Source organism: Cotesia typhae, unplaced genomic scaffold (genome assembly GCF_013202065.1).
Source record: "Cotesia typhae breed Kobodo isofemale line unplaced genomic scaffold, CoteBio_Ctyphae contig_5, whole genome shotgun sequence".
Classification (NCBI taxonomy): domain Eukaryota; kingdom Metazoa; phylum Arthropoda; class Insecta; order Hymenoptera; family Braconidae; genus Cotesia; species Cotesia typhae.
Genome location: NW_027423757.1, coordinates 11,681,216 through 12,696,829, shown reverse-complemented (window position 1 = coordinate 12,696,829; position 1,015,614 = coordinate 11,681,216). Strand labels below are relative to the sequence as shown.

General features: G+C 31.4%; 82 protein-coding genes and 14 long non-coding RNA genes across 176 annotated transcripts; 44 read left to right on the top strand and 52 right to left on the bottom strand.

The window, feature by feature from the left end:
- Positions 1-2,126: 2,126 nt before the first annotated feature.
- On the bottom strand, positions 2,127-11,008 carry LOC141530993 (uncharacterized). 2 transcript variants are annotated; one of them, XM_074248438.1, is made up of 7 exons: positions 10,887-11,008; positions 4,808-5,112; positions 4,290-4,535; positions 3,961-4,155; positions 3,634-3,867; positions 3,126-3,167; positions 2,127-2,585 (listed from the first exon to the last, which is right to left on the bottom strand). In XM_074248438.1, exons 1-7 carry the CDS (start codon positions 10,926-10,928, stop codon positions 2,411-2,413), a joined length of 1,239 nt encoding a protein of 412 aa, XP_074104539.1. In that variant the 5' UTR covers positions 10,929-11,008; the 3' UTR covers positions 2,127-2,410. The 2 variants fall into 2 exon arrangements, with proteins under 2 accessions (XP_074104539.1, XP_074104542.1); XM_074248441.1 differs by lacking the exon at positions 3,126-3,167.
- Positions 11,009-25,802: 14,794 nt separating this feature from the next.
- Positions 25,803-77,112, bottom strand: LOC141530822 (chondroitin sulfate N-acetylgalactosaminyltransferase 1-like). Of its 6 annotated transcripts, none has more exons than XM_074248156.1 (9): positions 53,667-55,500; positions 53,349-53,594; positions 52,217-52,265; positions 46,029-46,177; positions 37,115-37,234; positions 34,149-35,004; positions 33,154-33,336; positions 32,859-33,006; positions 25,803-26,374 (listed from the first exon to the last, which is right to left on the bottom strand). In XM_074248156.1, the coding sequence occupies exons 1-9, from the start codon at positions 53,674-53,676 to the stop codon at positions 26,090-26,092; spliced, it is 2,046 nt and encodes a 681-aa protein (XP_074104257.1). In that variant the 5' UTR covers positions 53,677-55,500; the 3' UTR covers positions 25,803-26,089. The 6 variants fall into 6 exon arrangements, with proteins under 6 accessions (XP_074104257.1, XP_074104258.1, XP_074104259.1 ...); XM_074248157.1 differs by having other exon boundaries at positions 54,335-55,500; XM_074248158.1 differs by lacking the exon at positions 53,667-55,500 and adding an exon at positions 52,943-53,307 and having other exon boundaries at positions 25,804-26,374; positions 53,362-53,494.
- Positions 77,113-93,473: 16,361 nt separating this feature from the next.
- On the bottom strand, positions 93,474-122,434 carry LOC141531015 (uncharacterized). The gene is made up of 5 exons (XM_074248484.1): positions 122,416-122,434; positions 97,058-97,460; positions 95,241-95,331; positions 94,981-95,153; positions 93,474-93,639 (listed from the first exon to the last, which is right to left on the bottom strand). The coding sequence occupies exons 2-5, from the start codon at positions 97,235-97,237 to the stop codon at positions 93,523-93,525; spliced, it is 561 nt and encodes a 186-aa protein (XP_074104585.1). The 5' UTR covers positions 97,238-97,460; positions 122,416-122,434; the 3' UTR covers positions 93,474-93,522.
- On the top strand, positions 122,151-221,462 carry Cap (Cbl-associated protein). The gene is made up of 27 exons (XM_074247536.1): positions 122,151-122,695; positions 166,793-166,944; positions 169,860-169,936; positions 170,019-170,108; positions 176,019-176,117; positions 177,204-178,943; positions 178,988-183,040; positions 185,714-185,812; positions 194,033-194,241; positions 194,562-194,808; positions 194,984-195,058; positions 195,236-195,342; positions 195,507-195,579; positions 195,854-195,889; positions 196,642-196,786; positions 196,874-196,991; positions 198,042-198,074; positions 200,798-200,844; positions 200,936-201,105; positions 201,814-207,040; positions 213,434-214,773; positions 216,555-216,759; positions 217,161-217,419; positions 217,891-218,128; positions 218,211-218,365; positions 218,776-218,864; positions 219,001-221,462. The coding sequence occupies exons 1-27, from the start codon at positions 122,600-122,602 to the stop codon at positions 219,167-219,169; spliced, it is 15,348 nt and encodes a 5,115-aa protein (XP_074103637.1). The 5' UTR covers positions 122,151-122,599; the 3' UTR covers positions 219,170-221,462.
- Positions 221,463-223,315: 1,853 nt separating this feature from the next.
- On the bottom strand, positions 223,316-233,029 carry LOC141530442 (uncharacterized). Its single transcript, XM_074247535.1, is given in 23 exon segments — positions 223,316-223,441; positions 223,519-223,827; positions 223,886-223,938; positions 223,940-224,149; positions 224,357-224,616; positions 224,996-225,432; positions 225,719-225,888; positions 225,977-226,216; positions 226,290-226,443; positions 226,505-226,740; positions 227,048-227,140; positions 227,450-227,580; positions 227,719-228,197; positions 229,039-229,872; positions 229,946-230,085; positions 230,143-230,278; positions 230,414-230,518; positions 230,575-230,730; positions 230,804-231,039; positions 231,117-231,209; positions 231,287-231,465; positions 231,557-231,898; positions 232,194-233,029. Coding segments are annotated over 22 exon segments (5,532 nt in total). The 5' UTR covers positions 232,750-233,029; the 3' UTR covers positions 223,316-223,441; positions 223,519-223,535.
- On the top strand, positions 227,538-260,785 carry LOC141531011 (uncharacterized). 4 transcript variants are annotated; one of them, XM_074248478.1, is made up of 6 exons: positions 238,195-238,219; positions 239,069-239,167; positions 256,382-256,628; positions 256,717-257,040; positions 258,541-259,724; positions 260,199-260,785. In XM_074248478.1, the coding sequence occupies exons 3-5, from the start codon at positions 256,398-256,400 to the stop codon at positions 259,402-259,404; spliced, it is 1,419 nt and encodes a 472-aa protein (XP_074104579.1). In that variant the 5' UTR covers positions 238,195-238,219; positions 239,069-239,167; positions 256,382-256,397; the 3' UTR covers positions 259,405-259,724; positions 260,199-260,785. The 4 variants fall into 4 exon arrangements, with proteins under 4 accessions (XP_074104580.1, XP_074104581.1, XP_074104579.1 ...); XM_074248477.1 differs by lacking the exon at positions 238,195-238,219 and adding an exon at positions 238,317-238,950 and having other exon boundaries at positions 239,024-239,167; XM_074248479.1 differs by lacking the exons at positions 238,195-238,219; positions 239,069-239,167 and adding an exon at positions 227,538-227,671.
- LOC141531016 (uncharacterized) lies at positions 233,016-234,589 on the bottom strand. Its single transcript, XM_074248485.1, has 3 exons — positions 234,317-234,589; positions 234,070-234,245; positions 233,016-233,313 (listed from the first exon to the last, which is right to left on the bottom strand). Exons 1-3 carry the CDS (start codon positions 234,378-234,380, stop codon positions 233,044-233,046), a joined length of 510 nt encoding a protein of 169 aa, XP_074104586.1. The 5' UTR covers positions 234,381-234,589; the 3' UTR covers positions 233,016-233,043.
- On the bottom strand, positions 251,244-252,051 carry Def2 (defensin 2). Its single transcript, XM_074247621.1, has 2 exons — positions 251,892-252,051; positions 251,244-251,810 (listed from the first exon to the last, which is right to left on the bottom strand). The coding sequence occupies exons 1-2, from the start codon at positions 251,992-251,994 to the stop codon at positions 251,542-251,544; spliced, it is 372 nt and encodes a 123-aa protein (XP_074103722.1). The 5' UTR covers positions 251,995-252,051; the 3' UTR covers positions 251,244-251,541.
- A 393-nt stretch (positions 260,786-261,178) lies between the features above and the next one.
- LOC141530707 (peptidyl-prolyl cis-trans isomerase) lies at positions 261,179-263,455 on the bottom strand. The gene is made up of 3 exons (XM_074247981.1): positions 263,139-263,455; positions 262,333-262,686; positions 261,179-261,997 (listed from the first exon to the last, which is right to left on the bottom strand). Exons 1-3 carry the CDS (start codon positions 263,340-263,342, stop codon positions 261,926-261,928), a joined length of 630 nt encoding a protein of 209 aa, XP_074104082.1. The 5' UTR covers positions 263,343-263,455; the 3' UTR covers positions 261,179-261,925.
- A 586-nt stretch (positions 263,456-264,041) lies between these two features.
- Positions 264,042-272,669, top strand: LOC141531007 (cell division cycle and apoptosis regulator protein 1). 2 transcript variants are annotated; one of them, XM_074248465.1, is made up of 14 exons: positions 264,042-264,221; positions 264,675-264,802; positions 265,123-265,397; positions 265,481-265,720; positions 266,015-266,284; positions 266,418-266,643; positions 266,753-267,030; positions 268,122-268,392; positions 269,477-269,542; positions 269,615-269,854; positions 269,933-270,112; positions 270,183-270,518; positions 270,592-271,308; positions 271,833-272,669. In XM_074248465.1, the coding sequence occupies exons 1-14, from the start codon at positions 264,164-264,166 to the stop codon at positions 272,151-272,153; spliced, it is 3,606 nt and encodes a 1,201-aa protein (XP_074104566.1). In that variant the 5' UTR covers positions 264,042-264,163; the 3' UTR covers positions 272,154-272,669. The 2 variants fall into 2 exon arrangements, with proteins under 2 accessions (XP_074104566.1, XP_074104565.1); XM_074248464.1 differs by having other exon boundaries at positions 266,012-266,284.
- Positions 272,670-273,532: 863 nt separating this feature from the next.
- On the bottom strand, positions 273,533-297,995 carry LOC141531009 (uncharacterized). 9 transcript variants are annotated; one of them, XM_074248468.1, is made up of 15 exons: positions 297,750-297,995; positions 297,266-297,323; positions 296,079-296,189; positions 286,836-288,549; positions 286,438-286,603; positions 285,861-286,058; positions 282,098-282,169; positions 277,613-277,736; positions 277,415-277,537; positions 277,247-277,270; positions 277,111-277,143; positions 276,413-276,688; positions 276,269-276,342; positions 275,637-275,645; positions 273,533-275,405 (listed from the first exon to the last, which is right to left on the bottom strand). In XM_074248468.1, the coding sequence occupies exons 3-15, from the start codon at positions 296,160-296,162 to the stop codon at positions 274,976-274,978; spliced, it is 3,327 nt and encodes a 1,108-aa protein (XP_074104569.1). In that variant the 5' UTR covers positions 296,163-296,189; positions 297,266-297,323; positions 297,750-297,995; the 3' UTR covers positions 273,533-274,975. The 9 variants fall into 9 exon arrangements, with proteins under 9 accessions (XP_074104569.1, XP_074104568.1, XP_074104567.1 ...); XM_074248467.1 differs by lacking the exon at positions 297,266-297,323; XM_074248466.1 differs by lacking the exons at positions 296,079-296,189; positions 297,266-297,323; positions 297,750-297,995 and adding an exon at positions 289,577-289,842.
- A 726-nt stretch (positions 297,996-298,721) lies between these two features.
- On the top strand, positions 298,722-300,715 carry Viaf (viral IAP-associated factor). The gene is made up of 5 exons (XM_074248482.1): positions 298,722-298,912; positions 298,984-299,125; positions 299,308-299,536; positions 300,195-300,403; positions 300,477-300,715. The coding sequence occupies exons 1-5, from the start codon at positions 298,910-298,912 to the stop codon at positions 300,599-300,601; spliced, it is 708 nt and encodes a 235-aa protein (XP_074104583.1). The 5' UTR covers positions 298,722-298,909; the 3' UTR covers positions 300,602-300,715.
- A 147-nt stretch (positions 300,716-300,862) lies between these two features.
- Positions 300,863-381,078, top strand: Task6 (TWIK-related acid-sensitive K[+] channel 6). Its single transcript, XM_074248481.1, has 9 exons — positions 300,863-301,450; positions 306,287-306,364; positions 375,767-375,903; positions 376,862-377,004; positions 378,218-378,478; positions 378,852-379,007; positions 379,274-379,449; positions 380,226-380,555; positions 380,667-381,078. Exons 5-9 carry the CDS (start codon positions 378,352-378,354, stop codon positions 380,979-380,981), a joined length of 1,104 nt encoding a protein of 367 aa, XP_074104582.1. The 5' UTR covers positions 300,863-301,450; positions 306,287-306,364; positions 375,767-375,903; positions 376,862-377,004; positions 378,218-378,351; the 3' UTR covers positions 380,982-381,078.
- LOC141531018 (uncharacterized) lies at positions 302,554-304,166 on the bottom strand. Its single transcript, XM_074248487.1, has 2 exons — positions 303,288-304,166; positions 302,554-303,222 (listed from the first exon to the last, which is right to left on the bottom strand). The coding sequence occupies exons 1-2, from the start codon at positions 304,164-304,166 to the stop codon at positions 302,938-302,940; spliced, it is 1,164 nt and encodes a 387-aa protein (XP_074104588.1). The 3' UTR covers positions 302,554-302,937.
- On the bottom strand, positions 305,172-380,788 carry LOC141531019 (uncharacterized). Of its 2 annotated transcripts, XR_012479843.1 has the most exons (6): positions 380,653-380,788; positions 378,206-378,456; positions 373,588-373,686; positions 365,454-365,552; positions 305,637-306,100; positions 305,172-305,559 (listed from the first exon to the last, which is right to left on the bottom strand). It is a non-coding gene; the product is annotated as an uncharacterized LOC141531019 (long non-coding RNA). The 2 variants fall into 2 exon arrangements; XR_012479842.1 differs by having other exon boundaries at positions 305,172-306,100.
- On the bottom strand, positions 380,978-387,232 carry LOC141531020 (uncharacterized). 3 transcript variants are annotated; one of them, XR_012479846.1, is made up of 5 exons: positions 387,213-387,232; positions 384,325-384,517; positions 382,164-382,335; positions 381,168-381,387; positions 380,978-381,079 (listed from the first exon to the last, which is right to left on the bottom strand). It is a non-coding gene; the product is annotated as an uncharacterized LOC141531020 (long non-coding RNA). The 3 variants fall into 3 exon arrangements; XR_012479844.1 differs by lacking the exon at positions 387,213-387,232 and having other exon boundaries at positions 384,325-385,113; XR_012479845.1 differs by lacking the exons at positions 384,325-384,517; positions 387,213-387,232 and adding an exon at positions 383,201-384,306.
- Positions 387,233-387,339: 107 nt separating this feature from the next.
- LOC141531010 (uncharacterized) lies at positions 387,340-415,077 on the top strand. The gene is made up of 6 exons (XM_074248476.1): positions 387,340-387,584; positions 387,710-388,049; positions 388,848-389,021; positions 389,694-389,988; positions 390,089-390,266; positions 412,872-415,077. The coding sequence occupies exons 2-6, from the start codon at positions 387,918-387,920 to the stop codon at positions 415,003-415,005; spliced, it is 2,913 nt and encodes a 970-aa protein (XP_074104577.1). The 5' UTR covers positions 387,340-387,584; positions 387,710-387,917; the 3' UTR covers positions 415,006-415,077.
- Positions 392,856-399,356, top strand: LOC141531495 (uncharacterized). Its single transcript, XM_074249344.1, has 2 exons — positions 392,856-394,120; positions 396,379-399,356. The coding sequence occupies exons 1-2, from the start codon at positions 392,871-392,873 to the stop codon at positions 397,763-397,765; spliced, it is 2,637 nt and encodes an 878-aa protein (XP_074105445.1). The 5' UTR covers positions 392,856-392,870; the 3' UTR covers positions 397,766-399,356.
- Positions 395,322-396,367, top strand: LOC141531017 (uncharacterized). The gene has a single exon (XM_074248486.1). It carries the CDS (start codon positions 395,688-395,690, stop codon positions 396,063-396,065), a length of 378 nt encoding a protein of 125 aa, XP_074104587.1. The 5' UTR covers positions 395,322-395,687; the 3' UTR covers positions 396,066-396,367.
- A 1,695-nt stretch (positions 415,078-416,772) lies between the features above and the next one.
- On the top strand, positions 416,773-419,401 carry LOC141530434 (uncharacterized). Its single transcript, XM_074247518.1, has 2 exons — positions 416,773-417,490; positions 418,213-419,401. The coding sequence occupies exons 1-2, from the start codon at positions 417,213-417,215 to the stop codon at positions 419,165-419,167; spliced, it is 1,233 nt and encodes a 410-aa protein (XP_074103619.1). The 5' UTR covers positions 416,773-417,212; the 3' UTR covers positions 419,168-419,401.
- A 2,810-nt stretch (positions 419,402-422,211) lies between these two features.
- LOC141530901 (F-box only protein 39) lies at positions 422,212-425,173 on the bottom strand. Its single transcript, XM_074248282.1, has 6 exons — positions 424,972-425,173; positions 424,670-424,902; positions 424,071-424,235; positions 423,736-423,962; positions 422,672-422,830; positions 422,212-422,561 (listed from the first exon to the last, which is right to left on the bottom strand). The coding sequence occupies exons 1-6, from the start codon at positions 425,161-425,163 to the stop codon at positions 422,251-422,253; spliced, it is 1,287 nt and encodes a 428-aa protein (XP_074104383.1). The 5' UTR covers positions 425,164-425,173; the 3' UTR covers positions 422,212-422,250.
- Positions 425,174-425,868: 695 nt separating this feature from the next.
- On the bottom strand, positions 425,869-566,071 carry LOC141530944 (uncharacterized). Of its 5 annotated transcripts, none has more exons than XM_074248344.1 (11): positions 565,727-566,071; positions 559,804-559,968; positions 548,867-549,064; positions 499,599-499,657; positions 436,615-436,664; positions 436,181-436,516; positions 435,890-436,066; positions 434,547-434,810; positions 432,772-432,865; positions 429,827-431,886; positions 425,869-426,251 (listed from the first exon to the last, which is right to left on the bottom strand). In XM_074248344.1, exons 6-11 carry the CDS (start codon positions 436,382-436,384, stop codon positions 426,099-426,101), a joined length of 2,952 nt encoding a protein of 983 aa, XP_074104445.1. In that variant the 5' UTR covers positions 436,385-436,516; positions 436,615-436,664; positions 499,599-499,657; positions 548,867-549,064; positions 559,804-559,968; positions 565,727-566,071; the 3' UTR covers positions 425,869-426,098. The 5 variants fall into 5 exon arrangements, with proteins under 5 accessions (XP_074104445.1, XP_074104447.1, XP_074104446.1 ...); XM_074248346.1 differs by lacking the exon at positions 565,727-566,071 and adding an exon at positions 560,744-561,270; XM_074248345.1 differs by lacking the exon at positions 565,727-566,071 and having other exon boundaries at positions 559,804-559,981.
- LOC141530470 (CCA tRNA nucleotidyltransferase 1, mitochondrial) lies at positions 481,361-483,853 on the bottom strand. The gene is made up of 2 exons (XM_074247579.1): positions 483,709-483,853; positions 481,361-483,146 (listed from the first exon to the last, which is right to left on the bottom strand). Exons 1-2 carry the CDS (start codon positions 483,769-483,771, stop codon positions 481,752-481,754), a joined length of 1,458 nt encoding a protein of 485 aa, XP_074103680.1. The 5' UTR covers positions 483,772-483,853; the 3' UTR covers positions 481,361-481,751.
- Positions 484,776-486,995, top strand: LOC141530862 (uncharacterized). Its single transcript, XM_074248226.1, has 2 exons — positions 484,776-484,793; positions 484,863-486,995. Exon 2 carries the CDS (start codon positions 484,869-484,871, stop codon positions 486,537-486,539), a length of 1,671 nt encoding a protein of 556 aa, XP_074104327.1. The 5' UTR covers positions 484,776-484,793; positions 484,863-484,868; the 3' UTR covers positions 486,540-486,995.
- On the bottom strand, positions 516,116-516,658 carry LOC141530432 (uncharacterized). Its single transcript, XM_074247513.1, has 2 exons — positions 516,441-516,658; positions 516,116-516,392 (listed from the first exon to the last, which is right to left on the bottom strand). Exons 1-2 carry the CDS (start codon positions 516,656-516,658, stop codon positions 516,116-516,118), a joined length of 495 nt encoding a protein of 164 aa, XP_074103614.1.
- LOC141530428 (uncharacterized) lies at positions 536,890-538,670 on the bottom strand. Its single transcript, XM_074247510.1, has 4 exons — positions 538,530-538,670; positions 538,104-538,436; positions 537,343-537,939; positions 536,890-537,155 (listed from the first exon to the last, which is right to left on the bottom strand). Exons 1-4 carry the CDS (start codon positions 538,579-538,581, stop codon positions 536,890-536,892), a joined length of 1,248 nt encoding a protein of 415 aa, XP_074103611.1. The 5' UTR covers positions 538,582-538,670.
- On the bottom strand, positions 556,033-559,290 carry LOC141530948 (silk gland factor 1). Its single transcript, XM_074248351.1, has one exon. The coding sequence runs from the start codon at positions 558,593-558,595 to the stop codon at positions 557,135-557,137; it is 1,461 nt and encodes a 486-aa protein (XP_074104452.1). The 5' UTR covers positions 558,596-559,290; the 3' UTR covers positions 556,033-557,134.
- Positions 566,072-571,950: 5,879 nt separating the features above from the next.
- LOC141530947 (uncharacterized) lies at positions 571,951-580,007 on the bottom strand. Of its 2 annotated transcripts, none has more exons than XM_074248349.1 (7): positions 579,673-580,007; positions 578,333-579,068; positions 577,433-577,571; positions 577,213-577,331; positions 574,255-574,352; positions 572,713-573,620; positions 571,951-572,090 (listed from the first exon to the last, which is right to left on the bottom strand). In XM_074248349.1, the coding sequence occupies exons 2-6, from the start codon at positions 579,062-579,064 to the stop codon at positions 572,810-572,812; spliced, it is 1,899 nt and encodes a 632-aa protein (XP_074104450.1). In that variant the 5' UTR covers positions 579,065-579,068; positions 579,673-580,007; the 3' UTR covers positions 571,951-572,090; positions 572,713-572,809. The 2 variants fall into 2 exon arrangements, with proteins under 2 accessions (XP_074104450.1, XP_074104451.1); XM_074248350.1 differs by having other exon boundaries at positions 578,333-579,065.
- A 546-nt stretch (positions 580,008-580,553) lies between these two features.
- On the top strand, positions 580,554-582,071 carry Elm (calcineurin like EF-hand protein 1 elm). The gene is made up of 4 exons (XM_074248353.1): positions 580,554-580,856; positions 580,918-581,181; positions 581,471-581,564; positions 581,632-582,071. The coding sequence occupies exons 1-4, from the start codon at positions 580,790-580,792 to the stop codon at positions 581,774-581,776; spliced, it is 570 nt and encodes a 189-aa protein (XP_074104454.1). The 5' UTR covers positions 580,554-580,789; the 3' UTR covers positions 581,777-582,071.
- Positions 582,072-582,492: 421 nt separating this feature from the next.
- Sec23 (transport protein Sec23) lies at positions 582,493-586,735 on the bottom strand. 2 transcript variants are annotated; one of them, XM_074248347.1, is made up of 7 exons: positions 586,542-586,735; positions 586,115-586,397; positions 585,939-586,025; positions 583,777-585,399; positions 583,173-583,394; positions 583,005-583,025; positions 582,493-582,754 (listed from the first exon to the last, which is right to left on the bottom strand). In XM_074248347.1, exons 2-7 carry the CDS (start codon positions 586,391-586,393, stop codon positions 582,665-582,667), a joined length of 2,322 nt encoding a protein of 773 aa, XP_074104448.1. In that variant the 5' UTR covers positions 586,394-586,397; positions 586,542-586,735; the 3' UTR covers positions 582,493-582,664. The 2 variants fall into 2 exon arrangements, with proteins under 2 accessions (XP_074104448.1, XP_074104449.1); XM_074248348.1 differs by lacking the exon at positions 583,005-583,025 and having other exon boundaries at positions 586,542-586,734.
- A 469-nt stretch (positions 586,736-587,204) lies between these two features.
- Etfb (Electron transfer flavoprotein beta subunit) lies at positions 587,205-590,037 on the top strand. Of its 2 annotated transcripts, XM_074248337.1 has the most exons (6): positions 587,205-587,354; positions 587,794-587,874; positions 587,963-588,185; positions 588,281-588,355; positions 588,463-588,861; positions 589,358-590,037. In XM_074248337.1, the coding sequence occupies exons 3-6, from the start codon at positions 588,183-588,185 to the stop codon at positions 589,667-589,669; spliced, it is 789 nt and encodes a 262-aa protein (XP_074104438.1). In that variant the 5' UTR covers positions 587,205-587,354; positions 587,794-587,874; positions 587,963-588,182; the 3' UTR covers positions 589,670-590,037. The 2 variants fall into 2 exon arrangements, with proteins under 2 accessions (XP_074104438.1, XP_074104439.1); XM_074248338.1 differs by having other exon boundaries at positions 587,794-588,355.
- Positions 590,038-590,259: 222 nt separating this feature from the next.
- On the top strand, positions 590,260-593,577 carry LOC141530943 (uncharacterized). 2 transcript variants are annotated; one of them, XM_074248341.1, is made up of 4 exons: positions 590,260-592,193; positions 592,370-592,953; positions 593,141-593,423; positions 593,494-593,577. In XM_074248341.1, exons 1-2 carry the CDS (start codon positions 591,953-591,955, stop codon positions 592,840-592,842), a joined length of 714 nt encoding a protein of 237 aa, XP_074104442.1. In that variant the 5' UTR covers positions 590,260-591,952; the 3' UTR covers positions 592,843-592,953; positions 593,141-593,423; positions 593,494-593,577. The 2 variants fall into 2 exon arrangements, with proteins under 2 accessions (XP_074104442.1, XP_074104441.1); XM_074248340.1 differs by having other exon boundaries at positions 592,370-593,423.
- A 449-nt stretch (positions 593,578-594,026) lies between these two features.
- Epp (Ecdysteroid phosphate phosphatase) lies at positions 594,027-598,439 on the bottom strand. The gene is made up of 5 exons (XM_074247903.1): positions 598,323-598,439; positions 597,973-598,109; positions 597,485-597,722; positions 596,275-596,952; positions 594,027-595,941 (listed from the first exon to the last, which is right to left on the bottom strand). The coding sequence occupies exons 2-5, from the start codon at positions 598,077-598,079 to the stop codon at positions 595,156-595,158; spliced, it is 1,809 nt and encodes a 602-aa protein (XP_074104004.1). The 5' UTR covers positions 598,080-598,109; positions 598,323-598,439; the 3' UTR covers positions 594,027-595,155.
- Positions 598,033-600,162, top strand: LOC141530665 (peroxynitrite isomerase THAP4). Of its 2 annotated transcripts, none has more exons than XM_074247906.1 (3): positions 598,033-598,163; positions 599,192-599,574; positions 599,850-600,162. In XM_074247906.1, the coding sequence occupies exons 2-3, from the start codon at positions 599,194-599,196 to the stop codon at positions 599,964-599,966; spliced, it is 498 nt and encodes a 165-aa protein (XP_074104007.1). In that variant the 5' UTR covers positions 598,033-598,163; positions 599,192-599,193; the 3' UTR covers positions 599,967-600,162. The 2 variants fall into 2 exon arrangements, with proteins under 2 accessions (XP_074104007.1, XP_074104006.1); XM_074247905.1 differs by lacking the exon at positions 598,033-598,163 and adding an exon at positions 598,500-598,871.
- LOC141530662 (uncharacterized) lies at positions 599,919-604,524 on the top strand. The gene is made up of 6 exons (XM_074247901.1): positions 599,919-599,969; positions 600,055-600,144; positions 600,649-600,720; positions 600,853-600,915; positions 601,436-601,598; positions 602,304-604,524. Exons 3-6 carry the CDS (start codon positions 600,650-600,652, stop codon positions 604,248-604,250), a joined length of 2,244 nt encoding a protein of 747 aa, XP_074104002.1. The 5' UTR covers positions 599,919-599,969; positions 600,055-600,144; position 600,649; the 3' UTR covers positions 604,251-604,524.
- Positions 604,525-605,077: 553 nt separating this feature from the next.
- Positions 605,078-619,132, top strand: Ampdeam (AMP deaminase). 5 transcript variants are annotated; one of them, XM_074247896.1, is made up of 12 exons: positions 605,078-605,231; positions 606,268-606,389; positions 609,889-610,045; positions 612,569-612,719; positions 613,869-614,055; positions 614,282-614,631; positions 615,472-615,669; positions 615,754-616,049; positions 616,157-616,447; positions 616,709-617,003; positions 617,152-617,262; positions 618,027-619,132. In XM_074247896.1, the coding sequence occupies exons 2-12, from the start codon at positions 606,272-606,274 to the stop codon at positions 618,189-618,191; spliced, it is 2,319 nt and encodes a 772-aa protein (XP_074103997.1). In that variant the 5' UTR covers positions 605,078-605,231; positions 606,268-606,271; the 3' UTR covers positions 618,192-619,132. The 5 variants fall into 5 exon arrangements, with proteins under 5 accessions (XP_074103997.1, XP_074103999.1, XP_074103998.1 ...); XM_074247898.1 differs by lacking the exons at positions 605,078-605,231; positions 606,268-606,389 and adding an exon at positions 607,243-607,716; XM_074247897.1 differs by lacking the exons at positions 605,078-605,231; positions 606,268-606,389 and adding an exon at positions 609,629-609,754.
- On the bottom strand, positions 619,109-623,724 carry LOC141530663 (maltase A1). The gene is made up of 8 exons (XM_074247902.1): positions 622,816-623,724; positions 622,106-622,285; positions 621,781-621,938; positions 621,534-621,668; positions 620,938-621,357; positions 620,423-620,868; positions 620,062-620,345; positions 619,109-619,391 (listed from the first exon to the last, which is right to left on the bottom strand). The coding sequence occupies exons 1-8, from the start codon at positions 622,979-622,981 to the stop codon at positions 619,150-619,152; spliced, it is 2,031 nt and encodes a 676-aa protein (XP_074104003.1). The 5' UTR covers positions 622,982-623,724; the 3' UTR covers positions 619,109-619,149.
- Positions 623,725-631,989: 8,265 nt separating this feature from the next.
- Positions 631,990-681,251, bottom strand: Calx (sodium/calcium exchanger 3). Of its 6 annotated transcripts, none has more exons than XM_074248676.1 (10): positions 680,736-681,251; positions 680,635-680,669; positions 678,736-680,275; positions 672,252-672,527; positions 662,051-662,142; positions 649,548-649,739; positions 646,967-647,143; positions 637,332-637,490; positions 633,950-634,121; positions 631,990-632,683 (listed from the first exon to the last, which is right to left on the bottom strand). In XM_074248676.1, the coding sequence occupies exons 3-10, from the start codon at positions 680,079-680,081 to the stop codon at positions 632,479-632,481; spliced, it is 2,619 nt and encodes an 872-aa protein (XP_074104777.1). In that variant the 5' UTR covers positions 680,082-680,275; positions 680,635-680,669; positions 680,736-681,251; the 3' UTR covers positions 631,990-632,478. The 6 variants fall into 6 exon arrangements, with proteins under 6 accessions (XP_074104777.1, XP_074104780.1, XP_074104778.1 ...); XM_074248679.1 differs by having other exon boundaries at positions 678,736-680,230; XM_074248677.1 differs by having other exon boundaries at positions 680,749-681,251.
- Positions 681,252-681,763: 512 nt separating this feature from the next.
- LOC141530427 (uncharacterized) lies at positions 681,764-685,920 on the bottom strand. The gene is made up of 2 exons (XM_074247509.1): positions 684,387-685,920; positions 681,764-683,493 (listed from the first exon to the last, which is right to left on the bottom strand). The coding sequence occupies exons 1-2, from the start codon at positions 685,831-685,833 to the stop codon at positions 682,130-682,132; spliced, it is 2,811 nt and encodes a 936-aa protein (XP_074103610.1). The 5' UTR covers positions 685,834-685,920; the 3' UTR covers positions 681,764-682,129.
- Positions 685,921-686,790: 870 nt separating this feature from the next.
- Positions 686,791-688,248, bottom strand: LOC141531137 (uncharacterized). The gene is made up of 3 exons (XM_074248684.1): positions 687,663-688,248; positions 687,226-687,585; positions 686,791-687,149 (listed from the first exon to the last, which is right to left on the bottom strand). The coding sequence occupies exons 1-2, from the start codon at positions 688,095-688,097 to the stop codon at positions 687,451-687,453; spliced, it is 570 nt and encodes a 189-aa protein (XP_074104785.1). The 5' UTR covers positions 688,098-688,248; the 3' UTR covers positions 686,791-687,149; positions 687,226-687,450.
- Positions 688,249-690,867: 2,619 nt separating this feature from the next.
- Positions 690,868-692,106, bottom strand: LOC141531136 (extracellular matrix protein 2-like). Its single transcript, XM_074248682.1, has one exon. It carries the CDS (start codon positions 691,873-691,875, stop codon positions 690,967-690,969), a length of 909 nt encoding a protein of 302 aa, XP_074104783.1. The 5' UTR covers positions 691,876-692,106; the 3' UTR covers positions 690,868-690,966.
- Positions 692,107-693,860: 1,754 nt separating this feature from the next.
- Positions 693,861-695,987, bottom strand: LOC141530821 (uncharacterized). The gene has a single exon (XM_074248155.1). It carries the CDS (start codon positions 695,904-695,906, stop codon positions 694,449-694,451), a length of 1,458 nt encoding a protein of 485 aa, XP_074104256.1. The 5' UTR covers positions 695,907-695,987; the 3' UTR covers positions 693,861-694,448.
- A 1,232-nt stretch (positions 695,988-697,219) lies between these two features.
- On the bottom strand, positions 697,220-702,644 carry Pka-c3 (Protein kinase, cAMP-dependent, catalytic subunit 3). The gene is made up of 6 exons (XM_074248681.1): positions 702,503-702,644; positions 701,185-701,838; positions 699,716-699,878; positions 698,818-699,081; positions 697,735-698,065; positions 697,220-697,647 (listed from the first exon to the last, which is right to left on the bottom strand). Exons 2-6 carry the CDS (start codon positions 701,273-701,275, stop codon positions 697,501-697,503), a joined length of 996 nt encoding a protein of 331 aa, XP_074104782.1. The 5' UTR covers positions 701,276-701,838; positions 702,503-702,644; the 3' UTR covers positions 697,220-697,500.
- Positions 702,636-710,332, top strand: LOC141531139 (uncharacterized). Of its 8 annotated transcripts, none has more exons than XR_012479881.1 (6): positions 702,644-702,756; positions 704,418-704,656; positions 704,782-704,930; positions 705,746-705,821; positions 705,915-706,139; positions 708,526-709,014. It is a non-coding gene; the product is annotated as an uncharacterized LOC141531139 (long non-coding RNA). The 8 variants fall into 8 exon arrangements; XR_012479879.1 differs by having other exon boundaries at positions 704,418-704,737; positions 704,814-704,930; XR_012479878.1 differs by having other exon boundaries at positions 704,418-704,930; positions 705,746-705,816.
- Positions 710,333-710,564: 232 nt separating this feature from the next.
- Positions 710,565-717,622, top strand: LOC141531138 (uncharacterized). 9 transcript variants are annotated; one of them, XR_012479874.1, is made up of 7 exons: positions 710,565-711,766; positions 711,876-712,960; positions 713,053-713,748; positions 714,142-715,406; positions 715,473-716,222; positions 716,490-716,706; positions 716,803-717,622. It is a non-coding gene; the product is annotated as an uncharacterized LOC141531138 (long non-coding RNA). The 9 variants fall into 9 exon arrangements; XR_012479875.1 differs by having other exon boundaries at positions 710,567-711,766; positions 714,142-715,158; positions 715,231-715,406; positions 715,473-716,706; positions 716,803-717,621; XR_012479876.1 differs by having other exon boundaries at positions 710,567-711,766; positions 714,142-714,818; positions 715,050-715,406; positions 715,473-716,706; positions 716,803-717,620.
- Positions 717,623-717,772: 150 nt separating this feature from the next.
- On the bottom strand, positions 717,773-724,951 carry LOC141531554 (uncharacterized). 2 transcript variants are annotated; one of them, XR_012479945.1, is made up of 7 exons: positions 724,855-724,951; positions 724,144-724,235; positions 723,240-724,058; positions 722,128-723,160; positions 720,746-721,559; positions 719,801-720,108; positions 717,773-719,651 (listed from the first exon to the last, which is right to left on the bottom strand). It is a non-coding gene; the product is annotated as an uncharacterized LOC141531554 (long non-coding RNA). The 2 variants fall into 2 exon arrangements; XR_012479946.1 differs by lacking the exon at positions 717,773-719,651 and having other exon boundaries at positions 719,970-720,108; positions 722,475-723,160.
- Positions 720,141-720,873, top strand: LOC141531558 (uncharacterized). The gene is made up of 3 exons (XR_012479948.1): positions 720,141-720,292; positions 720,439-720,642; positions 720,739-720,873. It is a non-coding gene; the product is annotated as an uncharacterized LOC141531558 (long non-coding RNA).
- A 46-nt stretch (positions 724,952-724,997) lies between the features above and the next one.
- Positions 724,998-727,281, top strand: LOC141531549 (reticulocalbin-2). The gene is made up of 4 exons (XM_074249442.1): positions 724,998-725,205; positions 725,264-725,411; positions 725,667-726,122; positions 726,206-727,281. The coding sequence occupies exons 1-4, from the start codon at positions 724,998-725,000 to the stop codon at positions 726,375-726,377; spliced, it is 984 nt and encodes a 327-aa protein (XP_074105543.1). The 3' UTR covers positions 726,378-727,281.
- Positions 727,282-727,961: 680 nt separating this feature from the next.
- Positions 727,962-729,636, top strand: Rpii33 (RNA polymerase III subunit RpII33). Its single transcript, XM_074249444.1, has 4 exons — positions 727,962-728,168; positions 728,420-728,772; positions 728,849-729,055; positions 729,339-729,636. The coding sequence occupies exons 1-4, from the start codon at positions 728,083-728,085 to the stop codon at positions 729,521-729,523; spliced, it is 831 nt and encodes a 276-aa protein (XP_074105545.1). The 5' UTR covers positions 727,962-728,082; the 3' UTR covers positions 729,524-729,636.
- Positions 729,637-729,696: 60 nt separating this feature from the next.
- Smc3 (structural maintenance of chromosomes 3) lies at positions 729,697-734,135 on the top strand. The gene is made up of 4 exons (XM_074249429.1): positions 729,697-729,855; positions 730,053-730,128; positions 730,192-733,585; positions 733,814-734,135. Exons 1-4 carry the CDS (start codon positions 729,841-729,843, stop codon positions 733,938-733,940), a joined length of 3,612 nt encoding a protein of 1,203 aa, XP_074105530.1. The 5' UTR covers positions 729,697-729,840; the 3' UTR covers positions 733,941-734,135.
- Spase25 (Signal peptidase complex subunit Spase25) lies at positions 734,124-735,416 on the bottom strand. The gene is made up of 3 exons (XM_074249445.1): positions 735,260-735,416; positions 734,861-735,162; positions 734,124-734,467 (listed from the first exon to the last, which is right to left on the bottom strand). Exons 1-3 carry the CDS (start codon positions 735,299-735,301, stop codon positions 734,224-734,226), a joined length of 588 nt encoding a protein of 195 aa, XP_074105546.1. The 5' UTR covers positions 735,302-735,416; the 3' UTR covers positions 734,124-734,223.
- Positions 735,417-735,805: 389 nt separating this feature from the next.
- LOC141531552 (NADH dehydrogenase [ubiquinone] 1 alpha subcomplex assembly factor 4) lies at positions 735,806-737,179 on the top strand. Of its 2 annotated transcripts, none has more exons than XM_074249447.1 (5): positions 735,806-735,893; positions 735,982-736,220; positions 736,506-736,597; positions 736,687-736,896; positions 736,964-737,179. In XM_074249447.1, the coding sequence occupies exons 2-5, from the start codon at positions 736,064-736,066 to the stop codon at positions 736,997-736,999; spliced, it is 495 nt and encodes a 164-aa protein (XP_074105548.1). In that variant the 5' UTR covers positions 735,806-735,893; positions 735,982-736,063; the 3' UTR covers positions 737,000-737,179. The 2 variants fall into 2 exon arrangements, with proteins under 2 accessions (XP_074105548.1, XP_074105547.1); XM_074249446.1 differs by having other exon boundaries at positions 735,809-735,893; positions 736,687-736,900.
- A 1,201-nt stretch (positions 737,180-738,380) lies between these two features.
- Positions 738,381-741,513, top strand: Cct1 (chaperonin containing TCP1 subunit 1). Its single transcript, XM_074249437.1, has 6 exons — positions 738,381-738,736; positions 738,899-738,984; positions 739,391-740,337; positions 740,398-740,590; positions 740,944-741,107; positions 741,194-741,513. Exons 1-6 carry the CDS (start codon positions 738,664-738,666, stop codon positions 741,402-741,404), a joined length of 1,674 nt encoding a protein of 557 aa, XP_074105538.1. The 5' UTR covers positions 738,381-738,663; the 3' UTR covers positions 741,405-741,513.
- A 139-nt stretch (positions 741,514-741,652) lies between these two features.
- LOC141531548 (uncharacterized) lies at positions 741,653-744,227 on the top strand. 2 transcript variants are annotated; one of them, XM_074249440.1, is made up of 3 exons: positions 741,653-741,913; positions 742,254-742,328; positions 742,434-744,227. In XM_074249440.1, the coding sequence occupies exons 1-3, from the start codon at positions 741,825-741,827 to the stop codon at positions 743,422-743,424; spliced, it is 1,155 nt and encodes a 384-aa protein (XP_074105541.1). In that variant the 5' UTR covers positions 741,653-741,824; the 3' UTR covers positions 743,425-744,227. The 2 variants fall into 2 exon arrangements, with proteins under 2 accessions (XP_074105541.1, XP_074105542.1); XM_074249441.1 differs by lacking the exon at positions 742,254-742,328.
- A 426-nt stretch (positions 744,228-744,653) lies between these two features.
- Vtd (RAD21 cohesin complex component verthandi) lies at positions 744,654-749,829 on the bottom strand. 2 transcript variants are annotated; one of them, XM_074249430.1, is made up of 7 exons: positions 749,399-749,829; positions 749,144-749,314; positions 748,941-749,070; positions 747,857-748,524; positions 746,534-747,568; positions 746,214-746,369; positions 744,654-746,116 (listed from the first exon to the last, which is right to left on the bottom strand). In XM_074249430.1, exons 2-7 carry the CDS (start codon positions 749,285-749,287, stop codon positions 745,991-745,993), a joined length of 2,259 nt encoding a protein of 752 aa, XP_074105531.1. In that variant the 5' UTR covers positions 749,288-749,314; positions 749,399-749,829; the 3' UTR covers positions 744,654-745,990. The 2 variants fall into 2 exon arrangements, with proteins under 2 accessions (XP_074105531.1, XP_074105532.1); XM_074249431.1 differs by having other exon boundaries at positions 749,674-749,821.
- A 79-nt stretch (positions 749,830-749,908) lies between these two features.
- LOC141531542 (complex I assembly factor ACAD9, mitochondrial) lies at positions 749,909-752,565 on the top strand. Its single transcript, XM_074249434.1, has 3 exons — positions 749,909-750,017; positions 750,418-750,468; positions 750,549-752,565. Exon 3 carries the CDS (start codon positions 750,556-750,558, stop codon positions 752,446-752,448), a length of 1,893 nt encoding a protein of 630 aa, XP_074105535.1. The 5' UTR covers positions 749,909-750,017; positions 750,418-750,468; positions 750,549-750,555; the 3' UTR covers positions 752,449-752,565.
- On the bottom strand, positions 752,547-756,059 carry Trus (programmed cell death 2 like trus). Its single transcript, XM_074249438.1, has 3 exons — positions 755,877-756,059; positions 754,327-755,216; positions 752,547-753,720 (listed from the first exon to the last, which is right to left on the bottom strand). Exons 1-3 carry the CDS (start codon positions 755,985-755,987, stop codon positions 753,459-753,461), a joined length of 1,263 nt encoding a protein of 420 aa, XP_074105539.1. The 5' UTR covers positions 755,988-756,059; the 3' UTR covers positions 752,547-753,458.
- A 301-nt stretch (positions 756,060-756,360) lies between these two features.
- On the bottom strand, positions 756,361-758,693 carry Nd-39 (NADH:ubiquinone oxidoreductase subunit 39). Its single transcript, XM_074249439.1, has 7 exons — positions 758,535-758,693; positions 758,194-758,417; positions 757,605-757,898; positions 757,366-757,532; positions 757,173-757,301; positions 756,919-757,105; positions 756,361-756,652 (listed from the first exon to the last, which is right to left on the bottom strand). Exons 1-7 carry the CDS (start codon positions 758,578-758,580, stop codon positions 756,467-756,469), a joined length of 1,233 nt encoding a protein of 410 aa, XP_074105540.1. The 5' UTR covers positions 758,581-758,693; the 3' UTR covers positions 756,361-756,466.
- Positions 758,694-759,211: 518 nt separating this feature from the next.
- On the top strand, positions 759,212-763,637 carry Ada2b (Transcriptional adapter 2B). Of its 2 annotated transcripts, XM_074249435.1 has the most exons (10): positions 759,217-759,378; positions 759,509-759,602; positions 759,774-759,871; positions 759,951-760,010; positions 760,279-760,423; positions 760,511-761,033; positions 761,251-761,485; positions 761,788-761,843; positions 761,947-762,439; positions 762,667-763,637. In XM_074249435.1, the coding sequence occupies exons 2-10, from the start codon at positions 759,596-759,598 to the stop codon at positions 762,781-762,783; spliced, it is 1,734 nt and encodes a 577-aa protein (XP_074105536.1). In that variant the 5' UTR covers positions 759,217-759,378; positions 759,509-759,595; the 3' UTR covers positions 762,784-763,637. The 2 variants fall into 2 exon arrangements, with proteins under 2 accessions (XP_074105537.1, XP_074105536.1); XM_074249436.1 differs by lacking the exon at positions 762,667-763,637 and having other exon boundaries at positions 759,212-759,378; positions 761,748-761,843; positions 761,947-762,325.
- Position 763,638: 1 nt separating this feature from the next.
- On the top strand, positions 763,639-767,100 carry LOC141531541 (protein sneaky). Its single transcript, XM_074249433.1, has 6 exons — positions 763,639-763,851; positions 763,927-764,142; positions 764,209-764,576; positions 765,309-765,496; positions 765,566-766,098; positions 766,386-767,100. Exons 1-6 carry the CDS (start codon positions 763,639-763,641, stop codon positions 767,094-767,096), a joined length of 2,229 nt encoding a protein of 742 aa, XP_074105534.1. The 3' UTR covers positions 767,097-767,100.
- A 224-nt stretch (positions 767,101-767,324) lies between these two features.
- Positions 767,325-768,150, top strand: Csp4 (chemosensory protein 4). Of its 2 annotated transcripts, XM_074249449.1 has the most exons (3): positions 767,325-767,556; positions 767,688-767,942; positions 768,019-768,150. In XM_074249449.1, the coding sequence occupies exons 1-2, from the start codon at positions 767,325-767,327 to the stop codon at positions 767,933-767,935; spliced, it is 480 nt and encodes a 159-aa protein (XP_074105550.1). In that variant the 3' UTR covers positions 767,936-767,942; positions 768,019-768,150. The 2 variants fall into 2 exon arrangements, with proteins under 2 accessions (XP_074105550.1, XP_074105549.1); XM_074249448.1 differs by lacking the exon at positions 768,019-768,150 and having other exon boundaries at positions 767,688-767,996.
- Positions 767,805-771,497, bottom strand: LOC141531555 (uncharacterized). Its single transcript, XR_012479947.1, has 7 exons — positions 770,518-771,497; positions 769,807-770,408; positions 769,663-769,709; positions 769,176-769,460; positions 768,875-769,088; positions 768,150-768,283; positions 767,805-767,944 (listed from the first exon to the last, which is right to left on the bottom strand). It is a non-coding gene; the product is annotated as an uncharacterized LOC141531555 (long non-coding RNA).
- Positions 771,498-772,724: 1,227 nt separating this feature from the next.
- Positions 772,725-773,969, bottom strand: LOC141530809 (uncharacterized). The gene is made up of 3 exons (XR_012479800.1): positions 773,835-773,969; positions 773,467-773,759; positions 772,725-773,293 (listed from the first exon to the last, which is right to left on the bottom strand). It is a non-coding gene; the product is annotated as an uncharacterized LOC141530809 (long non-coding RNA).
- Positions 773,970-774,086: 117 nt separating this feature from the next.
- Ptc (protein patched) lies at positions 774,087-786,505 on the top strand. Its single transcript, XM_074248136.1, has 9 exons — positions 774,087-775,147; positions 778,373-778,565; positions 780,796-780,985; positions 781,052-781,121; positions 781,207-781,304; positions 781,413-782,061; positions 782,459-785,005; positions 785,086-785,221; positions 785,380-786,505. The coding sequence occupies exons 1-9, from the start codon at positions 774,851-774,853 to the stop codon at positions 785,604-785,606; spliced, it is 4,407 nt and encodes a 1,468-aa protein (XP_074104237.1). The 5' UTR covers positions 774,087-774,850; the 3' UTR covers positions 785,607-786,505.
- Positions 775,693-778,463, bottom strand: LOC141530810 (uncharacterized). Its single transcript, XR_012479801.1, has 6 exons — positions 778,338-778,463; positions 777,670-778,258; positions 776,994-777,379; positions 776,355-776,887; positions 776,037-776,272; positions 775,693-775,934 (listed from the first exon to the last, which is right to left on the bottom strand). It is a non-coding gene; the product is annotated as an uncharacterized LOC141530810 (long non-coding RNA).
- On the bottom strand, positions 778,610-779,894 carry LOC141530811 (uncharacterized). The gene is made up of 3 exons (XR_012479802.1): positions 779,807-779,894; positions 779,308-779,721; positions 778,610-778,754 (listed from the first exon to the last, which is right to left on the bottom strand). It is a non-coding gene; the product is annotated as an uncharacterized LOC141530811 (long non-coding RNA).
- A 702-nt stretch (positions 786,506-787,207) lies between the features above and the next one.
- Dph5 (diphthine methyl ester synthase) lies at positions 787,208-788,790 on the top strand. The gene is made up of 3 exons (XM_074247471.1): positions 787,208-787,409; positions 787,622-788,126; positions 788,194-788,790. The coding sequence occupies exons 1-3, from the start codon at positions 787,275-787,277 to the stop codon at positions 788,418-788,420; spliced, it is 867 nt and encodes a 288-aa protein (XP_074103572.1). The 5' UTR covers positions 787,208-787,274; the 3' UTR covers positions 788,421-788,790.
- A 115-nt stretch (positions 788,791-788,905) lies between these two features.
- On the top strand, positions 788,906-794,217 carry LOC141530395 (uncharacterized). 3 transcript variants are annotated; one of them, XR_012479753.1, is made up of 5 exons: positions 788,906-791,120; positions 791,193-791,648; positions 791,709-791,809; positions 792,106-794,003; positions 794,071-794,217. XR_012479753.1 is itself a non-coding variant. In XM_074247468.1 (3 exons), exons 1-3 carry the CDS (start codon positions 789,272-789,274, stop codon positions 793,252-793,254), a joined length of 3,627 nt encoding a protein of 1,208 aa, XP_074103569.1. In that variant the 5' UTR covers positions 788,906-789,271; the 3' UTR covers positions 793,255-794,021. The 3 variants fall into 3 exon arrangements, 1 of the variants encoding a protein (XP_074103569.1); XR_012479752.1 differs by having other exon boundaries at positions 788,906-791,648; XM_074247468.1 differs by lacking the exon at positions 794,071-794,217 and having other exon boundaries at positions 788,906-791,648; positions 792,106-794,021.
- Qbp-1 (Queen brain-selective protein-1) lies at positions 793,902-795,005 on the bottom strand. The gene is made up of 3 exons (XM_074247475.1): positions 794,541-795,005; positions 794,324-794,468; positions 793,902-794,250 (listed from the first exon to the last, which is right to left on the bottom strand). The coding sequence occupies exons 1-3, from the start codon at positions 794,597-794,599 to the stop codon at positions 794,041-794,043; spliced, it is 414 nt and encodes a 137-aa protein (XP_074103576.1). The 5' UTR covers positions 794,600-795,005; the 3' UTR covers positions 793,902-794,040.
- Positions 795,006-795,156: 151 nt separating this feature from the next.
- Mrpl40 (mitochondrial ribosomal protein L40) lies at positions 795,157-796,679 on the bottom strand. Of its 2 annotated transcripts, XM_074247474.1 has the most exons (5): positions 796,578-796,679; positions 796,456-796,495; positions 796,282-796,374; positions 795,945-796,115; positions 795,157-795,594 (listed from the first exon to the last, which is right to left on the bottom strand). In XM_074247474.1, exons 2-5 carry the CDS (start codon positions 796,488-796,490, stop codon positions 795,276-795,278), a joined length of 618 nt encoding a protein of 205 aa, XP_074103575.1. In that variant the 5' UTR covers positions 796,491-796,495; positions 796,578-796,679; the 3' UTR covers positions 795,157-795,275. The 2 variants fall into 2 exon arrangements, with proteins under 2 accessions (XP_074103575.1, XP_074103574.1); XM_074247473.1 differs by having other exon boundaries at positions 796,456-796,637.
- A 73-nt stretch (positions 796,680-796,752) lies between these two features.
- On the bottom strand, positions 796,753-798,753 carry LOC141530398 (pyrroline-5-carboxylate reductase 1, mitochondrial). The gene is made up of 5 exons (XM_074247472.1): positions 798,316-798,753; positions 798,171-798,238; positions 797,941-798,111; positions 797,443-797,661; positions 796,753-797,120 (listed from the first exon to the last, which is right to left on the bottom strand). Exons 1-5 carry the CDS (start codon positions 798,380-798,382, stop codon positions 796,827-796,829), a joined length of 819 nt encoding a protein of 272 aa, XP_074103573.1. The 5' UTR covers positions 798,383-798,753; the 3' UTR covers positions 796,753-796,826.
- A 300-nt stretch (positions 798,754-799,053) lies between these two features.
- Alg12 (Alg12 alpha-1,6-mannosyltransferase) lies at positions 799,054-803,038 on the bottom strand. The gene is made up of 8 exons (XM_074247469.1): positions 802,729-803,038; positions 802,510-802,642; positions 802,252-802,425; positions 801,895-802,048; positions 801,681-801,825; positions 801,168-801,394; positions 800,687-800,932; positions 799,054-800,614 (listed from the first exon to the last, which is right to left on the bottom strand). Exons 1-8 carry the CDS (start codon positions 802,873-802,875, stop codon positions 799,111-799,113), a joined length of 2,730 nt encoding a protein of 909 aa, XP_074103570.1. The 5' UTR covers positions 802,876-803,038; the 3' UTR covers positions 799,054-799,110.
- A 408-nt stretch (positions 803,039-803,446) lies between these two features.
- On the top strand, positions 803,447-817,477 carry Nudc (nuclear distribution C, dynein complex regulator). Its single transcript, XM_074247785.1, has 8 exons — positions 803,447-803,571; positions 803,648-803,877; positions 804,034-804,111; positions 804,580-804,816; positions 804,893-805,099; positions 816,143-816,337; positions 816,971-817,173; positions 817,265-817,477. Exons 2-8 carry the CDS (start codon positions 803,806-803,808, stop codon positions 817,314-817,316), a joined length of 1,044 nt encoding a protein of 347 aa, XP_074103886.1. The 5' UTR covers positions 803,447-803,571; positions 803,648-803,805; the 3' UTR covers positions 817,317-817,477.
- LOC141530596 (uncharacterized) lies at positions 805,115-807,995 on the bottom strand. 2 transcript variants are annotated; one of them, XM_074247794.1, is made up of 4 exons: positions 807,288-807,995; positions 806,552-806,814; positions 805,779-806,043; positions 805,115-805,600 (listed from the first exon to the last, which is right to left on the bottom strand). In XM_074247794.1, exons 2-4 carry the CDS (start codon positions 806,801-806,803, stop codon positions 805,575-805,577), a joined length of 543 nt encoding a protein of 180 aa, XP_074103895.1. In that variant the 5' UTR covers positions 806,804-806,814; positions 807,288-807,995; the 3' UTR covers positions 805,115-805,574. The 2 variants fall into 2 exon arrangements, with proteins under 2 accessions (XP_074103895.1, XP_074103894.1); XM_074247793.1 differs by having other exon boundaries at positions 807,758-807,995.
- LOC141531286 (uncharacterized) lies at positions 809,397-810,119 on the top strand. The gene is made up of 3 exons (XR_012479908.1): positions 809,397-809,541; positions 809,637-809,836; positions 809,897-810,119. It is a non-coding gene; the product is annotated as an uncharacterized LOC141531286 (long non-coding RNA).
- Positions 810,255-813,876, top strand: LOC141530599 (uncharacterized). Of its 3 annotated transcripts, none has more exons than XR_012479773.1 (5): positions 810,255-810,686; positions 810,972-811,849; positions 812,691-812,972; positions 813,037-813,218; positions 813,656-813,876. It is a non-coding gene; the product is annotated as an uncharacterized LOC141530599 (long non-coding RNA). The 3 variants fall into 3 exon arrangements; XR_012479772.1 differs by having other exon boundaries at positions 810,255-811,234; positions 811,330-811,849; XR_012479771.1 differs by having other exon boundaries at positions 810,255-811,849.
- LOC141530589 (trypsin-3) lies at positions 817,332-821,457 on the bottom strand. The gene is made up of 6 exons (XM_074247781.1): positions 820,793-821,457; positions 820,391-820,602; positions 820,176-820,309; positions 819,133-819,356; positions 818,685-819,053; positions 817,332-818,005 (listed from the first exon to the last, which is right to left on the bottom strand). Exons 1-6 carry the CDS (start codon positions 820,877-820,879, stop codon positions 817,721-817,723), a joined length of 1,311 nt encoding a protein of 436 aa, XP_074103882.1. The 5' UTR covers positions 820,880-821,457; the 3' UTR covers positions 817,332-817,720.
- Positions 821,458-821,668: 211 nt separating this feature from the next.
- Positions 821,669-824,882, top strand: LOC141530588 (tRNA (guanine(26)-N(2))-dimethyltransferase). The gene is made up of 9 exons (XM_074247780.1): positions 821,669-821,872; positions 821,943-822,075; positions 822,687-822,874; positions 822,960-823,182; positions 823,265-823,555; positions 823,649-823,822; positions 824,091-824,249; positions 824,372-824,565; positions 824,666-824,882. Exons 1-9 carry the CDS (start codon positions 821,757-821,759, stop codon positions 824,823-824,825), a joined length of 1,638 nt encoding a protein of 545 aa, XP_074103881.1. The 5' UTR covers positions 821,669-821,756; the 3' UTR covers positions 824,826-824,882.
- Positions 824,883-825,021: 139 nt separating this feature from the next.
- On the top strand, positions 825,022-826,995 carry Arr1 (arrestin 1). The gene has a single exon (XM_074247782.1). It carries the CDS (start codon positions 825,649-825,651, stop codon positions 826,783-826,785), a length of 1,137 nt encoding a protein of 378 aa, XP_074103883.1. The 5' UTR covers positions 825,022-825,648; the 3' UTR covers positions 826,786-826,995.
- A 1,747-nt stretch (positions 826,996-828,742) lies between these two features.
- On the top strand, positions 828,743-849,308 carry LOC141530585 (uncharacterized). 2 transcript variants are annotated; one of them, XM_074247774.1, is made up of 17 exons: positions 828,743-829,431; positions 835,486-835,537; positions 838,507-838,722; positions 838,940-839,065; positions 839,666-839,758; positions 840,223-840,294; positions 840,846-841,086; positions 841,471-841,542; positions 841,871-842,039; positions 842,132-842,417; positions 843,029-843,263; positions 843,437-843,570; positions 843,906-844,067; positions 844,756-845,079; positions 845,681-845,953; positions 848,567-848,703; positions 848,928-849,308. In XM_074247774.1, the coding sequence occupies exons 2-17, from the start codon at positions 835,502-835,504 to the stop codon at positions 849,115-849,117; spliced, it is 2,766 nt and encodes a 921-aa protein (XP_074103875.1). In that variant the 5' UTR covers positions 828,743-829,431; positions 835,486-835,501; the 3' UTR covers positions 849,118-849,308. The 2 variants fall into 2 exon arrangements, with proteins under 2 accessions (XP_074103875.1, XP_074103874.1); XM_074247773.1 differs by lacking the exons at positions 828,743-829,431; positions 835,486-835,537; positions 838,940-839,065; positions 839,666-839,758 and adding exons at positions 835,630-836,218; positions 836,877-837,647.
- Positions 849,309-849,404: 96 nt separating this feature from the next.
- LOC141530594 (copper homeostasis protein cutC homolog) lies at positions 849,405-850,809 on the top strand. Its single transcript, XM_074247790.1, has 2 exons — positions 849,405-849,954; positions 850,065-850,809. The coding sequence occupies exon 2, from the start codon at positions 850,066-850,068 to the stop codon at positions 850,771-850,773; it is 708 nt and encodes a 235-aa protein (XP_074103891.1). The 5' UTR covers positions 849,405-849,954; position 850,065; the 3' UTR covers positions 850,774-850,809.
- LOC141530598 (uncharacterized) lies at positions 850,599-852,832 on the bottom strand. The gene is made up of 5 exons (XR_012479770.1): positions 852,693-852,832; positions 852,205-852,323; positions 851,963-852,137; positions 850,819-851,130; positions 850,599-850,732 (listed from the first exon to the last, which is right to left on the bottom strand). It is a non-coding gene; the product is annotated as an uncharacterized LOC141530598 (long non-coding RNA).
- On the top strand, positions 851,011-854,188 carry LOC141530591 (putative inactive allantoicase). Its single transcript, XM_074247784.1, has 8 exons — positions 851,011-851,140; positions 851,254-851,320; positions 851,791-851,853; positions 851,930-852,146; positions 852,218-852,306; positions 852,594-852,965; positions 853,758-853,937; positions 854,027-854,188. Exons 2-8 carry the CDS (start codon positions 851,267-851,269, stop codon positions 854,171-854,173), a joined length of 1,122 nt encoding a protein of 373 aa, XP_074103885.1. The 5' UTR covers positions 851,011-851,140; positions 851,254-851,266; the 3' UTR covers positions 854,174-854,188.
- LOC141530597 (uncharacterized) lies at positions 852,837-864,455 on the bottom strand. Of its 3 annotated transcripts, none has more exons than XR_012479768.1 (11): positions 863,863-864,455; positions 863,519-863,715; positions 863,279-863,314; positions 861,776-861,992; positions 858,956-859,180; positions 856,517-856,836; positions 855,958-856,388; positions 854,212-854,840; positions 853,983-854,144; positions 853,747-853,922; positions 852,837-852,977 (listed from the first exon to the last, which is right to left on the bottom strand). It is a non-coding gene; the product is annotated as an uncharacterized LOC141530597 (long non-coding RNA). The 3 variants fall into 3 exon arrangements; XR_012479767.1 differs by having other exon boundaries at positions 855,958-856,385; XR_012479769.1 differs by having other exon boundaries at positions 855,958-856,385; positions 856,517-856,722.
- On the top strand, positions 855,024-872,675 carry Snu (ABC-type transporter snustorr). 2 transcript variants are annotated; one of them, XM_074247776.1, is made up of 14 exons: positions 855,024-855,241; positions 865,954-866,196; positions 866,344-866,658; positions 867,073-867,180; positions 867,618-867,711; positions 867,826-867,993; positions 868,067-868,201; positions 868,822-868,964; positions 869,032-869,239; positions 869,317-869,494; positions 870,491-870,677; positions 870,771-871,036; positions 871,176-871,262; positions 871,987-872,675. In XM_074247776.1, the coding sequence occupies exons 1-14, from the start codon at positions 855,168-855,170 to the stop codon at positions 872,199-872,201; spliced, it is 2,421 nt and encodes an 806-aa protein (XP_074103877.1). In that variant the 5' UTR covers positions 855,024-855,167; the 3' UTR covers positions 872,202-872,675. The 2 variants fall into 2 exon arrangements, with proteins under 2 accessions (XP_074103877.1, XP_074103878.1); XM_074247777.1 differs by lacking the exon at positions 855,024-855,241 and adding an exon at positions 861,110-861,520 and having other exon boundaries at positions 871,987-872,665.
- Positions 872,676-872,783: 108 nt separating this feature from the next.
- Positions 872,784-881,133, bottom strand: LOC141530593 (retinol-binding protein pinta). Of its 4 annotated transcripts, none has more exons than XM_074247786.1 (8): positions 881,015-881,133; positions 875,984-876,225; positions 875,821-875,906; positions 874,698-875,148; positions 874,407-874,566; positions 873,834-873,939; positions 873,386-873,755; positions 872,784-872,916 (listed from the first exon to the last, which is right to left on the bottom strand). In XM_074247786.1, exons 4-8 carry the CDS (start codon positions 874,852-874,854, stop codon positions 872,843-872,845), a joined length of 867 nt encoding a protein of 288 aa, XP_074103887.1. In that variant the 5' UTR covers positions 874,855-875,148; positions 875,821-875,906; positions 875,984-876,225; positions 881,015-881,133; the 3' UTR covers positions 872,784-872,842. The 4 variants fall into 4 exon arrangements, with proteins under 4 accessions (XP_074103887.1, XP_074103888.1, XP_074103889.1 ...); XM_074247787.1 differs by having other exon boundaries at positions 875,984-876,207; XM_074247788.1 differs by lacking the exons at positions 875,984-876,225; positions 881,015-881,133 and having other exon boundaries at positions 874,698-875,138; positions 875,821-875,893.
- On the top strand, positions 876,193-880,105 carry LOC141530587 (uncharacterized protein C2orf42). Of its 2 annotated transcripts, none has more exons than XM_074247779.1 (7): positions 876,193-876,329; positions 876,838-877,556; positions 877,919-877,960; positions 878,033-878,267; positions 878,361-878,536; positions 878,611-879,526; positions 879,629-880,105. In XM_074247779.1, the coding sequence occupies exons 2-7, from the start codon at positions 876,840-876,842 to the stop codon at positions 879,784-879,786; spliced, it is 2,244 nt and encodes a 747-aa protein (XP_074103880.1). In that variant the 5' UTR covers positions 876,193-876,329; positions 876,838-876,839; the 3' UTR covers positions 879,787-880,105. The 2 variants fall into 2 exon arrangements, with proteins under 2 accessions (XP_074103880.1, XP_074103879.1); XM_074247778.1 differs by having other exon boundaries at positions 876,194-876,329; positions 878,337-878,536.
- A 163-nt stretch (positions 881,134-881,296) lies between the features above and the next one.
- Positions 881,297-883,669, top strand: Bic (bicaudal). Its single transcript, XM_074247791.1, has 4 exons — positions 881,297-881,530; positions 882,300-882,671; positions 883,238-883,352; positions 883,450-883,669. Exons 1-3 carry the CDS (start codon positions 881,453-881,455, stop codon positions 883,346-883,348), a joined length of 561 nt encoding a protein of 186 aa, XP_074103892.1. The 5' UTR covers positions 881,297-881,452; the 3' UTR covers positions 883,349-883,352; positions 883,450-883,669.
- Positions 883,670-889,229: 5,560 nt separating this feature from the next.
- On the bottom strand, positions 889,230-902,956 carry 5-ht7 (5-hydroxytryptamine receptor 7). The gene is made up of 7 exons (XM_074248452.1): positions 902,368-902,956; positions 899,435-899,589; positions 898,863-899,303; positions 897,259-897,554; positions 896,641-896,881; positions 895,722-895,928; positions 889,230-890,313 (listed from the first exon to the last, which is right to left on the bottom strand). The coding sequence occupies exons 3-7, from the start codon at positions 898,980-898,982 to the stop codon at positions 889,657-889,659; spliced, it is 1,521 nt and encodes a 506-aa protein (XP_074104553.1). The 5' UTR covers positions 898,983-899,303; positions 899,435-899,589; positions 902,368-902,956; the 3' UTR covers positions 889,230-889,656.
- Positions 902,957-911,394: 8,438 nt separating this feature from the next.
- LOC141530426 (cilia- and flagella-associated protein 58) lies at positions 911,395-920,553 on the bottom strand. Its single transcript, XM_074247508.1, has 11 exons — positions 920,521-920,553; positions 919,029-919,115; positions 918,495-918,623; positions 918,091-918,323; positions 916,920-917,196; positions 916,256-916,488; positions 915,278-915,689; positions 914,888-915,158; positions 913,619-914,133; positions 912,469-912,693; positions 911,395-912,352 (listed from the first exon to the last, which is right to left on the bottom strand). Exons 1-11 carry the CDS (start codon positions 920,551-920,553, stop codon positions 912,083-912,085), a joined length of 2,685 nt encoding a protein of 894 aa, XP_074103609.1. The 3' UTR covers positions 911,395-912,082.
- Positions 920,554-921,162: 609 nt separating this feature from the next.
- Positions 921,163-932,233, bottom strand: LOC141530532 (lateral signaling target protein 2 homolog). 2 transcript variants are annotated; one of them, XM_074247699.1, is made up of 7 exons: positions 932,002-932,233; positions 931,720-931,929; positions 929,631-929,865; positions 928,568-928,990; positions 928,118-928,468; positions 924,548-927,413; positions 921,163-923,434 (listed from the first exon to the last, which is right to left on the bottom strand). In XM_074247699.1, the coding sequence occupies exons 4-7, from the start codon at positions 928,817-928,819 to the stop codon at positions 923,151-923,153; spliced, it is 3,753 nt and encodes a 1,250-aa protein (XP_074103800.1). In that variant the 5' UTR covers positions 928,820-928,990; positions 929,631-929,865; positions 931,720-931,929; positions 932,002-932,233; the 3' UTR covers positions 921,163-923,150. The 2 variants fall into 2 exon arrangements, with proteins under 2 accessions (XP_074103800.1, XP_074103798.1); XM_074247697.1 differs by lacking the exon at positions 929,631-929,865.
- Positions 932,234-935,902: 3,669 nt separating this feature from the next.
- Positions 935,903-936,895, top strand: Crz (corazonin). The gene is made up of 2 exons (XM_074248876.1): positions 935,903-936,163; positions 936,780-936,895. The coding sequence occupies exons 1-2, from the start codon at positions 935,903-935,905 to the stop codon at positions 936,885-936,887; spliced, it is 369 nt and encodes a 122-aa protein (XP_074104977.1). The 3' UTR covers positions 936,888-936,895.
- Positions 936,896-945,992: 9,097 nt separating this feature from the next.
- C15 (homeobox protein C15) lies at positions 945,993-962,220 on the bottom strand. Of its 2 annotated transcripts, none has more exons than XM_074248885.1 (3): positions 961,207-962,220; positions 952,781-953,009; positions 945,993-946,667 (listed from the first exon to the last, which is right to left on the bottom strand). In XM_074248885.1, exons 1-3 carry the CDS (start codon positions 961,934-961,936, stop codon positions 946,430-946,432), a joined length of 1,197 nt encoding a protein of 398 aa, XP_074104986.1. In that variant the 5' UTR covers positions 961,937-962,220; the 3' UTR covers positions 945,993-946,429. The 2 variants fall into 2 exon arrangements, with proteins under 2 accessions (XP_074104986.1, XP_074104987.1); XM_074248886.1 differs by having other exon boundaries at positions 945,993-946,664.
- An 18,780-nt stretch (positions 962,221-981,000) lies between these two features.
- On the bottom strand, positions 981,001-999,504 carry LOC141531234 (uncharacterized). 4 transcript variants are annotated; one of them, XM_074248882.1, is made up of 9 exons: positions 998,539-999,501; positions 998,301-998,452; positions 997,507-998,222; positions 996,638-996,822; positions 995,922-996,118; positions 986,196-995,847; positions 986,015-986,117; positions 985,404-985,598; positions 981,001-984,370 (listed from the first exon to the last, which is right to left on the bottom strand). In XM_074248882.1, the coding sequence occupies exons 3-9, from the start codon at positions 997,649-997,651 to the stop codon at positions 982,542-982,544; spliced, it is 12,306 nt and encodes a 4,101-aa protein (XP_074104983.1). In that variant the 5' UTR covers positions 997,652-998,222; positions 998,301-998,452; positions 998,539-999,501; the 3' UTR covers positions 981,001-982,541. The 4 variants fall into 4 exon arrangements, with proteins under 4 accessions (XP_074104983.1, XP_074104982.1, XP_074104984.1 ...); XM_074248881.1 differs by having other exon boundaries at positions 997,507-998,452; positions 998,539-999,253; positions 999,335-999,501; XM_074248883.1 differs by having other exon boundaries at positions 985,491-985,598; positions 997,507-998,452; positions 998,539-999,504.
- A 970-nt stretch (positions 999,505-1,000,474) lies between these two features.
- On the bottom strand, positions 1,000,475-1,004,360 carry Atac3 (Ada2a-containing complex component 3). Of its 2 annotated transcripts, XM_074247514.1 has the most exons (9): positions 1,004,223-1,004,360; positions 1,004,025-1,004,113; positions 1,003,489-1,003,576; positions 1,003,237-1,003,410; positions 1,002,670-1,002,867; positions 1,002,179-1,002,527; positions 1,001,829-1,002,104; positions 1,001,456-1,001,715; positions 1,000,475-1,001,379 (listed from the first exon to the last, which is right to left on the bottom strand). In XM_074247514.1, exons 3-9 carry the CDS (start codon positions 1,003,543-1,003,545, stop codon positions 1,001,101-1,001,103), a joined length of 1,593 nt encoding a protein of 530 aa, XP_074103615.1. In that variant the 5' UTR covers positions 1,003,546-1,003,576; positions 1,004,025-1,004,113; positions 1,004,223-1,004,360; the 3' UTR covers positions 1,000,475-1,001,100. The 2 variants fall into 2 exon arrangements, with proteins under 2 accessions (XP_074103615.1, XP_074103618.1); XM_074247517.1 differs by lacking the exon at positions 1,004,223-1,004,360 and having other exon boundaries at positions 1,004,025-1,004,147.
- A 1,000-nt stretch (positions 1,004,361-1,005,360) lies between these two features.
- Positions 1,005,361-1,011,071, bottom strand: LOC141530425 (dynein regulatory complex protein 9). Its single transcript, XM_074247507.1, has 7 exons — positions 1,010,917-1,011,071; positions 1,010,079-1,010,126; positions 1,009,707-1,009,947; positions 1,008,952-1,009,158; positions 1,008,497-1,008,628; positions 1,005,994-1,006,208; positions 1,005,361-1,005,768 (listed from the first exon to the last, which is right to left on the bottom strand). The coding sequence occupies exons 1-6, from the start codon at positions 1,011,069-1,011,071 to the stop codon at positions 1,006,008-1,006,010; spliced, it is 984 nt and encodes a 327-aa protein (XP_074103608.1). The 3' UTR covers positions 1,005,361-1,005,768; positions 1,005,994-1,006,007.
- Positions 1,011,072-1,015,614: the final 4,543 nt, after the last annotated feature.

Below are 1,015,614 nucleotides of genomic sequence, written 5' to 3'. Positions count from 1 at the left end.
TACATGCAATGACAATTTAGGACAACAAATATCTGTAAAACGTCTTTGCTTTGTCACATATTGGAGATTGTGGCAAGTTTAATCTTGTACTTGACATATTGTAGCATTGTACTCTGTTTGTATGCATGCCTGAAATTTATTTCAAACCCACATGACAACTCATGTCCATGAATCTAGGTTCATATGTGTTCAGCATATTATTTTTTCAATTTCACATAAATATTAAATTTATATTTTCTTACTAAATAAATATCAAACAGAAAAAAAAAAAAAAAAAAAACAGTTCCACTCACGATTCAACTGAATAAATTCAATCAAATTAAAAGAGTCACCTTTTAATTTTTTAATTAATAGAATTAAAATTTAAAAATTTATATAAATAATTATAATAATAAATATAGTTATACGTTCGATTAAATTTGGTAATTGCCAAAATGTTAATATTTGCTCAGCGGCAGCAGTCTGGTTGGTTTATTATCGAAGTCATTGGTGCGTGATTTATCGCGATTGATCGTTGCTTCGTTTAAGCTAACAGGTACCAACCATACCGATTATTCAGCAGCTTCGAAGACCTGATACGGGCTTTGATCCATTCCTATTCTCTTCTATTTAGATCGCGAGCCAATCGAAGATAGAAGACAGAAGATGGAAGAGGCTGCCGTCCAAGGACCTCCAATATTACGTGGATCATTGCGTGCAATAATACGCCTGGGTTTGGAATTTACTAGCCATTTTATACGCGGTCTTACATGAATATAAAATTTTATTTTATGATATAATTTTTATTCTAAAGACGGTTTAAAAAAATTTGAATTTAAAAAAAATAAATAAATTATTTATTTATTATATAAAATTATATAATAAATTTTTTATTTTCCTTAAACAAATTCTTCAATTTGACAGAAAAAAAATTTATTAAAATTTTGAAGAATTAAATTTAAGAGTAAAAAAATTCTTAAACTAATTGAAGAAAAAAAAAATTAATGAATTAATTGCTTGGCTTAAAAACCTTTTAGATGGAGCGGAAAAAATTAAATTGGTATGTAATAAATATAAAAAATAAATTTATCGACTATTTATAAAAAAAATAATTTACCCCAATCGAAAAAATGGACTTTGATTGTTTGGTAATTTAGTAATTGGCGCATAAAGCGCGCAATTATAATTTCTAGTGACTAAAATAATGCTTATGAGTAGCAAAACAATCGGAGAAGTGATAAACGGTGTTGGTAAATTCCCTGGCACTGAAAACGATAGACAATTCCTCGGAGATTAGATCCGTAACCGGTATGCGGTATACGACGTAAATGTTCATGAATTTACTTCACTTCATTCAAATCCCGGGTTCTGTAACGTCAGAATGATTTAAGCCTGTATCACATACAGGCTTACGTGCCATTGAAATGATAAACCTCCTCGCTGAAAGTATCGACATCGGCACTAACATTTATTGCCATTTATTAAATCCCCAATAATTCTATGTGACTCAGTAATGTCTGTAATATTTATTCTCAATTGATTCTACCTGAAATTCCGGATAGCTGTAAATTAAAAGCTGCCTTCAGTTTTCACGAACTTTCGGTGTACAGCGGAGTCAAAGAGCAAGAATCAGAGTGAGAGCAAGTAGAGGCGCTTTCCTTTTAAGGGTAGAACGGGAGAAAGCTTCACGTTAATTTTCACAATTCCGTTCAAGAGGCCGCTGCGCTCCAGCAGGATGAGGAAACGTTTTCCCGACAGAAAAGCGACTGGAAACAAAACTTTGAATTTAATATTAAAGTGGTAAGTAGCGAGTCCGTGTAAATTTGTCAAATGAGTTTTTCCTCTGCTGTCACCGTTAATAATTAAGAATAACTTACAAATCTTCTTTAATGCTATTGTGGAAATCTCAATTTTATAATTATGTTTACTTTTTTTTTTTTTTTTTTTTATTTTATTTCTAAATAAAAATATTAATAATAAAAAAAAAAAAAAAAAAACCCTGAATTTTATAATAACAATTAGCTTTTTAATATTTTGTATAAAAAGAAACAATTTAAAATTTATCTCTTAAACTTTTAATTAAAAAAAAAGTTTGTAAAATTATCATCAATAAAATCTATAGTTTTTTCACTCGATTGAAGCTTAAAGTTGTTCTAATAATTTAAATACCAAATTAACAATTAACTTGAGAACTTTCACCAACCTACGGTCTAATAAACTTTTGATAGTTAGTTATTAAACTATTTTTATTACACTGTAATACATAATAGAGACTTAAAATAATTAAATGAATAATTCTAATCACTAATGATTCGATGTGTAGATAGTATTTAATCGATAATTAAAAATAAATAAATTCTAGCGATGAGTAAAACTGCTGGAGATCGTAAGTGTAATATTAATAGATGATTGCTAAATTAAACATGACCTCTTAATCCTTGTAGACTTTATTATTATTTTGGACCTGGGGCGAGCTCGTTGGCTTGTCACGTTCGGTCGAGTCGGGCTTGGTCGAAGATTCAGCCCGATCATACAGATAGCTGGTCCCTCTCATCCCGCCCGGCGGCACTGTGCTGTCGTAAAAATAATCTCGCGGTCGATAAGACCTGGAACATTGAACAGAGGACAGGATATAATACAGGATATAATAGAGAGCCGAGCTCTAGTTAGATAGCTAAATCTTAAACCTTATAAACCTTAAACCATAAACCCTAAGCCCCTCTTCCGGTTCGTTAAAGTGTCGTTCACCTCCCACCCGGCTCTGCCTCGTCACTTTTCAAAATATCTAGCAAAAAAGTCAACCCGAGCTTCTTCCCAAGACAAGACCGAGCGGGAAAGATAAATAAATAAACTAAAACTAAACTAGCACAGAGTTTTAGTTCACAGTGAACTGATAAAATTAAGTACTAATATTTAATCCTCGAAATAAATATCAGCTATTAAAATTCATCGGAGCATATTTATCCGCCCGAGAAGATTTAGATAGTTTAATAAATAAGAGCTGTTACTCAATGTAATTGGATTCTCATTCAAAATTGTGATAACGTAATTCCAGAGAAACTACACGTTATTTCGAGATGCAACATAAATTTATTCATTCAGTTGGACGCTTAAAAATAATAGAAGAAATATAAATAATTACACACCCTGGTTCTCGCTCTCGAGGGTTCAAGTCTTTCCAATTGTCTCTGGAATATATAACAGTAGAATTTTTTATTGTAATTTTTATATTTCAAATTTAAAGAGTTATACACGCTTGGGATTTTCAACAAATCTAGTTCATTTTTAACTTTTCGCTGTGAAAATCAATTATTTTCATAAAATTGGGAAATTATTGCCTTTTTTTATAATATTTAAAAATTATATTTATAAATAACTATTTGAAATTATTTTTTAAATAAAGATTTAATAATTTAAAATTCTAAAAAAATTTTTCTATCAATATAACTCCTTGATAATAGCATATTAAATTAACTTAAGAGTTTTTTTTTTTTTTAAAGAAACTCCTAAAGATCTTATACAGAAGCTTAAAAAATATTATTTTTTTTTTTTAAATACATATTTATTAATTTTTTGATGCTGTAAAATTAATTATTAGAAAAATTTCTTTTTTAGGTTTACAACCTTTACAAAAAAAAATAAAATTTTAATTACCCAGTGTCACGGTCTCGTCCAGGGGCCCTCCAAGTGTCTCTGTGTCCCATATAATTCCAGGCACTGGCGTACCCTCTATCATATCCTGGTCCCCAAGTGCTCGATGAGTAGTGTCCTCGAGAGTCGAGACCACCTCGTGCAGGATATCTGTCGTACCAGTCATATCGATCATCGTAGTACGGACGTCTGCGGTAGTTTCTTTCGTACGGATCCCAGTTGTCATTTTCGTAGCCGCTGCAATCGATAGATAAATGTCATTGCGTTTAAATTGATCATAACCATAACGATTAATATTTAACAGTTTGCCGTTAATTCAAAACAACCTACCGATTGGGCTGATAACGATTGTAGCGATCGTATCGAGGAGGCTCGTCACTGGGACGTCTGTCATATGGCTCGTATTGATAGCCAGTATGGCGTTGATCCAAGTTGTCGTAGCCATTCCCGCGGTCCGCAAACCGATCGTAGTTGCGGTCGTATCTCATGTCGTAGGGTCGGTCTCGTCCCATGAGCATATCGTACCTATAACACACGATCGCTTTATTAAATGTCCCGTAGAATAGTTTCTAGAGTTATGTACAGTTATTATTGAACAAGCTTCTAATTAAAAACTATCAACAATAATAATGATAATAATTAATAATGAAGAGGCTCACCGGCCGTGGTAGGGCAGCGGTCGTGCCGGGTCAGGTCTGTAGGGCTCTCTGTCGTAATCGTACGGCATTTTCGGTCTGTCGTAATCGTATGCGGGCTTGCGATCGTAGTCCAGGGTCATTGCATGAGTCCGGGGTCTCTCGTACTCATATCCGCGCTCGCGATCGTAGTAGTCGTCATACCTGTCTCTGTATCTTCGGCCTTCTAAATCATCTTCGTAGTAATCGTGTCTCATTCGCGGTTTCCATCTGTAAATAAATTTTTTTTCTTACTAATAATAAAAATAATTGATTAAGGAAAAAGTATTATAGCTAATGATGATTTTAAATTAATATTGTGTCTAAAGGGCGCGAGATACAATAATTAATAAGGATCATTTTTGTAGGAAATTAAATTTTTTATAAAAAAGGATTCTTATGATTTTTCCATATCATTGATATTTAAATCGTAATTTAAATTTTAAATAAGAAACTCAATTAAATATTTGATATTGGATTGTAATAATAATAATAATAATTACCCTCTGTAAGCAGGTGGTGATTTATTGGAATCACACGTAATGCAACGTTGCTCATAGTAAGCAGCATCTCGGTGCTCCGGCTCAGCCCTGACTCCGATGGCACCAGAAGAAACTGAGGAACCATCAGAACCGTATCTCGCGGTGTAATAATGCTCAGAACGAGCTTGACGGAACAAATTACCGAGAGTTGTGGCCACTAAGGGATTTGGCGTCGAGGATGAGGATGAAGAGGCCGAGATTGAGGGCAAAGATGATTCCTCTGCCCGGATAGACTTTATCGAGGCACTTATCAACCCCAGAAACAGCTGCAAGCATGAGTAATAAAGTTATGGAATAAAAATTAGTCGGTGAAATGTGAAATATAAAAAATAATAAAGGAGCTTGTAGATTAATATGTATGTATGTATGTATTTTATGGATGTAGGCGGCAGGGTAATTTTAATTTTTTTTTCTTATGGCTCGAGTTGATGCCAAAGGGTTATTGAACGTGTCGGCATGAACACGCAATCAACCCGCACGAGCAGTAGAATGGCTCAATGGCGATACCTCCATATCCAGCGTATACCAGCAGCACAACCAGCACAACCAGCACAACCAGCTACCTAACCGGTGTATGAAGCTTTGCGTGAGATGCACAAAAGCGCAATTATGCTGCTAACGTAGGAAAGTTCAAAGCTTCCGGGTGATACTGAAGTGGTCGGTATTAAAAAGGTGCTCGGGACCACCATGGACACTCTACACTCTCTTGCACCCCTTCTATTCGCCGTAAGCTCACTCTAATGGAATTTTAATTCTACTCATTATTTTTTTACCTTAATAGTCACATCAACTTACACTTTTACTTTACACCTTTCATTTATTTATCGATCACTCGTTACTTTGTTGCGTTTTCCACCTGACATTTATTTTTATCCATTTTTATAATCTTTCATTTAAATACTGATTGAAAAATTTATTAATTGCTTATGAATTTTTTATTTAGAAATTTTAAGTAGAAAAAATTAGTTTTAAACTTTTAATAAATAATTTTTATTATATTAATAATTTTTGAATTATATCAAAATAATTTTCTGTAAAATAATTTATTAAAATTAATAAAGCTTAAAAAATTTCTCTTTTTTTCACAACTAAAATAATTTTAAAACTCGAAATAATTATTTAATATTATTCATAAACGAAAAAATTAGAGATTAAATAAACCAAAAGGATTTATGAGTTATGAGAAAATTCTCGTCATCCAGAACGTGCTAATAGACTAGTCACACTCATTAGCATTTTATAATTAAACACCCGTTACAAGCTTTAGTGGAGCGCATAAAAATTCGTGTCAGATGTCAGCTAAAACAAACCGAGAAAACAATAAATATAAAAGTAAATGAACCCTGGAAATTTTTTCTGACCTTTAAAATAGAATAACTCACACCCGATTTATCCACCTTATTACAACAAACGCCCCTAAAAAATGATAGCAAAACATTATTTAAAAAAAAAAAAAAAAAAAAAGTAAAATTCGGGGTGTCACGTGTAAAGTGAATTAAATTATGCATTCAGGATAGATATAGGAGGCGCAGTACAATTATGACGGTGAGGACGTTTTCTCATATTCAGGTTTCCAGCCCAAGTAGTTTTGCCTCTCAACTCTGCGCAATTTGAGGATCGGCATTATATTCCATTCGTTTCTTGGGTAATTCCGGGGACGGCAAATTAATAAAACGCTTGCGCTCCACAGCAAACCTACGAGACTCAATTAACCCGACAGAAGTTACGGAAATTTCCATTTAAATCTTAAACATTGACATTAATAGTGCATAGCTAGCTCTATTTTGTCCCAGTCCCTTGGCAATTTCATGACCAGCAAAACAAACGGGCCATTGTTGTTCAGTTTAAATATTTATTTATTTTAGGTAATGTAGTTTTATTTACATTAATGAACAATGTTTTCAGACGAGTGGTTTATCTGAAAGAGTTTAAGGCCGAACGCACACTGTCCGGTTGTGCGTCCAGCTTTTACTTTTTCTAGCAACTGCCCTCATACAAACCGAACACACATAAAATCGAAACGTGATTGTAGGCCTTTTATGATGCTAAATCCTGCGGTTGATTAATGGGAGGACGCTCAAAACCCACTGTCATTACTTAGCATTTCAACAGCGCGTCGATCTCCGGGCAGACGCCTTTATGTTTTTACCGAAATTACGCTACTCGTGTTTCTCCAAACACCTGGCAAAATAGTTATTTCCTAATAATTATTTTAAAAAAAAAAATTTTCACCGGGCGCTGCTGTTTTTATTTCGTTAAAACCGTGGAGACCTTTATTTATGGAAAATCGATGACCTACATGCCAGTTGTCGCTGATACTCAGATTTTAATATAACTCGATGTCAATCTCCGGTACCTTTGTTGGGATTAACTTTTCGTCTATTCATTTTCATATTTTTAATATCAAACTATCGGGAAAGATTCATTTTTATTCGGAGGTCCGGGTAAGTGTTTTTCTTAATTAAAACTTTATTGATTAAGGAGATGTTTTATTAGAAATTAAAAATATTATTTTTTGTAATTAAATATTAGATGAAATGTTATAAAAAGTGTATTTTTCTCCACACGATTTTCCGAAGGATTTATTAAAAATTTTTTCAAGATAAACAAATGTCTAAAAAAAATTCCAGCTTTTTTATTTTTACGGAGCTTTATTTTCAATTTATATTTTTTTTATTATTTCAAAGGTTTGCACTGCGCACATGTCAGAAAATAGAACGCAGTATTTTTTGTTTCACATAAATAAAAAAAAAAATTCACTGAGCTGCTATTTAGTAAAAAGAAAGAAATTATTATTTTACTTTTTAAAGTTGAAATAAAATAATGTTAAATTTAAAAAATGATAAAATAAAAACTGGCTAATTTAACGGCGTCTGCGGGGGTTGTCCCGGTTGAAACTTTATCGATTAAATTGACCGAGTGAATAACTGTTAATAAGCAAATTTAACTAAGAAAATAACTTGCTCGTCAGCAAGAACAATGAATAATTTTTTTTTTTTTTTTTTTACTGCAATAAAATAAAAATAAGATAAAAATAATTGCACCGAAAAGTTTGATTCTAATAAATCCCGTGGAGCGCGAATTATTAAATGTAAAATAAAAGATATCAAACGTTGAAATAACAAAAGTAGATCGAGGAAAAAACGTTAACAAGAGCATAAAAATTTTTACTGCTCGTGAAGCTCGAATAGCGAAAATAAATCACTGTAGCAAATCAGTCCGTAGAATAAGAGAGGAAGTACCGGAGAATTTTTTTTCTTTTGTTATTTATTTTATTATTATTATTTTTTTTTTTTTTTTTTTTATATTATACAACTTTATATATATTATATTTTTTCTATTATCATTATTATTATTATTATTATTATTCTGTAGTAGGGTTTCGGGCGTTCAAAGGATTCGGACGGCCATTAGTCGACAAAATCCGTGTATTCGCCGGCACAGGTGAAATAATAAGACCGGAAGTGACGTTATGAGAGTGAGTAGTCGGAAAAAGAGTAAAGTTACACGTGCGTACAATGAAATAGTTAATATATTGTCCTGAACGCGGTATTTTGCTATTGCTCTTACACCTTTATGGCACACAGCATACATCTAGCGTTCCTGCTGCGCTGTTCACCAACTGATAGTTGACCTGACCATTATTCTCACCACAATGTACTTCCTTTTATCAAAACACCACCACCGCATTACAACACCAACGTAGTAAACACTCTCACCTTTTTCCATTTTACACTTTCATTATTATTATTACTTTATTTATAATAAAAATTATTTCTAGTCTTTTTACGTACTTCATTTCCTAAATCCCGTACTCAAGCTTCCTCTTTTACCCACACGATGATTCATTTAATTTATTATATATATATATATATATATATATATATATATATATATATATATATATATATATATATATATATATATATATTATTATTCTCATTATTTTCTCTTGCATTAAACTCAACATTTATTCAAAGCTAATACAGTTTTCTCTGGTACTTTGCTCTTATTTTGTCCAACATTATACGTCGTTATGTGCTTGTTAGCGGAATAAAAAACTTTAAAAAGGTTTGTTAGTTTACCGAGCTTTTCATTTTTATTATTATTACTTATGACTTTTTTTTTTTTAATTTTTTTAGTAAACACTACACTTAAATTCACTAATGACAAAATAACATACATTATACATTGTAATGAAAATAATGGAGTAATTAAAACAAAAAGTTTCGAATGAAATTTTAATCCCGCTTTTTCATTGAATAATAAATGTTTTCGTTTCTTCCGTATACTGCACTTCAATAAAATATTATAAAGAGTATGCTTTAATTACTGTATTATCCTTTAACATATTTTATTATAAAAATGAAAAATGTTTAAATTATTTTTGTGCGAGTAACAGTAACCAGCCGCGCGTATATAAAGGATATAATATTTTTATATTTTTTTAGAATACCTTCTATTAAATTAACTTGATGTAAACAAGAATATTCCATGCATCGGTGGTTGAGTTCAACGAACAGTGTCGATCAACATTTTTACATCCTTGTGGCTTAGTGATATTACTATCACTAATTTTTGTTTGTTTTATTGAATTAGAGACAATGAAAAGTTTTTTCCGGTGTTAAAAAATTATTTGTATATTTTTTAATTATTATTAAAAAATAAAGTAAATTATTTTATTTTAACTACCAGTCAAAAATTAACAGATAAAAAAATAAAAATAAAAAAAGTGATTACTTCCCGGAAAAACTAAACAGTTTAGATTGAAAGAGTCTGATTGCATGATTGTTACAAACTGTAAATGTAAGAGCAATAAAAATAAAGCAAGAGTAAAAAAATAGTTAAAATCGAAATGAATAAAAATAGATAGCCGTAAAAGCTTGACGTGGGACTCGTTTTCGTTTAGTTTTCTCATCCTGATTCTGATCCGGGTCTCGCCTCTTCTACTTCTACTGGGGTATGTCTCTTTCCTCTACAGCGGTACTCAGTATAACTCTGTACTCTAGTTTACCCTCGTTCAATGATCGATTAGTTTGCTTTGGAACGCGATACGGGCACTGCTAAAGCGGTAATGGCACCCCTTTCGCGATCAGACCCGGAGAAACTCACCCCCCCCCGCCACCGCCCATTCAGCCAGTGAATCTTCCACCGCTCCCCTTTCTAGACTGTTTCTTGCCTTAAATATATCCGGGATAGGGTATTTTTTACATCTCTATAACTTTGAGCGCTAAACTGGCTCGATTAACTCCCCGGAAAGTTAATTCCTGTACAAACAATTCAACTCGACGCTGGTAAAAACCAAAACATAAATACAACCAAACCAAAAAGAGTAAATTAATGCAATAACTACCCAACAGCTGAATCGAGTAGTTATTGATTGTTAGCCGTTAGTCAATAGATATAGTTTATAAAGTTTATCACACAGCAAACACATGATCCGAGTTTTTCACAGTCTCTTCTATTTTCTGCTACTCGTTCGGCAACTGCTATTGACTTGCCCGCCTCGATTAATCTTACATCCAACGAATTACAGCCGTATAATGGAAAAGTTTTATACTACACAGTACACACTCGACGTCTCAACTTGTTTTCGATATAAATCCGGTTAAAAAAAATTCTCTCGGTTAAAATATTTTCCGGTTTTACTTTTCGCGATAAAAGACCACAAAAAATTCCCGAAATTGAAACTAATCCAAAGCCGGAGTGTATATATGTATCAGTTAATCCGCGGATCAACGGACGTAAGACAGTTTTGCTCCCTCCCTATGGTAGATAAGTCATTCCGTGGTTTTTCCTCTTTCCTCGACCAAACACATGTAATATAAAATATATAATATAAAATAACGTCTACATTCACACACATTTTCTTATATACTTTTTACCACTTGTACGTCTCTCCGTAAAATTTATCGCGGACCCAATTAGACCGAGCAGCATATACCAGACAAACTCCTCTGGGTATTATATATAAATACATACCTCACAAAAATTTTTTCCACCGATTGAAAATATTAAAAATATTAAATAAAAGACTTACCACAGAGTACAAAAAAATATAGTTAGTAGCACCACAAGCCATAATTACACGTGTTCGCGTCCGCGACCTCCTACTGTTTGGACGAGTTAAAACACGCGGCTGGTCGTTTTATAGCTTTTGTTGACCTTGCTCGTGTGATCCCCGCAACAATCCTTCTGTTCGGATCCGCGTCGCTTGGAACAACACTGAATAATAATAAAAATAATAATAATAGGAGAATGTTATGTGTGTAGAGAGATATCGGGATCGCACATCGCCCTTTTCACGCGCCAACCCACCCGTAAAAACTCGTTTCGGTGTCCCGATCACGACGGAAGAGACCTCGCGCGTCACTTCCATCCCCCAAGAGTCCATCAAGACGTCTGTGCTCTTTTTTCTGAGGATAAAATAATTGCCAGGAATTTTAAAGCTAATTTCGGTTGTAATAATTTAAATTGTTTAATTGAAGTCGCTTATTGCGTTGTAAAAAAAATTTTAATTGTTATTCTTATCCTAAAATTAATTTTTATTTAATTAATTAATTTATATAAAGTTTAAATTTGTAAATATTAATTTTATAATTTCTTTAAAAATAAAATTTTATACTTTTTGTAAGAATTAATTTTTAAAGTGTCAAAAAATATATTTGTAATTTAAAAAAAAAAAAAAAAAGACTATCTTTATTTTTATTAAAAAAAAAAAAAAAAAAAAAAAAAAAAAAAAAAAAATTCCCTCTGCAAATTTTTTGCATAGTGTCAAGTGCATCGAAGTTTTAAAACGAATACGTCTGCCGGTGGTTTTGTTCCTCTGCAATCTCGATGAAGAATGGAGGTTGGCATGAGCTAAGCAGGCTCCAAATTAGAATAGGATATTGGCAGGAAGTTGAGCAGAGCAGAGAGGCAACAACTAACTCCTGGGGATCGGTTTGGGAATTCAGAGTCGTTGGAGGGCGTCACGGTCCCCGCCTTCGCTGGATAATGCTCCAACTAACTCAGGCCTTAACTCATTTGATATTTCGAGTTAAATTAAGAGTGTAGCCGTGAGATTTTTCCATTTAAATAACATATTTTTGGTTATTATTCACGGGCTTTATTATTAGATATTCTATTGTAGATTCGTGACCCAAATTCATTGATATAAACTTATACATGATAGTAATAACAAAGCAAACAATAACTCGAATGTAATAGAAAAATAATAACATAAGTTTTTTATTTTTAATTTTTTATTTAAATATTAAATATTTGATTTTATGAAGCGATTATTGGTTTTATAAACTATTGATTATTATCAAGAAAGTAATTAGTGGGCAACCGTGACGTTGCGCCACTTTAAAGCCTTTCTCGGGTTTTTTTTTTTCTTTATTTTCTTTATTTGCAGTAGGAGCATTAGAGGTCAGAGGAAGTGAAGAAAACTAACTTCCTCCCGCTTGTACGGTCATCGATATCTAATAAATATCGACTTGAGATTATTATTCAAAAAATAAGAATTATTATAAATTTATTTTTCAAAAAAATAAAAATTTTTGGAGCTTCCAAAATAATAAAAATAAATGCAATAGTAAAATTTTTTTAAGTTCATAAATTTCAAAGTTTATTTAATTTCATTGATTTTTATTTTTTCTTTGAATTAAATATGTCTAAATTGATAAAAAAAAAAAAAAAAAAAAGAGAGAAAATCTTGCACCATAATTTTAAAGAATTTGATTTTAAATCAAGCGGAAAAATTCCTGGAATAAAAAATTGCTCTTAAATTAAATTCTCTTGAATAAAATAAATTTTTTATCAATGTAGTCTTTAAACAATTATTTTTCTAAACAACGATTTAAATTATTTACACCAGCAATATAATACAAGATATAAGATGTGATAGCTCAGGAGCAGAGTTTTAAATTTATAACGCTCTTGAGATCGAGAGACGATTGCCGTGAAATTTGTACGCTTGTACACCTCCCAGAGGAACTTACAAACTCGAGCCTTTCAGCGATATTTTTATCCTACAATGTGTCGAGAAATAAAAAGCTATTGAATTATTTAATTGGATTCAATTATTCACGTGATTTTGTGCAGCTTTGAATTGCGTAAATAAACAAAAAAAAAAAAAAAAAAAAATAATAAAATGACAAAGAGAGAAGGGATGTTTTTAAAATTAATTGGCGGGGACTAGTTCTGAATGGTTAACGAGCTCGGAGAAACAGAATAAGACGACAGGTGAGGACAATGTTCCATGCATGTCGCTAACGATATTCCTCCGCTGACAGAATAGCCAATCAGTGTTATTATATGTTATCCTGGTAGAGTCCTCGGTGTTTAAGTTGGCCGAGGGTGGAGTGCGACCGATCGAAAGGTCGTTCAATGGAATAAAACCCTCAAACTCGGGTGTAGTGTGTTGTACAGCGTTGAACTATACCTAACTCTCGACAATGATAACTGGTAGAGGGAGTTGAGAGAATGTGGTCACCGAACAATCTAGATCGGCAAAGTGATTGGCAAGCTACGAGCTTACTCTACTCCACACTACTTCCAAACGATTCTACCTATTCTGAATACACAATAAACTACTTGCTCCACGTGTACGAGGAATATAAGTCTTGTATAGTGGATAGTCTCTAGATATAGTGATACTGGGGCGGAAGTTCGTTGCTCGGTTAGATATAGAACCAAATTTAGATGCTCCTCGAATACGAGAATCCACAACAGCACAGTCTATCCTTTGTATAGGAGATCCGTGCTAGCTTGAGCGGTGAGCACTTGGCGACGTTAATCAACCTAAACTGGCTTAATATATTACTGTTGCGGTGATTAATTTTCCTTTACTGGCTATCCGTCAATTTATTCATCAAACATCCCCTAGTTATGCCACTAATCAACGGGGTATTTGTATATCATATGGGATATCATTTACAACTGTTTCTCGGACAGTTAAATAGTTTATTTTATTAAATATTAAAATTTTTAATAATTAATTTTTTAATTTTAATTTTTGATAAATAATAAAAGTACTTTTAGTTAATTTATTAAGACTTACAAGTTTATTTGTAATGCAATTACATTTCAATTATTTTTTTATTATCTTCGCACAATGTTTTGTCCTTTCTAAGGCTTTAATATTTATCAAGTACTGTGAGAAGAAAAAAAAAATTTAAACATTTTTTAATCTTAAAGAAGAGATTAGTAATTTTAATTGAAAGATTAAAATTAAAATTTTCTAATACACATTATTATTTTAAATTATAAAAATATTCTTACAGAATAATAATTGTACTGTGTATTTTATTTAAAATAATTTCCATAGTAGTACAGCAAAACTTTTGTCAAGCTGTTAGAATTTCAACGAGTTTTTAAACAAATTATTTAATGAGACAAGTTAAATCTACAATATATGATCGGTGTTTACTTAAAACGCACGTTAAAGTGACTCTCTGAGGGTTTTGTTGTAAGTAATAGCGTGCTTGACCTAAAAAATTTTTATATTTTTCGCTTTTAAATAAAAAATATTCTAAACTTGATAATCAATGATACAAATTGTTTAAAAATTTTTTTTAGCCGAAGCTTTTAGCTTTAAATAAAATAACGCGATTTAGTTTAGAGTATCTGTCGGAAAAATCGATAGATTGAAACTATCGGGATGATAAAATATTTTTATCAGCGTTATTGGATCACAAAAAGCCTTTCAGCAGGTTGGTTCGATTAAAATCAGACGAGAAAAGAGAGAAAAGATTATTTTATGATTGTGAATTAAAACAACCATTGTGGTTTAATCACTGCAGAAGTGATTGGTTTATATATATATATATATATATATATATATATATATATATATATATATATATATATATATATATATATATATATATATATATATATTTATAAGCAACGAGCTCGCTGATAGTACGGGTTACTCAGTAAACATATCGGCAATACGATACAGATTGTCGAGGCTGAAATATAATTGCGGGCACAAGCTTGCATTTATAAAACCATTTGGTTAATTTTATGAAATATTTGAATTTGAATTGGGACGTGTAAAAGCTTTTCCACTCGCCGAATACAACTGTGTATTTACCGGTGGATATTTTATGACCAACTTTTTCACTTTATATTCCACTTTCTGGCATTCTCTGTACTCTTTACTCTTTACTCTTCCATTATCACCCACCCCCACCCCTTCTCTTATTCAACTGCACTCAGCTACATCTCTTCGACAAATGAGATTATCGTTGCATCAGAACCACATCTACCATTTTAATTGACCCAACGTACAAATCAAAATTTAATTCAATTTGTGAAAGCTTCCAACATCCATCTGCCAGCTAGATTTCGTTTAAATAATTTAGTTTTGATTCTATATTGACAATTTGGATTCCAAGTTGCATGAGAGCTTTAATATTTATTAATGTGAAATCAGGGATTGTATTGACATTATATATTATATGTAATTATTAATTTAGAAGTTAGAAGTCTTAGAAAATTTTTTTAGATCTTAAAACATTTTTTTAGCGTTCAAAAAAAATTTTTTTTAATTTTAACACTCAAAAAAATTTTTTTACGCGTCAATAAAATATTAATCAATTAAATAGTCCATAAATTTTTGACTACCCAAAATAATTCTCAAGATAGTTTTACTAATAATTAGTTCCAACTATCCGCTGCATGATGTGGTTTCCAATTACTGTTTCCGTTTCCTCTCCTCGGTCAGAGATATTATGTGATACACTCTCAGCCGCAAAATTATAACTGCCTCAGTTCTATCAAACGACTATTCAATTACAACGATCCAGTTTGCCATCAAATACCGATTTAGATTTCGCTTATCTCTATCTAACTAAATTAAAGTAAACATCAAAGAAGTTTAACTCCAATAAAAATTAAATCACTTTATTTCCTTAAAAATTCAATGAAAATTTTCAAAAGAAACTGTTCAAAGTAAATATTCAGGAGAAATTATTTTTAATATAAATTTAGTTTACCAAAAGCCAAGTATTTGATAGTAAACCGTCTCATAAAAAAAAAAAAAAAAAAAAAAAAAGCAACAAAAATGCGTATTTTATTGACCCGAATAACATCGTGTGAGCAATTTCTGAAGACTCTAGAAGGAGTTTCATAAAGAAGACGAGCCAGCCTAGGGCTATGCGGTTTTTTATAGCTATATAGATGCCCGGGGTTAAGAGTACACGATCCGAAAATTGTGACCACAAAGGGAAAAAGTAAGCTGACTCGTGAAAGCTGAATTCTGTAAAACTTTAAAGAAAATCTTATTCCGGGATAAGTATAGACCAAGACGAGATTTTACAGAGTCTGGGTGACAGCTACTCGTTCTGGCACCTGACTCAAGTCTCCAGTCTCTCGTCTCTCGTCTCTCGTCTCCCGGCTTCAGAATTAAAAATTAAAAATACATATATAAATCTTGTTGAGCTTTTCAGCTGAGATAAAACTATGAAAGGCGTTTGAAAAAGTTAATTATCTAATTTTAATTAAAACTTTTGATAACCCTATTTATCTTTGATACCTGAAATTTAAGCGTCGCTTTAAAGTGACATAATTCGACTAATACAGGATGAGTTGTATTAAATTCACCAATTTATTTCCTTCAGATTCTTCTTAGAAAGAACCCGGCTAGAAAAAATTGAATCGCTCTTCTCTTTTTAGTCTTGCTTTTTTGGTAAATAAAAAACTCAAGTAGACAATAAAACTGTCATAACTGCTCGGGTTTAAAAGCTCAGGATGCTAGTGAGTGTAGTAGCTGCTGGTTTACGTCCTGGTATCTCAACAGAGTTTCAACAGGACGCTGAAAGCTAAACTAAAACTCCAAAAACTACACTTACAGTTCTATAAACTTTAAAACTTTGTATTTTTCCGTCAACAAACTGTCGCTGTCCGCTCAACTTCTCCGATGATTTATCTGAGAGCACAAGGAAGCTATCTCCACCCCCGAGAATTCACCCATCAAATGTCCTACTGCCTCAGGATTAATTAATTATGATTAATTTCGCGCTACGGGGCTTCTGAGTTCGCAATACAAGCGGTTGACAAAATAATCGACTCGGAAATATTTTTTTTATTTTATTTCAAATTTGACAATTTTTTTTTTCTTTTTTCTTTTATTACGGCACATACATAAAAATTAAGTTAGTTATTTTTTTAAATTCGGAATTTTAATGGAAATTCCCGCGCAGTTACTCGTGTGATATTTGTGCAATCTAATTGACATTGAGTGAATTAACGTTTATTCATATTTACAAATTCAATTATTTTATTTTGTTTATTTATAGATTTATTCATATAAATAACTTAATATATAATGATGTAATATAATATAATATAACATAACATATAACAAATGACATTTACATTTACAAATAACGACAGTTTAGTTTCAATAAATTTCAACGATAAAAATTTACAAAAAAATTTACATATTATAATTTGTAAAGTTGTAAAAAAATTTGACACTTTATTTTTTATTTAAATAAGTTTTTAAAGTATTTTAATTATAAGTAACACCTCCATTGGCTAATTTCCCCCTCATACCGATTTTTTTTTCGAGTTAAAAAAATTAATTATTTTATTTTTATGATTATAAAAAAAATTTTAAGCCAACAGAAAATTTTTTTTTCTCAAAAAATTAATAATAAATTAAACCAATAACAAATAACAACAAATAAAATTTAACTAGATAATCACATTTAAAAAACGTACAATTAATAAATATTAACAAATAAATATCCTTATGAATACTTAATAATAATCTTGCCCCCATGGAAATAAGATATAAAAAAAATATATTTCAATTTATATAACTCGTATTGAAAAAATATAAATATATTATATTAAAAATATAATTTACATATAAACAAAATATAATCTCAATACAGTACTTTTGGCCGTTTTTCGTATATATGAAATATATTTTCAATAGAATAAAAATAAAAAATAAGTTTATTAAATTTATAATTTTCATGTAAATCTTTATATATAATAACAATTTAATAAAAATATACTAATTATGTATGAAAAATATATGCAGTAAAATATAGTGCGTATATATCGAATATATATTTTGTTTATATAAAAATTTAAAGACAATCTACGTAAAATATATATTCAAAGTATTCATACAAAGAATACAACAATTTTTAGTGCTTGAAATTTTCAGTCACACAATAGTTGTACCAGTAGGTAAAACTTGTATAAAACGGACAGAGTGACTGCTGTCACTTTGTCAGGTAAAAGACCGCACCAGCCTTTTAAATTCAATATACAAAGGACGACTTTATTTGATGATTTCAACTCTAATAAACACTATTATCAAATCAAGACAAAAAAATTCAACAAAAACTTTGGAATATTCTCTACAACAAATTAATCAAAGCTGAACGAAAACGTGAGCGCGGTTAGAAGCTCCTTTAAAACCAAACTAGTGCCTATGATTGAATTATTTGCGATGTTTACAGGTTGGTTTTCTCCGAAGACCATATGAACTTCTGTGGAAACCAAAATTGTAACACAGTAAATATGTAGAATAAAATCCTGATGGCATGAAAATTTTATGATGTGTTGAAACTGTTACATGCTGTTAAAGTGAAAATGTTCAATACTGTATCTTTATTTATGTTTATTATTAATTCTTTTTTTATTTTATTTCATTTAACTTAACATTTAATTACAATCAAATAAATTGAAAGACTCTGAAGTTAATAGTAATAACACCAACAACAACTTGTCAATACATTAATGCGTGAACTTTCATAATTAATAAATATTTAAGAACTGATTCATTATCTTCAATAGTCATTCAATTCTTCATTGATATTAAATTTGCTTCTTAAGCTTGCCAGTTTGGTGTTGATAGCGCTGTTTAGCTTCGCACTATCATATGTGCTGGGAAAACATTTTTCACTGCAACTAAGAATAAATTTCATTATTTTTCGATTAGCAATAATTTATTACAATTAAAATCTGGCATTTTTCTGTGATAAAGCTCTGTGATAATATTTACATCGAACAGCTAGAATTTTTTTCATCAAGAGCGGAATGTACTTCTGCGTTCTTATTAATTTTGCTCCTTCCTCCTTTAACATTGCTTTCTAGCAAGGTCCTTATGTCAAACAACGCTGAGACCAATGATATACCCATTGCTGTAAATGAGTGTTTCTCCACCGCTGTATCCCATGCATCTACCGGAATCAAAACTCCACTACCTTGTCGGCCAATTTCTATCTAAGAATTAGAGTTAAAGAATAATATTTTATGCTTTTCAACATTTTATAATATAAATACTTGGTCCAATGATACTGGTCTTGCATAAATTTTTTCGTCAGTTGGTGCAATACCTCTGTTCATAGCTAGTTTGGGAGAAATAGTACTGGGGGTAACTTTCAACCGATTTCCAGTGACATTATTATGATTAGTATTATTATTTTTATTTTCAAGATTATCGAGTCTTTTTGTAGCCCTTCAATTATATTATCTCGACGAGTAATGGCTTAAAAAATCATTTCAATCTAGTAATTGATCTATTTATCTAAAAAATCATAACTTTTATCCGTACCTTCTAAAAGACCGTCCACGTTAACTGGTTTCAATTTCTTTGAAACAACTGGCTCGTTAGATACTACTCTGGGTATTTTGTTATCATTATCATTAACCTGTAAATTAGGGAGCATTACTTTTTAATTTAATTTATTTGTGATTATCATAAAAATGTTAATTTATTTGTTGAAAAAATTTTTAAAATAAATTTTCTTGACGCAACCAAATTTTACTGACTCCAAAAAATTTTAAAGTCCGAAATTTTTTTGGCTTAAGAAAATCTTTTTCTATCTGAACATTTATTGTTATTAAAATCACTCGTTTCAGAGCTAGAAACTTTCCGGACCATTCAAAAATAAAAATACCATCTTTTCTTCGTCTACTTTATGTTTCCTAGGATTCGCCGGATTTCGAAGAAGATTTGTAACGGAACCATCTAGAGAAAACTGTAATACATAAAAATAATAATAATAAATGTTTATTCAATATACTTAAAACATTTGAAATATTCAATTGTACTCTATTTTGAGTAGTTGGCGAATGGTTCCGGGACGAAGAGCTGGCAACTTCTGGTTCGTTTCTCACCGTATCTCTAAAATCACGACCTCTGTGCCTAATACTTCCGGCTTCATCAATTTCAAGACCAAATTCCTCTTCTCCATCTTTGGAATCATGGTGTGGACTGGCATTCTTATTTACGACTCTATCTGGTGATTTTTCTCCATTCAATTTTTCCAACTTTGACTCAAGATAAGACTTTCGACCTTAAGTTGATAATATAAAATGAATATATGCGACAATTTGGAGTTTTAATATGTTTTAACATTTTTTAATTTTACTTGACACTTCGATGACGACTCCATCATAAACTTTCCACCCCTTTTTTGGCTTATGCTTGAGTCACGCCACTCAATCACGTAAGAATTGTTTGCATCAATCTTACCGGCTCTAAATTTTGCTTCATCAAAATTTAATATCCATTCAACGGGAATGTCAGGTGTATATTTATTTTTATTTTTTGTTTTGTCGATCCATTTAATTAGTGCATAAGATTGACGTGACATTATCAGAAAAATACAAAATCAAGACTTTTATTATCTAATTAAAGAGATTTGTGCCTTTCGAGCAGCTTAAATAATAAAATGTAATTAGATTATAGCAATTAATAATTTTATAATTTTACAGTTTTGACGTTTTTCAACTTTCACATACATTAATAAAAATAATGTGAAGTTTGTGTACAATTAACAAACAACGTGAATACAGATGTTATCAAAATAAAATAAATAAATACGTTATTAAAATAAAATACGCTATCAAAATAACATTAGATTATTAATTAGAATTTGCTAAATCAATTTAACATAACGATGACAAATCAATTACGGTTATATTTATTGAAATCTGAATTTATAAACGTTTACGTCAGGTACATAATTAAATTTGTCCTATATTATTGAATAGAGCTTTTTAATCATTTTCACACATATTCAGCGACCTATAGTTCAAAATTTTCTGGTCAAATGTTTTTCGTAATTTTCATTACAAAATTAAATATTTATATCATATATTTCCATGTTAAATTGATAAAAAATTTTGAGTTGATAGTGTAATTATTAAAAATGCACATTAATAGTTGAAATTAAATCAGAAATTCTTTTGATTCCGAATTTAAGTTGAAAGTTGTGGAAAAACGAAATATCTAACTATTCTTATAATTAGCAAAGAAGATTTTTATTACTTTCTTTTATGTTACAGAATGTTTTGAATACAAAAATTAAAATTAAAAGTTTTGCACAAAATGGTTTTTTTTTTCGGTTGCAGTTTTCAGTAAATATTATTTCTTTTACTCGTTCCATTTAAGTAATATTGATAATATCGTTACAGATAAGTTTTATTACTTGGAGTTTTTTCGCCTTTTGATTGATAATTAAGCGACATGTATTCTGTGACTAGTATTGTTAAATACAAACTTTATAATATCTATGGTTCATCTAAAGCAATTTCATGTAGGACTAAACGACGTTGGAGGCGAAATAAAAAAACAAAGTAAGTATTTGTTAGATAGATGTGATGAAATGTTTCTACTATTTCAAACTACATTTCTGTATAATTATTAAATTTTTTCAGGACATTATTAAAGTCAGTAGCAATAGAATCTTTAAATTTTATGGTACGTACTTACCTGATATTTTTAAGATTTTTACTACAAAATTTCTACCTTTAGCTCGTCTGAATTAATTAAGGGGATTAATTAAACTAAGAAGTATTTAATTTTAAAATTATATAAAAGATAAAATAATAATTATTTTCTAAGAATATTTCTTCTAAACAATTAATCTTTAGTTTCAGAAAGTTAAAAATTTTTTTAAGTCCTTGATCTTGTAAAATAAAAATTTTAATGTTTACGGGTATAACATTTTACAACAAATTTCACGAATATATTCCGTTATTACTTTAGTATATTACACACCTAGGGAAGTAAAGTAAGAAATGTCTCAGATCACATGTAATTGTCAGCCGAGGCGAAGCCGAGGTTGACAAACATGTGATCTGAGGCTTTCTTACTTACTTCCCGTGGAGTGTATACTATTTTTTTGCTCGACGAAGGCAGGAAGCGGCACTTTCGTTTAGCGCAGCGGGCCGAAAGTTGATGCTTTCTGCCCGTCGAGCAAAAAAATAATTTTTTTAAACATTTTTTAAGTATTGAAGTAACTTACAAGCTTTTAGTTTAGTTATTAACCTTACTTCGATTTCATATATTTATTTGTACGTATTTATAAAAATTATTGAATATTTTTTAAATTATAGGCAAATGAACAAGAGACGGATATATATTATTTGGATCAGACAATGCCAAAGACGGAATATTGCGAAAAAAGTTTTGATTACCAATATCTACAGGAAAATGAATTACAGTTTTCAAATCTTGATGTAGAAGAAAGTGCGGACGAACAAAATGAGGACAACAATTTTGAAACTAAACATGACAGCATTGCTAATTTTATTGATGATAACCATGATTTTAACATTAATGACTGCATTTATAATAACAACAATAGTAATTATTATAATATCCATGATTATCATGAAGATTGTGATGATAATAGTATTACTGATATTATTAACAGTCATCGTGACAACACTCCCGTTGAATCCAATGATATTGATGAAGAATCATCTTCACAAGCAGAGGAATGTGTTTTCAGTCCTCAAATTCTGGTTAATACATTATTACTAATGGCCACAAAATTAAAACAGAACTTTAGCTACACTGATAATGAGACAGTTATGAAATTATTAAATTTATTTAATGACTCGACTTCAATTCACGTATCAAAATATATCTGGAAAAAAATTTTGTACAAATATTCAAAATTTTTAATAATATATCATTTTTGTATATATTGTCATCGTTTTGTTGGTCCTCAAGCCTCAATACCAAAAAAAAAAGAAGATTTATTATACTGCAAGGATTGTAGAAAATATTTTAATATAAAAGAAAATTCGGCAAAGGGTAACATTTTTATTTACTTATCTCTAAAACATCAACTGTCACAATTTTGTCAAAATCACTACAATCTACTTAAAAATCCTGCTGATCGACCCAAGTCATTTGAAATTAATGATATTTATGACGGTACATTATACAAGAATAAATCAAACGATATGCTGAGTATAAGCTTTAGTTTGGATGGTGCCCCAATTTTTAAAAGCTCCAACTGTTCGATCTATCCACTGTTATGTTCTTTAAATGAAATTCCACCACTCCAACGTCAGAAAAATATTATGCTTGTAAGTTTATGGTTTGGTAAAAGCAAGATAGAATATGTTGATAGCTATTTGAAACCATTTGTTGACGAATGTAAAGAACTGTACGAGACTGGACTCACTTATGTTCATGATGGAATAGCTGTGACTCAAAAGTGCCGGGTATTAAACTGTGTTTGTGACTCTGTCCAACGTCCAATTATGAGAGGAACAAAACAGTTTAATGGAGAATATGGCTGTGGGTTGTGTTTACATAAAGGTGAAAGCATAACGAAAGGTAAAGGACACACGAGAGTATACCCACTGTTGGAAAATAATAATTTCTATGGAGAAGGTCTTCGCAATCATGACGATACGTTAATCCATGCCAGCAAAAACCAGTACGGTGTAAAACGAAAAACTTTATTGGCCGATATTCCAGAATTTGACATAATTAATAATATTGATGTAGACTGGATGCATTGCGTACCATTGGGCGTGTGTAGACAGTTCGGTGATATGTGGTTTTCGTCAACAAATTCGAAAAAAATTTTATTGCCGAGCATTATTAAAGGAGGTAGATAAAATTCTAGCATCATTTAAACCTTCCTTAGAAATTTCTAGAACACCAAGAAAAATGTCGGACCGTGCTCATTGGAAGGCACATGAATGGGTGGTATGGTTACTGTTTTACAGCTTACCCATCATGAAAATTTTATTTCCTCCGAATCTTACAGAGCACTGGAGTTTATTAGTCGAAGGTGTAGCGTTGTTATGTAAAAGTTCAATCATGCCATCAGAAATATATCGAGCCGAAAATTTATTATATACATTCATGAAAGAAACTGAAATAATATACGGTAAAGAGTATATGTCCTTCAACGTTCATCTGTTGTCACATCTCGCACAAAGTGTTCGAAATTGGGGTCCGCTATACACCCACAGTGCGTTTATATATGAGAACTACAATCAGTTCCTGAAAAACTGTGTTAAAAGTTCTAACGGAGTTGCAGTGCAAGTAACTGATACTGTCAGAATGAAAACTGCTTTGGAAAATCTTGAATATAAGTGCGCTGATTATCTCACTGAAAATCAACAACAATTCTTGAATAACTTATTTAACAGAGACGAGCAATTTAAAGACAAATTTTTAGTAAATGATGACATTGAACTTATTGGAAAAATTGTTCGTCCCCCAAAATGTTTAAAATATATAAAATTGATTTGTAAAAACGAGTTGGAGAAAACAAAAAATAACGTAAAATTTTACGATCGTGCAAAGATAAAAAATGAAATGATTCACAGTCGAAATTATTCAAAAAAAAGAGTAAAGAAAAGAAACAGCCACACTGTAATGTTGAAAAATGGTAAAATTTTAGAAATTGAAGTATTCATGACTTTAACAGACCCACAAACGAATTTAATTACGACATTGGCAATAGGAAGATATTATAAAAATAAAAATAAGGAATTAATTAAAAATCGACAGCTTGCTCATCTGGTATTATTGGCAAAAAAACCTGAAAGTCTAACAAAAGTTCGGATAGAAGAAATAAAAGAAAAAATAACGTTGCTTGGCTATAAAAAATGGAATGAATTAGTAGCATGTATTCATCTCAATCATTATGAATTATTAACATAGATTAATATGTATATGAATGTATATGCTTTTCTAAAATAAAATTATGTTAATTTTCAATGAAATTTTAGGAACTATGAATCGATGTTTCTATCTCTGATTGCAGTAAGTTATATTCTGTTTATGAAGCTCAAAAAACCTCGGTATGTGCACTGATAAAAAATTAACTTGACTCAAGAGCCAAACTCTTGAACCAAGAATTCCATTTTGACGAAAATGATTTTCTTGAGTCAAGAGATTAAATTCTTGAGCTAAGAAATTATTCTTGGTTTAAGAAAATTTTCTTGAGTCAAGAATTTATTCTCTTGACTCAAGAAAATCATTTTCTTCAAAAATGGTATTCTTGGTTCAAGAGTTTTGCTCTTGAGTCAAGTCAATTTTTTTATCAGTGTCGAGATGTAATTATTAACGTATAGGATGGTTTGTAGTAATATTCAACAGTTTTGTCCCAAAATTAAATGCATACATATCATATGTAGAGTCATGGGGGACAAATGTACGCAGTGAGTAAGACTGCGTAATCTCATCTATTTGGAACTCAACTGAATGGGTTTGCGCACTCTTACCCACTGCACACACTTGCCCCACATGACCCTATGTGTCTTGCAATTTCATGCTTTGAGAATTAAACTTTCCTTTGTACTAAGCTCGATAGTTTCGTTGTTTTTATCTTTTCAAAATTTTAATTATTTATTAGAACACAATTTAAGTTTAAATGTGTGAGGTTAAAACGCCCTGTCAATATTCAGTATTTTTATTTACTCTAAATTTTAAAGAATTTTGATTAAAATTTTTCGTATGAATAATTCGAATATATATTTTACGTAGATTCTCTTTAAATTTTTATATAAACAAAATATATATTGGATATATGCGCACTATATTTTACTGCATATATTTCTTATACATATAATTAGTATATTTTTATTAAATTGTTATTATATATAACGATTTACATGAAAAATATAAATTTAATAAATTTTTTTTTTATTCTTATTCTATTGAAAATATATTTCATATATACGAAAAACGGCCAAAAGTACTGTATTGAGATTATATTTTGTTTATATGTAAATTATATTTAAATATATTTTTAATATAATATATTTATATTTTTTCAATACGAGTTATATAAATTGAAATATATTTTTTATATATTTTTTTTATATCTTATTTCCATGGGGGTGCACACAGATTAAAAATTTATCTCGGATAAATTTCAGTACATTTCAATACTTTCATTAATATAAATTTATACACGATATTTACAGAGGATTGAGACTTAATTGAGCCTAGTGATGATATCAAGTCTGGTTAGCCGGCTTGTCTTGGCTCGGTGACTTCTCCTTGGGATCGTCCTTGGGTCTGGAACCCGGGACTTTGTCCTTCTTGGGCTGAGATTGCGCGGGGCCTTTTTTCTTTTTTTTTTTGGCTTGAGTCCCCTTGAGGTTCATCGCTTGACTCGCGATGTCGTCACGGAACGCCAGGAACCCAAGTTGTGCGTGGGAGGCCTCGTTTAGTGCTCGGGATCTGATGCACGCGCGATACTGATCTGTTGATAATTTTTGGCCCGGGCCTCCTGAGCAAACCTGGAACAATTTTTTAACAAATTACCTTTAATTATCTCTTCAATTAAACTGTAAATTTATTTCAATTTATTAAATACTTATTTAATATAATAATAAATAATTTAATACATTTTTGACAGTTTAAAAATATTTTTTTCTAGTTAATAAAAATTTATTAAGGCCCTTGAGTCCAAAAAAGCATAAAAATTTAATTTTATAAAAAATATATTTGTTTAAATTAAATAAATAAATAAATAATTTATGTTTAAAAAAATAAATATAGGACAATAAATTCTATCAGAGTAAAATGCAAGTGTATGTTGATGTTGGGACTGAGAATAAGACAGCTCTTAGCCCAGTGGAATTAGGAGGTAGGGAGGCTGAGAAACTACAAGTTTAGTCCACTTGGAGCCTTAAGGGGCACACCTAGTGTAACGGCCTAAAAAAAACGTGATTTTTGGGAATTTTTATTAAAAAAAATACTTTATCAATTATTTTAAAATTTTAAGAATATATTTATACATGTTTTAAGAATACATAATGAAATTTTTGAAGAAAAAAATTAAATATTTTTTAAGTTATCGTCGATCTCTAACGGCGCGAAAAAAAAAAGGTCCTTCACTGCTGCAGTGATTCCGGCTTTCTCCGTGGATGAAATCTAAAAAAATATCTCGTTAAACTAGATAATATTGTCTGTACAATGACCTACGATATAAAAAAAAATCAAAAATTGACAATATGGCGGCGTTTTAAAAAAATAGTCGAATTTTACCTAAAATTTTGGTCGTTTGTGGCCTGCGAAAATTCGATTTTTGATCAGATCAAAAAATCGATAGGTCATTGTACGGAGAACTATATATAGAACATGTAAAAAAAATTCGATAGTGATCGGATCATTTGTTTTTAAGTAATCACTGCAGTAAATTCGGAAAATGCTGTTTCGAGAAAAACGCGTTTAAAGATAAAATGATCGTTTCCACTGTTATAAGTGGTTTAAAATCATATTTACAGCTAATCTGCTATTCCAGGGCCATATAATACACCTTCCTCTTCTTCGAAAAGGGCTTGTTCAGCTGAAGAAGCTTTTCTTTGAGATGATCGACCTTCTTTTGAAGAAGCCCTTTGGCGATAATCAGCGATTCGTATTCTCGTGTCGTCCTTAAGAGCCGCAAAATCTCTTGCTGCAGGTCCAACTATCACTCCCATTACATTGAATATCTTCAAAATTGACGAATAACCGTCATTAAATATTGCAGTTGCAAAATTATTTGACAATTCAATAGTTTTGAAGCCATTATGAAGATGCTTGGGTGAAAAGTGCCAAAGTAAACTGTTGTAGCTTTCATTGTTGTTTTGAGTATTGTTACCTTTACATCTATCAAGCAATTCATATCGAGATAAGTCTTCATAAATAGGTTTTATAGCTTCTTGTACTTCTGGATCCAGTGGGAGGTAATCGTGTTTAAATGTACTAGTGATTCCTTCAGCTTCCGCGCGGCGATAAGCGCACCAACTTTCAGCGCCTTCTGGACAATTTTTATGATTTGGGTTTTTGTCAGTTGAACAGAAATGATAAAATGTTGCCCAGATTGCTTTATACATTTCATCTACATTATCTTGATTTCTCATAATTGCTAAACCATAATATTTTTGGAGTTTATTTATAAAATTTACAGTTAACTTTTGTGATGTTTTACTTTTTCCTCCTAATTTCTTATTAATGTTCTTTACACTTCGGCAACGTGTTCCCATTCTTTTTTCACATGTAGATAGCATTCCAATTTAGCAACAGGAATATCATAAGGATTCAAATCTATAAGTCCTTTGTGGGTAACGCTATCACCATCACCAATATAGCGGGTATATTTTACACCATATTTACTAATGGAACGACCAAACATGTCTTTTACACTATCCACTTCCATTTTTGAGGCAGATCCTTTATGATTGGCATCACATTCTTCATCGTGTAATGATAGCCATTCCTCATAATCTTCAGGTTCGCTATCTTTTTTTCTTCCAAAAACACAACTCTGACAATATGTAGATTTTACGCATGAATCAAGAATTTTCTTGCTGTATTTTCCTGCCAGCGTAACTACTCCGAAACGGGAAGTATGGCCACGTTTTTTCCAGGTACCATCGCCGCTAACAGTCAAATTTGTCTCCGAATTTTCTTTCTTTAATGTAAGCTCTTTTTCTTCATTTATAGCTTGCTGCATACTGAGCTTACAAACAGTTTCGGCTGCAATCTGTAAATTCGTAAAACATCCCGCAAAAGTTTGGTCGTAAAATTTGCATGCTAAATCCATTAATCCACAGAAAAATTTATCCCATTTATTCCGATGCCCAATAGACGCATCACAGCAACAATACGTTTATTTATTTCAAATGCGTTATTAATCATTGGTCCAGAATTAATATACGAATTGCCACATTCACAAATAATAGCAATTTTGAACCCTAGACCTCTTGAACTTGCTTGATTGAAAGTAACTTTTTTTTGACAGGTTTTACACACCACTAAATTACTAATTGCACTAAAAACTGATAAAAATTGCAAAATACAATATCCATGAGATGGGTCAATCACAACATTATTGTCATTATTTTGTAATAACTTTTCTGCGGACGTACTGGTATTCGCAGTAGATTGCTCAAATGTAAATCTATTTCCGGTAAACTTGCGTTTTTTCGCAATTGATCGATGCTTAGGAACATTGTGAGTTCCTTTTTTATTTGAATATGAAGATTGATCACTCATTTTCAAGAAAATAGCACGTGTAAAATTATGATGCGCTCGATACAACGATCACAATGAGACTAAATGTGTCTGGCTCCGAAAATAATTTACGTGGCAGTAAACGAAAAATTTCTAGAAATTTCTAGAAATTATTATAATGATATATTTTTGTATACCTGAGAGCCAACAATAGAAACTGGAATCGTGTTATAGGGGCTGGAAGAGACAGTAGACTCTGAACAATACTTCAGGTACGTTTCGCAGCTAATGACACTCTAGCTGCCGAGCGGCTGCTCTTTAAAATGTTATTACTCAAAAACTATTTGAGATATCGATTTGAAATTTTAATATGTTATTTTTAAAGGTGTAATCTACCGAAATATGAAAAAAAAAAAAAATCGACTTTTTCGAAATTTCACACTAGGTGTGCCCCTTAATTGCCTGTACTGAGGCGAATCTGAAGAAGGACAGCTAATACAGTGGTGAGTGCTGTGATTTGGAGCGTCGTTTGCGACAAGTGGAACGAACCTTGACGGGCAGCCCTGTTTAGTGGCTCTATAGACTCCCATCTATTTACATTTCCATCATATGTATATATGTATATTCGCTTGTACATACGGAGGTATTCTCGGTTCTCGGCTCTTGGGTCTCTGGGTTCTCGGGATTGAGAACGCACGGTCACGTACCTCAACACCAACACCAACCCTTTATTCATTCTCTAATATTTGTCCAAGTCTGATTGCCCAACCCGCCGTTGTCCGACTACAGTTCCCATTATCCTGGTTAAATATTATCCACCGCTTTCTTATTATGAATTACAAAATAGCGAATTTATTTTACGGATTTTTGTTTTAAATATGTTTCTGCGAATTTTCTTTCTTTTGAATTTTTTATATTATTTAGATTTTTTTTTCTTAAATTAATAATTTTACAATTTATTATCGTTAATAAAACCTCTCTTTTAAATTTATATCCTTCTTTAGAATATTCAAAATTAATACGGATAGAATAAAGTATTTAAAAATGATAAACTCGAGGATTTAGATAAAAAAAATTTCGGACATATGAAAAAGTCTTTTGAATAAAATTTCCTCATTTAATAGTTCGCTTAAACCTTTCACATTCATACAGAATTAAAATACATAATTTACGAGCTTAATTTGAATACATTGTTTTTTTGTAATTTTTTTAAAGAATTGAATTAATCATTTTAAAGAATGAATAACGGTGGAATGAAAAAGCAAATTTTATTATAATTTAAAAACAAATTGAAAAATATCCATTCGCTTTACTGAAATAGAAATAAAAAATTAGGTATAAGGTAAAAAAATCTTCAATAAAAACGTCAGAGTAATATTTAAGAGAGACATATTTATAAAAAAAAAAATCTTTAGAGGAGATTGATAAAAGAGCAGTGGACTAAGAAATAAAACTCGGTTGACCGATTGTGCTTCATACCACCTTGGTAAGCATTCACATAAGCCATCGAAATAATTGCAGCTCTCTATTGACTCGGTGGAATTTCATATAAGGAAGCGGTATGCCGGAGCTGGAGAGAAACTGCCGCTTTTGGTACTCGAACGAGCGGACTGGCGGACGGAACTATTCGACCAGCTCGAAAATTGCTCGAGCAACCGGGAAGGGGTTTCAAACGGGAGCATGTCCGGGTCGAACTCAGACCCCTTTGTCGCATTATATACTCACCACCGCTTACATTTGCCTCGTACACATTTCCTACATATACACACGTGCATTACTAACAAAGCTAATCCAGTAGTATGAGCAGAGTGCTCTCTCCAATGCTCGTCTGATCCATTAACCAATACCTCGCCAATTCGAGCTCGAATTTGAGGTTCAACTTTGCTATTTTACTTATTTTTAATTCACTTTATCTTGATGAAACTTTTTTTCTGATACATAATACAGCTTTTGTAGTGTGATTGATCTTACCAAGTGATGTAAATTTTAATTTTTGTCAATAAATATTTATATTTATATTTTTTTTTTTTTTTTTTTTTTTTTTGATAAAAATTTTATTTATTTATAGCTCAAAAGTCACGGCAGTCATACAGTGACAATAAATTAAATGCAAAAAAATTTTCAATAATTTTTTTGTAAAAATTAGTTCCAAAAATGACCTTTAAATAATTTTATTTTCAGCCTACTCCAATTGTATATTGATATATAAACGATAAGTTTAATTATACGTAAATGACTTAGTAAGTTTTGAGGCAAAGTTTCTCGCCTGGTGCCTTAAGCCAACCACCCGAGTCCAACGACCCGTCGGCACACCAGACGCTTATACCACTTATACATTCTAGCCTCTACCTTTGCTCGGTAGAACATCGTACCCTCCTAATTCCGATCGATGCCCGGCTTATTAGCAACCAACTTTCGATAATCTCATTATCCAGGAGCGAGAGCACGCCGGGTTATCTCACGATTACTTAAATAAACGGGATAACCCCCGGACACCTACTACGATCACGAGGTAACTACCCAAATTGTTATCGTCAGATTTCGGTTATTATATTCTCAGGAGCTTTCAGTTACTCACCCGTCTTATTTATTGCCTAATTATTTACACGCTGAAAAGCTCATTTATATTTTATAGACTATTTTTATTTCATTTTTCGCAGCAATCCAAAAGTTACTAAATTGGTTAAATTAATCCAATTGTCGAGTTTTATCGAAGAACTAAGTTAGTCAATAGTTCTTCGGATAGAAAAATATATCGATGTTGAAATGGAAGCTTATTTAAAGAGCTTTCACATAAAATTTACAGAAATTTAATAAAATTTTCTGTTCAAAAGTTATTTATAAAAAAGTAGATAAGTTTATGAGTCAAAAAAAAATTTTATCAATAGAAAAAATTCAATATTTAAAATTTTAAAAGAAATAAATTTGTAGAATTATCTGCGAAAAAAAAAAAAAAAATAACAGACATTTATTTACAACATTGGGGTTAAAAAGAGTGAAAAATCAAGGGAATATTAAAGCAGTGATTTAAAATTTAAAAAAGTAAAGAATAGAGTATGGAATGTAGTCTAAAAAAGGGCAGTTAGAGGCAGGAAGAAGATATTTAAAACCAATAAAAACGGATGGTTCATTCAAACATACTATTGTGTATGTGAAACTGTAAGTTTAAACCCAGAAAAGAATTCAACGAGGAAACTGTTCCGTTGCAAAGCTCGGCTGACTTTACGAGAATTGCTCTACTTTTTCCTCGGTTACGACTCGCCTGGGCTTTTATGCTACTTGCTGCACGCCACGGGATCCCATATTCTTTGGGAAATGGCGTCGAGACTGCGGGAATGTACTCGCAACAATACTGCCCGCAAACGATATACACCACCATTACTCGTTATTATTCTATATCCTGCAATATTGTCAACCGTATCAACTTCTCTGATGCCGTACCGGCTTACGAACATTCTCCACCTGTCATTTTTCCTTTTTCTTTATCCGACAGACTTTCTAATAACTGTAACAATTAGCAGTTACCGGTAAATTTTAATAAAACGTCGAGTATATTAAAATCAAATTTAATTAAAGACCAAATTATCAGATTGATCAATAATAATCACTAAATTTTTTAGTAAAATTTTTTAATAAAATTTTTATCAAAATTTAGACTTAAAAAATTTTTTTTCGATAGTTAAAAAATTATTAACAGTCAATAAATAGTTTTTTAGACTTCCTGACATTTACAACCTCTGAAATTAAATTATTTTAATAATTACTATATTGATAAAAAAATACCTTGGGATGCCATATATGAAAAATTCCAGGATCTGTTGCTCTGACGACTTTAATGTTGCTCCTGACGTATTTACGGTAGAGAGTAACGTCTTCGCCGCCCCAGCCGACGATGTCTTCGTCGAAGCCCCTGACTCTGAGAAAATCCGATCTGAGGTAGTAGAAACAAAAAGCAAAAAGACTTTGTCAATAAAATAGAATAAAACTCAAGACAAGAGCTAAAATAAACACAAAAGCTCTTAAGTGTATATTATTTTTTGGAGAGTAAGTTGTTGGAATAAACAGTCCAGTACAGTACCTGTACTGGCAGGTCATGCCGTATCCGAAGTCTCGCCAGAAGCCAGTGTCCCTGGAAATCACGAGTTGATCTCTCTCGGGTGGGACCTCGCGGCCCTGGAGCGTGTAGACAACGTGAGGATTGTACAGACTGAAGACAATGGGATAATAGACTTTGCGCCCGGGGGCTGTATTCCACCGACACCTGCGACAGAATTCACCCAATTTCACTCACTACTTCTTGCTCTGATGTCTAGCTGTAGTTCTACCAGAAACTCGAACAGCAAACCCAAATATATACCTAATCCGGACTTTACTTTAGTTTCTTGCCAACAAGGATCTTTGTCCTTTGCCTTATTCCCATGTTAATCCGGTGTTTTGGTACGACCATCATTATTATTCAAATTTAAAACTAATAGACTAACTGGTGTAGGACTTTGACTGTTCCAAGCGAGCTTTGTATTGATTTTTTAATTTTCATTCTGTCTAGAGCCCCGTTATTATTGTTATTACTATTATGAACTTAAATTATGCCAAGAGTTGGCTGGCAATAACGACCTTCTTTGGAATTGGATCGTTAGACTAGTGGGAAAATAATGAGCCAATTACCAGCGAGTTATTATTAGCACACCAACATCTGCGGGTGTGTCTAAACTCTTTCAGACTTTGTTGGTATTAACTTTATTGTCTGTCTATCAATTAAATTTATATTTTAAGAAATTAGTCTTCGTTTAAATAATTTTTATATTTTAGGTCAACTTTTCAAAAATAAAATTTTAATTTAATAATAAAAAAATCATATTTAAATTTTTAATAATGACTTTTATAGTGACTCCAAGGTTGCTAGTTTAATATTATTATATTTTTTAAAGAGCTTATAGAATTTTATTGAATTAATTTTTGATAGTTTGATCAGAAAATTAGCTAGCTTAAAAAATGTTCCGACGGAAAAATTAAATTACCATAAAAATATATTAAAATTGAAGTTTATGTGCAAATGAATGAACAATTAGTTACCTGTCAAGAAACCTCGCGCTGAAAACGACATCGACGTCACACATGAAGAGCAAGACATCATTATCCCCGGTCCAAGCCCTCTCGGCGCCAACTCTGAGGCCTTTTCCCCTCGAGAAAGTTTCATTGAGGGCAAGGAGCCGTAAATTCTGATTGGTACCTCCGGTGCCGCGTGTCATGAGCACCCTCGACATAATGGACCTCGCCTCGGAGAGCCCTTCTGTCCCGAAGTAGACCACCGTCAAATGGACCCGTCGGTCGTTTTTCAGCCCGATCTTAACGAACTTGTCCATGAAGCTCTGGAAGGTCCCGGTCCTCCCTGACAGAGGGAGAATTATATGGATGAGCTCCTTGTCCCTGGCGGGCTGCCTCTGGAGGGACACAAAGTGGATCGGGGCGTAGGGTCTCATCATCACGATCTTGGTGTACCCCGAGTTCACGTTAGTCTGCGTCACCTGGGAGCTTTTGTTCACCGTCTTCGACCTAAAGTACATCTCGTACTGGGTCCCGGTAGTCGGCTCCACGCGGTACAGCCCCTCCAGAAAGTCTTCTTGGGTGTACTTTCCGGCGATTGAGGAGACATTCTTGTTGAGCGTGTCCACGGCTTTCGCCAGGGCTTCCAGCAGGTCTTTTCTCTTGAACCCGATCGGCTTCTCCACCACACGCTTTCCCAGTCCCAGGTCCACCGGGTACAGCCGCGAGTAGGTGAAGTGGCTGAAGGCTATCAGCTCGTACTCGTTGTTCAGCGGCAGACCCTGAGTTATTTCCGCGAACTCAACTTGCCGTCTCGCGGCCAGGCAGTCTCCGATTTCTGTTGAGTTTAGACCTGCTAGAGTTTCTCCGTGGCCAATTGGTCCACCTAGAAGTTTAATAATTATTTTATTTTTTAATATTAATATGTTACATTGAAAAAAAAAAAATTTTTAGTACAAAAATTCTTGATCTGAATAATTTTTTAAATTGAATTAATTTTATAAGCTGTAAAAATTTTATATTTATATAGTTTTGTATAAAACAACTTTATTCTACAAATAGCCGCAAGAAATTCCTTCAAGCCGAACTAAGTAATAAATAAATAAATAAATAAATAAATAAATAAATAAATGAAGCATAAAAGACTTGAGTACATTGTCAAGCTGACGTACGTTACGTGCTCGATCCACGAAAGTATTTTATGGGGCATTAAATCAGGGTTTTAAGCCCGAAGCGGTAAAACTTGAACTCAAAAGAGAATCGAGAACGAGTATTGTAAAAAAAATAGTGAGTTGAGTGGTCGGATAATAGCGACTACCATTACGGAAGTTCCCGAGAGTTAAGGAACTACGAATTGACTGACAAACTATAGCGGTAGCTACTAAAACAACTGTATTATCGGGGGAGATAAAAACTCCCCGCTCCAGAGCTTTTCACTCGAGAGTCGCATAAACTTAAATAAAACCGTGAAGGGGAATCTTCTATCAATCTCTTCTTTCCCCCTCTATTATGAGTTCTCGCTGCTAAAATTTTAAGGCTCGGGGTCGTAAAATCGTTACGACTTTACGACAAAACTAGTCGCGTTTTCTGGAAATTTACAGCCTTTACATCTTGAGAAGTACTTACAGCGCGATCTTTAAACTCGAAAACTTTATATTCACATTCTTTGTCACGATACACGTACTTCAATCCACGATTTAATTAAAGCTTCAGCAAGAGGCATTTATTATTTGCGTGAATATATAATACATAAAAGTCTTTTATTTTATTTAAACTTTAATTCAACATTGTCGTTACGTAAAACCTTTTTACATTTGTAGTTAAAACGGCAATTAAAATGGCAATGTTTAACTCAAAATTACGACCGCTTTAAACTCTTGACATTAAAATTTCTGTGGCAATAATAATTGATAAATTACCTCGGTAATTAAATAAAGCAATTCCTGTGTAAAATTTGATCTGATAATTATATATCTCTATATCTTTCTCTCTTTTTGATGAATCACATTACTAATGTAATTGAATAAAGCTTTTAATGTACGCGAAAGACATCCCAGATGATGAAAGGTTCATTGTTCCTCTACCTGGAGATATGTGCGCTTATTAATATATATATATATATATATATATATATATATATATATATATATATATATATATATATATATATATATATATATATTCACCCCACCTATCTCCGTAATTCCGCCGAGTTATGCGCCATAAGACTTTAATTCTCTGATTCGATTTAATCACATTATCTAATTAACTTCAGTAATTGAACTTTATGAAATAATTATAATGATAATACAATATAATAATAACAAAAAGAGTAATCTCTACATGTCAGCAGAGTGAAACTCGCTCTATTGAATAATTAATAAATAATAAAAATTATATTAAAAAACAGATGAAAATCATTGAGCAAATATTATCATTCAATTAGCTGGTGAATCAGATTGATTAAATTAGCTAATATACAGGGGACTCCTGCAATAAGGTGAGTTTTGAGCTGCTTAAGCATAAGCTCGATGGACGTGCTGACCAGGGTTTAATGCTGCTTTATCTTCGGGCGCTATTGAAATCTGTAGAGAAAAATCTATCTGTATGTGCGGAGTCTGTAGCTATGAATACAAACTGAAGGGTGTACCGAGTCTAGTCGACACTGAGCTTTATGGCTAAGCCAATTCAGATCAGCTTTAAGCGTGTATTCAGTTACTAAAGCTCTGAGGACTGCTTCAGTAATAGAACATGAGATTCTAGACGGTCGTATCTTCGACGACCTATCTCGTTAACTTTTGCTTCTGATAGTGTGTCAAAAGACGAAAAACAATTTTAGGAATGTTTATGTAAATGTTTATGGCCGTAAAAAAAATACAAATAAAATTTTTTCAACAAAAATAATAACAAAATTAGAAGCTGTATTGTGAATTTAATATACGAAAAATTTGATTTGAAGCGAATGTACAGCAGAGAGTATAAAAGATGAAACGAACCTGTTAGTTGAAGTATCTGTAACTTGAGACTGCGAATTTCGGCGGTGAGTCTTTCGATTTCGAGTCTCGTTTCTTCTTCACGTTGATTCGCTTCGAGCAAACTCGGCGGGGTTATTGAATCTGAAATGCAGATAAATACAAACTTCATATTCTGTAAAGATAACAATATATGTATTTACTTTTTCAATACGATGAAAATACTAGATATGTATCTAAGCATATTTTTTAATGCAACAACAACAACAACTACAACGGGAAATACATTGCCGGCGGGTTCAAAAATAGACTATTACATATTACATATCGAGAAAATGGAATATGTAAGTGAGCTTACGATGGAGGAGGATCCCATCGTGCTAAAGTAAATTCCAAAATATAACCCTTATACTGGAACTATTCAGTTGCCCTAGGCGTTTTTCCAGCAGCATAGTGTCTGCACAGGCAAGCGGAAGAAAATTTAGATGACGCGGGAAGTACTTTTTATTCAACAGCGTCTGTTTATGGATATTCTCGACAGTTATCACCACCAGTAGGTTTACTTTTTCTCCAGGGTGAGTTTAAACTTTAAGTTGAACGGTTCGAGAGCCTAATTTCACCTAGCAAGCTCCCCAGACATCCAGCAAAAAATATTTGTAAAGAAATAGGAGTCTAGCTTCATCAGCCCGACAACAACTGACTTATTTCTTCTTAAGTACCCGGAGTAACATCCCTCCGAACTCTGGAGTATGCTTGTCTGCAGCTTAAGCTCTGAAGAAAAAGTTAAAATAAGGACAGAAACTGTTGGAGCGAGGTAAAAAAACCGGGCCGGGTTTACGACCTGTAAAGGATCGAGCACAGAAAGTACAATAAATCGAGCCGGTTTTTTCTTCCCCGTACAGCGCTTCTCTTCACCGAGTGTAAGTGAAATAAATGTCTTTGTTCCAAGTTTAATGGGCCACCAGCTAGAGTTACTTACTACCGATATTCCTGTTCTTTTATTGTTAATTCTCTTATTTATACCCTATTAGAATTTTTTTTTCCTTCCTTATCCATAAATTCATTTCTTCTCGGCGCTGAATTCGCCCAACCGGTGATTTTATTATCAGTCCGGAGAATTTCAGATGTAATTTCTGTTCCAGTCCGTTTAATTATTAGCCAAACTCAAACTTTATATTTATATATTTCATTATTTTAAGCAACACATCCAAGAATACCAAGCAGAGATCTCCAGATATATTAATGAATTCAGTTTTGTTATTCACGTGAAAAACAGAAGCAAGCACCTGCTGTTAAAAAACTGAAGAAACAATGTTTTTTTTTCTTCTCTCTCGTAGCGATGTTTCTTGGACTTTATATATATATATATATATATATATATATATATATATATATATATATATATATATATATATATATATATATATATATATATATATATATATATATATATATATTTTTTTTTTTTCATTCTGGTGGTACTGCTGGTGCTGGAAGCAGCTTTGTATTCAGCGACCAGAAGTTGTTGGCCAGTAATTCAGATTTCTGGAAGCTAAGAGTGCCTTATAAATATATATATATATATATATATATATATATATATATATATATATATATATATATATATATACACAAGAATCCTCGAGATCTAGCTGGTGGAATCTTGCCAGACATGCGCTCCATAGCTGAATTATAATCCCCGCGTTTTATTAGTGTTTGTTTTTATTTCAAAGACCCGTAAATTTTGATTAATAATTTGTCGGTCCACTCGAACGGCTTATCATTTATAATTTATAATTTATCATTTGGAGGAAAAAAGGCTGCTAAATGTAAAAAGGCGAGGATTGATCTGATCGACAGAAGAATTTTATTAACCGGCACTTGTGTACTCGATAGTAATCGATCCCAAAGACCGCAGTGTAATTGGAAAACGGTTTGTAAGCGAGAGTAAATAAAGGGGTGTACCCGTAGGTGAAAATAGTAGCTTACTAACACTAATAAAATTCATCGCTCGCTTTTGGATCCGCGTTCGCATTCGCGTGTGTGCGATACTCGGGACGTATATAATGGAATTGCGTAAATATCTGGGTAAAGTAAAGCCGTACGGCGCAGAGTGGATCGGGTGAGTCACGTGGGTTGAGGGAATGTATGCACAACCCCGGTGGTTTTATCCCTCTCTTTTCTCCTCTCTTTAACTTTCTCTATTTATCTGGATGCCAGTTACTTGGCTCGTGTACCTACGGCGTGTATACCACCTCTCATAGCATACTGGGCTTCCCAACACAAGTATGAGTGAGTGATAGCTTACCGCACGTACAATCACACGTGAGATAACCAGCGAGAGCCGAGAGGGATCGAGAGTTGCATAGAGATGAGGATGCATCCATACTCTACATAGATAGAAGATAGATAGATACTCCGGCTACTTTCGTTTCTACTTTTATTTCTGGTCTTGCTTTTGCTTCTGTTGAGAGATTACCGATGAATAACTCGAGAAAATCTATTGATCGTGTTTATATACTTGATTTTCTTTTATTTTAATTTTTATCATCGTGGAAAAATATTCCATATCCATTTAAAATGTTTAATCTGTTTAGATTTAGCTCAATATGCTCTAAAATGTTCAAATATAATTTTTTTAAAAAGTTAGTATTGAAAATTCCCAACAGATGGCGAATAGTCGGTTAATTTTCTCTTAACTAGAGATTTAAGTTTTAACAGTTAAGTATTAAAACATAATTCCCTTTTTTACTCCTTAATAAAAATATATAATTAGGTTTTTTTATGAAAAAAAATTTAATACCTAAATAATTTTTTATAGTTTTTTTAGTGTCACTTTACTAATATCAATACTTTTTAATTTCTTAGTTTGTTTTTAAATCTATTTTTATACACTACTCCTCTTTTTAGCTGCATTCGAGGTCGATAAGTGAAAACAAAATAAAAAAGTGTGATCCAATAAAATTAACTGGTTGATTTATTTGTTTCCCATCCAAAATAATAGCTGGTAATCCATCGAGCGTTATAAGTCCGTTCATGGGTTGGCCGGTGGGCTATTTCGTGTTTCATTTTCTCGTTTCTCTGATCCGTGAGCCGGGAGAATAAAAACAGCGCAAGACCGGATGCGAATGCGAAAATAATTGGAAAGTTTATCGAGAAAATAGGAGAAAAACAAAATATCTGTATGATCAGACGAAATGAAAGAGCGGAAATGAAACTAATGGAATGGTTCCTTAGTTCAATCCGAGTTTGAAAGTTTTTTAGTATCTGTAACCGCTACACATACACAGGGGTTCTTTGGTGACTCGGCGGGTGTAAGGGATGGAAATAAAGGGGTCGAATAAAGGATGCTATCAATAGATACGACGCAGTGACTGGAAAGTGATAACGTCTTTTAACGAAACTCGGATAAAGGAAAATTGGATACCGTTTTCGGTTTATCTTGGGTCGAACTGGCTGGAGCCCGATGGCGATTTCGGACCCCGAAACTTACAACACTTACTCTTATTCAACTTATTTTTATCCAATCCTTTCTTCGCACACTGAGTTGTTATCTCTTACGATCTTTCTTTACGAGCCCTCCTTACTTTTCTTCTTTTTGCTTCCTCTCATTTGCGTAATCCAATATACACTCTAACTCTCCGAATCTCTGAATATAAGATAACGCCGTGAGCTAGGTCAGAGACTTTTCTCACCCTCAACTTTTTAGGTCATAAATTCTTTCAAGAAATATACAACTTCCTTTTATTCTTCAGTTATATTTCAATCCTTTTTTTTTTTTTTTTTTTTTTCAAATGCTGTAATTATGTCGTACTTTAATTGAATGATAACTTTATTATGAAAATAATAAAAGAAATTTTGATATTACCCAAAACAACTCAAAGTTACCAAGTAGAATTCAAAAATTAAAAAAATAAAAAAATTCATAATCATAAATCAAATTTTATATTTTAATATAATAAATAAAATAAAAAATATTTTAGAAAAAAATTTTGAAATTTTTAGTATAAAAATTTAAATAAAAAAAAAAATTATATTTAAATAAGGATCATTTTTGTCAGCAGACCGATGAAAATCTCAGGGGCACAAGAAAACTCACTTCACGGTTCAAATAATTTTCAAGGTAATTTTGGTGAGTTTACGTCGCAAGGAGCAAGTGCGAGGCTTTCTACCGTGAAAATCCGTGTAGTTGCTCGATGAGTGTAATCTCGAAGGACCCCATGCTCCATACTCCGTAGTAGTACAATGTAGTTTACTCAACCTGTACTTTTTGCTCTGTTTCTTGGATCACCCTCAGTACAATTGAAATCTTGAAGCGACTTATGAGGCTCCGAATAATACTAGCTCATAATTGCCCCGCAACGTAGCAACTCAAGACATTGCCCGGGAAAAACCATCAAATAGACGCCCGTTAACGAACTTAGTTTTTAATTAATCGAACAAACTCTGTGGATTTGAGGAAGATTCGATGATGTATTTAATAAAGACACACCTCTGTACAAGTGAGTAAAGACCTCAGAGGTAATTGCTACCGAAGAAGTATAGATTGAAACTCAGTGAACAATGTAAGTCACTGATTAAACTTTGATTGCGTCTTCTGTCTTATGTAAGGTTCAATTGAGATCGTAATAACTCTTACTTGTTGCGCTTAATTGGAAACTCTATCAATTAATAATTTAATCTTCTTCCATGTCAATCAGTCAAGGTACTAGCTACAAAAGTACTGGATAAAACTTTTTAATTACGCCGACAAAGGACCTTGTGAAAATTTTTTTTTAATTTAATTTTAGTATTTTAAAATGCAAAGCACACTTTATAAGTTATTTCAACACGTTTCATTTCAGTGACAGTAAAAGTTACACTGTCTTTCACATTTATATTTATAATATTCACCCGTTACGTATTTTCTTATTTTCCCGCTTTCGACATCACTCCGATAGTCTGATATAAATATAAATATAAATATACACCGAGATTTTATGATTCGTATTTTCCATTTGCCTTGTAAGAAATGAAATCAAGAAAAAAAAAAAAAAAAAGCATATTCGTGACTGGAATATTAAGACCTCTGATAGAAATATCATGTCAAATAATTTATTTCTCCTTTCAATTTTTGTTATTATTTATCATACATTTAAACTTTTATAACTTGAAAAATTTTTATATTTTTTTTTTTAGACAAATAAATTATCAAAAAAATAAATATATATTTTGGTATCTTGCGGGATGTAATTACATAGCGACATTTGAAAGATCGAAGAAAGTTACTGTAAAAAGTAAACATAGAAAAAAGGTAAGTACTGATGTGATGTGCGATATTGAGTACCAGAGAAAACTCGACAAGAAGACATAAGATGCGCAAAACTTTTTCTAATTTCAAAGTTGGACAAGTTTAACGAAACAGATGCTTGGTCCGCAGCCATCCACTAGACACACACACATACTAGACTAGATACACAGTATTGATAGTACTTGGGATTCTTTCTTATTCTTGGTATCACAATATAACGACAGGAGCCAAGTGCCCGGACCGAAAAAAAGTTAAAAGAACAGTAGAGTCAGTAGTGAGTAGTGAGTAGTCAGAACCCCGAACTATGCCGTAAAAAGTACCGAGAATTTACAAGTTAAAACTTTAGCGGTCTGATAAAATGCTAAATGACGAACGGAAAGCAAAAAGAGTTCTAGAGAGGCTATTGTAAATCAAACTGAAAAGTAAATTAAAAAAATATCAAACTTTTTATTTTTGTTAAAGTTTGTTTTCCGAATAAAGTGGTGGAATGTGGAATGACGCATGACGTATTGATTGAGGTGAGCGTAGGAACATGCTGGTGTGAGGACAAACGGATGTCAATGCGCTGATTGAATTCAAGTTTGAGTGCACTTTAAAACATGTATTTTCGGGTAGACAAGACCTTGATAGTTGCACTGGCTGCGCCACGAACGACAGCAGTTGCCAAAGCGAGGGCTCGTAATAGCTGCTCTCTGTGTTCATCAAGGACCAGCAAACATCACTGTTTCCTGTCACTCGATCAAACATTTCGACGTCGCTCCCTTCCGTTCGTTCCGGGCCAAACTCTCTGTGCGTTACCATCCACCCGACGTTAACTCTCGGTACACATTTGCATACTAGTTCTACTTTTATAAGCAAATAATATAAATTTACAATCAAGTGGTAGTCCGGGTTCCCGGGAGTTTGCGTTATACCATCATCGGGCTCATCAAATTTTGTCCGACTATTTGTTTATTTGTCTACTTATTTGCTTCTTTTATTCCCCGTGATACGGATCGGGGGCTTTGATATTTCCAAGCAAAAGATCCAGGTCCCAAATTTCTGTCAGAGTATTTGCTAAATAGTCAAGTAATTCGGTAACGGCAAAGTTGGTTAGCTCCGGACAGGAATGAATATTCAGGCGTCGAATGCCGAATGGTAACTTATATTATTCAGTAGTACAAATGTACGCTGGCTTTTCAAGATATATGTACGAGACACTGGAGGTATATTCTATATAGATGTGTATGTTCGTCTACATAGCTATAATACGGAGCAGAAAGCTTGGGTGTGCACGTTACGGACTTGAAACTAGGGTAAGCGAACACACCACAATGTAATTATGTCATCGGTTCTCTCTACCTCATTCAACTCCTGATGCCATGTATATTCGGTCCGTGTCGATACTCTTGCTCTTCGTCAACAACAATTATTAATTGCATTTGCTTCTTAATCAATTACTTCACCGATAAATATTTATTATTATTTTGTAGGTAAATTTTTTATAATTTTATATTTTTTTTTTTTTTTTTTTTTCAAATTATTAAATTAGTTTGTTATTCACTAGGTATTTCAATTGGAAATATTTCGGGGCAAATAAATATCTTTCTATGAGAGAAAATAAAAATCAAAAATTTATTGAAGTTATTTTCAATAATTAAAAATAATTACAACATTCGGAGTAAATTAATTTCCAATATTCACTTTGGGATTTGTTTTATTAAATTTTCTCTTTGACAATTAAATTATAATTGAATATTTTTTGATGGTTAATTTAATATTTAAAAATTAAAATTCAACGATATGCTTGAAATTATTTGTAATTAAATTTAGTTATTAAATATATTGACGGTGAAGGGTAGAAAACATTTGAAGAGTTAATTAAATTATTGGAATGACAAATAAAAATAAAACTCCGATAAAAAAGTAAATTATCAATTAGCCTGTAGGAACAAAAAAAGGTGATAATTGTAAGTAAATTTATCAAAGTTGATTATGACCGCAAACAGTTTATTATTCTCCTAAATTACTTGGTATAAGTCATTAGGGGGACATTGAGAAAATTTATTCGCGCGTTTAATTGCTTTCTCGGTTTTTCCATTCGCCCGGGCAGCCTGCTATTTAAATTAATTTATTTATTTTATTTAACTCACAGTTTCCTCGAGTTTATACAACTGGCAAAAAAGTGTTAATTAAAGTTGAGAGAATCTAAACACAAAACCATTTCCCCTACCTTTCCTTTCTGCCCTCCCACTATTATTTTTACTATTTTCTTTTCTGGTTTTTATTTTTACCGATAAACTTTTAATGATGACTCGGCTCAAAGTAAAACAATCCCGAGCCAACTACCAGAATAATAAAGCTACAAAAAATTTATAACCCCATTATCATAATAATGATAATGACTACAAAAAAAAAAGCAGTCTATTTATGTTGATGATTAAGACACGAAAGGTAAATCGAGAAATCCCGGCGACCTAATTTCCACCCTCGGAAACTCTCGACCTTTGCTCAAATAAAATAAAACCTTTTACCTTTTTTTCTTCATATTTTCATTTTTTATTTGGTTTCATTTAAGCCCCCTCAATCTCAATAATCTTCTTCATCTCTTTAGAGCCTCATTGTCATAAATAAATTTATCTTCTCGTGGATTACGATTACCCAGAGCAATTTCATTATTTACTATGTACTATTACTACTACACATTCGCTTAAATAAATCAATACCGGTATGCCTACACTTTTATTGTTTTTGAGTAAATTTACCCCAGGGTATTTTATTAAAATTAGCAAACACAAATTATTTTTTTAACGATCCATTAAAGCAAACTTTATAATAAATAACGCTATGTAGTATTGATTATTTATTATCATTATCTATATTATTAAGAGAATAAGCAAAAATTTGTGGTCAGTGTATTTATATGATTAATTGGGTTTTTATGGTTAAATTTAGTATCATTGGAAAAGTTTTGACCTGGAGTTGTACCTTTTTATAATTAAGAAATTACCTTGTATCTTGTGAACTATTGAGATTTTTAAAGATATAAGCTCACCCTAACATTACACTTATTGATACCTTTCATTTGAGTACCCACATCAATTTTTTATATATTTTATATATTTATATATCAAAAATATATGAAAAATTGATGTGGGTACTCAAATGAAAAATCTTGATGAGTATAACATCGTAATGAGCTGATATCTTTAAAAATGTCAATATTTGAAAAAGTACAGTGCAATTTAAAAAAATGAATTATTTAATAAAGCAGAATTTTATTTATTTATTTTAGATATTTACCGAATAAATTTGAGGGAAAATAAAAATGTTTATCTGTGGCGTTACACCAAACAATTATAACAAAAGTCGTATAATCTTGTTTAGTAGCTACTTAGTGTCAGTGTATTGTATCCGGGTGTGTCGTCGGGGACACAATTTACGAGTTAACTCGGTTAAAGTAAAAGGCTTTTGCACATCACTGCCGAGAACCCCAAAATATTTGTCCTTTGAATTTGTGCAAACAACCTAATGCAAACATAACTTATTAAGTCCTAATTTTGGTAAGAGGGTTGTTTATTTATTTTTTATTATTATTTTAAAAATAATTATTATCGAAAATGACGATGTAACATGCAAGAGAATGTAATAATATAATAATAGACTCACCAGCGGTGTCAATGAGGTCAGTGTCCAAGTTATTGAAGCCACATCGATTGAGAAAGAGCAGTGACAGTAGTGATAGCGAGCACACGAGGACGAGAAGCCTCGACAACAGTCTAACTCCCAGAACGCGTAACATCGTGTCTCTGCGTCGCCTGTAATCACACGCGTTCCACTGTAACACGATTCAATTTGCCTCGTTGGCAAACTATCTCATGCATTACTCCAATATACATCTACATATAGATTCACACACGGTACACCGACCAATACACCGAACTCAGCCGCGGTGGAACCTATTACTTCTCGTACTACTGTGTACACATGAAATTTACTTTGCCTCGTGTAATTTACCAGTAGATTATTGCTTCACCACCTATTTATTACTCCGTTCTAAATAAAGTAGATACTCAATTTTCGTTTAATATTATTATTGTTATTATTAATTATATTGTATCCGCAGGCTATAACATAATATTTGCGTGCAATTCGGGGATCTACCGCGGAATGTTTACTTTCAAATTTATATTTGTATATTTATGTTTGTTTTGTTATTTTCTTACAATTTGTTAGGAATTAAAAGTATCGAAACAATATTTATATTTGTACTTCCAATTAATTGAAAAAAAAAAAAAAATAAATAAATAAATAAATAAATTTTTTCGAATAAATAAATCAGCTACCAAAAAAAATTTTTTTTATTCAATAGAATTTTTTAATGATAATTATTACAATGACCTAAATTGTATTTTTTTTTTTAAATAATAATTTTTATTCATTCTTAAAAAAAATTGATTGATTAATTATTTTATTTAAAATTGCAAAAATTAATTTATAAGAAATTTTAATTATTAAAATACTTTACACGATTTTTAATGAAGAAAAAAAAATTTTTTTTTGAGATAATTAATTTAACGTAATTATTAATTAAAATAATATTCAATTAACGATTTACGAATGAATAAAAAATAATTCTCCGACGAAATGAAAGCTTAAAGATAAAATAATGAGAATAAATTGGAGATCTGACGGAGAATAAAATAAAGAGGTCCAAAAGTCTCGGTCTAAAGTTATGCCTCGGTGGTGCAGCAATGAAATATCGTTTCTTGTCTTTCTTTCTTTTGGCTTCCTCAGTCGAGAAAAGCCTTTTTGCTATTTTTTCCTCAGTACAGTTGCGTAGCGCTATTGCGCGAAAGGATACCACTGCTCTGTACAGAACTAGGTTCCCTGCACCCTAGGAGGAAGCAGAGTGCAGAAGAGTAAGTGGAAGGGAGGAGGATAGAAGCCGAGTTTGGCCCACTGCCAGAAGTTGCCTATCTGAATCAATCATTGCATTTCCCGGTTTAACTCGGGATCACGTTTTCTAGCATCCAGTTTCTCTTGATCCTCTCGTACGGAGATCCCTCTTGATGAGCTTAACTCAACTCCTATCCCTACGAATCGACTAACGAATCCCTACGCCGGATCCGATAGACGATAGACGATAGAGACTGGAGAACAGACAATAAAGGACAGAGACAGAAGCGACTACCGAGCCAGCAAGTAGATAAGAATATTTTTGGTCAGACACGTAAATTCCATCCGTTCTTACTCCGCCTTTTATTTATATTTACTACTCACTTTTAGTTGTTAATGTTACGAGAGTTTTACCGTACTTTAATTTCAATTGCCCGTTTTATTTTTATTTAAAACATTCCGAGTCGGGGTTAAAAAAAATTAAGCAACCGAATGGCTGAAAGTTTATCGTGAAAGAAGTTCGGATGATAATGAAAGCATTTTCTTATAGGAAAACTTCGGGCCGCAGCTGAATTAAATGCATAAACTGGTCCGTCATTTTCCAATATTTTTTTTTAGTAAAAAAATTATTTACAAAAAAAAAAAAATTTTGTAAATTGTTTAAAAATGTTTATTAGATATTTTTGTTCCAGAGAGAATTTAGAAGCCATTCCATATAATGCAACTCAGTAGTGTATATATATCTGTATAGATAAAGTACGTGTCACGTCTGAGCCGAAGAAAAATTCGTCCGCATCGTTACTTTATATCCGGCGCACGTATAAAACGCCGTGACACATTTTTAAAGCTACTGGTAGAGTACCCGACGCCTTTTCGTCTTCGTCCTTCGTATTTTCGTCCTTCGAGTACTCACAGACCCCCCTAAGTTTGTGCTCATGCGTACATGCTGTACCTACATCGAAAAGCTCTCCACGTATCGTACGTTATTACGATAAAACACCCACACCACTCTCCGATCCCATTTCCACGGTCCAGATCGGCTTCAAAAATGTCCAATATATATCATATATATATATATATATATATATATATATATATTAGGGTGGGTCAAAAAAATCGAATAATTTATTTTTGACTTTATACTCTGAAAAATAGGTTCATAGACACCTAAAAAGAATTCTCTCCAAGTATAAGCTCTTAATTATAACGGGAAGGTCCTCCGCTTTGCGGGTTTCTATTTTTTTCGAATAATCAGATAAAAAAATTTATATCTCGCTTCCAACTGCTTGGAAAAATATTCCGTGGCATAGATTTTGTGAGAAATTGAATGCTTTACAAAAAAGGTCTCTTATGACTTTTTCAAAAACTCAACCGATTAAAAGATATTCATAGTTGAAGTTTGGCTATTTTAAGGAAAATATTCGTTTTTATTATGAATTTTATAAGTCGATGAAAAAAATTATTTCGGATTGCGGAACTTATGATTTTGTAGGAAATTTACTGCTCTACAAAAATGGTCTCTTATGATTTTTGATTAAGTGAAGCCGTTACGAGATATTCATCGTCAAACATTAACGAATATCAATATTTCCAGTTTTTGATCAATAATTCGATAAATTTTAATTTAAACTATGAGTTTCAGGAAAATTTACATAAATTTGAGTTTCGATCGATAAAGAAATGTTATAAACAATTTTTTTAATATTGTTTTCAGTCTTGAGCTTGTTTGATTGCATTAAAACAAGAAATTAGAGCATTTTTTTCGACATATAGCCAATGATTAGTTTAATTTGAAGTGAATGACATATTTCTTTGTCAAATTTAATATGAAAAGTATTGAATCAAGTGAGAAACAACCAGTATTTAACTTTTTTATAGATAAATTTTTTATTGAATTATCAATTGCAATATAATTGTCTATATTTTTAACATAACAGTACGCTATTACTATAAATAATTTCTCTTATTACAATTTGGGAATGTTTTTGATGTTCTTTGACAACTTGCAATAAGTACTGGAATTGTTCTTCATTTTTGTCAAGCATTGATTATATTCACTGACTAATGCAACAGCTCGCTCTGCTGAATCATTGACAACTTTTAGTTGTTGAAAGTATTCTTTATTTTCGAGATAACTCTCATTAGTAGGCCATAATTCAACATCGACATCAAGAAAGTCATACGGTAGATCGAAGATTTTGAAAAGATTTAATGACTTTTTAGACACAAAGTCACTCAGAGTTCTCTGCGCCAATGAATTCAAATCTTTTTAGCAATTACAAATCTTTTAGCTTTAGAATCTGTACCTTCACGAGTATTAACAGCTTCAACAATACTTTTTTTACTTCTAATGGAACGCCATCGTCAAACAGTGATAAAATGGCAAGTTCATCGCTCAAATACCATAAGTGCAAATCATTTTTTCACACGTAGCTGAAGAAATCAAAGGATTGATATGTTTGTACTCCAATAAATTTTTCATAAACTGCAAGTCATGATAAGCAGCAGTTGTTGCAGAAGTTGATGAAAACCAAGCTTTTAAATACAATGTGACTATAAAAATACAGAAATGACGAAGACCATGCAATTCTTTCTGAGAGAGTTTGAATTCATCTCTGAATAGATACATTTTCAAACTATAAATGGCCTTAGCCATCCATCTAGCATGATGAACAGCACCAGGACGTTTGAAAGAAATCTTTTCTTGAGGCATTTCTCCAAGGAAAATCAATGATAATTCCAATAATTCTTTATCTAACTTATTATAATATTTCTTTATCGATCGAAACTCAAATTTATGTAAATTTTCCTGAAACTCATAGTTTAAATTAAAATTTATCGAATTATTGATCAAAAACTGGAAATATTGATATTCGTTAATGTTTGACGATGAATATCTCGTAACGGCTTCACTTAATCAAAAAATCATAAGAGACCATTTTTGTAGAGCAGTAAATTTCCTACAAAATCATGAGTTCCGCAATCCGAAATAATTTTTTTCATCGACTTATAAAATTCATAATAAAAACGAATATTTTCCTTAAAATAGCCAAACTTCAACTATGAATATCTTTTAATCGGTTGAGTTTTTGAAAAAGTCATAAGAGACCTTTTTGTAAAGCATTCAATTTCTCACAAAATCTATGCCACGGAATATTTTTCCAAGCAGTTGGAAGCGAGATATAAATTTTTTTATCTGATTATTCGAAAAAATAGAAACCCGCAAAGCGGAGGACCTTCCCGTTATAATTAAGAGCTTATACTTGGAGAGAATTCTTTTTAGGTGTCTACGAACCTATTTTTCAGAGTATAAAATCAAAAATAAATTATTCGATTTTTTGACCCACCTAATATATATATATATATATATATATATATATATATATATATATATATATATATATATATATATATATATATATATATATCGGATTACATTAGTACAAATTTAACCGGAGTTATGCTGTGAATTGACATTTAATTTACGGCGGTTTTAATCCGCGAATAGAAAGGGGAAGAGATGATAAAGGTTAGGATAATCACAGACGGTAATGTCGTTGGAAGGAAGCCCATTCTGTCGAGATTTGCCATTCGTCATGTCTGCCACTCTGACAAAGATCCCTTTACTTAACTTTGGTTACTTTTTTTTATCTTTTTTGCTTTTAAAAACGCGCAAACTCGGCAGTCTTCATTAAGGAGACGTTACACTGGTTAACTACAAACTCTGTGAAACCGAGCTCACGGATATCACGCTCATCTGGAGCAAGCTCGAGGATCAAAGTACCAACTGAGAGCACGTAATGTCGGTCTCGTAAATTTCTAAAACAGCTCTTTAATACATACAACACACGCACGCCCTTTAATGTTTGCTACCTACAACTTAAACTACTGTGTCAACCGATAAGATATACCCTTCACGAATAAATCCCTTCCTTACTGTTTTTCCCAACTATTGGCTTCAATATTATTCTAATTATAAATTTATCCTTTGTAATATTAGATAATTTTATAAATACTTTTTTTTTTGTTTATAATTAATTAATTAAATATTTTAGAATTTTTTAAAAATAATTTAACATTATTCTCTGACGTTAATTGATTTTTTTAATAAATTAATTAAAATTTTAATATTAGAAAGACTAAAAATATATTTTCTATAATAAAATTTATTCAGAGTTAATCAATATTTTTTAATAATTAAAAAATTTATATTTAGACCTAAAAATTTATATTAAATAAAAAATGAACATTTAATAAATTAGAAAAATAAAATCTATTGTAATAAATAAAAAGATAGTTTGTCACTGAGATATAAATTAATTACAATGATGGTTTGCCATTTTTGTTAAACTAAGGTAAATATTAATTACTAGGAAGGTAATATGGATGACGCAATAAATGTTGCAAGGGACTTTAATTAAATTGGAGGAAACTCTTCGGGAGGTCATTCAACAGAGGCTAGTTTATTAAATTATGTTGTCGTTGTGCTTACAAGGCATGAATAACTTTCTGGATAAAATCACCTAAGCGATGTAATATAAATATAGATGGTTAGATATCTGTGTACTAAATATTAAGTGTACTGAGTACATGTGTATGTGTTTGAGCTCCAGAGGTCACGTACAAAATTACGGTCAACAACTAACTTGGAGAAGAGTCAAGCGAGAGGAAAAAGTACACAGTATAAAGAGGCTCTTTTGTCATAGCTATCCCCGGGGTTTTAGCCGAGCAAGCTGTCGCGATTCTTTCTAAAAATTCACCAGCTCGAGCTAACTAAATAAATTATCATCATTATTATTATGACTACCATTAGTGTGTTTAATGTGAGCTTTTTTTATTTAAAACTGTATATTTGTCTTGATTTCGGGTCTTTGACTCCGCTCCGAGACCTTTGACTTTATCACGGTGGTATTTATACAACCCGTACGTTATTAGAAAATGAAAATGTCGGTACTCACTTCAAAGGCGAAGAAGAGATCTGGGCTCTGGTCATATGAATTAATTTATCTGAAACAAATAAAAATTTTTTTTCGTGTAAATGATTGCACAAAATTTGAGTTCTTTAAAAAAAAATTTTTTTTTTCCGTCAAAAAAAATTTTAATACATCCATTTATAATTTTTCTATGTTCTAATGAGACTTCAGATGCCTAATATGGTCATAAATGCCTTAGAATAATTTTTTTTATTAGTGTTGAAAGTTTCCAACAGGTGGCGCATGGTCGATAAATCTTCTCAATACTAGAGAGTTAATTTTGAGGCATTAAGTTTTAAAATAGAAAAAATGTATTTTTCTTCTCATACAGCTTGATGCAGCCGTATATAACAAGATAAAGCCATTTCAGAGAATAATTTCCGAGGTTTTAAATAAATAAAAAAGCTCCCTTTTGTTTGGCGCTGGTGAAGTAAAAGAGAGATTAAACTATCGGCATATTCATACCGTGGGAGTGAAGATAGAGGTATCGAGCTAATCCTGATGTACATAAAGCTAATCCAGATTTGGTAAGATTTATAATGTTTGAGAAACTTGTGTTATCTCGTCACCATAAACCGGACAAGTTTCTAGGGTTCAGTGACGTCATACACCTATTATATTATCCTACACATTGTGTACTATAGACTATTATATTAGCACATGACCCGTGTGTACGTGCCAGCCCAAGTGATGCAACTAATTAGCTCTTACCCGTGTAATAAATCAACAGACAAGAGGTTTACGTCAACGTAGAACGACCCGAGAGCCCTTGGGACTCGACAAAGGCGCCAGCTACCGAAATAATAATCCTTCTCTCTTTCTTTTCGCTCTCATCCTCATTCTCCTCCTCCTGCTCGGTAATTTTTAGCAGCCCCGCAGTCATTGAGGCAGGCTGGCAATTATTTCTCGAAGGCCGGCGGACCGGGGAAGCAATGTTAGGGCAATTGACTTAATCGCGTGGATCCTCTCAAAGCAAACGGCACACAAGTGTCCTTGTCTGGTGATCATCCTCACATTATACACGATGAAATGGAATGGGGCGATATCATATGAGGATGAGGATCATGCAGAGCGTACTGCGAATAAGCATCATGTCAAGTCAATTCTCAATACAGACCATCAGTTACTACCATCGGATCGTGCTTATCACCAACGCTACCCTCATGCCTCCTTCCATCCGTCCATCCATCCATCCCGCCTGATTGGTACCGCTCCGCTGGTGTTTCCTCGATGCCAGAGGTTAGGTACACGCAATCAGCCTCTGTTTGCTCAGGCTCCGGCTTGTTATCCCATTTGTATGCAAGCAGGTGGACGAGAGCTTCGGACATACGACGGGGAGACTTCGGACATCCCACTGAGCTACCTACAATGCCGTCTGTCTTATTAATTTGGATTTACCTCCTAATCAAACTAATATTATAATTTAATTCATCACTCTTCATCATCAGACTCTGGATCTTCCTCCTTTTCCGCCTCCTTTTCTATTCACGTCACTATAAATTACACATCAGCTTGTTTGATTCGAAAATATATTGAACTGATTTTTTAATTTGTTTTAGAGCTTTTGAAAATAAATTTTTTTGATAATATTGTTAAAAAAATTTTTATGGTTTGAAATATTGCAAGGAGTGAAACTGAACAATTACTAATAAAATAATCGATCGGTTATATATCTCAAGGGATTTTCCATCCATCAGTGTTGTGTTTTCTGCTCTCAGACACCTTTTCATTTACTTAGCGGTTTTCCAGGGCCATAAACCCGGTGTTTGATGGAGAGTATACTTTTATACTCACCTTTTATATATGTCTACGTGGGAAAATAAATCCCAGGATGATATTATTTCAGTGACGTCAGTGAAATTTTTATGACACCGACATAGGAGGTAATATCGGTCGGAAACTGGAAGTGGTAGATTGAAAAGAAGGCAGTGAAGCCGTAACACGTAATCAAGTTTGAATAAACTACATATTCCGCAGGAGCTCGGAGATGGATATAAAAAAAGCCAAAGAGAAAAGAATAAGAGGGATTCCCGATGTCGGGCTCAGAAGGAAGGACACAAACAGAGGACTCGGAGAGTTGAGACAGGAAAGAGGAAAAATCACCTAGGAAATTGGCTCCTAATATAAATCAAGATGGGCATCCTCTTCCTTTACCGAGTCCTTATCACATCCCATGTGTCCCGCCTCTGCTTCTTCCAACGCATTCTTCTCATGTACATTCATTGCCAGTTTACGTTCTTGGGATAAGTAGAGGCTCCGAGGGAAGGAAAGGAGCTCCTTAAACTTGCCTGACCTGCCATTAACTCCCACATCAACATCGAGACTATTTGAAAAGTTTGGCTTGACAAGTTTTAAAAATTTTGAATTACCGAAAAGTTAATGATTTATGTCTTGAAAAATATCAATTTTGACTAAAGGACCTTTTTTGTAAAAAATTAAATTTCTTACAAGTTTAATTCTAATTTTTGTTGTTGGTTTTTTGATTAATCATTTTTGATAGAATACGAATATAAAAATTAAAAAAAAAAAGTAATATCTAAAAATTTTCTATAGATCACTTTATCTCTATCCGCTTACAATTGATTAAATAATTCAAAAGCATCAATACCTCCAACTACTTCTATTGTTCTGTAATCCAGAAGCGAAATACCGTTCTGGATGTCGCTTATTGGCTTTTACATCTATAATTAATCAAAATTCCACTCTTATTAAATGAGTATCCATCCGAAAATATGCCCGTAAATAATTGATCCCTTGTATTTTGTCTGGTACCTAGCAAATGCGGACATATTTCTGTGACATGAAATTGTTTACCTTTGCAATCATAAATTTTATTTGAATTTTTCATTACCGGCAACAGTCGTGTAAATATATTCCAGCAATGTATGTAATTAAAAAAAAAAAAAAAAAAAAAAAAGCATACGTCCAATTTGCAATGTGGCTCGGTAATTAATTTTATTTGATTAAAAATATTGATTATGGAATTACAACATGTGATCCGCTTTGAGTTAAACCATCAAGATGTCCTGTATTTATTTTATTTATTATTTAACAGTTGTTTTTAAATATTTAAGTAGAATTTATCCCGAAAACTGGGATTTTATTTATAAAAATCGGTTATTTTTATCGTCACAAAGCATTTTTAATCAACGCTACCACGGAGCAGTTTCGAGGACATTGATGTGCAGACTGTCGACGCAACTGATATTACAGTCGTAAAAGTTTCATGAATCAAGCCCCGCGGGAGCTTGAACGAGGTCGTGTCACACCCCTCCCCCCCCCTTCCATTTCGTTCCGCGAAACGCTGTTGTGACATTTTACCGAGGTTTTTCACAAATTGGAAATTGAAAATTCAAAGGACTAAATTTTCATTTCTTTCTTCCCCTTCCCTTACCGTGAGCCAGCAGCCAGCAGCCAGCAGCCACGATTCAAGCTCCGCAATTTAATTTTCGTCATCATTTATGTCACTACTTTGAGCGTTCTTTATTGCTAGACAAAAGCTGTTATTTTGACTATTTTCAGCGAATAAATTTAACAGTTGCCCGAGCGAATCAATACTACAGATTGACAATAAATTTCAGATAAAATGGGATTAAATGAATGAAATAGACGGGAAGAATGAAGGAAATAAAAATCAGGCTACTACCAGTGTGTCAAAATCCGCGAGATTGTCGTCAAGTTGGATTTTGAGTGACTTAATAAATTGGATTGACATTTACGGGGATGGTAAAAGCTTCTCGCTTCTTTATTCACTTCTTCGTTACTTAAGAGTGTGTATAGCGCTACTTGCCATGCATCCATACATATATTTCGGTTAATATAACAGCACACTGTACAAAATAGAATATTGAATGTAGAGCGGTCTAAATGTAATATAGTGGGAAGAATACGCAGAAAACTTAGTAAATTGAAAGCTGAGACGATACGGCACGGAGTAAAAGGGAAAAAGCTTTTTCCACGTATTTACTCCACTTGCTATTTTATTAATATTCCAGTAAATGCAGCCTCACTAAAGTATAAATACAACAATAGAGAGAAAGAAGAAGCCAAGGGAAGCCAACAACCCCGCATTTAGATTTTTTTCACATGAAAAATTATAAACGAAGGAAAACATGAGTATCTTGTTTCTTGTGGCTGGTTTCTCTAGGATTCTCCAGCACACATCCATCCCTAAGGATCATAAATTTTGTTCCACAGACTGGAGATACTATTTGTGTCGTCATTGGATATTTTTAAAAGGACCTGACGTTTCTATTCAAATGAAATATGTATTTGCATTCTTGGAATATGGCTTCCTTGTGAAGGACCTCTCCTGAGGATAAAGAAAATCTTGACCTTTTTTTTTTTTTTTTTTTTTTCTTAATTTAATCACTGATAAAAAAAATTTTTAATAATAATATTAAATAAATTTCAATAAGCATATCGTCATTGAAGTTTCTTTAGATATCTGACGTGCATTAGCAACTTCAGTTTCACGAAGAGTGGATAAAATTAACTAAAGTATTATCTTAAAGATCGCGATCAATCAAAAAGACTTGTCAAACTCGGTTTCAGTTACGTCGAAAATATTTATCGAGGTAGTAGTAGTAGTAGCAGTTTCCGAGCACTTAGCTCCTTCGACGTGAGATATATCGAGTAACTCTCAGCAGAAACAGAACCGCAGCCAGCACATTCGTCACATTCTATATAAAAGGACACTCACCCGGACATATTTCATTGAATTTAATGTATATAGTTCACTTTTTGCGACAATTTCGTTCTAGCAAGTAACTCTTTTATTCACTCACTATCGCCGTCTGTTTACGTGTCTCAGTTTCTACAGCTAAAGTGGCTTTGTATCGTGACGTAAGCACCCACATTGGATCCGCCATCAGAATTTCTGGTTGAAAAAAAAAAAAAAAAAAAAAAATATATATATATATATATATATATATATATATATATATATATATATATATATATATATATATATGTCTTTTTATAAAAACACTTCGATAAAAAAAAAATAGTAAACAAGATATGAAATATCATTAGTGGCTGAAATTTATCTCGGGAAATATTTTTTTTTTTTTTTTTTTAACATTTATTTTGATAACGAAAAATGCTGGCGAATGAAAAATAATAGTTTAAAATTTGTTTTAAAAAATAATGAAATACATTTATATGTATTGTGTATTTATTATTAAAGAGAAGCTTTTTTTTTTATTCAAATTCTGGCGAATGGGGAATATTGCCGGTGCAGATAATATACATAGTGTCATTTTCTCACCAATTTAAATATATTTTCCAAACAGACATTTATACGAGGGTGAAAATGTGTGTGTTCTCATATGTGGCAACACGTACGAAAAATTGTGAAAGAAAAATGGCAAGTGGAAAAGGCGCTGAAAATAGAGGAGTTTCAAATACCAGAAGTAGAAGCAGAGTTTGAGGGTAAAGAAGAGACAAACATCTCGCGGGTACTCCTTGAGTGTTTGTATCTACACGTGACTCGGCGTGGGGGTGTACAGAGGGAGAAGGGGTTGGGACAAAATAGAGAAGATGAGACGAGAGCTAGGTGAACTGATATAGAAAGCTAACATCAGAAATGGGTTGTACCTTATGAACTTTTCCTTTTCTCTTTTCCCGAGTTTTCCTCGGCTCCGAGCGGAGCTTCTGTAATTTTTGGCCGGCTTCCAACTTTACCCTCTATGTCCTTCTTTTTCAGAAGCGACGGAGACAAAGCTCATATTCTCGCTGATGGAGTGAATGAATGAGTACACGAAAAATCTAAACGCGCTTTTTTTTTAATTCTTCAATTTTTTTTTTGGTGTTTAATAATTGTTTTAGAAATTGAGCTTCACCATTTTTGGCTCCAAATTACCCTTTTTTACACCTCACAGTAGTGTTGAAGATTAAAATTTAAGAATTAACATAAAAAATTGATATAAAAATCATAATTTAAAAATTTATAAAAATATTTTTTCAATAATATTATTACTCTTTAAATTAATGTCAAAATTAATTAAATAAAAAAAAAAAAAAAAAAAAAAAAAAAAACAATAACAATTATCTGACATTTGCAATAGAGTTATTATTGAGTCGATGTTTTGACCTGTTGGTCACCGAGACCAGTAATCCGTGACTCAGGATTAGCCCTCTGGAGATTTTGGATAGAATCTCATTAGGTCAACTCAACTGTTGTATAACAAAAGATAAGAGCCTAAGAGAACTCCCGGGATTACGTTAAATCTTGGTGTAATCCGAGGAGTCTGAGGACTGACATTTTCCGACGAAAAACACACTCGCCCTTTGTTATACTTCTCAGCCGTGTTTTTGTTATTCATACCGTTTTAACATCAAGCTAGCTTACTTACTTTTGGCATGTTAAGGTGACGAGTAGCGGGGGGCAGTTATTCATATAAAAAAAAAAAAAAAAAAGGAAAGCTCAAGCACGCTCATAATACAGGAATTTCGAATGGTTTTTGCTGTAGCTGAGAAATATAGTAGAGAAAAATGATAAACGGTAAATTTTTTGCCTCGATACCTGGACGTAATAAAGCATGACAGAAGCTAGAAACAGGAGCAGAAGCAGGAGTTTTAGTTTGAGTTTGGATGTAGTTGGGAGCGATGTAGCGAGCGAGCTTTGGGTTATGAATCCCGGTGAGAAATGAAGGTAACTTTGGATCGTTTTTCAAGATTTTCCAGGCTCACATTTCCTGGCATTCTGATGATCGAGACGAAGCTCAAGCTCAAGCGGCCGCGTGTCAGTTTACCACTCAGACACCTCCAGAAGCAAATGAAAGAGAGGAATCCTTTTTGTTATTATTATTGTTATTATTATTATTATTATTATTATTATTATTATTATTATTATTATTATTATTATTATTATTATTGATATTACTCTTTTAAAATATATAGATATAGATATTTGAAAAAGAAATAAACTAGTTGGCTGAGCTTTCGCTTTTCGAACGAGCACTGATCGCTTCCGGAGCTCGGGGCTCGGGTCACGCCGCGGGGCTCCAGATCGATTTCCCTTCCCTGAAAAATGACTCGGGATATTACCGAGTCGCGGCGAGGGAAGCGTGAAAACTTGCTCCAGAAAGCGAATAATAATAAAGCTAAAAAAGTGTAAGAAATGTTATATAATATCTCGATATATATTTCGGATAAAAAGTGTAAAGTCTTGAGCCAGAGCTTGAGGTTTTACTCGGTTCAATTCATCAAATGTTAAAGCTAAAGCTCTTTTGCTTGCTCACTATGATAACTCGGACTTTGCCTCTCAAAGCTCTGGTTTTCCACTTCCGCTGCCACTTTCCGTTCTACCCCTTCGATTATTACTATCCGTTTTCCTTTTTATTCCCCTGATCTGTACATCAAAGCGTTCAAACTCCTGAAAGTATCACATTTATTCAAATCCTTTTAATAATTTTTCTTTTAACCTATAACAGAATAATTTATATTAAAAATGAATGAATGATTTATTAAATTTATTTTATTAACCATTAAAATTCTTCAAAATTTTTTTTTTAGTTAAAACTAAAATTTTATACATTTCTATTAAAATAATCATATGATACCTTGTGTAGCTTAAGTAATAACTCCACACGAAGAGTTTGTAAATTCGCCGTGGCATTTTCTTTCTTCTGGTAAGATTTAACCGACACTTTGAGCTGACGTGCCATGTAAATGAGCTACGAGCTTACCTATGTAGAGTGTAGTATGAATATTTGTTACAAATGCGGTGAGCAGAGGTGGGAGTACCAGAACGACAATGACAGCTACAAAGATGAGACACACATGTTTTTATGTATTATTTATAAAGACACAGTGTACGGAATAGCGTGATTACTCCCTACTCGTTGTAAAGCTACATTTAAACAGACAACTTCCTGAATGCACATCCAATGTAACAAACCTTCTTCCCTCCTCCCTCTCATACTCCCCTCGGGTATGTTAACTGCATTAATTCTATTTCCAATTACAAGTCACTCGTCTTCTCTCTCATTGTCCCGTCTCTGTAGAAACGTTGTTAATTGACACAGTCTAATTAAAAATAGCTCCGACCTGTCCCGAAAAATAAACTCCAATTTGGTGAATATTTATGTAGAAAAAGCAACTGGAATTTAAAACCCTCTGGAAAAACGGTATCGATTTTAGTCCGTGTTTTATGGCATTAAAGTACGGCGTTCGGTTCTTTTGTGTTTTGCTTTTTATTTTACACCCCGTTGTCTCTTTTCCCGCTCGCGATCCCACTAGATTGATTTTCCCTTACGACCACCAATAGTTGCCAAGAAAATGATAAAATAATAAAACTAAAAATCATCTATCCTGCAACCTTCGAGAAATTTATTTTCTTTCATTATTTATTATTTATGACAATACCTTGGAATTCATCTGCTTTCAATTCCATTATATTTCATTTATTTATTTATTATTCTAGTTTTTTTTTTTTTTTCCCAAAGAAAATAGAAAGGAAATATTAATAATTCATGACATAGACTACATCTCTTTCTGTTAGTATAATTCACAGCTTTTTAGATAAATACATACACAAGAAATATCTTCCTGGAGAAATATTCAACTCACATTTATGTAGACCTTAATACTTATCTACATATCGCAGTCTTTTATTTAGTAATGTGTACAGCAAGTCTAAGTCTACTACTCGAGTTTTCTCTATAGAGCAGACTGTCGACTGAAGACAAGCTTGCTCCATATATAAATATAAATATAAAACTTAAAACAAAGAAACACGCCGTCAAAGTGAAAGCCAATAGCTTATGCACAAAAACACATGTGCTATTTAGAAATAGTAGCTTCTGGAGCATTAAAATTTTTTATTCAAAGCTCTTCTTCTTACTTTGTTTTTGTTGTTTATTTTTCCGGCTTAATTCTAGTTAGAATAAAAAACATGATGGAAATGTGTATATTTGCGAGATCGTTTTTTCCTGCGGAGGCATAATGGGGCAATGATAGTGTGACACGAGCATTATACAATCTTGATATCACGAGTGCTTTTACAGGGAACAGCGACTCAAGTGATTGCACGGGAAAAACCATTTTCATTTCCACGGCTCAACTAACTTTAAATCCTTTGACGTTATGCAACTACTGCTATCAATGGGTTACGTGTCAACGCAAATTCCATTTACTCTATTTTTTTTTCTTTATTTATTTCACCTCTTATTTACTATTTTTCCAAGTGCTTTCAACTTTGCCCTTTCTATAAACGAAAAACCATTCATTTCATTTACTTCTGCTTACATTTACTCAAATTTAAATTAATACTGTTTAAATTAACCTCTTCATTTTTTTTTTTTAGCTCTCAATCAAAAGTTAAATACCAAAAATTATAATTACACTTTTTGGGTAAAGAAAATTCTGGTAAAATTATTTAATAAAAAAAAGCTTTAATTGCACTTATAGTTTTTCAAGTTTTTTACAAATAAAAATTGTTTTTAATAAATTTAAAAATTTTTCGACTCAAATCAAAAATAAAGGATTTTAAGCTCAAAAACAGTGAAAAATCCCTGAGATGTCCTGCAGAGCCAACTGTTTTAAAAATTTTTTAATTAAAACTTCTCTTCTGTCCTATTTTACGCACCAGATTAATTAAAAAAAAACTCGGTAAAATGATTGTAATTATAATTTTTCTCCCTCGCTAGAGTGAGTTAATGCAGTAAATAAAGGAGGTGAATTAAATAAAGTTAGTTCTAATCTAATAAAACGGAGCTCTTATGTGGTTTATTTTAACTACAGTGTAACAACATTTAGACGAAAGCTTTCATCCAATTTTCCAGCAACTCCAAAGTTTTCGCCAAGACCTCACTAGCTCACCGCGGAGTGTAACAAGATTAAGATCCTCCCGGGGGCTTTGGCTTCGGATACTTAAAGAGTAATAATTCAATGGATTCGCCCCTCTTATTACTCTGGCATAATGAATAATGAATAATGATAAGTGATAATAATAAATTCATTAGCATATTAACAAGACAATAAGAATATCTGGTTACCTCTATCGCAGCTTGCGCGGATCTCGGAATTTCATTGTCGTCCTAGTCAATCGCATTTCTGAAATCAAACTGAATTATAATTATTATTATATTAATAGGTGCGATTGTGTAAATTTAGTGAAATTTAGTGAGATTTAGTGAGACAAAGAGACATGTCCCATTGAAATGTTGATATTATCGCGATTAAATAGGGATTATTAGCGCAGTAGGCGTTACCGAGACGTCTGGTGATTCGAGTGGCTGGTGGCTGGAAACAAGAGTGGTTGTACTCGTGGCTCTTTACTGCATATTGCCGCAGTTTCATATTTCAGCGGGAGTCTTTGGAGTTGCCTATGTATATATATATATATATATATATATATATATATATATATATATATATATATATATATATATATATATACCTATATATTTATATTCTATACCGGTAGAATCTGCTGGGAAATCATTTCAGTTGGTTAAACGAGCAAGACTCGGATGGTACGGTTGCCTCCAATGTCTAAACTATTTCTCTTACTCAGATTTAACTTAAAATTAAAGCCCCCGGCGACTGACTGAGGAGAGAAAAAAAAAGATAAGCTCAAATAATCTTAATAGACCGTTTTAAAAAAATTATTTTTCAGCCCTTCAATATTTTATTACAAGAATAAAAGAAAAATTCCGTCAGAGTATGTAATAACTTTTTTATTTTCAGCAATTTAAATTACCGGCAATTATTGTGTGAAGAGGAGGAAATTTTTCGGCTCGATTAAGTGCTTAGTAAATTGCAAATGACTCAAAGAACCAAATTAAACAATATTGAAAAAGTAAAGGGAAAAATAAGAAGCAATAAATTGAAATAAAATTATTTAGCGCTGTACTTTGTTGGTATTATAATAGTTTTTTTATTTTTTTTTGAGCTGCATGAGCGATAATGGAGAAAAAAGGAAAGGAAGTAACGAGGTTTGTGAGTCAATAGACTTTTTATTTCCACGTAAGCATAATCAGAATAAGGGAAGTCGAACGCCAAAGCCGGAAAGCTGCCACGATGAGGAGAGAGAGAGGAGGCGGAAGAAACTTGCGTGTAACGGAGAGAAAAAAATCCGAGTTAAATTGAAATTTAGTAATCTCATCACTGAAATAACCGTAAAGAAAATGATCAGGAGATTTGAACGGTAATGAAAATAAATTTCTGCATAATATTTAAATGAGGAAAAATCAGAGTTTATTATTTCGAGTGACGGAGTGAAATTGGATGATAGAGTGAAAATGAAACTCTATCCGTCGAAATAGTTGGAATAAATCGTTAAAAATGTCAACACTATTTCGGAATAGGAAGTAGACATTGAATCGATCAACGTCGTCTGGGGTTTACAAATATAACGAGTGTTCATTCTAGAACAGCCATTGGTATTATATCGTCTTCGCTCTTCGCTGATAGATTTAAAACGAATCCGCCGCATTATTCTTTCCTGCTGGGCAAAACCTTTACGAGCCATTTTCATCCCGTCATCCATACTATTTTCGCTATCCACTGCTGGAGCTCTCGTACGTCCCATCTTCGATCCTATCAAAATCTCTGTATCTGGGAGGGTGTAGTTTGATAGAGTTTCCTCTACAGTGACACACATCTACCTACACACACGTCTTCTAACATGACATTTCATTCTGGACGGTAGGAGTTGCCACTTTTTCTTTGCTCAGCAACACAATTCCGGAATATTTAATTTTTTAGTATTTTATTTTATAAAAAATAAATTATTAGAATTTATTTAAATTAATAAATTTTATTTAAAAAAAAAAAATACATAAAAGAATTAAATTCCTCTATGATTAAAATAAAAAAACACTATTTTTATTGCAACCCTACTCAGCAGATTGGAGAAGCAAAAACAAAAAGTACCTGTGAAGGATACTATCCTTTAAACTACGAACTGGGTATCAGTCCAGTCTCCAGTTAGACCCGTATTTCCATCCGTATTCGTATTGATTGGTTCAATAGCGCATTGAACTTTACGATCATCCGAAATCGTCGATCTCAAATCTGCAATACTGGTTCTGCTTTACAACTTTCACCTGATTTCCAGCGCAAATTTTTCCGCACCCACTGAACCACATTTTCTCGTTCGATCGAAATAGCTTTCTGACGAAAATTGGAAAAGTAATTCTCAAAGCAAAGCATGCAAATCCCGTCCTACTTTTATGACAACTCGAAATATTATAATTTACACCGTGAATCCTGTAAATCCTGAGACTTTAAAAGGGTACAGCGGGAGTTTCTATCAGTAATCTCTGATATTTTTCTTTTAAATTTCCAGGATGAAAACTAGAAATTGGATGTGAAGCGTAGAAATTATTTTTTTATATCAGCCCCGTACATAGATTGACAAGGTGAACTTTTAAAGTACTGTCAACAAATATCAAAATACAAATTTAATATACACTATTGTTTACCGAGTAGAAAAATAAATATTCGAAAACAAAATGTATATTATTTTCTCCAGTGTACCTTTTTATATTTGGCTCTCTCTGTCATGCCCCGTTCTAGATTTCATTTTATATTTTCCATTTTGTATATTCTGTTTTTTCTAGCTTGTATTTAATTTCATTCACTCGGAAGTTTTATTTATAAACACGATTGCTTTTATTTTCATCAGCGACGTATAGACAATTTCCGTTTGAGAAAGACGGGTGGTCTCCAGTCTCCAGTCTCCAGCTAGCAGTATTCATGACACCTCCCCAGCTCAGCATTTGTACATCGAACCATTACCGCAGAGACTTGTGAAATGCATATTCATTTTATTTCCAGCCAGTTTCTTCCTCTTACCTTTTAAACTCGCTCTTTTTTCTCTTTTCTTCTCTCACAGACACCTCTCACCATTCTCTAAAGACAAACACTACGCCAGGGCTTTCACGAGTGGCTATATTCGCACCGGTTCTTCTTTTATGTTTCCTGGTTTTTCCTTTTTTTAATTTGTCCTGGCACTCCCTGTTCTTGTTCCCGGTATTTTTTGTTCCCTTTTGAGCTCTGCGCCGAACAGCTTCCTTGTTTTTGTTCTTGAGTAACTTTCGGTGAGTGGCGCCCCGGAGTTTAAACTTTTCTCGACGGACCACCGTCGCGATCAGATACGTTAGACGACTTAACACTGGAGAATTACCAAATATTTAAGGCTATCATTAATTAACTCATAACTTTTTATAAACTCCTTTTTCCTGCTGCTTCATTACAGCTCTCCCATCATTAATATTTAATATTCCTAAATTAAGTCCCCATCTAAATCTCCCTGTTCAATAATTCATGACTACTCCAGTCAAGAATTTATCCGAGCTCTTGACTCATGGATTTTAATTTTCTACCGGCAAATTTATTTCTCAGGATACCAAACTTTAGAAAAAATTGCACGTCGTCAATTTCAATGGTCATTAAGTTTCAAGAGGTAAGCAGGAGCCACTCGATTATTCTTTCCTTTGACTTTGATCGTTATTAATTAAATTTAAAGTTAAGACAACATATTGCCTCTTATTAGCATTAAAAAATTTTTTTAATATTTTTTATTCCATAAAAAAAATATTTTTAATCGCAATTGTTGTATAAAAAATTGTTGTAGCTCATTATAAAAATTAATTTAAAAATTTTTAATTTTTTGTTGAAAAATTAACTCTCCAATCAATCAATACTTTAACTTTGAAGCTTGTGAGACCTGATACGCTTGGAAAAAGTTGATAAGCAAATAGTAAAGTTGTAGGAAAAATAATATATATTGTAGAATAAAAAAAGATAAAAATTTAGATTGTCTTTGATGCAACGTACGTATGAGTTTTGCACAATAAATGCTCAGGGCTATCACCGGGGTATATAACTCTAACAAAATATAAATTTATCCATGCAGTTATAACTTTGAAATGTTGTAGAGGATTATAAAACTACACGGGTGGATGTTCAGCTACTGAAACAACTATATAATGTACGAGTTGAAAAGCGCAAATATAGGAACATAGATATACATATGAAGTGATAGGTATATCTGTATATCCGTAGACGCATGGGTTGCTCGCTCATAATTGTGACTAACTTGGATAATACACTATGCGCTTGTATTCACTGTATACTTGGAGGCGGCAAACGCGCCTTGTTATACACCCGCAAACCTACCAAGTATTATTCTGTCAACGAGGCTCATAGACTCGTATCATAAGGAAATATATATCATATACCATACACCTCTTTCATACATCCGAGCTTTTGCATCATAAACCATGAAATTCTATCAAACCTATTGAGATTTAATACATCTTTAATTCTCTATAAATTTCGGTGAATTATTCTACTCTCACCTCGCAACAGAATATAATAAAAAATTATACATTTTCATTCATAAAAAATAATCCGCTTGTACTAACAATGCCAAATTATTCATTTCTATCCTAGCTGTTCAATTCAAGTTTTATAATATCTCTTTTATTGTGTTAATAAACCGATTGTTTATTTTCATACCCGTGAGAAATCCAAACATTGATTTATGTCGTTTAGTTTTTACTTTATTTTTTAGATTTTTACGAGATAATTAAAAAAATTTTAAGATTACATTATATCAAACGTTATTTTCAATTTACATTGCCTTAAATAAAAATATTTTTTATTTTTATTTTAATTTATAAATTATCAGTTTCGCTTTTAATTGAGGTCACCTACAAAAGTTTTTTTTTTTTTTTTTATTTTTATACTGAACTAAATTTTATTTATTTATATTTTTTATCATTGATTTTTTTTATGTTTGAATAAATATGTATTTTTATATTATTCTAAAGCTCGATAAATAAAATAAAAATGAAGCAATTCTAGCTGCTTTGTATAATTATCGTAATAATATTTAATATTCTCTATAAATATTAAATAACGTATAAATAATAAAACACTACGATTTTGTCTCCATGAGAATTATAAATAAATAAATTATTTAATTTTTAATCTTACATTAGAGAAATAATGAAACTTTGATGACCAAAAGTAGCTCATCGTAAATCCCTAATGAGATAATAATTATGATTACCTGATTAAAATTTCCACAATGAGTACAACATTATCGAATAGGAAGATATCAGCTGCAAATTTTAGTAGCCGTTGCTCTAATATTGATAAAGCTTTGACCAAAAGCCGACCTGGCTAATCTTCCCCTCAATATTACGGTACTTCCGATGGAAAATGTCCTGAATTTATAATAAATAAAAAATGGAATTTAAGTAACTATTATTATTAAATTATTGAGAACAAACTGACAAGTGACGCGATATACTAAGTAAAGTGAGTTGGTGTTAGGTCTGGGTTATTAGCTTGCCCCGGGGACTCTGTCATCTTAGACGAAGACTTTAGACATAGCCGGGGTACATTAACGCGATTGCCTGAAAGCCGGTGATGCCAAAATGTGGCAAAGACGTCAGAGTAGCATCTCCGGCGTCGAGCAGACCAAACAAGAGAGACCCTGATCTCTTTCTCTCTCTATCTTCGGGAGATTGTTGTTACTTCCGTGGCTTATCCTTGAGATCGATTGCCCGACGACACCTCTATTCACTTTAACGCTCTCGACCTCAATGGGGATTTACTTTTGTGTAAAATAACACCTACTAAATCATTTATCCACAATGTGGCAGGTTACTTCATTCACAACTTGACTTTTTTGGTGTAAAATGGAAATTTTTTTTAATTCTATCCTTAATTTATTTTAATGAAATTAATATTTAAAGAATTAATAAGCAAAAAGTTTTATTAAAAATTAAAAATATTATTTTAATTTATTTTTTTCTCTATAAAAATATTATGTAGCTATTTAAATAAAAAAAAAAAAAAAGAAAAAAAAATTAATTTTTACAATATTGTTCGGCAAAAATTGAAAAACCCTTTACTTATTAAAATTTTTGACCCATTTTTGTACAACTAATTTACGCGCAAAAAATAAATTATTAAAAAAAAAAAAAAAAAAAATGGTCAGTGATAGTGAAAGAACCGGTAACGATAGGGTAATTTTACCTCGATATTAATGGCAGTGGTCCAGCGGTTTTTCCGGAAGCTATTTCGGTCTCTCTTTTATACTCTGTCCATCTCGGCTCTCGAGTGTAGTCAATATACGGCGATGTGTGGGTGTGTATTAAAGTCCATCGACTCGATAGTTTACAAGCGTATTATCTATACACTAAAGTGCTCTTTCCATCTGGAAAGTTGGCCGCATTGCGGATTTAATTCCTAATAATTTATTAATGGAATCTCAAAAATTTTCTCCAGACTGTTATTATGCAGGAACTCTCAAGTGTACATGAATATATAATAGCTCCGGAAGAGCCGTGTTGGAAGAACTCAAGAATAAAAACTACCGTGTATAATTATTAGTATAAATATATAGACACAAAAACGAAGGAAACATGATGCCGCATTTGGTTTAATTTTTTGGACCTAAGTGGATAAATAGCCGGAGTTTGGAATAACAGGGACTCGAGCAACAATGATGCAATGATATTCCAGTCACGATTAGCAGTTAAACTCGCGCTACTCGGACACGAATGAAAAGTACAAGTTTAACGCATCGATCAAAACTCCGCTGGCGTATGTTCGGGAGGTTGTTCCCGATGGTGTGCATAGTTGTGCAGACTAGACCGGAGAGATGCACCGAGCTTATATATATATTCGTATAAATATGTACTTTTGCAAGCTGGGTGCCGGTAAAAGAGCGAGAGAGAACCAGAGAAATAGTGAGTGGAGAGGAAGCCCATTATTCCTGGAGCGAAATTCCACGGCGAGAAATATTTCACTTGGGCCGCCGACAAAGGTCGTTTCGCTGAAAATGGCCATAGTAATTTCGACGCGAGCGTGCCGTACCCTAATATTTCTAAACCTTTTTCCCTTTTTATTCCCTCTTTATTATTATTATTATTATTATTATTATTATTATTATTATTATTATTATTATTATTATTATTATTATTATTATTATTATTATTATTATTATTATTATTATTATTATTATTATTATTATTATTATTATTATTATTATTATTATTATTATTATTATTATTATTATTATTATTATTATTATTATTATTATTATTATTATTATTATTATTATTATTATTATTATTATTATTATTATTATTATTATTATTATTATTATTATTATTATTATTATTATTATTATTATTATTATTATTATTATTATTATTATTATTATTATTATTATTATTATTATTATTATTATTATTATTATTATTATTATTGTTACAATGTTCTTTTTTGCTCTCTAGCATCACCGCGAGTCTATCCCACGACTCTCTCTATAGGCTTTTTATCACGAACGTGAGAAAAAGTTAACTAAAAATATATATATTAAAAAAAAAAAAAAAAAACTAACTAAAACTCGCAAGTGTTTCTCTTTGGAGTATTTTTGTGTGCACCACATTGTTACGCATGTCAGAAAATGTTTGTCGAATTTCCAAATAAAATTCCAGTGTACAGGTGCTCGCATTCCTCAAACACAACTCTCAAAAGGATCTTTTTTTTTTTTTGCTTTTTTAAATTGACGGAAATATGAATTCACTGTCATCGAATACCAAGAGTTTTAAAAAGGAAGATCGTTTATCTGATTCGAATTTTTATGTGTATATATTTTTGCATTGCAGTGGTGTGCAAAAAGGGGCTGGAAAAGAAACCATACCTCGGATAATTGCAATAAAACCACACGCTATTTCTAAAACCATACAAACGGCATAACGTCGCGGTTATTGAAAAATATTTTCTATTAAAAACATTTTTTAAAAACGTTATTCAAAGCTGAAAGCTCTGCTATATACAGATATCTATACTGTGGAATCCAAGATTTAAAGCTTCCTTTTTTCTCCAAATATTTTTATTCACCGCACTATTTTTCGCTCAATGTGAGATTCTGTGAATTCCAGGTACTCGGTAATCCGAGCTAAATTATCGCTTTTATTTTCAGATCGAAATGAAATTTTTGTAATATAAAGACTTTTAGCACCTATACATACCGAGAAATAAATTATAAAATCGTTTTAAAAAACATTACGCTCTAATTTAGGAAATTATACCGATAATTTAAGAAATTTAACATCGAGTTAACGCAGAGCCGTAAACTTAAGGACCGTAATGTTATACCCGGGCTTAGAGACAAAACTGTAAGCTTACCTCGGGCTTAAGGGATTACAATCCCAAAAAACTCCCAACTACTTTTGATCAATTTTACTATTCAGCCGTTTACGCCGCGAAAAGTAACAAAACGACGTTCTAATTGCTCTCATTACAAAATATAAGTGTGAATTTTTGGAAAGAATAAAATTTGAGTGCATAAAGCAAGCACTTACTTCTACAGGGAGAATATCTAATCGGAAACCCGTGAATCACGTACTCGTGGTTACATTACGAAGCAGCCTTGTATCCTTTCGGTTCATTTAATCTTAGTTTCTGGATTACCCCCACCCGTGGTAGGATACAGTGACGCGGATGGCTGGTTTCAGGGGTTGTGGTTCGTCTCCGTTGTTACAATGTCAGCCCCTCGACTATGTCGCTCAAACAACATCAAAATGTACAAAGTTTATGCTCGTTAAATACGTAAACATCAATGTCTCTTACTATTTTTGTTTTTAGTTTTATTTTGCTTTTCTCGGCAGACTGTCACAGAAAATGTCAAGCGGATGCTTTTAAATTCACTGTAACATTTATTTTAATGAGCAATATCAAGCACTAAATTGTTGAATACATTACATTATTTTTCAAAAGAACTTTTTGTCGTACGGTTAGATCGTTTTTTTCTTTATCAAACTTAAAAATTAAAATATCTTGAAAAAAAAATTCGTTGTATGAAAATTTAACGCCACCAGCCCTTATTTAATACAAATGGATAATTCAACATTAAAGTATAAATATTTTGAAGAAATAACTCAAAATATAAATTAGCTGATGTTACATTTTTTTTTACAGTAAATTTTAAATCAGAAATAAGTGGATGGAAATTTTTATCAATAAAAGATATTTCGTTTACAATTATAATCAATATGAGATTTATTGGCAGATTAAAAAATGAACGTTTATTGTTATTTGATTACTGGTATAAAATGAATAAAACTCGGGATCGCACGTCTGTAGCTAAAATTCTAAGGAATTTCAAATGCAAAGCCAGTGCATTAGTGGTTTGTAATACCCGACGAACAACCGAATCAACAATAATAGCAGCGCAATAACAATAATAATGATGATAATGCTAACAACAAGAGATGCAATCGGTGAGCATTAATGGAAACGTGAGTCTCTTTTATGTCACGTCATTATCCTCAATGAAATCGGTATATATTCCTCCGGATCGTGATGATGCTGAATAATCAATCATACATCATTCTATTCACGCGGACCAGTCTGATTGTTTCCGTGACAAATCACTCGTTGTTATATCTACGATCCGGGTACACGGCGCGTTAATACCAGCTCACTTCGAGCTCCGCTAATGATCCACTATTTCATCACGTGTCTTGTCCGTGATATATATATATATATATATATATATATATATATATATATATATATCGTATCATCGGCATAGACATCGACAGCGGCACATAAATCCACTCAACTCGATATTATTTTCATTTTTTCTGTTTACCAACAATTCAAAAGCAATTCTGTCAAAAAATGGGCTGTTTGTCAACCAATTCTGTTACAATTAAACTTCAATGGTGAATTTTATTGAGGAAAATAGATCGAATTAAATTCGCCGGACGAATGGCTTCAGTATCTTGATTCAAGCGATCATTCACTTCACCGTTTTTCTCTTTTTAACTCATATCGGGTCAACTGATGCACAATATAAGTGGAATTCCGATGTGAATCGTGGTCACTGTACAATTCTGTTTTATACACAGAGCAGTCGACCTTATTTTGCAGCACTTAATTTCCGGTTGTCGCACTACGTTTCTCCTGGGTTTTATTCGTGTAGCCCTCCTCCCTCCCATCCTGACTACTGCTTTTATATCGGAAAACGAATAAAATCTCTGCTTTAATTTTTAAATTTGTCGCAACCAGAAAGCTAAAAATTTTGAGTCAAATTAAATGGAATGTTTGTTTGTAAACCTTTTAAGACCATGTAGTACAGTCTGATGTCGGTAATCCAGTGACAATAAATGCCAATTTTAAAGTAATTAAAATAAGTTTAAAATAATTAAGTTCAATAATTACTTGGTCAAAAAGCGTGTCAGTATTTTTTTAACAATTGAAATATTCCCTGTTCTACATATTCTCATTGTCCGGACTTAAAAGGGCAAAAGTGTTTGCAATACTATACTCCAACTGATGATAATGATGAGAGAAAAATCGTATTGCATAATAGAATAAATACTCTTATCTGTGTAATAAATCTTGAAGCTGGTAAGACTTTAGCAAATATAATGGAAGTTTACGGCAAAGTAATAGACTAGTCGAGCGACTTTAACAACTCACGCAGACAATTCAAATAGTGGATGCTCCTTGCCACTCAACATCAGCCATTTCTCGCTCGCTTATCGTTTTCCGTTTGCAAATATCAATAGCTAACGCTCACAATGCCTGTCATTGACAAAAGAACTTCTACAAACACACTGTACTAGATATATTATATATATATATATATATATATATATATATATATATATATATATATATATATGTTATTATAAAGTCTCAAATCTGAAGGCAAACAATCTAAGCAACAAATAGAACGTCAGCTTGGAAATAATTAAAAGTATTTTTAAAAAAACTCCCAGGTAAACTTTGCTACGGTGATTGTTATTGTTGATATTTAATCGTAATAAATGCGGGAGAATATTATCCTCGGAAAAAAACGAGGGTGGGTTTTTTGCATTACAGCTTCCATTAACGCGATCAGGGGGAATTTAATCTACAGACCGATACACGCTCGCTGGATAAATCGATGAATATTTTTATACTCGATAAAGTTAAAAGTCAATAAACTAATAATTTATATGCAGAAAAAAAGTTAATTTAATTTTTTTTATAATCTACAGGGTGCAAAAAATCAGATCTTATATATATATATATATATATATTTTATTCGTAAAGAAAAAAAGCCCGACGTTTTATCGTTGGGTAAAAAGTAAAACGTACTGATATAGATATTTTTTATGGGCACATGTGGTAGCAAAGACAAAAAGTGATTGCTCCGAGGCGTCTTTTTTAACTGGAAAGCTCTAGCTTGAGAAAATTCAAAGGTAAGAAGACACTGAGAAAAAAAAAAATAAAAAGATTTTATATTTAGAATAGTCGCTTTGAAAAGAGCTACACATATAATCAAAAAAATGAAAAAAAACTTTTAATTAAATTAAACATTTTTTTATTGAGGATAGAATTTAATAATTAATAAAAATTCAATCAATTATTTAAAAATTGTGGCAAGTTTTTATTTTTTATTTAAAATATGGATTTTTCATCGTAAAGTTGAACCACTCCCCACAACAGAGAGTCTAATGTCTTCAGATTATCAAGTAAAGGTGGGGCCGAGAGTTTAAATCTCGTCAAAAGTTCGCGAGGATCTTGACCCCATCCCTTTAGACTCTCTACATTGAACCTTTGCCTTTAACCTTTAGCCTTTTTATTTATTTTTGGTCTTTATCTGCGATTCCCCCAGCTTTGGTCTCGGAGCTTAACTCAACTGCTTGCATGTAATATTAAAATTGATGGGAAGGGCCTCGAGATCGTTAAGGGTGCTCCTCTACACATGCCGGTGAGCTTTCTGGTCATTCACTCCTCCCTATCCCTTCTGCAGCCTTTCCACAGGAAATACCGACGAACACGAAAGAGTAAAAGTACAAGTCCAAGTAGAAGTAAAAGCCACCACCAGAAAAGAGCTCACGGCACTTCCGCTTTCTGCTTACCACGTGAATTTTCCATTTCTCAAAACTTCAGGCTACGAGCTGCAAGCTTCGAGCTTCAAGCTTCAACCGACCCCGTGTAAATACATATACATTTTATACAGATAGAGATGAACATTAAGTAGTTGTGTGCAGCTAAAGTACCGGGTCTACTTCCACAGCAGCGTTTTCAGTTATATCTTCACGCTCGACGAGACAAAACGGATCTCGCCGGTAGTTTCTGTTGTACACAACGCCTCCAGATGTTGGTACTCTTGTATTGTTCGGTCCTTCACATGTGAAACCCAAAACAAAAAAAAAAAAAAAATAGTAAATATACTTGGAAAAAGCCAACAGAGTTAAAAAAAAAAAAAAGATTACTAAAAAAGCTTCACCAGTATATTCATTTTAGTTTTTAAAATTTCACTTTAAACTTTCAGAGCTTATTTTTTATTAATTTATTAACTTGCAACCAGTGAAGTTTGCTATTCTACTCGCGAATACGCTCTTTATCTTGATCAGATTTAGATTAATGATCTCGCTGGAAAATACTTTAAGGAATTATTATAAGGATTTATGGGATAAATTTTTTTTTCGCGTTATTAAAAATAATAAAAATTCCTGGAAAAGTTTTCGAGGGAAAAAATTAATATATCTTCGTGTAATATCAAATTTAATCATATATTTTATTGTATGAATTTTATATTATTACCTAAAGCCAAGATTTTTGACTTTTTGATTTCTGATTGGTCCTGAGAGAAAATTATAAGAAATATTTTTTTTTTTAATTATATTTTGAACAACCTTTATTTAAAAAAATTTTTTTTTCCATTAAAAAGATAAAATAAGTCTCAATAAGTAACAATGAGTAATGATGACGATAACTAAAGTTGTCTTGTAGTTAATCAGAGGAACAAAAGGATGAAAATGTAGCTTAATCGAGTACCTGTCGTAGTTGGTTAGCTAGCCGGAGACAGAAAAGCTTGTTAAAATAATAAAAAATCAGGTTTTAGATGAACAGTATCTGGCATTGGTGCACACAACTCACCCGTGATTTATGGCACTTTTTTACTCGCTCCTGATTAAAGAAGTTATCCAACTTTTCTTATACTTTTCCGGGCAATCGTCTGCCGCCTAAGGCGCTACCTCAACTAAGCTCAACTGATGCCGGGTGGAAGTAGTAGAACCAGTAGTTGTAAGATCCGATTTTCAATCTCAAAGCCCGAGACCAAGAGTCAATGAGCTTACCTCGGTAAAATACCCCGAGATTCCCTTTTATATCAGGCTCAAAACGCCATAAATACATAAACTCTATTATCATTATCTCATTTTAATTTACCTCCAGTGAGAAATATATTGTGCCAGCTCTTACTCTAATATCCCGAGATAAACAAAAAGCGGCAGCTAATTTACATCCACATAAATCTCGATAGCGAATCTCTATCTCCATAGTGAATACTAAAACCCTTTTAATAACTACTTTTTCTTTCAATCCATCAAAGCCAAAAATAAAAATAAAAAATAAAAATCGAGCTTTCTTAATAGAAAGTTTAAATTTTAAAACCTTTCAACTCAAATTGAGTCTCAATTCGCAATTTATCTTCATATTTCTATATAAATCGCTTAATGCTGGAATAGCTTATCATTTTTTAGTAATAATTTATTACATTAATGCTTATCCAGAAGATACTTCTTTTGCACAAATACAATGTTGAGTTTACAAAAAAAATTTCTATAAATATTTTTCATGTTTTTTCGATTAAATGTTAAGCTTTTTTGATAAATAAAAAATTGCAAACAAAGAATTTAAAAAAAAGGACAAAGCTTTCTATTATTTTTCATGAAATTTTTTTTTCGAATAAATATTAAGCTTTGACGAATAAAAAATCCGAAGCTTTTATAAAAAGAATTTTAAAATTTAAATTATTTCCGAGTCTCTTTGACTTTGAAAGAAAATCGATGCGTAGTTTCTACTCTTAATAAACATGTAACGCAAATATATACGTAAAAAGTATCAAATTACCTCGAAAAATAAATACAATAAATGTATAAAATAAAAAAAAGCTCGATGAACAAGAACAAACCTTGATAGGCTGGTTATTACAAAGATAATAATCTATCGCACGCACACATGGCTGAAATTTTCTTGGGTTTTTCTTGAACAGAGCGGATGGCTCGTTATCTTGACTCGTATCTCTTGCACTTGAGCTGGCTTAGTATCTTGGCGTGTTAATTTATCCAGTTACTGTAGTAGACGTGAGGAGTATCACATACAGGGAGCAGATAGGCGAACAGACTAGACCAAGACAGAATAAGGAGAGCAGAGCAGACACTTTGACTAGTAAGTACACATGGATACGCGAACATAAACCACCGTTGCGGTAGACGTAGACGAGTAACCTAATAGCGGGAGCGATAAATTAGTGGCACAGTCCTTGGCCGCGACACATGACACCGCATCTGCGCTCCTGCTTTGCATTCTCTCATCCTCTCATTGAGATTTCGACTGTCTAAGTCTTCCTCGCTATCCAACACTGCACGTGTTAGATATTAAACAAACTATTACACTCTGTATAAATATTTATTCGATATTAAATATTAAATAAAAAAGAGGTAGAGTGTGGGTGATTGTTCGATTATTATCGCTCCAATAAACAATTTCACTCTCGATCCAATGGGTTTGTTTTCACGTCAACGATTTCGGCTTATATTTTTTCCTCACATTTTTTTAATATTTTTCACTTGGAGATTTTCAATCAATTAATTAATATTTAAATTATTTTTCAATAAATTTAATGAGAATCACGTTTGACAGCACACACGCACGCTAATTTACTAATCGTAAATATAAATCCATTAAATTTATTGGGTGTCATTGAGGTTCTTATTGTTATTAATAGAAGTTACGAGCGAGCAAATTGAATTGACAATGAGGATAATGAGGATGATAATTGATAATACGAGCGAAACACATGGCTTAGAGAAGATAAAGAGCCGAGTTAGAGTCTGGAGATGGTGACGGTAGCGCGTCCCGTGATAACCTGTCGAGTGAACGCTCGTTCCAACGTTCTGTTCCCGTGCATTTGTCTATAAAGTCTATATAGATATAGAGAGACGCTCGACAGAGTACAACGTCGACGACGGCGCCCAACGTGCTCTGAGTGTGCGCATTATTTCTCTTGCTCTTGCCCAGCTGGTTCTTCGAGTTAATAACTACAGACAGTCATACAGACAGACAGACAGACAGAGCATTAACGATCGTCAATTATGTCGTTTCATTAATTATCAAGCCCGTTTAATTAAATTTTATTCTTCAATATGACCGAGCATCCAAGATAAAAAGTTAAAATGTTTGCTTTGGATTTATCATTTATTTTATTTTGACTTGGGAGATAAAATACTTGTGATAATATTGGAGCTGATAATATTAACCGAGAGGAGAGAATGCAAGTGAGCGGGTTCACGCATCACAAGCTTAATTGCTCGTTCTCACAGTGAGCGACGACGAGGAGCAGACCGGAATACTGGGGACTAGAATAGAGCCAGTAGTGTAAGAGCCAATGTCGGTGGAGGACGTGCGCAATTTAGTAATGACAGCGATTGCGTTTCTGTTATCTGTTATGTCGTATAGATACTCAAGTACCGGCCAGTGTTGGTAACTAGCTACAAGGGATACCGTGCAGGGTGCAGTTCACGTAATTGCTTGTACTATACTTTCTACCGAGAGTACTGCTTTCGCGAACCCCATCACGTACCTTTTTATTCCAAGAAACAATCGCGCATGGTAGAGTTTGTCTAAATTTGAATCAATAGAACAGAACTATAAATTTTAAAAAATGTTCAGGATTTATCGAGCGAAAAATAAGCCAAGAATTATTTAAACTTAAAAGCAATCACAGTTAAACCCTCCAAAATAGACAAAAAAATTATTTTTATTTTATTATTTATATTCTAAAAGTTAACTCTCTAGTTAGGAGAGAATTTAGCGATCATGCGCACCCCGTCGGGATTTTTTGGTACTATTTTTCTACAAAAAAAAAAAAAGTATTTTATGTTTACTTTGTAAATTGAATCCTTCAAAGGTAATTCAACATCAAAGCTTAAGTTTTGGCCATAAAGACTTGGCCATAAATTGGTACCACAAACTTTAACCGACCATTATTGGGTTGATAAATGACAAAAAAAAAAAATTTAATCCATAAATGAATTAGCTTTATTTACCAAAGATATATTGACCGCAGTTTTCCGAAAACTCTGCGATTGCTTTATTCTCCCTCACGTTAAATATACGCCAGATTATAATAATAATAACAACAAAAACAATTAATATAATTGTAAATGCTTTCAACATCGATAAATCGCGGGTAGATAAAATACCCGAGCATTTATCCCAACAATATTTCACTAAAGCGAAAAAAAATATAAAAAAATTGACTAACAGGTTGTAATGCGCTGTGACATTTAATCTTCAGCATTAATTTGAATAAGCTAATTGTCGAATGTTATTTAAAAGTAATCAAAGGACAGGGCGGATGGGTGTCGGGGTTAAATTGGAGCAGAAGGCAGGGGGAATGACAAGCTCTCGGAAGCTCGGCGAGGGAAAAACACACGCGCAATACAATCGTATGGTTAGGATGTCAGTATCGGCTGGTACACTCAATTTGTTATGCAACAGCTTGAAAGCAACAATTATTTTCCACTACATGTTATATAATTTCTCGTATACATCATCAGGTTATTCAATTTCCCCAGTGCTTTTAATGCCTAAAATTTCGCTTTGCTGTCACCCAATATATCAATTTCCAAAATTACATAATATTTAATTGAAAATAATACAAAGATGACTGATATAAAATTTACCATTTGAATCACTTAGTTAATTAACAATTATTATTATTATTATTATTATTGTTTAATTGCTAACAGATGGAATTGGATGAATCGATTTTTCAAACTACCAGAGCCTTTTGTGCTCAGCCGGGCTTTGTATATACAAGCTAAAGACGATTAGGACAATGGAATTGTGAGAATTTAAAGAGCTTGCCCAACAAAAGAACGATGAGGTCAAGGAAACGATTGTACCTCTGATGATAGAGTATAAGATGTATAAGATGAAGATGAAAGATGAAACTCACACAAACTCATCAAATATACCCTATGTTTATATCTATAAAACATTTTATAAGAAGCTTTGAATGATTCTTCGAGATTTCTAATTGTTTCAGTTATTACTGGGCATTTGTTAGACTTTTATTTCGCCAGATAACTTCTTTTGTTGTATTTTATATTTTTTACAAGTGATTTTAACTTTATTACGAGGAAAATAAAAATAGTATTCGTTAGAATGATAGAAAAATTAACTTCATAAAAAAAATTTATTTATTTTGTCCAAGAAAGTCTTTTTAAAAAGTCTAATTTAAAATTATCTGACGGTTTCTCTTTTAAAAAAAGCAATTAAAAAATTTTTTAGTATGTCTATTGACAATTTTTAATGATTTTAAATAAAAATATCTAATTTATAATTAATTTAATTTATCTTTAAATTTTATTGAATCGTTAAAAATAAAATGAACAAACTTTTAAATAAAAAATACAATGACATTTACTCAATAATTAACTGAAAATGTTCTCCATCGGCAGAATAATTAAACAGACTGTTATATAAACAAAATTCTATTACAAACTACCTAAGAATAAATTCTGTAAGTCGCGGAAGAGCTTAACGCAGATGTACAAGAAAAAAAAAAAAAAAAAAAAAAACTAAAGTATATTATATTATATTGTGTAACAGCTTTAGTGCTTACTCGAAAGCTAGCCACGGTGACAGGCTAAATGTTTAAAGTTTTCATAGAGCCGCAATCACACAGAGAAACAACCATCCAAGTTTGGAACAACCGCGTTCCCGGCTCAGTCGTTTCTTCCTCTCCTTTTGCCTACCCAGCTTCTTAGCTCGACTACTTGCAATTCCTTAGCAACCAACAGGGACACAGACTTACAAAAACTAGAGCTGAGTGTCTAATGTGAATTGTTACCCCGAACTTTTACTTAAATTAAACGTCAAAACACCACAATTAAATAACTTTCTCTTATTCCGAGCTTTCCCACTAATAACTCTTTTTCAATTAATTACTGCCCGCAAGTAATTAATCAAGCCCATTGATCAGCCATTCGCTCAAGGGGATTATTATCCGTAGATATCTACATGTAAATGTAGGAGGGAACTTTTTTAATTTTTTTATGTATTTCCGTGAAAGCTCCGGCAGTACACCTGTCACACAATCAACCTACGCAGCTGAGAGTCCGACTTGATTGAACATATAACTCTGGAATTTTCCCGCGAGCGACAGTTCTACCTCATACATATATATTTTATTCCATCGTATCCACGGGGGTTAATGAATCAAGCTCGCTAATCAACTCTCTCTCTCTCTCTCTCTCTCTCTCTCTCTCTCTCTCTCTCTCTCTCTCTCTCTCTGATTCCGAGCTGACGAGATTTCATACACATCCTCCCGTTTGATTACTCATTTTCTCGTCCTTTTACAGCGGACTGATTGATACCACCCTCCTTTTTTTCTTTTTTCCTTTCGTCCTGATCCTAATAATCCCTCGGTCGCGGAAAAGTCAACTGAAAGAGCCACTGGCAATTGATTCAATAATAAAATTCAAAGTTTTTCCTGATTCCAGTGCATCAGTTAATGAATCTCTGTTTTTACGAGCAGAACTTCAGAACGAATGGCTGATTAATGTTGATAGCTATCGGTTGTGTTAATTAAATGAATACTATCAATTCCGTGGCGGGTGAGCTTGAATTACCACCGCAAGGTAAGCTCGAACCGCAGCACAAGTTTCGCAAACAGAGATCCTCCTCCCCTTCCCCAGATCCTTTGATTTGGAGTTCAATTTCGTGTAATCATACATGAGATTCACTCTATCCTATTCCCGGGCTTCTGTTTGTCGAAACAGGATCAGCACTCGGAATTCGGAATGCCGAAAAGTCTGCTAAACTTTTAAGAGTTCAATTCTCGGATATTATAATATAAATATTTGCCGTTGTTCGGCACGTACACATAAACTAAAAATGGGGTCGTGCAATCTGAAATCTCGGGGATCAGGAATTTCAATCTCTTGGGAATAGAACCAGCAAGGTGTGCTCATTTTTACGATAAACGTAACCCATATTTGTAGTATTGGTTCGTCTTTTTTACGCCTTCGCCTTTTCAGTCGCGTCAAAATGAAAATATTTCAGTTGCTTTTTTAGACTTTATCCACTTGGCTTCAAAGTATCTCGAGCCTTTGTAGATGTTTATTTTTTGGGGCAGAACGTACCGAGAATATTAAATTTTGCTAGAGAAAATTGTTAAAAATTGTAATTTACTTGATGGATAATTAATTGCTAAATTCCGAGGGTTTCTACCTCCATCAATAATTAATTTTCATGCTTGACAGAGCTTTGCCGCTACGGCCCAAGACTCCACTTTCCAAATCACTTCACTAGAAAGCCAATAACGGTGTAAGAAACATTCCTCCGCGTAATCCATCACCTATTGTTCATTCATATTTAATAATTAAGGACATTGCTATTCGACAAGTTCAAGAATCTCACGATAAAATCGATAAATTATAGCACCAAGCTTTGACACGGCTCTAAAAATATTAAATTTTTTAATACAAGTGCAAACTGAAGCTGCTTATTATTTTTTTTTTCTTATGTACGAGTTGTTAAAGCTCATTAAATCAAATTCTGGCGTTAAAACTTGTTTTCCAATAAATTTACCGATCAAAATCATTAATGTAGACCTTTTCAACAATTTAAGCTCTTCTGAAACTTCACTGTATAGAATTTTTATTAAAAATTACGAGTTTCTATATTAACATCCTCATATTTTCCAATTATAAACAAATATCTCTTTTTAATCATTAAAACTTGTTTCAAATACAAGCTTTATATCAGAACTTAAAAATTTTGGTTTATCCTCTTTCGGTTAATTAAAAAGTTAAAAAAAATCTAAAAATAAAATATTTCACAGACTTTTTATTTTTTCAACGTAACCTAACATTATTACGGTACAAAAAAATTATTAATTCTACCAAAATAAAATGATTGTAGATTTTTTTTTCAATTTTTGATGCATAGAATTTTAATTTTTAGCGTTGTTTTCTGTTCAATTAAATTTATATAAATTAAAATTCACCAATTTGATATCTGTGATTTTTACTTTATGTTAAAAAATTCTTAACTAAAAATCTTTAAACTAATTGTCCAAAAAATTCTTCACAATTTAAGTCACTGGTTCAAAATGAGTAAATAAAATATTTTTCTAAAAAATTTGCCCTTACAAACACATAAAAGGGTCTCTATTTTTATGACAGTGCATATTTGTTGTCCAGTACAGAGTATAGAGAATACAAGAGCAATTGGCAACGTCGTTATTTTGGATTTAACGTCAGGATGGATGTACCGATCTGTCACCCCGATTCTCGTAAAGATTAAACCGAACATAACTACCTATCGCGATGCCTTCGTCGTATTTATAGACGAAACGATACCGATTTCACGGATTTTTATGGGCCATATGTATAAGTTTTTCGGACTATTATATCTATTATTTACGCAGAGATATTATTGCTCTAAAATAACGAACAACAAATAGTAAAATTAATGCCTTCTATTATATCATACGGTATTAATGGTTAATAAAGCACGTATGCATTAGCACCAGCTAGAATTAATTAATTAATTTATTAATCAATTAAAGTGCATACTTACCTACGGTAAATATGCCCTACGTTATTTTACTAATTATAATGAGGTAATTAAATATTATTATTAATCAGGCCGCGGTTTCGCGCATTAAATTAGCAAATTAACTCCACCACCATGAAAGGAAATTATTTTGCCATTAGAGGACATGTTTGTTGTTTATACTGTCTCTTCCGAACAAAACTTCCGGGGCTGATGATAATTCCGATGCTCCGGGGACTAAAAATCATCCTCTAAAATCAATTAACCCAATTAGTCGTTCAACCGTATTGGTTGTATCAATAAAACTTTTTAAATTTTCGTTAATTAATTATTTTTTTTTTTTTTTTTTTTTCTATTTATTATAGAAAATAAAATGTTGGGGAACAGTTTATAAACAAACGCAACATTTTAATTAGCCGGCGGAAGTTTGATTATATTTAATGGCCTTTAATCATCGGACCACATAATAAATGCAAGTTTTGTTTATATACTTTCTTTGTCACAAAATAGTTGAAATATTGTATTTGAAAGTTTAATTTAATTTAAAAAAAATTGTTAAATTTTTTAAAATATTTTTTTATAAAAAATATCATTTTTATTTTTTCAATAAATTTAATCTGTTTTTTTTTTTTTTTGTGACTGCAAGATTGCTAGTAATAAATAATTGCGCAAAATATTCACACAGGTCAGCTAGTCATCAATAATTATAATAATCTTTCTTGAATAAAACTTATAATAAAATTAATATAATTAATATTTCAACTCTCAGACTGTCCTGAATCAATTGACATTTGACATTTCTTAATATTTTATCAGACAAATCTGTGTCACGCTAGGGTTCTCTAAATGAGATGTTTTCTTAATAAATAAATCGATTAAATGTTTCTCATAATTTTTCTTAAGCATGTGAATTATTCATAAACCCCCAGGAATTAAATTTAAATAAAAAACAATAATGTCTGGGCGAACTGGAAACAAGTGAAGAAAACCTCGAACGGGCCAGACAATAAAACAGTCGGTAGATAAAATTTGTTTTGGGTAGGAGGGTCGTAAAACAACTTTGTACTCAGCCAAAATAGGGTGATCTAAATGCTAATGTTTCGGCGTTGAAGATGCATAAGCTCGGGGTATTTCGGTACAAAGCGGCTCAATTAAACCCAAACTCAATTTAAATCGCGATTCTTGAGAAGCTACGCAGCCTCTCTTCTCCTCCCCTAGCCCTCTTTCTCTTGAACTTCTTAATATATAGTATAGTAAGTACTCGGGAGCATCCTTTCTCGGTGCTTACTCTCTATGCGCCTTGATTGCGTTCATAGGCAAAGCGCCGGATTTACTTTGCCTTAGAAATTATATGCATCACTGAACTTTGATTTTTAAAAGTTTTATGACAGCTTGAGCCCTTCAAAACTCGGCTTAATTACTTTCTTATGTAAGTTACCGGTTGTTCTATATCAGGCCTAAGCCATAAGGGATGTTTATGATAAAATTTCCGAATTTAATTAACAAATGTTCATGTTCACCATTATTTAATTACATTTTTTCTATTTAAACAAAAAATCTATAATTATACTTAAAAAAATATCAAAATTACAATAAAAAAAATTTTTTAATACAGTATTAAGACATATCTGGCTTAATATGATCATAAATGCCCATATATAATTTTTTAACAAAATATAGTACTCAAAATTTCCAACAGGCGGCGCAGAGTCGCATAATTTTCTCACGATAAGAGATTTAAATTTTAGAAATTAAGTAATAAATTCAAAAAAATTCCTTGACTCTTTAAAGAAGCTTATTTAACATTTTTTTTTTACCTTTGTATGGCTATATTAAACCGTATGTAACCACCAAAAATTTTTTTCACAGGTAATTTAATAATTGAAACATTTTCAGTATTAGATATTACTAATGACAGTATTATTAAAAAAATAATAATAATTTTCCGTCGATATTTTATATAAAATGTCTGTAATTAATTATGAAATTTGAAATTTAATAGATACTTTTCTTTTCCCTACAATACATGTCTCATTATAGGGGAGTACATTGTCAACAGAGAATAAAATAATCAACAATATCATTCATGTCTAAAGATTAATATTGAAAAATATTAATAATTTTAATGAAAGTGAACTAGAATACAAAGGAACAAAAGTTTGAGCTTTCAAACTAAGCTCGAGCAATCAAGATAAAAGATGTGATAGTTATATTAATAATCCAAAATACAATATCAAGATATTAAATGCCCGGGGCAGTGATGGTTATACTTATAATGTACATCAGCGATATAATATAATATTGAATAACTTTTAAAGTATAAAGCGCAATCAAAAGCTCTTACCGAGACACAACAAAGACACGGTACGGTATTCTGAGCGTAGAATCAAGTACATCAACTCTCGAGCTCTATAATATATAATATATCACTCGGAGTATATTATTATGCTATATACATGTGAGATTTGAGGGCGAGGGCGAAGATAAGTTGGAAGTAGACACGGATAAAAGATAGTACACACAAGTAAGAGGGTTGCGGAAACCCCAATAGAATAAGAGTGGGAGTAACTCGAGCAGTTATAGTTACAGTTACAGGAGATACAGTTATAAGGATTACTGTCCCTATTTCTGGTGCAGGAATGGTCGGTGCATTTGTCGCCGATAAGATCGTCCCCGCTGGTTCGCGTCTTCCTTTATCCCGAGGACTGCCCCATTTCTGTCGCTTTGCTAGCTTTTGTAGCACGTCGTTGCTGAGTTTTACCGCTATATTCGTATTTCACTTGCGAAACTCGCTCATCCGGGCGCTTGTTGAGAACCGTCGACGTATATACCATATAACACCAAGAGGTAGAATCAAACTTGCTTGGTATCGGAGAACTTCCACGGAAAATATCAAGCTTCGCTCTCTTGTGTCGATTCTCCGTTAGCTTTTTTCCTTTTTTACTTCTGTCATCTTCGATTTATTTCTCAGTTATTCTTTTAAGAATTTTATGTTAGAGGGGTCTACAATCCAGGGAATGAGACTGGTGCGGTTGCTAATGTGGTTTTATTTGTTTGAAATTCGGGAAAGAATTGAGAAAATTCTAATGAAGTAGACAAAATTTGGGTTGTAAATAAATTAAGCTATCTAAAATATTTTTTAAACTTAAAAAAATTAATAATAACAATAAATAGTCATTTGAAGTTACTAAACTGAAAGAAAAAAAATTATTCTGAAGAACTTCAACGTTTTTATTCAAGCAGAAAAAATTTTTAATTTAAGCAAATTTTACTTGATTAAAGAATTTTTTGTTAGAAAAAAATTTAATTCAAAACCTATCAATTTAATTAAATTAAATTAAAAAAATTAATTTTATAATATAACAACAAAATTGTTATAAATATTTCCAAGTCAGGTTATCAGTATTGAGTTTTTGTTTGTCGGCGAGTGAGTTTATTTATAAATATGAATTTATAGATTTTTCACAGTGAGTATATTTATTTTGGACGATAAAAAATATATTGTGAAGCGAGAACCGTAGAATAAAGCGAAAATACAACGTATGGGTGATAAAGAAGAATTCTCTTCCTCTTAGGTACTTTATTTTCTAAGAGGCAATAACGTCTACTTTTGAGAGGTTTCGAGATAAGACTGACGGGGAGTAGAAGATATTGCGTTTGGTTTCTCACTAAAAGCTAAAACTCATTTTATTCTAGCTCTAGCTTTTGTCCTTCTTTTTTTTTGCTCTATCCGTTGACGACACGCGAATCGTGATCATCCTTTGAGACGCTTTTAAATTTTCTTTAAAATTCCAGGTGTTTGTTTAATTATTTGAGATGCGCTCGGCGAATAAAAACAAGCAGAAGTAGAAGAAATAGAAGAAGAAGAAGAAAAAGAAGAAGAAGAAGCTCCAGTTGTTGGTAATTAAATGTTATATAACTTAAGTAATACATAAACTCGCTGGGTGGAAAGGAAGGAGTAGAACAATTAAAATGAAAAACGGCGAGAAGTTATCCTAGGTAATGGGTAATGGGGCCGCGAGAATCCGCAGTAGGATGTGATATGATGAAACTCTAGACTAAACTTGAGTCGATTCCGAGGAGAGCTATCAGAATTATTTCTACCGAGCTGGTCATGAGGTACAAAGCACATCGCTAAACGAATCCTTTCCGAGCTCCTGGGAGCCAAGATCATCTTCGGAGCTTCCAACTTCTTGCTTCAAGCTTCTAACTACCAAATTGTTTGCACCAGTTCGTGCTCGAGAAGATAATATATTTATTTATAATTAATTCCGTGAAATTTTAGCACAAAAAAATTTTAGACGCTTAGAGATAGAAATTTTTATTTTGAATTAAATAAAAAGGAGATTTTTTTTAAGGAAGACAAAAGTTTTTTTTTTTTTTTTTTTTGAAAATTTTGATATATTTTTTTATCAGTGCAGTCAAGAATTTTTTTTTTTTTTTCAGTTTAGAAATTAAATAATTCAAATTCTTGTAAAAAAATCTTAGAATTGATAAAAAGTGAGCTTGTAAATAAAAAAGATAACAAATCGTCGACATTCGTATGCTCTACGTGAGATTTTTCCATCTTAGGACCAAAAAAAGATTATCTCAGGGATTGTAACCCCAACACATGTTGAAGAGTAACAAAAAATCAATTATCTGTGAATAATGCCTGGAAAGATGGAATAGCAGCTCTGGCAGGAATGCTTCTGTCTCGCAAGTTGAGATTTTTTCAATAAAAAGTATGAAATATCTAGTGGAAATACTCGGAATGACAAAGAAGCCTATCAGAAGATTCGATATACTAAAGTGTGTCAGTTTCCTGGGAATTGTTATTTTTATCCAATGGATTGCTGTATCATATGGTGTTCTCTGATAAAGTCGGAGTTATTTGTCCCTGACAAGAATAAAAACTTCAACTATATAATATATAAAGTATAAAATATATAAAATATATAAAATACATAGAGCTTAGCAGTGTGTAGCGTCAGACTAAGTCGATCTATTTGTGCCATCAGCACTCGGTTGTCGCTGTTGAATTTAACAAGCCGTCGTTTAGCGGGTACTCGTCATCCAGCTCCAGCTCCGACTGCAGCACACACCATTTAATCTTTCATTTCAGCACGAACAAGAAAACGATGTTATCGATAATCTTGAGCAGCTCACGCCACTCACCCAAATATCAGCTTCCATTGTGCCGTCTTAAGATCGTTAAATTTATTGCTCGCCACGAGCACCACCGTCGCCTCAAGCAACATCTCATGTTCCTCGTGAGTTACATTCTCCACACCGAATCCTCCGGATGGTACTCTTCCTCCTTCTTCTTCACAACTCCTGGTTGTCATGTTCAAGTGATTTGTGCGCTCATTAATTCGAGCTCTCGATAATTCAACATAATTTTACTTATCAATTATTTCATTTATTAATTTTAATAAATTAATTAAACTATTAAAAATTTTTTTAAGTAGTTATGTGGGTTCATATTGAGCTCAAATCACCATTAAGAAATAATTAATTTAATTTTTTATTTTTTCTATAAATATAATCGACATTTAATGTGTTAACTTTAAGAGTCAAAAAAATATTAATTGAAATCAAATCTTCTTTGACTTTAAAACTTTTAATAAATTTATTTCTAATGATCATTATATACCAATCGAACAGTTTTTACATCCTCTACAAAATTTTCAGGCCAAAAAATTGATTAGTTTATATTTTTTTTATAAATTTAGATTTTTAAAAGTAACATTTGCCATGGAACAAGTTAACGAAATCTTTTGATGAAATTATTTCTTATAAATTAGTGATTGGAAATTCTCAAGATCCACTTGAGCTTTAAATGTGTGGGTGATAATACATATATCGGTGGAAGACGACAGAATTGCATGGAACAGAATAGAATAGTGTTAGGGCGGTACGTACATAATACGAGCCACACGATCGTTTTAATGATTCATTGCGGCTGGTTCACCGGCGGTCCATAGAGCGCAACTCGCGAGTGGACACCTGCGTACAGTTTGACCGCAAGCCCGGCTATTCACGGGTGCGGTCGGCTCCTGCTATAAATTCAAACCAACTACTTGTACGGTAACTTTAAGCTTAATATTCCTTTGTATATATTTATCTGCATGTATATATATATATATATATATATATATATATATATATATATATATATATATATACATATGTGTATCTATTGGGAGGCTAGAGGGTCTACTCTTCTGCTAAAGCTCCGAGCTTTCGAAGTAACTTGCCCCGTGGGCTCTAGCCTGCAAGCTCGACAAATTTTGTACTGTACGAGCTGTCCAAAAATTAGTTAACCAGTTTTTTCTCAATTACCTTTCTTGCTTTGGAGCTCTGTTGTTATTAAATGTAGGCCGCAAGGGCAACAGGTTTATTTGCAAATTGATTAGAACACTAATTAAAAGATTTTTTATTATTTTATGAGCTTTATTTGATTTTTTTTTTTTTTTAAATAAATGATTTAATAAATAATTTATTTCCAGATAAATTAATTTATCAACAGTAAATAAATTCTTGTATCATAGTAAACACTCGTGAGATTATACGGAAAAATAATGTAATTACAAATAGTAATTAGCTGCCGATAGTAATTTAAAATTGAATTGATAGTCATTATAACTCAAACAACAACTTTAATCATCACTTTAATTATCCTGCCAAAGGATTAATAATTGATAATTATTGACACCCTGCCGTGAAATTTATTTAGTTATTAATTATTCATTGATTGAGTATAATGCAGTTGATAATAAATATAATATTGACTGTAAAAGTGTAAAAATAAAATTATTTAGCCGTGAAATGAACGAGGGTGAATCAAAACTTGACACAAGTTGTCAAGAAGTAGGGTTTGTGTGGCCGAGGGAGTTATAGCAATCAACGTCCGAGTTTACAAGCAAAGCAAAGTAGAAGCGGAGGTGGAAGCTGAGGAACCAGAAACAGGAAGGAGTCTCTACTTTGGAATAACTTGGGTAATTTCCGCGGGTGAGTTTTGGGTGGACATGCTCTTTCGGGGAATCCAGTGATTAGTTTCTGCAAGACTACTGAAAGACTGAGACCTCTACCGGAGTACGGATGACGTGTGACAGGCATCCAAAACCAAACCGCCGGGAATAGACGCAGATTTAATACAAATCGAGTACGAAATACTTGTTCCGCCTGCTCCTTGCCTGTCAATATAAATAAATAAAGGCACAGCTAATTCTATAAGCGGAATATTTTTAAATTTTACACTCTGACATCTTCCGAATCAATTTTATTTCTCCTGTCTGTCTGTATCGGTAATTGAAAAAAAAAAAAAAAAAAAATTTAGCAAACGTAAAAATTAATTTTAATTTCGTCTGAACAATTTTAGTTTTACTTTTTGCTTTACGGTCTCTATTTTTTCTGGCGTTTATCGCGTTAATAAAACAAGGTTTCATTCACACTGTATGGGCCAGTAGTTTTGTTTTATTTTTTATCTTTTTGTTATTTTATTTTTCGGGTGTAGCGCAAATTGCATTTCTGGCTGTTCTCGCACTCTACAGACCGCGTCATAAAAGAAAACCGCGAATTTATGAACCATCAATGCCCGATGGACAATTCGCACCCATCGCCATCTTTCTGCCATCTCTGTTATTAATTGACGGCATTCAACTCCGGTCGGTATTTCTGTTTTACTGCTCTCCTCTTTTTTTTCTTTTTTTTTTTTTTTCTGTACACGTCGTTGAAATATTTTAGTTTATTTTTTTTTCAGGTCAGAAATATAACAAAATATTTTTTATTCATTTAAAAAATAATTTTTAAAAATAAAAAAATAATAATTAATAATTAAATATTAATATTGTGCTTAAAAAACACACGATATACACGAAAATTGATAAGGATAATTTTTATAGAAATTAAATTAAATTGTCTAATTTAAAATTATTTTATAGTAATCAAATTTTTTAAATTAAAATTTTAATAAATTAATTTAAAATTTTCATTATTATTTTTCGAAGATTAATTGGTGTTTGTTTATAGAAAAAAAAGCGATGGGAAGACAAATGTATCGACTGATAATTTTAAAGACTGAAAAATGAGAGTCTTAGCGGAAAAATATAAAAGAAGAGAAATGAGAGCTGTCATAAATATAGAGGAATTATTGCCGAAGACACTCTAGATCCAGTAGCTATCCTAGTGAAGATATAAGATGTAATATGTAAGATAGAAGAAGTGTAGGCGTGACATATGGCCTCGTTACAGCATTTACTCTCTATAAATAGTGAACTCTTAATCCGCGAAAGTTGTAGCTCGCGGAATAAGAAAATTTAATAGTTTTCCTATTGGTACTTTAATTAAAGGGTTCAACCGAGTACGAAGTTAAGATAACCGAGAAAATTGGTATATATATATTTGTGGGATATGTCGGGAACATATATAGACAGAGGAAGGGATATAAGGATCGTACCACGTTGAGTTCGCTCGTTTAATACTCGAACGTCAGCACTCGTTTATTTTATAGCCAGTCAGCAGCTAAATTTCGGAGCTGCTGATCTGTCTCTCGTTAATATTCTCCCGTCCTTATTTTTATTATTTTTTTTACAAATATTCTAAATCAATTCTCGTAAGATGACCTCTGGTAAATTTTCCGAGAAAAAAAAAATTTATTCGATAAAAAAAAATTGATAAGAAGAAATTTCATTTATTTTAGAATTCTAGGGGATGAATTTTGAATTTTTGATAAGAAAGAATTTAGTTAAGCAGGTCGAGGTTTCAGTTCATATGGACGATAAGCATAGTCGCTCTCAGCTGGGAGTGTGGCGGCTCCTGTAATCCGGCTACTCGGAGGCTAGTTGTTGTGGAGGATCTGAGGTCGGGGATCACTGTGGGTGCGGGATCCACGTTGACTGGGCGTCCGCACTAAGCTCGCCATCAATATGGGCACTCTGGAGGAGTCCAGGGTGGCCAGGTTGGCTAAGGAGAGGCGAACCGGGCCAGAGGGGAAACCCAGCAGCCAAAAGTCTCCGTGGCGGGCAGTAGTGGGATCGCGCCCGGGAGTGGGACCGCATCCGCAGCCTGGTCGATATGATTCGACCAATAACTTTTTGCTTTTTTTTTTTATTTTCCCAAATTCTAAAGAATTTTCCGGATTTTTTGATATAAGCTTTGAAATTTTAGAAGGGGATTTAAATTTCTCTAATTTTTAGTTTTTATTGAATTTTTTGTGACTGCAGCGCTGCTAGCGGTCGTATGTTAAACTTTGTCTTTTATAATCTTAAATAACAAGTTACTGATAGAAAAAAAAATTTTTTTAATTAAATTCCAGAGAACTGTTATAATTATTATAATTAATATAATGTTTTAACTTGATTATAAAAATAAATAATTATTTTTAATTTATATTTACTTTGATTATATTGTAAAAAAAAATATTTTTTCAATTTTTTTTTAATATAAAATTATGTAAAAAAATATTTATTTGAAATTTTGCAAAAATATTGACACGATAGTGTTTATTTTATGTAATAAAAATTAATATAATCCAATTAAAACACATATTAATGACATCCTGAATAAAAAAATTTTTTATAAAATTTATATTATATTTTTCATAATAATAATTGATGTACTCAATAAATAATTAGTAGAGGGCAATTTAAATGATCTAATCTAGCAGGAAGGACGAAACTGTCGACATGGACCGCAGTAGAACATCGGTGGCGATAGTAGTGTCTACCCGCATAAATTAGTTTGAGCTATTTGCCGATTCTCTACTCTTCTGTAGGCTCAGTGCTGTCTACTCTGTGAGCTGTTCATAGCCTACTTGGTCGTTAATGTCGATTACTATGCTGGGCACCAGAATTTCATCCAGCAACCAGAATTTCTGTACAAGTAAACCATCAACAGCATCTACCACCAATTATCATTAGTAATTAATAATAATAATAATTCTGAGCACGTAGAGCTTTGTTCTATTATCCACCACTTTACATTTTGCCTTATCAATAACAATTAATAATTAATAATTATTAATTAATAATAAATACAAGCTTATTTTGGTACAGATTGATGGGCAATGCAAGTTTTTTAGTAGTTATTTTGAATTATATTTATTTATTAAATTATTTTCTTTCGGAAAAATAAATCAGCGGATTTTATTTTTAAAAATTCAAGTTGATCATGTTTTGGGAACGAACACGGTGTGGTGGTACACGTACATGCTGGATAATTGGCGAACATTCGCACTAAACCAAATGGTAACATCAATCAATGTCATGAGCAGCAGACACGCAAGTACTTCGGCTATGTACTCTCTTTGCCGCTGTTAATTCTACCAATAAGGTTTTCCCTGCATACGTGAGTGTAATAGTAATTAGAGTTGTAATTACGTATTCCCAAATATTTAACGTGTGTTTGATTAAAAAATTTTATTTACACTCATTTGTAATTCGTTTTGAATAATGAGTATAAATTCCATTATCGTTCATTATTTATTTCCTTAGAAATACACAATAGCTCCTTAAAAAAAAAAAAAAAAAAAAAAAAAAAAAAAAATATATATAAATTAATTCAGCTGTATTTAGAATGAAAAGAAAATTAATTTGATTCAAGAAAAAAACTTTTAAACCAAGAAATTTATTTTAAAGAAAATTTTATTTTATATTAAAAACTATTTATATTTTTAATTTTAATTATTTTAATCACACAGAATAAATTTGAAGTTCATTTTGGAGAGACTTGTAAATAGTTGATACATGTTTGAGTGATTTGTCGAGATGTTTTTGAACTTGCCACCGCAGTACTTGTCCGACAGTGCTCTGCAACAATCGAAAAAAAAAAAAAAAAAAAAAAAAAAAAAAAAAAAAAAACCAAAGAAAAAGATTTAAAACTTTTTTTTTTGTTTTGAAAATAGTTGTGAGTTTTCTGGGTGAAAAATGGTCAGAACTAAAACTCAAACTCGAACTACAGAGAAAGAAAAAGTTTAAAGTGGTGTGGTGACACGTGTCAAACAACAATGATTTCTTTCACGAGCAGTTATCGTGCCGGCAACAGCTGTTGGCTGAATAAAGTAATTTTATTTCGGTGACAAAAAATAGTTTTAGAGACGACTGGTCACCAGGTCATGGATTACTGCATTTTTCCAAACTCTGTTATTTATTTGCGAAAACATCGCTTGAAACTTTCCTTAAAAAAATATAATAAAAATTTGTAGTTTGTTACTTTGAGGACGAGAATAAAAAATTCCCGCGAAAAGCGGGCAGATGGATGGTGCTTTTATTTATGTAACAGCGTTACTTAACCGGCGGGACAGGACAGAGAAGAAAAGTATCACCGAGGGTCGTGATTCTTTGTGAGGGTCTGATCGACTTAGGGCACGTGCCGCTCCAAAGATCCAAAGAGAATAGAGAATAAGAGGACCGTTGGCGCTCGGATCATCCGTTGGTTATTTTTTTAAAGAATAACGGTCGGAAGATCCTCGAGTCTCTTTCTTCTTGTCTGCGTTCTGTATAATGTAATGTATAATATATAATAATGTTCCTTAATTTCGGTACGCTCGAGCAAATCTCCAGGTAAGGGTGCAAAGCCTCTACGTACACTTTAGTCTACATGAGCATTGTTACGCTCGAGTCTGCCTCAGCCAGGTTCTTTAGAATATTGCGTTAGATTGAGGACAAAAAGAATTTATCGGAATTTGGAAGATGAGTTATTGATTTCATGGAATGTTGTCAGTTATTAAATCTTAATTGACGTGGATGATAAATTTTTTAATTTTTACTATTAAGAAAAAATATCAATGAAATTAATGTATTTTTTTTTTTTTTTTAATTAAATAAAATATTTTTAACTAAAATTTTTCGGCTTTAATTAAAAAATTTATTTTATTCTTAAAAAAAAAAAAATGCAGAAAGCTTTTTAAGATATTATTGCACTTATTTTATTTTTTAAAAATAAATAAAATATATGGCAATAAAATTTTATTAAACTTTTCAATTATTATTAAATTAAAAGGTATTTTGTAGTTTTTTAAACTATTATTTATTTGAAGTCGATTGAAAAAAGGTTAGAGCCAGAAGTTGGTAAGAAAGAGAGTTAAAAAAGAAGTTAATAAAGAAGAGAAATACAAGACAAATAGAATAACATATAATAATAAAAGTTACATGAAAGAGTAGAGAAGTTTTACGTGAGTACACTGTAGTTGAAAGAATAGTTCGATCGTGATAAAATTTTGTTTTTATTTCAATCCGTTGTCTATAAAACTGATCTTCCGTTTCGAGAGCTAAATATTTTCCTGCTTTGTATTCTGTGATCATCAGATGAATTTTACCCTCGTCTGAAAATATATTTTTATCTTTATTTTTATTGTGATTACAAGCTACTGAAAAATACTATTTTATTTATTTTTTTTTTTGTTTGATACCGAGGATGAGCTTTGAAAAAGCCCGGTAGAATTTTCCAACTCCGACATTTTTGGCATTGGTGTCCGCGAGTCTCGTTAGCCAGGGCGCCAGCTGAAAAAACGAGAACTGTTTTAATTAGAGAAAATTTTCAGAGCGTGTAATATGTAATAATGAAGACAGGAGCCGAGAGACGGGCAAGTATTTGATACTGGGCATGCAATCGGTGTTAATATTTAAATATTTGATACTGGGCATGCAATCGGTGTTAATATTTAAATAATTGCGCCGGACAATTAGAGAACAGGGAGCTGATCAAGTCGGAATGACGAGACCCACCCCGACAATGACGGTGTGATCTGAACCGAGTACCTATAATTGAAATTGCGAAGCTTCACGCCGACTACAGGGCTCGCGGGTCGTAATGACCTACCCGTATTCGCCACCAGGAGTGAATCAAGCCCGCATTATCCCGTTCTACCTATATCTATACTACATCAACCGATTCACACGATTGTGCTCCCTCTTCCAAGCTCTCCAACTCCGTCTGCAGACTTTTCCTGCACAGCTTGTAACTATTTTTCTTTTAATTTATTTATCTATTTTTTTTTTTTTTTATTATTATTACTCCAATTATTTGTTTAATTTTTTTATGAAAAAAAAAAAAATAACTTTTAATTATTACAAAAATTGTTAATAATTTATTAAATTTATTGAAATTTTTTATGGAAAAATTTTTTATTAACTATTTGAATAATTTTCTTAATAAAATAAAGTATTTATAAATTTTTTTAAAGAAGAAAAATTACAAATTTGAATTGTTATAAAAATTTTTAAGATTTAAAAAAAATAATTAATCAATTTTTGTGGTACCTTTTTATTGAAAAAGAATTCTATTAATTTTTAGAATAAATAAATTTATTTTTTAAAAAATAAAATGTCAATAATAAAACTTCTGTCAAAAATATTAAAACTAATAGTGACTCTATTCAAAGTTGAAATTTAACTGTTATCGGAAGTTATTCAATTTATTTATTTTATTTTATTTTATTTCATTAAAAATTTTTTTTTCTAGAATATTTTTCTCTATATTTGGGGTTATCTAGTTGGGTTATATTGGAAATAGGAGTGTATCGATGTAGCGTGATAGAGTAAATTTGTCAGAACATTCGCACATATATAGCTATATTCACAACAGAGCACGGAAATCCCAAAAGCTCGTGTAACTAATTGCCGACATTGAATGTCGCAACCGCGATAAAATAACGCAATAATGTTATCATTGGCATCGTTCCTGCAATAAAGTTTAGATAGGCGTATACAGTACCACAAAATATATCCGCATATATGTGAATTTGTGTATTTAGTATTTTGTATTTTCCATTGTGCAAAGCCGGCTCGTTGGCTTCAAAACTACCCCCATTTATTTTATTTCAAAGTTTTATACACTGACGAGAATTTGCCCTCATTTAACGATCAGTGACAACGACACTAATCTCCAGGGGCCGGGGATTATACTAACGAACTACAAATAAATAAATAAGCTAAATAATATTTATCTATAAATAATTATTCTCCGAGCTTGAGCATATAATTTAATTGTATTTTAAACTTTTGTGCTGCGACCATGAACGTCAATCAACGCCCGATGGTAAACAGTTGATGGTTAATGTTTTCGGGGTGTAATTAATTCGCTGTAACAGTCTAACAATGATGTGATCAAAATTAAACAAAAATGATAAAGTTTTGGGTTTATCGGTGGCATTAAAATGTTTAGTAGTTGTTTGCCGGCAGCAAACTGTGAAGAGGAGATTAAATTTGTTAAATAAATGTGTTTAACCTTTTCCAGGACGGCTGTTTGAGTGACAAAGCCAAATAATGCTGAAGGATTCGCGTCAATCCTCAGACTGGAAGACGCCACTGAGAATTCCTCTGGGTTCACTTCAAACTGATAAACTTTGTAAATTATGCACGACAGTATTAATACTAATAGTGTGTATACTACTCGCGAATCCATCATGTACCGAGATTAATTATTACTTGCGTTAATTTATAAACACCCTTTTCGTGATTAATCATTTATTTATGATAATACTCTCATGATTACTTTGAATTACAAGTTATTGTTTGCGTGATGCATGTTTCTCACTGATATCGCGCTAGTCGCTAAGTGGTATCCGTATATGTGCTAAATTATATTATTATATCTTATCTTAATGTCATTTTATAAATCGCTTTGGCTTCTGTGTAATTTAAATTCTTCATTTTTTATAAGATTATTATTATTATTATTATTATTATTATTATTATTAAATTTTATTTAAATAAGTACTTTCATTCACAATTAAAATTTTAAATAATTTTCCCGACTAATTAAGACTCTTTATACTAAAAATTAAAAAAAAAAAAACTTCAATGATTGGTATTAAATTAAACGATCAGATCGTCGAAAGTATAATAATAATAAAAATAACCTTACTACACTATAAATTTTAATTAAAAAGCCCCAGGAGTTGAAAAGCGAAATGATCGATAAATTAAAACTATAAAAACTTAATTTATCCGTGGAACATGCCAGGGACGTGTATAACATAACAGTAAATTGAGAAGCTCTTGGAAAGAGTGTAAGCGTAAGCGTAGGAAATAGGTGTCCCATGTAACAAGTGCATCAACTCTCTTCACTCTCTCCGAGCCCCCGATGTCGGCCCCTCGGTCTATTCACCGGCTCGAACATAACAGTCCTTGACGTATCCAGAGCCAGAGAGCGGAACAGGTACCTGCTGAGCGGAGTCGAGCCCTCTCCCTCAGTCCTTTTCAAAACGGTCACTGTTAGCCGAGCACTCAAAATATTCAATGGACATTTAAATTTCCTTATCATCCTCGGAGGATCCCTCCCACACTATTATGCATATATATCTGGACCCCGACAAGCGTCTGGGTGTCTAGTCTAGTCAGAAGTTAAAGGAAGCTCGGAATTTTCTTGCTTTTTATCCAAAAGATTTAAAAATTCATCACCGATTTAATGCCCGATGGTATCAGATTCTTTTCATTTGATCTTTTACGATCGACTTTATATTTAAAAAACTAGAAAAAAAAAATCTCATACCCGGCAAGGCGTAGATTGTCATCAGGGTAAAAAAATTTTCTCACATTATTGAATAAAGACCCGGTTGATTGTATCCCCTTTAAACGACACGGTTCATGCTTTAATTTGTATATTACTTTTTTTTTTGTCACGCTAACATCCTTGATATGACCCGCGTGGATATGTTCCGCCTCGTTTAGTTGTTTTAATTCATTTGGAAACAATCAACCCCCTTCTCCTGCCCTTTCGCTGTTCTACTTAGTCATTCGACATTCGACGGTGTTATTTTAACTCTATTTCAATGTTTATCAATCTCAGCATAAATATGTATTTAAATCGCGGTTCTCATGATCTGATACTAACACGAACCCACCATGTCAAGCATTAAATTAAACAAACCCCTGTGAATAAATATTGCTATCGACATAAACTTTTTAAAAATTTTTCTACTATCCGATATCTGAATATTCAAATTATAATTTTGTATTCTCACAGTCAATATTTATTCAAATTAATCCTTTACAACAAATAAACTCAATTAACAACTTTATAAAAGTTAATTATTGCAACGACGGTCGGATTAAATTTTATAAAAGTTTTAATGAAAATATCTAAAAATAGAAGGTGTAATTTGTATCCTGGACATCAAATTTAACCGGTATAATTTTTGCCGGGGATTAAAGTTTGTTTCTTTCGGGCCATTTTAATTTTATTATTATCTTTATTGGGTGTATGATGAACTTCTTTGCTCGGATGGTATGGGGGTGGCCTGACAGTTCTTATCCTCGGATACGGGCATGAGTCCCGTAAATTCAGCTAAAGTCGCTGAAGGGGCTGAATGGTTAAATGGACAGTAGACTGTACAAACTCTTGCTGACAACATATGCCGGGTACACGTTATGTGGGCACATTAAACTTTAGTTTAGTGGTCGCGTGCCAGATACTCTGTGTTGACAAGTACCATTTGATTTAAAGCGACTATTGTAGGTAGGAATGATGGTAATAGTTTTGCTCTTCAGATCAAATGATCCTTGATTAACGTGAGAATTAATTTCAAGTCAGTTATTTATCATTTTTTAGATAGATAATTGAAAGGAAATATTTTTTTTTGGAGCTAAATTAAATTTTATTCGTCAGTGTACTTATAAATTACTGTTTATTGTTTGTAACAATAGAATTAGTTTGAGAAATTATCCTTATCGACATTCATAAATATGAGAGTAAACTGAAAGGTAAACTGGAGGAGGAAGTGCAGAGAGATGAAATTATTACAGTGACGTGCCTCTGGCAGTTTTCGACGTACCGTGTCCTCGCAAATTCACATCTCTGGTATCATAAATACATATATGTAGAGTTCTCATCACGATATCATGGCAACTGCTTTCCACACCGCAAATTTTCATTCACATACATATATATAATACTATATACACTATAAACTTGCTCGCGTATTTGTTCAACCCGAAAACCCGAACCTAAACTATTATATTATATTACGTAGCACCAGTGAAACAGAGTTTTATGATGCCCGCACTCTAAATCACAAAAAACACCCCCGTGAATTTCACCGAGTAAATAAACCGCGAATAATTATTTTGGAAACACGAAACTCGAAACATCACGCAGAGCTGCTCGGAAAATCTTGAGAGCGTGTACCAGCTCGGCTGGAAGCGAATTTATGTTCACATCTAATTAGCGACGCGAAAATCACATTAGCTGTCTGACGGTAAACAGCATTTATCATTTATCACTCCCCGACATCCGACATCCGACATCCGACATCCTTCATACTTATCCGACAAAAAATAGCTTAATATCGTCATATATGGCCATATATTTCCATATTTATTTTGATAAAAACATATTATACCATATATGGGCATTAAAAAAATTATATTTACACGTACGAAGCCATATACCGCCATATATTACCATATTAATTAAGATAAAGTCATATCAGGTCACATATGGCCATTAAAAAAATTATATACACATATGCGAGGTCATATATGGCCATATTAAGCCATATTTATTTAGATAAAAATTTATCAGATCATATATGGCCATTAAAAAAATTATATAAGCATATATTAAACTATATATAGCTATTTCTGAATATTATAACCCTAATATGGCCTGATATGGGTATATTCAGTTCTTCGATATGGACATTAATATTCTAATTTAAAAATGATTCAGACTGAGACATAAATGGCTCTTTAAAAATTTTTATTCACAGATTTATACTTTATTAAATTAAATAAAAATAAAGAAAAAGATAGAGATGAAAATAATTATTAATTAATAAAATAAATTCAATAGAAGAATTAGAGGATTTTTCCGCGAACGAGACAAAAGCCAGTCAATCCGACTTTGAGTATGAGTATGAGGATTTAAAATAGGTATAGATATGGTGATGGGAAAGCGACAAAAACCCTGGCACACATATCCGGATATCAAACTCATGGCTCGCTGAATAATTCATCGAATCCGGAACGCGTCCAATGCTTATTTACATAGCTAAGTTCATGCAACTATTTGAAATCGTCACGGGAGACTTGCGAGCTCACGGTCAATCCTCGCGTATTCCTGAGCCCTACACCCCCTTACCCGGTTATTTATTATAATTTACAATGTACGCAACCGGAAACTTTATTCAACTCTCAATAGTAAATGGTAACCTCTTGCACTCAATTCGGTTATTGTCTGCGAGCTTACTGTAATACTAATACTAATATTCAAATCTACTTACAATTCAACAAGAGTATTCTAATTTAAATACCTTTTTTTTTTAACTTTTCTTTTATGTCAACTTATCCTCGAAATTTATTACCATCCTTCTAAAGTCCAGTTATAAATATTCCAGTGGTTGCTTGTGAGAGGAAAAATTGGTAAATATGTCCTAGGAAAATATAATAACTAACATAATTTTATTTTTTTTTAAGATTAAAATTTTTTTCTCCTTATTGAAACAAAAATTCAAATTTGAAATTTTTGATAAATTTTAAACCAATAATATCTTAATTATTATTACTAAACTTTGATCATTAATTTCGATAAAATTAAATCACAGTAATTGTTAATATAATCTCAAAGTTTGTCAATATAATTCCTACCGCAAATATTAAACCAAACTAGTCTTCAATCCGAGTTATTATTGTTACCAAAAGTTTATAATTGGAGCTGTTCAGATCAATCAATTAAAAGGCAATTTGTTAATTCCCGACTATTAAATCAAATTAACAGTCATCAACCGGAAAGTCTCTCTATTCTAGATTGAATTTGAGGTAAAACAGGTCAGGTTCTTTGATAATAATTGATCGCGGAAAGGATAATTAGCGTTTGCATTTCCAATTATCATGTTAAAAAGCTCGGACGTAATCGGATTGGCTAAGTAGATCCCAAACTTGGACAAAGTTCAGACGTACGTCGGAGATCTCCATGACGTGAAAATTGTACCAGAGTTCCAGATAACCGGGTAAGAGTGTCTTCAGTTTCGAGTGTAAAGTTTCCCCGATCGCACCAAATATTTAGCAACTTCATGCATAATCATATGCTTCTTACATTCTGTACACTTAAACTTGGCACTCGTTTCACATCTTAATTCTTCAGATTTAACTTTTTAAAGTCTCCAAAACTGAGAATTATTATTACACTGGAAAAAATTAACTTGAATTAAGAAAAAAATTCTTAGTTTAAAAAGCATATATGACAGGGAATATTTAAATTGTGAATAAAATACTGACACGCTTTTTGACCAAGTAATTATTTAATAAAAAACTTGGTAGTATGTAAATAATAGTCTTTCATAAATTGATTCTTTTATTTTTAAATTTAACCATCAAAAAAAAAAAAAAAAAAAAAAAAATTCAAAATTATTTGCTTGATTGAAGTTAATTTTTTTTCTGTGTACGATTAAAAGTTCCTGACATCAATCATAATGACAATAATTTTTTTAAGAGCTATAAATAAATGGAAGAGGATATTCGTGGTAGTGTTCTCATTTAAAAGTCCCAACACGTGTGTGAATGTGTGGATACCGATGGACCCACTTAATAGCATTACCTAGCAGAGATTATATAATTTTATGTGTACTGTTCACTAGTAAGGGAATGTACAAGGCCGGGTGCCAAGTTGGAGGCGAAAAGCGTGAGAAAGCAAGCAGATGCAGAGGACCGAGCCGAAAAATACCGCAAGGCGTATGTGTATGAGCATGAGCATTTGGTAAGTTAATATTAAGGACAAGGAGTGAACTTTTATTTGTCGAAAGGAAGAAAGGGAGGGTCGAGTTTTAACTTAGGGGAGAAGTTAAACCCCAACCGAAGAAGCTCGAACTTTCGACAAAGAAATTTTCCTCTTTTTCTTTAAACTTTTTTCGCGGTTTTATTTAATTAAAAACAATGGGGGTTTTCGTTTTAATGGGGTTTATTAAAATTAATGCTCAGGATTAATGACTCGGACTCGGGTAATTATAATACGGTTATTAAGCAGCTGAGTTTGCGCCAAAGAAAGCCAGCATATTAACAACTGCCATTAAATAATTATCTCCCCTCGTAGATGCTATGAAGTATGGAGTTTATAATGTACCCGCATGAAAAATCCTCCGACTGATGAACCCTTCACGCAATAATAATTCACGGGAATTGCCGTTTTATCGAAAAATCAATTTCGATTAACTGCCACGTGACGCCGTCATCACGTTCCACCTCGTAAAAACTAATAATTCACTTTTTTTTTTATTTACAAAAATCAAGTTACTTTTTTACGGCTCAATTTTTTTTATTTTTCGCCTCGAGAATTTATCGTAATAACGCTTACGCAACGCGACATTAAATCTTTCTGGATAATTCGGTGGCCAGGTGTAAGATTTCCGAGAGAAAAAGAGTGTTATGTTCTGTAACTGGTAAATATGCTATTTCTATTCTACATACACATTCAAGAAATACATTTAAGCTTGTATGTAGTTATTCTTGCCAAGGATCTGTGGATGAGTAAGTGCTCAAAGTCCGTTGAGATTTTTTTAAAACACGACCAACTAGTATTACAGCCAGTATAGACAAGTATTATGGATTATGTATACTGGCTCAATTACCGTAACAACCCTGCCGCATTTTGAGGGTGGAAAAACTTTTCGCGTAACATTTTATTATCAACACAACCATAACTGTATTTAAGGAAAAACCGTTTCTATGCATTAAAAAACTTACATCGTTTTGGATTTTTCAAAAGTTTTATCATCATTATTTACAGCATTGACTGTTGAAACTTTTTTATTTTTCAGCAGGTTAATTTTTTTACGAGAATCGATTTTCTCGAGGCGGCTATAAATCACGAGTGTGGAGCAGTTCAGACATAGAACCCACTCGGAAAACCGTTACCTCAAATCCGATGTAGGCTCATCGAGTATTTTCTTGCTCGCCGCCTCTCTTTTGTGGCTATAAAAATTCCTATTAATTTTTTTTTTTTTTTTTAAAGCATTGCATTCCGCCTCCGATTTATGACCGATAAATTTTTTTTTATGAAGGAAAATTAAATTAAATTTAAGTTAAAGAAAATATAGTTTGGAAAATATTTTTAAAATACAATTCAATGAAATTTACCAGCAAAAATATTTTCAAAACTCAATCGGACAAAAATCAAAGTTCCTAAATTATTTTTCACATCAAAAATAATATTTATAATTTTTTCTTCCCTTATAAAAAAAAAAATGCTCCAAATTCTCACAGAAAGCGTAGATTATTTACCAGGTTAGATATTGAAGAAGTGGGCGAGATTGGGGTGCACCTGGTTGAGATTCCCATAGACTACCTGGGCAAACTCATATGAATCTACAACGAATCCTCCTTAGTCAGCGGTAACGTTCATCCAGCTCATCCAAAGCTCAATAATAACATCACACAATGAACGGCATTAACACAAATACAAAGCTCAAAAACAGGTAACGTATGATTGCACTGTCTGTGTCTTGTCCCCGACAATCATATCCGTGGACCCTCCTTGTAACGGGACTCGGCTATGCTAGCTGCACATGTACGTTATCCGTCTTGATATCCCCAAGAAGGGACGAGTATAAGGTTGTAGGGCGAGTTCCGATACACTCCTCTTTGTGCCAGATATTTTCCCAGGATCTCCCCTCGTGCTCGCTCCAAGTGCAACACAAGGGCCCGCTTGCGCCCAAACTAGTGGTAGGAGCTCGCTAGCATGTAGTGGAGGCAGGCCCAGGCCGTATATAAGGCCCGCATATCCTCGGTTAAACCACAGAAGCAAACAGTCATCCATCGAGCTAACATCAGCTCAAGCAGCACGTCCTCACCGGCAGGTCCGGTGAGGTCGTGTTTACATCCATCACGTGCTTTTTATTTACTATTGGATTCAACTCTCCATCAGTTGTCAGTTATCAGTTGTCTGTTATCGTTAAATAGTCCACTCAGTGATAGATTAAACCTCCAACCTGCGATGGACGTCATCCAGCATTCAACTTCTGGTGGATCAAATCAATATTCAATCATCAATCAATAATGAACATCATCCGATCCAATCCAACCTCTCTGAGTATTCTAAACCTGCAATGGACATCATTCAATTCAAAGATGACGCCTGGACCAGCAGTAGACAAACGGCAGAACAAAAAACGTGAGTATTTTTGGCTTTTCTAAATTAAAACGGTTTTGGTGCTTCGATAGATTACTTAAATTGACAAAAATCACTCAAGCATTTCGGTGTGCAATAGTTCGGTTTCGAGTCATTAAATCATGGTATTTTTGAAAAAAGTTAATGAAATACTAAACTTTTGATTAGCCGGGACATCAAATAAAAGAACGGTTTTTGTTCGGGATATATATATATATATATATATATATATATATATATATATATATATATATATATATATATATTTGGATATACAGCTTCTGTAAGAGCCATACAAAAAACAATGATAGAAAAAAACAGTAAAGTCCACTTGAATTTCCGCTGCACTGGTATTCTGTATACTGTATTACGTTTCGTATGTTATGTGTCTATGTCTGTATATGTACAAGAGAAAGAGTTAAAATTACCATTTTATTTCGACTTGAAAGCACGGTATCGGCAAGTTTCGAAGCGGTCGATACTATTTAAATCGAGTTTGAAATCGCACGGGACATTCCACGGTCATGTTTTTATTAATTAAAACGGCTATACTTTTTGTTAATCGACTTTTTATCTAACAATTCAACGCCAATACTCATTTTAAGACTAATCAACTCTCGATCCGATCTATTGCGTTTTTGTCAAAATTTATATTTTTGGAATTAATGATAATTTTTTTTTTTTTTTTTATTCGGACCACTCTATCCAGGCACTAAAACCCATTTTTGTAAAATTTTGTGTGCAGTGTTTGGAAAGTTATTGTTCTTTTGATACTGTATATAAATTTAAAATTGAAATTGATCTTACTGATTGTTTTTCATAATTTTTGGCAACTAAATTTGTTATAAAATTGTAGAAATTAATTACTTATATAGTATCACTAACAAATTCATTGTTTGTCGATTTTAAAATGAAAAATCTGTAAATTTTGTACATACAAAAAAATTAATTATTTTAGTTGTAAATAGTTGGTTGTTTTGCTCTCTGTTGATTCATTGGTCATGTTGATAATAATTAATTGCATTGGTAATAAACCCGTACTATTATTGTCAAAAAAAAAAAATAGACATAAAATTGTTTATTAAATCTAAACGATAATCAAAAATTGAATCATACAAAAATTCAATAGCATTGAGCAAAAAAATATAACAGTGTGATTGATTGTTTTAGTTACTGAAATTCAAAACAAAATAAAATAATAATAAATGGTTGCCGTTTGAATCATCAAAATTAACAATACTAACATGAATCGGAATGTTTGAAATAAAAATAAACTTTTAGTTTTTTTGATGTTCACTGTTTGTATTTACTGAAGCATTGAAAAATAAGGCACCAGTAGTCACACTTGTTATTTTATTTACAAATCGATAAATTTGTGTGTGCATGCGTACAATAGATGTGTGATTAGAAAAGATCCGTTTTAAATTATTTATTTAACCAACAAATGATTACAATAAAAAAGGGCATTATCCGACAAAGGTTTTAATTATCCAAATTCACTCAAAACAAATCAAATCTGATTGAAATTTTATTTTTGTTTAACCATTCGGATCTCGGATCTTTTCTAACAAAATGCTTTACCAACAGAATCTAGGCACGTTTTAAGTATTTAGTTTTTTGAATCTCTTAGATTTGAACCTTATCCAAAAACACTTTCTCTCTCAATTTGAATATTTCAATTTGGCTATTCAAAATTCAGTTTTGCATACACAAAATTAATGCTATTAACTAAAATTAATTTTCTGAACAACGAAAACTTTTGGACAGTCAATTAAATTTTGAACAAAGAAGAAGTTGGATGCTTTTACACAAGAGAATTTAATTAAAATAAAAATTGGCCCCTCATTATTCTGCTTCCGTTTGGTAATGATAATTTTTCAGTGTCTGACAAGTGCCTCGTTTGGTTCCTGTTGACTACCCAGAGACCGGAAACTGCTTCCCTCCTGTATAGATATACATATCCGTATCTAAATGCATATAAAGTTATATCAATACACGGTGTCAATAATATGCACCCCTCGTTGACATAAAAACCAGTCGACCAAGCAAACAAAGCAACAAGTCTCGAATCTGGTTCTAATCGCATCAGTTATACGGCCACATGACTAACATCTACTTTATTTAGTGTACTCAAAATCAATTCAGCCGACAGATACCACCATACACTTTGACTAATCTTTAGACCTTACCAGCTCAAATTCATGCTCTAAAATTAACAGCAGTCATCAATTCTCTTGTTTAACTGTACTCAAAAATTAATTTATTCTATCAAAATCATTGAACCAGGTTTTCTTTACAGGAATGACATTTTTTTTTTTTACTTATGCTTGGAAATAAAAAATAGTCATCCTAAATTATAAATCCCAAAAATACAGAACACAAAAAATTTATTTTGTTTTCTCAACTAACAGTTTCAAAAACTAAATTTTTTTGAACTCTAAATCCACTTTGAACAAAAAAACGTTTGTTTATTTTACCACAAATTGGAAATTCAAAATTGCAAATTCATAAAATAGCTTCAAAATTTTATTTTTTATAATCAAAAATCAGAATTTTGATCAAATGACACCTCGAAATTAATCAAAATATTACTTTATCAAAAATTTACATTTTTACGAAATGAACAATCCGGCTATTGATAAAAATATTGACGCACCTTTTAAAAAGCCGAAATTACATCTTTGACTAGTAGTAAAATCAAACTCCAAACATTCAAAAATAGTATTTGTAACCTTTCACTCAAAATACGAATAAAATATTGTTATTATTTGAACAGATAAATTACAGATCTGCATTCAAAATTACAAAATTACATCGCATTACAAATATTTAAATAGAAAATTGAACCATTTGACCAATCAAAAACGCAACTCTGACATATGAAATTATATATAAACATCGGGTAAAATAAAGAAAATAGAAAATTATACTGTTTGATTAATCAAAATTACAATTTTTACAAAATTTTTGTTTTTCTTTTTCGAAACTCGAACAATAGAAATTGACCGTACAAAATTTCTTTTGTTATTAATATTTCAAATTATAAAAACTCAATTTATTTCACCATTTGATTAATTAAAAATACAAAATTTTTGTTTCTTTCTTTTTCGATAATTCAATCAGCAAGCTTACAAATTCGGACAATAGAAATTATAAAAAAAATTGTAAATCACGAAAACTAAAATTTATTTTGATTCACAAGAAACTTAAGAAAAAAATTTTTTTTTTCATTACAAATTTGTTTACGTTACATAAAAAATTACTCTCGATAAATACCAAGTTTTATTTTCGATAAATTTTACAAAGTTCTCGATTGATTGCATAAAAGCAAATCCAAAAGAAAAATAATCAAAATAAACTCAAAAACATAACCAAAAGATAACAATAAAAAATTAGGATTCAGTTTTAATTTTTTACCGTCAAAATTGTCAAACCATAAATTTGAAAGTTTACAAATGAAAAATTTCAATCTGGACAGCTCCGAAATTCCGTTTTTTGCCAAATTATTCAGTTTATTTTATTTTTGGATATTCAAATTTTTTTTTGAGTTCTTTACAAAAACACAAGCTTTATTTTTTTATACCATTACCAAATTACAAATTTAAAAATAGCAAAATTGATTTTTATCTTGCCCAAAAAAAACTTTGAAAAAATAAGTTTGATTAATAAAATTATGAACTTTAAAAAGAAAATTATTACGCTTAACAAATTAAATCAACCAACCTAATAAAATTAGATATTTTGTCATGAATCAAATTTTACACTATTCAAATTAATATCATTCAAAATTTGATAACATCAAACCATAAATCTAATAGATAAAAAAATTACAAAAAACCACTCAAAATTCCAAAACCGAAATTTCAAATCTGGACAGCTCTAAAATTTATTTTCTGCCAAATAATCAAATTTTTTTTTTTCGATATTTAAATTAGAGTTCTTTACAAAATTGCTGGCTTTATTTTATAAAATATACATACCGCTACAAAATTACAAATTTTGATATGGTAAAATTCATTTTCATTCAGCTATAGAAAAATTATTATAGTCTGATTGAAGAAATTATAATTTTTATCAGGAAATTCTAATCAATAATAATAGCAGTTCCGTCAAAATTAAATACTTGGAAATAAATAAAATCATTCACTACGCAAAAAAAGCTCATTTAATATTTCATAGATTAAATCTACAAAATTCAATAACCACAAGATCAAATTCATTCAAAAATACTTCAAAATTTTCATTTTAAATTACAGTTTTGAACAATTTAAAATATATTGTTTATTTTTCTAAAATTAAATAATCACAATATTGGATCAATTCAAAAATAGTTCAAAATTATCGTCATAAATTACCGTTCTGAACAATCCCTAAAATATTATTTATTATTTCAAAATTAAATAATTATAATATCAGATCAATTCAAAATTTTCGTTATAAATTACAGTTCTGAAAAGATTCAAAATTATTATTCATTCTCCAAAACTAAATACACAGAATATCAGATGAATTTAAAAATAGTTCAAAATTCTTATTATAAATTACAGTTCTGAATAATTCTAAAAATATTATTTATTTATTTTTTTTCAAAACTAAATACTTATAACATTAGACCAATTCAAAAATAGTCAAAAAATTATCCTTATAAATTGCAGTTCCGGAAAGTTTTAAAATTATTATTTATTTTCTCAAAAATAATAGTTTCGAAAATGACAATTAAATACACTATTCTAAAATATCGACAAAATTTCACTAAATTTTTTATTTCTACATCATCCAAATTTTTTTTTTTAATCTGAATTCAAACTTGATCAATTCCAACATAAAACAGAATCTGAAAATCAGTCCATCGAAATAAAAATCTGTTAAATTCAAAGGAAATATCACACCTCCAAACAAAGCAATTTCCGTGGCTCTTGAAAACTACGAATCTAAAATTCAGAATATTCTCAAAAAAAAAATTATCGCAGTTTTCAACACCTGGCCTTCAAAATTAAAAATTTTTCAGACTCAAAAAAATAAAACAGATCATAAAAATTATTTACAGTTTCTGAAAATATATTCATCAAAATTCAAAATCTAAATAGAAAAAACGTTCAAATTCTCACTCATAATTCCAATATTAATTTTCAAAAAACAAAATTGTTTCAAAAATCATGTTGCATCTTTCTCAAAATTATAAAAATTCAATTATCAATATTAATAAAAAATCATACCAAATTCTCATCAGAAAAAAATATTTAAATTCATTTTCTATCAAAAAGACATTTTAAAAAATAGCAATATTCAAATCAATCATCAAAATTTTAATTCTCGCAGTATTAAATCTCAAAAATAATAAAAAAAAATATCCAAAGTCTTCCATAAGTAAATTAAAACTTCAAAATCCAAAAATAAGCAGCCTTTGAAAATAAAATCCGCGAAAATGAAATTAATAAATCCTTCCGGTTATTAAAATATAAATCCATCTATTCACATCAAAACTGAAGAATCGAAATCTCCTGTAATACCATCCAACACGACAGTTCGGTCTGAAAAAAAAAAAAAAAAAAAAAATCAATTAAACAATTCCACAAAAGAAGAAAAATAAATTTCACTAATAAATCCAACCTAGATAAAAAAAAAAAAAAAAATTCTAATGAAATTTCAATAGCCAAATGGAAAATAGAAAGATTAAAACAAGCCCGAGAAACCCTGAAAACAGTTGATTAGCAGAAACACAATAAAAAAAACCTGCTTGGACGTCCCATCACAAAAGAATAAAGACCGAAAGCGGATAAGCCAAATTAAAAGTACGTCTACTCGAAGATAAAGAGACCGGAAATTCTTATGAATAAAATTGGTAGTCAGACTAATAACGGTGTTACAAACTAAGCCCCCCGAGGGCGACTTAAGCCCCTCTTGATCTAGCTCCTAACTGGAATTCTCATTGAGGTCCCCGGGGACTGAAAATCACAACAAAAGAGCTCGAAATCCAAATCGGACCGCAGGAGTTTTTGGAAAATTTTTCTTTGATTTAATTACACGCCGTCCATCTAAATTCACGTTAACATATTCTCCTCTCCGGATTAAAAATAAACAATTGCTCGATACACGACGTTCAAGTAACCGAAGTTGACCCCATGGCTGACGTAATTCAAGCCCAAAGGAACTAAAGACCGATCGGCACTCAACCTTAACTCTCACCCTTTGCTTCTTGTTCACAATTACGCATCCGCTGTTATTACATACGAATGACCCACGAGTAATTTAAGCATCTGAGAAATCTACTATATTAAAAATAAGAATAAGAATAAACTATACGAATGCTATTTATTCAGGCATACAATAATAGTACGCTCGTATTTCTCGGCTAAAATTCACTCTCCTTTTTGAACTCCTTTTTGTTCATTGTAAAAAACGTTGCTTGACGCTGAGTTAAGTCTTTGGAGAACATTTATTTGTATGACTCATTCATCATTAATCACCACCCAGCCTTTTGTGTTACACCAACACCAAATAAACACCAAAAACGTAAAAGTAAAACTCGTAGGAATAGATTTATAATCAAAAGTAAATTATTGATTGTTTCTTGTTGTGTAAAAAAGTATATTTTGTGTTTTATGCTGGCATAGACTCTTGTTAACGCCTATTGTTCATTATTAGTGCTTTGTAGCTAACGCTCACACCTTTCCAGGTACCCTGCTTCTCAAATTCACCAACGGCCGGTCTATTCAACAACCACGCAACGCAATCAACCGCTCAAATTCCGACAGTTCCAAGGCTCCAGACTAAATTTACTACAACTCAATTGTCAGGAGGAAAATAAATTGTGGCACATGGTTCAAGATTTGGTCAGCCAACCAACGTCTTTCATTACCAATTACCGATACCGAAACAACAGCTTGTGATCAAGTTAAAGGCCACGATATTGGATTTTGGATCTTACCCAACAACTTTCATGGTAATCTTGTTCAATGGCGATAAATTATCTCAGAATTATCTGATTTGGGCATTCTTGCGAGACGTTACACTCTCGCACAGGGAAGACAGCTGTGATCACACCGGAAATATATAATAATAATTATAATAATTATACACGAGGAGATACAACAAGGCATTTTAATCAAGAGACTTTGCCTGAAATTCTAAATAAGTGAACACATTATTTTACTAAGTACACACTCTCTGACAAGTACAACAACAACTTTATTATTGCATCATCTTGCTGCCTTATTACCTCGTCCGGAATCAACCTCTTCGTTCAGTTCTGCTCGAAAGTAATCTGCTTAAATAAATACACAGATAAACTCTATACGAATTTAATTCAACAAATAAATTCAAGCATTTCCGGGTCTAAATTAATAACGAAATTACACAAGTGATCAAAGCCGTTTTTCATTTTTTGTTTGTTATTATTTTTTCTTTTTTTTAGTTTTTTGAGTTCCTTTTTTTAAGTTTTATTTTATTTTTTACCACAAAAAAAAAAAACAAATACAAAGAAAAAAACAAAAAAAAAAAAAAAAAAAGAAAAGAAAAGGCGAAAGAGCAAAACATCAGAATTTAAAATATAGAAATCCGAATGACTTGAAAATTTCCAGCCACTCAAGTTTAAAAAGATTCGGATATAAAAATATATGTAAAGTATCGTAACATTATGCCGGTTGTTAAATTTTTAATGTTTATTTAGATTTTAAGTTTTTATTTTTTTTTTGTTATTGTTATTTAGTTTTAGAGTTAAATTTTCGGCTTGCACGCACTAGTCGCGAGGTCCTGAGGGTGTGCATCTTGCCTTGCAAAAATGTGCAAACAAAAACACACATTTTTACAAGATATTTTGCCATCTCGTGGTTCGTGCGCCCACAAGTCGCGTTAAATTTTTTATAATTTGTTATGTTTTATTTTTTGACTCACTATTAATTTTTACAAGCCCGTATTTTTGTTTTTATTTTTGTTTTAATTACTCCGTTCATTCGTAAAATGGCGTGTTGATTCTTAGTCTTATTTTTTCGTTACTCCGCGATTAACGAGACGCCGAAAGATAAACAGAGTCCTTGAACAGAATTCCGCAAAGCACTTCAGACACAATTAAAAAAAAAAAAAAAAAAAAAAAAAAAAAAAAACAAATAAATAAATAAATAAATAAATAAATGCTGCGGGCAGCTGAAAAAGATCCTTCAAATATTTACAACAATTTAAAATAAATCTTTGAGAAAAAAATTAAAAAAAAATCAATGCTCTGTTTCTTTTGCGTCGCGTTTCATAATTTTTTTTTATTTTTAATTTTCTTATTATTTATATTAATTATTTGCGCGACGCCGCGACCCAAAGACAAACCCCGGTGAATTAGTTATGATACTTGAAGCTCCGAAGGAAAAACCCCTTCGAGGGTTCTCGAGCTTCAACGTAAAAAAATTAGCGATAAGTATTTAAATTAAATTGTGTTTAGCTTCGCTTAGGTAAAACTCGTGTAATTAGGCTTCGCTATTTTGTAATCGCGTGTGTTCGATAAATAATTGCGTGAAAAAAAATATATATTAGCAGCTATTGCGTCTAAATATATTTACCCGAGTGTTTTTTTTTTTCGTGTGTTTTTATTTTATCGTTTTATCTTTAGTTTTCCGCGTTTTATTTTTGAACAAATTTACGTTCAAAGTAATCCATTGTTTTCCAGCCTTGTATGCATAATCGCGTAGGCCAGTTTATTTTTTATATTCGCTTAAAAATTCGTGTGTCCTTAGTAATAAATAAATAAAATAACCTCGCTATAATAATATTCTCTAGATTTAATTCTTAATTCGATCGCGAAAAGTTTCCAATCGTTAATTTTAATTTTTTATCATTTTCCGTTCTATTAAGTTTCATGTTTAATTAATTAATTAAAAAAAAAAAAAAAAAAAAAAAAAAAAAAAAAAAAACCTCGTTCGTTTATTCATTTGTTTTATCAATAAAGTTGACATTGTTCTGTTTTAATTACAAAATATTTTTATTAATTTCGGAAGATCTGTTATTCCGATTTGAATTAACGCCGGTTGGTTAAATGCGTTACGTTTTTAAAAGTTTCTCGTTAATTTTTCATTTCCGTCATCGGTCAGTTATTGTTTATCGTTTTATTTTTTTTTTCCCCCGTGGCATTTATTATTATTATTATTTTTATTTGTATTTGGTTAAAGTTTTTATTTGAATGTGATTTATTAAACCGCGTGTTGACGTTATCATTTTTTTTTTTTACGTTACCTTTGTTAAAATCGTGTGTTCTGTTTCTGTTAAATATTGTTACTGTTAAAATTGTTACCTGTTAATTTGTTCTGTTATCGTTGACGTTGTCTGTTACTCTATTGTTACCCTTTGTCTGTTTTATTAAGTTTTAATTACATTTGTTATTTCAATAACGTTGAGCAAATTTAATCAACAAATTTGTCAAAATTACAACGCCTTATTCATTATTTAAATTACCTTGTTACCGCTGTAAACTTGTAATTGATCGATAAAATAATTTCTCCGACAGAAACAATTAAATTTCAAAGCGTGCAGCCCCCCCCCCCCCCAAAAAATGCAATAGAAACAGTTGGAAAAAAAAAAAAATAAGCATTATTTTTAAATTAAAAGTTTGTTAATATTACTTCTGTTGTTATTTTAAATATTATTATTATTACTTTTAATCAAAGATTTCAAAATATGAGCCTTATTGTTACTAATTTGTTATCTAAAACTGCGTTTACTGTTGAAATATCTGTTTGTTGTTACGCTGCTGTTACTTTGTTACCTCAGGCACTGAATAATGTTTTCGTTCATTCTATAATTTATCAAAAAAAAAAAAAATAAATAAATAAATAAAATCAACAAGCCAGCCTGTGTTAATTAAACTGAAATATCAAATTCGATATTTTAATTAAAATATTCCAACAGATAACATTGTAATGGACTCTCGAGTGAGTTAATTATCGACATTGTTAACGTTATAATCGATCATTATTTCGCTCGCTCGTCCAATCTTAAAATAATTGTAATTGACAGAATGTGTTTTATTTATTTTTAAGTAAATCAGCTCACCGTAGATGCCTTTTAGTTAAGTCTTGCCTCTTGGAGCTTTTCAGATCGAATTATTTAGTTTTAATTAGAGTTATGACGTAGGATTAACGATATATAAGATTTTGAATAGACAAGCTATTTTATTGAGTGAACATCGCGTGTATTTTTTGTAAAAAACAAAAAAAAAAATTAATAAATTAAAAAAAATCCAACTATTTGTTTTTTATTTTTATTATCCTTAATTTTAATTTAATATCCATAATTTAAGTTTTTTATTTAAAAATCTTGCCTTTTTCAGGTGTAATATCCATTTTAAATTATTAAAATGTGGCCTAGTTGTCAATTTATATTTTTTTAATAAAAATACAAAATAAATACATACAATAAATAATTAAAAAAAATAAAATTATCCTTCAATTCCTTCTCTACCAACGGTCTATCAAGCCACTTCCTTCTCAAGTATTTGCCAGTAAATTCTTTCCTACTTTACCAACAAACATCCACCTCTAAATAATTCCCTTCTTTTTCCGAGCTTACTAAAAGCTCTCCTGTATTGTCTCCAACAAAATCAGATGACAATAAGACCGATGGCGGATTACCCGAGACTTTGGACCAGAAATTAAAGGGAGCTTTGGATGATCGACATCCGAAAATACTCTATTGACCTTCTATAAATAAATGATCTAAACTACATCTTTAAGACTTTATTAATAAATACAATTAAAATTCCAAAGCACTTCTAGACCAAGGTCATGTCTTCAAAAAATGAAGCCAAGTGTCTGAAGTACTTGTAACGAAAAAATGTGGTATCACTCGATAGAAAATAACCAGAGTTATCATTAAAAGACGCAGTTGTCTTAACAAACAAAAAAACAAAAGTAAACATAAAATAGTTTAACAGACGAAAACAATCATATGGAGTCTCATTGCCTAGACCTTCACCGTCTATCGTCAATCGCCTATCGTCTATATTAGCTCGAGTTAACGAATGGAATATAAATAACAGCGATAAATCGATACCCACACTCTTGCGGAAAACAAACACACTTATATAATCCAAATAGGGAGATATATTATGTTTACAAGTTTACAAGGTACACACGCTCAATGTAGGTGTAGGTGAAGTAGGAAACCCGACTTAAAAGACTAACAGTTCTCGTGCCACTACTAAAGTTCACTGTGTCAGCGAAACCGGTAAGATATCTCGATATCTAGTTTCCCTTATAGCCTTAAATCCTTAAAGCCTTGTAGCTTTCTTATAAGACTACGATATGAATGCTTATACACGCTCACAAATTTATTGTAATCATTAGAATTACTATCGTTGATTTTTTATGATTACTATTTTAGATAACAATTTAATTATTCTTGGCTACAATTTTATTTACTAAAATTTTATCAGTATAACAAAAATTGATGATTACTATTATTTATTTTTTGACGTGATAATGTCTTATAAATCGATGAACACCGGCTACACGCACAAAAAAATGTCACGTTCCACCTGAGTCTGAGCGTAAAACTATCGTCGGTAAACCGGTTTTACAGACAACCAATTTTTTTTTTTATTCCTTTTATTAGAACGAACCAATATTTAAAAATTTCTGACACTATTTATCAATAATAATAATAATTCAATATCAGTTTTTTTCTACTGGACAGTGTTAAATAATTAAAACAATGGATTCAGAGCAATATTATACAACGTCACATGAAAATGATAATAAAAAACTAGCAGAAGATCACCACCGTTCAGGTAAATGCGCACAATGTAACACGCTTACTATAATCATGATTATTTTGATATTTGCTTGGATTTTCGACTTTCTCAACACAATGATGTGGATAGTAATGGTGTGTTGGGCTTTATGGGGATTAACAAAATTTATACGTAAAACATTCTTGTAATTTATGTTCTACCGAAAGAAATATGTAATTATAATTACTCTCGACAATTAATTATTCTTTCTTACATTCTATTGGTGTATTTAAGTAATAAAACTCTGAAAACAAAGCATACAAAGAATTTTACACAATTTAATGATTAATTATTTTTTTGCACACCGAACAAGCAATTTATTTAAGACAAGTTATGGATTTTTTCAATAAACTATTTAATCGGTAGAACTAGTCATAAAAAAAAAAAAATTCCGACGTCTCAGGATTAGAATTTTACGATCTGACGCTATCGGTTTACCCACAAAATTTATTTTATTATTTGTGTAATAATATAAGGCGCTTAAATTGTTGCATTTTGCTATTCTGTTTCATTCTATTTAATGCTAATACTCGGACTGAAACTCGTCCAGGTTATTTATCGGTTGCAATAAAAATATTTATAAAAAATAAAAACCGGGTGTTACATAATTGCCCGGCGAGACATAAAAGTGAAGGCTGGTTCTATCTCGGGCGATAAAAAAAAAACATTAACGGTATATTTGCTCTTCTCGGCCTTGATTAATTAAATTTAAACAGGAAATTTTATTATCTTTAAATATTTATCATGATAATCCGTGATTTTTCATTCAATAAATTATAAAAATTTTTCAGATGATAATTGTTGGGTAAAAATGAATAATTTTGTTTTATTTAAAAATATTAAATGCAAAATAGTGATAATAATGTAAATTATGAAGCATCAAAATCGGGAATGTAAATAAAAATAATCTGGTGTCATATATTACGTACGACACACGTTGTTTTAAAATTCGTTATCTGGTACACACATAATATGAAATTTAATCAATGCAAATGTCCATAATAAAACGGTTTCATTTTTCAAGATTCGTTGTTTCCATTATTATTATACATAACGTGAAATAAAACATGACATATCTCTTTTCAGTCGTGCAAATTTCATGTACGCGAACAATGATATGCTTACCTAATGTATATTTATATTATTCTACCAGAGAAAAACCAGCTTTGTAATATTATAATCATATTTTTACAAATAATAAATGTAATAAACAACGACGTAATATATTTTGACGGATAAAGTTAAAATAAGGTATTAATTAATAATAAATAATAGAGAGACAAGTCGTTAATTTAAAACAAAATTAACACCGAGTACAAAGTTATCAGCAAGTTATAAATTGATTATTAAACTTCCACGGCTAATCGCCTCGTCCTTGTTTGACTGCACACTCACGTGCTTATGAGTACTTGAAATGCAATTAGACCGCATGATATTCTCTCTTTCTCTCTTATTTCCACTATTCTACAGTTCTATAACATATTCCTCTACTTTCAAAGGCGCCCAAATATCTTATTCGTTTTTTGGGATTAGTTATACACCGAAAAAAAAATATTTCAATTAAGATATTATAATTAAGATGTTTTATAATTATTATTAATCTATTTTTTTTGCTAAAACTAGTTAAAATAATTTTTAAAAAGTTCAAAAATAAAATTTGATCATTTTAAATCGAGTAAAAAAAATTTTGAATATAAAAATTGCTTTTTCTTATCGAAAAAAAATTTTTTCTTTATTAATATATATTTTTTATAATAAAAACAGATATTAAAAATCTTTAAAAAAAAAATAAATAAGTTAAAATAGTTGTTGAAAAAATAAAAAAAAAAAAATGAAGCCAAGAAACTCAAGCTTAAACGATAATTTTTCTTTTTCCGATAGTCCATTACGCGTAAAAACTCTTCAGCATCAGCTATTTCCGTAATAACGGGCATAACTCGATAATAAAGATCCAAGTAATTTATAAATTTGCAAATAAAAACTAAAAGTGCACTGTAATTATTTGAAACCGCATTACCGCACGCATGAATAGCTGAAACAGTACAAATACAAATGCAACCACAAGTGGAGGCAAAATTGAGCATTAATTACTACCAGAGTTATTTCCAGACGCTTTATCATCATGATGATGATGATGATCATCATCATCATCATCATCATCATCATCATCATCATTGTTGTTATTATCGTTATACAGTGATTATTTTTATTTAGAAGCGATAATGATTTTATTCCCGGGCGATCGAACGAGATTAACGACAAGGCTACGATCGTAAGGACAGAATTATCCAGTCCGTAAATCACGACAGAAGTTCGCCTGCAAGCGTTTTAATTTCCGTTAATAATTTACCCACACCCTTTAACTCTGCGGTAGTGTCTTCCTTTGGCTGGCTGCCTCAAAAAGGATAAATTAAAAAAGTAACCCACTATCCGCTATCCACTATCCCACTAGATCTTTCTCCAACTATACTCTATACTCTATATTTTATTGGACAAAACGGACAAAACCAATCGGCTTACCGTTTAAGACGCCGGTTAGGTCACCCACAAACCCTCTTTATATATTTATTTAAGACTTTATTGTTATTTTTATTATCCGAGTATTTTTTACGTTTTAAGCTTATACCAACGTTTTAACTTTCTTTCATTTTTCTAAACAAAATTTATTTATTTTTTTAGACTTAATTAATTTTTGACATATCTTAAAATATTATGTCCCTCTTTGTTAAATATTACCTAAAAGTTTATGAATATATTCGGACAAAAATTGTATTTATCGATTTAGTATTATTTTCGTCCAACATTAAATCTCTCTCAGACCTTAATCAAATTACTGAAATAAAAATCTACATAAATTGTATAAAAAGCATATAACAAAAATTAAAAAAAAAAATTAACTAGATGATTAAATTTAAAATAATGTTAAACATGCCAACTATAAAAATTTATTATGAAAATAATTAACCTCAACAAAAGAATATTTACTCATAATGTTCAGTTAAACTTTTTTTTATCAAAAAATAACTAAAATATTTCTATAGAGATAATAAAATCACCTGCGCTCGGTGTTACAATAATTAAATACATCAATGGCCTTATTTTTGTATTACAAAATTTTGAGATAATCTCTAATTTCGTAATAAAAATTAATAACATTGACGTCTTTACTCGAATAGTATCTATTAAATATTTAATATTGAATTATAACAAAAGTAAATTTGAATAATAATTATAATACTTTCAAGGATTTTTGGAGAAATAAAACGAGTAAATTTGGGTCGGAGATAAAATCAGGCATCAATCATACGTGGTTATTATCAGATAGTCCTTTAACTAAACTAAACTAGAGTATAGAATACAAAGGCGAGGAATTTTTCGCCGAAAGCCCTGAAATTCATGACATCCCGAGTCGCGGGCATTGAGTTAATCGTTGTTTAGTTTAATCGAGGTGAATGTCGGGCATTCCACTCAGCTGGTAGCTCTGCTCTGGCATTCTACTACTCAGTTTCAGTAACTTGCTCACTACAGAGGAGAACGGAACAGAACGGCGACAACTAAGTAGCCTGTATGCCTGCTGTGTACATATCCCTCGCCCTCTGCTATGAGTTGAGTGGCTGTCCCTTTCTACACACACGCAAACATACACACAGACACACATAGTGATACCGCATTGCTCGAGTAATTACGTCGCTGGAGTACCAATCAGTGTAACACGAGCGTATCTTCTGTACAGCTTACAATGGAGCACAATCCGAGAGCTAAACTGATAACTTCAGTAATAAGACGTAATAGTAATCGCACGCAGCCCTCAGTCTTACTGCGACAGAGCTTTCATTTACTTTCCACTCGTCGCATAGCTTCAATAAAATTTTCTGCTTGGTCAACCGTTCCTTGACCGTCGCACACTTACGTGACTCCGACACAGACATAATATAACAGCCCGGCTGTAAGTCTCCTGGCCAGTAATGATGTAACGTATTTGTATTTATATTTCCCAGTTATTGTCTCGGATAATATTATTGGTTATATTTACTTGAGTCTTTTCACGATGAAACGATACGAGACACGTACTTGAATTTTTATTCAAATCTAGTCACTTCTCCGATCCATATATAGAAATATAATGTTATGTATTACGTCTTTTTGTTGGGACAGATATATGTATATATATATATATATATATATATATATATATATATATATATATATATATATATATATATATATATATATATATATAATAGGAGTGTTTGTCGTGGGTCGATGCTTCTGATTGAATTTATTGATTCACACTAGACACAATAACAACTCGTCTGCTGTTGCTGCAATTGATTGGGGGACGTTAATAATAAACAAAAACAATATTTATTAAATGAATATCCATTTACGTCGATATTGTTGTGGTTATTATTTTTTATGCGATAAAAAAAACATTGTAATTACTTAAATTAAGTGGTGATAATTAATAAAGGGTTCTGTTATAATAAAATTTATGTTATTTCAATAATAACAAGTTTTATTATCATTATTATTATTATTATTATTATTATTCCTGTGAAAAAATGTTTTAATATGCTCAGATTTGTCTTTAAATAACTTTTTGATCAAAGTTAGTTTTAAAAATGTTTAATAGATGGCGCATGATCGCTAAATTTTATCACTAAAAGAGAGTTAACTTTTATAAGTTAAGTTTTAAAATCAAAAAAATTTATTTAACTCTTCTGAAGAATTTTTTATGGCATTGTGCTTATTTTAATCAAATTCTAAACTAATTTTTGTAATTAAAAATTTTAATTAATTTATATATAGCTTGATTTGGATGTTTATAATAAATTTTCCACGGATTATAATTATGAAATTGATTGAATTCCATGAAAAGTGAATAATAAAACTGAGATAAAATAAAAAATAATAGTTACATTAAGATAATGAATAAACTAATGAAATGTATGAATTATTAACTAATTTAATTTGTTGTATCATTATAACGTGACACTCGACATTGTAGATAGAGAATAGCAGTGATGAGATGTAGCAGGCAAAATAAATTTTATAAATGACAGTGTGTCTAATGTCTGAGCGATGAGACAGACGTGATCGATCAGCTGATTACACACGTATAGAGTACATTTGCGGTAACACGACTGATAGGTGCTAAGTGGCTTCTAGACTAGAAAATATAATTTTATTGAATCAAGCGTCAGATAAGATATATAATATATAAGTGGGTTTGTGATTAAATATACTTTTATGGGCACGGAGAGAAACAACTTGGATAATTGTCGCGGTATTTATTACATTATTAAGAGACATCTGGAACAATAACAGGAATCGGTAGTCGTAAGATTGTTCGGACGTCGCGTTGACGTGGTGGATGCTCGCGTCGCCGGTGGTTGCCGTAGAACAACGTCGTCGTCGTCGCCGCCGGGGGGGGGGGGGGGCGGGGATCCGGAGTTTAGTATTGCGCGAGCCGCGGCCGAGAGCGGTCCTCGAGCTCTTCTCTACTATTTATTTATATGCTTCTCACTCATACTTTTGTCCGTTCTTAGTCTTTATATTACTCACGAGTACACGAGTACACATGTGTACTGTCCAAGTAATGTGATACAGCAAAGTGTATAATATATGTATATGGTATTGCTAAAACTTTTACTACGAATACTACTCACTCGGGTGCCGGTTAACGTATATAGTAAACGATAATAATATTTACCGTTGTCACGAGTGTTTAGACACGTATAACGAATAACGAGGAAGCTCCAAGACTAACGACTGACGAGTGACGGGTGACTGGAAAAAAAAAAAAAAAAACGTATGAAGACATAGTAATAAAAGCAACTCTCAAGCAAATAAAAAATAAGTGGGTGAATATTGCTAGTGAACATACGCCAAGAAGAATGACCGCGAGAGAAGTCACCCTCCTCGGTGGATCTCCCTGGGGTTTTCGTATGCACGGCGGCCATGACCTCCATCAACCTTTAAGGGTTTCTAGAGTAAGTTTTTACTTTATATTACTTTTTTTTGAACATTTATTTAATGGAGTTTAGTGTTTAGTTATCAGTATGATATTAATTTATGCAATTAGGTGATGAAATATTTATTTAAATAAATATCATATCAGAAATATTTTAATTTTATGTAATTTAAGTGTTGTTACGAATTATATTTAACATTTTAAAGCTTTTTTTTAGGTGAAAAAATGTTAAATATTATGAATAATTAATTTTTTTTTTTTTTTATTGTAGAATTTTTATCAAGATGTCAATGTGGAATTTATTAGCATTTTTATTGGTAAATTCTATTTAATACCACATTTATCGATTATGAAAAAAATATTTTAGCTTAAAAATTTTTTTAAACAAATAGTTTTAATTTATTTAAATTAATATGACATTTATAATTTTTTAATGACAGTAATTAAAAAATAAATGAACAATTGATACTAAAAATTGTGAATTGAAATTTTTGAAACTTGCAAATGATTCTCGCAAGTGGGGAATGTAACATATTGTATCAGTAATATGATAACAGAGATATTCGGATGGAAAGGTACTTATGGAATGAATAAATAAAATGCATGACAATAATCAATGAATAGGTGATTAATTATTATTGAAACACTTGGACGCATTGTCTCTCCGGATGCGACACTTTGCCGTGGATAGATATTACACGAAACGATCCATCACTTGAATGATCGATGAGTGTTGCTCTGAATGGAAAAGGTGAGAGAGCTGGACACACGTGATTGAGCTGATACGGAATATGGAACACAGAACATGGTAACAGGGAACAGGGAACATGGACAGTGAATATGGAGCCAGTTGGTCCATCCCGAGTTGAATATATCACACTCACACACTCATACACTCACAGGGAATTTTAGCGTATACTGATGCAAGTTTGAGTATGGCTCGTGCGATATGCTAACGCGGATCGTTACGATGACGTTTTCCAGCTGAGATTACGCACGCCTGTATCTCTGCTAGGCAGTGTGTTGCATCTAACGGTTATGCAAACGAGCCGCTTAAAGAAGATAGCCCGTACAAAGCGCCAGACCGAAAGCCCGGGCTAAAAAGATTACAAATTGCAAGTAATAAGTTAAATCGAGTTAATACTCGGCAACAGTGCTCGGAAAGTTTGCACCGGCACGTATTTCAATAAACTTACAACTGTTTATTTATTTTTTTCTTTAATTCATTCAAGGCCGGTGACGTAACTCTGACTTGCTAATTACATCGTTTCGTTTTAATGCTTAACTCGATGTTGTTATGTTATTTTTATTGCGCTTAGCTGGCGGATTTTTTACCCGTTGATGTCATTCATTAACAGCAGCCTCTTGTTTTGTCTCCGGAGGGTAATTGCCTGATAAATTGATCTTAATGGGGATAGCCACGCACCCACTGCTATATTCATGCTTGTCAATCTAAGGAAATCTCCGTCAGTAGTCAGGATGTCAAAAATAAAAATATTGACAGTTATTATCAAATTAAAAATTTCATTCATTGTTTAGGAGTTGTAAAAAAAATTACAATAGTGCGGAGTATGATTTTTGATAATTATAAATTAATATTGTAGCTAAAAGCCGCATCCGCATCGAGAATTGGTATATTTAATAAAGAATTAAATTTTCTATAAAAAAATACTCTTATTGTTTTTTTTTTTTTTTTTTTGTGTCTTCAATATTTAATTCGTAATTCAAATTTTAAATAAAAAACTCAATTTTATAATTTAAATAAAATTAAATTGTAATAAAAAAAAAAATAATAATAATAATAACAATAGATAAATGTCTTATGACTAAAGTATTGTTTTGCATAATAGCTACGGCAACACCGCGTCCAACAGCTGTTTGTTGATAGTGTTTTAGTTCAATTTTTTTATTATCTTACAGAGCAATAAATACCTAGTTAAAAAAAAAAAAAAATATTTATATATTTATTTTACCGCATGTTTATTTTACATATTAAGATTTTTAGTTGTGTAATGAGTGACATCATCCGGTTAGTAATGACTAATGACATTTAATTATATTATCTGTCGAAGAAAAGAGAATGATTAAATAATTGGTGTCGTTTTTATTTATAAACGACATTTTAGATTTTATTTTATTCTATAATTATTATTATTTAATTTTTTATTGAGAGTAAATTCATTTTGTTTTATCTTATCGGTAGATAAATTTTTAAAGAGACGAGCAAAGATCCTCTTTACGGTGATTAATCGTGTGGTATGTGTGCGCGACACACAAACTTGAGCACCGTTATTATTGTAAGCTTATTATTGAATAAAAATATCCGGTCGAAAAATATAAAATTAATGACAGTAAAATGAGCAGTTTTGTTTTATAATTCAGATCCATTATATATTTAAGTGGTTCTAAAGTTTCATCTAAAATCCTTGTTTTCAATTTTAAGACCACGAAATAAGACTAGTTTTAGCTTATAAATATTCAATGACGTTCAATTAGCCTAATTTTTCATATCTAGTCAAAATAATATTAATTACTTCTTTGGAATTCGAATTAATTAAACGAGATTAAATTTTTTACTGCTCACCTTTAATTTACTCTGGAAATTTAAGAATAGAAACAAAAATTTAATAGACGTCAGTAAAATGCATTTAATAATTGGTCAATGTGCCAAAAAAAAAAAAAAAAAAAAAAAAAAGCAGAATTTGTAAAAAATTTATACGAAAATAATTATCGGAAAAAGTATCACAGAAATGAAAAGTGTTGAAATATTTTATTCAGTAAAAACGCATTTTTAAAAAAATGATTGCCTCCGATGAAATTTTATCATCGGCAAAAGCTAGAAGGCTACACATACACACAACTAAACAGTTATATCACACATCTGCACGCTATCATCAGACCGGTGAGCTCGATTAGATGAGTTTCAGTGACGTTTTATTGGTACGGGGTTTTTATTTTCAATATTATTTCTTTTAATTTAATATCAATCATTTAATTTTTATCTTTATTTTTTTTTTGAATGTTTAATATTTTTAATAATTATAAAATTATTTGAGTTCTTTTTTATAAAAAATTAAGCATCTTTTAGACACAATATCAATTTTTAATTCTAAATTGTTTTGACAATTTAATCTTATAGTTTAAATTAAATTATTTGAGTTTTGAATTTAAAAATTAAATTGTGGGTTAAATATTAAGGATATAAAAAAATAGTAGGAATACTTTTTTGTAAAAAATTAAATTTCCTATCGAAAAGGACTCCATCGATTTCATCGTATCTTGCATCTTTAAGAAACAATCTTAATTATTTATAATTAATCAAGACCTAATCATAATTTTCCATATTGCGCACAATAATTTTTTTATGATTTTTCTCATCTTTTTCCGCGTACCTATCTCGTAATTTATTATCGCCATAAGCTCCAGGCAATTGTCGACGAGTTACCTGCTGGCTTCTGTACATCCTTTGCCCTACACACGTGACACCTCCCCCTCGGAACATTTCCACATATGATGTACCCGGTATATATTGTGTGGGAGGAAGAGTGGAGCTGACTTAGAGAGCTCTGAACTCATACTCGAACTGTATAGCGTACAATAACACACATAGCAGTGGCCGCAAGCTAAAGACCCGAGCATAAAGAGGGCTTTCACGCAACACACACGATTTATCACGTGAATACCTGGCTCTGTATCGTCCAAAGTCTCCGAGTCCGAGGAAGTAAAGGAAAAGATACTTTTCTCGTATATATTTATATATTTATATATATATATATATATATATATATATATATATATATATATATATATATATATTGTTGTGGTATCGACGTTAGTAATGACCAATGGACGTTCTCATTTCCCGCGACACCCTGACGGCACAAATACCACCGAGACCTGACACTTTTTATCCCCCTAAATGACACGTCGATTATGCTCTGCACTAAATCTTGTTCCAATACACTCTATTGTCGCCTTTGTGTCCATTCAAACAAATATAAATGCAAATGTTCAGATTAAATCGATATGTCTTTGCCCAAATGTTTTTTTTTTTTTTTTTGATCAGAAATAAAAATAAAAGTATTAAATTATTTTGTAAGTTAATGACTGGGATTTCTTTTATAGAATTAATTTTTCATGCATAGATATAGATATGAATGTAACGGGCATGAAATATTTATGGTTTTTTATATACATCCTCAAAAACTCGGCTTTATGGCCCCGGAGAACTTAGTCAATATATAAGAGTCATATATGAAAAATAAATATATGGATTGTTTTTGTACCGTCTGGAGCTTTAGATCTTTATGTCCTTTCATATTTATGATACATTTATGGTTAATGTTTTAGAATAATTTTTAAAATATATACACAATAATGAATAGAAGGAGAACCTTTAAGTAAGCCGCTTTGTTTCGTTTGAATAATTTTCTTGAATAAGAAGGAACAAAGAGACTTTGAAGCATTGATCATTTTTTTATGAGAAATTTGTTATAATTTGATGGAAAGTTTTTTATTTTCATAGAATAATTCTTGAGAAATAAATTTTTTTGATCAAATTAATTTTTTATCTGTAGATAATTTTTATAAAATAATTTTTTGATAGTTAATCTGATGATATATTATTTTTAAAATTTATTTTAAAAGACACAAATTTAATTAATCGTCTTGAAAAATGATTGAGCAAAATTTTTTTAATTTTAAGTTTGACAAAATTAATCAACGAAATAAACCACAGGTTTAAAAGCGCTTTAAAGTATCTTTTGCATTAAACTACATATTTGATATTATATAATTATAACCATTCCCCTGAATTTAATAAATCAATGTGTAATATTGAGACGAGGTGTAATTAATTAAAAGTTTGACAAAATTGTCAAATCAAAATAATCATAATAGTAGTATTTAAATCACTGAGTGTTGCCATGAGATATTTAAAGCAAGTGCTTGGCAGAAAATCGATAGCTTCAAATATTACCCACGGAGCGAATAAACTATTGGGATAACTTTGACAATATCTTAATTTGTAGATCCGGTTATTGCTAAATACAATGAACTCGGTGATTGGACATGTAATATTATTAGGGAGGGGGAGGCTTCCAAGGGTGGAAAGAAAGAGAGAGAGAGCAGAGCGCGTGCAGCTCAATGGAGTTTGTTGGAATAATTGAAAGCGACGAAGTTTGTTAACGATGGTTGCAAAATTCCAATTGCATGGACAACAGTCCTAGGAGGTGAGCGCGCACACACTCGTTGGTTGGTGTGGTATTAGAACCACATTTGTGTGTAGTTTACAGGATAGCTGAGTGAGAGGGGAAAGAGGGAGAACTAGTTTGAATCGAGACTATGGTAAATGAATTGTAGCAAGTTGAATTTGTTGTAAACTGAAAATGATTCTAGGTTTAGATTTATGCTGGAAATAATTCCGTTATGTCACACCGGAATATTATTACGAGGTAATAGGAATATCGGAGTATATAAATTTGTTAATACCAAATCTATCGGCAGACCTACATGCCGGGAAATCAATTTTCAATTATTTTCATTTATTGCTGCTGTAAAAAAATTTACATTTTTTCACTCTCGACAGTTTTGCCATTCACAAATTTACTTTTTCGTTCACTCGGGCTATTAATTATTCTATTCAGCCAAGTTACAATATTTATGGAAATTTTTTAAGACTATTATAGATTTTTTTTTTTTTTTTTTTTTTTTTTTTTACCAATGAATCATTAATTTAATTTTTTTTTTTTTAATTATTCTAGCTAACTTATTGTTACATTAATAATTTAATTGAATTTAAAATGATAATTTTTAGCAGTTTATTATTATTTATTACAATTTACTTTTTTCCGTGTATTTATTTTCATTTGATTAAAATCTAAATATTTACCAATCATTATCTCTATCCCCCTATACCTATTTCCATTTTGTTTACAATTTATATTAATAATTTAGTCGTAATATTAAATAATATTCATTAAAATTCTAGTTCATTGAATATGATACTCGGAATAACAAAAAAAAAAAAAAAAAAAAAACTCGGAGAGAAATCGATACCCTACCTCGAGCTATTATTTTACACAAGTCGAATTCACCGGTACGCTCGAGGTCCACGTGATACTCTATACAAACTGCAGTGGGTTTAGTTAATGCATTTAATGGCCAACAAAAAAATTCTTTTTTTCCGACAATCCACCGGCATATGCAGTTATTATTTCGTTTTAAAGAGCAAACAAACTCTAAAAATACAACAAACACTTCCTTGACTCGTTTTCAATATTTAATTGAAACACGAGCGTCCCAGGTATATCCTCTATCACTCAAAAATAATAAAGCAAACACAGCTTTTTAAAATTTGATGAAAATTCAAGCCGGGCAATTCAAATATAAATATTAATCTAAATCTAGTTCCAGATTGTTGTGCATTTCTCAGTTGAGTTATTTACCTGGACTGCTATCATATACTGTGCAATGTAATGATACAGTAACACCGGTAGTGCTGTAGTTCACCACCGGAATCCGGGAATACATATCCTGGTACCGGAGAAACCATAAACGGATGAGAACATCAATAAACATATGTACTTACGTTAATATATTTATTAAATTTCTATGCATGTATGTTTATATAAATAGATGAAACTTGTATTGACACTTGGAAATGCCCTCTGTTTAATTCAGGGTGTAGTTACACTGGCATTATTGCCCTACATATGCCAAATAATTAAAACTATTTCATTTATAAAGTGTATACTGCAAGCGCAAACATCTACAGAGTAATATAATAGACAAAGACAGTGAGACACTCTGCTACTGGCTACTACATTTGCTATTCTATAATATTACATCTATGTAGCGGATATTTCAAATCACTCCCAGTCACGTACATGTTTGGAGTTTAAATGATGAAGTCGCGGAATAGAGACACAGGCAATGGGTATGTTGAATCAATCCGAGCTATCAAAGGATTCCATTAAATTTATATTTCAAATAATCCTCTTAGGAAGATCAGAAATATTTTCGTCAAACTTAAATAGCTTGTGCTGTTTTTGAATATAGAAACTTAAAAATTTTTGGAGCAAATTATTTTTAGTAATTTAAATAATTTATTTTAAAGTCCTTATTAATATTTTTCAATATTAATTCAATTAAAAATTTAAAAAAAAATTTTTAATTCATTTAAAATGATTAAATTTAAGAAAAAAATTTTTTTTTGAAATTGGAATAATTTTTTTTTCAATTTGTAAAACTTTTATTTCTTTAAAAAATATTAACTAACGTGCTTTGGAATAAGACAGCTGTAAATATTGTAAGTAATAATTAAAAATGCAATCAGCTTAAATTATTAATACTGTTTTTTATTGAAGAATAAATATATTTGCTTAAAAAAATGTAATTGGTTAAAGAAATTACTTATAAGTGAAATGTTTACAAATAATTATTGTATGTAAATATTTCATCGGTACTTATCATAAATTTGTTTGATATAAATATTAAATTATTAAACCCGCGATGTTTTATTACTTTTGAGTTTTAAAGTGACATTAAGCGTAAAAACAAAGTTTAGTAGTTTTCATTTTTATTTTAACAACTTTCAAGTTTAAGAACTTTTAGATGAAATAGTAATTTTTATGATCTACTGCGTGTAATGTTGCTCAATAAAACAATTTTCTCGAAATAATTTTATTTCTACAGTACACGAATAAACAGGCATTAAATATTAATAAGCAATAAAAAAAAAAAAAAAAAAAAAAAAAAAAAAACTTTAAGTAATAAAACTTTAAAATAAGTGCAAATATTTTTATTGTTTCATTTGATAAAAATTATTTTCTGGAAATGAGCCAAAAGTAAACCTTTCATTGAATTCAAATAAATTTTACCAGTAAATACATTTTTTTTTAAATATAAAAACATCCAGAGTTAATTTTTTTTTTTCAAACAATAGTAGAAAAAAATAAAAGTTTATTGAAAAAAATTGTTTGAAGTGAAAATAAAAATTGTTATCGAAAAATAATCTGTAGTTTTTACAAAAAATAAAATGTTAAAAAACATTTCGGGGTAAATAAAATCACGACAAGTTGGAAAAACATTGATTTTAAATTAGAGGCGAAGCTCGTTAAAATAACTATTAAATGAGCAATAAATAATCGAGTTTAACAAAAGAAAGTTGAGGAAAAAAAGAAAAGGTCGATAACTGGCGTATCTCATATAATCTGTTGAGTTAAAACATATTTCCTCGTGTGGTTATAGCTTAAGTTGCATGCAACCGGAGCATTATAAATGACCACTAATACATTTTTCTCAAACAAAAAATTTTAATAATCGCGTGAGATTGTAATAAAGCCGCGTATTTATGTTACGCGATAGATGATTAGACTCCTCGAGATTTTTGTTCCGATGTCACGGGAATAAAATAATAATAATAATAATAATAATAATAATAACAATAATTAACTATTCACGGAACACTTTATTTACTTTCTCCGTCATCGTTGATGTCGTTTTCGATCTGTTTCATAATTTCTGACCATAATTACAATATTAAAAGCGTATTGTTGTCGCGTAATTCAGCTGACAATCTGCCAAGGAACGTCTGAGCTTTCGCGAATGAAGCTGTATTATTAAATGACCCAGCAATAATCCACTCCTCTGTAATATCATAATCAGGCTCTAAATCTTAACGATACATTTTTACGATCCCGGCGAGGCGTGATACGGTTCGTTACATAATCCATTGTTATACCTCATACTTTTGTACTTTATAGTACCGGTAGGTCTAGGTCGCTAATATTATCGCCCGATCAGTTTGTTAGTCAGCCAGATAAAGGTCACATTTGGATTAGAGTTAGCATTTGACTCGACGTCTTTTTCCCCCGAGAACTCAACACTGCTCAGCAAAACATTACCCTTGATACTATATTCAGATAGCATTTTTAATGTCGTGTTTTTAATTTATATATTTTAACGTTGTTTTACACTTTATTGTTTTGTATTTTAACCATTATTTACACGTTATTGCTTTCATTCACGATTTTTATTATCAATTTTTTTAAATTATGACGACTTTTATGATATTCACACGACTTACGCAGATTTTAAGCTTCAATTATTTTTATTAGTTATTTTTTTATTTATTCTTAATTTTTGATAGTACAAAATTTTTTCCACTACGTTGCTTTTAATAAAAAAATTTCAAAAGTTAAAAAAAAATTTTGTCATGTTTTTTAAATGAAAAATTTAATAATATTAAAAGTTAAAATTTTCTTAGGATATTTATTTGACAAATTTTGAAGATTATTTAATAATTTATATTATTATAATCACGAAAAATAAATATTTTTTAGGTGAAAATAAAATTTTAATTTATTAACATAAAAGACGTAATTATAATTAAAAATGAAAATAATTTAAAAGGAGTGTACTTAGAAGGCTTGATCTTCAGAAAGACTAAAAGCAAGCCTTATAAATATTGCAAGAAAATATGTATTAATTATAGCTGTGTCCCCGAGCTGCGTGATAGAGAACATTGAAAGAGAAAAAAATAGATGTAAGATTATTTAAGTAATTTAAATTTTTCATTTCTTTGTTATGTTTATGGAGATTACAAGGACATACATCAGTAGAAAGGGTGTCGGAAAAAAGTACGCTCGGTACGATGCACTCTAACCTCTGCTCATATCTTCCAGTTTTTTATTCACCGTTATTTATGGCGTTTTTAAAAATCTGTCCCCTGAATAACGAGTCACAAATTTAAACATTTAAACATGCTTTTCGTTTTATCTCTTTGGCTTTGTTTCGGTTTATTCCGTTGTTTTTTGTTTCAGTATTCCATTTTTTGGTGCTGATTTAAACCGTGAGTTGTTGAACTCGAAATCGCTGTTACACAATCCGCTTACCGCTTACCGCTTACCGCTTACCGGCGCTAATACTTATATTAGTTGATGACGATGCATCACGTAATGCGTATTATATGATGCATACGAAAATACACTCCATGCTAACGCTTACTTTGCGAGAATACACAACTAAAGTGACACTAAGAATATTTATTTCTAATGAAAATGCTGGCCAACTTTTGATGCTTATAAATAACAATCACCGGATTAGTGATGTGACGTTTATTTAAAAGTCCGCTTTTCTCGCTAAAATTGCTCGCCACTATGAATTCAAATGCTAGTTATCTATTTATGGCTATTTATTTATTTAAAAAACCTTTTTAATAAATAAATAAACTTCCAGGGCAATAGAAAAAATAATTCTCGGTTAAATATTGAAGAACAATTTTAACTTTGATAAATATATATATATATATATATATATATATATATATATATATATATATATATATATATATATAGAATTTAATATTAATAAATTAGCGTACAAACGAACCGCAAACTTGATAATTAAATAATTATTCCTCGGAAGAGAAATATTAATATTTATCAAACAAAAACTTTTAAGTGATGGTTAATTAAAATTATTTAAATAGAAAATAAAAAAGGATTGCATTTTTGCTGGGTAATACTTTAAAAATAATCGGATAATTTACAATCAGGATACTTATAAAAAAATTCATTTAATCCAAGAGAAAAAATTTTAAACCGAGAAAATGTTTAATTATTTTTTAAAATAAGTAAAAAATTTTAAATAATTTTTAAGAGAGTAAATTTATAAAAAATATTTTAATAATTAGTTAAATTTCCAACAAAAAATAAAATTATTAAAAATTATCTTCTTAGTTTCAAATTTTTTCTCTGTTATCAAATAAATTTTTTTTTTTTATCAGTAAATTCATTGTATTTGTACTCATGCAACAAAGTCCTTTATTTGAATATAATAGCATGTAAACGCATTGCGATTAATAGGGAGCTCGCGAGGGCGCGTGTAGAGTAAAGCCATTGACCAGGTTGCAAAAGCTCTGTACAATGTGTACTCGAGCAGTACCAGACTCGATGCAGGACGAATCGATCGAGTGTAATGTGTATAAACTGAAAGCTCGCGTGCGAATATCCATGTCATTGAGTCTTCAATAAAGTCTTCCACTGCGCTATTAGCTCCCTTTAACATCCAGACAATTGGACTTTGATTACCTTCAATTGTTTGCAGCTCGTTTTTTTGTTTTTACCGTCCTCCGTCTCTCTCTCTCTCTCTCTCTCTCTCTCTCTCTCTCTCTCTCTCTCTCTCTCTCTCTCCCTCTTGCCCTCTTTGACTAGTCGATTAATTAACTTTTATTATTTATTTAATTATCCTACGCTTCTACGGTCCGCTGGCTTTATCTCTCTGTAATACGTTACGTGCGCTTATTAAATGAGGCTCCATTGGGACTCGGACTTGAATTAGTGTACATCATATGTGTAATGCTGGCAAATACTTGTGTACTTGTATACATTCATGTAAATAGAAATTTAAAGGAAACGTGAGGCTAAATGAGAGGACACTGGGCTTCGTAATGTCATCCTAAGCTTTCATACATGTTTAAACTATTTTGGATTTCGTTTCGCTGAGACCTTCTTTGAATAATAATAATAAAAACATCAATAAAAATAATAGAGCGAAATAAATACTAAATAATTAGACCACAAATTTATGATAAAAATAAATATTGTGACTAAAAAATAAAAATTAATTTCGCAGATATTTAATAATTTTTTTTATGGCAAAAAAAATTAGGAAAAAAAATTGACATTTAGAAATTTAACCCAAAATTTGAATTTTAAATAAAAAACTTAATTGAATAATTTAAGTTATAAATTGAACTGTCAAAATAAATTGTAATTAAAAATTAATATTGCACCTAATAATAAAGAATATTGAATAAAAAAAAAATAGCAACAATAAAATCCAAAAAACTTAATCAGATGATTGAAAAAGAAAAAAAAAAAAAAGGAAAAGACTGGCCAAAAGTAGAATTACAATAAATAGTATATTACACACCGAGGGAAGTAAAGTAAGAAATGTCTCAGATCACATGTAATTGTTGGCCGAGGCGAAGCCGAGGTCAACAAACATGTGATCTGAGGCTTTCTTATTTACTTCCCGAGGAGTGTATACTATTTTTTTCCCTGACGAAGGTGTAAAGCGGAAACTTTGTTTAGCGCAGCGGGGCTAAAGTTGACGCTTTACACCCGGAGGGGAAAAAAAGTAATAATATTATCGGTGAATGTAGGTGAGTATCAATGAGGCATGCGGGTGTCGTCGTCACGTTCCCGTAAACTCGTTCTTCACGGTCCTTGATATTTCCTATTGCATTCTTGTCTCTCGACTTTCTCGTGTGTTTCTTTGCTCTCGGGAGAGTTGGTGGCTCCTGGTGGTGGTGGTAGTGGTGGTGGTAGTGGTGGTGGTGGTGGTGGTGGTGGTGGTGGTGCTTTAGACTTTTACAGTACACTACACACCGGATGATAAATGGTAAATTGCCTTTTCCAACTAACTATTATCGATCGGTAAACAGTAAACGCCGTTTATTTTGTCCGTTGCTACTGAGTACTCGTTTATACAACAACTAGCAAGACTAATACTAATACCGAGTTAAACAAACACATAAACTTAAACTTAAACTAAGAAATAGTGGATTGCTGTATACTACGGTGGGATTAGTGCGCTAGTTGTATTGATGGCTTTCGAGTTATTAACTTTACCAAAGTAAAAATATTTGACAAATGGCCGGCTAATTGGTTCTCGCTGGAATAAAATTACAATCTATTAGGATGGAAAACGGAGGAGAGACAGTGATAATATTTTATTGAGCAATTGGTTAGCTTTGATTAAACATGATTGGCGATTAACGGGCGAAGAGACTAAGTAAGATTAAGTGGGTAATGAAAAAATAACTAATTGATGTAGCTTGGGCGGGAGTAGCCGCCCGGTCCCTCGTCCTCCCAGTACTCCATCGAATCAATGGAGGAGACTCCGGAAGGCCGGTATGAGGGGTTCGTGTAGTAGTCCGATAAATCGTAAGACCTTAATGACCGTGCAAATCTCGTCCGCTTGACGGATTTTGACTTTTGCTTGGGTTTCCTCTTGGGTTTTCTTTTACGACGGGAGAAATCCTTGGATTTCCCGGGGACACCTTCTCGCTTTGTTTTATCGGTATTTCGGGATTTAAACCGATGACCCCGCTCTGAGACTCTGGACCTTCCGGCAGCTCTGGCATCTCCGGTGCTAACGCTGCTCTCACTTTTCCCGGTCGAGCTATCCTGACGATTGCCGCTTGATAAATTTATACGACGTTTTTCTCCGGGCAGGAAATACCGGCCGCGCTTCCGATCCATTATTCCGAATTCGACCCCCCGCTTCAGCGCTGCCACCACCTAGATTTATTTAAATAATAATAAAAGGTTTTGGTTTTAATAGATTATTGAAGTTACTGATTTTTATGATGATGAAAAATGTATTTAATTTAAAAACTTCAATTTTTAATGAAGAAAATCATTTTTAAGAACTAGATCAAAAGTTGATGAATATTTGATTTTAATATTTTTATTTAATTAAAAATTAATAATTTTAATAACTTAACTTTTTTTTGTTTTGATAATTCCTTTAATTTTATCAATTGATTTTTTAAAAAATGTTATCATTAAATTCGTTAATAATTAATTTTTTTCATCAGCATTTATTTAATTTATATATTTAATTACCTCGCGCTTAGAAGCTGGGTAATCAACGGTATCCGAAATATACTCGATGATGTTATTAACGGTACTGCCATTTTCCTCGCCCAAATTTTTCATTGCGTGCAGCACCAGATTAACATTTCGCGCCGGACGATATATTTTTTTTCCACTACGATTGACACTCATTTTTATTATTTTATTTTATCGTGTTCTATTTTTTTAATTACTAATATTAATTAACTGATAATTTATCAACTGGAAATTTATAATTAAATATTGAAGAGTAGAACATATATTTTTTCTGATAAAGTCACTGATAATTTACAGGAATTTTATGACGGCTGTCATTTTTCATCGGTCTGAACTGAGCGTAACAAAAGCGGTCCAATCACTCAGTCTCTTGTTCTCACAAGCCGTTCAAATAAATTATATTTTATATTTCATATAATTTTTATTATATAAATTCTCGATTATTTTTTTATTTTTGATCGAGCCCCCGGGCATTAACAACCTAAAAACGATTTTAATTGACAACTAAACTATTTTTTATTTTCACCCCAATAAATTCACATTTTAATGACATTTGAATCCTAGCTCGTAAAAAACTCTTTTTTATTTTTTTTTACTTCTTCTTTCCCTTGAGCGTTGCCTGGTCTTATCGCACTCTTGCAATTTTTTCTTACCTCTAATGGCCACAATTAAATCCCCCGTCAAAAAATCGTTGTTAAATTAATACTACGAATATTGCAATTTTTAAATCTCTCAAAGTTTTAATCGTTCTTAACGTTTAATAAAAAATAAAAGTCTATAAAGATTAAGAAGGACGCAATTAATAATTTTAGAAAATTTTTTTAACTTGAAAATTATTTAAAAATTTTTTTTTTCGGCTTTAATAAAAATAAAAATCTACTAAAGATATAAGCTCATCAAGATCATTCATTTGAGTACCCACTTGCACTTTGATATATTTTTCATATACAGATATATATATATATATATATATATATATATATATATATATATATATATATATATATATATATATATATATATATATATATATAAAATATATAAATATATGAAAAAAAACCGATTTTATGATATTGTTATCCTAGAGACCAAATTATTCTTATTCTCTTAATAATATAGATTAAAATTAAGAAAAAAGTCCGAAATTTTTTTTTTCTTGAAGAGTTAATAATAATAATAATGAATGAGAGAGTTTGAGAGGCGCAGGATGATAATAAGATCTTATATAATAATTAAAGTATTTAGTTATCAAAATAGCTAATTTCACATCTCACGTCCCAGGAGCGAAACTCAGAGTAACTGTTGGCGCACACGCGATATCAGTAAATTCCAGTCGAATACCCCGACCGGGTTAGCGGTGGCGTTGGCGGCCGAGTAGCCGAGTAGCCGAGTAGTCAAGCACAAGACTATTTCGCTCACGGGTAAAGCTCTCGAATATCCGGAGGATTACGTCCGGAGAACGTGATCATCAGACAATGGAGCATTGAGATAATGTTCGGTACTCTCTTCTCTCCATATATATACAATCGACTACCCACGTACTCGAAGAAAGACCAGGAATAGGACCAGATCAGGAATAGGTCAGAATTGAGTGTTGTCAAGCGTCATTATCCGAGTTCCGTTCCAGATCCAATCTTCTCGATCAGACCGCATTGTTTCTGTTTGATTCCACCGGAATAGAAATAACCCTCCATTATTAGAAACAGGGAGCCAGAGCAGATCTACTCTGTCGAGAAATAAGAAAACTCCGAGGAGAAAAAGAAGGTAAAAAGAGCAAGTGACAAACTTTCTATGGTTCCCGGCGATAAGGCAGTTTAATCCATCTTTCATTCGCTCATTCTGTCATCCACGTAAGAACCGAGTCGAGGCATCTGATGAGCTAAAAATTGTGTGCCCAAGCGACTGGATGCTCCCGTTCAATCCCACACCAGCACCATCATCATTTCTTCCTGTACCGGAGCCAAGTCAAACTTTCGTCCTCTTGGGTCGCATCAAATTATATATCTACGAGGATTTCACAGCAAAGTCTACACTATTTCTGCTGGCTTCTAGCTCCTTGCTCTTGTGTTTCTCCTCCTCTATATCTTTATCTACGTTCATGTCTACGTCTAAGTCTACGTACAGTTCAGCGGGATGGGGACTATAACCAACCAGTGTAGTAGCTCCTCTTATAACCTTCCTCATAATGTATAACCCGCAACGTTGACGGAGGGTTAACGCTGTTAATTATGCGACACTCAGCCCCTATATGAGCACTTTAAGCGATGCAACGATGGGCTGTGATACACGCTCAGACAAACTTCGCTTCTATGGTTTAGTTATGTTCTTGATACTGATGCTGATCCTCATCCTGAGTACACCTGTGCTACCGTTTCATTCCATATTGAAATTTAAATGCACGCGTCTCTCGTGTGAGACCGAAAATTCCGCGATGCATTCACCGGTGGGACGATTCGCGTGCCGACTATAGTATACTATTTCTCTGGAGTCGATGGGCCGTGAAAATTGTAGAGTGCGTATGTTGGTGAACAGACAATTACATTCTTAGGATAATGAAGATCGTGAGGTTTGATAATGGCGTTGCTAACATAGACGCAATCAATTAATTTTTTAATAATAATAATAATCAATGTTATTTAAAAAAAATAATAATAAAATTTAAAATGAAGTTTATTGGGATTTATTCGGTTTGTCGGAAGATAAAGGATTATTGAAAGCCAAAATGTAAAAGAGAAATGATGAAGTAGAGTGTATGGAGTTTTGAGGTTACAGGGAAAATAGAAAATAATTAATTTGTATGGAAAAAAGCGTAAACGTAAAGCCAATTAGAGTGCATGCGGCGAACCAGTCAATCGCGATAAAATCCCACAAATTGTCGTATTTTATTTTTGGTTGGTTTTATATTCGGATTTCGAAACCCAGAATTAGAATTCTGGGATGTATAACTGTATATGTATCGCCAGTAGATAGAGATAGGTAGAGGATAAGGGTAAGGAGAGTGAGGGGTGAGGGTGGATGGTATCTTGGTGTTGTTGATGCCTTTTTTTTATCTCCGCATACTCAATATTCCGCAGGACACGGGAGAGAACAATGAATGCGCGTGATCCCCAAACGAATCAATCCCTTGAGTCTGTGTCTGTGTCTATGTCTGTATCATTGTATCATATATAGTTAGAGTACAGAGTGTAGATCGCAGTGACGGTTAGCTACCGCATATGTGCCGGGGAGTCGGTTCCAGATAAATCCCCGAGGAATTCCAATAGCCAGCAGGTCCCCGGTAACCGATTAAAACTGCGGTTACTCACAAGTTACTTTTACGGTGTATAATTTGATACAGTATCGGTGTATAACTTCAATATATTGAAAATCGTTTTCAATAAAAAATAATATCGAATAAATAAATAAAGCTTACAAATATATATACTAAATATTTAGTGTTATTTTTATCGATTTTCATTCGACTCTATTTGTTGTCTGGATCAATTATTCACGTACTGAGCTTTCAGGAAAATAATCTAAATACATACTGGGGAAAAAAAGATAAGGATAAAGATAAAGATGTGCATAATTAAACGGCGAATCGTTTCGCTCGATGCAAATGTATTGAAATTTTATATTTTAGTATGGATGTATGTGAGATGAAGAATTAGACTTTCAAAACACAGTTTACGTGGCCAAAGTGCACTTATCTCGGTATCAACAAAAAAAAAGATCCACAAAGTTAAAGTAAAAGGCTCGGGAACAGATAGAGTGCCGGAAAAAATAAAATACAAGTGATAATAAACGGAAAAGGAAAAAGGGACAAAGAGCTTCAGGGCTACCGACATTTGCATTAAAAATGTTCTAAATTTCCGGTGTATTGTTTCATATTTTTGGCCTCTCTATACTGGCCGGCTCATCAGGAAATAAATTGTAGATTAAAAAAATTAAAAAAATTTGTAAAATCCAAAAGCGAACGTCTCAACTCTCATTCATCACAAAAAAAAAAATTAAAATAGCATAAAACTGAGATGATCGGACTTTTTTGAAATTTTAAAACCACCCAGATAGAAAATTTAAACGAAATATATTTTTTTAGGAAATTGAATGCTCTACAAAATAAGATCTGATTGGGAGTTATGGCCACTTAAAGATCCGGAAAGACAAATTCAAATTGTTTTTTTAGGAAAAATTTTTTTTCCCATAAAACACAACTGTTTCTAGTAAAAAATTTCCCGAGGAACAATTTAAAATGGTCAGAATTGCTTTTAAACCCATTATTTTAGGAGTTATGGCCACTTAAAGATCCGGAAAAAAAAATTGAAATTTTTGATTTTTCAAATTTTTTTAAAGTCTAAATATCTTTAAAAAAAAAATTATTTCCGTATAAAACTCATACCTATCTTGTAGAAAATTTCCCGCGGAACAATTTGGAGTGGTTACAATTGCATTTGAAGCCATTATTTTAGGAGTTATGGCCACTTGAAGATCCTGAAACACAAATTGAAATTTTTGATTTTTCGTATTTTTTTAAAGTCTAAATATCTTTAAAAAAAAAATTATTTCCGTATAAAACTCATACGTATCTTGTAGAAAATTTCCCGAGGAACAATTTGGAGTGGTTACAATTGCATTTGAAGTCATTATTTTAGGAGTTATGGCCACTTTTATGTTTCGGGACAAACAACTTTAATTTCTCCTAACAAAAAAATTTTTTTTCCCATAAAACACATACCTATGTTGTAGGAAATTTCCCGAGGAACAATTTGGAGTAATTACAATTGCATTTGAAGCCATTATTTTAGGAGTTATGGCCACTTGAAGATCCTGAAACAAAAATTGAAATATTCGAGTTTTCAAATTTTATTAAAGTCTAAATATCTATTGAAAAAAATTTTTTTCCGTATAAAACACATACCTATCTTGTAGAAAATGTCCCGAGGAACAATTTGGAGTGGTTACAATTGCATTTGAAGCCATTATTTTAGGAGTTATGGCCACTTGAAGATCCGGAAACTAAAATTTAAATTTTCGATTTTTCGTATTTTTTTAAAGTCTAAATATCTTTAAAAAAAAAATTTTTTTTCGTATAAAATATATACTTATCTTGTAGAAAATTTCCCGAGGAACAATTTGGAGTGATTACAATTGCATTTGAAGCCATTATTTTAGGAGTTATGGCCACTTAAAGATCCGGAAACAAAAATTTTAATTTTCGAGTTTGGATGTTTTTTTAAAGTCCAAGTATCTCCTAAGAAAATATTTATTTTCTCATAAAAAACAAATGTATCTTGTAGTAAATTTCCCGAGGAACAATTTAAAGTGGTTACAATTGCATTTCAAGCCATTATTTTAGGAGTTGTGGCCACTTAAATATCCGAAAAGACAAATTTTAATTTTCGACGATTTAGAATGGCCTAATTTGCCCCTAAAGTCATTATTTTAGGCGTTATGGCCACTTTTATGTTTCGGGGACCAAAAATTTTTCTCAGACAAGCCATTTCCATGTTATGAAGCCTCAAACATTGATCTGTATTTACAATTCAATTTTAAAACTTGAAAACTTGGAATTTTGTTTTGAATAACAAACTCAATAAATAGAAAGAAGAGTTATGGATATTTTCGAAGGAAATTGAATGCTCCAGAAAAAGGTCTCTTAAAATTTTTCAACAAGTTGACTTATTCAAAAGTTATTCAGAGTTAAAATGGAATGAAGGATACATTTTCCAATTTATCTCTTATAATCCTTTCCATCGACATTTAACACCGCAAATAATTTTTATCTATGCACGAAATTATATAGATATTTTTGTAATAGATGTATGTAAAGAAAACATTAATCTAAAATTTTGTAAAGAGTTATGCAGTCAAGTTACAAGCGATTGAGTCGACACGAGGTCGACAAGTATTGTACGGTGAAGAAGAATTAAGAATGAAAAATGAAGGAAGGACGTGGGAGCATGTGTCCAGGGTGAATGTAGTGCTTGAGCTTATTCTATGAGGTCCTATGTCGACTGTGAAAGGGTGGTTGATGTATGCAGAGAAGAGGCGTCACGACGGCTCTCGGAAGTTCTATTACTGGTATGGTAGAGCAGCAGATAGCAGATAGCAGATAGGAGATAGAAAATAGGAGAGGTGTATCTGGCGCTGGTCCAACTCGTACTATACGCGGCGCGACCATGAAAGAGCTGGTCAAACGCAGACGGAATTTAATAAAAGTTCTTTCTACAGCACTTCAAAGAGGACAAGTGTAACGAGCCAGACGAGCCACAAGATCACCGGAAAAATGTTTCACCCCTTTGAGAAAAACTAAATTTAATTAAACATTATAAATATAAATATATAAATATATATTGTGGATTATAGTTCTGACTTGAGAGTGCAAGGAGAACTTTTCACTAAAAGTGTTACGCTTACAGTTCCAAAGCGACTCAATCGAGCGTGAACACATATATAACCTGAAAAATTGGAATCAAGGGCTGGGGAATATCGAAAAGTACCGGTATGACGTTTTTTATCCCCCAGTAAATCCCTATATCACTTCGCGAAAACATACGAGTAAAATATTTTACCAAAGACTCAATCCAAGTGTTTTTTCATTTTTCATATACATTTTATTTACTCGCGGAAATAAAAGTTTCTCCAATTAAGTCTTTTTCAGCTGCGTTTTACCTTCTCTGCTATGCCAATGGGCTTTTATTTTTCAACTTGTCTGGAAAAGTTGAAAAAATATAGGCTGGCTGCATAATTACTACCAAAAGTATGTTATCATTTTAAACGGAGAGACCTGAACATTTTAAATTAAGAATTACAAAATTATTGGGTTGTACCTTAATGATTCAAAATTAACTCTGTAATATGGAGATAATTTAGCTACCATGCGCCACCTGTTGGAGGTTTTTAACACTGTTTTCATAAAAAAATTACATATGGGTTTGTCAGGAAATTATTAGTAGGAAAAATCATGCAACATATTGAAACAAAAAAGTTTTCCGTGCAATAAAAGCGTATAATAATAATTTGCTTGGCTTTTAGTCACTCGTAAAAGCCATAAACATTAGCCAACCCATTGGATTGTCGTGACGTATCAATACGACATCAAGTACCAAACAATCGAAACAGTTGCATAAAATATAATCCCGATATCTGTATAAAGGATACACAGAGCTACAGTTATAGTATTTGTATTGTATTATCGAAAGGGAGTGTTCGGAATATTCGCTACTTGCCTTTCTCTGCTTCAATATACCCAGCCCCGACAAGGTCATGAAACAATAGCCAGGTTGGTATATCAACATTACCTACACCTATACGACTCACCACACGCGATACATACATATGCAGGGGAAAGCAATAGAATTCGAGGCCAACAAATGTTTGTTTGAGATTTATGAGCAAGTCGTCAAAGGATTATTGACGTAATTGATGGACCGTAGGATATTAAGCGACGATCCGACACAGAGATGAATCTTTATTGCGATCGAGGACCCAGAACCGAGGATTCCCAGTTTAAGCCATCTCTGGGTCATGCTCGCTAGTTATGCTAGTGCTGGCTCTAGTCTAGTCTTATCCACATCATATCCAGTATTATACCTACTGGTGTTTCTATCCGTTCCGATCCAATCAAATCTAATCGTCTATTCTGCTAGACGGGCGAGTATATAGCAGTGTACACTAATAATGACTAGCAGTAATCATCATCGCAGTTTTCGTCTTCATCTTCATCCGTAATAATCTTCCGTCCAGAGGGTCAAAGGCATTACATCTGAGTGTAACGAGTTGGTGCGGGCTCATTCGGGTGACTGGTCATACACTCAATCTATGAATCATATAAATTGAATGCTCGATAGTTTCTATGATTATTATTAATTATAATACCCGTAGAAATTCAATTTTAATCTTGTATCAATTATTTAATTAAGTTTCTCAGTTGAAATTTGAATTTTGGGTTAAATATTGAAGATATAAAAAAATTGTAAGAATACTTTTTTATAGAAAATTAAATTTCCGATCAAATGGATCCTTATCAATTTTATTGTACACTGATAGAAGGATTTATTAACTATTAAATATTAATTTTTTATCATTAATTTCTATATTGCGCATGTTATTGTTATTATTTTTTTTTTAAAACATATGCACTCTTCATAAAATATGACTGTGACCATTACACACCAAGTAAACTTTAAGTATTATGGTGTTCACTTAGTCTCTTTACTCTTAACTAGCAAATATGTGTTAGTCGGTGTTAGTGTTGATGTTGGTGTCCCTTGTACAGCTCCCAAGATCACTTACGCCCGCATAAAGCTGATGCATCGCATAACAGCCGTAACTAATAAAAAGTTAAGCCCATAGATACTGACACTTAAACTAATACTAATATACTGATACTCAAGTAGTTATTATAGTTTACATTCATAAACCTCTATCTATATCTATATTTATACAGAAAAAAGAGGACTTGTATATTTTATATTTTATATTGTATATGTAGAGGAGGGATCGAGGATCAGGGAGAAAGAGAAAAGCATTTATGTTTAACCCACTAGAGGACATAGACAACTAAACCGGCGAGAAGAAACAGCGCGGGAACTATTTGCTCCAGAGCCCAGTTCTTAAAACCTTTGTTGTATTAGTCTGTCAAAAATTACCCTGGGAAACTTTGTACAAAGATCGTAAATTAACGGTGTGAATCTCGAAATATCTTGTTTAAATTTTTTATTAAATGACGGAGCATAAATTTGTAAAATAGCTTTTTTATATTTGATGTTTAATTAATGAAATGTGTGTGGATTTGACGGGTGAAAAAAAAAGTTTAAGACGGTTCGCGTTTTAAAAATAACAAATGAGATTAAACAGGGAGTAAAGATGGAGGTTTGATGGTTTGTTTAATAGAGGAAGAAGAGGAAGATTGAGGTGATAAATTAGCGAAATAGCTGGGTGAGTTATTGATGATATATCTAAACTATGAGAACGTCGTATCTTAATGGGAAAATCTGCTGGATTGGGCCATCGTTCTTATCCGAATTGATAGGGAGAGGATGAAAAAAAAATTAAAAAAAACTCTAATAAAAAAGGTTTAATAGTGTGTACTGTGTGTACGTGTGTATATTTTTGCAGTAACTGTTAACAGCACCGGGTTATCAGAGCAACACGAAAGTTCGTTTAAGTCTTTACTTCACTTCACATAGATATACCAAGCGCATATAATACGGAGTATCAGATGAGGATTGTATATTTCCTATCGACCTTCTCAAGTATTCCCGTTTCATTGCCGAGCAAGAGCTTTTTTATGGAGTTCGATCGCTCTACTGGTAGCTAATAACTAAAACTTTGTGTTTTTTTTCTGTTAATTGATTTTGTGGGAGTTCAATGGAAAGAAGAGGCTCGTTTTGGTGACCGGTTACGGCCCTGATGTTGAAATACAACAAGCCTCTTGGACTGCATAGAACTCAGCACCGTTTCTCAGGTTATATTAGTGGTAGAAATCGCTCCGACGCGTTCTCTCAATATCGAGCTCGGGTTTTGTTTATCTTTTTTTTATCAGATAAACAGTTTTGTTTTGTTTTTTTATCAAGTGCATTGAAATTTAATTAATTTTTTTTATTAAAATATTTAAAAATCAAAAATTTAGTGTTTTAGAAAAATTATTTAAATTAAAATAAAATAATAATGAGTAAAGCCCCACTTTTATAAATAAATATTAAAAAAAAATTTTTTTTAATTAAAAAAATTAGCATATTAATATTTTCTCTAAATTTTTATTTTTAATTTTATGTAAATTAATTTTTCAACTGCAAAAAAAAAAAAAAATAAAAATGTTTTTACCCAAAACAAAAAAAATTATAAACGATTAGAGTAAAAATTTCCCCGAAAAAATGTGAATAATTTATCGAGGAGAATGTAATATTTATTATTGTGTGACGCAACAGAAAGTATAACAAAAGCATGATAGATTTGGTGTTTGTTGTACGTAATACACTCCGTAAAGTATAAAGGCATAACAATTTACTGAAGAACACATAATACTGTGTAGAGAATATGGTAATTTAGTCAGCCAGGTGACGATTGTAGCCATCGAAGAATGTGAAAAGTGCTTGGTGTGTTAAGTGGGAAAGACACATAGTGTAAATGTGCGTCACGCACTGAGGAGTAAGAAGTAAGGAGTAAGGAGTAAGAGTTACATTATTATATACTACATAGAGGCAACACCCGACTAGCTCAGACTTTCCGACTCCTTGCCATTGCAGTCAGATAACTCCGGTTGTCAATGCCAGTCGTATCGGCTCCTACTCGCTGCTATTAAAATAAAAGTTACATTAATATTAACAAATATAACTAAACGAAAAGTTCATTTCGATTTAATATTTTCTCTTTATATCATTCGTGAAAGTATCTACATAATATATAACACATATAACACATATTCAACGGCTTCATAACGAGCTATTTAACACACAACACAGTTTGTGTTATATTACAAACACTCGAAATAAAATCAACTATTCAATACACTCTGTTCTCCCAACAATGCCCGCATAAATTTATTCCCTCTATCTTCCTTCGGATCGGCATTATTTTACGTAAATATTTTCCTGGAATCTTTGAATTTATATCTTGGAGCTTCCTACAATCCGAAACACAAAATACTGAAACACTGCATTAGTTAACAACAATAAAAAATAAAAAGTAAAAAAAATGGTAAGCATTAATTACTTTTCATTGTCGTCGTGCTTTTAGCGGCATACGTGAACGTAAAATAGAATCAAAGAACTAACGAGTGCATTAGCGCGTGTGAATTTTAACGTGAATTAAAAGGATAGAGAACAGAGAGATTAGGGACAGTAGACCGAAGTACCAGTAAGCAGTAAGTGGGATATATCGACGGATGTGGATGAAAGATTCAACAACTCGTAAAAGGATTTGGGAGACAAGATATATATATATATATATATATATATATATATATATATATATATATATATATATAGGCTGCCTGGCAAAACATGGTGCACATGAGTTACGCGCAGTGGGCCTGTCTGCCCAGTACCTACAGGAAGAAGGTACGTCGATAACAGTATAACAGTTAAGCCCTTACTCCTTCCACCTACATCAACATATCCTTTTGTTCTACATTGCACTTTGCTAGAAACTGTCCTTTTCAAATAGTCACGGTTCGCTACCGCCAGGTGGCTAATGCGACAAAACTTTCCGGCAATACATTTGTTTACTTGCTTTTTTGTATGTTTATTTTTATGATAGAGCAAGTTTTTGGAATAACTCGCAGTTGGTTGGCTAATTGAGGAAGAATTAATTTATGTGAATCATAAAACGTAATAATCATTTAAAAAATAAGGAAAATTTTTGTCTACGGTGTGTTTTTGGGATAAAATGGGGTTCTTTAGTTGAATTTAGTATAATTGGAAAGGTCTTGACCTAAATTTGACTTTTTTCCAGCAAAAGTTCATTTATTATGATAAATTTTTTGAGTAATTTAATTTTGTATCATCAAAAAATTCTTTTCTAATTCAAAATTTTATATATTTTTGGGACAGTCAATTTTTAATTTAAAATTTTTGAACAGTTTGTTGGTTTTAAAATTTTTTTCTGTTACTTTGTCTATTGAATTATTGAAAATTAATCCTAAAATTTTAGTATTGTTTCCAAAATTTATTTTAAAAGTGTTCAAACTATCTAAACAATATCAAAAAATCATTGAGCGAACATTTATTTATAATTTGTAATTTTTTGGTGGTCATATAGTGACTCCAGATTGCCAATAACAATAAAATTGGTCCTACTAACACAATGACAACGTAAATAAACCTCAATAAACCTTTTTATAAATCAATCGAGTATCTAGTCTTAGTAGTTGACGACAGACACCACACGGTCCAGTGATTTTCTCACCGTGAGAGAACTCGATAATCCTTAGGCGTGCAATACACACATACACACATCCTTACATTAGTTTTATCCCTATGTAACACACTCGTGATAGTGATAGTTTGCCGAGTGGAGTAAAGAGGCACGACTGAATGGTGATTATGGGCAATAGTACTGTACCCTTTTGCCCGGCAGGGGCTTTTATAGCCGCGCGGATTTCTCAACTAATATAACTACACCTAACTTGTTTTAGCGGCGTACAACATACTCAAGGGATCTATCATACATGTAATATATTACACATTAGACATTAGATATTATTACGGTCTACCAGCACGATAACATCCGCGGTGTATAGTCGCGTCTAACAAACAGAGTAACGTGATTCATTGTCAAAACCGCTCTCGACTCTTTACTCTTCATGTAATGTATTACGTCGCTAAATAAAAGCATTTAGTAGTAACAGTAGTAGTAAGAGCGTATTTACAATAGAAACTGTAGAATGGGAGCTTTGTGCGTGAAGTCGGAGTAAATCATTTGTGCTTTCATTGTCGCGTAGCACTCGAATTGATCGGGCGGTTCGCGAAAGAGATATTGGATATTTGTTATATATCTTGATTTATATTTAATATTATTTGCTTACGCTTGATTTTATTTTTAGCGAAGCGTATCCGCACCCACCGAGCTGATTACCTAGAGCGTATTTCCTTATAACGAGTTGTGATCACGCAGAGATTCTCGATAATCCTGGAGAGAAGCAAATTCTTGCATGATTGCTGGAAATATATATTATATGCCGATTTCTACTCTCTCGGGTTCTTATTTTTCCTAGCGACCTCCGGCTTGTTATATCCGGTCTCGGATTCACGTTTTATCAAACGTGAATTTTATTATTATATACACACTCACCCTTTCAAACTGATCCTTTCATTCAAATATTCCATATTCTATTTCTATTATTATTATTAATATCACCTCTATTATTGTCATTATTATTATTATTATTATTATTATTATTTTAAAAAACTATCAATAACCTGAATTTGAAATCGTAAGCCAAATATTATTTTTGGCATATCCTCTTATCAAAACCGAGTAATGAGACTCTATTTGAGAGTAATTTATTTTTCAATTAAACGTATGTTGATGAAAGGAATTTTTTTAAAGAGACCATGCAGTAATGAGCAAAAAGTAACCGAGAAATAGAATTAATATTTTGATTGAAATATATATCTCTGAATTGAAACTTTTCTCTATAATTATGCAATATTAATAATGAATTAAATTCCGAAAAGCATTGTTCTTTCGATTATCCTCTTATTGTAGATAAATTATTTAACATTTTTGAATAATTAATTTCATTTAAACTTTTTAATTGTTAAAAATTGTAATATGTTAAAATAAAAGCAATTTTACATAAAATTAATATTAAAATTTTAATTAATGAGCCATTAAAAACTTTAATAATCTGAAAAATTTAATATAAAATTTTTTTAATGAAGAAATTTAAATATTTGCATAGTTTTAAATCTGACTTTGAAATTATTAAGTTATATTAAATAATCGATGTTTTTATTAATTTTTTGTCGTAAAATTTATCACCAGATTAGAATTAATATAAAAAAATTAAAATTTTTAATAAAAAGACATGTCGAATAAATTAAATCAGCCAATTAAATTAAAAAGGCATGTAGCTAATGTTAATAATTATTATTATTAGTAAAACAGGATATTAAGGTATTTTAATATTAAATTCGGATATTACGATAACGCTGTTATATTAATTTGATTTTTGGTGTCGCGTATGTGCCGGTACATAGATAATAATAAATAGATAAATACATTATCGAGCAAGCAATACTTATATGGATGACGCAGTGTTTACACAAAACACCGTGGAATCGTAATTTATAATTGTATAACCATAAAAGTGTCTCGTGGGGATTCTGCGGGCAGAGTTGTTCTCTGGGAATAAGTTAATGCAGATATATCATCAGCTTAATTAATTTTACTCGTTGAAACAGTTGATCTATTTACAGCTGACCAGATGCAAACATGTCTCTATCTGTGTTTGTTCCTCGGAAATAACACCCACACTGAGGCAAAAAATAAATAACAGACTTATCAATCAGCAATCAAAACTTGTCAATTAGCATCTCTGCTATTATATTCCGCGCCGTACATCAATAAAGTGAAGTGAAATGAAAGAAAAAAAAAGTAAAAACATATTTCGCATGATTGACATTAATAATTTTTAGTTTTATTCGATTTAAAACAACGATCTCTGGTGGGTGTGTTCACATGACATGAAACGCTCAATCTGACGGTTTTGAATCGCGGGGTGAGTCTGTCAGGAGATGGAGGAGCCAACAGATGCAGAGGGTATCCATGCGTTTTGCACCGTGTGAGTAGTTTTAGTTCAGCATACTCGTACTCGGTCATAAACGGTTTCGGGGTCATGACAATCGCGGCCCGTGCCCCGGGGCATTGATTTACTACGTTAAATGTTTGTCGCGTATACGAGCGTCACACTCGGCCATTATCTCTAGTCATATGGATAAATAAAGTGGCCAAGTAGGCAGAGGGTAAAAGATACCAAATACCTCGCTGTAAAATACACTCATGAACAGTGAATCGAGAATATTAACGTTCAGTTCTGCCGGAGGAACAGGGACTGTCAATATAATCCACATCCACCAACTGGCTCTATAAAATTACGGTTTAATATCCATTATCTATTGCCTCGACGACCCACCCCTTCTTCTTTCTCCGAGCGTTCATTGCTCGGCTCTCAAATTTAATCATCATCCAAATTACATTCAATTTAACTCAACACAGAAATCGAATAAGCTGGGTCATTTGATGCTACTAAGAGCAGCAATTACCCAGTTTGGTCTTCATAAATGATGTAAAATGCTAATTTGTTCAAAAATTAATTTTATGGAAATATCAGAAAATTTAATGTTCATTTTAGCTTGATATGGTCATATTTAATTTTTTTTTATCGAAGTTAGTTTTTAAAAAATCCGATAGGTGGCGCATAGCCGCGGAATTTTCTCATTATCAGAGAGTTTATTTTCAAAAATTAAATACTAAAATAAAAATAAATTTTTTTGGCTATTTAAAAGAAAAAAAAAATATTTTTTACTTTTATACAAAGCCTGATCTAACTAAAAACACATATTAGGTCATGTCAGAATTTTTTTGCATAGAACTTTACATAATGTGATGATTCGCGATGACGATTAAATGTTGAAAATGAAGAATAACAACGTTCTAGTTCTGATGGACGGTTTTTTAAGCAATAAAATATCGAGCAGAAAGCATATCGGCAAAAGCAATTATCGCTAATTAATTCCACTCGCGAACAACCCACGAAGTGCGTACCCGGGAGATTACAATTATAACAACAACAAAAACAACATCAGCAATAGCAGTTTCAGTCAGTGGATGAATATGGTGAATATAGTGGATACCGGTCTCATAGCGTGAGGTCGTGTTCCCGGCTTAATGAACAGTCATATCTCTCTGAGGGATACTCCTGCCCGCGTTAGTATACTGCCAACTTTTAACAAATAAAGAAACTGTTTGAGTTAGGATCCTAGCTAGGATGATTATGATGATGATGTTCCGTCGCTTTGGAGCGGGAATTAAACTGGAGAGAGAGCTGATAAGTATTCTGAACCGTAAAAATACATATTTTTCAGTACAGGCCGAGGTGCACCGGTGTGCAATGAGAAAAATCCACTCAGGAAAATGCTATAATTTTATCCAGCGCTTTGCTACTGCTGGTGCTAGCTGCTAGTGATGTAGCTTCCCGGCCTCGGCAATTTGGCTTTTAAACTACTTTCCACGAATTACACGTTTGACTTAATACGCTATTGCGATATTTAACCAGTTTTAGTTATCACTTTGGATCCATATTTCGTCTTAATTTATTAATTTCATTCACGGAAATTTAGTTCAACAAAAGATCTTAATAAAAACGTATTTATATTAAAATTAAATGAATAATTTGTATTAAAAATATATAAATTTTCTACGGATAACTCGTGGCCAATTTTATTTGTGTATTTCGATACATTTTAACTATTATTGAAATACATTAAATACAAATATTAAAGCCATACATTATTGAAAATATATTTTAAATTTTACCAGTAATATATATTACTAAAAAAAAAAAAAAACTTATATTGAGAATGTTATGTAATATAAAATAAATTTTTATATAATTTCATAGATACTTTTTAATGGATATTCAATATCTATATTGAATGTATTCCAATTATAGGTAAAATCTATAAAATACAAATGAATAAAATCTAAAATAATAAAAAATATATTTTTATTTGGGTCATATATATTTTTGATCCATATTAAAAAGCATAATTTTTATTATTATTTTTTTCTTTAAATATTTTAACATACGTGACATAAATTATTTCGATAAAAGGAAATAAATTGTATAAAAGAATACAAGTTTGAGATTACGCGACATATGAATATGAATGTCCGTATGTATTTACTGTAATTGCAGTGGCAAATGATTATATTGTGTATTGTGTATTGTTGTGTATTGTGGAGTGTGTAGGGATAATGAGATGATTTTATCAGGGTTATTTCGGTAGATTAGATAGAGGGTAATACATACCAGAACACGCCCAGTGGTGCAGCAGGCCAGCTTACAGCGTCCAGTACGTGCTGCACCCAATTTCTCGCCTCGTACGTCAAGGAGTAATAATACCGTTGCACGATAATCCGTCGTAGTACTAACACCAGTACCACGTGCCTGGTGCCTCTGTTCGTTTCGTAGCTCTCTGCGTTTGTACGTTGAACAAAACGTAGAGCAAACAGCTGACGGGCTGCTCTTTGTTTCGACGTCGATTTCGCGGTTAAGGGAATAGGACAGACGTTATGATTTACAACTAACTACGTTGCGTAGCATTATTTTGTTGTTTAAAGTCTTTTTATGTACACTACCATTTATTTTAATCACGCGGGTCTCGTTTATCACTGTCAATCAATTTTTTTTTTCTACTCTGAGTTACTATCATGGTTACTACACGCTTTGATGAAATTTAATTTATTTAATCTCGAAAATTTGGCGATTGATTTTTTTTTTTAATATTATTGGAATTGTTTAATATAAATTCCTTAGTTTGACATGGCCTAATACCTTCAATTTTTATGTAAAGTCTTATCAAGACTTATTAAAAATAATATATAAAAATATCAACTTGATATGTCCATATTTAACTTTTTCACCAAAAGTAATATTAAAAAATTCCAACAGATGGCGCATGGTCGCTAAATTTTCTCCCTGGTAGAGAGTTAAATTTTAAAATATAACTTTTTTTTTTTTTTTTTTTTTTTTTTTTTTTTTTTCACTAATTAATAAATATATCGTTAATATAGCGATTGTATCTTCTTATAATCGTTTAAAAAGCTAATTTTTTATTTTAATTAACTATCAAACCATTTTTAGTTAAATTTTCTAAAAAAACATTCTAAAATTTAATTTTTCATCCTATTTCTTTAGAAACAAAAATCGATAGCAACAATTGGCGGCGGGATTTAAGATAAATGGAGACAATTGTGTTGAAGAGGACGGAAGTGGAGTATATATCCTGGTATTAAAGTAAAAATGCTGTATAATTACGGTCACGTGTGTACATCACGTTAGACCGGTTGTTCGACAAGGCCAATGGAAGTCGCGTGACTTAGGGATACGATCAAAATTCCATCACGGTGCGAACGTGCAGAGAATCGGTTTGGTTTGGTAGTTAGCACCAAAGGCGATGCAGTAGTCTTACCGCGTCACGTAATGGATTCTTGACCCATAACACGCCATTCCTATTTAGTTCTCACTATATGCATATACATATAACACCAGCAAAGTAGAGTTGAGTGTATACTATGGTATATTTTACTCTGCTGCTGTGCTATTATATGGCCCAGAGTAAAAGCTCCATCGCCATCTTAAGATCTTATCGAGCGACACCATTAGCAATCCAATTGTCAGTCAATGCTTCGAGTGAGTTGGTTCTCAAAGAAAAATTCCACTTCGACAAAAGCTCCCTTAGCAATAATAAAATCAACACTGAGTGAAATATTTTGTCTGATAAACTTGGACTTGGGCAGCATCTAGCGGAGCAATTTATATCATTCAGGCGCTAGATAATGTTTGATGTTTATACACACAGAGAGACACGTGACTGCACATCATGTACCTCGTGTATAGAGAATAGCGAGATAGAGAGATTGATAGATAGAGAGAGCAGAGTAATGATGGCCGGTAGACGATTCTAATATTGTCTCAAGTATATTATAGCCAGCGGCACTGCCAGTCGGCGAAGCTCCCAGTCCATCAAGACTCTCCACAGCAGTCTCTCACAACAACTCGGCCCACCGAAACACGTACTAGTAACGTTTCTCTCGAATATTCCAACGGATTTAACTTTTTTTTCTTTTTTTTTTTCACTCGGAGTAATGACGTCAATTTCCGCGGGCATTTTTTACTTTCGCTCGAATTTTTTCTTGTGAAATAGTGAAAAAAGTTTAAATATAAAAAACTATAAACCGGGCATGGAATGGTCTCGCGACTGTTGCCGCGTGTGAGTCTCTGGAGAGTCTGGTAACTGTTGAACAAAAAGCTCGGAAAGTTTGATGGAATTTTTACGGGTGGACTGCTGGCTCGGGTGGTGAGCCCGACCGCCGAGTACGACATCATTCATCGAAATACCGCTTTCAACGGAAGGGATTCACCCCCGAGAAATTCCGCCGGTGAGTACTAGCTAGACCGTCTGCTCGGCAATGACCGCCCGGAAAATCAACGAAAATAATACAACGGACAGAGGACATAGGACGCTGAATAGTATCTGCCGGGGTTGTGAGTCCGAGTTTAAAATTCGTCCGTCAAAATAGTTGTCCGAATAGTCGGCATAGTTCGCCGAGAATACACTGGGAATATGCGATATGGATTTCATATTCTCCGGCTCGATTCCACGTCTCGGGGGTGTGAAAGATGGGACGTAGGACAGAAGCGCTTTAGAATTTTAGAGTCGAGTGGGAGGGTGTAGTCGTCCTCGATGTCGAAATAACAGTAGTTATGTTATTTCACCCTCGGGAAGTAGAAGTGTGATTAGTTTATTGGGTCTCGGGTTTACCCGAGAACATTTTCATTCATGTGGATACTAACTAACATCTAAATATACTCACACACGCTCGCTTACACTCTGAGGATACTGTACAGGTCAGCGGATGTTTGAAGGATTTGTTTATTTTTTATGAAAATTTTTTAACTGTTAACAAATATTTTTTTAGTGTCAGTAAATATTTATTTGAAGCACTTGAATAAAAAGTGAGTGTCAAAATTTTTATTTATCTTGTTATTTTAATAGATTTAAAAATTTCAATTGACTTTTTCCTTAAAAAATATTTGTTATTAGTTAAAAAATAATTTCTTGTTTTATAGTAAATAAATTCATAAACAGTATGAGTAAAATTCCTGCGGAATTATATACTTTGTTTTACATCCATTCATATTCGAATTAGTGCTCTCGCTGGTTGAGCCTTCGTAATACTCGATTTTCTATGAGAAAATATGTCTAGCGGGAGGGAAAGTCCGTCAGATAACTAACGGTAGTACTAATAGTAAGAATTACTATTGCGGGAAGTAAAACTCTTGGTTCCAACATAAAAATTTATTATTAGATAAGACTCGAGTAAATCAAGAGCGTGTAAAGAGAGAAAAAGACTCGCGAATTAAAAGGTTTATTTATAAATCCGGTAGGTTGATCGTGCCCGTCAAACAGGCTTGAGCTTGAGATTTTCGCAAGTGCCGAATGCCGACACGGTTCCGATTGGCTTAGATAAATTTCCGCGAGAGGGCGACGTTTATTTTAGTAACTTAACCGCGTATTAACGCACCGTTAAATAGATCTCGAATTTAGCTTTTAGTCTATTATGCATACGTCAAATTTCGACTTGAGTTTATATAAGCTGCATAATATATAACGCCGCTAGTACAAGCTCATCTATTAGAAGACGGTGAAAATATCTCTCGGCAGCAGCGGCAGTATCTTACGGAAATCCCATCGCGGAGATATTGCACCCGGCAATCCTGTACCGGCACATATCTGAAATCTAACTCACACTCACGTACTTTCACAGCGCAGCGACATATTTTTTTTAGTTACGAAATAATGGAGTTTATTTCACTAACACTCGCCGGGATATAGAAAAAGAGACTGAGAATGAGGATAAAAATAAGGCGAAGAGTCTCTGGAGTAAAACAGAAACCAAGAAAAATTGATACTGTGTAGTATGTTGGAAGGGCTTTCCTTCTGGGGACATTTATTTGGATTCAAGAGCGCTGAAAATGTATGGCGGTGTACGGACTATACAATACCACACTCGACACTGTATACTTTACTATACACTGGCTTCTGTCCTGCACTGCTTACAGATACAGATAGGAGTTTGAAAAGTTGCCGGTTCCCGGATATCAGATCCTTACTTTCGACATCTCAACACACCGGTGTCCTCTAATAATTTATGGACGGAGCTTTTACACCGGAAACTTTTATAAATAAACAAACCCGAATATGAGTAACTGATGATAGGGATGAAAATTTTGTACTCACTCTATCGCTCCGGGCTTTGTGAATTCTGACTCCTATCTAATTTTCTTCTCACTCGGGATATCGATGTAAAGGAAGATAATCCGTGGAAAAATTTTTATATGTGTCCGTATCAACCTACATTAGAGTAAAAAGAAATTATTATAGCTTTCTAAAAATGTTTACATCTATTTACATATTTTAATCAACAAAAATTAATTAACGCACTTCATTAAATTGAAAAAAATGTTTTGAAGCTTCTTCAGAGAGTAAAAAAAAAATGATTTTTATTTTAATATTTAATAATTTAAAAAGTTAACTCTCTTTTAGTGAGAAAATTTAGCGACTATGCGCCACCTGTCGGAATTTTTCAGAACTTCCGATTAAAAAATTATATACAGCTTCGTTGGAAAATTTCTTACAGACATATATTATTTTTTGAATATTATTATGTTCATATAAAATAAAAAAAAATGTTTTTTTTTTTTTTTTTTTTTTTTTTTTTTAATTTGAGTGATATTGTAAAATAAAATGATATCAATATCAGAGCAGTATTTGAAATAAAGACAGAAAATGTTTGTTCTGTACCTGAGCCTGTATTTTTTATCCGGTAGGAATCTTATCCCGTGTCTCTGTTCCTCACTCCTTGATTCTTCGCTTGCACTTGATAAATTATTCGAACAGCTCTCAGACTAGACTGCCAGTGGAAATGGAATAATTTATACTTTTGCCAATGTCTGTGTAGAGACAAGAAAAGTGAAGTTTAGTTTGAGGCCTTTAGGTATTATATATTTTTCTTTCATTTCCACTTCCACCTTTTCGTCTTGTTGATCCGCGGGCTTTGCCTCCGTATCCTCAGCATTTTCTCGAGAATTCTCAGCTTGGGGAAAGTTATCTGAGAGCATGAGTTACTTTGGTGTTTCTGGTAAAGTTGCCCACCAGATTCTGAATAGACTGTCCCTCGAGGGCTGCATTCAATATCTCTGAAGCATGCAGAAAGATATTATGAGCACGCTGGGGGAAAATCACTGGAATGTTTTTATAAATAAATAAATAAATAAATAAATAGATAAATAAAAGATTATGAGATTTAAAACTGCGCTATTTATCACAGACGTTTAAACTTTGTGTTGTGTTGTCGCTTTCCTGTTTTATTATTATTTTTAAGTTATTTTGTTATTTGCCGGTGGTGTGTTGTTGGGATGATAAATAGATGGGCGTTAGTATCGGGTTTCTGACAACTGGTTTCGGTTTAGCGGGTGTATATAGAATTTAATACAATCGCGACGATATCGAAGCTCTTCAGTAGACACTAGAGAGTCCCCAACAGCTGACAGTGGATATTATAATAGTGTCGTTATTATTAATTCATTACCAGTGAGACTACTATTTCTAATCAATTATTCATACCATTTGTCTAATTTCATTAGTTAATACATTTATACAAATATCTATTTTGGAAATTATACAATTATCATTTCCATCGAATTTTTATTATCATTTCTAAAGATAGTTTTAGTGTCAAATATTCACTGCAAAATATTGGAGAAATCAAATGTTTAGTTAGTTAATTGAAATTCAATACAATAAATGTCAGAGCAATAATTCATAATATTGATTTGTGTGTCTATTAAACTGAATAGAAATGATCAATTAGCACAAATAATATTAATCAAATAATTGAAATAACCATTCTTAAAAATATCTAAACAACAGTTTGGGGCTGTTTCATTGACCTGCAAGTTTACTAATCAATATTAATTGGATAAATTGAATTATCTTGTATTGTTTGATACGAGAGCAAATAAACAATCCAAGTTTAGTCAATAATTGATTTATTTTAGTATATATGTTTGTGAATGACTCAACGGCTGTTTCATTTAGAAACAAAGTAATTCCAAAATTTGACTTGTTTTTTTCGGTATTGAATTTTTTTTTTTTTTTTATCTTTATAAAGTGCAATCTTTCTTTTTATGAAAATATTTTCAAAAAAACTAAATTATTGTCGATATTATTTTGTTGGTGCTATAACCCAGCACTTAATTAATGTAAAAGCTCGGAAAGTTTTTGGGAATGACGTCTGGAGCAGTTTATCGTGATGTAGAGTATTTTATAGCAATTCAAAGTGCGGCTGGAACCATTAACGGATTAGGATTTAGGGGTTGACCACTCTGCAAGTTGGTCTCTTTTTATTTTTCCCAAATAATACAGACCTATACCTAAAACATACATAGATAGATCTCGAGGATTGGATAAATTCCCAGGAGCAATCGTTTGGGAAATAACTGACCATTTGCCAAGCGGAATCGACATTTCGCGATTGGGCTATTTCTCGCACTTAAAAGATACTCAATTTCCCCTCTTCCCCTTCCCCTTCTCACAAGTAGAGACAGTAGCGTACGGAGTCGGGTAAAGAGAAACGAATGAATCCATCTGCAGTTACTTTGGACATGCTCATTTCAGGGTAGCCCGCGGGTAACTAAACCGCTACCTTGAAAAGAGCCATTAATAAGAGACTGCAGAGGAAGAGACTAAAACCACCCCCGGTTATTCTTATATTCTTATCTGGTGGATGGGTAAGCCGAAAAAGAGGAAAATAAAAAAAATAAAGAAAATAATAAGAGTTGAAACATTAAAAATAAAGAAATGCTTGGTGTTATAAAAAAGGAACAGTGTAATGAGATAGAATAAAACAAAATAGTGTGTTATTCTTCAGCGGGGACACGGCGACAATTAATTAGTTTGAGATATGAATTAGCTCTGTGGAGGATAACTCATACAAATTGTCTTACTGGTGGAGAATGGAAGAGACTCGAGATCGTACACAAGGTATGGGTAATTGCTTCTTCTCTCTTTTCGTTCGCGTCTAATTAAAGGGCCGAGCGTAAGTAGTAGTAGCAGCAGCACCAGCAGCAGCAGTAGTTGTTGTAGCAGTAATTGCAGTAGTAGAGCAGTAGCTGAAGTCTGCTAGTGGTAGTATAGTGTATAGTATAGTACTGTGTAGGTAGAAGGAACTGCGCCCGAATGCATAATGCATTTCGCGTGGCACGAGCTGGCATGCACCAACCCCCAGAGTTCCAAGCTCATCAGCAACCGCCACCAACACCCACTGCCTGTTCCGTTACTCATTCTCCTTGAGTACGACGACGCGAGCCGTCTCCACGACAATCGCGCCATCGCTTCCTCTCCAGCGATTCTTATTCTTTCTTCTTTCACTTCTTCTTCTTCTTCTTCTTCTTCTTCTTCGTCTTCTTTTCACCGAGAAAAATTTACGGGCGTTGTTCCCAGGTATTTGTGGTCTTTGCTGAATTAAAAATGAGCCTTTCGATCATCTTGATTCTATTCTGCTAAACAAAACCCTTTTATTCTCCTCTTTTCGCAGGCATTTATAATATCAAACAAAGACCCTCATTATTATTAATAAACCATACAACTAATTATTTATGGGATTTATCCTTTTTGTTGTTCTTATTATTTTATTATTCATTGTTATTTATTGCTATTATAATAACACGTAAATTTTTTTTATTTTACTTTTAATTAATTGCTTAAAATTTCTTAATTTAAATTAAAATCACTTGCTTTACTTGATGCTTTTTTTTTTTTTTTTTTTTTTTTTTTTTTTTTTAAATTATAATTGCTGTCGGAAAATAAGGTGCAGAAAGTTTGAATTATAATATGTTTTTTTTAAAAGAGTTTCCAAAAAATAATTATTAAATTTTTTTATTAAAATTTAAGAATATTTAATTTTTTAGACTGAAAATATTTTTTCAATAATAAATATAAAAATAGATTCATTTAAAAGTGTGACTTTTAATCACTGTAATTTGCAAAAATATTGAATTTATTTATTGAAAAAAAAATTTTACGCATAACTCGTTAATTAAAATAAAAACCACTCGCTTAACTGCCTTTTTTATTATTATTATTATTTTTAATTATAATTGCTGTAAAAACTTTGTATTAAAATATTTTTCTTTAGCAAGCTTTGTAAGAAGTTAAAAAAAAAAAAAATAATTAATCAATTTCATTTAATAAGTTTGTTTTACTGAAATTTAACCTTTAAGAAAATCTAACTTTAAAATTCAATAAATTTTTTCTCGTCTTTCTGAATAAAAAATAAAAAATACTAATTAACACTTAAAAAATCTATACAGAATTTTAAACAAAGCCGCAGGGGCTGTTTGTTGAGCTAATAGCCGGCAATAAACGCGATAAATATTTAGTAAGACATAAAAATTGAGAGAATGAGCGAAAAAACGAGTAAAGGACATAAGGATAGAAGAAAGAGGAGGAGAAGGAGGTATCGAAGCGTCGATATAAAGATTGAGCGTAAGTCAGTGCCGATTCCGGACAGAGTGGCTCCCAGGTGTGTATTACGCTTGAACGTAATCTTGGTGCTTCAAGATCATTCCGGTCACGTAATCGTCGAGAGTGTTGAATACGATGGCGCAAAAGAAGAGGGAGAAGCATCAGAGTGCCGACTCAGAGAAAGAGGAAGCAGAGGGAACGGCGGCGAGGATCGCTAGACGTGTTTTACGCTCGAGAAATTCAAAACTTGGGGATACCTGCGGAAAATGACGAATGTTCCTTCGGTAAGACTTTGTCCAAGTGCAGGTACGAGTAAAGTGCCCGTCCTTCCCTGTCGCTCTTACAGAGAGTCTCTATTTCGCTGCAACCGAACGGAAGGATGCAAAAGATGGGACGGTTCCGGTCTCGTGAGAAGACAAGTCATACAACTCCGAGATTCCCGTGAAAAATAGCTCTGCATGTTGCTGCTATTTTACACTAAGAGGAGTAGCGTTGTAAAAACATGGAGGAAATAGAGAGAGAGAGAGAGAGAGAGGGAGAGAGACGAATCTGGACCAGAAAAATTGGGCCCTGTCGACTGACACGCCGGATCTCTTTGAGAATGCCTAAGGTGCGATGCATAATGCATCCTGCATTATTCCAGCATCGGTACTTTAGACTCCTATCTACGGAACCAGAAGCTAAGTAGCAACTACTTATTTTGAGGAGAATTCTCAGAACAACCAGCTCCAGATCTTGGATGGAATCTAGGATGGCAAATCGCTCTGCAGGTGCCTTTTGCTACTTTTACTACCCTGTTATCTAGTCGTTATACTCGTACACGACAACTCTGACAGCCCAGCCCGAGTGTTTACGATCTCCTGTCATCCACTGAGCTACTTTGAATTTCTCAGCTACTGCATTATATATTATACACCCGCTAAATCGTACATTTTTCTTTTTGTATCTTCCGTGTACACTCTTGTGCCTTTATTTCGTCCTTGATCTTCTTTATTTTGATATTATTCTAGGCAGTCTCATCTACTTTGTGCTCGACTCATGTTTTATTATTTTGATAATGGTAGAAGGATGTTTATTTAATTCGTTTAATTTTTTGAATAATTAGAAGTTGAAAATGACTTCTACAACAGCTTTGTTGATAAAAATTTTTTATTTTTATCAAATTTAAAAGTTACAAAGTTCCAATACTATTTATTTTTTTAAATATATTCATCTGAATAAAAATAAAAATATAAAAAAGTTGAAACTCCTTGCAATATTTATCAGCACAGCCATTCTAGAGCCCTCCGTAGCTAATTTGGTACTTATTCCAAGTTTAAGTTCCGATAGCGAGTGTGAAGTATTTCTCAAAGATGTCTCGTTAGATAAAAGTAATATAAGTTAGCAAGTAGTAGTAATAATAATAATAATAAAAAAATAGTAAAAAAGGGAAAACTATGTGTTCATCATGATTGCCTAATTTATTTTCGCTGACTCCAGAGCAAGACCGTAAGAAAATAATTTTATAAAAACCCGAAGACTGGTAGTGCTACTACCACTTATACTACTTGAGGTCTTGCTTGAATTTATTCACTCTGCAAATATACCCGTATTAAATCATTCATTTTAAATCCCTTTTACACAGGACAAGCTTTAAGCGGCGGCGCACCGACCGGGCGAAAGAACGCGAGACCCGGAACTGGGAAAGGGGACCAAATAACCGAGATAAAAAAGGCATTTATGAACTTTAAAGAAATGTTATAAGAAAATGTTTAAAAAATCAAAATAAATAAATAAAAATAAAAAAGTAGGTGGCGTTGTGCTCCAGCTACTCACCGGGAATATTAAATAAAATATAAATATATATAAATAAATAAAATTTATTGGTAAAAGGAGGTAAATGGAAAATGCAAATTTTATTTCGCCTCACGTGAGTTTTCAAGCGGAAGCTAAATTATCGTCGCTGAACGATCACCAGCTGCCGTGAGCTCCTTCTCGGGGACTACCGCACTACCTAAGGATGGGGAGAGGGGGTAGCCGACCTTAGTCAGACTAGACCTAAGGCATTTTTTGCAGAAGGTTCGTTTGGTCGCACGACAGCCCGGCGAGGCTCTCTAAACTCCTGGGATGACATCAGAGCCATTACAATTCCGGAGAGCCCATACGTGCCACCTGTACATTGTACGCCACGTACGACTATTCGTTCGCCGTTCGTTCACTTCCGCGCGACGTGATTTTCATCCGAAAATCACCCCTAAAATCTTCTCCACTCTATTCCATTATATTTTATCTCTTTATTCTCAATATATTCAACTTCGATGACTGTATGCCCGTCGAAATAGCTACCTAGACCTACACCTGCACCTACACCTATCCCAATCCCGGTCCTCTTTTTTATTTTATTTTATTTGGGCTCCAGCCTCACACCCGCAATCCCACATCCCACATCCCACATCCGGGTGTCAATTGAATGTCCATTGTCGCGACCCGCCTTGAATAATATTAACACAGATAAAAAACCTTTATTATTTTTTTTATAATGACAGAAGAATTTATTAAATGTTAATCTAGAAAAAATTTATTATTAACTATATTTATTAGTAGTTAATAATTATTTATTAAAAAAAAAAAAAAAAAAAAAAAAACAAATCCGTATTACTGAACATTTTTCAAATAAAATCTATTATTATTATTTTTTTATAAAAAAAAATTATTGAGTTCTGATCTGTTGGAATTTTCATGCTTATTTTTTATTCAAGGTTCTAAATTATTTTTTATTAACATGACAGAGTTAAAAAATATTAATAAATCCTTTTATCAGTATTCCATCAGAATTTATTGGAATTTTTATATTTATTCAAGATTTTTCATACTTTTTTTTAATTAAGAGTTCAAATAGATATTTATTAAAATAAATTTTTTTATAAACTGTTGATAAATATTTATTAAGTCATTTGATGTTAAAAAAAAATTTATCAGCTTTTAATAAAGTTTCGTAACTAGAATTAAATTCTTCTATCAATGTACCTCTCTTTAAAAAAATAAAAATAAAGACAGCCGTGACCCAATTGCTTAAAATCTTACCTGTCACGTCTGACCCAAAAAAACATCGCCCGTAAATAAAGAGCCGTGTTGTGGCGATTTTTCGAGCCACTGGCGACGGCGACGGTTGTCTTTTCTCTGAGAGGAAAAACAGAAAATAGAAAACAGAGGAGATAAAAACCAAATGAGAGTCTGCTCCAATCCGAGAAAAACAACGTATTGGTGCATCCAGACAATCGGCAAGCGCTCACTTTTAGCGCGAGGGAATGAATAAAAGAGACTTGCGTGGTGGGTATAAAACAGGGATGACTCTCACCCACTACACCCTCTGCACGGCGCCAGCGTTCCATGCAACTCGAGATAGCACCCCGCAAAGCTCCATGCTAGTCTCGTGCAACTCGCGATCCGAGAGACGAGAGCTCCTGGTGTAGCGCGGAGTGGTAAGCACCCCTCAGCTTCACCGACACTCTTCGCTACCACTTTCCTATCGTTTATTCTTAACTTCCTCTCCTCTTCACTGGGTTTTATTTCATTTTTTGGGGTTACTTTTTAGTAGTATTCTTCTTCAGCTACGAGCTAAGAGACACGTTTTTATTTACATCTCAGTGATTCTTTGGATACGTCGCACTTAGTGATTATTTTTTAGTGAAAATAACAGATGTAATATTTTTTCAAATACTTAAAAATTTATATTAATATTTTTTTTTTTAATTTAAAAAATATAATTTTTTATAAAATTCTAAATTATGTTAAAAATGAAAAAAAAAAAAAACTTAAATAAATTAATTTTTCAATTTTTTTTCTGTAAAAATATATAAATGTTAAGCACATATACTTTTTCTATAACACAAAAAAAAATTGATAAATTTTTTATTTAAAAAAAAAAAAACTTCTTACCTAAAAAAAAAAAAAAAAAAGTTATAAAATTTTTAAATAATTAAAAAATGTCACCACTAATTTAAGGTAACAAGAAAGCCTTATTAAACCCCTGCTAATTGCTGTAATCTTAATGAATTATTTATATATCGGTAAAAACACGCGACGTAATCCCTTTGGCGGTTATAAATAATTTATCAGCGGTTAAATTAATAGTTGTGATTATTATTTATGTGGTTATTCAAATCCAACTGGCGATTATGCAATAAATTATCGATTGATGAATTAATAAAGTAATTAGCTGTTAAATAATTGAATTTCCCGAACAATTAATAGTTTATTAACAGCGGATCGATAAAAATTTTCCACCTGTACGATCGCATTGTCGCGGATTGTAATTTCGCATAGTTCTATCAGTCGTAGTTTACTGCAGAGCGAAATCGAATAGAATAGAACAGAATAGATCAGATCGAGTGCTTTGGTGTCGAGTCAATGGCTGTACGGAGCACATACCAAGTGAAATTGTTTTAATCAATCTCCATTAAGTTTACAACGCGCAGCTCAATGTAACACCCCCCGAACAAGATTTAGGGCTGAGTAAATCTCTCCTGGACACGGCGAGTCTCCGACTGGCTCGTCTTAAAGGCTGTATAATTAATTGAGTGGACCAATAGTCTGAGAACTAGACAAACTATTGCTTATAGACGCCCAACTCCTGGCTTTGATTCAGACAGTCGAACAATCGATCGTCAAGGCAACACAGTGCTTTGTAATAATTAAAACAATGTTCCAGACTGTAAAATAGAACTCCCATTATTATCATCATTATTATTTTTACTTTATTCCGGTCCTACTTCCCTTACTTGATCAATCTTTAATCATCTTACTCTCGCAGAGATTAAATTTAGTGCGATTGCTACGTTTTAGTTCATTTTCAGTTGGATCGAGTGACAGTGAACTATAAATACTTGAATTGTTAATAGAGAGGATACAAATTGTTATTTCAAGATGCTGAAATTTTGCTCCCCGAGTCAGCGAAGGCGTAACACCATGGTGAGAGCATTAACAGGAAAATTTATATGCATTACCTGATCCCTTTAGAATTTATCACATCATCGCGTCATGTTATAGTGTTAAGATTATATTTTAAGTTTAATTGAAAATTTGTATTATTACTGAGGTGCGAAGCAGTGATTTCGCACGGGAATATAGTTCTGATGAATTTACAGGAAAATTCAATAAATTTTTTAGGTCAGATTTGCTTTTTATTTATTAAAAAAAAAAACTGTCAATTTAATATGAAAAAAAATTCAAGTTTTACGATCAGAAAAGTGTCAAATTTTAGTAATTATAAATTTAATTAATGCGCATTAATTAATATGATAGTTAAAAATTATTAATTGTATTTTTGATTACGAAAAGCTTTTTTGAATTTTTTTTTTTTTTTTGCACAAAAGATTGTAATAGTTAAAAAAAATTAATTTAAATGTTTTTTTGTTATTTTCTTATAAATTAGACAATTTTTTTTTGTAAAAATAAAATAAAAAGTCTGTTTAATTAAACAATAACCATTTTACCAATCTTCAAAGATAATTTTTACCCTGATGATCTAATTTTCCTTCAAAGTACTTTAATTAAATTATCAACAACAAAATAAATAACGAAAAGCAATAGAAGAAGTTGATAAAAGTTAATAGAAATAGATCGAGGAGAAGTTTGTCTATTGTTTGTTGCTACAATTGGACTTTATTATATAAAGTTGTTTTGTGTGTTCAGGTAAATCCGGGTTCGAAAGCTGCTCAACAAGGAGTCAGAGAAGGAGACCTCATTAGCAGCATCAACGGTAGAAACACTTCCGAGCTCACAAACGGAGAAGCTCACACGTTGCTGAGAAATGCCGGTGATCAGCTCAAACTAGGACTCAATCAGTGAGTTTATATATTTTATATTTAATAGCATTATACGGACATATATTATGCTCGTTATCCTCGTTCGTTATACCGTGGGTTGGCAGCTGTCAATACGGATACACACCGTGTGTATTTATATTTAATAAATGTGTGTGGATGCTCATTGAAACATTAAACCTGAACGAGGGAAAAAGCACAAAGAGAAAAAATTAAAATAAAAATGAAGGAAAAAGCATCCGGTGCACACATTATGTATATAACATATGATATCTCTGAACCAGTCATAAAGATTATATCTGGTTGAATAACGACGGGTAAGCATCCGCGTGTGCGTTATATTCGCTGTTGGCTGCTCGGTGTACTGGCTACAACACTATGGCTACGGTTAATGAATGATACGTATGTCGATGGCATCAACTTGTGCGCTAAGTGATATTGGCAGGAACATTAGCGAGATTGCTTTCGATCGATAAACTCGTGCCGATGTTAGCTGATACACTTTTTTACTGTCGCTCGAGCTAATTATCTTCATCATTTAAATCATTGATTTTTAATTAGTGTTATTTTTAGAGCAACCACCTAAGGTTTACATTCTCGGCTTGATTTTCTTTTTGCTTCACAAATTTAAGAGATATTTTTAACTTTTTCCCTTGAAAAATTTAATAATTTAGAAAATTACCAAATCATTAGAGTTTTTATCCGAATTAAAAATCTTAAGCCCTAAAAATTCATTCTGACTATTTTGAGTATAAATTTTTTTTAAATTCGTTTCAAAAATACTAAAAAAAAATTTTGTTTTTTACGTTTTTGTTGAATAACTTTTTAATTTTTGAACCAATTGGCTCAAAACCATGTATACGTTTTTTATCGTCAAAAAAGTTCAATTTAAAAAAAAAAATAATTTTTTTTTATAGATGAAACAAGTTTGAGATTAATAAAAAAAATTAAATGAGATGATATATTATGATAAAACAAATTAGTTCTCCATAAAAAGCAACGACATTATTTATCTCTGAAAATGAAGGAATAAAAAAGATATAACAAAAAAAAAGTATGACTTTTGTTTGAAATAAAAGAATATTTCCGTTTTAGACGGGATTAATTCTATTAGACGTTTCACTCAGCGGAAATAATGTTTTAGACGTTTATAATAATCATAAAAAAAAAAAAAAAAATAAAAAAATAAATAAAAAAGACATTTATTAAAAGAGTTTTTCTGGATATGGAATGAATATATGGAATGAGATAAAAATGGTTGATTTAGTTTTGTGTGCTGATTGGGACAGGAATTACGGGGAATGGATGTCGGCAAGAGGACCGGAGGGAAAAGGGTCACCAGATGAGGGAGCGTCGACGTTTGTATATTTATACATATATTTTCTACCAACTCAGATCAATTGTTCGGTTTTAAATGCTCGCGAGTATGTAGATCGTGTGTGAGTATGTGTGTACGTAGTAGATGTCAGCAGTGCGGGCTAGGAAGGGGTTGAAAATAAAAAACCGTGTGCATCCAGACGGAACCGTGTATCGGATCTTCAGGAATCCATGACAAATGGCTACTCGTTAATGTACCGTGTACTCTACTCAAATATATATATATATATATATATATATATATATATATATATATATATATATATATATATATATATATCGAATTATTATTTTGTTTTAGTGCTACTTATGTGCTTTCGTTAAAGGGAAGTGCTTTTCATTAATTTACTTCATTTCGTCGGGTTTTATTTCCACGGTAATTTCATTTATTATTCAATTTGGCTTAGCATAATTTTATTTTCATCTACTCTTTTAATTACCGGAATTTTTAAAAGAATTTTTAAATAGCTGGTTGAATTGAATCGCTTGTAATCCATTTTAAAAATAATTGTTATTTTTTTTTCTTGGCCAAAAATTCTAATAGTAAAATTTTTTTTGTCCTTAATTATGTTAAAAAAAAATTTAACTGAGTTGAAATTTATTTTTAATATCGTTTGGATTAATAATAGTATCAATTTTAATAAACTTTTGTTGACCTGTTTATTTAAATTATATTGAAATAAACAATTCGAAATATTGAATTAAAATTTAACGGCATAATTGAATTTATTATAAAGTTATAAATAACATGAGTATATTTGCAATAAAGTTACGTCTGCTATTAAAACGCTTATAATTAAGTTATAAATAACATCCCATATTTGTAATCGAGTTACATAATTCAAATATTCAATAATTTAAAATAATAATGTTTAATTAACAAACAAATCTCCCGTGCAAGGCCGGATTTTTAAAATTAAAATTAAACGACTATTACTCGGTCGTTAAACCGATTTTAGAATTATAAAAAAAAATATTAATTTATTTTTAATTATCCTCGGTATTTATCAAAGCGTAATTGATGTAATAAAATAAATATTTAACGAGTAAAAAACGATAATTTACTTGGGAATAAGTCCTCGTGAATGAAATACAAGTCTTGGTTTTACATTCGCATCCTGAGTGGAGGTTAATACGACACTGAAGCGGTTGAGGTTACCTAGATGTCGCTTCTCCAGGGCTTTTAATTGGCTCGTTTTTTCCCTCAACTTTATTTTGGCAATTAAAATTTAACAATTTAGATTTAGACAAAATCCGAGAGTTGATTAAAAAAAAAAGCAATTTGTCGTGTTATTAATTCACGGGATAAAAGGCAATTCGAGACATAATAATTGATTGACGAATGTTCAGCCGAAGAGTCCGAAATTCACGGGCTGTCGGAATCTGAATAATTAAACTTTTGTGAGTATTGAAGTAACTTGGGTGTAACTACTCAGGCGTGAAGTTTATTTTCAAAGTAAAATTCGTTCGAAACTGACAGGAACTTCAAACGTCGGTTTAATGTTGGATGGAATGGTTATTGTTCATGATTGTAAAGATTAAATATTTATGTTGAACAGAGAACAAGTGGAATCGCCAAAACGACGAATATACAGAAGCAGTCTGCAGGAAAACACGTCCATCGAAACATTACAGAGTAAGTACACAAAATAAATAGTCCAACTAGAAATCCCGATCCTGAATTGAAAAGCAACATGCCTCTGGATTTGACCTTTCAGAAACAACCAAAACAACGACCACCACTACCAAAACACTGGGAACCCGGATCGTAACCGAGACAAAGCTAAACGGAACTGGAACTGGAACTGGTAAGTGGTTAACAAAGAAATTGCCCTTTAGCTTTTATTTATTTTTTTTTTTTTTTTTTTCTTCCGGTTCTGGCAATAGTTATAGTTATAGTTCTGGTTCTTTTGCTCTGCTCTTGTCCAGCACTTACAGAGTCCACTCGATTAATCAGTAGGTCCAGCCCGGTTTACCGAGCCATGAAGGTCGTTAGTCTCGCCCGAACTGCCATCACGTCGAAGATTATGAAATTACTTGGTGAAAATGTCCACAATCCTCTCGACAATCCCCGTGATGAGCATCCAAGATTTAGGATCCCTCTATCTCTCTATCTCAATACCCACTAGACAACATAACGGCTCGAGCCATATTGCTCGAGCCAGCGACCCTCGAGAACTTTCTTAAGAGGAGTTTACGCGAACCAATATAACCCCGGTTTTCCGGCTTACGTCTTGTGTCTTACTCAAAGCTCGATAGCCTCTCTTTCTTCCCAAAGACTTATCCGCTTACGCTGCTCGTGAGGTTACCGTTATGTACTACTTAAAACGAATTTCTGTCGCCGCAGCGTAATCAATTACTCCTCCACAGGCATTGTTCCATTCCCTCATTTCTCAGCCAACAAGTTTCCCGATCCTAAGTGAGCTAATAAATAGATCCTGTTCAGCTGCCTCGACGCTCAAATTATACCTGCTACCACCGGAGCTGATAAACAAACAAAAATAGAGTAGAGCAATCATAAGAGAGTTATTGTTATGCACCGATTACGATTCCCGGCGACATCAGACACGTAGATCGATAAAATTATACGGCTAACTTACTAAAGACATACTAAAGACATCGGTATGGTATCATACGGGATTCAGTGAACCGGTACCTCGTACACATTGCATACAACACTTAACACATGTACAATCAGAACATTAGAGAACGCACAGGTTTCCTGGCAGGTACACGCCCACCGGTGATTATTTGGTACGCAAGACGGCAAGACGTTGTTTATAAACATACCATATATACCAACGTGTAATAGCAGTCAAAGACTCTGACGAGCTGGCGCACCCTCGGCACTTAAGTTCGTCAATAGGGAGCAACGGTCTTTATCCTTTTTGGGCTCTCCTCTAGTTCTCAAGTGGTCGTCATCCAGTGCAAGCCAAGTGCTTTATTCTCTGCCTAACTTGGCTTTATAATAAAATAGTTAAGACAATATATATGATAGGAGTTTTAGTTATTTTTGATACTAGATCAATACAACTTCAACGAAAGACACCGAGGATGATTTATAGTTAATGAAATCCAAGGAAATGAAAGTTTATTTCCTTCAGCCACTCCAACTGTCATTTAGCAAAAAAGTGTTTAAAAATTAAATTTGTTTCGGAGATTAACTGTCGTGGTAATAATTAAACATTTTTTAAAACAAGACCAAAATAACTTTCTTCTGGGAGTTATTTTTTGAAAAGTTTTGTGTCAGTGTTGATAAGTAGTTTAATTTATATCCGCAAAGTTTGGCTTGACAATGAAATTCCTGAATTGCTCGCAGTGCCTGAACGGGATTGAGGAGACACGATCTACGGTGATGTCGAAGCCTCCCTGCGATCCACTTCTGATCACAAAGCGGCCGGGGCCAAACGGTGAGAATTCCCACCGGAGGATATCAATCCCGGTGGAATTCCATCCAGGCAGTTCCGCTCGCGTACCTCGGCTGCCAAAGATGCTGAGAGTTGCATTTAATGCTGCATCTCTCCGTGGAGGCACTCCGAAACCTCCCGCTGATAATACCAGGTTTGGTTACTATTGTTATGGCGAGAGCGGTTGCCAACAAGGGAAATCCCTCGGCAGTTCATTTGCCAGGAAACGCAACAAGCGGAAGCTTTTCGCAAAGAAATCGCTTAAAATTTCTCAGTCACCCGCGGGATCGTGCGCTCATGAATTTTTTACGGCAAGCGAGGACAAAGCGAGCTTGCACTCTCATTCACAATGCCAAAACAACGTGAATAAAGAGTTGGATGGGAGAATTTCGGCGTGCAAAAGAGACAATGTCTTTGAAAAGTGCGAGCATCTCGAGGCACTCAAGTTTCTTTTGAGTTCACCGCAGTGTTACACCCCCGATGACTCCTGGAATTTGTATACCTCTGGTTCGACCTCTTCCTCTTGCGGGTCTGACACTACAACATCCTCCTGTCCCTTGGAAACCGCGGGCAACACAAGTGCCAACACTAAACTCAATAGCTTGGACTTTCAGCGGCTGAACACGGTCCTGCCGGATGAATCCAGCTGGAAATTCCTCTCCAAGAAAAAGTTTGGAGTCACCGAGCGTGAGATAAGCCGGAGATGTTTTCTCAATGGCCTCGATCTTGTGGAGCCTCGTAAAATCGATAAGAAACCGATGATGAGTATTTTTGAACTGGAACTGGAGAGCAATTCGGGTGGAGAAGGGGTAAAGTCTTGCTTGAATCGTCGTTCAGAGTCTGGTTATTTGCGGAAACGCGAACCGAAGAGCGTGAGATTTTTAATAGACGAGGAGGTGAATAAAAATAATAGTAAAAATGAGGATATTGAAAACAGTTGCTCGAAAAATGTGTTGGAGGTTGACGGAAGTTTAAATGAAAATATTTCGAACAAAGTGGAGCATGAAAATTTCAAACTTTTTACGCCAGCGAGCATTACTGTAGAACCATTCAAAAGGCTTTCTTGGGCTTTTATTTCTACTTCTGCTTCTGGTTTCGGTGATGGTAATGGTGACGATGTTGACGTCGAAACTAAAGCAAACATTTCCGACTTGAGAATTATAAATCCGACGTTAGAACTTGAAATGACGAGTTCTCGAGAAAGTAAAGAGACGAAAATGAGGAACCTGGAAGTCGACATAAATGGAGTTACCAGTTTCCACTTGGGGATTAGTCGAGAAGCAGATAACGCTGGTGATCTTACCTCAATACCGAGGAATAATGCCCTCGGTCAGAGTTTGAATAGCAATCTTAACCGGATTCCCTCCGCAGATAGAGATAAACGTGAGTCTAACCGAGCTCGGGTATTCGCAGATGGAATTAACCCAACAGATAGACTGACAACAGCAGCAGCAACAGCATCCGGGGAATGGGAAAGGGGCTCGGGCGCGTCAGGTGTCAGATCACCAAATGGTATGTCCAAATATATATTATTTACAATGAATTAACATATCACCAATAAGACACGTGTAATTAGGGCGTTTTATAATCACCATGGGAGCCAATTAAAAATAAAATGACGGTCGGTAATGCTCGGTTAATCACAATCCCAGGACCAATGACGCGTACAATCGAATCTCTGTAATAAGTCATGCATAATTACGTACCGCTGGCCCGGCTGATGCTTCGAATAAATCGATTTCGGGGGATGGTAAATGGGTGAAACTAATCAATATCAATCTAACTATCTATCTATCTGTCTAACTTATATCTGTATAACTCAACATACATACAGCTGTTGGTTGGTTAGTATCATTGGTAACTAGTTGGCTGTATTATATACATGACATCCATATATATAACAGTGTTTGGAGCAAGTAGTGTCCGCCCAAACATGGGTGCGTCTCCGTCATGGTCCGAAGGAGCCGAGCCCATGTAATGCTCTTGTACTGAGTGTACATCAGCATATTCTCCCCCTGTCCCTTCGACCCGCGGAATTTAACAGTCCCCAGCCCTTAAACGATCGATCCGTTTATCTACACATGCTCCCACCGAATTACACAACGGAGATATCGCAAACAATACACCTTCCGGTTTATTTTTTCAAACTTTAAATCATTTGAATTTACTTATCCGATAATTGTGAATCGAGAGTCTCGTAATTCGCAATGCAAACCTGTCGATACCAGACTGGGATCATGCTAATAAAACGCTTTTACGGAGAGTCCAAAAACTCGGGGAGCTTTTCAATCATCAAATTGTCTTTTAAATAAATGTATATGTCTGTCTCTGTAACTATAACTGAAGAGAAGTGAAGGAAGAAACCGCAGACGAGAGCCGACTCTCGGGTTCAGTTGAGTTGAGGGTAAAAGTATTACAGTTGAATAACAAGCTATCGATTGCTGAGTGGCTGAGCTTGGTTATTCTTCAGAGTTTAAGGAATAGCTGTTCTGTATCGGAAAAGTGAAGAAGATGCAGCCGCTGAGGAAATTATCCAGCCCTTAGCTCTGTCTCGAGAGACCCCAAAACTAATTAAATAGTCTCTGCGCTACTATAGATACGGGCGAATACCCACCCACTCTTACCGCTGGCAGATAAAATGTGGGAGGAAATAGGAAGAACTTGAGGACCAGAAAGGGGTGGCAAGACACGGGAGTCTGCTCTACTCCGGTTCTAATGAAGACCATCTACTCGTAATTCAATCAAAAGTTTAAACTCTTCTCGGGATCCCTCGGCGATGAGGCCGCCCGCTCAATCCAGAAACTGTGTCAACATAATCCGTCAAACATTCTAGTCCAAAGTTGTTGTAGTTCCTAGAACAGATCTAGTTGTCTCTTGGATCGCTCTCTAATAGGTAACTTTACAGAATAAATTAGCTTTCGAGGTTTTTTTTTTTTTTTATACAAAAAAATAGCCGACCGGCGAACGCGATTATCGGTGTCGATTACCCGTTGGGTTGCAGGTCGGAGGTTCGCGTGTCAGCGCGTCCTGTAATGAAAGGACTCGATCCAGGATAATGTTGATGGGCGTATTTTTCGCAGGCCGGGGAAAAATTTCGCCACGCCGGAGGGTAAACTGCCTGAGCTACCCACACTCGGGGCTTCAAAGGGGAGGTAAAAGAGTGTGTGCTCACCGACGAGTATCAAGTGGGAACTCAATATTGTGTGCGGTGCTCCGGGCGGACGGAAGTTGGTCTCGGAAGTCCTGACACCGTACATAACTAAACATCGCGCACCAGAATATAACATTGCGGATACACAACAGAACATTGCTGGACATAATAAACCGTATGGGTATGAGTAGTGAGACACGGCATTGAGGAGCATAAAACACACACCAAAGTCGCTCCTCTATCCTCATTTCCACCATTATCGTCATCAGCAGCAGTAGCAGCAGTAGCAGCAGTAGCGCAGACACTGGAAGCTTGCTTTGTAAAGGCGCGTTAAATGTGCGCGTGTGTGCTCAACTGCGCCCTCATGTTAATTCCAAACACGCGGGATAGGAACAGGAGTGTTCGTCACTCTTGTTGGGCATGTAGGTGTTGTTATATGTTATATCGTGCACCCAAAAGGCTGACCAGTTACTTTTATTGTTGAAACTGAGTTGTCTATTCTGTCAATGTTGTTGTACTTGTAATCAAGCTGTTGTTTGAAACCTGGAAGGTTGGAGGGAGAAGGGAGGAGATATGGGGGCAGCTCGATCACACACACGCTGTCCAAATCACGGCACTCACGGCTCACAGTATTATCGCGATACTTGTAACTCGATGACCAGGAGCTCGGTTGGGTTTATCAATCGCTGGTTACTGTAAACATTATCTGGTACTTTGTTTGTCATATATTATTAATTATTATCGCTGTTTCTGCTAGGGTAATTTTGTTTGATAATGGGCAAAAACAGTTTTGATATTTAGATATTATTTAAAGCAGCACGTGACAATAAATCCGTGATCGAGTCAAAGAGAAATCCATCCGTGACTGAGAACGCTTTTGAATTATTTCGAGAGAATTATTTTAAAAGGTTCTTTTAAATCTTCCTTCTCTTCTCGTTCCATTATTTTCTTCGTTGAATGTTCGCGATGTTTCGACGCTTAACTCTCTCGTTCGCTACACGCCGCGTTGCCGAAGGATAAATGATTTATACACGACGACGATCCAGTGAAAGCCATTGTTTCTCTCCTCGTGTGTGCTCCAGACAAACTCTTTCCTCTTTATTTATATCCGTAGCAGTGGAGTAACCGCCTCGTGACAAATTTATTCTTTACTGTTACAGATGACACGAAAAACGATAAGGATTTCAGCAATCAAAACGGCTCGGTAAAAACCACCGACTACGCGAGGATAAATTGCGAAAAAAGCCAAGACGCCAAGAGTGAGTATTCCTTTTTTTTTTTTTCGTTTTTACTCTTTAAAGATATTTTATAGCGATAGAAAATAATATAGGAGATTAAATAAAGAAGGAAACCGCTGAGTGATTAGAGAGTAGGAGAAGCAGACGCTTGTTGCATACCCCACAATAAATAAAATATATTATTTTTCATTAACTGTCAAGCCTGGTGGTAATTAGCACTCGATCGAACTGCCCGAGAGAAATAAATTGCAAGAGCAAGAGGACGCTCCGATGGTTCTGGTACTGAGATTTATTATCAAGCAAGCTCGTTCATTTACTCGGTTGGTCTTTTCATTTATTTTTATTTGTGTTTTAACACGAGGGTTAATCTCGTGGCCTCAGATGGAGATGCGCCGATCACGAAACATACCACTACAACAGTTAAATTTATATTTATATCTATCAGCGAGTGGTGGGCGTTGATCAGAATAATTGAGTTTGTCTTATCAGTATTCATTTAGTTCTTGCTGTTGCTCTACTCGGTAATTATTGGGTGTATATTATTTTTATCCGTTCATAATACAGCTGGTAATAACGTTGATTTAAAAATCACGTCATAATTTAATTATCTACATGAGCTGTTCGTGTCGGGCTGTCATTTTCAGAGCTTATCTTAAATAGTTGGACAGATTTAAACTACATAATAAATTTACCACCAGTTTTCTTTAATTAAATTTCAAAGTTTACCATATTTATTAGGTTATACCTTTTATATTTCATTTAATATTCCGTAAAAGTATTTTAAAAACAATATTTTCATTAATTATGTATACAGCGAATCAGTAAATTATTTTTAACAACATCGAAATCATTGAACGTGTGTAAATAATTCTATCAAAAAACATGATACGATTAATAATCCAGTGAATGACAAAACCCGTGGAATAAATAATTATTTTGTATCAACATTAGTGACGGAAATAAATAATTAAAATAAAAATAAAAGAATGAATGTATTAATTAATTAAAAAAAAAAAAAAAAAAAAAAAAAGTATGAGCTTTTAACACTAGCTGTAACGAGGCAATCAGGCCGAGTAAAAAAATCCGTCAATATCGTCACCTCGACAGAGTGTTTACAATTTCACGGTAATCCCGGTGACAGCCAGCTGCCAGAAGGGAGGATGCCTCACGGTTCGCGGGCACGAAAAACACGACGGAACCGTAACAAGCGGACTAAACAACCTCCTCTGGGTGAAGCTACGAGGTCAGGGGGCATTTTACATCAAACTGACGCTAATAAGCACGAAAATGAAGAAAAAAAAGAAGACGAGGGATCAATACTCGCGGGTAACAACTCAATGGATTGCCCTGGCGAGGATTTCCTTATCGAAAGCAATTTCCAGATAGAACGCGAGGGGGATCAGATGAAGGTTAACGGGCATGCGGTCAAGGTGAGTGAGGTCGGATCGCCGTCAAGCACCGTAATCCGGTCGATAGAATCACCGAACAACCCGGGAGTAGGCCACCAACAGCTGAGGCGCGTACCAGTCAGCCTCAGGCACCGGCTCGAACGACGAACACTTGGTAGTCAAGTTAAAATTTACGAAATCACCACTGTTAGTGGTCCCCTCGCGGCTAGTGTCGGTCACATCGCTGGAGTCGGGGACGTTATCGTTGAGACTGATGTCGGTGGTCAGAAGGCTCCAGGAAAATTAGGTCCAGTGGTGACAATCAGTGAGCCCGCGGAGCCTTCAGCTCTGATGTTCCTTAGAACTACCTCTCAGAGCAAAGACGGACTGGAGATACAAGAAATAGAGGGCGAAGGGGAAGGAGATGAGGGGCTTTCGTTGAAGCAGCAGCATGGCAGAGTTGTTGTTGTCGAGCCCGACTCGGATTTCGAAACCAGAGGAGCTATGGCGTCTGTGATTGTTGAAGAGTCCTCTGACATTGTCGAGGAGCGTGATTCTGAAATTTGTGATGAAAATAGTTGCAAAGATGAGATTGAAGTTGAAGAAAGAGAAATAATTATTCCGGACTGTGATGGAAACGGAGAATCGATGGATCAGGTAGAGCGGGATAATCGTGAAAAGATTCTGGGTCAAGGAGGAATGAGACCGACGAGAAAAGATGAGGGTTACGGCGGATTTAGCTCAAAGGAAACAATCGAGTGTAAAGAGTCTGCTGACAGGATGAAATGTTCAATGGAAGCAAAGTGTCAAGAGTCGGACGGGTTAAACAATGATTTTAAGCTGGAGGGATCCACCAAAGGAATTGATCAACCAGGAACGGGTGTACCGACACAAGAGCTTCAGAATAAACTTGGTGTCTTTAGTAAAGGACCAGAATTATCGTATATTCCTTCCGACCACGGCAACCTGTTGGATAATTCGATAAGTCTGTTTGATAATCGCAAACTCTGTCAACCGGTTACTTCTTCTGGTCAGATTAATAGTGTAAATAGTAATAATAGTAATAATAGTAACAGCAGACAGGAAAAAATGAAAAAACGGTTGATTTTAGAGTCGTATTTTTCTGAAGCGCGTCACGCTGATCGTTTCTTAGATATTATTCAAGAAGAGGCTGATAAGCTGTCGGAAGATGAGGAGCAACACATTCGGGATTTTATCAATGAAGAAATAGGAAAATTCCGGCATGAAAGACGATACATTCGCGATGACAGTGAGAATAGAGGTAGCGATGAAGATCAAGATGGAAGAGAGGAAATGGAATCAGAGAGAGAGGAGGATAACAACTGGGATTTCAAAGATGATAAATTCGAGTCTGGTGGAATCCAAGATTTAAAAGTGTCACCTGATACACAAGCTAATATCGCGTTTAATGAGAAACCAGCTGAAGAAATGATAATAAGTTCTTGTGAAAAAAAAGAAGAAGGGGCTCGAAAAAATAAAAATTAATTTTAAACAATGAGAGATCTTATTCACTGAAGAACTCGCTCCGCCATTGCGTCGAGAATAATAAAGGAAATAAAGTTGAGGATCTAACAAGCACGTCGAGACAAGTGGTAATACCGTTGCTACCGCCTGTGCCACCTAAAAGGTCTTCTAGTTTCATTAGTAGAGACATTGAATCCGCGATGGTATTACTGAACCCTCCTCAGGTGGACTATCCGCTCCCCGTTTCCTCATTTGAGTCATCAGCCCAGACTGATAAATTTTACTCTGGAGCAGAAGACACCTGCGATAAGCCAGCCCGTCCTCCGCTGCCCCTGGCCCTCTTTCCAACCAGTAATTCATCGGATTCCGGTTGGCCTCTGCCAATTTCAGCGAGTATCGAGCGGAATCGGGGCGGCAAGGCAGACCGCGGAGAAAGGAGAGAAAGAGGACACGGAGGAATGTCATCGAAAGAGAACACATCGACGGTATTGCGTAATGAAGCTTGCGACGCCGTCGAAATTGGCAATGACGCTAACAAGATCGAGGCGTCGCGGTCGTGCCCTGAAATAGCTTATGATCACACCGGGTCTGAGTTAAGTGCCACGATGTCGGCGTTGCAGACTGAAATCTCAGGCTCTTCATCGGATCTTGCTGGTACTCGTTCAGATGGGATAAGTGCGTGCGAATCACAACGTGTTCTATCGGCGTCATCCCCAGTTGAATGTTATTGTGCAGTGAGGGCTTTTGTCGGCGATAGAGCTGAATATCGAGGAAGTGGAAGTGGAACAGGTGAAGAGGAAGAGGAAGAGGTCGAGAGTTCCCGACCCTTCGGTTACAAAGTGTCTTGTGAAAAGAATAAAAACGTTGTCGAGGTTGCGGAGCCGAAAAAGGAAAATAAAAGGAAAGTTGAGGAGGTGCTGCTGCTGCTGCTGCCGCCGCCGCCGCCGCTGGATGAAAAGAATCAACTTGAGACAGTGAAACTCGAAGGTGAAAAACGTGTCGTCGATTCCGGTTTCAAGGTCAAGAGCCAGATTGAAGATGAAGATCATAATGACCGCGACTGTGAACTCAAAAATTTAGCTGGGAGCCAGAGTGAGGGGCAAGGGGCCAACAAAACCGAGGAATCCCAAGTGAATACCGCGAGTGTTGGAGATAAAATAGCCGAGTGGGGAAGGGAGAAACGCCGAGAGAAAGAGACGAATGATGATCCATTGAGATATCAAGTGGACGGCGAGAATAACCAGAGTACGCTGTATGAATCAAGAGAGGCCGCTACTGGCATATGTTTCGCTGATACTCCGGCAACTGAATTTTTGTACGAGTCTTCCAGCAATGTCGAATGCGCTCCTCCAGACACCTGTCACGCGGAATTTATTTCTGGTTCAAGTGCGAGTGAAAACACATCGGAATGTGCCGCGAAAGATTTGTTCTACGTGCCGCGGGAAAATACGTATGATTTTTCGATTTTGAAAGGTAAACATCGCGATTGCCCGAGCTCCCTGACTGAGCTGAGTATCAGAAAAATTCTGTCTATGCCTTACGGCCTAAAAATAATAAATGAGATAACTCATCCGCAATTCAATATCTCTGTAGAGAAGGAGGAGGGACAAAGTTTTGAAAATCCTAAAAGTAGTGGACTAGAAGAAGTGGATTCAGCAGTTAAAGTTGTGGAAATGATAAAGAGACGTCCGAAAAGTTGGATGGGCGTTCCGACGAGTGAAAATCCGCAGCTGCTAGTTTGCCTCTCGCCGTCCCAGCAAAACCTCAATACTGACAAGAGTCGAAAGGGTTCGAATAAGAGTCTGGAAATACGCATCCCCGACGCAGACAAGCTTCTTGATCTCCACAAAAAGTTTATAAACCGGCGTAGCTATCACGATTCATCGGGAGATAATCGTCGTGGTGGTGAGTCGTTTGCGATACCAAAGTATTATCGAGTAGAAGTTAACTCGAGGAAAGAATCTACTGCAAAAGACCTCGGCTTACCAGAAAATAATAAGCTTAAAAGTGAGCTTGAGCAATCGAACCAATCTAATCGAGTTACTGGCTCGTCATCCAACCGACTTCTCAAGATCATAAAAGAAAATCCGATCGACAACCAACAGTGTTTACTTCTCAGAGCTGCCCAAGAGCCTGTCTCTGTCCCTGGGAATTCTCATAAAAATAATAATGTCAGACAAGATCGTTCCAAAAGTACACGGCTCTCAGAATGGTTGACTCTCGCAAGAAACGACCCCACAGACTTTGCCAAGTACCAAAAAATATATTGTCACTCTGATAGTCAGCGAGATCATTGTCAAGATAATTTACCCAGCGCATTTAGTCCAGTGAACCGCAAGGACACGACCAATAAAACTCGGCATTTAAATACTAATACTAATATTAATAATAATAGTGAGAGCATTAATGATGATAATAATAATAATAATTACTTAGACGGTAAAAACGTTGAAGGGAGTTGTAATCCGCGAGTTAACAATGCATTGATAATACGCTCACCGGATTCAAGTAATGAAATAATTAATACCGGGACATTGAACAAGAGTCCAATTACCTATAAGAGTGCGATAATCGACAAGTCGTGGAGCGTCAAGGATCATTGGAACCGGACACCAGTGCTGTATCGTGGTATCGATCCGGGACAGGTGAACCCCGCTCTGATTAATAACGACAAGCCAGAGACACCAGCTCGACCGAACAGAGTTCAGAACTTGGTTGTCGACCGGTCCTGCATCGACACAACCAGTATCTTTGATAAAACGCCTCCGCGGAGGTACTTGGAGCCACGCAGATATCACCATCCGGAAGTGGAGGCACTTAACCATCGTCAAGCTATCACCGGCACTAACGCGGGCATTATCGAGAAGAAAGTGCCAGAGGATGACAAAGAGAATAACCGCCAGGAGACTCTTCAGGTGAATCTAAAGCGATTTAGAGCGGCCAAAGACATTAAGGAGCTCACTGATGCCCGCAGACGGCACTCACTCCCCTCTGAGCTCTTTGACAGACAGTTGGAGTACATTAACCGTCTTGAGGATCACTCTGAAGAGGTAAAAATCGGTGAAAATGGGAACGGGAATGCGAAAACGGAAATAGCGGACGATCAGGATAAAAGTTATTACGGTGAGGATAATGGGCGCCAGTCCTGGAGGAGTCAGTCGAAAGTTTACGAGAAAGATCGCGGCGAGATCCTCACCAGCGAGGGTCATCTCGAACAGACAAAGAGTTGTCAGGTCACCGAAGATGGCTGCCGAGTCGAAAAGTCGATAAGGACCTTCGAAAATACTGAAGAAAGGAAAAGCTTCTCCTTATGGACTTTGAAAAATGAAAATAGGGAGAAGCAGGCGGAGGTTCCGGACGCTGTTAAGTGTATGAGGTCCTTTGACGGGGAAGAAAAAGGGAGGAACGATAAGACGGAGAAGGATAAGGATAAGAGAGCACCAGATACGTATCAAGGGAAAAGCGAGATATTTGACGGTAATAAAATGATAAAACCCACCGGCAAGTCCATTTCAATCTTCCCTACCACCGACGAGACCCTCCGCGAGAAAATGTACGACGAGTACAGAGATAAAGTGCTCGAGCGCGAGGAGAGAAAATATCTTAAGGTTATAAAAATTAGCTCTCACGTCGATTTTCCCGGCTCCCAGCCCGGAAAGCCCCCTGATAAGAGTAATGCCTCCGATAGCTTGAACAGCATTCAGAGAGAATTTATAGAGAAGGCCAGAAATAGAATGACTAAGTTTGAGATCAATTTGGACGACAGCGAGACAGAAATTTCTAAAGAGGACACCAGTCCTCCCAAAACCGCTGAAAGCACTTCTGGTTTGAGCTCGAGTTATACCATCACTAGCTGCAGAACCGAGGAGACCACCGGCCAAATAATAACGAGTGAGGTCAAGGAGAAAAATATATGTGAGTGTCGTCGCAATGAAAAACCCAAGTGTCTTATCGACGGAAAAGAAATCAAAGACGTTCGGAAACTTCCCAAGCACCTACAGGAGTTTCTGGTCCTTGCAGACACTGATACACCTCCCCCTCATCATCATAACCATGATCATCATCCTGACGGTGAGTCTTCCGAGAATTGTCCCGTTGGATTGATTTTTTGTGCTCGTCTTGTGTAAGGTTCCTACTGAAAGCTCGAGAGTCCTCGAGCTTATAGTGAACACTGTATTTTTTTTTTTTTTTGTTTTTTATCCGACTTAACTTATATATTATTTTGTACTGGAGTTATCCTAACAACTAACCCAAGAAGCTACTGAGTACTACACTGAGTTTATTATATTTTTATTTTTTGTGTATTATTGCTTTTATTGCCAAGTTTCATCGTTCCTCAGCTACCTTTGTGTCTCGTTTATTATTTAATACCGCGGGATTATTTATTTTTATTGAGATTAAATTTCGTCTGAATTGAACTCGAATCCACTTGCCGTCTGCAAGTGGAACGTTTTTATAACATTTTTATTTTCACATTATAATTTATACTAGATTCCATTTTTGGATTTGACAAAATCGACATGTGAAATCTGGTAACTACCTGAAATATCGCAGTCACATTAATTAATTATATATAACAGGTGAATTCATTTGTTAAATTCAATTTTATGAATGTCAATTAATCCGATTATAGAAGTGTTTATTTTTAATGGTTTATTTGAATAATTTGTTGATTCAATAAGATATAATTAATTATTTCTTGGTGGATTGGTTATTTTATAAAATATTCCGACTGCTTTGGAAATAATAAATTAATTATTAAAAAAGTTAAATTAAACTGTGAAATATAAAAAAAATTTCAATGATGAATTTTTTTTATTTTTAAGCTTGAAATGTCTTAGAAAGTATTTTGACTGACTGCGTTTTTTTGTGCAGTCAAAGCAGATCAGTGAGATGACATTTTTTTCTAACTCTATCGTGCAACAGAAATGAATTTATTTATAGACTTGTTTACTCTAAGTTATTTTGATTCATCTTATCGAGAGATTACTTTTTATTCGTATTTTTAAAAATTTAATATTAATAAAAATTTTTTTATTTATTCGGCCATGAAACTACTTCTCAAGGCTCAAAAATACGATATAAAAAAATTTTTTTATTTTATAAATGAAAATTTAGATCATCAATGTAATAGATAAAAATTCAATAGCGTTAAAAATAAAAGCTAAATTTAATTTTTTATCTGACTGATGTGAAATTGATAACAGAGCAATGAAGTAAATGAATATTAATTAAAATTTCTTAATAAAAAATTAACGTTTTAAAATTCGCGACAAAGTTTATTATTCAATATTGACTGGAAAGTTCATCATTTAAATTTGAACCATTTATAATAAAATTACTGGATAATTAAGGACTCTGCAGTAGAAATAGTTAATTAAATCGGGCGATAAATACAAGACACGTTTAAATGTACATTAATAAATATCGTGGATTATAAACGCTTCAAAATAACTGACACAGTAAACTCGGATTACGGTCTATTTATAAAGAGTAATAATAGATCATTGAGAACAGACGGATTAATAAAATCCAGCACTGCGCAACTAATTAACAGTTAATTAATAATTAATATCAATAAAAGCGGCATTAATTAGTCAATTCCCGAATTAAAATTCTATCTGCTAAATATCGATATATGCAATAGTCAATGTCAAAAATTATTTCTCTCATTTTTGAGCAAAATTAAAAAAAAAAAAAATATATTTTTAAAAATAAAAAAAGCTTGAGGAAAGTAAAAAATTGTAACATTTGTAACTGCGGTTCCATCCGATGGTGATAAATGTTGCCGAGAATTTATCAGTCCTCGCGTTAACGTATAGTACGAACATATCCGCTGCTCGATACTAAACCAGCGGGACTATATTTAAACGCGTGGTACTGATTTATATATACACATAACATATAACAGAGAGCATTAGAGTGCAGGATCGGATGAGTAGAGGAGAAATAGGCCACTGGCTCTGCTCTGATCTGTTAAACTCTGCTCTGGACCGACATAGACATCGCTCTAGTATGTACGACAGAACATCCCAGTTAACACGAGAATACGAAAGCTCGACAGAACCCAGAACCTAGAACCTAGAAGCTACAACCTACAATCTATAGCTTACAATCTACAACCACCTTGGAACTTTTCTCAAAACTATTCCCGTCTTTAGTCTTGACAACTTACACACAAGAGAACTTCCAGCCATACTAAGAGTTTTCACTGTGTGTTTACTGTCGCGCACGAGACACGTAGAGCAGTCTTTAGTTTAACCTATCGTCATGTTATCGGATGCTGAATGCATTAAAACTTTGCCTCACCACCTTTCTAAATAAATAAATAAATAAATAAATAAATAAATAAATAAATAAATAAATCAATAAATGAATGAATATAAATAAAGTTTGTTGTAGTTACACGAATTAGCTATTCATGATTCATGACTAGACTCACTGGATCACCGACCCTATAAATAGAACTATTTAGCTTCATATGCAAATTTTTTTACTCCATTGTTTGTAAAATAAAATAACCCGGTTTTATATTTACTGAGTGGATTTTAATGCCTACTTAACTCGCTTTTATCCGTCTGCGAATTGAATAGCCATTGCTGTGAGTTAAGTTGCATGTAAGTATTTGTATAGTTTAGTTGGTGATACAGTAATGCCGGTGTGGTGGTAGTGAGGTAGTAGTTTTGTTTTATTTAAAATGCTACTTTTAGTCTTTGGCACTTGGGCATGCTTTTTTGGTTGAAGGGTATGCCATTGCGGCTGGAAAGAAAACTAATGGCGGCGATTTGCTACACGAGATCTACACGGCTCTGACCGAGTCCAAAGGTTTTCTTCTGAGGCAAGGTGCGTTTCATTTATTTTTATTATTTTTGCTAGTATCAGTCCTGTCTCTCTGTATGGGAACAGATTTTGTGTAATGGGGAAAACATCGGTGTTATTAACGTACTAACTCTAATTGTGCTGTTTAAATTTAGTGCTTGAGTAAATATTTTAAATTGAAATTCTGAGCAATTTGAGATTTTTAATGGAGGAAATTAAATTTTCTTATCAATTTTTATAGTTTGCTTATTTCTTATACAAAAAATTTCAATTAAAAAAATTTTGTGATATTTATCCCTAAGGAAAAAATTTTTATTTTTTTACATAAACAGATATGTAAATAAAAGATTTTTTTTTTTTACCAAATAGTTATAAAATTTTATCAAAAAATGTAAAAATAAAAATTTTATTTGAATTTCAACCCTTAAATTTGATATTAAAAAATTTTTAATTTTACAATTTTCGATTCAAAAATATTTTCACGTGTATTGAATATAAATATTTTTCCTTGGGGATAACTAATAATAAAACACTAATTTTTGGCTAATAAACTTTGAACAGCCTTATTAATCCCTTACCAACAAAAAGTAATCTGTTGGATTAGCTTTACAGGATAAATCATAATGATAACTTGATAATAATTAACTAAACATAGAAACACCGTATGATAATAATAAACAGGCGACATTTGGATGTGATTAAATAGACAAATTTACTCGCTTGTTCAGAGTAACGAGTGCATTATTATTCACATTTAAATGTGTACACAGAGGATTGTTATTCTCCTCTGCAGTACATAGAACGACAGAGAATCAAGAGTCGAGAGTGTAGAGTGCAGAGTGGAGAATGGACTAGATTGTGAAATGATTATTGGCGACTATCAATCAGGACATTCTGTAACTCAGCAATAAATTTAAAACGTGATCATTTCGCGTTCCGGTTTTCTCGTTAACTTCTCGCTCCTGATCCTCTGCTTGTCACCGAATGGGATAATTTACCCATTACAACCAAATCAAAAATAACAATTACAGTAATTAGATTTTTAACTCACCCCTCTGCTTCTTCCTCTGGAATTTTTATTTAAAGCTCCTGGTTTGTTGGAACGTGAGGCTCCTACAAAGCGAAAGATTTGTGAAAATTCCCCACGATTTATCAATAAAAACAATCTGAGGATGGGACTGTTAGTACTTACCGTGCAGCACCGGGAATTCTGTTACGCTGCAGTGGTATTATACCCTCGGTCTGGTATATAGAGAAGGTCCGCGTTGTGAACGATGCAATTTCATCGGGGAGAACGTCACCGGAAAATACACTCGACTTCTGAAACGGAAATCCAATAAGAAACTCAATTCGGCGAATCTGCGGCGTCTTCAACGACGTCTCCGTCTTTCAATACACAATATACTCACTCTGTACTCTGTACTCTGTACTCTGTACTCAGCTCTGCTCTTATGCCGCTATACACACTCCAAGAAATATTTTACTATCCGTCCACTGTTCTTTATTCTTTATTCCTCATTTTATAACTTTTATTTTTATTATTCCGTATTCTTTCTCAGCTTATTTCATCCCTTCAGACGCTTCCGCCCTTCCATCTTCTATCCAGAAATTCGATTTAACGTCGTTCCATCGAACTTTCTCGTTCTGGAAGTAAATGTTGTTATCTCAATGTACCTAGACGGCACGCGAAGAATCGCAATTGAGGTCACAATAAGACACGTGTTTAGTGTCAACAAAAAAAAAAACAACTCTCTGCCCCTTTTTTCTTATTTCGTGTGCTGTGAATTTTTAATGCTGCTTTTTTCAACTACACCTTCTGCAAATAAGTAAATAAATATAATGATAACTATAATTCTAGAGCAAATATTAACGCTGATCTTTAAATTACTCGACTGTTGTTAATAAAATAATTTCAATTCGATTTTTATATAATTTTAAGTAATTGAGAAATTATTATTTATTTTTTATGTGTTCTGAAATGTCCTCATTCAAAAATTAGCCTTATTAAGTTAAATATTTGAACGAATAATTTTTTTTTCAAAGTTAGTATTAAAATTTTCCAACAGATGGCGCATGATCGCTAAATTATCTTCCTAATGGAGAGTTAATTTCTAAAATAGAAATGATTTTTTAATTTTTCTAGTATTTATTTTACATTGGTTTATAATTAAATCAATTACCAAGCCAAGTTTTTATTTAAAAAATAAATTAATTAATAGAAAACATTTAATTGATAATTTTTTACAATTTTTACAACTGAAAAATTTTTTATTTGTAAATAACTCCTAAAAGTTATTAAATATCATGTATAAAAAAATTTTGTAAATATTTAAGGATAATTTTTGTACACTCCGATATTGTCTGACATGAAAATCAGCTGTATAAAATTTCCTCGCGGTTTTCAACACAAACAAGAACCTGGTAAAATTTCTCGGGTGTAATGCAACCGAATGAGACCAAAACTAAGTCTAAGCTTATTATTTACGGGAGAAATTAAAGGAACCAAAAACACACCAACAGAGGGAAAGAGAAAAGGTTGAATCCGTTTGATCTTATTCGGGGACTTAAACTAAGCTCGGGTGTTTAACGTCACCACGGATAGGATGTTTTGCCGTGAACTATATATATATATATATATATGTAAGCTTCGCCGCGGTCGTCAGTGCTGGCGCGATTGCAAGAGAAGCGCTGGGCGTCGCAACGCCTCAGTCTTACTCCACCTCTCGTTAGTGGAGTCGGGGTTACCTCGATCTCGGTCTGACTTAATTTTCCGAGTCCGAGGCTGCCAGTTACCAGTAACAGTGTGTAGTTAAAAAAAGTAAGATTGTGAATCTACCACGTGACACTTTTACTTTTTTATTCTTCTTTATTTTATCTCAGAGTTTTATTTAAAGACACTGGTGAATTTAATTGTGTGTTTGAGTTAACTGTTCTTGTTGTTCTTCGGATGCTTTTTACATAAAATAAAAAGTGAGTGGTTGTTGGTTTTGTTCGGTAGTTATTCAGTAGTTACTCTTTCCTCGACAAATCTGAATTTAACGAAAATTAGTAGTCAGGTAGTTAGTTGTCAGTCTTTTGACTGGTATTTAGTCGGGGTGGAAAAATCAAAGAGCTTACAAAGTAACCGGAGATCCAACAGGTTGTCTCTGTAAAGGAACTCCGTTCAAGTGACCGCAAGTTAGCGACACAGATGATCGTACTCCAACAACCGCCAAAACTTTAGCCCACACTGTTTATTTACGGAATATTATTATGATTATTTTTATTATTAAGCCGCTCAGTGGGTTAATAAAGTCCGAATAAATGGAGTTGAGCCGGAAATTTTAGAGAATTGTGCAATCCACGGTGGGTCTTTCCTAATTTTGCCGTAACGTTGTTGCGTAAGCAGATATCGCGTTACGGTGAATATATATCGGGACGTACTAAAAGCTCATGTCATAAATAATTGTAAATGCGGTAGTGGGCCGGAAGTTGGCTTTTACTCGCTATTTAAATAGTTGTATTAATAGATTTAATTAAATAAATTAAAAAGCCAGAGGTCAGATAGTCTACATTTAGATTACGGAGTAGAGTCTAGAATCTACAGTCAGGATTCGGAATTGGGTTTTATTGAAAAACAATAACTTTCAACAGTCTCTGCACTCGAGGTAATTACTTGACGTTATTAAAATAGAAACGTTGTAATATATTATTGAGCGTTAGTTATACGGATATATATGCTGGTATATTACGAACTAGGTCCAAGAATAATATTTAAATTTACATCCCGGAGTTGGGAATGGCCTTGGGGAGGGAGGCCGAACTTATTCAATAACAAAACATGAAGGCTGGTTGTTGTTTTGGGTTTCTAATGGACAAAATTAATATCAATTTTTTTTTTTTTAGCTATTGATTTTATATTTTTATATTTAATATTGTTAAAAACAATATCAAGTATTTTTTTTTTTTTTTTTTTATAAAAGTAAAATTTAATTTTTTTAGGCCCTGGCCCATAACCTGTAGAAAATATAAAATTTTTGATAATTAACATTTGAAACAAATCAAAGATTCATTTCTGTGGACAAAAAACTCTCCGACATACGGCTTTTTACCATTAGAGACGCAATTCCATTAGCTCGCCTGTATAGTACAGTAGTACGGTTGAGCTTGCATATTTACAAATGAGGAGAACGTTAATGGTTCGTGCAAGTTTAAGTGCTGCTGAATTGACGATAACGCGATTTCCCGGGCTGTCTACATAACATCTGCATGGAAAAGAAAGTTAACTCGAGTCTATAATATTCCATTCACCCCGGCCTGACTTTTTAATAGGATATTAAAATAAAGAAAGGATCTGAGTAGGAACAGGAGAAAAGTAAGCGACTAAAGAGATCAAACAACAGAGAAGAGAATATAAGAGTAAAAAAGGCGGATTGTTGTCGAGGAATTTTGTTGTTAGCTATAATTGAACTTGCAGATCCGTTCCCTGTTTGTCCTTCCTGGAATCCACGGGGGATCCTTTCTGAAAAAGACATTTACCTCTGACAAGACGAGCCTGTGGTGGTGGTGGTGGTGGTGGTGATGGTAGTGCTTGGAGTCTTAGCAAGAAACTAAGCCCGTCTAATCTCCTCGGACCGAACACTGTCGACGTCGTTGTAAAAGCTCATCAACCACGTTTATATATTCATGACTGGTGGTGGTTCCTTCGGGCCTAGCTTTAGCTCTTTGGTCTACCCATCTGCATCCCACCCTCTCCTTTGCCCTCTGAGTCTATGACTTGCTCATGAAGCAACTTTGAAAAAAGGCACTTGATGGAAATTCCGAGTTCTAAATCTCTAGCCTAGAAGTTGACGTGAATTTATCGCTTACAAGAAAAGTTTTTTGAATTAATGGCTATTTTTTGCATTAGCAAACACCCGATTGGTAGGTGCGAAAATCCCAGCGTGTAGCGTACAAATTTAATAGAGATGTATATCTATAGTATATCTATAGAGGATAGGTGGAAGAAGAAAGTTAACGGTAAGGTTTATGTACACAGTAAACGGTTCGAAAGCAATCTAAAAGTTTATCAATAGGCAAACATCAGTTTGTCTATAAAAGTTTGTCATTGCGAGGGATAATATAATGTTGCCGTATTTTATGGAACAGATGGTGTGCTCATTTCACTTCTCTTTACTTCAGTTCAGTTGATATTGTGATATTGATCATGTTAATCGGTTATTTGTAGAGAATGGTAATCGTGGGACGGTAACTTCCACGTTCGTCATAGTCTCATAATCATAACTGTTGTTAAATTCAGCTCAGACTAATAAATACTAGCTCATATCAGTTATAGCGATCATTCCCGGCGTCCTCGTTGTCGCAGCAATTAATAAACTGATGACGGCGATGACGATGACAAACAAACCACATCTGTGTACTCTGTACTACACGACATTCAAGACCATTAACTCACTACGTCTTTAATTACAGAGAGAATGCTTAAGCCCAAGTTTAAGGCCTCCTCGGTTAAGCCAGGTAAATCCCTGATTACTCAAATTACCATACATATCGCAATTTATTAATTACTACACTTGTAAAAAAATTTATTTGATTTAAGATAATTTATTTTTAATCAAGCTTTATTTATTTTTGACCGTAAAAAATTGACATTTTTAATTTTATTTATTTAAATAAAAAAAAAAAATTTTTTTTTTACAAATAATACTAATGCTTGATTAAAAACAATTAAACTCTTCAAAATAATTTTTTTACCCAAAAATTTCTTATCTTAAATCAAGTTAATATTTTTACGAGTTAAAAAAAAAAAAACTTGTACAATTTTTTTCCAAGTACAAATTTTTTATCAAAGTTAATAAAAAAAATTGTCGATTGTTGGTACTTTGGTATTATAAAATTCCCGTGTGTTTAATCAAACAAAACTTGGAGCATTGTTATTTACTAAATTTTTTTTTTTTTGCTGCGCTTACTTGCACTAATGTTTAATAATAAAAGCTTACTTTGTTATTTACCAACGAGAGAGAGCAGAAACAGGACCAGCTGTAGAAGTGTATTTTGTATTTTGTATTTGTATTGTAATGTATTTTATTTAAAAAGATTAGTTGCCGGAACGGCGTAAGCATGAATTTGTAATTTTCCTCTTGAGCTTGGTGTATCTCAAGACACAATGAGCTTATTGTTTATTGAGTTAACTGACTGGATGAATAGTCCAAATGAAATTGGCATAATTGCAGGCGGATGAAAACAGAATTTATGCTCCAGAAATTAAATGTAATACACCAGCCAGCTAGCTACAAGTACTTTGTGCTGTGCTGTAGACATAGATACAGACTGCGAACGCTAATAAAGTTTTTGTATTAATCCACTGATCGTGTTACATCATATCACGCATCCCAATCGAGTCTTGGTCTTCCTCATCATCATCAAAATCATCTTCCTCATATTTACTTGTATATTTATTAATTTCATCAGATTTATTACGCCCGTAAGCAAACACAATGCCTCAGTGTACCCATCGGGGATGGCAGAACTTTGCTACCGGGAGTGTGATGTTAATTAAAAAACAATATTGCTATTTTTAATGAGACTGGATGGATATAAAATAAATATAATAGAAGAAATGGATGAGTGCAAATAACAAGCGTGATTTAATATAATTTTAATCAGTCGCAGTATTTAAACTCACTCGGCATAAAATATAATAATAACGGATGCGATAATTAATAATCGTGTGAACAAATTAATGGACGTTATTGAAATAAAGGCGGAATTGTCGAAATAATCCCGAGATCCGAGTTGTTACGAGGTTATTAAATTATAAAATAGCTTAAGTTAAATAATAATTTAATCAGCATCGGTGTATGTGTATGTAATAAAACGTAAAACCTCGCGGTAGTTAGTTTTAAATACGTTAGTTGGTTTTGCAGAAGCCGCCGACTAGACGGTCTACTGACAAATTTATTCACTCGGCTGCTGCCCACTTTTACTAACACTCAAATACGAATGCTGTAGTTTGCGTCTGTGTAAAGACCATTTTAAACGCAAACAGAGCAAGAGACTGCCAGAAAAAGATGGGCCTTTTATGTAATACTCCTACACTCTCTTGGATTAGCATCGTTTTTACTGTTGCTACTGCGACAACTCGAACCTCAATGTCGTCTTACCATTTTTATCTTGCTCCATTTCATCTCACTTCCTTGAAGATATGGATGGCATTTGTGACTTATAAGGCCTGGCTTTTTTTTAGGATTAAAGATAACAGAAATAATTAATTCCTAAAGAGGTATTAATCGTTTCTTTTTTATATTTAAAAGAAATTCTGTAATTTTTTCGGTAGATTTCTAAACATATTTAATTAAAATTGGATGAATTTAAATTACCACCTGTCCAACGATCCATTTTTAGTATAAAAAAATGTAAAACAAAGTTAAATGATGCCTTTTAGGTTATTTGAAAGACGTGTACTTTTTTCAGTAATTCTTATGCAGATTAGACATAAAGACAGAAAGATATACTAAGTGAAGTCTGCTCACACGTACCCTGAAGCTCGGCTTCACCAGCAAAGTTTTGCTTTATAGCAGCCAAAAGTTTACTAGCTCACTGTATAAGTCGGTCTACAGTCTAGAATCTACAGTGAGTCTTCTAAAGCATAAAACTTTTGGCATCACGAGCCTTTACTATTTGACGGTCACCCGTTGACCCAAATGTTTCCACGAAATTACCTTCAGCAAAAAAAGCTTTCCCGTGTTTTAAGCTCACTAAAAAATAATAAGCTGATCAATGATTCAGGAAAGTTAAAAGCGCTGTTAATTGCATTAAAAATTAATCCCTGGCAAAGAAATAAAAATATAAACCGGTGCAATTAGCCAACGGCTTATAGTTTATCGATTCGATAAAAAGTTTATTTGATCAACCGTTACGATTTATATTTTCACGACAAGTTAATCTACTCAATTAGAGATTTAAAGATACCGCATAAAACAATCGATTTTTTATAATAAAAATCCCCAGAGTATAAATTTATTTTCTTTTTAATTTTTTCCCCGAATAAATAACAAATGTGTGACATAAAGCTCGAGCTTTTATAATCTGCATGTCGCTGTATTAATACAAACCGTGGAGTTTAAATAATAATGTCGAAAAAATGAGAATGTATATTGTGTGATATTTGTTTGTGAATATTGCGTTAGTAAATTAAAAAAAAGTGCGAATCTGTTGGGAGACTAAAAGTGTGATATTTATAGGAAAGATTTGTTATGTCGACAGGTGTTTGGTCACCAGGCAGCAGCAGCGATCCTTACAACCGAGACCGGGACCCCAGGAGCCCAGATCGAGGGAAAAATTTGGAAAGAGATGCCGGCATTCCGCCGGTTTGGACGCCTTCCAGCGCAGGAACCAGTCCTGTTGCAGAGCGCAAGGAGTTTCGACCAGTCAGCTTCGAGAGTCCCATTCTAGGTCGCAGAAAAAAGCCCCAGGTAACCCCAAAAGCAAATAAATCTATCGAATGAAATAAAATAACGGAAAACGGAGCTGAGGAAATGAAACATCAGGAACATTGAAACGTTCGACGGGAGATCAGTTACACAAGCAGTTATTTTTGCCCGATATTATTCATATTAGCTGTCAGGGCGGACGTGAAACGTGACTGGCATTGAAAAGTCTATTTTAAAGAAAAGAAATAACCGACAGAACAAAATATAAGCTTAATATTCTTTTCTGTGCCACGTATCGTGCTCTCCGCTCTATATTAGATCTGTTGTGCGATATATGTCCTGGGTTTATTGTTTTTGCACAGACAGAGCAAGTGCCGCAGCCGCAGCCCCCCTGGAAGAACGAGAGTCACCCCCAGTCCGAAGATCACCCCCCGGCCCAAGAGAAGAAAAAGGATCCGTCCAGCAACGGCACGGATGGTTCTTACAACATAAGCCCAAGGATTGTTAACTCTCACTCGGTCCCGTCCCAAGGGTTGAACACCCTTGCAACCACTCCGCGACTGCCGCGTGCGCAAAATCCGACAATTACTCTCCTGCAAAAGGCCAGAGGTGAGTTGTATTAAATCTTCCCGCTTTATCTTACTTAATTGTCACGTGCCAACTTTTACTGCATGATCAACGATCCACTTATGTGTTACACTTTTATTCTCCGTGCTTTACGCTCTCTATTATTTGTTCTCTATTCTTTATTACCATTGTTCATTGTTACCTTTGCATTTTCCAGAGGGTCAATTGCCCAAGGGAGCTGCCTACCTCAACGAGAGCATCTGCCTCAAAAATAACGACACCGGAGATTTACGTTAGTATTTTTATTTTTATTTTTTACCTTTTATAAATCGGTTTTTTTGCAAACACAGAAATGGCAACTGACTACAAATCTATTTAAAAATTTTTTTTCCAAAAATTTTTTTGAGAATTTGTAGTTTTTTTTTTTATAAAATTGTGAAATAATGTTTTGAAAAAAAAATATAAATAGTTGATTCGGTGAAAAAAGAAGATAACGAAAATATGAAGAAAACCCCGAGAAAAATAGAAGGAATCGGACCGATTACCAAAAACGGAATGCCGGTTGCTTTAAGATCGGTAAGTTTGTTTTTTTAATTTTTTATTTTTTTTTGTTCACTAAAAATGACTTATTTAGGCTAAATACTAAAATCCTAAAATACGAAAAGGCGAATAACAGTGAAAGTGGAGCGCAAAAGCTTTTAGAAGTTTAGAGTTCTGACGCTGGTATATATATTTTCCAGGAGGTGAAAGAGGATAATCAAGCAAAGTGGTACAAACAAATGTATGACTCGCTCCACCGCGCCGGTAAAGACGGTCAGTTTAACATTATTTTTACTCTTGCAATTGTTAAATGACAACAATAACAACCTAGTAACTAGCGTAACTCAATAATAACCTATTGAAAGTAATTTACTATACAAATATTAAATATGATTGATCTATTTATAGCTGGAAATACGTATAAAGATAAATTGAGTGACGTATATGTATCTCCATCCTATTAATATGATTATTATTAAAGTTTATTTTTTATGTATGAATATTAATAGAGTTAAAATAACAACACATTAACGTTTCGCATTTGCAGATGACTACGTGACTATCCAATACAAGCCACGGCGAGGTGAATATCTTCTCAGCTGCGAGCTTTAATTATTGCATCGGCAATTCGTATATATCTCTGTACGGTGTATTGCTACTCGACTAATATTAACGATGCTTAACTTGAGCTTGAATTAGCATTTAGCTTTCATTAGTTTATAGTTTATATCAAATATTCGCTATTTTACATCTACAACAACACAAAATAACTGTATATTTGTATACATACATTACTTAATATTATTTATCGTAGATAAAATAATAACAAGTCATAATCTGTTTCTGCTGGCATTTATAACGATGATAATAATAATATTATAACTACAATTATAATTATAATTATAATTAATAAAATAAAAGTTTTTTTTTTCTCCACTACTGCTTTTTATTTTCGTGTAAACTTTACAAATGTTAAAAAAGTGTTTACTAATGTAACATACTTTGGTGCCACGGAAAAAATAATTGTAATAATAATAAAATTAGAATCATAAAAGCTGGTGCTTGAGGGTTTTATTTAATGCAAACTTAAATAATTAAGTAATTAAATTTAAATAGCGAGTTTATTTATATTTTTCAGTGGCACTGAAGCTTTTAATATTAAAACGACTGCGCTTGAGACGGTGAATAAAAGAGTGAGAAAATAAAACATTTACCCGAATGCTGTCTAGAGAATGAAGTGTATAAATTACTACCGTCGCGGCATTAAATAATAATTATTAAAAATTCTAAACCTGTTTTTGAGTGATTTTAAAAAAATTTTAATTTAATTTTAAGGTCTGAGATACGGGCACGGAAGCAGCAGTGGATATTTAAGCGAGCCAGAGCCACGTGCGTATGCAGACAAATCTGCGACATTGGACATACGCAGACGCCAAAGAAACAAGGAAAATGACTCGTCGATCTCGACGATGCCAAGAAAGTGAGTGATGAGTTGTTTAAGATCTTGTAAATTTTATTTCATTTTGTTTTATTATTTATTAATGGAAATATTTGGGCGTATTTTTAGAAGCGCGCTTATAAAAACTACCGCTGAAGTTTATCGAAACCAGCCAGGACGCATCGAGAACTATCAGCCGAGTCAATCTACCCCCGCAGTTGGCGTCGGGGAAAAAGAAACCAAGGAGGTAAATAATTAGCTTTTTTCTCGGTAACTTTATCGCTGTATATATCATCTCATTAAAATATGACGGACATGTTTATTTAATAACGCACATGACTTGTTTTGGGGTATCACTCACTTTCAGCTGACTGTGACTAAAAAGAAAAAGGTAACAAGTACTTTTTATCACACCAACGTTCAAATCATAATTATTAATTTTTTTTTTTTTTTTTTTTTTTTTTTCAAACTATAATAGTAATTAAAATTACTATTAATATTTACTATTACTGCTTAATTATTTATTTTATTTATTAAATAATTTACGGTTCAGAAAAAAAAACGTTATCCGCTTACCACTAGACGTTAAGTATCATTTATGGCAAGAAAGCTTCTTTATAAAACTTATATTTAATATTTCCAAAAGCTCCAGATATTTAAGTTTATTTTTTATTAAAATATATATCATCGCAATAACTTTAATTATTCACGACTTTTTAAAAGATATATATATATATATATATATATATATATATATATATATATATATATATATATATATATATATATGTAAATTAATTAAAACTTTTAAAGGCCATTTGATTAAGCTACAAACCAATTTAGTCAATTGAATTTAGAATTATTTATCGCAATTAGTAATTTAAAGATTTCGTCCGATAAAATTGTCGATAAAAATTTAAGCGAGGTTTTGTCTCTCAAGAAACTCGCTTGAGCTAAAAATTTAAATCTATGAATAAAATATCTAGACTCACATCGATTTTTTAATTACTGGAAATATTTATGGACGAGCTGGGCGTCAACTGTTAAAAATATATATTTACCCGATAATTATTTTTATCTGATTTCGTGTCGCTAAATACGATGACATCTCTTCTATTGATTTTCTTACGCTTGTAGAACGCTTCTCACAGTAATATACTTTAATAATAATAATAATAAAATAAACAAAGTTCATTGACATATAATTGCAAAAGTGCTGATTGGTTGCAATTAAGTACACTAATAATTTAACTTTTTATTAAAATGCATAGTATAACGCAAATTGTATTTTTTTTAGTGGTGGGACGAGGTCATGGACATATTTGATAGGGTACGCTACTTTTTATACTAAATATCCATTTTACTATTACTGCACTGATAGAAGAATTTTTTTTTTTTATAATTTATAAGCTCTATTAACTGTTGATAAATAATTTTTCAACATCAGATCGTTAAAAATATTTTTTTTAATGAATTAATTATTCTATAAAATTTATTAACAGACAATTAATTTTTATTAATAATTAAAAAATATTTTTTAGCTTCCATAATTTGAGTATATAAAAAAATTCCAATAGATCAAATTAATAAAATATATTTTTATAAAAGAAACTATGACCGATAAAATAAATGATAAATGAGATAATATTTTATTCCACAGATTAAATTATTAATTTAATTTTGCAACTACGATTCATTCAGTCCTCAAATTATTTCAACATCAAATAATTTAATAACTAGTTAAAAAAAAAACTTTCTTTTAACTATTTAATAAATTTATCAACAGTTAATTAATTCTTCTATCATTGCACTTCTCTACTTATAAGATCGCTAATTGCTCAGTTGCTAACATCCCTCACCAGTTCGAGCTTCCGGTACTAGGTAAAACCCAAACTAAAATTATATATTATACCAGAGTGCATGTAATTTTAAAGTTAAATGCGCTTCCGTTTATTCTAAGCCCAAAATCATGGAACCGGAAGCCTCGAAGCTCTGTCAAAAACTTTCTAAACACCATGATCCATGATCGCTTTCTAAAATTCAAATCATTGTCGATATAAATTCAATAATCAGTAACACCCGGAGAAATAAAATAAATTAAACCTTTAAGCGGTAAGAATTGAACGAATAGCGCCCAGTTCCAAGAATGAATTGTAATTAACCCACGCAAGCTAACTAAAACTCAAAACTTGTTAATCCCGGAGCAAGGCTGAGGAAAAGAAGTCCCAGATTCGACACCCGATGGCGCTGCGAACGTTTATACCGACTCACCAGCTGCTGGTGAGAAGCAACCACAACTCAAGGCCTTCAACAACAGTAGCGTCTTCAAAATCATCGACCACGCAGTCTTTGCATCCAAAAAGCTCCCTGAGGACGACCAAGGCCATTTTGGAGCACACGGGACACGACAGCGACACAAACTCTCCCTCAATTGATTCGGATTGCCAGCCCTCGGTGGCCTACAGGGCAGAACCGCCCAGTGTGAGTCTTCTCCTGGGCCAGAGTCGGTCCAAGTCGATGATTTCCGGCGAGCGGATGCCCTACTCGCTGCTAAAGTCTCCCAAGGGCAATTCTGCGAGAAAAAGACACACCAAGCACGCTGGAGGTGGAAATAACGAAACCGAGGACGCGATGCTCATTGGGTTCATCGACGAGACGGTGAAGCCCGAGGAAGACCAGAGACACTCGAGCAGCAGCATCGAGGAGAAACTTAAGAGCCTGGCCAGCAGCAGCCCGACTCGCAGGTCTCCCTTGCTGATAAACCGGTCCTCCTCCTCGTCCTCCTGCTCAAACAAGCAGTCTCTCTTCAGTGTTCCAGCGACGAGTCCGCGGAACCATCGGAACCACGCTAACGTCATCAATAACAAGAGTATCGGCATCAACCAGCGGCAGCATCACGATCCATCCATATCTTCTTCTACTTCTTCTTCTTCTTCCAGCACCATTCATATTACCATGCTACCACCACCACCGCCGCCAATCGCCAACAATTCTGTCGCGGAGACGGCCCTGACATCACCTTCACGGGTTAGACAGCCCCCATTCTCACCGACATTTTTATTATATGTCTTTTATTTTATTTTATAATAAATACTGCACGATCATTATCGCTCTCTTTTCGTTAGACTTGTTGGCATTTTTACGGTTATAGTCTTTGCTTTTTACGATAAAACAATGGTACTTTAAATTATTCCGTTTTTAAAGGTTGTAAATCTTCAGTGAGCTTTATTCAAAAGACATTTCTATTCAAAAATTTAATGGACTATAACTTTTGATAAGTCACTCGATACTTAGACTTCTGTATTATCGATTTTTTTTAATCTATTTCTTTATATGAAGAATACGATAAAGTAGGTGTGGAATCTCAATGATAAATGTTAAATGAAGATTAACAATGAAGAAAAGACTAAAAGCTTAAATTACAATTGTTTGATGGTTAAAAATTGAGAACTAATTCTGTAATCATGCTGATAAATGGTATATTGATATCGTACCCGGTAGATATTACGTATATCAGTTATCATTAAGAAGCTTAACTGCAATCAATATTCCAGTGTCAAGGCACATTGATGCACCTCAGGTTCAAACAGCCCACCCATCATCCAAATTTATAGTCCAATCCATCTCTGGCTATCACCAATCAGCAATCATCTCCACCCGATAAATTTCCAACTGTACATACGCATCTTATCGCAATCATAAACCTAATTATGGTTATTGACACATCATCATCGTGCTTTATCACGCTTCTTAGTAACAATATTAACGCATGAGGGCTACATATTTATGTAACACGCAATCATCATCGAAATCAAATTCAAAGCATCTCCTGATATTGAGCCTTCTTGTCTTCATGCATAACATAATCATGCCGCTCTCATTAGTCATATCAGTGTCATATCATATGTGATGTACATTAGCAGCAATTCGTGCCTGCTTGTATATAATTTTTTTTCGCATGATTAGTCATAAGTATCATTGATTCTAAATATAATGTTATCTATTTGTTGCGGATAAAGTCCTTGACTGACGTTTGTAATTTTAATTTTTCAGCCGTTTGATCAGCACAATCCTCACACGGCCAAGCCCTACATGAGTCAGTAAGTTATTAATAAGTGTTACGATTAGAATTGGCACTTGAATTGCTAAATAAAAATAACATTTTCGTTATTCAACTTATTAATCTTCTAGCGCACTAAAAGAGTCCGGATACGAGAGCGACTCAACGCTTATTTTTCGTCGACGAGATGATGTCAGTCCTCTGAGTCCTCTAGAGCAGCGAGTGGCATACAAGACAGTGCAGAAGGGCGGCGACGTTCCTCTACATGGGCTCAGAAAACTCGCCCCCGAACGACCCAAAGGTACGTCAATTTTTTTCATATCAGTTTTTAGTTTTTATCTTTTTTTTTTTTTTTATTATCGCTTTTTTATTATTATTATTAATATTATTATTATTTTATTTATTTTTTTTTTTTCTATAAAACGAATTATATAAAACACACACAAGCTTGTTAAGTTTTCTTTTTTATAAATTTTTAATCCAAAGTGTAGTGCAAGCGTTTTATTAATTTTTATTATACTCTCCTATAAAAAGAGCTGAATGAATAAAATATTATGCATGACATCGGAAAATCGCACGAATAAATTTTAATAATGTTTAAGTTTTAATGCTTAGCGCATTTATATTTTTATCTTACCTCTCATATTTATATTTTATATTTTATACTTCACCGCACATTTAGTTCTTATTAAATTCAAAATAAAATATTTAAATATCAAGCAAAAAGGGCGCAATAAACACTATCGGCACTGCTCTCTAAGGATCTATCGATAACGGGATTCAGGTTACGATACTTTATTTTTTTTTAATTAAATTAAAAACCTGCGTTCGGCTATATAACCTTCACCCGCACAAAGGCCACAAACAAGAGGAGGAAAAAAAAAAAAGAAATAAAAATCACCGGCACAAAGCTGTTACAAAAATGCATTGACTTTGGGCGAGGATCAAGGATAACTTATTAAACCTCTAGCACAAAACTTATCAATACAGGTAAATATAAATTTTTCAGACGACACTGAGATCCAGTACTTTCCAATCTCGTCAACACTGACGAGAATTCGCGTCCGTAGAAAGCACACTCAGTCGACAAGCTCGATGTCTTCTTGCGGACGTTACCGACGAGCGAACAGTTCGAGTTCAAGTGCGAGGCCTTGCCCCCCTTCGCCACCCAGAAGGCAGTCCTCGAAAGACAACGCGACTCTCAAGCTGTACATTTCTACGACTGGGCACTCCCAGAGCTCGAGCAAGAGGCACCAGCAGTGTTTTGCAGCGGAAAGTGTCTCTAACATAAGGTTCCTCAGAGAGAGGCTGAGCAACAAGTTGCTGAAGCAAGAACAGGGTCGGAATATTGCACGCAAGAGTTTAACAGCTTCGATCAGTTCACGTCCGAAAGTTTCAACTCCTTCAGCTTCGCCGATCAAGACGACGGTTTTAACTTGTGCCAAGAAGAAACCGGATTGTTTGACTAAGCGGCCAGTCAGCCCTCTTACTCCTTCCCCTTCCTCGGCTGTTAATTCTCCAGGCTCTCGACAAGTTGAGGAGAAGTCCTTATCAAAAGTACAATCTAAATCCTTGACAGGGGCTCAGGACGGACATCGTTCAAAAAGTTATCCGACGAATTTGCCGGTGAAAAAGGAGACTAAAATTCGACGAGTCAGAAAAAAACCTGAAGAAAGTTCAAAGCTGGGCAGTACATCAGCTGGGGGCTCTTCATCGGTCTACTTATCGTCCTCGTCATCTTCTCACGCGGAAGTTGTTCACTCGGGTTCCAGGCTTCTGGTTAACGGACAGCGACACGTTAACGTTGTCGTGGAAAACACATTAACTGGGGCTGTCGTCGGTGGAAAGGCGGTGTCACTGAGACGAGTGAGGAGCCAGGAGACCGGGTTATCGTCGACAAAAGTTATCTCCAAGTCTGAGACTCGGGAACTGGAAAAAACGAGATCGAGTTGCAACGTTGTTATAAGAAGTAGATCTCCGGTTTCGGGTTCTGGTTCTGGCTCTGGTTCTGGAGCTTCTCTGACAGCTAGACGCGGAAATTTACTCGAGACTTGTAAACAAAAAACCTCGACAACTAAATTAAAGGGAGGCGCCGTGACGACTACGGCAATACCATCTCCGCAGCAGCAGCAGCAGCAGTTTACAAGTACAAGTGTTGTTGTTGGAAGTAAAAGAATCCATGATAAGGTTCAACCTCCTGTAAAAACTCTATTGAAAAAGTCGCAAGTTATTGAAGATCAAGAAATAAAGTTTTATAAAAAAAAAAGTGGAATGAAAAAAGATAAATTAGTACGTGAAGGTACTGCTGGAAATGGTACCGGGAATCCTGGTAGGAAAAAAAATAATGGGAAAAGTGATTCCCATTCCCAGCCGGAGAAGAGAAAATTAAAAAAAAGTTGTGAAAAATTACTTGCGGTGAATTGTTTGAAAAAAGTTGACAAGAGAGTACCAGAGAGTACGGCAAACGCGACTAAAGGAACTAAAGGAACGACAACTAAACCAACCACAACAACCACAACTACTTCTACTACTACAAATACAACTACCCAAGCACAACTGGTGACAATGGATCGGATTAAAAAGCATCAGGAGGTGATATGTACTGATAACTTCTTCCAGAATCTATTTTTGAGAAATATTTCTCAGTCCCCATTCTCCTCCCAGTGCAGCACTCCGAGACGTTCCTCGGTGATTGAACGAGCGAGAATCTTTCAAGAAGTTGCCGGTTTCAAGTCTGAGCCATCCTTGAGATCACTCAACGTCTACTTGGCAACCAAGCAGCCAGTCTCTAACTCGCGCTTCAAAAACTGGGAACGTGAGAGTTTTTCCTCACGAAGCTCCAGTCCTAATCCGTTCGCCGTTAGCTGGCCGGGGCGATCGATTTTCCAGAAGATAACCAAGTTTGACAGTCTTCAAGGTATCTCCAAGGAGTTTGGCTCCTCCAGCTCACTGAGGGGCAGCCGGAGCCCCGAATTAGACCGCGAGAGCATTAAAGAAAGAAGTCTCAGCGAACCACCGATCAAAGTTTCGTCGGTAGATGAAAAAATCACACGAAGAATTGTCCATCTGCCTCCAAGATCGCCTTCTCCGTCGCTTACCCGGTCCGCGGTCCCCAGAAGAATCAGATTGTTCCGGCAAGACGAGGCGTTTCCGCAGCTAAAGGCGCGGGCTCGTAGCGCTGGAGAAGTCCAAGACGAGCAGCGGAAAAAGGAAATCGGAAAGGGAAAATTCGGATCAAATCTATCTCTGGCGAAAAGCACGAGCTCCCTGGAATCTTATCCGGCGAATAACAAAGAGGAGTACCAGCGGTACGTATACGAGATGGTGCATTCGAAAAAAAAATCCTCGAGGTACAAGGATTTGTACGATTTCTATGCGAGTCTCGAGCGAATGGGAGAACTGGAGAAGAGCACGTCAGCGGGGGATCTCAGACGGAGATTCAAGCATGAAGATATTATTGATTACGACGAGTGGAAAGAAATTAGATCGGCGGAACGTGCCGAGGAGGAGCTCAAGAGCATTTACGGTAAGCTGAGAGCCGTCCAACGGGAAAAGGATTTTCTTTTCACCACTAAGGACTTGGAGAAGTACAGATGGCACGGGGACTGCAGTTTGAGGTGCAAGGAGAGATCCGTCGAAAATATTAGGGAAAGTTTCAGGCGGCTCGCGAGGGAGGAGACCCAACTGGAGGCAACCAGACGTCTCGAGATATCCGCTAAGAAGGATGTTTACAAGCCTTTGTGGCGGGGCAACTCGGTGGTGAATGTGGCGAGCAGTATGACGCAGCGAGCCAACACTCTCAAGGAAAGCAAAGAGAGTAAACAAACAATATCTGAGGAGTGCGACAAATCAGAGCCCTCTTACTTGCAGAGGAACCTCGGGGGGAGCAAAAAGTTTTGGAGCAGCCTCTCCGTTGAACAAGTAAACGCCTTGAAGAGCCAACTTAATGAAATCTACGGCTCCGAGGATAAACCGAAAATGTACACAAAGTCTTTTGACGTCGACGAAAAAATTAGCTTTGCCGAGAATATTAAACAGAGTTATCCGTCAGAAAGTTCTGATAGAGATAAACCTGGAAGGAGGAAAACTATAACTAGAACTGGGGCTGGAGAAATTAAAGCCAGCGTTGGAGAATTCGAAGTTGTCGTCCCGTCTCATGAATTTGGCGATCGACTGGAAGAAGTTAAAGGGCTGAGTGTCCGCTGTCACTCGATGCTCGTTCCCACCAGCTCCACGTCCTCAGGGAAATTATATTCTTCTCTAAAAAGAAGCGACTCGATCAGCAACGGTCGCACCTTACACCCACACACCCACACTTCATTAACCGAAACCGAGAAAAAACGGCTCTCGCTCACGCTCGGGAAAGAAATCCTCGATAAAGTCTCGAAAAGAAAAAAACCCAAGTCCCCGTTGGCCCCTCGCGAGACTCTCGGTGCCATTGCAGCAGCTTCTGTCAAGAATACAAGTCAATCAGCTCCGGCAATTAATACGTCCCCGAGAACTTGCTACTCCCTGGAGACCTCTGTCGACGACAACGCCTCAAAGTCACGCGACAGAGACAAGAGCGACTTTCTCCTTGTCCTGACCCCCAACGGCGACAGCCCAGCTGCCAGACGGAAGGTTGAGAGTGTTTTGAACGAGTGGTCGAAAAAGTCACCCGCAAACTCGAGCCGAATTAAGAACGCTTCCAGCAGCGAGATAGACAGCACTACTGAAAGCTCGGAGAATTCCGTTAAGACGGTAGTGCAGTGCGAGGCCACCAAAGCGACTGATGCAGTTCCTCGGAAGGTCGAGTTCTTCGAGAAAATCCAGCGGGAAAAAAAGTCGGAAGAAGAAAATAAGTGTCTCGGAAAAAGGAGTAAGCTTTCCTCCTCGCAGAGCTTTGCGGATCTGAAGGAACTCTTTGGGGAAATGGAGTCAGCGCGTTACGGTACACTGGGCCAAAGCGGTCACTCGTCCCCGGGAACAGGAAGCGAGCACAGTTCAGCCAGAGGAAGAGGAAGAAGTACTTCCGCCTCGCCGGATGTTCCGACCGGGCGATTTCCCTCCCACTCACAGCGAGAACCCGCTCGCCCGCGCAGCGTCAGTCCTTGTCGGGTCTCCACCTCGACCTGCAGCCTCGAGTCCCTTCAGCACCGCTGCTACTCTCCGGACCCAGAGCACTACTGGCGTGCGTATTTGAACCTGGTAAAACACGGAGCGGTCAAGAAACTCCGCGCCAAGTTCGAAAGTCTTGAAGAATTGTCAGGTGAGAGAGCAAAATTCATTCTCAGCCCAAAGCGATTCCAAAGCGACCCCGAGATCACGCGGAATCTCTTGAAGAAGTCCGAGTCAAAGAGAAGCTCGTTGCTCAAGACTCAAGAAGTTACGGATGTCGCGTGGCTGAGGCGCAAGTACGAGCCGGCACCGAGGGGAAAAAGTAAGAGAAGACTTAGTAGGTCGCCACCAATCCCGCGGATTCCGCTGCGACTCGAAGACCTCGCGATGCCGCACATAAACGTGATCAGCAAAACCGCGGAGCTTAAAGATAGTGCGATGTCGCGCTCCAGTTCGACGACTTCCCTGGCCATCAAAGCAGAGACCGAAGAGCTGGAGGCCCAGCGACCGGTTAACCGGATCCGCGACAAGTTCGAGAGGATGGAGTTCGGGATGGACGGGGATTCCTGCGCCAGGAGCACGGAGGGGAAGACTTCTATTCTTGGTGAAATGTTCACATCAACGCCTGACGTGCACGAGCTTCGGGACATTGCGCCGTACCTCGCGGGTAGGTGGGTTGCTCACAAATATCCAAGCCGACGTGACAACGGTCGTTCTCTGTCGCTCCCTCCGGACCTTGAGTCTCGGTCTCTGGAGACCAGGAGCCACATCAAGACTTCAAGTGCTAGTTCGGGCAATGTTGGTGTTAATTCCAGTGCTAACATGTGTGCCAGGATACTGCCGAGGGAGAGGAGCAAGGTTGACAGGGTCAAAGGGCCAAGAGCGGTCTCGGTGTCTCCGGTTCGCTCTCGCACCCCGACCTCCATTCTGAAGCAGCGGCAAGCGGATCCCTTCGCAAATCAGCCCTTTGATCCGAGCAAGCACCGGCCCAAGTTCCGATACCAACCTCCACCGCCGACCCCTCCGCCGCCCGACCCCGCCAATCTGAGGGTGAGATCCGACTCCGAGAAGAGGGCTAATAGTTGGTGGCCGGCTATTCCTACCTACACGGCTAAGCCTACTGTTACCTTTGAAGGTCCGCAAGCCCATCTATAAATATTGTCTTGATATTATTTATATAAATTATTATTATTAGTTAATGCAGTAGCAGTTGTCAGTCATAAATAATCAATCTCATTGTCGATAGATCTGAGGATGTTGTGGTTTTGTAAATATTTTACGGATTTAGAGATTTATAGTTTAAAGATCGCTGTAAAAAAATCATTTTTGTTTATTTTTGTTTCGATCATTCATAGAGTATTCGAACGCACCCCCTCCGCCGCCGCCAAAATCACATCTCTGCAGGACTGAGTATCAAGGTAATGATAACAATCATCTTCCCTTTTCATCAAATCGTTTTTGTACTGTGTTTTTTCAATTTTACACTGTTAAAAATGAGTGAATAATTTTTTCAAGAATTTTTTTTTGTAAAAAAAAAAAAAAAAAAAAATTCAGTAAAAATTAGACACCGAAAATTTTAGCAGTGTGATTAATTTAACGCTTCGTTTTTCGTCGCTGCACTTAAAAATTAATCAAATTAAATAAAACACGATAGCAACAATGAAATAGCTTGATGTGATATAATGATTACACAAAAAGTGATTACGAAAATTGAATGATAAATTAATCCAATAATTATAATGATAAAATAATGCAATTGAATATAATAATATAATATTTAAATAGCCGCCACGATGACGACGAGTTCATGGTTCGCTTATCAGCTGCGTGAGCGTGAGTTATATTCAGTGAATATTAAGTTTCACCCGTTGGATCGATTTAACATCAGACTGGCATAGAATAGAATCGTGAAATAAAATAAAAGACTCTGGACGTTTTTAGAGTGAAAATCCAATATTTAATGTTTAATGTGTAACCCGATCGATTTGGTAACTAACGGACACCCGAATTTATTCAACGTTTGTTTGAAATAATAAATTCACGTGTGTCTACCCACAAAATATATCTGAAAAATTTACATTTGTGCTGAATTATTTAATCGGTTAAATTTGTTGTGTTGAGAATGAAATGATAGGAAAAATTAAAGAGATGCTTGATGTGGGAGTACAGTAATAGCAACAATAACAATAATAATAATAATAATAATAATAATAATAATAATAATAATAATAATAATAATAATAATAATAATAATAATAATAATAATAATAATAATAATAATAATAATAATAATAATAATAATAATAATAATAATAATAATAATAATAATAATAATAATAATAATAATAATAATAATAATAATAATAATAATAATAATAATAATAATAATAATAATAATAATAATAATAATAATAATAATAATAATAATAATAATAATAATAATAATAATAATAATAATAATAATAATAATAATAATAATAATAATAATAATAATAATAATAATAATAATAATAATAATAATAATAATAATAATAATAATAATAATGAAAATAATGATACCTACTGTGAAATGGATTCCGCGGAATGTAATGCTGCATGTTGTACGTAATTAAATTTGTTTATTGTAATTGCTCTTGTGCGTATCATCATCAGTATCAGTATCAGTAAAAGTATTATTATTATTGCTATCAGTACTGTCATCAGAGATAAAAAAATATATTGAGATATTTTAACATGACCACTAACTCCAAACTACTAATAAAATAACAGGCTGTTAAGTTATTTCTAAAATTAAAATAATAGTATTGTTAATAAAAATTATAAGCGATTAGATTTATCGGAAAGGGCTCTATTTACTATTGTAGTGTCCAGTGGGGGGTTAAAAAATAAAATGAAGTAATTTTATTGAGTAAAGAGCCGGGGAGGGGTCATATTAGTGGCGCCCGCATCATAAAACCCATGTGGGCTCTACAAAGGAATAGAAACGAATTGAACGACAAACGCTGTTGGCGCAATGTAACACTACCGGAAATTACGTTGCAGAGGAATTATTGCGTGGTACGCACTGGCGAATCCGTAGTACGTAGAGAGACTGGCCACTGCGAATAACTGAACATATCGCATCCCATCTATCGGTTCTTTCTACGGTGTGTTACTCAATCGATTATGCATACATTTTTAAGTAGCTAATATACATATAGAGAGAGTTTGGTAATACCACTGGTTATTATCATATTTTTATTTGTTATTTAAAAAATTTTGTATGCTTTCACTAAATCTGCTCTATTTAAAATTAAATTAATTGCTGCGTTGTTAAAAATTGTCACTGAAATTTTTATTTTTTTAAATTGGCTGAGTAGGAAAAATTTTTATAATCTAAAGCAATGAAAAATTTATAAAAAAGAATAAGATTTTTCACCTAAAATATTAAAAAAAAAAAAAAAAAAAAAAAAAAAAAAAAAAAAAAAAACAAAGCCTAATAAAATTTGTTTTTTATTTATACAGCTGAAATTAATAAATTAATTCACTGATAGAAGAATTTTAATTAACTGTTGATAAATTAATTTATTACTTTTAATAAGTATTTTTTTAAAGGAAATTATTTTTAAGACTAAATAAATCTCCCTTTTAAAATCAAATTAATAATTTACACCATAAAAAATATTCTATACTCTATAATCGTCATCATTATTTATTTTGATTTTTTTTAAAAAAAACTATCAACCTACTCAATGTATTGGAAGTTTTTAACGATTTTACGGAGCCATAAAAAAACGAGTAAATAAAATAAATGAATTTCGACACTAACTTTTAATTCAAAGGTCTAAATAAAAAGTTATCAACAAATATTTATTATAACTCACTAGATTGTATTTAAAAAATGATCGATTGACTATTAACAAATATTTATTAAATAATCTGACATTAAAAAATCATTTATCAACATTCAATAAAGTTTATTAAATATCAATAAATCTTTCTACCAGTATTGAATTAATTTTAATAATTCTACTACACTTAAATTTTCAATTCAACTATAGATTATTCAGATGACTAAGGATAAAATAAAATAAAATAAAATAAAACCGTGACACGGTATTTTTCTAGGAAACCTTTTCCAACTCTAAACCAGTGAATAAATTCAATGACCTCCTATGTAAAATAGATGGAAAATAAAAAGAATCTCGCGAAAACATAAATCGAGCCTAACGAAGACTGAACGTCTCGAGGTTAATATCGCCTTGACCCGTGACAAATCGTCTTGATCGCCCGACCGATACAATTCAACTTTTAAATTGGCTCTTTTTATCATCACCAACTTTAACTCGAACTCTAGCCACACACGCGGACGATATTCACATATAGTAATTTAAAAGCTGTTTAAATATTTTTCGGGTAAGAAAAAAAAAACATATTTTCCTAACATATGTAATGATAATGATAAATTGATAACGATGCTTCTGTTTACAGTAATATTTTTACATAATGTCACTTATCAGCTCATGAAAAAGCATTAATAAACGTCAACTCATCGTTAACCTTGACCCGATATAAATACGCATAAATCGAAACACATAACAAGGCCCGTTAAGTGGACATTAACCGATCGACCGATGAAATATAAACACATAAACTTTGATAGCATCTTACATGATTTGGATTGCCGTAATAAATTACCTTTAACTTTATTAACCGACTTGGAATCAAATCCCTTCTCTTCGCTCGAGACACAGTTAAGTAAACCTAATTCTAATTATGCTTGCGTGCCTGGTTCTGGCCGAAATACCGATCCGGAGGAAGGTGATAGGAGGAGAAGAGAGGATTCTAGTCGAATACACATTTGTATCGGAGTAATAACGGAAATACTTGGGCGTACATGCACATCGCCGTCCTTATCTAATCTTGTCGATAATAACCAAAGTGGTGGGCTTAATCAGCGGCATTTACCGCATTACCGTTCACCCGCGGAATACTCTCGGTCGGCTTTACATAAATTTGTTTAATCATTATTTATTACAAGTGTTTGTTTTTTAGAATATTAATAATAATAATAATAATTTTTAACTAAGCCAGACAATAATTAAAAATTAATATTGTGCCTGAAAGACCCAAGATACGATAAAATTTATAAGATCATTTTTTGTAGGAAATTTAATTTTCCATAAAAAAATATTTTTATCATTTTTTTGTATCCAATATTTGACCCGTAATTTGAATTTAAAATTATTTTCTTCAAACTAAAAGGATTCAATACGAAAAAAAAAAAAAAAATGATAATAAATAAAACAAAGTGTTGGTGTTTGTGTTAAGGCTTAAAAAAAAAAAAATAAAGTGATCAAGTTAACCGAAAAATAAGGGAATAATAATTAGGGCCGGGAATGTAAGAGGTATAAAATAGTAAATGAGCTAAGCTGGTAAAGTGAAATCGCACGATGCAAATTATCCGAGTTAAAGTAGTCTATGCATATGTAGAGTGAGAGATAGGGGATCAATTTAATGAAAGTTGAGAGTAGAGAGTGGATAAGAGTAAAGTGTAAAGAAGAAAAAGAACAAGAGATTGAGGTTGAGGGTGAGGGATATTTGTACACTAAAGGACGACTAAGAGGTCGCTCCGTATTCCAGCCACGTACCGAGCTCATTCGAATAGAATGATAGGTCGTAGTCGTTGTCGGGTGAGGTGCAAGGTGTGAGAGTGCAAGTAGCACCATTCTCAGCCCGTTCTATTATATTTTACAGGCGGCACTTGCTCTTGTACTTGTACTTGCTCTTGTATTGTTATGAAAATATTTTTTCATTCAACCCACTACCGCGTAATTAAAACAAACACTTATTTTGTAATTATTAAATAATTATTTTCCGGGAAATTTATTATTATTTAATTAAAAACGAAATTATAACTCGATATTTGTGAAATTTTAACATTTTTATTGCTAAATAATTACTCAACTCGGTAAATAATGATCAGATGATGATGATGAAGTTGTCGATAAAAAATAACGAACATTCATAAGTACCTAGTTTCATTTTCCCGAGTCTATTAGTGTTCAATTAGGTCGGTGGAGAAAATAATTAGCGATGGCCCTATTGCTTTCTATTTCCCTCGCGTGTCAACCGGGCAATTAATTATAATTTGCCATAGCCTGTATTGCCATGGCATAATAAACATAGACAAGGCCATTCGTCTTTTCTTCACTAGCTTTTGCACTAGACTGAAACTATACGCCCGCCCCGACTATATTGGACTTTATTTTCATTTAAACCTTTTTACTTTAACGTTGTTTCTATTCAGCTGGCGAGCGAGCGCCACCGGAATACAAACGGGCACCGGTTCATTTTAAGTAATACTTTTATATATATATGAAGTAAAAGCAATATTATATCGGTGTATATTTTCCTCAAGGTGGTTAAAATGCGACGGGTGTTACCAGTGAACTTGTCGTGCTGGTAAATCGAGGGACCTACATTACAAACCTTCCCTTGTACCTTTAGCACACCCACCACTCTCCCGTCAAATAACTCCTGTGCCATTAACCATTAGCTAGAATTTAATAACCCCTGGGTGTCGAGCTTTTAAACCTGACTCACATTCTACTCCTTTTCCTTCTCGGGTCTCCGCTCCCGAGTAATGGACAATATTTCTCCGATAATCTTTCACCGCAATATCTATTAAAAATTATAAATAAAATAAGACAGGATATTAAATTTTTTATTGTCGACTTTTCAACAATTACCGAGTAGAGGTTCTGCTCCGACAAAGCATTCTGCTCTTTATCCTTTTAATTCAATGAATACCGAGGATAACAGGACTAAATCTCTAGATAAAATAAACTTTGTACAGATAAGAAATAAAAATCGATTGAATCAACAGAGAGTTAACTTAACTTGATATTTCACGATAGTAAAAATAATAAAAGTCAATAATATATTAATTAAAAAATTAAAAAATTAAAAAGTCGGTATTATTGCGTATTAAATAAAGAGGACGATCCTTCCGGTACAGAACAGTGGATTATTCTCTTTAGCTTTGCTGTTACTCGATAAGCAATCTACGTCTTGGGTCTTTCACGAGCGTGACGGTCTGCTGAGAACCTCTTACTCTCTTTATCTCACTTACACTCTGTACTCTCTACGTATAAACACAAGCTCTAGCCAGTGAGGCCTCGTGAATGGCCCCCACGAGTGATTATTCGTAACATAGGAGCCCCTCTAACCTCTCTACTCTCTACCGAGTGTGTTAACTTGAGTACGGACAATGTTGAATGTTGTAGGTATACTCTATACACTAACAGAGGCCATTGTCTTCGTATTGTTCCGAACAAGTAAGGCTGAAGACCTTGTGCTCTTCTCAAGATTGACCAGTCTCGCGAGTCTTGCTCTGCTCCGCGGATCGCACACACACGTTACGCCGTATCACCCAAAGGGAAATCGATAATTAAAATGTCAAAGTGTCAAATGTGCTTTTAATTGTGCCTCGGCTTGAGTTTTATCAAATAATAAAAACAATTTTATTGATAATTGATAATAAAAATAAAAATGATTGCAAGTGCCGCGTCGAGATGTCGAGTTCCAATTCTGGCTCGTGTGGAAGATCTAGAGCGTAGCCCGGAATGGATGGCCCTCACATACGACATCAATAATCTCCAGAGAATTAAATCACTGGGTGGAGCTTGTCCTCGGAAACTTGAGGACGCAGCAACAGCAACAACAGCATCCAGACAGATGACAAGCCATAGTTTGGCTTCCTCTCCCTCTCCCTCTTCCTCTTCTTCTTCTCCAGTTGATAATTATCATCATCATCATCATCAGGATCATTATTGTGTGAACAAACGGTGGAGTCAAAGTTGGAAACCGCGAACTGAGTTCGAGCGAAATTACTTTGGTGACAGCAGTGCCCCTGACATTGACAAAGTGTGTGAAGAAAGTGACAACACACGTCACACCTCCCCACTCAGAAAAAACTCGGTATTTTTAAATGCTAATGTCAAAGACTCGCAAAGTTTCAACAATAATAGAAGCCCTAGAGCGTCCTATTGGCGCCCAGAGCACCCGAAAGCCGCCGATATCTTATTTAATCCTGGATCAGAGGAATTTCGCGGAAGCAAAGACCGGCTCCATGAGATATTCCAGCACAACAGACTGTTACGAAGGCGGTTCTTTGGTTGTTCCGATGGTAATACTAATCTAGCAGACGAGAATGAAGATAATGGAGATATATTTGCAGCTGGAGCTGAAGGCAAAGCCAAAGCTAAAGCCAAAACAAAGGCTCCTACGAGCGAGAGCATTCAAGGCTGCGCTGACGTAACTAATACAGACAACCTGGGGGATATTATGAAAACACGATTGGAATTGGATACTCAGCAGAGTAGCCATGTAAACAGCGGGTTCGGTAGCACCGAGACCCTCACCAGCCAGAGCAATCAATCGGTCAGCAGCAATGGACGCAAGTCACGAGTTGACTTTGATAATTCCGTGGAGTTCGTCCTTGGGTTTAAAAACAGGGAGCCCTTTGATGGAGCCAATCGACCTCACTTTAACTATGATAAGGTCTTCGCTGCCTATGCTAGGGTTCAAGACTCTTTACTCTCACCGGTTCCACCCCCAGCGCCCTTAAGGAAAAATAAATTTTTAAATGACGATTCACTAACGATGAGCTTGTCACCGGACTCTTGCCTGCGGGAGCTGGAGATGGACCTGGAGAAATTCAATGAAGATCTGAGGTCTCCTCAGCTGGTCAGCAGCTTCAGCAACTCGATCATTTCCGATGGCTCGAGTGATAGAGACGGTTCGGAGATCACGGACCGCGGAAAGTCAATTGACTCGACACCCGGAACCGGAACCACGCTTCCATTCGTCTACGGACCCATTCCGTACAGTCAGTACATTTAAATACAGTATTACATCGATAGGATGCGTCCTCGAGCATAACTACTTACTCGGTACCGCTATTGCTCCGGTCATATGATCGCGAATTAAAAAAAAAAAAAAAAAAAAAAATATTGTATTTTTTTTTTTTAGTATTTGTATTTGTTAACACTGGAGAGACTTTCAGCAACTAGATAGTTGTCATCAGGGTCTGCACTAGCAGAACTGTTTTTTATGTCGAGTATTCAGTTTCACGTTAACACTCAAGTACTCTCGAGTTTTATTTTTACAATGAAATATTCTGGCCTAGTTTTTAAAATTTATACTTTCCGCGTGACTTGATGGGAATAGGAAATAGTTTATGATTATGATATATAATGTATTATATTTAATATTGTTACTGTTATTAATGAAATGGTAAATTGGGACTAGATAGCAATAAATATTTTTAAACCGACAGGGTTTTATTGAGCAATAAAAAAGAAGAGCCTAGAGGAAAGTATAAATATAAGTGATGTAATAATCGTTAAGTAAAAACCGTGTGATGTTTCATTCACGAGCTCATATAGTCGACAGTATTTTCACTATTATATGTAATGAATAATGCTTCTCTGTGTTTATGTATACACATGCACTCGGAGAACGCGATAAGGAAAAGTTTGCTTTTTTATATCCTCTCATCAGACGTGATATAACGCGGTAATCTTCAAGTTCTTAGAGTTCATATATGTTTTTACTAACTTTTTTGAGAAATGCTGGAGATAGAGACACTAGGATATTTTAATTTAAAATTTTAAATTTAAAGTTTTTCGGAGGTGTAAGTGATAGAGAATTTACAAGAGTAATATTTTAGAAAATTTTGTTATTATCATAAAAAGTTGGCTAGAATCGGGATAGTAAATTTATAAAATAATAAAAATTAAATTTTTTCCGCAACTTTGGCTTGAATTTTTTTTAAATAACAACAAACAAAGGATTTATTTCAAAATTATAAACAAAAATATCAATAAATAAAAACAAAAAGTATGAATTTTGATTCGGGGAGCGATATTTAGTTAACAAATTGACGTATAAACAATAAAAACTAAAATTACAAGCGAGTAAACAAACTAACTGACCGTTTCACCGATTCAGTTTGGAAAACAATTTTCCGCTTCCAAAATATGAATGTATAAAAATAAAAAGAACCAATTCAAATTATTTCTTTTGATATAAAAAAATGTTTCCGCTAAAAGCTTTGAATTTAAAACCTTAATTTTTTCCATGTAAATTTAAAATAAAAACGATTGAAACATTTATATTATACAACATGCGTGGAAACAAGTATAGAATTAAAGGGTTCAATTTGTCGAGGTGGTGAAACAAAAAATGGAGTGTGGCTATTTGCACTTACCCATGCTGGCACGGAGCACGGGTAAGTGCAAATAGCCACACTCCAAAAAATGTTTGTTGAAATGATAATAATAGTAATAAAAGAAAAAAAAATAAAAACTAAAAAGCTTTGTGTAAATGTAATTATAGTTTGAGTTGGAGTAACATAAAGAAAGAGAAGCCATGGGAACTAAATGCGTTAACTAATAGTAAGCCAACCGAGAAACTGGGTTATTCAAACGCGATTCGTAGTAATCCTAATTAACGTCGTTTCACTATTTTTATTTATTCGTTTATTTGTTTAGTTATTTATTTATCTATGTGAGTTTGAGTGCGCAGATAGAAATAGAGATTGAGATTGAGAAGTTTGTGGGTGTATTGCGAAGGATAGGAGGAAATAAAATAATTTGTCTTGTGCAGAATCACCGAGAAGATATGTCGAGGGTGAGGTGACGATTCACTATCGTTCTCCAGTCCGCACGGAAGCCAAGGAAATTCTCAGTGAAGAAGAACTCGCTCGCAGGAGTGCCGAGAACATGCGCCGCGTTTATCAGGAGGAGAGACGACGGAAATATCTCCAGGAACTCCATGATATCGATTCCCGTCGACACACTGATAATTTCATGTAAGTCATATCTCTACTCCGTAATTGTTAATTTTAATTATTAATTATTAAATTAAAACTTTATTTTCATTTTGATAAATTATTAAAGATCATTAAAATTCAAATGTGAGATTTTAGACACGACAAATGTCACCTGAATAATTAATTTACTAATGTTTGGGTAATTTTCGCAAACCTGATAGTTAATACAATATTTGAGAGACTTTGTGAACTCTTATTGAATATTTAAAATTTCCAGCTGCTAAATTATTAACACTGCGGATGGTGGGTGAGAAAATATGGAGCACTATTTACGTCAAATATGCGGATGAGAAATAATCTTACATGACATTCTCGCAATAAGATAATTTTAAATAAAAAATTAGCTCTGATAATTTTTTTTTTTTTTCTTTTTTCTGTAGACCATCGCAAAAATCTCCAATCCCGCTGAATCGGTATGACGATTTTCTGGACGACCTGAGCTACCGCAGCAGATCTCAAGAGCAAACTCCCGAGCCGCGGCTTGTCGCGCGAGCGATGTACAATTTTGTGGGACAGACATCGCGTGAATTGTCATTCCGGCGAGGTGACATAATTCTCATTCGCCGGCAAATTGATAAAAATTGGTACGAAGGTGAACATAATGCCATGGTCGGTCTTTTTCCTCTCAATTACGTCGAGGTAAATAAATTTTATTGTATGCTTGAATTAATGAAACACTATTTTTGTTTAGAGTTCAAATATGTCAAGATGAAATGAAATAAATGTGAAAAATTTTTTTCATTTCAAATAATCAAAATTTTTTAGTCATACAAAAACTATGACAAACTTTTTTAAAAATTTAATTGAAAATTTAATAGAAATAATTTTAAATGAATTCTCATTCGCTTTTACTTAAAATTGTCTTTCAACTAAGGTCTATCAAATATTAAACAATACCTTATTTAATAATAAAGTAAATTTTGAAAATCAATAATCAGATTGTTTAATATTTAAAAGTAATTCTTGTTATTAATGAACCTGACAAAATTTATGTGAATAAATATTAAGAGATATTAAATTATTTCCTACGTTATATTTTACATTTTCTAATCATGAATATGTAAAACAATTTTGTAATGTTTTATTAAAAACCACTGAATAAAATTTCAGGTTCTTCCTTTCGAAGGAATGAGATCGACGCCAAAAAAACCGTACGAGGGTCAAGCTCGCGCAAGATTCAATTTCATCGCCCAAACTAACTTGGAACTATCTCTGGTAAAAGGAGAGCTCGTTGTTCTAACAAGAAGAGTCGACGACAACTGGTTCGAGGGGAGAATCGGAAACCGCAAGGGCATATTCCCGGTCACTTATGTCGAAGTTATCATGGAGCCAGGGCAACACCGACCCGGTAATGAGCAAGCCTCATCATCATTATTATTAAAGAATTTAGAAAATAATAAAATATGTTATAAATTATTAAAAACTTACAGAAACTCCGGTGTCTAGCAAGCCCGTAGCTTCTCCAGCGGCTCACAGCATGCTGTCCAATGGAACTGCCAGCGGGAAATTGAGCATGGGACCTCATCACTACACGCCCTCGATACCCGTGAAAACGAGTACCACAGAGCCTCAATATATATCTCTGGTAAAAATTAAAAATTAATTTAAATTTGTATTGAAATTAATTTAGCAGATGTTTGATAATTTTAGTAATACTTTTAATACATAAATTATGACAAAAAAAATAAAATATAGAAATTTTTAAAAATTAAAAATGCATTTTTTTTTTAATTAATTTTTTGAAAAAAATTTATTTATTAAATAAAAATAAAAAACTGTAAATTGCTAACTTAATAAAAAAAAAAAATGACCAAAAAATAAGAAAAAAAATTAAAATGTAAAAATTTTTTAAAAATTAAAAATGCAATTTTACAGAAAAAAATTTTTTGTTAAATAAAATAAAAAAATTGTCAAAAAAATAAATGAAAAAAAAAAAAAAAAAAAAAAGTGAAAATCTGTGGGGCTAGTGGTTTAATGAATCGTTTGGGTTTGCAGCCACGCATTGGTGTCACTGAACGCAACAAATTGCACGTTGCACCTGTCAACGAAACATTGCACATCGACACACACTCGGATACGCTGCCGTGAGTTATTTCGATTCATTTTTTGGTTATCTCTGTTTATCAACTATTAACTTAATTAGCTAATTATTACTATTATTTACTATATTTACCTTTCGTTTTTTCTCCTTACATTGTATTGTGGCGTTTAATTATTCAGGTACCGGGCGCTGTACAATTACCGGCCGCAGAACGAGGACGAGCTGGAGCTGAAAGAAAACGACACGGTCTTCGTGATAGAAAAGTGCGACGACGGGTGGTTCGTTGGTTCAAGCCAAAGAACTGGGTACTTTGGCACCTTCCCGGGAAACTACGTCGAGCGGTTGTGAGACGAGGCGAGTCCTCGATGGCCCCCGCCCACGAGGAGCTACCGCTTGCCCAAAAACGGCCCCGCAAAACTTCCTAAAGAGACCAGGAAAATAGAGTACCGCTGTTAGATTTACAAACTTCAAATATTAAATAATAATTAATTTTAAAAAGTCATTAATAAATTATAATTATTGTAATAATTAATTTACTTTGATTGTTTGTCTAGTAGACGTTAATAGCTTGAAAGGTCTTCCACGATTTTTTATGTCGGAAATTATTTTATAGCGTAGCGTTACACCAAATAATAATTGTTAATTATTAACATCTAAGTTTTATTTTGTTTATCATTATTGATTATTAATTATTTATATTGTCGACTAACGTCTCATGTATAAATTTATATATTAGGTATTAGTGTAAGATATTTATTGTTTTTTCCACTGCAATGACTCGTCGAAATTGGAATGACATTAGTTCCGAAATACGTTACAAATGAACTGGACCACAGCGCCTCCAGCGGCTGAAACCGGCGAAGTTATTTGAAAATTTGTACTTGCCGCTTTGGACGTCAGAGGCGCTGTAACTCGAATTTTTTTGACAGCTGATAAAAATTTAGATTTTACTTGTGATTTATTTCGGAATACACTCATATTAAGTACGTGACATTGAAATTAAAAAATATCTAAGTTTTTAGAAAGTTTATTAGATAAAAATGTACTTTTAAAAATTCATGCAAATTTCTGAAAATTAATATAGCTGATGTTTGATAATTTTTTTTAAACAAATCATATCAAGAAAAAATGAGAAAAAAAATTGACAGGTTAATATTTTAGAAAATTAAGAACAATAGTAAAGTTAGCCGATGATTTTAATTATAAGAAAAAAATTTTCGGAGCAAATTTATTTATCAAAAAAAAAAATAAAACAATTATAATAGTGACAGCTAACTTGAATTCTATCATTTTTTTTTATTATTTTGTTATAATTTTTTCAACAAAATAAATTTTTTTTTAATAATACTGAAGTCAGCTGACAAGTGATAATTTTAAAAATTTTTATAACAATTTATTTGTTATAAAAATAAAAAAATTTGACAGTTGTCAGCTGACTCCAGAATCTTGTAATAAACGTCAAAAAAATTAACAGATGTCAGATAATTTCAGTGTCATATTGCAATAGTAATTTGGAAACGCGGTTTATTGAAATTAGCAATTAAATGCTGACTAAAATAATTAATAATAATAATAATGCGAGTCATTGTACATGTGTATCAAATAATCACGAATTTGTCGTTACCACATACCAAAATAAATAAATGAATATAAATATAAATAAAAAAAATATATATATTATCGTTAATAGTTCTGGTAATTACTAATTGTAAGAACTATGAAAGCCAATACATCTAAGCTTCCTAAGATTTATAAAAAATGGCACTCAATAATTATAATAATATAAAAAAAATAAATATTAATATTATTTATTAATTGTTAAAAAGTTTTACTAAGATAATTTAAAAGAAATATATAATAATATTTGCCTGTTAAAGTGCAAGCAGGTCGCATCCAAATTGATATTTTTGTAAACACTATTACTATTACCTAAGCTTATATTAGTTAGTAGAAGTAATTACTCACTGTTAATTTAAGTTTTAACAAGCATAGTAGACCTCGAGGCGGTTTTAAAAATAATAATAATAATAATAATAACGATCATATTTATACAACTAATAATAAATAATTACACCGCGGTTTTAATTGGTGTCTTTTTGGTGAATTAAATTAAAATATAAATAATTACCGCCTATATTACAATCGTTCATAAATTGACAATACGGAGTTATTAATTAATATATAAATTAATTAATTTACTCGTTAATTGTAAATGTGGAAATATACATATATAAATATATATAAATAAATAAATATATTTGTGGCCGATTTCTGGCCTGAGGTCGCGATTTTTATGCAATATTTAATAAATAATTATTGTAATAAATAAATAAATAAATAAATTATCAAACATATCGATGGTAATCAAGCGACATAATTTATATATTAATTTTTATTGATAAGTTGACAAAGCATATAAATACAAATATAAATTAAAAATCGTTTTATATATCGTCTAACTCATTAACAAATGCATGATTTTACAAAAAGCTCGATAGATAATTAATTAATATAATGTTGGATTATTTAATGTTATTTTAAATTTTATTTATTCAAAAGGTACGTCGCAATTAGCAGTTGTTGTCATTAAACATTGTAAAACTTTAAATGAAAAATAAAAAGAAAATCTAGAATATCCAAATTATTTTCCTCTTGAATTTAAAATACCGTGGTCTCTTTACTTTCCAAATTTCCATAACGACTACACAAAATTGAAAGCCTAAATTTAATAATCCGGGTGATAAAATTACAGTATTTTTTTTTTTTATCACGTACATAAAAGCGTATTATGAACACACATGACAATTTTGAGGAAAAAAAATTTTTCCCTAAACGCAGTAGCTTCTTTTATCTCTCCTACATATTTTTTTACAGTAACTGTTATTTTTATTATTATTATTATTATTATTATTATTTGTTATTAATTGCTCAGGGGGGTTTTCCCCGGAGTCCGACTCTCCGAGGGCCCAGCCTGAGCGCCATCCATTACTGCTGCACCACTCCGCACAACAAGGCGGTTAGTGAGTGCAGCAGGCCAAATTCATTTGCCTAAGTAGACGCAGGGATCCCAAAATGACAGCCTTTTGCATCCGCACTGCTAGAGACACGGCTGCTGAACTGCAAGCCGGTATCTTTGCAAGTGAAGACACAAAAGACTGTTTCATCCCTCCAAGGACGCCGACAACCAAAACGACGAGCTTGACACGGTAACCTGGGTAGAGTTTGCCAATTTCAAACAGGAGATCCTGATATATCTGGTGTTTGTGCTCTTCTTTGGCCGAGATATTGTATTCGGCTGGGGCCGAAAACTCAATGACATAAATGTCACGAGTAGCCTTGTCGAAGAGCACAATATCAGGTTTGTTGTGGTCAATCCGCCGGGTTGTTGCGAATGGTATGTTCCAATAAATTTTGGAACTGTCATTCTTAACAACCTGCGGAATATCTCCTGGCAGATAAGGCAGCACTGGTGTCTCATCGATACCGTAGCTATATCTGAGATGATAATAGAGTACTCGCAGGGCAGCATTGTGACGCTGTATGTAGGCACCTCTTGCCAGCACAGGACATGCCGACAAAAGGTGCATCAGCGTCTCTGGATGTTGTTTACACGTCCGACAGGACGTGTCCGGAAGCTGCGCCTGAAGCACCTTGCTACGGTATTCGAGAGTGTTGATAACACCATCTTGGCAGGCAAATATAAACCCTTCGGTCTCGGACATCAGGCCAGCTGACTTCAAGAAGGAGAATGTCAGCTGGGTGGACAAGCCATGGTCACGGACGTGTTTGAAATACACGCTGTGCATAGACTTGTCCATGTGTTCACCGAGGAGTTTTTTCTCCTCGGCTATCCTGACGACGCTCTTGAACTCCTTTTTCGGGAGGTCAATGAGAGCGTTTATTTCTCCGAGACCTAAGGTATTTGCCGCGTAGATTGCTGCCTTATACAAAAACGATCCCTTCCGCGCATTTTCATGACTATGAACAAATTGCATCAGGAAGTCGTCCTCGTCTGCTGTGAAATTGGCAACCTCGTATGTTAAACCCAGAACCAAACGATCGTGAAGCCGCTCCAAGCTCTGCAATCCTCTCCCTCCGATGTTCCGGGAGAGGTACATCCTGGCGACTGATGAGTTAGGGTGCATGCTCTGATTCATATTGATGACTTTACGGATTTTGATGTCGAGATCTTTCAACTCATTTCGAGGCCATTTCAGGACCCCAAAAGAGTAAAGTAGGACTGGGACAGCGAGCATGTTAGTAGCTGAGACTTTGTTCTTGCCGGAAAGTTCTGATGACCAGATCTTCCGGAGTCTCCTAACATACTCGCTGCGAAGAGTTGTTCGGACTTCAGAGACGGCATGCATTCGCCGCTCTTCAATCCCTAGATATCTGTACAACTCTCCGGCGTCTAATTCTCTTATTATTATTATTATTATTATTATTATTATTATTATTATTATTGTTGTTGTTATTATTATTATTATTACTGTCGAGTTTATCTTTGCAAGCCTGTAATTCATTCGGTCGAGTATTATGACGGCAATCAAATGAATCTTTGTCTTGTGGTAGACACCGAGGCACTCGTGACTGCGAGCCATGACCGCAAGCTTGTTGGCACTGCAAAATAAAATAAAAAAAAAATTAAATAAATAAATATTTACCAACAGCGGATTGTTTATTGTAATACTATTTACTCTGAGCATTATCCTGTTTATAAACTGAAAAATATAAAAAGACAAATATTTATCTGGGACCATCCCTTGTAGAGCCAGTAACCTTGGTAAGGAAACCGATTGTAGTTTTGTTTATTTATCGGTACTTGATACTCTTTGCAAATACCGTGGGATAGCATTGCTCGATACACCAGCTGTTTATTTATATTGGTAACATTATTATCGGGAAACGATGAGTGAACACAATAAAGTTCCCTCCGCTGGATACCTGTCGATCCGCAGCTCTTTGAGCAGCCCTCCTACGGCCCGGTGATCCACTTAAACTGGCAACTGCGCCCAATTTATCAATCAATCAATCAACCAATTCATCTTCAATAAAATAATTTACCTAAACGTGTTACACTTCTCCATCTGCTGCACCGGCTTCATTATCATCAGGCACATTTTTTTTGCTTACTACGCTCCCGGTTTTCTCGTTCTTGCAGGCCACCGTCCTGTACCGGACTCCTCCTCCGCAGCTCGCAGAACACGGGCTCCATCCTCCGAAGAACCACGAATAATTACTCCGTTCTTCTCTTCTTTCAATTACGTATCGGAAATCAATCAATCCGATCAATACCGATCCGTTTCTTCTGTACTCCGGAACCTTAATCTTTAACATAAAATTAAAATTTTTTCTTAACTGTTAAAAAAAAATAAACAGTTGTTTTATAAAATCTTTTTATAACATTAAGTTAGCAGTCACTTGATTATTTAAAAAATTTCTTCTCAAAAGTAGCATTTTTAATTTTTTTAAATTTATAAATTTTTGCTATAATTTATTTCTTACAAAAAAATTTTTAATTGATTAATTTATTACCGATACAGTAACAAGAGCCAAAGTAGGACCGCGTCCGTTGATTTTAAATAAATCCCTGATCTTTTTAATCATGAATCCGGTTCCCTCGACAATAATCATCGACTCGGTAGTTCCGTCATCAAAAAAAAAGTCAACAGCGTGTTTCTTGCGTTTTCCATCGCGAAAAATTAGCTTTATAGTTTGATTGCGGGTGCAAATCAATTTTACCTCAATGGAGACGTCGTAGGAGGCTGCTGGGACGATCGCAAGCCTGGTAGTAGCTGAAAAATCAATAAAAGTCAATAAAAATAAAAATAACATCTATTATCTAGTTGAAATATAACAACTGAGTAAACAGTTAGTTATCTTGGAGATATTGTATAAATTAAACTCCCTGGGGATATGACAATCGCGCTCAATAATCTCAGTAGCTCGGAGCTATCGAAAAGTTCCTCCGAAGTTATATTCGCGGTAGGTATAAGGTACCTCAACGCTAATGTTTGTTAAAAGACAAACTTCGGCTTTAACTTAGTAAGATATTACACGAGTACTTGCACATCACGCTTGAAAATACAATTATTGCATTATTGATTACCCTACATATAAATTTTCTACATTCTCACACATTGTTGTATTAAAGTATAAGAAGTGGCAACTTACCCCGGCGAATTTTACGCTGAAAGTTGCTGCTGATAGAAGTACAAGTTGAATTATCTCCCTCGCAGTTTCCACAAGCGTCGAGCCGTTTTCCAGAATACAACACCCGATCGCAGCCCATTAAATAGCAGCTCCCTTTAATGCAAATGTCTGTTGATTCGTAGGAGCAAGGCGTTCCGTCTGAGACAAACTCACTGCTGATGTAAACGCTCCCGGTCCCCGAGTTTCTGCATATCACCCGACAGTTCAGTTTATCATCCGCAATGTAATGGGCCACCCAGCTCGCCCGTAATTTACTGTCACCAGTTCTAATACCTACTGCTCCCGAGGTTAGACGTGAGCATTGTTCTTTTCGCGGGTCGCTTTTTAACGGGCAATCTTCTTGGTTGCAAATTATTAACTCTTTGTTTGGTCCTTCGCAGTCTTTTCCGCCAAAAGGTCTGGAATTTTTTTAGAAATTAAATTTTAATTTAATTTAACAGATAACTAAAAATTTTTATAACATTTAATTTAAGCTGCTAGTATTTATTAATTTATTAGAATTGATTTTGTTTTTTATTGAAATAAAATTGCAAGTTCCTATAATTTTTGCCTTATAATAAAAAAAAATCTAGCAAAAAAATTCTACATTAAAAAAAATTTTTTTTATAATTAATTTGTTAAAAAAATTTTTAAATTTTTTCTGCTAATTTTAATTTAATTCAATAAAATATTTTAAAATCCTACATAGAATTGTTGCAATATCGATAGCGAACAATAACACCAAGCCCGCAGGTCGTTGAACACTTTCCTTGGGACCAGAGACTCCAGCCGCCGTTTATTGAAATATTTTTCTGCAGCAAAGCCAGCTGGAAGTTATTTTGGTCGATTGACTGGCAATTGCCATCAACGCACCGCTGAAAATAGTTTAAATTAATGAAGACATAAACAAATGACGAAGAAGAAGAAAATGAAGAAAATAAATGTTTTATCTTTATGACTGACTTTATTTTTCCCGCAGGGCGTCCCATTTAGAGGATGTCCTTTCTTTGTTTTGCATAGTTTATTGAGGTCCTTATGAGCACACCACAGGTGGGCGCAGAGACCCGTTAAATCAAGGCGCTTGCAAAGCTCGTATCCGTCCCCGAATTCCATGCGACACTGCTCGTCCATTGTAAATGTCTCCGACAAGGCTTTTAAATATGTTGCATTATTCAGCTCCGGGTGATTGTTCAAGCACGTCCAGTCTCTGTAAATTCATTACTCTCATTAAATACTAAGTAAATAAATAAATAATTTAAATTAAAGTTGAGATTGCTCTCCTGGATCGATGGTGAAACTCGCTTCGGGAGCAGACTGACCAGTGGAACCGGTGGAAAGTAGCGGCAACGACAGGAGCCATCACGCTCCCGGTGACTTCGTCGGCGCAAGAATTGTCCGCAGCTTTATCTCCGTCGTGAGTCAGTCCTAAACTGATTTAGTGATGAAGTTAAGTGTGACTAAGAAGAAGAAAAATTATTTACCAATACCAACATGTGAGCGAGCTCGTGGGCGATGATAAAGGCACTTGTCAGACCTTCGTCACGGTTCAACGCACATGATCTCGCTGGATCACACACGCCTGACACTGGAGCGTAGCCAGACGGACCGCCGATGTCCAGTCTTGTTAGCCAGACTGCTACGTCGTGGGGTTTTGAGAGTGATGAAAGGAGCTTTTGGTTCCATTTGTTGACGTTTTCTAATGACTTGCGGGCATTACCGAGATGTATCTGGGAATATTAATTATTAGTCATAAGAAAATTATCCGACGTTCAACAAATTAAAATTTTTTTCATTAATTAAATTACAAGTACAAAAATACTTAAAAAAAAAATTTTTTTTTTATTATAAACTAAGTCTTAAAAATTATTTATAAAAAATTGCATTTATAATTTTTTAAAGCTTCTAAAGATAGAATTTTTAAAGACCGTATGCAAATGATAAAAATTTGAGACCTACAATTCTTCAAAATATCTTATTAAAAATTTTTTTTTTTGTTCTCACGTCATGATATATTTTATTTTTCAGAAAACTTACCATAGAATTTTTTTTATCGGCATAAAAAATAATTCTTACGATTACAAGCCTGAGATTCGCTTCAAGGGAAGGATGACTGTAAATTGCACTGACCTAAATAAAAAAAAATAGAATTACGGTAAGCATATACATAAAAATAATATTTTTTTAAAAATTGCACTTGAAGTTTTTTACAAATGAAATTTTATTTTTTTGTGATAATTTTTTCAACAAAAAAAATTCTAATAATTTTTACATGCCAGCTAAGTTAATTATAAAAATTAATTTTCATTGATATTAATATTAATAATAACTAATAACTGAATGCAATGACATTTATTTGAATTAACAGCGACTTCTATCTAACATTATTATTTATAATTATCATAATATTAATTTCAGCTTGACAAGTCGTAAACTTACGATGTTTAGTAGAGCGAAAATATATTGTTGTACTTGCTCGCCGTGGAATTCTATCACCGAGTAATCAACAGTGACTCCCAGCTCGAGCCATTGTGAAGGTGACGTTTTTGTATCACCGGGTGTAGGTCGTTCTGGAACAAAAAAGCGTTTTAAACAAAAACTAAAAAGTTTCATCAGATAGCGAAACAAAAGGAACATTAAACGTTGGAGCACTTCAACTCGGTAAGTACACTTGATGAATACTTGCAATAATTAATTCTAGAGCTTACCGAGATACTTGTACATCATAAGTGAGTTGGTAAAGTTTAAACTAGACTTATTTTCCTCAAAACTTGGCTTCTTTTGGACGTTTGTTGGTCCTAAATCACGGTAGAGGTCAAAAGTATCTTCCGTCAAGTCGTTGAAGTTTCTGGAGTGTCTTCTAATTTTTGACGCTCTGATTTCTTGGAGAATGTGACTGCCATTGGTCGTAGGATAGAGGGTCAATGTTTTTAAATTTAAAAAGACAATAATATAAAAATTGTCGTCGCAAATTGTAACTATGCTTTGAAAATTAGTCTTTTGGATATGATCGTTCAAAACTGTGCAATTTTCTGCAGACTTTACATTTTTCATTCCCAAATTCGCGAAACGCGGGTCGGAGGATATCCAATTTATTTTCGGGGATGTCAGTCGACTGCTGACTCGGGTTTTCAGCGTCCAATTGCCCACTGACACGTAAACGTCATTAATTTTTGAGTCAGTAGATCTGCGCAAAATTTTTGAGACGGGATACAAAATTTTAGGAGAAACAAAGCCGCGATTTATAACGCGAAATTTGTTTGTTTCTGTGATAATTACTGTGTGCAAGGTGAAAATAATTGTGTGAATTAAAATAATTTTATTCATAGTGAAAATGAATGTAAACTAGTCATTGCTGGATAAAGTAACACTGCACTGTAAATTTTTTTGATCAATATATTGATGGAGTTTTTTTTATTGAGAGTAAAAGCTTTGTTTGAGGCAAAGGAAATTTTCAGGGAGTGAAAAAAGTTTATTATGTAAATAAAAACTGTAAAAAGTCACAAACGGTCACGTCATTGAAAATTATCCGAGCGAACAAAGAATAACGAAGCATCGGTTAATTGGTTTTATCGACGTTTTCGTAGCGCTGACGGGCGTACTAACTGCAACTGGCAGCCACATGCTCGATTCTCGCAATAAATGGGAATGCAGACGTGCACTCTTTGGTGACGCTTGTAATGATAATAATAATCGTGGAAATAAAAATGCGAGCTACTGCATCGTTCAAGCTGAGAGAACAAGAGAGATGAAGATGCAAGGAGAGAAAGAGAAGAGTATCAAGTGGTTCGCTAATAAAGTACTCTCTGTATCTATATATACTGATACGAAGGCAGCCATCGCTGAGGAGAGACCGACCAAAATCATTGAAACTCTCCCAAGTATGTACCATGTGTACACGCAAATATTATGGCTAACATGGATGAAAATATTACAAATTTACTGCATTAAATTTTATTTAAATAATAAATAGGTTTTATTTTGTAAATATAAATATGCAAAATATTTTTGAAAGCTAATCGTTCCACCTGGAACCAACAATCGGAACTTTCAAAAAGGAGTCGTGGGCACCCCAGTTCGAGGAGAATGCTGGATTTGATGGAGATCCAGGTGAATATGGGGAACCAGGTGGCTGACCGTAGCTTGGCGCACTGGGTGCATAACTTGGAGGGGAAGGTGTTCCGTAGCTTGGAGAACCTGAAGATCCATAGCCTGGTGTTGATGTGCCATAACTTGGTGGCGAAGGTGTTCCGTAGCTTGGAGGACCCGGAGGTCCATAACCTGGTGAAGCCGGAGTTCCGTAACTTGGAGAAGAAGGTGTCCCGTAGCTTGGAGGACCTGGAGGTCCATAACCTGGTGTTGATGAGGCATAACTTGGTGGCGAAGGTGTCCCGTAGCTTGGAGGACCTGGAGGTCCATAACCTGGTGTTGATGAGCCATAACTTGGTGGCGAAGGTGTTCCGTAGCTTGGAGAACCCGGAGGTCCATAACCTGGTGAAGCCGGAGTTACGTAACTTGAAGGAGAAGGTGTCCCGTAGCTTGGAGAACCCGGAGGTCCATAACCTGGTGAAGCCGGAGTTACGTAACTTGAAGGAGAAGGTGTCCCGTAGCTTAGAGAACCCGGAGGTCCATAACTTGGTGGAGAAGGTGTGCCGTAACTTGGAGGAGACGAAGTTCCATAGCTTGGAGAGGAAGGAGTTCCGTAACTTGGAGGAGATGGTGTTCCGTAACTTGGAGAAGACGGAGTTCCATAGCTTGGAGAGGAAGGAGTTCCGTAACTTGGAGGAGATGGTGTTCCGTAACTTGGAGGGGATGGAGTTCCATAACCAGGAGGTTGATAAGATGGAGGTCCAGGCTGTTGGCTAAAAGAAAATTTTTGATTAATAAATAACGATTGCTAATAATATTTAAAACTTGAAAAATAAAGAACCCAACCCGTAAGGAGTAGTGGTTGGATGCGTTGGACTCAAAGTATAACTTGAAGTTTGTGGCTGGCTAGTGGTGTATCCATCGTCGGGATCATCTGATGCCCCTAAATTCCAGAACGGCTCGGAACAGGTCCCGTTGATGCACCTCTAAAATGAAACTCCAAATTAAGCATGAATTTGCTAACAAGAATTATCGGGACTAACCTTCCCTCTGCCACAAGGCGTCCCCTCAAGTGTCTGAGTCATACGGGTCATGCAGCTGCGTCTTCTGCTGGCAGCTCTATTGCACCACAATTCCGTGCAAGGATCTTTAACGGTAACTCTGATGCAAAATACCCACCTAAATGAATTTAAAGTTTGATTATTGTCAACCGCCAGCTCCATCATCTTATTTGCTATCTCCCATCTTCACCTCGATACTTATTCTCCCATATTTCCATAAATTTAATGGCTATGAATAATTATCAATTATTACCCGTCTCCGAACTCGATGCGACACTGGTCGTCTAGAGAAAATACCCCCGGCAAATATGCGGTGCTTTCATCGGTCGTCGGCGGTCGGTCCAAGCAAGTAAACTCTCTTGAATAAAAATCAAATTAACAATTATCAAAGACTTTCCATTTAAATGTACATACCCTACGATTTCATTGTAGTGTTGAGCCGAGCAAGAAGACCACGTGGGCGATGGATTAACAGCAGGTATCATTTTGGACATTACTGTCGCGTGAAGCAGAGCCTCTGACGCGCAGTAATTGTTCGTCTCAATCTCTCCGTCGTGATTCAGGCCAACTCTGTTATGAATTTATAAGTAAATTTTAATTTTCGGACAATATATAGTCTTGGTAACTTTGTTTGGATACTCACAAATGCCCGATACCGTGAGCTATTTTTATCGCTGAAGCCCACCCGACATCTTGGACGAGAATGCACGACCTCATTTTATTGCACATGTACGGCCCCGGGGCTGAAGCGATGTCGTTCCCCAGAGGGTAATGCGTGTACCACAAACCCATGTCTTGTTTTTCTTTTGAGCTGTCGTGGATTCGTCTGTTCCAAAGGTTTACATTGTACAACGGGTACTGCATATTTCCTCTACGCACCTTTCAGCAATTATTCAAAAATCTCTTTATTAATTTTCATAATTAATAATTTAAAAAAATAAAATACAAATACTCACTGCACTGTCCTCAGGATTATGGTACATGATTAATCTCTTGATAACGATCTTCGTGATATTGAAGTTAGAAAGCTTCCTGAACAGCGTGCTGACCTGTTTGTCAAAGAAATTTGATGAGTTGCTTGCTCAAAAACATATAAATATTTTTTTTTTTTAGAAAATAAATTTACAATATTTAAAATGGTGTAGACATATTGTTCGGTGAGTTCGCCGTGGAATCTAATAACATCGAAGTCGACACCAATTACCATTTTTATCCATTTGCTTACAGAATTTACTTTGCGAGAATTTCTCTTCATGATGCGCCCTTTCAAGAACGGCCTTGCTTTGTCTTCGTCGTACCACGATCCTGACAATTAATATTTATCAATTAATTAATTAATAATTATTTATTAATTAAATATAACTATCAAATTTAATTAGATTTTTTAAAAACTCACGAAAGGGATGAGAACTTGAACCTGAATGAGGAATCGAAGCTTCGGTCTGTTCGTTCCCCAGCCGATATTGAGACTCTAAAGTGTCAAAGTAGTGCGGGCTCGCAACGTCTCCAGCCATGTCGAAATTTTCCCCGGTGTCGCAGATAGTAACGACTCTTTTTCTTCTTTTCCCGCAGCCTTTCACTACTCTGTAGGGCGGCTCAGTGCTGGTGAATTTCGTTCTTCTTCTCGTGCGATTTCGGTGATGATCGTAGTTTCCGGGACAAGAAGACGGGCCTAGTGTAACGAACCTGCTGCCCGAGTTGTCCATTTGCCAGGCAGTGCACTTTGGGGTGTATTCTCCTGGAATTGAAAAAAAAATTAAAATTCAGCTTTCAAATATTTTTTCAACTGTTGGTAAAATTATTTATTTTTTTTTAAATAAAAAAAAATTCAATTTAATTAATTTATTAACATTTTTTTTATTTATCAAAATTCTAAAGTTATCAAAAAATATTTAATTAAAATTTTGAAACTAAATATTTATTCAAAGGTCCAAATAAATATTTTTTAGTTCTTAAAAAATATTAATAAAATAAATAAACACTAAAAAATAATTTACCAACAATTAACAAAATTTCCGTCAAAAAATACCAACCATAAATTTCGTTGTCTTCCTCAAACTTCTTGAACTGACTCTTGACCTTCTTGTCATACCTGCTCTTCATATCCTCCAAAAACGGTTCCTTGGTCTCGTACATAACATGTCCGCCATTGACTTTCGTCGGCTGAAGAAAGAAAGATTTCTTCCCTAGCGTAAGCAGCCCGTAGAAGTGATTGCTGCAGATAGTAATAGCGACATAAGAATCCTTGACTCCTTGAACTTCTCCGTGCAAAGGAAGACAGTGCTCCAGTCTGGGATGACTCTTATCACCTTTAGGCCTCTTTTTAGGCCCAGAACTCGCCCACTGGACTGCGTAATCCCTTGCTACGACCAAATCCCGGTTGAATTTGGTCTTCAGCGTGAAATTTTTCACGTCAATGTAAAAAATTTCGGCATTTGTTTCCTCGTAGTTCAAATTAGACCTTTTAAATCTGCGATTTACTTCCGAGTGGGGAATTACTCGCGGGTTGACTTGTTCGGTGTCGTTATTTTTTGGTTTTTCACTGACTGTGTTTGTTATCAGGCCGAGAGTGAATATTAGAATTAACATTTTAGGATAAAAATTGCAAACTATAAAAATAAAATCAAGTTAAAAGTTACAAGCGAGTAAAGGAATTAATATAACCGAGTTACTGGAGTAATTAGAGCAACTCTGAAGGTATAACTTCCGCGATGTCGATCAATCATTCAGATTGATTTTGCAGGCATTTAAGCGTTAATAAATCACTGAATTATGGGCATAGTTATAGTTATAATTAAAGCGGGACTGTAACTAGGTTTGCGTTTAAGGTAAATAAAAAACAAGATTTGATTGAATAAAGAAATGTTGGTGGTTTTATTGATGTCAGGCAGGATAGAGAGTAACAGTAAGTACGGCTTGCAGCACTAGAGTCAATACAAAACCGATTTCCCTGGTGGTAAGATCCGCGGCTGTGCCTTTTCCCGTGTTGCAGTAAGATTTTTCGCAGCAGTCGGTGCATGCAAACAGCTTTGTCCGCTCCCCGATCACAATGCATCCTGGCTCACATTTATTCGTGCAATTCCGTTCCAACGCCCACATCATCGGCTCAGATGTCGAGTTCTCCGTGCTCAAAGTAAACGAGTATCTTTTTACCTACAAAAGACAGCCGGGAGTTTTTATGTCAGAAAAAGTTAGATAAAAATCTCTATAAATGAATTTTTGGTTTTTGGAGCCTTCAAAAGAACTGATTTATTTTTTTTACACTTATAATATAAAATTGATAGACGCTCTTGTCAAAAGTTGAGGGATTTTTTAATAAATTAATTGGTTGAAAAAATATTCAATATTTCTTTTTAATTAAATTTTTTTCGAGTTATTTTTGAATGTTAAAAAAAAAAAATGATTTGTAATAAATACTCTACAAAGTTTTGCGGAAAAGATTGGAAAGTTCTATTTAAATTTTCATATTTTCCACGAGATTAAGAGGAAAAATTGGTGAAAGTTTGTTTGATAAGAACTTTGATGCGGTGTAAAAATAAATAGGTCACTAGATTTAAATTTGTTTGAGAAGTATCATTTTAATATAAGTTTGTGGTACAATTTAAATAAAATTTGATACGCGTCGAAAAATCCAATTTTAATAATAATAATAATAATAATAATAATAATAATAATAATAATAATCTAAAATTAATTTCAAAATAATGATACTGAAATTTTCCACTTTCGGGATTACAATTAAACAAATAAATTAATTCTAAAAAATTTTCTGTATTAATTTATTCTTAAAAAAACTTCTTGATAAAAAAAGTTTGTCTCAGTATCATTATTAAAATTAATTTGAAAAAAAATTAAAGACAAATTATGAATAAAAAAAAAAAAATTAATTAAAAATGATAAAATATTTACCATACATTGCCGTCGATCATCTTTGCATTTCTTCTTAAGCCAAGTATAGTTACTATTGGGATTAACGCAATGCTCTCCATCCTTGATAGTGTCACATTCATAACAGTTCAAATCATTGGCACGTTCAGTGGCAGCATGAGTGCGATGTTCAGTGGACAATAACTGTCCAGCATCGACTGTCACCATGAAATATAAAAAGCACATGCAAAATAACAATAATAATACTGACATATATTTATAAAATTACCTCTAGACAGGTGCACGAGGGTAGTCAAAAGTGCGACGGAAATGAACAGATTGGTGTGATGCATGACTTAACCCACAACAAAACCTCAAGAATCAGTTCTGGTCATTCCAAATCTGAGACTCGCTCGTTCACAAACTCAAAAATATATAATCATGTGGATTTCCCAAGCCCGAGAAACATCCGCGAGCAGTTCCGCCATTGTCGCGCAATCGCACTTTGCAAGCTCGCCCTCGCACTCGAGACCTGACAATCGATAACACATGGAACAGAATTTAAGCACTGGGGCAATTCATCTATATATCTTATATTCCTTCACCCCTCGTTCTCGCTCTATTCTGTAACCTCATTGTAACTGCTGTGCGTCTACAGCTGGATTATGAATATTATGGATATATTATAATATACTCCAGGATATTCCGGGTTTCCCATTAATTTTCTCAGATCCAATGACATGCGTCACTTGATCGATCCGCTTTACGACACCATAACCTTAATTAGATATTAGATCATGCTAAATTGCTTCATTAGCTTCTAAGATTAATTTTTGATCGATACACACCTCTAGAAAAATCATTTTCATCAATTGTGACCTTCACATTGACAATTACTCTCTTTTCCATCGTTATAATCATTATCTTCAGCATTGACAATTTTACAGAGGAAATCGAGGGTTTAAATTACTTTAAAAGTTCCGAAACTTTGATAATTAATTACAAGATGGCAAGTACACAGAACATACTGTAGTTTATCTGTCCTTTCTTCTTTGAAAGTACCATGACCTGTCTTAAACAAGTTAAGGTGACGAAATTTTATCTCCGAAGGGCTTCAACGCTCAAACTTTGCTGTTAAATTATTACTAAGTGTACAAATTTAATTTTTGTTTCATGCTGGGACTTATAGAATAAAAAATATTATTATTATTATTATTATTATTATTATTATTGCACAGAGAAAGAGATAATACTTTTGTAAAGACGAAAAAACTCATATTTTTAATAAATTTTTTTGTTAAATTTTGAACAAAAATTTTAAACGAAAATTTCTATGTTTTTAAAGAAAAAAAAAATTATAATTATTATCGTACTCTAAAAAAAAATTCTTAAACTATTAATTCGATTTTTGAATTTATAAATAATTCATCAAAATAATTTTTTTCTCTTAATAAATCATCTATATTATTAAGAGAATAAAAAAAATTTTGTTTCCAAGATAGTGAACATGATAAAATCGGTTTTTTGTGAAATATTGGCATTTTTAAAGATATAAGCTCACCCCAACATTACACTCATCGAGAACTTTAATTTGAGTACCCACATTAATTTTTCATATATTTATATATATTATATATATTATATATATGTATATATGAAAAATTTTTCAAAATGCATGTGGGTACTCAAATGAAAGCTCTTGATGAGTGTAACAGCGGGATGAGCTTATATTTTTAAAATCGTTAATATTTAAGAAAGTACAGTGCAATTTAACAAAACAAAGTTTGATTTTTTTTAGTTCACAAGTGACTGCAAGGTTGCTAGTTTAAATTAAATATCTAATTAAAAATTTTCATCTAAAAAATTCTCACATTCTCTAAATTAACTTAATAGCCGGTAAATTATTTCAAAAGGTAATCAGCAACCGGGTTAACAAACTTTTGATAATGACGTTGGCGTGGATAAAGGGATCAAGTGTGTATGTTACGGAGTGTGGTTTCTGCAGATGAGGCTGTTTATAATTTACCCTGGACATTAAACGTCATTGTGGATGAGAAATTATTAAATTGGTTGTATGAGTAGACGGCGTTACGCGTTCCAGGCCCCAGGTGGATCAGAGATCCAACTCAAGAGTAAACTTTTAATTAGAACATATTGTCCAGTGGGAGGATACGGAGAATGTTTCGGGAGTATCGCCCTCAAATGGACGAGATAATTTTATTTTAAAACAACCTTCGCCTTTTTAGGAAAAAAAAAAAAAAAAAAAAAAACTCTGCACTTTTATTGTAATTTTTCAGACAAAGCCGGGCATTGTACTTACGTAGCTATGCCTGGAGAACAATGGTTGAACTTTGTAAAGATAGTAACCGTTGTAAAATCGATTTTGAGTCATCGGAGCTCGAGTACATTTTCTATGCTCCGCTCGGAAGCTCCCGGGGTCTATCCACATAAATTCTCGAGCTTGCAATGCAAAGAGGAGTAACTAGATCGTCGATAAATCCCTTTTTTATTCCTCGCGGTTATATATTCGGTAAATTTATTCATAAATCCAAACTTTTGGAATATTACGCGCAACAATTTTTGTAATTTGTAATAACATTAAAAAATTATATTTATCAGCGAGTTTATAAATAAATTTAATGGATGGAAATTTATATATTAAAGTTTTCTTTGGAATCTTTGGAAAGAAAATCCCTCGGCTTTCATCGCGAATTGTCAGATTAATCGTGATAATGAAATAGTGCTCGGAATTTTATTTTTGGAACTCGAAAATTTAATTATAAAGCTTTTAAATTAAATCTCCGAATTATTGTAAAATTTTTTTGCTTAAAAAAAATTGTTATTTATTTATAAAAACAATTTTTTAATCATAGTAATTTTATAAATTATAAATTTCCATAAAATTGTAAAAGTGGGGCTTGACCTAGTTCCCGACGTAAAAAGTTTAAAAATTGACTTAATGTTTTCCTCTAGAGTAAATTAATGATACAAATAAATTGAGATCTCAAAAAATTAAAATTACAAACTAAAAAATAAATATTCTTAATAGTGGTTTTAAATTTTGATTTATATATTAAATTAATACCAAATTTAGAGTGACATTAAATAAATTAGCACTGCTTTCAAAGTCATTCCATAAAACCAAAAGCAATATAAAGAGGGAGCTTTGATAGCCAGTAACGTTGGTCCCAGGGGTATCAGGCTTGTTTCGCAGGTATAGAGTTATATTATACTGGCGTATAGTGGTTTCGTTCATGAAACATTATGTCGCGGACCGCGAGACATCCTTTGGTAGCGTGCACCAGATATCGATCTTACAAAAAGCTCAAACTATAGAAAAGCACGTTGACCTGGCCAGACTACAGTGAACCCAATTGATTATCCTATACTCTACTGACTTATAGCATGCAGAATCAACAATATAAATATAAACAAAAATCACCAATAATTTCATTTTATTTTACTGAGTTTATTTCAAGACAGAGTAACTGAAAAAATTTTATTGGTGCATTTTTGAGTACTCTATAAGTAAACAATCTAATTTTTTATAAATATTGACTGAAGAAAAATTTTTTTTTAATTAAAAACAATAAAGCTCTTAAAAATTATTTTTTTGATTAAAAATTTATTTAATAATTAATGTTGAAATTTTTCTGCTAAAAAGTTTTATTTATTTTTTAATAAATTAAAATTGTTCATTTTGTGGACAATAATTTACTTTTATTCAGCGTACACAGCAAATAAAAAAAAAAAAAATTGTAAAATGATGAATAATAATATTAAAGAGGAAATAATAACCCTTGAGGTCGCGAGGAATAATTAATAACCGGGCAGGGATAATTGACTGGAATTAAAGAGCCAACGGATTGGAGTTTGGATCCTCGGACCGCGGAGTAGCAGCAACACGTGACCGTGCAATTCAGATGTAAACTCTTCTGCAAGCTCGATCTTTCTCTCTCGCCTTTATTAGCGACGTAAATTCTATTCTATTCTATTCTATTCGTGTTTTCCCGGACGATCCTCGCCGTCGGAAAGTGATGACAAAAGTACGAGGAAATAGCGCGGGCGTATTGGCCAACAGGATTCGGTAATGGCGTCGAGCGGACGCCGGGACGAGCGCCTGCTTCCAGTGTTGAGCCGACAGCGGACCTCGTTAGAGCGTCGCGACGTCCGCGTGCTTCATACGTCAAAGGTACTCCAAAGTTAATTGTGCAATTGTTTTCCTGCCCCAAAAAATTTTTCATTTTTATTTTCAATTTTATTAAAAAAAATTATTAAAGTTTTTTTTTTTGAAAAAAAAAAAAAAATAAATAATTATCGATAAATTTTTTCTTAATTTAAATCGAGCTTGAGCTTTTTATCTGAAAAAAAGTTGTAATAAAAAAATCAACAGGTGGCTTTGCAGATTTTTATTATTTTCGTCTTCAAGTCTTGAGATAAGCCGCGATTAATTAATAAAGCAATTAAATTTGTATATAATTGTTTATAATTGTAATTATAAAAAAAAAAAAAAAAAAAAACAATTGTAAGCTCAGACTGACAAGAGAATTAAACGTAAGACAATTGAGAGACAGTTGAACCGAAAACAGACGGGATTTAATTAAGTCGCGGCCCGAGTAATTTGATTCCGCTAATGGAGGTACGTGAAAACTAACACATGTCGTACGAAAACGAGATCTAGAAACACTCACACAGATCTATGTTTATAAAATAGTTGAACGTGGACGTGGACAATGTAATTGAGCACGTTTCAATTTGAATTACGACACGGCTCACTGGATACGTCGGCTCGGTATTGAAACTCAAGCTTTTATAGCGCTCAGCAAAACAAACACATAATAAATAATACAGATATAAATTAACCGAAGATGAAAAGAGTCGCTAGCTAATTTTTTTTATTTTATTAATTCAAAAAGGTCAAAGGTAAAAGATCTTTTTGCTAATTCGACCGCTTTTATTTTATTATTATTTTATTTTATTTTTTTTTTTTTTCAAGTAATTACTTATTGTATCAGGCAGTAAATTTTTTAATTAAACCAAGGTTTTAATTAAATGAACCAATCATCGAGCGGTGTGATGTGAAAAATAAACCCGTCGAGAAAGTACGAAGCACCAGAAAATAAATCGAAAGAAAATTTAGGTGAGTTGAGAGTTAGAATAAAAATTTGAAAAATCTAAATTGAAGAATCGCGAGTGAATATTTTATTTCATGAAGCGGGAGTGAAAGGTGAAAGAGATATTGAGGAGAATGGACGTATTAGTTGATTGCTTTTGAGCAGCAAAAGAGCACCAGCGAAGCAGAGAGCAAATGGCATTTGGAAAAAGAAGAGAAAGAAGAGTACAAGTGCAATCGAACGAACAAATTCGACTTGAATTTGCTTCTTCCGGCCTTGACCTCTCTTTCCTCTTATTCCTGCCACCCCCGGTCTCCCAGCAGCTCAATCTCTTTGATATTCTGTCTCTCTTTATTTTATTAACACTCTCAATCCCGGCTATTTCAATCCCCTCAAAACCGTTTATTGAACAATCATACAGAGGAGATGACTTTCTGTCTCTCAATCTTCGGTTGTCATTCTTCAGACTCTCTTCTATTATTTTATTGCTTATACTGGCCTGGAGATGATCGAGTACGGAGGGTAAGGGATCGTTAATCTACGTTAAAACAACTTTCATGGATTTTATCTCGCTTAAGCACGTAATCCGTTAAATAAATACACCGCGACTCGGGACTGAGATCTAGTCCAGCTGCTGCTCGGTCTCTCCTTAGGAATTGCATTTAAATTACTTTTCCGCCTGGTAAATAAAATATAAATAACGGAGTTATGTATTTTATCATATTTTTTTATTAATAGACTATTTTTTAAAATTTATTCATTTAAAAAAAAAAAAAAAATTTAATAACAAAAATAAGATTTAGGCAAAATATTGATGATTAAAAAATATTTCAATATTTAAATTTCAAATAATTTTCTCCAAATTACGAATGTAAAGCATGAAAAACAATATGATTATTTATCGAGTTACCAGCGACGAGAGTTATTTACGGAATCCACAAAAATTAGATTCCCCCAGGACTGGTAGACAAGCACTATACATAACGTGCCGTTCTTCTCGCACATTGGAATCTAATAAGCTCGCGTCTACATACCCGTTGAGTTTATCAAATTATTATCGTCCACATCAACACTAAAATTACTACGCAAATATTTCAATTTAAAAATTTTTCCATCCAGAGCTCTTTTTAATTGAATTTTTCATTTTTTCCATCAAACTAAGTAAATAATAAATTTTTATTTTAATTAAAAATTTAAAAGCACAACCCAAAAAAATATATTTTACAAAACAATCAAGTTATTATTAAATTAAAACAAAATACTTTTAAAAAACTATCTCAAGCTCTAAACTTTACCCATAACTCTTCCTTTTGGAGCAAAGAGTAAAAAAATTTAATAGCCGAGCTTTAACGTCGCCTTTAACGAGTTTACGACGACACGATGACAGTTAACTTGGCTTAAGTGTCATGTCAACTGTTTCATCCTTCGACATACAGCAATCGCAACGATAATTATAATAATAATAAAATTTAAATGTAAACGCATCTAGCTCGAGACTGCTGTATCATTTCGGGTCTAATTAATGAAAACAACCCGATGGCTGGTAAATGTTGACGACTTTGAATCTTCAACCCCAGTAAAAATTCTAAAGTCATTCAGAAATTACCTTGAGACTTTAACGACGCGAATTAGCAACGCTGTAGTTGAGACCTTTGCATCACATTATGCCGCTCGATACTTTCCTCTCTGCTTTATAATATCTCTTCCTTTTCCTTTTTTTTTTTTTTTTTTTTTTTTTTTTAATAATTTTTTTTTATTTTTATACTATACACAATACATTGCACGTGCCTATTTTATTTCGACCGACATAATATGTGTTACGTGACCGTTTATTAACATCTATATCTATACAAATACATTTCCATCTATCTATTCATTTTTATCGTCTCCTTTTATCACAATCTCTCCCCTATTTTATTAGAATGAATTCGTCGAAAAGATCTCGTAAGAGCCAGCCAGCCTGCTCCTTATTGCAGTTATAAGAAATCCAGAACACTGAAATTCCATTAGTTTTTATCCCGACAGTCTTTGCATGAGCTTACAATGGTATTTATTTACGCGTCTGACAATATTTCATTTACATTTTTATTATACGAGTTTATTTTCATTTATTTATTTACTCGATAACTTTATTTATTATTATACACCACACAAAAAAAAAATTAACTCAAATCAAGTAAATAATTTCTTCTTAATTTAAACAAAAAAATTCTTGAAATTTTCAATATTATTTTTGTGTTTTAAGAATTTTTCTCTTGATTCAAATTAATTTTTTTTTCTGTGAAATTTAGCTATTTTTGCATTCCCCATAAAGTTTTTTAATTAAATAGTTCGGCTTTAGAACTCTCGATGAATTCATTTTTAATTATTTTCTATTTATGACTTTGATTATAATTTTATTTATTCATAACCGAAAATTATTTTTCATTTTTAAATTAATTCATCAGTCCTCGGGTTAATTTCCGAAAGGCTGCGCCCTCGAGAAAATTAATAAAAAACGAGGACAATAATTCACAATTACACGAAAAAAACGATTTTTATTGCTCTGTTAATATTTTCTAGGCCATTTTCGCTTGGAGCTTATTGAAAAATTTGATGTACGGCTTTAAAAAGGAGTTTTATGAATTTTAATTAAATTCTGCGATGCAATCGTCGGTAAAAATTCATCATTTTGCATATTTATTTTTGGAAAAAAATAAATTTTTTTTTTTTTTAATTAATCTAGAGAAAAAAATAATTTATTTTATAAACCTTTTTGAAATTAAATGTTGAAAATTTTAAATAATAATAAATTATATCGTATATATATTTTATAGGCACAGTAATTGGGTATTTTCCTCAAGATTTTGTAAACCCTCTCGTTAAAATGGAAACTTGAGATTTCAGCACTAAACAAGTGCCAGTTATAGTTCAAGAAATCAAGAGTAGGGTCAAAAATATAAATTAAACGCTGACTGGAGGCTTTTTGCGCTCAACCTAAACTTATTTTTTTTTAATTATTACGTAAAAAAAATTTATTTGAATCAAAAAAATAATTTTTAAGAACTTCATCTTCTTAATTTAAGTAAAAAAATTCTTAAACTAAAATTTTTCTTGGTTTAAATAAATTTTACTTGATTAAAAAATTTTTTGTCTTGACTCAAGACAATGAAAGACTTTGAAATTAATTTTTTTTCCCTGTGTATTATCATTATTTGACGTTGCTGGTAAATAATGGACGGATAAGTCCCCAAAAGTAATATGTAGTTAGTAACAGAAAGAGATTATTTGAATACTGTATACATTGTGGTTGTATAATGTTTACAATTGTCTCTGTCACTGCAAGCTTATTCTACTCAGGAACTGACAACTTGGGATTTTCTCTTCTCCCGAGCATTATAAATAAAACCCTTATAATCACACTTTATACTTTGTACTTAATATATTCGTTTCTTCGAATCTTAATCTTTAAATTACACTCTGTGTAATAATTTAAAAAATTTTTTTATTTATATTGTCAAGTCAAGGTTTCTTTCGATAAAAAATTAATTTAAATTTCTTACTGACTTATTACCTTGATGACAGTAAATTAATAAATTACTATTTATTCAAATCTTGAAAAAATAATAGAATTATCAAAAATATACAAAAAAATTTATTCCAATTAATTTCTTCAGAAAATATGATAGAAAAAAATTTTTACTGAATTGGAACAGTTGTTCTGTGCTGTCACGGCTTGTGTATTCGTTAAAAAAAAATTGAAATTTGTATTTGTTCTCTCTGCGAGTTGGTTAGAATATTAAAAGTACATAAATATTGATAAAAGTTCTTTGTTTTAAAAAATATTTGTTGTGAATTGTAAAAAAGTATTTATTTATTTATTTATTTATTTATTTATTTATTTATTTTTTTTTTTTTTTTTTTTTTTTTCAATCTACAAATGATAAAAAAAAAATTTTTTAGAACTTTTCGTGGGTGAATAATGCTCAATATTTGGTAAAAATAAAAAAATGTAAAATTTTTTCAATGAAAGGGAAAATTTGATGGTTTATTATTATTTGAAATTATTCGCGTGAATACTTTTCCAATAATGTCAATTTAAATTGATATAATAAAGGTTTAATGATTATTAAATGTTTTTCATCATTCCAATCATACTGATAATATAATATCAAATAATAATAATAATTATTTTGTTCAGAAATTTTAATTAATTGAAATGTTTAATTTCAATATTTTTATAATAAATAAATTATTAAAAAATAATAATGATTAAAATAATAATAAATTTTTTGACCAGTTTGATTGGAGTGAGTACAAGTAAATAACTCAATCCACACGAGACTTGAAAATGTTTTAAAACTCAATAGCTTTTTTTGGGAAATTTATCTCCTGCCGGAATTAGATCACCCGGGCAAGGGATTTTTTGCTGAATCCCGTTTTTAACGTTTTTATCTTCGCTCCAGGTCTACTTTTTGTTAAAATCGTATTGACGACGTAGATACACGACCAAAGATACATTTATATTTATATTTTTATTTATTAGTTATTCCGATACCAAAAATCCGATAGATACAAACCGACGTTTCATCTTTACATTACATATGTCCCATAAAACTAAAAGAATAAAATAACTATTGTTCCTCGTCTCTCCCCGGAGCATCCAACAGACCCGAATAATAAAACTACCCCCGTATAAATTTGTATAATGTAAGATAAAAAAATCCCTTCGCGATTCGATTCCCTCACTCAATCAGTGGGAAGTAAGCTCGACTTAAACTTTATTTAAAATTACTTTTTTTTTGTTTTTTTTTCTTTTTTTTTTTTTTTTATATACGATACCCATTTTCACTCCCAATTTACCCGAGGACTGAACAAAGAAATAAAATAAAACAACTATCGATTTAATTATTTTTCCCTTTGCCGAATGAATTTCCACAAAAGAAATAAAATTTATTCTGAGATACTTTGTTGAGATTGTTTCCTTCTATAAAAGCCGATACGAATCTCGTTAATTACTTTTACTTGGGCGCAAGTTGGAAAATTCTGACCTTTTTTTATTTCCAGGATCAATACAACAATTTTTCATTTTAATCAAAGAAAATTATGCAATTTATTAATTAAACAAAATAAAATAATGGTAATTTTTAAAGAGCTTTTATAACATCGGGATTATTAAAGTTTAATCGGAAAATTGTAAACAAGGCGGCTTGCAAGTTATATAATCCAGAACAAATACTGGAGATTTATATATAATATGATTGAACGACTGAAATGGCGAGAATATGGATATTTATTATACAACATGTTATTTAATATTGATTTTAATTGGTATTCATTTGAGCGAAAAGAGAATCTGGAAATAAATCCAATAATGTTTTCCCCAAGATTGATTAAAAATATTCCGTATATATCATATCATATTATTTTGTTTTATGTTTTACGTTTAATATTCAATATTTTATACTTCAAGAACACGAGACCGGAGACAAATTGTTACAGCGAGCTACGCAAAACCCATTTCACCGCCGTAAAAAAAAAATATAAAACGTCCCTTAATATTCTTCATTGAATCATAAGCCTCGGGATATGAAATTCAATTTGAATGCGGCTCTATAAAGGACCGAATTTTTTGAAACTCTTGCGTGTACCATAGTGCTGAATTTATAGAATTTATGACCTGAATAAAAGATGCGACAGTGATTTTCGGGGTTTTGGATAAAGTTTCAACTGCTTTGATCTTTTTCAAACCAATATCAACTTTGTAGAAAAATTGTCTTTTTTTTAATTATTAATTAAACTCAGCCAAGTGTGATTATATGAACATGTGTGTTTTACATTTGACTCATTTATAAGCGTCGTTTATTGCATAATCATGATCATATATATTCGAGCTACAAGAAGTTAGAAGCTTATCGACACCCACGGTCTAGGGATGTCGTAACCCATGTAGAAAATTTTATAGCGGAAAGTAAAAGCGGTTTATTTTTAACATTATCTAAATCGAACTTAATAATTAAAATTTTTTTTTTTTGACAATATTTATTAAACAATTTGAGATAAACATATGCATAAACACACGTTGTTCTCCACAAGCATAAATAATTTTTTTTTTTTTTTTTTTTTTTTTTAAATAGAATTTTCGCAATAATAAAGTTCAGCAAAAAAAAGGAGAAAATACCAAGTGTGGAATTAATTTATTGCCGAACACGAAAGACGCAAACGGAATACAAGTAGGTGGGCGTGAAACCCATTTTCCGATACTTGTACTTGTACCGTAGTTTTTTTTTTTTTTTTTTTTTTTTTTTCCAGTATTATATACTTTCCCGATCAAAAATATATTTATTTCTGTGCTTCAGCAGAGGTTCTGCAGTTATTCTCATTAAAGAGTTTCTTTATTAAGAGTGTTCTTGCACAGCTGGAGGAATAGAACGGGTGAAGAAGTTTCCAATCATCCCTGTATTCCGCCGGAAGCTTTTCGATCCCGGATCTCGACCAATCGTACTAATGATCGTACCTTTTTACCTTTTAAAATACCAGATGAAATAAAAAAAGCACTCGAGCTCACTGTAATAATAGCGGTAAAAATAATACAGAAGGTAAAACAATTCCCTAGAAAATTCAATACACATTCTTTAAACTTAATATTTTTTATTTTTATCCTTCATCTTTACTCTCTCCTTTTTTTTTTTTTTTATTTCTACAATTTATTCCACAAAACTAAAAACCGTTTTCGCTGAAATAAAATTCCACAGATGGTTTATTTTTTATTTCACCAGACAAATCTAATTACATTACACCACTTGAACTGATAATGTTCTCGTATCCATATTTAAGCTATAAATAAATGTCCTTGATTACAAGCTGGAAAAAAAATAAAACCCTGCGGTGAATTAAAGGGAAAATAAGTCCAGAAATAAATAAAGGAGGAAAGAAAATTAGCTGTGTCCATCCGCCCTATCTTTCTTGGGAACATATTTGAGTTTTTTTTGGTATAAATATTAGGGTGGGTCAAAAAAATCGAATAATTTATTTTTGATTTTATACTCTGAAAAATAGGTTCGTAGACACCTAAAAAGAATTCTCTCCAAGTATAAGCTCTTAATTATAACGGGAAGGTCCTCCGCTTTGCGGGTTTCTATTTTTTTCGAATAATCAGATAAAAAAATTTATATCTCGCTTCCAACTGCTTGGAAAAATATTCCGTGGCATAGATTTTGTGAGAAATTGAATGCTTTACAAAAAAGGTCTCTTATGACTTTTTCAAAAACTCAACCGATTAAAAGATATTCATAGTTGAAGTTTGGCTATTTTAAGGAAAATATTCGTTTTTATTATGAATTTTATAAGTCGATGAAAAAAATTATTTCGGATTGCGGAACTCATGATTTTGTAGGAAATTTACTGCTCTACAAAAATGGTCTCTTATGATTTTTGATTAAGTGAAGCCGTTACGAGATATTCATCGTCAAACATTAACGAATATCAATATTTCCAGTTTTTGATCAATAATTCGATAAATTTTAATTTAAACTATGAGTTTCAGGAAAATTTACATAAATTTGAGTTTCGATCGATAAAGAAATGTTATAATAAGTTAGATAAAGAATTATTGGAATTATCATTGATTTTCCTTGGAGAAATGCCTCAAGAAAAGATTTCTTTCAAACGTCCTGGTGCTGTTCATCATGCTAGATGGATGGCTAAGGCCATTTATAGTTTGAAAATGTATCTATTCAGAGATGAATTCAAACTCTCTCAGAAAGAATTGCATGGTCTTCGTCATTTCTGTATTTTTATAGTCACATTGTATTTAAAAGCTTGGTTTTCATCAACTTCTGCAACAACTGCTGCTTATCATGACTTGCAGTTTATGAAAAATTTATTGGAGTACAAACATATCAATCCTTTGATTTCTTCAGCTACGTGTGAAAAAATGATTTCGCACTTATGGTATTTGAGCGATGAACTTGCCATTTTATCACTGTTTGACGATGGCGTTCCATTAGAAGTAAAAAAGTATTGTTGAAGCTGTTAATACTCGTGAAGGTACAGATTCTAAAGCTAAAAGATTTGTAATTGCTAAAAAGATTTGAATTCATTGGCGCAGAGAACTCTGAGTGACTTTGTGTCTAAAAAGTCATTAAATCTTTTCAAAATCTTCGATCTACCGTATGACTTTCTTGATGTCGATGTTGAATTATGGCCTACTAATGAGAGTTATCTCGAAAATAAAGAATACTTTCAACAACTAAAAGTTGTCAATGATTCAGCAGAGCGAGCTGTTGCATTAGTCAGTGAATATAATCAATGCTTGACAAAAATGAAGAACAATTCCAGTACTTATTGCAAGTTGTCAAAGAACATCAAAAACATTCCCAAATTGTAATAAGAGAAATTATTTATAGTAATAGCGTACTGTTATGTTAAAAATATAGACAATTATATTGCAATTGATAATTCAATAAAAAATTTATCTATAAAAAAGTTAAATACTGGTTGTTTCTTACTTGATTCAATACTTTTCATATTAAATTTGACAAAGAAATATGTCATTCACTTCAAATTAAACTAATCATTGGCTATATGTCGAAAAAAATGCTCTAATTTCTTGTTTTAATGCAATCAAACAAGCTCAAGACTGAAAACAATATTAAAAAAATTGTTTATAACATTTCTTTATCGATCGAAACTCAAATTTATGTAAATTTTCCTGAAACTCATAGTTTAAATTAAAATTTATCGAATTATTGATCAAAAACTGGATATATTGATATTCGTTAATGTTTGACGATGAATATCTCGTAACGTCTTCACTTAATCAAAAAATCATAAGAGACCATTTTTGTAGAGCAGTAAATTTCCTACAAAATCATGAGTTCCGCAATCCGAAATAATTTTTTTTCATCGACTTATAAAATTCATAATAAAAACGAATATTTTCCTTAAAATAGCCAAACTTCAACTATGAATATCTTTTAATCGGTTGAGTTTTTGAAAAAGTCATAAGAGACTTTTTTTGTAAAGCATTCAATTTCTCACAAAATCTATGCCACGGAATATTTTTCCAAGCAGTTGGAAGCGAGATATAAATTTTTTTATCTGATTATTCGAAAAAATTAGAAACCCGCAAAGCGGAGGACCTTCCCGTTATAATTAAGAGCTTATACTTGGAGAGAATTCTTTTTAGGTGTCTACGAACCTATTTTTCAGAGTATAAAGTCAAAAATAAATTATTCGATTTTTTTGACCCACCCTAATAAATATACAAGCCGAGAGTAACTGAGTGAAGACAGTTACTCTCATAGCGAGTGATGTAACTAAAAAATGGTCAAAAATTAAAAAAAAATAATTGATGGTGATTTTTTGAAGCACATTATTTTGTAATTGGAAAATTTTTGCTAATTTTTTGTAAAAAATTTAATTTGGAATTTTTTAAATATTTTTTTTTATGTTTCATAAAAATTAAGGAAGGTTATAAATTTAGAACAACAATAAATTGCACTAAAAATTCATTTTTCAATTTTTGGGTGCATTTTTTTAATTAAAAAATTATATAAATATTGTTGACAGATCAAAAAAAAAAAGTCAACGCTCACGCAAATATTTTTTGATCATAAATTTAACTTAAAATCATTCTAATTATTTTTTTTTTTATAAAAACTGTTACAAAAAAATAATAATTTTACGTCAAATAATAAATTGATATTTGTACTAACAGTTAATAATAATTTTTCTAGAGGGTTTGTTAGTGATTCGACCAAAGTAAAAATTGACAATGATTCCCATGACAAGTATCAGCCCTCACCGTGACCCTGACGACATATCAACTCGCTCTATCCATGATAAGTGTATTTATATCCTGAAGTAAAGTTATAATATTCCGCTCATCTTCATCTTGGTCTTTTCTCGGTTTATAACCGCGTCAGATTCGGATGACGACAGTGCTGGATATAATATAGGCGCCGACGGTTACTCTATCGATCGACGTAATTCCTCTTTACTTTCATTGGACGCACTGCGACTGGTCTATGACTATAACTACGGCTACAACTACGACTGGGTTACTTCAAGGGCTCAATGGGGAAAAAAAAATTTTTTTTTTCATCCCTGTACCGAATTTATTTATAACCCAGTTTTTCCTCCGACGCTTGCACGTATTTAATGTCAGTAGTCAGCTCAGGAGGACATGGAACATTTAACAAATTTATTGCTTGCCGATTTACCGAAGAATATATAGTTTGGCCGGAACAAATCCGCTGGACAGTAATTCAGCAGTCACCAGCGTTGAATTTGTAATTTAATTACTTGTTACACCTCCCCTTCTTGACGTTGTATTGTTCTCTCTGGCGTTATTGATTGCTGCATTTAATACACATGTAATAACAAGGATAATAAATAACAATAATGATAGTACGTGTGTACGTAAGCCCGGGCAGGATGATGCCCGAGTTTGCGGGTGTAACAGCTTTGACGCAATACCGTTTTATTTCAAAAGGGCTTTGGTTTTTAAATTCAAGTACACTAGACGTCTTTTTGTACCTCACATTTGTTCACGTTTTACTGTTTAAATATTTCAAATTCCGGATAAATAATGGTTTTTTTTTTTTTTTTTATTTTTATTTTTCCCGTTGGAAAAATAAATAGAATAGAATTTTTTTTTATTGTTTAGTAGGCGATTTATTTTAAGTGTTTATTTGACTTGGAAGAAATAATTTATTGTGAAGTTTTAATTTTTTTTATGATTTATATGATCATTTTTCATCCCTTATTTTCCTACTTTTTTTTTAACTTATAAAATAAATTTTATTAAGTATTAAAATTTTATTTTGTTAAATAATAAATTTTTTTAAATTACACTGCACACTATAAATATTGCCGTTTTTAAAAATATAAGCTCATCCCGATGTTATACTCATCAAGAGCTTTCATTTGAGTACCCACATGAATTTTCATATATTTTTCATATATACATGTATATAATATATATAAATATATGAAAAATTGATGTGGGTACTCAAATGTAAGCTCTTGAGGCGTGTAACATCGAGATGAGCTTATATTTTTAAAATGAATGAAATGAAACCTTGAAAGGGCACAATATAGATTGTTAATATGTTCTAAAAAAAATTTTTTTTTAATTTAAACTATAAAAAAATTCTCCAATTATCGAATCGCTAAAAAATAAATGACTTATCGTAATAATTCATTTCGGCCGAACCTTATGAAGTCACACCTGAAGTTATAGCTTTGAAATTCGCATAAATTTCGAGGATAATGGTAATATTAATTACTTAGCACATAACTCGAGACATTTTTATCAGAATCGATGGCAATAAAGTGCAAAAATAGATATTGGATACATGTAGGAACTTTGAAAGTTTGCCCGATAGTTAAAGAATTTTTAATTAAAGGAAATTAAAACTCTCCAATAATGCGGTATTTAAAATTGTATTTAGTTATAGTTAGATCAAACAAATTAAAACTGCGGTAAACATAAAAGGGAGTATTTGTCGAGCCGGTGTAGCGGTTTCTTCGGTAAACATCGGCAATTTTATAAATTTATTACCCCGAAATTATCGAGCGCATTTATCGGTCCTTGTGATATCATATTACGTATTATGTGTATAGAGCTTTGTGCAAATACGTTTTGCATCGCCGGCTTAGAGCTCAATGCGTACATTCAATACCGAACGTCCGTTATATCGGTACGTAATACGAAATACGATAACCAACAAATGCGATTATAAACCTAAATATCAACAAAGGTAACTCCCTGGAGTGTGTGTTTAACCAGAATTATGTGTATGCATATTTTTACATTTCAAATTTATTAATATGTAATCTTTTAATTTTTTTTAAGAATTAATTTAATTTTTAATTAATTATCCAAGTCATTAGAAACGATAATAAATAAATAAATTAGTCTTTATAATTATTTTAAAAAAGAAGCAATAAAATTTTTTTGAACATGAATTAAATTAAAATTTTTGATAATTTAGATGAAAAAATTTTTCTTCTTACATTTTAAATATTAAAGACACGATTAAAAATATTTATTCAAATTTAATCATTTTAAAATTAAAATATTTTAATTTTTTAAAAATTTAATAAAAAAAAACATTATTAATTACTCAAATTTTTATTATTTTTGGTACATTGCTTTCGTATACTACTAAAAATAGCAAAATGTCTGCTATATTAATAATATTAATTATTTTTAATTAAAATAAAAGCGGGAAGGGGCAAAAATGAATAAAAAAGGGAGCAAAGCATACTAAGAGATAAATTCTTGTAAAATTGAACAAGAAAAATCCTCCAAAGTATATTTTTGATTACAATATTTAATAATAATCATAATATGTAATAAAATTGACTATCCGGTGACCAAAGTGAATATAGAGTTGATAAAAAATGTCAATTATTTACCAAACCATCTGCCTCTGCAATGACAAACTCCATTTGAGCAAGACCCGCCGCGTTTTCCTTTAGCGATGCATTTTGCAGCGCAAGCTGAGTGATTAGGCGAGACCCACTGAGATTGGAAGGAGAACAAATCGCAGGTTAAGCGACGTTCTCTGACTAGTTCTGGGCCTTCTGCGTCTATTTCACTGGCCGCGGGTCCGACATCGTCTATTTCACTGGCCGCGGGTCCGACGTTGTCTATCTCGCTGGCAGCTGGCTCGGCATCTGCTCGATAAAATAATAATAAATTAAATTAAATAAATTATTTGCAAGTATTTTTAATTGAAAGTTTGAAAATAAACTGACAATCACTTCCGACGTCGCGCTCGAAGATTCTGCCAGGCATTGCAGCGGCAGAGATACCCGAGATCAAACAAGAAGCGAAAATAAATTCAATTAACAACTTCATTGTAATTTATTTATTTTTATTTCAATAAATTTGTAACTTTGTCCACTGATTAGTATGCAGTGAAGCGAGCTCGAGAGATCCCGGTTTTTATATCGTATCTAAGAATGAGGAAAAAGGAAAAAATGGATGTGGATGTGGAGCGAAATAACAAAAATAGGATTTTAATCTCAAAATGATATATCAAATGGTTTTCCGGTGTTAAAGGATCAAACTGCGGGCAAAATAATTGCGAGGATAGAGAGAAAATTTATGTGATATTATATTGTATTATTATTATATTCAAGCGAGTGTGTGGGTATGCATGTGAGTGTGTATTGTGTATGTATAGCAGGGAGAGAGGCGAGGAAGGAAACCTTAACCGAGTGTCCTGATGCGGTTCAGTTTGTGTCCGGTGAATCTACAAACGCACTCGGAGTTTGAAGATCCAATACTTCGGCGAATTCCAAGGACTTTGGCCAGTAGACAGTCAAGGAAATCGTTCACTTTACTCTACTCTAAACAAAATCCACACTGCATACTCCATACTCCACGTACTCAAACATTGTTTCATCAATAATTTAATTAAACTCCCTATTAATTATGATATTGCTTCATTTCACTCTAAGTAATTAAATTGTATTAATTTCTAATTATAATAATAATAATAATAATAATAATAATAATAATAATAATAATAATAATAATAATAATAATAAACATGAAAATGCGCATAAGGGGTCATTCTTGTATAAGGCAGCAATATATGCGGCAAGAACCCTTGGTCTTGGAGAAATAAACGCTCTTATGGAACTCCGAAAGGAGGAATTTAAGAGCGTCATCAGGAACGCCGAGGAAAAACTACTCCTTGGCGAACTGATGGACAAGTCCATGCACAGCGTGTTCTTTAAACACGTGCGTGATCATGGCTTGTCCATCCAGCTGACGTTTTCCTTCTTAAAGTCAGCGGGCCTGATGTCCGAGACTGAAGGGTTCATATTTGCCTGCCAAGATGGTGTCATTAACACTCTTGAGTACCGTAGCAAGGTGCTCCAGGTGCAGCTTCCGGACACGTCCTGTAGGAGGCTTATGCACCTTTTGTCGGCATGTCCAGTGCTGGCGAGAGGTGCATATATCCAGCGTCACAATGCTGCCCTGAGAGTACTGTACTACTATCTTCGTCATTGCTACGGTATTGACGTGACACCAGTGCTGCTTTATTTGCCAGGAGATATTCCCCAGGTTGTTGAGAATGACAGTTGCAAAATATATTGGAACATGCCATTTGCAACAACCCGGCGGATAGATCATAACAAACCTGATATTGTGCTCTTCGACAAGGCCACTCGTGACATTTATGTCATTGAGTTCTCGGCCCCGGCTGAATACAACATCTCAGCCAAAGAAGAGCACAAAAGACAAATATATCAGGATCTCCTGTTTGAAATTGGCAAACTTTACCCAGGTTACCGTGTCAAGCTTGTCGTCCTGATTGTTGGCGTCCTAGGAGGGATGAAACAGTCTTTTGTATCCTCACTTGCCAAAGTTCCAGCTTGCTCATCAAAAGCTGAGTTCTTGGCAGTTAGGATGCAGAAGGCTGTTTTACTTGGTTCTCTCCATCTCTTAAGGGAAATGACTCTGGCCTGCTGTGATCACTAACTGCCTTGTTGTGCAGAGTGGTCCAGCAGTAACGGATGGAGCTCAGGCTGGGCCCTCGGAGAATCGGACTCCGGGGCAAACCCCCCTGAGCAATTAATAACAAATAATAATAATAATCATATCATCATCGATTGAAATTTTATTATTATCGATATTATTAAGAGAAGAAGAAAAATTTTATATCCAGGATATCTCTACACATAACTAAGAAATGACCTTGTATCTTGTGAACTATTGACATTTTTAACGATATAAGCTCATCCTGATGTTACACTCATCAAGAGCTTTCATTTGAGTACCCACATGCATTTTTATATATTTTTCATATATTCATATATATATATATATATATATATATATATATATATATATATATATATATATATATATATATATATATATATATATATATATATATATATATATATATATAAATATATAAAATATATGAAAAATTGATGTGGGTACTCAAATGAAAGCTCTTAATGAGTGTAATGTCGAGATGAGCTTATATTTTAAAAAATGCCAATATTTAAAAAATTACAATGCATTTTAACAAGTCATTATTAAATAAAGCAAAATTTTATTTAGCAAAGTTGCTAATAATTACTATCATTATTATTGAATTAAATAAAAGTGTTTATTTAGGTTAAATTAATTGAAAAATATTCAATTTCAATTAAAGTATTATTTATTTTTGATAATTATATAAATATATAAAATTTATATAGGTCATTGTATATAAAATCACAATATGTTAAAATTACAAGATCATATTTATTAAATTTATAGTTATAAATTAATTTACCAGTAAATTAAAATCTCTATAGAAAATAACTAAAAAATCAATAATAATAAAATATGTATAAATCAATTATACGGAGGTAATTATTGAATAATTAATAACCGTGAAATCTACATTGAATTATATATTTGATAAAACAGAAGAATGGATTAATTAATATCGATATTCTGATGGATAAATTATAAAGGTTATAACGATGACAAAATATCCGATAATACTATTGATATTACATCCTATAATACTTGATGAATAAATGAATAAAATCTTCAAAGAGTCCCGATTTAAAATTCAAATTGTAAAGATTCATTTTATCCGAAAAAAAAATTTTAAAACAACGATAAAAGATTATTATTTTTTATTTAATATAGGAGGGAATGCTCGCATTATATTGTCGCGGATACAAGAGGAGCATCCTCAGCATAAATTTATCTCTGTTTCTCGTTAGCACGTAGTACGTACTCTCCTATCGTACATGATATAGTTTACGGTAACTACCGAGTACCTATTCTCGGATCTGCTGATAAAAAATAAATATCACATAAACACCATAAGCTGTCCCGAGTCCTATCAAGCGCAGGATGCTCTGCTTTAATAAAACATTAAAGAATAAATATACTTCCCTGTTTTCTCTTTCCTCTTTCTGTTTTCTTCTGCATCTATTTTAAGATTATAAAAAATCAGTTAACTCTCTTCTCTTTATACTCTCTACTTTTTAATTGAGCTTTTTCTCTGTTTTTTAATAAATAAATTAATGATAATAAACTTTTTAAAAACTTAAAATTATTATTCCGTCTAAAAATCGTGAGATAAAAATTAATAAGGGCCTTTTTTATTGAAAATTTAATTTTCTCTTTTTAGAATTTTTTGTTTTTAAAAATTTTACCTGCCATTTGAATCTCAAATTTTTTTCTAATCAAAAATCTTAAATAAAAAAAAAAATAATGATAATAATCAGAAAGATAATCCAGCGATAAAAGGAATGAGGAGATAAAGTCCCTTATCAACTATTGGATCAAGAAGTAATCCGAGTCCCCAACCGAGGCTCCAGTCTCGACATTAATTTTATCCTGGACTTTCGGAGCAACATCTCATTCTGTCTCGCTCGTTGGCTTCGTGATCTTCTGTATTATCCTGGATCCCACGTACTGAATATTAAGCCACCGGAATAATAAATATATCTCTCCGTCATACAAACATATTTCGGATAAAATATTCATGACTTCGTTCACCGAGTTATTTTGATAATATTTTTAAATAAAGTTTAATTAATATCAGATAGACAGAAGTTCAAATTATTACATTATTTTTTTTTTTTTTTTTTTTTAAATTTATTTGATTAATAAAAAATTAACCAAGATCATTTTCAATTTAATTAAGAAACAAAATTTCTAAATTTAACATAAAAATTTTTCACTGTGTTGATACATAATTAAGAAATGAGCCTGTATCTTGTGAACTATTGACATTTTTAAAGATATAAGCTCATCCCAATGTTACATTCATCAAGAGCTTTCATTTGAGTAGCCACATCAATTTTTCATATATTTTATATATATGTATATATGAAAAATATATGAAAATGCATGTGGGTGCTCAAATTAAAGCTCTTGATGAGTGTAACATCAGAATGAGCTTATTTTTTTAAAAAAGTCAATAGTTAAAAAAGTACAGTGCAATTTAACAAAATCCATTATTTAATATTGCAAAATTTTATTTTTTATATTTTACAAGTCACTATGTGATTGCAAGGCCGCTAGTTTAATATAATTATAAAAAAATTAATTAATTTTTTTTTTTGCAAATTTTCCGAGCAAAATAACTTGAAAAATCGAACTGACATTTATTAATAATAAAAAAAAAATAAAATAATATAAAAATACGACAAGAAAGAAAGATTTGTTATTTTGCAGCATCTGACAGTTCTGACGAATGTGGATAAATTTTCAGATTCCAGAGAAGAAAAATGATGAGGAAGCAGCTGTACTCTCAGTGCAGCGGAGGCGAGCCGCAAATAATAGTAGAAGAGAGCTCTCTAGGTGAAGAGGAAGCCGAGCGCCGGAGAAATGAGTCTCCTCCACGCTGCTTAGACCCAGACTCGCCTTCACTAAACCCATATTTACTTTCGCCTTGGCGAGAGACCCGCAAGCACTCTCTCCCGACGCCACAATGCACCACGGGGATCACTGCGTCTCAGGTAACTCTCAAACTTCACCCTCAACTTTGTCCTCTTCGTTGCTTGCAATATTATCTCAATTTTTATTTCTAAACTTTTAAAATTTCAGGTGAGGCGCCTGAGCGAGCGAGGGGGTGAAGGTTCAGGACCGTCGCCGAGGGAAGCGGCTTTTTTGGCGACGCTGTCTCAAGCACCGGCTCCCCAACCCGGAGGCCGCAGGCACTCTGTCGTCACTATCTCCAAGGTCCCGCCGATGCTGTTTGGCCGGAATCGCCGGGAGTCCATCGCTGCCCTTCCTGGAGCGACGAGAATACTTCCTATCAGACGCGACTCGAGTTCGTCCGGAGTTGGGGGACCTCCCAGCAATTCTGGGAGCACTCACAATCTTCAACTCGATATTATGGATGATATTGCGGAGATTAAAGCAAGAAAGGTAAAGTATCGGTAAGATTGCTTAATTTTTTTTATCTATTGCACGCCTTTTATTGGGCTTCTTGGATAATTCCAGTTGCTGGATTTAAAGATTAGATTTTTATAAAATTTTTTGAATTTTTTGCAATAAAAATATGTAATTTTATTTATAAATATAATTAATTAAATTTTTTTATCTAAAATTATAGATTTTTTATTTTTTTACAATTAAAATATCAAATTTTCGTACGTTAAAAAAAATTTGCATTTTACTACATTAAAATTTTATTTTTTTAAATAATTGTTTAATTGATTTTTAAAATAAAAATACGAAATTTAAAATATAAATATAATTAATTATTAATTATCTTCTTTTCTACTTTCAATAAAATCAAAATTAAAATTTTTAATTAATCTTTAACTATTTTGTCTGTTTGCATTTAATTTATTTGAAATAATCAATTATATTTAATGTAATTTGAATTTCCAAGGATGTAAATACACAAATTTATTGCACAGCATCATTTCTATTAAATTATATACAGTAGATGATTGTCACTATCAATTTAATTGTAAGCTTTTTCACACTTTTCCAGTCACTGAATTCTAAATATCGATAAATTCATGATAATACCCTCTTTGAAGTATTAAAATGTCACAGTCATTTTACAACTCAACTAATAAATTAAAAAGCTCATTGAAAAGTCAATATACATCGTAAAGTTACAACTTTATCGGAAAATACTAAGTTTTTCCTTTATTTCCAGCAGTCAAATGAAATTCGGTGAATAACTATCTCGAGCCGAGAGGCCATTTTGATTTATTTTATATCAAGATCGCTTGAGTTTTATTTGCCAATTATCGTTTAATTGCTAATGAAGACAAACTTCCATAAAAGCTATAAAATTATTATTTTTTTTTTTTTTTTTTTTTTGGAATAAAAAAGTTCTCTTGGAATTTTTAATTAATTAAAAAAAATGTCTATCTAATTGATGAAAATATTTTAATCAATAATAAATAATAATCTATATTATTAGGAGAAATTTCATTTGAAAATACTTGTATCTTGTGAAATATTGACATTTTTAACGATATAAGCTCACTTTGTCATTATACTCATCAAAAGCTTTCATTTGAGTACCCACATCAATTTTTCATATATTTTATATATTTATATATATATATATATATATATATATATATATATATATATATATATATATATGAATATATGAAAAATATATAAAAATGCATGTGGGTACTCCAATGAAAACTCTTGATGAGTGTAACATCAGGATGAGCTTATATTTTTTAAAATGTCAATATTTAAGAAAATACAGCAATTTAAAAAAAGTCATTATTTAATAAAGCAAAATATTATTTATTTATTATTCAATTAATAATTAAAAATAATTTTTATAATATTTTTTTTTTTTTTTTAATTTTGTAAACAAAATTTGAAAAATTTTTTCAAATAATTTTCTTTAAACTAAAAAAAAATAATAATAAAAAATAAATTCAGGTACGCTTGAAAATGTGGAAGACCCCATCAAGAGAAAGGGTGTGCGAAGTGCAGCCCTTGGAAGGAAACAGCTCGTCGCAGCGCTACACCCAGCAACAACGTCGTTTTTCGGACTTTGGTGCAATTTCCAGTTCAATCTCATCGTGTTCTTTGTCGGGGACAAACCAGGCGTCGACGTCTCGCAGAAGAGCTTCAGAGTTCCCGCGATCTTTGACGGGCGCGTCGCCGGGGATCGTGTGCTCAAACACGGACCTGATCTCGATCCTGAGCTCGCTGACGTCCTCGGCAACAGAAATAAACCGGTGCGGAGAAGAGCGAGAGTCCTCAAAGAGCCTGGAGCAGAAGCGCCGGCGACTGAAGGACCACCGCTCGAACAGCTTCGACGTCTCGATTCTCCACGGGACCGGGAGCAAGCAGTCGAGCGCGGAGAAAGCCTCGACGGAGCCTCCTCCCTCTAGCTGGTTCGCCAACCGGCACCAGCCCATGTGGAAGAAGCAGAGGAGCGTCGACGTTTCCTCCTTCTCCTCCTCCTCCTCCTCTTCCGCTGTCAAGCTCGGCGTCATCAAAACCGTCAAGGAAACTCTCGCTAAATCCTCCCCGCCGAAGGAAACCCGGCACAAGGTCGTCTGGGACGACTCCAGCGGCACCCGAGTCGACGCCCAAGTCCTCGGCTCCGCCATCGAGGAGTTCCTCACCTCCCAGTCCTCCAAGTCCGAATCTTCCTCCGGAAAGCCCGCGGTTTCTCCCGGAAAGCCCAAACCCGGTAAAGTCGCCAGCTGGTTCTCCGGCGGGAACAAGGAACCCGAAGCAGAAGCCTGCGAGCCCTCCATCTGCTCCTCCTTGAAGGATCTTTTTGTTAAATAAATCCAAGAGGCTTTTTTTTTTTTATTATTGTCTTTGCTGGACGAAGACCTGGATCGTTTTTTATTTCAAAGGAATATTTTACTTATTTTAAAAGTCTATTTTAGTCGTCAGCAGTTTAGCTCATCAACGTTAATGTAAATGTATATTCAATCAAGGTTACGTAACTCGGTGATAGTATTATCTGTAGACCCAGTGATAAAGATATCGTATTCAAGGACCACGTTTTATTATATAGACAATCGATTACCAGATACCGGATATCTTAATCGTTAAAGATATTTTTATTAATTTGTTGATAATTCTTGAGGACGGTACAAACAGTAATTCTCACTTTTTTTTTTTTTTTTGTTAATTAAGGTACACAGTAAAAAAATTTGGTGTTAAAAAGTTTGTGTTAAATATTTAAAACTTTTTTGTGTTAAATTAATTTTTGTAAATTTACTTTTGTAAAAATAATTGTTAAAAATGACTTAAAGTTATATTTTATTCAATTTAAAAGTGAGTAAAATTGTAATTATAATTTTTTTAGCAAGTTTCCGACAAAATGGTGGATTAAAGTCACCATTTTGAACAAAATTCTCAACTCAGGCTTTAATTATCAATTTATGTGAAGAAAATCGTTCAAAATAATCAAAATTAATTTTCTATGCAATCTGGCAAAATAATAATTATCTATTTATTTTCTCAAAAATCAATGATTTAATTAATTAAAAAAAAAAAAAAAAAAAAAAAAAAAAAAAAAGTGAGAGGTTACCGTTGAAAACTGGCCTTAGATACTTTTATTTTGTTATTAGATTACGTAACTATAAATAAGTAAACAGTGTTGATGTCCCAATAAAAACTACTCGTAATTGCATGATAAACCCCAGCTAATCATTGGTGATGTATATTAATAATAAAAATGAAAATGAATATCTGTGAGTGTTATACTGATGTAAATAGATTTGACACTATGTAACTGTTGATAAAGCGTGTCCTAGGACATAAAGTTAAGTACGACATGTAAAGTAGTAATAATCGCAAAAAGGCTATTACCTAATATAAATTTTGATGTCACGTGTAATTGTAATGTCTGGCAATGAACGTAGACCTGGATTGGCTTAACACTTTGATGGGATAACGAGTAATATAATGAAAATTCATGCTTAATATAAATAAAAGGTAATTTAACGCTAGAGTTCCATCGCAGTCGCACCTTAATGCTGGATTAATGAATATTAAATAATATAAATTTTATGTCTAATTAAAACTGTAATTGTTGTAAAATAAATCTTGAATGTTAAATACCTAAAATCTATATTATTAAAAAATTAACCTTGTATCTTGTCAACTAATAATATTTTTTAAAATACAACCTCATCTCGATATTAAATTCATCGAGACCTTTCATTTGAGTACCCACATCAATTTTTCATATATTTTATATATTTATATATATATTATATATATATATATATATATATATATATATATATATATATATATATATATATATATATATATATATGTATATATGAAAAATATATCAAAAATGCATGTGGCTACTCAAATGAAAGCTCTTGATGAGTGTAACATCGGGATGAGCTTGTTTTTAAAAAAATGTCAATAATTAAGAAACTACAGTGCAATTTAACAAAATTAATTATTTAATAAAAACAAAATTTTATTCTATTTATAGTTGACAAGTCACAGCAGTCACATAGTGACTGCAAGGTTGCGATTAAAAATAATTTAATTAAATAAAAAATAATCAACAGGTGAGTAAAGAGGCAAATTTATCTGAAAACAATTTTATTAAGTAGAAATAGGACGTCGATTGAATGTACACTCTTCGATCAATAAAACGGAATGATTTAACACTTAATATAATACATTATCAATCAAAATGTTTATTTTTTTAATTATTGATTATGCAGAGAGTACAAAGAAGTTGTGTAAATGCCATATCGGTAAATAGTAATTGATAAAAAAAATTAGGTGAATAATAATAGTAATAATAATTGTTGTTGTTGTTGTTGTTGTTGAGTAACAAAAATGTAAATTTACAGAATAAGAAGAGCGATCAACCGAGCGGTCACAAAAGGTACCAATTAATAAGTCGTTATAAGTGTAATGTAACTTTAAAGGTATATTACTTGAAGATAAATGAAGAGAATCGAGTACAACTGCATCTTGGACAGAAAATCTAACACAAATGAGACCATAATTAGTTGTGAAAGCCAGATTAATAGCTTTTGTTATTTCTTCTTCTGTTTTTAATTTTATTTAGATTTTATTGCGACGAGACCTTGCTAGAAGTACCTTGTCTGCGTAATTATTTTATTCACCATTTACATTATTGTTAATTTTATTAATTTAACTGAGAAGGCAAGATTATAGTTGCCTTGGACCAATCATTGGAAGCTATTCGTATTGGATAATGTTTTACGTATGACAGGAAGTAGAAGAAAAAAGGTACTCAAAGTCTACATAATAGTGCAGTCATTACTGTATCTCGTCGTGTTACGTACGATTTACAGATCTACAATTGTCCGCAATCAGCGATGGTGATTTTCTTGGATGTCTTCCCGCTCTGTGAGCCCAAGGATTCCAACTGTAACAATAATAAATTATTTTAAGTAAATTTATTATTAATTCAATTTTTAAAAATTTATTCGATGAAAATTAATTTAGAAAATGTTTAATAATTTTTTTAAGAAATAAACTATGGCAAAAAAATTAACATATAGAAATTTTAAATAAATTAGAAATTCAATTTTTCTGACCAATTTTTTTGATAAAAAAAATTTTTAAAATCTTCAAGTGACTTTTAATTTTAATATAATTAAAGGAAAAAAATATTCTGACTTAAATTTAAAAAAATGACAAATTTAAACTTTGAAAAAAAAAATTCAATTAATTTTTAATAAAAAAATAAAGATAACTCACCTTCTTAACAACGTCCATTCCCTCGATGACTTTGCCAAATACCACATGCTTGCCATCAAGCCAACTGGTCTTGACACAGGTGACGAAAAACTGGCTGCCGTTGGTTCCAGGTCCAGCGTTGGCCATGGAGAGAATGCCAGGCTCGGTGTGCTTCAGAGTGAAGTTTTCGTCCTCGAATTTGTTGCCGTAGATGGACTTTCCACCGGTTCCGTTGTGGTTTGTGAAGTCTCCTCCTTGGCACATGAAGTTCGGGATCACTCGGTGGAAGCTGCTGCCCTTGTAGCCGAATCCTTTCTCTCCTGTGCAGAGAGCACGGAAGTTCTCAGCTGTCTTGGGGACAACGTCGCTCCTCAACTAAAATAAATTCCGATTAATTCATTAATCAATATTCCTGCATTTAAATTCAACATTTAATAAGGTCATTGTTGATCTTAAACATTAAAAAGTGGATATCACGCCACCGCGTTTTTTTTCGTGACGAATGGAAAATTTTCCACGCGTACATCACTTCCTCATAGTTATTTATGGCCCGAGAATTTTTGATCATGCTTTGAATTTGATCAAATTGGGCTTGGGCGATAATTTTCGATTAATCTCCAGATTTCTGGAACGGTCTTTTGTTCTACGGAAAATTGTGGGGAAAAATCGAGCAGAAAATAGCACACGTTAATTATGAGGTGAGATAGCAAAATGGATAATGGCGCCGGTGTATGACTCAAGCCGGTTGCGCGTCGGTTTTGTCATTAGATGCATGCTCGGAATTATTATTTATCACTGAATATTATTTTAAATGAATAATAACTTACTTCCATAACAATTTTTCCGGCGGGCAAGCCGTCGACGGCCATGTCGAAGAAAACACGCGGTAAACCCATTTTTTTAACTTCTTTGGCGAAACTTTTAGCGAACTGCACGAAAGACGGGTTACTCCGGCGGACGGTGGCTCCCAAATGGCTGAAACTGCCGAAGGTCGAATCAATCGACAACCGGTAGATCGATGCCAACGCCATTTTATATACACTCAGGAGGTGGAATTCTTACGAAATAAATTTTGTCTCCAACAGCTATTTATTTTTCTCAATTTTAATGACAATTATTCTTCTTTTAAAGATTATTGTCCGGCTTTTATTTTAGTTTTTATTGTTCTTCAGTAAATAGCTCAGCCACGTGCTGATTTTTATTGTAATTGCGTAACATTTACAACGCTGTTCAAAAAATATTCTTTTTCGGAGTTCAATGGACGTTAGTTCGTTTATTTTCCGTCAATCGCGACACACACGACGTTAATCAACATTTCCGGTCACGACGGACGTGACTTTACGGAAATTAAGCGCCGGGATTGGCACGCGCAGCGCTCCGATTTTTTTTAGTCTACTGCGCACGCGCGGGGAAATTTAAATTCTCGAAAAATGACAGCTTTAATTTGCCAAAATTAATTACTTTTTTTTACTAATAATTAATCGCATTAATAATTAAAAATAATTAATGGAGTTTTTTATATTTTTTCAATATTTATAATTAACTTTTTATGATTTTTCAATTAAAAAGTCTTTAATTAATTTAAAAATCTTGAAAATTTATCAAAAAAGTGATTTTTTATTTTTTAACCTAAAAAAAATTGTTAAAAATAATTTTATAAGTGGATAAATAATTTAAACAATTAATACAAGTGAAATAATTGATAATTTGATTCGTGCAGTGTGTGAAAAAAATATGGCGGCCAAGTGAAGGACGCTGCTAGTACATCTTTATTAAAATTTATTTGATTGTTATATTGTAATATTAAATAAAGTGAAATAATTAGACATTTAAACTACCTCATTAATTAAAGATGAGTAACATGTCGCCGTTCGGAGGTGGAAAGAACCCACCTTGGGTCAGAAATGCTGGTAATTATTTAGTTGTACTTAAACTTTACATCATTATTGAAAAATTTGATTCATTATTATTATTATTTTTTTATTTTTACATTTAACCCATTACATTGTTTGCAACATGTATAGACATACACCGTTGTATTTACTCGATGACATTGGTATTACGAAATTACAAGATATTTAATTATAAAATTGCTCAGAATATTTCCCATGGTTATTTAATTGCTGTCGCCTGATAAGGAGACTTGTTAAGAGGCACCAATGCTATTAATATTTTTTCACTTAATTTACTCTGCACACTTGTGATTTTATTCACATTCGTATCAATAAAGCTACCGATGAATCATCGTGGTGATACTTTATAAGATGATGTAATTTTTTATCTAGCAATTATGGATGATTCTCATTTTTCATTTTTCATTTTTCATTTTTTTTTTTTTTTTTTTTTTTTTTTTTTTTTTTCAGGCCAGGGAATTCAAAATATTCAGCAACAAATTATTGGCCAGGCGATGGGTGGGATGGGGGGACAACAAATGGTACAATATCAACAACAAACCCAGCAGGTTTATCAACAAAGTTTAGGTTTACAGCAGGTTAATAAATAAATTTATTTATTTTTATTTTTTTTTTTAATTTCTATTCATTTTTAATAATTTTATTTTTATTATTTAAATTAATTTCAAAATTTAAATTAAAAAGTTAATTTTATTATTTTTTCTTTATAAATATAAATTAAATTAAATTTATTTAATTGTTAAAAAAATTTTTAGAGATCTAGAGATAAAGCATTTTCAAATGCAGCTTAAATTTTTATCATTATAAATTGATTATCGGTGAGAATGAAAAAAAACCTTGAAAACCTTAATGATATAAATTAATTATAATTAATTTAATTGTTAAAAAAATTTTCTAGCCAAATATTACAATGGCTTCAATGGCCCAGTTAGGGTCAAACTTGCCGTCGAGTATTGCCAGTCAATTATACCCTCAAGTAGCCACAGTATCATATCCAACTCCTAGATCATTGAATACAAACGCGTTTCAACAATCAGTCACTGGAGTATCTGCTCAGCAGGTCCAGCAAAATGTATCCTGTCCGTCTACAAAACAACGAGTTTTTACTGGAACAGTTACCAAAGTCCACGACAATTTTGGTTTCGTCGATGAAGATGTATTCTTCCAGACAAAGTAATTGAAACAAATTTTTTTTACCTGTACCTTGAAGCCGGCATGGAATCGACGTGGGTATTAATAATAAATAAAAATTACAGCGCATGTGTGAAAGGTTCAAACCCTGTGGTAGGCGATCGCGTGCTGGTAGAAGCTTCCTACAATCCATCGATGCCGTTCAAGTGGAATGCAACGCGTATTCAAGTATTGCCAATGGGTAACAGCAATAATACTGCTGGTAATCAGCAGTCTGGACAGCAGATGAATCGCCAGCAGCAGCCCAGTAGACAATCTGGCGGGTATAATGCTGTGCCACCTCCTAATGACAATAGTAATAATAGGTAAAAAATTTTTTATTGTTTAATTAATTAATTATATTGAAATTATATTGAAAGAGATTTTATAATTTTTTAGAATTTTATTGCAATTGAATTATGAATAAAAATTATTTTGATTATTTTTAAATTTAAATTAAAAAAATAAATTTTTTTTACAATAATTGATTTTTCAATTTAAATTTTAAAAATAAATTTTTTGTTATTATTGTTTTTAAAAAAAAATTAAAAATTTTAATTGAAAAAAATTTTTTTTTTTTTTAATTCTATTAAATATTTAATTCAATATTTTTACAGTAGTAGATTTGTAAGTAATAATCCAACAAATAACCCTCCAAGTAATCGGAGCAAAGTCTCAAGAGTAAGAGAAAGATCTCTGCCGCGAGATCGTCGAAACGACGATGAAGAAATTGAGCGGAAGCGTCGCCGGGAAGACAGAATCAGGGAGCGAGAAAAAAAAGAGGAACGTAGTCCATCTAGGACACGCCGCAGCAAGTCACCCCGACCACGTCGACGCACCCGAGTAGTACCACGCTACATGGTACAGATACCAAAGATTGCACTTGATTTGTGAGTTATTTATTCATGTCCAGTATTTATATCGTTAGCTTGTAAATAATAGATTGCTGTACGCGACATTTATCATTTATTATCTCGACGATCTCTTTTATTGACATTTTTATTTTTTCAAATGGAAAAACAGACCAGAAGCAGATGTACTGGAAGTCCGGCGACGTTATCAAAATATGTACATTCCCAGTGATTTCTTCTCAACGAATTTCCGGTGGGTCGACGCTTTCCCACCTCACATGCCATTTACGTTGAACAAACCTTGCACTTTTCATGTTATGCATAAAGATGTTGAGCCTTGTGTTGAGAACACTGCAGTTTTGGAGCCGCCTGATGCTGATTATCTTTTTTCGGCTAAAGTGAGTAGTTTATTTATTTTTTTATCTTAATTTTATAAAATAAAATAAAATTTTTATTTTAATTAAAACTTATAAAATAAATAAAAAATTTTTAATCTCAATTTTTTAGGTAATGTTAATTTCAATGCTCGCAATGGAAGAAATTTACAAAAGATGTTGCGGAGTAACTGAAGATCGCGACCCGGACCGCGACTACGTCCACCCTACCAGACTAATAAACTTTCTCGTAGGCCTGCGAGGCAAAAACGAGACGATGGCGATCGGCGGGCCCTGGAGTCCTTCCCTGGACGGCCCAAACCCCGAAAAAGATCCCTCCGTTCTCATTAAGACCGCCGTCAGAACTTGCAAAGCGCTGACGGGCATTGATTTGTCTCACTGCACCCAATGGTAAGCCGACTTGCTTAAAGTAAAAAATTTTTTTTATTTAAATTATTTTATCTTTAAAGAAAGTCTAAGTATATATTTATTTATATTGATTACTTTTACTTGCATACTAAGACAATGCACTAGTTTGTGTGCTCTTCATTAGCTGCCAGACTGACATTAGAAATTCACTTTGCTTATTTTTATTATTGTTACAACATTTAGTTACAAAGTTTCAAAATTTTTTAGAGTATTTTAATTTGGAGAAATTTTTAATTCAAAATTTTTGTAAATTACTTTTAAAAAAAAAAAAAAAAAAAAAAAAATCATTTTTATCCAGTCAAAAATTTTTTAAAATTATTTTTCTGGATTAAAATACTCCCTAAAAAAGTTAAAAAAATTATACTGAAACTATTAGACGTCTGTTGAATTTTTTATTTAATTTAATAAAAAAAAAATTTTTTTTAATTTTAATAAAATTTTTGTAAAAATTAACTTATTAAATAAAAAAAGCCAGAAGTCTATTTTTTCAGTATTAAAAAAAAAAATAATAATGTAGCTGGAGTCTAAAAAAAATTACAAAAAAAATGCAGGTATGTATTTAAAGTAATAAAATAATTAATAAATAAATCCAGACGGCGAATGGTACACTGGACGAGAATCTACTAGATACTAAGTCAAAAATCAACTAGATGACAAATTAGAAGGGTACCACCATCATTATCTCCTCTATTAAAGATTGTTAAATTTAACTCTAACTCTAACTATTACTATATTACTATTAGAGAATAATATTTATTTAAAAGTTAATTTTTCTTAATGATAAATGGATAATTAATTGTAATTATAATTTATTATTATTATTATTATTATTATTTTAACGTAACTGACTGTTGTTAAAAATGTTGCTTGATTGTTTAAGACATTGACTTGCTGTACGTGGCTTTGTCTGCAGTGCGTGGGCTTTCGAGCTCTTAAACTCTAAAAAAAGTTGTTAATTAAAAAGTATTAAATTTTAGCCTGAGTTGTTAAAAGGCGAGGCTAATAAAAACAAAATAAGCGGCTAGGCATTAACCAGAGCTGACGTTTCGATATTGTTTTTCCTTGCGGCACAGGTACCGCTTCCTGGAGCTCTACTACAGGCGCGCTGAGACGACCCACAAGTCTGGCCGAGTGGTGCCTAGTCGTGTTGAAACGGTGATACTATTTCTCCCAGATGTTTGGAGCTGTGTGCCGACCAAGCTGGAGTGGGATGGCCTGCATCTCAGCTATAAGAAACAACTGGAGCGTAAGCTGCTGCGTGGCGCATCTAGTCCCGACGATGCCATCCTCATGATCGATGCCACCAATGACGCCAATGATGAGGCTGCCGTCGCTGATCAAAAGGCACTGCCCACACCATCCCATATATTCTATTTCTATTTCTATTTCTATTAATTATTACCATTTTTTCTTTATTATTTTCTTCTTCTTCTTCTTCTTCTTCTTTACTATCATCATTATCAATCAGTTACATTTACATCAGCATTGTCATCACTTTATTACCTTTAGATTTTATTTAAGCTGTTTTTCCTGTTGAAAAAAAAATTATTTTTTTATTTTTTTTTAATTGTTCTTCAATTATTAAGAGAAAAAAAATTTTTTTAACTAAAAAAAGCTTAAAATTTTTCTTAATTAAAAGTTTTTATAAAAAAAAAAAACTCAAATTTTTTATTTAATTAAAAATTTTTGAAGAAAAAAAATTTTAAAGTTTTTTAATTAGAAGTTTCATTAAAAAATAATATTTTTTTAAATTTAAAATTGGTTTTTAATTAAAAAAATTGAAATTTTTTATTTAATTAAAAATTTAAGCTAATAAAAAAATTTTTTTTTAATTATAAATCTAAATAAAAAATTTCTTTTCCAGTAAAAAAAAATTTTTAATTTTTCCTACTTGAAATTTAAATAAAAAAACAATTTTTTTAAAAATTAAAAATTTAAGGTAAAAAAAAATTTGTTTTTAATTAAAAAAAAAAAAAAAAAAATGATTGATGAACAATTAAAACCCCTGGTGTAAAAAATTGAGCACGAATTTAATTTAAATCCTCTGATAAATTAATTTCCAATTAAACTTCTATTAAAAGCCCTTTTATCACTTATCATTTTTTTTTTCTCTGTACTCTGTCTTATAAGTTAACTATCGCAATCGATATTATAAATATAAATATATAAAAAATCCATACCAACACCGACACCAGATCCAGGACACTATGAGAATCATGGAGTGAGAGAGATAATATCAATAACTCAAGTCATTTAAGGGTCAACGTTTTAAATGCTGATCTCTATGTGTCTTAGAAGTGTTTTATGTGGGCGTGATAATGGTGCCAGAATGATTGGGTTATAAGGGTTGCTTATGACTGTAGTTTTATTTTTTTTACTTATCGGTGAGTTTATTCATAAAACACTTACTCCTAATTTCTGTTTTCAGGATGACATCGCTACTGAGAAGAAAGATCCTACGCATTACTCTGAGTTGGATCCTAAGTCCATGAATGTGAGTCTATTTATTTATAAATTTATTTATCAATAATTATTGAGTGTTAATTAATGAATTTTTTATTATCAGGTTAATGAATTGCGCCAAGAATTGGCAGCGAGAAATTTGAACTCTAAAGGACTCAAGTCACAATTACAGGCAAGACTTGTTAAGGCTGTTAAATTTGAACAAGCTAGAGAAGAAGGAAGGCAGGATGAAGTTGAGGATGAGGAGGAAGTTGCTGCTTTGAAAGATGATATTAAAGAAATCAGGGAAATTAAAGATGGTAAAGAAATTAAAGATCCTAAGGAAGATAAAAAAAGCAAAGAGGTATTATTATTAATTTTATTTTATTTAATATAAATTATTTGAAAATTTAATTATTTTTTTATTATTAATAATTTACAGTATGATGAAGATAAGAAAAAAAATATAGAACGTGAACGTGCATTATTGGAAAAACGTTACACATTGCCAGAAGCGTCGAACATTATTGTCCATCCATCTAAAATAGCTAAGAGCGGTAAATTCGACTGCACTGTAATGTCACTTAGTGTTTTATTAGATTATCGTCCAGAGGATACTAAGGTACTAAAATCTATTAAATAAATTAAATAAATAATTTAAACAATAAATAATTAAGTAAATTAAATTTTAGGAACATTCATTCGAAGTTTCATTATTCGCTGAATTATTTAACGAAATGTTGATGCGAGATTACGGCTTCCGTATATACCGAAGCCTGTGCAGTCTTCCGGAGAAGACCAAGGAGAAAGACGAGGACAAGAAGAAGGATAAGAAGGACGATAAGCGTGATGACAAAAAAGATGATAAGGAAAAACGGAAAGACGATGACAAAAAGAGTAGTAAGAAGGATGATAAGAAACGTGAAAACAGCAAAGACAAAAAGGATGATAAGGATGGTAAAGGTAAAAGTGATGATAAAGAACGGGACAAGGATGACGATGACGAGTTTGAAGATGATGAGACTGAGGTATATTTATTTTTTTAAATTAATTCTTCATTTTAATTTTTAATATTATTTATAAATAAATTTTAATTTTTAGGATGATGATAATTCAATAAAAGACGGAAAACGTGATAAAGAAAAAGACTCAAAGAAGAAAAAAGTAAAATTGTATACACACGATCCTTATTTATTGTTATCGTTTGTATACTTTGATCAAACGCACTGCGGTTATATTTTTGATAAAGATATTGAAGAACTAATTTACACCCTGGGATTGAATTTATCTCGTGCTCAAGTTAGAAAGCTCGTCCAGAAAGTTGTCACGCGTGACTCTCTCCACTATCGGAAGCTCACTGACAAGGCTCGCGAGGAAGATTCAAGGGAGGTAAAGAAAGACGAAGACGGGTTGGAGAAATTTGACGGGTCTGTCAAGGGCGACGAGGATGAAGAAACTCTTAAATCGTTAGCTCTAGGTAATAAAAAGTTACTGCCAGTATTCGTTGGCAGTGGTCCACCGTCAAAGCGAGCTCGTCGTGAAAACAGCTCCGACTCCCAGAACACAGAGTCTGTACCCGAGGGCTTTGTTATGTTCAAGGGGTCGTTGCTGGATTTGGAAAAGCTGGTTAGTCAATTAAAGAGATCGGAGAAGGCTAGATTAGAGACTGAAGCTCGTATGATGGAAATTCAGCACGATTTGAATGCTACTAATGAAAGATTACACAAACAGTCGAATACTATGAAGGATATTACGGATGATTTGAAAAATTATAAAGACAGGCTTCGAAGTACTGATGAAAAATTAAAGAAAACTGCGGTAAGAATTTTTTTAATTTTTTTTAAATTTAATTAGTTAATTATTAACTAGCGACTTTGGAGTGAATTAAAAAAAATTGAAAGTTACTTCATTTAATAATGAATTTTGTTAAATTGTACTGTACTTTTTTAAATATTGACATTTTTACAGATATAAGCTCATTTTGATAATATACTCATCAAGAGCTTTCATTTGAGTACCCACATGTATTTTTATATATTTTTCATATATATATATATATATATATATATATATATATATATATATATATATATATATATATATATATATATATGAAAAATTGATGTGGGTACTCAAATGAAAGGTCTCGATCAGTGTAACATTGGGATGAGCTTACATTTTTAAAAAGGTCAATAGTTCACAAGGTAAAAGGTCATTTCTTAATTATGTATCTAGAGAATGCAGCTTAAATACTTATCTATTTATTTATTTATTTTTAATAATTGATTAAAAATAAATTTTTTCGTAATTTTTAACAATAAATAAATAAACTATATTTTTAGTCGGACTGTCACACATACTTGAGTGCATTAAAAAACGTTTACCACACGACAGCAAAAATAGTTCAAGGAGAATCTAAAAAAGTGGAAATCGTAGAGATTCAAGATGAAAAAACTTCGGAGGTGAACGGGTCTCAGGACAGCAAATCTAAGAGCGACTCCCGGTGGAGCGACAGCAAGAGCTCGATAAAAAAAGAGCCCGAGGATAAGGACAAAGACAAAGACAAAGACAGTAGTAGCAGTAAGAAGCACGAGAGCAAAAAGGAGTCAGCTATTAAAAAAGAAACGACTGATACTGATAAAGATAAAGATAAAAAAAATTAATATAATAATTTATCACTTGTTTATTGTAATTGATATTTTTTACTATTTATAAAGAATAATCAATTCTTTACACGAACTGTGTAGTAGTGCTTAGATGCACGTTTATCTGAAGAGCCGTCTTTGTCCCGATGATATTTTTAAGTATGAAAAAAATTAAAAAAAATGTGATCTTATCTTTGAAAAATTATTTTTTTTTTTTTTTTTTATATATTAAAATAATTCTGCATGCTATATGCTATATGTAAAAATTTTGTTTAATTTAAATTGAATCATTTATTTGGATGTTTAAATTTAATTAATTTCAGGGAATATTTTATTCATTTATTCATTTATTATAATATATCGGGTTGAATTTAATAAGCACGTGTGGATACTAGAAAATGTAAGCGTGGAAATAAATTTTATAAAATTTTCACATTTATTTAAAATTTATACTTTCACCCTTGTTTCAATTCAATAGACGACGAAATTATTGTAATAGAAGTGTATAATTAATAAAAATTGATTAATTACTAATTTGATTTTTTTTTAAATTTATTTAATGAAAGTAGACAAGACTACAATTTATTTTAAGATTCAGGGAGTTTATTTATTTTATTTGTAAATACGGGTTTACAGATTTTATTTGATTTTAAATATAAATCTCTTTTACCCAGTTTTGGGTAGATGTTGATACTGAAAATACATTTTTAAATGTTACATTTACTCAAGTAAATATTTATTTAATAATTACATCAGATGGTAATTTAATAATTGTATTTTTTTAATTTTTTTATGAAAGTCAGGTAAAAGAGAAATGGAATGAGTAGAATAAATATTTTTTAACAACACTACGTAACCTGCTGTAGTCTTTTCAATAAATTCAATTAATCAATTAGTTTTTAGACTTTTTAAATAATGTCTCTTTTTTTTTTATTAATTTAAAAAAATTTTTTTAATTAATTATCAACTATGTAACTGCCGTGACTTGAGAACTATAAATAATTAAAATTTTGATTTGTTAAATTGCACTGTACTTTCTTAAATATTGACATTTTTAAAGTTATAAGCTCATCCCGATGTTATACTCATCAAGACCTTTCATTTAAGTACCCACATCAATTTTTCATATATATATATATATATATATATATATATATATATATATATATATATATATATAAAAAATACATGTGGGTACTCAAATGAAAGCTCTTGATGAGTGTAACATTGGGATGAGCTTATATTTTTAAAAATATCAATTAATACAAAATATTTCAATTATATTCAAATTTTCACAAGACCAAATTATTGAAAAAAAATTTTTTAAGCCGTCCCAAAAATTCTAATTCAATAAATCAATATAAAAAAAGAGACTATTAAAAAAAGACTCAACTGACATTACATATTTAAATCTTATATAAATTTCTAATACAAAAAAGCCATTGAAGCTGATATTTGGCTTGCACTGATTATCATTATTATTATCATCATATTTTGTATCATCTCGTAGAAGATCGTTACATTTTTAATAAGTATTAAGTATAACGTACAAAATTTTTTTGACATAAAATTTTTATCGAGGTAAATTTTAGTTATTGATATCATATATTGTCAGAGCGTATATTACAAATAAGGACGGGCTATTCTCATCAATTAATAATAATTAATAACTAATAAATCAACAAAAAATAAAAAATGCACAATAAAGCTCTGACGGAAAATAAATAAATAAATAAATAAATACAAGTGCTTTTTAGGCCATAATTCAAGTGTGGACATCAAAATACGTCGGAACAATAAAATCAGATCCAATTAATAGTATATATGCAAATAAATTTTAAATCAGCAGGATTTTCGAGCAATAAATAATTATTTTAATTTAATTTGTCCCTGTCATATTACTCTTATTAATTATATCTTTATAATTATAACCATTTCCAACTTATGATAAAAAATAATAATATTTACAAATATAATCTACAATGAATGACTGTTACGTTGATCACTTACTTAAGCTTTCGTTACAACGTACCTTTTATTCGGTAACAAGAGTAAATTATCCGGAGAAAATTATCAGCATTAACCGACTCGTATTTTTTTTTTTTTTTTTTTTTAAGTAATTAACCATGAAGTCACTTTTATCCGAGAATAAAAAAATGTTAATTAAATTGGCAAACATTAACCAATTTTTTTAATTAAATTAGAATAAAAAAAAAAATATTTAAAAAAATTGCATGGATTGTTTTTAAAATTTTCTGCATGTAAAATAAAAAAAAAAAAAAATTTTTTTATTTAATTTTTCAATAAAAAAATTCAAAAAATTGTCAAACATCTGCTAGTCTTATTTTTATAATATAATGAGAGTAAAATTAGCAAAAATTAAACAATTTTATTTATTAATTAAACAAAAAAATTATTTTTTGAATTTTTTACAAGTAAAATTTAAAAAAGAATTTTTTTAAATAAATTTTTTTATGAAAAAAAAAATTCTAAAAATTGTCAAATGTCTCCTAATTTAATTTTTATAATAAAATAAAATATAAAAAAAATTATCTCCGGGTTTTAAATTTAGTAATGTTACTTAATAACATTTTTTTAAATACTGTGGAGCAACTATTCAGTAGTTATCGCGCTGAAATAAATTTCAACCGCTTACTAACGAATTCACAAATATATATATATAAACATTTCTTTTATATATACAAATTAAAAATAATCAGCAACTAAAAAGATAAAATTTACAAAATGAAAAATAAAATTATTATTTTATCTTTTCATGTCATGAAAAATATATATAAATATTTATATATATATACTACATAAACAAGCATCAATTTTAATTACGCATTGTGCGCTCGATTTATGGAAATATTTGTCTGCCTCGTGACTCGCGGCGTCGGTTTTTTCAGCGCGGGTATGCATGATTTGGGTGCTTCAGACTTGTCTTTAGTGAATTCATCGTCGATTATTTGGCTCGTGGAGTCACGGGGCTTAAGTATTCTTCTCACTACTGAATTCGGTTGGACCTGGGATTTTTCTTTTTCTAGCTCGGCGACTCCGTTATTGTTTAAGTTGATAGCGTTTGTAATACTACTATTGCCATTAAGTAAACGATTTGATGCTTGAATTTGTTCCTGACGGGGCCTAATTGTTCGCGGGCGTTCAATCTTCCGATTATTTTTAGTGCTACTGCTACTCGTACCATTGCTGCTCATTTCTGCTATTGATAGCGGTCGCTGTGATGTATTTTGATTCCACGATTCACTCCAACTAAAAGAATTTAAAAAATTTTTAATTTATATTAATTTTTTAGAAAAATTTTAGTCAAAAAAGAAAAATTAATCAAAATTTAATAAAAAAAATTAGCAAAAATTAAATAAAAAAAAATGATCAAAATTTGTTAAAAATCAAAATTAAAAAAAAATTTTAATTCAAAATTTGTTAAAAAAATTATCAATCTAAAAAAATTTAATTATTGTTAATCAAATAATTAACACTCACCCCACACGGCTAAACGCAGCATGAAATATTATTTAAAAGTGAATTTATTACATTCTTTTTAAAATTAATTACTCTAGCGTTACATTATCACACTCATGCTTCTATTTTTTTTTTAATTCAATTAAACAGGTACTTTATGTATGTACATATTATACAAAAATATAAACAATGAATATAATTTCCAAAATTATAAGATTAAAATATAAAAACACTCGTCAACATTAGAGTGTAAAATTAGTCTCAAGTTAATAGACCAAAGGTCACGTTTTTTTCTCTCTGACGCATGCAATCTATTGTTATATTGTTAATAATAAATAATTATTCATTATCTATCATCGTTAATTATATAATTAAATAATTAAAAGGCACTAGAGAAACTCTGAAGAAGGAAATAAACGAAAATTAACCAAATAAGCGTAAATAATGATATTAAATGCACACAAAAGTAAATATCCCATTAATAAATCACATGGACTGACGCACTCTACCTTCCCGATCCTGAAGCTGTTTATTCGAACGCATCAGACAGCACCAGGGCAGCAATAAAAATTTATTCACATACTTTTTTAGACACTAATTTGTGAATGAAATGATTGTGATTGACATTTAATGGTTTTATTTTAATAAATTACCTAACGAGAGGCCCCATGCCATTGTCTTGTGGAAATACTTGCAGTAATGATGGTCCTGCTGATATCGGACGAATCTTTGGAGTAAAAAAAAAAAATTTATAACACTGGATTTATTAAATGTAGGGTAAAATGGATATACCGAACCTTTTCAGTCTGAGTAGCAGCATTAGACACATCTTTCGTGGAACTTCCATACGAAACACTGCTATTTTGAGAATCCACGCTGTTTATCAAATCTTGCTGCTTAGCTACTTGCAGCTGCAAATTTTGTATCGCTCTGTCCTTATCTTCTAATTGTCCTTGGAGGAATATTACTTGTCTACGTAAATCAGTCAATTCGTCGGCAATATTTAGTGCTCCGTTTGATAATAAACCGCTTGAATCGGTGCTGTCTTCATTCAGGTTGTGAAAGAGACCATTCTGTTGAAAAAATTTTTATTAATTTACTATCAACCTTGCAATAATTATAAATAAATTAAATTTTGCTTTATTAAGTAATAAAGATTTTTGTTAAATTACACTGTACTGTCTTAAATATTGATATTTTTTAAAATATAAGCTCATACCGATGTTACACTCATCATGAGCTTTCATTTGAGTACCCACATGCATATTTGATATATTTTTCATATATATATATATATGATATATATCAAATATATATAAATATATGAAAATTTGATGTGGGTACTCAAATGAAAGGTCTCGATGAGTGTAACATCGGGATGAACTTACATTTTTAAAAAGGTCAATAGTTCACAAGATAAAAGGTCATTTCTCAATTATGTATTAATAATTTAATATATTATATTAAAAAAAAAAAAAAAAAAAAAAAAACTTACCACCGAAGTGGTGAATGGATTGAGAGTATCCGCCTGAAAAAAAAAAAAAATATTAAAAATTAATATCCAGTAAAATTACCAAAAAATAGACATATAAAGCAAAAAAAGTGAAAAAACAAAACAAAATAAAACGTACCCTCGTCAAATCTTTCTCTTCAGACTTGATTGATTACCAAGAAGACAAATACAAAAAACAAATAAAAATAGACGTTAACCAAATAAAAAATTGTCAGTAACAAAAACAAAAATGGTGATTAATGCGGTGCAAAAAACACTAATTTAATTTTTAATAAATATTGAATACCTCCTGAATGATGCGCATAAGTTTCAATAACCCGGTCTTGATGTAAACGATGTCCTGCTGGTAATTACATCGCTCTAGCCTGGGGCTTCCTTCGTCGCCGGAGTCAAGACTCGGGGATTGACCCTGTCAAATTTATTATTCATAATAATATTCCATTTTAATAAAAATGATTTAAATAATTAATTAAAAGAGACTTACGTTAGCTGTTAACACCGGCCTGAAAGGACTGGCGACCTGTCGTGTTCTCACGCTGTCCAAAGAACGGGGTGAGTCGGTGCCAGTTCTGCTGCGCAACAGTCGAGAAGTTCTTGCACTGCCGATTCTGGATCAAAAAAAATTATTTAATTATTTTATCGTCAATAAAATCGTAATTGATCATTCGTAATACAATTTAGGATAGACAAATAATAATTATATTAATGCACATTTAATAAATAATCATTGTCAATTCATCGGTACAGGCTGACAGGATCAAATTAAAAAAAAAAAAGCGTTTAATTTTTATTTTGGATTTAATAAACAGACCTGGGGTCAACTTTTCCTCGATTAGCGGCTGAAAAAGTCGCTATTAATTTTGAGTGCCTTGGAGGCGGGGACCCGCCGGTCGGCGTCGTGCTCTCGGATGACAATCCGGAATCTTTTCCTTCGGCATTATTGCTTATTTGCAAGTTATTTAGGTCAACTGTCGTTCTATTTACCACCCCGGGATTCGCAGTCACTTTAACCCGCGGGATCAACGTTACACGTCTCTTGGCGCCTTTATCTTCTGAATTAGAGGCCATCGCTTGATTTTATTTATTTTATTTATTTCATTTATTTTATTATCATGCTTGATAAATCTTTAGACAGTTTTTTAGCTAATTAATTGATTTTTTTTTAAATTAAATTTGAATTAGAAAAATATTTTTAATAATTTCACTTATTTTTTTTTCATGAAAAATTTTTTTAAATAATTTATTCACTAAGAAAAATTAATAGTTAGTTTAATAACAATTTTTAACAATTTTTAATTAATTAATAAAACATAATTTCACTTATAATTTTCTAATTCATAAAAAATTTTTTTTAATTTTTAATTGATTAATTTTGAAAAAAAAAAAAAAAAAAAAAATATTTTTATATTTCACTTAAATTTTTTTTTCTATTTTTAGAATTTTTAATAAAAAAAATTCTTCAAGTTTAAAAATCTCTTATTATTTAATTTTAATAAAAATTTTCACAATTTTGAATTAATTATTTGTAAAAAATAATTTTTAAAAATTTAATTTATAATTTTTATAAAATTTATTTATTAAAAAAAATTTTAATAATTTTTAATTAATTAATTAATTGTGAATAAAAAATTTTTAAAGTTTTTTTTTTAATAAAATTTAATTTACAATTGAAAAACTGTCAGATAAATAAAAATAGACAACACGAAGTTTAAAGAGAGTTAGACTGAAGATAACTGAATAGAAACAAGAGGCCGTTTTAAGGCTGGAGCTGACTCATCTGAATCCCACACTGTGTCCGATACATTAAATAAAACGGTCGCTCAATCTAAATAGCTCATCCAATCATTAAACACTTATATTAATTTTGAACATAATAAAAAGTCTAAGTGGGGATTCAACAATCTCAGTAACTCTTTCAGTAACTAGTTGTAATCTTAGACTTGCGCGTCAGCACAAATTACAGTCCCCAAAGTCAAGGTCTCATCAGTGAATAGTTTAACTCTCCTTCCTTGTAATTATTAATAACTGTTTTTATTTCTAAACTACGCATTGCGTCAAACGCGATCTCTCCGCCGCCCGCTGGTTGTTATTTATTTCTAAGATTGATAACACACATGACAATTTATAATAATAACGTGTGATATAATGATTTTGTGAAGGATAATGATTTTGAATTTGATACTAAGACTGACAAGAGAAAACTGCGGAGCTGCACCTGGAAAGACGGAAAATCGCTCGCATGAATTTTCGCGCAAGCGCTTACTGACTTCTCAGGACGCTCGATATTTTCTACTCCAGAGCTCTGGGGAAAATATATGACACCGTTTTTTTGATATCTAATAAAATATTTAATGGAATTAATTTTTTAATTATTTATTCTTGGGAAAAAATTTTAGGAATTTTGATTGAGAATTTTAGGGAATAAAAAAAATGAATTTAGGACATAAAAAATGGAAATTTTTGTATAAATTAATTATAAAGTTTAATTTAAGATATATTTAATTAAAGTAAAGAATTATTAAAATTTTGTTAAGTTTTTTTGAATGAAAAATTTATAATGTAATTTTTTTATTTTGGAGTTTAAAATTAATTAAAAAAATATTTATTTTTATTATCTATTTTATTAAGAGGATAAAAAAAATTTTTTTTACAGGATAGCCATATGATAAAATCGGTTTTTTTGAAAATATAAGCTCATCCTGATTTTAAACTCATCGAGACCTTTAATTTGAGTATCCACATCAATTTTTCATATATTTATATATATTATATATATATGTATATATGAAAAATATATAAAAATGCATGTGGGTACTCAAATGAAAGCTCTTAATCAGTGTAACATCAAAATGAGCTTATATCTTTAAAAACTTCAATATTTAATAAAGTACAGTGCAGTTCAAAATTATAAATTTTTCTTTAAAAAAAAAAAAAAAAAAAAAAAAACTTGTAATTTTTAAATTTGAAAATATAAATTACAGTATCATATTTCTGTAAGCAACCGTGACTTTGAACAAATGGCGCAGTGCAGCCCTATAAAAAATGAGCAGACACCAGACACCGCAGCCTCAAAAATTAAAAAAAATTAATTTAAAATAAAAATAATAAAAGCCACTACTAAAATAAAATAACTGAAAAATTAATGTTGATGTATCCTGTTGGTATCCCGGCAACCGGCAACCGGCAACCGGCAACCAGCAACCAGCAACGAATCACTCGATTTAGTGCCAAAAAGTCTAGTCACGCTATTATGCAAATTTATTATAGTACTACGTTACATTACAGCGACGATATTCACCGCAATAGCATTTGCATTAAAAAATCCCCGGTTAACCGCGAGGTTGCTCCTAGTTATACATATTACATTAATATTATGTACATCGGAATATCAGAAATCATCAAAGTAAAAATAAAAAACTAAAATGATAAGTCGGTCCTAGGATTGTTTTACAAACGCACGCGATACTGCATCGTCCTTGTTCCAGAAATAAAAAAATAAGAAAAGATTGTAATTACGAGTATGTAAGCCAGTAATTAAGGTTATCGACCGCTTCTTATTATTTATTAAAAAATAATTAGGCTGCATTATTGATTTGTATTTTTGAGGGAATAATTTAACTTTTAATCAAATAAAACAAAATTGAATTGAATTAATATAATAATTAAAAGGTTGGTATATAAATAAATAAAAATATAAGGAAGGATTGAGTGAAAGAAAGCAAATGCCGCAACCGGACAAAGAAAATTAAAGTTGGTACACTGGCCAACTAGTAACGCTCTAATTACCAACAAAATTACTCGGATTAGAATAATATTTTCCCAATCATGTAACAATATAAAAAGGTTTTTTTTTTCTTCCTTGAACATTGGTAATAACTGCCGGAGTTTTTAATTTTTTATATTTATGTAACTTGTACTGAGTGAAGAGTTCAGTTCAGTTCTCGAGTCTTTGTCTTCACTCTTGGTGTTTAGCTATAAGCGTAAATGTCATCGACCTGGTGATTATCCGCAAAAAACGCCTTGGAGTCCATGATAGCGCACTAATTTGACCTCAATTACTTAAGCACAACTAAACACTGGATCCTAAAAAATGCTGACACTACTTAGTGACTCATATTTCGATCGGGTTTTTATTTTTGTTTGGTTCTATTTAACATTGAATAACGGCTACGCTAGCAGAGAGCTCTTAGAGCATACCAGCAGGTGTCTGACACAAAAAACAAGGCCTTGTATTAAAGTTTCATGGTAATTTTTATTTATAAACCAAAAACTAGCTACTACATTTAATTATGGATCATGCTAAGCATGAATGATTTTTTTTTTATTTAGGGTGGTAATTTTAATTTTTTTTTTTCTACTGCCATGCTGTTAGTACTAGAAGCCGTGTCCGAAGCTAATTTTAACACTGTTAAAAATTAATGGTTGTTTTTTAATAAAAATTTTAATTTTTTAATTAATTAAAATTTTAATTTTAATTAAAAATAATGAAATTTTTATTTTCATTTAAAATTATTTAGTAAAGAAACAAAAAAATGGTCTACTTTATAAAAATTAAATTAGCCAACATGTAAAAATTTTTTTTTTTTTATTGAAAAAACTGAAAAAAAATTTCGTTTGTAAAAAAAATGGAGTAAAAAATTTTTTTTCCAATTTAATAAATGTAAAAAAAATAAAAACGTCAATTTTATGACATTTCTTACAATTATCCTTCAATTAAAATTAAAAACATTCACAACCATGCTCAAAAAAAATTTTTTTTCACAGTGCGCAAGCGATGATTTTTAAAATCTATAACTTATTTATAAAATAACAATAAATTTCTGAGTACTGAGTACACGTCGAATAATCTTCGGACACGTTCCAAATACATCAATTTTGTATAGACGTATATAAATATCCATAAATATAATACAATATAAATATAAATATTGATAAGGAAGGGAAGATGCAGATATTTTCGATTATTTACCCATTCGCTGGAGTTACGAGTTTAGATCCTGAATTCTGGACAGCTGGTTCCTTCATTGTGGTCTTGACTTTTCTGTCCTCAATAACTTTACTCATAAGTCTTATTGTTCTTTTACGTTAATAATTAATATCTATCCTTGGCAAGACTTTATTTTATCATTCAATAATAAATAATAATATTCAGTCACTGCGGGCGCGGATTAATCAGCATCACAAACAGTAAATTTGTTTTTCACTAAAGTGTGTTCACTTTTAAGTCACCAAGTACGTATAATTTTCTCAGGCACAACTCTTTACTTACTGTTACTGTTTTTATCATTATTATTATTATTACTATTACTAAGTAAAACTCTAACTTATTGTCCTTTTGGTAAATAAACTTTTTTTTTTCGCCCGCAGATTCAAATTAAACTTCCCCTTTTTTATTTTAAATATTCACAATAATTACTCGCTAAAATTTTTTTTTAATTATTTTTTACGTATATTAATTGAGGAACTAATTATTCTATTAAACGAGGTATTGGTTATATATTTTAATGGAAGATATAATGATAATTAATATTAAAAATATAAGAAACTACAATCCGTAGAAAATGATTTTAAAAATAATTATCTAAGACGATTAACGCTCTTAATAAATGGATTGTTAGATTATTAAACGTTACTATAACAACAACTTGATATGAAATTGAAAAAATATTGCCTCTTATCTAAGTACTGACCGACTAATTTTTGGAATAAAAATAATTTGTGCAAACCCGGAATTTTTTAATATTTTTTTAAATTTTAATCGGTGAGAATTAGAAGACTAATTAAAGAATAATTAAGTGTAATTGGAATGGCACTGTATTGGGCGGACAGAAGAGACTTGTCCTTCGAGCCCTCGCACGGCACTAGTACCTGGAGTATTAGTGGTTAGTCATCGAGGGAGGGCTGGTGAGTGTTTGCTAGTTAGGATAAGTCAGTTGATAGTAGTCCCCACCCGTAGCCTCCTCATCCTCGATTTGCAATTGCTTCACTCGCTTAATAAGTGCACTAGAACACAAAACAACTACCTCTCAGTCACCCGATAATCATTCAATCATTTTTAGATTTGTTTTTTTATGCTGAGGGGCTCTAGCCACTTAGCCCATGACCACGACGAATTTTTACAAAACCCCAAGCTAAAAATTTTTCTTTTATTTTGTAAGTTTTTTTTTAGATGAAGTTCATGCTGCGGTTTAATGACAATTGCGACATGCAAAAATAAGCAGGATTTTTTTTTTTTTTTTTTTTTTTTTAGTGGGAATTGTTAATCAGGAATTTTAAACATATTTTAATTATTTATATTAGATGATTGAAAATTTTTGGTAATTAAAATTAAATTATTAAAATGTTTTACATCATAAATTTAATTTTAAACAATTTTTATTAATAGATTTAATTTTAAAAAATTTAATTAAAGTAAGAATTTTAATAAATTTAATTTTAAAAATTTTTTGAAACGAATATAATTAAAAAAATTTTATTTTAATTTTATTGAAAATTTTTTTTTAAATGAATTTAATTAAAAAAATTTTGATTTTTGACCAATAAAATTAATTAAAACAAAAATTTTCAAGCATCTATTTCAAAATTAATTAAAATTTATAAATAAAAAAATTAAACCAGCCACTTGACTTATGGAACTTGATACTCTAATTAGTGTAGTTGAACGCCGGTATCTGAATAATTAAAACAATAGCTTATTCGCGGGTGCAACTGGAGTAGCAAAAAATTTTCAAAGTTTTATAAAAATATTCAATTAAAAGTGAAGTAAATCTGGTAGGAGTTTTTTGTTTCAAGCACTTGGTATGCAATATCAACGAAATTTATATGAATGCTGTACGAGGGAGTTGAATAAAGTGAATAAAGTGAATACCCATGAACTGGAGATCGATTGGTACAGTACTAACGCTATTATATTCGGAGGAAGCTGTTACACTAACTTCTTTAGCAAGCGAATGAACCGCGACGCCCCTTTATTATTATTACTCGCGATAAAATGATAATAATAATAATAAATTTGTATGTAACATGTAGTAAAAAGAAGCAGATAAAGATGGAGTGGAGAGCCAGACTGCAATACCGCGATATCTCCGACTACGAGGTCTGACGGCGAGCTGAGCACTAAAGTCAGTCTAAGCGTGGTGTCTGAAAATATACCAGCACTTATATTTATATATATATATATATATATATATATATATATATATATATATATATATATACAGACAAGAGTACAGGCGGTGGGTTCGATCGCACCGTTGGTCGTTGGTGTATGTTCGCGTCAACCACCGGCTGCGCAAACCGTTCAATAGCTTTTAGTAGTATTAGTACTGCTGCAAGAAGGGAGAGCTAGAGTATTATCGTACCTGCATGTAGGAATATACTATATACCTATACTAACTCTAACTATACAGCAATGTGTAATAGTAATTATCATTACAGGTAGTCAGCTATATAGACTAGTACGCATCAGATTGTAGATTGTGGAGTAATATCCTTCCTCGTGCTCCATAACACTTTCTACTGACTAAGGATTCATTTACTAATTATTATTACTTTTATTTAAACTCCTTTTTTTTTTTTTTTTACGGCGATTTTTTTTTATTTATTTACTGTTTTATAGGGGATTTGTGTGACTCATACCGCGAACATGTCAATGAGACACGAGCCATTAGGTATATATCACTCAGTATGATCATTCCTATTCATTTGATGATTCAATACATTTTTGTTTATGTTCATTTTTTTTTTTAATTATTACTGAGAAAAAAAATTTTTTATTTATGAAAATAATTCAAGTTTATTTATTTTTCCAAAAAAAAAAAAAAAAAAAAAAAAAAAAAAAAATGTTAAAAAAAAAAAAAAAATAAAAATTATAATGGTTGTAAATATTGATATTATTTAAAACTATTTATGTAAAAAATTTTTATAAGAAATTATTTATCTTGAATAAATTATATTAATAAAATTATAATCTTATAATTTGATAAAAAAAAATTAAATAGAAATTAGAACTTGTTATTAATTGCTTATTAATTAAAACTGTTGATATAAAATATAAATAACAAGTAGATATAAATTTTTTTATCGATATTTTACACAAATAATTTTATGAAAATAAATGTGTAGCTTTATTAGAAAGTAAGTAATAATAAACTTGAATTATTTAAAGAAATTTAAAGAGCTAGTAATATTTTTAAGGATAATAATAATAATAAAATACTAAAGAAGTATTCATTAACTGTATTAATGTAGAATGAGTGTAAAGCTTCTGCAGGTATATAAGTTTCTTAGAAACTCAATGACTTAGAATATATAACAAATATGTAAAGTTTATAGAATTAGTCGATGACCTGGATCTACAGTCGGCTGCTTTTATTGAAGACAGAACGAGCGGCTTAGTAAGAATAACAAACAACACTTGTATCAAGGAAAATAATTCTATAGTATAACGCAATAATAATAATAATAATAATAACAATAACGATTGTTATTGTGACGTATGCGGGATATTGATCAGAGGACAACATAAAGCTAACAAATAAGCTTATTTACAAATTTTAAAAAAGGCTAAGCGTTTAAATCATCTATGCTTATATTATGATCCATGGCTTGTCCGAATAATTAATTTAATCAATTTTCTATCGATTTTTTTATTAAATAAATAAATTGCCAATGAAGAAAAAAATTTTTGAAAAGTCATGGACCACAATTGCTTGGAGTAATTAAATACATACCCAGATTCGGAGATTTGTTGATTGATGTTGATGTTGTTGCTGGGGACCAAGTTGTTGTTGGTCAAATTTGAGTTTGAAATTTGGGGATGAGTGCCCAGGAGTGATGACCACTCCCTCATCACTTCCTCGCCCTGGGCTTCTAGCTCCGAGAGGATTGTCGCGTCATCCATTTCGTGGATCGCTGGACTTGATTCAAATCTAAAGAATTTTTTTATTATTATTTAATTAATAGTCAATATATATATATATATATATATATATATATATATATATATATATATATTTTTTTTTTTGTTGATTATTTAAAAATTTATGCTACTGAAATCAGCAGACTTCTATTTTTTATTTTATTTTATTCTATTATTAATCTAAAACTAATAAAATAATTATAAAAATTTAACTTATACTTTTTAAAATATTTAAGGCCAGTTTTTTAATCCGGGATAAAATTTTATCCAAGATATAATTATTATTGTCAGTTTAGCGATGAATAAAATTTTATCCCGGATTGAAAAACTGGCCCTTAAAATTGTCAGAGGTCTGATGATTTTAGATTTATATTTTAAAATTAAAATACCTTCGATGAGGTTCATCAAAAGAGCTGGTTTCACTACGTTCATAGTCCAGCATTAAATCATCAGAAGTTATTGATTCACAGGGTGACAGAGTATCAACACTTCCAGTTCTGCTGATTCTTCGGCAATTTAGTGGACTGTTTTCAATGTGTTTTTCTTGTACTGAATCTGAAAAATTTTTAAATAAAATTTATTAATTATTTTATCAATTAATTCAAAATAAATAATTAATTTTAGAGTTGTAAAATTCTTATTATTATTTTTATTATAAAATTAAATTTAATAATTTAATATGTTAATTTTCTATCAAAAAAATTAAATTAAAAATATTTTCTATTAAAAAAATTAAATTAAATCCATAATTTACAACTCAAAAAAATTTCAATCACGAAAAACTTACGAATCTTATTAACAGGTTCCATCAAAGTATTGCTACTGTCGGTAACTTGTCGACTAGCGCGGCCAGAAAGAGTTTCCTGCCCAACCCTGGTAGTATCATCAAAAGTCAACCCAGGCTGATCAGCAATTTCATCATCAAAGTACTCCCTGCCCTCGGACAAGCTGAGCGAATTAGAAGCATTAGTTGGAGTGCCCGGAGAATCATCCTCGACATTCCCCAAGACCTTATCCGGAACTTTTTCCCTCTTGGAAGCTTGTCCATCCGACTGAGTGATGCTAGCAGTGAAACTGTCAACCAAGCTGTCAACCGGGGATGTCTCATCATCAATAAGAGTAGTCGACGAAGCAGCAGCCGCCGCAAAAGCGGGATCTTCAATAGTGAGCATCACAGAGCGCAGAGAATTCTTAGGCAGCGTCAAGCCCGCAGCTTGAGTAGCAGCAGCAGTATTAACCCGCTGGCTGTTGAGACGCTGATTAGCACGGCACTCATCACTGGAGCTGAAGGAGTACTCATCAGCCATCGCCTCGCCGTGTCCGTACTCGGGGTCGTCTGAACTAGGCGGACTGAAGTCGGATTTAATCGAGGGGACTTTCTCCGAGCGAGAGCGATCTTTGAAGACCTTCTCCTCACCCAGTCCCTCGTCGTACCCTTCTGAGGAGGTCGTCGACATCGAGGTGATGGACTCGCTGGTGCAGTACCTGTTGTCCTTGTTGTTGGCTATCCTCTGGTGGAACTGGCTGGTCCGTTCTCGGACGAGACCCGTGCTGAGGTTCACACTGGCGAAGGCCTTTGGCAGAGGAATCACCGAAATTTCGGTAACTGTGTTGTCGTCATCGACATCTCTCACGTCGAAGCTCTTCCCGTTGACGACCATCCTCAGGTTCCTGGGCCTGACCTGGATCCTCCTGACCGAGGACGCGCCAGGATTGACATCCAGCATTGACATCTCGTGATCTATGAGATATCCAGGCTGACTTCCGATTCCCGAGTCCTCGGTGCCGGACCCGGACTGCGAGCCCGCGGAACTCTTAGAAACCGTCGAGACCTTTCTGTTCTGGTTGGCGACTGTCTTGGCGATCTTGGAGTTCGCGTCGGTCACTCTGACGGCGTACTGAGGCAACGGCAGGTGGCTGGTATGCAGAGTGTACTTGCTAACCGGTTCTGGAATGTTATTAGCATTAGTACTGGTCACCCTGGGTATACGGTTAGTCTCGGTCAAGTTACTCGGCACTGAATTGCCGTAGGCCGGAGGATTATTCACTGGCGAGGGCCTCAGCTTCAGAGGAGCTGCGGGCTGGCTGGTTCTTGAACGCTCCTGCTGATGTTGTTGATGGGATTTTTCTTGATTTAAGTGACTCGCACTGTGGCTGGAGCAGTCCGCGACTTTGTCGGTGTACCTGCCGGGCTGAGGCTGCCGGAACCCGAACCGGTTCATCCTGACGTTGCCGGCGACGACCTCTTTTTTTGGAGGTGCGAGTCGCGGTGTCGATCGCCCTGACGAGGCGCTCTGGACTCGCTGTTGACGGTCATCTTCGTCCAGTCGTCTTCGCACCTGCTCCGGGCCCAGGGATTTAGAGCGAGGTGGCAGGTCTTCCTCGTAGCTTTTTATGGGCTGGTGGTGGCCGTCTCCGCGGGACCGCCGGCGGAAGCCGAAGGATATCGCGGTGCCTCGTGTTTGTGGCGCGCCTCTCTTCGAAGCGACTTTGCTGTCGTCCTGAAAGAGATTTTATTTTAGTATTGATTGTATTTTATTTTTTGAAGTTTTTTTTTTTTTTTTTTTTTTTTTTTTTTTTAATTAAAATTTTATTTTTGTTAAGAAATTTTTAGTTTTAAAATGAAGATTGTCTTGGTACAAGTAAGAGTAATTTAATCAGGACTGAAATTAACACAGTTGATAATTTTTTTTAATTTTTTAAATAAATAAATTATTCTAAAAAAAATGTAATTTTTAAAAATGATTTTTTTAGAATTAATTTATGTTTTAAATCAAATAAAATAATTTTTAAATTTCTATTTGTTAAATAAATAAATTATTATTTTAGTATTAATTTATTTTTTAAATGAAATTAAAAAATTTTCAACTGTCAATTAATTATAATTAAAACGACCTTAAAATTAATAATTTTTATGATTATTGAAATAAATAATTTCACTGTTAGAAATAATTTTCTTTCGTCGTTATTTACCTTTTAAATAAAATCAAATAAATGTAAGTTATTTATTCAGTATTATTAATTAAAAAAGAAAGAGAATTCCGACCCACCCAAGTCCGTCAGATCACCAATTTAATTAACTTCACTCCCAATGAAATTCCCTAAAACACAGAAAATTAAACGAGACGAACAAACTAAAACGGAGCTCGAAAATGAGGAACGAGAGTGAAACAATTTTTGTATAAACCCAAAGTGTCTTGTGTCTAGAAGCAAATTCTATTTCGAGTGCGGGTCCCATGCCAGTTACAAGTTCCACATGACAGTATAGTCTGTCAGCACACTCTAAAAACATATTACGCCTAGTAAGTCCGAGTAGTGACTCACGATAATAATATTATTAACATCAACCTATTAAATGTGCTAATAAGTAATAAGTTCCGTGTTTATTTAACTTAACCGACCACTTGATCAATGACATAAGCCATAAATATAATAAATACTAAATAAAAATTGCATAAATATAAATAGAGACTGTCACTCGTCACCGGTAGAGTAACTGGAACGTAAATTATATTAAATAATCCTTACCGCAGTAAAATAGAAATTGGTGGCGCAATCTTTATCGTTCTCCATATCATTGTCCTCTTTATAGCGGAATCCATGTCGATAATCCATGTCTCTGGCAAGAACTAACTGCCTAGCCAAGATATGATGGATGACGAGTTGGCAAACACTTTATTTTAAAAACTCCAAATTACATTGACGACTCAATTAATTCCTCGCGTCCCCATCGCTTTATTTCTTCCCTACCACAGCTAAATTTATATAAAATAATTTTTTTATAATTTTTCAGCTTACGAGCCGACTTCTTACGCAAATTTCGCTTCCAAGAACGCAATCGCTGGATGATTATCGAGTTACAATTAAAATTATTATTCCCAAGGCCTGAGGATTTAGCAATCTCGACAGAACGGTCTTATCGCGGATTCACAGTGGCGTAGAACACTCGGAGTAGCTCTTTCTGGTGATCTTGCTGATGTCACATCTTCGTTGACAATTCTGATTACGGCAATGGTAATAACGATGATAACAATTGTGATAACGGTCTTTTTTGCTGAGAAGACGATAGAATATACAAGAATGCGCCTCTAGACCGGAGGTTCGTCGCGGTTACGCACGTCAACGGATAACCCTGGCCAGTCGACGGATAAAAAGAATCAAGTAGAGGATCGATCGGACCTAACGCGCCGGCGTCGCGACGCCAGTGCGCGAACGCGAGCACAGGATTTTATTACTATCGTTCGGCAAATAAAACCACTGAATCCATTATTATGAAAAAAAAATTTAAAAAAAATTATATAATAATAAAATTAGTTATCAATCTAATCGCTATCATTTATCGTCATTTATTATTCATATTATTTAGATTAAGATTGTAATTTTTTTGCCAGAGTTTCGGCTCGTTTCTTAAGTGCAATTTGCTGGGTAGCTTAATGCTATTTAAATGTCAAGTTTAATCATTTTTAGCAGAACAATGAGGTAATCTTGTAAAATGATTAGATCAATGAAAATGAGAATGCAAGGCTTCGATGTTAAACAAGTGTCTTTAAGATGTCATATCATAGAGGAATTTTTATGAAAAAAATCGTGACAGTCTTCTTGACTTATATTACTTAGATTAGAAACATTTTTTTTTGTTAAGTCTTTTTTTTTTTTTTTTTTTTTTTTTTTTTTTTTTATAAATTACGCAGTATAAAAAATTGATTTTTAAGAAAAAAAATTTTTGATGTAATTTTTTTATTTTTAAATTTGAAAATAATTAAAAAAATATGTATTATTATTATTACACGCAAAAAAAAATGTAAAAATTACATTATAAATAGTAATAAGCGTCGTTTCGTATAAAAAAACTAAAAAAATTGCAGTTCAAAATAAAATTTTTCTAAATTCAAACTTTGAATGTTAATTTTCAGAGCTTTAAATGTAATATTTACATTTTACAATGCAATTTTTACAAAATCTGTAATAATTACAATCTGAAACTGTAATTTTTGTGCCTACACTGCATTCTTGATATTCGATCAATAAATAAAAAAAAAAAAAAAAAAAAAAAAAGATATTGACAAAGACAAGAGTGTCACATTGAGAATAGAGGGTCAATTTAATTTAGGGAGACTAAAAGAAAGAAAATATAAATGAAGGCAAGTAAAGGGGGAGTAAGTTGATGGAACTAAAGAAAGAAAGAAAATGAGGGATTATTTGCGAGGAGATGACTCACGTGGTCCGGCCGGCGCCACCGGAAAAAGAATCGATACCAGAACCGAGAACTGCGCCATCGTGACGCCTAAGACACCATTTACGTTACGGTTCTGCGCTCTCACCTGACTCTGGCTATCACGTATAACATAGAATATATAGAATATAATCGATAGTGCAGGTTACTCTGCCCTCTGAATCGTGTTCGACCTTTACCTTTCATCTCCTTCCCCGATCCTCCAGACACCGTCTCTCTCCACTCTCTCCCAACTTAAATTCCAGCTGTAAATTTTGTTGTCGCTCAATTTATCGGCAATCACAGCACAGGTTAATGTCAGCCTCTAGTTTTTGCGGTATCCGCATTGCGAAATTCACTACCTGGTGTCAAAATGCCAGGAGTTTAATTAATTGAGTAGTTTGTTTTTTCAGGGCAAATTCTAAATCGAAAGATTAACGGAAGGAGGATAAGCTAAGACAGGAAAACGCTAGAAAGCGAGTCTAGTCTTTTTTTCAGAGCTATAATTAACTCTTAATTACCCAATTGCATATATTGTTATTAATTTTTCAGCGTAAGCATGTAATGTTTTGCTTTAAGCAAAATATTTGTATTTATTTGGATTGTCATGCACTTTCTATTCTTAATATTTATTTTTATTTTTATTTTATACACTCACTTTAGTGTAAAATATTTTTATCCCAGTTGTTGTGCTTCCGGTGAAAGAGCATCACACCCGCGAACACATAAATAAATTAAAATAAAGTACCATCCGCGCAACTGATGAATAAAAAGAGGTGGGTTTTACAAAGACAGTTAACATTTACGGATTTACATATGGCCTGAATACTGGCACTCTAGAAAGTCATTTACGGATTGATACTTATCGCCTCTCGATGAATTATCATATTAGTGATATTTAGAAGAATTGTTAAACTCCAGACTAAATGCCTACTTAAAATCTAGTGATTAAAATTAATAGTATTTTTTTAATTTATTTCTCAATTATTTTATCCTTAATTTCATTCTTAAGGATTTTTGGAAGTATTTATAATTTTTTATCTAAGAGAAAATATTTTGCAAGAAAAATATTCTGAAGAAATTTATTTTATTAATTAAAATAAAAATTTTAAAAATTCTTGAATTAATATAATTAAGAAATGGCCTTGTATCTTGTGAACTATTGACATTTTTAAAGATATAAGCTCATCCCGAAGTTACACTCATCGAGACATTTTATTTGAGTACCCACATCAATTTTTCATATATTTTATATATTTATATATAATATATATTATATATATGTATATATAAAAAATACATGTGGGTATTCAAATGAAAGCTCTTGATGAGTATAACATCGGGATGAGCTTATATCTTTAAAAACGTCAATATTTAAGAAAGTATTTTTTTAATTAAAAATTTTTTTTTTTAAATCAAGTTAATTTTTATATCATTATTCATTTACAGATAAAGATAGATAAAAATAGTACAATCTGTATAAAGTGACTAGAAGAAAGTAGATAATTAAACATTGACTAAACCGAAGGCCCTATTCCAAAGGACAATGAACCAAGATCTGAACTTGAATCAACAATGAAGCCAAATACTAAAATGAATGTAAGCACATGCGATGATCCGTCCGTCACCTTTGCCTTTCATTTTACTTCTGTTAAATTCTATTCCGTATGAGTCGAAGTACGTGATGAAGAAAGAGCTAAGGCAAAGTTGAATCAAAGGAGAATATAGTTGGCTTAGTAGTTAACTGTGAGGCTGATATTTAGTTAGTACGAATGTAAGCAAAGCTATTACAGGATAAGGAGGCATGCAATACGTTCTGTTCGAAGCGGAACGTATTTAAAATATCCGTACGCTTATGTACGATCCTATCGCAAAGCCTCTCTCATGTATTGTATTCTACATTGTGTACCTTGTACATAACGGTTCACAGGAGTAAGACCTCTCGGGGAATCTCAAGGAGAAATTTTATTTTTCTCACTGGCATACGTGTGCACAAAGGCCCTCGTACTCGTACTTAACCCGCATATACCTCGTACTCCAAGTATTAATGTAAGTACGAGTACTTAAATTGCCTGGAATACACACAGTAAATCTCCCACGCTCTTTAGAGTTCACGAGCTCTTCCTCTCTCAATTGCTAACTAAAATTCCTTTTAGATTTACTAGTGTATATAAATATAAAGCAAACTGTTAGTGCTAAGACCCACAACAACTCCAAAGACATTTCAATTCTCGAATTAAAACCGACGTTTCATTTATTTTATTATTTACAACTAATAAATTTTATGTTTTCACACGACTCAGCTATATATTTATTAAGAGATAATAAACCAAACGAAATCGAATTTTTTAGCAGCACAAGTGTGGAACACTTGTACATTCAATCGAGAAAGCCGCGATTATAAGTAAAAACTATATATCTAATGGCTTTAATTATTATTATTAAAATGAAAATAATAATTATTATTGTGTGGGAGAGTATACAATATTATATTGTTATAATATCATATTATTATTATTAGTATTAAAATTAATAATGTGATTTTTTCATTTTTGAATTTTAAAATTGATGAGTGTAATGTCAGGATAAAATTATTATATCTTTAAAAAATGTCAATAATTCTCAAGATACAAGATCATTTCTTAATTATGTATCTAGAGATAATAATAATAATAATAATAATAATTTTATTATTATTATTATTATTATTATTATTATTATTATTATTATTATTATTATTATTATTATTATTATTATTTTGTTATTAAATGCTCAGGGGGGTTATCCCCGGAGTCCGATTCTCCGAGGGCCCAGCCTGAGCTCCATCCGTTACTGCTGGACCACTCCGCACAACAAGGCGGTTAGTGATCACAGCAGGCCAAAGTCATTTCCCTTAAGAGACGGAGAGAACCAAGTAAAACAGCCTTCTGCATCCTAACTGCCAAGAACTCAGCTTTTGATGAGCAAGCTGGAACTTTGGCAAGTGAGGATACAAAAGACTGTTTCATCCCTCCTAGGACGCCAACAATCAGGACGACAAGCTTGACACGGTAACCTGGGTAAAGTTTGCCAATTTCAAACAGGAGATCCTGATATATTTGTCTTTTGTGCTCTTCTTTGGCTGAGATGTTGTATTCAGCCGGGGCCGAGAACTCAATGACATAAATGTCACGAGTGGCCTTGTCGAAGAGCACAATATCAGGTTTGTTGTGATCTATCCGCCGGGTTGTTGCAAATGGCATGTTCCAATAAATTTTGCAACTGTCATTCTCAACAACCTGGGGAATATCTCCTGGCAAATAAGGCAGCACTGGTTTATTATTATTATTATTATTATTATTATTATTATTATTATTATTATTATTATTATTATTATTATTATTATTATTATTATTATTATTATTATTATTATTATTATTATTATTATTATTATTATTATTATTATTATTATAGAAGTAGTAGTGTGTTGATACGCAATTAACGGTTGAATTAATTCGGATCTCGAATATCGGTACGGATAGCTTAGTAGATGCCCATACCATAACAAACGCTTGGGTGATCACGCGATAACTAATTCATTATCCATACCAGCAAGATTATGCAGATCATTAAGACTCGCTTACAATTATTCCTTATTAATTATAATTATTTTTTAATTCTGTTCCAAGCTGATTACCGATTTTATAGTCATAAATAAAAATTATTCCTTCAAGATTCTTGTACAATACAAGTCAAGTACTAGTAGGCGAAGAGAATGAGATCGCAAATGAGAAATCGGCGATTGCTGATGCTCTTTAAAGCAGGTCACTTATCTGTCCATACGAGATCGGAGTAAAGTACTGCACCAATTTACTCGGTGATTGTCTCGATCGGAAGCAATAAACAGCAAGATGTCCTTATTTTTTGTCCTCAGTCTCGTTGAAAGGCAGCACAGAGCAAGATCTCTATGTACTTTCGATTGTCGATCGAGATCATTAATGCAAATGGTAAATAATATATGCATGAGAATGTAGTTTATGGGCTGAGCTCCCACAGATCGGCATTCCAGAATTGTGCTGGCGTGGCTCAATGCTTTAATATCCTCAGTATCACTTTCAATATCTTTGAGATGAGATAAATTGAATTGAAAGCATGACTGATGTTTCATGATATTACAAGAAATAAAATAGCTAGATAAATAGTTTTATTCTTATTTTTTTTTAATTGTTTTTTGTTCTGATTCTTGAGTTTTATAAGACTGATATATAATACGCAATATCATCTTCAGTTTCATCCATTTATGATCCAACAAAGAGAGGCATTAATTAAATTCCATTGAGCGAGAAAACCGTGAATCACGCGACTAGTTACGTCTAAAAATATTTAAATAGAAAAAAAGCAAGAGGAAGTTACTATTAATAAATAAGGAATGAAATTTAACAATTATATTAATTAAATCCTAAGATTTATGATCCTAGACAAGACAATAATTGGACTGTCGAGTGTCAACATCTGAAAACGATCTTATAACTCGACAAACATTACACTATATTATAATTTATAATATACTAGTGTAATTTTGTGAGTACTATACGGAGTAACAGCCCAGAGCCTTATTGTATTATCTTTACACACAGGAATATATAATACATAAGTCGTCAGGCAAGTAAAAGGTCGACGCACTCGCACCATTTGTATGACTATAGCTTCCTCGTTCCGCATTTCAAAAAAATATTTTTTTTTTTACCCTTATCCCTTATTTTGATCAAGACAAACTTCATTCTTTTCCTACAATTGCAATTTTATTATTGTGATAGATAATTAAAGTAAAAAATTTACCTGATTCTTGGCGGGCTTGTCCATGATTCGGTACGACGATGCTGCAATAACAGCGCCCGCCTTACGAGACACGCATTGCCCCATATAGACCACTCAGCTTTTCTGCACCACCTGTCAATAATTTAATAAATTAGCGAGAATAATAATAAATTAATTAATATTAATTCTAACTACGCCCGATTTAATTACCATCACCAGTTAAACACCTCTGCAATTTTTATTTAAAAATAGAATAAAAATCAATAAGCGGATTTATTTTATTTTTTTTTTTTTTATATTAAATTACGTCATATTAGCAGTGCTTATAGTAATTAAATTTTTTTAATAAACAGATAAAAGTAAACAAAGATTAGAGATAACTGATTGTATCTTCCGCGGCTGGTAGTTTTCTTGTATTTAAAATTAGCACCAAGCTTGTAATTAATTTGTTAATTGAAAAGTGAATGAAGAATTGTTTTTAGAGAATCAAGAGTCAAAGGGTGTTAAATTGTTGGAGCTTTGACCAAATAAAACAACAATTGACTACGGATAAGAGTAATTTATACGCTTTCCCGAGTATGTGCAATAGAAAAAACAAAAGTTTTATAATAAAATGAATAAAAGGTAAATTATGTATGTGTAATGATAGAGATGATAAATGGTAGTTAATTAAGCGTAAGAGTATGCATGACTGATGTGTGTATTAGGTGAGACAAGAGAAAGTCATACAAAGACTGTTGACAGTTTTTTTTAAATCATCTGACAGTCGTGTAATGGGTTTACTCTATTTGTTGTTATTTATTGTCAATAATAAATTGCTCTTTTTTTTCTTATAATAAAGTTAGCTGACAGCTGTCAAATTATAACAATTCAATCATAATAAAAAATTTCCACGTATGGAATTTTTTATAATACTGAAATTAGAAGTCAGCTGTCAATTAAAAAAATTTTTTTTTAAAATTTAATTACAATAAAAAAATATTTCTAAAAATTTTCACTTGTAATTTTTATTTATTTTCACATGTGAAACTTTTTAATTAATTTTTTTTTAATAATTTAATTTTTGTAAAATTATAAAAAAAATTTTTGTCTGTCAACTTTAGACTTTTTTAAAATAAGTATTAATATGTTTGTTTATCCCAATAAAATTCTTGATTATTTTTATTTTAGTGATGAGTTTTATTGTCTCTGGTATGGGATTTACTCACAAAAATGATAATCGACGGCCTTGAGTGCCAAGTTTTATGTACCGATTTCTTAAAATCGCTGAAAAAAATAAATTGTTCATTCCAACAAATTTTATATGAACTTTCAATAAAAAATAAATAAATAAATAATTAATAATAATACTGAAATTAACAGACATTTGAAAATTCTTTGAATTTTTATAACACATAAAATATTATAAAGAAAAATGTTTTGAAAAAAATTTACACTAATAATTTTCATAAAATTTTTTTTTATTATAATTTAAATGTTATAAAAATTAAAAAATTTTTAAGTGTCTGTTAACTTCAATATCAAATAATAATAATAATAATAATAATAATAATAATAATAATAATAATAATAATAATAAATAAATGATAATAATAAAAGATAATAAGACAAAGTAGCTGGCGATGTCATTAATCGATGAATAAACGGTGGTAAGTTCATCGGCAGGATGTTGGGAAAAAAAAAAGTACATACCTTTTCTTACAGAGCTAATTTTTTTGGGCAGCCCACGGGGATTCGGTGGATACATTATAAAACCGTGATTAAACAGTTAAATTTGACAGCGTACACAAGGCCTGAGCATCGCACACGTTTATTTTAATTAAACTGTCTGTATTGTTCTGAGTATTGATAGGCCTGCTGCACTAACACTTGTCTTATTTTATTGTTCTGTTTCTTGCACGAAATTTGAGTACGACTTGTACCGAGCGCTGTGTACCACCTGTCATTCGAATATATTCGATAGGATAGAACATGCGTCGTGACGTCACCCCACCATGCCGAGGCCACGGAAGAGCCCGAAGACGCGGGCGGTCACGGGAACTTATGATCGAGACTCGGGTGGAGATTCTGAGTTTTAAGTTGCGACATCTGACGTTTTAGATCTAAAAATTGGTTTTAATTATTTAAAAGTATGTATTTTTTAATTAATTTTAATTGTTTAAATTATTTTTTGCTTAAATTTAATTAATTAATAAAAATTATGGATTTTAAATGTAATTTTAAATTTGGCGCGCTTATCGACTGGCGGTAAAACGCGCAAAATTATGAATCTGCATAAAAAAATGACAGACAGATTTTTTTTTATAAATTTATGACATTTAAATTATTAAAAAAAAATTTCAGGAGTGAAAATTAATAAAAATTATTAGAAGCATTTTTTATTGTAATTAATTTGTTATAAAAATTTTTTAAACTAAACAGCTGACAGCTAACTTCAGAATCATGAAAAATTTTAATTTGTAAATAAATAAATTAATTTTTTGGAGTTAATAAATTTTTTTAATAGTTAAAATTAATTAAGAGTAAAATTAATTACACTTAAATAAATAATTGTTGAAATATCATTGTTTAAAATTGACATTTAAAAGTTTCAGAAGTCGCTGGTGTGTAATTCTTAGAAAAGTTGACATATGGTGAGTGAGAAAATTTTTTTAATGGAAATATGGAGAAAATGGTAGATTGGAGTGAGTAATTTGATACATTTACCAAATGTGGAGTTGTAGGAAAAATAATTTAAAGACTGTCATTAACGCCAGTTAGCAATTAACCTAAAAGTAAAAGTTATCAAAGTCTAGATAAATAAAAGTAATAAATAGTTAAGTTGTTTATTGAGTGAGGTTAAAACAAACAAAATGGTAAGAATGAATTGTCATTAAATTTAAATTGAAGTTTCCAAAGTAATTTAATTTATTTAATTGTCTTACAGCAAAATCCTAATGAAGATACCGAGTGGAATGACATCCTCAGGTCAAAGGGAATTATTCCAGAGAAACCCAAAGATAAAGAAATTACGGAAGATCAAATAATTAACCTGCTTGAAAATACTGTTGATCAAAGAACTGGTCATGGTAATTATTGTTTATCTGTTTATTTTATGACATTAAAATTAGTACTTGATAATTTTTAAGTATTATTTCAAAAAATTGAATTTATAATTTTTAAAAATTTTTACATCAATTTTTTTTTATTTTTATTATTGATAATTATTATGATAAATAATTAATTATTAATTTAATTTTAATTATTGTAGAAACGTTAAAATTAGAAGACAAAACTTTGGATGAGTTAGACGAGCTCGAAGACGAGGAAGATGAAAAAGTTTTAGAGGAATACAGACGGAAAAGGTTTGCTGAAATGAAAGCACTGGTGTCCAAATCAAAGTATGGAGATGTTAAGGAAATATCTGCTCAGGATTACGTTGCTGAGGTTAATAACGCCGGTGAGGATGTCTGGGTCGTTCTTCATTTGTATAAATCTGGGTAATACTATTTGCACTGACATTATTTTAATAATAATAATAATAATAATAATAATAATAATAATAATAATAATAATAATAATAATAATAATAATTACCGTGTCAAGCTCGTCGTTTTGGTTGTCGGCGTCCTTGGAGGGATGAAACAGTCTTTTGTGTCTTCACTTGCGAAGATACCGGCTTGCAGTTCAGCAGCCGTGTCTCTAGCAGTGCGGATGCAAAAGGCTGTCATTTTGGGATCCCTGCGTCTACTTAGGCAAATGAATTTGGCCTGCTGCACTCACTAACCGCCTTGTTGTGTGGAGTGATGCAGCAGTAATGGATGGCGCTCAGGCTGGGCCCTCGGAGAGTCGGACTCCGGGGAAAACCCCCCTGAGCAATTAATAACAAATAATAATAATAATAATAATAATAATAATAATTAATAATAATAATAATAATAATAATAATAATAATAATAATAATAATAATAATAATAATAATAATAATAATAATAATAATAATAATAATAATAATAATAATAATAATAATAATAATAATAATAATAATAATAATAATAATAATAATAATAATAATAATAATAATAATAATAATAATAATAATAATAGTTGTAAGAGGTAATGAAATATGAATTATTTATCTTAAACTCGTCCCTTTAGGATCCCACTATGTACTTTGATAAATCAATATTTGTCAACGCTGGCTAAAAAGTTCCCAGTGACTAAATTCTTGAAAAGCATCTCCACGACCTGCATCCCCAACTGGCCGGATAAAAACTTACCTACAATATTTATTTACCATAATGGAGAAATGGCTAAGCAGATAATTGGACCCATAGAACTCAGAGGAATGAAACTGACTGAACAAGGTATAATTTGGCTTGTTTAAAAATTTTTATATTTATTTAAGAAACTTTATTTATATATTTATTTATTTTAAAGAACTCGAGTGGATGTTGGGCGAAGCAGTACCGTCTAAAATAAAAGAAGATCCAAAGCCAAAAGTCCGCGACGTACTTTTTTCAAATTTACGGATTAATGACAATAATGACAGCGATGACTGGTGACGTCGATTTATTAATTTAATTAATTATTTATTTCAATGAATATTTAAATTAAATTAACATTTAGAGATTTATATTTAAATGAAGTTCAATTAAAATAATTGATATTTTTTACGAGATATGTATTAAATATTTTGAATATTTTATTTTATTTGAATAATCCATTGATAAAACAAATTTTAATTACTTAATTTCTTTAAAATTTTTTAATGACAGCTTTTTATTTAAAAATTAAATAAATTCAAAATTTTAATTAAAAAATGGATAAAAATATTTTTTACTTAACTTATTAAATATTAATATTTATTAAAACTTTTTTAAATGTTTATTTTATTTGAATTTTTTAAATTCAAATAAAACTTTTTTTGGCGCGAAATTATTAACGAATCAAAACCATTGCGAATGGCCGCCATCTTAATTATTCAGCAAAAATTGAAAAAGTCATTCGAGGTATCGATTGTAGATCGCGATAATCCGTTACAGTTTAAAAGAAAAAGCTCTGAGCCTTAATTAATAAAAACTGAGTATTAAAATATAAAAAAAAATGCCTAACAGTAATTTAAATGAATGTTTAATTAATTATTTAGCGTGTGAATTAAATTCATCATTATTAATTAAAAAAAAGTGTAACAAAAAGCGTTTTATACCAAGCATTTAAAAAAAATGTCAAAATCACTCTAAATTTTCTGTAATTAATAATGAAAATAAAATTTCAAAAAGAAATCGCAGAAAGCAAAAATTAGCCGTGAAAAAAGACTTGAGTGCAATTATCGAGAAGATGAATGAGCTGATGCTGAGTGATGTAAATCCTGATGCTGGTACTCGTGATAAGCTGAAACCTTCTCCAATGTGGTACGTAGGCTCGACAGATAATTATTTAGATGTAAATAAAATAGATTTTGTCGATTCTGTCACTTTTTACTCACCAACTCAATTGTCAAATAATTTTTGTGAAAATTTTACGGAGACTGAGTCTTTAGAATTAAAAAATCTTGCGTTGGTTGATAACATTCTCCTGGATACCAGCGAGCTTGAAGTAAAAGTCCTTGGCTATCTGGGAGAAAGCATTGATGAATTTTTTATGCTCGACAATCTTATTGATGACCAATATACCCACATGGATGGTTTTCGCGATAACTTCGGGCCGTTTAAGCTCAAATTGATTGATAACGCGAACGAAATCGTAGAAAATACGTATCTGATGATTGAAATGCTGGGTGACAGCTGTAACCTTGATCACAGTAAGTTTGAGTACAAAGTGATTGATAATTTCGAAGAGTTCAACAGACTTCTGAATTTTGATGAAGATTGTTCAGATAAAGAAGCTTTAATGGATCCATTTAAAAGTGGTAAGTTAATTGTGTAAAAAAGTGCCGCTGCAAATAATTATTTATTTATTTTATTTTTTATTACATTTAGTAACTCATATAATTATTTGCCAGAGTAGTTATTAATTTTTAATAAAGAAAAAAAATTTTTTTTAGTCCTTTGAAAGAGCTGCTGCATCACCTGAAGCATAAAGAAGAAAAAAATTAATCACAAGATTCACAGTTAGTATCTTCCCGTTCTTTTTGTGGAAAATTATTCACCAGAAAAAAATTCTTCCGATATTTGGCGCATTGTAAAGAAGAAAAACTTTTTTGCGCTAAGTTCGTTAATTAAAAAAAGTTGTTACTTTATTTTATAGTTGAATTGTAAATATTTTATCGATTTTAATTTTTTAGTTTAACTTTTAGCGAATGAAATTATTAAATATTCTTAATTAATTTAATTATTTTAAAAATAGTAATGTAAGTTAAGTTATTAATATAAATGAAAGCTTTTATTTAATTAAGTATTTAATATATTAATGAAATAAATGATTTAACTTGTTTTAAAAGTGTTTAAATATCTTCATACCGAGCTTTATGAACACGGAGTCAACATCCGTGCTGATCTAGCTGTTATTCAATAAGTAACCACTACCGTATTCCGAAACATATGTACACATGTTCGTGCTTAATATGCTTTTATCCAGATTTCACAGGATGAGAATATTTAAAAAAATTTTTGTAGCGTGTAATCTCTCATTAATGAAACTTACCCAGTCCGATAGCGATAAGGACGGAGAGATATGACATAGATGCTAAAATGTACTGGAAGCAGATCAGATAAAATAATCAATGGTATTATTATCTATACTATTAAGAGAATTAGAAAATTCATTATTTTAGGAGTTATGGCTACAAAAGCAATATTATTTAATTAAGCAAAATTTTATTTATTCATAGTTCACAATTTTTAGCAGTCATATAGTGACTGCAGGTTACTAGTTATTATTACTATCACTATCACTAAAACTATAAAAATATACTTGCCTCCTTATAGAAGAGTAAGTTCATCGTAAAAATTTTACCCGCAGTTAGAGCAAATGCTTTTCTACTGCGAATTATTATCAGCATCAAAGACCGGGATTGCTTGCTCTTTTTAATGCTCCAATCGATTTCACATACTACTCTTTCGACCTCCTCACTTTTCTTACTCAGTTTTTCACCCAGCGAGCAATAAATAATTATACTGAGCCCGCCCCAGCATACATACAATAAGTGAATTATTATTCCCGATATATTTTTCTTTTGCGCTGACTGAAATAAATAATCAACTAATTAGTTAAAAATGTAACTTGTGAAAAAAAAAAAAATTAATTTACCTCGATGACAAAAAATCCCATAGCACAAAATTTAATAATAGTAAAAGTAGCTTTAGAAAATATAACAGCATTAGAATAATAATTTATTTCTTCAACAAATTGACCAATGTCTACATGATGATCGACGATGCATTTCAAACAAGGACATAATTTTTGATAGCTTCTCAAAGATTCCGTAAAACTATCACCCGAATGCCTGATTAATCCTCGATATTTGGAAATAGTCGTGCAGAGTAACGACAACTGTCCTTCGCAGTGAAAAACTGCCATGATAGTAAATGTATCAATCGCAACATCGATCAGCGCGATGATAAAGATTGTTGCTATTGTAAGGGCAGAAGACAATGCGATGACAAAAAAATTTTCCAAAGGAAATGGATACCAGGCGACTCTTGCGATTTTGCGAGGGAATTCGAGCCCCAAAATAGCTGCAAAGACATACGGCATTGTCGAGTAAGTGATGAGACAGAAGATAACAAAAGAAAATACCGAGCGGAGGACAAACTTTGAGGTCAATAAATTTTTCTGAAGCATTTGTTTGTCATGGTTTGAAATCGACGTCATGCAGAGCCAATTGTCGCTCATGTGTTTGGTAATTGCGGTAATTGACGCAGTATTCCAGCGGACTATGAGTATGGTGATGATCGTATTGGTCACACTGAGCACATACCCGGTGGACTCAATGATGTCTTCAATGGAGTCGCTGGAGAACAAGAATATGGCAAAAGGCAGCCAAAGGACCACTAAAATGATGATTAAAACGAAGGAAAAATGCAAGAAAGTCGCGCCCGGCCATAACCCCGCAAAGTGAAGGAAACTACGTACTAAATAAACTTCTTGGTGAAAGTTTCCGTAATTCGCAGGCACTTGTTCAACCATGCTGTTCTATAAAGTGATATCGGGTTTAGAACTAAACTTCTGAGATGCTATAATAAAACTGACTGACAAGTCATAAAGTTGACGTAATGGTAACAAACTTTGGAAAGTCTTGTGTGGATTTAACTGTAAATATTTAATACTCCGTCAATATGAAATTGCTAGTGCTCTTTCCTCTGCTGATAATGAAAGACATTAATTCATTTGAGGATCGGGGATTTACAAAGGAATTAGAGAAGACGAGAACAGGGGGATTAATTATTTATTTGGAGGATTAATAGTTAACTGTGCGGAGAAGTACATCAACATATACGAGTTGACACTGGGGATGATACCTTAGCAGGTTCAGGGCATTGATTAGGTACTCCCAGGTACGCCCAAATATTTACGCTTCTGTACGGTTACTAGTACACATGTCTATGTGTACACAACTCCTCTGACGCCCCGTTCTTATACCAACAAGTAAATTTCATTTTATACTGTTTATTATCTGTTGGGGATTGAGTGTAAACATTTGTGATGACAGTACAGTCGCTAGATATTTTATGTATGACCTCTGGAAGCCTGCGCTCAAATATTATTATCTCCAGGTATTGATGATTTATCATCAATGCTTTTAGCTTAATTGACGAATCTGCAATCAAAGCTATCATTATAGTAATTAATTTTCCCAAAAGTTATCACAGAAATCTGACATTTTAATTTTTTTTTTACTTTATTTTAAAAATAAATTAGTGTTGAAAAAAATATTTTTTTTTCAAAATTATAATCATGATTTTTTTTATAGGGAATTTAACGAAATGTTTCTTGTATTTTACTTGTTAAAGGAAATTTTTTAAAAGAATAAGAATAATTAATTTATTGTAAAAAATTCTTAAAATTATCATAACAAGGATCATAAGAATAAAAAAAAAAAAAAAAAAAAAGACGTGGAAAAAGGATAATTTTTTATTAAACAGACAAATTCTAAACAATAAATCTGAAAAATATATTTAAAATTTTCAAGCATTGAATTAAAAAGAGAAATTAATCAACCGCTCCTTCGGGTAAGAATCCTCGACACGCTAAAGATATTTATCTCGTAATATTTATATTAATAAAACTGAAACGAAACGTTTTTTGAGCGTCTGAGCCAGCTTGAGAATTCACCCTTCAGAGTGCTCCCCAGCAGCTCGCTTGGGTACCACCAGCACAATCTTAGTTTCTTGCAACCCCAGAGCGAGAGTTGGCATTATACAGACAAAGACCAGCACTTATACATCTCCACAGTATCATCGGAGAGTCTACAGGGGAGTTTTTACGTGGCCGTGCAAGCGGGAGAGAAAAAGAGCCAACAGTTGGGGTTGTAGTTCTCGGATGCGGGTGGATAAGGGGAGCACAATATACATCTATAGATCTGCGAGGAAGATGAAAAAGGGATGAGAAGTTGATACTCTGGAGTAGAGTGGGCACATCATCAGTGGCGCTTCTTACGGGGAAAATCGAAATCAGAGCTTGCGCCGGAACGCAGTGATCTCCAGTAGTAGCCCGGTCGCTGTAACGGGCGTAGCTGGATGCTGGATCATTCGTCAGGGTGGCTGCCAGCTCGTTCCTCGTGCGTAGTAAAAACCAGCAACGAAAGCGCCCGAGAAGGATTTCGCGGCGGGCTGGACCTAGAAGTAGAAGTAGGTGTAGGTGTAGGTGGAAAAACCCTCCACTGGTCATGAGTTTTTATTCGTTTAATAATAATAATTATTATTATTGTAATTATTGCAACAATCATCCCAGTTCCTCCGATAGTAACAGTATCAACTTCTACCGCTGTCATTGTTGTTGTTGTTGTTGTTCTTCTTCTTCTTCTTCGGCTGGCACAGACAGCCAAAGATTAATTGTTTAGTTTGAATTGATTTGACAAATTGATCAACGCGATCAAAGTGCTGATAATCCTTTGCCGAGTCCTGGAATCAGATTTACGAAAAAAAAAAAAAAAAAACACCGAGAATTAATAAAATAGCTGGCGATATTTTTAAAAATAAATAATATTAAGTGGGTTGTTGAGTGTACTGTGCTTGATTTAATTATATCTTAATTGTTGCCCAATAATTAATAATTAATAATTAATAATGGGATCTGTGGAATTATAGGTGAGTGAAAGTGGCTAATTGGGATGCTGCAGTCGTGACCGAGATAAAGGAGGAATGGAGCTTACAATGTGTCGCCGGGTAAGTTATTTTAATTTACATTATTTAACTTTATTTATCTAACCCGACACTCGGAGCCAAGCCGGGGATTTCGGATAAACCGAGGGAATAATTGCGTGAGACGGTAAATCTCGAGACCCCGGTAACTGTTAGTTGTACTTACCATGGAAAGCGTGGGTGATATGCTGCTACTCTTGCCGGTGGATTTGCTGGATATGTACTCTGAGGAGGAAGCAAATCGGTACGAAAATTTGCTGTCTAATTCGAGAGACGTGTATTGAGCGGTAGTTTATGGTGATGCGCTACGAGGACTCTAATTTTCCGGGGGAATTCCAAGGGGTGTCTGGATTTCGCTAATATTTATCCGCAATGTAGAGAGCTTCGGCAGGATTTAGTGTACAGGTTTGGATATATTTATTTTTTTTTTTTTTCGATGAATTTTTTTATAAGCTGGAAGTTAGTTGCCACGTTTTAAATGTAATATTTTTGTAGAATATTCTATAATTTTTTTAATTTGGAGAAAATATTTTTTTTTTTAATTAAAAATTTTTTTAAAATTATCAGAAATTTAACTCTTCAAAAAAATTAAAATTTCCCAACTAAGAAAAAAAATTAAAGAGAATTTTAATTTATAATTTTTCAACACCGGAAACTTAAAAAATGGCGAGTAGCGGCTAACTTCTAGCTCCAAAATCAGATTTTTTGTCATATGTGATTGAGGTGTCATTGAGTGTAGAGTTCATAAATAAATGATCGTTATAATACTGCCTGAGGGGCCTCGAGAGACTGAAAAGCGGAATAAGATGGAAATTCTGGGTGACTAATACCCGTGAAGGTGATACCTGTAATATATAAAATAACAATAATAACAGTACAGGTTTACAGGGTAATATGTGTTGGGTTATGCAGAGAAAGGGATGAATGATAAAGAAAATAGAGAAGAGGCGGTGTTCAATTAAATTTAACCGAGAGATATGGATATGATGGAGAGAATATAGGAGTACGGTTGGTAGGCAGATGGCGTCTGTGGAACATGAGGGGGAGAGAGGGAGTTGTGATAAAAAAGGGAAAAAGCAGAGTAGGCAGAACCCAGCAAAGAGGGTGAATAGAAGGTAGAAGGTAGACGTAGACGCAAAAAAAGAATCACCGAGGTGATGGATCCACGTGCTTTTCCTAAGTACGCAATAAATTCATTTTTTTTTTTGTTTTTTTTTTTTTTATCTTTTCTTTAAAGTTATAGTCTGTAGCGAACAACTATTCGCGCGATATCAAATATTACTCCTTTAGGGAGCCGGGAATTTTGAGAAATGTATAAAAAATAGCTTGCGCACACTGGAACGGGTATGGATAAAGTCTCTCAGGATTTTATTTTATTTTTAGCTTTTTCCTCCCGGGATTTGGCGTTTGGAGTGATAGAAATAGAAATAGAAATAGAAATAGAAGAAAATAAAATATGAATTGTGTGGCGGGATGAAAATTGGGCAGCAGAGTTTGGTCAGCCGGGGCTTTATAGCTCGCAAGTGACGCGCGACAGAAGTAGAGTGGATGGATATAGGGGATAGGAGTTGAGTTTTGTGAGCGCCATTCCCCATTCGATGTCCATTCTACTCGCTACGATACTGCGATATTCACTCTGCGGCATTATGTGCATTCGTGCGACAGAAAAAGAGAGAGACCGTGAAAATTCAAAGCGATGATTCTCTCCGCCGATATGCCCCTGGTATATATAGACAAATTTCATCTCCGGAACGAGTTAATGGGTTAACATGGGCATTTGTTTGCCAAACAGGACGCTAAATTTCGTTAGCCATCGCCGCGTTCGCAAATTTTATGCCTTAGTTCGATTAAGCTTCGTGATAATGCATTTTTTATAAACACTTTTTGATCGAGATCGTTTATAACAGAGTGGGAAATTTTTATTATAAAATAGTTCTTATAGTTCAATTTAATATTAGAAAGAAGCTGAATCATTAAAAATATTTTCAAAAAATTGTTTAAATAAATTTTACTAGATTTAAAAAGACATTTTTCAAAATTTTGATCTTAAATCAAATTAATTATTTTATCAATATAAATTTTTTTGTCATAGTCAATTTTATATGTCAAGTTTTAAGAGGAGTTTTAAATAGTTTGTCAATTTAATGAGCTAATTCTGTCATTTCATTCATTGAACTATCTTTTATTGATTTTATCACATTGATGCTATTTTTAGAATTTATTTAAAAAGTCTCTCAATTGTATACATAAATTGTGAAAGATCAGCTAGTAAAATTTTTTTAACCATTAATTAATTTTAAAATACATTTGAAGATAAAAAAAAAGTTGAAAAGTCTTTCCATTAAAATTCAAAAATAAGTCCACAAGTAACTGCTTACCATCATGTCTTAAAATCCATTAATTTGAATTAAAAGAACCGTATTTAAAATACCCAAATCCTTATCTGGACTTAAGAAACATCATTAAAATTCAACCAACTTAGTATTTATAAATAAAATAATTTTGTTCCCTTTAAAAGCAATTTAAATGATCAAATTCTAAAAATTACAAGCTATTGTAATTGCATAATATTTAAACAATCTATAACACCGACAATCAACATACACAATTAATTCAGTTTATTTTAAAACGTCGCTCTACATTTTACAGAGATAATTTATTTCACTCATTACCGCTGCAGTTGAATTCAGTTATTTGAACGGTAACTTTGTTTTATTATCAATATAATTCTGCTTTAAATGAAATCCATTGATTAAACGGTATCCAGCTCGAGTCATTGAAACGTAAAAATAAAAAAAAATAAAAAAAAAAAAAAACAACTCCAAAAATAACCTTATATCATTCGTGTAAATTGCAAAAATTTTTTATTTACTCAAGCGAGCTTACCAAGTTGAAGAGGATGTTTTGTTTAAAAAATACATTTTATAGTTAAAAGAATGATAATTTTTTTTTTTTTTTTTGGTTAAATTCTAAATATCAACATCGGGATGAGCTTATATCTTTAAAAACGTCAATATTTAAAAAAGTACAGTGTAATTTACAAAAGTCATTATTTAACAAAGCAAAATTTGAATTTTTTATAATTCACAAGTCACACAGTGACTGCAAGGTTGCTAGTTACAATAACAATAAATTAAATGAATAATAATAATAACTGTACGGACTATACATTGTTATTTTCGGGTTAAACAGAATTACCGGCAGTAGAGGAGGGGGATAATGTGGTCGAAAAGTTGTGTACCAAAAAAGACGAACAATGTGGAGTAGAGTTGCCAAATATTTATGTTTTAACCGGGAATCGGTGTACATTCCGGTCGGGTACGTGTGAAACATCAGCACGTCAATACTCAATCCTGGATGGTGGGTTGTACCTCGAAAAGGAGTATCGGTAAAATAAAACGGTAAAGAGGTTTTAAAAAAGCACTACCAGAATAGAATAGAATAAAATAAAGTAAATCGATTGAGGAGAGGAGATTTCCTCGCAAGAATCTACACTCATTTTTATCGGGATAGTTTTACATCACCACAAGCCCACGTAGATACTTGCACATTGACATTTGAGGAATAAATGTGTAGCGAGGAGTCTATTCTCGGCTTCTCGGCGGATCTCCAGCTCACGAGGATTGTCACGTTCCTCGACAGTATTCCTTGAGTTATTCAACCTATTTTTTACCGGAGCATTACCACCAGCCGTCTGAATATTTAAAACAGTTGTTTGTCTTAAAGGATTCGGAATCGTGTTTACGTACACCGAGGATCTATATCGCCAGTAGACAGTACACGCCTCTTGGAGATGCTCCATCTTTCCTCTCCTCTGCTGTTTCCAGTTCTTACATCTTACATCGGATGATATTAATCGCGACGGGAAAACTGGGTCGACTTGAGCTCTCGGGAGAAATCCGCTCACATTTTTCTCCTCATCTACTCCACGCTCCACTTTATTTATATTATTTTAGAGACCTTTTTAAACAGAATTTACCTTTTTGAACAGAATAAAGTAGAGCGGTTGATCGTGTGCTTGAGAACTACTCGGCAAATCGTAATTACAAACCTCCGCAAAGTAGAGCTAAGAGTATTTGGTCAGACACCGAGTGAAAACGGCATTTAAACTTGACCTTCGCATTTAAACTTTCCCCAAGTACTTTTGTCTGATGATTCTTATGTTCCTCTGTCCTTGGACCGCTCCAAGTGGTTCCAATTCGCTTAATGGATAAAAATCTTCGGGCTTGTTGTGTTGGCTGACTAATTGTCTACCAATACACTGTTAACCGCTTCCACAACTAACACCAATTTTGGTTTAAGTATAAGTGGAAGTGAATGTCCGATAAAATAGATTTAGTGTACAACGACGGGGAGGCCAAAATTAACGGACGGAACAGGGTAGAGAGAAAGAGGGTGGAAAGCTAACGGATCTCGAGTTTACACTCGGTAATGAAACTCAGCTTCTGGCTCTCTCGATGGTGATCGTGGGGCTGCGATCAGACAACCACCGACCCGGTATTACTATACTACTACTATACTACTATACTACTATACTACTATACTGCTAGGCCAACCAGCAGTGTCTAGTGTCTAATGTCTAGTCCCATCCTCTCCGCCAAAGTTTACGGTGAAAACCCTCGCATCGTCCGTTCATGATATATTATTTATTGAGTAAATAATATACCGAGAGATAGTTTAGATTTTTAGATGATAAATTGAAAGATGGGCAGGATATTTTAGATTTATTTATTTTTTTTTTAATTGTTAACATCAGGCTCACAGTATCAACTCACGGTCTATTAAATTATTTATTATTTATTGTATTTTTGTAGAGTATTTTCGAGTGACGAGGGTTATCGGAATTCAATTGAGCGGTACCCAGATAAAAATATTTCTCTTGATTGGAATTTGTCAAAAATCGTTATCTGCTAGCAGTACATATTCTTTTTTTTTTTATTTATGAAATACCAATAATAATAGCATTTATATAAATTGTTATTATTATTATTATTATTATTATTATTATTATTATTATTATTATTATTATTATTATTATTATTATTATTATTATGCGCTTAGAGTGAAGTCTAGTACACTAAAGGACTAAGATTTTTACTCCATTAGACAGATCCTGGCTACTGAGAATACAAAAAACCGGGCAGACTGGATAAAAAGAGAACCCAAAGTCTTTTTTATCTCCGCTCGGTCTTGTTTGTCTTTTATTTTTATACTTATATTCTTTTTCACATTACAATCACGAGCCAATACCGGTAGCGAGTGCAGAGTTGCAGACGTGCCGAAAATATCTATAAGGCAATCCATATGTAGATATATATCTATATGGTTAGTTTGAACGATAGTTGTGCACCGTGTCTACTTTTACGAGAAACCCTGAGTTTAAAGAAGAAAACTTTATAAAAGACCTCGTGAGAATAAATTTATAAGCGGTAACTTTTTAAAATTCATTACCTAATTACCATTATTTTTATTTTTGTTTTTATTTAACGTCTGCCCGACGAATGAGGATAAACCGTAAGGATTACTCAGTATACTCGTTAAATCTCGGGCTGAATTATAGCCTTTTTCATCCCCATTTACGCCCGCTGGTTACCGTTTAATAAAAACACCCGCTTTTTGTCCGAGACCCAATTAATATTTTTTTATTGCTCCTGAAGTTAATAAATCGACGATTGGATTTACTTTACCGGCGAATCGAAAATAAAACCTGGATGAAAATAAGTCTGACGTAATAACGAGACTGACTACTAAGACTTTACATCAAAGATCTAGTCAGAAACTAATCACCAGAAACTGCTAGTGTGCTGAAGATTAATTTCATTCGGGTTCTCTAACCCTTTACTTTCCCAAACCCTCACCGTTTGTCCATACTCTCGAAATTGCTCATTATCCTTGCAAGCTTCTAACGACTATCCAAGTATAAATAAATCATTAATACTCGACTAAAGAATAATGAAGGAAAGATTTTTAAATATAATAAAATTTTTTTAACTAATGATATTTTTGAAGATAATAAGCTCATCTTGATATTACACTCATCGAGAGCTTTCATTTGAAATTTCTAAACAAATTTCCGCTTAAACACAGAAAACTTTAAAACTTAATCCAACTCCTTGAATTATCGGATAAAATCTAATCGTATATCTATTTATCTTGTTTCTAGATTCTGTTGTTAATTTAAAGTTTGAACTAACAAAAAACTAAAAGCGCGTTGAATAACTTGGTTTATTGCTCTGAAAGTATTCAGTATTCTTTATTATAATTATAATAATAGTTAATAATCCAAGCACAAGACCGAGAAGATAACTAGTGTAAAATAAAAAACTATTATTCGGTTTTAATTATTCCCATTGCTCTGACAAGTGGAACGGGCCGGTCATGAGTAAATTCATTATTTATGTTAAAAAATTTTAATATTTATTCGGACCTCTCGTATGTGTGGAGATAGAATTAATTTAAACTGCAGGTGAATTCCGAGATAAAAATGCGCATTATTGTGCTGGGGACTATCGAAGAAATGTGGAAAAAAATAAAAACAAATAACAAACACGTATGTCGAGTCTGAGGCAGGGGTGGGAAGGCTCTCTCACGCCAGTCAATGGAGAGACAATATTGAATCTATATATAGGATATATACATATATATATGTATATATGTATACGGTACACTATGACAATAGAGTCTATGTTTATTAAATCACTATTCGATGTCAATATCCGATGTCTTTGACACTTCATCGTCATTCTGCAGCCGGATAGGAGTTTCTATTCCCATATTATATACATGTGTATATATATATATATATATATATATATATATATATATATATATATATATATATATATATATATATAATAGATATATTGCTCTCTATCGCACATTGTTCTCTGCTCGGGAGAATGATAATTTAGCATATCTATTAGTTGGAATTAGTTTCGCGTGAGACGTTAAAAATATGCCCGCGGGCAGCTGACTATGAACAAAAATAAATATAGCGTAGCATATAAAATTCCCGAGAGTCAATCGGGTACGATTACAAAGTGTCCTCGGGGTATATATCCTGGGAAGCGACGGCGTCGATTTACATAATGTATACGAGATGCAAATTTAACTGCAACGCGACGTCTCGAACCCTCGTCTCTTTATATCCCATTCTAGCCATGCACTGTGAATCCTCTCCTCCGAGGATGCTATAGTATGGTCTGCTATACACATTCGCAATATAGAGTCGAGGGTGTAGCGAGCCGATTACCCGACGCATCAATACCTCGGACAAAAAGTCTAACTCAATTACCAAAAAAATGTAAACTAGCTAAAGAAGAAAGTTTGACTTTTGGAAAAACTTTTAATAAATTTTTATGACGAGACGTTGTCAAATATTTTTATAATCAAATTTTTTAGAGGTGTAAATAGTAAATTAAATTTCTTATTGTATTAGGATTTATATTAATTATTAAATTTAATTTCTTAATGTTAAAATAATATATTAAATTTTTTTAAGAGAAGATTTTATTAGTCATTAATAAATTTATATATTTTTTTAATGGAAAATATGATACATTGACTAATTAAAATAAATTTTTATCCCCAAAAATATTTCTCTGAGCCATAAAATATATTTAATTGAATGATATATCCATTACTGATTTAAAATATTATTTTTCCATTAAATACTATCACTATTATTATTCCGATCGATTTTCCGTTACTAAAGCTCCACCAATTATTGATCAATAAGATCTGTTTGTCAGCGGCTTTATCTCTTTGTTCCTGGGATTTTTAAATTCCTCCACAAAGAACTCGAAAGACAGTCTGCAAGCTTGAACAAAAACGACATTGTTGATTGACGGAATAAAGTGCCTGATTATGCCCGTAATAATACTTTCCATCATGAAGAATTAATGTATACCCTTGTGCAGCGATCGTAAGGAATTCTCTTACGGAATTTGGAATTCAGTAATTAGTCCGTGGGTTCGATCGTTAAAACAGTGCCGTTCATGGACTTCGGGGTCCCTTGGAGCTTCGGTTGTTTGCGATGCCTCAGTATAATATGCAGCTTCATATGTTCCCACATTAATTTGTAACGGAATGCAGTGTGGGTAAAAGAGCTGCGAAATGTTGGCAAGTATGCGGAGCTGAATTAGAGAAACACACGACTGATCCTTCCAGGTCCTTTGCAGCATTGCGGATCTGCTTTTCAGTGGAAGTCAGTGGATACTTGTGAACAAGTGTCGTTACACGGGCAGAGGATAGAGGAGGATAGAGTAGCCAGCAAGTCACCGGGGAGTTGAACTCCGATAATCGGACTAGACTACATATTCCTTTAATGTGCTCGTAGGATCAGAATATATGTATAACTGAAAATGGAAATCACTTTTCGCTATATCCTCGCCTCCGCTACACCATCAAGGAATTAAACCGCTTCTACTACTGGAGATATCTCCTGCATAATACTATCTTGTTGAGTTGAGCACGGAATACACTCCTTTGATAATTAAAATATATGCGCTTAGTGTCTGCAAGAATAGAATAAAGAGGCGAGGAGATAACTTTAATTTGTTTTATTTTATCAGCATTACCATCAAAAACCCCGTTATCGCTGTTTTGTTGTTTAATAGACTCGTTATGAGCGTATTTTGGTGGTCGACTGAACAATCTTCTCACCTCAATCTGATTATTATCGTGTTGGTATTATTTGCAGAGCTTAATTCTGATGGTAATGTAAACATAACGCGGAAATAGTTTATACACTAAAAAATTAACGCTCTCCAGTGGAGTGTAAGTGATTTGCTGGAAATTCTCGACCAACGATCCGGTGATAATCCCACTGGTTAATCCTCTCAGGTACACATTAATTATTTTACATTATCCATTGGGAAAAATTAAAATTTTAAAGTAGTCTGGGAAAAATTTTCATTCTTGGTTAAATATTGAAAGTGTGAAAAAAGTATAAGAGATATTTTTTTTTTAGAAAATTTAATTTTCTGTGAAATAAGATATTGATTTTTTTTTTTTTTTTTAGAACAAGTTTTAATAAGACAAAGTTATAAAATTTGTGCTGACTTCTTTTTTAGATTGGAAAAATTGAAGAATATTTTTGATTCAAGACTAAAAGTATTTTTCGATCAAAATATTGTCTTTTTAATTTTTTTTCGTTATTCAATAATTTATTTTTTCTATTTATATTTAAAAGCAAGAGTTAAATTTTAAAGAGAATATTTTTCTTGAATAAAATGAATTATTTCTGACATTGTATTAACAATTCTATAAATTAAAAGTCAGTGTATCGGAAAAAATAGATTGCATAAGAAAAGAAAAAAAAATCTCATATCAGAGACGATAGAGATGAGATAACGATCAACGCGTGAACATATTTTGACGCTTGCGCGTTAAAAAGTGACGTCACGCAACAGTTATGGGACTGCGAATGATAAGTACAGGAGTTAAATTAAGTGTTACGTGGTATTATATGTATTTAGTCTAAATATAGACCCGACCGAACCGGGTACATTTGATTCCATTCCTCCAAGATAAGAGAAATAAAGGAGAAAAGGACAAAGGGAGAGAAGTAAGGTGTTAATAAAAAAAAAAGGGTATACGGCTGACTATTTGCCACAGACTGCGGAGCAGGGACTATGGACTGGACTGCCGATCGTGTACGTGATGAAAAAACGCCGGAGGGTCACTCGGAACATCCTGTACCGACATAAATCATCTAGTGACTCAGTCTGCCAGTCTTTAAATACGTCTGTGTGGGTATGCCTCGGTTAAACTCGGTGAAGTTGAGGAGGAAAGGTCTGCTCCTGAAAGCAAAAATCGAAAGCCAGAGCTATCGATCGAAAGACGAGCTCCTATCGTGCCCTTAGGGACTCTTCGAGCCTCTGATCGTACTGGGTGGTACTACAGTCAAAAGACGACCTCAGAAAAGTCAAGGGGAAGCTGTCAGACTGCTGCAATCGATCTGTCCGAGGAGAATTTCTCGTGGAACTTATAATGTGGGATTTCATTAATAATATCGCTATGGGCCCATAACCTGCTGCAAAGAGTCTGACTCTTAATCATGATAATGGCAATAATGAAAAATTTGCGGTTAGAAGAAAAATGGAATTCATTTTCTTGGAAAATTACCAATTAGAGAAGAATTTTACTCGTTTTATAATAAAAAATTATTTCATTTTTAAAGTTAATGAATATTACTATTAATTTCTTAGAAAATTATAAAGTTTAATGAACTTTTTTTGTATAATTATGGTTATTTTGTTAAATCAAAAAAGAAAAATTAGGAAAAAAACCCTATGAAAAAATTTTGATTGATTCTTTTATCAGTTTTAATTTTTAAATTCTTTTTTTTATAGAAATTTTTCGGTTAATTATTATTTTAAATTAATCAAAAATTAATTTAACAGTTGATTAAACTAAAAAACAAAACCAGAAGCTTGTAAGAAGAGAAACAAAAATTTTTTACTTCATATCTTAATCACTCAGACTTAACTCTCTAGTAGGGAGATATTTTAGCGACCGTTCGCCATCTATCGGAGATTTTAAACACTGAATTTAGTAAAAAAATTATAGGTGGCTTAAAATTGACAACCAAAGCCTAGAATATTTAATTTATTTTTTAAAATTAATAATTTAATAATTAAAATTACAAACTAGTAATTTGAGAAAAATTATTCCTGAATTTTATAAAAAAAAAAAACGATCAATAAATCGCAATATTAATAACGAGAATACCATTACTGCCCGAGACTGATGATAATGATAATAATGATGATGAGTCGCGAATTAGTCGACGTGGATTGTCGGAGCGTTTAATTTAACAGAAATTCTAGAGCGATACAATGCAGTGACCTGTGCAGCGACAAGGTCGAGTCGACCGGCGAAATCGCTTTCAGCTCCTTGCACTTGTATTTATTTATAAATATATATACGAGTGGTGTATGGAGCAGTGCAAGGTACTTGACTTCCCAATTGTGGTAATTATAATTGTGGAATTATACCGGAGGGTTTCTTCTTCTTAGTGGGTTATGTAAGCGCATAGATGTCGAGGTATTATACATATTATGCGGAAAAATGACTTCATACATATATCTTTGATCTTACAGATGAGCGAGTCGTGAAATTGAGAATTCAATATAGAGAGAGAGAGAGAGAGAGAAAGAGAGAGAGAGAGAAAGCTGGCGGGCTTGTAGGGTGTAGAGCGCTGCGGCAAATATGAATGTATAAAATATATATGACAGCGCAGGGAGGAGGCTAAGAAATGTTTTATATTATTATTATTATTATTTTTTTTTGTTATTTTAAAAATAAGTAAAAAATTTTATATAAAATGGTCGGTTTCTGACAACGAACCGGGTCAAGGGGAGGGGGAAAAAAAAATACGGAATACAGAATACGGAAAAGAGTCTGAAGCGGATAGCGAAATAGGCAACCTTCGCCTCAAGCTAGTAAGCTGGCGGAAATGAGAAAAATATTAACATTAGATGAAGGAGGAGGGAGAGGAGGGAGAAATGTAAGATTTCTGGGACCAGTCGCCAGAATTCTCAGCTCCTTTTTCCTTATACATATTTATATATTTATTTTTATTTATAAATATATAATTTTTTATTTCCCTTCTCCTCTGCCGTATTTTTATAAATAAATTTTAAAGTAAGGAGAATAAAAAAAGGTAAGCGACGGATAACACTCGAGCAATTGCACCTTCACCGAAGAGATTCTATCTAGGAGCGGGAAGGCCTTGAAAAAGATTCTCGGAGAATCTTTCTTTAAATTACTGCCGGGAAGAAGTTACCGCCTGAGGCTCTGGGAAATCCAGAGAAAGCCTCGAGTGCAATCTTCCCGGTGTTAAAAAATAACCGTGAAAAAGTACCGGGAATAAGTGAAAACGTACGAATACAAGGGAGGATTTTGTGTTGAGGTACAAGGGAGGAATCTCGGAGATTAGTTTGCTACCGCGAGGATCTTTCGCCTGTAAAACATTTTATTATGTATCTGATTCCACGTCAATTAAGCTCGGGTTGGTATTCTCGTAATTTATGGCGGTAAACAAATAGTTATTTTAAAATTGGAAAAAAAATACTTGATTAAAGAAAAAAATTTTTTTTTTTTTTTAATTTAGTTGGAAGCGATTAAAAAAAAATTAAGGAATTTAATAAAGAATTTAATCATAAATTTTTAGAAGAAATAAAGTTGACTATAAAATAATTTTGTTCTGAGATAAAAAATTTTTTAAAAATAAAAAATAACTATTTTAGTTTTAATTTCTATCAATATTTTTTTTTTTTAAATAACTCAATAAATTTTAATAATTTTTATACTAAATTATACAGCTAAAAAATTTCGATGTAAAAGTAAAAATCAGAGTAATTTTTTTAATTTCCACTAATTGACCTAGATATTTAAAGTTTTTTCGTCTCTGAATCGTTCCTCGAACTTTATTACGGTTCACCGCGCTTAAAATTATCTCATTATTGAATTAGCTGTCTTATCTGGCTCACTCCCGGTATATATCTCATGTATATTCTCTAGATTCTGTCCTTTGGAATTTATAATAAGAAAGACAAATTTAGTAGCGTTTACATTTAAAAAATAAAAAGGAAAAAATCAATGCTGTTGATATATCATTATTTTTTTCCTTTTTTATCATATCAAGAAAACCTTTCGATGAAAACACTCATCAATAGTGAATTGATCAACACAACAGTCTCTTGGCAAGATAAAAGAGAAACTTAACAAAGTAGTTAAGTAGTTAGAGTGTATAAAAGATAGCTATCGACAAGGAGCGAGTCATTGAGGGCCATCGTCGGCGTCGTGGTGTGCTAGGTTGCAAGTACTCTGGTTGCTTTGCTTTGCTTAGTTTCTCTTTAGCTCCTCATCAATCGGGCGTTTTTCACATGAGTGGAGGCTGCTCCAAGGGCCTGGAAATATCACTTGTAATTTTAACCCTCGACTCTCTCGAATGCTCGCGCACATAAACATCTTCTCTCTCTTTTTTCCTTTTTTTATTTCCGTCGACTGGGAGGGAGCCCGGCTATAAAAATGTCCGAGAAGCAGGCTCCTTCGCGGTACTTACATCTTAGGCTGGTTCTTCGTAAAAAATAAACAGGCTAGACATTTTCTCAACCTTTTACGAGTTTTACACTTTTATATTTATGTTTATAGCTCGTCTGATCTGTATGTATATCTCTCCGACGAAAAACACCATGTCTATAAACCTCGGTACACATTTTCATAACGCTTTTAGTCGGGGTGAGTAGAAAAAATAGCAATTACCTAGACCGATAATGGCCTCAAAATCCGCGACGAAAACTACGAATTTAAATAAAAACTGAAAGTATATTAAATAGTCGCGATAATTGACGGATATTTTCCTGTCTACGTGATGGCTTTTAAATTCAATTTACTTCAGCTTTCGCGATACCGGATAACACATTTGTTCAGTTCAATATTTATAACGTTTATATCGTAATTAAAAAAAAAAAAAAAAAAAAAAAAAAAAAAAAAAAAAATTTTTTTTTTTTTATCTATTTTTGAACTAAAATTCATTTTCACTTTTTGTTTTGCTCCATTTGAAGTTTTAAATGACAAAAAGAGCCTATGTTTTTTTTTTTGCAATTGATATTTTTATTAAAAAATAATTCTATTTAGCTGTCTTTTTTTATTAAAAACAAAATGGTTAGGCATTAATACCTACGCAGATAGAAAATTAAATTAAATCAAGTAAAATTTACTGAAACCAGAAAATTAAATTAAATCAAGTAAAATTTACTGAAACCAGAAAAATGTCTTAGTTTAAAAATTTTTCTACTCAAATGAAGAAGACGAAGTTCTTCAAAATTATTCACTCGATTTAATTAATTTTTTTTTCTGTATAATTTGTGTTACTTACTTTTCTGTCTGAAATTGATAAAAATTTTTAATACTAAAAATTACAAAAAAACACTGCTCTGATAAAGCAAACATTAATAATGTTTCTCACCGTATACTATTTATGTTTTTCATCACTTCTTTTGAAGTTTGCTCGCTAATAATAGTTATTTGCACAAAAATTGTCTCCTTATAGACGAGCAAAATTCAAATTTACGGCTTTTCGCTATCAAAATACGATGTATACAGCACAAATATGTGTTTGAAACATGTACGAAGGCGTAAATTTACCGTTTACTGGTTTGTCGACAAGTTTGTTGATGTAAGCGCTTTTATTAAAAGTTAATATTAAAATTGATAGGTGCGGTGTAGTTGTGGATAAATATTTAGGATTAAAATCTGTTGCGGTGCGGTGTAATCAGTTTGGAAGCTACATAGAGAGTACGGAGGAAAGAGTTGTAGCATAAGTAACTCGTGCGGTGAATATATGTTTGCAAGGGTTGCACAGTTATAGCTATAGTTATAGTTATAGTTTGAGCTCTTTGAGGATAGTGAGGGAACGCGTCTTGAATAGCTCGTGAGTTGTAACTTTTAGCCACTGACAGCCACTAAACCTTGTTCAAACTCTCCAGGAACTTGCTCCAGACTCAGCAGACGGGAGACGGCCGTTGACTGTCTCTCTCGTTAGACTCGTTATCGCGGGGTCTCTAGAAGTTGCCCGAACCTACGACCCAGAACCTCAAACCTCAGCCCCCCTTGCCCACCAGAATGCACCTCAGTACATCTTTGTCTATGCTTGTGCACACAAATACGTCTTTTACCTGACTAAACCTTCCGAATAAAGACAGATAGAATTCTGGCCCTAGAAAGAGGATGAGGAAAACTCGAGAGCACGGCCACGAAACTACCGTAAATCCTGTCACGCGACGTTCCTTCGAAATTCGCTACTACGCTTTTCTCTTGGCGCTCATCTCCTCTGAGACATGCCGAGATACTTGGGATCTTGATCAAATTTTATTTTTTTACATATATTATTTTTTATCATGATAATAATTATAGTAATAACGCAAACTAAAAAAAAATATAAAAAATTGATACAAGATATGATCAAATTGATGAAGAAAATTAAATTTTCTACAAAAAAATACATGAGAATAAATTTAGCAGATAATAATTAATTTTAAAAATTTTTTTTTAACAAAAAAAAAATGAGATCAAAATATTGACATTTAGAAAATTAAAAAATACAATTTTTTAGAAATAATTTTTCGGAGTAAATTTATTTATTAAAAAAAAATTATAATAGTGACATTTACAAAATTTACAAGATACAATAAAATTGATAATAAACAACTAGCTTGTTTGAAATGAAAATATTTTTAAATTGAAAGCTAATAAAATGACTAAACAATTATTTCTAAAAACGATATTAGAGTAAGATTAAAAAAGAGTGAATTGTCAATTCTGAAACTTGACGTTAAAAATAAAATAGTTTAAAGCTGAAGAAAATCTGGTTGACACTGGGAGGAGGAGATTGTACTTGGGGAGGAATATACTAGTAAAAGAAATAAAATCTCAACAATAGAATGCAGAAAAGAAGTACGGCGACGTAACCCCGGTGTGTCGGTGGTTCCTTTGTCGATTCGCGACACATCTTTTTCTATTGAGTATGCCGCAACTACTCTGTATGCTCCATGCTCGACTGTACCGTATAATACTGTGTACTAGACTCTAGACTCTAGACTTGAGCAGTCTATACGGTACTTTGTCGGTCTTTGGAGTGAACTTCTTTCATAAATATATATATCTGTATATAAAATTTTTTTGGTCTAGTCTTCTTTTTGTCGAGTGTGTCCTTACTGTTGGTCGTTGTCCGGACAAAAGGATGTCAGATCTTGTCGCGTCAAACGACTTTGGGCGTGCTCCCAAAAAAATAACCAGCATAGAATAACAATAACAATAATAATAAAAAGACAAAGTATAACAATAAGAATAAGAACAGAAGTAAGAGTAAGAAATAATAATGGAATAATAAAATAAAATAAAAAAGACTGTGAAAACAAAGGAAATGAAGGAGACCAGGAGAATTGCGAAGAAAGTTGCTTACTCTTAGATCTTATAACTTGGCAACCGTTTCATCAGTTGGCTCACTAACGATTCGCAACCTGGAATTTATATTTCCAGTTTTATACTCATACTTCCATTCCAGCTCTTATACTCTCAATTCAGCTACCCACTGAGGACTCATGGCTCTCATGGCTACGAATTAAATTTACTTTTTATCTACTCTGATACTCTTTTGCATGAGCTTTTTTATTTAAATAAATTTACAGTAACCATTTTAGTCTCTGGCTTGAATTTAATAATATTTTAAAAACTAACAACTGTAAATCACTATCTCAGGACGTTCATGCGTAAGACAGTAGTAGATAAAAATTTATATTGTTTTTACAAGTTTAATCGTCTAAATATTTTCTGTAGAAAATAAAAACTCGATCATTTTATTCTTTATATTAAAAACTGTCAAATTATTTTTACATTTATAACACCAGATCAATACATGCAATCAAATAGTTAATTTAAATAATTTGGTTTAAATTTGTCCCAGTTAATTAATTTTTAATATATCTGGAAAGCCGGCGTTGTCAAGTTTAATTAAAATTGAAAGTAAAGTCAAATTAATCCCTTATTTATATAAAAAAAAATATTTGGGACAGATATTTTGAATTTTTGATGTATTTTTTAATTTTTTTCAAGTTCTTAGCATAAAAGAGCAAATAATAATCTATAAAAAAGCTGATTGCATATATTTAGTCCAACATTAACGTCAAATGAAGGTTTATAAAATGACGCTGGGGTATATATTGGGGCTACATCAAAATATCAGAGATAACTTTTTAAATCTGTTATCAATGTTCATGTAATATTTATCGTCGGTTAAATGTATCGCTAGTGGAGATTAAAGCATAAAAGCAGAAGCAAAATAAAAATGGAGATAATAATTATTAAATGTTCGTCCATTTTTTATCATTTAATTGGCAAATATATGTAGAGACAGGTGATGCAAATAAAAGCTCTGGAGCGACATGTTTATGCGAAAATACAGAAATAATAATAGAAATGATAATAATGATAAAAATAAAATAGAGTAGTTGATGGCGGTGTAAAAGGAGAAAATTCAAAATAATACGCCACCTGTGCGTACATGGCCAGGCTGAATGACGTATGGGGTCGCAACCGCGGCCGTAGCTTTGCGTATCGGCTGGTTATGTTCCGGTCGATATCAACTACCCGCGTATATGTATTATACACTGTAGCTGAACGGGAAAGGGAGAACACCGTCCCGAGAGCCAACCGCGAGCTCTTTCACTCCACTCTCGTGTAAGCTTTCTCTACATTGTGTTTTTTTTTAATACTCCTTTTTCTGCATCAGCCTCTGCTCAAGCTTGCGTACCATCTTGTGACCGTATAAATGATAAATTGTCCCAAAGACTTTTCTCTAAATTTTTGTAACAAAAATTATTTTTTATTAAAAATTTTTTGGGATTCATTTTTGACATTTTGATGATTTTTGTTAAATTAAATGAAAGTTATGATGTAATTTTACTGAAAAATATTCACCAGGTTCGATTCCTGGCTTGGTCTGATCTGAATAATTTTTTTTTTAATTTTTCCGTATTATTACTTTACAATTTTCAATTTTTAATTTAAAAAAAATCAACAAAGTACATAAAATTTTTGATAAAAAAGATCGAGAAAATTATAATATTAAACATTAAAAATTTATCAACCTTTAAGTATTTTTTATATATTTATTTTATTATTCAATAAATTATGAAAGTTTGAATTAGAAAGAGAAAAATTAATATTTATTCTTATTAAAATTCTTTGTGAGAAAGTTTAATGAAAAAATATGTAGTCTCTAGTTGGAAGTTTTTTAACATCAACCGAGGTTATTTATAAAAAAATAATGCCAAAGAAAATGGCTGTAGATTTTGTTTTTCGTAACAAACTTATAAGCTTACACTCGAAAGCTACTGAAGCCTCTTATAATTTTCTCGGTTCTGAGGGACCTTTTCCTTTAGCTTCAGCTCTAGCTTCAGCTTCTGTTTTATATTTATTTTTTTATTTATACGATTGCTGTAGCAAACATCGACCCGAAACTTGAGCAATATATTCGATTTATATATTTATTTATACATTTTAAAACTAAACGAGTACAGAAACTAAAAAACTCCAAGAATAACAAAGTTCAGAGACTCGTGAATATTTAAATCCTTAAACTTCTGGGTACGGGTAATCCTAAAATTTTCTTTATCTGGGCTCGGAGGTTCCTAATTCAACACAAAGGGGGATTTTATAAATGAATTCAGCTGGCTGCACTGCACTGCGCTCGTCCAATTTAATCCCCATTTTTCTGCATTATTCTTTGTACTATTGGCTCATTTATTGTTACTATTATCGCTATTGTTTTGTAAATATTATTATTTCTATTTATTGAAGCTCCAGGGATTATTTTCGTACCATACAATGTTAAAAATTGGGAATTGTTTTTTATTAGCTCTGGAATACCCGGGAAAAATTCAGATCCTTATGTTGTGTTTCAATATATTATAAACTTTCTAAGAAGGGAGAGTAATAAATGTTCAATTTTCCGCAGTCTTTCGGAGGATGAAAAACTCCGAGACGCTTTTCAAAATTTATTGCCCTCGGAATATTTGATAAATTTTTTTTTTTTACATGTTCTCAAAGTCTTTGCGGGCAGAGCGAAATTTTAAACAAACTTTCTAGAATATTTTGGGAATTTCAAATAGTTGGAAACTTTTGAAAAAGTTTCAAAAATCTTCTTAGTTACTCATTTTATAAAATATTTTTCTTTGATCAAATTTTGCATGAAAATTTAAAGTTTTAAATTAAAACAAAATTAGCTATCATTTTTATAAATATTTTTTTGTGATAAAAAATTACTATAAAAAATTTTCTATTGGCAAAGTGTGTTTGCCAAAACACGAGTACCAAAAATAACCGTAATTAAAAAATTAATATTCTTACAAAAAATAAAGGGATCTATTTTATTATGCAGAAATAAATAAATGCATTTATTAATGAAAGATATTTTTAAACCGTAATAAAAAATATCTCTCTTATAATTTAACGACAATATTGTGCGGAATAAAAAAATTCAAAAGGACCTTTGATTCTTTTGAAGCAAAAATTTTAATTAAAAAAACTAAAGACAGTAGTTTAATTATTAATAATAATAATAGTAGTAATAAAAAAAATAATTTAAAAAGCACGAAAGAATAAATAAAAACTAAAAGAAGAATTTGATTACACAGTAGAGGTACAAGAGTCGTTTGACTGTACACCAAGGGTGTGAATTTTGAAAGAAGACGAGCAGAGAAGAAAAGAAGAAGCTTGTAGCTTGTAGGTGGCGGTATTTACTGGAAGGCGTGAATATCTCACAGCACTTGTGGTACTAAAGAGATCCATAAGAGATATATGCCAAGAGTGTAAGTGTAAACAGGTACGTTTGAGCTGTAGCCACCAGAACAGCAACCACCAAGCCGGCTGAGGCTGATGGATGTCATGTAGGAGGTCGAAGTTGTTGTCGTAGGGAGAAAAAAAGACTGCCGGCGAGGATCGGGACGGAGGATGAGTCATGCCCCTGCCATGGAGAAGATAGAGGGTAGTTGCGCTAAAAATAGTGTGAGGACTCTCTAGTCATGGAAAAAATAATAAAGGCACGAGGTAAAAAGATAAAAAAATGAGGAAGGGAGGAGCGAGAAGGAGGAAAAAAAAATATGAGACACAAGGTCGAGGTGAGTGACGTGTGTGCAGCTCTTTACCTCTGCTCACCTCCGCTCTCTTGTACACTGTTATGTCTATATTGCTAGTACTAAAGACTAGCGGTATCTTCGCTGGCGGATTCAGAGGAGTAAACACCAAAAGAAACAACTAAACGTAATACCGAAATGTATAAACTGTAATAAAATGAAACAGTATATTTTACTCGTTAAGTCAAATAACTTTCCCGGGAGAGTGGATTTAATAAAATTATTTACTCGCTGAAAATATAATATAAATACACAACTGCTAAGTAAATTGTAATAATAATTTTAGTTTGCAGCTGAACAAGTCCTGGAAATTTTAGTTTATTTATTGCTACATCGTGTTTCAACGAATAAATAATATTTGTTAACATATAAGATAATAGATTCTTTAATTTATATGTATTTAAATGAAGAGAATTCATTTTTCAAATTGATAAAACTTGAAAAAATTAACATTCATTTTTTTAAAAAAATATTTATAGGCAAGAAATATGGAAAAAAACTCTAAAACTTTTTAAAAATTAGTAAGAGTAAATCGTTTACTTATTAATTACCATTCTTATTACCAAATTCATATTTTTTTTATAGATGAAAATTTTCAGCGGATAAAATTGGATTAAAGTTACTTTAGTTTCAAGTTATTAAAAAAAATATGGCTTTTAATTTTTTATTGGTTAAAATTATGGCGCGATTTTAGTAAAATTTATAAAAACGGAGTAAAAAATACATAAAAAATGTATCGTCACTTTTACATTAAAAACTTTCAGACAATTCCGGAAAAAAAAAAAAAAAAAAAAAAAAAAAAAAGTGATCTTCTCTAATTTGACCAGCCATTTTTTATCCAAGTTAAAGTTTTTAGTCTACTTTCCCCAAGCACTTGAGCATTTGAGTAATAAATGCGGCGTAATGTGTTTCTCTACCCTTGTCTTGTGAGTCTTAGCCCGAGCTGTTGAGCATTGAGCTTCTGGAAACATAAATTTGGCGCCAAGCGGAACGCGGGACGTCCTTTTCACCGTCCAGTGTAAATGGAATTCCCGGTGGTTGGTCGATAATTCGATATATATATTTACCGACACAGCGGTTTAACTGACGACAACAAGGATAAGGTGGAGAGCGAGACGCCCTATAAATATAAAAATAGAAACAGAAATAGAAATAGCAGGGTGCAAAGTGACAGACTCTTTAGCTGATGTGTGAAAAAGAGCAGCAGGGCGTAAAAGGCCGCGAGAACACGACACTTGTATGTATACGTACGGTGTAATCCATCAAACATATAAATGATGTGACTTGGCTCGCAAAAAACAAATAAAATTGCAGAAAGGGAGAATTGGGAATGGAAGTAACAAATAAGAAAAATTACAAAGGCACGAATTGACGGTTAATGGAAACAAAAAGTCTGAAAATGTTGCGAAAGATAAATTAAGATGGAGAGTCGGACTGAGCTGACTGCTCGAATGCTGCTACTGTTTTGGTATTCTTAAAGGAAAACCACTCAGTGGTAATACTGGAGGGGGAACAAAGTAATGGAGATCGCGGTTCTTTTTATTTGGCGAGTCGAGAAAATAAAAAAATAAAAAAAAAAAATATATAAATGAGCTGAGTTGAGGGAACTAAATATATATTAACTGTGTATGCCGATGGCTGAAGCTGATACTCCTGAGGAATATAAGTTGAGGGCGACTAAACATGACGTAGGTAGTCGGTTCCATTTCTCGAGTCATCGTTTTTAAAAAACAACTCGGGGCTGGAATGAAATTAAGGGTATAAAGACGTCGGGAAGTAAATTGACCGAAGTAAATTCCCGGTAAAATATTTTATTTTTGAGGAAGAAGTAAAATAAAATAAAATAAATAATGAAGAAAATAAATCAAATGAAAAATAACACTCGAAGGAACTTACTGAAAAGTACACAGCAAGTTCAAAAGGGGAAAAATTTTAAATATAAGAGCTCTACGCAATAAGGTCATGTCCATTAGGTGTTGTGCTTGGAGTTTCCATTCTACTCGGTTTATGGTCACTGGGAAAGCCGTTAAACGCGAATAGAAGCTCAACCCGCCAGAGGAAGTACCTTTTGCTGGAAAATTTACAAATTGAACGGCACTCCATCGCAACAATACAGAAAATGTGTGTCGGTGGAGCCCCAGCGCAATCAAGACGTTTAGAGGGACTGGAATGTTTCTCCGCGGTCTTTGATACAAGTTGCTGGCTTTTGTTCTCGAGCTTATAAATTTGGTTATACTGTTATAGTTTGGAATATTGGGGTGAGTTGATAACAGACATCCAGGTCAGCTACTCAATGCAAACAAATATCCGTTAAGTAAATTTGTTTGAAATCTCTTGGGTAAAGTTTTTAGCGGTGAAAAATGCACTCGATGTGATATGAGTGGAATGAGAATGTATAAACGGGCATTGAGTTTCATCCACTAGTATTTACAGTTATAGTTTCAGCTTCAGTTGCTGGATATAGCTTCCACGGGGCTGAGAGGATACATCGAGCCAGTATCATAATCGATTTGAGAACAGAGAACAGAGACGCAGCTTTCAGAGCACCACAGTATCGGTAATGGCCGAGAGTATTCCCTCGTTTGCTGTAATATGAATGTGTATTATACATAGTGATGTGAGCTTTCTGCCGGGAAAATAATACACATTCAACAACAATCTATCGATGCTTGAGCTGTTGAGAAGTTAATGCGTTTGTTTAGTTTGTCTTTTTGTTATACACTTGACTTTTTTTTTTTTTTTTAAGGACTCTATTCTCCAAATATTGAATTTATTAAAGCAGCAGACATTTAAATATTTCATTAATATTATTATTATTTATATTATTAAGAAAATAAGAAAAATTTTTTCTCCAGGATAGTCGTATGAAAAAATAAATTTTTTTAGAGAAATTTAGTATCACATAATTAAGAAATTACATTGTATCTTGTGAGCTATTGACATTGTTGAAGATATAAGCTTCTCCTGATGTTTACAATTATCGAGACCTTTCATTTAAGTACCCACATCAATTTTTCATATATTTATATATATTATATATAGAAATATATGAAAAATATATGACAATGCATGTGGGTACTCAAATGAAAGCTCTTGATGAGTGTAACATCAAGATGTGCTTATATTTTGAAAATTGTCAATAGTTAAGAACGTACAGTGCAATTTAACAAAAATCATTTTTTGATAAAGCAAAACTTTATTTATTTATATCGTTGACAAGTATGATTATTATTATTATTAAATGTTTTTTCCAATCTTTCAATCATATTTTGTAACTCAAGCAAGATAAAATATTGCTAACAAACTAAAATATTCTGATCTTGATATACTAGTGCTTCATCATCTTTTTTTGCAATAAATATAACGCACAATAAATCATTTTTGGTTTCTGGTTCTCAATTCTGGACAATAGTAAATATATTGATCAAAACGTAAGACATATTTCATCAAATAAATGAATAAATAAATAAATAAAAGTTTTAAGACAGTGACGAATGAAGGTCAGACGAAATTACAGCATACTTTGTCTCGTCATCCTTATTATGGATATAGAGCATGAGAAAGAAAGCGGCTCCGGAAGTTATAAAAAGTGACGTCTTCCTTCCTCGGGGAATTTTTCAGGCTCTCAGCTGATGATATCACTTCCTGGTGATGCTCATTCTCCTTTATTTTTATTTGTTAATTTTTTTTTTTTTTTTTTTTTGTGGAATCGACAAAGAGATGATGATTGAAAATGGCTGTGCAGGAAAACGGGCGTCACCACGAACGAGCTGAGAATAACATCTAGGACGTCCGATCGCGTTTCTTTTGGAAAACGACCTAAAGTGTCGAGAAACGGCACTGTGAGCTCTCATGAATCTCGTCGTACAACAAAAAGAAGGAAAAGCTCAGCTTAACTATTTTCCTTTTAGTTTAGTCAATACTCGTGTTGCTTTTATAAAATCGCTGCTTGGATTTTTTTGCTGAATGATTCGGAATAATTTGGATGTGGAAAGCGAATCAGTTTTGTAAAAACAATGATGATATTTTGAACAAAAACATTTAAAAAAAAAAAAATAGATGGAATTTTTATAAATTAAAGAGAAAAAATTTCGGATTTAAAGAATTTTAATGTCTTAAAGTAAGATAAAAAATTTTCAATAAAATATAGAATTGTCAAAGTTTCAATATTAAAAAATTAATAATGAATAACTTTTAAAATTGTACAGACACTGTTAATTTGTTGTTTAATCTTATAAAAAAAAAAAAAAAAAAAAAAAAAAAAAAACAGATATTTCCTATCGGCATTGATTTGCAGTTTGTAGCGAGAGAATATTGCCGAGGATGGAGCAAGAATAAGACCGTAGCTTTGCTTGTATACACTGTGAATCAATAAAACTTTTATTCTTGAGCGTAGTCCGCGTGCAATTTCGTTAATGGACTTTCAAACGCCTGAAACTGGCACAATAATTTCTTGTCTGCGTACCGGGAAACAACAAAATATAGTAAAAAAGCACAAAAAGAAAACAGTAAAGACTGCAGACTGTTGGGAGTTTACTCTCAGAAATATAAAGTCGAGCTTTCCGATTTGATATTATATATTTTAAGAAAAAGAATCAACCGGGAGCTTTTTTAATCGAACGAATAGAATGCCGTTAGTCATCCGCAACTCGGCCACGTGGAAGTCCAAGATAACTCACACGACGTGACTCACTTATTCCCACGTCTGTTATATATTTATAGATATAATCTTTTATTGTCTTTTCCCCAATTGCCAGTTCCTGTTCTCAGTCATTAATAACTTTTCGGGAAAAACGAACCCTAGGCGGAAAAGCTAACGAAGAATAAAAATAAAAAGGGGACGAGGCTTTTCCGAAAATTGAATTTTATATTGAAATTAGTTTAAAACTCAAAGAGAACTAAAGTTGTCATTAAAAATAAAATATATAGGGTCGGATGTCATCTATATTCCCTGTGGAGCCTCTGAATGTACTGTGTAACTCGCGGAGGAAAGTCTAAACGACTTTTCCCGAGTAATCGTCAAGTTTCTTATAAAGTTGTTGAATTAACTCAAGCTGGCGTTATAGCGGCGCGACACCTCGGCTTTTCCTTTTCGTCCTTTACCGCTTCTATTCCAGCACGTCGACCTCGTATCTCCTGCCTCTGCCTCTCCAGCCTCTGCTCGGCTCCTCAATCGATTCTAATCTCCGAGACGTACTCCACTCTACTATACTCCATGTAATACTACACGGTTACTCTCGAGGATGAGCAGCCGGGAAGAATACCGAGTCGTTGTCGGGAATAAACCCCGAACAGAAACCACTTTCTCATTTATTATTCATTTACCTCGAAAATAAATATGCATACGTGATATATGAGTACGATCTGCGCTAGTTCCGAATATAAATGCCTGTCGGCTCGATCGAATCCTCAAGAGTCTGCTACTGCTAATACGGCTTGTTATTGTTATTATTATCTTTCGAATGAATATGCTCAAAAGTTTTCATTCCGTTTTTGCTTCAAGAGACACGTACTTTTACTTATACATCAACATGAATTGTTCTGAATTGTTCATCGAGCACAAGTTCAGAGCCAATTTCCATTCCTGAAAATTTATCATTCAATTTTGGCTCAGAGAAACTATTGTATCTATGAATTTGCTGCTCCTTTGCGCTTCTGGCTTTAGACTTTCTATACCCGCTCGGGTTATCAAATTGTTCCTTGGCTCGATCTTTGTTTTCTATCATAATACATAACGAAGTTTGATGTAAAGAGAATACAGAATTCAGATATATAGCATTCAAATTAGTAAACAGTTCAATTTTTGAAAAAATATTTAAAATATAATTAATAAATATTTTTTTCAAATTAATCTATATTATTAAGAGAATAAGAATAATTTTTGAAAATATAAGCTCATCCCGATGTTTCACTCATCGAGACCTTTCATTTGAGTACCCACATCAATTTTTTGTATATTTATATATATTATATATATGTATATATGAAAAATATATAAAAATGCATGTGGGTACTCAAATGAAAGCTCTTGATGAGTATAATATCGAGATGAGCTTTGCTCTTTGCTAGAAAAATTTTTAATCAGTTAAAAAAAATTGGATTTTAATTGCAATAATAAAAAAAAAATTTTTTTCATTTCATTTTACTTTATTTTAATAATAAATCAAATAAAAGCTTCAATTTGATGACAAATTGGTTATTAATTTTCAATTTTGTATTATTTAAAGAAAATAAATTTTTCAATTACTTTAGCTTATGATTATTTAAAAAATTTTATTATTGATTAATTAAATTTTTATTTATTTATTTTCTGATGAGTCTGTTAATTAAATTATTCTCTTTAAATATTAATGAGCGAAAATTCCACTAAATATTAATTAATTTGTAATATTTAGATGAATAGAGATCAATCCTATAAAACGAAAATGATATTTCGGAAAACGAAATACATTATTTAAATTATTTTTCCGAGCATTATTGTTCTTTTGTGTGATAAGAGGAGATAAGAGTTTGGAGGTGAACAATGGCGCAAAAGTGAACAAAGGTGAAAACTAAAAACGAAGCTGGCGTCTAAAACACAAAATAGAACAGAAGCATTTTTCATGTATGATGGGCAAAAGACAAAAGATGAATAGGCAGCAGAGGGGGTGCAAGATACGAGATAGAAGATAGAACATTGGGGATGAAAAAATTCTCTTTACGTATCCCTTTCACTTTTATCCGCGATCGATCCATCCCACGCGTTTCACGGCACTCGCGCGAAGATGCAAAAAGTGTGGGAGGAAAACAAAAGGTTAACTATGTGACCTTACAAAGTTCATAGTTCATTATCTCTGAGAGGAGTTCAGAATCTACGGATTCTGTTTAAATTTAACCGGTTAAGTTTAAATATCGTCCACTGCCGAGCTCATCTGACAATTATTATTTTTATTATTAATAATTATAATGAAGCTTCTAAAGAAAATTATCAAATTGATTTTTTATGTCAAGAATTTTCCTCTTAATTAATTCAAGTTAATTTTTTTTTAATGTACATCATCCCTTTTGATGTAAAAACCTTTTAGTATATAATATTGGACATACACATGACAGGGTACATAAACAATAATACTATTTATTACAAATATAACGTTTCATTGTTTTACTCTGTAAATATAAAATAAATTAAAATGAATTTTTTATCGGGACAAACATGTTGCGATTCTGGTTTCAGTAAATACGATGTTGAACCACAATAGGATTAATTTACTTTTCCTTTCACAAATAAAATTTAATAATATATTATTATGATTATAGATTGCTTTTATTGATTTTGACTCTTCATAAAAATAATTTTTGAGTTACTTTTTTTACTAAAACGAAAATTATATTATTACTTTGAAATTAAAACTTAAATTTGAATTGAAAATTCCTAAAATTTTGTTATTACCTACTTTTGCAATTAGTAAATTTAAAATTTATGTAACTAAATTTCCCTGCAAGTTTTTAATGAATTAATGGAATAATAATAAATTAAAATCAGTATAAACTCATTTGGGTATATTGCTGTTCAATTATTAAAATCAAATTTTCGAGATAATTTAAAATTTTATGTTGCTTGATTAAAAATATAACTTAAATTAGACCAAACTTCGATCGTCCTTTTTAGCTTTTGTTTTATATTTTATCTAACATCACAGTTATAGAAAAAAAAAAAAAGTATTTTTATTAAGAAAATAAATTCTCTAAAATTTTTAAATTTAATTTTTTACATAAAGAATTTTTTTAAATTAATTGAAAATTTTTTACTTATTTAATTCAAGTAAAGCTATTTATTTTTTCATCTAAAAAATGGCAAAAGATATTAATATTTTTCCATAGAAAAATTAATAAATAAAATTCTTCATTTCAACAAATTCTTTAAAAAAATTTTTGACAAAATTTTTTTTCTCAGTGTAGTTTTATTTACTATTTTGTTACTTATGCAGCTAATGCTCTCAGCAAATATTTAATTATATGATACCGTACACTGATATGATGTCACCGATAAATAGTTCTATTTTTAGTACACTCGAAAGTTGACCCGAGGGTAGAAGGGGTAGAAGGGGAAAGGAAGGAATATTGCTGATCGTCCCGCATATTACTCAATAGATACTCATACTACTAGGTGAAATTAAATGCGTGTCGGAGTTTGATATTGATGTAGTGTTGTATGTAGCCGCTGTTTAGTTGATACCACCGATGATGACGTACATAAAATAGTGATTATCGAGTATTACTCGTCTCGGTTCCATCTTTCTCGTTTTTTCATCTATCAGAATTTTCTTTACATCATTTCTATTTTTATTATTTTTTCTATTCGACATTTTTAATTGTTAAAAAATAATTTGAACCTTAAATTTCGGGCTAAATATTAAATATAAAAAAAAATGACAAGAATTATTTTTAAAGAAAATTAAATTTCCTCTAAGAAAAGTCCTCATCAATTTTATCGTTTAGACACAATATTAATTATTAATATTTATAAATTTTTATGTTTTATTAATATTTAATTTTTATTACTGTACCATTTTTTGTCTCTAAAAAATTCCAATTAGTTTAATTAACATAATTAATATAAAAAATCGAATCCCGTTACTGACATTCAGTTAATATAAATTCTCTTTGCAAATGAAATCCTTCAAACGGAATATTATCGGGTATTTTTACCAATCAATACTTTATTCAACGAGTTTAAAGTGTTCATAATTATCTAGAAAAAAAAAAAATCAAGACATATAAAAAACTTTGTTAATTAGTAATTTAATAAAATATTATCTTTTAATTAAAAGCTAAAAATAACTTTGTTTCCAATGAATTATTTCATTGATTTAAAATTTTCTCATATTAGCTCTAGGATATTTTTTAAATAAAGTTACAAGTCTACAAATTCACTCCTCAGGCGCTCATGTAGCTAAATTAAATTATAGCTCTAATTAACTCTTGTATATTAACAAAATATTTGGTAATTATTGCATCAGAGGAAGCTAAACTACAAAACAAATATTTTTTTACAAAGGAAAATTATTATTAATTTATTACGCAAATTTAATAGCGAACAAAGGAAATGCCAAGCGTATTTTCATGCAAGAGAATTTTTATACAAAAAAATATAAAAATTGCGAGCATTAAAACAAAGAGAGGGAGGCAGAGATAAATAAAGTTTTTATGATAGAGAATTATTTAAAAAAATTTTATATTACACCGTGTATACAATTTTCCCTCACTTTTAAATAAATTTTTCTTTATTTCTCTTGTGTAGTTATTTTGTTGTTGGCGTGGCGTTTGGTCCGTCGGATTTAAAATGCGCAAGTGGTCTTAGCGACCCGAAACCCTCCGAATCGCGTAGCACTTGCCTCGCTCGGTTATACATACCAATGTTCTATACTACTGAACTCGCGAATTGCGCATTTGATCCGCACGGCTTTCATCAGAGACTCTTTTTTACGTGGCATTTACGTCACAAAGTACCACTGCGACAGGACACAATGCATTCACTTTTTTTTTCTCCATATATGTATTACCTATTTTATTTTATTTCAATGAATAGGAACCAGAATCGTTTTTTCATCAGAACCTCCAATTTTACGGAATTATTATTCGAGGTTCGTTTATAACGTTAAGCTTTCATTTGACTAAAAATACATCGACCGGTATTAATTATAATTAAATCATCGCATTGGCTCGTTATTACTGTAATTAACGATTAATTACGCGAATGAATGAAGAATAATAAGTAATAAAATTTGAAAAAAAATGTAGAATTTTTTAACTGCTAAGTTTTAGGGGTATCGTTTAAAATATATCCAATAATTTGTTAAATAATAATAACAAATTTTTCAAAATAGAAAAAATTGTTAAATTTTCAATAATAATTTCAAATGAAAGAAATGAGGTTTTAAAAAAATGTTGCTTATTAAATTATGATTTTTGTTAAATTGCAATGTACTTTCTTAACTATTGACATTTTTTAAGATATAAGCACATCTTGATGTTACCCTCATCAAGCGCTTTCATTTAATTACCCACATGCATTTTCATATATATATATATATATATATATATATATATATATATATATATATATATATATATATATATATATATATATATATCATATATATATATATATATAAATATATGAAAAATTGATGTGGGTACTCAAATGAAAGGTCTCGATGAGTGTTATATCGGGATGAGCTTATATCTTAAAAAATGTCAATATTTTACAAGATAATTTCTTAATTACGTATCTAGCGATAGAGTATTTTCGAATTTCGCTCAAATAATTATCATAATAAATTGACTATCGGTGAAAATGACATGAAACCTTGAAAAATCACAAATTCATGGCCTTTGCAATTATACTAAATTTTACTAGAAAAATGGATTTTATCAAAGGACTATCTTGGACACAAAATGTTTCTTATCCTCTTAATAATATAGATAATTTAAGATATAAATAAATAATAATAATTTTGAAGTGTAAATAAAACATTTGGGGGTGACTTGTTGAAAATTATAAATGAAAAAAAGTTATATATAAATATGATTTAAATATAAAAGAGTGAGATTATTCATAAGTGACTAAGAGAGTAAAAGAGTAAGAGAGCCGGTTGAATGCCGGTTTGAGAGGGATGGTGGCCTGGTTTCATTGAACCCTCCCTTTCTTTCAGTGGTAACTCTCCGTCCCTGTCATTCTCGGGGTTCCCAAAAAGGGATGAAAGAGGAAAAGCACCCGCGATAGATACGAGTGCTGCCGAGTCGAGAGTAGAGAGTGGAGAGTGGAGAGAGAGTCTGTGCATACTTCTCTTACAAGCTATGTATAGGTCCTCGGTTCTATAAATAGAATTGAAGCGTCTCCCCTACTTCGCCCCACTCCCAGTAAGCTGGCACACATGAACCCGTCTGTCCTCGTCCTCCCAGTGAATCCATTAGCGAGCTCGTCGGGTATCTCCGTCTTTCCGCGGCATGAACCAACCAGCGTTGCGGCGCCTTCCACCACCCAAGTCGGCTGCGTTTCGTTCAGAGTCGGCGTTCTGAAGCTGCGCGGGACCGCCGACATTCTATACATCCTATATCCTATATTTTATATCCTACAACCCCGAGGACCGCTTCTACTCTATTATGCTCCTCTCGTTTTTTCTCCCGGCATTTTTATCGCTCCTGCTCTCTCTCTCTCTCTCTCTCTCTCTCTCTCTCTCTCTCTCTCTCTCTCTCTCTCTCTCTCTCTCTCTCTCTCTCTCTCGAGCTCCCTCCAAGTGATCAGACTGTCTCTGCGATCAGACGTGTATATTCAACTACACACAAGAACTCTCTCGATACGTGGACAGAGAGAAATAATTCACACATTGCTAGGTGTGTACATGAGATACGCCACAGAGAAGTTTAAGGCTAAATATAACCCCCTATACTCTTCAAGGATTATTCCCAGATCAATTATTTTCTTTTTATTATTATCATTTGGTTTTATTTGCTATTACTGTTTTCATTATTATTTGCTTTCAAGATCCAATTCTTCTTTAATATCAATTAAGAGATGAGTTTTTTCATTTGAAAATTAAATTGCGGGTTAAATATTGAAGATGCGGAAAAATAATATGAGTACTTTTTTATAGAAAATTTAATTTCCTATAAAATAGTCTTTGTCAATTTTATCGTATTTTGTGTCATTGAGCCACAATAATTAATTTTTAATAATAATTCATTAAATCAATTAACATCGATTTTATTTAAAATTTAAATTACGGGTTAAATATATAAAATATAAAAAAATGATGAGTACATTTTTATAAAAAATTTAATTTTCTATAATAATGATCCTTATCAATTTTATTGTATCTCGTATTGTTTAGACAAAAAATTAATTTTATATTCAGTTTTTAATTTTTAAAATTGGGATTTAAAAAAAAAAAGAATTTTTTTTCAATAAAATAAATTAAGAAATAATAAACAATCTCTTAGTTTAGTGTATCATTAGAAATGTAATCAAACGGTCCTTATTTAATTTTATTAACAAAAGCTGTTTGGAATTTTTTGCAAGCACTCAACCCGTCGATATTATTTAATACTCGGTGCAAATATTTGCCCATCGGTTCCGAGGCTGCATTCAGTTATACAACGTTTGCTCGTCAATTATTGATGGATTAAAAATTTTTACTTTTGTTTAATATTGCTGCTTATCGCTTGCTTACTTTAATATCGCCATTATTTTTTTATTATCACTTATCATTAATATATATAATATAAGTATAAAGTGAATTTGAAAACTGTTGAATATTGACAATTTGTAGAGAATGAAACTGGGTCACGGACACGGCAGTCTCCCCCGAGAAAACTCACAACTTCATTCAACCGACTTTTTCCCTTTATATCTTTCCCTATTATGTGTATTATGATATATATATATATATATATATATATATATATATATATATATATATATATATATATATATATATTTTTTAACACGCAAGATTACTGTTTTATCTTATGTAGTATAAGTAAATTCAATCCGGTACTTTCTGGTGAAATTTAATGGACCACCGATTGTCACGAAACACGGATATTTTATTTATTTATTATTATGGGCCCACTCGATTCACTTAAAACATTATTGATACACAAATTAAATGTAGTTTGTGCATGGATCATGTGTACTTGCAATTATAATTACCGCTGGGCTATTATAAGTAATGTCCGTAGTACACGCACGTTCTATTCAGAGTTTTGAAATTTATAATAGAAACACTATATATTAACTCATTAAACTTAATTGAAATTTCTAATGACAATATTATTTATTGGAAAATTATATTAAAATATTATTTTTTATTAAAGAATTAAATTTAATAATTTATTGTGTTAATTTTCGATTAAAAATTTAACTTAATAATTATTAAATATATTTTTTAGTAAAAAATTAATTATTAATGAAATAATATATTAATTTTTCATAAAAAAATTTAATTTAAAAATTTATTGTATTTATTTTCGATTAAAAATTCAATTTAATAATTATTAAATATATTTTTTATTAAAAAATTAATTATTAATAAATTAATACATTAATTTTTTACAAAAAAATTTAATTTAAAGAATTTAATGACTTCTAATAATTAACCGAAATATTATTATTATTGTATTATTTACACCTTTAATTTCATTTAATATTAACTATACAATAATAATTATCATTATTTTCATTAATATAACCATGGAATGTTAATTTTATTTAATTACTATTCCGCTCATCAGAGGATAAATTAATTTCGGTAATAAATACTGTAAAATAACGAGTCTATCATGAAATAAACGACACATACGATGATATAATATATATATTTAATTAAATAATAAGATAATGAAAAGATTAAAAATAATTGGGTAGTATTGAACATATCGGAAAACGATAATAATTGAGCTTTAGGAATTTGATTGGACAGACAGAAGAGAGGAGGAAAGAAACGAGCCGAGTGATGGATCAAAATACAGACGAGGAAATTTAATATCGAACGATCGCATTATCTCGGAGTAGAGTTATATACTATATACTATAGACTATAGATAGCAGGATCATTACAACGACGACGACGACGATGACAAGGTTGACATGCTTTTACACGTTCATCAAAACAGAAACGGTTAGAAGAAAACTAAGCACGCTGGTTATTATACCGTTGGCACTAACCAAGGTAGTCAAGGCGGGTCATAACTAAACGTTTCCATTATTAGTTGTTAAGCGAAAAAGTTTAATACAATTTGGAATATTACTCGCGGGTTTTTGTTTACCGCCGGAAGATACCGGTCCAAGATAACGGAGATAACTTGTTTTGTTTTTTACTTTTATTTAGATTTTAATTTGAGAACTTTTTATCAAAATGTTATTTGGAGGCAGGGAAGAAGTTGAAGCTAGGAGGGAGGATTTATATATATATATATATATATATATATATATATATATATATATATATATATATATATATATATATATATATATATATATATATATATATATATGTCTTTGTATATTGTTAAAGAGACGGAGGAGTAGAGGAAAAAGTTCCGCACAAAAATCGATAAAACTTTTCTTTTATTATACCAACATTCACTCCGACAACTGCAGTGTCAAATAGACTTTATATTTTTAAATTCAATTCCATTTTACTTTTTATTTATTTTTTTCTGTATTTTCTGTATTTTTATTTTCATATATTCAACTCCCATATGTTTTCAACAAGTTATACCGCCTTATTTTAGTTCCTTTGTCAATACAAACTTTTTTTTTTTAAATTATTCGCGGAATTCTTTTTTATTACAGTGATACTATTGACAGATGAATAATCGATTTCTTCGAGCTTTTTTATTATAATAAAAATAGAGTTACAATGTTGGATAAATTTATTATTCATTTATCAAGCGTAAGTTATTATTTTCTTACTTTGAATAATTTTTTTTTTATTGAAAATTTTTAATCACAAAATTTGTTATTAATTTTTTGGATTGCCGTATCGAGCTTTGATTTAATAAATAAAAAAAAAAAAATAGAAGCCTATTTCTAAATAAACACTGTTATAAATTTACAGAATTGAAGAAATTGATTAGAAGCTTTTTAAATATTAAATAGAGCCCAAAAATAGCGTCTTCACTGGAATAAATCGAATTAAAACTCCGATAGTGGATAAAATAATAATGAATAATAAACGTAAAAGCTGTGTTAATACGGGTAATAATACCGATGCACGGTGAGCTAACTTGTGGATGAGAGCCGAGGTAGTTAACAATATAATTTAAAGGCAAAGATAGGGGAGGTGGAGAGGGAATGAGGAATGCCAGGAAGCGACAGCTTGAATCGGAGACTGCAATTTTCGGAATATCAGAATCCGACATTGGACAAGCAAGAGATGGTGGTATCAGTGGATCCTTAATGCTAACTCTTGTCAGTAATTTGTATTATCAAACATGCATAGGTTATACCGACACCTCGTCCTCATTCTCATCCTCGTGTAATTAGTGATCTCGGTTATAATTAGTCCGAACGAAGGGCGTACGGTTGGAGAGAGGATGTCGCCGTTCATTAATATCTACCGCAAATACACCAATTACATAATTACGAATATCATACGGCTTTGAGTATGCATGTCTATCTCAGCAGACATTGGGACACTGAAGAGAATTGTCAGATGGTATCATATAACATCGACAATGCCTCTTTACATCCCGCTGTAATTCGATTCCCAGGTAGAGCGTCGATAGATGCTGATGCGAGCCCGTATTGATAGACATTCTGTATTATATGAGGAACAGTATGACTGTGACTGCATTACTGGACTGAACTCAGGAACAAAGTGGAGTAGAGTTGAATGTTTAGCGGCAATGCCACTCGAGACTGAGCTCCCGGTGAATCGTATCGTTATTAGAGCTATTGGTATATCGGGGACGGGAAACAAATGACTTTGAGTATTTGCGGCGTTTCTACAGTCTACAGGACTAATCGACGGCACCCGCGCGCGATATTCCATGTCCGATTGCCCTCGATTTTCACATAATGCCACTGCGATTATGCTAATGAACGCCCGTAAATTTAATCGGGTGAGTTAACCCAATTGCCTCTACATCTATCTATATATAAATATATATTCTGCCTACAATATATATAGACACTCCAGTGGTACTGGCTTGATAGGCTATATACGAGATACCGACAATGGGAAATGATTTCAATAACGTTCACTGAATCTCTATTGCGCCTAATTAAAAATCTATTCTGCTACCGGGTCCTTACAAGAAAAATTATTTATTATTATTATTATTATTCAATATTATCTATCTATTCTCGATCTCTATAGATACATAATTAAGAAATAACCTCGTATCTTATAAACTATTGATATTATTAAAGATATAAGCTCATCCCGATAATACACTCATCAAGACCTTTCATTTGAGTACCCACATCAATTTTTCATATATTTATATATATTATATATATATATATATATATATATGAAAAATATATGAAAATGCATGTGGGTACTCAAATGAAAGCTCTCGATGAGTAAAACATCGAGATGAGTTTATTATCTTTAAAAACTTTAATAATTAAGAAAGTACAGTGCAATTTTACAAAAATAATTATTTAATAAATTAAAATTTTATTTATTTTTTATTTGCAAGTTACGGCAGTCACATAGTAATTGCAAGGCTGCTAGTTAATTATTTGAATTGTGGATTGAACATTAAATTAAAAAAAAAAAAAATGATAAGAATTTTTTATAAGAAATTAAATTTTCTAAAAAAAAAATTTCTATTAATTTTATTGTATCTTACGTTTTTCCGATAGAATAATCATTTTTTTATTATTGATAAGTATAAGCCCAATCGTTAATTTTTTACTGCGAATTTTTATTATTATTATTATTTTAAGTACAAGCTTTATGATAAAAAAAATTTTTTTATTATTTGATGAAATGAATTATTAAAAAATGAAAGCAGATTAAATATTACAGTTAAAAAAAAAGTATTGATTAAAAATAAAAACAATTAAAAAAACTTATGTGAAAAATAATCATTTGATTATTAATGAATAAATAATAAAATTGTATAATAATACTTGGTAGATAAAAAAAAATTTCAAAATTACGCAATAAAAATGTTCATTTAAATTTGAATAAACTAAGTAATTTAATTAGAAGTTAGTTGCCATTACGGGCTAAATTTAACCGTGTCTTGTTGAGTAACATTGAAGCATAAATAAAATAAAAGTGGAATTTTTATCTTGTAGAATAGGAGATAAAGCGTTTGAGCGCAAGGTGCTGGAGGAAAATTATAATTTAGATAGATATTTTATTGATTAATTCTTTATGGTCGAGCATTAAAGTTTTATCGCGACTTGATATTCAGACGGATGAATAAAAAAGTGGGGATTAGAGAGGAGAAAGAGGAAGGAGAAGGAGGTGATAGTATAGTGGTACTGGTGGTTATTTTGTGCAATTAAATGTGTACCCCGGGAAAGTGGATGGGAGTAGGTGGGAGGAGGAGGGCTGAAGTAGGTGGCTACATCGATCGACGTCGCCACCGTAATACCTTGTCCAATTAACGCCGGTAACATCATAGGAACATGGAAAAGTTTGCTAATATATACGAGACTTGATATACAATACAACAACGGCCTATTATCCGTAATTATTAGTATCGTGTATACTCTATGATGTGTACTAGCTGCCATCTATACTCCGCGACAATAAAAGGATACCTTAATAAGTTAATCATAATCAAAACCACAATTCTTCATTATTGGAATATTATATTGTTCGAGAAATATATACTTGTTTAACTTTAAAGCTTTCAATATACTGTTCAAATTTTTTTATCGTTGTTTTTGTTAACAATAATAATTAAATATTAAATTTTTTATTTATTATTATATTTATCGAGTGTAATTAATTGTACAATGATAAAAAAATTAATTTTGAATCATAAAAAAAAATTTCTTATAAAATTTAAAATATTTTTTTTGAATTAATAAATTTTTAATTTTCTATGATGAAAAATAAAAATCAAATTTTTTTATCTTAAAAATATTAATATAAATATTAATACTTTATGTAACTCGATAAATTATGAATTTAAATGAGTATAAACCAGATTTATGTACTGAAATTCCGCATTTATTTTCTGTAAAATGAGTGCGCACTTGTAATATTAACATTTTAAAACTAATTAATTATCTTTTTGAGCAAACAAACATAAATATTTAAAAAATAATACTCATACGTTAATCTCTTGGCAAATATTGCACAACAGACTCGTATGTACAAGATTAACATCAGAATTACTTATCACTACGATTATAATAATAATAATAATTACAATGATGAGGTTGGAATTGCAGGAGTTAGGAGCAAAGTTTACCTGGAAAGCAAAGTTGTCAAGTTCCTATTATTTTACGAAGAGATTTAATGGGATTTGTAGGAGCGAACCCGAGAGTGTATGATGTATATGAAGAGTTTGCTGAAAGAGAAGCGAGAGGACAGGCTGTATGTCACATAAAGCTTGCAAGCTCGGTAGATTTAGTACGCGAAACACCGGAAACAATATCGAAGCGATTTCCTCAAAATGACATTCATTACCGGGGTATTTTAGAACTCTCTGGCAAAGGAAGCGTCGAGGATTATCCTCCCAGTTCTTAGACTTACAAGCCAAAACTGCGACAGCGACAGCAATAGCAGCAAAGAGAGAACGAGGGATATAATAACGATATATAAGCAGAGGCCACTCGAGGAAACTCGAGACGCGAGTGCACTCTCGTTTTTCATGGGAGCCAAGAGGGTCAGTCCTACAAACTTCCATCGAGTATTAATGCTCAAATATATTTCATCGAACTATAAGACCGCTATTTGATATTTAAAGGCTGGCATTCAATGATACGGTTCTTTTCAAAGGATAAATTATTTTTAGATAAATTATAGATTACTGATGCTCCAATGATGAGTCGCGAAAACGGAGCGCCATTTACGATATTGATTCTTTATGAATAAATGGAAAAATTTTTATTATTGCTATCTTTTTTTTTTTTTTTTTTTTTTTTAAATTATTACTATCTTGGAATATTATTGAAAAAAATAATTTAATTATTAAAAGTTTTTTTTAAATATTTTTTAGTAGATTTTCTGATCCAGGTTTTATTTTTTGGACTAAAATAATTTTTGAATGCGATAATTTATCGAATTTTTATAAATTGCATTTAAAAGCTCTTAAAATAAGCATTAATTTTCATTTTCTTAGATCTAAAATTGCCTCAATTCCATGATCATTAAATATTGCATTTATTTTTACAATCCTACAAATTTTAAAATTATCAATCTATTTTTTATATCTCAAATTAGTTTTTAAATAAACTTTATAATTTGTTTATATTCTAGATTGAAATATTAGAGTTGATAATTGAAAAAAATTTCATTTGTGAATAATTAATCACAAAAAACATATACTAAAAAAAATATTGCCGTCTGTTATTATGACAGTAATCATAATAAAATATTATTCGATAACATTCTCAGATAGTAACTATAAAAAAAAAAAAATAATAATTACAAACATTAAATGTCCTCGGTGTATATGAGCAATATTTAACAGCGAGGCATAATAAATTTTCATTTAACGGCGCAACCTGTGATAGGAAAATTGAATATTCAGACCGAGGACGGTTCTTGAATCAGTTATTTTTTCTATTTTTCCAAAGTAATATGACGGGTCGTTACTTTGCCGAGTCTGTAAGTGACTAGAACATGCACGCGTGATAAAAATTCTCGGGGATTCTACAAAATTGAATTTATCGTTTACGAGAAAAATGAACCGGTTTGTTGGTTATATTGCGTCTTATAATGATAATGATAATGATAGCAGGGCCAGACTGCAAACAGTGAAAACTAGCAGCGGCATTAGTCGAGGCGAATGAACGATAAAGCAGCCCAGACGCTGGTGTAGACACCCATTCCCGTTATTCTTGAGGCTTTTCTCCCCATGCTGTCCTGGCTCCAAGATCCAGACACAAAGACTGACTTAAGCTCGACTGTATATGTGTAACTGAAGGGTAGTGCAGAGAATAGACAGAAGGGTCAACTTTGTGCGGAAGCGTCGGCACGGGAACATTTCGGAGGCATGGGTTTACCGCATTGCGGGTAAGTTATCGCGGCGACGGACCACGGAATATTTTCGCGACTGTCCGTAGGACCGTTGGACCGTTGGACATGAGTTTGTTATCGGAGCTGCGGCCAGAAACTATTATGCAAAACATACACTGATATCATGGGATCAGAGAGTCCTGCTGGTCAATACGCACAGTCGATAGTCAATAGTTTGTCTATAATAATAGTTTCCGATACCCAGGGGGCTTAGTCCACTCCGTCATGATCTAGATCGCTCTGATTTCCCGGGACAATCGATTACGCACGAGCACCGTCCTCCTCCCACCTTCCGCTCCCTTCCACTCGTTACAATTTATAGTGAGATTCGTTTGTTTCAAGGTTTATAGATCGATTCATAACAATAACAATAACAACGCCGGCAAAACTATTTTGATTATGTAGAATCACCGGAGTGATAATGTACAAAGGCTCCTTTATGCCTTTATGTGCTTTATGCTGATTCACCCGATTAATCACTTGATACACCCACTGTTTATAGATTTATCTTTTTTTTTTCCTCCAGCTACAATGGAGGAGCACTGTCTCTATTATTCTGATGATTAATTATTTTGACCCGATTTCACGTTTTTCTCGATTTTAGGGTCGTTTGTCTGAATTCTGGATTTGTCATTCTGTAAATTTGATTATTGTGAATGGGAAGCCTTAAAAAGTAAGAGAAATTGCAAGGAAACCGGAAAAAATTTTCTGATAAGTTAATTTATCATTTTTGATATGTCGTAATCGTAAAAATTGGTCATAACAAGTCATATTAGAACTCGAAATAATCATATATAATTTTTTGATCAAGTGTAGTATTGAAAAAATCCAACAGGTGGCGCATCGTCACTAAATCATCTCATTGGAAGAGAGTTAACTTTCGGAAATTAAGTTTTGAAATAAAAATTATTTTTTTGATTGTTGAATGTTTGAAGAATAATTAATTTTTTTCGAATTTTATGAAGAGCCAATTTTATTGATTTTTAGCTTTGTTAAATTTTATTTTGTATGACAGGATGATTGACGCAAGAATTAATAATTAAAATGATAATTTGGCCAAGTATGACCAAATCAATCTACATCAGGGCGTATCATAAAATTTTTCGACGGAAAATCTGGAAACAATGGCGATGAGTGTCGATAAAAGTGTCAATGAGGGAGGGAAAAAATTTAGACTTCTCGTACACGAGATATTCATGAGGTATGAGACCCGGCGTCTGGTGAGTATCAAAACGGATGGCTGTGAGCAGAGGTACCGAAGTACTGGGTGTTTTATTAGTGGCTGTGAAAGCCAGAAGGAGCAGAAGAAGAAAAGCGTGGAAAAACTCGATGAGAACAAGTCCAATTCTCCGTGGAGATAAATTTATCATGCCGAGACTTTGACTGTCTGGACAAAGTGCATCCGGTTATAGCGCAATTCGCCCATCTATCACTTAAATTATTTTATGTGTGTGTTGGATCTGGCAGTTGAGGTCAAAAGTTATCCTCTCGAGGTTGTTGAATTTTTTTTCCCTTCTTCTTATTCTTATCCTTCTCGGTAAATGAAAAATAAATAAAAAGAAAATAAGTAAGAGGGAGTTAGTGGAAGAGAGAATATCATTAACTATCGAAATTTAGTTTGAGATAAAAGCAGGCGAGTCCTGTCAGAGCCGGCGTACAAACTGCCGGAACATGAGAAGAACTACAAGTTGAGGCAAAGGCTGAGACTGAGACCGAGCCTGAAGAGGGATAAAAGGAAAATGTCACGATGGATCGAGATTATTGACAGGCTACGATGAGAGTTTGTGTGATGCTGCCAGCGTCCTGTCCTTTTACTTTATACATTTTACCGTCTTTAGTTTCCCGCAACTTCAACTCTCTTTCTCTCTTACTCGCTCCGACGCTCCCTTGTTCCTCCAAGGCTCCATTAAATTTTATCTCATTTATTGATTGTGTTTTTAAAAAAAAAACATATTTCTGTAAACTTTGCTCCCTATTATGATCAGCTTTTCTGATAAACATCCAATAATCATCTCTTTTCCCATGAAAATAATTTATGTGAAAAATAAATCAATAATTTATAAAAATTATGGAAAATATATAATATTTTTTTATCAAGATAGTGTGCAAATTATCGACAAATTTAATATAATTAAATTAAATTTTTTTCAAGCATTAGCCAAAAAAAGTATTTTAATTTTTAAACTCATTTTTGATTTATTTAAAATAAATTTTTGATGTAAATTAACAACGGTTGTTTAACATCAACATCACCTATTTAAAACCAAAACAACAATCAGTTAAATTGAACAGTAAGTTAATTACAAAGTGTATCCATTATAATTGAAAGGATCAATTACACGAGTGGTTCGGAGCTTAGCCTTGAGAATTACAATACGAATAATAGGCTGGCGTACCTGGTGTTAATGCTCAACGCGATTAAACTCATTCACCGGGGTTCCGCATACCTGCACCTCAATCTCGTTATATGCGCGAGTAATCACGGATTGGATTCGAGAGACGCAAATCCCATCACTAAGTTACCGTAAATCTCAGGTAAGCTACGCACTAGTCTTGCTAATCCTGGTGCTCTAGGCGAGCATTATCATCAATATTTGATCGGTAAATAGCAGATTAGATGTATATACATATTATAAATCAATCCCTGCATTAGGGATGATCCATTGGAAGGTTTCTTGGAAGACTTTTCAGTCTCGAACCTCTTCAGGTATGCTGAATAAGGATCAACAAATTGCTGGTGAACAGGAAGCAGGGGCTGACGTAATTCCAGTCGGACGCACGTCATTCAGCAGCTGGAGAGAGGATTCCTCCCGAAACCCATGTGGTTCGGGAGCTGCTTCTGTGGCTTGCTCACTCCCATCGATTCACATTCATGTCTCGCTCTCCGGAAATTCGATCACTCAAATATACATTCAGATACAGAGATAAATATATGTATGTCTGTATTGGAGCATGTATGTATCAATTACCGTACTGTGGATTTGAAATAGAGACCGAGGAAATTATATTCCCTACTAAAAGGATCTTCTTTTCCTGTGAATGATCGAGGATCTGCTATCGGAAAAATAGGACTGAGGTTTCGTTGATTTGATCCAACTTTTAAATTAACTTTGGGGTTTTGAATTTTTTTTTTATTCCCTGCTCCACATCAATCTTACATTTTATGGCTGATAACCATCCGGGCTTAATTTTTTGTTAACATTAACGTCAGTAGTATTATTCGGATCATTTTTACATGACAGAAAATTTCCAAAATTTTTAATAAATCTTCCGATTGATGAAAAACAAAAAGTAGACGTTTAAATTAAAAAAAAATAGTGTCACAATTTTTTTTAAAGTTCTAACCACAAATCAAATAATGTCAGATGTGTGAAAATTTTTCCTAACTTTTGATAATTAAATTTGTTCTAAGCAAAGACAGCTTTAAATATTTGAATTTATGGTTGTGATAAATTAAGCGTTAATGGTTTTAATTTTCACACGAAAACCACTAATTGACTGATTGTGTCAACTGTATAGTAGGAGAAAATAATATTATAAACTAGTAATATGACTCAACTTCAGAAAAGTTAATTACAGAATTTGTGATTATCGAAGCGGTGAAATTCAAAGTTCAAATTTTCTATGATTATCCAACATTAAATATTAAATATCAATACTTTATTCCTGAAATAATTACCTGAGATCGATAACATAAACAATTACAATCCTATTTACCAAACAACAACGTAATTATATAATTGAATGTAAATACAGAAAATAATGAACCTTATTGAAGAAAAGTTCGCTACAATGATTACTTGAAAAGTTAATAATGTGCTTGAAGAGCACATCCGTTAAACTGAGTCAATTGTTGAGTCATGAAACTCCTTATGTGTGGATGGAACAAACGGAATAGGTTTGAAGAGGACAAAGATGGTAAAAAAGTCATAACGGAGAATAGAAGTAGCAACAACAGAATAACAGAGGCTGTATGGATTTGAGAGGCAAACATTGATTGGGCATTGCACAGAAGACAGAGGGCTCACACGTGTAAACAGCGGCTTAGTGATGACTGCCAATCGACAAAGAGTGCGGGTGACAGTGGGAGGGTAGCTAGGAGTGGCAGCAGTGAAACTGTTGATTGTGCGGTGTAGAAACAAGCGAGACAGAGAAGATGTACGATACATTGGGAAGTACTCTATTATACAAGTCTCTATCCTCTGTGCTCTGTACGGCAACTAGTAGTGCAGAGCTCTTGCGAGTCAGGCGCATTCGAATGCCGCGATTAATTCCAAGGATCACGGCGCTCCCTGGAGCCTCGTTACCGGGACGATTGATCGATTTAGAGACCCGATAAAGAGGAAAAAGAGACGATTAAGAATGAGTTAGCTCTTTTGAGAGCAAAAAACCTGGAATTTGCTCACTCCTTTTGCCCTCCCCAGTGCATTCCGTTTATCTCGGGGAAAAAGGCTAGAGTAATGCTGAGCCATTTAACCGATTGAGTGATTCAATAAATCTTAAATATCGTTGACAGAAATTAGGAACCGGTGAATTATTTGCCGATCGGCTCTCGATTTCTGGACGCGTTTCCACGGCAACCACACATTACAGGAAATAATTGAACCGTACCATCAGTCATGCTGAAATTCAGCTCAGCCCTTTATTCGCTTCGCCCGCTCGCTCCTCCATATTGTATAATCGCATAATGTACAATCATCAATCCATCAGGACGAAATGAAAACTCCATTACGCTGTCTGTTTGCCGAATTTAATTGATGGCGCTTCAACCTTTCCTTTTTAACCACTAGACCATGGAGGTTCTATGTTGTCAAGGTGGTAATTGCCAGGCTAGCTCGTCTTTCAACTTCCAAAGTTCAAGTACCATCGAGACACAAGACTCTGGTTATCTTACACTCGAAATTTTAACCTACAGGCGAGACAACGGCTCTCCGATTTCAATTAGAAGACACTTTAGTTTCTTGCAAGTTTACAAAATGGGTAATTTCTTCCTGGTGGGAAAAGCTTTTTTTTTTATCTTCTTAATTTTTAGTTTTTTAGTTCAAAACATTAAATTGTGATTTTTAAGCAATTTTCGGACAAATTACATTTTTCTTCGTAATTCAAAGTCGGTAACGTCGGTTAAAGACGTTAATGACCTTTTTCAAGCATGGCGGGTATTTTTTAAGAGTAATTATGAGTAAAAAATTCGACTAAATAATTTTTTAAAAAATTCTCAATCCGCAATTTTATTTTCTTACTTTTTTGTTCTACCTCCTGCACAAAAAAATAATTTTAATTCTAATAATTTTAAACGGCTGATGAATTTAAATATTATTTTATACGATAAAAAAATTTTTTTAATAATAATTAATTATATTTAACGTGAAACTTTAATTAGCCAAAAATAAGTATTCTCTCAAGTTTCATGTTTTTAGTCAATAATTATCTTAGTTTCAAATAATTTCTCTGGAATAAAGAGTAGGTAGATAAGAAGATGATAGATGATAGCAGTGACTCGGTAGTTCGGTAATGACTGTAACAGGAATATTGTTATTCTATTCCAGAGAAGTGTTGATTGCTGATGGTTGATTGTCGGTTGTTTTAACGACAAGAAGGGAATTCTCGGTCTTAGTAGCCCCCATTATCCTAATGCCGGTCAAGGACGTCTCCTCTCTTCAGGAGATAATAATATTGTATGGAATAACGAGGAGTCATAACGATACTCATATCATCAGCTGTAAATCTCCGTTAATGTCGATACACATTTACACTAGTCACAAAAATTAAGGGATATAAAAAAAATTCCAAATTTTTTGGTGATTTTCAGCGAGCTGTAACTCCGAGGAAAATGATCGCACAGAAAAAAAAAAAAAAGCAAATTGTAGCTCCAAGTGTCTAGTTTTTAGATATGACCATGAAAATTTTTTGTCATCTCCAGGTCTGGAGAAATCCTAAGAAAACTACTGAAAAAAAATTTTTCGAAATTTTTTTCGTCTTAAAAAGGGTCTACGGGCTTCAAAAAATTTTTCGATTGTCTCGTTTAAAAGCTCTTTTAGTAATTTTAATACCCTTTAATTTGACGTAATCAAAAAGCCTGTACGATAATTTGCCGCGGAGTTATCGTCAATCAAAGCAAAAAGTTTTTTTGACTTTGGAAATCAATAACTCTGGAAATAATGACCGTATAGGAAATCGAAGGAGGGTTTTGAAAACTACACAATATTCTCTATAAGAAAACGTAAACCGCTTTTGAAGAAAAAATTTTTTTGAATTGAAAACTCGGACTGAAAAAAGACAAAAATTCGCATAATTAAGGATATTTGGATAACTTGGTATAACTTTGGATAAAATGGATGAACGAAGGATATCGTTGGTAATTTTTTAACTTCAAAGTGTCCCCTAAAATCCCTAAGAAATTCAAAGCGCTGCGATTTTTTGTTCATAGTGCCCAGAAGCTTCAAATTCTGTGTTTTCGCAAAAATCACCATTATGAGCAATTTTGTGATTTTTATTCATTTTTCCATTGAAAAAAATTTTTTTTTCAAAATTCTTTATTTTTTCGATCAAAGAGATTGATTTTTCAAAAAATTTGAAAAAAAAAAAAAAAAAAATTTTCAATTTTTTCGAAAATTTTTTCGAAATTTTTTTTATCAAAAATTTTTTTTTATTTTTTTTTTTTATCGTCTTCAGAATGCTTCACTATTGTCAAAAAAAATTAACTCAATTTTTTCTGTCCGCTACAACTGCCTTAGTTTTAAATCTCATTTTAAAAATTCAATAAAAACAAATTGATATACCCCCGCGGAGTTCGGCTTTTCCTCACACAAAACTTGAATTTTACGTTTTCTTTTTAGCTTAAATTCCTTACGTGAATTTTATGTAAGCTTTTCTTTGATAAGCACCTTTTGATATGCCTCGTCGACATTTAGCTGCCACAGATGTGGCTCGCATTGTTACCCTCCTTCAAGAGGGCTACAGTCAGGTTGAAGTAGCAGCTTCTATGGGAGTGAGCCAGTCCGTTATCAGTCGGGCCTATGCCCGATTTAACGCGACTCAAAGTTACGATCGTCGTCCGGGTCAAGGTAGACTACGAATCACTACCGAGCGTGATGATCGAGCTATCATTCGAGAAGCTCGTCGAAACCCTACTGCGCATGCCCACACGATCGCTCATCAATTTCGCAATCGTCGACAACGTCCTCCCCAACAACACATATCGGCATCGACGGTTCGAAATCGCTTTCGAGAGCAAGGACTACGCGCTAGACGCGCAAATCGCGTGCCTATGCTCACTCCACGACATCGCCGAGCCCGATTGGCCTATGCTCATGATCATCACCATTGGGGTCGTAGACAGTGGACCAGTGTATTATGGACTGACGAATCTCGATTTTGTCTTCATGGCAGCGATAGACGATCTCTCGTTTGGCGCCGTCGTGGAGAACGAGATCGGGATGGTTTTACGAGACCAGTTACAGCTTTCAATGGTGGATCAGTCATGGTGTGGGCAGGCGTGTCCTTCAATACCAGAACCCCGTTGGTCATCGTTCGTGGGACGTTGACTGTCGATAGGTACGTCGACGAAATTCTGGAGCCACACGTCCTGCCTATGCGCACACGCATGGGGGCAAGACGGTTCATTTTGATGCAGGATAATGCTCGTCCTCACACTGCAGTTCGTACGCGAACTTTTCTCCGCGCCAACAACGTAACAACGCTTAATCATCCAGCGATGAGTCCTGATTTGAACCCAATTGAGCATGTTTGGGACATGCTTGGGCGTCGATTGCGGCGAGACTATCCGCAACTGCACAATCTTCATCAGTTGACTCAAGCGATGTTACGTTGTTGGCAAGGAATTTCGCAACGTGATATTCGACGATGCATCAACATGTAAGAGCGTTTACGAGCTGTGATTCGGAACAGAGGTGGCAATACACGGTACTGAGCAGTTACTGCCGTGCGTACAGAGGTCATTCGGCAGCTGCAAACAGACAAACACGCAGACAAAGACACACACACACACACACACACGTGTGTGTGTGAGAAGCGTAAATCCGATCGAGCAACCTCCACGTGGTACGCTTTGGGTAACGCTAATGCCGGCGGTAAAACAACAGTCGAAAAAAATTGAGAAAATTTCGAAAAAAATTTTCGAAAAAAATTGAAATTTTTTTTTTTTCAAATTTTTTGAAAAATCAATCTCTTTGATCGAAAAAATAAAGAATTTTGAAAAAAAAAATTTTTTTCAATGGAAAAATGAATAAAAATCACAAAATTGCTCATAATGGTGATTTTTGCGAAAACACAGAATTTGAAGCTTCTGGGCACTATGAACAAAAAATCGCAGCGCTTTGAATTTCTTAGGGATTTTAGGGGACACTTTGAAGTTAAAAAATTACCAACGATATCCTTCGTTCATCCATTTTATCCAAAGTTATACCAAGTTATCCAAATATCCTTAATTATGTGAATTTTTGTCTTTTTTCAGTCCGAGTTTTCAATTCAAAAAAATTTTTTCTTCAAAAGCGGTTTACGTTCTCTTATAGAGAATATTGTGTAGTTTTCAAAACCCTCCTTCGATTTCCTATACGGTCATTATTTCCAGAGTTATTGATTTCCAAAGTCAAAAAAACTTTTTGCTTTGATGGACGATAACTCCGCGGCAAATTATCGTACAGGCTTTTTGATTACGTCAAATTAAAGGGTATTAAATTTACTAAAAGAGCTTTTAAACGAAACAATCGAAAAAATTTTTTTGAAGCCCGTAGACCTTTTTTAAGACGAAAAAAAATTTCGAAAAATTTTTTTTCAGTAGTTTTCTTAGGATTTCTCCAGACCTGACGATGACAAAAAATTTTCATGGTCATATCTAAAAACTAGACACTTGGAGCTACAATTTGCTTTTTTTTTTTTTCTGTGTGATCATTTTCCTCGGAGTTACAGCTCGCTGAAAATCACCAAAAAATTTGGAATTTTTTTTATATCCCTTAATTTTTGTGACTAGTGTATATACAGGGTGTCTCTGAAGTGGCGGGAGTAATTGTTGGGGTCGATAGAGAAAAAAATACTGAATCGAAAGTTCCTGAGCCAAAAATTTTTTTGGGCCATAGAATTTGAGTTATGAATTAAAAACGATAGCCAATCAGAAGCGCGCTATTCGAGAAATGAAAATGAGCGGGGAAGTAGAGGAGACGCGAGAGTGAGATGCTGCAATAGCAGCTTACTCGCTCACACAAAGCCGAGCATGAGAGGGGATTGTGACGCTATGAGCCGAGTACGTAAGTGTGAATGAGTGGATGTATGAGGTCGCAAGCGGACGGCTTAATGTATGAGTGTGTGTCCGTGTATCGCAGCATTATTGGAGGCGTTGTAACGCTGAATTAAAGCTAACCGGGTACTCTAAGACAGAGGAAAAAATTTTAATTTTTATTTTTATTCGAAAAAATTTAATAAAAAAATAAAAAGGCCCAAGATTTAACCAGACCCACAGAAACGGAGAGTAAATTTTTAATTCTCATTTATTTTGCTGGGGATTATTTTCAAATACAAAAAAAAAAAAAAGGCTAAGATTCAACTGGAATCTTAATTGCTTAATAAAAGGAGTAAAGTGTAATGATGTGAATGCAAACTAATAACATTAAAGTAAAGTTATCCTTGAACTGCCGAAACACCTGTAGATTTTTTTGAAATGATTTCTTTGCTAAGAAAAAGGGAAACTAAAATATCAAAATTACTAAAACGTGAATGCCATTTCTTTTTCATATTTTCTTCGACATTTTACCTGTCAGTGAATAAAAAGAATATTTAAATTGAAATATCAAAATTATAAGGACTTGAATTCAATGTTTTGTTAATTTATCATTTGACATTTTACCTATCAATTAAGTGATAAATAATTTAAATTAAAATATCAAAATTATCAGGGCTTGGGTGCGATTACTACTTAATTTGATACTTGGGATTTTACCCGTCAATTCATTAGAAATTTATTTCAATTATAAGATCAAAATTATGAGAACATGAGTGCGATTTATTTTTAATTTATTATTCAGGATTTTAACAGTCAATTGATTGATAAACAACTTTAATTAAAATATCAAAATTATCAGGACCTGAGTTCAATTTTTTTTTTTTTAATTTATTATTTATTTACCTGTCAATTAATTAAAAAATAATTTTTATAAAAATATCAAAATTGTTCGGACTTGAGTTCAATTTTTTTCTTAATTTATAATTTGACATTCTACCTGTTAATTCACCGATAGATAATTCTAATAAAAATATCAAAATTATTCGGACTTGAGTTCAATTTTTTTCTTAATTTATAATTTGACACTCTACCTGTTAATTCACTGATAGATAATTCTAATAAAAATATCAAAATTATTCGGACTTGAGTTCAATTTTTTTCTTAATTTATAATTTGACATTCTACCTGTTAATTCACTGATAGATAATTCTATTAAAAATATCAAAATTATTCGGACTTGAGTTCAATTTTTTTTTAATTTATCATTTGACATTTCGCTTGTTGATTAAGTGATTAATAATTTTAATAATAATATCAAAATTATCAGGACTCGAGAGCGATTTTTTTTTAGTATATTTTTTTACATTTTACCTGTCAATTAACTGATAAATAATTTCAATTAAAATATCAAAATTATTCGGACTTGAGTTCAATTTTTTTTTAATTTATTAGTTGACATTTTACCTGTTAATTAACTGATAAATAATTTTAATAAAAATATCAAAATTATCAGGACTCGAGAGCGATTTTTTTTTCAATTCCTTATTTGACATTTTACCTGTCAATTAATTAAAAAATAATTTTAATTAAAATATCAAAATTATTGGGACTTGAGTTCAATGTTTGTTTTAATTTATTTTTTGACATTTTACCTGACGATTAATTGAAAAATTATTTTACAGAATAATTCCCAGCAAAATAAATGAGAAATGAAAGTTTTCCATCCGTTTGGTTGGGTCCGGTTGAGTCTTGGGCAATTCCTTCTGTTTTCAAAAATTATTCCGAGCATAAGAAATAAGTAATAAAAATTTTCTATCTGTTCGTTTTGGTCCGGTTGAGTCTGGGGCCTATTTTCTTTTTTGAAATAATTTTGTCAATTAATAATTGATAATAAATTTTTTCAATCAGTTTTTTATCGTCTTGTCAAGATTAGGCTGATTGTTTGTTCAATAAATTTTTGTTTGTTATTGAAAAGAGAAAATAAATTTTTTTGCATTCTTCTATTCTTGGCTCTGGTCGAGTCTTGGGCATTTTTTTCGTTTTTAAAAATAATTCCTAGCAAAATGAATGGGAAATAAAAGTTTTCGATCCGTTTGTTTGGGTCCGATTGAGTCTGGGGCCTATTAATTTTTTTTTAAGAATAATGTTGTTAATTAATAATTGATAATAAAATTTTTCAATCAGTTATTCGAAGTCTGTTTGAGATTGGGCCTTTCTTTTCAAGGAAAATTAATCTTGGTGATCAAGTAATAAAAATTTCTATCCGTTTATTTGGGTCCTGCTGCGTCTTGGGTCTATTTTTTTTTTTCTTAATAATTTAGTTAATTAATATTTAGAAATAAAATTTTTCGATTTATCTTTTTCGGGTCCGGTCGAGTCTTGGGCAATTTTTTTGTTTCGAAAAATAATTCCCAACAAAAAAACAGGAATAAAAGTTTTCTTTCCGTTTGTTTGGGTCCAGTTAAGTCTGGGGCCTATTTTCTTTTTTTTAAAAAATTTTGTTGATTAAAAATTCATTATAAAACTTTTCAATTATTTTTTCTTGCTCCAGTCGAGATCAGGCCCTTTTTCAAAGGAAAATAATTTTGCTGATTAAAAATAGAAAAACAAAGATTTTCAATTTATTTTATTTCGGGTCTGGTCGAGTCTAGGGCATTTTTATCGTTTTCAAAAATAATTTCCTGCAAAATAAATAAGTAATAAAAATTATTTATCCGTTTGTTTGGGTCCAGTTGAGTCTAGGGCCTCATTTGTTTTTTTAATTAGTTTTGATGATCAACAATAAAAAATAAAATTTTTGGATCATTTTTTCTGGGTCCGGTCGAAATTGAGCCTTTTATTATAAAAAAGTTAATTATGATGATTAAAAATGAATAGTAAAATTTTTTTATTCATCTCCCTTTCGGTCTGATGGAGTCTTGGGCATTTTTTTCGTTTTTAAAGATAATTTCCAGCAAATTAAGTAAGTAATAAAAATTTTCTATCCGTTTGTTTAAGTCCGGTTAAGTCTGTGGCTTATTTTCTTTTTTAAATAATATTTGATTAATAATAAAAATAAAATTTTTTAATTAGTTTCTCTTAGTCTGTTTGAGATTGGGCCTTGTTTCGAAAAGAAATTAATTTGGCTGATTGAAAATGAAAACAAAATTTTTCAATTTATTTTTTTTTTTTTGGGTCCGGTCGAGTCTTGGGCGATTTTCTTCGTTTTTAAAATAATTCCCATCAAAATAAATAAGTAATTAAAACTATCTATCTGTTTGTTTGGGTCCGGTTGAGTCTGCGGACTATTTTTTTTTTTTAAATAATTTTGTTGATTGAAAATTAATAATAAAATTTTTTAATCATTTTTTTGCTCCAGTCGAGATTGGGCCTTTTTTTAAAAGAAACAATTTTGCTGATTGAAAATAAGGAAGGAAAAATTTTTGTACTGTTATTTTTTTGGATCCGATCGAGTCTTGGGCATTTTTTCGTTTTTAAAGATAATTTCCAGCAAATTAAGTAAGTAATAAAAATTTTTATCCGTTTGTTTGGGTCCGGTTGAGACTTGGGCCCATTTATTTTTTTATAATAATTTTGTTGATTGAAAATTAATAATAAAATTTTTCAATCATTTTTTCTTGCTCCAGTCGAGATTGGGCTCTTTTTTAAAGAAAAATAATTTTGCTGATTAAAAATAAAAAATAAAATTTTTTCATCCATCTCTTTTTGGATTCCAGTTGAATCTTAGCCTTTTTTTTTTATTTGAAAATAATCCCCAGCAAAATAAATGAGAATTAAAAATTTACTCTCCGTTTCTGTGGGTCTGGTTAAATCTTGGGCCTTTTTATTTTTTTATTAAATTTTTCGAATAAAAATAAAAATTAAAATTTTTTCCTCTGTCTTAGAGTACCCGGTTAGCTTTAATTCAGCGTTACAACGCCTCCAATAATGCTGCGATACACGGACACACATTCATACATTAAGCCGTCCGCTTGCGACCTCATACATCCACTCATTCACACTTACGTACTCGGCTCATAGCGTCACAATCCCCTCTCATGCTCGGCTTTGTGTGAGCGAGTAAGCTGCTATTGCAGCATCTCACTCTCGCGTCTCCTCTACTTCCCCGCTCATTTTCATTTCTCGAATAGCGCGCTTCTGATTGGCTATCGTTTTTAATTCATAACTCAAATTCTATGGCCCAAAAAAATTTTTGGCTCAGGAACTTTCGATTCAGTATTTTTTTCTCTATCGACCCCAACAATTACTCCCGCCACTTCAGAGACACCCTGTATATTCGATATTATATAATATCGAATATAATACAGCGATGTATTTTTTCTTTATCTTCATCCTCGTTCGTTTTTACGGTACAGGGATAAGAGATTTTATCTGAGGAAAAAAGTCGCTTCCAGACACAGTCTCTTATTATTATTATTATTATTATTATTATTATTATTATTATTATTATTATTATTATTATTATTTTGTTATTAAATGCTCAGGGGGGTTATCCCCGGAGTCCGATTCTCCGAGGGCCCAGCCTGAGCGCCATCCATTACTGCTGGACCACTCCACACAACAAGGCGGTTAGTGAGTGCAGCAGGCCAAATTCATTTGCCTAAGTAGACGCAAGGATCCCAAAATGACAGCCTTTTGCATCCGCACTGCTAGAGACACGGCTGCTGAACTGCAAGCCGGTATCTTCGCAAGTGAAGACACAAAAGACTGTTTCATCCCTCCAAGGACGCCGACAACCAAAACGACGAGCTTGACACGGTAACCTGGGTACATTATTATTATTATTATTATTATTATTATTATTATTATTATTATTATTATTATTATTATTATTATTATTATTATTATTTTGTTATTAAATGCTCAGGGGGGTTATCCCCGGAGTCCGATTCTCCGAGGGCCCAGCCTGAGCTCCGTCCGTTACTGCTGGACCACTCCGCACAACAAGGCGGTTAGTGATCACAGCAGGCCAAAGTCATTTCCCTTAAGAGACGGAGAGAACCAAGTAAAACAGCCTTCTGCATCCTAACTGCCAAGAACTCAGCTTTTGATGAGCAAGCTGGAACTTTGGCAAGTGAGGATACAAAAGACTGCTTCATCCCTCCTAGGTCGCCATTATTATTATTATTATTATTATTATTATTATTATTATTATTATTATTATTATTATTATTATTATTATTATTATTATTATTATTATAATAAATCGATGACAGTAACAGTCGCGAAAAAAAAAACCCCCATCAAATAAAATATTAAATAAATGTAATTCATAGACAGATTGTCGGTATTTAACCGTTAAATATCGATTTTATTCTGTACTCGTTGAGAAATAGATTACCGGAGAGATGTAAGATAGAGATCAATGCTGGATAAGAGATAAGAGTCGGGAGAGAAGAGTTGAGAGCTAAATTCTAGATTCTTGATCCATATCGTATAAATTTATCATCGTGAGTGCGATTGCAACAGACCGTGAAGTTAAGGGCGCTATATATATTATTATTATTACTATCGCTGTGAGGATATAACGATAGAAATGAAACAGAAGAGTTGGATTACAAGTACTGCTTTTATGCTTTCATATTCTTCTAGTTCATGCACCGGCAAAGGTATCATTTGCTAGAGGAGGTTTTGTACTGAAGGAAATAATCGAACCGCGGATAATCTCATCAATTTTTATTATTATTTTTATGTACTTTAATCTTCTATGATGATGAAATTCGGGATGTAGAGACTGAAACAATCATATGTTTCTGTTTTTACTCGGCAATACGATCTTTTGTCGGTATTATCTTCAATATAATTCAATCGTGTGATTATACAATATATCATTACGGCTTTTGATTCAAGTACAAAAGTACTTATATTTTAAATAAAATTTAGCGAAATATGCAATCAGAATTATTGATAATTTTTGAAACATCTGAAGGAATAAATTATTGTCAAAAATAATTTTTAAAGCTCATTTGATTCAAAAATAAATTTTTTTAACCAAGAAGATTATTTTAAATATTTATAATTTAATTTTTTTATCAATGAAGAAAATTATTTCGTTTAGTTTAATTTTGAAAAATTGACGTGAGATTTTAAAAAAAAATTTCAGAGTTTCAGTGAATAAAAAAAAAGTTATGTTTAATTACAATTATTAAACAGCTGCAATAAAAGTATTTAAATGCAACTATTACCCTTAAGTATTATTAAGCTAAAATGCAATAATAATTCCATGATATTAATGTAAATATAATTAAAACTTTCCTGGGAGTAAAGTTTCTTCCTTGTAGATAGAATAAATAAAAAAAGGATCCGTGAAAGAGAATCCCTTGGTGTTTATTCCCAAAATAATATCTCAGGGCGTCGTAATAAAAATTTATCGCACGACGATGGACAATTTACGAGGTATACATGTGTATTTGCTTTAATTATTTCATTCAAAACAAACAAACCTAAATATATACCGAAGAAAGCAAACAATATAATGAAGCGTATATGCATCGCAAACTACAACAAAACTTACGGACAAGATTTATTTATTTAGACGGAGATATGACAAACAGCCAAGAAACAAAGGGACGAAAAAATTAATTCATGGAAACGTTCGCATGTTTATTGGTGGTAACGTGCGTGGACCGAGATCTATAAAAGCTGAGCTGGAAAAACAAACTGGAAATAGTGAAATTTGTACGTATGTGTGTAATACAAGTTTATATACATGTGTATACTTTTGGAAAGCGGAAAATCGTCCTGTCCAGTGCTCACTGTCGACTGTTTCACGGTGTTCACCAAGTTTTATCGTGATTTGCATGAAAAATGCATCACCGTAAACATTCTCGTTCGCATAATACTGCAGACTACCGCGTATCTCTTGGCGTTACTTTTATTTCCGAGTATGAGTGCTGAGAAAAACGCCATCGTTTTTGTTGTTGATGCATCCGTATGATGCTGTCAACCGTCAACAAGCCGATCAGTTTCCTCGCTTTTCGCTGTTCCTAGCCTGGCCTTGTAAAATTCCGCGACACCCATTTCGATATAATAAATTTAGGTGGCACTTTGAAGCGTTGCTGCTGCACGCCTCTAGCTTTAATGCCTCAGAATTTCTGTTTTAAAATTTGTTATTAATTTTTCAGAAAATTCCAGCTTTTTCGGCGTCAATAATTTATCATAAACTGGAAAAATAATCAGTAAATATTTATTGAAAAAAAAAAAAAAAAGTTACTCTGTAAATATATAATACAGAATTTTATCAATTTTAAAATCAAATAAAATTTTTTATTTTTGACAAGTAAATTTTCGAGGCCTGATATCTTTGGAGCGGTTCAACTTACGCAAATTTTTATTCAGATCTTTTTTATAGAGCATTTCATTTCCTATAAAAGTATACCTTAACTATAATTTTAGGATAAGTCGTTGCCGAGTTAAAAAATTCTAAATAAAACGAAAACAAAAATTCTGATATTTTTTAAACAATAAATTAAAATGTTCCTGATTTAAATATTAAGGGCTTATATTTAAAGAGGATTAATTTAAAAAAAAATCGATTTTTATAAAATACTAATTTATAATTCCGAAATCCCAGCGTTTCTAAAAAAACAAACGAATCCATAAAAATAAAGTATCCAATGCGTAAAATATTTTCTCACCCTATGTGCGAGAAATAATTCAACCGGGGACCGATAAATTACTTCTGGGATTTATCAGTCATCCATTTTAATGTTTCAGTTAATGCAAATCCCGTAGCTCGTATATTTTAGCTCGAGTAGAAGTAGGAATAGCGGCGCACTCGTAGAGTATAAACATAAACATTACAATCGGACGGTTTATTTACCCAGAAATTTTAATAGCTCCTGGTTGGGATTGTTGGGCGCCAGAAGATCCACCTAACCGGTGCCCAGAGAATTTCTTGACGTACACACATGCAGATAAAGTACAGTCCTTTCTCCTTGATTACTTTCTCTCGGGCGTGTACTAGACGTTATCATACGCCCGGCTGCACTGCCTATTCGATTCTCTTCTCGACTGGGAGCGAGGACCCCTGAAACGGAGTCTTTAACCCTCTGGAGGAATCTCTCGGCCTTCCTCCTCTCCTCAGTTGGTTCATCTCTTTAGCCGTCTGCGAATCGAATTAACGGTAAACTTTTTTCCAACATCAAGCTTTCGGTTCTTCCTCTGTTTTTTTTTAATTTTAATTTAACTTAAAAAAAAACTTTACTCTGATGCTTTGTCAACACTTAAAACTTTTTCGAGCAGGGTTTCCGCTTATCTCAAATTAACTCGGTAGCCACGCATGAAATTACAAAAGCTTATAGTTTAAGTTACCTTTATTAAGTTAAATATTAAAACTTTTTGAGTTATCTAATCAATTATTTTTAAAATAAAATACCGCAGTGTAGGTTTCATTTTTTTTTTTCTGTCGTAAAACTTACGGATAATTATCTTTTTTGTAACAGCCGAGAAAACAAAGTTGGAGAGTTTGTTAAAACCTCTTCCTTTATTTTTTATTAACTCAATTATTTTTTATCGAGTACTTCAAATGCAAAAATCTTGAATTTTTGTTTTTAAAATGGAATATAAATCATAAATTTATGATAAATATTTAAAAATCGCTCCCAATAATTCAATTCAAGAAAAATCCAACCACGAGCTTTCTTAAAATTAACTCTTACTCGAGTGATATCGATGTCGATAAATATCAATTGATTTTCACAAGTAGCAATTGTCCAGTGGCGTGAAAACCCTGAAAAATTCATGAACTTGACAGATGAATTTAAAAGAAGTTATTCTATAAAATTCGTAAACTTTTTCCGAATCTCAACCTTGGTGTTACGTAACCATTGAATAATCGGACAATCTGAGATCCTCTTTTGTGGTAGCAGCTTTAGCAGTCACAACATGCGTTCTCCGATCTGTCATTGTCGAAATAAACTAGCGATTGTTGGAAGAGCGGAAAAGCAAAGGGGAAAATTGATTTACGTCTTTCGATTATTTTCCTTGTGTTCCTGGAAGGCTGTCTTGTCTACTTGGATATTACAGTAAACGCTTCTGGTGTCTTGAGCTATAGACCAGACCGTGCGGCAAATTAATCAATATATACTGCTATTTTTCAACTGCGAACTGAAGGTTCTAGGTTGAAGCGAACTCTGACTGGCGTTGATGTACCATCTGCTTGCTAAAGTATCTTCTCACAAGACTTAACGTCAATCTAAAGCTCTAATGGCTATTTATCTAATTTATTGTTATTTTTGTTTCATATATATTTTCTTATTAGGTTTTCCCCAGCAAAAATTCTGATATTACATACATGGGGCTCTCAATTTTTCTTGATAATAAATTCAATAATGCGTACAGTTTTCACGCTGGGTTAGTTTTCGTTGGGCGCCATTCTACCTAACTGCCTTACAAAAAAGGGAATTTTAGTAACAATGGAACAATGTGAACAGATTATAATTGTATTTTACTGAAACATACCAATTTTGTTAATTCAACCAAATTGGGCGTCAATTTGATGAATTTTGGTAATAAAAGATTCACAGATGAGTTACAATTTTAATTTTGATTTTTTTTTTTTAGAAAAAATTGAAGTATAACTTTATGATTTTCATTTTTTCTTTATAATAAATTCAATGAAGCGCCCAGTCCCCAAGCTGGGTTAGAATTCATTGGGCGCCACCTCATAAAAAACAGACTTTAAGCGAGATTGAAACAATCTAGACGAATTATAATTGTATTTTGTTGAAACAAACAAAAAAAAATTAATTTCTCAAATTCGAGCAATGAATTTATTTCTGCGCAGATTGAGTGCCCGATTGATGAATTTTGGTAATAAAAGATTCACGGATGAGTTATAATGTACCACCGAAGCTGGGAGAGGAAACGTTTAAATTTAGTTGATAGTCAGAGGTCATACAAAGTAATTAATCGGACGTTGTAGCCAGTTAGTAGAAGTATTGCACACACGCGGCGTCCCGCCAGTTGGACAATGAGTTTTGGACGAGTTCCAACCAATTATAAAGTGAGGGGCAGGGCAGGAGGAGAGAAGGAGGAAAATTAAGAGCGAATGAGTTTTGTAAAAAAAAAGGAAATATAATTTGAGAAGTAGACACACTTGCTGTTAAATAGACGTCCTAATTCAGCTCACCTGCCCGGGTTTTGCTTACGCCGGACAAAAGAGTGAACGTGTGTTTGCTCACTCGAGCCGCAAGATATGTCCAGGACTGAGCAATGTTGCCCGGGGCTATTTTAAGGGCGAAAGGATTTTCCTAAATGAGATCCTCGTGGCCTTTGGTTGTATAATTGGAATAGTTTAATAAGTTCTTATACATTGAAGTATTTAGAGATGACAGTGGGGCTGAACCGAGTGCCGAAAGGGACAGTCTGGGCTGATTTTGTTCTCGAGGAAAAAGAATAAAGAGATTGCCGAGGGCCACCAGACAATACAGAATAAAAATAATAAAAATAAAATAAAAAAATCGACATACCCATACGAACATACGCAGAGAATCCGTGGAAGGGGCGTAGTGACTGCATTGCAGAATCGTCCTTTGAATTTCCGATCCTGTACCGGCGATTACGCCCAGCTGTAAATAATATTCACTTTAGTTTACGATACTTTCAAAAGAAACTTACTTATTTATTTATTTATATTTATTTTGTGTGTTTGAAATATTAATTAAGCAGGAAGTAAAAAATAATTATTTGACGGGCTACGCCTGCCGGGTAAATTTATAAACGAACGTTAATTTTATTATGGGAGTCATTATGCTAACTAGAAAATCTAGAACCTCGAGGCTCTTTCTCTCTCTCGATTGCACGTAAGTACGTTTCTGAAGCTAAGTGCATAATGTGCAAATTTATGCAAGTATGTTACTAAATACATACACACATATATAAGCGGTGGTATATAACAACGTCAACTGGAGAAATTTTCTGAATCTGTTTAGCAGTATAGAGAGCAAATGATACCTTACGTACAAGCTTGTGAGGGCAACTCCAATTTCGCTTGACGATCTGCTCGCCGGGCTGAGTGTCCCTCGTAAAATCGCTCCAGATAGATTGGATTACTTTGGTACCCGGTGCGCGGTAAAAGTAAGTCAGTCTAAGTGTGAATATACATGTCTCGAGGATGAGGATGGTCTTATCCACAAACAGTGTCGTAAAAACTTACGATTAAAGGACGTTTTCTATAAACTATACTCGCTCCTTTGCATTCTTCTGGGCCTGTGGCCTGTCACATGTGCTGCTGGAACGTTAAATCACTTATGCGCGTAAAAGCAACTATAAAAGTCACGGTTAGCGCAAGACTCTGCAGGAAAACGACCCTTTCAATTTGCTTAAGCTTTACTGCAATGCATCAATCTTGTTTATTGTTAAACAATAAAATTTTGTTATGTCTTGATAGAATGGCAATAATTAATATTTCGGGTGTTAATTAATTTTCCGCGATTAATAGTTTTCTGAAAATCAATTCAATATTTATTAAAAAAAAAAAAAAAAAAAAAAAAAAACATTAAAATATTTTTTCATTGAAAATAAATTATCAAAAAAAAATTTTTTCTGTGACTGTTTCTTTAATTTTTAGTTATTTATTCAACATAATTATTATTACCAAAAAAAAAAAAAAAAAAAATAGTAATGCAATTTATTCCATTGATTTTACATTGATAAAAAAAATTAACTTTACTCAAGAGAAAAATTCTGGAATCAAGAAAATAATTTTAAAGAGTTTTATTTTCCTGAATCAAGACAAAAAAATTTTGAATCAAGTAAAATTTTCTTAAATCAAAAAAAATTTATTAGAAGATGAAATAAATTTATTTAATCAGCTAAACTTTTTTATCCGGGTAAAAAAAATAAAAAATCCTAGATTTTTTAAACGAACACGATCAAGACACAGTTGTGGACACAAGAAACAAGTCACTTAATGATATCAAAGCTGATATGATGGAGATGACTAGCTTGAGTCTAATATAAGGATGTGCAGACACCTGTGCTTGCATGGTACATCGTGCATCGCAGATCAAGCTGCGGATCATGAATGTATGCATGAGCGCAGAGCATGTCGTCTTCTGGTTATACATCAACCAAAGTACACTCTGAATGCTTCCAGCATTGAAGTAAATGTAAATGTTAATGCTGTACATGCATATGTGCGCAGACTTTTTCTCCGCGAGATTTTTACAGATAAAAATCTATAAAGAAGGTGACTATTAGGGTGGGTCAAAAAAATCGAATAATTTATTTTTGATTTTATACTCTGAAAAATAGGTTCGTAGACACCTAAAAAGAATTCTCTCCAAGTATAAGCTCTTAATTATAACGGGAAGGTCCTCCGCTTTGCGGGTTTCTATTTTTTTCGAATAATCAGATAAAAAAATTTATATCTCGCTTCCAACTGCTTGGAAAAATATTCCGTGGCATAGATTTTGTGAGAAATTGAATGCTTTACAAAAAAGGTCTCTTATGACTTTTTCAAAAACTCAACCGATTAAAAGATATTCATAGTTGAAGTTTGGCTATTTTAAGGAAAATATTCGTTTTTATTATGAATTTTATAAGTCGATGAAAAAAATTATTTCGGATTGCGGAACTCATGATTTTGTAGGAAATTTACTGCTCTACAAAAATGGTCTCTTATGATTTTTTGATTAAGTGAAGCCGTTACGAGATATTCATCGTCAAACATTAACGAATATCAATATTTCCAGTTTTTGATCAATAATTCGATAAATTTTAATTTAAACTATGAGTTTCAGGAAAATTTACATAAATTTGAGTTTCGATCGATAAAGAAATGTTATAATAAGTTAGATAAAGAATTATTGGAATTATCATTGATTTTCCTTGGAGAAATGCCTCAAGAAAAGATTTCTTTCAAACGTCCTGGTGCTGTTCATCATGCGAGATGGATGGCTAAGGCCATTTATAGTTTGAAAATGTATCTATTCAGAGATGAATTCAAACTCTCTCAGAAAGAATTGCATGGTCTTCGTCATTTCTGTATTTTTATAGTCACATTGTATTTAAAAGCTTGGTTTTCATCAACTTCTGCAACAACTGCTGCTTATCATGACTTGCAGTTTATGAAAAATTTATTGGAGTACAAACATATCAATCCTTTGATTTCTTCAGCTACGTGTGAAAAAATGATTTCGCACTTATGGTATTTGAGCGATGAACTTGCCATTTTATCACTGTTTGACGATGGCGTTCCATTAGAAGTAAAAAAAGTATTGTTGAAGCTGTTAATACTCGTGAAGGTACAGATTCTAAAGCTAAAAGATTTGTAATTGCTAAAAAGATTTGAATTCATTGGCGCAGAGAACTCTGAGTGACTTTGTGTCTAAAAAGTCATTAAATCTTTTCAAAATCTTCGATCTACCGTATGACTTTCTTGATGTCGATGTTGAATTATGGCCTACTAATGAGAGTTATCTCGAAAATAAAGAATACTTTCAACAACTAAAAGTTGTCAATGATTCAGCAGAGCGAGCTGTTGCATTAGTCAGTGAATATAATCAATGCTTGACAAAAATGAAGAACAATTCCAGTACTTATTGCAAGTTGTCAAAGAACATCAAAAACATTCCCAAATTGTAATAAGAGAAATTATTTATAGTAATAGCGTACTGTTATGTTAAAAATATAGACAATTATATTGCAATTGATAATTCAATAATAAATTTATCTATAAAAAAGTTAAATACTGGTTGTTTCTCACTTGATTCAATACTTTTCATATTAAATTTGACAAAGAAATATGTCATTCACTTCAAATTAAACTAATCATTGGCTATATGTCGAAAAAAATGCTCTAATTTCTTGTTTTAATGCAATCAAACAAGCTCAAGACTGAAAACAATATTAAAAAAATTGTTTATAACATTTCTTTATCGATCGAAACTCAAATTTATGTAAATTTTCCTGAAACTCATAGTTTAAATTAAAATTTATCGAATTATTGATCAAAAACTGGAAATATTGATATTCGTTAATGTTTGACGATGAATATCTCGTAACGGCTTCACTTAATCAAAAAATCATAAGAGACCATTTTTGTAGAGCAGTAAATTTCCTACAAAATCATGAGTTCCGCAATCCGAAATAATTTTTTTTCATCGACTTATAAAATTCATAATAAAAACGAATATTTTCCTTAAAATAGCCAAACTTCAACTATGAATATCTTTTAATCGGTTGAGTTTTTGAAAAAGTCATAAAAGACCTTTTTTGTAAAGCATTCAATTTCTCACAAAATCTATGCCACGGAATATTTTTCCAAGCAGTTGGAAGCGAGATATAAATTTTTTTATCTGATTATTCGAAAAAAATAGAAACCCGCAAAGCGGAGGACCTTCCCGTTATAATTAAGAGCTTATACTTGGAGAGAATTCTTTTTAGGTGTCTACGAACCTATTTTTCAGAGTATAAAGTCAAAAATAAATTATTCGATTTTTTTGACCCACCCTAGTGACTATTACTATTTCCAGCGGCCTAAGGTCGCTGGAAACCGGAAAGGACATAACAAGAATTCACCCCGGGCTGAGTCTTTCGCCAATTGTTTTCTAGTAAAGAATGAAGGGAAAGAAAAAGAGGGATGAACTGCACCTTGTTCCGGCAAACTTTTAAATTTTTTATCTCTCGGATCGGTCAGGTTAAATGAACCAGCCGGAAAGTTTGCTTTTCAATAGTTATAGTTTACTTTTTCAGCTTTTAGCTCTTTTTTTGGCCAGGGTATATATTTAAGATTTAAACTTTATAAAACCGAATTTCAGCTGGACAAACTCGCTTCACTTTGTGCAAACATCTAACGAGTGCAAAGATTTAATTTCTGAGTCGGCTTAATTTATCTGCAGAACTCGGTTTTCGACCAAGAGATGTAATCAATGCGCTAGATAGAGATTAAACTCACTTTGACGTGCGTTCATTTTATACTTCATATCGTTGAGGTTTAAAGAAAAAAAAAATGTTTGTTTTACAGCTGGAATTTTTGTTAATATACTTTTATGAGGATTTGTTAATTTTTAATAAGTATAGCAACCTTGCAGACTGCCGAGACTTGTGAATTATAAATAAATAAAATTTTGTTTTATTAAATATTAAATTTTGACTTCAATATTGATAATAAATAATTAATAATTAAATTATTTTAAATATAAAAAGAATAATTTAAATTAATAAATTCTATTAGTACTTATATTGTCAAAAATACAATATTAATAAACCTGACACTTTGCGCAGCACAATTATTATCAATAATTTCACCAAGTGTTCCTAAGTGTAATGTGTTGCATATTTAATATCACCCAATCGTTTCGCTGTAAAATGTACATAGCTGGAATTTTAATAAAATATATTTATCATTACCGTCAAACACAGCCAGTCACAAAGTATTCTCTCGAATTAATGTACCAGCAAATTTTCCAGTTTGTTAATTAAATAAAATAAAAATTTCCAAATGTAGATTTTATTTATAAAATCTGAAAAAAAAAAATTTTTTTTCTAGTTTGAAGCTTGTTATCGATGAACAAGCATTGTCCATACATTCCCAGGCAGTGACGTATTCTCGATAATCATCAAGATCGACGTGTTCGCAGAGGTGATAGAGACACGGAGATAAAGATAGAGATAGACGTGGATGTGTATAGATAAATCGTTGCAGAAAAATTTTCATTTTGATCCTCTAGACCGAGGCAATCTATCACGTCCTCGTGGCTGATGCCTCGTGCGAATCATTCCTGCAGTTCTGTCGTCTCGAATCGATACCTGCCGTCTCTACTCTATTTCATCTGGCACATCCGCAGCTCTTCTTCTTCTTCTTCTTCTTCTTCTTCTTCTTCTTCTTCTTCTTCTTGTTTATCGCCTTCGTCTTCGTCATCGTTTTCAGCCAGAACTCGAGAACTAGACTGGGATTCATTCATCTCTCGCGAGGCGACACAAACTTTATCTTTTTTATTTTTATTCTTTATTTTTTTTCTCTTTAGTTATTTCGTCGCAGCTCGTTTTTATAAAACATAAAACACCTAAAGAATTATTGCGAATTCGTATGATATGCTGAGAGCGGTGCCAGATGCTTTGGCACGTCTCTATTCTAACGGCGGATATATATGCACATACCTAAGTATCATGTAGGTATAAATAATGTGCATATATAGATTCATTATTCAGCCCTGACGTCAAACTCCGCACAATAGAATAGAACAGGAGCGATTTTATGGATGTTTTGATTTCGCCTGACAATGCACCGCCGTGTTAGACGGTGCTTCACGCTTTGACGCCTGTTACTCAATGCCTCCCACCTTTAGAATAATCCTCAAATAGATGTGATTGACACCGGCGTTAATTAATTAATTTATCAATTCTAATCCAATAATCTGATCAACTATTTTTATTATTTTTCATTTATTATTTAATATTGTTGGTATATTGAATTAAATGAACCAAAATTGAATAACACGACCCGGGAAAGGAAAAATAAATAATTCGACGGGTGACAGCTAATGGAATAACGCTGAGTTTCGAGGGATAATATTGTTTCGAGGACACATGAAACCACCCGACTACCACTGAGATCATTGTCCTGTTGGCCAATCGTTCTATTTTTATCTCACTACCGTTCATATGAAAATATGGGTATTGTAGGGTGGATTCAGAAAGTCCACCGAAATTTTTTTGTATAAAAGATCTTTACATCATTTGGTAAAATAATTTTTACCAAATAAAATAAAGTTTAAAATCGTTAAAACTTTAATCTTGAATAACTTTTGAAGAAGTTAATTTTTGGAAAAATTATAAGAGACCTTTTTTATAGATCGTTCAATTTTCTACAAAAAATATTTAATATATTTTTTGCTATATTGAATGTAGAACAAGATAAAAAAATTCGAAGGTTTAAAAAAAAATTTTGAATTTTAATATTACTGTTATTTTAATTTATGAATTTTTTTTCTTCACCCTAATATAATATCTTCTTGTTATTCTAGTAGATCTTTGCTGACAAAATGACAAACCGCTGTCGAAAATAGTGGGAGCTAAAATTCGACTCTGTAAGAGAAGAGATAAATGTTTTTAGGGGTTTAAGGCCAAAGGGCTCATAAAATATAAGGTGATAAATGGCCGGGGAGGAGCAGACATCAAATCTGTTATTCATGAGGAAGGTTCTCATTCTGTTTTACGGGAATTAACACCGCAGTATCTTTAATTTTTCGGAAGATCTCGGGAATATTCGGATGGTGTAACTTTATCGGTTTAATTTTATTTCTCAATCTTAAAGTTTAATGGCTCGATTACTGTTATTTCCGGTAAATAAAAGGCGAGGATGAAGACGAGTTCGGAATACAAGTGTGGATTTGCAGGCGGGGGTTCGAAAGCGGCAGATGATATTATTGAATAAAGCAGAAGACAATAGTTGAGTATTATTGAATCTACGGCCTCATCGTAATGTCGGTGCACAACTGCCGGTACCGGTGTTGGAAATTGTAAGCCCGAGAACGGAGAATGGAGAACGGGATTGCCGTCGGTACCGACACTCGCTATATAATGGAACAGCTCCTGCTCGTGTCTGCCGTAGTGGAAAAGACAATAGAGAAAATGGTGAGATCTAACCGAGTCTTACCCTCATTACCATCTTCCGACACTTCCGCTTTTCATCATCATCATTATCGTCTTCTTCCCCGACGAGCAATTCCCTTTTTATTGCTGACTTTTTCTTATTATTTTTTTATTTTATTATTCCAAGACATCCGTCATTTTATTTCTTCATCTTGTGGCCCGAGTTCGTGGCCTCGGGACGACCCACGGGAGTATCAACCGGTGACATAACGCCAAAAATAAAAGTTATACCCCAGTTGTCTTCTTATATACATATATTTACTCTTTGTCTTTATTTTCATCCTCCACGCTCCATCGAGGAATAGATAATTCAATTTCCAAAAAGTAACTTACTTTAAACTGTCTCGAGTCTCCCCTGTGAGAAACTTTAAGTGTTTTATTCCATTCATGTCCTAAGAATGGAAACCGGATTAGCTCGGCTTACCGCTTTGAATCGCTAAAAAAATTCTATAAGAGAAATTCGAGAAAATACACTCGAATTCTTTCTTCGGCAGTAATAGAATTATCTATATTATCAAAATAATAAGAAAAATTTTGATTCCACAATATTTATATGATTTTATATATTTTGCTTTAATTATTAAGTTAGTAAAAAAATTAGTCATATGTTTCTTTTTAATTATTTAACTGATTTAAATAATAATAAAAATTAAAAGTCATACATTTTAAATAAACAATACTTATTTATTAATTTTTAATTGGTGATTCTTTAATTTAAAAATATTGACTATATTTTTGTTCTAATTAATAACTTTCAGAAAAATTTTTTATTAATTCATAATTTAAAAAAATAGAACAATTAAAATAGAAATTATTTTTTTAAGTCTGCTACGGAGCTTACAATTACGATTATATTTTTTTTTTCTGCTAACAAGAAGAAGCCAGCTTAAGAAATGACATCTAATTGCTCAAAGATAACCAAGAACGCATTGAGAAGCAAATCCCCGTAAAAATTAAATCGCATTTACATTACAAATATCAAAATAAATATTAAATATTCCTCACCTTTTATTTCTGTTCGATTCTTTGGGAGCTTGCGTGAAATCTATTTTAATCTCTGAACAGCGCGATGGCTAACGCATTACAAATTCTCATGGCGCCAAACTAGAATAGAAATGAGTGAGTTGATAAATGAAACAAGAAATAGTGAGCTAAAAAATGCATATAAAAATAAAAATAACAATAACAACAATAATGATCATCATAATCATAAAAAAGTAAATTTGATATTTCGTCGCCGTAGATCGTCAGGAATGAGGGTAAAAAATGTCATTGCGGGATAAAGAGCGAGCCACTGTACCGGTAAATGAGCGTCTCTCTGTCGTGGCGGGTTTAGTACCGAAGATTACACCTAACGAAGTGCGACGCGGAATAATAGGAATAATAATATAAAGGTGATTAAATTATAAAATATGCGCGTCGATTATTCTACCTTTTTTTTTTTCAATTTTCCTTTTTTTAGCAGAAACATAAATAGAAATAAAAGTTAAAATAGAAATAAATGTAGTATCAGAAATACTGAATAGGATATTGATGTTGTTAATATCTAAAAAGGATATCACAGGTCAGGTAATTTAAGTGTTGTGTTTATTAGGAATGAATACAGAGGTCTGTCTACAATGAATAGTTCTTCAGGACTGTCTTCTCAAGTCCTTTTTCTTAATTACTCTACTTACTACTTGGGCCTCTCATCCCACTCAATCATACTTTTACAATGCGCAAAACTAACTTAAACTTAAAGTTCCCACGCATTTCCAAAATACTTTTAAAATTCACTCTCACAATTTTACTTACAACAATCTTACCTATCTGTCAAAACATCTGCAAACAGCATGTTAGACGTACTTACTTAAATCTTATAATTTACGATACCCTAAACCCTTGGTTACAAAAGTGAAATCTCTACAGTAATCATAAAACTAAAAAAATAAGTTACAGTCTATTTTACAACTCTACATAAAAGATGGGCAAAGCTTGGATGTGTACTGACACGGACTTGTTATAGAGCTTTTTTATTCCTCTTTGCTCGGCGCTCGAGTATTCCATACTCGGTCCTATTTATTTTCAAAGCAAAAACCCTCTGCTCCTATTCCCGGCGTAAAAAGTTTTGCAGAGAGCCCAGAAGGAGCAGAGAGTAAAGCGAGCATGAAAGCTCTCCCGATATCCGTATGCTTTTTCTGTAAATACCGGTGAAAAATATGTGCGATATCTTGGCAATTCTACACTACGCTAAAAACGAACAAACATATATATATATATATATATATATATATATATATATATATATATATATATATATATATATATATCAGACATATAATACATAAAAATCTATATTTATTGAACATGAAGCCTAGAGAATTTAAAAGAATTTAAAGAAAATAATAATAAAATACTTGTATCACTCGGACCGTATGTCAAGAAATCTTTATCCAATATTTATTGGAGTTATACTTTACACAGAGTAGTATATAAATTTTTTTCTCTTTATATTATACATAGATAGATATATCTATACATTGTATCTGAACATTATGCATGTCTTTCAATAGGAAATATATAAATAGAAATGGGAATATTTGTATTATGTGCAGGTATATTTTATATGTTTGTATGTTATTTTCTTTTATTCGAAGAAATGATGCCGAGCGGGAAACTTCCGTTCAATTTGCCTCGATGAAATTGCTTTCGGGTCCAGTATGTTGTAGTATGGGGCATAACTCTCGACACTCAAACTATGGAACGTTAAAGATAGAATATATCATACACACGTACAGGCGCAGAACCATAATACCAGGGTAGGATATACTATAGTGGTACTGGAGCTGGTACTGTGCAGGGGTGACACTTTCCGGCGAGATATAGGATGATGGGACCAAAAAGAAAGCGAGGAGATTCATCGATTTAGCGCTCCTTCATCGCTTTAACTGCCCGTCGTTAATAATTTAAAGCTGGGAATAGAAAATGGGGAATCGGGAAATTAAAACTCCGCTCGACTAGTAGTCGACGTTCTCTACTGCACTTTTCCGCTTCAATCAAAAGTAGCGCCAGAAATGTGTCGGGTTATATATTTTTCATTATTCATTTATTTGGGTCGCCAAATTATTTATTTTCATTTTAATGTTAATAATGGTGGGGATGGTGATTGTCTTTATTTGTTTATTTTGTTTTATTCTGGTTGCAGCGGTGTCGGGAATAAAGGCTGCGGCACACTAATCTGAGGAATGGCGTCGACGTGGCGTTGGAAAGAGCGGAACCACTGCCATATCATTTCGCTCGAGCCTTTGTTCTTCACAAAGGAAGCCACAAAAAGGACTACAGGTGAGAGTAGTTTGTATCCTAAATTACTCTGCACTTTATTTCCAGTTACTATTGTCTAAAAGTTCTTTGAATCAATGTTTTCTCTGTTCCAATGTTGATTTATAAACGAGTTCAAGTCCTACAAGCTTCTAAAGGAAGTATTTCAGGCAATTTGATATTCAAGTTTAATCAGTCGATAGTAGAAATTTATTTTGTACCAAAATATTTGAGTATTTTTAATTTTTTATAAATTTAAAAATATTTTTCTACCTCATAAAAATTTTTGAAATTTAAATTAATGATTCTATCAATATAAAAATAATTAATTAAAATTCCACAAATATTTTCCCGAGAACCGGTGAAAAATTGTAAAAGCCAGAAATTCTGATGTTTATTGAGATAAAATAAATTCAGAGACAGAAACTGTCAGCGAATTATATAATCTCGATAAAATAATATTGGAAGTACATTAATATCCCGAGAGTTTATTCTTTTTTGGGGCATAATAATTTATTATATTTTTGGATGGTGAGGTCAAAGGTAAACGTAGAACACGAAGACTGAAGCCTAAGCAGATCCGTTTATTTCCTGGGTCGAGGTTCATCCTCAACCCGCATTCTTGTCTTTTGGTCCCTCGTATCTTTTCCGGGTCCAAGGGTGGCGAGCAACGGACCAGACCAGATACTCGGTGTTCAGAGTGGGACAGAGGAGTCTCGGAGTCTCCTTTGACTTTTTCCCGTCACTTTTATCAGAGGATCGTATCAAAGCGAAATCGGCCTTAGCCGTCAGCCGGGTTAGCTTCTCTTTCATTCTTCTTCTCCTCGACTAACCAAACTCCTATCCCACTGACGTCATTTGTTTGCCCTATATCTCTTGTTGTGTAATAAAAAAATATGAGAGAACAGAAGCGAGCAGAATAAAATAAAAAAGTGTATTTCAACTTTTATTTTTTGCTAAAGCACAGTTGGTTTGATTTCAGAGAAACGAAAGCAAATTGTCGTCAAAGGTGCACGGAGCCAAACTCTGAGGAACCGGGCAACCGGAACGCCCCTGTAGCGACTTTGGTTTTAAGATTTCCATCCTGGACCACTGATAAAAAATAAACAAAAGCTCAAACTAAAGGTAAAATGTTTACTTGGCTAGAATTTATGATTTTTTTTATCCCTTTTTTATATTTTTCCAAGGAGTACTAAAGAAATTTATTAATCGACAGAAATGAGTCATTTTTTTTTTTTAATGTTAAAGAAAAATGTGAAAAAAATTCAAGAAGTTATTCAATAGGTCAAAGGATGTGTTCCAAATATTACAAAAAAAATTTTTTTTTCAATTAAAATTAATTTAGCATATATTTAATCATTTAAAAAATTTTTTTCATAATTTTCAAGCAATAATTTTTTTTTTTAAATTACCAATTTATCTTCTCTCATTAATTATTTTTTTTTTTTTAATTATAAAATTTATTAAAAAAATTAGCATGATTATTTTTTAAAAAATTCAATAATAAAAATAAAAAATTTCAAACTAATTAATGCAACTAATAATTATTTAAAAATGAAAATAAAAAAAGTTACAAAAAAAGTCAATTACATGCCCTTATTTTGATATCGCAAAGTTAAAAAAAAAAAAAAAAAAAAAAAAGGGATATAATAAAAACAGAAGAGAGTAAATGAAGAGTGGATAAAGTCTAAGTTAGAAAATCAGGACAGCTTGGAACTTTGGAAAACTATCTCACGGCTGACTGAGCCCCTTGTGCAAGAGAAATAATTACTCAGAGACCCTTTCTTACTCTTATATACCCTTTGCTAAAGTTATCCCTCTAGTATAATTAACCAATTATAAGACACTTATAAATATAGATCAATTATGTAACAAAATTCGGATCTCTTGCTCTCCAGAAGAATCTCCGAATAATATTAACCCTTATATTACTCCACTGTCTTACTCTCTTATTATTAATGACAACATAAAGTCAAAGGCGCTTGTAAAAGCCGAGAATATATTTCCAGTAATTATCCCTGAGCTCCAGGCCATGATTCAAGAACAAAAGTCATGATTAAAAGTAGTAAAGAGTAGAATTATTTTTTGAAATCACCGACAGCTCAAAAATGAATGAATATATTATTCAAATTCAGACATACAAATGCATACACAGCTTTTTATGCGCCATAAATATTTAAAATTTATTTAGCATATAAACTTTTCCACGGTGGAAAGTTATAATTGCAGATAAGCTTTTAAATTTTAACGAATGGTGAATTTATATGTCTGAAAGTTCTTTGTACCACATTGTTTTGTATTTTTATTTAAAAGGGTTATGATTTACCTGTGATTGCAGTAGATAAACAGGAACGGCAGACAGGCAGACACAGAAGGGCTCAAAATGGGCCCGGTACCTCACGGTGTATTCCACTGAGCAATGCAAGTAGTTAGGGCCGAGGCCCTGCTAGTGAGCATGTGGCTCACTAGAGAATGAAGAAGCAAAACGTCCGGACCCTATCGTTGATCGTCTGCACGTTCACCTACCTCCTTATCGGCGCTGCAGTGTTTGACTCCCTCGAGTCCGAGACGGAAAAACTGCGCAAAGAAGCGTTAGACGGTAATTAGTATTTTATTTTCATTATCATAAATTATAATTATTATCATGTCACATTTTTGATAAAAAAAAAATTTTTTTTCCTTCGATTGTTTAAAAAATATTGAAGATTTTTAAATTTATTTAAAAAATCGATTTTATCATTTGACTATCCTAGAGCCAAAATTTTTCTTATTCTCTTAATAATATAAATAATGAAAAATAATTTTTTTTTTATTTATTAAGATGTATAAAAAAAATTTATTTTTATTTTTTCGCTTAAAAAAATTAATAATTTTTAATTTTTACGCCTTTTAAATTTGTTTGATAAAAACGCGTATTATTTAATTGATTTATATTAAAAAAAAAAAAAAAAAAAAAAAAAAATAAATTTCAGCCATCGAGAGAATGGTAAAACGCAAATACAACATAAGCGAAGACGACTTCAAAATAATGGAAACTGTGGTGCTGAAGACGGAACCACACAAGGCTGGCCAGCAGTGGAAATTTGCCGGGGCATTCTATTATGCCATCACGGTCCTCACTACTATCGGTCGGTACACACGCAGCTCTCACTATTTCCATCATCCTCACCCTCGACCCCCCACGAATTCAATCTCACAAAATCACACGCCGTTCTATCTCGTAATTTCATAGCGCTTAAGCGAATTTACGTGTTTTAGTCGATTATTTTTCACCCGTATATAGTATATAGCACCGTACCTATCCTGGCCATAAACTTTGTCCCTCTACTCTGTACTTTATTCTATTTTCTGACTTTTTGGACTGCTCCTCACTCAAGTAAACTTTCATTATCAGGTTACGGGCACTCAACTCCAAATACGATAAGCGGTAAGCTGTTCACGATGTGCTACGCGATGATCGGTATACCCTTGGGCCTCGTCATGTTTCAAAGCATCGGAGAGCGTTTAAATAAATTCTCATCCGTCGTCATACGCAGAGTCAAACAACTACTCAACTGCAAGGACGTTCAGGTAGCCTACCCATTCGCCCCCGCATTTAATAATCCTCATTATTGCTAATACTACCCGTCCAGACAAAAGGAATAATCACACAAAAGCTATTATTATACAGATCTATATTAATTCCCCTCAAATGTGCTACTACACACGCTTTTGGCCCAATTCATCTCGATGTTGACTTTATCAACAATATTAGTTTTGAGAAGATTTTTTAATCAAAAATTTTTAATTCAAGTGTTGAGATTGAAAATTTAAAAACTAACTAGTAACTTTGCAGTCACTATGTGAATTATAAATAAATAGAATTTCGCTTTATTAAGTAATGATTTTTGGTAAATTGCACTGTACTTTCTTAAATATTGACATTTTTAAAAATATAAACTCATCCCGATGTTATATTTATCAAGAGCTTTTATTTGAGTACCCACATGCATTTTTATATATTTTTCATAAAAACATATATATAAATATATAAAATATATGAAAAATTGATGTGGGTACTCAAATGAAAGGTCTCGATGAGTGTAATGTGGGAATGAGCTTATATCTTTAAAAATATCAATAGTTCACAAGATACAAGGTAATTTCTTAATTATGTATCTAGAGATAGAGCCTAAATACTTATCATCATAAATTAATTTTTAATCTCAGCAAAAAAATAAATAAAATTATCCGCAACTATGTAATGATATTAAACACTTGGCATAAAATTTTTCCATAAAAATAAAAAATAAAAATTGACAATTTTCTATAAAAAAAAAATTGAAAAATAATTTTTCTGTTAAAAGGCATCGGAAATAAATTTAATTTTCGTGGTGACGTTTCTCTCAAGTCTGACGATAACGGGTGGCGCAGCTGCATTCTCACGATACGAAGGCTGGACTTACTTCGACTCTCTATACTACTGCTTCATAACACTGACAACGATCGGGTTTGGCGACATGGTAGCGCTGCAGAAGGACAATGCGCTCGATAATAAACCCGAGTATGTAATATTTGCGCTAATATTTATCCTGTTTGGACTGGCGATAGTTGCCGCCTCGCTTAACTTGCTCGTCCTCAGATTTGTCACGATGAACACGGAAGACGAGAGGCGAGATGAAGCAGAAGCGCTCCAGGTACATACTTACATAAAGATAAATTTACCGAAACATTAAAAGTAATGTTATTTTGTACAATGTAATAATAATAACAATTAAAAATAAAAAAACTAACTTTAATAATTAAAGGCTGCGCAAGGAGCTGTCAGACTGGAAGGCGACGTGATAACTGCCAACGGCTCGATACTCTCGGGGCAAATGGGGAACCAGGGTGACACGATATCCCTGGTAGACGACGCGTCGGTGTGCAGTTGCAGGTGTACCGGGTTTTACAGGAAGCAGCGGCGACCGCGGTTCACAGTCCGTCGTTCGCCCGGAAAGATCTCACATCTGCTGCCTATGCAGCAGTTTCCGGCCTCGAATTATAGGGATGACATTCGTCCGCCGCCTCTCACGCCGCTTCTTCAAGTACCGCCAATTTACCAGCACCGAGCGAGCATCTGACGACCTCCATCAGTTAAAACAATGCCCACACCCGCTCACGTAATACTGCAGTACCAAATGACGCGACGTGCGTCTTTTTGAATATAACACTTCCATTCCTGTAAACCATTATTCTATTCGTATTATATATATAAATATATATTTAATATTAATAATATTTATTATTATAATTAGTAAAAGGATTACCTTTAAAGATTAACAATTACAATTATTATTATAAATATGTAATTCAAATGTGATACGAAAATTAAGTATTGTGAGGATAAATACGACTTGTCGCATCAGAGATTTATTTCTCAATCTCAATCGTGCCATAAAACTCTAGCCAAATTCATAATTCCGATAATTATAATTATTATTATAATTACTATGATGACTGTGTAGATGCAATCCAAGTTAGGTTTTTCTGAAATAAATGGAGTCATGTCTAAATATTTTGATTTATAATTTAATTATTTATATAATATATGATATCATTATTATTTAAAAATAATGAATTTGTAATTAATTAATTTAAGTTAAAAATGATTATTTTATACTTTGTTTTTTTTACAAAGAATTATAATCATTTTTTTATTGAAAGTATTTCTTAACTGTATCTTATATTTTTAAGAGGGTATTCTAGTCTAGAAGCATGAATTTCAGGTAATTTTTTTAAATGCTGTAAAAAAAGGCAATCAATATTTTTACGATCCATTTTTTTTTAAGTTATTTATTAACATTACAAAAAAATAAAAAAATTAATTAAGAGTAATGTCGCTATGGCTAGAACTACAGAAAAGTTGAAAAAAAATTCTTTCAAAAAATTGCGACTGCCTAGAAAAAAAAAATAATGATTGCCTTTTTTTTACGGCACTTCAAAAAAAATTACCTGAAATTAATGCTTATATACTAGAATACCCCATTAAATTCTTAATTACAATCTTGTTATTAATTTTTAATAATAATTAAATTAAAATTGTAATTTACTTAGCTACTAATTTAAAATAATTTTATTTTCTTAAAAAATTGTTAATATAATTATATTTTAATTTTAAAAATTGAAGAAAACCAAAAGGATAATATTTAAAATGAGTAGTTAGATATTTAAAATAAAAAATGATACTTAGACATGGAGCCAAAAGTAAAATTAATCAGATAAATTTTCTTATTATCAAAAGAATAAATCTTGTTAAATCTTACTATCCCCTCGCTCAAAAAAGCTCGACTAGACAAACGTTAATTCGTTAATCCGATCCATGTACTTCCTGGTAGTCTCACACTCAACTCAGACTGTACCGTAGTCGTCTCAGTTACCCTCTCTTAAATCACCAGAGATTGCCGAGTCCGTGTATTCTCGTAATTCAGTGTGGCCCTATAAAAAAAAATACGAGACAAAAATTAATGTCGAGGATACTGGGTGCAATCTCGATAATCTTGTACAAAGAAAAACGAAAAAAAAATATTATTAAATTTAATTTAATTTAATGATTTAATTATAATTATTATTAATAGCAGACAAGTGACCATGTGTTCCGTAGTGCGAGAATAAAAATCCATAACAGATTATTTATATATAAATACAAATGAGTAAATATAAATAAATAAAATATATTATATATATCTACGTTCAAACTTAAAGAGAAGTAAAATTTTTCATTAACAATTTTGCAATTTATATGTATATATATGAAGTATAAATAGTAATAATAATAATAATCATAATAATAATAAATACAAAATAGTTTTAGGTGCTACGAGTTGAGGTGACTTTGTGCCTCAATGTAAATATTATTAATAATAATGAATGATGAAAAAAAAAAAAAAAAAAAAATACAATACAAAATAAAAAAAAAAAATACACAATGCAGAAGCGGTGACGAATAAATTCCGAATTTTACACTTCTTTACTTTAAGGTCTAATCCATAGACTTTGTTGGTGTGTCTCGTTAGCCAAAGTGTATCTCATTAAATCAGATGATTTAAATATATTTAAATCACGCGACAATGATACTTTGCTAACCGCTTGACATTGTAACAAATAAATTTTTCGAAACGGGTCAATCAAGTATTTGAAATATTCCAAGATCTACATGTACAAATATATATATATATATATATATATATATATATATATATATATATATATATATATATATATATATATATATATATATATATACATATATATATACAAATAATTATTAATTAATATTAAATATAATAATAATGATACTTACTGATAAATACTAATATAAATTTAATCTTTATGATTTTATGCCTTGTAAAAATCCGTACAATTAGCAGCTTATTTTAAATCTTTCAAATAATTCAATCACAATTAAATTTAAATCGATAAAGAATTTTTATGATACTTAATTGTTTAATTATCGCTTGTATCTATCAGAGAAAAAAAAATTTTATCAATGAAAGAATTTAAAACTAGGGTTGTATTAACGTAGTTTTGAGTGATGGTAGAATTTTCAACTCTTAAGGATTATTTTTAATTCTTTTATCTAGAAATTACGTGCCTAATGCCGAAAGGTTGATAAAAAAATTTTTTTTTCCATTTTTTTTAGAATTGCTCGAAACGTAAAATAGAAAAAAATTTTTGACGCAATAGGGCGTATAACTTGAGACATACGCCCTTTTGGTTTTGGAATTTTTTTTTTATTTCTAGGCTTATAGAATATATTTACAAAAAAAAATTATACGTCCTTTTGGCATTAGGCACGCGAAATATTTAATTAAGTATTATGTTTATAATTGTATGCTATAAAATTATTATTATTATTATTATTATTATTATTATTATTATTAAGTATGATAGTTATTATTGGAACATTACATGTAAAACCGTCAAATTAAGACGACGGAGCTTAGTTAGAAATGGGACACAATTAGAGATATGAGGAAAATGTGCTTTGCTGGTTTCACGAGTACAAATGGCTATAATAATGAATGAGAGTAAAGATATATGACCGGATTATTAATCTACTATTATATAGAAATATGATTAATACGACATGTGAGCGAGAATTTCTCACAATACAACGTGAGTCAGAGGCGAAGGGCTCACACTACTTAGAGTATGATTGTTAATAAAATTGTAAAGTAAAGTAAATTAAAAAAAAAAAAAAACTGTAATATAGTAATATTAATTCATTAAATTAATTAATTTAAAATAAGGCAAAATATGAGTCTAATGGCTCCTTTGCGACTTACGAATTAAAAGATATGGCCTTCGTAATATGTCATGTCGCTGAAAATCAGCTGAATATAATAATAATGATAATGATAATAATAATAAACAATTAATTAATAATAATGTATATCGTAATTGGTATATACAAATAAATTTTACCTCTTCTTCTTAATCTTCTTAAACTTTAACTTAATAAAATAATTGAATTATTCTTCCATTTATTATCTGACTCTCGTTAAAAATTTTTCGCAGATTTGAAATTGGATATTTAACACAAAAATGTTATTAAATATTTAGCTTTGTTCTCCTCGCTAATTTTATTCCATCGTCGATAGATATTTTATAATTTTAGCTGAAACGATAAATTTATAAATAATTATTAAAATATATCACGTATCTATCTCACGTATCGAAGAAGAGTAAAAAAAAAATATAAATATTAATAAAGATAAATTATAAATATTATTAAAATAAATAAATAAGTTGCCAACAAATTTTAGACCAAACTTTCCCAGCGTCGACGATTAAAGTGAGAGTTTAAGATTTTAAGTCTATAAAAATAAACACGTTGATTTTATTATTATTATTATTATTATTATTGTTATTATTATTATTTAATTTGTAAAAAGTGATTGAAGGATTTGTCCTGATATTGGCAGTATTGTTAATTTGAGTACCGACGCATTTAATTTGACCCGATATCATAATAAAGAGGTTTATGATTACGATTGTTAATTTAAATATTTTCCATTAGCTTAATTTGAAGGCTGATTAAATTGTCAGAACGTGGTGTGTTGTGGCATACCTCCAACTGCGTGTGGTTAAAATCCATTTTGAAACTGTCTCAAAGGATATCATGTCTAAATAAATGTATTTTTATTTACTAAATCTTCCCGGTTGATTTTTAAGTTATTTGTTAATTATCTTTAATTAAAGACACGATATTACTCTAATAGAAATAAACGATATAATATATATATATATATATATATATATATATATATATATATATATATATATATATATATATATATATATATATATTTGTAATAGTTTAAAAAAAAAAACAAACAAACAAACAAACAAACAATGAGAGTCAGAGCAAAAATACGATAAATAAATTTTTGCTATTCTTATAACATTAAGTGTATAGTTAATTGATAAAGTTCAATCTAATGGATAAAAAAAACAACTATTTGTGCATCGAAAGAACGCAAGTGATTGATTAACAGATTATTTAAGATAATAATAATATTAATCATAGTAATAATAATAATAATAATAATAATAATAATAATAATAATAATAATAATAATAATAATAATAATCATAATAATAATAGTAATTGAAGAGATACAATTGATTGGACGTTAGTGCTGGGGTATATTAAGAAGAAATAAAAAAAAAAAAAAAAAAATACAAATGAATAGAAAGAGTCAAAAATAAAACACTGAAATGTATTGATAGAATGTTTTACGGATTGTAGAAATTTAGAAACATTTAAACGATTTAAATAAACCTGGGCAATCTCAACGAGAGCAATTAAGAGTACTGAAAGAGATTCGCGAAGTTTAAAAATAAAAGATTTGGCTTATTACTAATAATAGTGAGTTGCAATCATTTTCAATTCCTCTAGCGTTAAGGGAAGTTTAATTGCAATTTATTCGAGGAAAAAAACATTGAAGAAAGCAATTAAAAGAGTTAAATAGAGATTTGCGTTGATGAGAGTGCCTATTGAGGAAATATAAGATTGTTAATGCATTTAGAACGATCCGAGTGGAAAATAATGTTTTAAGAAATAATGTTCCACATATCTCTCTTTTTTTTTCGGTAAAAATAAAACGCCGACTCAAGTCGAGTTGTACCAATTTTTTCGAGAATCCGTGATTCATTTTGGTTATTATCAATCTGAAAACTCTTCTCGCTCGTGAATTAATGGTAATCATCAATTCCGATTATAAATACTGAAAATAAATATAATTATTTAAAAAAAACATCAAGACACACGTCGACGTGTATTTATTGAAGAAACAAATACCAACTGTCATGTACATGTACCAATTTGAGATCGCATAGTAATTTGTAAATTACAAATGGACTATCAATTATATGCTGATATATGATAATACATGTGTTCTGCCACAATAAAGCAGTTTTGTAAATTAATCCACTTTAATTATTATTATTATCATCTCCGACATGCGTTACATTTCCCTTTCAAATTCACATTCAATCGATTTCACGTCGATATTAATATTAGAGGGGAGATATATCTAGAAATTAAGAATAAAATATTTTGATTTTTTAATAAAATAAATTATTAAAATTTTTAAATGTTGGCTAACTTAATTTTGACAGCTAATACTTAAAAAACTTGATAAAAAAAATAATTAATTAGCAATTTTCATAAAAAATATCGCTTAATTTTCCACAGAAAAATAAATTCTCTCCAATTGTACCAAATTAAAATCTCTTTTACCCAAAATTTAACAATACTGAAGTTAGCCGAGGTTTTTAATTTTTTAATTTTCTTTTAATAATTAAATTAGAACAAAAAAATATTTTTAAAAAATTTCACGTATTGTTTTTCAAGTTTTTTATAATATAAATTAAAAAAAATTTTTTTTTAACCATTTTTTTAGTAAAAAAAAAAAATTCTAAAAATTTTTAGATGTCGATTGACTTAATTTTCACAAAATTTAAGCTATGTGGTGCCACCTGTGTTTAAAATTCCGTCATCATTTCCGTAATCTCGAACCCATCGGTAAGTTCGCACAAAAAGTATCACTAATTACCAAAAAAACGTCTTTTCTCCCCTAATTCTGAAAGAATAAAACAAAAACTACCTCCCAAAGTCTTAAAAAAATTAAAAAAGTTTAATTCCAAAGTTTAAAAGCTTCAGAGTGAATATTAATATCCCTGTGCATAAAACTTTTTAAAAAATTCGGGCCGAAGCGGCACCTAGCGCAGAAAATAAATTATTTACAAGGAAAATAGGCCGAGCATATGATTGGCTGTTGGAGTGCGTCCCCCCACCAGGTTTTTACCTTTGTCCTCTCGGCGTCTGGCAGTGTGTGCTGCTGCAGGGAGTATAGTTGGCAAGAACAAAGAGACCGCATTCGATTTTAGCTTGGGAGAGTAACTGGGAGAGCGAGAGAGAGATTGGTTAATACTTAGAGGTAGCGCGTCGGCTGGGGTCGTTGCATCGCACCGCATTGACCATCCGGCAGATCGATACTAGCGCTCCGGAGAGTCCCGAAGCGTCGCGGAGCCACCCGACGCCATTTTTCGCACAGGCTATAGCAGCGAGGAAGAACGTCGTCCATTTTCCGTAATCGTACGAGAGCTAAGAGCAAGTCTCGGCCACAAAACAACACATATACTTACCGCGCAGCCGACAAGCAACAACCTGGTGACTGGTAAGGGAAAGCATACATTATAACACATAACATATATAATATAAAACATATATACTAAACTAATACTCTATACTGATAAACGTACGTAATATTGTACGCTATAATACGGTCTTGTTCGCTTTTAGTTGTGGTGTGATCGTGTGCTCTAAGGTGTGCTAGGACGGACGAGACTGCAAAGCAAACCAAAGCACTACCAGATTCTCTAATGAGAACAGTATAATCTCTGTTTCGTTAGTGCCGCTCTCCATAAACGAACTTTATTATACTTACGCGTCCAACGGGCGCGGCTTGGTGTCGCGAACTGGCGTTTTTAATATCACCACTATTAAAATCATGTCCACATTTGATTACATGGATTTGTGCCGCCTGTGTCTTGTTAAGGATCAAGTGTCCGTCCCGATATTCGAGGGCGACGGCGATGCCAGACAAATATTCCACAAGATAGCTTTCTGTCTGCCGGTCAAGGTAAGCCAACTACGCCATGCACACTTTTCGGTCGCCATCTTGACGACTCTAAATGTTTTTTTTTTTTTACAATATATTATCTATTAAATGCTTCTCAATCACCGAATATATCATATTTTACATGCGTATTCACTCAATTATTTATTTTAACTATCACTTACTGTACATCTATTCTCTATATTTATATTTACAAACAGTAATTTACAAAATATGGATATTCAAACATAAATAATGCATCAAACATATTATATTATATTATTTCATTCCTCTGTGCTTTTTAATTTATTTTATTTACAGGACGCGTTGCCATTGCCGCGCTTTTGCTTACTAATTAAAATAAATTAATTTTGTTAATTAATTATTTATTTATTCGCAATTTTAATTATTTTAAATATGAGCACGCTAGTCAGTCACCTGTAGCTCAGTCTATTTTATTTTATTTTATTTTATTTTATTTTATTTTATTTCATATCAGCAAATCAGTTGATTGTAAATAATAAAAAAAATATACCTGCTTTTGTTTGGAGAAAAAAAAAATTGTCGCTAACTAAAATATTTATTCATCAGCACATGATGGCAATGAATAAATTACTCGCAGTAGTTTTTAAACGTACGGGTTAATGACGGCTTTGTCTTGAGATCGATCCGGTTCATTCCAATTACCAGTAAACTTCCGAGAACTAGACGCTATCTCTATACTTTTCAAAGACACGATAAAAATAACTTGTAATGTAATATAAAAAAAAATGAAGAAAAAAAATTGTTAAGATGCTAATAAATTAATAATTGTTTTTACAGGTGAACAGAGAAGACAAATTGCCAAAAAAAATATGCGATGACTGTGCTTACAAGGTAGAACTGTGTTATCAGTTTTACAACACCACGGCCAACGCTGAAAAACAGTTGATGCAATGGCTCGGGGAAGTTGGACTCGAGGACAAACAGGGTTACGAGCAAGAAGTTATGAATTCGGTAATTTTTATTTTTATTTATTTATTTATTTATTTATTTATTTTTTTTTTTTTTTCATACAATCAGCTGGTTAATTAATTAATTAAATACTAGCAACCTTGCAGTCACTATGTGAACTATGAATAAATTAAATTTTGCTTTATTAAATAATGAATTTTAATAAATTGTACTGTACTTTTTTAATTATTGATGTTTTTAAAGGTATAAGCTCATCTTAATGTTACACTCATCAAGAGCTTTCATTTGAGTACCCACATGCATTTTTATATATTTTTCATATATACGTATATATAATATTCATAAATTATAAATATATAAAAAATTGATGCGGGTACTCAAATGAAAGGTTTCGATGAGAGTAACATTAGAATGAGCTTATATCTTTAAAAATATCATTAGTTCACAAGATACAAGGTCATTTCTTAAATTATGTTCCGAGATATAGAGAATTTTTGAGTGCAGCCTTAATATTTATCATTATAAATTAACTATCGTCGGGAATGATATAAAACCTTGAAAAGGCACAAATTTAAGCCAATACTTTTGCAATGACATAAAATTTCACGAAAAAAACCAATTTTATCACATGACTATCCTGGAAACAAAATTTTTTTTATTCTCTTAATAATATAGATTTTAAAATGACGATACTAGTTCGATAATTCATTGCAGAATATGATGAAGCAGGAGCAGGCAGACAACAGAATAAACGTAACAGTAATCTCCAATGAGGAGCAATCCAACAGCATAGAGATCAACATGATCGATGATATGAGCCTAAGTTTGCCAATCATCATGAACCAACAGATGCCCGCAGTGTCGATGAGCTCGACGGACAATTTACAAAATATCCAGTCGGTTGCCGGGACGAGTGTCCAGGCGACTGGTAACCGTATGCGGAAAGATGGAGAAGAGATTGACACCGAAGAAGATGACAATTCTGATGACGATTGTGATGTCGACGACGGTATAATTTTATTATTTTTAATTCATTAATTTTTTATTAATTTTTTCTTTTTTGAGAGTATTTCACGAGATTTTTTTACTAATTGTAATTTTAAAATCAGGTCTACAAGTTGTGAAGGAGGAGAGTGAAAACACAAGTGGTAGCAGGTCGATGGAATCAACTTCTTACGTGAACGTGTTATCGTGCAACGAAGCCGGACCCTCAGGACTCCAGCAGCAAAAAATCGCAGATATAACGGAGATGGGAATTCAGCAGTCTGAAGACAATACCAAAACTGGGTAAGTTTCTTTATTTCCGTTTGTAAAAGTGTGAACGGCCAAAGATGTATTAAAAGTTGTGGTGATCACAAACAATTTTTTTTAACACAAACAATTTTTATTCTCAAATCAGTCGATTCAATTTTAAATCTTAAAGTTTTGAATTTATTTTTAAAATCAGAAATTGAACTATAACTTTTCCTTGATTGATTGATAATTAACAGTAGAGTCTTGAGTCTGGGTAATAAAACATGTAGCGTTTTTGTCATTGAGGTAAGTGCATACACACCCCACAACCATCTTTGGCCCTCAGGTGTCCAGCAATCTGATCAATTGTACTTGAAAAATAGTTGAGACATTTTTTTATCGTTATTTAAAATATTACTGCACTTTTCTCAAATCAATAATGTAATAAAATATGCAAATTGCTGGACATCTATAAATATTGTATGTGTATTTGAATCGATAGCATGTGTCTGACGGCGTTCATATCACAAGATATTAAATTAAATATTTATTAAGAAAAAAAAAAAAAAAAAAAAAAAAAAAAAAAAAAAATTGCTAATTTGTTAATAAATTTTGATGTAAACGCCGTCGGTCGGAATTATTTGTTCACTGCAAACAGATAAATTTATATTTTAAAAATTCACCACCGATTTCATACATATATTTTTTTCATATCTGATGATTTCAAGAGTGTTATTAATTAATTATTAGTAGCTATTTAATTTATCTGGTTTCATTGGACAATATTTTGTTTATGTTGATGTGTCGATAAAGTATACCACGCTTTACGTGATGGCACTATGCCGCACTCGGTCAGAGCTGACCGAAACAAATCACTGACAATCGATAGGTCGTGAATTTCGTAACTTGCCTATTACTTCGACTGGCCAAGGATTCACTGACCTCCATCCACTCAGACAAATTCAAAAGTACTCTTATCAAATTTATTAATTATACATATTTATATATTTATGTATATATATTTTACCTAACATTCCACGCAACAAGTTACATACTTATTTATTTATTTATTTATTTACTATTATTAATTATTAATATTTCACTGTTATTGATATACTATTTATTATTATATTTTATTATTGTCAATATTTTTATTTAAACTGGCAAGCACAATGTGATCAAGGCATTTTATATTTATTAAAAAAAAAAATACGCGTTTTTGCAAGCGTGTTTTATCAGAATTTAATAGTGAAATTTTTGGGAAAAAAAAAAAAAAAAAAAAAAAAAAATTTGAGTAAAAACGAAGCTAAGCCATCGATCTAGTGCTTGACTGACTCGTAAGAATATCAATGAAAAAAGAAGAGTCCTATTATTTACTGAGGAGTCAAGAGGAGAGACAGATAAAAATTTATTAAAAGGCGAGTATTGATTTTTTTCCACTAGGTTTTTTTTTTTTTTTTTTTTTTTTTAAACTAAATAATTTTTCTACTATTTATTGCCCGTTTTTAAAAACTCATTTTAACGCTCTTAAAATTATATTTTTATTACATCCAAGAAGGACATTATCGTAGTGCTTTAGCGAGTGCGTCCTTCTTGAGAACACGAGAGGATAAAGTAAAGTTGATGAGAGGGTGCTTGGTATTTTATTTTGGCGAACCGGTTTTCTGCGCGCACTAGCAGATAAAGAAAGAATCGCTAGAGGCTCCTTTGGCCGTGACTAACCGTGTGTTGGATGACCGCCGCGGCCTTTGCGGTCTCCCCGAATCACGTGCTGAGCTGTTTGCTGTCGCATCCGCGGTTCTGCCATCACATTTTCCAGCGCCTTCCTCTCTCAGATACTTCCACTTTTTTTTTCTCCGTCATCCAGTTCGGTTTTTTATTTAAATATTATTACCACTATTTCTTTTAAACTAAAAACTTATTTAACTTGACAATTAATATTTTAACTGCTGATTACTTGGCTGCATTGCGCGCCAGTGTCATGCTATAAGACTGTTTATTTATTTTTTTGTTCTACTGAATTTTATTACTCAGATTACGACAAAGCATAACTAAACATCCGATCGATGTGAGTGCGAGTGTAATAAAATAATATTGAAGAAATCACTTGCACAAGCAGTCCGGAAGATTTATTATTTCCGGATCGGAGTTGGATTACTGTTTTAAGGTGAGGTAAACTATTTTATTATTATTAAGCTTCAACGATAATATTTTTTTTTATTTATCATTTTTTTTATAGAACAGTAACAAGACTTAATAATTATATTAAAAAAAAAAAAAAAAAAAAATACAAGCATTTGTATTTTTTTATAATTAATATTTAAAAATTGACAATAATTAAATAAATAATCCAAAAGAAATAAATTAAGATGAAAAATAACGCGAATGACAGTCTCAGCAATGCTCAGCACCTTGCACGGCCATTTGGCAGAATCACTCGCAAAATATACATCAAATAATTTATTATTATTATTATTATTATTATTATTATTATTATTATTATTATTATTACAATTATTATTTAAACTATATGTCATCACCGCCTGCTAATCGTGTTAAAGTCTGCAAATGGATGCAAAAAGATTTAAAAAAAAATCAAAACAAAAAAAATAAATCCACACATTTGTAAACGGCACTATTCTCCGTAGGATTGTGTCGATGGGTGTTTGTGTCAATTACAGGGAGACAGAGAGCTTCGGTGGGTTGTCTGGAATGCTCCGTCAAATCTTGTCGCCATCGCCGGACATCAACGACGGCTCTTACCTGAACTGCTGCAACCTCCAGCCAGGGTTTTTAACCAACTACACAAGCATGATGTCGCCCGGGGTTCAGTACATCGCTCCGATGTCCTCCCCGTACCTGCATCCCTCACACCCATCCTCAATGATCCCGCTGGAGCAGATGGCTCCGCTGGAGCAACTGGAGGTTCACACCGAGTCCCACCAGTGTTTGAGCTGCGGGCTGGAGTTCCGCAGCGCGCTCAAGTTGAACTACCACATCAGAATGAATCACCAGGTGAACATCAACAGCAACGACCTGCGCCGTCGCTTGGACGCGAACGACAACAACGGCCAGATAAAGTACTCTTGCTTAATTTGCGGGCGGATGTTCTCGAACCTGGGACACTTGCGGATGCACGAGACGTCCCACCAGCAAATTCTCCAGCAGCAGCAAAATCAGCAGCACCAACAGCAGCAGCAGCAGCAGCAGCATCAGCATCAGCAAAATCAGCAGAATAATGTGATAGTGACCAACACTACGCTGATGTCTCCACCGCTTGACCAGACCAACGAGCAGACCTTCAACTGCGACCGCTGCCAGGCAAGCTTTCGGTACCGGACCCTCCTGGAGCGGCACAAGAAGATCCACCTGACTGGCCAAGACAAGCCCTACACGTGCCCGCGCTGCCCAATGAGGTTCGAGACTCGCACCCTGTACAACCACCACGCTAAGACCCACAAGTCGATCATCCAGAGCTCGGCTCCGGGCCTGGTCAGCAACCCGTCCCCCACAAACATGAACCACGTTCCAACGGTGCCCACTTCGACCAGCAGCGTGATGGACAAGCCGGCCTTCGACGCCCCGGTGTCCTACCCCTGCGACTCCTGCACCAAGCAGTTCCACACTATCGAGTCTTTGACCAGCCACAAGGCCGTTCACAGATCCCGGCCTCTGGTCTGCGATGTCTGCGGCAAGGGGTTCACCCATCGCAAGTACTACGTCGTTCACCAGCGAATCCACACCGGCGAGAGGCCCTACTTGTGCGCCATGTGCGGCAAATCCTTTACTCAGGCCTCCACTCTCACTGTTCATCGCCGCTACCACACTGGCGAGCGTCCCTACACGTGTACTCTCTGCGGAAAGGGTTTCGTCACGCGTACAATAATGCTCAATCACATGAAGAAACATTAATTATTTATGTTTTATCATTTTCACGTTTTTCCTGTGATAATTGTTTCTTATGTTTATTATTATTATTATTACTATTATCATAAATATATGTATACATATTGTTATTAATACTCTAGATTAGCGGATAGTATAATAGGGCCGAATAGAAACTAAAGTTGGATTATACAGATTGAATAGTTGCTCCAATTGCTGTTTTAAACGGCCGGCCAATATTACTATGTGCCTTTGATATCGCTTTACTAAAGCCAAAAGGGCGTATAAAAAAATTTTTATTTCTTCAATTAATTAGGGAATGTATAAAAGTTGAAATTTGGTTGAAAAACGCGAAAAATAATTTTTTTTAACTTACGCTTTTTTGGTTTTAAGATAAAAAATTTTCAAGTCAAAAGAGCACGTGTAAAAAAATAGTCAAAGTAGCTTTTATACATTTTTCTGGTTTATAAGAAAAAAAAAAATTTTTTTTTATACGCCCTTTTGGCATTAGCAACGCAATATGTCAGTCGATTAAAAATTGACGTTATTACTCAAAACACCGCGGTATCGCGAAACTTAAAAATTAATAGTTAAATATACATAAAATAAGTAACGAAAAAATAAGAATAAGGTTAAAGATAAAAGTTAAAACTTATAACAAAAGTAACTAAAGAATTCAAAGTGCCTTGATTATTATTACACTAAGTGAATATTAAGGAGTCGCTTGTATAATCTTTGAGTGGACTCTTTCAGTTATTGCCAAGTTGATAAAACGTACTTTTTAACAAAACTAACTTTTGCGTGATATGACATAAAATCATAGATGATCATATAGGTATAATAAAATATAATCAAGTTGCCAAGTTGCGGGAAAAGCGCTTAGCCGGCAAGTATAAGTTGTAAACAGTGATATTATATTAGACTAATCAATTGTCCGTATAGTATAAACCTTTCATATTGATCATTATTACTACTTATATATTCTATGTTATTTTGTGTAATACTTGGAGGCAATTCATGCCTTTATACTCTACATCTACTGTCGGTTGTTTTATTAATTTATTATTTTATTTTTCTTTTAATTTCGTCTATATAACTCAGTACTTAATTAAATAAACAAATATTCAAAATGTTTATCAACTTAAAACTCTTAAATTATTAAAAAATAATTTTCTAAGTTCTTTTTTATTACAGATTTTTTTTTTTTTTTCTTTCTTTCTTTAATTGGATAAAGGTAAGATTTAGATCATCAACAGCCAGTTCATTGTCTAAAGCCTTGCTGTCGACAGAACTTTATTTAATACTTGGTAGGATAATTTCCCGCTTATTGTTTTCAGATATCATTAAATAAAAATACAAGTGGAATATAAAATGACAATAACAGTTAGCAGTTGAAGAGTTGTTGAAAAATCTAAAAACGGAAGGCCTGTAATTGTTAAATTACCAGATCGATTATAATTGAGTAAACTACAACAGACAGATGTTCCCGTTGGCAAGTTTATCCACGCGCCTGCGTCTATTTCCATATTATACGTCCAATAAAACGTAAAATAAAGACCATATAAAGACCATACCCGACAGAAGAAGAATATGATCGATAAGTTTTCGCGGGCTCTTTGTACAACGCAGCGCTGGATGACCAACTTAGATGTACAACCAAACGGTCAACGACTTTTTATACTTTTTTCTTTGTTATCATTATCACGAATGTACGCAAGGTTTACATTACCTATGCCATGTGTCTGTCTGTTTGTCTATCTATCTATCTATCTATCTATCTATCAATCTACTACTACTACTACTACTACTACTACTACTACTACTACTACTACTACTACTACTACTACTACTACTACTACTACTACTACTACTACTACTACTACTACTACTACTACTACTACTACTACTACTACTACTACTACTACTACTACTACTACTACTACTACTACTACTACCACCACTACCTAGATACACTATTACATATCTGTCTATATTCTGATTCTATGTCATTATAGTATCCAGTGTATATTTTTTTATTTTTTTTTTTTCTAGGCTAGAACTCTTCTATTTGATTGATTCTAATTCAGTAAATTGAATCGACTAAAAAAAATTGAATAAAATATTAACAACCATCTGCGTCGTTAGAATTAATTTATTATTCTGATGTAAATAAATAAATAAGACAAAACTGTAAACGGTTTGAACATCTAGGAAATTATAATATAAAAATAGGTGTAGTAATAACGTGGTTAATTGACTTGACATTATCTCTTATTTGCAGATTTTTTGTAACGAAACTGACGACCATATCTCCGGAGCAGTGCAACATCGACGGAATAAAGGTACTGTGCGAAGTTTCGAGCCACGACCTGGTGCTCACAGAGCAGAATCTTCACGTAGCTAAAGACGAGAATCTTGAAGAGGCAATCGTACCAGGCGGCGAGGGAATTATTTGTGAACTATGCGGGGATAGATTTTTGAACGACAAAGATCTGGAGCTGCACTTAAGTACGCACGAGCACCTAAGGTCGGAGCAGGAGTACCAGATCATGGAGATAGAAGAGGACACTGCAGAAGAGGTGATCGAGTCCACGGAGATCGATGACAGCAAGGTCGTCTACGTCTGCAATAGCTGCGGGCGCGGTTTTTTGACCGCTGGGGCTCTCAACAAACACGAGCAGCAAACGCACACCATTTCCGAGCCTAAGTACTACTCCTGCAGTCAGTGTAATTACGTTACGCCTCACAAGAAGAACCTGGTCAGCCATAAGCGGCATCACGACGAGCAAGAGTACAAATTCGACTGCGAAGTTTGCTTCCGGAGGTTCTACTCTGTGGACAGCTTCGAGGAACACCAGCAGGAGCACCAGAAGGTACACCAGCAGGAGCAGGTCCAGGAGATGCCCTTCCAGTGCGACACCTGCAGCGCGACCTTCAGGTACCAGCAAGGCCTCAGACTGCACGCCAAGCTCCACGAGCCGAACTACGTTCCTCCCCAGAAGAAGCACCTGTGCAAGCTCTGCAACAAGCGGTTCTCCAGGAAGCAGGTCCTGATGGTCCACATGCGGACCCACGGCAACGGCGGCCAGCAGAGCGACTACATCTGCTCCATCTGCGGCAAGTCCGTCTCCAGCAAGACCTACCTGACGGTCCACATGCGGAAGCACACTGGGGAGAAGCCGCACATTTGCGACCACTGTGGGAAGAGCTTCATCTCCCAGAACTACCTGAGTGTCCACAGAAGAACCCACACCGGCGAGAGACCGCACCAGTGCACCCACTGCGAGAAGAGATTCACCCAGCGCACTACTCTCGTGGTCCACCTCCGCGGACACACTGGCGACAAACCCTACCCCTGTACCATCTGCGAGAAGTCCTTCGCCTCCAAGACGATGCTCAACAGCCACTTGAAGACCCACGCGAAGCAGAACGCTCGCGAGCAGCACATTCATCACGAAATACAGCTCCAGCCAGACCATCTCGAGGAAGAAAGCTTTCATGATCAACTGGAGATGAGCGACTCCATGAATGAGCCTGATCACATCACCGAGCACATCACTGACCAGTTACAAGCTGATGACTTGCATCCTGATGAACTTCAGCACGAGGAATTCCACGATCACCCTCAGACACGTATTGAGACAGTTTCGGTTTTATTGTCCGGTTAAGTTATTTTGGTGGTGATATTACTGTGGAGGATTTATTAACGTGTTTCGCCGGTTAGATTTATTAAATACTTTCGAACAAGATAAATTTTTACAATTGTATATATTACTATAAGTTGTGAGTAATTTTTCTTTTTTTTTTCTTTTCTTTTTTTTTTTTTTTTTTTTTCTACGGATTTCGTTTGCCGACTAATTCTAAAGCACAAAAATTATTAAACGCCTCAACTTTACTACCGGTTAATTAAAATTTAAAATTTAAGTAATTGAAGTAGCTGTAATAGTAAAGATTATTGACGATATGAGATTATATTATTATACTTAATAGAATATTATTATAATTATTATTATGGTAATAATTGTATACAGTTTTTACGGGAAACTTTATTTATTTCAGTAACTGTTATGCATATATAAATATTAGAATAATAAATCTATCCGTTGTCAATAAGTTATGTTGCTAAAATTTGACTTCGTTATTTGATTACACACTGATTAAAAAAATTAAATTGACTTTTGAGCCAAAATCTTGAATTTTCTTTGATTTTTGTAATTATTCAATTAATGAAATTATTCATTTCTATTGTGAATATATTATTTATAATTTTTAAGACCTTTAGATTAAAAAAATTTTTAATTTTCATTCCAAGTAGAATATTTTTACATTTAAAGAAAAAAGATATCAATAATTGGGTATTTTACCTTACCATTTTGAGAAAAATGATTTTCTTGAGACAAGAAAAATTTATTGGAATCAAGAATAAATTTCTTGATCAATTTTCTTCAAAATAGTATTTTTGGTTCAAAATTTTGGCTCCTGAGTCAAGCTAATTTTTTATCAGTGTATAAAATTAGTTTTTTTTTTTTTTTAATACACTTATAGCAACGATTATTATTATTAATTATATTAAATTAAAAGTAAACCACTTGATTAAAGGTGAGCTTCAGTATTTTTTGTTTATTTAGGTAGCGTAATCAAATGTTTGATGAAGTTATAAGACTACTCTTTCGAAAATGTATATAAATCTTAAACGATTTAATTATTGAGTAATGTCCATATTTAAGTTTCTACTTTGTTTAAGAGCGAAACAAAGATTCCGTGCCTTAGTAAGAAAAATGAATAAATGAATACAATTATAAATAAATAAATAAATAAATAAATAAAAAAATGATTAAATAATTGATTAAAGTTGATGATCACATTGATCTGTCCGCGGCATTTGTACAGAGTAAATATATTTTTTTCTAGTTATTTTAAAAGCATTTTAGCCACCGATCGTTCGATATACTTTCAAAATAATTTGCCATTTTTTTTTTTATAACATTCCATGGCGCTAAAATAATCTAAAGTGCAATTTTTTGATAATTATGTGCCGCATGGATCAATAAATCAATTTATAAATGTAATAATAATTATTAAAAAAAAAAAAAAAATTATAAATGTTGGCTGGTGAGTTAATAGCGAGACTATAATTTTATATGTAAATAATTAAACGCAAGTTAAGAATATTTTTTTTTGTTCTTAAAGCGAAAATGTTGCCTACAAATCGAGTAATTTTTGTATTTAATTATTTGAATAAAAAATAGATAGAATTGATATTTTATTTAGATTTATCTACATTAATTAATAAATATTTTTTTCTTTTTTTAATTATATAATCTAATATTTTTGGTTAATCACCGTCAACAGCTATTTTTAATATATTTTAAATGAAATTATTTTCAAAGGTGTCTATTTTCCTTCTAAGAATTTTTTTTTTTGATTATGTATAAATATCTAAATAAAATTATATACTTTTCAAATAAATAAATCTTATTTTTGTTTTTTAACCTTGACCTTCCTCACTCCTAAAATTTTCAAAATTTATTCAATAAGTATACGGAAAAAATAAAATTACACTGGATATCCTGATCTGAAAAAAAATTTCAGATAATATCAGATATAATCCAAGATTTTACTGAGTATAATTTAAAAATAATTTAGTATAATCTGGATTATATTTGACATGATCTAAAATTTTTTTTCACCACAGATAACACTGAGTATAATATGTGAGAGGATATGCCGTCTAATTTTTTTCTTTCCAAGTAGTAATAAATAAAAAAAAAAAAAAAAAAAAAAAAATAATAATAATAATAATTGCATGCGATTTAAATTCTCTAGGAAATAATTTCCCAGTTTGGAGCATGACCAGTTGGCATTCTGATTTTGCGTCTCGCCAGCATGTGTAATCAGCTCGCTGGTTGAAACTTGGAATTTTTTAATTACAGAACCGGTGGCAAAAAAAAATCTAGAGGATCAAGTAAGAGGCGAAAAAAAATCAAAGATCCTTACCGTTGCGAGACATGTGCGAAAAACTTTGAAACAGAGTTAGACCTGCTGGCCCATCACACGACTATTGACGACATCAGCTGCATAAAATCACCCAAAAGTTCAGAAGCAGAAAAAGAAACTCCAGTTTTGTTCAAATGTTTCAACTGCGAGAAGACTTTCAAGAAAAAAAAGTACCTGAAGGTCCACATGGCTCTGCACGGCAGTCCTCACGTGTGTCACATATGTGGCGCGAAGAAAACTTCAGAGTACGACCTGACGATTCACACCCGGCGGCACAACAAGGAGTTCACTGAATTCTGCCCAGTTTGCAAAAAAGGATTTTATTTAAAAGCTAATTTGAAGACACATATGACCAAGCACTCCAATGGCCAGTCCTTCGTCTGTCAGGTCTGCGAGAAACCCTTCAAAAGCCAGGCCTACCTCAAAACCCATATGCGGATTCACCAGCAGCCTGACACCAGGAAAAAACACTCCTGCGCTGTCTGCGGGTTTGAAACTTTCTACAGCTACTGCTTCAAGGAACACATGTGGACTCATACCGGAGAAAGTCAGCTTCCTTGTCAGTACTGCGGGAAGCTCATTCGCCGGGACTACATGAAAATTCACGTGAGGATTCATACTGGGGAAAAGCCAGAAGTTTGCGAGTTCTGCGGAAGATCTTTTGCCTCCAGGAGGTATCTTATGAAGCACCGAAGGACTCACACTGGGGAAAAACCTTACCAGTGCCATCGCTGCGAGAAGGCTTTTGCTCAGCGCGGAGCGCTTACTTGTCATCTTCGCACACATCGAACTCCTCCTCCCTCGCTTTAATTATTAAAAAAATTTTATTTGATTTTTTTACCAGTATTTAAAGCAGTATTACATTCATTTAATAATAGTTTTTAATTATCAAAAAGTATTTAAGCGTGTATTATTGCCTTGTAATTAATTAAATAGAATTAAGCTCTATTATTGTATAATTAGAGGTGTATGAATAATGATAATAATTGAAAGCTTTTAATATTTAAATTTATTTTATAATCGGATTTGATTATTATTGTACGCAATTTAAAGTAAATAATGCAATTAAAATTATTTTTATTTATTAAATATTAAAAAAAAAAAAAAAAAAAAAAATTAATTTATTAATAATAAATAATAAATAACAAATTAAAATTATTCATACACTCCTAATAGAAAAAAAAATATATATATAAAATTTATTTTTAGCAACTCGAGAAAGTTCTTACCCGGGCAAACAGTAAAAAAATCTCACGGTAAAATCAAAATAAAAAACCACTAAAAAAAAAAATCAGAATAAAGAATAATCAGGTTTGTTGAATTGACACAATTTATAATTTTCAGGTATACTGGTCTGGGTCCGTCGTACGCGTACGCGAAGTATGCAACCGTAGAACAAATACCGATAACAGCTATCAAAAGCGAGTTAATATCTGACGTATTAACGCACAATATCCAGGACGAGGGTGAAGGATCGACAAACCAGTCTTCAGACGACAAGCCTAAATTAAATGTCATTAAGATAAAATTACTGAGGGTAAACTGCGCCACTAAGGAGCCACCGCCGATGATCCCTCTGTCTCTCCCTCCAGCGAAGCCGACTAGCACTGGAATCAGTGTTAATAATCCAGTCAATGTAAACCCCAGTACTATCCCCGCCAAGTCAAAGCCAAAGTCAAAGCCAAAGCCAAAACCAAAGCCAAAGCCAGTGAAGCTGAAATCTGACCCTGAGAAGGTGAAATCCGAGCCGGAAAAAAATGAAGAAAAACCCAAAAGTGGAAAAAGGTACAAGTGCAACATCTGCGGGAAAGAGTCCTGGAATTTTCACCAGTGGGAGCGACACTACCGGCTGGACCACGGGAAGCCCAAAGCTGAGAAATGCGGGCAGTGCGATAGAATTTTTTACGACGACGAGAAACTCGCGAGACACGTGGTGAAGATGCACCAGGAGGAGCGACCGTTTCCCTGCCACATCTGCAACAAGCCCTTCAAGACCGACAAGTTCCTGAGGATCCATTTGAAGCAGCACAACAAGCGGTACTGCTGCGAGATCTGCGGGATGTCAAAGGTGTCTCCTTATGACTTGCGGCTCCACATGATGAAGCACAACAAGGAATACTACGCGCACTGCGAGTACTGCCAGCGAGGGTTCTACACCAAGCAGTCTCTCCAGCGACACATTCTCACCCACACCGGCGAGCGGCCCTTCGTTTGCAGGGTTTGCAACGCCTCTTACGCCAGTGCCTCCTACTTGAGTCTCCATGCCAAAAGCCACACGCAGAGGGAGAAGTTCAAGTGCAACCTCTGCGACTACGAGACCTTCTGGAAGACCTCGCTTAAGGGCCACGTTAAAAAACACACCGGGGAAAATAGGATCAGTTGTGAGGTCTGTGGGAAAACTGTCTCCAGTCAGTCTTATCTCCAGGTTCATATGAGGATACACACTGGAGAAAAACCTAATATTTGTGAGGTCTGCGGGAAGTGCTTTAGTGTTAGAAAGTACTTGATTGTTCATCTTAGGACTCACACCGGCGAGAGGCCTTATGAGTGCAAGGTCTGTCATAAAAGATTCACCCAGCATGGATCGCTCAATGCTCATATGAAGGGACACAAAAATATGGTCGAGAAGGTTGAAGCTATTGATTTTGAGGAGCTGGAGGAAGAGTTTCAGGATTAAGATTTTATTTGATATTTTTATACGGATGTATTAGATTTAAGGCTCTTAAAAATGTTTAAATATATTTTATTCAATATATTTGGAGTTTTTATTTTATTAGACACTCATGGTGTTTTATTTTAGAATTAATAGTGAAGAAATAATTTTTTTTTTTAAGGGAAGAAATTTTTAGGCAGGTAATTAAAGTGAGTATTTTTTAATAAAAAATTTTTTATTGCAATAAATAATTTTATTAATATTATTTTTCAGATTGATGATTGATTCGTTGTGATATATTCGAGCGTATAATTATAGGATCAAAATTTTTGCCGGAATTTTAAAATAAATCTTTCAAATTTTTAATATTAAAAATAATAAAAAAAAAAAATTTCTTATGATTAAAAAAAAATAATATATATATATATATATATATATATATATATATATATATTTTAGCTGTAATTTATAAAAATTAAAATTTTTTAATAAAAAGTTCAAATATTAAAATAATTATGAATTTTATTTTTGAAATTACACTAAAATTATTATTTGAACTCTAATTTAAAAAAAAAAATTATTTATACGACCAATATTTAAGCAATTAAAAATTAAAATAATTTATTTTGAATTTGCGGCAAAGATCTTCTCTCAAATAAAAACTAATCTAAGTAAAAAAAAATAAAATTAAGCTGGAGTAAAAACTCAATAAAAATAGCACTTATAAAAAAAAAAAAAATGATTTACTTTCAGATTGTTTCACTCGGAAATAAAGCCGGAGTTGCTAATAAACAGTACAAAAAGCCCAGAGATTCAAAAGAAACTAAAAGAAGAAAAAAAAGATTACGTCTGTAAAATCTGTAACAAGCAGTTCAGATTGAAGAACCTGTTCGAGGGGCACTTGGTGGCGCACAGCGACTTGCGACCGTACCAGTGTGACATCTGCAACAAGTCATTTAAGCGAACGAGTACCCTGGCAGTGCACCGGAGGATCCACACGCGGGAGCGGAACTTTATCTGCGACGTGTGCGGGCGCGCTTTTATCCAGGCGTCCCAGTTGGCGATGCACCAGCGAAGACACTTCGAGAAGTACATCTGCTCCTGTGAACTCTGTGGCAAGGGTTTCTTCACCAACGCGGAGTTGCACGGCCACATGAACATCAAGCACGGCGCCAAGGAGCACGTGTGCCACCACTGCGGAAAGTCATTCCCGAACAATCACACGCTGGTCAGGCATGCCAAAGTCCACGACCCGGACTTTAAGCCTATCAAGCACCAGTGCGAGTTCTGCGGGAAGATATTCGCCTACAAGAACTCCCTGATGGTCCACGTGAAGTCTCACACTGGAGAGAACAAGTACGACTGTCATCTCTGCGGAAAGTCCGTGTCCTCCAGAGGCTCGCTCCAGGACCATTTGCGGCTCCACGGGGGAGAGAAGTCTTTAGTCTGCGATGTTTGCGGCAAGGCTTTTCACAAAAGGACCACCCTGGTGGTCCACAAGCGCACGCACACTGGAGAAAAACCCTACAGCTGTGACACCTGCGGGAAATCTTTTACTCAACACTCGACCCTGGTCATCCATAAACGCTACCACACTGGGCAAAGACCGTATCAGTGCTCGGTTTGCACTAAATCATTTGTCTCCAGGGCGCTGCTTAATGTCCACAGTAAAGCTCACAATGTTGAACCTACGTGATGATTAATCAAAAATTAATTTTTTGTTGAAATTTTAGACAAAATTTTTTATCATTAAAAATTAAAAATGGTGAAATTTTATTTTTACATTTAATTTGTGGGAAGAAATTGAAGTGGTAATGCTTGAGGTTGGAGAAGTTCCAGGCACCACAGATTAATCGATTGGAAACCGGTTTTGTGAATACAAACTGATATGATACATGTCGCCAAAAATAAAAAAAGAAAAAAAAATATTTAAAGTATTAATTTTTATAAAATAGAATAATAAAATATTAATATTTAAAAAAGTGATCGTGATAAAAGAGAAAAAAGTATTATGAGAGCCGAGACTTGTAACAAAATGTACGAAGAATAAAAAAAAAAATATACTGATTGAAGAGTTTGATATTAAATATCACCTTTTATATTTAATAATTTTAAATTACAGGATTTTCTCCGTAAGAAGATTTAAAGAGAGTTTCAAACTTGTATAAATAAAACTAAAATAAACTAACTCGAAGAGGTAATAAATGATTTATGGATTCGTTGAATTTTACTTTTCAGATTCACTCAGCCTCCCAGCTGCAAAGTGTCTTCGTATTACCCGATTACAAATGAAGATCTAAGACTGACAAATGACCCAGCGCAACAAGAGGAAGATAAGATACTCGACGTAGACCCTGGGTACCCCCTGAACTCGGAGGTCTGCTATAAATCAAAGCTACGAGAAGACAGCGAGGATGCTAATCAGGAAGACATGCCTTTGGCGTACTACTGCAAGCCCTGCGCGAGGTTCTTTGCCTCTCAGCCGGTCTTTGAGAAGCACAAAGTAGAGTTTCACGGGAGAAGACCCATGAGGAACGCCTGCGAGGAGTGCGGGCGGGTCTTCAGAACCTTGTCGAGTCTTCGTAATCACATGAAGAGCCACCGGGGGAAGATTGAGTCTGACCTGGAGGCCAGCGACAAGGAAATCGACGGGAAAATCGAGGGAGAGACCCGGACCAGGCGGGAATTGGTCTGCAATATTTGCAGCAAGGTCTTCCGGCACAGGAGCAACTTCAAGAAGCACCTGGTGAGACACACCACCGGAGACCTGACTTGCAAGCACTGTCCGAAAAAATTCAGGCTGTATCGCGACTTGACTCGTCATGAAAAAACTCACTTTCTGCCCAGCTACATGTGCAAGGAGTGCGACTACGAGACCACTGTCCTGGCCGCTCTGACGGTCCACATGCTCAAGCACACCGATAACGCCGGGCTGCCCTACAAGTGTAACGACTGCGATAAGCACTTCCGGAAGGCCAGCGACCTCCAGGAGCACTACAACATCCACTCCGGTGACAAGCCGTTCGGCTGCGAGCAGTGCGGCAGCTCCTTTTACCTCCGGCGCCAGCTCTCCGCTCACTGCCGGCGCTTTCATCCAGAAATCAAGGCCAACAAAGTCACCAGCACTACTTGTGACATCTGCGGCAGGGTTCTGGCTACCAAGCGCTCGCTATTTAGGCACAAGGAGAGCCACAATCCCACTAAGCTCTATCTCTGTGATTTTTGCGGGAAAAGTCTCAGCAGTGCCGAGCATTTGAAGAAGCACAGGCGCATTCACACTGGAGAGAAACCCTATGTCTGTGACATTTGCGGAAAAGGATTCACTGACTCGGAAAATCTTAGGATGCATCGCAGGGTTCACACTGGAGAAAAACCCTACAAGTGCGATCAGTGTCCCAAGGCTTTTTCTCAGCGATCTACGCTGACTATTCATCGGAGGGGACACACTGGAGAGAGACCTTATGTTTGTCAGATTTGTCACAGGGGATTTTCTTGCCAGGGAAATCTTACTGCTCATCAGAAATCTACTTGTGTGTAAATACTTTAATTAGCTGACATTTGAAATATTAATTGTTGATTTATTTTACTGAAATTTTACATCTGATAATTTTTTTTTTTTTTTTTTTTTTTTTTTGATAAATAATTAAATAAATTAATAAATTAATTATTGTAAGAAAAATTTATAAAAAAAAAAAAAATATTTAAAATAAGAAATTATTTTTCTAAAAATTTTATTTTTTAACAATTTAATTATTTTAAAAAAATTGTCAGATAATTTAATTTCAGTTTAAAAGTCTGCTATTTTTTGTATCACTAATTACTTTGTTAAAAAGTATCAAAATGTGTTAAAAAAATTCCATTTTATTATATTATATTTAAAAATTTATTTTTATCTTATTGATAATTAATAATTAATAATTAAAAAAAAAAAAAAAAAAACTGTTCCTATAGTGATTTAGTGTTTTAATGTTGAGGCGTTGATTTTTACTAAGTATTGTTGATATAATAAAATTATAGGCATATAAGAGTCTAGTATTGTTAAAAAACTTTTTATGTATTAATTTCATGTATTACTTCGATTTTACATCACAAATAGATTTTATATACTTGGTTAAAAAAATAGTAATTATTTTAAATGTAAAAAAAAAAAACCTTGTAAAATTATTAAAAGAAGAAAATTTGTCAAGGTAAGCTTAATATTTTATAACAATAATATAAATTTCCATGAAAAACTCTAATTTATTATTATTATTATTATTTTTTTTTTTTTTTTTTTTTTTTTTCTAAATCGTTAATATAAATCAAGAGTTGTTTGAATTATTTAAACCTTCAAGAGCTTTGTCAAGTCCTGAATGAAAAGTTATCATTTGTGAATATAATTACGGATAATACGAGCTTCCGAGTCGTCATTATCGTTATTTTAATATTCATAGTGGTGATAATAAAAGACGACCCAAAGTAGTAGTTAAAATAAATTAAAGCGCAAGTAATTAATATTCGGGAAGATTATTATTTTTTATCTTGGATTAAATATTTATATTGATTGCATGGGTTTATTAAATTATAATTAAAATAAAAATAATTTATTGACAATTTATAAATTTTTTTAGGTCAAAGGAGGTAAATTTGTCAGAGAAAGAAGACATTAGCTCAGCAAATTTATTCTCCAGAAAAGAAGACCCGATAATTAATGACAATCCGATTAGATCTTGTGGAAATAAAAAAATTCGAGGATCCATTAACAGTATTACAAAGATCAAAGTCCCGACGGGAATAAAAAGCAAGAAAGCTCCGAAAATAATTTCTTCATCTAAAAAAGAAGAAATAAAAAGATTCTTCTGCGAAATTTGCCCGCTGACTTTCGATCTAAAGAGCAAGCTTCGCTCGCACATGCTGAAGCACAGTATCTCGCGACCCTACAAGTGCAAAACTTGCTTCAAGAGCTTTAAAAGCACGGTGTACTTGAACAAACACATGGAGACCCACCGCGAGCCCTTGGAATATTTCTCCTGCAGTTTGTGCAACTTCAAGGCAAAAACAAAGCCGTATTTGAAGATCCACTTCATCCGCAAGCACACTGATGAATATAATTACGAGTGCTCGCACTGCGGAAAGAAATTCAAAGTGCAATCGGACTTTACGACCCACCTCAAGGACCACGACACCGAGGCTTTTGTCTGCGACATTTGCGGGAGCTTTTATCCCAAAAGAAGCTCCCTTTACTTTCACACTCTCTACAAGCACAAATTAAAAGTTAAGGAGTACGAATGCGTGACTTGTAAAAAGAAATTCAAGAGCCAGAAGAACCTCAACGCTCACAAAGAGTCCCACAAGGTTAAATATGTGTGCGAGAAGTGCGGAGTTGAGTTTAAATTCAAGCAAGGACTTGCCAACCATCTCAGGAGACACTCTGGTGAAAAATCTTGCCTCTGTCCAGTTTGTGGGAAAACTTTCAGCTGCTTGTCCTCCCAGAGAGTTCATTTACTCACTCACACTGGGGAGAGACCTTATGTGTGCGATATTTGTGATCAGAGCTTTACTCAGAGATCACCTATGATGCTTCATCGGAAAAAACACCCTGGAGTACATCCTACTCCCCCGCCGATTAAAATTACTGAGCTGCTGCATGGAGTTAGAGATAAAAGTGAGGATAGTTAATTTATTAAAGGTAATTTTATTATTATTCAGAAAAAGGTTTTGATTTAAATTTGTGCTTTTTCAAGGTTTTTTATTATTATCACAAATAGTCAATTTATTATGAAGTATTTAGACTTCATCCAAAAATACTCTCTCTAGATAGATAATTAAGAAATTACCTTATTTCTTGTCAACTATTGAGATTTTTAAAGATATAAGCTCATTCCTCCCACATAACACTCATCAAGACCTTTCATTTGAGTACCCACATCAATTTTTCATATATTTTATATATTTATATATATGTATATATGAAAAATATATAAAAATGCATGTGGGTACGCAAATGAAAGCTCTTGATGAGCGCAACATCGAAATGAACTTATATCTTTAAAAACGTCTAAATAAAATTTTTAGTGCCAAACTAATAATAATAATAATAATGAAAAATATTATTATTATGATTATAATTAAACAATAACTAATTTTTTTATTTTTAGGAAAAATATAAAAGTTTAAATTAATTAAAAGGATCGATTCCATTATCCTGATCAAGACTTAAGATGCCAAGAATGAAAAAGTTTGAGTAAAAGCTCTCAGAACTTATAAATCCTTAATAATTGGCTATAAATTAGCAAACGGGTAAACTTCTGTCTAAAAAGATTGTGAGAAAAAAAAACCGGCTAATTTATTTACAAAAAAAAAAAAAAAAAAAAAAAAAAAAAAGTAAAAAAACAAACTCAAGTAATGTTTAATTAGTTTGTAAATAGTTTGAGTACAATTGATGGTGAAAGTTGGATACGTAATTCTCTAAAATAAAAGGAAATATTATTATTATTATTATTATTATTATTATTATTATAAAATATGATCTTTGGTAATATCATGACCGACATACGAGACAGGCAGCTTAAAGTCTTATTAGATCTGTAAAGTGACGAGTATAAAGTTACACTATTTAAAACGCAATGAGATTTATAAAGTTTGATACTCAGCAGCACGTGAGTAACTGCTGGGTTTTATGCAAGCAGTTATTCACTGGAAACCCATCAAAAGTTACTCGTTTAAATGATTGCAAATTTGAGTTCCGGCTGAAATAAACGTTCAAGCATCAACAGCAGCACACAGGGGAATTAAATGTCAGTTGAATTTTCCGGCTTTTCCAGTCTGTAAATTTTATTTTAAACATCAAATAAATTTTATATCATAAGCTTTAATTTAATATTTATAAATTTATAATTGTAAAATTTATTGCAACAAAAATAAAAATAAAAATAAAAATTTTATATTTATTTTTTATGAATAATTATCGCAAAAATAATTAAGTGGTTTAAATATTAAAAAGTGTTGTGAAAATATAAAAAGATAATTTTTTAACTGAGTAAGTAATAATTATTGAAAGAAAAAAAAAAAAAAAAAAAGCCAATTCTGAAATAAAGACAGTAATGACAGTAATTTTTTTTGTTATAGGAGCCGAGTAGTCAAAAGAGTGGGTAAAATGATCACCAGATCGCAGACAAGAAGCTCCAGTTTGAAAGCGTCTTCTAAAATGAGGAAAAAAAATTACTTCTGCGACAAGTGCAATATAAATTTTCCCTTGGAGAGTATGTTAAACCGGCACAAAGTTTATCACAATATCAGCCAGCGGCTGAACAAAATGGTCCTGAGGAAAGTGAGCTCGAAGAAATCCAATAATAATAGAAAGGAATTCAATTGCCGGCTCTGCCAGTTCAACTGCGACCGCCAGGAAGAGCTGATAGCTCACAGAGAGCGCGAGCATTGCTCCAAGGTGGACGAAGACGACGAGATAATCGACGAGCTGGACACCAGCGGCGGTGAGTTTAAAATAGTCACTGAAGAAGAGCTGATAGCCGAGCTGAAGGGTTTCTCCAGTCCTGAGGACAGTGTCGTCTACGAGTTGTTTGGAGAGGAGCAATTGTCTCAACTGGAGCCGGGACAGGAAGAAGAAATAATTAATGAAGAAGCGCTGGATCAAAATCTAGGGCTGAGCGAGGACGAGACCATCAACGAGGAGGCGCTGGATGAAGAGCTGCTGGGTGAGAAAGAAATTACCGAAATTCTTGGAGAGTTACAGTGCGACACTTGTGGGTTCAAATGCACTAACAAGAACACGATGTACTCGCACAAACGCCGGCACAGAATTATGGCCAATGAGAATTTAATTTTGTCCTGCGACAAGTGCGACTACAAGGCCATGAAGAAGTCCTCTTTGCTGAATCACATCTTCAAGAAGCACACCTCGAAGTCCAGCGTCCCGGAAGTGTTCAGTTGCAGCCTCTGTGAGTACAAAAACAAAAATAAGTACGAGCTTAAGATCCATATCGCGAGGAGACACACTCAAGATTATAAATTTAGTTGCGAGTTCTGCGGTAAAAAGTTCAAAGTTAAGGGCGACTTGACTAACCACATCCGCTTCTCCCATAAAGAGCACCCGGTTATTTGCGACGTCTGCGGCAAGACCTGTCTCAACAGCAACTCCCTGTATGTTCACCAGAAATTTGCACATTACAAGGCGCAATTTGAGTGCCACATTTGCAAGCGGCGCATGGTTACTCAGCAGAACCTTAACGAGCACATGATCCGACAGCACGAGAAGCGCGAAAAGGCGGTCTGCGACGAGTGCGGGAAGACTTTCTCCAGGAACAGTCGGCTGAAAATTCACATGAGAATCCACACTGGTGACAGGCCCTATGTTTGCCAGATCTGCGGGAAGACTTTTATTAGAAGAACTGCGCTCAAGCAGCACCTATTGATCCACACTGGTATCAAGCCTTATGTTTGTGATATCTGCGGGAAAGCCTTTACTCAGAAGCCCGGATTAATCAGTCATCGTAAATCACATCCTGGAAACCATCCGCCGCTACCTCGAGTTCTTATTGATCATATTCTGGGAAATATTATCACTAAATAAATTTAATTACGATAAATAGGGTTGTTTAAGACACTGAAGTTAACTGGCATGCTGGAAATTTATTTAATAGATATTTCATTTTAACAAGTAAATTAGAAAAAAATTGATATTTAGAAATTTTATTAAATTAAAAATTTAATTTGTTTGTTAAAAAATTTTTAAAGAAAATTAAAACAAAGTTAAGTGGACATTTTTTTTTTTTAATTGATTTGTTACAAGAATTTAAAAAATTGACAGCTGTCAGCTAACTTGAGTATTATTTTTACATGACACTGAAGTTAACTGATGTTAAAAATTTTTTTCTAATTTTATAACAATTAAATTATTATTAAAAAAAAATTTCATTTGTAAAAATTTAATGATATTTAAATTAGCTGTCACTTAATTATTTTTTAATTTTATTTAACAAGAAAATTTGTTCTGAAAAATTATTTTTAAAAAATTGCATTTTTAATTTATTATTAAAATTTCTAAATGTCCATTTTTTTTTTTTTCCCAATTTTTTTAATGTAGTAATGTATTTATTAGAAAAATTATTAAATATCTGTTAAATTAATTTAAAGAAAATTATTAAAAGTGTTTTTTTTTTTTTTTTTATATATATATTGTAATTTATTTTTAAAAAAATTAACAGCTGTCAGCTGACTTCAGTATCGTGTTTAATCTTTTATTCTAAGCACTGAAAGTAGCAAACGTGACAATTTATTTATTTTGTAATAAATTATTACTAATAATATTAATTTCCAGATTATAAAAAAAAATTGTCCGTATTCTACTTGCGGTATTAATTTTTTGCTTGATAATTTAAATGTTTAATGTTTAATATTAGTACAAATTGCCGGTGTGTTATTTAATTATAAATTACTCTGTAAGTTTTTGCTTATTAAACATTAGTAATATTAAAAATAAAAATTATTGAATAATTAGTCAAAGAAAAGAGTAAGTATTTAATTTTTTTTATTTTAAGAACCAGTGATAGAAAGTGAAGTTAATTATTAAAACAGTGAAGTGTATTTAACTGCTCGTGAAAATTTTAGGTTAAAGACATTGAAAAAGTTTTAAAAGAAGTGAAAGAAAAGTTTAACTAAATTATATTAATTTAATTATTTCCAGTGAAAATAATTTCTTTTTATTAAATAAAATTTAATTAAAAATTTGTATCAATGGTTTTATTATTAAGTAACAATTAATCAGTTGTTGCGACTGAGCAAAATGTACTGTATAAATAAATAAATAAATAAATAAATAAATAAAAAAATCAATGTCGATAATATTTAAATATTTATTCATGACTAATAATATTTTTATGTTGTAGCACGAATCACTGCCAGTCACACAAAGCAATGACTTGGATCGTAAAATTTAATTATATAATTATAAAAACCAAAAAAAGAAAAGCTGGTATCAAAATTAAGATAAAGTGAACATAAAAAATAACAATAAAAAATAATGAGTAATAAATATTATTAATAAAATCTACGCACGAAATCTATTACGACTACGCAGTAGTACCCTCGCTAAATAATGACTAACAAATTCATCGCTGGTGTTTCAGATACCTCAATAAATCCGGCAGAACGGGAGCGTCAGGGGATCCACGTGGATTTTTCATCTTTGACAAAGAGTCTGTTGTAATGCGTAAATGGCAGATATTGGAATTCGACGGCAAGCCTTATTACGCCTTTGTACCTGAAGACGAGGAGCCGGTGAACATAGATAACATCCCAATCTCTGAAGAAGAGGATCAGCCGGAGTTTGAGCTCGCGCCGCAAGAGCACACTCCCGGAGAGTTTAAATTCGTCTTGCAAGAAAACGACTCAGAAGCCGAAGAGCGAAGAATCAAAGACTTTAATCAGCTGCCGGTTCAGTGCAAAACCGAGGTGTTTCATCAGGAGGAGGAGGAGAATGAGCACGACATGTCTGTTGAGAATGACGCTAGCTTCTACGACTATCAGTACGACGTCGACACAAGTATTATGAACAATTCCGAGGAGCTTGAGGAGACTGAGATGAAGCCGATATTGATAAACAATATCTGCGGGGCAGAGTCCGGTAAGGAAACCACTCGGGGCGATTTGTACGAGTGCAAAATAGAAGGCAGCATTGTCACTATTGAAAAACTCGCGGAGAATGTTGTGTCAATAAAGGACAGCATTACAAATAATGATGATGACGACGATCGTGATAATGAAAATGATTATGATAATAATAACGACAGTTTTGAGGGCTATAACTACGAGAACGAGCAAGAAAACGATAATTGCGAGCTGGAAGAGGAGCAAGAGGAGCAGATTCAGGAAGTAGAGGAGCTCGCCGAGCCGGAAGAAATAGAAATGGACCAGCAGATTTCCCAAAACGAGTTTATCGACGCGGAGGAGGTCGAGGAGGTCGAGGAGGTGGAGGAGATTGAAGAAGGCGAGGGAGACGTAGAGGGGGAGTATGAGAATGAGAATGAAGGTGAGGAAGGTGAGTTGGAAGAAGATATCGACGGGGAGGAGGTAGACACAGAGGGTAACATAATAGGTGAGAGTATTACAGAGGAAGAGCAGGCCCAGAAAGTCCCGCAGTACATAGAGTTCGACAGCATAGACTCCCAGGTGATTGAGTACGCTACTGAAAACGAGGAAGACGTAGATGACGTTGGTGCTGTAGAGAAATTCCAAGAAGCTCCTCAGGTGGCCACGATAGTCCCCGTCGCTGTTGCTACTAAGAACCACCGGCAGACCAGGTACCGGCCGATCTTACCGAAGAGCACGCCTTCGTTTAGGTGCACGCTCTGCTCGGAGACCTTTCCCTCGAAGATCGCTTTTAGGAAACACGTGGCTTGGACCCACAAGAAGAAGGTCTGTATTCAGGAGGACGGAGCCTACGTCTGCGCGGTTTGTGATTATCGGACGCTCAAGAAGAACCTCTTCGCGGCGCATTTGGAGCGGAAGCACGAGACCTGGCCCAAGAAGGGCTCCAGCAATGTCGACTTTCCCTGCGTGGTCTGCGGGTTTAAGTGTCGCTCCAAGCACTCGCTCCAGTCACATTTCATTCGCAAGCACACCGATACTTTCGAGCACCAGTGCAAGTTCTGTCCCAAGCAGTTCAAGGTCAAGGGCGACCTGACCAACCACGTGAGGTTCCATCACAAAGAGAAGCCGGTTAATTGTACTGTTTGCGGTAAACTCTGTCAGAACAGCGGCTCGCTGTATGTCCATCAGAAGTGGGCCCACTTTAAGCCCAAGTTCGAGTGCAAGATCTGCAAGCGGCGCATGGTCACTCAGGAAAATCTGGAGCAGCACATGCTCACGCAGCACGAGAAGCGGGAGAAGATCGTTTGCGCGGAATGCGGAAAGACTTTTACTAAAAAGGATTCATTTAAGCGGCACATGGCCGTGCATACTGGCAGCAAACCCCACAACTGCCCAATTTGCAATAAAGCCTTTGCCAGACAGTCGCAATTGCGCCAACATGTACTTATCCACACCGGCAAACGGCCTTTTGTGTGTGATATTTGCGGCAAGGCGTTCACACAGAAGCCCGGGCTTATTTGCCACCGCAAGACTCACCCCGGGTCGCATCCCCCGCTCCCAGTTATGCCTATTGCGGACCTCGTTAAAGAATTCACTGCTGAGTATCTCATGGAGAACGGCGCTAATGCTAATGAAATTAACGAGGACGAGGTTGAGGCCATCAGCGATTGAATCGGCTTGTAAATTATTTTTTAATTAATAAAATTATTCAGTTCATTTTTTTTTTTTTTTTTTTTTTTTTTTTTAATAATGCTAATTAGTAAATTATTAAGTCGAAGATATTTTTATAAGAAAATAATATTGATTAAGTATTTAAGTATACTTTGTACAGTTTGAGTTTAATAAATATTTCACACCATTTCGGGCTTTTTTATTTTAGAATATTTTTATGCCTTAGGGAGAGAACAAAGTTCGAATAATGTAAGTATCAATACTTTTATTGTAATCGATTGGATTTTTAATGTGATAAATCTGTTTTAGATAACAAGTAAATTCTGATGAATTCAGGGAGTCTGAATTCTATTTTCTGGCGATTATTCAACCATTGGGTTTTAAATTCAAGAGTACTAAAGCACTTTTAAGTGAGGAGTTATTGTGAGTGATTTAATAGCTGGGGAAGCACTTTCAAGAGATGAATTATTTTATTTATAAATTAATAAATGGAAATTTATTTATAAGAAATTGTTTTTTATTCAAAAATATTCATGGTTTTTTTTTTTTTTATTATTATTTTTTTTTTTTTTTTTTTTTTTTTATTTTTAAATATATCTATCAAAAAGATAAAGCAGCGAATATTAATCATTTCTTCTTTTTATTTAATAAATAAATATCACTAAAAAAATTTAATTTTTATTTGTTTATTTAATTATTTCATTGAATAATTTGATAATTTAAAATAATTTAAAAATAAAATATTCTAATTGAATTATTTATTAAATTTTTTTAATCATATTTTTCATAATAATTAAAAAAAAAAATTATTTACATATTAAATAATTTTTATTAAAAAAAATTTATTTGTTTATTTTTAATTAAATTTAATGTGATCTTACCTTTTAATTTAATTAAATTAAATATTTTTGTACAGTTGGTAAAAAAATTCTAACCAAAAGTTAAATTCAGCTGTCAGCTTCTATTGACTAATCGAGAGTTTTACACAACTTGTAACTTGAAATAAAATTTCTTCAATAAATAACAATAATAAACTTGTTTATAAATTAATTACATAATTATTTAATACATAAAAAATAATAATTGACATTAACACAGTGAAATATATTCAATTTATACAAATAAATAAATAAAGTAAGGTTATGATATATTTTATTAAAATGAATGCAACGAAAATGAAGACTCTACCTACTATAATGTAAGTACTTAATTATGAAAGTTTGCAATCATTTGACTATTTTTTAATTTTTTTTAATTTCTAAATTATTATAAAAAAATAAAAATAAAAAATTCATTTATAAAAAAAAACTTAAAAAACTATAAATGCAATTTTTAAGTTCCAATTTTATTATTAAAAAAAATTTTAAACGTCGGCTAACCTAATTTTGTTAAATAAATTTAAAAAATGGTCAAGCGACAACTAACTTTAATATTATATTAAATTAATTTTCATTGACAATAAATTGATATAAAAAATAATAGTAAAATACATTTATATTTTATGTTTTAGATCACAAAAAATTCTATACCCAAAAAGTATAAACGCGCAGCTTTCAAAGCCAGCAGAAACTTCGGTTCCCGTAAATTTACTAACCTACTATTTTTTCAAAACTTGCAACCTCTCCTACGAGGGAATTCCCGGCGATCCAAGTACGGACTCGTTCATCTGTACGCACTCCAAGAGATACATAAAAAATTTAAAGCCACAATATCCTCCGGAGAAGATGATAAAAAATTTTAACTGTAAATTGCACAAATGTCGCCACTGCTAGTTCAGTTCCTTGGACTTCCAGCGAATCGTTTTGCATGAAAAGTACAAACACAGTGAATTATCAAAGCAGTTTAGATGTCGCAAGTGTTACAAGAACAAAATAACGCACTTGGAGTAACAGAGCCACTTTTGCAAGCCGCAAGACTTCAAAAGAAAAGAAGTTTTGAAGAAAGAAGCCGAAATAAACGGGGAATTTTTGCTCTGCGAATATTGCGGGTTTTCTACAAAGAAGAAGAAGAAGACTCTGCAGTACCATATCCAAGCCCACCACACCGAGCACAAGTTCCACTGCACACTCTGCAAGAAAAAATTCGCCACTGCGCTGGGGTTGAAGAGACACTTGAACAACCACGTGGACTCAATCAGCCGCGTGGATTTCTTGTGCGACTACTGCGGAAGGGGCTTTAGACATAAGGATAATTTAAGGAATCATATCATGGGAGTTCATATGCACATCAAGGACTCCGTCTGCTCGATCTGCAGCAAATCATTCGCCAAGAGAAACAGACTCCGGCAGCATCTTCTCCTCCACTCGGGCAAGCGACCTTATACTTGTGATATTTGCGGGAAAACTTTCGTTCAGAAGCCCGCCCTGACTAGTCACAGGAAAACTCATCCTGGAAAACTCCCTCCTATGCCCGTGGTCTTCATTGACTCCTATATTAAAGAGGTTGACCCGGCCATGGTTTATCAACATATGCTTCCTCTTTCTAAGCTCTAGACTCAGTTTCAGAAATTTAAAGATTTTCAATCGAAAAATTGAATTTTATTAAATATTTCTTCTTTAAAATAAGTTATAGAATTTAAAAACCGTTTATGGCCACTTGACATTTTAATTATGCTTAAAAAATTTTATTGACCGCAAAAGTATAATGTTATTTAGTATCAAAGCGGTCTATTTTAATTATAAGTCATTTAAGTGATACAGTTGACCGCTTTTTTGCTAAATTAATTTATATTTTTAAAAATTTATATTATATATTATAAAAATTATAAAGTTTTTATGGTTGAAAAAATTTTTTTACAGTAAATTAAGGATGAAATGAAATTAAAAAAAATACACTGGCTAAAAACGGTAATTTTATTCTTGATAAAGTGCCATTGAAGTATTGTTTTACGTAATTGATATTTAATTATTTAATAATTTGTTGAAGAATAAATAATGTATTTTTTTTTTTGTGATTAATAAAGAGTGCCTTGAATTTATTTTGATTATTAATTAATTAAAAAAAAATAATTTTTTATTTTTTAAAAATGAATTTCTTCCTTAAAAAATTTTTTCATTTTTTTTTTTTTTTAATTAAAAATTTAAAATTGTATGTGTGACTAACTTTAATAAATAAATTCAACTACACTAGAGTCAAGTGAATTTTGCAGTAATTATAAATAAAAAATCAAGGTCACTAATATGTTTAGAAATTTTAAATTTATTTCAGATCTGGCGAGTATCAGCGTAGAAAAAAAAATAAAACGCCGCACAAGTGTGTCAAGTGCAGCGCGTCTTTTTTCCACATGACAAAGCTGGTGGAGCACCTGAAGAATACTCACGGAATCGAGAACGCCTTCAGCTGCAACGAGTGCGGAAAAGCGTTCAAGAGCCCGATGAATATCGCGCGACACAAGTTGATCCACTCGGGGACGAAAAAGTTCTCCTGCGACGTCTGCGAGTACACCTGCAACCAAAAAACAAACTTGGAGACGCACAAGCGACGGCACGCTAAGGATTTTCTCTTCAAGTGCAGCATCTGCAAGAAGGGATTCATCTCTAAGGCGGACTTTGCGGAACACGCGAACGTCCACACGAATTTCAGGTTCCGCTGCGACGCCTGCGACAAAAATTACTTCTACAAGAGGAACTTGATCGCTCATCTGAGACTTTGTCACTACGAGGTCGAGAAGAAGAAGGACAAGTCCTCGTTCAACTGCAACGAGTGCGAGCTTGCCTTTACCACTCTTGGAACCCTCAGGAACCACATTCGGAACCGCCACCGCGTCAAGAAGCGCCACCAGTACCTCTGTGACCTTTGCGGCGCAAATGTCTCTTCGAAAAAAGCTCTTGATATTCACACTCGCACTCACACTGGGGAGAGAGACGTCGCCTGTGATTTATGCCCCAAGAAGTTCACCACCAAGGAGAACTACAAAATCCACCGGAGAACTCACACTGGGGAAAAACCCTACTCTTGTCACGAGTGCGGAAAACATTTCACCCAGAGGTCTTCTCTCGTGATTCATCTGAGGTATCACACCGGCGACAGACCTTACTGGTGTCCTGATTGCGGGAAAGGGTTTGTTACTAATCATTTTCTTAAAAAACATCGCAAGGGCCATGAAAATACTAAAGTTGCTCCTCATTTTGAAGAACAACCTCGCAGGTCGAAGTCTAAATAAATTTTAAACTGAAATCAGACATTTGATAAATTTTTTTATTATATATTTTAATAAAATATTTTTTTTATCATTTTACATGAAAAAATTATTAAAAATATTTTTTTTTATAATTAATTTATTTTAAAAATTTTAATATGTTAATTTTGATATTATTTTAAATTAATAAATAAAATTAAAAAAATTATCAAATGTTGATTTTAGTATCATGTAAAAATCTATTTATTATTTATCTAACTTTAAAAAAAAAAAAAAAAAAAAAAAAAAAAAATATTTATTTGTAATTTTGTATAAATATTTTATAATTAAAAAAAAAAAAAAATAAACTAAATTTTACCAATTACAATTAAATTAAAATAAACTTTAAAAAATTTGTCAGATCACTTTACCACCCGACATATAAAATTTACAGTTTGGAAATAATGAAATTTATTCACGTCTCAGAAAATAAACTGACTTTCTTGCGGTATAAAATTTTCACAGCAAATCATTTACACCGCCGGAGAGTCTGAGAATTTTTTCCCACCTCCCTCAAATATTTATTCTTAAATCTAGTATAACTTTTCTTTATTTGCATATCTTTAAATTTCATTAAAATCCATGTGAGTTTCGAGTCAAACTTTAATATTAAATAAGAAAAAAAAAAAATTACTACATTACACGCATAAAATAGCAGTAAAAGTAATGTAAATTACAAAGGACTTGTCAGCAGAGAGTGAACGTACGTCGGGATTGATCTCTGTAAGGTAATAACCGGGTTGAATATAAAATTGACTCGGCAATAGGATCGACCTTAATAAAAAGCAGCAAGATTCCCACAAAAAGACACTTTATATTCATGTATTATTTTTTTTATTTTATTTTTCGGGGAAAATAAAAATTCTCATTGCTTTCAGATCTACGAGAAGATAAAGCTTGAAATTTTTTCGAGTTCCATTTAAAGCTCGTCTTCAGAGAAAGGGTGTAGGGTATTCAACCGCTAGAAGAGAAGTGTATCGCGGGATGCAGTACTTATCCGTACGGATCCTGCGATTCATACTATCACTTTATATGTATATATATGTATATATATATATATATATATATACAGTTATATTAAGAAGACTCGTTTCTCCTATTTCGTATCTTCGCGATGGTGCCATATGGAATGTAATTTAATGGGCGTGTCAAGTACGTGCAATGACATCGCAATAAGAGTTCCGTGTAATGGATTTAATACGCGGCACTTGCTCCTGTTAAACTTAACGTTATTTAAGCTAGAATAGAGGAAGAGATAAAATTAAAATTAAAAATAAAATTATTTAAAAGATACCTTGAAGACAACTGCCTTCAGCGACTCTGTAATCATAATCGCGTGTGGAGAATTTATAGATTCAGTTTAAGCGCGTTCCCTGACTTTAACAATTTGGTAACTTTCGACTAACGGAATATAATGAGCTCTGTTCTCTCCCTTGTCTATAATAATAATTTTAATTAATTGGGTAACTTTGTTAAGCAAGTTTTGATATTAACTTTACACATGTATCGATATTCTATTGTAGAGAGATGCTGAAAGGAAATTTACGGCTCCTTTGTCCCCAAAGGAATTTTTTTTTTTTTTTTTTTTTTTCCATTTTTACGTCGAGTTTTAAATTCAGCTTAATTGTTTTGGATTTTTAATTACTCAATATTGGAAAATTAATTGACAGGCTTTACAGAGTTGTGGTTAGTTGTTTATTAATGGGTCATTATATTTTCAGACAGCGTAAGCTTATTGATTGACGCATTGAGGTAAATTATTCGGGTAATTTTTGTAATTAATATTTTTAGAAGGTACTAATTTTATTATTAGGGTGAATTTGATGTATTGAGGGGAATATTAACGACCTACGTGACAAGAGAAGTAATAATTATAAATTATGATAATATATAATTTTATTATTGATTATATGTAATTTTGGGAGTTTTTAATTTTTTTAATAATAATTCTATTTTAGAATCATTTATTAAATATTTAATTAAAAAATTTATAGAATTAACCAAATAATCAAAACTTTTTTAAAAACTTGACTTTTTAAAAATTTAAATATAAAAATCCTTTTTGTAATAAAATTTTTCTTATTTTAAAAATTATATGAATTGATATTTAATAAATAACAACATTAAAATGGACAAAATAAAAAAAAAAAATTCATCTAATTTAAAATTCTAATCTATTTATAATTACTCCGGAAACTTATTGTAATAAATTAATTATCATTAAAAATGATATACAATAATTAAAAGACACAAATTTAGGTCAAAATGTTTAGCAATTAAACTAAATTTAACTTAAAAAATTCATTATATGTATAAAAACTCTGAAAACATTTTTTTTTTATTTTTTAGAAGATTATTATTATTAAAAAAAAAATTAAAAACTTCGTCTTGATAATTACTGTGAATAAATTATCAAAAAAAAAAAAAAAAAAAAATTCCCACGAATAAATATTCGTAATAATTATCAAATTCTCCAAACACAATTGCAAAATAAATCAACAAAGAATAGAACTTGATTACACAATTTAAAATCAGTAAAATCTTAAAAAAATAAAAAATAAAAACTCTAAATGACCCGAAATTCCGTTTTATTTTACCGGTAACATGTGACTACTAATAGAAGGCATCATTACTGGTGCGCATTCCAGCGAGATAGAGATTTAAATTGTCAAAGGTTTATTTTTAAAATTCCACAATAGCGTAGAACGGACAAGAGGGAAATGGAGTATGTCTATTTATATCTATGTAGATATATAGATAGATAGATAGACATGTGGAAAATGGTTCTATGCTCAGTGGAATGACATTCGTAAAGACTTACAGTGTCACTTACACTTACATGCACGCAGATGGGTTGAAATACCACCCCAACGTACTTGATATTCCGAGTGCTCGTGCGATCAATGTACCGGAGCTTTTACTCAACATTTTATACTTGTTCGTACAAACAACCCTTTGTGTGTTTCCACCGCAAGCTCGTTAGAAAAATCTCCCGTAAAATCTTTTCTATTTAAAAAAAAATCTCTGGGACAAATTTTTTATTTAATGCTCTACAAAAAATAAAATAATCAGCAGAAACTCAAGGCGGGACCGTCGATTCGGAAGTCGATGCCTCTGTCTAACATCCGGTGGTTGTAATTGTAGTTTATCTCATCCAGAGCGCCGCGGTTCCGGAGATTGACGCTGCTCGGCTTGACGTGGATCATTCGGAAGGAAGTTTTGTTATCTATCTGGAGGTTTAAAATCTCCTGAAGGGTTCCCACGCTCCGGATGATTCCGTTGTACTGGAAGTTTGTCAGCCGTCTGCATCGCTCCACCAGAGCAACCAGGAGGTCGTCGAGCTGCTCGCGGTTGTTTCTTAGTTGCAGCATCACCTCGCCTGTCAAATGCAACTTCTATTTAATTTTCGCAATTATTATTTAAATAATTAAACACAAAGTTCGTCTACTTGGATAATAATAATTATTATTATTTTATTTTAGTCCGTACTTAGGCTCTTGGAGTAGTAACTTATGAGAAGTCCGATAGTGCTTCGAAAGTTCCGAGAGCGGCTTTGATCCCAGACATGACCTCCGTACATGTGGAAACGCGATAGAGGCACGCTTGGAACCAGAAGATAAGATATGTCTTCATAATGTGATATGTTTACTGCAATTGTTTTATTCAGATTTATTTTTTCGCTTTTTTTTTTTTTTTTTTTTTTATCAACTCTATTTATTTTTACAGCAAATTTCACGGAAAAATGTTTTACATTTTTATTTATTCACTCGATAGATCTTTAGTTTATTTTTCGAGCTTATATTTTATCAGTTGGAAAAATTTAAAGACGTTGAATAAATATTTTTTTCAATAGCGGAAATATTTTTCAATGCCAAAATTTTATTACAATTTAAATAAAACAATTGTTTTTCAATAGACGCAATAATTTTTAAAATTGAATGGAATTTTTTTTTTTTTTTTTCATTTAACAGTATGTAAAAAAGAAGAGTAATTAAATAATTGGGTTTTTATTGAAGTTCAGTTAAAAATTGACTATCATGTAATCAATTATAAAATATAATAATTTTTTTTTTTTTTTTTTGATTTTAAAGTCTTGTTTTGTGAAAAAAAAAAATTGATACTGCAAATTTGATTCATTGGAAAATTATTTTTTATAACTAGTTATAATTCAAAAGTAATAATTAGCAATTTTTAATTAATATTTGGCTGCCGAAAAATTGGAAAAAAATTTTTTTTAAATAAATTCATTAAGTTAATTATTGTATTTAAAAAAAATTTACATAAATTTTTTCAATTTTTTGATTTTAAAAATCTTTAAAAATTGTTCAAAAAATTAATCTTATTAAATTATTACTTTGCAATTGTTTGATTATTATTATTATTATTTTAAATATAATTTCTTAGAAAATTAAAAAAAATTTTAATCAATAAAATATTAAAGAAAAGTTTAATTTAATCAAAGAAACAATTGTAGCCGTGACAATGCAATAAGGTTTTTCCCAAACAATAATCCATCAGCATCAGATAAGACGGCTGGTACGGTATTAACTTACCTATTGTGTAAGAAACAGTTAGTTGAGGACAAACAGCAACAAGATTGTGCCAGGCGGCGTCTTGAATAGTATGCTGACGCGCATCAGAATCGCGAACAGAGATATGCAGCTCTCTGAGAACTTTGGGAGCAGCGAGGGCGAGCGAATTTAGAGCCAGATCAGACAACGCCGGGTAGTCCAATTTGAATGTTGTCAGTGTGTGGAGTCTCTCTAGGTACTGGAGATATCTGTAATTGTAATTAAAATTTACCCTTCCCCGCCCTCGCCCTGAAAGGGGCCGCGCTGATTAAAATAATTAAATTGTCGTTGATTAAATGAGCTTGATTACTATTGACCTAGAGTTGCTGTGCGGTGCTTGCCAATCTTTGAAGGCTCCCCTTATGTCTAGGTGCTTCAGAGAGTCTCCGCAGGACCACGAGACTGCTCGGAACAGACGGAGAACGTCGCTGACTCCAAGGTTGGCGTTTAATAGACTCAAGGAGGTCAAATTTCGCTGAAATCTAAAAAGTTTATTGAATTTTTTCAATAATAAAATTTTTTTTTCATTTTTGATTTAAAAATTTTTTGATTGAAAATTGATAATTTTATTTTTTAATTTTTTTATAGAATTAGAAAGCTTAAAATTTATATTTGATCAATTTTTTTGAATTATACAATTTAAAATAATTTTATTAAAAAATATTTTTAAATTTATTTTTCGCAATTTTGTTTTAAAATTTTTTAAATAATTATTTTTACCAATTCCGAGACTTGAAACTGTTTTCAAATTTTTTTAAGCGATTTAAAAAGACTCAAAAATTAAAAATTAAATTTTTGCTTTAATAATTAAAAATAAAAATTTAACTTTTTAATTATTTTTTGAAAATTAAAAAATGAAAAAAAAAATTTATTTAATTTTTATAAATTATTTGAAGATAAAATAGGAAAAAAATACCTCAAAAAATGGGCAACAGCATACAAAAGTTTGCTCCGGTGGTTCCAGTTGCTACCAAAAAACCAGTCAGTAAGTACAAGTTGCTTCAATTGAACGGCTTTGTTTTTAATAACAGCAATAAATTCAACCCCTTCTTTGGCGCGAATATTCCAACTAGCCCGAGTTTCAGAGGGCAAAATGTACGGCCGGGACCAAGCGAGCTCCAACTTTCTGATATACTGTCCATACTTGCCCTGTCAAAATTACCCACAAATTAAAAGAGTCAAAAATAGTCACCTTGAAAATTTATAATTTATTATTACTGCTAGCTGCTTGGTGGGCGATGAGTCGCTCCTCAAGTCTCTGTCGATGAAGATAGTGATTGATCGCCAAAGAACTGGGGCAGCGAGGGCTCGGCTCCATGATTGACAAGTCCGGTCGACGCTGAACCGGTCGCGGCACTCCAGATAATCAAATATTAACGTCAGTATCAGCTCCGGCAGCTGGTCCCACATCTCGTGTCTGTCCTCATCTCTTCACCAGACTTCTTTATTTTTAATCCAGCTGTCATCTGCTCACTTGTCTCTCTGATTCTCGACTTTTATTTGTTTCTCATTTTAGTTTTTATTTTTTTATTTAAAAAATATTTAATTTTTTATAAAAAAAATTTTTATTTTAAATAAATTTAATTTATTATAAATATTTTTTTGATTAAAATTTTTTTCTTATAAAAATTTGAATTTATTTAAAATATTTAATATAAAAATTATAAAGAATTTTTTTTAACAAAAAAAAAAAAACAAAATTTTGTGTAAGAAAAAATTTTGTTTAATTTATTTTATGTTCTTCCTTTTATTTTTTACATAAATTAAAAAAAAAAAAAATTAATTATAAAATTATATCAAGGTGCAGTTGATAAATAAAAAAATTTTCGGACGTATACAATTATTTATTTCCATAAGTGAAGGGGAAGGACATAAACAGCTTTGCTTAATTTAAAACTTAATACTTATAAATAATGATTTGTTACGTTTTGTTTATCGAGTGCGTGATAATACGTTTGTTGATGGGTGTACACTCTTGTATAATATCTTTCTTTTTCAATTAACTGTAATTATAATTTATAATATATCATTATTATTATTATACCGCGACTAGATTCGTCCCGTTTAATACAATAATTTATTTACAGAACGTATTAATAATATAATAATATCAGATTCTATGTTACAAAAAAAAAAAAACTCCGAAGATCCATGAGGTGAATGGTAATGTCACTCATTTTGCAATCGACGACTAGCAAATTTTAAATTCTTTCTCCTCCTCAAATATATTTGGACTCCAGAAGCCGGGAGTTGATGAGAGATCAGGAGGGGAGCTGGTGTGAATATTCTTCTCATATCATCAGGTCAACGATTGGTTACACAAATATCAAATAAAATAAACTCTTCTACTCCTTGATGGGCTTCGACGGAAACTTTTCGATCTTGGGGGCGACTTTTGTTGACTTTTCCAGGTCGGCCCTAGTAGTTGAAGCCGTAAATGTCGCCGTCGCGTTAAGAGTGCTTGACATGTAGGTGGCCTGAGTAGGAGCGTTACGTTTCTGAGCGAGGAAATAAACAAAGTTTATTTAAACAAAAAGTACAATTTTTTTTTTTTTTTTTTTTTTCATTAAATATTAAATTACTTAGAGAGTATTCTAATCTGATACAAGAATTTATTAACTGTCAATTTATTATGCAAGTACAATTTTATTGCAATTTTTTATAAATATTTCGTGAGAAGAAATGCTAAATTTATTAAAAATTAATATAATTTTCATTTGAAGCGCAATGTAAAAATGTGATTAATAAATTTAATTTAATAATATATTAATATTTCAATAAAGCATTAAATTTAATTTTTTATTAGAAAAGTAATACATTAACTGATTAAATTAAATTTATCAATTAAAAATTAATTTATTAAATTTAATTTTAGTTATAAAATTACTAACAACCTTACAGTTACTATGTGATTGTCGTGACTTGTGAAGTATATAAATAAAATTCTGCTTGAATATTTTCTTGAATATTGACATTTTTAAAGATATAAGCTCATCTCGACGTTACACTCATCAAGAGCTTTCATTTGAGTACCCACATACATTTTTGATATATTTTTCATATATACATATATAAATATATAAAATATGTGAAAAATTGATGTGGATACTTAAATGAAAGGTATCGATGAGTGTAATGTCAGGGTGAAACCCATTTTATCATATAAATACACTGGCTACAAAATTTCGCTTATTCTCTTAATAGTATAGATAATTATAAATCTATTAAATTAAATATTTTAATTGAATTTAATTTTCCTTAATTTCCACTAAAAATCTTTATTAAATATTAAAAATAATTAAGAAACAATTAAAAAAGTTTATCAAATATTAAAAAATTCTCGTATCAGTATACAATATCAAACAAAAGTTTCAAAGGCTAGAGTTATATAAATTTTTTCCATTAAATCACTAAAGCAATAGAAAATTTCCGAGCCTTTACAGCGAAACCGATCCCCAAACTTTCCGTTATCGATCAGTGATAAAATTTCTCAGTACAGGTAAGTACCAAGTGAAAAGTAGCAAACTCCCGAAGACTCATTGAAGCAGTAACTTAGACAAGTGCGAGGAAAGGACGCCTGGACGGAACTTTGCCAATCCGAACGTAACTCGACAACTTTCTTTAATAAATTTTCTTGTTTTCTGTTTTATTTATCAGCTTCTTTTTTTTTTTTTTTTTTTTTTTTTTTTCCATCAACATTCCAACGCGTATCTTACATCAGAGCTTTTTCATCCCGAAACTGGAGGTATTTTCACGCTCGAGGTTAACCGAACTGCAGAAGTTATCCTGATTCTTCACATGCTCATCGTTTATTTTTTTGGCAATTACGCCGGATTAAAAAAAATAATAATAAAAGAGGATGATCGACCACCCGTTGCTTCGGAATTGCGGATCTACCTAATTGCGTTGGTAGTTTCAAACTCACCAAGTTTTTCGTTATTTGGACAAGCGAGCGCCGTCCCTTAAATTACAATAATATTTTTTCCTTTTTTCTTCGAGTTTTTTGTTTTGTTACAAACTTTTCTGCTTTTTTGTTATTCCTCGAAGTTCCGATCTGCGTCGGACATCTCAGCTATTCAGCGAACCATCAAAGTATCGTTTAAACGCGAAAACTTGAGCTCTTATCTTCTTCTTTATAGTAAAGATAATCTATTCCGGTGTATTTTATTTAATTAAAAATCTGATATTAAATTAACTAAAAAAATGGTTCCATGGTTCTTGATCCCGGACAAAATATTTTAAATAATTAAATATTCTATATTAAAATTATTTAAATATTTTGTCGCGTGATATTTAGTCTTGCACAGTAAAATTTAACGTCAAAGTGTCAAAAAATTTTTTTGTTAAATATTTAACACTTTTTTGTGTTAATTTAACACAATAAATGTTAAATTTACACACAAAAGTGTTAAATATTTAATAAAAAAATTTTTAACACAAAATTTTTTACTCTGTGAGGATATTTTGTCCGAAGATATTTATGTTGGAAATATTTTGTCGTGGGATCAAAAATCTTGATACCAAAAAAATAATCTTTAGTTTAAATCGCAAACTCTCAAGTTAAATAGATCGCAGATATACTTTACCAGGGGAGTATATTCTTCCTCTGTAAAAGTTTTATTTACAATAAGCAACCCGAGTTCCGTACACTGTAACTCGAGGCCCGGGCATTTGTTCTTCCACTCCGGATAATAAAAAAGACTGCAGAGTACAGTGTGCCGCTATATTTTGCCCTGGGAGTGAATGAGAAAACGGAAAATAGGAAATAGAAAGTAGAAGAGTAAGTTTTAGTAAAAGTAAAAGAGTAAGAAGCTAAACCGGAGCTATTCGCCGTAAACTTGCCCGTCCACTTTGGCAAGAACCCCGCTCAGTTTCTTTGACTCTCAGAGTTTGAGTTTTCGTTAAATTTGCCCCGAGTGTCTCTTCGCCGGAAGCACTCCGGGGAACTCCCTCGTAATTTTGTTCTCTCTTTGTCAGAGTGCTTTCGTCACAGTCACAGTTATTCTTTGGCTGTATCAAGAGGGTTTGTTGTTTTAATGGTAATCAATTTTTCGGGCTCGGACTATTGTTAGAGCTTTATTGGTAGATAAATGAACTTTTTATATTTTATGAGAAATAGTAAAAATTCTTGATCCATAAAAAGAAAATTATATTTTTTATTAGATATTTAGAGTCAAATTATACTTCTTGGCAGTATCTTTAATTTTTTTTTATCTAAAACTGTAATTTTGAAGTTTTTGGATAGTCAATGAGATAAAGACAATTTGACCGCATTTAAAGTATGTTATTATAAAAAGAGAATATTTTTTTTCGTAATAATTTTAAATAGAAATTGTGATGAAATTAAATACTATTGTAAAATGTTGAAATGAATAATATTGAATATCAAAATGAATACTTGCATAATTATTATTAAAAGATGGAATAATTTTAAATAAATGATATAAATTTTTAATATAAAAGAAAACTTCCGTGCTCTATTTAATATGAAATTTGTATTAAATATATCAACCAGCGATTGTGATCGGACGTTTTTAGGGTAGTCGCGCTCTATATAGTTTGTACTACTTAAACTCTTGTTATTTCTTTTTCTCGTTCCTTTTAACTCAGCTATTTCCGAATAATTTATTTATTTTCTTTTAATACTATAAAAAAGTATTTTAAAAATAAAATTTTTATCAAACGTTATTTCTTATTAGATTTTCCAAAAAAATAAAAAAAAAATTCTTCTTTAAAAAATTTTAAAATCAATTAAAATTTTTAATTTTTAAAAAGAATAATAATATTTATAACCTTTGACTCATAAAAAATGTCTTTTAAAGCTTAACTTCCTCAAAATATGCTCAATTAAATTTTTATCAAATTTTTTTTTTAATTTAATTTTCCATAAAATGAAAAAAAATTTTTAATTGTCAAAAATCTTAAAAAATCCTATTTTAAGGAATAAACAAATAATATTAATAATCTTTGACCCCTAAGTAAATTTCAAATAAGCTTAACATCCCCAATTAAATTTGACAAATCCTCCAATAAATTCACCCTTCAATAGGAATATCAATTGTAAATTACTTACCTCAATATTATTAAGCCTGAGTTCCTCTAGCTGGTACTCCAGCGGGTCGGTGAGATTCCTCCTATCAGTAGGTCTGGCCACCTGAGTCTGTTGCCAGCGATTGTGTAGCAACTGTGTACTGGGGTCATCGCGATCAATATCACCATTAGTCCTGAGCGGATTATCCCCAAAGTTCTCCTCGATATCATTTTTCCTCCACTCATTACCAGGATACTTAGAAGACGAGACCGCCGAGACAGCAATGAACGCGTTCCTCCTCGCAGATTCCTCGGGAGTAGCTCCGGACTTGCTAATTGGCTTGGTGTTAATTTTGTGGTATGAAAACTGCTTCCACTTGGGCGTACTGTCGGGGACTGGCTTAGCGAACTCGACATTCCACTTGGTCAGTTTTCCCTTGTGCCAATCGGGGTCTTCGAAGTGCTGCTGGTTGAAAGAGCTCCAGCCGGCGTCATCCGCGGGCATTACCCAGGCTCCAACCGACTGTATCTTGGGGGACATTTTAATCGGCCACATCTTCCTGTCGCTGGTCCAGGGATTGGAATTCACCTTTATCTTTCCACTTCCATTCAAATTCAAATTAGCATTGTCTTTAACTCCTTCTTTATTTAAGTTCTTATCCTCGTCCTTGTTCAAAAGTCTCTCCTGCTTGTCAAGCCCGAGCTTCCTCACGAGATCCGCGTTGGGGTTGTAAGACTTTCCGTTCTTATCTTTGGGCCAGGGCTTCGCGTCAGAGAGCTTGAATGGCCACGTCGCCGGATCGGACGTCAAACTATTCCAAGTTTTCATGGTTATCTTGGGAAGGGTGACATTCTCATCCTTGATTTGCTTAGACGACTTTAGCGCTTCATTAAACTCCGAGTGATTTCTAGTTTTATCTGGAACTGGTGGTTCCCTGCTGTAGGACTTTGATCTCGAGTCGTCTATCGATCGCCAAGGAATTTGCATAGTCTTATCACTCTTGCCAGAAAGAGATCCCATTGAAGAGGAAGAAGAAGAAGAAGAAGAAGAAGAAGAAGAAGAAGAAGAAGAAGAAGAAGAAGAAGAAGAAGAAGAAGAGGGAGAAAACTTTCCAAAGAGCATCCTCCTCTTGGCCTCGTCCGCGTCTTCAATCTCGAAAATGGGTCTCCAAAAAGTTTGCCAAGCGCGGTACCTAGTGGCCCAGTTGCTCCTTTCGTCTTCGTAGTAGGGATCGACAGGCGGGCTCAAATCGTACTTTGAGTACTTCCAGGCCTTGGCGTAGGGAGCCTGACGGGGAAACTCCCCAGGATAACCCGCGGGCTCCTGGTAATCCTTGAAGATCTGATTCCTGACACGTTCGCCGACGTACGGCGGTCTGTATCGATCAAACCTGTCGCCCACACGAGCTCTTGATGGTTCTTGATGCTCGTGGTGGTACGCTCGTCCAGCCAGCGGGTAATCAAGCAGTCGAGGGCTGGCTCTCTCCCTCTCCGGGTCGTAAATCGAGGGCTGGGACTCGTGTTGATTCAGCGGCGAGTCCTTCTCGTGAGTGTTTATCTTCCCGAAGTGGAATTTCCTTGACAGCGGATACTTGCCATTGCTGTTGGAATTTGCGCTCCCGTGGCTCAAATCCAATATCCCCGGGACTTGGTCATTCAGGTAGTCCGTTGAAGTGTCGTCAGTATTGGTATTGCGATTACTCGACCCCACAGACGGCTTCTGGTATTTTCCCACCGCGTAACGGATCTTCGCCAAATTCGAGGGCTCTTTGTGGAGGGAATTCCGGACTGGAGACCCGAACAGCTCCGGGAAGATTCGCCAGTGCGTTGCCTCTGTTGGTGCGGGAGTTCTCGGCGCAGCTGTCGATGCTGGAGTCGTAGAAGGAGTGATTGGTGAAGAGGTCGTTGACGGTGTCTCCGTAGACAACTGGGACCTCGGCTTCTTCTTTTTCTTTTTTTTCTTCTTCGGCTTCTCCGTTGGGGGCTTCAGCTTCTCTGCCACCGGAATCGGGAAGTCTGGCTGGCTCAACGCTTGCCGAAAGTCGTACCCGCGCTTGCTCGAGTCTGAGGCTCTCCATAGCTCCAGGTCGTTCTCCATGTCTCCTGGGAATTGTTTATTATTTTAATTAGTTGTTTTTTTCGGGTGCTTTTTGTGAATATGGCTCAAACACAAAGCCTTATTTAATTAAATAATTATAATGTATGCCCGTAATTTGGATCGGGGGAAAATAAGGAAAAGTAGGCCAGCTCTTGGTGGTTATAATGTGTAATGACGACGGGTTGCCGCTGCGAGAGCTGCGAGAGGTAATTAAGAGGCGAAACAGGCTCTTGTTCCCAGCGGACTCTCTCACTCTTTATATAGACCAACTCTGCTGCTGTGAAATTTGTTGAGTTATTATTTGACTAATAATCTGGTGCCGTTCAGCATTTCAAATGTCCTTCAATAATCGTTACTTGTATTATTATTATTTTAAAAATTATATTCTTGATTGAAGAATATTTATTTTTAATTAAATTCATTTTTTTTGTCAGTGTATAAATTTTATATTTTCTAATTATAATTAAAATCCATAAAAAAAAAAATATCTTAAATTATATAATAAAGATACTCATGTATAAAAATATTAAAAAAATATATTTTAATCCTCTATTAAATATGAAAAAAAAAATTATTTTAAATCCTACAAAAAAATAGATAAATACTGGTATATTTTTGTAGAGCTTAAAAGCTATTAATTTATTAATTAAATAATATTTTTTATGGACTATTTATAAAAATTAATTTAAAAAAAATAACTTCCAACATAAATATTGATATTATTATGATAAAGAAAAAAAAAAAAAAAAAAAAAAAAAAAAAAAAACATCGAATATAAAATAAACAAGGCAATAAAATTCAATTATGTCGTTGTTTGATTCGCTCGATAACGTTAGCTTCAATATTATATTAGTAGTATATGTAGTATGTAGGTTACGTTATATACTTACTCAGCAATTTGTGAGTCCGTTCCCATCGCTTAGGATTCTCAGCGAGCTTCACCAATAACTCTATTAAGTTTTCAGCCAGTATGTACTCCTCTACCTGGTCAACAAAGCAAGAAACCGCTTTCTAAGTTCTCAGGGTTTAAATCAACAGTTTCAAAAATACAAATACGCTAATAAAAGCCAAAACTAGTACACTTACCAACTACAAAAGCATAATACAATATGTTTCTGAATAAACTTATAATTTAATATGAGATTTGCGAGGTCAAGGGATTCTTTAGTGATTATTTGTTGGGCGAAAAATGAAATTACACAAAAAAAAAAAAAAAAAAGTCAAATTAAAAGCAATAATTTACGAGTGAGAGCTTTTAAAAGTTTTAATAGCTGAAGTTTAACTGAAAATTAATCACTGATTTATTTTAGGGAAGAATCGACGGAATTGATAGATGAGATTTCCTTGAGAGCTTATCCCCAGTGACACTCCTTCGACGCGTGAGGGATTGATAACCCAAGACTCTTTCCCTGATTTCCCGCGGGGATCCCAACCGGAGTGACTTAATCCCACACGTTTAAATTGCGCTTGAATGTTGCCCGGTGTGATTGAAACCACCAACCGCTTCACCAGTTGTGTACACATCAGGAGGACTGGAGATTTTCTGGATAAAGAGAAAGAGAAAGAGAAACAGACACAGACATATGCACCCGTTCGCCAGGAAATTGACTTGAGAATTCCAGGAACAAGAAATCCAGAATGTAGCATTTTGTCATATGACCGAGGGCATTGTTCCTCTCCCTTCCCAGTCTCTTTTTCCATCATTTCCGTTTTCGCATTCGCATTTCTATCCATCCTCCGGGGAATCTGTCTCCAGACAAAATTCGTTCCCCTTTTTCACACACTCAGCAGCGAGATTTCAGCCCGCAGAGGATAAAAATTGAGAGAAAAATTTGCACGATGCTAAAGGTAACATTCCCTCTACTGGTTATACTTTTCGCTATTGATCCGACCATTCTTTGTTTAAAGTTTTTTGAATAAGCATTTATTATATAAGGTGTGCTATTTTTAATACTTCGTTGATCCTTTTAGTTTATTTATAATTGTAAGATTTAAATATATTTAATTTAATTTAATTTTAAATGAAAGGATCAATGTCACTATAGACAGTTTATTAATAATATATAAATTGACATAAAATCAACTTGTGTGTTAATTTTAAATTAATAATTCTATTGTGAAATTATTTAATTTTCGTTCTATTTTAAATGAACTTTAGAGATTGTTATTTTATATTTAGAACTTTAGTTACTAAATTTAAATTTTATAGAAAATGTATTAGCAAATAATATGATTAAAAAAAATTTATATAAATAAAATATCAACGATATTTTTTTTTTTTAATTTTAAATATAATTAAAAAAATATTAATAAATAATTTAGATTATTACTATATTTCTGAAATAAATTTTTTCCAGCAAGAAAAAAATAATTAACTGTCAGTTGGAGATAATTTAAAAATTTTTGATCCTGGAAAATCATAAAATGTCAGTGATCCATGATATAAAATAAAAGATAAATTTATAGGGTTGTCAGAACTAGAAACGGAATAAGATAAAAATAAAAAAGAAAATCCCCGATACAGGATAAGTAGAGGGTGAGTTGAAAAAGTTTTTCAGTTTCACCGCTAGGTCTTATCGGCAGGGTGTTTAAAAATGAAATGCAGTGAGCCCTTGATTCTCGCAATCTCTTAAGTAAAGTTCTTTGTGTAGTGGCAAATCCTTACTCGAAGTTCCTCAAGTTTTGCGAGCTTCTCGAGCTCGTAGGTGTGCGTAGCCGGTTCGAGATAAGTCTCGAGACCCTTGAGATCGGATTGCTGTCTCTTGTCGAGTTTTCCGAGGATTTCCGTCGGCGCATCCAAATCCATATATTCCTCGGAGTCTTCGGGCGCCCTTTCTCTTTTTCCGTCGGCTTCGACATCCAGAGATCTCCTCTCGAGGTAGGACTCTCCGGGCCCGGGATTAATCCCATCGTCATCCAGCTGAAAGCACTTTCAAGTATTATTACGCTACTGTCCTACACCTGTCGGCTAGCAAAGGGTGTACCGGAGAAGCCCGACTCGATACGCGACAAATAAGCTCCTGTTGCCTTTTATTCGATAAATACAAATCTCTGTATAACAATAGAGTTACTTTTTCTGTTTTCTGTTAAATTTAATCTTTTATTGTTTTTTTTTTTTTTTTTTTTTTTTTTTTTTTTTTTTTTTTTTTTTTGCTCGTATTGCTACCCAAGAATCTTACGCTATTGATTTGGACAAATATTAAATTTTATCAGATATTTTCATACTCTACAATATTGTTGTAGAATTTTGTGATTAAATTCTGATAAATTTTTATACTATAAAAATTCAACAATTTAATTTTTAATCAAAATAAAAAATAAACATTATGTAGTAGAAAAGTTTTTAAAAATTGTTTTTTCAATAAATTTTACTTGATTAAAAAAAATCAATAATTTTTTTCTAGTATTGATTTCACAGTTTTCCGACAAATAAATTTTCCAATTAATCCAAAGAATGGGCAGCGTAGTTCAGAAGATCAATCTAAACTTTAGTTATTGGAGTTGACAATAATATCAAAGTTTAGTTTCAATAAAAACATTCCGACACTTGAGCGGTAACCGAGATGCTTGTGGTTCGAAACTATCCACTGGTAACTACCAAGCTTTGAAGCAATGCGTCGTTGTCACTCGTTTCGAACCTCTGAACTGACGAGTTAATTTGTAAACTATATTATAATTTTGGAAAGACAATCTAAACAACCCAACCACTCATGAAAATCATGATCAGATTGTTCTAATTAATCCTAACAAGATAAATTATGATCACACTGAATGTAAGTTGAGCATATAAATTTTTTTGTTCATTTAAATTTCTCAAAAAAAATTAATTTGATTGAAGAAAAAAATTTTAATTTAAACGCGGAATATTAATAAAAAAAATCTATTAAATTGTTGAAGTACTAAAAAAATCCGATAAAGAATTATTTTAAAAAATTCAACTGATTTTCCAATTAAGTTAAAAAGCAATAAGAAAAACTATCACCGCAATTAAAAAAAAAAATAATTTACCAAATGGTTGTCAATAATTTGTCGACTTGCGGGAACTTTTTTCCCTAAAAGTTCGCCTTTGACCGCGTCCTCATTAGTGTCGTTCCCCTGGAGGCGTATCTGTGAGCTGAGTTCCTTTTTCACAGTAGGTACGCGTTTAATTTTTCCGCTCGCCTGCCGCTTAAACTTCAAAAGCTCCTGTATCACCCGGAGGAATGGGCAAGACATAAAAAGTAAAAAGATCCATATGAATAATAAATAAAAGTTAATAACCACAAGTAACTTTGGGAATAAATTAAAAGGGATAGTTGCCTGCGCGGGGCCGGTAACCTCGCCGCTGATTGCCTCGTTGGAGGTCATGCTCTCGTCGGAACTTTCCTCCAGGTTCTTTTCCTGGGAGTCGAAGTTCCTGGAGGACACCATCCCCGGACTAAAGCCCGCCTCGGGGGGATTGGCTAGGCTGTCCGAGGAGTTGCGTCTCTCGTCTCTGGACATGGCTTCGTGGGACTCGGCCATGCTTCGTAATTCTTCCTCGTACTCGTCTACGTGCTCTCTTCCTTCCGGTTCTCCGTCTTCTTCTTCTTCTTCATCCTCGTCCTCGTAATTTGGTTCAGATTCTCGGGAATTTTTCTCCGTTGTCGACAGAGTCTAAAATTATTTATTTTTATTTTTTTTTTCCAGCTTCACTCTGTATTTTCATTAACCGGTGAATGGATTTAATAAAATAAAATAAAATATCCACTCACCCTTACGACTGGCTGCAGTTCCCCGTGTTTATCTTTCTTCTCATCTGCAACTGATTAAAAAATAAAATGGTTAGAAAACGTCTGTATTCAACAAACGCGAATAATCAGATAAACATAAGTTTTATTTTTTTTATCTACGGTTATTTTTTTTAATACCGCACCTTACTCACTCTGCTGAGAAATTTACCTCCCAACTTTTTTACATCTTTGTACTTTATAATTATTTTATTTTTATTTACTGGTCTATTTTTAAAGTTTCTGAATAATATACGCAGCTAACTTGGAGTTTGTTTTCTTTCTTTTTTTTTTTTTTTTTGATTCAACATCGCGAGTTCTGGCAACAGATGCACCCGATTAATATTCTTACTCCAGTAGATGAGAGGATATACCTACAAGCTTTACCCGAGTCTTTTAATTGACCGCCGTAATTCCTCCGGCAATAAAGATACGACGACCTAGAACCTGGAACTGGGAACAAAGAAACACCCGCGAAGAGGAACAATAGGACTTTTAATCGAGCTTGCAGCTTCTATTCGAGGATTTTTATTTCACGCATAATTTTATTTACACATTAAACAGGAACTCTTCAGGATAAATGAGGTGAAATTGAAAACAATTCTTTGTTTTCAATTGTGTTCCTATCGCGGATTTTTTTTTTTTTTTTTTGATTAATTAATTAAAAAACTATTAAATAAAATTTTATAAAATTTATTTTATATAAAATTAAAATTTTAGATAAGATAATTTTATTAATTTTGAATTGATTAAGAATTTATTTTAAATAAATGGACGAATTACTATTTGTGAAAAGAACATGGACGTTTAAATTTAATATTAACAGCGATTAAACGGAAAGTTAATTATTGATGTTTGATTGTACCTACATGGATTTCAATTTATTTTTTATTCTATTCATTTCCAGCGCTTGAAAAAGTCACTAATTAACAATCATTTGATTATTTATGAATCTGAAAATTTTAAAGGAATGATTTATTTAAAATAAATTTACATTTTTAATCCTCAATGTTGAAGAAATTTCTTTCCAATAAGAATTTTAATTATTTCTTTAGAAAAATTGATTAAGGAGAGACTGAGAAGAATTGTATGAAAGAATTTTAATTATAGAGAATTAAAAATACACGATCTATTTGATTTAATATTACTTAACAATAATTTTGATAGATTTTTTTTTTTTCACAATTTAATTAATGTATTATTAAAGTTCTCAAAATGTAATGATAGAAATTTTTTATGTTATATTTAAAAAAAAATTAAATAATTTTTCTATAGTGAAATTTTTTTTTTTCAATCGAGTTAATTTTTTTATCAGTACAAAAAACTATTACTACTTTATTTATTTAACCCTCTTGACACCCGCCCCTCGAACCTTAAATTCAAATTTTCCCAACATTATTATTTTAAGCGTAAAAAAAAATAGCGAGCTTAAATTACGATTTTCAGCGTCACGTCTACTAAAAAACTAGTGAGAAAATATTACATATACAAAATATAAAACACACATACAATACACCAACGCAAGCAGCCAGCCAGTCACAGGACACGCGAGATAAAATTTACACTCGGTAGAATAAATGCCGTAAGCAAAAAAGTGAAAAAAAGCTTAAAAAAGACAGTAAGGGCGTTAGTTTTTTTGCGGAGTATGCATTGTCCTATATTTTTTCTTTCGCCCAAGCGAAATGACCGAACGGCTGGCAAAGTACGTTTACACTGTACGTGATCACTGTGTATATCTATATAAAAAAAAAAAACAAAAAAAAAAATACACACTATATATTAACACACGTACGTATATATTAAATATACCCGCGAGGTAAACTGGAGGGTGTGTAATGCCGCAGAAGTGGAATGTAGACAGAGTATACTCGTTATAACTGTACTTATAGCCCATATATGTGTACAGCATGTATATGTATAGCAGAGGACTTATATAGAGCCGAATATGGAATAAAGTAATGCGTCGACGAAGCAGTTTTCCGATATTTCAGTGGACAGCGAGCGGTCCGACGGATTCGTCCGTACACAATTTATAAGTATTTAAAATTTTATTTTAAAAAAAGGAAATTATATCTACGCATTGTTGGAAGCCGCAAGTTTAACTTTCCAGCGACTATTTCGGCGGTAGTACGCGAGCAGTGTGAAGTAGTGTAGGCATCGGCTAATAAACCGGAAAGCGGCTTTAAGCATTCTCGTCATCCGCGGAAATATTACGTGAGGTGCCAGTTTAAATAAATTCCATCGGGTTTTTTTTTAATATTTCAGAGCCACGTATTTGCTGCAGCCGAAAACCTCGATATTTCTGGATCGTATTATTTTTATACCGCTGGTGGATAACTGGAACTGAAACTGAAACTAGAGCCTATCTACTCGTCGAGAGTGTAGATGAGAATCCAAATAATTGATCGGCTTAATTTGATAATAGAAATACGCGATTTGTAAATAATATTTTTTAATTGGGGATTAAATTCCAGAGAAGTTCTACGCTTCGTGATTTGAATGTTTGGAGTTCCGATGATCAATAATCGCAATCAACTCGGAAGTTTTTTTAAATGGTTTCAAATTTCTGAGAGAATTAATGATCAATCTTTTATTGGATGGAAAAAAATATTTTTGGGGAGGGAAAAATTTTTTATAAACTTTCAATTTAAAAAGGTCAATTGGAAAATTAAAAAAAAATATTAGCAAAACATAATTATTTAATTTACTTTTTTAGAAATATAATTTTGTATTTTTTTGGTTTAAAAAATTTTTTTTTGTGTGGAAAAATTAAAAATTTTATTATTTTGATTCAGAAAAATAAAAAAATGTCTATTAATTTTTGTTAAATAATTAAATTCATCTGTTCTTCCATAAAATTTAAGGTTCAATTGAATTTACCCATTAAATAAAAAGAAATTTAAAATAAATGGTTTTATATAAAGTAGCGCTTAAACTTTGAGAAACTGTTGTACTGAACCATTAAGTTTATCGACTTATTAAAAGAAGAAGAAAGATTGAAATGAAAATTTTTTAAACTTTAAAGATCTATATAAAAGCAAAAAATATAAATAATAGTGTTTGTGTGACACAGAAACCGAAATAGAGAGCATGAATTTTGGATTATTTGCGGGTGACGTGTGAGCGTGGGAGTCAATTGCCCCAAATGGAATCTAAAAATTCTCCAATGCTGTCAGAGGGTATATCTATAGAGTTTGCAACATTGGAATCCGAGTTAGGAAGAGTCTATGAGACAGGAAACTAGATTTATTGAGGACTTAGCAATTGCGCGGCGAATCGATTCGCCATAATAATCGATACCTTACACGATGTATATTTGTAAAAATAGATTGTGTGTATGTAGAGGGCTTATAGATTGATAGACGTACAGTCGATGTGCTGATATCCCACGGTTCATTTCGATTGCTATATATAACACTAAAGACCCCATTAATCAAATTATAAACTATCAAATTACGGATCTCTGCTACGAACAAATTAATGGACATATTAAAAATAATAATAATAATTTTTTTTTTAATTTAATATGTTTACTGTCTTCTAAAAAAAATTTTAATGAAAATTGTAATTAAAAAATTCTATAAAAAACTTAATTAATAATTTTATTACTTAAAAAAAAATCATTTAAATATTTTACATTCTAAAAAAATAAACTTTACTCGAAATAGTTATTAGACTTTTTCGCGGATTCGTAAAAGTTTGTATTTACTGTTTACTTTTTACTTGAAAAAATTTTTAATTAAAAAAATTGCTTTTGGATGTTATTGAAAATATCGATTTATTCTAAAAAAAAAATTTACAATGTAACTCTATTTAACTTACATGAAAAACTTGGGATTAACGCGTATAAAAATAAAAATTTAAGGATCGATTATGAATACACGAATATGTTTTAATTAATTACAAGTAAATCAGAAATTAATTGACAGTTTTATGGGTCGAAAGTTATCGGGGTTAAGTTATAAGTTGTAGCTGCTTTTTAAATAATATTTTAATGATTTTATATTCCATAATATTGAAACATAAAATATTAATGACTGCAATTTTTCACTTAATCCTTTGAAAATTTAAATAATAAATTACTATTGAAGATTATAAACTTAAAAATGTATACCCAAGCGCCTTGTAGCGTTCGTGTATAAAAAATAAATTCTGCAAGAATATTAAACGAGCTTTTTATTTAAAGAAAATGTGAAATGAAGAAAATTAATTATTCAGTTCTCTCGTTGGATTTAACGTCATTACTATCCATATAATGTTAATAAATTTAATGAATTCTGTTTATTAATAAACAGCAACAAATCTGACAGATTGGTATTAGCAAAACAGGATGAAACATTTAAATAGCAGTCGATCATTTGAGCGTGATTTTGTTTGAAATCTGGCAGTCTATATACATGTATATATTATATATCTATTTTGTTTCCCGCCTCCGGCGCTAAATACGCGGGCTTTAAAACCATGCGGGCTTCGGTTGTGGGTGTGTAAATTCTACGTCAACGTTTTAATGTCTGTGCCCTTGTTTTCTGTTTGTGTTTTGTGAATGTGCGCCGACATTTATGCGGGAAAGAACTAAAGTACGTGAAAATAGTCCGGGAACTGTAAATATAAAGCTGCGAATGGTTTAAATGTGAAAGTGGCTATTGGTGGTCGGAAAATAGACACAATAAAAAAAAATTTGTCTGTTCATGAAGTGGGTAGTTACAGCGTCGGTGGTATTTTATTATTGGATTATTTTGAATAAACCTCTAGAGCAGGTGAATAAGAATAATGGAAAATTATTTCGGCTTTGTTTAAAAAAATATTTGTTACGTTTTTTGTTATATTTAATTAAAATTATACGTTTTTTTTTTTTTTACATAATTTAAGGAATAATAAAAAAATTTTTTTTTAATTTTTTAGAAAAATTATAAATAGATTTTAATTTTGAGCTTCATAAAATTTATTTATTTTTTTTTCTAAATTTTAATGTCATTAAATTAAAAAAATAAGCAAAATTTTATGACGGGCACATTTTTATTTTAAAAGAAATTTTTTTTAAATAATTCTTAATTTTAGTAAAAATCTTCCAGTAAATTTGTGATATAATTTTTTGGTGATAATTACTTTTTTATATAAAAAATTTGAATAGTTTTTTTGATAATTAATTCTAAAATAGCAAAATTATTTTTAAAATTTATTTCAAAACTTTTAATTATTTATATTGTGATTAAAAATTTTTCTATTCAAAATTTGTAATTTTTATACCATATATAATATAATGACTGCAGGCTGCTATTATTATTTTTTCCACGTAATTTTTCGTATGTAAGCAATAAATAATCGCGAATAAGTTTATTGATTAACGACAGAATTTTTTTTCAGTGAAAGAGCTGTGTGACATTTAGTAAAAAATAAATTTATAGCTAGCAGCTGGGGATAACAATCTGGGGGGGGGGGAGATTGGAAGCTTTTGTATTTTCACTTATCGGTTGCTTAACTTTATACGGAGATAAAAGTCTTCTTTGGTAGATGAACCGGCAAGGGTTATGAGTGTGAGCATGAGACTTATCACAAAAGATGAAAAAGCCTCGCATATTTTATCGATAAAACTTTAAAGATGGAAGCTGGGAGGAAAATAAAAATATTTAGCAAATATGCTACGAATTACATATATACTGTGGGCAAATAAATTTTTGAAATGTCATTGAACACGTCGTCGTGCTTTTGGATAAATTCGAGGAACAATATTGGTTTTGTTTGCCTTAGATTTAACTTCTGGGTTTTTATTTTAAAGGAAAAGTGGAGACACAACAAAAGTGTAGCAAATAAACGGGGCAGGGGGGAGGGAGAGTGGAAGGTGGAAAAAATAAAACAGAAAACAGTGACAAAGGACGGGCGAGAAAATCAAAAGAGAACACGTACCGTTGCAAAATCTTCATCCCACGTCTAGTTCTACTTTTTTACTTTTCGCTCTTATTATTTTTATTATCATTGTCGCCGGAGGTATCAGACTTTTTTTTTTTTTTTTCACTTTATTTTATAGCAAACTTATTTTACGTCTTTTCGCCGGCGGCCTTGGAATTAGACGTCATGAGCTAAGGAGCTTGCAGGGATCGCCGATCAAAGGAAAAGGACCAGCCATAAAAAAACGTATCGGGTGTAAAGTCCATTTATTGCCTCTCGCAATATATATATATATATATATATATATATATATATATATATATATATATATATATATATATATATATATATTTTTTTTTTTTTTTTTTTTTATCGGTCACGTAGAGATCGGTTTTACTGAAACTTTATCAAACCCTCAATAAAGAGCTTAAGTTAGAATAAAAAAATTCCAATTTTAAAATTTGTTCCTCTGGCTCACAATCAACTCGCGTCTAGACACCCTGCGTTTATTATGGATTTCAAAAGCGTACGTTTTACTTTGTACCGTTTTTGCGTTCGTGCTGGTCCGAGGGTAGAAGGTAGGAGGTAGAGGGTAAAGGGTAAAAGGGTGAAGGGATCTGAACCTGAAGCTCCGGTTTAAATGGATTTAAAGTATGATGTTGGAAATAGTTTTAATTTTCTTTTTAAAATTTTATTTAATTTTTTTTTAGAAGAATTTTTTATTATTATTATTATTATTATTATTATATATTTTTTAAAAAAGTTTTATATTGAAAAAATATTGCATTGTATTGTAAACCAAGAAAAATTTTTTAGTTAAAGAATTTTCCTACTCAAATCAAGAAGATTAAATTTTTTTAAATTATTTTTTTGATTCAAGTAATTTTTTTTTATATAGATATTTTATATTATAAAATATATTATATGTTTTTCCTTCATATTTTTTTAATTAATTCCTTTGACTTAATAACCAAGACTCCTACTTAAATAATTAAAAAACTCTCGAGCAACTAAATGAATAAATCATCTCCAGACAAACAGAATCCTTCATAAAAAAATAATAGCCATATCAAACAACCCCAGTAAAAATTAATTCCAGGTCAACCAGTCGATTCACAGCCAGCAAACAGTAACCATCAGTTAATAAATAAAACATTGCCTGGAATATTAATTAATGAAAGACAAAATTGATACTGCACATTAAAAGCATTAATTGATTTAACAGTGAATATTGTTTATAAAACGTACCGGGAATGGGGTTGTTGTGGATGTTGTGATAACAATGCGCCAAAGAGCTTCTTTATTTCTGCTCTCAATTAAATGTCGGGTGGATCGCAGTGAGAAGGTAGTAATATCTATCGGAAATGTAATTCGGTCGACTCCCACACACGGTGCATACACAATACCGACAGACTATAGCAGCCCAAACGAAACAAGAGCCTGTCAAATTGCTTGACAATGCCCAGTGTTAGTTCAGAGCGAACAGCGACACACATTTACAGTTCCAGGTCCAACAGCACAGGGAATGTTCATCCATGGTGCAGCATTATGTAGAACCATATTATGTTATATAGCAGGAGAGCACTAGTTGTATAGAATTGTAGACTCCCACTGGGGAATAACCGGAAATGCATCGGGTGTTTCGCTACCCTCTGAATATAATGGGTTACAGTTTGCAGAACGATAAGCGCGAATTCTGCTGTTCTGTTGTGGCTCCAACGAACCCAGTACCCAGAACAGAGAACAGAGAACTACCAGAGAAGCTCCAGTTGTTCTCTGGACATATCCACCGGCCAATAGTCCCTTCATATCAGTAAACTCCCGACCGATAAATTTCACCTCGGTCCACTCCAGCTCTTCGTCCCTTTACTTCTTCTATATTATCTATATCGTCAATTTCGCTTACTTCCAATCTTGTTTATATTGATATTTATATATAGACATAAAGTACTTATACATTAGCGGTTGGCGCCGGGGATGCCTGGTGAATGCCAATTCGAAACCGGAAACAACCTCGAGACTTTATTGGAGATCTCCAAATTGCCAACTATACAGTCCGAGGACTCGATAAAGAATCCATACAACACTCTGATGCTGTTATGTGGATCTTGTTTGTAAAGAACCGGAGGTATTATTTTTTATTAGCTATTTCCTTTGTGGGGCTGTTAGTTTATTGAGGAGTTTTATTTCTTAGAGGAACGACGTTGTTGGGGTACTTTGTTTATTGGGCACTTGTTTTTGACACATTCTGTAGAATTTTTTTTGGCTTGTGATATTGATTCTTGATAAAAATAATTATTTAAATTTTAGAAAAGACTTTTTTGTGAATTGATAATTTAAAATAGTTTGTATTAAATTTTTTTTTCACTACTTTAGGGCTGTTAAAATTTAAAAGTCGTCAAAAAACAGAAAAATAATTTTTTTAATTGACATTTTTTTCTTTTAATTAATTAAATTTTTTATCAATGAAATTATATAAAATTATTTTTAACTTTAATTAAAAATCTTCAAAACAATTTTCTTAATTTAAAATTTTTCTCCACAAATCAAGTTAATTTTTCCTCAATTACTTTCTTAAAAATATTAATTTGATTTTCTAACTCAATATTCATGATCATAAATTACGAATGACTTAAAAGTTCGCGAATCGTTTAAATAAAAATCGATTTTTACTGAATAACTAATAAAAATAAAATTACAAGTTATCAATCAAATTAATAAATAAAAATTGTCGATTAATCGATATCTTGATATCACATATTATAATTATATTATGTCTCCTCTAGACATAAAATAACAGGCTTACAGAAAGCAAGAGTAGAAGAGTTAGAGCCGATAGGCGATAAGTGAACCTAGCGACGTAAGTTCAAGGATTTCTATAATTTACAATATTTATAAAATCCCCAGCAACCCTCCACCCGCCATTTGTTTTCTTTTCCTTGTCAGTCGTTAAACTTAATCCACATAAAATATTTATCTGGCAACACATAATTTAAAGCACAATTCAAAGTTTGAGCTTATAAATATGTGTATAACCAGTAGAAGGATAACTTTTACTTTTTATTCCTCACAAGTTGTTCATTTCTCAATTTTCTCACTAACAGCGATAAGATGCCCAACAGAGCGCGGCCTGGCTTTTACACTCGAATAACTTTGCTCTCCCTCTTATCCCTCTTATCCTCCAACTTCGGGATAGCTCTCAGTGTACTGTGTACTAGGTACACAAACTCCCGTAGATTTATCTCGAAATTAATGGACTGAAAACTCTTACACGACGAATTTGTAACTATAAACCGAGTGCATTTGTTTTACGCTCGCCCACTAAAAATCTCCCTGAAATAGTCGATTTATTTTTTAATTAATTCATCCGCTCACCCCTGGCAAGCATTCACGGGATTTTATACCTCGGACGAGAAGAAGTGATCATTCTTGAAGACAACCGAGTATCTCGCGGCAGCAATTCATCCGACACCAGAAGAATAAGAAGAACAAGAATAACAGTAGCCGAGTTTTCACCCTCTCCCTCGGGAAGAGAGAGTTAAAACTTATATTCTGCTCGGTTTAGTTGTCTGACGTGCAAACGCGTGACTCGAGACGACCGTAGATTAAATTCCGTCTTTCGGATCTCGGTCTGCTTCACGAATGGAGTTCGCATCGCCAAAAGAATAGATTAAAATAATCTAACAGTTATTCTTCCTCTTCATTTTTCACAACTGTCCCGGGAGGTTTAATCCGACGCTGGCGTCAAAATTTCCACGTGTCCTACCACCGGTGACTACTAAAGATCTCTGATGGATTGCGATGGTTGTTCTGGTAAAAGGTATCAATTTATTTTTTGCTTGTTTTTACCAGGAAGTTTATAAGTTTTAAGCGCATTGTTATTGAACTGTAAAAGTCTGTTATTATTATCGCATTTTTTAATCTTTAACATTAAATTATCCATCAAAATTATTTTTATAATTTTTTTTCTACATCCTGATTTTTTTTTGCAATACTTGTTAGAAAAAAATAGACAAAATTTGGAAAAAACTGGGACTTTACTTATTTTTTTTTTTTTTTTTTAATTAATTATATTTACTTTTACAGCGAAGTTTTGAACCTTGAAATAAAAATTTAAAAAAATGTTATTATGCAAAAAATGGGCTTTTATTAAAATTTCATTCAAAATTAATTTTAAGGTGTTAAATATATTTTTTTTCCGGAAACATAATAAAAAATAATTACTTTTTTAAAAAAATTAAAAACTTTGCAGACAATTTAATAAATAAATTTTTTAAAATCAAAATATTTCAAAAATAATCAATCGTGACCAGATATATTTCCAATCGATTATATTCAATTCCAAGACAAATGCTTATAAATAAAATGAGTCCACTCAGAAAACGAGTATATCAAAGCAAAGAAATACGCTGATAAGAATAATAAATTCGCAGTGTTGTGAGCAATAATTTATAAGTTAGGCGATGATCGATGATCATGAGAATACGAACCAGGGAAAAAATTTAGAGCTAGAGAAAATTTACGATAATTGAATAGTGAATAATGAAAAATGTTTTAATTTTATTCACTCCGATCGGAAGTTGATGTACCTTTCACTTTTATTAATACATTTCTTTCTCCTTATTCTTAATAAAACGAAGGTCTGTTTACTGAGCACACTGCACTGTGAATAGCTTCAGTCAATTAATAACTACAGCCTGAAGGTTATTCCATTAATCAGAGCAAGTTCAATAGAGATTCCTTTTAATAATTGACTGAATGTTTCTTGGGTTTTTTTTTTTTTTTTTTTTTTTTTTACTTGCCCCGTCTTCTTTTGGAAGAATTTTGATTGTAATTATTAATTGTTATATTGAGGATTATAATGAGGCTGTAGTGGAATTCTTAATTGTCTGGGTCTAGGTTATATAAATGCTCTGGATATGGGGTTAACGAGTTCATTTCGCGAATAAGCCATTGGATTCCTCACACATAAAAGATCCTTTTCTTCTCACAAATTAGATTTTCCAGGAGAAAATTACGTCACGAGTGAATTGAACGCTCTGTCGATAGAAAATGGCTTTCAACTAAAATAAAATCTTATCAGTGTAGTACACCTGTTCAGCAAATTTTCTTCACTTTTTCTTCATTTTTGTTGTTATTATTTCATTTTGTTGCCATTAAAGATTCTTGGAGGTTATTGTACTGCTATAAAATAAAATAGTTTTTATGGCGACGTATTTTAAATGACTAGTGGAAATAGTAATAAAAAAAAGTAACTTTTGACTAACGAATTAAGTTGCGATAAAAATTTACGATCTATATTCTTTTGATAGTTTGTAAGTTATGTGGATCCATAATTTAAGGATCCACTGGACGTTTAAACTTATATCTTTGCTATTTTAATTCCTGGGACTTTTTTCAGTGCATTTTTTTTTTTTTTATTCAATTTGTTTTAAACTATTTAATATTCATTTTTTGTTTTAATAATTTTAAAGAAAAAATTTTTTTGTAAAAATTATAGAAATGAGAATTTTAAATCAATAAATTTTTTATTGCAGAAATTCTTATTTGATTTAAAAAAAAAAAATTCTTAAATTAATAAATTAATTTCAAAAATAAATATTTAAAATTTATACTCACAAAATTAAATTTAAAAAATATCAACAAACCATTTAAATCCTTCAATCACAGTAGTGCTTTATTACGCTCGGTAGAACAAAATATAATACGGGTAGTATAAATTAAACTTGTATTTAAAGTTGGTCCCACATAAATCAGATTTGTCTCATAAACAGTCACGAGTGTGTTATGTCTGGATGAGAAAGTAAAGAAAGGGGATGGAAAGCTCGATAGAAGATATAATACTATTTCCTTTAATTGTTAGTATGGATTTCGAACGCACACGCATAGCCGCAGTGCACTGTTGTGCTGTTGTGCTGTTAAATTTTGTTTAGATGTGGATATATAATAGGAGAATTGAATGTCGGCGCGGAATAGAACCTCGCAGCAGTATTTTTACCGGTTCGCATTGTGCGGGATGTTGTCGTAAATTTGAATCGCTCGGAAAAAAATGAAATAAGTTCAGAGGAGAAATGGTTTTTATTTTATTTTTTGCTTTTCGGTGTTTTTGTCAAGGACAAATGACGTAATAACAACGGCGATTATACATTCGTAACGGGGGTTAATTGGGAATCTGTGGGTTTAGGAAAACGTGCACCGGATGCGGTTTCCCGACGCGCGGTTTAATTACACGGAAGCCCAAGAGCGTCCGCCGGCGACGCGCGTCGCTAATGGAAATGACGCTCAGCGGTAACAAACCCCTGTGGATACTCTGCGCTACGAGGGTTTACTTATTTTTACCTCTGCTCAACTTTTATTTCCCTTTTTTCCTCTACTGTCATTAGCGTCAGTTGACTTTTGCGCGACCTCCAATTATTGTTTCGGCATAATTTGACAATAATTATTCCAAAAAGGCATAATAAGTCCAAATAAAATTATTTACTTAAGTTTGGGAAAAATTTTCAATCTAAAGATAAATCTAATTCTCTACAAAAAGGCTCTTATTTGATTTTTCGCGCTCACTCTCTTGATAAAGTCAGCTAAAAGCGTAAAAAAACTTGCGAACTACTAAAAAAATGATTTGTAGAAGTTTGATATTGAAATTCGCTTGAAATATTGAAACAAAAAATTTATTACTTTTTTTTTTTTGTTGGAAATTTAAACTTTGAGTTGTAAATTCGTCAGATAATTTAAAAAAAAAAATTACTGAGCTTAATATTAAATTTACGAGAAATTTATAAGAAACAAAAGTTGTAGAAAATTAAATTTCATTTCTAAATAAGAATAATGTAAGAAATTATTTCAAAATTATTGAACAAAAAAATTTGAAAGACTTCAAAGTTGTAGAAAATCAAATTTCTTTTTTAAATAAAAATAATTAATAATTTTTTTATTGTTTTAAATATAAAAAAAAAAAAATAATCTTTAAATAAAATCATCCTTTAATATTCTTAACCCGATTAACTTGTTTTCGTCTAAAATCAGATGTAAATTGAAAAGTTCATTTCGAGAGAATACACCGGCTATAATAGTTAATTCTCGGCAGCAGATGTACTCGATAATTAAATTAATTAATAATTATGCATTGCACGGTAAACGAACCGAGAAATTGTAGCAGACATGTTTAAGTAAAGTTCAAGTCTGATTCTGAATTTGAATTTGAATCAGAATCAGAATCAGAATTAGAATCAGAATCAGAATCTCAATTTTACTTGTTATGTGTCTATTCTCTGAAAGCTTTGTGCAAAGATCAAAGTTGTGATCGGTAGAAGCCAGCAGTTCCTTCACTTGAGCTTGGAGCTCGGAACTGAGGAGTTCTATTGTCATCCAGCACAATTGTAATGCACAGTCATCATCAAAAATAAATTATTACATTATACATTTAGCGTCGCCGTCTCTCCGCTCTCAGAGGTTATGAATGGCTTTGAAAAGTTCCCGTTATACGGCTATAAAGAAACTTTTAAAAAGTTTATTTGCCTCTGGGTATGTTCTATTGAATTATTTGGCAACAATATGATTTAATTTAATAATCGTCTATGCTGCAGCCAGTTTATTGATTTTTATTGCATCGGTTTTTTATTAGTTGTTTCCCATCGTTGCATTCTTTCGCCTTTTCCGTACTCTCTGTTTCACCTCGTCAGCTATTTTCCACACTTTTCTGTCAATCCTCCTGTGTTTCCTTTTTGTGTTGTCGGGCCATATACCTTTTGGTCGCCAGTCAAATTCGGCCCTTTGTCACCCGAGCTGATGAATAAAATACTATTGGCTACACGTTACAAAGCTTCAAACGATACATTCGATAGGTTTTCTTTCAAATAAAATTTTCTGCTATTGAAAAATTTCGGTAGAAAGGGAATTTAATTTTTAATTCAATGTTCAATCAACACAATCAAATTCAATAATCTGACTGTCAAAATTCAAAGAGAATTCAATTTAATATTCATCTGGAAATTTAATTGCAATTATGCCGTAATTTATACACTTAAATATTAAATTCCTCGGCAGTTTTCAAGTGGATAATATTTGAGGGTGAGATTAAATGTACATTATTAATGACATTTGATGTCGAATTAATATTTTTTTTAATATTTAATAATTAAGAGACCCTTAAAAAATTAAGAAAGTTTTTTGACTTAAAGAAAATTATTACAATTTAAAAACAATTTTTTTAAACATTGAAAATTTAACTTAAACTCTTGATTTGTATTTTTGAATCAAGTTTTTATCATTAAAGAAAATTAAATTCCTTTCAAAATAATTTTTTTGATATTTTCAATGTTTTATTTAAAATTTAGACTTTTATATATTTAAAAAAAAAAATTTTTTTTCCATGAAAAAATTTATTTTACCAGAAAAAGGAATTAAAAAAATTATTTTCAAGTTTTATGGTTTGAATCAAGACAAAAATTTTTGAATAAAATAAAATTTATTTTAAATTAAGAAAACTTTCTGGTCCAAAATTATTCCAGAATAATAAAATTCTTAAAATAATCTTGTCAATTCAAGAATTTTCTTTTCAAATCAAGTCAATTTCCCTGGAATACATACTTGCAATAAGCCTGGTATCAATGCAAATAAAATAAAATATTTCCCGAGTATTAATCCATTTTTCCGTATTGTCTGATCCCCGAGGAAAGATACGAGAAAGCAATTGAACGATTATCTCAACCATCCACCAACTAGAAAGACTAAAGCACCGTCCATCGTTCGCTCAGCGTTAACAACATGGCTGTCTGCCAATATCTTGCCTCGGCACTACCACCATACACTTCTATCGCACTGCTCCAGATCCAGATCCGCACACACCGACACATACAGACACTCAGCCTTGGAATATTATACAGGACAAAGAGAGTAAGCGAGCGACATGGAGCACAGAACCCCTGACTCTGCGAAAAACCACCGAGCCGAGATGATGACCGGGCAAACGGCTCCGGGACCAAAAAAACCAAATAACTGAAGAAAAAACAAAGAATACTTGTAATATAAAACTTACAGTAGGCAGTTTTACATTCTGGAATCTGAAAAAGCTCCGCGGGCATTTATATAACTGTCTTTTCAGCGGCGAACAAAAAGAAATACAAAGAAGGGGGATGAGCAAATGAGACTGCTTTTTTACCAACTAACAGATTGACCTGGAAATTTAGTCACCATAAAATAAATAAAAATACATGGACATTATGTAATCTTGAAAACGGGAACTGCAACGAAAACGGAAATTGTCGTAGTATGAATTATGCATGTCAGGGATCGTTCGGGCACGCAACACTGCGGATCGATCGATCTGATCGGTCATATGTGTCGCGAGTTTTATTATTCGTATCGGGGTTTGTGGCTGCTTCCACGTTCACAATATGTACCTACGTGTTTATCTGTACTTATAGTGTCATGTGTGGTACACGGATTCCGAATTCGGGGGTTATGAAACAATAAATCTCGGTGATGCTTTAAACAGTTTATAATTTGTTATTGATGGCATTTAATAAAATATTTATAAAGATTCAGTTAATTTGATTTAAGAATTTAATTAAGAAATTTTTTAATTATTTTTGTCATCTAATAATCTTTATTTTTTAATTAAATTAATTTTTTTATTGTATGAAAATAATTTATTTTGACAAAATGGGTGTCTTTGTTGCAGAAAAAAATTTTTAGAGGCTACCAAATATTTTTTTTCTACGCGGTAAATATTAAAAAAATTAATTATTATTATTTTTCATCAGATCTAAAAAACTTTCTAAATAATTACCACGATTTTTCTAGTTACACTTTCAATAGTCCATCAACTAATCGAATTGATTAGGATTGGAAATCCATTAATTACGCATGTATAGCTCAATTAGATCTCTTATCCAGCAGCGAACCTTTAATTCAGAAGCTATAAAAATAGAGCCGAATAAAATTGACTTTCAATTAGAACCTCCCCGAAGCTAAATAAAACAAATCCCATTAAGACGATGTACAGTATCAAACTCAATTTAACTAAGAGCGAATCCGATTGAAAAACAATTTTCATCGAAATTTAAAATTTCCAAACAAACAAACCCGGAATCAAAAGTTAGCGTGAGAGTTAAACAAATTAGCAATTAAGATGAAAAACAAATAATTGTATGTAGTTTGGCGGACTCTGTGATGAATAGGGTGCCTTGCCTTGTATATATTCCGGTTGTTGATCGTTTGAGGGTGGCTCGACGTGACTCGTGAATGTCCTCAACGAATGGTCAGACGGTCTCCCGTGGTCGAAGATCGATCCGTGTCATTATAAGCTACCTTCCATTTCATTTAATTCCCATTCGATGTAATGCGAGTAGAGTTGGAGTTAAAGTTAGAGTCGGAGTAACAACTAACCACTTGTATCTCTGTTACTGCCTCAACCCATTTCCGAACCGAAGACAGTCATGTTTGTTAAGCTTCTCGGTTTAATAATTTTAATCAATCGATTGTTCATTCACCACAAAATTAATCAGTCACCATTCGGCGTCGGGACCAACTTGCAATTATAGCCGCTCGATAATTATTAATTAGCACGTGCGCCAGCTATTTCTATACGTCGGTTTAATAATTTCATGTACTACTTATTTTATATCACATTATATTGCATGATGTATAAATGCACATACTAAGTAGTATATAAACTCAATCAACTTGAAACTTTACTACAGTTATATACATCTCTATATATGTATATAGTATATTTTCAAGTTACTCAAGGATGTCCCGAAAGTCATTTACAGCGTTTGGGGTATTAATAATTAAGGATACGCTTGTTCTATTATAAATTTATATTTATATTAATATTAATATTCGGGTTTAATAATCCCCAATTTTCAACTAATTAAAACTTTTCACTTCAGCTGGTGTATCGGATTCTTTTAATTCAATCACCGAAAGTTTATCCCGCTGAGGATAATATTCATTCATACTTTAAAGAGCGAATTATTATATTATTTTCCGATAGTGGGAACCAACTTTGTTAATCTAATTAGTGATACTTGAATTTTTATGATTATTAATTATTAATCAACTATCAGTGATATATTTTATTTTTAATTTTTTATTTTTTTGTAGATCTATTTATAAAGAACCCTAGAAATGGCTTTGCTGTTAGGGTTATTGTGTCATGTGAAATTAATAAATAAATTAAGAAGATATTTGATCGTTTAGAATTTTATTGGGAAATAAATTAGTAATAAGATTAATAAATATTTTAAGAATTATTTATTTGTAAGAAATAAAATATCGAATTGTTCATTTTTAATTAATTTCAGAATTCTTAATTAATATGACTTAAAGTTTGATTCATAAAAAATTTGAAACTTAATTTTTTGTAATAATAATTTAAGTAACAAAGCTATTATCAATTACAACAATCATCATTGAGTTACAATTGAAAAAGTTATTAATAGTTGACTCACAAATCAATCTACTAAAACAATTCTAGAGTCACTTCAGCATAATGGAACTTGAAGATGTGATTCCAGACAAGCCATTATCAATAGACTAAAGCCTCGCCCTAATCCCAGCACACATCCACCCACTGCACAAGCCATTAACAGCGTTCAATGAATTAACAAAAGGCATCATAATTTTTTTTTTCGCCATCAATATCGCGAATTGCGGTAATCACTGATTCAAATGGATCAAACGAGCGTTTTTGTTGTGATTATCCATGGACAGAGTTTTTGAATTTAAAAAGTGAGGCATGCCAGTGAAAGTTCATTTCTCCATGAATAATCTCTTTCATTTATATTTAAAATAACGTATTATAGGGGATTATATTTTAGTTTTATTTTGCAAAATATATAAATCTATATTGAATGCACTATAAAGTTTGGCCAGTGGAGAACAGTTTGACGTATTATATATTATATTCTATAAAAATATAGACGCGCTGGAAAACGGACAAACGAGGAATTACTGAGGACAGAGAAAAATGGGTGAGAGATTGCCCGGAGTGGACTACCAGGTATAGTATAAAATATATATATATATATATATATATATGTATTGGGTTTGATAGAGCGAACCGTACTTGAACTCTCAACCAGTCATATATAAGAATTATTTAAACTTTTTAAATATATCACTGTCACAGTGTCGCGCCCCTTTGCCTATACATTATATAGTTATATAGCTCCGTACAATGTACATTAACATTTATCACGCGGTGTAAATCGGGCGAGGCGATACGAGTCCGAGTAGAGAAGCAAGATAAGGTCAGACATTGTACGTGCAAGATCTAAGACTGTTAATTTTCACCGTGTTCATGTTAACGAGTGTGTTTCTCTGATTGTGATGTAAGTCTGATAAATTTCAGGAGTTGCTTATCTTGTTTTGTGATAAGTTATAACTAGCTGAGTTAAATGGTTCTAATTGAGAAGAATTTGTTCGAATGATAGGGCAACTTTTACATCAATTTTCAATCATAGTATTTACGTATATACAATTAATAGTTTTGAAAAATTTTTCACGTAAAAAAAATTTTATATTGTTGCTTTTTAATGATTTTTCCTTTTTTTTTTTTTAGACGTGAAAAAAAATGTTTGTTCATTGTATTTATAAAAAAAATTGACTTGATTTATAAAAAAAAAATTTTAAATAAAAACTTTTTTTTTTTTAATTTTGTTCAAGGATTATTCTATAATTTAAGAGTAAATATTTTGAATAAAAAAATTTTTTTTTAAGTTTGATCATCTTAAGGAAGTTCAAGCGTAACTTATGACCTAAAATAATGTTTTAATTTTGATGTTAAACAAGGAGAAAAATTCTTAATTAAAAAAATTAGTCTTTTACTTGATCAAAAAATTTTCTTTTTTCAAGATAATAAAATTCTCTTGAACCAAATAAATTTTTCCATTATTCTAACAATTCATCAGTCACAGAAAAGTAGACAAATAAATAACCGTTCAAAAATTCACCTATAAATTTCGTTAATTCAACCTAAAATTTATTATAGTGCTGCAATAAAAATTTTATTTATAATACAATAAATTATTATCGAAGCGATAATGGATAATTTTATAAAAACTGTAGTATCCAACTAAAAACCACTCGATCACGTTATTGGCTAGTACAGCGCTTATGACCGCGCAGAGAAGGGTTGTTTATCGTAGTTTGTAATTTAAGCGGACGTCGAGGTGCTCCGGGGTGGGTGTACCGCGGTATATACTGCTGTACAGCTATGCTGTGGAGTGTTTAGTTGTGTAGAGCTTCCTGAGGAGAGAAGCATAGTCCTGGATCTATCTCTGTATCGAGGAATAGTTGCATGTTGCATAGCGGTGTCTCACTCAGCTGGTAACCTAATCAGGTGCTGCTGGCTCGTTAGTCCTCGAGCCTGAAGCTTCGAGTCACGTAATTTCGAGGACGTGTCTCAGATCCGGGTGGCTGTCACTGGTGGTCCCTTTAAAATTCAACAGAGTTTACTAGCTCTCTTTCTCAGGCTTGGTCTCGCTTCCTCGTCCTTTGGTTCTGTACGGCGAAACCGTGAATGCCCTACCGTAAATTTAACTCAGCGCTAATAAATAAAGTAGCGTCCTTTGACTTGAAGAATTCATCACTTAATTAGTTGATTAGCCCCGTTATTTGTTTTCTCTTTGGCTATTATTTTATTTACCTTTTTATTAATGTTTATCTAGTTATTTATTTATTTATCAGCTATACTTTCATATAATTTAATGATTATTTATTTTATTGAGACATTTCATCTTCAAGGCTCAATTTTTATTCATCTTCATTGTTTATTTTTTTTTTTTTAACTCGATTTATGTTCAAAGGAAAAGAGATATCATAAAATAAAGTAGATAAAATCTTTTCTTATGAAAAATTTAATTTTCTTGAAAACAATTCTGTACAATTTTATTTATTTCTTTCTTTTATAGCTTACTTGGAATTTTATATTCAAACCTTGAGGACAAAATTTGATTTAATTTGTTTAAAAAGAATGAAAGTTTTTATATAATTGGTAAGAATTTGTTTTTAAATATTTTAATTTGTAACTTTTAGAAATTTAAAAAAAAATTCTCAAATATAAAAAATTTATATTTTAAATTTAAATCAAGTGAAAAAATTTTTTAATCGAATAAAATTTAAGCAAAGACCAATTTTTAGTTCAAGAATATTTTTTATTTGATTAAAAAATCAACAAACTTTTCAAAATTATTTTCTTGGTTCAAATTTTTATCATAGAGAAAATTAAATCCCTTGAAATAATTTTTCTCCTCTTAAAAATTTTAATTTTCAATTTTTTTACACTTTTCAACAAAATCTTTTAAAATTGATGAGAAAATGTAAAAATTTCTTTTTAAAACAACTTTAATGTAACTTAAAATCAAAATTATAAATTAATAGTTATGAATAATAAATTTTCCTTTTAAAATTTAGAACACAGACGGTTTTTAGGTTACAGAATATTTTTTAGCGTCAATAAAACCCCGGCTTGTGTTTATTTATAGAGCAGAAAGAGGGCGGCGAGTAAAATTTTAGTAAAGCGATGTATATAATCCACGAGGTGTGGTGTTTGATTCCCAGAATGAGTATGTACCGTGGCCAGGCGATCAGTATACAAAACGAGACCCAAACCAATCAGTGTATAATTGCTTTGATCCGGCTAATACCTGGGCGGTAGGATAAGCGCGTTCTGGATAGTAGGGCCAGACCTCGTCCTCGTCCTATCCAATATATATGTATATCGGTCTACATTTGGTGTCGATTGACCGGAAACCCATCGGGCCTCGTCAACGAATTTTGGCTCCGGATTCCGAGCCAATTGGATTTAAATAAAGCCGGGGCGACTAGCGCCAAGCCCGAAAGACTTGTTCGTGGCAATATTGCGCAAGCTCTTTATTTTATTTAACACCCTCCTGCATGCTCAGTTCGTGAATGTAGTTACTGGTGGAGCTTGGACGGGGAGATGTATGTGTTTGGAGCAGCCGACATCGAGCATCCACCGGGCTATGGATCCCTGGATGGATGTATACACGAAACCGTGATAAATTGTTGGTTCTCTCGGTCCGGCAATCCGACGTACGACGTCCGGCGATTTATCCGATTATACACCTGGTGGTTTGGGGGCCAGTCCTTCCGCAAATCGTGTCATAATCGGATGATATGTGCGGCCTAGCCGAACGCACACCACAAATTCCATTATTCTATTTTGCACGCGACCGCGATTGTCCCAGTGATAATCTCATTTTACAATATTATTGTATTATATTATCGGGACATGGTCCCTTTTTTCGGTGGTAATAAATAAGTATCGTTACTTTTTTAAAAATAATAAAAAAAAAAAAAAAAACCTTTAAATTAAATTAAAGTCAATATATTTTTTTATTTAGACTTTTACACCGAAAAAAAAAATAAATTGTAAAATTTACTTGGATTCCGGTTAATTACTTATTATTAATCGGCTATTATTTATTACAGTTTACTTTTTTCCGTGTACTGCTAAATATTTTATTAAAGATTCAAAAAATTTTCTTTTGAATATTATCGATTATGACTTTTGTAATTTCTGCAATTATTAGAGTAATTTCCAAAATAATTGAATTAAATTATAATTATTTAGAAATAAAATTTAATTTTTAACAATTTTTGTCTCTTATAAATTTTTCATAAACTCAACAGTTTAAAAATTACAGCAGTCTCAAAAATTCTACTTTTCATCGTCATATTTTTTATACAAATTACTTGTATGATTTATTTTATTATTAATTCAAGAGAGCCGAAACGCTAGTAATGTAAACTTAGCAGGTAATAACAATAACAATAAAATTTAGAGTGAAATTAGGTGTCATTAATTCGAGCATGAGTGTATCTTGGCTATTTATAATGAATCAATAAACATAAGGAGTGAGAACATGGCGAGTTAGATTGTATTACGTGACCGTCTAATGTTATAAGGAGATTGTATGCACAAAGAGTCGGCTCGCTCAGTTCTCCTGACACGCAACGTGAGTGAGCCCCTTTAGATTCACTTTGAACATGATCGAGTAACGCGACTCTCATTATATTCCGTCGCCCTTTATGTGCATACCAACCGCATCATCAAAGTACAGGGATAAATTTTAAAAATAAAATAAACTATGGAAGAAAAAATTATATGCAGAAGCTCCCGGCTCTTATTCAGTGAAAGCAACTTCATGAGAGCTACAAAGTATCAGGAATGATCCAATAGTATGAAAAGAATATTCCCTTAGAAATTGTTAACAATTTCAGATCGGAATGGGAAGAGAGAGCCAGTTTAAAGCATTTAGATTTTCTGCGGTTCTTCTGTCGGGAGTATACAATATACTTGTACAAATACTCCCACGTCAAATCCATTTGATTCATTTATGTGCATGCTGATAAAAGATCTAAGGGTTTGGTTTAAAAATCAACCTCAAAATAAGTTAAATTGAAGATTATGAGATTTTCTAAATGAGCAATAATTTTTGAAAGTTGCGTTAAAAAATAATTAATTTGATTTATCAGAAAAATTTTGAATCCAAAAATTTTTCTATTTAATTCAAAATTATCTTTTTAGTCAAAAATTTCTTCTTTTCAATCAAAAATAAAAATTTTTGAATTAAGTACAATTTATTTAAACCAATACAAATTTTTTAATTCAAGAATTTTGAGAACTGATTCAAGAGAAAAAAAATTGAATTAAAAAAATTTGATCATTTTAAATTAATAAAAAAAATTCTTGCTCTACAAAATTTTTTTTTCAAACCAAGAAGAAAAATTCTTGAATCAAATAAAATTGACACAATATAAGATTTTATTTTTTTCAGAGTGACTAACAATTGATGATCTGACAAACGAGAACCGACTGACGTCAGAACTCTGTCTGAAAATAAAAGAGGTGTCATTTGAAAGAAAGATCTTGTATGAAGAGGATAAGAAAATGAATAGAAGGAAGATGGAGCAGATTGGATGAAACGAATCCGGTGATCCGATAATCCCGGTCGCGAATTACGATCACGGATTACAACACGATTCTTAATTCCCCTGGATCGGGATTTCATTGAGTCTATTGATGGCTTAACAAGCGAGAAGGAATTGTACCGGAGATTTAAGATTTTTCAACTAAAATTTCTGATAATTAATTGAAAGCCCAAGCCATTGATCTTTTCCGAGGAATTATTCAAATCGCGTGACTATCGACTTTCGTCAAAAAAACTCTACAGTAACTATTAATTGAATCGAAGGTAGTGATGGATACTTTTGCTACATTACTACTTTGGTGGGTATAACGCGAATTGGTGAATTGATTGCACTGGAACACGATTCATTCACCGCTAAGAATTATACGCTGAGACCTTGTGATGTAGTATGCCTTGTAGTTAGTGTTGCATTGCCTTTATGTTGTCAGCCTCGCTGACAAGTTTATTTTAATTCCCGTAACATTTTATTTAAAAATTATTACACTAAAAAAAAAAAAAAAAAAAAAAAAAGAACTTATCAAGAAAAAAATTTTTCTTAAATTTATAATTAAAGATTTTTTTTTTCTTGAATTTTTGACTAATTATCCGATAAAAAATTTATTAATTCAAAATAATTTTTTAGTCTAAAAATATTTTTTTTTTAATCAAATTAAATTTTTTTTTAGTGTAAAATTGTATTTTTATAATTTACTTTAATTAGATTAATATCGTAAGATAATTTTGTAAATGGGACATTTATTTCTGTACCTCAATATTCTATTTATTATCGCTTCATATTATATAAAAATATATCAACTTCGATGTGACATTATCAATAGAAAATGAATTCATGAATTGACTAAAGAGCCAAGAAGAGTAAATGTCACTTTCGGAGTATCGATATTGTCAAATGAGAAATGATGTGACCATTTATGAGACAGCTTATTAATCATAAATGATGGTAGAAGATACTAATGTACGCCAACCAGAAACTGAATATTAAACTTCGAGGAAACCATAATATAGTTCCGAAAATATCTATTGTACGATTTAATGGAAAGCACTCAAGTAGAGGGCTTTTGTTACAGTCAGACATTGAGAACGTCTGCTACAAAATATCGCTCTGAAACATTAATTACAAATGACAGTGTTAAATAAAAATAGTTGTGTTACTTATCGGATAAGAAAATTATTTTCTCTGGACCGTTCATGAATCACGGTACATATTGACGTCTACTAGACCTGAAGCCTCACTGACTAGACATCGAACGGTTTTCATATAAACGCTCACTTGGTTCAACTCGTATAGTTTATTACTGGCGTGTGCTGGCTAAGACAATCGATTTTGTTTGCATGTCGGTAAAAAATTACTCGATCAATTGAAAAGCCTCATTTATTATAAATTTTATTTAGCATCATTCTATCTCAATATCGATAATAAAAATAGTAAAAATAATAATTATAATAATGAATTTGATTAATGATTAAAAAAAGTGAACAGACTAATTTATAAAAATCACAAAACTCTAGCGCTTCTGTATTTAACTTTGGAACAAGTGACACAAAAAAATGTAGCTGACAAATTACTGCAAATATTTTACTCGCTCGTATTTAATGAACACAAAAAAAAAGCAAAAACAATGATAAAAATAACATTTGGCAATAACGAGGTGCGAAACGCATGCAGTATAAAAACGTTAACGCGAGAAAACCACAGAAAGTATATATTTTTTGTTCTGTGACGATACACTGCACTCGGAACGATTAATAACGCTTGTACCCGGATATATCTCCCGAGTTTTTAGTTTTATTACACTTTTTTAATTTTCAGTTCGTATTGTTTAGCCGTATAAAGGAGGGAGGCGGTAGGAGGTAGTATAGTAGGAGGGGGTGTTACTTCAGCAACGATTTTTCAACTCCCGTCTTTGATCCAACACTTTTTTTCTCGAAGCTGCTACCCGGATTGTCAATCCACCAGATTTCTATCAGTCAGCGTAAGGCAAGATAAATTTCTCCACTTATTTACCGAAATAAGAAATAAAATAATGTTTACGGCTTCGGTATTTTCCGCAAAATATCCAACTATTTGTATAACATTTTCAATGACAAGAATGAAAGGCTTAATGCTGAAATTCTGCACTTCCCACACTGGAAATCCAGCTCCGATTTCTCTAGTTCCAGCGTTAACTTTACCTCTGTCAATAATAATAATAATAATAATAATAATAATAATAATAATAATAATAATAAGCGATGCTTGCTACGTGGCCTCCAAGCGGCGCATCGCGGGAAACGCAGACCATAACATCAGGTCTGTAGGCGAACGACGTAGCCCGTGCAGTGGGCCAACTACCCACTGCATGGAAATAACTGAGTTACCACAAGATACCAACTCAGAAGTGCTCCCCACAACCGGTCCTTTTCGGATGAGGACCATTCATCAGGTGGGAGGAGCACGCCGGACCCGATGAATGATGACGACCCTGGCGCCGTAAGGACTTACTTTAAGTGGACGGAGGAACTGAGAGTCGATCTCTTGGTGTGCTACCAACGTAGCGAGCCGGGGGTGAGCGGCTATATGGCCCGGATGCACACTCTTTGGAGTGATATGCATCCGGAGCTAGCGCATTTTACGCCCAAACACCTGCGTAATTATGCCGCTCATCTTCGGCGAAATAGAAGATCGCTTGTGCCGGACAGAAGGCAGTCTAATAGACTTTCCTTTCCGGCGCAACTACACCAAGAGCGACGCCGTTCCTCCTTGGACAACAACAATCCCTTTGTAGGACGGCAAGTAAGTATATCTAAAAAGATAACTTACTCCCAACAACAGCTTGACGCGGTAAACGAAGATCTCCGTGCAAACATCCTGGAGGATTCCACCCTGCTCACTGTGAGCCAGGTTGTGTATGGTGCAGCAGTTTCGGCTTTTCCGAGAGAGAGACAATGTCTCTCGATCGAGGCAAGGTTGAAACAGCGCATCTCACAACTTGGCTTGAAAATTGACATGTCCCGGAAACAGGTCTCCCGCATTCAGTGTGTGATTGAGTACGACACAACTCAAACAACATACACGCCCCGAATTCGGCGCATTGCTGCTGAACTTCGGTGGCGTCATCACACACTGAACAAGAGTACTCTTCATGTCATCAAGGAAGAGTCTCTTAATAAATTGCGGGCTCTAGTGGCTGCTAAAAAGTCATTAGAGAAAAGGCTGAAGCGGTTGGTCGACAACTCGTTGTTTCGATCCAGCCCTTCACGGTTTCTGACACCAAAGACCGATGTTACCGGGAATTATCCAACACCTGAGCGGGTGGAAGCTTTTTGGACTGAGTTGTATGGAGATCAACCAAACGTGAACGCCAACACTCCAGCTCTGCACGACTTCAAAGTATTCTGTCGGGAACACCGTCGACAGAATGCTGATGAAGAGAGCCCTGCAGTCAGTGTGGATGAAGTTCGTTCAGCTCTAAATGGCAGCAAAAATTGGGCTGCCCCGGGACCAGACGGCATTAATGTCTTTTGGTGGAAGAAGTTTACTTCTACCCACCTCCATCTGGCCCGCATATTTACATCATACATTAGAGCTGACGATCCGATTCCGGACTGGCTTGTAGAAGGGCGAACCGTACTGATACCTAAAAAAGGTGACTTGTCTGACCCTAAGAATTTCAGGCCTATCACCTGCTTGAATGCGGTTTATAAAATTTTTACAAAAATTTTAAATAACCGTATCTTGCAGCAGATAGAGCCTGTATGGCAACAGATATATGAACAACGTGGCAGTAAAGAGGCCTGTCAGGTTGCAAGGAGAACCTGATAGTGGATCGATGCGTCTTACAAGATGCGATCTACTATCAACGCAACCTGTCAATGGCTTGGATTGACTATCGCAAGGCATTTGACTCAACTCCACATGAGTTGATTTTATATCTACTCAAATGCCTGGGAGTCAATCCCGAAATAGTGGAATGTATTCGGCGTACAATGCAGCTCTGGCGAACGCGATTTCACATTGGAAGTGGAAACGCATTGCACGTAACCGGAGTTGTAGAGTACAAACGAGGGGTCTTCCAAGGCGATTCCTTGAGCCCTCTGCTGTTTTGCATTTCACTGCTGCCTATATCTGTTGTTCTCCGTAAAACTCATGGGTACTCTGTGGGGCCTCCGGGTGATCGAAACTATTCGATTACCCATCTGCTTTACATGGATGATCTGAAGTTGTATAGCGCTGATAAAGATCATCTACAAGCGGCCCTCAACATCGTAGCAGAGTACACACGAGATGTCGGAATGTCTTTTGGGTTGGACAAGTGTGCGGTCGTACATCTGGCGAGGGTAAGTGCTCTGATACTGGTGATGATGTCGAATTAGTGGATGGGAGCGTCTTAAGCCAATTAGACGCCGGGGAGTTGTATAGATATCTAGGAATGGAAGAGCACCGCATGCATGCGGTCTCTGAAGTCCGAACAACTCTCCAGAGCGAGTATGTTAGGAGACTCCGGAAAATTTGGTCCTCCGAACTTTCCGGCAAAAACAAAGTCTCAGCTACTAACATGCTCGCTGTCCCAGTCTTACTATACTCTTTCGGTGTCCTGAAATGGACCCGAAAGGATTTACGAGATCTCGACATCAAAACCCGTAAGATCATTAATATGAATCGGAGCATGCACCCCAATTCATCAGTCGCCAGATTATACCTCTCCCGGTCCATCGGTGGGAGAGGTTTGCAGAGTTTGGAGCGGCTTCACGACCGTTTGGTCCTGGGTTTAACTCACGAAGTTGTCAATTTCACTGCAGACGAGGATGACTTTCTTATGCAAATTGTACATAAACATGAAAATGCGCATAAGGGGTCATTCTTGTATAAGGCAGCAATATATGCGGCAAGAACCCTTGGTCTTGGAGAAATAAACGCTCTTATGGAACTCCGAAAGGAGGAATTTAAGAGCGTCATCAGGAACGCCGAGGAAAAACTACTCCTTGGCGAACTGATGGACAAGTCCATGCACAGCGTGTTCTTTAAACACGTGCGTGATCATGGCTTGTCCATCCAGCTGACGTTTTCCTTCTTAAAGTCAGCGGGCCTGATGTCCGAGACTGAAGGGTTCATATTTGCCTGCCAAGATGGTGTCATTAACACTCTTGAGTACCGTAGCAAGGTGCTCCAGGTGCAGCTTCCGGACACGTCCTGTAGGAGGCTTATGCACCTTTTGTCGGCATGTCCAGTGCTGGCGAGAGGTGCATATATCCAGCGTCACAATGCTGCCCTGAGAGTACTGTACTACTATCTTCGTCATTGCTACGGTATTGACGTGACACCAGTGCTGCCTTATTTGCCAGGAGATATTCCCCAGGTTGTTGAGAATGACAGTTGCAAAATTTATTGGAACATGCCATTTGCAACAACCCGGCGGATAGATCACAACAAACCTGATATTGTGCTCTTCGACAAGGCCACTCGTGACATTTATGTCATTGAGTTCTCGGCCCCGGCTGAATACAACATCTCAGCCAAAGAAGAGCACAAAAGACAAATATATCAGGATCTCCTGTTTGAAATTGGCAAACTTTACCCAGGTTACCGTGTCAAGCTTGTCGTCCTGATTGTTGGCGTCCTAGGAGGGATGAAACAGTCTTTTGTATCCTCACTTGCCAAAGTTCCAGCTTGCTCATCAAAAGCTGAGTTCTTGGCAGTTAGGATGCAGAAGGCTGTTTTACTTGGTTCTCTCCGTCTCTTAAGGGAAATGACTTTGGCCTGCTGTGATCACTAACCGCCTTGTTGTGCGGAGTGGTCCAGCAGTAACGGATGGAGCTCAGGCTGGGCCCTCGGAGAATCGGACTCCGGGGATAACCCCCCTGAGCATTTAATAACAAAATAATAATAATAATAATAATAACGATAACAACAGCATAATTCGAATAACTTGCATCGCGTGACAGACCAAAAGTTTACTCACTACTCCTGCCCCGAGTCTGTATCTGCTGCCAGAAATTACATCATAATTACAATACAACTTTAAGATACCAGCAACCACTGGAATCACTAATGCACTTGATAACTGTTTACCGAAGTTCAAAATCAATATTTTATCTAATTTCCTCGGATATTAATCCCGACTTAAGGGAATATCTTAAATTATCTTCATTAAAATCCTCCGTAATTTCTTGGAGCAAAAAATAGTCTCGAGATTCTGGAATCGGTTTTAATAAGTATAAGAAAACGGTTCGTTAGCCGAGTTGGAACTCGGAAGCATGATCGATCTTTAATTGCAATTACATAGCTTGCGTACAACTGTACAACTGTGCAACTATACAGCCGCTTCCCCACGATTTGATCCGTCGGTGTGTAATCACCCGAACTATCGTACGAGCACCTCATCCGTTTAAAGTTGCTGCCGTTCTGTTCGTTCAAACATCCCCGTTCCACGTCTACAACAATAGTTGCACCTACTGCATCAACTATATATATATATATATATATGTATACTATATAATTCTATGTACTATTTACTATGTACGGCAGAGCTGCCGTTCGCCATCGTTCCTTGTATATCTTCCTTCTTAGTCTTTACCCATCCGTAATACTAAATATCAATAATTTATTGAATGTTAATAGAAAAAACTACACGCATTTAAAAGTTAACTCGCGTCGAAACAATAAATTATACAAGAGGAAACTGTTTTTGTTTTTAAAACACTTTAAAGTTTCATAAAAGAAACTTTTTTTTTTTAATAAATATTTAAATATGACATTTATTAAATATTTCTAAACATTATCTTGATTCAAGTCCATTTTTATGAATTTATATAAAAAAATTTATTTGAATAGAAAAAATATTTCTAAAAACTTTTTTGAATATTTAAGAATTAAATTGAAAAATTTTTAATCAATAATTTTTTTTTTGGCTCAAAGTTAATGCTATAATTTTTATTTTTAATTAACAAGAATTAAATTTAAAAAAGAAAAGTTTGATTAAATCAAGAAAATTTTCTTACTTCAAGAAAATTTACTCTCAACCCAATAATTTTTGCATATTTGTCTACACCAGTAAAAAACATTGAACCCCGCGTCGACTAGTAATATCCAAGCGGCTTAATAAAAAAAAAGCCTCGACCACAGTCATAACCAACTTAAAATCCAGACTATAATCCCCCGAAAGTCGTTAAAACTTTAATTTAAACTGCATACACTAGAATTTTGTTATTCTGTATGATATTTCAGGATGGAAATATTTCTTCTCACATGAATAATGCATTCCGACCATTTACGAATCATTTTCGTTCCATAAAATAATAACAATGATTACGTAGGTAATGTAAACAATACTGTGGCATGTAGCGGCGGATAACATCCAAAAATAACAATAACGGGAATAATAATTTATATTTATATTTTATCCACATATATAAAGTTCAAATTTTCCGGGTGGGATTTAAATTCACGGATCGAACCCAATACAAATATAAAGAGAAGAAGTAATGGATTAAGCGCTGAATAATCACCAATTATATTCTTTTCCGCTAACGTTTTGTTCGTTTATTTATTTATTTAATTTATTTAAAACGTTCTTTCTCTTGAGTCTGCATTGAGTTACTCTATTCATTCCAGAGCGTTCTCTATCGATTGTTCTATTCAGCCCATATAGCATTTTATGGCAAAGTGGCCTCTGCACTGTTTGCAGAATGAGTTTGAAGAGCGGAGGGTTAAAGTATCTGCGGAAAACCGGGAATTCGGGCTGAGATGAGCCGGGCGAAAAGTGAAACGTGAAGTTTAAGCTAAAGAGCCGAAAAAGCTAAAGAAAGAGATGGCTTTTCAGAAGAGAGTAAAATCACTGAGCGATTCCTGCGGCCTAGCTTTCTATCTTCGCTTTTGGTGTATGCTTTGCAAGGTGAGGCTCCTACAGCGTGCCAGTTTCGAGAGAGCTTCAATATACCTCACCATAGTTCGCATACTTTGGGATTGGCACTTTGATCTTTCCTTAAAGTGATAGAGTGTTGCTCATAACGCGGGATCCATTTACTTTATCGAATTTTCATTTCATTTAACTTGGTATTTTAATTGTTTGAAGGTCAGCGCTTAAATAAATTACTGTGTTTACTTTTAATTCAATTTTTAAAATAGATTTCTGATTGAAAAATTTCAATCTAGAGGAAAAATATTTATTTTTTTTACTAAAAAACATTATTAGAGAAGATAAAAAAATTTATTAAATTATTTGCGACTGAATTAATTTTGTTAGAAATGATCAACAATGACAAATTTAACTGTATTAATTATTTCTGTATTTAATTTACTTACATATCGTTTTATTCGAAGAATTTATTTAGAAATTTAGGTCAAATGTCATCTTATTTTTATGAAATTTATTCACTCCAAACGGTCTATTTTTATAAAGTAGGTAATAATTAATAATTACGTTATTTGTTTCCACAGTTGAGTGTTATTAAGACAAATATGCTGGGTCAAAGGTACGCGCTAGAAGCCACGAATTATTTTATAAATATTTTCTTTTTGTAATAAAAACTTTATCGTGTTTTGATGGACAACAGAAAGTAGGAAATTGGTGACATACTTTATAAGAAAAAATTTGATGACTAACGAGCTCTTATCGAGAAAAAATATGCAATGTCATACTTGGTTATTTATTTTTTCTGATAAATAATTTTTTAACCTTGGAGTTTTTTTTTCTAAGCATAATAAAATGTTAGAGGGTAAAAGAGAATTTTTGAAGGTGGGTCACGAACAAAATCCATGGAAGATTTTTTGATTGGGCTAATTTTCATATCAGAATAAATGATAAAAAAAAATAATTAGCTTTATGTTATTATTAATAAGTGAAAAAAATGTTTTTTGCTTTAAAACTTATCTCCTCAAAATTAATTCTCTTGTATGAAGACGATTGAGCTATCATGCGTCTCCTGTTGGAGATTTTTGGCACCAATTTTGATCAAAAAATTATTTATGAGCAGATTTAACTATATCAGGTCATAAATAGAATTATCAAGCTATATTAAGATATTTTTATAGCATTAAAAAATTTTTTTTAAATTAGTATCGAAAGATAAGTTTGTAATTTTTAATATTATTATTCATTATTTAACTATTTAATTTGATAATGTAATAATAATATAAAAAAAGGAGGTAATTAAGTGTAAATAAAAAATTATCTTGTAATTTGAAACGGTAGGTAGACAGAAGTAGAGAAAAACACTGAAGAAATTAAAGAACAAAGAAAAAGCGAGGACAAAATGAAAACCTCTGTAGCATATTGTAGATTTTGTTAAAGTGTATTTACAGAAGTACTGCACATCAGTATAGGTATGTAGGATGTACAGATAATGTATAGATATAGATATGGGTATTGAGTTGTTTCTAGCACTCCCTTGCCGGCCACTGGTTGAATGTTATTCTCGCACTGGCGATATTCCCGACAATTCCCGACAACCGGTGCCTCTGCTCTGGAGTGTGTATTGTAGGAGTACATGACATAGACAGCGTGAAGTGGAAAGTGGAAACTGGAAAGTGGTCAGACAGAAGATAACAGCCGGAAATTAAACATTAAACAAGCCGTAGCTCCAAATAAATAACGGAATAAAAACATAAATGTCATCTCGGGGGTCTTAGTTGCGTTATTTCATTCAATTTGCAATAACAAACTTTATTGTGTATTTTTAACATCCCTCGACCCCGAGTTCAAGTCGAAGTAATTTCCGGCGATATTACATCGCAATTACACGGACTCGGAGTTTTACTGCCGCCTCCATATTATTGCGGCGCTGTAAGTTTCAGATAACGATGTAATTCAAGAATTATTAGAGCTTCCACGCAGTTATATGCATGAGATGGAGATGATTTATCCTTGTATCGTAAATGACGAATCCAGCTCTTTCAGAGGCTGCGCTATCGCAAGCTATCGTTGGTGTTATCACTCGAATTGCATAATTTTGCGGCGCTTCTACCCAGAATCGGGGCCCTCCGCGATCCACGATACCGATCGTACAAATTTATCCCTTGGGAATTCAAATACTACCCACGTAATGTAATGGCCGCGATACACTTCCGCGTAATTGATAACTCGATACATTTTCCTCTTTCCGTTTATGCACACAGACACACACTCTGGTAATTACGTCAAGAATTTTGCGTAATGTTAAGGGCTATGATTTGCGTAACTAATGACTCGATGTTATGCAATGGACATTGACGATGATACTTCCGCTTAATGCTTTAATTACTGTTGTAGTTGCAGTTTTTTTTTTTTTAACTTGCATTTAAATTGAAATTACATTTTAATTCACGGGAAAAGTTTCAAGCAATCAGCGGTTATTAACTTATCGGAGAGGAAATATTCAATTTTTTATTTAGCATGAAATTGGAGTACTTTTTTTTTTTTTAATAATTGATATTGTAATCTGAAGAATTAAAATAAGTTTTGATTATTAGTTTTTTTATATTTGAATATTTAAAACAATGTTTAAATTTTTATTGAGCGTAGAATTAAAATACTTTTTATTTAATCAATTTTATAATTATCAATTTCACTTGGTGGGATTTTTTTATTTATTATTAAATATTGTAAATTGGCTTTACTAATTATATTAATCTTTGATAAATTTTTAATAGAATATAATAATAATTTCTATTCAACCTAGTTTCTCTATAAAAAAAAAAATAGTTTTTACTCTAATTGATAAATTTGAAATACAAGTTATTTTTAGAGTTGGTGAATAAAAGAATATAATAATGAAAAAAATAAACTGCATTAAAAAGGATGTCCATTAAAACATTAAAATAAGAACCACTCAAGTTAATAATTCCGACAAAATAAATTTAAAAAACCCCATTCTCGAATTATATTTTAGGGCTGTAAAATATAATGATAAAAGTAAAAAAGTATATAATATTCTAATGTAAAGTTATTTTAGCAAATATTATCCTTTTAAAAACTAATAGAATTCACGGGTGTACTAATTAATCCCCGACATCGTCCACTTTCGAGGTATTTCCCTACATTAGCACTCCATTTAAATAATCTAAATTTATAATTATAATTTATTTAAATTTAAATAGTGAATAATGTGACTTTGTATTTAAAACATTTGTAAAATGCGCTTCAGTATCGTAACTCGTAACTCGTAACTGTGCCACCACCTAAAGTGTTTAAGTAGAAACAGAGACCTACGGATTTTACTATTTTACTATTTTACTGGCAGAGTATAATAATTACGGCTCTATCCAGCATTCACCATCCAGTTTCATCGCTCCAGCGGGCCTCTGAAATATGACTAAAGCACCGTCTCAAATTTACAGCCAGAAAGTGGAAAAAAAACAAAAGAGTGTACCGCTGCCAGCGCATTTATGCATACACACTAATATACATAGAAATATATAGTGTATAAAGTATGTAATATGTATATATAGTATTAGTATGTACGCAGAGTGCAATTAACCGTAAGACTGCGCCATAGTTTCACCACATTTTCTTGCTTATCTTTTTCGCCCTTCCCGACTTCGACTCCGACTCCCAAGTGTCATTGTATTATCCGACGAAAAAAGTACTTTCCAGCTTTAATAATGTGTAAAAAAGTAACTCGTTGACGTTAATAAGCTAGCGACCGTCGAGCGTACTATGTATGAAAAATTTCATTTACTTCAGTTTTCATTATTCGCTACTTGTAGAGGATCAAATTTTTATTTAAAAATAGCTAATAAAATTTAAAGACTTGTTTTCATTTTTAATAAAAATTTAAACTAAAAAGCAGAAAATAATTTTTAATAAGTTTGAAATAAAAATAATTTTTTTGTTAATGATTTTTATTATTTATTAAAACATAATTAATAAATTACTGTATTGTCATTGATCCTTGATAAGTTTAGAAATCCTAAAATTAATCACAAGTCTATAAAAATGTCGATAAAAAATTTATTTCCATAAATAGACAAATCTAATAAAAGCGTGTTAAAAGACGAGCATCAACTCCGGAGTTGCCTTCATCGCTTTAATATTCTCTACAATAAAAATACCGCCGGGTGGAATTTCGTTCTCCTTAAAAGACTCGGGTAGTCGCGAATAATCCAAAAATATTTCAACAAGGAAACGCAGCAAGCTCTCAGACTTTGAGAGCAAAGGCTCCGTTGAATTTTTCATTTTTATTCTTTTTTCATCTAAGCAGTCGCCTACTTTTAAATATTTTTCATAGACAGCACATACCACGCTCGGAAAGACGAAAAAATTAACCTGCCAGAAGCCGGAGGTAAAATAACACCGTGAATTTATGAAGACAAAGCTAGATACCGAGATAAAGGAGCGTAAAAAGATAACAAGGAAGAAAAAGAGGACGGGGAGGTGGATGAGCAAGTACCCAGCAAGCAAGCAAGCGAGTGAGTGAGTAACTCTCTGAAGGAGACAAATAACACGCCAGTGCCTCGGATAATTAACGTTCAGCTGTCAAACAATGCAAATCTAATTGTCGAATGATTAGGCTCGGGTCAAAGCGTAGATGCCCTGCTTGAAATGATACCGGTGGATCCAGACGAAGACAGAGATGGAGACAGTATCGCAGAGAGAGAGAGAGAGAGAGAGAGAGAGAGAGAGAGAGAGAGAGAGGATTCTCTGACAGAGGAATTCCCTCGGGCAATAGGAGGATATAGAGGACACACGGGAAACAAGTACCAAGGAGGATTACGAGGGTGCAGTGCCAGCGGCAACGTCAGCGCTAAAAGCTAATGGACGATACTCGTGCCTCTGCTGGTTTTCTCTTTTACTTTATTATAAATATATCCAATGTCATCAGCAGTCCGGCTGTTTTCGGTTGTAAGTCGAAAAGCATCTGCTCATCTTGAGCTTGAGCTTCATTGTCGCCGCTAAGGACTCGAAGGACGAAGACACAAGCTAAGAGTTAAATTAACCCTCCGACTCTCTTGTTGCTCCCGACTTCCGACGTCAAAGGAATATTTAATGAATTAAATAAGAGATGAAACGAACGAGACGGCGAAAAAATGAAATAATTCTCGCTGAGCTTATAGAAGGTTGCAATAATTGGTGCGGAGCCTTCGTAAGCTTTAATGTAATTATTAAATCCCATTCGCGGGGTAATTAACTGACTCGGTAGAGAAAATTTAAATTATTGTGAGGAATTAAAAGGACGGGTATTGTTAATATATAGACGGAGCTACGGAAAGGATGGCATGCAAATGAGAGCTTAGAATATGCTGAAGAAACCTCCCATCGGTTATTGTTACGCTTCATTGGTGTATATGCATGTGTGATCGTCAAAAGTAAGTACACTCGCGACTTTGTTAGATTATTACTCTGCTTGATGTAAAAGCCATTTTAATCAGTCGGGATTCGATATGAAAGATTCTGAGTAATAAGTTATAAGTACTCGGGAGTAGAAAGCTTATGTGGATTTTTAATTTTTCGAGTTTGTTATTATTATCCGTTCTGTGTAAAGAGGGAGGGAAAATTTTGTCTCCAAGGTATTTGGATGGCAAAATGGGAATTTTTATAGTTGCTAAGGTCTTGACCTCAATTTGTGCATTTTCAAGGCTTTATATTATTTTTTTTTTTTTGATAGTTGATATATTATAATATATCAAATATTTAATCATTTAATTAAAAAAATAAGAATAAAATTTTTTAAAGGGCATTTTTATATCTATAAAGAAAATTTTGTATTATTAGAAATTTTTTGTCTAATTTTCAGTATTTTTTTAGTTCTATAAATTTTTCATTGAAATTATTTTGAAATAAAATTATCAATTTTAAAATCCAAACTATCTATATTGTGATTGAAAATATTTAAAAATCATTTTGCAAATTTGTTTTATTTACAATTAGAAATTCTCTGCAGTATAGTGACTGCAGGTTGCTAGTTGTTATCATAATAATAATAATAATAATAATAATAATAATAAGACTGTCCCAATCTTACTATACTCTTTCGGTGTCCTGAAATGGGCCCGAAAGGATTTACGAGATCTCGACATCAAAACCCGTAAGATCATTAATATGAATCGGAGCATGCACCCCAATTCATCAGTCGCCAGATTATACCTCTCCCGGTCCATCGGTGGGAGAGGTTTGCAGAGTTTGGAGCGGCTTCACGACCGTTTGGTCCTGGGTTTAACGCACGAAGTTGTCAATTTCACTGCAGACGAGGATGACTTTCTTATGCAAATTGTACATAAACATGAAAATGCGCATAAGGGGTCATTCTTATATAAGGCAGCAATATATGCGGCAAGAACCCTTGGTCTTGGAGAAATAAACGCTCTTATGGAACTCCGAAAGGAGGAATTTAAGAGCGTCATCAGGAACGCCGAGGAAAAACTACTCCTTGGCGAACTGATGGACAAGTCCATGCACAGCGTGTTCTTTAAACACGTGCGTGATCATGGCTTGTCCATCCAGCTGACGTTTTCCTTCTTAAAGTCAGCGGGCCTGATGTCCGAGACTGAAGGGTTCATATTTGCCTGCCAAGATGGTGTCATTAACACTCTTGAGTACCGTAGCAAGGTGCTCCAGGTGCAGCTTCCGGACACGTCCTGTAGGAGGCTTATGCACCTTTTGTCGGCATGTCCAGTGCTGGCGAGAGGTGCATATATCCAGCGTCACAATGCTGCCCTGAGAGTACTGTACTACTATCTTCGTCATTGCTACGGTATTGACGTGACACCAGTGCTGCTTTATTTGCCAGGAGATATTCCCAGGTTGTTGAGAATGACAGTTGCAAAATATATTGGAACATGCCATTTGCAACAACCCGGCGGATAGATCATAACAAACCTGATATTGTGCTCTTCGACAAGGCCACTCGTGACATTTATGTCATTGAGTTCTCGGCCCCGGCTGAATACAACATCTCAGCCAAAGAAGAGCACAAAAGACAAATATATCAGGATCTCCTGTTTGAAATTGGCAAACTTTACCCAGGTTACCGTGTCAAGCTTGTCGTCCTGATTGTTGGCGTCCTAGGAGGGATGAAACAGTCTTTTGTATCCTCACTTGCCAAAGTTCCAGCGTGCTCATCAAAAGCTGAGTTCTTGGCAGTTAGGATGCAGAAGGCTGTTTTACTTGGTTCTCTCCATCTCTTAAGGGAAATGACTCTGGCCTGCTGTGATCACTAACTGCCTTGTTGTGCAGAGTGGTCCAGCAGTAACGGATGGAGCTCAGGCTGGGCCCTCGGAGAATCGGACTCCGGGGATAACCCCCCCTGAGCATTTAATAGCAAAATAATAATAATAATAATAATAATAATAATAATTATTATTATTATTATTATTATTATTATTATGAAATAAAGTAAACAAAAAATGTGTTCTTCATCTTCCAACTTTCAGATTGATGGAGTGAGCACATATTTTTCCAACAAAACTGGCCAGCGAAAAGCATCTGCGGGAAGAAACTGAATACTTTTACCGACTGACGTTGTTTAGCAAAGAACTTTCTTTTATGTTATCTATCTCCTCAAGAATCCGCTCAGCGAACCATAATATAAATAAAATACAATACAATAATGACTAACAAAAAACGTAATTCAGTCCTTTGTGAAAAAAATAATTTTTTTAGCTATAATTTGCCGGTTCGACATGTATAATTTTTTTTTTTAATCATGAGTATGTATATCCTCAGAAAGTTATGTCATTTCCGAGAAATATCCGGGCTTATATTCTACCTCTGTACCTCAGTTAATAAAAGAGAGTATGACATTTCGTGGGAATATCGCCCCGAGAAGTTGACGACTATCCCGACGTCTGTCTTGCAAATATAAAATATATTCAGTGTGTTTTCTTTTGCGTGGATAATACATGTTAACTCAGGTTTGAATTTTTTAGAAATTATTTTTATAAAATAAAAGCCCCCGTTTTGAAAAGAATTTTATGAATGTTTGCTAAAGTACACTGAGAGTGAACTTTTTTAATTTTTTTATTATTTACGGGAGTTTATAGAGCGATCCAATGATCAGTGGAACGTCCACTTTGTCCGTCATTTTTGTTTGATATGACGTCAAATAGAGCCGCCGCGTGGGATGACATCCCTGAGAGAAATTAATTAAACCCGGTTATTTTATTGGTCTCTGAAATAGTAATAAGAGAGAATTTAATCCTTTTTTAGTAATTTTCGGAGCGAAGAAATATTCTATTGAGTAAATGCGGTAATAGAATAACCATAAAACATGAATAACTTTAATTTGTCCTCATCCCGCAACGTCAATCATTATTGCATAAATTTTAATCAAAATTCAATTGCTTTCAATCAATCTCTCGTCTGGATTATTACGTTATAATCATAATAATTAATAAATTTCGTCTATTAAATTCATAAATACCAAACAAATTTCTGACTATAATTTTAATACCAAACATCTTCATATATTTGTTTATAATTATTTGCGTAGGTTTGCGATTTCATTCCAGTGATTCGTTAGCGAGTAGAATTTCAATATCATATTACATAATTAATACCAAAAGTTAATTATTTATCTCCAGTAAATGTTAAATATTTGCAGATGAGTATTACCATGTTGTTTAATTAAAAATGTGGGAGTAAATGTAATAAATATAAAATAAATAATAAAAAACAAAAGAGCCATTTGTTTAATGAGAATACGGCATTAATTTATTTCTATCACAGTGGGCATTAATGAAGAGCAAAAAATCCGAATAAAAAGCTGTGATCTGGCAAAGTTCAGCGTTGCGTGTGATCACATCCGACAAAATATATCACGAGCGTCACGCGGGCTTGCAATTCAACAATTCTTCATTATTTTACTCCTCTTTACTCTTCACATCTCACTTATCAGGTGTCACTACGGGGGGATGCATGCAAAAATAATGTTCATGGGGATTAATCTGAGAAGAAAGTCACGCGACGAATCACACCGAGTATAAACTTTAGCTCGAACGCTTAAAGCTGAATAAATAATCCGGCTAGTGTGGAAAATAGAGGGAAGATAAGGATAAAGATATCTCCGGCAGATTTGATTTGAATAAACCTTGAGAGTTTCTGGAATAATAATTTGTTGACAGTGTTGATAGCAGATGTGGAGATAATTGGACTTACCGTCAGCAAGACTCGACTCGGCTGTTAAACTCAACCCAATAAAACCAACGATCATCCAGATTAACAAGCTGACACGCAAATTCATTTTTCTGGTAAATCTGCGGAAGCCCTTGGATGGACCGTGACCACTTTCCCGGGAAATTACTTCATTGGTAACGCCTATCTTTGTCCCTTTGGTGGTTAAAAACTCTAAAATAAACTTTGTTTACGTATCACTGAAGCGTGTGTCCGAACTACAACGTGGTGAGGCGGTAAAGTCCGTCGCGGATCGCACCAAGGTGGTAGTCCAACGGTTACTGACAGAAACACGACGTGAACGCGTGTAACCGCGCAGGCATACCTCGAGTTTCTCACCCCTGCTTGAGCTTCCCACCACCTACGCGGGCTTATGAACAAGACTACCTCCACGAGTCTGAGTATTTCCCATGCCGTATACTGTTACTGTTATATTCCCAATTCTGGATTGTTATTGTTATTACTTTGTTTTGAAGCTCATGTCCATTAATATTGTTATGTTGTTATGCTCTCCTCGCTGGTTGTTAGGTACTAGCTGCTGCTGCTGCTGCTGCTGCTGCTGCTGCTGCTGCTGCTGAGGTTGATGAATATGGTGAATCTAATATTTAATCATTAATGGCCTTGATATGAGGTCCAACTGAGTTTTGCCTAATTATTATGCTAAACATGGGCTCATTAATCTTTAAAAATTATAATGTTTAATTTTTTAATAAAATAAGTTAATATTTTATTTTTTTATTTTAATATGTTTGATACTTTGTATTTATTTTATATTAATTAATTAATTAATAAATGAACCCATTTATCAAGCCATCACAAATTAAAAGTTAATATACAAAAAATACTTTGAATATAAATCAAACAGCACCCATGTATCTGTCATTACTGCAAGCTTGCGCTTCAATACAAAAAGGAGGCTAATTGGAGTATTTCGATTAATTAAAGTAATTGATGCTTGTGACTTGTTACATAGATACCTCATGATTGACGATATAAGACCAATACTGTTAAAATGTTGAATTATTTATTAAAAAAATATATATATATATATATATATATATATATATATATATATTTTTTTTTTATATATATACGTTTTAGTTTTAACATCATAAAAAAAAAATTGAGCCTAAAAATTATTTGTTTTTAATAAATTGCTTCAATTTTACTCTTCAAATATATCAAAGAATTTTTAATTAATAAATATTTATAACAGTAAAAAACATTGCAAGTAATAATAATTTTTTAATTTTAGATTGAATTTAGTCCAAAATTTACACGAATTTTGCGTAAATTATTTTTGTAGTAAAAACAAATTTGTTTTAAATGCTATGGATTTTTTTCTTAGCTAAATTGCTTTGAAATATTGAAGGTAATAAGTTAAAAGCTCGATATCACTATAAAAAAAAAAAAAGAGTATTTTATAGCGAGTTACTAATGAAGCCTGTTACGAAATCCGAGAGTTAAACGCGATTATTATTGTATTTAAATAATAAATAGGCGGCGCAGTACCGACTGCGACTGTGTATGATTATTTAACGTCAGGATTATTGTACAATAATTATACCGATCGTTATTGTGCTCTTGTGACAAGAGTAATGAGCTTCGAGCGTGTGTCTGGCAGTGGTAACGGAAGGTATATATAGGATATATCGAATGTATGCAGTTGGCGGTCTGCGAATAAGGGATGAGAAATAACACGCGAATGGTAGTCTGTATTTGGAGAATTTATCGTCGAGCCGTCCTCGATGAGCATTATCCAGGATCCCCAATGCTGTCACCACTGTTTCCATTATCGGTGACATTATGGGCCTTCTCCGGGGATAGTATCGCTGACACCTCACAACCCCAGCCTCCTGTGTACGCCTCGTACGTGAATTTCCAAGGGAAGCCTGGGAGCAAGCCGTCTGATCCAATATAGTCGCGCTCAAAGGGAAAGCCATTGTCCTGATGCCGAACAACGGTGACAGCAGGATCGCGGGCAGAGCTGATCGAGCACAACAAAGGGAGGATCTTGGTAATTCCAGGCCAGTTGTCGACTAGAGACCACAAGCCTCTGGATCCAGGGGCAGAACTGAAGCTGAAGCTGCCCAGAAGAGGATTCACCAAAAGCTCTCTCTGCTTTTTAACCAACAAATCCTGGCTGGCAGTTTGCTTTTTCATTTCTTAAAGTTTTTTTGCTAAACGTGACAGTATTGTGTGGAGACTTTGCGATTCACTTTGGACTTGGGAAACTCCAGATCTTAGAACCGTCCAGCGAAACCGAGGATGTTGGACGTCGATCCTATAATGTATTCCGAAAGTCTTTTTAAATCTGTAGAGCCATCCAAGTTTTCTTTACAGTCCAGCAACAGAATTGGAACCAACAATTGAGGAAAACGTGGGTTGAGTTTTCATAAAGAATACACAAACTCCTCACTATATATTTGTTTGAGTGTAGGTGGGTTTTTATAAGGATTGCGGATAATAGATTGAAGAAATAATTGAGTTATTTTTTTTTTTCTTATTTTGTAGTGAACAAAAAAATTTCAAAGCTTTTAATTTTGTAAACTTTGAAATTTTTTAATTGATAAAAAAATTTTTTAACGATTTAGAAAGTTCAAGGATTAGTTTAAATATTTATTAAAAATATTTTGATATTTCTAATCCCGTAAGAAGTATTAAAAATGAAAAGAAAGAAATTTAAAATCCTTACTGCCGCATCAGCACATTATTCTTCAATTTTTAATCTCAAGGGTTGAATAAAAAAATTAAATTTATAATTTTTGCTTACAAATTAAAGAATTAAAAATTTTTTATTGGTGTGTATATGAATAGAAAGAAATTTGGGGCGAAAAAGAACCAAAGTAGGAAGGAAGAAAAAAAAAATAGTTGGAAGTAGAAATGAAATAAAACGTTTAGGAAAAAAGCGGCAGTGAGACTGGCAGCGAGCAGTTAATTCAACTCCGGGTCACGAAATCCTGGAACGTTGAGTCATTGTTCAAAGACGAGAAGTCGCCGTAAAAAACCAATGAACAACGAAAGACGGAGAAAGAATAGCTTGAAATAGGTGTTGTTTTCTCTCGGAGAGAAGCAACCCCGTTCGACACCAGCCGTAACATACCCCGTCCAGGACTTTGATCTCTCTCTCTCTCTCTCTCTGTACATCACGTGTAGCGCCGGAATCCAATTTTCTCAGCAGTTAGTAGTTACCCGTAATTAGTGTGTCCCGCTTAGCTCTACAATTGACAAGCGTCTGGTATACACAAGTACAAATTTTCATCCACCCCGAGTTAATGGAGCTTCATTAAATTGTTATTACAGTCTAACGAGAGCCCTCCCCGACAATTGAAACTCTCTTTTGTTGGACTCGCCTCTATCACATGCTTCTGCTTCTATTTTATATCCAGTAGATAGAGGCGAGTTCATGTCTCTAATAGCTCCTGTGTTCATGTTCGTGTTCACACCCCCGCTGTTGATTATTACCGGCTACTTAAATTCCATCAGTGCTATCGTGTTTGGCCAGCTAGCTTTAATTTTTTTTTTCATTTTCGGGACTGATTTGCTTTTTATCGGAAAATTTTGATATGAGTTTTGTCACCTGGCGTGGCTACGAGGACAGGAAACAAAGAGCACGTGGTATAGACACATAACACACAACATCGATCCGTTAAATATATCTACTCATATCTATACTCATCGTATGTAGTATGAAGTACATAGCTTGTTCCGTACTCTATATCCAATGGAATATGGTGAAAATTCATATATAAATAAATATATGTATTGATCGGTGTTAGTAGAGCCCGGCCGTCCAATGCACTTTCAATTATCCACATGACGACCCTTCAAACTCATCGCTTCTCTTCGACAGCTGATTTAAGCCCTTTTAAATTCACAATTACTAATGCGGTAATAATGGTCAGCCGCAGTTAACCAAAGTTCTATTGCCTTTTAATAAAACTTGTCGGGTTAATAATTGTTGGAAGAATCGAGGCTTGTGGAAAAGTTTTTTTTTTTTTTTTATTTGTAGATGAAAGAATTTTAGCGTTACTTTTTTTTTTTTTTTTTGTTACTTTTATGAATTTATTGATGAAAAGTTTTGGTAATTGTAGAGAAGTCGAGTTTTGTAGTTTTTTTATTTTTAAAAAATTAATTAATTTAATTATTAACTATTTATTTTATTCTTCTTTAAGCCTGATTTTGGAATCTTTTATTAAAAATTTAGAAAATTTTTTTTTTTATTCATTCATAAAAATTTTTTTATCATTTCTAATAATTCATTGAATTTTTTTAATTGTTTTACTTTTAATCCGCAGTATAAAAAAATTTTTTTTTTGGCAGGTTTAATTTATCTTTTTCATCAGAAAATTTACAAAGAAGAAATAAAAAAAAAAAGTATAAGTATCTGATCACCTCAATAATTAAATTCTTCATCGCCAAAAATAAACAAACCACTTCTTCACAATTACCAACTAATACAATGTAACATTCGTGTTGATTAAGCACCTATCAGCACACATCATAATAGTTATATGCATCCATCAATTGAATGTAGATCGAGATTAATTAAATGATAAATTAATCTTGTCTTGAAAGTTAAGGATGAGCCTCTTGCTTTGAAAAGTGCATTATATATTTGAAAAGTGATTCTTAATACGGATTATTCATTATTTCACCAAAGACTTGACTTGCTTCGGTTTTAACCCCGAAGCAGCGGATAAAGGATGAAGAAGCGACAGTGAATCCCAGGCAATTCAGTTATTATAGAATCAACGAGGCGAACACAAAAAAGGAACGAAACATTATCGGAAAGTATTCAGGTTCATAAAACGAAGACTCTTTTCTATTCAACTGCAATAAAAAAAAATCATTTTATTTTTTATTACATTTTTTACAATTTAATATCTTTTGTTGGAATTTATCGTACAAAAAAGCAACACTCAAATCGATGTTAAGCTCACCTAATTGAATAACCAAGAGCTTCGATTATTTCTTTTAAACTTGAGGTCATACAACAGTATGAAAGAATTATTTAAATTTCCCCAAAGCTTATAAGTAACTTAAATTTTAATATTTATATTTATTAAATATTTAAAATAAAGTTTTAAGAAGCCCAAGTGAAATCTCCGTGAGCTTCTCTCGGTACGACAGGAATCAAGTGTATCATTTGAGAATAAATTGTTAATTAAAAATAAATTACATCTATTTATAATAACAATAAAAATTATAATTAAAATTTTCCTTTTTTCTTGCTTGGCTTTTCTTTATTTTTAATTTTTTCAATCAACGGCTTGTACTTTTCCTGCAACGCGACGACAATATCAGGAGCGCGTTTCATCAATTCCTCCTTGGAGGTCTTGCAGCCGTCGAGGAGCCAGGAGTCTTTGAGAGCGTTGATCGTGTGAGCTGTCAGAACTGAATAAGGGACATGTGGCTTGAGATCGTGACCATTGACCGGGAACTTGGGCGGGTTCCACTCTTCAAAGGGTTTGAGAAGCTCGAAGTTTCCCCGGTACTTGATGACTTCCTTGATGTACTCCTTGGTGACCATCGGCTTGTTCGACTTGAGCAGCTGACACTGGAAGGGGTAGAGCGGATAGGGCTTGAGCTCGTCATCGCGGTGCGTGGTCACAAAGACAGCCAGGTCTCTCTGGTAAGCGGAGAGCTTCAGTCTTTCGTGAAGATTCATCGCGTCATCCGGATTCTTCAGCATGGCGGAGATCATGGTGATGGGATGGAGCTTGTGTCCAGCAGCGTGAGCTCGCTCGGAGATTTTTCTAAAATTCTCCAGGTCAGGGTGCTCCGGTAAGCCAATATACTGGGCCATGTTGCACTCGAGCATCTTGAGCGTGAGCTCCACCGTGAAGTTCCCTTCCAAGATTTTGCTCCACTCCATCCAGATCCTCTCACCGGAAATTCTCTCCAAGCCTTCGACATTGTCCACGATGGCTTTGATGGTCGCTTCGTCGTGGTTGCTGGGGTTTTCAGCGATCCTGCCGTAGAACCTGAAGTACCTGAGGATCCTGAGGAAGTCTTCTTGGATCCTGGTGGCCGGATCTCCGACAAAAGCGATCCTTCTGTTCTTGAGGTCCTCGTAGCCGAAGAAGAAGTCAAACACTCGCCCGTCCAGGTCCAGGTACATCGAGTTTATGGTCAGGTCACGGCGACTCGCGTCCAGCTTCCAGTCGGTCGTAAACTCGATGTCCGCGTGCCGGCCGTCGGTCACCACGTCGATCCTCAGGGTGGTGATTTCAAAGTTTTCGGTGTCGTTTATCCGAGCTGTTATGGTCCCGTGCTTCTCACCTTTGGTGTTCAGCATTCTGATCCCCTCCAAGGTGAACAGCTGCTTCATCTCGTCTGGAGTCGCGGTGCTCGCAAAGTCCAGGTCCTTGGGAGTTATTCCCATTAGAATGTCTCGGACTGCTCCGCCGGCGATTCTGATTTCATGGTTGTGTTTTTTAAATAGTGAGACCAGAGTTTCCAGCTCCGGGGAAAATATTGAACGGAATTCGGGGGTGTCCAGCTTGGTTATCACCGGATCTGCTCTAGAGGCTGGCATTGCTGCGTCTGTGTATTGTTTTACTCGTTTCCACTTTACTGCGTCTGACGCAGTTTTTAATAAGTTCTGAAATTATTATATGATACTAAAATTAGCCAAAGTTAATAATTTTTGATTCTTTTTATTAATTAAATTATAACTTAAGATGGTTTTTAAAAAATTGCACGTATAATTTATTAAATTTTCTACGGCTGAATTTTTTTTTTTTTTTTTTAATGATTTTTCAATAAAATAAATTATCAAAATTTTAAGATAGCTAAATTAATTTTCTTATTGTTTATTATAAAAAATTATCAGTGCAAATTATTTAAAAATATTTTTTTTTATAATTAAATTGTAATAAACATGAAAAAAAAAATTGTCACATGTCAGCTGATTTAAATATCATTATATAAATTATAAAAAATAACCTAACTTAGATAATTGACATTGTTTTAATTTTTGACAGCAAGTTATTTAATAAATTATAAAAATTATTTATAAAAATAAAAAAAAGAAACATAATTTTTTATTTGTTTACTCTTTTATTTTTTTTAATACTCAAAAAATTAAAAAAAAAAATATATGCTTACTGTCAATAGTGGAAACTTATATATAGAGGTTAAATGTTATTAATTTGAATACTTACTCGGCACTGAACATAACTTGATACTGTTTTTACTTGTTTTAATAACAGTGAGAGTACTGTCATCACTGATTTCTTTTTACATTAACATTATTTTACAAATAAATCACCACGCGTTATTTACGTTTCGTTGATCGCTGTTTTTTATTTTTTTTTTTTTTTCTGAAAAGTTAGAATTTTAATTGAGCGACGATTGCTAAGTAAGAGTTGCTTGCAAAACTGCAGTAAATAAAGAAATTTTGTTGAGGATTAAAGTAGTTTCCTTTGTTGCCCACAGTCAACAGACAAATGTCACTAGCTGCCAAGTTCTTGTTAAAATATATAAATTATATTCATGCGTAGTTCTTAGATGTGAAAATTAAAATTTATTTAATGAATTTTCAAAATAAAAAGAAGAAAAATTCGTGAGAAAAATTTGTTCAGTAAAAATAAAAATTAATGTCGAATATATTTGATAATTTTAAGAATTTTTGTAGCAATTAAATAAATTATAGCAAAAAAAAAAATTTATAAAAAAAAGTGACATTTAGAAATTAAGTTAAAATATTAACTTTGAAAAATTTGATTAACTATACTTCTTTTCTAATTTCTTTATCGACGAAGGTAAAATTGCAAATGTGGGCCCAAATTAATGATACTGAAAGCCGACAACTGTCAATTTCCAAAATTTTGCAACATTCCAAACTATAGATAAGCTTCTATTAGCTTCAGTATTCTTATCAAAGCTTGAATCGAAAGTACTGTGCTAGTACAAATTTTAGCCAAAAATTATAATTTAAATAAAAAAAAAAAAAATGTAAGTATTTTATTTATAAGTTTTTATAATAATTAAAGTTAATATTTTATATTGATTAAGTTTATAAGCTTTTATATTAATACAGTAGTCTGTTTGCTTTAACAGAAGCTTAGTAATGGATGTGTGTGCCACGTGGCACATATCTTACAACCGAAAATCGTGGCATGATTTCGAAATCAATTTGTTAATTTATTAAAAGCTTATTTCGAAATGTTAGTTTATATAAAAATTACTTTATAAATTTTCTGTGAATTTTTTCAATATTATTGGCTTTGAAATTAGAAGAAGAAAGGTTATCTTTTGTAACAATTTTAATTGTTTAAATTATGATTATAAATTGAATAATAATTTTTTATTTCAGAAGACGATGGCTAATCACGGAATGAAAGCAGTATTTACAGCAATAAGAACTCACAATATTCCACGTCTTAAGGAGCTGTTAACAGAAGAACCTTATCTCATAAACTGTAAGAATGTATATCAAAAGAATCTTTTCGAGATAGTGATGGTCACGCATTCTTATGAAATACTTGAAACGCTAATTAGCTTCGTCTCCGAAGATTCAATAGTTCCTAATGTTTACATGAGTTTGGTTTGGAATTTGCTACAATCGAATTATCTAGAACTTCTAGAGAAACTTCTAACCAAATGTAAGATTATTAACCTAAATAAATCACATTATATTCATAAGATACTTCAAACGGTAATCACAAAAAAATTATACGTAATACTAAAGCTTCTCACAATACGGAAAGTGAACCTAAATATTTCAAACTGCAGTAAATCGCCATTTTACATCGCTTGCAGACACGGAGATTTAGAAATGGTCAAAATGCTCTTGGAAGGTGGAGCTAATCCAAATTATAAAAAATTTAATCTGCCCGATGATTCCCACTATTACGCTGAAAGTTTCTACCCTATTCATGCTGCTATTTATTACAATCATAATGACATTCTTGATGAGCTTTTGAGTCATGGAATGGACGTGAACGCAATGTATGAAATTTGTGGTGAGATGAAATTCACATCATTGCTGCACTTTGCCTGTGCATCGCACAAACTTGAAGCTGTCAATCTACTTCTTCTGCGAGGTGCTGATGTCAACATACTCGATTTTGATGGCCTAAAGCCAATCAGCATTACGGTGAATTTGCCCGATGAACAATTCTTCCTTCATCTCATTCAGCACAAAGACTTCAAGTTGACTTTTGAAGACGCTGTCTACATTTTTGAATGGACCGTTGAGTTCCATAGATATTTTAGATTCCAGCTTTTGTTTGAGTATCTCCAAAAATTGTCTCGTAACGACTTGCTGAAACAAAGGATTTACAAGGAATTGATAAACAACCCCGATGCGAAGAGACCACTTCTTCACAGAGCTGCTCGATGGAATGCAAGCGAATGTATTGATATTCTCCTAGAAAATGGCGCAAAACTTGAGCTTCGGAATAAATACGGAAGAACTGCTACCCATGTTGCTTTTCGGTACCGACAAGTTGAATCCATAAAGAGACTAATTGAAAACGGAGCTGATATATTAGCTAAATGTACAAGAGGATTCCTCCCTATCACTTACGTTTATGAGCGTAAACTTGTCGAAAATCGCTATGAAACTGATGAAGAAATCGAGGAAGAAGACGAAGAGCGCAGAAGTGATGACCGTTATACCCTACTCTCTATTGTCATGCATCATGCCTTAAGGCTGCACACTTCGGGCGCTGTTTGTTTTCCTGAAGAATTTCATAAGTTTATTCGTGCTTATGAAAAGGCAAATCCGGAATATAAAAAAAGAATTAATTTTGACGAGTTGGAATTGATGAAGCAGAAGGTTATTAAAGATAGTGTCTCGTATTATCATTTTATTGTAGCTGATGTTAGTCAGAAAGCCAAGTACTTGGAGGATCCATTCATTTATCAGACTCTCAATAATAGAAACAATTACAGATATTTATTTAAGGATTTTGCGGCGGTTATTACTTATGCGTTTCAAAGTGGGTTGAGAGAAAAGAAAAAGCAGCAGAGACTTACCAAAAGCTAAAGTTATTTTTTCTTATTTGACTTTTGAAGTAATCTGTTTAGATTATTTTTTAATGACTCAAGATATAATTTACATGGATTACCTAATTTTCTATAAATTAATATTTCACTAGGAATTCAAATTGCGCGCCTTAATTTCGACCAATAAGGAATCGGGGACCATATTTTTTCGATATTTCGATATATTTCGATACTAACCAACTTCAACACAGTCATGAATTTTATATTATCAAATATTTTTTAATCGTAATTAATTTTTTTACTTTTCTATTTATTTGTAAAAATTTTTTACGCTAAAATTTCGATTTTAAATTTCTTCCTATTGTTAAAATATTATAGGTAACTTCCTATTTCAATAATGATCCAATAGATGGCACTAAGTCCTCTAAATTGAATTTAAAAATTTTTACTCTGTACATGATTGATAAATAAATACCAAAAATGTCGCAAAGAAAAATTATCTTATTAATTATTAATCCTGGAAATTTTAATTAAAAATAAAAAAAAAAAAGATAAGTCCACAGTTTACAGTAATTGAATGACGAGATAATTAACGGATAAATATGCTAATTGTTGGGAAATTACCCATAAATTTTCAGCAAACAAATATTTATTTGAAGAATAAATATAACGATTAATTAATATTTTTCAGAAACCATCGGGAGTGCTAGCTTGTGCCCAGTAGATGGCGGTACCCAGTTGGGTAAAATAAAAAATATCACTGATGGTGATGGAATAAATAAATAAATAAATAAATAAATAAACAAAATTAAACAATAAAGGAGAATAAATAGAATAATAATAATGTTAATAGCCAGATACTGTTTTTTCACCCAATATTTAAAAAATATAATATTTACTCTCGGAAATGATGACAAATTAATTTAAAAAACAATTAATAGATTGAAAGAGCAATGGTTAAAAACATGACTGAATATTTTGTCGAAATTATCGCCGCGGTATGTGTAAATTTACCACGTGGTAAAAACGGGGATAAATTGTGCAAACATTATTTATAAAACTGGAGTCGCGTTTTAAATTCTCGGTGTTTGTTTCTCCCAATGAGGGACAGAGGACGAGAGAAAGAGAGATGAGCAAGCCTTGCCCCGTATGCAAATCGATCTCTCATATATACATCCATACATACATATTATACAGACGAGGTAATAATGTGCGAAATTCCGTTCAAATATACCTCACATACATAATTAACCGATATGCCGTTTTGTACATAATTTTTTTTTTTCATTTATTTATCATTTTTATTATCTCCTATTTTTGTTTTTAAACTCGACTCATCATCGCTGATTGATCGGTGATTCCAAGTGATTAAATAAGTATCAAAATAAAATTAAATATTATTTATTTGCAAAGTTTAATTGGCCTAATTTTTGCGCTGTTACGTCAAATAAATAAATACTTTTTTTTTTAGTTAAATTAAATTAAATGACAATGAAGAATGATACGAAAATGACTGTCAATCAATCATAAGCTTCATGAATTTATCAGACCGCGGTCGAAGGATTATCGATCTGGCTTAACGCCGGTCACAGAAATCAGGATAGCAAATTTAGGAAAGGAGAGATCCGAGTTTGTAATATGTTCAAGGGGAAGAAGACAAGGTGGAAGTTGGAAGCAAGGACTAACGGGGATAGAAATAGGAGTAGAAGGATATAGAGTCCGTCGTTATCTGTAGAAAGCAGGCAACGTATTTTCACCCCTCTTGCCCAATACAAGCCAAGTCCTGCGCCCAACGTTCGTGTCCGCGAACTAAATGTCGACTACTATAACTACCACCACGACACGCCATGATGTATCGGCCATATTGCCTCTACTTACTGCCCTCCGTATTCACTATCATACATAGTAATAGCACATCATCGAGAATTATAAGGACTTGTCGTTATCTATGTCCTTCAACAAGACATTTACATTCTATATGATGCAAGAGTTGTAAACCGAAAACGAATGAGATGTTAATTTAATGACAGAAGATACACAAAAAAAATTATAATTAATTTAGCAGATATTTGACAATTTAAAAAAATAATTTATGGCAAAAAATTTTTTTCTTAAAATTAATTTTTTTTTTAAATAATTTTTCGGAAAAAATTAAATTTAAGAAAAAAAAATAAACTTGAATCAAAAGAAAAATTCTTGAACCAAGAAAATAATTTTGAAAAGTTTCATTGTCTTGAATCAAGACAATTCTCCTCTCGCTGATGGCCGATAATTTTCAATAATAAAAAAATTAAGTGAAAAATGAGGAGGTGAGTGAGCAAACGGAAGGCTGGAGGTCAGACACCGCCGGTGAGATCGGAGTAGTCACTCTTGAGTTCGGTTATTCTTTTCTCCATCACAGAGAACTTATATAATGCATGCGTAAGAAGAAAGGACCACCCATGCAGATGAGAAGAAGGTCCTCTTGACTCTCAGCTCGGTGCTCGAGAGGACTCGAGAGGGTTGGGCGCGAACCATCCACTCTATCATGCGAGGAATATACATATATTCATACACATATTCTCGAGGAAGAGTTTTAGTTTAAAACTTGCAAGATCGGCTTTAAAGCGATGAGGTCATTGAGAATCTTTGAGGAACAATTTGCTTGTTTTTGAATTTATGAATTTGCTTTTTAAGTGTCCAAGTCTTGTTGAGCCAGAAAGCCGAATCCGAGGCTCCAGATTCCAGGCCAGCCGGTCTCGAGTTTTTGAGTGCGTAATGGCACCCACCGTCAATACCAACTGTAAAATACTAAATAAAACACAAAACAGTTGTGTAAACTTTCTTCCAACTCGGAAATTTTGTACTAATAGAATCCCTTGGCAGGCTTTTGCCCTCGAGACTCGCGCCCTTTTCTTCTTTCAGTTCCTGGAAAAAGCTCTCGATATTTGGACACAATTCAACAACAACTGGTAGAAATACAATAATAAATTTTATCCTTTTTTTTTTTTATTTTAAGGGAAAAAGATTTTTAAATTACTGAAGATGATCAGAAGAGTTTATTTACTGTTGATAAATTTATTTATTTATAAACAATTTTTTTTTCTAAATATAAGATTCTAATTTTTCAATTTTTAATGAATATTTTTGGGGAAAAAAATTATATTTGTTATCAATTAATTAACAAATATTTATTATAAGTTAATAAAAAAATTATTAGCAGTTCTAATAAACGATTTGTTAATTGTTAGTTAATTTTTATTCAATAAATAATTTAATAACTTTGAAAAAAAATTTATTTAATAATTGAATTTATCAACAGTTAATTATCCTCATTAATTATTAACTGTAATTTATCTAGTTTTATCTTAGAGCAACTAAATTATATAAAGAGTACTTTATAAACTGTTCTTTGCATGAAGTAAAAAAATGAAAAAAAATATAATTGAATTTGAAAAAATATCTCTAGCACAAACATTCAAAGTGGATAGACCAGTAACAGAGTGTGAAGTAATAGTAAGTGAAGGCATGAGACGCAACTAAACGCAAAATAAAAATACAAGAGTAAGAATGATCGAACGCTGCGTGTGGTCCAGGTCTCGAGGTGTTAATCATGTGTCCCGGCTACCGTACACCTCCTCGGGTCCCTTCAATTAGTATATACATTTGCCCACGTTTCACCTTTTGACTCCTCGGAAGCCTCTTACTACACACTCGTGTCGTCAAGTAACTTCGCTGTCCATATGCTCTTGCTCTGTATCGCAGACCATTCTTTCATCACTTTCGAATATTATCCTTGACTGTACGGACGTTCAAATTCAAAAATAAAATCTGTAGAGCACGCGTCTATGTTCAGAGCTCCATTGTTTCGGGTACCGTTGTTTACGACAAAAATAAAAATAAAACTCATGACATCTAGCATCAACGCTGACCAGTTTAAGCTTTCAAGATCGGTCCGATCCTCGTCTTGGCTCCTCATCTTGAGATCCCAGAACCTGTTTTAGAACTTGAGATTGTTTCTTCCTAAATCGGGACCAAAACAGATCCGAGAATTGATGACCTCACTCATCAGCAGAAAGATAGAAGCGACTTAACTTTAATCCGCGGTCTGGGCACCTGTCGCGTGTCGGGGGTGCAGGGGCAAAAAGTCCCGATACTCTTATTCCGGATAAGGACAGCAGAAAAAGAGAATAAGAGCGATGGTCAGGGTGCCAGGAACACGTGGTTCTATTTGCAAAAACAAAGTTTGCACGGGACAAACACAGCCGTGCACACAGACCAGACAGACATCGACCTAGTGTATAGTGAATAGTGTACAGGTCCCGGGTCCCGGGGTCAAAAGCGCAACAAAGACACGGATTACGTTTCGTTTTCATGTGTACCAATCTAGTCTATTTTTAATTTTGTTCATTTAGTTTGTAATTGCGTTTTGAGGAGATTTTCGAGAAATTTTACTAATTTATTGCATTTTTCTTTTGATATTTTTTAAGTCAGATCGTCAAGTTGGTTCACATTTATACATTTTTGATTTTAACTAAAAAAAAATAAATTAGTATTGAAAACCATCTTGTAAAAATTAAACAAACTATAATTTTCATATTTCTGCATTGTTCTAGGCCAAAAACCGACTTATTTGATGAAGTTTAATTCATTCTAACAATCCTGCATATTTTTAGTAACTTTGAAATATCCACTTCCAATTCGGCTGCCAAATAGTCTTTTTATTTCTGTTTTTGTTCTCTGTCGTCATCAATGACACTTGATCAAACCTCCGCTTGCTTGTTGCTCCAATTTCGATTTACTTACTACGATAAAAAAATACTTGAGTAAATTGAGGTCACGGATCATCACCAACGTAATGTTATTCATCATTCAGGAAATAGTTATCCCCTTCTGTTTCCCTCACTTGGGAGTTATTAAGGTGATAATTGAATTCGAGGTCGTCGATGACGATTCTCAAGATATTAATGGTTTATTTTTACAACGCTTGATGAACTTATGGGAGTATTCTTTCTTGATTATCCAAAATGCAGTAATGAAGAAATGACAGAACAGCAAACCTCAAAAACCAGCGACATTTGATTAAAGCAATAAACAGTAAAGCATAAATAGGGTTGAAAAATAACTCTGTTGCTCTTGCTGTTGCTGTTGCTCTGAGCGACGGCGCCGCAGCATAAGCAGGGAAACTAAACGCAAGCTTCTGTGTTGACACGCAAATATTTGCTGCGGCATACACTACCACCGCTGGAAAATACTCCCTTCTCATCCCCGATCTGGATCCACGGTCTTACATTAGTTCCTCTCATATCTGTGCACCTCAGGTCTAATTTCCGTAAGTACCGTTGCCATTACTGCATTTTAAAAACTCCACCCTTTATTTTTAGTCTACTCAAGTATAAACACTTGTATGTATCCAGAGTAAACGACTCACTCTCGACTCTCCCGGGAAACTCCTGCTACCCACCAACCCGTTTATCAAACATACGTGTTTTATTGCTAACGACAATATTATTTGATACAGAAGTACAGGCACAAGTTTAAGCCATAGGTAATGCAAAGACTTGTTCGTCTTCGACTCTGCTTAAATCCTCTAGTGTCTTTTTAATCCTTCTTCAGTTTGCTCTACTTCTTCATCATTCTGTTTATCATCAATAATTTTCGGTCATTTATTTTGGAATCATTTTCTTCGTTATCCTTGTAATTGAACGTTTTGTCAATTCTGCAAGTTTTTAATAGCTTTAAGTGATCTAATTCCATTTCATCGGTCAAATGGTCCCTTTTTGTCCAGACAGGATAAGCACATGTCGTTGTAAAATTTCCATCGCCATTTCGAATTTAATCTTCGATTGTTTAAACAGTAATTTTATTTTTTCAGGTCATCCAGGTTAATGTGTATAAGACAATCAAACAAAAGTACAAGTGGTGCTTCGTGGGAATAAAAGTGAATTATTATAAGCCTGCAAATTGATTTCCAATGGGCGACTTTGGGAGTATTTACATAGATTACTCGGACGACTCGGTACTGTGGTCAAAGTTGGCCAATATATTCACCCGTTGCAATCTAGTCTGGTGGGTACAGGCTACAGGGCTTAAATTACCAGCTATCAGCATGTGAACCAGAGGGAAAGAGCCAGAAGAGGAGACAAGGGTTGAATACGTTGGAGTCGGAGCCGGAGCTGGAGGTCAATGGAGAGCCAGAGTATAACCACCAGGATAGTCGAGAATGAGGAACGATTGTACGATCGAAAGAGAGTGGTGCAAACATTTGCCTGCCGCCTGCTAAATTAAAAGCACACAGAGGACAGAGGATAGATGATTCTCAATCGAATAAGTGAGAAGACAAAAGCACCAAGGCCAAACTCACCCGGTCTGTGTTAGTGGATGAGCCATTACATCTGATCAGGTGAGCGCCTAACTTATCATACTTCACACATCACACATCGCTCATCAAATATGTTTATCAAAATATTTTTTGTTATTGTAACAATATTTAGATGCTTTGTTTATTTATTTGTGAGGTATATATTTATTTGGTAACGGAGACTTTTTGCAGTTAATTTATGACAAATAATCACGGCAAACTATTCTGGCAAATATTTATAACGTTTATGTAACTTAACCACCGTTTAATGTGTCGTGTCGTTTTAACTTATTTCCTTTTCTCGATCCAGCTACTCTGCGAGCTCTTTCTCTCTTTCTCCCCCGTTAATCTTTATTCTTTATTCTTTATTCTTTATACTCTGGTGCTTGCTGCTATATCAATATTTTAGTGTTTACTATTATCAATATTGTCATTGTACAATGTGAATTTTATCACTCTGAATTGATACAATTGTTTGCACAGCCAAGTCTCTACGAATAAACATTTAATAATTGTTGAAACGATTAGCAAGGGTAATAATAATATATAATGGAGCGATATGGAATTATAATTTTTAATTACAAGCTAAACAGCAAAAAGCTTACACTTTTTAACAAAGAAATTTTTTGTGAATTTATTTAAAATAAAATTTTCAATATTATTAATTCAAAGGAAAAAAAATTTCGAACAAGTTACATCACAAATTGCCAAACATTCATCAAATATTTACTGTGAGTGTTTTAATAGCCAACGTAGACCCGATACACACTAAAGATCTCAAAAAAAAAAAAAAAAAAAAAAAAAAACTCACACCGTAAAAGAGTGATATATCTTACCCCCCACTAACTCTTCGACGAGCAAGAGTACTTATTTATTAATAATTGAAGCATTAAACATGTCTCAACGATATTGACTGTCAGTAGAATAGATGGTCATCCAGCAAACAACAATTACTGGACTTCAGCACGCGCCTTCGTCTTGATAAACGACCCGTAATTAAGGTTCACGCGCTTAACTCGAACCGCGAGTCCTCTCCAGGTAACGAAGGCGTCCACGCGACCGGAAGCACGTCCGGTTGGACGAGCCAATGTGTCATTGTGTGTTCTTGCGTGTGAACTGTTCTTGGGTCGAGTATGTACTTTTGTGTATCAGAGAGGCATTATCATGTGCACAACATCCAAGAACAAACACAAGACCGAAAATTAAATTAATAAATAATGATGATGATCATAAACATAAACAAGTTATTATTATCTAGCATGATAATGATAATAAATGTTTACGACGGTGAGACGAAGGATGTAGGCGGCTTTTGTGAAATCAAACAACTTGCTATCTGTTATCTGGCATCATAACTCTCGAGTTATTACTGTACCCGGTAATTTAGAGCACACGGCACCTTTGAGTCCTAGGACTAACTTTGCGTTGGATAGGAAGCAAACATTTTGGACGCCCAAAGTCATTTACTCCCCGGATTTTCAGCGCCGACCGAAAAATTAAACGGAGTTTTATAAATAAATAAATTAGTATGTCGATGTCGCTGGAGCTGGAAAGGTAAACGAGAAGTAATTGTGGGAAGGAAATTTAATTCAAGTGTCTTTGAGTTACTTTTGGTTCTGGGGCGAATACGACGGATGAGAGAGGCTGAGAACGCTAAAAATCCCCAGTGTCCCTTTACTTCTTTTAAGCGGGCGGATAAACTTCGCTCTAGACTCAAGAAAAAGAGATGCTATCTGTTTACAGATCCCCGACTAGATGGCTAAAGTTTATTAATTAGCTGGGAATTAAAGGACGCTTTCAGTACTTAAGTCACTGAGGACTTCAGAAGAAAGGGGAAATAATTCTCAAAGTAATGAATATTTGGAATTGAGGAAAGTTTGACAAAAAATTTGGGTTAAAATTGATTAATTGGAGGTATGATTTGAAGATGACAACTAATATCACAGTTTTTGGATAATAATTAAAAATAGGTCACAGATAATTGGACTTGATAAGAGAAAACAATTATGTCAAAATGGAAATTTTTGAACAATTTTGGAACAAAAAAAAGTCATTGTGTTAATTTTAATCTAATGATCGCCTATTTAAAAATTTTTGTAAAGACAGCTCATTTGATTTCAGAAGATGAGAAACAGAATGATAATAACTGTTTGTCCAAAAACCAGACTCCTGAGGTTTCTTGATCTCTTATCTCAAAATTCTAACCTTTATTGAGTTATTATTATCAGCCAGATGAATAAAAGAGAATTAATTATTGACATGGCAGAAGGGTTGATAGAGAGATGCCGGGGAAGTCAAATAGACTTAACAGGGTATCTTATGAGTAGGGCAAACGAAAAAAAGCACATGTATCTAGTTGGGTCGGAAATGATGGAATTGCCTGAGGGTTTTCGCGTTGGACTGCCAGCTATTTTCCGGGATAGCAGCGGATAGAATCCAACTCTGTAAGCTCGCGCCAGGAAACCTCCTACAACCTACAATAATGGGTAAACACACTTCCGGTGGATTTTACCATAGAAATCTCAACTCTTTGGCGGCTGTAGACTGTAGACTCGAGATGGAAGAATTTCCTCTCGTGAGTTTTCAACCCTTCCTCCTCTTTCTTCTGCTTCTACAGAGCTGGTATAATATTCAATTACATAGCTTCAAGTAAAGTCAAACAACCCCAAAAGGCTTTTACTTCCGCGCTCGGCCCCACCGCCCGGCCAAGGAAGGCGCTTATTCGTCTATCGTCTGCAATGCTGCTCATGTCTGAGAACCTTACGTGAGTAAAGGAATTTTTTACAAGAAAAATACAACAACTACAGACTCGAAGTATGTATCATGTTAGAGTACAAATAATGTATAATATGTGAAAATATATCAAAAAAAGGTCTATTTATTTTTATATTCTCATGGCATTTAATCAGACAATAAAAATAGTGTGGCATGCCCAACGAATCGTGACCGAAGGGTCTTTTTTCTTATTCATTCGTCGTTTAGTCAAATTATCGGTCATCATTATATACAGCCCCTTTTGTGTTATTCTGGGCATGCACTTCTCCCATTACAATAAACCCACTGTATTAATTCGAGTGCTCCGAGTATTGTTATCCTAATTTCTGATATTTTACTTCTTTCTTATTCATTTTTATACTATTATACATAATTTACTGCCTTATATATTCTAATGTTAATCCATAAATTTTTTAACTATTTTTTATTTATTCAAAGATTGATTCCGAATTCTTATTTCGAGGTCGTTGACCTCCAAGTTTTCAAAAAAAATTTTTTTTTAAATATCACGAAATTTTTATACCTCATAATAGTTTGAACTGGGTAAATTTTTAAGAAATTCGTTTCAATAATAACCGATGATCATTTTTTTGACTTGCTAAATTGCCAAAACAATAATTCAACCCATAATTGCCTAATACATTAATATTTGTTATGTATTAACACAAACATGAAGTTTATCAATTAATTATTGAAGTTAATCGCAAAAAATAATGCCAATTAATTAATCATTCGATTTGTAAATAAGCAGAAGGGTGAGACGAACCGCAGTATTACTGGTATAAATTCGAAACCGGGTAGTAGCTGGTGGGTATGTATTAACGGTATCAGCATACCAGAACTCATCCCTTTGTGAATGTAAATCTACGGTAGCAAACCCCTGCTGCGAAATTCTCTAGCTTGAATAAACTAGGCAGCCCCCTTTTACAGAGTCAGTGTGGAGTAACTCAATACTGTCGACATCAGGAGTCATTTTGAGCGTGTTTTTTTCAGCAAACATTCACTTTGAGCTCTGTGTGATGTTTTTGGTCGTTAAATTGCAGCCAATAATTAGTGGAACTGATCGGAGCTGACGATTCGCGATTGAACTTTGAGTAAACTGAATCTCCCTTGTCGCGGTTTACGTAAAATTGTGCGTAGCTACTCACAAACGGATTTAATTTATTTTAACAAATTGGATCGTACTGCAGCAGAGCAGATCATCATCGAAAAGACCAAAAAATTCCCGTGTAAATAATCAAATTCCCATTTTAGTTTCATTAACATCAAACACAATCTCAATGCAAATTCAAACGGAATGCAAATGCAAACACAAACACAAACACAAATCTAAATAAAAATAACAATAATAACATAGATTACCATCAACAGCAATAATAAAAATAATAATTACAGGCATTAATATTTATGGTAATAAATTTAGTATATCGACGGAGTACGTCGAGGACAACGATGAGGTTCATTACTATTCATGTCTTACAAGCACGTCGATCAATTGCGGGCAAGAGAGGCATGACATTGTAATGTGCGATGCTTACCGACGTATTTAGGGGTGACGTAGGAGGAACTGCTCCATGTATGTTTATATGTATATGAGGAAAGGGATGAAGGGCGAGGGTGAAGGGAGAACCGACGAGGCACTAGTAACGAGTATTTGCTGGTCGGCTCGATGCATAGTTAATGATTTGTCAACTCGAATTCCCTGTACTAGAGCGTGCCATACGAGTCCGAGCACAGGACATACATTATGGCTGGCTATGGCCATATACCGGGTGTCCTATGTTCCATACTCCATGTTTGGCCTCCAATGTTCAGAGCTCATCCGTTCATGAATGCCGATACTCTCTTTATGATTCCATAATTCCTTTTCAATTCATTCCAAAAAGGATTCACCTTTTCTATCCTCTTGAATGCGCGATCAAAGTGTTCCATTTCGTTTACTTTTGGTTGACCACAGTCAACATGCGAATCGTGCCAATTTGTCGAAGGACGAGCATTTTTTTGGTTTGCAATTTTGGACACGCTACGAGAATTATTGTAATTTGAATTAATTGGACATTACTTATTGATGCACAATGTTTATTTTATTAAACGGGCGTATGTTTATGGCATTGGTAATCTTGAAGCGTATCATTATTGTGAGTATGATCATTAGATCACTGTCACTAATTAATGGGAGATGAGGAGACTCCGCAGAGTGTTATGTCAGAATTTGTAATGGCGAGATATGGAATATGGAGCCTCGAATTTCGGGCAGATATATGCTGGTGGTGGAGCGAGGAAGGTTGTAGATATAGGAAGCCACCAGGCCGGGGCGATGTAGACAATCTCCAAATATTTGCGAGGCCAAATATCTTATATAAACAGCAAAGTGTCACGCAGTCTCCGTCATCCGTCAACGAGTCAAGTTATCGGAATTTCCCTACAGCATACGTTGTATGGATCAACTCAAATAATCATATTTCTCAATTAACCACCGTCAATTAGGACTAGTCACCAGGGACGAGTGTCGTGCTGCCTAATTAGCATGTTAGGGTTTTGGAAACTATGTAAACTGGGGGTAGAACTTGCTAGGAGCTGTGCAGTTAGTATTTGACTGCCGAAAATTACAATTTATAATGAAAAGAATTTTGGCTAAGTGGTTTTTTATATTTTTGAAGACTGTTTAGTTAGTTTAGATACTTTTGGAACAGATTGAACTCTTTTAATTCCAAATTTAAGTTATTCATACAAATTTTGATATTAATGGTTAACATCTAATCCATAAACCCCTAAATTCACCGCAACTATAAAAAATGTAAGAGAAATTTGATTTTTATAATATTACTTGTGTCCAATCGAGTTGACTTTTGTGTCCATTGTTCCGGCAATGTCGGTTTCCCGCTGAGGCAAGTTTGTACAAAATAGCTTGGACCCCAGTTTGTCCTATTCGGTTGCACCCCACCTGGCAGCGCACAGCATTCAGGTTCATCCTATTATATCGAACGAGCCCAAAAACTAGTGGCGATCCATCTCTTACACATTCTCTGTCTCTTTTGCACCTTCGGGTCGGGCACATCGTAGCAGGCCATAATAAAACATGTAACATACGCCACTATTTGTCATGATTAGCCGAAGATTACCAGCGCCGCTGACAGTTATTCGAGGTGATATCCTCAGCCTCCCGCTCCACCCACGGGAATTTTTTACCAACACATTTTAAAAAAACAGCTGGAGCTACTATACAAAGTGTGTACAAAGAAAACGATAAATTAGCTTTTAAATTATCGGATATTTACACTGATATGTATTTACAAATTTATTATTTAATCGTGTTGTTCATTTTGTACTTGGTTGTTATTAATATAATACACCCGTGCGCGTAGTACATGTATGTACAATGTACACATGTGTGGATGTGTGGATGTGGCGCGTTACTCGATCTCAACTGCGGCGGTGTACGCGATGTCAATATTATACGACAAACACACTTAAATAGGCTTAAAATACTAACGTATCCACCTCGTTTACCACCGCACTCAATCGTGTGTACACTCAGACTTTATAGAAGTGTGTTGATAATCACATTTATAACTATTTACAACTAAACATACCTAACCATTCATTATTATCTTCATCGAGTACCCCTTATTATTTTATCAGCACACATTCTCAGAAGGTACACAACTACCTAATTTTAAAATCACTAAATCCTTAACTTTTTGATTTTTTGACTATTTCACTCTTCTTAATATCCAAATTATTATTTTTTACTTATTACATTAATTCATTTAACCTAAAAGCTTCTTTAGAATTGATTCAAAATTCCTTTAATTAGCTTGACCCAATTCTGAACCTACCAAGTGACTTTTGAGTATTTTTTTCATCCAAATTTATAAAAAAAAATACAAACTATTTTGACCTAAAAATTTTCGATAGTATTGGTATAAAATAAATTGCAACCAAAAATTAAAATTTGAATAAGTAAAAAAATTAAAAACTCACATTTAAAAAATCAGCAAAGTCTGCAAAATAATAATCAGCTACTCATTAAAACCTCGTGCCTGCAAAAAAAAAAAAAAAAAAGTCATTATGTAACAAGTATATATTAAAAATCAATTAAACTTGTTGCGTAGATTATTATTTATCAGGCAGTAATTATTTCTGTGTGCATAACAATATTTAAAACACACTAATAGTGTGTACAAACATTAGCGAAGCCAAGAGTAAATTTCCATTAAGAGTTTATAAATAATTGATGATTTACCAATTGGTAACGCAAAGCGGCGGACGCAATCAGGCCAGCATTATTAATGTTAATATTGGAATTGGAGTTGGAAAGGTAAAAAAGTAGAAGGTATGAGGTAGAAGGTGGCGGATGGCCAAAAAAGAAAAACCCGAGAATAGGAGAAAAATAGATGATAGATCCGAGTTTGGAATGAATGAGCGCGGGCGTACGTTGTTCTGTATGTACGCGTGGAACGCAACATTGAACTTGTATGGAACTAACGAGATCAGCGGTACGCTGCTGATGTCGATGTGTAGGATGAATGTAGCAGTAGAAAGCTACACTGTGTATAATATAAGAGTAGAGCCACCGGTGACTGGATATTTACTGATTGGCTTAAATCAACGCTAAGCCGATCCAATCCAATTGGTGGCCTCAGGCACGGCGGCCCCTTTCTGCCGTTTACAATAACAAACACACACATGAACAGTGAATCCAGACGAAGCAAACTATTAATGATCCACGACACGGTTTTCGATCGATGACGATATCCAGGAAGCGAGCTCCACTGATACATTACTTACGGAATCCCTGAATAGTCTCAGTCTGGATGCAATGCGTTACGGGGATCTCCAAATCGAGGCATTGTCTGACGATTAATCGACCAAGCCGACATCCTATCGGTCTTAAACGGAAAATAGATTGCGATAATTAAGATCTATGGTTGTTGTTATAGATTCTAAGACACAAGAGATGAGGAGGATTCAGCTAAGCCGAAATTTGTCTTGGTAGACTTTGACTAGACTCCAGGTGTCTGGAAGCTGGATTACAACCCCCCGCTATTTTGGGCTAAACTACTGAACGGTATAGGTTACTGTTTGGCTCCCGCTGGCTCGGGCGTGATCTAATCGGTTAACCGCAAGATCTTAGGCCGGTGTTTCTAGTGTGATCTTGTATGTCTTTTAAAGTGGATTATCAGCTTTGGAGCTCACTGTTTGAGTCGGGGTGTTGAAGTGGGAATTTTTTGTCTTGATAAAAAGTGAATTATTTGTAGAAAAAATATACGAACGCCAATTGTTGACACTCTGTTTTGGTTTTAAGATTTGGTTAATTAGCTGGAGTTAATCACAATCTTTCACCTTTTATACGGTTTTTTTAATTGGAAGAATTTAAATAATTTAAGGGATGAAAAAAAATTTTTTTTCAATTATCTTCAAGTTATGACCTCTCTAATGTTTTTATGATATTTTGGGCTAATATATGATATGTGGGGCAAAATGGACCACTCGAAAAAAAAAAAAAAAAAACAAAAACAAAAAAAATTTTTTGTGCTTTTACTTTGAAGTTTTTGATTTTGAAGCTATATAAATGTTTAATATAATTTAATGGAACAATAAAATTTGATCTTAACGAAAATTTGTCAAATCTCAGCAACATTCAATTCAATTATAGGAGAAAAAATTTATTGGACATCAGTGAATTGAATAATGAATGAAGAGAAAGGTCAAACGAGCCTATTTAGTTGATCAGAGGGGTTGGTTTAGGCGTTACAATCTCTTCTGTCGGGTATTTTATGTTAGGGCGCTTATAGATGGATTCGTTTGTAATAATAATTTCATTCTTGAGGGTCACAACATCAACAACAATAACATTACAGATTTATCGATAGACAAATTGCCAGGAAAAATATACTTTTTTCACAAGATATTATTTCGCGCAGAGCAGAAGTGGACAAAAAGTATTTTTCAAGAAAATCGATCTATTAAATTTTCCTTGTTGTGATTTTACGGATCATCAAAGGAAACGGTCAATAATAGATTGCGTAGGTGAAAAGTCGAAGATATGAGGCGTGTCCGATGATAAAAGACCTGGATTGGGCACCCGTGTGAACTTCCTCGAGGAAGTCAACGAGTCTACAACTTTTTCATGAGTTCTTTATTCATAGTTCCGAACATAATATAATATAATATAATATAGCAGGTCTTTTTACGGCGAGTTATGGATTCCGCCTACGAGATAACTTTCTCACAATCGATCATCGATATTCCGCGCCCATAAACGCCCATTCATCCCAAGTATTCTCTATTCTCCTTTTTATCCTTGTTAAGAAACAATTTTCGATGCTGAATATAGACCAAATAGAGAAAAATATCGGTGACTGGGCATAAGACGGGATAACAGGTCCCTCAAAGGGACTTTTAAAGAGACCCACAACACTGATTTTACGGCAATTGAATCCACCATCACAACAATGAGTCTTCACATCCGGACATCGTGACTTTTTTAATTTTCACGGGCTACTGGTTTTGATGCTGTTACCTTAAATTCAAGAAAAAAATTCCCATCGACCGTCATTAACTTGGTTAGATACTTAATGATCCTAAAGATTTTTGATTGATGATTTTTCAGACGACTTTATAGTTCATTTTTGGGCGGAAGCTCTAGTTTACTAATTTACATCTTTTTTTAAATTTTTTGTTCTATAAATTGTGTATTTTTGACAAACATTACAATTTAATTTAGTTGCTTAATATTATTTGTATCAACTGTTATATTTAGTTTCAGCAAATATTTTTGTGTTTGTCAAAAATAAATATTTAAGAAGCCAGAACTAAATGGCTTTATTTGACACAAATATTCCCTTTTTCCTGCATCTATATCCTGCCGTCGGATCTTTTTATATTCTACAAAATTCGTAATTCAGTCTAAAATGTCAATTAATAATTTACTCATCAAACAAAATAAAATATTAATAAATAAATTGTCCAAAAAAATATTTTTAATGTGAATTTTAGTATAAAATTTGTATTTCTAATAAAAGTCCATAAATTTTGAAGAAAAAATAAATATTGTATACTGTAAAAAGAAAAAACTACCTATAAGATGATAAACTAAAGAAAACAATTTTATATGTTGTTATAGATCGATTTGATTATTGTAATATCAAATATTTTTTTTCATTTATTATATATTTGATCTTTGTACAAAGTACATACAATATCATGTATTGATATTTTGTGTAGGTATTTTCCCATTAAATATTTTATTGTTTGACATTCTTAGTGAGACTTACTATACAGTATATATAGTAGAACCTCCGGCAGGGCGGCATCCCAGATCCAAAGTTTGTAAGAACATTTATGCTAGCATAAAAAATAGTAAGTCGTAAGTTGTAACTCGTGATTCATGAATGAAAGATATCGGTGTAAATGTAAAATAATAAAAAAACGCGCGTGTCACTTAGCCCAGCAGAGTCGTTGTTCCAATATTTTAAACGGACAAACATGCATAGAAAATGGTAACAATAGGGCGTGACTGGGGCGGAACACATGTCCAAACATCAGACACAATGATCCTGCTGGTCCAGAGAATAGTGTCCATTCACCCAGTCTCGAACTCCTGTCTCTCTCAACTTCAACCAAGATCGATCATCCTTGTTCACTTTCATTCCGTTTTATTCCATATATTATCTGTCACTCTTTTTGGCTATTATATACTACAAATATAACTATAATGGGTGAAATATTTACACGGTAATTCGGACAATGATGCGATGCTGCAACTCCAGAGAATCCTAGTCCGAACTATCAATGGTAAATGTCCTTTAAATACCTAAGAATATGTCCTGCTCGATTGGACCAACTGTCCCAATTGGGGTTTGTGGGATAACTTCCCAGTTGTAACAAATTTCATGAGGTTTAAATGACATTGCTGATGTTTGCACAAAATAGAATTTGCCAAAATTCATTATATTAGAGTATAATATACAAAATTAATCAATGTATGCATTGAATTTGGTATAAAATTTATTATTGCCATTCAATGTCCGTAAAAAAAAAAAAAAAAAAAAAAAAGCATCTACAGGTTATGGGCCCCTACTCCAAAAATTAGATTTTCTATTTAAAGGATCCAGGTTCGAATCTTAGCTAAGACAGGTTATTTTTAACATCGAGGATATTTTTTTGACATCATACTATCCCTCGAAAATTAAAAATTTGGTCATGCCCAAACGTAAGTGGTCTGTGTCCTCCAGGACCGGAAATCAGCAAGTCATTAAAGACTAGGTTATTCCTGACAAAACGCGAGATAAAATTCCCGGAAGCTGGCGTTCGTCCTCTTGTTTCTCTCCGCGGGATCGTTTGGTATTGTTTTAACGTGTTTGACTCAAATATTGACGCAAGACGAGCTGTGAGGGACCACAAAACGGATAGAACTACTACACTAGTACTAGTACTAGTACTGGGAGGTATTCTATCTGTACATACAAAGAAGATGGAGATGGTGAGCGACCCACATAACGTCATCCTCGATCCTCCATCCTCGCTCGGTTTATCCTTTTTCTCCTTTTAAGGTAACGAACCTCAAGAAACTATATAATGTAAGGTACTATATACACAGAGAGATCCTCGGCTAAATGGAGACGAGGACAGTTAGACAGACATGAACTGAGCAGACTGGGACGGAGTTGACGGATATAACGAAAAATCCATACAACTGAGAAATGTCATGTCGCGGTAACCTTTGTTCTCTTGCTCAAGCTCGAGTAATTCCGAGAACTCAAAGAGTATATAAGAAAGATAAAGTTAATTTGTGAAAGACGCGTTTAAAATTTAAATTAATCCATCAGGAATGAAGAATCATGAATGATTAATAACCAACGATGAATTTTGAGTGATAGTTATGATGAATATGAGTTTTTGAGATTGAGCGGAATTGTAATTATGGAGGGTTTTGTCAGTACTTTTTCTGGTTCGAATCAAAGGGGACGTTTAGTTTTGATACTCGAGGGTAGTCAGCATTTAAACCGCTTTGACTCTCATAAAATCTCATAACCCGGAGGCATGAATTCTGGGCACTATGCTCTGCGACTACTGCTACTACTCCACGCTTATATGCTTCAGTGTCTATGTTGAGTTTGGCGTAGCCCCGCGTCTTTCTCTTGACAAAACTCCTCTACTTCTCTCTGCTCCCAGCATCCGCTATACAAAAACCCCGGTGGTGAAAATTTCAATGGGGTTGTTTGTTCTTCGGATCGCGGGCCTCATGAACTAGCGAGCACATACCTGCTATTCGGCTGTGTATATGTTAAAGAAGCATAATACAGAGCACAGAATAGAGCACAACCAACTATCCCTTGATATATGATGATATAACGTCTGCAGCGTGTGCCACAAAGTTCTCATCACAAAGACTCATACCTGGATCAGTTTATCTTCACTGGAATTACACGGGATTGATGAAATCATCAGCAACCAGACTCAGTCCAGCTTGTCCATCACTTTGGTCTTGCTTCTAGGAATCCGAGACTTTGTAAACACTGACACTGATTTTGGTGAATTTTTTATTTTGAGGATGTTTGCAGGGAAATGTGTTTCCTTAGGCGGTAATATTGTGTTTTATTTGGACGAGTGTTATTCCTCGTAAAGCGGAGCCCGATTTCTCTGTGTACGCTCGCACCTTTCTTTTATCGGGACTACATACAACATTTGAGTTCTAAACTTGACAATAAAAGTCTGTATGTTTATTTTTGGAAGGAATATTTTATTTAGAAAATAGATATTCGATTTTTTGATTATATGTTTTTTGGATTATGACAACACCTTGCTGATGAGGTCTAAGTGAATGAAAAGCTTCACAATTTGTATCTTTTTGATGTAAGATTTTGAATATAAAAACTTAAAACAATTTTTGATACAGTTCGGTATGAAAATTGATTCTTCTAGTTTGCATTAAAAAGTTCTTTGAACAACGCAGGAACTGATATCAAAAATTGATTAAATATTAAATATTGAACATTGATATTAAAGAGAAATCAGCGAAAAGGAATAAAACACAAAGACAAATAAACAAAAAAAATTTTCAAAAGGATATTTATTTAATTTATATCTCTGGAGACGGATACAGCCAATAAAATTATTTGGAAGATCAAACTCAAGTTTGAACGCCTACGTGATTATACGGTGATAGAATATGCTGATGTTTACCCAAAGTGACTCATAGAGTATTTATCCACAGCCCCCAAGGCGATCGCTGAATACATAACATCTATATTATATATTCTATATTCTAGATTTTAGATTCTAGATTCTCGGGAGACATTCTCGGAGCAACCTTAACCTACTCCGAAAATTAAGCATCCTCAATCTCCACGGCAGCCTTATCAATTTGGGTTTAATCATAAAGCACTGAATGGTGATGTATAATGGACCTGGACATCAATGTTCGGTTATACATAGACAGAGCACATGCACTTTTACCTAGAGGCGAAGCTCCGGTGCATCGTGTTCGCCGAAAGTAGAAGGGGCTCGTGTAATATAGAGCGGCTGAAGGCAGACGTAATTTCCTGCCCGGCTGACAACATTGCAGACATGTTTGCCAACTCAACAGCCAACACACTACAGACCGCCCGGTTACGGCGCTGGCTCTGTTATCATGTTGGGCCATTCTGCCTTGCAATGATGCATCGTCCTCTTCCTCTTCCTCTTCCTTATCCTAGCAGAGGAGTAGTTGTAGTCTCTTCTCTCCTCTCTTCTCTTCTCTTTGCCTTGTTGTGCTCTGTAGACCCCAAGGCGCTTTGATCGACAACACTGTACTACTGTTGCTACACCCTCAAACCCTCGACGACAACTCGCAGCGAAAATAAAAGTAGTAAATAAATTTTACGCGACAAATAAAATTTTTGGATTGATTTAACGATTTTTGATATGCTCAAATAATTTTTTATGTGACAAGATTTAAAAATTGGCCATATCACAAAATATCACAACGTTTTTATAAGCAAAATGTCTTCCTTCACATTTTTTAAGCAATTGAAATGATTTTTAGATGATAAAAAAATTTTAATTTATTATTTTTTATAAAATAAATCAAACAATTTGCCAATTAGAACGTTAATTTGGCTCCATATGTCATCATTTGCAATCCGATGATGAATTTTTTGATCAAAATTAGTGTTGATAACTTACAACAGATGGCGCATTGTCGCTGAATCTTCTCATTTCTAGAGAGTTAAATTTTACAACTTAAGTTTTGAAACAAAAATAATTTAATCAACTAAAAAGCCAATTTTTATCAAATACCCAGTGATCAGATCAACCTCTATCCGGCATAATATGAAAATTAGCCATATTTCAGAGTTTCTAACGGGTAATCTACATATTAGAGATTCCCAGAAGCTAGTTATGAAATAAAAAATTAACTCAACACTGTTTTGTGTTTCCAGCACACGCAACACAAAGATACAAGATGTTTAAACAAACCAGAGGGTGACGGAGTCGCTGTGGGGGCCGAGAATTATAAATGCCGGCTTACAATAATACTAGCCTAATGCCATGCAAAACAGTTTCGAGGGTTACATCTCACTTAGCCGAACTGTTTTCATTCTTTTAACTGGTGCTTATGCTGCTCAATGTTTTTCTTATTCATCAATGAAAGTAATCGAATATTCGTACCTCTAATGCCAGTTATTTCGCCCAGTACACTACAGTACAATAGTTTTCACCAGTGTGTATTTATCATTTCTGTTTGATGGGAAAAACACCTAAAAATTTTAAATATTTCAATGAGCAGAATGTAAATGGAAGCAATATCGCAATGTTGGCGCCAATGGCCCACGGTTGAGTGACTGGTGCTGATTGATGTTGCAATGTTTGACCAGAGGGTTGTTTCCAAGCTCAGCCAACATCCAGCATCCCCCAACGGACCCAATAAGCACCTCGCTCATGCTCGAGCTGAAACTACGTCTGTACACATACATACATACATACATCTACAGATGTGTAAACTAACATACGTGTCTACACATATCCGTGTAATGTATTCTTGTTATGTGTATGCACATATATGAAACATATACTGAGCCACCCACATGCGTGATGCCCGCACGAAAATGATTGTTTGTCCTCGCTTGTGAGCCGTCTGTCACGGAAAAGCTCTTTCCTTCCCTTTACTTTCTTTTTCTTCACTTATTTTAGTGAAGGGAAAAGTATTGAAGATTGAAGTGGCTAAGAACAAAGTTTTTATTTAATAAAAATAAATTGCTGCACATTATTGAAGTTATTTTTTGTTTTTCAATATAATTTTGTTTTTTTTTTTTTATTGTATTGAAATAAAATGAACATGTTTTGGAAAAAAAAAATTCTAAATCTCAATAAATAGCACCGTATTTAAATAAAAAGGAATTCTATTTTTGGATAATGCGCTTATATCAAACTTGGAAAATAAAAATTGATTAATCAATCAATCTAACACAAACTATCCATTTCACATGTAGTAATTATCTATATTACTTTCGATCGTTGTAAAAATTTATAAATCAGGGGAAAAATAAACAAAAAAATAAATCAACATTTATAACAAAATTTAGTGGAAGACAAACAAACAATATAATACGTTCCATCCGGTAATTTTATTTTATCAATTAATGAATAAATAAATAAAAGTTTAATATTTGATGTTGATGTTTTACTTTTCAAAATTTCGGGAGTAATTATTTGGATTGATAATAATTATTAATTTATTATACTCGATTGAAATAAAACTAAATAAAAAATAGAGGGAATATTTGTGAGAGGAAAATGGCACCGGTGCAGATGAACAAATTCGTGTAAAGCGAAATGAATTTCAGCAAACGATTTGCTTGATAAGCGGGCTGCAAAGAGGGGGTGGAGGCCAAAAATCTAGTTAAAATTGGATAGGCAGCCATGCTTGATGCACGTAAACTTTTGGATTGCCGTGTACAAAATTTGGATAATGCCTGGCTGGTCGTTTCCGCACCAAAAAAAACATTAATTATCTACAGAACGTGGAGCGATCAGAACGACACAAATTTAGGGGAGTGCAGACACGAAACAGCAGCGTGAGTTTAACGCTACCGAATATTTTAATCTACTTAAAAAGCCATCCGTTTCAAAGTAATTAACAGAATAAAATTAAAACGTTTAACAACTCCGCTCCTCATTCCTCCTTCCTCGTTTTCTGTTTATATTTCGCGGTTACGCCATATACAAATCCAACTAACCTAAATGGTAATGCAGCCCATCGAAATAGCGACACATACAAAACATCCCAGAACATCACTGTCATCATTTGCCGCTTAAAATTCTCCCTCATTCCCGATTATTTTATTTGTTCAATTTCAACTCCCACTCATTTAAATCCTGCCCAGTTTATGTATTCCAGCACTTTATTATCCGACGGCGTGTGCACCGATTGTGTACTTTCTAATATCAATTACCGTGGGTGTTGTGTGCCTTTCCCATTATACAGATATTAATGCATTTTTTTTTTTTTTTTTTTTTTTTCCAACCATACGGTCGTCGTAGTGAATTTCAGGCTCTGAAAAAGCAAATCCTCGAACGAGGCCATGACGTAGCCCAGCTTTCCAAGAAAACTTGCATTGACATCTCAATATTTGCCCAAACGCTCTCGAGTCTCTATACACACTACACTCTTATCTGTCGGAGTGTAGATAGAGAGGCATGTCCTCATACCTCATACCTCATACCTCAACATCCAACATTTTAAATCCTTGCTCCGCCATGATGTGGCGACATATCTTCGGACTTGTGAACCGCCAAGTACCGTTAACACATGTTAACCATGAATTATTGTTACCGCGAATTGATTTTGCACACTCAGCAAATATATATATATATATATATATATATATATATATATATATATATATATATATATATATATATATATATATATATATATATATATATATATATATATATATATATATATATATATATATTTATTTATGCACACGTTGTATTACAGACGTTGGCCGCTCTAATCGCGTTAGTCACGAAATGGCGACACATATTGCAGCAATAATTCTAGTTCGTATTCACAGTTAGAGTTGGAGAAGCATATTGGTAACAAGGACGATCTGGTGGTGGAAAATGTACGTGCATGCCTATTGCTGGTGGCTCGTAAATCCGTGGCAGTCGATATATGTGCCTGGAGCTCACGCTACGTGCATTATAATCGGTCCATGCAGGCAACTACATCAGAGTATTCAACATTTAACGTTGAACATTCTGCATTGGCTAGCCTGGACATCGTCAACATGTTCAAAGAGTTACTGAGCACCGACACACTACACACATCTACACACATGGAGACATGCGGGTGATGACAGTATGAGAATGCGTGAGTGTGCGAGTGTGAGTGTGGACAGAGAGCTGGGATTGGTGTGGTATGTATGAGGTGAATGTCCACCCCTTGGGTCTACCGGTTCAATAGATCCAACGAGTAGAGCCCGTGTGTGACGTGATTAAATCTCGAACGAACAACATGGCCGCCGCTAATTACTGCCTCATTATTTATTATTTAGCGCAAGCGAATCGAAAAATGCCAAGAGGAAGAAGAAGAAGAAGAAGAAAAGAGAAGAAAAAGGAGTTTGCTTTGATAAAAGATTTCTTGGTGTGATTCTTGGTGATTTCGAGAGCGACTAATTGACAATCTGCATTTTGATCTGCGGAAATCCATGGCATGAAATTGAGGAAGGGGCGAAGGGTTATCGCGGGGTGCTTGCGGTGAGATCGGTCGAGTCGACTCTGGGACTCGAATAGAGCAGAGATACCAACAGGGCGCTCGCAAATATTGGTATTTGGCAAAGACTATCCTGATCCGCGTCTGTCTTCCTCTCTTCATCGCTTTCTCTGTATTTATCTCTTTATCTTTATCTTTCTCGCCTTTTATACATCGCAATGTCTCTCTCAATATCCTCACACTCCAGTTTCCCGGCGGAACAGAGCAGAGAGCACTGAGCTTAAGAACAGAGTTTATTTGGTTTTTCTTTGTCATTCGAATCGCGTGACATCGCGCCTCCTACAACCCAATAGAAGTAGACCACTTTCCACTTTTCTGAGAATGGGATTGTTTATTTGGAATGTACTAGCTTTCTTTTCCCTTTTTTTATTTTATTTTATTTTTTTTTTTTTCACATTTTGCTGGGTTGGATACCAATTTTGTGATAACTAACAATTTGAAAGTTGTATTTATTCGACACTATACTTATATGTAGTATTTCTTCAGGTCAGTGCTTCAATTTTGAATTAAAATAAATCATTGAAATACTATTTTGAAAATATCGATTTTTATCTCAAGAAAATTTTTTTAATCATAGAATTTGTTTTTCTAAGTGTATTAAATCAAAAAAAAAAAAAAAATGTTTAAGTCGTTGATAAATCTAAAATTCAACGACAAATAAGCTTTAAGAAGAGTGAAAAAAATTATATATATATATATATATATATATATATATATATATATATATATATATATATATATATATATATATATATATATATATTTTAAAATTTCAGTCTCTAATTACGAGAAGATTAAGCGATCGTGTGCCATCTGGCGGATTTTTTCAACACTACTTTTAATGAAAAAATTATATATGAGTATTTTAGTCCTGACATGGACATATTATGTTATATATTAGAGAAACTGTAAATAAATTTTTATGGGATTTACTTCATATTTAAAATAAAATTGAATGAATAAAATAAATGAATTAATAGATACATAAATTAAATAATTAGAGTTTTTCATTGAAATGCCAAAGTATTGCTATGGTAAGAGATCTGAATATACTTGGACTTATTGGTAAGTAGATATGTGTGTCTGCACATGTGTATTCTACCTTGGTACTCGAAGACGCACTGATACCAACGACAAATAAAAGTCTGGTGTGTGTTGCACACCTAACTGTGAAAATACCGAGTAACCTACCTCTGACACACTTGAGATATCTCATAATTCTTCTATTCCTTCAGTCTTTTCTATTGTACACAATATTTTATTCTATTTTTATTGTAGATAGTGAGCGCACATTTACGGGAATTATCATAGTTTTTAAGAACACACATAAAACAGTAAAATGGGGCTGAGAGCTAACCACCAAGGTGGCGATGTCGAGGGCCAACCATTATACTCGTCCATGCCTCGAAAAATGCCACGCAGTCAGTTGTGGAGAGTCGAGTGACCTGGTACTGAAGAGCGCATATATATGTATATGTATATGTATACATAGACCCTTCTTCTTTTTTGTATCGAGTGCCGGTTTCACGGTAGATTGCGTCAGAATGCATAAGACCCCGCGGGTGTGCCACTTTATACCATACAGCCAAGAGCTTTTCCGAAACCACCAGCCAAATGTTATCGCTTTTATTCTTTAGGTTCTTATGTGCCAAAAAACATCTTATGGAATCATTTATTAGCTGTCTTTAAACAAAACAGACAAATATGTTCGGATAAATTTGAAAATATTTTTTACAGTTGTTCATTTTTGAAAGTTTTTTTTTTTTATCGCAAATTTATACTTAATAATTTAAATATTCAAATGAATAGTAAGTGCAAAAAAATAAAAATATCTGACTTTAAATTTCAGGCAATAATTATCAAAGCTATAAATTAAATTAAATTTTTTTTTTTTTGTAATTTTTTAACTTATTTAAAATTACAAAAATTATTAAAAAAAAAATGTCAGACTATAAAAAACCAAATTTTAAAAAGTATTCATAAGAAAAAAAATGCTTATCAGTTTCTAAAATAAATTAAAAATATTCAAACTCTAGATCATAAAAAATACTTCAAGTAAAATTGTTCCAACTTAAGAAAAATAAATAAGCGATTAGTTCTAAAATGTTTGCTCTCTTATAAAATTTTCCTCAGCTCTAGAATAATAACTCAAGAAACTGAGGCATTAAAAAATAAAATAATATATTTTAAAAAGATAATTTCTTGAAAATAACCAAACAAAGTGGGACCTACAACCCAAATACACATCTTCAGTTACTCCCGGGGACTTTAATCTCCGAGCAAGCGATAACGTCTGAGATAACGCAATGTTTGCACTTCCATATTATCCAGCAGGCACCTACGAACCGAAACCCACAATTCCTCCATTGTGCTACAAATATTCCATAGGTTGCTGATGAATTAACCATAATAGACTGTTAATTGTCTGAAATCTTGCTGTTGACATTATAATAAAAATTAGAATAATAATAGTAATAGTAAGTTGAAAAAAAAAAAAAAAAATCCCCATAAATTTAAAAGGTTATTAGTTACGCATGGGAGTTTACTCGGTCCAGGCAATATAATGTATCAAGTCGGCGTCGACACATCAGATCGCCCTGGACAACAATAAAACTCCTAATTGGGCCGGCTATTGTCCTTGCTTTTATATCCTTGACCCTCGGGTTCGTTTTTCTTTTATGCCTCGTAAGCTTGAATTGACCCAAGGAGACACGTATCAAGCGGGCAATTATGTCGATTCCGATCAATGATCATGCTCGTAATCATAATCACATATCACATATGTATTAAATTTGAAAAGTTGTAAGAAATATAACACTTGACACATAAACAGCTGAGACGTGTGAAAACGGGCGATGCGATAGTAAATTTTATTAATAATGACAATAATACTTTTGGGCAATGATAATGATAAGATAAACAAATAGTGTTGTGCCGGAAGTGTGATGCTCATTCGTGACTTGACACGCGTATGTGATACCCGGAGGAACGAGGGGTCAGGGGCGGCCACGGAAAAAAATAATAGAATGAGGACATAGATGACGTACGTGGAAAACACCTGCCACATGTGGTTCTCATGTTTTTCAATTCTTTTCTATTTCTACGAATTTTTTATTCCATCTTCGCTCTGCTTTTGATACTCCTAAATATTTTATATTTATGTCATATTTATCATTTTACGTATTACATTATAATGGATATTGTATATATATAATAATAATAATAATAATAATAATAATGATAATAATAATAATAATATGGTTATTATATTATAATGTATATATATGTATGTATATTTATAGGCCTTTGATAATGCTAATAAGAACTAGTTTTGATGGAGGTATAATAAAACTTTTAAAGTTCAAAATTTGGAAACTTTAATTTTTTTCTGTTCATATCTTTCAATAACACTGAAGTTGATAGACATTAAAATTTTTTTTAGAATTTTGTAGCAATTAAATTATTTAAAAAAAAAAAATTAATTAAAAAGTTTCACATGTGAAAATTCATAAAAATTACAAGTGAAAATTTTTAGAAGCATTTATCATTAAATTTTATTCATTCAAAAAATGAAGAATTTTTAAATATAAAATGATAAGTAATTTTTACTATGTATTTTTGATATTATATTGATTCATATAATTTTTTTTTTTTGCTGATGATATCATTTTAAATCAAGTAATTAAATTTTTTAATTTAAAAAATAAATTTTAATTGAGTTAGAATAAAATTTATTTAATTCAAAAATATTTTTTTAATTAAAGAATTTTTTTTTCTATTACTTTGATTTATTTCAAATCGACTAAATTGAAATTAATTGTTGTAAATTATTAAAAAATTACCTGACTTTGTTCCATCATTATAATTTAAATTGAACCATAAGAGGAATAACAAATTACTCGTATAAAGATAAAGATGCTCACGCAACATTCTTCAGATGAAATAGTGACTTTATTTGCTAAGTGACACGATAATTATTGTCATTAGCTTAACGATTGTTTGTGCGTGCTTGTATTTCGTATACAAAATAATAGTATACCATATAACACATTAAAAAACAAAATAATAGGGAGCGAGATCAATTTCGGCACTTTAGTGGTATAATTATAATTATCCGGGTCGTAATTTTGTCCGGTTTGGGTTTTGTCCAAAATTTAAAGAACATATGGTGGTCACCCGTGATTTTACGAGCATTACTTAGGGCTTAATCTTTTTTCCAAAAGGGTGCCGGGTTTAAAGTGTATTAGAAGGAAGGAAGAGGCCATTAAACAGGGCTGGGGAAAACCCGAAAGGTATACCTGCGTCAAAAAGCTATTAGTTATAGGGTAAGGAGGTGTGCAGCGTGCAATTTGTTGCACAATACCTTTTCATTTGGGATAACTATTTATATATATATTTACAAATACACAGAGATAGGAAGTAGAAAGACCCGGGCTTAGTCCGATTGGATTGTTCTTTGGGTATTACTGTTATTAAGGAAACACAATGTCCAGTCTTTTACGAGGTACTTTTAAGTGAATATTTATTAGCGGCGCCGTAAACTAAGCTGGCTTTCATTAGTTGGGTTATTGATTTTGTTTTGTGAGAGTTTGTTTGAAAAATATAAAATTTTTTTTTTTTAATTAAGCTAAAAGATTTAGAATTTAGAGTTCAAATTTTTTCATTTAAAAAATGTAAAAATTTATGTATACATATTTTTTTAAGAAACTTTTATAAGGAAGTTGTGAGAAAATCGGCAAGAAAAAAATTTAGTCGCTTAAAAAATATCTCTTTCAATTCAAAAAGTTTAAATTTCATTCACAAAATATTTTCTTTGATATTTAAATTAAAAAAAAAAAAAAAAAATATATGATTTTTAATATTTGAATCAAAATATTCTATATTAAAAAATAACTTTGAATAAATAATTTTTACTCTTCAAGAAATTTTTTTTTTTTAAATAAATAATTTCATGTTTTGTGAAGAGATAAATTATCTTTACACTTGAAATTATTATCTGATAAGAATCCATTGTTGTATAAAAATTCTAATTAGGCAAATCACCTAATTGTTCTTCGCTTAAGGATCTATTCTATAAAAATAATTGAAATTCATAAACAATCATAAGATAAGAAGAACAAAGACCGTAAAATAAATACACTTTGTTTTTCAAAAGAACGAAAAATTGAGATTAAGAAAATAAAACAGGTGCCAGGATGTCTGTAGGGCCAACAAAGCGCGATTGACCACACCAATTATTCATCTTTTTCAAGGGTAGAACCCCGAGGTAAAAAATGGGTGCTATGGTCATTTTTCCGCCGGCTATTAAGGACGTTTTATACTTTGAAATTTTCACCGTGAAATTTTGTTTCTTTGGATAAAAGGAAACGAAAGCTATACCAGGGCAAAGGCCGAAATAGTTCTTCCTGCGGATAGATACTCCATTTATCTAGCTCGGGACAAAAGGATCCGCATCTCAAAGCTCGTAACTTGACAATCAATGAACCAACTCGTATTAAATATAAAAAACGCTCCCGTTCGAGGAGGATTAGGAGCAGATAATCGCGATGGTTAGTTTCGGTTAACAAGATCTAAACTCCAAAACGGAAGAGAATTTTATGGGAAAAAACCTGCTACCGTTCATATGTTTTTTCTCTTTATTTTACTTTCTTTTCCATGAAATAATTTTGGTTTTATTAAATAATAGAATTGGTAGACTTCTAGACCAGTCGAAAGGAACACAAAAGGTGAATTACAGACGAGAGGAGGTCGAGGGAGGTCTGATGTACTTGGGTATCGGTTCTTCGCGCAAATTTCTCTTCTTCTGAGCCCAAGTGGGTGGCGGGTGGGGGATTCTCGGTCGCGGAATCACTCTGTCGTCTTGGGGGTGTTTCTTCGCAGGATGGTTTCTCTTTCGGCGAGGCTTCGCGTTTGCAGGTCGCGATTTTTTGACAATGCGGGGTCTTCTTCTCGTAGTTGCGATTGAAGTTTGACCGCCTTGGGATTTGCTGGAGACTCCCAAATCAAATCTAACCGAAGATTCATAATAAAATAAATTTATTTTTTTTTTTCATTACTTTAGAGAAATTTCGTACCTATATCTGTTGTTTTCCCTCTTCAAAATACCGAAATCGATCCCCCTTCTAAGCGCAACGGATATTTGTTTCTTCAAAGCCTTGCCGGGGAGAATATTGTGGTCCTGACTTACGCGCTCGACAATTTCGTTCGGGGAAAATCCGCCATTCCGGCGCTCATTTCTTAGTAAATCATAAACTAGCGTTGATTTCTTCACCATCGTTTGATTTTTTATAAGTTATATAAAAAAAAAAAAAAAAAAAAAAAAAAAGTAAATACTGTTCCGAATGATAAATGTTTATAGAAAAAACAACTTGGCTTTTTGACGTAAATAAACAATCCAATGTGAAGTTGACTTTTAAATTTGTCTATTAATTTAATTCGGCCGACTTTTGTTTCTTTTGAAATTCGGTATTATTAAACTTTAAATCCGCAATCTTTTGATGATACAAAATAATTTAAATTTTCAATTTTAAAAACGTATTATTAATTTTTTTGGGTGATTAATTTTTAAAATTTCTTCAATTTAAATTTTTTTTGGAAAAGTAATTTCTGTTTTTTGATAAATGAATTTTTTAATAATTTATTTATTGTGATTTTAATCATTTTTCTAAGAAAATTTAATAGTTAAAAAATTTATATTGGCACAATTTTATTGTATTTTATTGTCATTAATGAAATGTTTGAGCTTGAACTTAAAAAGTCGACAAAAATCAAGAAAATTTGATATTTTCTTTACAAAAGTCGATAAATATAATTGTATTTATTTATTTATTTATTTTTTAAGTAATTAGATTGGATTATCTGATTAAAAATAATAATAAATAGTTATATTATTGAAAAAATCGAGAAAGTTGTCCAGGGGATCACGTTGCCGTGAGCTAGGCGTAGAGAGCAGAGAGAGTAGAGAGCATAGCTGAAGCCGGGTTTGTTTGCCAAGAGGGATGCGAACGTTGGAGGGTTTAGAAGCTTGAAGCTCGAAGCTTCAGAGATGGTCCACCCGTTGGGACGTTGGCAGCCGGGACGACGAGTGCTGAGCAGGGAATAGGATGCCAAACCGGAGAGAAGAGCTCAACTGGGATGCGATAGACTGAGAGAGCAAAGGCAGAGCAAGGGAGCTTGGCACAGTGGTAGCTTTTCCTCCTTCAACGGTTCTGGTGCTTTGAAGCTCGTCTACACTCCTCCTATCTCTCCCTGATGTACACTTCTCTTGGAGTTTGGAGTAGATGTATATATAGTAGAATCGAGAGTGTTGCCGAATACATCCGCGAGTACACACATAATAGTGAGCACGTACAACCAGGCGAGGGAGGAAATATATATGTGGGCCGACGGTAGAACGGCGAAGGCGACTCGTCATGATTTCCGTGGTGAATTCCGTCGGGAGTTTCGCACGAGCAACTTCAGAGCATCCTTTAATCATTTGATTACCAGCGCTTTGATTCAAAACCTTTCAAAACTACCGATGCTACATAATCTGGTCTCTGCTCTCTGGTCTAATCTCTAGTCTAGTCTCTGGTGCATGATCGATCACCAAACTTCGGACTCTAAACTCTGATGAGTTGCCAAAATATATGCACGGGAATTAATTGCCTGATTTGGTTTGCAGTTTGTTTACAGCCGATAGTAAGTTGTATTCTCGTCTCAGCTGAGAAAAAATCAGGTGAGTAGTTATTTTTATTTTTTTAATTTTAGTTCTCGAGCTGAGAAAAAATTTTTTTAAGTTCAAATATTTTAAGATACTTTTTAAACTAATCGCTTTATTTTATTTTTTTTAAAACAAATTCAAATTTTTGGTTTTTAATTTATTTCATAAATTTTATTAATAATTACGGAAAAAAATTCAAGCATCTCAATTTTAAATATAGAAAAAAAAAATTTTAATAGTTTCAATAGTTTATTGTGCTTTTACTTAAAAATTTTTAATTTTAAAACCACAAATATTTGATTTTATTTTATGGAAAAATAAATGTCATTTTAACAAAAATTTGTCACATCTTTGATCAATATTCAAATCAATTGGTCTTCAAAAATAAATAGATAAAAAATAATATTTATCTACTAAAAATAAAAATGATTTTGTCTTATCAAAAAAATTGATAAATTTTTTTGGGAATAAATCAGTTGGCTTTATTCAAAAAATGATTTGTCTCGACGAAGGAGCAGCATGAAAAATTAATAAACTTTTAATTTGAAAGCTGAATAAATTATGGTGATATTTTTTGTTTGTCAAGTAGTCGGGAGTTTCCTGAATGAAATGAAGCCCTCGGAAGAGCGAGTGGATTATCGATGGGGGCAAAACAATGGCACACTTTTGTTATTCATCTAAACTAGTGACTAGTCACTAGGATGAAGAATGAAGGATCAAGAAGGAGTGTAATATGTTTGATATATTTACAGGGAATAATAAGAGGAGGCTGCCTGTCAGTGGTACAGCAGTTTACTGCACAAGTGGACGTGTATAAGCCGAAAGAGTGGCTTCGAGCGACAGTCAAGTGCGCGAGCTACATCTGGCTGTCTGACTGCATACTACTGTTTATGGAAAATCATATAATAGACATCGCACATCAAATAATACCGAATAGCTTGAACAGAAATCCTTCAGCGAGCCACTCTCGATTTACAAAGTCGCTTTGTTCGACGTTCAATATATTTTTATCAACTAAACTCTTATCATCCTTCACGTTAGCTCCGATTATTTAGTAGCAGGCTTCTGCCATGATAGTCTTTTATTTTATTTTTTGTTCTTCATCTGTACTCGGACAGATTCTGAGCTTTGATCGATAGCCAGCGGCGAGTAGAGCTTATTCTGTATCTTATGTATGTATACGCGATTTTTTTCATTCGATATCTGATATTTTACATTGACTGGAAAATCTTTCTTGAGATTTGTTATTAAAAATAGCCGGGTTTTATTTAGGCAAGAATTAAGACGAGGGTGCGATTTAATATCGGATTTATTGGTCCTCGAAAAAACGCCGCGGGTAAATTTATCAATGAAAAAAGTCTGGGAAAAAAATTGACACTCTTTTGAAGAATTGTAATATAATATTATTTTGCAAACAAGACCAAAAATAAAATGTCTTTTTGACTCTCATTGAATATTAGCCTTTCATTAAATATTAACTCAAGATTTATAAATATTAATTAAAATATTGATCAAAAAAATTGACAAAAGCGTACGCCTTAGGTGGGACAACCAGAACAAAAACCCAAAAAAGTAAAGTAAAACCGGTTAAGAATTAAGTGTCGTTGGTTAAAATAAAAATGACGTCAAATAAGTGCTCCTTTAGCGGTCGAAAGGTATATTAGTATATACATTTTGGTAAAGACCGAGCAGATAATCTTTTGACAACACAAACGTTACTCCTCTTACTCAGTTTAGTATCTAGATTGTAAATAGGATAAGAAAGAGAGACGCGACGGGGGCTCGAGAACGCTGCCGAAGACAACCCAGAAGAAGGACGAGTGCCAGATTTAGTGCTCCAAGCACTGAAAACTGAAAGCTGAAAGAAGAGAAGTTGAGCGACGGCGAATTTAGAGCGCGAGCTGAAATGTTTGAGTACGTCATGTCCCGGTGGGGTTCTGCAAAGGAGGACTTTGCTCGACAGACTCCTTTTTCTTCCTTCTTCCCTGTGTCACAGTTTCCCTACCACCCGCCAGAGATCCAATATAATCGCGCAATAAAATTCACTCACCAAGTAAAGACTCATCTACTTTTCTTCATTTCTTCAAAAGTTTTCTCTCTTGAGGCCCCGGGCACAATCTATATATATATATATATATATATATATATATATATATATATATATATATATATATATATATATATATATCAGTCTAAAATATTTATTGTCTTCTTTTTGGCAAATAAATTTATTCCACATCATCGGAGATTTTTCTCAAATAAATAATCGAAAATATTTGCCGGCGTTCACACTGTGTATATATATTTTATTTTTAAAAGAAAATCTGTGGAGCGATGCGATTAATTGAAAGTCCTCGAGCCGTTTGGCGTCCATTAAATCACGGCATGAATTTTTTCTCCTCGCCGTACGGCCATATGAATTTATGTTTCATGTCTGCATATGTGAAGAGTGAAGAGTTTTGAGGGTATAACACATATGTGGATGTATATGTGTGTCGGCAATGAATGCTCGGTGTGTTTGCATAGGTCCCCGAGGTGCAATAGACTCACTTAAAGGGAGAAACACCCGATAAAGATAGAGCGCCTTACAAAGAGGACGATAGAGATGGGGCTGAAACGCGCGAGTCCACTCCGTTCTACAGATACTGTCTGTACATGTATATATACTATAACTACGTAGTACAACTACACGCCATAGAGGCACCCGTTCTATCGGGATAAGAGAAAAAAGAGAGAATTGTAGATTTAGATGGGGAAAAAGGAGAGGTTCCTGTGTACACTCAGCTGTCGGGCTGCATGCCCCGTTTTTGCGTTATTCCGTTTCGTCGGGTATTTTTCAGAGAAGGTATAACTCTCCTGATTATCATCGTCATCCTTGTGGTAATATGCCTCAACATTACATTGCTTTTAAATTGTTCGGATTTATTTATTGTACCCCCGAGAGCTCTGGACTTTTTTTTTTGGAAAACCCAAAAATCAACAAACCAACGATTGTCGGAGAAACAATGAAAATTATCAAAAAAATTCTCGATTGGGGAATTTTTTTAAATTTTTCGACGATTGTGCATTTAAAAATATCGTTCAGTTCGGTTTTTAATATGGCCGTTGGGTCGGTTACCGTATTTAAACTCATTTTTTCGTGGTTATTATTGAATTAGGCCAGCAATGATGGTGGTTTTTTGTGGGAGCTTGTATTTTGTGACTAAAAAATTGTTGCAAAAAATATTAAGTGGATTTTTTTTTTTTTTTTTAAATCATTGTATCTAAAGACATCGTAATTTTTGTTCAAATCATTATTAATCAAACAAAAGGATTGTTCTTGATCTCAAAAAGACATTAAATAGTCAAATTTGATGAAAAGAAACACGTGGTATACATCAGTATGAACTTTTAGATTTTTTGAAGTACAAAATACTGATCAGTGACACTTTGATGACTTGTAATCAAACCAAGAGATAGTTGATGATGTTGAAAAGGAATCAAACAGTCAAATTTTATAAAAAAAAAACAAGTGTTATACTTTGAAAATGAAAAAAACCTTTTTTCGAAGGAGTAAATTTATGATTTTTGAGGTAAAAATTTGAGCAGAGAGCAAAAGTAAAAAGTTTTCAACAGGAGAGGAGTATACTTATGCCTTGGGGGTTTTGCGAAGGGGGTGATGACACAAAGAGACGGATTGGAAGGAGCGCGAGATACAGAGATATAGAGATACATAATACAGCGATGGGAAAATCCGGGATGCTGGTTGGCTAGTTGGTCGGTTTCGACTCCGCCTCTAAACTGATGCCCCGGATATACCGTAACCTAGCTTCACCTTCCCTGTATATCTGTATCTGGTGGATGAGTTGGTCATATATATATATATATATATATATATATATATATATATATATATATATATATATATATATATATATATATATATAGAGAGAACTTACGCGACTCTTTTCCCCTTTCCCTTTATCCCGACATCATCCAGTCGCGGTACGGTGTGGAACATGTATAACGGTCCTATGCTATATGCTATATGCTATATGCCGAACACTGGTTCATTCCCAAACTCCCAACGCCATGAATTTCACCCCCGAGATACCTGGAGCGCAAATGAGCGTGTAATTCGAGGTACGTGCACAGTTGAGCTGCTCCACTTCACATACTCCTTCATTCCTGCATTCCCTTTGCTGGTATGAAGATAGAGAAAGATAATTCGCTTACACTTGACTCGAGGTTTAAATCAACGCATGTATGCCAGGAATCCAGCATCGGAATGCAAACATCAACACTGAGCGCCGACACTCATGCATAATGTTCGAGCTTAGTTTTGAAACATGGCTGCCTTTATTTCTTGTGGTTTGTGGTATAGGATCAAAATAAAGATGAAGAGAGGAACAAAAAAACTAAGTGATTTAAGTAAAATATTCTGGATCAAAAAATACAAATTTCTTCTAAGAATAATTAAGAATGATTTCTCTGTACTTTAAGAATTTTTGTAACTTAATTTAAGAAAAAGAATTCATATTTAAAGTACCAAAAAAAATTATTTGAACACATTATGAAAAATATTTGAGACTGATTTTTGTCACAAAATAAAATTGTGGAGAGAAACTGATAAAAAAACATTGAAGAAGAGAAAAAATCTTGAACCAAAAAAATAATTTTGAAGAAATTGATGGTCTAAAGTAGAAAAATTTTTGAGCCAATATTTTTTGTATCAAATAATTTTTTCAGGACAAAAACAAAAAAACAATGGAAAATAAAAGGGCAAATTGGGCGAGAGATATGCATGTGTGTATGAATGCTCAATGTGTGGACTCAAAGTTGGACAATCAAGTGCGATAGTCACCATTGTGGATGTTGACTGCGGGTATATTTGTCTACCAATGGAGTAGAGAGTGTGCTCGACGTAAATTCGTGTATCTATTGGACCCGGTAAACTTATCCTAGTCCTAGATACATTAATTACTAATAAAGTGCCATTGACCTCTTTAAAGTTAACTAATTAATTTAATTTCCGTAAATATTCTGCGCGATTCTTGCTCAAAGTTCCAGATTCCAGATCTTGGTCTTGCTCTGGCGCAATATTCTGGCTTAAACTTTGAATTAATGAAACTTTCGTGGGTAGAAGTAGGATGATGAGAAAATTTAACAAACTTTCGGGGTAGTGAAGTCTAATGAGAAAACATTTTTAATTTACGTGTTTCGAAGCTGCTTTTGAGGAAATTTATAGTGCAAAAGAAATCACTATTATTTTCCAAATAAAAGGAATCTTATATACATATATATGTATGAACAATGGATCGTGGAGTGAATAATATGTGTAGAGAGGCAAAAAAGTGACGTGAAGGACTCTTAACCGGTCATGTGGGAGTTGTCCAGACAATGCGTTATCGAATCGCGTGAGACAGTGACATAATTGCAATGTTGTGTCTTGTGTCGGGAAACTGTGGTCTGGTGTCAAACCCCAGAGATCGGTGACAATGAACTCCTCGAGAGTCCTTCAGTCCATCTCTCGTCCCCCAAATTGTCAGCGGCATCGGCAATAATAATAGCAAGATAAATAATACATTATTTTTATACCCACGCTCGTACTTTATTCTTGGGTTAGTTTTTCCACAATCGTGGAATTTAATCCTGAAGCTTTGGGAAGGGGCTATCGACCGTGCATTATATTGTCAATGACACACTATATATCAACCCTTTATAAAATCAAATCCTGGATTATTACAATAATGAAAAAATAATAATAATATAAGTGGTCATATCAGGCTGTATATTCACATGAAAATATTATTTTAATTTTTTTCTAAAAATTTATAGATCAATAAAAATGTTTTACTACTAAATCCCAAAAAAAAGTTTATATAGAGTTCATTGAGCAGAAAAACTTATACAAGATTATTTTTTTGGAAAAATCACAAAAAAGTTTTGTATTTTAGAAATTAACTCTCTTATAGTGAGAAGATTAAGCGACCATGCGCCATCTGTTGGAATTTATTAACACTATTTTTATGAAAAAATATATAGAGCCTTATCAATCAATCAAACCACATTAGAAATATTTTTTATGGATAATAATAATGTTAGAATGAAATTTAGCGTACAGAATTGACAATATGTAGCGTTTAGCCTCATATTATGTATATATATATATATATATATATATATATATATATATATATTATTCAGTGGAGATGTTCGTCTGGATTAACATTTAGATTTACTATCAGACTATCGATATAAACACATATACGTATGTATATATATATATATATATATATATATATAGAATGAAGGGTAAGCAGTATTCACTTATAACTACATAAGAAGGGCAAGTTAAACGGGGGTGGTTTCGGTGGCGTGTAGCAGTAGCACGAGGGGACAACTAACAATTGCCGGATCGCGAGCATGTATACAAATACGTCCAAATACATCCCCCGTGATTCGAGCGGCTATTTAACGCTACCAAGCAATGAGCCCCCGATTCTCGACGCCCGGGGGTGCTAAGCCCAAGCCCTGTACCCTGTCGCTCAAGCTTACCCACGATCACCATTTGCTCACATTATTCTTGCGTCCTGTATGCTAGTGTAGGATAATATAAGCCGGACTATAATGCAACTTGGTATCGGAACCTGAGGCGCTGGCCCTTGTTCTCTGGCGCTGCCCGAATCCCGAATATGTACCGAATCTCAATGATCAACTGTTAATCCTGGACTACTCGATAGATCTGCGTCTAGAGGGTTAAGGCCAATCTGGACGATTGTTTCCGCTCGGCATTTATGTCAATTGAGCGATTGTCTTTGGGTCACAGGTCTTATGTCTTATTTGGGCGCATGCAGTTCTATTCACGGATAATCACTCCAGTGAATTATTTCATCGGCAATTGTGAAAAGATCAGCATAGAGCTCCAATCTATTATGAATATGTTTTCCAAGGCTTGTTGACACTTCATTAATGCTGAGGTTACACGGTAATATGTGCATGGATTTTGTTGGTGATCTGACGCAGGATGCTGATGTCTATTTAAACATGACTAGAAAAAATTTTATTTATTTTCTGAGAAAAATTTGCAAATTTTAGTAAATATTTTCTAACAATATCTTTTAAAATTTGCAATGATTTTTACTATTTTTTTTTTTTTTTATTTCATACACTAAATAATGACATTTTTTAATCGAAGCAGAATAGATATTTTATTAATTGAAAAATTTTAATACTCTAATCTAAGTTATAAATAATAAATTTAATTTTCTAATGGTTTTATAATTTTGTTAGTCATTAAATTTAATTTTTAATGGAAAGAAAAATATTTTTATTGATCAATAAATTTAATTTTTTTTAATTTCATTTTGATTGGAAAGTTAGATAAAATTCAATGACTTAATATATTTTTTTTCCATAAAAATTTGACAACCCTGATATGATTAATCAAAAATTTTTTTCAAGTTTAAATCGTTTTATAAATTTTTAAAACAATTTTAATTTATTAATTTGAAATGCAATTAATTAAAGCATTAAAAAAAAATTCCACGAAAAAATACTTTTCCAACTGATGTAATAGCCAGTAAAATAAAAACCGTGACCTTTAAACACCGCAATAAAACCGTGAGATCATTGTTAATTACATGAATGAATAAATCGCGGAGTAAACAATAACAAACGAGGAAGCATAACGTAATTCTAAATTCCAAAAAGACTACTCCAACGGAATATTAAATATTGAATTAATATAATAATAAAAACAAAAAATAAAAAATATTTGTTGATATTTAGTCAAGTTCAATAAGTAATAACTGGTTTAAATTATATTTAATTCGATAACGCCAAGTATAATATTTGATATTAATATATATATAGTCCGTACACATTGACATATATTTAACTTAAAATAAAAAGTGTGGGATGATGTACGGTACAATAAACAAATTTATTTTAGTCAATACTCATCAGTACTTATACTACAGACTATATATTTATCGTATAATACGCGAGTAGATATAAAAAGTAAAGTTGTTACTGTTTCTAATATAACTCAAACACACTCAAAACACCAAAGCATCATCTCGACGATTGACGCCCGGTAAATATTTGTGGTAATTTATACGGTTGTGTATGTATGTCTATGTGGCGACGAGCTGAGTAGTAGCTGATAGAGAGTACATCATACACTATTCTATACTCTCAACTCAACTCTGTCAAACTTTACCATCCTATTCCATTTTATTCACCGCGCACACTAAAATAATTCTGTCTCGTATCTGTGCACTGTGGATCCTGGCAAAACTGGCAGAGATCGATAATGCAAACGAGTAGTGACAACAAATTTGTATCTAATCCCACATCCCAGCAGTCTCTGCTTCAAGTGTGAAAGATATAACATTGAGAAAATAGACATTACATATCAGAGATGACATGATGATCACAGACCACACATGACTATGATTCCATAAGAGAACATTTTGATTGAGCATTGACCGGTGTATATATTCATTGACCAGTAACAGTAATAGTAATAATGTATGTGACGGTAATCTTTGATGCCAATAGCACAGTTCACTCCATAATAGACAGCTAATATTATTATTGAGCATGCTAGAAAGCCCCGTTGACATTTTAACGCGTGCACGCGCTAATAATTAAATTTGATTTCAGCAAACGTCCCGCGAAACGCTTTGTATTAGCCGTACTCATATAGACACGTTAATTCCGACCCAGCAGAAGTTTGACGACAAAATATTTGTTGCTCAAACAGCTACGCGATCCTGAGCATGAGCTAGTCCCTTTGCGTCTCTACTCGCTTATGAATAACTCACACTCGTTCATTCCTCACGCTCGCATCCTACTAATATATCATGTATCTCCACACAAACACGTTCTAACGGAATCGCTTTCGCTCAAAATTAATAGACGTGAGTATATATGCATACGTGTATATATCTATACGAGCGTCATCTCTCATTCATTCTAAAGTCTATACTCGACAAATAAATTAAATAAACAAATGAAAGCCGAGTTAATGTCGAGCAAGCACCAATTTTATGTTTACGCTCATGTGCGAGTGTGTGCTCGCGGCACTTATTAATGTCATCTCTGTGTTGTTTATAATAATAATATTATTATTTACAGGAGTTTAAAAATAAATATGAATTATTTGCTCGGGTGGATTGATGTTGATGTTGATGTCAATTTCTTGGACAATGTATTATGTACGTATGAGTTATGTAATCCAGGTGATAAGAGTAATTATTGCGGTAATTGCAGTAGGTCAGACACGTGCCGATTAAAGAGTGGCGAGATGAAATGAACAAGGTGCTGTTGTTATTTTTTTTTACTCGAGACAGAAACGTCACCTTTTGCCTTGGAGCATGTGTTAACTAGACTAACCAGGATAATCGGTAATTACGAGCATTTAGCGCAATAAACTACGAGAAAAGCAAGTAATCGGTTGGGATTGGCGGTGCTTTATTTTTACTGCAAATACTTGAGAAAATAATTGCGCTGAGGTGGAGTGTGATAATTATAATAATTATGTTGTTATATGGATTATGTAAAAATTTTTGGAGATTTCATTTTGATAAAATATTTTTAAATTAATTTTTTTTTTTTTTTTGGTCCGTAATATAGTTTGAAAATAATAATAATTATTGTAACTATATAAAATTTTTTTTAATTTAATTTTCATGCTAAAAAATTGTATAAATAATTTTAAAAGAATTTGGAGTTATTTGTTAAACATGAAATTACTCAAAAAATTTAAATAAATTATATTTAAAAAAAATTTGTGATAGATTGATATTTTTTTTTTTAAAATAGATAAAATTTTTAATTTTCAATGATTTAGTATTAAAAATAGTGATCTTAAAGAAAAAAGGTAAGGTGTTCCAGAATGCATATTAAAGAGGACGTCTTTTATCCCAACAAGCTCGAGTATGCGCGCGCTTGATTCGCATATGGCCGCGGAAGGTCGAGTGACGTAGTAGGTATACCCGAGTCCCGGCTGCGCAAATATTGATCGAAGTGTTGGCGTGTCGAAAAATTCCACCGAATAAAAATAAAGTCGAAAGCGGGGACCGTACCAGTTAGGTGTGCATGCATTACAAGCTTTTTCACGTACTTTGTACACTTAGGCTTTAATTCCCGGCCCGGTGAGCTGTGAATAATCATTTAGATTTCAATTTGCTCGAGATATTTTAAGCATTCATTAATTTTACTTAATAAATTTTTTTTTAATTTTAACAAACGAGATCTTGGCTCATTATCGTCCAATTAATGCACCAAAAAATAAGCAGAACTTATATATAAATACCGATGTTTTTTTACCGCAATAATTAATACATGCATGTATGTGTAATGTGTGCAAGCTAAAGTACTGACGATCATTATTATAAGGGGGCCCGGACGCCCAGCTGCGAATTGAAAGCGGTGAAGAGGTCCCCGTGTTCAACAAAAGTGGACGGGGGTGGCTGGCGGTTTGACGCGTGCTTAAAACCCTCGTTCTAATTTTTGTTGTTAGCCACCTGTTTATATCCACGGTATTTTCTTAAATCGTTCAATTAGCTTATAAAATCCACATTGAAAAAAAAAAAAAAAAAAATTAATTGAATTAAAAAAATAATTTTTACTAGCAACTTTGCAGTCACTATGTGACTGTCGTGACTTGTGAACCATAAATAAATAAAATTTTGCTTTATTAAATAATTAATTTTGTTGAATTGCACCGTACTTTCTCAATTATTGAAGTTTTTTAGAGATATAAGCTCATCCTGATGTTACACTCATCAAGAGCTTTCATTTCAGTACCCACATGCATTTTGATATATTTTTCATATATACATATATATAATATATATATAAATATATGAAAAATTGATGTGGGTACTCAAATGAAAGGTCTTGATGAGTATAATGACAGGATCAGCTTACATATTTTAAAATGTCAATAGTTCACGAGATACAAGGTCATTTCTTAATTATCTATTTAAAGATAATAATAAATTTTTTCTTTGAAAATAATTTCTTGAGCCAAGAAAATTTATTTAAAAAATTTTCCTTTTTGTGCAACATATACGCTTATATATATCTACAATTTGATGATGTATGTATATCCTAATTCACTTGAGACCTAGCGGTGCATATACATGCACACATGTATGAACGAACGTCAGACAGAGCTTTAATTAATGAGACAATTATAAAATAGAGAGCACAGTAAATGGAAATTATCTGACATAAGTAGATTGCAAACAGAGTTTCCGCGACTCGAATCTCGAATAGGTCCGAGATCGATACACTACACTGCTCGAGTGTAATGTGTGTGTGTGTGTGTGTGTGTGTGTGTGTGTGTGTGTGTGTGTGTGTGTGTGTGTGTGTGTGTGTGTGAATATATGTGAGTACGTAGAAGAGATTCTTTATTGCATCTAGATTCTAGAATATATCTAGGAGCAGAGAGAAGTAGATAGATATATACATAGATCGTCGTGATATGCGCTTAGTTCGAGTGGGCAGTCCCACGGTTACCAGTTACCCTTACCCGATAGTAGTCGGCTTCAAGCTTGAAGCTCCATTTAAAAGGCAATCGCTTATACTCTTCTACTATACCTATGTATATATTTTATGTATATAGATTGTATTATACAAAGAAGGGTGAAAGTAATCACAGCAACCCACTTGCTGGATGTAAACCACCTTTCGATGGTCCTCAAACCGACGATGGAGACCCGAGACTGGAGACTGGAGACTGGAGACCGATTCCCTGAGGCGATTTGCTCTCAACAGAATCTATATCCCATGTTTTTTACTTCTATTTTCGGCTTTTTGTCGTACTTTGAATAAAATCTGATTGACTGAAAAATCACTTGGGGAGTTGGATATATATTAGAAAAAAAAATTATTGAATTGACGGGAAAGTTGCAAGCTATTTATGAAAAATTTAGTATTTTTTGAAAATTTTTAAGTGGAAAAATCTTAAAATTTTTTTTGAAGAAAAATCAATTGAGATTTAAAAAATTTTAAGTTTTGTTTTTTGTTGAAATAATTTTATAATTAATTTTGTAGAAATGCAAAAAAATTATTTAATAAAAAAGCTCGAAATTTTGACGAAAATTTTCAAGTCAATGAGATTGTAGAATGAAATTTTTTATAAATAAATTTTGCAGAACAAAAATTAATTTATTTTGCCAAAAATAAATTTTATAAGGTTCTTTTCTCAAAAATTCCGATTAAAAATTTTTTTCTTGAAAAAAATTAATTTTTTATCGATTTAATAATAATTGTTCTTTTTAATTAAAACATAAACAATATATTACAGCACTCTTTTTTATATTTTTTCTAAAAAAATAAAATTATTTAAAACAACAAATTTACCTAAAGCAAATATAAGATCCAATATAATGAATTAGATGTTTATTAACGGCAATTAATTAAACAGAATAAACAGAATACCCTGAGGCGTCTCCCATGGGTGATCCGGCAACAAGAGTCGGTCTCGGTAAAATTTCCCATACGTTTACATACAGATAGGAATATAGACAATACAAGGCCTATCTGTACTCATACATTTTATTAGCGAATAAGGAGTTGGTCGGCGCAATATCGAGCTCCCCCGAGGGGTGTGAGGTCGACACGCGGCTGGCACCCTCGATAGGATGCTCATAGCGATCATTGAGTCGGTGGTACCGGGAATGTTTTGACAGGGCGGCGGGTCCACGTGCCGCTTAGCTGTTTGTAAAACATCCACGGGTCTTTGTCACGGCGATATTAACCGGGCTCTCAAGTTATGAGTGTGTGGTACCTCCACTGCTACTGAATTTAGTGCGAATATATGTATGTAGAGAACTACAGAGGCAGTGCAGCTCTGGAGCGAGATAAAAATAACACAAGACACAGATGAAAGAGAAAAGACCCGCAAAGAAAACCGTGGACGACGATGACGAGTATGGAGAGCTAAACGCGTGCCAGTGCCAATCGGTTGGTATTGTTAGGGCTCAAGGGCCAACCGATAGCTCTACTTTGCTTTATTCGAGGCTCGATCAACGCTTCGCTGTTTAATATACATGAATATATATGTATAGAAGTGATTTGTTTTCATCTCTATCGCTCAGATATGTATAATAACACGCGTAGGGCCACAATATCCGATTTAAATTAATTCTCAATCGCACTCATACTCGCTACTCGTCAATTATTTTATAAACATGCTACATCAATTGCTTCGGACTCTTTAAACATCACTCGTTACTCCACAATATGCAATTAAATATAATAACAATAATATTTTACATTTGCATATTCACTCCACTGTCAGTTTTTAATCGACGGTATAAATGGAAACAATAGTCATTATTTTGTAATATTTTGTTATTAAATTAGAGCTGAATAATCGAATATTGATTTATTTGTAAATATGAAATTTTATTTTGATAAAAAACTTTTTAAATTTCTGTTTAAAAAAATTTTTTAAATTCATTTTAAATAATTTGGAAAATCCTAATGAAGATTATTTTAATGATACATTATTACTGGTAATAATAATGTATCATTAAAAAAAATTAAATTGCATTTGGAGAGAGAAATTTCAAGCCAAAAAAATCATTTTGAAGTTACTTTTTGTCTCAAAACAAGCAATAAAATTTTTAAACTTAAAAATTTGTATTTTTTTCAACGAGTTTTATTTTTAAATAATTTTTTGTTAATGATTCAATGAACTAAATAAAAAAAAAAAATATTTACAATGATCAAAAATCTTCAAAGTTTTGTAAACAAAATAAAAATTAATAAAATTATTTAATTCATCAATAAAATGTCAAAATTAAATCAATTTCGATTTCTATCAATTTTTAAATACCAAATGTACCTTTTTTAAATTATACTTTAAAATGAAAAGAAATAAGTATAAACTTAAAAAATAAAAATTTTTAAATATTTGTCTTAATACCGTTTAAACCTCCAAACACAAATAGTTTGTTTCTGACAAATATTAAATTTTAATTCAATCAAATAAAAATATTATTCATCGATCAACTGTTATATTTGTGGCGAATAAATTTACCATTAAAAAATATTTATCAAATTTATTTCTTTACATTAACAAAAACAAAAAGAAATACTAAAAGATCAAGCATCATACCTCACGGAATGAGAAACCCGATGAAAATAATAAAGTCATTATTCATTTTCATTACCAAGTAATATTTAATGAGTCGAAATATCAGATGAGATATAAAATAAAAAAATTCTCTTTCAGACAAACAATGCCAACTAAAGCGTGATACGGTTTTTCATTATTTAGTAGCTGTTATGTAAACAAACAGCGAGCTGACAAGGGCACAGGTGTGTCGAGGGGTCACAGGTACATGTAACGTTAACTATAAAGTTAACTATAAAATAAAAAAATTTATCCAGGTCTTTCCCCGTCACGCGACTGGATATAATCGCTCGAAAGGGTTCAATGGATGTATCCCGAATCAAAAAATAAAAAATAAGAATTTTATTTGTCTAGTTGGTTATAGTCCAGATAAGAAGAGCGCAAAAGGGAGAAAGAAGAGACGAGAAGAGCTTAGACTGATGATGCATCAGTGGAGTGATCCACGCGAGAAAAACGAGCGGATCGTGACGGGTACAATGTCCGCCATTGTTTGCTCAACGAAAGTAGTAATGTAACTCACGACTGTTTACGCCGGGTAAATAGGCAAACAAGGAATTGCGAGCGGTGTACATCGACTTTACCTGGAAAACTCTTAACTCTTAACTCTCAGCTCGGGAGAAAATGATTACAGTGTGAAGTGATAAGAATGGAATGGAAGGGAACCACTTTTGTATAAAATAATATGATGCAGAAATAATTAATTTGTGTATATATGTATCTAAGTATAACTAAACACACATGTGCGCCCCTTTCCAGGTAACATGTATGAAGCGACCCTTGAGACTGTTACTGTATCAGCAGTTCCTAATTAAATCGAGAAGGGTCAGCAGTGGCTCGCCGCACGGGTTAAAGATTCTGTACTTGTTTGAGCCCAGATCCCAGATTGTGGTTCTGATTTTCTCAAATCTAACATCTCACGTTCATAATACTCTCCCGAAAGTTATCTTCTGTTTAAACTTAATCCTCAAACTGGAGTTGGGAGTATAGGTACCACTCGCCTGATTCACCCGAAAGTTCTACGAGAAAATTTATTCATGGCTCTGTCACCAAAAATTTATAAGGCAAACTCTGTCGAGAAATTTTCTAGTTTTCTGTCAAGGAGCTAAGAATTACTATGATAATTTTTGTGGTCAATATTTTTCTAAATATTTTTTGAAAATAAAAATTAGTTTCATTTTTTTCGCTCCAATAATTACAATAAAATTCATCAAAAAAAAGATACTTTTGCCGGCAGAATTTAAAACATAGTAAATGATATTTTTAAAATTATCAAAAATTTATCTGATAAAAATAAAATTAATTAAAAATTTTACAGTCACTGTTTTTTTTTTTTTTTTTTTTTTTTTTTTTAATGAGCCAGCTGTATTCTGTATTTATCACAAAGATTTTTAAGAAGCTAAAAAAGAATTGTTTTTCAGCGTTTAACTTCTTCTGACATATAACAAGAGAGTCAACAGTCAACTGTGACACATTTATTGTTTTAATCATGTGTAAAACACGTAACACATGCAACGCGTGATTTAAAAAGCAAGGGTCAACTCGATAACGCGGGACTTTATTTGTTATTTAAGGCACGAGTACCCGGAGGACATATGTCCACCTTGGAAGCTCAACAATCCGACGTGACATGGATAGGTAGCTGACAAACTTAAACTTACCGGGTGTAATAGAGTCTGGTGTCTGGTAAGCGCCACGCAACCACTCTTTGCACATGAGCATTCATGGAGTGCAAACTTGGCCATATGTTTGTACCTTTCTGTCACGTCAATCTGGGCTCATTAGTGTTTGCTTATCCAGCAAACGATCGAGCTTAACGCCATCGGAGACTTGTTAATTAAAAGGCAAAAAATAGTTTTGTTAATTAATTAATTATAATTAATTAATGAATGGATGAATGGGTATTATTAAAGAGATAAAAGCAATGACCTCATATATCGAGGGTCAGTTGGTGAATTGATGGCTCGGTGGAGCCAATCGGACACGGGCAGACCAGAGAGCTGGAGAGCAGTGATCGTAAAAAATTCATTACTCGCCCGAGGAATCGATCGACAATCCGTGTAATTACGTAACCCCTCTTTCCCGCTTTGTCCCGCGGTTTATTCTCTAGCTCCAGCGGCAAAGTTCTGTCTGCTCGCATCGCGGATGATGGTGATGGTGATGATGATGAGAGGATCGGGTGAATTCTCTCAACGTTTCGGATCAAATCGGCTTGTTAAATGTGCATTGAGTATCGAGTATTGAATTGAGTGTTGCTACGCAATCGTTATTGCAACTACCACTCTTATTGCCGTACATTTTTTAAAGCCCCTCTTCGTTAAAGCTTTTTATAATCGCTTGAATTTTCACCGAAACGTTTTAACAGTATTAAAATTTTAATTTATTTTGGACTTTTTAAGCTTATAATTATTATTATTATTATTATTATTATTATTATTATTATTATTATTATTATTATTATTATTATTATTATTATTATTATTATTATTATTATTATTATTATTATTATTATTATACGTATATATTAGATGATAATGTGTACTGTGAGAAAATTTAAGTTTGTACCAACAAGTTTAAAGGGCTGATTGTAAAGCTAAGTTTCATAAGAGATTGTAATTTTGTTAATTATCAAGATATTAATAATGTTATATTATTTGGAAATTAATAATATAATAATAATAATTTAGCTCAAGATTTTTATTATTTTTTTTTACTATAAAAAAAAATTTGAATATGTGTAATAATAAAAAAAATATTGTTTTTTTTTTGTTTTTAAATACCTCAAACTTAAATCTCTTCTAGCGAGATTTAGCGATCATGCGCCTTTTTAAAGCCATAATAATAATAATAATAATAATAATAATAATAATATAGTTATTATATTATAATATATATAAATATTAAAAATTTATATATATATATATATATATATATATATATATATATATATATATATATATATATTAGGGTGATTAAAAAAAAAAAAATTTTTTTTTTTTCGTTTGGTACTCTGAAAAATAGGTTCCTAGACACCTCTAAGAAAGCCTCTCCAAGCATGAGTTCTTAATTGTAACGGGAAGGTCCTCCTTCTTACAGTTTTCTATTTTTTCTTATTATCAGATAGAAAAATTTATATCTCGCTTCCAACTACTTGAAAAAATATCTTGTTCCTTAGATTTTGTAGGAAATTGAATGCTCTACAAAAAAGGTCTCTTACGATTTTTTTCGTAAACCCAACCGTTTAAAAGATATTAACGGTTAAAGTTTGATTATTTTTGGGAAAATTTTTTATTTCTTATGAATTTTATAACTCAATGAAAAAAATCATTATGAATGATGAAACTCATAGTTTTGTAGGAAATTTACTGCTCTATAAAAATGGTCTCTTATGATTTTTCGATCAAGTTGAGCGTTTACGAGATATTCATCGTCAAACATCAATGCATATCAATTTTTCTAGTTTTTGATCAATAATTCGAAAAATTTCAATTTATTCTGTGAGTTTCAAGGAAATTTAGACAAATTTGAGTTTCTATGAATAGAAATATGTTATGAACTATTTTTTTAATTAGTTTTTTTAGTCTTGGACATGTTTGATTACATTAAAACAAAAAATTAGTGCATTTTTTTAAATATATAATTCAATTTAGTGTGTTTCACATGTGTTTCACTTTTTTATCGAAGAATTTATTTATTTAATTATCAACTGCCATATAATTTTCAATATTTTCAACATAACGGTACACTTTTACTGTAAATAATTTCCTCTATTGCAGTTTGGGTAGTTTTTTCGATGTTCTTTGATAATTTGCAATAAGTATTGGAATTGCTCTTCATTTTTGTCAAGCATTGATTATACTCACTAACTAATGCAACAGCTCGTTCTGCTGAATCATTAACAACTTTCAATTGGTTAAAGTATTCTTTATTTTCAATGTAACTGTCATTAGTAGGCCATGATTCAATATCTTTATCAAGGAAGTCATATGGTAAATCAAAGATTTTAAAGAGATTTAAAGACTTTTTAGAAACAAAGTCACTCAGACTTTTTGCGTTAATGAATTCAAATCGTTTTTATCAATTATAAATTTTTAGCTTTAGAATCTGTACCGTTACGAGTATTAACAGCTCCAACAATATTTTTTTACTTCCAATGAAACGGTATCGTCAAATAATGATAAAATGGCAAGTTCATCACTTAAATACCATAAATGCAAAATCATTTTTTCACAAGTTGCTGAAGAAATCAATGAATTGATATTTTTGTACTCGAATAAATTTTTCAAAAACTGCAAGTCATGATTAGCAGCAGTTGTTGCAGAAGTTGATGAAAACCAAGCTTTTAAATACAGTGTAACTATAAATATACAAATTTGCCGAAGACCGTCCAATTCTTTATTAGAAAGTTTAAATTCATTTCTGAATAGAAACATTTTTAAACTGTAAATTGCCTTCGCCATCCACCTAGCATGATGAATTGCACAAGGACGTTTGAAAAAATTTCTTCTTGAGGCATTTCTCCAAGGAAAATCAACGACAATTCCAACAATTCTTTATAGTCATCTCGGGGTTGTAGTAACTATCAAAAACAATTAAAAATTTGTCAGAAACAAGAAAATTTTTTTCTTAAAATCGCAGTTAAATCATACCTGTAAGGATTGTGCAATTAAACTAGATATTTCATTTTTTTATCCAAAATGATATCAGCAACAACAGTATCTTCAATTCCAGATTTATAATTAGTTTTATTTATTTCATCCCATGATTTTTTAAATCTTCCGAACATTGGTACGTTTGGCCCAGATGACACAGGCCAATATACTTCAAATGCACTTCTCAATATGATCTCAAAAATGTGGTGACGACATGGTAACCAGATTAACTCTCTTCCCAAAGTCTTTTTAATTGCCTTACATGTACCGTTATGAATTCCTGTATAAAGAAAATAGATAACTATCGTTAAATTTAATATTTTCAACAAATTGTAGATTATATTTAAAATCCAAATGAGTAAATAATTCTCAATAATTTCAAAAGTGAAATTCAGTAAGCAATAAAAATTAAACTAGAACGTTAATAATTAAATATTTTTTAGATTAAATTATCATTGATAAGTTACCTGTATTAACTGCCGTCGTGTCAATACACATCGCCTTAACATAATTAGTAATACCCCATTCACTCAATGTCGATAAAATGGCTGATGTTTGATTGTCTGCCGTCCCAGAATTCATTTTTGGAACCCCAAGTAATTGTTCGGTACCAAATGCAGTTAAAATAACTGGTAACCGTTCCACAGATTTTGATCCAACAAGGTCATTCAGCATTTTTCCGTCCCAATGCACAACGTATTTATCGTGTGTCTTAAAGTTGTCATTAAGTCCTTTAGCAATGTCTTCTCTTTGAAGCATACGAGCTCGTTGAATTGAACTATAACTGAGCGTTGTATCTTCAATTTTAATACCTACTGCTAGTAAAACCGGAGCAATAATAAACATCGCATTTCTACTGCTGACATTAGCTCGGTCGAGTCCAAAAATGACTTCAGGAGTTAAGACATCAAGTTTTGCTCGTTTTGTCGGAATTGGAGGTTCATACTCTGAATCAGATCCAAAATTTGTAACTCCACTTAATGTATACGTAGAGAACGACTCTGATTTTTCACTTGGAACAATCGCATGACTGGTAGACGGTTGATCTAAGTCTGGAATAAGATCTGTTTTATAAATTAAACGAAGAAAATGTATAGAATTTATTCATTTTGATGACAAATAATTAAGAAAGGACTCCAAAAATTGTCTAGTCAAATGTCATCTAGTCATCTATGAAAAGTTACACTACTACCTGACTTTATAATAATTAAATATCTCAGATACTTACTACTCTCATCTATTCCCATCATAGTTGTGGTTAAGTTTGATACAGGTACATTATTAGAAAGAATCTCTTTATGGGTACCGAATTTTTGATCCAAATACAACTTTCTAATATTATCATCAAGCACTTTTAAGGATTTTTCGCTCACAATGTCGAATAATTGTTCAAGATCAGTCTGAAATTTAATTTCCTTTTGGTTTTGCGCTGAATTCTTTTTATCGAAATTTTTTTGTAATTTTAACCATTGACTGTGATAGCGAAGAAATTTTTTGACTGCATTAGGAGCTCCACTAGTTGGAATCTGATTTTTTCTCCACAGTTCAATAACTTGGTCAACTGAATTTTTGGCACTTTGTTTGATTGAATACTTTAAAATTTTAAGTTGGTAGAAAAACACACGCATAACCTCTTTCACTTTTGGTAACTTACGTTCCGAAATTCTTTGTAGAGGTATTCCGATAAAACGTATTTCTTTATTCATTGTAGGTTAATTGATGATAAATAAATTTATGTGATGATTATAAGACTTATTTAAAATGAATTATTTTATTACGTATTCAAGATGATCAGTTTTAGAAACACTGAAAATACGGTATTAAATGGGTAGATACTGAAGATAGTTGAGAGTAAAAACATAGATGGCGTTAGTTTCAGAAGACAAACAGAAGAAGAAATCGAATTCAAAACAAAAATCCCCTCGAACGAAAATTTTATGTATATTTTGTGAAAAACAATTTAAAAATACGCACTGAACAAATTTCATAATAATAAATGACAACGCGATTAAGATTTTAAATTATTAAAGATAAAATTTAAAAAAATATTATTAGAATAAAAACTTTCAAATGAATTTTTGAACAGAAAACATCTATAGGAGTTGCTTTTATAATAAAAACTCAAATTTGTCTAAATTTCCTTGAAACTCACAGAATAAATTGAAATTTTTCGAATTATTGATCAAAAACTAGAAAAATTGATATGCATTGATGTTTGACGATGAATATCTCGTAAACGCTCAACTTGATCGAAAAATCATAAGAGACCATTTTTATAGAGCAGTAAATTTCCTACAAAACTATGAGTTTCATCATTCATAATGATTTTTTTCATTGAGTTATAAAATTCATAAGAAATAAAAAATTTTCCCAAAAATAATCAAACTTTAACCGTTAATATCTTTTAAACGGTTGGGTTTACGAAAAAAATCGTAAGAGACCTTTTTGTAGAGCATTCAATTTCCTACAAAATCTAAGGAACAAGATATTTTTTCAAGTAGTTGGAAGCGAGATATAAATTTTTCTATCTGATAATAAGAAAAAATAGAAAACTGTAAGAAGGAGGACCTTCCCGTTACAATTAAGAACTCATGCTTGGAGAGGCTTTCTTAGAGGTGTCTAGGAACCTATTTTTCAGAGTACCAAACGAAAAAAAAAATATTCTTTTTTTTTTAATCACCCTAATATATATATATATATATATATATATATATATATATATATATATATATATATATATATATATATATATATATATATCAATATTAATATAATAATTTATATTAATTTACCATATATAATAGCTATATTATAATATAGCTAATAACTAATAATATCTGTCGCATTTTTTCAAAATCAACTTTAATAAAAAAAATTAAATATCTTTAATTTTCATATTAAACATTTTTTTTTTACTGATTATTATTATTTTTTATCAAATATGATCATTTTCACCTAAAAAATAAAATTTAAACCCATAATTATCTACTAAAAGTTGTCAAAAATAACATATATGACTCGCTTGAACATCGAGATTATTCTTATCTGCGAGAGGTGGGTATTTTTGAATTAAACGTTTCTCAAAGGTTTCCAAGAAGTATCACCGACAAAACTTAGAGGCTAGTAATTCATCATCCGGTTTCAGTATTTTTAAATATCATATATCTATATATATTTAATGTTTATATACTATATATAGCGGTTGTCTACGTGACTCACGTGTGAGTGAGCAGATACAAAAAATGGTTATTAATATTATTTAAAATTGCGCAAAGAAATAGAAGAATATAAGCGGTGTGGATTTAGGTAGCGTGAGTTTTTAAGAAAAAACTTACAGAGTATAATGTACAATACATGTAACATGTAACATATTGTAACATGTAACACAAGTACACAAGCATATAAGTTTACGAGTAGGAGGAGAAATTGTGAAGAAAGGAAACTCAAGTCTGTTATTTCGAAGAGGTATAAAACGTCACCCGATAACGATATTTGCTTTTCTACCACACTCTAGTAAGGTGATGAAATATCTCTGTGTAGTTATGTACGTGCTCCACACCGATTAGTTATTTTAAACGGTATTAAATTGTCAGTAATTTTTTAAGGCCATTAAATGTTTAATGTGTGTTACACTTTAAAAGTATATATCATCTTACAAATTACTCATTTTTATGATTATGATTATAATTATAATTATGATTTTTATGATAATAATTTAGGAGACCTTAATAAATTTGATTTTTATCTGCTACGCAGTTTAATTTTTTAATTAATTAACACGAATAAGAATAATTGTAATTTTATTTTGGGAATTTAATTAGCGATGATTGTCCGGAAAAAAGTGGATCCTGATTAGAGGATCGAGACAAGAACCCCAAACCTTCGTCTTGTTCTTTCGTTCGCAATTTGGTTAATTCGATAGACTCTCGAATCTCGGCACTAGTCACAGTCCTCAGTCAGTACGAAAACTCCAAGAGTTCCCGGTAATTAATTATACCAACGTACCGTCTCGACGACGAAGGACGAGCAGTATGGAGGATGACGGAGCCAACCAGCTGTACATGATTCTAACGAACCAAATTCTTAAATTAACGAGAGCTAACTATATATATATATATATATATATATATATATATATATATATCTTGCGCTCTTTTTTCTCCCGATTGACTCAAGCTCATTTTTGCACCTTCAGGCTCAGTTATACCTTCATTAGTACTACTCAATATATAAATCAGTGCTGATAAATCACCCGGAAAGACGAGACAAGAAATTAAATGTAATAGCGAATATTTGGAAAATTTCACCAAGTTATTGCTTTATTTTTCTTTCTTCTCTGATGGCTAAGGGGTTTATATTATCTTATGTAATATATAAGGGAGGTATATGGTATATTATACATATGTATGGTTTATTGGTCTACTATTAAGTTCCTGGGGAACAGCACTTGGAATAATTGAAGAAGGCTAATGGATCCGCAGTTACTGTTATTTGCACAGTTTTAAAACACTGTTTTAAGAGATCCGAATTTTTTTTCAGGAGGTTAAATTACTATTTCTATTCTTTGACTTTAGATTTTGGTTTTTTATCAGAAAAAGTCGGATTAAAAATTTACTTAAAATTTGATTAATTTGAAAAAAAAAAATTGATTAATTTAATTTTATTTTTTATTTTAAAAAAATTATTTTGATGGTTAATAAAAATTTCTAATGCACTGATGAAAAGAATTGATTTAAATTTTTCAAAATTTTTTTCAATATTTAAAAAAAATTATTTAAAAAATTAAAGATATGATCTAAAAATTTCGAAACTCTACCGACAGTGTGACTAGAAAAAACTAAAAATAAAAAAGGTGAGATATATAAAATAAATTGATAAAAAAAGTTGAAAAAAGTAATATTCAAGTCAGAATAGTTATTTATTCTTGAGTAATAAAAACTCCGAGACCTTGTTATATATTTGGTTTGAAAAAAGGCTGTATAAAAATAGTAGGTGATTCGAGATAGAGTCTCACGGAAATTTCTAAGGATATCTTATCATCGGTGGGACTCGGCGTCGACACATGCACTGTTATCAGCCAAATGTATTTATGGGGTGGGATATATGAACTCAGACGCGAGGACAAAGAGATAGACCCGATAAACGTTTTGCGTTTAATTCACTCTTCACTCGGCAATTACAATAATTATAATAATAAATTAAATTACACGTATTAAGTATTAAGTAAAAGTTGGCAAAAATTAAAACATTTACAATCCGAATTTTTAGTTATATTTGTCAGATATTTATCACAAATCCAGATATATAAATAATCTTATCATAATGAAAAGTATAAAAGACATAAAGGAGACAAGAGACGAGACGAGCCGGGCCTGCCTGCCTGCCTGCTAATATTAATGAATAATGAATTACATAAATTATTATATCAATGCAAAAAATAACCTCGCGCAATCGTTGCGTAACCTGCTGGTTTTTATAATTTTATAAATTTTATTTATTTTTTATTTTCTCACCGAAACTTTCATTTTTCTATTTACATATTATTTATATAAATAAAATTTACTAATGAAAATTTTAGGTGTGAATTTAATAAAAAAGCGGGAGACTGAGAGCGTCTTGGCGCCTTTGAAAACGATCTTTGGGTTGCAATAGCTGCCATAGTAACCAGGCTCGCCTTAGGGTCACGTATAACAAGTATTCCGAACTCTGAACGCGAACGGTTAGCTGCTCTCTCGTACAATGTTTACACAAGTGTATATCGGTTGGTTAATTACTCCATACTCATCTAATTCGTCCTCATTTTTCATAAATCATTACTGATAATTTATTCGGCCTGATTGCATAACGTTAAATATGAAATTTGGAGAGTGGTTGACCCTGGAGCTACTAAGAGTAAATTTTTTTTGCATATGAGCTTTTTTCAAAGTCTGGTTAAAATATTTTATCAATTGTTTTATAAAATTAAAAATATCTGACTTATATTTACAATTAATAAATTAAAAATTTTGATAAAAAAATAAGTTTTTAAATGAAAACTTGTCCTACAATTATTTAAATTATATTTTTGACGGAAATGTTCAATTTTTAAAGCTTCAAACTAAAAAAATTTGAACTAGACTAAATAATAATAAAAAAAATCGGCAAAAGATCGAAGATAAAGTATATTTGTCTATTATCAAAAAATCTAATTGAAAATATTTGACCGACGATTAAGTTCATTCATTATACATACAGTGATTGAGGAATCAAATAGCTCGAGTCAACCGCGGGGTAGAGCTAGGTACATATTGTACCGACTCAATATATATGCTTTGTATTTTGTATAAGTATAAGTAGTATAGACTCAACATTAGTGTGATGTCTGATGTGGATAAATATACACATATACATTTACACACACACAGCAAACCGAGGGGCTAGAAAATAGAGACCGAGAATGAGTTGAGCGAAAAAAAGCAAACCCGGGGTTATAAGTAAAAAGAGGTGAAATTGACTAAAAAATAATGAAAAAAAAAGAAAGAGATTTTGAGAGCAAGCGTTACTGACATTACTTGAATATATTTGACGTACTCTCATCAGCTCTCTCGCTCGGAGGCTCCTGTGGCCAAATATTTATTTATTTATCCGATTATCTACATTTATGTTTCGCTGCTTCTGACTCCTATCCGAGGTTATGAGAACTCTCTATAGACACAGCCCGCGATATTAAACGTAGGATTTAAATTGAAGGTATTTGCGCCATCACCGGGCAATAACCCGATTACCGATCACCGATTAATTAACAAATAATAATAAGCAAGTGTTATTGACCTTTTATCGTACAAGTTCCTTTGGCTACGGCTTAGTTTGCATTATCTTCACCTCCCTTTTTTTATCAGATGGAAAAATGTTTATTTGCACGCACAGAATATTACAGTTGGCTTCGTAATCCCGGATTAGATTTTTATTATTGTTACCTTGCTGTGTAATATAATTCATTTTTACGATTTTACAATTGCAGAATTTTTAAATAATCTTACAATGTGTAGCTGCTCAGAAAAAAACTATTCTTACTTCAGAGAATACTTTTTATCTTAACATAAAAATATTTTATTCGGCTACTAAAAATGTATTCACTAAAAAAATTAAATTGATTCAAGAGAAAAATTCTTGAACTAAGAAATTAATTGATTACTTGATTAAAAAATTTTTCATTTTATTTTACGACATTTAAAATCTTTAAATTAATGATTTTTAATTAAATTTATCTTTGGAAAAAATCGTCTTAAATTTTTTATTTCAATAATTTTTCTGCTTGATTCAATTTTTATTGTAAATAATCGACTACCGTTGAATAGTTCAATTAAATGATCATGTCAGTACCAAGGAATTGTAATATTGAGTCTGGTCATAAAAGTGTCTCTTTTATTGTGCAAGGTCATGCATGAGCAAACGAGGAATTCGGTGTAACAATATTGGCAACAAAATCCAGTAAACCAGTGACTCGAGCGTTACTCCAAATATTACCAACTCAAACAACGATCCGAGTGGGACTACTTCCCACTCCTGAATCAAAGGTAAAGATTTGTTCGGCCAAATAATAGCTCGGGCAAGGGGTGGAAAAGTAACAGAGAATAAAAATGTTGGGGTTGAGCGGTGAGCAGAACTCGAATGAGAATAAATATAGAATAGGAAAGAACTTCCGATTGTGGATTCTGGGTTGTACCTAAAGAATCCGGTAGAAGGAAGATAGAAAGTGGAGCTAGACCTGGGTAATAGATTTGTATGATTGTTAAAGTTTACTCGGATAAAAGCTGGATAATCTGAGAAATTAAAATTGTTGGAAAAATATCTGGAATTTGTTTAATAAAAATAAATAATTTTTAATTTGTAATGTGGACGTCACTGTTTCGTAAAAAAATTTAATTGTTTCGAGGGAAGAGCAGATAAAGGGTCCTCGACCTCACGAGAGGACGGAGATAATGAGAATAAGAAAAAACGCATACATGACGCTTTGCTTTTATAAAATGATGTGTGTGTCTATCAATGTGTGCTGGCACTACCGATGCATTATTATTTTACAAGCGTAATATAAGCGGCTACGGAGGGATTTGTTATTGAATTTACACTTAAGACTAAGACTCGTATTGGAAAAGACCACTGAGAGCTGTCGAGATAGCTCGCGGATAATTTTATCGATGATAATTAAACGATAAATATCTGATCGGTTTGTTTGCACCCGACCTACATTACTTTAAGATAATATCGTGGTCGTTCGGCGCCCCCGCGGCAATACACTACTCACTTAATCGTGTGTCGAGTGTAAACATTATTGTCAATTATAATGCACCTTATTCAAGCACTACCGAGCTCTACACCTTTTTCTTTCGAAATAAATAAAAAAATACTAGAAAATACAGGTGATGATATTTAAGAAGAATTTTTGATTTAAATTATTTAAAAATTTTTTAAACACAAATTGCCAATCATCTGGAATTTTTTTGAAAAAATAAAGAAAAGTATTTTGAGGATAATTAAATTTTCTTGCTTTGGAAAATTTAAAAATCTGAAGCGACGGCTTACGGAGAAAATAATTATTTTTTTGGAAAGCAAAGACGAGTATAAACTTATGTGAGTAGCAGAAAGTAATCCCGGAGATTCATTTGCACGTCAGTTCATTGCGCTCGGATCCATGCCAAAGAATCGTCACAACCTAGATTTCATGGGTGTATGAATTGTAGGAAAAAATATTAGATAAACCGCTTTCGAGTAGTTTTACTGCCAACACAGCTTCACATCAATCTTCTATATAAATATTATTTATTATTAAATAAATTATTTATTATGGAACTTTCGAAACTGCAGGTTTTTTCCCATCGTCCTGTCCATAGCATCCATTATATCTATAGTGGGAAACGATAAATTTGGTGAATGTAAATCATCAGTTAGCACAGCTCGTTAACGCCCGTGACTGTGAAAGCAGTGTCTACACTTTATTATACACGTGTTTATCAACATAATATCACATCATTGATCTTAGTAAATATTAAAATATATAAAAATTTATTATTATTTTTTTTTTTCTGTATTATTCATGTGTAGTGTTGATGCGATACATAATAATCAATAGGATCCAACATAAGAAAATATTAATGTACACTAAAATTAAATATTCAATTAACGAAACAATAAATATAATAAAAAGAAGATGTAATTATGAAAGGTGTGAAACCTTTTTCGAGAACAAAGTCGTGGCCGACGGACTCATAGATCAGATAGATGTTTATCTACCGGTGTGAAGTGGAAGTGGGAAAACCCAAATGAAAATTTATTGCTGTATTATATTCATGAAAAATAAAGACGGAAGATGTAAAAGTTTTTTTTTTTTTTTTTTTTTTTTTTTTTTAGATGTATGTGTATATGTAAGCAAAAGACAGTGACCGGGGATGGGGATGGGGGTGTCTATTTGCGTAGAATCCGAGATCGGACAAGTGCCGAGCAGAGGAGTTAAGTTGAGCTAGGCTTTTGTCAGAGTTCAGAGTCGCCGCCGACGTGGGTGGCTCCTTTGCACCCTCAGCTTCTCTTTTGACGTTTTCACCTATTATGCTTTTCACAACTGTCTACTGTCTTTGACATCTTCTGAGATATTTGTACAGTTAGAGATGTAATGTTAGAAATTTCGAAACCTCGAGAAATTGTTATGAATGTATGATTAAGACACTTTGAAAATTACTTTGACGTAGAAAAAATAGAAATTTAAGTGTGAAATAATTTTTTTAAAAGTTGTTTTTTATCTGGATCAAAATTTGGAACAAAAATTGATGAAGAATTTTTTATCAAAAATAAAATATCTATTGTTGGTCTGAAATTTTGAAAATTTTTATGTAATAAATTTCTTTAATGATTTTTATCATAATTTTCTTCTAGTTTCATCATAATTGTGCAGTATAACTTCAAAAATTTTTCTTTGACCACAAAATTAAATAAAAAAAATGTAAATAACGACAAGGTTCAGTGTTACCGCCTAAATTTTCCATAATAAGCTTTCCCGCAAAGTCCAATCTCGAAATGGACACGGTCGAATGTTTGCTCGCGGGTATATAGTTAACCAGCGGTACTTTCTGAATTTTGGAAAGGGCCCACTTCCCAATACACTAAATACAACATAATACACTCCTTTCCTCAGCTGTCTGGATGAGGCTTGATGAGCTTTATGGAGCGCACACCGTACGTGCTCCTTTGTATGCACACGACCGGGTCTTGACTCCAAAATTCGGGATGAAATAAAATAAATAAATAAAGTAAAAAAGTAAAAAGGAGTCTCGAGTGGCGGCTTGAGGCTTTCGACTGTAAAAGGTTGCATCGTCATCCGACATTCGAGATTTTACAACCTCAGTATTTTAAAATATTTATGTGTACATATAATATGGTTTCGGAGGAAAGAGATATTTTTTTAGTGATGTGTGTATTTGGTTGAGCCGACGTCTAAAAAGTTTAAATTAAGCGACTGATTAAATGGTTTACGGAGATGATTGACGATACACTTCCTTTGTTTTACGTATAATTTCCTTGCCAATATTGGCCGTAGAGTTGAGTTCGGTCTATACTACTCACTACTCAGTCTTTATATATATATATAGGAGTTCATTCTACGCTTCAAGTCCTCCCGTGATCCACCTCCGCCACCCTGTCTCTCGTACATTGCTTGTGTGTTCTTCGCAAACAGACCAATCAATACCAATCTCTTAACTCGACGTATTACGCACGCGTAAAATTACCCAAAGCCCGACTATTATATTCTTTTATCCTATAAATTTATTTTATTATTATACATGTCCTACTTCCTCTTATCCTTATTGTTTTTTGATAATTAAACTTCTGGGATAATCAACAGATAAAATTTTTCATATAAAGTATTAAATAAAATTTTAAACTAATAAATTTTAATATAAAATTAAAAAATTCAAATTTTTTAAAATAATATTATGCAAAGTTTGAAATCAAAATGAAAAAAAAAAAAAAAAAAAAGAATTTAATAAAAAAAAAAAAAAATTGGAATAAATTTTCTGTAAAAAAATTGTTGGGAATTTCTTCAAAATTAAAACATATTTTAAATTTTTTTCTAACAAAAAAATGTACACTCTAAATTAACAATAAAAAATTTTTAGAAAAATTCTATGAATATAATTAATAAAATAAAATAGAAATAATTGCGTGTAAAAATTAAAAGAACATTTTGAGCATAATAAAACTAAAGCATCGAAACCGGCAACCGGTACTACCTCAAAGGTCCAGTGTTTTGTCAGAACAGGTAAAAAAAGATTAATATGTTTGCCTACGGTCAGTATATTTTCACAAAAAAAATATTTTTAATCATACTATCGGATTTCTTACAGAATAATCTCGGGACTTGTCTCAATACGGAGACACTTCGCGTGACGATACGGAGTATTTGAACAGCGATAAATCAACTGTACCTGGCGCCCAGCCTCTAAAAACCCCGAAGACTAGCGTAAATATTTTTTCACCTCAACTGAAGACCCGAGACTCCATAAAAATATTCATGAACCAAAACCCAACAATAGGACATTTATGAGCGTGTTGGATTAGACAGTACCCATGTAATATAACGATTTAATTTATTGAATAGAATTATTATCGAAATAAACATTGATAGTCCTTGGGAATTCGTGTTGACAAATCGACAGCAAAGGGCAAAGGAGCTCAGTAATGACCCCCCGGAATGAGTCGTATGTGCGATTATGATGCCAAGGGGTCACGATCACTTTGAAATCCGGCTTAAGACCTAAACGTTTAGCACAGACTAGAGACTAAGCACTGCTCTCAGTAGGGGTGATCTAACCCCCAAGCTGATCCAGACCAAATTGTAACACCCTCAAATAAAGACCCATGAAACGACAACTATACGTGTTATTGCGGATGCAGCTCCCCAGCTCGACTACCCACACATGATCAACTGAAATAAGTTTAATGTTCATAGACTGCACTCACCCTGTTGTCGTTTTCCTCTCCGACGAGTCCGAGCTCCAGCTTGGGACTGGGATTTTTATGTAGAAATTGTATGCGTGGGTGAATTCGGCACACGCTAGACGGCTAGTGGTATTATCATCAAATCCAAATCCGCATTCAATGCGACGATTGTTTGGCAAACATACACGCTGTTTTTAGAATTTTCCGATACTTGCTGATCTGCAAAAAGAAAAGACAATTGTATATTAATGTACACATGTGCAAAAATTTAATGAAATTTTTCGGGTCTTGGGGTAATTAGTAAGTCTGAGAATTAATTTTTTTTTTTTGGTAGGAAATGATAAAATTTTTTAAACAAATAAATTGTTAGAAATTTTTTAACTAGTTAAATTTTTCTTTTAATCAAATTAATTTTTTTGTCTGTATCAAAAATTTTTATCTTATAATTTTTAAATAATTCTAAATTATAAAATGATAAAACTCAAATTTCTTTATTTCTTTTGCAAATAAATAATCATAAATTTTTTTTTACAATAATTCATTTATTAAAAAAATTTCTTTAAATTGTCAAAAGTCACAAAAAAAATTCTAAATTAAAATGATCCAATAATTATTTATATTTTGAACCGAAACTAATTGATTAAAGAAATTTCGACCAACAAACTTTCAGCAAACATACACCAAGTTAGAGACTTTGCAAACTCAGAGACCTGGAAAAAAAAAAAAACATGTCGCCGTAGGTTGTATGCTGTTGAAAGTTAAGTGTCCGAGTGTTCTTTATTGATAAACTTAGCGCTGTGCGTTGGAAGTTTGCTAACCGGCGGTTCCATTATTCCAGCGGGTTGACCGTGTGTCAAAGCGGTGATAGATGACGGTGATTAATTATACTGTCCTCATCCTGTCTTCGGTGTAACCGCATATTTAAGCTCTTCGATACGTGTGTGCTCCACCTTTACGGCGACTTTAGCTCCTCTCTCTTATTCTTACCCCCCTGGTGTTCAGTGTAACATACCCTTGTCTAGATATTCTATATTCTATATACGACCCGGGTGGACTGATATATTCATTTGATTGAGTGGGCGGACGAAGATGGCGAGTCCATCCACCACACGCACAAAGCTCCTGCTGAAACGCCTGCGCAATTTTTTTTTTTTTTTTTTTTTTTCCATTGTTTTATGCCCACATCAGATGTTTGCTCAGATAAATAAAAAACTCGTGGATTTTTTACTGAAAATTATTTTATTAATTCACAGCGTGAGCCAGAGGGAGTTTTTTATTTGAAAGGTTCTTATATATATTGCTAATAGTCATTATCGACTCGGTAATTGGAGCTGTGATTGTAAATAAATAAATAAATAACAATAAAGATATATAAGTCTGTCATGTGTTTGTCGAAGGCATAACGCTCTTTACCCTCAATTCGAGCGACGTGCCGCAGTCCTCGCCGGGTGGATTTGTGACCAACGTCCAGTTTCATGATGCATCACCCACTCTGTACTCTGTACTCTGTACTGAGGATATATAGGGGATCTAGAAGCTGGATTTTGCAGCTTTAGAAAATCTCAACTATTATTACCAATGATTTTTATTTTTTTGTTAATTAAATATTTTTTTATTAAACAATTAAAGTCAGAAAATTAAATCTTTAATTGTAAATTTTATTAATTTACTTGTAACTAAAAAATTTGTATTTTTTTAAATTTTCAAACGAAAAATCAAAATAAAATTTATTTAACTGCAAAAATAAGACAAATTAGCCGTATTTGTTTTTAGGTGTCTTCCGGATTAACTGTCCGGATAAATTAAAAAACTAAACGGGAGCATGTGCATGGACAAGCGGATTTAATTCGCAGAGCGTAGAAATGAGCTCAAGGGTCGTCGATCAGGTGTGACGGATCAGAACTCCGCACATGTTGCTTCTCTGGTCTCTACTGTCTATTAGAGAAACATATCTGATTTGATAGTCTTATATGTGTGTCTCTAAGCTCCGTGCCCAATTATGCTTTATTATTATTCTAATAGGATCAAACATAGAGCCTCCCTATTTGTTGCTAGATAAATCCAGAGTGACAAGTTGATAAAAAAATAACCAGCTAAATATGTTTATTTTTAGTCATTACTTTAAATCAATATTTAAATGTACAATTTTATCAGTAAGAATTTTTTAATTTATTATACTTTTTGATTTTATTTTAATAAAAAAAGTAACTAAAAATTCAGGATTCAAATTAAAACAAATATTAAGAAACCAATCATATACAAATTGATATTTTTTATCTAAAAAATTCTTCTTAAATTAATAAAATTAACTCCCTTGATTAAAAAAAAAATATTTCAAAAATTTTTTTAATTCAAAATTTATCATCAAAATTATTCTTCAGACTTTAGTTGTTTATTTCAGTAAAAAATCTAACAAGATTTAAATTATAAGTATTAATTTTTAATAAAATAAAAATTGATAATTTTTAACTGAAAAATTCCCAAAAAAATGAAAAAATCTTTAATAAAATTAGTTTTTTTGAAGCAAAAAATTTTCTTAGTTTAAAGTAAACTTTTTTTCCACATAAAAATTATTCTTGAGACTTTAGCTGTTTATTTCAGTAAAAAATCTAACAAGATTCAAATTATAACGATAAACTAATTATACAAAGTGTCTTTTCATAGAAGGTAGACACAGAAGGGAACAGAAGTTGTTAATTTCTTAGCGTACTGAAGTAATGTTATATATCATGAGCGTGTGCTGTGCACAAGCCTCGGTACTAGACCATTACATGCACATGCAACAGCACCAGTACAGGCGACAGGATCTAGCATCTGATACTCAACTCCTCGTTACTCATTATAATACTAAAACTCAAACTGGTAACCAAATACACACGCAAATCGTACCTCCGGAGTACCGAGCAGTACACACGTATGAGTGCACGTAGAGTAGAGGTTGTCTGTGTCTATGTGCCGTTACCATACCCAACATAGACATATAATACCAGCCAGTTGAGTCGAGAGAGGAGTATCGGCCATGTTGAACGATTCTGCGTGCTAGACAGACGGTAAAGCACATTCTCCATCCTCCTCCTTCTCCTCCTCCTCCTGCTCGCGTTTATACTCGGCGGAGTGTGTATAGGAGTGAGTGGAGTATAATGCATGGCTGTAGTGGTGTTCCACGCGTACCGCTTCAGGTTTAGTTGCCGTACCGCGTCAATATCTCGACGAGACACGGTACACCGTACACCTCTTCTCTCTTTTCTCTTCTCTCTTGGCTGTTGATCGCGGACGTGGCGGGCGACGGGGATAGGAGCGATACCAGCTAACCGGCCAACCAGCGCACGAGCTGATACCCGCCACCCGCCGCGTAGCGATGGCAACGCATAGTCGCTGTTATGCGCGGCAACTTCTTCCATCACCAGCACCACCACCGTGCCATACAATAATCACGAGCGAGATAAAGACCAAAACAGAAACAGAGCGAGATAAAGACCTAAAGAGAGAACTTACTCGGCTGTACTGGTGTTTAGTTGAGGAACTCGGGAATTTAAGGAACAAGACAGATAATCTATGTATATATGGATGTAAGAGTAAAGACAAGTTAAGTAAATGTGGAGATCATTCTTATTGAGTCTCATTGTCAGTGTAAAAATATTTTTATAGAGGAAGTATACGATGTTGAAATTAGCAGTCTGACAATTTTTAGGAATTTATAATAAACATTTTTTAAGAATTTGCACTTGTAATTTTTTTTTTGTTTTTGGATGAAGAATTTTAGTTGTAAAAATGAAAATTTTCAGATGTTTAATGATTTCAATAATATTTTAGAAAATTTCTTGAGCCAAAAAAATTTCTTCTGGCTCCAAAATAATTTTTGTTTTTCTTAAAATTTTTTTGGTGCAAAAAGTTTGTTTTTTTTGTGTAAAAATTCAGGAAATAAATTGAAAAATTGAGAATTTTGTAAAATTTGATTTTCTTGAATTAAAAAAATAAATTTTGTTGTAGAATAAATTGAATTGAAAAATTCGTGTTTTGTAACTGAAAAGAGCTCTATAATAAATTTTTAAGATTAAAACCAAGTAATAAATTAATTAATAATTTATTCTAACTGTTTCCAAAACAATAAAATTTTTTTAAATAATTATCTCGACCTTTTTTAATTTAAAATTACACTTGCAAACGACAAAACTAAAATAATTCCGCCTAAACCTAAAAATCTTTTAAAAACAATGTCCCATTTAGTGCTTACTGAGTTGTGCAAAAATACTAAAAGAATAGTGCTGTAAAAGTTATAATGATATGTAAAAATATTAAAAATTTAATAATTAAATGTACAGCAAGTCGAAATGAGTCGTCTGAAGAGAGAAGAGAGAGAAGGAGCACTCAACCTTTTTAGTTCAGGTAAACTCAACATTTCAACGGGATTTCTTGTTCTTTAACTGACACTATATACTAGCGAAGAGCTGTGAATTATTAAGACGCCCGCGAGACATTCTGTTGTAAATGTTGAAACATCAGCTTTGAGCTTTGAGTAGATATAGAGTCTAGTCGCTCTTCGAGGAAGAGTTTGGTCCCAGTCTAGGTACCGGATGCTGAGAGCGACTTGTATCATTTCTTTATTCATATTACATTATGTATAAGAAGGAATAAAAAAATTAGTCAGACTAAATATGTATGGAGCATCACAAAATTACTTGTCTGTTGGATGAACGTGTACATCTTCGGATCTGGGAGATGAGAAGGAGCAGACTAGGACCATACACAGTACAGTCCCATTAAGGAGAGGATTACAGCGCGATTAACAGACGAGACCTTATATTTTGTCTCTCGCTCGCCACGTAATCCCTTAACGAAAATTTCAATTTCTCGCCGCACCTAAGTAAACCCAAGGTCCACGCCTAGCACGATTCAATGTAAACGAGCTCCCTATATCATATATACCCTATATCCTAGCACGGTGTCTCATATTATACCTACAGTCTGTATCTCGGATATATATATATATATATATATATATATATATATATATATATATATATATATATATATATATATATATATAACATTGAGTAATGCTAACTAAAGTCCGTCAAGTTTGTCGTCCCTCTGAATTTACAAGGTACACATTGTATTAGTATTTCTAGACGTGTAATAGTAATAGAATGTATTACGTATTTCGTACGAGACGGCGAATCAGAACAAATATATATATCTCAATACTTTTGAGAAGAGCAGAAACATACCAATGGAGATTATGTGTAATTATATTACCTGATGTATGAATTAAAAGATGGAATAAATTACTTATTTGAATAAATTATAATATTCTTATGCAAATTTGGACTTTATCGTTAGTACAAAATATGCTAACTTTAAATGGTCTTTCAATTAAGTGCTGGAAATTTTTTAGATAATTTTTTTTGAGATTAGTTTAGGTTTTTAATTAATTATTAGAATTGATAGAAAAATTGTTTTATTGAATTTTAAAATTAATTTTATTTTTTAAATTAATAATTATTCAGAAAAAAGACTTAATTATTTTTTTTTTAATTTTAATAAAATAGAATAAGTTTGAAAAAAATTAATTTTTAATTTTCTTCCAAAAAAATGATTTTTAATTCAAAAAAATTGAATTTTCTATTAAAAATATTTCCAATTAGATTGATTAATACTTTTATTTATTTTTTAATCCAAGTAAGTAATCAATTTCCCAAAACCCTTTCAAGAAAATTAAAAAACAATTTTCCAAATAAAAGCATCCATTAAAAAAAGACCTATCAATAAAAAAAATATCTAAAGTAACGCAGAAGCCAAAAATTAAGTCCAATAGTGACAACAGAAGAGGACCCGATAGCAGAACAGAAAGTCCGTGGGTGGGTGAGGGTGCTGGCACGCTTCCTCTCATAGCAAACGGTGGATGAGCGTCTACACGGTGCTCCGTCGCGGCGCAACTCCCGCTTGCATGTATGACGTCCACGATCGACGAGTGTGTAGTTGTAGTGTGTACAATCAAACATTGTTCATGATTTAGTCAAATATTGGCGAAATATACGGCTTTGTAGTGGCTCTCAGCAGTGTACCTGTGTATCATATCCAATAATTCACGGAAATAGTACCAGGATCATTCACTTGTTAACTTTCATTCCTCTGCTCTCGTTCTGCTCAAACTTTTTCCACACAACTACAAAAAATTTAATAAACACCTATAAGTATTTTAAAAATATAATTAAAAGGATTTAATGCTTAATTAAAATAAATATCAACTACAAACTACAAGAAGGTTGAGTTTTAATTAAATAAACAATAATAAAATAACCTTGGTTCGTAGAAATACGTAAATTTATTGAAACATGTACATCTCCTTAGTGGCATTGTTAATCGTCGTAAATTTAAATTAATTAAACACAATTATTAGCAATGGAAGGTGGTCCAAAGGAGACTATCAAAATTCTATTGGAGAATCAAAACATTAATACTTAAAATAAAAATTATACTAAATAATAATCAATGATTATAATAATTAATAATAATAATAATATTAATAATAATAATAATAATAATAATAAAAATAAAAATAAGTGACAATGATAATGACGATGGCCTCCTAGTCGGTATGCAACTATTAATTATATTTACAATTATTATTTTCTTACCAACATAAAAGTACGCAGCGGCACGACTCCTTCACTCGATTATCAATAACATTATTTACTTAGTTTACTAATTAATTTATTAATTATTTTTACATTGAGATCGAGAGTCGCGACACCGCGGTAGTACACAAGGACACAAGATGCGTATGCTTAGGTATTTGCGTCTAATATACTTGTAATTTAATTTAAATTTATTTATTTAATATTAATATATTCATTTATATTGTTCTATTTATATATTTATATTTTATATTTATATTTATATATTTATATAGAACTCTTTATAACATACAATAATAATGTACATGATACGCGTTACGTTGTGCGATTATCTACATTATCATACAAAAAAAACACTGGACATGTGTTTTCGAGAGAACAATTTTATTTTTAAATAAATCGTTGGTATTTATAATTATTACGTTTACCGTTTACTTAATATTTTCATTTAGATTTATTATATTATATATATATATATATATATATATATATATATATATATATATATATATATATATATATATATATATATATATATATATATATATATATATTTTATAAGTATTATTTTATTTTATTTTATTCATTTTTCTCGCGAGCATATCACAATTTTCGCTAATCGTTTTTCCTTACTGGCCGTTTAGTTTCGAGCACCGATAGCATATTTATAATTTTTATAAATATTTGTTAAATTTTTTTTTTTTTTTTTAATTTTTTATTTACTCGGAGGCAATCAAATATCCGGACGGAAAGTAAATTCGTGCGCTGTTGAGGCCAAAATAATTATCAAGCTTAAATCGGTTTTATATTTTTTACAATGAAAAACAATTTTAATTATATTAATTTTATGTAACTTTATAAAACCGAGATATCATAAAACGCTAGCCTCTCGCGATATCTCGGGCAATCTCGAAATTAGATATTGGTATCATAAGCGACGACAAGTTTTATAGTACTCAAATGAACGTACATTGTGAATACAAATATTATCTAAAATTCAAATAATTGTAAATAATTTTCCGAGTTTTACACAATTATAAATTTAATTAATAATTTTTTGTTTCAAAAAACGAATTTCAAACAGATTGTCCATCGTAATTAATTATAAATTTTTCTTACAATAGTTCCAAATTTTACTTGAAATTTTTCAAAGAAAAAAATGATTAAATTTTTAATGAAATAAATTTCAAATAAAATAATAATGCAGTACGTTTACAACGACTAGTACTAAAACCGTCCTCGATACCAGTGTATTACAATTTAAATCACAAGCATAAAAACTAACCGCAGATTAGTTGCTCAGTCGCGTTAAATTACCAAGTGAAAAACTTGTTAAATTACCTAGTAACCTTATTACGAGTACAATATCCTTAAATTTAAAAAATTAAGTCGAAACGTTTTCAGAGTAAGACCCTCTGTGCTCCATCTCGTCCTCGTCATCGGGATCCTCGACGCCAGCAATAACATGCCAGCTGATATGTTGCTGGTGCTGTTGAAGAGCCTGATTTTGATTGTGACTGTGAGTCCTGTCAGGTCCGCCTCCGGCGGTCCGGGCAATCTGGGACCTGGAGATCTCGTCGCTGGCACAGGCGGCTTGGTGAGCCGCGGCGACGGCGACTCAGGCGAGGGCATACGGATGGGTGGCGTGATGTCACAATCCAGTGGCCGCCGAAGACGAGACACTAGGAGGTACACTGCTGCTGGAGACGCTGCTCGCGTGGTGGTAAAGCGGAGGCTGATAATAGTCCTGGTGGTGATTCGACATATTGTGCATGGTCGCGACTGAATTGCCACCATGCATGCCGTTGTGGTGATGGTGGGTCGGCGGACCGGAGTGCGGGTGGTGGTGCGGCGAGCCGTAATTCGCGTAACTCTGGTGAAGCTGCTCGTACATCTTCAAGTCCGGGTGCTTTCTGTCCTGAGCACCAGGAGAGGTCGTCGCGGGTTCCGAGGGAGGAAGCAGCCTGGTGATGCTGAACGGGTGGTTAGCAGCAGTGTAAGGTGGCTCCTGCTTAAGACTGCTGGCCATTCCGTGGTGAAGAGCCGAAGGATCGCTCAGAAGATGAGGGTGAAGGCTGCGACCAACCATCGCGGCCAGCTCGTCGTGGGTAGCGCCCAAATCCGGGCCTAGCAAGCCACCAATGTCATTTGCGTCGCTCTTGATTCCGCCGCCGTGGTGCTGGTGGAGGCCCGTCGCGTGATGGTGATGCGAGGACACCAAGGAGTGGAGGTCTTTGTCATCCGGCTGGTGAGTTACGGTGTGATGAAGAGATGACCCTGATTTTTTACCTGGATGCCCAAGCTCGTGGGACGAGGGACTGGTGTGTCCGCCGGAAGAGTGGTGAGGATGTCCCGGGTGCTTGGTGGTCTGTCGAGCTTGCTCCTTCTTCTCGTCCTTGAACCGCTTCTGCCGACGCAAGTAGCACCCGTTCTCGAACATGTTTCCGCTCTCCGGGTGCAGGGTCCAGAAGGAGCCCTTGCCGGGCTTGTCGGGAGTCCTGGCGACTTTTACAAAGCAATCATTGAAGCTCAGCGAATGCCTGATGGAATTTTGCCAGCGCTGCTGGTTCGTTCTGTAGAACGGAAAGAGATCCATTATGAACTGGTAGATTTCAGCAAGAGTCAGCATCTTCGAAGGCGCATTCTGTATCGCCATGGTGATCAGGCTGATGTAGGAGTACGGCGGCTTTGCGTGAGTGTAATTCCTCCGGTAGGACTTGTCATTTCTCGCCCTCTGGAGCGCTGAGTTTGGAGAGTCCGGCTCGGCGAGCGAGAGCGGGTCTCGGGAAGACGGAGTTCCGCCAACGTATCCGACGGGAGTCATGCAGGCGCCTCCGCCGCCCATCGCAGCGGTTCCGTAGCCTCCCATGCCGCCGCCTCCCATCGAGGCCATTCCCATGGGGCTCATGGTGCTCATGTTGAACCCGCTGGCGCCCTGGGGACTGCAACTCGGGCCCACTCCCATGGTCATGCCCATCGACACGCAACCCATTGAGTTTATCGAACTGTACGTTGGCGCCATGCTGCCCATGCTGGACATGGTCGCGCTTGTCATGGCGTTTCCGAGGCCCCCGGCCTCGCTGTACAGTTTTTGCGACTGAAGCATTGTCATAGAGATAACTTTAGAGATGACAGCTGCTGGGGATGATTTTTAAGCTACACCATCGATCACTTTTATTTTTTCACTGCACTCACTGGTCCTACAGTTTTAGGTAAGTTAATTTTTTTATTAATCAAATGTTTTTGACTTGATAACAAGTCTATTTTTTTTTTTTTTTTTTTACACTAAAAATAAAGTTTTTAAATATTCACAATAATTAAATGTCTTCAACAAATATTTACCTTTTTTTTTTTTTTTTTTTAGTGATGGCTTTCACTAGAGTAATCATTTTCACTGTAATTCAAGTCTGAATAAAATTATCGCACTTGGACATGGAGGAAAAATAAAAAAAATAGTGAATTTTTTTTATAATGAAAAAAAAAAAAAAAAACTATTATTAGTCACAACTAATAAAATAAAAAGCACTCACGGCAAGTAACTGGGAAAAACAAACGATAAACTGTCTGGGTAACCCCGAACCGAACAATGTTGTCTGCACAGCACTCGATGACGCTGCGATAGGGGTAATTGTTGTTCTAACAACAGCTATACCAAACTATGTAAGTATGTGTGACTATATGTATATTTATGTATATATGTGTCTAATACACTGTGTAACACCGTGATGTTTGTCGAGCTCGCGGTCGTCTCACTCTCTCACTGTGTAGTGTGGATGGATGCCGGTAAGCGAGTGTACTCTGGCGCTCTTGAGCTGCCGGGTCTTGTTCAAATACTCCCCTCCAGCGAGCCGCTTCGGCTGACTCGGAAACACACCCCGGGCTGCTCACAGAGCCAATGAGGAGAGAGAGTCTCCCGTATTATCTAGAGAGCGCCAGTCTCCGCCGAGGAAGCGCCAGGCATGGAGATGTCACGCCTCGCAACCGGGAAGCTGCGCGCGCAACACGGGAATCCGCGGAAGACCCTCGCGAATGGACTGCCGACTAACGCGCTTGCTTGCGTAATTTTCGCGGGACGCCGTCTCTCATCGCTGTACTGGTGACTGGTGACAACCAACCTCAACTCCGTGCACTGCTATTTCAATTCATGTCAACTATCAACTATCAACTATCAGTACAAATTCCACAAATGTTGTCATTTTTATTATTCAATAAAATGGTTTTTCTTGTCGCGAGTTTAAAACTATAGTTTTGCAAGTGTAATTTTTTTTATTCCTAAAATAATAATAATAATAACTATAGTAATTCATGAATTTTACTCACCAGAAATTGACAGCAAGCAGCGAGTCACTCAGGCAGCAAGCAGGCAAGTTTAAATTTTTCTTTTTAAATTGCATTCTTTGGAGATTATACGCGGATTATTATTTCACAGAAGTATCGTGCATCGACACTCGCCGGCCGTCGAGGAGATTACACTCAGCAAGATGCCTGATAATAAATAAAAATAAAAAGGTGAGTGCCCTTGATTATTTATATATTATATTACTTGCAGTCATATAAGCTAATACATAATATATTTATGGATAAAATAATAATACAAGACTTTTAATTCTGGTTAATTATTTTAAGCTGAGTTTGTTTGTGGTGCTGTCGAAATTTTATTGAAGATTTTAATTTAAGTATTTATATTATTTCGTTGATAAAAAAATTAATGTGTAAATATCTTGGGTAATTTTACAAATAGAAAACTTTTGAGAATTTAAAATAATTTTTTCTGAATTAAAAAAAATTTTTTTTAATTGTTATTTTTAATTTTTTTTTTTTTTTTATTATTATTAATTTTCTGTTTTCTTAAAAAAATTTTTTTTATGTTTCTAAACAATATAAATTACTAAGAATAATATTTTGAAAAATTTCAATGTCAGAATTATTAATAATTCTTACTAAAAGTAGTGAGAATTTATTTTTTTCTTAGTAAATTAAAAAAAAAATTTTTCCTATGTATTTGTAGATAATAATAATAATTGAAAATAAATTTAAAAAATTAAATGTCAGTTAAAAATTAAAAGTGTAATTGTTAGACAATATTTAAACAAACTTTGCTAAATTTTAGAAAAAAAAAAAATAATAAACACTGATTAAAGGTAAAACAGGATAAATTGAATGATATATATAAATATATAGATGTTAAATGAGGATTGTTAATATTAGAATAAATGTTTAAATCGACTAGATCTTTATCTGTAAATAATCAATTGTTTACCGACACTCTAGATGCTCTCAAATAGTATATACTTGAACAAACACTCATACAAGTTATCCGTAGTTTGCCACCGTGCTGATGCCAATTCTAATTCACATTACAGATTATTGTAGAGTGTACATATACATGTACACATATCCGTACAAATACTATAGACACACAAATTATAATACCATTAAACGTATATATTTGTAATTCGTCAATGCTTTCTTAAAATATTTACCAGCTTATTTGTCATACTCGATAAATTCTTAGCTCTTCGGCTTATACACTACATACATATGTATTAACGTAAGTAAATGCGGTTATTAACATTTTACGTTAGATTGTAATCTCACGGTTACTCTATTGTAAATATTTCTTTTTGCATTACTTTATTTTTGAGCGGTGTTACAAATATTTATAAAACAAGGCTCGAGTATTTTATAGAGAGAACAAACAAAATAACAGAGAATAGAGAAAAAAGAATTGAGTCAATTTAAAAAATGTGTGGATAGGTGTACGCTGGTTAGGTGGGGAGTACAATGAAAAAGTTTCTGCAAATACCACCTATATGACGCATACCTTTTTATCTTTTTTTATTTAAACCTAGAGAGCCGATATATATGTAACGCGAGGTAATTGAACCGAGCAAACGGTGAAACCGGACATGCCATAAAACCGAGAAGCCCGGAAATGAATGTACCATCTACAAAATTATCACCCGAAGCTCTGGTATTAACTCTGCCAAAAAGATCCGAATTTCATTCTGATAAATTAGTTATGAGGTATTTTATGTTTGGAATTCATTCATTCAAAAATAATTCATTTCAATTGAATTTAATAATTTTTTTTTTTTTTTAAACAAAGTAAGCTTGAAATTAACTTTAAAATTTTATAAATCAATTTTTTTAATATAAAAATTAAGTAATTAAATATTTAATAATAAAAAAAATTTTTCATTTAATTTTTAAATGATAGAAAAATTTAGAATTAAATTGTTTTAATATAAAAATTAAAAAATTAAATATTTAATAATAAAAAAAATTTTTAATTTAATTTTTTTTTAACAAAAATTTATATATAGAATGCTGCTCAAAAATATATTAAAAAAAAAAAAAAATTGAGACTTCTTTTATGATCAGAATTTATAGAAATAGAAAGCAATCAATTGTAATGGAAAATATTTTATGAAAAAATAACCGGGGATTAAGGAAAGAAAATATTTAAAGAAAAATGAATAATAGAGATTCATCCTTGAGAATATGTCACATGTACGATGTACGGGAATTGCTAAATAATTTAAAGCTGACGTGCCCTATAAAAACATCTCGACACCTCACTTGTCAGAAAGGCTGTTGTCAAAAAGCATACCACTGAAAATACAGATACGAGGTACCTGTCGTGATAGAGTGCTTATATATATATATATATATATATATAACCCGTCGAGTTTTCGCTCGTCTAAAAATAAATATATGGTGATTTTGTTGTTTTAAACTTCGTGTTTCTTTATTTAGCCCAAAGTCACACTCAATTCTCGACTTCTCAACTAAAAATATGTGTATTTAACGCCAAAATTCTAGATTTTTAACAAATCAGGTGAATTTACTCTCAGTAGGTCACGTTAATGTAAACTTTTTTCCAATACAAAAAAATTCATATTTATTTTTCATAAATATTAAAACATTTTTTTTCCCATACGCATTACTTATTTTATTTAAATATTAAATATTCTCTCTACTCGGTTTTGGTGTCAAGCGTGTCAGAGAGTGTTTTTTTCTTCTTTAAAATTTTATGGGACCATTTATTGTTTGATATCACCAATTGAAAAATAAAACAGATAAAAACATAATAAAAGACAATAAAAAATAAAACATAATCCACTAATTAAATATTTTTCCGCTCGGCGGTGCTTGACTCAAATATATATACTACAGCTATTTTTTCTTTCTTTGTTTTTCCCTCTTAGATACTTATAAACTGTACTTTTATTCTCCTCTTGTATTATTTTTTATTTAACTTTTTTTTTTTTTCTTTTTTCCCAACTAACAATTCAATATTAAAATAAACCCTAGTCTTTTATGTATGCCGAGTTATCATCGGTGTTAATATATACGAAGTGGCGAACCTCGGGCCACCCATGTGGGCAGCACCAGGTATATTATTTTTTCTATATACACATTTACCATATATAATATAATATTTAAAACCCCGAGGATCGAGTTGTGCGTACACTTTATATAGTAGCTCCTCTCCTCTTCATCCGAGCCTTTATTATATTTTTTTTTATAGATCCATGTATGTTTTTATTATGAATTATGAATAAAATAAAAGAAGAAATGTTTGGTGTAGTCTTGGACAGTCACAACATAATCGTGTCGCTGTTATACACCTTGCCAGCAGTCTCGACACCTTATTTTATTATCAAATATATATCTAAAATAATCAGACAATCAGCAAACAATTGCCGAAGACCTGTAGCTAAAAAAAGATGTATAAATTGATATAACTCTGTAATCTACTGTAAATAATAAATTGCTAGTTAATCGTTAAGATTGACACAATCCTTCACTTCCACCGCGTGTATTATGTATTATTATTGTACATGTACATAATATATAATACATAATAAATAAACAAACAAAAATATTAACAGATTGACGATTTACTGACAAGACACGTGTCTTTCCTTACTGTTTACCGCTTAAATATTCTTTTATTTATCCTCAAATTGCATCTGATAAAATTAATCGGATTAGATGTAAGTGTATTTACACCTCATTTACATATGAGGTGTGCTGGTGATATACCAAAAGTACCAGACTGTTTCGAAATTTTCTTTGAGATTTTTATTTACGTTTGTTTCATTTTAAAGGTCAAAATTAAAAAGAATTTTTTAAAATAATAAATAAAAATTTTTAATATAATTTAATAATTATTATTATAAAAATTTGAATTTATTGAGTGAGTTAAAATTTATAAAATAATTATTTTAATAAAAATTAAAGTTAAATAATTTTTAATAAATTATTTATAGGGTTAAAATTTGAAAAATATTAATTTTAAATGGAAAATTTTCTATTTTTTACATTACCGAAATTTTTCAAGATTTTTTTCCGCCCTCCTATTAGTTCTACACACCCCAAAAGATATACAAATATTAACTATCCGCCCTTTTAGATGTAGTAACGCCAATAATAAATTGAATATCCAATAAAAATTGTTGAAAAAAATTGGGAAACTCCCGGTGGATGTATTTTGTTAAATTTTAAAGGGATTTAAATTTTAAACCGGATTAAAACTTTAAGACGACCTGCTTAAGATCTAAACGATTATTTCAACAAAACTTTAAACTGAAACACATGTTCAAATTAACATAATCTAAAATCCTATAACTATCGACATATATACCAATTTATCACCTGTGAAAAAGGTACAATTATTTAGCGCTTAAAAATAAATAAAACTTATGAAGAAGCGACACTTTGATCCTCACAAGTATTTGAGTTTCCTCAGTACGGATAAATCATAAAAATTTCATCAACTTATTTAAGCAGAAGCAAGTTATGTTGCCTTGTGCTACTAATGTCCAATTTATTATTGACGCGCAAAAAGTAGGCAAACTAGAAAAAAAAAAAAAAAACCCAAGGACTTGTCTTGACACGCGCCCTGATGTTAGAACCGAACAGGTAGCAATACCAGGATAATTGCGATCTCAAGAGATAGGCTTTTTACAATCTATGTAGGTCTTAGAGAAAAATGTTTCTAGGTCCTGACAAAGTGTCATTAAATAAAAATCCATTTTGGTGAACAGGCTTATTTTGAGTTAAGGGATCGATAAATTTCAAATCTTTAGAAGATTAAAAAGTATTTCAACCCCTGCAGTTATGCTGGCTATGAAAAAAGTTAAACAGTGGCTAGTCAAATAAATAGTTGAATTGTATCAGCAGAAACAAGTGTCAAAAATAAATTAAAAATTTACAAGATCTCGAACTTGTGAAATATAAATAAATAAAATTTTGTTTTATTAAATAATGACTTTTGTTAAATTGCACTGTACTTTCTTAAATATTGAAGTTATTGAAAATATAAGCTCATTTCGATGTTACACTCATTAAGAGCTTTCATTTGAGTACCCACATGCATTTTCATATATTTTTCATATATACAAATATATAATATATATAAATATATGAAAAATTGATGTGGGTACTCAAATGAAAGGTCTTGATGAGTGTAACATCGGGATGAGCTTATATCGTTAAAAATATCAATAGTTCACAAGATACAAGGTCATTTCTTGATTATGTATCTAGAGATATAGCACAAAATTTTTCTTATTCTCTCAAATTATTAATAGAGATTATCAAAAAAAATTTCCACATGAATAAAATTGTAAAGAATTTTTTTTTTTTATAAATTTCTAAAAGACTAATTTAAAAAAAAAAATTTTTAATGGTAAAAAATCTTCTGCCAATTTATAAACAAACAATTTACCAGCGAAATAAATTTTTCCTGCGATATGAGTTTTGACAAAAAATCGATACACTTGAGAGGATTCAGGAAAAAAAAAAAAAAAACAATTATTGGAGTGTGCTTTATCAAGCTCGACGGGCTGCAGACGGATGAGAGCCTGGAACGCGTGCCTCAGAGAGCGTTTCCCAGATTTGCAACCCCGGGGTCGGCTATCTCGCTTTCCTCGACACAGATACTGTTACTCACGTTCATGAGCTGTCCCCTAGATGGGAGCAACGGCCAAACGTTAAAATAATAGAGCAAGACCTTCCCCGACTTTTCCGATGATTCTTCTCTATTCACTCGGTACAAAGTCGAGAATGCAGCACTATCTTTCCCAGTTCACGGAGCAAAGTATAAACAAATATTTTTACAATGATGACATGACTGCTTACTATATTTTTATGCTTTAATTTAGGTCCTTTATTTCCCATGCATTTTTCGGGGCATTAAGATAAGACGGGGTTATAAATTCCAGTGACTCACCTCTCACTCTGGCGTATTCAGTATATTACTAATGTACGTCGGCTGGCGAGCGACCAAACGAAGCTTGTAAACTTGTAAAACTCAATAGATCATAGGTAGGCTTCCCGCTAACTTTTGTTTGTGTACGCGGACACAATACAATCACCGGTGATACGATTCAACGAAAGTAAATTGATGAGAGATTATTTTGAATTTGTAAAAGCATAACCGATTGTTATTATTGTTACTAGTAAAACTTTTTACTAAGATATTAAAGTCAACAGTCACTTGAGAATTTTTCATGACAGTAAAGTTAGCAGTTATTTAACCATTTTTATTTTTTTTTTAATTTTTCCGAAAAATTATTTTAAAAAAATTTCATTTTTTAATTTTTACATGTCAATTTTTATTTTTCTAATTTTTTTAGACATAATTTCATTAGTTAAAAAAATTATCGAATATTATGGAACTTAAATTAGCCGACGCCGAAAAATTTCTTTAAAAAATTGTACGTGTAGTTTTTAAAGTTTTTTACCAGTATTAATTTTCTTTTTTTATTAAAAGAATTATTACAAAAAATTAAAAAAAAAATTAAAACTTGAAAAACTAAAAGTGCAATTTAAAAAAAAAATTTTTCAGTTCTAATTTAATAAATTAAAAATAATCAAAAACATTCAAAATGTTGGCTAACTTTATTACTATATTAAGGTTAGCAGTCACTTGATAATTTTTTAATTTTATTTGACAAAAAAATTTTTTCCAAAAAATTATTTACAAAAAGATTGCATTTGTTATTTTTTAAAATTTCTACTTGTCAATTTTTTTTTTGTTACCATTTATCTGTTAAAAAAAAATATAAAAATGATTAAATATCTGCTAAATTGTGACTCATCAATATTTTTATGCCATAATTTATTTTTTAAAAAAATTATTAAATATCTACTAAACTATTTTTAATCTTTTTACTTTAAAATTAAAATTATTCACTTTCGACTCACTGTGACATTTCGCTGATATTTTTTGAGATTAGAGCTCTGCTTGTTAGTACTGGTCATACTATTGTTGACTTTCTTTTGTTTGACGTAAATATTTGATAAGTCATTATCAAGTTTTTACTCTATTTTTAGTCAAAGTTTTTGTTTAAATCTCTACGACCGATAATTCTTTTTTAAATAATTACGAAAATAAATTTTATTTAATTAAATTACCAAATTTCGAACCGCAATTCTCTAACTCAAAACCGCTGAGTCAGATAGTGTGATGATAGTCGAGTACTAAAAAATCCAAAATGGGGCCCGCGATTTTTATTGGCCAAAAAAATGGCGCGCGCATCGCGAAATTTAAAATTCTAATTCAAATGGCGCGCATAGCGCGGAATTTGAATTTTTAATTTAAATAATAAATTTTTTTCTTCTTTTATTAAATGAATGTTAAAAAAAAATATTTTTTAATTCAAATAAATTAAAAAATTATCCAGAATAAAATGAATATTAAATACAAACACAAAAATCATATGACATAATGTAAATATTACACAATTTACGGACGATTAAATTAATAAAAATATTAAATCATGCGAAAATAATATTTTATCAATTAAATAAATTAAATAAAACTTCATCTACCCTCGAAAATTTTTATTTATATTTACAATTTATAAAAATATTTTAAAATGCTCGAAAAGTGTTTAGTAATTCCCAGCTGCGTATTTTACAAATTATAATTTGTTTTTTTTTTTTTTTTTAAAACAAATTCGTCATTATAAATTAATTTGGCAGATATTTGATAATTTTAATAATTTTTTTCACAAATAAATTATGGTTAAAAAAATTAGAAATAAAAATTGACATCTAGAAATTTTAATAAACAATTTTTTAAAATGTTTTTTTGAAAGAAATTTGTCTGTTGAAAAAAATGAAAAAATAGTCAAATGAATTGTAATGTCATTATAAATTATAAAAAAGACATCAACATCATCATCATCATCTAATCGGTTGACAGTTACAAGGGATGCGATAGAACAATTATTAAAACAAAAAGTAAAAAGGTGTAAAGCAGGTGGTGGATGAGTCCGCGGATCGGGTGAAAAATTAGCCGCGATTTAGAGCTTACTCGTGTTGGTATAAGTTATAAGCGAGACCCCACGTAAAGTGCATCGTATAAAAAGTACTCGAGTACTCGTCCGAGTCAATTTTAATAATTTTCACCTCGCTCGCGATGACTCGCCGGATTCCCGAAGGCACGTTTCAATTAATATATCCCCGGGCGTGCTCTCACGGTCTAGTAGCTGCTACATATATATATTCTTCATATTTATATTGATCGTACTTGTATATATATATATATATATATGTATATAAATGATTGGGAGTGTGCTCCCGGGGACACAATGAAAATTTAACCGGAAACGAGTGAAATAATAATTCTGTCGAAAATGTGACTGGCAACGCACTGATGCATGAGACGTACGGGTATAAATTAAACTTTAATTATTCATCCATGTTTTACATTACATATATGCACACAAATTGCCCTTAATGTATGTAATTGGTAAAACTGGCAATCAACTCCCGAGCAAATTACCGTTCAATTAAAATCTGATTATTTTTAACTTATTGCTTCATCAAACGTTATTATCAAAATTTAATTATCTCGATTTTTAATTTAAATATCAATTTTATTATTATAAATTTAAGAAAAAAAATTTTTTTGCTGCATAAATATATTAAATTGTTTTTTATATTGTAGAAAATTCTATTTGTTTAATTATTAGATCTTTAATTATCTCAAATAACAAGTTGAAAAAAAAAAAAGAAATTTAAATGTTTTTATGAGAATAAATAAAACGCATGCCGCTGTCATAAACTCATAATCAATTTATGATACCAGATAAAATTTTCCTGAGTGAAGAGAGCCGCTGGATGCTGTCTGCTAAAAGTATCATGTTTTTTCCTTTGTAATAAATAATAATTGTATATCTTTTTAACTATTAGGTACATGGTTGCGGTTTTAAGTGATGTAGCATTTCATGGGATCCAGCTCTCAAGAAGATCATAAAATTTAGATTTGAAGATTTTAAAAGCAACTGGGGAAAACCTGAGCCCAGAAATTTTAAGTATTCTTCATCCCTGATAGCGTAATTTGGGAATAAAAAAATAAATAAATAAGAGGATTTTAAGTACAGCTGAAAAGCATTCTATTGTAAACGAGTTAAAAGTAATAGGATTTTAGTTTAACCCTTTTTCTTAATGGTCAACTTTAATGGGCCTATTGGTTCAAGGTTGTCTTTAATTTTAATACTTTTCTTGCATTAATACTTTTATCGGGTGAGTTTCTTCAAGGAAGAATAGTACATTGTTATTTAAATCTTAGTTAAATAATAACAATTTCATTACTATTTTGTTTGCAATATTATGAAGAAGATAAATATAAAATAATAATAATTAAATTAAATTAAATTAAATTTTTGTTCAAAATGATAAAAAAAATTTTATCTTTTAAAATAATTTAAAATAAATTAATTTTTGAAATTTTAGATAAAATTTTTTTTAAACAATTTTGACATTAAAAAAATTAAATTTAAAAAATAAAAAAGATTTTGCAATACATTAAAATAATGAAAAAAATTTTATGTGATGATAATTTTGTTTATTGAGCGAGCGGTCGTAAATATATTTCCAACAAGCTCAAATAAACGGTGTAAAAATATTCTAGATAATGTATATAAGATAGGACGTGCAAAATGTCGACGAGTCTTGTAGCCGGTAAAACCAGCTACAGCTTAGAATCGAGCCCAACGCACCACTAGAGTCTCGACGTGGGGTCGATTATGTCAACATGGAGTTCAGTGGTTCTCCACGAGCTTACGAGTATCATAAAACCAAATAAAATAAAATGTTTAGCCCATAGATATATTGTCTGAGATTCTGCTGCGATTATATAAAAAATTTATTACTCAGCCTGTCAACCCCGGTACATTGCATTGACATTTTTAATAAATAATATAATGTAAAGTGTTCTAATACAATTTTAAATATTAAATACTACACAAAAATATAATAATAATTACAAATTAAAAATATTAATTATTGATAAACCATACCCTGGATTTTTATTTCAGTTTTCAGAAAGACAAAGATTGGAGACAGAGTAGAAAATAACAAAGATCCATATTTAAGAATAACACTTTATCTACTCAAGTAATAGCTATAGCCACTTTATTGATAACGACTAAAAAAATATTTATGTGTTTTATATTTATACACTCACCGAAAAATTTCTGTCTATATAAATAATTAAGTATACATTTTCAGATTTTAATAAATATTAACATAACTATTTTTATTATTTTTATTTGTATATATTTATTAAAATTCTGTGTATTTATTGATATAGTATTAATAGAGGAGCTAAATATTTACAAATCTAAATTAAAGAGAAAAGACAACAGCTTAAGTACTCGCTGGTAAATAAAATAATAATAAATATTGTTTAAAATTTCATTTACTCGGTAATTATTATTTTAAAGCCGTGTGTTGAGTTTATACATTAATCATATTTACTCGATAAATGTTTTAAAAGTTATATAAATATGTACTATTATATTATATATATATTTATATCAATGAATATTTTTTTATTTATATAATGGCACTTTTTTATTTATTATCAAACAAATAATTATTTTATCGTTCAATCTATCTGCAGCTATTAGTGAGCAAAAGTATTGACCAATTAAATATTTTTTATATTTATAACAATAAATTACGCTGAATTTTTTGTTACAAATTGTTTTTAATTGTTAAAAAAGGCCGCGTAATTCAAATAAAGCTCGAACAATTAATAAAAATTTTAAATATATATTACATTAATTGTATTGCGTATATTGAATAATGTCGTGTGCTGAGCACATTTAAGTCTATTTAAATTGTGTAAATTATTGCTATCATTTAAATAAGCTCACTTGGTATTATTTATTCTTACTGCAATTAACACGTTTAGTTATTGAGGTCGAATATTTATATTTATAAATTTTTTTTTTCGAGTTCTAGATTAACAATTTATAAAAAAACGTCGCCTTAATTTTAGAATAATTATTTACAAGGGGGTCAAACCTATTTTGGGCCATAATTAGGTGAAAAATTAACATTTTTTAATTTTTTTAAATTCTGTTTTTTTTTTTTTTTTTTTTTTTTTTTTTAACAGCGCATTTATGATAAAAATGCCATGAAAAAAAAATTTCAATATCTTCTTTTACCTTCAAAAATTGGAAAAAATTTTGGCTTTCATGTTTTTGGATAAAATTTATATTTTATTATTATTTTTTTTTTTTTATATTTTTATATATATATATATATATTTTTTTTTTTTTGATAAGTACACAATAAAACAAACAATTAAAAAAAAAAAAAAATTATCAATAAAATCAAATAGAAATTTCATTTAAAAAAATGAAAATGTAAATGGTTGACCCACTTGTAAATACTTACCATTTAAAAATAATTATTAAAAAAATTATTTTACAGTGAATCATACACGCATCCAGCTTATCAAATAATAAAAAGATTTTTTATATAATTCTTATCGGATGCGTATTCATCAGTGAGTGATAAAAACAAATACTCGTGACGATAAATAACGAGGTAATATTTTTAACATTATTATTTCTACAATAACTACTTAATATTGTTAATAATTATTTAAATAAAAAATAAATAATCATTGAAATTAGCTGAGTTGATTCAGGTCATACATTATTTAAAAAAATGATAATTTATATACATTATTTAATTAATTAATCAATTATTTGGCTCTATTGTTATTAAAACTACTACCTTCGTGCGATTGAGGCAATCATTGGTCTAAAAAATAAATTTAAAAATAAATGCCCTCCTTATTATTAATTAATTATTATTTATAAATAAATAAAAAATATTTAGTCGATGATTTTCTTTAAAAAATAACGATTCGGTATGAAAATATTTTATTAATTCTAAAGATCTGTAACTGGACCGCCGATGCTGACACTGCTGCTGATTGTCGAGTCGTTGTTGCTGTAAGTAGAATGCCCGGACTCGCTATCATCGGTGTTGTCTATGTTGTCATCGTTATCTTTATCAGCAGCGTTGTTCTGAGCTGAGCTTACGGAGTCTACTACGTCTGCTGAATGATCAACATGTTGATGATACTCAGATGTTGAAATGATCACCTTTTTACGCATTGCCGCCACCAGTTTCTCCAGTCTGATAAATCACGTTTCCGGTTACCTTCTTTTCCTCTCTTTCTTCCCTTAATCCTCGTCTAATAATCGGTCGAAAGAAACGTTTGTAAGATTTTCTTTAGAAGCAAGCAAAGCGAATAGTTAAGAGCAAAGCCATGCTGCTGGCTAGAAAATACAAAAAAGAGAGTACGTGGTTCTAAATTTGGTTTAGATGTTAGTGAGGAGATGAGTTGATTATTGACAGGTTTGATGGGAAAAAAAATTTGAGAAGAAATGAATTTAATTTAATGAAATTAGTGATGATAGTGAAGATACACGGAAAAATTTTTAAATTTAATTTTTTTAATTTAAAATTTATTTTAAAATAATTTAAGAAATTATTTTTTAATTTTTAATAAATAAGAAAATATTTATTTAAAAATTACAAATTTCTATTAATATTAACTAGGTTGCTAGTTAATAATTTTTAATTTAAATTTAAAAAAAAAAAAAGAATGTATTTTTACTCTTACTTTTTATTTAAAAATCCAAAAAGTGTTTTAAATAAATATTTATTAAAAGTTAATAAAAAAATTATTATATTAGACTTTTAAAATTAAAAAAAATAAAATAAAATTTTACCTAGACTAAAATAAAAATTAAATTCTCATTTTTCCGTGTAATATAATCTAAAATTGTTAATTAAATACATAATTAGGAAATAAAATAAAACCAACGACTATAAAAGCTGTCGAGCGTGTAACTAGTTATGCAAGCGAAATGAAAAATGAGCAGATGATGGACCTACGTGAAGTTTGTACAGAAGTAAACCCCAAACAATGAAGCCCCAGTTTGTGATGGCACAATAAATATTGAATTGTATATTGAGTGGCCCCGTACGTAACCTAAATATAGGCGGTGGTAAAAGTGGCGCGTGAGGGTGCTTTGAGGACACTGGAATTCGGGATTCTCGTCGAGCACAAATTTTTAGGTACCACTGATTTTCCAGGAACCACCACGACGTCCGGAACTTCCACACCATTTTCTTGATTTTTGTCTTCAGACTCTTCCTTCTCCAGAGGAATTGAATTGGTAGAAGCGGCCCTGAAGCAGGAAAACTGGGACGCTTTTCTCGAGTTATTCGTGACGTCGCTCTTGCGTCTGACGACTGCTGAGCGTTGAAAACTATTCGCAGGAACCGAGTCTCTTTCAAAGTGGAAGTGGAGCAGTCTCTCAAAGGCTTCTCTTTCATCTGGCCGCATGGAAGCGTCAGAGCCTCTATTTTTCCAGTAATTATTTCCATCAGACTCTTTTTCTTTGGTTCTTCCGTCGGTCAACGGCGCCGGATCCGCAAGCAGCTCGGTATCAGGACCAGGGAACTTCTTCCACTGCCAGTCTTGGTCGACCTGGTCCAAATTCCTCGACGAGTCGGAGGGGGACAGAGGTGAGGGGGACGAGACGGTCGAAGTCGAGGAAGAAGATGAGGCTGAGGCTGGAATGGAGCTTGAGCTCTTCGGCTCGTGGAAGTTGGTACGCACGGGGGTGCTGGTTATACAGGGTGTTTCGAAAGATAAAAGCTTGATAGCTTTTGCTATCGATGATGCTTCTACGCACTTAGCCTCTTGATTCTCGGCGTTTTTTGCCCTCGCTTCCTGGAGCTCCCGTCGAAGAGCCAGGGCTTCTTCTTCAAAGGCTGCGATCTCATGACCCACGATGCTACCAAAGCAATGTTATCAAGCATTATACATTTATTAGCTTATTAATTATACCAACCACCTTTAATATTTATTTAATCTTGGAAATTTTTATTTTTCATTATTTATATTCATAGCTCAGGTCTAAATTAATAATATTAAGGTAGAAAACCCAGTTATTGATACTTGCAATTTTATTTTGCCTTACTAAAAAAAAATCAACGTATAGAATAGTGACATAATTTTTTTTAAATTATTAATAGTGACTATTAAAAATCATTTTGCTTAAATTCAAATTTTAAAAATGACTCATATTTGTAATTTAAATGTCAGAAGTAATACAATTTTTTTAATCCAAGATATTTTTAATTTTTAATTATTTAAAATTTATAATATAATTTTTTTGTGATTATTTATAATTTAAAACAACAAAAATTATTTATCCTGATTTTTTTTTTTATTTTTCATTATTTTATAAAAAAAAAAAAATTATTGAACAAATAATAAAAAGTCAAAATCTCCAAAGATCTCCAGGTCACTACTACCCATCACCCCTTATTAAATTTAATATAATAATTATAAATTAGTCATTGTACAATTAGAGCGAGCATACTCCAGATAAAAAGAAAAAATAATTACACAATAAAAATACTTACTTGGAAGCATTAATTTTAAAACTAGCAACCTCCTCCTCCAAGATGGCAATTCGTCTGTCTCCTTTGGCCTTTTGCTCAGTCATTTGGGCCAGTTGTTCCTAAGATCAATTGTCCGTTAAAAAAAGTAATTAAACAAAACAATTAAATCCACCCATGTCTCTGAATATGTCGAGGAGGACTGAGGAGCAGGAGGAGGCGGCAGAAAAAAAATTATCTGGATAAGTGAGCAAAAAAATAACTCTTACGGACATTTTAGCCGGCATGGAACATCATCCAGAGGTTCAATTAGGAAATTACGTCTATGCGCTTATGGCGGATACTGGTCGGCCATTGCTACGCTACGGTTGATGAGGCTAATGGAAGGTTGAAACCCGAGAAGACCGAGTGGAAAGAGGTCGAGGGAGAGGCTCTGACAGTCGCTAAGTGCTTCTGCTCTATTCTCTATCCTCTATCTCGTTTGCACGAGCAGAAACCTTTGACCTCGCCGGGATCTCCGTCTTTTTTTATCGGTATCAGTAATCGCGTGCACGCATCACCCCACGTGAAACCCAATAACTTTTAAAACCACCGTTACTTCCTATGTGTACACGTACATTACAATCTAGTCTACCTCAGTGGTATGCCATTATATTATATTAGGGTTGGCCGACGCCCCTAAGACGTAATCAGATCACTTATGCACGGCTTTTTAATCCATCAATAATACAGTCATCTCTAGTCAATTGAATGCCAGTTGCTATTTGACTTACGAAATTTTATATTTTAGGCTTCGTTACACTGAGAAAAAATTTATTAAAAAAAAAAAATCGCATTTTTATGACAAAAAATTTATTTGGAAATTTTTAATAATTTTATTTTTTAACTGAAGACATAAAAAATTGTTTTTTGTAACTTTTTTGTTTAAAAAAAAATATTTTATTTGTAATTTTGTTGAAAAAAAAATTTTTTAAGGTAAAAGACCCAGTTATTGACACTTGCAATTTTATTTTAATTAAAAAAAAAAAAAAATCAACTAATAAATTCAATTTTTGAATTATAAATTTCAAGATAATTTTTTTTTTAATTAGAATAAAATTTTATTTCTTCAGCTGAAAAATTATTAAAAATTTTAAATAAAATTTTTATTGTAACATTAATAATTTTGTTAAAAATAAATTTTTAAAAAATATACAATGCAATTGTTATAAATAAATACAATATTTTGTCATCAGTCATTGTCGTTTCATTTTTAAGATGTATTTATTGTTTGATGTTTGATCGATGATGAAAGAGTTGATATACCGATGTCGCAATAAACTGCGACGTTGTAGAATATTATGAACATTGTAGTATATTATGAAAAACAAGTCGTATGTTTAATATATTAATATTATAAATAATAATATATTAAGCTAACATAGGACGTACTAAAAGATGAATCCTTGGAAGTTCGAAGCATACCTTGTGAATCCTACCTAGAACTCTAAACTCGAGGAATTAATTATCAAGCACACGCACATTTTACGCCTCCGTAAAACGAGGAATCTCTTGAGTAGAGTGGTATCTAAGTTTTTAAACGTCGGTACATTTATATGCAGAAGATGCTTTGCACGGAAGATAAGAATATATATACATATATATCTAGTATTTCTGCAGCCAGATATAACTCTTGTGAAATTCATCAAGGATGCAGCGCACGATAATTTACAGCGAGCTAACTAATTTCTATGCAAACTCTTTGCTAGTCGGCAAATAATAATATTTTTACCTTCATTATTCCTAATTATTATTTTATATACTGTGTTGTGTGTAATTTAATTCTTTTATACGTACAAAAAAAATGTATAAAATTACACCTAAAATTTTAATTTAAAACTTTAAATGAATTTTATTTGTACTCGCTTGAAAAAATCTTGAATTTAAAATAAAAAGTAATTATAGTACTTATATAAACTAGCAACCTGGCAGTCAAATAAATAAAATTTTTTTTTATTAAATAATGACTTGTTAAATTGCACTGTACTTTCTTAAATATTGACATTTTCAAAAATATAAGCTTATCCCGATGTTACACTCATCAAGAGCTTTCATTTAAATACCCACATGCATTTTCATATATTTTTCATATATATATATATATATATTATATAAAATATATAAATATATGAAAAATTGATGTGGGTACTCAAATGAAAGGTCTTGATGAGTGTAACATCGGGATGAGCTTATATCTTAAAAAATGTCAATAGTTTACAAGATACAAGGTCATTTCTTAATTATGTATTTAGAGATAGAGCATTTTCGAATGTAACCTAAATACTTATCATAATAAATTGGTGAGAATGATTAAATTTAACCATAAAAACCCATTGTATCATATAAATACACTGGCCAAAAAATTCTACTTATTCTCTTAATAATATAAATAATTATGTAATGAATTTTAAAATAAAAAAAAAATATAATAGCTGTTACGTAAAATTTGCATGTTTACGATAATCAACAAAGAACAAGCCAGAGAAATATATCACCTGGCGTGGTCCTGATCAAACAGAGCACACGAATCAAGAGCAAACATCAGATGGATGACCAAGCCTGGAGAGGCAAGCTGTGAGATAGTGAGCTTTACAACTCTTGTCTTAGGTTTTATGGTTAATGGACTCGCGTGGAAACTTTTAAAAAAACATTGATATTAGCCTCTTCATCCTTTTCCGTCTTTTCCCAAATCACATTTCCCGATCGAGGTTTATTTACATTTTTTAAAGCCTCTGCTGGGTATTGGTCTCCAGGTATCAAACAGGAAGATGTGAGGATCGGATTTCTCGGCTGCGGTGGATAGTATTATTCGTGAAGGGTAATAATAATCAGGAAAGTAAAAAAAAAAAAAATACAGCAGACTTGGTAAGTATTATGTGAAGAATGAATAGTTGGAGCCCGAGCCGAGTCGTGACGGTTTTAATGAGTATAATTTGATCTTACCTTGAGGTCGTCAAGCTCTAGTAGTTTTTGTCGGGTTTTCTCTTCAACTATCAACTTTATTCTCGCATCAATTGTTTCATTTAGCGCCTTATTCGCTTGTCGAATCTCGCTAATAATTTCTAAAAAATAAATATTTATAATTTACCCTTAGCTTTTGAATAGACAAATAATAAATATTTATTATTTTGTTAAATATATAATGAGTAATTATTTCAAGTACCTGATAACATTCCTGGCTGATAATCCGAAGAAGAGTTTTGTTTTATTTCAGCTAATTCCGTAGTTACGTTTTCTAATGCCAATTTTGTTTCGTTAAGTTGTTCAAACATCTGGCTATTTGCTTCTCGTAGTGTAGTCATCTGTAAATATCAACAATTATTTAAATATTTTTGCTAATTTTGCAATTAATATTCTATTACAAATAGAATATTTTTAAGTTTCTACGATTCAATGGAAATAAATTTTATAACATTTATTTGTAATTAGTACTGAGGTTTTATTATTATACTCAAGTACTATAATAGGGTATTATGCTTGACCTGAGAAGATAATTTACCATAAAATGAGTTTAATTATTGAATTTAGTTGTTCTATTGTCATGTATTATATGTTTACAATGAAATAAGTGTGACATAAGATATGGAAGTATGAAAAAAAAAAAAAAAAAAATTATGATAATAATAAGGATTGAAATAGAGAATTAGAGAAAAAGAACTGTAATTACAATTATTATAATTTCGAACTATAAATAAATAAAATTTTGCTTTATTAAATAATGACTTGTTAAATTGCAGTGTACTTTCTTAAATATTGATATTTTTAAAAATATAAGCTCATTCTGAAGTTACACTCATCAAGAGCTTTCATTTGAGTACCCACATGCATTTTTATATATTTTTCATATATACATATATATAATATATATAAATATATGAAAAATTGATGTGGGTACTCAAATGAAAGGTCTCGATGAGTGTAATGTCGGGATGAGCTCGTCTCTCAATTCTCTGAATAATATATATTATTATTATTATTATTATTATTATTATTTTTTTTTTTCTGAAGATTCAAAACAAATATCCTTACTTATTGTATTATATTAAAAAGAAAAAAAAATTACCTGCTCAACCAAAGACAAAACAAGTTTATTTTTCTCAACAGTCGTAACAGAACTGGAACTACCACCAGAGTCAGAGTCTTCACTGTCAGTATACGGCGGCAGATCAGTAGGACCTAGCCCAGGATCTGAGTACCTCCTGTGCTCAGAGTTCAAGTCATCACTCTCAGCAACAATATGATTGTTCGCAGAAGGAGGCAGTGAAGTGTAGTCTCCATTCTGATATAAAGTCGAGTAGCTGGTCCTGTTTTCCTGGAGACTCGAGTAGCCATTGGCAACGTTATTCACGCTACTGATGTTACTGATACCCTGGTGAGACTGTGAATGACCTTGATGCTGGGGAATGTTTCTCCTGGGCCTTCCTCTGGGTGGTCGGTAGTTGGTCTGCGGAACTGGCCTGTACAGCGGGTAGATTGGCGGCATCGAGACCGGCTCCATCGCGTAGGCGACGGGCACCGTCGAGTAGCCACAAACACTCGGGTCAGACATCGTCGTGAAGAGTCTCTGGCCGTTGCGCATTGGTGCCACATGCGGAGCAACCGTTGCTGCTGGTTGCTGCCAAAACATCGGCGCGTAATCAACTCCCGGGTTGATCATGGGCTCGCTGATCTCCGTAGTGTTATCGCTGCACCAATTGTCGACCTTGGTCACATGGTTTTTCTTGTTTCCTCGCTTACGGTGCCTCCTGGACGAGCTTGATGTTTTGTCTGGTCGTCTAGATGACATGCTTTCCATTCTGCTGTTGAAGAATTATAATTTATTTATTGAAAATCAACAAAATTCAATAAAAAAAATTTTTACAAGTCGACTAATTTAATTTTTATAAAATTGACAATTTTTTTTATTTTTCTTGAGCAATAAATTATGTCAAAAAAATAATTTATAATTTATTTAGCTTTTAAATATGAAATTTTTTAAATAAATTTTTTTTTGCAATAATTTAACAGTAAAAAAATTTTTTAAAATAATCAGATGTTTCTCAATTTCATTATTATTAAAAATAAATACAAAAATTAATTTAGCTGACATCTTAAAATTTTAATAATTTATTTTATTGAAAAATAATTTTTTAAAAATTAAAAAAAAAAATTCACATGTAGAAAATTTAAAAAATTACACGTGAAATTAAAAAAAAAAATTTTTTTGTCATAATTTAATTAATAAAAAAAAATCAAAAATTGTTGAACGGTTTATTATAAAATAAATTAGTACCAAAAAAATTAGAGTAAAATTTTTGTTCACCCAGAATGAATTAAATTCTTTATTAGAAATAAAACTAAAAAAAAATCAGGTGTCTAGTGACTAGAGTATCGTTGAATAATAACAAACAAAACAGGTCTTACCTCTCCTCCAGAACGTGAAGATGTAAACGAATTAAGGCACTTGTTATTATAGGTATATATCCAAACAAACTTGCTTAGGAATAATTCAGCATTAAATCTGTATGTGTATTAGCACGCACGCAGATGTGTGCTCAGTATAAAATATTAAATATTACCAGACTAAACTCCCGGTTGTTTTAATAACAGCTATTAATATCCATAGATTGAGTATCCATACAGATGTAGAGCAGCTTTCAATAAAATATTATTAGAATCAGTAACAAGTCACACACAAGACACAAGACATCATCAGCAAACACTTGCTTTCAATGCCGCCATTGTTATGAATGACCGAAGACACAATCGGGAGCCCCCGCTCCAAGTTAATTTTTCCTCGAGCAAAAAAATTTAAATAACAAACCCTGACCTTGAAATAATCAATCACGTCGCCAGGGAACTTGACTCCTGGTTGGTTAGTTTTGATAAAAAATTTATCAGTTAATTTATTTTTAAGTTTTTAAGAGCTTTTTCAGGACCCGGGAACTGGAAGTTTATTATTAATGTTATAATACTGAAGTTAACGGTCAGCTGTCAATTTTAAAAATTATTTTAACAAATTAATTACAATAAAAAAATTTTCATTTGTAATTTTTATTAATTTTCACATGTGGAATTTTTTAATTAAATTTTTTTTATAATAATTGCATTATTATAAAATTTTAAAATAATTTTTAATGTCTGTCAACTTCAGTTTTATTTAATAATGTTAGTACGTTGGAAATAAATTCAAAAATGACAGCTCAGGGGACGCTACTGGTTAATTCGGCACTGAACCAAAATGGCCGCGACTTCAAAGTAAAGAAGTGTGTTTGTATGCTTGTATACATGTACGTTGATTGTAAATTGTAATGGGGGCCTAACCTATCAGCTGTCACACGAAAATTGATTTGTATAGTAAGCTGCTAGTAAAATTATTTAAGCGTACTTTGCCCTCATCATTAAATGATAATGTATACGCTAAGGAGTGAATATTAATTTAATAAAAAGTGTTGGTGAATATCGTGATTTAGCGGCAGTATATTCACCATTGTTAGTCTGCAATCATTTAATATATTTAGAGGAAATACGGCGTACGATAATGGGGAACAAATCAAGTCTGCTTTTGCGTGAAGAAGAGATCGCTCAGATTCAAGAAGCTACTGGATGTAAGTTTTGTCGATAATTTTGTTATTTATTGCCAGTGACATTTTTTATTTTTATTCTCAGTCACTCCGAACCAAATCGAACGGCTGTACAGCAGATTTACGAGCCTAGACCGGGGCGACTGTGGAACTCTCAGTCGGGAGGATTTTCTGAGGATTCCTGAACTTGCAATTAATCCTCTTGGTGAAAGGATTGTCAATGCTTTTTTTGAGGAGAGCGGCAATGACCGGGTTAATTTTTTGCAATTTATGCAAGTCCTTGCTCTGTTTAGGCCTATCAAAAAACACAGTCCTAATAGGTTGAACTCTAGACAAGAAAAATTGAGATGTAAGAATTTTTTTATTATTTTTTATGTTAAAATTAAATAATACTAAAGTTAGCCGACGTTTAACAATTTTTAATTTTTTTTTTATTAATTAAATAAAAACTAAAAAAATATTTTTAAAAAATTACACAAATAATTTTTTTAATTTTCTACAAATGAAATTTTTTTTTTTTTTTTGATTTTTTTGAATAATTTTTTCAATAAAAAAAAAGTTTTTTAAATTTTAAATGTCGACTAAATTAATTTTCATAAATATTTATTATGACAATTGATAATTATTTATATTTTCAGTCGCTTTTAAAATGTATGACTTAGATAACGATGAAATGATCTCCAAAGATGAACTCTTGGCCATTTTACACATGATGGTCGGCGCCAATATAAGGTAAAATAAAAACTTTATTACTAATAATTATTTACGTATTAATTAATAATTAATAATAAAATTACAGTGAAGAACAACTCAATAGTATTGTAGAAAGAACAATAGTAGAAGCGGACGAAAACGGTGACAACATGATCTCATTTGAGGAGTTTTGCAAAGTACTCGAAAGGACGGACGTCGAGCAAAAGATGTCGATACGTTTTCTTAGTTAGAAACAATTTATTATACATATTTATATTTAATTGATTAAAATAATTCTACATAGCTTAACCAAGTGTAAATAGTACTTGACATATTATAATAATAATATATAAATATTTATTTGACGGGTAAACTGCTGATGCCATAGTAGTAAATGTCTTCAAACAATTGAGATTAATGGATCAAATTTTAGCTAATTATTGTAATTATTATTTATATTTTTTTCAATTTGGCTGCTTATATATTTCATTTTTGAACCATCATTTTTTTTTTTTTTTTTAAAGCTCATTTTACCAAACATTCAATCACACTCGAATAATTATCGGCCAATACTTTTTATGACAATTACTCTTGGTTAAAAAGATAATATAAATGAACTTTGTACTTATTTTTTTGAGTGCTAAATTAAATGTCAATTAAAAAAAAATTTTTTTTTTCTCTACAAATTATTAAACCCACAACTAATAAAAACCCATTTTATCATATAAATACACTTGTCAAAAAATTCTACTTATTCTCTTAATAATATATATTATAAAAGCCCTCATTTTTTTTCAGTACATACAATAAAAACTGATAATTTTCTATTACAAATAAATATGAATATTTAAAAATAAAATCAATTGTAAATATACAACATATAAATCTGAATTGTAATATTATTAATTATTAATTATAATTACAAATAATAAATTTGATGTATCCAGAGTAAGTAAAAAAAAATAAGTCGCATTGAATTGATGTTCATTGCTTGGAATCAGATACAAGGACAATATAATTGCAATTTATTTATAATTATAACTTAATTAACTAATTAATTAGTTTTGAATATTATTGATTTATATATAAAAGAAATATTAATTTTTTTTATTTTAAAAATTGGATCCTATGGCTTATGCTTAAGCTTGTGACGAAACAGCCAATTTTTTGAGGTGTTCCATGAATACTTGGAGACTGACGTCATCAGTTAGCACAGGTGCTCCGCTTTCCTGAATGAGAACAAATAGATTTATAATTAACCATCCAAGTTTAATTAATTTTAATTAAATATAATCAACTGATTAAAATATTTACTAATCACTTAATAGCGATTACGTCAATATAAGTAAATACATAAATGATATCTGCAGGTAAATGGTGATTAATTAGTTAGTGGGTGTAAGCGGTTTTATTTCCCCATACCAGTTAACTGACATTAATTAAATAAAATAAAAAAAAAATTTTTAAATTAAAACACACCCCGCTTGGCAACGGCATCCCCTGGTTCACAGGATCGTGGTGAAAAAAATAAATAATGATTAAAAAAAAAGAACTTTCAAACTTTCACATTCACAGATGAACTGTGACTGATGTGATGATAACTAGACTAATTGATTTTTTTAAATTAATCAAAACTCTTCAACTTACCGCTCCATAAGCGTACATATTGTTATGCGTCTGACTAGGGTTGACCTTGCTGAGCAAGAACCTAGCCTGGGAACCACCCTGTTCTGTATCAATGTAACGCGGAGCTGGGAATCTTCCAGCAAGAATTTCAGCAGCGTCGTCCACTGGCGCTGCTAATAATTGACGGAAGTTTTCGTATTCTGGTTGGTCTTGATACTTTAATTGCCTCCATTGTGCTATTGTCTAAAAAAAATTATTATTTTTAAAAATTTAAAAATTCTCTACCTCTAGATACTTAATTAAGAAATGATCTTGTATTTTGTGAACTATTGACATTTTTAAAGATATAAGCTCACCCCGACATTACATTCATCGAGACCTTTCATTTGAGTACCCACATCAATTTTTCATATATTTTATATATTTATATATTTATATATATAAATATATATGAAAAATATATTAAAAATGCATGTGGGTACTCGAATGAAAGCTCTTAATCAGTGTAATGTCGGGATGAGCTTATATCTTTAAAAATGTTAATAGTTGAGAAAGTACAGTGCAATTTAACGAAATTTATTATTTAATAAAGCAAAATTTAATTAATTAAAAATAAACTAAATACCTCTCCATGGAAAATAAGAATCTGGAAGAAAGTGTCCATAAGTAAAATTCTGTCTGGTTGGATCGAGGAAGTGTCAAGCAAGACAGGTTCCGGGGGACCATTGAACCCGTAGCTGTACAAAATAGGTTGAACCATGATCAAAGAATTAGTAAGGTCTTCACGCATGAGCATGTGTCTGTAAAAGCTGGTCTCATCAGGAGAGTTATTGAACACCTGAAGAAATTGGGACCTGCGCAAGTGGTACATGAACTGCGGGTAAAGAGAAAAATTCTCAGCCAATCTAAAGCTATTGGGATCATCCTTGTCATACTGTCCAAACTTCTGGCACAATCTGATGAGCATCCTGTCGACCCAGCGGAGAACATCATGTCCATCGTCACTCTCAGCGCGATTCACAGCCAGTCTGGACATCAGAACAGCAGCAGCTTCTTGATCAAAGCCCGCGCTGATGTGATGCAGCGACGTGGACGCGTCTGCCCAATTACGGGCGACGGTGGTGACTCTTATTCTGCGCTGGCCGCTGCTGTGCTGATACTGCGTGATGAACTGGATGCACCCGCGACCTCCTTGCGGAATCGGGGCTGAGTTTTGATTAACAACCTCGAAGAATACTGCGGCGGTGGTAGAGGGCATCAGGGCGCAGAACTTCCACTGACAAGTACCACCAAGTCCGACTTCTTGCTCACCAACGCAAGGGCCTTTTATGTTGAGGGACACGCAGGGTCCTATTACTCCGGAAACTTTGAGCTCTCGGGAGGTCTTGACCTCCAGGGTGGCGTTGAACGCCATCTTGAGGTCTTTCTTCGCGTCCTTGGCGAAGACTCGCTGGAAAGTTTGCTTGAAAAGCGAGGAATTGAAGGAATCCCCCATGATCATGTGTCCGCCGGTGGAATTGCAGCACTGTCGCATCTCCAGGAGTCCAGTCTGGTCCAGAGCGCAGGCGTAGATGTCGATGATGTGACCGTTCGCTGCCGCGCGAGCTGCTAGAGAGTCGTAGTGCTTGGTGGCCTTCTTCATGTGCTTGGCGTTGTCCTTGTGGATGTCATGATGGGACCGAATCGGCAGCCGGAGCTCGTCAGTCACTACTTGTCCGGGACCTTGAGAGCAGGGTCCACCGACGAACATCATTATTCTGGCTCCAGTATTGGCATAACTCGCCTCCAGAAGACCTGTTGCGACGGCCAGAGCGACTCCTGTTGACCGCAGGGGTCTTTTACCGACTCCCACTGGCCAAGGGTCGCGTTGCAGCTCTCCCAGGAGATCGGTCAAGCTCATGTCACACTTGTGAACCGGTTGCAGGAACCTGTTTGCTGGAGGAAGTGGCTGCCCTGTTGGGGCTCGCTGCTGACCTTGGCCTGGAGCTTGTCTTCCGATTCCCAGCATGTCTTGGACTTGCTTCGGCTGCAGGTCCTTAGTTCCGCGAAAGACGTAGCTCTTGCTACATCCTTCGCAGCCCAGTTCGTGTACTTGGACCATTTTTCCGAATGTGATCAATCCGATCAGCGCACTCGGTGGTAGTAATGATAAGGACATTTGGAGAGAGTCTTTTAACGCTCCGAGTTCTTCCTCGTCCATGCAGGTGTCCACCACCAGTAAAAATATTGGAGGTAAGCATTGTGCTCTCTGTTGAATTATTTTGATATTAATTGTTACTGTAATTTAATTTTATTAAGAATTTAATTAAAAATTTTTTATTCTTTTTAAGGATTGACAATTTTCTTTTTTTTCAACAATTAAAAAATATTTTTAAAAAATTGCAGGTATCATTTTTTCAATCTTCTATAAGTGGAATTTTTATAATACTGAAGTTAGCAGAGTTGAATTAAAAAATGTGCATTTTATTAAAAAAAAAAAAATCTGACCCTAAATGTGCATTTTTTATTTTTAACTTATTTACTTAAAAAATTAATAAATGTCTGCTAAATTCAGTCAATAATTAATGACATTAAATTTAGCTGTCACTTGACAATTTTTTTAATTTTCTTTAACAAATAAATGATAGCAAAAAAAATTATTACAAAAATGGACTTGTAGAAATTTTAATAAATTAAAAATGCAATTTTTTTCAAATAATTTTTTTGTTAAAGAAAATAAAAAAATTGTCAAGTAACAGCTAAATTAAAACTAATCAATAATTAACACTGTATAAAAAAAATAATTACCGTTATCGTATATTCTATTGTAGAAAACATTGGAATGAGTTCTGCTGGTTGATGTTGCTCCGAAATAGCAGCATATTGTGGAGGAAACTATTAATAAAAAATCATATGTTTAAGTAAAATAGAATTCAGTCTTAAAATAATTAAAAAAAAAAAAAAAAAATTGACGGATAACTTACTGGATTCCTTTGGAAGCAAAAGTTGCATCCCCAAAGCTTGGCACGATAGTCCACTTGACAGAGGGGATTAAGAATAGCCCTGCACGTGGACCTGGTACACAAAACAGGATCGTATATAATTGGAGGCAAGTCTGGGCGCTCCTTGATCAGCTGATAGAGGGTCCCCAGGGGTACGACCATCCTGGTAGCCTCGACCTTCGAGGAGGGAAAGACGTTCCAGGTAAACCGTACTCCATCTCGGTCTTCATTCTGCTGAATAAAGTCTTCGTAGGTGGTCATCTTGCTGAAAAGAATAAATTTCACTATCAGTCGTCCGAAAATGGATCCAAGGTTAATTTATTTGACACGAATACGCGTTTTATTTATCTTATGATTATGATAAATAATTATGCCAACAGACTGGTTAGGTTAAACAAGTAAAACTTACCTCAATAGTGTGCAAGTATTTTTAAATTTACTGTATTATTTTTTAAAAGAGTATTTGTGACTTTTTGTTGAAGAAACAATTATTCGCGCACATCTAATTTGTGAATTAACATTTTATTTCACGTTTAATAATTAATGGTTGATGTTTTACAGAGCCGTCATCGGCCACGTCACTGCACAACGTTTTGATAACTTACATGTAATGGGAACAACATCACTAATATCACCTTTTTCGTGGACGAGAATAACTGCGCATGCGCCATCAAGACTTCCATTCTGTCAAATTTAAATACGTTAAATAAATAAATATGTGATGTGATTATACTTGTGCTTTTTTTTTTTTTCCCCAGTTAATTATTCTCAACAATTGTTCATACATTTAAAAAATTTCGCATAATATTATTACGTCTTTTTAAATCAACTAATTAAGATAAAAATACGAATAATTAATGAAAAACAAATTTTTTTAACCTACAAATTTGTTTTGTTTGTTTTGCAATGCATTTTATATAGTTAATTCGTTAATTGATTGTGTTTGGATTTTTATAAACAATAATTGATCAAGAAACAACAATACAGAGTTTTGTTATTATTATACAGTAATTAATATTTATTTTTATTATTTAAAATTCAGTTTTTGATGATCGTGAATTTATTAGAATAATAATTTTTTTCTGACGGGACTTTTGACATTGAATTTTTAGCAATAATATTTCTTTTGACAGTTTCTTTTTAAGATTTTGATGAAAAATTAATTTTTATATTTAAACAGAGGGGAAAAATGACTTCCGCTGAGTATTGGCCAATTTTTTTGGTAAGTTTTAAATTTATTTATTGCGAAATTTCTAAAAATATCTGTTCATGCAAATTTTATAAAATTTTATAAATCATTTGAACTGATAAATTCTTGTATAACTTTGAAGTTGACAGATATTAAAAATTTTTTTGAAATTTTATAACAATTAAATTATTAAAAAGTTTCACATGCTATAATTTATTTGTTAAAAAAAATTTTAAAATTGTGGAGTGACGGCTAAATTTAATGTCATAAATATAAAAATTAATTTAGCAGATAATTGATAATTTTTAGAATTTTTTTTAACAAATAAATTATGGCAAAAAAAATAAGAAAAAAAAATTGACATCTAGAAATTTAAAAAAATAAAAAATGTAATTTTTTATAATAAATTTAGTTGTTAAATAAAATTAAAAATTGACAGCTGACTGCTAACTTCAGTATTATATATTTTCAGCTAGATGGAGCCACAATGTAATTTTGTGTGGATTGAAGGGGAATACACTATACCAAAAAACAACTAGACCAAAGTGATACGGTTATTATTATTTATTAATCGACAGAATATATTTAGATAATTAATTATTATTTTAACGAGCTTTTATTATCTGTGATCGCGTCCACAGCTGTAGTGGTTTTTTCTGCGTGATTTTTATATTATTCACCCAACTCCTAGTTCTTGACGCTTGGTGGTGTTGAGGCGTTTTTGGTTGCAGGTCGGCGGCCAGAGGCGTGACTGCGCTGACAGTACCGCCACATTTGTAATTTTTTCCCACTTTCACCACTTTCAACAATTAGAAAAAAATAAGATAAATATTGGACTTATGAACCCTGCATTGGTATTGGATGGTAATGATTCCTTAATTGAAGATTTAAGTAACTAAATACTTGATCAAGATTACTTTAACTGGGACAATCAGCTACCAGATTGTTAATAATTTCAGTGTTCTAATTTAAAAGCCAAAAAAATGTCTCGAGTTCTCGTTGGAGTTAAGCGAGTGATTGATTATGCAGTAAAGGTAAGCTGTAATATAAAAAAAAAAAATAAAAATAATTTGTAATATTATTTTATAATTATATTCAGTCAAAATGTGAACTAAAAGCATAATAATATCTTCTGCACTAGATTCGCGTGAAGCCAGATAAGACTGGCGTAGTAACAGAAGGGGTTAAGCACTCCATGAACCCATTCGACGAGATAGCGATCGAGGAGGCTGTGAGAATGAAGGAGAAAAAATTAGCGGACGAAGTTATTGCCGTCAGCTGCGGGCCTGCTCAAGCCCAAGAGACTCTGAGGACTGCGCTGGCCATGGGCGCTGACCGGGCAATCCACGTCGAAGTCTCTGGAGCTGAGTACGAGACTCTCCAGCCTCTCCATGTTTCTAAAATTCTGGCCAAGTTGGCTCAAGAAGAAAAGGCAAATATTGTTTTCGTTGGGAAGCAAGCCATTGATGACGATTCCAACCAGACTGCTCAAATGACTGCTGGTATTTTGGACTGGCCTGCTGGGACATTTTGCAGCAAAGTAACAATTTTATAAAATATTTATTATTTATATATTATTAAAATTATCATCAATAACTAATTTATTTCAAAAAAATTCTACATATATAGAAAATTATTTTTAAAAAATTGCACTTATAATTTTTTAAAGTCTCTAAAGTTTGAATTTTTAAAATAAATTTTTTTTATTATAATTTATTAATTAAAAAATTTTCTAAAAATTATCAGATGTCTCTCAATTTCAGTATAATATTTTAATGATATTGAAATTAGAAGAAAGTTGACAATTTTTGGACTTTCTTTAAAAAATAAATTAAGGTCTAAAAAATTGCACTTACAATTTTTTAGTGCCACTAAAAATAAAATTTTTCTTGTTATAATTTATTAATTAAAAAATTTTTTTAAATAATTAGACGTCTCTAAATTTAAATAAAATATTTTTCTTGAATAAAATGAAAAATTATATATATTATTTAAATTATTCAATCTAAATAAATACTGACAAACATTAAATACAGATCGAGCATGGACAAGGTGAACTTACAATTACCCGAGAAGTCGACGGAGGTCTAGAAGTTGTAAAAGTAAAAACCCCAGCAGTGTTGAGCGCAGATTTGCGCCTGAATGAGCCTCGCTACGCAACTTTACCAAACATCATGAAGGCCAAGAAGAAGCCGATAAAAAAAGTAACTCCAAAAGATTTGCAGGTAGACACAACAGCCAGAATCGAAGTAGTATCTGTTGAAGATCCGCCGGTGCGACAAGCTGGCTCCATTCTACCCGACGTTGACGCTCTCGTTGGAAAGCTCAAGGAAGCTGGTCATGTTTAATTAAGTACTAAATTCTAAAATGTCTTAATTAATTGTTGAGTATAAAAGTTAGTAGATTTTAAAATTTTATTTTTTTTTTATTGGATGGTACAACAAATTTTGTACATTAATTAAAATTTAATACATTTATAATGTGATTTTTGATAAAACTGTTCTATATTGATATTCATGCACAATATACATATATATGACAATAACTTTATAATATAAAAGGATCTATCGCTAGTCTTTGGTTAAACGAAACAGCTCAGGCTGGAATCATTTATCATCACATATTTCTGTTAGAATTAATAATAATTAATAATTGCCGTTTTATTTAATTGATTGATTATTTAATTAATTAAATATATATATTTATTTAAAAACTATTGCGGTAATTGACAACTGGTTTCTAAAATAATTTATAAATTTAGCCGGCGGACAAAATTAATCCGATTTTAATATTTGTACTGTCTTTAGTCTTACTAAGGTTTTAATTAAATCTATTTAGATATTAATAAAATTAAAAATACTTGTTATCTCAATATTTAAATATTAATTAATATATATATATATATATATATATATATATATATATATATATATATATATATATATATATATATTATAATTAATTGACATTGAGAGACAAAAATTGGAGTGTAATTGCACGTTTTAGATTTAAACAACTATATAGTGAGATAAAAAATTTATTTTTAAAAAAATTAGGCATTTTTATAATAAAAAATTAATTTGTTAAAATTTCGGTAATACATAAAAAAAAAAAAAAAAAAAAATATGTCAATAAAATTAAATAGAACTTTCGTTCAAAAAAATGAAAATTAAAATGATTGACCCCACTTGTAAATATTTAACAAAATTTTAAATAATTTTATTTTTCAGCTAAAAAATAAAATTATTTAAAATAAAAACAAATTAATTTTTTATTACAACATTGCTAATTTTTTTTTCAAATAAATTTTTTCTCAATATAATTTAAAATTTAAAAATCACGATAATATTAAAATTCATTGTATCACGACAGTCTTTACAATTAATTTAACTGTAATAAGAATTAGCACTTGGTATTAGGGTGATTCAAAAAAAAAGAATATTTTTTTTTTCGTTTGGTACTCTGAAAAATAGGTTCCTAGACACCTCTAAGAAAGCCTCTCCAAGCATGAGTTCTTAATTGTAACGGGAAGGTCCTCCTTCTTACAGTTTTCTATTTTTTCTTATTATCAGATAGAAAAATTTATATCTCGCTTCCAACTACTTGAAAAAATATCTTGTTCCTTAGATTTTGTAGGAAATTGAATGCTCTACAAAAAAGGTCTCTTACGATTTTTTCGTAAACCCAACCGTTTAAAAGATATTAACGGTTAAACTTTGATTATTTTTGGGAAAATTTTTTATTTCTTATGAATTTTATAACTCAATGAAAAAAATCATTATGAATGATGAAACTCATAGTTTTGTAGGAAATTTACTGCTCTATAAAAATGGTCTCTTATGATTTTTCGATCAAGTTGAGCGTTTACGAGATATTCATCGTCAAACATCAATGCATATCAATTTTTCTAGTTTTTGATCAATAATTCGAAAAATTTCAATTTATTCTGTGAGTTTCAAGGAAATTTAGACAAATTTGAGTTTTTATTATAAAAGCAACTCCTATAGATGTTTTCTGTTCAAAAATTCATTTGAAAGTTTTTATTCTAATAATATTTTTTTAAATTTTATCTTTAATAATTTAAAATCTTAATCGCGTTGTCATTTATTATTATGAAATTTGTTCAGTGCGTATTTTTAAATTGTTTTTCACAAAATATACATAAAATTTTCGTTCGAGGGGATTTTTGTTTTGAATTCGATTTCTTCTTCTGTTTGTCTTCTGAAACTAACGCCATCTATGTTTTTTACTCTCAACTATCTTCAGTATCTACCCATTTAATACCGTATTTTCAGTGTTCCTAAAACTGATCATCTTGAATACGTAATAAAATAATTCATTTTAAATAAGTCTTATAATCATCACATAAATTTATTTATCATCAATTAACCTACAATGAATAAAGAAATACGTTTTATCGGAATACCTCTACAAAGAATTTCGGAACGTAAGTTACCAAAAGTGAAAGAGGTTATGCGTGTGTTTTTCTACCAACTTAAAATTTTAAAGTATTCAATCAAACAAAGTGCTAAAAATTCAGTTGACCAAGTTATTGAACTGTGGAGAAAAAATCAGATTCCAACTAGTGGAGCTCCTAATGCAGTCAAAAAATTTCTTCGCTATCACAGTCAATGGTTAAAATTACAAAAAATTTCGATAAAAAGAATTCAGCGCAAAACCAAAAGGAAATGAAATTTCAGACTGATCTTGAACAATTATTCGACATTGTGAGCGAAAAATCCTTAAAAGTGCTTGATGATAATATTAGAAAGTTGTATTTGGATCAAAAATTCGGTACCCATAAAGAGATTCTTTCTAATAATGTACCTGTATCAAACTTAACCACAACTATGATGGGAATAGATGAGAGTAGTAAGTATCTGAGATATTTAATTATTATAAAGTCAGGTAGTAGTGTAACTTTTCATAGATGACTAGATGACATTTGACTAGACAATTTTTGGAGTCCTTTCTTAATTATTTGTCATCAAAATGAATAAATTCTATACATTTTCTTCGTTTAATTTATAAAACAGATCTTATTCCAGACTTAGATCAACCGTCTACCAGTCATGCGATTGTTCCAAGTGAAAAATCAGAGTCGTTCTCTACGTATACATTAAGTGGAGTTACAAATTTTGGATCTGATTCAGAGTATGAACCTCCAATTCCGACAAAACGAGCAAAACTTGATGTCTTAACTCCTGAAGTCATTTTTGGACTCGACCGAGCTAATGTCAGCAGTAGAAATGCGATGTTTATTATTGCTCCGGTTTTACTAGCAGTAGGTATTAAAATTGAAGATACAACGCTCAGTTATAGTTCAATTCAACGAGCTCGTATGCTTCAAAGAGAAGACATTGCTAAAGGACTTAATGACAACTTTAAGACACACGATAAATACGTTGTGCATTGGGACGGAAAAATGCTGAATGACCTTGTTGGATCAAAATCTGTGGAATGGCTACCAGTTATTTTAACTGCATTTGGTACCGAACAATTACTTGGGGTTCCAAAATGAATTCTGGGACGGCAGACAATCAAACATCAGCCATTTTATCGACATTGAGTGAATGGGGTATTACTAATTATGTTAAGGCGATGTGTTTTGACACGACGGCAGTTAATACAGGTAACTTATCAATGATAATTTAATCTAAAAAATATTTAATTATTAACGTTCTAGTTTAATTTTTATTGCTTACTGAATTTCACTTTTGAAATTATTGAGAATTATTTACTCATTTGGATTTTAAATATAATCTACAATTTGTTGAAAATATTAAATTTAACGATAGTTATCTATTTTCTTTATACAGGAATTCATAACGGTACATGTAAGGCAATTGAAAAGACTTTGGGAAGAGAGTTAATATGGTTACCATGTCGTCACCACATTTTTGAGATCATATTGAGAAGTGCATTTGAAGTATATTGGCCTGTGTCATCTGGGCCAAACGTACCAATGTTCGGAAGATTTAAAAAATCATGGGATGAAATAAATAAAACTAATTATAAATCTGGAATTGAAGATACTGTTGTTGCTGATATCATTTTGGATAAAAAAATGAAATATCTAGTTTAATTGCACAATCCTTACAGGTATGATTTAACTGCGATTTTAAGAAAAAAATTTTCTTGTTTCTGACAAATTTTTAATTGTTTTTGATAGTTACTACAACCCCGAGATGACTATAAAGAATTGTTGGAATTGTCGTTGATTTTCCTTGGAGAAATGCCTCAAGAAGAAATTTTTTCAAACGTCCTGGTGCAATTCATCATGCTAGGTGGATGGCGAAGGCAATTTATAGTTTAAAAATGTTTCTATTCAGAAATGAATTTAAACTTTCTAATAAAGAATTGGACGGTCTTCGGCAAATTTGTATATTTATAGTTACACTGTATTTAAAAGCTTGGTTTTCATCAACTTCTGCAACAACTGCTGCTAATCATGACTTGCAGTTTTTGAAAAATTTATTCGAGTACAAAAATATCAATTCATTGATTTCTTCAGCAACTTGTGAAAAATGATTTTGCATTTATGGTATTTAAGTGATGAACTTGCCATTTTATCATTATTTGACGATACCGTTTCATTGGAAGTAAAAAAATATTGTTGGAGCTGTTAATACTCGTAACGGTACAGATTCTAAAGCTAAAAATTTATAATTGATAAAAACGATTTGAATTCATTAACGCAAAAAGTCTGAGTGACTTTGTTTCTAAAAAGTCTTTAAATCTCTTTAAAATCTTTGATTTACCATATGACTTCCTTGATAAAGATATTGAATCGTGGCCTACTAATGACAGTTACATTGAAAATAAAGAATACTTTAACCAATTGAAAGTTGTTAATGATTCAGCAGAACGAGCTGTTGCATTAGTTAGTGAGTATAATCAATGCTTGACAAAAAATGAAGAGCAATTCCAATACTTATTGCAAATTATCAAAGAACATCGAAAAAACTACCCAAACTGCAATAGAGGAAATTATTTACAGTAAAAGTGTACCGTTATGTTGAAAATATTGAAAATTATATGGCAGTTGATAATTAAATAAATAAATTCTTCGATAAAAAAGTGAAACACATATGAAACACACTAAATTGAATTATATATTTAAAAAAATGCACTAATTTTTTGTTTTAATGTAATCAAACATGTCCAAGACTAAAAAAACTAATTAAAAAAATAGTTCATAACATATTTCTATTCATAGAAACTCAAATTTGTCTAAATTTCCTTGAAACTCACAGAATAAATTGAAATTTTTCGAATTATTGATCAAAAACTAGAAAAATTGATATGCATTGATGTTTGACGATGAATATCTCGTAAACGCTCAACTTGATCGAAAAATCATAAGAGACCATTTTTATAGAGCAGTAAATTTCCTACAAAACTATGAGTTTCATCATTCATAATGATTTTTTTCATTGAGTTATAAAATTCATAAGAAATAAAAAATTTTCCCAAAAATAATCAAACTTTAACCGTTAATATCTTTTAAACGGTTGGGTTTACGAAAAAATCGTAAGAGACCTTTTTTGTAGAGCATTCAATTTCCTACAAAATCTAAGGAACAAGATATTTTTTCAAGTAGTTGGAAGCGAGATATAAATTTTTCTATCTGATAATAAGAAAAAATAGAAAACTGTAAGAAGGAGGACCTTCCCGTTACAATTAAGAACTCATGCTTGGAGAGGCTTTCTTAGAGGTGTCTAGGAACCTATTTTTCAGAGTACCAAAGGAAAAAAAAAATATTCTTTTTTTTTGAATCACCCTACTTGGTATTTAATTTAATAATTAATTGTATATTAAAATTCAAAACTATCTAGACGAGTATCTTCCAATCAAACCTATTATTGCTGGTGTGGGTGATGGGTGGGAAGGGAGGAGGATGTAATTGCCAACCATCGATCTCCTCGCAAGCAGTGAGACAAGCTAAATAAGGAACTCGCTGGACCAACCTCGTAACTTCAGCGGCCGATGGAACTCTTCCTCCAGTAAGCTGTCTTGTACAAGCTGCGAGCGAAGCTGCATGAGCTACGATCAGAATATTCCCAACAGTTCCCTCGATAATTTTCTTAACCAGCCCGTAGCTTCTCTCGTAGTACTGCGCGGCGTTTTCCTTGTCGGGAAGCTGTCCAATGCTGACAATCGGCTGATAATTTCTGTCTATATTAAACCCGGCCCGGGTCAGCTCCTCGCCGGTCATCCAGGCTGGCAACCCGTTGGGGTACCAAGCCAGCCATTCAATCAAGCCTGGCTCTACTTTCATTTCGATAGTCGAGCCTAGTCCCTTCAGAATGTGAGATAGAGTTTGGACGCATCTTAGAGATGGTGAAACAAAGGCCACGTCTATTTTTACATTTGAGGACTTCATCGCCTCGCCAGTCAAGTGAGCTTGCAGCTCTCCCAAAGTGGTCAGTGGACTGTCGTTCTGATAGTCCTGGATATTTCTCACAGGAATTTTTTCCGGCATGTTCAAGTCGCGGCGGATGTAACAGCCGTCTGCTTCAAAGCAGTAAGGAATCCATGCTCCGAATGTAAAGTCTACGCGTTCGCCGTGACGACAGATGTAAATTTGTCTGAGAGAAATTGCTGGAGAACCTTCGACCTATGAATTAATTGTTTTGCTTTATTAAATAATGACTTTTGTTAAATTGCACTGTACTTCCTTAATTATTGACATTTTTAAAGATATAAGCTCATCCTGATGTTACACTCATCAAGAGCTTTCATTTGAGTACCCACATCAATTTTTTATATATTTATATATGAAAAATATATAAAAATGTATGTGGGTACTCAAATGAAAGCTCTTGATGAGTGCAACATCAGGATGAGCTTGTTTTTTAAAAAATGTCAATAATTAAAAAATGATAAAAATAAATTTATTACTAATCAAGTAATAATTAAATATATTTAATTAAAAATAAAAAATACTTACTGGTTCAGTATCAGAAGGAAGACCATCAACAATATCCACAGAATCAGTTAAAAAAATAGGCTTTCTACATCTAGGACTTACTACTTCTGCTGTAGCAGAGTAAACAGGCACGACAACTGTCTTATGCAGCGTCCAGGTGCTGGTCACAGCAGCACGCTTGGTAAAATCAACTGGAAAGTGTCCTAAGGCGCCAGTCGAGTGGGAAACCCCTTGGGCCCAGCCGTCAGCCGAGCTGTCTTCTTGTAAATAAATAAAATCACCTGGTCCCAATTCAAGCTCGTCATTTGCCCGGGGAGTGAAGGGCTGAACAACTTTGTGGACTCGCCAGGCCCGGAATCGCGGGTCGCGAGAGTAGAGTTTGAGCTCCCAGTTACTGGATGACGGGGTAAGTTTCTCTATCATGGAGCGCAAGGCTTGGAAGTGTTGGCTCGAGAACTCGTAAGCCAGAGATACATGCATAGACTTTGTGTCAGCTTCTGCAGTGATTCCTATGCTTGACAGTTTCTTGATGAACTTACTGACAGCTGATTCGAAGAAGCTGGCTTGTTTTTCATTTATGAACAAGCCAATGAAGTTTGGGGACACATATGGCTCCAGTTCTACTTGGTCCATGCAGTCGCTCGGGTTAAGTAATGTTTCTAGAGCTTTTGATACTTGTTCTGAATTTTTGTCAGGTACCTAAAATTTTTTTGACGTTTATTATAAATTAAATTGAAAGATATTTAATAATTTTTTGAATTTTTATAATAAAATAATTTAGAAAAAAAATTATAGCATTAAAATTGAGGATTTTTTAATTTTATTTAACAAATAAATTTAAAAAAAATTGCATTTACAATTTTTTAAAATTTCTACATGTCATGATTTATTTGTTAAAAAAAATTGATAAATATTCGGTAAATTAATTTTCATAAAAAAATTTAATTTAAAAAATTTTTTGGAGCTAATTTATTTTCTAAAATAAAATAAAAAAAAAATTCTAAATTATCTGCTAATTTGTCATTAATAAATGATAATGAATTTAAAAGACATTTAACAATTTTTTAGATTTTTCTAACATCAAAATTATAATGAAAAAAATTTCACATGTGAAAATTAATAAAAATGACAAGTGAAAATTTTTAAAAGAATTTTTTTATTGTAATTAATTTGTTATTAAAATTTTAAAAATTGACAGCTGACGGCTAATTTCAGAATTGTCAATAAATACCTTAAAAAAACGGAGTAAAGTAATATGAGGCATGTAATCATGAGCTTTATTCCATTCCAATTGTTTGCTGTCTTCCCAAAATTTATTAAGTTTATCAGCAAGCTGCCCAGTGGGACAAGCGTACAAAATAAATTCCCTCGGGTTATCAGCGTCAAGATAAAGGTCCTGGACATGTTTCAATAGCCAGTTTGTCGCCAATTCAGCTCCATGATGCCCTGTAGCTGTTAAAGCTTTTTCCCTGAATAAAAGAAGAAATAAAATAGTTTATTATTAAAATTACCCGGAGTACTTAATAATAATAATAATAATAATAATTAAATAAACTTTGTAATAGGATTTGAGTTTAGTATTCAGGTCAAGTTTAACAGCTGTTTGTTTACACGCAGCATCGAAACGTCATTATCACATGCTAATGTCAAGAGCACGGAAAAATCAATTATAGTAAAAACAGGAACAGAAAGTATTTATAAAGTAAAATATGTACTTACGCTCTGAGCTTGGAGAATCCAAGTTTCAATAAAATTTCCAGTGGTGTCAGCTGTTTGCTGGACGCTTTCGTGGCCGTTTGACATTTTTGCGGAGGTAGTGTCGTCATAGTTGCACATCACTCGGGCAAATAAAGACTCTGGAAATAGAAGCAGAAACGTGTTTATTGAAGGGCAGCAGAAAAAATTCACGAGTAAGTATCCTAGGTCTTGTCCTGAGTTAAATGTCACTGGTTAAATGAAACTCTGCCAGAAGATGGCAGCAAGTTCATTTACGGTGTAGCTGTTAAAAGGTACTACACTATAAATAAAGGTTGATCTCGGCAATTAAATAATTAAGTATTTTTATTCACTTAGAATACAGGTTGCGTAGTTTAAGAATTAGATTCCATTAACCAACAAGTTAGGCACAGTAACGGGTAATATCACAATCATCGTAAAAAACTATCATAATACTTAAGATGGCTGCCACAGCTGTCGTACCGCGGAAGGCGGGAGTTGTTTTTTTGTATCTGTGTGTCAGTGTGTCAGCATGTGTTTGTGTTGGTTTTAGTGTGATGCTTGCTTGCTCCGTGAGTTGGCGCTTTTGGCGCTTTGATTGCACTTCTGGTCGCTAGTGGCGTGGCCGAGCCGGTCGGACCGCCACAACGGTCTAATAAATAAATAAATAACCTCTGACTTACTCCGGTTTGTTATGTAGCAAGTTGCTGATTTTTCTAGTGCCTATTTTATTTTATTTTAAAATTTTTATACAAATTAAATTAATTTTAATTAAAGATTAATTTATTAAATTAAGAAACTACTTACTTGCTTTATACCTGGAGAGCTTTAATCAGCTGTCACTTCATCTAATCAATAGGCCTAGCTGAACTAATCCTATCAACAGTAAGATTAAATTATAAGTAAGTAAATATTTATATAAAAATTAATTTAGCAGGTATTTGATCATTTTTGTTACAAATAAATTATTTAAAAAATTGACATAAAGAAATTTTTAAAAATTAGAAATGTGCATTTTTTACAAATAAATTTTTGAACAAATTTGATTGTTAAATAAATTAAAAAAATGGTGAAGTGACAGCTAACTTTAATGTCATAATATTTACATTTGATATTTATGATACTAAAGTTAGCCGACAATTAAAATTTTTCAACAATTAAAAAAAAAAATTAATTTAATTTTTTCAATAAATTTATTTGAAATATTTTTTATTTATTTTAGATATGAACCAATTTCCACTGCACAACGCGTTGAAGTCGTTGTCTTGGCTGGAAGGTACCTGGAGGACCAAGGTACCCGGAGAAGGTAAATTTCCTATTATAAAACCCTTCGGGTACCTTGAAGAAATAAAGTTCACGTCGATAGGACAGCCGATGCTGAATTACGAGGCCCAGAGCTGGCATCCGGAGAATAAAAATCCAATGCACAGAGAAGTGGGCTTCTTGAAAATTATTCCGGGGACCAATAAAATTAAATTGATTTTGTCGCATAATTTTGGGCTGGCTACTATCGAGGAAGGTGTTGTTGACGGATTGAATATTAAATTAGACAGTACTTCGGTCTGTAGAGTTACTGAGGGTGCTAAAGATCCAGCTGTCACTCGAGTAGGTTTAATTTATTTAAATATTTTAATTATTCGACTTTATAAATTTTTTTTGACATTAATTTATTATTTATTTTACAATTTTTTATTTTTTTATAATTTTACAATTTTTTATTTCTTCCAAAAATTGAAATTTATTACAAATTTCTACACATCAATTTTTTTTTTTTAATTTTTTTTGCAATAGTTTATTTGTTAAAAAAATTATTAAAATTATCAAATAACTGTTAAATTAATTTTTATTGTAATTAAAAATCTTTTAATTAAATTTTTCAGATAAAAAGAGAATTTATTGGAAAAGAAAATAGCTTGGAGCAAGTAATCTACATGACAACATCAAACACTCAAGAATTAACAGAACACTTGCGTGCAACATACATAAAAATAGATTAAAGAGTCAGTGAATATTAAATTATAAAATTAGCGATAATTTCTAAACGATTATCAAGCCAAGAAATGAAATCTTTAATTTAAATTCTAGGTTAATTGGTGATAAAATAAATGAATAATCAATCTTGAGCAAAGGATGTCTGAACAATTTATAAATAACTATTTGTAAAGTTAATAAAAGGTAAAAGTGTAAATTAAAGTTGTAAAACTTAATTTCCGGGCTGCATGCAACGGCCTACGCAGTCGGCATTGCGATAGAAGACCCCGGTCTTGAAATAATCTCAGACTTTTATGAACTTTACAAAGTTCCAGCTGGAAGCTATATTGCGTGGTGCAATTACTGGAATAAAAAAATAAAAAAATAATTATTTGTTATCAGCGCCGGTCGTAAAAGATAACAACTGTTGTATCTGAGTTTAACCTGTGGGGGGGCACTGAGTAAGGTAGGGGCTGGAACACCTGTACAGCGAGCAGAACCACCCCTACAGCAGACCCGACAATTCCCTAATGCGACAGTTGCTTGCGGTAGCGGGAACCCTTAATTTGTTATATTTTATTCAGTCGACTTTTATTTAAGTATTCTTCTAGTATTTTTTTTTTTTTTTTTTTTTTTTTTTTTTTAAAATAAATATTTTATTACTGTCAATGCTATTGATAATGTTCTACTCAATTGTGTCTTCTGCAGCATGACTCCTGCGTTCTTTCTTCACGATTACTACAAAAAGATGCTGGAACTCCAAGAAAAATTACGTAAAAGGTAAATTTTTAAATTAATTAAATTAAATTAAATTAATTATTTCATTTTTATTATTTATCATTATTAATTTAATTAAATTAATTAAAAAAATTTTTAAATATTTTCTTCTGACAAAATTTATTTATTTTATAGTGAGGAAGAAAGGATACGACTTGAAGAAAGATTTAATTTGATGGAGCAGGAATCACGTGTTAGGTGAAGAAATTTTTTTTTTTTTTTATTAAATTAAAAAATCTAAAATTTATTTATTTATTTTTAATTTTTTTTTATTTATTGTAAGGTTAATTATCAACAGCAAGCCCGGCAGTCATTTTTTTATTTATCATTGCGTGGATCATATATCGACAAGCTTATATCGGTCAAAAAATGACCTCGTTTAGTATAGTGAATGTCATGATCGATAGTGCAGAGCAATAATATTTCGGGTTGCATGGTAATAATAATAATGTAAACACAATAAATCATCTTCACATTGAGCAGCGAGTGATAAATCCGAGCAGACGGCCCTTGGTTGAATCGATGCCGGTACTCATAAGCCTGGTACCGGGCCTACTCAAAGATTCAATGTCATTTCTAGCATGCCTAACTCTGATCGATTTCATTAAACTACTAAGCTTTGTTTTATAAGTTAGGGTATAAATGTGTACACGGTCCTGACAGCAGCGATACATGTGTTGTATCTATGTATATTATTGTTGTTTGTATATTGTTTCAGACATGAAGCCTGTATAAATAAGTTGCGAATGCGGTATATTGAATTTTTGGAGGAGCAGAGAGTTAGAGATCTGAGGAATCATAAATTACTGGGTACCCTGGATAAAGTTGATACCAGCTTGGCGTTAATGACCGCTAAAACAGACAGACTTTATACGCTTAGAGTTAGTAATATTTATTTTTTCAATTATTTTTATGAATTTATTTATTTATTTATTTTTTTTTAACTATAAATAATAATAATAATAAATTTAATTGTCATTAATTTGATAAAATTTAACATTTAATTATTATTTATTGTTTTTTTAAAAAAGTTTTCAAAACTAAATTTTTTTTAAATTTATAATTTACCTAAAGAAGAAATTTAAATTTATGCGACAATAATATTTTTAAAAATTAAGATTGCATTATAATCATTAAGGTGTTCCTTAAAATTTATTATTATTATTAAATTTTTTTTGAAAATATTTCTTTGGTTTATATAATAATATACAATATTAATTTTTATCATTTTTCAGCTTTATAAAATATTAAAAAAAATAAATTATAAAATTAAAATAATTATTTATTATAAATTTAATAATAAAATTTATATTATATTACCTTTGATAGTAAAAGTTAATTGGTAAATTAAATCAATTTTATAATTTGTTCTTATCAATATTTAATGAAGCTTAAAAAGTTACCGAAATTTTGTAAAAAAATAATATTATAAATTATGTTAAATAATTTATTTGATAAAAATAATTTTAAAAAAGAAAATAATTTATTAAATGTGACTCCTGAAATTTTGTATATAAATTAATATATAAATATTTATTCAATAGCCAACTAAATAAATCAATTAAAATTCCTTAAATGTTATTTAGAAAGAGTATGAAGCGTCAATCCTCCGCGCCCAAGCAAGCCGGCGTCAAGCGGGGAGTTTAACAGGTGACAGCGGGATCATAAGCCAAAATGATGACAGATTAATGTTAAGAGGAGCCTCGAGTACCCAGGTAGCCTCTAGCTCTCATTTAGACAATCTAAAAGCATACAATGGACCTCGAGTGACTAGCAGCGTCCCAGGAAACTTCTACAGCTCAGCAAGTACGCCCAAAAAAGCGTACAATGGTCTACCACCGCTTCAATTCTCCTCAAGAACTCACTTGGACTCCAGCGAGCCGTTTTTGCGAATAATTCCCTCCGTAAACTACCAAAGAAGCTACGGAGCAAAGTTTCTGGCACGGAACCCAGAAATGAAGACATGGAACGAGGATTACGCAACTGACTTGAGCAAGCTGCGTCGAGATTTGCGCAAGGATTCCGGGGCGTTTAAGTACCCGGCCCCAGAGAGATTGACGACGCTGGGAAGCTCCAGGTTGTCCTTCCCCAATTTATTGGGCAAGAATTCTAAAGAGCAATTTCGCGAGACTGTTGGCAGCGTCGTCGAAAAAGAATTGGAGAGTTATATTAATAAGATCCGCAGTCTCCATGATAATAATAACGATCAGCACAGTCTGGAGGAAGTCGACCACGAACAGAACACCAGCGGTGATTTATTGAATGTAACACTGTCAGACGACGGGTTTGACCACTTGCCAGCTGAGGAAAAAACTAAAGGGCATCTGCACAAGGAAGTCGGCCAGATTTTGGCACTTGCTGATGATCTTGCGGCTAAGACTGCCGATCAGCTTGATGATCTAAGTAATGAAAATTCACCAACTGGACTCAATGCCGTCCAAGAAATTAAATCACTTTGTACCAATCAATCAGAATTAATGAACGAGACACTTATTGAGCCTAAAGTGCAGTCAGCTGTGCCGGAGGATGCTTCCCCGTTAATTGCTGATGGAATTAATGGTAATTTCAACACTCAATTGAGCAACAAGGATCAAAATAAAGAAGTTGAAGCTGAAATAATTGAAGCAATTGATTTTGATAAAAAAGAGGAACCAACTTCTGAAATTTTTGTTGGCCAGGAGCAAGAGCTTGATAATTTACAAGAGACTCGTGAATTAGAGCCCTGGAATTCTGAAAATTTGGAGAAACAAGTGAAAGTGATTGATGATCTAAATTTAAATGATGATAATTCGGAATTAAAGACCGAGGTGGTGAATAATGACAGAGACATATTGCAGACTGCTTTGGTTAATGAAATTCCAGTTGTAAATCCAGATGGTGAAGTGAGTAATGACAGTGTCGCAGCTGAGAATGTTTACGACCAAAATTACACAGCTGGTGAGCAAAGTTATCCGGACGGTGAGCAGAATTATCCAGAGGAAAATTATGAGGAGAATAAAGAGTACACGGAGCAAGTTTACGAGTATGAAAATCAGGAATATCAGTATGATCCGAGTACTGGAGAGTATCAGTACCCTTATGACCCGAATGCGGAGTACCAGGACCAGCAGTACGCTGAAGAAACCAACCAGGAGTACCAGTATCCTGAAGGGTATATGGACCAAAATTACGAAAGTAATTATGAGTATCCGGCTGAGCAGTATCAAGGATATGATCAGGAGCAGCCACAGTATCCGGAGCAGCTGAATCAAGAGGAATTGATCCAAGCTGATCCTGTGGATGTTGATCTTGTTGATCCTGTTGGTGTTGTTGATCTTGTTGGAGCAGAAGAAGATGCGAATTATCAGGAAGATTCGATCAGCAAAGCCTCTGATCAGGAATCTCCGGTTAATTCTAGCAAGAAAAACAAAGATGAAGTTAATGGACGCGCAAAAAAAACCAAAGACACTATCAGGGCGATTCTTGAATCTGACACTGAAAGCACGATGGAGAAAAATACTTCCAACACGGAGAGTGACTTTGATTTTAAATAAAAAAAAAATAAATATGTTTTTTATTAGTATTTTTTTTTTTTTGTAGTGTGAATTTTAGAATGTAAATTATATTAGAGCAATTAATAATTGTAATTGTACGTAGGAAGTTAAGTGACGTCCGTAGGTATGGATTTTTGCGGAGTTGAAACATGAGTCTGCGCCAATCAGCCGTCCCACTTATGCGCTATCGGTGTATGTACTTTTAATATAAATGCAAAGCCGACCATCGACCAGTAAATTTAATGTATGCTTTATATGTATTGTGGTATTTACTTTTTAATTATTTATTTATTTATTTACTTGGTGTATGGTCTCTGCGAAGCCGGTCAGACCGCTAGCACGCTATTATATTATATACTTGACCAGTAAACAGCAAACTCTCACGGTAGTAATGTTGATACAATAAATGTTATAAATGCGTTTTTTTCCACCCCTCTCATTCTTGCGGCTGACTCATTGACTCCGGTTGAACTCACACACAAGCATCACCATCACCAGTTCAGTAAACGCAGAGTTTAGTTCCAGCGAGTGTGCGCGTCTCCGTCAATTGCCGCAGTATCTTCTATCAAACTGTGCGACACGGATGCTCTGGAGTACCTTTCAAAACTAGATTCTCAATTGAGACACTGCTTCGATCACTACAGCTGTTTCTTAATAACATATGCTACTTTCATTGATTAACAGTCGCTACTATTATCACTACTGTTATTGATTTTTGTTTTTATTTATATTTATAATTATAAGTGGTCATTTTTTTCGACATTTTAATTGTGTAGAAATTTTTTGTGTTCGGATTTTATTTATCTGGGAGAAATTTGTGACAAGATAACGTGCGATTGATTGTGTCGAGAGTGCATGCTCACTTGCATTAACAGTGGTTCTCAAGAGTGTTTTATAAATTATTAAATACTTTATTTAAAAGTTTTTAAACAATTTATTAGACAAGACAACACTGCTTTTAGTTATCAGCTGATAAGTTTGGTGAGTTTATACGCAATTATAGAACACAATAATAATAATAATACTAAAATTAACCAACGTTTTTTATTTTTTAATTTTGGTTTATTTATTAAATTAAAACTAAAAAATTGCACTTGGAGTTTTTTTAATTTGTTTATAAAATAATTTTTTTTTTTTTTTTTTTTTTTTTTAATAAAAAAATTAGAAAAATTTTTGATGGCTCACTTTATTTTCAATCAATAATATTATAAAAATATCTGACAGCTGACATTTTTTTTTTTTTTTTTGGTTAAATTTGCAAAATTAATTATGACTAAATAAATTATATTTAATTTTTTTTAACAAAATTATTATAAAAAAAAAAAAAAGAGAAAGTTTTTTTAAATATTTATTTTTTATAATTATAATAAAAATGTCAAATGTCAGTTGATTTCAGTAACAAAAAAATATACTTAAAAAACTTCATTTTTTTTTTTTTTTTATAATACTGAAGTTAGCGGTCAGCTGTTAATTTAAAAAAATTTTAATGTCTGTCAACTTCAGTGTTATTAAATTTTACATAATTTATTATTTTTATAACAAAACAATTCAATTAAATAATTAATAGAATGTGTACTATTTTTTGTATTGTTATAAATTCTAAAATTAAGTATACTTTGTCACATGTCACTGTCATCAGTCCTAACTTATTACCACTAAACAAACACAACAATGCATACAACAAAAGTCTAAAAAGTCAAAGTAGATACGCTTATTATATTGATGCTTTACGTTTGTTATAAATATATTACAAATTATAATCGCTCGATTAAATTCTATTTATGTGAGGACGTAAATACTGTTGTGGATTTAAGAGTGATTATTAAGCTTGTTTTAAATTCAAGGATTTCATTGGAATATTTAGTTATTTTAGTACTTAATGAGTCAGTAAAATTATTCGTATTTCAAACTTTGCTCATTTTTATTTTATTTTGCACATTAATGCACTAGAATTAACGCTGACGAATAATTATAATGTGTATTGACTGAATTAACATAAAGTACTAATTATTTTTAGAATAATGGAGAGCCCGGTATTAAATGGAGCCAGCAAGACCAATGGAGACGGGGTGTATGAGTTGGAGAATGAAGTTGACACTGACAGCACTCATATTGGCAACAACGGCGATCAGCGCGAAAGTAAGTTTATTTTTTTTAATTTAATTTTTAATACTGAAAGTAGCAAATATTAAATTTAATTTATTTTAAAAAATACATAAGAAGAATATTTAAAAATTTTTTTAATTATTTTATTAAATAATTAAAATTTTTATCCTTGTAAAAATAATTTACATATTTAAAAAAATTTACATTGAAAAAAATTCATTAATTTTTTAAATTTTTATTTATTAATATAATTTAAATTAAATAATGTTAATTTTTATGATTGTAAAAATAATTTACATATTTAAAATAATTTACATAAAAAAAAAAAAAAATCCATCAATTTTTAAATTTAAATTTATTAATATAATTTAAATTTCAAAAAGAATCTTACAGAAAAAATTTTTGTGTTAAAAAATATAATATGCCAAGTATGTGACAGAGGAATTTATGTGGATGCCATTGAACCGATGAGTGAATGAATGGCTGATGGGAAATGCAAGAATTAACTACCAGCGAGTATTGATTTTCCAAGTGCAACTTTTCACAACTAGAATCGTGCAGCGTGCCAGGTTATTATTTTCTCGCTTGCAAGGTATGACAAATAGAAGCTAAAAAACAAAAAACAGATGTTCGTGACTGGAAAGCGAACCAGCACAAAGAAAAAGTCCAATAAAGCCAAATCCGCCTGAAATGATATGAGCTATTTCTGTAAATCCAATATTTTGTTACAAAGTAAGACACTCTTGAGCACAGGTTGACGTACTTGGCTCGGCGCTCAAGGTTTGCTAGCATAAACACTCATTGATCTGCGTTAGAGCTTCTGGTACACGAATAGAACCAGGAACAAGATACAAAGCAAGTCAGTCGTCAACGAGTCTTTTTAAACAGTTAATCCGGCTTAATCTTCTGACTTAAATTGAGAGCGACGCTAAAATTTAATCGCTATTTTATTTGCGCAGCGCTCAAATACTCTCACAACAATTGTATTTTTAATTAGCAGTTTGCTCGCGAATAAATCATCAACAATATTAGCAGGAGCATGCTAACAATTTGTTGGCATGTGTAACACAATATAATATAACACTGCATCGAGTTCAGTCACTCGCGACAACTCGCGTGTGCTCCGTCATAACTCTAAACTCTCAGTTGTTGCTGCAACCACCCAGTTGTTTTAAAGTTACATTATTATGCAAATTATTTAGTGGCTCCTGCACCTTTTAAGCCCATTTATTTTACGTGAGTTGAATTCCATATTGTTGAGCAAGCGAGAAAATGTCAAGCCGCGGAGTAACTAATAATAATGAGGCCAAGTCTCATCTCTGCTGGTTACATCAGCCGACTTTTTTTATCAGCGAAGAAGGTGAGGCTATTTTACTTGTTTTAATTATTAGAAAAACATATTTTTTTTCCTCTATAATCAATACAGAATACCGAGAGCTGATCAGTTACATAACTGATCCACTTTTGCTGCATCATTATTATCATCATCATCATCATTGTCGTCGTTTTATTTGTCAGTTATTAGTACCGTTGATACTTATCAAGATATGCAGACATCAGACGTCACCGTTGTTTTATCAGTCAGCCTAAGATTATGAGTATTTGTACCAATTACCGTCATGCTATCGGAGAAGATGAGTACCGGTTGTATATAAGGAGACTGATAGTTGAATTATATATTGGGAATTTTAATTTTTAGTACCGGTATTATTTTTATTGACGTCCCACGTTCAGTTGTACGAGTTGTCAATTTTTGTTGGATGATTAGTTGTTATTATAATCTTTTTTAATAAATATCTAGCATACTTTACTTAAAAAACAATTAATAATAATAATAATAGTTTAATTTAATTAAATTTAAAATTATTTTTAATTATTTATTATTGTTATTATTATTATTATTATTATTATTATTATTATTATTATTATTATTATTAATTTTTAAAAATTTATACTTAATAATAATAATTTAATTTATTTTATTGCAGATACTTATTTTATTTTTTTGTAAAAAAATAAGTGAAATGAAAGTTGGAACGAGAGTATTGATTTTTATGATAAAACTTGAGCCAAGTTTTAGTATTATTGGTAACAAGCCAGAAACCGATTTGCAGACGAAACTGAAACGAGTTTGAGAACTAGAAAACAAGATAAACTGAGCGACAGAGCTTTTTGCTTAAATTTTCCTCATTGTTAAACAAAATTCTCAGTTTACCTCTTTCATCGAAAATCTCTGACGACTTTATCGTCTCTACTAGCGAACAAATGCGCATTTTAGTGATTTACGACGCTTATAAATAAATCCATTGAAATTTAAATCGCGAGGAGACCACATTGTAAATTTAAATTTAAATATTATGTACTTTAATATATAGGTGTTTATGTTTGTATTAAAATTTCAATTGCTGAGGTGATAATATTAAACAAAATAATTCTTTGTTTACTCTGTCTACTCGAGTGTCAATAGTTTCAATATAATAGCTGCCTGACATTCTTTCTATTATATTTATTTATTTAGAAATAGCCAAGGACAATAACAGATATTGTTTAATAATTATAAGTTGGATGTAAAAAATATCAGGTATAATATTTATTTTATTAGAAAAAATTTTTTTTTGATTTTATTAAAAATTAAAAATAAAATTTAATTAAATTTCAATGCAACAGGCCAGTGAACTGAAGTAAAATCAAATTGTATTATATTTATAATTATTATAAAAGTTTATTTTTATTTTTTTGTGTACGGATTATCGAACTAAAAGGAGAAGCGTACAAAAAAATAGCGTGATACGCAGTATAATGTAGAAGAGAAAGGGTAACTGCGTATCAAAACATGCGTAGAAATTAAGTTCAGTTAAATTTAATTGCTCCTCTATATATAATCGCTTTATTGACTGAAAATAATTCATCGGATAAATATATTTTGTATTTTAGCCAATAAACGCGGCAGTTGTCTAAAAATAAAAATCACAAAGAGACTTTTATTTGTCAACTAAAAAATAAATTGATAAATAATATTGAGGTGAATGAACATCAAGTGGATTAACAATAGCAACATTAATAAATAGTTATTCAGAATTTTTTTTTAAAGTTTCCGTAAATTTTAATATTTTAGAGCTTGACGCAATAATGAAAAATTTGTATTTAAAGCATTGAAGCTCTTTAACAGTTCAGATATATATTATATATTTTTTTTAGTGGAGTGATTATTGGCTGGTGTTATCAGCTGGCTTTCTGATAGCTGTTAGTCACTTTAAAAATAACTTTATTTTATAAAATCGGGTTTTATTTACTCACTTATGAAATGACGACTAGTGAAAAAGATCTTTTTAATAATTACTCTCTGTCATTTACTAAAAAACCGATAAAAAATATTCCTCAAATAAAAATTGATAATGGTACTCTATTTTTCTATTTTTAGATAATAATTTATATTTAAATTTATCTGCTATTTTCAGTATCACAAATTACCTTTCAATTAAAAAAAAAAAAAAAAAAAATTTGAAACTAATAAATGATTAACTTATTTCAGAGAGCGAGAGTCCAGTTTTTGACACAGCAGGTGGTGGAGGAAATTTGAGGATGCCTTCGGAGCTTCCTAATGAAATATCAGCGCCGTATGAAGTTCCGCAGTTTCCGATCGAGCAGATCGAGAAGAAGCTATTGATCCAGAGGCAACTTACTGTCAAGTATGTTCATAATAACTTCAGCTTTAGGAAATTTTATTGAAATAAATATGGAACTGAAATTTACAGACATTTTAAATAAATTAATCATAAAAATTCTCAATTAGAATTTTTCACAATATTTTTTTTATAATTTCATTATTTTTAGAATTTTTAAATAATAATTAAAGGTTTCAATTTTTTAAATTTTATTATTGCTAAAATTTATTTTTAAATAAATAATTAAATACCTTTTAATTTTAAAATCATTAAAAAAAATATGAAACTGAAATTTGAATTTTATTTATCAAATAAACAAATTATAAAAAAACTAGCAACCTTGCTTGTGAAGTATAAAATAGACAAGATAGCAAAATTAGTTCTTAATTATTGACATTTTATAAGATATAAGCTCATTTTGATGTTAGACTTATCAAGAGCTTTCATTTGAGTACCCACATGCATTTTTATATATTTTTCATATATATACATATATATATGAAAAATTTACTAATAAATAAGTACTTATTCTCTTAATATTAGAGATAATTTTTAAAAAATTTCACTTATCATTTTTAAAAATTTCCACAAGTAAAAAATTTTTTCCAATTTTATTTTTACTAATTTATTTATTCTAAAATTTTTTTAAAATATTAAAATGTCTCTAAATTTCAGAACCATTGAAATAAATTGATCTTGGTATCCAATATTGTAGTTAATCGGTCTAGTCATCAGACCGGATAATAGCAGAGTTAATTAAACGTTATTTAATAACAAACTCACGTACACGTGAGTGGATTTTATCAATCGACCCAAAATGATGTCGTTCAAAGAATGACGCATTACTATCTATATATTCTTCACATATCACATGTTTAAAATGAAAATGGTAACAACAAGTAAACTACCGATCAATAATCCGATGACGGTGAATAGAGCTAAATGGAGTGATCCTCTTTCTCTTTCATATTCTCAGTGTCTCTGGTGTCCCGTTCATTCGGATACTTGACATAATATCTCTCTACGACATTTATGTCCGACATTATACGATATTAATTCGATATTATCCCCTCGCGTACCCCAACGGCTGGCTAACACGCGTAATTTATAAATTATAAATAATTATAATTATAATTAAATTAAAATCGCTTTACACGTGTAAGTATACATTTTTGATAATTAATTAATTAATAAAAAAAATTTTTAAAAAACTGTTCATTTTTATTTTTATAAAATTATTTTCCAGAATAAGGAGTGTGGGATGCGGGCGAAAAATATTCTCGCACGCGTACTCTTGCAACCGCTTATAAACACATGGAAGGGATATCGGCGGTCTCTCCGGCAGTACTAGTGCGACTGCAAGCGCGATAGGATTCAAATCTTCAATAAAACGTTTCCTCTTATCTCGCAATAAGATATTATTATTTTAAAAATTTTAATTTATTAAATAGCGAATTTTATTTTTATTGCCAGCCATGAATTCGAGGAACGTGATCGGTTTTCCGAAATAATAAATTATTTTGATTAATTTTTTATATCAAGGCGAGATGTAATAAAATTATAGTAACAGTATTTTTATTTACGTAATTATTTGTTTGTGATACTAAGTGCCTTTAATCTTATAATTATTCTAGAGACATAGTTGATAGTTATTTTATTTATTATGTTCGCTTGCGCTATTGATTCTAAGCGGTGGTTGAGAGACAATAATATTTTGATAAAGTAAGATTACATTATTATCATTAGGGTGTTTTTTTTAGAATTTATTAATAATAATAATTATTTAATATTACTTAATATCTTTAAAAATATTTTTAGTTGACAAGATAGCAAAGTCAGTTCTTAATTATTGACATTTTTATAAATATAAGCTCATCCGGATGTTACATTCATCAAGAGCTTTCATTTGAGTACTCACATGCATTTTTGATATATTTTTCATATATACATATATATATATATATATATATATATATATATATATATATATATATATATATATATATAAATATATCAAATATATGAAAAATTGATGTGGGTGCTCAAATGAAAGGTCTCGATAAGTGTAACATCGGGATGAGCTTATATCTTTAAAATTGTCAATATTTCACAAGATAAAAGGTATTTTTTTAATTATGTATCTAGAGACCTTTGCAATGACACTAAATTTCACTAAAAAAAAACCGATTTTATCATATGACTGTCAAAAGAAGAAAAAAAATTTTTTTTTCAAAATTGACGCTTCTAAATTTTTTTTTTTTAATTTAACTAAAGGAAAATTTTAATTAAAAAATAATTAATTTAATTAAATGTAAATAAACAATTCAATGACTAAGTAATTTAGTGACGCATTTATTCGTTTTTAAATCTCGGAAGATAAACAGTTCGATTAATCATTTAAAACGTGTAGTTGTTTACTTAATTCTTCTTTTATTTATTTATTTATTTATGAAGATATTATTCAATGCGAGTTTAATAAGTTGAAACCACTTAATTATTAACTATAAATAATTTATAATTTTTAAATTATGATAATTCTTATTCCAGAGCTGCTAAAGACCTCGAGGAGCGTCGCAGCCATTATGAACCTTCACTGGGACCTGCAGCCGATGACAATGACTACCCTTTCAACCTCGAAGAAAATGACTTCGTTCCACACTTCCAGCGCGTCTCTATTTCCGGGGAAGACACATCTGGAGTAAGCTTTAATTAATGAAATAATCTTTTTTTTTTATGAACTTTGTTACTCGCATTGACTTTTTTGCTAGCTCTTGGGGGAAAAGGTGGAAGGTGGAAGGTGGACGATACCGGGAAACCGCATGAGTGCGGTGTTACGTGAAGTTCACCTTTATAGCACGTCATTAAAAATATCATGCACCCCTGCAAGCTCGTTACGTTATCGGAAAGTTTGCGTTACATTTTTCCACGACCTTGATTATTCAGTTCTTGGGATTCTGATTAAATGCCTGATTCTTGTGAATGACACTTCTAAAAATGATGATTCATCTGCATTAAATTCTTCCCGTAATTAAATACTTTATTTATTATTATTATTATTTTTTTTTTTTTTTTTATAATGAAATTTCTGTTTGATTTTCTTGATATATATATATATATATATATATATATATATATATATATATATATATATATATATATATATATATATATATATATTTTTTTTTTAAGATATATTAAAAAATGAAGAATTAAAAAAAAATTGATCATCACAATTTTAACAAATTTATAATTTTTTAGAAAATTATGATAATCAATTATTTTTTTAATTTTTGGTTTTTTTATGTATTTAAAAAAAAAAAAAAAAAAAAATCTATTAAAAACATAAAAAAAATCACTTGTAAATAATTACAATTAATTTTAATTTATTTATTTCAATTAAAATAATTATTTTTTAATTAATATTTAAAGTAATAAATTTTAAAAATTAAAATAAAAATAAAAACTTTAAAAGCAAACATAATAAAATCTAACAGCGCAAAGTTTACATTAAATTAAATCTAATTAAATATTATCGGAGTTAATCAACTAAGTAATTGGTTAGTTAGTAGACTTATTCAAATAGTTACGGAAATATAATTACCATGATTATAACTATTGATATGGATATTGATATAGAAGGCATATATCCTGGTATTGCTCTTTAGCCAGAACTTTCCCTGGTGACCTAGCTCGCACGTGTCAGATCAAGTGAACTCATATTTAATTTCACATGATAGTGACCCAGTCAAGGTCAAGTTCAATCAATAAAATGTTACATCTCTCGTGTAAAATTCTCACTTTTATATTAGTAATTTATAATTTTTGACTAACAAAAAATTTTTTGCAGGTGCCGTTGGAGGATCTGCAGAGAGCGTCGCAGATGCTGGTGCAAGCACTGTACATCCGAGAGAAGTACATGATAAATTCAAACCAGACATTTCCGTCCATCACCTCCCGGTTCCTAAGGAACGTCGACAAGAAGCCTCTGAACAGCGCGGAGTTGTTCCAGCACGAGGACCGAATGGCGATTGCAGGTAAAATTTATTTAGCAATTAAATAAAATTTACTACAAATAACTTCTCCAGAGTCCTGATCCCTATCCCGGAGCTGAGTCAGGTTTAAATCTCGCTGACGTCTGTCGACATTTTCTGAGCACGTGTCACTCAAGGTCCCTTGTATTATTTATCTTTTGTTTTATTTTAATGCTGAGGGCAGTCCCTCTCGAGCTTGCATTGTTCTTAACCATTGTGGCTATTTTAGATCATCCTGTGCATGCACCGGCCTCAAGAGGCGACCCCTGGGACTGTGAATTTCCGCCTGCCAAGAACTACAAGATCAGCCCCGTCAACGGAGTCTTCAACGTCTTTGCTAACGAGGAGGATCTTGTTAATGGCAAGCCTCTGCCTTACGCTTACCCGGATCTCGGGACCTTTGTACGTGACATGAATTTACTCTGCTCTATGATTGCCGATGGCCCGCTTAAATCATTTTGCTACAGGCGATTGAGTTACTTGTCTTCGAAATTTCAATTACATGTTCTGCTTAATGAGCTACGGGAACTTGCAAGTCAAAAAGCTGTTCCTCACAGGGATTTTTATAATATCAGAAAGGTTGGTTTTTTATTTTATTTATTTATTTAATTTTTTTCTAATTAAAAAATTAAGTTTTCTTAAAATAATAATCTTAAAATTTATAATTCAAAAATTATTTATATCTCGAGGTACATAATTAAAATTAATCATACTAAAGTTAGCCGAAATTTTTGATTTTTTTTATTTATTAAATTGCAACAAAAAAAAAAATTTTTTTTTTTTAAATTGCCCTAAAGATTTTTAAGTTTTTTTACAAACGTAATTTTTAAATAGCTTAATTTTCATTGAAATTGAACTGATTCAATGAAAAAAATTATATCAAATTAAGTCAAACTAAAAATTTATTTAATTAAAAAATTGTTCTTTAATTTTTTAATTTTATTTCAAGTTAATTTTTCTTCATAATTTAAAATGATTTTTTTTTTTCTTGATTTAAGTTTGTAGAAAGTAAACTTATAATAAAATTATCAGTGTTAAAAATTTTTTTTTTTTCTTCAGTATAATAATTTTTCTACTTAACGTCAGCATTTATTTTTAATTATCTTCTTAGGAACTTTTACAAATTTAAAAATTTTTTTATTTGCTTATAAATTGATTTAAAAAGTTTTTAATTTTTTATATTGACGTCTTAATAATTTTAACTGATTTTATATTGAATTAAAAAAATATAAATAGTCAATTAAAAATCAAATCACTACATTTAATTTTTTATTTTATTTAAATAAAATTTATTTGTATTATTTGACTTGATTTAAAATTTTTAGATCTTTAGTAATTTTTTAAATTAAACATTAAAAAAATTTTTTTAATAATTATTGATCAATGTACTATAATTAAATTACAAATAAATAATTTCAGGTGGATACACACATTCACGCAGCGTCATGTATGAATCAAAAACATTTATTACGATTCATAAAAAAGACATTAAAAAATCACGCTGATGAAGTAGTAACATACTCAAAGAGCGGGGAAATGATGACACTTGCCCAAGTATTTGAGTCAATGAATCTCACAACTTACGATCTTAGCGTAGATATGCTCGACGTTCACGCAGTAAGTAATAATTCACTTATAATAAATTTAATTAAAAGTCTAGACAAAAAATTAAACAAAAAAAATTTTTTTTCCTGCACACAGGATAGAAATACTTTCCATCGTTTCGACAAATTCAACGCCAAGTACAATCCGATCGGTGAAAGCCGTCTGCGTGAAGTCTTTCTCAAGACTGACAATTATCTCGACGGTAAATACTTTGCGCGGATCATCAAAGAAGTCGCCAGCGACCTTGAGGAGTCAAAGTATCAAAATGCTGAACTCAGGCTGTCTATTTACGGTAAAAGCGCTGACGAGTGGGACAAACTCGCTAATTGGGCGATCAAAGGTAACGTCTATTCAGACAACGTTCGCTGGCTTATTCAAATTCCGCGGCTCTAGTAAGTCTGCCTTTAAATGCCAAATAAAAGAATTTTTAATGAATTTTAATTTAAAAATTTTATTTATTTATTTTTTTTTTTTTTTTTTTTTTTTTTTTTTTTTTTAGCGATATATTCAAGCTAAACAAGTTAATGAGCAACTTCCAGGAAATTATCAACAACATCTTCTTGCCGCTGTTCGAAGTCACTAACGACCCTTCGTCTCACCCTGACCTTCACAAGTTCCTGCAGTATGTAATTGGATTCGACTCTGTTGACGATGAGAGCAAACCCGAGAATCCGCTTTTTGATAAAGACGTATCGCCTCCTGAGGAATGGAATGATATTGAGAATCCTCCCTATGGGTACTATCAGTACTATACTTTTGCTAACATGACGGTACTCAATCATTTTCGAGCGTAAGTTTTATTTGATATCTATATTTATAAAAAAGTTAATTTATTATTATTATTATTATTATTATTATTATTAATTAACATTTTTTTATTTATTTAAAAATTTTATTCCATCATTGTGCTATTTTATTTTGTTCTTTATTTTTATTAATAAATAAATAAATAATTAATTAATAAATTAAAAAATTAATTATTCTATTAGTATAAAATTGTTAAAATTAATAAAAATAATTATAATTTATAAACTAATTAATAATTTTCCAGTGACCGAGGCCTGAACACTTTTGTCCTGCGACCTCACTGCGGAGAAGCGGGTCCAATCCAGCATTTGGTCTGTGGATTCATGATGGCAGAGAATATATCACACGGTCTCCTGCTCCGCAAAGTCCCAGTGCTCCAATATCTGTATTACCTGGCTCAGATTGGAATCGCAATGTCACCTCTGAGCAATAATTCGCTGTTCTTGAACTACCACCGTAACCCTTTGCCGGAATACCTCGCACGGGGCCTCTGTGTCAGCCTTTCCACGGACGATCCTCTGCAATTTCACTTCACAAAGGTATTTATAGAGGACAGTGGCTTTTGAAGTTCCTCGGGTGTTAATACTAGGAACAGCCTTATGGACCTCTAATGAATATAAATTACTGCGGGCTCTTTTATTTACTCCCATTCTACAAAGGTCTTTACTTGCTCTTTTTGTCTTTTAGGAACCTCTCATGGAGGAGTACAGCATTGCTGCACAGGTCTGGAAGCTCAGTTCTTGCGACATGTGTGAACTTGCAAGGAACTCTGTTATAATGAGCGGTTTTCCTCACAAGGTTTGTTAATATATTATAAATTTAAATAATTACTTATGCTCTAATTTATAAGACTTTTCTCTGACTGTATACTTAATTCATACACAAATATTATTAAATTATATTTATTATTTAATAAAAAAAAATTTTTTTAATTTTCTTCATAAGATTCTTATAAAATTAAATTATTAATTCAAACTAGCAACCTAGCAACTGCCGTGACTTGTGAACTATAAATAAATACGATTTTGCTTTATTAAATAATTACTTTTGTTAAATTGCGCTGCACTTTTTTAAATATCAACATTTTCAAAGATATAAGCTCATCTTGATGTTACACTCATCAAGAGCTTTCATTTGAGTACTCACATGCATTTTTGATATATTTTTCATATATATATATATAAATATATAAAATATATGAAAAATTGATGTGAGTACTCAAATGAAAGCTCTCGATGAGCTTTTTTAATTATCTATCTAGAAACAGAAAATTTTTAATTAAAAATTGATTGGATTTTATTCAATAATTAAATTTAATTTAAATTTCCATAAAATTGCAACCAAGTAATTTTTTTTTATTATTCTATAATTAAAAAAAAATTTTTTTTTATTCTATGATTAAAAAAAATTTTTTTTTATTATTCTATGATCAAAAATAATTTTTTTTTCAATTTATCAATAAATTTATACTACAGACATTTTAACGCTGACGAGCTAGTTCGTAAGATCACCTCCAACAAGAAACAAAATTACCAATTAAAAAAAAACCTTAACAATTTCAGAGCAAGCAGTACTGGCTAGGACCAAATTACACCAAGGAAGGAGTAGCTGGGAACGACATCACGAGGACAAATGTCCCCGATATCCGGGTCGCGTATCGGTACGAGACTCTCGTCGATGAACTTTCCAATATCTTTAAAGTTGTTGAAAAGCCCGATAGTTTTTAGTGCGCCTCAGTAAATTCTCTCCCCCAACTCTCGTAAATTCGAGGAATTTCTTTTGGGAATAAACTTTAGCGAGGCTGAGAGGAGCCCCCAGGAAATTGAATCATCATTCACGTCAAACTTTAATGTCAGATTGTCAATATTAAATTTTTATTTTATCTTAAATATTAAAAGCAACTAACGAACCGATGGCCTTTTATCTAAACAAAAATAAAAAATAATAAAATAGGAATATCAATTATCAAACGTCAATTTTAATTATATAATTAAATCTTTTGGTATTATTTAATACTTCAATAATTTTTTTTTAAATATATATTGTTAAAAATAATTTTGTTTGATCAAAGACCAATCAAAGATTTATTTCTATTTTTTTTTTTTAGTTTTATAGTTTATCCGTTTCTTTGATTTTTATTTTTATTATTATTATAATTATTATGACTAGAAGAAATGTTAGACTTGAAAGTAAATAGAGTAAATTTGCGTTTTTACTTCTATAGAGACCTAAAAAATCTATAAAATGTTCGCTAGTGCCAGAGAGTTTTAACTTCAACTCAACTCTTTAATCTTTTGTTATATTTTTGTACATTTTTTACTGCATTCATAAGTAATGTTTGGTTGTGTTTTTTCTACATATAAAATAAAATTTAAAAAATTAAAAAAAAAAAAAAAATAATTTAATTACTTTAAAATAAATATTTAATTTTTAAAAGTTATTAGTGAGTAATAAAAATTAAAAAATAAAAAAAAAAAAAAACCAGAATTAAAAATCCCAGCGAGTTTCCCGGACGAGACGCGACTTATCCGTTGAAATTGTGTGCTAGTAAATTAATAAATAAATTAGAAAAATATTTGTATTATGGATTAAGAGAGGAATGTATTTATTGTAAAAAGTATATCCTAGAAAAATAATAAATATATTATATATGTATGTTAGAATTTAATTGGCTAATGATTAAATTTATTTAAATAGTAAGAAGATACAATAGATACTCAACAACGTGATAATTGGATTAATTATCAGAGTCGTTCCTCCGGCAGATACTCTAGATTCTGGAATTGACTCACTCGAAATATCTGATATCTCTTCCTCGTCGTCATCTAACTCCTCGGTAGTTACGGCTAAATTTGATGGAGTACTATCAACTACATCTACGCCTAATGAATTTGGAGTGGGTTCCAGATCGGAATTATCTTCACTACCTGAAAAATTATTCATTTTAAAATCAACCTCAGACTTTATTGGGTTCATTGATTTTTTTTTATTAATTTAAAAGTTAATTAGAGAAAATATTAAATTTAATTAAAAAAAATTTTTAATTTAAAAGCGATATTGATTTTTTTAGACTTTGGTGAATCGTTATGACTAATTTATATTAATTAAGAGAATGAGCACAGTTTTGTGGTCAGTGTATTTATATGATAAAATGGGTTTTTATGGTTGAATTTGAAGGTTTCATATCATTTTAACCAATAATCAATTTATGATGATATGTATTTAGACTGCATTCGAAAATGCTCTATCTCTAATCCATAATTAATAAATGACCTTGTATCTCGTGAACTATTGACATTTTTAAAGATATAACCTCATTCCAATGTTACACTCATCAAGAGCTTTCATTTGAATACCCACATGCATTTTCATATATTTTTGATATATACATATATATATATATATATATATATATATGAAAAATTGATGTGGGTACTCAAATGAAAGGTCTTGATGAGTGTAACATCGGGATGAGCTTAAATTTTTTAAAATGTCAATAATTAAAAAAATATCAGTATTTTTATTAAATTCATTAAAACTTATTTTATTAGACATTTTTAGTTTTTAAAATATGAAAATAAATAGAAAAAAACTTACTATTATCTTCGGGTGAACTAGCATCAGTTTTATTAATATAATTTATTAATATAACAGCATCAGAGGGTTCAATAAGAACAGTCTCTACTGTTGAATTTACTTCGTATAAATTTTCTTCATTAGTGGAGAAGACAACTACAAAATTATCATCATCATCATCGTCGTCGTCGTCGTCGTCGTCGTCATCGTCATCATTGTCAGATACCAGAGAAGTAATGTTAACTATTTCTTCCTCCGCACCGAAGTTAATTAGCACCAAATACTCCGGATGGTTTTCCAATTGCCTAAGTAGAGTGTAAGTATTTAGTAATTAGTAAGTAATATTAATAATCATCGGAATGAATAAAATATTGAAAAGTACCGCTTGAGGAAGATAACTCTGTCGTTGTTGAGAGTCTCGAGGCTGTAGTTACCGTGACGGAAAACGGGGTCTTTGCGGAGTTGCGCTAAACTTTTGTAAGTATTTAGAGTGCTGAGCGGGTCCTCGAGTTGACTCTCGACATTTCGGGTGACATAATCTTCGTTAATGGGGAAGTAGAGGGTTTCGTTAACCGAGAATCCGGCAGAAGTGCTGTTGTCCCATTGCATTGGAGACTTGGCAGCGTATTTAGACAAGTCAGCAAGATTGTTTAGAGTTGGATTTATTGTCTTAAGGTATCCAGGCACCTCTGCTGCATCTGTCATTCCAATCTCGTCGCCGTAGTATGAGTACGCTTGTCCGGGCAAAAGCATCATCAAAACCATCCAAGCTTCTAAGCGATCTTGGCCTTGTCTTGTTGCTATTCTTGAACCATCTGTATGACTTATCTAAAATTTTTATTGTTTTATTTTTTTATTGAAAATAATAATAATAATAATAATAATAATAATAATTACAGGCCAGTTAGTTGTAGAATTTTCAGGAATATCATTGAGCCAGTTTTCAATTAAAATTTTGATATCTTCAGCCCCGTCATCAATGGTAACATTTGTGATGAGATGAAAATTGAATGGTACAACTCCCGAGCGATTGTTATCGCCATAATAAGATATCAAATTAGCATCTGACTCCTCAGACTCGACGAGCAGTAATTTTGACGTTGAGTTGTTCTCTTCGGTCCAGTTGTCAGTGAATTCCCGGATTTTATACAGAAAATTAGCATACTCATCATCCCCAAATTCATCTGACTCATCTGACTCGTCTGACTCGTCTGACTCGTCCGACTCGTCCTCCAGATCCAGGTCCTCGTAAAAGAACCCGCCCTTCGAGATTTGAAAACCATCCACGCCTCGATCAAGCCAAAAGTCTAAAATATCCTGGAATTCAAGATAACAAAATAGTAAATCAGAAAAAGTATTTCTGCTGAAGAAGAAATCTTAAAAATTTAATATTTAATATAACTCGGTATTTTATTATCCAAGGAATTTAACGTGGAAATATTATTGTTGATCTCGATCTGGCTAATGAAAATATTTGTAATATTACGTATTACCAGTATTTCTTTGACAACATCTTCGTTGCGTAAATTGAGATTCGGTTCAGTGTCTTTGAATTTATGGTAGTACCACTGATCTCTGTCCTCATTCCAGGTCCAAGCTGACCCCTTGGTATAATTCCACACACTGGCCTTTAAATACAAAAAAGAAAACCAATCAATCAATTTTATTTTAATCGGGACTCCCAACCCAGCAGTCCACACCCCTAATGGTTATCGTATAAGCTTCCTAACAAGGATGTACCCAGTTGTTTGGCGGAACTCTAGTTCCATTTTCATCGACGCTTCCGTTCGCCCAGATGTAATAATCGCTGTAAGGATCGATACGATTTACCGAGGCTTCAAACCACTCGTGTTCTATGCTTGAGTGACTCGGCACTATGTTTAATATTATTTTTATATCTGTAAAACAAAAATCCATTAATTTTATTTTTTGATAAAAAATTTATCATCATTTTTTTAATTTAATTTAAAAATAATTTATTATTTTTAGAAAAAATATTTAAAAAATCAATCAGCTGTTTTCAGCATGACAAAATAAAATCAATATATACTAATAAAAAAAATACCTTGTTCGTGAGCTTCTTCAATCAGCTGATCAAAGTCTTCAAAGTCTCCGTAAATTGGATCAATTTCAGTATAATTAGAAATATCATAACCGAAATCAATTAACGGAGATGAAAATATCGGATTCAGGCAAATAGTTTCTACTCCAATATCTTTGAGGTAATCAAGTTCGCTCAAAATACCTGAAAGCATTCTACTATAAATAATAATAATAATAATAATAATAATAATAATAAATGACACTAAAGCTGACATACATTAGAAATTTTATTGCAGTGAAATAATTATGGAAAAAATTAAATAAAAAAATTCCAATGACTTTAGGGGCAAAATAGGCAAAAAAAAAAAAAAAATTAGTTCCAAAAATGAATTTGTAAAAAATTGGATTTTTAATTTTTTTTTAATTTCTAAATGTCAATTTTTTTTGCCATATAATTTATTTGTTAAAAAAAATTCTAAGAATTATTAAATGTTTGCTAAATTTATTTTCATTAATTTATCTGTTAAAAAAACTATCAAATATCTGCTAAATTAATTTTTTATTGCAAGCTTCACTGTCATTAAAAATAAATTTCACCTCAAGGTCAATCAAAATGAGGTTAACTGCCAACTCCACAATTAGAATCACCAGCGCTATAGCATAATAATGGTGATGGCTGATTTATGACAATTATTTACAATAATTTATCATAAAAAAAAGTGAGTAGCGCACCTTGTAAATCGCCTTCGCCGTCTCCGTCGCTGTCTTTGAATCCTCTAGTCCATATCTGATAGATCTGGGTGGAATCCCACCACTCAGGCTCCTCGGAGTTGACATTGCAGTCGCAGATACCTATTAAGAAAATTAAACTGCTCAGCAGTACTATTTTTGCTGACATCACTCAAGCTTCAATTTTTTATTGTTATTTTTTTTTTTTTAAGCAACATTTATAATTTAATAATTTAATTTTTTAAGTTAACTTGCACTTCACGGTGATTTTTTGAGTATTAATCTGGGCGACTGAAAAGAAACAACTTGTCTATTATTAAAAATGTAACAAGGTGAAATGAAATAATTTTAAATAAAGAAGAAGTTTAAATGACAATAGGGTGAGAATTAATGTGAGTATGAGTATTACTAGAAATGCCAGTGCCAACTGAAACCAAACAGACCAGTCTCTCGGATGTCTTCGGGTTTTACTGGCACCAATCCTAAAAGAACCCGGCTGCTGTCTCGCATCTGTGTTGTGAATTATAATTTATAATAATACATTTAATATTAACGTTTCTGTTGGGAGCTAAGTGATTCTTTATATTAACAATTATGTCTTTAAACTTTTTCAGCGCACAATTTCGAACGTAGAGAGGTATGAAAATTAAAATAAATATCCTGGTTGATAATCTTATGTTATTCACACTCGATAAATTACATATTATCGCAAGTTATCTCTGTGATAGTCTCAATAAATTATTTCGGATGACAAATTTATCGGTGTATGAAAATAAAATCTGGTGATGATTTATTTGTTGGGTGACCTTCCACCGAAACTCCAAAACGGATAATAAAAATTCGATCTGTTATTAAACAATAAATGTTTTTTATGACGTTTTAAGCAACACTGGAAACACGACCTAGAAATTCGCCATTTTGAATATCTATTTTCTTTTTTTAATTTATTTGTCTCACTTCACTCAATTGTTTATTGACAACACTGTAAGTATTTTTATTATTATTAATCAATATTTTTGTAAAATTATAACAATGTTGTTTTTTATTTAATTATCAATAAAATTATTTTCAAAAAATTGCTTTTCTTTATAATTTATTTTTTATACAAATATTCCAAAACTTATAAATTACTTACTCAATTAATTTCCATTTGACAGAAGTATACTCCGCCGCCATTTTGAATAACTATTTTAACCTCCAAATGTATTTGTCTCACTTCACTCAATTGTTTATTGACAACAACTATAAGTATTTTAATTATTAATCAATATTTTAGTAAAATCATAACAATATTGTTTTTTATTATTGTTTTTAATTATTTTAAAATCAATAATCACTAAAAAAATTTTGTGGTTAATAAATGTCAGAACTGAATCCTGACAGTCAATCAGCTGTTAATTACCATTAATTAACTTTATTTGAAAACAAATAAAATATCTTCATTAAAATGAAACATAGAGTCATGATAAAAAGCAAGAAAATGAAAATTCAAATGTTTAGTTACGGTCTCATTAAAACACTTGTAAACATTTACCTAACCTATAAAACGCCGCGGGGCAGCAGTATTTGCTTATCTTTCATCTCATAATTAATCAGCGAAGGGTAAGTGAATAAAAATAAAGATATTGTAAACAACATTTAATTAATGTATATTTCATTTTTTGCACTATCCAATTAATTACATTTTTTTTATTTAGTTAAATTTATCTGACTAAAATTCCGCTCGATGTTATTATATTAATTTTTTTTTTCAGATTCCAATTTTTTAAATTAGATATGGACTGTGAGTACAATTATAAATGACATTAAAGTTAGCAGATACTTGACAATTTTTTAATTTTAGTTAAACAAATTTTTTCTAAAAAATTATTTTAAAAAAATTGCATTTTTAATTTTATAACATTTTTTCTTTAATTTTTTTTTTTTTTTTATAATTTATTTGTTAAAAAAATTATTAAATATCTACTAAATTAATTTTTATATATTTGAAATTAATATTAGCAGTCACGACAATTTTTTAATTTTATTCAACAAATTTATTTTTTAAAAAATTGCATTTTTTAAATTTTCTACATGCGAATTTTTTTTTCCATAATTTATCTGTTAAAAAATAATTAAAACGATCAAATATCTGCTAAATTAATTATCACAAAGTGTAAAGTCAAGACTTAAGCTTGTAAAATTCCCAAACATCAATATTGATGTGATTATTGATGTTGACATTCGTCCGAGCGACACCGAGCCAGAATAATTTCATTAATTTATAAACGTTGGCTTCGAACCCGGTTCCCTAGTCTGGATCGACGGATTCTCCACCTCATTCTACATCAACAATTATTATCAATAACACATTTATTCCTTTTCTCACTCTTTGCATTTAATTAAACAATTACCGTAGCTTTTCTCGCGTCATTTAATATACATATAAATATGTAGAGTACTTTTGATAAAGGTCAAAGCGTTTGATAAATAGTATATCGGGTTTGCAAAGAACAAGCAAAGGAATTCTAATAATAGTTCTTAATGTTTTATTTTTTAATCGTATCAATTATTAAAGTACGGACTTAAACAATTTAACCATTAACATACTTTTATTTTAAAACTTTTTTTTTTTTTTAATTTATTTATTCTCAAGCGTTTTACTTTTTCACTCTCATTTCTTCTTTCAAATCTCATCACATACTTTTAAATAAATTAGAAGTAAACCGACTTACATAACAATAATTCGTTGTATCGGACAACTCGGGCACTCAAAACAATTATAATAAAACAATTCTAATTTGTACAAGGAATAAATACTTAAACTAATTAATATTAATTAAATACAGAAGCACAATTAGCTGGCGTTAACAAAAAAATCAATAAATATTTAATTAAAAAATCAATGCAATCGCTAATTTACAATTTAACAATTTTTCAATTTATTAAATATATATATATATATATATATATATATATATATATATATATATATATATATATATATATATATATATATATATATATATATATATATATATATATATATATATATATATATATATATGTGTATGTAGCAACAATCTGGACTCTCGGACGGGAGAAAAGATGAGCGTAAGAAAATTAAAGTCAGTATATATTTTCTCGCTTATTTTTTTTTCTTTTTTTCTGTTATATATTATTCTACGCAATAACACAACAATATATACATAACGCGTATTTATTGTTTTAACTTTAACTCATTTTATTTATTTTTAATTAATAATTATAATTATAATAATAAGTCATTAGAACTCACATTTATTCTTCTAGTTACTCGCAGTATATATTAATTTTATTTTACAGTACAAGTTATTTTAATTTAAACGCCTAAATCTACACACATTTTATTTCGCATATTTTTTTTTTTATTTTATTTAATAATAAATTTATTTTTTTTTATTTCTTCTTTATTTTTTTTTTTTTTTTTTTTTTTCGTTGAGCTAATTTACAGTAATCGAAATATTATTGAGAGAATTTATCAGCAGGTTTGTGTCAAATTCAGCTGACAGATGTTCGATCACTGAGTATACAATAATTTATATATATAAATATATATAGATATATTGTTTAATTTTTTTTTTCTTTTTTTTTTTCAGTGTTCAAGTGTTCAGCAGTAAATTGTACAGCTTGAGTAATGGCTGGCTGCTTTGGTATATTTTTATATATAAATATATATATAAATTAGCAGAGATATATTGTAGACATAAAGAAGATGAATCAAAGTATTTTTTATTGATTGTAATTGTAAGTTAATAATTACTTTATAAGTTAGTAATTTAATTTAAATTTATTGATAAGTGATTTTGTCTTTTTTTTTTTATTTTTTTTTATTTTTTTTTATTATAAAAAAAGAAGAAATTAATTAGCCAGCCCCATTTGTAGAAAATAAAGTAATTGTAATTATGATTTAATAGAAAATAATTTGGAAGTAAAGTGTGCAATTGAAGTATATAACAAAATTTCAGTCGCACGCACTACTAATGTCAAGTTGTGCGTGATAAAGATTAAACGTGATCCTTCAAATAATATCATGTATTATTTAATTATTGGAAATCATTTTATTTATGAGATTGGTTAATGGAACGAGAGAAATTATATTATGATATATATTTTAGTTAGAGTTAAGTGAATAAAAATCTAATTGGTCCAAATACAAATCGCTATAATTGGTCAATTTTAAGGTTCATTAATTTCAATGCTTCAATGATCTAGACTGAGCGAAAATAAATTATATAATATGTATTTTAATCATTTTTGTTCATGGATTAATTTTTTTTTACAAACTTACAAATAATAATAATAAATTACAAAATATTTTGTTAAAATATATTTCAAAATATTTATTAATAAATAAAATAAATAAATTCATTAAAAATTTTTAATTAAAATCATTTAAAAAAATACTTTTGATTGATTTCTTCTTTATATAAATTTTTAAAATTTATTAATAGAAAATTTTAATAAGCTTCATTAATTATTAATAATAGTTTATTTAAATCCTGGAAATTAAATGTCAAAATTATACTTGTCACATTTTATAATCTCAAAATAAAACAAGTAATTAAATATTAAAAAATGAAATAAATTGTTAAAAAAAAAAAATAAACTTATTAAAAAATTTGAAATTTTTTTATCAGTGAAGAAATATGAATAAAAATAAAAAAAAAAAAAAAATAGTTTTCGCTCAGTATGATTAATCATTAATCTACCAATTGATAGAACTAATAACTAATGTAAAGACTAATAGAATAACTTCTGAAGTTTCGAATATGTTTCTTGGCCAGTCATGACTTAAGTCTTTTGGTCCATTATAACTTTTAAAAAATCCTTTAAAAATAAGTAAATCTTTTAAGAAAGTAACTATATAATCTACGATTTAGGACTCCAGATCTTGGGGCTGGCTCTTTTTACATGTAAACAGTATAAGTAGAAATAGGTATAATAGTATATGTTTTATCAATATGACTAGTGCGTTCATAGACGCGAAAAGGGAATAAAAATCTAGGTAGTAGTTAATAGTTAATATTAATTTAATTAGTAATGTAAACCACCGACAGTCCCGGATATAGAAACTTTCGTAGAAACTAACAGTGTTACAAAGAATAAATTTAGCCTATAAAGTTTCGATTTTCACTTATTCATAGCTAAGCGCTAAAGTTTTGCAAGGTGTATGACCCTCAGTAATTTTTTGGATATTTAAATTTTCAATATTCAATAAAAAAAATTAGAAAAATTTTCCAATGTCAGCTAATTTAATTTAGAAAATTTTTTTAACAAAAAAAATTGAACAATAATTTTAGATTGAGATTGAAGAAATAGAAAAGAAGACAAAAAAAAATTTAGAGAGTCACCTTGACCTATACTATCATTTTTAAATTTCTTCATTTGGCTCAATGATTTTTATTTGTTGGTTTTAATGTATGATTGTAATTATTATCAATTATCAGTAATATCTATCTACATCCGATTGCTTCCTAAATTATTAGTATAATAAATACACGATAAAGTTTATGAAACTTGTAATTAAAATGTATCCACGAGCTGCCCAACCGAATAAATCGTCTAATTACGCCTAGAGATTACCGCTAATTAAACAGTTTTCAAAGCGTATTTATCAATAAAACTAAATCAGCTCGAATTATTTTTATCAATTGCAAGCAAGTTATTGAATATTTTGAAACTTAAATTAGCAGACATTTAAAAATTTTTTAATAATTAAATTAGAACTGGAAAAAAAAAAAAAAAAAAAAAATTTTTTCAAATTTTCCACAAGGGAAATTTCTATTTTTATTTTTTTTTATGATTTTTTTAATAAAAATATTTAAAAAATTAACATTTAAAAAATTTTTAATTTTTTTTATTAAATAAATTAAAAATAAAAAAACTTTTGGTAGTAATTTAAAAATTTTTACATTTTAATTTTTTAAATAAAAAAAAATACTTAAAAATTAACATCTAAAAAATTTTTAATTTTTTTTATTTATTAAATTAAAAATAAAAATATATTTTTACACAATTGATGGTAGTCATTTTTAAATTTTTAACATTTTAATTTTTTATAATAAAAAAAAATCATAAAAATTTATAAATGTCTGTTAATTTAAATTTAATTAAAATATTTAGTGACACAGAGCTGATAAATAAATTTTTTAAACAATTTATTCAAATACTTCTAGGGCAGACTCAACACAGGATACTCAATGTAACGAAGAATCTTTCGTTCCGTAAATTTTCGATTCTACGACAAACATTTTTATTCTTATTCTTATCCTTATCATTATAATATACGTTTTTTTTTTTTTTTTTTTTTTTCTCTTTTCGTTAACATTTTCATTTGATTTTATTTCTTGCAGGTTTCAGTGGCGTATATACAAGCGAACCTTCATCCATCGAATTCCCATTTTATTAAATTTGACTCTGGGCTTCAGCTCGAGCTTCGTCTATTGCTATCGAGAACGAAAATATTAGGGGCGACGACAAGATTCTCACTTACGTTTTATCACTTGACGCTTTGCTAGTTGAGTTTGTAATTATTTATTAAACAAATTGTTAACGTTTTTATTAAAAGTATCAAGAGTAGTTTTGACTAGTTTCAAAGGACAGAGACTGAAATTTCGTGAGAATTTCTTTGGCAGATTTCTTCTCTAAGAGAAGAAATAAAATATTTTGTATCACAATTAAAGAAATACACTCACACCTAAACTCTCAATACAAATAAACTTTTTTTGTCTTTATTCACCGTGACCCGTATTCATTAATTTTACTCAGCTTTAGTTTAAACAGAGTCGCAGATCATAATTGTTACCACTAGCTAAAAAATCAATTCTACTTTGTTTTACTTTCAGAGACTACGGCGGAAAATATTTCTGGTGGGAATTAGTTCAATTATTCATTTTTAATAAAATTAATTAAAATTTTAATATTGGTAAATAAATTTTGATATTAAAGTTCATTTTTTTTCATTTTTATAACAAATTAATTACGATAAAAAAAAAATAATTTTTATTTAATTTTCACATGTGGAATTTTTTTATTAAATTTTTTTTCATAATCTGTATTATTAAGAGAATTTATTATGATGTTTTTAGGCGAGATTCGAAAATACTCTATCTCTAGATTCATAATTAAGCAATGACCTTGTATCTTGTGAACTATAGACATTTTTTAAGATATAAGCCCATCCCGATGTTACACTCGTCAAGACCTTTCATTTGAGTACCCACATCAATTTTTCATATATATATATATATATATATATATATATATATATATATATATATATATATATATATATATATATATATATATATATATATATATATATGTGTATATATGAAAAATATATGAAAATGCATGTGGGTACTCAAATAAAAGCTCTTGATGAGTGTAACATTAAAATGAGCTTATATTTTTAAAAATGTCAATAGTTAAGAAAGTACAGTGTAATTTAACAAAAGTCATTATTTAATATAGAGTTTCATTTAATTTTCACATGTGAAATTTTTTGATTAAATTTTTTTTCATAATAATTTGTTATAAAATAAAAAAAAATTTCTCATTTCGATTCAATATCATTGCAAATTAAATTTCCCAAGAATTTTTATGGATAATAAATAAACAAAAAAATTATTATTTATTTTTCCACTTAAAATTCTCGTTTTTGAAAAAAGAACAAATATCTATATTACAATTTTTTTTGTCAATAGTTCCACACATAAAATTACCCTCCACCATAAATTAAAATCCCGCCGTTTGGTCAATTCCTCAAGACATTTCAAACTATTCTTCAAAATTACAAGGATATTTAATAGAAGAAGAAATTCTAAAAATTTAAAAATTTTCGTAATGCAGTTGTAATAAATAACCCATGACTGCACAAAGTGACCGATCAATACGCATTAACGCATCCATATTCTCTTTGACAATAATAGTATCCGAGTGATCGATTGCCTGAATTTATAATTAGACAGACAGCCACTAACTGCAGTGAAAAAAATCTAACTAAGGTCGTCTTAATACTGTCACAAGTCATCACTCTTTCATAATTAATAAAATAAATAAAAGCGTTAACAATAAACAGCAATTAATTTACATCAGCATTAACTAATTAGTTATTACGTCTTTGAATCTCGGTGGCGGACTAGAGCTTTGAAAAATAAAAATTAATTTAACCTTACGCTTTTAGTACACTTACAAATACAAAATTAGCAATATTAATTTTAATTATTACTTCATACTGATTAAATTACTTGTAACTTATAACTATTACTTATTTTTATCATAGTCCTATAAATAAATATCCTCCTAGTCTACATGAACAGTAAATATTTTTTCAAGTCATAAGAAACGTACCGAAATAAAATACACTATGTATACATGTCAATAATAATAATGTCAATTTACATATATGTATAATATAGTATAACTTCTTAGCGTTTGATTGTAACCACTCGGCTAATATGTTTCCCTTCTCATTTCATTATTTATACACTTAAATACTCTTTTTACAATTTTTTAATACCTTTTTTTATTTTTAACTATTTATTAAGGCAAAATCTTAAACCGTCCGCTCAATTTAAAACGCTTGTTTTTGGTTTTTTCAGATGCGCTGTACCAGAAAACGGAATTATAGGTTAATGCACAATAAATTGTCCCGGCAGAGTGAAGAATATTTAAGAACAAAGAAGATGATACTGAAGTTAGCTGACAAAATTTTTTTAATTGTTAGAAAAAATAAATTACATTAAAAATTTTCATATTTAAAATTTTTAGGAAATTAAATTTAGCTGTCACAATTTTTGATTTTTTTTTTTAAAACAAATTTTTAATTTTTTATAAGTCAATTTTTTTTCTATAATTTATTTGTTAAAAAATTTATTAAATATCTGTTAAATTAATTTCATATATATATATATATATATATATATATATATATATATATATATATATATATATATGACGTTAAAATTAGCAGTCAAAATAATTTTTTGATTTTATTTAATCAAATTTGTTCAAAAAAATTATTTTAAAATAATTGCATTTAAAATTTTTCAAAATTTCTACAATTTTTTTCTATAATTTATTTATTAAAAAAATTATTAAATATCTGTAAAATTAGTTTCATACATGTAGAAAATTAAAATTAAGAGTCAGTTAATAATTTTTTAATTATTAAATAAATAAATTTGTTTCAAAAAGTAAAAATTAAAAATTTTTCAAATTTTTACATTTCTATATTTTTTGTTAAAAAAAATGATAAAATATCTGCTAATTAATTTTAATTTTATAAGTAGAATTTTTTAATAATAATTTAATAATTATAAAATTAAAAAAAAAAAAAAATTTCTGTCTACTAACTTCAGTGTCATCAAATAAGACAAAGAGTACGCAGTAAGTACCACAAATATAATCTCCATATATACCTAGGAGTAACCCAGCTTGCTTGGCCATGTGTGACCTACGCTGTTAGAGAAGAAATAGTCAGCATGCATGTAAGAATGAGAAATATACTGGGAAAATATTAGAGCTGAGAAGTTAAAGACTGAAAAGTGTCTTGTGAATAATAATTACAAGACGGAAATAACGTTCGGTCGTTCAAAAATTCAGACTTAGCTGCGTAAAATATTTGTAGGCCGAGAAATCTGTTTAGAAGCCCTTGATCACTCCGTAGGCCTCCAGGGTTGACATAATCAGGTAGAAAACCCACAGCGAGAAGAGCAGCCCGGATGTGATGATTTTAATCCCGATTGGGCCTCCCAGTTCTCCGCCGATGGCCTTCGATCTCCGGATCATCAGCACGATTATCACGATGCAGGCTTCCGAACAGAAGAGAGTTACGGAGAAGGCCAAGCTGCGGACAGAAATTTTTTTTTATCAGAAAATTGATAATTTTTTGTGATTTATTGCAAACTGTCGGTGCAGCAGTGTATGAAGAGCATGAAGAGTCTACTCGTTTACTCTGACGCATCAAAAGGTTGCGTTACGGAAGAGAGACGGGCGAGATTACATCGGGATAGTAGACGTTGCCTCTAGTTTGTCGTTTAGTTAAACACATCAAGTTTAATTAAATTTATAATTACATTAGTAAGTTTTGCTTGCACTGGACATGCTAAGCGCTTTTTTATTACTGTGTACCTTCGCAAGAGGTCGCTTTGTTGTCTTTATATAGTTGCATACATGATTGATTTTTAATTTATTAGGCAAAGGTTTAATTAAAATGTTAGGTATGAATTTATAATGGTAAAAAATAACTTTACTCTAGTTTTTGTGGAACAAAAACAATTTCTTGATTTAAGAATTTTTCTGCTTGATTAAAAACTATTTAAATAATTTTTTTATCATTATTTTTGCAATAAAATTTTTAATTGAACTATTTACGCAATGGCAGTAAATTTTTTCTTTTTAATTTAACAAAATAATACAATTTAAAGCTTTTCATTTTTAACTGCTCTAAAAATAAAATTAACTTGATTCAAGAGAAAAATTCTCAAATTTTTACAATTTCTTATTTTAAAAATTTTTTTGCTTGATTAAAAATTATTAAAATAATTTTCTTTCCAAAAACAAGTTTATTTTTTTGAGCATTATTAACGTGTTTATGTAAAATTTCATTTTTATCAAGTTTAAAGCGTCTGAATAATTTTTTAATTTATACAAGCATAAAAAATTAATTATCTATAAAATGGCAGTAACTATTTTTTTTTTTTTTATCTAAACAAAATATTAAAATTTAAGAAAAAAATTATTTTAAATAGTTTCATTATTTTAATTTAAGGAAAAAAATTTTTAACTAATAAATTTTCCTTAATTCAAGTAAATTTAACTTGATTAAATTTTTTTTAGCCTTGAATCAAAACAATAAAACTCTAAAAAAATAATTGTGATTAAAAATTTATTCTTTTAAATCAAGTTAATTTTTTTTTTTTTTAATGTACACTAAAAGATTTAGAAGTTAAAAAATCTAAAAAATGTTTTTTAAAAATATATAAAATAATTTTAAATTATTAAAAAAAAAAAAAAAAGATTGTAAGTTTAAAAATTTGTTTATTAGTAAGTAAGTAAACATTTTTTTATCTTTATTATGCAGATGTGGAGTAAGAGTAAAGTATGTACTTACTTGCCAGGCTCCACCCTAAACTGATTGCCGTGGTAGGCATGATATATGGCGGCAATACTCCACGCGATACCGATGCCCAGGAAGACGTTCACTGCGTTGCTGCCGGTCACGTTTCCGACACTAGCGTCTGCATACTTGTCCTGACATGCAGCCACCTTGCTGGCAAACGTGTCTGAAATTTAACGACAAAATTTCAAGTTTTAGTCTCTTGCTACGAGAACCATCTCCCGTTTTTATCGCCCATCGGCATCCGAGCCATCTCGTTCCAGCTCGGTCCTGCTTGTTCCAGCTCGTTCCTGCTCGTTCCTCCTCGGACGCCATAAATTTAGGAGCTAAATTTTTTCTTCCTCCAGAGTCTAGACTTATATTATTATTATGTAACATCAGAACTATTTTGTTGATAGTGTAACTTTGAATCAACTTGGCCAGTTGATTCCTCGTCACAAGCAGGGAGAGACAAAGTTTAAAAAATAAAAGTTTCTTCGCTGAGATAGCGATAGATTTCGAATCCTGGAATATCCTGGACAATTTGTCAAGAGTTATTTTAGAAATGCCTTTAGTATCAAACTTTGACTTTTATTATTGCTAAGAACAAGAAGAAAAATTATTTCTTCTTTTACATAAAAGAAGAAGAAATAATAAACATTGTTTCCCACAAAAGCAAAAGCTAAAAGTTTTAGCGCACTCCTTTTAACCAGGTGAAAAAATATTGTTCTGCTGGACGGGGTAATTATACAGTTAACTGGTGAATATCGACTCGACGCACTCCAGTCGAATGAAAACTCTTAATAAAGTTTTCCGTAAACGGAGGACGGAACTGTGGAACAATTTAAAGTATTGATGTATTCATTTTAACCGGGACAATGTAATTATCGTCTTCTTCAATTACTGTGCAAATGCAACAACTGCAACTACCAACTTGATAACGAGTTACTTATGCTTACTCCATTGATAGGCGATAACATCGAATTTATTGCTTTGTTGTTCGGAACATTAAAGTTTCCTAATGGGGTAATTTTAAGTTGAAAGTTCTTTTTAGTTATTTCTTTTTTTTTTTTTTTAGATTAATTCTTTTGATAAATATTAATTAAAATTAATTATTCATTTTAATTTTAATGAGATGTTTTTTTGAAAAATTGTTTTTAATTTTTTTTTGAAAAATAATTAATTTTAATATATTTAATAAAATTGAAATGTTGAATTTTTAATATATAAAAAAAAACTAAAAATTTAATAATATACATTAAAATGATCTCATTTGATAATTACTTTATTTTTGAATAAATAAATAAATAAAAATTAGTTTTATTAAATAATTAATTTTGTTAAATTGCACTGTAATTTTTTTACTATTGATGTTTTTAAAAATATAAGCCCATTCCGATATTGCACTTATCAAGAGCTTTCATTTGAGTACCCACATGCATTTTCATATATTTTTGATATATACATATATATATAATATATATAAATATATGAAAAATTGATGTGGGTACTCAAATGAAAGCTCTTGATAAGTATAATGTCGGGATGAGCTTATATCTTAAAAAATGTCAATAATTCACGAGATACAAGGTAATTTTTTAATTATGTATCTAGAGATTTAAAAATGTAACTAAAAATATTTAAAAATTTGTTCTTATAGAACGTCTAAAATGGTCATCGTAGTGTCATCTAAGGATATTGATTTTATCGAGACTCTGACCGTTAACATTCGATTGAGTTTTTTATCAGTAGAAGAGTGTAATCTGAAGGCGGTGACCTTGAGGAAAAAATAATATTAAGAAGTATCGAGCTGATGGCCCAATAAAAGAGAGCAAGACTCTGTGTTATGTGTTGTTATTGTACTTGACGCCCGTATTTATGATTATGTAAATATGTAAGTTATTTTAAAATAAAATAATTCATAATGAAATGTTCGCCAGATTTACTTTTTATATAAGAGTTTATGTGAAGAGTTTTTTAAAGTGGATGTAGCTGAGAGAATTGAGTCGAGGAAAGCCATGCACAATTTACCCTTTACATATATATATATATATATATATATATATATATATATATATATATATATATATTTATATAAATATATGAACTGGGGTAAGTAGTAGGAAATTGAGTTCGTCTGAAAATAGAGATTTTGTATGCAGACCAACAAAAATTCTACAACAAAGTAAAAACTCACCAGAGAAAGAAAAATAAAAGAATTTTTAGAAATGTTTGGTGGTGATTCAAGACCTCGACAAGCAATTTCGAGCATGACAGGCTTTCCCTTTACTCACTCATGCATGCGGTTAAGCTCCGAGCGGGGAGCAAAAGAAGTGCCGAGACTTATACATTTTACATGTTGCTAGTGACATTTATAAAACTTGTTATAATTATAATTATAAATAAATAAATTTTTTTTTTTTTATTTTTTTTTTTTTAGTGAAAATTAATTAGCGGAGCAATTATGGCCACGACTTGAATTCGCTTATTACAGAATAAAGCAAGACAGCTTTGCTCTTGCTCTGGATGACAGGACGCAAAAGCTTGTTGATAAGACCTCCTCGGGGTTTCTGATTAATTAATCTTGATCCATTATCGGTATTTAATATACCGTTGTCAGGATCCGAGATTTAATCCTATCAATGTTTAATATAATTCTGATGCTACGGGGTTTTATGCACTAAGCTTATTTGTTAGTAGTTATCGGCATCACTAACTTTTAAAACTGTCGGGAAAATTTTAAAACATTGAAGACTGATAAAATTAATTTTGTTTTATTAAAGAGATAAATTATTTTATTAAGATAATTTTCAAGAATTTTTTCACTGGTTTTAAAATAATTAAATTATTTAAAAAATAAAATTTAATTTTTTTTAATAATTAAATTGTTTAAAAAATAAATTTTGATTAATTTAATTATTTTTAAAATTACATATTGTTTTTTCAAATAATCAAATTATTTAAATAAAATAAAATTAGAAAATTATTTAAATAAAATTTATTTTTTTTTTAATAATTAAATTATTTTGAGCGAAGAAAATTTTCAAAAAAAAAAAATTATACTTAAATCTTTCTTATTAATTTTTTTTTTCCCACTAAAACTTTTTTATAAATAAATATAAAAATATATTTCAACATCTAAAGAAAATAAAAAAATATTTATCTTTAAAGTTTACTCATAAATCAAAAAAATGTCGATATTAAAACTTTTTTCATTTCCCACCGGTCTCGTTTTATTGAAAAAATAGTCTGACTGTTTTAAAAAAGCTTCAATTTTATTACATTTTCCAAAAGTAACAAAAAAAGATAATTTTTGTTCTATTTTCATAGAATATCGGTCTCCAAAAGGAATTTATAAAAACAATCTTATTTTATTTAAGTTAAAAAAAAAACTTACCGGGTATGCTAGTGCCGAGAGCCACAAAAACGACAGCAGTAACTGAATCTTTGATGCCCAAAGTACATCCAAAGTATGAGGCCACATCTCCGATGACAGCAGTGACCACTCCGATACCTGCTATGCTGACTACGAAGCACAAATATCCACCGGCGATGTCTGTAACACAATTTTAAGTACACAAACAAATTATTCAAGTAAATTATTTTGTTAAAAAAATTTTATTTTTATTTTTACAGCATAAAAATTTATCTAAAATAGATTTTTTTTTTGATTAATCATTAGAGGGATTAAAAAATTTTTAATTAAGTTTAAATAGTTAAAAATAAAAACACTTGTAGTTTCAAACTTAACTTTCTTGTAGTGAGAAGTTTAAGCGTCAATGCGCCACCTATCGGGTATTTTTAATACTAAATTTAATAAAAAAAAATTAAATGAGCATATCGACGAACTTTTATGAATTTTGAATAAAAGATGTGATTTTTTGGAAAAAAAAAAAATATTAAAAAAAATTCAGCTCATGAATTTAAAATTAGTTTTATTCTGGTCATTAGCGGGAGAAATGAAGCGACCATTTAAAACATCGGAAAAAAGATAAAAGAGTTTGAATTCAAGAGAGTTGCGATTTCCTGAAGGCGAATGAAAAAAAAAATAATAATAATAATTATTGGTTTTTAATCAATGGTCTTGAAATAATAACGAGAGTGTCAAATGAATAATAAGTCACTTGTTAAAGTCTGGAGATGTTAAGTCAAGAGGTGAGTCCGGGTAGGCTTTAAAAAGACTAATTAGACGTGAGAATTACCCAAGAGCCATTTTATATACCTATTCATTAATTTTTCACGCTCTCCTTTTCTTCAATTAGAACTTTACTGCTAGTTTGCTTGATCCTTTCATGGAAACTCTTTAGCCAGCAGTGTTAATATTGTTTTAATTTTATTTTAGAATTTTTTGGCGATAAATAGAGAAATCCAGCAGCCCGAAAAGAATAAAAGTTTGAGTTTCCTTTCAATAAAATAAAATGATGGCACAATGTCTGAACGTAGATGGATGTAAATAAATGTGTGTGTGGTGCAGATAACGGGTCTTTCAAAAGCAGCAATTTTGATTGTCGCTTACTAACACCAGAATATATTTCATCAGATTACAATGCTCGCAAAACGAAATGAATACAGCATGTGAAATATTTCCGACCGGAAAATTCACACCGTTTTTATGTCCCTACTGCAAATACAACCAGCTGAAAATGAAACTAGAGCTGGTGCTGTTTGACGTTTTTAACGGATGTACGATGACGACCTTTTTATTTTATATTCATCGCTTCGAATCTTCCCCAGTTCCGAGTTGGTTTAATTTTAATTCGGTAGTTTTTAATTAACTACCGGCTTGATGAATAAAAGGTCAGATTTTACCCAGGAAATATTTAGTACAAGGTTAATTAGTTTTTTTTTTTTTATTGAGTTAAAAAATATCCACGGTTTAGGAGTTTATACTCGAATTTAGTTACTCGAAAAACTTTCGAGAATTGTTGTATCTGCCGACTACTCTGGAGGAGCAATAATAATCTCGCTTAAATTACTTTTAGGAAGAAAAAGTGAATGAGTTAAGTCACGTGAGCGTCTGCCCAAAGAAAGTGCTCGAACGTTTTTCCCAAGCATTTATCCTCGGAAAATATTAAATTCTGCTTTTATTGTGATTGCGTTGTAAATATTTAGGGAGAATTGACTTCAAGTTTTTTTTTTTTTTGGGATCAAAAAATTTTGAAAAGTTTAATAATAAAATAGCAGTTGCCAAAATTTTTCGTAAGTTTTTTCGAAAGAAAATAGCGAATGTATTTGGTGTATTGCATCAAATTTGGTGTCAATGGAAAGGAAATTTCATCAGCTATAAATTTAGTGTCTTATGAATTTTTTTTAAATTCAGTATTTTAGGAGTTACAGCTATTTAAAGATGATTGAAAATAATAATTAAGGTATTTAATTTTTGATCATTATATTTGTTTTTTGTTTTTATTTCTAGGATAATTTAAAGGATAATTACGTCAAATTTGGTATTAATTGAAAGGAAATTTAATTCCCTACAATTTTTTATTCTTACAAAAAATTCCTAAAATCAAAATACCAGAAGCTACATCGCTTTATATCCCCAAAAGCTCAAAAATTTGGAAAAAAAATGTTCCCGTCAAGAGAATTGATTACTTTGGAATAAAACTCAGTAATTCGACAACAAAGCAATACGGAGAACATGAGAGTAAATGTCTGGGTCGATGTAATGCATACCACATCTAAGTAGAAAATTATTTACACAAATACAAGGTACCTGTGCAGAATCTGGCGAAACAAGGCATTATACTCCGGGATATAAATCTCGAATAGGATTCGACAGGAATGAGGTAATATCCGATGGTATATTGTTCAGAGCGCATCTGTGGCACGATCTCAAAAGGCCATTAGACTCTCGCAAGTGCGATCCATACATCATTAGCCCCGGCTTGGTCCAAGCGCAGTCCGAATAAAAGAACAGAAACGAATCGGAATGAGAATACGCGAGTTTATTTTCATTTATTATCCCATAAAGGATGAAAAGTGGTGAAGTAAGTGATGAGGATGAGCTCTGATGCACTGACCAGTGTCTAGTGGTAGTTCTGCGCCGAGATTATCTGAGGAAACTCAAACGAGTCTGTCCGAACGATTAGGTATGTTTAACAGGTTCGCTGGACGGTTTGTTCTGGGGGTTCTGGGGTAACATGACCCAGTTTCCTCGAGGAATTATGGCGGCACACGTGACACACATCCTGATGCCGAAACCCGCAGCTCCGCATATACCATCCAGTTTCCTGTCATTTCATTCCAGGGTAGCTCACTCTGCTCAGCTCTGCTCTATGGTCTCTTGGTTTATTGCTCTGGAAAAGGGCCACTACCCTCATACTTTACTCAAGGATCAGCTCTAGGCGCTAAAACCTCCGCCTAAATGGATTCACTAGAAGGGAGACACTGCTAGATAACCCCCGGGCTTTATATCCGAAAAAATATTAAATTTTATGGGGTTTTGTATCGCTAATACTTGCTTAATGCTCCCAACTGCGAAATAAATTTAACAAAAATATAACCTGCATATCATTAAAACTTTTTCCTCGCTCGATTCTCTTCCGGGGAGTTTGTTTGTTAAATGCCTCTGGTGGAATAATTTTTCGTGTCTATGTTTTGAGATTACAATTCGTAAAAATTTTTTAATGTGTCTGTGGATAAATAAGGTATGAAAAATAACTCAAATTATGACATATTTAACTTGAAATTGATGATTCTTTGATAAAAAAAAATCGTACCTTTTATTTAAAATTCGTAAAAGTACGGTCGATATGCCTCTATGTAATTTTTTAATTAAATTTAGTACTGAAAAAATCCGATAGATGGCGCAGCGTCACTTAAACTTCTCACTACAAGAGACTTTAGTTTGAGATTATAAAGAAAAAAAAAAAAAAAAAAAAAAAAAAATTTCAACTATTTATATCTAATTAAGAATTTTTTTTCTACTAAAAAATGGTAATTGTTGTATTTTATTAGAAATATTAAATATTATATCGAATAAAAATTAGTTAATTAAAGTAGAATATAATTTGAGCTCGATAAAATGAAATAATAAAGAAAAAAAAAAATTTTTAGGATACTTTGGATATAAATTTATAACCCAAGACTATAAAATCCAAGAAAAGAAGAAGAACAAAACCTATTATTATTTTAATTTGCGCGAGTTTCTAAAGCGAATGTTTGCGTGTATAATTGTCGAGGATTAATCCTGCGGTACGGGTGGATAATCTTAGTAGGTAAACAGCTGTAAACAATGGAAGTAGATATTGCTCGACGGGTGGTTAAATTGGATTGTGTAACCCGTTCGTTCTCTTCCTTAAATGTTTCTCGGAAAATCCACACCCTGTTACTGAAATTAATACGCGTTAATTATTCACGTATTTTGACGGTCTTATAACGAGCTTGTTCATACACGACAGAAGGATAATTCACTCCGTGGGGATCTGAGGCCCTATAAATTATGTAGACACTAAATTCCAGTGACATAAATAGTCTAAATACTCGAATGCCCATCGCTTAATTTATTGTTCTTTCCCCCTCTTCCTACTACACCAGAATTTAGTTCCCTTCGAATCAATGCGCCCCATTTTTTATTTTTTATACGAGAGGACTCGACGAACCGAAAATAAATTTTGTTCGATTTGTTTTAAAACTCCCTTTAATTTTATTCCAAGTCCTGTCGCGTTCCGGTGCCTGATTAAATCCCAGTTTTTGTGATTCCTGATAATGTATTGATTTGGGCTTATCTCCTTGCTGTAGAGGAGAAGATCAAAGTCCCTCTCTATACTCATACCCTCAAGTAAGAACTTTATACTCATACTACGAATCAGGATCATAAGTGGCTTCGTATTCGGATAAAAAGTCGGGCAAATCCTATTACAGATTTATCTCCCGGCGATTTAGTCATTACTTATGCCGGTTTAAATGCACAACGTACTGAGCACAAAGCCTTAAGTTATTGGAGGAAAAGCCACCAGCAGCCACTCGATTTCCATATCACTTTGTATCGCATCTAATCTCCTACCCTGACTCACGATAATTTTATTCACCGCGTGACACATGCGCAAGATAATCGCGGAATGTCGGGACTTGTTCTATAAGACGACATTATTCGGAATAGAATAAGGTAACAATAACAAAAGAAGAGAAAGAAAAAATATAAAAGATAAGAAATGTCCTTAGAAATTTTTTATGTATAATTTAATGTAATTTTTGAATCAAATTTGGGATTATTCCAATCAAAAATATTTTTGAAAGTGTCAAACAAAAAATTAGAGCTAAAGGAAAATTCAAATTTCTTCTAAATTATCACGGAAAAATTTCTTTTTTTGTACTTTGGAATTTTGTAGAGAGAGTTTTAAATTTTTTTGGCGAAGTTTTTCGACTGATTGCAAAATTTTGCGCAAAGTTATATTTAAAGCAATCTATTTAAAATTTTATTAGAAAAAAAGCACAACGCTTTGCATCATGAGGCGTGCAAATCTTACAATACGCGTAAAACTCCAATTCTCACCAATTCTCTTATTAAAATTCGATTTCTTCTCAACACGAATTTCCCTTGAAGCATATGATGAGTGTTTAACGATAAAAGCATTTTCATCCTATCCGTATCTCGGAAAGCTGTCGGTCCATTGTGCGACCCTGTCCCTGAGCTCTTATTCGCCTATTGTGAATTTCTACCCGAGCTGTGGCCATGCCAAAAGAAGAAAGAAGAACTGAAAGCAATCTTTTATTTACGAGTGAAATGTACATTTAAACTATTCCACCAATGTTTTTTTCCGTTTATCTAAATTTTTATTCCGGATGAAACATGTCTCATGTGGATTTTAAAGCTCGGGACAATGAAACAATGAAAAAATTCTCTAACCAACTTTTATTCAACTCTCAACGTTCAAGGATTCACATAAAACACCAAGGATAAAATTCACAATTATACGACTGACATAACTAAACATGCATGTGTAGACAAATATATATATATATATATATATATATATATATATATATATATATATATATATATATATATATATATATATATATTCGCACACATTTCCTCCCTTGGTTAGCGCCGTAAAACCTATTCTAGCCTTGAAACAGATAAAAGCCGGAATAAAACAGAGAGGGTGAGAAGCAATGGAAGTTCTGGAAATGTGTACCAAGTATGTGTTCCAGAATCCCGAGTACATTCGTCTTCAGAAGCTGTACACATACAGCAGATGGAGCTGGCTGTCTGGGTGTGTATTACTTGGCTCTAAGCCTACGTTATAGCACACGGAGTATTTTCCAGCTCTATCAAGTTATGTTTCAGTTCTCTTTTTTCTACTTTGAGATGTTTACGATCAGCTCAAGCGGATCCCAGTAAGACTGTCATTCGCACACAAGACACCTGACTCGTAAATCTCAGGATGCAAATCTGTCAGCTGGATTTCATTCCAGCGAAAAGTGTAAATCTTCTGGGACTTTGAGTGCTGGGTAAATAATTTAAAATAGAAGCGAAAATTGGAATTGATCAATAAAACGTGCTTAATGGGACGTGGATCGCGGTTAAGAATTTTTTATTTCATTACAGTACACTATACTAAGAGCCACGGAGAAGAGTTCAGCACGTTCATGCCACGGAAGACTGCCCATGTACTTTTTATTCTGCCTTGAGTAGGTAACGATAAAAGTTAACTTTCTTCTTGAAAAGAAATCGATGGAAACTTTACAGGAGAAAGATTTCAAAAAACTCTTGATGGAATAATTGTAACTTTCGAGTATTGACTTTTGATTGTTAATTAGAACATTTTTTTGAGCTTTTTTTAAAAGAATGTACTTCAGTAAAGAGAATGTACTTCAATAAAAATATCTTCTGCAAAGAAGAAATATTTTTGTGTAATGGAAACATTGGAAATAAAAGTTGTGGGTAAACTTTTTTTTTTGAAAATAGCGATGAAAGTAGGAAATTGTTAACTTTGAGGGATCAAAGGACGCTGTCTTCTTTGCAGTAGATAAATTACACTGTTTTATACGTGCAAAAGTTTAAAGGACAGTTCACTTTTGTCACTCTTGAGGAAACTTTAATTAAAAGTTTAAGTTTTCTGGATAACGTATTATGATTGATAATTGTAATTAATACATCAGTTACGGGAGATGTTAAAATTTTATGCATGACAGTTTTATAGACTGAATTCTTAACAAGGATGATAATCTCGGAACTTTTATGGAGCTGGTCAAACTCAAGGATACGGTGCTAAATTTTATTATTTTTTTCGAGTACTTAATATTATTATAAAGTTAATTATATTTTAAAAAGTCTTTTCATTTTCAATAACGCGAACAATTTCCTATTGAAATGTTATTTTGCAAGTTGATTGCGTATTTCTAATCTCGCTTTTATTAAATAGACCATTACAGCTTGTTTATGAATTTTGAAAAAATATGCAAAGATGCAAATTTAACGAAGCATAGTATAATAGCCAATAAATTCTGTACAAGAAAATTCACCGAAAAGCTTTCATGAATATTAAATCTCGAATCGAGCAACATAATCCCCTATTACATACAGCGGAAATATAGTTACATTGTTATTATCTCTTTATTTTTAATTTATTATCGAATGAAAGATCCATCGCATTTTATTCCCGAGATACTAATTTCCTCCAACATAACGTTCCATCTTCATCCTTCGGGCTGTCCTATCTTATATCTCATCCCCTATATTATACATCCTACATCCTACATCTAGTTATAGGATGCTTTAAGCTGTAATACCTTGCCTTTCAATCAATAAAATATGTTCCTGACATGGTAAGTAGTACGAGAGAAACAAAACATGAATATAAATATAAATATATCAGGGAAAGGATGTCCTGTCAAAATTACAGAGAAATCTATTAAATTTAGTTTTTCTCCTGTCGAGAGATAATTTTTAGAAATTTAATTTTTGAGTTACGCTTTTGGAAAAAAAAAGAGTTACTTGCCAAAATATTTTTATGTTATTGATAATAAATTACATATTAATATGCGTTTTTAAATTAAAATGTAATTAAATTTACAAAAATTATTAGCTGTGCAGAAAAAATGGAAAAATGCATTATATAAATTGAGAAAGAAAATTTCTTTTGAAAAAAATGAACAATCCTGTAATAAGAAATGAAATTGTAAATTTTCATTAAATGGAAATGTTGTTATAAAAATGTTTATTTTTTTTAAAATAAATTTTTTCTCTCAATTTTATTTAAATTTTTACTCAGAAATGTTATTTTTACAGATAAATTTCTGTAAATTTAAAAATTTTATTTCTAAAAATAACATTATTAAAAAATGCAATTTTTATAAATTTCACATATAAATTCTTTCCGTGCAGAGCGTAAATTCCTGACGTTAAAATGACGATACAAAAACAACGATAAAGCACCTATCTTCACTTCAAGCTGATGTGTCATTAGAGTTTTGCATCATTAGAGCGCGAGAATGATGTTCTGAGTGAAACTTCTTCACGGATGATAACGGAAGGATCGGTGGTGCTCTCGCAAGGAGGAAGTCTCACCTCAGTGTGCATGGGATTCCGTGGCTGGTAGTCCAACTGAATGTTGGAGCAGACAACCGTGGCGAGCGGGGCTCTGAGGGGATCATTTAGCAAACAATAGATACCACAGATCCTAGGAGATTTCAAAGCTTCCAGCTCACCTACTACCACACATAATAATACCACCACTACAGGGCTGTTTCCATCTGTGACATAGCACCCAACATTCCACCCTCTTTATCTCCCGCTGGATTTATGTCGCAGCCATTAGCATCTTTCGGGTTGACTGAGTTCAGCTCGCCGCATAAAATAAACTCTGTAATTTATTCACCGATTATAAATTAGAGCGTTAAGAATCACACTTGCTAATCCGGGACATTTTTATAATTGGAAGTCAATAACTGGGCGCCAATTTTCGCTTCTCTCTAATTAAATCTCTTTGGGAACAACCCAAATTGATATCGAAGCGCTGAAAACGGTTGTTTGGAGCATTCCGGGCATAAACACTCACGTAAATCCTTAAGCAATCTATTCACGTCCCGGAGAAGGACAAATTGCCGGAACAGGAATTAATCGGAAATAAACTTCCAAGAGGACTTGGTAAATCATCGGGTTGTTAGATTGCGAGAGGGATATCCTGATGAATCTCCAAGCTGAACCTTGAGTACACTTTGGTGAGCTTATTTCTTACTCACCATATTCAAGCGTGACTACTTTATAGAATGTGAATCATTTTTTTTTAATTACAACTTGTAGAAAAATTTTTTCCATCATGCAAACATTCAGAAATATTTTTTTATACCTAAATATATTTTTTATCAAAGATTCACTTCTTAAAATAATAAATTTATCCATTCCTTGGCGTAAAAAAACCTTGTAGAGGTTGCGGAAAAAATTAAATTGGTATATAATAATCATAAGAAATTAATTTATTGAGTTTTATCTCTTATTTTTTAAACCCAGGGTTGTAAATTTTGAAATCCTAAATTTCTAAAGAAGAAATAAACTATTTTTTTTCTCCTGTAAACCTTATAGGGGTTGTAAAAAAAATTTGTAAGTATAAAAATTCGTAAAAAATTCTCGATACTATTAAAAAAAATAGATTAGTATTAGAGTACGCGTGTACAGCGCGCAATTTAAATTTCTAATAAATGTATAAATTTCTTAAAATGAGCCTAGAGTTAAAAGTCTTCAACTTGTGGGTATTATTACTCGAATAAAATCTATTATTAACCTCCTGGTAGTTTTAGAGCAGAGGAAAGCTAGCTAACCTGAAATTAATCTCACAATCAGTGACTTTCAGGCTGAACAATCTGATGGGGAAAAATGTCGCGTGACAGTGGGCGAAATATAAACACCCGTCGATAACACTCGGCGTTTCGTGTCTCTATCATTTTAACGTAACCTTTTATTTTTTATTTTATTTTAAATTCTTATTACTTCGATAAATGGATTTTTTTAAATTTTTTTTTTAATCGAAGCAGAAAAAGTAAAACAGTAATAATTGAGCAAGTGAAATAGAAAGTTGTACTCACTGGTGGGAGGAACGAACGCGAATAAGACCTTCCAGAAGATGGTGAGTGAGTGCATGAGATAGTCCGCTGTAGATGGGGTTAAAACTCTACCCTCGACGTCGGCTTCGGCGTCGTCGTCATTGTCTCCCCCGCTGACTGTAAGTGCTTCCGTAAATTGTTCCTTCCACGAGCTCGTACCTGTTTTTTTAACAAAAGGAAAATCATTTATTAGAGAGTATTCGCGACGTATACATTTCCTCTATATATTGCTGCAGTTTATCGATATAAAACACTCTCTTAAGTATATTTCAGTTTGAATGTGCTCCCATTTGAATTCAAATGAGTTTTATTTTTTTTAAATTTTTTTTTTTTTTCAACCCTTAGAGCTTCGCCGGTCTTGATTACTCCTAACACGTGATAGAGAATTCTGTAAAAAGGGAAAATCGATAGCGAATGGAAAATAGAAAAAAGTACAGTCCCTTAAATTTAGTTTTTTTTTTTTATTTTTTATCGCACATTTACGTTGTGGCTTGGCTTTTTTATTTCTTTTGCTAATAGAGGGAGAGAAAAAAAAGACATAAAAGTTAACCTAAGAACCCCACGTGTAAAAAGCCAACTTTGAAATGTGATGGTATCGATCGGTGTATATAAACAACGTGTGTGTTTTAGTCACGCAAGAATTGGCCATCTTGTCACACGTTTTTACGACTTTGCGAAATGCTCGGAACTCGAATAGTTGAGTTAAAAGTCCAGCTGCACCAGATCGTTATTACTTTATGATTATGTTTTGTTAATATTTATCAATAATGCTATCTGTACATTAAATAGATACTTCACGGAAAAATATCTATATTTATTTCTGCCGAAAATTTAGATAAACAATTTTTTACATTTTTACCAAAAAAAAATTAAATTATTACTATCAAAAATGGATAAAAAATTAATTTTTGAAAAATTTCCAATCTTGATAATTTTTTTTATCATTTATTACCATTACATGTTCTGAATCTGTTTATTTAATCATGCAAAATATTTAATGCATGTAATTTTTTTTTCATTTTTTGAATTTTTATTTAAATAAGTGTATTTTTTAAAAAATAAAACAAAAACTATTATTTTTTTTAGATTTATTCGGCTAGAAAATTTTAAAACGTCATAACCGGCTTTTTTTAGATTCTAAATTATTTTTTTTTTTTTTTTAAATTGCGGATTTAAAGTCATAAAAAAAATTTCCATACTCTAAAACTGAGCCGGTGTATTTTTAAAAACCAAAAATTTTAAAGATTTAATTTTTTTTTGTGTTCTCTGTAGTTCTTAAAAAATTTTATTATTTTTTTTTAAAAACCAAATTTAATTGAATTTCGAACAGTAATTCAACGATTGACAATCCTTTCTTGAACGATAAATTTTCTGCATAAAATTTTATGCTAGGCTAAAAATATCGCAGTATGAAAAATTGGATATTCCGTTTATTGAATTTAAATGAAGTTAAAAGCTGCAGAACCGATAATTTTTAGAATAAATTTAAAAATTTCAATTTCCAAAGAACACGCTCGAAAGATAACTTTTTAAAATAGCAATAAAAAGTGACTCAATAGCAGGATTATGATTCGTTAATATAAAGAATTTTATTGTCATTCTATTAATATCTCGAGTGAAACGATGCATTTCAATAAAAACGTCGACAAACATGAACGGTACCTGCCAATACCTTTTCAGCGACATCCGCAAGGACTTTAATAACAATATCAATATTATTTTAGACTCTTATGAAGGTGAAGGTTAAAACTTGACATAAAATCAACGATCTGACGAAATTGGTCGAGCAAAATTGCAGTACGAACAAACCGATGATATTAAAGATAAAAACATTAAACCCGGTTCTTATACACAGCATGTCCGCGTATCTAGGAACTGCAAACAAAGGGCCGTCGGTAACAATAAAGAAACAATAGCCATCAATGGTCCATTGTACCAAAAATTAAAGGGTGTTTTTTTAGTTTTTGCAAGTATCTTTCCAGCTGACGGACAATCTAACAAAGGCGGAGACTAAAAACTAAATCTTGAGATAAAATAAATAATATCTTTATATAATATACAGAAAAAAAAAATTAACTTGAATCAAGGGAAGATTTTTGAAGAACATTTATTGATTTCGGTTGAAAAATATTTAAACTAAAAAATTTTTTTTGGCTTAAGTAAATTTTACTTTATTTAAAATTTAAAAAAATTAAATAAATAAATTTTCAAAGTCTAAAAATAAAGCATTCGATTTTTTTATGTCACGCGAGACTGAAGATAAACAGTAATTTGATTTTGTCTTGAGATTACCTTTATTTATTTTTTTCTATATTTTTATTGAAAATGATTTTGATCAGAAAATAAAAATAAAAATTTGTACCTTAAATTCTATAAATTAAAATTTTTATATTAAACGATATTATTATAAATGGAAATATATGATGATTATTATTAATTTTTTTTTTTTTAATTGATAAATAAATTAATAAATAAAATAAAAATTATTTTCTTGGTTAAAAAAATTTTTTCTTCATTCAAGTTAATTTTTTTTTCCTGTGGATAATTTTAGAAGTAGACATACCCAGAATAATGGACGCATTGGCTCGCTGTACCAGTTTGTCAACGGTGTTCTTGAACTCCTTGGACTCCTTGATCCTTACTTGAGCAGTTTTGTTTTCGCCCAACTTGGGTTTGCCCATTATCGCCATCCTCTCCTCCTTGGTCCTATCCTCCGGGGGCTTGAGTTCTGCAGCAGCAGCCAGTCCTGCCTCGGCTGAAATGAAAACAATTAAAATTTTCTTAACTTCCTCGAATGGGTTCCAAATAACAAAACGCCCTTGACTTGGATTTTGATCTCCAATTCGAATCCCCGATCGTCAATAAAAAGCACAATACAGAATACAGAATACAGAACAAAACGAAAAACAATAATAGAACCCCGTTAAATTCTCAAAAGCTATTTATGTTTTCTATTGTTCTAGCTTTACTTCGCAATATCTTCCTACTGCACAATAAGAACAGAAGGCAGTTATCGATTCTCAAAATGGTATGAATTATGCCTACAAGTACTACATCGCTTATGATTGACGATCTAAGCCTACGCCAGTTTAAAATCATGTTTCATGTCTTCTGCAATTCAAAACTTTACACAACGTTATTTTATTTATTTTAAAACAGTAATATTCATGTCGTCGGAAAAGTTTATACTCGAGGCTCTGAACTGCTTCACCAAGTTTGTTCAACCCACTTCAGCCAATGGGCTAAAAATTTATACGAGTACGTGGTGTATGACCAGCGTGCTTTCTACTCCTGATTACCCGTTGTAGTCCACACCAACTGCTAACTTCCAGCGTAATTATTTTATAGATCGATAGTATAATTCTTGCACTATTTGGATCGCGGTATTAAAGATGACTCAAGCTTGCGGATAAGTTGTTCTACTATTTTCTACATAATAATAGCATGAGTTGATGTACAATTTCCGTCACTATATGCTTTCGATGCAGAAGGGTGAAAAAAAATAGTTTATTACGGGCTTGCGGGCTTGGAGGGTTGATACGGAGGAAGAATTGTTCGATAACTTGGTTTTTTTGCATTTTAATAAATAATGTATACGCAGTTTTTTTAAAACGTCGCTTGAAAAACGTGGTCGTATGATTTTAGATAAGGTTTTATGAGAAGAAAGTTTAGATTACAATTTGCAAAAGTTTATGTAGGCATAGTCTATTTTTGTAAATGCATATTTAAGTTGTGAATTTTTTTCAAAAAATACTTCTTGAAATCTTCAAAGAAATATTTTTGATTTTTTAATTTCTTGTTTGAAACAATTTTTTTGATTTAAAAATTCTAAATTTTAATCAAAGGTATATTGATCTTCATATCGGAAGATACAATTAAATTATTTATTCAAAAACACAATTGTCTAACATTTTTTGATCAAGAAAATTGTTTTAACAAACATGTTTTTTTCTTTTTTTAATTCATTTTGAAACGTCTTTAAGAATTTTTTTTATGATATATAAATTTTTTTATAAATTGAGTGACCCTGTTATTGGCCTTTGGGTTTAAATAAAGGCAATAGAAAAATTCTTTGATAAAATAGTTTATCTTGTTTGAAAATAATAAATCGCTTCTTAGCATAGGTAAATTTTAGATTGAAAGATCTACTTCTCTTCACACACAAGTTTCATGTACTTGACTTAGGAATAAATTTCCTGGATTCAGAAAACTGAAAGTAGCTCAAAAGAAAGATAAAATTGTTCTTGAACAAAGTAGTTTTTTTTTCCGGAGTTTAAAATATAAATATTTTCAATTTATTAAAATTTTGAAATTTTTTCATTAAAAAAAAAAAAAAATAACATTTTAGTTAGCAGCTCATTTTTTAGTAGAATTTTTTATCAACACCTAATGTCCACCTACTTAAGGAAAATTCAAAGGGAGAGAGACAGAAGAGAAGCTATACATTATTCATTGAAGGGGAGTCTTTTAGTAGAGTACAGATAACCGAAAAAATAATTCAATTAAGATGACCTGAGAGCACAACAGAAATACTTTTTCTGCTGATCAGATCCCCATAAATTCTAGCTCATATATAAAGATGACAGGCTCGGAGCTTACCATGTTGTTTTATTTGCTCATCAATCCGCGTATTGGTTCACCTCAGCACGATCCGATATGACCGCAACATTGATTACATTCTCCGGTTTTCTGTTTGCTATGTTACGCTAATATATACTTCTCTCCAATACAATTCAGGTGATGGTAAAAATAAAATCGATAGTTGACATTTAAAAGTTCAGGAGCATAATCATAAAAAAAAGCACCGAGCTAGTTTGTTTTTTGGTTTTTTTTACCGCGCTTTCGTTGACATTATCTCGCCCTCAAATGTAACATGCTGCTAATTCCAAAGTAAAGCGACCTATATCGGAATACTGTAAACTTTAAACTCTAAATTGCGAACAGTAGGGGGCTCGACATACGGCAAACACTAACCGCATCAATCTTGGAGAAACTATTCGGTGACAATGGGGGCGAATGTTACATCTCGGTTGAATTATTGCTGTGGTGAAGATTATCCAGAGTTTCGGAACAATAGTACGTGTAATATCGCTAAAAACTTATTTTTTGTGATGAAAATTTGGAATTATTTCCAAAATTCCTGAAATTTATTTTTTTGAAAATTATTAAACTGTATTTTAAGAATATCTTTTAAACGCTTGCATTAATCGACTAAACATTAGAGACTTTTTTTGTAGACCAGTTAATTTTCTATAAAAATAATTTATTTTTACTTCATAATTTTCATTAATTAGCAAATTAAAAATATATAAAGTAAAAAAAAATGTTATTTCTTTCATTTTTAAAGCTTTGACCTTCAATTTCTTCTAAATAATTAGATTTATGAAAAAAATTTGAGACTTTTTTTATAGAGCTTTCAATTTCCTAAAAAAAAAATGTAAAACAAGTTTTGCTGTCAATTAAATTTTTTAAAAGCTATGAAAGCTTGTTCATAACAAAAGTAGTTTATTTTTGTGACCTATTACGATGAATTATAATTGTCGTATTATCATGCAGTGGGTACCGATGATTGGGAGAATCGATTTGCAGATAATGTTCAGTAATTACTGACACTCACGATTAGTCCTTGAAATCGGGGATATTGCGACCTTACATCATGTAACTATATCCCGCTTTAGTTTCCCTCATAACGACAATGATGGGCCACAGTAAAGCATTGTACCGAGCTATTAATCTATCTGCGGTCGCATCGAGGCAGCTACTAGCTTGTAGCTTGTACCTGCTCTAATGTCAATGTTTATCGATCCTACCTTCATTATTTATTATTTATATTAATATTGTTACTGTTATTATTATCATCATTTATCCTTTATTTAATAAATTATTTTTAGAAACGGATATCGAGTTCCAGCGGGAGAGGATGTCTAATTTATGGTTCTGATTTTTCATTTTTTAGGTAGTTATTAATATTGTATTGGAAAATTTTCATCATATTGTATGAAGCTAATTTTTTATTAGACTTTAGTCTATTTTATTTAAAAAGAAGAAAAAAAAATTATTTAGCAGCCAAAATGATAGTAAATTTTTCAGAGCTACAAAAAACTTGAATAATTTTTAATAGTTTCCTCAAATAGATAAAAAATAAAAATTTTTTTAAATTGAGAATTAAATTCTTTAAAAAAATATTTTAGAATTAAAATTTTGTCCGTGTAAAATTATTTTGTTTGTGTAAAAATAGATTATTATAATTTTCATGAAGATTCTAAAGCATTTTGTAAAAAAAAAAATAAATATTTACATAAATCTATGTAAATCTCTATATTGATGGCACTTGGACCTAAAAAAACAAAGTTTTTTCACAATAAATCACAAAAAATTATTTCATTATTAAAAAAAACTCGAAAACTAAATTAACTAGAATAAAAATCGTTAATTTTCCAAGATTTCACCATTGATTGCCTAACCCGCGATGAAAAATAGGTAAAAAAAAAAATATTATCGAATAAACATAAAAGAGGAAGATATTTCGAGATGAAATATGAGATAGTCTGATAATAGAGTGTAATTTTCCTCTGTAGGTTGTTTGTCACGTCTTTTTAGTCGATCGAGTGTCCTATATTTAGCTCACGTAAAGGGAATATTTTCTTGAATGTACTTCTTCAAACAAAAAGGAACTCCAGTTGTAGTACGAGGTCAGATACATAATCATGAGGACCCGGTAAATAAATGCTCTTCATATTTTTCGCTTTGAATCACGTTGGGTGCCGTTAAGACGGATAAATGAGACCGAAGACTGAATAAATATTTAATTTCAAACGACCTGGAAGAATCCGGAGAACCAAAATGGAGATGCACTGACTTTATATTTATATATTTTACATTTATATCTGATGCGTCTACATCTTTAATGCTTATACCAGGATTTGCAACGTCCTAGATATATCGGGATCTTATTCTTATATATTTATTCACATATCTATCCGGAGCACTTTGCACTTTTTACTTTCCACTTTCCATCGAAATTCCTTCGAGTGCATACCAGCTATTTCGAAATATTATTTACCCTTTTTCTTCATTTTTACTCACTCCAGTAAAACGCTTATTTTCCTTGGCTTTGCGAAATTTTTTTTTTATTTCTCCTCAACTTTGGTTATTTGTCGAGAAATCAGCTTACAAGTACGCGAGATTATTTTACCGAGTATTTATCTGTTTAAACTTATTTTTCATCTCTCCAGCTTGTCCCTGTCCTATTTATTTACAAACATTCACTCATAAATAATAAAAAAAAAAAAATTGAAACGGCATTCTATTAATTTTTTACTCGTCAATCCCTCTCCCTTTTCCGATGTCAGGAAAAACTAAATGAGATTTATCATCCTGTCGCATAATGATAAAGAAATATTAAAATAAAACTTCGGTTCATTTAATATTAATTGTGTCTGGTTATTTGAATGCAATCTATCATATTTTATAAACTATTTATTACCATTAATATTCCATTTTATGAAATATATGCCTCACCGTTTGCATTTTAATGAATAAAATATAAAAGCGGAAAAAATTATTAGTGGGAATGTAGAAAAAAAGGAATTGTTTTAGCTAAAGCTTGGCGTGAAAAATTAACGGAATTACGTTAATTTTTTTATAAGCTCTTGAGCAACAGATTGCGTGAATTAAATTCTATATTTAACTAAAGTACGCGAAATTAAACGACGAGAGGGAAAGTCTTGCACTTTAAATTCCAATATTGTTCTGAGCGGTTCGCTCCAAGAATTGCAATTCAATATATATATATATATATATATATATATATATATATATATATATATATATATATATATATATATATATGTGGAGGTGTATGTATGCATATTTCATTAAAACTAATTTCATTTTATACAGTATTGCCCGGGGTATTTCCATTTTGACGTTTTAATTATTCAACTATCCGCGTAGAGTTTGCACTCATAAAGCCCATGAAATTCAGATCTTTATATATTAGTTTAGCGTTTTATTCCTGATGAAAAACTACCTGGGTGTATTTATTTTATACAATGGTGATATTGTATCAAATGGAGAATTTTCAAGAGGAATTAAACATTGCGAGCTTTTAAACAAAACCGGAGCAACAATAATTAGTGGAACAATTGTTGAGACAGAAGAAAAAAGAAAGGGAAAAAAGATACTTTCGCAGCACGGTGCACCAAATAAGCCGCTTTGTTCACTTCCTGGGTTGTTCACCCTGAGAAAGGAGTTTCTTGCGTTACTACGAGCAGGAGACATTTCCTTGGTCATTTTGTGCTAAGATAACAAAGAGCTGATATTACCCTTCAAGGTTTACATTTACGAAGCTTTTTGCACAGTCTGACCACATTAGTATGATTGATTTCGTTTTCTCAAATCCTGGGACAATTTGCTCTAATTTATTGGATAGCTGAGCTGGTTCTGCTGTTAGTTTTTTTGCCAAATCTGAGGTGATTGCTTTTTTTTTTAATTTAGAGAAAAGATTTGTTTTTTGTCTCAAAGTGGATCTAATTATTTTTTGTTGTTTGAAGAAAAAATTTTTTGCTATTATTCGGACTTAAGATTAAAGAAACTTTGGTTCTATAATTTTTCTATTGTAAAAAATATGGAAAATTACAGTTTCTGAGGTAAGAAAAGAAGCTCAGAACAAAAACTGGATAAATTAAAGTTTCAAGAAATTTTTTTTTTTATAAAATACAATCCGAAGTTCATTTTAAAGTTTTGAATTGTATTTTTTAGAGAGTTTTTAAATGACTTTAATTTTTTAAATGTTGCAATTGTAATTTTTTCTGTAAAAATCAAATTTTTACTGACAATCTTAAAATTTAAGAAATGTTTAAAATTTTCTTAATTATTTGAATTTATAAAATAATTTTTACAAAGTTACTGAAATTAATATTTCTTATTTTATATAAAATTTATTTTAATATTGTCAAGAATATTTCTCGTTAAAGAAGAATGATATTCTGGGTTACAAAGTAGAAAGTATGAATTAAAAATAAATTTAAATATATACCATTAAGATGCAGTTTGACAAGATAAATTTCGTTAGAGGATATAATACCGCAAGTTTTATGAAAATGAACGAGCGAGTTAAGAGACTAAGTTTAGTCTGTTGTGAATTGAATGGACTGACTTAACGGTCGTTCTTACCACTCATTACACTATTAAATGGGAGCCGCAACAATTTCCGCGGAGAATTAAAACAAATGAACGTCATTATCACTCCGTCCTCGTTGCTTCGGTCGTCAGAAAAAATAATTTTGCTTCGGAAGGACTTTTTAAAAAGTTTCTCGCGATAAAATTTTTTTATTGATAGTTACGAATTTATTATCGCGTTATAAAGTGATAAAGATGCATTCTTTCGTGAAGTAAAAGTTATCAAGTTGTCTTCCCGGGATTACATGGTCGGGGGTATTACAATGGCATCGGAGACGAATTCTGGAGACGGATTCCTGTATGGAAGACTCGTGAATGAGAGTGAACACCCAGGAGTCTGACGGAAATAAGAAAAATTCAGCTACTCTGTAGATATAGATATATCTCTCTCCACTCCTCGGCAGGAAGAGTACCGAGTGATCTTGAATTACACCCCTGGGAGTTGACAGAATGAGAACCCTCCAACTCGGTTTTTCTCTCTATCTCGGCTTGTATTTTATTTTTCTTGGAGCTTAAAAAATAAAGAGGGAAAAATAAACCGTGGAACAAAAGATCGGGGACAAAAAATTTGATGAGTTATGACAATAACTCGCGGATTTTTTTTTTTTTTTTTTTTTTTTTTTGTTAAATTAAATAAAAACCCTCTACTTTACTTGGCTCGGCTCGCTTTACGAGGGTTGAATATATGGAGATTATGTGAAATACTCCGGCTATTCAGGAAGTGTCGGTCTCACTAAGCCGACATTGCTTGAACACCTTGCCCGTCTTAGAGAAATATTTTAAAAGTTTGGGTAAACTATTTTTTACCTACACCTCCAATATTTCTTAATTCAAAAGCTCTTTCTTGAGAAAAAATTTTTTTATAAGAATAATTATAGAGATGATTTTTTTTAAATGTTCTTGGACTTGAAAAACTATAAAGAATTTTTTTAGTCTCAATAAATTAACTATAAAGTATTTTTTTTTATTTTTAATAAATATTTTCTAGGAAGAAAATTATTTTTATAAAAAAAACTATTAATTTACTTGATCTAAAGTGTTTAAATAGAATTTTGACACTAATTTTTTATTCAAAAATTCAAATAAATGTCTATTGACTTTGAATAAACATTAAATAATTTATTTAAAAAATCTTTATCGGATTGTAATGTTCATGTTGTACTTTTAACCACAAAAAAGCTTGATAACCGAATAAAATCATGGATCCATCTATCAACTTAATTTCTATTTACCCTCATTCTTTTCTTGAACTTGCTGAAGACTATCAATTACAGAAAACTTTTCGGCAAAGTTCTCCCGGTAAAATTAGAGTTAAAAAACAAGTCTTAAGAAATCAAAGTATAATTAAATTAATCCAAATTTATTCCCCAATGAAAAATGGCTCAAGTAACTGGTGCAAAAAAAATTTCTCATTTGAATTTAAATAAATAATTAACTTTAACAAGATAAAATTGATGAGAAATTTAAATTAAAATAAATTTTTTTATCAAAAAATCTTTTGTTCTAAAAATTGCAGGTTTAATGTTTCTTAGCGTAGGAAATAATTTCCCGAGGAAATAATAGCGGGACAAGTATAAAGGAAGGAAACAGGGTTAAGAGCGGCATTACCTTTTATAATTACTGTATAGTGGTGTTTGTATGACACTAGGTTCAATGGGCGTGCTGGGGCAATGGTTCTTGTATTGAAGTCTATTGATTTTGCTAGAGAGTTTACTTGAGTAACTTTCATTGAAAACAAGTGGGTGATCAAATTGTTGGATTTTATCTTGATGTAACAAGTTATTTAGCAAAACTTGAACATACAAATTGATTTGAATAAACAGGAATCCGTCAGCTTAGCTTTAGTTTTCTTTAAAAATCATTAAAAAGACAATACGGAGATTAACAAGTTTAATCTATTGCGTGATAGAACTCGGTGAGCAGAGCCGAGCAGAGTTTCGGTATTATTTTTCATTAATTATTCTGGAGATTTAGCATTCTGGTTCTGGGCCGCGTTTTGATGAAAACAAATGATAATTAAATTTCAGGCAGCACATTCGAGATGAAAAAGGTCGGAGGTGGGCCGAGGATACGTACCGAGTGGAGGATGCGCGAAATTTTAGTAATCCGAATACACGGAGCCAGATAAATGTAAATATGCTGGGAGGAGATACACCGAGGACGATTAGCGTGAAATTAATATTAATTAAGCGAGATTTCCATGATATTCGTCGTCTGCTTTGTGCTGGCATGATATACTGCGTGATTAAACCCTACTGGGTTAGATTCCGCCTAGTCCCGACGTTTCGCTTCCTTTCGCTCCCCTTTTCCGAGCTCCGGATGCTACGTTGCAACTTCATTCACGACATGAGTCTCACATTAAACGGTGTATCATTTTCATCTTCATTTTCATTACGGGGGATGCAAATCGCGAGTCATAATTCATAGATTTTTCTTTTAGTCTGCTGAGTCCGCAATCTTTTATTTCAATCTAGTCTAAATTATTTTTATCTTGGGGATAAACTCAATTTTTTATTTTATTTATTTTCACCCAGACATTTTGTGTAAATTTTTTTTTTTTTTTATTTTATTTTGAAAACTCGGAAGGCAAAAAAAATTTTTAAAGTACTGTAAATTATTTTCCAATTTTTTCAAAATATATTAATTTGTAATTAAAAAAAATTTAATAATTTTTTAATAAAAATTGTAATTTTTTTTTTCTATTTTCTACGTTGATTATTATTTTGAATAATCCCCGGAATTTATACCGAGAAAATTGATTCCGACATTTTTAGTAGGCGGACAACTGACCCGATTATCAATTGAAAACTCTTAACGGGTCGAAGAGAACATCCCCTTTAATGATAAGGAAAATAAAGCAGTTGACTGCCCGTAGGCTCAGAGCTGCCGGCTAAAATCTTACAGGTGTGTTATTTTTGTCCAATTACAGAGCACTGTCGCGGAAATTTATTTTCGTTAGATAAAAGGTCTTACGTAAACTAAATGGACGACAATTTTACCATTACATTAAATTTTACTTGGACGTGAAAAAGGTTAGAAATTATTTCCAAGGAAAAACTGTTGAGCAAACAGTTTTCGAGGGAAGAATTGATAAAAATAGTTTAATTCTTCAAAGCTTTGAATTTTTCAGGAACAAATATTTGAAGGAAAATTTTGTGAATTGAAATGAAAAAGATTTCATTAATTTTGTGTGACTCTTTTATAAACTTAATGTGATTTATAGAGGTGGAAATATTATTGAGTGAGGCTCGGAAGTAGTGGGTAAAGGAAATCCAAGATTTGCGGGGGATATCGTAACCGAAACCCTCCTCGAAAGTACTCGGCTCTTTGTTCGGTTTTGCCGATAAATACTTCTCGTAGATTACTTGAGATTAACAGAGACCCTTAGCCCCGTTTCCCTCGCCGTAATTTCTGGCCATTAACTAACCATTCGCCTCATGAATATCGGGCTTATCAGCTATAACAATCCGCTATTTATCCTTGCGTTTTAATATTAATATTTAATGATACTAACATTCATCTAAATCAAAGCAAAAATTTTTCTTGGGAATTTTAATATTAATTTATTTTTATTCTTATCAAATGTCCAAGCTTTATATTTTTTTATCTAAATTATGACGGCATGGTCGATCAAAACTTTAATTTTTTATCAAATTTCAAAGTTTAATTGTAATTTTTTTTTAAAAAGTAGAACTGAGAAAAACTAGACATTTATTTGATAAAACTTCTAGACTTCGTTTATTTTTTTTTTTTCAATTTTATAGCGATTTAAAAACGGCTTAGACGACCGAAATTCTACTTTTTTTATCAAATACCAGAGCTTCAATATTATTTTGCATAAAATTTTTGATCTGGTGCGAGCGACAAGAGATATAAAATACGAGATACGAAAATGAAAAAGTAACTAGCGTTTATGTGTCCGGTTTAAAAATATAAACCCGTGGAAAATAATAAAACAAAAAAAAAGTGAAAGCAGACAACAATACGCAACGTACTCGCATTAAAAAATGATAAATACGTCGCAGGGGGCATTATTATTATTATTATTATTATTTTAGAGCGTTAAGCTGCAAGTGCAGAAATGCCCCGGTGTATGCGGTTAAATATTTTTGCATATGGATGCAACGGATACCGTATACATGAACATTCGTATAAAATATATGAAATGTATGTACGGCTAAATAGAGAAGCTCGAGAAGAGCGGATAGAGAATGTAGGAGAGAAGAAGCTACGAAATGATGTTATTCCCCGGCAGTGTCAGTGTGCACGTGTCATACCTCCCCGAAATCTAGTAATATGCAAATGGGACCGTAGAAGAAGCTAACGAAGAGGAGGTTGTCTTTTTGCTACATAATAACCCTATTATGTATTGTCCGAGACTCTCGTTATTACGTTTTGCGATTATTGCGCTAGAGAACGGACATTTTTAGCTGAGAGATTATTATCAAACTAGTGTGATAAAGTGTGCGAGTGGTGTGGATGTACTCGATATTTATGCTCGAGCCCTTTTTGTACAGGGTAGTTGATACACTCGTTACAAGTGGATGTGTATTTTCCATTATGTGTTTTGCTTCCGGAAATTTTAGCAGAGGGGTTCTCGAGGGAAAATTTATTTTTAAATTATGGTTTAATTAAAGTTCTGATACAGAAAATTACGTCGTAATTTTTGTTTGTTATTTTAAAATATTTTAATGTTGCAGAAAAATTAAAAATAATTTTTTTCACCTTTTCTCTGCATTGAAAAAAAAAAAAAAATTCTTGACTAGAGAAAATTTCTTCTTGCTCCAAAATAACTTTTGTCTTCCGTAAAATTTTCTTAGTGCAATAAATTTTTTTTTCTTTGTATTAAAAATAATTATTTATAATTTTATCGAATAGTTAGCAATTAATTTGAAATTGATGGCAAATTTTTACTAAAATATCAATTAAAAAAAGAACCTGTTGTCTAAAAAATTTAAATAAAAGAACTATAATTACCAAAATGATTCTAATAATAATTAATCAAATTGATGACAATTTGATACAATTATTTGTCATAAAATTCTATTCTAGCGATTAGGAATTGTCTCTAATAGACGCGATCAATCATGTAGCAAGTGTATCGGATGTACAAATAATTTAATCATTTGTCTATCTCTAAAATATCAATTAATATCAATATCAATAAAAAATATTACTGATTTTATCAACAGTACTGTGAGGCGTGCGTTAGGCATATTGGCGAACTTTTAAATAAAAGCAGCAGCGTCAACAAAACTTTATTATTTATTAATTATGTTTATCCTCATAGTTCTCTTTAAACTTACGGCCAGTCGCCAAAGTAATCCAGCAGTTAAGATGTCGCAGGCGTGTTAATAATTTTTGACACTGTGAGATTAGTTTTGTCGCTCTTTCTCTTAGATTTAAACTTACTTACTAAAAAAAAAAAAAAAAAAAAAAAAACATTTGGAGGATCGAATAGTCTCTCGACAGTATTAATCTATTTCATCCGGAATTGCGTATGAAAAATAAAATAAAAACCGGTCGTCTTTATAAAGTATTCATCCCTGTCGCCTCGTACTCGGCAGTGGATAAAATTTTTAAAAGCTCTCGGGATAGGAGCAGGCTATTCACGTTTTTCACTTAAAAACTTAAATTGCCGTTTGGAAGGAGAGTTAAGAGACCTCTCTCTCACCCGGTAATAACTCAGCATGATTTATTTATTCCATTGTCGGTTGGTTTATTGCAAAAACAATAAACGCCAATAAATAACCTCTGGTGATTATTCGATCCTCACAAAATGAGAATGTTATTTTTGTATCATAAGATATTTAAGTCCCTAAACAAAATAAATAAAAAAAAAAAATAATTGCATTTAAGAACAAAAGCAAGGTCGATACTCACCTCCTTGAAGCTGGGGCTCGCCTAGTTCGACGTAGAAGAGGGCGTCCTTCTCGTAAGAGTCCTCTTCGATTATGGTGAGCATTATCGTTTTCCTGAAACATGCATCAGAACTCTGCTAATCTGTTTCATCAATATTACACAAGTTATTCGATAAACTTTGCATTAGTCGGAGCTAAAATTATCACACTGAATGCTAAAAGCCGATCCTCAATAATGATCCTGTCGACGCATTATCATTCAAGTTTATTTCGGTAATTACCGCGGATCTATTTAACCACGCGGCATTAGTTCACGAGTAACTGACTGTAAACCGAGCCCCAATGCAAATCGATAATTAAATAGGCTAATTAACTACGTTTTGAGAGGAAAGAGCTTCCAATCACACACTTCTCATTTACTTGGCTAGTTTCCGATCTAGGCTATGTTAATTTTGAGGTTTTGTAATGCTCCGCTTGGTGAGTAAACACTGATTGGGGATTGATAAGTTCGAGAGTCTGATGGTATAATTTGTTGTGGTTGCAAGGGTTCCACAACAACTAGTTTACGGTCAATTGCTAAAATGATGGAGAAAATTGTTCATTTTAATTATAATTGAAGGAAAGTTAAACTGATTTAAAAGAAAAAATTCATTTTTGTTGATGAAAATTGTAAAAATTCTTTTAAAAAAGCATAAATTATCCAACAAAAATTTATATTAAAAATCATAAAAAACATTATTAATTTTTGCTGAAACTTCGGAATAATATCAAGATATCTAAAAACATAACATCGGCAGTCTGCGGAGTATCGAGTATCAGATGTGGATGTTATGTTTATTGATGCGATTTAGCGTTCGTGCATGATATGAAGCTCGGAAAGAGTCTCCCCTAACAGTATGTAACGGAAATGGAAAGCCTCTGCGGTGGTGGATAAGTCTCCGACTGGTGTGCTGGGGTGTCGTTTCATTGGGATTTCCCTCATCGGGCCCCTTATTCATTTCACCCTATCGCACCAGTGATCTATCTCTCCATCTCTTTCTCTCCCTTGTGAGTAGCGCCAGTGGAAAAGTATTCCGTGACATCGTCGCCTTGGAGACCTGCGGAGACAAATTGAATTTACTTTCACGCCGATAGCCGGGTGATGGAGGGCTTCTCGATAATCGGAAATAAGACCGGCACCCCTAAACGTCCTCTTTCGCAAATCCAAATAAAATATTTCGGTGTGTCGTTGAGGTACCAGGACCCAGAGGACGACGAATATGAACAAGAAGAGGAATAAGTAAGCCGTACCAGGTAGAGAGAGATCTAGAAACTGCTACGAGAGCAGAATAATAATAATAATGCCAGACGAGAAAGGAGAATAAATAACGAATAATTTAAATTTATTTGCTCATGTCTTATTTTGTATGTCTTCTCTTGTAAATCCTGGTTGTCTCAGTCATCGATCTTCAGGCTAGTAGAGGCAACTCGTTTCATACAACTATGCTCGTATAGAGTTGATATACAGCACCAGTTCTCTACTCGGTCTTCAGTTAATACTATGAGTTCTGGAGCACACAAAGTAAGCAAAGGTACAGCCAACGAAGACTGCAGAAATCAAATAAAACAAGCTTCGACAAACGTGAGATAGTAACTAATACTAAAGCACTAGCTGCTGGTTAAACGAAAAAAAAAAAAAAAAAAAAATATACTTGATTCGAAAAAAGTATTCTCTTCAAAATTGTGCTCTTTTTTTGAAATTGTTTGAGTTGATTCAAAAAATTTACCAGTTGAAGCTAGAGAATTGTAAGAACTCTGCGAAGCACTTTGATATTTTCAAATTCGTTCTATCTACTTATTTCTTTTGTAACATTCATTGAAGATAGTAACAACTTGTTTCAAGATTACAAACAATTTTCGGACTTTTGATGTTTTATATATTATCAAAAATTAGTATCGAATACTTTTCAAAATTTAATTTATAAAATTTTTCAAATTAAGACAACGAATTTCAATAAATACTTGAAGAAAAATGGAAGATTCTCTTCAAAACAAACCTCATTTTGAATACCTAAAAAAATTGATACCACAGTCTAACCAATTTCAGGATTTATTGATCAATTATATTTAATAAATTAAATAAAATTAAATGTCAACAGTGAAATATTGAGTGTGAAAATTGGTGTTTTTGCTTTGAATAAAAAATCTAAAAAGTGAGACTCGAATGAATATTTTATAAATTTGTGTCGCAAGTACGAGTAGAGTTTTTTTCTATTCCGTCGTTTAAATGGAATGTACACAAGTTTAAATAGCCTTTGAAGCCAAACGAGGTATAATCTCATTACTTATTAAAATTTTAAACGTGATTTACGGTATTTTATTTTTAACTAACCACGTCACGGTGATCGTCTGAAAGGTCGTTATCTGCCGATAACACGAAAGAAAACCAGGGCCGTTAACTCTGCGTATGGGACATTAGTAACAGAGTACATAGAGAGAAAATACAGAACGGTGAATTTATCTGCAAATACATTTATCGCACTTATGCAAATGCAGATCTATTTGTTTGCAATGTGTGTTTATATTCGTGCAGAATAGACCCTATAAACCTATTGGAAGTCGAGAAAAATAAAACGTTGCTTTCAAAAAAAGGTTCGCCTTAGAAAACTGTAAATTATTGCTTCTGAATTTGATCAATTGGTTCTACATATGGAGGGATTTTTGTTTATGGTAAAAATAATTATATTTTTATGGATTTATTTACGATAAGGATAAATTTTATGGAAATTTTAGTATTGTATTCACGGAAGCTTAACTTTATGTCGATTTTACTGTTTATGCAGGATTTAAAAACCATTTGGAAGGATTTCAACTCTATAAGGTCGATTTTACTGTTTACTCGGAGATTAAGGATTATTTACACGTAATTTTGTTTCATACAACTCCAAGTTGAGAAAAGGGAAAAAAATAGACCGTAAGTGACCATTGAAAAAGGCTGATTCAATAGGTTCTTTTGAAGAGGAACAGAACAAACTTTCAATTATTGATTTATATAAATCAAATTGTAATGGTATTTTCAAATACAAGTTACTTATGTTTTAAAAATAGAGTTTATCTTTCTTGACAGTAGCTGATGAGAGTCGATTTGTAACGAAGTCTACTTTGCGAGTTCTCAAAGCTAATATTGGAAAATCGGAATCTCGTTTGATTTTTACAAACTTTTTTAAATAAAAAAAAAAATGTAATTTCAGTGTGATAAAATTAATAAAACTTTTTACCGCGGTTGCATAATCAATGCTTTTAAAATATTATAATTTACGGAAGGTATCTTTGTATAATTATTCTATGAACAGATAAAATGAAGCACTAATTACCCGACTATAAAAACAAAATATATATAGAGGAATTAAAGTAAAACATAAACTTATTAATTATGCATTCGAAGCTCTAGGTTTTAGTTTGCGAGTCAAATTTTTACTAGCAATTAGCGATAATCTGAATAGAATGCAAAATGCGCGCGCGCGCGCGCGCGCGCGCGTGTGTGTGTGTGTGTGTGTGTGTGTGTGTGTGTGTGTGTGGAATTGTATTAATTAGTTGAATTTGAATTTGTTAAGCAAATAAGTACGATGCTTGAATAAAGACAGAAGAGATGATGAACACGGCTGTTAATTGAAAAACAGAAGTAAGTTATTAGACGATAAAATATTGGATTAATTGGTTCGATAATGGATTTCAGACAGTACTGCGGTAGAAAAAGCAAATATACTATTGACGAGTGCTGTAAAATTTCCGAAACAATACTCGATAAATACACAATCGAGTTATTAAAGTGAATTTGTATGGAGTTTGTGAATGTCAATACTGGGACAATATTTCTTTAAAGCTGATGCATATACACTTTGAATCAATGTTTATTTTCGCAGGCGTTACGCAAATATTTTGTCTATGTGTATGTAAAGTTTTGTTGGATAAAAACTATTGAGGTCAAACCAGCAGTAAATCGTTTTCAATTTTATGCCCTGATATCATGCCAAAAAGTATAGATGCTAATATTTGAGCACGTACAGCTCCGAGGGATCAATTCGAGGCGGTCAAGTTGCTCACGTTCATGTCTAATTCAAATACATTTCCAATGTAAGCATTCCAGATGTATCCACTTGATGCTGGACAGCAGAGCAATGAGCTCGTTAGTTTTTTTGGTATTGATGTTTTGAGAGGAATATAGATGGGAGTGATTTCTCGGGATAAATGGGAATTTGGAAAAGAAAGTTTGCTTGAGTTATATGTTTCATTTTATGTAATAGTTTTCGAGAGTTTGTAATTTTTTTAGAAAATGTTCTGTTAAGTAAAGGCAATATTTTTTCAGAAATTTTAAACATTAATAAAATTTGCATTGAAAAAAAAAATTATTTAATAGCTTGAGACAAAAATTGAAACTCAAAAATTCTAATGTTAAGTTAATTGGAAATTTATGAATTAAAAAATTTTTCGTAAATAAAATCACTGGAGTAAGTGATAATTTAAAGGGAATTAAAAGCATTTTCTCGGTTAAGTCGAGGCTAGATGTCAGATCTTTTTGTCGACGGTCAATGTTATTCTAACTGAACCATCAGACACAAAAAAAAACGGAAAGAGGAAGAGGAAGTGGGTTTATAAAATAGTTAGCTAATAATCGCGATGACAATAGAAAAGCTTGAAATGCAATATCTCCAAGTGAATTGTTATCTATAGTCAGTGGTATTGTGTGTTGTATATTGTACGTCGATCGCGAGAAAGAGGACAGGAGTGAGAATAGGGTAGCGATGAAGAGATATGAAAAGCCAACGTACAACAAAAAAGGTGAAACGACGATGGGAGTAAGAGCAAAAAAAATAAGAAATAAAACGGCAATATAATCTAATGTCGATATTGGCATGACGTACAGTGTACATAGTTCTCAGTATTGAGTATCGCACAGTATCGTTTTATTTCTACTCGACCCTATTGTGCACTTTCAACTTGAACTACCGACAAGTGCTCTGAATTAACAAGATGAAGAGCAAAAAAAATTCAAAGTAACTGCTTGCTGTTTACTTCTGGGTTTGTTTAATAATTTTTACGTTAAATTAATGTAAAATGTCCCCTCTGGTCGGTGATTTACCGTTCGAATGTCAAGCGGTAATTAACGAATTAGAAAAAAGATGGAGGAAAGTAAAAGTAGGAAATGATTACAATTTTTGGGTTTATCTGTGAAGTGGATTAGAACGAGCTGGCTTTTGGTTGCGTGCGTTTGCTGTCACGCAACGATTAAATCACGTCAATGTTAATATCACGTCCGTGAGCAATCTAATCAAGCCGATTAAAGCTGAGTTTCAGTCTGCCGGATAAAGATAACTTTATATAAAAGGAATTTTTTTTTATACTATATTTTTTAGTAATGATTCGAGTTGGACCCGAGCTGAGTAGAAACAAAGGGACGGATTTAAAATATGAATAAAGAGCCATGATTTATAGAGAAGAATAATAAAAACGGACTTATCGACTTTTAAATTTATCGCTCAACTTCTATTCCGGCAATTATAATGGAAATTATTAGATACGATTCGGGGAGACGATAAAAAATTCACTTCTTTTTAGTTGTTACTTGTCGGGGATGAATTTTACGTGACTCTGTTAATTTATTTTGTTTTATAGATTGGAAAGAATTTCAATTTGAAATTTTTGGTTACTTTTTTTTTTTGATAGTATTGATTTTATGGTACAAAGTTAATCGCACAGAAAAAAAGATTAAATTTAATTTTATTCAGAAGAAATTCAATTTTTTAATCCGAAATATTTTATAATTAAATAAAATAATTGAAAAATTTTTCAATATCAAAAAGACAATTAATTTGAATCAAGATATATTTTTTTGATCTATTTTACTACATTCCACAATATGTGATCACTTCACGCCTAAATTTCCCAAGTTAACATAATAACAACTTGTAATTTCAATAGAGCTCCGAAATTCCGCATTTGAATCCCAGAATACGATTACGTAATCGGATTATGAGCAGAGCCGTCTCGAACTGAAAAGTTACGAGTTTAAATTCTCGTATGCAGAGGTACGTGACACGCGAGATATACGGCATCGTAGGATGAATTATTGACCAGCCGATGCCGCGGTATCTCATCCTATTCATTTGATAAAATGAAACCCCGAACGAACCAAAGCCGTGAAATATTCAAATATTAACAGTTTCTGTTGTCTCTGGAGCTTGATATGCCAAAAAGGCTCCCCGAACCGCGGAAAACTTAGATTTGGAGCAGAGGAAAGTTATAATTTCTTTCCTCAAGATATTATAGCTTGAGCGCGTGACTAGAAACAAAACGAACGTGACTGAAAACAACCATGAGTGTGTCGAACGTGCTGCAAACTGTCGGCGTTTGGCATTCAATAGCAGCTCTTTGCATTTCTCTTCATAATATTCTGGCCTGCAATTTGTCAGGCAATCGACAAGACGCCTTAATTCATGATGCAAACTAAACCAGACTGAAGCTATTTCTGCTGGAGGAAAGTAACCCCGTTTGTCACAAGTCAGAACAGATCCCAAGTAACTGCTTAAGTCGTAATATAAGCCCAAGATACAAGTTTAATTTTGGAGAAACTCCCTGGAAGGGGAATTTGGTGGGAGCTATTGTTCACCTTTGCAGTGACTAACCTCAAGGATACAATGGATGGAGAAGAGAGATGCACGACAGGGCTCCAAAGTTTGGCTCGAGTGCCGTAAACGGAAGTTCCTATCATGAACACTGTGTTATATGTTATATTATGTATTATATATGTATAATCTCGAGATATAGAATACATAAAGCCGAGTCGCCGCTCAGACTCGGCTCATCTCCAAAAGAATTTTCCACGAAAGAACCCCGACATAATTCTGATGACAAAAATCCGATCAGACTCGAGACTTGAGACAAACTTTCTTTGAATTAAGTTATTTAATCCCTTATCATTTTTTACTTTTAGCTCTATTGGATACGCCAAAAATTCAGAATAATAAAATAGTTGAGCTCCGCGCGGAGCAAATTATAAACTTTCAAAAGCTGAATAATATTGTATTATAAATATGAAATACCGATGCGTGATAACAATAGATAAGTTATACCGACAGATAATAATAATTATTATTATTAATATTAATATTGTTATTGTTTAAGTTTACAATTTATAATTCTATGAGGAGAGAAGTTTAATAAATGTTTGGCAGACATTAAATCGGGGTGTAAACTATCGAGCTTAAACAAGTATCATTACGCGGATATATAAATGTTAATTATATACCGAGTAAATTGGTTCGTGACCTTAAATTTAAATTCAAATTTATATTTTATGTCTTCCTCTGGCGCACGGAGTACTTATACTTCTACGGGCGAGTATTATCATACTTATACACGAAAATATCTTTGTCTGAGTCAGGGTTTATGTATGCGGAAACTTTAAGAGTTGCATTGAGTAACCGCCGCTATTGAATTTAACCGCTGAGAGCGACCAAATTCGCCTTTCAAATGAACCACCCACCTCCTAGACCCGACCACCTCGAGCATGACCGAATGTGGTCTCTCGAGTAATCACTGGAGAGACGAGCAGAGGGTGGTGACGAGCCGATTGGGTAAAGTGAGATAACATTTATTCTCTATTGGTATTGGTATTAGAATAAAACTCCCCCCGGCAGACCGTTTCCAATCCAACTGGAATCAAGCCCGAAGAAAAGAATATTACTTTGATCCTCCAGGTAATTAAACGGTAATTTTATACAGTCGAGAGATAACGAGTTATCTGTTATGGAGATAAAGATTTTAGAGAATGATAGAGCTGGGGGTAACTGGAGGATTTAGAAAATTTTAAGTTAAATTATGGATCTGGGGTATGCAAAGTTATTTTTTTGGATTCAAAATTTTTTTTATGTAATTTTTACCTTTTTTTTTTTTTTAACATTAAAAATTGAAATTTTATTTTTATTTTGTTCTTCTTTAGGGGAATTTATGATTTATTCATTGAAAATTTACAAAATTTTGTATTTATATTTTTTTTTTTTGACACTTAAAAAAAAAAAAATGCAGTTGTATGAATTTAAAAAAAAATTTGAAACTGAATTTTTACAATAACATTAAAAAAAAAGTTGGAATAATTGAATTTTTCTATTTTTCATTACAAAAAAAAAATGACCCAATTTTTTTTCTGAACTATAGCAATAATTTACTGTAATTTATTATTAAAATAGTTTTACAGTATTGCAATTTTTTGCAAAGCAGGGCATTTAGAGAATTTATTAAACAAATAAATAACTGATAAGTTATTACAAAAATATTCAAGCCGTTGATCAAACAGCTTGGTAAAGAAATAAATCACGAGCAACCACTTGGATAATTTTCCATCTTTATTTCTTCGTATTTCTTAGAATGAAAATAAGTGCAGCATAACAGAACAGAAAAGAACTGAGCAGGAGTTTTAATATTCAGCGGATCTGTGTCGGAAATCTCGGAAGATAAGATATGGCAGCGGTGCATAGTAAAAGGGAACAAAGCGTCGGAAAATGACAAGCACGTGGAGAAAAGTTGGCTTATTATCTTTACCGAATTCTCAACTGCACTTTCAGTTTATGACTACCAGACATGGCCAGAATTTCGACAATTTCAAGAGTTAGATACACCTATAGATTCTTGTACTGCCTACACAACTGAACGTGGATGTATAGACGTGGAAATGATGATGTTTGTTAACGGTGCCCGCGGCCACGCGCCTCATCGATTGCCCGTCTGCTTTGCATACATGACCCCCTTTTTTCCACCCCCCGACTACCAGCCAATCGATCTTCCCCGATTTAACCGATTACATTCGCGATCGAACGTTTCCCTCGTGCCAAATTCAATGGAGATTAAATTTTAGTCCGCGGATTTAACGTGTTTCGTTATAGCTGATAAAATTTCACCACTTCTCAAATATAATACAATAAAATTTGATATTTATTGTCACAGATATTAATTTATACTCCAAAGATTAATCTTTTATTAGAGACCTCCTAAATCTAGAAATTTAGAGACTAAAAATCACTGTTGAAACTATTATTAGATATTGCAAAACTATTAATAAAATTATCGATTCGGCGGGTATTTATAGGTTCTTATGGAAAGAAAAACTTTTTCATTTGCAATCGTGAATTATTTAGTGAAAGTCGATAGACTTGTGGTAAGTTTTCAATTAGATGAAAAGAACTCATGGAAAAATTATCACTCTGACATCAATTCTTATTTATATTGCTTTTTATTGCACGGATTAACTGCTCTGTATACTGAAACTACTCAAGAAAATTAAAAATAAGAATTTCAAATGAATTTTTATTGCTTTTAAAAGATTGTTACTTAGTCGAGAAAAAGAAAAAAAAAATAACTGAATGTCTTAACATCACATTAAATCTGATAACAAGATAGAAAATTATACAACTCAACGAAAAGTATTAAAAATATTTAACGGATATCTTGACTTAGATTTTTAAAACAAATCCTCAATATTAATTCCTGTATTATGATATGAAGGAAAAAGCTAATAAAGAAAGTACAGAGGAATTAATACTTTTGCAGTAAAACTAGCATAACATTGAGAGAAAACGGAGGGCTCTCGAGCCAGTCAGTGAACGGGAAGCATTTAAAACTTAAGTTTGCACGAGGTGGAGGAATGATAAAAAAAAATAAAAAATAAAGCGTAACTCAGATGCACCCTTGGGGCTTCCCGCTGCTCTTTCTCCCTCCATTGGCCCACTTACAGTGAGTTTGTTTTCTCTGATGTGTACTACTGTGTGTAATAGGTATAGAGCGTGGCTATCAGAGTGGTAGTAACGATACTAAAGCACTAACTGTTTTGTTATTTCTCTACATGATCGTTCGTTTTATTCCGTAAAACCATTTTTCGCCCACAAGTCTTCATGTTGATGTTGGATTTTAGTGAACAGACTATTTTTTAGCTTCCGTTTCTATTCCATTCGATACCAGGCTGTCTATCTAGGCGCTGTCACTTGATATGTCTGACGTATCAATAGCCTGAAATCGTTCACGTGAATCGAATAATAACAATACGAATAAATTGTCGAGTATTCTCAGTTGAGTTGAAACTGACACGGGTTACATAAAAACTACCCGAACTGCACCTACCTCGCTACGATTTTTAAATAATTATTCAAGATTAATTATTATTGATTAAAAAAAAAATTAATTTTGCAACTTACTCGGTTTGATTATCCTCGAAGATTACCGAGCCCTCGCAGTGGACGTACTGCTTCCCGGGCTTCGCTGTGCCTTCGGTAGTTTTGTAGGGAACTGCTATCCGTCCTCTGGCTCCACTGTAGCGCACAACTTTCAGAGGATACTGCCCGACACTCTCCACCAGCTCGATGACACCTCCTTCCGGGAACCCGAAAATTCCACTGTGGTCGTCGTCCAGGATCATCACTGTCGCGAGACTCGGTGACGCCAGGTCTGCTGGAGCTGAGACGTTGGCTAGCCTAAACAATTATAAATTGATACAATTAGAAATTTTTTTTTTTTTTAATAAATAAAATTGCTCCTAAAAATTATTTCTGAATAATTGCATTTTTTACTTTTTTAATTTTCTAAATAAAAATAAAAAATTTCTAAACTATAACAAACAAATTTGATGATTGTAAAATGAAACTCAGCTTGTGTTTGAAAAATCAAAACAGTTGTCACTCGTCTGATGTTTCAGTATGTCATCTATTATTATCTATAATTGTTGTTCACACAAAATTTGATTATATTCACAAGCTTTCACAGCTTTAATCAATTAAAATAATTACCATTGTGTATTTACAGTCATCCATCGATTTTTCAGTGATTTTACTCCAAAATAATTGTTTACTTTGTATGAAACTAATAAAAACAAAGAATATCTGTCAATTTTTTAAGTTTTTTAAAATAAATAAATTTTTCTTTTTATAAACAAAAAATGTTTAATGTCAGCTGATTTTATTTTCAAATTTTTTATCTAAATTATTTTATTATTTATTTACTTCCTCAAGCACAAGTGAATCTAATAACCTATTACATAATGACAGTGCGATATAGAGGTTACGAGGTTATCAGTGAGTTTGAATGCCCTCTGCCTTGTAATGTGAAGAAACATCGGATGAAGAAATTTAATTTTTACATTTAACTTCATTGTTAATGAAAATTAATAATAATATATATTTATTAATTTTTATACTTCCAACAATAATACTTTACAGTTTAAAAAAAAATGCAACGTCATTGTTAGCGATTTTACGGGGTACATTTTTTTTCTGCGCAGTTTTAAAAAAATGACGCCACCTCACGGGCAAACTGCGCGGCTATTTTAAATCTCAGTGGAGTGGGGGGAATCCGTTATTATTTTAAAAATTTTCACAGGTGAAGTATGTAGTTAAAATTTATATTCTAATAAAACAAATAATATAAATATAATGTTTATAAATAATTATAAAAAAAATTATTTTTTGATTTAAGAATGAATTAAAAATTTTTTGCGCCTTTTTTTTTTTTTTATCTAAACTCCGAATAGTCAACAGAACGAGTTCCGCGTAATTAGAATGCAAATGGCCGCCCTTGTTTATTGACATGTCATGTAAACACTCTTGTTAGTAAACATTCAGTGTTTTTTTTTATCTTCAACATCAAAAGATCAATTAATAATTACATAAAAATTACGCGTTAAATAAATATCAGACAGTTGACATTATTCTGGATTTTATTTGCAGCAAATATATAAATAATTGGTCAAATAAATATAAATGAAGAAAAAAAAAAAATTGGAGTAAATTTTATGAATAATTTTTGTCGGAATATTTTATAATAATAAAGTTAACCGACCTTTTTAATTTTTTTTAATAATTAAATTAAATCAAAAAAATGTTTTTAAAAAATTGCATGTGTAATTTTTAAAATTTTCTACAAGTGAAATTTTTTCTTTTAATTTTTTAAAAATAATTTTTCAATAAAAGAAAAATTAAAATGAGAACTGTCAAATGTTTGATATTTTCAGTGGTGAAATTTAAACGAGCGGTGTTAATTTATTACTCGATAAAAAAAGGGATAAAAGTGTTGGTATAATGTGAGTTATTTTGTGTGATAGAACAAAGATTATCAAGTGTTCATAAAATTCCGTGACATGTAGTAATACAAAGCCGTAAGCTCTTGAAATTAATTGTATGTCAACTTTATTTTTATTTTTTAACCCAGTCAGTAAGCTTTAATTAATTGTTGAATTTTATAATGAGTATGTTAATTTTTCAGAGGATAATCGAGTTTAAATAAAATCGCAAACTGTTATTTATTAATCAAGTGTTTTATTGACTATTGTTTGGCCCAATTAAGTGAGTAAAATAATCCATATTCAAGGTGAAAATAGCAGACCTGTAAGTTTTTTTATTATTTTTATATAAATTTAAATTTCAATGAAATCCGTATGCTAAATTTTTTTATCAATTATCAATTATAAATTTTTATTTACCTTCTTTCGTATCTCAGCTGGTATTTTTACAACCAATATCTTTCAAAATATTTATTTATGAGCGCTATAAAAATTCACTGTAATTTAATTTGTCACGTCAGAAAAAACGTACAATAAATTTAACGTGCAGCGAGTAGTGAACCATCCCAATATAAGTTTCAAAATTGAAACACGCTGACAACTGGAGTATGAAGGCAAACATGGAACGATAACCAAGAACGGGGTCAAGTGTCTTAGTCACATCAGAGTTTGGTTTTATTCTTCAAAGCTCGACAGCTGATAGATGTAAGTAACAAGTAACAGGTACATTTTGCAGGTAGATGATTGATGCAATTGAAATCCTCCATGACAGTGTGAAAGATCTAATCTAAGTGGATCATCATGTCTACGTCTCCGTAAAAATCTCAAGATTGATAGTTTAATGAAAAGTTAAATAAATAAAATATTGAATCTGGAAATTGCGGAAGTGTCACTTGGCGATCAAGAAGAATGACAATGACAATGACGAGCAAGGACAAGCATTATCAATGATGAACGCAGACCGTTCTCTCGAAGCTCCTCTCGTCCCTCGACGGTTGAGTTTCGTGTTTAACGAGTTAATTCACTCTGGCACGTGCTTCGTTATATATCTCCTCTGGGTGGATGTTTTATCTGTAACGAGCGTTTATTATCATAGTCATCGACACGAGAGACTACAGAATAATTTATTAAAATTTAGAAACACATGAAAGCGATCTATAAATACACCGTTGTTATTTTAGGAGCGACTATGAGGAATTATTGAGAACTTAGTCTATTTTCTGCTACGTCAATATTTTTAATTACTAATTAGTAATTGTTAATTATAATTACTTTATTGGAATTTTTGGTAATTTAGTAATTAGCAATAAATAATAAAATAAACGAATAACTCATGCCCTCTTTGCGGGTATCAGAGCAGAGTTAGTTGAGATTTCATCCATTAATTAGTGATAACAGGACTCCCATCGGGGATTTGTGTGGGAGCCACTGGGGCATGTCATGAAACGATAGACAGCAAGAGGAGCAAACTACAACTACAACTAGAGCATTATAATGCCGAGAAATGGAGAAACTACTCGACACACACTGCGAATACTTAACAGTGAACCTCTACTCGTTGACTAATCGGCAGCATGTCCTCGAGAATGAATTTTCGTTTGAGAGATCTCAAATGATTATCGGAAGCCTACACTAGAACTAGTCAAGTTTATTACTGCGAACAGCGATACTCAACTTATACTCTTCTGTTCAAGTTGACTGGTGTAGATAGCAGCCCACAAAACGCTGAGAATGTTCGGGTTCGACAAAGGAAACCATCGAGTTTAACACCCACCCGATCTCTGTTACCGGAGGGAATTTATTACCGAATTTGCGGTTAACGTCTATGGCAAAATTACAATCTGCACCTTGTACGTAATTCCTAATACTTGAGCGTATTGGGATTAGGACACTTTAATTTACGATGCATGTGCTTCTTAGAGTGAAATAATGGACTTACATCTCTGTAAAGAGTTAATGGACTCTATGGTGGTACTGGTTAAAAGTTACACCGACTTGATGGCGAGCTTGAATCTAGAGTTGAGTGAAAAAAGAGTAAAAGCTTCAGATGTTTTTACAGAACTCTAAAACTCCGAACTTTAAAACTTTAAGAGTTTGTATCGCATTAGATTCTGAGTTGAGTTTTTGGGATTGTGATCCCTTAGAGTTTTATCTATTGAAGTCTAGTCAGCAAGTTTATTCTAAATTACATGTTTTACTTTTTGTCCAACTTTTTCGATCTATTTAATTTTTGCTAAATTTAATTGTAGCTAAGACATCGTGATTCCAATCTTTTGATTCAATAAATTATCTCTGATGTTTTGAAACTTATAAAAATCCGAGAAATTTTAATTTTCATACGTTAATGAGATTTTTTGTCAATGCGCCGGTTCTTAAATTCTTTTTGTTTAAAGTATATGAATGAATTTCCCAACGCTTTGTGTCCAAAAAAATTACTCGACAAAGTAAACTTCATTTGGAATTACTTTCTGAATTTTCTACAACAATTTAAAGGGAAATAAATTTAATTATTAAAACTTTTATATTTTTATAAATTTAATGTAACTTCTTGAATTTATTATCTCGTTGGATATGACTATTTAATTCCTTTGAAGTTAAAATTTTAAATTTCAATTAATTTGCTCCATAAAAAAATATTTTAATTATTTAATCTTGAAGCATATAATATAAATAACTTTAAAGTTTAATTTCTACTACAATAGACACAAAAATAATTTTATTATCATCAGCTTAAAATATTTTTGTGGTAATAAGGATTATCCTTGTTTACCCTTTCAAGTCGTAAAATTTATAGAGATTAAAGTTTATTTGATGTGATCATTAAAATTCAAAAGTTTGAAACAAACTCCACTTAACGTCGAAAAATAGTGTAATTTCAAATAGTTAATTCCTCTAACTCAACTCAGTATCATGCGATTACTCCAAGAACGTATAATATGAACGTCTGAATATATAAAAAGACAAAGCCGAGCAGAATCAATATCCCGCTTTACTTATATTATATCGCTCGAGGTATAACTCATAACTCAAAACGAATTTTAATAAGTAAGACAGCATAAAAGGCTTTATTAGATATACACGATATATTTATCGAGATCAATTTATGAATCAAGGCTATCTTATGTCTATAACACTATCGTTGTTCTTTCCTGTTTATAAACTAACGAGCTGCATTGTTCGGCTCAACGTTGTATTGTTCCGTGAAGGGGCTGGGATATAAACGGCGAGTTGAGTTTAAATGCACCAGCACAAAATTAATAAAACTCTTCAGGAACTCTCCATCAAAACTGCATGCCCGACAGATTGTTACGCGTCACGCGATAATCGTGTTTCCTCGATGGGACGAGCAGATATATGCACATATATATATATATATATATATATATATATATATATATATATATATATATATATATATATATATATATATATATATATATATATAAATATAAATAGTATCCACCTATGTACATCAACCATCGGTAGATAGTTTAGAAATTAAGCTTCGACAATCAACAGGCTTTCGAAATACTTATCATGCTCTCAACTGACCACTTACGGCCCACACGTTAAGCCGACAAATCATTACATCTAATGACAGCAATCTGATGGGCAGAAGCCTGATGGTTGATACCAGATGCCAGATACTCGGAAGATACAATGTAGTTAGTTATTATCATTGTTAATGAACTAACTCAATGAAATCATTCATGAAACCGCTGAAGATGTTGCAGATTACTTCAAAATTAATTGCTAAGTTCCTCAATGAAGAGAATCAAGAATAATCTTGATGAAAATTGGAATTGTCTTTGTCGAAATTGAGCGAATTAATGATGTATGAAGACTGAAATTTTATCATCAAGATGATGTCATGTATACCTAAAATTTTTAAATATTGTTGCACTTGTCACCATTAAAAATGGATTTTGCTGTTCAGATTTATTTATACTATTGATCTGTTGTAATCAGATACCCAGTATAAAAATCTACAGACTGTAATAATTAATAGTTTCGACACATGCCTAACACCATTTATAAACCCTTGTGTTCAAACAGATTAATGAAACCTCAGTCAATGGAGGAGCGTCATCAGTATTAGCCCTAATCCCTATGAATTATTTATTGGGATAATAAATATTTTTCTTCGTTTATTTTTTTTCCATTATAATTAAGATAAATGCATACAAATATTTTGTCTGTTAATACAGGGAGGAAAAATAATTGTCAGGAATTTTTTTTTATTAACTCTTGTTATATTTACTGAAAAAATTTACAAAGAGAATCATAGGTTTAATATTGAATTGTTATTTTTGAAATATACTCTAGAAGTGCAATTTTTTTAAATTCATTGATTATTTGCTACTTTTTTAAATCATTCGAATAGTAGTATTAATACAATAAACGTGTTCCAGTTAAAAATTCGGATTCAATCTTGTGAATAAAAATTATTGGGCTATAAAAATAATTAAAATATTCCAATAATTTTCTATAAAATTTGTTCTATGGAAAAGTGGATGTATTTTATATATTTTTAAATTATTTCCACTCTATTTTTTTTATATTTTAACTTATTGATGAAAAAAATCTTCAACGTAAAAAAAATTTTCCAAAATAAAACCAAAGCTTACTTGACATAGAAGCACTCATCCTCTTCAAAGACATCATCATCAATAACCGACAGCTGGATAGTCTTCCTGATTTCCCCAGGTTCAAACCTAAGAGTCCCTTTAACTTCAATATAATCAGCACCAGCCTCAGCAGAACCATCTTCAGTGAAGTAATCAACTGTGCAAGCTTGATCAAGATCTCCACCAACCCTGGTGACAGTGATGTCAAAAGTGCCGACGTTTTCCATCACAGTATAATGAGCAGGCTCAAAAAAGATCCTCATCTTATTAATGTCATCAATATTGACACACTCGGCTTCCGCCCTCTGAAGTTCAGCCTTGACTTCACTAAGATCACTCTGCGCCCGTTCGCTGATCTTCCTGCTAAGGTTTCCAGCGCCGACCATCTTCCTGGTGGCCAGGACGCGGTAGAAGGCTCTGCTTTTGGGGCCTTTTCCCAGGACCTCTTCATGGGCCATCACCTCGAGCTGCTCCAAGGGCAGAGCGGGATGTTTCTTCCTCAGTTCCCTCAAAGTGTTGATGTAGTCCTTCCTGGTGCTCTCAAATTCTCTGGCTTCCTGGCCGCAGCTGTCTCCAACTCTGTCGACGAAAAGATGAGGACCATCGTGGTCTTTGATTTCCAGCTCGACTCCGGCTTCAGAGTCGCTGGCCTCTCCCTGGACGATGACTCCGCGCTGGTTCATCCTGAATCCCTTGTGCAAGTACTTGTAGATGAGCAATCGCTGATCAGCGACGTAGGCCGTCAACACCGTGGCTGGGAAAAACAGGAAAGTCAGCAGACCTTCCCAGACCTCGAGCACTCCCGGACTGGAAACTGCCAGGATCAAGTATAGCCAGACGTAAGCGAAAATACTCCAGGTCGCTGTTACAAAGAAAACCCTCAAGTGCTTGATCTTCCGGTGCTCGCCTTTCGGTATCACAAACACGCAGAGCGCTATTATCACAAAAAGATTGTAGGCCGCGGAACCGACTATCGTGCCCGGGCCCAAGTCCCCGGCCTGGAAGTCTTTCGCCCAGATTTCGATTATCGAGAGGAGAATCTCTGGAGCGCTGCTTCCGAGCGCCATTAAGGTCAGATTCGCCACCGTCTCGTTCCACACCCTCACCACGACTATCTGCGGCTCCTGGTCTGGCCTCCGGACCACCAGCTCCTTTTCCTGGGAGGTTATCACCTCTATCGCCGCCATAAAACGGTCGCTAATTATTGAGACACCGATGAACAAGTAGAGGAGCAGGAAGAAGTAGACCGTTCCACGGATTATTATGTCGCTCAGTCCTATGTCTTCTTGAGGGTACCACATCGGGATCACCAGACCCTCCGTACAGTTTAGGGAGTACAGAGACATTTTTTTATTCTTATTGTTTTTTATTGACACTTAAACTAGTTTGCTTGAAAGACTTTGTCTGGGTATTTAGAATGGTTCCATCTCCCAAGGAGATAATGATCTTTTCAATGGATGTGTTTTCGACATTTACTTATTCCGCTCACTCACAACTAGGATTTTTATTTCGAGTTGTTTTAGATTGTTCAGAATTTCAGCTGTTAGAGATTTTTTGGAAAAATTAGGATGAAATTTTGTTTAATTTTTAGTGAGGATAAAAAAGGCGAATTTAGTTTTAAATGATTTTATTAATTATTTCAGTCAATTTTTAATTTAAAAATTTTTTTCAATCTCAAAAAATTTTACTTTGAAAAAATTTGCCTTTTTCATCCCCACCCTCAATAATTAAATTTTATCTCAAATATTTAATTATAAAAATCTAAAAAAATTAAAAATTTTCTCTCAATCCAATGATTTAGTTAAAAAGAAAAAAAAAATCATCCCTAATTCTTCCATCAAATCAACGAATCAAAAAAAAAAAAAATTCCAAAGCAACCCCATTGGGTTCACAACTCACTGTAACTCTCAATCCGAATTCCCTCTTAGCGAAATCTTAAAAAAAAAAAAAAAAAAGGTTGATTGAACAAAACACTTTTACTCCAAAACAATAAAACACACTTGAAATACTCGCCCCCCGGGTGATAAATCCTGCATCTCTAAAACCAATATTCCAATCTACTCATAATATCATATACGAAATAACAGATCGACGGCTACCGAGGAAACTCTTGAAACTTTGGACGAACGAGACAACGAGGTCCCATCACGCGGACCTCGAGCACACACGCACTCACAATCAAACCGAGTTTGGAACGCTCAGTCGCGGTCGAGGGAACACTGAACACTGATATGAAGATAGAGAAGTGCATCGGGCGAGACCGCCCGCGGAAGAGTCCCTCTTTCTCCCTCAACTTCCACCACTTAATCGTCGGGCACCACCACTGCCACCCATTCTGTGCATGTGTGTCTCAGCATACAACACACACCAGGAAGAGCTTGCACCCCTCAGGCGGTTCTTTTTCCCTCGCCTAGAGCTTATCATCAAGCTGCGCCTGCGTCCTTCTGCTCAAGTTCTCCACACCCTAGCCAGGATGGTCTACAGCCGGCAAGGACAAGAGTATAAGAGTAAACTGATGTACCGGGAGTGTGTGGGGTTCTGGATAATGATAATAATAATAATAATAATAACAATAATAATAATATAAGGAACGAAAAGAAAAGCGGAGTCGATTTCTTATAGAGTTTCGACTCGAGAGAAGAGCTGAGTATTGTATGTTAAAGTAAGCTTTGGTTATTTATATGGATATGATTATAAATAAGAGTCAGACTTTTGTCTGAAAATCACTATAAAGATTATCAGATTATTTTAAGATTATACATACCTTTTTCATTTTATTATCGTCTAAGTTTAATAGGATTACTTTCCTGAGGAATGTTAGTCTTAAATTGCCAAAGTTCTTTTGGGATTATTCTATTTTTGGCCATAAACTAGATTATTTTGGACCTAACACGAGTATATTGGACACAAGATTTCTTATAAGTCCTCCGAGGTTGATCGTTGATGATTGATGAGCAGAGGAATTTTTGTAAAAAGTGTATATTTTGATTTTCTTAATTGGGCGGGAAGAATAAAAATGAGACAGATATTTTTAAATGATTCATTGATTACAAAGAAACTTTTTTATGATTTATTATTTTTTATAATACAATTTTTTTCGGAAAATTTGAAAATCTTATCAATTTTAAAAGAAAAAAATACATTTTTGGCTATTTTTATTATTTATTAAAGAGATAATTATGTATATTAACGCGTTTTATTTTCAAATATGCAAAACTGTATAAAACAAAAATTTTAGAGACTCAGATAAATTTCGGCTCTGCAAAATTTTGATTTATGATGACAGATATTCATTTTTCAACAATTTTTTTCTCAAAAATATAAACGTTTACCTGTTTTGAAATTCTGACAGCAAATTTTTTGAAAATGAATAAAAAAAGATCTTTTATTTTAATCAGGATAAAGTATCTTCAAAATCAATAATCGCGGTCTTCGGCAGTTCTACTAATAAGCCAAGATCCATCGTTGAAAATCTATTTCCTCCAATAGAAACATACTTAAGGTTTTTTACCCGTCCCAAAGCCAAACTCGAAAAATTCTGGAATAAATTTTCCCTAAGCTGCAAATATTGCAAATAGATATTATTAAGAATCCAATCGTTTGGCAAAGTGTAAAGCATGTTCTTAGAAAGATCAAGCTCTTCCAACGATCCTAACTTATCAAAAGCTCCGCTACTTATTGATATGATGATATTGTTGCTCAAATTCAGACTTTTGAGTTGTTTTAAGTCATCAGAAAAGGACTTTTCGGTCAAATTTGAAATTAAGTTCTTCGACAACCAAAGTTTCTCCAAGTATTTGAGACCTTTGGTTTCTGGAACAGCATCAAGTACATTGTTGTCGATGAACAATATTTTTAAACTCAACAGATCACTCAAAGCATTATTAGGAAAAGAATTGATTACGTTATCTGACATGTCAAGTTTTATCAAATTTACCAAAAATTTGAACGCTTCAGGCGCAATATTTTCAAGACCCATTCTAGACACGCTCAAAACTTCTAACGAGTAAGAATGCTTCAAAGTAATTCCTTCACACGGTTCATTGATGTCACAAAAATTTTTTATGTTGTTCCCATCGAGAGCCAAAACTACAACGTTGTTCAAGTTATCAGCATCGAAATTGGTCAGCTTGTTATTGTCCAGGTACAACTCCTGCAGACTCATCGGCAGAGTTTTTTCTAAGTCGAATGTAATCAACTTGTTATTCGACAAGTAAAGATGACTGATTTCGGGCATCAGCAGATCCAGAGCATCCACACCAGCGAATTCGATGTGTTCAATATTGTGCCCTCGAAGGTACAAATGCTTCAATTTCGGCAGAGTCCAATCTTGCGTGAATGTGATGTCAAACTCATAATTGTACCTAGTTTCTAATTCGTTCAACCGGTTATACTCATCTTCCAACGTTTCTTCTTCCAAGTATATAATGTCGAAGGTGTCCAAGTCTGCAATGACAGCTTCATCCAAAACCAACGTTTCAAGTACAGAAATGTTTTCAAACTTCAACATCGAAAACAAAAAGAAATTGTGGCTTAGGTTTAAATAAACCAAGCTTGGCAAGTCTTCGAAGACTTCACTTGAGATGTTCCAAATGTGATTGTGCGATAGATTCAAATCCGTCAGATGTTTGTCGCTTATGAAGGGCTTTCTCAGAGACGTTATTCCCATCCAGGAAAAGTCTAATGAATTCCCTCCGATGGAATCTTGCACAAAGAGATACCATAATGAGAAAATAAGTAAAGAGCGCATTATTAGAACTTATTCTTAGTGAATGCTTTGAGATACTGAATGCTGATCATGAGCTGTATAATATTGTAAACTATATGTTTATCGATCTACGGAATATAAATCTCGGGTAACTTGTTATGCAAGAGGTTGAGATAAATATAATGTCAACGTTAGACGGAAAGTAATATCTTGTCGTGGAAAAATATGCTTCAATGACAAGTTATTCCGCCAGTCAGCGGAACTCTTGTTGCACTGCTACTTGCTATTGAAATTACATTTTTATAACGATTTGTTCGTGGTAACAGAATTTATTTGATGCGAAATTAGATTTAGTTACTTACCATTTCAAAACTTAGTAGATCTGGGTTACAGTTAAGCTGTTTAAAAATTTAGTTTTCAAAACCATTATTCCTATATTCGAAAAATCAAATACTTGTCTTCCCTGATTAAAATAATATCGTCTGAAAGGTTATCTATTTCACAATACACAAGCACACACCACAGTAGTGTTAAAACTAAGTTCTGCAGCATTGTAAAAATGATAACTGATAATTTTATTCAAAGCGGAAGTATTATTTCTGAATGTGATACGCTTGGAAGCTATCAAAGACTGATTTGTTTGATCTCTTACGAATTCGTTAGAAGACTGAATGGATTCGAAGCGTGTGAACTGTTTAAAGATATTAAATTATATCAGCAAACGGAAGTTTCTTTTAAAGAATGACATCATTATACATACTATTTTATGAAAGCATAATCAAAAGAATCATATGGAATTATTCGAAGACATTTTTAATGAAAATTTTAGAATAATAAAATTTTATTAATGAGTTACATTATTATATTTGTCGATAAAATTACAAAAGTTTCATAAACAATAAAAATTTTTCTGATTAAAATTTTAATTGAGCCAAATACTAGCCGTAAAGACTAGAACATTGACGTTGACAAGTTTCACAATAAGAAGGAGAATTCAAATCCGGTTGCAATTGCATCGAAACGCTAACGATTTTCCCAATATCCACGGTCATATTTTCGGGCAAAGTCGTCAAAATTTTGATGTCTATCAAAGTCAGCGGATTATCACCAATGTTGATGTACTGCAGATTCTTGCTTTTGTTCAAAGACAAGCTTGACAGACTCGTGAACATGTTGTTATTCAAATGTAACCTCCTTAGACTCAGCTCCGGGGACAGCCACTGATCCGGCAGAGAAACAAATGCATTTTTGGAAAGATCCAGTTCTTCCAAAGCCACCAATTCGTCAAACGCTCCTACCGAAATGTCCTGCAGAGCATTTCCACTAAAATTTAGCACCTTCAACTTTGACAAGCCACAAAAAGTCAATTTACTTATCGCCCGGATTTTATTATTCGCCACCGAGAAATGTTCCAAATTTTTCAGGCTGCAAATGTCTGGCAGTGTTACAAGCTTATTATCATCCAGCTTGAGTGTCGTTAAATTTGTCAAGTTATCGAATGTATGTTTCACTATTTTGTGAAGCTGGTTGCCAGAAACATCAAGCCTTTGCAAATTTTGCAAATTGTCAAAAGCGTCTGATTCTATTTCTTGAAGACCGCTTCTTGAAACCGAGAGATTTTCCAAATTCACGGCAGTTTGGAGTGTCAATCCTAGGCAATATTCGTAGCTATTGCACAATCTGTCGATTTGATTCCCATCCAACGTCAAAGTTTTCAATTTTTTCAAAGATTCCACCTTAAAATTCTTTATCAAATTGTAGTCCAAAAACAGATGGGTGAGCGTTGCCGGAAGGTAGTCGATGAAATGGATCGAATCGATGCTGTTTTCGGAGAAGTAAATGTGAGTAACGTTCGGCATGATTTTGGAGAGCTGCGAGACCATTCGTAAATCGATCGACTGGATATTATTCTGACGGAGGTAGAGTTTTTTTAATTTAGGCAGATTCACAGAAATTGACAGCGTGAAAATATTCTGGACATCACGACTCTGGTCTCTGTAATTTCTGACTCTACTGCAATCATCATTCGGATCGTAGTAGACCTGATCATTGTGTTGATTTATTGCGCGGTCCAAAATCAACGTTTCGATCGAGGATTCTCCGCCGAAATTCAATTCCTCCAGAGGAAATAAATTTCCGGTCAAATCGAGGTAAACCAAGTTCGGCAGGTAATCAAAGGCTCCCTCGTCTATTTTCCAAATGTTGTTGTCCGTCAAATCGAGGTGTGTTATTAGCGAGCTGTTGACAAAAGATTTTTTTAATCGCATTACTCCGGTGTTTGACAGGTCCAATACTGTTTTCGATTCGTTGCTGCTTTCGTTTTCCGGCCACTGCAGTTCCGCTGTTACACAACACGGAATATAGAGAAATAAAAATGTCAAAAGGAACATTTTTGAATTTTATATTGTGAAAGTATAGTTCTGTACTGTGTATACACGGATCGCAGGTCTCCTCGCGAGTACTTTCACAGACTGAATAAAAAATTGCGATTTGAAAGCTTTTTATAACCAGATACCGCAATCTGTCGGAGATTTTTTTGCTTAGAATAACATTACCGTCCCAGTTATGACGAAAAATATAAAAAAATTATGATAATAGATATATATTTTGATATTGATATCTTGACAGCAGTCCTTTTATAAATGAAAAAAAATATTTATCGAGTCGGTATCAACCCGCGTAGGTGTCGATAAAGATATCTTCTAGCCTTTCGTATAATAATGTCGTATCATATCATTTTTCTCAGAATTTAAATTGATAGTAAAAGAGTTAGAGTATTATTTGATTCTTTATCATTTATACTCTCACAAATTAGATTATTTATTTTTTTACACCCCACACAAAAAAAAAAAAAAAAAAAAATTATGTTTAACGTATTTAAAAACAGAAAAAAATGCATCAATTTCTTCCTGGTGTCCAAGAATCGAAAGTACACCTAAAAAATTATTCATACATATTTTTTTTTTTTTTTGAGGAATAAGAATTTTAGAAAAAATTAATTAAATATCACTTGAAAACTTTAATATCACCTTTGATATTTATAATTTACAATTATAAATAAACATAAATATAATTATAATTATAATTGTAAAGGAAATACTAAACTTACCGAACGACCAGTCTCTAAGAGATGATTTCAGTAATACACATGATAACGCTTTCTCACCTGTTCAAGCATTTCAAAATTGCTTGACTTAACAAGTGACGACTTAATGCGTGACATGATGCAATATGAAATTATTAACATCACAACAGCGTTATCAAAAAATTTTATTCTTAAATTATTATCAATTTAAAATAACAAAATTTAGAAAATTGGGTTTAAAATACAAAAAATTATTATTGACGAACATTAAAAGTATTAGATTAATTTATTTTTGCTAAATTCTATTAACTATAAATAAATAATTGGACAAAGATCGTCTTTTTGAATTTCTAACGTCTATAAGGGATTAATAGAGTCATAAATTCCCTCCACTTTTCGTTGAGACATGTAGTGTTTAAGAAACAAGATACTATCATGCTTCCCGGCGTCGGAGCAGGATCAAATTGGTAACTTGAAAAAACATCAAAACATTTTTCATAATCACTTGAATTCATGTTGGGCATGTCAAGATTATGATCTAGAAAGGCGTTTTCTATTTTGTCGTCGAACCAAATTGGAGGGCTTGAAGCGTATTTGATAAACACCCACGCAGATTCAACACTGCAAAAAATTTTCAAAAATAAGTTTTTCCTTCAACAAATTTGACACTTGTCGCATTATCGAGAAACATACTAACCGTTTAGCTCCGTGTATTTCGCAAGAATATAATATCACATAGTCTCTTTCTACTGTAAGTAAAGTTACAGGCTTGTTTATAGAACCAAAAAGCGGAACATGGCTTGAAAGAACTCCATTACCCTTGTTTTTAACAATTACGTCGGTTACAACTGTTGAAATTGTGCTGATGCTAGATTAACCATAAGAATTAATTGGAAGTAAATAATAAAAATGAAGCTCAAAATTACCTAGTTATATAAGATTTACTGGTGAGTTTAAATTTACCAACAGGGTATTCTTCTAACTTTACTTTTATGCATCTTTCGTCTTTGCTTCGCACATTGAGACTACTTTCGTAGACATACCATTCTCCACACATCTATTTAAGTGATTAAATGGATTAATTGAACAAAATGAAGTTTAGTTTGACGGATAGGATTGCTTACTGTCACTTACCGCTGATAAATTGTACGATAAAGAACGTACGAAAGGACATTTAGAAGTTTTAGAAGGTTGAGGGCCGGAAGAAGGAGATTTAAAATTGTGGTGGCTGGAAGAAGTATTTTTAGGAGGTTCGATGCTGGAGAAAGTAGGTGGTGAAGGTTTGTTGCTGGGGAATGAAAGATCAGAAGTCTCAACGCTGGAGGAAGAAGGATCAGGAGGTTTAATATTGGAGGAAGAAGGTTTAATATTAGATGATATAGGTTCAGAAGACTTAATGTTGGATGAAGAAGCATCAGAAGGTTTAATGGAGGAAGAAAGTTTAGGAGGCTGGTGGTTGGAAGGAGTTTTATGAGGTTTATGAGATTGAGGAGTTGGAAAAGATCCTTGATCTGCACTCTGAGCTAAAACACTAGCGATTAAACAAAACAATATGGGAACACTGATCATATTTATAACGTTTTTTTCTCAAAATTTATCACAAGACTGATCTTTTTACATTGACTTTACAAATATATACCTCATTTTCTACACTTCATTGAGTTTCTTTGGACTGATTGCTTTGTTGATATAACGAATTCTGACGAGACGTCCGTGTTAATGTTTGAACATTAAAATTCACATGATGACATACTTTTATACCAAGTTCTTTACCAATGTCAAAATTTTCATTTTTATGCGTCGTTTCTATAATACATTCAATCAGAGCTTCAACCAATTTAGAAACACAACATTTTATTTAAATTTATCAAAAAACTAAACTTTATACTTTAACATCACTTATTTAAATTAAATTTGAATAACTTATGTTCTTAAACCTCCTATTTAAGTATTAATAAATTGATTGAATCATTAATCGACGGCAGTGAATGACATCGAAGTCAATATTTGAACATCACTATCTGCTAATTCATTGCCGACATCCTTCATTAACTGAAGCAATGTTTTTCAAGATTTATATTATTTCTTTTTCTGAAATTGAATGCACGAAACTAAATTTTTTGTTCCAAAACTAAAACATAACCATTTGCATTATTTAAAATTTTTTCAGTTCTCATTTTTGAACAAAATATGAAGCTGTGTTTAAACAATCGTTAATAAAAATTTTATTACAATTTATACAACTTTATAAAATAAAAACTTGAAATTAGTTGCAAAAATCTTACTACACTAGTAACCAAAATAGAGAAGGAAGAAGAAACTCTCTCAGGAAAAGTCTGCAAATTAACTGAACTAATGTTTAGAATAATTTTTAAAATTTTCTGCATTAATTTATTTTCAAACTGTTTTTTTTTTTTTTTTTTTTTTTTCCGATAACTTGATAATTATCGTCTTGTTTTAATTAATAAAGCATCTAAGGAAGAAATGAAGAGACTATTTCATGAACTTTGGCAGTGATGCATGAAGGGCTGAAGAAACAAGCCAAAGATGGTTCCTCGGATGTCTGAGGCATCTCAGGAAGTTGGACGCTGTCGTTTGAATTAATCTTGCTGCAATCTTCAAGATCGTTGGTGTTCATTTCCGGCATTTTAACTCCATGATCGGCAAACGCTTGCCGAATCCTCTGGTCGAGGCTTTGTAAAGGTTTAGAAATGGAGGAGATTATTACCATAGCCTTTTCAATGCTATAAGAAAGTTAAAAGATCAATTTTTTGCACTGCAAAAATAGTAAACTATAGTAAAATACTCATCGGCGGGAACCGCGAAGTTCACAAGAGTATATCACAATAAAATCATTGTCTACTGCAAGAATGGTGACGGGTTTGTATGTCTGTCCGATTATCGGAAGATAATTCACAACTGTGAAACCCATTTTTTTGTCACTTACATTTATATCCGCCGTCAGCGTAAAATCTTGATCAGTACTGGATTAAAAAATTAAATTTGGGTCAGAAAAAAACATATTTTGAAAATGAAAAATGAATTTTAAAAGCTCAAAAAGTAACCTTTTTATGCAAAATTTAAATTTCAAGTCAAATTCATTTGATTGAGATTCAGCCAATGTTATTCTTACATATTTCAAATCTTTGTAGACGATATTTTGGCTGCGTTTGTACTCATACCAATCTCCGACAAGCTATAAAGATTTTACGTCAATAATTAAAACTATTAAATTCTATCCAGTATTTTTAAATTGACATTGCTGAGTGATAAGTATTTACATTGTGAAAATCAAATTTGTCAGATTTGACCGCTGGACACTGTTCAGTTTTTGGACCCTGAGCTAAAACAGTAAACCTGAGCAAGTAAACAGAACAGTATAAAAACACACAACATCTTTCTTAAAATTATTCAATGAGACTCACTGAAAAACTGAACTTTGGATGCTGATGACACCAATAATTTTTAGCTGGACGTTTTTTCTTCACCTGTTTAAATGTTTTCAATATTTGGTTTATTGATCTACGTCGATTTTGAATAAAACATTAATGTTAATATTTGAGCATCAACATTTGCAATATATGAAATTTTCCTGCACAAAGTTCATGATAACATATCACAAGTCGATTTATTTTTAAAAAATCAGTCGTTGAATTATTGGAAAAATAAAATGTATATATTGTGAAACTCAATACTTATGAATTGCAGAGAGAAAAAAAAATTTACTTGATCCAAGAAAATATTTCGGAAAACCGAATTGGTTTTGGAGTTAGAAAAAATTTTATAAGCTTAATAAAATTTGACTTCAATCGAGATTAATTTAATACAAAAAAAGTGTGATACAAAAAATTAACGCAAATCATTTAATTCAGAGTTTATATTATTCATTAAAATTAAAAGTAAGCTATTGATAATAAAAAAAGACATCTCATCACTTAATTATTCTCAAATTAAGGTCTTAATTGAATTATCATTTTACAAATACCTACTAAAGTTTTATTTTATCGCATTTGTACGAAATTTTTATTTATTTATCGACGAAAAAAGTTATTTATAATAAATAAATTAAATTTCTTCATTTATTCTTCATTCTTCAATATCTAAATCTTCTGAGCTTGTAACACCGATTACAAAATAATATACGATAAAAAATAAATTTTATTTCAAATCGTAAATAATTCGCAAAAAATTACTGCAGATAAATTAAATTTATAATCAAAAAGTTGATGATAATTTTTGCACTTACCTGCACAAAAAAATTGACTCCAAAAATTGAAAATTATTTTATATTACATACGACATTCTTAAAAATAAAAAAAAAAAAAAAAGAAGAGAAAAATAATTTTTTTATAATATTTTATAAAATAATTCTAGTGAAGTACAGTTTTTTAATTATGAATATGAACAAATGAAAATATTTAGGAATTAGATATAATTTTTAGAATTCATAATCTGCAAAAATTTTTAAATTCTCCAACGAAGGTAAATAATTGAACGTTGCGTTAGAAATATCACCAATATAGTTGTGCGAGAGATCCAACTCCTTAATTTGTGTTAGACCAGAAAAATCAGGCACGCTGGTTAACTCATTGTTATTTAAATAAAGAGTTATCAACTTTGATAAATTTTTAAAAGTATGATCTTCAATTTTTTGAATTTTATTATAGGACAAATCCAGAAGCTTAAGATTTTCCAAGTGATTGAAATCATACTTTTTTATGACCGTTTCTGCAACTGGATATGACCCTAATAATTTTACCGGTATTATAATTTGCACAAATTTCAATATTTTGTTGCTATTAAGATACAAATGAGTGATTGATTTCGGCAACTTGTCGAGAAAATCCAGGTATTCAATATCATTGAAACTCAGATAAAGACGAGCGAGGTTTGGCACAGTATCTTCGGTCAAACCGGTGATCCGAATGATTTTATTATAACAAAGATGCAATTCTATCAAATTTGGCAGATACATTACTGCTGATATGCCGACACCTGGATGGGCTCCAATTGATAGCTCCATTCCTCCAGAAGGTCCAGTAAAATTACGTAGCGCACTGTCTAAGTCAAGTTTCCAAAGATTAGTCAAATTCAAGTTTATCGAGTCAATGGTGTTCGCATGTAAATCCAAAGTTTCTAAATTTGGTATTCCAGCAAATGTGCTGCTGTCAACTCGTGAAATTTTGTTGTATGGCGCGTATATAATTGTTAATTCCGAAGTATCGTTAAGTCTACCGTCCAACGAAGTTATGTTTTTATTTGAAAGGTCAAATGCAATTACGGAACCGTACGACGCAGTTGAAATACTCGACAAAATCAAAAGAAGAAATGCACTTTGTAAAACCATTTTTAGTTTATTAAACAAACTCACTTAATTTTTCGATGTTTAACGGCTGAAAAGAACTCAGAGACTACCGCAAAAATTTATCAACATCTTTTATATGTACCACCAACCAACGCTTGGATTTTTTCCCACAAAAATAAGATTATTATTTGTTAGTCTTTAAGTATATCTTTGGAACACTCTAAATTGATAATCTTTAAATAGAACACGAGTAAATATAAAAAATTTTAGTGATTAGACTTGTTTACTACTAGAAAAGATCTGGTGAGCTACTATGATATCATATGACCTTGTGTGACCCTAAACTGCTAGAATTTTGAGGTATTGGTACTAATAATTTAATACTAAATTTCCCACGGAAATAAGATTATTATTTGATAATTCTTAAGTGTATCTTTGAGAAACTTCAAATCGGCGGCTTTCAAACGCAATACAAACAAATAAGCATAAAAAAATTTTAGTGATTTAACTTTTTTACAAATAGAAGACATCTCGTGAACTAATGTGACCTTGTGTGACCCTTAACTTCCTGGATTTCGAGATTTGTGTTGATCTAAGTTATCAAAAATATATTTACATCATACTAATTGGATAAATAGGTGTTAATTAGCCGACTTAGTTCTTACAAGGAGATGTTCGATATTTTTTTTAATTATCAATTTTTTTAATGTGATCAGAAGAAATAAAGAATAATTAATATCCGATTTTTTAATTATAAAATTTTTATTTTATTTATTTTATATAAAAGAAGAGAAAAGAAAATTTAAGATATAAATAAAATACAATAATTTAGAGAGTTGGATTTTTTTATTTAATTAATGAAGATTACATTTAAAGCTTAAGGCTATAATTACTTAATATTTAATTAGAAAATATTATTATATTTAGTAATAGTAATAAAATTAATTTACATATAAACAGTAATTTTGTTTATTGATCAACACAAATAATCCGAATTTGAAACTCAAATATAATAAATCTTGTAAATTCATGTATAATAATCTTGGAGTTTATTTAGAAGGCAATAACCGTATCTCTGGGTAATCCCATCGAACCGTTTACTTTAATATCATTGCCCCTGATATTTACATACTTAAGACTTTCGAAAACATTCAAAGATAAATGTGAGAAATATTTGAATCGGTTATCGTTCAAAAACAGAGTCTTTAGATTCATATCAGCGATCCAATTCTCGGGTAAATAAGCTATTTTGTTTCCCGAAAGATTCAAACTTTCCAAGCCGCCCAAATTCCTAATTTCGTCTTGTGAAATCTTGGTGATCTCATTATAACTCAAGTTCAACATCCTGAGACTCGAAAGACCGCAGAAATCAAACTGCGCGATTTCAATGAGCTGGTTCTGTGAGATCGACAGAATTTCTAAGCTTTTCAGCTCACAAATCCTCGGAACGTGGCTCAAATAATTTTTCATCGAGTTCGAGGATGGTTAATTTTTCCAAATTGTTGAAGGAGTCGTCGCTGAGAGCAGAAATTTGGTTTTTAGAAAGATCCCGGTGTACAAGATTCTTCAACCGATCAAGAGGGAGCGGATCGCTTGTAGGAATTGCCAATCTTACAGAACTATAATCCAAATCTGTAAGCGAATTATTCCTGAGATACAAGTGAGTGATGGGCTCCAGCAAAGAATCCACGAAATTCAGCGAAGAAATGTTGTTGTTAACTAAACCAAATTAGGAGGAAGAAAAATGGGGTTTTGGCTTGTAGAAACATTTTTTGACTGGGTTTGAGAGATACGGCGGGATAAACTGAATTGTTGAGATAGTTCTGGGAGTATTTATACTATGCCTGTTTTTTAAATATAGGAATTATCAAAATTATGTCAAAGACAGAGATCTGGTATTTCTTTTTTCATATCTGAATGATAGGGAAGATTAATCTTTAATTTGTATATTTGAGATAAATTGTGGGGAAGTATTATGAGTAATCCCACAAAAAATCCAGCTAAGTTCGTCGTTTGTTGGGATAAAGAAAAATTTTTATTCATTTTTTACAATAAATAGTTAAATAGAGAAAAATAGTTAATGAAATATTTTAGAGTTTAAAACTATGAAAAAAAAAAAAAAAAACATAAACATAAAATTTTACAAGCTTTTAAAGAATTTTTCTTAAATCTATAATAAAAAATAAAATTTTTTAAAAAAATATACTTGATAATTTTTAGATTTTTATATTAAAAACTCGATGAATCCTTTTTGAACAATTTTAAAAAAGATCAATAGCAAAGTTTAAAATAAAATATAACTTTTTCCTTAAAATATATTAAAACAAAATTCACAAACTATTCTAAAGCCAATATAAAGACAAAGTAAATAAAATTAAACAACATGTAAAACAATAAATAAGATTAAATTAAAATATTAACAGTTTAACCATCAAAACTAGTAAACTATGCAACTCCGCTAGCATTAAACAGATCCGTTGATGTCTAGTTTCCATCAGCACACAATTCACCACCAATTTGTCTAACTTACCCTTTCCCCTTAACTTCACCGTTTGCACAAAACTAATCTCAACCAAGTGTAGCGCGTTAGTTTAGTTACTCCACTCAAACCTGCTCTACCAAGTCCACTCATCACTATAACTTACCCTCGGAATAACATACTCGGTGTACTTTACCCCACACCGGACATTGCAGGGCTGCCTCCTCACGGAGGACTCGTACTCCAAATAAACACTAACTTCATTCTTAATCTTCCAGTAGCCGGGCGTGTAGCGGTCCAAAGGATTCCCCTGAAGATAGAGATACTTCAAGCTGACAGTGCAATCCAGGACTAGATCTTCAATCCTGGTGAACCTGTTGCCCCTGACATCCAGATGCTTCAACCTGGTGCTGCCTCTGATCCACCCGTACGGCAGGTAAGTCAATTCATTGAAAGACAGGTCTATTTCTTCCAGAGAATTAAGATTAACAAACGCCTCGACAAAGACATTTTTGATGCGATTGTTGCCCAGCGAGAGCCACTTTAGCTCTCCCAAGTCGCAGAAAGCTCCCGTAGGAATGTATTCAATCAAATTGTGATCCAGCGATAAGCTAGTTAGCACCCTGACGTTCCTAAAGTCCGGGAGACTCGTCAGCTGATTGTAGCTCAGTGATAAATCTCTGAGCTCTGATAAACAATCAAAAGTCCCCGAAGGAATTGAAGAAATTTTGTTGTGAGCGAGGTTCAAGCTCTTGAGAGCTCGGCAATCGTCGAAGCTGTCCCGCTGGACACTTGCTATCAAATTCTGGGACAGCGAAAGAAACCTTAGCCTGGATGTGTGCCGCAGGCTCAAGTTGGAATCCTCTGAGCAAGGCAAGTGAGAAAGAGATTGAATACGATTCCCATCAAGAAACAGCGAGGAGAGATTTATCAGCCCGCGGGTGTCCAGGCGGCTGATCCGGTTCCGCTCGAGGTGGAGGTGGGTCAGGGTCAGCGGCAAATCCAAGTAATCAAATGTCCTGCCTTTTAATTTGTTGTCCGACAGGTAAAGGTGCGTCAGAGAAGGAAAAGTTCGCTGGAGAGGAATTGTTATGTCGGCGATGTTGTTCTTCCGGAGATAAAGGTGCTCTAGCTTGGGAAAGCAGTCGGCTTGGGAGAGCAATTGTTCTCTTAGACCTGAGTCGTTCTCATCGACGATTAAAGTTACTAATCGGTTGTGCCTGCCGAAGCTCAGGAAGTCGCAGAGCTGGATCCTATTCCGGGATAAGTCGAGGTACTCCAGATTCGGCAGCTTGTCGAAGGACCCCACGGATATCTGGGAGATCGAGCTGTCAGAGAGGCACAGGCAAGTCACTCTGCAGCTGTCGATAAATCCTGGGTAGAGGGTCGCTGGAGCGCAGCCTGGTAAGTAGAGAGATAAGTCACGGTCTCTTATGTCTTCGCATTTTCCTGTAGGCAGCAGAATTTTTCCGGGTTCTGGAATCGGAATTGAATAGTCGACATACGTCAGGGGAAATAATACTCTGTTGCTGGAGGATGAGACGGTCAGCTGGAGGATGAGAAAAATTGCCAGCGTTGATGAGAATGAAGCCATTTTTTATACCTGGAATGGAGATAAAAAATTAATGACTGTTGTTTTATAGTTTGTAGAGATACTTACTCGGAAAACCTCCGGGCAAATGGGCGACAGTGATTATTTCCGAGCTTTTATAGAATCTTTAGCGACCTCGCTCTTTGTTTTCTGGTTATTTAAATCAGAAGCTGGGAAATTTTATAGTTAAATTGTTATTTAATAAAGCGGGAATCCGAGGACAGCCGGAAGGTCAAACCGGGTTATCTTATGGCCTTGGTAGACAAGATAACGATTATTAAGTAACGCTGATTAAGACCCGGAATGAAATAATAGCATTTCCTAATCGTTGTTTAATTTAAAGCATATCGTCAGTCAATAATCGATTTCTTTAAACTTTTATTCTTGGGGTGGGTTGGCTCTTTGTGTAAGTCAGCGGCGAGTCAGGACGGCGTCGCCATCTCTTGTTGGATACCAGGACGTCTTATTTGCTTTCCGCATCTGATAACTCGAGAGTTGAACAATTTTTTAATTAAAAAACTTTTTAGATTAACTTCACGATGATTCTATTTAAGAGATTGAGAGTTTTTTTAAATAGTTAGGTGAATTACCTGCTGCTGTTTTCGGTAGAACGCTTACCGAGATAGAATCAAGTGTTTTATCATGGATGTAGTTTATTTTATTTAAGCTTTTGAGTTTATTTATATACTAATGCTTTAATTCTTTTAATTATTAAGATTTTTTTATTTTTATTTTGATATTTAATTTATCATGATACTAAAATTAAAAATTTATTATTTTTTTTAATTTTTATGACTGAATTAATATTATATAATATTTTATTAATATTAATAATATTATATTAAATTCCACGGATAGAGATTAAAATAAAATTACTAACGTAAATTTAAAAAAAAATAATTTTTTTTTTACAATAAATTTATAATAAAAAAATTGTCAGATATTTTTAAAAAAATTGTATCTCGTGAACTATTGATATTTTTAAAGATATAAGCTCCTCCCGATGTTACACTCATCAAGACCTTTCATTTGAGTACCCACATCAATTTTTCATATATTTATATATATATATATATATATATATATATATATATATATATATATATATATATATATATATATATATATATATATATATTATATATATATATATATGAAAAATATATAAAAATGCATGTGGGTACTCAAATGAAAGCTCTTGATGAATGTAACATCGGGATGAGCTTATATCTTTGAAAATGTTGATATTTAAGAAAGTACAGTGCAATTTAACAAAATTAATTATTTAATTAAAAAAAAAAAAAAAATAATTAACATTTAAATATATTAACGGCACGATTTATTTATTTGTATTTACAAAGGCTGAAGATTGCCTGGAGAACCAGGGCTGCTTAACAATCGTTATAATCTCTCAACACCACGCAACAGATCTATTTACAAAAAAAAAAAAAAAAAATACTTAAAAAAGAAAAGAAAGTAATAAAAATCACTCGAAGCAATTGTAACATTAATGTAAATGACGACTTGCACCATGGAGAGCAAGTAGATGGTCAATCGAGTATTCTAATCGAAGAAAGATAATATCATAAACGAGTGGTCAGAAGTCTTGAAAAAGAGCCAACTGGTCAGGCGGCAAAGGAGGCTGGGATCTCCAGTCGGTTTCCGGGTAGTCGTCGAAGCAGCTCGCGTCCTCTGGCGCCTTTACTCTCGGTCTTATTGGCGGCGTGAGGGCTCTCTGGGGTACCTGAAATGATAAATAATTCAGTGAGTAAAGGTAAGACCTCGTCCTCGGGCACAATCAGCCCAAAATATTTATTATTATAATCCTTACGAGCTGCCAGTCGATGAGCTTGAACCACCGGTGCCTCTTAACGTCCTCGGCTCCCTGACGCATGTTTCCCAGCCGTTTTGTTCTGTCGGCAATCAGCAGCTTCTTGATCAAGTCCTTCGCGATCGGGTCTACGTGCTTGGGCCACTCTATTCTACCGCTGAGGATCTTCTCGTAGATTCCGAAGGGATTGTCGTCGAAGAACGGAGGGTATCCCGCTAACATTTCGTAGATTAGGACTCCCAGTGCCCACCAGTCTACCGCTTTATTGTGGCCTTTGCTCTGAATTATTTCCGGCGCTAGGTACTCTGGAGTTCCACACAAGGTCCATGTTCTAGAAAAAAAAATTCCATTAGATTATTTATTTATAAAATTCCAATATATTAAATATTCTATTTGGCAATTTATTTTTTTTAATAATCTATTAATACATAACTATAAATATTGCTTTAATAAATAATGATTTTTGTTAAATTACACTAAAAGAAACCGAATTTTCTCTATCACTATCCTGGATACAAAATTTTTCTTATTCTCTTAATAATATAGATTAATTTTTATTTTTTAATTTTTTTTTTTTTTTGCAAAAAAAAAATACTTTTAAAAAATTCCAAATATGAAATTATCATTTGTAATAATTTATTTCTTAAAAAAAATTTTTTTAAATGATCAAATGTCTGTTGACTTTAAGATGATAAATAAAAACTTAAAATAGTTATTTAAAAATGACAATGATTATGTTAAATGAAAAAATATTTATAACAGAGCGATGATGTAAATAAACCACTCAGTTTTCTTTGTAAATTTATAAATAACATTCTAAAAATGTGTATTTATTTTTTTTTTTTTTTTTTCCAGGAACTTGTTAAAACGACCCGCTGTCTCGTCACTTGACTTCCCTGCACCAGCCGAAAATAAAATGCAATAAAGGCCAAGCAGTTGTTTATCGAGCACATCTGCCAGAATTGCATCCGAAATTTTTTACGCCAATTAATTGCTGTATCAACGGGCGTTGTTTTGGCTACGTCGATTATAAACATTTAATAAAGTGAGTATATTGTACTGTGAGTGCATTATTATTAATACCTGTCAGTGAGTTTCTTTGAGAACCCAAAGTCTGTGATTTTTAGGTGGCCCTGGCTGTCCAATAGAAGATTCTCGGGCTTCAAGTCCCGGTAGACTATGTGCTTCAAGTGGAGGTAGTCCAACGCGCAGACTATTTCTGCCGCGTAGAAGCAACTGGTGGGTCCAGAGAATCTTCCCGCTGCACGCAGGTAAGAAAAGAGCTCACCACCTGCTACAAACTCCAGGAGCATGTAAACTCGCGCTTCGTCACGGCCGCTCCATAACCTGGGGATTTTTTTTTTTAAATAGAAAAAAAAGGCAATTTTTTTGTTTTAATTTAGAAAAAAATTATTTTGAGACAAATCAATAGACATCTGATAATTTTTTTTTTAAATCAATTAATGTCAAAAAAAATACTTAATTCATTTTTTCTTAAAATTTCGACAAATATAAATTTTTTTTTATTTTTCTTTCCAAAAAAAAAAATTTTTAAATTGCCAGATAAAAAATATAATAAATTAATATTTAACTAGAAACCTTGCAGTCACTGTGATGACATATATTTTAAAGATATAAGCTCATCCCGATGTTACACTCATCGAGAACTTTTATTTGAGTACTCACATGCATTTTTGATATATTTTTCATATATACATATATATAATATATATATAAATATATGAAAAATTGATGTGGGTACTCAAATGAAAGGTCTTGATGAGTGTAATGTTAGGGTGAGCTTATATCTTTAAAAATGTCAATAGTTCACAAGATACAAGGTTATTTCTTAATTATATATTTAAATATAGAGCCTAAATATTTTTTTTAATTCTTTTGCTTAAAAAAAAAAAAATCTCAAGAATTACCAGCTCTCTGTCGATTTAAGACTCATAAATAATAAAAAAATAAAAAAACATACATATTAACAATGAAGGGATGTTTGACCTCCTTGAGGACAGATATTTCATTTCTAACATGTTCCACCTGTTTAAGTCTAATGACGTCAACCATAGAGAGGACTTTAAGCGCCAAGGGTATTCCTTGATGTCTGCATAAAACCACGCGTCCAAACGTGCCAGTTCCTGTAAACAAAAGCATCTGATGTAAATAATGGCCGTTCTAAATCATCATTCAAGCATTAAATATTTATTTAAAACAGAATTATGTCCTCCAGCTAACCACCAATGTCTCGAGACCTAGACACTGTTGTAATAAATATCGCATTATACTAGTCAAATTGGCAAGTTTAGTAGTCTCGGTTATGACAGCTAGCATCCACAATCCCAGTCGCTCGTTAACGACAGGGACAGGTGTCACTGAAAATTGAAAAAGAACTTCCGGTCTGCCATCAAGAGTTCGCTGTTCGGCTCAACTCTCCCGTTTAGTTGATTGCCCATGACTAATTTATCGCATTAGCTGGATATTTAATAAACAAAAAATCTATTATACAGATAAAAAAGTAAACAAAAATCGTTTTAAAACGCTAGATCATCAGCCCAGCTGTTTAATGTAACAGAAAGATGCCAGATTTTATTTAATAGCATAAACATTTTTATAGTGTTTGTATATTTTAACTATTTTCCTTAACCGCACAATTTTACTACAGGTACTTTCTGTTAATGGCTTTCAGTATAACTCCCATTACTTTTTTACATTTATTAGCTTGCTCGGTATATTCTCAATTATCTTTTAATTAAATTATCATTTTCTTCATAACTTTGATTTTAATCACCAGATTATTTTCTTCAATATAAAAATTACTAATTTTCTGCCCATCAATTAAATCTATCTTTAAGAAAACGTTCTTAAAAAATTGAAAGACATCTGATAATTTTTAGAAATTTTTTAACTAATAAAATAAAACAAAAAAAAAAAAATTATTTCAAAAACTTTAAAAAATTCAAAATGCAATTTTTAAGGCCTAATTTATTTTTGAAAAGTCAAAAAATTTCCCTTGCTAACAGCAATGATCTATAATGTTTCTTCTTATTAATCAATAAATTAAAAATAAACAATCTCCTAAAAATACTCATAATAAATAAAAATAAAAAATTATGAAATATCGGTAGTAGAGGCTTAAGAAATCGGTGACAATTCAACTAGACGTGAGCTAATGTAGTAGGGAGTGAGGTGTAAAGTTAAATATACATCAGCCTCTCACTTTCCAGTGGTGGCCCACTTGCTCGGCAACGTTCCTATATACAATCTACAATCCTCTCGCTGTATTCTACTCAACTTTCTTCCTCACCAGGGAGTAACTCGATCGCTGGCTCTCCAATTACGGCTCAATATTTAACAATAAAAAGCAAACATACAGACATACAGCTGAAAGAATCATCAATTTAATTTAAAAATTATCAAGATCATCAAGAGGACGACAAGTCTTACCGATAGTCTTGATAATTTCCATGTCGTCGATCTCGTACCTCGCGGAATCCTCCTGGGAGCCTTCTTCGTCGGAAGTTCCTTCACCTGACATGACGAACACGTGTCACTGCACTGATAAATCACAGATGATTTATCGAGGAATCAAAAGCAATAAACAAATAACAAATGGAGCGACTCAGCACGTGGACAAGTTTAACGCACCAATATATTGTTTTATATCTCCGTGTAATGTAATTATAACTCAGTACACTTTTCTTCAATTACTGATATGAATGTTACATCAAACGGAGCCGATAGAAGCGTAGTACTCACTTTCTAACGCGTAATACAATGTACGCTGTAAATGCACACGTGCTTAAAAGTAATCCGCTGTGATTTATACTTTATTTATAATTTATATTTACGTGGGCACACTTTCAGGAGTTAGATTTAGATTTAATCAAACATATCCAAAGTATGTGCGATACTAAATTATATTTGTTGGCTTGTGTTTAAAAGCGAACAGTACTAACGCACTGCTGTAGTATAGTCGGTAACAACTCTCTTCACCCTCAATTCCGACTGCGACTCTCGAAATGACCGACTTCCGTCTAGTCACTCGTCACACAGCTACAGGCTCTTTATTCGTCGGTGTGTCCGTAGATTTAGTTCCCTCTGTAACAAAATTTAGGTGTCAAAATGGTTTCCCCAAATCTTACTCCAAAAATCTGGAGGGTATTGGCCATATTTTCGGACAACGCTTGGAAATACGGGAAAATTGATTAAGATCTTTTTTATAGAAAATTTAGTTTCCTTTAAAAAAGGTATCTTGTCCTTTTTTCGTATCTTTGCTCCTTAACTCACAAACTTAATTTTAAACTTTAGAAAATTATTTTATATCAATATTTATTTCAAAAAGAATTTTCTTAAAACTTTTAAAACTTTTTAATTTTCATCGAAAAAGGCTAGAGATATGATAAAATCACTAAGGACCTTTTTTTATAGCTTATTAAATTTCCTTTCAACAAAGTTTCTCATCTTTTTTTTTTATAATCGATTTTTATCCTCAAAATTTAATTTTAAACTTAAAAAAAATTCTTTTATATTAATATTTATTTCAAAAAAAATTTTCTTAAAACTTTTAATTTTAATTTTATCGAAAAATACTGGAGATATGATAAAATTAATGAAGACCTTTTTTATAGCTCATTAAATTCCCTACAAAAAAGGTCTCTTGTGATTTGTCCATTTCTCTAATACTTTGTCGCAAATTTAAACTCCAAAGAAATTGTCCCAAAAAAAAAAATACTATTTCTAAAGTTTTAAATAAAAACTGTACCATAAAAAATAATCCAGTGTTCATGGTGACAAATAATCCACAAAATAACGTCCACAAAACTAAAATATTCACTTAATTTTCAGAAAATGGAGCAACCGATGTGAGATCTAGCGACAGTTAACGACTGACCAGCTCGATCGAGAGAGCAACGGGTTGTAGATGCAATAACGATTCATCCAATCCACCTCCGCAGCAAGGTATAACCAACCTGCAGTAATATTGAGCAGCCTGGATGTATTAATAATAAAAAATGAGTAAGTGATATAAAATAAAATATAAGCAAGAGTCGCCGTTTAGGTTTTAAGCCTGTATAATTTACCGTGTCACTTATCAACTCGTTTCAGCCATTAGTCTTGAGGCATAGCAAAAAAAGGCATAAATAAAATCGATCGTCTGCCTTTGGTGAGTTTGTTGAGGCTTGAAACGTGGAATAATTCAAGCTCGTGCTGGTGGTTCTAACGGAGAAAGTTTTTTCCGTGCCCTCAATCCTCAATTTGCATTAATGCCCCTCTACTCTCTGCCAGGAACTCGACATCCATCACTTGTCCTCTACCTTATCCTTTCGCTTACTCGTTATTTCTATACTTGTAACTTTTATCTACGTGACTTTTAATGCTAAACTCTAGAACAAAATTCAACGACATAAACAGAAAAGAGCCGAGCCTTGGAATTACCTGCTCGGCTATTATTTTCCACCGGATTACCGGAATTATTTCTATTAGTACTATTACTATCGGGAAGACATGCTTGTACCGTATTTTACCTGTGCGTACTACTTACTGCTTCTTAATTCAATATATTTAAACTATTTATTTTTTCTAGCCGGTTTAAATAAAAATATTTAACCGCGTTTAGTTTTAGTTCAGTTCAGCCGAGCATCAGCATCGTACAACTGTTACTGGCGACTGCCTAAACCATCATCTGTTGTCTCTCTGGTCCCCACTCGCTCTTCCCCAATCCGAGATCTTTTTCTCTTTCTCCATCAGATCCAGGCACAGCTGCTTCTTAGTTTTCATCTCACTTACCATTATTTTTCCCTTTCTTCTCTGTCTTTTGCTCCAACAAACTTGTACCAGCTTGCTCAGCTTCACGCTTCGGTCCATGATTTTTTCATCTGTAACTAGATAGATTTATTTAGCATTGTACAGCAGTAAAAACTGCTTTTTACAATTTTTCTACTATCACCGTTTATATATTATATTAATTAATCTGCAGCTTATTAAATAATTAAAGATCTGGTTCTAGCGCCACTTGTTATTTAATTATTTCATGTCTACAATAATACAAAATACAAAGAGCTACCCTGTAAGCTAGGAATTTCTATTTAAAATTTTAATATAAAAAATTTTCACAAGTAATTTTTTTATTAAATTTTTTTTATAATAATTTAATTGCTATAAAATTATTAAAAATTTTTTTAAGTCCGGTAGCTTCATAAAAAAAAAAAAAAAAAAAAATTAGCCCAAGTTTTTGCTTAATTTATATTAAATTAAAACTAAAAAATATTTTTAAAAAATTTCACCCATTGTTTTTAAAGTTTTTTACAATTGAAAATTTTTTTTTATTTTTTTGTAATCATTTTTTCAATAAAAATTATTCTAAAATTTTTTGGCAATTCAATAATTATAAAAAAAATTAAATAAAAAATTCCACATGTAAAAATTAATAAAAAAATTACAATTGAAAATTTTTAGAAGCATTTTTTTATTATAATTGATTTTTAAAATTAACAGGTGACAGCTAACTTCAGTATAATACAAAAAGTCTAAAATAAAAATACAAGATTAAATACAATTGTATTAAAAATCAAAAAATTTTTTTAAAATAAAATTTACTAATTTAAATCAAGACTTTTCTAAAACTTGGTAAGTATAATATAAGATGATCAACAAAGACACGTGGGAATTTTTTTCAGAGTAGAGCAAGGGCTCTCTTGTATAGCAGCAGCTCCTCCAGCTAGATGTGACGCAACATCTAAGAAAAATAAAAACTTATCCAGTGACGTAGCTGGTCTCCTTATTTTCCCTGACGTTTGTCGGCTTATTTTTGAATTGGCCCATGTCCAGATACATAACCAAGTAATATAAGTAAAGAGTAAGAGTCAGTACTCGCAACCGACGCCACTGGTGCTCTATTATCTCACAGGAATCGCATGTAATGCCCGACTTACCGTCTCTGCTCCTCAGGCTGGCAGGTTCAGATTTATCTGCGAGCTTCTTGCAGATATAATCTACTGTACTAGTCTCATTCTTATTTATTATGTCTTTTATCTCTTGCAGGCCATTGTTTAATCTAGCTTTTACTTTACCAGCTAATATAACTGAGACGTCACTGAGGCTGCTTTTATTCACTCGTTTCACTGCAATTGGGTGCGACGATTGACTTCGCCTGGAATATCAATCAAAAAAATCAAGAAAAAAATGTCTATGTAATTTTTTATCATAATTTAATGGATTTTTTTGCTATATTATGCATTATTTTTATTTATATTTTACTAATCCACGCAAGAAGATGATGATGATGGTAATATTAATAAATCAACATTAATGTTGTTGTTATTAAAAGGAAAAGTTGGCAATAATATCTGGCAATTCACAATCGCCCACGTTATCTGGAAAAATTCCAAATTAAAAAAATCAGCAGATTCATTCAGTAAAAAATAATTATATTGTCAATTGTCACTTTTTTTTATAATTTTATCCAAGTAAAAGTAGCAATTAAAAAAAAAAAAAATCTGGCAATTTGGAGAGTTTTTAAACAAATAAAAAAGAAAACATAAAAATAATTCCATCTGTCAAAGTTTCCGACTTGTAAAAATTTTTTAAATTTATTTTATTGAAAAATAATTTTTAAAAAATTAAAACTAAAATTTTCACATATAGAAAATTTTAAAAATTATATGTGGAATTTTTTAAAAATATTTTTTCAGCTCTAATTTTTAATTAATAAAAATAATAAAAAATTTTTTAATATCGGCTAATTTAATTTTCATAATTTTGGATATAATTTTTTTAATATATATTTTCTTCATACTTTTTTTTTTAATAAAAATTAAATTAGCCATTTTTTAATTTTTAGAATTTTTTTTTAATTATTTTTTTACTTGTAAATAAATCGTTGACAAAAAAAAAACAAAAATTATTGAACGCCAGCTAATTTTATTTTAATTACTTTTTTTATTAATAATAATCAATTAATTAATTAATTATTACTTATTATAAAAATCTATATTTTTTTTTTCAGAGCTGATTTATGAAATTCATAAAATTCAAGGAGACTTACTTTGAAAGGATCCAATCTTTGTCCACCTGTCGGTAAAGTAATAAAACAGCGCGCGAGATTAATTTGCTCGATCGATAATTTTTAAAACTAAAATCTCTAAGTAAAAAAAAACTATAAATTTTTTCTTCAGAAGAAATCAAGAGCCGGGTAATGTGTTATGCAATTATATTTTTTAAAAAATGCGGAATTTGCAGCGATTTCTTGGAAGGAACGAGTAAAAACGTTATTGAAAGGCAGGAAATAATGACTCGGTTGCGTGAGATTGTCGTTAAAATAATAACGAGTTTTTAAAATTGGTTAAGAATTAAACATCGGCATTAAACATGCGCAAGACTTGAGTAATTACAGCGAGCAGGTTGGAGTATCATTTAATATCTAACTAAAATATGTGTTTATATTAGGGTGGGTCAAAAAAATCGAATAATTTATTTTTGATTTTATACTCTGAAAAATAGGTTCGTAGACACCTAAAAAGAATTCTCTCCAAGTATAAGCTCTTAATTATAACGGGAAGGTCCTCCGCTTTGCGGGTTTCTATTTTTTTCGAATAATCAGATAAAAAAATTTATATCTCGCTTCCAACTGCTTGGAAAAATATTCCGTGGCATAGATTTTGTGAGAAATTGAATGCTTTACAAAAAAGGTCTTTTATGACTTTTTCAAAAACTCAACCGATTAAAAGATATTCATAGTTGAAGTTTGGCTATTTTAAGGAAAATATTCGTTTTTATTATGAATTTTATAAGTCGATGAAAAAAATTATTTCGGATTGCGGAACTTATGATTTTGTAGGAAATTTACTGCTCTACAAAAATGGTCTCTTATGATTTTTGATTAAGTGAAGCCGTTACGAGATATTCATCGTCAAACATTAACGAATATCAATATTTCCAGTTTTTGATCAATAATTCGATAAATTTTAATTTAAACTATGAGTTTCAGGAAAATTTACATAAATTTGAGTTTCGATCGATAAAGAAATGTTATAAACAATTTTTTTAATATTGTTTTCAGTCTTGAGCTTGTTTGATTGCATTAAAACAAGAAATTAGAGCATTTTTTTTCGACATATAGCCAATGATTAGTTTAATTTGAAGTGAATGACATATTTCTTTGTCAAATTTAATATGAAAAGTATTGAATCAAGTGAGAAACAACCAGTATTTAACTTTTTTATAGATAAATTTATTATTGAATTATCAATTGCAATATAATTGTCTATATTTTTAACATAACAGTACGCTATTACTATAAATAATTTCTCTTATTACAATTTGGGAATGTTTTTTGATGTTCTTTGACAACTTGCAATAAGTACTGGAATTGTTCTTCATTTTTGTCAAGCATTGATTATATTCACTGACTAATGCAACAGCTCGCTCTGCTGAATCATTGACAACTTTTAGTTGTTGAAAGTATTCTTTATTTTCGAGATAACTCTCATTAGTAGGCCATAATTCAACATCGACATCAAGAAAGTCATACGGTAGATCGAAGATTTTGAAAAGATTTAATGACTTTTTAGACACAAAGTCACTCAGAGTTCTCTGCGCCAATGAATTCAAATCTTTTTAGCAATTACAAATCTTTTAGCTTTAGAATCTGTACCTTCACGAGTATTAACAGCTTCAACAATACTTTTTTTACTTCTAATGGAACGCCATCGTCAAACAGTGATAAAATGGCAAGTTCATCGCTCAAATACCATAAGTGCGAAATCATTTTTTCACACGTAGCTGAAGAAATCAAAGGATTGATATGTTTGTACTCCAATAAATTTTTCATAAACTGCAAGTCATGATAAGCAGCAGTTGTTGCAGAAGTTGATGAAAACCAAGCTTTTAAATACAATGTGACTATAAAAATACAGAAATGACGAAGACCATGCAATTCTTTCTGAGAGAGTTTGAATTCATCTCTGAATAGATACATTTTCAAACTATAAATGGCCTTAGCCATCCATCTAGCATGATGAACAGCACCAGGACGTTTGAAAGAAATCTTTTCTTGAGGCATTTCTCCAAGGAAAATCAATGATAATTCCAATAATTCTTTATCTAACTTATTATAATATTTCTTTATCGATCGAAACTCAAATTTATGTAAATTTTCCTGAAACTCATAGTTTAAATTAAAATTTATCGAATTATTGATCAAAAACTGGAAATATTGATATTCGTTAATGTTTGACGATGAATATCTCGTAACGGCTTCACTTAATCAAAAAATCATAAGAGACCATTTTTGTAGAGCAGTAAATTTCCTACAAAATCATGAGTTCCGCAATCCGAAATAATTTTTTTCATCGACTTATAAAATTCATAATAAAAACGAATATTTTCCTTAAAATAGCCAAACTTCAACTATGAATATCTTTTAATCGGTTGAGTTTTTGAAAAAGTCATAAGAGACCTTTTTGTAAAGCATTCAATTTCTCACAAAATCTATGCCACGGAATATTTTTCCAAGCAGTTGGAAGCGAGATATAAATTTTTTTATCTGATTATTCGAAAAAAATAGAAACCCGCAAAGCGGAGGACCTTCCCGTTATAATTAAGAGCTTATACTTGGAGAGAATTCTTTTTAGGTGTCTACGAACCTATTTTTCAGAGTATAAAATCAAAAATAAATTATTCGATTTTTTTGACCCACCCTAGTTTATATATATATATATATATATATATATATATATATATATATATATATATATATATATACTTCTGAATGTTTTTGCATTTTAGACTGGAATGAAGATAAAAAAATAAAATTCTAAAACACTGTAATGATGAATGTACAAAAAAAATATAGAGGAGTTGATTTAAAGGTAAATAATAACAGAGGTGACTGTTGCGGTAAACTGCAATACGACTGTCATAGCCGCCCACAACTTACGGTCTTGAGTTATGAATAAAAAAAGATAATTTAAAAATCAAGCAGGATAATAAAATAATTTTTAAATGCTGCAAATACAAGCGAGCGACAACGAGATGATACTTAAATTATGAGAATTAAGTTAGCCGACATCCAAAAATTTTTAGGGTTTTTTTTTTTTTATTGTAAAAATTATTACAAAAAAAATTTTTATTTGTAAAAAACTATAAGTGCAATTTTTTAAAGATATTTTTTAATTCTAATTTAATAAATGAAAAAAAAAAAAAAATTAAAAACGTCCCACATTAACTTTTCATATATTTATATATATTATATACATGTATATATGAAAAATATATAAAAATGCACCTGATAATTTTTAATTTTTTTATTAAATAAAAAATTGCACTTAGAATTTTTCAAATTTTTTCTTTAATTTTTTTTTTTTTAATAAAAAAATAAAAATTTACCAATGTCGGCTAATTTAATATTTATTTATATTTATAGTATCAGGTACTTGGTGACAGGATCATGCACGGGATAAGTATATTATTAATAAACATGTATATTGATAAAAACAGTTTCTCATACATGCAACTAGACACATTACATTACATTAGATATTACATTAATAATCAATTATTTTATCTGGCTATCTCAAGCGAGGTCAAGCCGAGTGATTGCGACTTGTAAGCGAACTGTACAACGAAACGATCAACGACGGCCTTCTTGGAGCCTAGTCAGTCCCAGTACAGTACCATTTGACTAGCTATAGCTGGCAATAATGGATAACGACACTGCACGATATATAATGTATTAACATTGCGAGTGAGTAGAGTGGTGAATAATAGCAAGAGTTGCTCATATCAATGTTGTACGTATATATAGTACCGTTTGCATTTTATTTGCTCACGGTCTTGCTCAGTTATAATAATTTTAATTGTCCACTGTTCTGGGAAGTCTATTGCGATTTGCGATTGTGTTGCACAATAACCTTCAGCTGATGCCGATTTTCTCTTTCTTTTGTTCCCAACTCGTATGTCGAGCAGCTGAAAAATAATCCCATTCCCCTTATATACATTAACATTATTTTTATTTATTTTAATTATACAATGCATACTTATTTATTACAGTCCTTGCTGGCAGTCCTACGAACTAGGATCCTATTTGAATAAACTTAACGATTGCCGACGCTCTAAGCACCTCGCCAAAGTAATTACTTCTGGGCTCTTTAGAGCAAGAATTAAAGGTAGAAGTTTTATTCCTCTGGGTGTACTGCTTTTCGACATAACAAGAAACTACTTTTGGCTGGTGATTAGAACGACACCAAGTTGACACCCGCACCGGCTAGGTGCATGCGGGTCCCAAGTCTGCGACACGCAATAAAATCTATAAATAAAACACTTTGTCGTTAGTGATGATAAGACCAGGCGGTAAAAAAATTTCTACTACGGTGGTTTATTCACAAGTTATATAGATAAATAAATTTTAACGTCATGCATAATTGTATTTCATTTTGTTGCAGGATTGTTATTTGTAAACTTTGGAACTTTAATTCTGAGTAAAGTACTGGGGATAGAAAAAAATTATAAGAGACATTTTTTGTCGGAAATTTTATAATATATAAAAATAAATTTATTTATTTTATTAAATTTTTTTTTGTTACAGAATAAACAAGGTCGAATTGATCCAATAAATTTTGATAGCTTTTTTGCTTTCAAAAGTTGGAAAAAATTTTGGCTCTCATGTTTTTGGATAAAATTTTTATTTTATTTTTTTTTAATATTTTTTTTTTGAAAATTACATAAAAAACAAACAATTTTCAAAAAAATTTATAAATCAACTTTTTTTTTTTATTAATTGTTCATTTTTTTATGTATTTTTCAAAAAAAAAAAAAAATACATCAATAAAATCAAATAAAAATTAAAATGGTTGAGCCCACTTGCAAATATTTACCAAAGTTTTTTTTATCAAAAAGACTTATTATTTTGGAGCAAGAAGAAATTTTTCAAAGAGAAAATTAATTCTCCAACAAAAAAAATTACTTTTTTTGTACATGGAAAAGATTTTAATTAAAAAAATATTTCAGGATAAATTGATATAAAAATATTCGAGAAGCAAGAAGAATTTTGATGTTTGCAGTTGAGCGCTTAGATAAACTAAAATGAAGATAAAAAGCCATAACTTTTGTTATGTCGGAGTGACTACATTGTGGCATGGCGTCGTAAAAAATAAAGCAACATAAACCTTTACTCGGAGCGTATAACTAGCTTGTAACGGGGCTGTAGCCCTTCTGAGGTCTTTCTTACAACACATTCTTACACGGTGTCTGGCTTGGTGATGTAGATATAGATGCATATATATGAATATGTTGAATGTATATGTGTATGTATAAAGCAAGAGGAGTATTGTCGGAAGAAGTTAAGAAATTCCAGTTCCCAGGCGTCGTGGCCGTCGTCGTGATTCCTGGGCAGGCGTTGGTTTCATCCACCAACCGAGCTGAATCCTATTTCTCCCACGGGTCGCCGTTCCAACTGGCCGAGCGTTTCCGCCGATCGCCTTTTTTTGAGCCATCTGCCAGGGCAAATATATTCCTGAGAGTGTCTACAGCACCGTTCCTACACGTAAATAAATATAAATAAATAAGTATATATTTTATTTATGTATATTGTATATCTATATCTGTATCTGTATCTATGGAGGCGCCGCGTTCGTGCGTATCGGTAAAAGGGACCCCAAGGGCCCCTATACAGCCACTTCCGCCGTCTTTCTCTCTGATTTCCGATTGTTGCAATACGTGACCACGACCAGTCTATCGGGGTCTCTCTCCGTTTGCTTTTTTTTATCGCTCTTCCTCCAGGCGGTGAAATCAAAATTTTTTAAGCGCAAGAGAAATCTGTCTTTTTGCTCGACACGCTAAAAACCCTGAATTTATTTCAATCACTGTGGACGAAGCGTCAAGTGATTAATTACGCTGACATTCAATTCTACTAAATATTTTTATTAAAGGTCTTGTTACACATTTTCATCTGCAGGACTAATCAGCAAGCTCCAATTAATACCTGGAAAAAATAGCTTCAACACAGTAAAAAATTTTTTTTAATTCATTGGTAAGTCTCTTTTAAATGTAAATTAAAATATTTGAATAATAGTATATAAAAATAAATAAAAGTAATTAAGTAATGACAGTTAATAGGGGATTTTAAAATTATATTGCAGGTGACTACCGAGTTGGTATGACGATTTACATCAGAGCATGGGAGCGCGGCTTAGAAACCGGAAGCCCGGCTTTCTGCATCGCTGCCCGCGAACAATAAGACCGTCAAGTTCACGGCACCAGCTCGAAGTACTCTTTCTATCTCTTTTACGCGAATACATCAATCCATAATGTATTCCGCTGGCTCATGATTTTCTTGGACAACAAAATAACTCCGCTTGTGTATAAATATAAACACATAAAAAAAAAAAAAAAAAAAAAATTACTTGAATAAAATAAAGAATTTTATCTTATTAATTTAAGTAGAAAAATTCTTAAAAAATTTCTGTCAATTTTTTTGCATAATATATTTGCTAAAAAATTTTTTAAAATTATAAAATATCTTAAAAATCAATTTTCATCAAGAATTTTTCTCTTGATTCAAGTTAATTTTTTTTTTTTTTTTAGTGTATAAAAAGAGTAAAGAACGTAAATATTTTATTTTATTAACTAATTTTACAGCCAGCATAATTTTTTCCATTAATTACTCGGTATTATTATCGCGGAATATTTAAAATACAAAGTTAAAAAAAGAAAAGAAGAAAAAAAAAAACGCTTACGTTTTCAACAAAATAAATTTTTCTAAAGCTCTTACGCAAGAGTTTTATTTTAACTCGTTAACTTATTTATTTATTTATATAATTATTATGCATAAATATCCGGTCGGACAAAAATACCAGCAACAGGTGCATGGCAACAGGTAATCCGCGTGTATGACAGAAATGAATAATCATTTAAAAAAAAGAATACTTCCTCGAATAAGTTTATTGTCTTTATTCGATTGATCTCGGTATGTTATTATAACTTTTATTACTTACGATTACAATTATCATAATTATCATTATTATTTACACTAATTTTATTATTATTTATAGCCCTTGTAAGACGGTGATATATTGAAAAGAAAGAACGCGATTACAGCAGTGTTACACCTGCAGTTTGTCCCGACAGATGCTTGACAAAACCGCGACGAATTCATCAAAAGACTGTCATTTCGCAACATCAATTTGCCTCGACGCAATGCCGAACTCATTGCTCACACATAAAGGTTTACTTTCAATTTATTCTTTAATATAAAACAAAATAAAAAAAATTCCAACACACTAATAATTTATTTCTTTCTTCTTTTCTTCTTCTTAGGTACTAATATTTTAACGCGTAATAAACTCTACAATGAAACTTAATAAAATAATATAAAAATACAATGATAATAATAATAATAATAATAATAATAATAATGATATAATTTATCATAAAACATGATTCGTTCCCGGCGTTGCTTTGTAGCCCTCTTTCTCACGTAATCGCGTGTAAGAGCTAAAAGTTACCGGTGGCTTCTTATTCAGAATCGGAATCAGAATAATAATAATGATAATAATGATGATATACAAGTTAGATGGTTAACTATGCTTGCTGAGAATAAAAACTAAACAAGTACGGCGGGTTTAGTATAGTAGCAGAACGTTGAACTTTGGTGTTGTTTAGTTCAGTTCGAAGAGACTCGAGGTGAATTTAGTTTGATTTGGCGCAAATAAATGCGTCATGATTCATGAAACGCCAAAGTTCCTTTCTCTCTATTATATTATACGGCAGGTATATAATACAACTACAAACTACTAATACAAATACATGTTAGCCGTATAAAGTATGTATAATACCAACCCATTCGTGACGCTGTAACCTCTTGAACTTGTCTTGATTCCGTGGCTCCTTGTGAAGAAAATCCGAGGCATTTTAATGCATTGCAGTCCCAATGGAACTTGACTGGAATGGTGAGTCGAAAATTTTCCATCTGGGCAGAAAAAAAATTTTATTGAATCAACAGAAAAATTCTTGGTAAATAATTACAACCATTTTCATTTTTTTTAACGAAATTTTTATTTGATTTTATTGATGTATTTTTTTTTTTTTTAAATACTTAAAAAAATTAAAAATTTAATTATCACAATTTTACAAATTTTCAAAAAAATTTATAAATTGTTCTTTTTTTTTACTTAAAAAAAAAAAAAAAAAAAAAAAAAATGAAAATAGACATTTTATTCAAAAACATGAAAGCCAAAATTTTTTCCAACTTTTGAAGGCAAAAATACTATCAAAATTTTAATTTTTTTCTTTTACGATATTTTTTATCACGCCAAAAAAATTCTTTAATCAAGTAAAATTAATTTAAACCAAGAAAAATGTTTCAGTGTAAGAATTTTTTCAAGTTAATTTTTTTTTTTTTTCTAGTGGTTGCTGGTGTGCTGAATGAATAATTCGCAGGAATAGAACTAAAGGTGTAAAAAAATGAGGTAGACCTTTGATTACATTACCTTTTATACCAGGCCAGAGTCTTAGGCCTCTCACGAACAACAGTGTACATGCCTTGCGGGTAATTACCTGGTGGCTGGTGCCAGCTAGTTACTAGTGAAATGAAAAGTTATCGATAACGCAGGAGCATTTTTATGAGCAATTAATGTCACGGAAATCGTGACCAGCTACTGATTACAAGTGTGGTTATTGTCGAATGGCCAGACGCTGTGTATGACACGGGAGCTCCACGGGTTCGTTGTTAAAATACCCCGTGAATTCTTCCAGTGCCATTGACAGTGTCTAAGGCTGATAATTATACTGATGGCTGACGAATTAGAGGCTGAAATAAATAATTAAAAAAAGAAGAGAGAGAGTACTTATTAAAAGTTTTAAAAGTTCTCACAGTGATTGAGTGAATTTATGTGGCCGGGGATGGCGGAAATGCTCCTGGATAACATTTCTCAGTTGTCCTTTGGGCCGGATCGTACCGTGACTTGAACATTGCCATCAATCGATCAGCCTCTGGAAATAACTCGCTCCGGGAGCTTAACGATTAAAATCGGGTTCTTCAGCAACTGAATTTAGTAGTACGCACTTGGAGGATATTTTAGCTTGTAAGTCTCAACTGCGATAGAGAAAGAATAATTGAAAAAAAAAAAATACAGAGTTTTTAACTGCTGAAACAGGTTTCTGACGACCTCGCGACTTCTCTTCCTTCTTTTCTTATTCTTTCCGTTTTCATCATCTACCTCGAAGAGCTTCACTGTGTTTTATTATTCTTCAGCTTTAGCTTCTTTAGCTTCTTTATGCCTGTTCTTACTTCTTGAGCACTTTTTATATCACAGCTCGCCCTTGAACCGTGAATATATACGGTTGTGGGAATACGTTATTCCGCTTCCGTTTGGAGTGCTCCAATACACCATGTAATTACGCTCCAGAGGCATTACAATACAAGTTAAGTGTTACAATACCGTCAAATAATATAATCCATAGCTTAAAACTCTTATTCGTGTAATATACTTTTAGCGAGCGAGGGAGTCCAAAAAGAGAGCGGTGATTTAACTTGGTGATGCAAGGACTACAATGAGGCCCCGAAGCAAGACAGAACAAGAAACCAGAAATATATATACAACATATAATGGAGGTTCCTTTCCTGTTCGGCACCTTGAGGAATGCCTTTGAGAGCCACCATTAATTAGCCAGTAATTAATAATTAAAAATAATTATATGATTTTAGATTTTAGTATTTAAACATACCTTGTGTTTAGTGGAGCTGGAGCTGGAGCTGGAGCTGAATCTGGAGAATTGTCGCGTTATATTCTCACCAGTTAGAATCTTGAGTCGCCTTTCCCTCTGTCCGCTGGCTCCGGAACTCTCAGCTTGGAATTTGTTGGATTTAATCGGGCCTGGTTACGTCACGAGTACGATGACCCAATGAGCCGATCTGAGTGAGTCTCAGTGAGGATATAGATAGGAGGAGGCCAAAACGTGGTGCCCACGCGAATTATTATAGTAATAATAAACAAAACTCTCGAGTAACGCGTAATCTCACTGTTTAAAAATAAAAAATTTTTAGATAAGATATTACGTATCGTTTATAAAATAATATTATGTACAATGTAGATTGTAAATTGTAAATTATACATTATATTATTTTAATATATAATTGTAATACAAGTTAACGACTGGAGGAACGTCACTAGCCTCCTTGACCACAAAAGAGAAAGAATGAGACTGATGTACGATTTTCTTTGAAACTCGTATCAAGAGACTCTTCCTCGCTCCAACGTCAGAGCAAGTACTGTCGTCTTTGGTCAAGTCGAACAACCGGTTGCTCGGAGTGACGTGAGCAAACTAAAGCCGTGGGCTGGCAGGTAATACCAGGTAAACTACGCTCGCAACCTGCGTGCCGGCCGGCTGAAGCAGGAAGAGGGGAGTCGAGGAAGAAGGTGCCCACCGGGCCGTGTAGTGTGGAGAGATACTGTGCCGATGCCATACAACCTATAACGAATAACGTGGTGAGTTGAGGAGTAGAGAGCAAGACCCAACCAACGGCTGCTCGTCCATCCGTGGACGTGGGACCAAGACCGAGATACTGGAGAATTGCTGGAAGAGACTGAGACCCATTTCTATGACTTTGCTATTGCTATCATTATGATGGTTGATCGTTGAAGGCTGCTGGAGGAGGGATGGCTTCAGGATAGGGACTCGAACTGGGACTTGGACCCATGCTACTCCCAATCGAGAATAGATGCTGTTTTACTTGTACTGTTTGTGAGTTTCAGGCTACAATTTAAGGAGAGACGGAGAGACGGAGAGACGGAGAGACGAAGAGACGGAAACCTGAGAAAGATGCTCATCTGAGTTTGTATGCTGTGTCTTGTATATGTTGTGAGTCACCTCGGCGAATAATCAGCGAATAGAGCAACGGGTCTGTATGCTGCTGTAGTATAGCATAGATGCCAAATGCCAAGTTGCTCTAAGCCAGCCACACAGTGATTCGTGAGTATGCTTCTCTTTGTAACAAGAAATACAGTTAACTCCAGAGATAAACGCTTTATAGAATTTCAGGTATATTCAGATGCTTTATACTTTCAGGGACTCTTAATATTAATCTGTGGACCAAAAAAGTATTATGGACATCTATGTACGAAGATAGAAAATTAAATTACTGCCGAAATATATCAAAAGATATTATTCCGAGCTTAGTTATTCTTAAATGACAAAAGGACTAAGATTAATCGTTTATTACATTTATATTTTACCTGAGAATACTAATGTTAAGTTATATTACGTGGAGAATTTTTATGTGTGAGCACTTTGTGTGGATGTATTGTAGTTTGTTGGGTAGGAGAAGATGACGTGAACACCCGTTGCATTATAAGATCCTGACTCTGTGTATGTGTCTTTACTTGTACTTGTACTTATTCTCGACATATTTGTATGTAATAGCCAACGGAGCGTGATTTTTCACGTGGAATCAGAGGAGGCGCGGTGGGAACCGCTATGAAAGAAAAGTTGTTTTTCAGAGAAAGAAAATACGTGATTGTCGATCGGGCATGTTATTTTGTTGTTGGATAACTAGTAACTACTGCTAAAAAGTATTCACATTATTTTTTAATTACAATTATGTACTACATATTTTTTGGGGGATTAGTTTAAAGGAAGTAGCTACTAAGTCTGACTTTGAAAAATGCTTAATAAGGAGATTAGATTGTTCATTTTTTAATAGGATAGAGACTTTTTTCGAAATAATTATCTTAATTAGTAATTATTTAAGCAGGAAGAAAGCAATAAATTGCTGGGCGTATCAATTTTAAAAAGGTTCAATGAAAATTTAATTTTAATAATTATAAAATTTTAATATTGGAAAAATTTTTAGGAACTAAAAGGTAAATTAAATTTTAAAATTAATTAATATTTTTTTTTAATTTCTTAATATCAATCCATACACAGAAAAATATTCTGAATAAAATTGTAAAGTAATTTAAAATCATCTTTCATTTTTAAACTCTAAATAAATAAATAAATAAATAATTTTAATTTAATTTTTTTCAGGTAAAAAAAATGAAACTTTAAAAAAAAATTGCGTTGATGATAGCAAGAATGTCTTTAAAATAATGATGATTACATATAAACAAAAATTCTCGAGGACTTTCTTGGCAATAAAGCATACTCTGAGATTAATAAATTCCAGTAATATGACCTCCAGCGGCTGGTCTGGTCTACAGAAGATTTTGTAATATAAAAACTTACGTTATAATATCCTTGAACCTCGAAAACCCGTAGGACATGATTACCGAGTTCGAGAAAGGTTCCTTTCTGGTAATTTCACCGTTTCTATTAAATAAAAAAACGGAATATTATTTTTTCGAGATCGTAAATCAACTGTGACGATCCACAAAACTATCGGCATAGACTAATAGGAAAAAAGTGGCCCAAAGAAAGAGATAAGAGGGCTGAAAAAAATAAGAAAAAGCCGATTTGGAGTATAGTAATAAATTTTTTATGCCTAGCAAAGATTATTACACCTCGAGTAAGAGAAAATAGTAAACTGCTGGCAGTCGGCGACGTTGATGACTCGGTGACTCGTTGGAAACTTTTCTAATCGCGTCATGGAACTCCTAATCAATTATCCATGCTGGAAGATTTTGACGCTACCGTCATTTCGTAATCAATTTGGTGAGTACCGTTCTACGGTTATTTTTAAGACCGCTTTTTTACAGTCGAACCTATCGATAAAAAATGATAAATTCAAACAAGAATCAGAGTGAAGAAAAAAATAAATAAAAAGGATCAGTCGTTGTAAAGTACGATCGTCATTGCAGGTTCCCATCCATTACGTGTATACCACAATATTACTTGTACAAACTAGCATTTTTCCAGTTTCGCTATGCTGTACAACTCGCGTTCATTCACCTCCGCTTTGTGTGAGCCTGTGGGCCATATTAACGAATGAACGAACGCCAGAATAGACGCGGTGTCTTTTCCAAGAGTTAACTAAGAGTATTACAAAATAAATCCTCATCGTCTAAGCTGAACAGTGTTCCAGAAATGAGGGAGAGAACTGAGAGAAGAGCCCCAATAATCACCAGCAGATAAACAGACCTTGATTGTTAACTTTTTGATGACAACGACAACACATAATGCCGTTGAAAGAATAAATGTGCTGTTGCACGTCGTTGATTCAAGTTCTATTCCTGGAGGTCAGTGGACTTGGGAGTCAGCCTACCGGCAACACCAAGAATCAGTCTGTACACTCTAATAGCCAAGATGATGACTATGGCACTACTTCCGTTAAATTTTTAAAATTATTAACAATAAAAAGATTTTTAAAAAAGACTCCGGAGAAAATGGAGAAGTTTACGCCGGCACTGGTGGTCTCTGGGTTTTATTTTTATACAAGTCACTCAACTTTACGATTCTAATTCCGATTCAGACTCTTCCGATTGAAGAATTCTTCAATGTTAAGCCTTGTATTTTTCACAGCTTTTGATTTTGTTCCGTAAAGTTACTCAGTGACCCGGATAATTCAAAATTTTCCCACTAGTTTGGAATCTATTTGCTCTGCGGATGGAACGAATTAAATAAGAGCTCTTCCGAATCCGAATTACGATCTGATATGAAGAGCGACCGGTGTTCACGGCATCTGAGTATGCAGGTGCATTAACCGGGCTCTAGCCTCTTACCGTAACGTCTTTAAGCTTGTACTTACACTTAACTCATAGAGAAGAGATAGCTGTGTATAGCAGTATGACTGTTGTTGCCTGCAGTTGGGTTTAGTTATCAAGTTAAGTCCAAGAGCAAGAGCACTGCCTGCCACCGAGAACACGACAACGACAACACGCTTTTCTTCCTCACCTTGATGGATACCAGATGGCTTCTGTTGCCATGGCTCCCCAATAATTCCCAGTCACGACTCCGACAATGTCCTCATAAAACTCCTCCTGAATTACACGAATAAAACTTTATTTGCCATCAGCAACTCAGTTGTTATTCTAAGTATAAATATTTATTTTTATTTTAATTCAATTTTAATGTAATTATTAAAATATTTAAATGCTCTCTAGGTCTGTTAAGAAATGTTGGAGCACACCCAATTCAATATTCCAGCCCATCAAGAGCTTTCAAATAGACTCTGTAGCTTTCTGGTGACATAGACAGCCCATCGATAATGTTTACAAGCATGGATTTTATTTAACTCTCGCTTGCTTCACCACGGTTTTATTATTATATGGCTTATGCCTCGTTAAGATGAGTATGTCCGGTATAGTTTGTTGTTGTAATGACTTTTTTACTCTGCAACTGGTTTCCGTTATCATCCATTTGGCTCACCAGGACGCACGGACGTGGATCCACGCATATATATTCACTCCCAGGTCATCGGGTCACTCTTTATAAGATCTAAAAAATTTTACAGGGATATACATTACAGTTTTACTTTAAATTTTCTTATGAAGAGTGTACTTTATTTTTATTTTTAAATATTATTTATGTTGATTATGATAAAAAAAATTTTTTTTTCAGATTTTTAATTAAAATTATTAAATAGAAAAAAATTTATTGAATTTAAAGTTTTTATAAATCTGTAAGTATTTTTTTATATTTAATTTTTTTTTAAATTAAATTTTAATCTATATTATTAATAGAATAAGCAAAATTAAATCTTTAAAAATGTCAATAGATTAATTATAAAAATTAATAAAATAAATAATCCTTTAAATATATTTTCAGCTAACGTTTGAACAATTAAAATTGATTGACAAGAAGATAAATAATGTCCTAAATTTAAAAAAAAAAAAAAAAAAAAAAAATATAAAAGAAGCAATTAACCTTCCACACAAAAAAGGAACGAGTTAATATCTCTTCTTTGATCTCTTGAAGAAGTAACTTGACTATGACTCGAATTAAAATAAAAGTCTGGGAGTCCTTTAAAAGGTAGAGACAATACAAATATTCGTGAGAATGTACAGTAAACGTTGAGCGGTGGTACAAAAAATAATTACCAAGTAAAAGACTTGTCTCTTGGTCTAGGTGTTACCTCGATTAAAGTATAACTTGGCGATACGCAAGACAGACGTTGGTGGAATAGTAGCTGGCGATGGGGATGGCAAGTAAAGTAACAGGTGCCGAACGGGCTCTCGAGTTCGCAGGTGCCGAGGAAAAGTCTCTTGATAATCCACTGCAGGTGCTCGTGCTCTGAGTCCTTACGAGGCACGAGTCTGGGCTCCCATTCAGGGGTAACGTCCACTGTCCATCCTCCTCGAGCAAGACATATGCACACAAGTTTGCCATAAAGTGAAAATGCCTCTACATCGGAAAAGACCGAGTAAAGTCGACCGGAGACACGGCTCGCCGCTTCACGCTTCGCTCTGCCGCTTCTACTAAATAAATCATTATTATTATTATTATTATTATTTTAATTCAAAGTAGGGTGCACTTACCCTTCACCCTGACGTTGGATCTCCAGGAGAAAATGTTTTTAAAAAACACACAGCCTGGAATAAAGTAAATAATTGATAATTAGCATAGTTTCGATCTCTAAAAGCAAAGCCCTTTGGTAATAAGTGAACGTGATTATGATTAAAAATAAAATAAAAATAATAAGGGCAGAAGCACTCTTGCAGAGTGCCGCTAAACCATTGCACTATGACTAATAACCGCTACCGAGACGTACTCATTGTTGTGAATACCTCTTTCTTGGAATTTATTTTAGTATTGTAGCGCACCAAACTCATTTTTTACCTCTACTCCATCTACGTCTCAGCCTTTCTCTAGATAATACATTTTTTCTCTAAATTGTATGTCTTCAGCGTTTTTAAATGGGTTACCCAGTACATACATTACTCAAGAAGCTATAAGAAAAAAAATAACTTTTAAATTCTTTGGTATTTCTTAAAATTATTTTACTTTTTGAGGATTATAAAAAAACTAAATAACAATTTTTAATAAGAATCTTCTACTAGAATTTAGAATTTCATTTATTAAGGGAGTATTCTAGTCTAGAAGCATGAATTTCAGGTCATTTTTATGACATTAAAGTTAACGTTCACTTGACAATTTTTTTATTTTTTTTTTTTTAACAAATAAATTTGCTCTAAAAAAATTATTTTTAAAAAATTGCATTTCTAGTTTTTTTTAAATTTCTAAATGTCAATTTTTTTTGCCATAATTTATTTGTTACAAAAATTCTTAAAATTATTAACTATTTGCTAAATTAATTTTCATTAATTTTTAATGACAAACTTCTAGACTAAATTACCCCCTTAATAATTTACAAATTTAAAAATTGACACACTAGCTTTTAAAATTAGCTTTCTTTTGATTTTTTTTTATCAATATATAAGCTTATATAATTATTTTTAATTAATTATCTAAAGAAGAATATATTGTGAATTTAAAAATAATAAAAATAGCAGGTACGTATGAATGTGAGGCCAGTGTCACGGTTAAAAAAGATAACTTGTATCGCTCGGCTTCACACTTTTAATTCCACGTCGAAATAATTAAATTAGTTGAACCATAAATTTTAGATTGCTTCCATTATGCGTACATATAATACATTTATATATAATTATTTTTTTTTTTTTTTTTTTTTTTTATTTTTTTAGCAAAACCACGTGTGTATGAAGCTGGACGTTGATGCTGGTCACACGCATCTGTATTCACTAATTAATTAAGAAAAAAATTAGCGCTAATTATTTAGTGGCATACGTGAGAATTTTACGACATGAATAAATAGCAGCGAAATATAATAGGGAATTATTTACCGATAAGCTGGAATTAAAGATGTTTGTTTTAAAATAAAAATTACGGCGTTGTGCGTTATGAATGGTTTATGGTTGACACAAAATCTCGTCATTGTTCGGCGGTGCGGCATTTTTGATGAGGTATTATCTGGAGGAGGTGGCTTCTCGCTTCAGGAGTGCGACAAACACGGAAGACAGGAACATCCTGTGTCGCTTCTATACCTATATGTATTTATATATTTTTTATAAATTTATTTATATGAAGGAATGAAACCCCTTCGGTTCACGCACCGGTGATTTAACACCGTACGATGATTTCAGAAGCTTCCTTTCTTTCCACGGCGTTGGCTCGTTTAAAAACGCTCCGATAAGTGCTCAAGATAAATTCATTTGTGATTTTAAATAATAAAATATAATAATATTATTATATATTTGTTGAGCTGGATGTAATGGAGATCGTTATAAATTATTTAATATTGTTACAATTTGTTCCATCAAAATAATAATACCAATTATCAGTCTCGGAAAGTTTCTTAATAATCCAATCTGATTGAATTAATTCCATATACTCTTCTTTAATTATTTTCATTCATAAAATCAATTTTTTAATTATATTTTGTTTACAAAAATTATCTTTTCATTTAATATTGTTCTTATCTTCAAGATATTTTTATCAAAATTGAGTGTTAATTTCTTCTTTATTTATCCTGTAATAAATTAAAAAAATTATAAATATTAAATAATATACATTTTAAAAAGTAGTCTTCTCTGATGAACTCTTAATACTTCTATTATAAATATCGAGTATCTGATACACCGCTACATGGTTTAGAGTTACAGAAGATAACTTGAGCTGTCCTTTATCACAAATATTTTATTTCTTCTTTGAAAAAATTGCGGCGAGACAATTTTATTATTTTTTATATTCTTCAGTATGTAAATAATTATTTTTTCTGAAACTATTAATTAATTTAATTAAATTAAAACATAAAATATTAAATTTTACCTTAAAAATTAACCAGAATATTTTATAATAATTAAATAAATTAACAAAATTAAATTGCAGTACGAAAAGAATTAGCAATAAAAATGAAACAGATGTCCCAAGTTAGAATGAGTCCAAATTTATCCGAAATGCTCTTAAACATGTCGCATTAATTCTATTCTTGAACCCGCTGCCTTGAGAATTCGTGGGCTAACATACTCTCTAAGGATAAGCGACTCTGCTCGTTAAATAAAAGTTTCACTGTGTAGTTAAGGTACCGGATCCAGACCTTCAAGCATGTGAGTAACCAAGTACTGAGTACTGAGTACCGAGGAATAACTCGGAACCGAAGCCAGTAACTCCCGATAAAGCTCATGCTCATCATGTCTACATGAGTGTGTTTTCTATTCCTCGTTGTTCTTCATCACGCAATCTCACTTTATTTATAACAAGTCCACCCGCTCAGCTTGGATTTTTAATTACTAATTACTCATTATCATTAATCACTATCATTGAGTGCATTTATGTTCTTAATGCCGCAACTTCCAGCTCCAGGTTTGTGCGTATTGTTTAATAAGACGTGAAAATTAGTTCCGCCAACTGCATCAAGATAGTTTCCTCTAAAAATTTTTTTAGTTTCATTTTTTATATACGCAAATAATATATATAATTATAATTAATATTTTCTTTATTAATGTTACTTACTTTTAATGCAATACTTATCAGTATCCTGGATGTAAATGATCATATTTTTTTTATAATTTTCAAATTACACATCTGATCTTTTTTTGCTTTTTCTTCAAACAAATAAACAAAGAAATTAATGAAAATTAAGTCAGCTGACATTTAAAAATTTTAATAATTTGTTTTATTGAAAAATTATTTAAAAAAAAAATTAAAAGAAAAAATTTTACATGTAATTTTTAATTTTATTTAACCAGTTAACAATCAATTTAATTCTAATAAATAATTTTTAAAAAATTGCATTTTTAATTTATTAAAATTTCTACATGTTAATTTTTTTTTTCTTATAATTTATTTGTTAAAAAAAGTTCTAAAAATTATTAAAAATCTGTTAAATTAATTTTCATAAAAATTTTTTTCAAGAAGTAAGCACACAGCTGTCATTTTTTTTTTTTTAAACTATAATTTTTCTTTTTTTCTTAAAATTCAACGATTTATTTCCATTAAAAAAAAATGACAGCTGTGTACTAATTTTAGATTCTCGAATTTTTTATTTTTATAAAAAATAAATTAATCTGTATACTTATAATTTTTCTTTGTTAATAAATTATAAACTAAAATAATAATAATAAAAAACTATATTTTTCAGATGCGCATGTCATATATATATATATATATATATATATATATATATATATATATATATATAGGGTTAATGAAAATAAGCAGTACCCTGAGCACCCTCTTACGATTGTTGGTCCAGCTGTCAGTTTAACGTTTGGAGGTTAAGCAAACTCACAACTGTCAAGTCAATAACTTGCATAAATTTATTTTCAAACAGAGTTATTTATCGATATAGAAATAAAGTAATTAAAATGGTGCTGAGGATATTTACAGTACTCGTAGTTGTCTGTGTTGTTCAATTATTACCGAGGTGCGACGCTGCCTCAGCACATATCAGGAGTCATCAACACAAGACCAATGGAAATGAAAGATTGGAAGACGGAGCATTTAGTCCCCGAGACAATTATCATTATGTTGACGGAGAGCATCACAATGAATTTGATCATGAAGCTATTTTGGGTAATTTTTAATTAATTTTTACTTATTGATTAATTAACAAATAAAATTAATTTTTTAGGAAGTGTCAAAGAAGCAGAGGAGTTTGACAAATTACCAGTAGCTGAGTCTAAAAAACGGCTGAGAATTTTATTAAATAAAATGGATTTGAATGGAGATCAATTTATTGAAAGGCATGAGCTTAAGGCTTGGATTTTAAGATCATTCAGGTGACATATTTTTTTTTTTTTTTTTTTTTTTTTATTACAAATTATTAGTCCTTTTTTAACTATTGATATTTTTTAAAATATAAGCTTAAATTAAAAAAAAAAATATGATACTAAAATTAGCACATTTTTGACAATTAAAAATTTTTTTAATAAATAAAAATTGCAAGTAAAAAAATATTTTTTTTAAATTGCACTTAGAATTTTTTTTTTAATAAAAAAAAATGCCTATTTAAAAAAAAATTTAATTTTAATCAGCATGCTGACTGAAGAAGAGTCTAAAGATAGACTGGAGGATGCAGACTCAAATGAAGATGGCCGAATAACCTGGGAGGAAATTTTACACGACACCTACGGCTCCGATCCAGAAGATTTGGCTATAGATGAAAAACTAGTGAGCGATGACAAGGCTACTTTTGACATGGCTGATCAAGATAAAGACGGATTTTTAAATACTCAAGAATTTAAAGCTTACACGCATCCTGAGGAGACTCCAAGAATGTTTCCTTTCCTGCTGGAGCAAGCTCTCGATGAAAAAGATACCGATAAAGATGGATTTATTAGTTTCCAAGAGTTCATTGGAGTCAAAGCCAAGAATGAGAATAAAGAGTGGTTGCTCGTAGAAAAAGATAAGTTTGATCATGAGCATGATAAGAACAGTGATGGTAAATTAGATTCTACTGAGATATTGGCCTGGCTTGTTCCCAGTAATGAGTAAGTATTAATATTAATTAATAATTAATAATTAATTATTCCTTCCGCGGTGAATTTATATTTATTAATTTATTAATTTTTAGAGACCTGGCGACTGATGAAGTAGACCATTTATTCGCCGCGTCTGACGATGATCATGACAACAGATTATCTTTTGAAGAAATCCTCGAGCACCATGACGTATTTGTAGGCAGCGAGGCCACTGACTACGGTGACTACCTCCATGACATTGAACGTTTCACCGACGAGCTCTGAAACTTAGTCGTTAATTGGGTTAGAAAAAAATTATTTCGACGGAAAATTAATCAAAAACGTAAATGTTTGAAAGCATTTATTATATTTTTCGACGGGTGTCTTTTATCATTAATATATAACTTGATCCTTTTTCTGTATATTTGCCAGTAATTACATAATTATTTATAACACTTAGGTCAGCAGACATTTGAATTTTTTTTTATTTTTTATTAGAATTAAATTATTTAAAAAACAAATATTTTTTAAAAATTCCACATATAATTTTAAAAATTTTCTACATGTGGAAATTTTGGTTTTAATTTTTTAAAAATTATTTTTAAATGTCAGCTAATTTAATTTTCATAATAATTTTGTAATAAAAATCTAAAAATAAATTAGCAGACATTTACAAATTTTTATTACAAAAATAAAAATAAAAAATTTCACATGTCAAAAATTAAAAAAATTACAAGTGCAATTTATTTAAAATATTTTGTTATTTGTAATTTAATAATTAAATAAATAAATAATTATCAGTTAATTTCAGTATCATAATTATGTATAATTTATTGTGCCATAAATATTTCCTAGAAAAGGAGTGTGAATTTGTGTCTTTATAGAGATTATTATTTATGTGAAACAACGCACATTGTTGTCTTCCACTCTGATTATGCACCTCACCTACCACGTACTATTAATTATATTACTATTCTTTTCTTTACTTTTATAAATAAGTATCCATATATTATATATTATATATGCCTAATATTTATTTATAATTACCTCAATTGCTTTTAATTAACTTTTCTGTTTTAGTGTTAATTATCAGCAGAGTAATTTTATTTAGATTTATATGTAACTGTTTGATATTTGTCTGATCAAAACTAATTGAGTTGTGTAGAATAAAATTTTTAATAATTAATTACTAACTGTATTTTATTAGTTCTTTTTAATTAAACAATAATTTATTGTTATTTCATAATTATATTCTATTATAGTCTAGTTATTAATTTTAATAAAATGCAAAGATTGTTTAATTATAATTCTGCTTACTTAGAATGAAAATTAGTTTAGCAAACGTTTAAAATTGTCAAGTGACAGCTAACTTGAATGTCATTACTTGGAATATTTATTAAAATACTTACAAGGTGTGTGTGTGTGTGTGTGTGTGTGTGTGTGTAAATAAAATAAATTCTTTTCAACTATTTTTTTCGTTCTATGGTTTCGTAACAATAGATGTGATTCATTCTTTTAAAGTATGATTTCATAGAAGCCAAAAATAAATATAAATTAATATTTACAAATGGTGTAATCCGTCATAGAAATGTCATTCATCTAAGCAGCCCGATTTTTATAAAAATAAATCTTATTAATAAGTTTATCTGAAGAAAAATGAAAAATATCTTTTACAACGTGGTGTAAAATTACAAACGTCATAAATTAGTCACTAGATTTTTATAAAAATAAAAAAAACCCACTCACAAAGATAATTAATTCTCTAGAAAATTTATAAATGTCATTCACGGCCATTTTGTAAATATTACTGAATTTATTTTTAAATAAAACCGCGAGAATTTAGTACGAGTTCCATCCATCAGAGGCGCTAAAATCAGGAAAAAACATTTCTGGGTTTTGGAGTCAAAACAAGTAGACAATTGTCAAGAAAATAAATAAATATAATAATTAGATTTTTTTTAATAATTAAAGTAATAAAAATAAAGTTAAAATGCCGTACGCTAATCAACCTTCAGTGCATATTTCAGACTTGACCGAAGAAAATGTCAAATTTCAAGTGGAGGATACAGAACTCAGGTTAGAATTTATTTTAATTATTATTTATTACTAAAATTAAGACAGCTGATAATTTTTATAATTTTTTTGACAAATTAATCACATAAAAAAACATTTTTTTAATTTTTTAAAAATAATTTCTTAAAAATTATTTTATTTGTAAAGAAAAATAAAAAAATCATAATAATCTGCTAATTTTATCGTCAAATTATTATTAATTAATAATTATTTATAAATAAATATTTTTATTAATTGTAATTATTAATTTTCAGCGTTGCAAATAGCATGCGCCGAGTATTTATCGCCGAAACACCAACATTGGCCATTGACTGGATCCAATTGGAGGCAAATTCAACGGTCCTAAGTGACGAGTTCCTCGCTCACCGTATCGGCATGATCCCTTTGATCAGCGACGAGGTCGTCGACAAACTCCAGTACACCCGAGATTGCTCCTGTCAAGATTTCTGCCCCGAGTGCAGCGTGGAATTTACTCTTGACGTCAAATGCACTGAGGATTCCACCCGGCATGTAACGACAGCTGATTTGAAGTCCAGCGATCCCCGAGTCATGCCGGTTACTTCTAAGCACCGTGAGGATGACGCTAATGAGTATGGAGAAACAGATGGTAAATATAATTGATATAAATTTATCTAAAGTAAATTAATTTAATATTGATTTTAATTTACTAATTTTTGCTACAGAAATCTTGATAGTAAAGTTGAGAAAAGGGCAAGAATTAAAATTGAGAGCTTACGCTAAAAAAGGATTTGGTAAAGAACACGCTAAATGGAACCCTACTGCTGGAGTTTGTTTTGAATATGATCCAGATAATTCAATGCGTCATACTTTGTACCCAATTCCTAGTGAATGGCCTAAATCTGAGTACAGTGAACTCGAGGAAGATCAGTGTAAGTTTTTTTTTTATTAACTCTAAAATTAACAGACATTAGAATTTTTTTTTTATAATTGTTTAACAATTAAATTATTATGAAAAAAATTTGATAAAAAAATTCTAGGCATAAAAATTAAAAAAAAAAAATAATTAGAGGAAATTTTTAAAATCATTTTTTTTATTGTAATTGATTTTTTTATTTTGTAAATAAATATTTAAATTTTACACGCTTAAATTTAAATACTTTTTAATTTTTATGTAAAAAATAAAACATTTTTAATTAATAAAATTAATTACAGTCGAAGCTCCATTTAACTGGGAAGCCAAGCCGAATAAATATTTCTTCAACGTCGAAAGCAGCGGAGCCCTGAAGCCAGAGAACATCGTCATGATGGGAATAGCCGCACTGAAGAATAAATTATCCAATTTGCAGACTCAATTAAGTCACGAAGTCCAAAACGATGCGCTCAGCATCCATCATTAAAATAATAATAATTTTTTTTTTTTTTTTTTGCTGAAAAATTGAAAAATAAAAATTTTTTGTAAGAAAGACAAATCTAGTAACTTTCACCAGACTGTTGGTTCTCTGTAATTTTTTTCTCCCGCCTAATCTAGGGAATTTTGCTGTTTAATTCCAAGTTTGCCGCCGGTTGCGCTGCTAAACGTTCAATATGTCCGCTAATATCTGACAACAGATTTGTTATTAAATAAATAGATATATTATTTTATTACAAATTGATTAAAAAAAAAATATTTAAATAATAAATTAACTCAAAAATAATGTTACGTTAGACACTAATCATGTACATCAAGCAAGTATGTTTATTTTTTACTTATTATTTATCAACAAACATAACTGTTGATCAACAAATGACGCTTTATATATTTATTAATTTATTTCACACCCATTTTGTTACTAAAATCAATAAACAATATAGTTTATTATTTTTTTTCTTAATTTTTACCAAAATTAATTTATTAATTAATTTCTAATTTTTTGGTTATGTTTACAGGTTATTATCCAAGGTTTTAAATCCTATCGTGAGCAAACGGTCGTTGAACCATTTGATCCTCGTCACAATGTAGTTGGTAAGTAATTTTTGAATAATATTTAATTAAAAAAATAAAAATTAATTATAAAATAATTTATAGTCGGAAGAAATGGATCAGGAAAAAGTAATTTTTTCTACGCGATCCAGTTTGTGCTCAGCGATGAGTTTTCTCATTTGCGTCCGGATCAACGTCAAGGATTACTCCACGAAGGAACGGGTCCAAGAGTTATATCCGCCCACGTAGAGATAATATTTGATAATACAGACGGAAGATTGCCAATTGACAAAGAAGAAGTTTACCTTCGGCGTGTAATTGGTGCTAAAAAGGACCAATATTTTTTGAACAAAAAAAATGTGACCAGGAGTGACGTGATGAACCTTTTGGAGTCAGCAGGGTTCTCTAGATCAAACCCTTATTATATAGTAAAGCAGGGTAAGATCAACCAGATGGCCACAGCACCTGATTCGCAGCGTCTGAAGCTTCTGAGAGAAGTCGCGGGCACGCGGGTATACGACGACAGACGGGAGGAGTCGAAAGCTATTTTGAAGGAGACCGAGGGCAAACTGGAGAAGATCGAGGACTTCCTGCGGACAATCGAGGAGCGGCTGCAGACGCTGAAGGAAGAAAAGGAGGAGCTGAAGGAGTACCAGAGGTGGGACAAGCAGCGCAGGTGTCTCGAGTACACGATTCACGAGCGGGAGCTCAAAGAAAACAAGCGTAAGCTCGAAGACTTGGAGGCTTCCAGGGCGAACAGCGGGGCTGAGCAAGCTAGGCTGGTTTCTGAGCTGAAGAACTCCCAGGAGAAAGTCCGCACGTCTACTAAGCAACTCAAGGAGGCCAAGAAGGAGCTCCAGTCCGCCAAAGAAGAAAGAGACACGCTTAGTGCTGAGCAGCAGCAGCTCCTCAAGGAAAAAACTAAGCTGACCTTGACGATTAATGATCTTTTGGAAGAGGTCAAGGGGGACAATGACAGCAAAAAGCGCGCTCAGCAGGAGCTCGAGAAGCTTAAGGCTACGATTGCTCTTAGGGAGCAGGATCTTGAGAAGATTAAACCTGAGTATGAAGAAATGAAGAGGCGCGAGGAAGAATATACGAGGATGCTGGCGTTGAAGGAACAGAAGAGGAAAGAGCTTTATGCTAAGCAAGGAAGAGGTAGCCAGTTTACTAGCAAGGATGACAGAGACAAATGGATTCAGAATGAGTTGAAACAGCTTACTAAGCAGATTAAGGACAAAGAGGAGCACCAGAGGAAAATTAGTGATGATTTGAAGAAAGATGCTGAGAAGCAGAAGGACTTGGAGAAGAAAATTGAAGAGTATACTAAAGAAATGGAGAAGCAGAGGGTTTCTATTGACGATCATAACAAACAATTCTACGAGCTGACTAAGTTGAAGGATCAGTGCCAGGCTATGCGTAAGGAAATGTATCGCAAGGAGAGTGTCCTTCAGCTGAACTTGTCCGGGTTGAAGGAAGACCTGGCTAAAGCTGATCAGAGTTTGAGGTCTATGGCAGGGAAGCCGATCTTGAACGGGAGAGACAGTGTTCGCAAGGTGTTGGAGACTTTCCGGGAAAGACCTGACATGGCTGATGAGGTCAGCAGCTATTATGGTCCTGTTATTGAGAACTTTGATTGTGATAAGGAAGTCTACATGGCTGTCGAAGTCACTGCTGGTAATCGGCTTTTTCACCACATTGTCAAGTCTGATAAATTCGGGACTAAGATTCTCAAAGAAATGAACAACCAGCGCTTGCCTGGAGAAGTTACCTTCATGCCGCTGAACCGTCTGCATGTCAGGATCCAGAATTACCCGCAGACTAGTGATGCGATTGCCATGATCTCGAAATTGCGGTATGATCCTAAATATGATTTGGCGATGAGATATATTTTTGGAAAGACTTTAATATGCCGTAATTTGGAAGTCGCAACTAATTTAGCGAGAGAGTCTGGATTGGACTGTGTCACCCTTGAGGGAGATCAAGTTTCTTCAAAGGGTTCGCTGACTGGAGGGTATTTTAATACGCTGAGGTCGAGGCTTGAGATCCAGAAAAATAGGTCGGAGTTGATGGCGCAGATAAATACCATGGAGTCGGATTTGGCAACGCTGAGGGAAGATATTAGGAAAGCTGACACTAATATTAGCACGTATGTAACGGAAATGCAGAGAACCGAGACGAAGAACAGCAAGGCTAAGGATATTTATGATAAAATGAAGGCTGAGATTCGGCTGATGAAGGAAGAGCTGAGCGCTATTGAGAGATACAGGACTCCTAAAGAGAGGAGCTTGAACCAGTGCACTTCTAATTTGGAAGCGATGCGAGCTACCAAGGAAGGACTCGAGAGCGAGCTTCATCAAGATCTGATGGCTCAGTTGTCTGTCGCGGATCAGCATCAGGTTGATACTCTGAATGATGAAATTAGAACGCTGACGAAGGAGAACAAGGAGACTTTTGCTAAGAGAATGAGGTTGGAAGCGGAGAAGAACAAGTTGGAGAATCTGCTGACGAATAATTTGCATCGGCGTAAGGATGAGCTGGTCCAAGCGCTCCAGGAGATTTCTGTTGAGGATAGGCAGCGACAGCTCGAGTCTTCTAAGGCTCAGTTGGCTGAAATTGAGAAGCGGCTGGTTAAAGTTAACAGTGATTTTAAAACTCAGAATGACAAAGTGGGCGCTGCTTCGAAGAGACAGAAAGCCGAGGCGGCCAAAGTCGAGGAGTGGAAGGCCAAGGAGAAGGAGATCAAGGAGAAAATAGAGTCGGATTCTAAGGACCTGGAGAAACTGACGATCAAGAAGAATATGTTTGAGCAGAAGATTACTGACTGCACGCAAAAGATTACTGAGTTAGGCGCGCTGCCTAGTCATGATGCCTACGAGAAATTGCAGAACATGTCCACCAAGCAGCTGTTTAAGGAGATGGAGAAGGCCAACAATCAGCTGAAGAAGTACAGCCATGTCAACAAGAAGGCTTTGGACCAATTTATGTCTTTTAGTGATCAGAAAGAGAAGCTGGTGAAGAGGAAAGAGGAGCTGGACCGCGGAGATGAGAAGATCAAGGAGCTGATGAATGTCCTTGAGCAGCGCAAGTGCGAGGCCATTCAGTTCACTTTCAAGCAAGTGAGCAAGTACTTCAGTGAAGTTTTCAAAAAATTAGTGCCTTCTGGTCATGCTCAGCTTGTCATGAGGACCGCTGATGGAGAAGAGGGAGGCGAGGATGTCGCCTCGGCTGCTGCTGACTCTGATAGGTTTATTGGGGTGGGAATTAGGGTGTCTTTTACAGGGCTCAGGGCCGAGATGAGGGAGATGAACCAGCTGTCTGGTGGGCAGAAGTCTCTTGTTGCTTTGGCGCTCATTTTTGCCATTCAGAAGTGCGATCCTGCGCCGTTTTATCTGTTTGATGAAATTGATCAGGCTCTTGATGCGCAGCACAGGAAAGCTGTCGCTGATATGATTCATGAATTGAGCTCTGATGCACAGTTTATTACTACTACTTTCAGGTAAGTTTTTTTTTTTTTTTTTTTTTTTTTCCCACAAGATACAAGGTCATTTCTTAATTATGTATCTAGAGATAGAGCATTTTTGTATTTATAATTTTTTTAAGCTACTAAGGATGGAATTTTTTGAATAAAATTTTCTTGGCTACATTTTATCTATTAAAAAAAAATTATAAAAACTATCAGATGATTAAAATAAATTTTAATTATTATTTTTATTTTAATTTTCAGACCTGAATTACTTCAACATGCTAACAAATTCTATGGTGTTAAATTCCGCAACAAAGTTTCGCATGTTGAATGTGTCACCCGCGAAGAAGCTGCTGACTTCGTGGAAGACGACACGACCCACGGATAAATCTTATATTTATTACTATAACTAACATTTAAAAACAACTTCTTACAAATACAAAAGAAAAACTACTTATTAAAAAGATTTGTATCATTTCCGCTAGATATTTTTATTATAATTATAAGTACTTTTAAATAGTAGTAGGTTTCAGATATAAATGTAAACAAAAAAAATAAATAAATAAATAAATCTTTATACAAATTACTGATTATTATTGAATTATGTATAATAAAATTTATGTTTTAAGGATTAATTAAATGCGTATAAATAATCAAATATCAGCGGGTGGCTACTTGTCTTTGCGTTGAGCCACCAGGCTGTCGTGTAAACTGGCTATGAAGTTGTCCACGAGGTCGAGACACACAATCCCGTTGACGTCGATGAAATTCGCGACGGACTTGATCACTGTAGCCTCGTTCACTACACCAGTAGCTTCATTTTTGACAGAGAAGGTTAAGTTGTACTTGTCATCGTACTTCTTCAGGTACGAGCTCGCTTCCCAGACGTAGTCTGGATCAAAGCCAGCTGGATCCCTTTTAATATAATTAATTGGTTAGTAAAAATTTCTTTTTACAATTAAATGTAATTAATAATAATAAAAGTATTAAAATTAGCCTTTAGTAAAAAAAAAAAAAAAATTGCACGTATAATTTAAAAAATGTTTTCTTTTGAATTTTTTTAACAAAAAAAAATTATAAAAATTTTTAAATGTCAGCTGATTTAATTTGACACTAATTTTTTATGTTTTGATTATTTTTAATTTATTAAATTACAATTAAAAAATATTTTTAAAAAAATGCACAGTTTTTGAAATTTTTTACACATGCAAATTGTTTTTATAATGATGTTTTCAATAAAAAAAAATTCTAAAAATTTTTACATGTCGGCTAACTTAATTTTAATTAATTAAATAAATTTAAAATTACCTTTGAACAGCAACGACAAACATTCCTTTTTCTTTGTAAGTTGAGTAAATATGAAGAATAGTCATCAAAACGAAGTAAGCAGAAACTCCCATTACCAAGACATGTCTCGACACCGGAAAAGGATGGAACCAGTCCCAGAAGAGCGCAACTCCAGCAACTCCAACAGCAATACCACAAATTGCTAGACGGATGTCAAGCAGGGTGAAATTTTCAATGTAATTGTATTTTTTAGTTAATACTTCTTTAACAGCATCATCCAGTGCGTTTTTCACAGCTGCTCCGTCCCATTTGTTTATTTTTATCTGAAAATTTAATTAAAATTGACAGTGGTTATTTTTTTTTTTTTTTGACAGCTGATTTATTTCTTCTTTTTATAAATAAATTTATAAATATTCTTACCGGCTCATCTTTTTGATCTTTTTTTGAAGCCATTTCGACCATAATAATCTGCAAAATAATCACTTAAACAATAGGTTAGCTACACGTCAATTGAAATATAAATTGGGGACGTAGCAAATAAATTTTAAACGAAGATTGTCGATCATTCACGAAGTAATAATACTGAAGTTAGCCGTCAGCTGTCAATTTTAAAAATTTTATTAATAAATCAATGCAGTTAAAAAATGCTTCTAAAAATTTTCACTTATAATTTTTAGTATGAAAATAAAGTTAGCCGACATTATAAAATTTTTAGAATTTTTTATTGAAGAAATTTCAATTAAATAATTAAAACAAAAAATCACAGGTAAAAAATTAAATCAGCTGACATTAAAAAATTTTTATAATTTTTTTTTTTTATTGAAAAAATTATTAAAAAAAAATTTGCACGTGTAGAAAACTTGGAAAACTATTAATGCAATTTTTTTAATTGTAATTTAATAAATGAAAAATAATAATAATTAAACTGCCATTAAATTTTAATAAGAATATTTCCTATGTCTGTCAACTTCAGTGTCATCTAAATTCTCGACCTGACATCTTCAGGTGGATAATAGAGTTAGGACCATGTGGACTACTTTGTACATAATATGTGGTAATGAAAATTAATATTTTTATTTTTGATATATTTTTTCATTTTTTAATTCAAAAATTAATTAATTTGTCTGTTATTTTTCATGCAGGTAATTTATGTTATTAGAAATATTATTGACTTAATCAGCTGATTTGAAAGATTTTTTTTTTAATTTATGACAAGGAGATTAAATGAGTAAAATAATGGGTGTTATTATGTCGAGGCTATCAAAGCCAGCTAGAGCTTTTAATATTGAAAACAGAGCTGCGAAAATTTTGGAAAGAGAAAAACCCATACCTGCTCCACCTCATCCATCTACTGCTCAGCAATTGAAGATTTCTCGAGAAGGTAAATTACTGATTGTAAATTAAGTTAGCCGACATCTAAAAATTTTTTTTAGAATTTTTTTTTATTGAAAAAATTATTACAAAAATTAAAAAAAAAAAACAATTTCATTTTAATAAAATTGAAAAACTGTAAGTGCAATTTTAAAAAATTAATTTTTTGTTCTAATTTAATTATTAAAAAACAATTAAAAGCGTCGGCTAACTTTAGTATTATAATTACTGGTTGTTTATTCACTTGTCATATTTTTATGGTGACAATTCATAAGTAATTGTTGTTTATTTTCAGTTGATCCTAATTTTTTGGAGAATCATTACAAAAAAGATGAAGAATTGTATGGCAGATTGAAACAAGTGTTTGTTTCTTCACACATTGTACATGTAATTAATTATAATTTTTTATTTACTTAATTATTTATGACAAATTATTACCAGATTTATTTTTATGGTTTATTTTTGGTATTTTTTAGAAAATTAGTGATCAAGAGTCTGAAGCAAAAAAGCCGAAGAATAAAAAATGGTCTCAAGATTTTGAATACGGCTTCTGGGAACCTGAAAAAATACCAGAAGGTAGATGTCAATTGAAGACAGCGATGCAATTTATGGCTGACTATCAAGCAGACTCGAAAAAAAATTCTATTGAAAGTATAGCGATGAAATACAAACTAAACCCGGCTGATGTCAGTAAGTACTTAATTTTATCATTTTTAATTAAAAATAATATGGTTATTAATTTGTGCTTTTTAGAGAATATTATTAAGTACTACAGAGTATTCCAAGTAGTCCAGCCGCAAGATAGTAAGATGTACGTACCAAGAGAAGATACAAAACCACTGATAGAAGAGAAATAATTCAATCAAGATTCAAGTCCAACATTAGATTATTTAAAATGTTTTCTTTGATATTAAAATTATTAAAATTACTGTAAATATTTATTAATAATAATAATAGATTGATAAAATATTTATCAGTAAAGAGTGGGTTTTTAATGACACTGAAGTTAGCAGGCGTCTAAAAATTTTTGGATTTTATTTTTTAATTAAATTACAATTAGAAAAATATTTCTAAAAATTTTGAAATGTCAGCTTACTTCATTTTCATGTCACTTAACAATTATTTAATTTTATTTATCAAAAAAAATTAGATTGTTTATTTTTTAAAATTTCTACATGTCAATTTTTTTTCTAATTTTTTTTTGCCCTAATTTATTTGTTATAAATTTTTTACAATTATTAAATATGTGCTAAATTAATTTTCAATAAATTTAGGTGTCACTTCACAATTGTTTTAATTTTTTTTAACAAATAAATTGTAGCAAAAAAAAAAAATTATTAAAAAAATAGACTTGTAGAAATTTTAATAAATTAAAAATGCAATTTTTTTAAAAGTTTTATAAATAAATCACAAGTAAGAAATTAGCTGTCGGTAAGGCAAATTTTGTTAGGTAACTGGCGGTGGAGAAAATTTAAATTATACATTTAATTCAAACACAACCTTTTTATACTAAATAAGAATAATTCTTCTTCAAAATATTTATTGTTTTTATTTATTAAAATATGTAAATATTGATTAATAAAATAAAACAAAAAAATCGCTTATTTAATATATATATATATATATATATATATATATATATATATATATATATATATATATAATATTCATATGACAAGAACGTAATTATTGATAAATGTTGAAAAAGTGTATAAATAAATAAATAATAGTTTAAGTTGAAACAAATAAAAAACAGTTTGATTTGAATATTTTACATAATTAAAAAAAAAAAAATTACTTTATAAATAAAAATAAATTATTTCCCATTAAATAAGCGATTTTTTTGTTTTATTTTATTAATCAATATTTACATATTTTAATAAATAAAAACAATATTTGCCTTACCGACAGCTAATTTCTTACTTGTGATTTATTTACAAAACTTAGAAGACAGATCAATTGTCGTTCTTTTGTAATTTTTCATGGGTTACAGTTTAAATTCTTTCATAAATATAATATTGAAATGTTTTAATGTCTGTATTTTATTACATTGAATTTACTATTATTTGACCTATATTGAGTGTTATGTATGAAGTATTAAATGTATATAACTTGTTAGAGAGCAAGTTACTTTTTGTATTCCTTTACAATTATTAGATTGGCGACATGTCCGTTCGGATCTCTCAGATGACCCCAAACTAGGCTTCTCGGCTGCACCCAGCTGTATGTACATATAAGGCCTCGTGCACATGTGTGAGAGCTCCAAAAGAATCCGCCAATCAAAATCTAGTGCCAAGCAACCAACCAATGCGCAGTCAGATCCAAAAGTTGATCGCTGCGTGTGTGTCAGACAAATTGGAGTAGTAGCAGTCACACGCTATTTGATACCTTATATAGAAACTAAAATAAATATTTTATTATTTTGCAAAATAATATCAAAAACTCATTAAAAAATGTCTGGAGTAACAAGTGCGTTGGCCGTCGCGGGTCAAAGACAATCTGGAGCTCCAGTTCGTTCTCAAAATGGTAATTATTTTTTATTATTAGCGTATAACCTAAAACTCCAAACCCGGCACGTTTTCACTTACAAAAAATTATTAATCCTTTATTTTAGTAGTTATCTCCTCCAAAATTACTCTGAAAATTACTATGAACATTTTTTTATTCAACCTAATTTTTTTATTTCAGTTATGGCCGTGTGTGCTATCGCTAACATTGTTAAAAGCTCTCTTGGTCCAGTTGGTCTGGACAAAATGCTCGTTGATGACATTGGAGTAAGTTTTTATCTAAAATAATTTTCATCATTGAAATTGGCATGAAAATTAATGAAGCACAAATTTAATCACTTTAAAAATTTTATAACAAATAAATTATAGCAAGAAAAAATTGATAGCTAGAAATTTAAAAAAATTAAAAAATGCAATTTTTTAAAAACAATTTTTTGGAACTAATTTTTTTTGTTAAATAAAATTAAAAAATTGCCAAGTGACAGCTAACTTGAATTTCATGAAATTGGCAGACAATTGACAATTTTTTTTTTAAGTATTTTTTCATTTTTAATTTTATTAAAAAAATGAAGCTCTAAAAAATTAAAAAATTTCAATATCATTAATTAAATATTTTTTTAAGACAATAATTTATAGTTATAATGTTAATAATAATAATAATAATAATGATTAGGATGTAACTGTAACCAACGACGGAGCGACAATTCTCCGGCTTTTGGAAGTAGAACACCCAGCTTCGCGTATCCTGGTGGAATTAGCCCAGTTGCAAGACACTGAAGTCGGCGACGGTACCACCTCAGTGGTGATAATCGCTGCAGAATTACTGAAGAACGCGGACGAGCTTGTAAAGCAAAAGATCCACCCGACTACAGTGATCAGCGGCTACAGATTAGCTTGCAAAGAAGCTTGCAAGTACATCCAGGAGCACCTGACAGTAAGCGTGGATGAGCTGGGCAGAGATTGTCTGGTGAACGTCGCGAAGACTTCCATGTCGAGTAAGATCATCGGAGCCGATGCAAACTTCTTCGGCAACATGGTAGTCGACGCAGCGAACTCTGTGAAAATAAACGACGGCAAGGGAGGACACATGTACCCGATAAAAGCGGTGAATGTCCTGAAAGCTCACGGAAAGAGCGCCCGGGAGTCGATCCTGGTCCAAGGATACGCTCTCAACTGTACAGTAGCCTCCCAAGCCATGCCGAAGAAGATCGTCAACGCCAAGATCACCTGCTTGGACTTCTCCCTCCAGAAGGCCAAGATGAAGCTGGGTGTTGAGGTCCTGATCACCGACCCAGAGAAGCTCGAGTCTGTAAGACAGCGCGAGATGGACATCACCAAGGAGCGAATTCAGAAGATCCTCAATGCTGGAGCCAACGTCATCTTGCTCTCCGGAGGCATTGATGACTTGTGTCTCAAGTACTTCGTCGAAGCCGGGGCTATGGCTGTCAGGAGATGCAAGAAAACTGACCTGAAGCGTGTGGCCAAGGCTACTGGCGCTCACTTCCTCACTTCGCTGACCAACATGGAGGGAGATGAAACTTTCGAGGCCAGTTTTCTGGGAGAAGCTGCTGAAGTTGTTCAAGATGTCATCTGCGATGATGAGCTTCTTCTTATTAAAGGGTAATTTTAATTTTTTTAATTTTTTGTTTAAAATTTAATGACTGGATTTATTTTTTGCAGACCTAAAGCCAGAACTGCAGCGTCTATTATTCTTCGTGGGCCCAATGACTTTTACTGCGATGAAATGGAGCGTTCGATTCATGACGCTTTGTGTGTTGTCAAGCGAGTTCTTGAGAGCAAGACTGTTGTTGCTGGTGGTGGATGTGTTGAAGCTGCTCTTTCTATTTATTTGGAAAATTTCGCAACTTCATTGGTAATTTTTTTTTGCTCCATCTTTAGATACATGATTAAAAAATGACCTTGCATCTTGTCTACTACTGACATTTTCAAAGATGTAAGCTCATCTCGACATTACACTCATCAAGACCTTTCATTTGAGTACCCACATCAATTTTTCATATATTTTATATATTTATATATATTATAAATATGTATATATGAAAAATATATCAAAAATGCATGTGGGTACTCAAATAAAAGCTCTTGATGAGCAGGATGAGCTTACATATTTAAAAATATCAATAATTAAAAATAATTACCTTGTATCTTGTCTACTAAAAAAAATTTAATTTATTTAAAGATTAACTTAAATTTTTAAATTTACAGAGCTCACGGGAACAACTTGCCATTGCTGAATTCGCTCGGTCATTATTGGTGATCCCAAAAACACTTGCCGTTAATGCTGCTCAAGATTCGACGGATCTTGTTGCTAAATTGAGAGCTTACCACAACTCCAGCCAGACAACTGTTGACCACGCTAATCTCAAATGGTAAAATATAAATTTAGTATTTTTAATTGATAAAAAAAAAAAAAAAAAAACTTTTGTATGTAATTTAACAATTAAATTTTTTACAGGGTGGGTCTTGATTTGATTGAGGGAACTGTGAAAGACAACAAAAAAGCCGGAGTACTCGAACCCGCTATTTCGAAAATAAAATCCTTGAAATTCGCCACTGAAGCTGCTATCACTATCCTCCGAATCGACGACATGATTAAATTGGACCCGGAGCAGAAGCAAGGAAAGTCCTACGGTGACGCTATGGCTGCCGGAGAGTTGGAGGGTTAAACGCTTAATTTTCATGATTTCATTATTTTAAATAAAATATCTTACTCACTATTTATAAAAATTGATATAAATAAAAGTATTTTATACTATTTATTTATATTAATCAAAATCTTGAGTTAAAGTCTCAATTCATTTTTTTTTTTTTGCAATTCCATTTTTTCATATAAAATTTCTTCTAAGAAATTTTATCCGCATTTTTTATGTGAAACATCTATAGGCTCACTGGTAAACCGAATTGTTGGCGTGGCGACGCTTGCCATGGCGATGGGTCGCCACGCTATACTAAGGTATACATACATATATTTTATGTATAGTAGAGTGTACGGTGTGGCTTCTCACTCAGTTCGACGTTGTTGTTTACTACGGTACGCATAACCTGCGTTTTATTTAATTTTTTATTTTAATTTTTGACAATAAAATATGTGTGATAGTGATAACTCAGAAGATCAAAGTGATCAACCTTGTGCAAAGAAAGTGAAACTACACTATGGCATACTACCAAGTCATCAGTAAGTAGATCGTATTTTTCAAGTGTCCATAAATGTAATTATTATATTTTTATATTTAATTAATTATATTCATATTAATCATATTAGTAATTATATAAATTATACTAAGATTAATAATTATATAAATTATATTAATATTATCTTCAATTAATTATTTTTTTATTATTCATGAAGGAATTAATATGGAAAAATTTATTAATAAAATTTATATTTGCAAATCTTTAGTCATATATTGCAATAATTAACTAAGATTTGAGTTCATGAGTATATTGAAGCCACACTCAAAATTTTTTTTCTTTTTCTTGTGCATTTTAATATCATATTTTTTTAAATATTTCAGTTCCCAACAATCATTACAGGGATCACAAAATATTATTATTGAAATTGGACGCCACCCTGATCAGTTAAACACAAGGCATACTATCAATGTTGTATAAGACTATTAATCGAATAGTACCAGACTATTTTAATTTTTATCTTAGATTTTATTATTATTAACATATTTATATTTTTTTTTCAGAGTAAACAATAGTAAAAGAGAACGTCAAAAACAATACAGGGAGCGGAACAGAGACAAATTGAAACATCGTGAAGCGGAAAGAAGAGAGCGTATACAATCTTCACAAAGCATTATCGGACCGTCTACCTCTTCAAACTCCAATATAATGGAAGTAAATAATGAAGAACCAGTAACTGCTATTTCATCTATTCTTCAAAATAAAAGAGACCGTCAAAAAAGATACTGGGAAAAGAACAGAGAAAAATTGAGTCAGCGTGAAGTGGAAAGAAGGAGACGTCTACAGAATGCAGAAAGTATTATAGAATTATATACTTCTCCAAATATAGGAAATAGAGAAATAATTACAGAACCAATAATCATAATAGATGAAGTAAGAACAAATTCTCGAAATTTAACTGGTTTGGGAGAAATGGAGCATGAAGTGTTTGACATATCTCAGCAAAATTTAAGTAACCTATCAAGCGCAAATATTGCGGCAATTCCGAATAACTACAGTCAATTTAGATACCATAAAACAGCTCATGAATATTTCATCGATAACTTTAAAAATAATGAATTTGGACATGCTTGTTCAATTTGTGATCGATTTTGGTTTGAAAAAGATTTAAAGAAACCATCTACATCTGGAAATATAATTAATACAATAGCTAATGTGCAAAATGTGGATTCTAGTGAATTGCGGCGTAAGGATCGTCGGGAAGTCGATCCTTATCACTTGTTATATATGGCTGTAAAAATTATGAGACTGCGAGTTCGTGACTGTTTAACGATCGCGTTTAAACATGTTGGTACAGATAGCAATATAACCAAGGAACAAATTCAATCTGAAGACTATATTCATAACTGCATGGAGTCAAATCTAGCTTTCTTACGTTCAATACCAAATTCAGTTTGGTACTGGTCTTCAAGGAAAAAAGATTTATTTGCAATGATGCGGCAGCTAGGGAAGCCAACTGCATTCATGACACTAAGCGCAAATGAAATAGGGTGACCGGATTTATTAATATTGCTGTATAAATTAGCTGAAGGAAAAGAAGATGTGCAAAATCTCATCGTACCAGAACTCAATTTTATCCAAAAAAGTTCATTAATTAACAACGATGCTGTAACATGTGCTATTTATTTTAACAAGCTAGTTAATGTTATAATGACGATTTTACAATCAAAGAAGTTCAGTCCTTTTGGTAAATTTAGAGTCATAAACTACTTTCTGTGGATTGAATTTCAACATCGTGGAAGTACACACGCGCATATCCTTTTATGGCTTGATAATGCTCCCACAGATATTCTTGGAAAAGAGCAAAAAAAAACAATAGAAATAATTGATAGTTTAGTGTCAGTATCAACTTCAGAAGCATCCGGAAATATAAAATTACTTACCCATAAGCATACTTTCACGTGCTACAAAAAAATAAGATCTACTTCAGTGCAAAAGTGCCGATTTGAAGCACCATTCATGCCTTGTAAATCCACAATGATTTTAATACCGATGGAAAAAACTGATCCACTTTACAAAAAACATTTGATAAGATATAATGAAATAAGAATTCACTTAGAAAGTAATGATTATTGACAGTATTGATTATTATTGATGATTATTATGAAAGTAATACTTCATTTTTTCATTAGGCTATATTTAATTCCTGTAATAATATTATCTTTTATGCATATTACTTGTACACACACAATGTTTCACATCTGCCAGGCGTCCCATGACGGCTCACATTTTTTTTTTAATCAAACAAATTAAGTTTATTAATTTATATACGTAAACTTTTTACGAAATAATTAATATGACATAAAAATTGTTTATTAAAAAATATTTTATAGGAATAAGAGTTCACTAATAAAGCTTTTTCACTAAATTTAATTTCAATTTGATTTTTTATTTTAATATACCTCTTCCACATTTTGTCCACCAAAGAAACATAAAAACAATAAGTTTGTTATTTTTTTTATTTTTTTATCCATAATATATTACATATATATTTTTTAAACTGTATATACTACAGGATAACTGTCCTATTTAATAGTTTACACTTTTCCATTCATTAATCAGTTGCTCCTTATAAGTCGTTTAATTCAAATACGTCAACCAAATTTAATGACAGTAGTTACATGAAATGATTTGTAAAACATAATAATTTTTTATCTCATATTACCAAAACATATATGTCACTTTGCAATTTTAAAATAAAAATAATAATAAAAAAATTACAATTTTTATTAAATAAAAATTTCTTTTGTTTTTTTTTATTTATATTGAGATTGACACTCGGTAATTAATAATGATGAGATTTTTAGCGTACATGACATTTTATCATCCATACAACAATATCACACTGCTTTCTTACAGCATACAGAGAACAACACAATAGGATTTGCTTTTTTACATATGATGATGAAATGCTCAAGGCCATTATACTTTACAATCACAATCATAACATAGTCTTTTGTTGAATAACACCCGATTAATTAAATAATAGTTATTAATATTATTATCTTTATTTTTTTTTAATTTTGTCTGGGGCTTCTTCAACAAAAAATGGTAATTATTTACAAGTGGGGTCAAAAGCCATTTTGGACCATAATTAGATGAAAAATTAACAATTAAAAAAATAATTTTTTTTCCTTCAAAAGTTGAAAAAAATGTTGGCTCTCAAGATTTTTGATAAAATTTTTATACTATTTTTTTTTGACATTTTTCATATCCTTTTTTTTTTTTTGTTTGAAAAGTACATAAAAAAAAAAAAACAAACAATTAGAAAAAAATCAAATATCACAATTTTCTAAAAAAATTTATAAATTCTTTTGAAAATTTGTAAAATTTGTTAAAATTGTAATAATTAATTTTTTTTTTTTTTTTTTTAAGTATTAAACAAAAATATATCAATAAAACCAAACAGAAATTTCGTTCAAAAAAATAAAAATTAAAATGATTGGCCGCACTTGTAAATATTTACCCAAAAAAGTTTCCCACCGATAAATATTTTTTTTTTTATTTATTAAAATAGAAAATAGAAATCGTCAATTTTTCTTTTTTAATTTTAATATTTTTAACTTAATTATTTTGTTATAACTTAATTAATTTTTAAAGAAGTAATGATTAATTAACTACGATAAAATGTTTACTATACCCATATTTATAATCATAATAAACTTATTAATTTGTTTTAGTCAATAAGTCTAAACTCGATCTGATTATTAGATTCAAAGTGTCGACTCATTAAAATATACTCTTTCTTAAATACTAATTACACTATTTAGCTCAAATCATATATAATAAAAATAAAAGATTAAATGAAATAAATATATTTATATTTATACGGTGTGCTCAATGTAGTTAAGGTGAAATATAAACCTAATTAACTGATGATGTACTATATATTCTTCATACTTAATGTATCAGTGGAATTTTAAAAGATTTTTAGTAGAAAAAAAAAATCCAAGCATCAATTGCCTGTTAATAAGGCAACATTATTGCATCCAATTATTTATTACTCTCTTTTATTTAGAATTGGTGCAGTTATTTTATTTTAAATAAATCCCGGTTACTCTTATAACGATGGGTTTTCCCATTTCGGGCCTTTGGTAACCAAGATTTCTGCATAAGAGTACTCTTGATTCAGTTCTAATACTTGGAATTTTTTCAAAACTAACAAAGTATAAAATTTCTGTGCAGCCTGCAAAAAATAAATTTTTATTAATATATTAATTTTTTTAATTTATAAATTAAAGTTTGAAAAAAAAAAAAAAATATTTAATTGAAATAGAACATACCTGTTTACGTGAATTTTTATATGACATCTCTCCTAAGGTTAATCTATCTTTACCATCTAATTTACTTTTAATAACTTGGTACATATGAGCAGCTCTTTTATTAAGGACACGTTCTTCAAATTGCTCATATGTTTCATCAACTTGTTGTTCTTCTTGCTGTAAAATTAAATAATTATTTAATAATTTAATCAATATAAATTTTAAATTATTTAATGAATAATTTTAAACAGTTAAAAAAAAATTAATTTCTAATAATTCAATAAAAATAAATTTTTAATAATTTAATAATTTAATGAAAATAAAAATTTCCAAATACTTACTGGACCAACAGAGGGAGGAAATTCATAATCTTCATGGTTCCAAGGTGAGGCAGGACCTCTTTCAGAAATACCACCAGGTGTATTTACAGGAGGTTGATTTTCATCAAAGCCCATGTAAGACACCTGAGGTTGCGCTTGGTCATAGCCCATGTTCTCCATCATGGAGTCAGCGGGCTGAAGCGGTTCTTCTCCTAGCAGCGAACTTACTTCCGCGGGAGGAATCTGGGGCATCTCGGTAGTCTCCGTGGGAGGTTCTATGAGAGGAATAGAAGGCTCTGCAGGTAAAGAGACCTCAGACTGCCCTGGAGATTGAGCGAGAGGTGGAATGACCGGTGGCGGAGCGGACAATCGTGTCGGCTCGACAGTCTCCATCGGCGTTTCCTCCATCGGCACTGGAGGAGGAGGAGGAGGAGGTCCCGGCGTCCTCATCGGTTGCACAAGAGATTCCTCGTCCGCGGGAGCTTTACGCTTGCGGCTCAGCCGCTTTCCAATGGAACTCTGATCAAACGAAGCTGGGTCAAGATCAGCGTCTCGCATTTGCTCCAGCGAAAGGCTGTCGTCATCGCCAGCCATTCTTCCGAAGTCCTCGTGGTCGTACGACTTGCTCGTCAAGTGTCGCTGGTAATTTTTGAACAGAACTCGGGCAGGGATCGGTCTTGCCGGAAGAGCAAACAATTTTTCAACGCCTCCAGTTTCCTTCCAATGCATAAGTCTTTTCGTAGGCGGCGCGAGGTCTAATGTTGTCACGATATCGCTGGTATCTGACAATTGTGCTTTCATTTCTTCTCCAGATATATTTTTGACTTCGTCGACGATAAGTTTACGCTTGCGTTTAGCTTTGGTGAAACCTTTTAGAGCTGATGCGTCAACTGGTGCCAAAGCAAAACTTTCTTCTTCGTCGTGAAGTAACGTCGTTTGTTCGAGATGTCTTGGTGCTTGTTCAGCAGCATCAACAGCTGCTTCTTCGGGAATCGTTGGAGGTACAGGTGTAAATCGTCGACTAGCAACACTTGCCCTGCCTGCGATTCCATCAACCTGAAATTTTATTTTATTTTTTTAATTTTATTCGAATTCAATAAAATTTTTTCTTATTTTTTTATTTTGATTTTAAAAATTTTATTCTTCAATTTGATAATAAAATTCCCTGATTTTTTATTTAATTTTTCAAAATTTTATTTTAATTTAATTAAATTTTATAATTTTATTTTTTTGTAATTTGTATTTCAATTTAATAAAAAAATTCCTTGATTTTTATTCAATAAAAATTACTAAAAAAACAATATCAATAAAAAAAAAAAAATTAAATAAATAATTAATAATTACCTGAGTAACAGGAGTCGTAGGACGTGATCCATCAGAACTCATTCCACCCATAGGCGAGGGAGCTCCACCAAAATGATCACCCATGTCATCAGAGTCATCGTGTACCGAAGGAGCACCCGGTACAGCAGTCGCCGAGTCTTGCTGATCAGTCATATTACTAACTTCAGGCACTGGAACTTCCCCCATGGGCGCTTCATCAAATAAGCCGCCTTCAAACAGTCCTCCTGAAATGATATCCTGGCCCAAATGGCCTCCGAACCCATCATCCCGAATAGGGGTGTCAATATCCATGGGCTGAGCCGTGGAAGTACCAGCAATAGGTTCTTTTTCTTTGGGTTCGAGCGCTGCCTCAATACTGGGTCCGTCGCTGAACAACATATGGCTCTGGTCCAACTGAGCTTCCATCGTCGAGCCATGTCGCAGCAGTTCTGGGGGGTCCGCGTCGAAACTCATGTCTCCGAAGCCCTGGTCATGCGTTACCAGGGACAAGTTGCCGTAGTCTTCTCGCATCGTGATCTCCTCAACGCGGGACTGGTTCAAGCTGAACTGCGCTTCAATGTCAACGTCCTTCAGCTCCGGCATTGCCGTATCAAAGTCGTGGAACACTTCGGGCAATGTGATAGCGGTTACTGCAGCCTCACGATGTTCCTCTGGCAAATCGACCATACCTAGTATGACATTAAAGTGTTAGAAGTTAATTGACTATTTTTTCATTTTATTTGACAAAAAAATTTGTTCTAAAGAATTATTTTTGAAAAATTGCATTTAAAATTTTTTTTTTAACTTCTAAATGTAAATTTTTTTTATAATAATAAATTTAGCTGACATTTGATATTTTTTTATTTTGTTTAATTAATTAAATTAGAATTAAAAAAATTTTTTTCTTAACTACATTTACAGTTTTTAAAATTTTTTATAAATGAAATTTAAAAAAAAAATTTTTTATAGTAATTTTTTCAATAAAAAAAAATTCTAAAAATTTTTAAAGGTCGGCTAACTTTAATTTATTAATTAAAAATTAATAAATAATTAATTTTCAACGAAAACACTTAAAATTATGAAATATCTGCCAATTTTTAAATACCTGGTCTAAAGGCCATTTTTATTTTAACAAATGCCTCATTACAATCTGCCAACAAATACTTTGCTTTGCGGGAGTAAATTCTTACTACTCCCAGCAAAAGATGTCCTGATGTTCGCAAAGCCATTTTAACCTAAAAAATAAATTATTTAATTAATAAATAAATATTAAAAAATAATGAAATTAATTATAAAAAATTTTAATACTTTTGGCTGTAAAATTCCGTCGACGGATTTTTCAATATTTGTTTCAAAAACGTGTGCTTTAGTTAATTTTTTGTCCCAATGAGCCGCCAACCAAATCCTGGCCAACGGGCCCTTTTTGGCCAATACAAAATGTGCATAAAACATGATTGCTTATCTAATTCCAACTAGTTCCTGAAAGAAAAAAAAAATAGATTAGTGAAACAAGTACTTGTGTATAAATATATTACCAATAACTTGGAATTAACATCAACATACTATTTAAAGCGCTGTCGGGGTTAGTGTTTCAATGTTTATGTTCACAAAGTTACGCAGTATTAAATGAAAAATAAAAAATAAAAGCGAGCAGATAAACGGAGACCGGTGGGGAAAAAATTCTAACCCATTTGAAAGCCGTGTACGTAATCACGAGAAAAACAATTGAATATTTAAAAATATCAATATGGTGTTGGTTGATTTGGACTAAATTTGTCAACAAAAACTTTTAAGATGGCGTCGATACTCAAGTTTTGGCGGTTACAAGTAATACATACCAATAAAAACGTATTATCATCGTAAATCAACCGTTTAAATGTTTATTGTTACTCAGGCAATTGAGTTTCACAATAAATAAACATTTTATAAATAATAATATTACAATATCCGGTATTTATTCACATAATTTTCACTATCGCAAAATACATACGCAATGAGCGCGTTGGATCGCGTCTTCAGACTGATGTTTCGTGCAACTGCTGCCAACCTAAATTTTTTTTTTAACCACTGTGAAGTTAGTCGGAAGTCTCCATTTTGAAAAAGTCGAAAATTTTCTCTCCTGGAAAATTATTTTCACTGCCAAGAAATAAAATCAAAAAAATTGACTTGAATTTAAAGACAGGTACTTTTTAATGAATAAATAAATATATATTGGAATTGACAGTAATATTATTAATAAAAAATATCAAAAAAATGTTAATTAAACAATTAAAAAGATATTTTTGATATCTAAAAAACTTGAAAAATTATAAGTGCAATTTTTTAAACATATCTTTTTAGTTGTAATTTAATTAATAAAAAAAAATCAAAAATTTTTAGACTTCTGCTAAATTAATTTTTACTGTAAATTTTTTATTTTGCTTTTGCTCACTTCAGGAGCGACATTGTAGAGTAACCAATAGCACCCGCTACTTACAAATTATTTTTATTTCTCAAAAAAAATTTATTTACAAAATAATTTTAAATTAAAAAAAAAAAAAAAAAAGTTACATTTATTAAAGCAATAAAATATTAATTTCCAGGTCCAGTAATTCTCCATCAAGATAAACTCTGAATAATGATTGAATAACTGGGTAAGTGTTTTAATTTTAATCCAGCATGTCTGAGCAAGTAGTGAAAAAAAAAGTGTAACAATAATTTTATTAAAACGCAGAGGTCCAATGATGCTGACACGTCGCTTAGTTTTACGGCAAAAATTGCCGCGAATCGCCCGAGTGAACTTCACTCGTCACAATTCCTCCGAAGAAGTGCAAACAAAATATATTGGGCCGTTAGAAGTGAGGTTATCCCCGCACAAGCCTTTGGGGAAACGGCGAGCGCCGTTCGTCAAGAATCTCTTTTTAGGAAAATACGACACAGAATTCGCTGCTTTCCCGGAGCCGCAGAATTACGACCGACAAAAGGAGTTCTTCGAGTGGCTGAAGCCGATCGAGAACTTGGTGGCGAGTAACGTCAACCCAGATGCAATCGACAAGAGTGGAAAAATTCCTCAGGATGTAATCGACCAGCTTAAAGACCTAGACGTCCTGCGAGCCGCGGTTCCAGAAGAGTACAAAGGTCTGGGTCTAAATTTCAGCGAAATATCTAAAATAATCGAGACACTCTCTCACGTGCCACCCCTAGGTGCTTACTTAGCCAAGCAGGCTCACGCTGTCTCTCTGATAGCCAACCACGCCTCGGACATCCAGAAAGAAATTTATCTAACCAAAATAGCAGCTGGAGAAATAACTCCCACGGCTTGTATATGTGAAAACACCCAGGGGTCCAATGCAGCGGCTATTCAGTGCTACGCAGAGCGATCAGCTGACGACAAGTTTTGGATTTTAAACGGGTCTAAGACCTTTGTAGCCAATGCTGAAAATTCTAATTTATTTTTAGTGTTTGCTGATTATTACGAGCAAGGCAGAAACTTCAGGCCAGAGGACCGGGTGACTGCATTTTTAGTAGAAAAAGATTTCGGAGGAATCACCGTACATGACCCTATCGACACAATGGGTCTCAGAGGACACACATTGAGCCAGGTGACGTTCAACAACACTCCAGTGCCCATCAACAACGTTGTCGGAGAACTGGGTTCAGCTTCCGAGCTCTTCACGAATATCTACAGCGAGGGTAAAGAATTTATCGGCAGCCAAGCGATTGGTTTAACCAAAAACTTTCTCCAGCTGTTAATAAAAAGCATGAAATCCGACCCGGACTTCAACGCGACTACGTTTAAGAACGAGCTGGTCCAGGAAGTCATTGGAAAAATTTCCTGCAGTATATTCGCGATGGAGAGTGTCGTTTACATGACCACCGGGATGGTGGACACCTTCGCGAACCAGGACTGCAACGTGGAGAAGTGTATCGTTGAGTACTTCTGCAATGAAACTTGCATCCAGAGTCTTCTGACGGGCGTACCACTGCTGGGGTCTTCCTCTTTTATCCAAGGCTCGGGAATCGAGCGGCTGCTGAGGGACGCGATGTGCCTCACTAGCTTCGACGGCTCGGTGCTAAACACCAAGGCCGTGATCGCTCTTCAGGGGCTCCAGTACAACGGCAGGGAGACTCATGAGATGGTGAGAGTCCAGAGGAACCCCCCGATGTTCCCCAAGAAAGTTCTGGAGATGATGCTGAAGCTCAAAAAAAACAAGAGCTTGTACATTGCTGATAATATGCATCCGACGCTCATGCACTCGGCGACTCTGCTCGAGCAGACGATTCTCAAGTTTGAGAAGGTCATTGGGACCATTTTCATCCGCTACGGCGTTGAAGTCCTGAACCAGAAGATGGATCTCTGCAGAATTGCTGATGTTGCTTCTTACTTGTACGTTATTGCTGCTATTCTCGCTCGCTCATCCAGGTCCTACTGCTTGGGCTTCAGGGACAGCGAGCTGGAGCTCAAGATGGCCCAAATTCACGCATACATCTTGTATCAGAAAGCTCAGATGCTGGTTGATGAACTTGAACACGGTGACTGGATCAACGGAGATTATTTAATTAAAGAAATTGCTGATGTCGCTTTTGAGAAGGACAAGTACTTTGTTGAACATCCTCTCGCTAGAGCTTTTTAAGTTATTAATTAATTTATACAATTAAATTTATAATGCATTTTTTTGATTCGTACATTCTGTAGTGTTATAATTATATGTAAATAAATTACGGAAGAATAAATATTGTAACAATAAGTATATTGGTAGTAATGGTTATATTTAATTTGATAATAATAATAATAATATAGATTTATTTTAATTCATTAATTAAGTGATTAATTAATTTTTTGTCCCTCACAGCCGGCCAACAACAATAGAGTATCACTAGAGCCGACTTGAAAAGACAATTAATATCTGATATCCACCCAAGATAAATTAATATTTTTGAAAATATTTACAAGTGCGCTCAACCATTTTAATTTTCTATTTTTTGAATGAAATTTCGATTTTATTTGATTGATATATATTTTTTTTAAATGCATAAAAAAATGAGCAATTAAAAAAAAAAAATTTGACAAATTTCTAAAAAAATTTATGAATTTAAAAATGTTAATTTTTTTATCTAGTTATGGTCTAAAATGGGGTTGACCTCACTTGTAAATAATTACCGTATTTTTAAATGCGAATAATCTACTTAAAATTTAAATCGCATTTTTTATTGTTATTGTTATTATTGTTATTTATATTTTATTTGTATAGAATTCTCAAAAAAGCATTACTAGTTAAAATTGTATTTCTAAAATACAAATATAGATGACTTGATTCAGCTATTTACATTTAAAATCTTAAATTATTGATAAATCAATCGTCAAAGCTAACAGTAGAGCAGTTGCGATTTATCAAATAAATTTTAGCATAAATTTGAACTTTCGGTATATTAAAAATGTTATTTAATATCTAGTGGAAATAAATTTGATAAAAATAAATAAAGATGAGAGCTGTATATCTAATTGAGCGGACGGAAGTCTGCGACAGTGACGAAAAATAAATGCTAATTTATCATTATGGAATTATCGAGTTGGAATATTGACTAATTGATTGTTAATTATTAATTAATTAATTATTATGTATATATTTTGGCTTAATCACTCTTAAGGTTCGGCTTGAACAATCACATATTCTTCTTTATACGTATCGTTAGCAGACCAGCAGCTGGCTGAACACGTAAAAATTAACACTGTACCAAATTCTATCTCGTAGTCACGATCTCTGCATGGCACAAGTTTTAATTTAGGTATTATTGTTGACAAAATTTGTAACTCAAAAATCCTTTCAGCTCCGCAGTTCTTGCAGGGTTCTATATTCCATCTCAGCGGGGAGAGTAATAATGCTGCTGAGTTGTCACGGCAGTATCTAAAAATTTAATGATTAAATTTTAATTAAGATTAAGATTTAATTTTTTAGATAAAATATAATTAAAAATTAGTATTGTGTCTCGAGGACATATTAATAAAGTTAGCCGACGTTTTTAACTTTTTAATTTTCTTTTAATAATTAAATTAGAACTAAAAAAAATTTTTTTTTAATTTCACGCATTGTTTTTGAAGTTTTTTACAATTAAAAATTAAAAAAAAATTTTTTGTAATCATTTTTTCAGTAAAAAAAATTCTAAAAATTTTTAGTTTTATTTCTAAAAATTAAAAATAAATTTAGCAGATATTTAATAATTTTTAGAATTTTTTTTTAACAAATAAATTATGGCAAAAAAAATTTACATTTAGAAATTAAAAAAAAATTAAAAATCTAATTTTTTAAAAATCAGTTTTTTGTTAAATAAAATTTAAAAATTCTCTAATGACTGCTAACTTTAATGTCATAAAAAAATAGATAAAAAAAAAGATCTAAAAAAGTACTCTTATCTTTTATCATATCTTCAATATTTAAAACGTAATTTTAATGGTAATAATAATAATAATAATAATAATAATAATAATAATAATAATAATAATAATAACAAACCGTAATAATTGTCCAGGATTCCTTTTAACCCGACAGTCAAAATTATGAAACATTTCATCACCATGTTTAGGAATACTTTTTTCATACTTTTCTTCCATGCCTTTGTTATCATTAGTCTGAGCTTCCTGATTAGTCTCCTCATTTAAATCATTAGGATTATTTTTCTTATACTGAAGATATAAATCCCTGACATGCTGATTGACTTCCAGCGTCAAATCCTCTTCCTCAACCCCGATAAACATCTCTGCGAAGGTGAGATCAAACGGAGCATCAATATCAGAGTGCTGGAACGGATGAGGAGTGCTGCCGTTAAACAGCTCCATCAGGTTGGACTGGGGGCGAGTTGGAGTGTCAATAGAGATAACTTCGCCCTCCTCTCCCTCGATTTCAGCGGAGGCTTGAGGAGAATCGAGTCTGCCCACTGCACCACCTACGGGGGACTCGACACTGGCTGGACTGTTGGCATTCGGGTCGTCAACTCGCAAGTTTGACAGATCGTCATTCAGCTCGCCGATTGACGTGGACATAAAGAGATGTAACTTATCGACGGTGTCATTGCTGAGCATGTTGTTGCCGTTCTTCTCGGACACGTTGTCATTGCCGTCGTCGCCCCAGTCGTCCGCTTGCGACAGCCAACTGGTCGTCGGCGGGACCACTGATGGCTGCTTCAATGTCTCGTTTATGGTTTTCTCCTCCAGGGATTCCACTCTCAGACACGTCCAGCTATCATTTTGATTGAAGCAGTTTGGATTTATACATGTAAATATATACAATGTTCTATGGTACTTTGAATTTTCTAATGGTGCATAAATTTGTACTACTAATAATTGATTTAGTCCACATAGTTTACAAACTGGCGACGGTAAAGTACTTTCCGTTTTATGTGTGTCCTATTTAACAAAAAAAAAATTAATAATTTAATTATTATAAATGAAAATAAATTTAGCAGATATTTAATAATTTTTAGAATTTTTTTTTTTTTTTTAATTATGGCAAAAAAAAAATTTTTAAAAATTGAAATTTAAATAAATGCAATTTTTTTTAAATAATTTTTTTGAACAAATTTATTTGTTAAAAAAAAAATAAAAAAATTCTCTACTGGAGTATTAAAATTAATTTAAAAGATATTTAATAATCTTTATAACAAAAAAATTGTAGTTAAAAAAAATTAAAAATTCTATTTTTTAAAAATAATTTTTTGGAATAAATTTGTATGACATTAAATTTAGCTGTCACTTTACAATTTTTTATGAAAATTAATTTAACAGATATTAATTAGTTTTGGTGATAAATAAATTATTGCAAAAAAAAATTGACAAACAAATTTGTTCCAAAAAATTGCATTTTTAATTTTTATAAAAATTCTAAAAATTGACAGCTGTCAGCTGACTTCAGTATTGTTAATAAAAGTTTTTAAAAATTCACACTAATTTTTTTATCATAATAATTTCATTATAAAAATAATTTTAAATATCTGCCAACTTAATTTTCATAATAATTACTATTATTCAATAAAAAAAAAAAAAAATTTATTTATTAAATTAACTCACCGGTTTACCACCAATCTTATTAGTGGCAAAATTAATAAGCGATCGATGTTTTTCAGTTATATATTCATCTTCATAACCCAATTGTACTCTTGATTTGTATTTATAAGCCATTTGATCACAACAATTGTTACTCTTAACAAAAAAATAACTTCCGATCCTTAAATAAGCGACCACGTTGTAATAAACAATTAGCTCACTCGAGTGGATGCTGAAAACTCAAACAAAAACCCAGAGCTAAGCAATGCACGTTGATCGCTCCAAAATGGACTGCGCATGCGCCCACCTGGTAACTCTATTGATTTTTCGAGCTAAATATTTACAAAATTAATTAATTAACTGAGAAAATTAAATTAATGGTCCAAGTCCAAATAAAAAATTAATTACCCGTTAACCAACTCTCTATTTACAAGTTTGTAATATTCCTTCAAAAACGATTAAAATATAATTGCAAACTACTTTATCGGCTTTGTCGCAACTAGATATATATGATTTTATGTAACTTTATTTTTACAACTAGATACAAATTATTTATATCCGATATTGTTTGGATTTTTTTTTATTTAAATAATTTTTTTCTTCTATAAATAATTCTAAACAACCATCTCAACGGGCGTCGGCGGCTTTGGTTTATCGAACTCGTTAACTTGCTGCATGTAGTATTCGTATGCACTGAACAATTTCATCTCCCAGTGCATACGCGATGCCATTTTCATCGGCTGGACTCCTAGGTCCGCTAGAGTTGGAAGATGAGCTTGGACAACATCTGAGTGACTTTCCTGTTAAAAAAAAAAAATTAAAATGAAAATTTTTTTTTTTTTAAATTTCACTTAAAAAATTAGAAAAAAAATTGTCACATGTAAAAAACTTGAAAAAATATAAGTGCAATTTTTTATAAATATCTTTTTAGTTCGATATTTTTATTATTTATTATTTTATAATGTATAGTAAACATTTTGTCAAAAGATTACTTCCAAAAAATTATTTTTAAAAAATTGCATTTCTAATTTAAAAAAATTTTTTTTTGCCTTTAATTTATTTATACCTTTTCTAAGCCCTCCCAATGCAAGTAACCCAGAGGTTGGTTGACAGAGAACTCAGCCAGAGAAACTTTCAATTTAAACAAATAAGATTTTTTTAAATCAAATCTCTGGTGTCCGTATTCAACCGGATCAATACGAATGTACGCTTGCATCCAGTCAACAATGTCGCCCAGTTTAAAGCGTTCTGGACTGTAAATTAATTTTAATTATTAATTTTATTAATATAATTAAATAAGGAGTTAAAAATTAAACCTACCCAACAAATTGATAAATTTTGCCAGCAGTTGAAGGATCTTTAACTATGGCAGCAATACCGCCTCCGAAATCACCAGCCCACAGTGGTTGTTTTATTATTGTCTCACCTTTTCCGACAATTGGAATTCCTCTGCAATTGAAATAATTAAGATATTTCAACACTATACAAATATTATATAAAAAAATTCAATTACCGGAAATATTTTCTCCATCTACTGGCCAAAGCATTGAAAAATCTATCCTCCTGTCCGTAGACAGTACCAGGTCTTACGATAGTTGCCGTTGGAAATTCCTGTCTCACTGCTTGTTCGCCTTTCCATTTGGATTTCAAGATTCTTGATCCTTCTTCTAGCAGTATGGGCTTCAATTACACAATTAATTTAATTAATAAAAATTTTTTTTAAGCTTCAAGAAAATTTTTTAAAAGATTTACCGTTGGATTTTCACAGCAGCTTAAATCAGAAATATGAATTAATCGCTCGACACCGCATTCATGAGCTATTCTGGCTATTCTCTGCGCTCCTTCGACATTAACGTCCTCGTAAGTGAAGTTTTTAGTTTCCCAATCTCTTCCGATCAAATTTACTACGACATTGGAGTATTTCATGCATTTTCTTAAGGAGTCTTCATCGCGTAAATGAAAGGGGTGGAATAATACTTGGCCAAGATCACCAGTTAATTTTAGAGGCAACACATCGTAGAAATCTCCACGATATGGCAGGATCATCTAAAAGATTTAATAAATATAATCAATTATCTACTAAAGTAAATGTTTAAGAATTTAATTATTTTTTTTTTAATAAATAAATTTGCTTTGAAAAATTATTTCTAAAAAATTGCATTTTTTTTCTCATTTTCTTTAACATAATTTATTTGTTGAAAAAATTCTTAAAATTATAAAATATCTGCTAAATTAATTTTCTCAGACACTTTGCAACACTTTATGCATCTTTTGGCTGTTAAGGGACGTTGTCCTAGTCAGTTAATAAATTACATTATATTAAATTGATTTTTGTATCTACCTGGGTACCCATTTTCCCCAAACGATTGCAAACATATCTTCCCAGGAACCCTGTACTACCAAAAACAGTACACACGATTCCATTGAAGGAGCTACGTCCACCTGTACCACGTTTAAGTGAAACAGTGGTTGGATTTTTAATAACCCTTAGCTCAGATGCATCCGAATATTGACATGACGGCTGGTGTTGAACCCGAACTGGTCCAGCTGAGCATACCGCGGTCGCTGTAATGAAATTATGATCAATTAAATGTCCAACGTCAAGGATAACAAAGATTATATCACACTTTTTGGAGTTGTGAATTATTCGAGAGGTTTTAGATTATAATGGACATGTCTTACGTGATAAATAAATTGTTTTCAATGCGACTCGGTTTATAGCAGCCATATCTGCTATAAAATTAAATGTACATGTAATTGATGTACGGAAAAATTTTATTTTTTTTACTTTATTATTTTTTGGAGAATAACATTACGGGCATCACTTTCCATGCAGCACAGGCTGCACCATCTGACGGGGTATTTGGCAGTAGATTTTTCAGTGTCGGCAACTAATGTCAAAAAATATTTAAAATATTTAACAAGTGTAATTAAATGAATTATTCAATTGTTTTAATAAATTATAAGTACTTACTATTTTTTATATTTATGAAATTATAACAAAAAAATATTTTTAAAAAATTGCATGTGTAATTTTTAAAATTTTCTCAATGTGAATTTTTTCTTTCAATTTTTTTATAATAATTTTTTCAATTAAAAAAAAATTATAAAAATGAACAGCTGTTATAAAATATAAAATTAATAATAAATAAATTATTAAAATCATTTTTATAAAAAAAACAATTTAATTAAATATTTTTATCAGAAATTTATGACAAGTATTGTAACAATTTAAAAATAAACAAAATGTCCGCTGAGCGCTGAAGTCAAAAGTGTCAGTAGTTTAAACATCTGCCGCAAGAGGCGCTTTTTACAAATTGGAGTCTTTCTTCTTCAGTTTTTGCGCATGAGCACTTGTCAGTGATGCATAAATATAGATATACCGAGTGTGTAAAACAGAACAGACATTTTGCATTTCTCGACTGGGTTTTAGAAAAGAGACGCCACCTAAAAGGGGGAAATTTGTTAGGCGTTGCTCCAAAACATTACCTGTTACCCAAAAACCCGCACCTGCAATGTTTACGAGGTAATTATACCGATTTAAAAATTTCTAATCTCGTTAAAATTATCAAAATCCCATTTAATTATTCTGTATTGCAAATCCGTATGGGTGTGAATATGTGTGATATTTATTTTATATGTAATGTATCTTGCAGTAATCTGTGACGTCATACTGTCGTCACCGTGGGGAGTACCCTTTAGTCGAGGTTAATAAACACCAATACGGCCTTCGCGTAATTATTATGGCGGGTATGTATGATTTATTGTTTGTTTATCATTATCTAATTGCTTTCCAATCGATAAGCTAATCTTTATCGAAAGATAAATATTTAATTACCTGTAATTTAGTTAAATACTCTTTAATGAGGCAATTTAGGTTGTTAACAGTTAATATATTTTTTTTTGTTATTGTTTTTGCAGACTTATATGCTAAGTACACATGTACTTACTGCCAAGAAGACATAACCGGGCTTCGGGTAAAATGTGTTGAATGTCAATATTTTGATTTATGTTTGCAGGTAAATATTCATTTTTTTTTTTATTTTTTATAAACAATTTATTCAAAAAATTAATTTTACTTTTTTAAATTTATTTCAGTGTTTTTCTGCTGGAGCAGAAATAGGACAGCATAAAAATGATCACTCTTATCAATTTATGGTAAATTTATTTAATGTCCTTTTTTTTTTTAACAAACTAGGTCTAAAAAATTATTTAAGAAAAATTGCATTTATAATTTTTTATCGTTTTTAAAAATGAAATTTTATAAATAATTTTTTTTGCTCTAATTTATTTTAAAAAATTTTAAAAATAATCAAATGTCTGTTAATTTTAGTATCATTGATGATAATTAAAAAATGTACTTTACAATTATTAATTCAATATTAAATTAAATAAAAATAATTAATTTATTTTATTTTAAAAATAGGACTCTGGAACAATTAGCATTTTTAATGGTAGTCGAGGTAATTGGACAGCACGAGAACATTTGAGATTACTTGACGCAATTGAACAATTCGGTTTTGGCAATTGGGAAGACATAAGTAAACACATTGAGACCCGAACACCTGAAGGTTATTATTAATCTTAACATTTAATTCTCTAAGAATAAATTCTTCATTATTTTTTCAACTAATGATTATTAAAAATAATCTGAACAGAGGCAAAAGAGCAATACATTGCCAGGTACCTCGAAGGAAACATAGGAAAATACACGTGGCCTCCACGACAGAGACGTTCATCTTCCTCATCATCTACCTCAGAATGTTACACTCCAAATTTAACCGATCAAACAACGAGTCCCGACCACGGGCCGCTGTCACCTGATCTAACGTCCAAGCTGCCGCCACTGGATATCACTCCTGAAGAAGCCCAGCAGCTTGGATACATGCCCCAGCGAGACGATTTTGAGCGTGACTACAACCACGAGGCAGAGTCGCTCGTTTCCTCGCTCTTCCTCAATCCCGCGGAGGACGACGACTTAGATATAGCGTTAAAGTTAGCCCATGTAGATATGTACACTAATAATTTAAGGGAACGGGCTAGGAGAAAAAGAGTCGTTCGTGATTATCAGCTTGTATCTAATTTTTTCTTATCTTCGCGGAAAGGTGAGAATTCAAGTGTCAATAGTAGTGTCTCTGGTAGCAATAAAGGAATTAAAAAGCGACAAACTAAAGAAGAAAAGTAAGCTTATATTTTTTGATTTAACTATATTTTTTTTTTTTTTTTTTTTGGTAATTATTTACAAGTCGGGTCAACCTCATTTTGGGCCATAACTAAGTGAGAAATTAATATTTTCAAATTTTTTATTAAAATTAAAATGATTGACCCCACTTGTAAATATTTACCTTTTTATTTTTTTTTTATTGAAATTAATTTTTATTATTTATTTTATCAACAGAGACTTTAGAGAGAGGATGAGGATATTTGCGCAATTTTACACGGCCCAAGAACATGAACAATTCTTGACAAATTTAGAAAAAGAACGAGATTTAAGGCTCCGGTTATCTGAATTGTATCGCTATAGGGAAAATGGAATCATCCGACACGAAGAATGTGCGCATTTTGAACAAGTAATGGCAGTACAAAATTCAAATGAAATTGTCAACAGCGATCACTGGATGGACAAAAAATCTGTAAGTTATTTTCTTGACTTTGATTAAATTAGCAATTAGAAATTGAATAAGCGATTAAAATATTAAGATATAAAATTTTGCAAACACATAATACACATTAATAAAATTTAAGTTGATCGCGTAGAATTAATTTTTTTTTAAATTTGATAATTGATGATATATATCTGTAAAAAATGTGTCATCGTTTGTTTGTCGTAAATAGTTTGACGAATCACATTAATTAAATTTTAATATTTTTGTGATACGTGTGTGTTTGCCACAGGCGTTTGTGAACAGATTGTATCAGTTTGCATTTCACTTAGGGCAGCAGTGGGCCCACGTCGTTCACGCCAATACACCGGCACACCTCAAAAAAAAGGTGAGTTTCCTTTTTTTCACAGCGTCTAGACTATGAAAAAATTTTGAAGATATTAATATTTTTTGAGCAATTACTGACCTTATTTATTTGTCTGGATAATTAGAGACGAAGAAAAAAGCTGCTCTTTCATCGCCCGAAAATTCACTACAAAAGCCAGCAGTACCAGCAACAGCATCGGCGAATCCGCGCAAAACAACAACAGCAGCGGCGCAAGCGGTTTTTCAATTGCAAACAACAGCAACAGCAACAGCAACAGCAGCAGCAACAACAGCAACAGCAACCAAAATCGGACGACGACGACTCCAGTCAATCAGTCGGGGGCGGGGGGAACGGCGGAACTTGATGGAGTTTCTCCAGCTGGTCATCACCATCAGTCCGGGAGTAGTTTATTGGCTAAGCAAAAGTCTTCCGTTCACAATGGCGGTGTAAATCAGCAAACCACCTGTATAAAGTCAATTAAGAATTTAGATATACAAACGAACAGCTTGGACTTGGAAGCAGCAGCTCACCTTTTAACGCAACAAGAAAAAATACTTTGCCTTCAATTGGGTTTAAAACCGACGCAATACTTGACGCAGAAAACTCTATTGCTTCAGGTGAGCTGAAAAAAAATTTTTGCTAATTATTTACAAGTCGAGTCTACCAATTTTTTTTTTTTTTTTTTTTTTAAATACATTAAAAAATGAACAATTAAAAAAAAAAAGAAAAAAGTTGATTATCTCAATTTTAAATAAAAGTGGACCCCACTTGTAAATAATTACCAAATTTTTATAGTTAATAATTTTATAAAATAATTATTAATTTAATTTAATCATTGATTCAGGAATACTTAAGTGGTAGTAGTGGCGGTCGGCGATCAAACTTTATGGCTCACTCAGAACCAGAAAATAAAATTCTCCATTATCTCGTATCAAATGGGTGGATTGCAGCGGCCACTTAATAGTCCATCCCAGCGTATTACTACATCATTCACTGAAACAAAGAAAAAAAAACCACCAACGATAATAATAATAGTTAAAACTCTCTTCCTTGCTTATTATAATTTTATTGCTCCACATTATAAAATATTTAAAGTTTTATTCGAGTGTAGTAATAAATATAATTATTGGCCATACCGTATGGCGAATAGATAAAATCTTAATATTCATCATCATCATCATCATCATCATCATCATCATCACCCGAGCTGTGTGTATGTAGTCTACGTATGCGTGTGGGTATGGATGGTTTAAATAATAAAATGTTTTTATTGTTGAAATGTCGTATAAGTTTACAACTTTACAAGTCATTTATGCGTTTTGTTCATTTTTTCTGTCTTGTAATTTTTTACGCTTAAGCGATATCGGGTACCGTCATCAATTATGATGCAGTTAGTACTACCATTGCTACTAGACAGACATTATTGCGCTTGTTTTTATTTTATTTACATGCCTACTCGTATAATTATTTATTTTTAAATATACGCGGTGGCTAAATAAAATAAAATCTAAGGACGAAAAATAAAAACATATCTGGTTGTGTAAAAAACAAACAAAGAACAATGTAATTGATTTTATTGAATATATAGGTTCAATAAATTTACGTCCTAATCGCGCAGTATTAGATTAAATATAAATATTGTAATTATTAGGTATGTAATTAATATTATTTTTAAGTTAAATGAGTCACACGCACACAAGTGATATAAATTAATTAATTAATTAATGAGAAGAATAGGTTACTTCTGCAGTGGCTTTGTAGGATGGTTAAGTAAAATAAACAAAAATATATAAATATCTATATATATATATATAATATGAATTTTAAATTTATTCATGACTTGATCAATGATCCTCCTGAAAGTCACAAAATTACCCGAGCAATTGTCGGATTTTTTTTTGGATTTGCAATAGCTATTTTTTATTATGTCACTGTTGTAATTGATTTGGGATTTACACCATACACAACTTTCATGCTGGGTGTAATAAGTGTATTGCTGATGTCTATTGGCTGTGCAATATCCATACAAGTATGTAAAAAAAAATAATTAAAACTAGTAACTTTGAAGTTACATAAATAGTGTAATTTAATTATTTTTTTACAGATAAGATGCGTTTGTTTTCTGACACTTCCGTCATTTTTAGGCCGTACAGGCCGCAATGTACTAAAAACTCTTACAGTTGCTTACATTATTTCTGGGCCGGTGCTTAATTTGAGTTACAATGCAAAAGAAGTTGTCCGTTCATTTGCATGTACCGCGGAAATGCATGCCAATTTAACTAAAAAGCGATTTGATTTAACGTTTGAGCCCTTCAAGCAGGTACTAATTATTTTTTATGTTTAATTAAATATAATTGATAATCAAATGATTATTGTATTAAAAAAGGTGATGCTGGGAATGGAAGAAAGTAAAGCTAACATGAAAGTAGTCGCTGATTCAGTGAGAAAATTAATGCTGCCCATAGTGGAAGAAGTAGAGGGTAAAGAAGCGATGAAAAAATTCAGCGAAGAAAATGATTACATTGACGAAGAATCAGAAGTGAATAAAAATAAAGAAAAATTAAAGTCTAAGCACAGAAAAAAACGGTATAAATTGGTGCTTGATACAAATCGTATTTTTAAAAGAAATCAAAAGGAAGAGACTAATGAAACAGAGGAGACTGTTTTGTCGGCGGCGGATTACGAAACAAAGTATCGAGAAAAAATAAAAGGCAAATGTGAAGATCAGCTCGCTGCGGGCTCTGAAAGATGCCGGTAATGCTAGATATTAATAAATACTCAGTATTTAAATTATGTAGATTAATAATGATGATAATTCTTGAATAAATAGCTCTCTCTTTCCGTTTTGATAATTATTTACAAGTGGGGTCAATTTCATTTTGAGCTATAACTAAGTGAAAAATTAATATTTTCAAATTTTTTTTTATTCTGCTTATTTATGATAAAAAATGTCGTGAAAGAAAAAAAAATAAAGATTTTGATAGCTTTTTTGCTTTCAAAAGTTGAAAAAACTTTTGGCTCTGATGTTTTTGGATAAAATTTATATTTTAACTTTTTTTGATGTTTTTGATATTTTTATATATATATATATATATATATATATATATATATATATATATATATATATATATATATTTTTTTTTTTTTTTTTTTTGAAAAGTATATAAAAATTAAATTAAATTAGTCCTATTGACAGTGCTTTAAATTTTAAATTTAAATTCAAATTTTATAATTTTAATTCAAAATTTAAATTAAAAAAAAATTGCAAATCACGATTGTTTAAAAAATTTATTAATTTTTTTGAAAATTTGTTAAAATTGTGACAAACAGCTTTTTTATTTTAATTGTTCGTTTTTTATGTATTTTTCAAAAAAAAAAAAAAAAAAAAAAAAATATCAATAAAATCAAATAGAAATTTAATTTAAAAAAATGAACATTAAAATAGTTGACCCGACTTGTAAAAATTTACCTTCGTTTTTATTGAAGATATATGTTCGCAAAGTCTTATGACCAGTGTTATGATGCCGTTACATGGGCAGCTGCTTGGCTTCTGTGCTGGCCAATGAAACTTGACTTTATTTGTGACGCTGTTACTTCTCTGGGGGGTGCTAACATATGTAATCCTGATGGCAAAGTTGAAACAGGCATCGGGGAAGGATATGCCGGGCTAAAAGGTATTAATCGGTGGCATTAATTATCTCTTACATCTTATTTCTTCTTTATTTATCATTTTGTTCCTGTAGAGGCTCAAAAATTCCTCGAAGATAACGCCAAAGACGGCCAGCTGCAGTACAAAGTCAATCTGGTTAATTCTTCAGCTCTCGTGGGCGTACACGACGCCAAGGACTCTGCTAAGGCGATCTTACATGAGTTTACAGTTCGTCGTGATTTTTTTGTATCTGTAGTGACGATAATAAAGCGTCTCTTGGCGTTCATCGTCTTCAATATTATTTGGAGCGCACAGAAGTATCACGATCGGTATCTTGATGTTATTGACCACGACAATCGTTACATTACTAAGTTCTTCAAGAAAATAGATGCAAGACGTGCACTAAAAGGAAGTTCTACTCTTCTGCCATTGAAAAAAATCGAACGTTCGAGATACATTAATCCTTATTCAATTAAATTAACCACTCAAGAGCGCCGGAATTTAATTGCTAGATCGCTCAGATTAATATTTGAAGTTTTTACTACTACTATTTTTATTGTGCTTGATTATCTTTTGTATTACACTTTGTTTCTTGTTAATAAGCACGGTAAAATTGAAATTACTCAGGTAATTTTTTTATCTTTAGGTTCAAAATTTTTGCCGAAAATTTTTTTTTTTTATTAAGATCAATAAAAAAAGCTCCAATTTCCAAATTCTGTTTTTTTATTGGTCTTAAAAAAAAATCATAAGAGATATTTTTTTATAAAATTAAATTCTAAACAATTTTTTTATACGACCAATATCAAAAATTCAACACCATTAATTATTACAATTATTTTGAAATTACGGCAAAAATCCTGACGATAATTATCCTCATCTTGATGATTATTATCATTGATATTTTTTATTTGCAGTCTGGCGAACATAATTTGCATATAACCGTACGTGGTGTAGGATTGATGGCCACATTAATGCGCAATATCTTCAACCGATTCAATATTAAAAGGCATATAAAAGTATCTGTATCTAATATCGAATGTCTTCCACATCCTCATAAACTTCCAAATTATATTTTCTACAAAATATACCTTACCTATTTATTAATATGGATTTTAGTATTTATCGACGGTTATATTAAAAGATTAAGATCTAAAATGTGTTCATTTTTTTATCCCAAACGGGAGGAGCAACGTATCGTCTATTTGTACAACGAGACCCTGAGGCGCAGATCACATTTCAATCGTTTCAAACGTAGCCGGATAAGAGTATTGGCCCGAGAACAATTGTTAGAACGTAGTGTCGATGTTTGGTTTGTCCTGAGAAACGACTACCCACGCTGGTTTGGTTGGCTCCGTTTTTTCGCGTTTGCAAGACCTAGATGTCTTCTCTGCAACGAAACGGAGCCTCGAAAAAAATCTAATTTCCACAAATGCGAAACTCCGAGCTGTCCTTTCTTCTATTGCAAAGATTGTTGGAATGACATCGGGGAAATTTGCTACGCTTGCACACCAGATAACTTTGATAGCCAAGACGAGTCCGACGTCCTAGATTCTGATGAAGAAAACGCGCGCATAAATGCCAGATCCGAAGAATCCTACTTCTGGCACCATTGCGTGGTTTGTTAATGATGATTGCCGTTACCTAAGACTTGATAGCTCCAGAGGTCATGAATAAATTTTATAAAAATTAATTTAATGAATTAGTGGCATGCAAATCCTACGTGAAGTTAATAAGCTCAGTGATTTATTTGCGTAGAGCGGATGGAAAAAAATAAATAAAAGGACTGGTAAATCGTGCATCATCATTTTGTCGAAGAGCCACGTACCTTGCATTACTGCATTCGAGTTATCATCATGTTAAACAGACTTACAATGCAGATGCTTATCATTTTCATCGTCTCTGCGACAATTGCATCTCTCAGTAGTTTTGTCTCAGCTGAGGTTCTTAATAAGTCCAGCATGTACTCGACAAAGTATGATAATATTGACATTAATATGGTTATTAAAAACGACCGGCTGGTTAATAATTACGTCGCTTGTATGTTGGATGAAAAACCTTGTACTCCAGATGGTGAAGAACTAAAAAGTAAGTTTTATCTATATTATTATTATTCATAATTCACAAGTCACGGCAGTCACATAGTGACTGCAAGGTTGCTAGTATATTTTATTTTATTAAAATAAATACTTTTACATAATAAAATTACCTTATTGCAGAAAATATTCCAGATGCTTTAGCGACAGAATGCGCAAGTTGTAGTCCAGCTCAAAAAAATATCGCTGAAGTAATGTACCATCATCTGATTGATAATCGACCGGATTTATGGTCCAAACTGGAAGTCAAGTACGATCCATCGGGCAGCTACAGAAGACGTTATCTCAGTCTGGACAAGGATGATGATGATGATGATGATGATGATGATAATGATGAACAAGAAACTCAGTCGACGACAATGAAAGTTTAGCTTGACGGTCTGTAAATAATATTTCGGGTGAATGGACAATAAAAAATAAATAATTCAATGATTAATATGCGTCATAATTATAGGAGGTAATTTAGTATTCTCAAAGTGTGTCTGTTTGTTCTTGGTACGTTTAATCCATACGAAAATTAAAAAAGCACACGGCTCCTAAGACGGACGATTTAGTGACAAGTAACATGCGAAAATGATGGTTCACCTAAGTACTGTATATACATAACGTAACGTGTAACGGAACGTGGGTGGGCCCAAGATATCTTCCCCAGCCAGTCTTCCCGGAATTCCATGTAGCATATAGTATTCTTTGTGTGTTGTACTGGTTGCGAGATGATTCTACAAGTACAAAGAATAATAAAAAATATATTATTTGTATTTTTTTTTTTTTTCTTATTTTCTAGAGTTTCAAGCAAGGGTAAATCCGGTGATGTTGTAAACTTTATAAATATATATCCGTGCATATATGCTCAAATATCCAGACGTGGGATGTAGTGTAATTTTAAAAATTAAAATAAAATATTTAATGGTATTAAAAAATTTTATCTTGAAGTAAAGCCCGCCGGCAAAATTCAAGCAGACATGTCTCGGCATTATGAGTTTGGTGCTTATTGTAGGTATGTGCTTATGCTGTGCAAGTATTTATAAATGATTTTACTTAGAAGTATTAAAAGAAGAAAAAAGTGAGGAGGAGAAGAATAAAAAAAAAAAAAAAAAGCTAAAGGTTGAAGGAAAAAAGGGACGTTAAAAATGGATGTCAACTTTTATTCTTCGCCCCCATCTTTCTTGACGCGCAAATAGAATAGTACAATTTCACAGTCCCCCTGAGAGGTCTTTGTGTTAGTGTATAGTGTGTAGCAATATAATGGAAAGAGTAAAGTAAAGCAGGCAGGCAAGCGCAGCGAACGAATTCGGGGACGAGGAACGAACCAACTCAGAAAGTCTCTTCTTAACGCGCGTTGGGTGGTCTGCCGCTCGCTGTTTATGGGCCACTGCATCTGCGCTAGCCCAAGCTCCACTCGTACCATGTATTACCCGAGCCCGCGCTCGTTCTTTGAGCGACGCTCTGTGTGTGGTCTACGCGCGCCCAGCCTATACAGGTATAACTTCTCTCTCCTTGGTTTGCTATATAACTCGGCTATAACTGAACAACATACACATATAAAATATATATATATACATGTTTGCTGACTCTAATATACATTCAATTCACTGGTTGTTAATGACTTACCCGTATCAACGTGTTGTCTTTGCGCGGATTCGCCCGTACTTAGCTTTCATCCACAATAATTATTTTAGCTATTACATACTTGGATTCTGTTCGAGCTATTTTACATACAATCCTCCTATCCTGACATTCGGATTAAAAGCCTCCGGTCGGTAAATAAATTTTTAATTCAACAGCAAATGCCTCTTAATTAATGACTCTGTCCCAATTACCCGGGTTTCAGTCAATAAAATTTTTTTATTGAGCATTATAGTCAACCAAATGTTCATTAATTAAGTTAGCCGACATCTAAAAATTTTAAGAATTTTTTTTTATTGAAAAAATTATTAAAAAAAAATTTCATTTGTAAAAAACTGGAAGTGCAATTTTTAAAAACTATTTTTTTGTTATAATTTAATTATTGGGGAAAAAAAAAAAAAAAAAAAAAAAAATCAAAAAATCAAAAAATTAAAAGCGTCGGCTAATTTTAATATTTTAAGTAATAATTAACTATTCGCATTTATGTTGCGTAAGTTAGCCCAAGTCCAATCAATTATTCTGAAAAATATATAATAAAATTTATATTATAAATTTCAGTATTTAATGTTAGTTTATAATCCTTAGATTAAAACTCCGATTAAATAACTTTTATTACCTGTTTTTTTTTTTTTTCTTCTATGAAGCTTCAGCTAGCTAGATTGTATCAACTATAATCTACATATAATTGAGCTCATGCAGATGTATAATTTAATAAACTTTTTTAAAAAACAATAGTCTTCTTCGAGCTTGTAAATAATAATAATAATAATATGAGTGTAGGCTTTAAAATGTCACACTGTCTAAAAAGCAAAGAAAAAATAATTAATTGATGTGGTGTATTATAACTTATGTCATTAATTGATAAAGCTTAAATGTTGAATAAAACATGTGTCTTGTCAGTGCAATTTTTCTACTCGATCTAATTCTAGTTATGAAGGATCTTCTTTTGACGTCTGCAATTTTTAAATTCCAGTTGTCCTTTACCTTCATCTTCATACTCTTGTTTATAATATTATAATTATTATTATAATGTGTGGTATACAGGAGAGTTGTGACGAGGACCACACACGTGGCGGCGATCAGTGTGCGCATCAAGCCAGTAGTGTTTTTTATATTTTTTCAGCCTTTTTTTATTAACTTCTTATATATATATTTTCTCTTAGTTATACGTGCGAACGCGTTGGAACGGCCGAGCAGCACAATTCTCGGTAACATCACCTGGAATTAAAATATTTTTAGTATAAACAACAATAAAAAATAACAAAACTAATGGTCTGTTGAGAAGAAATAAAAAAAAAGCCTTGTGTTATCTGCACCGAGGTCTTACTCTGGTGTCTCGAGGGTCCTGGACAGTTCTGGGTACCAAAAGCTGGAGCAAGAGTCCATAATATATACACAATACCCAAATAACATAACAATGATTGTATGTACAGCAAGTATATGTATATTATTGTTGAGAGTTGCTCGGAAAGAACAAATACAGCAAGGACGGCATGATTTTTGTGCGCCACATTGTGAAAAGACCACCCACGATGAGGACAAGGCGCAGAGGCAATATTTAGCGAAAGGCAAATCTCCGTCGGCGGACCACCCACCTTGTATTCGTCGTACTTGGTCGTCGTACTCCGTCGTCGTCGTTTAAGTAATCAGTGGTTCTTGCTCTCTCGATTGCGATCCAACCCAGCTCCGATGTGATGCTGCTATCTTGGGTCTACTCTCTACTCTATACTTCTCTTTAGCTTTAGCTTCAACTTCATCTTTAGCTTAAGCTTTAGCTTGGACTTGGACTTGGCTCTGCTTGATGCTATGCTCCGGGCTCTGTAACTCAAATATATCAGCGCAAGTACTGTACTGCGCCCTCTAACGCGGTGCGCTCATATTATTCTGCTGTTATCCAAAAGAAGAACAAGGCCAAAATCAAGTCCAAGAGCAAGAGCAAACCCAGTACATATGCATGCAGACAACAGCATGAGTATAAGTATAATAAGTAAGGAAGATAGCTTCTTCTTCTTCTTCGTCTTCTTATTTTTGTTCCTCTGGTCTGAGTTGAGTAGAGACTCTTTAAGCTTGAGGCTTCATCCCCGAACCCCGAAGTAAAGACGGTGTGTATTTACCTGATGTACACACTGGAGATAATGATTCTTATGTATCATTAAATTCACTCGATCCTTTCCTTTTTTCGTTATTTTTCAGTTAAATCATCCTCTTCATCTAATCGACTATCCTTTTTAATAAGTACCGGTTAAATTGGAGTTTAATGTACTCCCAGCGGAATCCATTAAGAACCAAAACAATAAGGATTACAATTTAATGTATTACATATTATACATATACTTCTTTGTACATATGAGTACACACACACACACACACACACACACACACACACACACACACACACACACACACACACACACACACACACACACACACACACACACACACACACACACACACACACACACACACACACACACACACACACACAACACACACACACACACACACACATACACACACACACACACACACACACACACATGTGAATATACAAACATATATATATATATATATATATATATATATATATATATATATATATATATATATATATATATATATATATATATATATATATATATATATATATATATATATATATATATATATATATATATATATATATATATATATATATATATATATATATATATATATATATATATGTGTGTGTGTGTGTGTGTGTGTGTGTGTGTGTGTGTGTGTGTGTGTGTGTGTGTGTGTGTGTGTGTGTGTGTGTGTGTGTTTAACAGTGGGGGAATAGAGTGGCGGCGAATACCGGTTAGTATACACGTCAAAACCGTCGTTGGTTTAAACATTGTCTATAGCACCAGGCTCGCGCCCTGGACCACCCAAGTCACCAAGATTGCACACACGGAAGTTAAACCATTCCCTCTCTATATCCACGCGCTTCGCAGACATTCATTTGGGCGCACACTAAAATGTTTACCTGAAATATCTACATACATATAAATATATATACAGATACCTTTATGTGCAGGCACTCTGATCGGAGCAGTTAATATATTATTAAATATTTAAAATGCATGATAATAAAATAACAACGTCGATAGTTATGTGAGCTTGTTAATCTGCTATTTAATTACGCAATAAATAATTTTACCGAGCTAAGACAAATGTATTTGAAATTTCGATTGATAATTTAATTACTGATAAACGACGTGCTATTTATGCCAGCTGACAAGTACCTTTGTTTATTATTCAAGTACTCAGTTTGACGTTAATTAAGTAAATAATTTTTTTTTTTTTTTTTTTTTTTTTATGAAGAATTGATAGCTACTGGATCATATTATTACAAATATGGAGACGCGAGATGTTATCAAGGGAAGAAATAGACAAAATCTAAATAATATTTTTATAGGATAAACAAACAGGATAAATTAATATATTACGCAAGTTAAAAGTTGTTTGTTGAATGAATGAATGGATGAATGAATGAATGAATGAAATAAAAACGTCAGACGTTGCGATGTTATTCTCTGTAGCTAATGTAACATTACGAATTGTGATTGTGAAGTAAATCACACTTACATGCTGGTCTATTGAAATACCATCTAGTACTTTGTATAACGCACATATCTGTGTATACATATGTATGTAGATATATGGGTGTATATAGTTAGTTAGACGCTTTGGGTGGTCCTTAAACATCGCCGTGGGCGGTCTCAGATATTCACTAACACCATTTTGTGTGTGATATTAATCGGAGAGTAGGCATCACGCTTTTTTTATTTAACATCCGTGGTAAATAGTGTTGATAGCGAGTTTCAGTTTTACACTGCTCTCCAAAGCTCCATTCCAAAATTATTGTGTCAGAGCTAACTAATTTAGTTCGCTTTTATTATTATTCATTTTATTTTGTTGGTTTTTATTAGTTATTATTTATCGGTTTTTATCCAGACAACTCCGATGCATAATTAATCACGATCAGTCTTCGTAGGATCATCAGAAGAAGAATTTCCGGTGGAAATTTATATTCATGTGACGTGTCTAATGCCGAACAAAGACAGTCTGGAGTCTAGAGTCTAAAAAAAAATGAATAATAACAATTATTATTTATTATCCCTATTCATAATTGATTACCGCAATATTTTACGTTCTTCCTGATCATCATGATGTAAGTAGCGGCTGAAGAACTAAACTTTTCGCGACTTAATACATCCATATTTAAAATTATAATATATATATATATATATACCTAGATTCAAATTGTTATTAGTTCGAACTTGGATATATAATATATAAACCGCATCGTCATCTGGGTAATCCTCGCGTGCGATTACTTTCTCTCTCCTTCATCAGCTCTCCTGTAAGCTGGTGTTAGTACTCCTGTCTTATCATCACGATCTGAGTTTAGGTTGTGTAGAGAGGACAGTGCAGACCACTGCTTTTACCAGAGCCTTTTGGTACTTTTATCTTGTGAAAATATATTTTTTCCGGGATGTTGGAGTGAAAAATTCCTCTGAAGATTAAATTTGGAGTTTATGGTACCTGTTGAAGAAATGTACCAAGAATAAGATTGGGAAAAAATGTAAATTGGAGTGAGCTAGTGAGAAGGAGACTTACCTGAAGGATACGATCCTGCTGTGACGCACAACTGACGACATGTTTCACCCGAGTATCCAAGGGAGAGCTTGGATTCCTGGAGTGTGTGCTTGAGCGAGATGGAGGAAAGGAAAGTAAGTAGTGGGGAAGAAATATCAACTATGGCTGGCGCTGAAAGCCGTGTTGGAGTTGGAGTGAGCCGGAGCCAGCCTACACGACTACGAAAGAAATGTAGCAGCGAGCAACAGCTCCAGAGAGTGCCAGAGAGCTTCCTTCAGTACCAACTTTGACGGCTAAGCGCGCGATTCGTGTGAGGTTATCCACGCGCTCAACACATCTGATCGCTATTTTTTAAATTATTTACTTTCAAGTTACGTGTTTACTTACTGGAGTTACTCGATATTTAAATACTCGGATTTTTATTTATTAAATATTGATTTTAAAATATTTTAACTGATAGTAAATAGGAGTAAAGTGTGGATTAAATACAAAAAGTGAGAAAGGCTGACTACAGCCTTACACTTAATATTAACACAGTGCGTCACGTACACAGACACACACACTCACAAAATACCACACAAGCATCAGCTCGATTTTTCTCTTTTTCTCGCCGCTTCCTCTTATTCTTTTTGTGAATGCTGCAGCAGCAGCAACAGCAGCAGCAGCAGCATCAACAGTATCACCAGCACCATCACCATCAACCGACCTGTGGTTGTTTAAATAAAATATAGTTTGTTTATTATTTTAATTTAAAAATAAATCGCGGGAAAATTCAAATATTTACTTATATATGTGCAAGTGTGTGCTCAGTGTAAACAAAGTTGTGAAAAGTGACAAATAAAATTTATTATTGAGCTCGGATTGAATGTTTGAGCACCAGCTATCACCACGATTAAAATTGGATATTATAAGGAACACGAGTGTGCGCGGACACGTGGTGTATTATCATCACTGGTACGTGATAGAGAGGGTGCAAATCCAGTGAATAATAATTTTAAAGTGATACGTGGGAGCAAGCAGCAGATGCATGACAGATCATGGTCTCTGAGTCCGAGCCTACAGGGATCCTAGCGGGACGCCCTATTGGTGCTAGTTCTAGTGCTAGTACCTGTTATAATACCAATAATATTAATAATAATAATCACAATAATAATATTAATAATAATAGTATTAATAATTCGCCGGGAAATTCACAACCGGCGCAACATCACACTAAAGATAATAATGCCAATAAAAACATTGAGACGTACGATGTCGACGAGAGGCATATGTCCAATCTATTGGTCAGGCCGAGCTGGACAGATGCTGCCATTGCCCTGGATCAAGTCGAAAAGGTGTGTGTGAATTATTATACTCTGGCTCTGACTTTGCAATATTATTAAACATTATACATTATTTATTTTATTTTAAAGCGAGTCATTTAGCTTTCTTTTATTCTGACAATACCAGACGTCTGACAATTTTTTAGAATTATGGAAAATTTTTTAAAAAGGTTTTGCATGCATTTTTATATTTCTTCTTTTATGTTTTTACTATTTTAAATTATCAGATGTCTGATTTATAGTGAAAATTAAGTTAGCTGACATTTAAAAATTTTTTTTTATTGATAAAGTGATTAAAAAAAATTTTTCACTTGTAAAAAACTTTAAAAACTCTAAATGCAATATTTAAAAAAAATTTTTTTGTTCTAATTTAATTATTAAAAAAAAATTAAAATCGTCGGCTAACTTTAGTATTGATTTATAATACTTAAATTAACAAACTGACATTTTTTTTAGATTTCTTAAAAAATCTAAAAATTAAATTACTATAAAAAAATTATTTAAATATTTAAAAATAAATAATTGTCTGTTATTTTGAGTATCATTATTTTCTTCACACTAAACCAATACTAAAATCTATTTAATAAAATACCAAAGTAAAATAAAAACCAATACTCTTTTTAAAATGCTAATTTGAAACTGAGCATAGCACGGAATAATTTTTTTTGTCCGAGTGACTTTTCTTCTTCTTATTCTTGATCTTCTTCTTAAAGTACTTGATCTCAATACTTGTAACGACTTTTATTTGCCGGACTCTAGAGATATTATACAGTCTGGAGATTAAAAGCTTGAAATTTATCTGTAAAAATAAATAATAAATAGAAAATCTAAAAGTTTAAATGAATAAAAGAAGAAATGAATATATTTATACGACTGTTGTATTGAATTAGAGGATACAAACCGATACTTGAGTAATAGTCTGAAAGTTAATCGTCTTAAAATTCTCTCCCACATCTCGTAACGTTTTTTACTATTATATTTTATTATTCACGGTCCTTTCTCTTTTTCTATCGGTATAATACGTAAATCTGTCGAAATCGCAATCGTAAATGGCAACAAATCAAAAAATATAAAAAACCAAATGTTCCATGACGAATTATATATTTCGATCAGCATAATATAATATAATAACATGACCTGTAACATAAAAAAAAATTTTTTTTTTTTTTATTTCTTCTTAAAAAATACCATACAAAAATGTACTTACACTACTACTCACCATATTACCCACACATACATGAAGATATACAGACAAGTATAATATTATAGTGTACTGTATAATATATAATATATAATATTATACAGTATAGCAGTGTGAACGATTGGTTAGTCGCGCGCGTCACATACCGAAGGATGTCGCTCTACCCAGGTCGGGCAATGGTCCCTTTACTTTTCGACTAGACCCACATACAGAGAACAGAACTTACGGCTTTTCTCAGAAATTTCCGCTTGGGAGGCGAAACGGAAAAGCTTGCCGACCCCCGCCCACTTAACTTAACTTGACTTGAAGTTTCATTTCACATCTCTATTTCTTCTCAACAAAATAAAACCAACTACAGAGTGTAGTGCAGCAGACTCAGACTAGGGAAGACTAGTATAGACTCCAGACTCAGCTCCAACAATGTGTTATTTATTTCCTCTATTATTACTGGAGCCGGGAAGAAATTCCAGACATTCACCATTAAGTAGATCATCATTAATTATCAATAACAGATGCAATGGTTGTTGTATTGATGATGGTTGATGTCTTTACTAAAAATAAAATTCAAAAATTTAGGGAAAAATATCCAGTTAGTTTTTTTTTATTTGACATTAACGACTCTTAGCCGCGGTTTGCTGATTTGCATTTGAAAATTACACGGTTCGCAGGCATGTGGACGGCGGTGGGTTCTGTACCAACATGCTGGTGGAACTGCCTGGGGGTTTCCTGGGCGGTGAAGGCTACGGGGGCTGACACCACTGATGGATATAAAATTACTCGTACTCGTATGTTATACACATAAGCTAATCACGTAAGTCTATTGGAAAAATATTGGAGCACTCCAGCGCACTACCCCGACATTACTCTGCATTAGCATTATACATCATGCCCTCGATCATTTTATTATTAAGTTATTTATTATCTGTAATTCCATCCTGTATTTATTTTCGTAGACATTAAAAACAATCTTGCAATCCCAGTCTCAGTGTGGATTGAGGTAATGATGAGTAAACGATAACTTCCAAGCAAATTGCTGTAAAATCCTGCAAAAAATCAGTGGAATTATCTTCAAAGAAGTTAACTTTGGATTTTTTATAAATAAAAATGATTTCATTTTATTTTTATGTTATAATTTTATTTTTTTCTTTTTGAAATCAATTTTAATTTTCAAAATTCAAGATTTAAAAAAAAAATTACTATCCAAAAAAATAATTTTTAATTTTTTTACAATAATTTTCTTGATTAAAAATTATATTTTCAAATCAAATAAATTTTTTTTTTATCGATATAATTATTTTAATTCAAATAAAACAATTTTAAAAATATATCTTACCTTTTTACTTTAAAAAAAAAAAAAAAATATTAAAATTTGTGATTTCATGCTCCAGCGTTAAATTTTCTTCTTTAAGACCATCAATAGTCTCAATTTTACATCTCAGTAATAATTACTTCATCAGTTGTCAGCAGTATTTAGTATTATATGTTAATCTTCAGACATATTGCAATAATTATTGTTACGTTAATTAACATTAATCAATTACAGAGATTATTAAGTTAATGGAATGACGGAGAAGAATAATTTCTCTTTATGTACATCTTCTCTCTGGTACTTTAAAAGCTTTTTTCTTATTTTCATACAGAAAAGATAAGCGTATTGTTGCGGGTGGTCCAAGAGCCACATTGTCAGAATCAGAGAACTACCACCGGCGGTGACCAGCGGCAGGTAGTGGTGCAACGTTGCCGCTCGCAATGTTGCGCTCAGTCCTTCCCTCGTGCTCGTTTATCTGAAGAAAATTTTATTTAAACTTAAATTTTTATTTCTTCATTTCTTCATTTTTATTTCAATTATTCCTCACACTGTAGAAGAAATAATTTCATTTAATATCTCTGCTTTTATAACACTAATGCATGCCCTGCAGTATCTGTAAAAAAAAAAATAATAATAATAATAAATAAATGAATGTATTTAGAATAAAAATAAAAATAAAATCTATGACTTACCGTAAACTTTCGCTAACTCTAAAGTTATTCGACAGGGCAAGGCAGGCGGTCAGAGGTCAAAGCTGTGGATTCGAGCGAGGTTTCAAGATCATCTCAGTCGAATAGCGGACTTTCTCCAGAGAAACGCTGGCAAGGTACTCTTTGTTACCATCCTGATCCTTGCGACCTTGAGCATTGCTGTCAAATGCGCCCATTCCCGAAACAAAGTCGAACAATTGTGGATTCAAGGTAAATATATCACCTAAAATCAAACTTATCACTCGATCCTTTTTTTTCTCCAGGGTTTTAAACTTAATCCTCGTTACGGTTTCTCCGTGCAAGAATCTGTACTTTTAAGAGTTTATTTTACCGCTTCCCTTTTGTCGGCACGGAAATCCCAGCTAGGTAGATTTTTTAAAAAACCGGAAAAAACTCAACCTGTGTACATATATAATGTTGACTTTAAATGAGTTAAAACATTAAATGGAGATAGAAGAAGAAGAGTATGAAGAAGAAGAAGACGATGATGATGATGATGATGATGATGATGATCATCATCATCATCATCATCATCATCATCATCATCATCATGAAGAAGAAGAAGAAGAAGAAGAACCAGGGAAGAAGTTTGTAGAAGGCGGTAGAAAAAGAAGGCAAGAAGGCACCAGAACTGTATATGGGTTGTAAGAACCCGCGGCGGCTGCTGCTTATAGACATTTTCATTTAGATCCTGTCTCCTCCCCCTGTCCCTGTCTCTCATAGCATGCCTTCCGGCTCGAGCAGGAAAAGAGTAAGAGAGAAGCCTAAATCAAGGGAACAGAGAAGACGATGTACGTATATATAGCCACGGACACATCCAGATGCAACACACACATGGATAGAGAAGAAAAGAGAGAGAGAGAGAGAGAGAGAGAGAGAGAGAGAGAGAGAGAGAGAGAGAGAGAGAGAGAGAGAGAGAGAGAGAGAGAGAGAGAGAGAGAGAGAGACCTACCACCAGGAATCTGTTGTTGTTATTGTTGTTGTTGTTGTTACTGCACCAAACCGGTGATGGTGGAAGGTCTTATTAAACAGGGGATCTCATCTCACGTGGACGTCCTGGATTGGGGCTTCCAGCTCCGGAGCCTCTGGAGCCTCTGGATCCGATCAATAAATGACATAAATATTGAATTAATTGCCGAGAGTTCAGTCGACGTAATAAGAGCTGCGTTATGGAGTCTGGAAGAGGCTAGAGCTGGAGATGCTGGCTGTGTGTGGATGGGATAGTGATGAGCACCGTCGCCGCCGCCACAAGATGGGATGGGGTCCGTGTGCCGTTCCACGCAGTGAATGGTCGCCATGGGTGGCCCGCATCGCCTCAGTCTTTCTCTTTTTCTCTCCTCTCGCTCCTTCAGTTTCCTCGTGGAGTCTGCAGACATGGATAGGATATATATTTTAGTCTGTATAAATGTATAAATGTATAAAATGTATGTCTGTATGAGCGTGTACGTTACCTAGTCAGTTGAGTGAGTCTCTGCTGATGATGCTGCCGGGGCTACGATAGGTACTGCGTGCTACGAGTGCTTATACAACTGAAATTTAACTCCGGCGACGAACAAGACCAAGACGACCAGAGTCGAGACTCCGCATTTCTTCTCCCTCGCTCCTTCCGATACTTTTTACTTTCATCTCTCTCGCGGACATTATGCGTGTCTACTCGCCTCAAACGGTATTTGTCTCTCATCCTTGAAAATTAGTTGTATCATTACGTTGATTATTTTCTTACTTGACGTCTCATTTAGCCAATAAAAATTCACCGGTCTATTTTCATATTCATATTCATATTTGCGAATTTTTTTTATTTTTAACATCTCATTATCCTTAATTGATTTTGTTAAAATACCTTTTTTAATTGGGTATAGATTGATACATTTAAAAGTATCCATAAAAATTTATATAAACGTCACTATGTGACTGCCGTGACTTGTGAACTATAAATAATGATTTTTATTTAATTGCACTGTAATTTCTTGAATATTGACGTTTTTAAAAATATAAGCTCATTTTGATGTTACACTCATCGAGACCTTTTATTTGAATACCCACATGATTTTTTTTTTTTTTTTTATATTTTTCATATATACATATATATAATATATATAAATATATGAAAAATTGATGTGAGTACACAAGATACAGGAGACAAAATTTTTTTTTTATTCTCTTAATAATATAGATTACTTGTCAAGTAGATATTACTCACATAATCATTGATCAATTCTCTCCCTCGGCGGTCAGAGTTTCTTTAACAAGAATTTGCTCCAAAACTACTTTTTTAGTGCCCTAGGTTTAGCTTATTATTATTTTAAGTTATAAGAAGGCTCATATAAAGATAATTGGTTAAATCATTTCTTGGTACTCCAACTTGTAATTTATATTGTATATTGCGTAGATATCTATTCTGTAACAAATAATTATTTTTGGGTATTAATGCGTTTTACAGAAGGCGGAACTCTCGAGCGAGAGCTCAACTATGCGGAGGACTGGCTCGGAGAATCGGCCCCACAGACTCACCAACTGATAATTCAGATGCCAAAACATTCCGGTGCAAATGTCTTGAATCCACAAGCGCTCAAGGAACACCTCAATATTATTTCACAAGCTATGCAAGTCACTGTCGAGATGTTTGAAGTGTAAGTGTTTATATTTTTTATTTAAAAATTTTTAATATCATTTTTATTTATTTTATTTTATTGCAGAACGTGGAGTCTCAGAGATATTTGTGTTAGGATGACGATACCAGATTTCGATAATTATCATATTGAACAGGTATTTAATGCTCTATAAAAGAAATTTACGTTTATTGTAATTAAAATATTTTATTTAATGATCAATAATGAATTTAAATCGGCAGATTTTTGAAAAAATGATCCCGTGTAATATTATGTCACCGCTGGACTGCTTTTGGGAGGGAAGCAAACTCATGGGGCCAGAATATCCTGTTCATATTCCGTAAGTATATAAATTAGTAATAAAATACATTTATTAAATAATAAAGATAAACAATATGGAGGATATTTAAATGAATACTTACTTTATTTTATTTTATTTTATATATAGATTTCTTCCAGCCCACAGATATAAGTGGATAAATTTGGATCCTTTGAAGGTAGTAGAGTACATGAAAAACACCAACGAGACAATGATAGCGGGGTTTCCATTTTACATACTTGAAGAGTACATGAAGAGGGCTGGAATAACAAATGCATATCAAACGAAGCCTTGCTTGGACCCCACGGATCCACATTGCCCCGAGACGGCTCCGAATAAAAAATCCCGGCAACCGCTGGACGTCGCGGGAGAATTAACCGGTGGCTGTCACGGGTTCGCGACTAAATTTATGCACTGGCCCGAGGCGCTCTTGATTGGTGGTGCTAAACGCAACAGGACTGGACACTTGATGCACGCCGCTGCATTGCAAACTGTCATACAGTTGATGTCCGAGCGCGAGCTGTATGATTCATTAACTGAGGACTACAAGACCCACAACATCGGCTGGACCCAAGAGAAAGCTTCCCAGGTGTTGGAATCCTGGCAACGCGCTTTTGCTAACACTGTTAAAAAATTACAGCAGCATACTCATTATCCCAAAAACAGTTCGCTTTCTTTGTACAACTCCTATGCGTTCAGTACTATTACTATGAATGATATCATCAGTAAACACAGTGAAATGTCATTGAAAAATGTTGGCATTGCATGTGGACTTGTGGTTAGTATTCTTTTCATTTTTAATTACACTCAAATCAGCAGACATCTGGAAAAAATTTTTTTTTATTATAAATTAATTATTTAATTTTTTTTTTTTTTTTTATTTTCAGCTGAGAAATTTTTTTATTTTAATTATTTATTTGTTAAAAAAATTTAATATTAATTACAATATCCATTTTTTTAATGATACTAAAATCAGAAGATATCTGAAAATTTTTTTTATATTTATTAGAAATCAAATATAAAAAAATATTTTTTAAAAATTTGTACAACTTAATTATTATAAAAATCCAAAATATTTACAGATGTCTGTCAATTTCAATATCACAATTTTTACAATAAAAATTTGACGTAAAAAATATACTTATTAAATAATTAATTATTTACTTAATTTACAGATACTTTACTCATGCATCGTGCTGTTCCACTGGCAAAATCCAATGTTCTCACAATCTGGAATCGGCCTGGGCGGAGTGATCCTCGTGTGCGCAACAATAACAGCTGGCCTTGGCTTCTGTGCTGTCCTGGGGCTGCCCTTCAACGTAATCACCACTCAAATCCTTCCCTATCTTCTGGTGGGTCTCGGTTGCCACGACACATTCTTGATAACCCACGCCGACGCGAGTGATTCTTGTTCAGCTGTAACCGTGGGATCTAGCGAGGAAACAAGACCGCTTTCATCATCGGCTTACTCTCCAGTCCTGATGAGCGAGTCGCATCGTACAACAATAATCCTAAAGCGCGTAGGACTGTCAATTTTACTAAAAGGACTGTGCACTGCTTCAGGTCTTGGAATTGCAGCAATAATTCCAATTCCAGCTTTGAGAGTATTTTCCCTGAAAGCAGCGGTTCTTTCAATCTTCATTCTCATATCAATGCTTATCGCCTTTCCAGCTCTGCTGAGCTTGGATCTTCGTCGAAGAAAAACCGGCCGGTGGGATATTTTATGCTGCTGTTTTCTGTCTTCAAAAACAGCTGCGCGGATTAATAAAAAAACTCACATAATCTCAGAAAATAAAGCTAATAATATCAGAAATCATGTAACGGCAAACAACAAAAAAACTCATTACGCTGATTGCAAACGCGTTGACCAAAATGAATGGACTGACAGTAATGATGATAACAATATCAACAGAAACAGTCACAAAGATAACTACGAAAAGCACGGGGATAATTATGACGAAGTAGACATGAAAGAGCAGAAAAATTTGCAGCACCAGCATTACTGTCACCACCATCAGTATGAAGACACAATAACTTGCTGTGGTGACCGAAGCAAAGATTGTCTCCCGCTTAAATTTTCACTCAGAAAATTCGCTTACATGCACTACGGCCCTTTTCTAACAAAGCCCTTGACTAAAGTCATAGGCATGATATTGTTCGCGATTATTTTAATCGGCAGCGTCTTGAAAGGAATGAACATAGAAGAAGGATTAGAACTGGGTGACCTGGTGCCTCAACACTCAAAAGAGCACGCGTTTCTTGAAGCTCAGTCAAAGTACTACGGATTTTACAGCATGTTTGCAGTGACTGAGCGTGATTTCGACTACCCTAACAACCAACAAATGCTCTACGACTACCACGACGCATTTACGCGGGTGAAGAATGTCATCAAGAAAGACGAAAGCTCGCTACCACAGTTCTGGCTGAGTCTCTTCCGGGACTGGTTGAAAGGTCTTCAGGCGGCGTTTGACAGAGATTATAAGAACGGATGTATAACGCAGGAAAGGTGGTTTAAAAATGCCAGCGATGAAGGCATACTTGCGTATAAATTGCTCGTCCAAACAGGCCACGTTGATAATCCTATTGAGAAGCAATTGATTTCTTCTGTGAGGCTTGTAGATTCGGATGGCATAATTAATCCCCGGGCTTTTTATAATTATTTAAGTGCCTGGGTTTGGAATGACGCTTTGGCTTACGGAGCTTCACAGGCTAACTTGAGACCGGTACCGAGACAATGGATTTTTGTCAACGATGAGGAGCTCAAAATTCCCAAAAGTTCTGCGATAGCTTACGCGCAGATTCCTTTTTATCTTCACCGGCTGAATTCAACCGCTGAGATCACCGAGCTGATCAGAAATGCTCGTAATTTGTGCACAAAATTTGCAGAGCTGGGTCTTCCTAATTTTCCGTATGGAATTCCATTTATTTTTTGGGAGCAGTATATGAATTTAAAACGCTGGCTGCTGATCGCATTTTTCTCTGCGATAGGAGCGAATATATTGATTGTTGGAGTGCTGCTGCTGAATGCCTGGGCAGCGATGCTGGTTGGACTGTCACTTGGAGGAATAGTTGTCCAGCTGTTTGGATTAATGAGCCTGTTTGGGATGAAATTAAACGCAATATCTGCGGTGTTGCTGGTAATAAGTGTTGGAATATCAGTACACTTTACTGCTGACATCTGCTTGAGCTTCGTGACGTGTGTCGGAAGCAACCGCGACCGGAGAATACGGCTGGCTCTGGAACACATGTTCGCTCCGGTAATTCACGGGGCAATAGTCACATTTTTGCCGATCATCATGCTCGCATTTTCAGACTTTGAATTTATTGTACGGTATTTCTTCCCCGTACTGTCTAGTCTCATAGGAATCGGGCTGCTCAATGGGTTGTTTTTCTTTCCAATTCTTTTGTCGCTGGTGGGGCCCAACTCGGAAATTACTCCGCCGACAGCTCATCCAGATCGCATCGCGACTCCGACGCCTCCAGCTTCACCAGAAATTACTCGACGCAAAAGACATCACAGAAGCTCACATCATTCTGAAGGACCTCCCAGGCGGCCTCATAAAATTGATAATAACAGTTCTAGGCAGTTACACCAATTGCACTCCGAGCCTTCGTTAACTACCATTACTGAGGAGCCCAATTCTTGGCACAGTACTCAAGAATCTTGTATTATTGTTCAGCCAGAAGTTAAAGTTGAAACAATGTCGACTTGTGGCAATCAGGTAAATATTTTTTAATCAATTTTTTTGGTTGAAAATTAAAAATTTTAAATATTTAATAAAATTTTTAAAAAATTTTTTAGAATTGCAATGGTAACGGCGGATCTTCAGATAATAATGGAACATCATCTGTACTTACATCAACTCCTCACATAATAACAACGACAAAAGTCACCGCTACAGCTAATATTAAAGTGCAAGTTCACACTCCAATAAGCGGTAAGTTTTTACAATAATTATTAATTTGTAACTTAATTTAAATTATTAACTTGTAATTTAATTTAAAACTGGACACAAAATTTTTCTTATTTTCTAAATAATATAGATGATGTAGAGAATGTTGGCATTTAATTAAATTGAAATTTTTAATTGTTTAGGTGGAATGGTAGATCGCAGTGACAAGTATCGTCATTCATCTTCATCATCATCGGGAAGTTCACAAAAAAAGTCCTGTTGCAACAATAGTAGTAATAATAATAATAATAATAATAATAATAATAATAATAATAATAATAGTAGTAGTAGTAGTAGTAGTAGTAGTAGTAATAGTACAAATACTAATGTCAGCGAAAAAGTATTTACTGGTAATAATTGTAACAATTAAAACTACCAATTTTGCTTGTAACAAGCAATTATTAATATAATAGTAATATATAAATACTATAATAAGAAACGATAAATATTTTTAATAATAAAATAGTAGCTGATATGGGAGCAATAATTTGAACTTGAGCTCAAGTTATAATGCGATATGTTAATAAAATAATAAACGTGAGATAAATTATTGCTCTAATATTATGTTGTAGCGGCGGCGATAATACAAACAAGGCTGACTAGAATTTATTATTAAATAATAGATAAATGTGTATTATATAGCTTGTACTTTTAAATTGATTCATACTGATAAGCTATTTTATTATTATAATTATTTATACTACGATAGTTATTATTATTATAATTAAAAATAATAATATGTATTCAATAATTGTGCATAGATTTTATAACTATTTTTAAATTTGTACATAAAGCGACTATTATTTTATAAATGAATGGACGAGAGATTTTAATAATGAGATTTGTGTAATTCGTTGTTACCAATATAATTGTGTGGAAGCGGCTATACTAGTCTCGCACTTGGCGACTGTCCTGCTGGGTGCGAGGCATCCAAATTGTCAATTATTTTTTAATCAACAAAATATATGAGTTAATATTTTATACTCGTATACGGAAGTTTGTATGTGTGGAATTAATCAATAATATATATTTTATTATATTATTATTAATAATATTACTACGATTATAATTATTTTTATCACTATTAATATAATTAATATGTATAATTCGTGGACGAAAAACAAATTATTTATTATTTATTTTTTAATATTTTCCTCAATATATGAATTGTACTACACGTGATAATTTGTATAAAAAATGAAAATTATAAAAAAAAAAAATGCCAAGGTAATTTTATAATTACTTAACGAAGACTATTTGTCAATTATGTAAAAAATATTGTAATATACTTTTTTTGTAACAATTTATGTATTTTTATGTAATTATATGAATATTCATGATATTCTATTAAAATTTTAATCCTTTTATTTTTATTATTATAAACCTTAAGCTGATTCTTTGCTTAATAAATCACAAAAATTAATATGATACTGTAATTAACGACAGTATTAAAAAAAAAATAATCGAATAACTTAAAAAAATAAAACTTACCCAATTCATCCAATACTCGATAATAACTTTTAGCGGAGTTCATAAAATGTTCCACTTGTAAATTTGCACTTGAGGTATTTTTATGTTCTTCAGAAACTATAGTTTCAAAAAAATAACTGACAGTAGAAATTTAATTTTCATGGAAAAAATTTTTAAACCGCGTTGCAATTACCGTGAATGTTACCATTACCGCGGAATCCGATGGAAGAAATGTTTACGCACTTTTAAAAATCTCTATTCAATTTTTTTTTGTTTAACAATATTTTTTTTCGGCAAAAACAAAACTGTATATATATAATATAAAATAACAATCTTTTCATCTGTTTCAAAGCTTTTCAGCGGCAAAAGAAAATTTTTTAAAGTTTAAACTGAAAATTTTCACTCTTGTCATCACAGTAATTATCAACTACTGAAAAGTAACCTCACTATATTATCTGACAGGTTAGTAATGAAGTTTGCCGCAAGTCACAATTAAAAGAAAGGTTATGTTCAAGTTGCTCAAGTGTCACACGTGCTTGCATTTGTTGGCATATAAAAATAAACCAAAATGCTGTACCTTATAGGTCTAGGACTTGGAGATCCAACTGATATCACCGAGAAAGGTCATAATGCAATAAAAAAATGCGACGATATTTATCTGGAAGCTTATACTTCTGTTTTATCCGCAGGCCAAGATGCTCTAGTATGTAAAATCTAAAATTTTACTAATGACATTCAAGTTAGCAGTCACTTGACTATTTATTTAATAAAAAAAATTGTTTGTAAAAAATTGCATTTTTAATTTTTAAATGTCAATTTTTTTTCTAATTTTTTGCCATAACTTATTGTCACTAAAATTATAAAATTTCTGCTGAGCTAATTTTTATATTTTATTAAAAAAATTTTTATTTTCAGGAAAAACATTACGGCCGATCTATAAAAATAGCAGACCGCGAACTTGTTGAAAGCGACGACAGTATGTCAGAAATAATATCAAGCGCAGCAACAAAAGATGTGGCTTTTTTAGTGATTGGAGATCCTTTTGGAGCTACTACACACATGGACTTAGTTTTGCGAGCTCGAAAGCAAAATGTTCAGGTGAGAGTGATTCATAATGCGTCTATTTTAAATGCAGTTGGATGCTGTGGACTTCAATTGTACTCCTACGGCGAAGTAGTGTCTATTCCCTACTGGACAGACTCTTGGCAGCCCGACAGTTTTCATGAAAAACTAATCGGCAATTTACAAAGAAACCTACATACTCTTTGTCTCCTTGATATCAAAGTAAAAGAGCCTACTCTGGAGAGTTTGACGAAGAAGAAACGCGAATATATGCCTCCGAGGTTCATGAGCGTCGCTGAAGCCGCCAACCAGCTGATTTCTATAATAAAAAACCGTCGAAATTCTAATCAAGAGCTTGGTAATTTATGTTCACCTAAAATTTGTATTTTTTATTTATTTTATTTTATCTTTTTTTTTATTTTTAGTTTTGACAGAAGACAGCTTAGCTGTTGGCTTAGCACGAGTTGGGTCCGATGACCAGCAAATAATTACCTGTACTTTAAGAGAAATGTCTTCTGTAGATCTTGGACCGCCTCTTCATTCTCTGGTTATCCCTGCGAAACATCTTCATCCAATTGAAATTGATTGCCTAGAAGAATTCGCATTAGATAAGAATGAATTTAAGAAATTAATTGAACAGCAAACGTCTTAAGTAAAAGAAATCTAAAAATACTTGAATAAATTTCTAATGAAAATGAAACGATAATAAGATTTAAATATTTTAATTATTATGTAGAGCGCAGGTAATCGATTTGTTTGAATAATTGATAATTTTGTAAATATTTAATCCAATACAGGAAACGTCAATGGATATTTTTATCGAAACATAATTGTAGAAGACTCTATAATGTATTATATTTTCTGGTAAATTTTTTTCAAGGTAAAATTGATTTCTACTGAGGTTCATATAGCAATTTCATCAATAACACCAAGAAGCATCTCTTGATCTAATCAGAACCCAAATAAATACAATAATCTTTTTTCTTTTAATTCTGCTATTTTCCTACCTAGTACTTGCAAAGGAAAATTAAATTAACCGACATTTGAAAATAAAAAAAATTTTTTTATTGAAAAAATGTCTAAAAAAAAAAAAGAAAAAAAAAAAAAAAAAAAGAAGAAAAAAAAAGAAAAAAAAATTGTCATTTGTTAAAAACTTGAAAAACTATAAGTGCAATTTTTTATAAATATCTTTTTATATCTTATTCTATATTTTATATTCTTATTTATATTGCATTAAATAAAATATAAAATAAAATAATATATTTAAAAAGACGGTGACCATGGAGTCCGTGAACGCGAAACAAATCGATCCACGAATGTTGTGGCACTCTTATCGATTTTGCCCCCGGTTGAAAATACATTTCACCTAGTCACACAACATTAAAACCTTTCGTGCTATAAACATCGGAGTCTCTCCTCCTGTCTTCTACATAATAATAAAAACATATATTAAAAAAAAAAAAAAAAAAAAAAAAAACTTACATTTATTTTATTGCAGTTAAAATGGCTACGCTGAGTGAAAACATATTTATAAATGCAAAAATCGGCGGAAGTAATCGGGGAAATTACGTGATAACTCCGAAAATTCCGGACGGATTAGCAGCAGCAGTAGAAAATTTAACCCGCGAAGTGATTCGGCACCATCCTCCGGATATTTACGTGTTTGCTGCCCAGCATTTTTCAAACTTGCTGCAACTGCGTGACCAGAACTACCCGAAGATCAATAGACATTACTCACAGCCTATTTTATACGACTCATCTTCTTCATCTGTCTCATCAAGCTGTCAAGTGACACGTGAATCTCCCTGCGACTGGCAGCCGTACCATCACTACCATCACAAAATTTCCAAGCGGTCTAATCCTAATTATTATTCCCAGTATGAGAAAAGCCGCGACTTTCCCGTGGTGATAACCGAGCACCATCACCACCACCACCACCACCAGCGAAGAAAATCCCGGGACATGAAAACCCAGTCGCCTAGCGTGATCAGCAACGACGAGATGCTCGCCAAGGACATCAAGACCAAGCTGAAGAAGAACAGGATCAGCAGTCGCGAAAGAAGCGAGTCTATGAGAAGCAACAAAGCAGTGACCACTTCAATGACCAACTTGAGTATGAACAAAGTCAAAGATTATGTAGTCAATAAATTTTCACAGTCTTCAAGCTTCGACGAGCCTCTGCAGCCGCTTAATTACGTCGCTAAAGTCCAGGATGTTATCGACGCAACGGAACCGATTATTAACGAGAAATTAAAAATTTTCAGAGAAACTAAATCACTTTCCCGGCAGTCTACTCACAGTCAGACTCAAGACTTGGCTGAAAATAATTTAAATAATAATTCTAATGCTCTGGAGGCCAGGCTGAATGAAACGCACAATATTTTGAAGGATATTTCATCATGTTTTCCACCCCGGAGCAATAAAAATCGGCCGCATTCTGCTGATTTTGTAGCTAGTCGTCGTCGGAAGTATAATGAAGCTACTACTGATGAATTGGAGGCGATGCTACATGAGACTCATAATCTGTTGCAAGGTATTTCGAGCAGTTTGTTGAAAGAAAATAATCTGAGGAAATTCAAGCACGGTGAAGATCATCTTCCTTCGGTTCAGTCTACTGCGGTCAAGGATTCTGTCAAGGTTAATGATAATAAGAGTGATAGCTTTGCTCTTCCACCAGTTGTCACCAGCAGCAGCAGCAGCAGTTCTTCTATTGCTAATGACGATCAGCTTTCTAAAGTTGAAAAAGTCAAACAAGACTTGACGCTTCCTGTTTTGATACCTGCTGTTGTTGATAATAGTGATGTTGCTGATGAAGTGGAGGTAGAAGAAATTACTGAAGTTAAAGCTAAAGAAGAAGAAATTAAAGAAGAATGTTGCTATGTTTTAACTGAAGACAATGATAAGTCTGAAATTCCAAGTAACGTAACTACAGTTATCATTCCAGACCGGGCTGGGTCAATTAATGAGCAAGAAATTCAAGCTGACCCGCTTTTAGATTCTTTTGGAGAAGTCGTTGTAACACAGCCGATGGAATCCGCGATTTCTATCAACGATTTGGTAGATCCAGATGATTTAATGATGAAGAATAAGGTCAGAGTTATCAAACATGATCTGCAGTGTATCAATGAAGAGGAAGGAGGTGAGGATTCTCGGAGCAGCCGGACTGAAACGGGTGAGCAGGAAAATCAAGCTGAGATTGAGAGCGATAATGAATTGAAGGTGGTTGATTATCAGAAAGAAGAAATGACCTCGTCGGCGAAGGAAACGAGTGTTGAAACTGAAGTAGGATCACCCAAGAGCCTGGACGGGAGAGGAGAGACCGAGCAGAGCAGCGGTGATGGAGGTGATCGAGGTGATGTAGGTGAATCGATTACTGACATACCAGAGTCGTCTTCGAATGAAGCTAAAGAGACTACTGTTACAGATAATTGCACTACGGAGCCTCTGATTCAAAGCCTGTCGCTGGACGAACCGGTGAGACCCTTTGTACCGGAGTTGAACCTTGATTCTCTTCAAGATATTACTGTGTCTTCGTTCAAACTCACTTCGACTGATGACGAGTCAGAGCAACCTGAAGATAATGAAATTTCTAACACTCTGGTTGAGAGTGCAGATGTTTTGACTACTACGACTGTTGATAATTCCAGTGAGAAGATTGAGGGAGATATTTTCTCACTGCAGGTCGTGTTGGAAGCTGATAAGAGTGATAAAGATGCCGAGGAAATTTCGTTGGAGGCTGAGAAAGTATCCGGTGGATTTAATGAAGCTGATAAGGTTGATGAAGTTCTTGAAGAACATTCTGATAAAGAAGACAAACAAGAGCCTGATGGTGAAAATGATATGGCTAAATTTAATAGGGCTCTGATTGTTATCCAAGCTGGTAATTATTCTAATTTTTTTATTTAGTTTAGCTGAATATTGATCGAGGGTATTTTTAAAGCTATTCGAGGATTTCTTGCACGTCGCCGTCGTCTTCAGTTGGAAAAAATTAAAGAAGATAATTTAATCAGTAGTATTTTGCTGGCTGAAGATAATACAATGTTAAGTATATAAATGAATAATTTTTTAGAATTTTATTATTATTATTATTATTATTATTATTATTATTTTATAATTTTATTAATTTTAATTAGCAGCCTTGCTTTATTATGAATGATATGAAACCTTGAAAAGGCATAAATTCAAGTCAAGACCTTTGCAATGACACTAAATTTAATTTTAAAAACCGATTTTATTATATGACTATCCTGGAGACAAAATTTTTCTTATTCTTTTAATAATATAGATTATAATAATTTTTTTAATGGTTATAAATAATAATTACTATTGTTTTGCAGACTGATGATGAAGACGTAAGACAACCCTTAGTAATTGTCGAGATCGATGCAGCTGAAAGTATATCAGAGTCACAGGATAAAATCGAAGAAGAAATCCATGAAAATTCTCTCCAGTCGCGTGATCTTCGAAAGCGACTCCACCGAGAAAACGCAATGCAAAAAACCACGACACTGTCTACAGATACTTTGCCCTTGGATATTTCTAATAATGATCAAGACTTTGGATTGCAGCACACTGGAGAATTTCACGACTGTATAGTTCTACCCGCTGATGGTTTTGACTCGCTGATGAACAGCAACACATTTTATCGCCGTCATTCTCGGTACGCTGGGAAGAATACCAGCAAAGACCGAAAGGATGATAAAGATGATGATGATGATGACTCTTCCGACGATAATCAGGTTCTTAAAAATTGGGCCCAAGATGGGCATAAGACAATTACTGATCGCCATGCTGATCAACAAATTAATAATCATGGTAGTACTGGAAAATTTACTGCAAGCAGTAGTGTAATTATTTTAAGCAATAGCACTCCAAACGTTCCACCGACAATCGGCTTCCCGCTTTTTGATTTTGGATTAAACCCACTCACTCAGTCACACATGCCGGGGATTTACAATTACAATTACGTTGACAATGATTTAGGCGCTAATATCAGTAATATTGCTTCATCACCGAGGAGTCTGGACAATGATTCGCTAACCAATGAGGGAGTTATTATTACTGAAGAAATTAATGAGCCAGAGGAAGATAATCAAGTTGAAAATATTAAAGAAGAAATAAAATGCAATGGAGTTAAAATTAGCCAAGAACCGGAGGAACATCAAAATATCAAACCATTGAAATTATTAAATGGCTCAGTCGCTTCTAAAAATAACCAGGTTCTGAAATACGATCTAGGAAACTTGACAACTATTTTTGATCAATCTCTTTTCAATCTACCTGGTCAAATTCCTACCAACGTGCCTTTGGCTTCGCCAGTTAGCATCAAACTTTTAGAAAACAATTTATTGAACGTCGTATTCGGCAATGGAAACTCTATTCCTATCACACTGATGCAAAATATTCCAACGAAAGAGTCTTTGCTTTACACTAACGGCAATCACCAGCTCCATGAAGATTATAAAGTTAAAAATAACTTGTCTTAATTTAAAAAAATTAAGGTAATTATTTATAAGTGGGGTCAGACCCATTTTGGGCTCCTTATAAATTTATAAATTTTTTTGAAAATTTGTCAAAATTGTGATGATCAACTTTTTTTTTAATTAAATTTTTCATTTTTTAATGAGAATTAATTTAGCAGATATTTATCAATTTTTAGAATTTTTTTAACAATAATTTATGGCAAAAATAAATGAGAAAAAAAAAATTGACATGCAGAAATTTCAAAAAATTAGAAATGCAATTTTTTAAAAATATTTTTTCAGAAAAAATTTCTTTGTTAGATAAAATTAAAAAATTATTAAATAACTGCTAACTTTAATGTATTTTTCAAAAAAAAAAAAAAAATCAAAAGAAATTTCGTTCAAAAAAATGAAAATTAAAATGGTTGATCCCGCTTATAAATAACTAGAATTCAAATTTGCGCGCGCAAGCGCCCGCCTTACTATAGCGTTTGCATATATTTTCATGCTTATGATATATTCAACCAATCACGTTACGAATAGTTTGCGGACACATATATTTACATATTTTTCATCTAAATTAAAGAATAGATTATATTTCTTATTACACTTGCAATATTAGTTAACACTTTAGAAATAATTAAAAGGTGAAAAATGAATCAAAGCTAAAATAATTGACAGAGCAAGTATATTTACGTACAATGTACATTGATAAATGTCGACAACTATTTATGTAGAATAAAAAGATCTGATCTGGTCAAATACTGCGAGCGGTGTGTAATGATGTTTAAGTACGTCCAATAAATTTATTTAACCATAAAACATGCGGTTGTTGTTCAGGTCCAGGTACTTCATGTCCCTGTTGGTGTCAATGATGCCGGGAGGTAGGCATGGGTGGTCGAAGTGGGTGTTTGAACACTCTAGGGTATCTGCACTGCATCCGATACATCTTTCACACAAACAAATCATTCCATCACCGCAGACTCCGTTAGTATGACCACCGCATCGCTCATCCGGTCCCTAGAATTTTTTATCATTTTATTTTCTTCTTTATTTATTTATTTATTCATTTACAGAAAATTAAAAAAAATACCTTTCTGCACTCCAAAACTCCACACTGCTGAGATAATACCACTCCGTACTCGCACTTATCACATTCCCCAGCACAGCCACGTGGACACTCGATGCGTCTTTCAGATTCACGCACACGAATTATAGAAGCAGACGAAAGAAGAAATCTGTAATAAAATAAATAATTTTATTTTAAATGAGTACAGATAAATGATTAATGGTAAATAAATTATACTTACGTAGATAAAAAAATAATAAATAATTTAAAGGAGATAAAGCAAAATATTTGTTTCAACATCTTTCAGCTTTATAAAAATAGAACGAAAAATTTTTAATTTAAGTAACAAGTAATATGGACCGGAGGACGGTGAGCTAGCAAGTGATGAAAATATTTCTTCTCCCATGGTTTTTTATACTCTTAGTACCTTCAGCTCACATCAATATTTATTTAGTGTCCAAGAAAATTTGACGCTTGCCAGAAGATTTTTTTTTGTCTGCTGTCTAGTTAGAAAATTTAAACAGCTTCATGTAATTTTTACACATGAATTACTTTATTCATTATTATGGTAATGAGAGTAAGTATCCCAAGGCATGTCTGCTATTTGCCACACTCATTATTTTAGTAAATTATTTTTTAATTAAACGTCTGAAAAGATAATGGCGAGCCGGATTATCCCCGATAACCAGATCAAAATATGCGTGAAAAAATTACTTGATAATTGTTAAGCACTTTGATTTATCAGTACTATCAATAACTCGTAATTTGAAAATATTTACTTATGACATAATTGAAAATCCAGACAATATTTATAATCCATATTATAAAACAAAATGAAATAGTTTTAATTCTTAAAATAGCACTCATTCATATTTTTTATTAGCCTTGACATTATTTCACTAAATGATACATAATTTGACATCAAAGACCCTCAAATTGATTATTTTAATTGATAAACTTATAAATGATTATTCGTTTATTCGCCTTCCCATTTTTTGGATATATCAAAGTAATCTCCATCCGGCATATCGTAGTTTGGAATCGGCGGAGTCCAAGTAGGTCCTGATACTTCTAACAACAGCAAAGACATGTCTAGTTCTATTGCTGCATCATAAAGATCTTGCGACTCGGCTTTGAGCTCTTCAAGAGCTCTGTGCTGGGATGCAATCATGGACTCTATTGTCATTACATCTTCCACGTGTTGGCGGTGTTTGTATCTTGACCAGTCTTTCAGTAACAGAGTTCGTTCTTCTAGAACTTCGGGTGTCAGTTCTGGCTTCGGACGGGTCCTTTGTCTGAAGTAAGTAGTTCATTTTATTTTATTTAATCCCAATTAATTGAAATTATTTTATTTCAATTTTTTTAATTTTTATAATAAATTAATTGCAATAAAAAAATGCTTTAAAAATTTTTACTTGTAAAAATTAGTCAACGTTCAACAATTTTTTATTAATTAAATTAGAACTAAAAAAATATTTTTAAAAAATTGCACGGATAATTTTTAATATTTTCTTCTAATGTAAAATTTTTTTTCAATAAAGATTTTTAATAAAATAAATGATATACATTTTTTTAGTGAATAAAATTAATAAATTGTCAACTAACTGTTAAATTTAGTATCACAATTATTAATTATTTAACTTACTTTAGTTCATCAATTAATTTAAATGGTACTTGACATTCAGTAATCGGTTTTAGCTTTCTAGAATGCTTTTCTAATCGGCGAATATGTTTTTCTAATTTTCGACGTTTACGTTCCTCTCTGTGTCTTATGATAGATGGATCTAATCTTTTCTTCCTCTTCAATGGTTCACCACTGTAAAATTTTTAGATATTTATTAATTTACATAATAAAAAAAATTTTATGTATAATTTTAATGACAGTAAGAACAGCTGATATTAAATTAAAAAGAAGAAATATTGAGATACTTATAAATGTCATTAGAATTAATTAATAATACTAATTAAAAATCAATACTTACAACAAAGTGTCTGTTATTTTAAAACAAACTGGAGAAATATCAGTAAAAATATTCCTTTGAGGACATTGTATCAGTACAGGGTTCAATAATACTCTAAATAAAAAGTAAAAAATTATTTCAGTAAATAAAACTAAAAGAATTTCATTTAAAAAAAAAGAAATGTTAAATAATTACCTAGATTGTTTAGCAAGAGCACTTAAAAAAGACATTATTACTAATTACAATTAAAAGTTAACAAAAGAATTAAATAACCTTCAAAAAATTTTTTGTAAACAACAATAATACATTTTTATCACATACTAAATAAATGAAACCAAATGATTGTGAAAATCTTTTATTTTATTGAGATTATATCTCACCAGTAAACAAATAAATAATGTTTTTTATTTATCAAATTATTTATAAAAAAAAATATAACGTGTAAAACAGTGAGCTAGTAAAAATGGCCGATAGACGGCAGTACAAATAATTCTATTTCGTTGCGTAACGGACGAAATCCCGCGAAAAATTTTATTGCTCGAAATTATTGTAATAAATTACAACTATTATTGTTTTTTTGAAAATGCCCGACAGGCTAAAGTAGCAACTTCGATAGCTCCGATGACAGCTGACCGCATACCGTATTTTTCCAAGTGATGAATCGCCATTATCGTGGAACCGGCTGGAGAAGCCACATCGTCTTTGAGCTGAGCTGGATGACAGCCATCTCCAATACTCTGGTGATGATTTACCATCGCTCCGGCTCCTAGGACTGTCTGAGTTGCTAATTTGTATGCTAATTGACGGGACATTCCCATTTTAACAGCACCATCTGCTAGTGATTCGATCATCATGTAAACCTGGGGTAATTATTAATCATTAATTGTGAAAATAAAATTAGCCGACTAAAAAATGTCAAAAATTTTATGACATTAAATATAAAAATTAATTCAACAGCTATTTATTAATATTTATAATTTTTTAACAAATAAATTATGACAAAAATAAATGAGAAAAAAAAATTTTTTTAAATTATAAATGCAATTTTTTTTTTAATAATTTTTTTGTTAAAAAAAATTAAAACATTCTCAAGTGACAGCTAAATTTAATGTCATAAAAATCTAAGCTTGTGATTATCTATACTAATTGATAAAATATTTTAGATTAAAGTTTGAAATTTACATAAGCCGGTCCTGATCCTGCAAGAGCTGTCACTGTGTCCAACAGACTTTCATCTTCTTCAATTTCTTCGCAAATTCCCATGGAGGTAAATAATTTTTTAACTAAAGCAGCATGTTCTTGATCAGCAAATGTTCCTCTTTTGAATACTGTCGCTCCGTAGCCAATTGAGACCGGAATATTGGGCATCAATCTTATCACTGGGGTTCCTTTTGGTAAATTCTAAATTTTTTTTTTTAGATTAAATGAATTTATTAAAATGTAACACTGAAATTAGCCGACTTTGAACAATTTTTCATCAATTCAATTACTAATAAAAAAATTGCACAGATAATTTTTCAAATCTTCAATTTGTGAAATTTTTTTTTTACATTTTTTTAAATAAACAAATTATCAAAATTTCTAGATTTAATTTATTATTAAAAAAAATTGTCAAGTGTCTGCCAATTTCAATTACATTACTAAGATCATAAATTAATTATATAAATAAGCGTTTTTTACTTTTTCTAAATGTTCAATAGAAGTACCAGCAGCGATTGAAAGAATTAGTTTATCAGAATTTTTAATTTCTGGAAGTATTTTATTAACAACTTGTGGTTTAACTGAAATAATTAAAACATCTCCATGATCCGCAACTTGTTTATTTAAAAAAACAACTTTTGATCCGATAGTCTGAAAAAAATCATATAAAGTAAAAAAATAATTTTTTTCATTTTAAAATATTATATTACCTCAAATGCTTGCTTGCTTTTTAAATCGCTCGGTAAGCAGCTGGCTACCATAGAGTCTCCCTTTAGGCCTGGCGTGTGAAAGAAATCAATAGAATATGAAAATAGAAAAGTGTAACGTAGTAAAAAAAAAAAAATGATTAAATACCGGCTTTGATAAATCCTTTTGCCAAAGCGTGGGCCATTTTTCCACCACCGAAAAATCCGATTTTCATTGTTTGTTAATTGTAAAAAAAAAACAAGTAAATATATTTGTCGAGCAAAATAACGGACTGCCGCTGTCATAAATAAAGTAAATACTGCAATAGGCTTTTGTGTGTTTCGTCATTCATGCGGCAGCAAACCAACGAAAATTACAATGTGTAATCTTATCCAAAAACGTGAACGGTTGAGCGGGAATTGAGCGGAAAGGGAGAGAATTAGGAAGCGAGAGAGTGAATATAGGAATAATTATAATTATAGTTATTAGTTATTACCTATTCGCATTAATTTTTATAGCATGTAGTTATCTCAGCCAGCCCCAGTGACCTTTCCTTTCTTTCAGGTCGCTGACATTAAACATTTATCTCATTGCTATTGCTTTTATAAAAAACGAGTATCTGAATAACTGTGCCACAATCGATTTTGCAAGATAAATGTTAAAAGAAAAAAAATAATACAGAATCCATTCAAGTTCAATTAACTTATTTATTAAATATAATGAACAATAAAAAATTACTCAACATTTTTTTTTTATAAATATATTTAGGCGAAATAATATTAATAACAAACTTCATTTAAAACAATCGTATGTCGTAATTAAGGTACTTGCGAGCAAAATATTTTTATTAAAAATACGTAATTTAAAAAATAAAATAATAAATAACCGTGTGTAAACAATTTAAAATTTTATTACAAATAATTAAATTTATTTAAAAAAATTCAACCAAATAAAAATAAAAAATTATTTTTTTTCACGACTCCGGCGGTCTGGCTTTTTGCTTTTTTTTTCATTTGAATTATTATCAGCCCTGATAACTGCGGGGACGTTATAATCAATTTTAGGTAGATCATCAATTTGATTGATACTACCGTTATCTTCAGACGTAATATCTTTTAGTTTATTACCCTTCATCTCCTGGACTAAATCTTTCAGTGCTTCGCTGAACAATATCAGAGTGTCAGTAATTGGTCGTTCGTCAAATTTATCAGCGATATCTTTAAACTGATAATTCTCTTTGAAAGACAGCTCATCTTTCAGCTCGTAAAACTGGTCAATAACATCTCGAAGATATCCTTTAGCATTATCTAAGACTGCTGCCTCATCATAATTCTCCTCAAACTCATCCGGTTTATCGTCCGCCAATCCTGAGGATGACTGAGTATTCTCTACCTTCTCCTCATTAATCTTACCCATTTTCTTTTTACGCGACCAATTATTTATTTTATTATTTAAATTGCTGGCTGCCGAAGCAGATAGGTCTTTTTCGAATTCCTTGAACTGTTGGATAATATTACGTATATTCTCCTTAACATTAGCTACTTTAGGTTCGGCTATTTTTTTCACCCTATTTTTTTCTTGTTCACTCATTTCAGCTTTTATAGCCGAGATCTGTTTCTTCGGAGTTATAATTCCATTGGATTTATTTTTAATAACTATTTTTTTATCATTTTTAATTACTTCAGTCTCCAATTCATCTTTAAAATTTTTTTTTGGCATTTTTTTATTTATCACTATTGGGTTTTTTTCTTCTCTATCTTTTCCATCACTATTATTATTATTATTATTATTATTATTATTATTATTATTATTATCATTATTATTAATAACAATATTATCTTCTACTATTGATTCTTCAGGTACTTGAGAATAAAAATTATTTTTTTCCATTATTAAATCTACATTATTTCGTCTTTCATTAACAATTTCTACTATCTGCTTTATTTCTTCTTTTACAGACTGATATGTTTTTATTTTTTCACTACTTTTATCTACATTAATTTCTGCTTCATTTATTTTAGGAATTTCCAAGAAGTCATCATCATTATCATCATTATTAATATTACTAAAATCTTTCTCAGCGCTTGCTTGGTCGTCAAAATTTACAGTATTAAAATTGTCATTTATTTTATTATCATTGTTTTCTTCTTCCTCATCTTCCTCATCTTCCTCATCTTCGCTCTCAATTTCTGACTCTAAATTCTGATTGTTCACAGATCGTTTGATCAGGTTTAGGTTATCAATAGCGGGTTTTTTCATGATGAAAATCATGGGCTTCATTTCGATTCGTATAGGCGGTATCATTTTATAATTCAAAGTAATCCGGGAGAACCCGTCAATCGAGTCGATAATTTTATAATTCGGTTGTTTGCTCAAAAATAAATTTTTACTTTTAGCTTCTATAAATAAATGCGTAAATTGACCTACATCGGGATCGTCGTACGTCAAATTTTCTTGCTTGGAATACCTGATGAAAAAAATAAATACTTAAGCACATAATATTTATTTAATTTAAAAATTATAAATCTTAAATTAATACCTCCAGTCTGGATTCATTTGTATGAATCTTGAGACTCCAGTTTGCGCGGTTAAAGTATCTATATGGACATAAACATACGGATTGTCTTTTTCTAATTGATGTAATCTGGTAATAACTCGGCCTCCAGGATAATTTAAACTGGATACACACAAAAGAAACATTGTAAATGCGGCGTTGAATATAAAGTGACTGAGAACTGCTAGGGATAATAAATAATTCCACGTCGTTTTTTTTCTATTATTCCAGCTGAAAATAAATAAATTAAAAATTAAAAATATAATTGAGAAATTTAGAGACATCGGATTATTAAAAAAATTTTTTTAATAAATAAATTATAGCAAGAAAAATTTATTTTAAAAATTCTATCTTTAGAAAATCTAAAAAATTCTAAATAAAATTTTTTAAAAATAATTTTTCATAATTAATTTATTTTTAAAGAATTTAAAAATTTACGTAGAAAAACATTTTTAAAAATACTTACATCCTTTGGCACGCGGAAGCAGTCGCGACGTTCAGTAGCGGAAAAACATAAATGATGAACCTTAATTCTTTATGAGGCAAAAAGGAGTACAATATAACAAATGTAATTGCTGGAACAGTGAGTGCTCTTACTCTGGCATCCCACAGCATTCCCAGAGGTACCAGCACGTATGACAGTCCCATACCTCGGGGCAGAGCTGAGTAAAAGTACCACAGGAATGGAGACGTCTATTTACAAATTAATATTTATATTATATTAAAATTAAGGATAAATAAAATTCTCTTCCAATAAATGGGATAAATTTTTGTCAGATTAAAAAATAATTATGAAAATTAATTTAGGAGATATTTAATTATTTTTGTAACAAATAAATTATGGCAAAAAAAAATTGACATGTAGAAATTTTTAAAAACTAAAAATGCAATTTTTTGGAATAAATTTATTTGTTTAAAAAAAATTAAAAATTGTTTTGTGACAGCTAACTTTAATGTCATGAATATTTGCAAAGGATACACCCCACTGGCTACTTTTATTCAGAACTGTATTGAAATAGAGTACTTCGCCTTCTGGCCAGAGTACTCGCTTCCAGAAAAAAGAGTCTATTAACACAGTTAGTGCTAGAGTACATACACCAGCTGGGATACCTATTTTAAGTACTCTGAAAATAGACTAGTCATAATATCTACAATACAATTTAAATTATTAGGTCTATTTATTTATTTCCTACCTTGGTATTGTTAATTTTTTATAAGCTATGTCGTATAACAAAAATAAACCCAAGAGTAGTGCTAACTCTGCTCTGAATACAACTATTGCCAGAGCCGATGACCATATAAATAAAATATTGTTCTGATTTAGCCAACCACGCAGTGCTAATAAAACTGTAAGAAAAAATTTTAGTTATTATTAATTAATTTTTTTTTCTAATTTTTCTATTCTGAAATTAACATCTGGCCATTTTTTTTTCTTCTTTTTACAAATTTGTAATTTTTTTTTAATTTCCAGATGTTTAATTTTTTAATAATTTGATTGTTATTAAATTCTAAAAATTGACAGATTTTAATTTCAGTATCTCAAGATTTACCTAAAGGCATTGCCATAATATTTGGCAAAGGTCTGCTGAGGTAATACATAAAGTGATACTGCGTGACCATAATAGCGACAAACCAATTAGTCAACTCGATCCCAAATATTTTTTGCAATGTTTGTCTGTACAATCTCAGCGTATAGATTACAAGTAATCCTAAAATTGCTCTCACTGAAAATAATAATGAAATGAAAGGTGCTTATTTATAGTGACAATTAAATTTAAATATAAACCGGAATTGGAGAAAGTGGATACCTGCATACTGAGCGCAAAATTTAGTCAACCCAAAGTATTTAATAACAGCGACTATGGGGTATGACAGTCCAGATACCACCAGGGATCCAAAAAAGGTTCTTGGTACCACTCCAGGAAATTCATGATGGTCATACTGAAAAATTTAAATATCATTTTTATACCTTGTTATGAAATAATTTTTTTTTTTTTTAGGCAATTTATAAAAAAATTTATTGAGACCTCGTCGAGGTTATGCCCATGATAGAGAATATCGTGCATGGCTTGTAAATTAAAACTTTCTTCAACTTTGGTAAATGGACAGTATAATAAATGAACTGCCGCTACTAGAATAACTAATTGATCCATTTCTCCATGTTTTTCATTCATTTATTTTTTTTTTTTTTTTTGTAATTGTTTCTTTAATTACTATGAATTACAACTAAAGTGAATTTTATTCCTGTATAATATTTTTATTTTGAGCACACATTTAAAAATTTTCACATATGTATTTTTACAATTATAACTAAATATACACGTACTAAAAATGTATACAACGTATACAATTCTGAATTTCGGTTATAAAAAAAAATATTAAAAAAAAAATATACCGCATGATAACTGTCATACCGTTTGAAGGTATCTTCAAATGATAATTTTAAAGTTAGCCAACATATTGTTAATTTTTTTAATTATTAAATTAGAACTGAATAATATTTTTAAAAAATTGCACTTATATTTTTAAAGTTTTTTAAAAATGAATTTTTTTAATAAAAAAAATTCTAAAAATTTTTAAATATCGGCTAACTTCATTTTCATCTTCGAATTAATTTAAAAAATGATAGTGAAGTTAGCTGACAGCAGTCAAAATTTTTATAAAAAGTCAACTATAAAAAAAAAAATTTCCACAAATAATTTATATAAATTTTTACATGTTTAATTTTTTAATTAAATTTTTTTTATAATTTTATTTATTTTATTGCTATAAAATAATAATAAAATTTCTTGTCAGTTAACTTCAGTGTCCTTTTAAAAAACAATAACAAATATTCACGTCAATAACAATAACAACTCTTCAACATTGAGGTAAAAATTAAATAAATAAATAATTTACAATAATTATTCTTTATTAAAAAAAATTAATTGTTAATTAATTTTTTAGGTGATGGCGCTTCTGGCGTAGTTGGTTGCCATGGTTAAAACGAATCTAATCTAAACCATTGTTTGCTGTTGATATTTCAAAGACTGTGGTCAATGTGACTAGTGTTATTGATACTCGTGGAGATAAATAATAATTAGAGTAAATAAATAAATATTAAAATGTCAACGGAGGACAAATTCGATGGCATGCTGATGGCCATGGCCCAGCAACATGAAGGAGGAGTCCAGGATGTAAGTTTTTAATTTTTTAGCGGTGACAAATGATATTTTGTCGCTTGATTAACCTTATAAGTTAGATCATTCTAGAAGTTTATCGATGATTCATTTAAAATTGTATTTTGATAATGTTCAATTGATTTGATATTTTTTTTTTTTTTTTTTTTTTAGTTATTGGACACTATCTTCAATTTCCTTGCCCGCAAAACGGACTTTTACACTGGTGGCGGCGAAGGAGCAGCTGAGAAGGTAATTTTTAATACTACTATTCTATAATAATAATAATAATAATTCTTATTATTAACTTATTTTTAATTAAATAAAGCTTTAATTTTTTATTTTTATTTATTTATTTATCAATTTATAATTTTTTTTTTTTATTTTGTAAATTAGAATTAATTTAATTGACATTTTCAGAATTTTTTTAACAAATAATTTATAGTAAAAAAATTTATTTAAAAAATTCCATTTTTAAAAGCTCTGAAAAATTATAAATGCAATTTTTTTAAATTATTTTCTAGGCTTAATTTATTTTTCTACAGGAATTAAAAATTAATTATTATTTATAATAAAAATTAAGAATTAATTTTTATTTAATTTTTAAATAATTTAATGCTTAAGATTAATTTATGATAAATATCAAAAACTATTTATTACTTTTTTTTTTTTTTTTTTTTTTATTAAATGTAATTAAAATTTAATTTTATAATTTTTTAGTTGGTAAATAGCAAATTCAAAAAGCATCAAGCTACAGCCATCGCCAAGCACAACAAAGAAAAAGAAGAACGCGCTGAACAGGAGCGAAAACGCCAGGAAAAATTAGAAAAAAAGCGCAAAGAAGAACAAGAAGCCGCGAAGATGATGTTGGATGATGATAGCCCTTGCAAAATTGAAGAGGTAACTGATGAAATGGCGGATAAGCTGAAAGAAGAGTGGACCAACAAGAAAGGAGAGGTATCTATAATTCCATCAAATTAAAATAATTTTTTTTTTTTTAATTAAAGTACTTTAATTTTAATTTTAAATCCAGTCCAGTGCGTCAGTTCCTGGCACCAGTTCCTCGACGGTGAACGGTCAGACCGAAGCGCCGGCTGAAGAGAAGAAATCCGAGGAAGCGAAGACAAAGGAAGACAATGATGAAGAAGACGAGGCAGAGAAAGGCAAGCTGAAGCCCAACAGTGGAAACGGAGCCGACATGCCCAATTACAAATGGACACAGACCCTTCAGGAGGTCGAAGTAAGTACTACTATATCTACAATGTTATTTTATTCATACATTTTATTGTTTATAAATTATTTATTTATCGATTTACTTGAAATTAGAAGTAGAAAATAAATTTTAACGCATTACAAGATAAATAAGTATCACAGATACAAAGAGCTTCATAGGCGACAATTTATAATTTCAAATAATTAAGTTAATTTATTAATTATTATTTTAATAATTAATTGTTTAATTAGCTGATGTGCGTGTATATTTAAACAAACAAAGTTTAATGGCCGCTTGATTTATTGGCTAAATACAGCACACGCTCCTCTGCTAAGATAATTAAATTTTTCTTCTTTATCCAGAAAGTGCTGCACTGTTAAAGAAAATGAATAATTATCCCATCGTTATTGGCATATCCTCGAGTACCCTGTCGCCGTAATTTTAATTTTAATTAAACAACGTCTGTCTCTCTCTCCCAGTGGTATTTTAATAAGTTATTTATTTAATCGTACTTATCGCGAATTCGCACTGAAAAATAAAGGTGTTTAATTAGTCTCGTCAATCAATTCAATTTATTGATTGATTGATTTAATGATGATGATGATGGTGAAGATAAAACAGTGATTTAAGATGGTATAAATAGCAGTGAGATAAATGAATAATTATTATTGTTAATATATGGAAGTGTAATTGAATAGATGCTTACTCTCCATGTAAATTACTCCGGCTAATAGACCAACCATAAAAAGAAAACTCATCGTACAAACAAGAACCGTCAGCTGATGTCTTGCACACCAGGATTTTTTGTACATAACTACGGATCTGCCTAATCCATTGACGACTGTAAAATGTGTGCTACTTGCTACTGATACTGCGTCTGTTGATTTTTGCTTTTGTGGTACCAGTGTTGGCGGTTGTATGGCTGCTAAATTTGCTGCTGTGAGTAGTAGAGTTCCTGATGATGCTATGCTCTATTTTAAAAATTTTATTGTAATTAATTAATTTAATAATTATCTAAATAATTAAGAACTGACCTTGTATCTTGTGAACTATTGACATTTTTTAAGAAATAAGCTCATCCCGACATTACACTCGTTAAGACCTTTCATTTGAGTACCCACATTAATTTTTCATATATTATATATATATATATATATATATATATATATATATATATATATATATATATATATATATATATATATATATATATATATATAAAAAATATATGAAAAATTGATGTGGGTACTCAAATGAAAGCTCTTGCTGAGTGTAACATCGGGATGAGCTTATATTTTTAAAAACGTCAATCGTTAAAAAAGTACAGTGCAATTTAACATAAGTAATTATTTAATGAATCAAAATTTTATTTATTTACAGTTAACAAGTCACGGCAATCGCATAATGACTGTAAGGTTGCTAATTAATTATTATTTTTAGATAGATAAATTTTAAAAAAGAAGAAAGAAAAAAACTTACATGTGCGCTGACTGTTGATTTCTGTGAAGATGATGAATTTTTAGCAGAAGGTGCGTTGCTATCAGAATTGGAATTAAGATTGTTGTAATGATGATGCTGGACCCAATTATGGACAGAGTACTCGTCGCCACTTTCTTTATCACCAATGCGACCGATAACCAAAGAAGGCCTGGGGATGTGCCAATTTTTGTAGTTCGGATCGGTCATTGTTGCCACCAGCGTCGACGGCTGCGTCTCGCTCGTCGTCAACATTCCGATCGATCCTGATAATAATAAACCGTAAATAATTATTAATTAGAAATTAATTTACACCTTGACGGTGGTAATTATAAATTATCAACGAGTAATAGAGTTTTTAATTGTAATAAGCGAAAAATTACTCGGCAAGGGGTAATTAATTTATTAAATTGTTGGTGAGTTATCTCTCAATAGGATTACGTGTCCTGGAGTCTATAAAAGCAAAAAATTGCAATACATTGCACAATTATTTTTAATTTCTTAATTACTGTCACATAATAAAAATAGTAATTATTAGATTTACATGTGCATGTACCAGTACACGTATATCTGAATCGAGTGTCGAAATATCTGTTGCTTTATATTGTACATTACAATATAGTATAACAAAATAAATAAAACAAGTTGCCAGATAGTGCACAGAACATGAATGTAAGTATATTAAATTATAGTTATAGCATATCTATGACATTTTGTTGGCAAAGTACAATGAACTTACTCAAATCTTCAATAATAATAATAATAATAATAATAATAATAATAATAATAATAATAATAATATAATTATTATTATTATTATTATTATCGCTGTTATTTAAAAAGGTTGTTTCCTCTTTGCAAATAATTATATTTCCTTTTTTAAAAACTTGTTGGATCGTAAATTAAGCCACAGAAAGTAATTTTTAAAAACAAAATTTAAATAACAATCCCAATTATATCTCGCGGCTTTATAACAGCACTCCCGACAACTAAACTTTGGTTTTACGGTCTTGACAATTTAAAAACACACACACACACACATACACACACACAGTAAACGTGCTCTGTGCTTTGACTATCCACCAAGTTTTTTTTTTTTTAATTAAAATTTATATTTATTTTATTTTTTTATTTCAGAGCAATGTTAAAAAAAAAAAAAAAAAAAAAACGAAAAGTAAAATTGGCAATTTGCTAAAACTTGAATATTACATAAAAACTTTCGCGCAATCAGCGAGCGTAATGTGGACATGAACTATCAGCATTTGTGCCAGTTATGATTATGAAACAAAACGTCTATTGGAAAATCGTGCACAGAATCACCCGCGACTACTGTGTGGAGTTTTCTCGAGGATGTCGTCGCTTGTCAAGTAAGATCCTCGATCCTGGAGTCTCCTCACTCTCTCGCACACACGGGCACGCGACTAGAGCGTCTGGTCGTTGGACTGACTCTTACCGATTTTCAGCCGGTTTTATATACCTTCGTATCTCCCACCGCTAGCTCACCTTACTATTGAGTATCAGCGGTTTTACCAGCGGCATGTACGAGGCTGCTGAAACGTCCGTTTTGCTATAGCGAACCATACCGGATATACCACAATACAATCTTATTATATTATAAATTTACTATTTTTCAGTCAAGGGTCTTTGCTTTCTTGCTTGACGAAATAAAACGCTGTTATTTCGTTTTTTATCTACAGTATACGCTCGTATATTTTATTATAATTTATCCAGGTTTCCCAATCAGTTTGACGGGCACGATAACCCAGTCAATTAAATAAATTTTTATTTATTATACTCTCGATGTCAAACTAATCAACCAGGAATTTATCTTTTATTCCGAGTAGTAGATTACTAATAGACATATTATGTTTAATAACTATTCAGTAGTCCAAGTGGTAGTTTGCTGATTATTGTTTGTGTCAATGGCAAGAAAAGGTAAGCCAATAAATATATTTATTATTTTTTTAATTATTTATTACAGATGAGTTACAAGCTTATTGTGTGGAAGCGCAAGTTAATTAACCGGAAAAGATTTCGAGACTTGAAAGAGAGAGGAGACTCAGGCGAGGTCGACTTTGATACTACAAACTACATGTATCTATCTCAATTGGCAGTTCAAGTATATATGGGAATTGCGAGCGGGCCTAACAAGAGCCTGGATAGTGGATATGTATATTGCAAACCAAGTTACATATATAGAAGCGGCAATGTGTCTTTTAGATGTGATACAACATTCTTCAATTCACCGCGGAAGTATCTCCTGAACTAGTCATCAAATTCTATTAAATATCGATGATATTTAATTCTAAAGATACTTAATTATTTTTTTTTAATTTTTTACTTGCTCATGTTTTCTAAAAAAAAATTTATTTCTTTTAAAAAAATTTTTTTAAGTAATTATTTATGAGTGGGGTTTATTTTTGGCCATATCTAGGTAAAAAATTAACATTTAAAATTTTTTTTTGATTCTGCTTATTTTTACGGTGGATTTATGATAAAAAATATCGTGAAAGAAAAAAATAAAAATTTTTGACTTCAAAAGTTGAAAAAAATTTTGGCTCATGTTTTTGGATAATTTTTTTTTTTTTAATTGTTAATAAAAAAAAAAATATATATATATATATATATATATATATATATATATATATATATATATATATATATATATATATATATATATATATATATATATATATATATATATATATATATATATATAAATAAATAAAATCAAATAGAAATTTCGTTAAAAAAAATGAAAATTAAAACAGTTGACCCCAGTTGTAAAAAATTACCAAAAAAATTTTATTTCTTTTAAAAATTATAAAGTTTAATTTTTTATTTCGGGTATTTTCCTAAATAAATTTTAGAAAGAAGTAGACAAAAAAAGGTTGAATACAATCGTACGCTGACAACGCATTTTATCAACTCGGTAAAACCGAGTGATTAATAAAATTAATAAAAGGAACAAACAACAAGATGGTTAATTTAAGGTGCATAAAACACGAAATATAGTTGCTCAATAATGAATACATTAAGAGGCATTTAATTAAAACAGAATGATAAACGGGATTTATTTATGTTTAAGATTAATCTAGATCCCAGGTCAAGGTCCTCGGCATCACGCTAGGATACCTCGCTCCTGGATCCTCAGTCTCCCGTGTCCCGGAGCTAGGTCACTCGAGATGTTGTGCATCTAGTTAAATAATTATTATTTTTCAGTCTTAGCATTGGACATGAAGAATACAATTTCCATAATATTACATTTTATTTCTGCAAGAATTGCCGGTACGTATAATTAAATAAAAATAAAAATATTAATTCTTAAATGTTCCATGTTTCACACAGCATTTTCGTGTGACCGTCATCTCCATCTTCATCATCAACACAACATCAGGATCGGCATCAAGCAATAGACCAGGCAAATACAAGCGATTTAATTAAATGCGTTGGGTTTGCAACGCTACACTGTTTCATATCAAGGAACACTAAATGAGTGTGTACGTGAGTATCGATGAAGACCGCCGAAGGCAAACCGCTTTGGTGTGCCGGTTTATTGTGAGATGCTGAAGCTGAAGAAACACTCGCTGGATTCTTATATATATATATATATATATATATATATATATATATATATATATATATATATATATATATATATATATATATATGTATTTAAAGACTACAAGTTAAAGTAGACAAGAAGTACAGCCAGACTCTGATAATACCTCCAGCTCAAGTAGTTGTGTAGCTAGCTGGTGAGATGACGGTGATTGTACGTGAGCACCAGTACGTCTATGTACTCGTGGAGGCGGCAGCAGTTCCAAGTTCCAACAACATTATTGCGCGTGAGATAAGAAAAGTGAAAGGCTCGCATGTATAGTCAGCCGACGCCCGCAGACAATCAAAGAGCCGAAGCATCCCGACCTAGTGTAACCAATTGTTATTAACATGTGGCTAGTTGACTGTCTTCTGGCTACTGGATTTATTGATTTAATTAATGCGGGTCAAATGGCTCTTGAGGATTTTTTTCAGCAATATTTAAATCCAAATTGCGCAATTGTAATGGATTTGCAAGGATATTTTTATTTTTACTTGTATAGCCACATCTACACCTTTATTTGTATTTACATTTAAGGTGGGTGAGAATGTATAACACGGAAGAGATTTAAACTGTCATAAGAAAGACAAGGCCGGGCCTTGAAGCCGTCAAGTGACTCAACGGTCCAGAATATTGCTGTCAACATTTATACTCTTATTGTTTATGCTAATCTCGAGTATTGTTACCCAAGATTTTGCATTCTTATTAACATAACTCGCGTAATATTTAATCAATATCATTCAACGGCCTTACCACTAGGGCAATGATTTATCTTCTTACTATTGTATTTATATTTTTATTTATTTATTTTTCCATTTACAGAAACAGCGTGAACGTGAATTTATAATCGAGATTATGATTATCTAAGCTTTTTCTCATGGATTATATTTTTTACGGAAGCTAATTATGCGGACTGATGCTCGTGAGTTAAGAATTTAATGGTTAGACTGCGGTGACAATAATTGTGCCCAGTAATCTGAGGCAACAAAGAAATACCAGAACCTTGAAAAAACCAGCTAAATACTCCTATTAGTGTTTTTTTTTTTTCTACATTCTTCAAATCACTTTGAACAATTTTTATTCTTGTAAATATTTTTTTTTTTATCTTTTGCTATTTTTTTATTTTTAATTTTACCCGTAAATCATTTCGGAATTGTGAAAGGCGTCAAGTTAAAAAAAGTTTCAGAAAAACAAACTAACAAGAGTAAAAGTTTAAACACTACTGAAGGGAAGGTCAAAGTAACGGGATTTCCGCCAATTGATATTTTGACTCATCGATCAGAAAAGAAAGCGGAGGTTCAAATGAGTAGGACCTCTAATATAAAAAGAAGACGGAAATAAAATTTCCACGCATGGGATTTTTTCATTTATTTCATCACGTTGGCCAGCGGTCGAACAAGTGTTTAAATAAATAAGGCTATTCAGCATCCGCCAAGATGGAAGGAAGATATCATATGATCCATGATTTTAATAACAATGTTGTTACTAATTATTATCCCTCAAGTTTATGAAAAAAGTAAATCAGCTGCTCAATTTTAAAACACAGTAACTGCAACATTGCAAAAATGGCTGCTATTTCTAAACTATTTGATGGATTTAGCTCATTTTTGAACTCTTGAAAGCTAATTGTCTACAGAATAAGTCTACCAAGTTTTATGAAGATTCATTAAGAATTGTGGGAGCTATCGTGTCCACAAGCCGTGCGTTATATTACATAAATATATATTTAAACTTCTATATACGTACATATAATCGTGGTCATTTATTTAAGTATGTTGTTAATGTTACTGTTTGTAAACTAGAACGCTTATTAACTCTAAATTTGGAAATTAGTTGATAATGTCATTTATAAAATTAGTCGCAAATAAAAAATTATATTAATGAAATTAATGAAATGAAAATTTCATTAAATAAAAATGCAATCATTTATAAAATATATAGCGAAAAAAAAAATCTGTGGCTTCGTGAATTTAGCCAATTCTTAATTGTTTCTAAATTGAATAAAAAATTTAAAAACGGCTAATTTTACAATTAGTGAAGTTTACAATGGCTAATTTTATAAGTTTCTGCAAAAAAAAAAAAAAAAATTGGCTAACTTGACGTAGTCACAGATTTTTGTTTTTCGCTATTTTTTAAATGACTGAATTTATATTTAGTGAAATTTTCATTTCGTTAATTTCATTAATATCTTTTTTTATAATAATTTTACAAATTACATTATTAACTAATTTTTTTAATTTATCTATACAAAATTTATTTTTTACAAAAGATAAAAAAATTAGAATCACATTGATTCAGTTTTATTGAAATGTAATGATCTTTAATATTTATCTAAGGGCTTTATCGTGAGCGAAGCCGCGGGTAAAAGTTAGTAATTTATAAACCTTCTAGTTTACAAATGGCTATTTTTGAGTAAAATTAAAAACATGATTAAATTAATGACCACAATTGTATATAAACTTCCAAACCAGTGTCATTTTTTTTTTTTTTTTTTTAATCTTACTCGACTAAATAATTAATATATGTAGTACGAAATTCTAGGTGAATTTTGACGCAAGGGCCAATGCAATAGATAGATTTTATAAAATCTACCTAAAATAATCCACGTATTAAAATAAAATCTGTATTGGTAGATCGAGCTCTTATTGTGTCGTTAGGTGGCATACAAAGACGAATGAAGCGACCTTGTAGAGCATACTCAACCAGGATCTGAACCGATAAAAGAAATCTATCCAGCTGAAACTGGTGGGGTGACCTGATGGTGCCCGAGAAAAAATTACGAAAGCATTAGGATCTACTTTTATAACATATAATATCTAATGGGTAGTATTAGCCGAGTCCTGTATAATATAAAAATACTTTAACTTTTATTTGTTCCTCTTTCTAGACTCAACTCAGCATCTGCCGTTTGGTGTTATATGTTTAATGATGTGGATGCGGGGATGGCATAACCAGCATCAACACCACTGATGAGTTAAACCATATTAATATATGACAAATATAAATTATAAAGTGATGAAATTTTTGCTAAGCCGATAATGAGACTATAAAACGTTTATCTTTATACGGGTACGTTCTAATTTGTAACGTTACATGTTTTATTATTTTATTTTCACTCAAGGCTAAAAAGTTTAACGAACAGAATAGACTAGAGAAAAAAAATTAAATAGCTTGTGTTAAAAAAATATTAAGTACTTATATATTGTTTTGTTATTATTTTTTAAGCTTAAATTATTTATTGAAACATTGAGCAAACGAATCGAGATAACGATCTTGTGTAGCTACAAGCTACCAACTATATATACAAACTAAAAGTAAAAGGCAATAAGAAATGTGTACTTGACGCGAGAGGCTATTTAATTGAGCGTCCTTAACTCTGCTTACAATCTAGTTCCTAATTTCTGTTTTGTTGAATAATAACTTGTCATTAGAATAAGTAGCTAATTATTTATTCTTGTTTTTGTTTTTCTATCTGGCTAATTTTTATTTTTATTTATATTTTTCAGATTCAGTTTTGTCGATAAAATTTTTAAGTCTGCATTTATTTCAATAGAGTAAAGGCACACAAGACCGGGATAGGAGTGCTATGTGGGTGTTTCACAAATAACTATCAAAATCTGACGTCACAGCTAAAAGGAGGTTAATCGCACCGCAGGAGCGTAAAAAATATATATATATATATATATATATATATATATATATAAAAAAAAAAAAAAAAAACATAAAACTAGTAGTGTAACTCTTGGCTTGTCGCATTCCTTAATACATATATATACATAGAGGTAATTTAACGTTTGTATAAATAATAGCCGTGCAGTGGTATTTTTTAAAAACTCCAGGCACTATTGTCTAGATTGTCCACCGTTAAATCTAGTCAACTATACATATACCTGTTAGATTTTATTAGCATTAATTTTGCTCTAGCGCTCGGAATAAATTATTTAAATAATTTTACAGATAGATTTTTATTTTTATTATAAAATAAAAATACCTGAGGGATGAGAAAGGATGAGATGGATAATGCGGGCTCGTTGGTGCGTGAAAGAAACAGATGACAAGGACGTTAAAAATTGTCCGCGGCCGTCGTGTATCTCTTTGGCGACTCAGTATAACCAGAGACAGGGAAAAAGCAAGGTCGTTCTTTGACCTGTACACGGTTTTGCTGTGATGGTGATGGTAGACTGGCGCCGATTTTTGATTTTACTTCCACTTCTTTGCTTCAAAAGCATAATCATTATAATATAATGAACCGGTCCATCTCTCGTATAACGTGAACGTTAATTCCGACGTAATTCACATGGAATTTCGGATCTGTTTATCTTTACAAGAATAAAAAAAGAAAAAAAAAAACAACACGTTCTATTTCCATCGGATTCTTCGGCGCGGAATATTTTATTTTTAAATAAATTAATCATCACCGGCGTCATCTTCGGCGTAACTGGTAGCGATCAGCGTCATAATTGTCCTGCTTTGGTCACTCAGGATTACGTTACACTAAAAATAAAATTATATCATAATATTTATATCATTTTCACCGATAATCAATTTATTACGATAAGTATTTAATATATCATATATATATGAAATATATAAAAAAAATCATGTGGGTACTCAAATAAAAGGTCTCGATGAGTGTAACATCAAGATGAGCTTATATCTTCATAAACATTATCCGGTGACAAGATACATAAATTCTTAACTATTGAAATTTTTAAGGATATAAGCTCATCCCGATGTTACACTCATCGAGACCTTTTATTTGAATACCCACATCAATTTTTCATATATTTTATATATTTATATATATTATATATATATATATATATATATATATATATATATATATATATATATATATATATATACATATGAAAAATATATGAAAAATTGATGTGGGTACTCAAATGAAAGCTCTTGATGAGTGTAAAATCGGGATGAGCTTATATCTTTAAAAAATTACAGTGTAATTATTTAATAAAGCAAAATTTTATTTATTTCTAGTTCACGACAGTCACATAGTGACTGCAAGGTTGCCAGTAATAAAATAAAATATTTTTGTTGTAATAAGCTCTTATAAAGATATCATCAAGAATATTTTTTTTTTAGTTTATTATACTGACTGTTACTTAAAGACTAAAAGCTGATCTGAGTGTTAAGTAATGGTACATAATATAAAATGTAACTGTAAAATAATCTACTGTACACTTAGTCATGATTATTTATTATTTAAATGTACTTTACTTACAAGTCGACGTGAGACATGTTGCGAGACGTGATTTTGACGTATTTAAATAACTCGCTGACAAAGAAAAGCACGTAGAGAATTATTCGCTTTACTAGTAAGCTGATGCCGAGTTATTTTTTATCTTACGGTCAATTTTTTATGATACATGCATTTAAATTATTTATTTATATGTATGTAAATTGCGAGTACGGGGGATAAACGTATGCGAGAAGCGCAATGTATGTTTAAATGCTTTCAAGTTATCCTTAATACGCACATGTTTCTTATATTACCCTTGGCCCTTTTTATGATTCAATGACAGCGTGTTAACGTAAGTACTGCTGCAGAAGCAGCAGATGTCGTCATCATGGACACAAATCACTGTCTAAGACAATATATGCCGTGTGTTAACTCCTAAGAATGCATCAAACCATAAACTCACACGTGCAGCATTTTCTATAATATCGTATATAATTTATTTATTACTATTATCATTATTGTGATTATGTTCTTTTAACAGATTTTTTTTTACTCTGTCTTTCAGGGTCATTTCACCATTCCCTGAAATAAAGTTAATATTTATTTATTTATTTATTGAGGTATTTTTAAAATTGACAATCGACATGGTATTTTTAAACGAAATATCGCAAGTCATTTATACTATGATTAATAATATTTATTATTGTATTTTTTGTAGCGATACTTTAATTTATGGCCACTCAGTTATTAATGGTAATTTATTTTTTCTGTTGTTGTTACTAAAATCTAGGTAAGAGTACCACTTAAGGTCAGCTTTGTCGCCAGGCCCAAAGATGTTAAAGTCGTAATTACTAAAAAACATCTTACCTGCGGTATTAAAGGTCACCCACCAATTATAGACGGCGATTTTCCGCATGAAGTTAAGCTTGAGGATTCCACTTGGGTTATTGAGGATGGCAAAACTTTGCTCATAAACTTGGAAAAGGTATAAATAATTATTAATTAATATTAATATTAATATAAATTTAAATAATTATTATAATGATAGTAAAATTTATAGTTAAGTATTAAATATTACTATTATTATTGATGTTTATGGTGTAATAATTAATTAATCTATGTTGTTAAGAGAATAAGTAAAATTTTGTGGCCAGTGTATTTATCTGAAACATAATTAAGAAATTACTTTGTATCTTGTGAATTATTGACATTTTTAAAAATATAAGCTCATCCCGATGTTACACTCATTGAGAGCTTTCATTTGAGTACCCACATTAATTTTTCATATATTTATATATATATATATATATATATATATATATATATATATATATATATATATATATATATATATTATATATATGTATATATGAAAAATATATCAAAAATGCATGTGGGTACTCAAATGAAAGCTCTTGATGAGTGTAACATCAGAATGAGCTTATATCTTCAAAAACGTCAATAGTTAAAAAAGTACAGTGCAATTTATCAAAAGCCACTATTTAATAAAGCAAAATTTTATTTATTTATAGTTCACAAGCCACGGCAGTCACATAGTGACTGCAAGGTTGCTAGTATATATATTAAAATAAATTTGACTTGGATCTTTGGTTTAAAGGTCAATAAAATGCAGTGGTGGTCACATATTGTCACATCAGATCCGGAAATAAGTACCAAGAAGGTAAATCCAGAGCCGAGCAAACTCTCGGATCTTGATGGAGAGACTCGCGGTCTTGTTGAGAAGATGATGTACGATCAGCGGCAGAAGGAGCTTGGATTGCCGACATCTGACGAACAGAAGAAGCAAGATGTCATTAAAAAGTATGTACTCTTAGATAATATCCATAAACACAAACGAGGCACAAACACAAACAATTATTAATGCCAATAAAATTTGAACTTTCTATTTTAGGTTTATGCAACAGCATCCAGAGATGGACTTTTCAAAATGTAAATTCAACTGAGCTGCATGTTATTTATTTTATTTTTTTTTTTAAATTACAATATCGTGCGTCGTTTCGTTTTGATTAATTTTTTATCTTTCAAATTTAAAATTCATTTATCATAAGTTTAATCTTGATTTTTAAATAATATTATATAGAATTAAGTCGCAGATATTTTTATTCCGTTCAGCTAATTGTAAGCATCTAGGTCATTAATTATCAATGTTATTTTTTTTTTTTTTTATATTTTAAATTCTTTTTGTATGTCACAATTTCAACCTAATACATATGTCACACTTAACGACGCTGTCACTGTGAATTTTGAATAAAATAAAATGAATAAATAATAAATAATACTGAAATGATAAATACCATGGACGATGGAGCCATTGATTAAGAAAGACTGGATTCTGTTATTCAGTATGTTAAGAAGAATCCTTCATGACAGTAGCAATCCAGTTGATGTAGTTTGTCAATTTGGCATAAATACCAAATTTACCGCGTTTGCCGCAGCCTTCACCGAAACTCGTGATGCCGAAAATCGTCCAAGGATGATTAGGCCTACTGGGATCTCGGCACAAAAGCGGTCCCCCGCTGTCGCCGGCGCAAGAGTCCATTCTGCCGCGGTGGTATCCCGCGCAAAACATATTATTGGTAATTTTATAGTCTTCATACATGTTTCTGCACGCCTCTGACGAGACAATGGGTATCTAAAATTTTAATCAGCTCTAAGTACACACATTACAATAATAATTGCCTGTCTAACCATGTCTTTTTTTTTTTTCTACAAGTTAAATAATTACAGCTTACAAATTAATGTGAGAATTTTTCTCTTCTTTAAATTGCAGATTGTGAATTATTTATATTATTAAAAGAATAAGAAAAAGTTTGTATCCAGGATAGTTATATTATAAAATCAGTTTTTTTAGTGAAATTTAGTGTCATTGCAAAGGTTGTGATTTGAATTTGTGCCTTTTTAAGGTATTTTATATCTTAAAAAATATCAATAATTAAGAACTGGCTTTACTATCTTGTCAATTAATGATATTTTTGAAGATATAAGCTCATTCCGATGTTACACTCATCGAGGCCTTTCATTTGAGTACCCACATCAATTTTTCATATATTTATATATATTACAAATATGTATATATGAAAAATATATAAAAAATGCATGTGGGTACTCAAATGAAAGCTCTTGATAAGTGTAACATCTGGATGAGCTTATTATATCTTCAAAAAAGTCAATATTTAAGAAAGCACAGTGCTATATAATGAAAATTATTATTCAAAAAAGCAAAATTTTATTTATTTATAATTCACAAGCCGCGGCAGTCACATAATGACTGCAAGGTTGCTAATAAATTATAAATTAATTTTAATACTCACACGCGCTTCGTGGAGAACCTCGGTCCCAAAGTTGTCTGTTGTCTTAGATTTTCCCCAGCCGATAATTGTGCAGAGCTGATTAACAGGAAGCGGCTGATTAGGCAACGGCAGGCAAGCGATTCCGCGCGAAGATGATGGATTTAATGAGTAAGGCAAACTTATAAGCGCTACATCATTGTCAACCGTATCGGTGTCGTAGTCTGGATGGATTTTTACAGATAAAGACGAGTCTATTATAAACTCCAGCTCCGTTCCTTCTTTCACCGTTAAATCGTGCTCTCCAAGCCGCACGTAGATGTGCTTGCGGATGCAGTGCGCTGCGGTAAGCACCCATTTTGGAGACACCAATGTCCCACCGCAGAAGGCCTCCTGAAGTAAATTTATTTATTTATTTCACGGTAATAATAATAATAAATAATTTTATTGTATGACTGGTTTCTGCTAGTACCCGATATCGATTAAGGATTGCGACTTGCCAAGGCCAATTCCCAGCCACTGCCGGATGTCCACCAATTATCCTCAATAAATACGATAACTTGCTGTGCTTCTCTTGTTCAGTAACCCCGCATTTCCAATTATTATCATCATCGTAGTTATTATAATTATAATTGTAATTATTTATTTTATTGGGGTTTGATTGCAACTCATCTAATAGATCATTAGTCACTGTTCCTGCAAGAATTTATTAAATTAACTGTTTATGTTGTGTTATGTTTCATCCATTACTCGGAAGACTGTGCAATAAAAAATTTATTACAGTGAGTATGGTGTAAATTATTTGTAAGATTTTAAATACTCATGGTGTAACTCTTACGCAAGATTCTATACTAAATAAAAATATTTTATTTTATAAATTTACACCACGCAATCTCAATAAAAATTTCAAAGTAAAAATGATTTATAAACTTTTATATTTAAACGAGATACTTAAAATTATGAAAGTATCTTTAAAAAATTTAATTATGATTTTAAACTGGTTAATTTACACCAAACTGATTGAGTAAATATTTACAAGTGGGGTCAACGATTTTAATTTTCATTTTTTTGAATGAAATTTTCAATTGATTTTATTAATATATATATATATATATATATATATATATATATATATATATATATATATATATATATATATATATATATTTTTTTTTTAATTTATAAATTTATTAGAAAATTGTGATATTCAATTTTTTTTTAATTGTTTGTTTTTTTATGTACTTTTCAAAAAAATTAAAAAAAGATAAAATATAAATTTTATCCAAAAAAATGAGAGCCAAAATTTTTTCCAAATTTTAAAAGCAAAAAAGCTATTGAAATTTTTATTTTTTTCTTTTCACGACATTTTTTATCATAAATCCGCCGTAAAAGCGAGCAGAATTTAAAAAAAAATTTGAAAATATTAATTTTTTATTTAATTATGGCCTAAAATTGGATTGACCCCACTTGTAAAAAATTACCATTTTTTTTTTTCTAATTTAAAAAAAAAAATACCAGCGTCTGGATACTTCTTAAATCCTTTCCGGACTTTTCGGTATATCCACTTCTGACAAAAACTTCCTTTTACATAACAGTAAGCGGTTTCTCTTATAACGTCACGTTCACAAGTGCCTGGTTCTCTACACCATCTGTTTAGCATAATAAATATTAACATAAATATTTATTTTTAAAATAAAAAAAATAAAGTGAAATTTTTTTATGACAATTACCTTTGACGCTGAGTTGTACATGATTTAGTACAAGGCGACCATTTACTCCAATTTCTATAATTACCGGCAGTAATTCTTTTCTTAACTTTAATATTCTGCCTTTGATGTCTGTAGATTTTTTTCAGGTCCCCAGGTTTAACGAAGCTGTGAATCAGCGTTGAATTGTCGACAGATGTATTTTGCACTTGCAAACCCAACGGCTGATTGAGTTCCTGAAATATTTTATTTAATATTAATTTAAATCAAAGTATCCGCTTGTAGAAGTTATTTTTGGAATAATGCAAACGGGTGCAATGGAATGGTCTCCATAAATAATCTACAATATCTACAATCTAAAATATACAATACAATTTATGAATAGTATTAAATAAATAAATAAATACAAAAGTAACAATTACTCACCGAGTGACACAAAAGTTGCAAATATGTGGTGATAATAAATATCACCACGACATTTATGGTGTCAAAGATTTTAAATGTTAAAACCATTCTGTTAACTTTTTTTCACCGCAAACTAGATCAATTATTATTGTTATTGTTAATTATTATTAAAGAAGACTATAAAAAATAATATTAGCAGTTTAATAAGAGCACTTGGTGTATATACGAGCAGTTATGGGAATAATATTTAAATGGCGCAAGCTTATGTTGATTTCTGGCAAGAGTGTTGTCTGGTTCGGGTCTCGCGTTCACAACCACCCTTTCTTATTATATTACATACATACAAACCAAAGTTATTATATTTTTTGTTTTATTTTCTTTACGTGCCCTCCTGTGTCTTGTCTCAGTCTCGGGTTTTTCTTTTATTACACTGGGAATGTTTTCTCTAAAAATATATCGTAGAGACTTGAAGAATTTCGAAAACGGCGGTAAATAGAAGACCTCCCAAATTTAATATGCTTCGGCGTATAATACTGAAGTTAGCCGTCAGTTGTCAATTTTTAAAATTTTTTTAACGGATCAATTACCATAAAAAATTTTCAATCATAATTTTTATTAATTTTCACATGTGAAATTTTTTAATTAAACTTTTTTTATAATAATTTAATTGTTATAAAGTTCTAAAAAATTTTTAATGTCTGTCAACTTCAGTGTTATTAATTTGCTGCAAAAATTTTTTGCTAAGTAAACATTAATGGAGCACAAAAGCGGTAAAAGCGGTATAATAAAAATGATTGGTCGCAAATTACAAGCTGACCAATGAGATTTCTCCATTGTCACGTGACGTGATTCGCGAAGAGATGGCGGGTCATATCATGTGACAGTTAGCTGGTAATTTCACTCTTTATTCCTAACCTAAAATTCTCCACGTTGTGAATTTTAAATCTAGTTTCTGAAGATGAGTTTTTAAATTTACAAAAAAAAAATGGAAAATTCTATAAAAGTATCTGGAGGAAAAGTCAACGAAGGAAAAGCCGAGATTCTGGTCGAGGAGACTAATGTTTTTTACAATCCTGTGCAGGAGTTTAACCGCGATCTCAGGTTTGTTGTGATTTTGATTATTGTTTTTTTATTTTGATGGATTATTTTTAATTTTGGAATATTTTGACAGCATTGCAGTGCTGAGTTTGTTTGCTAAGGATAAGTATGAGGAAAATTGCAAGAAGAAAGCTGGTGATGATAAAGATGAAGCGGAGAAAACAGATGGTGATAGTGTTGACATGAAACCTGGAGATAAAACTGAGGTGAGGATTAATTATTAGATAATAAAACTGCTGATCGGTTTTTCAAATTATCAATTATTTAATTTAGAAAAGAAGAAATCATTTTTTTTTATTGTACAATGTTAAAATTAATTGTTGGGGTAATTTGTTATTTTTAAAATTATATTGATTATTCAGCTGTCATTTGACATGATACAGAATTTAACAAGCATCTGTAAATTTTTTTTTGTTTTTATTAAAACTCAATTAACTTAATTTTCATAAAAAATGCTTCTAAAAATTTTCACTTGTAATTTTTACATGTGGAATTTTTTTATAATAATTTAATTGCTATAAAATTCTAAAAAAATATCTAATGTCTGTGAACTTCAGTGTCATAAATTTTTAATAATAAAATTCGACATTTAAAAATTTTTTTAATTACAAATATAAGATTAAAAAAAAAAATTATTTTTTTATTAATTGATTTTTAATATAAATAACAAAATTTTCAGATTGGATTAATAGAAAAAAATTAAATACAGCTATTTTTTAAATAAATTAATTGTACAATTTTAAAAATATTATTCGTAAATTTTTATTTAAAATAAATTTGTACAATGATTAATATTAATTATTATTTAACATTATAGAATGGAATATCAGTATTGGAAGCATTATCAGCGACTGGATTACGAAGTATCCGCTACGCTAAAGAAGTCCCGTATTTGAAACAAATAATAGCGAATGATATATCAGCCAAAGCCGCTGAAAGTATTAAAAAAAACATAATACACAATAAAGTAGAGCATTTAGTAACAGCTAGTCAACAAGACGCTACGTAATAATCTCATCTTCAATCAATCATCAAGCATAGTATTTTAATAATAAAAACCTCTACTAATTTTAAAATAATTGTTCTGTAGAATGCTGATGTACCAATCAAGACAAACACGGTTCGACGGTATTGATCTCGATCCTTATGGATGTCCATCGATATTCTTGGACAGCGCGGTCCAGTGTGTAAGCAATGGCGGCCTGTTACTAATTACAGCAACAGATATGGCTGTGCTTGCCGGTAATTCTCCAGAGACCTGTTACGTTAAATATGGAGCTACTTCGCTAAAGTCGAAAGCTTGTCACGAATTAGTAAGAATATTTACCCTACATTTATTTAAATACTCCATTTTTCAGTCTGATGATTAATCATTAATGATTGATGAATTTATAGGCCTTAAGAATATTATTGCAACACATCGCCGCTCATGCTGGCCGCTACGGTCGTTACATCGAGCCTCTGCTCTCCGTCAGCGTTGATTTTTACATCAGAGTATTCGTGCGCGTTTTTACCAGCCAGAAAAAGTGCAAAGACAATACCACCAAGCTGGGAATGGTTTACCAGTGCACTGGCTGCGAGACTATGACACTTGGACCACTTGGTATCAGAGTTAATAAGGCTCATAAACTACCTCAGTCTCTGCCGGTTGGTCAATTATGCAAACACTGCAATCATAAACATCATGTATGATTTTTTGTTTTTTTTAAATTTATCAGTTTATAATCTATATAGTGACTGCAAGGTTGCTAATTTTCTAATTATTTTGTAAATTTTTAGATGGGTGGTCCCATTTGGATTGGACCCTTGCATGATAAGCTCTTTGTTTCAAGACTTTTAAATTCCATTGAAGAAAATCATGCCGAACTTGGAACTGTCAAGAGACTTGAAGGAGTTTTAAATGTTGTTGATGAAGAATTAGAAACACCGCTTTATTATGTGCTGGATAAATTAGTAAGTTAAAAATTAAATAATATAATTAATAATGATACTCTCAATTTTTTTTTGACAATTAAATTATAAAAAAATTTTGAATTTAGAATTAAAAAAAAAAAAGAAGTTTTTTTCATAATTAATTTGTTACATAAATTGTCAGATGTTTGCTGAGCATCATAATTAATAAATAATATTAATTACTGCGTTGATAAGTAAAAAAAAAAAAAAAAAAAAAAACCTCGTGTAATTGAGATGATAAATATTAATTAGTTAATTGATATTTCAGATGTCTATTGTAAGATGCGACACACCCTCGATGATTAAATTTCGATCAGCGATACTAAATGCCGGTTACAATGTATCGATATCACATGCACATAAATTATCGATAAAGACCGACGCGCCAATGGAAGTGATATGGGACATAGTACGCGCTTGGGAGAAGGTTTGTCTAATTTATTATTGACAATTACAAAAATTAAATTTATCTAATAGAAAAAAATATATACTTCATAAAAATAACAATAATTTATAATGACTGATGAATTATAATATATAAATGGACAGATTCATCCGGCAAAACGTGATAGACTGGACAAAAATAGTGCAGCCTTGGCAATCCTATCCGCAGAACCAACAACAGCTGACGTTTCATTTGATTTACATCCTTCAGCGAATCCAATGTCACGTCAGAAACACATGACGAGGTTTCAATTGAATCCCACGTCTTACTGGGGACCCGGCACTAAATCCACTACCATGTAAGTTATTATTTATTTTTTTTTTTATCATTATATTCCTTTTGCATTCTTTCAATTATTTAATACTATTATTAATTTATTTGTACACAATTTTTTTAAGGATCAACTCAAATGAGACAACAGCCAAGAGATTAAAGAACCAAAATAAGCGTTCGAAGAAATCAATGAACGAGCAAGAAGACAATCAGGCAATTGATAGTCCAATAATTGAAAGTGACTCACCGCCTAGTAAACAAAAAAAAATAATAGACAATACATAGTTGTACTCGTATGTATATTTTGTCATTAAAAATTATTTTTTTCCGCATAATACTAAATTTAATTTAGAAAACAACATAATAATTTATTTACTAAAAAAAAAATATATTTTATATATATATATATATATATATATATATATATATATATATATATATATATATATATATATATAAAAAATATATCAAAAATGCATGTGAGTACTCAAATGAAAGCTTTTAATGAGTGTGATACCGGGATGAGCTTATATCTTCAAAAACGTCAATATTTAAAAAAATACAGCACAATTTAACAAAAGTCATAATACAAAGTTATTTTGTATTATCCATTTTGTCAATTTATTTCTAACTGATTTTTTGCTATCATCCAAATTTTTAAGGTCATATGGTAGTTTGTTGTAGTACTTGATGGTAATGTAAGTAATGTAATTAGAGCTTTTACTAGATACAGTTTCATTTCGTGTCAGCAGAGAAATCGGTTTATTCCTGGTGTTTAATTATTTACTCATATTAAGACTTTTAAAGTATTAAATGCATGTGCTAAGTGTATTTAATATAACCGATTATTTTTCACGTCACTCTTAGTAACTTTAAGTACACTGTTAACTTAAGGTATAGATATTTATATTCAAATAGGAAGATCAGCTACGTAAAAAATAATCCTCATACGCGCTGTTGAGTGGATTAAGATGCCCTACAACAGCAAAGTTATCATATAAATACAGGGTCATGACTGGGGGCTGTGAAGAATATAAAAGAACGGCATTTAAACCACCGGATTCAGTTAGTTGACCAGGTTTGCTAGTTGCTAGAATTTATAAGAGAAATGGTTGTTAATTTTAAAGTATTCAAAAAGTGCTCGCCAAATGGCAAGCTCGCGCTTTATCTGGGCAAACGTGACTTTATCGACTACCTGTCAGGAACTGAGCCGATAGACGGAGTTCTTTTAGTCGACCAGGACTACGTGAACAGCGGTCGCAAGATATGGGGCCAGCTGGTGTGCAGTTTTCGGTACGGCCGTGAGGAAGACGAAGTAATGGGCCTGAACTTCCAGAAGAATTTATTCATGGCTTCGGAGAAGCTTTATCCGGCTGCTGAAAAAAAATCGAATGTTAATTTGACAAAATTGCAAGAGAGATTGCTTAAAAAATTGGGACCTAACGCTGTTGCGTTTAATTTTACGTTCCCTCAGTGTTCTCCAGCCAGCGTGACCCTCCAGCAGGGAGCTGGAGAATCCGGAGAGCCTTGCGGTGTCAGTTATTATGTTAAAATATTCGCCGGTGAAAATGAAACGGACGTAAATCACAAGCGCAGTACTATTTGTCTGGGCATAAGAAAAGTCCAATTTGCCCCGACGAAACAGGGACGTCAGCCGTGCACTGTTGTGCGGAAAGACTTTCTGCTGAGCCCGGGAGAGCTGGAACTGGAGGTGACTCTCGACAAGCAGATTTACCACCACGGCGAGAGCATCTCTATCAATATTTGCGTCAGGAATAATAGCAATAAAGTCGTGAAGAAAATTAAAGCCCTGGTTCAGCAGGGCATTGATGTGGTCATCTTCCAAAATGGCCAGTTTAGGACTGTAATTGATGCTATTGAGATGCAAGACGGCTGCCCTATAAGCCCTGGCTCCACTCTGCAGAAGGTGATATATCTGAAACCAGAATTGGAGAATAATAAACACCGACGAGGCATTGCTTTGGACGGAAGACTCAAGCGCGAAGAAGACGAGCTCGCTTCCAGCACTCTTATTACCACTCCTGATGTACGGGATTCTTTTGGAATCATTGTTTCTTATGCTGTCAAGGTCAAGCTGTACTTGGGAGCTCTCGGGGGTGAACTCTGCGCGGAATTGCCCTTCATTTTGATGCGCCAGAAGTCTAATGAACGCGTCAAGCTCATGCCTTCCGAGAGCTTCAATGTTGAAGAGCTGCAATCAGAAGAAAAATGTGTCAAAGAATAAATCATTGTATTGATATATTTATTTTTAATTATTGTTATCTGTAATTGTGCTTGTTGAATTATGAATTACTGATTCTTGGTAACAATTAATCGATTTTTAATTTTTTATTTTATCTTTATTGGTTTTTTTGATGATGATTATTATTATTATTATTATTATTATTATTATGACACATAAAGTAGCAGATATTTTATACTAGTTTAAATATTTGAAGAATTGCATGAAAATTAATTTAACAGATATTTAATCATTTTTTTTTTTTTTTTTTTTTTTAATAAATTATGGCAAAAAAAATTTTAAATTGACATTTCGAAATTTTAAAAAAAAAAATGCAATTTTTTTTTAACTAATTTATTGGTTAAAAAATTCTCGAGTTACTGTTAACTTTAATGTAATAAAAATGGCAATTCATTAAATTTAAAAGAAATAAAAATTAAATATTAAAAAAAAAAAAATTCCACTGATATTTTGTGTGTTATAATTATTTATTGTTACTGTTGTTAATAAATATTTATTTAAAAATGTATATTTAAAATAAAAATATAAATAATGGAAAATAAAAATTGGCTTTTACGGAATTTTTAATAAATAAAATATTTTATTAGTAATATATGTAATTATATATTTAATTATTAAATAAACTTGAGGCGTTTTTAATAAAAATTATTATCGTAAAAAAACCTCAGCAATTTAAAACAACAAACAAAGTGTGTTATTTTAAATTCCTGTATTTAAATCTAACCATTAACTCCCAACAATAAATTTATAAAATCCACAATAAAAGGATAATTTATGACCGGGTATTGTCGGGTAAAATGAACCCGTAATTGTCGCGACCACCTGGATGAAAATAAATAATTAAATTAAACCTGAAGCGAAAAAAATACCGGTGTAGTGGTTTTACTTAGAGAGACTTTTACTTGGCACGTCATGTGTATGAATGTCTGTATTATATGAGAAGTACGTATATAATACAATACAATAAGCGGTGGTAGTACCGCAAAGACGGCACGGTGGTGGCGACGCTAAATATCCAGCCGTTCCTTCCAAGTGGTTCTTCCAAGCTCGTTCTCCATCGCGAATTGCAGCGCAACTCTCAAGAAGCCCCGTAGTCTCAATCCGACTTTAGACTTTTCAAATACATGCGCTGAGCTAAAAAAAAAAAAAATAAATAGATTAGCTTGCATTAAAATTAAATCCAAATCATAAGTGCGAAATTATTAATTAAAATTAATTAATCAGTTTAGTTCAAGTCGGCTTGCTATCATCTTCATGACAAATATTCAGTGATCAGTGTTGTGACATAATACTAAAATTAGCCGACAATTTTAATTATTTAATTGTTTTTTTTTTTTTTTTTTTATTTATTAAATTTGAACAAAAAAATATTTTTTTAAATTGCAATTCAAATTTTTTTTTTTTCAATAAATAAATAATAATAAAATTACCAGTCGCTTGACAATTTTTTAATTTTATTTTACAAAAAAATTTTAATTGTGAAAAACTTGAAAAACAATGCATGAATTTTTTAAAAATATTTTTTAGTTCTAACCTAATCATTAAAAGAAAAATAATACCGAAGTTAGCGGTCAGCTGTCAAATAAAAAAAATTTTTTAAACAATTACTTACAATAAAAAAATGATTCTAAAAATTTTCACTGGTAATTTTTATTAATTTTCACATGTGGAATTTTTTAATTAAATTTTTTTTTATAATAATTGCATAATTATAAAATTTTGAAATAATGTTTACCGTCTGCCAACTTCAGTGTCATTAGTTTTTATAAAAATTAATGAAAATGAAGTTAGTCGACATTTAAAAATTTTTAGAATTTTTTTTAACCGAAAAATTTTTTAAAAATATTTTTTAGCTCTAATTTAATAATTAAAAAATTAAAAACGTCGGCTAACTTTAGTATTATTAATTAATTAGTTAAAAAAATGATTAAAATTTAATAAATATCTGCTAAATTAATTTTTATAATAATAAAAAAAAATCTTTAGATTTTTTAGATATCAGCTGACTCAATTTTTATTGTTGTGACACCAAACTGACCAAAATTAGGAGTTCATAACCTAAAAAAAAAAAGAAGAAAAAAAAAAAAAAAGAAGAAATATTTAGTGGAAATAAAAGTTTGATAAAAAAATAAAATTAAAGCTGAAGACTGGCGTGTATATACGTGGTTGTGGTATTGTAAGTTGTAAGCAAAAGCAACCGGTACGGGTGAGCTCGTGAAAGAGGAAAGAGTGAGTAAGTGAGTGCGGGAAGGTATCTTGTAGTATCTCGCATCATCATCAGTATCTCTCAGTTGGTTTTACTGAGCGTGTCGCGCGCGCGTTCTCCAACTCGCTCGCTCCACTCGCTCAACCTCAACAACTAAACCAACTTAAACTTAACTAAAAGTACAACACACAACACTCGAGCCAACAAAACTCGAGGACGCTTTATTTATCTGTACACTACCGGCTCTCGCACCCACACATCCTCTTACTTCTTCAGTCGAGTCGTGGTCATCGCGATTGTCGTCGGGTAGCTTAACGGTTTTTTTTAACAAATATTTTTTCGAGTTTCTGTGATACCTTTGCTTGGCTGATCCCCCGCCTAAAGGCCTACACTCTGCTGCTCTACCCGGACCAACGTTACTGGTAAGTTGCTTTTATTTTTACAAACAATTTTTACCAAGCTAATTGCTCCTTTTTATTGTAGGTATGTGTTCATTGCATTTATTTTTTATCATATCATGTGTGTTGTGTTTATGTGTGTCGGATAGTAAAAATACACAAGTTACATAGTAGTTCGCCGTAACGCAGGGCTACTTTTGCACATTTTAACATCCGCCGCCACCACCAGACGTCTGGCATATCTAAAATCCCTTTTTTATTCTCACTTACACTGCTTACACTCGACAAGTAGTCATGCTCGTACTTGTACTAATATTTTAACTTTAAATATTAATGTTTATGTGTCAATAATTCAAATTTTATAATTTAAAAAAAAAACCACCAAGGTTTTAAATTTAAATTTAAAAAATTAACACAAAGTTATTTCTTCTTTGCTGTTAATTTAATTTTTATTTATTAAAAAATTATCAAACTTGTTTGCCATTTTCATTTTCGCAAATATTTATGATACTGAAAATAGCTGACATACAAAAAAATATACGACGCGGTATTTTAAATTTTTTGCTGATGAAATTTTTTATAAATTTATTTTTTAAATAAATTTAAATAATTCGCTAATTTCATTGTCACAAATATTATTATATCGTTGAACCAAAGGCTTTAATTTCTCTATTTCTTCGAGAAGAAATATTTTCTTGGGCTAAATATACACGCGGATGTACTAGTTTACATTTGATTTTTTGTGACGGGATAATTTTCATAAGCGTCAGTGGGACTGTGATATAAAATTGGTGATCGAGATGAGTAGGCAAGAGCTATTAATGGTGTGATCTCTGCTCTGGGTGGTATGGATATAGAAAAGTAGAACGGAGAATTGTAGGCCTTTGAAATTCGGAGTCATCTTCACGATGATAATAATAATAATAATAATAATAATAATAATAAAAACAATAATATTAATCTTAAATTTATTTAATAATAATTAGATCAAATTTAAGATTATCATTATCCTTGTTTTTTTTTTTTTTTTTTTTTTTTTTTTAATTTTATTGACCTAAAGAAGAAATTAAATTTTATGAGAGACAATATTTTGATAAAAGAAGATTACATTATAATAATTAAAGTGTTTTTTTTTAATTTTATTATTATTATTATTAATTTTTAAAATTTGCAACTTCATAAAACTAACAATAATAACAATAATAATAATAATAATAATAATAATAATAATAATCTGTAAATCATTACAGATATAATATTATATCAGTGAATTTATATAAAATATATATGTATATAATTTTGACAGTTTATAATTTATGTCTACGTATGTATAAATATTTACACTATTGATATGTACGTATTTTTATCGGTTCTTTCTTTTCTTTGTGATAATAAAGCCAGGTAATTGTATCAACTGTTCACACATGCTCTTTACCGTGAAAAAAACAGTTATGTACCCGAATAAAATATACATATAAATATAAATGTATTGGTATACATTTTTTATTTATTATTATTTAGCCGGGAAAAGATAAATTTATTTTAGCAAAAAATTTATTGTTAAATTTATTAACGAAGTATAAATAATTGTAAATATATTGAGTGAAAAATATGTTAAGTATATCCTACTCAGTCATGCATATAACATCTTAAATTTTAAGTGGTACAGTCGCGAATGAAAGAAATTCTATTTTTGGAATTTTATACAGTGAATCAGTTATAATACTAAAAGAAAGGAATGTGTGTATTTTATCCACACATTTAAATTACACATGCAACATCTGTTTTGCGATGAGAAATATTCACTCTTGGTGTTATTATTTAATATATTTAAACATTAAAAACTTTTAATTTAATTTTATTATTATTATTATTATTATTATTATTTAAATTATTAAATTGAATCATTTCAATTCAGACATTTCCGTTATGAAGAATATTTCTTCATTTAAATGCGTATATTTTTTAATTGCTCATAAATATTACGGTCGTTGTACTTTTTACTCCTAATAAATAAAAAAGGGGCTAGCTATTAATATTTAACACTATTATACTTTTTGTATTAGATATTCGTATATAAAACCGCATTTACAGGAATAATGAAAGTGATAATATTGCGGTTAAAAATAGTGTCACCCTTAAAAGAAACAGTGACTCATAATTGCGTGACATAATATTGCAAGTCCGGCAGCAGCAACTAAACTAACAGAATATACAGAAAAAAAGGTTCACTTGAGCCAAAAAAAATATTTTTCTTTCTAATTATTTTTTTGAGCGAAAAAATAATTTAAAATGGTATCAAATATTCAATTTGAATCAAGAAAAAATTATTTCCATTAAAAAAAATAAATTAAATTATTTTCAGAAACCTGAAAATTTTTTTGAGCCAAGAATTTTGTTCTCCAATCAAAAAATTTTTCTTTCTCTGTAAAAATTAGCTCAAAAAATTAATTTATTCAGAATAAATCCCAAAAATAGTCTTTATAAATCTGAATAAAAGAAGAAAATTCAATTAATTTATATAGTACGAAGGAAGTATAAATAAGAATGAACTTTATTATGAATATGAATATATGAAGTAAGAAGAAACATCCGGAAGATGCTGGATGGAGTTTCTTTATTTTTAAAACATTAATTTCTTTGAAAAATGACTTCTATTTATACATCCTATTCACTATTTTACCTTAAGCATCGTAACCTAATAATACACTGTACTCTAATACTAACTTAAGTTTTATTTAATACAAGCGCATACCAGTTAGCTCGGACGCCCAATACTCAATACTAATGCTATTAAATATTATTAAAGTACGGTTTCACTGAGTCACTTATCTGGACACAACAAGGATCTGTAATCCTCTTTTTTATTTAAATGAATCTGTATTATAGCTATATAATATTACATGTAATATATTTAGTATTTAGATTCCAAGGTATCATCACATCACATGTACACTTCTTCCGTTAATTAACTCAATCTAATCTTATGCATTCCATGCGCAATCATCGCGCACATAATTATTAAACTTTCTGCCAACCATAACAATTATTATTACTTATAATGAAAGTTATACGCAAAATATTTATTTGCTTAGCCCATGAATCTTTCATCTCTTCTTTTATAATTAAGTCTCACTCGCTATTTTAATTCATTGCGCACTTCCTAACTTTGATTTTTAGTTGTTTCATTTTTGGTCATTTATATCTTCTTCTTCATCTTCGTCTAGATTTTCAACTTGATTTCCGAACCAATTCATTATCGTTGCGAGTGATTAAACTTCAAAATTCAAACTGTTACACAATTTTAGAATGTCATTATTTTTATTATTATTATTTTATTGTAAAATCTTAAAAATTTTTTGAGTTTTTGATTTGATATTTAAATTTTGGGTTAAATATTGAAGATATAAAAAAATGATAAGAGTACTTTTTTATAGAAAATTAAATTTTCTATAAAAAAGGTCCTCATCAATTTTATTGTATCTTGTGTCTTTAATTTAAAACTTTAATTTAATTTTTTATCATCAACATATAGCTCAATTATAAATTTTTAAATTTCGCAAAATTATTATTATTATTATAATATTTTTAAAAATATTATTTAAATCACTTAGTAAAAACAGAGAGTCAGTGTCTACATAGCGCGTGCGCTGGTTTTTCTCTTAAGCTGCATGACTCGTAAGAATCCCGGAATGTTTTTTGGCTAAGGTTCAAAGCAAGCGGTTGTACACGTATGTCTAGAACGTTAGTGTGAGCAGTGTATATAAGTAAAACATAGTTTTGTTAGCTAAACATACGAATGGAATCAGATATCAGTTTAAAAGTGAGTTCAAGTACGCATACCTTACCGACAACGATCAGACAGGAGAAAAAGAAGACAACAATTTGTTCTTCTTTGGCCCACAAATAACACAATAACCTGGTACCTATTCCTATATTCTGCTCTATTAACATAAAAATTTTCCAATTTACCTTTTATTAATCCATTAATGTCATACTCATTCTTTATTAATTAAATTAAAAAGTTGATGTCATGTTTTCATTGTTGTTGCTCTTCGTTGCTATGGTGACTATTTTGGCAACAATTACCATACACGGAAAGAACAAGATAACACTGGATATCATTCAAGATTATACTCATTATAATCTGGCTACTATTTAAAAAAATTTTTTCACTCAGTATAATCTGAGATGATATCCATTGTCATCTTTTTCTTTCCGTGTAGAAACGGTTACCATGGCAACGGCTAAAAATTAATAAGCAAAATTTGTACAAATATTGATTAATTATAATTGTCGATAATAAATATTTAAACAGAACCGTGCAAAGCCCATTCGATTTTCTAGTCACATAAATATTTCTTCTTTTCCCAACAACAACAACTTGTTATTTATTTCGGGCGATTTAAAAAAGAAATCCTATTTTAAAAACCGTTCACCGAGGAAGAAAGAACGCTCTCAGCTCATCTGCTGGCTCTTTTTATCCCAGATAGTCCAGCAGCCCTTTTTTACAAATGTCTTGCTGTTAAAGCATGAATACTTGGTTCATTAGGCACTTGTGCGTGAATGACATGAGTAAATTTAATATATAATATATCATTATATTAAATGACCCATAGGAAATAATTTAATTTTTTTCCTCAATGTTAGTATTAATATTATTGTTTTTATTTTTAGAAATCCAACTAAGAGGATTAATTTATAATTTATAATTTATAATAATAAATATTGAATTACAGGGGAAAGAAGCTCGGCGGTTTATTTTGTTGGAATTACGGAAAATCTCGGTCGGAAATCCTGTGGGTATCAACCACAGTAATCTTGTAACTCGTTACTTGTAACCAACAAACATACACGTGATATAACGACAATATCTCGGATTTCATCGTTGTCAAAATAGGTTTTGTTGTTTGGAGCTGGTTACACTTACACTGCTGAGGATAGGATAAATAAGAACGAGAATTAACGGCTAATAATAGGTACATACATGCGTTTGGTGGTTGCTCCGTTGGAAGCAGATCTCCTCTCTACTGTTTAAAGCTGGCCAACGTTAACGGATAGACCTGTACTGACATACTCTCTATACTCTGTTGGTTGTTACTCTTACAATCTCACTGCTTGGGATTCCAAGACCCCTTTTCTTCTTTTTCTAAATAGTGTGCGGGTTACTGGATACCCGCTTAATTTACACCGCCGAGTACTCACCACGTATTTGTCAGCGTTAATTAATTATTACTAATTATTTACCGACTATTATGTGAATAATGACAATCACAATGCAAGTTATAAGACATAGAGCAGAAGAATGAATGAAATCTTGGTTAATTTATTTTAATGAGTTCCCGGGTTTTTTTTTTTTTTTTTTTTTTTTAAAGGGAATGATTAAGTTTCATTCAACAGGTTGACCTAAAGAATTTTGTTCACTTGCTAGAATTACTATTACTTTTTTTCATTTTTTAATTGTTAATTTCATTTTAATAAATTTTTATTTGATAGAAAAAATTAAAATTTAAATAAATTTTTATTAAATACAAATGAATAAAAATTTATTAAAATTTTAATTTTTGAAATTAAATAATTTTTATTAAAAATAATTGAAATCTGACAATTTTTTAAACTAGTTCAATATTAATAGATTAAGATTTAAAAATCAATAAAAATTTTAGAATTTGTATTAAAAAGAATTAATTAAATTTTAATAAATTTTTATTTGATAAAACTGCATGAAAATTTAATAAAATTTCAATTTTTAAATTGAAATAAAATTGATATTAAAAATAATTAAAATCTGACAATTTTGTGAACTAGTTCAATATTAATAGATTAAAAATGTATGAAAAAAATATTTTAAAATAATTCATTTGACATTTTTGAATATTCTTCTCTAATTATAGATGGTTACAACCCAATTCATTAATGAATACAAACAAATTGTCAGATGTCGGCTATTTTTGTTACCATAATAAATGAAGCTTTGAAATTTAAAATTCTTAATCCGTAAAATCAGAAAAAAGAAATAAATAGATATAAAATTAGTATCTTCACAAAATTAACAAAATGTTTTTTTTGTAATTGCAGATAACCCAGTTAAAATATGGCGGAACTAGTGGAAAATAAAACTACAAGTTTAGTAAGTACAAAACAAAACGATAATGCGTGCGGTGCCAATTCTAACATTGCTTTGATAAATATTGACAAAATAACAGCAAGTAGTGAGGAACTTGGTGACAATGATAATAATATTGAGGAAAAGGGGATAATTGGTTGTATAATTATAAATAATGTAGAGGAGAGTAGTCTTAGAAGTATAATTGACAATGAACTCGCATTGATCCGGTTGAAAAATGAACTTGAACAAGAGAATAAGAAAATGTTGATTGATGAGGAGCAGAAGCAACTGACGAATCACCATCATCAATCGGAGCTTTCTTCCCAGCTATGCCAAGATCTGGTGGGCATCAACAACGGTCGACTCATCATAGAAACAGATATTGAGGACTCCAACGGTAACGTCAGCCAAAATCTTGTTTCTGAATTTCTAAATAACTCAGGTGAAATCCACGAGCCTGCTCTCGGGAGTAATATTAAGCTTGTTGATCATCACAGTTATCAAGATAACAATAATGATGTCGCGGCTGCTACTGCTCCTACTTGCGATGCTGCTGGTACAGATTTAGATCCAGAACCGACTGCTCTGAATACTTTAATTGATTTTCTCGAGGATAGAGGGAAGAAAAGTGAAATTTTGCCAGAGGAGTTTAAAAATGCGGAAGAATCTTTACTAGAGCATTCCGTTATTAACAAAAGTTGCGTAAGTATTGTTGGAGATCAAAATCATATTGAAAGTAAATATACTGATAGAAGGATTTAGTAACAACATTTTTATTCATTTATTTGGGAGAAAAAAATATTTTACACCCATCAATATTATTTTTTACAGTTCAACAAATGATTTAGTTTAAATTAAATCTTATATTTTTACTTCAAATTATTTAGAGTAGAAGTACAAGTTTTTGGACTATTTTTGGCCACTTGCTATTTTGAAAAATTTAACTATTCAAGTAGAATTTTTATAGAATTTATGAATTAGTACATTTATACGAATAAAATTAATAAAGTCTTGCGCTTATAAAAATATTTATACAATAATTTTATAATAAAATGGCCAAAAAAAAAAAAATACTTCTACTCTATTTTAATTATTTTGAGTTTAAAAATTAAGTTACACGCTAAAATTAGTTTAAAAAATTTTTTTCTTTGATATTAATAAACGATTTATTGTGTAACAATAAATAATTTGTTAAATACTACTAAATATTTATTTGTTGGAACTAAATGAGCTTTAATAAATAATTCAGTAACCATTACTAAATATATGGTAATTAAAGGTTTGTTATTAAATGCTTCTATCAGTGTATAATGATAATTTTCAGGACGATAATTATTCTCAAATTATTTCTTCTTTTAAGATGAAAGAAAACGTCAGTGAATTTCTCGTTAATGAGAGCGAGAATGGATTTTCAGTGGATTTTCCGTCGCTAGATCTTCAGTCTAGCGGCTGGCAAGATTCAGCGAGGTTTATCTTTAACGAGCAGTTATCAGCGGCTGATAATAATAGCAAAGATATTAAGAAGACAACTGAAGAAATAAATAATAAAAATAAAAATGATGATATTCTCACGGAAACTTGTTTATCTAGACAAGATACTATTGAGAGTACAATAATAAAAAATAATTGCTATGAAGATTTATTAATAGAGTTTGGTAGCAGTTGCAACAGCAGAGAGACTGGTAATAGTCTTTATCGAGAAAATAGTAATGAGGAATCATTGACCGGCTGCAGCCGCCAACAGAAGCAGCAAGTAAAAAATTCTTTACTGCTGACTGAATTAAATCATTTTAATGCCATTGATTCATCAGAACCCGGCGAGGACGAGTACGAGGAGCTGGTTACTCCGGAGCCAGACTCTAAGATAATGTCCGATATAAATTTAACTGGATCCGCCGATATTGTTCTTCCCGACAGCGATAATTGTCAATCTGCCCATTCCGAGTTAATCATTGTCAGCGACTCGCCCAAGAAGACTAACGATCTTATTATTAACAACAACAATAATAATAATAATAATGAACTTACTAATAATTTAGCTGATTGTGAGAGCATGTCTATTTCTTCCCTATTAGACCCATCACCAGTTTACCGAAAAATATTTGATGACAATTTAACAAATGCATGCAGTGTAAGTTTTGAAAATAATCTTTTCTTCTTCTTCTTATTTTTTGCTGAGAAAAAATTTATTTTTAAAAAAATTGACATTTTTGTAAAAATAAATTTATTTATTGATAATTTTTAATTTTTAAATGAAGAAATAGAAATTTTTTTGTTAAAAAAAAATATGGATAGACAATCTATGTCTAAAATTATTTCTTTTCAAATTTAGAAAACTTTTTTTCAACAAGAAAGTTATTGTAAAAGAAAATTAAGTAATTATTTACAAATGGGGTCAACGATTTTAATTTTAATTTTTTTGAATAAAATTTCTGTTAGATTTTATTTATATATATATATTTTTTTTTTTTTAAATACATAAAAAAATGAACAATTTAAAATAATAACAGTTAATTATCACAATTTTAACAAATTAAAAAAAAAAAAAAAATATATTAAAAACATCAAAAAAAGATAAAATAGAAATTTTATTCAAAAATTGTTATTTCTTCAGCAAAAAAATAAAATCGTTTAAATTTTTCAACAAATTAATTTTTTTAAATAAATTTTTCTTCTCAGCGTGTAAAAAATTTTTGGTTTTAATTTAAACATTAAAAATGCGACTTTAACTTGAAAATCTTCTTACCGCAAACCAGAAATTTTTTACAGTGTCTCTATTAAAACTTAAATAACATTGTACTGTATAAAATGTATAAAATATTGTATAGTATTACATTGAAGCAACATGTAATTGTTGCGGTAATTTACAAGTAGATGATTTATCTCTGGTAGATTTAGTGCACGATGTAAATATGGGCTCTACCATGTACAAATTGCAAAGTGTAAAAATATATATAAATGTCTATTTGATTAACGATTATTTGGTGCAGACCGAGAGTTCAGAGGAGGTGATAACAACCAGCACAATAACCTCCACGACAACTAAAAGTTCGGCTAAGATAAAAAAGAAAAAGATCGAGGGTGTCATTGGTAATAGCGACGTTACGTCCCAGTCTCCACCTCAGTCATCAATCAGCGCGTCGCGCACTAAAAAAACTAAAAAGAGCAAAAAAAAGAGCGACCTCGAAAAGGAAAACATTTCAGTGGTTAGTAAAATTCAAATATTTATTTTTTTTTTTTTGTTAAGAAAAATTATAATTTTTTATTAATTCGCCTGCATGATCGCTTCTTTAGCATCCCAACTTTTATACAATCAGTAATTAGCATTAATAATTAGAAATTGTATAAGAGGTTTAATGAGCGTTTAGGCATGGGCAAGTTCTTTAATATGTTTGACGCATGTTTAGTGTATTTTGTGTGCAGAATATTAATACTGGAGACTCAAGCATGCACAACAATAATAGCCACCATAATTACCACAATTCCGTGTCCGCGGAGGAGTGTATTTTAGACCAGGATGATTTTTCAAACGTTAACGTCAAAACTCTCGTGAGTATTGCTATAAATTAAAATCGTTTTTGCACAATATTTTTATTTTTATTTTTATTATTTTGTACGCTGTTAATTATTTTAGAAAAAAAATATATTTTTATATTTAATAGAAATATATTTTTATATAATAGACACCTAAAAAATTTTTTAATTTTTAAAATAATTAATTTATAAAAGAAAATTTCATAAATATAAATTTTATATATTTATAAAAATATTTTTTTATCATAATTTATTTGTTATAAAAATTCCAAGAATTAATTGACTATTTTTCTTGAAAATAAAATTTTTTAATAAATAATTTATAAATTAATTTTAATTTTAAGTTAAAAAAAATAAATAAATAATTAGAATTTTTCTGGAAAATTAAATTAAATTTTTAAATAAATAATTTATAAATTAATTTTAAGATAAAAAAAATAAATAATTAGATTTTTAACAGCGTACTAATTGTGCAGACGTGAAATTTTTGGCACTAAAAAAAAAAAAAAAAAAAAAAACAACGTGAAAATTAGATAATCAAAGTGTCGGAGTTAGCGATATCTGCATGACTAAAAAAAATAATAAAAGCTACTGATTTATTTCAATCGCATGTAGACACAATGTTACACATTGGAAAGTACTAAGTGCAAAGAGCTGACGAAATTCAATAAGGAAACAATCGAGACCGGAGTATCCATTAAACAGTTGGTGAGTGTGACATTAGGGGTCATAAATTACTATACAAGGTATCTTTGTACTCTTTGTACCTTTCCAAGTGCTCAGATTAATGCAAGAACAAAAAGCATAATGCCTTTATGTCATATCATATCATATATTTAGCATTTTATTATATCCTGTGTAATTGCTTTATCAATACTTCTTAACTCTTACAAGAGGTGGCCGTTTAAAATTATGAACTCGAGATTTTTTTGAACTTTTTAAAATAAGTCACACTTATTTATAAACTTAACATATTTTACATCCGCTTTCATCCTGTTATTTATTTATTTATTTTTTTTTTTTTTTTTTTATCTAAATAATTTATTGCTTATCCACACAAACATTCATATAAAAGTATACTCAGCTTGCAAAATCCTTGGGATTAAAAAGTCTTCAGTATAGTTAAGTCACCTTGTTATTTTTATTATTAAATATATTATTTTTTGTTACAGAAGTCGAGTTTCAACAAGTTTGACGCCCTAACTAAAAAATCAGTCCTGCACACCCGGTCTTCAACTGACACGGTAAAAAATTTAATTTTCTCTCAATAATCTAAAAAATAATTTATATTATTGAGAAAATAAGCGAAATTTTGTGGCCAGTGTATTTGTATGATAAAATAGGTTGTTATAATTTTTCATCATTAAAAAATAAAGAAATGACCTTGTATCTTGTGAACTATTGACATTTTTAAAGATATAAGCTCATCCCGATAATATACTCATCAAGACCTTTCATTTGAGTACCCACATAAATTTTTCATATATTTTATATATTTATATATATGTATATATGAAAAATATATAAAAATACATGTGGGTACTCAAATGAAAGCTCTTGATGAGTGTAATATCAGGATGAGCTTATATTTTAAAAAATGTCAATAATTAAAAAATTACAGTGCAATTTAACAAAAGTAATTATTTAATAAAGCAAAAATTGATTTATTTATAGTTCACAAGCAACGGCATTCACAAAGTGATTGCAGGTTGCTAGTTAACAATTAATAAAATAAACCTCTTAAATAGTTGATCATCATAGTATCCTCAAGGACTAAAAAAAAATTTGTCTTTAGGCGGGACAAAATGGTGGGTGTGATGCGAACCCGAATTGCCGCAGCTGTGGCAAGGTTGTGTTTCAAATGGAGCAGACAAAGGCCGAGGGTTTAATATGGCATAAAAATTGCTTCCGATGCATTCAGTGCAGCAAGCAACTTAATGTCGACAATTACGAAAGCCACGAGTGTACGCTCTACTGCAAACCACATTTTAAGGAGTTATTTCAACCGAAACCTGTCGACGACTCGAATCGCTCTCGTAAGTTTGGTTATACACTTTGCTTTGCATTATACATTCTACCATCTACCATCTACCATCTACCATCACTGTACCTATCCCCATACCCCATGCCTATACCTTTAGGCGTGTACGGGTATAGGATGTATGTATATAACTTAACCAGGTGTGTGTCTGTCTGTAATACATGTACGCCAGACAGTAGGACTATCGACATCGACTGGCTGCCCGACTACCAAGCTTCTCTATTATCTTCGACAATTCATATTTATTATTCATCCTAGTTGTGGTTGATTAACAATTAAATAAACTCATTCATTAGTTTATGTAATGATGGGTATACATGATTAATTTGAAAGTCAGTGAAAGTATTAATAGTGATTATATATTATTATTCTTTTGCAGTATGTCCGCAAAAACCGGAGATGATTATTCGAGAGAACCATCCTAAAGAATTACCACCTGACGTTGTTAGAGGTAATTTTTTTTTTTTTTTTATTAATTATTATCTAATATTAAATCCTGTAAAAATATCAGATATTTTTATTTATTTATTATAAAAACATTAAAAAAAAATTTTTTTTTAACTTATTAGAGGTAATTTTTTTTTTTTTTTAATTATTGTCTGATATTAAATGACACTAAAAGTATCAAATATTATTAATAATTTATTTTTTTTATTAATTTATTATTATAAAAACTAAAAAAAAAATTTATTGTCTGATATTTTTATTGTAATTAATTACTCCGGTTTGAATTGTTTGTTTATAACTTATTAATGGTATAAAATGTGGTTGTGCTGAAGCTTCTGATAAACCGGATCTTGGGCTAGAAGAGCTGTCATCACTTAACGTTAAATCACGCTTTCAAGTATTTGAGAAATCATCAACGAACGAGCAAATGAATGACATTGAAAAGTCCGCTTCACAGATATCTGTCAAGAGATCACCGAGTATTCTCAGTAAACTCGCTAAGTAAGTTTATTAATTATTTATAGTTATTAAATCCAGAGTATTTTATTTTTTTATATATATATATATATAAAATGGATTTTGTCTAAAAATAGATTTCAAGCTAAAGGAATGGATATCGGAGTGGCTGATGAATCATTGAACGGGATACCGTATGAAGAGTCAAGTGAAAGTGAAGAAGAGGAAGAAAATGAAGAAGACGAGGAGGGTGATGCAGACATAGTTAAATCGAAAAAATCAATACGCGAACGTCCGATAAGTTTTACTAAAATGGACGACATGAAAAATCGATGGGAAGTGACGAGTCAACAAGGCAGACGTGAATCACAGCGTGAAGCACGCAAAGAAGAAATTGCCGGCATACGTTCAAGGCTCTTTATGGTATTAAAATATACTTTCAAACAATACTTTCAACAATCTAGCTCTAGCTTGTTATTAAAGATTTGTTGCTAGTTTTATTGTATTATTATTCCGTTCTATTATCAGTTTGAAATAGCGTGCTAATTTTTGTGACCTATACTGAGATTTATTTACAGTCATTTAAATCTTGTATTAAATAATTCCGAGCGTAAATCTCTATTGATTGCTCTTTTGTTTTCTTTCGACTCTAAGCAACCATGTTGTAGATCTAATTAGAATTTTATTATTATTATTATTATTATTATTATTATTATTATTATTATTATTATTATTAAAAAGCTCTTTGTCAATTTAATTGTATCTTGCGTCTATTAGATACAATATTAATTTTTAATTACAATTTATTTAAAAAATTCAATCTTAATTTAATTTCTTTTATTTGAAATTTACATTTTTGGTTAAATATTGAAGAAATGAAAAAATAATAAATAAAATTAAATTTTCTATAAAAAAGGTTTTTATCAATTTTATTGTATCTAAAGCCTTTAAGACACAATATTTATTTTTTTTTTTTTAATTTTAGTAAATGATTATAGATTGAGATTAATAATAACAATTAATTGTGCTTTTAGGGTAAGCAGGGTAAAATGAAAGAACTGTATCAGCAAGCAGTGGCTACCAGCGAGCGTGTCACTAAGATAAATCCTGCTGAAGAGTTCCAGTGCACACCAGCTCACGCACGTTCAATAAAAGAAAAATTCGAACGTGGCGAGCCGATAACTTCTTCGAATGCGGATGAAGCTGATAGTAACAGCACAAGCAATAAAATAAAACAGGAAAAACCAGACGAAGATGTTATTGCAGCTGGTAAAAAAAAAAAAAAAATATATATATAGTATAATATAATATAATGTTTATAAATATATCTGTGTAGGACTTAGATTTCGCATAACATCTTGAGGATGTTTATGAGTGTAATTTATGTATGCAACTAAAAATTAGGAGCGAGTTTAAATTAAAGTTTTACGTCTTAATTTCAGGTATAAGTAGAAAATCTCGGAGTTTATTTTTGGAATTGGATGCATCTGCGGCCAAAAGCGGAAGACCAATGACACCCGCAGCCGCAGCAGCCAATTCAAAGTCTCTCACTGATGCTCCAAGACGCGCTAGAGATGTAAGTTATGCTAGTACTATAATACTACATTAAGTAGGCCATTTACTTGGACACAAATGCTACAGCTATTAATTGCTCATTTACTGTTTTGTTTTATTTATAAGAAATTCTTGTAAGTTATAATAACAACCCAGGAATTTAAATACTGTGTACTGTAGATGTAGATATTTGTAATAACTGTTATCAGTATCATCGCGTAAATTACTCGTTTCTATTTTATTTAAATACTTTGAATTTATATATATATTTTTTTTTCCATTATTTTATTATTTAAAAAAGAATGATTGATTAACTGGGGAGTTGTAATAAAAAAAAAGATATTTATGGGACGTCAGGTACGAGTAGACGATGTGGTTCGTAGTACAGATACAACCGAAGAAATTCACGTCGAGACATCCGACATCTCAAATAAATTTAAATTTTTTGAGACGTATAAAGAGCCGGAGAAAGAAAGAAAGCAGTTCAGAATAACGCCACCACGTGATGGACAAGTTAAGGTTTGTTTGCGTATGTGTGATGGGATAATTAAGATTTTATTTTAATGGTGACTTCGCAATTAAATAATACATGCATATACATTCAAATAATTACAATTATTGCTGTGTGTTACGCGTATGCCGGTTTTATCTAACAGCACAATTAACCCTATCAAGATTATTATTATTTCCCATAATTACAATCTTCTTTATAATATTATTATTATTACATAATGACTTTGTGTGATTGAGTTTATTTGCAAGTTAATGTTTTTTTTTTTTTTTTAAATTAATATTTGTTATAATTATGGTCAAGATTTGCTGTAATTTCAAAATAAGAGTTAATAATTGAATTTTTGATATTACGGCGAAAATATTGATCAAATAAAAAAAAATTTTTTTTTATAAAAGTTTTAAATTTAATTTTATAAAAAAAAAAATATCTTAGATTTTTTTTTACGACCAACGAAAAAGCCGCAATTTTTTAAATTAATTTTTTTTAATTAGTTTAAATTTGAATAATTAATTAAAAAATTACGGCAAAAATATTGGCCGTTAAAAAAAAAATCACATAAGAAATTAAAAAAAAAAAAATTAAATTTTTTAAAGAAAGCAAAAATTTTGGACCTAATAATAATGTTTTGCTATGATTTCAAAGAAACAATTATCATAATACTCAATAATTATTTTTATTTTTTAATAAAACTAGGTGAATTCACCGGAACGTGAAATTTATCGGGATCCGGATGTAATACGAGCGGACGACAAAGTAGACCAGCTAGTTCATACAGACACGACAAAAAAAATGCTCTCCATATTCAGACAGATGGAGGAGAAGGCCACGAAAGAAGATGTACCTGATGGACCAAAGCCGCTGAAGCGTTTCACACCGCCGCCGGAGGATAAGTATGCTAAGCTGACTGCTTCTGACACCGACGAGGAAGAGGACGGCGAGGAGGAGGAGGAAGATGGAAACGAGGATATCACCGAGGAGGAAAGAAGAAATCCTAACTATGTTCGGGCTTCCGATAAGGTAATCCTAATGCCATTAATTACTCATTTTTACAATACATATGTAGATAAATATTTTTTCAATGAATCATTTTATCTATCTACTGATAATTGGCTAGAATAATGTTGTGATTCAATTATTCTTACTTATCTAAAATATTCAAATAGTTATTTTAAGAATTAATCACCTTGGATAAAGATAAGACAACGGGTGATTGTTATTTATTATCCATTTATATGATAAAATGAGTTTTCATGGTTAAATTTGGTATCGTTACAAGGAATGACCTTGTATCTTGTGTTTCATTGACATTTTTAAAGATATAAGCTCATTTTGATGTTACACTCATCAAGACCTTTCATTTGAGTACCCACATCAATTTTTCATATATTTATATATTTTATATATATGTATATATGAAAAATATATAAAAATGCATGTGGGTACTCAAATGAAAGCTCTTGATGAGAGTAATATCAAAATGAGCTTATATCTTAAAAAACGTCAATAGTTAAAAAAGTACAGTGCAATTTAATAAGATTCATTAATTACTAAAGCAAAATTTTATTTATTCATAATTCACAAATCACGGCAGTTATTTATCATTTATATTTAATTCCAGATGGAGGATGAATTTTTAAAGAATGCACAAAATGCAGCGAACGCTAAAACTCTTCGTGCCAAGTTTGAACAATGGGAAGTTAATGACAAAAAAATAAACAATCATAGCACCACAATTGTCGATGAAATGGAGTTAATAAAAGCGACTAATGGCGATGGAGAGCAGACTAGCATAGAATCAACAAGAAGTCTTAAAGCAAGATTTGAGTCTTTGGGTACTCAGCAAGTAACCGAGTCTCCACGTACGCCTAAAGTCAAGGTCAACAGATTCGTGGTAAGTTTAAATTTATAAATAAATATATATATATATATATATATATATATATATATATATATATATATATATATATATATATATTTTTTTTTTTTATTTAAAAAAAAATTGCACTATGCATTTGACCATTTTATTATTTTTATTTATTCCTATACTTATATACCTCAGTGATTTATTTTTAATTTAATAATAAATTCTTATAATATATGTAACGCAAATTGGCACAGCATGGGAATGAAGTGAATAAAAATATAATTGTAAGCAGCGAATTATTTAATCCTTTATTCAGAAATTATCTCAGGATTAAAATATGCTTTTTTATATTTATTTTAATTTATTAATCCATACTATTATTTATTTATGTATCAGCTTAATAATTTATTAGCATGTTTAATGAGTGTAAGAGTAGTGTGTAATTTTGCATTTTACTTAAAAGGTAAAAGCCCCAATTATTGACACCATAAGAGACAAAATTATGATTTGGTTTTTTTTAAGCAATTAAATATCAATATCGTTGAATTTTTTTTATAATAATATCTCAAGTAATGTTTTTAATAATCAATTTATTTTTTTTAAATTATAATTAGTGATATTTACTAATTAATTTTAAATAACACCAATTATTAATTAATTAGAATTTAATAAAAATTTATATGATAGATATTTTTATTACAGATGATTAAATAAATTTAAAAATAATTTACGGGGTCAATATTGGGACTTTTAGCTTATTTATTTATTTATTAATTTTTTATTAATGTATTGCATTAAATTTTAGATATTAATACTATTGTCATGGTTTTGTTTTATTAATGTCATGTTTGATTAATTATTTTTTAATGAACATAAATGTATGATGTATGTTAATTTGTAATATTATGTAATTAATTTTTGGGGTAAACAGTGAAACCCGGCGAGGCTGAAGACTAAGGAAAACACAGCCCCGCTGTAGTCGAGCAACAAACTCTCTAAGCAAGCAGGGACTGGGATAATCATTATCAAGAAACTTATCAAAGCTTCGAATTCATCATTTTATTATCTTCGTTATTATTGTCGTATCAAAAAGTGTATTTTATATCATTATTAATTAATTATTATTATTGTTATATAATTGATGTTTAAAACATTTTAAATATGATTTTATTCAATATATTAAATATATTTAAGCGTTAAGTTGCAATATTATTATTATTATTATTATTATTATTATTATATTTTTGAGTTTAAAAATGTAACTCTGTATGTTTTTAATTATTTATTTATAGTATCATTTTATTGACCCGGCATCGAATTTACGAGCTAATAAATTTATAAATATATTCAAAAATACATGACATATTTTAAAAAATTTTTAATTTAACAATTAAATTTATAAAAAAATATTTCATGTATTTTTGAAAGATCTTTCTTAATGTTATACCAATTTTTATGTAAAAGATCTTGTTAGATATTAATTATTTTATAATGAATTTTAATTTATCATAGATACTGATATTTTGAAGCGCTTCCTTTGTTCGGTATGTTATAAATGTTATTTATAAGACAGCCGGCATTATAAACTTGGTATGGTTAATTATTCTTTGTAATCATTGTTTATTTTTAATAACTGACATGACTGAATTTTTACTGATTGATTAAATTGACTTATAAAATGTAGAACTCGTACTTATACAAGTATATTTTGTATATGTTACAACAACGATATACTAATCGACCATAGAAACTTTTTACTTAATATAAATTTCAATAGAAAAAAAAAAAAAAAATTTAATAAATAAGCAATATAACTGACATTTAATATGTGATGCAGTCTTATCTTTAGATTAACTTGTAATTTCCCTTTAATATGTTTAATACATGGAAAGAATAAGATTACACTGAATATCATCCCAGATTATAATGAGTATAATCCAGATTACAATTAGTATAATCCAGATATCACTCAGTATAATCTAAAGTTTTCTAGTTACTATCTGAAATTTTTTTTACCACAGATATCACTGAGTATAATCTGGGATGATACCCAGTGTCATCTTGATCTTTCCGTCTAAGTAAAAAAAAAAAAAAAAATTCTTTTTTCGCTTGTGCTTTTATAATATATTTATAACATGTAAAATCGCTAATGAAAAAAATTTTTAAGTATGTGTGTGTACATGATTAAAAGTAATCAGCGCTTTTTTTTTGTCGCTAAAAAATTGTATAAATTAAAAAATTTTTTTAAACAGAAAAAATAAATTTTTTCAGCGGATTGTTTTTTAAACTTAAGCTTGTTTTTTAAGCTATAAGTTCAACTACATCCAAGAGCTATTTTTAATTTTAATTACGACATAAATAAACAGATGAATTAAAGTTTCTGACTGCACACATACTCGATACTAAGCGAATTAATAAAACCTATTTGTACAAGTATTTTTCAACAATGTATTTATATCGTATAAATCAATGTGTTTATAACAATTTATTTATATCATATACACATTTAAAGTACTGATTCTGCGAATCCTGAATATCGAAAAATAAAACGGTCAAATGCTCACAATAAAAAAATATATTTACTTAATTTATTTATTAATTATAAATAAACTACTAACAATTTTTTATACAATAAATTAGGGGATACCAACGACAGTTGACATAGATATTTGCGAGAGCTGCCAGAAGAAGGTCTACCCCTTGGAAAAAATAGAAACTAACAACAAGATTTTTCACAAGCAGTGCTTCAGATGTTTGCAGTGCAATTGCATCCTCAGGTATTTTTTTTTTCTCAATGATTATAATTTATTTTTAAAGTTTATTAAAGTTTTTTTTTATTATTCATTTTTTTATGAATTTTTCAAAAAAAAAATTATTTCAATAAAATCAAATGAAAATTTCGTTAAAAAAAATGAAAATTAAAATAGTTGACCCCACTAATAAATATTCACCTTTATTTTATGTGAGAAAAAATTTAAATAATAAAATTTTATTATTTTAGAATGGACTCATTTACTCTCAATAACGGCAAGCTCTACTGTATTCCTCACTTTAAACAACTGTTCATTGTCCGAGGCAATTACGAGGAAGGCTTCGGTATAGATCAGCATAAAAACAAATGGATTAGCAACGGGGCCTTAGACATACCTCCTCAAAACACAACATCATCTCCGATTATAATAGACTCATAACCATAACACACATTAGCGTTTACATTCATACTGAATTAAACAGAAAATAAATTTTTTTAATTTTAATAATTAAATAAAAAAAAAAAAAAATCACATGTAGAATTTTTTAAAAATTAAAATTGTGAATTTTTATAATAATTAATTAATTAATTAAAAAAATTAAAAAAAAATTTTTAATACAGCTCCAAAAATTGATCATTTAAATATTGAAATACTCATTGTATTTAATCATAATCATAATTGATAATAATAATCAATAAGTGTTTAATTTTTAATTAATTTAAAATACTACTGATTTATACAATTTTAGTGTAATTAATATTAATATTAATAATAATATTGTAAGTTACAATTTGTAGTAATGCCTCGAAAATAATTGTAATAATATAATTATTATAAATGATAATTTATGGGTTTATAGGTGATAGAGCATGAATATCAATTATTGCCACTTATAAAGTTATAGATAATAAATAATAAAGTATGCTTATATATCAATTAAATATCGTCCGTATAATTTTATTGTTTAAGCTGTTTATCAAGAGCCATTAAACATTTGACTTATCATATAATTATTTTTAAATGATATATAATACAAGACTTTGCTGTAAAACAATAAACATTTCATGATGAATTATTGTATGTTATGTATAATTATAATTATTTAGAATGATATGTAAAAAACAAGATTTATGTTTGTATTTATATTTATATTTATAAAAAAGACCTGTTGAAATTTCCCGGTCCGGTTAGGTCTTTAGTACTTAGTAACTCGGGTGAAAGGCCGATCAATTGGTTACTGCGCATGTTTTGTGATAAACACTAAAGTTATCTTGGGTATGTCACTTGCCGAAGTATAATCAGAGATAAATTGTGTTTTCTCAGTGAATTATTTAATAAATAATTATTGAAAAAATAATAAAAATAATTTTATTGTAAATTTTAAGAATGGAAATTTGCATCGACTCAATAACGTCGGCGAAAAACGCGATAAAAGGTGGCGCCAGCAGATTGGAAGCATGCTCTGCGTTATCCGAAGACGGCTTGACACCGACTCCAGGACTGATAAGATTTATAAAAAATTTTACCAAAGTCCCGGTGCATGCAATGATAAGAATCAGGTCCGGGAATTTTGTCTACACTGAAGAAGAAAAAGAAGCAATGTTATACGACCTGCAAATCCTGGACAGCGTCGGGGCCGACGGGTTCGTCTTCGGGGCTCTGAATCCTGACTTCAGCGTCGACGAAGATATCTGCAGGGAAGTCATCAAAGCTGCCAAGTCCAAGCCGGTAACTTTTCACCGGGCTTTTGATGAGGTGGAAAATCCGCTGGTAGCTTTGGAGAAGATCATCAGCTTGGGCTTCTCCAGGGTTCTCACTTCTGGCCAGAAAAACACGGCTCCAGAAGGCTTGGAGATGATTACTCAGCTTGTTAAGGTGGCTGGTGACCGCATTGTTATTATGCCAGGAAGTGGGATTAATCCTGATAATATTCTGCAGATTAAAGACGCTACGCGTGCTAAAGAGTTTCACGCGTCAGCCAAAATTCGCGTGGCAGATTATTTAAACAGCACCCGTGATGGAAAAAAACCAGCTTCATTTGTCATGATTACTTCTGAAGAAAAAGTTAAACAAATGATTAATATTATTAAATAATTTGTATGATTTTTAAGATTAATAAACAATGAAAATAAAAATTACCTGAATCCAGTTTTAACTCAATTTTTAGACTCTTTGTTTTGAGTAAATATTTAATATTGATTTTTATTATAATTTTATTTTTGATTATAATTATTTGCTTGTTTTGATAAGTATAAATATGTCTAGCGATAAGCTACTTATAACGTCTGGTAATTATCTTCATTGACTTAGTATTACGCCAAGCTGCTAGCTGTTATTTTCTCACAATTTATTATTATTGATTGAATTTATTTCAATTTATTTTTGAAGTTTTTTTTTATTTAAATTTTTTAAGCTTGGAAATTATTTTTTCAAAGAAGAAAATTCCAGAATCTGAAATAAAGTAAAATTTTATTAATTTATTGGATTAAAATTGCATGCTTTAATTTTTTTTATTAATCAATTATTATTAAGGATATTTATAAATATGATTATAATTATAATTTTTTTTGTCAGTATTAACACTGCGATGAGTGCAAACAAATTCGAATTTTCAGAGCTGACTGAGCTAATTTCTGAATCGGTAAGTAAACAAATTGAAATCGAGTTAAGTAAATAATTTTTAGAATAATATTTGGGTTCTTTTTGTAGAGCTTAATTTTGTAGATATATGACAAGTTTTTTTTTTTTTTTTTTTTTTTTTTTTAAATAATTAAATATTTGTCAAGCAAAAATTTGAAAAAATACATAACATGTATGAATTATTTTTATAACAATTTAATAAAATTAAAAAAATTTTTTAAGCATTAAATATGATACAAAAATTAAGAATTTGATGATTTTTAGAAATTTTTAAACTAATAAATTATAGAAAAAAAAATTCATTTAAAAAATTTCATCTTAAGAAGCTCTAAAAAATTCTAAATGCAATTTTTTCAAAATAATTTTTTAGACCTAGTTTATTATTTAAGAAAAATAAAAAAATTGTCAAATTTAAATTAAAAATGTTATTTTTTCGTAAAAACATTTTTAATTATTTATATTTATATTCAGAATGGTGGTAAAATTATTTTCGCAACAGATGATTGGTTTGCTGTAGCAGAAAATCTTTTAAAGGTAATGTCACACCTGAGAGATTAAAAATAAAAATAAAAATAAAAATAAAATATGCTAATAATAATTCTACGAAAAGGACGAAGAACCAGTATGGCAAGAAGACGCTTACACGGAATTCGGAAAATGGATGGACGGGTGGGAAACCCGAAGAAGAAGAAGTGCTGGCCATGATTGGGCGATAATTGCATTAGGACATCGGTCTATTATCAAAGGTTTTTACGTTGACACTGGATACTTTACAGGAAATCACGCTCCGAGGTTTTCTATCCAAGCTGCACGATTGGCTGAAAATGGTAAACAAAATAATTAAATTTAATTTAAAAATACAAATTACTAATTTAATTATAATACCATTTTAAATTAGAAATTTCTTCATTTCCGATAAGAAACAGCCAGATGGGAACTGCGGCTTCAAAGGAAGCCAGAATGCAAATAGCACGCTTGAAGTCTGAGGTGAATTTCTGAAGAATCTATATTATTAAGAGAATAAAAAAAATTTTGTGTTTTATTGACATTTTTAAAGATATAAGCTCATCCTGATGTTACACTCATCGAGACTTTTCATTCAAGTACCCACATCAATTTTTCATATATTTATATATTTATATATATTATATATATGTATATATAAAAAATATATCAAAAATGCATGTGGGTACTCAAATAAAAGCTCTTGATGAGTATAACATCGGGATGAGCTTATATAAAAATATATTTGTTAATAAATATAATTTAATTAGAATTGGACGACAATAGTCCCGCAAACAGAGCTGCAACCAGGGTACGAAGCGACCCGGCGACAAAATTTCCATTCAACCTCAACAGAGCAATGGACCCACCTGCGTCTGAATCTCTTTCCCGATGGAGGAATCGCGAGACTTCGCGCCTATGGTTTAATTATCCCGCAAAAGCCCAGAGAATTCGCGGAACGAATTGATCTGGTGGCTCAGCAGAACGGAGGAGTCTGCGAAGAGTATAGCAATGCGCACTACGGTCATCCGCGGAATTTGATAAAGTCCGGAAATTCCTCGAGTATGAAGGACGGATGGGAAACTGCGCGGCGGCTCGACAGACCACCAATTATTCAGATAGACGATTCCGGAATTCTCCAAGTACGAATTTATCTAAAAATATACATTCATATTTAAATAAATATAAGTTTAACAAGAAGATTTTTTTTTTTTTTTTTAATTTTAAAGAAAAATCGACGGCCTAATTTTTAAATTTCGCAATCCGAGATGTTGAAAACATTTTTTTATTCGAATCAGTTTATTTAAACTTTACGCTCAATTAACAATTATTTAATGTTTATAAAATTCGAAAGAATTTTTAGGTATTATTAAATATTTGTAATTTAAATTTCGTTATTATGTTTTGATTATATTTTTAGTGCGTTGCAATATTTAAAAATAAGGCCATTGATTCTTTGTTTGCAGTTTAAAGAATTTTAATGTTAATTTTTAGATTTTTGCCTTTATTTATTTTTATAAATTGTTATATAATTTTTATGATTTTTAGAAATGGAATTTTTCCATTCAAGTAATAAATAATTTTTTTTCTCTGGTTAGAAAAAAAAAATTGCCAATTTTTATTCTTTGTAGAAAAAATTTTAAAGTATTGAAAATATTCAGAAATATTAAAAATTTATTATTTTCAATTCTTTTTTTTTTCATCAATATTATTATTATTAATATTATTCTTGAAAAAAATTTTGATATATATTCTTCACCGATTTCTAGAAACTAAATGAAAATATTACTATTATTTATAATTTAATAAAAAAATTTATAATTTATAAATAAAGATAAAAATCTAAAAAAAATTCCATCCAAAAATCAAGATAACAAAACCGACTTAATAGAAAATGCGTCGACTATAAATGGAATTCCTTACATAAATTGCAGTTTTCTGGAAGTGAATGGGCGATATTCAGGCTCGGTTACGTTGGAACTGTAGACACCATCGAGGTTGACACAGCGTATTTCAGAGGCAACTTTCCTGACAGCGTCAAAGTCGAGGGAACATTGGCTCCAGATGTTGCGAACAAGATCCTGAATTGGAAGATCATCCTACCAACCCAAAAAGTATTATCATAATTTCTTCTTAATAAATCTTACGTAAAATTTCACCTCTGGCGAAGAAACTTCTAAAAAAAATATAAATATTCTTTCAGCTGAGCCCGAACCGCTTGCACATTTACACAAACATTACATGGCCAGGGCCAGTGAGCCACATCCGGATAATCATCAACCCAGACGGCGGAATCTCGCGGTTCAGATTCTGGGGGCATCCTGAAAATGAAAATTTCCAAGTTAATTAAGCGAAAAAACGAAATGTTGGACAATCTTTTCGACTGACCTTTTATATAAACCGATTAAATTTGAAATTTTGAAAATATTTAAATATAGAAAGCATAATTTAACATTTCACAGCGTACATGTGCTGGAGAATCGGCAAGTCAAGCTTATTATAAGTTACGAGATACTATCTCGGAGAAATATTTGTAAGAATAAAAATTTATTGAAATATTTAGCATTAACGTTTAATACATGTGCACTTATGTATAAATAAATGCATGTATTGGGTTTTTAATGTATATATATATATACAAATATATTGATAAGTAGTAAGTACATCCTCTCCAAGACTTTGGAGAGTGGAACAGGAGAGAGTGAAGTGTAATTATGTGAGTATTGTGAGCGTATGAAAAAGCGACAGACATCAGACACAGTAAGCGTGCAAGTCGAACGCGAATGGGTGTACAGCAGCAATTGCTTGCAGTATGGTAGCATCGACGTGATACACAGACAATACCAAGTACCAAGATATATTTTGTATATCTTGGGCAATTTTTATTGACACGCTTCTTCATATTCATATTTGTTCGTGTGTGCTCGTAGTTTTTATTTTTATTTTGTACTTTGTATCATTGCTCATATTTTTGAGCTCCGCTCAAATACCTTGGTTGGCTGCTGACCATTTGATATCTGAAAAAAAAAAAAAAAAAAAAAATAATAAAATAAAATAACTGTAAATTTCTAAGGTATTCAATGATCTTTTCATTTGATGGAAAAAAAAATCGGAAAGTGATCACCAGTATGTTGAGTTTTTGAATATTAATGTATGTTATTAATGTTTTTTTAATGGACTGAGTTTGAATTTAATTGGGAAAGAGGAAAGTTTTTTTTTGAATAAATGATAATAATTTTATATTGGATTGGTCAATATTAAGTAAAAAGATTATTTACTTTTTATTGAGTAAATATAATTGAGGAAAATTTGAGATTGTTGGTTTTAAAAATTCTGGAATTAAAATGGCCAACGTTAAGGATGACACACAACCGGAAAGCATAAGAAAAATGTTTAGCTGGAGCAGCGGATTACCCAGGTGAGTAATTAATATTTTTAAAATAATTAATTAAAGAGATTAATGGTTGATTTTTTTATGAAAATTAATTTAGCTGATATTTAATAAATAAATTGCTGCATAAAAAAATGGGCATTTAGAAATTTTAATAAATTAAAAATGCAATTTTTTAAAAATAATTTTTTGGAACGAATTTTTTTTTTTTTGTTAAATAAAATTAAAAAATGGTCAAGTGACAGCTAATTTAAATATCATGATTTTTTGAACTTTCTGTCGGTTAATGATGGCAGCAATGTCAAAAAACAAATAAAATGGAGCTGTCAGTTCACAACTTTTCAAATTTCCTTTAATAAATAAATTATAGCAAAAAAAAAAATTATTAAAAAAATGAACTTGTAGAAATTTTATAAAATAAAAAATGCAATTTTTTAAAAATGATTTTTTAATTAAATAAAATAAAAAAATTGTCAAATGACAGCTAAATTAAATGTCATAAAATGGAAAATGGTTATCCAGATGAAGATGACGTTGTGAAGAAATACTTTTAATTCGATGATATTAAAATTGAAAGACATCTGATAATTTTTTTTTATAAAAAAATTATAGTAAAAAAATTTTATTTAAAAATTTCATCTTTAGAAACTCTGAAAAAATTATAAATGAGATTTTAATAAATAATTTTCTATGTCTAGGTTATTTTTAAAGAAAAATCTAAAAATTTTCAAGTGTCTGCTTACTTCAGCCTCATTTAATTCGGTGTTGTATTATTATTAAGTGGCAGGTTTTTGATATCACATATATATTTGTGAAAGTCCAAGTCATACGATTATTTTATTTGCAGAGGCTGCGTCACTGGCGTGTGTGCGGGATTTACACACAAGACCAGTGTGAAAGGCGTTAAGCCAATGCGAAACCAGTTTCAAATGTAAACGGGACGACTTGATGATCAGGTCGTGCCCGCACGAAATAGGGTTTCCCGTAAATTCGCTCCGCAAAAATAAAAACTTGAAATTTTGAATTTAATTTGTAGAAAAAAAAGTGAGAATTAATCTGCAATAAATCGCCTTTGTTTCTTCGGTTGCATCCTTGCGGCCATTTTATTGGTCGTAGAAGAGTTTGCAAATATTTCCGCGGATTTATGACACCCAAGCGGTAGATGGCAGCACTGCTGAAAAATAGTAAACATTTTCGATGTTTATCGGATAGGCATTAATTAGCATAATCAAAAACTTGTTTTTTCTGAAAAGTTAAATCTAGTTGAAAAAAAAATGACATTTAGAATAAAATGTCTGTTACCTTTTTCGCTTCCGGTTGGGTATAAAATTCATAAGCTTGTCATTATACTGTCAAGTGGGCGAATTTTATGCCAGTATTAAATCTTCAAGGTCGATTGTTTAATATTAATACAAATAAAAACATTGCATTGTCAGTTACTGCAATGCTGGTATTATTCTTGAGGGAAATATGATTCTAGATGACCACCGGCCTTTCCAAGAGCTATTCTGCAAGGAGGATACGTGATCAGCTTACAAGTTGCATATTTTTGACGTCTCATGCAGTTTTTTTTTTATTTTATCTCGTATTTGGATTTTCTGATGATTCAGATGAAATAAAATCTGATATTAAAATTAAAGTTTATTTATTTCTTCAGGTTAGTCATTTTGCAATTAAAATTGTGAAAATTAAGTCTGCCGACATTTTAAATTTTAATAATTTATTTTATTGAAAAATTACTTTTAAAAAAATTAAAAGAAAAAATTTTACATGTAGAATTTTTTTTTTTTTTAATTTATTAAATTAGAACTAAAAATTGCACTTATAGTTTTTCAAGTATTCTATAAATGAAAATCTTTTTTTAATTTTTTTTGTAATAATTTTTTCATCAAAAGAAAATTTTTAGAATTTTTTTTTACTCAAAAATGATTACAAAAAAATAAAAAAATAATGCGTGAAATTTTTTAAAAATATTTTTTAGTTCTAATTTAATTATTTAAAAAAAAAACCAAAAAATTATAAACATCAGCTAACTTTAGTATTATATAAAAATTTATATTTCTTCATCACTTCTGAAACAAATTTTTAAAATTACTTTGACATTAATGAATAGTATTATTAAGTTAGCTGTTACTTTACTATTTTTTAATTTTATTTAACAAAAAAATTTGTCCCTAAAAATTATTTTTAAAAAATTGCATTTTTAATTTATCATAATTTCTAAATGTCAATTTATTTTTTTCCAATTTTTTTTGCATTAATTTATTTCTTAAAAAATTAAAAAAATTATTAAATATCTGCTACTTTAATTTTCATTATCATTAATAAATTATTTTAAAAAATAGAAAGAAGAAATTTATAAAAATTTTTTAAAAGAAGAAATCTATAAAAAATATTTTATTTCTTCTGACAGTTTTAATAATTTGAATTAAGTTGGCAATGAAAAAAGTTCAAGTTTAACCGAGTGGATATAGAATGTGACATTTTTGCGTGTCCAACATTTATATAAGATTATTATACTAAAGTGGATAATAATAATTATAATAACAACAATAAAATAATCATATAATATACATTTGTGCGTCCGTATAATAAAACAACAATGCTAATAATTCGTAACTCTTACTCGGTGCGGTGGCAATCTTAAACACCGTGATAATAATTGTTTATAATAATATATGAATATATCCGTATATAAAAATGGCGAAATCTTTTCTTCGATGGTTGGTATTTACCCTCAATATTTAAACATGATTTTTAAAATACAATATTTACATAAAGTATTAAATATTAGCACGTCTTCAATAAACAGACGTCTTTTTAAAACAATTAACACTTGTGTTTTCTTTTTTCATGTTTATTAAAGCCATGCAATGGCATGATACAATCATTAAATGCGAAGTAAATTAAGAACATCGAAGGAAAACCTGTCGCCGAAACCGATCTAAGGACAAATCAACGTGTAGGCATATACTTATTATTGCAAGCGAATAATTTCAAAATATATGTTGAATTTGAATAAATAAAAGGAATGAAAAAAATATAAAAAAAAAAGGAAAACATATCATTATGTCGAACAAAGTTCATCAGACGTAATGATTTTTCCACAGATATTTACGTAACACAACCAGCTGGATTGACCGCTTTCACGTTTACGTCGCAGCAAATTAATCTTTGCTCCTGTTGGAGATCAGATGTTAATTGCGTATTGTTATATTTTAATATCCTTTTTTAATTTTATTACATTTATTTTTTTTTCTGCACAGAAAAAAAAAATTATTTTCAATCAAGTTAATAATTTTGAATAAATAAGCTGTCACTTGGCAATTTTTCAATTTTTTTTAACAAATAAATTTGCTCCAAAAAATTATTTTAATAAATTGCATTTGTAGTTTTTTAAAATTTCTAAATGTCAATTTTTTTATAAATTTTTTTTTGCCATAATTTATTTGTTACAAAAATTCTTAAAATTACCAACTATCTGCTAAGTTAATTTTCATTAAAGTTAGCCGACGTTTTTAATTTTTTTTTTAATAATTTATGCTAAATATCATTAAATTTTATTATAACTTTTGACTTATTAATATAAACTTAGTAATCCTTTCATTATTATTATTTTGAACTTTTTTCTAATTATTTCTTCCTTTTCTTCCCTAAATTTACTAAATAAATAAATAAATAAATAAATAAATAAATAAATTAAATAATAACAAAAAACTATTTTAAAAAAATTGCACTTACAGTTTTTAAACTTCCTTGCAATTAAAAATTTTTTAAAATCATTTTTTCAATAAAAAAAAATTCTAAAAAATTATTTTCTTGGTTCAATAATTTTTTTTCAGAGTGTCAATAATTGTTAATCCACTTGGACATTTTTTGTCCAATAAAAGTACTCTAAATTTTTCACCGTTGGACTTTATCAGAGTAAAAAATTAATAACTTCCTTGATTGTTTTTTTTTTTTTTACTGTAACAAACAAAAATCGATTTTATTAATACGTTTTTTTTTTTTTTTTTTTTTTTTTTTTTAAGCTGACTAAACACTTAAATTAAAGTATCAGTTTATGTTAACATAAAATAAAATAACAACAATAAAATACGGCAAAAAGAGAATATATAAAATAAAGTAAACGACTCAAAGGTCGGTGATAAAAACCTTTAGCCGCAACAAGGAGGTACTTTATCGATTGGGAAAATTTATGATTGATTATAATTAAATAGAGAATGCAATAAGTCGATGTTAATTGCGATATACCTGGTATGTACTTTTTCACATATCATATCACATATAAGAGTGATATGATGAACTATAAAATAAGTAATGGTAATAGACGTAATGAATATCTTCAAGGCTGTTAATTTTGAGGCAAGAATGTATAATAGATTCTTTTACAATCTGTGGTATGGTGCGTTAACCAATCTGTTATTTAATCGATCTTCTTATTACATCATTTACAATCGGGTACAGCCTTACACGTATTATACAACAATATAGTGAAAGTGACAGCTCAGCTGCAATTTTTATAAGTTTACAGCGAAGACACTTACTACTGACAGCCGTAAGTCAACATACTAGTTACAGTAGTAAATAATAGTAAATCAAATACAAATACTACTTTATCTTAATAACTCTTAATCCAACTTCTGATTATCTCCTTCGCTATTCCGAGTAATAACAACCTTAATAGTAATACCTTGCTATTTTTATATATACGATCAATTTTTTATCTTTTATTCATCGATCTGGAGGGTACTACGTTGACACACTTAATTATACCTCGAGCACGTCAGTACGTCTAATAGTCAGTGGAAAATTTATTATTTATAATAGTAATTATAATTAATAATAATAAATAAAATATATATGTATGTAATTTGTAGGATTGTTTCTGCAATGGATTGAAGATCATGATGGGGATGCCTCAGTTCGATTAAAGAGGTCAAATATTTGGGAAGCTCGCTACCAAGGAAACACCGTTATACTTTATAGATATTTTATTACTCGGATAGCTGTGGCTTTTCGTTAAATATCCGATTAACTGACCAATCAGTTTTATTTTATTGATTTTAATTATTTAAAAAGAAAATATACTTTTTAAGATTTTATTCTTTTTTTTGGAGCGTTAATTTTTTAATTTTTAATTTTTTGCATAAATTTTAAAAATTTTTACTTTATAAAAAATTAATTTAATTAAAATATAAAATTTTTATTTTATTTTTTTTTTGTAATAATTTTTTTAAGAAAAAAAAAATTCTAAAATATATTCGAAAGTCGGCTAACTTTTCATAAAAACATAATACTAAAGTTAGCCGACATTTAAAATTTTTTAATTAATTAAATTAGAACAAAAAAAATAAATTAAAAAAATTGCACTTACACTTTTCCAAGTTTTTAACAAATCAAATTAAAAAAAAAAATTCTAAAACTTTTTAAATGTCGGCTAACTAGATTTTCATAAAATTAAAACAACTAGATAGTTTTCTTCTCATAAAATATTTCTTATCAAAACTAAAAATAAAACCAGAGCTGAGTACAATGACTTTAAGATAGTAACCTTCGCTATAACTGTAGGACTAGATATATTTACTTATGACACGGATAAATAGTAGGTCATAAAAATAATCAATGAAACGAGTAAGAAAAGAAGAAAAGTTGAAAGAATTTGTGAATTGTAAAAGTTTGATGGTCAAAAGAAGTGATAAAAAAATGACGAAATTAATTTATTTTGGAGGACTCGGCAGAGCGTGAGTAATATTCGTTAATAAACAAGAATACGTATGTAAGCATAATATAAGGGATCCCAGGTAGAAAAATAAAGAATGAGTGGGGGAATACAAGAAACATAATGGGAAAGTGGAGGAGGTGACTTTGAACAGGGGCCTCAGTACAGTCAGGCGGTCGACTCTTGTAAACGATTTACAGGTTGATCAGTCTTGTGGCAGGACTCGAAAGTCGTGTTGAGATAAAATAATAATTTACATTGAAAACAACTTGCATTTCTGTCATAATTAATCGGGTGTCCTCATGCACGAAAACCTGACAGTGCATATGAATCCTCACGTGTGTAAACTCATTAGCGCTCGAGCCAAGTTTCGACTCTCAAATAACGATAATTAATAATTAATAATTGTATTGACATAATTTAAGTTGTTTTAGTATTTTTATGTGATTGATGCTTATGGTGACGAATGAAGGCCTTTTACAAGTCCAAATCCTGAAGAATATTCCAAAAAATTGGAGTTTTTTCTAATAAAATTACGGGATAATATTTTTAAAAAGTGAAATTACAATTATTGGACTTTGAAAGTAAGTAATTTTTTAGTTAGCCTTTTATCTATTTATCTTGTCTGTATTTGTAAGAGTTACGGGCTATAGAAAGTTGAGACAAATCAACTATGAAATTTTATTAAGTTGATTTGTTGGCCTTCAGTCACGTGTTTCAATCAAACTATCACAAACACCAAATCTTACATTGTAAGGATTGGGATAGATTTTTTTTTTTCATGTCTAGGCAGACACTTGACTGTTTAAATATGTATATGTCAATTATATGTATATTACCTTACACGCATTAGACACTTCTATTGAATATCTAATCATTAGTCAGCAATTAATAGATATTTAATACCTTCCTTGGATACTTAGGATCAAAAATTCAGCTAACTATTAGGTTCTCTAGCGGTAATTATCTTGAGTTTGTACTTGGTGTTTTTGGAGTCCTCGAAAAGTATTGTGAAGCAAAGTTCTTGGGATATTTTGTCAGTAGTTACTTCTTTTCCTGAAAATATAAAATTGTTTTTATTAATTTGCTATGATAGAAGAATATTTTAATTATTAAAATATTGCAATGTAAATTAATTTTGAATTTATTTAATCAGTTTAAGAATTTTATAACAAAAAAATTAATTGAAAAATTGTCTTGTGACTGATAACTTTGATTTTTTAGATTCGCATTAGGTAGTAGAGGGCGTTGCGAATTGTAAAATTTGGAATTATGCTTTTAAAGAAGATATTTAATGTAAATTTGAAGAAATTGATTTTTAAAATAATTTATTTGAGAAGAAATAGTAAAAATTATGATATTAGTATTTAAAATTCATTTTTTTTTGTGTTTTGGAGCACCATTGTAAAAAATTAAATTTTTTGATCAATTATTAATTTATAATTTAATTTTCTTAATTATTAATATTATTAATAAACTTTATAAATAAATTTATTAAAGTACTTGTTAAAGAAGAATTCTTTAATAAAGAAATAATATAAAAAATATAACAAACAATACAAAAGTAAGCGCATAAAAGTTTGACAAACTTTTAAATTGTCTCGAGCTGGCGTTCTACTTATCGCTTCAATTTAAAATAAAAAGTTGAACCACGTAAAGCTAATTCACGGTCAATTTAGAGAGAGCAAGAGAAAAGAAAAACAAAATTGAGAATAACAATAGAAAAATAATAATTTTTTTTTTTTTATCATCATTACAATTAAAATTAATGATATATTATTTTTTTATTTATTTCTTTGATAATTGTAGAGTTGTTATTATTTATTATCCAACAATCGATAAAACGATGAATAATATAAAGAAGTTGCGTTTTAATCGAAATGACTAATCAGTCACTTTCTAAAACCACAAAATTTAAATGCCCACGCGGGAATTCTAACTTTATTAATTCTATTTCCGTTTGTTTAACTCAACTTTACCAGATTGAGATTTTTATCCGTGTTGTCTTCTTTGATTATCGATAATGTATACGGATATTAAAATAATAATCACCATTAATTACAATTAATACTAACGACACTTGCAATAATAACAAACAATTATTTCTTATTAAATAAAATTACTACAAGTCACTAAATTCAAGGTAACACGTGTCAGAAAATTTCATTTTGCGGACAAAAAATTCCCGCACGCAGGATTTAAAAAAAAAAACCTTCAAGGCCATTTAATATTTTTTATATAAACAATTAAGTTAGCTATCAAAGAGTGTAATTAGCTGTAATAGTAATTAAATAACATGAAAAATATATTCTTCAGTTAAAAAATTAAAAATTAAAAATTACCAAGGTCTCACTCTCTCCCTTGCAAATAAATAAAACCTGAAACAAAAATCATCATTTTCGGATGACAAATTTGTTTAAATACTTACGCAATCCTCATGAGGACATTTAAATATATATATATATATATATATATATATATATATATATATATATATATATATATATATAGGTAACTAATAGGAATTTCGTTATAGAATACAAAGTATTATTCGGTAGGTTTGACACGTATGAAGTACATACACTGCATATTGGTTGAATGTTATCGTTGTGCAAATCCCTAGCCAAGCGTTATTATTTTATGCGATATATTGTGTGTTATAATAAAAAAATTTCTGCATTAAGATCACTCTACCCAACTGTATATATAATTTAAATGGATTTGCATGAGCTACCGTACTTCAGTATAATATCCTCGGTGCAGTCATGCTGAGATGAGTCTACAACAGATAATGGAATTTAAGTTTATTATAATTTATGGATTTTTTAATCCAGGAATATGATGAGCATGCTAATGTCTAATCTCGATACTCAGGATCGAATGAAGAAATATATAAATTATCAAATAAAAATTATATAAATTTCACCTGAGATCAGCCTCGATCTCTTGAACTTTCTTTCGAGTTTTTTTTTTAGAGTGACCTTGAATTGTTTAATTCATTTTATTTTTTATTTATCACCTTCCATCTGTGTAGAGCAAGTAGCTTAGCTTCATCATAATTTTTTTGAATTGTAAGCGATTCGATGAAATATCATAATTCCATTTGCAAACTTGGCGTTCATTACAGACCTGCAATAATTCAAAAAAATAATCACGATAAATATTTTATTTATTTTCTCTATTAAATAAAAAATAAATAAATAATTATTTATTTATTTATTTTGCTTCTAAAGCTTAGCTTACAACAATTAATAACAGCCTTTACATGATTAGGTTTTAATTAAATTTTTTTAATTTTTAATTAAATAAATAAAATGATAAATAAATTAATATTAATTAAACAATTTATTTATCCACGGTGCATGATTTTTTGTGTAATCCCTACAAAAAAATACATGAGAGTGTGAAGTTAGTCAATAGTCGAAACTCGTAAAAAAATGGGACCTGATTCCTTATTGGTCAAAATTAAAGCGCGCGCATAGCGCGCTATTCAAATTTCTAGTTTATTTAATAATTGATTTTTAATTTTTAATTATTAAATTTGTTTTATTATTATTATTATTATTATTATTATTATTATTATTAAAAATACATCAATAATAATAATAAATTAAATAATTATTATTAAAATAAAATAATTTAATTATTTAATAATATTAATTAATTTAAAAATAAAAAAAAATTAATTATAATTTAAAATTGTTCAAGCAAAATTTTCAGTACAATAAACACTTGGAAGCATAAATTTTTTTATTTTATTTTATTGTAGAGTTTTATTATATATATTTTTTACTATTTAATAATCTTTATATGTGAGCGGTACAGAAATATAGTTGCCCAACGATGAAACTGGCAAGCGTCAGCAAAAAGAAAGTCGTATACTCTTACGTAATTGTATAGTCGTCGAATAAGTCGCACCGCGTTGACTTCTTTCAATAACCGTACAATCTAGGCTATGAGTATACGAATGGCTGCGTACTAAACAAATCCTTACGACTTGAAGCTAATAAACGACTACTGGATCGTACGCAGTGCAATAACCGGAAAAGTATAATGTAATTACACGCGAAAATATATTTCTTCTTTCATTGTTTTAAGAGCTAATTACTAAGACCCGGTAATCTTTTATGTTCTTATATCGCACCATTTCTTCTTACTTTTATTCTATGAGATTAATGCACGGCAATCAACCGCTGCAATTAGCGGAACTGAATTTTACTTTTTGTAAAATTATATTTTAATTTATTTAAAAGTTTTACAAAGATGTAATTTAATAATTAAATAAAAATGAGAGTTTCTTTTAAAAAATAATGAGCAAAACAAATTTCATAACTTTAAATCAATTTCATTTTAAAAATTTAAATACTTTTTACTAAATTATAATTATGAAAAAAAAAAATTTTTTTTAATTAATTTGATTAATTTAAATGTTTGTCATTTTAAAAATTAAATTTAAAATATTTAAATACTTTCTATTAAAATATAATTATAAAAAGCGAGATTAGTTCAACAAAAAATTTTTTCTTAATAAAAATTAATTCAAATCTTTCTAATATACTATGACATAGATTTAAATCAAAGATAAAAATTACACAATCTTATCCAGTGATTTAAAAAAAAAAAATTTAAATCTAATCAATTATAAATGTAAATATTTAATATTATAAATAAAAAATATCATACTATTAATGAGAATAATAGTTTACTCGGGCTTTGATAGAAGAAATGATTACGTCGCCAGTAATTTATGTTTCCAAGTGTTGCCGAAGACTGTTATTCAATAGCCTGCGTGGATAAATACCATTTAATGTTTTTTTTAACCCTCCATTAATATTTATCGAGTAAATTGCGGAATTTATTAAGTCTATTTTATGGAAGCAATATCAATTTGCTTTCTATTGTCGTGTTTTTGATTAATAAGCTTTCTAATTTTTATTTTATACTTATCTGCTGAGATAATAGATAATAAATCCTTTTTTATAGGAATTTATTAATTTTATTTATTCTTCTTTGATAGAGAGGGCACGCCAGGAGGTGGTTACACCAACCCATCAATAGAAACGATTCTAAACTCTGAATCAACCATGGACAGCAACGTGGTAGCACCGGGGGTGGTGCTCTCAGCTCCAGGATTAAACAATCCCGCCTGGAACCGCCAGCAGGCCGTCAGCGTGAGACATGCCTTCAAAACTTACGGCAGCAGCAAAAATCCAAATCCTGTTCTCCAGAACTTGAGCATGACAGTCGCCAAAGGATCAATGTGAGTTTTTTAATTCTTCTTTATTTATAGACGATAATTATAGTAATTAATGGCTGTGATAAAGACATTGGACTTTGTAGTATGCAAAACTGTTTCGTAAGACCCAAGGTTGACTCGCTAAAAAACAAAAAAATTTTAATTATTTAGCTACGGCCTTCTGGGAGCCAGTGGCTGTGGGAAGACTACCTTGCTGTCCTGCATTGTAGGAAGAAGACGACTCAATTCGGGAGAAATATTCGTCCTCGGGGGCAAACCCGGGACCAGGGGCTCCGGGGTTCCCGGAAAACAGGTCGGATATATGCCCCAGGAAATTGCTTTGTATGGCGAATTTTCTATTCGAGAAACTATGATGTACTTCGGGTGGATCTTCGGCATGGATACTAATGAAATTGTCGAGAGATTGAGGTTTCTTCTTCAGTTTCTTGACTTGCCCTCACAGAACCGGCTTGTCAAAAATCTCAGGTAAATCCTAAAATTATTTATTTTTTGAAAAATATTTAAATTAGTCATTTTTATTAAATAAATAAATTAATAATTTTTATAAAAAATTATTTAGCAGATATTTAATTAATTAAAAAATAAATTATTGTGAAAAAATATTAGAAAATAAAATTGATTTGAAGAAATTTAAAATGCAATTTTTGTAAGAAATAATTTAATAGATATTTAATTATTAAAAAAAATTATAAAATAAAATTAATATGAAGAAATTTAAAGTGATTAAAAATACAATTTTTATAAAAATTAATTAAGCAGATATTTAATTATTAAAAAAAAAAAAAAATGCAATTTTTTTAAAAATCAAATTTGTTAAAAAAAAAAAAAACTGATCAAGAATGCTAACTTATTTTTTTACCGAATTAATTATGCTAATAGCGGCGGGCAGCAGAGGCGAGTCTCCTTCGCCGTGGCACTTATGCATGATCCTGAACTGTTGATCCTAGATGAACCAACCGTCGGTGTCGATCCTCTCTTGAGACAAAGGTATGTATCTTAGAAGAATACATTATTTCAATATCGCCTGTAGTTTTTGTGACATTTGCGCTTCTATTTACGTTTCCACTCAACAAAAACTGATAAATGAAAAAAGATTGACTCGGTTTGCGTCATACTTAGCAGAGACATCGATGGATTTTTTTGCACCGAGTTACAAGGCTTGTGAACAAGTTAAAGTGCAAGGAAATCGTCTTCATTCGCGAGTCGTCTGGAAAAAAAAAAAAAAAAAAAAAAAAAAGAATTTATAAGAAAAATATTGCCACTGTTTTATTTTAAATAAATTTTATTTATATAAATTTTTAAAGCTAAGATTTTACAAATCAAAGATTTAATTTAATTTTACTTTTTTTTTTTTTTTTTTTTTTTTTTTTTTTTTTTTTTTTTTCAATTATATTTAACTCATAAGAAAATTAAATTGTCTGCAGTATTTGGAATCATTTGGTGCAAATCACTAAAGATGGAAACAAAACAGTCATCATTACAACGCACTATATTGAGGAAGCAAGGCAAGCCCACACGGTAAATACATTTCATTTTTTATTTACTTACTTTAATAGAAAAGGTGTTACGTCTTATATTGCCAAGTCTCTTTTTGTTAGTCTGGAAGTAATAAAATTTTTTTCTAACACACAGATTGGTCTGATGCGAAGCGGAAGACTATTGGCCGAAGAATCACCAAGAGCTTTGTTGACAATGTATAATTGTGCATCTCTGGAAGATGTTTTTCTCAAATTATCAAGGAAACAAGGTCAAACCACTCAACCTACCACCGAATTAAACATCTCTAATAATATTAGCATGGTAATTTTTTCGCAATTTAAACTAGAAGATTTTTATTCATTTTAATTCATGGAAATTTATTTATTTATTGCAGGCTTCCTTAAACTGGGGTAAAAAAGACGAACCAGTTTATGTCACTGAAGAGTCTGGAGTGGTAGGCTTGAATTTTCATCAAAGTAAAGAAGTTCTTATTCATGATACTACTAATGGCGTTGGCAGTCATTATGATGTAAATATATTTTTTTTTTTATTTATGGAAAAATTTATTTGATTAAAAAAAAAATTATTTCATCAATATTATCATTTTATTTATTTATTTATTTATTTATTATTTATTGATAATCAAACCCAACAGCCAGAGCCATTTACAGGGTTAATAATAAATAAATAAATAGTAATTATAAATAGACAAATTTAGTTTTTAAGTACAAGATAGCCATTGATTAATTAGATTGAGTCGGTAGTTGATTTTTAAGAGTTTAATCATTTAAAAAATTTTTAAAATTTTTATTTATTACAAATAAAAAGAAATTTGATTTATTTATTTATCAACTTACGTCTATCAGTAATACACATAAAAAATAATGTATAAAATTAAATAACATTAATTAGAAAAATTTTTTAATTTGTTTTTTATTGCAAAAAAAAAAATAATTTCTTGCACAAAAAAAATTTTTTACAAGACAAAAATGATTTTTAAGCATTGAAGAAATTTTTAAAAGTCATGAATATTTTTTTCTATGTAGCTAAAGAATTTTTTGACTTGATTTAAAATTTTTCAAAATGATATTTTTGAATCAAACTAATTATTTTACCAAGAAATAAACTTTACTAATTAATAATTTTTAGCTTAATGGAAAACCATTGCCAGGAGTAAAAAGCAACCCAGTAAAGGGTTCAAAACGTAGACCAATGAGTTTTAATTTTACAACTAGAGGAAAAATGAGAGCGCTGCTCCAAAAAAATTTCCTTCGAATGTGGAGAAATGTCGGGTAAGTTTTAAAAAAAATCCTCGAAAAATTTAGACAAAATAAATAATTAAATTTTGAATTTTTAAAGGGTGATGCTGTTTATCTTCGCATTGCCGGTGATGCAGGTAATATTATTTTGTCTTGCCATCGGGCGAGATCCAACTGATCTCACATTAGCAATAGTAAACCACGAGATGGATTGGGAGAACCAAACCTGTGAAATAGAATCTGGATGTCTGGAGGGTAAATTAAGTTGCCGGTATTTAGATTTTCTTTCCAACGGGACCATCATAAAGGTACTTGGTCTTTAATTAGCTAATATTAATGACTATTATTATTTTAAAATATTAATCATGAAAATTATTTTTAAAAGGAGTATTACGAGTATCCAGAAGAAGCTATAGAAGCTGTAAGATTAGGAAACGCCTGGGGAACTTTGTACTTTACAGAGAACTTTACGGAAGCGCTTATAGCGCGAATGAGTCTTGGGCAAACAGCGGATGACGAAACACTGGATCAAAGTGAAATTCGCGTTTGGCTTGATATGTCAAGTAAGATAAAATAATTAAAAATTATAGCTTTATGAAGAAATAGAGAGTTATTTAAAATAAGATTTAATTTGGCCAGTTTTAGTCACATTTTATTTTTTATTTTTTATTTTTATTATAATTAATTAGAAGTAAATTTTTTTATAATTAATTTAAAAATTTTATATTAAAAATCGAAAAACTATTATTTAAATTATTTTAGATTTTGTAACAAAAATAAAAATTAGAAAATTATTTTAGTCAATTTTATTAAATAACAATTTTTAAAATAAAAATATATCTATCAATTCATATTTGGATAGAAATTAAAATCACGGACGAGGAAGAAATAATAAATATAAATACTTAATTAATTATTGGCGTATTATAAAATAATTTTTTATATAAAATTGTTAAATTAATTATAGTAAATAATTGAATTACAGTTAAATAAAATTATAAATAAAAATGCAAACATGTTAGATTAAATTAAAGTTTTAATTTAACAAAACGAGGAAAAATAGAAGATAGGTTTGAAAAGATTTATTTGTGGACTGGAGAAATTATAATTAAATAAATGAATGATAAAAAAAATGTCACGGAGAAGGTAACCGAAATATCATGAATTATAATATTCTAAAATAACATTCCAGGTGTAAAAATCGTGATTATAAATCATAAATTATCAATTATTAATTATTAAAGATTTTTTTTTCTTTTTTTATGTTTTTCTCTTCTGTCAAATCTCTTAAATCTTTTAAATCTATCTTCTCTTTGCAGATGTTATTTAATCTATATAAATATTAACTACATTTTCTACACATTACAAAATAATCTATTGTTGTAAATTGCCGAGGGTGTTTCTTTTCAAATAAATAAATAAATAAATAAAATAAATAAATAATAAAAATAAAAAATGAAATATGACTGAAACAAGCCAAATTGCATCTTACAAACAATAATCACAAAATTAATATTAAATTATAAAGAGTAATATAATAATTGAATATTTAATCTTAGATCAACAAATTGGGCTGATGCTGGCACGAAATCTGCAATACACCTATAGAGACTTCGCCAAGTCGATGCTGAGAGAGTGTGACTACAACGAGAAGCTAGCTGACGTCCCGATACAATTTTCAGACCCGATCTACGGAAGTAACGACCCGAGTTTCACCGATTTCGTCGCTCCTGGCGTAATTCTCACGTAAGACTTTGATAAATATTTATTACTCCGAGATCTTGAGCAAGAGACATTAATGAGACGGTGTTATTTAATTTATCTTGGCTGTTTTTTTAGAATTGTATTTTTCTTGGCGGTCGCTTTGACATCCTCGTCACTGATAATCGAGCGGCTGGAAGGCTTGCTGGATAGAAGCTGGGTCGCAGGAGTGACGCCTGGAGAAATTCTCTTTTCTCATGTTGTTACACAATTCGTTGTAATGTGTGGCCAGACAGCGCTCGTGCTCATATTTATGATTCTTGTCTTCGGAGTCGAGTGTAATGGCGACATTGGTTGGGTAATCATACTAACTATTCTTCAAGGTCTCTGTGGCATGTGTTTCGGTAAGATTAACTCTGTGAAAGAAATCTTTTATGCTATTCTTAGAAGTTTATTAAATCTTCGTTATTTGCTGCTATTAAGTTATATTTAATATACATGATAATGATCATGCTATTAATAGATTGATGAATTACTTTTTAGGATTCGTTATATCGGCTATTTGCGAACTTGAAAGAAATGCCATTCAATTGGCGTTAGGTAGCTTTTATCCGACACTTTTGCTCAGTGGTAAGTTAATTGATAATACATTTTTTTTATTTATTTATTTTTATTACTCTGAAATAATCAATTAAATAATGATTATTGTTAAATTGCACTGTACTTTTTTAATTATTGACGTTTTTAAAGATACAAGCTCATCCCGATGTTACACTCATCAAGAGCTTTCATTTAAGTACCCACATGCATTTTTATATATTTTTCATATATACATATATATATAAAATATATAAATATATGAAAAATTGATGTGGGTACTCAATTGAAAGGTCTCGATGAGTGTAATGTTGGGGAGAGCTTATATCTTTAAAAATATCATTAGTTTATAAGATACAAGGCCATTTCTTAATTATGTATTTTAATAATAAATATTACTGTGAGAAAACTTTTATTTTTTCAGCTAAGAAATAAAATTATTTAAAAAATTTTAAACAAATTAATTTATTTTGAAAAAAAATGTCCAATTTTTTTTTAAATAATTTTTTTCTCTCAGTCTATGATAATACTAAATTTAATAGACATTTGTCAATTTTTTAAATTAGTATAAAAAAAAGTTCCACAGCTAAAAATTAAAAAAAATTTTTTTTTAACAATTTATTTATAATAAAAATAAAAAAAAATTATCAAATGTCTGCTGTACTCTGAAAATTCAATTGGACACTGACAGGTCCATTATTTAAATCGGCTGTTTATTTAATAATTTCCAGTTTAATTAAACATTCTGTTTCTTCAGGTGTTATTTGGCCAGTTGAAGGAATGCCAACAGTATTACGATATATATCTCACGGTTTGCCATTGACCATGGCAACGACGTCGCTAAGATCAATGTTGACAAGAGGATGGGCGATAACAGAGCCAGATGTTTACAATGGCTTTATTTCGACGGTGATATGGATTGCCATATTTTTAACCATCAGTATGCTGGTCCTAAAGTTTAAACGTGGTTAGGCTCTTAAATCTCTCATAAAATAATTTTTAGTTTGAATAATATTGTAGATTAATTAATTTTACATTGACAAGATGTCAATGTAATTTTTATCATAGATAATTGAATTTATAAAAATGTTTAGGATATTTTAAAATTGTTGTATCAAAGCAGTATCCACGACATCTTGCGCTGATATTAATGTTTACTCCATATATATTTTTATCTTGTATAATAGCGTTTATTTTAATAGATATAAGATATTATGGAAAATTATTTAACATCTGAAAAAAATTTTTAGCTAAGAATTATTTATGGTATTTGTAAATACAGATGTGGATAATTATTTAATCAGTGTATGATTCTATTGCTAGCATGAATGTATTTTCTGCAGACATTTGTATAAATAATAATTTACAAAAAAATTTTAATTGTTAAAGTGAACAATTGCATGTTGCTCATTAATTATTATTATTATTATTATTTTTATTATATAAATATTTTTTTTGTCAGTAGTTAATAGTAAAATTAATTATAATTTTAATATGTATACTTGCCTTTAACTCGAGTGAACAATTAAAAATTATAAATTGTAATCCAACGTTGTAAATATTTTGATATACATTTATTTACTAAACAAATAAAAATTTACATATTTTAAAAGTTATAAGACAACTCGATACTTTTCTTCTTCCGTATACCATTCCTTATTTTTTTGTACGGTATATTTCCAGTACTCTGCAAACATATAATAAATTAATAAAATAAAATTTATATTATTAAAAGAATAAGAAAAATTTTTTAGGCTGCTCTATCTCTAGATAAATAATTAAAAAATTACCTTGTATCTTGTGAACTATTGACATTTTTAAAGATATGAGCTCATCCCGGTGTTACACTCATCAAGACCTTTCATTTGAGTACCCACATCAATTTTTCATATATTTATATATTTTATATATATATGTATATATGAAAAATATATAAAAATGCATGTGGGTACTCAAATGAAAGCTCTTGATGAGAGTAATATCAAAATGAGCTTATATCTTAAAAAATGTCAATATTTAAAAAAGTACAGTTCAATTTAACAAAATTCCTTATTTAATAAAACAAAATTTTTCTTTATTTTTAGTTCACAAACCAAGGCAGTCACATAGTGACTGCAAGGTTGCTCCATAAAAAATTAAACAAAAAAATTACTCACTTATATGACTCTGTAAATTTCCAGCAAAGCCACCGTACTCGGCAGGCAGTAGCTGTTTAGGAATACTTGAAAAAAAATCTTGACTGGTCTTCGAGTAGACATTGACTTTTGTACGCATTTTATGACTCATAAAGCTTTTAAATATGTTTAAAATTCCATTAACGTAAATGGGCGCGTTAATGAAATTGAGGGAATTTATTTTAACTGGATAGCATCCTTGCCAAGAGTGTACGAGTCGTCGTACCACTCTCGGTGTCATTTGAAGACCGTGTCCCAAAGTGACATTGCTCATATCGAAGATTACAATCGCTCCGATCGTTGAAACTGTCATATTATCTTTTATAGCGACATCTAATAACATTTTACCTGTCTTTAATATTTTTAAAAATGAAAATTATTTTATTTACAGACAAATAAATTTATATAATCTCGGTTTAATCTATTCTACCTTGATAACATTTGCTATTTTATGCTTGTAGGGGTCATGAATACTGACACGTATAATTATTATCATTTTTTCTCCATCGTTTTGCTGTTTCAAAGGTATGAATACGCTGGAAAAATTTTTTACATTAATAATCTCATAAAAAAAATTTTTTTTAGTGTCTAAATTATAAATGAATTTAAAAAAAAATTGATGACATTAAAGTTAGCAATTATTTGATGATTTTTGAACTTTTTTTAACAAAAAAATTTTTTCTGAAGAATTATTTTTAAAAAATTGCATTTATAATTTTAAAAAAATTTTTTCATGTCAATATTTTGTTCTAATTTTTTTTTTTTTTGGCATAATTTATTTATTAAAAAAATTATTAAATATCTGATAAATTAAATGACATTAAAATTATCAGTCATTTAATTATTTTTGACAATTAAATTTGTTGCAAAAATTGTATTTTTAATTTTTTACAATTTTTACACGTCAATTTTTTTTAAATAATTTTTTTGGACTAATTTATTTTTTAAAAAAATTCTAAAAATTATTAAACATCTGCTACTTTAATTATCATAAAAATTTTACCCTAAATCTAGCAACTCTTGAAGCTCTGGCAAAAATGGATCTCTATTATCAAACCATTCGGGACACTTGGATCTCTGAGCGTAGTAATTATAAATTTTTTCTTGCGTCTTCGTTACATCATAATTACAGCACCTTAGAAATTGTAATAAAGTGAATTTATCTAAAAAACAAAAAATAGTAATAAATAATTTTCTGAAAAAAAAAAAAAGCGGCAATTTAAATTAAAATTAAAATTACAATTCAATGACATAAGTCATAAACTTGAGATTACATGTAATATAATGTACTTACCTGTACGAGCGTACAGCTTATTATTAGAATGAACCCACTGTCTAATTTCATCAATCTTCTTAGCAACTGTCTCGTCATCTTCATTTGACAGATCAATAGAAGCAAAGCTCTTTTCACTTTGCGGACTTTGTACATTGCTTTGTGATGAACCCAACATTTGAACTCTTTGTGTTCAAATCACTTTGTTGTGACAGGCAATTACTTAAATACCTTCTATTAAATTATTTTTCGCTAATTTTTTTTAATTTCACTATTGAGTAACACTTTAATATTTTTAAATTATAGTTACACTCGATTTTAATAACTTCGTAATAATGCTGGAGTTTATACAGAAAATTAAAACTTGTGGGCGTAAGGAAATTTGATAAGTGTTCGTTCTTGGTGTTAATAAAGCGTTTTAACGACACTGAAGTTGACAGACGTTAAAAAAATTTTATAATTCTATAACAAACTAAATTATTACAAAAAAAATTTATTTAAAAAATTCCACATATGAAAATGAATAAAAATTACATGTGAAAATTTTTAAAAGAATTTTTTTATTGTAATTGATTTGCTAATAAAATTTTTTAAATTGACAGCTGACGACTAACTTCGAGACGAGTATTATAACGTTTTATCAATTTTATCACAGAGAAAAAAAATAAGTCCGCGGTCAATGTACAGTTATATTATTCATCACGTATTTCTTTTAAATATGCGCTCAATTTTTTCTTTTATCTTAAGTATGTATTGAAGGTCTATAACATTAAAGTTAACCGACAATTTTTAATTATTTTATTTTTTTTTTTATTTATTAAATTAGAACAAAAAATTATTTTAAAAAAATTGCATTTTTAATTTATTAAAATTTCTACATGTCAATTTTTTTAATAATTTTTTTTTGCTACAATTTATTTGTTAAAAAAAATTAAAACAATTATGAAGTGACAGCAAAATTTAATGTCATTAATTTTTTCAATAAAAAAAAAATTATAAAAATTTTTAGAAGTCGGCTAACTTAATTTTCATTGAAAGTCTTATTAATTTAATTATATGATTCAAATAATTATAATTAATTAATTAATAATTGATCAATTTTTTTAATAAATAATAAAAAAATAAACAACAAAAATTGATTCACCCCAGAACATTCTAAATTTGGCAACAGCTGACTGACCCCAAAATGACAGCTGTCAATCTCGCTGACATTTGTCTAAATAACTTCACCTGTAACCTCAAAAAAACTCAACTCATTATATATTTTTAATTGATGATTAATAAATGAGATAAAAATAGTTACACACGTGGTTTATTGCAATTATTGTACGTTAAGTATCAGCTGTACCGACAACTTTCCCTCTTAATTATTTCAAACTCCAGAATCTCCAGTGGTGGCAGCACAGTACGGTGAAGAAATTAAAATTGGATGCGCGCGCATCTTGAAATTGATATGTGTGACTTGGTACACATATACACACATGGAAAACATACTGTGAAACTTTTTCCAAAGTTATGTGTGGAGAGGCATCTAAAAATAAACAATATACTGGGCACAGATGTTCATAAGCACGTTATATTATACAATTTAAAATTTTTGTTTTAAATTACTTAACAGTGACTTCGAGACCACACGGCTTATTTAGCTTAAAGGTAACATTTATTTTATTATTTTATTTATAATTATCTTAACCTAAAATAATTATTTAAAGAAAGTGTATTTTTAGAAACAAAAAATTTTAATTTGATAATTAATCTATTTTTGTTTCGATTTTTTAGGAAAATAAAGTGACAATTAATAGTGTAATAATTTATAGAAATTTTAATGAGTTTATATTTATATTTCTCATCGTATAACACTGGAGTTGAAAGACATTAAAAATTTTTTTTAGAATTTTGGAGTAATTAAATTATTAAAAAAAAAAATTTAATTAAAAAGTTTCAGATGTAAAAATTAATAAAAATTACAAGTGAAAATTTTTAGAAGCATTTTTTTATTGTAATTGATTTGTTAAAAAAATTTTTATAAGTAACAGCTGATCGCTAACTTCAGTATTATTAAGATTTTTGTATCAATTTTGAATGTCCGCAAGAAGTTTTGACTTCATGACCAATTAAATAAATAAATAAAAATAATAATAATAATAATTTATTTAATTAGATATGTCGAATGAGGATCGGATAAGATTTATATTGTCAGATTTGGGCAAAGCAACATTAAGAGGAGTAAAAAAGTGCCCAAAATGCGGAACATTAACCGGATCAAGAGGATTGACTTGTAAAAATAAATACTGTGATGTTATCTTCAAAGAGTCTGGAGACAGATGTAAATTATCAACCAAGGCATGTAAATTAATAACAAATTCTCTAGCCCAAATATTTTCAATAAGAATCCGCGGTAAGGGTCCTGATTACCGAGGATTCGTCCAGTTGCCGGTTGTCAATGCGACAGTACAAAATGACATGACGACAGTCATCACCAAGACCTCGTCGCTGTGCTTCGTGGAGAGCTGTCAAAAGAGCTTTGACACCGGAGTGCTCCAGTGTCACGAAGAAGACAAGGATGCCGATAAAAACGAGGCTTCTTCAATGTGTCAGCATATCCAGGCAGCCTACAAGTGCTACGCGGAAGCGCAGCCATTGCCTCTGAAAAATTCTTTATTGTCGACGTTGAACGTTAGCTGCGAGATGAAGAAAAAAATCTGGTGCCTGGCTACTGAATCAATTGGTCCACTAGTGCAGAGGATATCTAAAAATATAATGGCTGTTAAGTGTAAGGCTTCGCCTAAACATCCACTCGGTTATTTGCATATTATTTTTTTTACCATTAAAGTTAAAGATAAAACAGAGTACAAATACACTTGCGAGTGTCTTGATTCTGTAAGTTATCCTCTATTAATTTTAATTTTATGACACTGAAATTAAAAGACACTTGACAATTTTTTTTTTTTTTTTTTTTTTTTTTTTTTAAATAAATTAAGTCTAGAAAATTATTGCAATTAATATAAGCCATTAAAGTTAGCTGTCACTTGACAAATTTTCAATTTTATTTAACAATTAAATTAATTTTAAAAAAATTGCATTTATAAATTTAAAAAATTTTTAAAGATGGAATTTCTTAAAAAAAATTTTTTTGCTGTAATTTATGTGTTAAAAAAATTCTAAAAATTATCAGGTATCTCTCAATTTAAATATAATTAATTAAATAATATTTATAATAAAAATTGTAATTTTTTTTTTAGACTAACTCAAAAGCAAATGACAAAAATGTCGATAAATCAACTGTAAGTTATTTATTTATAAATTGCTAATTTTTGGTATTGATTATTGTTATTATTATTTTTTTTTTTTTTTAGTCAGAGTCTAAGACAAAAGATAAAAGATGCGTACATTTTTACGCAAGTATTTGTGCCTTCAAAAGCGACCCGAAATTATGTGAAGAGTTTGACTACTACATAAATCTGGACGAGAATGAGCGCAGAGAACAAAAACAGCGTGAGCAGGAACTGAGAAAGCAATTAGAATTGCAGAAGAAGCAGCAGCTAAATGAAATAAGTCTCCAACAAGATGCTGATAAATTAATTGAAATAGGTACATAATAAATAACACCTTTGTTGTAGAGAAATAAATTTAATATTGTTGTTAATAAAATTTCCCCAGATTTTATTAACAATATTTTAACAGATTTTGGACCTTTGGATGATCACCATTTACTTATTCTGCATGACGCATTCAATGAGTCCCAGGGGTTTGATGGAAAACTGGATATAGACAGTATACCGATTGATCCTAATATACTTGAGAGTAGTATTGGAGAGATAAACATCAACCAAGGCGAATTGACAAACAGTATCGATAATGTAATTAAAAATTTTGACTATTCTGGCCACAAAATTTTGTTTATTCTCTTAATAATGTAGATTATTATTTTTAGATTGATGCTAGTTTGGAAGAGTCGACTTTCGCAGACCTACAAACAATAAATATTGTCGATCAATCCCTGACTTATTCTAAATACATTATTAATGATGAAGAGAATGGATATTTATTTAATAACGATTATAGTGTACATACATATATTGATGGCCAAAATATAGGATTAGAAAATATAGTTGGAACGCAAGTTAATGCTAACAGTACAAATAAACATAAAAACATAAATATTGTTGATGTCAGAACGTTACCTAACAGCAAAATGATTTCATCGATAAAACGCAAGCTAGATAATGAATCCTCGGATTTGGGTACTATTAGTTCTGTAATTAGTGATAGTTATGACGAAAAAATCGTACAAAGCAACAAAGCTAGTCAATTAAATGTGAAGAGAGCCAGGACGAACCACCTGGTGATAAAAAGGCGTAATAATCAGTACAAAAAAAATGAAAATTATCATGAGAATGTTAATGAGAGTAATGTCAATGTGTCATTTATAAAATGGCTATCATCGGTCACTGAGAGGATAAATCAGACGATGCACTTCCAGTTCGACGGCAAGCCCGAGCCGCTGGTTTTCCACGTGCCCCAGGTATTTTTTGATTGCTTGCGCGAGCGAATCTCCTGTGGCGGCAAAAAAAAGCGGCTGCCTAATTCGATCACCGCCTTTGTTAGAACGGACGCAGTGCCTCTGGGCACTTTTACCAAGTACACCTGGTTAATAACTAATATATTTCACGTCAAGAGTATTTTTGAGACTCCGATTATCCCTCTGGAGATTACTCGGAGCTTCATTCAAAATTCTGATGGCTCTTATGAATTATATAAGCGACAAGAGACGGATATTGATCACTTCAAAAAAACTGATAGGAATGCTTTGATAAAGCCTCTGGAATTGAAAACATTTTTAAAAGTTGGTACGTGTATTTAATTATTTAAATTATTTAATAAATAATATTTTGATTTATTAAATAATGACTTTTGTTAAATTGTGCAGCTACAAAATTTTTTTTTTTTAGGATACACGTCACCGAATCAACGAGAGCCGACACCGTTTGTAATCGAGTGGATACCAGACCTCCTGCCTGTATCCAAAATAGGAGAACTAAGGATAAAATTTGAATTTGATCATAAAAAAAATGATCCGACTGATCGCGGGCTGAAAAAATCCCTCTAGATTATATATATTTAATATATATACAATTATTTATTTTTATTAAATAATCTCATGTACCAAGTACAATTATTTTATTTGCAACCAACGATTTAATATATATTTAATTTTATTTAGTGCCAGTCAACCTTGCAGCACTTTCAATTTAGTCATTTATTTATATAAAATCTATTTTATTCCTATGACATTAAATTTATTTCGAAATGATTCAATGAATTATGTATATATCTATAATTATTATGATTGTTATTAATATTATTATTATTATTATTATTATTATTATTATTATTATTATTATTATTATATAAAATAAATACATTTATACAGAGTACAAAGTTCAAAAAATAATTTATAATATTATTTATACTAAAATTAGCAGACATTTAAATTAAAATTTATTTAACAGATATTTGATCATTTTAATAATTTTTGTAGCAAGAAAATTATAGTAAAAAAAAAAAAAAAATTGACAGAAATTTTAAAAAAATTAAAAAATGGTGAAATTACGAATAATATTAATGCCGTTGATTTATAAAAATTAATTTAGAAGATATTTGATAATTTTAAGAATTTGTTAAACAATTTAATTATGGAAAAAAAATTTTTTTTTAAATTAAATGCAATTTTTTAAAAATTGTTTGAAGTTGACGGACATTCAAAATTTTTTTAGATGTTATAGCAATTTAATTATTATAAAAAAATTTAATTAAATAATTCCACATGCGAATATTAATAAAAATTACAAGTAAAAATTTTTAAAATCATTTTTTTATTATAAAAATTTTTAAAATTGACAGCTAACTTCAGTATCATGAAAAAAAATTTTTTAAATCGTCAAGTGATAATTTTAATGTCATAAAAAAACATTGACGTGTTTTTTAAATCAATAAAAATAACAATTAAAAAATTGTATTTAGAATTAAAAAAATTTTTTTTTAATAAAAATTTTTTAATGTTAGCTGATTTAATTTTTATAAATTATTCAACTCAGCAATGTACTCTAGATCTTCTATTTTTATTAATTTATTTAACATATTTTTATTTCTTTTTCAGATATTCCTATTCCGTATCTTACTTATATTTTCGGAGCGCTATAAATCGGTATATTTATATATCCATAAATAGTATATATACTTTCTCATCTTTCCAAGCTACTAGAGTCAAGCCGGAGACTAATAATTAAATCATCAGATAAATAAAATAAAAAGTAAAATTATTAAATAATAAATACCTTTTAAAAAATTAATAACAAATAATTCCAGGGTGAAAAACAAGCAATTGAACAAGTTGAGCCGGTTGGTTTTTGAAAACGGAGCTGAACATAATGGCGAGCGCACAATGCGCGAGAACGGTTTACCAACCAGCGTAAGAGTAGTTAAAAGAAGGGCGCGTACGGCATACAGAAGAGAGCGGAAGTCACTGATGACGTACAACTCGCATATGTAGTGTACAATATGTGCTTAGAAGCGGGCAGCGGTCTTCCATTTTCTCGAGGCTTTCAACCAACATAGAGCACGTGTTTGTTGCCGGTTGTCCTTTATTCTCATCGCATTTAATTAAACCTTCAATATACTTTTGTTAACAATTAACTAACCTTGTTTACGTCCTCGAGCTCTATAATTACTCCGATTATTTATTTGTTGTAACTAATTAAGTTGTAATAAATACAATGAATCCTGAAAAGCTTAAAAAGTTACAAGCACAAGTTAGGATTGGAGGTAAAGGTACACCTCGTCGTAAAAAGAAGGTAATTACTTACATTAAAATTATTATTCTCTTTTTTTAATAATACTAAAATTAGCCAACGCTCTAAAATATTTTTCAACAATTAAATTACAAGTAAAAAAATTGCTAGTGAAATTATTTTAATTTTTTTCACATTTTCATTTTTTATTAATTAAATAAATTATTAAAATTTTTAAATGTCGGCTAATTTCATTTTTATGTTAATTATTTTATCAATATAACTATTATTGGTTAGATTTTTATTTTTGTCTCAATGATTAGACAAAAATTAAATTATAATTGTTATCATGATAATAATTAACGATGAAACTAAAATTAGCCGACTGAAAAATTTTTTTTATTAATTAAATTAGCAATAAAAAATATTTTTTAAAAATTGCATGGATAGTTTTTCAAAATTTTTTGTTATAATTTCATTAATAAAAAAAATTTTAATGTCGGCTAACTTAATTTTCATTAATTGACGAAGATTAAACTAGCCAACACCTAAAAATTTTTGGAATTTTTTTTTTTTATTGAAAAAATTGTTAAAAAAAATTTTTTTTGAAATTTGGACTTGTGAAAAATTTGAAAAACTTTTAGCGCATTTTTTAAAAAATATTTTTTAGCTCTAATTTAATGAATGAAAAAAAATTAAAAATGTCTGCTTATTATTATTATTAAATTTTATTTTTATTTGATGAATGTGAGTGAATGCTGGAATGCTTGATTTTTTTTATTTCTTACAATAATTATTAATGAGTCATGCAATTAACTAATAATTATCCCAGGTTGTCCACGCGACCGCCGCGACAGATGACAAGAAACTGCAGAGCTGTTTGAAGAAGCTCTCGGTCAACACGATCCCCGGGATCGAGGAGGTCAACATGATCAAGGATGACGGTACCGTAATTCATTTTAATAATCCAAAAGCTCAGGCGAGCCTCAACGCAAACACCTTCGCTATCACCGGGCACGGCGAGAACAAACAAATCACAGAAATGCTTCCGGGCATACTGAGCCAGTTGGGCCCAGAGGGCTTGACCCAGCTCAAAAGATTGGCTAGCACGGTGGCTGGCAGTGCTGTTGGTAAAGCCACTATGGAGGAGGATGATGAAGTGCCGGACTTAGTTGAAAACTTTGATGAAGCCAGCAAGGAAGAGGTAATTTTATTTTCATTTTTTTATTTTTTAAGTTAATTGAATTTTTTTTATGGCTTTTATTTTTAATAATTTTTAAAAACAATTTTTTAAATTAATTTTTTTATTAAAAAAATTTTTTTTCAATAATTTTTATATTAAAATAAAATTTTTAAATAATTTTTATATTAAAAAAAAAATTATTTAAAGTGAGTATTAAATTTTCCTATTTTGGAAAAATTTAGTTTCTAAAAATAAAAATATCTATTTATATATTTATGTTTATTTTTAGAAGTCAAACATCTGCTATTTAATAAATTATAAAATTGTCAAAAAAAATTTTTTCTCACTCAAAATAATTTTTTAAGCGAAAAAAAAAAAATAATTAAAAATTAAATTTTAATACTTTATTAATTTTTTTATTTTGTTAAATTTATTTATTTTTTTATTTTATTAATTTTTATTGATTTTTTTTTATTTTGTTAATTTATATTGATATTTTTATTTTTTTAATTTTAATTAAAAAAATATATATATATTAATTATTAGTATTAAAATTATTAATAAAAATAATTTATTTATTTAAAAAGGTTGTTACAAAGAAAGAAGTTGAAGAAACTGATAAAAATGCAGTTGACAAAAAAGAAATCATTACACCAGTAGAGGAAAAAAAAGAAGCAATAGTTAAATCTGATGCTTAAAATGGTAATACTTTATCTAATTAATTAATAAACTACTTACCCATCAATTGTCAATTGTCAATAAAAATAATAATAATAAATAATTATTTATTTATTTATAGATTTACTCAGCGGTAAAATAAATGGATGAGTTAACAAACATTAATTGCTTAAGTGAAGATAATTTGTAATTGTATCAAACAATTCAAATCTTTAAACCTTGTGTTATACAATTATATTAATGATAAAAAATAACAGTTAAAGTGGAAACAAAATAATAAAAAAAAACACAAATCGTTGGCCACATCTCTATAACAATAAATTTTACGATACTAAATAGAATTTTTTTTTTTACGTAATCTAAACTAATCTGTACAATATAACTTGTTAAAAAAAAAAAAATTGCATGGATGCATTGTAAAGTGCTCTAGTAAGAACAATAGGAATTTAAATCCCTCCGAAAGGTAAACCATTGTATTGCGACTTGTAAGTATTCGGACTAAATTTTAAAACTTTAAGTGCGTAGTAGCATTTAATATATATATATATATATTCTCGATAACTCCATATATATAATAATAATAATGATAATAATAATAAAATAATAAACTAATTAAAAGAAGTACATCACTGTATAATGTGCGATTTAATTAAGTGCTTGTTACAAGTGAGGATTATTGAAGGTATAAAAATTAAATTCTTTTAATAAAAATTGTAATTACCGTATTTAAATCCCAATTATTAAACTTGTTTATATTTTTATTTTTCCTTCATTAAATAGATTTAGATTTTAATTATTTATTTATTTATTTACGCCGGAGTCTGAAAAAAAAAAAAAAAAAAAAAAAAAAAAATACATTTAATTACAAATTCAAAAATATTAATAAAAAAATAATTTTACAATTGTTATACGCACTATGATTGCAATTATATTAAATAATTATGATTTAGATATGACATTATTTAGCTGTCACTTTAAAATTGTTTTAATTTTTTTTTACAAATAAATTGTAGCAAAAAAAAATAATTAAAAAAAAAGGACTTGTAGAAATTTTAATAAATTAAAGATGCAATTTTTTAGGACAAATTTTATTTGTAAAAAAAATTAAAAAAATTGTAAAGTGACAGCTAAATTTAATGTCAATAATTTTCTAGCTTACAATAAATTAACTGTTCAATTAATAGTCGGATAATTGAAGGAGTAAGCAACTTGCAATAAAATTTAACCAGTTGTACTGCTTGCATCATAACAGCTCCAATATGTGCAGCTTATGTTGTATAATCCCGGAATTTCTGCTGAAGAAATTTAATGATCCTCGAAAACTTTTTGCTGATTCGGGACTTGGGGTGAAAGTCTCACAACAAGCGCTCAAGTTAAATATTAAAGTCTACTGCTGGCTGGCTTCAAGGGAAATTAATCTATTTCTTCTCAGCTGTTTAGTAAACACTCATTATAAATTTGCTATTTCTTTTCTGCAAATGATAGGCAAAAGGACAAGGAATAATGCTGTGAAATAGTTGCAATAGTTTAAGACTGAGAAACGCGTGCGTACTTTGAATTACAGCTTCTGAAGTATCGATTCATATATTTGAATTATATTCAACTCATATTACAAGGATTATCATTTACATTATTCTATTTATCTATATTATTAAGAAATGACCTTGTATTTTGTGAACTATTAACATTTTTTAAGATATAAGCTCATCCCGATGTTTTACTCATCGAGACCTTTCATTTGAGTACCCACATGCATTTTTTATATATTTTTCATATATACATATTTGTAATAAATATAATATATATAAATATATGAAAAATTGATGTGGGTACTCAAATGAAAGGTCTTGATGAGTGTAACATCGGGATGAGCTTATATTTTGAAAAATATCAATAATTTAGAAATTACTGCTATCTTGTCAAATAATTATATTTTTGAAGATATAAGCTCATCCCGACATTACCCTCATCGAGACCTTTTATTTGAGTACCCACATCAATTTTTCATATATTTTATATATTTATATATATTATATATATGTATATATGAAAAATATATAAAAAATGCATGTGGGTACTCAAATGAAAGCTCTTGATGAGTGTAACATCGGAATGAGCTTATATCTTTAAAAACGTCAATATTTAAGAAAGTACAATGCAATTTAACAAAAATCATTATTTAATAAAGACTTAATTTTTAAATAAATAAAAATAAAAAATTTAAAAATTTAAAATATCTTCAATATTTCACTTAAAATTTAAATTTCAAACCATAAACTTAATTCAATAAATAAAATTTATAAAATAACATTTTCAAGAATTTTTTAAAATAATAATAATATTAATGCCACAAATACAAGGACTTATGTCAATGCTAATGCTAATGCATTATTTTCCGTGCTTCCGTTCTACTGTCTGAGGATCAGCTCGAGTGCGCAGGCAGTAAAAAAACTTATGTCAGGAGGAAAAAACATATATTTCATCCAGCAGTTAACTTAAAAAAATTTAATGGTACATTTAATTCGCTCAGTTTTAATTAAATTTTTTATTTAACCATTTTAGTGACAATTATTTTTCATATATATATATATATATATATATATATATATATATATATATATATATATATATATATATATATATATATATATATATATATACTTGTTTAATCATTTTTAGTTTATGATTTTGATGAATATATTTCTTCCGCACTAGTTATTCTAGTTAACATGAAAATATTTACAAAGGCACAGGAAGACATATGATGTATTACGATTAATGTACTCTAGGTATATATATTTAATAGTAAGTAATGCTTTGAGGTTTTTAGAGGTCTATATATATTATATATATACTATATATATATATATATATATATATATATATAGATTGTATGTATATGACACAAAGTGGCATGTATCACCTTTTATTACATTAAATGTGTATTGATCGAGCGTTTACAATTAGTGATATTTATTTTTCATTTATTATTTCGTTTTACTTTGACATAAATCTATATAATACAGAATACTGATATTATTTATGCGTTATTAAAATTTAAACTCTTAAAACATTTCACAATAAATATTCATTTTTAAATAATAATTATTTAAATAAATAATAACAAGTATTCTTCTTTAAAAGTTTTTAACAGTAAAATTTAAAATTTAAATAAAACAACAAAATAATTTTTTTTATTAATCTTAATTATTGTTTTATATAATTTATAAATAACTTTCTAAGTACATTATTTATCTAACGTGAATATAATCTATGAATCTAGCGTAACATGAGCATGGAAGATGTACCGAGTTTTCAATACTCGTATATCAAAAGATTGATGCGATGTGAGTACACGGAAGCCCGGCTCTGAAGCTAACTTTTTAAATAAAATATCAAAAATGAAATATTAAAGTGACTTGAGAAGCGTCGATACTTTTCTTCGTATCAATATCTTCTAAATAAATAATTTATTTTCAGTAAAACTTTTAAAAGTAAATTACAATCAATTTATTATTTTTTATTTTATTTTTTTTACGTCTTATAAAAACAAAAAATAAATTATTAAGAAATTACCTTTTATCTTGTGAACTATTGACATTTTTAAAAATATAAGCTCATCCTAAGGTTACACTCATCAAGACCTTTCATTTGAGTACCCACATCAATTTTTCATATATTTATATATATTATATATATGTATATATCAAAAATATATCAAAATGCATGTGGATACTCAAATGAAAGCTCTTGATGAGTGTAACATCGAAATGAGCTTATATTTTCAAAAATGTCAATAATTAAGGATTGACTTTGATATCTTGTCAACCACAGATATTTTTGAAAATATAAACTCACCCCGACATTACTCTCATCAAGAGCTTTCATTTGAGTACTCACATCAATTTTTCATATATTTTATATATTTATATATATTACATATATGTATATATGAAAAATATATGAAAAATGTATGTGGGTACTCAAATGAAAACTCTTAATAAGTGTAACAACAGAATGAGCTTATATTTTAAAAAATGTCAATATTTAAGAAAGTACATAGTTATATCTTATTTAAGATATTATTTTTTATCAGCAATTTTGAATTATGACTTTAAATTATTTTTTTACCAAATAATCTATCTGTATTCCATTAAAATTTTAAATTCAATAGTAAGTGACAAGTATTAATTTATTTTTAAAAAATAGTTAGCAATCAACGCTCGGTTTTTTTATAAGAGATTACCCACAGTTCGGGTGTAGTGTAGTAATCTTAATCCTCTTCACATGAAATTAAAAACTTCAGTTTCATCCGCTCATATATTTTTATAATTATTAATCTCGGATATTTTTGATTAGACCTTTTTTTTTTTTTTTTTTTTTTTTTTTTTTTTTTTGTAGATGATCACACACTTAATTTAATTCGAGACACTGATCTATATCTAAAGAACATTAACATTCAATTAATTATCTAATTTATTTGAGTGCTCTCTCGTTATCAAGCACCAAAGGTATGTTTAATAATTAACAATTACAATCCGATACAATCGCCGAACTAATAAATGTTTACGCTGTGATTTAATCCAATTAGTTTTTAGCAAGTTATTTTTTATCAAAGCAATTTAAAATCACTGCGTTAATAATTCAAGGTAATTACTTTGGCGGTAACAAACTTTTTCGTAATTAATTAAATTACTTTTAAGCTATTTCAAGCCCAGATTGATTAACTCTTTCTTGTTCTTCGGTTTCTTCTCTCTTACTTTTAATCCACCCGGGAGAATAAAACAATCCTAAAAATAAAAACAATGAACTTTACAGTTATTCATTAAAAATATTGCCTCGGTAATCTTATTTAAGATCTATTTTATTTACTTACATAACTCGGAAAAGTTTGTTTTTTCCATTAAAAATTTAATTAACTGTCAAGCGATTGTTTTGTATCGATTAACCAGTCATTGAAGTTTACAATATCGCGACAAATTTTTTTTCCGGTTATTTGTTTAGGAAAAAGTTTAAATTAATTTTTTAATAAATTAAAAATCAAAAAATTCATCCAAATATTAAAATATTAATTTTAAAATTCTTATTTTTAAAAAATTAATTTAAAATTACAATTTTACATTTGTAATTAAATTAAAAATAAAACAAAATTGAATAAATAAATTTTGAGATAAAAATAATAATTCAAGAAGTTTTTACGAGCCATTTAAGTTTCAGAACTACAATTTCTTTAATGCTTTTATCGCGTTAGAGTGTTTTGAGAAGACTGAGTACCATGTTGTTGTAAACATTCCAAAAACACGTATAATCATAATAATATTTCAGAAGTAGAAACGCGATACATAAATCGTATAGCAATTGCCAAAAGAGCGTACAAAAAAAGATTTTTTTGGTGTCCAAAATGTCAAGATCAGTAAAAATAATTTTTTTTAATTACGTCTAAAGATTGTAGCTCAAAAAAAGGGGCAAAATGAACAACGAAGAATTTTTTTTCTGAATTTTTATAAAATTAATTTGTAAATTTTTGTGAAAATTGTGAAAATCAATTTTTTTTTATGTAATTTTCAAGAAAAAGACTTATATAAATAAAATTAAATGGAAATTTCGTTCAAAAAAATAAAAATTAAAATTGTGACCCTACTTGAAAATATTTACTAAAAATTTTTCAACCCTAAATTATCGGAAAAATTGTTTTTAAATGCTCCTTAAATATTTTATATCCATACATTGCATTTCATTTTTGAAAAATACATAAAAAAAATGAACTATTTAAAAAAAAAAAAAAAATTAATTATCATAATTTTAACAAATTTTCATAAAAATTTATAAATTAAAAAGGAAAAAAGTAGAATTTAAAAATTTATAATTTAAGGAATATACTAATTGTTGTATAACTTCGACTGGCATTCAAATAAATAAAATATGTTTTCAAAGTAATTAAAAAAAAATTTTTTTTCTGTACACCCTTTTGGCATTTGTCACGCGAAATAATAAAAAAGATTAAGTAAAAAAAATACTGATAATAAGAATAAAATTAAAAGTAAAACAAATATTTTTCTTTTATCCATTAGATATTAAAAAGTGAGGTTGCTAAAATTAAAAATCCAGTGAAAATATGTACAGAGATATGTACTCGTTTGGTAAAATTTTTTCTTGATATATCAGGTAACGAAGAGACATAAAGAGAGGTACGTTAGAGTTATTTAATATTTAATTTTAGCTTATACTCGCAAAGTAAACTTGAATTTTTTTGAAACTATATTCAATATTAAAATCGTCCTTTTAGCCCTCCACCTGTCTAGTTGGTGAAATACTAAAATGACGTTAATCATAGAAAACTTTCGTTAGCAGGGTTAGCAGCAAAGCTGACAGATTCAGCAACGTGGTTGTTACAGCGCTGGTCACTGTCGTCGTCATTATCGTCATTGTTATCATCACAAGGTCTAACGACATAATTATTAACAGGATCGCCGTATTGACTCTGATAAAATTCCTCCCTTATGATGTGATTGAGATTGCTGCACCGAAAACAGAGTATCTCACGGAAGGGCTTGCGGAAGTCTCTATTGAGGGTGGCATAGATAATAGGGTTGAGCAGACTATTGCAATAGCCGAGCCAAAGAAAAAAGCTTGACAGGATCTTCGGAATACTCTTAGGATCCGATAGAAAGGGTCTAACTAGGGCAAGAACAAAAAATGGTAACCAGCATATTGTGAAGGCAGACATTATTATTCCCAGGGTTCTCGTGGCTTTTCGCTCGTTCACCAAATTAATCTTCTGTTTTTTCTTGTGAGGGGAACTCGATACGCTGCAAGTACTGTTTAGGTGGTTCCTTGCAATTGTGAACTTGCTGCCACCACCCACTGGTCGAAGCGTTGTCGTCGAGGAGCCTACCGTTTTATCAGTCTTTATTAACATCGGGCACTGCGATTCGTTACTTTTTCTTGGACCTCCTGCGAAGCACTTCACTGCGTGTCCGCTGCACTGTAATGTCAAAGGGTGAAATTATTATTATTATTATTAATATATTTTTTATAATAATAATAATAAAATAAATTTAATAATTAAAAATTAAAAATCATTTATTATTATTAATTATTTAAAAAAAATTTTTAAAATGTAATTTTAGAAATTTTATATGAATTATTTATTAAATTTTATGATTTTAAATTAAAATTACAGATTAAATATTTAAATTCTGAAAAAATTGTATCAATATTTTTTTGAGGCATTCCATATGGTGACTGATAAGACATTTGACTCTAAAATTTCATCAATTATATATAAGCTATAATTATGTTACTGAAATTTATACTAAAGTAAAATTTATCTTATAATATAGAAGAATAATTAATTATAATTTACAACATCCCTTTGTCAAAAAATCGATTTTTTTAATGTTTTATTAAATTCTACAACATCTCTAGAATATTATCCCAAAGTTTCAAATCGATCCGAGTAATAGTTTCGGAGATAAAGTTTTAAAAAGTTGCGCGCTCAAGGCGCTGTTGTATTTGAACTCAAAACTTTAAACATGTTTTTTTGAAAACTATGTTTTCAAAAATAGTACCCACGATTGCTCGAGTACTCAACCGATTTTGATGAAATTTTAGACTGGTCTTCGAGATATACTTTACAAGACTTTGAACGGAAGATATTTTTTCTTTTTAATTACAACTATAAAAAAAAAAAAAAAAAATTCAATTTTCATTTTTTTTTCTTCCGTTTAAGACCTAGTTTGAATTATTAAATTGTCTTTATCAATTTTATTGTATCTTGCGCCTATAAGACACAATATTAATTTTTTATTATAATTTATTAAAAAAAAATTAAATCTTAATTTATTATCAATTAGAATTTTTTAATTGAAATTTATATTACGGGTTAAATATTGAAGATATGAAAAAATGATGAGTACTTTTTTATGGAAAATTAAATTGTCTATAAAAAATGGCCCTTTTCAATTTTTTTTATTGCCTCTTGCGTCCTTAAGGCACACTATTAATTTTTTATCTTTAACACGTGTCTTAATTATCAATTTTTTAATTTTGGAGCTATTGTAATTTTTTTTTTTTTTTACTGCTTACATTATTTACATAGTATATTGCACTTTTACATATATTTTTTAATTTGTTTCAAAATACGCTGAAGCGTAAAGATGAAAATATGAGAATAAAAATAAAAATACAAGCTCATAAATAAAAAAATGAAAAATGATAAAAAACTTAAGAGGCAATAAAAGTCATCGGGTCATTTTTGATGGGCACTATTTTTTATTGCAAAATAATATCCTTTGACATAAATTTTATAGTCATACTTTTAATCTGAACGGTACAATGATGATGTTTATACGACTTTGATGCTTTGATAAGCGATGCGTATCAAAATATTCCGGTGATCCATATTTATGATTCTTATTATAAGATTCATTTTTAATAGATAGAAAAATAAAATCCAAAAGTTTAAACTTTAAACTCTTGCCATATTTTTGTGGATATATTTTTACAACGCAAATGTGATTACTTTTTTTGCCCAAGAAGAAATAATATTAAAAAGAGATTAAAAAAAAAAAAAAAAAAAAACTAGGTATCCAGTTGTTATGATTTTAAATTGAAAATAAATATGGTTTATTTTTTTTTTTAGGTACTTCGATGGATGGAAAAAAAATTCCTGCTGCCTTAAAGAAGTCAGAAGAAGAAAATAAGCAGAATAGATCAAGTAAAACGGGGATTGATTTTCCCGTAGTGGGTTTATTTAGTTTTTTCAGTCCGTTGCACGATGTACGATCGAATAGATTAAATTTAAATATAAATGTTTCATGCATGTAGTTTCAACACGCAATTTCCTCGTAGGATATGCGAGAATAAAAATTGTTTCACACAAGTTTTATGGCTTAATCGTGATTATTGCAGGAATTACTGTCAAATATGTCAGGTACTAATGAAGAATTTAAATTATTGACATTTTTTTACTAATTATCAATTATTTTTACAGATTTTCTGTAAGTTAGTTAAATTAATATCGATAAAAAATTTTTTTATTCATAAAAACTTTCAATAAAATATTTAATATTGTTTTTTTAGATCTCAGTAAAAATACGCTTTTAAAATTAAAAAAAAAAAAAAAAAAAAAACATGAAAATTTATTTAGCAGGTATTTAATAATTTTTTTAACAAATAAATTAACAGAAATTTTTAAAAATTAAAAATGCAATTTTAAAAAAAAAATTTGGCGGGTAAAAAAATTTAAAACATAGTTAAGTGACTGCCAATTTTAATTTAATTGATTTATAAAAATTAATTAGACCAAATATTTGATAATTTTAAGAATTTTTGTAACAATTAAATTCTGGCAAAAAGATAAAAATAAAATTGACATGTAGAAATTTTTAAATATTAAAAATGCAATTTTTTTTTTTTTTAATTTGTTTGTTAAAAAATTAAAAAAATAATGAAGTTGCTGCTAAGTTTAATTTCATTAATTTATAAAAATTAATTTAGCAAATATTTAATAGTTTTTTAAGAAGTAAATTCTGGCACAAAGATGAAAACAAAATTGACATGTAGAAATTGTATAAAATTAAAAATACAATTTTTTTAAGTATTTAAATAAATAAATTATGAAAAAAAATTTTTTTTAATTAAAAATGAAATTTTTAACAAATTTATTTGTCAAAAAAAAAAAAAATAATAAAATGGTCAAGTGATAATTTTAATGTGATAAAAAAAAGATTGTCGGGTTATAACTAGTGAATTATTTTATAAGAGTATTTTGTATCTGAGCTGGAGTATAATTTTTAGTGAACTTAACCCAGTGATTTGTTTCACCTCATAAAAGATAATGTCAATGTTGAATTTCTCCTTGGCGAATAAAGTGTAAATCCATGGGCCGATAAAAAAGAAGACGATAAGAGAAGAAATAAAATGAATAAGTTGAAGCCGAAGATGATTTGAGTTACTGTTTTCTTTATTCAATCAAATGATTTATCCCGAACAACATTCGGGCAATATAAGGTATACCCTAGAGACTAAACAAATCGTCTGGTCTTTCAAGGGGCTGTCACTCTTTTATTGATCCGAGCGGTGCTACAGTAGCATTATGTGTGTGGATATATAATATATGTCTAGATGAATCCAACCGAACAAGTCCAGAGACACTCAAGCTTAAGGCAAATATGTGGTCCTGGTGTTCTAATACCTCGACATGCTACATACTCGGGGATCCGGAACTTGGTAAACTTGGATAGACAGATTGTACTGATGCTGCTAACTGTCGCTATTTGCATTCTGACACCGGTCAAAGACCGCTTTGATCAAATTTCACATTCTGTTCTCTTCTGTTCCATTTGACTCGACACTGTTTTTATACGCTCAAAGTGAGGGAACAAGTGTTTCGCCGCGTACACTTTTCGATTTTTAAAAAATAAATCTGATGAATTTTATTTACATACATTATACACTATACATTATAAAAGTTGGGTTTAAAATGTCTAGTGAGATAATGCAGGGAGGGATAGAAGAGAATAGGAGGGTGAAGGTATTTCGTGTTATTTATTTTTTTCAATTTATTATTTTATATGGATGACCTATTTCTTTGCAGGCTTTCATCACTCGGTAATAAGAGGAAAATATACGCCGTGAGAGTGAAGTAGAGGGTCCAAAGAAGAAATGAAAAGTGAACAAGTAATTCCAATAAATCTCGTAACGTTCACAGACCCTAATCCAAACTATAGGGTGTCTTACAACCTAATATCGTATATGTTTGTCTATCTATCGACGTATCCAAGCGATTAAGCAAATCCAGTCCAGCCTGATAGCCCGACGGCTCTTTTCAACTCAACTGCAATTTATAAACCATCAACACAACATCAGGTTAATAAATTATTAATACCCTTGTCACTTAATTTCTCATCATTTTTTTTTCTTTTTTTTTTTTTTTTTTTTTTTTTATATCTTCATTTAATTTAATTTCATTTAATTATCTGTTATATTTACAGTTTTTATCCGAAGATTGGTTGATGATAAAACAAGAGATTACGCCGATAATAACTAAACGTCCAGCCAATTAAATACTCATCAACTTCCGTATCTCCAGATTGGATATTTAGATCCCTTGATCCTGGGTATTAATTCAAAATTCAGTTATGTTCCTATAGAGCCACAGTAAGTCCGGTTTTGTGCACTGAGGTAAAATAATATCTTGGTAAAATGATAACTCAGTCTAGTCTCTGTAAGTTACCATTATTATTATTATTATTTTTACCTATTATTTTATTATTATTATCACTAGCAACTTTGCAGCCACTGTGTGACTGTCAGGACTTGTGTCTGTATTGCACTGTACTTTCTTAAATATTGACATTTTCGAGGATATAAGCTCATCCTGATGTTACCCTCATCAAGAGCTTTCATTTGAGTACCCACATGCATTTTTTATATATTTATATATATTTACATATTTATAATATATATAAATATATATCGAGATGAGCTTATATATCTTCAAAAATATCTGTAGTTGACAAGATAGCAAAGTCAGTCCTTAATTATTGACATTTTTTAAAATATTATCATTATTTTTATTATAATAAAATAATATTGTATTTTATTAAGTTAACTCTGCATTTATTATTTCTTCTTTTTATCTGACTTCTTCCTTCTGAAGATGTATGACTATTTTATTAGTTTTTTTTTTAATTTTTTCAGAGACTTTGAAATAGAAGAGGATGATTAATGAATGCTAAGAGCCCCATAAAAAATCGTGCCCGTATAAAATAATGGAGGGACAGTAAAAAGTATAAAATGTCGGGCTTGAAATAGGAGACTAAGATGAAGATTGTTCTACTGCTGTACCACTGGCTTTATTGAATACGTAATGGTGCATTTATCCCGCCTCCATTACTTGCCTGTTAGCGAAGAAAATGAATAATTGACATATTCAGTGTATATATATATATATATATATATATATATATATATATACTGCGATCATTACTACTGTTGCTATTACTATTTCTTAGCTATCAGCACGGTTGAATTACGAGCCCGGAAATGCACCAACAATTATTATTTTATTTAATTTCAATCTCATATTATTAAAATAAAATAAAATAAAATAATAACATAGATTTTATAACGAGTAATTTGTAACTAGCGATGATTATTATTATTATTATTATTATTATATATTCCTCGATAGAGCGAACGTTCCCGGTTTTAAAATATTTAATTAGAGGATATGAATTTTAAACTGGAGATAAATACCCAGCGGAGATGAGCCCGGGATTTAGTATGTTGGTGAGTTTTGATACCATTAATCCAAGGACGGGGCTAATAAGATCTCGGATACGGTATAATGGATAACAATATAAGTAGTTGTGGTGTCAGACTGACCGTTGTTGAAGCGCTAGAGCTGCGGTGTTGCTTGATTGTAGGAGTGTTGTGTGCAGTTTGGCTGTCTGTATTAGACGCTCGATTAATAATACTTGTGTGGTCCACCGGCGGTTCTATCTCCAAGGTGCAATGCGCCCCGAGGTGACGCTGAGCACGCTGTTCATCCTTCACGATTTTATGTGCTGCTCGGAATATCTTGTAGTACACCTGCAATACACCACCATGAATATTATTTAATATTTACGTGCACATATATAAGCTGACGTGCACGTGGATATGCGACCAGGATTATACACACTGTAATACTGTTGTTATGAATAATGTCTGTCAGAAATGTCAAAACATCACTGTTACTCTAACGTAATTGTTGTTGTTATTATTATTATTATTATTATTATTATTACAAATATTAATGGTAGTAACTTACTGTCACTACGTGACAAGAAAATTTAAACTTTTGTACACGTGTTACTTTTGGATATATTTCTTCTTTTATATTGAGAAAATTTTTTATTTATAATATTTGAATTGAAAGATATCTGACAATTTTTTTATTTAAAAAATTTTTTTAATTCTAATTTAATTATTAAATTTTATTAATTATCTTTTTCTATTAATAAAAAGAAATATTTCTGATAAATAATTAATTAAAAAAAATATTATCATATTTTAATAAGAAGAAATATTTTTACCTTTTAATAAATAATTGATTAAAAAAAAAAAAAAAAAATGATTATTTTTCAATAAATTAAAGCACATTTCAAATGATCCTATTTGATAATTTAAATCTCAGATTTTCTAATCATAAATATTCCACAATCTAACCCAATTCCAGAGATCCGCCTGGAGCAAAACCGGCAAATTATCTCTGCAATATAAATTGAAATTATCGGAAGAAATGAAATGTAAAATAACGTACTAAGATCATAACAGTGAGAGGACCGTAAAAACTGAAAAGAGTTGCGTAAATCTGGTATCCGAAGTTTTGACAGACATCGCAGTGCCAAGCGCCGTTGACGTATTTATGGTCATTGCCTAGGATGAGGACCGGCGGGAGACTTATGCATGCGGCGACCAGCCAGACCAGGAACACCCAGGTTAGCATACGTCCTTTTGTCCTCTTCTGCACATAGACCAGAGGTTCTGATATGGCACGGTACCTGCATACAGACATTAAATAATAGTGAGTATAATGCCGAGACATAGACATGAATATACATAAATAGCGCTATTATATCCTAGAACAGAAGAGACTAGACTGCTAGAGTATGCTCCATGTGGCTAATAGAACGAAGAGCAAATGAATAATTAAAGTAATAATAATAATTAACCCAGAGGTTAATTTTCAGGATTAAATTAGGTAAATGTGTCGCGTATATTCGTGAGTTTGTTCTAGATCAAACGGAAGCTGGATGAGGATGTGACGACGGTGTAAGTTTTAATTAATAATAACAATAGTTTTGAGTTGTATTTACATTAATAAGCGATGAGGCTATTAATTATCGTTGTATAATATATCGGTGAAATTTTTATTTACCTGTCGACAGATATCACGCAGAGGTTCAAGATGCTCGCGGTGCAGCTCAGAACGTCGAAGCTGACCCAAATATTGCACATTGTCGGGCCCAGCGACCAGCTGCCGAGGATCTCGTAGAGCAGGGCCATCGGCATCACCAAAATCGCCACACAAAGATCGCTTACCGCAAGGCTGACAAGCAGATAGTTGCAAGGCCGCCGCAGCTTCTTGACGAGGATTACCGCCACACAGACCAAAATGTTCCCTATTATCGTGCCTATCACGATCAAGCTCAGGACCAGGGTTAGTGCTATTGCCTGCAGAGAGAACAGTTTCAGAATATTACTAAGTCGTCTGATTTGCATTACCTGGTATTTCAACGACTATGAGGGAAATCTACCGATTACACTGCTACTAGATTTAAGAAAATTCAACCATTACTATATTCACGCATGAGTAACTTAATACCATTGAGAATATTAAGTTACATATGGTAAGTTCTGTTTTTGATAATAAATTCTACTTTGTTTCAAGGTTTGGAATTAATCCTCCAGAACACTGTGAAATCCTCAAATTCTATGGAGATGTCTACAAATTTTGACTTTTTATGGGATTTAGTTGGAACTTTTAAACAGGTTAATCCTGAGCTTCATTTTAATTAGTGCTAACTTTGTTTTTATTTAATTAGACTTTGATGGAGAAGAACTAGATCCAGCTCATAGCGGTATCAGGCGCCTTGATCCTTTGACATAATATTCCCGACAAAATATCTAAAAAAAAAAAAAAAAAAAAAAAAAAAAAAAAAAAAAAAAACAATATTCCCGGACAAAATATCCCAAAAAACTAATAATTACAATTTTTATTTTGATCTCATTTAAAATATTATTTTCTATGAATTATGAATTTAAATTATTTCTTTGTATTAAATGATCTATCTGTATTTCATTAAAATTTTCAATTAAATTTATTTGTAAACCTTCAAATTAATTAATTAATTTTGTACTGAGTTATATTATATACAAATGTAAACCAATGTATTTCAAATACTGATGGCTTTGAGGGAGCTTTAGTTCCGGAGTCAAATAAAATTTTTATCTATCTATTTATCTAATTGCTTGGTTAATAATTGTTTCCAAAGAAGCGCTGCTAAACATTTCTGTCATTAAAATTGACATATTGGATTGAAGAAATAATTTTTTCAATATTTTAAATTATTGATAAAAATATTTTAAAAATACATATTCTCTAGAAAACTTTCAATTCAATGAGTTCTGATTCAATCTTATAAAAATAACAAGATTGTGATTTATTGTAATAAAAGTTGAACAGAAAATCCAATCGTAAATTTTATAAGATTTCATCAAATATTTTATCATCAAAATGAAACTTTTCTAGATTTACAACCAATTTTTAAGTCTTAAAATATATTAAAATCAATAATTGCTTAAAAATATCAATTTGAAGATGACAGAAAAAGATTTAAGGTTCAGCGTTCAAAATCGCAGTAATTATTAGCAAGGAACAAATGAAATAGAATCTACTCAATAATGTACCAGCTTGAACAGGTTTGTGAATGTAGGTGATACCCACGATAAATTGAAGGTATTGATTTGTTTTATCGTTACCTGATAGGTAGTATACGGCGAATTCGGTCCGGGGAATCCCTGAAAAACATACTCGGGATTTGTGCCTGAATTCGGCGTTCTTAGCCAAGTTGTTTCCGTATTAAAGTCCTTGCCCTCCATACGATGCTAGCCAGAGCATTGAAGCATCCCAAGCGCCCCTTTGTTCTCTGGCTACTCTGGCTACTTTATTTATCTCATCAATAATTCTATTCCATTTTCACAGCTCCTGCTGGTGGTAGTTTTTGAGCGGTTGAATTTTTATGACATCCAGGAGCAGAGAATCCACCCAGCCGATTTCGTTCCGGGTATTTTATTTTATTCACCAACGAGTTCCATTCAAAATAAATTTCCATTTATACAGAGACAAAATTTGATAGCGTCACCTTCCTTTGCCAGCAGCCCGCAATCGACAGCACAACATGCTGACATTTCAAAAATTTGCTGAAAAATAAATTCGATCAACTCAACACTTGTTTTAATTCAATAGCAATTCATTTAAAAAATTTTTTTCTTTTATCCTCTGCTTACATTATTAAATTACAACATTATTTTTTTATTTTTTCAGTATTTACCTCTGTTAATCGCCAGAATTCGCTTTCAATTAAAAAAAGCTCATGTATTTTATAAAATAGTAAATTGTTTTCCAGCCGTCGGCGAAAGCATCTCTCCAGGGATTTATTTCAAAGCTCACACATCTTTGTAAAAAACAGAGTCATGTAATTTTCACCTGAAAGCACACATGTACATGCCGATTATATTGCATTGCTGGTATTATAATTATAATTATTATTTTAATGTTTCAAATATTTCAGTAGCATCAGAAACAGCAGGCTCAAGTAAACGCTTGAGAAAATAATCCTGCATTGTACCGTTTGTTATTTTTATCCGGACATAAACACTTTAAAGGACAGAATGAAGATGAAAATGTAATATTTATTTTAATTTAAGTTATTGTTATTATATTACTGGAGAATTTTTGAGATAAATTTAATTAAAATAACAGGTACGTGTAATTTCTTTTGCCAATGTCACCAGTATTATTTAACTAATCCTCTTACAAATGCATCAGCGACTTGTACATTTAATCGAATCCTTTTACAGCTCTCTCTTTACTTTTCTCTGCACTATTTTTCCATCTAAAAACGTATCATTTCACCGTTTCACTGACTTATTATATTCAGGATATAAAATTTTAATAAAAACCAGTGCATCTTCAGCTTTTTTCTTTATCTTCACATTTCAAATCTAATAAACTAAACTCTATTTAAACTCTTTTATCTTTTATTAATTTCGATTGCGCTATATTGATACAGTTGATTCCCCGATGTACTTTTTATCATTTAAATAATCTATTTTTCATTTTTCATTTTTCATTCAAAAGATCACATTTCGATAAATTTTTTTCAATCTAAATTTACTTTTATTTATTTTTTAAGATTTAATATTTGACTCAGCGTCCGACATTTTTATTTTATAACAAATGGAATTTAATTATTCATAAATAGTTTTATGTTCTTACAATTAATTACATACATTTATTTTATTTTAAAATTTTTGTTATCTTCAAATTTATCAATAGTATTTTCAAAAGAAACTTATTTGAAAAATTTAGTTTTAGTTGGGCCTGACCATACTAAGGGATTTCAGCCTGAACAAATATGGAATAATGGAATTTTAAACTTTGTCGAGATCCGAAATAGAAGTTTTCGATAACAAAATAAATGTATATATAAACAATAGTTTAAATAAAATGAAAAAAATAAAAGGAATGTTATGATAATTCTAGTATCAACAGAAAAAAAAAATATATGTTGATAATTTAAGGAACAAAATTTAATAACTATAATTTAAGTTTAAACAAAAAAAAAAAAAAATAAATAAATGTTTTCTTTTATTTTCGAATAAAATAACGACTTAAATAAAAAGAAAAATTTAGATCTAAGAAACTAATGATAATTTGTACAATTTATGCACAAATTAATTTTTATCTAACTAATTTAATATAAAAATTTGGTCACAGTAAATAATTTAATGTAAAATAGTACACATGTATGTCTTTGTCTATGCATAAATGCGCTTACGTATACACAAACACATAGATGTATAATAGAGCATAAGAGTAAAGGAGAAGCGATTAGATATTGTACTCTGACCCAAGTAGAGGGGACTCATGCAACATTATAGAAAAATCTAAGAGAGAGGGCAAGGGCTCAAGGAAATAGAAAAATAATTGGACATTATTTCTCCCATCTAGTAAAAATAAGTAACGCCCTAAAATTCGACACCTTTACGATTTTTCAACAAAAATATCTCTCGTTGTCCTGACGTCCTAGTGTTAACATTGAAAAAGTTTTTATAAGTTTCAATGAAACCACGGGTCAGATTAAAAAAAAACAATTGTTAGTAAAGTAAATTTCAATTATGTAAAGAAACGGTAACAATGACATTTAAGTAAGTTCTTAATTGAGATTTTTATGTTTGTTTTAATAATTCAAATCTTTGTATGATAATTTTATAATATATTTATTAAATTGAATTCATTTTCTTATATTATAAACACCAACCCCTTCCCATAAAGCTTCAGATCCTTATTTATTAGCCTAACGGCTAGGATAAAAATAATTAAATTTTAGTTGCGTTTTCGACTTAATAAAACTAAACCCGTAAATAAATAATAAATAATATTTACTATTTAGTATCGATAAAGAAGACAAATATTGCACGGAAGAAATGAAGCTTGAAAATTTATCACGGATTAAAATCAATATAAATATGAGTCAGAGCTAATAATTGGAATGAATGTCAAAATTCAGTTGTTTACTAATAACTTTTGGTACAATTCATTCGTTTGACGGTTTTTTTTTTTTTTTTTTTTTTTTTTTTGTCGTAGTGTTGACACACATGAAATTTTTATGACCTATTTGTGATATTGTAGCATTATCTATTTATAGTGATTAATATCATAAATTAAAAAATTCATTATCAATTTCTTGATCATAAAAATTTTATGATTCTGAAATTAATTCATAATTTTTTAAATTATTTTATTTAATTTAAATTAAAAACTAAAAAAAATTTTTTTAATTTTGATTAGCTTAATTTTCATTATTCAAATCGCGTTTGCAGATAAAAATTTAAATTTAACAACTTTAACAACCTTCTACAATTTTTTTAGCAAAAGCAGTTACATTGTTCTACGTAAAAAAAAAGCCTGAGCTTAAACATAAATTTAATAGCCAATAGAAACGACAAAAATAAAATAAAAAAAAAAGGACTATCAACTTGAATATGTAAATAAAATAAATCGGTGACTCCTTTTGTAAAGTGGAATTCAAAGTTCGGTGCTTTCACCAGAGATTAATTTTTACTGTGCCGATAAAACAAAACACCGGATAGAGGCTGTATTTAATTCAGAGCGTATTTTGACATTTTTCCAGCTATCGTATCGCGGTAAACCGATTTTATGGAGCGTAGTGATTAATGGTCAGTATTTTTCGGTATTTACCGCATGTATGCCCAAGTATTTATTGATAATAACCGCAAATAAATTTTAGCATTGCTGGAGAGCCGTAGACAGGTTTAATGTGAAGCACTTCCAGCAGAAGGAGGTTTATATTAAAGAATGAGCAGTATTCGTTGCTCGTCGGTATGAAAAATAAAAAAATAAAAAACAAATAGACCGCGGGACAATTGAACTGGTCAATCAAGTGGCGTGTGTGCAACAAGCTGGCTCTCTTCAGCGTCCATACTATCTGTAGATGTCAACCGATCGATTCAGTGTTAGCTGCGTCAGTAAATCCATATTTGTATCACCTGTACGTCGATTGAAAACTAGTCTCTGAATTTCTCACCCTTTATACTTTTTCCTCAGCTCTTTTATATCTTCTCCATTACTTCATGTGTTGCGTTATATCTAAAACACAATAAACATTCTATTCAAATACTTGCATTTAATATTTACTCGTTGTCTTTGTCGTTTTGTCTCCATACATACAAATACATTCATCATCTGAACCGTAATACAATTGTCGGTTAAACGAACACAACGTATGTTATTCTTGGTTTTTGCCTTCGATTTTTAAAATTAATTACAGCATTTAATCATTTAAATTCCAAATTTTCTTCTTTTTCTTCTTTCAATTTTTTTTTTTAACTGACATTATAAATTTTATAATGAAAATTAAGTTAGCCTAAACTTAATTTTCATTTATAAATCATTAACCTAAATGTGAAGTATTATTTATAGGATAAAGAGTGAATAACTTTAGAAAATACTTAGTAATGTTAAATTATATCTTCACAAGGAATGAAAATAAAAATTATCGGAACTGAATTTCAGTTAAAGTGTGGTTATTAATTATTTGTTGGGTTATTAATGTTAAAATTTATCTGTAATTAATTATATCAGTGTAACTAGCCGTAAGAGGTTGGAAAAGTGCAGCGTAACGATAAAAATTTAACTGTATACTTCATCATCCCATATTTATTGTAATTTAATCTTCTTTGAAAGTTATAGCAGCCTGATCTGTCATAAAAAATAATTCATTATACTTTATAAGTTTGTTAATAAATTAAAGTAAGATATAGATTGTTTACTTTTGAGCTTCTCATTAATATTATTATTTTTTTTTTTAAATCATATTCTTGGAAATTCAATTTTATAAATATAATATTATAGTATATTACACACCGAGGGAAGTAAAGTAAGAAATGTCTCAGATCACATGTAATTGTTGGCCGAGGCGAAGCCGAGGTCAACAAACATGTGATCTGAGGCTTTCTTATTTACTTCCCGAGGAGTGTATACTATTTTTTTCCCTGACGAAGGTGTAAAGCGGAAACTTTGTTTAGCGCAGCGGGGCTAAAGTTGACGCTTTACACCCGGAGGGGAAAAAAATATTTAATAAAGTATTCTGATTTGAAATTTAAATTTCAGGTTAAATATTGAAGATATAAAAAAATGATGAGTACTTTTTCATATAAAATTAAATTTCCTATAAAAATAGTCCATGTTAATTTTATTGGATCTTTGTTGAAGTCCAAAGTACAATCAGTTAATTTTTATATATTATAATTATTATTAAATTAATATTATATTATATTTATTGGAACATTTGTAAAAATTCCAGTATTTTCTTTTTTTGTTTTATTTCTTCTTGTAAATGCTGCCAGTACAGCGTACTTAGTTTTAAGTAATACTATGTAGCCTGTATAAACTTATATATTTATTTAGAGACCCTGTTATTGGCTTTTTGGCGGTTGGGTTGCACATTATTATTTGCTACAGGTTATGCGCCCAGTACTCTTGCGTTTTTTAGATGCAATATTAATTTTTTATTATTAACGTATGACATACTTATCAATTTCTAGATTTTGTACAATTATATTATTATTATTGTTAGTGTTTTTTTTTTTTTTTTTTTTTTTATTATATGAATATTTCTTGTAACTATTTTTTAGCGAAGAAAAATTTTTAATAAAAATTAAAAAGTTTAAAATTTGATAAATATTTAACTTTCATAAAAGTTTAATAATCCCCTATTTAAATAGATTTTAATGAGAATATTTTGATACGAATGCTGCTGGTACTTATGCAACTAGTTTTACTTCAAAGTTTGTTAAATTATACCGCTGGAAGAACCTTAAATATTTTAATTAATGAAGAAAGTAATAAAAGCTTTGACGAAATAGATGATAATCCTGTCTATTATTTATTACTACATTAAACAATTTTCATCTGGGCTAATTATGATATAATAATTTATTACCGCATATAATACACTGCATTAATACCCATAAAATAATTTTCCATCGTGACACCTAATGTATTTATATTCTTCTCAAATTCAAAATAGAATATCGATAAATTTTACATGTTGAATTTGAATTAAAGCAACTTTTATTGTTCTCCGGGGATAAAGCTCTTGTCGAATTTAATAAAAATTAATATTTTTAAAAATTAATATTTCTTCTTTCTAAAACATTGTTTGAATTATTTAGCAGTTAAAAAATTTCCAATATATCAAAACGAAAAAGAATTTCTTTCATCCCTTCTTTGGTCGACAATAAAAAAGTAATAATTCAAAGCATCGTAAAAAAAAAGATTTACGTTCCCCTATCCATTGCTCTGCAATTTTCAGAATATTTCAGTCTCGTTTGACAACATAACTGACATTATTTTAAAGCTTTTAAAGCTCCCAGTAATCCGGTTAGCTAATGAGTGATCAATCAACCAGCCAATCGGCAAAATTTTAAAGATTGACATTGACAATAATTAACCAAAAAAAAAAAAGTCCGACTTGCTGGTGGTGGTCAGCTCGGTAATTTACTGCCAATCATGATCATCCACTTGCTCCGAATTTTAATTAAAACAGAGTAATTTAACCCAGTTATATAAATCCAGAATAGTGTGTCCTAAGTTCCAAGTAACTCGGGTGAGCTCCCTCGTTTGAAATGAATACTGTAATTTTTTTTTTATTAAAGTATTAAATTATTTTTAGTAGCAATCGGAAAAAACAGTCGACATTTGCTTCTGTATTTTATGTACACAAATAATATTCACCCGAGCAATATGTGCAAATATAAAGTTAGTGCCGTGCACTATTGATACAACTATTTCCGACAATACGTCTATATGACTATGATTCGCGTTGCTTTTTGATATGGAATTGATTCTATTTCATTTGCAACATTCCTTTCCAGATGACGGAACAGAGTCTAGTGGATTTAAGCCGCGGATGCTTTCTATCGATGTAAACTATTCTGTTCCTTATTTTTCACCTTGAATTTTTTTTTTAAACTTTCAAGTATCTCCATCCATCTTTATAAAACAAAATTTATTACGGTCATATTCTGCTCCTCATATCCTTCCAAAAAAATAACTGATATAGTATATTACACACCGAGGGAAGTAAAGTAAGAAATGTCTCAGATCACATGTAATTGTTGGCCGAGGCGAAGCCGAGGTCAACAAACATGTGATCTGAGGCTTTCTTATTTACTTCCCGAGGAGTGTATACTATTTTTTTCCCTGACGAAGGTGTAAAGCGGAAACTTTGTTTAGCGCAGCGGGGCTAAAGTTGACGCTTTACACCCGGAGGGGAAAAAAAGTTCTTTTTTGATATCATATTTAACGGTTACACACTTTTCCTTTTTCGGCATATAATATCAATGTGTGGTTTAAGTTGCTATTCAATATTGGGAGATAAAGTAAAACTCCTAAACCGCTTTAACTTAAAAATAAAAAATTTTAATTACTTTAACAGGTATTTAATCATTTTTTTAACAAATAAATTTTTAATTTATTAAATTAGAACTAAAAAATATTTTTAAAAAATTCCATTTACAATTTTTTTTTATTTTTTTACAAATGAACATTTTTTTTTATTATTTTGTAACAATTTTTTCAATAAAAAAAAATTCTAAAAATATTTAGACGTCAGTTAACTTAATTTTCATAATAAAATTATGGTAAAAAAAACATTTCATGTAGAAATTTTAATAAATTTATTTGTTAAAAAAAAAAATTGTCAAGATTGCTCACTTCAATGTCATAAAAAAAATAATTTTCCTATACATAAATTATAACTTAGTAAATAAGATTAAATTATATACCAATTAAAATTAAGTTAAAAAGGTAATTATAAAAAATCTAAAATAAAATACTTACCCAACTTTTTTTTTTTTTTTTTTTTTTTTTTTTTAAAATTTTAGATAAAGTTTTAGCAGCTGATTGAAATTAAAATTAAATTTGCGTTGCGGTTATTCGTTTGATATACATTTAATGTTTGTGATTGTTTGCGGTTACTGATTGTTACTTCACACTTTTGGCATTTACTTCAATTCAATTCAATTAAATATTTTTTTTCCCATTTTTCTCTTCTATTTTTTAAAATTTTATTTTTTCAACCCAGAAACAATTCACTTTAAACTGTCATTCTATTATTTTTTTACCCGTCAGTCCTTCATTTATTTATAAAAAAATAAAAAACACTCCATTACCGCGTTTAATTTTCAATCTCCCAAAGAGGAAGCTAAAGAAAAATTCCCGCTTAATATTTAACGTCAATTAAACACAATTGCGCTCAAGTGAAATTAAAAAAAAATTTTTTTGGCAACTTAAAAAATATAAACTCACGTCAAACACTTGTCACTGACAATTTAAACTACATGTACTTCTACTCACTGAAGATTTTAATTATCAAAAAAAAAAAAAAAAAAGAAGCTTTTTTAAAATTTTTGACAGCTGATAATTTTATTTTCCAAAAAAAAAAAATAATTATTAAATCAGCTGTTTAAAATTGACAAGTTTGAAATTCGGTGGTGAGACTCGAGTGAGGTGTGACCCGGGTGGCTAAACGTCTTCCTCTAACGTCCGTCATCCGACTAGACTGGGACGACGTTACTTGTCGTTGACCCGGACTTGGCTTGCAGCGCAAGCGCCACACCGCCAAATTATTGCCCTATCCGTAAAACCATTTTACTGTATACGTTTATACACACATTTGTTTATATATATATATATATATATATATATATATATATATATATATATATATATATATATATATATATATATATATATCTACTCACTCATATAAATATATATACATTCAGAAACAACGTATCCAACCGCCCTACAAAACATAAATGTTTAACTGTTGGGATCTTTGTTTTACAATATTATTTAATGGTTCCAGTGAAGGTGCTTAATTCCGCGATACAATGCCACTTTAATGGCTCTCATTGTGTGCAGTTCTTTGCTTTTCCATGAAATAATTCAGATTGCCAGGAGACTTTGAATTGATAAACATGCAACGGAACCGCTCTGCACTTAAATGTCACGTTTTTTCCTATTATTTTATTATTATCATCAGTTATTATTTGGTATTATTTTTTATTTATACAACCGCTTTTAATACCTGAATTATAAAAACTGATAAAGCATAATTATTCCTGTTTTAGGTTCGGGATTTTTTTTATTAAATATTTCACCCACTCAAAATAATAATTGACTCGAGGGCATCCAGGATTGGATCCTGCGAAGGCTAAAAGAATAACAGAGGGTAAGTTTACTGTTTACATTTATAATTCAAAATTAATGATAAAAATAGGCTATAATCGGAGTTACCTTTGTTCTTTTGAGATTGCTCCGAGCGTGTCATTGTAAGATTGTGTGAGTGATTGAATTAATAATAACCAGTGGTGGTTTTTTGGATGTTCGGCATTTGATTGTGTTTAATGTTAATCGACGTTTTTCATTTTTTGATTTTGCTGTATTTGCTAAATTTATTTAGCAGGTATTTTATAATTTTTACAATTAAATTATGGCAAACAAAAAAAATTGACATGTAGAAATTTTAATAAGTAGTTTTTAAAAGTTTTTACAAATGAAATTTTTTTTTTTTAAAAAGGTGAAATTTTTAAAATTTTGCTTTATTTATTAAATTTAAATTTAAATTTATTTAGCAGATATTTAATAATTTTTATAAATAAGTTATGGCAAAACAAAATTGACAAAAGTTAAGTTAAGTTAGTTAATTTAATAAATTATTTATTTATTATATTTTCAGAAATTAAAATTAAAAAATTGCACTTATAGTTTTTCAAATTAAATTTTTTATTTATAAAAAGCCAATATTTTTGATTTTGCTTAATTTATTAAATTAGAACAATAATTTTTTTTTTTTTAATTTCATTTATAATTTTTTACAAATAAAATTAAAAAAAAAATTTTTGAATGTCAGTTAACTTAATTTTAATAATCTTAATAGATATTTAGAAAAAAATTAGAGCGTAAACGTTAATGCCTGATATTCGGAAAGTTCTTTCCCCATAAAGGGCCTAGGGTTTGAGCCCACATGATTACACAAGACCGGGGCTGCGTATCCAGGGCAGAGGGTAATACGTATCGTTTGTAACAATTTGTTGTCGGCGTTATATCACACGGATATAGTAATGTACGCAATTAACTTTCTTAATGAATTTCACCTTTAGGAATGATTGATTGGGGTGGTAAGACTCTTGAACACAGAACAGTTAACTGGGGAGATCTTGAGATACCTGCATAGATAGAGAACAGTTAACAGTATCGAGGCACAAGCTGGAACAATTTGTATGGTAAAATGGAATATAGATCTTATACCGAGACAAGTAAGGTAACTTCTGACTCCTGATGCACGATTGATCGTCCTCTACTCCTGGGATCGATATACGGAACTACTGTTGGTACTTGCTGTACGTGAACCTCGAGTAGATTGCTGGCGTACTCCTCTAGAACGTAGGATGTAGGATACAACCTGGCTATCGGCTATCGGCTATCGGCTCCCGGCTCCCGGCTCCCGGCTCTCAGCTTCGCTACTATAAAGTTTAATTTTTACGAGAGTATCGCGTGTCGGTGATCAGCTTTTACAAATTATATAAGACAACCGAGCGATACTGCGTAAAAAATTATCGGCTATCATGAAAATGCATTTAATTAAGTCACAAGCGTGCTTAACTCTATTAATAATATTCGCTGTTATTTACTCACTTTATCGCGAGCTAGTCAACGTTAAATTATTGTTTAATAGATTAATTACACGTTCAACATGTCTTCACTATTTTATTATTCTACACTGATAGAAGGATTTGTTTATATTTAATTAGCTTTATTAAATGTTAATAAATTATTTTTTAACATCATAGAATTTAAAAAATATTTATTAATAGTTAATAAATTATTTATTAAATGTTAATAAGTAATTTATTAACTCGGCTGCCCAATTTTAAAATACAGTAACTGCAAAATTTTTATACCTGATTTAGACCTTAATTTCAAGTATTTTTTTATTCACAATACAAATTTTTCATCAATTTGGCGGGAAAACTTTTTTTTTAATAAGAAAAATTAATAAAATTTTTTAAATGTTTGTTACTGTATTTTAAAATTGGGCAGCTGAACTGTTAATAAATATTTATTTTAAATAAAAAGCAAAAATAGCAATTTTTTTTTGACACTTTTTATAACTCTATTGCCAAAATATATGATAATAATTCAATTCACTAAATAAATAAATTTTTTTTAATATTTAAAAATATAAAAGATAATTATGAGCTGTGATAGAATTTGGTAATATCATCTGACATTGCAAGAAAAACAAATTCACTCTCCAAAATATTTATTAACTGTTAAAAGATATTTATTAAATTAAATAATTGTCTTTAAATAAATTAAATTAATAATTATTAATAAATTATTCTATCAGTGTAATTGCTATAATGTTGAATTTTAAATTGCTGTGAAATGGTGTTGATAATTTTTAATTAATTAATTATTAATGTTAAATGATAGTTTAAAAAAAAAAAAAAAACAGAAGGTTAACTTAAACTGTCTTGAGTTATCACTGCTAAGTAGTGCATTGAAGTTAGTAAATTTATTCCCATCACCGAAATTGAATAACTGAGAATAATCATGCCTCGAGTTGTTGAAGGAATATAGAAGCGAATCTGAAGAACCGCCTGGAGTATCCCGAGCTGAGTCTACCGTCGTAATAGTTAAGAAAGTAGTAGATAGACAAGAAGTGAAACATTTAGTGTTTAAGCCGCGGAAATGCTGGTGAAAATCGAGGTGAAAAGTTCCAAGTTTAATTTTAAAGCTCAACCGCGGAATTATGCAATTTGTCGCCCTTTTGCCTGCGACAACACCGGCTCTGGAGCATCAGCATCCGAATGAAGCGTCGTTAATGCTAATTTGTAGTGTAGTAGACTTTAAGTTCCGAGTTTCTACCGAAAGTTCCGATAAAAAACTTGAGAGTTTTACTACACCTGGAAAATACACAACCATTTGTTAGAGATTTATATTTAGATTAAGTTCACGTACTATTTTAATCTTTTTAACCGTCTTACAGTTATTTTATCAGAGATTAATCCGATTATACAATATCTTACAGGAATATTATAAAAGTATTATTCCGCTTTACCTTCTGTCATGTTTTAATATTTCATAAATTTCAAATTCAATGGAATAATAATCCACATTGAGTTTGTAACTTTAATTTTTAAATAATTCAATTAATAAATTCATGCATAGTACAATTAAAAATTAAATTTTTGTCGGCGCTTTTGTAGATTTTAAAAAATATTGGATTTTTTTTTTAATATCTCACAAAATATGCAAACCTGTGAACAAAAAAAAAAAAAAACTAATTAATTTTATAAAATAAATATTGGGTTAAAAAAAAATTTACTCACCAAGATATTTATAAAAATTTTAACAGATTTTTTTTTGTCAACATTTTAAGGGTTAAAGTCAAAAATAAAAATCTAAATTTAAAGTGACAAAAAAAGGGTTTAACGATTGATTCATTGTGACATCGTTAACGGATTTATTTATAATCCTATTAAAATTAAGTATTTATTTTTAAAACATTTGTTTAAAAAAAAAAATGTTTACAGAAAATTCAATTTTTTATAAAAATTTTTCACATCGATTTTTCAAGTCTTGATATTTTATAAAATATTAATAATTTCGTAAATACTTTTTCTTCTTTTACAATTTTTATATTAATTTTTCTCCAAATTTTGTGTTACCAAAGTGTACACATAAATACACAATAAATAAAAAGTGTTTTATCAAAACACAAAATAAAATTTAAAACGGCACGCGTTCTTTATATTTTATATTTGTTAGTTTGTATCTAATATTCGGGAAGATTAAATTATTGACGATCGGCCTAATACGTTAAACATATTATTAACTAGACAATAATGAAAATCATCAGTTAATGTATTATTAGTAGAGCAAAAGAGTAAATACGTTATTTAGTATTTATGATAGACATGAGGACAATAATGCATGACTATGCACGGACCAATTGTGGTGGTTAAACGATTAATAACCAAGTTCCCGATAATAATTGTTCAACCGTTGGTACATAGTCGTACAGCCAACGCAGAGTACTCTGTAATGACAATGACAGCGATATGGCACAAACAGTTTTGTATGCGATGGAACAATTTTCGCTATCTCCTATTAATTATAAATATATACCTGGACAGAGTATAACCGGACATATATATCTACAATATATCAAGTATACTTTCATTGAATTAATACATGGATGCGCTTATTGATCATGTTACAGAGTACCCGTTGATTCTATTACGAGGCTTGTTAATTAATTTAATTTAATTCAATTAAATTAAACATCGCGTGAAATAATTTATTTAGCGACAATTGATTATTCTAAGCTATAATAATTTTGTGACGGCGCGACGAGCATAGTAAATCCGCCTCCGCAGTATTTTTTTTTATTAGCCGGTGAAGCTGATGATCGCGGCGAATCGCTTATGATAGTTCCGCAGCTGCTTTTCAATAACTTCGACGAGCTTTTCCGCTTCAATGCTAAGTACTTGGCCTTTAGTTCTCGCAGTTCTTTATTCAGCCTCTCTACTTCGTATTTATACTCATTCGTTCGGGACTCCCACATGTTCAGCTCTGCAGTTAGGCTCTGTATTAAAAAATAATCATTTTCATTTTGTTTGTTCTTAAAGAAATAATTAATTTTTTTTTTTTTTTTTTTTTTTTTAATTAAATATTTGTAAATCAATACACAAGTTTTAGTACCTTCATCTGCTTGCCTCTTTCTCGCAGAGCCTCTCTAGCCTTAACGAGATTAGATATTGATTGCGGGGCTGGCTGCTTCGCAAGAATTTGTCTTAACTCCATGTACAATTTTTCAATTTCCTTTATCTTATTGCTTTTTGATATCACGAGTTGATTCATTTTAAGTAAACGTTTCTGCAGGATTTGGATCTTTTTTAATAGCTCCATTGTTGTTGGATCCGATCCCTGAAAAAGTTAAATAATTATTAAATAAAGAGCTTTATATTATTTTACAATATTTATCGAGCTTTTTATTACTGAACGTAGAGCTGTTATTTTTTTTTTAATGATTGAATAAAAATTAAAAAGTAATTATTTACAAGTGAAGTTCATTCTATTTTTGGCCATATTTAGGTAAAAAATTAATATTTAAAAAATTTTTTTATTACTAATTTTTAGATTAAATTAAAAATTAAAAATTAATTTAAATATTTAGATTAAAATAAAAATTTTTGCTTTTAAGAGTTGGAAAAAATTTTGGCTCGAATGTTTTTGGATAAAATTTCTATTTTATTTTTTTTTTAATGTTTTGGATATATATATATATATATATTTTTTTTTAAATAAATAAAAAAACGAAAAAGTTTAATATCACAATTTTTTTAAAATTTAAAAATTTTTTTGAAAATTTTTCTAAATAATCAATTTTTTTTTTAATGTTCGTTTTTTTATTTATTTAAATCGAATTTATTTATTACTGCAGAGTTGTTATTTTTTTTTTTTAAAAGATTGAATAAAAATTAAAAAGTAAATTAAATTAATTTAATTTTTAATGCAATCGTTTGTAATTGTAAAAATAAAAATGTAAATTAATGAATTTACTGTAATCTGGGTTAAACGCGACAATAGAAGCAAACAGCTCATTAAAATGATAAAACCAATTATAAATTAAGAATTCAATAATTGCAGTTTGGCATCGAGTTTGACTAATACCTTATTAAACATTAATTATAATAATTATATAATTGGCGAACGATAAAAGGAATAAATGAATAGTAAAGTAGTAAAATAATGTCAAAGCTGACAGTGATGAAAATAACAAGACGAAGGCATTAAAAATAAATTAATAATAGAATAATGAAATGAGCAGACACGAAACGATTATTTTTACTTCAAGTTTTCTCCAGCGATGAATATTCAACGGGTTCTGTAGTTCTTCTTCAAGTGCCACGACTTTGAGCCGTTCTCGTGTCATATCGCGATTCAAGTGTAAAATTTCATGACGCAAATCACTCGTGTTGTTCAGACTCTTAACTAACAACACTTTTTCACCTCGCAATTTATTTATTTCTAATTTTACTAATCTGATATCCTCGAGCCTTTGTGAGTACTCGGCCTCGCCTTTGCTCAGTGTCTGGTGCAAAAGTTTTATTTTTCTGGATTGTAAATTTAATTCGTCATTTCGACGAACAAGCTGCGTGCCCAAAACATCTCGCTCGTTCATAATGTTGTCAATATCTTTTTTCAAACGACTAACATCCGCATCAGCAGTTTTAACGCTCTCTCGTAACTGTTTCTCATTTATTTTATTGTCCTCCAGTGTTTTACGTAAATTCGATATATTTTTTTGCGCCGATTGCAACTCAATTCTCGCAGCTTCTTTTTCTTTTTCAGCTTTCCTCAGACCTAAAATAAAATCAATATAATTTATATTATTAAGAGAATAAGCAAAATTTTATGGCCAGTATTGATTTTTTTTAATTATTAAATTATAACTAAAAAATTTTTCTAGTTTTTTATAATTGAAATTTTTTTTTTATTTTTTTGTAACCATTTTTTCGGTAAAAAAAATTTTTTTTAATTTTTAGAAGTCGGCTAATTTTTCATATATTTATATATATGTATATAATATCGACGTTTTTAAATATATAAGCTCATCCCGAAGTTACACTCATCGAGACCTTTTATTTGAGTACCCACATCAATTTTTCATATATTTATATATATATATATATATATATATATATATATATATATATATATATATATATATATATATATATATATATATATATATGAAAAATATATCAAAATTGCATGTGGGTACTTAAATAAAAGGTCTCGATGAGTGTAACTTCGGGATGAGCTTATATCTTTAAAAACTTCAATAGTTAAGAAAGTACCGCGCAATTTAACAAAAGTAATTATTTAATAAATCAAAATTTTATTAGTCAAATAGTGGCTGCTAGGTCGCTAGTAAACTTTATCGAACTTAACGATATAACTTTTATACTCAAACACATAACTTGTGATTTAGAATGATAAAAATAATTTTTTTTGTATCCCCCTTGATTCTATTAATTCTATATTCTCTAGTCGTCTCTATTTTCTCAGTAGAGTTATCACTAAATTCCGAGTATGACGAAAATTAATCACTCACAAAACTCTCCCTTGGCTATACTACTTTCCTTAATTGCGAGCTCCTCCTTCAACTGCTCTATTTGGTGAACCATGAGCTTCAATTTGTCTCTCAGTTCGTTGATTTCCTCTTTTTTAACAGTCAAATTTTTATTACACATATTTTTTTCGGCTCGGGTGCTCTCAAATAAATTCTGCTGATGTCGAAATTTTTTCTTAATTTCCCCCAGCTCCTTTGAATAATTCACCACCTCAGTCTCTTTTTCCTTCACCAGATTCTCCGATTCATCAAGCTGATTTTTAAAAACAAATAAACAGGCAATTAATTACCCGGAGAAAAAAGCGCGAGTATTTTACAACATAATATAGTATAAAAAAAAAAAAAAAAAGTATTAAGAAAAATCTGAATCACCTGGTGCTGTACTTGAGCAACTTGTTGACAATACTTGTCCCTATCTTTTTCAAGAGCCTCAATTTTTTTATTCAAAGAACAATTAACATGTAGTGCCTCTTGGAGCTCGTCCTCGAGTTTCCGTTTACTCAATTCCAATACACTAATCTCAGCGTGAGTTTTTTCTAGTGTGTCTTTTAGATTTTCAAGATTTTTAATCACAACGTTCTTTTCCCGTACGGCCAAGTCAACAGACTTTTTTTCCTCGGTTATTTGACGCTGGCATGAACTTAAATGGATCTCGGAGTTTTTCAAAGCAACTTTTACGTGCTCGAGATCCTTTTCCATTTTAGCGCGTTCCTTATCGATCTTAGTGTATTTGCTGACGCTCCAATCATTCTCGGCTTTACTCTTGGACACTTCTTCCTGCAATCTATTTACACACACATTTATATTATTATCATTATCATTAAACTTTATAGATTGTATTACAAGTGATAATTTTTCCCCCGTACTAAAAAAAAATTTAATTGGATCAAGTAAATAATTTTTAAAAATTTTTTCTAGGTTTAAATAAATCTAAATTACCTTGTATCTCGTGAACTATTGAAATTTTTAAAGATATAAGCTCATCCCGATGTTACACTCATCAAGAGCTTTCATTTGAGTACACACATGCATTTTTCATATATTTTTCATATATACATATATATAATATATATAAATATATAAAATATATGAAAAATTGATGTGGGTACTCAAATGAAAGCTTTCGATGAGTGCAATGTCAGGATGAGCTTAGATCTTTAAAAATGTCACTGGCCACAAAATTTTGCAATAACTATTTGGCAACTGCCTTGTCATTATTAAATAATAATAATAATAATAATTTTTTTAGTGCGTAAAATAAAGAATTAAACGGAGATTGCACTTTACCATCGAACAAAATAAACCACCTAAAATAAAAGCTAATTTACAATAATAGTTTAGCGACCATACCTTTTAATTTCCTGAACTGAAAGTTTGTATTCATTTGCCTTCTCAACCAATACTCTTTCAATTTCTTTGACCCGCTTATTCGAATTACTCAATTCCGTTTGCAGGTTTATTCTCCCGGTCATCAATTTGCTCACTTCCTTGCGCAATTTTTCGTTAGCCACTCGTTGCTCCCTCAGGAGATTTTCAATGCGACTGACATTGCTGGCCGAGTTTTTCACCAAAGTATTTGCAGCCTGAAAGTATCTATCTTCATAAACTCGAAGTAGCCAGTAGTATAAAAAAAAAAAAAAAAAAAAAAAATCATGTAAATCAATCAATTATCTGCCCTTAAGAAATAACTTGAATTTTCCAAAATAAAAAATGATATTAAATATAAAGAAAATAATCTTTTTAAAAATTCAAATAGAATCTCATGAAATTCAAAATATGATCTCGAAAATAAAATCCCTTTTAACTTACATCATACTGACGAAAACTCGTTAAAATAATATTTGTAAAGTCAAAGGCAATTATTTGTTACATTTTCATAAGCACTCTCGAAGCTAGCAAGCTACTACCGAGCTTCAATTAGCTTTAAAACATTTCATTAAAATTCAAAGAATTATTCTCTGAGAAAGTGCTAAATCAATGGTTACAATTCAACATAATCCGTGAATAATACTACCTGCAATAGGTTGGCTTTTATCTTGAGCTCTTCCTCAAGTTCTATTATTTCTCTCTCAAGTCTTTCGCGAACCAACCGTTCTTTCGATATTTCATTCATCTGAACTTCCATGTTTTCCTGCATCTTGCTTATTTGATTGTCTACCTCACTCGTTTTTTTCTCCAGTTCTTCAATGTACATAGACTTGCTTTTTATACTTTGTTTCAAAGTTTCTATTTCGTTTGTCAGTCGTTCTTTTTCAATAGCCGAGTTTTCATTTTGTTTAGCAACTTCACCGCTGTAATAATAATAATAATAATAGAAATAATAATTTCATTTATTTTTCATTTGCTTATTCTTATTACTTTGCAAACTTAAAAAAATAAAAAAAAAAAAGTATTTTATCTTCTTAATAAACAATTAATTAAATATTTTAATTGAAAAAAAAAAAATATATCTATATATATATATATATATATATATATATATAAATAGATTTTGAAAGTGTTTTAAAGTATGGCATTATTGCTTGTGGCGCATATAATACGATAAAACTTATTGTAAATTTTTGTGGCAATTAACTATTTTAATCTACTTCCCAATAATCTTAAAGCTCTTGATTTTTGCCTTAAAAAGTTGACAAAAATTTTGGCTCTTATGTTTTTGGATAAAATTTCTATTTTTTCTTTTTTTTTATTTATTTTTTTTTTTTTTTTGAAAAGTACATAAAAAAAACAAGTTAAATATTACAATTTTCTAAAAAATTCAAAAATTTTTTTTGAAAATTTGTAAAAATTGTAACAATTAATTTTTTTTTTAATTTAAAATTTTTTTATGTATTTAAAAAAAAATGGATCAATAAAATCAAAAGAAAAATAAAAATCAAAATGATTGACCCTACTTGTAAATATTTACTAAAGTTATTAAGCAAGAATTTTGGAAAGTGGATTAGATCTATATTGAAGTATAAAATAGGTTATTATATTGCATTGCAAATTATTGTCGGAAAACTTTGTACTTTGTACATTGCATTAGCTAATGTTTGTATAACTTTACGTAAATACCATTAAATATTATTATACTTTTGTGGTCTGCTTTTCTATGCACAGGTGTCATGTACCTCCGTAGAATCCACCCCAGAAGTAAAATAAATATATAAATAAAATAAATAAATGAAATAAAAATGACTAACTCATCGTCAATATCAAACTTTTTATTCTTCTGTTCAATTTCGCGATTTAATTTATTGATTGCAATCCGTAAATTTTCGATAGTCTCTTGGGCGTTTTGTTCTCGGGTATGTGCCGTATCAGCGAGCTTTGAAACTTGAACTATTTTCTCATTTAATTTAGCTATCGTGAATTCGTTCTCCTCTAGTGTTTTCTCAAGTTCATCGATTTTGTTTGTTTTATTCACCAAATCCTCCTATTGAACAGAACAGATCAATTATTTTATCCTTTTAAATTAATCCTTGACTGTAAAAAAGCATTAATTGATCTCTCAACGCCCTGGCACTCGAGCTGTGATCATTAAAATATAATTTATCGGTGTTTTGACTCTCGATTTTAAACAAACACTTATATTACAGTAATTTACCTGAAGTTGTCGAAAATTATCGAGTAATTCCTCCTCATCCCGACGGCATTTGTACAGAGTTTCAAAAAGCCGTGTGTACTCTGTTTCATAGGCTGCCAGCGTTTCATTGTTCTTCATTTCGTTCACCAGCTGAATGTATATGTGTGGGACAGAACGAAAAGAGGAAATTATTCAAGGGAATAGTATTGATCGAATGCCTATTAAATTGGATATAGACTTGAGAAAAAGGCAAGCTATTAAAAATAAAAATAAAAATAAAAATAAAAATATTAAAATATTAAAATAAAAAAATAGAGAAAAAAAAATATGACTAAACGGAGCTTAAGAAGTCGAGAAGTGGAGCAAACATTTTTCTTGCCCCTCACGTATTATACATTACTTAAGATTTCACAAACTCCTATCCCAGCAATATCTATATTAATGAACGGTCATTTATCATAGGCGTAATTATAATATTTAATACATTAATTCCTTTTCGTGTCGTTTGTGTTTATCATTTATTCTCCGAGAAATATTTGTCATGATTATTCTTACTCGAGCGTAGTCGCGTTCTAAAGTACAATAAATGCTTCCTGCAGAACTTCCTGCAGCCGATGGTTCACCACTTTCGCTTCCGTCTTCCTGTAAATAAATATTTATGTTAATATATTTTACTTTTTTGGCTTACTAATCATAGATCTTTTTTTTAGACATTTTTTTAATAATGTCGAAGTTAAAAATAAATTTTTTGTTTTTATTGAAAAAAATATTAAAATTAATTTAGTGGATTTAAAAAAAATTGTTAATGGAAATTTTTAGAACCATTGTTTTTGTTGTAATTTATTTTTTATAAAAATTAAAAAAATTGACTGCTAAATTCAGTAATAATACTAAAGTTAGCCGACGTTTTTAATTTTTTAATTTTCTTTTAATTATTAAATTAGAACTAAAAAAAATTTTTTAAAAATTTCACGCCTTGTTTTTCCAGTTTTTTTACAATTAATATTTTTTTTTCTTTTTTGTAACCATTTTTTCAGTAAAAAAAAAATTCTAGTAATTTTTAAAAGTCGGCTAATTTTTCATATATTTATATAATATTGACGTTTTTGAATATATAAGCTCATCCCGATGTTACACTCATCAAGAGCTTTCATTTGAGTACCCACATGCATTTTTTATATATTTTTCATATATACATATATATAATATATGTAAATATATGAAAAATTGATGTGGGTACTCAAATGAAAGGTCTTGATGAGTGTAATGTCGGGATGAGTTTAGATCTTTAAAAATGTCAATATTTTACAAGATAAAAGGTCATTTCTTAATTATATATCAAATTAATTTTTTATTAAATTAATTTTATTTTCATTTCTATTTTTTTGTGGCACTGGCTATAAAATTTTGCTTATTCTTTTAATAATAAAAATTATAAGTGAAAATTTTTAGAAGCATTTTTTTATTGTAATTAATTTATTATAAAAATTTTAAAAATTGACAGCTGAAATCTAACTTCAGTACCATAAAAAATTGTCTATTTAATTTTTAAAAATATCTACATGTTAATTTTGTTTTCTGATTTTTTAAACTAAAATTAATTAATTAAAAAAATTGTAAAATAATTTTCAAAATCAAATTTTCTTGCAGATAATTGAAGGAAATTAACTGTCAAACCAGCCAAAACAAAAGGCACCAGACAAGCTTGCTAGTTTAGTTATAAACTAAATTTATAAAGGCCCGTAACTTGCTTTACACTAAAACTATTCACTCGGAATTTAATCTTTCATCGAAATCCATGAAGGGGAGGCTAATGGACCAATGAAAAAGACTTGGGAATACCCAAAACATAAAAGGTTATTAACTTTAGGAAGCCAAACATTAACGTCATGACATTATTCAATTATCCAAAGCTCTAGGACGTGCAAAAAAAATTATCCAGTAAAATAATAATTGATCCAACGGTGAGTTAATTATAAAAATTCATATCAAGGGTAGCATTTATTATTTTTTTATTAAAACAATGAATAATTAAAAGTAAATTTACTCTCTCCATTTCAGCGTTCATTTCCATCTCCATTGTTCCAGCGATGAATGATCGATTCCGCTCGGTAAGTTATTCACAATATACTTCAATATAAATTGTATCGTTAATAAAAATGCTAATTAATAAAAATAATAACAGTAAAATACCGATAAAAAATGCCAACTAATTATTCAGATGATAATTCACGGAGTTTATTATTTCTGTAAGCTGGTAGCTAGAGCCAAACTTTGTTTCATGTATCCATGGTAATGAAAATAATATTATTAAACATCTATATATACTTTGAACTTCGGGTAATTCATTCTAAACCCTGGATGATCATGATAATAACAATTGGCATTTAATTACTCGATAAGAACTAACGGCGCTTAAAATTTACAAGTTAAATAAAACAAACAATTTCTTCTTAAATCATCAATTAGATTTTTTTTATTGATAATTAATAATTAATTTATACAGTACTATAATAGGCAAGTTTTCAAATATTTATCAACATAAAGAAATAATAGAAAAATAATTTCATCCACTTAAATAATCCCACTCCATTATTCATATACATTTTTATAAAAAAATTCTCCATACTTTATTTAATTTGTTTTTTAAATACCGACATTTAGTTTTATTTATTTTTACTGATATTAGTTTAAATATTCATTTTTTTTTTTTTTTTTTTTTTTTTTTTTTTTTTAAATACACACCGATATTTAGGCCAACATTAACAGGCACACAGGATCAATTTTAACATTTATAATCAATAATTATAATTAGCTAGTATTTTATTTTCTAATCACATTTATTTATCTTAAAACTTTGATAACGCATGTCTTTATAACAAAAATAATCATTACAAGAGTGCTCAGCCGTGTCAACGACAATGATTAATGCAAAAATAATTTTTTTTTATTACAACTAATTTTTTTTTTTTTTTGAATTGCAGTTAAATACACTTTTTAATTTTTAAAATAACAAATTATTAACCACCCGAAATTGAGCGTATGACGATTACAACTAAATAAGTATTCAGACTTCACATTTTCAATTTTCTAATTAATTATTTTCATTTCAATTATTTATTATTTGGAAATTACGAAATAAAGTCTGATTTTTTTTTTTTTTTTTAATATTTAAACATATATATATAGATATATGTATATGTATATTATATATACAATAATTAAACAGTCTTCTTAATAAAAAAAGGTTATTTACATTTTTTTTTTAAAACATTCACGGAAAAAAGTAAACTGTGAATTTCACTTCTGGTTAATTTTTATAGTTTCAAACAGTAAATCGGGGTGGCAAAAATATAAATATTACAGAACTTAATGTAGAAAGTGTAAAAGTCACAATTTATAATTTAATATTAAAAATAAATTTGACATTTGATTTAAAACAGTAAAAATTCTATTCTTAAAATATCGCGTCTAATGCCAAAAGGGCGTATTATAGTAGTTAGATAAAATTCCATGCCAAAAGGGTGAATAAAAAAATTTTTTTTAGAATTGCTCGTAAAGATCTGCAGAAAAAAAAATTTTTTAAATAAAAAAATTCAAAATTTCGAAAAACATTCTTCAAAATTGTTCAGAGAAAGTTTATATAAAAAAAAAATTTTGAAAATTATTAATTTTAAATTTTCATCCTCTTGGACAGTCTAATAATTAAAAAAGCATACGAATTAAAAATTTTTTCGCGTAAAAATTTAAAATTTATTCACAATAAAAATTTTATTTCCAAAAACATTTTTTTTTTTTTTTTTTTTTTTTTTTTTTTTTTTTTTTCATTTTTAGGCTTAGAACATGTTTACAAAACGATTAGCACAAGAAAAAAAAATTATACGTCCTTTTGGCACTAAGCACGCGACATAAATTTTATCAGTCCAAGCAAGTCAATAATTATAGCTTGATTTTTAGCGTTGCGTTTAAAATTCACCATTTTACTTTGTAAATATTGACATTGCTTGTATTAAAAAATTAGTAATTGTATTTTATACCTTTTTCATATCATGGATTATTTTTTAGGTAAGAATTTTTAGTCAAAATTCTTAATTATTGCACTTTAAAATTTTCGACATTTAAATGGCTAATATTACTGTTTGAAATAGTATTTTCACATAAAAAATAAATTGTAGCATTTAAATAATAAATTTAAAAAAGTAATTATTAAAATCATAATTTTACTGTGATAATTTTTAGCAGTTGATCATTACTTACTAACTTATTATTTATTACAGTTTACTTTTTTCCGTGCAATGAACAATATTAAGAGTAAATGTTTTCTCATGTCCGATAGCGTTATAAAAAAAATGAATAATCATAAAATAAAGAGTTATTGTCTTTAGATATTTGACACGTGAATATGAAATAATCCCCGAGTGTCATTAACAACAATAATAATAATAATAATAATAATAATAATAATAATAATAATAATATAATAAATCTTTGTACATCTGTGCAACATAAAATATTCAACAATAAAAAACAAAGGAGAATTATGAGTGAAGATGTGTATGGTTGATAAAATGATAATTAAGACTGTAAAGTCTACGAAAAAGTACACAGCACTCATGTCATGTTTCGTAACATGTAGAATGTAAGTGGCGTATGAAAAGTGACGCATGAAAGAGCTATTCAGCTAGTAGAGGCGACATGAGAAACAGTAAATGGCGTGACTTGATAGAGAAAACACCTGTTGCAAACTCTGACTGGTTTAGTGTGTCCGTAACGAGGTAATGGGACATTGTTGCTGCTGCAACGCCCACAAAATACTTTGCCGCAGTTTCTGCAGTGGTGTCTGCGTCTTACGACAGTGAATCCCGCTTGACAGGCCATGCATCGCGGTGCATCGTTGTCTGGAATCCATGCGGGCGCTCTTTCTACACACTCCTCCCCGCGTTCTGTCGTGATAGGACACACTGAAATTTATCAAACATTTATATTAGTCTCAAGTGAAAATATCATTTTTAATTTTTATAAAAAATTAATTAATTTAAAAAAAAAAATTTCTAATAATTTTTTTAAATGAAAATATTATTACAAAAAATTATTTAATTACTTAAATATTTATTCGCTAATCAAATATTTGCTCTATCAGACTGTTGGCTTCACACTGCTGGTAAATTAGTTTAACGTCTTACTTAAGTCAGATCAATTGTTTACTCTTTAGCATCTCCAAATAAAAAGTGTATTTAAATCATTTTTTTTTTTTTTTTCGCTTTAAAATCATGAATAAATTATTTCAAGTACTTAATCAATCAACCTTGACCGTTAATCAAAAAAATTTATTTACTTTAACAAAGTGACTATTGAAATATTATTTTTAAACTTTATTCTTATCTATAAATTACTTCGTGCTGATTAATTTATATATTTCTTCTTCTGTACTAAAGAAGACAAAATATTTACCGTCTATACGATAAATTGCAATTTATTATTATACTGAATTTAAGAGACATTTAAAAACTTGTTTTTAATTTTTATAACAATTAAATTATTGCAAAAAACAAATTCCACTCGTACTTTTAAAAATTTTTTTTTACAATAATTTTTTTAATGATAAAAAATGCCTGATAATTTCAATTTCATCTTTAAAAAAGCGATACTAAAATTAACTGACGTTTAACAATTTTTGATTTGTTTAATTAATTAATTTATAATTTTTTAAACACTAAAAAAATTGCACGTATGATTTTTCAAATTTTCTACATGTGAAATTTTTTCTTTTAATATTTTTGTAATAATTTATATATATATATATATATATATATATATATATATATATATATATATATATATAAAAATGATAAAAATTTTCATAATACTAAAATTAGCCGACGTTTTTAATTTTTTTTTTTTTTTCATTAATTAAATAATAACAAAAAAATTTATTTTAAAAATTGCACTTACAATTTTTCAAGTTTTTTTTACAAATAAAATTTTTTTGTAATAATTTTTTCAATAAAAAAAAATTCTAAAAATGATCAAAATTCGTCAAACTTAATTAATATTAAAAAAATAAAAATACTAACTCGTATCATTATCATTAGCGATGCTGGTAATGGAATCATCCTCAGGATCATCATCATCGTCTTCCTGATTCAAGTCTTGTCTCTCAAGACTATTACCATTACTTAAAATCTCCGTGGAATGTAAATTATCATCGTCAGTTGGTGACTGAGTATCAGCAGTCCCACTAATATTATTATTATTATTTTTCGTATCAATAGTATCCTGGTCAGTCTCGCCAGGCATGCTGGTGCTGTTCATAAGGAAGACACACTTCAAAATATTCCTCAAATCAGAAGCGAAGTTAGTCTGCAGCTGATCGGCGACGCCAGCAATGCAAACAAAGAGCCGATGAACTAAATCCTCGGAGGACCTAAATTTGGCCCTGATCTGATTTCTGTTAGCAATTTCGGCGGCCTGCATGGCGAGGGCTATTTCTTCGTCATCCTGGCAGTCGCTCTGGAACTCGCTGGTCTCGGAGCTTGAATCGTAACTAGAACTGGAGTCAACGTCGGGGTTGGACCGCTGAATGAGGGAAATATTAATCGCAGGAGGATTTTTAATCCCCACAACAGTGCAGCGATTTTTCGACGACTTTTCCCTCAATTCAGCGCTACGACCGTCACTGATACTAGCGTCATCAGCTCCTGGAGAACCGGACTCAATCCCAGGAGCAATAAGACCTGTTTTGTCCGTCCGGCGACCCAGTCCATCATTAGGCAGCTCGTCTTTTTTATTATCACTCAAATTCGTTGTTCCTCGTGTAATATTATCACTCTGTACAGCAGAACTGACGTCTTTCTTCCGCATCTTAGTTATCTGCTCAGCCCGGGACCTCCGGTGGTCCAGGAGCTTGCGGTTCGGCGGTGAAATGCCGCTGGTATTCGTGCGCTGACCAAGATTGTGATTCTTCTGCGACATGTCAGTCCTTGAGGACTCAAACTGGCAATTCAAACGTGAGCTGCTTCTCTGCGGGCTGTGGTGATGGTTGCTAAAATTAGGCATCTGCCGCATGTTATTCTGCGTGGGATGCAGCGAGCCCCCGTAACTCGTCAGCCGAGGATTAACGCACCGATCGACAGAATTCGATCTCGAGCTCTCGGTGCTCAATGACAAATTATAAGCCGAAACATTGTACGACAATTTTTCCTGGACACTATTGTGATTTTTTTTAACTATTTTACGCTCAAATCTTCGCTGTCGCTTCTTTAATTTAAACTCTTTGGCCTTACGTACTGACATTTTATGCTGGGCGTATCGCTCGATATTATTTCCTATTTTATTATTTATATCCTGGTGATTGTCTGACGTAGACGGATAATTTTTGCATTTAATATCCTGCCAGAATTCTTTGGTCGTTGCTGGTGTTGACGGATTTATATTTAGATTTAAATTCTCCCAATTGTCGGAGTAATTTATTTGAATCGAGGACGTGTTAGAGTCACAGACAGACACCTGTCCGTTACCGTAAGCCAGACCGACGAATTCTTCATTGGTTCCATTAAAATTTGAGGATATTCTGTCGGTTATTTTGGACGTATCACTACTGCCCATACAATTACAATTACAATTACAATTACTATTACTAGTATTTGAAACACAATTATGATTATCGAACGTAGAACGTCTCAAGGGACAAACACAAGATTCATCATTAGAATTTTTGTACTCCGAAGTGGAGCATACATATGTACAACTAGAACCGAGATTCTTATCGTCATCCAGCTGGTGATCATCATCTATTTCATTGGCAAAAGTTTTCTTTTCTTCCGGGCTCTTATCATACAAACTGGTATTTTCCGAAGATATAACAGTGCAAATACCAGAGTCGGTTTGCTCAGATATCTCATTACCGCAATCTCCCTCTAGCAATAAATTAGAAAGAGTTTTGTTAGCTTCCGAAATAAGTTTCTTGGCTTTAACATCAACAAGCAAATTATCATCAGTGACATTATTATTATTGTGTGTAATTTGATCCAAAAGATAATTTTGAGGCAAGTCAACATTAACATTTGTACTGGCAATATCATTGTTACTGTAAAAATTATCCGGCGTATTATCGTAATTTTTATTTCCTATTTCGTCATTCTGGCATTGTAATAATTCATTACTCCCGGTAGTGTAATGGGAGTCTCTCGGATTTATAGCTAACATTGATGACTGGGACTCCGTCGAATTGCTGTCAAGCTGACCAGACAGAGATTGTTCACTACTATTAGCTGGATTAGTAATCGTAGAAACTAATTGCGCTGTAAATTTACTACTGGCATTGTGACGTAATCTATCGGCTCTTTGATCCTCGTTTATCGGGAGTACTGAGGCAGCTGTTTCTCGTCGATTTACTGAATTAATTAACAGGTGATCTTGACGACGACGACGGCTATCGGAATCGGCATTAGTATTACTATTACTATTACTATTACCATTATCATTACCATCATCATCAATTACCACTCGCAAACTTGATTCTCCTCCATTTAACAATGACGAATAGGCGTGTGGATACGCAGCCACTGTTGTGGTGATAATAGTGCGGTGATTATCCTCATCCTCGCTGTTACCTGATACAGATACCGCTTGCTGTAATTTTCTTTCACCTTTAACATTGCTCTCCTGGGTCATTATTTCGACCACGTCATTAGCGACTTCGTCCATATTTGTTCCATTGTTTTTGGTAACGGTGTAAAAATCAACCGCGAAGTTTTTGCAGTTCGGGTAGTCAGAGTAGAAATTGTGGACGAAGTTTTCTAGCTCATGCTGGCAGGCGTTTCGTGTTGACGGGGAAATTGGTACTGTTGGTTCTTCATTTGAGCACAGTAGCTTCTCAAGCATGTACAGCTCGCGGTTGTTTAGAGTCCAGAGGAGTTCGCGGATTTTTAATAAAAGATTCTGTAAAAAATAAATTTATCATTTTTATTAATTAATTAATTAGAAATATTAAAAGGTTCATTCACTTTATATTATTTTTATTGAAAAAAAATTATTTGTAAAATTTCTTCAATGCAAAATTTATCTTCACTGGTAGAAAGATTGGTTTGAGTCAAAAAAAAAAAAAAAAAAAAAAAAATTATTGAGCCAAAAAAAAATATATTTTACAATGATTGTAAAATTTTGTACTATAGTATAATAGTCAGTTAATTTTACCTAAATTTGACGCCCTGATTTTTGAACATTGTTTCTTTTCTATGTATATCCAGAAGTAAATAAATAAATAAATAAATAAAATATTTTTTTAAAAACAAAAATTTTATCTTAACTAAAAAATTTATTGTTTTCCTTATTATAATTTTTTTTTTTTTTTTTAATCAAGCTAACCTTTTTTATCTTTGTTACAATAAAATCTAATCAAATTATTCAAACAAAATTTAGTATAAAATATAAAATATTTTTTTTTAAACCAAGAATTTTATCTTAACTCAAAAATTTATTATTTTCTTTATTATAAAATTTTTTTCTTCTGAATCAAGCTAACCTTTCTTATCTGTGTTGAAATAAAATCTAATCAAATTATCCAAATAAAATTTAGTATAAAAAATAAAATATTTTTCAGTGAACATAAAAAAAAAAAATAAAATAGATGATTTAGTGTTTACTCTAAATGGTCTAAACATTTCACTGATTGTATCAGCAGAATTGAGGCACAGAGGACCACCAGGAGGAGCCAAGAGCCCAGAAACAATAGCAAGCCTCGGAATGGTAAACATTAAAGCAGGGTCGTAGTTGTCGACATCCGCTTGATTTAGCAACCCGCGCTCTAGAGCTCTCTGGAGTGTTTCGGAGAATAAAACACAGACTAATTCCTGTTGCTCGTACTCCTTTGTCGACTTAACTGGCACCATCGCCGCGACGTAGCAAAGCTCAAAATCGGCAAACAATCTGTCGAATATTTTCAGCGACTCGATCAATTTTTCCGTCTCCATGGGATTGTGCACCTGGAACAGCTCCTGTTGAGTGAACAAACGGTGATTATTATTATTAGAGTTGAACAAAGAGAGGACATACGCTTACACGGAAGGTCATTAGCACAAATGAATAGTAAATACCTTTAAATTCATGTGACCTTTGAGCGCGTGCTCTCGCAATAGATTCCGCACTATTTCCAGAGATTTAGTGAGTGCTTTGGCTAAAGGTCTCATCGCTGAACTTTCAACCTCGCGGTTCATTATTGATGAGCCCGCGGCCAGACACTCGGCGCCGAACCAGAGCTGACCCGCCAAATTCTCCTGCATCACGTCGTCCGGGAATTTAACGCGAAAATCCCGGTTAGCTCGGCTGTCCGGTATCAGCTCGTCCATTATTTGATTGCAGATCGTTAAAACTTTGTCCTGACAATGACGTAACTGGTTTACCAGGGTTGTGCAGCGCTCTGGCTCCTGTCGACCATCGAATGAGTCCAGTTCGCAAGCCACCGCTGTAAGAGCTTCGTTAGCGTAGAAAAATTGAGCCAGCAAGCTCGTATCGTCTCTCTGGATTGACAAAAAATACAAAATATTAATAAATATTTTTTTTAAATTCAAACCTTTAAAAAAAAATTATCATTAATAAAATAAAAGCCCCAATTATTGACACAAGAAACAAATTTATGATTTCATTTTTTTAAGCATTAAATATCAATATCCCTGAATTTTTTTTTGTGACAATATCTCAAGTAATATTTTTACTAATCAATCTATTTTTTTAAAATGCTAATCAGTAATATTTAATAATTAATTTTAAATAATTAAATAGAGTATCCGGATACACGAATTATTGACAGGTTAAAAAACTGATTGATCTAATTATTGACATACTTTAGCTCCAATTATTGACACCTATACTGACACTATACAAACTTCGAATCATCTGCTTATTCTTATATATCGAAACTTATTATTTATTACTTTTTTTTTTGATAAATAATATTTAATATTTTGAACTGACGGTAATTTTTTTTCAATTTTTTAATTAATTAGAATTTAATAAAAATTTGTAAAATAGTTATTTTTATTACAGATAATTAAATATATTTAAAAATAATTTAGGGTGTCAATATTTAGACCCCTGTCAATAATTCGGGCTTTTACTTTTTTTTTTTTTTAATTAAGGCTGATTAATTTTTTATCTCACCTTGGGTTTGAAATAAATATTTTAATACATTTTTTATTACATAATTTTTAGAAAATATACTTGAAGAATTTTAAGTGCTAGAAAGTGATAAGTCTACCGTGAAAAATTCTTTGTTCGCTTTGTTTTGCAGATGATTTTTTTTGTTAACGGTTTAATTTAATCTCGATAGGAATTACTGTGCTCAATGAATCATTTCTCAACCATACAAGTACCAGTTTTGTTAAATTACCTGTCTCTGTAATTAACACACAAATAACACTCAGACAATATTGCCATTTACTCGAGCATTTTGTAAAGCAATTTAAATAAAATTTCCATGTTTTTTTTTTTCTCAATGCCTAAATAAAAATAAATTTTTTTTTCGATGAGATTTATTTATAAAATATATCGTCAATCTCATAGAGCCAGATTTATAATAAATAATAATAAAATAGCGACCGGCAGATTGAAGCGTGACATTTTGATCTATAAAAAAATAAAAACAAGCATTATTGAGCGCATTTGTTTTTAGTTGCACTTATATTATTGACCTCGATAAAAACGGATGAGCTTAATTGATAATATTGATTGTATATACTCTGCTGGAGTGTGAGAATTCTTAAATCACCACATGGTTGTTAATACTTCATGCATCATGCATCATCCATACACTTCAATAAAGATATAGTAAACATATTTTCCTCTGCTATTATCCTTATATAAACTTACTCAATTTTTTTTCGCACTCATTCTCATTCTTACAAAATATAAAATGTTAAACATCGATTAATATAAACTATTTTATGATACTGAAGTTCTTACAAAAAAATTACAAGAAAAAAGTGCATATGTAAAAAATTTGAAAAACTATACGTGCAATTTGTTTTAAATATTTTTTTATTGCTAATTTAATTAATAAAAAAAAAAAATAAAAATTTTTTAGTGTCGGCAAATTTTAGTTTAATATTAATTTTTTTATTTTTATTTATTAATTTATAATTGAATTAACACTTTAAAAAAATTGCACGTATGATTTTTTAAATCTTCTACACGTGTAATTTTTTTTTCATATTTTTGTAATAATTTATATAAAAAAAAAAAAAAAAAAAAAAAATTTTTTTTTAATTTTCAGATGTTAGCTAATTTAATTATAATATTTTATGAAAATAAAATTGGCCGACATCTAAAAATTTTAAAACTTTTTTTTTAATGAAAAAAATTCACTTGTAAAAAATTTGATAATCTGTAAGTGCAATTAAAAAAAAATATTTTTCAGTTTTAAATTTAATAAATTAATCATAATAAAAAAAATTGAAAATGTCGGCTAACTTAATTGTTATTAATATTTCATAGATTATAAATAAAAAAATAAATAAATAAACTTCAGTATCATACTATTTCCTAAATATTAATTCTTTTGATAACAATTAAGACAAAAACAATTTTAAAACACAATAATACAATTGACACATAAATCTACGACAATAAATATATATCACCTTATATATATATTTATAAATATAAATCCATATAGGTATAAGTTTATATACATTCATGAATTTATATATTTACAGAAAAGTACGTCATTGACAAAACTACGCTGTCTAAATTAATAAAACTTTTTTCATGATAGTCATTGTCATTATCCATTCTCTCACACACACATTCACTACAATAAAAAAAATATATATAACACACATATGTACTTTCCTATCTTTACAGACTGTAATACCGGGTTTAAAATAAAATTACACGGGTACACGATTAATTACAAGATAAAAAACACACTTGGACATTATTAAAAGACATATGGCTGTCATGACATTGTCAATTTAGTTATCTATTTTCACGGAAACGTGATATTTAAATAAATTTTTTCTTATGTTCCCAGCGAGTATTTTTTTTAAAAAAAAAAAGGAAAGCAGACCTCAAAAAAAAAAAAAAACAGTGGAAAAAACTGATAGAGTGGGAGATGCAGTCGCTGATAAAAAGTCAAGAACAAAAAATTAAATCTAGATAATCGAGTTTCTGTAGAGGAAATAGATTAATAGTAGTAATAATAATAATAATAATAATAATAATAATGAAGAAAATAATAAATAGCAGGTACCTTGGGTCTGTAGAACCATTTTCTGATGGACTCCATTGCCGTACGTGCAAGTACACAATTTAAATAAAGTAAAATATATGTTTACAATAATGATGATAATAATGATGTTGAGAGTTAAGATCTCGAGCTAGCAGATCACTACGACTTTCGCGCACCTTGTACTTGCGTCATAGCGACGCCCAATCCATACAAAGATGAACACTATTTCCACTAAAATACAATGTTTATTTATTTAGAATAGTTAAGCGCACTTATTGTTAGCGGCTGGTGACTGGTACTTACTCCATCGTCTTATAAAATCCGTCCCTGGCTCTGGCAACTGTTTGCTCCTGCTCCTGCTCGGTAACCACTGTAGCAAGTTGTATGTTGTGTGTAGTATGTATTTAGTACGTATGATATTATATTATGTGTGCAATGCAATGTACGATCTACGGTTTATTTTTTTACGCTGCGGGCCGCTGGTTCTACTCGAGTCGCAAGTCTAATGTGTACTTTATTAAACTTCCGACAGACGTCGCACATCTGCGCACATTTGGCCGTCGTTCTTCAAACGCCGTTTAGCTGCAATTTGCTCCAGCCCGAGATTTGCGTCACTGCGCCTGCGTTTTGAATCGGCGCATGCGCAGTTCTTTTTTGCAAACAAAGAAATAGAAATATTAAAGTATTGTTAACAATTTATTGTGCGGATTAGATTTTTATTTTATTTGTAAAGTGATGAAGGTGTTTTGGAGATTTTTAGTGTTTTTTTAGTGGTAAGATTTATTTTTTTTGGGATTAAAAATATTTAATTTTGTTAATGGAATTTTTTATTTCAGATGTCGGTTGTTGCTGCCATCTTTATTGGGACTTGACAGGTTAGGATTCTTCTTTATTACAAGTAAGTACGTAAGAATAATTTTTTATCATGAAAATTTCTTCTGTTTTAAATATTAAAAGAAAACTAATTTTTTTTTTTTGTTTATATTTATGATACAAAAGGTTAGCCGGCGTTTAATATTTTTTATTTTTTTTTCATCAATTAAATTACAAGTATAAATATACTTGAAAAAAAATTCAGGTATAGTTTTTTAAATTTACATGTCAAATTTTTTTTAATAAGAAATACAAAAATTAATGAAAATAAATTTAGTAAATATTTAATCATTTTTAGAATTTTTTTTCAACAAATAAATTATGGCAAAAAAAATTAGGGAAAAAAATTGACATTTAGAAATTTTTAAAAATTAAAAATCATTTTTTTATTAAAAAAAATTAAATAATTGTCAAGTGACAGCTATAACTTTAATGTCATTTTTCGTTACCGAGATTAGCAAACACCTGACTAGTTATTTGGATTTAATAATTTAAAATTGAAAAAACATTTTTAAAAAATTGCATTTATGATTTTTTGAATATTTTAAAAATTCAGGGAAAAAAGTAAACTATCCTAAATAATAGTCGATTTATAATAAGTAATGATCAACTGCTAAAAATACCAATTTATAAAAATTTATAAACATCGACCTATCAAAAATCTTCTAAAAAAATTTTTAGCAACAATCTTAATCTCAATTAAAAATAATTTCCAATTAATAAAAGGCTTTTTAACAAATTGCATTTACACTTTCGGTATAAATGTGCTTTAACAACAGATTCATTTAAATATTCACAAGCAATCACACGTAAAAACAATTTATATTTACACCCGGCGAGAATCTTCAATCTGAATAATTAAACGAGAGTTTTGTTCCGACGAATGAGTGAGTAAAACAATTAACTTTTATTTCTGCTCTATAAAAATATTTTTTTTATTTTTATAATAACTATTTAGTATTATACTATTATCGATACAATTATTGTAATTATTATTGATATATTTTTTATAAACTTGACAACAATTATGGCAAATTTAGGGCAGTGTATTTTAAGTTTGTAAATACGGAGGGAAGATCCGAAGGGTTGTCAGGTATTGAAATTCGACAATCGCTGCCTAATAGTAATTAGAGTTTAATTACAGACCCAAGACAAGATTATTGTTCCGTCTTAATAATCGGCGTTTGATATGTGTTGGATCACAATAATTACTTTTTGGAGCGGGCGGTGGGCTTCTTTGAGCATGAAAATTAAGTTTTCCATAGATATCGACGCGATAAGTGCGTGGGGGTGGTTGTTTTATAAAGCGCGAACCATCCTCACTTGGCACATTGCTTATACAGATCTTGAAGGTGTTACAACACCACTAAATATTTTAATCTTTATTCTAATTGCTGATTAATCAGTATTTTCAAAATTTTGTGTTCTGTATTTATATAATTTTAAATAGTTATTTTATTATCTAAAGGTAAGTGCAATCAATATTTTATTATAAATAAAAATTAATAATAAAGAAATACAATGCATGTAATACTTCATATAAATATAAATTATTCTCAGATTAATTAATTAATTTTTATTGTGTTAAACATAATTTTTCCATCAAAAGTATTTGTGTTATCAAAAAAAAAAAAAAAAAATAGTATTGAAGAAATTCAAACTTAAATTAACAATTTTAATTAATTTATACTAGAAAAAAATTAAAATTATGAAATTTTTATTTGAGTTTATAATAAAAGTAGCGATAATTATTATATTAAAACTTTATTTTTTTGCATTATAAAAAAATTTAATTTAATTTTTTGGTCGCTTTCAAGCTTTGAATTGTCTATTACGTTAAAAAATTCACCTGCTTTTCTACCGACCGCCAGTTCGTGAATTATCTTTCGTCCTTTTGTTACCCGCGGATAGAATCACGTGGAAAAATATTAACAGCTGTAGGAAATGAAATATTTATCCAAAATTGAATGATAATCATTGCAATTTTTGAAAAAATTACAGTACTAAAAAAATACGATTATTAAAAAATTAAAAAATTATAAAAATTACTGTTTTAAAATTTTTTTTTTTTAAATACATTTTTTACTGAATTAAAATTCTATTTTTTATAGAAATTTTCTAGTTTTTTGCTCAAGGAACCTAATTAAAAATTATCACATTAAACTAAACTTTTTTTTTATAAAAAAAATTAAATTTAATTATTTTTAATTTATTTAATCGAAAAAAATTTATTAATTCAAATTTTTTAATAATTTTTACAAAAATATCTTAAATAAAATTATTGATACAATCAATTCATAATTTTTCCAAGTAAAAGTGTTTAAAAAAAAATTGCAATGAGATTTATTAAATAAAAACACTTAAATCCGATTTTTTACAAATTACAATTAAAATTCTATTTTTAATAGAATTTTTCCAGTTTTTTGCTGAAAGAATTTAATCATTAAAATTAAAACATTAAACTAAACTATTTTTTTTTTTTTTTTTTTAAAAAAAATTCAATTTATTCAATCGAAAAAAATTAATAATTAAAATTTTTAAATAATTTTTACAAAAGTGAGACTTAAAAAAAAAATGAAGAAAAATAAATTTTTAACTCCAGTATATATAACATTAGCGTAGCGGTGGAGTAAATAACAATAAATAGCGGGTTAATATCTTAGTCATTGACATGAGTCACGATGAACGCATGTAAATGTAATATAAGCGGAAGAGCAAGTATAATATTATAATGTTTTATATAAAACTTTCGGTGTATATATATATATATATATATATATATATATATATATATATATATATATATATATATATATATATATATATATATATATATATATATATATGTATAAATAAAATACGGGGCTTAGGCGGTCGCTATATACTGAAATACAAGACCAAGAAACAACACGAGCGTATTATAGAGGAGACATAAACGTTTAGCTGTCTAAGCAGACAACACTGGTCCTGTCTCTTATCCGCAAGACACTTAGTAGCACTTACTTTTATCTTAATGACCAGGGACGCGAGTAGCGTTAATGGCCTCTCAAAATTAGCGTCTCGGGGCACCCTTTGAAAATTTTCAACCAACATACACATGCCCATAAACATTTACACAATGTCATCAATGCATTACATTTAAACGGTACTATTTACTTGGACTTTTATGCTTAATAAAATTTTATTTATGTCCCTATAATTTTTCTGCTTGTAAGTTATATTAATGCAAAGTCATTTAGATAGTTTAATTTAATTTGAATTTATATTTATTATTTTTTTAGTGCACATAACACTCGGATAATGCACTAATTAATGTTATTACTCATTACAGATGCTCTATCTATCTTGGACACCAGTTATTTTATCCGTTGTAATCATTACTGCAACTTGTCAGACTTTTCAGTACAGCCGCGGCTGGACTAACGGCAAGCGTGATATCTCTCCAATTGGCTTCAATATCCAGGATTTTAAGCCTGATAATTTTAATACTAACAGTATTATTAGTAATGATAATTTGCATAATAATGACGGAACAGTTCAGTGCAATTTAAAGAAAATTAAAGTCCTTTTACAAGGAGATCGTCGGGAACAGGTGAAATTTTATCACTTAATTTGAGAAAGGCTGGTTGGAATTTATTTCAAATGTAAATTTTAATTTATTTATATTTTTTTTTTTAATTCCGTATTTAAAGTTAAATTTTGCTCGATTTTTTTCTACGTAAATAAAAAAATTGTTTAATAAATAATCGAGGTAAATGTTTTGGGTTTTAACTCGGTTGAGGACTCAGTGTGGGTTCAATTCTTGAAGAAACTTGTCCTCGAATTAAATAGATGACTAGTGTAGTCAATTAACAAACCCACAATTTTTTTCTGAGTCATGTACTTTGTAATTTAAATTATTTTTATAAAGAAAAAAAATTATTATATATTTTTTAATTAATTTTATACAAACCTGTCAAAATATTCAATAATTTATTGACTCAATTTTGTGATTTTTAAAATTTTCTTCAGTGTAAAAAATCAACTTAGCTTGAAATTAAATGGAAAAATTTAGAATTTGCAAAAAAAAATTATTCTAATTTATTTTTGAATATAAAAAGGTTACAAAATTTTTAAATAAAATTTTTTAGTACTAATTTTAACCATTTTTTCTCGAAATAATTAATTGTAACAAACATAACAATAATTAATGATTAATTATTTTTTAGATATACTTGTGCAGACTGCTGGAAATTCTATCAAAAATAAACAAAGAAGATAAATTACCCAGCCACTATCGACATCCTATTTTTGAAGTCAACGATATTGATGATTAATAATAACACAAAATATAAGTATAATTATCGTGGAAGAAGAATATTTATTATAATTATAATTAAAACTATTTATTATAAAAATTGCTTTAAATTAATAGTGTAGCGAAAGCATTATTAATGAGTTGTGAGCATGTGAAATAAATATTTAACAAACCCAGACAAAGACAATAATTATTAATAATTATTATCAGCTTGGTTGAGATCGAAATAGCAGGAGAATTATTATATAAAACGAAAGATGACGATGAAGTTACGTGAGATATAAATTCGTAGACAGACTAATGCCAAGTTGACGAGTCATCTGTCTTCGAGCTGACACGGAGTTTTCATCGATTCCTCGCGGGCCGTTAATTAAATTTTCGCCGGCCTAATTGGACGTCGGCCGGGCTGCAAGCGAGCTCTGCTCCAAACGAGATATATAGATCTACTATCGGGGTGGCCGCCGGTGCGATGCTCCTGCTGGTGCTGGTGATGCCAACCGCTCTGAGGATTTTCTCTGTCAACAGCAAGATGGAGTGAAATTCTGCCGAAGAGAGACATACGCTGACTCAATGGATTATCAAGTGCGATTGAGATGCGATTTATATTATATTTTCCTAACTCGATTATCTTTTATTCCTTTTATATATATATATATATATATATATATATATATATATATATATATATATATATATATATATATATATATACGTATCATTTTGATATTATTTAACCGATCGATTCCACGCAAAGTTCACTTACATCAAAGAATATATTCGCTTTGATAATTTCATTAAAATTCTGTTTTTGTTATTGATTTTGGGTTGACTTCGATTCAAGATTTTACACCGTAAATCCAAGTCTTTCAAAATGGGTATTTAACATAAGAAATTAAAACACGTAGAAGTGTTTTAAAAGTGACTACACAGAAAAAAAAATTTATTTGAATCAAGTAAATAATTTTGAAGAATTTTATTTTTTAGATTTGAGTAAAAAAATTCTTAAACTAAGAAATGTTTCTTAATTTAAATAAATTTTATTCAATTGAAAAATTTTTCAAGAATTTTATTTGATTCAAGACAATGAAACTCTTCAAAATTATTTTTTTCTTGAATCAAATTAATTTTTTTTTTCTATGTATAATGAAGATAGGAACAAAACACTTTATGTGTATTTTATTAATACACTTAAATTTACAGTATTTCTTATTTCTTCAATGATAAATTCATCTTGATTGACATTCTGCAATTTAAATATAAATTAAGAGAACTTTTAAATTAAACATAATTTTTTAAAGAAAAATTATATTAAATTAATATTAGCTTCCGTTTTAGTTTTAATTATCCAAAGTTTGACAGATGTGAATTTTCTGAACATTTTTATCCTTAGAAAATTTCCAATGGAATGAACATTGAATTATTTTTATTTAAATAATTATTTAACGCTCTACTTATCAAGAAATCAATTTCTTTCCATAAATATCAATGAATTATAAATGATTGATAATTTATTTAAAATATAAGTATTGAATCGTGTCAAAAAATTTCTATACGACTTTAATAACTTCACCAATCTTGAACGCCCTTTAAATGTCTTTGTCCATTTCAGCACTTTATGTTTAATGGCGGACCACGGGTTTTAAGACATTTTTGGCGATTACAATAAAATTTAAAGGAATTGAACCCTGATTTCTTACAGAAATATTCTTTTAATAAAAATAAGCTAAAAAAAGATTGGGATTGATTTACATTATTTTTGAAAAGCTATTTATCGCGTCGATAAAATTCCATCTTTTATTTGTTGCCGTTTAAAGTAAATTAATAATTTGAAATTCTGTATTTCATCAATTTAAAACTTGAGTTAACAATAATAAATTCTTAAAATGATCAAATATCTGCTAAATTAATTTGCATGAATCATTTACATTAAAATTAGCAGTCACCATTTTTTAATTTTTTTTAACAAACAAATTTGTTTCAAAAAATTATATTTTTTATTTTGCAATAATTTATTTATGAAAAAAAATTTTTTAAATTATCAAAAATCTGCTAAATTAATTTTATTTCACCATTTTTTAATTTTTTTTTACCAAAAAAAATTATTAAAAAAAAATTGAACTTTGAATTTTTTTTAATTTCTCCATTAAAATTTTTTGCCATAATTTACTTGTTAGAAAAATTCTTGAAATGATCAAATATTTGTTAAAATAATTTAGATGCCAAATCATGAAAAATATAAAAATAATCGATCTTAATAAAAGATTCATATTACAATCATTAATAGTATTTAGAGAGTCAATATTCAATACAATAAGTACCAATTGAAAAGTAATGATAATTTAGTTAAAACTTGTCGCTAATCAGAAAGCAATTACCGAAGGTGAGTGGGGACGAGTTTAACTCGATAAAATATTAACAGGCGCCGCTCGTGATGAAATTTGCCTGGGCGTTTGTTCTTTTAGTATTAACTAAAGTTGTCCTCCAGCAGGATAGTCCCTCTTACAGTGTATACGTCTAGATCTTCTCAGACTACACTAGTTGTTAGCACACCCCACGCGTTTTTATACGCAGTCACACTCCTGGGAATACACCACTAGCGGCAATCTATAAGAGATGAGATGTGAGCGAGCAAGCTGTTTTCCTAAACAAAACTGCTTTAAGCTTACTTTGTTCCTTGTATTCTTGCTTGCATATCGGTTTATGAGCAATCGATGTTCATTATTGTGTCGCAGGAGGATTCTTGGGGCCTGCTTTTTTCATTAATTATGGTTATGGTTCTTCCCCTTCCCTCGCGTTTGTTGGCGCTTGACACCGCCGGGTCTCTGGCTTATTATAAATAATTTTTAACAACTTTTTTTTATTTGAGTAAAAAAATTCTTGATCTAAGAATTTTTTGTCTTAATTCTAGACAATTAAACTCTTAAAAATAATTTTTTTGGTTCAAGAATTTTTTTTATTGATTCAAATTAATTTTTTTTTTTTTTTATACTTTAATGTCAAATGTTTGGCATTAAATTACTTTAAATAAATGATACTAAAATTGAAAGTAATTTGATGATTTTTGAAAGTTTCCTTAATTAAATAAATTCTAGAAAAATTTATTTAAAAAATTTCATCGTTAGAAGCTCTTAAAAATTATAAATGCAATTTATTAAATAATTAATTAATTAAAAAAAATCCCAAACTCCTTTTAGCTATTTTTATTTCAACAATTTCCTTCTCCAAAATAATGATTTAAAGTCATTACAGTCTATTATCTTCCATCGTGATCTTTTCTAATTTCGAGCTGAAGAAAGATCTAATCTTTTACAATAAGTATCTTTTCGAAGTCCGTTTTTAACCAAGCCCGAAATTTTCTGCATAATTAATCCCTACGAAGCAACCCTTAGTCAAAATTATAAATAATAATCCGAAGTAGCGCACCAATGAATAAATTAATGACAGATAATTAAATTTAAATAATAAATGGGATCAATAATTCGATAGATTTTAACAGCGACAATACACCGGTGAAGATTAATTTTATCGGTGTACAGAGCCATCAGGCATCATTACTTATTAACCAGCTAGCCGTGGAAATAACAATTGACTCATAACCAGATAGTAACCATGATTGTGAAGCGGGTGGTGCCGTTCCCCTGGGATTCATTGCTCGATACGTTACAGTTATGCTCACGAGAGGGTTAATCCAATCTGCGGATCCTCTCCATCTCTCTCTTATATTCAATTCCACAAACTGCGACTGGATGTTGTCCATTTGACACCCGAGCATCGACAACGATTAGATTGCATTATCGACTGTCGAAGTAATACGTCAGCGCTAAGTCACCAATAATTTATTATTGACCGAAACAATCAATCGCCGCAACACAATAACTAATATAAACAATTAATAATTGTTCTATTTGTTAATTTCAATTATTGCCAGTTAAAGATTTTCAATTATTCAATTCGCATTGAGCTTTTTTATACGCTTGCTGTATAGACTATTATGTTGTACAAGTTAACTTTAATTTGTAATCACTTCAACAGCAGGACAATGAGAAAAAAAAAATTTATTTTAGTTGGATTAAAAAGATTTGGAAAATAAAATATTTTGCAAATTATTGGAAAAAGTTTTTGGAATTTTTAATAATATTGGAATAAAAATTTGATTTTTTATTTTAGAATTTTTTAAAATCAATTTTTGAACTAATGTTAATAATTTTAAAAGATGGAAATAATTGTAATTTAATGCGCGTATTTTTGGATTTAAATAAAATTAGGAGTAATTTTTAAAATTACTTCAATATTTTGATAAATAATTAATGATAAGATCTCTTAAAGTTTAAATTTTGTTAATAATAGAAAAAAAATAATTATTGCCTCCTATTTTGATTAAAAAATAAAAAATTGAAGAGGAAAATTTTTGATTTAATTTTTTTATTAATTTAAGAGTTAGTTTAATTCTTAAAAACTATCAAACTTGCAGTCACCATGATATAAGCTCATCCTGATGTTACACTCATCAAGAGCTTTCATTTGAGTACTCACATGAATTTTTTATATATATTTTTTATATATATATATATATATATATATATATATATATATATATATATATATATATATATATATATATATATATGAAAAATTGATGTGGGTACTCAAATGAAAGGTCTCGATGAGTGTAACATCGGGATGAGCTTATATCTTTAAAAATGTCAATAGTTCACAAGATACACGGTCATTTCTTAATTATCCTTTTCGAATGCAGTCATAAAATTTTTGCTCCTGAATCAAATAAATTTTTTTATTATCATATAGAGACAGGACATATTTTCCAAATAATTACCAATAAACAAATAATTATTGCTTAACGAAGAAATTGTAGATTAAAAAAGCGCAAGCAAGATTAAATATCTCTTTTGATGAAAATAAATTCCAGTTAATACAGATGTGTATAAAATAATAGTATAAACTAGGTAAAATTATATTAGCGACGTTTGGAGTTAGCCGCGAGGGAGAAGAGCATAATTGTCAGGCGACCAATTGCCAGACCAGACTGGAGCTAATATTGGATTAGTTTTTAATTCGTTATGCCCCATACAGTAGAAGATCCTCTCCTGCAGTAGTAGTTACAGTGCCACACAATTACAATCACCGACGCTGGAAGAAATAATACAAAGAAGAAATAATAGATGGATCTTATGTGTGAGTTTGGAGCACTATATAGCGTGATATAATGGAAAGACTGATACCGTATACAGAATATAGAATATAGTGCGGTGTTATATTAGTGCGCATTCGCGGGTGTATAACAATGGGCGTTTGCGCGTATTATGCCAGAGAGGGGATCCCACTGATGTATGATCGAGGATTAATTCAAGGGGCGTATGCTATACCGGTCCGTGGTCCTGAGGGAGATACGGTGCTTTGCTCTGTCCTGCGCTTATCCACCGCGCAACAGGACACTCTTTCCTCCCTTGCTTGAATATTACTTGTACTACTGACATTATCTATATCCTACATATCCTCCACCCTTATAAGCTTAATACCGTACACACCATCAGCTACGTGATGAATTAACGAGAGTGTCATGATCGTTTGTTCGTTAATAACGGTAATTCTTGTACTTTGTACTTGATGTACTGCGCTTTACAGGATATATAACTGAACTAGTAACAAGGGGATCAAATCAATCAGGATCATACTGTAGGCATTTTTTTATCTTATTATTGTTATTTTTTTGGGAATTTGATCTTATTTGGATTAATATCAAATATTTAATTAAGTTTTTTATTTTTAATTTAAATATTGAAGTACTTTTTTTTTTTTTTTTTTTTTTTTTTTTATAGAAAAGTTAATTTTCTTTAAAAATAGACCGGATCTATTTTATTGTATCTGATTTTTGTTAAATTGAACTGTACTGTTTTAATTATTGACGTTTTTAAAAATATAAGCTCATCTCAATGTTACACTCTTCAAGAGCTTTCATTTGAGTACCCACATGCATTTTTGATATATTTTTCATATATACATATATATAATATATATAAATATATAAAATATATGAAAAATTGATGTGGGTACTCAAATAAAAGGTCTCGATGCGACATATTCAGCAATATTATTTTTATTGTTTATTTATTATAATCAGAGATTTTTTCCGTTTTATCAACGTTAAATTAATTAAATTTTCTATTTTTATATCTTATGATCTGTAATTGGTGATGATAATTATAATTACAATAGTGATTACCGACACACATGTAAATGTTAATGGATATAAATTGTCAGTTGTAATAGAATTTGAAGATCCTCATCGTACATTGCACATTATGTGTTACTATCATGAATCATGAAAGCTGGAAGGATAGGTGAGGATAAAGATAATGGATATGGATGGATTGACGTTTAAACTCGTATAGTAATTTCACCTGCAACTTTGTATCATGCAACTGCTCTTAACTTGTATGATACATTATATATTATTAGAAATAGGTTTTTTATTAATGTTCACGGAAATTGGATATTTAATCGTTTGTGTTGTATACCTTGTTATAGTAGCGGGAATTAATAATTGGTACTTTGATCTTTTTACCACGATACTGAAGATTCAGTTTTAAGGATCAAAAATTTTTTGAGCTTATAAAATGACTTTGTTTAAATATTTTAATTTTTTGAATTTAAAAAAAAATTTTTTTCATAAAATTAAGTCCAAAAAATGTCTTGAAATTGAATTTTTAATTTTGGATTTTAAATCAAGAAGAATCAAAATATATTTTTTTTTTATAAAATTTTAAAATTATAATTTTTTATGAAAAATTTTTAATTTTTAATTTAAAAAACTTTATAAGTTACTAAAAAATTTTTTAAGTAATCCAAAAAATAAAAAAAATTTTTTTTTCTTAACACAAACCTCAAAAAATGTTTTAAAATTGAATTTTTTAATTAAAATATATTTTTTTTTTGTAAAATTTTAAAATTATAATTTTTAATAGATAAAATAATTTTTTTAATTTGAATTAAACAGAAAAATTTTTGAATTAAAAAATTATTGTAAAATTAAATTAATTAAAAATTTTTCATTTTAAATCAAGCCAAATAAATTATTCAAAATTATTTTTTTATCTTGATATTTTTAAACATTTTTTATTCAACTAATTTTACTAAAATTTTAAAATCAGACTAAATAAATTATAATTTTTTAAATACTAAAAAAGTGTCTGTTATCCAAAAAAAAAAAAAAAAAAATAAAAAAATAAAAAAAATAAAAATTCAATTTGCATTAATGTATCAAATTTAAATAATTAAAAAAAAATTTTTTTCTTTATTTTTTAATCTCTAAAAAAAGTATCACCCAGTTTGTATATTTGTCCTGTTAAATCCAACGACTCGAGCGAGCTATACTTATCTAATTTCACTGTAAAGGACACTTTGCGGTCGGGTAAATTTTTTTCTTCGAGAAGAGCGCCTCTAGTTAGCCGAGGCTCGAAATGACACAATATCTAGCCGCGTAAAGTCGGAAGAATAAAAGTAAATAATCTCAATAATAACAGAAGAGACACATAGCATAACAGTACCGGAGATTCTGTTTTTTGGAAGCTATTTCCGGCAAGATTACAGGGTTAGTCTGAGCGTCAGTCTGTCGATGAAAACCCGACGGTAGTTATTTCCGAAATTTCCAAGAGTTTTAGTTATCCATTAAAATAAACCGTACAATCTCAACGAATGCGGCTCTTTTTTTTCGATTAATCCTCGAAAGGGAAACGAGTTAATTAAGCCGCCATCTGCATCTTCACCATGATCATTAAAACCATCTATTTTAACTTGACACAAAAATTAGTCTACTTCCGCTGATCGATATTTAGCTATTAAATTAAAATCGCCGGGCGATAAATTATTAAACTTTTGAATTTATTTTATTGGAGTTTATTTAATTGAGGGAGAAAAAAATAAAATCAATATTGAAAATTTTAATTATAGCGTTTAATTGTCAGTGCAATGCATCTTCTGTAATGTATTTAATTTCCGAGCGACTCAATACACGGTACTAGTACTGTGTTAAACATTTGTCTCCAAATAATTGGGCAAAGAAGGATGCCAGATCGTAGCTCCTCTGCAATTACAGGCAGTAAAGGTGCCCACATCCGGTGGAGCCGCTCAAACAGAGACCGAGTTCTAGGATTATCGGGGAGTAGGAAGAAAGTATATAATAATAATAAAAATAATTGTTACGAGCAAATAAAAACTATTAGTGGAACAAAACGTCGCTAAGCCGGATGTTATTATTTTTTAGTTTAGGAACGTTGATAAAAAATTTTAGCTAGATCAGTTTTGAACTAGATCCAATGGAATTTTTCGCACTTAACATTTATTACTCCAAAAAAATTCTTAATTAATTTTTATCAATTAGTTTGCTGACATTTAAACAATTTAAAAAATTTTTTTAAAGGTTTAAATTTAAATATTGGTGACATAAAAAAATTATTTTTGATAAAAAATTTAATTCTCTATCAAAACAATCATCAATTTTATTTTATCATTGATATTTTAGCCGAAATAATTAAGATAGAAGCACGAATTATTGACAGTGGTCTAAATATTGACACCCTGAATTATTTTCAAATATATTTAATTATCTGCAATAAGAATAACTATTTTAAAAATTTTTAATAAATTCTAATTAATTAACAAATTGAAAAATATTAAATATTAATTATTAAAAAAAAATAAAGTTAGTATCAGTTCATCAAATCATCTTACGAGCGTCTATTTTCTTAACAACTTTGGTTAAAAAAGCATTTTTTTTAAATGCCGAGTTTAAATTAATATGATATTTTTTTTTTCTTTAATTAACAATAAATGAAAAATTTATAAAATTGAGTAATCGAAATTAATTGTATGCTTTATAATATTTAAATAATGAGTGTCAATAACTAGTTTTTTTTGGAGTGTCAAAAAACATTTTTTTTTTTTTTTGGAAATTTAAAATTGAATTTTTGGGTTAAATATTGAAGATATGAAACATTCGTAGGAAATTTAATTTTCTTTTAAAAAAGTTGTTATAAATTTAGCTATATCTCTGATGGCTAAGAAAATATTTAAATAAAAAATAAAAATTCAATGATTTCAATTGAAGAGTAATTAAAAATATTTAATCATATAAATTTACACAAATTTTAAGTGTAAAATTTTTGAGTTGGTTATAAAAAAAAATGAAATAATAATAAAATAAAAATAATAATAATAAAATTAAAGAATAATAATAATAATAATAATCACAGTAGTACTTGTTATTTTGTTTTTCGCAGGTGCTACCGCGTCTTTTAGTATTTATGTTTTTAAATATATGTATGTATATATATACACGTACAGAGTAATAGACATCACATATTTCATTAATTAATAATAATATTTATAACATGTATATCTCTAGAGTACACTTAGAATAATAATTCTTAATTATGATTATAAAAAGATATGCGGCCTTATCAATTATTTATATTTATATTTATATTATTATATATCTATATATATGTTCAATAATAATTATTAAGATGATTTTTAAGGAATAAATTAACAAATTGGCTCAGTGAGGGGCTGAGAGGGTCCGTAAGGCGAAACCCACTGAGTTACGGAGTGGCCGAGGGAGGATGTCCCAGTTTGACCCTCCAGGTTAGTCACCTGAGCTCCTGAAGAGTGGCTGGGCATACCCGTAGGGTACCCGACTTTCCCTAAAGCTTCGGCTTGCAAGGAAAGCATCAATCTGTTTGCAGCTTGTCTTTCGGCTTCTCGTTCCTCGGCTGTTTGCCTTCTGTAACAAATTTTTATACATTAATAATATCAATTAAAAAAAAAAATAATGATAGTAATAACTGTAAAAAATTTTTAAATTGATTAGTAAGCCAATTATCAATGATAAAAAATTAATATTTTTATATAATAAATTTAAAAATGTCAATAATTAAGAACTGACCTATTGCTATCTTGTCAACTAATGATATTTTTGAAGATATAAGCTCATCCCGATGTTACACTCATCGAGACCTTTCATTTGAATACCCACATCAATTTTTCATATATTTTATATATTTATATATATATATATATATATATATATATATATATATATATATATATATATATATATATATATATATATATATGAAAAATATATCAAAAATGTATGTGGGTACTCAAATGAAAGTTCTTGATGAATATAATATAAGGATGAGCTTATATTTTAAAAAATGTCAATATTTAAGAAAGTACAGAGCAATTTAATAAAAATTAAAAATTGATATTGCGTCTAAAATACGTAAAATACAATAAAATTCAATTTTTCATAAAAAATAATTTTTTTATATCTTCAATATTTAATCTGTAATTTAAATTTAAAAAAAAAAAAATCAATTATGTAAGTGATAATATAAATAAGATTGGATTCCCAAAAGTATTATAAAAATAATAATAAGAATTGTTTTTATCAAACAATAACGTAATAAAAATTTGATTACTTCTCACGTTGTAATTAAACGGGTGTAAAAAACATAGTATTGAAGTAATAAAATATAATGTAGATGTAACTGTCTAATGCAGGTGGCAATGAAGTTAATTATAAGATAGTATCTAAATGTCATTATTGTAAAAGGAAAAACAGATTTTTTGTGGGATTATTTAATATGGAGATAATTACGTAAATATACGTTACTACAATGTTGTCAGTGAAAATAACAGTGGGGGCTGGATAAAAAAATTAAAGTTAACAGGAACAAATATTCAGTTTTCTCGGGCTTTTTGTCCGGCGTTCGAGTAATTAGATTCTATCTACGGCGATCTACGATCCTTTAAACTAATTTTCTCGTTTTCCGAGACTAATCATTATATAAACTGGTTCTTTTTCGTGTCATTAATATAAATATCATCGGATTATTATATTGTTTATTATGTTATTTATTACTTTTACTATACTGGATCTTTTTTTTTTATACTATTCCGAACTTGAAACTCGGATGCAAGTTCTATACTATGTACTGTAATTACATTTATACTTTGTAACGTTTATCCTTTTTGGGTTACCACTCGGTCTTTGCATGCTTTTAATAATATCAATAATTTAACTCTTATTCTCACTAATGAGTCATAAATATTTATTAGAATCAATAACGTAATTTATTTTCCAGCGCAAAAAGTTGGAATGTTGCAGTATAAAAAATTTTATTCCAGTAGCTGTAAAACAATAATTTTGACATTAAATCAATGCTCCAATTTTTTACCAATAATAATAACAATAATAAGAACACTGAAAAAAAAAAAAAAAAAAATTGATTTAAGAGAAAAATTTTAATAATATAGATTGACTAAAATTTTAGAAGAAAAAATTTTTATCGAAAGAAGAAATAAAAAATTATTATTCTTCGCATTTAATTAATTTTTTTAATCAAATGATAATTAAAAATATTAAGAATTTTTTACTGGGACAATTTCCTTTTAAAATATTAAATTTTTGATAAATTAAATATAAAAAAAAAAAAATTTTTTTTTTTCTTAAAATTTAATTTTAATAATTTGAAATCTAAAAAAATTCCTCAACAATATTTTTTTAAATTAGTGAAATGATTTCGTCAAATAAATATAATGATGTGTTTAACTAAAAACTTCCTGTACCTACTCTACGAATCAATTGATTAATTACATATAAGTAATCAGCAATAAAAGGGAAGCAAAAAATCTTTAACTAGCCGAAATGAAGACACAAAAATCTTATGTAAAAAAAATTTAGAAAGTTATATACAATATATAATATAAAATAAATGTATCGTGAGAAAAGCGGAGTTGAAATGGATTTTTTTAATCTCCGAAACTAAACTCCGAAGTTAAGAAGATCGTGCGAGTAAACTTCTACTTCGAATTAGTTTAAATTAATGTCTATAATCAGGGTGTGTTTTAAAATCGTACTTTGCTGGCTCAGGTCATGTTAGTTGCTCAAAGGACAGTTATAAAAACAACTAATCGGTAAATCGCTACGCAAAGAGTTCAGTGTGTGCGCCGGCGCTCGCTATACCTTACACCAACCTTACCAAGAGACATCTTCCTGTAATTTAACTTAGTTCTACACTCTCCGCTTGTTTTTTACGATCATCGCGTGTCCCGGCTATTTTTTTATTTTCTAATTTTTGCGGTTTACAGAAACATATACATCTGTATTTATATATATATATATATATATATATATATATATATATATATATATATATATATATATATGTATACGGAGCGACGATTATCGCGTCGAAACAAAATTGAAACCAATGTACGCGTTAACGCCAATTCCCGTCTTTCTTAGAAAATTTTAACTTCGTCTCTCTGCAACTAAACCTTTAATATTATAGACTACATTTATTGCGCAAAAGAAGTATACAGCCAAATAATTCTTTTTTATTTTTGAGATCCTACTTATTTTTGTTCCAGATTTTCTACTACCAATTTGTTCTAATTATTTAATAGACAATTACTTATTCTTTACAATTATTATCCTGGAGATGAAATTATTTTTATTTATATTTATCAAATATTATTTTAGCTAAGAAAATTGGCAATATTTTCAAGCGTTACATAGATTAATATCCCACTTAGTATTTTATTAATTAATAATTAATTATTAACATATTTTTTGACCAATAATTATTGATCTAAAAGTATATAAAATTATATAAAACCCAAAATTAAATTTTTTTTAATTAGCTAGATTAAAAATAAAAAATTTTATTTATTTTAATTATTTTTAATACTACCTAAAAAAAGTCTAACTTAATTTAACCAAAAAAAAAAAAAAAAAAAAATCAAAAAAGTCTTGAGCTAAATAAAATTTTTCTCAAAGCTAGAAAATTGTTTTTCTGCTCAATAAATTTTTTCATAAAAAAAAAAAAAAAAAAAAAAAATTCTTTATTGGAAATTTTTTTTAACTAAAAATAAAAATTGCTATATATTTTTGAATGTTTGATATATTAATAATAATCGATAAAGATACTCAGTGATAATAGCAGAGTAGGAAAAGGAAAGTTTGTTCAGTGGGTTGTACGAAAGGAGCGACGGCAACTGTATGCATAGGAGCGTAGTGATAAATAACGAGATGACCGTAGGCACGGACGAGATAACTTGGTCTCAATAATTCAGATACCTAACAGCTTGGCCCGGTCCCGTACATTATGTAGTCTCTGGTATCTCCCCGATCCCCTGTCGCAGTTCCACTCCCTCGTGGCTCTCCCTTCGCATCTCCATCTCCCTCAGCCTCCCCCGCTCTTATATTCACTGTTGAGACTTTGCGGGTAAGCCCAAGCTCCGCGGGTCTATCGCGAATAACCTACGCCAGCTCTTCTTAGCTTTTAAACTGTCAAACATTTACCGTTCAAACTTTCTCAACATTTGAATCACTTCGAACTCTATTTTATTTTTTTTGTCCTCTATTTATTTTTTATGAATTTTTTTTTAAATTTACAATCATCGGAATAATTGTTGTTGTAATTTTATTGGGAATTAATTTTATAAAAATATTTTAATAAGAGCAAAAAAAAATTGTTTTGATTTTTTTTGTTAATTTTCTTATTTAAAATAATTATTTTTGTCTGTACTTTCTTAAATATTGACATTTTTTAAGGTATAAGCTCATCCTGATGTTACACTCATCAAGTGCTTTCATTTGAGTACCCACATGCATTTTCATATATTTTTTATATATACATATATACATATATCATATATAAATATATGAAAAATTGATGTGGGTACTCAAATAAAAAGTCTCGATGAATGTAATGTCGGGATGAGCTTAGATCTTTAAAAATGTCAATAGTTCACAAGATACAAAGTCATTTTTTAATTAATATCAAACAACTATTAATAAAAATTAAAAAATGTTTATTAAAAATTAAAACTAAATAAATTAATAAATTGTATTTGAAAAAAATTTAATTTTCATTATCAATTACGAGCTAATAAATTTTTTCAATAGAGTGCTTATTATAATTCAACTATAAAAAAATTTTCCATCAATAGTATAATTAAATTAAGAATAAAAATTTAATTTTGACTTCAAAAAAAAAAATTTATCATAAATTCTTTAAAAGTATAGAAAATATTCTTAGTGAATCATTTAAATTTCCGACGTAATATATTTTAATGTAAAAAAATGAATCATTTTTCTTTCCAAGGTAATCAAAAAACATAAAATAAAAACAAGACTATTAAAATTTGATCCATTAAAAAAAAAAAAAAAAAAAAAAAAAAATTGATCCAACAATTTATCTAAGATTTGAAAAAGCATTTAAAGGCAATTAGTGAATATGAAACGAAATGAACAATTATCGAGGTGTATTTATTAGGAGTAGACATGTGTTACCACGGAGTCGACGCCACCATATAAAAAGATATGAGACAGTATTGGTATTAGATAAAATTAAGTATGTGTACCGTAAAAGAGGCGATTGTTGGTGGTCTGTTGAAAACGCTTTTAAATTTAGTATTTAAGAGTGTACCACTAATATATCTTCGGCAAAGTATTATATCGAGTATCGGAAGCTAAATTTGGCCGTCTCATCAGGTGGACACGCCCCTTGATACGCCGGGTATACAGATGATACAAGAGACTTTACTTTTTATCTAAATTACGTGTTTTTCTTCAGGCTTATCTTCAAAAGAAGCTCGTGGATATTTTTTTTCTCAAATACTTATACTTATACTTGTGTATTTAAATAACTACGACCAATCGACCTACACTAACGACACTTATTTCTAAAAACTGGTTTTTTTTACCTTCAAAATATATTACCAAACAAATTTTCATAATATTTACATTTGCTTGTCCGTCGCGTTCATCAAATTCAAAGTATGTCTACTTAAATTAATGGAAAAACAATTTATTTGAATTGATAATGATTATAAGTAGTCAATTTTGAGATTTACGAATTATTAATAAAAAATAAATTTAGTTAAAAGATTTATAGTTAAATTTTGAAGGTAATATTGCTATTTTAGAACAAATTAACAATTATTTAATGGACAAATTTATAAAACAAAAAAATTATTGATTATTTCTCTTAAAAATTGATTAACAAAAAAAAAAATATTTTAAATTCTCGTAATAAATTGAATATTGCTGAAAGGCATATAAAACCTTGTAAAGGGTCAAAATCAGGTCAAGACCTTTCCAATGATACTTAATTTTACTTAAAAAACCCATTTTATCATATAAATACCCTTGAGACAAAATTTTCTTCATTATATTGATGATAATTTATATTTAAAAAATTTTATTATAATTTTTTTTTGTTTTAAATTAAAATTCCCGGTTAAAAATTGAAGATATGAAAAAATAATAAGAATACTAATTAATTAAATTTCTTAGAAAAAAAAATCCTCATCAATTTTATTGTATCTTGCGTCTTTAAGCCACAATATTAATTAATTTTTAACAATAATTTATTAAAAAAATTTAATATCAATTATTCGAGTTTTTTTATTTGAAAATTAAATTACGGGTTAAATATTGAAGATAAAAAAATTATTTTTATCAATTTTTTTGTGTCTTGTGTCTTTTAGACACAATATGAATTTTTTTATAATTTTTTTATAGCAATTAAATTATTAAAAAAAAAAAAAAAAAAATTAATTAAAAAGTTTCACATGTGAAAATTAATAAAAATAAAAAGTGAAAATTTTTAATTAAATTCTTTGATTGTAATTAATTTTAAAAAAAAATTTTTTATATTGAAAGTTGACCGCTAACTTTAGTATCATTTTTTTTTATCATTGATAAGCGGCTTAATTATCAATTATTATTATTGTCGTTGTTTTAAGAAAATAATATGCCATAAAATTGTCAACTCCGTAATATAAAACACAAAATAAAGAGAGTAATTAGCTGATTACCTCCACTTAGTCCTCCTATTTTGAAACCACGTCTTCACCTGAGCGTCCGTCATTTTAAGTGACTTTGCGAGGGCCGCGCGTTCCGCAGAAGCTAAATACTTTTGCTTGTGAAAACGTTTCTCCAGCTCGGCAATCTGTAGCCTCGTGAAACTTGTCCTCGGTTTCTTTCTTTTCGGTGGCGTTCGATTTTGATAAGGATGACCAATTCGCCTCGGAAAAGTTCCCGCCACTGAAATTTAAATAAATTATTTAACATATTATTATTTTTATAAAAGTAAAATAATTATGATGAGGTATTTTAATTTTCAAGAGAAACATGTGCAGCATTATTTTAAACTTTAAATAGTTAATTTAAAATCTACTGTTTACTGTTACATTGTAATATGCAATATGTCCGTTTATGTAAATATAGAAACAAGTCACACGCTCGTAATAATACCAATAATTACTTTATAATAATTATTTTTTATTTATTCTTTCATTTATGACTAAACAAAGAAATTATTAACAAATTGATTTAATTTGTTTGTCTTGTATTTTATGAAGTTACGGAAAAAGGTGTCAAGATCAAAAATTAATTAAATTTTTTTTTCTAAATAATTATAAAAGTCATAAATAATTTTTTTTTTTTTTTTTTTTTTTTTTTATTAAATTAGTTTATCAATTTTTCTTCTTTAGAAAAAATTTCAATAAAATGATTTTATATTTTTTTGTATTAAAAATTATCTGAAAAATATTTTTAAATAATTAGAGCAAGCAGAAAAAATTTTACTGTTAAAAAAAACCAAAAAATTCTAAATAAAAATAACAAATAAATTTTCTTCATCGCTCAAAAAATCAATTTTGCAAATTAAAGAGTGAAGACTCGAGAATAATTGCGAAGTAAATAAAATTACATAGGTATAAAACAGTTGATTGCATCGATGTATTAAAAAAGTATCTCACAAATAATAACAGTGTTATTATTTAAAAAATCTAAAAATTGCAGTTATGAAAATAAGCCACTATTGATGATGTACGTTTAAGTTGATGGTGTTCACATTTATAATTATTTTTAAAGAAAACACAGTTATATTCTTCATATATATTATATATTATAATGATAATAATAATGACGAGTGTGTAAATTGCAGCAGCAAGATGTTTGACGAGTTTTGCGTATTATTATTTAACCTCGAAGATTTATTCCATGTTGTTGTCTTCATCTATCTTTATTTTGAATGGCTCTTTCTTCTCCCATTTTCATTTGCGGCTGAAATCACAATTTCCAACGTGTTGAGATAGTGGTGGTGAATCAAATCCTACAATATACAATACATACACACAATATACTGAAGCTAAGGCAATAACTATCATCTTATATTAACCCTTTTACATTTAACCGTTCCTTTACTTTGCAGAGTAAAGTTTAAGCCCAACTAAATAACTGAACATCGCCAACAAACTTTTTCTTCATCCGCGGTTAGCTCTTTTGAGCAAAAACCGTCACTTTTCACTCCATCATCCTTTATTATTACAGAACGATAATCGCGTACTTGCCCATTGCTTTCATTATTGTATTATCACATTTACTTTTCCATTGTGCAACTCCATAAAAACAAGATCTTTTGTTCAAGTTCAAAAGTACAAACAATTTACTTTGCAAGTTATTTCTTCTTTAACAATTGCGAAAATTACCCTTTTTGTTAATTCTAAAGGGCTTATTTTGAATTTATATTATATTTCTACACAAATACAATAAAATTTACCAACAAAACGTAATTTGATTAATCGCAGACTGTTATGAGATTATAGCATGACCACTGACACTTAAGCAATCCAAATTCGTGATATAATGGCCTTATGCACACAAAACAGGAACCATTACGTGTATTAGTATGTCCGCGTCATGCGAGACACGATATTTTGCCGCCTATCTTTCATTGTTGATCTTTACACAATTTCAGTACTAACCGTTTTTTTTTTGCGTCCGCCTAAGTTAACAGTGAATAATAATAATAATAATAATAATAATAATAATAATAATAATAATAATTCACTGTATTTTCATTTTCAGTGATTACACTCTTCAAATATTTTTAATTAAATTTAATCATAAGCCGTTTTCTGCAAGAATTGTATTGCAATAGTCATTTTTTTGAGTAAAAAACATCACTTTGAAGAAAAGAAATCTCCCTTACCACTCGGAGTCTAAATTACTTCTCATAGAACCCCACCAGATGGCGTTAACAGATTTTTCTGACTTATGAGTGTTGCTCATCATTACTTTAGTATCAAAACATTACTTCTTAATGGAACTGAGGTTAAATAGAGTAATTTTAGTTCCAACAATGTTACTTCATAATGATCGGGTAAATAAGAAATGAGAAATGATCTAGTTCTCATGCGGGAGTCTGACAATCGAAAAATCTATGTCACTAACGTTAATCCAATAGCATAAATAACTAATTTTTTTCTCATTCTTCTTATCACATTTCTCTCGGTAAATGTTACTCGACTCGACTGGTGTTGCATCACCCGTATCCTGACAAATATGTCATAAACTCAAACTCCGGTGAGTATATTCCTCTTCAGATATTCCCCGACAAAAACTATATAATATTAGATTACACCGACAGATAAATGGAGCAATTCTGCCAGTGGAATTGAATTTTAAATAAATGCAATCTGCAATATATTTACAATCCACATAAGTAGTGCAAATATACTTATGGAAGAAATATCCCGGGTTTTTCCGTTGAAAAACAAGATGACCAGACGCTGCAAAATGGCCGGCCCACAGAATGTACCATTATTTGTATACATACTGTGGATTTATATTAAAATTGTGAGTAATATTACAAAATACATAATACTCTCTCTTTCTTAAAGATTTTCTTCTTGATCATAAGTCATAATTCATAAAATAACAACATACAACATTTACATTACATTAAATTTCGAATCCTTGAACGAAATGACTTTCAGTAATAGAAAAATGAAGTACTGCACTTATTAACCATCAACCATTATGAATTATGATTACTATTGTTATTATTATGGTTGAAAATGGTTTAACAGCATCACATGTTACATTCATGATAATAACGCGGATTAAACCGCGATCCAGATCCGCGGAATTCTCGTGACCCAGTGAGCTTGAGACATAACCTTTGTCGGTGGTGGCGGTGAGCTGAATCCTTACCTGCAATTGAACAAAGTGAGTCAGGTCGGCAGATTTGAATTACGCAATCCCTGTTAATCTGTAGACTAGTAGCTGCTGCGACAGGGCCCAAGCGAAAGTCATTATTTCTTGGCTCACGTTCAGCTGACGGTAATGGAGATTGTGGCCTTCAAAGTAAATTGTTTTTTTTTTTTTTTTTTATATTAAGAGTTAACTTGAGGATCCATTGGCACAGTATTATATCGTAAACTTCATAACTTATATTTTTCTCCTTTTGTACCACTGGCACACTATTTTTATTTCTTTATATTATTTATCTTTATTAACTTCGGTTGCGCATATCCAATAACAGCCGCAATGATAACTTGATAAAATATTGCCACTTTATTTTTCAGTCACTTTTACTCTTCTGTTACAGACTGACAAATCATTCTAATTTTGTCCAATTCTATTCATTATTATCATTATTATTTTATAATATTATTTTTGGAAATCCAATTTAAATTATTTCATTGATTTTTTTTTTTTTAATTTAAATTTCAGGGCAACTATTGAAGGTTTAAAAAAAAAAAAGTAACAGTACTTTAGACACAATATTAATTTTTTATCATTGATTAATTATTTTGCGCGCTATTATTAATATTAAATCCAATTTTTTCAACCAACACAACAAATAGGTAATTTCTAAAGGCTCCATAAAGCACAAATTGAATTTTTATCCTATCTGGATCGTAAGACATATGCATGAGCTACAATTACTATTGCTGTATGCAATACATAATACGCTCAGTGGGTATTTTTCTGTCTTTATTGATTCTGCGAAAAAAATTATAAAAAAGGTCTAATTTACTGTACTTTGTAGCATGGAGATGTATGGAGTTTGCACGAGGCAAGTACACACTGTGTATTTTGTTAAATTGCATTTGTATTTTACTTGTTAAGCGCATAGTTTGCTACGAAGAAAAAGGTGAGTCAATGCGCACGCTTCGCTGAATGCGAATTGCATACCAAGACCACGGTGTTACTTTATGTTATATTCTAGATTATACAGACAATATAATTCAACTGTTAACCATAGAGTTAACATTAACTTCAACAAGTAATATCAACATGTTATTCACGCCCAATACGCCTCAGGTAAGCGATTATAATGTTCTAAAGGTATTGAAAAAACAGAACATTGCAAATGGCTAACCGATGGGAACTTTGCGTATTAATCACTAAACAGGATGTTGCGATGTTTTACGGGCACTTGACTTGTATTTTTGCGGAAAAACGATATTGTCAAGAGACGAGTTAATAATTACTGCAATTACAAACAACAAAGGCACTTAATTAGTATTTATTAGAATTGGTTCATGTTTCTTCGTAAAAGAGTTTTATTTTTCAAAGATTTTATGGTTTGGAAGGTAATTATTTTTTTCCCCGAGTCAAAGTTCCTGATAGAAGCCGTAGAATAGCCGGTGGAACATTTGGAACAGCTCTCGCGCATGCGCAGAAGCTTTTTCGCATTTTTAGCTGTATTTCGAGGTAGAAGTTTTTCTAAATCATCATCCACGATCTTTGGAGGCTTTTTACACCAGAAAATTGACACCGAAGCGCAATAGCGCTTTCCAGGCCACATTTATTGACTATTGATCGCGGTTCCATATCCGTAGGAGAAGAAACTCGGCAGAAAGACTTGAGCTAAATTAGCAGTGACGTTTGCCCGCAGATCCCGGTGCAAATCCCGCGATTTCTCGAGGGATTGGAAAAATCGCAAATAATATGTAGACAGAGCAGATCCCGTAGGGGTAAGTATAGACCGAATTGGTTTCATTTAATGCCGAATCGTAAAAAAACCGAGTGGCAATACTTTTACGGGGTCATTGGTTACCTCCCCGGGGACATTTTCGGCGTCAAGTGATTTCTCGTATATTTACAGTAAAAAAGTTCGATCTGCATGTACATTCCCCGTTTTATTGGATGGTATGAACATAAAACCGATATAACTCCTCTCGGTTTATTTATTTTTATTTTATTTAGATTTTCGGTTGGAGCCGACCGATTTATGGATATGTATCAATATTTTAACATATCACCGAATTTATGCAATGGATAATTCTGCCAACGAACTCTTACTCGGCTGATGAACTGCACCAAAATTAAACTCACTTCGATTAATAATGTACCTGTCTTTCTTGCATCGTTCGCGTTTATTTTCGCCCTTTATATACTTTACATGCTACGATAATGATAATGATAGTTATCTATGACGTAGGTCTGTACTTTTACGTGAATTGTACGTGTATGTTAGCATTGTATAACTTATGTGGATATGAGAAGAGCTAATTCCCCGAAAGTGATGATAGATGCGCGCGCACTTTCACTGTTGCCAACTTCTCGTAATATAATATAACTGAAATCAAAAACTGAGGACGCTAATGTCATCAGTCAACACCCGCCTCATTGCTGCCCAGAATTATAATCACACTGAAATTGATTACACCCCATCCCATCGAAACTTCGCTCGTCAGCAACCACCCGAATAATATAGGACATAGGTATTATATAGTTTCAGTCGCACTCGCGAATTTAGTTGATGTTGATGACAAAATAACCCGATTAACCATCGGCAATTATGCTCTCTCTGCCAATATATTACACACCTAACTTCTGAATAGTTTATTTACAGCTGCTGTTTCACACGCGCTCAATAAACTATTTATCGCGTAATAATTTTGTTTACAGACAATTTTATTGGGATTTTTAGTTTTTTATGTCATACTCGATTTTTTTTTTTTATTTAAAATTGAACTTTTTGAGGTGTGTAAAATTTTTTTCACATTTATCAAATCAAAAGTTTTACTTTTATGACAAAATTGTAAAAAATCCCAGTTTCTAACATTTAATTTAAGTTAAAAAAAAAAAAATTAATTGAAATAATTTTTAAAATTTTGCATTGAAATTTTGATGCACCACTTAAATAAATTAATGACAAAAGTATCTAATCAAAAGCCGTAACCAAATAGGTTTATTAGGCACGAATAAAAAAGTCCTTCGATCTAAAAATTCTTTCTCTATCAGTATCGTCTAATTAAACGTTAAAAAAAAAAAAACAGCAAAACTGATTAGAGGAATAAAAACTGAGAGCCAAGAGAGATTTGATCGATAAAATCCAACGGACTATACATGAGATAAATGATTAGTTTGTAGTAGCAACTATATAATTAAAGTTCCCGGGTGTGCGACTACCGTAATACACCGAACACACTACACGCACACATCTCACAAACTGGATATAATACTTTCAACATCAAGAGCCGGCACAGGCACAATAAAGGCGTCTTATTTAAAGACTCATTCCGTTTATGTTTATATATTATGATTAATATAACATGAAATGAAAAATATGCAGTGCGTTTACGCAGTGAATTTCACACGCGCAGTTTTCCTTAGCACATTAAATTATTCATTTTCTTCATATGGTCTTCGGAGGATAATAACAATATAACGCGGAGAATTGCACGCAGAAATCGACACTTGGTGAGTATGCATTAAATGCATTAAACAATTTCTCAAATCGGGGCTGTAAATTCAAACCACTGTTATTGTGATTATCTTTTTTTACGTGTTTGGTTCTGTTTTAGGATCGGGCTTATTTAGAGTTAGTTGTTCGATGATTCTTGTGGATGAAGAAAGGAAGAAGAAACAGAAAGAGAAACACTAAGGTAAAAGGGAATAACTAAAAGACACATACAATTAAATTTAACAGGAGTATTTACGAATGGGAATGAGAATACTCATGAGAAAAATAAGAATGAGGTTTTGCATTTAGTTTTTAGTCGGCATCCATCAGGCATTTCATCTTTTCATCTTGGTATTGGTATTATGTAGAGAGAGCAGTTGCAGTATGGATGATTCTCTGCTTATACTTTTTTCTGATGTTTCAGGTTTTGGTCACGCGATGCCTTTTTGTTTTATTATTATTATTATTATTATTATTATTATTATTATTATTATTATTTTTTTTTTTTTTTTTTTTTTTTAAACTTCCCGGTACCCGGTTATCCCCGGCCGGAGGCATCTGCCGTGCCACACAAATATATATATATATATATATATTACATGGATCTTTTTATGCACATACACACATCTACATATGTGCAAACTAAACCTTTATTTTAGTTTTGCTTTGTTTTTGTTCGTCTTATTCGTATATTTGTTATCGGACCTGTTTGTATACATATGCATGTTCAAATTTTAGATTACCTGCTGGAGAAATATTTATTTTTTGTTTCGTTAAATATTTCTTATGAAATGCTAACGCACTTTGTTGCATTTCGAAGAGTAATTACGCTCAGGGGTTACGACACCTTGAAATTTTGAGAAAATTGTTTTTCTTTTGAGAAAAAAACAATTCTTGACTAAATTTCGGTAAATTTTACAGAGGACAATTTAATTTCTTCATAATTTTTGGCAGAAAGTAGGTTTTTCAAATATCAATTGAAAAATATATTGATGAAAAGAATAATCATCAAATTATTTCTTTGTAGCATTTTGTGATGATATTTTAATTTCATTTATTAAACTTTAGATCATATACTTAATTTAAACCTTCTTAAAATTTTTTGAAAATATCAAATTGTTCTTTTTTGAAGGAAAAAACAAACTTTTGATCAATATTTGTGGTAACTAGCTAATTAATTGAAATTTTACCAAAAAGAAAAGGAATTGAATTTTTTATGATAAAATATTGAAAAATTTTAACAAAATTTAGATTAATAAATTCACATTGAAAAAAAAATAAATTCTTGACTGGAGGATAAATTTTCTTGGCTCAAAAAAATATTAAGAGAAGATTGAAAATTTCTTGGATAAAGTCAAAGTTTTTTGAGTCAAGAAAATTTCTTCTTGCTCCAAAATAATTTTTGCCTTCCTTAAAATTTTTTCGGTGCAAGAAAATTTTTTTTCTGTGCAAAGTTAACTTGAATAAGCTTTTTAAAAATTGATTTAAAATAAAATTGCATTTTATGCTTTAAGAGTTATGACACTTTTTTAAAAAATATTTTTAAAAAATTAAATTGATTTAAAAATGTTCAAAAAACCTTACTAAATTATCAATTATTTTAATAAAATCCAAATGAGCTTCAATTTCAAGTAAGAATTTTCAAACCAAGACTGTTTTTTTTTTCAACGTGGTAAAACTAGTGAATTTTTTTTATTTATACAAACCATAAAAGATATCTTCTAATTTTTACTAATAAAAAAAAAGAAGTTTTACCTGCCAGCCGGTCCTTAAGATGAGAATGAGCTTGAAGAGGATGAGCAGCAAGATTTGCGAGGATATTAGCCCTATGCAACCCCGCGGCGGCGGCGGCTTGCTGCTGACTATGCTGAAGAGCCTGAAGACTCCAGGGCGGAATGAGCGACTGGGACGGAAGAACAGACGAGTGCGGACCAGAGGGTCCAGGAGGTCTATGCGCTGGGACCCTTATCACACTTCCGCCAGTGTAGATAAGCCCAGAGCCCCCGGGAAAGAGTCTGAGCGGCGTCAAGAGATCAGCAGGATAAACCGAAGACCCGGCGTGCATCTCGGGCGTGCTTCCAGTGTCATCGTCGTCCTTCTCGGACATCTTCTCCTCGAGGTCTCCGCCCCAGAGCCTTTTGACGTCCTCGAGGTTCCCGTTGTTCCTGTTGCCGTCGTCCCAGACCCAGCGCCTCTCCTTGTCGCTCTCCGGGTCCGAGCCAGGACTCTTCCCACTGATCTCCCTTCCGTTGCTCTCTCCCAGAAGACGACTTATACTGAACGGGTGGTTCCTCGAAGACGACTCCCCGACCAGGGTCTTTGTGTTCCCTGGCGAGGGCGGCGACGTCGAACATTCCGACGGGGCGTCATTGATATGCCTGTCGTCGCTAGTCTCGTAGTTTCTCGGGCTGCAACTCCTCGAGTCCAGCTCGTCGACGTTTATTTCTTCGGAGGGGTCGATGTCCGTGTCCCCGTGGTCGGACATTTTCTTTAGTTTCACTTACAGTTAATATTTTATCACTCTTTTACATAATACTCTTACAGATTGTTAACATATTGCACATTTACACCAAAGTATTCGTTTAAATATTTAAATAATTCTACTTTTGCGGGACTTGAGATCTCAAAGCCAGTATAATTCTTGCATAATTGTTTTTTTCAAATTACCGAGCACAATCATTGGCAATTTTTAGATTTTTACACCGCCGGTTATCTTCTTCGGTTTCTCGCCTCAACATTTTATGGGTTGTAAACTTTCACGAAGCGTCGTTTAAGAAGTATATGTTCTTCCATTTCTTCCTTGTTGGATGAAATTTTTACCCAAAAATTAGTTTATTCTTTTGATAAATTATTAATTTATTTTCAAAATTTTTAATCACTTTACTTACAAAAAAGAAGTACACATAATTAATGTATATCTTCGACAATTTAAATTCTTCAAAATTTTAAAATTACTTAAAGAAAAAATGTTCATAAATCCACATTAATAAATCAACAGTTGATAATTTTCAATACTTCAATAATTAATATTGAATCTAAAGTCCAAATCAATTCAATAATTCTTCAAGTTTTATAAATGACCACTAAAATATCCACAACAGTCACTGCAGTCCATTAAAAGTCGGTATAATTAACATCAAGTTAACGCTCAATCAAGAATGATAAGAATTGCTGTTAATTACAATCACTTTGATAACAAGATAATACACTTGTATAATCAGATGTTATATATATTTATTGTTTAGCAATTAATCACCTCACTACCCGAACAAACTTGTTGCGTGAACGGCTCCGAGCAAGAAGAAGAAGAAGAATAATCACAAGAAGAGGAAGCGCAAAAAGAGGAAGAAGAAGAGGAAGAAGAAGAAGAAGAAGAAGAAGAAGAAGAAGAAGAAGAAGAAGAAGAAGAAGAAGAATACTATACTAACAACAAAAAAACAAATCACGGAGAAATCGTTAGTGAACCGGTATGCTCGGAAAGTCGTGGTGGAGTGAAGACCCTCGACAGTCTGACAGCTTCGGAAGAACTCAGGTGATACCAGGTGGTTATCCCTTCTAGCCCGGTTCCATTCCTCGTAATCGAGTGGCCCGCGAGACCAAGGCCACGCCCCCGCGGTTTTCCCAACCAATCACAGACGACGAAGACACGCCCCGGCTCCAGCCGATTGGCTGAAATCAAATTGATACCTATTTAACATTTGAGGAGAATATTGCCTGTTTTCCTTTTATTATTTATTGGCTCTGTTATTCCTCACTTTTTTCGGTTTATTTTTCATCTTCATCTAGTTTCCTCTCGCTTGTCTTCTTTCCTCTTGCTGCCTCGGTAAGATTTTTTGCTGCTTCCTCTCTTATTTCTTCTTGCTCTGGTCTTTCACTCACTCTCGGTGAATTATCTAAGTCTTATTGTCGCTTGTACATCACGGAGAGTAACTTAAACCGATGGACAAGTTTGTGTTACTTAATTAGAGGAGCGTGAGTGGAAATTTATTTGTTCGAGTGTTAAACATACCAAATTACTCCGGCAGTGATATGCTCACTTTGTATGTTTCTTCTTATTCTTTTTGGCCCCCTATTCCCTTTACGTTTCTCGTTGGTGAGCTCAATTATTTTTTTATCCACCTTTCACTTTAAAATAATTACCATTTTGTGTATTATATACCTCAAATCTTTCCAAGAATATTTAAATTACATTATTATACGAAAAAAAATTTATTTTTCGGGTCTAAAAACTTTGACGTGGATTTTGACGAGAATTTATTCATTTGTTGTTCTGTAAAGTGTCCCCAATTCAAAAATTTGTCGCTAGGAACAGATTGCCACCTTCAAAACACCGAAATTCCGACCGACCGCCATCTTGTTGACGCGGCAGGCGCACGAGAAGATGGCCGTCGCGCGCAAAAACAGCCCGCAAGTACGCTGAGCGTGATCGAGTAACAGTACGGAAATAAAACAAAGTTTAAACATACGACTGTGACTTATGAGGGAGAATAATTTATGAAAGAGATTGAAGGACGCGGAATGGGGTGTAAGCGGCGGGAAGTCTGTAAGTCTGTAAGTCTGTTACTAACAATAAGGCGGTCGGGCGACGCCGAATTCGGTGACGGTAGTCGACTAGAATTTTAAAGGAGAAATAACCCGATTCGGGTCTTCACTCTTTACTCTTAAAGTCTTTGATAGGAATAATGCAAGGAAATTGTCCCCGCATGGTTGAATTTGGTTTACGACCCCGATCGAGAATCAATTTAGGTGTCAGGAATCCCCGCGTCACTTAGGCGTTTTCACCAGTCAAGGAATTATTCACGAGCCACCCCGATCCCAAAGTCGACCTCGGAAAGAGTTATCCGTCCTTCGCTCTTCTTCTGCTTCCAGATACGTTCGCACATGTCGAGGAGACCCGCCAAATATTCGAGGAATACCTATATTTGTCAAGAGAGATTTTGAGGGGACTCGGGGATGGAGAGCCGAGAAATGCAGACAGACTCGGTATATACATACAGATAAGGAAATTTTTATTTTTACTATTTTTTATTAATATAAAAAAATTCTTGACTCATTAGTAAAAAAAAAATATCAAGCTTTGAATTTATTAAGCAAATAGCTTCACTTGAAGTAAATAAACATTATTTCAATCAATTTGACCAATTTTTTGAACAAAAAATAATTCTGAAAAATTTTCAATAATTTTTATTCTTAATTTAAAATTATTTAATTCTTCATAATTATTTTTTTGGGTTAAAATTTTTTTTAAATTAATTAATAATTATTAAAGGAAAAAAATCTACAAAAAAAATATTTATGAAGACGATAATTATTTAAAGTAATTTTTTTAAGCGAAGAAATTGTTTTTTTTTTTTTGCTTTAAGACAAATTATCCTGAAAAAAAAATTAACTGATAAATTTTTGAATCAAGAAAATAATTTTGAAGATTCTCACTGTCTTGAATCAAATAAAATTGATTAAAAAATTTATTTTTTGAACATAGTAAATTTTTTTTTCAATTTTGATCTTTCTAGTTAATTTTCTTGGTTTAAGAAATTCTAAAATAATAATAATTATAAATAAAAGAGTCCTCTTACTGCCAAATAAAAAAAAAAACCAAAAACACCATGAATAAAAACGTTTTTAACCTTTTGACAGGCGTTACAAAATCTTCTATCAGTTGATTAAAAATGCATAAGCGGAATTAAAAAGTGTAGATCTACCCGTGTTAGTAAAGTGAATATTGTCATTGGGCTTAATAATTTCGAAATAGCAGACGTGAATTATTTGTCATGAATAGCAGTTGACTGCACGACACCTCATTGCTTTAACGTAAGTTCAATGTATATAAATATAGCAAAGTGCAGAACAGTATTGTAGATATATTGTAACGAGATAATTCCCCAGAGCAATTATGTGCCCCAGAGAGTTGATAGACCGTGTGAGCAGTGCATCAAAGCTCCCCTGCACTTACTTCAGCTTTGTTGTTCCCAAACCGCCCAGTATTTTTCTGTATGTACACACAGCTACAGAACGGGCGATTGGGTTGTTGTGAAATTTAATCGAGGGGTCGCAGATCAATTGGCCGGCGTTTTTCACCCGCTGATCAAGACCCACCACCATCCACCATGCGCCAAGGGGAGTGGGAATAAGTGATGGATGCCACGAGTCTCAGTTACAGGTGATTGTCCTGCCGATTAAATATAATATCGTTCTGCCTCTATCACTCCCCATCCCTTCCTGTTCCAGGGACATCATTATTCTATTTTTCACATACGTATTGCTAAGCTACTCCGATATTATCTCAATTGTGATCGTCCAGATCGGTACCCATTTACAAGCGAATTAATTATTTTTTCATTTAAAACTACGGACTAAAAAAAAAATTACACGAGCAATAGCAATAATAAGGAGTCTAAACATGGTAGATAGTCAGTTTGCTTCCAAGCGGTCATTACGAGCGATGCATTTTAACCTTGGTTCACTCAGCGTATAATATTATGTGTAATGTGTTATTCTCTCTAATATGTTGCTACGTCAGCTCAAAAGGCACTTGGGGAAATTAAAAAATTCTTCGCTTCGAGTGGGATGGACTAATATGTTCCCTTTAATCTATAATTTAATACCTCATTTTCATCCTGTTTTTTTTTTTTTTTCATTTGGAATCAAATTTTTTGTTCAAAGATTTTTACAAAATTTACTTATCTTCAATTTTTGACTTTGAGATACTACAACTATAAACTTAATTGTTCTAGTGACTTTAAACTAGTTGAGATTTTAAAATAAAATTATTTTCACGTATTTTTGTTAAATTTATATAAATATTGATAAAAAAAAAAAAAAAGTAATAATTACAACGTAAGTAATAAAGACGTTTACTTGAAAAAAAAATAAATAAATAAATAAAAAAAACTAGACCATAAACCCGAGTTATATTTATCTGGATATAAAAACAATCCTTTATATTTTCTTCTACACTAAGCCGTTCTAAAATCCCAAGATACTAAATAAATGTTTTACCCATGGGTAACACCGCAAGCTGCCCCTATCCCAGTTCGTATGCAGCAAGTGCAGCGGCTCCCAATCTTTTTATTTTTTCTCTTTTTTACCCCAACCACCCTTGCCTCGAGATACAAATGTACTCGCTATACGTGGATCGGTTTTCCAGGACTTAAACTTGGTTGTCTCTGAATTTTGCAAAGCGGGTTGACCGTTCTTCGCTTCTTAGGTTCTACCGAACCAAAGAAACTTTAAAGTTTGCTTTCACGAATGGAACGAAAAGATTCAGAGCCCGCGGGAATTAAACTTGTCTTTGTCTCCCCTTGTGACGCCTCTTGGTCAGTAATTGACGAGTTAGCCCTGCTAAAGGGATTAAATATTTACTCTTTCACTTATATTACAAATCTTTAGACTTTAGACTCTTTTAACTTTAAATAATAAATAATAAACACTTCTGTTAAATTATTTTTTATTTAAAGATTTTTTTTTTTGAATTCAAATTAATTTTTTTATCAGTAAAATCAATAATTTACAATTAAATAAAAAAATAAATAAATTTCAATTAAACATAAATTTCCGACATATTAAGACCGTAAAGTTTTGTTTTTTATGCCTTGTCTCGGTTAATTAACCAGCAAGAATTCTAATCCGTGGTGATGTTTACCCGTAAATTTACGCAACGGATTAATTTAGAGGTTACAAATCTTATTTATGCTTTGGGGGTAACGGCACCATTACCATTATTGCCCGAAAGTTCCTCCAAGAGGCAAGAGTTAACAGAAATGAGTAATGAGTAAAGAGTAACGAGCCAGCGGCAAGAATAAATAAGAAGCAATAAAAATTTGGATTAAAAATTATCTAAAAAAATAAAGATTAATTAAAGTTATTCGATGAAAAAAATTTTAGCAGTCGGGAGTTCTGGGACAGGGGGAATAAAAATAAAAATTTCAATAAAGTTGAAACTGTTATACCCGGTAGAAGCAAAAAAGATAAACAACTGCTGGGGATAATGGTTACGAAGTAGTTGGGGTATAACTTAACTCCCTTCTGCCTTCTGCCCTTCATCCTCTATATCTACTTCAGAAACAAGACCTGCTCCCGCCTAAGAGAATTAAATATTCTTTTATCTTCTTCAAGTCGTTTTACGGTGTTATATTGTAATATTCCGAGCTGAGAATTTCGCACTGTTAATCAATCAAAAAATCATGAACCGACAAATTAAAAAATATTTACTCTTTAATTTAACTGCTTTTTTGTTGAAAGAAGAATTTATTCTTTTTTAATTATTGCTTTTAATTAATTGATTAAAAATTATTTTTAACAATAATAATTTGTAGAAATATTAAATTTTAATTTTAAAATATTTATACTTCAAATTTCCGTCATAAAATTGGAAGAAGAAATAGAAATAACTTTTTTTTAGAGCTAAACATTTGACTGATTATTTTTTTTTTATAGTTATTTTGTTAAAAATTTAATATAAAATTGACCTTAAAAATTTTTGACATTTGAAAAAAATTAATTAAATACAAAAAAAAATTTTTTTATCTCTTCTTTTGAAAAAATATTTTTGTTTTAAAGTTTTAATTAAAAAAAAAAAAATTTAATTAAAAGTTTAAAAGAATAATAATTATTTTTTTTTTAATAAATTTGCAATTAATTATAAAGAAAAAAAAAATAAAAATAAATGTCATTAATTAAAGACATACAATAAAATTTTTTTATAATATGTTACTCATAAATAATGCACTGCGCGAATAAAACACAATGTAATTAGTTAGGAATATAAATAAAATTTTAATAACACTTTCTGAGAAATAATGATGATGTAGACTCTACTCGATTTAATTTAATTTATCTACGGATGTAAAGTAATTAAAAAAAAATTTAATTTCAGTAAAATAATTGCACATATGTGTAATGTGTACGTAACTATCGGAGTAAACAGTTAGTGCGCACACACTCGGGATCTGGAATATGAATTAAGTTGAATTTAATAATAGTCTGAGCATGTGTCGGCGCACTACTAGCTCAAGCTCGGTAGGGTTCGATATGGAGTCGAGAAAGGCACGAATCTGGTTAATGTCGAACGTAACCACTTAAAGTATTGGTGTTTGATTTATATTTCTCTTGTCAAAGTGTCGTCTGGGGACGTATCAACTATCCAACCCCGATATTATATTTCTATTGTGTTTTATATATTTCTTTTATTAACTCGGGTGCTCTCATCTATTCAATTTTGCGTTTTGCCCTTTTTGGGATTGATGTTAAAATTATTTGCAGGCATTTCTGTTCAATTGAAATAAAAAACAAAATTTTTAAATATTATTTGCAATCATTTTTGTCAAAATTGAGGTAAAAAGAATTATTTTTTAAATAATTACTTTTATTAAATTGCACTGTACTTTCTTCAATATTGATGTTTTTAAAAATATAAGCTCATTCCGATGTTACACTCATCAAGAGCTTTCATTTGAGTACCCACATCAATTTTTTATATATTTATATATATTACAAATATGTATATATGAAAAATATATCAAAAATGCATGTGGATACTTAAATAAAAGCTCTTGATGAGTGTAACATCGGGATGAGCTTATATCTTTAAAAACGTTAATAGTTAAGAGATCACAGTGCAATTTTATTAAAAAAAATTATTAAAAAAAATTTTTTGTTTTAAAAAATGAAATATTATTTGTTTATTTTAAAACTAAAAAAATGTAAGAATTAAAAAATGATAAGAAATAATTATCATCCATAAAAAATGAATGAAGAATAATAAGACAGAAATTTAAGGGGGAAAATGTGTTGCTGTAAAGTGGGAGTGTTGGAGTGGGCACTAAAACTGGCAATTGTCTGAAAAGCTTGACCACAGAGCCCCTGCCAATAATGAGAGATTAAATATTGAGGGACGTATACCTCGGTACTCTGCTCCTATGTTCCTTTGTTTTACGGAGATACGTGACCAGAGAGCAAGATCCCGTGCAAGACCCGGAGGAGGAATAGAATAGAAACAACGAAAAAGGGATTCGGGATAGAACGAAGACAGTCGGCACCCGGTTGGGCGCCAGTTAAACAGAGAAGGCTGCACACCCAACCAAACATCAGAGAATGAGAGTCGTACGCGCGGAAACTAACGCGATTAGGGTCAACCCCCTTGAAACCCACTTCACCCTTACCCTTGTCCTCTCCAACCTCCAACCTCCATACTCCGTCTCTTATACTTCGCAATTTACTGTACTCACACTCTCTTTCAGATTACTGATAATATATATTCCTACAATTACAAATTACTCTTCACCTATTATGTTACACGCCTCAACTTTTGCAGACTAGCAAATTATTTTTTCTCAATACACATTTGTGTCTAATCTCATTTTTCGGATCAACGAGATTAGCATTTAATCTATTTATTTTATTTTAAATCAATCAAAAAAATATTATTATTTTTATCGTTATTAATTTATCAAAAAATAGAAATCATAATTTAATAAATTAATTTATAAAACATCTCTAAAGATTAAAAATTGAAAAATGAATTAAAAAAATGTTCTTGATTTAAAAATTTTTTCTAGAAAAAAATTTTATTCATTTAATATAATAAAAAAAATATATTAAATCTTTTTTGAAAACTGTCTCGGTTCAAGTAAACTTTTTTCTAAAATCAATGTATTCTTAGAAAGTATTACAAACAAACCATTTTAATTGCAGGAACAATTTTTTTTCAATGCATACGAAGAACTTGAGAAACTATGTAACTTTGTATGTGTGCACTTTGAAATTATTGATAATAATATGTAATTTGTTTGAAAAACACAACAAACCTCTTGCATTTGATATTTCAGTATGTAAAGTTATTTGCCAATTAATATTAATAATACCTTTCGTATATTTTCATAAAAGTTCATTTTCCCTCAGAGTGTTCTAACTCTTCAGTGCACAATATTTAAAAAAAAAAAAAAAATTGCTACTTTCTAATCTATTTAATTAAGTGTCTATTTTTTACTCTTCTATCTCTATCTAAAAATTTAAATTAATATTTTTATCATCATTTTTATTAATAAATATCAATAATCTTATGTAGCGCTTACAAAAAATTTCTAAAAGCGAGAAAGCTGCCTTTAAAATCGCCACCTAGCGGCAAAACGAAGAATTATTTAAAATTACGTCCAAAACACCTTTAAAGTCAAGTAACATTATATATCTAGCTCATAAAAATTTTTTTGAAGTGAGAAAGCTTCCTCTAAAATCGACACCTAGCGGCAAAACCAAAAAATATTTCAAATTACCTCCAAAACATCTTTTAACTAGAATAAAACTAAATATCTAGCTTATTAAAACTTTCTAGAATTGAGAAAGCTTCCTCTAAAATCGCCACCTAGCGGCAAAATGAATAACTATTTAAAATTACCTCAAAAACAGCTTTTAACTGAAGCAACACTATCATTTTATTTTTTTTTTTGTGTCTATTATATAAAGAAAAACCACATGTAAAACCACAATATTTAAAATATGACCACATAAGTAAGCGGTTAAGCGTGAAAAGGCGCTATTAAGGGTGCCATGAAACATATGTGCCTTTTAAGTATTTAGAACCTGCGAAGACAAAACAGTGACGACACTGTGAGAGGATCTCTCTCGTTCTAGTCATTAAATAATTCAAGGCCTGAACAAGTGGCGAAACCAGCTCGCTGAAATTATAAAACAAAATTGAATAAACAGCGTTACAAAAGTATAAGTCACCGACATGTATAATAATTTAATTCAATGATAATTACTAATCTAATGAGTAATGACACAAGATGATGGAGGACTTTTCATCTCATCAGGATAAATTTTCCACGGCTCATTAATTTCGGTCCTGAGAAAGAACAAGTTAGCTTCAATTTGACTTGCGTTTAAACTCCGAGTGTGTATTTTGTGTGCATTGTATTAAATTTGCATTCTATTCATACAAATACAAACATATAAAGGTAAAAAGTCCCGTGAACTTTTACTCGCTAGAGCAGGAGTGAGCATGAGTTTAAGTATGAGTATGAGTGAGCAGCGATGTTGAACGGACCGAGGGGTACCATCAGCTAGAAACTCATTACGCTCGCTCCGCCTCTACCGTTCGAGACCTTGCTGACCAATCAGGTTCTCCTGGATTAAAATTGCACCTCCATGGTTTAATCTCGGTACCGCGGTTTCTGCAGACCCTTTGCCTTTGCCTTTCTTTTGCTTAAGCCCAAAATACATGAATTTGGGCACCAACATCTTTGATCCCCAGAGCTGTTAACTTTTCACAGACTCCCGATTCGCTTCACTGGACAATTCAGATAGAAACGTTGATTTTATGGCTTTTTTAAAGTTTATTACGCTACAATTGATTGATCGCTTTCTAGAGAAATAAATGGGCATTGCTGGTAGCAAATGTTTGTGGAAAACGGGAATGTAAACTTTAGAAAAGGTTGTTTATATTATTATCCAGATAGTTTTGTATTTTTCAAGACTTTAAGACTTGAATTTAAATTTTAAAAAGAAGATATAATTTTTTTAATACAAATTTATGTATATATTGATAAAATAATTAATTTTTTCCAAAAAAAAAATTTTTAAACCATCAAAAATTCCTTCAAAATAATTTTTATTCTTGAATTAAGCAGAAAAAAATTTTTAATTAAGATTTTTTTTGGTTTAAATAAATTTTACTTAATTAAAAATTTTTTCTTCTTCATTTAAGACAAAAAATTTCTTTAAAATAATTTTTTTTTTTTTTATAATCAAACGTAAAAAAATTTTAAATAAAAGATTTTGCTTGATTCAAAATTTTTTTTTCTAAAATAAAGCAAAAAAATTCCTTTAAAATATTTTTTATTCTTAAATTAAACAGAAAAAAATTTTTAAATAAGATTTTTTTGGTTTAAATTAATTTTAATTGACTAAAAATCTTTTCTTCTTAATTTAGGACAAAAATTTTCTTCAAAATAATTTTTTTTCTTGAATCAGGCGTAAAAGTATTAAAAAAAAATTTTTTTTCGGTTTAAATAAATTAAAATTTTTTTTCTTGAATTGAATTAATTTTTTTTTTTTTTTTCATAATTTTTATTTTAAATTAATTTTGTATCATCTAATGAAAATTTCCGACCATTTTTGCGTATTAGAAGAAATAATTGATCATTTTTCAGTTCAATAAAAAATCCATTGATCAAAATGATGATCTTCACGCGCTGGTACTCTCAAACTCGGAAATAAATGCCTTGTAACAATTGCACTTAGAGTTGATTGTTATTATTACAAAGTAAGTAGTAAAATAAAGAAGAAAGAAGCGCTTGCGCCGGATAGAACTCGCGCCACTTAAAGAGTACCTCGGGAGTGATTTTGTTAGTGCGCAATTCCAGATCAGGGAAGATAAGTAAACGAACCTGCCTCTCTACAATGGAATCCGTTCTTATGTAGTTAAACTGTACTCGTTTATTATCCGCGAATTATATAATTCTATTGGTTTAATTGCCATTTTGCAATTTACTTTACGACTTTCAATAAATAAAATCCATTTTTTATTTAAACATTACACATTTCTTCTCAATTAAAAAAAAATGTAAATATTCTATGAAGAAATAATAAGAGAATTTGATCTTCAATAAATGCACATTAACAATGGCGTATAAAAACAAATCAATTATCTTCAATTTAATCTCCGACTATAGCGCATAGCTTCATTTATTGTGGCTTATTACTTCACATAATAAGCATCCTTATTCATATTAATCCCAGCCAGCAAATAAATGCAATCGCAATCACATGCTTCCAACTCGCAAATAATAACATACTACCCACACATTCATTCTTTTATCTGCGCATGCGCTTGTCCATAATGCACAGGTTAATCCAACAAATTATGAAAGATTGTCAATTATTCATCCGTGTAATTGAATCCAATTTTTATTCTCCCATTTATTTGCCTCCATAAACAAGTGTCTATCGAATTTTTATTAATGCTTTAATTATTCGCCCGATTTAATCCTTCATTTCAAAATTCTCCAATTATCAAGGGATCAGATATTTAGTACCAATTTTTTTCGATAGGCAATGACGTAATATAATCTGTGAAACTAATGTCATCCAATAAATATTATTTAGCATTAATTTTTCAACTAACTAAAAAATAACTAATAAAACTTATTAAAAATTGAAAATAACCAAATTTTAATTTTTTTTTAAACTTCTGGATATTTTTAATAGCTTCTTTAATCAAGGATTAACTATTTCAATAGTTTTTCCAATCAAAACATACTAAAAAAAGACTTTTGATTAAAAAAAAAAATTATAAATAATAAAATTCAAATTTTTTTGAATACTTATAAATTTCTTCTCTTATAATAATTACAATTATCAGCTTTTTGGATTATTTATTAAAAAAAAATGTGTGAAGGCAACTATATTTGTTTATTAATAGTCATCAAATAATATTAAATTATCAACCTTGCCGATAAATGAAATTTTGTTTTATTAAATAATGGCTTTTGTTAAATTGCACTGTATTTTCTTAAATATTGTCATTCTTTAAGATATAAGCTCATCCTGATGTTATACTCATCAAGAGCTTTCATTTGAGTACCCACATGCATTTTCATATATTTTTGATATATAAATATATATAATATATATAATAATTATATAAAAAATTGATGTGGGTACTCAAATGAAAGCTCTTGATAAGTGTAACATCAGGATGAGCTTACATTTTTAAAAATGTCAATATTTCACAAGATAAAAGGTCATTTTTTAATTATCTAGAAATGGAGCATTTTGAAATGCAGCCTAAATATTTATCATAATAAATTGACTAATGGTGAGAATAATATGAAACTTTAAAAAGGCACAAATTCAATTCAAGACCTTTACAATGACACTAAATTTCACTCCAAATTTTTATTATTCTCTCAATAATATAGATTAATGTATTGCCAGATAAATATTACAATAAAAAAAAAATAATATACAAAAATAGTTTTGAACTATTTTTTTTATTACATGAATAATCTTGTTGTTCTATCATTAATCATAAATCCTCCGTCAGCTTATCGACATCTTTATTCTTACGGCTTACAATCTAATCTTCCGGATTATTAAGTTAAACTCCCCTTGTTTAATTTCAAGACTAAGGCAAAGGACCTGGTTATTGCACCTGGTCATTGTGGTTATCGTCGGCTTGAATACCCGGTACAAATGAGTTTAAAATTACGCGGAAGTTCCAACATCTAGATCCGTATCTCAATATATCATTTCGGGAATTTTTTCTCTTTATTATATATGTTATAATATTTATGGAAAGTGATACCCGTTATTTTGAAAATTTTCGGGACTTTATTTATTGAAATAATCTTTATCGCTTCATAAATAAAATACAAAGTCGCTGAAAATTGTTTTGAATTTTTAGCATCTATTAAAGCTTAACCACATAGATCTTGAGTAAAAAGAATTCTTATTATGTTGTGATTATGAATTATATGATATATATATATATATATATATATATATATATATATATATATATATATATATATATATATATATATATATATATATATATACGGGCCATTAGCTCTCCGGCAATATAACTTGATTTGGATTTACAACAATTACCCTTTTCTTCTCCCTACCTCGCAATTTAAATAATCATTCCGGCAACGATTATTTTATTTTTTATCCACTCGTTCCAGAATATAATCGGCTAATTATTATTTTATTGTTCGTCGGGGATGGTGAGTTGCTGAATATAATCGCAAATCAAAGATAATTCGCCCTATTTTCATTAAAAGTCCCCCAAAAATTTAAGAAAAAATGAAAATTATAATTATAATCATATAAATTATTTAATAATTTTAAATTCTAGGTTTTTTTTTTAGAGTTAATAAAATCAAGCGACGACAATAACTAATTTTAAAATTATTTTAATGTAATTTTAAGGCATTTACTAATTTTCAATTTAGCGATAAGTTTATCGCTATAAATATTACTCATTGTTACAAATTATAAACTGACGGAGGTTACTAGTTTATTTGTCAGGCGATAAATTTTACCCTCAATTATTATCCGTTCCATTTTTATTTTAAGAATTTATTTTGTTATTCAATCAATGGTACTCTGTCAAATTGTAAAATATTTCATGGAAAAATTCTGAGGCTATAAATTTTAATGTAACTCTGAATTAACGAGCGCAATATAGCATTTAAATTCAATTTTTTTCCAATCTCAATCACTGACTAATTTTAAAATTATTAATTTAATTGTCTTATTTGCAAATACTTAAAATTTATTATAATTTTGGATATTGCATTAATTTTTTCATTAATTATTAAAAAAAGAATCTAAAAATAACTGTTTAAGTTCCAAAACCCGTGAGTTTACTTTCTGTGGAACTTTATAAGCGCGATAACTTTTAAACAACATTATTAATCGGCTTAATTATTTTTTTATAAGATTAAAGATCGTTTTTTAAATAACCCTACAAAAAATCACGATTAAATTTTTTTTTGTTTAATTATTATTCGCAAAAATGTCTTAAAACCGGTGGTCCGCCATTACATGCAACACAACGCTTGAATAAACGCGCGCGCGCCGCCTAGCGTTGATTTTTGAAGCTTGAAAAAATATTGGCGCGAATATTTAAAAATTTGAATCATTAAAATTTTTTTCACCGAAAAAATGTTTCGTCTTTTTTTTTTAAATTGTAATAATTTAAGTTTGAATTTGTCATTTTTTACAAAATTTAGAGCTCATTAAATTAATCCCTGATAAAAATGACTATTGTGGTTTTGTAGATCGCAACGATATTAAAAGTTAATGTCGATGATGAGAGAGGAGAGACCTTTTACTAGGAAAAAGATAAAATTTTTAATTTAACGATAAATAGAGCTACGTTTTGATGGCCCGAAAACAGAACGGGTTAGGTGTTGACGGACGAGAACGAGACGCGTTAACGTATATACGTATGCCAGTCATGAGAGAAAGAGAGAGAGAGAGAGAGAGAGAGAGAGAGAGAGAGAGAGAGACGGGCTGAGTTGGAGAGCAAAAACAAAAGGGGAGAGAAGTAAAGGCGAAAAGGGACGAAACGTATAGAGCTGAAAGAGCGCATTAGTATCCGCTGAAAATTGCTCAACCATTAGCGATACTACGTTATTACGCTCATCGTTTTTTTTGAGCCAGCCTCCGTGTGCAGCCGGCCATCTTGGAATATAAGATTGAGACAGAAATAAGATGAGCATCCTTACACACATTCACTTACACACGTAACGACCGTATACATCATTTGCTAAGTATAATAGATCCACGCAGCGTTTAAAGAATTCAAATTTAAACTCTTATAGCTTATAGCTTGTAGCTTATATCTTATATCACATTATTTTACTCGCTTGCCATTTATTTTCATTTTCATAATATAAATTTAAAGGTATAATGTCTAAAAATTGCAAAATTAATTGATAATTTAAAAGAAAATTGAAATCTGTGATTGAGTATTGAAGTTCCTGACATATCTATTAGGAACTGATCTTGCGCATGCGCAGAAGATAGGAACGTGACGTCATATTACTACAAAAAAAATTTCCCGCTAAGAAATTTAAATTTGAAAATTCCTTAAATTGTTAAACGCTAAAATTTGTTCTAATAATTTATTTTTAGACATTTTATAAATTATTAAAAAATTTTTAAGAATATTAAAAACTTATCTAGCGCACGCGCAGTAATCAATAGCTTTTTCCACCTTAATTAAGTCAAGAAAAAATTTTGCAGCTACAAAATTACAATTTAAAAATTATTCAGATACTTTTAATCCCAAAATTAACTCTAACAATTTTTTTTTTTTAAGTATTAAATAAGTAGTTCAAAGATTTTAAATTCAAGGAACTGATCTTGCGCAGGTGCAGAAGTTAAAAGCTTTTTCTTAACTTATTTATAAAAAATTTTCGAGTTTAAAAACTGTTTTTTGAACTGTAAAATTAGTTAAAAAAATTATTTGAGTCAAAATTTGATAAGTATAAATTTAAATGGACATAAATAAAGTAGGATATAAAAGGGACGTATTTATTTGTTGTATTGATACTCGGTGACTGGTATGATTTTATTACCGGAGATTGAGGGATATATAATAACAAAAACGGATAAATAATTTGAATCTTAAAATTGACTCGGCGCCCTCGCTTATTTCACCGGTCGTTTGATCGTTTGTCTCTGTATATATGTATAGAAATATATATAAACTGTGTAGAAGATCGAGAAACCTATTATTAGTTATTATCCGCAATCACCTTAGTAGTATTCTCATCGGCATCGATACAATAATTTGTGATGACTCTTGACCTCACTCACTGCAATCAAATCGTAAATACATTGTCCAATTCTGTATCTGTTTCCACACTGAGACACTAAACCCTGTCGAGGAACCGATACATTTATATATTTATATACCTCTGTCTGGTGTATGTTGTATATATATTTGCTGAATGCATTCGAATCGAGACTTGAGGCTTCAGTACAAGTATAATACGTAAAAAATAAAAATAAACTTTGTTTTGTTTCCACCCCTTTCTACACAACAGACATAATAACTATACATCTCTTCTCTTGGACTAAAGCTATAATTTATTCGTTTAACTGCATTTACAAAGTTATCTATCAAACGTTTATCCCCTATTAAAGTCATTTCAGGGATATAATTTAAATAAATGGTAACGCGTATAAAAATAATGAAGGATTCAAATCTGATGACAGTTTTTTTGTGAAGAAAAAGATTTGTAATGGAAACAAATAAATTTTTGGAGTATCAATTTAAAGTTTGGGTTGATCATTGACTTTTTTAATTTATTTATTTATATATTTAATGGAAATTTAATTCAGGAGTTAGAAAAAAATTTTTGTTTAGTAATTTAAAGAAGAAAAAATTGAAATCAAATTTTTTTAGAAACAGAAAATTCACAATTTTTTTTTTTTGTTTATCGAAAGAAGAAATAGGCGGTAAAAAATTTTTATTTAAATTTTAAAGATATGGCTAAATGATAAGAATTTTATTTTAGGTAAAAAAAGAAGAAATAAGTTGAAAAAATAATTTAAATTATGCGGAAAAATTTTAGAAATTTGTTTTTGAATAATTAAAAGAAGAAATAAGTTGTGAAAATTTTAAATAAACATTTTTAAGATAAAAAGGTTATAATAATTTTTTTTCAGAGTTAAAAGAAGCTATAACTTGTTAAATTTTAATTATTTCTTGTAAAAAAAAATTTATTTTAATTAATAATTTATTTAAAAAAATAAAAAACTTTTTAATTAATTCCGAAGTTTGTTAGTATAATCAGACTTTGACACAATACTTAAAACCCTAAAACCGTCTTGTTATCAAAAAGTAATCAGTGTATTTAAATATCAATTGTAATTGTAAATGTACCCAAAATGATGAAGAGAAGAGAAGTTCTTTTCGGCGCTGGCGGTTTATGGCCCGATAAAGGATAAAGCTAAAATATGCGAGTGATCTGAATTTAAATGAAACAAGATTTTTAAAAGTTGTTCTCTTTGTTGGGACGATTGTATTGGGAGCGAGGTAAATGGTTGTTGGGTGTATGCCGTATCCAAGGAGAAGAGGCCTGAGAGCGTTCTGGTGTCGTTTGCAATCAGGGGCACAAAGTGGCTGCATAAACCAACAACCGACATCTTAGGCGGATGCTGGATGCACCAAGAATAATATAATACGACAAGAGTAAGAAGCCAGGAAGGGCCTCGTGTATAATAGCAAAAAAAGCTGGGCCTTGCCCCGAGACCCAAGACACAAGACCCGAGAAGTAATACAACACCGATACATACTGACCCAACAACATTCATGCATGTACCTTCACATACAGACAGATGATTGCCAATACAAACACCAACAGAGTTTACTTCGCTCTCTACTCCCCGGGCTTATCTTAAGAGAGTCAACTTGCCGCACTGCAGCGTTTTAATTCGAATAAATTTAATGTTGACCAAGAGGTGGCCTTTTAACATTCCTAAGATAAAACCAAACTCGTTGTCGATTACTCGGAAAAAATAGCTGATAGGAATTCTATTTTTTACATGAAATATATGAGTTTAATGCCCCATAAGTTTCATTTTCCAAATTGAAAATGAAAATTATTCATATAATAATTTTTATTTGAGCTTTTCAATTTTAAATCACTGCTCCAATTTTTCTAGAGCTAAAAATACAAATTTATAGCTCAATTTAAAATTTATTTAAGTGTTTCTTAATTTTTGGACATTTATTTTAAAATTATTATTAATTGAAATTGCGCTTTAGTATCTTCTGAAAATTTTTACAAGTTGCTATTGTCGGAAACGCTATTACTATCGACGGTAAAGCTAAATATCAAATGCAATATGACTGATGGTAGAACAGAAAATTTCTTCTGATAATTTTCTTATCGATAATTGGAAAAGAAATTCGCGATTTTATTTATTTTTAAATTAAAAATAAAAATTTGCAAACTAGCTGACAATTTTTTCAATTTTTTTTGTTATTAATCATAATCATTAAAAAATTTTTTTAATTTTTTTTGTGAGATTTTTTGTCTAAAACTTTTGAAAATTTTATTTATTAAGGAAAAAAAAAATTTTTTAAAATTGTCAGATTTAATTTTTGGCTATAAAAATTTTATAAGATAATTTTGAGCAATTAATTCCCTTTTTTAAATATTAATTTACTTAAAATTAAATAATAAATATAATAAACTTACCCACACGCCTTGAAGTATCCTCACTAGTTATTTAAAATTTTTAAAAATCTTCTCAAAAAATTTCTATTCCTGATTAATATTCAGCTCTTTCTTCACATTCAAAAAATTCTTCAATTATATTTAATCACACATTCACAAATCTAAAATAATAAATTTTATAAATAAATCAAAAATTATAAATTTAATAAATAGTAAAGCAAATATCATTAAAAATATTTTAAGCTATTAAAATTATTCCAAAAACTAAAATATAAATTTTTATAAATATTAAAAATATTTTAATTAATTTTTCTGGTTATTTATAATTTATTTTAATTGAAAAAAATTATAAATAAGCTGTTATAAAAATACAAAATATTTTTTTTTATTACAAAAAATTTTTAATTACCCTAAAAAAAAAAAAAATATTATCAATAATAATTTTTTACTATGGCTTTAAAAATATATTCCCGCCAATTATTGAATTAATTTTGCATACTACAATTAATAATACTAAAAAAAAAAAAAAAAAAATTACTTACAAATTCAAACGCTTTTCATGAAGAAATAATTTCTTCTTCTATCACTTATTTAATTATCACGACTGTACTGCTTCCTCAATTACACCGCAAGCAAAATCACCAATCACACACTAAAACACAAAATAAAAATTAATACAACACTTCCAAAAAATTAAATTAAATCCTCCTGAGGCGCAACTCACCCCGAAGACATATATCATCTGGTAATAATATTATTTTTATTTATTATTATTTCTTTATTAAGAGTACAATCTTACAGGTGTAAAAGTAATAAAATAATAACCTCGTAAATCATGATTACATCGTGTTTTAGACAATAGATTTATTTATTTATTTTTCATTATATTAAATCGTGATTTCATGTAAATTAATAAAAGTAAACTATCCCAAGCTGCTAATCCTAAGTATTTATTATTATTATTAATAATATTTATTTCATTAATATCTTTCGTTTATTTGTTAACTCTTATTTAATTATTTATTATATATTTATTTATAGTATAGACGAATAATAACTAAACAGATAATATTTTTCGTGCTATTAAATGAGTCTCATTACATTAGGGCACGTAACTTCACATCTTCGTGCAATTAATGCAATTAATCCCGAAGATATAAATCAGAAAGATCAAACCATCGTATTCCTTAATATTTTTACTAATTTTTATATTTTTTAAATCTTTTTTACTTACTTAGGAGATCATTTATATTTACTTTTTATTTTTTATTAATAAAATTTTATATTTTCTTCTTTATAATTATATAATTATATTTTTTTTTCGTTTCTTCGGAATATATATATAACCAATGCTTTGAACTTTCAAATAATTCTCTTGACTCATTTACACATTACGGTCAATACGATAATAATAATAATAATTATAATATATATAATATTCATAACTATATTTTAATATAATAATTAATAAATCAATCAATCAATAATTACCAAGTAAAATTTGTAAAATACAATATATAATTCTAATATATAAATTCATAATCTTTTGTTTATAAATAAACAGTATTATTATTTTTTTTTTCACACACCCTCTTCAATTAATACATATAAAGATAGATGCCTGCGTGGTTATATCATTATCATTATCATTTTATGAATTTTTAAATTTCCATGCTTTTCATTACTTCATTAAATATTACATTTGTGCCCCTTGCACTAGTTTGAACAATTATTATTATTTTTTTCCTTTTTTTTTTTTTTTTTTTTTTTTTTTTTTTTTTTTTTTTTTTTTTTTTTTTTTATATAATACATGTTATATAGAATCTAGTTGTTATTATTTGTTTCTTCTTTTTTTTTTTTTTTATATTTATATTTACAATATGTACATGAAACACCGGCTTAGGTCATTGTCAGGATTTTAAACTGTTTTTTTTTTTTTTTTTTTTTTTAGTTTTAGTTTTAGTTTTATTATATTATTAATATTATTATTATTATAAATTAATAATAATAATATATAAATATTAGGATTATTATCAGACCAATAGCACAATTAAATCAACCAGAAATTATTTCGGTAAAAATTATTGCGATTGCCCACAATTGTATCATTTATAAAACAAACTAATTAAATTTATAATAAGAAAATTTTTTAGTTAAATTTAATATTATTTTATATAATTAATATATTCAAACTTGGCCAACTTAGAACTCATTTTTTAAACTAAAGTTAAACTTAAAATCCCACAATTAATAACGAGACAAAATTTTCAAAAAAAAAAAAAAAAAAAAAAAAAAATAATCAAACTCAAATAAATAAAATGAGTTCTGAAAAAATAATTAAAATCTTTACCTAAGATTTTACGGCTGGCCAAGAACTCACTCATGCTACGAGTCAAGATCATCCTCACGTTGGCTACTGAAATAAGAAACTAGGCCGCCAAATTCTCCAGTGCCCTCTTCATCGTACTTGCCATGCCCCGGATGTCCGGGGGGATGTCCAGGATGTCCCGGAGGATGTCCAGGATGTCCAGGCGGATGTCCAGGGGGACCGGGCGGTCCGTGAGCAACGGGAACAGGATGCGGATGCGCATGAGGAGGTTCTGAAGTAGGTGGTGCGGGTGGCTGAGAAGTCTGAGCAGCAGGAGGCGGTTGAATGGCCGGCGGCGGCGCAGGATTCTCACTGGACGTAGAAAAGTGTTCCGCGGAGTACGGAGAGCCCTGGTAGGCCGCGTCATCAGCAGTAGTGACCATGGGAGCGGGTGGAGGATAGGCTCCGTAGTGGTAATTCGGCGGTGGTTGCGGGTGGTAGGGAGAAAAGTTGCCAGGAGGCCGATTAGGCGGCGGCGATGGCTGCTGGAGCGCATGGTTCCCGGGAGAGGCACTTGTAAACGGCGGTAACTGGTGTCTCGGAGCGAGCTGGGCGTCGGAGAACCGGGAGATCGGGGGCCCTCTGACGTAAGGCGGCGGCGTAGGTCCTCCTTTGGCTAAAGGACTTCCAGCGGCTGGAATCATAGGTCCAGCGCCTAGAGGAGAAGCGCGGTCCCGGCTGCTGATTGAAATTGGCCCTCCTCCAGACGGAGACGGGTCCATGGGATGGTGGGGCGTGTGGTAGAGCTGAGCTGGTCCAGGAACTCGCATCCTCATTATCGGCGGCGGATTTCCAGATCTGACTGCCGCGAAGTGCGGCGGCATTGGCGGCTGTCCGGGTTGTCTCGTGTTGAACGGCGAGGGTATTCTTCCTCGAGGAGACATGTCGTAGCTGGAGCGAGGGTTGGGCATCATCGGGCCCGTGGTATTGGGAACTCCGAAGTACTTCTGGCCCATAGCCGCTGCAGCCGCGGTAAAAGACTGCGGAGCGTTGGACACCGGCTGGGACTGGAGCATTCGCGTGATTACGGAAGACTGTTGGCTGGGCGGCAGCTGGGAGTAGACTGACGGAGGGTTCGACTGAGTCACTGGCAATCCTTGAGAAGAAACTGCGCCAGCTGGTGGCGTCGACGGCGCGGATCCTGACGTACTGCTGCCGGGAGTAGGAAGCACGTTTGGAATATCATCCTTTAATTCCGGGTCCAGACTAATTCCAGCAGCCTCGGCAGCCTTGGCAGCGGCCTCTGCGGCTCTGGCAGCTTCCATAGCTAGAGTCTTCTTGCCCTTGCCGCGACCGCGGCGCTTGGGCTTCACCAGAGACCCGTCGGGGTTGAAAAGCTGCCCGTCGGGGCCGGTGATCAGCGGCAGGTGGCCCTCGACCGGCCGCTCCATGTCCGGCATCATCACCTCGGGAGGCATTGCGGTTCCCAGAACTGGATTAACTGTCAGAGGAATATTGGGGTCCATTGGCCCGGGCATCGGCACCGCGGAAGCTCCCATGCTGTCGCGGCGCATCTGCTCAGCCATTATCTCGGCTTTGCTGCGCCGGCCGCGCTTCTTTTTCTTCGGAGCTTCTCCGTCGGGACCCTCCGGAGCATTAGGGTCGCGCTGCTGCTCCGCTGCGAGAATTTCTAAAGCTTTCTGGCGAGCCTTTTCAAGCTTCTTTGCTTCACGCTCTTCTTTTTTCTTATTCTTGGCGATCTCGATGGCTGCTAGCTCCAGCTGGCGTCTTCCGTATTCCTCGTCCTCCATCATCATCTGCTCCAGCTGCTCTTCATCCAAATCCGCAAGGTCTGCGGATCCCAAGCCGGTTAATGAACCTTCTGGTACGTCTCCCATCACTCCGCCTAAGGAAGAAAATAAAATTAGATTTTTGTTGAATATAAAAAAAATGCGTCGGGTGTTTTAAGCAATAACCTGTACCTCTAAATCAAAAACTTTTTAAGTTTATTTAACTTTGTCAGATGATGTTAAAACAAACGAAGAAACCCGACATTTGATAATTTTATTTTTAATTATTTATTTAATTTTTTTTTTTTTAACAAATAAAATTAAGTTACACTTTTAATAAATTAATTAAAAAAAAAAATATTTTTTTTTTTTTGTTTAATAAATAGTCACTGAATTAATCCGTCAAAAGGGCAGAATTGAAAAAAAAAAATGAACTTTTTATTTGTGCGGTTTTTTTTTTTTTTTTTTTTTTTTTTTATTTGTTAAAAACAATTGAAACTAACCGTCTAGTACACAAAACAGTATCCAAGATACGGGAATTTAGTCTAACCAATCAAATCACTCGAACGTAAAATTGAATTGTAGAGGAACAAGTAAAACAAGTAGGAGACACTTGAGGTGTTTTTTGTTTGATAACATCGAGATATCAAGTTAAATTAAGGAGATTTATTTAAGTTGTTAAAAAATGTAATAATCGGACCACGTGGTGTCTCAGTCAATAATTGGCTGCCGAAATTCCTGTTTTATCAGCCTCGAAAGTTTCTAAAAAAATTAGATCACACACGGAGGGAAAAGAATAGAATTTATTCCTATGTAGAATGATAACCATATTACTATGTTACATAGTACCGGAAATTTTTGTGAGAACTCTGTGTAAATTTGCGAATAAAAATTTTAGAAATTGGGAAAAAAATATGAACAATTACTCATTTGATGCAGAATTAAATTCTGCAAATAATGTTGTAATAATTTTTATTTAATGTTGAAAAAAGGGTGTTGAAGTATGAAATACGAATTTTTTTGTGACTCCGTGAGCTCGAATACCGAGTATGAATAAAATTGGGGCTGTCTTTTCTTGTCTACCAACAACGGTTAAAATAAAAGCGTGAATTTAATAAGCTAAAGGTACCAAGAATTAAAAATTAATACCTTCTAAAGACATCATTCCGGTCAATGATCGAGGTTTATTTTTGCTACCTGGTTTAGGACCAGGTTTCTTTCTCTGTTTAGGCTCACCATTATCAGTCAATCCTTTTCTTGAAGCTGGACTCTTTCTGGATCTACGATTTTTCGGAGATTTATTCTTTCCTTTTGGTCCGTCCTTCTTTGGCGAATAAATGTCTCCTGAAAAAATATTTACAATTTTTTTTTTATAAATATTTACTCACACATTTTAATTTTAATTTTTTATTTATTAAATTCTAATTAATTTTTTTTAATTAATGTTATTTGATTTTAAATAAATTCTATTGGTGTATATTGCCGATAGGCGTATGTTGATTAATAAATAATAATAATAATAATAATAATAATAATAATAATAATTTGAAGCAAAAAAATTTTTTTTAAAAATTGCACTTGAAGTTTTTTACAAATTAAATTTTTTTGTAATAATTTTTTCAATAAAAAAAAATTATTTCTACTAGAAATGTGAAATTTCTTATTAAATTATTTCATAATAATTTTTTATAAAAATCTAAAAAATTCTAAGATGTTTGTCATAATAATTGAAACTTATCAAAAATAAATTATAAAATTACCTGAATCAGAATCTTTATCATCATTATCATGTATATCTTCCCCATCATGAACCATAAATTCGTCTTCACTTTCCTCAGTTTTCCTCAGCGCTTTTTTCAGCTCCTAAAACCCAAAACATCCATTAAATAAATGCTCTCCCCCCCCCCTCCTCGCAGCTCACTCAAACTCACTCAAACTCACCTCTTCACTATCAGACATAATAATATCCACTTGATAATTAATTTTCCGTCCTCTAGTACGCCTACCAAGAGGTTCTTCCTCCTCCTGCTGGGGTCTATCATTAGGGAGACCACCGTAGATAATTTTCCTCCTGATTCCGCTTTTTTTCTGCCTCTTTCTTTCCTTTTTCTCCGCATCATGCTCCATAATCACTGATTGCTGCACATCTTGTTGGACTGGATACTCACTAGTAACCTGAGGCTTTGCGATTTCAGGCTGGTTGTGATTTTCCTCCCTGTCTTCATCAATCACCATTTTGCTCTCCTCGTAGACCGGATCAGGAATAGAAACTGCCGAAGGAAAAGGCACCGGAGGCTCAACAATAGGAGCAGGAACTGGCTGTTCAACTGGGGGCTGTAGAACAGACTGAGGAATTTCCTGTTCCATTTCTTCATCACCCTGTTCTTTCTCTGCTTCTTCTTCTTCTTCCTCTTCCTCCTCATTATCATTATCATTATCATTATCATTTTCATTATCATTATCATTCTCGTCTTCCTCTTCCTCTTCCTCTTCTTCTTCTTCCTCCTCCTCCTCCTCCTCCTCTTCCTCCTCCTCCCCCTGTTCCCGCTCAGGTTCATTTTCAACATTTTCAACAGCCTGATTAGCCACCGCAACTTCATTTTTATCCTCACTTTCTTTTATCTCCTCCCTTTCATTTTTTTCCGCCTCTAAATAATTACCATTTTCCGCATCATTCCCCACCTCATTATCATTATTCTCATCCTCGCTCTTATTCTCCGGTTCAATAATCCTTTTCCTCTTCTTCTTCTTCTTAGACTTGCTCTTGGACAAAGCTTTCAATTTAGCAAAGGACGAAGCTTTGCTCTTCTTCTTGCTACTTCTCCAGGAATTATCACTCTCTTCACTCTCGGACTCTTCCTCCCAAGTAGACTTGGACCTCTTCCTCTTGGGCCGATCACTGTCATCACTGTCATCATTAATAAAATCCTCATCATACCTAGTCTTCCTAGCAGCCCTAGTGGACCTCCTGACCGGCCTGTGATTCTTCTTCCCTCCACGTCTCCTGGAAGCAGTGAAGGAACTGTCATCAGAAGACTCCATCTGGTCCTCATAGTCCTCCTCTTCATCACTATCACTGCCTTTAAAGTCTTCATCGCTCTCCGGGTCGTCTTCGCTGCTAATATCCAAACTATTTAATTTCCTGTGTTTCTTCTTAGCCGCAGCTTTTCTAGCAGCTGCCTTTCGTTTTTCTTCAGCGTCTTCTTCCTCTTCATCTTTATCAACAGTGTAGTCCTTATCACTGTCTTTATCCGACTGCTTGTCATCTTCATCATCGTCATCATCGTCATTCTTCTTGCTAAAGGCCTCCTTACCAGCGTCTTCCTTCTCAGCATTGACAATAGTTGATATGTCTTTCCCTCTGCCTTGATTTCCAGCACCCTGGACAGCTTCAACTTCGTCCTGAATCGCCGCGTTGATCATGTCGTCGTACTCGTTAAATTTGTAGCTAGTATTAACACACCTCCTCTCTCTAAGCTGATAAACAGGCTCGCTTTCTTCGCTGCTGGACTCCGACTCGCTGCTACCAGACCTGGAGGAAGACGATGAAGAACTGGAAGACCCTCTGCGATGATCCCGGTCGTGGTCATCGTCATCATCATCATCTTCATCATCAGACTCTTCATCTTCATCATCATCATCATCATCCCTAGTCTGACGCACCTTATGACTCCTGTGCCCGTCCTTTTGCAGCACATTGTCCAAACTGATCCCCACATAAGCCAGCCGTTTCTTCCTCAAGATCTCATTCTCATGCCGCTTTGCCAGCTGATCATAATTCTTCAGACTCTCTCTCAATTTACTAACAAGCACCTTGTGCTGACAAGGCGGACAGAACCAATCTCCTTCAGGAATCAGCATCAACGCAGGCCTTAAACAAGAGCAATGCCACCCCTTATCACAAGTATCGCACAGAAGAATCCACTCAGGATGATCAGCCTTGCCGCACTTCTGACAAGCGTACTCATCATCAGCTTCTTCAACATCGCTATCAGGTTTCCTCGCCGTCCTCGCTCTCCTCATAGGCTCAAGCTCCTGGTCCTTCTCCAAATCACTCTCTGGCGAGAATTCATGATCGCTTTTAAAAAGCAGCGAACCTTCACTTTCAATTTCTTCCTCAATATCATCTTCTTCCTCCTCATTCTCATTCTCATCCTCAGTACTCGACCCAGAAGAGCTCTGCCAAGGCTTAGCTTCATTAAACTTACTCTCCTTCTTCTTCTTCTTCTTCCTCTTTTTCTTCTTCTTCGACTCCTTTTCAATTTCCTTAACAACAACAACAACTTCTTCCTCGCTCTCAGCCTTCTTCTTTCGTTTCTTCTTATCAACCGCGCTCTTCTTCCCCTTGATCGGTCCCAAAGTTTCTTCCTCAATCCTCCTCCTATCAGCTTCTTCCTTAATCTTAATCTGAGCAATTCTCCTAGACTGTCTCACCGGAGCGTCGCCATCAGCAGCTTGTATATCTGGCTTGATATCAATTCCAATTTCAAGCCCGAGTAACATTCTCTTTTTCTTCCGTTTCTTTTGATTATTATCATTATTACCATCCTGCTTCTTTTCCTCCAGCTTCTTCTCAACAGGAACTTCAATAATATCCGGATCCTTTTCAACTTCAACTTTCTTCTTTGGCGGCATAACCTTGCGCTTGTTCTTAAACCCACGTCTCTTCCTCCCCTTAGTCTTGGCTTTAGGCTTAACAATTTCAACAATAGTCACCTCGTTGTTCTCCTCTTCAGCCTTGCTTTTCTCCACAGCTTCATCATCAGAACTAACCGTTTCAATCCTGCTGTTCTCAACAGATTTCCTCAGCGCAACATCTGGAGTGCGCTTTCCCCTCAATCTCATCCTTTTACCACCCGTCTCTTCATCCTCGACATCTTTGCCGGCTTTGTCCTCGGAATTAGACTCATGATTGCTGTTCCGTCGCTTCCTCGAAGCCTTCAGCGGCGTCAGGGTAATGGTCTCAGTAGAATCCAGCTTCCAGCCTTCGTACTTGTTAACTTCATTCACCGGCTCGACTCTGACATTCAGATCATCCAGCTCGATCTGCTTGGGGACGTCGTCTTCAGTAGTAGCCAGCGGGTCGACCTCCGTCGGCTCAAACGCGCACTCGTTGTCAATTCCCATCGAGTCGTCTGAATTCTCGTAGTCCAGTTTGGCGTCAGGCGCTGTCAGGTCTATCAATTTAACAGCTGCTGCATTTTCAACCGGAACTTCAATTATTTCATCATCCTCATCAACATTATTGCAAACAGGTTGATTTATTTCTGGACCTCGGTCTTTCTTTCGATCCGGCGAAGCGTTCATGTCGTTGTAGAACGTCGAGTCTTCTCTCAATAAATCCGCCCTGGGTCTCAATTTAAGCGGAACAGGATTTTCATTCCCCAATGGAATGTGCGCTCTTTTATTGGCTTCTTTTTTCTCATCCTCTGGAGCAATATCGACGGCTAAGCTCGACTTGCAAACAGACTCGTCAAATGAATCCTTCTGCACATCAGCGCTTAAATTTTTATCCAGGTTTATTATTTCTGGGCTTGTTTTGTCTTTGATGCACAAATTAGGCGACACTTTGTCAAGAGCATTCGCAGCTTTTTTGTCATCCAAAGTTCTATTGTAGTCATTATCGGCGTTCGTTACAGCCGAGAATAATTCTGGAACACTTTCGGCTTGCTGAGTTAATAAAGTATCACTTGATACTTTATTTTCATTAATTACATTTTCAGTTGTTGGTGATTTTGTTGAAACTATTTCCGTTAATTCAGGTTCTGTCCTGGCTCGCTTGCAAACTTGAACAATTGGCTCCTCATCTTCTTTGTTCTCACTCTCGGGATCTTTATTTGAATTGACTCGCGAAAAATCGCTGCTAATTGACTCCTCAGGAACATTGCAAGTGTCTTTTACAGCAATTTTTTCAATTGGCTTGCAAGCAGCTTTGTTCTCTGGAATTTCACTAAGTGTGTCTTGATCTTTAGGCTCATTTATTTTTATTTCAGGCTCTAATGATTTTTCTCCAACAGTTAACTGCGCGGGAGAATCGATTGCTTTTTCTTCCAACTCAAAAGTAATTTCTTCTTTGCTTGAATTCTCCTGAGTGCTCTCGAGATCATTTGTAACTTGTTCAACTATCGACTCGATAACCGCCGGGCTCTTTTCTGAGTCAATTGATTTCACTTCGGCGACTGCTGATTCTTTTTCTGTAAGTTCCAGTGGTTTTTCTCCAATCTGTTGATTTTCCAAACTTGATTTAGCTTCTGAAATTAAATCTGATTGTAGATCGGCTGTTAAATCTTTTTCAACCTCCACTGACTTTATTTCTTTTTTCAAATTATGTTCAATCAATTCAGGCTCCTGAGTATCAATTAGTTTAGATTCTTTCACTGATAAATTATCAGTAACTTGATTTACTATAATCTCTTGGACTGGCAAACTTTCTTTAACGAGTTCATTTAATTTAATAGCTTCAACAGATAAACAAGATTCAACAGTTTCATTCAATTTTGCCTTCAAATCTTTTTCAGGCTCCATTAAACTAATTCCTGGACCCGCTGCATCTTTAGCTTTAATTTCTTCAACTAAATCTTCAACGGGTTTAATTTCTTCACTTACTAAATTTTCAACAGGTTCAATTGGTTTAATTTCTTCAGCTAAATCTTCAACAGGTTTAATTGCCTGAATTTCTTCGCTTACCAAACCTTCTTCAGGTTCAATTATTTTATCATGAACTGCAGATTCTTCAACTGGTTCAACGACTTTAGCCTCTTGAACAATCGAATCCTCTACAGATTTGCTTAATTTAATCTCTGGAGCCGCTAAATTTTCTCCAGAATCACTTGATTTACTTTCAACAATCGCTTCTTCAGCAGCTTGACTCTCAACTTCTTGAACTTCCAAGTCTACAGTTTTAATTTCTGTGTCTAAATCTTTTATCAATTCTGATTTTTCTTCACCTGCTGAATTTTCTTGTTCAACTTCTTTTTCTTCACTACTTAAGTCCACAGATTTAACTAATTTAACCTCTTCAATTCCAGAATTTTCAGCTTGAATTTTTTCATCATCTAGAGCTTCAACTTCTTCAGACTTTTCTGGCTCCAAACTATCAGCAGCTTCTAACTTCTCACCCAAAACTTCTTCATGAGTAACTTCAGCAGCTTGACTCTCTTCTGACTTTTCTTCTTCAGCTTCAACCAATTCCTTACCCTCCACTAAACCTTCACCAGGTTTCACCTCAGTCTCAAGTTCTTCAACTCCTTGAGAACTGGCCAAGCCAGTCTCCGTCTTAGTATCAACTAAATCCTCCTTATCTTCAACAGGTACCGTAACTTTTGATTCTTCAAAAATTTTTGATTCTTCACCCTTTCCAGCCTCTTTTTCCTTCTCCACAAAAACATCATCACTGCCCGCATCATTAGAGTCATCGCTTCCGTAATTAGCAACCAAAGAAGTCTGGCTCATGAGAAGCGACTTAGTCTCAGCAGATTCGCTGAACTCACTAGCATCTTTACTGGTCGTAGAATCCGCAGCTTCGCAATCTTTCCCCTCAGACTGTTCGTCTCCCAAGTCCTTCAAGACATCTTCATACTGAGCCTTCGACAGCTCAATCCCCGGTTCGAGAGCTTCGGATTTTTCAGAAACAAAATCAACGTCATCTTGAATTTCAGGACAAGCTGACGTAGAAGGTTCAACCACTTCACTAGAATCTACAACAGCTGCTTCTTTATTCTCCTCATTCAAAGCCGTCGACTCACTTCCAGAACTCGATCTAGAATTTTTAGACTCCATTAAATCGTCCTTTTCATCAATAACCATCGGGTCATTCGAATCCTGATCTCCAGACATGCTTTGATCTTCGGACACGTTGTAATTAAATGCATCATTAGAGTCATTTGTTTTTTCAATGTCTCTGATGTTCTCCAGGTCCTTGTCGCTGGACACCGTCGACTCAACCATCGACGGCTCTTCACTTTGCATTGAAACATTCGAAGATTCTGGAATAGACGACTCAGACTCAGTAATAAAAGATTCAACCGGTACAGCTTGCTCAATCTTAGCCGACTCTTCGGGCAGCTCCGGAACTGTTGACTCGACAGTCTCTGCAGGTTGTTCCAGTTCAGAAGACTCGGGAACACTTGACTCAACTGCCGCAGCAGCTGATGGAGATTCTTCAACAGATTTTTCAACCGATTCAGGAATCGTAGACTCCACAGTTGCTTCTTTGGTCTCTAATTTATCTAACTCTACTTCAGTGCAGCTTGATTCTTCAGGCTCGACTGCCAAAGCATCGCTCTGGTCCTTTTCTTCTGCTTCAACCTGCGGAAAACTCTCTCCCGAAGATTCAACCTTGTTCTCCAGATCAAGATCAACCTTTTCATCAGTACTGGACTCGACTTGATCCTCAGCATCAACATTCATCACTTCAATATTAGAATCAGCAATTTTATTTTCAGATCTTGAACTTTCCTCCAAACTCACGTCCATAGATTCAACAGTACCTTCTCCAGGAGTAATTCTAACACTGGAGTCAACTTCTTCAGGCTTCTCAATTTTATCCGCTGAAGTAGAACAAACCTCAGCCTCAGTTGAAGACTCCGGCTTGTTTGTCTGGTTGATTTCTTCTTCTGCAATATCTTTCTCAGCTACATCGTCAACTTTGGCACCTCTTTCGTCTTCAGGAAAACTGACCTTACTCGAGGACTCAGGCAGCACTTGAGACTTGCTCAAATTATCATCCTGACTATCTTCATCAAGATAATCATTGATAGATTTCAAGGTATCTTCAATATCATTGTCACTGAATGTTGCTAAATCATTAGGACGATTATCAGACGACTCAGAACTCTTAGCAACTTTTTCCTGTGCTAGTATCATATCACTGCTGCTGACAGGTTGAATTGCAGACTCTGTCGGAGGTATTTCAATACTCTTAACATTATTATTATCCACGTATTTATCATCATTTTTAACATTAACCGAAGAAGACGTGGCTTGATCTCGTGTAGGAGTGTAAGACACGCAATTTGGCCCAAAAAAAAACCTTGGAGATTCATCCTCTTGGTCACAATTTTTCTCAAAATCATCCAGGTCCATTTTTTCCTCTTGAGTCTCATTAACTGATAAATTATTTCCAGATAAAGCTACTGCGGGTGAATTACTATCAGTAGACATACTTTCAGCAACACTTTGATTAGTAGTGCTGCTAATAGTCTCTGTCTCTAATTTAAACTCACCAGAGATTCCGCAAGATTTAATGTCATTAGCTTGATAGCCAGCGTCATTAACAACAGCTGACTCCTCTGATATGTTATCTTCGTTGGATATGCTACTGTCACACTCTGGTTTATCATCAGGCCTTCCGACGTCCCACCTGCTAGTCCTCTTAGCGGAGCACCCAGGGGATTTGACGATCACCTGGACCCCCAATGTAGGCTTGAACTTTCCTTTAGGTGACTCAGAAGTCTCAGATTGACAATTACTCGTGACATCAGACTCCAATTGACAGTCATTGTTTAATTCTACAGGCTTACAACTAGTACTAGTCTCAGGACAATTCGACACACCAGCCACAGCAACATCTCTCTCATTATTACCATTATTATCAGTATTATCATTGTTTAATTTAGATTGTGAAATATTAGTAGACACTCCACTGCATCCTTGACCATTTTTTGATTGATTACCGTTACTTTCCTTGTTACCACCATCAGAAGACTCATCACCGGGATTCCCGGTGTCGCAATCACGACCAGCCCCTTCGCCGTAAAAAAACACAACGGGTTCTTCAATAGCGTCTCCAATTTCGGGATTTCCCGCATCGCAGTCACTACCGGAGCCCTCTCCGTGGACCATCATCAAAGGTTCTTCAATAGCCGGTCCAACAATTGCGTCTTCCCGACGCAATCCTATCCCAAGAGGCGGAATTTTCTTGTCAATAGGACCGCGCATCGCTCCCATCGACAAGTCAGCGCGTAATCTCTTCAACATGTCCTGCTGGGTCTCGTCAATCTCCAACGCGCGTTTGACAGCACCACTGCGCATCGAAGCCAGCCTACTGGGGTCCGGAAGAATTGTATAGCTGGGCAACCTGTGCTCTTCCTTGCTCGGCAGTCTCGCAACCGGTGGATTGTGATAAGCTACACTGGGAGGCATGTCGTAGCTAACAAACGGCATCTGTCGTTTGCTCAGATCAGCTATCATCGAGTGATTCCTCAGCAAGGAGTCGTAAGCTGGACTAGGTATGTCTGGCTTAACCTTCCGTGTGCTTAAATCCATCTCACGGTACTGATGAAACTCCTGAGCCCGGTAACCTGAGGGCAGCGGCTCTACAATAGGCTTTGATTGCTTCCGACTAGACAAGTCCATTCCTGAAAAATCAACCGGTTTCTGCTGCTGCTGCTGCTGCTGCTGCTGCTGATGATGATCTATTGCATTGTCCCAGTCTCGAGGAGTCGACAAATCAATTCCACCTCTTAAAGATCTCGAGGAACCAACTATCGGATGTTTTTCAACACTCACTGGGTTTAATCTTGAATTAAAATCAGAAGGGAATTTTTTATCATCATCATTAGACATAACATTTGTTGGATGAGAACTGCTGGATCTTGCCAAGTTTTCAGCTATTTTTTCCAGCAACTTTGACGCACTCGGCTTCTCTAATTTTTCTGATTGCATTCTCACCAAATTAACGGCCAATTTATCGATGGGCTTCAAAGGAAATTTCCCGTGATTTAAAGTTACTTCAAGAGGACTGTGATAAGGCAGGGAGCTTTTACTCGGTAGCTTTTCATGTGCTTTGATACCCGGAGCAAGCTCTCTCGCCTTTGACTCCTCTACATGACTCGGTGGTGGTTTAACAGCTGATATCGTAACAGAGGTCGTTAGATCCGCTGTAAAATGTTTAGGCTCCGGCGGAGGAACTAATTTCAACGGCGAGGTAATTACTGGAGTCTCTATAGACTTAATCGGCGTTACCTCGACAGGATTTTTAATAACCGACGGCTTGGGAATATCTTTTTCACTGACCGTCGCTGCTTTACGTTTGGCATTCAGATTATCGTTTATTACAGGCTGAGTTAATTTATTGGACACGGGCTTTGAATTCACCGGAGGAACATCTTGGGAAGCTTCCTCTTCAGTATTTTGGGTTGATGCGTCATTACTCAGCTCCTCGTCTTCCTCCTCATCTTCTTTTTCTTCTTCTTCTTCTTCCTCCTCCTCAGCTTCATCCTCATCATCCTCTTCCTCCTCATCTTCTTCATCTTCGCCTTCGCTGTCATTTTCGCCATCATTGACATCGACACCATTATTAACAACCGCTTCGCTGGCTTTCTTCTTTGCCTCAACCGGGGCCGGCTTAATTATTTTAACCTCTTGGGTGCTGGGATTTTTAACACCCTGGCTTTTGGCATTAGAATCACTCACGTTGCCGTTCTCCACTGGTGGCTCTTGATTACCGCTTGGTGAAGACGTTGCTACTTGACCTGTGTCAATTATCGGCTTTTCGGAGACCTCCAGACTATTACTGTCTTCACTTGTTAGTAGACATCCAGCTTCTCCGTTTGTTAAGGTGTTAATAAGCTTCACTACACCTTCGCGGTCACTAAAAAAAATTTTATTTTATTATTTAACTATTTAAAAAAAACCTTTTTTCAAGATTATTTATCAGGAACTTACGTCGCTACCAATTCCCAGCTCTCTTCGTCAATATCTTCACGATATACTCTTATATTACAATCTTCGTCCAACTGAAACCAATACGCTAGACCCGTTTTGTCACGTCCTAATGGCTCAAGTCGAAGTTCACTTGCTGTCTGTTTATTAACTTCATTTTTAAATCTTTGATTCAAGTCAAATTGAGTTTCTAAAAGCACCTATAAAAATTTTATTTTATTTTATTAATATAAAAAATTTTAATGAATGAAAAGTTTTATTGTAAAAAAATAATTTCGAAATATTTAAGTGCTAATAATTTTAAAATTAAAATAAATTTAAATAATAAAGCAATAGATTGATTTAAAATTAAAAATTAGTTACAAATGTTTTTTACAAGTGAATAAATAACATGAATGGATAATAATAGAAATAAATGAATGAAGAATTAAAATAATATTTGTACTATATGTAATTACAAATTTTTAAATTCAATAAATTTTACTCAATAAAGTGTGTTAATAATTGCTAATAATTGATTGATAATTTTAAAATAATTAAACTTATTTTTGTACAATTTTCGAGCCTAAATTTTAGAATTTAAATTTATAATTTATAAAATATTTTATTTATTTTATCTAACTACACTATTTAATTATTACTCATTAATTGTATTCAAATTTTATATTGTTGCCATTCGGCTAAGCCTTGGCATGTAAATTTAATAAATAAATAATTACCTTGAGTAAGCGTAATTTAACACTGACACGAGCTTTTTTGTATCCAAATCTTTCAAGCTCCCAGCCGTCCTGATTCGAGTATGTATGACAAAATTTAACTAAAGCTCGTTCCCACTTTTCTGGATGAACACTCTTCTTCATTTTTCTAAGTAGTTTCACGTGAAGATCTATCAATTTTTGGGGCACTGAAATTAAAAAAAATTTTTTATTAATATTTGAGAATATTAAATTTAATAAATTTGGAGTACAAATAAGCGGAGGCATTTTTTAAGTAGATAAAAAAAAATTAGCAGATTTTAGACAATTTTTTTAATAAATAAATTATGGCAAAAAAATGCAGAAATTTAAAAAAATAAAAAATGCAATTTTTTGGAAAAAATCTATTTGTTAAAAAAAATTAAAAAATTTTTAAATGTTAAATTTAATGTCATAAAAAATTTAAGTAAAAGTTTAAATAGTAGCAATTAATTTTTTTAAATATTTTGGAGAAGATAAAAAAAAAATAAATAAATAGTCATCAGTCATGAAAAGTTTAACTCTAATGCCGCGCTCCAACAATGAAAACACCGAGCAAAATAAATAAATAAATAAATAAACAAAAAACAAAATAAAAAAAAAAAAAAAATAAATATAGCAATAAATAAATATGAGTGACCACCAGAGTGCAGCGGCGTTTGCATACTGCACTTTGGGCGGCAAAACACAGTGAAATAATTATTTAACAAAGATGATCCAATCAGCAAATGATAATACACACTAGAAAAGGTAGATGCAACTACACTGACGTGATTGACTTAACAGTAGGTAGAAAAAAATAAAGCAAAACCCGAAAGTAAATAAATAAAAAATAATGATTTTAAAAAACGCACCTTCATGGGTGTCCTCGATCATTTTCTGGAGTGATTTTATATCCGGGTACTCTATACCACATGATTTGCCAAAACATTCAAGAAACGAGCAGATCACTGCAAAATTTGGGTCACTCACGCAGGAGGCTTCGTTATCGGACGCCATTTTTATACCGCCTTCGAGGCTGCTGTAGAGCCTATCTCTCTCTCTCTCTCTCTCTCTCTCTCTCTCTCTCTCTCTCTCTCTCTCTCTCTCTCTCTCTCTCTCTCTCCGAGGAGACTCTCCAGCGGGCTGTCTCTCTCCCTCTCAGTGTTGCTACTACGCTAGACGGCCTGACAACTCATGATGGCTCTACACTAGCACCCAGCACTGCATAACACAGCTCCAATTTTACATTCCACTATTGTTATTATTACCACTATTTTTTAAATATTATTATTGTTGTTTCAGTTATCAATATCAACTCCACTAAAATTATTTTAATTTTAATAATAACACATAATATAATAATAATAATAATATATAATATACTCCCAGTATGTCGATATTTTCACTTAACTTCTTGATTATACTGAACTCGTATGTACAGTATGTCGAGATAAATAGACGAGGTAGGTATAATGTGAAATCAAACATCACACGCGGGAGGAGACGCTAACTCAGCTAAACACTAGACGCCGTTACCGGCGAACAAACGGTGGCTGCTTAAAATATTTGTACATGTAGCTGCAGTAATCTAAAATACAATAACAACAACAACAATAATAATAATAATAATAATAATAATTATTATTATTATTATAAATGTATATACTTTTTATATAAACAATAAATAATCACGAGGATTATTTATCTGGTGCTCCGCACTCCACACCCCTTTAGCAACCCCCACGAGCACGTATCCTCAATCCTGCCTCCTTGTCACTAGCTATCAACCTCTGCTCTCTTTCTCTCTGACTCTGACACCTAAAACACATACACAGATACATTAACCATATATATGTATGAATTGATGGACATATACACACACAGAAAAGTACTTTACCACTCACTTTTAAACTCTCTCCGTCTCGCTCCCAGCACAGGGCTCTCCTTCTCGGTTGTTATGTGTTTAGTTTACTTTTTCCAACTCCCGCGGTTCTTGAGCACCACGGCACACAGTATAATACACAGTACACACAGTCGAGCACAGCACACAACTCCAAAAGATCAGACATCACACTTCTTGGCGCTTTCTGCGTCGTCTAGTTCTGAGTTCGCTAGCAAAACCACACCACAGCGAGTACTCGTGATATATTATGTTGTATATACATTACTTAACATCCACATATATATATAAATATATATTTATATATTTTTTTGTTTCTTTGCTCAATCTTACACTTGGCTGAGGAGGGAGAAAATTTTCATCGCACACCACGTTTTATTTTTCTGAAACTTGTCAAATTATTAATATTATTATTATTATTTTTTTTAATTATTATTATTCTTTTTCAAATTAATATTATTATTGTTATTATTATTTGAAGAAGAATACCGCGCAAGAGCAACAGTTATTTCAATTTCGCCGCGGTTATTATCTATTCTATTCTAAATATGAATGATGTAGAGGCGCAAAATCGACGAGCACGATCCCCCTCAAACCGCTTACTGGACATTGCCGCTCACAGTGATCACCGTCGCCTTCGCCTTCACTCGTTGTATTGCCTGATGTCGTCGTCGGTGTCGTAGTGGTGCTACTGGCTACCAAACATTTTGGGTTCTCAACTTTAAATGTTTATCAACATCAACAACACTGACATTATTTATTTATTAACAATAAATTATTTATTTTTAGGTTATACTCACTTGTCAATTTATTATTATTATTAAATTTATATTTATATTATATTATATATATATATATATTATGTTAATAATTAATTTAAATGTTTTTTGTACTCATACTGGGATCAAGTACTACGTGATGGACACTATAACCATACCAGCACACTCCCGACTACAGCAAACGTCACTTTCAAGTAAATTAGAGAGAGACGGACGGTAGAGACGACGCGACGCCGAGAGATTATCTCTCTCCCCTCCTGGGAGTTTAGGCCATACACAAACTGTAGGCTGGGACGCTGCCTCTCGCTCTCTAGGCGCTGTATATAATGTTTTTACTATAGTTTGGTCGGAGAAAGAGCGCGCACTATTGTTTTGAATGAGAGTGACCGAGATCGAGCTACAGTAAGTTGATGTGCTTTCGTAACTGCTTCCGTAAGTTATCGAGCGAGGAAACTATGATCATGGTGCTCAACTTACTTCTTAAATCTTTTTTCAAGAAAGAAAATTAATGTATAAATATGAATTGTAATTTACGCGGGATTTTAATTACAATTCACCGAACAAATGAGAACCTTTGAGGTATTTTTTTTTTACAATTAATTTTTTTATTTTTGGATTTTTTTTTATGAAAATTAACTTAGCAGATATTTAATAATTTTAAGAATTTTTTTTAACGAATAAATTATGGCAAAAAAAAAATTGGCTTTTAGAAATTTAAAAAAATTAAAAATGTAATTTTTTTAAAATAATTTTTTGGAGCAAATTTATTTGTTAAATAAAATTTAAAACAAAAAATATTTTTAAAAAATTTCACTTACAGTTTTTGAAGTTTTTTACAAGTGCCATTTTTTTAAAAATTTTTTTGTAGTGATTTTTTCAATAAAAAAAAATTCTAAAAATTTTTCAATGTCGGCTAACTCAATTTTCATCAATTAATTTAGCAAAGAATTTTATAACAAATAAATTATGGCAAAAAAAAAATTGACAGGTAGAAATTTTAAAAATTTAAGAATGCAATTTTTTAAAAATAATTTTTTTTTTTGGTATAAAAATTAAAAAACTATGAAATGACTGCTAACTTTAATGACATTATTTTTTTTTTATTTTTTATTTGCGCAATTTTTTTTTTACAAGTTGTAAAATTATTTACATGTAAAAAAATATTTTATAAATGCAATTTTTATTAAAAGTTAACAATTCTTATAGTTAGTGTTAATATTAATTATAATTATATAATTAATTCATTAAGATTAAATTGTTTGCAATTTTTTTTGTACAAAGCGGTCAGGCTAGACTGAGAATAATGATTTATACAAAATAAGGACTTAGAAACAATTTAAGCGGTCGATGCCTTGTAATTCGTAATTAGAAATTATAAAAATTTTTAAATGTCGGCAAATTTGATTTTCATTTAAAAATTAAAAAAAATTTTTTTCACAATTGTCAGATGAGCTTGCAATAATTATGATCTTAAATTTATAAATAAAAATTAGCAATCTGTACATGCGAAGCTGCGGTTACAAATCACCCGGATAACTCAAACAGCAAATTCAATTATATAAACTTATAATAACTAAGTTTCACGCACCGTATGATGATCAATTACTTAAATATTGTAAGAATATTTACAAATAAATTTAGATCTGAACAAAAAAATTGAACAATTTTTTAGTATCAATCCAATTTCTAGAAAATTTAAAAAGTATTAAAATATTAATTTATTTATATTTAATTATTACTCGTAATTAATAATTATTAATTTTAAAACTTTACAGAAAAAAAAAGAATCACTTGGCGGCGTTTGCGGCCATCATATCGTGCAACTGTTGTCGCAGAATTTTCGCCTCCTCGGCTTTCAGTTCAAATTGCTTTTGATACTCAGCGGCTTGTCTTTGCGTTTCAATTAATCTTTTATTTAGCGTCGCAACGTCTGTCAATAATTCGATCCCGTTATTATCATTAGGATCAACAGCTTCCGCTATTTCTTCAATTTCGTCATCTAATTGCAAGACAACCGGGTTCGAATGCTCGACATTTTTTATTTTTCCCAGCTGTATTGTATTTTTCTAAAAAAAAAAAAAAAAAAAAAAATAATGATAAATTTCAATTAAGTAAATAAATTAAAATCTCCAAACAAATTACCTTTTGATAAATTTTTGAGAGTCCCGCTTTATTTGTTTTTATCGTGAGATTATTAGAAACAGGTGTGAGATAAATTTTTCCAGGTTTATTATCATTACTTCTTTTCAATATATTGGGTCCTCTTGTCGTTATAGGAGACGTAAGTTGATCGGCTCTTATTGCTATTACTTTTCGAGGAGTATTTTTTTTAGAATTAACATTTATCTTCGCGATACCTAAAGGATGGGTTCTTGTAGATTTTAAAGCTCGTCTCCCAGCTTCTGTAATTTTAAATAAATAATTTTTATTAAATAAATAATTTTTATTAAAAAAAAAAAATTTATTTAAAATTAAAAAAAAAAAATTTATTTAAAATTTAAAAATAAAAATTTACCTGTCAGTCTAACAGTCCTTCCACTTTCTATAGCATTTTCAACGATAGACGCTTCATTGTCCATGGGTATCATCGTAATACCATGATGAGTCTGAAGCCACTGCAGAGGCTGTTCGATACTTCCAAATGAATTTAAATCCAGGTGCTTTTTAAACGTACTATTCTCGATGCTATTTATCCGTTCTTGTATTTCAGCTTCGTTATCTTCTTCGTCGTCACTCGAAGGAGTCACGTGGATTTGTTGGAAGACCATCTTCTGTTTTTTCGGAGCTTGAACTGTGACAGATTCACAATTATTATTAATTTGTAAATTAAAATTATCATCACAAAAATTTTTTTAATTAACTTGCCTGGAGAAACTTTATGCGACTGAGAGTGAAGCGGTTGATGAATTTCATACCGCTGTTGCAGTTCCTGCTCATGATTTTCTCCCTGGTCGGTCTGCTCTATTTTGACAATATTGTGAGATCCTTGCTCCATTTCTTCATGATGAGGACTCGGATGCGGTTGGACATTGACAAAGTCACGGTTCTGTTGGAGCAAATTTACGAAGTCAGTCCTACCGCGCTCGTAGGCAAGGCTTACTGGGGTTTTTTGAAATTTGCTAAGAGCATTCGGGTCAGCTCCGTTTTCTAGCAGCAATGCGATTACATCCGGGTGCTCTTGTTCTACTGCCCAATGCAGTGGTGTCATTTTTAACTATTTTAATAATAAATAAATTAATTAATTAATTAATTAAAGTTTAACTTGAAATAAAATTTTTTTAAATAAAAATAATTAATTTTCGATATTTAAAAATTATTTATTAAATATTTCAAAATTAAAAAAAAAAATTAATTACCATATCACGGCTGTTGACATCAGCACCATAATTGATAAGTAATTGAACCATTTCAAAATGACCTTCGTAAGCGGCCATGTGCAAAGGTGTCCTGTCAACCTTTGTTCTAGCATCTCGAGAAATTCCAGCTTTTAATAAAACTTCAGCTGTCTCTAAACGATTATTCTGAGCTGCAAAATGTAATGCACTTGTTCCCAACTAAAAATAAAATTAATGAGTCACTTTAATAGTTATTATTTTATTTTAATACTTAGGGCCAGTTTTTCAATCCAGAATAAAATTTTATCCAATGATAAAATATATCGATATTAGAATGGCCCAAAAAAATCGACTATTTTTTTTTTGTTTTTGGAATCTTGAGTGAAAAAATGTTAATTTTTGATGTTTTACGAGCCCTCTCCAAAGGACAGCTCAAAAAAAAATTTTTAAGAGGTCGCTCCAAATTTTTTTAAATTTCAAAAATCGAATTTCTTTTTTATTTTTTTAATTGAACAATTTAAATAAAGCATCAAATTGTTTCAATACTAATAAATAAATAATAAAAAAAAAATAAAATATTATCATTGCCATGTCTGTAGTAAAAGGAGCACCACGTCTCATAAGACTTCTAATAGTCTCGGTATTGCCATCAGCAGCCTGGGTCAGTAGTAGCTGTCCCAGCTGAACTATAGAGGATGAATCCTGAGACTGTGCTTGTCTCGTCACAATTTTCGGCGGATTTTCGCAGTAAAGAAACTCCACCTAAAAAAAAAAAAAAAAAATGTAAATTAATTAAAAAAACTTATTTAGTAATATTATTAAATAAAAAAAAAAACTCACCGGAATAAAAGTTTCACCATCGAATGGTTCAATGTCATCACACATAGCCTCTTGCATGATTCTTCATCAACGTCCAGGTAAAAAAACTCTAAAATAAATCAAAATTATCCTTGATTGACATTCCAAAAAATGAAATAAAATTTTTTGTCTTTAAATTTGTGAAACAATTTATTTAGTGTCATTGTTAAACAAAAATAGAACCGAGCTGTATCTGGTAAATGTTGATCAGCTGCCATGGTAAAGCAACTTGTGAACAGAATAATTGTTGATTATTAAAATCTGAGTATTTAAAATATTTCACAACACTTTTATTTAACTTGACATTTTATAAAATAACAAATCAGCTGTTATTATTTATTCGAAAATATGAATTGCACAGGATGTTTTTATTTAGCCATCTCTGAGACTACTGACGAGAGATGAACTTCCTGTTCCTGTTCGATTATAAACGGAAGTCCCTTGCCATAGGCTCGGACATTTTTGTCAAACACACGACACACTATTTATCAACAACGTAATTGGAGATAAGTACTTACATGAGTGCATTATTTACAATAAATAACGTGTGATGATGCGGATTGCGTGATAGAGTTGTTGGTTAGTTGAATTCGCTGGCGTTCACAACCTGCAATGGTTTTATGTTCATGATCAAGTGTTACATGTAAAATGGCGGACGCTTCGCGCCAACACACAGCAAGTTTCCGATTTATTTGAAAATTTATTTTTATACAAACCTGTTTTTTTAATTTATTTTTTTTTTTACAGATTTGAGTTGATGATTTTGCAAGAATATTCGATTCTTGATCACTTTTTTTTAAATCATCATTGCACCAATATTTGCTGAATGTGTTGTAGAACTTTCGGACGTCGCGAACCTATTGGCGGTCGAGAGAACTAATTTAATAATTGCAGTTGTGGCAATTTTAAATTTCACGACCGATCTAGTCGACTTGATAAATATATCTAGTATTGATAATTTATTAATTAACTTGTCATGTTATTTTTTTTTAGCGTTTAAATATTACTTACTTACATTGTATTGTTTTTATTATTATTTATTTTATTTTGCACTGAAGAAAATATTCAAGCAATAATTTTATTTTTTTTTTTTATTAATTATTTATTAAAAAAAATTTTTATAATTATTTCTAAAGTAAGAAATTACAAAAAATTGATTTTTAATAAATAAAAATTATTTTAGTTCTTTAACTAGAATTTTTTAATCATTTATCTTCAGAAAATTGACTAATTTCTTCAAATAATTTTTTTTCTTCTCTTAAAATAAAATTAAATCATTAAATTTTATTACAAACTGAATACTAATTTAAAAAATTACTTAAGTAAACTTTATAATTAATTTAAAAGTAAAAATTATAAAATAAAATTGATTTTTGATAAAAAGAAATTATTTTATTTCTTTAAATAGGATTTTTTAATAATTTATCTTCAGAAAATTGATTAATTTCGTCAGACAAGTTTTTTTTCTTTTAAAATAAAATTAAATCATTGAATTTTCTATTAAAAACTAAATATTAATTAAAAAAAATTTTTTAAGTAAACTTTATAATTGATTTAAAAGTAAAAATAAAAAAAAAATTGATTTTTCAAGTCAGAAAAAAATTATCTGACTTTTTTAAGCAGATAAATAAAAAAGAATTGCGAATTTATAATACACTGGCCACAAAATTTTGCTTAATTCTTAAAATAGTATTTTTTAATAATTCTGCTTTAAAATATTGAATTGTTTTTTTTTTATTTTTTTTTTTTTTTAAGTAAAAATTAAATCATTGAATTTTGATAAAAAAAATCCGAATACTACCGTATAAAATGACAAAAATAAGTGATTAAAAAAGTCGATTATTATTTAAAACTCAAAGAGAAAAGAAAAAGAAGAGTCTGAATGAAAGTACATATAAAAAAAGATTTTAAATTGAATACAATAAAAAAAATATTTTCATTTATAGGTATTGTAAGCCGTTTAATCTGTTGAGTATATTTAGAATATATAGATAAAAGTATCTATCTATATCGATATATAAATCGAGATAGTTCGATTCAGTCTGCAGTAGTTTGTTGCATACAGGAAATTGCAATGCCTCTCCCTTATATCCCGGTGTTAGTATTTCTACTACTCTTGTTCAAAGCAGAATCACCCTTGTGGTGATTTACACCCACTGGTGTACTACATAATACCGGCGTGTGTGTTTTTCCCTCTTCATTTGACCCAGAATCGTCGGCCAGACTCGAGCTGGCTGAAGGGCTCGGCTCTCCGTTACTCAACTATCGATAAAAAACTCAAATAAAAAACCATTTAACTCAAACAAACGTTAATCGAATATTTTTACAGCTATCAACTATTTCTAATAACTCAAACATCCTCTCGTAAACAATTAGCCCTCGCCTGCATTTCGCATTCGCTAACTTTTTACGAGCTCGCATCTAAATATCTTGCTAAATATTTAAAAGTTATTTTGCAGTTATGTCATTACTTTCTCAAAAACTTACAACGCTTTCAGTGTTTATTTTTTATTTTTACTAGCTCGTTTTTTCTTCTTTTCATCCAACCGATACGGCCCCAACTTTCGTCGTACCATAACTCCGCGCCACCAGGATTGGATCTTAATCGAACAATTTCTTCTGTAATCTTCCGTTTCTTTTTGCACTCTCTTAGCTTCTTTTTCAGTAAGATATGCATCGATAAACTCTTGTCTACTTTTAAACTGAAACCAGACAAAAACATTATTAAATAAATTAGTCTCTTAAGTTTAAACTAAAAAAAAAAACCTTAATAGTTACTTAAATAAATTACGATTCTTAATTTAATAGACATCTTACAATTTTTAAAAAATTTTATAACAATTAAATTATAAGAAAAAAATTTTTTTTTACAATTATTAAATTTTTTATAAAAATTTCAAGAATTTTTGGATGTTTGCTAATTTTAATATATTTAATTAATAAAAAATTTATCTAAAATAATAATAAAATTACAAAATAAAAAAAATTAAAATTAAATTAGGCGACATTGGAAATTTTTTGGTAATTATTTACAAGTAGGGTATTTAACTTTACTTAAAAAAAAAAAAAAAAAAGAAAAAATAGAAATTTTATTCAAAAACATGAGAGCCAAAATTTTTTCTAATTTTTAAAAAAGCGAAAAAGTTATCGAAATCTTTATTTTTTCCTTTCACGACATTTTTAATCATCAATGCGCCGTAAAAACAAGCAGAATCAAAAATAAAATTTGAAAATGTTTATTTTTCACTTAGTTATAGCCCAAAATGGAGTTGATTCTACTTGTAAATAATTACTATAATTTTTATTGATTAAAAAAAATAAAAAATTGTCTAATTTTATTAACACTAAAATTAGCCGACGTTCAACAATTTATTATTTTTTTCATTAATTAAATTACAAATAAAAAATTTATAAAAATTTTTAAATGTCAGCTAAGATGACTTTTTTTTTTTTTTTAATTATTATCCTAATTATTTAATTTAATTTACTGATTGTTAAACAATTTATTATTAATTAATCTATATATATATATATAAAAATCAATTGCTGTGCGTTAGTCTCGCTAAAACTCAAAAACGGCTGGACCGATTTTCAAAATTTTTTTTTTGTTTTGTTCGTTATAGTTCAGGGATGGTTTAGAAAAAAAAAATTTTGGAATTTTGGAATTGAAAAAAATTTCAGCTTAAAAAATAAAAAATTGTTAATTTTGTATCGAAATCGCTATTGTTACGCTTGAGCCTCAAGGTTGCAAGAGTATACAAAATTGTCCAATATGCAGGAAGATACGTACAAGTATACTTTGGGTATCTTTATATATATATATATATATATATATATATATATATATATATATATATATATATATATATATATATAAAAAGCCATATATAATAGCTAAATTTGTCATTAAAGACAAATTTTTGGGAACTGGGGAAAATAAAGGGGGAAGGGGAGGACCTTTACTCAGTAGGAATTTTCGGTAACTGAAAAAGTAATTCGGACAGCCCAGACCGGGAATCGAACCCGGATCGTTTGGTTACGCGCCAAAGGCTCTATAATTTGTTATACATTTATTATATAAATAAAACACATAAAACATATTAAAATGACCAACAAGTTTCATTTAATAACTTAATACCAACTTAACCGTCTACAATACGACCAGTGTTAATTGTTGACAAAAATAAATTAGAGTTTACAGGTTAAAAATCACAAATCAAAATTTGTAAAAAAAAAAATTTTTGTAGGTGATACGAAGTTCACCGGGTCAGCTAGTTATTTATAAATGGCTTTTGGCCGCCGTCTTCTCAGAAATGTTACTCACAAAATATATTTTACTCTAATTAAAAGCTATTGTACCTAAAAAGAGCACAATTTATTTTGTAACTAAACAAGTATTTATAAAAATGTAAAAAATTAAATGTAAAGTTATGTGTTATTGATTTTTGGTTGTTTGGTATTTTCCAAAGAAATAAATAAGATAATTTCTATATTAAATTATCATAATAAAAACTAAATAATTTTCTAAAGGCGTAATTTAAAAACAATCTTGTTGAAAAAAAAAAAAAATTGCAGTAGATGAGTGAAAGGAATTAATGACATGCAATATTCCAGGAGTAAAATTTTCTTCCTTTTTGATTATTATTTTGATTTCATGAATTTTGCATGAGCCAGATAGCGATTAGAATACCGAAGCTCTGGTTTATCCCCCGAAGTGGGCATTTAATCGATTTCTACGTGTGATTTCCGGACGTGTAGAACAGCCAGAAGTAGCAGTAGCTGCTCGAAAGCCAGGGAACCATCCAACCAGCACCGTCAAGAGGAATCCAAATCCAAAGCTGTAGGAACCAGCCAACGAACAACGAATGGAAGGTATCACCAAGCTGCGGGATGCCGGGTCATATCCTTTCCTTCCTTGCAGTAACCAACGCTCTGGTATTACACCAGTAATCTCTATCAGGAAGTAGTTGTACGTCAAAAACATGCATACCTTATCTTCCAGCATCTCCAATTTATTTTGTTTCATTTTTATGTCGCTTCTCAGTTTGTTATTTTTACTTTCGTACGCTTTTATCTCTTCATTGTATCTATTACGCCAGCGCTCCGCTGCATTTTCATTAGCCTGGACAATAAAATTAAACTAATGACAATAATAATAATAATAATAATAATAATAATAATAATAATAATAATAATAATAATAATAATAATAATAATAATAATAATAATAATAATAATAATAATAATAATAATAATAATAATGTATATAATAATAACTTGATTTTTGTTCATTAAATTATTTAATTACTCCGCGATAAAGTGTATTAAGGGCAATTTATATTTAAACGGGAGAATTTAAAAAGCGTAATAATAATAAAGTGAGAGTATATATTCTACACAATACACTAGTCGGGTTTTGTGTTAATAAGTGTTGTAAAAGCTTACAAGAATGTTTTGTTTGAGAAAAGCCTCGATCTCCCTCGCAACTCGACGCTCGTTTTTTCCCCGGATTAACCAATCCTGTAGAGAAGTGTTAAGACCCTTGAGAATGATACTACATCGCAGAGAGCTTTGCTCACCCTGCGCTTTTTCCCAGCCACTCGCGTACTGTGTCTCCAATTCATTTTTAAACTCAAGTTTCTCCTTTTCCATCTGCGTCATATAATACAGAAATAAAAAAATATTTAAAAAAATATAAATAATTTAAATTATTCATAAAACTTTACAGAAAAAAAATTAATAAATAATTTTGAAGAATCTTCATATTTTTTGTTTTTATTTTTAGTTTTTACGTCAGATTTATGATGATAGCAAAAATATCAAAAAATTAATTTTTTTAATTTAAAATCAACTTTGAAAGTTCAAAAAAAATTTTTTTTTTTACAAACAATCTTAAATAATTTTTAAAAATAAGCAGAATTAAAAAATGTTAATTTTTCTCCAAAATATGGCCAAAAATAGGATTGACCCTACTTGTAAATAATTATCGAATTTTTTGTCTTGTTTTAAAACTATGAAACTTTTAAAATTATTTTTTTGGTTCAAAAATTCATCTCTTGATTCGTTAATTTTTTTTTCTGTAAAACACTAAAAGTTTACTGTAAATTTGAGTATTTTATTACAGCGAATATAAATATTTGTATATTTATATCTGTATTTTATTTAGTATTTTATTCACGACGTTATATAAATGTGGATACCCTCAAAGTAATAAGTTCGGCTTTCAAGGCTTCCATTTCACGGTTCCGCGCGATCGTAAACTCTCTAAGAGTTTTTCGGAAGCTCTTGACAGCCTCTTGCACCTTCTCGTAATCAACGAGAATATCCCTTTCATTATTTTCCCTCGAGGTATTATTTTCGATCAGTTTAATCAGAGTACTAAAAGACCCCGACTCTTCTACTTCTTCATGTAGTTCCTCCAGCAATTCTCTCACGTACAAACTGGAAGAAACAAAAAATAAATAGATAGATAGATAAATAAAAAACTAATAGAAGATACACTTTTTTTAAAAAATAAACAAAGTTTACTTTTACTCTGTTTACTTTTTTAATAATATCTTGTTTTTACTTGCCTGTCTTCCTTTAGCTTATCCAAAATTTCCAATTGATCCAATTGTTTTCTGTAAATAAAAAGAACTTATTATCTATAGTATTAAGATAATAAAAAATTTTTGTTTCCAGGATATGCACAGAAAATGCACTGTCTCTAGATACATAATTAAAATATGAATTTGTATCTTGTGAAATATTGACATTTTTTAAGATCTAAGCTCATCCCGACATTACACTCATCGAGACCTTTCATTTAAGTACCCACATCAATTTTTCATATATTTATATATATTATATATATATATATATATATATATATATATATATATATATATATATATATATATATATATATATATATATATATATGTGTATATATGAAAAATATATCAAAATTCATGTGGGTACTCAAATAAAAGCTCTTGATGAGTGTAACAACGTAATGAGCTTATATCTTGAAAAATTGCAATTAGAACTGACTTTACTATCTTGTCAATAAATTATATTTTTTAAAATATAAGCTCATCCTGACATTACACTCATCGAGACCTTTCATTTAAGTACCCACATCAATTTTTCATATATATAATATATTTATATATATTATATATATGTATATATGAAAAATATATGAAAAATTTATGTGGGTACTCAAATGAAAGCTCTTGATGAGTGTAACATTGAGATGAGCTTATATCTTCAAAAACGTCAATATTTAAGAAATTACAGTGCAATTTAATAGAATTCATTACTTAGTAAAATAAAATTTAAATAGTTTATATTCCACAAGTCAGTGCAGTCAGATAGTGACTGCAAGGTTGCTAGTTTTTATAAATTATATTTTTTATTTTTATCTACCTGCTATTATTATCGTAATTATTTTTAACAACATGACAATTAAAATTAACCAGAGTGTTCTGATAAATAGCCAGTGCATCGATGCAAGACGCAAGTGCCTTTAAAACTGGTATTTTTTCTGCAGAATATAATTGGCAGTAGTTACCCGGCTCCATTTAAAAACTCTTTTAATCTTTTTTTTTTTTTTTTACCCGAAAAAAAAGTTTTATATTACTACAAGAAGTTTAGCTGCTCTGTAGACTGTGGATGATGATGGTGAGCGAGTATAAAGTATAATTTTGTTTGATCGTTGGTGCCGTAGCCTTGGCAACCTCCGAATTATTTTCATCGTACGTCCTGATAAAGTATAACGAAATAATAAATTATAAATTATAATAAATTTAAAATAACAACTTCTCGTAATTTTAATTTTCATCTTTAGTGTTTACTTCTTTTAGAGTCTTCAACAGCAAGTTAAAATACACAATTATATTTTTAGATGAGGTACCATCTTTCAACTTGTTGTTATTCACCTCGTCGAGTTTTCTTATCAACCGTCCTTCGATTTACAACTTCATTACTGGAGAACAGCTGAATACTTTTAAATTCTGGTGATCAATAAAGTGGATCTTTCATCAGCTGACTAGTGTCTAAATATTTTCCTATCATTTCTTCAACAAACTTCATCTTCAAATTCTATTTATCAATTCTAAATAATAATAGTAATAATTCGCAGTATAGATATTAATGACAAAAAATTAATATTGTGTCTTAAAAACGCAAGATGCATTAAAATTGATGATTTTTTTTGTAGAAAATTTAATTTTCTATAAAAAGATTCTTTTTTCATATCTTCAATATTTAACCCGTAATTTAAATTTTTAATAAAAAAAACTCAAATAATTGAGATAATAAAAAAATTTTGTTTTCAGGATAGTAATAAGATAAAATCGGTTTTTTTTTAGTAAAATATTGACATTTTTTAAGATATAAGCTCACCCCGACATTACACTCATCGAGAGCTTTCATTTGAGTACCCACATCAATTTTTCATATATTTTATATATTTATATATATTATATATATATATATATATATATATATGAAAAATATATTAAAAATGCATGTGGGTACTCAAATGAAAGCTCTTCATGAGTATAACAACGAGATGAGCTTATATTTTCAAAAACGTCAATGTTTAAGTAAGTACAGTGCAATTTAGCAAAAGTCATTACTTAATAAAGCAAAAATTTAATTTTTTTTAGTTCGCAAAGTAACTGCAAGGTATTAAATTAAGACATAATTTTCTAAATAAATTATAATTAAAAATTAATATTGTATTAATATTTTTTCTAAAAAAAAGTACTCTTAATTTTTTTATAACTTAAATATTTAAATTAAAAATAAAAAACATACCTAAATAATTAATTAATATAAATCAGATTGGATTTCTAAAAATATAATAATAATAAAAATTTAATCTGTGTCTTAAAGTTTGTAAGCTTTATCTGAAGTTATTTGACAGAATGGTTCCAAGTCTTATCTTGGTTATTGAGTTACGGAAAGTTAAGTTATAGTGTGCGTAGTATGTAGTATGTAGTTCCTTAACTCGAACCAGGAACTAAGTGGCCGCAACTCTTAAAAGGGCTGGTTGGGTTTAAAAATAAACTTAAAATAGAATAAAATAAAAAGGCTTAGTTAGTATAGGCGTACTTGTAAGTTTACCGAAATGTAATTCCTAAAAGTTTTCTCCAGTTAGTATAAAAGTTAAATTTCGGCTAGGAATTTTGCCAGAATAAAATATAGAATTGAAGGGAGGCTGCTGTATGCTGAATTGAAAATAGCAACTTGATGATAATTAAACGGTATCTGGTATCGATGGCAAGACGGTCATTCATCGGGAAAGTTATTCCATTAGATTCTCTGGAACATAAAAAAATAAAAAGAATTTAATAAAATAAAAAAAAAAAGTAAAAGTAAATTTCAGCAGGTGTAATTGAAAAAGTTTTGCTGAGAGAGTAAAGTTGAGCTGAGCATTTAGTGGAATTGTGGATTAAGGAATAAAAAAACTAAAAATTGAGATTGTCGGTAGCCGGGACAAGTCGAATTTATATCACCTTTGACATATATCAGCAATTCAGGTAACCACACGGTCATACATTAAATGTTAACCTCTTTATCTTAACATTCGACTCTACTTCATACATATACATACCCACAAAATGCTACAATAATAATTTTCTAGCGTTATGTTATATTTTCCATCGCAATCTCCATCTCCGAGGTTCGGCAGTTCAATAATAAGCTCGGCTTATTGAAATTTAATAACTAATCGAGGTCAATTCACCATTTATTTTTACACAATCACTCTGACGTATCTAACGAATAAAGTTTCCTGGAATTTATAAGTGAGCTTTGTAAAAATGGCTTAGAACGGTATTTTAAGACCTTGTTTTTTTAGGAACAGATACTTAACCAACTATTTTTTTTTCCAATATCTCGTAATTTGTCGTACAGCCTCTCAGGATCATTTTATTATTATTGTATCTTCTTTCGCTCTCCCCTATCATTCAATTTTGTGGTAAACATTTAAAAAAAATTAATCTACTAACCTTTTATTAGCATTTAACTTTTACGTGCTTTAGTATCACATCTTGAGGTATCTTTACGACGTACTAGGGTTTCAATTTTAGGCCTTTTTTCATCATTTTCGTGCTAAAAGGTTGTTTGACACCGGTCCGTAAACTCGATGCGCAAACTCATGTGCATGATTTTTATTTAAAAAGAAGAATATATTGTGCAAGTTGTCTTCTTTAAATTTTCGGGAAAAAATTTTAATTCAACATTTAATAAAAAATTTTTTGTTAAATAATTATTACTAGCAACCTTGCAGTCACTTTTGAAGTTTAAAAAATTAAAATTATTAATTTTTTTAGCTAATTTAATTTTAGCGCTAAAAAAATTCCAACAAATAAAATTAAAAAAAAAAAAAAAGAAGTTGTTAAATAAAATCCAAATATGAAGCAATGTCCGGTAATTTTAGTGTCATATCCTAAAACACACTTAAGTCTAAGAGCAGAAATTTTTTCTTAACGTAAGTTGTTTAAAACTTTGAAAAAGCAGTATGACTTTAGGTTCTATAAAGATACTTTTTCTTTTATAGGTTCGCCGGAGCGAAGACTATGGGATAGTTGAAGAAGATACGTGAGAATGTGACTTATACTAACCGAAGCATGGAGTATGTAGTAATTTGGCGGGCATAATCCTCCGAGGAAAAAACTCAACCTAACTTTGAAGGGTATTTATTTTTAGTGGCTAATAAGAGTTGGTAACTTGATAGTTGATAATAAACTCAAACTCGATTCGTGTGAAATAAAAGACTAACTGTACATAATAATGTTGCAGGTGTGTAATTTTATTATTATTATTTTTTCTAGGCAGCACACATGAATTTCAGTCATGTGCGGACGATACTTTATCGCTCACGTCTCCGGGCTCTAGGATAAATTACGAGGCTGATTCTTTGACAAGAGCTGCCTAGCCGAGGAGAGAAATTTAACAGCAGCTGAATGAAGCCAGCAACGTTTCTCTGGTTACCAATAAAATAAGACCATTCGGCATCCGAAATGGAAGTAGATTTTATTTTATTTCATTTATATGGACACAACGACTGCGAGAGTAAAATTTCTTAAAAATGATCCTGAGGTAGGTATTTTTTGATTTAGAGAAACTTTTTGGTGTGAAAATTTAAGCTTACTTTCTCAGTTTTTAGATGCATTTTACAGAAATTTAATATCTCGACGCGTTCAAAAGTTATTTGAAGGAGAGACATCATTGAGAGTATGAAATTTTCAAAATTAATTTTAAAAATGTTGTAATTGCTAATGATCCTGAGGTGGGTATTTTTTGATTTAGAGAAATTTGTTTGTGTGTAAATTTAAGCTTATTTTCTCAGCTTTTAGATAAATTTTACAAAAATTGAATATCTCGACGCGTTCAAAAGTTATTTGAAGGAGAGACATCATTGAGAGTATGAAATTTTTAAAATTAATTAAAAAAATACTGTAATTTCTAAACTAATAAACCGATTGCGCTCATTTTCGAACTCGACCTTTTTAATCGTCTATAAAATAAGTATGATGTAACTCCAAATATTAAGAGCGATAAAAATAGAATAAATTTAAAAAAGAAAAATTCAGAAAATCATAATTTGAAAAGTTACGTCAATACAATAGTTAGATTTTTCGAAATCAACTAAAAAAAAGTTTGCGCAGGTATGGAGTATATACTAAAGACATAAATCTTGGAACTAAACCGAGTATCGTTAATTATTGATCTATGTGTTGCGGGCATGATCTAAGCGGTCGGTTACGAGGACCTTTATTGGGGATGTCCTCATCTTTATTTACAAGCAAAGACATCTTTAAAATATTCATTGGATGTTGGCTGCAGCAGAATTTTGTTTTCTTCTCTGGGGGGCTGTGATTTGCAATTTCCGCGGATCTCTTGCTGAAGGATCCGGTCTGCTCACAAGCCAGCAGTTGTCTTGTTCAGAACAGAAAATAAAACATCCTGAAGAGCTTATATTGACGGCAAGCTCTAAGACTTTCGCGGGAACGGCACTGAGAGCAGAACAAACGATCAAATTGCATTGATGTTTAATGTACGATCGCTTTCTTGTGGTAATGGAATTCTCACCACTATAAATGTATATACATA

Coding starts and splice junctions, on each gene's coding strand:
- 5-ht7 (XM_074248452.1), bottom strand. CDS start 898,982: ATGGAGGGCAAGGACTTTAATACGGAAACAACTTGGCTAAGAACGCCG. Junction 897,555..898,862: donor CGCCGTATACTACCTATCAG/GTAACGATAAAA, acceptor TTCTCTCTGCAG/GCAATAGCACTAACCCTGGT. Junction 895,929..896,640: donor CTCTCACTGTTATGATCTTA/GTACGTTATTTT, acceptor GGTGTATTGCAG/GTGTACTACAAGATATTCCG.
- LOC141530427 (XM_074247509.1), bottom strand. CDS start 685,833: ATGTTCCTTTTGACATTTTTATTTCTCTATATTCCGTGTTGTGTAACA. Junction 683,494..684,386: donor TCAATGTTCTAGTCTTTACG/GCTAGTATTTGG, acceptor ACTAAGAATAAG/TTCTAATAATGCGCTCTTTA.
- LOC141530944 (XM_074248342.1), bottom strand. CDS start 476,609: ATGAATTTGCGTGTCAGCTTGTTAATCTGGATGATCGTTGGTTTTATT. Junction 436,665..476,524: donor CGAGTCGAGTCTTGCTGACG/GTAAGTCCAATT, acceptor TTTTTTAATCAG/TTGCAGATGAGAAGAAAGAT. Junction 431,887..432,771: donor ACGGACTCACAAATTGCTGA/GTAAGTATATAA, acceptor AACAATTCCCAG/GAGACATGGAGAACGACCTG.
- LOC141530432 (XM_074247513.1), bottom strand. CDS start 516,658: ATGGTGAAGAAATCAACGCTAGTTTATGATTTACTAAGAAATGAGCGC. Junction 516,393..516,440: donor AGGTACGAAATTTCTCTAAA/GTAATGAAAAAA, acceptor ATCTTCGGTTAG/ATTTGATTTGGGAGTCTCCA.
- Sec23 (XM_074248347.1), bottom strand. CDS start 586,393: ATGACCACCTACGAAGACTTTATTCAGCAGAATGAAGACCGAGATGGA. Junction 586,026..586,114: donor TTTGCTTCCAAAGGAATCCA/GTAAGTTATCCG, acceptor TTTTATTAATAG/TTTCCTCCACAATATGCTGC. Junction 583,026..583,172: donor ATATGTACGCTTATGGAGCG/GTAAGTTGAAGA, acceptor CCTGTGAACCAG/GGGATGCCGTTGCCAAGCGG.
- Def2 (XM_074247621.1), bottom strand. CDS start 251,994: ATGAAGTTGTTAATTGAATTTATTTTCGCTTCTTGTTTGATCTCGGGT. Junction 251,811..251,891: donor GCGCGACGTCGGAAGTGATT/GTCAGTTTATTT, acceptor TTTATCGAGCAG/ATGCCGAGCCAGCTGCCAGC.
- LOC141530395 (XM_074247468.1), top strand. CDS start 789,272: ATGGCTACGCTGAGTGAAAACATATTTATAAATGCAAAAATCGGCGGA. Junction 791,649..791,708: donor TCTGATTGTTATCCAAGCTG/GTAATTATTCTA, acceptor GTATTTTTAAAG/CTATTCGAGGATTTCTTGCA. Junction 791,810..792,105: donor TGGCTGAAGATAATACAATG/TTAAGTATATAA, acceptor ATTGTTTTGCAG/ACTGATGATGAAGACGTAAG.
- LOC141531016 (XM_074248485.1), bottom strand. CDS start 234,380: ATGCATCACACCAATCTGTTCATTTCCGTCGCACTTTTGACTACCCTC. Junction 234,246..234,316: donor CCTCGTGCACCTGTCTAGAG/GTAATTTTATAA, acceptor TCATGGTGACAG/TCGATGCTGGACAGTTATTG. Junction 233,314..234,069: donor ATGATCGACGGCAATGTATG/GTAAATATTTTA, acceptor TGTCTTTTGTAG/GTAAAAAGATACTCGTTTAC.
- Ada2b (XM_074249435.1), top strand. Junction 761,844..761,946: donor CGGCACACCTCAAAAAAAAG/GTGAGTTTCCTT, acceptor CTGGATAATTAG/AGACGAAGAAAAAAGCTGCT. Junction 762,440..762,666: donor AGAAAACTCTATTGCTTCAG/GTGAGCTGAAAA, acceptor TCATTGATTCAG/GAATACTTAAGTGGTAGTAG.
- Mrpl40 (XM_074247474.1), bottom strand. CDS start 796,490: ATGTCTTTTTTAAGTGCTCTTGCTAAACAATCTAG. Junction 796,375..796,455: donor GCTCTTGCTAAACAATCTAG/GTAATTATTTAA, acceptor CTTTTTATTTAG/AGTATTATTGAACCCTGTAC. Junction 796,116..796,281: donor AAAATAACAGACACTTTGTT/GTAAGTATTGAT, acceptor AAAATTTTACAG/TGGTGAACCATTGAAGAGGA.
- Elm (XM_074248353.1), top strand. CDS start 580,790: ATGGGGAACAAATCAAGTCTGCTTTTGCGTGAAGAAGAGATCGCTCAG. Junction 580,857..580,917: donor GATTCAAGAAGCTACTGGAT/GTAAGTTTTGTC, acceptor TTTTATTCTCAG/TCACTCCGAACCAAATCGAA. Junction 581,182..581,470: donor TAGACAAGAAAAATTGAGAT/GTAAGAATTTTT, acceptor TTATATTTTCAG/TCGCTTTTAAAATGTATGAC.
- LOC141530425 (XM_074247507.1), bottom strand. CDS start 1,011,071: ATGGAGCCGGGTAACTACTGCCAATTATATTCTGCAGAAAAAATACCA. Junction 1,010,127..1,010,916: donor AATTACGATAATAATAGCAG/GTAGATAAAAAT, acceptor TTTTATTTACAG/AAAACAATTGGATCAATTGG. Junction 1,006,209..1,008,496: donor TGGAGATGCTGGAAGATAAG/GTATGCATGTTT, acceptor GTCTGGTTTCAG/TTTAAAAGTAGACAAGAGTT.
- LOC141531009 (XM_074248466.1), bottom strand. CDS start 289,663: ATGGATTATCGACATGGATTCCGCTATAAAGAGGACAATGATATGGAG. Junction 286,059..286,437: donor TTTGATGAACCTCATCGAAG/GTATTTTAATTT, acceptor AAAATTCTTTAG/ATTTGAATCAAGTCCAGCGA. Junction 277,737..282,097: donor CTCGTAACTCCAGCGAATGG/GTAAATAATCGA, acceptor TTTTTGATCCAG/AATCGGCAGTGCAAGAACTT.
- C15 (XM_074248885.1), bottom strand. CDS start 961,936: ATGTCCGACCACGGGGACACGGACATCGACCCCTCCGAAGAAATAAAC. Junction 953,010..961,206: donor TCTTAAGGACCGGCTGGCAG/GTAAAACTTCTT, acceptor TTTAAATTTCAG/TGGCGGGAACTTTTCCGAGG. Junction 946,668..952,780: donor AATAGGAGGACTAAGTGGAG/GTAATCAGCTAA, acceptor AATTTGTTACAG/AAGGCAAACAGCCGAGGAAC.
- Csp4 (XM_074249449.1), top strand. CDS start 767,325: ATGTTAAACAGACTTACAATGCAGATGCTTATCATTTTCATCGTCTCT. Junction 767,557..767,687: donor AGATGGTGAAGAACTAAAAA/GTAAGTTTTATC, acceptor ACCTTATTGCAG/AAAATATTCCAGATGCTTTA.
- Bic (XM_074247791.1), top strand. CDS start 881,453: ATGAATCCTGAAAAGCTTAAAAAGTTACAAGCACAAGTTAGGATTGGA. Junction 881,531..882,299: donor CACCTCGTCGTAAAAAGAAG/GTAATTACTTAC, acceptor TAATTATCCCAG/GTTGTCCACGCGACCGCCGC. Junction 882,672..883,237: donor ATGAAGCCAGCAAGGAAGAG/GTAATTTTATTT, acceptor TTATTTAAAAAG/GTTGTTACAAAGAAAGAAGT.
- LOC141530947 (XM_074248349.1), bottom strand. CDS start 579,064: ATGGAAAGCATGTCATCTAGACGACCAGACAAAACATCAAGCTCGTCC. Junction 577,572..578,332: donor TTTTGTCTTTGGTTGAGCAG/GTAATTTTTTTT, acceptor TGATATTTACAG/ATGACTACACTACGAGAAGC. Junction 573,621..574,254: donor TTTAAAATTAATGCTTCCAA/GTAAGTATTTTT, acceptor TTGCTTTGGTAG/CATCGTGGGTCATGAGATCG.
- LOC141531010 (XM_074248476.1), top strand. CDS start 387,918: ATGTCCACATTTGATTACATGGATTTGTGCCGCCTGTGTCTTGTTAAG. Junction 389,989..390,088: donor CGATTGTGATGTCGACGACG/GTATAATTTTAT, acceptor TTTTAAAATCAG/GTCTACAAGTTGTGAAGGAG. Junction 390,267..412,871: donor GAAGACAATACCAAAACTGG/GTAAGTTTCTTT, acceptor CTGGTGTTTCAG/ATACCTCAATAAATCCGGCA.
- LOC141530821 (XM_074248155.1), bottom strand. CDS start 695,906: ATGGCTTCATTCTCATCAACGCTGGCAATTTTTCTCATCCTCCAGCTG.
- LOC141530662 (XM_074247901.1), top strand. CDS start 600,650: ATGACTCCTGCGTTCTTTCTTCACGATTACTACAAAAAGATGCTGGAA. Junction 600,721..600,852: donor CAAGAAAAATTACGTAAAAG/GTAAATTTTTAA, acceptor TTTATTTTATAG/TGAGGAAGAAAGGATACGAC. Junction 601,599..602,303: donor ACAGACTTTATACGCTTAGA/GTTAGTAATATT, acceptor AATGTTATTTAG/AAAGAGTATGAAGCGTCAAT.
- LOC141530993 (XM_074248438.1), bottom strand. CDS start 10,928: ATGGCTTGTGGTGCTACTAACTATATTTTTTTGTACTCTGTG. Junction 4,156..4,289: donor CCGCTGCCCTACCACGGCCG/GTGAGCCTCTTC, acceptor CGTGTGTTATAG/GTACGATATGCTCATGGGAC. Junction 2,586..3,125: donor CCTCGAGAGCGAGAACCAGG/GTGTGTAATTAT, acceptor TCAATGTTCCAG/GTCTTATCGACCGCGAGATT.
- Epp (XM_074247903.1), bottom strand. CDS start 598,079: ATGACGACACTACCTCCGCAAAAATGTCAAACGGCCACGAAAGCGTCC. Junction 596,953..597,484: donor CTTTACTCCGTTTTTTTAAG/GTATTTATTGAC, acceptor AAAAAATTTTAG/GTACCTGACAAAAATTCAGA. Junction 595,942..596,274: donor TTCCTTCTGATACTGAACCA/GTAAGTATTTTT, acceptor ATTAATTCATAG/GTCGAAGGTTCTCCAGCAAT.
- Crz (XM_074248876.1), top strand. CDS start 935,903: ATGCTCTATCTATCTTGGACACCAGTTATTTTATCCGTTGTAATCATT. Junction 936,164..936,779: donor AAGGAGATCGTCGGGAACAG/GTGAAATTTTAT, acceptor ATTATTTTTTAG/ATATACTTGTGCAGACTGCT.
- LOC141530428 (XM_074247510.1), bottom strand. CDS start 538,581: ATGAATAAAGAAATACGTTTTATCGGAATACCTCTACAAAGAATTTCG. Junction 538,437..538,529: donor TCTACAAAGAATTTCGGAAC/GTAAGTTACCAA, acceptor CCAAAAATTCAG/TTGACCAAGTTATTGAACTG. Junction 537,156..537,342: donor CACGACGGCAGTTAATACAG/GTAACTTATCAA, acceptor TTCTTTATACAG/GAATTCATAACGGTACATGT.
- LOC141530663 (XM_074247902.1), bottom strand. CDS start 622,981: ATGTCAGCAAAAATAGTACTGCTGAGCAGTTTAATTTTCTTAATAGGT. Junction 620,869..620,937: donor ATTCTACAACTAACTGGCCT/GTAATTATTATT, acceptor TAAAAATTTTAG/ATAAGTCATACAGATGGTTC. Junction 619,392..620,061: donor TAGTTCACCCGAAGATAATA/GTAAGTTTTTTT, acceptor ATAATTTTTCAG/GTAGTGAAGATAATTCCGAT.
- Alg12 (XM_074247469.1), bottom strand. CDS start 802,875: ATGAATGAAAAACATGGAGAAATGGATCAATTAGTTATTCTAGTAGCG. Junction 801,826..801,894: donor AAAAAATTAACAATACCAAG/GTAGGAAATAAA, acceptor GTCTATTTTCAG/AGTACTTAAAATAGGTATCC. Junction 800,615..800,686: donor CAAATGAATCCAGACTGGAG/GTATTAATTTAA, acceptor TTTTTTCATCAG/GTATTCCAAGCAAGAAAATT.
- Cap (XM_074247536.1), top strand. CDS start 122,600: ATGACCGCGAGAGAAGTCACCCTCCTCGGTGGATCTCCCTGGGGTTTT. Junction 214,774..216,554: donor CTACGGACCCATTCCGTACA/GTCAGTACATTT, acceptor TGTCTTGTGCAG/AATCACCGAGAAGATATGTC. Junction 218,366..218,775: donor AGCCTCAATATATATCTCTG/GTAAAAATTAAA, acceptor TTGGGTTTGCAG/CCACGCATTGGTGTCACTGA.
- Viaf (XM_074248482.1), top strand. Junction 299,126..299,307: donor TGATCAAAGAACTGGTCATG/GTAATTATTGTT, acceptor TAATTATTGTAG/AAACGTTAAAATTAGAAGAC. Junction 299,537..300,194: donor CTTCATTTGTATAAATCTGG/GTAATACTATTT, acceptor TCGTCCCTTTAG/GATCCCACTATGTACTTTGA.
- LOC141531137 (XM_074248684.1), bottom strand. CDS start 688,097: ATGATCAGTGTTCCCATATTGTTTTGTTTAATCGCTAGTGTTTTAGCT. Junction 687,586..687,662: donor TATCGTACAATTTATCAGCG/GTAAGTGACAGT, acceptor TCACTTAAATAG/ATGTGTGGAGAATGGTATGT.
- LOC141530594 (XM_074247790.1), top strand. CDS start 850,066: ATGGAAATTTGCATCGACTCAATAACGTCGGCGAAAAACGCGATAAAA.
- LOC141530470 (XM_074247579.1), bottom strand. CDS start 483,771: ATGACAGTACTCTCACTGTTATTAAAACAAGTAAAAACAGTATCAAGT. Junction 483,147..483,708: donor CAAGTTATGTTCAGTGCCGA/GTAAGTATTCAA, acceptor TAATAATTTCAG/AACTTATTAAAAACTGCGTC.
- Cct1 (XM_074249437.1), top strand. CDS start 738,664: ATGTCTGGAGTAACAAGTGCGTTGGCCGTCGCGGGTCAAAGACAATCT. Junction 738,737..738,898: donor TCCAGTTCGTTCTCAAAATG/GTAATTATTTTT, acceptor TTTTTATTTCAG/TTATGGCCGTGTGTGCTATC. Junction 741,108..741,193: donor GACCACGCTAATCTCAAATG/GTAAAATATAAA, acceptor AATTTTTTACAG/GGTGGGTCTTGATTTGATTG.
- LOC141530943 (XM_074248341.1), top strand. CDS start 591,953: ATGGTTAAAATTACAAAAAATTTCGATAAAAAGAATTCAGCGCAAAAC. Junction 592,194..592,369: donor GATGGGAATAGATGAGAGTA/GTAAGTATCTGA, acceptor ATCTTATTCCAG/ACTTAGATCAACCGTCTACC.
- LOC141530398 (XM_074247472.1), bottom strand. CDS start 798,382: ATGAAAATCGGATTTTTCGGTGGTGGAAAAATGGCCCACGCTTTGGCA. Junction 798,239..798,315: donor AAAAGGATTTATCAAAGCCG/GTATTTAATCAT, acceptor TTCACACGCCAG/GCCTAAAGGGAGACTCTATG. Junction 798,112..798,170: donor AAAGCAAGCAAGCATTTGAG/GTAATATAATAT, acceptor GATTTTTTTCAG/ACTATCGGATCAAAAGTTGT.
- Nudc (XM_074247785.1), top strand. CDS start 803,806: ATGTCAACGGAGGACAAATTCGATGGCATGCTGATGGCCATGGCCCAG. Junction 803,878..804,033: donor ATGAAGGAGGAGTCCAGGAT/GTAAGTTTTTAA, acceptor TTTTTTTTTTAG/TTATTGGACACTATCTTCAA. Junction 816,338..816,970: donor TGCTCATAAACTTGGAAAAG/GTATAAATAATT, acceptor TTTGGTTTAAAG/GTCAATAAAATGCAGTGGTG.
- Task6 (XM_074248481.1), top strand. CDS start 378,352: ATGAAGAAGCAAAACGTCCGGACCCTATCGTTGATCGTCTGCACGTTC. Junction 379,450..380,225: donor TCAACTGCAAGGACGTTCAG/GTAGCCTACCCA, acceptor TTCTGTTAAAAG/GCATCGGAAATAAATTTAAT. Junction 380,556..380,666: donor ATGAAGCAGAAGCGCTCCAG/GTACATACTTAC, acceptor TAATAATTAAAG/GCTGCGCAAGGAGCTGTCAG.
- LOC141531234 (XM_074248880.1), bottom strand. CDS start 997,651: ATGGCGTCCGATAACGAAGCCTCCTGCGTGAGTGACCCAAATTTTGCA. Junction 996,119..996,637: donor TTAAATTACGCTTACTCAAG/GTAATTATTTAT, acceptor AAATTTTTATAG/GTGCTTTTAGAAACTCAATT. Junction 985,599..986,014: donor TGATAAAGATTCTGATTCAG/GTAATTTTATAA, acceptor ATATTTTTTCAG/GAGACATTTATTCGCCAAAG.
- Calx (XM_074248675.1), bottom strand. CDS start 680,081: ATGTCTCTGTACTCCCTAAACTGTACGGAGGGTCTGGTGATCCCGATG. Junction 662,143..672,251: donor TTCGAGGATAATCAAACCGA/GTAAGTTGCAAA, acceptor TGCATGTTTCAG/GAAAACGATAATGCTCACCA. Junction 632,684..633,949: donor TTTAGGGTGGAGCCTGGCAA/GTAAGTACATAC, acceptor TTCTGTCCGCAG/CTTGGCCTTCTCCGTAACTC.
- LOC141531549 (XM_074249442.1), top strand. CDS start 724,998: ATGGTGCTGAGGATATTTACAGTACTCGTAGTTGTCTGTGTTGTTCAA. Junction 725,206..725,263: donor TGATCATGAAGCTATTTTGG/GTAATTTTTAAT, acceptor TTAATTTTTTAG/GAAGTGTCAAAGAAGCAGAG. Junction 725,412..725,666: donor TGGATTTTAAGATCATTCAG/GTGACATATTTT, acceptor AATTTTAATCAG/CATGCTGACTGAAGAAGAGT.
- LOC141531136 (XM_074248682.1), bottom strand. CDS start 691,875: ATGGTTTTACAAAGTGCATTTCTTCTTTTGATTTTGTCGAGTATTTCA.
- LOC141530707 (XM_074247981.1), bottom strand. CDS start 263,342: ATGGCGTTGGCATCGATCTACCGGTTGTCGATTGATTCGACCTTCGGC. Junction 262,687..263,138: donor CCGGAAAAATTGTTATGGAA/GTAAGTTATTAT, acceptor AATTTATTTTAG/TTGAGGAGCGACGTTGTCCC. Junction 261,998..262,332: donor GAATGGACGTTGTTAAGAAG/GTGAGTTATCTT, acceptor TTATTGTTACAG/TTGGAATCCTTGGGCTCACA.
- Qbp-1 (XM_074247475.1), bottom strand. CDS start 794,599: ATGTTGAAACAAATATTTTGCTTTATCTCCTTTAAATTATTTATTATT. Junction 794,469..794,540: donor TTTATTATTTTTTTATCTAC/GTAAGTATAATT, acceptor ATTTTATTACAG/ATTTCTTCTTTCGTCTGCTT. Junction 794,251..794,323: donor GAGTTTTGGAGTGCAGAAAG/GTATTTTTTTTA, acceptor AAAAAATTCTAG/GGACCGGATGAGCGATGCGG.
- LOC141530426 (XM_074247508.1), bottom strand. CDS start 920,553: ATGGAGATGGAAATGAACGCTGAAATGGAGAGA. Junction 918,624..919,028: donor TAGAACGCGACTACGCTCGA/GTAAGAATAATC, acceptor ATATACATTCAG/CTGGTGAACGAAATGAAGAA. Junction 912,353..912,468: donor AAAGAGGCAAGCAGATGAAG/GTACTAAAACTT, acceptor TTTTTAATACAG/AGCCTAACTGCAGAGCTGAA.
- Arr1 (XM_074247782.1), top strand. CDS start 825,649: ATGGTTGTTAATTTTAAAGTATTCAAAAAGTGCTCGCCAAATGGCAAG.
- LOC141531018 (XM_074248487.1), bottom strand. CDS start 304,166: ATGGTTGAACAAGTGCCTGCGAATTACGGAAACTTTCACCAAGAAGTT. Junction 303,223..303,287: donor TGGGATTTTTTGTCATCGAG/GTAAATTAATTT, acceptor TATTTATTTCAG/TCAGCGCAAAAGAAAAATAT.
- Ampdeam (XM_074247896.1), top strand. CDS start 606,272: ATGGAGAGCCCGGTATTAAATGGAGCCAGCAAGACCAATGGAGACGGG. Junction 610,046..612,568: donor CAGAGGCAACTTACTGTCAA/GTATGTTCATAA, acceptor TTCTTATTCCAG/AGCTGCTAAAGACCTCGAGG. Junction 616,448..616,708: donor GTACTCAATCATTTTCGAGC/GTAAGTTTTATT, acceptor ATAATTTTCCAG/TGACCGAGGCCTGAACACTT.
- LOC141531541 (XM_074249433.1), top strand. CDS start 763,639: ATGAATTTTAAATTTATTCATGACTTGATCAATGATCCTCCTGAAAGT. Junction 764,577..765,308: donor GCGGGCTCTGAAAGATGCCG/GTAATGCTAGAT, acceptor TTTTTATTGAAG/ATATATGTTCGCAAAGTCTT. Junction 765,497..765,565: donor AGGATATGCCGGGCTAAAAG/GTATTAATCGGT, acceptor TTGTTCCTGTAG/AGGCTCAAAAATTCCTCGAA.
- Spase25 (XM_074249445.1), bottom strand. CDS start 735,301: ATGGTCGAAATGGCTTCAAAAAAAGATCAAAAAGATGAGCCG. Junction 735,163..735,259: donor AAGATCAAAAAGATGAGCCG/GTAAGAATATTT, acceptor TTAAATTTTCAG/ATAAAAATAAACAAATGGGA. Junction 734,468..734,860: donor TTTGTCGTTGCTGTTCAAAG/GTAATTTTAAAT, acceptor TTATATTAAAAG/GGATCCAGCTGGCTTTGATC.
- Pka-c3 (XM_074248681.1), bottom strand. CDS start 701,275: ATGTCAGGTGAAGGAACTTCCGACGAAGAAGGCTCCCAGGAGGATTCC. Junction 699,879..701,184: donor GGAAATTATCAAGACTATCG/GTAAGACTTGTC, acceptor TTTTGTTTACAG/GAACTGGCACGTTTGGACGC. Junction 699,082..699,715: donor CATCCCTTCATTGTTAATAT/GTATGTTTTTTT, acceptor AAAAATCCCCAG/GTTATGGAGCGGCCGTGACG.
- Snu (XM_074247776.1), top strand. CDS start 855,168: ATGGCCAACGTTAAGGATGACACACAACCGGAAAGCATAAGAAAAATG. Junction 870,678..870,770: donor GCTCCTGGCGTAATTCTCAC/GTAAGACTTTGA, acceptor CTGTTTTTTTAG/AATTGTATTTTTCTTGGCGG. Junction 871,037..871,175: donor TCTCTGTGGCATGTGTTTCG/GTAAGATTAACT, acceptor ATTACTTTTTAG/GATTCGTTATATCGGCTATT.
- LOC141531011 (XM_074248479.1), top strand. CDS start 256,398: ATGATGAGGAAGCAGCTGTACTCTCAGTGCAGCGGAGGCGAGCCGCAA. Junction 256,629..256,716: donor CGGGGATCACTGCGTCTCAG/GTAACTCTCAAA, acceptor TTAAAATTTCAG/GTGAGGCGCCTGAGCGAGCG. Junction 257,041..258,540: donor CGGAGATTAAAGCAAGAAAG/GTAAAGTATCGG, acceptor AAATAAATTCAG/GTACGCTTGAAAATGTGGAA.
- LOC141531552 (XM_074249446.1), top strand. CDS start 736,064: ATGAGTAAAATAATGGGTGTTATTATGTCGAGGCTATCAAAGCCAGCT. Junction 736,598..736,686: donor TTTCTTCACACATTGTACAT/GTAATTAATTAT, acceptor GGTATTTTTTAG/AAAATTAGTGATCAAGAGTC. Junction 736,901..736,963: donor ACTAAACCCGGCTGATGTCA/GTAAGTACTTAA, acceptor TGTGCTTTTTAG/AGAATATTATTAAGTACTAC.
- Smc3 (XM_074249429.1), top strand. Junction 730,129..730,191: donor TCCTCGTCACAATGTAGTTG/GTAAGTAATTTT, acceptor AATAATTTATAG/TCGGAAGAAATGGATCAGGA. Junction 733,586..733,813: donor TTTATTACTACTACTTTCAG/GTAAGTTTTTTT, acceptor TTTAATTTTCAG/ACCTGAATTACTTCAACATG.
- LOC141530585 (XM_074247773.1), top strand. CDS start 835,778: ATGTTGATTGATGAGGAGCAGAAGCAACTGACGAATCACCATCATCAA. Junction 841,543..841,870: donor ACCACCTGACGTTGTTAGAG/GTAATTTTTTTT, acceptor GTTGTGCTGAAG/CTTCTGATAAACCGGATCTT. Junction 843,264..843,436: donor CGAAGATGTTATTGCAGCTG/GTAAAAAAAAAA, acceptor TCTTAATTTCAG/GTATAAGTAGAAAATCTCGG.
- Trus (XM_074249438.1), bottom strand. CDS start 755,987: ATGGCTTATAAATACAAATCAAGAGTACAATTGGGTTATGAAGATGAA. Junction 755,217..755,876: donor ATAAGATTGGTGGTAAACCG/GTGAGTTAATTT, acceptor TTTGTTAAATAG/GACACACATAAAACGGAAAG. Junction 753,721..754,326: donor AATCCTGGACAATTATTACG/GTTTGTTATTAT, acceptor TTAAATTTTTAG/ATACTGCCGTGACAACTCAG.
- LOC141531548 (XM_074249440.1), top strand. CDS start 741,825: ATGTGTGATAGTGATAACTCAGAAGATCAAAGTGATCAACCTTGTGCA. Junction 741,914..742,253: donor GGCATACTACCAAGTCATCA/GTAAGTAGATCG, acceptor TAAATATTTCAG/TTCCCAACAATCATTACAGG. Junction 742,329..742,433: donor CCTGATCAGTTAAACACAAG/GCATACTATCAA, acceptor TTTTTTTTTCAG/AGTAAACAATAGTAAAAGAG.
- LOC141530591 (XM_074247784.1), top strand. CDS start 851,267: ATGAGTGCAAACAAATTCGAATTTTCAGAGCTGACTGAGCTAATTTCT. Junction 852,147..852,217: donor TGCACGATTGGCTGAAAATG/GTAAACAAAATA, acceptor ATTTTAAATTAG/AAATTTCTTCATTTCCGATA. Junction 852,307..852,593: donor TAGCACGCTTGAAGTCTGAG/GTGAATTTCTGA, acceptor TAATTTAATTAG/AATTGGACGACAATAGTCCC.
- LOC141531542 (XM_074249434.1), top strand. CDS start 750,556: ATGATGCTGACACGTCGCTTAGTTTTACGGCAAAAATTGCCGCGAATC.
- LOC141531007 (XM_074248464.1), top strand. CDS start 264,164: ATGAGTAACATGTCGCCGTTCGGAGGTGGAAAGAACCCACCTTGGGTC. Junction 264,803..265,122: donor AAAGTTTAGGTTTACAGCAG/GTTAATAAATAA, acceptor AAAATTTTCTAG/CCAAATATTACAATGGCTTC. Junction 269,855..269,932: donor AAGATAAAAAAAGCAAAGAG/GTATTATTATTA, acceptor AATAATTTACAG/TATGATGAAGATAAGAAAAA.
- LOC141530434 (XM_074247518.1), top strand. CDS start 417,213: ATGGGAGTTCATATGCACATCAAGGACTCCGTCTGCTCGATCTGCAGC. Junction 417,491..418,212: donor CATATGCTTCCTCTTTCTAA/GCTCTAGACTCA, acceptor AATTTATTTCAG/ATCTGGCGAGTATCAGCGTA.
- Nd-39 (XM_074249439.1), bottom strand. CDS start 758,580: ATGGCTGCTATAAACCGAGTCGCATTGAAAACAATTTATTTATCAC. Junction 757,899..758,193: donor TGGGGAAAATGGGTACCCAG/GTAGATACAAAA, acceptor TAAATCTTTTAG/ATGATCCTGCCATATCGTGG. Junction 757,106..757,172: donor AAAATTTATCAATTTGTTGG/GTAGGTTTAATT, acceptor ATTAATTTACAG/TCCAGAACGCTTTAAACTGG.
- LOC141530665 (XM_074247906.1), top strand. CDS start 599,194: ATGAACCAATTTCCACTGCACAACGCGTTGAAGTCGTTGTCTTGGCTG. Junction 599,575..599,849: donor AAGATCCAGCTGTCACTCGA/GTAGGTTTAATT, acceptor TAAATTTTTCAG/ATAAAAAGAGAATTTATTGG.
- LOC141530901 (XM_074248282.1), bottom strand. CDS start 425,163: ATGTGGGACCAGCTGCCGGAGCTGATACTGACGTTAATATTTGATTAT. Junction 422,831..423,735: donor AACTGTTTCTTACACAATAG/GTAAGTTAATAC, acceptor AAACAATTGCAG/TAAACATATCACATTATGAA. Junction 422,562..422,671: donor TTACTACTCCAAGAGCCTAA/GTACGGACTAAA, acceptor TGCATTTGACAG/GCGAGGTGATGCTGCAACTA.
- LOC141530596 (XM_074247794.1), bottom strand. CDS start 806,803: ATGTTGACGACGAGCGAGACGCAGCCGTCGACGCTGGTGGCAACAATG. Junction 806,044..806,551: donor AATCAACAGTCAGCGCACAT/GTAAGTTTTTTT, acceptor TTTTTAAAATAG/AGCATAGCATCATCAGGAAC. Junction 805,601..805,778: donor CGGAGTAATTTACATGGAGA/GTAAGCATCTAT, acceptor TTTATTTTTCAG/TGCGAATTCGCGATAAGTAC.
- LOC141531495 (XM_074249344.1), top strand. CDS start 392,871: ATGGGTGTTTGTGTCAATTACAGGGAGACAGAGAGCTTCGGTGGGTTG. Junction 394,121..396,378: donor CTCAATCACATGAAGAAACA/TTAATTATTTAT, acceptor TCTTATTTGCAG/ATTTTTTGTAACGAAACTGA.
- LOC141531015 (XM_074248484.1), bottom strand. CDS start 97,237: ATGATGGATTCGCGAGTAGTATACACACTATTAGTATTAATACTGTCG. Junction 95,332..97,057: donor AAACAGCCGTCCTGGAAAAG/GTTAAACACATT, acceptor TCGTTTTTTCAG/CTGGCGCCCTGGCTAACGAG. Junction 93,640..94,980: donor AAACTTCTCTACTCTTTCAT/GTAACTTTTATT, acceptor CGATTGTTGCAG/AGCACTGTCGGACAAGTACT.
- Etfb (XM_074248337.1), top strand. Junction 588,356..588,462: donor TGATTGATTATGCAGTAAAG/GTAAGCTGTAAT, acceptor CTTCTGCACTAG/ATTCGCGTGAAGCCAGATAA. Junction 588,862..589,357: donor CTGGGACATTTTGCAGCAAA/GTAACAATTTTA, acceptor CATTAAATACAG/ATCGAGCATGGACAAGGTGA.
- LOC141530948 (XM_074248351.1), bottom strand. CDS start 558,595: ATGACAATGCTTCAGTCGCAAAAACTGTACAGCGAGGCCGGGGGCCTC.
- LOC141531017 (XM_074248486.1), top strand. CDS start 395,688: ATGATCGATAAGTTTTCGCGGGCTCTTTGTACAACGCAGCGCTGGATG.
- Vtd (XM_074249430.1), bottom strand. CDS start 749,287: ATGTTTTATGCACATTTTGTATTGGCCAAAAAGGGCCCGTTGGCCAGG. Junction 748,525..748,940: donor AAAAATGGCCTTTAGACCAG/GTATTTAAAAAT, acceptor ATGTCATACTAG/GTATGGTCGATTTGCCAGAG. Junction 747,569..747,856: donor CTACGACTCCTGTTACTCAG/GTAATTATTAAT, acceptor ATAAAATTTCAG/GTTGATGGAATCGCAGGCAG.
- LOC141530822 (XM_074248156.1), bottom strand. Junction 46,178..52,216: donor ATCTCTTCTTCGCCTTTGAA/GTGAGTACCGAC, acceptor GTGTGATTACAG/GCGACGCAGAGACACGATGT. Junction 33,337..34,148: donor AGCGCGAGGTTTCTTGACAG/GTAACTAATTGT, acceptor ATTCTGTCGCAG/GTGTCGGTGGAATACAGCCC.
- Ptc (XM_074248136.1), top strand. CDS start 774,851: ATGGTCTCTGAGTCCGAGCCTACAGGGATCCTAGCGGGACGCCCTATT. Junction 778,566..780,795: donor CGAACAATTGTGGATTCAAG/GTAAATATATCA, acceptor TGCGTTTTACAG/AAGGCGGAACTCTCGAGCGA. Junction 785,222..785,379: donor AGTTCACACTCCAATAAGCG/GTAAGTTTTTAC, acceptor TTAATTGTTTAG/GTGGAATGGTAGATCGCAGT.
- Atac3 (XM_074247514.1), bottom strand. CDS start 1,003,545: ATGCAAGAGGCTATGTGTGATGACATTGAACCATTCGATGGTGAAACT. Junction 1,001,716..1,001,828: donor AAGGACTGTTAGACTGACAG/GTAAATTTTTAT, acceptor TTAAAATTACAG/AAGCTGGGAGACGAGCTTTA. Junction 1,001,380..1,001,455: donor TCTCAAAAATTTATCAAAAG/GTAATTTGTTTG, acceptor TTTTTTTTTTAG/AAAAATACAATACAGCTGGG.
- Rpii33 (XM_074249444.1), top strand. CDS start 728,083: ATGCCGTACGCTAATCAACCTTCAGTGCATATTTCAGACTTGACCGAA. Junction 728,169..728,419: donor GTGGAGGATACAGAACTCAG/GTTAGAATTTAT, acceptor ATTAATTTTCAG/CGTTGCAAATAGCATGCGCC. Junction 729,056..729,338: donor TGAACTCGAGGAAGATCAGT/GTAAGTTTTTTT, acceptor AATTAATTACAG/TCGAAGCTCCATTTAACTGG.
- Dph5 (XM_074247471.1), top strand. CDS start 787,275: ATGCTGTACCTTATAGGTCTAGGACTTGGAGATCCAACTGATATCACC. Junction 787,410..787,621: donor CCGCAGGCCAAGATGCTCTA/GTATGTAAAATC, acceptor TTTTATTTTCAG/GAAAAACATTACGGCCGATC. Junction 788,127..788,193: donor AAATTCTAATCAAGAGCTTG/GTAATTTATGTT, acceptor TTTTATTTTTAG/TTTTGACAGAAGACAGCTTA.
- LOC141530862 (XM_074248226.1), top strand. CDS start 484,869: ATGGCTAATCACGGAATGAAAGCAGTATTTACAGCAATAAGAACTCAC.
- LOC141530593 (XM_074247786.1), bottom strand. CDS start 874,854: ATGTTGGGTTCATCACAAAGCAATGTACAAAGTCCGCAAAGTGAAAAG. Junction 873,940..874,406: donor CAAGAGTTGCTAGATTTAGG/GTAAAATTTTTA, acceptor AAATTTTTCCAG/CGTATTCATACCTTTGAAAC. Junction 873,756..873,833: donor AAATAGCAAATGTTATCAAG/GTAGAATAGATT, acceptor AAAATATTAAAG/ACAGGTAAAATGTTATTAGA.
- LOC141530589 (XM_074247781.1), bottom strand. CDS start 820,879: ATGGTTTTAACATTTAAAATCTTTGACACCATAAATGTCGTGGTGATA. Junction 820,310..820,390: donor TGTACAACTCAGCGTCAAAG/GTAATTGTCATA, acceptor TATGCTAAACAG/ATGGTGTAGAGAACCAGGCA. Junction 819,357..820,175: donor TAAGAAGTATCCAGACGCTG/GTATTTTTTTTT, acceptor AAATTCTTGCAG/GAACAGTGACTAATGATCTA.
- LOC141530532 (XM_074247697.1), bottom strand. CDS start 931,755: ATGGAGTCCATCAGAAAATGGTTCTACAGACCCAAG. Junction 927,414..928,117: donor AAATGTTTAGACCATTTAGA/GTAAACACTAAA, acceptor TATTTTTTACAG/AATCTTTTATTAAAAATCCG. Junction 923,435..924,547: donor CGCTAATGATAATGATACGA/GTTAGTATTTTT, acceptor GATAAATTTCAG/TGTGTCCTATCACGACAGAA.
- LOC141530587 (XM_074247778.1), top strand. CDS start 876,840: ATGTCGAATGAGGATCGGATAAGATTTATATTGTCAGATTTGGGCAAA. Junction 878,537..878,610: donor TGACAAACAGTATCGATAAT/GTAATTAAAAAT, acceptor TATTATTTTTAG/ATTGATGCTAGTTTGGAAGA. Junction 879,527..879,628: donor GAAAACATTTTTAAAAGTTG/GTACGTGTATTT, acceptor TTTTTTTTTTAG/GATACACGTCACCGAATCAA.
- LOC141530588 (XM_074247780.1), top strand. CDS start 821,757: ATGGAAAATTCTATAAAAGTATCTGGAGGAAAAGTCAACGAAGGAAAA. Junction 822,076..822,686: donor AACCTGGAGATAAAACTGAG/GTGAGGATTAAT, acceptor TTAACATTATAG/AATGGAATATCAGTATTGGA. Junction 823,823..824,090: donor ATTATGTGCTGGATAAATTA/GTAAGTTAAAAA, acceptor TTGATATTTCAG/ATGTCTATTGTAAGATGCGA.